Raw genomic sequence first — 1,153,433 nt, forward strand, 5'->3', positions numbered from 1 at the left:
CCTTCCCCACAACATTTTCTATGTGTCCCTTCCAATTGAAGTTCGCAATTGTAATACTTAGGTATTTAGCTGAATTTACGGCTTTTAGATTAGACTGATTTATCGTGTAACCGAAGTTTAACGAGTTCCTTTTAGCACTCATGTGGATGATCTCATACTTTTCATTATTTAGGGCCAACTGCCACTTTTCGCTCCATTGAAATATCTTTTCTAAATCGTTTTGCAGTTTGTTTTGCTCTTCTGATGACTTTATTAGTCGATAAACGACAGCGTCATCTGCAAGCAACCGAAGACGGCTGCTCAAATTGTCTGCAAAAAAGTTTATATAGGTAAGGAACAGCAAAGGGCTTATAAGACTACTTTGGGAAACACCAAAAACCACTTCTGTTTTACTCGATGACTTTCCGTCAATGACTACGAACTGTGACCTCTCTGACAGGAAATCACAAATCCAGTCACATAACTGAGACGATATTCCATAAGCACGCAATTTCACTACGATCCGCTTGTGTCGTACAGTGTCAAAAGCCTTCTGGAAATCCAGAAATACGGAATCGATCTGAAATCCCTTGTCAATAACACTCAACACTTCAAGTGAATAGAGAGATAGCTGAGTTTCACAGGAACGATGTTTTCTAAAGCCATGTTGACTGTGCGTCAATAGACCGTTTTCTTCTGGTTAATTCATAATGTTCGAGCACAATATATGTTCTAAAATCCTGCTGAATATCGACGTTAACGATATGGGCCTGTAATTTAGTGGATTACTCGTAATACCTTTATTGAATATTGGTGTGATCTGTGCAGCTTTCCAGTCTTTGGGTACGGATCTTTCGATGAGCGAACGGTTGTGTACGATTTTTAAGTTTGGAGCTAATGCATCAGCATACTCCGGAAGGAACCTAATTGGTATACAGACTGAACCAGAAGACTTGCTTTTATTAAGTGATTTAAGTTGTTTCACTACTACGAGGATATTTACTTCTACGTTACTCATGTTGGCAGTTGTTCTCGATTCGAATTCTGGAATATTTACTTCGTCTTCTTTTGAGAAGGCATTTCGGAGGGCTGTGTTTAGTGACTCTGCTTTGGCAGCACTGTCTTCGATAGTATCTACATTGTTATCGTGCAGAGAAGGCATTGATTGTTTCTTGCCGCTAATATACTTCACATACGACCAGAATCTCTTTAGATTTTCTGCCAGGTTTCGAAACAGAAAATTTCGTTGCGGAAACTGTTGTAGGCATCTCGCATTGAAGTCCGCGCTAAATTTCGAGCTTCTGTAAAAGATGGCCAATCTTGGGGATTTTGCGTCCATTTAAATTTGGCGTGTTTGTTTCGTTGTTTCTGCAACAGTGTTCTAACTCGTTTTGTGTACCAAGGAGGATCAGCTCCGTCGTTTGTTAATTTATTTGGTATAAATCTCTCAATTGCTGCCGATACTATTTCTTTGAATTTAAGCCACATCTGGTCTTCGCTTATTTTATTAATTTGGAATGAGTGGAGATTGTATCTCAGGAAGGCGTCAAGTGAATTTTTATCTGCTTTTTCTAATTGGTATATTTTTCGCTTATTTTTCGAGGGTTTGGGGATTACAGTATTCAGCCTCGCTACGACAACCCTGTGTTCACTAATCCCTGAATCTGTTTTGATGCTCGTTATTAACTCAGGATTATTTGTTGCTAAGAGATCAAGTGTGATTTCACAACCGTTTACTACTCGCGTGGGCTCATGAACTAACTGCTCGAAATAATTTTCAGAGAACGCGTTTAGCACAATTTCGGATGATATTATGTGTCAAGGCGGAGCATAAGTTTGTTTGAATTTAGTGGCGATGAAAACGCTCAACTCATTTCCTCAGTTTGCCGAGGGTATGACAACGCACTTCAGAGTTGATCGTTGCACCATGGGGGAGGAAATCAAAGAGAATAATCCTTTCAGAGGCCCAGAAGACCGTCCTCATTACATCACCGGCTGAGGGTGCAGCTTTGAACTTTCTCTTCGGAGGACAGGTGGTGTTGTACACATCCACTGATAGCCGTTCGAAGTGATGAACCCATGCTTCATCGCCTCTGACGACGTTCAACACCTACATGTACATAGATACCCTGCAAGCCACCGTAAGGTGCGTGGCAAAGGGTTCCTTCTACCACTACTTGTCATTTCCTCTCCTGTTCCACTAGCAAATAGAGTGAGGCAAAAACGACTGTCTGTACGCCTCCGTATGAACCCTAATTCCTGGTATCTTCGTGGTCCTTAAACGCGCGATGTATGTTGGCGGCAGCAGAATCGTTCGGCAGTCGACTTCAAATGTCGACTCAATAGTGTTTCCTGAAAAGAACGCCGCCTTCCCTCCACGGATTCCCATTTGAGTTCAGGAAGCATCTTCGTAACAATTAAGTTTTGTTCGAACCTACCGGGAACAAATCTAGCAGCCCTCCTCAGAATTGCTTCGATGTCTTCCTTCAATCCGAGCCAGTCGCGGTGGTCTAGCGGTTCTAGGCGCTCAGTCCAGAACCGCACGACTGCTACGGTCGCAGGTTCGAATCCTGCCTCGGGCATGGATGTGTGTGATGTCCTTAGGTTAGTTCGGTTTAAGTAGTTCTAAGTTCTAGGGGACTGACGACCACAGATGTTAAGTCCCATAGTGCTCAGAGCCATTTGAACCATTTTTTGAACTTTGCAACGTTACGCCCAGGTATATGAACGCCTTGAGTTTGTCAAGCTGGTCACTATTAATACTCTATCCGAATTAACAAGTTTATTCTTCCTACTCATCCGCGTTTACTTACGTTTTCCACATTTAAAGCTAGCTGCAATTCATCACACCAACTGGAAATTACGTCTAAGTCGCCTTGTATCTTCCTACGGTCACTCAACTTCGATACCTTACCGCACATCGCGCCATCATCACCAAACAACCGCAGACTGCTGCGCACCCTGTCCGTCAAATCATTTATGTATGTAGAGAACAACAGCGGTCCTACCCCACTTCTCCGGGGCGCTCCTGACAATACCCTTGTCTCTGACGAACGCTCGCCGACGAGGACAACATACTGGGTTCTATTATTTAAGAAGACTTCAGGCCACTCACATTTCTCTGAACTTATTCCATATGCTCGCACCTTCGTTAACAGCCGCCAATGGGGCACTGTGTCAAATGCTTTCCCGAAACCTCGATATACGGAATGTGCCTGTTGCCCTTATCCACTGTTCTCAATATATCATGTGAGAAAACGGCAAGCTGAGTTTCGCACGAGCGATGCTTTCTAAAATTATGCTAATTCGTGGCCATAAGCTTCTTAGCCTCAATAAAATGTATTATAGTCGAACTGAGAATGTGTTCAAGGATTCTGGAGCAAACGGAAGTTACGGACACTGGTCTGAAATTTTGAGGGTCCGTTCTCTTACCTTTCTTATATACTGAAGTCACCTGCGCTTTTTTCCAGTGCTGTGAGAGAGATTCACGATAAATGCAAGCAAGGTAAGAGGCCAATGCCGTAGAATACTCTCTGGAAAATCGAAATGGAATTCCATCCAGACCTGATGACTTGACTTGTTTTCAAATCTTTAAGTTGCTTCTCTACGCCAGGTATGCTTATTTCTATGTCGTCCATAAGGGAGTCCGTCCGATGGTCAAATGACTGTATGTTTGTATGGTTCTTCTGGGTGAACGTGAAATTGAAAACTTCTGCTTTCGTTTTGCTATCTTTAACTGCCACACCACAATGATTAACAAGGGACTGAATGGAAGCCTTAGATGCACTTAGCGATTTTTCGCCTTTTGAACGCAGCGTGCGCAGCATCTGCTTCCTCGGCATTTTATGATTGTGGTTGTCAAACCATGGTGCGTCTTTTCCATCGTTTACCCGTTTACTAGGTGCGTATCGGTCCAGACCACGATCTACAATCTGCTTATGCTTTGACAATTCCTCAACATCCATCTTACTTTTGCTAAGTGATGCCAGTTCGCTGTCTAAGTACGATGTTAATAACTGCTTATGTGCTCTAAATAGCAGAAACACTCTCCTAGCCTTCTTGACTGATTTATTAACTTTCGTAATCATAGGTGCTATAATTACATCATGATCACTAACTCCGTTTCTACATTAACGTTGTCGGTAAAGTTGGCCCTGTTTGTAGCTACAAGACCTAAGATATTTCCATTGCGCTTAGGCTGGCGAGCTACCTGTTCAATACAATTTTCAGAAAACATATTTAAAAGTATTAGCATCGTAACGCGCAATATTATCCGTAAAGTTGGTCTTTCGTTGCTCTTTATGGTCTTACACTACTGGCCATGATAATTGCTACGCCACGAAGATGACGTGATAGAGACGCGAAATTTAACAGACAGGAAGAAGATGCTGTGATATGCAAATGATTAGCTTTTCAGAGCACTCACACAAGGTTGGCGCCGGTGGCGACACCTACAACGAGTTGACATGAGGAAAGTTTCCAACCCATTTCTCATACACAAACAGCAGTTGACCGGCGTTGCCTGGTGAAACTTTATTGTTATGGTTCGTGTAAGGAGGAGAAATGCGTACCATCACGTTTCAGACTTTGATAAAGGTCGGATTGTAGCCTATCGCGATTGCGGTTTATCGTATCGCGCCATTGCTGCTCGCGTTGGTCGAGAACCAATGACTGTTAGCTGAATATGGAATCGGTAGGTTCAGGAGGGTAATACGGAACGCCGTGCTGGATCCCAACGGCCTCGTATCAATAGCAGTCGAGATGACAGGCATCTTATCCGCATGGCTGTAACGGATCGTGCAGCCACGTCTCGATCCCCGAGTCAACAGATGGGGACGTTTGCAAGACAACTTCCATCTGCACGAACAGTTCGACGACGTTTGCAGCAGCATGGACTATCAGCTCGGAGACCATTGCTGCGGCTACCCTTGACGCTGCATCACAGACAGGAGCGCCTGCGATGGTGTACTCAACGACGAACCTAGGTGCACGAATGGCAAAACGTCATTTTTTCGGATGAACCCAGGTTCTGTTTACAGCATCATGATGGCCGCATCCGTGTTTGGCGACATCGCGGTGAACGCACATTGGAAGCGTGTACAGGGTGTGGTAGATAAGTAATGAGACTGGCCGCCGCGCGGCGCCCCAGTAGCTCGCAGGGCGGTCTCCACCTGTACGTCACGTGGTGGGGGATCTGAGCTAACAATAGAACCGGTTCGCAGTCGCGTCGGAGCTCTGGTGCAGTGAGGGTCGAGCTTCGCGTATTACGTTGTTTGTGTGCCCGTGACACTTGTGAAAACGCTGAAGATGGATCGCTCGATAGAACAGCGGTATGCAATCAAATTTTGCTTTCGCTTGGGCAAAACTGCTTCGGAAACTTTTGCTATGATTATTGAGGCCTACAAAGAAGACTCCCTATCAAGAGCTCAAGTGTTCCGGTGGTTTAATGAATTTAAAAACGGGAGGGAATCCGTTGAAGACATGGAACGATCTGGACGCCCTTCAACGAGTCGTGTGGATGAAACAGTGGCCAAAGTGAAAGAACTCCTGGACTCCGCCGATGAGGTCTCCGTGAATAAATTTACGGTACACAACATTGTTACGCAAGATTTGATGATGAGGAAAGTTTGCGCAAAATTGGTTCCCCGAGTGCTCACCGCCGAACAAAAGCAACAACGAGTGGACGTTTGCCGTGAGATGTTGAATGATTTGGAAAATAATCCACACTTTTTAGACAACGTAGTAACAGGCGACGAATCGTGGACATTCCAGTACGACCCGGAGACGAAAGCCCAGAGCTCGGAGTGGCACACACCGGCATCCCTGCGGCCGAAGAAAGCAAGAATGTCAAAGTCCCGCATCAAGACAATGCTGATTGTGTTCTTCGACAAGCGGGGGTTAATTCACAAAGAGTTTGTCCCTCAGGGGAAGACTGTCAATGCTGAATTCTACAAAGAAGTCCTTCAGCGATTGCACAGAGCCATCAAACGGAAGCGACAGGACCTTGCTCAACGCTGGCGTCTCCACCACGACAACGCTCCGGCGCACACAGCGTTCCTCGTGACCTCCTACTTGACCCGAATTGGAGTTGAACTTTTGCCACAGCCACCATACAGCCCTGACTTGAGTCCTCCTGATTTCTTCCTATTTCCGAAGGTCAAAAGATGCCTGAAGGGTCATCGTTTCGACGATATTCCGAACATCCAACGTGCTGTCACGAAGTCACTAACTGGGATAACTCAAACGGACTACAGTGGGGCCTATGAAGCTTGGAAAACGCGCTGGCAACGTTGTGTCGACGCCCAAGGCGAGTACTTTGAAGAATATTAACGTTTTGTACAAATTGGATCAATAAATTTGTTTTTCTAGACTGAGTCTCATTACTTATCTACCACACCCTGTATTCGTCATTGCCATACTGGCGTATCACCCGGCGTGATTGGTACGGGGTGCCATTGGTTAAACGTCGTGGTCACCTCTTGTTCGCACTGACTGAACTTTGAACAGTGGACGTTACATTTCAGATGTGTTACGACCCGTGGGTCTGCCCTTCATTCGATCCCTGCGAAACCCTACATTTCAGCAGGATAATGCATGACCGCATGTTGCAGGTTCTGTACGGGCCTTTCTGGATACAGAAAATGTTCGACTGTTGCCCTGGCCAGCACATTCTCCAGATCTTTCACCAACTGAAAACGTCTGGTCAGTGGTGGCCGAGCAACTGGCTCGTCACAATACGCCAGTCACTACCGTTGATGAACTGTGGTATCGTGTTGAAACTGCGTGGACAGCTGTACCTGTATACGCCATCCAAGCTCTGTTTGACTCAATTCCCAGGCGTATCAAGGCCGTTATTACGGCCAGAGGTGGTTGCTCTTGGTACTGATTTCTCAGGATCTATGCTCCCAAATTGCGTGAAAATGTAATCACATGTCAGTTCTAGTATAATATATCTGCCCTATGAATACCCGTTTATCATCTGCATTTCTTCTTGGTGTAGCAATTTTAATGGCCAGTAGTGTGCGACAATGGAAACACACCGTCGAGTACCCCAACTTCTGGAGGAGTACGTCAGCACTATCATCACAGGCGTCCAGTTGAGCAGCGAGGTGTTTCATTGTGGTCCGTCGATCACCTCGAATGAGAGTGTCTGCACTTTCCAACACTGGAGGAATCACAATTGTGTGCGGCCGGACAGCTCGTGGGAGATCGGAAAGGTCTGCGCGACCTTGTTGTGATATCGACAGACGCCTCGGCCAACGATTCACGGCTCTTTCATTCACTGACAGATCTCCGAAGACATTATGTAAGCGCCTACGAATATCTGTGATGTTCAGGTTTTCCTCTGCAAGTAACTCAATGACAGGTCTCTGCTTTGAGTGCACCTCTGTTATTGACGTCATTTTGATGGCTACGTATATGCACCATCGCCTGTATGAACTTCATGAAAGTACAGGGACTGAAGAGAGAATATTTCACGACGTCCCACAACTAATTCCGCACATTTTCAACCGAAACTGGTAGAGAAAAAAGTGTTGTGTTACTTATCAAATGCCAATCGTATTGGCTGAAAGCAGTCGTACAAATCTATTCATGGTACAACAAACATCAAGTGAAACTAAAATAGACGTATTTTCTCTCGATAACCGGAAAAAAACGCAACAGCCGATGAAGCGTCTGTTTCGGACACTAAGCTCTCTGCGACTGCCTGGAGGTGACTTGTTTACGGAACACGCGTTCGTTATTCATTCGCGGCCACGCGCCGCCACCACAAACAGGCGACGACCGGCAGGAATGGTTTTCCGCTGCCAGCGCTGCTCGGCTCCGCGTGATTTATTCGCGGTGGCTTTTATCTGCGCGCGCCAGCAGCGGCGGCGGCGGCGGCGGCGGCGGCGGCCAGGGGCCGATCTGAATCGCCGGCGCGGGAGCGGGAAACACTTGTGCGTCGGCCGCGCGCGCTGATTTATGAACGCTGTTTGATAACAGGAAACAGCCAGAGCACACTACGGAGGCAAATGTTTTCACGTCGCTAATGTCGTTCAAATTAGTGGCAATTAACAATGCATGCTCGATTTGCAAGTATGTTCTACCTATTAATTTCTTGTACCTGCTGTCGCGTATGTCTGCGAGGGTAATTTGTTCTCGTACAACTGATGGCTTTTGGCCATCCACGTTAACAGAATTTCTCTGTCCTGTAGAGCGCAGGGTTTTTCCCGGGTAGTCTGGGACATTATGGCTGAAATTAATCTGTACACAACCTGAAAGGTTTTAACGGATTGACACTGGCTGGGATTTCCTTTTTTTCGGTTCAATGTCGTTTGTTGATAAGAGAGTATACGCTGATTTATTAGAATTATAGTATTGCTCCCGACAGAAATATGTTAAGGGGCTCCGGAAAGGCTCAACATCATGAAAAGTTCAATTTTTACTTTTTTGCGTTTTCTGAATCTGCAGACTATTACCTTTTAATAGATATATAATTTATTCAATTCCGAAGACTACAACAATTTTAAATTTTTTTTTGAAATGTGTTCTACATGGGCGTGACCCACTGTGGCGCTGTTAAACTGCTGTCAAATGGTGTTATTATTAACGTCCGTGTTCATCAGGTACATTTTAGTGATGTGAGAAAAAGTATGTGTTGTGGCTAACCTGTGATGGTTCAATATATATCGCTGGTGTTATTGTCGATTGTTTCATGTTTATTTACTCTGTCGTTATCTCGAAAATATTCGTAATTAATTCTGTTTCTTGAGTCTCTGTTTTGTTGAAGTATAATAATGAGTAAAAGTAAAGTTATTAGAAATCCTCTAAAGGCTTTTAAGAAAAGGAGAAATGTTGGAAAGTCAAAGGTATTTAGAAATATGGGAATGAAGATAGGTTCTAACATGGTACGAGCGATGCTTGCTTTAGACAAGGAATGCCTTCGGGCTGCAGACAGGGCTGTAAAGAGTCTAGAAGTACAAGCAAGAGTAAACAGGAGGAGGAACAAGAGGAAGCTGGAGGAGGAGTTTGCAGAGGATGAAGATAATCCTTCCTATGGACCTGGAATGCACTAAAAAGTTAATCCAATATTTGTCGCTCGATTCCCAAAACTTTTATTTTCTCACACTAATTACATGTTTTCTAAGGATCTTCCAAACACATTTGTTTCAAACTTTCAGTAAATGTTACACAGTACCTTCTGCATAATTTAACACAGCCTTTTTCCAAAAAACTGTATATTTTTGAATATATAAATAAAAAATTGCAAAAAATGTTATGAATTTTCATTACAATTGAAAAAAATCATCTTTAATAACTGAACTAAAATTTTGTAAAATCCCTGTGCCAAGTTGTAGCCCATATTCCAATAAATAATCTGTAAAAAGTTCAACTTCCTACCTCAAATACTTTGTGAGGAAAGATGTAATTTATAAGCGTTATTTTAACATTGCAAGTATAGGGCGTTCCGGAGCCCCTTAAAGCTTTTCTAAAACATAAAAAATGTGGTTCTCGCAAACTGTTGCGATGTGTTAGAATTTGTGTTAATATAACTGAATTCGAAAACTGATTTGCCGAGTGATCAGTATTTTGTTGCTCGCTTAGTACTCACAGGGAACATGTTGAGGGCAATCTGCATGTTAATTTGACCAACAAAGACCTCACAGTGTGTTTCGAACGAAGGCTACTCTAATGTAACAGAAACCCGCAGTATCTAGGCGTTACACTTGATAGAATACTCAACTACGCCAAAATCGAACATAACATTCTGCAGAAGCATCATGGTGATCCTCTGCATTGACGCTCTGTACATCAGCTCCGGGATTGGTTATTCTGTTGTGGAGTTTTGATGAATAGTGCTCACACAAGACTGGTTGACACACGGCTAGTATATACCTTGCGTACAATCAGACTGTTGTCTACTTTCTGGCTACCAGTTCGTAGTCACATACTACCTCAATCGCTGCGGAGGGAAAATGCACTTGAAAGACAGTAAAAAAAAAATTAAAAAACCACAGAAAAAATCTCACCTCCCCGTTCACGCTGACATTCCAACCAATAGTAAAGTCGCTCTCCTCAACCACCCCTGGAAATGGTAAAGTTGTCAGTGGACAACGGCTTTAATATAGTGATCGCTGGAGAAAAGCATGGAAGGTTAATGTTGCTAAGGATCAACTATAAATATCAAACAAGATGAATGGTTTTGAATTGTCACGCAACACCTGGCCCGTTTTAACCGGATAAGAACCATCATTGGAAGGTGTGCTGACTCTCTGTACAAGCAAGGAAAGATAACTTCTCCAAGTTGTAACGGTGGAGCTGAGAAACAGGTTGTTCGCCACGTAATTCATGGATGTCCTCTAAGAGCTTTCCCTAACGATTCCACACAGTTGCTGGTGGTAACGGAGGAATAAATTACACTCGTGGCCTGGATGTTAGTTTCTAATTTGAGACAATTGTAAGTTTTCCTATGGTGCAGCTAAACGATAAACAAATGCCATTCTCATGTTATTCTCAATGGAGAGAAGTCTTCCGAAGTAGAGTGATTTCAGGTGTGCCGCAGGGGAGTGTCGTAGGACCGTTGCTATACACAATATATATAAATCACCTTACGGATAACATCGGAAGTTCACTGAGGCTTTTTGCGGATGATGCTGTGGTATATCGAGAGGTTGTAACAATGGGAAATGGTACTGAAATGCAGAAGGATCTACAACGAATTGACGCATGTTACAAGGAAAGGCAATTGAATTTCAATGCAGACAAGTGTAATGTTCTGGGAATACATAGGAAGAAAGATCCTTTATCATTTAGCTACAATATAGCAGGTCAGCAACTGGAAGCAGTTAATTCCATAAATTATCTGGGAGTAGACATTAGGAAAGATTTAAAATGGATTGACCACGTAAAATTAATCGTTGGTAAAGCAGATGCCAGACTGAGATTCATAGGAAGAATCCTAACGAAGTGCAGTCCGAAAACAAAGGAAGTAGGTTACAGTACACTCGTTCGCCCACTGCTTGAATACTGCTCACTCGGGTGGGGTCCGTGCCAGATAGGGTTGATAGAAGAGAGAGAGAAGATCCAACGGAGAGCAGCGTGCTTTCTAATAGGATCATTTAGTAATCGGGAAAGCGTTACGGAGATGGCAGATAAACTCCAGTGGAAGACTCTGCAGGAGAGACGCTCAGTAGCTCGGTACGGGCTTTTGTTGAAGTTTCGAGAACATACCTTCACCGAGGGGTCAAGCAGTATATTGCTCCCTCCTACGTATATCTTGCGAAGAGACCATAAGGATAAAATCAGAGAGATTAGAGCCCACACAGAGGCATACCGACAATCTTGCTTTCCACGAACAATACGAGACTGGAATAGAAGGGCGAACCGATAGAGGTACTCAAGGTACCCTCCGCCACACACCGTCGGATGGCTTACGGAGTATGGATGTAGATGTAGATCAGTGTAAAGCAGAGTGATTAAAGTAAATGGAAGGGTTGTCCCATTAGAAGACGCACAGTGTATAACGCCCGAAAATTACCTCTATATACAGCGTAGAGTTCGAGTGTCGTCATGAGCAGTCTGTTCCAGATAAATGTGCAATAAATATGCTAAAAAGTCACACGTTTGTCATCGTTGAAGCTAGGGAAGGTAGTCGGACCAAACTGTATTGGTCATACGTCATTTAGATTATACAGTACTTCTCTGAGGTGGATCTTCAGCTCGCAGAAACAATGTTCTCGCACGCGTAAAAGCGTCCGCCGAAAGTAGGTCACTTCTTAAGTTGTGCAGAGCCATACGGAGGCTGTAGACTGTCTACACTGAGTCAGATCACGTGGAATGTCTCAATCCCATTTCTTACAAGGACTCTACGCAGGCCGGATGTCAGATTGTGGGACGGAGTTTCGTGCCTATTGGAAGTTCAAAATGGTTCAAATGGCTCTGAGCACTATGGGACTTAACAGTGGAGGTCATCAGTCCCCTAGAACCCAGAACTACTTAAACCTGACTAACGTAAGGACATCACACATCCATGCCCGAGGCAGGATTCGAACCTGCGACTGTAGCAGTCGCGTGGTTCCAGGCTGAAGCGCCTAGAACCGCTCGGCCACTCCGGCAGGCTGTTGCAAGCGGTCGATCAATACAGGAGAGGTTAATCCTGTTTGTGGATGACGGTTTCCCATACGTGTTCGATTGGAGATACGGTGATCGAGCAGGCCAAGGCAACGTCTCGACACTCTATAGAGCATGTTGGGTTACAACAATGAAAAGTGGACGATAATTATTTAATTGGAAATAACATCTGAAATGCTGTTCATGAATGGCAGCTCAGCAGGTCAAATCACCAGACTGACGTACAAACTTGTAGTGAGGGTGCGTGGGATAACCACGACAGTGCTCCTTTTGTCATACGAAATTGCATCCCAGACCATAACTCTAGGTGTATTTCCGGTGTGTCTAGCACGCATTCAGGTTGGTTGCATGCCCTCAACTAGTCTTCTTCTAACCAACACTCGGTCATCGCTGACACCGTGGCAGAAAGAGCTTTCATCATAAAGCGTGACAGACGTCCACCCTATCCTCCAGTGAGCTCTCACTTGACACCTCTGAAGTCGCAAGTGGCGGCTGTTTGGGGGTAGTATAATGCACGCTACAGGACGTCTGGGTTGGAGCTGTCCTTGAAGTAACCGGTTTGTGACAGTTCTTGTGTCACTGCGGTGCCAGCTGCTGCTCCAGTTGCTGCTGCAGGTGCAACACGATGAGCCAGAGACAAATGCCGATGACTCGGTAGTGGCACGTGGCCGTCCATAGCCCGGTCTTCTTGACACCGTTATTGTCGTGACCACCGTATCCAGCAGTCATGTACAGTGGCTGCATTCCTGCCAAACCGATCTGCAGTATCTTAGGAGGAACGTCCAACTTTCCATAGTCCTTTTACATGACCCCATTCAAACTCAGTGACTTGTTGAGAATGGCGTCCTTAGCACCCTAAAGGCACTCTTGACCAACATCAACTCACTACGTCCAGTCTCAAGAGTAACTAACGCTCACGACCGTTAGAGCGTGTATTTAAAGCAAACCTGATTGCCTTCCTCATAGTGGCACTGGTCTTATGCAGCTGGCGCGGAATGTGAATAGACATGGAAAATTACGTTTAATTCAATATTTGTAATTTATATTGCTCTTGCGAAAGACGTACGGAAATGTGTAAACCTTCATCTCTGAAAATATAAACAGAAATTTGTCACTCTTCCTATATATCACGAAAAATTAAATTCTCTTGTATCTGACTGCTATTATAAAAATATTTTCTAACCTGCCATAACAATAAAAACAAACTGCACGTGACATACAGTTTACCTCGTGTGAATATTCTGCATCCAGCAAGATGCTAAACTAATTCAAAAGAAATACTGCGATCTGTGCAGAGTGTAATGCATGGTTACAACAACAGATACAACTATTGCGCTTTTTTATGTAGAAGAAATTGAATGATCAGGAGGGGTTTGTTAAGCAAGATTAAGTGGTGTAAAAAATGAAAGAAACCAATAAACACTTTTAAATTATTATATTCGGAAAATGGACGATTTAGACAGTGAATTTTCATTTTCGTCAACTATATGGTTAGCAACAACTTTAATTATTCCACAACGTGTATAATACATAATCATGTTGAAACTCCTGGCAGGTTAAAACTGTGTTCCGGACCGAAGCTCGAACTCAGGATCTTTGCCTTTCGCGGGCAAGTGCTCTACTAACTGAGCTACCCAAGCACGACTCACGCCCCGTCATCACAGCTTTATTTCTGCCAGTACCTCGTCCCCTACCTTCCAGACTTCACAGAAGCTCTCCTGCGAACCCTGAAGAACTAGCACTACTGAAAGAAAGGATATTGCGGGATATGGCTTTGCTACAGCCTGGGGGATGTTTCCAGAATGAGATTTTCACTCTGCAGTGGAGTGTGCGCTGGTATGAAACTTCCTGGCAGGTTAAAACTTTGTGTCAGGCCCAGACTCGAACTCGCGACCTTTGCCTTTCGCGGACAAGTGCTCTACCAACTGACCTACCCAAGCACGACTAAGCCTTGTCTCCGCAATATCCTTTGTTTCAGGACTGCTACTTCAGCAATGTTCGCAGGAGAGCTTCTGTAAAGTCTGGAAGGTAGGAGACGAGGTACTGGCAGAAATAAAGTTGTGAGGACAGGGCGTGAGTCATGCTTGGGTAGCTCAGTTTGTAGAGCACTTGCCCGCGAAAGGCAAAGGTCCCGAGTTCGAGTCTCAATCTAGTACACAGTTTTAATGTGCCAGGAAGTTTCATATCAGCGCACACTCCGCTACTGTGTGAAAATCGCACTCTGGAATAATCATGTTTCTGAACAATGATACGAATATTTTCCTCAGTGCATGCATACTCAAATCTGACAAAATACAACCAGTGCGCAAGCAATCAACAACTACGTGCAGCATAAAGGCAATTACCGAAAAATCCTCAAGCAATACCGAAGTCTCCTTCGGCAGGCTGCGACCTCACCTGTCTCGCGGCTTCTCTCCATTGCAGGCTGCTTCTGACTACTCGCTACTGCAGTTGTTGATAAAATATCAATACATCGATAAACATACATTTTTTTCCCAAAAATATCTATATATGTATTGCCGATATTTTCTCGGACGATATTTATCGATATCAAGGCGCTACATGAAGTGACGACAAATTTATTTTATGTTTTTTTCACTTTTTTCGGTAAACATTTGAAGTGGCTCTTTTAAAACTGTGGTAGAACGTAATTTTACTTACCCTGTGTGAAGAAGTCTTACTATTTTTCGAGCTTCCATTACGTCCACTTTTCCTCTTAGTCTATGTGAATCTAGTTGACACAAAAGAATAAGCCGGGATGTACTTCGGGGTGGCAGTGTGGATGGTTTATCAAGATTTCCGATGTAAATAAACAACACACCAGTTACGATAAAAAAAAATTACGTAACTAGTGTGTTGTTTCTTCACATCAGCATTCTTCAAAAACAGTAGCTCAAAATGATGAACATAAATCTAACTGATAAATGTGGTGGACGGAGACTTGTGTGAGGAATTGATGACGTAGTCTGCGCTTGCCGCCTGCAACAGATACTAAAACGTTTACCTTCACCACGCAATTTTGACACTCTGCTAAGTCCTGCTGGTGTCATAAATGAAAAACAGAGAAGCAGACGAAGTCGACATGAAGTGCTCCGCACAAATCCGATACGTGACGAAAAGTGAACGACGGACTCAACGGACACCATCTACTGTGCCACTTACATCCAGTTACCATTCTTAGTAAAGTGGTTATTGCCAAGCGTGAACGTGCAACGTTTTCCTTTCAATTATTGGTCTACGGAGGATAGACAGACCGTTAGCTAGTTGATATACAGAACATCTAATAATAAATCAGTACTTAAATATACAGCTCTAAAGCCGGCGGTATATTTATATTGTGCAGCCGCTATTTATATAGGCCGGTACGTCGATATTTTTTCATGAATATATTGTATCGATACTTGTTTTGCATATACTGAATGTCAGTGATGATATTTTTAAATATCGATATGTCCGATATCCGATATTTCTAAATATATCAACAGTCCAATCGCGATTGTAATATCTCAGAGTCATTACTTGTGTATGCACGCCACAGCAGAATCCGTAGCCAATTTGCCAAAGAAATATTTATGTCCAATTTTCATAGCCCCCACCATCACTATTAAGAATTTTGTGGAATGATTCTTGCCTAACATAATGGCAAGGAGAAAACGCAAAATTAGTACAAAACAAAACTGAGAAAAATAGCGTCAGATGTTTTACAAAAGCGGTAAAATATGTAAACATAAGTATACGATTACATAAGTTACGTACATAACAGGAAATCGATAAGCTGTACAATGTAGTCATGATAATTAATATCCAGATATCTTGTGGATGTAAGCACTCATATCCACATGACATAATCGAGCAAGAGTACGTGATAAAAATCTCCGTACGTGTGATATTCACGTGCTACCGATGTCATTCTTGTCGCAGGTTCTCCTTCGAGAAGACTGCAAATGAATTCAAGATAGTGTCCACCTCCGTAGCGTAGCGGTAGCGTTATCGCCAACCACGCGTGGGGCCCGGGTTCGATTCCCTGCAGGGGACTGGGTGTTGTGTGTCCTTCATCATCATTGACTCGTAAGTCGCCGATGTAGCGTCAACTGAAAAAGAACTTGCACATACAGCGGCCGAACTTCCCTGAATGGAGCCTCCCGGCCAACAACGTCATACGATCATTTCATTTCAATTCATTTCAATTCAAGTTAGTGACTAATTGGCCATGTTGGTTTCAAAGAATGATTTTTATTTTTTTTTTATTTTATTTATTTTTTTTTTTTTTTAGCGGATGAGGTTTCTCTCACACTGTAACTCGCAGCCAAGTTATTATGTCCTGCAAGCATATCGCGAACCGAGAGAACTGATCAGCATTTCCAAAATTAGTGGTTTTCATTTTGAACATGATAATTATTGAACATTCTGAGATTGTTATCGCCACCGTCTAGCAGTGATATTGAACTATCGGTAAGTAGTACCTGGATCTTTTTCAAGTCACGTTAATTTTGCTAGTTAATCGTTAACTGCCCTTATTTAAACCGTTAGAGATTCTTCTGAATCAGTGTAAGGAACACGCAGAGTATCGTATGATCTTTAATCTGAATCATTGTTCATTTGTGTGACATTCTCGGATAATTCTTCGCCTCGTTTTGCAACAGTCATCAACTGATTTACCGTCTTTGAATCTTCAGGGTTAGTCTATAACTGTAATGACGCGAACTTATGAGCTCATTCGTCTGTATACAATTGTTGTCGACTCGTCTGCTACCGCAACTCAAAAATACCGACAGCCTGCACATGGTTAAGCATGGATTCTAGATTGTTAACATCAGACTTGAGTTCCTCAGGTACCTGAATTTTCAGCCGCACTGACATTTCTTCGAATTTACGATCTAAACTGTCCCGAATCTCATCCCGGAATTATTTGAAGTTTTCTTCCTATTTTTTACTAGATTCTTCGAGCTCTCCACGAAGCTCGTCATTACATTTTTTTAAATCTCATTATAAATTCTCCGATTTCATCAGCGGAGTTTCTAATTGCATTTTTGGATTATCTAGCAAGTATTATTTGTGAAACATTGTTACTCAAATAGGGGAAGAAAACATAATTTTACTCTGTAGTAGTAGAAGCCGTACGTGAATGTTTCATACCAAAATCGAATAGTGTCATGGTATTTTGATCTCCTGAATTGCACGCGATTCCCTGCACTTCACCACGCACGATCGGCAAGTAATAACCTACACTCCGATTACTCACGGTATTGACTAAAAGTTCCCTGACTTAATCATCCTGAGACTTCTACAGTCTTGCCCATCTTGCTTGTGCTCTAGTTTTCATTGTCATTGTAGCAATGACACAAAAATGCAAAACAAATATATTAACACAAAACTGTTAACTTTACTGTTACAAAATAAATAAACAAATTCTGAACCAGAAGATAGCTGAAATAGAAAATTTTGTATTAATACGGAGCAGTGCACAAGCAACAAAAATACTTTGCAGCAACTACTGACCTACTACTACTGCAAAAAATTTTGCAAATGCAGTAACAAGACGAAGCATGTCTAACTGCAAAAATCATCCAACGGAACGAAATCATGGTGGGGTCGCCAGGTGCAAATATGATTTAATTCAAGGTTTGTAATTATTATCGTTCTTGCGAAAGACGTACGGAAATGTGTAAACCCTCATCTCTGACAATATAAACAGAAATGTGTTACTCTTCCTATAAATCAGGAAAAATTAAATTCTCTTGTGTCTGACTGCGACTGTAAAGATATTTTCTAACCTCCCATAACAATTAATACAACCTGCGCGGAACAGACAATTTACCTCGTCTTGCCACAGGAACTGCGTGAATATTCTTCATCCAGCAATATGCTAAACTAGTTCAAAAGAAATACTGCTATCCATGAAGAGTGCAATGCATGGTCACAACTACTAATACAACTACTCCGCTTTTTTATATATAAAAATTGAATGATCAGGAGGGGTTTGGTACGGAAGCCATCAGTGGTCTAAAAAAATGAAAGAAACAAATAAAAACTTTTAATTTAATGTATTCAGAAAATGATGATTTAGAAATTAACAAATTTTCATGGCCTTTTCCTTTGTGTGGACTATATGATTACTAGCAACAACTTTAATTATTCCACAACGTGTGTAGTCAATAATCACGTTTCTGAACAAAGATACGAATATTTTTCTCAATGTATGCATACACAATTTTGACAAAATCTCTCCAGTTCGCAAGCAAGCAAGCGTTAACTACGTGCATCAAAAAGATAAATTACCAAAAAATTCTCAGTTAATACCAAAGTTTCCTTCGGCGCTACAAGCACGTTCACGTCAGACTGTGACCTCATCTGCGTTGCGGCTTGTCTCCACCTTAGGCTGCGTCTGACTACTCTCAACAACAGTTCGCACGCTTCCACTCACGATAATTATATCTCAAACACGAAATTTGTGTATGCAGACACAGCAGAACGAGTGGCCAATTTTCCAAAGAAATACCAACTTCCAAATTCCAGAATGAGATGTTCACTCTGCAGCGGAGTGTGCGCTGATATGAAACTTCCTGGCAGATTAAAACTGTGTGCCGGACCGAGACTTGAACCCGGGACCTTTGCCTTTCGCGGGCAAGTGCTCGACCAACTGAGCTACCCAAGCACGACTCACGCCCCGTCCTCACAGCCTTACTTCCGCCAGCACTTTCCCGGGAAAGGCAAAGGTCCCGAGTTCGAGTCTCGGTCCGGCACACAGTTTTAATATGCCAGGAAGTTTCAACTTCCAACTTTCAGAATTACCTTCCAGATGTAAAACGCGCATACCAACTTTCGTTTATATCAAGCAACTCCTTTTTGATGTTGCGATTTTTTACCGTTAATGTATTTTAGCGATTTACCCATACTGCTACTGTGAGATGAAGAGTTTCGCGCTAGTGAGGACGTTTTGGTGGGCCGCATTAAATCGGTGAGAGGTCTTACAAATTAAAGAGAGCTCTGTGATATTTTGCGTTAATATCTGTCACAATTATGTCCGATTACTTGGGATAGGTCCTCGCAAAATAATTATGGGATATCTGGTAACAAGTGAACAACGTACCGTGAACAGGTTCGTAACAGTGTCAGTGTTGGTACCCACGGCAGATGCCAACCGTGTCCTGTGCTCATCTTTGTGGCGAGAACGATGTCTCTGCTATCATTGGAGCGGCTGGTCCATTTATGCTTTGTCACACGCAGTCGGAATACAATGGCTATTCCGAGCTGCTAATTTTTAATCTCTTGACATAGCGGGTAGGCATAATTAAAGTGCTGCTGCTCATGGAATTCCTGAATGAGTCGTAATTATCGTGTGGCAGCGAAGGTTGTTAGATATGCTGATGCGTTAATGCAGATCAGATTTAGCGCAGAAAACAAATTAATTATAATTATGGCCACAAGGAGCAAATCCGGCGTTATACACTCCTGGAAATTGAAATAAGAACACCGTGAATTCATTGTCCCAGGAAGGGGAAACTTTATTGACACATTCCTGGGGTCAGATACATCACATGATCACACTGACAGAACCACAGGCACATAGACACAGGCAACAGAGCATGCACAATGTCGGCACTAGTACAGTGTATATACACCTTTCGCAGCAATGCAGGCTGCTATTCTCCCATGGAGACGATCGTAGAGATGCTGGATGTAGTCCTGTGGAACGGCTTGCCATGCCATTTCCACCTGGCGCCTCAGTTGGACCAGCGTTCGTGCTGGACGTGCAGACCGCGTGAGACGACGCTTCATACAGTCCCAAACATGCTCAATGGGGGACAGATCCGGAGATCTTGCTGGCCAGGGTAGTTGACTTACACCTTCTAGAGCACGTTGGGTGGCACGGGATACATGCGGACGTGCATTGTCCTGTTGGAACAGCAAGTTTCCTTGCCGGTCTAGGAATGGTAGAACGATGGGTTCGATGACGGTTTGGATGTACCGTGCACTATTCAGTGTCCCCTCGACGATCACCAGTGGTGTACGGCCAGTGTAGGAGATCGCTCCCCACACCATGATGCCGGGTGTTGGCCCTGTGTGCCTCGGTCGTATGCATTCCTGATTGTGGCGCTCACCTGCACGGCGCCAAACACGCATACGACCATCATTGGCACCAAGGCATAAGCGACTCTCATCGCTGAAGACGACACGCCTCCATTCGTCCCTCCATTCACGCCTGTCGCGATACCACTGGAGGCGGGCTGCACGATGTTGGGGCGTGAGCGGAAGACGGCCTAACGGTGTGCGGGACCGTAGCCCAGCTTCATGGAGACGGTTGCGAATGATCCTCGCCGATATCCCAGGAGCAACAGTGTCCCTAATTTGCTGGAAAGTGGCGGTGCGGTCCCCTACGGCACTGCGTAGGATCCTACGGTCTTGGCGTGCATCCGTGCGTCGCTGCGGTCCGGTCCCAGGTCGACGGGCACGTGCACCTTCCGCCGACCACTGGCGACAACATCGATGTACTGTGGAGACCTCACGCCCCACGTGTTGAGCAATTCGGCGGTACGTCCACCCGGCCTCCCGCATGCTCACTATACGCCCTCGCTCAAAGTCCGTCAACTGCACATACGGTTCACGTCCACGCTGTCGCGGCATGCTACCAGTGTTAAAGACTGCGATGGAGCTCCGTATGCCACGGCAAACTGGCTGACACTGACGGCGACGGTGCACAAATGCTGCGCAGCTAGCGCCATTCGACGGCCAACACCGCGGTTCCTGGTGTGTCCGCTGTGCCGTGCGTGTGATCATTGCTTGTACAGCCCTCTCGCAGTGTCCGGAGCAAGAATGGTGGGTCTGACACACCGGTGTCAATGTGTTCTTTTTTCCATTTCCAGGAGTGTATAATGTTTGTATGACGGTGTGACATCCACACTGCAGCTTTACAAGCCATAACGTGAGTGAACAATGTGGCTACCAAGAGGAGAGACCTTGCGCTGTTAGTTCAAAATGGTTCAACTGGCTCTGGGCAGTATGGTACTTAACATCTGAGGTCATCAGTCCCCTAGAACTTAGAAGTACGTATACCTAGCTAACCTAAGGACACCACACTCCTCCATACCCGAGGCAGGATTCGAACCTCCGACCGTAGCGGTCACGCGATTCCAGATTGAAGCGCCTAGAACCGCTCGGCCACACATCCCGGCGAACTGTTAGTGAAACTGTTTTCCACACAGTGTTGCACGGAAAGAGTATCGATGACTGAAAGGACTGAGAAGATTCCCGACGTCAATAAATGGTTTAGGCATCATAATAATGAAGTTCGGAAACACGGGTGAGCTTGGTGTGGCACCTGGAAGAGGAATATGTCCTATCATGGTGGAAGCTACACTACTGGCCATCAAAATAATTACACCACGAAGTTGACGTGCTACAGACGCGAAATTTAACCGACAGGACGATGATGTTGTGATCTGCAAATGATTAGCTTTTCAGAGCATTCACACAAGGTTGGCGCCGGTGGCGACACCTACAACGTGCTGACATGAGCAAAGTTTCCAACCCATTTCTCATACACAAACAGCAGTTGACTGGCGTTGCCTGGTGAAACGTTGTTGTGATGCCTCGTGTAAGGAGGAGAAATGCGTACCATCACTTTGCCGACTTTGATAAAGGTCGGATTGTATCCTATCGCGATTGCGGTTTATCGTATCGCGACATTGCTGCTCGCGTTGGTCGAGATCCAATGACTGTTAGCAGAATGTGGAATCTGCAGGTTCAGGAGCGTAATACGGAACGCCGTGCTGGAACCCAACGGCCTCGTATCACTAGCAGTCGAGATAACAGGCATCTTATCCGCATGGCTGTAACCGATCGTGCAGCCACGTCTCGATCCCTGAGTCAACAGATGGGGACGTTTTCAAGACAACAACCATCTCCACGAACAGTCCGACGACGTTTGCAGCAGCATGGACTATCAGCTCGGAGACTGTGGTGTCACCGCCAGACACCACACTTGCTAGGTGGTAGCCTTTAAATCGGCCGCGGTCCGCAAGTATACGTCGGACCCGCGTGTCGCCACTGTCAGTGATTGCAGACCGAGCGCCGCCACACGGCATATCTAAAGAGAATTCCTAGCACTCGTCCCAGTTGTACAGCAGACTTTGCCAGAGATGGATCACTGACAAATACGCTCTCATTTGCCGAGACGATATTTAGCATAGCCTTCAGCTACGTCATTTGCTACGACCTAGCAAGGCGCCATTACCAGTTTATATTGAGATTGTAATTAAAGTATCATCAAGAGCGATGTTCTCCAATTGTGGATTTAAGTTAAGTATTCCAAGAGGTTCGTACTTGATTTATTAGACTCAACTACTTTAACTGTTCCAGACCTCACGCCGGTCTGCGTGAACTTAAACGCGTGCATTTCGGCCTCCTCTAGCAACACGGTGTTGGCTCTTCTGCCACCACATCAGAGACCATGGCTGCCGTTACCCTTGACACTGCATCACAGACAGGAGCGCCTGCGATGGTGTACTTAAAGACGAACCTGGGTGCACGAATTACAAAACATCATTTTTTCGGATGAAACCAGGTTCCGTTTACAGCATCATAATGGTCTCATCCGTGTTTGGCAGCATCACGGTGAACGCATATTGGAAGCGTGTATTCGTCGTCGCCATACTGGCGTATCACCCGGCGTGAAGGTATGTGGTGCCATTGGTTACACGTCTCGGTCACCTCTTGTTCGCATTGACGGCACTTTGAACAGTGGATGTTACATTTCAGATATGTTACGACCCGTGGCTCTACCCTTCATTCGATCCCTGCGAAACCCTACATTTCAGCAGGATAATGCACGACCGCATGTTGTAGGTCCTGTACGGGCCTTTCTGCATATAGAAAATGTTCGACTGCTGCCCTGGCCAGCGCATTCTCCAGATCTCTCACCAACTGAAAATGTCTGGTCAGTGGTGGCCGAGCAACTGGCTCGTCATAATACGCCAGTCACTACTCTTGATGAACTGTGGTATCGTGTTGAAACTGCGTGGGCAGCTGTACCTGTACACGCCATCCAAGCTGTGTTTGACTCAATGCCCAGGCGTATCAAGGCCGTTATTACGGTTAGAGATGGTTGTTCTTGGTAATGATTTCTCAGGATCTATGCACCCAAATTGCGTGGTAATGTAATCAGATGTCAGTTCAAGTATAATATATTTGTGCAATGAATACCCGTTTATCATCTGCATTTCTTCTTGGTGTAGCAATTTTAATGGCCGGCGCGCTGTTAGTGAAACTGTAGCCGACCTTTGTGGCCGTGCGGTTCTAGGCGCTTGAGTCTGGAACCGCGCGACCGCTACGGTCTAGGTTCGAATCCTGCCTCGGGCATGGATGTGTGTGATGTCCTTAGGTTAGTTAGGTTTAAGTAGTTCTAAGTTCTAGGGGACTGATGACCACAGATGTTAAGTCCCATAGTGCTCAAAGCCATTTGAACCACTTTTAAACTTTTTTTCCACACAGTGTTGCACTGAGAGAGTATCGATGACTGAAAGGAGTGGGAAGCTTCCCGGCGTCATTAAATGGTTTAGGCAACATGATAATGAAGTTCGAAAACACGGGTGAGCTTGGTGTGACACCTGGAGGAGGAATACGTCCTATCATAGTGGAAACTATTTACGGAGTTGCTGCTGCTGTAAGTAATCATGAAACATACGCCTGTTAGTGCTAGTGCTCGTGCGCTGCCACGAGAATCGTCCCAGTACTGAAAAGATCTGCGGTCTGTTTTACACTGGTGCCCGTGTAAGATCCAGACGGCGCAGCTACTGAAACCTCATGGTCCACGACAACGTTCGGAATTTGCTCGTTGGTTTGTGGCATGAATCGAAGTTGCTAATATTTGGCCGTGCAACATTCCGTAGAATAACGAGGCACGTTATACGTTGCAGAATGCCATGAATACACAGATCTTCTGGATTTGGGGTACAGTTAATCCTCGTCTTGTGCGCGAAGAGTCATTGCTGTCACCCTATGTGACTGTGTGGTGTGGTTCTACAAGCACTTTTATTCTCGGAACGTTCTTCTTTAGAGAGAATACATTCAGAGAGCCTGTCAGGTTTATCGTGACGTCTGCACGTTATCGATACCTCTTCACAGCACGTGATTCATGCTTTGGAAGAGAGCAACTGTGTGGAAACCGCTGTTCTTACGCAAGATGTGGCAATACGTTATGTCGAGAGGCAGTAAATGAACGTCTGCTTAATGCAGTCTTCTACGAACGTGTTAAATTCAGAGATTTTCCAGCTGCGTGGCGCAAAACATCACCTGATCTGAGTCCATGTGACTTTTGGCTCTGGAGCTATCTAAAGGAACGCGTTTAGCAGCGACACGTTCAGCCTCGACCTGACCTAAAGTCCAGTATACAGGAACAAGTTGCTCAGATTCCACCGGAACTGCTGCGAACAACTGTTGATTAAAGGTTTCAGCAATTACTGCAACCAATCGCCGTTTTTTCTTTCATTTTTCTTTATTCATGACCGGTTTCGAATCACCTGCCGATTCATCATCAGACGATACTATTTAGTTTGGAATATTGAGGAGGTCGTGCATCTGTGGCAAATACAGAGACGAAAAAGAGAGCACTGTATGTGGGAAGAATATTAAGATTGTAAGATTAATTTGATGGTATTACTCACTGTTTTTATTCTTGTTGCTAGCACTGCTATGGAAAAAATAACGTATGCTTTACAGTATAGTTAAATATCAAGTTAAACAGGCACTTTTCCACCGATGGTGACTCCCACAGACTTTACAAAATATAAACAAACCAAAGAGTGTAGCTGCTGTTGTCTCCAAAGAGTTTTGTAGAGGCTGAGATTTTCTTTGCTTACTTTTCGTTTTGTGTGGCATTTGTAATAAAACATATATTTATTACATTACTTTCCTTATAAAAATTAGTATTATGTTTTAACATTGCAAAATGTTTTATGCTTTTTACAAAATCTACAACAAAAGGTTAAGGACAATATTCCTGGTAATGAAGTTATGTTTGGCATGTTTCTCATTGCTCAATAGAGTACGACTTTCCACTTCCTCGTTGCCTCACGAAAACATAAATGATATCCAGGATGAAGATGACCTGGAGAAGGCAATCGAAGATGCCAGCAATAATGAACAGTACGAAGACAGTTATGATGATAACATTGTGAAAAAATTGCGACAGAAAATTTTAAAAAACAAGTTAAAAGAATGAAAGCTTCTTCTGACAAATCCCACCCACCAGCTGACAATGGAGACAACGTAGCCAGACCTATTCCAGATGTGGACAAAGGCAGAGCTGACCTTCGAAACATAACTGGAGTAATATTTCAAAATACTGATGAGGACCTCAACAAAGTTGGCATCAAACATGCCACACTGCAACAACATTATTTCAGGTATAATTTTATTAAAAGTATCCATAACGTTTTGTAATAAAATATTAAAAAACATTTTTTAGAACTTATTTCGACGTGTGCATTCAGAAGTTTTCAGATGTGGAAGATATTAACCAGGTTATTGAAATATCTTTAAGGACTGCAGCACAAAACATTCTGTTGGATCAGAACGAGGTTCCGTGAGATGCAGTTGCATGAAAAACTGTACAACAAACAAATTCAGTTGTAAGAAAAACAAAGCAATCTGCAGTTCTAAGTACCACCAAAGTAAACCTTGCAAAAATAAGTAAATAAGCAAAATGCAGATAAGGTGTTTTCCGTGGATGGATACATGTAAGTTGATTTAGTGATAGATGTGATATTACTGATTAGTTAATAAATAATTTTAATGAATCGTATTGACTTTTTATTTCTATTCCTTTATTCAGTTTACTTTGATAACCTTATAGAGGATACAAACTATGTGAAATTATATCCATCCACACTGTGTTCTGGTGTAGTTAAAAGCGTTTTACTACGTTATTTTTGGAAAATACTTGTTATAGCTATGTATGCATCACAACATCTCAGCATGATGCGGAGAATGGAAATGCTTGCCACACGAAAACATGACAAGTTACCTGTAATAATTAACAGAAATGTGGTCCAGAAAATTCATGCTTACCAAATGTAAAGAATAAATAAAAGCGAAAACCCACTGATGATGGCACAGTGGTGCCGAAATATGTTTGGGTACTGAGAAAAACGATGTTTTGCGTAACAGGCGGACCTCAAATCCCAAAAATATGCGAAATTAGTTCAGACTAGGACGTACCAGTTTATCCTAAAGCATGTAAATTATAACTGGGATAAACCGATTCGACCTAGGCTAAGCTGTTTTATCCTATCGGTAACAGGATAAACGAGTTTAACCTAGGCTAAACTAGTTCATCCTAAAATCGGGTTTTGTCGATAACACATAAATACGGAAGATTTCCATCATGTTGGAGGCTAGGCATTATATCTCTGTTCATGTTGTTAATGTGGTCCGATGTTCTCTGACATTTATGATTTCTCGTAATTATTTTCTGTGTCAGTGAAAGTAGTTTACCGTGATTATTCCAGTCGTAGTAAGAAATGCTTGTCTACTGCACATCTTTCTTGGAAATCTGTAATCAGCAAAAGTAATTGTAGAGACAGAAAAGATTCAAGGAACTTCGCGATTCCTCATACATGTTAGGCCAAGTGGTTGCCCTTTCGGAGACTATGAACAGAGGCATCTTCGCAAGAAAGATTTCTCTTAAAATTCCATAAATCAGTCAGAGAAATGCAGTACATCAGTTCACATTTACGTTGTGTGATAGCCACTATGGTAAAACTAAAGAAGTTCGTTCTACCGAAATCATTATTGTCAACCATAATTGGCGAGTGAATCTTTCGGCAGATGGAGCTGGTTACACTAACAACACAGGTACATTGTGAATCTTCCATTTCTTACTATACGATGACTTGAGGTCTGCCATAGTGAAACTACGTCGACATATGAAAACCTCTAGAATTGTTTGGTTTATGATTGAACTACTGTATAACTTTCATATATCTATTTATGTGCAGCCTTCTACTTGCAAAAAGTTACTGCGTTAAAAAAAATGTTCTAATTTTGACAGGCAATTAATTTTTAATCTGATTTGTCTATATACTATAACATGAACATAATATAACTGAGCAACTTTGTGAACATGAAACGTGGCTAAACAACACTATCAATATAGAATTGTAGAGAAGTATTTAACAGCAGTATTCCAAAACGCAGTATGAAGTGTGAATTAGCATATGTGATTGATAACTTTCAAAAGCTCAAGACAGTGATAATAACTGACGTGCAGAACAACGATAATAATTACTGAAGCTAGCTTGTATCTACATAGCAGTGTGCAAATTTTCACTTTTCTCTGTTCTTCTCATGACCCTAACGTTAATTCTTACCTGCGCAACAAGGACGAAAAAGCTCAGCTCTGCTTTGCCACACTAACTGTTCAGAGGCGGGTGCAAAATAACCCATGTCCGGTATAGGGTGCGAAGGTGGATCCAGCGCACATTACTTCCACAGATGTGTTCCATGTCCAAAGGTGGATCCACCAGTTTAGGACTGGTACATGGGAGCCATCAGCGACACATGCACAGAGACATACAGATATACTTAGACATACAGACGCTTCTGTAACGTAAAATTCAACTGTAAACTGACTGAAAGACACCACGCTGCGCATGCAATGGTTCTTAAAATAAATCACGCAGAATCCAGTGCATCTGAAAATGCTTCACTTCACGCGTCGGGGTAATTGTGTGTGAGCATGTTAGTAATCCGTAGGTTTTTCAGTCGACGGAATACGATGTGAAGATCTAGTATTAACTAAACGTAAAAGCCTATTTCAGTTTAGTTGCTGCATGCTGACTAATAAAAGACAGTTGGTTTAAAGATTCGCATTTGAAAAGCTAACCTGTCTCTGAAAAACTGCGTTGAACTAACAATCGCCGTGACGCAAGCATAGAAAAATAATACAGTGTTAGCAAACTAAACAATTTTAACTAGACTAACTGAATTAAGTGCGTTTAAAAGGACGAGAAATGATGTAGTAATTTCCTGAGTTCACCCATGATAATCCAAAAAGTGTTCTGTTAACCATTAACGGAATTTCGACTTAGCTTATCCCGAGATGGCGAAAACGGCATCCCGAATGAAAACTACAGTACAAGCCGAAGTAAAGCACGTGGCCGACCGGAAGCAAGACAGCCACCAGCGCGACATCATCTACCCGAAGCATCATTAACTCCGGCAGGACAAAGAGATCTCGACACACGTACTCGGAAACCAAGCCGCCTGCGGGATAGATTATGGAAATTACTCCTCATACAGCCAGCTTACAATATAGTCCATGATGATTTGGACAAGTGCTGTCAAAGTAAAATGCTTTACTTAACGAACGCGTTTGCATTCCCTGTTGCCGATGTTACTTATACAAAGAATCGGCCTTTGTCGGAAAATTGTCGGGAATTAACGACGTAATTATAAAAGTGACTCAGAGCCTTGCAATTTTCGTATTACAAACGGTAAACGGAACATATATACTAGTCAACATGTCAAGAAGGCAAGCACTATTTTTCTACTCTATAGGCTATGTAGTGAAATTTACACAGTCGCGACGGGCGTGCTTTTTGAAAGCCTTTCTTTCTCATCGAAAATGTTCGCCATGGAAGCCTAAAACGACAGAGTGAATCCCTTTTATAATACAGCTCTTCAAAACCGGCCGTGGTTGGAACGGAAAAAGTAAAAAAAACAGTCTCGACTATCGACTAACGCGATACTCAATATCATCGGGTTAGCCCGCCACAGAGCCACCGGAATTTTTTCTCTGTGGGAGAGCACTTTTTTTTTTGCGGCTACTGTGGTGACTCAGAGAGAGAATAAGTGGATTAGAGGAGAACAGAGGCTCAATACTCAAGACAGCTACACATTTTACGATATACAGGGTTATTACAAATGATTGAAGCGATTTCACAGCTCTACAATAACTTTATTATTTGAGATATTTTCACAATGCTTTGCACACACATACAAAAACTCAAAAAGTTTTTTTAGGCATTCACAAATGTTCGATATCTGCCACTTTAGTGATTCGGCAGACATCAAGCCGATAATCAAGTTCCTCCCACACTCGGCGCAGCATGTCCCCATCAATGAGTTCGAAAGCATCGTTGATGCGAGCTCGCAGTTCTGGCACGTTTCTTGGTAGAGGAGGTTTAAACACTGAATCTTTCACATAACCCCACAGAAAGAAATCGCATGGGGTTAAGTCGGGAGAGCGTGGAGGCCATGACATGAATGGCTGATCATGATCTCCACCACGACCGATCCATCGGTTTTCCAATCTCCTGTTTAAGAAATGCCGAACATCATGATGGATGTGCGGTGGAGCACCGTCCTGTTGAAAGATGAAGTCGGCGCTGTCGGTCTCCAGTTGTAGCATGAGCCAATTTTCCAGCATGTCCAGATACACGTGTCTTGTAACCGTTTCTTCACTCACTGCAGGCCGACCCGTTGATTTCCCCTTACAGAGGCATCTAGAAGCTTTCAACTGCGCATACCATCGCCGAATGGAGTTAGCAGTTGGTGGATCTTTGTTGAACTTCGTCCTGAAGCGTCGTTGCACTGTTATGACTGACTGATGTGAGTGCATTTCAAGCACGACATACGCTTTCTCGGCTCCTGTCGCCATTTTGTCTCACTGCGCTCTCGAGCGCTCTGGCGGCAGAAACCTGAAGTGCGGCTTCAGCCGGACAAAACTTTATGAGTTTTTTTACGTATCTGTAGTGTGTCGTGACCGTATGTCAATGAATGGAGCTACAGTGAATTTATGAAATCGCTTCAATCATATATATATATATATATATATATATATATATATATATATATATGTGTGTGTGTGTGTGTGTGTGTGTGTCTCCTATGGGTCGTCGGACGCATTTTCTCCGGTGTTTCGGCAGATATTTGCGATTTCGTTGTTGCAACGTGTAGTTGGGATCAGTCCAAAAAATACTGTTCACAACGTCCTTCACACGATCCCCTGCATCAACGGATGCGTCGGTTAGTTTCCAATTACAAACAAAATGATTTAAAGAAAATGGTTCAAATGGCTTTGAGCACTATGGGTCTTAACATCTGAGGTCATCAGTCCTCTAGAACTTAGAACTACTTAAACTTAAGTAACATAATGACATCACACACACCCATGTCCGAAGCAGGATTCGAATCTGCGACCGTAGCGGTAGGGCGGTTCCAGACTGAAGTGCCTAGAACCGCTCGGTCACAAAGGCCGGCAACGATTTTTTAAATCAGAATTTTACCCACCCATTCGATAGAGCTGTCCCAAATTGCTCTAGTACGTTATTAGTTTTATCCATAAGTATTAAGAAGAACAGTAAAACACATAGATCCAACAACGCTGCTGCAGCCACAGAGCAGCGCTTCCACATGGCGGCTGCAGTCAGTGCTGTATAGCGGTATAGGGCGGTACTGTCCATGCTGGAGCACTGCTTACTCCTCGTGTTTCACTCTCCCTTTTAATATACGTCGACAAAAGGAATATCGCGCAGGACTAATTTGGGGCCGCTCTGCTGAATGGGAACGTAAAATTCTGATGCGTTGATGCAGTTCACAGCTAGGCGTCTTGTAATAGCGATAGTGGCGTCTCGTTTTCTTAGTCTGTTCACTGGCGCCACTAAGTTTGCTCGCCTTGTCTGTCCGTGAGTGGCAGCAGCAGCGCTAATCGATAGCGCGTTCTGTGGTACCATCTTTGGAGACTCATCTAGTATTTCTGGGTCATGGTGTGTCGAGCTAGTTGGGAGGGAGCAGCAGTGAGTTGCGGACAGCCAGCACTCGCCCGACTGCTGACGACACACATGCACTGTCCGACGGAAGGATGTGGTCGCGAGAGTGCACGAGCGGGTCAAGGACCAGATTCAGCGAGTTTTAGTTGAATGGACCGTGATATTCGAGTAGTGCAACTTTCAACTCTGTGTGTGTGTCCGCCCGTCGAAGTGTCCTCATGGCAATAAGTTGTCAGTTCCAGATTTTGACTGGGACCTTTCCCGTGCCTGAGTTGAGTGAGGACGACCGTTGGTGGACGACGTGCATTTGGTCTTCCGACCACTTGTGGAGTCTCTGTGTTTGTGCGGACTTATAATTCGTCTGTGTTGTTTCACAGTGACTGGTTGTAGTATTGTGAGTTGTTGGTGGAATTGTTTTCCCGTATCCGTGTGTATCTTGTGGTTTTGAATGAGCAGTTATTTTAGTTCTGTCTGCGTACTGGATTTGGTGAAGAGATGTGAACGGACGTCAGGTCGGTTGGGGACGCAGCAGCGAGCAGGTCCGTGCAGTGCGAGGTGCAAGGCGGGGCCACTGGCGGCGTGCTGCCACTGCCGGATCGAGGAGGGGTAGCTGCATAGTGACTACTTTATTGCACACCGAACTCTGGACGTTTGAGTGAAGAGTTAACTGCTAATTCAACCTCGACTATTCTGAGATCTCGCCTTTGTTCAGCAGGTTGTTGCTCCCAGGGCCGCTGAGCTTGGCCACAACGAGTGAAGTGTTTCGAGGTGGTGAAATATTGTAGCCGTCTTTCTCTATTTCTTATTCATCACTGAATTTAGTATTATTTTTATTAGCGAAGTGCAACCAGCAGTATTTTCTGCCTTGTGGCCGCTAACGTCCCAGTTAGCTGCCCTGGACGTTAGCGTACTTTTCCGGCAGTGTACCTTTCCTCGGCGTGTAGTTTGACGGCCTATTGTACTGTGCATATTTTTTGGGAGGTCTACCTTGGTTCTAGTGTTTCCTTCAGCCTTGGGTGTTTTCTGAAGACGTGCTGTCTGTCTCTTCTTCTTCTTCTCCTTCTTCTACTTTATCGTCGCCTTGTCCCACGCCACGTAGGGTCGGTGTTGCTCTTCTGGATCCTTCTCCTCCATAGTACTGTATCCATTGCCTCTTCCTTCTTCCATCCTTTCTCCCTTAGGTCCCCGGATATCTTACCAATCCACCTCATCTTCGGTCTTCCTCAACTTCTCGCTCCTTCAATCTTTATATCTTCAACTCTGTTTCCAATATAATCTTTGTTGTGGCGTAACAAGACAGCCACGCCACTCGGAAGTAGCCGAAAGGCTCGCGTTAACTCACGCAGGCTAGTAGTTAGGTCTGAAACAGGATACGTAATGAATGCTATAAAGAAAAGTACGTAGCTGCTGGAATACTTAACTTTAATCCATCCTTGTGGTACATCGCTATTGACGATATAAGTGAGACTCCATAGATACATGCAATGTTACTAATGGCGCCTTGCTAGGTCGTAGCCATTGACTTAGCTGAAGGCTATTCTAACTATCTGCTCTGCAAATGAACGAGGCTTCGTCAGTGTGTATCGCTAGCTACGTCGTCCGTACAACTGGGCGAGTGCTAGTACGTCTCTCTAGACCTGCCGTGTGGTGGCGCTCGGTCTGCTATCACTGACAGTGGCGACACGCGGGTCTGACATGTATTAATGGACCGCGGCCGATTTAAAGCTACCACCTAGCAAGTGTGGTGTCTGGCGGTGACACCACAATCTTCCCCTTTTCTCTGTAAGTTCCCATACCACCTCAGTCTGCTCTCTTGTATCTTTTTCCCCATGGGTCCCACTTTCACAACTCCTCTAACAAATTCATTTGTAACCCTGTCCTTCCTTGTTACCCCACACATCCACCTCAGGATCCGCCACTTCCATCTTCCTTTCCGGGGCTACTGTGATTGGCCATGTCTCTGCCCCATATATCATAGCAGGCCTTACCACCGACTTGTACACTTTCCCTTTCAACCCAATGCTCACCTGCTTGTGACACAACAATACACTAATTTTCCTCCAGTTGTTCCAACCGCAATTTATTCGGTGTTGTATATCGCTTTCCAGTCCTCCATCCCTCTGTATGTACGACCCCAGGTATTTAAATTTGCAAACCGATTTCAGCTCATCATCCTGGATCTTGCGAGACCTCATCTGCACATCCTTTAGTGGATGTCTGTCTCTTCGGCCTTGCTTAAAAATAGTCTATCGTTGTACCAGTCAGTGATCGGATGTTAGGCGGGCTGGTTAGTCAGTCGGTCGGCGCTTCAGCTGCCCCTAGTTTGAGTTGCCATCCTATTACGTGAGTACAGCTCTTGGCTGCCTGTCTCACCTTACCTTATGTTTGAATTACCTTCCCAGACCGACCCCTGGAACACTTACCGAGAACCGCTTGTCCTGATTCCTTTGATTGTGGTGTTTGTTTCAAGGATATTTGTGATTTTCTAATTACTGATCAATAATTTGACTTCTTTCGTGATAAGGCCTTCAGCCGTGTTACAGTAAGTTTTTTTTAAGCAAACTTGTTTCAAAAGCAAGGTATTTATTTTAAAAGTGCTATTTGGAATTATTTTTCTGGCTTCTAATTCAGGCCTTTAGCCGTTTGTTGTTTGAGGTTATTGTTGGTGGCCTTCAGCCCTAAAATCGTGGAATTTTTTTGTGATAAGGCCTTCAGCCGTCTTACCGTCAATAGTGTTTTATTAAGAGATTGTTTTAAAACTTTAATTCCTTAAATAAAGTTTACCTATTTGTTGTGCAACCGAGAGTAACTGATTACAGCCCCATCCACAATCTGTACAAAACGCTTGGCAATTAATCAACTCCTTATTTCTATTAAGGGATGAAACAATACTTTGTTTCCTGGGCTTTCTGTGCCTCCTACATACAGGTGTATTGACGATCTGTTCCCAAGCCTAGCACGCAGGCTAAGTGTAGTGTTAGCAGTTAGCCAACACTACGCGCACTACTTGGTTGAGGAGGCCGAATGCACGCGTTAAACTCACGGAGGCTAGAGATAGGTCTGAAACAGGATACGTAATGAATGCTATAAAGAAAAGTACGTAGCTGCTGGAATACTTAACTTTAATCCATCATTGTTGTGCATCGCTCTTGACGATACAAGTGAGACTCCGTAGATCATGCAACGTAATACTATGGCGCCTTACTAGGTCGTAGCCATTGACTTAACTGAAGGCTATTCTAACTATCTGCTCTGCAAATGAGCGAGGCTTCGTCAGTGTGCATCGCTAGCTAAGTCGTCCGTACAACTGGGGCGAGTGCTAGTCCGTCTCTCGAGACCTGCCGTGTGGTGGCGCTCGGTCTGCGATCACTGACAGTGGCGACACGCGGGTCCGACATGTACTAATGGACCGCGGCCGATTTAAAGCTACCACCTAGCAAGTGTGGTGTCTGGCGGTGACACCACACTAAGTCTTCCTTTTACTCAGTACTGATGCTCTCCAAGTCTGCTACCGAACTTGGGCGGCCAGCGATGGGCAGCTGGTTAAGTCAGTGTTGACAGGGGGCGCTGAACTCTGTCTTCCTGCAGGTGTGGCGCTGCCCGCTCTTCCCACTGGCGCGCTGGTCAGCGCCTTCCTGACGCCGTTACGCAGCGCTGCACTGGCCGGTGTGCGGTCGATGCTTTAGGACTGTCCAATAAGCAATATTTGTTTCGGCTGACTCAAGCTAGACGTTGCAAAAACAAAACTGCAGATACCAGCCGAAACATCAAAGATAATGCGCCTGACGTCTCTTAGAGGCGAAACCCTATACATACATTTTCAGATATAGTACCTATGAAACTTCCTGGCAGATTAAAAGTGTGTGCCGGACCGAGACTCGAACTCGGGACCTTTGCCTTTCACGGGTAAGTGCTCTACCAACTGAGCTACCCAAGCACGACTCACGCCCCGTCCTCACAGCTTCACATCCGCCAGTACCTCGTCTCCTACCTTCCAAATTTTACAGAAGTTGTCCTGCGAACCATGCAGGATTAGCACTCCTGAAAGAAAGGATATTGCGGAGACATGGCTTAGCCATAGCCTAGGGGATGTTTCCATTCTGGATAGTAGCTATGATTTGTGTGATTTATCAGTCTTTGAGGCGAAACAGTAGAACAAGAAATATTAAAAATCGACGATTAGCGTTGGAAATTAAATTCGGCACAACACTTCGTCCGTCACACAAATGAGGATCGCCATCGAAAGAAGGAGTCGTGAAAAAAATAAAATAAAAAAATGAACTTAAAGGAGGGAAGGTCGATGGGTTGATGTCGAAGAAAAGGAAATGAATCTTTTTTATTGATTTTCACTGGTTTCCTACGGCCCGCCACGAATTTCTCTCTTGTGTCGACATTTCCGTCTCGGAGTATTACTTACGAGGGCGAGTCGAATGGAAACCTTAAATTTATAATAAGAAATCGAAATTTCGCTCCGTTATCCTGTAAGTTGGTAAGCGTGCTACAAACAGCGTCCAGAAGGGCCTGTAGGTAGCAGCATAGTGCAGATGCACATATACCGTCGCATTATCTGTATAAACATATCCGCTCCACTTGCGACTTGCACCAAGGAAGAACAGCGTTGTGTTATTCGGTTTTTGCGTAGTGAAGGTGTGAAACCTATTGAAATTCATCGACGAATGAAGGTTCAGTACGGTGATGCATGTTTTTTACAGCAGCAAGTCTACGAATGGAGTAGGAAGTTTGCAAATGGTGTGACTTCAGTAGAAGATGCTCCTCGTCCAGGTCAGACACAACTAGTTGTGACTCCACAGAACTTTGCAGCAGTTGAAGCCATAGTGACACTGAATGAAATTGTAGCATGTTTGCAGATTAGTCGTGGGTCAGGACACAACATTGTGCATGATGTGCTCCAGTTTCACAAAGTGTCTGCAAGATGAGTGTCACGGTAGCTGACTCCTGCAATGAGAGAACGACGTGTAGATGCTTGTGAAGAACTTCTTCGGCGCTTTGAACGAGAAGGTGTTCGCTTCCTTGCAAGAATCGTTACTGGGAACGAAACCTGGGTTCACTTCCACCAACCGGAAACGAAGAGAGCGAGCTAGGAATGTCGCCATTCCTCATCACCAAAACCAAGAAGTTTCGAACAGGACCATCAGCAGGGAAGGTTATGCTGACTCTCTTTTGAGACGAAAAAGGCGTCATTTTGGAGCATTACATGCCTAGAGGGACCACTATCACCAGTGCATCATACACAGATCTCCTAAAACATCGTCTGCGGCCTCCAATCCAATCAACGCGACATGGATTGCTGTCAGCAGGTGTCCTTTTGAAACATGTCAATGCAAGGCCGCACACTGCCCGTACAACAGTGGCAACGATCACAGACCTGAATTTTGAGTGTCTTCCTCGTATGCCATACTCACCAGACCTTGCTCCAAGTGATTTCCATATGTTTGGACCACTCAGAGACGAAAAGAGAGGAAAGAAGTTCCGTTCTGATGAAGAGGTACGCCACGCGGTGCATGAGTGGTTGCGCGGATTACCAAAAAATTTTTTTCTAAAGGAATTTATGCACTCTGTAAACGCTAGAGGACTTTCCTTGAGCGTGGGGGAGATTATGTTGAAAAGTGATACAGCTTTGTACTTCCGCACAATAAAAATGTTTAAAAAAGTATTTAAGGTTTTCATTTGACTCACCCTCGTACAACGTACAGGGTGTTTCAAAAATGACCGGTATATTTGAAACGGCAATAAAAACTAAACGAGCAGCGATAGAAATACACCGTTTGTTGCAATATGCTTGGGACAACAGTACATTTTCAGGCAGACAAACTTTCGAAATTACAGTAGTTATAATTTTCAACAACAGATGGCGCTGCGGTCTGGGAAACTCTATAGTACGATATTTGCCACATATCCACCATGCGTAGCAATAATATGGCGTAGTCTCTGAATGAAATTACCCGAAACCTTTGACAACGTGTCTGGCGGAATGGCTTCACATGCAGATGAGATGTACTGCTTCAGCTGTTCAATAGTTTCTGGATTCTGGCGGTACACCTGGTCTTTCAAGTGTCCCCACAGAAAGACGTCACAGGGGTTCATGTCTGGCGAATAGGGAGGCCAATCCACGCCGCCTCCTGTATGTTTCGGATAGCCCAAAGCAATCACACGATCTTCGAAATATTCATTCAGGAAATTAAAGACGTCGGCCGTGCGATGTGGCCGGGCACCATCTTGCATAAACCAAGAGGTGTTCGCAGTGTCGTCTAAGCAGTTTGTACCGCCACAAATTCACGAAGAATGTCCAGATAGCGTGATGCAGTAATCGTTTCGGATCTGAAAAATGGGCCAATGATTCCTTTGGAAGAAATGGCGGCCCAGACCGGTACTTTCTGAGGATGCAGGGACGATGGGACTGCAACATGGGGCTTTTCGGTTCCCCATATGCGCCAGTTCTGTTTATTGACGAAGCCGTCCAGGTAAAAATAAGCTTCGTCAGTAAACCAAATGCTGCCCACATGCATATCGCCGTCATCAATCCTGTGCACTATATCGTTAGCGAATGTCTCTCGTGCAGCAATGGTAGCGGCGCTGAGGGGTTGCCGCGTTTGAATTTTGTATGGATAGAGGTGTAAACTCGGGCGCATGAGACGATACGTGGACGTTGGCGTCATTTGGACCGCAGCTGCAACACGGCGAACGGAAACCCGAGGCCGCTGTTGGATCACCTGCTGCACTAGCTGCGCGTTGCCCTCTGTGGTTGCCGTACGCGGTCGCCCTACCTTTCCAGCACGTTCATCCGTCACGTTCCCAGTCCGTTGAAATTTTTCAAACAGATCCTTTACTGTATCGCTTTTCGGTCCTTTGGTTATATTAAACTTCCGTTGAAAACTTCGTCTTGTTGCAACAACAGTGTGTTCTAGCCGGTGGAATTCCAACACCAGAAAAATCCTCTGTTCTAAGGAATAAACCATGTTGTCTACAGCACACCTGCACGTTGTGAACAGCACACGCTTACAGCAGAAAGACGACGTACAGAATGGCGCACCCAGAGACTGCGTTGTCTTCTATATCTTTCACATCACTTGCAGCGCCATCTGTTGTTGAAAATTGTAACTACTGTAATTTCGAAAGTTTGTCCGCCTGAAAATGTACTGTTGTCCCAAGCATATTGCAACAAACGGTGTATTTCTATCGCTGCTCGTTTAGTTTTTATTGCCGTTTCAAATATACCGGTCATTTTTGAAACACCCTGTACGTCCTCAGCTACCGCTGGATGTATTCCAATCCAACTACAGCTTCTTCTAATAGCGTGGAAGTGATTCTGTAACGTCTTAACAGATATTCCATCATTCTGTCCGTCTTCTTGTCAATGTTTTCCATACATTGCTTTCCTCTGCGATTCTGCACAGACGTCTTCATTCCTCATCATTTTACCTAATTTTCTACATTCGTCTGCTGCACCACATCTCAAATGCTTCGATTCCCTTCTGTTCCGGTTTTCCCACAGTCCACGAATCACTACCGTACTCTGCTGTGCTCCAAATTCACATTCTCAGAAATTCCTTCCGCAAGTTATGGCCTATCTTTGAGTCTAGCAGATTGCTCTTAGACAGGAACGCCTTCTTCGCCTGTGCAATCCGCTTTTTACGTCAACCTTTCTATGTCCATCATGGGTTATTTTGCTTCCAAGGTAGCAGAATTCCTTAACTTCGTCTACTTCATGACCACCAGTATTGAAGTCAAGCTTCTCGCTATTCACATTTCTCCTACTTCTAATTAAGTTTATCTTTTTTCAATTGATCCTCAATCCAGAATCTGTACTCGTTGGACTGTTCATTCCATTCAACAAATCTTGTAATTCTTCTTCACTACCACTGAGGATGACAATGTCATCAGCGAACCTTATCACTGATATCTTATCAGCTTGAATTTTAATCCCACTCCTGAGTCTTTCTTCGTTTATTCCCGTCATTGATTCTTCGATCCATATGCTGAACAGTAGGAGAGAATGATTACATCCCTGTCTCGTACCCTTTTTAATTCGAGCACTTCTACCACTCTTACTGTCCCTTTTCTCAGGATTTAGAAAGCTTTTTCCAATCGACATATTCTATGAAAGTGTCTTGAGTCGACTTCTTTCCATTCTCCTGTGTATTAGACTCGACAGCAATTGAGCTGTTACCTGATTGTGCCGAAATTCTTGCACTTGTCGGCTCGTGCAATCTTCGGAATTTTGCGGATGTTGTCGGTATATCGGGAGTCTTATACATTCTACATACCAACGTGAGTAGCAGTTTTGTTAACATTTCCGACATTGGTTTTAGAAATTCGGATGGAATATTATCAATCCCTACTGCCTTATCAGATTCTAAGTCTTCCAAAGCCCTTTTAAATTCCAATACTCGTTCACCTATCTCTGCCCTATCTTCACCTGTTTCGTCTTCCATCCTGTCATCAGGATGGCAGAGTCCCTCAATATACTCTTTCCATCTACCCGCTCTCTCCTCTGCAATTAACAGTGGAATTTCCATTGCACTCTTAACATCCTTGCTTTTATTTTCAAGGAAGGTTATTTTTACTTTTCTATATGTTGAGTCAGTCCTTCCGATAAATATTTCTCTTTCGATTTTTTCACAATTATCATTACTACATTTCACCTTAGTTTTTCTGCTCTTCTTATTTATTTTATTCCTAAGTGACTTGTATTTCTGCATACCTGAACTTCGTTGGAGATTTTTATACTTCCTTCATTTATCGATCAAGTGAAGTATTTCCAGTGTTACCCATGTTCATTTCGCATTTACCTTCTGTGTACCTATGTTTTTCTTTCCAACTGCTGCCCTTTTCAGAGATGTCAGTTCCTCTTCACCTGAACTGCCTACTGAGCTATTTATTACTGCAATGTTTATTACCTCAGAAAACTTCCAGCGTATCTACTCTTCACCACTACTAAATGATGACCTGAGTCCATATATAATCCTGGTTAAGCCTTACAGCCAAATATCTGAATGTGCCTGACCACGATGCTAACTGAAATCTTCCTGTAACTCCCGACCTTTTGCAATTATACCCCTTCCTCTTGTGATTCTGGAACAGAGTATTCCCTATTACTAGTTGAAATTTATTGCAGAACTCAATTAGTCTTTCTCCCCTCTCATTCCTGGATCCTAGCCCACATTCTTCCATAATACTTACCTCTGCTCCTTCCCCTACAACCGCATTCCAATCGCCCAACACTTAGTTTTTAATCTCCCTTTACGAACTGAATTACCGGTTTAGTATCCTATTATATTTTTCTGCCTGTTCACCTTCTGCTTGCGACGTCGGTATGTATACATGATCTGTTGTTGCCGGTGTTGATTTGTTGTCGATTCTGATGAGAACGAACCTATCACTGAACCGTTCACAGTAACTTTCTGCGCTACCTTCCTATTCATAGCGACTTACGCGTCAGCTGCTGTCGGTAGTATCATTACTCACCTGATCAGGAATCCTTGCCTTCTTTCCATTTCACTTCACTGGCCCCCACTTTATCTAGACCGAGACTTTGCATTTTCTAGCTTCCCTAGCACGTTCAAACATTCCATTCGTAGAATTTTATCTTTTCGTTGATTATTCAGTCTTCTTGTCATGGTCACCTCCTCGTTGGCAGTCCCCTCCCGGAGATCCGATATGGGGGACTAGTCTGGAATCTTTTGCCAATGGAGAGATCGTCACCACCCTGTCTCAGTTACGGGCCACATGTCCTTTGCTTACGCATGATGTGTCTTTAATGAGGTGGTTTCCGTTGCATTCTGCATGCTCATGCCGTTGGTCATTGCCGCTTTTCTGCCTTTTAGGGGTAGTTTTCCGCCCCAAACTGAGACAACAATTTAAACTATCACACGAGTCCAAAGAGATGCAGGTCGTTCCCATCATTAGGAGAGGTCGCAAGGCAGGTTGTGACAGGTTGACCTTTCATCTCTGGCCACGCGTTCTGTCTCGTCCTGTGGACGCCAGACATTGTTTCCCCAATTTGGGGAATGGCATCTTTCATCCAGTCCGGAGACTGGCGATTTTTTATTTTGCAATAAGGAATAGCGCAGTAGGCAGTACAGTTGAAGAGGAATGGACATCTCTAAAAAGGGCCATCACAGAAGTTGGGAAGGAAAACATAGGTACAAAGAAGGTAGCTGCAAATAAACCATGGGTAACAGAAGAAATTCTTCAGTTGATTGATGAAAGGAGGAAGTACAAACATGTTCCGGGAAAATCAGGAATACAGAAATACAAGTCGCTGGGGAATGAAATAAATAGGAAGTGCAGAGAAGCTAAGACGGAATGGCTGCAGGAAAAATGTGAAGACATCGAAACAGATGTGATTGTCGGAAGGACAGACTCAGCATACAGGAAAGTCAAAATAACCTTTGGTGACATTAAAAGCAACGGTGGTAACATTAAGAGTGCAACGGGAATTCCACTGTTAAATGCAGAGGAGAGAGCAGATAGGTGGAAAGAATACATTGAAAGCCTCTATGAGGTGAAGATTTGTCTGATCTGATAGAAGAAGAAACAGGAGTCGATTTAGAAGAGATAGGGGATCCAGTATTAGAATCTGAATTTAAAAGAGCTTTGGAGGACTTACGGTCAAATAAGGCAGAAGGGATAAATAACATTGCATCAGAATTTCTAAAATCATTGGGGGAAGTGGCAACAAAACGACTATTCACGTTGGTGTGTAGAATATATGAGTCTGGCGACATACCATTTGACTTTCGGAAAAGCATCATCCACACAATTCCGAAGACGGCAAGGGCTGACAAGTGCGAGAATTATCGCACAATCAGCTTAACAGCTCATGCATCGAAGCTGCTTACAAGAATAATATACAGAAGAATGGAAAAGAAAATTGAGAATGCGCTAGGTGACGATCAGTTTGGCTTTAGGAAAAGTAAAGGGACGAGAGAGGCAACTCTAACGTTACGGCTAATAATGGAAGCAAGGCTAAAGAAAAATCAAGACACTTTAATAGGATTTGTCGACCTGGAAAAAGCGTTCGACAATATGAAATGGTGCAAGCTGTTCGAGATTCTGAAAAAAAGTAGGGGTAAGCTATAGGGAGAGACGGGTCATATACAATATTTACAACAACCAAGAGGGAATAATAAGAGTGGACGATCAAGAACGAAGTGCTCGTATTAAGAAGGGTGTAAGACAAGGCTGTAGCCTTTCGCCCCCACTCTTCAATCTGTACATCGAGGAAGCAATGATGGAAATAAAAGAAAGGTTCAGGAGTGGAATTAAAATACTAGGTGAAAGGATATCAATGATACGATTCGCTGATGACATTGCTATCCTGAGTGAAAGTGAAGAAGAATTAAATGATCTGCTGAACGGAATGAACAGTCTATAATGAGTACACAGTATGGTTTGAGAGTAAATCGGAGAAAGACGAAGGTAATGAGAAGTAGTAGAAATGAGAACAGCGAGAAAGTTAACGTCAGGATTGATGGTCACGAAGTCAATGAAGTTAAGGAATTCTGCTACCTAGGCAGTAAAATAACCAATGACGGACGGAGCAAGGAGGACATTAAAAGCAGACTCGCTATGGCAAAAAAGGCATTTCTGGCCAAGAGAAGTCTGCTAATATCAAATACCGGCCTTAATTTGAGGAAGAAATTTCTGAGGATGTACGTCTGGAGTACAGCATTGTATGGTAGTGAAACATGGACTGTGGGAAAACCGGAAGAGAAGAGAATCGAAGCATTTGAGATGTGGTGCTATAGACGAATGTTGAAAATTAGATGGACTGATAAGGTAAGGAATGAGGAGGTTCTACGCAGAATCGGAGAGGAAAGGAATATGTGGAAAACACTGATAAGGAGAAGGGACAGGATGATAGGACATCTGCTAAGAAATGAGGGAATGACTTCCATGGTACTAGGAGCTGTAGAGGGCAAAAACTATAGAGGAAGACAGAGATTGGAATACGTCAAGCAAATAATTGAGGACGTAGGTTGCAAGTGCTACTCTGAGATGAAGAGGTTAACACAGGAAAGGAATTCGTGGCGGGCCGCATCAAACCTGTCAGTAGACTGATGACCAAAAAAAAAAAAATTGTTTGGTCTCTGTTATAACAAGTATTTTTACATTTTGCGGGCCGGTTACATAGCCGACATCACAATTTACCATAAATGTAGTGCTAAAGTATTTTATTTTTATATAAAATTTTTGTAAACAGGAGTTTGGCAGGAAGTTTTGTTGTTGCTGAACGATTGGTACCGTCTTCGAATGATATTGTCTTTGGCGAAAGGAGTCATCATATAGATGAACACAGTTTAGGACGACTATACGTGAATAGACTGGACATTAAATATTCGACAGTGGATTAATTCATTAGTGAAAGCCGCGCGGAGTAGCCGCGCGCTCTTGGGCGTCTTTTCACGGTCCCGGCGGCTCCTCCCGTTGAGGTTCGAGTCCTCCCTCGGGCATCGGTGTGTGTGTTGTTCTTAACGTAAGTTATTTTAAGTTAGATTAAGTAGTGCGTAAACTTAGGGACCGATGACCTCCGCAGTTTGGTCCCATATGACCTTACCATAAATTTCCAAATTTTAAATTAGTGAAATTTTGGCTATTGTCCTGTAACTATTTCTTGTAAATATTATATTTTGCCTATTATCGAAAGTGTTCATTTGAATTTTTTTTAAAGAGAATTTTTTGTTTTGCCAGTAAAAAGTCAGTCGCATTTAAATCCCCATTAAAAAGTAAAGACATGTTCACGACGTGAAACGTGTTTCTCATTCGAAGTAAATAAAGAAGAAAATCGTACAAATTTTACAGAAACAGTTATTTTTTGTCTGTCATTTCCATGAAATAATAAAAGAGAAAGGTAGTTACGGCAACTATAAAAAATGAAAAACTTAATAATTCATCCATATTTTACAACAAAAAATGGAACTGACCTATCAGCATTGACTATTCGTGATGCTCAAATAGTGGTATGAACTGTTTGATGCGGCCAGCCACGAATTTCTCTCCTGTGTCAACCTTTTCATCTCAGAATAGCACTTGTAACTTATGTTATCAATTATTTGCTGGATGTATTCCAATCTCTGTTTTCCTCTACAGTTTTTACCGTCTGTAGCTCCCTCTAGTACCAAGGAAGTTATTCCGTTACGTCTTAACAGATGTCCTACCATCCTGTCCCTTCTTCTTGTCAGTGTTTCCCATATATTCCTTTCTTCGCCGATTCTCCGGAGAACCTCCTCGTTCCTTACTTTATCTTATTGGTTAAAGTTCGTGAAATGCGTGAAAATGGGTTGTGTTTGGGACCTGCCAGCGTGTTGAACGGTCAGTGAGTCGGTTTCCCGCCGATACGTTCCTTTTGACCGTACCTCGGACACTCCGTAGCGTAGCGATTAGTCACAGTCGCGTCCGCGGCAACATTCCATTCTCTCTTGGCCATATGCGTCATGGGAGACTAACTGGATGACGTACTGCTTGGCGTTCATTAGCAGATTCAGATAAATTCTCTGCACTGCTACACATGTACGAAGGGTTACCCAAGAAAATGCCGAATAACATTACCGTGAGCGCAGCTTTCGTAGTATGCATTTCTGCCGTTATGTGTGTACAGTGCATCTCATTGGCAATTCAGTGCTGACTGTGTTAGTGACGTGGCTTGTTCTGTTCATCTGCAGTGATTGCTTTTGCTAGCACTGTTTTGTTATTGTATCGTTTTTTATGCTGGCAAGTTTAAGTGTACAACGTGCAGCTACGAGATTTTGTTCTATACTCGGTAAAAATGCTGCTGAAATTGTTGTAATGTTGAAAACAGCTTACCAAGGTGGCGTTATGAGAAAAACTCATGTGTACGAGAGGTTTGCTCGATTTAAAAATAGCGACATGTCGATTGACGACAAACGTCGTTCTGGGCGTCCGTCAACTGCCCGAATCGACGAAAATATTGAAAAAATTCGTAGCTTGTGCTCACAGACCGTCGACATACAATTGATCAACTGTCAAAGATTAGTGGGTTATCTCGGAGCTCGGTGTTCGTCAAAAACGACCCGATTTGTGGCAGACAGGAGGCTGTTTCTTCCACCACGACAACGCACCTGCCCACACAGCCATATCTGTTAGACAGTTTTGGCTAAAAATGCCATGGTTCCGCTACCTCACGCACCTTAGTCGCCTGACATGACTCCGCGCGACATTTTATTATTTCCACGCATGCAAAGGGGCGTGATTAAGGGGCATGAAAGGATACCTATTTAACAACATTGAAGAAGTCATGAAAAAAAAAACAAGGGAGAAGCTGTCAGCCATTTCTAAGGATGATTACAAAAATATGGAGAGCACCGGTGAACAAATGTATCAGTTGCAGTGGAGAATATTTTGAAGCGTATAAGGTTGCTTTGTAAACAATTTTGAAAATATATGGCGCTTAAAAAATATTTCCAGCTTTTAAGTATCCTCCCGTAAGGTCACTTCAGATAACGATCGCCAGCCTCGCTTTCACCCTGAGACTCGGTTAACTTTCTCACTACTTATCACGGCATAACTGAATTGATGCCACTTATAATGGGATAGTCATATATTTTTATTTTTATAATTATATTTTATGATTTTGGGTTGGGGTGTCTTTAAATATTGTGGGCTAGCATGAGACTCTTAATTAACTTATACCGCGATAACAGTCGTACGGACATCGGCTGCCCCAAAGTACGTACGATTATATTTTAAACACAACGCACGACTCACAGCCTTCTAATAAATACAAAGGAAAATATGCGTATTCGTACGCAAACTGTAGTTATTAATATGAGTCTCAGGGGATGCTGGTTATTTATGTACCAAATTTCACAAACATTAACTGAGATATAGCGGAGCTTATTGAATGGAATGATTTTCCATGTTTCTTGTTCATTATTTGCAAGGCAAAACTGGAGAGAATCGCTTCTGCCGTTAGGCGGCCAAAATGAAACAAATGGTTCAAATGGCTCTGAGCACTATGGGACTTAACATCTGAGGTCATCAGTCCCCTAGAGCTTAGAACTACTTAAACCTAACGAACCTAATGACATCACACACATCCATGCCCGAGGCAGGATTTCAACCTGCGACCGTAGTGGTCACGCGGTTCGAGACTGAAGCGCCTAGAACCGCACGGCCATACCGGCCGGCAAATGAAACATACTGAACTCATTCAGTGCTGTGGATTTTAGTAAATGAAATCCATCACTACTCTTTTTAACTTTGAAATTAATGAAAGCTCAAAATTGAGAAGTCTCTCGCATTACAACATTTAATATTATGACATGAAATTTTATTATATAATATATATTATGATATAATATATAATATATAGTAATTATATAATATTTAGCGTAATGGCGGACTAAATTCTGCTAGGGGAGATGAGCTCCCTGCACTACAAAGTTCAGTAAAAAATTTGTCAATTGTAATTAATGATTACTCTCATGAGAGGTGCCCACTAAGTCAATAATACACATTTTCTCATAACAATTACAAGTATATTTTACTAAATTACAACAAACTTACATTCAATACCGTCCTGCTATACAATGACGGGCCTACCTCTAGACGAAACAAAAACAGGAGAGCGACTCAAATTAAAGCATTGTCTCTGATCTTCATGGCCTACGCTTAAAACTTCCATCGATAAAGTCCACAAAACAACGAAACAGGAATATATTCCTGAATCGACTGGGAGAGAGTGACACAAGGAAAACCACACTAAAATTTCCACGGGTACAAACGTAATTTATTGGCTGCATTGAAAGTCTGACCATGTATATCTCATACACGAAACACCACCGCCCAGTAAACTACACGGCTCTACACCCTACTGAGCGTCAGCACACACGCTCAGTGGAGACATTCACCTACGTGATAGGAGTGGTTCAGCGCGAAATCACCGGCAGCCCCTGGGAACGAGCTTGTGGAATCTCTGTCTCCAGTTCGGTGAGAAATAACTCGTTCGGACGCGAAGGATCAGCATCTCCTCTGACTTGTGGGACAAACTGTTTGATATGTACAAGGCACGACATTGTAGTTTCTGTTTCTTTATTTTACAATGTCTGTTCCTTCAGAAATGCATGCACGTTTGAAGAGACAGACATTGCTGACGAGCCACGGCTGTATTAAATATTACGAAATTTATTGGCTGACTGCGAACTCTTTGACATTAGCTGTATTAGGTATGGATATACTCCCTATTATTGACACATGTAGGTCCGGGAATCGAAACGAGATTTTTCGCTAATCGCGAGCGGTCGCCTTAATCATTTCGGCTATCCGTGCAGTTCCCCAGACCAATCCACACTTGCACAGCCACACTGTCTTCATGTAGCTCGCAATATTATTTGGATTCCCTCAAGAGGGAGAACGAGACTACATGTTCATCAGTATTATCGTCATTTTTCCCGTCTAGGCTTTTAATACTTATTTTAAAGTGTCTGTTACTTCACACATTCAAGCATTGTTTATTGTTCTGTAATCAATATTATCACTGTCAATAATTTTTCCTATGCGCTGAACAATTTCCGTCTGCTATTTGTATATGGTGTTTATGCTCCACGATTTGAAATCCCATCCGAAGGGCAGAGGCCAGACAGTAATTTATTTCTTCCCTATCTCGTCAATAACGACTGTGCTTTTAGGAGGTTGAGGAAAAGAGATAAAATTCTTTCGAAGTTGCTAAAAAGGGATACGGCTTGCTTATTGCCTGTCAAACAACGTTCAACAATAAAATTTAACTGATGTGCATTGCAATGAATAAAGCGAGCAGTTTCATACACCTCTTTAATTCTAACATTAACTACAGTTTTGTAGCCACTTATAGTAGGAGATGCGTCATAACGCTGAGTTATCAGCTTTTCAAGTATCTCATTTACTTTCGTTTCGCCGAGGTCACTAACAAGGGGAGGCCGCCAATTGTGCAATTCAGATTCGATTCATACTGCGCATAATAAAAGCTCATGGCCAGAGGTGTAATGTGGCAAAGTACCAAGATGCACTTCTCAGCCGTTGTCGAGAAAATCGACAGTTAAAAGAAACCGTTGCGGTGAAATACTCTTTACGATTAATAATTTTCTACAGCGTCGTGGCGCAGCGGTAAGCGCTCGGGTTCGTAATTCGAAGGTCGCCGAATCGAATCTCGCGCCATGCAACCTTTTTTAGTAATTCAAATATATATATATATATATATATATATATATATATATATATATATATATATATATATATATATATAATTCCCAGCAATCAGTTGCAACAATTATGCATATAATAAGTTGTTGAAAGTTGTTTGTCGTGGAAAAACTGGCGACTTCGAACATCGTAATGTTTTCCGCAAACAAAGTTGTATTTCACAAATGTTATTAATTGTCTTCACAATGTTAACCACGTATAGTTAACGGAAGACGTAGAAACGGTATTCCGAAACGAATACGATAACGTAAGTAAAACGTTCGAATTAGAATAGAGACCCCACGAACACAAATTTGCTGCGGCAGGTATGAAATATAAACTCCGTTACTCGCTCGTTACACTTGAAGGACAGATGTTGAATGAGCCGAAACGAGCCGACGCATAACAGCGTAGTAGCCTGCTAACTTCGAAAGAAGGTAGATGCGGTCCCTAGCACAACTTATAACATCGTCGAAAATCAGTGCGGACGGGAGAGCTTTGGTACACCCTGTTAAAAAAACGGAAAAATGGAGGCGGTACAATTGGAGAGCGATCCGCCTTCACCAACATGCATAAGCAATTCATAAAAAACTAATAATAAAAAAAAGTATGGCGCGAGATTCGATCCGGCGACCTTCGGATTACGAACCCGAGTACTTACCGCTGCGCCACGACGCTATAGAAAATTATTAATCGTAGAGAGTATTTCACCGCAACGGTTTCTTTTAACTGTCGATTTTCTCGACAACGGCTCAGAAGTGCATCTTGGTGCTTTGCCACATGACACCTCTGGCAATGAGCTTTTATTATGCGCAGTATGAATCGAATCTGAATTTCACAATTGGCGGCCTCCCCTTGTAAGAACAACTACAGTTACATTGTCTGCACTGTGACCTATGCGGTCGTACAAAGGCAATAAACCTGTTATTATTTTCCGCAGTAGCCCATACTGCTCCGCCTCCGTAGCAGTTCCGCCTTGTGCACCGAGCGAGCGGGTAGTTTCTTACTCACCCGCTCTGCCGAAGCGTCTCAAGTGTTTGCGAGTTTATTACTTCAGTGGTGTTTGTGCCGTTGCGTGTGTGTGTCATTGCCGTTGTCTCGTCTCTTCCTTCGTTGGGTGTGTTTCTGAGAGCAACCTAGTCCGCTCCTGTCCGTTTCTCATGGCGTCCAAGAGTGTTCCACGTAAAGGCACTGCAAGTTATTCATTTGAGAAGCCGATGGGCGTAATGTTCAAGCTGGATCATTACAAATTCGCAACTGGTTAGTTGGTACTTTTCATATTATCTCGGATCAAATGCATACTGCTTGTTTGGACACCGGGATTTATGTGTCCTTTGTGAAATTCATAGATTACCTTCAAGCAGACAAGGTCCTATCAAAGCACGGTAATCATCTTCCCTTGCAGTGTAGAGATGGTTCAGTCAGCATGGTATTTACACTAAGGACGATTTGTCGCAATATAGTGACGTGAGTGGCATTCACCTTTGGTGCTGGTCAAGTCAACATAGGCTGATATATTATAGCGGCATATGTTCGGTGGAAATGCAAATCGAAAACAACATTCTATCTCTTTGGCAGGTTTGTGGGTATCGTATTCATATTACGTACAACGGACAGGAGAGGATGTACTTTCTGTGCAGCGAAAGCGGCCATCTTAGAACCAACTGACCGAGTGAGGTGATGCAATGGTTAGTACACTATACTCACTTTCGGGAGGACAATGATTAAATTTCGCATTCCGCCATCCAGATTTAGATTTTCCGTGATTTCCCTAAATCGCTCCAGGAAAATTCCGTGGTTGTTTGGTTCAAATGGCTCTGAGCGCTATGGGACTTAACTTCTAAGGTCATCAGTCCCCTAGAACTTAGAACTACTTAAACCTAACTAACCTAAGGACATCACACACATCCATGCCCGAGGCAGGATTCGAACCTGCGACCGTAGCGGTCACGCGGTTCCAGACTGTAGCGCCTTTAACCGCTTGGCCACACCGGCCGGCCGTGGTTGTTTCTTCGAAACGATACGGCCTCTTACCTTCTCTATTCTTGACAGAATCCGAGCTTGTGCTCCATCTCTAATGACCTCGATTTCGACGGGACTTTAAATCCAGTCTTTCTTCCGTCCTTGGAACCAGCTGCCCTGTCCTCCTTGGAATAGCTCCGTAATTAGACAGTTGCTGACCTTGTTACCCCTGGTAATGAACTTGAGGCTACATCTTCCCTCGTCTCTGGTGATCATCCGACTGATTTCACTGTCACTGCCCCGATTTCCCGCCATTGCAACCAAAGCCTGACACCGTTCCTGCTGCTGCTTCGACGGTGGTGCACGCAATTCATAATTAGCGGAGCCGCACTCAGGTTGGTGATAATTAAGTTGTGCCTGCACTGCCCTGTCTTCCCATGTCCAACCTTCCTCTGAGTGCTGTTCGTCTGTTACTCCCGCAAGTAGTGTGGCACTACAGATTTCTGGTGAACTGAAGATCGGAGAGGTAGTCTCTGTTATTCCTGCTGCTGCAGCGATGACTCCTACGGAGCCGGTTAGGAGCGACTGTGTGTCGGTGTCGTGTCCTTTGCAGCCTGTACCGTCGATAATACGGCAATGCCTTTCTGTACGTCTGTCTGCTCTTGTCAATGGCAATCGTTATTTGCCGCCTATTGCGAATCCTAATGACGAAATAGCTATCCCAGAGTTGTCCCTAGCTGTCTCCGAGATTCACTCTAATTGCCCTCGAGTAGAGAGAGACGGCATCCCTTGCAGAGTGACCCTTCTGTGGGACAGGTCTCTGGCGCTTGGATGTCACAGAAATGATACAAAATCCGCCTACGCCGCTAACTGCAGTGATATTATGCCTCGCAGCAGCCATAAACAACGTGTGCAGCCGTACAAAACAACGAAGTGTGAAGATTCAACTGGAGCCAGTAGGCTACTAACCCCTTTCTCCCGCTCTCAGATTCATCCCGATGGACTGTGACGGGCGACTGGTGCAATAGTCATGCTGCTCTGCTGCTATTTCTTTTTTTCGATTGATGCCCCAAGTGTATACAAGTATTGCATTAAATGTTAACCTAGTGGAACCAGAGCTGTGCTTAAGTTCGTTGAGTCAGTTTGAACGTGACCCTTGTGTTGATATCGCGTTCCATCAAGAAGTTCTGTTTGCCAGTTTCTTCTGTTTACCAGTTTCCTTCTACCTGGATTTCGAACTGTTTTTAATGCGGCGCCAGAAAATTCGACGGGAACTGTCTTATTCATGCAGTCGGTGCCGTAGTCTTGTTTTTTACCACTTTCATAGCAACTGTGACACCCCAGGGCCAGAGGTTTGCCACACAGAAAGGTTACTCTGCAAGGCATTCCGGCTTTCTAAAGGAGGGCAATCAGAGTGGATCTCAGAGAAAGTAGGAGACAACTTTGGAATAACAATTTCCGTAACGGGAGGCAAATTACTATCCTCATCGTTGAGATCAGACGGGAGGGCATTATTCTATTACCGACCGTACTTGTGGTCGAGGCTGCAGAGGAAACGGCATGCCCATTGCCGATGTAGAGGTGCCTGAGCCTGGTTGCCTTCTATGCTCCGTCTGGTTCTGGCCTTTATAAAGAGATTACTTATCTTTTGCGTAGGAGTCCTCGGGGTCTATTGTTGGGTAGCGATTTATGTGCGATCGGCGTCTTGTTGATCAGTCATTTTAATTGCTGTTCGCATTTAAACGAGTTTATACGCTCGATGCACTTGAAAGACGTTTGGGAGTGCAAAACGTGCACTTTGGTCACACTGACGCATTCTACTGGGACTTCTAGTAGCAGGATTGACCGATTCTTCCAATAGGATTGGATGCACGATCGCTTTCTTGCAGGCGACGTTATCCCTGCTAACGTTTCTGATCATTGTGCCTTGGCCGCTACTCTCCATCCGGTAACTATTCCTATCCCCTTGCATGTTAAATGTCGCTCACTTGGCAGATCGTTCCCTCGATGGTGAGATATACATGTGTGGGGTCGTAGTCTTCGATCCGCTATGAAGTACTCTACCACTCCGGAATGGTGGACTGCCCGGGCTGAACCAAGCTCCATCAAACTTTGGTCACTTACAGCACTGTCAGGGCAAGGGATTTTCTGAAAACTGATGAAATATATATCCTTCTCTTGCATGACTTGTATGACTGTGCGAATCGCACCTCCCCTGCGTTTGCAGATGTTGTTGTTGTGGTCTTCAGTCCTGAGACTAGTTTGATGCAGCTCTCCATGCTACCCCATCCTGTGCAAGCTTCTTCATCTCCCAGTACTTACTGCAACCTACATCCTTCGGAATCTGCTTAGTGTATTCATCTCTTGGTCTCCCTCTAAGATTTTTACCCTCCACGCTGCCCTCCAATGCTAAATTTGTGATCCCTTGATGCCTCAGAACATGTCCTACTAACCGGTCCCTTCTTTTTGTCAAGTTGTGCCACATTCTCCTCTTCTCCCCAATTCTATTCATTACTTCATCGTTAGTTACGTGATCTACCCACCTTATCTTCAGCATTCTTCTGTAGCACCACATTTCGAAAGCTTCTATTCTCTTCTTGTCCAAACTATTTATCGTCCATGTTTCACTCCATACAAATACTTTCAGAAACGACTTCCTTACACTTAAATCAATACTTGATGTTAACAAATTTCTCTTCTTCAGAAACTCTTTCCTTGCCATTGCCAGTCTACATTTTTTATCCTCTCTACTTCGACCATCATCAGTTATTTTGCTCCCCAAATAGCAAAATTCCTTTACTACTTTCAGTGTCTCATTTCCTAATCTAATTCCCTCAGTATCACCCGATTTAATTTGTCTACATTCCATTATCCTCGTTTTGCTTTTGTTGATGTTCATCTTATATCCTCCTTTCAAGACACTGTCCACTCCGTTCAACTGCTCTTCCAAGTCCTTTGCTGTCTCTGACAAATTACAATGTCATCGGCAAACCTCAAAGTTTTTATTTCTTCTCCATGGATTTTAATACCTACTCCGAATTTTTCTTTTGTTTCCTTTATTGCTTGCTCAATATACAGATTGAATAACATCGGGGAGAGGCTACAACCCTGTCTCACTCCCTTCCCAACCACTGCTTCCCTTTCATGCCCTCGACTCTTACAACTGCCATCTGGTTTCTGTACAAATTGTAAATAGCCTTTCGCTCCCTGTATTTTACCCCTGCCACCTTTAGAATTTCAAAGAGAGTATTCCAGTCAACATTGTCAAAAGCTTTCTCTAAGTCTACAAATGCTATAAACGTAGGTTTGCCTTTCCTTAATCTTTCTTCTAAGATAAGTAATAAGGTCAGTATTGCCTCACGTGTTCCAGTATTTCTACGGAATTCAAACTGATCTTCCCCGAGGTCGGCTTCTACCAGTTTCTCCATTCGTCTGTAAAGAATTCGCGTTAGCATTTTGCAGCTGTGACTTATGAAACTGATAGTTCGGTAATTTTCACATCTGTCAAGACCTGCTTTCTTTGGGATTGGAATTATTATATTCTTCTTGAAGTCTGTGGGTATTTCGCCTGTCTCATACATCTTGCTCACCAGATGGTAGAGACTTGTCAGGACTGGCTCTCCCAAGGACATCAGTAGTTCTAATGGAATGTTGTCTACTCCCGGGGCCTTGTTTCGACTCAGGTCTTTCAGTGCTCTGTCAAACTCTTCACGCAGTATCGTATCTCCTATTTCATCTTCAGCTACAACCTCTTCCATTTCCATAATATTGTCCTCAGTTACATCGCCCTTGTAGAGACCCTCTATATACTCCTTCCATCTTCCTGCTTTCCATTCTTTGCTTAGAACTGGGTTTCCATCTGAGCTCTTTATATTCATACAAGTTGTTCTCTTTTCTCCAAAGGTCTCTTTAATTTTCCTGTAGGCAGTATCTATCTTACCCCTAGTGAGATAAGCCTCTACATCGTTACAGTTGTCTTCTAGCCATCCCTGCTTAGCCATTTTGCACTTCCTGACGATCTCATTTTTGAGACGTCTGTATTCCTTTTTGCCTGCTTCATTTACTACATTTTTGTATTTTCTCCTTTCGTCAATGAAGTTCAATATTTCTTCTGTTACCCAAGGATTTCTACTAGCCCTCATCTTTTTACCTACTTGATCCTCTGCTGCCTCACTACTTCATCCCTCAGAGCTACCCATTCTTCTTCTACTGTACTTCTTTCCACCATGATGTATTAAAGTGAAGTTGTTGCAGTTGAAGCGGCGACAGTTGGAAGGGTAGTGGGTGAGATCGAAACAACGATCTGTAGTGGTGCAGGAACTGACAGCTTCGGCATCAGGCTCGGCATCGCCGCTCTTGCGTCGCTTCTCTTGCAGCTAACAGTGCAAGTTGGCGCAGTTCACACCTTACTTCAGGAGTATGTGGGTCCTTACGACATGGATACATCTAGCGATTTTCCCTTCGACCTAGCCAGAAGTCAAGTTTGAATAGTGAGGGACAGTCCTATGAAAATCCTATTTTCTTACGTCTGTAGTACACATTAGGTCGTGGGCTACCCGTGACTGTAAGTTCGTGTTCAGGGATGCATTAATTAGTTATATTTCGCCTTTATTCGCAAGATTTTTATTTTCTAATTACCGTCGAACGCGTCTCGAAGTTACAAATCTATTCTCAAAGACTGTATAGAAATAATGGCAGCTACATCTACTTCGTCTTTCAGCTAGCAGTAACAGAAAGAAACATTTCTCAGATTGAAAGAAGAGACTGCGGCTATAATGAGAGAAGTGCTAGAGGAAGGAGAGAAATAAAATACTGTAATATATTATGTACCTTTGATAACACATTCTCTTGTACATTGCTGAAAAACTTCCACATTTGCACTTACATTTTGAAGAGTTTAACATGTTATGGGAATACTACTGATAGAGAGAGACACGGATTTAGTGGGGAAGTGGAGCCGCCTGGTTGTTCACTGACAGTCGAAAACTACTTATTACAAAAGTTTATTACTTTTCAGTATCCCATCAAACTTTTTTATACGTTGGCCGAAGAGTGGACACCGTGCCCTACCGTTTCTTTCATCTTGTTAAAGACAAATGGTAGTCTCTTCTACTATCTAAAATCGTACCATCATTAGTTAATCAGGTTCATCTTACAGTGAAATACTTTTGTCCTGTTCTCTGACGTTCACGTACAAGAGTTTATGCAGAGACAGTACCCAAAAAATTTGAACAACAATATTAAAACGATTATCTAAAAAACCAACATTGAACAAAGTTGCATTCCAACCCCTTAAGTTTAAATTTTCGGAAAAAGCAAACACAGTGTGCAGAGCGCACTTAACAACTTTTGGCTATTAGGAATCAGGTCAGATAGCTATCAGTTATTCCCCAAAGTTGTAGCGCGTCGACTGCCTTAATAAAGACAGTTATTTTAAAACAATCTGTAAACTAACAGTTCCTGAAGCCACTTGCCATTAAATTTCAAGAAGTTAAAGCAGTCTACCAAAAACATTTACGAGACCGATTGATAAAAAATAATTAATCGAGATCATACACAGAAGATGATCAGGTTATGCTCTCACGGGACCGTTTACAGCTAATTAACCAAAGGAATTGCAATTTATAAAATTGAGTTCAGCAAGAACATTTACCATCATATTAACCCGAGATCTCCCCACTATGTCCGGTAATTACTACTTGTACATTGTGCCTGTAGACACAGTCCCCAAACAAGAAAAATTCCAGTGTACTACATAACCGTACAATATGAGATGTTACAATAGCAGAAAAGACAACCTTTCATCAAAGTACCATGTACAGACTAACCTTACTTAAAATTAATTAAAATGTACCCAGCCCTCGTTGCTGTACCACTCGTAACTCACTTCTCAGGCCTGACTACCAGAACAATACAGCAGGTTGCAGTTCGTACCTTATTTTCACCAAAAAAAATGAACTTATTCGGTACCAGCGCTGTCCACAATTCTCCTGCCACCCCTCCCTCCCGCCCCACCGTCTTAGAAGATCAACTTCACGACACAATTCCAAGAGGTTCTAGAACTTCATCAGATGAAACCGAAACCAGTCCCCTCTTTTTCAGTGTCTAAAAGTTTCAAAAGTTCCAAAAGTGAAGTACCTTAACTTTACACAAAATGGCTCCCATGGCGTGCCGTCTTATTCCTCCGAACTAGCAAAAGTCTGTACACGTGCCTTCCTTCACACTCGCACGCTCCTTTGCTCCCAGCAGCCTCACCAAAACGCGTCCACTCGCAGGCCGTTACACCCCCAAACACTTTCTGCGCGCGCGGAGCCACTTCTCATCCTCGCTCGCGAATGCCCTCTCTCTCGCTGGCCTCCGACGCCTCATCCATATCACCAAAGACCTTCTGTGATGACAAATCAGTCAATGATCCCAGCGGAAACATCGAACCACTTGACATGGTTCAACTACATTATTGAAATTACTTATAATCTATGTTATAGTGATATGATGGGGTTCTGAACCACCTATTATTTCCGTTTGCATAAGTTGAGGGAATTAAATAAGGAATTAAAACTTTCTGAGAGGAGTGACAGTTGATATGTCAGTTTCAAATTTTAACATTTTCGTACGATTCAGGTGACAAAATGTGAAATCTCCTTAAATAAGTTGCTTGAACAAAGGTCAGTTTCTTTTGGCGGATCGCCTGGGAACGAACATTTACCAAATGACGAAGGTATTCATCTGTTTAATATATTAACATGCCACTGTCGTGAGCGACTCTGTAAGTGGTTGAAAGAGTATGAAGCCTCAGCTAGGAGACAAGGTTAACATGGTTCAAATGTCTCTAAGCACTATGGGACTTAACATCCGAGGTCATCAGTCCCTAGACTTAGAACTACCTAAACCTAACTAACCTAAGGATATCACACACTTCCATGCGAGAGGCAGGATTCGAACTTGCGACTGTAGAACCGCTCGGCCACAGTGGCCGGAAGGCGACAAGGTACGTCCGCCTCATCACAGAAGGCCAATGTCAGAGTCTTGTACGCTGTGTAAGCCTTTGGTGACAGCGTAGCGGATGAGGTAGTCAGTGGAGACTATTATCAATCGATTATCGATTGTCGAATTGAAGAAGTTCAACAATAGACCTATTATTAAGCGTTGGAATGGCGCTGCTAAAGGTGGGATTACTACCAGATATTGTAAAGGTAATAGCGACACGTGCTTCCGTCGGTGCCTTTCGATACAGTGGCTCACATAGTAACTGACGGTTCGCTAGAGATCTGGCCTGTGTTACCTGCACTATATTCTGTCAAGAGCCTGCACCGAGCCCACGTAGTTGTTCACTGAAGATAAAAGAAACAGCGACGCCAAGAAGGAGTTGTGCAACATAAACGAAAATTGTAGGCGCGTTTCTGCATCTGAAAGTGATGTCTATTCAAATTTAGCGCTGATCACAACGAGTGAAACTAGTAGCGCCACTATGATGATGCAAATCACGTTTGCTTTAAATACGCGCCTTAACGGTCGTGAGCGTTATTTACCTTCGACATCAGACGTGGCGAGTAGATGTTTGTCGAGATTGCCTGTAAGACGACAAAGGTTCCATTATCGACAGCTCACTGAGTTTTATCGAGGTCGTATTACAGGGCTACGAGAAGGTTTGTTCCTTCTGCGATATTGCAGAAAGAACTGACAGGAACATGATTGCTGGGAGAGGTGGTCGCGAGAATGTACTGTAACAAGAAGACCGTGCCCCCGAGGGGTAAGACCATCATGTTCGGCATATGGCTCTGGCGCCTCATACTGCATGTGGAACAGAAAGCTGAGCAGAAATTGACACACAAATGGCTCTGAGCACTATGGGACTTAACATCTGTGGTCATCAGTCCCCTAGAACTTAGAACCACTTAACCCTAACTAACCCAAGGACATCAGACACATCCATGTTCGAGGCAGGATTCGATCCTGCGACCGTAGCGGTCGCGCGGTTCCAGACTGAAGCACCTACAACCGCTCGGCCACACCGGCTGGCAATTGACACACACAACGAACTATTACGTACCAGTTACTTCCAACACAGCTCTGAGCCAGGCGCCCTGTAGCGTGCATTCCACTGACCCTAAGCCATCGGCATTTGAGACTTGGCTGGTGTTAAACGAGAGCTCAGAAGAGAGCAGGGTGAAGGTCTGATTCGTTTGTGACGAAAGGTGGTTCTGCCTCCGAGACAGTTATGGCCGTATGTTGGTTAGAAGAAGGCCAGTTGAGGACCTGTACACAATCCGTCTGCGTGCTAGACACATTGGACGTACACCTGGAATTATGAAGTGGGGTAGAATCTAATGGTTATCTCAAGCACGCTGACTGATGGTTCGACTTGTTGTGCTGCAATTCATCAACAACATTCAAGGGGACTGAACCGTGGATTAACTTTCAAAATTTTTGTTAAAGAATTTACTTTATTTACTACCGATTCTTCAAGAAAATTAACACATTTAATCACACTATGTGAGCGTGGAAGTAGTTGCCAGTGGGTAACTGATGAAAACAAATTTCTTTCCACAATTGGAAATTGTTATTCCTAGAAACACTTTCTTTATTTTAAAAAACAAATTTAAAAATTATAATCAGAAAGCACCCTCTAAATATCAAGTTACAATTTATTCAGAGGCAGAAATAACATTTTTTTTTCTTTTTGACGTTATGAACTTCCAGGCTGAGAACCTTGCTGCTCCCTTTTAGCACGGCCGTAGTTACAACCGCTCACAACAACCTCTGAAAGACTACACTGGTGCAAATCTGCAACACAACAGATTACTTTAAACCAAATATTTTAACAACTTACACAAACAGGAGAGCTATACACCCCGTAAGAGGGATGGAAATGGTACAAAACACTACCATTAAAAAAAATTACTTGCCACCGAAAGTGCAACTTTTTTATAAAAGAAATCTCTTACGGTGGAAGGGTGGCAACTTCATATACTAAAACGACCATTTAAATAAAAACCCATGAAATGCAGTCTTACGTAAAAAGCACAAACATGCTCTACATTACAAATATACCCTCTCTCAAGATGATAGGCAAGATAAAAATATATTTCAGGAATTCGGCCTTTACACCTTAAGCAATAAATTCGTTAACACCGAATCCGACAAACATGACAGAGGCAGCAATTAAAGTATGGCTGATTGACAGGGGGATTACTGAACAACCCGAACCGCCGATTACTCTAACCCGCCCCTACTCCACAAGGGAAAAATTTTACCACGGCTCAGGGATGTTTTGCCACAGGTCAACGCTCGCCCGCGTACCGCTGTTGTAATAGAACACGCTCTACAGAGTGACGAGATATTGTCTTGGCTTCCCTATCGCCAGATCTGTCTTCATTCGAGCACATATTGGACATCAGCGCAAAACAACTCCACGTCATCCACAACCACCATTGACCGTCCAAGTGCAACAGCAATGGAACTCCGTGCCATAAGCTGACATCCGGCACCCGTACCACACAACGCATGGACGTTTGCATGCTTAGATTCATCTGGCAGTTACACCGGTTATTAATGCTGTACCATTTCACTTTTGCAATGGCTTATCGCGTGCTTACAATGTTAATTACTTAAATATGTTACCTAGTCTGACGTATTCCCTAAATTTCATTATTCTACATTAATTATTTTTTGGTGTTGCGTTTTTCCTCCGTCAGTGTAAGTTTGAGAAGATGTATCGCAGTAATTGTGACGGTGAACGTTAAGAATAGTCGCCGCCATGCGCTCGCGTACTACTTGTACTGTTTTGAAGTTTGGCGTAGGCGCGGCCGAGCCTGCGCAAAAGTTTGACGGGAAGGAGAGTGTGGAGGTCGAGTTGGACCGCTCGACGCTCATCACTCATGGACTACGCTATCCTCTGAGCCATAGTGATTAGCGGACGCTCTCAATATGAGAATTTTAGACAACTTGTCAGGTAAACACATGCTCTGGCCGCGTGTCGGGAAAACCCAGGTTTTCGGCCGCTGGCGTAAAACATGGAAGGGATCCACCATGACTGGAAGGAGCATCCAGATTAAAACAGCAAATAAGACTAAATCCAATACAATCTGAACCCAATTAGTGACAAAAAAGCTATTAAAATAACAACATTAAGACGAGTGCGTGGGTAAAAACATGCCCTCAATAGTGAATGTAGTTTTTACGTTATTTCATGTTGAATGTTTAAGGTACGAGGTGTGGCTAGAAAAAAACTGGACTAGTACTGGTGAAACAATAAAACGAATGCAATAAGGCTGAAAGTCGCGTGGCCTGTCACGTGACTCTCGCTCCGCCTACTGCTCGAGTTTCATCTGCCTCCTGCACTCAGTCTGCCCATGGCGTCTGTTTTAAGTAGTTGACGTTTTGTCTGTGCGTCGGAAAATGTTGAGTGTACAGAAAGAACAGCGTGTTAACATCAAATTTTGTTTCAAACTAGGAAAATCTGCAAGTGAAACGTTTGTAATGTTACAACAAGTGTACGGCGATGATTGTTTATCGCGAACACGAGTGTTTGAGTGGTTTAAACGATTTAAAGATGGCCGCGAAGACACCAGTGATGACACTCGCACTGGCAGACCATTGTCAGCAAAAACTGATGCAAACATTGAAAAAATCGGTAAACTTGTTCGACAAGATCGCCGTTTAACAATCAGAGCAGTGTCTGAGTTAACAGGAGTTGACAAGGAAAGTGTTAGGCAGATTCTTCATGAAAGTTTCAACATGAACAAAGTGTGTTCAAAAATGGTTCTAAAGTGTCTCACAATTGAACAGAAGGAACGCCGAAGAATGATTTGTTCTGACATCCTGGAAAACATTGAAAGTGATCCCACCTTCTTACAAAATGTTATTACTTGCGATGAATCGTGGTTTTTTACTTACGATCCCGAAACTAAACGCCAATCGATGCATTGGAAAACTCCTGGTTCTCCACGACAAAAAAAGCACGAATGTCAAAATCGAAATTCAAGGCAATGATGATTGTTTTTTTTTTGACATCAAAGGGATTGTGCACATTGATTGGGTACCAGAGGGACAAACAGTGAATCAGCATTACTACATTAGCGTCCTGGCTACCCTACGTGAGCGAGTACGGAGAAAACGGAACGATTTGTGGAGAAAAAAGTCATGGATTCTTCACCAAGACAATGCCCCAGCTCACAGTGCGTTGTCAGTGAAGACGTTTTTGGCAAAACACAACATTCCCATCTTAGATCATCCACCCTACTCACCTGATTTGGCCCCCTGTGACTTTTTTCTTTTCCCTAAAGTCAAGTCAGCTTTGAAAGGAACTAGATTTGAGACTGTTGAAGCAGTAAAAGAAAAAGCGACGGAAGTAATGTATGGACTTACCGAAAATGATCTGCAGCATTGCTATGAACAGTGGAAAATTCGTATGGAGCGGTGTAGAGACCGAGGAGGAGAGTACATTGAAGGAGATAACATGAAATTGTAAATAATTGTAAATAAATGTTTTTTCCAGCATCAGTCCGGTTTTTTTCTAGCCGCACCTCGTATATGACGAATTTTATAAATTAATATCTCGACATGAACTTAAGCGATCTTTACGAACTCAGTACCTACTAATAGGTCTCATGCCACACTATCAAACTATCGTAGTAGATTTTCTACGAACCTAAGCTATTTTGAATTACAGAGTGGAGTGCATATGCTGCTTAGAAATCTGAACCTTCGTATAAGTAAGACAGGAAACACTGAAAATACTGGCAGCATAAGTACACATAGGGATGTATAACTATACTTAGTCTCAATTGTTTGTAATTATTAGTAACAAAATAACACGAAGTTTTCCTGGACAAAATCATTATTTATCAACAAATTGTATAAGTTAGGGAAAAACTAAGTACAGCGATAGAAACCTGTGAAAATTTACTTGCAAGTTCATAAAAACTGATATTCCAAAACATACCTATGCCCGGCGCTACGGTGAATGCCACCTGATGGCGTTTCAGGTGCGTGAAGCCGTAACAAAAGTGTGTAAGCGGAGCAGAGACGGCTAGGGGATAACCCTAGCAAGGATACGGGCTGAATATGGGGAAATCCATTGAGATAAACAACTATGACAGAGGGCAGATTATTATTACGCAGAAACTGTCAGTCAGTAGATCGAAAGCGACGAAGCTGGTCGAATGTTCACATGCTACTGTCGTGAGCATCTATGGAAACAAGTAAAAGGACATTGAAACTACCACTAGTTGCTAAATTGTTAGGCGCCCACGACTCTTCACAGAACGTTGGGTTCGGAGGCTTGTCGGCTCTGTAATGTAGGATAGAGGGGTGACCTGTGGCACTGCTGCGCGAAAGTGCACAATGCTGGTGCACGCGCAAGTGTCTGGGAGCGCACCGTTCATCGTACATTGTTGAACATAGAACTTTGCAGCAGACTGAGGATAAGAGGAGATTGTGTGCTCATATGTGAAAAGATAGTATGGGGAGTAATAATAACACAGTAAGTAATAGTTGAGATGGTTGAAAAGGGTTTGAAATAACGAAATCATGAAACATCTTGATTTAAAATAATGTACAGTATATGGGTATGAGTGTGATGAATTAAATTCAGAATGGATGGAAAAAGATGAAAGCAACTATGAGGCCAGAGATTGGGTAAGTTTTGAAAAATATATTCATAAAATGGATATATGAGAGAAAAAAAAAGTAATTATGCCAATAAGTTAGGGAGGTTGAGTGTAGAGGCTACTTAATTTCAAAATGCATTTGAGTTAATATTTGATGTGGATGATGAGATTCAGCCTTGTAGGGGGAGGGGGTTTAAGTTTGTCTTACGGTGAAAGATGGTATACAGGAAGTGGAGGAGGACATTTCTGCTGAGACAGACGTTAGGCATGAATAAACTGAAAAGGTGCAGCCAATATTTAATGTTAAAAATGGGAAAAGCAAGCGAGACTGCTCTGGCAGACACTGGCAGTTCCATTAGTGAATAGCAGAATATTTTTACTATCGTATCAGAACTGATGAAGCAGTTGAATCACCAGTCATAGGGGTGAGTATTAAAATTGTCTTTGGGAATTATAGCAAACCAATGAGGAAGTTGGTTGTGTATTAGATACAAACCATTGGGGAGACCTGTTCAGTCAGGCATTAATGAATTAAGCCTAATACGAGGTGCATTCAAGTTCTAAGGCCTCCGATTTTTTTTCTAATTAACTACTCACCCGAAATCGATGAAACTGGCATTACTTCTCGACGTAATCGCCCTGCAGACGTACACATTTTTCACAACGCTGACGCCATGATTCCATGGCAGCGGCGAAGGCTTCTTTAGCAGTTTGTTTTGACCACTGGAAAATCGCTGAGGCAATAGCAGCACGGCTGGTGAATGTGCGGCCACGGACAGTGTCTTTCATTGTTGGAAAAAGCCAAAAGTCACTAGGAGCCAGTTCAGGTGAGTAGGGAGCATGAGGAATCACTTCAAAGTTGTTATCACGAAGAAACTGTTGCGTAACGTTAGCTCGATGTTTGGGTGCATTGTCTTGGTGAAACAGCACACGCGCAGCCCTTCCCGGACGTTTTTGTTGCAGTGCAGGAAGGAATTTGTTCTTCAAAACATTTTCGTAGGATGCACCTGTTACCGTAGTGCCCTTTGGAACGCAATGGGTAAGGATTACGCCCTCGCTGTCCCAGAACATGGACACCATCACTTTTTCAGCACTGGCAGTTACCCGAAATTTTTTTGGTGGTGGTGAATCTGTGTGCTTCCATTGAGCTGACTGGCGCTTTGTTTCTGGATTGAAAAATTGCATCCACGTCTCATCCATTGTCACAACCGACCAAAAGAAAGTCCCATTCATGCTGTCGTTCGGCGTCAACATTGCTTGGCAACGTGCCACACGGGCAGCCATGTGGTCGTCCGTCAGCATTCGTGGCACCCACCTGGATGACACTTTTCGCATTTTCAGGTCGTGATGCAGGATTGTGTGCACAGAACCCACAGAAATGCCAACTCTGGAGGCGATCTGTTCAACAGTCATTCAGTGATCCCCCAAAACAATTCTCTCCACTTTCTCGATCATGTCGTCAGACCGGCTTGTGCGAGCCCGAGGTTTTTTCGGTTTGTTGTCACACGATGTTCTGCCTTCATTAAGCTGTCGCACTCACGAACACACTTTCGACACATTCATTAATCCATCACCACATGTCTCCTTCAACTGTCGATGAATTTCAATTGGTTTGACACCACGCAAATTCAGAAAACGAATGATTGCACGCTGTTCAAGTAAGGAAAATGTCGCCATTTTAAGTATTTAAAACGGTCCTCATTCTCGCCGCTGGCGGTAAAATTCCATCTGCCATACGGTGCTGCCATCTCTGGGACGTATTGACAATGAATGCGGCCTCATTTTAAAACAATGCGCATGTTTCTATCTCTTTCCGGTCCGGAGAATAAAAATCGGAGACCTTAGAACTAGAATGCACCTTATATATATATATATATATATATATATATATGTGTGTGTGTAGTGTGCAAAAGTCCAGGAACACTTTCAATTATTTATAGCACAAGAACCAAACATTGTACAGATATCACACATATGTTATTTTGAAGGAGAGTCCTGAAAGCTTTTTTCATGTATACCGCCACAGCATAGTTTCTTAATTTGCTGACGTCAGTGCCAGTCGCAAACTTGGCGAACACGGACCTGCGGCTTCGATGGATCGGCCGTCTACAGAAGGCGACAGCTGTCTCATGAAATGGCGTCCCTGATCACCAGATCTCACTCCGTGTGACTTTTTTCTGTGGGAACACTTTAAAGAGCTGGTGTATGTTCGCCTCTACCATGTGACGTAGCAGAGCTCTGGGAGAGAATAAAGGAAGTGACTGCCACAGTCGACGATGCCATGCTGGGACAGGTATGGCAAGAATTCGATTACTGTATCGGCGTCTGCCGCGTCATTCGTCGTTCACATATCGAATGTTTGTAAAAAAAACTTTCAGAATTTCTCTTCAAAACGCAAAATGTATGACACAAGTACAATGTTTAGTTCTTGTGCAATAAATAATTGAAAGTGTTCCCAGATTTTATGTAGACCACACACACACACACACACACACATATATATATATATATATATATATATATATATATATATATAATGTGAATAATTTTCTTGCGTTTACGGTTAAGATTCTGTAGGGGTAATTTTGATATTGGATGACTTTGTGTGGTGATAAGGCTATTTTGCCGATCACATGTAATAATTTTTTATGGGGGAGGGAGGGGGGGGTGGAGCTGACTCAGGGCAGATATGTGCAATGGTGCTTAAATCCTGTGTATGAGTTAAATGAGCAGCAGATAGCAGAAAGGAGGAGAATCGTGGGTCTTTAAGCGGCAGCTAGAAATTAATAAGTAGCTCATTTAAAACTGAAAAGAAGGGTGTTAACGGAAGTGTTAAGCAGAATTTTTTTGTTTTTGTTTTGATAATTGGCATGTGCTGTAGCATTCATTCATGTATAGCGGTTTTGTTTTGGACACGCACAAAATGAGTTTTAATTCATCGGGCTTAAGCTGCTGCCAATTTTCTAGCAGCTAATGAAGAGTAGAGTAATTTAATAATAATTGTAAGTCATTGTTATGATACTTAAGTGCTTACATTTCTGCATAGGTTAATATTTTGGTTTGGGTTTCTGTAAGGAAATGTGTTTTATTGGCTGCATGTAAAGCACTGATTGTTGGTGTGCATTAGTACGTATTATTGAAAATGTGGCAATAAAATTAAGGAGTCAGTGGAAATTTGTATTTTTTTTCAGGAGGGGACTAGTTTGTTTGCTAATGCTTTTCCATGACACATCATCATTTCATTTTCATGGGAGAAACCTTCTCTCAGTGAAGTGCAGTCGCAAGAACTTAGACCTTTCTGTTTTTGAATGGAAGAAATTGTTTTCACGGAAATGAAAAGTCTCTACTTAGCATCATTTCCCTGCAAACACTAGGATCGGTTCGCTTGTATCAAGCCTCGCCCTGAAATTTACTGTTTTTGTGTCAAGTCTGAATGGCAGAAGGCGGATGGTTTCGATCCGACCAGCCCCTGGTTTTCGGACAATCATCAGTCACAGGAAGATGACTGGGTGACTTTTGTTTCTTTCCAGTGTCATGTCGGTTGGGTGGAGGTGGGCTTTAAACGGCGCCTATGACCAGAACTGCATTATTGTAGCGACCCTGAGTGCCTCGTCGGCAGACGATGAAAGGTGTGTGCTTCGTCAACATACAAAGGCCATCGCCAAAAATAATTTCTTTTTACAGTTAAAAACGGCTGGGAATAAATGGATAACATGGTAGTGGAACTATGTCCACGGGGGTTTTAATTTCAATTGACTTCTGTTTATTGTGTTTGCCACACAAAGCTATACATCACATACGTGCAGAACAACGTAGATTAGAGTCATTATTTTTAGGACCTATATAATTGTTAGGTTTTTCTTTATGATTCATACTTGTTTCTTATATGCGTAGTAATACTGACATTTAAATATGTGCGTAGGATACGTTTAGGGCAGTAAAAGCTGCCACATCAGATAGTTTTAAGTTTGCTTTATGAGTTGAGGAGATACTATGAGGAATTGATACTGAACTTAGTGCTAATTGCGGCACCCGTCACTCAGTGAACCGAGCCGCAAGTGGCGGTTTCGTGACGGTACACCTCCCAGAAAAGCGCCTTACAAACTTCGAGAGCGGACGCGGGCTAGCGTGCCGAGTTGAATGTACTCTGTATGATGGTTGTCGTAGGCGGAGTTAGAGTTTCACAGGAGAAATGGGAACAGTAGCGAGTCACGTGGAGGCCGAGCGCGGCCTGCCGAGCGGCAACAGCTTTTTAGTTCCTCCGCTAGATGTCGGCGTCCTTTGACGTCTGCTATTGGAGCAGTCACCTTGTATGAGAAATTCCGATGCTTAGCCGTCGACAAAATTTGCTCTGAATGCACGTGGCTATTTTTCCCAGTGTCGGGCCGCCATTGGGAAGAAAAATGGTGGAAAGGGCTGCCGTGACAAATTAAAGGAACGTTTTAAAGACGGAAAATCGGGTATATTTTAATAAAATGTCAACCCAGTAAGATACTGACAACACTAACATTTTTTAACAGTAGGCCGGAATGTGTATTCCGTGCTGAAAAACCGAGAAATATAGCTACAAAATTAATTTATATCGTAAAAACGTAGCGGCGGCATTATAGAATCACCATAGTTAGGCAAGCAGAAATACACTCCCGGAAATTGAAATAAGAACACCGTGAATTCATTGTCCCAGGAAGGGGAAACTTTATTGACACATTCCTGGGGTCAGATACATCACATGATCACACTGACAGAACCACAGGCACATAGACACAGGCAACAGAGCATGCACAATGTCGGCACTAGTACAGTGTATATCCACCTTTCGCAGCAATGCAGGCTGCTATTCTCCCATGGAGACGATCGTAGAGATGCTGGATGTAGTCCTGTGGAACGGCTTGCCATGCCATTTCCACCTGGCGCCTCAGTTGGACCAGCGTTCGTGCTGGACGTGCAGACCGCGTGAGACGACGCTTCATCCAGTCCCAAACATGCTCAATGGGGGACAGATCCGGAGATCTTGCTGGCCAGGGTAGTTGACTTACACCTTCTAGAGCACGTTGGGTGGCACGGGATACATGCGGACGTGCATTGTCCTGTTGGAACAGCAAGTTCCCTTGCCGGTCTAGGAGTGGTAGAACGATGGGTTCGATGACGGTTTGGATGTACCGTGCACTATTCAGTGTCCCCTCGACGATCACCAGTGGTGTACGGCCAGTGTAGGAGATCGCTCCCCACACCATGATGCCGGGTGTTGGCCCTGTGTGCCTCGGTCGTATGCAGTCCTGATTGTGGCGCTCACCTGCACGGCGCCAAACACGCATACGACCATCATTGGCACCAAGGCAGAAGCGACTCTCATCGCTGAAGACGACACGTCTCCATTCGTCCCTCCATTCACGCCTGTCGCGACACCACTGGAGGCGGGCTGCACGATGTTGGGGCGTGAGCGGAAGACGGCCTAACGGTGTGCGGGACCGTAGCCCAGCTTCATGGAGACGGTTGCGAATGGTCCTCGCCGATACCCCAGGAGCAACAGTGTCCCTAATTTGCTGGGAAGTGGCGGTGCGGTCCCCTACGGCACTGCGTAGGATCCTACGGTCTTGGCGTGCATCCGTGCGTCGCTGCGGTCCGGTCCCAGGTCGACGGGCACGTGCACCTTCCGCCGACCACTGGCCACAACATCGATGTACTGTGGAGACCTCACGCCCCACGTGTTGAGCAATTCGGCGGTACGTCCACCCGGCCTCCCGCATGCCCACTATACGCCCTTGCTCAAAGTCCGTCAACTGCACATACGGTTCACGTTCACGCTGTCGCGGCATGCTACCAGTGTTAAAGACTGCGATGGAGCTCCGTATGCCACGGCAAACTGGCTGACACTGACGGCGGCGGTGCACAAATGCTGCGCAGCTAGCGCCATTCGACGGCCAACACCGCGGTTCCTGGTGTGTCCGCTGTGCCGTGCGTGTGATCATTGCTTGTACAGCCCTCTCGCAGTGTCCGGAGCAAGTATGGTGGGTCTGACACACCGGTGTCAATGTGTTCTTTTTTCCATTTCCAGGAGTGTAGGTCCATAATTCATTGCTTGTACTTGTTTAGACTTACTAACAATGACATCACCAAAGTAACGTTTTTTCATGTTAAAAGTCTCGTATGCGAAAATCAATATGTATGCACAAAAACTTTAATTTCAGCACTGAAAAGCTGAAAAAATTTGGAACCAATTTCACATACAGAATTTTCATATATCAATAAATTTACATTTTTACATGATCAGGAAGTGGGGTACATGAAAGGAACCTCCACGAAGATTGCAATAAGAGGAGAACAAGGAACGAGTAGCAATCGGGTGTACCCTGAGCAACGTCAGAAGACGCTACGAAGCGCGCTGACGGCAGATCCTTTCACAACCGGTCTCCATTCAAATGGTCTGCATTCCGACCGGTCTTTCTCAAGACAATTTGTTTTCATTTCCATTAACATCGAGGGATTTTTCCTAGAGAAAGAAGTTTTAGTAGCAAATGTATGTCAAAAATATACTTGTGAAACCGTCCAAGAACTGCTGGTATGAAATTAATACTGGAAAGGCCTCACGACAAATACGGCAGTGTCATCTTTGCCAGACCTAACCTGAATGTTACATCAGCCTCACTGACTGCAGACAACAACATCGAACTCCTCACAGTGAGAATTCCATTCTTCTGTGTAACATGGATCTACAAACCACCCAATGAAAATTTCAGTATTAAAACACCAGCCAACTTCCACATCAAGACGTGAACTTTGTTACAGGCGACTTAAAATGCAATAGCACAACATGAGAATACCCAGATAGGCCGGCCGCGGTGGTCGAGCGGTTCTAGGCGCTACAGTCTGGAACCGCGCGACCGCTAAGGTAGCAGGTTCGAATCCTTCCTCGGGCATGGATGTGTGTGATGTCCTTAGGTTAGTTACGTTTAAGAAGTTCTAAGTTCAAGGGGACTGATGACCTTAGATGTTAAGTCCCATAGTGCTCAGAGCCATTTGAACCATTTGATACCCAGATACCGACAAAAACGGGACGAGTCTGGAAACATGGCCTGAAATTAATGACCTAAATCTCATCCATGATCCGAAGCTCCCACCTTTCTCCAACAGTGGCAGGTGGAAAAGAGAGTGCAACTCAGACAACGTCTTTGTTTCTTAAAGGCAGCTGTTCAATGTACGAAGACTGTAGGAGAGTCCATGTCCTGTACCCAACATGGACCTGTCATATGCACTGTGAATCCTGTGGTAGCGCCTGAAGAGGTACTAATCAAGAGTAGGTTTAACTTCAAGAAGGTTGACTGGCAGACGTTCAGTGCAGAGCTGTACTCAAAAGTGTTAAACATTCCACCGCAACCTGAAATATACGAAACCTTCATCAGATGCGTCCAACAAGTTCCGAGGAAAATTATTCCGAGAGGATGCAGAACTCAGTACGTTCCAGGCATGTCCAGTGACGACAAACTATTGTTAGAAAGATACCAGACTCTCTATGAAGAGGATCCATTTGCAGAAGAAACGATTCAAGCTAGTGAAATATTGCTGAAAGCCATTCCAGCAACTCACATGGCCGAGGGGAAGTAACCTGGTAGAGAAATTCGACATGAAGCTGAATAGTAGACAAACCTGGAAACAGCACAAAAACCTGAGTGGTGACCCTGTAAAATCGCAAGACCATTTTAGGAGTGAGACTCCTAATAAAGTGGCTCCTGCATAACGGCAAAATAAAATGAAGGATGCCCAAACAAGCTCTTCAGCGCGACCCAGAAACAGAGCATTAGTTTCTTAGGGATCCCTTCTTCACGGCCGAACTCGAAGCTGCCATCTCCAGTTTGAAGATACATAAGGCTGCAGGTATCGATGACCTTAGAGCTGAACAGATAAAGAACTTCGACTGTAAAACGATGGAGTGACTACTAAACCTAATGAACACATGTGTCGCCAAGCTAAACATTCACGAAATGGGGCGGAAGTCTCCAGTCATTGCAATGCCAAACTATCCCAAAAATGTTCGACCTATCCACCTTTTATGACACACTTTCTTGGTATTAGAACGTCTGGTACCTAACCGAATCAGTGCCACCCTCGAACCGAAGTTTATCCCACAACAAGCAGGCTTTCGTGGTGACAAATCATGCTTTATTCAGATCTTGAATCTAATCCAGCACATCGAGGACAGTTTTGAGCGCGGTGAGATTACTGGAGTTACTTTTGTTGATCTAACAGCTGCATACTACACTGTGAATCATAGGAAACTGTTAAAGAGAGCGTATGACCTAACTAAGGACTACCAACTAACATCCCTTATTAGAACCTTCCTTCGGAACAGAAGATTCCAAGTTTCATTACAGGCTAAGTGGAGTAGATGGCAAACGCAGAAAAACGGTCTCCCCCCAAGGTATTGTACTTGCTCCAGCACTGTACAATATCTACACAAATGATCAGCCAACACCAGCAAGTACTAGTCTCTTCTCCTATGCCGATGACACAGGAGTACCTCTTCAGGGGCCAACCTTTAGAGGGAAAACTGTCTCTAGCAATGGATGAGCTCTCCAATTACTGTGTTGCTAATCACCTGATGCCCACTCCCAGTAAAACTCAAGTGAGCGCCTTCCATTTACGAAACAGGGCAGCGTAGCAAAAGCTGGGCATCACATGTCGAGGAGAGCAACTGAAACATTGCCCAACGCCAGTCTACCCAGGTGTCACACTTGAGAGGGCTCTAACGTACAGGCAGCAATGTCTAAACGTGAAACAGAAAGTCACTGCTTGCAATGGGATACTTAAGAAGCTGATTGGCAGCAGCTGGGGAGCCAACCCGCACCTCCTAAGGATTTCTGCACTTGCGCTTTGTCATCCGCTGAGTATGCTGCTCCTGTGTGGAACGCTTTAGCACATGGTGAGCGAGTCGATACTGCGGCCAACGATACTGCGAGGATCATCTCAGGATGCTTGAAGCCAACATCAGTGCAGAAATTGTAACCGATTGTTGGAACAGCTCCACCCAATATCCGGAGGGCCACTGCCGCAGGCAGTGAGAGAACAAAGTGTTGTGGCGTAACAAGACAGCCACGCCACTCGGAAGTAGCCGAAAGGCACGCGTTAACTCACGCAGACTAGTAGATAGGTCTGAAACAGGATACGTAATGAATGCTATAAAGAAAAGTACGTAGCTCCTGGAATACTTAACTTTAATCCATCCTTGTGGTACATCACTCTTGACGATACAAGTGAGACTTTAGATACAAGCTATGTAATGCTAATGGCGCCTTGCTAGGTCGTAGCCATTGACTTAGCTGAAGGCTATTCTAACTATCTGCTCTGCAAATGAGCGAGGCTTCGTCAGTGTGCATCGCTAGCTACGTCGTCCGTACAACTGGGGCGAGTGCTAGTTCGTCTCTCGAGACCTGCCGTGTGGTGGCGCTCGGTCTGCGATCACTGACAGTGGCGACACGCGGGTCCGACATGTACTAATGGACCGCGGCCGATTTAAAGCTACCACCTAGCAAGTGTGGTGTCTGGCGGTGACACCACACAAAGCAGGAGGATTACCGCCGACATCCTCTGTATGGTCATCAGGCAGCAAGATCCTGCCTTAAACCCTGCAAGACTTTCCTTGCTAGGACTGCGCCACTGGAGGGAGCACCAGAGGCATTTCGTCTTGCAACAAGGAAGAGCTCACTGCCCGTAGACGTATCAATAAAAGAAGAACTAATTCCTGGCGCAAACCTACAATACCCTGTGCGGAGGTCCCTCAGCCGCCTAAGAGTGGGCGTCCGCCGATGCAAAACGAACATGAAGAAATGGGGAATCCTTCCAGCGAGCGCAAACACTTCCTGGGACTGGGGACTGAAGCCGATCCAAGCCACCTACTTGTGTGCCCCCTCCTGGAAAACCTCTGCACAATACAAGATGTTTACGAAGGAAACGACAAAGCTATCGCAGCTGCAATTTTTCGAAAATGCTGACCGGACACTGAAATGAAATGAATGATCAGGAAGTAAATATACCTGATTTGACTCATTTGACCTATGCGAAAATATAATAACCATGCCGCCTTCTAAGCTCAGGCAGGCTGGTTCAGGCAGAATTCACGAGTAGTGTCTGTGTGAGTTGGACGGGCAGCGAGTCGGTCACTTCGTGACAGTACTGAGAGTTTTCTAAATGTCGAGATGTGGACTTTCACCTTCGCCAGTCGGATTGAAGGAAGACATCGACACTGTTCAGTGTTGGGCTGCTAAATTTGTCACCAGTAGATTCGAAAAACACGCAAGTGTTACGGAGATTTGAGAACTCAAGTGGAAAGTCTAGGAGGGAAGGCGACGTTCTTTTCGAGGACACTAATGAGAAAATAAAACATCATGTCATCCAGTTGTTGTATTTGGTGACTCAGTGGAAACCTTTCAGCCATTTCGCCGGGTGCTGACCATTGTGCCCAGAAAACAATGATGGATGCCTGATGTGCAGTTGACTTACTGCTTGCTTGGAATCCGCATATCTCCTGAATACACGGAAGGTAGGAATGATGTACTGCTTGTGTTCAGGTTCCAGTCCGTGTACGTGACAGCTTGTACGTCACCTAAATGCTGCCATGGTGATTCAGAAGTTTCGAAGTACACGGCTTCTCCACCAAAGAATGTCACATCGAATCCATAATCAAGTCCATATTCGAAGGCATTGGTCGTCAGTTAAGTACAACTCTTATCACTAAAAGCACTATTGTGACTGACACTAACGACCAAACAAAAGGGAACTGACCTCCTGCACAGATAGAGCGGCTATTTGTAAAAACTTCAAAAATTCGAGAATTATTATATTTATACAGACACTGCGTATCCTATGTTATACGACCATCACAAACATGGGGGTATTTCTAGAACATTCAAGAACCGATAATTACTAAATAAAAATTACTGTTGGTTGTCGGGTATGAACTGTTGACGGCGACGCTAACACCTACACCGCACATAATGCACCACAACTCGCACCAGTATTAATATTTTGCAAGCCTGGGATAACATCGATATTTCTCTATAACTGGTGTAGTCAACTGCCTTTTCTATTTTAGATTTGATAATGGTTCTGCATTTTATGAAGCCTTCTGGCATGATTCCAATCTCGTAGCAGCCTTTTATTACTCTGAATAATTGGTCTTTCGTGCTGTTACCTAAATTTTTCATAAATTTTTCTCGAATGTTATTAACATCGGTTGCTTTTCCTTTTTTGAGACGCTGAAAGGCAAGTTGAAACTCGCTTCTCATCATCGGAGGACCCTGCAAATTTTATTTCATACTCGGTGATGACTTCAATCACATTATTTTCATTCTTGAGTACTTCTGTGTATTCTTTCGAACGAGCGAATGTCTCATCACAGTCTGTCAGTAATATTTCCTCTGCTTTCTACCAAGGTTTTATTTCCCGAGATTATTCCTTTCCTGATTCAGGTTTAGTATTTCTTTTGTCATCTTTATATTATTCTAATGCATTGGCTCAGCGCCTCCAATAGCAATTGTATTGGCACCTCTACCTACACTAATGTCCATTAAAATTACTACACCAACAAGAAATGCAGATGATAAACGGGTATTCATTGGACAAATATATTATACTAGAACTGACATGTGATTACACTTTCACGTAATTTGGGTGTATAGATCCTCAGAAATCAGTACCCAGAACAACCACCTCTGGCCGTCATAACGGCCTTGATACGCCTGGGCATTGAGTAAAACAGAGCTTGGATGGCGTGTACAGGTACAGCTGGCCATGCAGTTTCAACACGAGACCACAGTTCATCAAGAGTAGTGACTGGCGTATTGTGACGAGGCAGTTGCTCGGCCACCACTGACCAGACGTTTTCAGTTGTTGAGAGATCTGGAGAATGTGCTGGCCAGGGCAGCAGTCGAACATTTCCTGTATCCAGAAAGGCCCGTGCAGGGACTGCAACATTCGGTCGTGCATTATCCTTCTGAAATGTAGGATTTCGTAGGGATCGAATGAAGGGTAGAGCCACGGGTCGTAACACATCTGAAATGTAACGTCAACTGTTCACAGAGCCGTAAATGCGAACAGGAGGTGACCGAGACGTGTAACCAATGGCACTCCATACCATCACGCCAGGTGATACTCCAGTATGGCGATGACGAATACACGCTTCCAATGTGCGTTCACCGCGATGTGACGAAACACGGATGCGATCATCATGGTGCTGTAAACAGAACCTGGATTCATCCGAAACAATGACGATTTGCCATTCGCGCACCGAGGTTCGTCGTTGAGTACAGCATCGCAGGCGCTCCTGTCTGTGATGCAGCGTCAAGGGTAACCGCAGCCATGGTCTCCGAGCTGATAGTCCATGCTGCTGCAAACGTCGTCGAACTGTTAGTGCAGATGGTTGTTGTCTTGTAAACGTCCCCATCTGTTGACTCGGGGATCGAGACGTGGCTGCACGATCCGTTACAGCCATGCGGATAAGATGCCTGTCATTTCGACTTTTAGTGATACGAGGCCGTTGGGATCCAGCACGGTGTTCCGTATTACCCTCGTGAACCCACCGATTCCATATTCTGCTAACAGTCATTGGATCTCGACCAACGCGAGAAGCATTGTGGCGATACGATAAACCGCAATCGCGATAGGCTACAATCCGACCTTTATCAAAGTCGGAAACGTGATGGTACGCATTTCTCCTCCTTACACGAGGCATCACAACAACGTTTCACCAGGCAACGCCGGTCAGCTGCTGTTTGTGTATGAGATTTTGGTTGGAAACTTTCCTCATGTCAGCAAGTTGTAAGTGTCGCCACCGGCCCCAACCTTGTGTGAATGCTCTGAAAAACCAATCATTTCCATATCACAGCATCTTCTTCCTGTCGGTTAAACTTCGCGTCTGTAGCACGTCATTTTCGTGGTGTAGTTATTTTAATGGCCAGTAGTCTATTATCTACGTTCATATGATTACTCTGCACTTCAGAATTAAGTGCCTGCAGAGGGTGTATCGAACGACCTTTAAGCTACATCTCTATGGTTCCACTCTGAAACATTGCGTGGGAAAAATCTATTACTTATATCCATCCGTATGAGCTCTGATTTTGTTTATTTTACTATGATGATCACATCTCCCTTTGTTGGTGGGCGCCAACAAAATATTTTTACGCTCTGAGGAGAGAGTTGGTGATTGAAATATGATGAGGAGGTCCTGCCGCAGCCATATACGCCTTTGTTTTAATGACTGCCACCGCAGTTCCTTTACCATATCCGTGGCACACTCTCCATCATTTCACCATCTTACTAAACGAACAACCCGTCCTCCAGTCTTATTAGGTGCGGATCCCACATCACACAGTAATACTCCAGAAGCGGGTGGACAAGCATAGTGTAAGCCATCACTTTGGTAGATCTACTACATTTTCTAATTGTTTTGCCAATAAATCACAGCCTTTGGTTTGCTTTCCCCACAACATTATCTGTGTGATCGTATCAGCGCTCAATTTTCAGTCTTTAGATTTGCTTGATTTATCGTCTAACGGAAATTTACCGGATTTCTTTTACTAGTCGTGTGGATGACTTCACACTTTTCTATATTTAGAGTGAACTCCCACTTTTTGCAGCATACAGATATCTTGTCTAATAATTTTGCAATTCGTTTTGATCACCTGATGACTTTCCAAGATGGTAAATGACAGCGTCTTCTGCAAACAATCTAATAGGGCTGTTCAGAGTGTCTCCTGAAGCGTTTATGTACATTAGTACAACAGAGGTCCTTTAAAACTTCCTTGGGGAATAACAGATTTTGCTGGTATTTTACTCTGTGCCTCTCCGTCACTTATTATGAAGTGTGTCCTTTCTGACAGGAAATCATGAATTCAGTCACACAACGAAAAAGGGAACCATCCAATAAGACAGGTGGAAACTGTTCTGGAGTAACCACAAGCGCCAGAAGGAAGAAGAAGAACGAAAGACCAGAGAAGGCGGTGAAACGACGTCGGTCAATGGTGTGCGGAATGGGACCGCACCACGGCAGGAGCGCCCTCAAGCCGAAGGGAATATAAGGGCCGCTGCTGCCAGCCTTGGTGACCGGTTCATCGCTTGGTGTAACCAGTGGTTGCTCAAGGTCAATCCTTCCAAGACCCAGGCACTCATTGTAGGCAGAACCACCTCTTCCTTCCGTCTCCTCGACTTCTATCTCACCATTTATGGCCGTCCTATCACCCTCACCCCCACCCTTAAGTACCTTGGCGTCACCCTTGACCAACGCCTCTCCTGGACCCCACAATCTCCGGACAATCCTAGCCAAGGCACGCTCCCGACTCTGTCTCCTCAAGCTCCTTTCTGGCCGCACATGGGGTCTGGACCCCTCCACCATCCTCCACACCTACAAATCCCTTATCTGCCATATCCTCTGCTACGCTCCTCCTGCCTGGATCTCCGCCCCTCCAACCTTTTACAAATCTCTTCAAATCCTAGAACGCCATGCGCTCTGCCTCGCCTATCGCATCCATCTCCCCTCCCCCACGCGAATCCTCTATGACCTTATTCCGTTCCAGAACGGCTACAGGTCCTCTACACACCCGCAAACTCGATCCCCCTCACCCGCTTGTCTCTCCCATCTTCTCCCACCCCCATCCACTGCCGTGCCTGCATTCCCACATCCAACCTGCTCTCCGTCTCTCCACTCTCCATACCCTCGCCCAAGGTGGCTTCCACCAAATCCCCCTCCCTGATGATGCCCTCGTCCCTTCCTTCTACCCCTGCTACCAACTTTGATCCTCCTCTACCGCACCCTGTGTTTTCTCCCGATTGCACCCTCTCTCCCTTCTCTTCCTCCTTCCTTCCTCCCTCCCTCCCCCCCCTGGGTTTACCATACCCCCCTATCTTCTTTCCTCCCCCTTCCATCTCCTCTGCCACTGACATCTATACACTCCCCTCTCCCTCCTTCCCCCCCTTTTCCCCTTTTGGCCGGTCCCCGGACTCGCACACGTATAGTGAACTTTCGCGCGCTGGATATCATCGCCTAGTGTTTGTGTGTGTCGTCGTGTTCGTGTTCAAGTGTTCCACTGTTACTCGTTTGTGCTCTACCGTTCGCGTGCGCCATCTGTCATCTCTGTGGGTGTCCACTTGTCTGAACATTTTTATTTTGGACTCTGCGCCCGTGAACGGCTCTGTGTGTTTTAATTTTGTATGTCTACGTTTGTATATCCACCCTGTCTGTTCTGCGATTGTCTTCTTTTGTATCATTATTTTTATCTGTGGCCGAAGAGCGGCGTAATATGCCACTGCTGGCCTACCTGTATCAGGTGTGAAATTAACAATAAAGGAAAGAAAACAGCCTCGGTAGCTCAGATCGGCTCAGTATACAGACATTAGTGGAAAGTATTCGTAGAGTATTAGCACGGCCTAGCAGAGAGTGATACGATATTAGATTTTAGTCATCCATATCCATTGATAGTTTGAACATTGTGTATAACAAGGACTCGGATTTATGTTGCATGTCGCCCATTGCTTGTGACACCTTTGTTCATTAAAGTTAAGTATTGTCAATTGCTTTATAGAAATAAAACCACTAATGCCATTTGCTTGAATTGTTATATAGCATTCCGAGAACGCAGCATCCCTTATGCACACTATACAAGACGAGTGGGGAAGACCCAACAGAAACCTACCTTGAAATTATTTACAGAGGAATAAGACAACGAAATAAATGTACTGCCAAATATTTAGCTGCTAAGAGGCACTGCTAGTATTTTATGTTGAAGTTACACGTTTTTGCCACGCGAAGAACAGCTTATAACTCGTGCGAATGAGCATTTACAGAAAATTCGCCACCATTCGCTTGTACCGGCTAGAATAGTTTATAGTAGAGGGAGCGAAAGGAACACGATGTAGCGAACATTGACTATGAATGCTGTGTTATTACGTTTTAGTTTTTGGAGCTAATATTCTTCATGTAGGATACAATTCCATCTTGCTAGAGCCACAATGCGAAACTTTGCTATTCACTGAGGATTATTTTACATGGCGAGCGCACTATTCTTGATGGAGCATGCAAAATGGCTCAGGAAAGAAAGAATTTAAGTCTCTCAATTTGTATGGAAGCGTGACATGCGTGGAAATCGTGCAGTTTACACGGAATTTCTTCTCCATCTCTCTTTAGCACTGGTCCAAAATTTTTCTTTGTATGCACGCTGCCGCTTTTTCCTGGCTTCTCAATACCATTGAGGGAAATTTATAAACAGAACGGTAATTACCGACGTGGAGCATCATTTCAAGAGGTGACTCAGCTAACGTTTCCCCTACGCGTGTATGGTCTAATGGTCATATTCTTCTTTGTTTTTTGATTTTTTTTCTAACACAAAAATGGTCTAGTGGCAAAGTGTGCTTTTCGTGATCCAGAGAGCGTGGGATCAAATCTGTCAGAGCACAACTTTTTCACAAAGATTTTTCACCGAGCATTTACCTTCTTACAGATGCAGGAGTGGCCACGAAATACATGTGGTTCGGATTCCACGTTAAACTGCAGGTCTCTATTTTCCGATTAGGTAAGTGGGGAAGGTTAGGGGAACGTAAGCAGCTGCAGTGCCGTCCAGTTGAAAGACCTGCAAGTGGCCTACCGTTTACACCAGAGCGAATTCTCTTTTACTAGTGCTTGCTAGCTTCTTTGCTCCGGTGAAAACCTAGCTTGTTGTTGTTGTGGTCTTCAGTCCTGAGACCGATTTGATGCAGCTCTCCATGCTACTCTATCCTGTGGAAGCTTCTTCATCTCCCAGTACCTACTGCAACCTACATCCTTCTGAATCTGCTTAGTGTATTCATCTCTTGGTCTCCCTCTACGATTTTTACCCTCCACGCTGCCCTCCAATGCTAAATTTGTGATCCCTTGATGCCTCAAAACATGTCCTACCAACCGATCCCTTCTTCTAGTCAAGTTGTGCCACAAATTTCTCTTCTCCCCAATCCTATTCAATACCTCCTCATTAGTTACGTGATCTACCCACCTTATCTTCAGCATTCTTCTGTAGCACCACATTTCGAAAGCTTCTATTCTCTTCTTGTCCAAACTAGTTATCGTCCATGTCTCACTTCCATACGTGGCTACACTCCATACAAATACTTTCAGAAACGACTTCCTGACACCTAAATCTATACTCGATGTTAACAAATTTCTCTTCTTGAGAAACGCTTTCCTTGCCATTGCCAGTCTACATTTTATATCCTCTCTACTTCGACCATCATCAGTTATTTTACTCCCTAAATAGCAAAACTCCTTTACTACTTTAAGTGTCTTATTTCCTAATCTAATTCCCTCAGCATCACCCGACTTAATTTGACTACATTCCATTATCCTCGTTTTGCTTTTGTTGATGTTCATCTTATATCCTCCTTTCAAGACACTGTCCATTCCGTTCAACTGCACTTCCAAGTCCTTTGCTGTCTCTGACAGAATTACAATGTCATCGGCGAACCTCAAAGTTTTTACTTCTTCTCCATGAATTTTAATACCGACTCCGAATTTTTCTTTTGTTTCCTTTACTGCTTGCTCAATATACAGATTGAATAACATCGGGGAGAGGCTACAACCCTGTCTCACTCCTTTCCCAACCACTGCTTCCCTTTCATGCCCCTTGACTCTTATAACTGCCATCTGGTTTCTGTGCAAATTGTAAATAGCCTTTCGCTCCCTGTATTTTACCCCTGCCACCTTCAGAATTTGAAAGAGAGTATTCCAGTTAACGTTGTCAAAAGCTTTCTCTAAGTCTACAAATGCTAGAAACGTAGGTTTGCCTTTTCTTAATCTTTCTTCTAAGATAAGTCGTAAGGTTAGTATTGCCTCACGTGTTCCAACATTTCCACGGAATCCAAACTGATCTTCCCCGAGGTCAGCTTCTACCAGTTTTTCCATTCGTCTGTAAAGAATTCGCGTTAGTATTTTGCAGCTGTGACTTATTAAACTGATAGTTCGGTAATTTTCACATCTGTCAACACCTGCTTTCTTTGGGATTGGAATTATTATATTCTTCTTGAAGTCTGTGGGTATTTCGCCTGTCTCATACATCTTGCTCATCAGATGGTAGAGTTTTGTCATGACTGGCTCTCCCGAGGCCATCAGTAGTTCTAATGGAATGTTGTCTACTCCCGGGGCCTTGTTTCGACTCAGGTCTTTCAGTGCTCTGTCAAACTCTTCACGCAGTATCTTATCTCCCATTTCGTCTTCATCTACATCCTCTTCCATTTTCATAATATTGTCCTCAAGTACATCTCCCTTGTATAAACCCTCTATATACTCCTTCCACCTTTCTGCCTTCCCTTCTTTGCTTAGAACTGGGTTGCCATCTGAGCTCTTGATATTCATACAAGTGTTTCTCTTCTCTCCAAAGGTCTCTTTAATTTTCCTGTAGGCAGTATCTATCTTACCCCTAGTGAGACAAGCCTCTATATCCTTACATTTGTCCTCTAGCCATCCCTGCTTAGCCATTTTGCACTTCCTGTCGATTTCATTTTTGAGACGTTTGTATTCCTTTTTGCCTGCTTCATTTACTGCATTTTTATATTTTCTCCTTTCATCAATTAAATTCAATATTTCTTCTGTTACCCAAGGATTTCTATTAGCCCTCGTCTTTTTACCTACTTGATCGTCTGCTGCCTTCACCACTTCATCCCTCAGAGCTACCCATTCTTCTTCTACTGTATTTCTTTCCCCCATTCCTGTCAATTGTTCCCTTATGCTCTCCCTGAAACTCTCTACAACCTCTGTTTCTTTCAGTTTATCCAGGTCCCATCTCCTTAAATTCCCACCTTTTTGCAGTTTCTTCAGTTTCAATCTGCAGTTCATAACCAATAGATTGTGGTCAGAATCCACATCTGCCCCAGGAAATGTCTTACAATTTAAAACCTGGTTCCTAAATCTCTGTCATACCATTATATAATCTATCTGAAACCTGTCAGTATCTCCAGGCTTCTTCCATGTATACAGCCTCCTTTCATGATTCTTGAACCAAGTGTTAGCTATGATTAAGTTATGCTCTGTGCAAAATTCTACAAGGCGACTTCCTCTTTCATTCCTTCCCCCCAATCCATATTCACCTACTATGTTTCCTTCTCTCCCTTTTCCTACTGAAGAATTCCAGTCACCCATGACTATTAATTTTTCATCTCCCTTCACTACCTGAATAATTTCTTTTATCTCGTCATACATTTCATCTATTTCTTCATCATCTGCAGAGCTAGTTGGCATATAAACTTGTACTACTGTAGTAGGCATGGGCTTTGTGTCTATCTTGGCCACAATAATGCGTTCACTATGCTGTTTGTAGTAGCTAACCCGCACTCCAATTTTTTTATTCATTATTAAACCTACTCCTGCATTACCCCTATTTGATTTTGTATTTATAACCCTGTAATCACCTGACCAAAAGTCTTGTTCCTCCTGCCACCGAACTTCACTAATTCCCACTATATCTAACTTTAACCTATCCATTTCCATTTTCAAATTTTCTAACCTACCTGCCCGATTAAGTGATCTGACATTCCACGCTCCGATCCGTAGAACGCCAGTTTTCTTTCTCCTGATAACGACGTCCTCTTGAGTAGTCCCCGCACGGAGATCCGAATGGGGGACTATTTTACCTCCGGAATATTTTACCCAAGAGGACGCCATCATCATTTAATCATACAGTAGAGCTGCATGTCCTCGGGAAAAATTACGGCTGTAGTTTCCCCTTGCTTTCAGCCGTTCGCAGTACCAGCACAGCAAGGCCGTTTTGGTTAATGTTACAAGGCCATATCAGTCAATCATCCAGACTGTTGCCCCTGCAACTACTGAAAAGGCTGCTGCCCCTCTTCAGGAACCACATGTTTGTCTGGCCTCTCAACAGATACCCCTCCGTTGTGGTTGCACCTACGGTACGGCCATCTGTATCGCTGAGGCACGCAAGCCTCCCCACCAACGGCAAGGTCCATGGTTCATATAGCTTAAACTATAAAAAAAATTTTCGAATGACTTCATATAGACAGTGCAATTCTTGCACATGCAATTTTGAAAAAAGTGGCTAGCAGTGGAAATAAAATCATGCCAGTGTTTGATGTCACAGACGACTTCCATCAATGAGGACTTGTAATTTGTTGAAATGAAATGTGTCTTGCTGTACTACATTTTATAACAATCCCTGTAGGCCATTCGTTATAACAATGTTTGACTTTTGTACATCTGACTATCAGTGAAACAGTTGTTTGTTTATTTACTGTAGTTGTCACAAAAATGCGAATTGTCCATTGAATGACAAAACCAAACATTTTTCTAGCACCAGGCACATCGGACAGAGGAAAAATTGATACTGTCAGGCACTTCGCAGTAACCATTAGTTTTATTTAGACAGAACTGGGATGGAGTCAGAAATGTTCTTATGCATATATTACTGCATACCAGGCATACTTCATCAAATTCGAAAAGCGTGGCGAAAAAACTGGTAATCTACAAATTACTGGAGCTTAAGAATACTGTTCCGCTGATGAACCTGAAATGAGAGAGAGGGATGGAAATTTTTTTGTCTTATAATTTCCTGAGAAATGTTTTCCACTGTCGAAAAATTCTTTGTGGAGATTTTGAATCGCACTAGTAGTTCCAGGCTGAATCCACATTACATCTACAGATATTTCGTCGTCCTCCGCAAAAAGAGAGACGTCGTTATGTCCAGATCATGAATCCAACAAAAGCAGTGAATTAACTTCTGCAGCTGGTAGGAAAACATTTCGAACGAAACCTTGTAAGTTTTCCAGATTTTGATACATCGATTACAAGATTTTTGCATTCAAACAGTCCGTTTTCTATTTTTAATGTTAACTGTCTTGCAGTTCTTGAATATAGATATACAGCTGCGGAAACAGAAAAGCGTTCAGACTTATCACTGGCATTATAGCACGTGGATGTGTTACTGTATTCATTGATTGAGTAACCGACTCCGTCTTTTTTTCACCCCGAAATGATAAAGTGCGGTGTGCACGCAGTTCTTTCACGAAACCTGACTGATCAGCGTTATAAACAACAGTTGCGGGGATAACAGCAATTTTCGTCTTTACGTCAGCTATGAATTTCTCTATAGCATTGTCTATCAGTGGCAGCTGCTCTACACGTTTACGTGACGTAAACTTAGTAATTTGGCGAGTTCCTACTTTGTACGATGAAGCCAGGTCGACGAAGCCTGGAAATTAGCAACGTTCATGTCAGATGAAATTCGGAGCGCCCAGTCTCGTACATCTCCATTGGTAACGGTGCATAGCCTCCCACGAGCAGCTATAGATCTTTCGAACAGTTTTTCATTCAGATGATTTCGGGTTTCCGTTTGGTGCACATTTCTTACTTCATCTAATTCATTCTTCCTTTTGTACAGTTCACTCTCCGATTTTATGAAACCAAACGCCTGTGCACACTGCGTAACTTGAAACGTTTTTCCCCTCCTTCGTTTAACCAATATTTTACTGCCTTTTCTTTGTAGCTCAAAGCCATTGCAGTACTTTTTTTTTTTTAATGCTTCGAAGATACTATTCTTCAGAGCTGTTCCTGGCGCAACCGACATCATCCGAACCACAATTCATGGAATTGTTACAGTTATTTCCTATTTCCTCTAACGTATCCACAATTTCAAACTAAATGTCGATATCATTCGAATGAACGTAAAGGAAATCAACTAACAAATAATACACATGTAAGTCCCCAGGACAAGTTGGCGAGTTCGGCTCGAAACCACGTTCTTCATATTTCATCACTGCTAAGTTGAGAACGTTAATAATAGGATTCCATATTACTGTGAAACTGGAAGAGAAAAAAAAAAAGATACTATTAGCAGGCAGGCCTGACGAAATCACAATAAATATTAATTCAGCTTTATCTGTATTGTCGGTACTTACCAATATTGCAAAAAGCAACTGATAATTTAGGAATAGATGTTACTTGAGTGGTTATTTTCGAGAGAATGGTAACATTGTAATGTAGTATCAGACAAACGTCCTTTTCAAATTACAATCGGATTGTGTCCTTTACAAATGTACCGTCGATCTCGGCTCTGTGTGTGCCTAGTTGCGCATGCGCAGTTGCCACAGGGCCAGTAGGGCTGTACATTTCTACCGCTGCCTGGAGAGCTACGAATTTGACAATTTTCGGCTTTTTTTATTTTTATTTTTTGTACTTGAAGTGCCTCTTAGCAGCTAAAATTTTGACACTGCGTATCTTTCGTTGTTTTCTTCTTATGAACAAAACTTCAGGTTGGATTTCTTCATGTATTATTGGAGATTTTTCTTCACAGCATGCAGTTAAATTATAAGTTGCTTGTAAGGAACGTTGTCGAAATACTTCGGGAAATCTAAAAGTATGGAATCAGTTTGACGTCCCCTGTCTACAGATTCTTTACCTCGTGAGAATAAAGAGCTAGTAGTGTTTCACTTTCAGGTTAGGTTTCGACATGTATTATTATAGACTATTCCTCACAGCATGCAGTTAAATTATAAGTTGCTTGTAAGGAACGTTGCTGAAATACTTCGGGAAATCTAAAAGTTTGGAATCAATTTGACGTCCCTTGTCTACAGCATTCTTTACCTCGTGAGAATAAAGAACTAGTAGTGTTTCACTTTCAGGTTAGGTTTCGACATGTATTATTATAGACTATTCCTCACAGCATCCAGTTAAATTATAAGTTGCTTGTAAGGTACGTTGTCGAAATACTTCGGGAAATCTAAAAATATGGAATCAATTTGATGTCCCCTGTCTACAGCATTCTTTACCTCGTGAGAATAAAGAGCTAGTAGTGTTTCACTTTCAGGTTAGGTTTCGACATGTATTATTATAGACTATTCCTCACAGCATCCAGTTAAATTATAAGTTGCTTGTAAGGTACGTTGTCGAAATACTTCGGGAAATCTAAAAATATGGAATCAATTTGATGGCCCCTGTCTACAGCATTCTTTACCTCGTGAGAATAAAGAGCTAGTAGTGTTTAAATTTCAGGTTAGGTTTCGACATGTATTATTATAGACTATTCTTCACAGCATGCAGTTAAATTATAAGTTGCTTGTAAGGAACGTTGTCGAAATACTTCGGAAAATCTAAAAGTATGGAATCAGTTTGACTCCCCTGTCTACAGCATTCTTTACCTCGTGAGAATAAAGAGCTAGTAGTGTTTCACTTTCAGGTTAGGTTTCGACATGTATTATTATAGACTATTCCTCACAGCATGCAGTTAAATTATAAGTTGCTTGTGAGGAACGTTGTCAAAATACTTCTGGAAATCTAAAAATATGGAATCAATTTGACGTCCCCTGTCTACAGCATTCTTTACCTCGTGAGAAGAAAGAGCTATTAGTGTTTTACGAGACCTATATTTTCTTATAGTGTATTGGTCGTTTCTCAAAGAAATCGATTTCTTCGATGTGATACACTTTGTTCAAACATGGTACATGTTCAAGACTCCTAGTGCTAATCAACGTTTTGATATGAGTCTGTAATTCAGCGGATTACTCCTATTTCGTTTCTTGGATACTGGCGTGACTTATAAACATCCCAGTGTTTGAGTGCGGATCTTTCTACGAGAGTGCGGTTATAGAGGAATGTGAAGTATGGAGCTATTATATCAGCGTAACCTCAAAGGAATCTGTCTAGCACACAGTCGGGAATGGTAGACTTGCCTCTCTTATGTATTTGAATCCGCTTCGCTACACCGAGGAAGTCTACTTCTAAGTTTACAGTTGTTCTGGATTCGAGCTCTGGAATATTTACTCCGCCTCCTTTTGTGAAGGAATTTCGCAAAACCGTGTTTATTAACTCTGCTTTAGGGGCGCGGTCGTCAATAAAGCTGCCGTTGTTGTCGCGCAGTGCGCAGTGCGTCTTGCCAAAAGAGCTCTTTCTCCAAAATCCAACATCGTGGCTTTTTCTTTCAGTCTTTCTTCTCTCTACGTAAAGGAAGTACACCTATTCACTTTCTATAGGCTTATTCGGCTGAATTTTTCAGTGGGCGGCGGATAACGAATTGAGGCTGCATTCACTCCAAAAAGTCCTTGTTCCCTCTCATCAAACTCCCAATTTGACCTCTTGAAATTGGGGGAAACTAATTCTCATGTAACTTGATTTGTTAATTTCGGTATAAGTAAACTTTGCTTGGTTATTAAATTCCTTTTTGATTTTGGGTTTGCCTAAAACATGTTTGCTTATAGTATCGCAGTATGTTATTTTTAAAATTTAAGTACTGGATTGCGCATGGACAACAATCTAATTAAATCATGTTGAATACTTTAATGCCTTCAATTTTTCCGTGTTTTAATACGTTAATTCTTAATTCATAACATGTAAATAAAATTTTATGGACTTCATTATTAAACGTTAAGCCCTGTGTTATAGGCTTTTAATTAAAAAAATTATTTCACAATGCTTTTTTTACAGGTTATACTAAATTTATCCCCGGAAGCGCCGCACCACAGATTCAGTATCCCGATATGTAGTTCCTAATTACGGCCCTAATGACAGGTTCTTTAAAAGAACGCGTCAAAAGAAACCTGCAGTACACATTCTAGAGCATAAATCCTAAATAGTTCAAATTATCCTAAATGAAAAATTCGTACATACTTTTAAATAAGAATATCTGTAGGTATTTTTGTTCCATCATTACAACTACAAGAATATACGTGTTTTTCTGAAAAAACGTGTTTAGCTTTATTAAAGAAAAGCGTCATTACTGGTCTATAATTAACAATATTTACAGTTTGATTCGTGATCGTGATCTAAAAACAGTTCTTTAACAAATTGTTGGTATTTACTTACGGTAATTCCTGCTTGGGTTTTGTCTATATTAGGGAATTTCGTCTGCTAGCACACCTTCGGTTTCTTTCTTCGTTAGACACTGACAATCATGATACCATTTTACGCTGCTTTGCAGAACTGTACATTCTTCACCTTTTAACGCAGCACAATTTTGCACACCACTGTTCAATGCTTATTTGTATACTTCTAAGTGTGTATTGTGTTTTGTAGTGTTGCCAACATTGCCATTAGTTTCTCTTTGATCTGTATTTCTTTCTTTCTCTGTGGGTCATTATACGTGTGCTATTCCGTTTAATTATGTCACTATTTATTTACGTGCTGTGTAAGAAATATTGGTGGAGTTTTAGTTTTTTTCCTTCTCTGTGTTGAATAGTGCGAGGAGAGAGGAGCAAATGTAAGTAGACATGAGCGCATAGTAGTGTAACAGAAAGCGAGTTGGAGGAAAAAGGTATGGAGCAAGAAGTGAAATGAAATTTATTTAATGATGGGGGGGGGGGGGGGGAGGGAATTGAGGCGAAAGAGGATAAAGAATGTAAAGGCCCTTTTCTGATTTCTTCAGTTATTTTATATAGTGTCTGGTTTCCAATATTTATTAGGTCACTGAGCAACAATGCTAATGCTTAATGAATATGGCAATTTTCGTGAAAGGGGAGATGTCTGTCTTTTCAGATTTTTATGATATTCATATCTTGCACAATAGAGCTTGTTCTGTGGTATTCGGATTTTCTATGGTCTGCAAAATGTTGAATGTTTTGTGCAGTATTTCGGTACCCTGATGCGTTCTTTATATCTTGCGTCAAATGTCCTGCCAGTCATCCCAATGCATATTTTTTTCATAGTCTTAGGAACTGATCAGATAAAAAAATAGATGGTTGGCATTCCTCTACTTTTGATTTCAGTTTTGGAATGTGTTTTTGTATTCAGTTGCTTTTTAAACCAACGTTTATGTCTTGTTTGTTGAATATGTTACCTACTTTGTATGAATTTTTTATGTTAGGTCATTGTACGCAATTTTTTGTGGTTGTGTAGGTCGCATGTCTTCATGTGGTTAGGTTAGGTTTTTCGTGAGTTGTGCCTTTATTTGCCTGTTTAGTTTGTCTGTCAGTGTCCCTTCGTTAGTGTTTTTAATGCTGTTTGCTTTATAATGGCCAGCTCCTTTTGATGGTCACAAGTGTTTAGAGAGAACCTGTTCAGCCTGTTTAACATGTATCTTATTGCGGCCTGTTTCTGATTCTGTGAGTCATTAGAGGTTGCATTTAAGACAGTGTTACTTGTTGTTGGTTTTCTGCAGTTGTCAAATGTGTGTTTGTGAGTGCCTTTTCTTATAATTATGTCTAGAACATTACATTTGTTTTCTTGTTCTTCTTCTATTGGAAACTTGATGTCCTTGTGTATAGTATTTATGTCTTTGGGCAATTGTTATATTTTATTTTTAGGTAAATGTACCATGCACATTATGTCATCACTGTACCTGTATCAGTAGATCATTGTGTAGCTTTTCTTTGTTATATGTCTTCATATATTAATTTTTCTATATGAGTCATTAAAATATTGATTAGTGTCCCTGAAATAGGGGAAATGTGGGTAAACCTTCTTCTAATACGTAGTATTCTTGATTGAATTGATAATACGTTTTTTAAGGAACACACCCCCATTTGACTGTTGTATTGTTTATTTATGTAAGGTTTCGGCCGTTCATGCCATTTTCAGGTATTTATTTTATGTCTTTAACGTATGTTTCAGGACACGTAACATGTCGTCAAGCTGAAAGTTGGCCATAAATTAATAAAAATATTGGCTCAACACGAAATGCCAGATGTAAAATACCATCCTGTAACAGATCAGTAAATAAAAATGGGAACGCGTCATATTCAGTAAAAACAGGCTAACGTTGGTAAGTAAAAGACGAACGCATGTCCCTGAAACGTAATTAAATTGAAATCAGAAAGTTACAAGATGGTGACTTTAAATCTGACATTTCATGGGGAGCCAATATTATTCTTAATTTATGGCCAACTTTGAGCTTGGCAACAAGTTAAGAGTCCTGTAATATAAGTTTAAGATATAAAATCAAATACTCGAAAATGGCATAGAATGCCGAAACCTGGGATGTACTTAAATAAACAATAAAACAGTCAAATGACGGTGCGTTCCTTTAAAAAATATTGAATGACTGTTGCTCAACAACGTTAGAAAATAATTTTGTCGTGTTATTAAGTGAAAGAATTTTATGTTTCATGTGCATGCTCATGGGGTAGCTGGTTGTGTATCTTCAGGTTTTCTTCAATTAGTTTTATGGTTTAATTAACACAGTTGCAACTGTACGTACTTTCTACATCAAAGGAGAGAGTGTTGCTGTGCGAGAGATTTTGATATCTCTTATGTGTGCTGTTAGCTGAGAGGTATTTCTTATGGTTCTATCATTTTAAAGTACATAGTATTGGGTGAACTGTGACTGCATTTGTTTCGCTAGCAGGTACGTCGGAGCTGTTCTGAAGTTAACTGTTGGACAGACAAGTTTATTTTCTTTATCGACCTTTGGTTAGCATCTCATATTGGGGGCTCAAGAACCTTTTTGTACAAGTCTCTGCATCTTTCTGCCAGTAAATATACACTCAAGGTTTTGTGTGTGTTTTTGACATTTATTTGAAATCTGTTAGTTGTGTTTGATATTTTTTTGGTGTTGTTTCCCGTGATGAATTCTTCTGTTCCTTCTTTGTATATCCTTTCCTAGGTATTTTTTTTCAGCTTTTGTTGTAATGGTATTTTCTGCTCTCAGTTTTTTCTTTAGATCTTGGGGTTTGCCTTAGTCACAGTTATTTTGGATTTTTATTGTTTTCTTTTTTAATCTACTATTTTCGAATGCAGCAAGACACAAAAATGAAATATTTACTCGTATGCGTCCCCTATGAGGGTGTGTTTGACTCTGACGAAATTCTGATATGCAGTGAAACATATTTCAATCCGCAGTTGTAGAAAACCATATGACGAAATGAAATGTAAACATACACACACCAACATGAAATTTCTACTGTGAATACAGAGAGGAAGTTGCAACGCACGCCATGTTTTGATAATGTGACACAGTTCGTTGCCAGTGCACGTTGTTTGGACTCGTCCCTGTATGGCAGCGCGTAATAGATGCGGACGCTGGCGAGATGGGCCGTGTGGAAGCGGGCCCGGACACGCCTGCGGGCTGCGGGCACTTTGCCGGCCGCAGGAGACTCGCGTGCGGGAAAGAGCAGCGCGTGACATTTGTGACCACAGATGTCGATGGCATTTATCGGGTCGTAGCTCCTGCCACAAAGTTAACACCAAATGTCGGCTGAAATAATTCCGGATTTAATGTATGTCACATGTTAATTTCGTACGTACGTGGTAACCCTTCTTGTAATGTCAGCTAATCTTGACTGAGTTTCACTTCTGAGAAACCTGTACCCAGGATATTTCGAAGGTTGCTCACAAATATTCTCTGAGCATTTTGGTACAAGGATGCGACGGCTCCGATGGCTAGTTACACAATGATAAGGTAATTATGATTTATTCCGTTCATTACTCCACTGATCTGAGATTACGTGTAAATAATTTCGAAACAGTGATAATGAATTTGCATGCATTCACAACAATACGGATGCAAAATACCTACTTACCGAAAAAAATGCACTGTGATGTGATTGCTGTCGCTGCTCGAACAGGTCGCAATAATGTTGTTGTGCCATTCTTTATCTGGATGCAGTGAACACATACACGATGTACGCATCGTCCAGCTCTCAGTCATTATACTTACGCTGAATATATTTGTTAACGTACAACTAACAGAAACAAAACGAAGATAAAAACGTCCGAGATAGAACCAAGCAGTACTCAACTCAAGTTGTACTCACAAAGCATACCGTTGAGACTTATACTGGTACTGCTAAGTTCAAAGGAAGGCAGCACGTTTTGTATTACCGCGAAATATGGGAGAGAGTGTCAAAGAAATTATACAGGATGAAGGCTGGACATCTTTAAAAGAAAGGCGTTTTTCGTTGCGACGGAATCTTCTCTCGAAATTCCAATCACCAACATTCTCCTGCGAATGCGAAAATATTTTGTTGACACCAACCAACATATGGAGTAACGATCACCACGATAAAATAAGGGACATCAGAGCTCGTACGGAAAGATACAGGTGTTCATTCTGTCCGCGCGCTACACGAGATTGGAAATATAGAGAATTGTGAAGGTGGTTCGATGTAGATGTAGATGCACGCAAATATTTTAAGTGCAATACGTATTCAAAAATAAACGGAGTAATGAATCATACAGTATGACATAACTCTGTAATGAACAACTGGAGCCTGATCGTCTCTGAAACCAACATCCCCGAACGAACTTCAGAATTCTGTCGGTCTACTTCAGGATCACTCTGTATGTTTGATGACACGTAACTCTGTCAAAAACGTGCCAATGTGCAAGACGTGTGAGAGGCGCTCAGTAAGTTACGCAAACACATTTTTTTCTCTTCCAACTACGGTTGAAAAATTGCGTAATTTTTTGTGGAACATCGTGGATTATTCCCTCTTCAGCTCCTGTAGTTTCATTGAATTTCGATAGTGGCAGCAACTGACGTAGCCTTCAAAATGGTGTCTGTAACAGGGGTGTGTTTCAAGCAGAGAGCTGTCATTGAGCATCCTTTGGCGGAAAACCATAGCATCGAAGATGTATATAAGTGCTTACAGAATATTTGACTATACCTGTCAAAGAACAAAAGCACCGCGAGTCGTTGGGCGAGGCCTCACCAACAACTTACCTTGCTTTTGTCATAAATACCTTCGATGCTCTAGTTTTCCACCAATGGATGCTCAATGAAAGCTCTCTGCTTGAAACGCACCTCCATTACTGACACCATTTTAGAGCCTGCATCAAGCGCTACCTTTATCGGAATTTCATGAAACTATAGGAAATGAAGATGTAATATTCTACGATGTCCTATAAAAAATTACGCAATTTTTTCAACCGCAGGTGGACGAGAAAAAACTCTGTTGCATTACTTACTGTTATACCGGAGCCAAGGTAGCCCCATATTACACCACAGAGGACGAGGTTGTCTATGCCCAAGGCGTACCAAATGCACCATGGTAAACACCGGCTATTTACATACAAGGTAATGGAAACAGACATTCCGAACACTACTTACTGCAGGAAGTATCACTACGCCAAAACCTGATTGGCTGGAGACAGCTATTTAGTGGCTAGAACCAGCCCCGAAGTTCAGTTCACGCCGGATGCCGACCTCGTGTACAGCGACCGTTGAAGATTACGTCTTCGTCTCTGAATTGGACTGTTACTAGCGTGTGTGTGTTACCACGAACCTTTGTGGAAAATTAGAAGTGAAATTTTGTTTGCCTAAATTAGGAGACTTTTGCTGGCATTGTTATTGTTACCTTTCGTCTGTTGTTCAGTCATCAATGTTGTGAACTTGCATCGATAAAAGTTGTGTTTGTGAAACATTGTGAATTGTCAGTCACAACACTTACTGAACACCCCTCATATGTCCTGCCACATTGCAACAAGGTCGCGCAAACCTATCCGATCCCCCGCCTACCAGCCGGCCACACACAGCTGTGAATCCTGCAGTGTTGGAACGTGTGGATACTCTCATTCGAGGAGACCGACGGTCACAATAAAACGTCTCACTGCTCAACCTGATTTCCCTGTTGGTAGTACCGACACACTCGTCCCCCGCTGGGTTTCTCGCCTCCTAACATATGGCCATAAAGAGCAACGAAGAACCAATTGTGCGGAATTGCTTATCGTGACAATCTTTTGTCGAATATCGTCACAAGCGATGAAACATTTGTTCATCACTTTGAACACGAAGCGAAATAGTAGTCCAAGGAATGGCGCCACGCTACCTATACTCCGAAGAAAATGTTCAGAGCCGATCCTCAGCCGACAAAATCATGGTGACGATCTTCTGGGCCTCTGAACGAATATTTGTGGTAAACTTCCTTCCTCATGGTGCAGCGTTCAACTATGGAGTCTAGTGTGCTATCCTCAGGAAACTGAAGAAACCACTTCAGCATTTTCGTTACAACAGAAATGCAAAGGAACTTCTTCAGTTCCGTGACAGCGCAAAGCCTTACACAAATCTGTGCACCATAGAGGAGATCACAAAGCTTCGTTACACTGTTGTTCGCCGGCCGGAGTGGCCGAGCGGTTCTAGGCACTTCAGTCTGGAACCGCGCGACCGCTACAGTCGCAGGTTCGAATCCTGCCTGGATGTGTGTGATGTCCTTAGTTTAGTTAGGTTTAAGTAGTTCTGAGTTCTAGGGGATTGATGTCCTCAGATGTTAAGTCCCATACTGCTCAGAGCCATTTGAACCATTTTTTAGACAGTTGTTCCTCATCTACCCTACAGAGCTGATCTCTCACGTTCCTACTTTCATCTGTTTGCGCTACTCTCCGCAGTAAGCACAACGTGAATGACGGGGAGGTTATTGATGCATCATGACGTTGGCTCCGAAGTCGACCAGTAGAGTGGTACCATGTCGTCACACAGGCCCTCCCAGTAAGGTGGCGTAGGGCCGTCACATTGAACGGAGATGAAAAATAGGATTATGTAGTCAAAATAAGGAAGAATAATACGATGATTGGAATCCTGACTAAAACTAGCCTGTTTCGAGGGAAAAAAAATTTTGCATAACTTACTGCACGCCCTTCGTATGTGCATATGGTGCATATTGTCGAAGATCGTTCCCCAGAGTGTCAGTGACACATCAGACTGTGTAAGTAGGCTGTTTAGGTTTCTTTATTGGTAACGCCACGTAGCGCTCTGTATGAAAATCACTGGCTGTGCTGTGTGCAGTCTGTGGCTGGTTTGCATTGTTGTTTGCTATTGTAGTGTTGGGCAGCTCGATGTTAACAGCGCGAAGCGTTGCGCAGTTGGAGGTGAGCCGCCAGCAGTGGTGGATGTGGGGAGTGAGATGGCGGAGTTTTGAGAGCGGATGATCTGGACAGAGACAGTAAATTTGTAATATTGGATATCATGAACTGATATATACATTTTGACTTTTGAACACTATTAAGGTAAATAAATTGTTTGTTCCAATCGAAATCTTTCATTTGCTAACTATGACTATCAGTAGTTAGTGACTTCAGTAGTTAGAATCTTTTATTTAGCTGGCAGTATTGGCGCTCGCTGTATTGCAGTAGTTCGAGTAACTAAGATTTTTGTGAGGTAAGTGATACATGAAAGGTATAGGTTAATGTTAGTCAAGGCCATTCTTTTGTAGGGATTATCGAAAGTCAGATTGCGTTGCGTTAAAAAATATTGTGTGTCAGTTTAGTGTTGATCAGAATAGGAAAAGAGCGAAATGTCTACGTTCAGTTCTGCTCAGCTGTTTGAAAATCAAATAATGTAAGAGATTTATCAGTGCAGTAATTCAATAATTTTTCTAAGGGGCGTTTCATATGTCGATCCTTAGCCGAGGATACCTCACTGGAATCTTCTGCCTTTTTCGTTGTACACTCCTGGAAATGGAAAAAAGAACACATTGACACCGGTGTGTCAGACCCACCATACTTGCTCCGGACACTGCGAGAGGGCTGTACAAGCAATGATCACACGCACGGCACAGCGGACACACCAGGAACCGCGGTGTTGGCCGTCGAATGGCGCTAGCTGCGCAGCATTTGTGCACCGCCGCCGTCAGTGTCAGCCAGTTTGCCGTGGCATACGGAGCTCCATCGCAGTCTTTAACACTGGTAGCATGCCGCGACAGCGTGGACGTGAACCGTATGTGCAGTTGACGGACTTTGAGCGAGGGCGTATAGTGGGCATGCGGGAGGCCGGGTGGACGTACCGCCGAATTGCTCAACACGTGGGGCGTGAGGTCTCCACAGTACATCGATGTTGTCGCCAGTGGTCGGCGGAAGGTGCACGTGCCCGTCGACCTGGGACCGGACCGCAGCGACGCACGGATGCACGCCAAGACCGTAGGATCCTACGCAGTGCCGTAGGGGACCGCACCGCCACTTCCCAGCAAATTAGGGACACTGTTGCTCCTGGGGTATCGGCGAGGACCATTCGCAACCGTCTCCATGAAGCTGGGCTACGGTCCCGCACACCGTTAGGCCGTCTTCCGCTCACGCCCCAACATCGTGCAGCCCGCCTCCAGTGGTGTCGCGACAGGCGTGAATGGAGGGACGAATGGAGACGTGTCGTCTTCAGCGATGAGAGTCGCTTCTGCCTTGGTGCCAATGATGGTCGTATGCGTGTTCGGCGCCGTGCACGTGAGCGCCACAATCAGGACTGCATACGACCGAGGCACACAGGGCCAACACCCGGCATCATGGTGTGGGGAGCGATCTCCTACACTGGCCGTACACCACTGGTGATCGTCGAGGGGACACTGAATAGTGCACGGTACATCCAAACCGTCATCGAACCCATTGTTCTACCATTCCTAGACCGGCAAGGGAACTTGCTGTTCCAACAGGACAATGCACGTCCGCATGTATCCCGTGCCACCCAACGTGCTCTAGAAGGTGTAAGTCAACTACCCTGGCCAGCAAGATCTCCGGATCTGTCCCCCATTGAGCATGTTTGGGACTGGATGAAGCGTCGTCTCACGCGGTCTGCACGTCCAGCACGAACGCTGGTCCAACTGAGGCGCCAGGTGGAAATGGCATGGCAAGCCGTTCCACAGGACTACATCCAGCATCTCTACGATCGTCTCCATGGGAGAATAGCAGCCTGCATTGCTGCGTAAGGTGGATATACACTGTATTAGTGCCGACATTGTGCATGCTCTGTTGCCTGTGTCTATGTGCCTGTGGTTCTGTCAGTGTGATCATGTGATGTATCTGACCCCAGGAATGTGTCAATAAAGTTTCCCCTTCCTGGGACAATGAATTCACGGTGTTCTTATTTCAATTTCCAGGAGTGTATTTTCTGTAATTAGTGTAGCTATTGTTTATTGCTAGCGCGTAATCATAGAGAGAATTTCCTTTGTAGTTGTAGTTTTTCATTGTTGTACAGTAAAACAGTTGTGGCATGCATGTAGATTTGCACCAAGTATTTCGCAGCTGCGCTTGCAATTAACTAGATATTATTTTCAGTTCTATGTTAATGTGTTTTCTTATTTTGCTCTTCAAATTTTGCTTTTCTGTGTTATCGTGTGAAATATTGTGACAATAAAGGCGTGTGAAATACGTAACACTAGGCTCCAAAGTAAGCTGAGAAATAACAGTGATGACGAGCGTAGCTTATCAGCACCACTGTGTAATGAATTAACAGACTTTCAAAGTGGTAATTTGGTAAATGTGCATAGGGAAATGGAGCGGGCAGCAAATAATGGCGTGGACAGTGAAACAATTAGTGAACAGGGAAGCATTATCGATCGTTCGGTTCGCAACAGCCCGCCTCAGGAATCCGAAATGACAGGACACTATCTCGAAAATACTGTAGATTCGGGTTTTGGGTCCTCACCGTTTACTAAAATAAGGCAAGGCACATTTTCTGCTTGTCAAAATGTGAATGTTGCCGGTGCAAATTCACTGCCGAAAAGCACTGAGGAACATGTTTCAGAAACCAGTGCATGGTTATTACAATTAATACAACAAATGGGACAAACATAGCAAAAGCTTCAAAAATTAGACACAATGGAACAAAATCTTCGAAAGTTAGACACATTGGAACAAAATCTTCAAACGTTACACACAATGGAACAAAATCTTAAAAAGTTAGACACAATGGAACAAAATCGTCAAAAGTTAGACACAATGGAACAAAATCTTCAAAGGTTAGGCACCACGCTTGAACAAACACATGAAGATTTAACTACTGAGTTACATAAAATTGAATCGAAATGTCAAAAAGTCTGTAATGATGTGAGCATTTCCAACCTATTTTTTCGCGGCATGAAAATACATTACAGAATCACGAAGCAGCCATAAAAGAACGGCAAACTATTGTTCATGAAAATCATGAGACCTTGCAAGCTAAGATTGACTCAGTTGCATCTTCCGATTCGGTTACGCAACTTGCAAAAACTCAGGAAAACTTAAAGGACACAGTATATACGATTTCAACACAAATGGACACTCTGAAACTTGGTTCAGAAAAACACACTGAGGAAATAAGTTCACTGTCGGAGAAAGTAGCCGAACTTTTGGATCAGTTCACTAACTTATCTACAAAGGTGGATGATGATCTGAATGACACAAGACCTGTAGCCTTCACTGACACAGAAGAGTACGAACAAATTAGGAATTTCAAACAAAATCGGAATCAAATTAATACGCAACACCAAAGAGAAATCCGGGAAGTACAAGATCAGTTTACACAGGTAATACAAGAATTACATATTTCAGAGGACACTCGCACTCCAATACGGGAAGAGGGAGATAGAAATACGGAACAGTCACAAAATAGTAACACAGGGCACTTCGGAAATTATGAAAGAAATTGGCAAGGTGCACCGAATTTTGAGAAGGAACCGCCGAAACGACGTAACAATTACCGACATGCGACTCGCCGACATGATGATTTTGACTATAAGCTGTTTATTACTACATGTAAATTAAAAACATTTAAGAATTCCTGCAACGACATTCATCCACAAGCGTGGCTTCATCAATTCTCTCATCGTTTTCCTCCCAACTGGTCATTAGAGCACAGATTAGAATTTATGTGTGGCTACTTAGAGAATGAACCAGCTGTAAGAATGCGATCGGTCATTCACGATTGCCACAGTGAAGGAGAATTTTACCATGCCTTCCTCTCAGCATATTGGTCTCAAGCCACACAAGACCGAGTAAAACATAGCATCATAATGATGAAACATTTCGAACAATCTGAACTTTCCAGTCTTGTGAAATATTTTGAAGACATATTGCACAAGAATCAGTACCTGTCAAACCCTTACAGCCCCTCAGAACTCATCCTCATTTGCTTAATCAAATTGCCTGAACATTTACGACATATTATTTTTGCAGGACGTTGCAAAGGCGACATTGAAGCTTTTCAGGGACTGCTACAAGAATTGGAAATTGACACTGACAATCGCGGAACGCGAAAACAGGATCACAATAATTACAGGTCACATCCGTCACAATTCCGCGATGACAGAAATAATAAATGGACACGAAAAGGCTATTCTTACAATGTAAATCGTGACCAAAACAGACACCACCCATATGACAACTGCTGGAAGAATAATAATTACAGAGAAAGATCGCTTTTTCGTAGTAATGAATATGGCAGAGATAAACATAGAAACAGACAATATGGGAACCAAAATAATTATTATGAAGGGAGACAGAATAACTTCAGACATAACAGTTCAGCGTGCAGTTACGATTCAGGGAGAAATTCTCCATCATGTGACCGAAAAGTAAGGAGCTATGGAATCTACCGACATGACAACAGACGATATAATCGTAACGACAGACCTGAATTTTTTCAGAACTGGCGAGATTCAAACAGGGCAGGGCCTTCTCGTCAAGGTGAATTTGTAGAAGTTGGGTCTCCTAATCCTAAGAACGACGTGCGACAACAAAGAGACAGACAATGACTCGCACCGCAGGCAGCCACCTGCGCCGGCTGGCTCAGAGAAAAATAACATAGACGCTAATCTTGAGAAAAATATTAGTATTCCTTACTGACGTATACAACATGATAATTACTTTGAAGCTGAAACTCTGCATACTAGAAAGGGTAAAGTTTGATTGCAGCACATTTCACATGTAAAATCATTTATTGAGAGATATCTGTTTTTTTAACTTAGTCTTTGCTATAAAATATTTCACTTCACTCTACTAGAACGCGTTGTCACACTTAGAAACTGTTATCATACAACAATGTTTTGAAGCTAACTATAATCTAGAACCTAGGGAACATATTTAGAGAGTAATTACCACTGCATTGTGATAGTGAACAGAGGACACAGTGTTACTCTGTGTGTACATTCTTGCTTGTTAGTTGCACGATTACGTAAGGACTATAAGGCTTACATACTTAGAACCTATACTGCTAATGAGATTTTAATGCAACATTTTGGTTTACTTGAAAAGACATTCTTTATTTGAAGTACTTTCTGTGAGAATAAAGATGACTTAGTATTTGGTTTCTTTGACAGCTACACGATTATATCACGACGCTACTAATGTGTGACACAATTTACATTGTTGCTTTTGTGCTGTATCTGCTTAATATCTGACCAGTTTTTCTGAATTCTTCTGGAAAGTAAAACATGTTTTAGTAGTAGCTTTTGTGGTATAGCTACAATGAGACAGCCTTTTTTGTAGCACAACAATACATTACGGTGTAGTGCTTTCTTGATCACGGAATTGTACGTAATAACTACGATATCTATAAGCATAGCATTTCGCTTTTGTTTATTACGAGGTAAGTACATTGACTTCCACAGAACTTTGCTTACGGACAGGATAATTACGACACTTGGCACATTTTTTTACCCTTAAGTAATGACAGAGATTACCTTACAACAAGACGCACAGTTTAGCGCTACAGTACACGTATTTGAGTGATTAATTTTGTACTTAAAACATTTATGTTTAAAGATTGTTGAATTAGAATGATACAAAAGTTTTCCGTGACACATTTCATTCGATTGCTGTAATCTGTAACACCTGAGGGTATAATTACATGAATCCTCAAGGGGGTACACGCTTACTTTGTGTACCATGTGTTTGGCAAGCACAAGGAGCCCTAGCTAATATGGTATTTCCTTATACAACTTTACACATCGGTACCATATTTCTCTAACACTGAATTACACAGCTATCTGATTATTTAACAGAGAAACAAAAATTTTTTTACAATGTCAGTGACACATGTTTACGCAATTACACACCTGGATAATTTCACACTTATGAAACTGTATTTTGTCTGTACTTTGTGAACTGTTCATATTTTTTCGGAACCATTGTGATACTATGAGAGCTTTGAATGATGTATTTGGTAAGGGAGCATGATTTTTAAAGTACGTTGGAGGCAGATGACAGTATTGAAATGGGCAGAGAATTTTTTTAGGTTTTGACATTATTGCAGAAAGCTACGACGTTTTTGAGATTTGGCTGAGTTTTTATGATGTTATTATTATGATGACAATGTGTATTATACTGTTGAGGTATGTCTATGATCAAGAAGCTGATGCTATATGATGAATTTGATTATGCTAAATATTTATAATGATGAAATATTGAAGAATGTCGACGAATATGTATATGTGTTATAAGGTAAGGAATAATGAGTAGTGGTTAGGGACACTGATTTGTGAAAAAGGATGTTGGAAACCAAGAATCGTACTTTAAGAGTTATGAAATGTGTGTAAATGCGTGAATGTATTACAATACTGACGAAAATTTTTGGACACTGTTATATTTATAAGATTTTGTTTCTACAGTTTTTTGTAACGCTAATATTTCGACCTGTGAAATCTTATTTGTATCAAACAGTCACTGTAGCGGAAACTGATGTAAATATTTCGGTAAGGAAGGTAGGTCACCTTGACGTAATACACTGTAAGCACCCAGCTGCGCGAGAGTCACCTGGGAAAAAGCCATTAGTGTGTGCCTTTCAGAGGCACATGTGGAGAAAAAAAGAGGCCATTATGCTCGCTATTGACATTCCTTTGTAGAAAGCATCGCAAATACGACACGCTCATTACTTGGAAACATATTGTACTTTGTGCTACTTACTGAGATGCTTATGAACTGATGGGGAATATTTTTACATCTGCACACCTTATTATTCTACGAGAGTGGAGAGAATTTCTACTAACTTATGAAATGCCACATGACTATTGAATGATATTTTTATGCTTCGCTTTAGATAGTTGCTTATTTCATTTGACATCTGGTTTCCAGCTGTGTTACAGCATTGGTTTTATAAAATAAAATTAAATGCATTTGCTAATGTGAACACTTTCTGTCAACAGATCTATTAACTAATAATTTTATGATCCACATTCTTCGAAAAAGGAGCACTTGGAAAGGAAAGAACAACAAGTAGGGACTAATAACAGTAACTGCATATATGATTTCCTTTTCAAGTACTCGGTAATTTTTTGTAGAATAAGTTTTTGTGGTGCACCACTTTAATTACATACACATTAAGATGTGAATATACATTTCCCTTATCTGCATTGTTGTCTTTAGTGTACTTTTTTTCTGCTTGAGATTTGTAATGTTTAGATATTAGTTATTGCACTTGCTGCTGCTGTTTGCCAGGCATAGTGCTACTGAATTTCACTTTGTATTACTCTGTTAAGCCAGTTTTACAGGTGATTTATTTTTCTTGTTGCTGCACATTGGCTCATATTAGTTGTAATGTTGCATTTGATTTGCTAATTTATATATATTGCTGCTTGCTTTGGCAATTTCCATTTTTTTGTCATTGCTGTTTGTATTAATTGTTTTGTGCTGCTGCATTGCCTCGTCCCTTAGTTTATGCATCTGAGCTCAGTAGATTTAAGTTAGCTTAAGATGGGGTAGGCTATGTAAGAGAACGAGTTGTGATGAATTGGAAGAAATGCATTGAGATGCTATAAGAAAATGGTTTGGCCAAAAAAGGATTTTGAAAGTGGATATGAACAAAAAAGTAGGGTTTAGGGACAACAGGTTTAGGTAGGATTTTCTTGGAAATACATGATGATGTAAGATAATGGAAAATAAATAGTGAGATAAGAAAAATGTGAACATATAAATACAGAAAGCATGCTTGGACAGGATTTTTTTGGTGGAAACAAATGTTGAAATAAGAGGAAAGATCTATGGACTGAAGTTTTGGGTTGGACTGCAGTACCAAATGTCACACTGAAAACAAACCCTGTCCTGTCCTATTGTATCATTCCGCTATCTGTTTGCGTACCCTTGTGTATTGGTGTTCTTCCTGTCTCTGTGTACTGTTTCATAGAATTTTTTTCTCTTCTAATACTAAGCCACATTTGCTATGATGAGGAATACTGTTACCCTCAAATATAATTTGCATTAATAATATGTTATGTACTTTGTAAAGATGTTTAGACACTATTTATTCTATTCTGCTTTAATGCTTATGTGTGAAATTAATGTTTCGAAAACTATTCTCATGATTTTATATATTTGCTTATGTCATAATTCCTGTAACACTGATGTATATGTTTTATTTCTATTCTTTTGTAATGCCTGTATTACTACAAATGTTATCTGTACTATTATGTTCTTTAATGATGTATTTTGTACCTTTGTAATTGTATTCCTATGTTGTAAATTTATAATTGTATAGACACCAGTTCTTAAAATTAAGTTACATTTCACTGCACACGTTTCTGTTGGTCATAGTAATGCACAATTTGTGAGAAGTTGGGACTGTTAGTGTTTGCATGTGTGTTAATAATTCAGCAAGGGACTGGATAACAGCATTGCTGGTTCTAAGGACAACTCCAAACACTTTGTGAGTGCACAAGTAGTGGTTTATGGACTTGGTATATTGTCCGCAAGACTCTTCGATGGTGATTGTGCACCTGCACAGTCGCAACAGATAGCTGCTGGCCGTCTCTACAAGGAATACAGTGGGTCAGCACCTTTGATGACCCACCAATATCATTATTTCTACAAGGACTGCAGTGGGTCTGCACCTCTGGTGGCCCACCAATACCATAATCTCTACCAGGACTACAGTGGGTCTGCTCTGTTATGACCTACCTACCAATATTCTTCAAAACTTCGACTGACTCTGCTGTGCGTTTGCTCTGTTGTGGACCATTGCCTCTCTGCATGTCAAGAGTCAGCATTATCTTTCTGTTGGAAGGACAACACTACTTCTTCAAGACTGCATGGAAATCCACTACTTCCGTGTGCATATTCTATTACTGCTCAGACTTTGTGCATAAAATTGTAATTAATACTGCAGCCGGCCGAAGTGTCCGTGCGGTTAAAGGCACTGCAGTCTGGAACCGCAAGACCGCTACGGTCGCAGGTTCGAATCCTGCCTTGGGCATGGATGTTTGTGATGTCCTTAGGTTAGTTAGGTTTAACTAGTTCTAAGTTCTAGGGGACTAATTGTTGTGTCTAGACTATACAGCCTAGACACAATGCTGTAGCCGATAGGGCACGCAATGCTAACGCAGACGGGCGTGAAGTCTGGAACATGAGACTTATAAATGAATAAGAAGAAAAGTACGTAGATGCTTGTTACTTAACTTTTAATTAGTCCTTGGAATACATCTCTCTTGAATATTAGTAAGCTATAGGCACTGATACAAATGGCGCCTTGCTAGGTGGTCGCCAGTTAACTTAGCAGAGGGCTATTCTACTGTCTATCTCTCGGCAAATGAGAGCAAGGCTTAGCACGTCCAATCGCTAGCTATGTTGTCCGTACAACTGGGGGTGAGGTCTCCTCAGTCTCTCGAGACCTGCCTTGTGGTGGCGCTAGGTTTGCGATCCCACAGTGGCGACACGCGGGTCCGACATGTACTACAGGACCGCGGCCGATTTAAGTTACCACCTAGCAAGTGTGGTGTCTAGCGGTGACACCACATTCCTCCCCCGCAAATTGGCGAACGGTCGTGAGATAAGGCTTCCGCCCGCCGTGGGGAGGACCGCATGGCGACGTATGCGATGAGGTGGGGAGCCTAACAACAGGCGAGGCTGTGCCACCCGCACCCGGCCATTCGGTCCGAGGGGAGCTAGGAAACGCCTGAAAACCTAGTCCAGGGTGCACGTCAACATGCGGTGTATGCGCATGTAATGAGACAGGAGGGGCCGAAGGGTCGACCTCCATTGCGTCGGGGAATCCGACGCGCGATGACGACATCTGGTCCGCAGTGGGCAAGAGGTCCATGGCGGAGGACGGCTGGTCACGGGAAGCGAGCGGCGGCGCGTGACCCTGGGAGGCGCCGGGTGGTTGCAGTGAAGCGTCCACTGCGGGCGGCGCCGGCGGCGGCTGCGGCGGCGGCGCGACGCCATGAGGCAAAAGGGAAGGCAGCGTCGGTAACACCTGGGGATGAGACGAGCCAGTAGATGGGTCCCCAGGGCGCTGACCTGACGGCACCGTCTCTGAAAGCAGACGGGGAGCGGCAGAACCCAGGCGACGACAGAGGCGCAGCTGATTGAGATGCCGACGCACCTCACCAGAGGCCCCCAAAATCAAATACATTGCGCGGCCGAGGCAGCGAAGAATGCGCCCTGCGAGCCAACGCCGTGAACCGCGATAGGTGCGATAATAGACAACGTCGCCAGGAGCAAAAGCAGGAGTCTGCCGCTTCACAGGAACCTGATGTGGCGGATGCAGCAAAGACAGCAAGGTGCGATGAGAACGACCATGGAGCATTTCAGCCGGCGAGCGACCATCGCGGGGCTGAGAGCAATACGAAGACAAAAAGAGCAACAATGCATCCTCCCGAGAATGCGACTCTTTCAACTTCAACATCTGTGACTTGAAGTCCGGACCAATCGTTCCGCGGCACCGTTTGACTGAGGCGAAAACGGCGCGGATGTCAGATGTTGAATACCATTGGCCTTGCAGAATGACGGAAATTCTGCGGACATGAATTGTGGGCCATTGTCGGAAACAATAGTCTGCGGAAGACCTTCAATGCAAAAGATAGCAGACAAGGCTTGGATTGTGGCAGAAGACGTCGTGGAAGACATCCGGACAACAAAAGGAAAATTACTGAAAGCATCGACCACAACCAATCATCGAGCATTCCAAAATGGACCAGCAAAATCGATGTGCAAGCGTTGCCAAGGGGAAGTGGCTTTCGGCCAGGCAAAGAATTGCCGCGGCGGTGCGGATTGCTGTTCGGCACACGCCACGCAAGAGGAGCACATATTCGTAATCGCAGCATCGATTCCGAACCAAGTACAGTGCTGACGAGCAAGTTGTTTCGTACGCACTATACCCCAATGTCCTTGGTGGAGAAGCTTTAAGACAGAGGACTGTAACGAACGTGGGACCACGACTCTGGACTGATCATTATCAGAACGCATCAACAAAACACCACGTCGTACAAAAAGTCTCTCCTTGTGGGCAAAAAAACGGCGAACCAAAGGATCCTCGATCCGTGACTTTGACAAGGGCCATTGCGTAGCAACAAAACGCAAAACAGTAGCAAGGACAGGGTCAGCAGTTGTGGCTGTAGCTACACGACGAAAATCAATCGGAAACGATGCGACCACGTCATCGGTTTCCGAATCAATGAACATGCAAGCAAGTTCGGAAGAATCGAATGCTTTATCCTCAGCAACAGGCAAACGGGACAACGCATCAGCGTTTCCGTGCTTAGCAGTGGACCGATACAAGATATCGTAGCGGTACTGCGAGAGAAAAAGTGACCAGCGAATGAATTTCTGCGCTGTACGTGGAGGTACAGGCTTGGTCGGATGAAAAAGCGATGTCAAAGGTTTGTGGTCCGTGAAGATGGTAAAGTGACGACCATACAAGAAATCGTGAAACTTTGTAACACCAAACACGAGAGCTAAAGCTTCTTTCTCTATCTGGGAATAATTTCTTTGCGCAGATGAGAGCAATTTGGACGCAAAGGCAATAGGGCGATCATGCGAGCCATCCTTGTGCGCAAGCACAGCACCGATCCCGAAATCCGATGCATCTACCATCAACAAAAGGGGTTTCTGGGGATCGAATGGCGTAAGGCACGTATTTGAAAGTAACGCCGATTTCAACTGGCGAAAGGCGCGATCGCATTCCGTCGTCCAGACGAACGGAACACCTTTACGGCGTAAGCGATGAAGCGGAGCTGAAATGGAAGAAGCATTGCGCACAAACTTTGCATAATAATTAATTTTACCCAGCACACTCTATAGTTGTGTAACATCCCGTGGCGAAGGCAACTCCTGTATGGCACGGAGGTGCTCTGGACTCGGATGTATACCTTGGGCATTTATGACATGCCCCAGGTAGGGTAAGTCCCGAGCAAAAAACACACATTTGTCCTTCCTCAAGCGAAGACCATTCTGACGCAAGACCTGAAATAATGTTCGGAGATTTTGCAAATGTTCGGCTTCTGTCTTTCCCGAGATCACAACATCGTCCAGATAGTTCGCAGCAGTAGGGACCGACGCACAAACAGTTTGTAAATAGTGCTGAAACAAAGCAGGGGCGGATGCACACCCGAACGGTAGTCTTTTGAAGCGATACAAGCCAAGATGCGTGTTAACCACTAAGACGCGCTGGGATTCTTCGTCCACAGGTATTTGCAAGTACGCATCTGCTAGGTCCAATTTGGAAAAATATTTTCCCGGGCACAGTTTGTCAAAAAGATCTTCCGGGCGGGGCAAAGGAAAAGTGGCAGTCACAAGTTGTGGATTCACTGTGGCCTTGAAGGCCACACAAAGTCTCAGTTTACCGGAAGGTTTTGGCAAAATTACTAAGGGTGAGGCCCAGAGAGAAGCCTGCACACGTTCAATTACACCTTGAGATTCTAAATCGGCTAATGTTCTGGCGACCTCATCACGCAATGCGTGGGGAACATTGCGCGCTCTGAAAAATTTCGGTTGCGCGTTTTCTTGCAGTTCCAAATGCGCTTCATAGTTCTTAGCGCAACCAAGGCCCGGTGCAAAAATGTCTGCAAATTCTTCACAAAGACTAGAAACACTGGCGGAAGGCACAGTCTGATTCACTGATAGGACCTGATTTACTATAGACAAATTAAACAATTGAAATAAATCTAAACCAAACAAGTTCACTGCAGAAGTAGAACGAAGAACGTAAAATGATACAAGTTTTGTCTGTCCCTTGTATGTGGCAAGAAGGCTGCACTGTCCTAACACAGGTATATGCTTTCCAGAGTAACTATGTAACTTAACATTTGCGGCACGCAATGGCGGTTTGCCCAGTTGTTTGTACGTGGCGTGATTGAGCAATGAAACTGCAGCTCCGGTATCGAGCTGGAATGGTATCACTTTGCCTTCAAAGTTTAAGTCCACAAAAAGTTTATTGTCCTGCTGACGACAAGAGCGACTGTCACGTGCAATTTGAACTGATACAGGTACAGAAGCACTTGCGACTTCACGGGATTTTCGGCGACGTCGACGCACACTGTTTGTGGGACGAACACAGTCACCGTTAGCTAAAGTGTCACTGGACGGGTGGGAATGAACTACATGAATGTCCATGGGCGAAGGTCCACGAGCCTGATTGTCCTGGGTTCGATTCCGGCGCGAAGCAAAGGGCCTGGAATTATTGTGATTGTCTGATCTAAGCTTTTTCTGGCAAACACTTTGAACATGTCCTTTCTTTTGACAGTAAAAGCAAATAGCATGGCGTGACGGGCAATTTTCACGCGAATGTCTAGCTGCACACCGCGGGCATGATTTCACTACAGTTGCTTGCTTACGCGGCGCACGTGTTTGCAAGGTAGGCTGCCGCCGCTGTGACGGGCGCGAGGGCCGCGTAGCATCCCGTGCAGCGGGCCCGGCGGGCCGGTTAATGTGACACATTGCTGGCGAAGTTTCAAATGAGTCCTGAGCAGAGTCAAGTGTGTCCTGCCTATCCAATATGTCTATCACTTGTTGAAGGGAGGGATTTACTAGTTTCAAAATCTGTTCCCGTATGCGAACATCAGAAACGTTCTGTGCAATTGCATCACGCACCATTGTATCTGAATAAGGAAGTCGACATTCACATTCAAACGCACACTCCCTAGTAAGTCCTTGCAATGTCGCAACCCACTCCCTATCAGTCTGACCGGCCGTACGTTTCGTACGAAAGAACGTATACCGTTTTGCAACGACATTTACTGTTTCTTTGAAATAGGCATCTAAAGCAGACAAAATTTCTTCGTAGGACAGTGTTGCTACGTCGCGTCGGGGAAACAATTTCACAATCACACGGTAGGTAGACACACCGACACAAGAAAGCAAAAACGGCTGCCGCTCTTTACCTTGAATTCTGTAGGCTGCTAGATGGAAGGCAAATTGTCGGGACCACTCAGTCCACGACTCTTGAGCTGCGTCAAAGCTACGAAACGGAGGTGCAACAGCGTTTTGAGGCAGCGGTAGCGAAGAAGCGGCGGCTGCCGCATCGGTTTGCAGCGCACGTTGACCCTGGACGAGCTGTCCTAGGGCTTCCAATAACGCCTGCGTCTGCTGATTCTGCAAGCGAAAAAATTCGGACAGTACATCTGGAGATTGTGGCGAAGCCATGACACAACCAAATCAGAGCAAAGTACAATCAATTAATGCAACGTGGGCGCGGCACCACTCCTCGGCGCCAATAATGTTGTGTCTAGACCATACAGCCTAGACACAATGCTGTAGCCGATAGGGCACGCAATGCTAACGCAGACGGGCGTGAAGTCTGGAACATGAGACTTATAAATGAATAAGAAGAAAAGTACGTAGATGCTTGTTACTTAACTTTTAATTAGTCCTTGGAATACATCTCTGCCCGCATCTCGTAGTCGTGCGGTAGCGTTCTCGCTTCCCACGCCCGGGTTCCCGGGTTCGATTCCCGGCGGGGTCAGGGATTTTCTCTGCCTCGTGATGGCTGGGTGTTGTGTGCTGTCCTTAGGTTAGTTAGGTTTAAGTAGTTCTAAGTTCTAGGGGACTTATGACCACAGCAGTTGAGTCCCATAGTGCTCAGAGCCATTTGAACCATTTGAACCAATACATCTCTCTTGAATATTAGTAAGCTATAGGCACTGATACAAATGGCGCCTTGCTAGGTGGTCGCCAGTTAACTTAGCAGAGGGCTATTCTACTGTCTATCTCTCGGCAAATGAGAGCAAGGCTTAGCACGTCCAATCGCTAGCTATGTTGTCCGTACAACTGGGGGTGAGGTCTCCTCAGTCTCTCGAGACCTGCCTTGTGGTGGCGCTAGGTTTGCGATCCCACAGTGGCGACACGCGGGTCCGACATGTACTACAGGACCGCGGCCGATTTAAGTTACCACCTAGCAAGTGTGGTGTCTAGCGGTGACACCACACTAATGACCTCAGCAGTTGAGTCCCATAGTGCTCAGAGCCATTTGAACTATTTTTAATTAATACTGTGATGAATGATCAGGATTGTCTTTATGGACTGTGAGAAAATTTTAGCTTTTGACCAACATTGTATCAATAAGTGTGTGCATTTGATGTCTTTGTTATTGTAATTATTAAAAATTTTATCAAATCATTATTGGCCACTGCCAAAAACAACTTGTAAAAGGTTTTGTGGGGAGCATGGGGGCTATGTAAGTAGGCTGTTTATTTTTTTTGATTGGTAACGCCATGTAGAGCTCTGTATGAAAATCACTGGCTGTGCCGTGTGCAGTGTGTGGCTGGTTTGCATTGTTGTTTGCTATTGTAGTGTTGGGCTGTTGGCTGTTAACAGCGCTTAGCGTTGTGCAGTTGGAGGTGAGCCGCCAGCAGTGGTGGATGTGGGGAGTGAGATGGTGGAGTTTTGAGAGCGCATGATCTGGACAGAGACAGTAAATTTGTAATATTGGATATCATGAACTGATATATACATTTTGACTTTTGAACACTATTAAGGTAAATACATTGTTTGTTCCTATCGAAATCTTTCATTTGCTATCTGTGCCTATCAGTAGTTAGTGACATCAGTAATTAGAATCTTTTATTTAGCTGGCAGTATTGGAGCTCGCTGTATTGCAGTAGTTAGAGTAACGAATATTTTTTGAGGTAACTGCTCAGCTGTTTGAAAATCAAATAACGTAACGGTTTTACCAGCACAGTCATTCATTAATTTTTCTAAGGGGACGTTACAATTGGAGCATCCTAAAAGTCGCCAGGCGCCGTACATTGCCTGTCTATATGTCATCGAATGGACTGCGATCGTTCAAAGATTCTGAAATAGAAGTACAACTTTCCAATACCGTGTCATTAATGCATCTAGGGACGTTCGAGTAAGGAAACCGCTCACCAATCGCGAAATTGGCTACAGCCTTATTAAGGCTTTGGAACCCACGAATAGCCTGATTAAAAAGATTATTGGTTAGAAACGGTTGCTATTTTAGTTTTTTGTTTTTCAACGACGCGTTTCGCCTTATTTAGGCTTATCCAGGTTATCTAAGTAGAAAACAGAGAACAAATACAGCTGTTTAAGAATCGTGATCGCGTTGTGCAGACTTGGATAACCTATAAGCATGTATAAACAGATCATCTATTGAAAATATAAACAGATCACCTACTGAAAGAGAAAATACCTTAATTTGGTATTTCTTAAGAGTCTTTTAGTCATTGTAACCAAAGGGCATCGTCGAATATATCAGGCCAACATCGCCTTCGTTAAACTCAGTAAAAACTAGAAATATAAAATAGTAAAATCATTACCTTATCTAGATGGACGCGAGAGGCACCAAGATCTGCATAACGCGTTCCCGTTCACAGGAGCGAGTAACATAGTAAGATGGGGGCTCAGGTAGTAAGCATAATGCGCCACAGCGTCGTGTGCCAGTATTGAAGCCTAATACAGAATCACCTCAAGAGGTGGCGTTGCGACGCAGCAGTGACAAAAATGAGAGATTGTAAACTGGATATACATACCCACTAAAACTTTATAAATGTAATTACACATAAAACATTGATAAGATGGCATTACAAGGGGCAACACCTGTGCTTAACTTATCATAAGATTTTGACGAAGTAAAATATAAATGAAGCAGGTAAATTTAAAATGAGAAAACAAGGTGTATAATACAACACACACATGCAGTACATACAGATTTTTCGTATCATATGCCACTAGAACGAGAACATTAAAAACACAGGACAGTAATTTCAAACAAAATACTGCGTCATTCGGAGCTAAAACGTCTAGCAAGAGGAAGGAGACATCCCACAGGGAAATGACTTCAGGCGCATGTAGAGGGCCAGCAGAGAGTTACCGCCAGCAGGCATACCTGGACGACAACGTAGCAGGGAGCAATGTGTCAGTGGAAGGAGTGGGGGAGATGAAGCTCGGCGCGGACGGCTGGAGGGGGAATCGGGAGAGATAAAAGTGCCACGCCGCCCCTTAAACCGGTCACGAGTATAACAAGTACGGCACAACAGCTGACAGTTGAATCGGCGCGACGTCCCCCCCCCCCCCACCATGTGCTGACACACAGAATGCCATCCTCCTCCACTCCTCCCCCCCCCCCCACTTTCCCAACACACTCAAGTGAGAGTGATGGAGAGGACTGACCGCAGTCGGTGAAAGGCGGAAGACACATCGAAGAGACAGCAAACCAAAACTGATCACACCTACTCCACCCTGGAGGAAGCGGAAGCTAGATTCTGGATGGCACTTCACACAGAACAGCCATGGAGGCGGCCTCGAACCTACTATTGGCAACATATCACCGGCAGAATCACGAGCAGCATAAACCGATGTGTGCATCAACACTGCATCCAAGTCTTCCATGACAGAGTGTCAGCTACAACATCAGACAACCCAGGGAGAAGAGCGCTGAGCTGGACGGTCTCCAAAGCAGTACGGGCAACACCAGAATTAACCAGAGAATTAAGACTGACGACACCTGCAGGAGAAGACAATCGACCAATTGACTACGACAGCGTCAAAATGGTAAAGTTCACTCCGCCCAAAGGAGGACTGGGAGACTAAGCGCTAAGACCAAACAGTCGGGTCTAAACACACGACTACAACAAAACACCAAGGTGGAAACTTCCAAAACCAAAATAAAGTAGCAAAACCAGCAGTTCCAGCCAGGGTTTTACGAGGTTTCAATCGACCATGAGGTGAATACCAGTTCAAAAATGGTTCAAATGGCTCTGAGCACTATGGGACTCAACTGCTGAGGTCATTAGTCCCCTAGAACTTAGAACTAGTTAAACCTAACTAACCTAAGGACATCACAAACATCCATGCCCGAGGCAGGATTCGAACCTGCGACCGTAGCGGTCTTGCGGTTCCAGACTGCAGCGCCTTTAACCGCACGGCCACTTCGGCCGGCTGAATACCAGTACTGTCACCAAACCTCCCTACGAACAAAGAACCAATTTGGGAGAAATATGATCTCGATCCCTCCCTCCCTCCCCCCCCTCTCAAAAAAAAGCCACACACTGCGTCGAATATAGTAACCGTAAAGAACCTGAACCGATATGTCTTCTGTTACGCTAGGCCCAATAGAACTGAATGCTGTTGAATGGCGATCCCAGTCCGATTCGGAACAGAAATCAAAATATATTAAAAACTAATAAAAAAAGTGATTAGTTTATCAGCGCACCTGACGGTGGCATCATGGTCGTTTACCAAAATGCTGTGGGCGTTAGACATTGACATCGGGTTATTCACCTGTGAACTATTTCTCCGCGCCGTAATGTGTTGCACAAGTAACTTTTAATTCATACGATCTTCTTTGACGGTGCTCCACGGCTTTCACAGGCTGTATTACACCACTAGAAACTACTAGTAAAGAAAGATGTCTTCTCCGCAGGCTTTATGCGCTGGAAGATGTCGTACCACACTTCAAACCCACATGTTTACACCGGGGTCAACATCAGGTACACTCTAATCATAGGCTCATAGTTTATACCACTTTCAGCTGTTAATTCTGTGAGAAGATGACTCTGTATCGAAAGTAGTTGCAGCAAAATAATATACACTAAAACGTATCACCTAAAAGTGCTGCCTGCATCTTTTTTCCAGCAGCCAACCATCCAGAAGACAATCTTTGTGTTGAAGACCCTCTTCTCTAAGTGAATTAGTCCACTCGCAGGAACAGATTACTCTTGCTGTATCCCGGACCACTTCGAAAGAAACAGCCAAGCTAGAGTATGATGAAAGTCGATAAGCAAGTTATTAGAGATGGAAGTAGTGTCCCCTTTAGAAAAAACGTCCTGGCTTTTGCATGAAGTGTTATTCGGGAAAACACGGTGTGCCTATGGAGAGATGACTCATCTTTTCCATGTATGAGTCAAATGTCTTAATACTGAGTGTTTACTTGGAAACTAGAGGCGAATGGAATGATTTTACCAAAGGTGCATCTCGTAGTTTCTTACATCTGAAACAAGGAAGAGAGAGGTTCTGTCATCTGTCTTCCCACTACTGTTAAATCTATACGAAATGCCTTCACTTTTAGCAGTCTTTTACGTATATCTCATGTGTGTAACGAATCGAAATTTCTCACGTAACCTGGAGAACTTTACTATTAAATGAGCAGCACAGACTTCAGAACTATACCAGGAGCCTATACACGTTTATTGGACGTTTCCATAAGAATGTTCCTGAAAGATGTAATAAACGCTATATCATTGTATTCGGCTTTTCATCGGCTCCCCAATACTGCTAAAATGTATAGTAAATGTCTAGTTGTTATATGCCTGTTAAATATAAATAAAAATCGTTCGTTTTCGTCTGTTGCAACTTAACAAGAAGCCTTGAACGACTTTTGAAATATTAAGGCTTACACATCGGTTGATACACCAAGAATACTTACGTAGGTTATGATACAAAACTGTGTAGATTTCCTAGATATACTGATGAAGAAAACTTACTTATCCACAAATCTTCTGAAACAATACAGTTAGACACATAATTCAAGCGAATATCTGTGAGGTCAGTAAACGGCCCAATGATATTTATGTCTACATCTAACAAAATCCAAAGGTTCGGGTAACATAAGCTACCCAACCTATTCAGAAAACAAAAATACACAGAAAATTTTGAGGAAAGTTTCAAGTGTACGTCGTCTCATTACACTGGTGCTCTTATTGAAAGTACAATTGGCCGTAACAACAAAATTCTTTATTTATTTGTTTTGGATTACAAATGCAGCACTATTTTATAACAGAAGTTCAACATTTTACATATTGACAAAATAATAAAAACAGTTTTCAGGTAACACTTATACAGAGACATGCTTGCAACATACGAACACACTGATGGCAAATAGGTGATGTAGTAATGACAAGGCACTATGAATATCCACGCTGGCGATGAACCGCGCAAAGCGTTACATTATTAGTAGCACACAGCTCTATAATCATATATTCTTCACAAGTGACTCATCGATTTAAACTTCTTGAACATAGGTCTACAGTCATATTTACGTCATAAGTGACTCATCGTTTTGAACTTCCTGAGCATAGTTGTAATCTCTTACTTTTATCAGTCTTAAGACCACATTTTTTCAAAATTTCTATCCACATTTCACTCTGAATTTTCTGCGTTTACTGGTGAATGGAAGCAGCAACACTGTTGCAGATATTCGTCCTTCACATCACTTTGAAACCTAATGTGTCATATTGTTCATGTGGTTTCCCACAGACACGCGACAGAATTACGCAAACACGAGAGCAATATTAGACGTGAGGGTGTCACTGAAGTAGTGGCTTTGCTGGGTTAAAACCCACTTTGAAAACGACACGATGACGTGGGAGCTTTACGTGTACTCCTAGTTAGGGATCCAAAAGAGCAGTCCTCAGCTTGCTGGGGATATTTCGTTCCGGAATTAAGAGGCTGAGGGGGGCGCAGCGCTCGGTTTCGCGTGTCGCGACAGCTTCGTACAACTTGTGAACTGCCACGGCCCATCAGTGCGTTGCCTGTTCTGCAAGGCATTTTTGGTACTTGCCGTAGAGTCAAGTCTTCTCTTGCTGGCAGCCTTGGTGTTGCAAAGGAGTTCGTCCACTGAAACTGCTGGTATGTATCTATTACAGTACTGTGATTCTGCGCGGGCGTTAAACTGGTGGTTTGAATGCGCCCGCGATCTTGGAACCCATACCTGCCGCTTAATAAGCCTGTGTCAAACATTAAGTTATTGGTAGCATTACTGTCATCGTCGGTGAACGGAGTAGCTTCAGAAATGAACTTCAGTGTTAATGATTCCATGGGCTGGTGTTGAAGGCGTTGCAATCTCCAATCTTGCGGTCCAGGAATCCGACCGATGTGTCTAGCGAATTTTCTGCAACGATCACGAAGCACCTGTTTCTGAGGGAGGCCCAGTAAATTCTGATGCACTGTACCTCCGCTAAGACCTGCAGTGTTCACACTTACGCGTCCTGTAGAAGCGTTGCTCCTGATTCCGCCTGCTTCTCGCTGGGGCTGGGACCAAAGTGTATGAGTTTGCTCGTTCCTCACGCTTTCTCTGGCCGCTAATGATTTCATGAAATTAGAGTGCGCGCAGCTATACGCCAGCGCAGTATTGTGGTCATTGTTCTGTGGACTCCCTGCACTTCCAAGAATGGCATTCTGATCAGAATTGCCATAACACTTGACGTTCTTAGGTGTGGACTTCAACGGAGTCTTCGCTCCTCTACGACATAACTCCATTGCTTTACCCCTGTCGGAGATTCCTGGTCCTTTACGCAGAGAGAGGAAGTGATTCGGATAGCTGACGTCATGGGACCCTAAACGAGAGTTTTCCACGCCGCTTATTGCGTAGTTTACGGCGAGGATGAACTTCTTCCTCGTTGTGCTTGCAGCGTGAACTAGAGAGAAATAGCTCTGCATCCATATCCAGCCACCTGATCGAACTATAAGACGATAGTAGCCTGTTACAGAATGGCCTTTAGCCAGAACATCGTTGTGGGACCGGCGAACACTCTCGATGTCACACGGATGAACGAAATGGTACAACGAGCTACGTGAAAAAGTAAACGTCTCGTACCCTGTAAGCTCTTTTACGGCAGCCTCGACGTAGAAAGGTGTCAAACCCAAGCTGGAACGAAACATGAAACACCTCTGTCCCAGAAATGTCAGAGAACTGCGAACAGGCATCCCGCTTCCCGTTTCCAGTTCGCACTGCGGAAGGTAGGAGTGCGGCAGAGTATAGCCGGTCGCTAAGAGGAGGATGTTGCTGCTGCGATTGTCCTCGGAGATGGGCGTCTCGGTCAGCTGACAGAGCCGCCGGTAGCCGGAGCACAGCACCACAGCGTAGCGGCTGCAGCCAGACTTGCAGCTGGGCCGCCATTTGCGGAGGGAGTTGGTCACTCGCAGAAGCATCTGGCACGGTTCGCCCCGATCCGTTAAGCCGCGCACCGGCAGTCTGAGAAGGTTGGAGAGAACTGCCATATCGTCGTCGTGCAGGTAGTTCCGTATGTTGTTGCCCATCATTTCGACCGCAGAATGGCCGAGATGTTTGGATACCGAATTTGACATGTACAGGACCCACCCGTTGCCGTCCAACATGAAGACGAACCCCGACAGTGCATCCGTCAAAGTTTCAGTTGTTTCCCACTGCGAAGCACCACATGATCTGCAACAGAAATAGTAACACAGCTTTCTGTAACCTCTTTACTAATCCACTGCCCATGTAAAACAAGAAAAAAAGGACTTTTCTTCCAAAGCCTGCAACTGATTCATTAATTTTTTGTGTAGGCGGTTCTGAACAGCTTTTGCGGGAGTTAATGAGGCAAGTGATAGGAAAACAGCTGAAGGAGATCAAGGGTACATTCACAACATCTGTAGATCTTGAGTGTGAGTTTGGCGATATACCATCTGGCTTTCGGAAAAATATCATCCACACAATTCCGAAGCCTGCAAGGGCCGAAAAGTGCGAGAATTATCGCGCAATCAGCTTAACAGTTCATCATCCATCCAAGTGGCTGACAAGTATAATATAGAGAAGAACAGAAAAAAAAACTGAAGTTGTATTTAATGAATGGGAAAGGTAAAGGCACGAGAGGGCAGTTATGAGGTTGGAATTGACAATGGAAGCAATAATGAAGAAAATTTAAGACATGTGCAAACGATTTTTCGACATGGAGAAAGTGTTCGACAATGTCAAATGGTGCAAGATGTTCGAAATTCTGCGAAAAACAGGAGTAAATATGGGGAAGGACGGGTAATGAAGACCATATTGAGGCGTCGCAGCTAGGGTGCAATCGCCAATTTGTCTATTAAAGCTTTCTTGTATGAATGTACGTGGGCTACAGTGTAAGCAGTCAGAATCTTATACGATCTGCAACGGGCGAGCTGTGTCCTGCAGACGTGCGTGATGACCATATGGCGTGACTGCAGCGTGTGAAAGTAGCGGAGAGGTTCTTACAGAGTTGTTACATTCTCTGGAACTATAAAAATTAATAACTGATCTAGAAATAGCCTGAGGAACTTCATATTAGGTACATAACCTTCTGTTGTGTAAAGGAACAATCTGTCAAAATCTGAAGTCAATAACTGTCATAATTTGGAAGTTACAAAAAAAAAAAAAAAAAAAAAGAAAAAGAAAATAAAAGTCAGTAAAAAACGTAACTATCCGACACTTAAAAAAACTAAATCAATATATATACATATATATATTTCACCAGCTGTGACTATTTGAAATGATATGATAACACCTTCAGTGTTTAGATTCAAATTTGGAAAGTTCTAATTTTAGAAAGCCTTCCGTAATTTTGCAGTGGTAATAACTTTAAGAATTTCAAGTAGATATTTATGTTTTGTGTTAGGGTGAGTGTGAGTGTGAAAGAGAGTACTCGTGTGAGTGTATGTGGGACATTCGCCAACATTAAATTTTCAGTTTGTAATTCTCTATCGTAACTCGCAAGTGTTCCAGCTTTATATCGTGGGAACGAATCCACCAGTGGTTCCCCTACTAGTGAATGACGGATGTCCAAGCATGTTTGAATATGTAAGAGACAGCCAGAACGTTCGCGACTATATAGTTAAATTCCATACGTGAAGTACAGCTTAAAGTTTATTTCATTTTATTTCTTTAACAAGAGAGTTTTGAGTTGCTTATTTTAATGGTGTCAATGAGCTGAGAGCAGCTGTTGGTTCTTGCTAGATTTTGGCGCGAGCCGCGCCCTGAAAGTCAGTTCTGATTGGCCGTAATTCTGTACAGCCAATAAGAAGTGAGACGGTTTGCCACCTGACGCATGAGATAGAGGTGCTTGTAGAGGCAGAGAGAAGAAGGAAGTGGTGGACTAGCTTTCGAAGGAGCCGGTCATGTTGAAAGTGTCCGAATGCATTATGTGTAAAATGAAGGGAAATTGTGACTTCCGCGTTTCGGTAGAGCGATAAAGGTAGCTGGTGTTTACCATTAACAAGCGTGGCGGTACCAAATAAATTTTTTTACTGTGTATTTATGGAGAGCAAAAACTTTATTTAAAGACAACCACTGAATGCCGAGTGCAAAAGTAAATAGCAGTTTATTGACTGTGTTACTCTCGTAAATGATTTCGGAATTGGATAGGAAAAGTACTGGCTGTTTGAGTGTGACGAGGACTGTGAACAGGAACTTTAATGATTTGAACACATGTGGGCTGATGGTCTTGCTTAATAGCAATAAAAATCCTAATGAACGTTTAGAAGGACCTTTGAACTTAGAAATTTGAACAGCAACCCATTTACAATTTATTGTTTAGAGTTCACAAGACTATTTTCTGCTTTTTGTACTTATAGCTGCCTCCGACGTGTAGTTATGAAATCTCAGTTTCTTCAACACTGCTTTTCTGAGATCTCTTAAGTAGATGGCGTCGAGTTACGTGTGCAGATCTGCAGCAGTATCGAGATAGGTGGACAATTTATGTTGCAGAACCGCCGTCGATGTGCGGAAGAGCACGTTACGTCGCAATGTACGAGAACCAAGAGGGAATAATAACAGTCTAAGACCAAGAACGAAACGCTCGGACTAAACAGGGTGTAAACAGGTATGTAGTCTTTCGCCGCTAATGTTCAATCTACACAGCGAAGAAGCAATTTTGTAAATAAGAGAAAGGACCAATAGCGGAATTAAAATCAAAGGGCAATGGATACAATGATTAAATCAGATGATGACGTTGCTGTCCTTAGTGAAAATGCAGAAGAATTGTAGGATCTGCCGAATGGAATGAACAGTATAATGAGTACAGAATATGGATTGAGAGAAAATGGAGGAGAAGCGGAAGTAACGAGAAACAGTAGAAAAGAGAACAGCGAGAAACTTAACAGCAGCAATGGTGATCAAACTATATGAAGTCAAGAGGAATTCTGCTACCTAGGAAGCAAAATAACGCATGACGGACGGAGCAATGATACTTAAAATTGCATTCAAGAGAAGTGTGGCAGTATCAAACAATGTTCGTAAATCGAGGAAGAAATTTCTGAGAACGTACGCTTGGAGCACAGCATTCTATGATAGAGAAACATGGACTGTAGGAAAACTGGAAAAAAAGAGAATCGAAGCGTTTGAGATGTGGTGCTACAGACGAATGATGAAAATTACGTGGACTCATAAGGTTTAAAAAATGGCTCTGAGCACTATGGGACTCAACTTCTGACGTCATCAGTCCCCTAGAACTTAGAACTACTTAAACCTAACTAACATAAGGACATCACACACACCCATGCCCGAGGCAGGATTCGAACCTGCGAACGTAGCGGTCCCGCGGTTCCAGACTGTAGCGCCTAGAACCGCACGGCCACTCCGGCCAGCGACTCATAAGGTATGCAGTGAAGAAGTTCTCCGCAGAATCGGCGAGGAAATGAATAGATGAAAAACATTAACAAGGGGAAGGGTGAGGACGATAGGATATTTGTTAAGGCATCAAGGAATGACTTCCATGGTAATAGAGGGAGCTCTAGATGGTAAAATCTGTTGAGCAAAACAGAGACTGTAACACATTCAGCAAAGAACTGCGAAAGTAGGTTGCAGGTGCTACTCTGAGACGAAAAGGTTAGCACAGGAGAGAGATTCGAGGTGGGCCGCTTCAAACCAGTCAGTAGACTGATAAAAATTAAAAGCAAATAAAAAATAAAAAAATTTACTGACAAAGCATTTGACGTTTAGATATCAGCTTTAGACAGAGAGGACTTACGCGAAGTGTTTGGAAATTCCCGTTACAAATTTCTAGCCCATGTAGAGGGGACTGAGAACATAATATTTTGAATACGAAACCATGTGCGGAAACATACCCTTTCCATTCTATGACGGTTTCAGTTTAGATGTGTAACGCGTATACGTCTGCTGAGGGAAAGAGAAAAGTCTCAGAGTTGCTTGTCCTGATATACAACAGGGCAGACAGGTTGACGTGAACAATTTCCTGTGGGATCGTGGGCAGAGGAGGATCTCCTGGAACGAATTCAGGCCACTGCACTAGAAATTTAAGGTACTGCAGGTGGGATGGCGAGTGTGTACCAGAACATGCTTCGTAGGTACAATATCTGTAAGAACATTGGTAGTCGCCACATTATGCTGCTGTTGTAATACATCAGTGCTGTTCTGTACATACAATATGCTGGGTTCTTTTTCCATTTGGAATAATATAAACACGTAATGTTTAAGTGTTAATACTAACAAATGTGGTTAAGTGATAAATGGATGCTTCTTGATATTTCCTTTTGAATTTTTATCTAGTGATTGTACTTAGGCACGACAATTCAATTCCTCAAGCACAAGTGGAAGAGTTAAATATCTGAATTAACCCGTCGTAGAACGGAAATGGTACATTTCCGGACATGAAATCCTATTCAGAATATTATGTAGGTGTACTCACTTCCCTCTGTAAGACCTAGAAGTTCGCAATGGGAATTTCCGAACAAGCTGCATACAACGCCTACATACGTGAAATCGGAATAGTTCGCTGTGGTAATAAAGAGGAACCAGCCAGCATTCAAAAGGGAATACGGAAAGTTTGCACCCTGTCCCCATACTTAATTAATATGTACGAACAGAAGGCAATCGACAGGATGACACAAGCAGTAAACGTAGGAGTAACTATTTAGGGAGATAAGGTGACATGCTGAGATTTACCAATGATACAGCAGTAACTGCAGAAAGATAAGGAGACCTACGAAAAACCCTGAGCACAATGGATAGAATAGCGGAGGAGGAATCCCATATAACAATAGACACACACAGAAGAAAAGTTGTAGTGTGCAGTAGAAACAAAGAAAGAACGTCTGAGGTAAAGTTGAAAAATGAAACAATTGGGGAAGCGAAAGAGGTTAATTATCTGGGAAGAAGCTACAAGGAGACAGTATGCAGAATTTCACAGGCCAAGAATGTTTTAATGAGGAGAGAATCATATTCACTGCAAAGAATATAAACCTTGACGAACGGAAACAAATGCTGAAGACCTAATTGTGGAATATTGAAACATACGGCTACTAAGCTTCTGCGTTGTCTAAATTATTAATTATTTAATAGTTACTTTAACATAGAAGGATGACGAAGTTCCTTGGCGCTATTTATCTTTATGTAAGATGATTTTGTCACCTTTCATCACCTGGCTACGAAATCAGTTGACCCAGTAGCATCTAATTTTCTAAATGATCACTGGGCACCAACATGATCACTGGCGCCAATGACTCATGCATTTATCTTTGCACTGAAGTGCAAACTCTCAGTGGACAGCTAGAAATCAAGTGCGAAAACTCCTCTAATAGAGACACTCTTTGGCGGGATATCAAGCTGGAAGTAGGAAACTGCGCTTAAGTTTTTGCTTCATGCTTGGGGTAAAATAGAACTGTTAGATAGTGGCTAAAAGAGGTTATGTTTTAATATTCATTAGCATAATTTTATATTTGATTTGACACAGCGTCCTCTGAATATATTTGTGTGTTGCATCTCTTAATTTGTTGTGTATGTACATGAAATCTACCATTTCTTACGTAAATCCCCCAATTCTGACATACTTCTTTCGATCCTTCCTCACTTCATGTCTGCCTGACAGTTTAGTTTCTTGTCCTATTTGAGTGTTTATCAGTCCCAGTCGAATGTTAGTGATTTTGGCGATATCTGTCGACATCTACGACTTCGCAACAATAACGACACGTGGTAAGTGTAGTTTATATTAAATTCTTCAGTCAGGAAAGTTAGGCATATGATAGCAGTATTAAATGCATTCCTGTCGCCAGGTTCTCAAGCATTGTTATGTGTGTTGGAATTATGTGTGCTGTCTCTGTTAATTCGTACGTTGTTGTCTAGCAGTGCCAAAGGTCAAAGCACTCACCTAATGGTTGACTAGATCTAGATTTAGGCTGCTGTTTGCCTGGAGGTCAATGTAAGCTACATTTCTCTTCACGTTGGCGCTGCCTCTCAATGAGACTCTATATTGGTATATTAAACAGTATGAAATATGAATTTCCCAAGATTTTTAACAGCCACTGGGAAGTTTTGAGGCAGTGTCATAGCAGGATAAGTGAAAATGTACGGCCCCTACAGGAGTTCCGCGACATGCAGTTTGTCATGATACATGAGGACAGCGGTAATATATGTTAATATGTTGTCGAAATGCTGTGTGATTTATATGATTTTATCTTGATGGAAAATCCCTAAATGCCTCTAGTTTGTAACACTCCACGAAAGAAACTTCTTGGTGCATTACAAATGTGTTCTGGGCTAGGGCACGAAGCTGGGCCCTTTGACTTGCAAGAGTAAGTGATTTGCCGACTGACCTATCCAAGTATGACTTACACCCCCTACCCGCACCCCTATCCTCAAAGATTTCCTTACGCCAATACCTTTTCTCCTACCTTCCAAACTTCACAGCGGCTCTTATGAATTCGTTGTGGGGACAGCACTCCAGAAAGAAAGGATACTGCAGAGAAATAGGTTAGCCACAGACTAGGGCATTGTTTTCACAATTAATTTTCATTCTGCAGCGGAGTGTACGCTGATTTTAAACTTCCTGACATATTAAAACGGTGTGGAGGAGTGGAAATCGAATCACGTAGGTTACCTTTCCCTGCCGTGGGCAAGTGCTCTACCGACTGAGCTATTCAAGCGAAGTTTGGAAGGTGGAAGAAGAGTAATGGTGAGCTGCGAGCTGTGAATTTGGATCGTGAGTCGTGCTTCTTCATCGTAATATATATATTTTACTAATATAAAGAAACGTAGTCAAGAAAGTCGCTTAATAATGCTGAATAAATAGGAAATATAAATAGCCTAATCTTACAATATAGTAAGTACTATGACATAAATATGCTTCTGTAAAAATTCTTGCATTTTTAGCGTATGTACTATCTTAGTAACTGAAATAAGTTATGCCTTAACAGCTAGGATTGTTCAGAATGTAAACTACTAAATGTGAAAGTGTTAAGTAATTGTGTTGTGTTTATTCTTGTTCTCTGTTTGCCAGATAAGTGTGTATTGAGCAAAAATGTAAGTAAAGTTATCACTGAGACAACTGAAACAAACGACTTAGTGAAGAAACACACTGAAATAAATTAATCTTTCTTTACATGGATAAATTTCGTTATATAACCTCATTGGCATAAGATTTCTTCGCAATTTGTAACAATATATAAATAAAATTAATGTACATGTAACTGTGAAGCACATAAGGATGGTAGCATACTGCCAAAACATATTATGCTAATGTGTACTGGTAGAAAGGGACTGAAGCAGAAAAAAATGTTTAATTATTTTTTTAATAGTGTCTCTGACCTCACCAATTTTTATAAAATCTGAATACATGAAAGAGCTATTTATTCTGATTGAGTATAGAGTAACTTTTTAAAAATAATACGTTTTCATACAAATTCGTTACTGTAGGTAACATAGACAGTAGTTTTATGATAGTTGTTAACAAAGTCCATATAATTAATTTATGTCAGATGATATTCATTGTTACTTTGTATCTTGACTCTTCTCTGGTTTCCCTGATCTACCCCAAGCAAATTCCGTAAGAGTTTCAATTTAAAGTCCACATCTAACTACTGATAATGTGAGTATGCAAATACTTGTTTATATTAACACTTTTTTTCTTAAACTGTAATACAGTGACAAATACAAATCGCATACCATGCGAAAAGCAGCAATAAGTTAATAAAGCTACTCCTCTACTACTACTGCCAAGCAACTAAAGATTCACTTTCATAATGTGATGTACAGAACAGGACAAATAAACAACTCACAATGCAGAAACTAAGATAATATTACAAAACTATAAAACCGCTTTTATGCAAACAAAATACCTATACCGATGTCTGTATTATCAAATATTTATTACATTGTACAGAATCCTCCAGAGGATGTAACTTAAGTGTCAATTCAATGAATTGTGAACCGATCGGAAGTATAATTACGTCTAGTAGGAAATAAGTGGATGAATGGACTACTTTAATGTATAATAATAATAAATGTATTTCAGCCATGTTTGAAGACTTATATGTACAAACGATAGATTTAAGTTTTTTAAAACGCCTCTGTGATTCATTACATATTACTTTTTAATACAAACATAACTTACCTGAAATACATATGCCTAAAATTGTAACCTGGAGCATGAGGTAAGTTCCTGCATTAGGACACCGGGACATACTTAGCATTCTATGTAAACAAATCCACAAAGTTTTGGGCCTGGACCCATTTCAGGACAAGGCACTCTGTACTGAGTCTCCTTAGTGAGAATTAGCAACATCACTATTGAGATGTCAGAAGGTCGGGAAAATACTTATCAACAACTAACGGTACCATAACCTATTTACTGTACAAAACTTTTTCAGCCACAAATTCCTTTAGCTGTTGGAATAAAGGTGAGGACATAGGATGCCAAATCTGGTGAACAGTACTTATAATTACGTCTCTTGGAATACAACACCAAAAAGAGTCGCAAAAGGGGTATTAATCATTTGCCATTATGCTAAAATTTTATTGATAATAGCAGTGTTTGTATTAGAACACATTAATTTATTTAGACTAGAGATAAATCACATGTCCCCCGATTTAATGGTTTCCATGGTTTCGTCTGTGTGTCTGTGTGTGTGTGTGTGTGTGTCTGTGTGTGTGTGTGTGTGTGTGTGTGTTTGTGTCTTTGTGCTTGTCTTCCGGAAGTCACAAATGTTTCTATTCAAATGCCTATGTTTTAATATCTTCTGAAAGCAGTCATCTCTGGAAGCATTATTTAACTAGAAATACGGCATTTGAGTTAAGATCAGTTGCGATTCCTTCCATATCCATTGTCTAATAACACGAAGAATTATTTTCCTATCTCCCTCTGACAACAGGTATGTGTTTGGTAATGCACTTTTACTCGAACACTTTGCTTCACGCACACATTCTGGAAAATTGAACGCATTACGCAGAAAGAGTAAAGAACTGCTTTTGAATTCCTCAGCCTCAAAAAAACTGTTGGTTAATCTACATAGAATAAGTATACTATGTAACTGAAAAACCGTGATCGTCCCGTAAATAAAATTATTTTGATGTATATTTAGGACCTCGGCTGAAACTCTTGGCGTCAGTTACTGTTCGTCTCCTTAGAACTTCATCATTCAAATCATTCAGTTGCTGTTCGTCTCTTTAGGATTTCATCATTCAGATGATTGTAACATGGCATGCTATACTCCCCGAAGGGATGCGCATAACTCTTTGGTGAATGTATAGATTTTAAAAAGCCCTATAACCATTCTTTTGGCAAATTAGTTTGAATATAGTCTATGTTGGCTTCTCCAGGAGACGAAAGCAAAATGACCCATTTGTGTGATCCCATTCGGCATAGATACAGCAAAACCTTTTGGCTATTGATAGAAGTATATGTGGCTAAGAGAAATGAAATCTGAATCCAGCATTCTTTTTATCTACATTCACATCTGCAGATTTTAAATTTTGGAAACCTTTTTAATCCATTCTGTCTGCTGAAGCTCTGACGATAGAATCACAATAGACCTAAATTTTCCTCTGCTGAAATCAGAACACGTAACTTACATTTCATTGACTACGAGCTAGAGGCGGATCATGACCTCATTTAATATGGTATAGGTTGTCATTCTCTCGATACATTTCGTAAGCTACAATTTTCTGTCATAATTAATAAAACGGATCTTATGAAATTTTCCGCAACATTACGCAGTCAAATGAAATCGTGTTACATACAGACGTCACACGTTGCTTACCGTCTTGTCATTCAGTTCATTTGTCAAATTTAGTTTAATTAACGATAGTGCTGAATCGCGTTAACGTGATAAACATCTGAGTGTAATAAGTGTGAAGTTATGTATACTTAAGAGAATCACTGACAGATTGATCCCCGTTTTCAGGAAGGGTCGTGAGACACAAACGCATAATTTTAGGCCTATATCGTTGACGTCAGTCTGTTATAGAATAATGGCACATGTTTAATGCTCAAAATTACGACGGTTTTGAAAAACGAAAATCTTCTTTGTAAAAATCAAAACTGGCTCCCCAAATAGAGATTTTGCGAAACTCAGCTCGCTCTGTTCTTCCATGAGATTCATAGCGCTATAGATGACGGCTCTCCTGTTGATACTGCGTCCCACGAATACAGCAAGGCATTTGAACCGTCCCGCACTGCCGATTAGTGAAAAAAAGCAAAATTACTGAGTATCGGACGAGATAGGCGATCGGATTCAAGAATTGCTTTCAGACAGGATTCGACACGTCGCTGTCAGCACTACGCCCTTAACGGAATAAAACGAACAAATGGAAAGGTAATTTCGATAGTATCGCAACGTAGTGTGATAGGACCGTTAGGATTTACAGTTTCTATAAAGGATCTAGTAGAAAGCTTCCGAAGATCTTCAGTCTGATCGCAGATGATATGTTTGTGTATAAGAACATGCGAATTCCAGAAGGCAGTAGTATCATTTGCAGAATAGCCGACAGAGGGTTGAGGAATGGTATTGGCTCTGGCAGCTGATCCCGAACGTAAATAAATGTAACACATTGTGCATATACAGGAAAAGAAATCCACAACTGTACAACTACACTGTTATTGACAAATTGCTGTTTACCTTAAATCTAGGAGCAGCTATACAGAGTGACCTTAAGTGGAATGGCCACCTGAACCAGATAGTAGGAAAAACAGTTGCCAGACGGACGTTCATTGGAAGAATTGTGGAAATATAACATATCTAGTTAGAAAGTAGATGAAGATGAAATGAGAGATATGATCCTCCGAGAAGGATTTGGGAGAGCGCTGTAAGACCTAAATCGAAAGAAGACCGCTGCAGTAGTCGGCATTCCTTCAGAACTACTGATACGCTTGGGAGAGCTAGCTAACCACGACGAAACTATTCCACCTGGTGTGCAAGATGTATGAGACATGGAAAATACCCTCAGACTTAAAGAAGAATGTAACATTTCCAAAGAAAACAGGTACTGATAGATGTGAATGTTAACAAACTATTAGTTTCACAAGTCATGCTTGAAAAACACTGACTCAAATTATTTACAGAACAGTGGAAAAACGTGTAGGAGCTGACATCGGCGAAGATCAACTAGGATTGCGAAGAAATACAGGAACACACGAGACAATATTAATACTACTGTGGGGCGGCTGGTTGGAAAATTAAAGGTGGTATAAAATTTTGTAGAATGTTGAAACACTGCATTTCCCGGCCGATTAACCATATGTGCGGCGGCGGGTGGAATAATGTTGTTTATAATGTTTGGTTTGTAGAATGTAAAACCAGTTCCTATTACTTTTGCTGTCTTTCGCCGTTCTCAACACTGGCTCTCTAACTACAATATTGGCTACCAGAAAGTGATTAGCAAAACGTGAAGCCTGTAATTAGAATTCCTAGTGCCCACTTCATCTGAGAATACACTTATAGCTGCAGCTTATAGCTGTGAGGAATTAGGAGATTGTCCGGGATTTATAATCCAAAACGATTTTCTAAAATAGTTGAGTATATTCTGAAAGTCACCGATGAAAAACAAAAGAATCCACACAACCTAGCTAACAGAGCAGTTCAGAGTCTAATGCGCTGATGCAACTATAAATGTCCGAATTAAATGTTAAAATGAATGCTCGCCATAATTTGATGATAAGGATCATCAAACGCCACGTTAAATAATGGTAGAATGTCTGTCCCGCGGCGGCTCGTGAAAATACGACATACGCAAACTGAAGCTAGATAATTAAAATCATCCCAGAATTAACACTTCACTCGAAAATGATTTCATGGTTACGCGTATCCCGAGTAACTTACTACGGCATCCGAGGCCGTTTATATCAATGATACCAACGCGACGCGACTCGACTCCTGACACAGATGGTGTGCTGTTCAGCGTCTGGAGAGAACTGGGGCCTTGCTTCCTCGCGCAGCGTTCTTATATATAAAGCCGCGGTGCGGACGGCTAAGGGAACGCCTGATCAAATCGGCTCTCCCGACTAGCCCCTGGGCTAGTAATGCATCACTTTAAGTTACCGAATAAATTATAGCTTCTTTTGCTAATGGCCGAAGAAGTTCTCAATTTAAATGTGCATTCAGCACACAGGAAAGTAATCATAACAAAAGTTTGACGTGGCTAAGTTAGATATTTTGAGCGAGAGAATTAATTTAATTACACTGCACGCAGTAGACGAGCTCTGAACTGGCCCTTTGGAGATACGCTATCGCTATAGTTTTATAGGTATTCAAATGAAACTTCTCACATCCTTATGGTGATAGCGGATCTACATTCTACTTAAATATAAACGTCCTAGCCTTATTTATTAGCCTACTTAATCTATCTTGCTTCCTTAAGTTTTGAGACGAAAACCAGAAAATCATGAATTTCCACTAAAATCTTAATTTGTGAAATCCAAAGTACTGTTTTTATTAAATAATTATGAAAAATGAATCTAATTATGAATTTTTAATTCTCTAGCTCTTTTCTGTTGCGCCCATGATTTTTACAGAAAAACGTCCAAATTTGGAAAATGGCTAAAGTTATCGAACTGATATTCAACACACATTAATTTAGTATTACTCCTTACATGCTAGAAATGTTTTAGGTTATTTGCTTGATTTTTAAAGCATTGCGCAACATTTATGACGTCAGAGCTAGTTACAGCAGACTGGCTGGCACACAATGGAATGACATGTGAATTTACTACAGCATGAGTAAGCTGCTTCCCTACACTACGACTTAACATAGAAGACAGGTTAAAGAAAGACAAACATACGTTTAAAATATTTGCAAATTTAAAGAAAGCTTTTGACTCTTAACTGGAACACACTATGAAATTCTGGTGAAATACACGGGGCGAAAGGTTATACAGGGTAGTCAGAAACAGTCTGAGAAGCTTGTAAGTGTGTTGCAGGGGAGACTGTGCTAAAAAATAATTGATAAGAAGAAATGATCTGTACCTGGAGCTGTTTCCGAATTACGAGTATTTAACACTGAAACGTCACACATTCAAAATCAACCAGTTTGTCAGAGACAGTGTCACCAGCCTTGTTGTTATTTTAGTTTCCTCAAATCGAACAAACGTAGCTTTTGCTCAGCTAGCTTAAAATTTTCACTTCCGAAAAATATATATTTTCACTGGTAATGAGCATTTTAACAAGTGGTAACTCATGGATCCGCAGATATCTGTGCGTCACCGCATTTTAGTGGGAGTAAGTGCTTGAATTTACGCACCCATCGACGAGAATCGCTAAATTCAGTCCTGAATAGCTCAGAAACGACGCCACGTATCGATCTTTTTAAAAATAATTTCTCAGTGCAACCCCCCGTGCAACACACTCAGAAGCTTTTCAGACTGTTTCTGACCACCCAGTATAAAACGTGTGTAGAAAGCAGACGGCAGCTATAAGAGTCGAAGGTAATGATACAACGAAAGGGAAGCCATAGCTGAGAAGAAAGATGGACAAGGCTGTAGCCCATCTCCGATGTTATCTTATCCGTTCACTGAGCAAGGAGCAAGTAACACCAAATATGTAGAAAGAATTACAGGTCTGGGAGATGAAATAAAACTTCGAGCTTTACCACTGACATTCTAATCTCGTCAGAGACAGATAAGGACTTGGAAGAGCAGATGAACGGTTCTGACAGTGTCTTCAAAGGAGGATATAAGATCAACACCAACAAAAGCAAAACAAGCCTCTGAGTGTACTCGTAGTCCTGCACGGAAGTAAAACGTGAACGATAAGCAGGTAAGATAAGAATAGAATAGAAACCTTTGAAATACGGCGCTACAGAAGAATTCTGAGGCGTAGATGGATGGATCGTGTAACTAATGCAGAAGGACTGAACAGGCTTGGGGAGAAAAGATATTTGAGGCATAACTAAACGAACTGTTTGGCTGATAGGAACATCAAGGAATCATCACTTTAGTATTGCAGACAAGTATGGGGGATAAAAATGGTAGAGAGAGATCAAGAGACGAATACAGTTGAATCTAGGTTACAGCTGTTATTCAGAGATGAAAAGGCTTGCCCAGGACATTGTGAAAGACGTGCAACAAACCAGTCTTCAGAATAAAGACTACAACGTAACACCTTAAATTTATAACATGCCTGTCGTAATGAATAGACTGCGGAAAAGCTGATGAGATGTAAAAGAGGGCGTGATGGTCCTAATGCTACCTGTATATAATTGCATCTGCTCAGCCCGCTAACCGTAATACCTTTTAGACGTTGAAGTTTACAGGCATTTCTCGGGATGTCAATTGTAGCTCTGGTACATTCTTAACACTAGAACCGCGGCTGGGTCACTCGTGACCCACTTGATAATTCTTTTGTTTGTCACTCTTTTGTATTATTGCCTAGAGTGTTACGTTTCTGTGACTTTTTATGAAATAAGGTAATTAGTGATTATACTTCATTTCACATTTTATGGCGAAAACATAAAAGAAAAATACGAAGATTCACCTAGAACTGCGGAAGGTCAGTTCTGACCCGCCCGGCGCAGTCGCGACCGGGCGAGGTGGCGCAGTGGTTAGACACTGGACTCGCATTCGGGAGGACGACGGTTCAATCCCGCGTCCGGCCATCCTGATTTAGGTTTTCCGTGATTTCCCTAAATCACTCCAGGCAAATGCCGGGATGGTTCCTCTGAAAGGGCACGGCCGACTTCCTTCCCCATCCTTCCCTAATCCGATGAGACCGATGACCACGCAGTCTGGTCTCCTTCCCCAAACCAACCAACCGGCGCAGTAGCTATAACAATCGCATTTTTCAAGTAGCTCCATGCCTATTGTTAGTGTGTGTTTGGTCAACAATCGTAAAACTCGTTTTTACTTCCGGCTGACGTTCCAGTTTTCAGCAGGGGACGAGAGGGAGAGAGAGTCAAACAATTCTGACCTTGTACGCAGATATTGCGCACCCAGAGTTTTGTACCACGAAAACGGGTTTAGTAGTGCGTTCTGTCTGTGTAGATAGTGCTTGTAACTTACGAATATATTATGGCCAAATTTCTACGCACAGAAGATGACATTATAAATGCTCTATATGAGATTTTAGATAATGAATCTGCGGGCGAACCGCTGGAGTCTTTATCTGAGGAAGAATCTCCATCGCCAATACTTCCGGATTCTTCATCAGAAGACGATGTTACTCCTGAGAAGGTTCTACTGAATGCTGATGAGAAAGGTATGCCTGTTTATGTGTTTGTTTCATAATAATTCTTGTTTATGTATATGTTGCGTAGACACTAACTTCAATTGCAACACTTATGTTTATACTTTGTTCCGTGTTGAAATTTTACATGTTATATATTACATTTATGAAGGTGTTTTTTTGTTCTAATATTACACAATATATTCAATATTAAATCGCGTTCTAATACGTATAACTACTATTACAGGAACAGCTGCCACAAAGACTAAGTCAGCTCGAGGAAGTGGATGTCCTCAAGGTCGGCGTGGACAACAAAATGCCCAGGGTTCTGGACTACTTCAGTTTCCTTCAGGTATCGATATTGTAGCACACGAGGGAACAACCTGGAAAGTTGGAGTAATAGGTGACTGTTCAGCTGGAAGATATGGACAACAGAATGTTTTCAAAGATAGGACAGGACCATCTCCGCATGCAAAACGAAACGTCAATGAGGCCTGTCACAGCACATGGCATCTAATGATAACGGACAAAATTTTGGAACATATTGTAAAATGCACAGAAACTGAAGCACGTCGTGTACTGAGCTCAGATGAGTGGACTATAAAAATTGAAGAACTGCAAGCTTTTATAGCTATACTGTACGTCCGTGGTGCTATTGGAGCTAAGAGCTTAGAACTAGACACATTGTGGTCAGTGAAGTGGGGAAATACTTTTGTGACATCAACGATGGCTCGTCACAGATTCAGAGAGATAATGCGTTATCTCAGATTTTACAATAGATCAACAAGATCCGAACGACTAAGAGAAGACAAGTTTGCTTTGGTATCAGAAATCTGGAATGTGTTCATTGCGAATGCACAGTCTAGCTACATACCGGGACCATATATAACAATCGACGAACAGCTTTTTCCTTGAAAGTGCCGTTGCAGATTCACGCAGTTTATGACCTCAAAACCGGACAAATACGGGAAAAAGTATTGGATGGCGGTAGATAAAGACTCAAAATATATTGTTAATGCTATCGACAGGGGATCTGAAGCTGTTTCTGTATTTCTAGATTTCCGGAAAGCTTCTGACGCCGTTCCTCACAAGCGACTTCTAATCAAGCTGCTGGCCTACGGGGTATCGTCTCAGTTGTGTGACTGGATTCGTGATTTCCTGTCAGGAAGGTCGCAGTTCGTAGTAATAGACGGCAAATCATCGAGTAAAACTGAAGTGATATCAGGTGTTCCCCAGGGAAGCGTCCTGGGACCTCTGCTGTTCCTGATCTATGTAAATGACCTGGGTGACAATCTGAGCAGTTCTCTTAGGTTGTTCGGAGATGATGCTGTAATTTACAGTCTAGTAAGGTCATCCGAAGACCAGTATCAGTTGCAAAGCGATTTAGAAAAGATTGCTGTATGGTGTGGCAGGTGGCAGTTGACGCTAAATAACGAAGAGTTCCAAAACAAATCCGTTGGAATTCGATTACTCGATAAATAGTACAATTATCAAGGTTGTCAAATCAACTAAGTACCTGGGTGTTAAAATTACGAACAACTTCAGTTGGAAAGGCCACATAGATAATATTGTGGGGAAGGCGAGCCAAAGGTTGCGTTTCATTGGCAGGACACTTAGAAGATGCAACAAGTCCACTAAAGAGACAACTTACACTACACTCGTTCGTCCTCTGTTAGAATACTGCTGCACGATGTGGGATCCTTACCAGGTGGGACTGACGGAGAACATCGAAAGGGTGTAAAAAAGGGCAGCTCGTTTTGTATTATCACGTAATAGGGGAGAGAGTGTGGCAGATATGATACGCGAGTTGGTATGGAAGTCATTAAAGCAAAGACATTTTTCGTCGCGGCGAGATCTATTTACGAAACTTCAATCACCAACTTTCTCTTCCGAATGCGAAAATATTTTGTTGAGCCCAACCTACATAGGTAGGAACGATCATCAAAATAAAATAAGAGAAATCAGAGCTCGAACAGAAAGGTTTAAGTGTTCGTTTTCCCCGCGCGCGGTTCAGGAGTGGAATGGTAGAGTGATAGTATGATTGTGGTTCGACGAACCCTCTGCCAAGCACTTACATGTGAATTGCAGAATAATCATGTAGATGTAGATGCTATCCCTTATCTAGGAAAGAATGACACTAGGCGGAGTGATGAGCGTCTTGGTGACTTTGTTGTAAAAAAAATTGATGCAAGCTTACCGCAACAAAGGAATAAATGTCACGTGTGACAAATTTTTCACCTCCTTAGCGCTCTCTGAGACACTGAAAGCTAATTCTACGAATCTTGTGGGCACAATAAATCGATCTCACAGGGAAATACCAGTCTGTATGAAGAAGGCAAGAGAACAGTTATACAGCACAGTATTGTTGAAAAAAGATGATACCACACTGACTGTTTACAGGGTAAGAGCAACAAGAATGTCCTGATACTGAGCACTATGCATCCTTATGTGTCGATTGAGGATGGCATAAAAAAGAAGCCAGATACAGTTACGTTTTATAACTGCTCTAAATATGGAGAGGACGTGGGCGACCAAATGGTTCGCAAATACTCTGTCAAAGCACCAACGACACGTTGGCCTGTTCACACATTTTACAACTTGCTGGATTTGGCTGGGATAAATGCGTGGGTATTGTTCAATTCTCTAAATGATAAAAAGTTGAAACGCACGGATTTCATCCTGCAGCTGCGGGAGGAGCTTGCTGAGAAGTACGCAGCGACTAGAAAGACTAGCGTCCCTGTCAGACCTGAAGATATTCCTGACAGACAAAAAAAGCGAACACGTTGCCTTGTAAAGTCTAACTGTGAAGGAAAGTAATCATTTGTAAAGTGTCACACCTGCAAGAAAACTGTGTGCAACAAATGTACATCAAAAGACTATTATTTGTGTTCATTATGTAACGGTAGCCAGTAAAAACACTCAGCAAATACATGTAAGTATTAAAATATAAAATTATAATTTGTGTAAACTTTGTTTATTTTTGTTAATTTCATTCTAAATTTCCTGGTGCTTCTAACAATAGATTCATTGGCAGCAATAATAACCCATTGACATAGGGGAAATAAAGGAAAAGATCGCGGGTCATTAGTGACCCAGCCGCGGTTCTAGGTATGTCCAAATATCAGCGGTTCTAGTGTTAAAAAGCTGGCGCAGTTAATGAACTAGATACCAAGTTTCTGCAGTTGTTTTCTCGACTTATGCCACGACGATGACCTCTGTGTCACAAGACCGTACCTCGGAGGCTCCGGGAGATCTCGCCGGTAGAACCGGGAAACTTTCATGAAGGCGATGGCGTGACGCAGTACGGTGGGCTTGTCGACGAAGCCGCTGGTGGAGCTGCGGACCGGCAGCATCTCGGCCAGCTCCAGGAAGGCGGCGTTCTCGATGCCCAGCCGCCTCTTGTGGGCCTTCACCCTGTCATCGCGCTGCCCCTGCTGCGGGCCGTCCTCCGCGGAGCCTCTCGGCCCGTTACCGCCGTCACGTCCGGTGGTCGCAGACTGTAGCGCGCGTTCCGACTCCAAGGCCATGGCCGCACTCAATGGTGGGGTGACAAATGCCTGCGGAACCGCTCGACACAGCCGGACGCGTTATCAGTCGCCGCGACTGTTTCTCCGCAACTACTGGGCCGGTCCTCCCCGTGACACATCCTTACGAGCCGAGGAGGGCCTGGTGGGGGGAGTGCTGTCACAACGTTCTCACGCTATTGGCTGCGTCGATCCCAACGACACACTACCGACTTACATTCACGTATTCCGACTGTGTAAGCATTTCAACAGACTACTAAGTTAATAATATAATCTTTGCGGTACAGGCACAACTGTTGCTAAAATCTTTCGTGGTGAGTAAATTCGTTCCAGTCGTACTTGAAAAATCCTTTGTTAGGATAAAATCGTACACACGATCTGGGTTTCAGGATGTAAATCCCATCTTCAGGTGCAACAAAAAAATAAAAATAAAAAATAAAAAAAAGTATGACTAAGAGGGATTCTTCATAGAATTAATTAACATTAAAAGGGCCCATACAAATGCGAATATCACGTTATACCTTGATTCCGTACGACACATTTTAAAAAATCAAGCAAATTTATCGAGTGGCATGCGAGATCTCGTGCTGGTGAGGCATGGAAACTTCTCGGACTCCACCAGTATCACAATGGATAAGCGAAGCCTAACCGGAAAAGACATCGCGATTTCGGCTATTGTACCACTTGAAGGAACAGGCTGTAGTAACATTAACTGGTAGAAGACCAATTCAGTTCCATGGAAAGATTCTCTTTCAAAACAGTATAGAAGCCGACCTATTACTTAAAAAAAAAGACTGGCTTCTACAGATTTTCGAGAATAAAGTGTTTTCCTAAACTTGAGTAGTCTTTTAGTACTTTCTGTTTTCGGGGCTGGCAGAATGACACAGTTGGCGAAATTGCGATGGTTAATAAATAAATAAATTTAATAAAAGCAAAGCTGTAAAAATCGTAATTTTTGAAAAAATAAATTCAAGTTTTAACATTTCGTAATTCATTTCTTTATATTGAACAGTACTTGGCGTGGATGTTATCAAAGATTGTGAGCAGATTCCTTTGGTATAGTTCCAACGTATTTTTAGTGAGGCAGTCAAAATGGTACATATTGCTCTGAACGCTATGGGACTTAACATCTGAGGTCCTCAGTCCCCTAGAACTACTTAAACCTAACTAGCCTAAGAACATGACACACATCCATGCCCGAGGCACGATTCGAACCTGCGACCGCAGCGGTAGCGCTGTTCCAGACTGAAGCGCCTAGAACCGCTCGGCCACACCGGCCGGCTGTGAGGCAATCATTACGGCTTTATAGCAACATTGCACTGAGCACGAAGCTGGGATAATATTTAGAATAAGACGGGTGTGTGGCATTGTGGATACGTAATACGTGTAGATTAATCAATGGTACCAACAACCGAAGGTCCTTAAGGTAGGGGAACATGAAAACGTAGGTAACATCGTAGTCAAAGCAGGCCATTTTATAAGAATAAAGGTCAGATATGTAAACTTACCGCCCGCATCTCGTGTTCGTGCGGTAGCGTTCTCGCTTCCCACGCCCGGGTTCCCGGGTTCGATTCCCGGCGGGGTCAGGGATTTTCTCTGCCTCGTGATGGCTGGGTGTTGTGTGCTGTCCTTAGGTTAGTTAGGTTTAAGTAGTTCTAAGTTCTAGGGGACTTATGACCACAGCAGTTGAGTCCCATAGTGCTCAGAGCCATTTTGTAAACTTACCTTTCTGCTAACGAGAGAGAAAATAATGAAAAGAAGTTCTATAGTTAGATATTGGCTAGTGAGTAACGTGTCATAAACTGATCGGTCATTATCAGTAATTACGATCTACACATTTTTAAACGATATAATTGTTTTACTTGACTTCATGAATGTATTGTTTATGTTGACTGTCTTATTACAGATGTTACTGATAAGACCTACACAGCCGGTTACAGTTATGATTATAGCTGCAAGTGTTCAAGTTATAGTAAATATAAAAACCTGCTATCATGTGTTCACGTCAGAGATGACACTGCTTGTCTCCATTTCCGAAATTGACCAGAGATATCTACATGACAACATATTAGCAGAGCGCACAAATTTTGAAAGGTAAGATTTGACAACTCCAAGGTGTCCTTTTTAGTTGATAGACTAACAATTAAGCTTTATATGGACGTCAGTAATAACATCAGTCCAAACACATTAATTTCAAAGAAATTAAAAAATAAATTTTGACCGATACATTTACCGTGGAATATTATTAGTACATCCAAAATAATATCAGATGTGATTTTTTAACATTACTGTGCTAATTCGATTGAATAAATTACATGATGTCACATTGTAGTTGTAATACGAGGGCGTGATGAAAAGCGATTCCTCCGCATTTTTTATGTGAGAACTCAAAGATTTTTAAGTAAAACAAAAGTTATTATTACACTGCAACTTTATTCTTCTTGGGGTCACTGTCATCGATCGTCCCTCCATAAAGTCCCGACGTGTCCCCATACGATTTTCGTCTGTTTCCAAAACGTAAAGAAGCGTTCGAGAACTTTAATTGATAGTGATGAAGCACAGCAAACAGAAGTGACGCTGTGGCTCTGTCAGTAAAGTCAAACATTCTACAGAAACGATATCAATAAACTGCTCTCTTGTTGGGAGAAACGTGTTCGTAGCCTGGGTGAAAATTTGGGCCGGCCGTTGTGACCAAGCGGTTCTAGGCGCTTCAGTTCGGAACCGCGCTACTGCTACGGTCGCAGGTACGAATCCTGCCTCGGGCATAGATGTGTGTGTTGTCATTAGGTTAGTTAGGTTTAGGTAATTCTAACAAGGGGAGCCCGCCAATTGTGAAATTCAGATTCGATTCATACTGCGCATAATAAAAGCTCATGGCCAAAGGTGTAATGTGGCAAAGCACCAAGATGCACTTCTCAGCCGTTGTCGAGAAAATCGACAGTTAAAACAAACCGTTGCGGTGAAATACTCTCTACGATTAATAACCTTCTACAGCGTCGTGGTGCAGCGGTAAGCGCTCGGGCTCGTAATCCGAAGGTCGCCAGATCGAATCTCACGCTATGCAACCTTTTTTTTAGTATTTGTTGTATATATATATATATATATATATATATATATATATATATATATATAAAATTCCCGGCAATCAGTTTCAACAATTATGCACATAATAAGTTGTTGAGAGTCGTTTGTCGTGGAAAAACTGGCGACTTCGAACATCATTATGTTTTCCGTAAACAAAGTTATATTTCACAAATGTTATTAATTGTCTTCATAATGTTAACCACGTATAGTTAACGGAAGACGTAGAAACGATATTCCGAAACGAATACGTATAGCGCAAGTCAAACGTTCGAATTAGAATAGAGACCCCACGAACACAAATTTGCTGTGGCAGGTATGAAATATAAACTCCGTTACTCGCTCGTTACACTTGAAGAACAGAGGTTGAATGGGCCGAAACTAGCCGCCGCATAACTAGCGTAGTTGCCTGCTAACTTCGAAAGAAGATAGATGCGGTCCCTAGCGCAACTTATAACATCGTCGAAAATCAGTGCGGACGGGAGAGCTTTGGTACACCCTGTTAAACAAACGGAAAAATGGAGGCGGTACAATTGGAGAGCGATCCGCCTTCACCAACACTCATAAGCAATTCATATATATATATATATATATATATATATATATATATATATATATATATATATATATATGAATTACAAAAAACTAATTATAAAAAAAATTGCATGGCGCGAGATTCGATCCGGCGACGTTTCGATTACGAACCCGAGTGCTTACCGCTGCGCCACGACGCTACAGAAAATTATTAATCGTAGAGACTATTTCACCGCAACGGTTCTTTTAACTGTCGATTTTCTCGACAACGGCTGAGAAGTGCATCTTGGTGCTTTGCCACATTACACCTCTGGCCATGAGCTTTTATTATGCGCAGTATGAATCGAATCTGAATTTCACAATTGGCGGCCTCCCCTTGTAAGTTCTAAGGGACTGATGACCCCAGATGTTAAGTTTCATAGTGCTTAGAGCCATTTGAACTATTTTGAAAATTTGGCGAAAGAAATATACAGACGTGAAGAATAAAATGTAGAATGTTAATAGCTTTTTTAATAGCTGAGAGAGTTTTCACTTAAAATATTAGGAGGCACTGATTTTCAGTAAGGCCTCGAATATATCAAACAAGTAATTGTCTAACAGTTTCGAGCTTAAAGCATTTTCTATAAGAATATTAGAATTTTGGCACTAAAAATGATATATTAGAATAGCTTTTACGAGATGCTGAGACTATTACAGTCGTTAACTGTTTCAGTTTATTCGTAACCGATTTTAACAACTCGGTTCTCAGCTTACATACAACTGACAAAGTCAAAATGACTATAGGGTCTACTGTAAAATACCATTGCCACTAAGGTCCCTCGGCAGAAATTCTAAACAAAGGATGATTAGTACGTTCCGAGGTTCTGCTTTTCACTAGTTTGTTATTGGAATTTTGTTTTGTTGTACAGTGCATGCAAAAATAGAGAATGATCTCTGTGCCAAAACAAGTACTGGCAGAAGCGAATAACACATGGTGAATACGTGTTTCCTGATCGAGTATTCAGGTAAAGATTGCCAGTAAACAAACGGCAGTTCGAAGAGGTTTGCACATTGACATAGGACGACATAAGACGAAAATCGAGTCTAATGCGGAAGTCCATACCTACACAAGAAAAATTAACCGTATACTTAAGGAGTTCACCGAACCAATTTTCATCTGTAAATTTATTAAAATAATAAACATCGTTTATAACGAATGCGGTGCTGAAGGTTCAAACTCCTTATCGGGAGAGCAAGATACTGAAGTGGCATATGAACTATTTGCTGTGTTGCTTGACTATGACGAATAATGATGTTGCACCACCGGTTCACTTAAAATTTCCTCTTCCGTTTCAGATACTATATTTACCGCCTCTTGATAGGCCTTTGGGCTCTTGATAGACCTTTGGCATCTCTTTTGTAGATGTGAACCCTGACATGAAGAACTGGTGTAAGGCGTTGTTTTCTAGCTGCAGTGATCCCTTGAGTAAAGTGTTTCTTTTGTTAGCTCTCTCTTCGTAGATGTTAATATTTTCAAGAATAATATTATTCGCGAGTACTTTCTTCTTCTTCAACAACGGCGTCCACAGTTCGTCTTGTGTTTTGTTCCTCTGTGTGTCAGTTACGTCTCTCCTCCGCCAATATATGCAACGCACGATGTAGCGTTTCCCTCTTCTCATACATTTTTACTCAAACTTCTATTGGAGATACGTGGAATTAAAAATTCCGCCTGGTTTTGGTATGTAAATGTGTGGATTGACATTGCTTCTTGGCGACTCTTCATCTTCTGCACATGGAGTGCATCTCAGTGACATTCTTCAAGTGTTCTCAAATTACCCTAGACATTTCCCCAGCATAAAGGAATTCCTGTATTTAGTTTCTCGCTACTTGCAGAAATACATGGTAAACGCTGTGTTGTCTCGCAATATATTTATCCACACACAACCGCTTTAGATCACTGATCGTCTTACCAGTGGAAAAATATTGTGACAGCTTGACACGTTACTTATGCTATTTAATCAGAAAAGATGCCATAACTGACCTGCAAACATGATAAAAAGGTACTTCATGCCGTAATACCGGCTTTGAAACCATTAGTTTCTCGTGAATTTTGGTATCAAACGACAGAATAAATATTTTAAAATAGTTTTGTCCCTGTTCCAGCGTCAGATACAGTCTTTGGATTCGTGTGGACATACCAGTACTGAGAAAACACTTAATAACTTGTTGTCCATTCTGATCATGTGATATAAACATATTGTCGTATCCTTTTTTTTTATTCTAGGTATTTAAAGACGGGGGACATGTTTGAAACCATCGCTCGAAGCTTGGACATGGCAAAAAGACAGTATCGTAAATAGGTTATGACGTATGTGGAGCGGTATGGAAGCACCAGCCACCCATTTATCGGCCTGTGTCTCCAACAGCTATGTGGGAAAATACTGAGTCTGACTCGAAAGGGAATGGTAATTTTACGTTTTTCTTGGAGCTGTTGACGAAAACCTCTCTTATCTGGCTCCTCATTTTTTGATTATAAATAGCAATGTTCCTTCATATTAGTGGCTGCTGTAGATGCTCATTATACATTTACTTCCATACAGATATAGTGCTGCAAATATTTTTTTCAAATTCAGTGTTAGAGTGGAAGTTGACTCATGGAACTTTAAATACCAGGAGATAAATCGCTTACTGGAAAAGAAAACAGCGCCGCTTTCGTATTCGTAGGTGATGATACATTTCCGTTATTAAAAAAACTTAATGTGACGTTACTCCAAGCGCAGAGTTACTCATAATGACTGAAATAAAGTTTGTAACTATATCTGGAACGATGTTCGGAGGCGGATCCACCAAACGTCGCATGTGGGATAGGGCTCGCAGGTGTACCAATCACGCACTACGTACGAAAACGTGTTCTATGTTCGAAGTTTGGTCCACTAGAGAAGGAAACTGGGTCCTGGGAGTCTTTCGCGACACATGTATATACACGGACATACAGAAAACAGAGCAAACTGTAGAATGTTCATTTGATACATTGAGTTCCAGATTCCGTGTGCTTAAACGGCTTTTTGAATGTAATCTGGAGACTGTAAATAGAACCGTTACGGCCTCATACGAACTGAATAATTACTGAAAACATGACGCGAAGTGATCTCGCCGAGGAGAAGGACATGGCGTCACTGAGAAATAATCACATTTGTCACCTGCTGCAAGTAGGTGCAGAAACGCTTCTCCTAGTAGAGAAAGATATAACGTGAGTTTTAATTCACCGGAAAGTCTGTTCAGTGGTAGTATGCAGCTATAAAAACAGGCCAATATAAAAGTGAAGAACTTACATCTTTAATATTAAATGTTTATTCAAAAATACTTACAACTGCTATAATGTAATTCCTCGCAACCTTCTTCCATATTACATCCTTCAGTTTATTCTCCGCGTAGTCTGGATGACTGATATCGTACAGCACTGGGTTGTATTGAGTTAACTGAATGTGGTGTTCCATAACTAAAGGATTTCAATAAGAACGAAAGTGAACTACGGACGCAGACGCACTCTCTGCTGCTGAAGAGTCAGTACTGGCTGAGCGCAGTCTGGTGCGAACTACAGACAGAGACGGGATTAGAGGTAACGGGACCCGGGATACGACGCAGGCGGGCGCAGGTAGAGGAGAAGTGTGCGGCCCGGACAGCCGAACAGAAGGCTGTCGCAGCTAATGTCCTACCCTGCGACTCGGCTGCGTCCTTATATAGTGGCTCCTTCCAAAGCCGGCTTTACAAACGATGCATCGCCTATACCGATCCTCTGCTGCGTGCAGTGTGCTTTGGTGGTAAGTTACAGGCCAGTGGATTGTGGTAGAGAAGATGGCACCTGCTTGCGTCCCATACGAGGTGTGGCTAGAAAAAAACCGGACTAGTACTGGTGAAACAATAAAACGAATGCAATAAGGCTGAAAGTCGCGTGGCCTGTCACGTGACTCCCGCTCCGCCTACTGCTCGAGTTTCATCTGCCTCCTGCACTCAGTCTGCCCGTGGCGTCTGTTTTAAGTAGTTGACGTTTTGTCTGTGCGTCGGAAAATGTTGAGTGTACAGAAAGAACAGCGTGTTAACATCAGATTTTGTTTCAAACTAGGAAAATCTGCAAGTGAAACGTTTGTAATGTTACAACAAGTGTACGGCGATGATTGTTTATCGCGAACACAAGTGTTTGAGTGGTTTAAACGATTTAAAGATGGCCGCGAAGACACCAGTGATGACACTCGCACTGGCAGACCATTGTCAGCAAAAACTGATGCAAACATTGAAAAAAATCGGTAAACTTGTTCGACACTTTCCTTGTCAACTCCTGTTAACTCAGACACTGCTCTGATTGTTAAACGGCGATCTTGTCGAACAAGTTTACCGATTTTTTCAATGTTTGCATCAGTTTTTGCTGACAATGGTCTGCCAGTGCGAGTGTCATCACTGGTGTCTTCGCGGCCATCTTTAAATCGTTTAAACCACTCAAACACTTGTGTTCGCGATAAACAATCATCGCCGTACACTTGTAACATTACAAACGTTTCACTTGCAGATTTTCCTAGTTTGAAACAAAATCTGATGTTAACACGCTGTTCTTTCTGTACACTCAACATTTTCCGACGCACAGACAAAACGTCAACTACTTAAAACAGACGCCACGGGCAGACTGAGTGCAGGAGGCAGATGAAACTCGAGCAGTAGGCGGAGCGAGAGTCACGTGACAGGCCACGCGACTTTCAGCCTTATTGCATTCGTTTTATTGTTTCACCAGTGCTAGTCCGGTTTTTTTCTAGCCACACCTCGTATGTGTTCCAGGGGCTCTAGATTAGACGAATTACATTGTCAAGACATCAACGTGCCTTTAATATCGACTTATTCAAACTATTGTGCGAAAGGCGTTTGGTAAGCAATGCAACACGTTTTTCCTCGGTCAGTTTCGGTTGAACAAATGCACAGTTTGCTGTGGGAAATCGAGGAATATTTCCGCTTCTGCCCCTGCAGTTTCCGACGGGTGGTGTTGCTACAAGTAGCCTTCTAAATGGCGACTGTAATGCGGGTGCTTTCCAAGCAGAGAGCCGTCATTGAGTTCCTTTTTGGGGAGAACTAGGGTATCGCAGATATTCACAGGCTCTTGCAGAATGTCTACGGAAATCTGGTAGTGAACAAAAGCATGGTGAGTCGTTGGGCGAGAGGTCTGCCATTATGGCAACAAGGTCTCGCAGATCTGTCCGATGTGCCGTGTGCCCATCGGTCGCACACAGCCGTCACTCCTGCAGCGTTGGAACCTGCAGACACTCTCATTCGAAGGATCGACGGATCGCAATCGAGCACCTTACTGCTGAACTGGACGTATTTTGGTAGTGCTGACATCCACCAGCTGGGATACTGAAAGGTATGTGCCCGCTGGACTGCTCGCCACCTAACACAAGGTCATGAACAGAAACGAAGAGCCATCTGTGCGGAATTGCTCGCGCATTATGAGACTGATCGTGAAAAATTTTTTGAGGTAAAACATGGGTTCAGCACTTCGAATCGGAACAAACAGCGATCCATATACACTACTGGCCATTAAAATCGCTACACCACAAAGATGACATGCTACAGACGCGAAATTTAACCAACAGGTAGAAGTTGCTGTGATATGCAAACGATTAGCTTTTCAGAGCGTTCACACAAGGTTGGCACAGGTGGCGACACCTTCAACGAGCTGACATGAGGAAAGATTCCAACCGATTTCTCATACGGAAACAGCAATTGACTGGCGTTGCCTGTGAAACGTTGTTATGATGCCTCGTGTAAGGAGGAGAAACGCGTACCATCACGTTCCCGACTTTGATAAAGGTCGGATTATAGCATATCGTGATTGTAGTTTATCGTATCGCGACATTGCTGGTTGCGTTGGTCGAGATCCAATGACTGTTAGCAGAATATGGAATCGGTGGGTTCAGGAGGGTAATGCGGGACGCCATGCCGGATCCCAACGGCCTCGTATCACTAGGAGTCGAGATGACAGGCATCTTATCCGCATGGCTGTAGCGGATCGTGCAGCCACGTCTCGATCCCTGAGTCAACTGATGGAGACGTTTGCAAAACAACAACCATCTGCACGAACAGTTCGACGACGTTTGCAGCAGCATTGACTTTCAGCTCGGAGACCATGGCTGTGGTTACCCTTGACGCTGCATCACAGACAGGAGCGCCTGCGATGGTGTAAACGACGAACCTTGGTGCACGAATGGCAAAACGTCATTCTCTCGGATGAATCCAGGTTCTGTTTACAGCTTCATGACGGTCGCATCCGTTTTTGGCGACATCGCGGTGAATGCACATTGGAAGCGAGTATTCGTCATCGCCTTACTGGCGTATCACCCGGCGTGATGGTATGGGGTGCGATTGGTTACACGTCTAGGTCACCTCTTGTTCGCACTGACGGCACTTTGAAGAGTGGACGTTACATTTCACATGTGTTACGACCCGTGGCTCTATCCTTCATTCGGACCCTGCAAAACCCTACATTTCAGCAGGATAATGCACGACCGCATATTGCAGGTCCCGTACGGGCCTTTCTGTTACAGAAGATGTTCGACTGCTGCCCTGGCCAGCACATACTCCAGATCTCTCACAAAGTGAAAACGTCTGGTCAATGGTGGCCGAGCAACTGGCTCTTTACAATACGCCAGTCACTACTCTTGATGAACTGTGGTGTCGCGTTGAAGCTGCATGGGCAGCTGTACCTGTACACGCCATCCAAGCTGTGTTTGACTCAATGCCCAGGCCAATCAAGGCCGTTATTACGGTCAGAGGTGGTTGTTCTGGGTACTCATTTCTCAGGATCTATGCACCCAAACTGCGAGAAAATGTAATCACATGTCAGTTCTAGTATAATATATTTGTCCAATGAATACCCGCTTATCATCTGCATTTCTGCTTGGTGTAGCAATTTTAATGGCCAGCAGTGCAGTGGTGCCACACCACCTCTCCTACGAAGAAAAATTTCAAAGCCGTATCCTCAGGCGGTAAACTCTTGGTGACGGTCTTCTGGCACTCTGAAGGGATTTTTCTATTTGCTGTCCTCCATCGTGGGGCAAGGATCAACTCTGAAGTGTATTATGCCACCCTAAGATACTGAAAAAAAAAGAGTTCTAAGTGTTTGCGAACAAACCTTTTCTCCTCCGTGACAACGCAAGGCCTCACTTAAGTCTACACACTCGAGGGTAGCTCAAAAAAACTTCATTGGACTGCTCTTCCTCTCCATTCTACAGTACGGATCTCACACCTTCTGACATTCATCTGCTTGGCGCAATGAAGAATGTGCTCCGCAGGATTCAATACGTGGATGAAGGGGAGTTTATTGATGCAACAAGACATTGGGTCCGATGTCGACCAGTAGAGTGGAAACATGAGAGCATACAGGCCCTCTCAGTAAGGCGGCGAAAGTCCGTCGTATTGAATGCTGTTTACGTTGAAAAATAGAGTTCTCTAGCTATAAGTGTGGGGAAGAATATGAACAAAATCAGCATGCTTTCAGAAAAAAAAATGTTGCATTACTATACACAGCAAGATCCTTGCATTGTCGAATGGATAGTTGTCCTCCGGGAAGACATCGCTATCAGGAAAGACAACAAGTTGGGTCTGCAATGCAGTTAATGTATTCCACAGCTGTCTACGTGCTTCCGATTGCGGGCTACAGGTACCATGGATGGCAAATTGAAAGTCCCCTACATCATTATACTGCCACCAGGGGCCTGTGGCCAAGGTAGGATGTATGTTTGGAGCAGCCGTTCACTTGATTAGCGTCATATCTGGACATGACCATTAACCTTGTGTAACTAGAAACATGTTTCATCCCACCTGGCGACACGTTTTCAGTGATCCACGGACTAATCTCGATGATTCCGTGTTCATTACCATGTAGATGACAATGTCTTTGGTCCAAAATAGGAACAGCGAGAGTTCGTTTGCTACCGAACCCCACGTTAAGCAATGTGCGTTCAACGTTGTCAATGTCAACCTAGCACTTTTACATTATGCGACGTCTTTCACTGTGCATCAACCAAGAAACGAAGAGGACGACTTATCGTTCAAAGCAGCAACAGCAGGCAATATATAAACCGGTTAGCCACCTTCTCGAGCACTGCAAGACTGTTATAAACCTTATATGATGCATCTGTCAAACATAAATCATAATATTCTTAAGTTTTGCTCCTTTTCACCAGAAATGTAAAATAAGATTATATGTAGCGAAATTATAGCTTCAGGTTTCTTTATTTTATTTTTATTTTTGTATTTACTTACATTTAGCAACTAACTGTCTTTTTTACATGTTAAATTTGGCATGTATTTGATCGTCACACTTGTAACTTTGGAGTAATCCAACACGACGCCCACATGAAATGTTTGCCGCGCTATGCATCGCACTACGTCACGTTGGTTAATTGATATATTCTGTTTATGGTAAAACACACTGTATTATGTATACAATATATATTAGTAAGAGTTTGCTATATTCTGTACAATGACGGAGAAAAATTGAAGCACTAAAAATAATTAATGAAATTTCGGTACTACATTTGTCTAGGTAACATATTTAAGTTGGTCAGTAATGCAACCAGTCACAAATACTTCCTAAATGTTTTATTTTAGTGTCACAGCCGGTTTCGGGCTACCACGCCCATCTTCAGGTGCCTAATATTTTTCGTTATTCAGATGTCTTGACTTATACAGATGTTTTGATCAACAGCAACATTGCAAGATCCAATATAACGTCCGCAGGAGATAAGCCACTGGATATATGAAATGCTGGTACATTAACAATCACTGTAACAGCCAGAATGTTCAATGCAAGTACACAAATATGCATGCATTGTGTTGTACTGTTGCTGAATGTCTGTCTGTGGGATGGAGTGCCAATCCTATTGCACTTGGCCGATCACTACAGGATACATAATGCTGTTTGTGGATGAAGCTGGAGTTGTCGTCTGCGCCATTGGCGACAGATCTGGTGATCGAACAGGCCAAAGCAAGATGTCGAAACTTTGTACAGCGTGTTGAGTTACAACAGAGGTACGTGGGCGAGCGTGATCCTGTTGAAAATCACTTTTGCGAAAGGCGTTCAGAAAAGGCAGCACAACATCTCAAATCACCAGACTGTGCCTAGCACGCAGACAAATTGGGTGCAGGTCCTCAGCTGGTCTCCTTCCAACACACTGTCATCACTGAAACCGAACCAGCTTTCATCAGAAAATTAAGCAGATCACACTGCCCTCCAATGAGCTCTCGCTTGATACCGCCGAAGACGAAAATGGCGGTGGTGTGGGGTTAGTGGAATGCACGCTGCAGGGCGTCTGGCTCGGAGCTGTTGTTGAAGTAACTGATCTGTAACTATTTTTGGTGTCATTTTGGTGCCCACTGTTGCTCAAATTTCAACTGCAGTATGCAGAAAGATGCACCAGAGTCACACGCCAAACACAATGGTCTTCCCTCCTAGTAGTGTTACGAGGCCGTCTTGTTAACGTACGTTCTCGTGACCACCGTTACCAGCAATCATGTACAGTGGTTATGTTCCTCCCAAATCATTCCACAGTATCGCAGCTGAAACATCTAGCTTCTCGTAGCCCAATCATGCGACGTCATCTTTGTCACCGTAGAGGCATTATTGACTATCATTAGTCCACCACGTCAAATCTCAAAGGCAACTAATGCTCACGACCGTTACAGGGTGTATTTAAAGCAAACGTGATTTTCACCCTCATCATGAGGCTACAGCGCCATTCGTAAACGCCTGGGGCCAAAAATTTGAAAATACATCATGTTTCAGCTGTAGAAACACATTCAAAATTCGTTTATGTTGCCCAAGTCCTTATTGGTATAGCGATTTTTTCCCCGCCAGTGCATATGCTACGTATAGTCTCTGGATCTAGCAGTTTAGTTGTGGTACCACGAAACACTGTTACTACTGAGGTAGTAACACAACTGTTGGAGGCAATTCTATTGCTGCTCCTACTGCTGCCACTGGAGAAGCTGCTGACACTGACCTCTTGTGGGTTGTATTCAGTGTTGAGTAACACACTTTTTATGTATGTCCGATATTCACACGAGCGTCTTACTCTGTTTGCTGGAAGAGATCATGTATACATTGTTGCACTTTCTCTAGTCCAGCTGAGACGTCCGATGTCTGGCGCAAATCCAATATTGATGTCTTTCTGTCCACAAGCTGTCAAGTAAAACTAGTGAACAGCAGCATTGTTTTGACAGCTAACTAGGTGACTGAATTGGTGGGTTTATACTCACACGTAAAACCCCAGCCCCTCCACACCCAATACGCTCTCTGCATTACGATAGCCCAATAGGGCTGATTTGCCTGACTATTTTACTTTGCAAGGAACTCGTTTACAGATGATATTGAGCTGTGTGGCTCTACCCTAAGTGTCTTGAAAATATACTCTGTAGGGAGTAAAGAAGCAAATAGTTAAAGTTTTTTTATTTTTTTTAAAGCTGTGGAAGACTGTTTACATATATGAAACTCCAGCAAGCAACGGTATTTTGTTGCAGTAACTCCATTGGTACTTGTATCATCTACCTAATAATTCCAATTTTTGTATACGTTTTATTATTAAAATATTGGTTCGAACACCTGAAGTCAATGTCAGCTTTCTTTAAATAAGCGACGTCTTTACCGCCTTTACAAGTAAGGGTATCAACGGCATGGTGACAGTGCATCAAAAATAATAAAGAGAACGTGGTTTACTTCATTCCTTGTAATGAAAGGCCGGCCAGAGTGGCCGTGCGGTTCTGGGCGCTACAGTCTGGAGCCGAGCGACCGCTACGGTCGCAGGTTCGAATCCTGCCTCGGGCATGGATGTGTGTGATGTCCTTAGGTTAGTTAGGTTTAATTAGTTCTAAGTTCTAGGCGACTGATGACCTCAGAAGTTTGGTCTCATAGTTCTCAGAGCCATTTGTAATGAAAGGGCATTCTACACAGCACTTTTACAAAAAACAAAAAAGTACAAAAAATGTGCTACATCGTCCAAAACATGGATTTGTGACTTGTGACACAAAACTCCATTCAGCGTGCAATCTGTGATGACTGCACTATCCAGGGAACGCATCGCCTCTCAGATAATCATTCCTATGTGGGATACACAGGTTTTGCAATAGTTCGTAACTACACTTGGATAATTCAGCCAGCAGCTATGGAGCGTTCAGCGCTAAATCAGAATGGTAGAATTACTCTGCGGCTCACAGCTGCTTACTGATAAAGTACTCTGTAATATTCTAATAGCTTAATATGTCCAGGGTGCTGCGCTTAAATTTCAATTTGAATTTCCCGCCATATCGTAGTTCAGTCGGAGGTCTCGTTTGGCGTTCTTGAAAGCCACAGGCATCTAGTAAACAGAATCTCAAAATGGTCAAGATGTTACCGACAAGTACGAAGTACAATCGAAGTGCTCGGTGTTCGCCCACTGAAATAGTTATATTCTTCGGGTGCCTGAGGTCAACTGTTTACGATACTGTGGCCAAGTATAATGCTATAGAGATGTCTGGGGAAGGTTCTGCTAACCCGGCGAGGAAATCTCGTTCGAGGAAACGAGTGTCACGAACTGCGGCAGGAATCGAAAACGCTCAGTCGCTGTTTTATGAGGACCCGGGGCAATCGCTGTGGAAACTGGTGTCAGTATTGAATGTCAGCGAGCGAACAATGCGGATGACGGAGGAGGACTTCATACGAGCCGTTTAGCCCAAAATTAGCTCTCGGATTACGTTGACATGTTCTGGTCAAAGGAGGTCTGACCCCCGAATAGCCCGGTCTTGAACACTTCGAGTGCTATGTTTCGGGCGTAGTCGAAAGAGTTATCATTAAGAGGAGGCACCCTAATGTCGCATCTATACGCACCCCTATCGAAGCAGCATTCGCGAATATGGACAGCGCTGTTTTAAAGAGTGCGTGCCATCGCTTCAGGACAAGATTGGAGGCGGTCATTGCGGCTGTAGTAGTAGTATAGTAGCTTTATTCATCCTAGATATCTTTTTACAAGGATATAGCACATGTCAAAGTATTTACAAGTTTAGACGAATTTAGAATAAGCTAATACGTATACACATACATATACAGACTTCTAGTTAGAGACAATATATTTACTCCTGGTATAGAAGACATTTTTACAAATAACTTATTAAATAATGTAATGCCACACTGTTCACTCATATCTCACTATCAGTCGCTGCACACACTACACACACCAACACACACACACACACACACACACAGACACACACACACACACACACACATACAGTGGTGATTTCTGGACCATCTTCTGTAGCGTAACTTCCCCTTTGTTATCCTGAAAAATTGAGTCAGCATATCTCTATAATGAGTGAGATGGTGAGCTCAGAAAGATGAAGAGGAGTTAATATCGTGCTATGCATAGCTTGGAAGTAAGTACTTTCAGAAAAGGAAAAAAGAAGGAAAAATCATAGTTTTCAGGTTTTATGTGGAATGCTGGATGTTTTGTAATCATTATTATTATTTATTTGTATAACATTTTCTTACCAGACCCCTACTCTGTTTAATCTAAGTAATCCTTCAATGTATAAAATATATTGCATAGGAGGTACTTTTTAACTGTGGTACTTTTTAACTGCCTTTTTAAATAAGTGTATTTTGGAAATTTCCTTTATCTCTTTTGGTAATGATTTCTTATTTTTTTAGTTTTTGAACAGTTTTATTGACTTCATTCCCTGTGGTTGGAATGAACATCATTGTATTTAATGCAACATTATTTACAAGTGTTATATTTGATTTGGGGAATTTTTGCTGTAACCTCTCCGTGATGCTTGAAAAATGCTTGTTTACATTGTTTCATAAGTGTTGTGAATCATTTATTACCTTATCCCTGTCCCTTAGCAGTATGTTTTTCTGCATTTGTTTGTCTCTCCCCGTTTCCTTTTTCATAACATCCCAAACTGCTTTTCTTTTAATCTCTGCATTATATATTATTTTGTCATTAAATGACATTTTTGCAGCTATCCGAACCTTCATATAGATATTTTTGTATCTATGATAGAAATTTAGAAATTTCGATTCATTGCGGCTCCTTTTCAAGGAGCTGAGGTATTTAAGTGTTTGGGTGGACTTCTTAATACCTGCTGTAATCCATCTGTTTTTGTGAGATGTTGATGCATACATGCATACTTTTTGAAATGCCTCTTCAAAGTTCAATTTAAATAATGTGGAGAATTCAGAGATTTTCATATTCACATTAATTTTCGTATACACTTCATCCCAGCTTTGTTTTGACAGTTCTTTTGAAAAATCTTTTATTTTGATTTCTGGTGGATATCGTTTGTAGACTTGTAGTTTAGGGAATGATTCAATAGCTGATTTTATTGTTGTTATTTGACAGAGATGGTCTGATAGTCCGAGATCTTTTACAGCTACACCACATTTTTCCCCATCCATATTTGTGGCCACATGGTCAATTACTGATGCAGTCATTGTTGTAAGCATTGTTGCACTATTGACGAATAGGGACATACATGCCAAAACTTTGAAGGTTATTTATGAGGGTGTGCTGGATTAATTCACGATATTAGTGTTGATGTTAATGTTCCACATAGAATTACGTTGACCTCTGTACTTGAGACTTTATCTAGAACTTCTGTTAAATTACTGAAAAAAGTGTGCACACTACCACTGGGAGATCTATACATACACAAAATGATTAATTTCTTGGTGATATCAAGCCCTGTTAATCCAATAGCTGATATTTCATTTTGTCTTCACTTCCTGTACTGAGGTCACGTCTTGATTTGAACTGTGTTCCTTTTCTGATATAAATGCATGATCCTCCACCCTTGAAGTAAATCTGCAGTAAGAGTTTGTCCTTTCGTACAATGATAATACTAACTGTTAAATTTCTGTGTCTCTAGACCAGTGCTCAGTAACACAAACTACTGTGCAGTTTAAAGATTGGAGCTCAACATCTAATACTTTCATTTTATTTTTTATTGATTGCATGTTTTGATGAAGGATTATTAAATCTGTGAAATGCCCCATGTTACTATTTCCAATGGTTCGTTTTTCTTTGTGACATCTGGTATGTGTGATGTTTGAAGTGTTAGAATCTGTCTTGTGAGTGATTGTTTCAATATTTTTGAAACTGCTGGAGATACTCTTTAGGCTGGGGAATATGTTGTCTGGATCTATCCTAAAAACGATCCACTTCTCCTACCCATGACAACAGGTATTTGATCCTGTGTGGCCCGTGATCCACCCCCTATACTTTCATGAATCAGCTGTACCAGTCTCCCCTTCCCAGTCCTGTTTAGGTGCAGGCCATGCCAAGTGAAACCCCATATTTTGATAATCCCGATGGGCACCAGAGAAACATTTGCAAAGTTGGCTGTCTTCAGAGCCATCTCTAACCCCACATTGATTCGTCTCACACCTCCATCAAGGTAGTGTGGTCAATCATGAAGCCGGAACAGCGCACCAAAGTGTACGTTGGTGCCATGAGTCAAGGAAGCTGTCTAGTCCAGGTCACCACCTATGACACATGCCCAATCCCTATCCAAACTGCTTCCTGCCCCACCCACTATCACTACATGGTACTCTTTTGTAAAGTTCTTACATAAAGACCCCAAGTCCTCTATCGCATGACTTAGCCCTACATGTGGCTTGAAGATACTGTTGGACTGGTACGCTGCCCCTAAACTTTCCTGTAATTGAGGGCCTACACCTCGCCCTTGGCTACTACCTAGTAGCAGCACTTTCTTCATCCTAACACTTTGTATATTCCGAGGCTTCTTGGCCGCGGTTGAAGTGTGCTGCACATTTCCTGGTCCTCGTTCTACCTGAGGCTCTTCTCCACTTAACTCTGGCAATGGTAGATACCTGTTTTTGGTGTTGATGATAAAACTGTCAGATCGCGTTCCCTTTCTTCCTATCCTCCTGCCAGTTCCCAACCATCCTCCTCCCCCCTATCTCCCTTGATCCTTATCAGTTCCTTCCTAGCTTCCTCCAACTGTGCCTGAAGATCACAGATTTTCCTTTCCTGTTCCCCGATCAAAATGTTCCTACTACATACTCTGCAGTTCCAGGAGAGAGCCTCTTCTCTTTTCCCAACATTCTCCCCTCTGCATCCTCCCGAGTGTAAATATTTCCTACAAGGTTGGCAAAAAATCTCTCTACTCACTACCCAATAACAGCTCCCACATTTCTCACTCATGGTCAGTTTCGAAAGAATAATTAAGTTTAAAGAATGTTTTAAATTTGTCATGGACGCGAGATTGGCTGTGTGTAAACAAAAAACGACACAGGTCTTATGTGCTGTTGTTATTTTCGTACTGATTTAGAGATACAATGACAGAAGAATTAATTAGTAATTACTTTGGTTTTTAGGGAGTTTACGTTCCAAGCGTGTTTGGTCAGGTTTTTTAAACGTTTATAACTCGGAAAATTTAGGCCTAGATCGCGTCTATGTAACTAGTAAACAATACGAAAAGTGTTAGTTAAATACGATTTAGAAACTTTTAATTACACTTTTATTGCGACAATAGAGACTGATGAAACTAGTAACAGCCTTTTTTTAAACGAATTTTGCACTATCAAGAAAACTTGAATAGAATTTTTTGTGTTTATGTCATACAAACTTTCGGGCTATGTCGCGATTATCAGGACTTCAGATAACATGAAGTTTTTTTCAAGAACAAGCTTTGCTGGGACGCTAACATTCAGTTTTGTGACAAGAACGGACACTACAGCAAGTATACGAAACAAAGAAAATTTCAATTTTGACACTATTTCCTCTTAAATAAGTTCTTTTGGCGCAAGAAGAAAATACCTGTGATCTCACTCTAGGGCATCTGAAGGAGGTTAAATCGAGTAATGTTACTCTTGAAAGATACCACTACTTATTTGTAAAAGGATTTTCATTTTCTTTTGTGTTTTGTTATAATAAATGTGCTTTTTTAAAAAAAGTTTTATGTGTTCGGATTTAAGCGCCGCAGCCTGTATTAGACAATAGATGTGTTGAGAAAAGATTAATTTTAAGAGTATTACACATGATAGCGATCTAAGCCAGAACCTCCCTGGTTTCATGCACTTCGCAGCCATGATGCCCTGGCAGAGCCAGGATGTCCGACTCTTCGTTTCATCATAATATTTTGAAGGTAACCTGCATGACTCAGTCTCGCACTAAGTATTTTATTTTGTGTTAGGGCACAAAAACAACTAGTGTCATACGCGCCCACTAAATGTCTGTAGTCCAAACTTTCTCACATGATGGGAGCAAGAAAATCCTATCCTCTCACAGCACAGGAGGAAGACGTTAAAAAAAAGTAAGGTAGCCAACACGTGTCCTTGGTTCGACTGGTAGCGACCTAGGCACTGTGGAGTACTCAATGGCCAATAGCATGGGGAGGCAAGTGCGGTGACGAATACACCCTACCACTGTGGGCTTCATACAGGTTACAGAAGAGGGCCTTCCGCATTTTATTTGTTTTAAATAAAGATGTTATTGTTCCCCTACTCCCTATTACACCAGGTAGTTAAGCGTGACTGAATAAGAAAACCCTGATGTAATTGTTAAACATGGAACCAGAGGCTATGACTGTAATTTTTTTACGCATCTTCACAGCGTAACTCCTACATTGAGTGCAGTTTGCTGTAAAAATGAACATTGCAGCTCTACAGTGTGAATGTTGCACAGCAAGAGCATACTTTGTTTAAAATACGAATCTCAGGACCTCCACGATGCAAGTGTTACTTAGGAAGAGTGTAATTTCTTTAAAAAAAGATGGCTACAGTAATACATTTAAGAGGTATTGTGCGTTACATTTCACTAAAAGTCCCAAAAATTTTATGCAAATACATCGTGTAATATATAACCGCCAAATAAGCAGCGTCACTTGGATTTTGTAGCCGGCCAGTGTGGCCGAGCGGTTCTAGGCGCTTCAGTCTGGAACCGCGTGACCGCTACGGTCGCAGGTTAGAATCCTGCCTCGGGCATGGATGTGTGTGGTGTCCTTAGGTTAGTTAGATTTAAGTAGTTCTAAGTCTAGGGGACTGATGACCTCAGATGTTAAGTCCCATGGTGCTTGGAGCCATTTGAACCATTTTTTTTTTAATTCTGTAATTTTCCGCTAAGCATAGTGCTCGTGATGATGATACGACCAGTACCGTGTTTTTAACATAATACTGCAACATATGTCTGTGAGGGATCCTTTCACCTTCAGCCTTTTTGGGCAGCCACATTTGATAGCTCAACAATAACATCAGTCTAGAACACAAATATTTTTATTTTTCCAGATATCAGTTTCAGTCATACAAATATCAATTTCAGTCATACACATATCATCTTTGGACCAGTATGTAAATCCACTGCTGATGTATGAAGCCAATATGCAGAGTTGTTATTCACGCTAAGTGGCACATATCATCAACAGGTACCCTTCACATCGGCTCTGCGTGTCACCAGTGGAGTTTTTTACGAGTCTGAAGATGGTCCTTCTGTGGCTGAAACTGGTTACTGGAAAAATAGACAGAATTTGTGGTGCCTGAAAATGGTCTTTTTGTGACTGAAACCGGTTATCAGAAAAAGAGACACATTTGGAATCGAAACTGACTGTTGTTATCCAGTTGCAATACTTGACAGTGACTTTATAATGCCGTCCATATTGTGTCAAAATTATAATAATGAGGTAATAAGTTCAGCAATAAGGATAACAATTTATGACAATAAGGAACGGCATAGCCCCAATTGGGTATTAAATTTGATCCTAAACAAACACTGGATAACAGTCCAAATGGTCTAGGGGGTTGGGGAAAAGGAGGGGGAGTAATAAATTATAGTGAAAAAGAAAAGTGTAATCTTAATTGGCTAATAAATTAGATCACAAATAAAAACAGCCAAAGTGGCCATCTGGGAGAGAGAAGAGGGGTGGGTGAGAGAGGGAGTAGTCGTTGAAGGTCAGCAACCCAACCAATGTCGCTTTAGGTAGCATATCTAGACCTATTGCAGCTAAGTTGAATATCGGGAGCAGATTTCAATATTTGGAACAGTAGTTCGTCATCAAATATAAACAGCCCCTTATAATTTACACAGCTGGTCGAGAGGGAGATGGGGATCAGAGAGAGGAGTGGGGTTGGTGTCAAAAATTATTCTGGATCCTCACCCACATATCTGTGGTGAAAACTATGCTCATACCCTCTCTACCCCATTACTTATTGCGTAGAAAAACAGTGTCCCTCCTAAAGTACTCACGTGAGCACGGTGTAGGTTCTATTGAAGGTGAGGAATGATTGTGCTCATGTAATGGAAAGGAAACAGTTTTCTTTCTTAGTTGGTGCAAATTTGTTATTCTGAAAATAATCCTTGGTGTAGCGGTACTGCTGCTCAGAACTCTTACTGTACTTTTTACAATTACTATTAGGTTCTAAGTTTCCATTTATCTTCTTCAAATGTTCCATGTGCCCTTCACGTGACGCACGGTAGTCAAACTCGTTCCATGCTTTTGCGAGGCTTTCACGTGTTACTGATGTAAGAACTGTTGCTGCGCGACTTTGCAGATCACCCAAATTATTGGCGATTACTGTAATCCTCATTTCCGCAAAAAGGAACTGAATGCAATTTTTTTTCCCCAGAAATCGACGTAAAACTCATGAAGCAGTGGAGAGACTCTCTCTCGTGGGGCTGACTGCAGTGTTCTCCATGTTCTTGCGTTTTGGCTGTTCACTTTTCGACTTAAATCACCGATCACTAAACGTCTCGTCGCCCAGAATGAATTGACATCATAAAAGGCTTGCAGCAACTTAATCCTGTATGGTTTGCAACACAAAAGACGACCTCAAAACACGCTACACAGACACATTAAGAATGGTTGCTATACCACACGAGGGCGTCCAGGGAATTCCCCATACATGAACGATCAGTGTCTTGAAGATTATCGTGCCGTCGTCGAATGCTTTGGGGGAATCACCCCACACAATTTTAAATTAATTACACGTTTTGGAAAGGAGCGTGTAAAAAGTCTTTTGTTGTTGTGTTATAGCCACACGCGAGTTAACACGTTTTGGGTAATGAATGAAAGACAGAGCGAGTTTGGTGAGCATCTCCGTACACTCCTGCTCTCACTAAACAAAGTCGTGACGAAACGCAGCTCTCTTGTTAGAATTTTCTTTGTCTTTCTCATTTGTATGAAGGTGGCCTCGAAACTGAAAATTTGCAATGCACGATTTTAGGGCAGCTCAACCGTGGTTAACTCTGAGAAAATAAATTTGAAGAACGCATCGACACTGAAGACGAGCGTTAAAGTACGCAGTTAGGTGACGTGAGATAGAACAGCCGAAAAATGTTGTACGAAACACTTCCACAAAAACGAGAAACTGAACAATAACTCTTTTCAAAATGTAGAAATCGTTATTTCAATGAGGAGTGAACATCGATCGGTGTAAAATATTAAAATTCAGTAAAGCTGACGACGTCCATGTTCTTAAGTATCTTGTTCCACCCACCGCCACCAGCCGCCATAATGGTGCTTATGACCTGAAGACGGTCTTAATTATAGATCGACACCCGTTGACAACCAAAATAAAGATCTGCTGCGATCAAGACTGTTTTACTGAAATTTACTAACAAAGTCACCCATAAAAAGTGAACTATGTCCAGAAAGGATAATGAAGTGAAAGACTGTATCCAGAATGAGATTTTCACTCTTCAGCGGAGTGTGCGCTGATATGAAACTTCCTGGCAGATTAAAACTGTGTGCCCGACCGAGACTCGAACTCGGGAGACTGTATATTAGAAAGAAGGTTAGCGTACGTAACATAGATTTTCAAGCACGATGTGAGATACGCTCAAAAGGGACCATCCGACCTGTTAATCACAAATTTGGTCGTCTTTGGTACCTGCGCTGAGAACATAGCTAGCGGCTTTTCTTGCGACGGCCCATGGTTCTAGATAAGTTAAAGTTTCATGCGTACCTGTTATACCTATAACGTTACTTACATTTTGCTTAGGCGAGTGTGGAGCACCGGCTAAGGTCCACAGCTGCCGCGCTGGTGGTGGGGGTTAAAATCCTGACCATTTTTCAAATTCATCTACACAGTATCATGTATTAGTCTATGTAAAGCAGAGTTATTTACAAATAATCATTTTCGCCAAAGTAATGTCATTAATAAATCAACTATTTCTGAAAACTTTCTTCTAATACCTATTCCGTTTGTTACTGAATAGATTACAGAATCGTCTCACTGACTATTGCTTGCATAGCTTGCTATGCTAAAACAGGATTCCGGATAGTATTTGTCGCAGAATAAATCGAAACGCAAATTCGTAGACAGCCACGCATACCTAGTGAAAACTGTTGCTTTGCAGACAGGTGGATTTTATAGAAGCTTGTCTCCATTCCACCCTTCTATGAACTCTCAGTTGACATCGTTGAAGACGTAAATGGCGGTGGTTTGGGGTGAATGGAGTGAATCCTACAGGTTGTCGGGCTCGGAGCTGTCTTGGAAACGACCGATTTGTAAGAGTATGTTGTCCCTCTGTGGTGCCAACTGCTCCTCAGATTGCTACCACAGATGCAGTACGGCGCGCGCGATCCGTACGCTGAAACGGTGGTCTTCCCTCTCGGTAGTACCACGTGGTCGTCCTCCGTACGGTATTCTTACGAACGTACATTCTCGTGCTCACCGTGGGCAGCAGTCATGTACAATGGCTACATGCTCGCCAAATCTTTCTGCAGCTTCTCGTAGCCCTGTTACACTACCTCGTTGAAACTCAGTGAGGTCCTGATGATGGCGTGTTTTTCACTTTAAAGGCATTCTTGACTAACGTAAGCGCACAACGTCGAATCTCAAAGGTAACTAACGCTCACTACCGTTTATTTAAAGCAAACGTAATTTGCTTTATCATAGTGGCGCTATTTGCAATTTGTAGAGATACCAGATGGCATTTAGAAGGGTCGAGGGGCTTGAAACGGAAGCAGTGATTGAGAAGGGTGCGAGACAAGGTTGTAGCCTATCCCCGATGCTATTCGATATGTACGAGGGCAGTTCAGTAAGTAATGCAACACATTTTTTTTCTGAAACAGGGGTTGTTTTATTCAGCATTGAAATACACCAGGTTATTCCCCAATCTTTTAGCTACACAACACTATTTTTCAACGTAATCTCCATTCAATGCTACGGCATTACGCCACCTTGAAATGAGGGCCTGTATGCCTGCACGGTACCATTCCACTGGTCGATGTCGGAGCCAACGTCGTACTACATCAATAACTTCTTCATCATCCGCGTAGTGCCTCCCACGGATTGCGTCCTTCATTGAGCCAAACATATGGAAATCCGACGGTGTGAGATCGGGGCTGTAGGGTGCATGAGGAAGAACAGTCCACTGAAGTTTTGTGAGCTCCTCTCGGGTGCGAAGACTTGTGTGAGGTCTTGCGTTGTCATGAAGAAGGAGACGTTCGTTCAGATTTTTGTGCCTACGAACACGCTGAAGTCGTTTCTTCAATTTCTGAAGAGTAACACAATACACTTCAGAGTTGATCGTTTGACCATGGGGAAGGACATCGAACAGAATAACCCCTTCAGCGTCCCAGAAGACTGTAACCATGACTTTACCGGCTGAGGGTATGGCTTTAAACTTTTTCTTGGTAGGGGAGTGGGTGTGGCGCCACTCCATTGATTGCCGTTTTGTTTCAGGTTCGAAGTGATGAACCCATGTTTCATCGCCTGTAACAATCTTTGACAAGAAATTGTCACCCTCAGCCACATGACGAGCAAGCAATTCCGCACAGATGGTTCTCCTTTGCTCTTTATGGTGTTCGGTTAGACAACGAGGGACCCAGCGGGAACAAACCTTTGAATATCCCAACTGGTGAACAATTGTGACAGCACTACCAACAGAGATGTCAAGTTGAGCACTGAGTTGTTTGATGGTGATCCGTCGATCATCTCGAACGAGTGTGTTCGCACGCTCCGCCATTGCAGGAGTCACAGCTGTGCACGGCCGGCCCGCACGCGGGAGATCAGACAGTCTTGCTTGACCTTGCGGCGATGATGACACACGCTTTGCCCAACGACTCACCGTGCTTTTGTCCACTGCCAGATCACCGTAGACATTTTGCAAGCGCCTATGAATATCTGAGATGCCCTGGTTTTCCGCCAAAAGAAACTCGATCACTGCCCGTTGTTTGCAACGCACATCCGTTACAGAAGCTATTTTAACAGTTCCGTACAGCGCTGCCACCTGTCGGAAGTCAATGAAACTATACGAGACAAAGTGGGAATGTTTGAAAATATTCCACAAGAAATTTCCGGTTTTTTCAACCAAAATTGGCCGAGAAAAATAATATGTTGCATTACTTATTGAACTGCCCTCGTACATTGAGCAAGCAGTGAAGGAAACAAAAGAAAAATTCGGAGTAGGAATTAAAATTGAGGTTTGCCGAAGACATTGTGGTTCTGTGAGAGACAGCAAGGGACCTGGAAGAGCAGTTTAACGAAATGGACAGTGTCTTGAATGTAGGATATAAGATGAACATCAACAGAAACAAAACGAGAATAATAATAGAATGTAGTCGCATTAAATCAGGTGATCCTGAGGGAATTAGATTAGGAAATGAGACAGTTAAAGCAGTAAATGAATTTTGCTATTTGGGGAGCAAAATAACTGATGATTGTCGAAGTAGAGAGGATATAAAATGTAGACTGGCAATGGCAAGGAAAGCGTTTCTGAAGAAAAGAAATTTGTTAACATCGAGTATAGATTTAAGTGTCAGGAAGTCCTTTCTGGAAGTATTTGTGCCGGCCGCGGTGGTCTCGCGGTTCTAGGCGCGCAGTCCGGAACCGCGCGACTGCTACGGTCGCAGGTTCGAATCCTGCCTCGGGCATGGATGTGTGTGATGTCCTTAGGTTAGTTAGGTTTAACTAGTTCTAAGTTCTAGGGGACTGATGACCTAAGATGTTAAGTCCCATAGTGCTCAGAGCCATTTGAACCATTTGAAGTATTTGTTCGGTGTGAAGCCATGTATGGAAGTCAAACGTGGACGATAAATAGTTTAGACAAGAAGGGAGTAGAAGCTTTCGAAATGTGGTGCTACAGAAGAATGCTGAAGATTAGATGGATAGATCACGTAACTATTGAGGAGGTACTGAATAGAACTGGGGAGGAGAGGAATTTGTGGCACAACTTGACTATAAGAAGGGATCGGATGGTAGGACACTTTCTGAGGCATCAAGGGAAGAGTGGAGGAAAAAATGATAGAGGAAGGCCAAGAGATGAATACACTAAGCACATTCAGAAGGATGTAGGTTGCAGTAGTTACTCAGAGATGAAGAACCTTGCACAAGATAAGGTAGCATGGAGAGCTGCATCAATCGAGTCTCTGGACTGAAGACCGTAACAACAACAACAATGGCGCTACTGGCGCCAGTATTATGCGAATAGCACGAAATTAGAAAATAAGTCATCTTTCTGGTGTACAGACATGCTTACCAGCTTTGGTTTATGTCGCACAATTCTCTCTTGACATTACGATATTTTTTCTCGTCATCGTATGGTTAACGTCACAGGTATACAAGTGAACCCATAAAATTTCAACACCAATTTTGCAGGAAACTTGGGGCCATAGCAAGAAAAGGCGCTTGCTAGAAACTGAGGACAGATCTACCTACAAAATATCTGAGTCTTCAAGATCCGTGATTAATAGGTCTGATGGTATATGGAGTCTTCACGGATTGTCAGCCGAGCAGCGTCGTCGTCTCGTAGCAACGTTTCTACGGAATGGGTCTCAATCATCTTCAGGCCTGAAGACGATGGAGACGCATTCCATCGAAACGTTGCTATGAGACGACCACGCTGCTCGGCTGACAACCGGTGAAGACTTCTTATATCAGTTTCACCGAGAAAGTCTGCTCTCACATATAGGTCTGATGGTCTCCTTGTTAGACGAAGAGATTGGGATGATATAGGAAGAGATGGAGAGTAGGATCTGAACAGTTGAGTGGATTTGACTTATGAAAGAAGAGGAGTAAAAAGTATTCATAAAAGAAATGAAAATTTTCTAAAGTATGGATTGATAAAGAGATAAAATAATTATTTTATAAAAACAACTAGGTTGCTTGTCGTTCGGCAGCAACTGACAAGAAATGAAAATAGCATAAGTGGCAGGGGCTGGAATATTTATAGCCGACCGTCTCGTGACCCTGGGAAGCAAGGTCCGCCGGTAGCTGGTAACTGTTTTCAGAGATCCTCTCCGGTTAACCACTTAGCTCTCGGAATGTCACTCAAAGCGTCTTTTCTCAGAAGAGAGCTCGCCGGTTGGAAAGGGGACGACGTCGGCTGCCTCAGTAGCTCTGTGACGGCTACCGTGTCAGTCGCGTCGCGACCGACTGTGACGCCACCGGAAGCGTCTCTCCACGACACTCCACTCTTATTTATAGCGAGCAGACCGCAGAAATTTCAGTAGCTTCACAGACAATTTCGCCTGTTTCTCAATCACCTTCCCTCAAGCTTTCTGAGAATACAGTTTCTGTAAGAGACATTCATTTTACGATATATTTTTCTTACCAAATAAAAGATAACTGTTCGATAAATTTATATTGTTCTCCAATCTGCCAGCTATATCCCCCTACATCGCTATTTGTACGTTGATTCTGCAGAACACGCCACTGTGGTTATATGCATGTTTTATTCAATAAGCCTTTCGTATATATCGAGTATTCCGTTTCGACATGCGCATCACCTCACTACGATTGAAATGTATGGTGACGACATAAGCGTAAGGAAACGGATGGGAAAGATGGGCCTGACCCATGATACAAACAAGTGGCTGGGGACGGCAACCACAGCTCAGGGACATTGTGAATAAAAAAAAAAAAAAAAAAAAAAAACACTCAACACTCCGCAATCATTCAAATGATCATAAAAAATATAACAAAAAGTAAAGAATGATGAGGTGTCTCCAAAAGCCGCATAGCTATATGAAGCTGCTTTATTCGCAACCACCAGTTTCAAGTCAGTACAGCCGCATCTTCAGGTTTATTTGGCAAGGGTGCAAATCACTGTGTGAAACTTTATGAAATGGTTGAAATAGAGACGCATTGATAATAATATTACAAAGTTTCACACGGTGGTTTGTATTCTTGGCAGGTAAACCTGAAACTGCCTCTGTCCTGACGTGAAACTGTTAGTACGAATAAAGAACCTTCATACAGCTAGGCGGCTTTTGGAAACGCTTCATCATTCTTGACCTTTTTAATTGTTGTAATTTGTACGATAATTTGAATGGTTATTGAGAGTTGAGTGTTTTTTATTGTTACTCACCTGACGTATGATCCATAGCTGTGTGACTTACAAGAAACTACACTCCTGGAAATTGAAATAAGAACACCGTGAATTCATTGTCCTAGGAAGGGGAAACTTTATTGACACATTCCTGGGGTCAGATACATCACATGATCACACTGACAGAACCACAGGCACATAGACACAGCCAACAGAGCATGCACAATGTCGGCACTAGTACAGTGGATATCCACCTTTCGCAGCAATGCAGGCTGCTATTCTCCCATGGAGACGATCGTAGAGATGCTGGATGTAGTCCTGTGGAACGGCTTGCCATGCCATTTCCACCTGGCGCCTCAGTTGGACCAGCGTTCGTGCTGGACGTGCAGACCGCGTGAGACGACGCTTCATCCAGTCCCAAACATGCTCAATGGGGGACAGATCCGGAGATCTTGCTGGCCAGGGTAGTTGACTTACACCTTCTAGAGCACGTTGGGTGGTACGGGATACATGCGGACGTGCATTGTCCTGTTGGAACAGCAAGTTGCCTTGCCGGTCTAGGAATGGTAGAACGATGGGTTCGATGACGGTTTGGATGTACCGTGCACTATTCAGTGTCCCCTCGACGATCACCAGTGGTGTACGGCTAGTGTAGGAGATCGCTCCCCACACCATGATGCCGGGTGTTGGCCCTGTGTGCCTCGGTCGTATGCAGTCCTGATTGTGGCGCTCACCTGCACGGCGCCAAACACGCATACGACCATCATTGGCACCAAGGCAGAAGCGACTCTCATCGCTGAAGACGACACGTCTCCATTCGTCCCTCCATTCACGCCTGTCGCGACACCACTGGAGGCGGGCTGCACGATGTTGGGGCGTGAGCGGAAGACGGCCTAACGGTGTGCGGGACCGTAGCCCAGCTTCATGGAGACGGTTGCGAATGGTCCTCGCCGATACCCCAGGAGCAACAGTGTCCCTAATTTGCTGGGAAGTGGCGGTGCGGTCCCCTACGGCACTGCGTAGGATCCTACGGTCTTGGCGTGCATCCGTGCGTCGCTGCGGTCCGGTCCCAGGTCGACGGGCACGTGCACCTTCCGCCGACTACTGGCGACAACATCGATGTACTGTGGAGACCTCACGCCCCACGTGTTGAGCAATTCGGCGGTACGCCCACCCGGCCTCCCGCATGCCCACTATACGCCCTCGCTCAAAGTCCGTCAACTGCACATACGGTTCACGTCCACGCTGTCGCGGCATGCTACCAGTGTTAAAGACTGCGATGGAGCTCCGTATGCCACGGCAAACTGGCTGACACTGACGGCGGCGGTGCACAAATGCTGCGCAGCTAGCGCCATTCGACGGCCAACACCGCGGTTCCTGGTGTGTCCGCTGTGCCGTGCGTGTGATCATTGCTTGTACAGCCCTCTCGCAGTGTCCGGAGCAAGTATGGTGGGTCTGACACACCGTCGTCAATGTGTTCTTTTTTCCATTTCCAGGAGTGTAATAAATATGAGAGTACAACTGGGGACAAATTCGTACTGAAACGAGCTCAAATTCAGAACCGTTATAATTTATTTACAATTTAATTGAATGCAGTTCATCACCGAACAAAATAAACTAAACATATGATCTCTTGGAAGAAATGCCTGTAAAACCAGAGTCCATGGAAGTAAGTACGTGAAACTCTTAGGGGGAGCAGTACGGCTCATAAAAGGATGGAGGCTTCTCCGATAACAAAGCTTTACATGGAGTCTTATTGACTTTATTGCGGAGTCGCTCTGATCGTGATGACTGCATCGATTTGGTAAGTATGGTGGATAAGCGTTCAAGAAAAACCAATAACAAAGTCATGGCGAAGACGTCGAGAACGAAGCGTGACTGATTAATATCAAGTGAGAACGAAGCACGGCTCTTCCTTCACGACTATTGCTCATCAGTCACGTTGCTGCGTAAACTTACACCATGTAAACGGTGCGATGGCAGAGAATGAGGGTCCACCCAGTCTCTCTGAAAACGTCTCTGTCTGTTCTGTAAAGACGATTGCGTACTTAATGTCTCTCAAAACTTGCCCTATCCTGCTCTTGCCATGCTGCCAAAATTGCTGCTACCTAAGCCAATATAAATGAACGTCTCAAGCTCTGGCTGTGGAGAATCTCGTCTCAAAAGTGGCGTGCTCGTTATGCAGAATAGTCTGACCTTTTTTTGGGAAGTTGCGAACACCGACGAATGGTAAACTACCATTCCCGTAGTTCCTGAACGCAGACTAACCGTAAGTCAGCGTTACTTACCTCCTATACTCCAAATGGACCGTACTTTTAATAGCGGCTCCAGCGAGATGACTGCGAGCTCCATAGCTGGTCTTAAGGCCGTCGGCACATGGAACGTACTGTCTAAGTCAACGTTGAGCGTGCCGTGTTGAACGTGCTGGTGACCGCTCAGAAACGACGCGTGTTTTGCCCATGGTACGTTTGTGCCTTAACGCGGTACACGCGGTAGCAGCGCTCTCCAGCGGTAGTTGTCGGCTGTGTCTGGATCGCCAATCATACTCTTTAGAAAGTTGGATGCAAATAAAATTTCTGCATATAAACGCAAGTTTCGTCCACAGTTCACATGCTAGCCATGTTGTTCTGTCTGTAGTATGAATCAGTGGAAACTTCAGTGCCCATGGACATGTTATGAGACAAAAGGGGAGGTACAATGTCGGGTTAGTAAGTATATCGGCATATTAAAAGAGCCGTGTACAGAAACCAGATGGGAGTTATAAGAGTCGAGGGGCATGAAAGGGAAGTAGTGGTTGGGAAAGGAGTGAGACAGGGTTGTAGCCTCTCCCCGATGTTATTCAATCTGTATATTGAGCAAGCAGTAAAGGAAACAAAAGAAAAATTCGGAGTAGGTATTAAAATTCATGGAGAAGAAGTAAAAACTTTGAGGTTCGCCGATGACATTGTAATTCTGTCAGAGACAGCAAAGGACTTGGAAGAGCAGTTGAACGGAATGGACAGTGTCTTGAAAGGAGGGTATAAGATGAACATCAACAAAAGCAAAACGAGGATAATGGAATGTAGTCAAATTAAATCGGGTGATGCTGAGGGAATTGGATTAGGAAATGAGACACTTAAAGTATTAAAGGAGTTTTGCTATTTCGGGAGTAAAATAACTGATGATGGTCCAAGTAGAGAGGATATAAAATGTAGACTGGCAATGGCAAGGAAATCGTTTCTGAAAAAGAGAAATTTGTTAACATCGAGTATAGATTTAAGTGTCAGGAAGTCGTTTCTGAAAGTATTTGTATGGAGTGTAGCCATGTATGGAAGTGAAACGTGGACGATAAATAGCTTCGACAAGAAGAGAATAGAAGCTTTCGGAATGTGGTGCTACAGAAGAATGCTGAAGATAAGGTGGGTAGATCACGTAACTGATGAGGAGGTATTGAATAGGATTGGGGAGAAGAGAAGTTTGTGGCACAACTTGACTAGAAGAAGGGATCGGTTGGTAGGACAAGTTTTGAGGCATCAAGGAATCACAAATTTAAATTGGAGGGCAGCGTGGAGGGTAAAAATCGTAGAGGGAGACCAAGAGATGAATACACTAAGCAGATTCAGAAGGATGTAGGTTGCAGTAAGTACTGGGAGATGAAGAAGTTTGCACAGGATAGAGTAGCATGGAGAGCTGCATCAAACCAGTCTCAGGCTGAAGACCACAACAACAACAACAACAAATAATGCGATACAGATTTACAATAGTTCTGCGTATAAGATGAAATTGATTTCATCATTCTCACTTTTTAGTAAAACTCTGAGGTCAGTCTTTCTTGATCTCCGTTCCTGTTTAGCAGCAGAATCTTAACAACATGTGAAATACAATACTTAAAACACGGAAGAGTAAAATCTCTTACTACAAGTAGTGCAAGCTCTGTTGTAGGTGAAGCCACTCGAACAAACTCACTTCTCAGAAAGGGCGCACTTATATTTACGTAACATTGAATATTATGGAACATACTTTTGTTACACTAATAAAAAAGTATCAGAATCTATCAGAAAACACGGATACTAGTAAAAAATTTGTGGGTGCAATGAGACGCGAACCAGCAACATTTTACAGCGATATTTTACAGTTCTACGACTCAACTCATTGCGATATACCGCTCATGTCTCTTGTACGACTAGACTTTGCAAACTACCGTGTCCTGAAAAAAAAAAAAAAAAAAAAAAAAAGTTGAAATGTGTATGAAATCTTATGGGACTTAACTGCTAAGGTCATCAGTCACTAAGCTTACACACTACTTCACCTAAATTATCCTAAGGACAAACACACACACACCCATGCCCGACGGAGGACTCGAAACTCCGCCGGGTGCAGCCGCACAGTCCATGACTGCTGCGCCTCAAACCGCTCGGCTAATACCGCGCGGCTCTCCTGAAAACTTTTATCGCAAATATGTGAACTGAAAACTCTAATCCTATTTATGTTATTAACTGACATTTAATTATGACAAATTTTATTAAGAACATTGTACAGGGTGATTCAGAAAGAATACCACATCTTTAGGAATTTAAAACTCTGCAACGACAAAAGGCAGACCTAAGCACTATCTGTCGGCGAATTAAGGGAGCTATAAAGTTTCATTTAGTTGTACATTTGTTCGCTTGAGGCGCTGTTGACTAGGCGTCAGCGTCAGTTGATGCTAAGATGGCGACCGCTCAACAGAAAGCTTTTTGTGTTATTGAGTACGGCAGAAGTGAATCGACGACAGTCTTTCAGCGTGCATTTCGAACGAAGTATGGTGTTAAACCTCCTGATAGGTGGTGTATTAAACGTTGGTATAAACAGTTTACAGAGAATGGGTGTTTGTGCAAAGGGAAAAGTTCTGGACGGCCGAGAACGAGTGATGAAAATGTAGCACGCATCCAGCAAGCATTTGTTCGCAGCCCACGAAAATCGACTCGCAGAGCTAGCAGAGAGCTGCAAATTCCACAATCAACTGTATGGAGAGTCCTACGAAAAAGGTTAGTTATGAAACCTTAACGTCAACTACCCGAGGCGATGGATCGGCCGCCAGGCAGCCCGTGACAGAGCACTTCATCACTGGCCTCCAAGAAGCCCTGATCTTACCCCCTGCGATTTTTTCTTATGGGGGTATGTTAAGGATATGGTGTTTCGGCCACCTCTCCCAGCCACCACTGATGATTTGAAACGAGAAATAACAGCAGCTATCCAAACTGTTACGCCTGATATGCTACAGAGAGTGTGGAACGAGTTGGAGTATCGGGTTGATGTTGCTCGTGTGTCTGGAGGGGGCCATATTGAACATCTCTGAACTTGTTTTTGAGTGAAAAAAAACCTTTTTAAATACTCTTTGTAATGATGTATAACAGAAGGTTATATTATGTTTCTTTCATTAAATACACATTTTTAAAGTTGTGGTATTCTTTTCGAATCACCCTGTATTTCTTATTGAGCCTCAGAGAGCCTTCGCCTCGAAACAGCATACTTTCATAACACGCACGTTACAGTAATTCTTTAATCACCCATCCTGTCACCTGATCAGAACAAATCATACAATTTACGATGGATTTTCGAGAGATCATCAATGTGAGCCCTTATGGGCGTCAACTGAAAGCCAATATGGATGGCATCCCGCGACTCCGTACCGAAGAGAGACGACGTGCATGTTTCATCCCAATGATCCAAGTTCAAACGCACATTCAGAAGATCTGTCATGCTAGACATTGCTCTTCACGTTCGGAAAGTTATGACGCCACAAACTCGGCACGCTCAATGCTCAATGTTCGAATGCTAGGTCTCCATGCGGATGGCTTAACGGTGAAGTTTTCCTCTTCCCATGTCACAAAGCGATCATTTCTTGCCGAGGCACCCGGAGTCCATGCGTTTGCTGTCTGCAGACCGGAGGCCCCCGCCCACTACGCTGGTGGTCAATAGCAGTTTGGAGACGCTGTATTGAAAATGTCCCATCCTCCCGGAAGTTGTGGGTGGGCGGCCTATAACGTCCGCCCAGGCGCCGTCAGTTCGAAGAAACGTTAAACCACTCAAACAAAACGCAGGCGAAACGCGTCGCGGCCCTCGCCTACACAATGACTTGCGGTCTGCCGGTTCCGTGGGAGCTGACCTACCCCCAGTGCTGTCCTATGCCGAGGCCTCTGCTCTGCTGTTCAGCCCTCTAACTACTCAGGTATTCATTACAACAAGGTGTATTAAAACTGGGAACGGATAGTCTCAGCAATCGACACATACGCCCCTTGAGAAGTAAGGCATACAGTGCGAATGCATTACATTCTCGAGCCAAAATCTGCCTGTCATTTTACTAATTATATAAATGTGCATAATTACATGAAGTTCGAGGCTGACTACAGTCCGACGCACTCCCGTACGTAGAAGTTTGGCTGAAATATATGTAGACAGAAGTTATTTCTGGTTCAAACATGAGACTGTCCCATGTTACCACATATTCTCAGCAGTCAGATTAAGCTCTCAGCACAAATAAAAAGGTGCGAAGGTTATTACCAAATCGGTGTTTAACGTAAACAGTTACAGTCAAGAAATTATTCTGAAAGTAATTACGTGGCGCTTTTCACGTCGAAAAGCCAAGTGAAAATTTCCCCATACTTTCCCAATTACTATACCCTTGAACCGAAGAAAGAAATCATGATACCCGGTAATAGGTACCCCACTGGTCAATGCAGCTTTTAGTATTCGCTAACAGAAGCAAATAAGTTTAAATAGTGATATTTTAAACATTTTCTGGCTGTCCGCTCATCAACTATGTATGCTATAAAATGTAACAGTGAGCCAACCGCTTGCTCACAACTTTTGTAAAAAAAACGCGTTAACCAGGTTTCGATAGCTCTAAGACTATCTTCATCAGAATGGTAAAAGTTACATGAAATCACATGACAAAATTGTTGAAAATTTAAAAGTTGCTATGTGAGTTCATGAAACTTTTAACATTCTCATTAAGACAGCCTTGGAGCACTTGCCCGCGAGAGGCAAAGGTCCCGAGTTTGAGTCTCGGCACGGCACACAGTTTTTAATCGCCAGGAAGTTTCAGCCTTAGAGCTATCGAAACCTGGTCAATGTGTTGTGTTCAACCGGTTGGCTGACTGTTACGTTTTACATAATTGTACGTAAAATTGAAATAGCGTATGCCACAGAGAACTTGTACAGAAATCAGACCTGTCACAACAGTCGAGACGTAAAAAGGAAGCAATAGGGAAGGAAGTAAGGAAAGGTTGTAGCCTATTCAATCTGTACACTGAGCAGGCAGTAGAGGAAATCAAGGGTAGTTTTGACAACGGAATTAATGTTTACGGAAAAGAAATAAAATACTGAACTTTGCCCATTACACTGTAGTTGCACCGAGATGGAAAGAAGTCACAAAATGAGTTTAAATGAATGCATGTTGTCGTAAAACCAGATCACAATACGAATACCAACAGCGGTAAAATAATTAGCAGTATCAAATAACACGATGCTAAGGGAATTAGATTTTGAAATGAGCCATTAACGGTAATAGACCAGTTTTGCTAATTGAGAGATGAAAACTGAAGTAGAGAAAAGCGTTTCTGAAAGGCGGTATTTATTAACAGACAATATAAATATTTCGATTTCAGACATGAGACAGTTCCACGTTTTCACATATTTGTAGCAGTCAGATTAAGTTCGCAACACAAATAAAAATGGATCATCGCTTCTACTTATCAGCTTAGAACTGTGCGAAAGTTATTACCAAATCGGTGTTAAATGTAAATAGTTATGCGGGGATGCTTTTCCTGAAGGTCCGCCCCGGTAACTGAGTGGTCAGCGCAACAGAATATCTATCCTAAGGTCCCGGGTTCGATTCCCGGCTGGGTCGGAGATTTTCTCCGCTCAGGAACTGGGTGTTGTGTTGTCCTAATCATCATTTCATCTCCATCGACGCGGAAGTCGCCGAAGTGGCGTCAAATCGAAAGCCTTGCACACGGCGAACTGTCTACCCGACGGGAGGCCCTAGCCACACGACATCTACATTGCCTGAAGGTATTTGTCTGGAGTGTAGTCTTATACAGAGGTTAAACGCAGACAACAATATGTTCATACAAGGTGTGAATAGAAACCAGTGTTTGCATAGTCAGTGTACCCGAAGCCGGGGAGTCTAGTGGATGTGCCAGCAGCAGTTTCTATTGATGAACAGGATTTATTATAATTTCCTTTCTCACGTACTTCTGCGAAGAAGTGGGTTGTGTCTGAGTATTTTACGGTGTTGACTAGTGTAGACTCTACTAGTTTAAGTTCATGTGTAAATTTAAGTGCATGTACAGAGGGTTAGCTGGTTTTGCAGCATATTAAAAAACCAAAAGTAGCGTTGTAGCAGTATATAGATTGCATCCAGCAATTGCTTAGTTTATTGCCGTATTCCTTGTGCGATAAAAGAGCCTTGATTCAACTCTGATGGGACTGCACCCGTTGTGTACGCATCCGGGGGACACTGGGCGCTGTCCAAAAAGCTCTGGAAGCTGTGTCGGCCACGTTCGACAGGCTTCGGGCTGCTGCCCTGCGCTGTGGTAGCGTTCGAACACCTGATCAAATGCTTTTGCACCTGTGGAGCCTGCAGTGTCGCCTGAGATCCCTGATGCCACTGCGTCCTCCGATTTCCTCGTCCAGGCTGATCGAAACTTATTCGGCAGTGAACAGTCGCGGGATCACGAATCTTTGGGCAGGGGGGGGGGGGGGGAAGTGGGATCTAGCTGTACGGGTGTTCGATTACGCCTCAGAAACAGTGTTGAGGCATTGCCCTCTCTTGAACGTACATCTGAGCGAGCACGTGAGGCCTCGTCTGTTGGGACTGAGACCGTTGTTACTGAAGGGTTCAGACAAGTGCAGAAGATCATTTTCATTCGGAGCTCCAACGTCAGGTGGGTGACGGAAAACAGAAACAGACACATCGGGGAAGCACAGTCAGTGCCCGCTCTGTTTCCTTGCTACGGGGGTCACGTCCAAGATGTGGGGAAAGGATGTGCCAGCTGCAAATCCTGGTTTGCAAGAATGACGCCTGCCGTCTGGATTCAGAGGCCTCTCTGGATTCCGACAGGTAACGGACTACTTCAGGGAAGACAGCTAGCCTCGCGTGCAGGATGGAAGCCGAGTGAGCATTTTGCTACATTCCCAGAACCGTTCACAGTCCTTTGATTTGGAACAGACAGAAATGTTTACATGAGTGGCTCACACGATACTGTGACGACCTTGGACGACGATTTCTGGACCTCCTCTACCGGGCGCAGACATCTGGTGTGCATCGCATGAAAGAAGCGGCTACTAGGTTATTGGAGTGCGTGGGCATGTGGTTATCATAGGATAGAGAAATTCCTTCACAGGTTCATTAAGATGCATTCTGATTTCAAAAAGAGAAGAATACTGTCCCCTTAACTGAAGAGAGTAGCATTTGTCACGGCAGATGGGAGAAAGAAAATATCATCTGCAGGAGCGACTATTGAAAAGTTCCACAATCTCGCTTTAAACGGTAACAAACCACACATCATTAGGGACAGAGAGATGGGTGAGACCAGATACTAATAGCATTCTAAATTCCTGTTGAACGTACAGGGTGTTTATAGTTAAGGCGCCCTGAGCCAGTGCAGAGAGAAAACAGTTTATCGTATGTGTATTTATTTATTTACAAATAAATAAATAGACGACATGGGCAAGCAACTTCGTGGGAATGATCCTGAAACTTGGCGCTGCAGGATTTGCTTTGTTAGTAGTGGTAATGTCGTGTCGTTAGGCGCCGGTACTGGCACAGCGACGTGGGATTGAAGCTGCAAGTAGTAGTTACGCATTACATTTGCCGACAGTCAAGAGGGGTCTGGACAATGTGAGCAGGACTTTCTTTCCTAGTAACGTTGTTTTATCAAAATGACAGGGATACAGAGAGGTCTTCCTTCCGTACTGAGTTTGAAGAACATGATTCGGGACTTAAATGACGGTTTGGGAATGCCTCCTGGGAGACGCCGGTGGCCAACTGCGCCACAAATAGTTGAATATGTTAACGTTGGCAGGGGTGAGAATTCTGGACGCAGAGCATCAGCGGTGTCACACCAGCTGAACGTTCAAAGATCAAAATGGTTCAAATGGTTCTGAGCACTATGGGACCTAACATCTGAGGTCGTAAGTCCCCTAGACATAGAACTACTTAAGGCTAACTAACCTAAGGACATCACACGCATCCATGACCGAGGCAGAATTCGAACCTGCGACAGTAGCAGCTGCGTGTTTCCGGACTGAAGCGCCTAGAACCGCACGACCACAGTGGCCGACAATTTCAAGGACCGCCGTTCGAAAATTGGCGCAAACAACTGTGAAATTGTATTTCTAATGCGGTTGCTGGCTGTCGTAGATGTAGAGCGTTATCACATTGAGCAAAGTTTGTGACCTGGAACTTAAACACGGTACGAAATTAACAAATGTAGCCCCTCCCTCCATGATGTGGAATGTGTAAGTAGGCCGCGATCTCCTACACTGGCCGTACACCACTGGTGATCGTCGAGGGGAGACTGAATAGTGCACGGTACATCCAAACCGTCATCGAACCCATCGTTCTACCATTCCTAGACCGGCAAGGGAACTTGCTGTTCCAACAGGACAATGCACGTCCGCATGTATCCCGTGCCACCCAACGTGCTCTAGAAGGTGTAGGTCAACTACCCTGGCCAGCAAGATCTCCGGATCTGTCCCCCATTGAGCATGTTTGGGACTGGATGAAGCGTCGTCTCACGCGGTCTGCACGTCCAGCACGAACGCTGGTCCAACTGAGGCGCCAGGTGGAAATGGCATGGCAAGCCGTTCCACAGGACTACATCCAGCATCTCTACGATCGTCTCCATGGGAGAATAGCAGCCTGCATTGCTGCGAAAGGTGGCTATACACTGTACTAGTGCCGACATTGTGCATGCTCTGTTGCCTGTATCTATGTGCCTGTGGTTCTGTCAGTGTGATCATGTGATTTATCTGACCCCAGGAATGTGTCAATAAAGTTTTCCCTTCCTGGGACAATGAATTCACGGTGTTCTTATTTCAATTTACAGGAGTGTATTTGCGGCATCGGCCGCCAGCCGGTCAGCCGCATTTTAAAACACGCGGGCCGCCAGTCACACCGCCGTGTTTGCTACAGCCGCCATCGCGGCATGAAGGAGCTGACACGAACACTTACACCGCAGCCAATAAGATGAAAGTATCCCCTTTCCAGAGCTACAACTGCGGACCTACTTAAGTTCAAACTTCAATCCACGGACCCTATTTCATGTGTTATCAGTTTAGTAACATTTACAGATTTCCATAATGGTCCGGGCTCGTCATCTGTGGAATAGTCATTGTATAGAAGACTGACTGAATTGTAAACCTTTGTACGTGTTATATTTCAACTCTGAAACCTACTGCTGGCAAATGACTCTGCAGCAAAGTTATGTATTGGTTTTACTATTTAATATTATATGTAGATAAATTAATAGGGGAGAGTCATGCAGTATCGACCGGCTTACAGTCCCGGCCACTATTCTGATTTCCCTTTCCGTCTCCAAATGGCAGAAATGTACAGTAAAAAGAAGCAAGCTGTGGTGTCACCGCCAGACACCATACTTGCTAAGTGGTAGCATTTAAATCGGCCGCGGTCCGTTAGTATACGTCGGACCCGCGTGTCGCCACTATCAGTGATTGCAGACCGAGCGCCGCCACACGGCAGGTCTGGTCTAGAGAGGCTCCCTAGCACTCGTCCCAGTTGTACAGCCGACTTTGCTAACGATGGTTCACTGACTACAAACGCTCTCATTTGCAGAGACGACAATTTAGCATAGCCTTCAGCTACGTCATTTGCTACGACCAAGCAAGGCGCCATATTTAGTTACTATGTCTTCTGAACAGATAATATTGTGAATCATGTACCATCAAGAGCGACGTTCATCATAAATGGATTAAAGTTAAGTATCAAACTACTTACGTCCGCTTTCTGAATTCTAATTCCTTGTCATGTTCCAGACCTCACGTCAGTATAGTTATTCCCTCCTCACGCCAGCCTGCGTGAGCTAAAAAGCGTGCATTTCGGTCTCCTCTAGTAACACGGTGTTGGCTCTTCTGCCAACACAACACAAGCTTCTACGTCCATGTGCACATACTCGGATAACTTCATCCTCTTTTCACTGCTTTGTCTGCTCCGAGTACTTGATCGTGTTACTGGAGCTCTTAGCGCAACGTAGATATTGCGAGGACTGTGTCACCCGTTTTTAAGGTAAGTGATTAATTTCGTTGCTAAATTTCGATTATCTGTGTCATGTAAGGAATGACATCTAACAGATGTTTTATGATAATTTCTATAAAGGAACGTACAATACGACAACATGCTATTGAATGTTTTTCGTGATGTACCGGCCACATGTTTGTCTTTCCGTATAGGTAAGAAGTAATTCCAGTTTTGAAATAGTATTTTCTTTTTCTTACTTCTCTTCAGGCCGAAATGACGAGAAATGAGAAAAAGTAAGAGGGGAACGGAATTAAAAGTGCATGAAAACAGCTGAGTGCGAGGTTGTGTCTAGCGACGTAATTGCGGGGGAGACCACTCAAGGGTTTTCAACAATCACGAAAGAAAAAGATCTTCACCAAACACAAGGAATTTAAAACGGAAAAAATAAAGTGTGAAAGAGAGTTGAAGAAATCAGAATTTAAATTGGGTGTTCCAGAATAAAATAAACACGCAAAGAGCGGCCATGTAAAGCAAGTTAGAACACAGCGAGGAAAACTGGGATTTACTGGGAATAATGGGTCAATAGAATGGCATTATGTGCTTGGATTCATGTGAAGAAAACTGAGGACTGTGTAGCAAGTGTACAGGCTAGGTACACGTTGGATGTATGGATCAGGAGAATTTTCTGTATTTTATTTTCGATCTCTGTAAAACAGTGAGCTAAACTCTGTAAGAAATGTGTCAGAATTCTCTATTACATTGAAAACAATATAGTCAACGCTATTCTTTGCATTGTGTAAGCACTCGGATATCGATAGAAACAATCTGAGGGAGAAACATGGGAACGCGATTCTAAGCATTGTTGTGAGACGAGGTCTGTCTGCGAGAGTGGAAGTAATATTGTCGGTCGAGAGCTCGAAGACAGAAAACGTGTCATGCTGCCCTCACGTCGGTGATGGCAGGTTTTACCACACTCAAGGCCTGATTTCATTTATACAGCCAGGAGAGATTTAGATGGATTAACTTCGCTTGAAGATGGAATTCAAAGTAATATTCGCAAGCATAGCGCACATGCAGTTGCAGTGTTAGGCTCGTGATTGTTAGTCCGAGTTTGCAATAATCCGATGTTTTGCTTTTCAGTTAAAGAAGCCTCCTTATCCTCCAAATAATAATAACTCTTCTCCATATCTAAATAATATGCTGTGGTTATTAAATATGAATGTAACTTTGAAATTGAAATAATTTGTTAATCTAGCACTCAGCCATTATTGATACTTATGTAATTGTCATTGTAGATTATTGATCATAATAATTTCTGAAGTTTTAAATAGACTTAATATATGAAATTCCTTCTTAAAAGTTATTTAGTGGTTAACAGGACCCAAACGAACTCCTTTTTATTAAATTTTTTCTTGGTTACAATGAGCTTTAGCCGCTGCTGCTGCGAATTGCTGTAAACCACATGGAAAAAGGCAGTCATCTAAAGAGGTGAGTGCAAAACTTAGAGCCAAAACAGAGACACTGACACACCACAACATGTCATGTACTCTAATCCAGTAAATTCCGCTGCACAAGCCAGATTGTGTGTCACTTGTAAAGTCTTGGTCAAATAAGCAGTCGTATAGTTTATCCAAATGTTATAAGAAGTTTCTCATGCAACGATCTGTTGAGAGCTTAAATGATAGTGAAACTAACACTCATACAACACGCACACAGTGTTATGCAGGTTAAATTCCGATTACTGATAGCTCAGATTGCTTACCGAGTCCATTTTCACAGACAAACGTAGGAATATTATTTGTAGCAACGTTACAACATTTTTATCTAAGCTGAAATAGTAACGATTAGTTCCCGTGCTTATATGTTCTATTACTAAGCAATAAGTCTCAGTGCAGTCCATCACTAACAACTGATGTTAACAGAAAAGACAGTGGCCGATAGTACAACAAACTTTCTACAAGCCTTCTAATTGTAGTTTTTCACTTTCGATGTAATTAAATACTATAAAGATCGTTACACTGTGCTATTCATAGAACATGTCATGAGGTAGGAGAATAGTATATTAATATTCCGATTAATCACCACAGTCACAAAGTAGGGTCAAGAAGCTTAAGCTGGCCGATACTGCACAACTCTCCCCCATCTGAATACTCTGTCCACGAACCCTATCTGTTCCTCAGACCTATATGCACTACAGAACCAAAAAGCTGCAAAAGAGTTACAACAGTATTATTTTGTAGTGTACTACTGTCTACACGACACGTCTGTGCAGTTCTGTATATGCACTCCGTGCTTCATTTTTGCATTCTTTTGACTTATTCAGTACCACTTGGAAATGGCCCAAAGACCGATACTGCAACTGTGAAGTACAGTCAACGGCGACTATGACGTCATTTTAAAAGATTTTACATGACTGGGAAATCCGACCATGGGAATTTAATCTTCAATAAATTGTTTTCTTGAAAGTAGTAAAGGCAACGTGTGTAGTAGATCTCCTGTCGTCATTAGGTGCGATGTTACACCAGAATCGATCAGATCTTGCGTATGTCCCATGTATTTTCCCCTAAAGCGATGCAGCTATTGTTTCGCATTTCTACCTGTTGGTAACGATGTTGCCTTATTCCATCAACTTAAACTTATGAGCTGGCCGCTGTCGCCGAGCGGTTCTAGGAGCTTCAGTACAGAACCACGCTGCTGCTACGATCGCTGGTTTGAATCCTGCCTCGGACATGGATGTGTGTGATGTCCTTAGGTTAGTTAGGTTTAAGTAGTACTAAGTCTAGGGGACTGATGACCTCAGATGTTAAGTCCCATAGTGCTTAGAGCCATTTGAACCATTTTTTTAAACTGACGAATTTGTTGTCTCCGTTTCTTTTGCATACTACTTGGCACCTACAGAATGTTTTCGCATTTCATTTGCTGCTTCATCTACAATACAAACAAGATTACCTTCGCTTAAAACTGCAGACTACGCCAGTAAGTAAAAACTTCTATGTTTGTATATTCCACTGTACACCGACGCCCATTGTATGCCATTAAGGACTTTCCTTTGGTGGCCTCCGAGAGCTACATCAGCAGCACACTTGGAACTCTACTTGCCGGCCAGGGATCAACTGCAGTACTGAACTCTGGCAGGACGCCACGCATCACACCCGTCTGTCAATGAACTTGTGAGCGGACAGAGTTCTGGTGTATCCTACTTCTGGAAAACCCCGTTCCTGGGCTCAGTAAGTGAAGTGACCTGGCCCCCGCAGGCGGGTAAACACATTCATTGTCCGTACAAGTGTCACTCCGTGCAACTATCACAAACTCTCAAGCACATACCTGTCTAAGGCATTATGTACTCGTACAATACTCTTACACATCTCCCACTGATGCTCAATATTTTCAGTCAAAGAGACAGTTTCTTCATGTTGACCGCTCGAGTAACCCGAAATCCGTTTATTTTTTCGCTCTTGCTAAATAGAAATGTCTTCGCATCTTTCCTGCCATTCCTTTTTGCAGCCGTACTCAGTGACACTCTAACGGCCTTACGATTACCGATACCCTGTTCTACGGTGAGCAGAAAAGTTCGGCCTAATGACAACAGGAGATCTACAACACACGTTGCCTTCACTACTTGGTTTTATGATTAGCTGCTCACGGTAATTTTCGGATAAGCAATTACACCAATTTTAGATTATTTCTGTCCTTACAACTCACCTTACAGTCTGATTTAAAGTAGTTGTCACTTGACGTTTGCGCTGCGAAGTTGCGGCGTTGTCACGTCAAGCACTGGCTGGAGGCAGCCGCCTCAGCGCATCGCTACCGCCGGCGATAGAAAACCGTTTTAAAGTCTGTATCTTCTACAACCCCCCCCCCCCCCCCACCCATGAACCATGGACCTTGCCGTTGGTGGGGAGGCTTGCGTGCCTCAGCGTTACAGATGGCCGTACCGTAGGTGCAACCACAACGGAGGGGTATCTGTTGAGAGGCCAGACAAACATGTGGTTCCTGAGGAGGGGCAGCAGCCTTTTCAGTAGTTGCAGGGGCAACAGTCTGGACGATTGACTGATCTGGTCTTGTAACATTAACCAAAACGGCCTTGCTGTGCTGGTACTGCGAACGGCTGAAAGCAAGGGGAAACTACAGCCGTAATTTTTCCCGAGGATATGCAGCTTTACTGTATGATTAAATGATGATGGCGTCGTCTTGGGTAAAATATTCCGGAGGCAAAACAGTCCCCCATTCGGATCTCCGGGCGGGGACTACTCAAGAGGACGTCGTTATCAGGAGAAAGAAAACTGGAATTCTACAGATCGGAGCGTGGAATGTCAGATCCCTTAATTGGGCAGGTAGGTTAGAAAATTTAGAAAGGGAAATGGATAGGTTAAAGTTAGATATAGTGGGAATTAGTGAAGTTCGGTGGCAGGAGGAACAAGACTTTTGGTCAGGTGATTACAGGGTTATAAATACAAAATCAAATAGGGGTAATGCAGGAGTAGGTTTAATAATGAATAAAAAAATAGGAGTGCGGTTTAGCTACTACAAGCAGCATAGTGAACGCATTATTTTGGCCAAGATAGACACGAAGCCCATGCCTGCTACAGTAGTACAAGTTTATATGCCAACTAGCTCTGCAGATGATGAAGAAATAGATGAAATGTATGACGAGATAAAAGGTAGTGAAGGGAGAAGGAAATTTAATAGTCATGGGTGACTGGAATTCGTCAATAGGAAAAGGGAGAGAAGGAAACATAGTAGGTGAATATGGATTGGGGGGAAGAAATGAAAGAGGAAGCCGCCTTGTAGAAATTTGCACAGAGCATAACTTAATCATAGCTAACACTTGGTTCAAGAATCATAAAAGAAGGTGAAACGTCCCTTAGAAAAATTATACAGCGAGCGCCACTACTGCCAGCTACATAAAAGATTCAAACTACTGAAGGCACTAACTACTGATAGGCATAGTTAGCAAATGAAAGATTTTGATAGAGAACAGACAATGTATTTACCTTAATAATGTTGAATACTCATAATATACATAGCAGTTCATGACACCCAGTTTCATACAGAGGTGGCGTTACCAATAAAAAAACCTAAACAGCCTACTTACAGTGTATTTGTGTTTTTCCTGTCTTTATGTGTTTAGCTAATAAGATTTATGTTGTAGAATTTTTCAAATACTATGTTATTTTCTTCATAAAGGTATTTAGACATTATTTATTCTAGAATGAGATTTTCACTCTGCAGCGGAGTGTGCGCTGATATGAAACTTCCTGGCAGATTAAAACTGTGTGCCCGACCGGGACTCGAACTCGGGACCTTTGCCTTTCGCGGGCAAGGGCTCTACCAACTGAGCCACCGAAGCACGACTCACGGCCAGTACCCACAGCTTTACTTCTACCAATATCTCGTCTCCTACCTTCCAACCTTTACAGAAGTTCTCCTGCGAAACTTGCAGAACTAGCACTCCTGAAAGAAAGGATATAACGGAGACATGGCTTAGCCACAGCCTGGGGGATGTTTCCAGAATGAGATTCTCACTCTGCAGTGGAGTGTGCGCTGATATGAAACTTCCTGGCAGATTAAAACTGAGATACTGGTAGAAGTAAAGCTGTGGGTACCGTGCGTGAGTCGTGCTTCGGTAGCTCAGTTGGTAGAGCACTTGCCCGCGAAAGGCAAAGGTCCCGAGTTCGAGTCTCGGTCGGGCACACAGTTTTAATCTGCCAGGAAGTTTCATTATTTATTCTGTTTTGTTTCAACGCTCATGTGTGAAGTTGATGTTTCGAAAGCTATTCTGATCTTTTATGTATGTACTCATGTCATAATTTCTGTAACACTGACGTATATGTTATTTCGATTCTTTTGTAAAGCCTGTACTACAAATGTTCTCTGTAATGTTATGTTCTTTAATGATGTATTTTGTACCTATGTAATTGTATTCTTATGTTATAAAATTGTAATTGACACCAGGTCATCAAATTAAGTAACTTGTAAGTTCCATTTCACTGCACACGTTTCTGTTGGTCATTGTATATGGACAATATGTGAGAAGTAGGGACTGTTAATGTTTACACGTGTGTTAATAATTCAGCAAGGGACTGGAAAACAGCATTGCTGGTTCTAAGGACAATTCCAAAAACTTTGTGAGTGCACAAGTGGTGGTTATGGACTTGCTATATTGTCCGCAAGACTCTTCGATGGTGATTGTGCACCTGCACAGTCGCAGCAGATGGCTGCTGGCCATCTCTACAAGGACTACAGTGGGTCTGCATCTTTGCTGACTCACCAATACCATTATTTCTACAAGGACTGCACTAGGTCTGCACCTCTGGTGGACCACCAATACCGTAATCTGTACCAGGACTACAGTGGGTCTGCTCTGTTATGACCTTCTTATCAATATTCTTCAAAACTTCGACTGACTCTGCTGTGGGTTTGCTCTGTTGTGGCCCATTACCTGCCTACATGTCAAGAGTCAGCACTGTCTTTCTGTTAGAAGGACAACACTACTTCTTCAAGACTGCATGGAAATCCACTACTTCTGTGTGTATTTTCTTTTACTGCTCAGACTTTGAGAAAAACACTGCTATTTTACTGTGATGAACGATCAGCACTGTCTTTATGGGCTGTGAGAAAATTTTAGCTTTTGACCAACATTGTATCAGTAAGTGTGTGCATTTGATTTCTTTGTTATTGTAATTAGGAAAGATTTTATCAAATCATTATTGGCCACTGCCCAAAACAATTTGTAAAATTTTTTGTGGGGCGCATGGGGGCTATGTAAGTAGGCTGTTTATGTTTTCTTATTGGCAACGTTACGTAGCGCTCTGTATGAAAATCACTGGCTGTGCTGTGTGCAGTCTGTGGCTAGTTTGCATTGTTGTCTGCCATTGTAGTGTTGGGCAGCGGCAGCTGGATGTGAACAGCGTGTAGCGTTGCGCAGTTGGAGGTGAGCCGCCAGCAGTGGTGGATGTGGGGAGAGAGATGGCGGAGTTTTGTAATTTGTCATGAACTGCTATATATATATATATATATATATATATATATATATATATATATATATATATATATATATGATGATATTAAGGTAAATACATTGTTTGTTCTCTATTAATATCTTTCATTTGCTAACTATCCCTATCAGTAGTTAGTGCCTTCAGTAGTTTGAATCTTTTATTTAGCTGGCAGTAGTGGCGCTCGCTGTATTGCAGTAGCTTGAGTAGCGAAGATTTTTGTGAGGTAAGTGATTTGTAAAAGGTATAGTTTAATGTTAGTCAGGGCTTTTCTTTCGTAGGGATTTTTTGAAAGTCAGATTGCGTTGCGCTAAAAAAAAATACTGTGTGTCAGTTTAAGCACAGTCGTGTATCATTGTTTAAAGGGGACGTTTCATATGTCGACCCTTAGCCTAGGATACCTCACTGGAATCTTCTGATTTTTTCTTGTAATTTGTGTAATTAGTGAAGCTTTTGTTTATTGCTAGCGCGTAATTGTAGAGAAAATCTCCTTCGTAGTTGCAGTCTTTCATTGTTGTACAGTAAAACAGTTGTGGCATGCATGTAGATTTGCACCAAGTATTTCGCAGCTGCAATTAACTAGATATTATTTTCAGTGTTATGTTAATGTGTTCTCTTATTTTTGGTCTTCAAATTGTGTTTTTCTGTGTTGTCGTGTGAAATACTGTGACAATAATGGCGTGTGAAAAACGTACACTAGGCTCCAAAGTAACCTGAGAAATAATAGTGACGACGAGCGTAGCTTGCCAGCACCACTGTGTAATGCATTAACAGACATTCAAAGTAGTAATTTGGTAACTGTGCATAGGGAAATGGAGCGGGCGTCAAACAATGGCGAGGACAGTGAAACAATTAGTGCAGAGGGAAGCATTATCGATCGATCGGTCGGCAACAGCTCGCCTCAGGAATCGGGAATGACAGGACACAATTTTGCAAATATTGTAGATTGAGGTTTTGGGTCCTCACCGTTTTCTCAAATGAGTCAAGACACATTTTCCACTTGTCAAAATGTGAATGTTGCCGGTGCAAATTCACTTCCGAAAAGCACTGAGGAACATGTTTCAGACACCAGTGCATTGTTATTACAATTAATGCAACAAATGGGACAAAAGCTTGAAAAGTTAGACACAATGGAACAAAATCAGAGACAAAGACAGCAACAGTTAGACACAATGGAACAAAATCAGAGACAAACACAGCAAAAGTTAGACACAGTGGAACAAAATCTTAAAAAGTTAGACTCATTGGAACAAACTCTTGAACAAACACGTGAAGATTTAACTACTGAGTTACATAACATTGAATCGAAATGTCAAAAAGTCTGTAATGACGTAAAAACTCAAATTTGTGAACATTTTCAACCTATTTTTTCGCGGCATGAAAATACATTACAGAATCACGAAGCAGCCATAAAAGAACTGCAAACTATTGTTCATGAAAATCATGAGACCTTGCAAGCTAAATTTGACTCAGTTGCATCTACCGATTCGGTTACGCAACTTGCAAAAACTCAGGAAAACTTAAAGGACACAATAGATACTCTGAAACTTTGTTAAAAAAAAACACACTGAGGAAATAAGTACACTATCGGATAAAGTAGCCGAACTTTCAGATCAGTTCACTAACTTATCTACAAAGGTAGATGATGATCTGAATGACACAACACCTGTAGCCTTCACTGACACTGAAGAGTATGAAGAAATTAGAAAATTCAAACAAAATCAAAATCAAATCAATACGCAGTACAAAAGTGAAATCCGGGAAGTGCAAGATCAGTTGGCACAAGTAGTACAAGAATTACGTATTTCGCGCCCCAATACGGGAAGAGGGACATAAAAATACGGAACAGCCGGAAAATAATAACACAGCGCATTTCGGAAATTATGAAAGAAATTGGCAATGTGCACCGAATTTTGAGATTGAACCGCCGACACGACGTAACAGTGACCGACATGCGACTCGCCGACACGATGAATTTGACTATAAGCTGTTCATTACTCCACGTAAATTCAAAACGTTTAAGAATTCTGGCAACGACATTCATCCACAAGCGTGGCTCCATCAATTCTCTCATTGTTTTCCTCCCAACTGGTCATTGCAGCACAGATTAGAATTTATGTGTGGCTACTTGGAGAATGAACCAGCTGTAAGAATGCGATCGGTCATTCACGATTGTCACAGTGAAGGAGAATTTTATCATGCCTTCCTCTCAGCATATTGGTCTCAAGCTACACAAGACCGAGTAAAACATAGCATCATAATGATGAATCATTTCGAACAATCTGAATTTTCCAGTCTTGTGAAATATTTTGAAGACATGTTGCATAAGAATCACTACCTGTCAAACCCATACAGCCCCTCAGAACTCATCCGCATTTGCTTAATCAAATTGTCTGAACATTTACGACATATTATTTTGGCAGGACGTTGCAAAGACGACATTGAAGCTTTTCAGGTGCTCTTACAAGAACTGGAAATTGACACTGACAGTCGCGGAACGCGAAAACAGGAGCACAACAATTACAGGTCACATCCGTCACATTTGCGAGATGAAAGAAATAATAACTGGACGCGACAAGGCTATTCTCACAACATAAATCGTGACCAAAACAGACACCACCCGTATAACAACCGTTGGCAGAGTAGTAATAATTACAGGGAAAGATCACCTCTCCGCAGTAATGACTATCACAGAGACAATCAGAGAAACAGACAATATGGGAACCAAAACAATTATTATTACGAGAGACAGAATAACTTTAGACGCAACAGCCCAGCGCGCAGTTACGATTCAGGGAGAAATTCTCCACCACTTAACCGACAAGAAAGAAACCACAGGAACTACCGACATGACGATAGACGATATGATCGTAACGACAGACCTGAATTGCATTAGAACTGGCGGGATTTAAACAGGGCAGGGCCCTCTCGTCACGGTGAATTTGTAGAAGTTAGGTCTCCAAACCCCAATAACGACGCGCGCCAACGTAGAGACAATAGGCAATGACTCATACCGCTGGCAGCCACAAAACGCACGTGTGACACTAACGACGCAGCTGCCGTAGCTAGTAGTTACGTAAAAATGGAAGACATTAGGGACATCTTACTCCAGGAACACGACATAAAACTTAACAACATTGCATATCCTGTGATTCACATTACTGTAAATGACGTAAAATTTACGGCAGTACTTGACTCTGGCAGTCCCATTTCAGTAATTAGTGAAACAGCTTTTAGCAAATGCAACAAATCGAACGATTGCCCCACACTTCCGTTACGTAAGATTAAATTACAAGGTGCAATCTTTGGAAAAAGTGTAGATGTACGCCAACAAACCTACTTAGAATTCTTTTGTCAAAGCCACAGCTTCTCTATGAACTTTCTTATTGTTCCATTATTGTCGACGGAAATTATACTGGGAGTAGACTTTTTGAATGAATACAAGGCAATCTTAAGCTTTCACGATGCTGAAATAAGTTTAGAAAAAGAGGGTAAGTCAGTAGCTTTGAATTTTGAAGATTGGCTCTCAAACCATGACGAAGAAATTAATCGGCTTTACCTCCTGTTAGACAACAGTTCTGAATTTTCGACGGAACTTGACACTAACAATCACTCTGCAAGTACTGACAGGGATGATATCGACGGCATATTTGAAACTAATGAGTTAATTCAGAATAAAATTCAAACAATTGAAAATTGTAATGACAATGATAGGCAAGAACTTTTTGAGATTTTACAATCACATTCCACAGTTTTTACTCACAAAACAGGAACAATCAAGGGATTTCAATACCAATTTCGTGTTCGTGAGCATACTAAATTTTGTGTTAGACCATACGTAATTCCAGCGCATTATAGGGACCGTGTTAGAACAGAAATACAATCTATGCTTGACGAGGGCATTATTGAGCCTGCAGTAAGCTCATACAACAAACCATTACATGTTGTTGAGAAGAAAAATGGATCGATCAGGCTTGTCTTAGATTCGAGACAAATCAATACTATCATTATTCCTGAAACAGACAGGCCGCAAACGTTGGAAGAACTTCTTCAAAATTTTAATGGTGTAAAAGTGTTGTCTTCCATTGATCTCAGATCCAGCTTTTATCAGATCGAACTTCATCCAGAATGTAGAAAATACACAGCTTTCCTTTGTTTCGGCGTTTGTTATCAGTTTCGGAAACTTCCTTTTGGTTTGAACATTTCTTCAGCAGCATTCATTCGCGGGCTAAATTCCATATTACCGGAGTTCTTAAAACGTCACATCACCTTATATGTGGACGATATTCTAATAGCAGAAGCTTCTTGGGAACAACATAATCGCATCCTCAACAGTTTGTTACGTATTTTTGCAGAATCTGGAATTACAGTTAACTTGGAAAAGTCTGAATTTGGTAGGTCAAAGGTGAGGTTTTTGGGACATATTATTTCTTCTGAAGGCATTCAGCCGGATCCTGAAAAGTTAGAAGCAATCAGAGCCATTCCAGTTCCATCCAAAAAAAGACAAGTCCGCAGTTTTCTGGGTCTCGTAAATTTTTACCGTCGTTTTCTGAATATGCAAATTCTTGTTACACCAAAACTTTGTTCTCTCACTGGAAAAAATACTATTTGGAACTGGGACGAACAAGCACAGTTGGAATTCAATTCTTTGAAAGAATCGCTACTTAATGCGCCAATACTAGCTCATCCAGATCTGTCACAAGATTTCTGCCTTAGCACGGATTCTTCTAAAGTCGGTCTTGGTGCCCATTTATTTCAAGAAACCACAGAAAATGACACTACTGTTCAGAAAACCATTGCTTTTGCTAGCCGAGTGCTAACAAAATCTGAAAAAAATTATTCCGTTACTGAGTTAGAAGCTTTAGCTATCGTTTGTGCATTTAACAAATTCCGTTTCTTTCTTTCTGGTAAGCACGTAAAAGTATACAGTGATCATCGTGCATTACAATTTATTATGTCTTCAAAATTAAATCATGACAGGTTAAAACGTTGGGCATTGTTTCTGCAAGAATTCCACTTCACAATAGTCTACATTCCCGGCAAGGAGAACATTGTTGCGGACGCACTGTCACGCGCACCGGCTGGGCTTGAGAAAAGTAACACAGAAGGCAACCTCGAGAAAAATTTCAGTATTCTTTACATTCAGAAAGTCGCCTTTGAAAACTTCATCACCACATCTTTAAAGGACATTGCTCATGAACAAGATAAAGATCCGATTTGGAAAGACATCAAAAGCAAATGGCATGAAGAGACACACACACAGATTCGGCATTATTACCTGGTTAGAAACAACACACTCTTCAAACGCTGCACTGTTGATGACAAGCTATGGGTACTTTGCATTTCAGACGATTTTGTTAATAAGCTCATTTGGTACATTCATTTCAGCTACGCACATTTTGGCCCACGAAAATGTTATCATATACTTCGAACGACTTGTTATTTTAACAATATGGAAAAGAGAATTCGAAGAGTCTTGTCTATTTGTAAACTTTGTCAAAAGGCGAAACCATCTACTATCTCCCATCGTGCTCCGCTGTTTCCTATCATTCCTTCTAAATTAAAAGAATTTGCTGCTGTTGATCTCTTGGGACCGCTTGTCAGAACATCTAATGGATTTTTGTACGTTCTAGTCGCTGTTGAACTTACTTCAAAATTTGTTTCTTTCACACCGTTACGTAAAGCCACTGGACGGTCTGTATCCAACGCCTTTGTTAAAAATTTCTTACGTGAAGTTGGACACGTTAGTAAAGTCATTTCAGATAACGGACCGCAATTCAGATCTGCTGTTTGGTCACGCATGCTTCGTAACCATAAAATCAAACCTGTTTTTATTTCATTGTACTCACCACATTGTAACCTGTCTGAAAGGATTATGAAAGAAATCAATAAGCTTTGCAGACTTTATTGTCACAGAAAGCATCAGCATTGGGACAGATATTTACACTTATTTCAAAATGTGCTGAATGAAATGCCTCATGATTCCATTGCTTTACCACCTACTCTTGTACTGAATAATGAAAAACCACCGAACAGAATCAGAGAGCTTGTACCTTTCCCGAATACACGTAAACTTCGACACAAAGACATAATTGATTTGGCTATTAAAAATATAAAATCTGCAGCAGACAAAAGGAGAAAACTACACGGTAAAGCAAATGCAAAGAAATTATATATTGGTCAGAAAGTTCTCATTAAAGCTCATTCATTGTCACATAAGAAGAAACACTTGAGTCACAAATTCTTTCTAGTTTACAATGGACCTTAAGAATCCGACGTATACCACATGATAATTGCGTTGAAGTTGAAACTCTGCGTACTAGGAAGAGCAAAGGTTTACACCACATTTCACATGTAAAACCGTTTATTGAAAAATAATCTGCTTTTTAACTTTGTCTTTGCCACAAAATTTTTCACTTCACATTTCTAGTATGCTTTGTCAGACTTAAGAAACTGTTAACATGCAACACTGTTTGAAGTTAAATATTCAGTCAAGAACCAAGAGAACTTATTTCAACAGAAATTGCGAATGCATTGTTATAGTGAACAGACGACACAGTGTCATTGTGTGTGTACATTCTTGCGTGTTAGTTGCACGATTACGTAACGACTATAAGGCTCACATACTTAGAACATTTACCAGTACTGTTAATGAGATTTTAATGCAACATTTTGGTTTATTTGAAAATACATTCTGAAATTAAAGTGCTTTCTGAGAGATACCAGATGACACAGAGGTTAGTTTATGTGACAGACACGATTTTATCATAACGCTACTAATGAGTGACAATATACAATGTTGCTTTTGCAGTGTTTCTGTTTTATATCTGCACAGTTTTCTGTTTTAATTTGGAAAGTAAAACATGTTTTAGTAGTAACTTTTGTGGTATAACAGCAATGAGACAGCCTTTTTCGTGGCACAACAATACAATACAGTACAGTACTTTCTTCATCACAACAATAAGCGTAATAACTAAGATATCTATACACAAAGCATTTCACTTTTGTTTATCATGAGGTAAGTACATTGACTTCTGCAGAATTTAGCTTTCGGAGGACGACAACTACGACACTTCCACAGAGATTATCTTACAACAAGACGCACAGTTTAGCGCTACAGTACATGTATTTGAGTGATTAATTTTGTACATCCTCAGGGGGGTACACGCTTACTTTGTGTACCATGTGTTTGGCAAGCACAAGGAGCCCTAGCTAATATGGTATTTGCTTATACAACTTTACACATCGGTACCATATTTCTCTAACACACAAAGTACACAGCTATCTGATCATGTAACTGAGAGATAAACATTTTTTTTTACTACATCAGTGACAGATGTTTACGCAATTACACAGTTGGATAACTTCACACTTATGAAATTGTATTTCGTCTGTACTTTGTGAACTGTTCATATTTTTCAGAACCATTGTGATACTATGAGAGCTTTGAATGATGTGTTTGGTATGGGATCACGAGTTTTAAAGTACGTTTGAGGCAGATGACACTTTTGACATGAGCAGAGAATTTTTTTTAATTATTGGAGGAAGCTACGACGATTTTGAGATTTGACTGAGGTGTTATGATATTATTACGATGACTGTGTATTATGCTGTTGCGGTATGTTTATGATCAATAAGCTGATGCTATATGCGTTATTTGAGTATGCAACGTATCTGTTATGATGAAATATTGAAAAAGTGTCGGCGAATAAGGTAAGGAATAATGAGTAGTGGTTAGGGACTCTGGTTTGTGAAAAAGGTTGTTGGAAACCAAGAATCGTATTTTAAGAGTTATGAAATGTGTGTACATGTGTGAATGTATCACAATGCCACTGAAAATTTTTTGGACACTGTTATATTCATAGGATTTTGTCTCTACACATTTGTAACACAAATTCTCAACCTGTGAAAATATTTTTATATGAGACTGTAACTGTAGCGGAAGCTGCTGTCGTAAATATTTCAGAAAGAAAGGTAAGTGACCTTGACACAATGCGTTTTGAGCGCCCAGCTGAGAGGTAGTCGTCTGACAAAAGAAAGCCATTAGGTGGAGAGAAAAAAAAGGCAATTATCCTCGCTATTGACATTCCTTTGTAGAAAGCATCGCAAATACGACACGCTCATTACTTGGAAAGATACTTACATCTGCACATCTGATTATGACAAGCGTCTTCCTACGAGAGTTGAGAGAATTTCTACTAACTTATGAAATATAACATGACTATTGAACGATATTTTTTATGCTTTGGTTTGCGTAATTGCTTATTTCATTTGATATCTGGTTTCCAGCTGTGTTGCAGCATTGGTTTTATAAAATAAAATTAAATGCATTTGCTAATGTGAACACTTTCTGTCAACAGATCTATTAAATAATTATATTATGAACCACATTCTTCGAAAAAGGAGCTCTTGGAATGGAAAGAACAATAAGAAGGGACTAATAACAGTAACTGCATATATAATTTTCTTTTCAAGTACTTGGTAATTTCTTTTGTAGAAATAGTTGTGGTGCACCACTTTAATGACATAGATATTAAGATGTGAATAGACATTTCCCTTATCTGCATTGTTGTCTTTACTGTAATATTTTTCTGCTTGAGCTTTGTCATGTTTAGATATGATTTATTGCACTTGCTTCTGCTGTTTGCCAGGCATAGTACTACTGTATTTTAATTTGGGTTACTCTGCTAAGCCAGATTTATTTTTGTGTTTGCTGCACATTGCCTTATATTAGTTGTAATATTGCAATTGCTTTGCTAATTTCTATAATGCTGCTTGCTTCGCTAATCTGCATTTTTTTTCATTGCTGTTTGCATTAATTGTTTTGTGCTGCTGCATTGCCTCGTCCCTTAGTTTAGCATCTGAGCTCAGTAGATTTAAGTTAGCTTAAGATGGGGTAGACTATATAAGAAACTGACTATGGACAATAGAAAAAAACGCATTGAGAAGTTATATGAAAAAGATTTGGGCCAAAATGAGTATTGTACACTGAGAAATAATTATTATGAAAGAAATATGAATAGAATACAGAAAGCAGGTATAGATAGGACTTTTTGGGAATAATGACGAATGAAGGGAGATCTCCGAGAAGTAAAGAAAGTTTTGTTTGCAAAATACTGCAGTAAAAGAGACCCTGTCCTTTCCTTGGGTTATCCCACTATGTTTCTGTGTTCCATTGTGTTGAAACGTCCCCTTCAAACAATGATACACGACTGTGCTTAAACTGACACACAGTATTTTTTTTTCAGCGCAACACAATCTGACTTTCAAAAAATCCCTACGAAAGAAAGGCCCTGACTAACATTAAATTATACCTTTTACAAATCACTTACCTCACAAAAATCTTCGCTACTCAAGCTACTGCAATACAGCAAGCGCCACTACTGCCAGCTAAATAAAAGATTCAAACTACTGAAGGCGCTAACTACTGATAGGGATAGTTAGCAAATGAAAGATATTAATAGAGAACAAACAATGTATTTACCTTAATATCATATATATATATATATATATATATATATATATATATATATATATAGCAGTTCATGACAAATTTCAAAACTCCGCCATCTCTCTCCCCACATCCACCACTGCTGGCGGCTCACCTCCAACTGCGCAACGCTACGCGCTGTTCACAACCAGCTGCCTAACACTACAATGGCGAGTATTACAACAATGCAAAGCAGCCACAGACTGCACACAGCACAGCCAGTGATTTTCATACAGAGGTGGCGTTACGAATAAAAAAAACCTAAACAGCCTACTTACATAGCCCCCATGCTACCCACAAAAAATTTTACAAATTTTTTTGGGCACTGGCCAATACATATTTGTTAAAATTTTTTTCACAATTACAATAACAAAGAAATCAAATGCACACACTTATTAATACAATGTTGGTCAAAAGCAAAAATTTTCTCACAGTCCATAAAGACAGTCCTGATCCTTGATCACACTAAAATTGCCGTGTTTTTCTCAAAGTCTGAGCAGTAGAAGACAATGCACACAGACGTAGTGGATTTCCATGCAGTCTTGAAGAAGTAGTGTAGTCCTTCCAACGGAAAGACAGTGCTGACTCGACATGCAGACAGGTAATGGGCCACAACAGAGTAAACCCACAGCAGAGTCAGTCGACGTTTTGAAGAATATTGGTAGTTAGGTCATAACAGAGCAGACCCACTGTAGTCCTGGCAGAGATTACGGTACTGGTGGGCCACCAGAGGCGCAGACCCACTGCAGTCCTTGTAGAAATAATGGTATTGATGGATCATCAAATATGTAGACCCACTGTAGTCCTTGTAGAGATGATGGTACTGGTGAGTCAGCAAAGACGCAGACCCACTGTAGTCCTTGTAGAAATAATGGTATTGGTGAGTCAGCAAAGGTGTAGACCCACTGTAGTCCTTGTAGAGACGGCCAGCAGCCATCCGTTGCAAATGTGCAGGTGCACAATCACCATCGAAGAGTCTTGCGGACAATATAGCAAGTCCATAAACCACCACTTGTGCACTCACAAAGTTTTTTAATTGTCCTTAGAACCAGCAATGCTGTTATCCAGTCCCTTGCTGAATTATTAACACACGTGCAAACACTAACAGTCCCTACTTTTCACATATTGTCCATATACTATGACCAACAGAAACGTGTGCAGTGAAATGGAACTTACAAGTTACTTAATTTGATGACCTGGTGTCAATTACAATTTTATAACATAGGAATACAATAACAAAGGTACAAAATACATCATTAAAGAACATAACAATACAGATAACATTTGTAGTACAGGCTTTACAAAAGAATCGAAATAACATATACATCAGTGTTACAGGAATTATGACATAAGTAAATACATAAAAGACCAGAATAACTTTTGAAACATCACCTTCACATATGAGCAACAAAACAGAATAAATAATGTCTCAACGTCTTTACAAAGTAAATAACATAGTATTAGAAAAATTCTACAACAGAACAACATCAGCTAAACACATAAAGACAGGAAAAACACAAATATACAAGAGTACACAAACTCGTAGAGGGATGACACAAAAGGAAAGGACAGGGTTTGTTTTACTGCAGTATTTTGCATGGAGATCTCCCTTCGTTCATCATTATTCCCAAAAAGTCCTATCTATACCTGCTTTCTGTACTTTTTTCGTCTAACTTCTCAATGCATTTCCTCCAATTCATCGCAACTCGTTCTCTTATATAGTCTACCCCCTCTTAAGCTAACTTAAATCTACTGAGCTCATATGCTAAACTAAGGGACGAGGCAATGCAGCAGCACAGAACAATTAACACAAACAGAAATGACAAAAAATTCAAAAGGCAAAGCAAGCAGCATAAATTACAACTAATATAAGGTAATGAGCAGCAAACAAGAAAAATAAATCAGTAGTAAACTGGCTTAGCAGAGTAACACAAAGTCAAATTCAGTAACACTATGCCTGGCAAACAGCAGCAGCAAAAAAAAAAATTAAAAGACTTATATCTAAACATGACATAGCTCAACCAGAAAAAATATTACACTAAAAATGGCCATGTCTAATACCTATGTCACATCTTAACACTAGAGTGATGCATCACGAGAACTTACATTAGCAGATAAGTTACCAAATCGTAAAGAAATTATTTATGCAATTCCTGTGAAGGGAAATGTCTATTTATGTGCCCTCATTTTCTTGGAAGTAGATCATAAATTTCTTATTGACTGGACCTGTAGGCATAAAATAACTATATTAGTACATATATTAAATTTTATTTTAACCAATGCTGCAGTGCAGCTAGAAACTAGATATTAAACAAAATAGGTGAAGCAAGGCGTGAAACGTCATTCACTAGCCATATGGCATTTCATAATGCAGTAAACAATCTTCCAACTAGCAAGACAATAGACATAAAATGTTTCTCATCATTTCATTTCAGTAAATATCATAAATTAAGAACTCTACAGTGTAATCATGTTTTCAAGTTTGAGCGTGTCGTATTTGCGATGCTTTCTACAAAGGCATATCAATAGTGAGGTTAATGGTCTCTTTTTTTCTCTGCCTAATGGCTTTTTCTCAAGGTGGCTGGCACACCTGGCCGCTCACAACGCATTACGTCACGGTCACTTACCTTTCTTACCGAAATATTTACGACAGCAGTTTCCGCTACAGTGACAGTCTCATATAAAAAATTTTAGAGGTCGAGAATTTTCGTTGCAAATGTGTAGATACAAAATCCTATGAATATAACAGTGTTCAAAACGTTTTCGTCGGCATTGTGATACATTCATGCATTTACACACATTTCATAACTCTTAAAGTATGATTCTTGGTTTCCAACAACCTTTTTCACAAACCAGAGTCCCTAACCACTACTCATTATTCCTTACCTTATTCGTCGACACTTCTTCAATATTTTATGATAACAGATACGTAGCATACTCAAATAACTCATATAGCATCAGCTTATTGATCATAAACATACCGCAACAGCATAATACACATAGTCATCGTAATAATAGCATCATAACAAATCAGTCAAATCTCAAAAACGTCGTAGCTTCCTCCAATAATTTCAAAACCTAAAAAAAAATTCTCTGCTCATGTCAAAAGTTTCATCCACCTCAAACGTACTTTAAAGATCGTGATCCCATACCAAATATATCATTCAAAGCTCTCATAATATCACAATGAGTCCGAAAAAATATGAGCAGTTCACAAAGTACAGACGAAATACAATTTCATAAGTGTGAAGTTATCCAACTGTGTAATTGCGTAAACATCTGTCACTGATGTAGTAAAAAAAAATGTTTATCTCTCAGTTACATGATCAGATAGCTGTGTACTTTGTGTGTTAGAGAAATATGGTACCGATGTGTAAAGTTGTATAAGCAAATACCATATTAGCTAGGGCTCCTTGTGCTTGCCAAACACATGGTACACAAAGTAAGCGTGTACCCCCCTGAGGATGTACAAAATTAATCACTCAAATACATGTACTGTAGCGCTAAACTGTGCGTCTTGTTGTAAGATAATCTCTGTGGAAGTGTCGTAGTTGTCGTCCTCCGAAAGCTAAATTCTGCAGAAGTCAATGTACTTACCTCATGATAAACAAAAGTGAAATGCTTTGTGTATAGATATCTTAGTTATTACGCTTATTGTTGTGATGAAGAAAGTACTGTACTGTATTGTATTGTTGTGCCACGAAAAAGGCTGTCTCATTGCTGCTATACCACAAAAGTTACTACTAAAACATGTTTTACTTTCCAAATTAAAACAGAAAACTGTGCAGATATAAAACAGAAACACTGCAAAAGCAACATTGTATATTGTCACTCATTAGTAGCGTTATGATAAAATCGTGTCTGTCACATAAACTAACCTCTGTGTCATCTGGTATCTCTCAGAAAGCACTTTAATTTCAGAATGTATTTTCAAATAAACCAAAATGTTGCATTAAAATCTCATTAACAGTACTGGTAAATGTTCTAAGTATGTGAGCCTTATAGTCGTTACGTAATCGTGCAACTAACACGCAAGAATGTACACACACAATGACACTGTGTCGTCTGTTCACTATAACAATGCATTCGCAATTTCTGTTGAAATAAGTTCTCTTGGTTCTTGACTGAATATTTAACTTCAAACAGTGTTGCATGTTAACAGTTTCTTAAGTCTGACAAAGCATACTAGAAATGTGAAGTGAAAAATTTTGTGGCAAAGACAAAGTTAAAAAGCAGATTATTTTTCAATAAACGGTTTTACATGTGAAATGTGGTGTAAACCTTTGCTCTTCCTAGTACGCAGAGTTTCAACTTCAACGCAATTATCATGTGGTATACGTCGGATTCTTAAGGTCCATTGTAAACTAGAAAGAATTTGTGACTCAAGTGTTTCTTCTTATGTGACAATGAATGAGCTTTAATGAGAACTTTCTGACCAATATATAATTTCTTTGCATTTGCTTTACCGTGTAGTTTTCTCCTTTTGTCTGCTGCAGATTTTATATTTTTAATAGCCAAATCAATTATGTCTTTGTGTCGAAGTTTACGTGTATTCGGGAAAGGTACAAGCTCTCTGATTCTGTTCGGTGGTTTTTCATTATTCAGTACAAGAGTAGGTGGTAAAGCAATGGAATCATGAGGCATTTCATTCAGCACATTTTGAAATAAGTGTAAATATCTGTCCCAATGCTGATGCTTTCTGTGACAATAAAGTCTGCAAAGCTTATTGATTTCTTTCATAATCCTTTCAGACAGGTTACAATGTGGTGAGTACAATGAAATAAAAACAGGTTTGATTTTATGGTTACGAAGCATGCGTGACCAAACAGCAGATCTGAATTGTGGTCCGTTATCTGAAATGACTTTACTAACGTGTCCAACTTCACGTAAGAAATTTTTAACAAAGGCGTTGGATACAGACCGTCCAGTGGCTTTACGTAACGGTGTGAAAGAAACAAATTTTGAAGTAAGTTCAACAGCGACTAGAACGTACAAAAATCCATTAGATGTTCTGACAAGCGGTCCCAAGAGATCAACAGCAGCAAATTCTTTTAATTTAGAAGGAATGATAGGAAACAGCGGAGCACGATGGGAGATAGTAGATGGTTTCGCCTTTTGACAAAGTTTACAAATAGACAAGACTCTTCGAATTCTCTTTTCCATATTGTTAAAATAACAAGTCGTTCGAAGTATATGATAACATTTTCGTGGGCCAAAATGTGCGTAGCTGAAATGAATGTACCAAATGAGCTTATTAACAAAATCGTCTGAAATGCAAAGTACCCATAGCTTGTCATCAACAGTGCAGCGTTTGAAGAGTGTGTTGTTTCTAACCAGGTAATAATGCCGAATCTGTGTGTGTGTCTCTTCATGCCATTTGCTTTTGATGTCTTTCCAAATCGGATCTTTATCTTGTTCATGAGCAATGTCCTTTAAAGATGTGGTGATGAAGTTTTCAAAGGCGACTTTCTGAATGTAAAGAATACTGAAATTTTTCTCGAGGTTGCCTTCTGTGTTACTTTTCTCAAGCCCAGCCGGTGCGCGTGACAGTGCGTCCGCAACAATGTTCTCCTTGCCGGGAATGTAGACTATTGTGAAGTGGAATTCTTGCAGAAACAATGCCCAACGTTTTAACCTGTCATGATTTAATTTTGAAGACATAATAAATTGTAATGCACGATGATCACTGTATACTTTTACGTGCTTACCAGAAAGAAAGAAACGGAATTTGTTAAATGCACAAACGATAGCTAAAGCTTCTAACTCAGTAACGGAATAATTTTTTTCAGATTTTGTTAGCACTCGGCTAGCAAAAGCAATGGTTTTCTGAACAGTAGTGTCATTTTCTGTGGTTTCTTGAAATAAATGGGCACCAAGACCGACTTTAGAAGAATCCGTGCTAAGGCAGAAATCTTGTGACAGATCTGGATGAGCTAGTATTGGCGCATTAAGTAGCGATTCTTTCAAAGAATTGAATTCCAACTGTGCTTGTTCGTCCCAGTTCCAAATAGTATTTTTTCCAGTGAGAGAACAAACTTTTGGTGTAACAAGAATTTGCATATTCAGAAAACGACGGTAAAAATTTACGAGACCCAGAAAACTGCGGACTTGTCTTTTTTTGGATGGAACTGGAATGGCTCTGATTGCTTCTAACTTTTCAGGATCCGGCTGAATGCCTTCAGAAGAAATAATATGTCCCAAAAACCTCACCTTTGACCTACCAAATTCAGACTTTTCCAAGTTAACTGTAATTCCAGATTCTGCAAAAATACGTAACAAACTGTTGAGGATGCGATTATGTTGTTCCCAAGAAGCTTCTGCTATTAGAATATCGTCCACATATAAGGTGATGTGACGTTTTAAGAACTCCGGTAATATGGAATTTAGCCCGCGAATGAATGCTGCTGAAGAAATGTTCAAACCAAAAGGAAGTTTCCGAAACTGATAACAAACGCCGAAACAAAGGAAAGCTGTGTATTTTCTACATTCTGGATGAAGTTCGATCTGATAAAAGCTGGATCTGAGATCAATGGAAGACAACACTTTTACACCATTAAAATTTTGAAGAAGTTCTTCCAACGTTTGCGGCCTGTCTGTTTCAGGAATAATGATAGTATTGATTTGTCTCGAATCTAAGACAAGCCTGATCGATCCATTTTTCTTCTCAACAACATGTAATGGTTTGTTGTATGAGCTTACTGCAGGCTCAATAATGCCCTCGTCAAGCATAGATTGTATTTCTGTTCTAACACGGTCCCTATAATGCGCTGGAATTACGTATGGTCTAACACAAAATTTAGTATGCTCACGAACACGAAATTGGTATTGAAATCCCTTGATTGTTCCTGTTTTGTGAGTAAAAACTGTGGAATGTGATTGTAAAATCTCAAAAAGTTCTTGCCTATCATTGTCATTACAATTTTCAATTGTTTGAATTTTATTCTGAATTAACTCATTAGTTTCAAATATGCCGTCGATATCATCCCTGTCAGTACTTGCAGAGTGATTGTTAGTGTCAAGTTCCGTCGAAAATTCAGAACTGTTGTCTAATAGGAGGTAAAGCCGATTAATTTCTTCGTCATGGTTTGAGAGCCAATCTTCAAAATTCAAAGCTACTGACTTACCCTCTTTTTCTAAACTTATTTCAGCATCGTGAAAGCTTAAGATTGCCTTGTATTCATTCAAAAAGTCTACTCCCAGTATAATTTCCGTCGACAATAATGGAACAATAAGAAAGTTCATAGAGAAGCTGTGGCTTTGACAAAAGAATTCTAAGTAGGTTTGTTGGCGTACATCTACACTTTTTCCAAAGATTGCACCTTGTAATTTAATCTTACGTAACGGAAGTGTGGGGCAATCGTTCGATTTGTTGCATTTGCTAAAAGCTGTTTCACTAATTACTGAAATGGGACTGCCAGAGTCAAGTACTGCCGTAAATTTTACGTCATTTACAGTAATGTGAATCACAGGATATGCAATGTTGTTAAGTTTTATGTCGTGTTCCTGGAGTAAGATGTCCCTAATGTCTTCCATTTTTACGTAACTACTAGCTACGGCAGCTGCGTCGTTAGTGTCACACGTGCGTTTTGTGGCTGCCAGCGGTATGAGTCATTGCCTATTGTCTCTACGTTGGCGCGCGTCGTTATTGGGGTTTGGAGACCTAACTTCTACAAATTCACCGTGACGAGAGGGCCCTGCCCTGTTTAAATCCCGCCAGTTCTAATGCAATTCAGGTCTGTCGTTACGATCATATCGTCTATCGTCATGTCGGTAGTTCCTGTGGTTTCTTTCTTGTCGGTTAAGTGGTGGAGAATTTCTCCCTGAATCGTAACTGCGCGCTGGGCTGTTGCGTCTAAAGTTATTCTGTCTCTCGTAATAATAATTGTTTTGGTTCCCATATTGTCTGTTTCTCTGATTGTCTCTGTGATAGTCATTACTGCGGAGAGGTGATCTTTCCCTGTAATTATTACTACTCTGCCAACGGTTGTTATACGGGTGGTGTCTGTTTTGGTCACGATTTATGTTGTGAGAATAGCCTTGTCGCGTCCAGTTATTATTTCTTTCATCTCGCAAATGTGACGGATGTGACCTGTAATTGTTGTGCTCCTGTTTTCGCGTTCCGCGACTGTCAGTGTCAATTTCCAGTTCTTGTAAGAGCACCTGAAAAGCTTCAATGTCGTCTTTGCAACGTCCTGCCAAAATAATATGTCGTAAATGTTCAGACAATTTGATTAAGCAAATGCGGATGAGTTCTGAGGGGCTGTATGGGTTTGACAGGTAGTGATTCTTATGCAACATGTCTTCAAAATATTTCACAAGACTGGAAAATTCAGATTGTTCGAAATGATTCATCATTATGATGCTATGTTTTACTCAGTCTTGTGTAGCTTGAGACCAATATGCTGAGAGGAAGGCATGATAAAATTCTCCTTCACTGTGACAATCGTGAATGACCGATCGCATTCTTACAGCTGGTTCATTCTCCAAGTAGCCACACATAAATTCTAATCTGTGCTGCAATGACCAGTTGGGAGGAAAACAATGAGAGAATTGATGGAGCCACGCTTGTGGATGAATGTCGTTGCCAGAATTCTTAAACGTTTTGAATTTACGTGGAGTAATGAACAGCTTATAGTCAAATTCATCGTGTCGGCGAGTCGCATGTCGGTCACTGTTACGTCGTGTCGGCGGTTCAATCTCAAAATTCGGTGCACATTGCCAATTTCTTTCATAATTTCCGAAATGCGCTGTGTTATTATTTTCCGGCTGTTCCGTATTTTTATGTCCCTCTTCCCGTATTGGGGCGCGAAATACGTAATTCTTGTACTACTTGTGCCAACTGATCTTGCACTTCCCGGATTTCACTTTTGTACTGCGTATTGATTTGATTTTGATTTTGTTTGAATTTTCTAATTTCTTCATACTCTTCAGTGTCAGTGAAGGCTACAGGTGTTGTGTCATTCAGATCATCATCTACCTTTGTAGATAAGTTAGTGAACTGATCTGAAAGTTCGGCTACTTTATCCGATAGTGTACTTATTTCCTCAGTGTGTTTTTTTTTTAACAAAGTTTCAGAGTATCTACTGTGTCCTTTAAGTTTTCCTGAGTTTTTGCAAGTTGCGTAACCGAATCGGTAGATGCAACTGAGTCAAATTTAGCTTGCAAGGTCTCATGATTTTCATGAACAATAGTTTGCAGTTCTTTTATGGCTGCTTCGTGATTCTGTAATGTATTTTCATGCCGCGAAAAAATAGGTTGAAAATGTTCACAAATTTGAGTTTTTACGTCATTACAGACTTTTTGACATTTCGATTCAATGTTATGTAACTCAGTAGTTAAATCTTCACGTGTTTGTTCAAGAGTTTGTTCCAATGAGTCTAACTTTTTAAGATTTTGTTCCACTGTGTCTAACTTTTGCTGTGTTTGTCTCTGATTTTGTTCCATTGTGTCTAACTGTTGCTGTCTTTGTCTCTGATTTTGTTCCATTGTGTCTAACTTTTCAAGCTTTTGTCCCATTTGTTGCATTAATTGTAATAACAATGCACTGGTGTCTGAAACATGTTCCTCAGTGCTTTTCGGAAGTGAATTTGCACCGGCAACATTCACATTTTGACAAGTGGAAAATGTGTCTTGACTCATTTGAGAAAACGGTGAGGACCCAAAACCTCAATCTACAATATTTGCAAAATTGTGTCCTGTCATTCCCGATTCCTGAGGCGAGCTGTTGCCGACCGATCGATCGATAATGCTTCCCTCTGCACTAATTGTTTCACTGTCCACGCCATTGTTTGACGCCCGCTCCATTTCCCTATGCACAGTTACCAAATTACTACTTTGAATGTCTGTTAATGCATTACACAGTGGTGCTGGCAAGCTACGCTCGTCGTCACTATTATTTCTCAGGTTACTTTGGAGCCTAGTGTACGTTTTTCACACGCCATTATTGTCACAGTATTTCACACGACAACACAGAAAAACACAATTTGAAGACCAAAAATAAGAGAACACATTAACATAACACTGAAAATAATATCTAGTTAATTGCAGCTGCGAAATACTTGGTGCAAATCTACATGCATGCCACAACTGTTTTACTGTACAACAATGAAAGACTGCAACTACGAAGGAGATTTTCTCTACAATTACGCGCTAGCAATAAACAAAAGCTTCACTAATTACACAAATTACAAGAAAAAATCAGAAGATTCCAGTGAGGTATCCTAGGCTAAGGGTCGACATATGAAACGTCCCCTTTAAACAATGATACACGACTGTGCTTAAACTGACACACAGTATTTTTTTTTAGCGCAACGCAATCTGACTTTCAAGAAATCCCTACGAAAGAAAAGCCCTGACTAACATTAAACTATACCTTTTACAAATCACTTACCTCACAAAAATCTTCGCTACTCAAGCTACTGCAATACAGCGAGCGCCACTACTGCCAGCTAAATAAAAGATTCAAACTACTGAAGGCACTAACTACTGATAGGGATAGTTAGCAAATGAAAGATATTAATAGAGAACAAACAATGTATTTACCTTAATATCATATATATATATATATATATATATATATATATATATATATATATATATATAGCAGTTCATGACAAATTACAAAACTCCGCCATCTCTCTCCCCACATCCACCACTGCTGGCGGCTCACCTCCAACTGCGCAACGCTACGCGCTGTTCACATCCAGCTGCCGCTGCCCAACACTACAATGGCAGACAACAATGCAAACTAGCCACAGACTGCACACAGCACAGCCAGTGATTTTCATACAGAGCGCTACGTAACGTTGCCAATAAGAAAACATAAACAGCCTACTTACATAGCCCCCATGCGCCCCACAAAAAATTTTACAAATTGTTTTGGGCAGTGGCCAATAATGATTTGATAAAATCTTTCCTAATTACAATAACAAAGAAATCAAATGCACACACTTATTGATACAATGTTGGTCAAAAGCTAAAATTTTCTCACAGCCCATAAAGACAGTGCTGATCGTTCATCACAGTAAAATAGCAGTGTTTTTCTCAAAGTCTGAGCAGTAATAGAAAATACACACAGAAGTAGTGGATTTCCATGCAGTCTTGAAGAAGTAGTGTTGTCCTTCTAACAGAAAGACAGTGCTGACTCTTGACATGCAGGCAGGTAATGGGCCACAACAGAGCAAACCCACAGCAGAGTCAGTCGAAGTTTTGAAGAATATTGATAAGAAGGTCATAACAGAGCAGACCCACTGTAGTCCTGGTACAGATTACGGTATTGGTGGTCCACCAGAGGTGCAGACCTAGTGCAGTCCTTGTAGAAATAATGGTATTGGTGAGTCAGCAAAGATGCAGACCCACTGTAGTCCTTGTAGAGATGGCCAGCAGCCATCTGCTGCGACTGTGCAGGTGCACAATCACCATCGAAGAGTCTTGCGGACAATATAGCAAGTCCATAACCACCACTTGTGCACTCACAAAGTTTTTGGAATTGTCCTTAGAACCAGCAATGCTGTTTTCCAGTCCCTTGCTGAATTATTAACACACGTGTAAACACTAACAGTCCCTACTTCTCACATATTGTCCATATACAATGACCAACAGAAACGTGTGCAGTGAAATGGAACTTACAAGTTACTTAATTTGATGACCTGGTGTCAATTACAATTTTATAACATAAGAATACAATTACATAGGTACAAAATACATCATTAAAGAACATAACATTACAGAGAACATTTGTAGTACAGGCTTTACAAAAGAATCGAAATAACATATACGTCAGTGTTACAGAAATTATGACATGAGTACATACATAAAAGATCAGAATAGCTTTCGAAACATCAACTTCACACATGAGCGTTGAAACAAAACAGAATAAATAATGAAACTTCCTGGCAGATTAAAACTGTGTGCCCGACCGAGACTCGAACTCGGGACCTTTGCCTTTCGCGGGCAAGTGCTCTACCAACTGAGCTACCGAAGCACGACTCACGCACGGTACCCACAGCTTTACTTCTACCAGTATCTCAGTTTTAATCTGCCAGGAAGTTTCATATCAGCGCACACTCCACTGCAGAGTGAGAATCTCATTCTGGAAACATCCCCCAGGCTGTGGCTAAGCCATGTCTCCGTTATATCCTTTCTTTCAGGAGTGCTAGTTCTGCAAGTTTCGCAGGAGAACTTCTGTAAAGGTTGGAAGGTAGGAGACGAGATATTGGTAGAAGTAAAGCTGTGGGTACTGGCCGTGAGTCGTGCTTCGGTGGCTCAGTTGGTAGAGCCCTTGCCCGCGAAAGGCAAAGGTCCCGAGTTCGAGTCTCGGTCGGGCACACAGTTTTAATCTGCCAGGAAGTTTCATATCAGCGCACACTCCGCTGCAGAGTGAAAATCTCATTCTAGAATAAATAATGTCTAAATACCTTTATGAAGAAAATAACATAGTATTTGAAAAATTCTACAACATAAATCTTATTAGCTAAACACATAAAGACAGGAAAAACACAAATACACTGTAAGTAGGCTGTTTAGGTTTTTTTATTGGTAACGCCACCTCTGTATGAAACTGGGTGTCATGAACTGCTATGTATATTATGAGTATTCAACATTATTAAGGTAAATACATTGTCTGTTCTCTATCAAAATCTTTCATTTGCTAACTATGCCTATCAGTAGTTAGTGCCTTCAGTAGTTTGAATCTTTTATGTAGCTGGCAGTAGTGGCGCTCGCTGTATAATTTTTCTAAGGGACGTTTCACCTTCTTTTATGATTCTTGAACCAAGTGTTAGCTATGATTAAGTTATGCTCTGTGCAAATTTCTACAAGGCGGCTTCCTCTTTCATTTCTTCCCCCCAATCCATATTCACCTACTATGTTTCCTTCTCTCCCTTTTGCTATTGACGAATTCCAGTCACCCATGACTATTAAATTTCCTTCTCCCTTCACTACCTTTTATCTCGTCATACATTTCATCTATTTCTTCATCATCTGCAGAGCTAGTTGGCATATAAACTTGTACTACTGTAGCAGGCATGGGCTTCGTGTCTATCTTGGCCAAAATAATGCGTTCACTATGCTGCTTGTAGTAGCTAAACCGCACTCCTATTTTTTTATTCATTATTAAACCTACTCCTGCATTACCCCTATTTGATTTTGTATTTATAACCCTGTAATCACCTGACCAAAAGTCTTGTTCCTCCTGCCACCGAACTTCACTAATTCCCACTATATCTAACTTTAACCTATCCATTTCCCTTTCTAAATTTTCTAACCTACCTGCCCAATTAAGGGATCTGACATTCCACGCTCCGATCTGTAGAATTCCAGTTTTCTTTCTCCTGATAACGACGTCCTCTTGAGTAGTCCCCGCCCGGAGATCCGAATGGGGGACTGTTTTACCTCCGGAATATTTTACCCAAGACGACGCCATCATCATTTAATCATACAGTAAAGCTGCATATCCTCGGGAAAAATTACGGCTGTAGTTTCCCCTTGCTTTCAGCCGTTCGCAGTACCAGCACAGCAAGGCCATTTTGGTTAATGTTACAAGACCAGATCAGTCAATCGTCCAGACTGTTGCCCCTGCAACTACTGAAAAGGCTGCTGCCCCTCCTCAGGAACCACATGTTTGTCTGGCCTCTCAACAGATACCCCTCCGTTGTGGTTGCACCTACGGTACGGCCATCTGTAACGCTGAGGCACGCAAGCCTCCCCACCAACGGCAAGGTCCATGGTTCATGGGTGGGGGGGGGGGGGTTGTAGAAGATACAGACTTTAAAACGGTTTTCTATCGCCGGCGGTAGCGATGCGCTGAGGCGGCTGCCTCCAGCCAGTGCTTGACGTGACAACGCCGCAACTTCGCAGCGCAAACGTCAAGTGACAACTACTTTAAATCAGACTGTAAGGTGGGTTGTAAGGACAGAAATAATCTAAAATTGGTGTAATTGCTTATCCGAAAATTACCGTGAGCAGCTAATCATAAAACCAAGTAGTGAAGGCAACGTGTGTTGTAGATCTCCTGTTGTCATTAGGCCGAACTTTTCTGCTCACCGTAGAACAGGGTATCGGTAATCGTAAGGCCGTTAGAGTGTCACTGAGTACGGCTGCAAAAAGGAATGGCAGGAAAGATGCGAGGACATTTCTATTTAGCAAGAGCGAAAAAATAAACGGATTTCGGGTTACTCGAGCGGTCAACATGAAGAAACTGTCTCTTTGACTGAAAATATTGAGCATCAGTGGGAGATGTGTAAGAGTATTGTACGAGTACATAATGCCTTAGACAGGTATGTGCTTGAGAGTTTGTGATAGTTGCACGGAGTGACACTTGTACGGACAATGAATGTGTTTACCCGCCTGCGGGGGCCAGGTCACTTCACTTACTGAGCCCAGGAACGGGGTTTTCCAGAAGTAGGATACACCAGAACTCTGTCCGCTCACAAGTTCATTGACAGACGGGTGTGATGCGTGGCGTCCTGCCAGAGTTCAGTACTGCAGTTGATCCCTGGCCGGCAAGTAGAGTTCCAAGTGTGCTGCTGATGTAGCTCTCGGAGGCCACCAAAGGAAAGTCCTTAATGGCATACAATGGGCGTCGGTGTACAGTGGAATATACAAACATAGAAGTTTTTACTTACTGGCGTAGTCTGCAAAGGAATACTATCCACTAAAAATAACGCAGTTTTAAGCGAAGGTAATCTTGTTTGTATTGTAGATGAAGCAGCAAATGAAATGCGAAAACATTCTGTAGGTGCCAAGTAGTATGCAAAAGAAACGGAGACAACAAATTCGTCAGTTTAAAAAAATGGTTCAAATGGCTCTAAGCACTATGGGACTTAACATCTGAGGTCATCAGTCCCCTAGACTTAGTACTACTTAAACCTAACTAACCTAAGGACATCACACACATCCATGTCCGAGGCAGGATTCAAACCAGCGATCGTAGCAGCAGCGTGGTTCTGTACTGAAGCTCCTAGAACCGCTCGGCGACAGCGGCCAGCTCATAAGTTTAAGTTGATGGAATAAGGCAACATCGTTACCAACAGGTAGAAATGCGAAACAATAGCTGCATCGCTTTAGGGGAAAATACATGGGACATACGCAAGATCTGATCGATTCTGGTGTAACATCGCACCTAATGACGACAGGAGATCTACTACACACGTTGCCTTTACTACTTTCAAGAAAACAATTTATTGAAGATTAAATTCCCATGGTCGGATTTCCCAGTCATGTAAAATCTTTTAAAATGACGTCATAGTCGCCGTTGACTGTACTTCACAGTTGCAGTATCGGTCTTTGGGCCATTTCCAAGTGGTACTGAATAAGTCAAAAGAATGCAAAAATGAAGCACGGAGTGCATATACAGAACTGCACAGACGTGTCGTGTAGACAGTAGTACACTACAAAATAATACTGTTGTAACTCTTTTGCAGCTTTTTGGTTCTGTAGTGCATATAGGTCTGAGGAACAGATAGGGTTCGTGGACAGAGTATTCAGATGGGGGAGAGTTGTGCAGTATCGGCCAGCTTAAGCTTCTTGACCCTACTTTGTGACTGTGGTGATTAATCGGAATATTAATATACTATTCTCCTACCTCATGACATGTTCTATGAATAGCACAGTGTAACGATCTTTATAGTATTTAATTACATCGAAAGTGAAAAACTACAATTAGAAGGCTTGTAGAAAGTTTGTTGTACTATCGGCCACTGTCTTTTCTGTTAACATCAGTTGTTAGTGATGGACTGCACTGAGACTTATTGCTTAGTAATAGAACATATAAGCACGGGAACTAATCGTTACTATTTCAGCTTAGATAAAAATGTTGTAACGTTGCTACAAATAATATTCCTACGTTTGTCTGTGAAAATGGACTCGGTAAGCAATCTGAGCTATCAGTAATCGGAATTTAACCTGCATAACACTGTGTGCGTGTTGTATGAGTGTTAGTTTCACTATCATTTAAGCTCTCAACAGATCGTTGCATGAGAAACTTCTTATAACATTTGGATAAACTATACGACTGCTTATTTGACCAAGACTTTACAAGTGACACACAATCTGGCTTGTGCAGCGGAATTTACTGGATTAGAGTACATGACATGTTGTGGTGTGTCAGTGTCTCTGTTTTGGCTCTAAGTTTTGCACTCACCTCTTTAGATGACTGCCTTTTTCCATGTGGTTTACAGCAATTCGCAGCAGCAGCGGCTAAAGCTCATTGTAACCAAGAAAAAATTTAATAAAAAGGAGTTCGTTTGGGTCCTGTTAACCACTAAATAACTTTTAAGAAGGAATTTCATATATTAAGTCTATTTAAAACTTCAGAAATTATTATGATCAATAATCTACAATGACAATTACATAAGTATCAATAATGGCTGAGTGCTAGATTAACAAATTATTTCAATTTCAAAGTTACATTCATATTTAATAACCACAGCATATTATTTAGATATGGAGAAGAGTTATTATTATTTGGAGGATAAGGAGGCTTCTTTAACTGAAAAGCAAAACATCGGATTATTGCAAACTCGGACTAACAATCACGAGCCTAACACTGCAACTGCATGTGCGCTATGCTTGCGAATATTACTTTGAATTCCATCTTCAAGCGAAGTTAATCCATCTAAATCTCTCCTGGCTGTATAAATGAAATCAGGCCTTGAGTGTGGTAAAACCTGCCATCACCGACGTGAGGGCAGCATGACACGTTTTCTGTCTTCGAGCTCTCGACCGACAATATTACTTCCACTCTCGCAGACAGACCTCGTCTCACAACAATGCTTAGAATCGCGTTCCCATGTTTCTCCCTCAGATTGTTTCTATCGATATCCGAGTGCTTACACAATGCAAAGAATAGCGTTGACTATATTGTTTTCAATGTAATAGAGAATTCTGACACATTTCTTACAGAGTTTAGCTCACTGTTTTACAGAGATCGAAAATAAAATACAGAAAATTCTCCTGATCCATACATCCAACGTGTACCTAGCCTGTACACTTGCTACACAGTCCTCAGTTTTCTTCACATGAATCCAAGCACATAATGCCATTCTATTGACCCATTATTCCCAGTAAATCCCAGTTTTCCTCGCTGTGTTCTAACTTGCTTTACATGGCCACTCTTTGCGTGTTTATTTTATTCTGGAACACCCAATTTAAATTCTGATTTCTTCAACTCTCTTTCACACTTTATTTTTTCCGTTTTAAATTCCTTGTGTTTGGTGAAGATCTTTTTCTTTCGTGATTGTTGAAAACCCTTGAGTGGTCTCCCCCGCAATAACGTCGCTAGACACAACCTCGCTCTCAGCTGTTTTCATGCACTTTTAATTCCGTTCCCCTCTTACTTTTTCTCATTTCTCGTCATTTCGGCCTGAAGAGAAGTAAGAAAAAGAAAATACTATTTCAAAACTGGAATTACTTCTTACCTATACGGAAAGACAAACATGTGGCCGGTACATCACGAAAAACATTCAATAGCATGTTGTCGTATTGTACGTTCCTTTATAGAAATTATCATAAAACATCTGTTAGATGTCATTCCTTACATGACACAGATAATCGAAATTTAGCAACGAAATTAATCACTTACCTTAAAAACGGGTGACACAGTCCTCGCAATATCTACGTTGCGCTAAGAGCTCCAGTAACACGATCAAGTACTCGGAGCAGACAAAGCAGTGAAAAGAGGATGAAGTTATCCGAGTATGTGCACATGGACGTAGAAGCTTGTGTTGTGTTGGCAGAAGAGCCAACACCGTGTTACTAGAGGAGACCGAAATGCACGCTTTTTAGCTCACGCAGGCTGGCGTGAGGAGGGAATAACTATACTGACGTGAGGTCTGGAACATGACAAGGAATTAGAATTCAGAAAGCGGACGTAAGTAGTTTGATACTTAACTTTAATCCATTTATGATGAACGTCGCTCTTGATGGTACATGATTCACAATATTATCTGTTCAGAAGACATAGTAACTAAATATGGCGCCTTGCTTGGTCGTAGCAAATGACGTAGCTGAAGGCTATGCTAAATTGTCGTCTCTGCAAATGAGAGCGTTTGTAGTCAGTGAACCATCGTTAGCAAAGTCGGCTGTACAACTGGGACGAGTGCTAGGGAGCCTCTCTAGACCAGACCTGCCGTGTGGCGGCGCTCGGTCTGCAATCACTGATAGTGGCGACACGCGGGTCCGACGTATACTAACGGACCGCGGCCGATTTAAATGCTACCACTTAGCAAGTATGGTGTCTGGCGGTGACACCACAGCTTGCTTCTTTTTACTGTACATTTCTGCCATTTGGAGACGGAAAGGGAAATCAGAATAGTGGCCGGGACTGTAAGCCGGTCGATACTGCATGACTCTCCCCTATTAATTTATCTACATATAATATTAAATAGTAAAACCAATACATAACTTTGCTGCAGAGTCATTTGCCAGCAGTAGGTTTCAGAGTTGAAATATAACACGTACAAAGGTTTACAATTCAGTCAGTCTTCTATACAATGACTATTCCACAGATGACGAGCCCGGACCATTATGGAAATCTGTAAATGTTACTAAACTGATAACACATGAAATAGGGTCCGTGGATTGAAGTTTGAACTTAAGTAGGTCCGCAGTTGTAGCTCTGGAAAGGGGATACTTTCATCTTATTGGCTGCGGTGTAAGTGTTCGTGTCAGCTCCTTCATGCCGCGATGGCGGCTGTAGCAAACACGGCGGTGTGACTGGCGGCCCGCGTGTTTTAAAATACGGCTGACCGGCTGGCGGCCGATGCCGCAAATACACTCCTGTAAATTGAAATAAGAACACCGTGAATTCATTGTCCCAGGAAGGGGAAACTTTATTGACACATTCCTGGGGTCAGATACATCACATGATCACACTGACAGAACCACAGGCACATAGATACAGGCAACAGAGCATGCACAATGTCGGCACTAGTACAGTGTATAGCCACCTTTCGCAGCAATGCAGGCTGCTATTCTCCCATGGAGACGATCGTAGAGATGCTGGATGTAGTCCTGTGGAACGGCTTGCCATGCCATTTCCACCTGGCGCCTCAGTTGGACCAGCGTTCGTGCTGGACGTGCAGACCGCGTGAGACGACGCTTCATCCAGTCCCAAACATGCTCAATGGGGGACAGATCCGGAGATCTTGCTGGCCAGGGTAGTTGACCTACACCTTCTAGAGCACGTTGGGTGGCACGGGATACATGCGGACGTGCATTGTCCTGTTGGAACAGCAAGTTCCCTTGCCGGTCTAGGAATGGTAGAACGATGGGTTCGATGACGGTTTGGATGTACCGTGCACTATTCAGTGTCCCCTCGACGATCACCAGTGGTGTACGGCCAGTGTAGGAGATCGCTCCCCACACCATGATGCCGGGTGTTGGCCCTGTGTGCCTCGGTCGTATGCAGTCCTGATTGTGGCGCTCACCTGCACGGCGCCAAACACGCATACGACCATCATTGGCACCAAGGCAGAAGCGACTCTCATCGCTGAAGACGACGCGTCTCCATTCGTCCCTCCATTCACGCCTGTCGCGACACCACTGGAAGCGGGCTGCACGATGTTGGGGCGTGAGCGGAAGACGGCCTAACGGTGTGCGGGACCGTAGCCCAGCTTCATGGAGACGGTTGCGAATGGTCCTCGCCGATACCCCAGGAGCAACAGTGTCCCTAATTTGCTGGGAAGTGGCGGTGCGGTCCCCTACGGCACTGCGTAGGATCCTACGGTCTTGGCGTGCATCCGTGCGTCGCTGCGGTCCGGTTCCAGGTCGACGGGCACGTGCACCTTCCGCCGACCACTGGCGACAACATCGATGTACTGTGGAGACCTCACGCCCCACGTGTTGAGCAATTCGGCGGTACGTCCACCCGGCCTCCCGCATGCCCACTATACGCCCTCGCTCAAAGTCCGTCAACTGCACATACGGTTCACGTCCACGCTGTCGCGGCATGCTACCAGTGTTAAAGACTGCGATGGAGCTCCGTATGCCACGGCAAACTGGCTGACACTGACGGCGGCGGTGCACAAATGCTGCGCAGCTAGCGCCATTCGACGGCCAACACCGCGGTTCCTGGTGTGTCCGCTGTGCCGTGCGTGTGATCATTGCTTGTACAGCCCTCTCGCAGTGTCCAGAGCAAGTATGGTGGGTCTGACACACCGGTGTCAATGTGTTCTTTTCTCCATTTCCAGGAGTGTACATCACTTACATATTTCTTCAGCACATGTCATACTTTAAAATGCTCCGAAATATGTGCATGTCATCGTCAATAATAGGCATCTTCGCTGTAGAATTACAGTGACATCACACGACTGCGAAGGTCTCTAAGTCTTGAAATGATGTAAATTATGTGAAATGTTACCAGTGTAACATCCTTCACACAAATGGATACAAATCAATGTTTAATACACTGCTTACATATGAAATAAGGTAGTTGGCGTGAAAATACATTCTCTAGTCGACTGTCTGTGCATAAATCATAGTACAGTCCATCGACAATAGTTCTAAGTCTCAAGTACGCCGCAATAGCTGAATGGTGCCGGCACGGTAGCTCAGCGTGTTCGGTCAGAGGGCTGTGTGCTCTGTGTAATAAAAAAACTGTGTCAAGGAATCAACGATCAACTTGAACGGGTGTCTTGAGACGTCCGCCCAGACCAAAAGCAACGAACTACATCGAACAATATTTAAAAAAAGGGTCAGCGTAATGGAATGCCACGCACGGGGCCCCGGTTTCGAATCCCGGCTGGGGAGCGAGACTTTCTCCCCTCAGGGAGTGGGTGTTGTGCTGTCCTCATCATTTCAATCCCACTGTCGACCCGTAAGTCCCACAATGTGGCGTCGCACTCACTAAGCCTTGCACTTGGCGGCCGAACTTGCCGGCTGGCAACTCCCGGCCACTGACGCAATACGCTTATTTCTATTCTAAGTTTCATATTGTAACATGTTTTTACATCTGTTGACAACATACAGCTCTATAATATAGTGTAAGGTGCCAGGAGACATGATAGGAAAATATATTTAGAAGAAAGTAGTGCAAGAATACATATCTGTTCAACAGGTCTCACATTTATTTGGGCACTCATACAGAATTGTGACATACTACTTTCTTTGCGTTTTCATTGCATTAATGAAAACACGTAGAAGTCGGCAAGTACGTCAATGATTCAGCCAACAGTGCAACGCATAAAATTTGGACATTCATCTGAAGACGCTACCTCGTAAATACAGGACACGTCTTCTTACCAAGTCCTAATACGTGGAATCATATGTAAAAACTTCTGTAGATGTAATAATAAATTAAAAATGTTTAAAATTCTTTCTATAAAAGGATACAAAAGTAGTTACAGAATAATATAAGGCATTGTTAAAATACGTTAGGTATGAAAAGACACACTCTAAGGCTAAAATGAAATGTAGAAGGTAAAATTAATTAACAAACATTAAACGTATGGGAGTGCGTCCGATCCTCCCTCGTTATCATGTATAAAACTTGCAATACTTTAGAAAAAAGTGGGTGCACTGATAAAACTTGTTACATAGCATTTATGAAAATCTGGTAAAATACATCAGTTGAGATACGAGATTCTAATATTTACCGAAAATGGTGGCAGCAACTTTTTATTTTGAGGTGAATACAGGGGACAGAATAAGAGAATATTGGTGTCTGCCAGCGAAAAGGGAGAATCATGTTTATTAAGCTGTGAATCGTCTTTGTGGATGGAATGTTCAGGAGTTTTTACAAACAGTTTGAGCAGTTATTTACGCTTCACATCGATCATAAAAGGTCTTGGGAGGAATAAAATACTATTTTAGTTGTCAACGTTTTTCTATCGAACAAAAAGAGAAAAATAATCAAAATCAACGTGTTTCGATGGAACACTGCGTCTTTCTTGATTGATTTTGAAACTTGTGCCATCTAATCAGCTGTATACGTTTCCCGTAAGAGAAATTATGGGTTGATGTTATTTTAATAAATGTTGAGGGAAGACAGTTCAGTGTTTCGAGTTTAGTCCTGCCCGTAAGAAATACGAAGAAATAAACTGTTGCTGAAGAACGTCTTAAGGTCTAGCATACCTTCCCCTGGGAATGCTGAATGATGCTTGGCTATCTGTTCAAGAGAACATGCCAGGAAACCAGAAGCCCTACAACATTTTCGACTATTTCTGGACCATGGATCGATAACGAGCATACGACGAAAAAATAGTTGTAGTGGAACGCACCACTACGCAGAGTACGTCTCCGAAGGATGGAAGACAAGGATAAATACAGTAATAACAAAAGTTCATCGAAATGTTTACTTATTAGTGAAAAATCTTCGGGAAGTCGCACAGTTTGACCGATTAATATTAAAATTCGATGGGAAAAGAAGAAAGCAACTAAGACTGACATGACTTCAGCAAAGGCTTTGACAATACTCCAAACTGACGGCGACTTGAAATAATTTTTGACTTCTGTGGCCTATGCGCATATATTAGTGAACACTAAAACGTCACAGCCATTGGAACTGACCTAAATATTGAAAAGTAGTTTAGTGCACGCCATACTCATTCGCAGTCTACTAAATATCGCACGTAAATTTAATGATGATGAAATGAGACTACCACAGGCAAGACTGACTGGAAGGTCATGAATCTTCTAGTGAATTGTCGTGGCATTCTCCTTCGGGGATTCTTAGCATCAAAATCAGTGTGGGTAGACACCTGTAACGCCGGAAATGCATAGCCTCCTATTTCCATCTATTGTACTAGAATTTTTTTCTTTGTTTTGTTACCTCAAGATATGACATTTCTGTGTCATTATATATTGTAATTGTTTTACTATATATATATATATATATATATATATATATATATATATATATATATATATATATATGCATTTATGTCGATGTATAATTGGTTTGTTTTGTAAATATTATTTGTATTATACGCTGGGTCTGGCCTAGGGAAAACTATACTGTCGAACAAATACATCGATAGGTGGTGTGTAGAACGAAGGTGTTTAGGATCTTTGGTAGTGTTAACTCTGTCGCGTGGAGCGCGGGCAGAGGGAGTCTGGCTGGGGTGGTGCAGTGGAGCAGGTGTGTTGCGTGAAGCTCCCACGAGTTGCCGCGCTTTCGGGGTTTGGCAGCATGTAATTGCGCTCGACTTGCGATGACAGTTTCTGACATGGTGTCGCGGACGGGAAGCATTAGCTGGCGCACATCAAGAGCCCGTTTCGGCTGGTGACCGTGTCGAGAAGAAGGAGCGCCAACATCCAGCTTCTGCAACAGCGACGGCCGACAATGAGTGACTGTCGCCACCTCCTCGATCGACGGCTTCAAACCTTCAATCAGCCAACAAGGAAGACTGGAAGCACGTAAAGTTTTAGAACTGTATGGCAGACCTCAGCTTTTCAAACTTTTAAAATTGTTGCATCACAAAATTACAGCAACTTAGCATGAACCTTTGTTGCTCATTGTCCCAATTGCATTGCCAAGCAGGGTCCCTTCCTTTTCCGAAATGAGCCCAAGTGTCGTTGAAATTCAAACGCCAGCATCATTCGATTTCACTGCTTTAATTTCAAAGTTCAGTTAAGGTATTCATAGCTGGCTACAATATTTAAATTGCACAAGCACAAATTAAGAGTGCGAGTTTTGTTACCGTATTTTAGCTTACCTGTGACTGCAGCTCAGCTTGGTACGTACTAAATTTTACTATTGTTAATTGTTCAGAATCATTTAATTCAAGTTCAAAGTTAAATCTCTTATTTCTAAATTGCGTAGATTCAAGTAGCTTTGGAAATGATTGTTGAGGTAGTCCATGACTAACCGTATTTTACTGAATTTCGATGTGCTTCAGAAAGAAAGCTCACTATTAACTTCAGTCACTAAATTAACTTTCGATTTTCCGGTTTTATTAATTCTTTTGCTAAATTAAGTCAGAGTGTAGCGAAATTTATTACTTCTGACAAACTTTCAGTTTTCACACTACACGTGTCAACCTTCAGTTGCCACGCTTCTAGTGCTAATTATATGTGTAATAACCTTTCTTTTTCAGTTACTATAGTAATTGTCCTTAGGACTGGCGACCGTGATTTCCCCCAAATCTCAAATATCTAATTACCGCTAGTTAATTGTTGACGTAACGGCCGCACATTTACTTTCTTTATTAACTTTACCCCTTTTCAAAATTAATTTCCACCGGTTTCATTTGCATTTTTCCTTTCATTTAGACGTAACCCTTTCCTCCCTCTTTACCGACAGATTAACTTCGGTGACGATTGCTTTTCCCAAATTTCCATTAGGTACACGCGGTTTAATTTTTCATTGTCATTAAGGTCGATAAGTCAGGGGGAGGTTACACACCGAGTACAAAGTATTTGCAACAAAAACACCGGCCAATTACATGCAACTACAAAGACTGATTCGCCGTCCGTGTGAAGACGAGTCGGAGACCACAGCACGCTATACTACGCTACGAGAATTCTTAGTTTGACTGTCGGTACCTGTGAAAAGTCTCTTATTCCGGCAAAGGCCTCAGCTCCGTGAAACTATCACGACGTGCAAGTGCTCAAACTGCATGTGTGAGGAAAGCTGTGAGGCTCAGAAAAGGTCCACCGTCGTTCGACAACCGTGCTAGAAAGGTGCTACGGAGGCACTTAGAGATTTGCTGCAAATTTATAGTTGGAGCCTCACAGACGAATGACGAACAAAATCAAAATTAGTGCAAGGAGAGACATTTGCGAGGAGTTCAACTAATTCGAAAGAAAATGGTGTCTACCAGCTTGACATGAATTCCTAAGACATTTCGGCCCTACGTTAAATCAGTTAAAGGATCGAAGCCATCTGTCCAGACCCTTTGTGATCATAATGGCATCGAAACAGAGGACGAGATGCTCAGAAAGATCGCACTGCAGTTTCTCAGTTAAATCGTCGCACGGCCGTCCACATGACAAATAGGCCCTATCGGTATAGTGGACGATGGATAGGAAAGCAACTGAAATCTCTTAAGAGATCAAAGGCTACTAGACTTGGAAATATACCAAAACGATTCCACATTAGGCGAAATAACTCTTCTAGCAACAGCGCATCATAAGTAGCTAGAAGAGCGATGCGTTGTCAATGATTGGAAAAAAAGCACAGGTCATTCCCGTCTTCAAGAAGGTCGTCGAACATACCTCTGTCGGTGGTCTGTAGTACAATTCTGAAACATACTTTATGCTCGCGTATTACAGTATGACATTTTTGGAGACTAAAAATCTCCTCTGTGTTCTGTGTTCTGTATCATGGTTTGATTTAGTATTAATATTCCAAGAGTGCACGTTCCGTCTGGACAATATTCTGGGTTCTTTTTTGTTTTGAGTAATGCAAATATGTAAAGTTTAAGTGTTCATACAAATAAATGTAAGTGATAAATGGACATTTTCTTATGTTTCCTTTTAAATTGTTATCTATTAAATGTACTGCATGACGCCTAAATTGTTATCTATTAAATGTACTGCAAGACGCCTAATTCAGTTTCTCAAGCAGAAGTGAATGAATTAAACATCTGAATTGAAAACGTCGTAGAGTTCCTATTCAAAATATTATGTACTCACTGCCCTCTAAAAGTCCTAGAAATTTCTGAGGAGAATATCAGAACACTCTGTACATGTAAAGGTAGAAGCATTTGAAATGGGATGCTGCAAAAGAATACTGAAGATTAGACGGATGTTTCCCACATGATGTAACTCGTTGGTCGTGCACATCTTGGGACGTCAAGATATTATCAGACTGGTAATGTAAGGAAGTGTGTGAGGTAAAAGCTGTTGAGGAAGGCAAAATTTTGACTCCGATAAGTAGGTTCAAAGTGGTGCAGGTTGTAGTAGTTACACAGATATGAACATGCTTTCAGAGGACACACAATCAGAAGACTTTTAGGACTCAAGATCGCAACAACAACAACAGTTAATTAAGGAATTCCCACATTTTCATAGTAAATATAACTTCCAGCTGAAACAACCAGCATGTGTAACAATAAACAAAATATCTGCCATTGCAGCTTCTAAAAACTGTTGTGAACAAAAACTGGATTAACTGATATAGCGTACGTCATTGCGGCATCAAAGTAAAGAGTAAAGCACATTTTACATAGTTTTTCATTGATTTTATGCAGAGAAAACATGTTTAATTATTATAAACTGAAGCCCCAAAGAAACTCGTGTAAGCACGTATATTCAAAGACACAAATATTTTTGCAGACAGAATACGGCGCTGCGATCGGCAACTCCGATATAAGACGACAAACGTATGATGTCGTTATTGGATCGGTTACTGCTGCTACAGTGGCAGGTTCTCAAGATTTAAGCGAGCTTGAACTGTGGTTTATAGTCGGCGCAGGAGCGATGGGACACAGCATCTCCGAGGTAGTCATGAAGTGGGGATTTTCCCCTACGACCATTTCACGAGTGTACCGTGACTATCAGAAACCCGGAAAACCATCAGTTCTCCGACATCGCTGCGGCCGGAAAAAGAGCCTGCAAGAACGGGACCAATGACGACTGAAGAGAATCGTTCAACGTGACAGGAGTGCAACCCTTCCGCAAACTGCTGCAGATTTCAGTGCTGCACCATCAACAAGAGTCATCGTGTGAGCCATTCTACGAAACATCATCGATATGGGCTTTCCAAGTCGAAGGTCCTCTCGTGTACACTTGATGACTGCACGATACAAAGCTTTATGCCTCGCCTTGACATGTCAACACCGACATTGGACTGTTGATGACTGAAAATACGTCCCCTGGTCGGATGAGCCTCGTTTCAAACTGTATCAAGCTGATGGACGTTTACGAGTACGTAGACCTCATGAATCCATGGACCTATCATGTCAGCAGGGGACTGTTCAAGCTGGCGGAGGCTCTGTAATGGTGTGGGGCGTTTGCAGTTGGAGTGATATGGGACCCCTCATATATTTAGATCCATCTGACAGGTGGCACATAAGTAAGCACCCTGTCTGATCACTTGCATCCATTCATGTCCATTGTGCATTCCGACGGAACTGGGCAATTTCGCAGTACAATGCGATACCCCACACATCCAGAATTGCTACAGACTGGCCCCAGGAACACTCTTCTGAGTTTAATCAGTTTCGCTGGCCACAAAACTCCCCAGACATGAACAGAGTTGAGCGTATCTGGGATGCCTTGCAACGTTCTGTTCGGAAGAGATCTCCACCCAGTCGTACTCTTACGGAATTATGGTCCACCTGCTTACCTGAATCGGGTTCGATTCCCGGCCGAGTTGGAGATTTTCTCCGCTCGTGGACTGGGTGTTGTGTTGTCCTCATCATCATTTCATGCTCATCACCAGCACGCGAGTCGCCCAATGTGGCGTCGACTGAGATACGATTCGCACTCGGCTGCCGAACTTCCCAGGATGGGGCCTCCCGACCAGCAATGCGATACGATCATTTCGTTTGACGGATTCGTGGACAGCCCTGCAGGATTCATGGTGCCAGTTTCCTCCATGTCGCATCATGTTGCGGCACTTATGCTTGCTTGCGGGGTCCCTACACGACATTAGGCAGGTGCACCAGTTTCTCTGGCTCTTCAATGTAATTAAACTAATTAACTATTTTATATCTTAATTAAACTACTCGAAAAGGCTTTTTCCAGCAGTATGAGACAGTTTCAGTTATACAGTGTACGCACTATATAAACACTTGGCATTCTACGTTCTGTTGTTTTAGCCCGCATCTCGTGGTCGTGCGGTAGCGTTCTCGCTTCCCACGCCCGGGTTCCCGGGTTCGATTCCCGGCGGGGTCAGGGATTTTCTCTGCCTCGTGTTGGCTGGGTGTTGTGTGATGTCCTTAGGTTAGTTAGGTTTAAGTAGTTCTAAGTTCTAGGGGACTGATGACCATAGATGTTAAGTCCCATGGTGCTCAGAGCCATTTGAACCATTTTTTTCTGTTGTTTTAACATCGTAGGGTAAGGGAGAATTTGCCAATTTATCATGGCAGGAGAACCTACCACACTATAACTTTTGTCGCTGTTTCGAGACAGATTTTTAGTTGCAGTATTTGAAATATTATTTAGAGATGGCTAAATTTCCAGCGTAAGGCTGTTTCGTCTTCTCTCAGTAAACGATGCATAATTGTGTTGTAAACTGCGTTTTGCCAGGAGACATTGATTATACGTTTTTCCTACCTTTTTGTAATATTACTCACTGAATATGTCTTGTATCGCTATACTATTCTTTTCACGACCTATCGTATGTGATTGCAAGAACTACGCCACTCCATTTCAAAATGAGTAGTGACGGAGTATTTTTTTGCAGGAAAACAACTCTATAATAAGTACACTTCATATTACACCTCATGTCTTTTCGTCCAGACGCAGTTGCATTGGGTAATATAAATAAAACCCGCTTAGGCCCGTTCAAAAAGGATTGAGATCAGGATTTAGTGCTCCGTCGGCGACGAAGTTATTACAGTCGGAGCAGGAGCTCATAATGAAGGAGGATGTCGTTTTTAAACGAGCCGTTGCACGGTTTACCATAATCGATTTGGGGAAACCGCTATAGATGGATTGTAGCCGTCTTCTATGCGGCAGGTCCAAATTAACGTTAAAACGCAAAGCCACAGTATACGACGAATAGTCTCGAAACTGTAAACGGCAAAAAATATACAACCTTATCAGTCAATTTACTTCATGCCAGCCGCTTGGAGCAAGTTGATCGCTTTGGCTGTCAAAGGTTTTCACAGCTGAAGTGATGCTAACGCTCGAAGAGGCTGGTATATAGCAACAGAAGACTGGCATGGTAACAACTGAGATATTTGTCTTTTTCTTATCGCTCCTTCCAACTTCCCCAGTTACTAAACGGAATGGTGATTTTTCCAATACGAATAGAAAGATTTAATTAAAACAGTATCGCATCGCCTGTTAATATTTATGTATGACAATGAAATTGAGCGCAATCTAATACATAGTACCATCTAAACTCCTTTAACACGAAAAACAAATTGCAACCTAGTGTTTTTGAGTTGTGAATGAACTAATTATGAGTGTATCCTTGTGCCTCCCACGTCTTTCTGACGTTTTCTCCGACTGTAGTACGTTTCATGAGTTTTTTCTTGGAATTCAGACTCATATTGGTATATTGAAAATTAAGCACAACTTTTATATTCTTGGACATAAGCTGTCATTTATATTTACAAAAGCCATTTTGGCCTTGTCATTGCTTCTCTGCCTTGCACGTATCTCTGATATTTATCTACTATGCGTCCCAGGTATCACTGCATGTCTTCAAGATTCTCTTCCCAAGTTATAACATTATTATTCTATTTACAGGTTATATTTCTGATTCCTGCTACAATATATAGTGTCATTACTAGCTCCAAGATGAGAATGGGCTTGTCCACTCCATATACACTACTGTTTCGTTGTTTGTTTACACACGGCAGTCGCTTGACGGCGCTGCAGTAGCTAAGGCGAAAAAAAAAAAACGGATTTGACGACTGACCACTGTTTGTCATAGGCTGTGGTGATTCGATAAAAAACAGTTTGATGCCTTATAACATACTACGCGCTTCGATGTATATGAGGCATACACCAGCAGTATAGCTGTTACTGGATTAAGCTAAGTTGTAATAATACGAACCAGTGATATATTGACATACAATATACAATGGTGAGCCAAAACATTGTAGCCACTGGCTATCATGATACTGAATGCCGCCTGAAGGCTTTGTGGGCGCAGGACGTGATAAGGGAGCATAGACGAAGGGGAATCAGTCTGCCGGCGATACGGGCAGCAAGTGGGTAAATCCACTGAAGTAAACGACTCTGTCCGAGTGCTACGCCCCGGTGCCTCGGAAACGGTGAAGTTGGCTGGCTACTCGCGTGCTGCTGTCGCGACCAGCTACGTCAAGTGGTGGAGGACGGTAAAGCCATGGGTACCAAACAAATTGTTGGTCATCCACGCCTCAGCACAGAATGAAAGGTTTCCTGCTACGTAACGCAGGACAGGTGGCGATCTGTGGCAGGTCTGGTGGCAGACAGTACAACGCTGTTACAGTTGCATGTCTTTCGGAGCTCATCATTTAATGCACTTGGTTGAACATGATCTTCTGCAGTAGACGTCGGCTGGGTGTTCCTAAGTTGTCTCAAAAGCATCGCCAGTTACGACAGCAGTGGGTACAGTGTAGCGCTTGAGATATCGAAAGCGTTCTCTTTCACAACAGTATCAGATAATCAATAAATCTTACAAGGAGGTAGTTATACAATTTAAATTTTGATATGCTATTTAGATTACATTCAAGGAAATTTTGTGGTCGAATTTTATATGTTTCATTTACCTGTGTAAACGGAAGACTTCAGAGACACAATGACACACTTGGAAAAGTCACAACATCTGTCCAATCCATGCCTCTTACAAAGAAAAGGAGTATAATTAAAATCATGTTTCCAATTGCGGGCTCACTCTGCTGAACTAACCATAAATTCACTTCACTGATGGAAAGCATGAGCCTGCAAATCAGTTAATTAAAAGTCGTCGAAACTAATCAGTTAATTTAGGCTTTAAGGGCAATTTAACCCGACCACTGAAACCACCCACGGCTCACATAGGTGGAGGGCCACCGACTGATCGGGGTGGAGCTAATTTCGTGTACACTAATCCGTCAGTTCCGAAGACATACAACAAGGAGAAAGTCTGTAGAAGTTAGGGGCCGTTACTTTCAAATTCAGGCTGCAGCCACGCCGATATACAAGAACATCAGTTCCACCCACATTCGGAGAATTACCTCTGCTACAGGTACCCCAACCTGAACACCAGGAGACTGCCGCACCGTCGAAAGCAGCAAGAGCCGCTTTACTGCCACCTCCCAGTCGGGGTGACTACAGGGACCTTTTTCTATCAGAGTGCGCCCACTTGCGGAGGAATTCAGACATGTTTCTGCACATTAAGCCATTAAGCCATGACTCACGGAACCTTAAATTTACCAGCTGCGTCTCGATTTTATTAGTAATTCACCTCTTTCGTAGCTACCGTACTGCTAAATGCTGTCTCCTACTCTACGGGCTTCGCAGCCAATAGAGGTACAGAATCTATTGCGATATGAGTCATACAGTATAAGAGTATGATGTTGTACTGAATGGTAAATGTGCATAAATGTAAATGAATGTTGACTGTCTAAATGTTGACTGAAATACCAGTGAACTGTTAATTTTGATCTCTAAATAGGGCTTCGACGATATACTGCAGGTTCTTTAAATCATATAAGCAATAACGTTGCTGACAAAATAGTATGAATAATATTACGTTAATGTGAACTCGTTTCATCTCTCCTCTCTATAACTGAGATTAAGCAACTCACTCTCCACCAATGGAAGTCGTAATGTCTGTTAAGATTTTAGTGCATATAGTATTAAGAGGGTTTATGTCAACAAGAACAATGAAGTCGAACGTAAATAGACTTCATCAAATTATTTATTAAATTATCATAAGACACAGAACAACATACCTCTGTTACGCAGACGCTGATCAGCCTCGTTACCACTCACATTATAATTGTAAGCTTAAGTAATGCCAGATAATTCTTTTCATTTTTTACAGTAAAGCCGCGAGAAGGTACACTTTGGACAGCGATTTTTAAACTCATCTGCAACTGCTCTTCGGAAAGTAACGGTATCAGCCATTCCAGTTACGTGAATTTCCGATTTTATTATTTACGTGATACTACGCTAGGTAGGGAAATCATTTCAGCGTATTAATACCCATTCCCCGGTTCAAGTGTTCTTCATGACAGAGGTAGTCTATGGTCAGAAACGGTCACTGTCGCGTTAAAACATTTCTAATGATGCACACAGGCCCTGTTTTCTGTCAATGATAATGTTTTCTTTTAAACAAATTCCATAAATGCTTAAGATGTGATGTATGTAGTGTGTAGGAATCGATACATAGATCAGTCTCATTGTTTATTGAAGAATACAGCCGTGTTGTGTGCCATATGTCTGGCTACTTACTGTGCTAGTGAACCTGCTAAGCTTGTCCTCCCTCCATTTCCACTGTGAGTTTATCCCACCCATGGTCATTTTATGAAACAATACCCCTATGCCTCACCGTCAATGGTACATTGGAGTTTGTAATCAGTTGCCGAGTTGTAGTCAGCATGTAGAAATGGGTGGGCATATCGCCTGGCCGCGACGGTCCTCCGTTCGCTAGGAGAAACAAACATCTCCACACGGCCACCAACCGACAGAGCATGTATATTATAATAAGTCACCAGTAATTCGCAGAGCTTGGACCCCGGATCGATTGAAACGTACCCCTTGGTGAGAATAATCGCATTTTTTGTTACTTTGTTGATGGTAAAATGGAAATGCCGTATGGTTCAAATGGCTCTGAGCACTATGGGACTTAACATCTATGGTTATCAGTCCCCTAGAACTTAGAACTACTTAAACCTAACTAACCTAAGGACATCACACAACACCCAGTCATCACGAAGCAGAGAAAATCCCTGACCCCGCCCGGAATAGAACCCGGGAACCCGGGCGTGGGAAGCGAGAACGCTACCGCACGACCACGAGCTGCGGACTAAATGACGTACGGCTAGGGCCTCCCGTCGGGTAGACCGTTCATCTGATGCAGGTCTTTCGAGTTGACGCCACGTCGGTGACTTGCCTGTCGATGGGAATGAAATGATAAGGACAACACAACACCCAGTCCCTGAGCGGAGAAAATCTCCGACCCAGCCGCGAATCGAACCCGGGCCGTTAGGTATGACATTCCGTACGCTGACCACTCAGCTACCAGGGGCAGACTTGTTGATGGTCATTACTGGATACGCCATCATCGAGATGAACATCACTTTGTGACATATACCGCGTCATGGATGCAGGCCGATGGACGTAGTACGAGGACTATTCAGAAAGCAGGGAACGTTTCAGTCTGACGCCGCTACGCGCGCGCCGATCACCTATATTTTGGTATAAGCGTGCTTCGCAGCTCAGTCGGCATCCATCCGTGACTGTGCGAATGTCTCTGCGCGTCTAGTTTTTTCGATATTCGAATTTGAAATGTGCGCTGCAATCGAAAATCCTGCCAGTTGCGAGGTCCAGTCTCTGATATGCTTTTTGTTGGCAAAAAACCTAAAACCTATGGAAATTTATCGCGAAGTGTACGAAAACAACGCAATGGGTGAATGTTCCGTCCGGAAATGGTGTATTCGGCTTAAAAATGGCCGAACCAACGTTCATGACGAAGAGAAGAGTGGACGCCCGAGCACTGTGACTGACGCTCTTGTCGCTAAAGTTGATGAAACGATTCGTGAAAACCGTCGCTTCACAATAACGGAGCTTTCACTTCCTTTTCCACAAGTTTTACGAACTTTGTTGTTTGAAACTGTCACTCAAAATCTAGGCCACCACTAATTTTGTGGACCATGGGTGCACAAATGCTTACAGAGCAGCATAAAGAACGGCAAATGGGGGCGACGTTGACATTTCCGGAGACCTACCACAAGCATGGTGATCCATTAGTGGATCGAATCGTAACCGAGACTTGGGTGAAATAAGTCAATTGCGAGACAAAATTACAGTCGTATTACTCTACGGGGGACATTCACCTGGGCTTACATGGGAAACTAGGTAGTAGTCGAAGGAATAACGACAGTTGTTGACTACGTGAACATTACTGTGGACCACGGGCATCCCTTCATGAGTGATCCCTCCCCAGTGGCGAGGGCATATTCCAGCAGGATAACAGCCCATCACAAGGACATAATTGTGGTAGAGCAAAGAGCAATTTGAGGAGCATGATAGTGGACTCACGTTGATCACTTGGCTACCATACTCACCTGGTCTTAATGGAACGTACCAGGGACGTTATCGTGCGCCAGCTCCGCATCCACAAACCAACGGGTGATAATTTTAAGAAATTACGTCACCTGCAAGTAAAGAACTGGTGCCACAAACGTTTTAAAGGCTACCAAGGCGTTAGTGCATCCATGACACACATAATGGCATCTGTACTGAGTTCCAAAACTGGACCAACACCCTATTAAGCAGGAGACCCTGTCTTTTGGCCTCACCAGTGTGCTTAGCCAATCAGTGCCATTAATGGGTGCTGTGACACAGCTGGAATTTTACGCCTACTTTTGATAAAGATCTTTCACCGATCTATTCCCTCCCTTAAATTTTAATACTCACGACTTCCACGAAACGAGCGCCAACTATGTACCGTTTTCTCCGCACACATAAATTAGTACCTTTTTGCAAAAATCACAGAATGTCGAAAATACAGAATCTACTAGGTGACAAACTCGCCATTGCTCGGGTACTCATTTTTCCAATTTTTCTATTGGAAACGAAAAAAAAACGAATTGCGTTCGTAGCGCAATATTTAAAAAAATTTCATTTCCTTGCATTCGTGAAATGACCTTCGAAATCATAGAGGTGGACTCGGTGTGAGGTGATCCCGGGCAGTTCCTGTACGCTGTTTGCACCTGCTTCACGTATCTACAACGAGATTTTGTAAACGTCTGTATGGAAATGCCTCTTCATAGCTCTATAGATGGCTACTGTTTTCGCCTACAGCCGTCTGCTCCTCGCAGCTGAAAGCCGTCGAAAGCGCTGCCAGTTGTCAGGGATATCCTTAAGGTAGCTCGAACGTAGGACTATCTCAGCAGTAAAGAATAAATATGTTAAACTGTAATGCATGGTGCGGCATTTTTTCAAGCATTTCAAAGCTAATGACTTCATATTTCTTTGACGTTGTGTCGTACAATGATATAGTTGTGTAGGTACACTCAAGCAATACGTGGATACTGTGTCCGAAATATGTAACTAATAGAGTAAGTAGTACAGAAGTAATACACTCCTGGAAATTGAAATAAGAACACCGTGAATTCATTGTCCCAGGAAGGGGAAACTTTATTGACACATTCCTGGGGTCAGATACATCACATGATCACACTGACAGAACCACAGGCACATAGACACAGGCAACAGAGCATGCACAATGTCGGCACTAGTACAGTGTATATCCACCTTTCGCAGCAATGCAGGCTGCTATTCTCCCATGGAGACGATCGTAGAGATGCTGGATGTAGTCCTGTGGAACGGCTTGCCTTGCCATTTCCACCTGGCGTCTCAGTTGGACCAGCGTTCGTGCTGGACGTGCAGACCGCGTGAGACGACGCTTCATCCAGTCCCAAACATGCTCAATGGGGGACAGATCCGGAGATCTTGCTGGCCAGGGTAGTTGACTTACACCTTCTAGAGCACGTTGGGTGGCACGGGATACATGCGGACGTGCATTGTCCTGTTGGAACAGCAAGTTCCCTTGCCGGTCTAGGAATGGTAGAACGATGGGTTCGATGACGGTTTGGATGTACCGTGCACTATTCAGTGTCCCCTCGACGATCACCAGTGGTGTACGGCCAGTGTAGGAGATCGCTCCCCACACCATGATGCCGGGTGTTGGCCCTGTGTGCCTCGGTCGTATGCAGTCCTAATTGTGGCGCTCACCTGCACGGCGCCAAACACGCATACGACCATCATTGGCACCAAGGCAGAAGCGACTCTCATCGCTGAAGACGACAAGTCTCCATTCGTCCCTGCATTCACGCCTGTCGCGACACCACTGGAGGCGGGCTGCACGATGTTGGGGCGTGAGCGGAAGACGGCCTAACGGTGTGCGGGACCGTAGCCCAGCTTCATGGAGACGGTTACGAATGGTCCTCGCCGATACCCCAGGAGCAACAGTGTCCCTAATTTGCTGGGAAGTGGCGGTGCGGTCCCCTACGGCACTGCGTAGGATCCTACGGTCTTGGCGTGCATCCGTGCGTCGCTGCGGTCCGGTCCCAGGTCGACGGGCACGTGCACCTTCCGCCGACCACTGGCGACAACAACGATGTACTGTGGAGACCTCACGCCCCACGTGTTGAGCAATTCGGCGGTACGTCCACCCGGCCTCCCGCATGCCCACTATACGCCCTCGCTCAAAGTCCGTCAACTGCACATACGGTTCACGTCCACGCTGTCGCGGCATGCTACCAGTGTTAAAAACTGCGATGGAGCTCCGTATGCCACGGCAAACTGGCTGACACTGACGGCGGCGGTGCACAAATGCTGCGCAGCTAGCGCCATTCGACGGCCAACACCGCGGTTCCTGGTGTGTCCGCTGTGCCGTGCGTGTGATCATTGCTTGTACAGCCCTCTTGCAGTGTCCGGAGCAAGTATGGTGCGTCTGACACACCGGTGTCAATGTGTTCTTTTTTCCATTTCCAGGAGTGTAGATTTAAACGTCGTGCACAATGCAGAAGTCTTTCACGCACCTCAGCGTTTATGACGTCCTGTCTACTGAACTATTTGTGGCACCGCGATATAATTTTAGGTGCGTTTACCAGAATAGGTGGATACTGTCTGCGAAATTTATTGCGAATAGTGTTAGTAAAATAGGAGTAATAAATTTAAATGGTAAGCATGATGTGGCAGTTTCTCACGCGTCTGATTGCTTATGACGTCATGTCTTCTATGATAGGTAGGTGGGTCGTACCCCACAGAAATTGTTACCTGACAGTACGGAATATTCATACCAAGTTTCGGAGGTTCGAGTCCTCCCTTGGGTATGGGTGTGTGTGTTGTCCTTAGCGTAAGTTAGTTTAAGTTAGATTAAGTAATGTGAAAGCCTAGGGACCGATGACCTCAGCAGTTTGGTCCCATGGAACTTAAAACAAATTTCCATTTTCCATACCAAGTTTGGCTGATATCGGTCAAGTGGTTTAGGACGAGATAGGAACAACACACATAGATATTTATATACATACGTTTATATAACATCTACTGCTGCAGACAAAGTTCAATAAAGAGTTGTAGTAAAGTGTTGGCTATATATCTCTTCTTTGTACTTGATTCATGACTTGGAAAGTATTTGGCTTTCTTCCCCGGAAAAGTTACAGTACCACCAAGCAGCTACTTATTAGTGTATCTGTCTAGCAACTACACTGAAGCGCCAAAGAAACTGTTATAGGCACGCGTATTCAAATACAGAGATATGTAAACAGGCAAAATATGGTACTGCGGTCAGCGACGCCAGTATAAGACAACAAATGACTGGCGCAGTTGCTAGATCGGCTACTGCTGCTACAGTGGCAGGTTGTCAAGATTCAAGTGAGTCTGAAGGTGGTGTCATAGTCGGCGCACGAGCGATGGGACACAGCGTCTCCGAGGAGGCGATGAAGTGGGGATTTTCCCGTATGACCATACCGTGAGTATCAGGAATCTGGTAAAACATCGAATCTCCAACATCACTGCGGCCGGAAAAAGATCCTGCAAGAACGGGACCGACGACTAAAGAAAATCGTTCAACGTGATAGAAGTGCAACCCTTACGCAAATAGCTGCAGATTTCAGTGCTGGGCCATCAACAATTGTCAGCGCGCGAAGTACTCAACGAAACATCATCGATACGGACTTTCGGAGCCGAAGGCCCACTCATATACCCTTGATGACTGCACGACACAGAGCTTTACGCCTCGCCTGTACCCGTCAACACCGACAATGGGCTGTCGATGACTGGAAATCTCATGAATCCATGGACCCTTCATGTCAACAGGGGACTGTTCAAGCTGGTAGAGGCTCCGTGATATGGGACCCCTGATACGTCTAGATACGACTCTGACAAGTGACACTTACGTAAGCATCCTGTCTGATCACCTGCATCCATTCATGCCCGTTGCACAGCCGAGGGACTTGGGCTATTCCAGCAGGACAATGCGATACCCCATACGTACAGTAATGCTACAGAGTGGCTCCAGAAACAGACTTCTGAATTCAAACACTTTCACTGGCCACCAAACTCGCCAGATATGAACACTGTTGAACATATCTGGGATGCCTTGCAATGTGCTGTTCAGAAGAAATTGTCACCCTCTCTTACTCTTACGGATTTATTGACAGCCCTGCAGGATTCATGGCGTCAATTCCGTGCAGCACTACTGGAAACACTCGTCGAGTCCATGTCACGTTGTCTTGTGGCATTTATGCGTGCTGGCGGGGGCCCTACACGATATTAGGGAGGTGTACCAGTTTCTTTGGATCTTCAGTATATACCATAAAAGACACCAGGTTCAAGTGGGACAGAAGAGCTATTGTTCATTTCAGAATTAAGTTGATTGCTTCATATCCGATGAACTCCTCCTAAGCGCACCATACTCACAAATACTGATGTATTACGTTCTGTCATCTTAGAAAATTAACTTTGGAAAAATTCAGGGACACTTTATGCAAAAATTTTCCAGACTGTAAAGGAGATCATAAAAAATATATCTGTGTACAGTGACGGTTGATATTTGTAAAATTCGGTCTATCAATTCCGACAGATGTATGCTTTGAGAGACATTAACGCACATTCTGCACTACATTGACTTACTTGTAACTATCTCCAGGTTCCTTTGGTAAATTTCTTTACTGAACGTATGCGAATCTCATCTTATATGGTGTCAACACCATCATAATCAACCATTTGACAACTGCTGCTGTATAAACGTCTCTTGTAATTTTTTCGCTGCATTATAATCTTCTTTTGTAAGCATCCATATTGATCCTGGGCGTTTCCTATCGTCGTCTAGCCTGCTTTCCTGTAACTCGTCGTTATAGTCTTTTCTTATCTCTTACGGTCCAGCAAATAACTGTCCATATCCCATCCACTTCCTACTGTTCCACACATCTCCATTTCATTTTGGCTGTGGTGACAATTATTGTGCCTTCCACTTGTAACGTATCTACCTGTGATTTCTAGTATGCACGTGGTGTCTCACTGACGGCATATCATCTGACTGCAGCAAACAGGTTTTGTGCAGTTTCTTCAATTATATACACAGCACAACGTTTTAGTTGATTTAACTCGTTCCCTACTTGTTGTAACTGCAGACAATATGATGACCAGTTTCAGCTCCCACATAAAATATTGTTCACAGGCAGACACTTCCAGTAGCCTCCTAAGCAGAGAAACAGCGGCATATACAATGCACTTTCACTTAGGAATTTTGACAGATAAATGTTTACGGCAAAGCATGCAATTACTGTACTGTATATGTTTTAAGACAACTAATACTAATGCACAGAAAATTTTACATCTGACATGGAGAAAATAACCCAATAATACAAGCAGATGGTAATCTGGAAGCATCATATGGGCATGAATGCTCATGAACATCGATCAAAGCGATTCACGACGTACGATGTTACATGATGTAAACACACTCTTTACTGGTCTCAGACTTCGATACGTAAGTGTCAGTGTATGAATGGTTATGGAAGACTTTATAATACACAGATGTTGCTCATCTGCTAGCTCGTGCGGGACTGAAGATTTTGGGTGGGAATGGGTATTTTCGAACTGGCTTAATGATGTTTTAGGATTTTGGAAAGTATATAATTGTTTATAAAACTGTTAAACGGGATGAGCTGTATGTTCAGTCAGTAATTTAGTTTATAAAATAAGTGGTTAGTTAACAGAATGAAAAAGCTTACACAACTATTTTGTATACCTACGCTGTGAATTCCTTATTTGCAAATATAGTAACAACGTTTGAAATTATGCTGAATTATGCAATTTCTTAATTAGTGGCTTAACTTCAAATGAAGTGTCATGAGATCAGAAAATTTTGGGGCCCAAAGTAGTGGCAAGCTTGGTAATCAAACAAGTATAATGGCACAAAATGCAATAGCAAATTTGGTTACATCGGAAGTTTAACTATGATTGTCTTTTAAGTTTATTAGTTTCAAAAAAATTAGAACATATTTGGTAAAATATGGAGTCTGATCTTTCTAACAGTAACTGCTAGTACTTCCACAACTAGTGATTAGCGCTCTTTAATTTGACTATTACACATAGTTTTCCCAATTTTAATGAGGCGTTATTTTTAATTAATAAGGTTTCCAATAAAACTAAATATATTTCTACAACCATCACTCCAAAAATTATCCTTTAAATCATAAATATGCATGGGATACAGTGTGAATGATATTTAGGCAGCATTGGGCAAACACTGCATGTACACTATGTGGATAATAGGATTTACATGGAAAAAAATAGTTATTAATAACAGTGTAAGAAGAGCATATGGGAAGATTACAGCTTTCACTGGGTTCCACATTCCAGTCGGTTGCCTTATTCCATACGTTAGTTTTCTGGTTTCTGTTAATTCTCAGCATGTATCTTTTCATGACAAGCTGTGTCGTCATGTTTTTGAATGGTTTTGGTTCCGAAACTTCGCGCCTCGCTGTCTTAAGTTAAAACTGATAACAAACAAGGACGTAAACTTCTGATTTATCGGACTCTTAGTTTCAGAATCCATTTAGTTCACCAAAACGAAGCCAGGCTGTTGTTAAATGTTTGTCTGTTTTGTTTAAATTTAGTCTTTGTCTTCAGTATCGCTAAATATATAAATTATTAACTTTTCCTATTACTTCTTACTAAATGTATACTATTTTCCTTTCCTTACGTTATTTACACTTTCCTTTATTCTTGCTACAACTGATTTTTAGATCTTACTACAACAGATTTTCCGAGCCGATATTCAGTTTTGATCTAATACATTGTTCCACTAGTTGAAGACTTTCTATACTGTATGCAGTATTAAGTCATCCGCTAAACGAAAGTAGTTCACATACTTTCGCATAGCACAATCTGTTTTTCCAATTTAATAAGCTGTGCCATCGAAAATGGGCTAAACGTCCAAAAATTCCCAATAATAAGAGTATTTATCTGAGGTCGTATGAAAGAATAGTAGATTGGGTCGGTTGCTTCAGGTGCTGAAAGTATATACTGGTTTTTTCGCGAATAATGACTTCCATTAAGTTTCGATGATAACAACAGTCTATCTGCTGGGATAATATATCCAAAATACGAGGTTAACGCCCTTTTAGACGAATCTCCTCGGTAAAACGTTTCGAATTCAACCTTAGAACTAAGTTCCTGTGGCGTTCCTAAAGTTCTGTGCCGGTAACTTGGGAATTAACTTTGGGAGTTAATTACATCCGTAAGCTCCCTCGTTTGGGAAGCATCCAAGATGTTTATCACCTCCTCAGGTAATTCCCAGTAGGAGCTGGAGTCTCTGCTTTTCTTTAAAGATACAGAGCTCTTAGACAGAAGAGTCAGTCTGCGAATTTGGAATAAGCACGGTGCATCCGTAATCGAATTTCTCTGTATTTGTCTCTCTACCTCCCCGAAGCCATATCTACCTGCCCGTATCACACGTCAGCGATCCACTTTGTCTGCTATCTAAAGGCCTTCCGCATCCCTATATAAACGACAAATCTAATTGATCTGATTTCTGAATAGTTGAAAGTCGGAAAGAGACGTGACTGTACTTTAAGATATTCGTTATTCCAAAGTAATTCGTTATTCCACGAGTTCACTTAGTCTCATCTCGTGCATCATTCCTTATAACCCCGCTTCATTCACTGTATTTAAGTATGTATACCTACAAATAGCAAACTCATTACGACCAAGAAACTCATTAACGAGCAACGGTGTTCCAGTCTCTGGCTACGACACTAATCAATGACAGAACTATTCATTAGGAGTGTTATGTACGCTTCAGTGAACAGAAGGGTATAGAAGGAGCAAGTTAAGCTGTGAGGCTGTACCGTGCTCAATATGTGCTACTGGAAAGGCACCACCCAGGAAAGCGAAGCATCTGAGTTAGTTAGTTACATGACTACGAAGTCTTTCGCGACGGAGTCCTTGCATAAAAAGTTCTCGGTTTACTGGCGGCGTCAAATTTGGGTAACATCCCAAGCTTTCGGTGACTACCTCCGTAATCTTCGTCAGGGGTAAAACTGTCAGTCACCGAAAGCTTGGGATGTTACCCAAATTTGACGCGGCAAGTAAACCGAGAACTTTTTATGCAAAGTTAGTTACATGTTCCATGGTTCAATTTGCACAATAGATCATAATGATATGGAACGAGTCAATTTACATTCAAACCGCAAATTAATTTGTACATACAGTTACATTCTGAACATTTCTAACTTTAATTTTTTAAAAAAGTATTAATGATATGTAGATGTGAGTTGGTAATTCCTGTCCACCATCTTTTACACATTGCAGTAATAGAAATTTTTCTACGGAATAGAAGGAGCAGTCAGGGAGACACTTTCTCAATCTCTTATCCAATTTTTCTTTGGATTCTGTCAGACATTTTATATCACTGGGTAAGAGATCAAAAAATTTTGTTGCAACATTGTGCAATCCTTTTTGTGCTAAAGAAAACGTTAATATGGAGTAACGAATGTTATTTTATCTTCAGGTATTGTAATTGTTTACCTCATCATTCCATTTTAACTGTAGTGGATTATTTACAGCAAACTTCAGAGGTGATAAATATACTGTAAAGCAGTACTTAGAATGCAGAACACCTTAAACCGACGCCAGCAAGATGACTGTGAGTTACCACTACATATTATTCTTAAAGGACGTTTTTGCACAATGAAGACTTTCTTTCTTAAAGATGAGCTACCCCAGAAAATCATTCCATACGATATTATTGAGTGAAAATATGCAAAATATCTGAACTTATTGATTTTTCTCGCCCCCAAGATTTGCAACCATTCTAAGCACAAATCTGGCTGAACTAAGCTTTTTAGGGGTTCCAAATTTTTTTCAATTTAAATTCTCATTATTATGGATTCCTAAGAATTTAGACGTTTCTCGTTATTTATTATTTCCTCACCATGTGTTACACCTATCATTGATGTAGTATCTCTAGATGAAAAGAACTGTGTATTTTATGTCTTTGTAAAATGGAGGGTGAAACTATTCATATAAAACCAGTGAATGACACTTTTAAGAACTTTGTTTACCATTTCTTATGTTTCTGTATGTATATTTGGATTGATTACAATACTAATATCATCTGCAAAAAGAACTAATTCTCCTTCTAGTACACTAAACGGAAGATCATGTACATATATATAAGGAACAGTAGCGGACCTAAGATTGAACCTTGGGGATCCCCATATGAGATTTCTCCCCAGTCAGAATTATGTCCCTTGACTATATTGCTTCAATTACTAAGTACATTTTTCTCCATTATTATGGTTAGATATGACATTATCCATTGGTTTTCTGTACAATCAATCCCATACAACATCAATTTACTTAGGAGAATACTGTGATTCACATAGTTAAGTGCCTTATAGAGGTCGCAGAAAATTCCAACCGGCGATATTATGATATTTAATGCTTGTAAAATCTAGTGAATAAACTTGTAGATTGTATTCTCAGTAGGGCAATCCTTCTGAAACCCCTCCTCAAACATTTTGGAGAAAGATGTCAACAGTGAAACAGGTTGATAGTTATTGACATCTTTCTTAAAGAGGGATTTGACAGTGGCATGCTTCAGTCTCTCTGGAAACATGCTGTGAGCTATTGATGCATTACATATTTCAGATAAGACTGAGCTTATTACATGGGAACAACTTTTCAGTGCACTATTGAAAACACGATCAAAACCAGCTGAGCCTTTATTTTTGAGAGAATATATAATTTTCTTAATTTGGTGAGAATGTCTCTGAAGTTGGTGAAACATTCATAGGACTGGATTTTGTGATAGTTACATTTTCAACATACTACAGTGATTTTGGTCTTGAACTGTTTGTCCCTATGCTTTCCAAGATATTTCAGAAATGATTATTAAATACATTTGCTACCTGTGACTCATAATTTCCTGCCATTCCATTCAGTTCAGTACTGATGATGCCTTAGTCCGTGGTTGTATGCCCTGCCTCTCGTTTCACTACATTCTGTATAACCTTAAGTCTGTTTTCCAAAGTACTCAGCTAGACTCAATTAATTTTAGTTTCCATATGCTTCTGTTTCTTCACTCGTTTTACCCAAGCCTGTCGTTATGTTGATTAATGCTTCTTGCCCACTAACGCGTAATAGTTTCATTCTTTCAATGTACTGAGAGCATGTTATATTCTAAACCGTTTTGTGTAACACTTAGTCTTTGGAAAGTTTGTAATTATTTCTGATTTTTTAAAATGTCATTCAAATGAGATATTGTAAATTTTCACACAGGTCTACCTGATTTAGTACTGCTCACATTAGCATTTTTGTACAGATATGGGTGATTAAACATGCACTCTCTTATTCTTGTCGTTAGTTCCTCTTAAGAGTCGAATTACGTCTTGCTCGCCCACACCAATTTCAATTTTATGCCTTTTTTTAAAAAAAGGTTAGTAAAGTAATTGTTCTATTTGTACCCATCCCATTTATCTTTTAGTTATGCATTATTTTGGCTAAGACACAGGGCTGCTATCCCGTGTCTGTATTGGATAAGTGCATCGCAAATCATTTGTAGAAGAACGACGGAGGGAAGGGCTACGTGTGAATTTGTAATCCCCCAGATTTACGGCCGTGCCCTTTGTTCATAAACTATGTGACCTCTCGTACGACACTCGTTTCTCATTTTCTTTTTTTGAGTCATCAGTTTCCTGCCTTGTTTGACGCGGCTCGACACGAATTCCTCTCCTGTGCCAACATATTCATCTCAGAGTAGCACATTCAACACATGAACTCAGTTATTTGCTGGATATATTCCAATCTCTGTCTTCTTCTAGAGTTGATACCAACTTTGGCTGTTTCTAGTATTATGGAAGTTATTGTGTGAAGTCTTAACAGATGTCCTTTCTTCCTGCCCCTTCTTCTTGTCAGTGCTTTCCGCATAATCCTTTCCACACCGATTCTGCGGAGAAGCTCCTCAATCCGTACCTTACTCGTTCACCTAATTTCCAAAAGTCTTCCGTAGCACCACATCTCAAATGCTTCTATTCTTTCTGTCCCGGTTTTACCACAGTCCATGTTTCACCACCATTAAACGCTGTGCTTCAAACGTATATTCTCAGCAATTTCAACTTTAAATTAAGTCATATGTTTTATACTAGTAGACTTCTCTTAGGAAGGAATGTCATGCTCCGCAGAATCTGTGAGGAAAGTGATCTACGGAAAACACTGATAGGAAGAAGGAACAGTTGTATACAACATCTGTTAAGACGTCGGGGAATAATTTCCGTGATACTAGACGGAGCTTAATTCAAATGGTCCAGATGGCTCTGAGCGCTATGGGACTTAACATCTGAGGTCATCAGTCCCCTAGAACATAGAACTACTTAAACCTAACTAACCTAAGGACATCACACACATCCATGCCCGAGGAGGGATTGGAACCTGCGACAGTAGCGATCGCGCGGTTCCAGACTGAAGCGCCTAGAACCGCTCGCCACAACGGCCGGCTAGACGGATCTGTATAGGGTAAAAGCTATACAGGTTAGATTAGATTAGATTAGTACTTGTTCCATAGATCATGAATACGACACTTCTTAATGATATGGAACGTGTCACGTTAATAAAAGGTGTCTATACAAGATATAACATTAGACGAAAAATTACATGAGACTCAATATTATTATTTTTTTTTTTTGGAGTTTGGGAAATTACCCACTTACTATATCCAAAAATTCATCTAATGAGTAGAAGGAGTTGCCATTAAGAAATCCTTTTAATTTCCTTTTAAATGCTATATGGCTATCTGTAAGACTTTTGATGCTATTAGGTAAGTGACCAAAGACTTTTGTGGCAGCATAATTTACCCCCTTCTGAGCCAAAGTTAGATTTAACCTTGAGTAGTGAAGATCATCCTTTCTCCTAGTGTTGTAGCCATGTACACTGCTATTACTTTTGAATTCGTTCGGATTGTTAATAACAAATTTCATAAGTGAATATATATATTGTGAGGCTACAGTGAAGATTTCTAGCTCCTTTAATAAGTGTCTGCAGGATGATCTTGGATGAGCCCCAGCTATTGTTATGATTACACGCTTTTGTGCAATGAACACCCTTTTACTCAATGATGAGTTACCATAGAATATGATGCCATATGAAAGCAGAGAAAAAGAAGCGGGAAGACAGAGATTTGAGTACATCCAGCAAATAATTGAGGACGTAGGTCCTAATTCTACTCTGATATGAAAATGTTGGCACTGGAGAGGACTCTGTGGTTGTCAGAGTCAAGCCAGTCAGAAGACCGATGACTCACAAAAAAAAAAGCTTCATAAGAGAATCTCTCACTATTTTTCCCACAAACTGAGTCAGGTTCGGGTAACGGTGATGGAAGTGGATAGCGATCATCCACACTTCCCTCCAAAGTGGACCAGAAAGGCCCCATAATAGAGAGATCTGTGGCTGTTGACTCATCGTCACGTATTTTTCATTTTTTAAAGAGTGTGCTCAATCATTGACTGTGAAAACATAATAATGAAAGTATAAGCGCCTGAACATGGATGTAACCCAAATCCGGTCTTGTTTTAAATAAATCACCTTCAGTTGTGGCTCGTAGCGGATCTTATTCTACACTCTGTAATGGAACAGTTACCGAGTTCAATAGCGTCTATTAAGGATGAAATCTAGAAAATATCTGATCGGGCGCTCAGCTACATGCAGTGATTCGCCAGTTTTAGTGTTATCAGTCGAATATTAAATGAATATCTTCCAGCGTAATGTGCCTTGTGGCTACTGCACAGTATTTTTCATGTACATTCAGCTACTAGTTTACTCTGCGTTTCAAAAACGTGGAAATATATCTCGGGCTACTCCTTAGAACTAGGGTTGTCACTTCTCACTTTTCTCATTCCTTCCACTTTAAATACTTCTTTCAATGTAAATAATCAGTTAATTACACATCCATGAAGGCACAACTGACAGCAGACGTATTCACAAAGAGTTGAGAGTAGGCAACTGTCATAACCATAGGAAAAGTTAATAATTTTTATTACAAGTCAGATAAGAAAACGTTAATAATTTTAGTTACAGGTTATAAAAGCAAATGTACCTAGGCCTTCAGGCGCATGAACGAGATGGGTAACAGACAGGACGAAATGATGAATCCCAAGACAACCAAAAGCTGTTTGCTTCTCAGCGGCTGACCAGATATCCCAATGAGAACTTTTTTGATAGTCTGCCAAGGCGGAAAATTGGACATGTGCGGCAAGGTCTTATGGGAACAAACTGCTGAGGTCATCGGGCCCTAAGCTTACGCACTCCTTACTCTAACTTAAACTAACTTACGCTGCCTTAGGGAGACTCGAACCTCCGATGGAGGGAGACGCACTGACCGTGACAAGACGCCCCTTAGACCGCGCTGCTACCATGTGCGGCTCGCCAAGGTGCTGAGGGTGAGGCCACAAGCGTCAATGGTAACCTTCCGATGCACGAAAGGAGGAATTTCGAGTGGAAGTTAGAACGATAGTCAAACATAAAATCGAATACATAACGAGGAAGGCCTGCAGGGGCATGTTCCCGACAGGTATTGCAGAAGCCCGTCTACACCTAGAATCTATGTAGAATGGAATAAGAGCTCAGAGAGGACAGATTAAGTGAGCGGATGTAGCGAGTAATCTGAGCAGCCGGAGTGCCATGACATTCCTCAGCAGCGGTAGACACTTCAGCTACGACTAGAGAGTGATTGACTCTGATGGACGCATGGTAACTGCAAACTACGTAGCAATTTTCAGTATGCACTGGAATATCACTGAACAGAGATTGCCTGTCTCTGTCTCAAGGAATTAAGTTAGAGGAATTTCAGTGAACAGCAGGGACAAGTTATTGATTGGTACTCATCCCATACTACGGGCAAGTGGCCCTCGACTGATAGTGAGATGTTTCAAACAAAGACTGAGGGAACACAGGCTGAAATTTCACCCAGACAAGTGTGAACTTTTATGGAAAGAAGTAATATTTTTGGGACATAAAGTAACCTATATGGGATTACAGCCAGACGAGTGGAGCGTAGAGAAGGTAAAGAGATTCCCAGTGCCAAAGATAAAGAAAGAATTGGAAGGACGTCGCGTCCCAGCACAGTTTTGTAGTGCGATCGGAACGTTGACGACAATCTTGCCTGTATATACGCCATAAATACAATTAAAAATGGTGGAAAAACAATAAATTGTCAAATATATACTCAGAGGAGCCGTACTCCATCTAAACCCCCCAAAAATGGCATCTTAATGGCTACCTAGAAAAACGAATTAAGAATCGCATACTTATAGATTGACTAGAATAAAGGAATAAATAACACATACACGGCTTCTGGCGGCCGACAAACTGTGTTGGGCTATTGAACAGTGATTAATTTAAAACAGCCACAACATACGCTAACTAGGTTAGCGGCGTATTTAAAGCCAAGCGTCCACCAAGGTCCCTGGTAATCAAAACTAGGAGGATTCCCTTACATGGCAGACGTGCCAACACATCTGTTCGTACCCCAGAATCAGCTAGCGCAACATAAACCATTTACACATTTCAGATAATATCTTCACACAACCTACTTAAATACCTTTGTTTACCACAAGCCTTAATTAGTTAAGAGGTTAGGCTGTGTTATTGAAGCCACGCAAATGAGGTAGCAAGTTAAGGTCTACGGTTCTACTGTTCCAGCCGGGCGGGGTGGCCGTGCGGTTCTAGGCGCTTCAGTCTGGAACCGCGTGGCCGCTACAGTCGCAGGTTCGAATCCTGCCTCGGGCATGGATGTGTGTGATGTTCTTAGATTAGTTAGGTTTAAGTAGTTCTAAGTTCTAGGGGACTGATGACCACATACGTTAAGTCCCATAGTGCTCACAGCCATTTGAACCATTTTTCTACTGTGCCACTTAACACGCGTCGTGACGAGGAAAAGGAAAATCCAGCTAATTAATTGAATGTCACTACCTCGATTCAGCATTTGACGATGTGCTCAAGATCAAAAGACAAAGGTGATAGTCAAGTTTACACTCGCAAACAGCACACGCACAACACGAGCATAAGGTGAACAGTAAATAAACTGCTCCTTGTTCAATCATTTACACACCAACGAAACAAATAATCTTCGCAGAATTACTGAAGACGCCGGAATCCCCAGTTGCTTGCAAGTAACGCATTATAATGGTCACAATGTCCGACGAAATCCGTAAGACAGGAGTTTCAATGGACAACCAGGCCTCATCCCCTTGATCCATCTGCGACGAAGACAGTGACATTGGCTGCTATCACGGTCTTAGCGATGCATCACACATGACACGAGTCACGCCAACATCAACAAAACGGCGTGGCCTCCTGTACGCTCTCAGACGTCCGCAAATCAGAACTCCTGCTCCAGACCGACGCGCTCATCTGAACACGGCAGGCAGCCGGCCGCAGCAACGCCGCAGCGTCCTCTGGCTAGGGTAAGAAAACAGCAGAGCGCGAAGAGGGAATTTCAAAATGAGCGCGCTACAGACAAGGAGGAAACGCACTGAACCAACCGTGACATTTCGTCGCGGTTCAACTAGTAGGAATGTCTAACAGCACATACCCTCAGCTGTGTACCATTACAGTAACTTGATGGGTGTGTTGTTGTTGTTGTTGTTGTGGTCTTCAGTCCTGAGACTGGTTTGATGCAGCTCTCCATACTACTCTATCCGTTGCAAGCTTCTTCATCTCCCAGTACCTACTGCAGCCTACATCCTTCTGAATCTGCTTAGTGTATTCATCTCTTCGTCTCCCTCTACGATTTTTACCCTCCACGCTGCCCTCCAATGCTAAATTTGTGATCCCTTGATTCCCCAGAACATGTCCTACCAACCGGTCCCTTCTTCTTGTCAAGTTGTGCCACAAACTCCTCTTCTCCCCAATTCTATTCAATACCTCCACATTAGTTATGTGATCTACCCATCTAATCTTCCGCATTCTTTTGTAGCACCACCTTTCGAAAGCTTCTATTTTCTTCTTGACCCAACTATTTATCGTCCATGTTTCACTTCCATACTTGGCTACACTCAATACAAATACTTTCAGAAACGACTTCCTGACACTTAAATCTATACTCGATGTTAACAAATTTATCTTCTTCACAAACGCTTTCCTTGCCATTGCCAGTCTACATTTTATATCCTCTCTACTTCAACAATCATCACTTATTTTGCTCCCCAAATAGCAAAACTCTTTTACTACTTTAAGTGTCTCATATCCTAATCTAATTCCCTCAGCATCACCCGACTTAATTCGACTATATTCCATTATCTTCGTTTTGCTTTTGTTGATGTTCAACTTATATCGTCCTTTCAAGAGACTGTCCATTCCGTTCAACTGCTCTTCCTAATCTTTTGCTGTCTCTGATAGAATTACAATGTCATCGGCGAACCTCGAAGTTTTTATTCCTTCTCCATGGATTTTAATACCTACTCCGAATTTTTCTTTTTTTTCCTTTACTGCTTGCTCAATATACAGATTGAATAACATTGGGGAGAGGCTACAACCCTGTCTCACTCCCTTCCCAACCACTGCTTCCCTTTTATGCCCCTCGACTCTTATAACTGCCATCTTCTTTCTGTACAAATTGTAAATAACTTTTCCCTCCATGTATTTTACCCCTGCCACCTTTAGAATTTGAAAGAGAGTGTTCCAGTCAACATTGTCAAAAGCTTTCTTTAAGTCTACAAATGCCAGAAACGTAGGTTTGCCTTTCTTTAATCTTGCTTCTAACATAGGTCGTAAGGTCAGTATTGCCTCATGTGTTCCAACATTTCTACGGAATCCAAACTGATATTCCCCGAGGTCGGCTTCTACCAGTTCCTCCATTCGTCTGTAAAGAATTCGTGTTAGTATTTAGCAGCTGTGATTAAACTGATAGTTCGGTAACTTTCACACCTGTCAACACCTGCTTTCTTTGGGATTGGAATTATTATATTCTTCTTGAACCCTGAGGGTATTTCGCCTGTCTCATACATCTTGCTCACCAGATGGTAGAGTTTTGTCATGACTGGCTCTCCCAAGGCCGTCAGTAGTTCTAATGGAATGTTGTCTACTCCTGGGGCCTTGTTTCGACTCAGGTCTTTCAGTGCTCTGTCGAACTCTTCACGCAGTACCTTATCTCCCATTTCATCTTCATCTGTATCCGCTTACATTGAGCCGTCCTTGCTTAGCCATTTTGCACTTCCTGTCGATCTCATTTTTGAGACGTTTGTATTCTTTTTTGCCTGCTTCATTTATTGCTTTTTTATATTTTCTCCTTTCATCAATTAAATTGATGAGTGTATAAATATAGCTTTTATACCTAGTTGAATTTGAGTATAATCGCAGCACCTAACACAATACTTAATCTATGCACTGAAGATGAGCTGCCGCCCAAGACTGCGTTTGGACGGCTGCACGGTCGACATCCAGCATTGCAATTGCTGGGCGGTAGGCGAGACGGCGGGGAGTTCCTGGTTGCGTAGATGGCACGCAGGTCGCAGGCGTCTGCGTTATTAACGAGCCGCATAGCGTGGGCTGGGGACTGGGGACGCCGGGGCAGGGCAGACTGATTTACAACCGGCCGGATGTAGCGCGACGTGCCGCCACACAGCCAGCGCCGGCGGCCGCTTTTACGACGCAGTCAGACCCTCAAACCCAATACGCCGCCTCATCCTCGCGCTACGTGCAACAGCTCGTCATCAGGGCTGTCCAAGGCACCCTGCACTTCCCTCACTTCCCTGTCCGCTCTAAAGCAGTGGCCAAATCTACGTCTACAGCGACACTGCGAAAATCACTGCACAGTGCATGGCCGACTATACTTTCATTACCCCTGTCTTTTTTCCCCTTCCTTGTTACATTTACGAAAGATGTGTGGGAACTATGATTATTGGCAAACCTCTGTAAAAAAGTAATTAAATCAGTCAGCAATCCGGAGATTGTTTTGAACATCACAGTGTTTTAATAGGCACGGTGCTGCTGGAAGTGGCATGGCGTTGCCTTCTTCTGACCTGTAATCTGACTTACCTATTCACTTATAGCGGGACCTACGTTTTTATGTGGATACGGAACCACAGAACTACTCATCATTTTCCACATCAACAAACATTGCCACGGGCGGAAGAAGTGACAAGTGGCGCATAAAAATCCTACGAGTGACTGGGTATCGAAAGAGAGACTCTGGCATTTTATCACTTTGCCACCGAACCATTTCAGCTCCGCTGCACCTGTAATCTCTCTGATTACCTCGTGATGGTCATTTAGTGAAACATTGGGGGCGGAAAGTAATATGGTGGCCAAATCTTCAAAGGTAAGGCTCTGAGCACTATGGGACTTAACTTCTGAGATCATCAGTCCTCTAGAACTCAGAACTACTCAAACCTCACTAATCTAACGACATAACACACATCCATGCCCGAGACAGGATTCGAACCTGCGACCGTAGCGGTCGCGCGATTCCAGGCTGTAGCGCCTAGAACCGCTCGGCCACTCTGGCCGGCCAAAGGTATGGATTATACAGTCATTCCCCAGTTATCTGTTGCCTACGTTTGCCTAAGAGACCTACTATAACCATAATCAGTACTAAATATAAAGCTGACATGCGAAACGTTATTTGAAATACTTTTCACCAGAGAAGTTTTGTAGTCGCGTTCCATTTTTCTTATTTTAAATTCTACAGGGTGCTGCTCCCTATTCTTCGCAAACATTCATTAAACAATTTTTTGGGGCTGTCATCTGACAGATGCTGCTAATTGTCATCCCTCACCTACCGCGTTTTCATTACATTCAGTTCCATTTACGAGGAGCGTTCAAGTAATGGAACACGTTTTTTTCGGAAAGCATGTTCGTGATATTCAGGATTCCAATAAACTATATTATTCTCCAATCTTTTGCCACAAAACCCTACTTCTTAGCATGCCACCTTATTGGGAGCACCTGTATGCCTGCATGTTCGAAGTCGGAGCAGACGTCTTCCTACATCAGTAGCCTCCCCATCACTGTCTAGCGTTAAAAGGTTTTTGCTTTTCTCATTTAACCAAATATAACATTGATGATGATAATTCATGGCAATGTTTGCCGACAAGATAAAGAATGCAACCTTTTAACACTAGATTGCGTACTCACGGCAGTTCTCCTTGGCCGTTTTTTGGTACGACTTGGAAAGAGAGAAAAATTAATTAATGATCGACGATGCGTCGGTTCTCGATTGTGTTCAGGAGACGTACAGATTGATTGCGTGAAAATAGTTTCTCAAATGACCTCTTAACCCGGATTGCTTTCACGCAATCCGACTCTTCAATTAAATTACCTAAGGGACCTATTTGAATAATAAAAAAATTGGAAATGAATGCAAAACAGTGAAATTTTGTAAAAAAAGTTGTCAGATCGGAAACTGAACACATTAATGGTCTCCCAAATACAATCGAGACACCGCGATAAAGAGCGAACCTGTAACAAAGTTCATTTAAACATAAAAATAATTTGTGATTAATTTAAAGAAAAGAATAAGCATAGTTTTTCTGTACAGTGATGCATCAACGTATTCTCAAAGAACAATGGCGTTAAACTATAAACATTAACAAATTTACAATGAATACAAAACTTACATTTTTATGTTTTTCTCATACATGGAGCAGTCCAACAATCGCAGCTTTTGTATGTGTGATATTTTGTAAAAATTAAATGTCCTGGCGTGCGCGTAAGCATTTTTTATCGTCACAAGGTTTACAAAAGCGTTTTTTTTTCTTGGTGATAACGTGGTTTTTCACACTAAATGAAATATAACTTGTAGCGGTGCTACACAACACGTCTTAACAAGTCGGCGACCAAACATCAAAGGTAATGAAGTACATGTTAACATATCGGCGACCAGACGTACAACTATCTATAAAGACTCTTGAATTTTCCTAACAAATGATAAATTGTTCTTTCTTCTGTTTCGCAGCTTCTTGCTATCAAGCACTGCGGCAATGATTTTAAATATCTGCGCCCAGCGAGTCATAGTGTTTAAAAGTACCTTTTAAACGCTGGCCGCGCGTCTTGGTATAGGCGCACGTTATAAACAGATTTCGTTTCTTTACTCTCGCGTTGTCATGCTTAGTATCATTACAAATTACAGCTCGATGGCTGTCCTTTTCTCATATGCAAAATGTCTGAAATCCAATAATATCACATTGCTTCCCGCGTCAGGAGCGATGACTCCGTCAGGATCATCGCGACTCACGCGTAGTCGTGATATTATTGCTTTCGTGAAAGAAGTTAGTATTACTTGCAAAAATTCTTTACAATAGATTTTTCACACTACATTTGACAAGGTGGTTAACATACAGAGTATCAGGTACGTATATCCGTAAGACTGAAATTGATAGTAATTTGTCCATAGGGTAAGTACATGACAATTGAACTGTGCTCTTTCTAATGTATTGTACGAAGATAACAAATCTTAATTTCTCGGTAAAAGATAATGAAATTAAATACATAGATACATTATACATGGCATAATAAACATTAAAAAATAACAAAGAAATAAATTACTTGACTTCGCAGGAAGTCTGGGTGCTGTGTGCACTCGTGGAAATTATATGTTACAAAAAATTGACATTCTTGTTTTATAATGACATATTACAGGAATATTTTTATCGTTATTTCGTCGAAGATTTCTTGCAGTAAATACGTAGCACTTTACTTATTTGTGGCTTTCATGACCTGCAAAAAAAATGTTTCACTACACTTGGGTAGGTATGAGTTGCACTGGGAGTGGTAGAACTTCGGGTATAAGTGATAGCACTTCACTTGAGTGGGGAAATTGATTACACTTTCACACTGGAGAAAAATTAGGGCATCACTTTCACTGTGGAAGTTGGAGTAGTTGTCGGGGTGTGATGTTGCTTTGGAAATACGTCGTGGGTCAGGAACTGGAAGATGGTTCTGCAACATGTTGAGCCGTATGGTGGCGGTCTCTATTTCACTTGACACATGTCCGTGCTTCCATTTATGTTTTCGTACATGAAAAATACAGAAAAAAATCTGTATTAGAATGTGCTTACTTACTAATAACTTGGTCTAAAAGAAAATTGGATTAGGTAAGGATAACAATTGTTTATGTAAATAAGGTCTCATTCTCGTAGGAATGCTTAGTTCTCATATTTATCTATTTTTCTGGTTTTATTTGGTTCATTACTCGTCATTACTCGGCCTGGTCAGTAAATTCGGTAGAAATTGTCAAAATCGAGCTTAAGACTCTTCCGATTAGTGTCTTTATAATTTCACAGGGTACATTGCTTTATCATATTTTATTTTGAATGCATTTCAAACACATTTGGCATCCGCGCTCGTTGTGCAAAGAAAAACTGATTGTTGAGCGCTCAGCGTACACAGTGTTACGTCCGTTGGTCACAATCACGTGATAATAACTTGACAGTTCCACAACGCTAGCAGCAGTATTCTGCGAGAAGCAGAGCGTTTGGTGTCTACTAGCCGTGGTCTGAGTTTTTACACAGTTTTTCATCGACTCTGGACTACCAAAGCAGCCAGATGCGACTCCCGCAGCTTTTTCGATGAATGTGTCCGTGGAAAGGCGTACAGTACCGTTTGTGGTAAGTACAACACTTATTCACTTTCACTCTTCGGCTTTCTACATCGTGGTTTCGTGGTACAAGTACTTATAACATTACTTCACACGCGGTATTTCACACGTGTCCTTGGAGTTATCACCTTTTCAGTTCACACGTTATTATTAATTCGTGTTCACATTTATTTGGTCGTCATGTTAAGGTTCACACGCACCACTTTTATACGTGTCCATTAATTAGTTGTCTATAGTCGGTTCACACGCAGCAGCATATAGGTGTCCATTTATTACTGACTGCATTATTACTACAATGTACAGTTAACATTCAGTATATATATATCATGTCTAGAAATTATTTACAATGAAATATTTAGTCTCTGTGACTACAAGGCCTGACGAAAAGCGTGTCTCTTGTTCGTAGTTTGTGCTTCCAACGCACTTTAGGTTTACACTTTGTTCGAAATCTTGTTATTCTTTTCTTTTTACAATAGTTACTCTTTTCTCAAGTTCAGCTCTTTTATTTTCTCTCTATTACGTCGTTAGTTTGAAGACATAGTCAATGTGGCTTCGTTTACGTGATGAACAGTTCGTGTTCAAACTACCATTGGGAAATTGGGAAGCTTGGTGTTCCCTGTCGTGCAATTGCACATAACAAATCTTAATTGAACTCGAAATTTGCGGAGAATAAGCATAGCCCGTCGACAACCAATGTGTCACGACTATCCATTCGTGTAGTCTGTATGTATCAGTCATGCAACCAGCTCGTAAAATTCAGTTCTCTACTGGATAAGGTAGGATGGTAAGGATACTGCTTAGAGGAAAACACAAAAGACTTTTATGGAGTGAAGAGATTTGAAGGCAGAGTGTTAATGACGTATGATATGATGAACTTAACATAAATTATTATCACCTTAGTTTTTCATGACAAATAGTATAATTAAATCGATACAGTAGTTTCATTGTCGTCTGATCCAGCTCTCTAAACAATTTTTTATGCATATCTAAAATTACTTAAACCATGCATTAGCAGTGAACTGTGTCTGTTAACTATCTTCTGTTCCATGTATCGTAAAATTAGTTTTCTAAATAAAAAAAATCGTATCTCGAGGACCTGAAATAGATATTTCTAGTACTAAATTAGTTTATTTATAAATGATCTTTGTAAGTATTTCAGCTGCACTGTGCCGTAAAATTGTTATGAGCGTATACAGTTTTCTCCGTATTATAATAAAATAATTGAGTTGCGCACTTCTTTCCTGCTACCTGGATCGTTATTGACTTACTTGATTCTTATATGCTAAGCTGCTGCTTTTTGCCTGCTTCGTTTCATAGGTCTCATAAAATTTGTTGTCACACACTCCTTATGCATAACATAACATTTACCTCATTAGAGTAAGCGACCTTAATCAATATTTTTTTTAACCTACGAGCAAACATTCTGGTGTGAATGATCATTTTAATTTACTTCATTCAAGAGGAGAGAGCTTTGCAATACTTAAAAAACTAGTGGTAGCAGGTGGCACTTAGCACGTCCCTACTATAATATTTATTTGTCAGCTCTTTCGGCTGTGGCCGTTCATGGCCCAATTAACTTAAAACTAACTTACATCTAAGGCAAATCTTGCTCTCCTACAATAAATGTGTTTTACTTAAGGTGCTCATATAAATTACTTATCTTGTTGTGGCAGGTCGACAGGGTGTTAGTCCTGTGCATTACTCTTACATACGTTGGCACTTCACACATAGTATGACAACTTATAGTGTGTGTATATTTTATTTTAGCAGCTTAACTTAACAGATATCTTCAATGGTTGACTCGGTATTTCTTCAAGTCTGCGTGATGAAACAATCCTTTTATTCGTCCAGATACAGGGTCAGCTAATAGATAGCAACCAATGTGCGGCTTTCTTAATGTAGTATATGGTCCTTCATACAAGTGCTGCCACTTGCGATTCTTATGATGAATCAAAGATGGTTTGAAGTGGGTCTTTAATAGCACTCGTTCATTTATACGATACGATAACACTTTGCTAATGTGTTTATCATGCGCCTTTTTTCTTAGGTTGGCATGAGTGGTTAAAGATATGAGAGCTTGTATTAACTTGTCGTCTTTCGTCTAATAGTTCGTCCTGTAAGTCTCTGTCGTCTTCGTATCTAATTACGTTGATATGTCTTTTAATGAAGTTGCCCCCCCCCCCCCCCCCCCATTGGTTCCGCAGCTTCTCCGTGGAGGCCTAAAGAAGCTGCTAATGGTTTTCTGACTGGGGTGGAGCTGAGATGTCAGTTATTTTTACTTGACTAGTATTTTGCGACCTACCAGGTCGAAAATTTGCGTTCGTATCCCATACGACTTGTGCATCACTTGATTGCGTGTTATTTGACATCGCGTTTGGTGCTTGGTTCGCCTGTGTGTAGAAAATGGTCGGATTTCCTTGGCTATTATGACCGGCGGTGTCAGGAAAAGCATGCGACGAATTGTCCTGACTATTGTTCCTGAACTGTTGGTTGGGTTGGTGAGAAAATGTCGCATTTTTCGGATGTGACAAATTCATTTAGTGAGAGGGAGTGAAGTGACTCGGCTGACTGTACTGTTGTGGTTTGTTATAATTGTTCCATTTCTTTCCCTTGTGACGATTTCCATTATTCGTCTTGTTGTTCTGGTACTGGTAATTACCGTTGTGATTTATCGGTGAATTACTGTATTGTTGCTGTGTGTTTTGATAAATCGGATTGTATCTATTCTGGTGTAGATATTTGTTATACTGTTTTCCATTACGGCGGTTGAAATTGCTATGATTGCCGTAAGGCTGAGCGTTTGGTTGTCCCGTGGTATGTTGGTACGACATTCCATTGACGCAATTTTTTATGTGCTGCTGCGGAGCGGGCGGTCAATTATTATAATCATTCCGCGCGCTCGCACGCACATCCTCATAGATCATATCCAAATTGTCAAGAACAGAAAGAAAGGCTTCTAGGTCTTCTTCACTCACATTAACTAGTTTTTCTCTTATTGACACAGGAAGTTTTGACTTTGAGATCATGATTACATCTTTGGTTGAAATGAGCGTGTCCCAATACTGAATTTTACGTAGATATTTTTCAAAATAACGCCTCAAACCTCCTCCTTTGGTGTTGAAAGGTTCGGCGCTGTAAACCTCCTTTCGGAGTCTTTGTTGTATACCTGAACTCCAGAATTTACTCAAAAAATGCTTTTCAAAAACTGCATAGGTGTGACATTTGTCTATTATTTCTGTACCCCAAATTGATCCTTCACCGTGTACATAGCCGAAGATGAACTGTATCCGCTGCCTGTCGTTCCATGATTCTGGAAAAGCACCTGTGAATGATTTTAGAAATACCATGGGATGTATATTTCGTTTTTCAGGTATAAAAGGCTGAAAAACTCTGTGTTTTAGCACACTCTCGTCTCGCATTAGTTCAGCGAGTGTTAGTTGATCGGCATGACTACGTGACGCAGAAGTTTCGCCACGCGTATTATTTACTGTTGGTGAGAATTGTACCTGACACTCGGGATATTGACGATTATCGTGTTCTGGCGGTAGCGAATACTCACTTTGATTGTCACCTTGCAATTCCGTAACTTGTCGTTTCAGTTGAACTATATCATCAGTTATCTGACGTTTCCATTCCGGAAGATCGTGGCTAAATGCTCGTCTGATTTCACCTAATTCACTGGTTAAAGTGTCACCAGAAGTACCGGGAGCGGTTAAGATTTCTGCTGTAGCAGATTTAACCGTACCCTTTAGTTCAGCGTGTACCTTGCTGACAATGTACTGTTGTTTCGATTGCATCCACTCTTTAAATTCCCTATTAAGTGTATTGCTTATACCGGTGTTGACATCTGCGATCTTTTTGTCAATATTGACATCGGATATTTGCTGAGCAAGGCCTTCAACTCGCTCGCCAACGTGGTTAACACCTTCTGTCAATTGGCTTACTCTCTTTGAAACATCACTGTAATGTTTCAAAGAGTCACTCGCAGTTGATTTACACACATCTATTTGGGCCTGCATATCTGTGAACTTCCTACCAATATTGGTCTCGGCGGATTCCACCATCGAAAGAACACTATCAATTTTTGCGTGTACGCTTGCGTTTAGCTCGCTTGCGTAAGCAGTGGTAATGGCTTTAATTTTTTCCTCCATGGTGTCATTCGAATTTTTGATTTGTGCTTGGATGTCGGTAATAACAGACTTTATATTGTTCATTCGCACTTGAGTGTCCTCTATCCTTGATTCTAAACTGTTGAACCTGCTGTCACTTTGATTTGCTAACTGACTGATTTGCGCTTCAATATTGCCACTTTGGTTTGTAAACTGTGCCATGTTTGCTTCAAAATTGGTTTTCATATCAGCAAACAATTTTAGTATATCTGACAGCGAGCATTCACGTGACTGCGACGCGATCTGTGGCGCCGACAGCTCACGTGTCGCTTCGTCGTCAGTTATTCCCTCACTACGAGATTCAGGTTTGCTTACACCCGCTCGCGGTCTAAGTTGCCTTGGTTGCTCATCAGCCATCGTAAATTTAAAGTAGCTACACTGCACGAGCTAGAAAAGGTAATTTATTTTTAATTATGATTTTCACTTGTCAGGTGCGCCAAGGATTTCACGTCCTGATTTCTCAGTTATTGCTTGCGCGTTATAAACAATTGAAACTCTGACACACGAAAATGCCAATATGACAACGGGAGTGATAAAATAAATGAAAAACACTTATAGAGCACTGAAACTGGCACAGATAGCGGCCATTGTGATTCACTAAAATGCACAACAATGGAAATTCTTGCTAACTATTTCTAACTATTGTAAGCGAAATGATGTGATAGAGGCGGATCTAACAGCAAAAGGAAACAGAAATTTGGAAATTAAATTGCTTGAGGGAAAGGAAAAAAGCGTAGAGAGTGAATGTCACGAGCCGACTGAATGCTCGGTACGCAAAGCTTCAAACGTAATGAAAAATCGTACTCACATTAGTTGTCGTGCGCGCTGCTATTTATTGCTGTTGTTGATTCTTACTGCGATTTTCTGCATATGAATCCTTTTTTTATCACTGGTTTGGCTTCCAATTTTCTCCAGATGGTAGCATGAAAATAAAAAGAACAAATTAGTTTTTTAGTCAAGTCCCTGTTCGGGCGCTACATCTAGCGTTGAAAGGTTTTTGCTTTTCTCATTTAACCAAATATAACATTGATGATGATAATTCATGGCAATGTTTGCCGACAAGATAAAGAATGCAACCTTTTAACACTAGATTGCGTACTCACGGCAGTTCTCCTTGGCCGTTTTTTGGTACGACTTGGAAAGAGAGAAAAATTAATTAATGATCGACGATGCGTCGGTTCTCGATTGTGTTCAGGAGACGTACAGATTGATTGCGTGAAAATAGTTTCTCAAATGACCTCTTAACCCGGATTACTTCCACGCAATCAGACTCTTCAATGAAATTACCTAAGGGACCTGTTTGAATAATAAAAAAATTGGAAATGAATGCAAAACAGTGAAATTTTGTAAAAAAAGTTGTCAGATCGGAAACTGAACACATTAATGGTCTCCCAAATACAATCGAGACACCGCGATAAAGAGCGAACCTGTAACAAAGTTCATTTAAACATAAACATAATTTGTGGTTAATTTAAAGAAAAGAATAAGCATAGATTTTCTGTACAGTGAAGCATCAACATATTCTCAAAGAACAATGGCGTTAAACTATAAACTTTAACAAATTTACAATGAATACAAAACTTACATTTTTATGTTTTTCTGATACATGGAGCAGTCCAACAATCGCAGCTTTTGTATGTGTGATATTTTGTAAAAATTAAATGTCCTGGCGTGCGCGTAAGTATTTTTTATCGTCACAATGTTTACAAAAGCGTTTTTTTTCTTGGTGATAACGTGGTTTTTCACACTAAATGAAATATAACTTGTAGCGGTGCTACACAACACGTCTTAACAAATTGGCGACCAAACATCAAAGGTAATGAAGTACATGTTAACATATCGGCGACCAGACGTACAACTAACTATAAAGACTCTTGAATTTTCCTAACAAATGATAAATTGTTCTTTCTTCTGTTTCGCAGCTTCTTGCTGTCAAGCGCTGCGGCAATGATTTTAAATATCTGCGCCCAGCGAGTCAGTGTTTAAAAGTACCTTTTAAACGCTGGCCGCGCGTCTTGGTATAGGCGCACGTTATAAACAGATTTCGTTTCTTTACTCTCGCGTTGTCATGCTTAGTATCATTACAAATTACAGCTCGATGACTGTCCTTTTCTCATACGCAAAATGTCTGAAATCCAATAATATCACAACTGACATACTGCTTCCCGCGGTGCACATCCAAACAGACGGAAGTCGTAATGTGCGAGATCCTGTCGGTAAGGTGGACAAGGAAGAATACTGTGTAAGGTGTCAGGCAAATCCAACACCTTCCATGAAAACCCTGACATGATAAGCAAATTCAGCAGTATGTCACATAGCTCCGAATAAATCGTGACATTAAATTAACCAAAGTAATACGAGTAACGAGTGAGCATTTGGAATACCACAGACTAACACAAGAATGCCTAAATGCATGTCATACCTTCCCACCGTGAGACAGACGCAGTTCCGAGGGGAGAAACGAGAACAGAAGCCGAGAGCAGAACCGTGTTAAGCTAGAAGGCCCGACGATAAGGGACGGACAACCACGTAGCCAGTCAACCGCCAGGACCACCCCTGGCCCATGTTAAAAGATACAGCCCTCCAGAAGAACAGTATAGATCTTACGATAACACTAAAAGGGCCACACCAGCTGCAAGTTTTAGCGTGAGATATTTTCGCGTCTCTGTTATGTTGCAAAAGTTAAAAACATTGCCCCACCACGAAAAGTAACCGCCAGGACCTCCCTCCAGCCCATGTTAAAAGATAGAGCCCTCCAGAAGAACATTATAGTTCTTACGATTACACTAAAATGGCCACACCAGCTGCAAGTTTTAGCGTGAGACTTTTTCGCCTCTCTGTTACGTTGCAAACGTTAAAAACATTGCCCCACCACGAAAAGTAGCCGCCAGGACCACCCTCCAGCCCATGTTAAAAGATAGAGCCCTCCAGAAGAACATTATAGATCTTACGATTACACTAAAAGGGCCTCACCAGCTGCAAGTTTTAGCGTGAGACTTTTTCGCGTCTCTGTTACGTTGCAAACGTTAAAAACATTGCCCCACCACGAAAAGTAACCGCCAGGACACTAGTATCGATCGTCAATTAAAGCTCATGGTATTCACATTTGCTACGTAAGTTAAAATCTGAAACGCGATGTGTTGTGGCGTAGCAAGACAGCCACGCCACTCGGAGGTAGCCGAAAGGCACGCGTTACTGACGCAGGCTAGAGATATGTCTGAAACAGGATACGTAATGAATGCTATAAAGAAAAGTACGTAGCTTCTGGAATACTTAACTTTAATCCATCCTTGTTGTATGCATCGTTCTTGATGAGACATGCTTTATACGATAAGTATCAATTGCTATGTAAGGCTAATGGCGCCTTGCTAGGTCGTAGCCATGGACTTAGCTGAAGGCTATTCTAACTATCTGCTCTGCAAATGAGCGAGGCTTCGTCAGTGTGCATCGCTCGCTAAGTCGTCCGTACAACTGGGGCGAGTGCTAGTCCGTCTCTCGAGACCTGCCGTGTGGTGGCGCTCGGTCTGCGATCACTGCCAGTGGCGACACGCGGGTCCGACATGTACTAATGGACCGCGGCCGATTTAAAGCTACCACCTAGCAAATGTGGTGTCTGGCGGTGACACCACACGATGATTTTTCTGTTATATAATTATTGAGAAGCCACTGTAATTTACGGCAAGTTAGATAAGTAATTAAAGATAATTGAGGGGCGCTGTAGACCATTTTGATAGGTTTCTCTTTTGTGCAACTTAATTGAAACCTAGATTATAGATGTGATATGGCATAGGTCATCCTTAGATCCATTGTAGAACTAGGAAACCTACTCAGGGAATATTCGTTTACATTTTTGTTTAACATAGTTGGTTTTTATAATCCTGTATTAAAATATTTCCTTTTATCAATAGTGCAATTTATAAACAATGTTTTGTGAGTAGAATAAAATTTCCAATGGTAAACTTAACTGATTTTTTGATGTTATTTTATCAGGTAACTAAAAATAATAAAGCTTTGAACCCCTTCCACTAAATTTAGTTAGTATTAAGATTCTTTTACAGGGAGTGCAGTGGAGACGACGCTGAAATCATTAAGTAGTTGGTTATATCATCGCTAGTCTCACTGAACTCTTCTGAACTCTACATGTCGTGTGTTGTCTGGCGTCTCCTTACCAGCAACAGGTCCCAGGTTCAAACTAGTCAATTCCCTAAAAAACACGCTCAGAGCGTCGTTGCACGAAAGTGCTAGGGAGACACGACTTAGAACAGACACCACGCGGAATGTTAGAACTCTAATGAAGTTTTTTGAGTTCCTCTTGGTTGCGCATACTTGTGTGAAGTCTTTCGTTGTTATGGAAAAGAAGTTTGTTTGCATTTTTGTGACAACAAACACGCTGAAGTCGTTTCTTCAATTTCCCTAGTGTAGCACAGTGCTGTCCGCTCCCGGTAGCTGAGTGGTCAGCGTGACAGATTGTCAATCTTAAGGGCCCTGGAACGATTTCCGGCTGGGTCGCAGATTTTCTCCGCTCAGGGACTGGGTGTTGTGTTGACCTAATCATCATCATCATGTCATCCCCATCGACGCGCAAGCCGCCGAAGTGCTGTCAAATCGAAAGACCTGCACCCGGCGAACGGTCTACCCGACGGTAGGACCTGGTCACACGGCATTTCATTTCAGCACAATGCTATTCAGAGTTGATCGTTGCACCAAACAGAACGCTCGCTTCAGAGACCCAGAAGACCGTCGCTATGACTATACCGGCTAAGGATGCGGCTTTGAAATTTGGAAATTTGTGGTAAGATGTTATGGGACCAAACTGCTGCGGTCGTCGTTCCCTAAGCTTACCCACTACTTAATCTAACTTAAACTGTCTTACGCTAAGGACAACACACACACACACACCCCTGACCGAGGGAGGACTCGAACCTCCGACGGGGGGGGGGGGGGGGGGGGCAGCCGCGTGGACGGTGCAAGACGTCTCAGACCCCGAGGCTACCCCGCGAGGCGAGGGGCTGTGAACTTTTTCTTCAGCGAAAAAGTGATGAACCCATGTTTTGTCACCTGTGACGATGATCGACAAAATATTGTCACGATCACACCCGTAACGTGCAAGCAATTTCACACAGATGGGTCTTCGTTACCCTTTGTGGTCTTGTGTTAGGCAGCGATGAACCCAGCAGGCGTGTGCCTTTCAGTACCCCAACTGATGGACGAATGTGTCAGCACTACTAGCAGAGACGTCCAGTTGAGTAACGAAATGTTCGATTGTGAAGCTCGATCACCTCGAATGAGTGGGTCCGCACGTTCCTAGACCTCAGCACTCAGCGCTGAGTGCGGCTGGCCGGCACGCAGGACATCAGACAGGTCTGCGTGATCTAGTAGCGATGTTGACAGTCGCCTCGCACAACGACTCACAGTGCTTTCGTTGACTACCAGGTCGCCGCAGACATTTTGCAAAAGCATGTTCGGATATCTGCGATGCTCCAGTTTTCCGCCAAAAGAATCTCAATGCCAACTCTCTGCCTGGAAAGCACTGCCGTTGCAGGTGCCATTCTGAAGGATACGTATATCGCCGCCACCGATCGGAACGCCAAGAAACTTTACGGACTGCAGCGGGAAAATTCTACGATGTTCCACAACAAATTCAGTATTTTTGAATCCAAACTGGCCGAGAAAAAATGTGTTGCATTACTGATTGAACGCCCCTTGTATTTTTAAGCCCATGTACGTACCCTAATCTCACTTACCTTAATCTCTGAATTCATTCGATGACTGTTGTCGTGACTACTTCATCATGATTATCTTCTTCATCATCACCTTTGTCACTCCAAGTTCCGGAATTTTGGACTTTATTTTAGTCCTTGATAGTTAGCACTTCAGCTCCGTACAAACTCTGATAATACCACGACGGTAGTATTTCAGCAATTTGCTTATTGCACCTAACTTTATACTACATTTATCAATTTTTTAGGTAACATGATTTTACTTAAGAAGTGACAGTGTGCATGCAACGAAAAAATTGGCTGAGATGTTTAGGGCTTCGTTATTAAGAGCCACCTTGTCACGGATTTGAGATGGACCACTAAATACTACTTTTTTATGCAGTGATACTATTATTGTACTGTTCCATCACATTATTGAACTTGATGTAGTAGATCTTAAAAATCGGAAACTATTAGCTAATCACTGTAAAACAATAGCGGCATGACAAAGATATCGTTAATTATGTACCGTCAAAACTATCGTGTGTTATACGATTACCTTTACAGAAGCACTGCGCCTTCCCGCTATGCGTCCAACAAATCTGTCTTCCATTCGTCCTTCAATGATCGGCCACCTCATATTGCGTCTTAGTATTACCCCTGAACGGTAGTATAAAGTGATGAGCTCAAAGCTCTTACCACTAATCTTGTAACAGGATACTATTAGGCTCTTTCTCTTCGTTATAGTCATTATTGATGATCCTATTTGATAAGCAGTTTATGTATACTGAGAAAATTACACGTCCTATTGCATACGCGATATCACTATCGTATTTGCCGATCATTCGCCGTCCAGTGGGACGTAGTAAATACCATTAGGCTTATATTCATTAGAACAAAATCTGCGAAGATACACCGGAAGATCGTATATTGGTTGCTTGTGTACTTAGACCCCCTTCCTCCTCGAACTGTTGCCATTATCAAGGGCAGAGGCGTTTTTAGAAGGGATTTGACGAAAGTCGCTTGGGGCTGACCAACTTTTTGTTGTATGTGGTTATACACGGTGTCCCAGGAGGAATGGTCAGTATTCAGGGAAGTGACAGGAGCGATCATCAGAAGCAAAAGCAACCAGTAAACATAGGCTTTAAAATGCATACCGTAAGAGGTATGAGCACTTCATCTTCAACTCAGTGAAACTATTTTCTACTACTAGAAGCGCTTTGCTTTGCATACTTTGGGAGGAGATAGTAGGGACCAAAACAGGAAATATATGTCGAGGAAACAAGGGCTCTAAAGTGCATACCTTTGGAGCTCTGAGCACCTGTTCATCTTCGCTACTGTGAAACACATGTTATCTAATGAGCAAGTGCTCATAGCTCTTAAGGTATGCATTTCAGAGCTCACATTTAAGTGAAAATTTCTTTTTGTTTTAGTCAACACAACCTCCTCCCAAAATACGGGAAGCAATAAGTTAGCAATGCAAGAGATTTGTTGTACGGCACGCAAGAAGTGCTCAGAGCTCTCGTAATATGCATTTTAGTGGCCATGTTTACCGGTCTTCTTTACTTCGAATGATCGGTCCTGTCGTATCCCTGAATACTGATCAATCTTCCTGGCACACACTGTATATATAAACTTGCACTTTGAGGGAAAATAAATATAATAAAGTTTTTTCTTACATTTTGAATGTTCTATGATTATATGACAAAGAGCCACTCTCAGATTCTTAACAAAATAATATGCTACCCTCATAAAAAAGATTATTTTGGAAATCATTTTGTGTTTTAGCCTTTAAATAATACGTTTTTGCATATATATGAAGAACACTTACCGCCTTCGCGACCTTCCAGGCAACAACTTTGCTTAATTGGTATCGTTACTTGTACATAAAACATTATCTGTTACGCTCATGTCTCACTTCTGAAACTGTTATGAAGATTATAACCAGGTGTTCCTTTGTCACAGTCAATTGCAACGTGTGTTCATGTTGCTAACATTCGGGAATTCAGTGCTTTCTTTCAAAAAATTTTCTGGGTCGGTGCTGGCAGAAAACCTTGTGATCTCGGAATTTTTGTTAACACGCTTTCTCGGATTAATGTACTTGCATATGTCCAGCACACATGCGAGAAGAAATCAAGGTAGTTCGATACATAGTCTTGGTGGTACACGTCTGCAGAAAACTGCGATAATGCAGAAACAATGTTAAGTCAGCTTTTGACGTGGTTTCTCCTCCAGTCGCTAAATGGCATCAGATTGCTGCGCCAATGTACTGTACAGATTTCAAGCTGCTTCTGCACCCACAAAAGACTGCGAATTGCATGGCAGAGGGTACTTTTCATTGTACCAGTTATTAGGACTTCTTCCAATACCATTTATGCTTGGATCACGGGAAGAATGACTGCTTAAATACTTCTGTGAGAGCTATAACAGTACAATTTCCGTGATCCCTACGGAATTGATATGGAGGGAGTTGTAGTGTATTTTCTGGTTAGTGAAATTCTGTAAACAGCCTTTCAGCTGGTACTTAGCACCTGTCTTCAACAGTCTGCCACCTAAGTTTTTCCTGCTTCTGCGTAACGCTCTGCCTACTGTCAAAGAAACCTGCGACCAGACGTGCTGCACTGCTTTGTAAACATTCGATATACCCTGTTAGGCCTGGGTGATTCGCGTCCCATGCGTATGAGTATTATTGTAGGATGGGTCTCACGAGTACTTCATAAGCAATCACCTTAATTGAGTGATTGCATTTTCCGAGGACCAAAGGCTCCCATTGTTTTACCTGCGACTTAGATCTCGTCATAGTTTCCTTCATGTCCCTACAAATTGTCACACTCAGGTATTTGTAGTAACAGGACACTTTTGTGGACTACTTCATACGTCGTTGTGTTTTCTTCCAACTACTGGGTACCGTTATTTGTTGGAGGGATGTACAGTGTACTGTGGTTAAAAACGAGTAGGAGCTAATTCAGCCGCAAATTCTTTATAGAATCTGATAGGAATTCCATCAGGAGCTGGAAATTTATTAATTTTTATCGATTTCAGCTTTTTGTCAACGCCACAGACTATTTTCGACATCGCTCACATTTTCGGTCATGCAAGAATTCGTCTGTAGTACTATTCAGTGACTTTCGCTTTTTAAGGAGCGTTTGAAAACAGGGTTCACCATTTCTGCTTTTGATTTGCTACTTTCAAATTAAATCCTTCGCTTATTCACGAGTGTGTGGACACTAACATCCGTTTCACTAACACCATTACTTGTCACCTCTATTCCGTTGGGTTTTATGAGATGATTTTCGATAATATTGATGTATGGTATACCCCTAGCAAATTGTTGCTGTCGTGATCTTCAGTCCGAATAGTGGTTTGATGCAGCTCTCCGTGCTAGTCTTTCCTGTGCAGGCTTCTTCATCTCCGAATAACTACTGCAATCTACATTCTTCTGAATTTGCTTACTATATTCGTCTCTTGGTTTCCCTCTACGATTTTTAAGCCCCCCCCCCCCCCCAAAAAAAAAAAAATCCTTCCAATATAGGTGACTTTAACCTCTCAATTTCAGGTTTTAAACTTTCTAACCTACCTGCCCTATTAAAGGATCTGACATTCCATACTCCGATTTGTAGAACGCCATTTTTGCTTTTCCTGAAGACGACATCGTCCTGAGTAGTCCCCGTCAGGAGATCGGACTGGGGGACTATTTTACCTTTGGGATATGTTGCCCAAGAGGCTGCTATCATCATTTAACCAAACAGTACAGCTGCCACCCTCGGGAAAAGTCATGACTGTAGTTTCCCCTTGCTTTCAGCCGTCGCAGTACCAGCACAGCAAGGGTGTTTTGGGTGATGTTAGAATGCCAGGTCAGTCAATCATCCCGACTGTTGCCCCTGCAACTACTGGAAAGGCTGCTGCCCCTCTTCAGGAACCACACATTTGTCTGGCCTCGCAACAGATACCCCTCCGACGTCGTTGCACCTACGGTAGGGCTATCTGTACGGCTGAGGCACGCAAGACACCCCACCAACGGCAAGGTCCATGGTTTAGGCCAATTATTAAAAAAAAAGAAAAAAAGAAAATGAGGGATGTATAAAGTTTTTGCACATAAAGGATTGCTTCTAGAACTTAATAACAAAAATATTCCTCGAAGACATCTGTACAATAAAGGTCTGGCGCATATTTTACACTCTCACCGTTTTATAGATGTAAGAGCTGGAACAGAATTCTGTTAATGCCGAAGTTTTGCTGATTTTTCTGCTCAGTCAGTGATGTAAATAAAAAGATAAATTCAATATATGGAAATAGTTCGCATATTTGCAATCTAACGAAATTTCGTGTGTATTGAGTATTACTGAAATCAAGATTAGAAGTTGATTGCGATATGTAGCGTTTCTTCTTACTCTCTTTCCTTATTTGCGGAATTAGAGAACAATGCTGGTTGTTGAACTACTCGTGTTGCTTATAGCTGTCGCTCGCCTCCAAAAAGGCATTAGCATCATGAAGGAAGGTAATGGCTGCTTCACAAGGGCGTATTACAGTTCTGAAGATATAAGGAAGTTTTGATCCTTGACTGCAAGGAACGAATCTTATTTCTTCATGCAGTAAGTGGCTGCGACATCACTTTATCCTCTCTTTGTAAATAGAGGTAGCAATCCTTCTTACTATTCAACCGATCCCCGCATCTTCATAACATTCCACGAATATTCCATGATCGAACTTCCCAATTTCTTCTGCTGAAGCCACTGCGAAATCAGAAAAAATATTCATCTTCTCTCTCTCTCTCTCTCTCTCTCTCTCTCTCTCTCTCTCTCTACACAATAACAGGGAAGAGTCTTGGTGATGACACTTTAAGTGATAACATATTTCACCGGTCGGGGTGGCCGAGCGGTTCTGGGCGCTACAGTCTGGAACCGAGCGACCGCTACGGTCGCAGGTTCGAATCCTGCCTTGGGTATGGATGTGTGTGATCTCCTTAGGTTAGTCAGGTTTCAGTACTTCTAAGTTCTAGGGGACTGATGACCTCAGAAGTTAAGTCCCATAGTGCTCAGAGCCATTTGAACCATTTGATAACATATTTCAATGTTCCAATGTACTTGTGGATCTGGCAAGCAAGCAAGGCTGTCATACTGTTTCGTTTGGCAACCAGTATTGCACAGCATGCCTCTACTACTGCAGCATGACCATGGGAAGTGGATGGGAATCAAGCACACCCCTCCTTCCAATCGACGTGAAACGATCACCAGCCCCAGACAACATGTTACTACTGATTTCACGCAGCTGCACTCAAGGTTTCAAAAGAAAATGCGTGTGTGTGAAGGTTCACTTACACTGCACAACAATGCGTAAACGCTGTCGACGACAAAGCTGCACTAACGTGACTCATAGTGATTTGGCAGATTTGGAGAATTGTCTTCTGTAAATAATTCTATACAATAGCTTATTTGTTCAACATATATGCGGTATTTTAGTTTGTGGTTGTTGTGCGTATAATGATTTTAAATATATTATAAAGACTGCAACTGCTTATTAATTCTACAGTAACAACTTTTATTGCAGTGTGAATATTAATATGCATAGCTGTGAACAATAAACTCAGTAGCAGAATTATTCTGAATCAATAAATAGCAGTTTTAAAAGGATTCTCTCTCTCTCTCTCTCTCTCTCTCTCTCAGTCTTCCTTCCTTTTTTCTTTACCTTCACAACTTAAACTAACATTTATATATTACTTATGTTTCTGTATGTACAAAAGGCAAGTAGCTGTGGAGAAACAGAAAGTAGATTTAACTAAACTAAAATTCAAGTTGGAAGTAATGCCAAATTACCAAGTTGGCAGGCTAATGATTATTAATTTTACGGACTTAATGTCTCGAGAGCCGGTTACCTTGGAATTCAGTTCTCCTTAACTTCATATTTGCAAATTTTGTATCACTTTTTGTTCAAGTCAGGAATTCTTAAAATGAGGTCTCGATCAAACGAGATCGTTGAGAGTTTTGGTAGTCTTTCTTGGTCTACAGTATTCCTAAGAAGGCTATGATGCATTTCAGTGATGAAAAACCACGTTCTGCCTCTGACGTTGTCAATGGGGTTGTAAGTATCGGTTTCAAGAGTTTCACACGTTTATACAATGTATCGCAAAGATTATTTATTGTATGTTTGGTAATTCGGCACGCTCAAAGCACCACACACACTTTTGAACGCCTCTCTTCCATGAATAATAGACAGTTCCATTCGAAGTTTGGTTTGCCTCAAAAAGCAGAAGCACTCAATAGCAGCTCTGAAAGAAGTTTCTAGGTAACTGGGAGTTTAACTGGTGAATTCTTTGTTAGAATGAGAGAGGCTGCAACTAGGTGTCCAGTGAACTTGAATCTTTTTTAACCTTTATTTTTGTTTGTATCTTGCAGCGCTCAAAATGGTTTTCGATCAGTTATGTCCCGCCATCTTGTCATTGGAAGTGCATCAGTAGGCGTTGTTTCACTGCACTGATGAACAAATTTTGAGGCAGTCTAAAATAACAACAGCATATTCGTGCTATATGTCGTAAGTGTTTGAAAGATAGTACATTCCTAATTTAAGCCCAGATGTGTCTCTGTTATCCACATCTACTTCGGGCCCTTCTCTAATGCGTCAGCATGCGACCGCAACAGTTTCCACATTACCATGGACAGTGTTTCTTTGCGAATCGTCTGCTACAACCTATTTCTCCACCTCACACATATACTCGAACTATTTTTATTATTTCTGCCAAGTTTTAATAATTTTCTGAGTCGTCTCCTCCAAACCCATCATACAGGTTTCCATAGCAGCTTTGCAGAATTTCTGCTTAGCTATTATCACAGGTTCGTGCACAGCGACAAACAACGGGTTTAATACTTTCTGCCTTCAGCGTTTAGTTAATGTTTATACACTCCTGGAAATGGAAAAAAGAACACATTGGCACCGGTGTGTCAGACCCACCATACTTGCTCCGGACTCTGCGAGAGGGCTGTACAAGCAATGATCACACGCACGGCACAGCGGACACACCAGGAACCGCGGTGTTGGCCGTCGAATGGCGCTAGCTGCGCAGCATTTGTGCACCGCCGCCGTCAGTGTCAGCCAGTTTGCCGTGGCATACGGAGCTCCATCGCAGTCTTTAACACTGGTAGCATGCCGCGACAGCGTGGACGTGAACCGTATGTGCAGTTGACGGACTTTGAGCGAGGGCGTATAGTGGGCATGCGGGAGGCCGGGTGGACGTACCGCCGAATTGCTCAACACGTGGGGCGTGAGGTCTCCACAGTACATCGATGTTGTCGCCAGTGGTCGGCGGAAGGTGCACGTGCCCGACGACCTGGGACCGGACCGCAGCGACGCACGGATGCACGCCAAGACCGTAGGATCCTACTCAGTGCCGTAGGGGACCGCACCGCCACTTCCCAGCAAATTAGGGACACTGTTGCTCCTGGGGTATCGGCGAGGACCATTCGCAACCGTCTCCATGAAGCTGGGCTACGGTCCCGCACACCGTTAGGCCGTCTTCCGCTCACGCCCCAACATCGTGCAGCCCGCCTCCAGTGGTGTCGCGACAGGCGTGAATGGAGGGACGAATGGAGACGTGTCGTCTTCAGCGATGAGAGTCGCTTCTGCCTTGGTGCCAATGATGGTCGTATGCGTGTTTGGCGCCGTGCAGGTGAGCGCCACAATCAGGACTGCATACGACCGAGGCACACAGGGCCAACACCCGGCATCATGGTGTGGGGAGCGATCTCCTACACTGGCTGTACACCACTGGTGATCGTCGAGGGGACACTGAATAGTGCACGGTACATCCAAACCGTCATCGAACCCATCGTTCTACCATTCCTAGACCGGCAAGGGAACTTGCTGTTCCAACAGGACAATGCACGTCCGCATGTATCCCGTGCCACCCAACGTGCTCTAGAAGGTGTAAGTCAACTACCCTGGCCAGCAAGATCTCCGGATCTGTCCCCCATTGAGCATGTTTGGGACTGGATGAAGCGTCGTCTCACGCGGTCTGCATGCCCAGCACGAACGCTGGTCCCGCTGAGGCGCCAGGTGGAAATGGCATGGCAAGCCGTTCCACAGGACTACATCCAGCATCTCTACGATCGTCTCCATGGGAGAATAGCAGCCTGCATTGCTGCGAAAGGTGGATATACACTGTACTAGTGCCGACATTGTGCATGCTCTGTTGCCTGTGTCTATGTGCCTGTGGTTCTGTCAGTGTGATCATGTGATGTATCTGACCCCAGGAATGTGTCAATAAAGTTTCCCCTTCCTGGGACAATGAATTCACGGTGTTCTTATTTCAATTTCCAGGAGTGTATTTTACATATATTGAAGAATGGATTTCAAAGACAGCTCATGGTGTTGCCATTTATATGTCGGTTTTACGCTCTGATCCTGCGGCCTAATCAGAGTGGTAACGTTTGGGGAAAGGAAACTGACAAACATATCACGTCTTTTTGACTCGAAAATATGAGGACGCATTGTCAGTGAATCAGATAGCATCTTTACCCAGACCTGTTTCCATTAGATACATTTCAACCATCCGGCAAGGAGTCCGCAAGAAATCTAAGAAAATTTTTGGGCCAATACGACACCCGTGGTCTAGGGGTAGAATCTTTCATTAGTCATCTAAACGTACTTGATCCCAAATTCGACTCCGCCACTGTTCAATTTTGAATAAATTATGGGGTAAGACTTCCGACATAAGAAATCACCCTCGTTCTGCCAAAGATGTCGCCCAAGAGGACGGAGGAGCGGACAGAAGTTCAGTGTACTGACTTGCCCCTGGGATGGGAAACTGCCCCTACAAGGCGGAAGAATCAGCAATGATGAAAGGCATGAGGATGCGGAAGGCATTGGAAACCACTGCTTTAAAGAGACATAATGTGTATCCACAGGAAACATGGCCAGCAATTGAAGAAATGTCATGATGATCTCTTCATCGGCAGAAGATTCATATATCCTGCAGGAGACTGTCGAGGAGGAGGTGACTTTGATAAAATGTTGAATAACTGAGGAAAGGGTCACCTTTTACGAGTCGGGGTTTGGAATGAAGTGAGTTTGAACGTGATAGAGAAGCTAGAAAATGTGAAAAGGGACATCCAAAGGCTCAGTCTAGATACAGTGAAATCAGTGAAATAAAATAGAAAGAAGACAAAGATTTCTGTGCAGATAAGTATAGGATAAGATCAACAGCAGCAGAAAATTATATAACGAAAGTAGGATTCGTTATGAACAGGAAGGGAGGGCTGAGTGTGAGTTACTGCGAACAGCTCACTGATAAGGTCGTTTTCATCAGAATCGACAGCAATTCAATACCGACAGCGATAATTCATGTATACAAGTCGACGTCGCAAACAGAAGATTAAGAAACGGAGAAAGTATATGAGGATACTGAACGGGTAACTCAGTAAGTAAAAGGAGGTGAAAACTAATACTCATGGGACAATGGAATGCAGTAGTAGGGGAAGGAGTAGAAGAAAGAGCACGGGGGAATATGAGTCTGGCAGTAGGTGTGAGAGAGGAGTAAGACTAATTGAATTCTGAAATTAATTTCAGCTACTAATTGCCAGTATTCTTAAGAATCACATGAGGAGAAGATGTACTTGGAAAAGGCAGAGAGATGCGGGAAGATTTCAGTTAGATTACATCATGGTCAGACACAGATTCAGAATCATACATTGGATTGTAAGGCATACATAGGAGCCGAAACTCACTTATATCACAGTATAGTAGTGATGAAGAGTAAGATGAAGATAAAGACTAGCCAAGAAGAATCCTCGAGCAAATAAATGGGATTCGGAAGCACTAAGGAATGAAGAGATACGCTTGAAGTTGTCTGACGGTATAGAATCTGCGATAATGAATACCTCTGTAGGTATTTCGGCTTTAGACGAATGGACATCACTGAAAAGGGCAGTCACAGTAGTTGGAAAGAAAAACGTAAGTACAAGGAAAGTAGCTGCGAAGCAATCATGAGTGGAAGAGGGAACATACGTGTTCACAGTTGAAAGAAGGAAGTAGAAAAGCGTTCAGGAATACAGAAAAATAAGTCACTTAGGAATGAAATAAACTGGCAGTGCAGGGAAGCTAAGGTGAAATGGGTGCATGTAAAATGTGAAGAAATAGAAAAAAAAAGATTGTTTGAAGGACTGACTCAGCACATGGAAAAGACAAAGCAACCTTTTGTGAAATGTAAAGCAAAGGCGGTAACATTAAGAGTGCAGTAGGGTTTCTACTGTTAAATGCCGAGGAGAGAGCGAATGTGAGGATGGAGTTCAAATGGTTCAAATGGCTCTGAGCACTATGGGACATAACATCTGATGTCATCAGTCGCCTAGAACTTAGAACTACTTAAACCTAACTAGCCTAAGGACATCACACACATCCATGCGTGAGGCAGGATTCGAACCTGCGACCGTAGCGGTCGCGCGGTTCCAGACTGTAGCGCCTAGAACCGCTCGGCCACTCTGGCGAGGATGGAGTAGACTGAATGCCGGTATGATGGGGAGGTCTTGTATGCTGACGTGTGACGTGGTAGAAGAAACAGGAGTCGATAGGGAGGAGGTAGGCAATATATGGAGACGTGATAGAAGAAGAAACGGAAGTGGAAGGGAAGAGTTAAGGAATCTGGTATTACAATCAGAATTTAAGAGATCTTTGGAAGACTTAAGACGCGATAAGACACAAGAGATCGATAAAATTCCATCGGAATTTCTAAAATCACTGGGAGAAGTGGCAGTATCGGGAAGGTGGTGGTGTTCTTGGGTGGACCAAAGAGAAAGAGCTCGTCTACTCAAAATCGGATGCTTTTTGTTAAGATTTTCGACGGCTTGCTCTCAGAGGGTACTAACACCAACTACACAGCTAGCCGCAACGGCTTTCAGTAATTTCCTTTTCCAACATCTTTCATAGAAGTACGTTACTAGCGCATGGAATCACGACACACTTCTTCTGAGTCACCATAATACAGAACTACACGCACAGCACATAAACAACCACTCTGATGCCCTGTTGTTGGCAATTTAGCGATTTTTACACTGGTGGCCTGGTGGCTGCGGAAGCAACTCAGGCCAAGATCACAAACATCAGACTAAAAGTGCCCCTCGAATTTTGAGAATAATTGACCAAATTATTAATTCCGCAATGTGTGTCAATTCATTTCCCTATGAAATTCGCAAAAATCCTTTACTGCTCATGACCTCACCCGCAATAAAATGCAAAGTCGCGATGAAATCTGGAGTCGCAAAATAATCAAAACCCCGGCACTTACTCAGTGTTGACGCTGAAGCCCTGGAATCAACTCACACAAACTTTAAGGACGTAATTCGTGAAGACAGAGTTTCTCACCCTTTCGTGTCTAAATACAAGCTGCTATTCCAATCTTGACACCGAAGACTAGCTGACCACGTGTTAACCCCATTAATCACTTTAGCTCATTTTCCTTTTGGCTAGCGCTATAGTCTGTTACCAATCATGTGACTCTGGCCTGCTGACATTCGTTAAGTTACAGTTTAACACCACTTTTGGAACACTTTACCAACATTATTAAAAAGAGTTTAGTAGGGAACACGAATGATATCGAACAGTAAACGTTTAAAATTAACTTTATGAAGTATATGTTAATATGAATATTCTTTTCTTTACCTGAAACATGTATAATCATCAAATTTTTAATATTAGGCACAGAAATAATAATATAATCTATATTTTCATGCTGTGGTCCGTGCATTAAATGTTTATGAGTGTGATTTAGTGGAATTTCCACTTTAGTAGCATGTGGTGAGAGATCCATCTTTACTCCAGTGATAACGGTCAGTGCCCGCTGGTTCAGCCTCATGGAGCAGTGCGGTTAAGCTGCGCGTGCGCTTCCTTCAGCCGTTAAGTATCTCGACCACTCTAAATAACACACCAGAGCGAGTTCGGCACAATAGCACCCGTTTCACCTATCCGAACTGGAAAGACGTTGCTCCATTTTGCAAACAGAGAAATCATGTCCAACATTATTTATAAAGGAACAAACACCAAAGTTTTATAAGTTGGGCTGTGAGTTCCCAACAAAATTTGTTCTCTTAATTAGTCTGTGTTCAGCGTTCCTCACCGGAAAACTGTCACAAGTGGAAACCTACACTCAGGAGTTCCTCGAACCTCTTTCTCCACACTATAATTGCTGTTCAGCTCAAACTAAAATTCGGGTTTCATACTGTAACCTTCCAAGTCTTATTACAGTTTTGATGTTCCTGACTTGGACAGAAATACGGCATGTTATCTGAGATAAAGCGCTAGAGTAACATGATGTGAGAAACGGTTTACAGTAGGAGCGCTGTAGGAGATGGCTGGATGTAGCAAGCTATCTAAGTAGTAGTAGTAGTAGTAGTAGTAGTAGTAGTAGCGGTAGTAGCTTTATTTATCTGTAGAACTCTTTTTTTACAAGGATATAGGACATGTCAAAGTATTTACAGATTTAGATCAATTTCAAATAAGCTAATTCGGGTACTCATATATTTACAGACTTATAGTTAGAGACAATCATTATATTTACTCATGGTATACAATACTTTTTTTTACAAATAACTTATTAAATAATGTAATGCCACACTGTTCACTCATATCTCATTATCAGTCACTACACACACTATACACACATTACTTCATATTACTTCACTCACTACACACACACACACACACACACACACACACACACACTGGTGATCTCTGGGCCATTTTCTGTACCGCAACTTTCCATTTGCTATCCTGAAAAACTGAGTCAGCATCCTTCCATAATGAGTGAGATGTTGAGCTCAGAAAGAGGAAGAGGTGTTTGTATTGTGCCATGCATAGCTTCCTAGAAAGGAAAAAAAAGAAGGAAAGAAATAAAGTGAAGGTGTTACGTGGAATGTTGGATATTTTATAATCATTATTATTTTTATTTATTTTTATAACATTTTCTATCAAACCCCTACTCTGTTGTAGCTAAGTAATCCTTCAATGTATAAAATGTATTGCATAACAGGTATTTTTCAGCTGTCTTTTTAAATAAGTGTATTTTTGCAATTTCCTTAACCTCTTTTGGTAATTTATTGTACAGTTTTATTCCTTGGTAGAAAATGCTGTTTTGAGTTTTATGTTTATTTTTTCTTGGTAAATGTAAGTTGAGTATATCCCTTGTTGCATGATCATGGACAGAGCTGTTTGTGCAGTAATTACCAATGTTATTTTTGATGTGTACAACTGACTGGTAAATGTATTCACATGGAGCAGTTAAAATCCCCAGTGTTCTTAACAGATGTTTACAATGAGATCGACTAGTATTTTTGGTTAATATTCTTATGGCTCTTTGGTGGAGTTTGAAAACTGTGTTCATATTTTGTGCATTTGTTCCCCAAAAAAGAATGCCATATCTAAGAACTGAGTGTACATATGAATAATATGTAACTAAAAGACACTGCATGTTACACACTGATGATAGGATTATAAGGGCATAACGTGCTGATGACATTCTGTTTCCAAGAACCTTTGTGTGTTCACACCACTTCAGCTGAGAATCAATATTCATTTCTAGAAATTTTGCATTTGTTATGCAGTCTATAGAGGTACCAGCTATATTTAATTTAACATTCTAGTTTTCCCTCTTCAAACTGAAATTCATGGCATTAGTTTTCTTTCTGTTCAGTTTCACTTTATTGCTTATTGACCAATTATAAATTTCCTTGAGAGCTTTATTTGCTTTCTCGGCAAGAAGTTCTCTTGTTTTCTCAGTGAGTATAATATTGCTCTCATCAGTGAAGAGGATTTTTTCACCATGAGTAATACTACCAGGAAAGTCATTGATGTATATCAGGAACAGTATTGGTCCTAATATGCTACCTTGCGGAATCCCTATATTAATGTATTTTGGTTCTGATAACTGTTTTACTAAATGTTTAGATTATTTGCAGTATGTGTTATCTCTACTCTTTGTACCCTATCTGTTAGGTATTATCGAAACCAGTCATTAGCTACCCCTCTTATTCCTAATGCTTGTAATTTATTTAATAGAATTTTGTGGTCGACTGTATCAAACGCTTTAGAAAGATCCAAAAATATGCCTGTGACACACTCATCTTTACCAAGAGCATTAAGTACAACTTTTGTGAATTCTACTATGGCTGACTCCGTATTTTTGCCACTTCGGAAACGAAACTGTGATTTGCTTAAATTTTTGTATTTTTTCTGGTAATTCATTAATCTGTCTTTCATAATTGCATCTATTATTTTTGAGAATGGTGACAGCACGTACAACTCTTAACTGTTTTAACTGCTCTGGAAATGTCCCTCATGTGAAGGATTCATTTATTATATTTGTTAAGGGGCCTTCTATAACCCCTATGCATTGTTTCAGTACACACATTGGTACTTCATCTAAGCCTACTGTCTTTCTATTCTTTAGTTTTTGAATTGTTTTATTGGCTTCATTCTCTGTGGTTGGTGTGGTGTCACCGCCAGACACCACACTTGCTAGGTGGTAGCTTAAATCGGCCGCGGTCCATTAGTACATGTCGGACCCGCGTGTCGCCACTGTCAGGATCGCAGACCGAGCACCACCACAAGGCAGGTCTCGAGAGACCTACTAGCACTCGCCCCAGTTGTACGACGACATTGCTAGCGACTACACTGATCGAAGCCTTTCTCTCAATTGCCGAGAGACAGTTAGAATAGCCTTTAGCTAAGTTAATGGCTACGACCTAGGAAGGCGCCATTTGTACCATTGCATGTATCTCAAGATAGTCTCACTTGTATCATCAAGAATGCTGTATACCAAAGGACGATATAAAAGTTAAGTGTTCTAGTAGCTACGTTCTTTTAACTGTTCTATGTTATTCACGTCTGGCGATCTTGGTAGTCTAATCATTCGCTCGAATTGTCGAGAATGTTCTTCGAACCACTCGCGAACAAGAGTGGCCCACTGACATGGCACATTGTCGTCCACAAAAATTCCATCATTGTTTGGGAACGTGAAGTCCACGAATGGCTGCAAACAGTTCGCAAGTAGCCGAACATAACCATTTACTGTCAATGATCGGTTCAATTGGACCAGCGGACCCTGTTTATTCCACGTAAACCCAATCCACACCATCATGAAGCCATCACCAGCTTGAACAGTGCCTTGTTGACAAACTTGGGTCCATGACTTCGTGGGGCCTGAGCTACAGTCGAACCATACCATCATCTCTCACCAATTACAATCGGAACCAATATGACCAGGCCACGGTTTTCCAGTAATCTAGGGTCCAACCTGTGTGGTCACGAGCCCAGGAGAGGCGCTGCTGGCGTTGCCGTGCTGTTAGCTAAGGCACTTGCAACGGTCGTCTGCTGCCATGGCCACTAATGCTAAATTTTACCGTACTGTCCAAACGGAGACTTTCGTCGTACAATCCACAATTATCTCTGCGGTTATTTCAAGCAGTGCTGCTTGTCTTTAAGTTCTGACAACTCTACGCCGCTGCTCACGGTCGTTAAGTGAAGGCCGTCGGCCACTGCGTTGTCCGTGGTAAGTGGTAAAGCCTGAGATTTGGTATTCTCGGCACTCTCTTGACACTGTGAATCTCGGAATATTGAATTCTCTAACGATTTCCGAAATGGAATGTCCCCTGCACCTAGCTCCTACTATCATACTCCGTTCGAAGTCTGCTAACACCCATCGTGCGGCCATAGTCACGTCGGACACCTTTTTGTATGAATCGCTTGAGTACAAACAACACTTCTGCGAATTTACTGCCATTTTACCATTTTACACCTTATGTATGCGATACTACCACCATCCGTGTATGTGCAAGTTGCTATCCCCTGACTTCTGTCCCTCAGCGTGTGTGTGTATACATACATATGTGAGCCGTGTCGGCTCGTTTTACGAGCTGCTATCTCTTCGGGAATTCCACTGTTAAATGCAGAGGAGAGAGCAGATAGATGGAAAGAATACATTGAAAGCCTCTATGAGGGTGATGATTTGTCTGATGTGATAGAAGAAGAAACAGGAGTCGATTTAGAAGAGATAGGGGATCCAGTATTAGAATCGGAATTTAAAAGAGCTTTGGAGGACTTACGGTCAAATAAGGCAGAAGGGATAGATAATATTCCATCAGAATTTCTAAAATCATTGGGGGAAGTGACAACAAAACGACTATTCACGTTGGTGTGTAGAATATATGAGTCTGGCGACATACCATGTGACTTTCGGAAAAGCGTCATCCACACAATTACGAAGACGGCAGGAGCTCACAAGTGCGAGAATTATCGCACAATGAGCTTAACGGCTCATGCATCGAAGCTGCTTACAAGAATAATATACAGAAGAATGGAAAAGAAAATTGAGAATGCGCTAGGTGACGATCTGTTTGGCTTTAGGAAAAGTAAAGGGACGAGAGAGGCAATTCTGACGTTACGACTAATAGTGGAAGCAAGGCTAAAGAAAAATCAACACACTTTCATAGGATTTGTCGACCTGGAAAAAGCGTTCGACAATATAAAATGGTTCAAGGTGTTCGAGATTCTGAAAAAAGTAGGGGTAAGCTATAGGGAGAGACGGGTCATATACAATATGTACAACAACCAAGAGGGAATAATAAGAGTGGACGATCAAGAACGAAGTGCTCGTATTAAGAAGGGTGTAAGACAAGGCTGTAGCCTTTCGCCCCTACTATTCAATCTGTACATCGAGGAAGCAATGATGCAAATAAAAGAAAGGTTCAGGAGTGGAATTAAAATACAAGGTGAAAGGATATCAATGATACGATTCGCTGATGACATTGCTATCCTGAGTGAAAGTGAAGAAGAATTAAATGATCTGCTGAACGGAATGAACAATCTAATGAGTACACAGTATGGTTTGAGAGTAAATCGGAGAAAGACGAAGGTAATGAGAAGTAGTAGAAATGAGAACAGCGAGAAACTTAACATCAGGATTGATGGTCACGAAGTCAATGAAGTTAAGGAATTCTGCTACCTAGGCAGTAAAATAACCAATGACGGACGGAGCAAGGAGGACATCAAAAGCAGACTCGCTATGGCAAAAAAGGCATTTCTGGCCAAGAGAAGTCTACTAATATCAAATACCGGCCTTAATTTGAGGAAGAAATTTCTGAGGATGTACGTATGGAGTACAGCATTGTATGGTAGTGAAACATGGACTGTGGGAAAACCGGAACAGAAGAGAATCGAAGCATTTGAGATGTGGTGCTATGTACGAATGTTGAAAATTAGGTGGACTGATAAGGTAAGGAATGAGGAGGTTCTACGCAGAATCGGAGAGGAAAGGAATATGTGGAAAACACTGATAAGGAGAAGGGGCAGGATGATAGGACATCTGCTAAGACATGAGGGAATGACTTCCATGGTACTAGAGGGAGCTGTAGAGGGCAAAAACTGTAGAGGAAGACAGAGTTTGGAATACGTCAAGCAAATAATTGAGGACGTAGGTTGCAAGTGCTACTCTGAGATGAAGAGGTTAGCACAGGAAAGGAATTTGTGGCGGGCCGCATCAAACCAGTCAGTAGAAAGATGACATAAAAAAAAAATCTCTTCGCTTACGGGCGCAATCCATTTTCCTGTCAAGCCACCGAGTGGCGTTCCGGTTTTCTTGTAGTTGGCTTTTTGGTTTGGATGATTTGCAGCTGCTTGTTTTGACGGACTGTGGGGCAGTGAGAGAGAGCAACGTGTGACGAACGGCGAGCGGGTCGTTACGGGGGTCTGATCGACGACTGCTCGTCCAAGTGGCTGGCTACTTGTGCAGAGCCGTATTGGTGTGGAGTGTTGGGCTCTACGCTGCTGCGCCCGAATGACTATCTAGATTTGGGGGTGACCGTCTGCTGATGTGGTTGTCGTGATCACGGTGATTTTCTCTGGTAACTGCCGACATGATTTTTCGGTAAGGTACTTGTGTTTATGGATTTTGATACATGCGTTCCGCTGCTGGACTTGCTCCCATTAGGCGGGTTTGCCAGCTGTTCTCCGTCACTCCGTACTCGAGCTACTAAATTCTCCGCCCTCTCTGAGTGAACTCCCATTATGGATGATATATTTAAGGGTATTTCAACTGTGTTTTGCTATTTATTGCAATTTGTTCAGCATTTGGATGATCTTTGTCATTATTGCTTCGGTGTGAAATTTATTTAGTTGTAATATGTTCAAAGTCATCACGTATATTAATTACCACTGAGATCGAACATCGGGCGTGACTTTTAAGGTGGAAAGTTTTCGCTGGCTAGACTTTTGCATGATTTGTAACATCGGGCATGTTCGTGATAAGCAAACGCCAGATAGATTATTTACTCATGTTGGAAGGTCTTGGTGAGAACCAGCACTTCTCCTAAATGAATGATTTTATTGCTTACTTTGCATATTTTATTACTATCGTGATCTCGTGCTTAGGTATTAGCGCTCAAGCATTTCTTGCTACTTCTTAAGTTTATTTAAGTAAATTTGTTTTTTGGCGGTCTTGTTGACAGTTGGCCGCTTAATCAAATTAATTGTTATATTTGATCATTACTGTTAAGCGATTCACTGCTTAATCACATTTTTTTTCCACTGTGCCTTGTAACACATAGACTTTGGTCGGTGTCTGGAGCGGGGTTTGCGTTTTGTATTCTAGTGTCAGGAATTTTCTTATTTTTATGCTCAGTCTCGCATGAATTATATGTCTGTTTGTTTGCCTTCGGCTTCCAGAGATGTTCGTAGCGTTGGAGCCTTGGCCCAGCGTGTTACTCACTACCCGCTGATTCACCGGGCGCGGCTGGTCCACGTCGGCTGTGTACGTGTGTGCGGTATGGTGTTCTGCGTCATGTCTTGCAGTAGCCACTGAGGCAAGGCCGGCTTTCACAGACGTGCAATGCAGACGTTCTGTTGTTTCCTCAAAGGAGCGCGTGCGCTCACTGTTGTTTACCTTCAGTGGCAGTCATTTTCGTGTCGCTTACGTGTACTACGTAGAATGATGGCCAATCGTTTTGGAAAATCCACACTACGATTCACATTCTGCAATGACTACACCCGACCAAAGGCCTTGGAAGCTCATCGCTTCCTACGCGATGTAGCTAAGGTCCCAGCTTCCGACATTTTGGGCACCCATTTGTCCATCCTAAGCAATACTGCGCACGACAATGTCGTCAATGAAGCACTGTGCGAAACAATACAGCATGACACCAAACAAGGACTACGCTCTTGCCACGCCCACAGCAACGTCGGTGCCATCACTGTCGGCCACGCAGTCTTGGGCATGCGCACCCTACGAGTTTTCGATTACCATTCGAACTCCCGGCGGAAAGCGTTATCGCGGCTTTGCGCCCCTATGCAATGTACATAGCCACACTGCCGAACACTGGGCGCAGTTCTGAACGTACCTCGTTCTTAACAAGGTACGACAGATCACCATCGATTTCCTTGCCATGCCATCTCACCTGCAAGTCAGAGGGTGCTGCGCGGTCATCACGTGCGACCGCAAACGTAAGACCTGTGCCGGGTACGGCAAAGAAGGCCACCTGAGGTCTGAGTGTCCTCAGCTGCTGCGGATACCACCGGGGTCGACGCATTACGCTCACAGCGACACTACTCCGGCACACACTAACAACAGCAACGACTGGTGATCCCTACCCGGCCGATGACATGGATGTCCCTTCACGTATCGTCCACGCGACGGCCTTCCTCCCATACCGCCGTGACTCCCTCCCGTCTGCAGCACAGAGGGTCGCACACGCTAACAACGTAAACCTAAAAGGCACAAGGTGTCTCTGAACGAGACAGCTCACCTCCCCCTGAGGCTCCAAAACCCTCGGAGTGTTGCACGACGACCAGAATGACAATGAGACGTCGGCTCTGACTGTGCCGGCACCTACTTTACCGTCTCACCCAGGTGCTCCTGAAGCAATGGACTCATTCGTTGCGACTGTCGCCGAGATGTCCTTCGGTCGAGGTACGCTACAACGGAAGCTCCCCATGTGGCGAAGAGTGACGATGTCGACAATGGCTCGAAGCAAACGCTGGGGATGGAGTCACCACAGACACCTGATTATGCCGTCGATAACGCCATCAGATGGCGCATGGCTCTACTCCAAACGTACCGAGTAGCAACGATGAACACAAACAACATTAACTCCTGCGTGAGAATTGAACAGATGCGAGAGATGATATAGGCATCGGATGTTGGGACCGCATTACTACAGGACGTACTCTTGGCCATACATTCGTGCTTCGCGCGATATAACACTTCTCCTGGTGACCACCTGGGACGTGGCGCAGTCATCAACTGATATCACACACATTCCGTCCGACAGAGCTATGGCAATGACCGTCATGGGATCTCATATCGTCAGGCTTCACCAGCAGACGCGATAGAGCACACTTCTATTCTTTATATCTTGCTTGTGGGTAATTTTAATTATGTCCTGCATCCTAAGGATCAAATGCTCCACTACAACATCTGTGAAGAACTGCGCCTTGTCGTCCGTGATCTGTTGCTCCGCGACACGGGAAGTTCGGCACGACGACGCACTTGGACATACTTACCAGGCGTGCCACTCCGCGAGCCGCCTTGACAGGATTTACGTCTCTCGGGAACTCAAATCTCACTCCACGGTGCAGAACATTGGCCCTTGCCCGTTTCGTACCACTATGTCTGCATCTGCAACATTCTCCTTCCGCAACAAGTGGTCTGGCGCAGTCGTGCACCGTGGGAGCTAAACACCTCCCACCTTCACGATCCCGAACGTCTTCGACGCGCTGCCGGGACATAGACCACCAGTGAACGTCGCTTTTCTAAGTACTGCACAACCTTGACTCCGTGGCTGGAATGTGCCAGACCTGCCATTCAGTGTCCTTCATTAAGTATGTCAAGGAAGGAGCTACGTGGTGCCGGCACGCTGCCGACTATTTCTACGCCGTTGTCTGCAACCTGGACACCCAGCCGCCCACCCCTAAAACCCAGAGGGAACGCAGCAGGATTACGGAACAAATTATAATGTTGACACGCAGCAGACTGCAGGGTGCTATAGTGCGGACCCGACGTCAAGATACGGTGGAACAGGAACACCCCTACTGTAGGAAGCACCGGCGACAAGTACGCATCACCGAGATCTACAACTGTCGCGCCCAGCACGCAACTTTCCAGGCCGAAATCGTCAATGCACTTCTAGACGACTACCGCACAATGTACGGGGCGGAGACAACCAACAACCGCCCTGAGGAGTATGTCTTGCCACACGTCATTCATTCCCTCGCCGTCGACGAGGCGAACTAGCTGAGGGAGCCGGTTACGTGCGACGAGGTCCACGATGCAGTCAACTAAGGTGTTTCGAATAAGTCACCTGGCGTTGACGGATTACTCATAGAATTTGATGGCGCTTTCGTTGCGCTAATGGTTTCGCGGTGGATGACAATGTTTCATGAACTACTGACGATGGGGAACGCCTCTGTCACGGGAATTATTATACCCATCCACAATGTGACCCGAGAGTGACGACAGCACATTACCGTCCCCTAACCCTGCTTAACGCAGACTATAAAATTTTTGGACGTCTCCTGGCGACATGCTGTCGCAAGATACTCCCTAACACTCTATCCCCAGAACAGACAACTCCGTGTGGCTCAGTTAATATACAAACGGCCACAGTAGAATGTTGCGATTTATTTGCACTGGCAGCGGCGTGCAGACTCCGCGCCGCGGTGGTTGCCATTAATTTTGACAGCGCATTCGACAAGGTCCGGCGTCGTTTTCTGTTATCATTAATGAGCCAAATGGGATTTCCACCACCCTTTATCGATACCATCCGGGGCCTGTGCGGCAGCGCCGTAATGATGATTCAGGTCAGTGGCCTTGTGGCGGGACCAGTGACCATCCGGCGCAAAACACTTTTCGGTGTCGTGCGTATGCGGACGACCTCCTCCTCTTAGTCCACTCGCGGAATGAAACACAAACGGGTCTTGGTTTGATGTCAACGTACGGAACTGCAGCAGACAGTAACATGAACGTGGGTAAATACTCGACGTTGTCCAATGGACGCGGCCTCTCAGACGACGACTTAGCACCTCTAGTGCGTACAGATACAATGACACATTGGTATCATTTTCATCTCCAACGTGCACCGCTCCACTGTCATCAATTTTTGGCGTACTCTCCAAATTATTCGCATTGCAGTGCGACAAAATCTGCTCCGCCGACTAGATTCTTTACAACGTGTCGTATACCTCCAACATGCGGCGTCCAGAATTCTCCACGTCGCACAGGTACTGCCGCTATCACCAACTAACTACTTGCCGCAGCTTCCAGGCTGCGTTGGGATACTGTCTTACGGCAGGTACACTCTTTAAGGTACGTTACGAAACGCTCACCCGCCCCCTGCTAGCGGGGGCCCCAACCCTGTCAATGTGTTAGCCGAGCGGCGTCCACCAGGCACAACCAGTGGAATGGTGGCGCCTCCCTTATGCACGACTTGTTGGATATTCTGATGCTCGCGACCACATCGCCGCCAGAGCCCGTCGGCCATGCTACACACGATCTGATGCACATCTCTGATTTCATCGTCGACTTCAGTTATGCTCACACTCACAAACCTAGCACACATCTTCCTCGAATCAAAGATTTCTATACCCCACTGCGTCCTTAGATGTCCAGCTACAACGTCGAACTCAAACATCCATCGACGCGGTGGTGCCGGCCTGTGTGGCCGAGCGGTTCTAGGCGCTTCAGTCTGGAACCGCGCGACCGCTACGGTCGCAGTTTCGAATCCTGCCTCGGGCATGGATGCGTGTGATGTTCTTAGGTTAGTTAGGTTTAACTTAGGTTAGTTAGGTTTAAGTAGTTCTAAGTTCTACGGGACTGATGACCTCAGATGTTAAGTCCCATAGTGCTCAGAGCCATTTGACGCGCCCACGGTTAGGCGTAATGTCCACCAGCGTTTCCTTCGCTACAACGCCCGGGCTACATGATACCATGTCGCAGGTGGAAAATTCGCCACAAATCAACATCTTCACGCAATCGGACTGTCGGGCACACTGCTTTGTTCAATTTGCCGCCGCGCGGATGACGATGCCCACTACCTAACTTGTGCTGTCACCAGTGACATCTGGAAACTCGGTCGATAGTTAGTTGCCTGCTACCTCCGCGTTCCGCAGGATTCGATTGATCCACGGTCTTTTATCCATCCTGAGGATACTTATTTCCCCGCCATCGCAAATCGTGCGATTGTATGGATCAATGGGTTGACGATCATTACCTATATAATGATGGAGGTAAAGCACGCCTCGACTTCTGGCAGTACTTACGGATGGCCCACAATGAAATCGAGCACCGACCGCGCTTCCGTGCCTTCTTGGCCAATTACCGTCGCGCGATCTTTACGTCACCCGGATGGTGCCACACGCGGACGACATTCCCCCCCCCCCCCCCCCGCCCTCCACCCCACCAACCCCTGCTGATATCTGAAACTCTCCGCGGTACATGTCTATATTGTAAGCAAGGTTGGTAACATTAAGAATGCAATGTGAATCCCAGTGTTAAATGCAGAGGAGAGAGAGAGGGAGAGAGAGAGAGAGAGAGAGTGAGAGAGAGAGAGAGAGAGAGAGAAAGCGGATGGGTGGAAGGAGTACGTACGCTGACGGCCTCTGTGAGGATGGAGACTTGTCTAATGACGTGATAGGAGACAGGAATCGACGTAGAAGAGATAGGGGATCCAGTACAAGAATCAGAATTTGGAGAACACAAGATCAAATAAGACAGAAGGGATAGATAACATTCTATCATTTCCATTTATAAAATCATTGGGGGAAGTGGCAAGAAAACGGCTATTCCCGTTGGTGTGTAGAATGTATGAATCTCGAGACATACCTTTGACAATAGGAAAAATATGATCGCCACAACTCCGAACACTGCAAGAGTTGACAAGTGCGAGAATTACCGCACATTCACCTTAACAGCCCTTGCATCTAAGTTGCTGACCAGAGTAATATACTGAAAAATGGGAAAGAAAATTGAGGATATGTTAGACGAGGACCAGTTTGGCTTTATGAAAGGTAAAAGGCACCATAGAGGCGTTCATACGTTGCGGCTGATAATGCAAATAAGACTAAAGAAATATCAATAGACGTGCATAGTATTTATTGAACTGTAAAAAGCGTTCGACTATGTAAAATGGTGCAATATGTTTGAAATCTGAGAAAAATAGGTGAAAGCTATAAGGAGAGACGGGTAGTGTACAATATGTACAAGAGCCAAGATGGAAAGGGAGAGACAGGTCATATACAATACGTACAACAGCCAAGAGGGATTAATAAGAGTGGACGACCAACAACGAAGTGCTTGCATTAAAAATGGTGTAAGATAGGGATCTAGTCTTTCGCCCCTACTATTCATTTGATACATCGAAGAAACAATGATGGACATAAAGGAAAGGTTCAGGAGTGGAATTAAATTTCAAGGTGAAAGGATATCAGCGATACGATACGGTGAAGACCTTGCTATCCTGAGTGAAAGTTGTAACGCCGGAAATGCATATCCTCCTATTTCCATCTATTGTACTATAATTTGTTTTCCTTATTTTTGTTACCTGAATATATGACATTTCTGTGTCTTTACATATTGTAATTGTTTTACTATTTGTATATATATATTTATGCATTTATGTCGATGTATAATTGGTTTGTTTCGTAAATATTATTTGTATTTTTACGCTGGGTCTTGCCTAGGGAAAACTGCTATCGAACGATTACATCGATAGAACGTGTGAAGAATCAAAGTGTGTAGGATCTTTGGTAGTGTTAACTCTGCCGCGTGGAGCGCGGGCAGGGCAGTGGGAGTCTGGCTGGAGTAGCGAGTGGAGCAGGTGTGTTGTGTGACGCTCCCGCGAGTTGCCGCCCTTTCGGGGTTTGGCAGCATGTAATTGCGCTCGACTCGCGATGATAGTTTCTGACATGGTGTCGCGGACGGGAAGCATTAGCTGGCGCACATCAAGAGCCCGTTTCGCCTGGGGACCGTGTCGAGAAGAAGGCGCGCCAACATCCAGCTTCTGCAACAGCGACGGCCGACAATGAGGGACTGTCGCCACCTCCTCGATCGACGGCTTCAAACCTTCAATCAACCAACAAGGAAGACTGGAAGCACGTAAAGTTTTAGAACTGTGTGGCAGACCTCAGCTTTTCAAATTGTTCCATTTGCCTCGCAAAATTACAGCAACTTAGCATGAACCCTTGTTGCTCATTGTCCCAATTGCATTGCCAAGCAGGGTCCCTTCCTTTTCCGAAATGAACCCGAGTGTCGTTGAAATTCAAACGCCAGCATAATTCCATTTCACTGCTTTAATTTCAAAGTTCACTTTAAGTATTCATAGCTGGCTACAATGGCTAGATTACACAGGCACAAATTAAGAGTGCGAGTTTCGTTACCGTATTTTAGCTTACCTGTGACTGCAGCTCAGCTTGGTACGTACTAAATTTTACTATTGTTAATTGTCCAGAATCATTTAACTCAAGTTCGAAGTTAAATCTCTTATTTCTAAATTACGTAGATTCAAGTAGCTTTTGAAATGATTGTTGAGGTAGCCCAAGACTAACTGTATTTTATTGAATTTCGATATGCTTCAGAAACAAAGTTCACTATTAACTTCAGTCACTAAATTAGCTTTCGATTTTCCTGTTTTATTAATTCTTTTGCTAAATTCAGTCAGAGTGTAGCGAAATTTATTACTTCTGACAAACTTTCAGTTTTCATACTGCACGTGTCAACCTTCAGTTGCCACGCTTCTAGTGCTAATTATATGTGTAATAATCTTTCTTTTTCGGTTACTATAGTAATTGTCCTTAGGACTGGCGACCGTAATTTCCCCCAAATCTCAAATATCTAATTACCACTAGTTGATTGTTAATGTAACGGCCGCACATTTACTTTCTTTATTAACTTTATCCCTATTTCAAAATTAATTTCCACCAGTTTCATTTGCATTTTTCCTTTCATTTAGATGTAACCCTTTCCTCCCTCTTTACCGACAGGTTAACTTCGGTGACGATTGCTTTCCCAAAATTCCCATTAGGTACACGCGGTTTCATTTTTCACTGTCGTTAAGGTCGATAACTGAGGGGGAGGTTACACGTGGCGACCTGGTGACAGGACAATCTTCAAATTTGAGGTTGTTCTGGACACGAATTTTGCATTGTGCAAATCTCGTAACAAAGTACTGGTTACGAAATTGTCGATACGTCAGCGAGAATATTAGTGTGAGGAATCCTAATTAGATTTGAGATTTGGCATTTATATTGAAAATTATTAAAATGAGTGAAGGCAACAATTACCAAAATTTGGTAGGCTTGGATAAGGAACAATCGGTCGAACAGTGGGAATCGCGCACCGCGGTACCCATTGTTCAGGGACAGGCGGCTAGCATGAAAGACGCGATCGCCGAAACGCAACAAAGAGCAGAAATGGAATTCCACACTTTAGAAAATGTTTCGGAGTCGGAAGTGAAAATCAAATGTGAATCCCTTGATGGCGAATACGGGGGGACAATTAAAGAGGAAGCCGCTACGGAAGTAAAACCGGGAGTTTCCGGGAATTTGACTGATTTATTGAATGTTTTGATTAACGAAATCAAGAGCCAATCGGCCAAGCAAGAAGCTCAGTCTGAAAAAATTGAACGAAAGCTAGACAGTCACAACAAAGCTATTAATGTTGTTAACAACAATGTTGGAGTTGTTAACACAAAAGTTGATAAAATCAAAGAAGATATTGTTGTGATTAATACCGAAATCGGTAATCTTAAACAGGAAATGATAGGCGTTCAGGCGGAAATTGCGAGCATAAATACTCGTTTTTATTCCGAAATTAGCAGAATCGAGAAAAGTGTAGGAGAATCAGTTGCTCCGATCATCGAGAATAAGGCGACGGAACAAATTCAATTAGTGAAAAAAGAGGATCAAAAGAAGGTGGAAACTTTAAAGGCTTTAGTATCCGAAGTAGATACCAAAGTGACGAAGCAGGCTAATACCTGCGAAGAAAAAAAAAGGGAAGTAGAAACGCTTGCGACAACCACTTGCCAAGTAATTACGAGAGTGTCGGAATTAGAAAAGAAACTTGACGAAAAACAGAGCTATGTGCCAATCTATGCACATAGTTCGGAATTGTTGACGAAAGAGGAGCGGTTCGACCCCTTGAATAAAGGCGGTATACACGCGACGGATTTCATTAAGAATTGTGAAAGAGTTTTACCCAGATCATGGACTAATGAGAGAAAAATTAATGCGGTTATTGATGTGTTGGCTGGTGATGCCAAGCGTTGAGGCTTAAACCTCAACATTACGAACCTGACTTTTGACTAATTTAAAAATTTGTTTCTGGCTGAATACTGGTCAGAGCAAAAACAGCAAAGTGTCTGGCGCGAATTTGTCGTATCGAGGCCTTTCGATGCGAATTCTCGCGGTTCGATGAAGGAGTTTTGTGAGGGCTGGTTCCGCAAGTTGGAATATTTGCGTGATCGCCGCACGGAATCCGAAATAGTCTGGGAACTCTACAAAAAGCTTCCAGATGATACAAAACGCTACGTAGGAAGCAATTACAGGACAATAAATGATTTCCTGGAAAGAGTGGAGGACGAGGACAATTGGCGCAATAATCGCGACAGTGGTAGAGGCCGTGGTAACAACAACGGGTACCACAGCAACCACAACAACGATAACCATGGGAATAATGCATACCGCAACCATGGCAGCAATAACAATAATGGTTCGGATCGTAATAGCAATCGGTACAATGCAAATAATAACAGGAATGACGGAAACCAGTATCATACTAATGTGATACGGGCTTCACAGAATAGTAATAACGCCAGAGGGTGTGATCAGCCGCCTCAGCAGCATCCGGGGACCGTATCTGCTGGGACGAGACAGGGAAACCATTAGCCGCGCCGGTGAGGGGCCGACCGGGCGTGGAGAAATTTTGGCGGCCCAACAGCAGGAGAAAACCCAGGTGTCGTCGATATGAAAATTCCGTGTGGAATAATCAACGGCGGGAGAGTGTGCCAGTGTTAGGAGAAAGGAGTGCGCCCACAAGTAGTAGATCAGCTGTATACACGGCAGTAGGAAGTACATTCACTGTCCGTGAGAACAATTTAAGTAGTGTTCCGGAAATCGATTATAAAGTGGCAGCTGTAATACCCACAGCGGAACTGGAGATTGAGTTTAAGGATGATTCGCAAGTGTTGAGAGAAGATCAGATGTCGGATAAAACGTCCGTCATCGAGCGAGGGGATGCAGAGAGGGATGAGGTCTGGTTAAGGCAGTTCGGTCGCTTATACGACGAACTAAGAGATTATAGGGTCCTGTACGGGAGAAGTGTTTATGGGGAGCGCGGGCAGGATTTGCCGCGTCTCGTCCCGCAGGAAGATAGTGTTTGTGAAGTGATAGAAAGTTCTGGCCCTAACCGGCAGACTTTATCAGAAATAGTTGATGTTAATGGGGAGCACGAGCAAGATTCGTCGTGTTTCGTCTCGCACGAGTTGGATGTTGAAGTAGTAACGGAAAGTTCTGGCCCTGACCGGCGGACTTTACCGAAAGTTATAGTGTTAGAAGTGGCCGACCCATCCGACGCAAAGCTCCAGTCTAAACATTGCGAAAGTATTGAGGAGAAAGATTACGAGAATTTTAGTGATAGCCGGACACGATTGGTAGAAAAGCACGTAGATTACAGCGTGTATGAGGTTAGAGCTGACGTTATACGGTCAGACGGTAACAGTGTGGGTTGCGCAGATCCAGAGGAAGTAATTGCACATACTACTGGGCACATTCCTCCAGGTAGATTGGCAGATGAGATCAATCTGACTGAAGAGGAATCAACGAAGGTGACAATTAGTGAATTGATAGCAAAGCAACACTCGCTAGTTGACGAGTTACAGGAAAAGGTTTCGGTATAGGAGGCGGAGCTACAGACAAAGCCTCAGGACAAACGTGTTTAAATTAAAACTGTATGTGAACAGAGGCTGAAAAAGCCGCCAGTTAAGCCGGATTTGGGATCAAAGCCGGATGGTGTTTTCTGGAATGACCTGGATATAGACGAGGATTTACTGTGGGAAAATAAAGAAACAGTCGAGGACAAGTGTAGACAGATAGTAGTGTCTGTTAATATGCACGACCTACAACTAAACGTGTTGATTGACACCGGTGCAGAATTGAGTGCTGTATCTGGGAAAATATTTGAGTTACTGAAAGACAGACCTGGCATCGTAGTTATGCCAGTAACAGGAGTGAAAATTATCGGTGCTACTGGGAAGGCCAGTAAACCGGTCACAAAACAGATTTTTGTCAACTTCGAGATATGTGGAGCACGATTTGAACAAGAGTTTGTCGTCGTGCCAGACTTACCTACGGAAGTAATTATTGGGTTAGATTGGCTATTAAAGTACCGTGCAGTGATTAATTGCGAAAGCAAAACTTTGACATGTACGTCACAAGATAAAACAATAGTAGTTAGTCTTGACGAGGCAGGAGACGGTGTGCATAGGCAATACCAGCCTATACACATTGTTAACTGGCCGGATGGTATTGATGTAGGTATTAATTTGAACTACTGTAATGTGAGGAATCTCTGCATTGACAATAGTGTAGAAAGTGAATTGGAAGAGATAATCAAATTCCATCCACGGATTGACATTAGTATTGGTGTGAAAAAAGATCGTTTGCGAGAAGTAATGAAGCTAAAAGCCGATGCTCGCATACGTCGTCATGACGCTAAAGCGCGTTTTGCTAAGTTTGCAATCGGAGACTTAGTACTTGTAAAAGCTCATGAGAAATCGAGCGAGATAGACAATAAAGTCTCTAAATTTAAGTTTGTTTATAATGGTCCATATAAAGTCATTGGTATACCTCACACAAATGCTTATTGCTTAGAGTATCCAAGTTCTGGAAAACTATTAGGTATAAGGAACATTGTAGGCTTGAAATTGTACCAACCTAGGGTTGATTAATACCACAGAATGGGTAATTTGTACAGTATGTAAATATAGAGTGTAAGATTTAAGGTTTGCTAGATTGCCATGCTTTTACCTGACCAAGGGGACATTAAAGAAGTTGTAATTAATAAGTAATTAATTTTGACTGAATGATTTAAGAGGAACTGATTAGTAATCATCTGAAAAATCCAAGCTGCTAGTTTAAGTTTTCAGCTGAGTCACAGTAGATTAAGGAATGTAAATATGATTTTGTACATAGCTGTAAGATTCCATAAATATGTGATTTACTAGTCATTGCCGATGTACTTAGACGCTGTTTTAAGTTTCAGGCTAGTACATGCGTGTGATGATGGACAGTGTTGAGTTATCCACTGTGATAGTGTTTATGGACTCCTTGAGATTACTCAGGAGTGAGATTTTCCTAAAGAATTCAGTGAAACGGAGGTTCTGGAAATGCCGTTACAAGGGCGAGAGAGATCAAGCGTGCCGCACAGGCGGGCGCAAATATACTGGCGGGGCGGAACCGCTGTCGGCTCTTGTGCCGCTGTCGGCTCTTGTGCCGCTGTCAGCATTCTTTGTACTTGCGAGTACGGAAGGCGGAGTTGTTTTTCTTCCCGGACAGCTGATATGAAAGAATTCTGTTGTCAATATTTATGTTTTTGTCGATCTGCTGTATATCATTTTCTTGTTTAGCGTTAAGTGCACACTCATGACGAGAATATAAATTATGAAAAGTTTATATAAAATACGTATTCTAAGTAATTAATTATTAATTTGCGTATTTTGATATACCTGTTTTCTATGACCATGTAATCTGATTAATTTTGTAAATAGTATTCCATTTCTTGATACTGCTAGGAATTTAGATTTTTAGAATAGCTAAACCATTTTCTATGTTTTCTATGAATTTTAATATGTTGTCAACCTGTTTTATTTTGATCAAGATGACAGAGTGGAGTAAGATTAGGAGTGTCTCCACTCAATTATTATCGTCTAAAAATTGGTTTATGGTTAATTAGGCGAATGCTAAATTTTGTTGATGTTTTGAGCATATGCATTTCCACTGTTTCTTTTTTTGGACATTTTCTGAGTCTGTTTACGTTACACGAACATTCTCAGACAATGTGGGGCACGTGTAACGCCGGAAATGCATATCCTCCTATTTCCATCTATTGTACTATAATTTGTTTTCCTTATTTTTGTTACCTGAATATATGACATTTCTGTGTCTTTACATATTGTAATTGTTTTACTATTTGTATATATATATTTATGCATTTATGTCGATGTATAATTGGTTTGTTTCGTAAATATTATTTGTATTTTTACGCTGGGTCTTGCCTAGGGAAAACTGCTATCGAACGATTACATCGATAGAACGTGTGAAGAATCAAAGTGTGTAGGATCTTTGGTAGTGTTAACTCTGCCGCGTGGAGCGCGGGCAGGGCAGTGGGAGTCTGGCTGGAGTAGCGAGTGGAGCAGGTGTGTTGTGTGACGCTCCCGCGAGTTGCCGCCCTTTCGGGGTTTGGCAGCATGTAATTGCGCTCGACTCGCGATGATAGTTTCTGACATGGTGTCGCGGACGGGAAGCATTAGCTGGCGCACATCAAGAGCCCGTTTCGCCTGGGGACCGTGTCGAGAAGAAGGCGCGCCAACATCCAGCTTCTGCAACAGCGACGGCCGACAATGAGGGACTGTCGCCACCTCCTCGATCGACGGCTTCAAACCTTCAATCAACCAACAAGGAAGACTGGAAGCACGTACAGTTTTAGAACTATATGGCAGACCTCAGCTTTTCAAATTGTTCCATTTGCCTCGCAAAATTACAGCAACTTAGCATGAACCCTTGTTGCTCATTGTCCCAATTGCATTGCCAAGCAGGGTCCCTTCCTTTTCCGAAATGAACCCGAGTGTCGTTGAAATTCAAACGCCAGCATAATTCCATTTCACTGCTTTAATTTCAAAGTTCACTTTAAGTATTCATAGCTGGCTACAATGGCTAGATTACACAGGCACAAATTAAGAGTGCGAGTTTTGTTACCGTATTTTAGCTTACCTGTGACTGCAGCTCAGCTTGGTACGTACTAAATTTTACTATTGTTAATTGTCCAGAATCATTTAACTCAAGTTCGAAGTTAAATCTCTTATTTCTAAATTACGTAGATTCAAGTAGCTTTTGAAATGATTGTTGAGGTAGTCCAAGACTAACTGTATTTTATTGAATTTCGATATGCTTCAGAAACAAAGTTCACTGTTAACTTCAGTCACTAAATTAGCTTTCGATTTTCCTGTTTTATTAATTCTTTTGCTAAATTCAGTCAGAGTGTAGCGAAATTTATTACTTCTGACAAACTTTCAGTTTTCATACTGCACGTGTCAACCTTCAGTTGCCACGCTTCTAGTGCTAATTATATGTGTAATAATCTTTCTTTTTCGGTTACTATAGTAATTGTCCTTAGGACTGGCGACCGTAATTTCCCCCAAATCTCAAATATCTAATTACCGCTAGTTGATTGTTAACGTAACGGCCGCACATTTACTTTCTTTATTAACTTTATCCCTATTTCAAAATTAATTTCCACCAGTTTCATTTGCATTTTTCCTTTCATTTAGATGTAACCCTTTCCTCCCTCTTTACCGACAGGTTAACTTCGGTGACGATTGCTTTCCCAAAATTCCCATTAGGTACACGCTGTTTCATTTTTCACTGTCATTAAGGTCTATAACTGAGGGGGAGGTTACAAAGTGAAGAAGAATTACATGATTTGCTGAATGGAATGAGCAGTCCAATGAGTACAGAATATTTATTGAGGGTAAATCGAAGACGAAAGTAACAAGAAGTAGCAGAAATGAGAACAGCGAGAAACTTAACATCAGGATTGATAGACATGTAGTAGATGAAGTTAAGGACTTCTGCTACCTAGGCAGCAAAATATCCAATGAATGACGGAGCAAGGAGGACATCAAAGCACTCTAGCAATGTAAAAAAGGACATACCTGGTCAAGAGAAGTCTACTAGTATCAAACGTAGGCCGTAATTGGAGGAAGAAGTATCTGGGAGTGGACGTATGGAGCATAGGATTGTACGGTAGTGAAACATGGACTGTGGGAAGACCGGAACAGAAGAGAATCGAATCATTTCAGAGATGGTGCTATAGAGGATTGTTGAAAATTAGGTGGACTGGTAAGGCAAGGAATGAGGAAGTTCCGTGCAGAATCGGAGAGGTAAGGAATGTGTGGGAAAGTGTGGCAAGGAGAAGGGACAGGATGGTAAGATATCTGTTAAGACATCAGCGAGTAACTTCCATTGTAGTAGAGGGAGCAGTGTAGGGCAAAATTTGTAAAGGAAGACAGAAATTGGAATACATCTAGAAAATAATTGAGGACTTAAGTTGAAAGTGTTACTCTGAGCTGAAGAATTAGGCACAGGAAAGGAATTTGTGGCGGGCAGCATAAAACCAGTCAGAACACTGGTAACTTTTGATACCCAAATAAATTTCGTCAGAGGTTCCCAAAGCATATGACTGGTGAACATATAAATTCACTGAAGGATGGCACATGTTTGAAAAATATATAAATAATTATATTGATTTACTAATTTACTTACTACATTGAAGTCGGTTACCTATCATTTAAATGCAGGCTGTATTAATTATTACAAGATTATCAATATCAACAGAAAATTGTTTTTTATACATTGGAAACTAATGAAAAAATGCACGTTATTATATCCTATACAATACTATTTTCCATCACCAGAACTGTTACTACTAGTAACAAAACAATACGTAGTTTCAGAACTACAGCCATTAATCTATAGTCATAGATCTTGAAATAGTTGTTGTTTTGTTACTAGTGGGAGTAGTTCTCGTGATGGGAAATCGTATATAGTCATAGATCTGGAAGTAGGTGTCGTTCTGTTACTGGTAGGAATAGTTCCGGTGATGGAAAATAGTATTTTGTAGGATATAATAAATCGCATTTTTTCATTAGTTTCCGATGTATAAGAAAATTTTTTCTGTAGATAGAGATAATCTGTGTAATGATGAATACAGCCAGCATTTAAAACATAGGTAACAGACTTCAACGTAGTAAGTATATAAATATATGTATTTATATATTTATTACACCTTGTTTCCTCATATGTGTTACTGCTATGCATTAACTGACTCCCATATGCGCGTTGCTACTGGCTATTGAAAACTGACACTGACCAGTGGGGTAAGCACTAAGCACATTCCACGGGGTGGTGTCCAGCCGCAGGGTCCAGGATTTGCAAGGCTCTGCCAACGGCAAAATGGATACTTTCCATTCTGCAGCTGTGTACAAGGCGGAATGTCAGTATGGGTGAGACAGGCAGTCCAATATCAATGCACATGCAGAACCACAAGCGCTGCTTTCGTCCAGGGCAACACAGTAAATCTGCAGTGACCGAACACTGGCAAGACTGCAGCAAGGAAATCCAATTTAATAACACCTGTGTACTGGCCATGCAGCAAGCAGCCAGATTTGACGAGGCACATTACCAGAGAAGCCAGAGACATAATAAAACACCCTGACAACATGAACATAGAAGAAGCATAGAAGTTTGTCCCATCTTGGCTTCCAGACTTTACAACAGGCCGTACCAACAACACGTGCCACGAGAGCTACCGGCGAGTAACTGCCGCCGCGCGGCCTCCGTCCAGCAGGAGGAAAACAGAACCCATGCCTCATTCGTCGCTGACCACCAGTCATAACAATCAAGAAGCAATAGCTAACGGCAGAACCATATTCACTCCACGGTAGCAGCCAGTTATTATAAAGTACCTCCTTCCAACTAAGAGACCAATAGTGACAACGATCGTTTAAAATTATGACGTAACTTCAAAATACACTACTGGCCATTAAAATTGCTACACCACGAAGATGACGTGCTACAGACGCGAAATTTTACCGACAGGAAGAAGATGCTGTGATATGCAAATGATTAGCTATTCAGATCATTCACACAATGTTGGCGCCGGTGGCGACACCTACAACGTGCTGACATGAGGAAAGTCTTCAACCGATTTCTCATACTCAAACAGCACTTGACCGGCGTTGCCTGGTGAAACGTTGTTGTGATGCCTTGTGTAAGAAGGAGAAATGCGTACCATCACGTTTCCGACTTTGATAAAGGTCGGATTGTAGCCTATCGCGATTGCGGTTTATCGTATCGCGACATTGCTACTCGCGTTGGTCGAGATTCTATGACTGTTAGCAGAATATGGAAACGGGGGGGTTCAGGAGGGTAATACGGAACGCCGTGCTGGATCCCAATGTCCTCGTACCACTAGCAGTCTAGATGACAGGCATCTTATCCGCGTGGCTGTAACGGATCGTGGAGCCACATCTGGATCCCTGAGTCAACAGTTGGGGACGTTTGCAACACAACAACCATCTGCACGAACAATTCGACGTCTTTTGCAGCAGCATGGACTATCAGCTCGGCGACCATGGCTGCGGTTACCCTTGACGCTGCATCACAGACAGGAGCGCCTGCGATGGTGTACTCAACGACGAACCTGGATGCACGAATGGCAAAACGTCACTTTTTCGTATGAATCCAGGTTCTGTTTACAGCATCATGATGGTCGCATCCGTGTTTGTCGACATCGCGGTGAACGCACATTGGAAGCGTGTATTCGCCATCGCCATACTGGCGTATCACCCGGCGTGTTGGTATGGGGTGCCATTGGATACACGTCTCGGTCACTTCTTGTTCGCATTGCTAGCACTTTGAACAGTGGACGTTACATTTCAGATGTGTTACGACCCGTGGCTCTACCCTTCATTCGATCCCTACATTTCAGCTGAATAATGCACGACCGCATGTTGCAGATCCTGTACGGGCCTTTCTGGATACAGAAAATGTTCGACTGCTGCCCTGGCCAGAACATTCTCCAGATCTCTCAATAATTGAAAACATCTGCTCAGTGGTGGCCGAGCAACTGGCTCGTCACAATATACCAGTCACTACTGTTGATGAACTGTGTATTCGTACTGAAGCTGCATGGGCAGCTATACCTGTACATGTCATCCAAGATTTGTCTGACTCAATGCCCTGGCGTATCAAGGCCGTTATTACGGCCAGAGGTGGTTGTTGTGGGTACTGATTTCTCAGGATCTATGCATCCAAATTGTGTGAAAATGGAATTGCATGTCAGTTCTAGTATAATATATTTGTCCAATGAATACCCGTTTATCATCTGTATTTCTTCTTGGTGTAGCAATTTTTAGGGCCAGTAGTGTATAAGTGACTCCCTACTGCTGAAGCACAGAAGCAGATCTATGTGATGGCCACTGTGATTGGGGCCGATTAGTGTGGCCGGTGAGGAGTGCTGCAAGGTGTCATGGCTCTAAAGTCGAGACGCCGTAAGAAGATCCCTGACTGCTCGAAACGCTGTTACGACCTTCCAACTGCGAAGGAGTAGGCGAAAACAGTAGTCGTTAACAACAGTGAGGCATTGGCGTCAACACGTTTGCAAAATGGCGTTACGTCACTACCTGAGGTAGCTGCGCGAAACAGCCGCATCCAGCCCGACCATAACGATCAGGGATCGAGTTACGCCGACCCAACTAAGTTCCGCAACTGGCGATATAAGGCACACGGCTGCACTTCTTCAGTCGAGCTGATACTACTAGCAGATACTTGCTGATACTACTAGCTGATACTAGCTGATACTAGCTGATACTACTAGCTGATACTAGCTGATACTACTAGCTGATACTAGCTGATACTAGCTGATACTAGCTGATACTACTAGCTGATACTACTAGCTGATACTAGCGGATACTAGCTGATACTACTAGCTGATACTAGCTGATACCAGCTGATACTAGCTGATACTACTAGCTGATACTAGCTGAAACTACTAGCTGATACTAGCTGATACTACTAGCTGATACTATTAGCTGATACTAGCTGATACTAGCTGATACTAGCTGATACTACTAGCTGATACTAGCTGATACTAGCTGATACTACTAGCTGATACTACTAGCTGATACTAGCTGATACTAGCTGATACTAGCTGATACTACCAGATGATACTAGCCGATACTACTAGCTGATACTAGCTGATACTAGCTGATACTAGCTGATACTACTAGCTGATACTACTAGCTAATACTAGCTGATACCAGTGATACTACTAGCTGATACTAGCTGATACTGTCTGATACTACTAGCTGATACTAGCTGATACTAGCTGCTACTACTAGCTGATACTAGCTGATACTAGCTGATACTACTAGCAGATACTAGCTGATACCACTGATACTAGCTGATACTACTAGCTGATACTACTGGCTGATACTACTAGCTGATACTAGCTGATACTACTAGCTGATACTAGCTGATACTAGCTGATACTACTAGCTGGTACTAGCTGATACTACTAGCTGATACTAGCTGATACTACTAGCTGATACTACTAGCTGATACCAGCTGATACTAGCTGATACTAGCTGATACTACTAGCTGATACTAGCTGATAGTAGCTGACACTACTAGCTGAACCTACTAGCTGATACTAGCTGATACTACTAGCTGATACTAGCTGATACTACCAGCTGATGCTAGCTGATACAAGCTGATACTAGCTGATACTACTAGCTGATACTACTAGCTGATACTAGCTGATACTAGCTGATACTACTAGCTGATACTAGCTGATACTAGCTGCTACTACTAGCTGATAGTACTAGCTGATACTAGCTGATACTAGCTGATACTACTAGCTGATACTATCTGATACTACCAGCTGATACTAGCTGATACTACTAGCTGATACTACTAGCTGATACTAGCTGATACTAGCATACTACTAGCTGATACTAGCTGATACTAGCTAATACTACTAGTTGATACTACTAGCTGATACTGATACTACTAGCTGATACTAGCTGATACTAGCTGATACTACTAGCTGATACTAGCTGATACTACTAGCTGATACTAGCTGATACTAGCTGATACTAGCTGATACTACTAGCTGATACTAGCTGATACTACTAGCTGATACTACTAGCTGATACCAGCTGATACTAGCTGATACTAGCTGATACTACTAGCTGATACTAGCTGATAGTAGCTGACACTACTAGCTGAACCTACTAGCTGATACTAGCTGATACTACTAGCTGATACTAGCTGATACTACCAGCTGATGCTAGCTGATACTAGCTGATACTACTAGCTGATACTACTAGCTGATACTAGCTGATACTAGCTAATACTACTAGCTGATACTAGCTGATACTAGCTGATACTACTAGCTGATACTACTAGCTGATACTAGCTGATACTAGCTGATACTACTAGCTGATACTATCTGATACTACCAGCTGATACTAGCTGATACTACTAGCTGATACTACTAGCTGATACTAGCTGATACTAGCATACTACTAGCTGATACTAGCTGATACTAGTTAATACTACTAGTTGATACTACTAGCTGATACTAGCTGATACTACTAGCTGATACTAGCTGATACTACTACCTGATACTAGTTGATACTGATACTAGCTGATACTAGCTGATACTACTAGCTGATACCAGCTGATACTAGCTGATACTAGCTGATACTACTAGCTGATACTAGCTGATAGTAGCTAATACTACTAGCTGAACCTACTAGCTGGTACTAGCTGATACTACTAGCTGATACTAGCTGATACTACCAGCTGATACCCAGCTGATACTAGCTGATACTAGCTGATACTACTAGCAGATACTACTAGCAGATACTAGCTGATACCAGTGATACTACTAGCTGGAACTAGCTGATACTACTAGCTGATACTAGCTGATACTAGCTGATACTACTAGCTGATACTAGCTGATACTAGCTGATACTAGCTGATACTACTAGCTGATACTACTAGCTGATACTAGCTGATACTAGCTGATACTACTAGCTGATACTAGCTGATACTAGCTGATACTAGCTGATACTACTAGCTGATACTACTAGCTGATACCAGCTGATACTAGCTGATACTACTAGCTGATACTAGCTGATACTACCAGCTGATACTAGCTGATACTACTAGCTGATACTAGCTGATACTAGCTGATACTAGCTGATACTAGCTGATACTACTAGGTGATACTACTAGCTGATACTAGCTGATACCAGTGATACTACTAGCTGATACTAGCTGATACTAGCTAATACTAGCTGATACTAGCTGATACTACTAGATGATACTAGCTGATACTAGCTGATACTACTAGCTGATACTACTAGCTGATACTACTAGCTGATACTAGCTGATACCAGTGATACTACTAGCTGATACTAGCTGATACTAGCTTATACTAGCTGATACTACTAGCTGATACTAGCTGATACTAGCTGATACTACTAGCTGATACTAGCTGATACTAGCTGGTACTACTAGCTGATACTAGCTGACACTACTAGCTGAACCTACTAGCTGATACTAGCTGATACTACTAGCTGATACTAGCTGATACTAGCTGATACTAGTTGATACTACTAGGTGATACTACTAGCTGATACTAGCTGATACCAGTGACACTGCTAGCTGATACTAGCTGATACTAGTAGCTGATACTAGGTGATACTAGCTGATACTACTAGCTGATACTAGCTGATACTAGCTGATACTAGTAGCTGATACTACTAGCTGATACTAGCTGATACTAGCTGTTACTACTAGCTGATACTAGCTGATACTAGTAGCTGATACTAGCTGATACTACTAGCTGATACTAGCTGATACTAGCTGATACTACTAGCTGATACTAGCTGATACTACTAGCTGATACTACTAGCTGATAATAGCTGATACTAGCTGATACTACTAGATGATACTAGCTGATACTACCAGCTGATACTAGCTGATACTACTAGCTGATACTATCTGATACTAGCTGATACTACTAGCTGATACTACTAGCTGATACTACTAGCTGATACTACTAGCTGATACTAGCTGATACCAGTGATACTACTAGCTGATACTAGCTGATACTAGCTGATACTAGCTGATACTACTAGCTGATACTAGCTGATACTAGCTGATACTACTAGCTGATACTAGCTGATACAAGCTGATACTACTAGCTGATACTAGCTGATACTACTTGCTGATACTACTAGCTGATACTACTAGCTGATACTAGCTGACACTAGCTGATACTAGCTGATACTACTAGCTGGTACTAGCTGATACTAGCTGATACTACTAGCTGATTCTAGCTGATACTACTAGCTGATACTAGCTGATACTACTAGCTGATACTAGCTGATACTACTAGCTAACACTAGTTGATACTAGCTGATACCAGCTGATACTAGCTGATACTACTAGCTGATACTAGCTGATACTAGCAGATACTACTAGCTGATACTAGCTGATACTAGCTGATACTAGCTGATACTACTAACTGATACTAGCTGATACTACTAGCTGTTACTTACTGATACTCATACTACAGCCATGGGCTGTTCGTCTGCTGCACCAGTTGATCTCAGATGTCATCGCTGCACAATCTCCCGCAGCGTAATAGGTTCTGCTGATTCACGAGCTAGCTCTTAACTCAAGCTTTTCTTTAAACAGCATGGACATTTTTGTCCACAATCAGCCATCCTGCCTCACAGCGCAGTATCTCCTCGGCATCCTGTCTTCCGAGCCGATTCAGTTGCTGCCTGTCAGTATCAGCAGCATCGGTATAGGGCGAACATCCTCAGATAGTATTTCCTGGAGTGCTTTCTTCACCACAGCCACATTCAGAGGTTTTTAATCTACATCTACATCTACACGGATACTCTGCAAATCGCATTTAAGGGCCTGGCAGAGGGTTCATCGAACCACCTTCACAATTCTCTATTACTCCAATCTCGTATAGCGCGCGGAAAGAATGAACACCTATGTCATTCCGTACGTGCTCTGATTTCCCTTATTTTATCGTGGTGATCTTTCCTCCATATGTAGGTCGGTGTCAATAAAATATATTCGCATTCGGAGGAGAAACTTGGTGATTGGAATTTCATGAGAAGTTTCCGTCGCAACGAAAAACGTCTTTCTTTTAACGATTTCCAGCCCAAATCCTGTATCATTTCTGTGACAATCTGTCCCATATTTCGCGATAATACAAAACGTGCTGCCTTTCTTTGAACTTTTTCGATGTACTCCGTCAGTCCTATCTGGTAAGGATCCCACACCTCGCAGCAGTATTCCAAAAGAGGACGGACAAGCGTAGTGTAGGCAGTCTCCTTAGTAGGTCTGTTATATTTTCTAAGTGTCCTGCCAACAAAACGCAGTCTTTGGTTAGCCTTCCCTACAACGTTTTCTGTGTGTTCCTTCCAATTTAAGTAGTTCGGAATTGTAATACCTTGGTATTTAGTTGAATTTACGGCTTTTACATTAGACTGATTTATCGTGTAACCGAAGTTTAACGAGTTCCGCTAAGCACTCATGTATATGACCTCACACTTTTAGTTATTCAGGGTCAACCGCCACTTTTCGCATCATTCAGATATTTTTTTCTAAATCGTTTTGCAGTTTGATTTGCTCTTCTGATAACTTTATTAGTCGATAAACGACAACGTCATCTGCATGCAACCGAAGACGGCTGCTCAGATTGTCTCCCAAATCGTTTATATAAATAAGGAACAGCAAAGGGCCTATAACACTACCTTGGGGAACGCGAGAAATCACTTCTGTTTTACTCGATGACTTTCCGTCAGTTACTACGAACTGTGACCTCTCTGACAGTAAATCACAAATCCAGTCACATAACTGAGACGATATTCCATAAGCACACAATTTCAGTACGAGCCGATTGTGTGGTACAGTGTATAAAGCCTTCCGGAAATCCAGAAATAGCCGGTATCAGCATTTGGGGTAATGCCAATGACCCGTCAAGGATTATGTCAGGTGTCTTAAGGGATTAAGGTGTCTCATTCCTATTCTCTGTTTTATATTTGAGAGAAAACCATAGGTGCGCCTCGCTGTTTGGGCCTCATCCCATGTTGGTAACTGCTACTTGCTTGTGGCTCGTAGGCCTATTAAATTCAGAACATCATGATGTTGTTGTTTCTTCAGGCAATATACCGCCGGTTTTCCCCGTATATGCAGATCGGGTGGACATGTTCGAAGAATTACCATCGATGCCTCAACTGTGAAGCACCAAAAGTGCTGGTCAACCAAAGGTGTAATCGGTAATGCATCAAAACATTAGTACCACGTGCTCAGTAGCATGTTGGTCTACCTTTGGAACGTAATGCAGTTACGATTCTGCGAGACATGGTTTTTCCGAAGGTATGTGATTATCACATGTCTACGCACAGAACGCGACTCCCGTAAATTATGGATCGGTGGTTTGTGGGACGGAAGACGACACTCGATAGCGCCCTCAGATGCGTCCAATGATTTCACGTCACGTGAATATAGCAGCCAAGTCATCACAGTGAATTCACTCTCATGCTCCTGAAAGCGTTGTAGTAGGATTCTGGTCCTGTGACTCGGACTGTTACACTGGAAGACGCCACGCTGAGGGGGAATGTTCCGGCGTAACGAGAAGCGCTGGCGCGAAGATAAAGGAAGCAAGAGCAGAGAGGGCTGTGAGACGACGTCAGCCTACAGTAAGCTGATTAGGAGGACACCACGATTGGAGGGGCATCTACACGAAGAGACTAAAAGCTACGCTCCGCCTAGCAGCTGCCACACTAGAAGACGCGGACTATAAGTCGGGCACTTGAAGACGCATTGGAAGAGAGGCACTAGAAGTCGTTCACTAGAAAAGACACACTAGAAAATAAGCAGTGGCTTGTGGACAGTATTATTTACTTGCTTCGAAATTGTATATTTCGAAGGACACTTATTATTTGCATGCCGCCAATTGCTTGAGATACCACCTTATATACGAGGGCATTTCGAAAAGTAAAGATACAATGGCTCGCAGTCCTTAAATAGAACATTTATTTAGAAAACGACAGTTACATCTTATTAACAGGATTGTTTGTTATTTTTCGACAGAATCACCCCCGTCATCCAAACATTTGTTAAATCGGTGCACAAGCTTTTGTATCCCACAGTCATAGAAGGTTGCCGCCTGTTGTCGGAACCACATTTCAACTTCATCTTTGATCTCTTCACCGTCGTGGAATGATTTTCCACCAAGATGTGACTTCAGGTAACGGAAGACATGGAAGTCGGTGGGTGCAAGGTCCGGGCTGTATAGCGGATGGTCCAATACGTCCTATTTGAATTGTTTGAGTAGTGCTTTGGTTACGAGCGCTGTGTGAGGCCTAGCGTTGTCATGAAGCAAGCGGACTCCACTTGTCATCATTCCCCTGCGTTTGTTCTGAATTGCCCTTCGAAGACGTTTCAAAGTCTGGCAATGTGCAGCAGCATTAATTGTCGTTCCAGGAGGCATAAATTCTGTCCCAAAAAAGAGAAGCCATGATTTTCTTCGCTGAAATCGACGTTTTGCATTTCTTGGCTTTTGGTGAATTCGAATGGCGGCATTGCATTGATAGTTGCTTGGATTCAGGTGTATGGTGATAAACCCACATCTCGTCACCTGTCACAATGTGATCAAGGAACTCATCACCTGCTTCAGCATAGCGTGTGAGGAAGTCGAGTGCAAAGCCCATCCTTTTCTTTTTGTGTTCTTCCGTTAACATTTTTGGAACCCAGCGCGCGCACACAATTTCCTGTACCATAACATGACAGTCACAACGTCATAAAGAGTTGTCATTGACACGTCCGGTATGATCCGATGCAATTTTTTCAATGTGAGACGTCTATTCGCACGAATTGCTTCCTCCATTCTCCAAAGAAGGGCATTGAGATCACAGATGGCTACCCTGTTCTTTGTTCGTCATGAACATCGGTTCTACCTTCAGAGAAATGACGACACCATTTTGTCACATTTTGTCGATTCATGATGTTCCCATAAACAGAAACAATTTCTTTGTGAATATCCGCTGTTCGCTGACCTTTTGCATGAACAAAACTTATGGCGGTGTGCACTTGGCATTTGGCGGGATTCTGAATCGGAGCAGCCATTTTAAACACGACTTAATCCAACCAGAAGCCACGTTCAACTGCCGAACGACCGCGAGGAGAAAGCTAACGGTTCAAAGTCAACACCAGTGTTGCCAACTTGCTTGCCAAAGCTCTTCTGTTCCTCTGGCGTACGGTGTATCTTTACTTTACGAAATACCCTCGTACATGCAAGTTAAGTATTGTCAGTTCAATTACTATAATGAACTCCATTAATATGATTTGCTTGTATGTTGCCTAGCTATCCAAGAAAACAGCTTCCTAGGCACCCTATAAGGGACGAGTGGGAAGGATCCCACAGGGAAGATATGGAGCATGGAGGGTTGAAGAGGGTCCGCAATAATAGAAATTGAGTAAGTCAGTAATGCGTTGGTTCACTTCTTGTCATAATGCAAGCAGTCGCTCGGCTTGGCATTGATTGGTAGAGCTGTTGGGTGCCCTGATAAGGTGTATTGTGCCAAATTTCGTCCAAGTGCGAGAGGAGTTTGGAGAGCCCTGTCCATAACGCACCACACGTTGTCAATTGGGGCAGACTGGCTGACCTCGGCGGCGAAGGTAGTGTTTGGCAACCACGAAGATAAGCAGCACAAACTCTCGCCGAGTGCGGGCGGGCATTGTCGTGCTGAAATCTGAGCCCAGGATGGCTTGCCATGTAACTAAATGAGGCGCTGAATATCATCTATGTACGACTGTGTTGTGAGGATGCCGCAGGTGACAACCAAAAGCCTCGTGGCAACCCAGACTATCACTCCTGGTTATCGGGCCGTACAGCGTGCGCTGGTGAGGTTGGTATACCACCACTATCAAGGGCGTTTCCCAAAATGTCTTCAGCTCGCAACTCTTCAGTTTGGAACCTCATTGAGTGGTTCCTGTTCACGAGCACCCACAACTCTTACTCAATGTTAGTGATAAAATCCTCTACAGTTAATGCAAGGATAGGAGTGTTTTCTAAGAATTTCTGTTGAACCTGTACAGCTTTGAGTATCTTAAACGGGTGAATATTATTTTTGCTTTAAAGTTCTGAAGATTCACTTTGCAACTGTACTAGGGCTCGTTCAGTACCTATTTTACACGTGGCTCAGCTGCAAAGGAGGTTGGTGCAGGACGGTTACATTTGCGCCGCTAATACTGAGTCATATATTGGCTAGCCTTTGAACAGCAGTGAAATGAATACACAATTGTCTATACCACAACCTCGCCCAAATTAGGTACACTGTACAAGTTCAGATTGAAACTTATTTATTAAAAAAATAATAAAAAAACACTTCTAACTTTGTGGCCATGCATATTAAAGTTCACAAATAAATCCGATCTGGACAAATAATAATCGGTACAATTAAAAAAATTCAAATTGCTCTGAGCACTATGGGACTTAACTTCTGCCGGCCGAAGTGGCCGAGCGCTTGTAGGCACTGCAGTCTGGAGCCGTGCGACCACTACGGTCGCAGGTTCGAATCCTGCCTCGGGCATGGATGTGTGTGATGTCCTTAGGTTTGTTAGGTTTAAGTAGTTCTAAGTTCAAGGGGACTGATGACCTCAGAAGTTAAGTCCCATAGTGCTCAGAGCCATTTCAACCATTTTTGAACTTACCTTGTGAGGTCATCAGTCCCCTAGAACTTAGAACTACTTGAACCTAACTAACCTAAGGACATCAAACAGATCCATGCCCGAAGCAGGATTCGAACCTGTATCGGTAGCGGTCGCGCGGTTCCAGAGTGTAGCACCTAGAACCGCTCGGTCACTCCGACCGGCCGGTGCAATTCGTACACGTGGTTTATTATCTCGCCTACACACTTTCACGTTGTTCCCTGACAGTTTATTCGCATATACTGGCGTCCATGCTTACACTCGCGGCAATTTGCCGCTGCGAACTTGCCATCACAACGGACAACGACCAAAGACCACATTTTCCCGCTCATATCCCCAGTCCCGAGCCGGTTCACGTGACACTACATTAATCAAAATAATTCCTAAACATGACCACATTTCGTTTACAGTTTTTATAAGATTTAAATACTTAAACCTAAATACATTATGTTATTTTACACACATTTATTACCACACAATTTTATAATTCGTTGTAATTAAAAAAGCAAAACACTATGCAACCGAACAAGGAACGCTCATCAAAACACAAAACAAGTACTTTCATATCCATTTTGCGTTACACAATTTTCACTTTGCATTTAATACATAATTTTATTCTTAAGCACGGAAAATTAAAATCAGAACTAATTTATGACATGCTATCAGATTTACATACTTAGGAATAACTGCATGTTTTGGCACAGTTTCACCCTCTCCATTTAAAGACGTCTTTGAACGAAAAATGAGACATACAAATACTTGTGAGGGACTACAAAGATCGAAAATGAATGGTGTCTTCATAATAAAATAATGACTTACTTTGCAGTTGTTTTAAACATCTTTATAACTTAATTCTACTATGAAACGTTTTGATTGAAGTACACCAGCCCAACATATTATTTCTACTGCTGTGCTTTAAATTTAAATTACGAACTACTTGGAACAGCTCTTTTTCGCATGACTTCTATTTTAATGATGCAAGGACTCACTAGAAGCACACCCTACATTATTTACTTAAGTGAAAAGTCATGTACAGTAATTATATGCAATTATGTAACTAAGTAATGCAAACTATCTGAAACTGCTGAATGCTGCCTTCTCTTTATCAGGGAAATGTGAGTCTATAAATACATTGATTTGTCTTTGTGCTTTTCACATCGCATTCATTTTTTCGATAGCTGATATTTCCATTGCCAGCAAAGCTGCTGTATGGCCATATTATCCCCAGTTACAACTTGAAGCTCGGACATATGTCCTGAAACCCTTTTAGAAATTAATAATTATTACAACTGTAGCGGATTTTATCAGTGATTTATTGAGTGCAGGCGAAATGTCATTAGTGATGAGTTCCGCTTCGAAGTGAGTTCCGACGACCAGTGGAGACATGTCCGGAGTAGGTATACCAACCTGACTGCAGATCGCCACACGGACAGAAATCCAGAAGTGCTGGCTCGGGTGCCTTTTATTTTTATAATAGGACCTCTTTGGTTGTCATCCGAGTCGGCAACATTCTACGCCCCGTTTTGTTGCTCTTTATAGCAAGCCATCTTGGTCTTGCATTTCAGCAAAATATCATTTTGCACTGGACGTGAGTTTCTACTGCTTGTCTTCGTATTTGCCAATCCAGAGTGTCTACTGCATGCCTTCGTGTTTGCCACTTCCTACCTTTGCCACCAACGTCGCCGGATCTCTGTCCAATTAAGAACATTTGGACCATTATGGGCAGGACCGTCCAACCAGCTCGGGTTTTTGACGATCTAAAGCGCCAGTCTGACTGAATCTGGTACAGTATCCGTCAGGTAGACATCCAACAACTCTATCAGTCAGTGCCAAACCGAATAACTGCTTGCACCAGGGCAGAGTTGGATTAACGCGTTATCGTCTTGCACAGTTTGTGAAGCTCTTTCTCTTGAACAAACTATTTTCTGAAATTGTAAGCATTTGTTTCTCTGTACATCTACAAAACATCTACCGATATTCGTCCCATTCTGGCCCTGTTCGCCGGGATGAATGTGTCTCTGGACACGACCAATGAGCTGGGGTAATCAGAAACTCGATTTACCCGACCATGCGGCACGTTTCTATTCATCTATGGTCTAGTCTAAATGATTCAGTGCCCACTGCAATCATATCTGACGTTGTGGTTGGACCAAATTGAGAAGACATAAGGGTCGTCTGCTGTGGAGCCTCTTGTGGAAGGATGTGCGGTATACTGTTGGCTCCGAAATACATGTGCCGTCGAAAGCATGGTTCTCTGTTCAAACAAATTTCGGGCTTGCAGCCGGTCGTCGTTCAATACTTCGCACGATATTTCAACTGGGCACCTGCCAGTCATCTTCAGGTGAGCCGTCGCAGGCTGGCGGAAACGTCCTCCGTTCCGCAATATATAGCTAATTGTCGGCAGGTATCAAAATTTGATCGACTGTTGCCGCAGAAGCCGTCGCCAGAAGGGATAATGGTACGACGTTCCGTTGTCAATCTCACGGAGAAGAATTTGGATGACGCTACGCTGTCTGTATTGAGCAAGGGACTCAATTTTGCAGCTACACCTACAGCACCGCCATTAATAAGTATTTTGAGTGGTGTTGAAGAAGCTGTACGACGGCTTCCTTTGGATGCTGCACACGAAATAAGAAGGGAAACTTGCCGTGCTCTGTTGAAGGCTCCTACTCAACGCAGTAATTTAACCTCTGCAGAAAGGGCTGCATTACGAAATCTGAGAGAGGACCCTGACGTAGTGGTATTGAAAGCTGACAAAGGTAATGCAACTGTTTTGTTACCTCGTGGTGTGTATAAAGATAAGATGTATGGTCTGCTAAGTGACTCTACCTATAGGAGGATTGATTACGATCCTACAGGACGTGTGCAACGAAAAACTTCAGCACTATTAAATTCCTCCTCCTCACCGCAAGAGACCATCAAGAGGTTAAGACCACATGGTTGTGTACCTCCAAGACTGTATGGCCTTCCAAAGATTCATACAGAGGATCTTCCTCTGCGTCCAATAGTGAGCAACATTGGAGCTCCTATATATGATTTAGCTAAACATCTCGCTTCCTTACTGGGACCTTTCGTAGGCAAGTGCTCACATTACATACGAAACTCAGCTGATTTTATCAATCGACTGGGGCCTCTTCGTCTTAGCAGTGTAGGCCTTCTATTAAGTTTTGATGTGGTCTCACTTTTTACAAAAGTGCCTCTTGCAGATTCTTTGACACTGATTGGTAACATGTTTCCTGTTTTATCACTGCTTTGTTCAGGCACGCTCTTTCCTCAACTTATTTTATGTTTAATCAAGAATATTTTGAACAGACTGACGGTGTCGCCATGGGTAGTCCCCTGTCTCCTTTGGTGGCCTACCTTTTTATAGAGGATTTTGAAGAGAGAGCGCTTGAATCAGCTGCCCTGAAGCCAACAGTTTTTTAGCGGTATGTGGATGACACTTTCATAGTGTGGCCTCATGGAGTAGATAAATTAATGGAGTTTCTACATCACCTCAACTCCATTCATAGCAACATCCTGTTCACAATGGAAATAGAGAGAGATGGTTGTTTGCCTTTCTTGGATGTCCTGGTTCGAGGGAAGAATGATGGTTCTCTAGGGCATTCAGTTTACCGCAAACCCACTCATACTGATTTGTACCTGCAAGCATCGAGTTGCCATCACCCATTGCAAACCATGAGTTTGCTTAAAACACTTGTTCACAGAGCTCATACTGTCTCAGATCTAGATAGCTTACCTCAAGAAATCGCCCATCTAAAGACAGTGTCCAGCGAAAATGGGTATTCCATCCGGCAGATTAACAGGGCACTAACAGTTAAAACTAAGAAGCAGGAAGTGAATAAAGAGGAGAACATGCCGGAACAATCTTTAGCTTTTCTTCCTTTCGTTGGCAACACTTCGTTTAAAATAGCAAGAATCCTCCGAAAATTTCAGGTAAAAGTGGTTTTCCGCCCACCATCGAAGGGTGCGGACCATGTGGGATCAGTTAAGGACAATCTGTTACTACGAAAGGCCGGAATGTACAAGATACCGTGCCAATGTGGTATGGCTTACATAGGTCAAACCACACGCACTGTGAAAGAACGCTGTACTGAACATCAGCGTTACACCCGCCTTTTACAGCCAAGCAAGTCCGCTATTCTGAACATTGTATTTCTACTGGACATTCAATGGAGTATGAGAAAACAATGATTTTGTCCACAGCAACGTCTTTCTGGGACTCCATTATTAAAGAATCCGTAGAAATACGACTGGCGGAAAATCTGTTAAACCGTGACAGCGGCTACCTGCCGGACAGTGCATGGAATCCCATCATCTCCACGATTTGCTCAAATCGAAGACGACAGAGTGCGTCGACGGCCGTGGCAAACAGCAACGCAGAGGGCGACTGAGTTCCGCTATTCCACCAGCGAGGGCGCTGCGGGCGGGCAGTGTGGTTCAACTATCAAGTTTTCGACGCATGCACAGAATAGTTTCGGTACGCTATATATTGCGGAATGGAGGACGTTTTCGCCAGTCTGCGACGGCTCACCTGAAGATGACTGGCAGGTGCCCAGTTGAAATATCGTGCGAAGTATTGAACGACGACCGGCTGCAAGCCCGAAATTTTTTTGAACAGTCAATTCGCCAGGAAAATTTTAAAATTCGCATGGTGCTCTGATGTCTTGTAAGCAGCAGACCGTCGCCTACCCTGCTTCAAAGAGCGCACATTCTGTGATAAGGCGTGGACAGCGAATATTCATGTCCCCTACTAGTGGTTTCACCATTTTTCGACTTTCCGTAGAGGCTCACGAAAATAGAACACGAAATACTGATCAGTTTCCCCGCTTCCGAGATATTATTTTCTAGATGCAGGGTGTAACGTCGCAGCTATTTGCAAGGCTGCAGAGTTTTGCAGTAAGTTTCATTCCGTTTGGTCAGGCTGTATTGGAGGCTAGCAATGAAGCCTCCAACCCAGGCCATTGTGTAGTCGGCTGCTGGCGTCATAAAGCCATCTGTCGCGTTGTGTGGACCGTGAGAACTGCTCTGTGTGGAGCATCCAACCCAGGCCATTGTGTAGCCGGCTGCTGGCGTCATAAAGCCATCTGTCGCGTTGTGTGGAGCGTGAGAACTGCTCTGTGTGGAGCATCCAAAGATCACTTATTCATGTCACATAAGAAACTAAATAACTATGATAAATATGATCTCTTTGTTTTCAAATTTGGTGTAGGAACCGTTATAATTTATAAGAACAGTGTGTAAAATTTTCTTGCGGATAACTTTAATAGTTTTGAAAATATAAAAAAACTATTAAAAAGTACTTAACCGACACTTAGTAAAGTAAATTCATATGGGAACCACGACAGTTTAAGTTTCTTAGTCATTTGAATATACTAACAGCACTCTCAATGCGCACAAGTAATTTTTAAGGAATTTTGATTATAAACTTGTAATAACTGTGCTTTCATAACGGAAATAATTGTTTAAAAGTTGATATTGTTCCGTATGCATGTACAGAACATTTTAGATAGCATTTTTTTTTTCGAAGAATCCCCTGAAAAGGACTGAATGTGAACTCGTTTTGTAACAGTGTATTGCCTGTGTTCCTACTCCATATTCAAAGAGTGTGGAAATCATGAATGAATGGATTTATGAATAACTGAGAACACCTGAAAAAATATGTGTAACATATGCATTTCATTACATGGATGGCATCTTCATCTAATTAAACTACAAATAAAGTCTTTACATCCGGATTACTGTCAAACTTCATCATTAAAAGCTTTCGTGACAGTTTGTATTTAGTCTATAATGTAGGATGCATTAGCACTAAAATAGATTGAAAAATTACATGACTGACGTGAAATAAAATTCGTGTATAATTGCGTAGGCTTTCGTGGCCAGAGTCGGTCGACATAGAAGTTATCTGAGTGTGGTACCGCGTCACATTGTATAAAACTACTGCTCCCGGACAAAAACCAACGTTCCAAAAAAATAGTTCAAATGGCTCTGAGCACTATGGGACTCAACTGCTGAGGTCATTAGTCCCCTAGAACTTAGAACTACTTAAACCTAACTAACCTAAGGACATCACACACATCCATGCCCGAGGCAGGATTCGAACCTGCGACCGTAGCGGTCTCGCGGTTCCAGACTGCAGCGCCAGAACCGCGCGGCCACTTCGGCCGGCCCAACGTTCCAGCCACGGTTGCAGCGGCCTTCTTCTGTGTCTACTTGTGCGTTCTAGCTATGCAGTGTCCCTCATATTTTGTTATTACTATTCACTGCGCATGCCACTATATTACTTTAAAAGACAGTTCGTTTCAGTGGTCACTTAAGGAAGAAAGAGAGGGAACTTTACTTTAATAGGTTATTGCGGTGGAGGGAGAGGGTAACCTCTTTTGTGGTTTTATGTAGTATATTAGAGTCCAATTTCATTATAAAATATTCTAAATTCAATTTTCTCCAGCAAGTAACTGGGATCACTGTACTCTGATGTACAGATCGGGTGACAATTTGAGAGATGTAGACAATGCGGATAAGATCGAAACTAGACCGTACAAAAAAAAATCTGGAATCTTCAGGTGAGGTAATGTAAAGTCGATCATTACTGTTGAGTACTATAAACAAAAGGAGTTATAACAGGATGGTAAGAGGAGTGGAGGAAAATATGTTGTGTGTTGTTTTATTGTTTTATAAGCTGTGATCATCAGACTCATTTGAAGGATGCTCATTAGTAAACATTTCGCCGACTGCAAGGTCGCTGCAGTCTGTTATCAAAGTTGGTGAAGTGCGTAGGAAGCAAGCGAGTTGTCTGAAGATCCAAATGGGAAAGCTCCTATAGTGAAGGAGGGAAATCACAGCTAACTAAATCAGGATACCTGTACGGCGACTTCTACCACGTTCTTTCTGTTTACGAGTCCAGTGACTTAATTAGTTCGACGTCTAACTTAAGCCAGTATTATTCTGAAAAGAAAATCACGAAACGTCGTTTTCATCACTGACAGAGCTCTCCGCATAGATACTCGACGAGACTTACAGTTTACTAACATGGCATAAGAGCCGAAACATTAGTTTAAAAGACCTGCAAAAATTCACTTTCAGGTTGTTGCAGACGCCTGACTTGGGGAGAAGGAAGGTAGTTTCGAGCACTCAAGAATATACGTCTTCAGTGTGTCAGTTTCGTCCGCTACTACTTCCTTTGCCTTCTTGCAAATGAGTTGGAGCAAGCAAAGCAAGGAGAAAAAAAACAGCAATACTTTATTCCTTTCATAGGATTCCAAAATTGCGAGGCGAGCTTATGTACCGGCGTATAACCTTCACGGAAGCGTAGTGCTTGTAGAGTACAGCTCCCTTTATGTTGCAGTGGCGCTGCCACACACGATGACTGGAGGAAGCTGAAGCACAAACAGCGGGAGCGTTCGTTATTAAAAGGGGCGCTGCGCCGTGCGGTAGGCAACCCGCCGTCTGTCGATTGCCGCCAGGGGGCGCTGTTAATCGCGGAGGCGGCGCCGCCGCCCCGCCGCGTCTCGCCGTTTCTTTGTTCGCTGCAAGTGGCGCTGCATGGTGGCTGCCCGCTGCAGACGCGGCGCGTGGGGGTCGCCACTGCGCATGCGCCGTAATAAACTACTCGAGAAGCGCGGCGCGGGCGCCGGCCCTTCAATGGGCGCTCCCGGGCTGACATTTTAAAAGCGCTCTTAAATTCGACCTTTCTTTTCTGGCACACTCTGCGCGTCCTCTCCTCTCCTCCTCTTCACCTCTCGCCATAGCGAGCGCTGCGCCAGCCCACCCAGCTGCCAGGTTCGCAACCTGCCTTTCGACGTTTCCTTAAGGAAGCAACGCCATCTTCCAGAAGGAAGTTCTTCACGGCTAGAAGATTCTTCTTTGTCGAGTGGAATGACAGACTTTTCTGTATCTATTGAAATTACTCACAAGCTTGATCGGGTCCATAGGACCGGCGAAGCTAAAAGGCTCCTGCTTTCAGCTGCCAATCACCCTCTAAGACGATCTGCATTCAATTTCTAATGCAACCCGTCTCTCCATCTTCCCTGTAGCCTAACTCAGGGTTCTTCTGCAAGTGGTAAATTCTTCGGATATAAATGGCCTTAGATTTTTGTCCATCCATAAAAACCGATTTCTTCTCATTACGACTAAAATATCTAAGCTCTTACAGAAACGGACACAGAATAATTTCTTGGTATCGAGTTGTTTCATTTCGGTCTAGTACCCTTTTATTCGATACTTCTGAACTGATACTTTTTCTACTAGTACTGCTATGTAGCAGGTCTGGCATCGAATGAAACTAGTAGTGCCTACTATATTTTCATTATTTTGGTATCACGTTTTAACTCAAACTCTCTGAGCGACAGAGTGATGCTTCCCTATCGTTGGAAACATCACATTCGCAGTTCGTTCACTTGGAATACCTTTGTTTTCACTATTCGACTAACTTGTTCCTTGTCGAAACAGCTGAAGAAAAAAAAAATCTGAGTAAGCAAACAGAATGGCGCCTGTCAAAAATGAAATTTGCCATTGTTTTGATGAACTGGATAATTATGGAGTGAGGTGCAAAATGTGTTAGAAAATTTGAAGCCTTTAAAAAATATGTCAAACGTGAAGAAGAATTTAAGAACATACGCCTGTGTTATTCTATTTAAAACTTTGGAACATCCACTGTCACTCTCTCTCTCTCTCTCTCTCTCTCTTTCTATAACAGACTTTGGGAAAGCTAGTAGAGACTATCTACTGTAATTCATTTCCTCAAAGAAATCAATACTTTTATGAGTGTCCCACTTTCCTTACGATGCTTTTGATGAGTTGGACGTGGTTTAAGAGTGATCACTGGACTCTGGCCCTGGAGGTCATGGTTTAAATCCCGGATAGGGGCAGGGAATTTTTCTTGTTCCAGTCTAAAGGTGCCTGTTTATTCAGCACTTCCGTTTTCCTCTCGCTGTACCTTGTTGTCTTAGGGTTGTGATGCTTATATCTGCTATACTCCATACGAATATCAGTTACGAACAACTACCGAAGCCCTAATTCTTTGCTTAGTCAATGTGACAATTTTGATTCCTTGGCGAGTTGGTTCAAATGGCTCTGGGCACTATGGGACTTATCTTCTGAGGTCATCAGTCCGCTAGAACTTAGAACTACTTAAACGTAACTAACCTAAGGACATCACACACATCCATGCGCGAGGCAGGATTCGAACCTGCGACCGTAGCGGTCGCGCGGTTCCAGACTGTAGCGCCTAGAATCGCTCGCCCACCTTGGCGAGTTGTTTTGCTTCCGTTAAACTATATTCGTTCACGGGATGCTGTCCATAAGGGCTCCGTCGTTTGATGACATTTAGCCATTCTATTACCGGTTCCGAGCTTGCTGAGCTTCATTCGAGTCTGCAATGTGTCCTGTTGTTGAGAGAAAGGCTGGCTTTTTCTGGCGGATGTCCATACTGTTGAGCCGATGCTACAGTAAGGTGAGATCACCACAATATACTCGCTATGATAAAGGTCAGTCCATTACTTTGCTTCGTGGTATTGCAGATTGCAAGATATCATCCTCTCCAGAAGCATGCAGGATGTCCCAATGTGAGGTTATGGCTGTGCAATCGACATACCCCTGTGGATATCAGAATGACCTGTATCCAGTGGTAAGTATTGTACGGGTGTTTTGGCGCAAAGTGTGTCACCAGTGACTTCTTTGATGAGCCATATGATTTCCCCACCTCTTCACTCTCTTATAAAGGTCAATTGCCTTATGTATTACATGGCAGGTGATTCAAATGTTGGAGACAAATTCAAATTTTGGCGGGAAATTCAAATTCTGGCAGATTTTCCTCACTTCTGTGTAAGTACGTCAGTTATCCTATTAATTGGTGGGAAATTGAAGATGGCTACCAAACACAGCGACCAGGGCATACTGGTTCTATGATGCCAGAATAGAAGACATGGCATACCTTACTGGCTCTATGACGTCATAATCCAACTCAGACTTATTGTGCTGTTTTTAACAATTAGAATTCTGGCAGACTGTTCCTGATCTGGAACACAAGCACAGGCTAACAGTGTTACAGTCCAGCTCGCAGCGGTTGGGCTGTTTATAACAGTGTAGAATTCAGGAACATGGGCATAACTCTGGGCATATTGGCACAGGTTCTCTGATGCCAGAATCCAGGTTCTGGAATACTGGCTCTGGCTCCGTGACATTACAGACAGAAGAAGTTTATGCAGCTCCAGGCAATCTGCTGGACCAGTGAGTTCTACGTGACTTGTTTTCCCAAGCTTCTATTCACTTGCTCAATTTGTATCTACCTGAACTATCGTTGTTGGTGTTGGTTTGCTGTCGATTCTAATAAGAACAACCGCATCGCTGAACTGTTCACAGTAACACACTCTCTGCCATACCTTCCAATTCATAACGAATCCCACTACCGTTATACCATTTTCTGTTGCTACTGATATCTCACCATAAATCCTTGTCTTCATTCCACTTCACTGACGCCGGCTAAATCTAGATTGAGCCTTTGCATTTCCCTTTTCAGATTTTCTAGTTTCCCTACCACTTTCAAGCTTATGACATTCCACGCGTTATCCTTCCGCTCATTATTCAGTCTTTTTCTCACGGTATCTTCCCCCTTCAGATTCCCCTCCAAGAGATCCGAATAGGGGCCTATTCCACAATCGTTTGCCAATGGAGAGATCATCATGACACTTCTTTAATTACAGGCCACATCTCCTGTGGATACACATACGTGTCTTTAATGCAGTGGTGCCCATTGCCTTCTGCATCCTTATGCCGTTGATCATCGCTGATTCTTCCACCTTTGGGGGCAGTTTCCCACAAGGACAATAAAGTGCCCTGAACCTCTGTCCGCTCCTCCGCCCTCTATGACAAGGCCGTTGGCAGATGAGGGGTGACTTCTTATGCCGGAAGTCTTCAGCCGCCAATACTGATCTATGCATCACCTTCTCTACCACTGCACTAGCTACAGCAACGATTGCGATCAAGAAGACCAGCAAGTGTTGCAGCAGGACAATTCATCGCGGATGGTTTCGATCTAAATGAAAGCTGGAAGCATGAATGGTCAACAAAACCATTGGGAACGAGAGCCCATCACCTTGATCCCACAAAGAAGCCAAAGAGTTTTAACCTATCGAGGAAACTTTGGTGCCGCCTCAACAGGTTAAGGGCGGGACATGGTTGTTGTAGCTACTTCAGGTACAAATGGGGCTGGATCAGTTCACCAACATGTGAATATAATCAAGAACAGCAGACAATTGAACATTTAGTCCAACGATGTCCATTTCATCCATACCCTGGAATTCCCGATGACTTGTTCACTCTAACACCCAGCTTAATTAACTGGTTGAAAAACACGGACTTTAAGGTTTTATCTAGTCTTATATGATATGTATATTGTATAAAATCATTTGCCTTATATCAACTGTATATTGTATAAAATCACCATACGATTAAATAAATAAATACTGACTATTAATCAAAAGTTAAGCAGCGGACTGATTCGAACTCGGGACCGAAGACGTTTTGATTATGAATCAAAAACGCTACCCTTTTTTTTCATCTCTCTCTCTCTCTCTCTCTCTCTCTCTCTTTTCGTTTGTTCCACCTGCTCGTGACGGACGTCGCGAGACACCCGTTTCAGTTCGCCGTTGATCCATTAACTCAGTTTTTTTTATTACAGAGGGCAGCTAACCATCTGACCGAACACGATGAGTTACCGTGCCGGCGCCCATAGACCACACGTGAAATATAAGCCCAGAATGACTAGCCATGAATGGCAACAAAACTGAGCGCAGAATATCATCGACGTACCGCTATACTACGTGTGCCATGGGTGACGACCACAGGGGTCCTGCTGTGAAATGGAATGGTACCCCGGATCATCTGGTTTCAGACCATACGGCGGGCGACAGTTAGGTTGTTATCCCACCGCTGTCTGGGGCCTCTCTAGACGCGTCACCCTGGCTGAGTTCGTTGCGGGTCCCATCACAACTCCAATTATTGGAGAGCGCAGGCCTCAGGGTTATGCTTACCATACAATCCGACAACAACGAATTATGGTCTGAGATTCCATGTCTTCTCAAAGCAGGATCCCTGCGGGAGCCTTACACCACAGCGGCACGTCAACGATCTTCTACGCCCTGTTTTGTTGCTCTTCATGTCAAGCCATCTTGGGGTTACATTTTAGCAAGATAATGCCCGCCCCCAAAAGACTTGCTAAATCCTTTCTTGGACAGCAAGGTCTCTGGACCTCACCCCTATAGAGAACATTTGGAGCAATATGGGCACAGTCCTCCAACCGTCTCGGCAATGTTGAATGTGTAACGCGCCAATAGGATAGAATTTGCCACGATATCCTGAGATGGACACCTAACAACTCTGTCAATCAATATCAAGCCGAATAACTGCTTGCACAAGAGCCAGAGTTGGACCAGCTCGTTACTGACTTCCTCAATGAGTGGAGCTGATTCTCTTGAATAAATCCTTCTGGAATTGTAATCGTTCGTCAGGGTGCGATTTGTGCTTTTACCAGTGGGGGGGGGGGGGGGGGATGTCTTAGGGGGTTAGTAGAATTATATATGTTACTAGCTTGGACTGTGGCGTTACGCATGGTTAAACAGCTATTTATAAATAGATGTTAATGCCGAAATTCACTATTCACGCGTATGCACTACCAGAAAAGCCATCCCTTGTTATATCTTTAAAAGTACATTATAGGTAAAGCTTATTTACAAAATCGTCTACATGCGGGTATACAAGGGGAATTCAGAAAGTAGAGGCACATTTGTGAAAAGCTGTACTTATTCTGATGATAGAAAACTTAAACATATTAATAGTATTAATAGAAAGATTTATTAAAAACTTTCAGTGTTCGGCTCCACAAATGTAAAGTTTTACTACAGTGAGTGGGAAATAAACATCCCAGGTTGGGGTGCATAAACTAAAACCAGAGGAGGGGATGGTCTGATGCAGAGGGCGGGGGGGGGGGTGGAAATTCCCCCCATCCCCCCCCCCCTACAAATCGCACACTGTCGTTCGTTCGTCTGTACATATACATCGCATCTACCGATATCCGTCACATTCGGATAATTTCTTCACGGCGTGTAGTATTTTTTCTATTTTTTTCAGAGTAACTAATGCACCAGTTTGAACAGTACCAGGATGGTAGATAATGGGTAACTGTGACCATGATTGTAGCGTCATTGACTTTGTCTTGGGTAGCTTTTACTGAGACGGGAAGGCGTTCAGCAACCCGATGTGTGGGTAATACGCCAGATTGGAAGTAAAATTTGGCCAGGGTGTTCAGCAATAAAGTCAATAGACTGTCGAGAAATCCACAGTCTTGTACTCCATGCTGCAGATTATACTGCAGCTTGTTAATAATGGACTTATGGATATAGAAAATAACACAGTATTAGCCACTTTTTTCTGCGCAAAGGAGCACCAGGTTGTCAAGAACTGCGCGATGTTTTCTTATTCCAAAATGGAAACAACGGATTGTTATACTGTGTTCAAAGAGTAATCTGTCAATTTCTCATTCTTGAAATTGTATTTCGAATGAAGATGATGAGAATCACATGTTCATAACTTCCTGCGTTTCAGCAATCCTTCTTGAGATTACGGATATGGATGGTAAACAGCCCTCTCAGATAATTGGGGACAAAATTATCCTTTGTACTAGGCTGAGTTGAAAATGGCGAAGAATCATTTTTTCTATGTATCACATATGTTCCTAAATTTACACTCCTGGAAATGGAAATAAGAACACCGTGAATTCATTGTCCCAGGAAGGGGAAACTTTATGGACACATTCCTGGGGTCAGATACATCACATGATCACACTGACAGAACCACAGGCACATAGACACAGGCAACAGAGCATGCACAATGTCGGCACTAGTACAGTGTAAATCCACCTTTCGCAGCAATGCAGGCTGCTATTCTCCCATGGAGACGATCGTAGAGATGCTGGATGTAGTCCAGTGGAACGGCTTGCCATGCCATTTCCACCTGGCGCCTCAGTTGGACCAGCGTTCGTGCTGGACGTGCAGACCGCGTGAGCGACGCTTCATCCACTCCCAAACATGCTCAATGGGGGACAGATCCGGAGATCTTGCTGGCCAGGGTAGTTGACTTACACCTTCTCGAGCACGTTGGGTGGCACGGGATACATGCGGACGTGCATTGTCCTGTTGGAACAGCAAGTTCCCTTGCCGGTCTAGGAATGGTAGAACGATGGGTTCGATGACGGTTTGGATGTACCGTGCACTATTCAGTGTCCCCTCGACGATCACCAGTGGTGTACGGCCAGTGTAGGAGATCGCTCCCCACACCATGATGCCGGGTGTTGGCCCTGTGTGCCTCGGTCGGTCGTATGCAGTCCTGATTGTGGCGCTCACCTGCACGGCGCCAAACACGCATACGACCATCATTGGCACCAAGGCAGAAGCGACTCTCATCGCTGAAGACGACACGTCTCCATTCGTCCCTCCATTCACGCCTGTCGCGACACCACTGGAGGCGGGCTGCACGATGTTGGGGCGTGAGCGGAAGACGGCCTAACGGTGTGCGGGACCATAGCCCAGCTTCATGGAGACGGTTGCGAATGGTCCTCGCCGATACCCCAGGAGCAACAGTGTCCCTAATTTGCTGGGAAGTAGCGGTGCGGTCCCCTACGGCACTGCGTAGGATCCTACGGTCTTGGCGTGCATCCGTGCGTCGCTGCGGTCCGGTCCCAGGTCGACGGGCACGTGCACCTTCCGCCGACCACTGGCGACAACATCGATGTTCTGTGGAGACTTCACGCCCCACGTGTTGAGCAATTCGGCGGTACGTCCACCCGGCCTCCCGCATGCCCACTATACGCCCTCGCCCAAAGTCCGTCAACTGCATATACGGTTCACGTCCACACTGTCGCGGCATGCTACCAGTGTTAAAGACTGCGATGGAGCTCCGTATGCCACGGCAAACTGGCTGACACTGACGGCGGCGGTGCACAAATGCTGCGCAGCTAGCGCCATTCGACGGCCAACACCGCGGTTCCTGGTGTGTCCGCTGTGCCGTGCGTGTGATCATTGCTTGTACAGCCCTCTCGCAGTGTCCGGAGCAAGTATGGTGGGTCTGACACACCGGTGTCAATGTGTTCTTTTTTCCATTTCCAGGAGTGTATTTTGCACTAGTTTATCAACTCTGTGAACTGTATTGTGAGCTACTCACAAGGCATGTTTCAACTCACACTGACTGAAAGAACGGTTGGTCTCTTCAGCATTAGCCACACTGAAATATACACAGTCCTTTTCAGTCGATGGTAGTGCAGTTTCAAGGTTCATATCTGAAGTTGGACTGTGGTAACGAGTGACAATTATCTTGTCGGATGCCTGTGACGTGCTTGTAAGGGAAATATTGCTGATTATGGCACATCTTTACTCGCTGCCATCATTTTGTATACGAATATGATATGCTACTTCTGTCGAGTGATACGGGTACAGAAGAACAGTACAAGACACGTTCGCCCAGAACACTCGTACCACTACCGAGAAATCCCAATAAGAAAGAGCAACATAGCAGTCTATGAAGATAGAAGAACATCTTTTTATAAAATAAAATATAAAATAAATTGAGCTCAATTATGACTTAAATACTATGTAAACCCCACAGCTACTCACATATAATTTATTTAAAAGACGTGAAGAAAAGCTTAGATTACTTGCAACGTAATTACTACTCATTATATACGAAACCCAGGAAACTATTGCGGTAAATATAAGAAGGAAATTTACAGACTGTTGTGTAAAAGTCAAGAAGGAAATTTGCAGAAACTAATGACTTTTCCAGGCAGATAAAATCTGAAACCGTTCTTCGTAAAAAAATTTCAACAAAAAAATTAAACTTCTCAAATTTTGACCATGTTATTTAAATATCAATGTGATCTCGGAGGTGTGTTTTTCTTAGGAAGCTTTTAGTTTCTTAGTCCACCGTGCCTTGTTTATATGCCCTGGCGTGAGCAGATGAAGAAAACTACGTTTGAAGATAACCGAACCCTCAGTTGGTATACGAAGCGCTGACATCACATAGCATCACATTCTTTGCAAAACTTCCTGAGCAGAAAAGAACTAAATGAAAGAAATATGGCATTGCTCTAGTTCACTGGAAAACGGTTCTATTTTGGTGTGAACAGTCTTTATAATTGTAGTTGGTTAGCTGCTGCCCACAACAATTTCCTCTCCTGAGGCAAACTCGTCATCTCAGAGTATGACTTACACACAAAGTTCTCAGTAATTTGTTATAATTTGTTATATATACACTACTGGCCATTGAAATTGCTACACCACGAAGATGACTTGCTACAGAAGCAAAATTTAACCGACAGGAAGAAGATGCTGTGATCGGCAAATGATTAGCTTTCAAGACCATTACCACGAGTGTGGCGCCGGTGGCGACACCTACAACGTGCTGACATGAGGAACGTTTCCAACCGATTTCTCATACACAAACAGCATTTGATCGGCGTTGCCTGGTGAAACGTTGTTGTGATGCCTCGTGTAAGGAGGAGAAATGAGTACCATCACGTTTCCGGCTTTGACAAAGGTCGTATTGTAGGCTATCGCGATTGTGGTTTATCGTATCGCAACATTGCTGCTCGAGTTGCTCGAGATCCAATGACTGTTAGCAGAATATGGAATCGGTGGTTCAGGAGGGTAATAGGGAACGCCGTACTGGATCCCAACGGCCTCGTATCACTAGTAGTCGACATGACAGGCATCTTATCCACATGGCTGTAACGGATCGTGCAGCCACGTCTCGATCCCTGAGTCAACACATGGGGACGTTTGCAAGACAACAACCATCTGCACGAACAGTTCGACGACGTTTGCAGCAGCATGGACTTATCAGCTCGCAGACCATGGCTGCGGTTACCCTTGACGCTGCATCACAGACGGGAGCGCCTGCGATGGTGTAATCAACGACGAACCTGGGTGCACGAATGGCCAAACGTCATTTTTGCGGATGAATCCAGGTTCTGTTTACAGCATCATTATGGTCGCATCCGTGTTTGGCGACATCGCAGTGAACGCAGTTTGGAAGCGTGTATTCGTCATCGCCATACTGGCGTATTACCCGGCGTGATGGTATGGGTTGCCATTGGTTACACGTCTAGGTCACCTCTTGTTCACATTGACGGCACTTTGAACACATCTCTCACCAATTGAAAACGTCTGGTCAATGGTTGCCGAGCCACTGGCTCGTCACAATACGCCAGTCACTACTCTTGATGAACTGTGGTATCGTGTTGAAGCTGCGTGGGCTGCATGGGCTGCATGAGCTGTACACGCCATCCAAGCTCTGTTTGACTCAATGCCCAGGCCTATGAAGGCCGTTACTACGGCTAGAGGTTGTTATTCTGGGTACTGATTTCTCAGGATCTATGCACGCAAACTGCGTGAAATGGAATCACATGTCAGTTCTAGCATAATATGTTTGTCCAATGAATAGCCGTTTATCATCTGCATTTGTTCTTGGTGTAGCAATTTTAATGGCCAGTAGTGTATGTTCCCATTTTAGCCTTACCTTACAGTTATTCCTCTCTTCCGCTGCCTGACGTAGGATTGGGGCTCATTATAGATGTCTTAACACATGACACATCGTCCTGTCTCTTCTTTTTGTCTGTGTTTTCCACACATTCTATTTGTAGTGTCACAAGTATTGACCGCAACTTTGGCGTGTTTCCTGACTAGGCGATGTCATGTAAATACTTATAAAATTTTATTTAATTGCATTACAGATACACTTATTTACAAATATTCACACAATTTATTTTGTTTTCAGTTTCCTGTGGAGTGTACGAGTTGGTGACAAAGTGGCATCGTACATGTCTGCGGACGCGGCACACTGCAGTAGAACTCACCGTGTAAGTAGGCTGTTTAGGTTTTTATATTGTTAACGCCACGTAGCGCTCTGATGAAAATCACTGGCTGTGCTGTGTGTAGTCAGTGGCTGGTTGGCATTGTTGTAATACTTGCCATCGTAGTGTTGGGCAGCGGCAGCTGGATGTGAACAGCGCGAGGCGTTGCGCAGTTGCAGGTGTGCCGCCAGCAGTGGTCGATGTGGGGAAAGAAATGGCGGAGTTTTGAAATTTGTAAGACTGGATGTCATGAACTGCTATATACACTCCTGGAAATTGAAATAAGAAAAGCGTGAATTCATTGTCCCAGGAAGGGGAAACTTTATTGACACATTCCTGGGGTCAGATACATCACATGATCACACTGACAGAACCACAGGCACATAGACACAGGCAACAGAGCATGCACAATGTCGGCACTAGTACAGTGTATATCCACCTTTCGCAGCAATGCAGGCTGCTATTCTCCCATGGAGACGATCGTAGAGATGCTGGATGTAGTCCTGTGGAACGGCTTGCCATGCCATTTCCACCTGGCGCCTCAGTTGGACCAGCGTTCGTGCTGGACGTGCAGACCGCGTGAGACGACGCTTCATCCAGTCCCAAACATGCTCAATGGGGGACAGATCCGGAGATCTTGCTGGCCAGGGTTGATGACTTACACCTTCTAGAGCACGTTGGGTGGCACGGGATACATGCGGACGTGCTTTGTCCTGTTGGAACAGCAAGTTCCCTTGCCGGTCTAGGAATGGTAGAACGATGGGTTCGATGACGGTTTGGATGTACCGTGCACTATTCAGTGTCCCCTCGACGGTCACCAGTGGTGTACGGCCAGTGTAGGAGATCGCTCCCCACACCATGATGCCGGGTGTTGGCCCTGTGTGCCTCGGTCGTATGCATTCCTGATTGTGGCGCACACCTGCACAGCGCCAAACACGCATACGACCATCATTGGCACCAAGGCAGAAGCGACTCTCATCGCAGAAGACGACACGTCTCCATTCGTTCCTCCATTCACGCCTGTCGCGACACCACTGGAGGTGGGCTGCACGATGTTGGGGCGTGAGCGGAAGACGTCCTAACGGTGTGCGGGACCGTAGCCCAGCTTCATGGAGACGGTTGCGAATGGTCCTCGCCGATACCCCAGGAGCAACAGTGTCCCTAATTTGCTGGGAAGTGGCGGTGCGGTCCCCTACGGCACTGCGTAGGATCCTACGGTCTTGACGTGCATCCGTGCGTCGCTGCGGTCCGGTCCCAGGTCGACGGGCACGTGCACCTTCCGCCGACCACTGGCGACATCATCGATGTACTGTGGAGACCTCACGCCCCACGTGTTGAGCAATTCGGCGGTACGTCCACCCGGCCTCCCGCATGCCCACTATACGCCCTCGCTCAAAGTCCATCAACTGCACATACGGTTCACGTCCACGCTGTCGTGGCATGCTACCAGTGTTAAAGACTGCGATGGAGCTCCGTATGCCACGGCAAACTGGCTGACACTGACGGCGGCGGTGCACAAATGCTGCGCAGCTAGCGCCATTCGACGGCCAACACTGTGGTTCCTGGTGTGTCCACTGTGCCGTGCGTGTGATCATTGCTTGTACAGCGCTCTCGCAGTGTCCGGAGCAAGTATGGTGGGTCTGACACACCGGTGTCAATGTGTACTTTTTTCCATTTCCAGGAGTGTATATTGTGACTTTTGATGATATTAAGGTAAATACATTGTTTGTTCTCTTTAAAATCTCTCATTTGCTAGCTATCCCTATCAGTAGTTAGTGACTTCCGTATTTTGAATCTTTTATTTAGCTGGCAGTAGTGGCGCTCACTGTATTGCAGTAGTTCGAGTAACCAAGATTTTTTTGAGGTAAGCGATTTGTGAAACGTATAGGTTAATGTTAGTCAGGGCCATTTTTTTGTAGGGATTTTTGAAAGTCAGATTGTGTTGCGCTAAAAATATTGTGTGTCAGTTTAAACACAGTCATGTATAATTGTTCTAAGGGGACGTTTCATATGGCGACCCTGCAAGGATACCTCACTGGAATCTTCTGATTTTTTCTTGTAGTTTGTGTAATTAGTGTAGCTTTTGTTTATTGCTAGCATGTAATTATAGAGAGAATTTCCTTTGTAGTTGTAGATTTTCATTGTTGTACAGTAAAACAGGTGTGGCACGCATGTAGATTTGCGCCAAGTATTTTGCAGCTGCAATTAACTAGATATTATTTTCAGTGCTATGTTAATGTGTTCTCTTATTTTTGCTCTTCAAATTGTGTTTTTCTGTGTTGTCGTGAGAAATATTGTGACAATAATGGCGCGTGAAAAACGTAATACTAGGCTCCAAAGTAAACTGAGAAATGACAGTGAAGACGAAAGCAGTGTGTTAGCGCCACCGATTAATGAATTAACTAATGTTCAAAGTAGACAGTGAAACAATTAGTGAACAGGGAAGCATTATCGACCGATCAGTCGGCAACAGCTTGCCTCAGGAATCAGAAATGACAGGACACAATCTCGCAAATACTGTAGATTCAGGTTTTGCGTCCACACTGTTTTCTCAAATAAGTCAAGAAACATTTTCTGCTTTTCAAACTGCGAATATTGCCGGTTCAAACGCATTGCCTAATAGCACTGAGGAACATGTTTCAGACACCAGTGCATTGTTATTACAATTAATGCAACAAATGGGACAAAAGCTTCAAAAGTTAGACACAATGGAACAAAATCTTCAAAAGTTAGACACAATGGAACAAAATCACAGACAAACACAGCAAAAGCTTCAAAAGTTAGACACAATGGAACAAAATCAAAGACAAACACAGCAAAAGCTTCAAAGGTTAGAAACCACACTTGAACAAACACATGAAGATTTAACTGCTGAATTACATAACATTGAATTGAAATGTCAAAAAGTCTGTAATGACATAAAAACACAGATTTGTGAGCATTTGCAACCTATTTTTTCACGGCATGAAAATGCATTACAGAATCACGAAGCAGCCATAAAAGAACTGCAAACTATTGTTCATGAAAATCATGAGACCTTGTAAGAGAAAATTGACTCAGTGGCATCTACCGATTTGGTTACGCAACTTGCAAAAATTTAAGAAAACTTAAAGGACACAGTAGGTACTCTGAAAATTGGTTCAGAAAGACAGATGGAGGAAATTAGTTCATTATCAGAGAAAGTAGTTGAACTTTCGGATCAGCCTAATAGTTTATCTACGAAGGTAGATGATAATCTGAATGACACAAAACCGGTAGTCTTTAATGACACAGAAGAGTGCGAACAAATTAGGAAATTCAAACAAAATCAGAATCAAATTAATACGCAACACCAAAGAGAAATCCGGGAAGTACAAGATCAGCTGACACAGGTAATACAAGAATTACGTACTTCAGAGGACATTTGCGCTCCAATATGGGAAGAGGGACATAGAAATACGGAACAGCCACAAAATAAGAACACAGGGTACTTCGTAAATAATGAAAGAAATTGGCAAGGTACACCGAATTTTGAGATGGAACCGCCGAAACGACGTAACAATGACCGACATGCGACTCGCCGACATGATGATTTTGACTATAAGCTGTTCATTATTACATGTAAATTCAAAACATTTAAGAATTCTGGCAACCACATTCATCCACAAGCATGGGTCCATCAAGTCTCTCATTGTTTTCCTCCCAACTGGTCGTTAGAACACAGATTAGAATTTATGTGTGGCTACTTAGTGAATGAACCAGCTGTAAAAATGCGATCGGTCATTCACGATTGCCACAGTGAAGGAGAATTTTACCATGCCTTCCTCTCAGCATATTGGTCTCAAGCCACAAAAGACCGAGTAAAACATGGCATCATAATGATGAAACATTTCGAACAATCTGAATTTTCCAGTCTTGTGAAATATTTTGAAGACATGTTGCACAAGAATCAGTACCTGTCAAACCCATACAACCCCTCAGAACTCATCCGCATTTGCTTAATCAAATTGCCTGAACATTTACGACATATTATTTTAGCAGGACGTTGCAAAGACGACATTGAAGCTTATCAGGGACTGTTACAAGAACTGGAAATTGACACTGACAATCGCGGAACGCGAAAACAGGAGCACAACAATTACAGGTCACAGCCGTCGGAATTCCGTGATGAAAGAAATAATAACTGGACACGACAAGGCTATTCTCACAACGTAAATTGTGACCTAAACAGACACCACCCGAATGACAACCGTTGCCAGAGTAGTAATAATTACAGGGAAAGATCACCTCTCCACGGTAGTGACTATCACAGAGACAACAATATCGGAACAAAAACAATTATTACAAGGGAGACAGAATAACTTTAGACGCAACGGATCAGCACGCAGTTACTATTCAGGGAGAAATTCTCCGCCATGTGACCGACAAGAAAGAAACTATGGAATCTACCGACATGACGACAGACGATATGATCGTAACGACAGACCTGCATTGCATCAGAACTGGCGAGATTCAAACAGAGCAGGGCACTCTCGACAAGGTGAATTTGTAGAAGTTAGGTCTCCTAATCTCAATAACGACACGTGCCAACAAAGATACAGACACTGGCTCGCACCGCAGGCAGCCACGTGCGCCGGCTGGCTCAGCGAAAAATAACATAGACACTAACCTTGAGAAAATTTTTAGCATTCCTTACTGACGTATACAACATGATAATTTCTTTGAAGCTGAAGCTCTGCGTACTAGAAAGGGTAAAGGATAGCAACACATTTCACATGTAAAACCGTTTATTGAGAGATAATCTGTTTTTTTAACTTAGTCTTTGCTATAAAATTTTTCACTTCACGCTACTAGAACGCGTTGGCACACTTATAAACTGTTATCATGCAACAATGTTTTGAAGCTAACTGAATTCTAGAGCCTAGGGAACATATTTAGAGAGTAATTACCACTGCATTGTGATAGTGAACAGAGGACACAGTGTTACTCTGTGTGTACATTCTTGCTTGTTAGTTGCACGATTAAGTAACGACTATAAGGCTTACATACTTAGAACATATACTGCTAATGAGATTTTAATGCAACATTTTGGTTTACTTGAAAAGAAACTCTTTCTTTGAAGCACATTCTGTGAGATTAAAGATGACTTAGTATTTGGTTTCTTTGACAGCTACACGATTATATCACGACGCTACTAATGTGTGACACAATTTACATTGTTGTCTTTGCGGTGCTTTTGCGGTGTATCTGTTTTATATCTGCACAGTTTTTATGTATTATTCTGGAAAGTAAAACATGTTTTAGTAGTAACTTTTGTTGTATAGCTACAATGTGACAGCCTTTTCCGTAACACAACAATACCTTACAGCACAGTACTTTCTTCATCACGGCAAAAAGCGTAGTAAGTAAGATATCTATACGCAAAGCATTTCACTTTCGTTTATGATGAGGTAAGTACATTGACTTCAGCAGAACTTTGCTTACAGAGGACGATAACTACGACACTTCCACAGAATTATCTTACAGCAAGACGCACATTTAGCGCTACACGACACGCATTTGAGTGATTAATTTTGTACTTAAACCATTTATTGTTGAAGATTTTTGAATTACAAAGAAAGTTTTCCGTGAAACATTTCATTCCACTGCTGTAATCTGTAACACCTGAGGGTATAATTACATTAATCCTCCGGGGGTACACGCCTACTTTGTGTACCATGTGTCTGGCAAGCACTAGGAGCCCTAGCTAATATGGTATTTGCTTTTACAACTTTACACATTGGTACCATATTTCTCTAACACATAAATTACACAGCTATATGATCATTTAACTGAGAGACAAACATTTTTTTTACTACATCAGTGACAGATGTTTACTTAATTACACGGTTGGATAACTTCACACTTATGAAATTGTATTTTGTCTGTACTTTGTGAACTGTTCGTATTTTTTTTGAACCATTGTGATACTATGAGAGCTTTGAATGATGTATTTGGTAAGGGAGCATGATTTTTAAAGTACGTTTGAGGTAGATGACACTACTGAAATGAGCAGAGAATTTTTTTTAGGTTTTGACATTATTGCAGAAAGCTACGCCTTTTTTGAGATTTAGCTGAGGTTTTATGATGTTATGATGAAGATGTGTATTACGCTGTTGCGGTATGTTTATGATCAATAAGCTGATGCTATATGAGGAATTTGATTATGCTACGTATTTATTATGATGAAATGTTGAAGAAGTGTCGACGAATATGTATATGTGTAATAAGGTAAGGAATAATGAGTAGTGTTTAGGGACTCTGACTTGTGAAAAAGTATGTTGGAAACCAAGAATCGTACTTTTAAGAGTTATGAAATGTGTCTAAATGCGTGAATGTATCACAATGCCGACGAATATTTTTTGGACACTGTTATATTTATAGGATTTTGTTCCTACAGATTTGCAACGCAAATTCTCGAACTGTGAAATTTTTATATGAGACTGTCACAGTAGTGCAAACTGGTGTCGTAAATATTTCGGTAAGAAAGCCAAGTGACCTTGACGTAATGCGTCTTGAGTGGCCAGCTGTGTCAGATGCCTGGAGAAAAAGCCATTAGTGTGTGCCTTTTCAGAGGCACAGGTAAAAAAAAAGGGGGAGGCCATTATCCTCGCTATTGACATTTCTTTGTAGAAAGCATCGCAAATACGACACACTCAAACTTGAAAACATATGATTACACTGTGGAGCTCTTAATTTATGATATTTACTGAAATGCCTAATGAAATGATGAGAAACATTTTACATTTATTGTCTTTCTAGTTGAGAGATTATTTTGCCTTTGGAGACGCCATTTGCCTAATGAATGACGTTTCATGCATTGCTCAATATAGGCTATATATATTTACTCATTTCGTTTAATATCTAGTTTCTAGCTGCACTGCAGCATTGGTTATTATCAAATTTAATAGATGTACTAATATCACTATTTTCTGTCTACAGACCCAGGAAAGAATACATTTATGATGTAATTTCTTAGAAAAGAGATCACAGATAGACATTTCCCTACACAGGTACTGCATAAATAAATTTTTAATCGATTTGGTAACTTTTCTGCTACAGTAACTTATCGTGATGCATCACTCTAGTATTAAAATGTGACATAGGTATTAGACATGGCCATCTTTAGTGATATTTTTTTCTGATTGAGCTTTGTCATGTTTAGATATAAGTTATTGCATTTGCTGCTGCTGTTTGCCAGCCATAGTGCTACTAAATTTCACTTTCTATTCCTCTGTTAAGCTAGTTTTACTACTGACTTATTTTTCTTGTTGCTGCACATTGGCTCATATTAGTTGTAATGTTGCATTGCTTGGTAATTTAGATTTACTGTAGCTTGCTTTGCCAATTTCCATTTTTTTTTTGTTATTGCTGTTTGTGTTAATTGTTTTGTGCTGCTGCATTGCCTTGTCCCTTAGTTTAGCATCTGAGCTCAAGCTTAAGATGGGGTAGGCCATATAAGAGAACAAGTTGTGATGATTTGGAAGAAATGCATTGAGAAGCTATAAGAAAATGGTTTGGCCAAAAAAGTATTTTGAAAGAGGATATGAACCACAAAAGTAGGGTTTAGGGACAACAGGTTTAGGTAGGATTTTCTTGGAAATAAATTATGAGGTAAGATAATGGAAAATAAATAATGAGGTAATAAATGTGTGAACATATAAATACAGAAAGCATGCTTGGATAAAGATTTTTTCGTTGGAACAAATGTTGAAATAAGAGGAAAGATATATGAAATGAAGTTTTGGGGTGGACTGCAGTACCAAATGTCACACTGAAAACAAACCCTGTCCTGTATTTCTGTGTTATTACACTATGTGAATTTGTGTTTTTCCTGTCTTAATGTGTTTAGCTAATAAGAGTTATGTTGTAGAATTTTTCTGATAATATGTTATTTACTTTGTAAAGATGTTTAAACATTATTTGTTCTGTTTTGTTTTAATGCTCATGTGTGAAGTTGATGTTTCGAACGTTATTCTGATCTTTTATGTATGTACTCATGTCATAATTCCTGTAACACTGATGTATATGTTATTTCGATTCTTTTGTAAAGCCTGTACTACAAATGTTATCTGTATTATTATGTTTTTAATGATGTATTTTGTACCTTTGTAATTGTATTCTTATGTTATAAAATTGTAATTGACACCAGTCCATCATATTATTAACTTGTAAGTTCCATTTCACTGCATACGTTTCTGTTGGTCATAGTACATGGACAATATGTGAGAAGTAGGGACTGTTAGTGTTTGCACGTGTGTTAATAATTCAGCAAGGGACTGGATAACAGCATTGCTGGTTCTAAGGACAATTAAAAAAATCTTTGTGAGTGCACAAGTGGTGGTTTATGGACTTGCTATATTGTCCGCAAGACTCTTCGATGGTGATTGTGCACCTGCACAGTCGCAACAGATGGTTGCTGGTCGTCTCTACAAGGACTACAGTGGGTCTACACCTTTGATGACTCACCAACACCATTATTTCTACAAGGACTGCAATGGGTCTGCACAAGACTACAGTGGTCTGTTCTGTGATTACCTACCTACCAATATTCTTCAAAACTTCGACTGACTCTGCTGTGGGTTTGCTCTGTTGTGGCCCATTACCTGTCTGCATATCGAGAGTCAGCACTGCCTTTCCGTTGGAAGGACACCGCTACTTCTTCAAGACTGCATGGAAATCCACTACTTCTGTGTGCATTTTCTTTTACTGCTCAGCCTTTGAGAAAAACACTGCAATTTTACTGTGATGAATAATCAGGACTGTCTTTATAGACTGTAAAAAAATTTAGCTTTTGACTAACATTGTATCAATAAGTGTGTGCATTTGATATCTTTATTATTGTAATTATGAAAAATATTTTCAAATCTGTATTAGCCACTGCCCAAAACAATTTGTAAAATTGTGGGGAGCATGGGGGCTATGTAAGTAGGATGTTTAGGTTTTTATATTGGTAACGCCACGTAGCGCTCTGATGAAAATCACTGGCTGTGCTGTGTGCAGTCAGTGGCTGGTTGGCATTGTTGTAATACTCGTCATTGTAATGTTGAGCAGCGGCAGCTGGCAGTGAACAGCGCGTAGCGTTGCGCAGTTGGAGGTGAGCCGCCAGCAGTGGTGGATGTGGGGAAAGAAATGGCGGAGTTTTGAAATTTGTAAGACTGGATGTCATGAACTGCTATATATATTATGACTTTTGATGATATTAAGGTAAATGCATTGTTTGTTCTCTATTAAAATCTGTCATTTGCTAACTATCCCTATCAGTAGTTAGTGCCTTCCGTAGTTTGAATCTTTTATTTAGCTGGCAGTAGCGGCGCTCACTGTATTGCAGTAGTTAGAGTAACCAAGATTTTTGTGAAGTAAACGATTTGAGAAACGTATAGGTTAATGTTAGTCAGGGCCATTTTTTTGTAGGGGTTTTTGAAAGCCAGATTGCGTTGCGCTAAAAATATTGTGTGTCAGTTTAAACACAGTCATGTATAAATGCTCTAAGGGGACGTTTCAACCGTCATATCTTAGCCGGCTGCCAGCGGCCGCGGATAGACAGGATACGTGTTGTAAAAAGTCTCGTTGTGCTTTATTCTACTGATTAAAGATAAATGAAATCAAAAGCTTTGTAACTGGGCATGTAACTGACGTAATGAAAATGTTTAGTATCCTCTACGAACTAGTTGACAGTAGATGCATTCCGTTAAAAATTGAGATTATTTATATCGCATGCAGTGAGAGAGGAGGGAGAGGATATCAATAAAAACTGATCTGACAACATTAATTACAGAATGACATATGGAAATTATTTGCACTTTATTTCAAGAACATCAATACTTCACTCCTGCATCTTAAATTAGTGGAACGTCATATAAATTAAAATATTTAATATGTTGACTGATAATATTATTCTTATATAACTCCGAAATTAATGGAACATCATACAGATCGAAATACTAAATATGTTGACTGCGAATATTCCTCTTCATTGAACATTAATGAACTGTAACTTAATAGATACGAAGTTTTAGTTCAAAAAGTCAAATTGATTATCCATCTTCTCAGCCCTAGACTATAAATAAATCTGCATATTTACAAAGGATGTACTTCAAAGCAATAAGAGGGATAATATGTTTAGGGAGATGACAAAGGAAAAAATCACAACGAAATAGTTTCAGATATTTGGTGTTCTGGTGAGTTTTGTAGAGGTTTTGATTGTGGCCAATTTTTAAAATCTGTAAAAAGCCCCAAGACCAATTACAAAAGAAACATCGCACTTTCGTGTCGTATTCTGCCGATAACATCCCCATTTCTTACCACTGCTCCTAGTTTTCGGCATTTTCCTGTAATAGCATATCTCAAACACTTACATTCTGTTCTCTTCCAGTTTCTCAAAGGCCGTCATTTACTTCTATTCAACGGTGTACTCCAGGCGTACATTCTCAGTCATTGTTCGTCAAAGCCTATGTTTGATACCATTACATTTATTCTGACTTGGAATGTCTCTTTTGCCTGTACAAGTATGCTTCCCTTGCTTTAACTGTCATTATCCTCTTAAGATAGAAAAATTCCTTGACTTTGTCTAGTTCGTGGTAGCCAGTTTTGATGCTGAGTTTATCGCTGATCTTATTTTTGGTGCTCCTCATTATTCTCGTATTTCTCTGGTTCACACTCAATTATATTCTATGTTCATTAGACATTTCATTCGATTCAACAGCTCCTACAATTTTTCATCAGTTTTACAGAGGATTGCAGTGTCATCAACAAATCCTATGGTTGATATTATTTCACCCTAAATTTTTATCTCACTCTTGATCCTTTCCATTGTTTCCGATGTATGGACTGAATAGTACCGGAGAAAGACTACATCTCTGTCGTACACTCTTTTTAATCCAAACACTTCGTTATTGGACTTTCAGTCTTATTGTTCCTTCTTGATTCTCTTACGTAATGTACGGGGTGTTCAAAAAGTCTCTCCGCAGTGCCGTAGTCTTGTTAGCCGCGCCTACATATGATTGTTCGTCTGTCTGGGTTACTTCCCTTCAAGTGGACTCTCCCAACATTCCACTGTTTTGTTTGGTTCACGCAGCGTCAGTAGTATCGTTGGTGTGTGACGTTACGTGTTGACGTGAACGTTTAAGTATACTTCCTTTGTTTTTTTTGTTTCGTTTTTGTCACTTAAAATGCTGATTATTGAAGAACGTGTGTTTTTAGTCGAACAAGTGTTCAAAGCTGGCGGTAAATACACAGTTTCAGTTCGTCAAACATTTAATTCAGTTTTCCCGGAGACAACACTGCCACATCGTGATAGTGTGCGAGATCTGACTAACGAATTTCGAAGTACGGATTCAGTGACAGATGCACCGAAAAATGGTCGTCCCGGCGTTTTGTTTGAGGATAAACTACTGGATATTTCCTATAAAATGTCCATGAGTCCGTGCGAGTCAGTAAGAAAACTCGCGCAGGAAATCGATGTTAGAGTCTGAGCGGCCCACACAGATGTAAGGAAAAAATTAGAAGTTTTCCCATACAAAGTGACAGCCGTGCAAGAACTGAAAAATACTGATCATGGCAAGGGACTGCATAATTGTTAATGGTTAAAAAATTTCGTCCAACAAAATGGAAGGGATATTCTTAATGAAACGTTTTTCACTGATGAGGCGTGGTTTCATGTATCCAGGTACATAAAATCGCAAAATTCTCGTATGTGGAGTACTGCAAATCCATTGTGTATTCATGAGGAGCCACTTCATTCTTTGAAAATAGGAGTCTGGATTGCAATTTCTAGATGTCGGATTGTGCATACCATATTTTTTCTACGAAACAATAAACGCACAACGATACTCCAGTGATATTCTGTACGTACCCATTCATAGGAGAACTTGTGTCAAGTGAAATACTGAACGGTTATTTTCCACAAGATGGTGCAACCGCTGATACAGCTCGTCTTTCAATGTCACTGCTTGCTGATGTTTTCGGTGATCGCACAATTTCACAGGGACGTTGGCCTCCACGATCGCCTGACCTAACACCACCTGACTTTTTCTTCTGGGGTGCAGTGAAAGCAACAGTCTATAAAAACCATCCAAACTCCATCGATGAACTGAGAACTGCAATATCCACTTTCACTGCTTCTGTTACAGAAGAAATGTTACAGCCTGTGTTTGGAAACATGATTAGACGAATTGAATTGTGTATTCGACAATAGGGGGGACACTTTCAAGATTTAATGTGAAAATTTGTAAGTAAAAATGCATATTCAATAAATTAATAACTAGTATTTCACTGCGGCATACGGCACCCGCGAATAACAATCATGCGGCACTGCGGAGAGTTTTTTGAGCACCCTATTACCCGTCTTTCTCTATAATCTACCCCTATTTTTCTCAGAATTTCGAATATCTAGCACAATTTCGTGTTATTGTACGCTTATTCCAGGTCGACAAATCATACGGACTTTTCTTGACTTTTCCTCGCTTTTGCTTGGATTATCAACCTCAACGTCAGAACTGTCTCTTTGGTATCTGATTGTCATCTGACATATCCTCAATTTTCCTGGCCATTGTTCCGTATATTGTTCTTGTCACCAAGCTACATGCATGAGCTCTAAAGCTGACAGTATGATAATTCTCACACTTGTGGGCTCTTGCAATCTTCTGAATTGTTTGTGGATGATGTCTTTCCCAAAGTATGATGATATATCGCGAGTCTCATACATACTACACACCACCGTGGGCAGTGGTTTGGTCACCACTTCCCCCAATGGTTCTGAAAATTGCTATGGAATGTTGTGTAACCTTGCTGCCTTATTTGATCTGAAGTCTTCCAAATTTCTTTCAAATACTGGTTCAAGTACTGTATCCCCGTCTCATTCCTGCTGACTCATGTTCCTTCATCCATCACATAATCAGACAAGTCGCCCCCCTCATAGAGGCCTTCAATGTACTTTTTCCGACCATTCGCTCTCTCTTCTGCATTTGCCAGTGGAACTCCCGTTGCACTAATAATGTTACTTTCCTTGCTTTTAATTTCCCCGAACGTTGTTTTAACTTTCTATGTGCTGATTTAGTACGTGCAACAGTCATTTGCTTTTCGATTTCTTCACTTTTTCATGCAGATGTTTCCACTTAGCTTCCCTGCACTTCCTATTTATTTCGTTTTTAAGTGACAGGTATTTCTGCAGTCCTGAATATCTCTGAATATTTTTGTACCTCCTCATCTCGTAGGTGGCCTGAAATATTTCTTTCCTTACCAAAGTTTTCTTCGCAGTTACCTTCCTTGTACCAACGGTTTTATTTCCAACTACTGTGAGGGCACTTTTTAGAGATTTCCATTCTTCTTCAGCTGAATTAAATACTGAGATATTCATTGTCGAAGTATGTATAGCCTCAGAGTGAAGGGTATCTGTAGAAATTATAAACGGTATCAGTAATAACTTTGAACGGTGTATATTAAAGTTCTGCGAACAATAAATGATATTAATTTATGACACGGGGGATAAGGCAGGGTTATCAAACGTGAGTGCACATTCTGTTCTGAGTCAGGCAATCGATCTGATGGTAACAATGTATTTTATAAAACTGAAATTTTATTTAATAAGCAGTTAAATAAACCGGCCTACAGAATTGCTCAAGGAACAAATGCTGTAGAATGTATCCCATGAAACAGAAACGGCGATACGTGGGACAAAGCATTAACAGTGAGAATTAATTTAAACTGGTTTGCACATGTATTTTATGTGTTCAAATTAGAAATTTGCAGTGGTTTCCATTTCCTTCTGTATCATCGTGCTCTTAGTCATTGCTGATTCTTCCGCCTTTCGGGAACGGTAGCCCACCCCAAGGGGAAGAGAGTGCCATGAAGCTTCATGTTCTATAATACTCGTGTTTACCTGTAGCTTATATCTATTTTTCTGAGAATTTAAAACATTTTGCGTCATTTTACACTGTGATATGGTTACTCTAGATGTCTGGGTTTCTCTTAATTCTTGCTTACAGTAGCAAGCACAACTTCAAAACTCTCTCTCTCTCTCTCTCTGTCTGGTGACCTAACCTTTCCTAAGCCCCCAAAATTGTAAACTAATTTGCAAATGTGTACAAAAACTGTACGCAACATCTCAAAATTAACAAAAAATGAATTAATCTATGGATGAATAAACTTTTAACTAGCTAACTAACTTACCACCATCTAACAAATTCTCAGTTTCTATTTCGTCCTACTCTACAAAATCCATGTTAACGACTCTGATTCGTCAGTTGATCGTACTACAGTTCTGGTATTTGTCTGATCTCGCTATTTTCGGAAGTCTGGAATACATTTCTCCGAAAGTCTAATGGTATGTCTCCAGTCTCACAGTTTGTACGCATCAATTGGAACCGTCATTTAGATGGTTTTAAAAACTCTAGAGCATTATGACCTATCTCTTCTTTGTGGTTTATTCGGAAGTCCTCCACAGCTGTATCAAACCCAGACTGTAACACTGGATCTCCTGTTTCTTCTTCTAACGCGTTAGCAGACTGTTACTTTGTCAGTACAGTCAACTGAGGAAGTAATTTGCATTGCACTAATACAACATTAAAATACACTCCTGGAAATGGAAAAAAGAACACATTGACACCGGTGTGTCAGACCCACCATACTTGCTCCGGACACTGCGAGAGGGCTGTACAAGCAATGATCACACGCACGGCACAGCGGACACACCAGGAACCGCGGTGTTGGCCGTCGAATGGCGCTAGCTGCGCAGCATTTGTGCACCGCCGCCGTCAGTGTCAGCCAGTTTGCCGTGGCATACGGAGCTCCATCGCAGTCTTTAACACTGGTAGCATGCCGCGACAGCGTGGACGTGAACCGTATGTGCAGTTGACGGACTTTGAGCGAGGGCGTATAGTGGGCATGCGGGAGGCCGGGTGGACGTACCGCCGAATTGCTCAACACGTGGGGCGTGAGGTCTCCACAGTACATCGATGTTGTCGCCAGTGGTCGGCGGAAGGTGCACGTGCCCGTCGACCTGGGACCGGACCGCAGCGACGCACGGATGCACGCCAAGACCGTAGGATCCTACGCAGTGCCGTAGGGGACCGCACCGCCACTTCCCAGCAAATTAGGGACACTGTTGCTCCTGGGGTATCGGCGAGGACCATTCGCAACCGTCTCCATGAAGCTGGGCTACGGTCCCGCACACCGTTAGGCCGTCTTCCGCTCACGCCCCAACATCGTGCAGCCCGCCTCCAGTGGTGTCGCGACAGGCGTGAATGGAGGAACGAATGGAGACGTGTCGTCTTCAGCGATGAGAGTCGCTTCTGCCTTGGTGCCAATGATGGTCGTATGCGTGTTTGGCGCCATGCAGGTGAGCGCCACAATCAGGACTGCATACGACCGAGGCACACAGGGCCAACACCCGGCATCATGGTGTGGGGAGCGATCTCCTACACTGGCCGTACACCACTGGTGATCGTCGAGGGACACTGAATAGTGCACGGTACATCCAAACCGTCATCGAACCCATCGTTCTACCATTCCTAGACCGGCAAGGGAACTTGCTGTTCCAACAGGACAATGCACGTCCGCATGTATCCCGTGCCACCCAACGTGCTCTAGAAGGTGTAAGTCAACTACCCTGGCCAGCAAGATCTCCGGATCTGTCCCCCATTGAGCATGTTTGGGACTGGATGAAGCGTCGTCTAACGCGGTCTGCACGTCCAGCACGAACGCTGGTCCAACTGAGGCGCCAGGTGGAAATGGCATGGCAAGCCGCTCCACAGGACTACATCCAGCATCTCTACGATCGTCTCCATGGGAGAATAGCAGCCTGCATTGCTGCGAAAGGTAGATATACACTGTACTAGTGCCGACATTGTGCATGCTCTGTTGCCTGTGTCTATGTGCCTGTGGTTCTGTCAGTGTGATCATGTGATGTATCTGACCCCAGGAATGTGTCAATAAAGTTTCCCCTTCCTGGGACAATGAATTCACGGTGTTCTTATTTCAATTTCCAGGAGTGTACATTTTACACTGTGTGTTGAATAGTCTGTGGTGGCTCGTCCCAACTGCAAAATGGATCCGTTTGCAGAAAAACCTCCATGCATGATCTGTGGACAGTGAGGAATACCTAAACCAGATGGTTCAGTGCTAGTGTGTGAGTCCTACTGTACTCCTGATGGTGCTTTCAGGATCCATATTTACTCCCTCCTATGATACAGATGAAATCTTTCGTCAAGAGTTCTCTAGCAGTTTCTACTATTGGTTTTCAGGTTTTCTACCCTGTCATATATGTAACAATAAAGCGAAAGGCTTTTGAAATGATGAATTACTTAACTATTTAACTCTTTTACGTATTACATGACACCGTGTAAAATACACGTATCATCTTCTGCTGTCAATCTCCACCGTTGCCGTTCCTTACCCCCACCCTACATAATCGCTATCATTTACTCTCCTTATCGTTTTCCCTTTCCATGAAAATATATCTCTACGTCATTACTTTCGCGAACTCTGTCTCTTTCCTAGAGTTCACAATTCCGTACGGTTTCAGCTGTTTTCCTGATATCGCTATTTTTTTATTAACTCTGTGTGGCCAAATCATTTTCCTGTTGCTATAACCAACAGTCAGTCTAACAGAGGGAGGACGTCTGCACCCTCTTTCTACGTATCAAGTAAACTTGGTTGTGTGTGTCAACCTGTGTTGCTTGTGTATCGTATTTTCTGTAGGGGAAATTGGGGACGAGCCCAGCAGTGGAAAACTGCCGAAAAATGACTTTCAGGCTGGCCTGTATATCATATCAACAACTGTTAACCCACAGTGCGATTTCGATTCGGAGGTGGCTCAATTCAGTGTTAGCACGTTATTCGAGTAGGTCGTGCGGTTGAAAGACCAAAGGTATAAAACTGTGATTGACTTTGGTTTTACGATAAATGAGCTGTATATAACTACAGTTATTGGCTCTGTTGGACTCAAAAATACCGGTGTCTTAAGATGCTTGTCTAATTAATTGGTTAAGTAGATGGCAATGATCTTAAACTAATGGTAGAAATGACAGATGACCACTGCTACTAAATTACTGCGAAAACTAAAATCCACTTCAAATCCAACTCATGTCGGCACTTCAGATCGAACCAGCATAATATTTGCTAAATGCAACTGACGATCTGAATGGAGCCCATATTCTGGGCATCTGTCACGAGAATGCTTCGCTTTTTGCATATCTAAAAGCTAGCCAAGTCCTACAGGTGAGGGACTTGGCCTAGCCTCGTAGGTCACGCGCTTTGTCGTAAAAGTGACGCGAGTGATAAATTACTCAATACATTTCCCGCGCTGTGAGCTTGCTGCGCGTCGGGATACCACTCTTACCATTACTCAAGTCTCATAATTCATTCACCTGTTATTCCAAGCCACTGTAATAATATTTATCCGTCGACAGCAAATTCTGTGTCAGCATCGCGAGAGCTCTCATAAATCCTCTGAGGAGTAATCCATTAGCCGCGCGCGCGCCACCGCCGCCGTACTGCACAAGGAGCGCGCAGGCCCCCAACTTCCGAGAACATCAAAACACGCCGCGGCCCGTGTTTATCCTACCATACGATAAAAGCGGCGCGCTATCCCGACCGTAAACTTTGCACTAACTTTTGTTTGTTCTCGCTATTACTGGCTCTCGAGTGCTCCCATCATCCTTTGCGTCTACACCAGAGGCTTAAACCCTTAGAATCACAGCTCTCAAAAATCGAAATGGCTCGCGTCGCTCACACCCATAAAAATGGCCGCATCCGTCATTTCTGCCTGAGCAGGTTTCCACAGGTTTAGGAAACTGGCACTGAAGATACGGCATCACTCTTATAGAGGCCTCCCAGTAACACACATCTGAAGAGCACTTGCCTGTTGGCTGGCGTACAATGGCTTCTGTGAATCCGTGAAGTTGAGTCCTTTCGGATTCGATGATTTGTGTTGCTGCGTATGCTAACAAGACGCCTAGTATTAATGGTTAAGAGCCGAATGCTCACGTTAATCGAACATCTACTTGTTTAGACACCTAAACTGATGGCTCACACGTATCCATAACACAAATGAATAAAACAATAAAAATCCGATTCAGATGGCCTGCTATTATCCTTTCTTTTAGGAAGGCACACTAAGATTATCACAAGAACTATAAAAATAGTCGTTACTTTGATGGCTATGTAATCTGTACTATTATACAGAGATAAGACGTTGTTCCAAAAGTTGTTGACCGATTTACTTCAAATTTTTACACGTTGCTCTCATAACCATTCGGACGTGACCTCATTGCTTACCATAGTTTCAGTGTGTTGGTGAAGTATTTAGTAAAATCACAGATACGTCTTATAACTATTCTACGATGCCTTTTGTACTGAGGACACGAGGACGTCGTAAGGTACACTACTGGCCATTAAAATTGCTACACCAAGAAGAAATGCAGATGATAAACGGGTATTCATTCGACAAATATATTATACTAGAACTGAAATGTGATTATGTTTCCACGCAATTTGGGTGCATAGATCCCGAGAATCAGTACCCACAACAACCACCTCTGGCTGTAATAACGGCCGTGATACGCCTGTGAATTGAGTCAAACAAAGCTTGGATGGCGTGTACAAGTACAGCAGCCTATGCGGCTTCAATACGATACCACAGTTCATCAAGAGTAGTGACTGGCGTATTATGACGAACCAGTGGCTCGGCCACCACTGATCGGACGTTTTCAACTGGTGAGAGATCTGGAGAATGTGCTGGCCAGGGCCGCAGTCAAACATTTCCTGTATCCTGAAAGGCCCGTATAGGACCTGCAACATGCGGTCGTGCATTATCCTACTGAAATGTAGGGTTTCGCAGGGATCGAATGAAGGGTAGAGCCACGGCTCGTAACACATCTGAAATGTAACGTCCACTGTTCAAAGTGCCGTCAATGAGAACAAGAGGTGACCGATACGTGTAACCAATGGCATCCCATACAATTACGCCGGATGATACGCCAATATGGTGATGACGAATACACGCTTCCTATGTGCGTTCACCGCGATGTCGCATGAGGCGACCAACATGATGCTGTAAACAGAACCTGGATTCATCCGCAAAAATGACGTTTTGCCATTCGTGCATCCAGGTTCGTCGTTGAGTACACCATCGCAGGCGCTCCTGTCTGTGATGCAGCGTCAAGGGTAACCGCAGCCATGGTCTCCGAGCTGATAGTCCATGCTGCTGCTAACGTCGTAGAACTGTTCGTGCAGATTGTTGTTGCCTTGCAAACGTCCCCATGTGTTGACTCAGGGATCGAAACGTGGCTGCACGATCCGCTACAGCCATGCGGATAAGATAACTGTCATCTCAACTGCTGGTGGTACGAGGCCGTTGGGATCCAGCACGACGTTCCGTATTACCATCCTGAACCCACCGATTCCATATTCTGCTAACAGTCATTGGATCTCGACGAACGCGAGCAGCAGTGTTGGGATACAATAAAACGCAATCGCGATAGGCTACAAACGTGATGGTACGCATTTCTCCTCCTCCTTACAGGAGGCATCACAACAACGTTTCACCTGGCAACGCCGGTCAACTGCCGTTTGTGTATGAGAAATCGGTTGGAAACTTCCCCCATGTCAGCACGTCGTAGGTGTCGCCACCGGGGCCAACGTTGTGTGAATGCTCTGAAAAGCTAATCATTTGCATATCACAGCATCTTCTTCCTATCGGTTAAATTTCGCGTCTGTAGCACGTCATCTTCGTGGTGTAGCAATTTTAATGCCCAGTAGTGTAGTTATGTGTGGTGTACAAGGTCTGGTGAATGTGAAAATATAAGACTTGTTTGTGGATTGCCCCTGGTTGCCGAAAAAGAAAAAAAAATTACAAACTGCTGTTGACAAAAACCGAGAAGAGATTCTTGATGTTGTAGCTCTCAGGGGCACCATGGGACTTTCTCAGTGTGGGGCATCCTGTGCATCTCTGTGAGTCGCAGTTCGGTTGATGGAAATGTTCTTGATCGATTTACTTCTAATTTTTGCAAGTTATGCCAATAAGCGCTCGGACTCGCTACGAGGTAGAAGGACGTGCCCGCGGGGACGAAGGAGGAAAACACCCGGGCTCGGCCAGCAGCGGCGCGGCAGGTCTACTTTGCAGGACGGCCTGCGAGTTTGTGGTGCACCTGCTCGATGTCAGCTCCGGGCGCTTTTCGTAGCATTGCCTTGGTGCCTGTTTTCTCGGAGAGGCCCATCCCTCGAGGCCATCTCGAACAACGCACTCCATCGAAGGTGTAAGTCTATTTGGTGCCTTCGTTCCGTTGAACGATTCGCGTTGCAGCGAGTGTACTTGTTGGTTGGTTGCCTTAACGTACGTGCTGCTGACCTAAAAGCAGCTGGCAAGTTGTGTGACCGCATGAAGAACAGCGGTCACTACTTCCATTAAGAAATCAGTGTTCCCAAATGAGGTTGTAACTGTAAGGTCTTGAATATATTAGCTTATAGTCTAGTTGTAATATTCTGCATAACAAGCTTACACAAGTGGCATCTACAATGCAGACCTATGCAACCAAATTAAACTGATCAAGACCTAGTATCGTTGTGAAGTTGTGCATTTGAATAACGTGATTGTTGTTGTTGTTATGGTCTTCAGTCCAGAGACTGGTTTGATACAGCTCTCCATGCCACTCTATCCTGTGCAAGCTTCTTCATCTCCCAGTACCTACTGCAACCTACATCCTTCTGAATCTGCTTGTGTATTCATCTCTTTGTCTCCATCTACGGTTTTTACCCTCCACGCTGCCCTCCAATACTAAATTGGTGATCCCTTGATGCCACAGAATATGTCCTACCAACCGATCACTTCTTCTAGTCAAGTTGTGCCACTAATTTCTCTTCTCCCCAATTCTATTCATTAGTTGTGTGATCAACCCATCTAATCTTCAGCGTCCTTCTGAAGCACCACATTTCGAAAGCTTATATTCTCTTTCTGTCTAAACTATTTATCGTCCACGGTTCACTTCCATATATGGATGCACTCCATACAAATACTTTCAGATAAGACTTCCTGACACTTAAATCTATACTCGATGTTAACAAATTTCTCTTCTTGAGAAACGCTTTCCTTGCCATTGCCAGTCTACATTTTATATCCTCTCTACTTCGACCATCATCAGTTATTTTGCTCCCCAAATAGCAAACCTCCTTTACTGCTTTAAGTGTCTCATTTCCTAATCTAATTCCCTCAGCATCACCCAATTTAATTCGACTACATTCCATTATCCTCGTTTTGCTTTTGTTGATGTTCATCTTACATCCTCCCTTCAAGACACTGTCCATTCCGTTCAACTGCTCTGCCAAGTCCTTTGCTGTTTCTGACAGAATTACAATGTCATCGGCGAACCTCAAAGTTTTTATTTCTGCTCCGTGGATTTTAATACCTACTCCGAATTTTTCTTTTGTTTCCTGTACTGTTTGCTCAATATATAGATTGAATAACATCGGGGAGAGGCTACAATCCAGTCTCACCCCATTCTCAACCACTGCTTTCCTTTCCTATTCCTCGGCTCTTATAACTGCCATCTGGCTTCTGTACAAATTGTAAATAGCCTTTCGCTCCCTGTATTTTACGACTGCCACCTGTAGAATTTAGTATTACAGTTTTAACATTCTGCGTGGTGTCTGTTTGTTCTACATCGTGTCTCCCTACCACTTTCGCGCAACCACGCTCTGAGCGTGTTTTTTAGGGAATTGACTAGTTTGAACCTGGGACCTGTTGCTGGTAAGGAGACGTCAGACCACACATAACATGTAGAGTTCAGTGAGACTAGCTATGATATAACCAAATACTTAATGATTTCAGCGTCAGCTCCACTGCACTCCCTGTAAAATATTCTTAATACTAACTAAATTTAGTGGAAGGGGTTCAAGGCTTTCCTATTTTTAGATAGCTGGTAAAATAACGTCGAAAAAGCAGTTAAGTTTACCATTGGAAATTTTATTCTACACACCAAACATTGTTTATAAATTGCACTATTGATAAAACGAAATGTTTTAATACAGGATGGTAAAAGCCAACTGAGTTCAACAAAAATGTGAACGAATATTCCCTGAATTGGTTTCCAAGTTCTACAATGGATCGAAGGATGACCTATGCCATATCACATCTATAATCTAGGTTTAAATTATGTTTCACGAAAGAGAAAACTATCAAAATAGTCTACAGTGCCCCTCAATTATCTTTAATTACTTATCTAACTTGTCGTAAATTACAGTGGCTGATGTGGCTTCTCAATAACTATATAACAGAAAAATCATCGCTTTTCCGATTTTTACTTGAAGTGGCAAATGTGAACACCATGAGCTTTAGTTAACGATCGACACTAGTATTACGCAAAAAGGGGGTGCAGCAGATGAGACTTCTGCAGTTCTGAGTGAAACTTTATGCGCTGTTATGCAGCATCGCGTGCGTTCATTACCTTGTCGGTGTTCGTCAGGGGTCGGCGGGCAGCACAGCTCCGCTCACCTCGCCGTCTCGGAAGCAAATCTCTCCTAACTTCTCCTTACTACAATTTACCGAAGTTGGTTTAAAAAAACTATCTGGCTGTGTTTTCATCTTACCAATCAGGGTCTCAATGTTAACCTTAATCTCTGCCTCAAAAAATTCTGTCTATCCAATGAGAAACGTTATACTTTTCGTGGTGGGGCAAAGTTTTTAAGGTTTGCAACGTAACAGAGACGCGAAAAAGTCTCACGCTAAAACTTGCTACTGGTGTGGTCCTTTTTAGTGTTATCGTAAGATCTATATTTTTCTTCTGGAGGGCTCTATCTTTTAACATGGGCTGGGGGGGGGGTGGTCCTGACGTAATAGAGACGCGAGAAAGTCTCACGCTAAAACTTGCGGTGGTGATGGCCCTTTTTGTGTTACCGTAAGATCTATACTGTTCTTCTGGAGGGCTCTAGCTTTTAACATGGGCTGGGGTGTGGTCCTGACGGAACTGAGACGCGAAAAAGTGTCACGCTAAAACTTGCGGCTGGGGTGTGGTCCTAGCGGTTAGCTGGCTACGTGGGTGTCTGTCCCTTATCGTAGTTCCTTCCAGCTCAACACGGTTCTGCTCTCAGCTTATGTTTCGTTTCTCCCCTCAGAACTGCGTCTCTCTCACGGTGGGAAGGTATAATATGCATTTAGGCATTCTTGTGTAAGTCTGTGGTATTCCATTTGCTCACTCGTTACTCGTATTACTTTGGTTAATTTAATGTCACGATTTTTTCGGAGCTATGTGACATACTAGTGGATTTGCTTATCATGTCATGGTTTTCATGGAAGTTTTTGGATTTGCCTGACACCTTACATATCACCACCCTTCGAACTTAATTTTTGCACTTAATTTAGGCAATGATTGAATCGTTGTCTAAGTCAATCAAAAATTATTCCTTAATCTAAATTTTGTTGTCTACTGTTCAACCACGTTTTTCTGGTTCTATGCTAGTTTGTATTACTAATTTATATTTTTATATTCTTCCACAGTATTCCAAAAATGACAAGAGAAGAATATTTTTATGCTATTATTAATTTTTATGTATTTTATTTATTTATTTAAGTGTGAAGTTTGTTTTTTAAGAAGTTTGTTATCGAAAGTGAGGAGTCTTTCACATCGATTTTCTTAGAAATATATTTTTTTATAAATGTAGTAATTAAGTAAAATCTATTCCTAACACGTATTCTAAATATCATGTACAAGTGACATGTTTTTGTTTCTAGTGACTCATTTCAACATTGTTACACTAACAAATCAGAATTATTTCCAAGAATTGCTTTGACAAAGAAATATACATAGACATGTATTGAAATATTATCCTAACAAATGGTACAAATGTTAAAAAAAAGGGAAGAAATCCAACAAGATAATTTTTTATTCTTTGTTTATATAAGGAGAAAATAAGTAAAATATAGTTATTCTTTTATTTTTATGAGGAGAAAATAAGTGGCATATAGTTTTAGCGTTTATTATGCCTTACTTTTGTTCTTTATGTACTGTCCATTTCAGAACTAATGACTTATTTTTATCGACAGTCTATTTTTTACTTAAGTCCATAGTCAATGACTGTTATTTTGTAGTTTATTAGCTGTCTGGTGTGCTTAACTTATTTAGTTTCTCACATGTTTCTTTTGCACAATTCCTACATCACATAATTTGATTTCACAAATTCACACAATCCTATGAAGGTTTAAGCATGAGGTTGGCGAATGTTTTTTTGCACGAAGGTGATGGACTTGAGCGAGATGGATGTGGGCTAGTATTTGATGTACAGCTTCGTTCCTCGTTTCTTGTTGGCTTTGCAAGAGTGTGTTGCTGTTGTGGTGCTCCCATAATGGAATGGAGCTGTGAGTGCATAATCTCGTGGTCTACTGGCTTTGTATGCGTGAAAGTCATCGTTATGTGTCGCTGAAAGGGGTCGTTTTTCATTGTAATACTTCACAGATGACTAGTTTACAATAGGATAGGGATTTTGGAAGGTATGTAGTCTATTCTTCACCCATCTTCTTTCTTGGTCTCAATCTTGCGAATCTTAAAGTTCTGTACTTCCTGCTTTTTCTCTGCTTCTTACTTGCTTCGTGGTTCTTCTCTTGGCAGGATATGGAAATATTTATTGATAACTAGTCGCTTTGAAGCTCTCCTCCTAGTAACAGTTTGATAAATGGTTTGGGCATGTCATTTCTACTTTGTGGAAGTTTTCTTCAGTTTCGTGCATCAGTGTGCTGCTTAATAGCGGTAGTGTGACTTTTACACTTTTTTTTTTTTTTTTTGCCATTGGTGGCTTGCCCAAGCCATCTTCTCGTTGGGTCGTTTTTTGCTCACTCCGCTGTGTGGGGGCGTCCCGGGGTTCTTGAGTGGTGAAAGTCCGGTGTTTGCTTGTCAGTCCCTGCACCAGTCCCTTCAGCAGTAGATTTAGAAGCTCCCTTTGTTGGTCTCGCTGTCCTTTCCCTTCTCTCGACGCTTCTGTCTTGTAGGAATTGTGTCTTGCTAATTACCTCCTTTCCTTTCTTGATACTTCTCACGATGCAACTTGTGGGTCGTTGCATCTCGTCCTTGCTGGAGTTTTTACAATGGTTCTTACAAAAAGTTTTACTTATAATCATCTAACATATGTCTAGTACCTACATTGTTTTACGCCCTCTTAAAAGCTTTACAAATTTCGGCACCCTTTCCATGTTACAATTCTAAGATATTTTGAGTTTTAAAGTCAACAAGAATCCTCAAATTCGTTTTTTATTTTTGTGTAGTGTCGTGGTGTAAAGCATTTTAGTATTTCATGCTGTTAGACTATCTACGCTTTATCCCTTCACCTTAATCTATGGTACTATTGGTGTTATTTTGGTTTTTGTTTTTATTGATACTACTTTCTTTTTCCCACCTTCCTCTCTCTTCATTCTTCTTTCTCCTGACGATCTTATCTGCAACATAATGTTGAAATATTGTGCTGATTATTTACCAGTAATAAAATTAATCTTCAAACTTGTACTGAAAGTGTTTAATACTGCCAGTCTTAGGTAAAGTATCCTCTAATTCTCTTTTACTGTGTTCCGAAATACCTTGAACTTCTTGCAATTTTTCGTCGATTTCTTTATGATCTTCTAACATGAGTTGAGGCGATTCCCCCTTTTGTGCATACCATTCTAATTCTTCATCCTCTTTATCTCGCAGCATTCTTAATTGTTTGTTTATAACTGGTATTTCTTCTAATTTTAGCTTTGGCTCAAAGAGAAGTGTGACATTCCCGAATGTTAGGTTACCTTTCCCGATATCTATTATCGCTCGTCTCTCATTTAAAAAATCTGCACCTATAATCAAATCTACAGTTAGTTTAGGTATAATCTAGAAGTTGGCTTCGATTTTTTAACCTTGGCACGAAAGAGTTAACCTTGTTTGTCTCGTAACTTCCGCAGCATTGTTTATAATAGGATCCCTTACTTTAATCTAACGTGTTTTCAGAACTGGTAATTCCTCATTGGCATTACACTGCATGAATAAATTTTCTGAGATCGCAGTCAGTTCACTTCCGCTATCAATTACAATATTGACTGGGATATGCTTTACCATGGCCTTCGCAGTTGGTTGAATTTGAAAGGGTTGGTTCTGTTCTTCTTCTTCTTGCATCAACGAATCCTCCACTGAATCATACATGAGTCTTTTAAGGAATGTCCCTTGTGAATTCGAACTTTCTGTAGGATAAGCTTCGACTGCTCCTTCTATCTCTTTTATTTCCACTTCTCTATTTCTACCATCATTTACGCTTTCTTCAACATCCTCTACTTATTCCTCATCCTCGTCTATCTTCCCCTTCTTCGTCGCTACTTCCACATAATCGCATCTAAATGCTCTAATTATCGCTTCATAACTTCCTTCATTATATACGTTGGGTTGTGTGCCCACTAGTAACTTATTTTCAACTTCTGTCGACTGCGCATTATCCTAATTGAATTCGATTTCCCTGGTTTCCATCTCAAATAGCTCTGCAATACTCATGACTTCGTCCTTTCCTCCTACATTCGTTGTTCATGCCTCTGGTAATTCATCTTCCTTGTCAGTATTGTCCCAATTAATTTCGTCCCAACACGATACTGTTATTTTCCTGTCTTCGTTTTCATCTGGTCCCTGCGGATTTGTTTCTTCCTTCTTCTCTTCTCGTGATAAGATTTTTACTTCTCTGTTCAAGGTGCTGCAATTGTCCTGGGTCGGTGCGTCTTTCTCTTTGGCATGGGCGCTTAGCTGTCAATTCGAACGTTTTTCAGGATTTGGTGGTCTTACCTCCACCTCTTCTATCTGTATTCTCTTTTCATGCTCCGCTTGTTGATATTGGTTTCTTTGTTGATAATTTGTCGGTCTATTGGTTCTCCAGTACCTGTTCCGGTTGTCGTTACTCCCTCTGTAATAGTTGTTGCCGTTCCTGGGTGAATTATAGTTATTGCCATATTATCTTCTAAATCCATAACCGGTTCTTTGTTGAAATCTACTGTCGTTTCTTGGTGCGAAGTTATCACATGGTTCAAAATTATTGTTTCTTCGTACTGTATCTTGTGGATTCCACTGCTTTTTGCTTTCGTTTTCCGTGCGCTTCGTCTTTTTCTTGCTTCATCTTCCGAAAATATGAACTGTAGTTCCCTTAGAATGCCTTTAAATGCTTCGACGTCATTGCCTCCGCGACCTACTAATGATTGCTGGTATTTCAATGTTAGCTTCATCGCGCATAATTTAATCAACTCTCCGTCACTGTATGGTACATCTAAGCATTGATTTTTCTTTGCCATTAATTAGAAAAATTTCATGGGACTCTCCTCTCCAGAATTTTCAAAATATGGGTTTTGTAATAATTCGTACTTCACTCTGTTCTGTGCTTCGCTAGACCAATATCATGACAGAAACTTCTCTTTGAAATCTTCGTACGATCGGCATGTCGCTGCAACATTCTGCATGGTTTCTGCGACTGTTCCTGACATGTGTGCACATGTAAAGTCTAATTTGTGTGCTAGCGTCCAGTGTTCTGGTAATCCTACTCGGAATTGATCAATAACAGTTCGTCGATGTAATGAGTTTCCTTCTTGAAAGTGTTGAAATTTTCTGACTGTGAGGAAATGATCGTTGTCGTACTTCGTCATAGTTCCATATGAAATTCGCGATTCTTCGCCACTTTTGTTTCTGATCATTTCTCCCGTCGTTCTTTCCGGTTGTGGTAGATCCATTGGATATTGTCCACTGCAACTTTCGCCTACCCTTGCGTAGTATCGTTGGAGTGGTACGCAGTAATTTTCTACCATCGGTTGTGAATGTGTAGCTGAATGCATAGCACAGTACCCTTCGCGGCCTGGCTTTCCATTGTCAGGTATTGGTTCGGTATCTTGTCTGGCTAACCTTGCTGCTTCATTGCACGATCCAAACTGTCTTGAAACATACATTTGTGTTTCCGCATGTGTTTGTGATGACGTTTGTTCATAAAGAATTTTGAAACGTGTTTGTTGCTGTGCAGGCTGTCTGATTTCACGTATGTTACTTTCCGCCTGTGATTGGAATCGCAAACGCGTAATATCTTCGTTAATTGCTTGTTTTTCCGTTGCTGTTACAGATACGGATGTGGTTGCAGACTCTGTGCTTGTTCGATCCTGTTCACTACGCTCTTCATTATTTTGCAACAACTGTGTTCGCAATTTCTGAAATTGTCGCTTCGTTTGCGCTTCTATTTTGACTATGCGGTTATCATATCTTTTCAGCCATGCTTTTGTGATACGTTTGTGTAACACACTGTTTTTAACAACTTCACGCGCTGTACCAGCTGCTTGTCTAGTAATTTCGTTTATCTGTTTCTCTAGTTTCTTGACTTCTCCCTGGGTGTTGTTACGTAATGTTTTGATCTCGTCCTGAATGTCATTACGCATTGTACGTCCTCTTGTACCTTCTCAATGTCTGTTCTCAATTGATTGTTACCTGTTATTAAGTTTCCTATCACCTCTCGATATTCTTTTGCCTCGTCTTCAATATGACTTAGGTGTACCTGAATTTTTTTGTTTTGTTCTTTAATCTCACGCATTTGTCTCGTGATTTCTGCAATTTGGTTCGTCGTTTCTGCATTCTGAATTTTAATTTGGTTCGCAATTTCTTTATTTTGTCTTGTCATGGTTTCCGTCCTTAATTTTAATAATTCTGCCAGATTGGTGGGTCCTATTGCGTTTTCTTCCGACGCCCTACGCTCTGTGTTTTCGCCCAAGTGTTGGTTTGCAACCGATTGCATTGAACTGTGCGGTGACACGTTTCTGCTCGAATTCCTTGTACTCTGTGGTGATGGAGCTCTGATTACTTGTACTATGGGTTCTACGTATTCAAGACGCAAGTTAGAATCCTCATCGACTGTCTCTCTACTTTCCTGCTCCTCTGTCGTATGCTGACCTAGGGTTTCTGTGCCTTGGCGTACATTATCCTCGTTATGGTGCGTTATATGTCCCATTTCTCACGATACTGCATCGTCTGTTGTACTGTCCTCTATTCTCTGTCCATCTTCATGTTGGGTCTCTACCTCAATTCGGTCAAGGTCTCGATTTGCCATTGCTAATCTTTCCGAATCCCTTATTTTCTGTTTTAAAAGCAATTCACGCGCCCTACTTCGAGTCAACATGCGCTCATACGATCTCACGCGTTTCATAAACTTTTTGAAGACATGACTTGACAATCCTTTCACTTACTTGTTGGGTCAGAACCAACTTGTCACCGATGTACCCGCCACCTGTGCGCTTGCATTGAGAAGAAAACTTAATTCTAACAATTTTTAAAATTCATAACTGAATTATGCTATATTCTCTACTAGAATGTCTCACTTTCTCTTGAATACTTTTACTATCTATCGCTGCAGCTACTGTTTTCGACTATGTATAACTTTAGGAAAAAAAATTTTTTACAAAAATGTTTCAACAAGATATTTTTCTGACCTAGTTAGGCATGTGGTCGACCTTCAATCATGGTATTTTACCATCCTGGCAGGGTCGCCATTCCCTAACATTCTGCGTGGTGTCTGTTTGTTCTATATCGTGTCTCCCTACCACTTTCGCGCAACCACGCTCTGAGCGTGTTTTTTAGGGAATTGACTAGATTGAACCTGGGACCTGTTGCTGGTAAGGAGACGTCAGACCACACATAACATGTAGAGTTCAGTGAGAATAGCGATGATATAACCAAATACTTAATGATTTCAGCGTCAGCTCCACTGCACTCCCTATAAAAGAATCTTAATACTAACTAAATTTAGTGGAAGGGGTTCAAGGCTTTCCTATTTTTAGATAGCTGGTAAAATAACGTCGAAAAAGCAGTTAAGTATACCATTGGAAATTTTATTCTACACACAAAACATTGTTTATAAATTGCACTATTGATAAAACGAAATGTTTTAATACAGGATGGTAAAAGCCAACTGAGTTCAACAAAAATGTGAACGAATATTCCCTGAATTGGTTTCCAAGTTCTACAATGGATCGAAGGATGACCTATGCCATATCACATCTATAATCTAGGTTTAAATTATGTTTCACAAAAGAGAAAACTATCGAAATAGTCTACAGTGCCTCTCAATTATCTTTAATTACTTATCTAACTTGTCGTAAATTACACTGGCTGATGTGGCTTCTCAATAACTATATAAGAGAAAAATCATCGCTTTTCCGATTTTTACTTGAAGTGGCAAATGTGAACACCATGAGCTTTAATTGACGATCGACACTAGTATTAGGCAAAAAGGGGGTGTAGCAGATGAGACTTCTGCAGTTCTGAGTGAAGCTTTATGCGCTGTTATGCAGCATCGCGTGCGTTCATTACCTTGTCAGTGTTCGTCAGGGGTCGGCGGGCAGCACAGCTCCGCTCACCTCGCCGTCTCGGAAGCAACTCTCTCCTAATTTCTCCTTACTACAATTTACCGAAGTTGGTTTAAAAAATCTATCTGGATGGGTTTTCATCTGACCAATCAGGGTCTCAAAGTTAACCTTAAGCTCCGCCTACAAAAATTCTGTCTATCCAATGAGAAACGTTATACTTTTCGTGGTGGGGCAATGTTTTTAAAGTTTGCAACGTAACAGAGACGCGAAAAAGTCTCACGCTAAAACTTGCTACTGGTGTGGTCCTTTTTAGTGTTATCGTAAGATCTAAACTGTTCTTCTGGAGGGCTCTATCTTTTAACATGGGCTGGGCGGTGGTCCTGACGTAACAGAGACGCGAAAAAGGCTCACGCCAAAAGTTGCGGCTGGGGTGTGGTCCTAGCCGTTAGCCGGCGACGTGGGTGTCCGTCCCTTATCGTAGGGCCTTCCAGCTTAACACGGTTCTGCTCTTCGCTTCTGTTCTCGTTTCTCCCCTCGGAACTGCGTCTGTCTCACGGTGGGAAGTATGACATGCATTTAGGCATTCTTGTGTAAGTCTGTGGTATTCCATTTGCTCACTCGTTACTCGTATTACTTTGGTTAATTTAATGTCACGATTTATTCGGAGCTATGTGACATACTAGTGGATTTGCTTATCATGTCAGGGTTTCCATGGAAGGTGTTGGATTTGCCTGACACCTTACACAGTCAACATTGTCAAAAGCTTTCTCTAAATGTACAAATGCTAGAAACGTAGGTTTGCCTTTCCTTAATCTATCTTCTAAGATAAGTCATAGGGTCAGTATTGCCTCACGTTTTCCAATATTTCTACGCAATCCAAACTGATCTTCCCCGAGGTCGGCTTCTACTAGTTTTTCTATTCGTCTGTAAAGAATTCGCGTTATTTTTTTGCAGCCGTGGCTTATTAAACTGGTTGTTCGGTTATTTTCACATCTGTAAACACCTGCTTTCTTTGGAGTTGGAATTATTATATTCTTCTTGAAGTCTGAGGGTATTACGCCTGTCTCATACATCTTGCTCACAAGATGGTAGTTGTTTGTCAGGGCTGGCTATCCTAAGGCTATCAGTAGTTCCAATGGAATGTTGTCTACCCCGGGACCTTGTTTCGCCCTAGGTCTTTCAGTGCCCTGTCAATCTCTTCACGCAGTATCATATCTCCCATTTAATCTTTATCTACATCCTCTTCCATTTCCATAATACTGTCCTTAAGTACATCGTCCTTGTGTAGACCCTCTATATACTCCTTCCACCTTTCTGCTTTCCTTTCTTTGCTTAGAACTGGGTTTCCATCTGAGCTCTTGATATTGAATAACGTGATATTATTTTGAAATTTTTTCCATTTTATCTTTGTACATACTGTCGGCTTTAATCATATATGGAAATATTGTTTGGCAAACTATGAGAGTGTAAAACTGTGATACTAAATTTTCAGCATTGGATTTGTTTACAGTTCTTAGTTTCAATCTTTTACAGCATTGATTTTGCTGTAAAACTTGTCACTTCTTTTGAAAGCATTAATTGGTTCTTCATTTATATTGTTGTTTACTGATCTCTTAACTTATATGAATTAATGTGTGTTTGGTGTTTGCCGTGTTTTCTGCGGTCTATTTGTGTTCCAGTTCTCTGTGTGTGTGGTGTGGGGGCGGCACCACGTTCTGCTCCGGTGCACAGAAGCTGTGACGTGCCGTCCAATGGGAAGTGACTCCCGGTTGGGCCCCGGCGTTTAGGTGTTGTTTGGGACGGCTGGTCTGCTTCTACCGGCATTTTAAGTTGTTACTTTTTGCCCAGGGAACCTGGCGTCACTGCCCGATTGGTAAACATTTAACGTGCCATGTAAAGGTTAAAAAAAGGGGTTTTTAGTTTGCTTGTGAATCAATTGTATTAATTAACTTGCTGTGCACCTTGTGTTATTTGAGTTCGTAAGAAACTGGTGTGCTTGTAAACCACTTTCATATTACAAATTATTGTCTAGATAGAACTATCTGTGCAATTTTTTAAAATCACCTTCGGATTGTAATTTATGTTCCTTAAGCAATGAAATCTCCGTGGTTCATCTTTTAAGTCATGTGATTGTATATTTGATATTGTCGTAAACACGGCTACGTGTTGATTGCCTCTTATCTGTTTATAATAGCTTGTCTTGAATCAATTGTCAGTTATTGGTTTGCTAGATGTTGTGTTAAGGAGTGACATAGTAGGGGCCTTGGCCTTCCATGCTAAGCGTACTCCTCATCCCGACTTCCTAAGTAACTGTTAACTGTTTTGGCAGCCATAACCAAGAGAGCTCAGATTCCTTTTTCCTCTTGACTATATATATATATCTTTTTCCCTCTTGAATATACACTCCTGGAAATGGAAAAAAGAACACATTGACACCAGTGTGTCAGACCCACCATACTTGCTCCGGACACTGCGAGAGGGCTGTACAAGCAATGATCACACGCACGGCACAGCGGACACACCAGGAACCGCGGTGTTGGCCGTCGAATGGCGCTAGCTGCGCAGCATTTGTGCACCGCCGCCGTCAGTGTCAGCCAGTTTGCCGTGGCATACGGAGCTCCATCGCAGTCTTTAACACTGGTAGCATGCCGCGACAGCGTGGACGTGAACCGTATGTGCAGTTGACGGACTTCGAGCGAGGGCGTATAGTGGGCATGCGGGAGGCCGGGTGGACGTACCGCCGAATTGCTCAACACGTGGGGCGTGAGGTCTCCACAGTACATCGATGTTGTCGCCAGTGGTCGGCGGAAGGTGCACGTGCCCGTCGACCTGGGACCGGACCGCAGCGACGCACGGATGCACGCCAAGACCGTAGGATCCTACGCAGTGCTGTAGGGGACCGCACCGCCACTTCCCAGCAAATTAGGGACACTGTTGCTCCTGGGGTATCGGCGAGGACCATTCGCAACCGTCTCCATGAAGCTGGGCTACGGTCCCGCACACCGTTAGGCCGTCTTCCGCTCACGCCCCAACATCGTGCAGCTCGCCTCCAGTGGTGTCGCGACAGGCGTGAATGGAGGGACGAATGGAGACGTGTCGTCTTCAGCGATGAGAGTCGCTTCTGCCTTGGTGCCAATGATGGTCGTATGCGTGTTTGGCGCCGTGCAGGTGAGCGCCACAATCTGGACTGCATACGACCGAGGCACACAGGGCCAACACCCGGCATCATGGTGTGGGGAGCGATCTCCTACACTGGCCGTACACCACTGGTGATCGTCGAGGGGACACTGAATAGTGCACGGTACATCCAAACCGTCATCGAACCCATCGTTCTACCATTCCTAGACCGGCAAGGGAACTTGCTGTTTCAACAGGACAATGCACGTCCGCATGTATCCCGTGCCACCCAACGTGCTCTAGAAGGTGTAAGTCAACTACCATGGCCAGTAAGATCTCCGGATCTGTCCCCCATTGAGCATGTTTGGGACTGGATGAAGCGTCGTCTCACGCGGTCTGCACGTCCAGCACGAACGCTGGTCCAACTGAGGCGCCAGGTTGGAATGGCATGGCAAGCCGTTCCACAGGACTACATCCAGCATCTCTACGATCGTCTCCATGGGAGAATAGCAGCCTGCATTGCTGCGAAAGGTGGATATACACTGTACTAGTGCCGACATTGTGCATGCTCTGTTGCCTGTGTCTATGTGCCCGTGGTTCTGTCAGTGTGATCATGTGATGTATCTGACCCCAGGAATGTGTCAATAAAGTTTCCCCTTCCTGGGACAATGAATTCACGGTGTTCTTATTTCAATTTCCAGGAGTGTATATAGAAGCGGGACGTCGGTGGAAACGGCAAACGAGTGAGAAAAGCATAGTGTTGATTTTATTACTACCCAACAATTGAGCTGTTTGTTGAATATGACCATCAGAGACATCATAGATAAAGCCTGATTTGCATCTTGTGGCCAAAATCAGAACTAATTTTTTCCAGCGAAACTCGGTTCCGCATTAATGCATTACCGTATCTACCAAGTTTCGCTACTGTAAGATCATTTCCGCCCACGTTAGACCTCCGTTAGTAGCTGTACTTTAATTATAACCACCCGCTACTTGGAGTTACTTTTTTTTATTTGTCATCAGTCGTCTGCGTTGATGTGACCCGCCACGAATTCCTATCCTGTGCTAAACTCTTCATCTCAGACTAGCACTTGCAATCTACGTCCTCAATTATTTCCTGGAAATATTTGAATCTCTGTCTTTCTCTACAGTTTCTGCTCCATCTAGTACCATGGAAGTCATTCCCCGATGTCTTAAAAGATGTCTTATCATCCTGTCCCTTCTCATTATCAGTGCCTTCCACATATTCCTTTCCTCTCCGATTCTGCGTAGAACCACCTCATTCCTTAACTTATCAGTCCACCTAATTTACAACATTCGTCTGTAGCACCACATCTCAACTGTTCGATTCTCTTCTGTTCCGGTTTTCCCACACTCCATATTTCACTACCATACAATGCTGTACTCCAGACGTACATTCTCAGAAAATTCTTCCTAAAATTAAGGCCGATATTTGATATTAGTAGACATCTATTGGCCAGGAATGCTTTTTTTGCCATAGCTAGTCTGCTTTTGATGTCCTTTTAGCTCCGTCCGTCACAGGTTATTTTGCTGCGTAGGTAGCAGAATTCCTCATCATCATCTACTTCGTGACCATCAATCTTGATGTTAAAATCCTCGCTGTTCTCATTTCTGCTACTTCTCATTACCTTCGTCTTTCTTCGATTTACTCTCAATCCATACTGTGTACTCATCAGACTGTTCATTCCGTTCAGAAGATCATGTAATTCTACTTCACTTTTACTCAGGATGGCAACCTCATCAGCAAATCGCATCATTGACATCCTTTCGCCTTGAATTTTAATTCCACTCCTGAACCTTTCTTTTATTTCCATCATTGCTTTCTCGTTGTACAAATCTGACAGGAGGGACTAAAGCCATACGCTTGACTTATACCCTTTTTAATACGAGCTCTTCGTTCTTGGTCGTCCACTCTTATCATTCCCTCTTGGCTATTCTACATATTGTATTTGCCTCGTTTCTCCCGGTAGTTTATTCCTACTTTTTTCAGAATTTCGAACATCTTGAACCATTTTGAAATGTCGAACGCTTTTTACAGGTCGACAAATACTATGAAAGTGTCTTGATTTTTCTTTAGTCTTGCTTCCATTATTAACCGCAACGTCAGAATTGCCTCTCTCCTGCCTTTACTTTTCCTAAGGCCAAATTGATCGTCAATTTCCTTTTCCAATCTTATGTATATTATTCTTGCAAGAAACTTAGTCGCATGAGCTGTTAAGCTGATTGTGCGGTAATTCTCGCGCTTGTCAGCTCTTGCCGTTTTCGGAAATACGTGGATGATGCTTTTCCGATAGTCATATAGTATGTTACCAGCCTCATACATTCTACACAGCAACGTGAATAATCGTTTTGTTGCCACTTAGCTCAATGATTTTAGAAATTATGTTATCTATCCCCTCTGCCTTATTTGAACTTAAGTCCTCCAAAGATCTTTTAAAATCTGATTCTAATACTGGATCCCCTATCCCTTCTAAATCGACTCCTGTTTCTTCTCCTATCACGTCAGACAAATCTTCCCCCTCATAGAGGCTTTCAATATATTCTTTCCACCTATCCGCTCTCTCCTCTGCATTTAACAGTGGAATTCCCGTTGCACTCTTAGCGTTACCACCCTTACTTTTAAGGTCACCGAAGGTTGTTTTGACTTGCGTACGCTGAGTTTGTCATTCCGATAATCATTTCTTTTTCGATGTCTTCACATTTCTCCAGCAGCCATTTCGTCTTAGCTTCCCTGGACTTCCTATTTATTTCATTCCTCAGCGACGTGTATTTCTGTATTCATGAGTTTCCCGGAATATTTTTGTACTTCCTCCTTTCATCAATCAACTGAAGTATTTCTTCTGTTACCCATGGTTTCTTCTCAGTTACCTTCTTTGTGAGAAATAAAACTGTCGTTCTACGGATCCGAGCGTGGAATGTCAGATCCCATAATGGGGCAGGTAGATTAGAAAATTTAAAAATGGAAATGGATAGGTTAAAGTTAGTTATAGTGGGAATTAGCGACGTTCGGTGACAGGATGAACAAGACTCTTGGTCAGGTGAATACAGGGTTATAAATACAAAATCAAATAGGGGTAATGCAGGAGTAGGTTTAATAATGAATAAAAAAATAGGAGTTCGGGTAAGCTAGTACAAACAACATAGTTAGCGCATTATTGTGGCCAAGACAGACACGAAGCCCACGCCTACCACAAAAGTCTATATGCCAACTAGCTCTGCAGGTGACGCAGAAATTGAAGAAATGTACGATGAGATAAAAGAGGTTATTCAGGTAGTGAAGGGAGACGAATATTTAATAGTCATGGGTGACTGGAATTCGATAGTAGGAAAAGGGAGAGAAGGCCAGGTAGTAGGTGAATATGGATTGGGGGGAAGAAATGAAGGAGGAAGCCGTCTGGTAGAATTTTGCACAGAGCATAACTCAATCATAGCTAACACTTGGTTCAAGAATCATAAAAGAAGGTTGTACCAATGGAAGAAGCCTGGAGATACTGACCGGTTTCAGATAGATTATACAATGGTAAGACAGGTTTTAAATTTTAGGACATTTCCAGGGGCAGATGTGGACTTTGACCACGATCTGTTGGTTACGAACAGTAGATTAAAACTGAAGAAACTGCAAAAAGGTGGGAATTTAAGGAGCTGGGACCTGGATAAACTGAAAGAACCAGAGGTTGTAGAGAGTTTCAGGGAGAGCATAAGGGAACAATTGACAGGAATGGGGGAAGGAAATACAGTAGAAGAAGAATGGGTAGCTTTGAGAGATGAAATAGTGAAAGCAGCAGAGGATCAAATAGGTAAAAAGATGAGGGCTAGTAGAAACCCTTGGGTAACAGATGAAATATTGAATTTAATTCATGAAAGTAGAAAATACAAAAATGCAGTTAATGAAGCAGGCAAAAACGAATACTAACGTCTGAAAAATGAGATCGACAGGAAGTGCAAAATGGCTAAGCAGGGATGGCTAGAGGACAAACGTAAGGATGTAGAGGCTTATCTCACTAGGGGTAAGACAGATATTGCTTACAGGAAAATTAAAGAGACCTTTGGAGAAAAGAGAACCACTTGTATGAATATCAAGAGTTCAGATGGAAACCCAGTTCTAAGCAAAGAAGGGAAAGCAGAAAGGGGGAAGGAGCATATATAGGGGCTATGCAAAGGCGATGTACTTGAGGGCAATGTTATAGAAAGGGAAGAGAATGTAGATGAAAATGAAATGGGAGAGACGATGCTGCGGGAAGAGGTTGACAGAGCACTGAAAGACCAGAGTCGAAACAAGGCCCCTGGAGTAGACAACATTCCATTAGAACTACTGACGGCCTTGGGACAGCCAGTCCTAGCAAAACTCTACCATCTGGTGAGCAACATGTATGAGACAGGCGAAATACCCTCACACTTCAAGAAGAATATAATAATTCCAGTCCCAAAGAAAGCAGGCGTTGGCAGATGTGAAAATTACCGAACTATCAGTTTAATAAGACACGGCTGCAAAATACTAACGCGAATTCTTTACAGACGAGTGGAAAAACTGACAGAAGCCGACCTCGGGGAAGATCAGTTTGGATTCCGTAGAAATATGGGAACACGTGAGGCAATACTGACCCTACGACTTATCTTAGAAGCTAGACTCAGAAACGGCAAATCTACATTTCTAGCATTTGTAGACTTAGAGAATGCTTTTGACAATGTTGACTGGAATACTCTCTTTCAAATTCTAAAGGTGGCAGGGGTAAATTACAGGGAGCGAAAGGGTATTTACAATTTGTACAGAAACCAGATGGCAATTATAAGAGTCGAGGGGCATGAAAGGGAAGCAGTGGTTGGGAAGGGAGTGAGACAGGGTTGTAGCCTTTCCCCGATGTTATTCAATCTGTACAATGAGCAAGCAGTAAAGGAAACGAAAAAAAACTTCGTAGTAGGTATTAAAATCCATGGAGAAGAAATAAAAACTTGGAGGTACGCCGATGACATTGTAATTCTGTCAGAGAGAGCAAAGGACTTGGAAGAGCAGTTAAACGGAATGGACAGTGTCTTGAAAGGTGGATATGAGATGAACATCAACAAAAGCAAAACGTGGATAATGGAATGTAGTCGAATTAAGTCGGGTGATGCTGAGGGAATTAAATTAGGAAATGAGACACTTAAAGTAGTAAAGGAGTTTCGCTATTTGGGGAGAAAAATAACTGATGATGGTCGAAGTAGAGAGGATATAAAATGTAGACTGGCAATGGCATGGAAAGCGTTTCTGAAGAAGAGAAATTTGTTATCATCGAGTTTAGATTTAAGTGTCAGTAAGTCGTTTCTGAAAGTATTTGTATGGAGTGTAGCCATGTATGGAAGTTGTAACGGAACATATTAAAGGCTTTACTTTCCCGAAGTATGCGATACCCTCCAAATTCAACCAGTTTAATGAGTAGTTATGATTATAGAAAAGTTATTGTGTATGTTAACAATGATTGCACAACATGTCTCCATAAACAGTCAACCCATTAAATTATACTGAATAACTGACCCACACAAAAGTTTATATCACTTGATCACTGATACAGCAAATGTCATCATGTAAAAACACTAAGTTCATCTTAAATAATTAATATGAAGTACGAAAAATAGTGGCCAACTTAGGTATTTTGGATCTCCTTAAATAAAAATCACCCAGTGAAACCTATTTGTTCACTAGGAGCGTTTTCACTCAGTATTCACGTAATCAATCCTATTTTAGACGAAAACCAATGTAATTCTTAATAATTCATGTTACTTACTTATTTATGCAAATTAGAGAAGTCAATTGACAAACTTCTAAAAAACGGCCTTTTTGTAACAGAGAATTATTCTGTCAAGTCAACAAATCTGTCTGTCATTTTCATAACATGACTTTATTCACCAATGTAAGGATATGTTTGTTGTAGGAATGTCAGATAACATAAAAATTAAGTTAGTAAAACGGTTTCTAGAAGGGGAGGCCCTATCCTGGGCAAATGAGAATAATTATTCTTGGAATACGTTTGAAGAGTTTGAAGCTAAATTTATTTGTAAATTTTGGTCACAGTCCATACAAGCCAGATTAAAGTCAGAATTTCTAAATGGACCAGTGTATAGAGGGAAAGTAGGGGGAATGCAAAAATTTTGCAGAGATCAATTGAAAAAACTTGCTCACTTGAATAACTCTTTTGATATTATGACACAAATTGATGTTTTAAAAAGAAGATTACCAGAGAGACTGCAGTGGGAATTGGTCCATGGACCAGACGATTCAATGGAAGAGTTCCTGAAATTTGTAGATAGATTAGATAGGGCCTTGGAAAGAGAAAGTAACCAAAGTTTTGGCTCTGGCAACAACCAGTATGGGGGGTGGAACAGGAATGTATATAGAGAGACTTTGAAAATTCTGGAAATAATGCTCCAAATAGGGGAGATAGGAGATATGAAAATGATTTCAGAAACAATACACAGGAGGGAGGATGGAGGAGAGATAACAGGAATGATAGAAATAGGTATTGGGGAAGAGAACAAGATAGAAGGGGGTTCGTTGAAACTAGTGAACAAAACGACAACTACAAACGGACAGACCAAGGAAACCAGCTGGGAAACGGTGGACAGTCCCACTAGATGTCCGTAGTTTTGGGGCTAGACAATATTATGACAGGACAACACATAACCGAAACTGGAAAAGGAGAGGATACAATGTAAAGAGTAAATACCATGAAAATACTGATGTTGTTAGAATGAATAAATTAGAATTTAATAAAAGGTTTTGGGATACTATGAGTAAAAGTGATACAGTTAATAAAAACAGTGTTCAAGCACAGGTGGTTAGTGAAAGTGCAGAAGTTGAAGGTATTGCAGAGTTCCATAGTTGGGCTGAAAAAGATACTGGTGTTAATAACAAGTCAGACACACCACAAGTAGAATCTATTTTGGGGGGTTTATTTGATAAGAAGGGGGATGACGAAGTGTTTAATGGAGCCAAAGACTCAATTGCTGAGATTCAGATACATAGGGGGGAAACTGCAGATGGGGTTGTTGTTGAGGAGGAGGAAGAAGTAATAGAGGGACATTTAAGTGATGATCCTAAATCAAGTGATGTTATTGATGAGAGTATGAAGGAAGAAATAAAAGTATTTGTAGAATTGAAAAGTGATTATGTGGTAAAGGTAAGGGATGTGACAAACATGGGTAATAATGAGGTTAATTTAAGTGAAATACAGACTAGGGAATGTGTATCTGAGGACAAGCTATTGCCTATTGGGAACTATGAAACATTAAGCTATGAGAATGGTACTAATAATAATAATATTAAAGAAAATATAAAGGGATGGAATGTAAATGTGTGTTTTCAAGAAAAAGGGGAAAAGTTTTTAGAAGTTTTGTGGAACAACTATGGAAACTGTATAAACAAAGATGCCTTTTGGAAAGAATTAGCAAAGGTAAGTGCAACCTTGTATCCTATATGGTGGATAAGAATCCGTAGTGGACTTTATAAAAAATGGGGTGAAAACAATAATTTGTTGAGTGGCAACACAGTGTTAAGAGGAACAGATAAAAACAAAGGTTTATATTTAAATGTCAATGCTTTGCAAACAGAGAGGGATGTGGCTAAATGTAGGAAAGAGACATTAGACTTAGGAACTAAAGAAATTGAAAATGATCTATTGTTTGAAAATACTAAAATAGACAAAGATGTTGAGCTAGGTTGTCCATATGTTAAAGTAAACAATGACATTGGTCCATTTGAAATAAAAGAAAGCCCACATCCTAATGCGTATAGACTTATCTTTCCCAGATCAAGAAGGTTATTTGGATTAAGAAACATCACTGAATTGAAACCATATAAACATGATTAAGCACATTTCCCTGTTTGAATACAGTTACTTACCCAGTTTCCATAAAGCATGTTATCAGCAAAGTTTTTACTGGGTGTGTCAAATAGCAACTACCACTCATGCTACAGACCCTGGAAAAGTTCCAGATGTCTGAGAGAATGTTTTTATATTTGTATTGTCACTATTGAATATTAAATTTTGAGACATCTTCTTTACTTGCAATGGGCAAGAAGGTGACAAACATTTATTACTTTCTTTTTGTATTGTTGAATATGGGACATACTTGCACCAAATTTAAAAGACAATAAAAAATTGTTGTGCCAGACCCATCATTTTGTTACTATTGTTTTCTTAGGCATAAGATTAGTGTACAATTTTCTACAGCTAATCAGATGTTCACCAAGTTTGATGTTCGTGTTATGTTGTGACCAAATTAAGTGTGCAATTTTGGTATTAATATGTTCTTGTACTATCTTGACTATGTGTCTCAATGGGAGACAAGTTTTTTTAATATTTTCTTTTTTTAAATGCATATTATATTCATATATGTGACTTCTCTAGTGTTTGTGTTTATATATATCATGTCCATACTTATAATTATGTTCTTTGTTTTCATTTCCTTTATGTGGCTCAAAACGAGCACAGTTGCATTGTTTTTCCTATGGACATCTGACCTGTTCATCTATGTAATATATTTATGTTCCTTCTATTATCTTGATTAATCTGTGACTCAATGAGAACTGACTTTGAAATAATTTACATATAGTTTTTATATATCTAAAAATCGCATGTGATATATTTGTGTCTGTTTTTGATCATTTTTCATGTGGCTCACTGGGAGCAAAGATTAACAGTTTTTTTTACTTTCATATATTACTAAATATTTTTATGATACTGTCATACTGAGAGCCATAACACAAAGTGCACTTGAAACAACACAACTAAAATATTTGCAGGAAAAAGTCATTTTGAAACGGTGTAACGGTCGTTGTATACATACACATTATGCATAGTAATTGACACATTTGTCCTAGTCGGCTAATATCATTAACATTCTGTAAATGATATTACCCGAGGGGGGTATTGTAACGGAATATATTAAAGGCTTTACTTTCCCGAAGTATGCGATACCCTCCAAATTCAACCAGTTTAATGAGTAGTTATGATTATAGAAAAGTTATTGTGTATGTTAACAATGATTGCACAACATGTCTCCATAAACAGTCAACCCATTAAATTATACTGAATAACTGACCCACACAAAAGTTTATATCACTTGATCACTGATACAGCAAATGTCATCATGTAAAAACACTAAGTTCATCTTAAATAATTAATATGAAGTACGAAAAATAGTGGCCAACTTAGGTATTTTGGATCTCCTTAAATAAAAATCACCCAGTGAAACCTATTTGTTCACTAGGAGCGTTTTCACTCAGTATTCACGTAATCAATCCTATTTTAGACGAAAACCAATGTAATTCTTAATAATTCATGTTACTTACTTATTTATGCAAATTAGAGAAGTCAATTGACAAACTTCTAAAAAACGGCCTTTTTGTAACAGAGAATTATTCTGTCAAGTCAACAAATCTGTCTGTCATTTTCATAACATGTTAGATTATGGCACTCGATGCAAATTAATAACTTTTCTGCACAAATTATGATAACAGATGTACATGTGACTCATAAACTACATCTCTTTTTAGTAGTTCTTTGACAATGTTATAAATACAAGCAGCGAGAAAGGTCGGAAGGCAGTCGGAGGCAGTGGGGCAGTCGAAATGTCACTTTGGTGAGGTGTGTTTCTATGTTATTGTTTGGGATGGAAAAACAATGCAAAGAACATGTAAAGGAAGTACTACTTTGTGTTGTGTTATGGTCTTTGGTGGACAGTGGAATTTAGATGGCCACCAAAGTAATAAATATGTGATGTTTACATATGTGTTGGTTTCGCTTGGTCTTTATCATCAAAAGCACATGAAAAACACGGAACCTCATGTTTTTTAACCCTAGACAACCAGATTTAGAGCCAGCATCAGCATCGAGACACAGCAGCGATCCAGCAAGCAGCAGCGATTACTATAATGCATTGTAATGGCGCCAACCTAACATCAAGTGCTAACAAGCTCTGTAAATGGGAGTGAAATAGGGCGATTACAGCAATTAGCAATATCAACGAAAAAGGCGGACCATTTACAAAGTGAAACAAGGACGATAAACAGTTTGGACAAGAAGAGAACAGAAGCTTTCGAAATGTGGTGCTACAGAAGAATGCTGAAGATTAGATGGGTAGCTCACATAAGTAACGAGGAGGTATTGAATAGGATTGGGGAGAAGAGGAATTTGTGGTACAACTTGACTAGAAGAAGGGATCGGTTGGTAGGACACGTTCTGAGGAATGAAGGGATCACCAATTTAGTATCGGAGGGCAGCTTGGAGGGTAAAAATCGTATATGGAGACCACGAGATGAATACACTAAGCAGATTCAGAAGGATGTAGGCTACAGTAGGTACTGGGAGGTGAAGAAGCTCGCACAGGATAGAGTAGCATGGAGAGCTGCATCAAACCAGTCTCTGGACTGAAGACCACAACAACAACAACTTCTTTGTACCCATGTTTTCGTCCCCAACTTCTGTGATGGCCCTTCTTAGAGATGCCCATTCCTCTTCAACTGTACTGCGATACTCATGTGTTCTTAGCAGATACCTTCTTTGTACCTATGTTTTTCTTTCCAATATCTGTGATTGCGCACTTCAGAGATATCCACTCTCTTTGACTGTACTGCCTGCTGAGCTATTCCTTATTACTGTATCTTTAGCCTTAGCGAACTTCAAGCGTGCGTCTTCGTTCCTTAGTACTTCCGTATCGCACTTCTTTGCATATTGATTCTTCTTTGTGATTTGAGTCTATATCTGCTCCTGGGTACGCCTTACAATCCAGTATCTGATTTCGGGATCTCTGTCTGACGATGATGTAATCTAACAGAAATCTTCCCGTATCACCCGGCCTTTTCCAAGTATACCTCCACCTCTTGTGATTCTTGAACAGGGTATTCGTTATTTTTAGCTGAAACTTGTAACAGAACTCAGTTAGTCTTTCTCATCTCTCATTCCTTGTCACAAGCCCATATTGTCGTGTAACCTTATCTTCTACTCCTTCCCCTACCACCTGACTCCAGCCCACAGGACTATTAGATTTTCATCCCCCTTTACTACTGCATTACCCTTTCAGTATCCTCATACACTTTCCCTATCTGTTCATCTTCAGCTTGCGACGTCAGCATGTATACCTGAACTATCATTGTCGGTGTTGGTTTGCTGTCGATTCTGATAAGAACAACCCCATCACTGAACTGTTCTCAGTAACACACTCTGTGCCCTACCTTCCAATTCATAACGAATCCTACTCGCAGCTGTTGATATTACCCTATAGCCACACGACCAGATATCCTCGTCTTCTTTCCACTTCATTTCACTGACGCCTAATGTATCTAGATTGAGCCTTTGCATTTCCCTCTCCAGATTTTCTAGTTTTCATACCACGTTCAAGCTTCTGACATTCGACTCCCCAACTCGTTGAACGCTATTTTTCCGTTGATTATTCAATGTTTTTCCATTGGTAACCTCCCCCTTGGCAGTCCCCTCTCAGAGATTCGAATGGGGGACTACTCCGAAATCTTTTGCCAATGGAGAGATCATCATTACACTACTTCAGTTACATGCCACGTTACGTGTCTTTAATGCAGTGGTTGCCATTGCCTTCTGCATCCTCATGCCATTGATCACTGCTGATTCTTCCGCCTTTAGGGGCAATTTCCCACCCCTAGGACAAGAGAGTGCCGTGAACCTCTGTCCGCTCCTCTTCCCTCTTTGACAAGGCCGTTGGCAGAATGAGGGTGACTTCTTATGCTGGAAGTCTTCATCCGCCAGCGCTCATTATTAATCAAAATTTAAACAGCGGCGGGATGCAAACCCGGGACCGAAGACATTTTGTTTATGAATCAAAGGCGCCACCCCTAGGCCACGGGTGCTCACATTTGGCGGCATTAACCAACCTAAAAACATACTCATCGTAATAGATATAATTATTGGTTTGCAAATGAAGTAAATACTGATGTAATATTATTCAATACACAATCCGTAGAGGCCATTGTAAATATCTGCATTTTTACACATCACACTCTATATACCCTATATACAGGGTGGTCAATTGATAGTTACCGGCCAAATGTCTCACGAAATAAGCATAAAACGAAAAATCTACAAAGAACGAAACTCATCTAGCTTGAAGGAGGAAATCAGATGGCGCTATGGTTGGTCCTCTAGATGGCGCTGCCATATGTCGAACGGATATTAACTGCTTTTTTTAAGTATGAACCCCCATTTTTTATTACATATTTGTGAAGTACGTAAAGATATATGAATGTTTTAGTTGAACCACTTTTTTCGCTTTATGATAGAGGGCGCTGTAGTATTCACAAACGTGTAAGTATGTGGTATCACACATTTGCTTCGTGATATATTACATGTGTTAAAACTGACCGTTCACCAATTGCGGAAAAGGTCGATATCTTGTTGACGTATGCTATTGTGATCAAAATGCCCAACGGGCGTGTGCTATGTATGCTGCTCGGTATCCTGGACGACATCATAAAAGTGTCCGGACCGTTTTCCGGATAGTTACGTTACTTAAGGAAACAGGATGTGTTCATCCACATGTGAAACGTCAAGCACGACCTGCAACAAATGATGATGCTGAAGTAGGTGTTTTAGCTGCTGTCGCGGCTAATCAGCACGTCAGTAGCGGACAAATCGTGCGAGAATCGGGAATATCAAGAACGTCGGTGTTGAGAATGCTACATCATCATCGATAGCACCCGTACCACATTTCTACGCACCAGGAATTGCATGGTGACGACTTTGACTGTCGTGTACAGTTCTGCCACTGGGCACAAGAGAAATTACGGGACGATGACAGATTTTTTGCACTCGTTCTATTTAGCGACGAAGCGTCATTCACCAACAGCGGTAACGTAAACCGGCATAATAATCACTGTAAGATGGCTGCGACAAGTGGAAGATGAGCGACCTTGGCGGGTTAATGCATGGTGCGGCATTGTGGGTGGAAGGGTAATTGACCCCCATTTTCATTCATCATCATGATGATGACCCCCATTTTATCGATGGCAATCTGAATGGTGCAATGTATGCTGATTTCCTATGTAACGTTCTACCGATGTTACTAGAAGATGTTTCACTGCATGAGATAATGGCGATGTACTTCCAACATGATGGATGTCCGGCACATAGCTCCCGTGCGGTTAAAGCGGTATTGAGAAGCATATTTCATGACAGGTGGACTGGTCGTCGAAGCACCACACCATGGCCCGCACGTTCACCGTATCTGACGTCCCCGGATTTCTTTCTGTGGGGAAAGTTGAAGGATATTTGCTATCGTGATCCAGCGAAAACGCCTGACAATATGCGTCAGCGCATTGTCAATGCATGTGCGAACATTACGAAGGGCGAACTACTCGCTGTTGAGAGGAATGTCATTACACGTATTGCCTAATGCATTGAGGTTGACGGACATGATTTTGAACATTTATTGCATTAATCTGGTATTTACAGGTAATCACGCTGTAACAGCATGCGTTCTCAGAAATGATAAGTTCACAAAAGTACATGCATCACATTGGAATAACCGAAATAAAATGTTCAAACGTACCTACGTTCTATATTTTAATTTAAAAAACCTACCTGTTACCAAATATTCGTCTAAAATTCTGAGGCATATGTTAGTGACTATTACAGCGCCATCTATCACAAAGCGAAAAAAGTGGTCCAACTAAAAACATTCATATGTCTGTACGTACTACACGAATATCTAATAAAAATGGAGGTCCCTATTTAAAGAAACGCCGTTCATATCCGTTTGACCTATGGCAGCGCCATCTAGCGGGCCCACCATAGCGCTATCTCGTTTACCCTTTCAAGCCAGACGAGTTTTGTTCTTTGTAATTTTTACGTTTGATGCTTATTTCGTGAGATATTTGGCCCGGTTACGATCGATGTACCACCCTTTATACTTCCTCCTTGCACGGAGTGAATCAACTTAAACTTGCCCGGCTAATATGCGGAAATGGAGAGTACTGTTGATGTGTGGTTTTCACAGAATGGATTGGTGGTCAGGAGCTTGTATTGTTAGCTGCTAAACAGATTGTAACAATATACGAAAATGTGTTCCTTGTGCGGCCATATACTATTTTAAGTGAAACAATACCTATTGACTTTAAAACACGAAAAGTAGGATAAATTAGAATTGAAGTGGTGTTTGTTACAAGATTCTAGTGCGAGTCGTGTACGAGGTACCGTATTTTGGAAAGTTTCCACATCGACATTTGTTTGTGCAATTCGACCTCCTGGGTAATTGCTAGATATAGTGTTGTTATTTTTGCTTAAAGTGGGCTTGTGTTTTCCTTGTGTACATTGCGACTTGCTGGTCAGTTAGTATGTGCTAGTCCAAGCAATCGGTGCAGACTGGATGTTGGTATTTACCAATGTAGAAAAAGCAGACATGCTCATGGTGTATGGAGAGTGTAGGAAGGACGCAGTTAGTTCTTGTATGGTGTATGTGGCAAGATATCCCAGTAGACCATCTCGGCAGTTATTAATCAACCTCTTTACCAAGTTACAAAAATGTAACATCCAGAGAACTTTACAGAAGGAAGAAGGGACGATTGAAGAGGGGGGGGGGGGAATTAGTGTACAGTTACTGTTGTAGTTGATCTGCACTTTAGCTCCAACGCAATCGCAGTATGAAATGGCATGAGTCAGGGAAGTGTCTTATGCATTTTCCATCGACATAAGTTCCATCACTATCCAATCTCTCACCATCAAGGGCTACACGGAAACGTTATGAGAATCGTGTCAACTTGTGTAGAGGGCGTTAGGATACTCCAGATATGTCACATGTCTTGTTTAGTGATGAAGCCCCGGTGTTTCACAGCGTTAAAGGCGTGAGCGGCAGCGGGTGCCCACGGCCGCCCGTTTGTCGGCGGCGGGCTTGTCCCGCAGCCGCCTCATTGTTAGCTTTGTAGTGTCAGTGTGTCAGTCGTGAACAAAGTTTCGGTACCCCTCAGTGTTCGTCGCGTATTGAAGGTATTTGTGCTCATACTTGGAGATATAATTGTTAGTGGAATAATTAATGTCTGATGTACCCTCAAGAATAGTGACTAAGAGGAAAATATGTGAAGAGAAAAGTGGTTTTCAAGAAATATGGGAAGAAGAGTTTTGTTTTATAAGTGGACACAAAGAACGTACTGCTACTTGCTTAATATACTAGGATACGATTGTGGGACTGAAGAGATACAATTTATTTCGCCTCAACACAAGTATGCACAATTCATTTACAGTAGCTATTCCTTTGAATTCAAATGCAAGAAAGGAAAAAATTGCTGATATAAAATCTACCATTCGTCGTTAACAAAACGTTATGTTGGCAGCAGTTGGGCAAAGTGAGGCTGTCACAAGAGCATCATAACAAGTATGTAATATTCTGGCAAAAAATATGGAAGCTTTCTCTGATGCTGAATTGGTGAAGCAATGTATGATGACTGTTTCTGAAACTTTGTTTCAAAATTTCACCAACAGTGAACAAATATCAGCTAAAATTAAATAAGCTCACGCTTCCAGAATCTACCTGTCGACGTCGTATATAAGATATTTCAAAATATATGTTTGAGGTAGTAATTAATAAAGTCAAACCATGCAAATACTTCAGTTTAGCATGTGATCCCAATATAGATTGAGCTTCGATGGAAAAGGTTTCATTATTTGTGCGTTACTGCAGAAATGATGGGGTAATAGAGGAAGATTTTTTAGCAATTATAACCATGAAAGGTCACACAAAAGGATGTGATTTTGTGGATGCAATTAAGGAATTTGTAAAAAAAATGACTTCTCTATGGGAAAATTAATATCAGTATCTACAGGTGGTTGTCCGTCAATGACGGGCGTCAATAATGGTTTGATAGAACTGATTAAGAAGGAATGGAATTTGCCATATTGACTCTCCATTCACTGCTTGCTCCATCAAGAAAGTTTGGCATATCAAATTTCAAATACCAAATTTAAGAATTTTATGCAAACGCTTATAAGTGTTATAAATTTCATTCGTGCCCGTGAACTTAATCACCGAAAATTTAAAGAACTTCTGCAGGAATTGCAAGCTGGTTACAGTGATTTCTCCAACATACTACTGTCAGAGGGCTAAGCAAAGGAAAAGTGCTGGAACAGTTTGTCAATTTGAAATTTGAAATTACTTTATTCTTACAACAAAGTGGAAAAATTATCCTCAACTTGATGATGATGGTGGATACTTACAGCTTTTTTGACCGATATTACCCAAAAATTCACCACACTTAACTTGGAATTACAAGAACCAAACAAGATAATTGGGCAAATGACTAACAAAATATTTGCATTTGAAGCCAAACTGCAACAATATATAAATGAACTTTAAGTTGGTAACCGGAATAAAATAATAATTAGATCCCAATTCAGATTGTACAGTTGCTGAAAGGTTCAAAGAAAACTTCAGTTTGATTTCAAACACGTACCCAAACCATACGATAATAGTTGGTGGTGATTTTATGTTACCCTCTATATGTTGGCGAAAATAAATGTTTAATTCCGGAGGTACGCATGAAATATCATCCGAAATTGTGCTAAACGCATTCTCTGAAAATTATTTCGAGCAGTTAGTTCATGAGCCCAGAGGAATAGTAAACGGTTGTGAAAACACAATTGACCTCCTAGTAACAAATAATCCGGAGTTAATAACGAGCATCAAAATTGATTCAGGGATAAGTGAACACTTGGTTGTCATAACGAGATTGAATATTGTAATCCCCAAATCGCCAGAATGTAAGCGAAAAATATACCTATTCAAAAAAGCAGATAAAAATTCACTTGACGCCTTCCTGAGATACAATCTCCACTCATTCCAAATTAATAATATAAGTGTAGACCAGATGTGGCTTACATTCAAAGAAATAGTATCGGCAGCAATTGGGAGATTTATACCAAATAAATTAACAAACTACAGAGCTGATCCTCCTTAGTACACAAAACGGGTTAGAACACTGTTGCAGAAACAACGAAACAAACACACCAAAATTAAACGGAAGCAAAATCCCGAAGATAGGCAATGTTTTACAGAAGCTCGAAATTTAGCGCGGAGTTCAATGCGAGATGCCTATAACAGTTTCCAGATGGAAACTTTGTCTCGAAACCTGGCAGAAAATCCAAAGAGATTCTGGTCGTATGTGAAGTATGTTAGCGGCGAGAAACTATCAATGCCTTCTCTGCACGATAACAATGGAGATACTATCGAAGACAGTGCTTCCAAAGCAGAGTTACTAAACACAGTCTTTCGAAATGCCTTCACAAAAGAAGAAGAACTAAATATTTCAGAATTCGATTCGAAAACAGCTGCCAACATGAGTAACGTAGAAGTAAATATCCTCAGAGTATTGAAGCAACTTATATCACTTAATAAAATCAAGTCTTCTGGTCCAGACTGTGTACCAATTAGGTTCCTTTAGGAGTATTTTAATGCATTAGCTCCATACTTAACAATCATATACAACGGTTCGCTCGACGGATGATCCCTACCCAAAGACTGGAAAGTTGCACAGGTCACACCAATATTCAAGAAAGGTAGTAGGAGTAATCCACTAAATTACAGGCCCATATCGTTAACGTCGATATGTAGCAGCATTTCAGAACATATATTGTGTTCGAACTTTATGAATTACCTGGAGGAAAACAGTCTATTGACATACAGTTAACATGGATTTAGAAAACATAGTTCTTGTGGGACACAACTAGCCGTTTACTCGCAGCCGGCAGGGGTGTCCGAGAGATTCTAGGTTCTACAGTCTGGAACCGCGCGACCGCTACGGTCGCAGGTTCGAATCTGCCTCGGGCATGGATGTGTATGATGTCCTTAGGTTTGTTAGGTTTAAGTAGTTCTAAGGTCAAGGGGACTGATGACCTCAGAAGTTGGGTCCCGTAGTGCTCAGAGCCATTTGAACCATTTTTGTTTACTCGCATGAAATGATGAGTGCTACAGACAAAGGCTTTCAGATCGATTCCGTATTTCCGGATTTCCGGAAGGCTTTTGACACTGTCCTACACAAGCGGCTCGTAGTGAAATTGCGTGCTTAGGGAATATCGTCTGAGTTATGTGACAGGAATTGTGATTTCCTGCCAGGGAGGTCACAGTGCATAGTAATTGACTGAAAGTCATCGAGTAAAACAGAAGTGATTTCTGGCGTTCCCCAAGGTAGTGTTATAGGCCCTTTGCTGTTCCTTATGTATATAAAAGATTTGGGTGACAATCTGAGCAGCGGTCTTCGGTTGTTTGCAGAAGACGCAGTCGGTTATCGACTAATAAAATCATCAGCAGATCAAAACAAACTGCAAAACGATTTAGAAAATATATCTCAATGGTGGGAAAAGTGACAGTTGAAGCTAAATAACGAAAAGTGTGAGGTCATCCACATGATTGCTAAAAGGGACTTGTTAAACTTCGGTTACACGATAAATCAGTTTCATCTAAGAGCCGTAAATTCAGCTAAATACCTAGGTATTACAATTACGAGCAACTTAAATGAGAAGGAAAACATAGAAAATGTTATGGGGAAGACTAACCAAAGACTGCGTTTTATTGGCAGGACACTTAGAAAATATAACAGACCTACTAAGTAGACTGCCTACACTACGCTTGTCCTTCCTCTTTTAGAATACTGTTGCGCTGTGTGGGATCCTTACCGGATAGGACTGACGGAGTACATCGAAAAAGTTCAAAGAAAGGCAGCACGTTTTGTATTATCGCGAAATAATGGAGAGAGCATCACAGAAGTGATACAGGATTTGGGCTGGAAATCGTTAAAAGGAAGGCGTTTTTCGTTGGGACGAAATCTTCTCACGAAATTCCAATCACCAACTTTCTCCTTCGAATGCGAAAATATTTTTTTGACACCGACCTACATAGGGAGAAACGATCACCACTACAAAATAATTGAAATCAGAGCTCGTACGGAAAGTTATAGGTGTTCATTCTTTCCGCGCGCTATACGAGATTGGAATAATAGAGAATTGTGAAAGTGGTTCGATGAACCCTTAGATGTAATTTGCAGAGTATCCCTGTAGACGCAGATGTAGACGTAGATGAAGTAAAAGAACTGTCTGATTGTCCCTCTGTTGCTATGCTCCGATCAGGCTTACTATTTACCAAAACATGAAAGAATATTTGGAAGCCTATTTGGATCAAATAAAAAACAGATTTGCAGATGTTAGAAATATTCGAAGCTGTTTCATTCTCGTAGAGAACCCTTGGGATGTTGGACATGATCTCAAATTATTCTGACAATTTGAATTTCCTAAAACTAATTTGCTAAATGAAATAATCAAACTTCAGCATGACACACAGCTTAAAGCTCTGTTTCTAGAACATGTGTGCCTAACAATTATAAAAATTTGCGAGACTGTACACAGTTCATTTTAACTTACCTTTGTGAAGCTTCGTTTTCAAAAATGAAGTGCCCGAAAAATATCGTAATCCTTTGTACAGTCATTTAGAAGACGCAATGAGGATTGCATGCAGCCCAAACGACGCAGATATAGACGACATAGCCAAAAAGTTTAACATCACAAGTCACATTAATGAAAAATTATATATAGGTATTTACGTTTGTTTTGCAATTATAATGAATAAAAACCAGATTCAATAAGAGGCCTGTAGCTTTCTTCTATAGCCTGTTGCATGTGCAGTGCATCTCTCCTTTTCTTATGTTTTTAAATTTCTTATTTATTTCTACATTTTTTTTAAGTATGAGATTAATGCACTTACTATAAAGTTTTTGTGGCCATTTGATAATGTAATATTTCAGTAATATATGTATCTCATCTTGCATGAAAGTACTTTAAAATAAATTTCAGGAACAAGATACACTGATCCCAGATTTGTTTTTGGTAGTGGCTCAGAATTACAAATGATTCCCTTCCTTCCCTTCAAACTTCATACGGTCCTGCCTAGCTACATGAATATTGTAAGATTATGCAAGTCATGTGAATTTTATTTTCACAGAGATAATTAAACTGAAACAAATTAGTAAGATCTACTGTATGCGCATTTATAGTTTATTGAAATTTGATCAGCAGCATTTTATGCTGTTTTCAACACTCGTAAATATGGTGACAGTCATTCTGTGAAAGTCTGTGAATGGCACTTGTCATCATTGACTCATGCTACCACAACGATTATTCCAGTCTTCCTCAACACTCGACTCCTGTGAAGACTGACTAAAAATGTAATTGTTGACAGCGTCACACAACTACTTGTACGTCTCCTACGAATATATCCCTCATAATCCAATAGTTGTCAGACCGGCGGACGGGTATTTAAAAATCTTTTCCCCTGTATTACAGAATTTCAGTATCATAAATATCGCTTGTTGTTGTCAGCAACTGCATAGCAGTGTTATTTGGCGAAGGAGTCACATACATCCAACAGTTGCGAGTGGTTTGCTTCCGAAAACACTATTTCATTTTAACAGGTGCTAATGTTTACAGTTTCTGAAGAACGATAAACGATGTATATTCAAATCCGGTAAGAATAAATGGTTTGCAGCTGTCGGATGTACCTGTCTCCTTCGTCAAATGCAAAATATACTGGAAGAATTGTAAGTAGGAGCGCGTATAGTTGTTATATCACCTTCCCTGGTGCCACTTGGTACAGGGGCAGTTAGATTTGTCGTTGCGGTGGGAAGGGACGTAATAATGGAAATGTTTTCTCGTTTGTTTCTCAGTGCTGACAACAAAAGGGTGCGTGTGCCTCGTACCAATTATCTGCTATTGTATCAGTCTTAAATAAAAGTGCATTGGATTCATGAATGCGCATTATAGAGACGGTCATATGCGGTACATATTTGTTAAAAGAAATAATTAGTTATTTGCTCTTAAAAATGTGTGTGTGTATGTGTGTGTGTGTGTGTGTGTGTGTGTGTGTGTGTGTGTGTGTGTGTGTTTATCCTCCACTTTTTTTCCTAAACCCTCTGATCGATTTCAACCACACTGATACACACATTACTTTCAATCTGTAAAGAAATATTGTGGGGTAAGCAAAGGCAACGTCTTATTGTGGTGGGGGGTAGTAATGTGGAGGGAGAAGGGGGAGGAGGACACGGAAACATACAGAGGGAGTGCGAAATGGAAAGTTAAAGGGGTGAAGAGATGGTGAGTGAGGGGAAAGTCGAGATGGACGACAGAGAGTGAGGGAAGGAGTAGACAGGATAACATCAGATTGGAATAAATACATATCTAGCCAATGCCAGGTACCTCATCTAGTATGAAATAAAATAAAGGCTTTTGTAGCTCAGTCAAGTGAGTTGAAGAAAAATGACTTTTAAAACATGTAGGAAACAGTTGTGATCGTGTCTCCTGTTATATAATACATTTAAGTATAAGTCCATTTGCTGTTATTAACCATCTGTTCACAAAGACAACGCAGCAACATTTCGTCGGGCAGTTACAGTGTTACAATTTACGTGTTATTGAGGGTGGCAACAATCTAAAACAGAGAACATTCTACACGTAGTGGTCCGAATGGTATCGACTTTAACGATAAGTGCTAGAAAGTCAGTGGTAAACCTCTGGCTTCTTTACTGTAGCTAGTCTATTAGAGATTCATAATACACCATTTACGTGGTTTGCCAGTTAGTAAAAAGACCTGGAAATCTGCGGCCCGAGGCGCCACATCATATTGTTTGTTTTGGCCCTTGAGCAAAAACGTTTGACGACCACTGATGTACATAAACACGAGCAAGGACACGAGAATGCAAAAGTTCACTAAAATAAGCACTTTTCCAGAATATTGGGAACAACGCTGATTTTGAAGGAAGGTCCAGTAGAAATAAAAACTAATAAGACAATCTTTTGAATACGTAGGATTCTGCGAGGTGTCAGACTCATTAAAAAGCTTCTGAGTATACTGCCGTGTAAACTTATAGAACATATAAATGTTAAAATACTGAAATAACCGACGTTTCAGCCGTACTGCATCCGTCTATTTCAGAGTATCGACCGTCTATGCTGTGGAAGATCGATGCAGTATGACTAAAACTTCGGTTATCTTATAGCATTTGGCGGATCTTGTTAGATGACACATCGCTATATGCAGACTAATTTTGATGGGAAAACTACTATTTTATTAGATGACACAGCGCTATACCCAGACTAATTTTGATGGGAAAACTCCAGACTGCAGATCAGTCTGCAAAGAAAATAATGATGAATGAAGCTGAGGAAAGAGTTAACTGATTACTTCACTTTGTGTTACGTGCCTACGTAGCTGAGGTCGCTAAAGCCCGCGTGTCCGATGGCGCTCAACTCGGGGATAATCCGGTTCGAGTCGTCGTGGAGTATTATATTTTTACAGCCAATATTTGACCGGCAAGTGGAGGAGAATTGGTGGCGTAAGTTTTGCACAGATGTCCCATACTAAATTAGAAACTTTCTTGTACTGTCTTATGAAGTGATGGCGTCTGATACCGTTTATGGTGATCCGCCCATTCTCTCCTCTCATAATCCACATACAACAAAAATGTGACACAATACAGGCATCGATTAAACTCACCTACGCACTTATTCCGGCAGGCAGATGACCTCACCACGTGAGCCAACAATGTCATTTTAAATTTTCACTGGCGAAGTACATAGCTGGTCTTCGGGGAACAAAGTAACCAGAACTTAGATTCCATCCTGACGTCCCTACTCGACCGCAGGACGCGTTCACCTCGTTCAGCGACAAACGAAAGATTGTCTTCTCTCCATTCACGGCACAGCTGTGGAAAGTAGGCAGAACTAGCTACGACGTCGACGCATATGATCTGCAAATGATGAAAGTTTCTCATAAAATATCATTGAAAGATTGTCGACAAGAAACTGGAAGTGCCCGACGAGGATCATATTTACGACAAAGACATAATTTGCTTTATCTTTAAATCCAATACTGCTACAAAACCATAAACTCTGCACACATTTATCCTCGTGAGGCTTAAAAACAAATACAAGGAGTTAATCACGCGCTGAGACAGCATTTAAGAATTTGTAGTAACGTATCTCGATGCAGGCAGTGTACAAGCAGTAGCTGGCTTCTGTCAATGGAAGTGCACTCTCCCTCGCCAACTTGACAATTTCACGCTCTAATTGGCCCTACCCGTGATCAGGGGAGGTCCAGACGCATTTTGGCTGTATTAGGTTCCTTTGTGAGCCAAGGCTTGTTATTTAAAGTAAGCTATTAGTCCTTCGCCCTCCCGATGGACAAAGGAGGCCTCAATCTCTGTCACGTCCACCACCAAGCAACGGCCCTCTATGCAGGCACGTGGTCGTAGGTTGGGTTCCAAAAATGAAAGACAGAAGTGATGACACTTTCTGCAGGACCTCACCATCATTTTGCAGGACAATGCTCAAGCACGTACAGTGCAAGTTGTTATTGATTTGTTTGAATGATGAGGCTGCTAAGTGCTATACCACCTACTGCACTCCCCTGACTTAAGCCCTCGTAAGGTCAACTCGATTTCTAAACTGAAGGAAACACTTCATGGCATTCGCTTCAGAACTGCTACAAATTCGTCGCACTATAGACCTCGCCGCTCGAACTGTCAACACAACTGACACTGCTAAGAGTATCCTACGACTTCCACATCGCTGGCAAAGAGTTATACACAATGCTGGTGACTACTTTGAAGGTCAGTAAAACTTTGAAACACATATCCATTTCGTACGAGCTGTAAATAAATGGTTGCCATTGTTAAAGTTATTTGGGTCCTTCTTGGTAGGGGCCAACAACTGGAGTGGTGAGTTTTCTCTTTTTGAACTTCTTCTTAAAATTTAGAATGAAAGTGGTGGTGGCATTACGTTTCCTTTTCTCTCTTTATAGTTTCAGGAATGTGAGCATAAAAAAAGTTGAGCGGTAGACCATCCACAGAAAAAAAGAGGTAGAGTCTTTCATTAGTAATCAATACGACCTCGTTCCCGGGTTCTAAGCCCGACACCACAAAAATTTTGAGTAGTAATCAGCATTGGCCGCCGATGACTTCCGGCATAAGAAGTCACGCCCATCCTGCCAAATGCATTGTCAAAGATGACGAGGAACTGACGGAGGTTTAGGTCCTTGCGGTGGGCAATGGCTCGTAAAGGCGGAAGAATCAGCAATGATCAACGACATTGGAAACCACAGCGTTAAGGACAAATAACGTGTATTCACAGGACATGTGACCTGTAATTGAAAAAGTGTCACGATTATCTCTCCATTGGTTAAAGATTCCGGAATAGTCCCCCACCCGGCAGGGAACTGGCAAGGTGGAGGTGACCATGAGAAAAAGACGGAATAACCAATGGAAGGACAATATCCTATGAGTCGGGGCGTGGGATGTCAGAGGACTGAAAGTGGTAGGGAAGCTAGAAAATCTGAAAACGGAAATGAAAAATCGCAATCTACATATAGTACAAGTCAGTGAGGTGAAATGAGAAGAAGACGAGGATTTCTGGTCAGATGGGTATAGGGTAATATCAACAGCAGCAGAAAATCGTGTAATGGATTAGGATTACTTATGAACAGAAAGGTAGGCCAGAGAGAGTGTTACTGTGAATAGTTCTGTGGTATGGGTGTTCTTACCAGAATCGAAAGCAAACCGACAACGATAGTTGAGGTACACATAACGACGTCGCAAGGTGATGATGAAGAGATAGAGAAAGTATTTGAGGATACTGAAAAGGTAATACATTACGTAAAGGGAAACGAAAATTTAACAGTCATGGGGGACAGGAATGCAGTGGTACGGGAAGGAGTAGAAGAAATAGTTGCAGGTGAATATGGGACAAAGGAACGAGAAAGGAAAATGACTAATATAGTTCTGTAATAAATTTCAGCTAGTAATAGAGAATACAATATTTAAAAATCACAAGGGGAGGAGGTATACTTGGAAATGACCAGGTGATACGGGAAGATTTAAGTTAGATTACATCATGCTCAGGGTGGATTGTAAGGTGTTCCCAGGAGCAGATATAGACTTAGATCACAATGTAGCAGTGATGAAGAGTAGGCTGAAGTTGAAGCGATTTGTCATTAAGAATCAGTACGAAAAGAAGAGGGATACAGAAGTACTAAGGAATGATGAGAATGGCTTGAAGTTCCCTAAGGCTATAGAAAAAACAGTAAGGAATAGTTCAGCAGGCCTCTGTCTGAAGAGGGAAGGACACCAATAAATAGGACAATCACAGAAGCTGGAAAGAAATACATAGGTATAAAGAAGGTAACTGCGAAGGAACCATGGGTAACAGAAGAAATAATTCAGTTGATCGATGAAGGAAGGAAATACAAAAACTTTCAGGAAAATTCAGGAATACAGAAATATAAGTCAATGAGGAATGAAATAAATAGGAACTGCAGGGAAGCTAAGACGAAAGGACTGCAAGAAACATGAGACGAAATCGAAAAAGTAATCACTGTCGGAAAGACTGACTTAGCATATAGGAAAGTTCAAATAGTCTTCGGCGAAATTAAAAGAGTGCTAACATTAGTAGTGCAACGGGAATTCGACTGTTAAATGCAGAGGAGAAAGCGGGAGGCTTCTATGAGGGGAAACTTTTTTTTTTGATGTGACAGAAGAAGAAACAGCAGTCGATTTAGAAGACATGGCGTATTCAGTATTTGAAACGGAATTTGAAATTGCTTTAGAGGACTTAAGATCAAATGAGGTAGAAGAGATAGATAATATTCCAACAGAGTTCCTAAAATCATTGGGGAGAGTGACAGCAAAACGACTACTCACGTTGCTTTGTGGAATGTATGAATCGGGTTACATACCAACTGACTTTCGGAAAAATATCATCCACAAAATTCTGAAGACAGCAAGAGCTGACAAGTGCGACAATTATCGCACAATAAAATTAAGGATGTGTTAGGTGACAATCAGTTAGGCGTTAGGAAAGGTAAAAGGAGCAGAGAGGTAATTCTTGTAGCGTTGCGGTTGATAACGGAAGCAAGACTAAAGAAACATCAAGACACATTCATAGGGTTTATCGACCTGAAAAAAGCGTTCGACAATTTCAAAGGGTACAAGACGTTCGAAATTCTGAGATCAATACGGTAAGTTACGGGGAAAAATATGCAATGAACAATATATACGAGAAGTAAGAGGGAAATATAGGACTCGAAGACCAAGAACGAAGAGCTTGGATTACGAAAGATGTAAAGCAGGGTTGCAGTTTTTCGCCCCTACTGTTCAATGAATACACCGAAAAAGTAATAAGGATAATAAAAGAACGGTTCAAAAGTGAGAGTAAAATTTAAGGTAAAAAAAATATTAACGCTAAGATCTGCAGACGACATTATTAGTGTGGTGTCACTGACAGACACCACACTTGCTAGGTGGTAGCTTAAATCGGCCGCGGTCCATTAGTACATGTCGGACTCGCGTGTCGCCACTGTGTGATCGCAGACCGAGCGCCACCACAAGGCAGGTCTCGAGAGACGTACGAGAACTCGTCCCAGTTGTACGACGACGTTGCTAGCGACTATACGGACGAAGCCATTTCTCTCATTTGCCGAGAGACAGTTCGAATAGCCTTCAGCTAAGTTAATGGCTACGACTTAGCAAGGCGCCATTAGCCTTAAATAGCTTGTATATAAAGAGTCACTTGTATCGCCACAATCTCCAGATGTCTCATCAAGAACGATGTATACAAGGATGTATTAAAAGTTAAGTATATTCCAAAACTACGTATTTTCTTTATAGTAGTCATAACTTATCCTGTTCCAGACTTGACGCCAGTCGGCGTGTGTGTACGCGTGCCTTTCGGCTTCCTCCTCAGTGTGGCGTGACTAGCTTGTTACGCCACAACAATTAGTCTCATTGAAAGTGGAGAAGAATTACAAGATATGCTGAATGGAATAAACAGTCTAATGATTACAGAATATGGACTGAGAGCAAAACTAAGGAGACGAAAGTAACGAGAAGTAGGAGAAATGAGAACAGCGAGAAACTTAACATCAGCATTGATGGTCACGAAGTAGATGAAGTTAACGAACTCTACTCTCTAGGCAGTTAAATAACCTGTGACGAACGGAGCAAGAAAGGCATGAGACGCAGTCCAATACTGCCAAAAAGAGCATTCCTGGCCAAGAGCAGTCTACTATCAAACCTAGGCCTTAATTAGAGGAAGGAATTTCTGAGAACGTACGTTTGGAGTACAGCATTGTATGGTAGTGGAACATTGCCTGTGGGGAAACCGGAACAGAAGAGAATCGAAGCATTTGCGGTGTAGTTCTACAGACGAATGTTGAATATTAGGTGGACTAATAAGGTAAGGATTGAGGAGGTTCTCGCAGAGTCGGAGATGAAGGGAATATTTGGGGAAAACTGACAGGGAGAAAGGACAGGATAACAGGACATCTGTTAAGGTATCAGGGAATGACTATCCAGAGCGATCTTAAGTGGTATGACCATATAAAACAGTTAGTGGGAAAAGCAGACGAAAGAGTCAGATTCATCGGAAGAATCTTAAGGAAATGTAACTCATCCAGGAAAGAGGTGGCTTATAAGGCGCTTGTTCGCCCGGTTCTTGAGTGTTGTTCGTCTTTCTGGGATCCCTGTCAGGTAGGGCTGAGAGAGGAGATATAGAAGATCCAACGAAGAGCGACGCGTTTCGTCATGGGATCGTTTAGCTCGCGAGGAAACGTTACGAAGATGCTAAGCAAACTCCACTGGCAGACGTTACAAGAGAGACGTTGTGCATTATCGAGAGATTTACTATTGAAATTTCGTGACAGCAATTTTCAGGAGAGGTCAAACAATATATTACTCCCCTCCCCCCACATACATCTCGTGGATTGACCACGAGGAGAAAATTCGAGAAATTAGAGCCAGTACAGAGGCTTACAGACAATCATTCTTCCCACGCACTATTCGCGAGTGGAACAGGGCTGGAGAGATCAGTTAGTGGTACCGAAAGCACCCTCTTCCGCACACCATTAGGTGGCTTGCGGAGTATGATATATATATATATATATATAGATTTAGGTACCAGAGGGAGCTGTAGAGGGCAAAAACTATAAAGGAAGACGGGGATTGGAAGACATCCTGCAAATAATTAAGGACATAGTTTACAAATGCTACTCTGAGATGAAGAGGTTGACACAGAAGAGGAATTCATGGCGGGCTGAATCAAATCAGTCAGAAGGATCGGATTTGGCAAGAGCGAAGACAAACAGTAGGAATTCTCGCCAGGTTCAGGCGGACGTTATCTTACTGAATTTCCAGGATGGCTTGCCAAGAAAGGCAACAAAACGGGCCGTAGAATATCATCGACGAACCGCTGCGCTGTAAGCATGCCGAGGACGACAGCCAAAGAGGGTCCTGCTATGAAATGAAATGGAACGATAGACCATCACCCCTCGATGTAATTCCGTATTGTAGGAGACAGACAAGCTGTTTTCCGACCGCAGTCCTGGGCGTCTCCAGACATATCCTCGCTCCTCATCGAGCTCAGTTTGAAGTGGGACGCATCACTGAAGACAATTATACTCCAAATGAATGAGATTCCAGGGCGGCGACGTGCCTGCAGATGCTCTGGACAGTGGTGGGATGTGAATCTGACTGTCGTCCGCTATACAATTAGACAACCAGGAGTCATGGTCTGCCCAGGCGTTCCTTATCGTAGCAGGACGCCTTTGGTTGTTATCCGTGGCACAGCACAATGATACGTCCCGTTTTGCTGTCGTTCAGGGCAAGCCATGCTGGGCTTACATTTCAGCAAGATAATTCCCACCCAGACATGGCGATAATTTCCACTGCTTGTCTTACTTCTTGCCAAATTTTACCTTGACCAACAAATGAGAACCTCTGGAGCATTGTGAGCATGGCCCTCCATCTATCTCGGCATTCTGAGGTTCTAAGCCGCCAAGTGGAGAGAATTTGGTCCGCTATCCCTCAGGAGGACATTTAAGAGCTGTATCAATCATTTAGAAACTGAATAACCGCTTGCATAATGGCCAGAAGTGGAACAAAGCGTCATTGACTTGCTCAGTTTCTGAAGCTCTTTCTCTTGAATAAATCATCCAATTTTGCTGAAATTGTAATCATTTGGTTGTCTGTATACGTACATCACATCTATCGATTTCCGCCAGATTCTGGAAATTCCTTCACTTGTTTTTGTCTTAGAGGGCATTAAGTGAAAAAAAGCCCTTAATAATCAAGAGCAATCACACATGCAGTAAGTAAAGTTTATACCAAAGCACAATCACCTCCACGTATGTAAGACACTTCTTAAACGCTGTGGCAGTGACTTAGAGCCCATTGTAACACTTAGGAAGAAGAGGACGTTTGGTGATACCACAGGCAGAGACAGATAGCATGGCTACGCAATGGAATCAAATGAAGCCGGCGGGTTACGTAAATCTTAGTGAATGTTCGTCTTGCAATAATCCAAGCAGTGGTTACGGTACACAGGCAACTAGAAGCTTGTGTTCTGAATTGTCATCAGTGTTCCGCTGGCGGTCCAATGGGCAAAGTCACTGACAGCTAGTTCCTCAGAGGCAACTGGCCTTGGACTGTAACTTGCCAGAACTTTCGAACTGTGGGACTTCTCCTCAAATTCTGCACAGCTAGTGCGTCTCAAAGAGCTACTGTGGATGAATCTATAGTGCGAGCAGCGGGCTTCAAGACATATTAAGATCGAGCTTGTGCGGACAGCCTGCGTGATGCGGGATGCCATAGACGTTTTGCTAGGTGTAGAGTGAAAGATACGGTAAAGGGAAAACTTCTACGTATACGAGCTTTCTCATGGGTTTTCCGTCCTTCAACGACTGTCATATGCCTCGAGCAAGCAAAGGATAGAGATCCGTTCCCATTGTCATTTGAGTTATCGTGTGGGCTGTAGTTTCCAATACATGACTAATAATATTGATTTCCTTTTTGTATTTCAGCAGTCACATTTCCAAAAAATTATCTTACATTCTTCTGCTGGACATTGTGATGAACATCCTCTAACTCACCACAAGAAGCACCCTCAATTTCTTCACTCTCCTCTTCATTTACGACATGAGCCGATATCAGGCGAAAGTTGAAAAATTTCGCTGTGATTTTGCTTGGAAGTGTACAAAAAGATGTTTTTTCTGTTATTTACAATAAAATCAATACCGAACTACTGATCATTCATTAGGCCGCTATAGTACACCCTGTGAGCCTTGTCTCTGTCACTCCTTCAGTTAACCATCTGATCTCTTAAACAGCTGTGATATCCAGTGGGTATTCTTCCAACTGAACAAGTAATTTTCTTAAAGCTCAAGCTTCCTAGAGGGTTTGAACACTCCATGATACCAATTTTAAGTCCCTTAGACGTCCGCTAGTTATCTGTAAACACTTGAGTTTTACGTGTAGATTTGTCAACCATTCTGGAGTGCCGATGTTTTACTTTATGGTTGTCTTCCTCAGTTAGTGGGTTCCGTTTTAAAGAGTGGGGACGTCACTTTTTCTCCCTTGCTTAACTTAACCATGTACACCAAATGTTCCCGTAGCCCAGGAGCCATGATGTGGATTTGAAATTAAAGGGGTTGGAAGGAATATAATGGCAATTCTGTTCAAATGGCTCTGAGCACTATAGGACTCAACTGCTGTGGTCATCAGTCCCCTAGAACTTAGAACTACTTAAACCTAACTAACCTAAGGACATCACACACATCCATGCCCGAAGCAGGATTCGAACCTGCGACCGTAGCAGTCACACGGTTCCGGACTGCGCGCCTAGAACCGCGAGACAACCGCGGCCGGCTGGCAATTCTGTGTTTTGTTACGTTTCCACCACTAGGAAATTCCTTACACTTACATCTATGACGACCTCACTTTTGACGAAATATTAAACCATAATTTTAAAAATGATCTTAATAAGATATTTCACTTTGATGGCAATACTTTTTACTTAATGATGTAAAGAAAGAAATAAAGAAATTTTGCAATCAAAGACTGTTTTAACTTCTACGAGTTCAAAACCTACTGCAGCTATCAGAAATGAGCCTTCCAGTAAATCAGTATCAATGCCTGTAGTAAAACATAACACCTCAATTTAGAAGATAACTAAGCCAATCTCCTTCTTGCGTGATTTCGTTGTACATCGTGCAATGTGTGTCAAACTGTCGGTCTTAGGTATCCATTTACATCGTCAGCGTTCTTGTCAACACAGCCACAACTGCGAAAACAATTCGCCAGCTCCCGCCTCAATCGCCGTATTATCCAGTACGAATCCGAGAAGCCAATACTCACATAAAAGCGCTTCTTTCATAATGAAACCCTCGCACTCTTCCCGGAGTTTCATCAGCACAGTCTGCCGATAGCATCTAAGCACTCTTCGTGTCGATTACTCCACTTGTGGAGAACGTTCAGCGCGAATCGGAAAAGAATTTCCGGAACTGCGTCCGCCGATCTAGTGAAATGCAGTGGCTTGGAACCGCCTACCTGATACGATCATGTAACAGTGTGGCGTTCAAGAATCTTTACCAGCTCTACAGTTCCTTCTTTTCGTTGGAAACACTGGAAGGTCATAGTGAATTAATGCCTGCTCGATTGTTGGAGGTCCGCAAGAAATGTCGTACGCAGGTCCGAATAATACATTAATTGTCTTTTTATTTTTTACGTATATTTAACAATATCTGTGTTCTTCTGCTTTCCACTGCAATCTCTTTCAGTTTTCGATAAATTGTAGATGAATGCTCGACCTTTGCTTTATACCTCTTTAACAATTCTGTCTACTTCCACGTAAGTGTTTTCCGTAACACTTCAGACACAGTGAAATTATAATCAAGGGTTATTCCGCCTTTCAGTGTATAACGCACCGTCTCCCTGCTTTCGTACGTTTCACTGCCGGTTCCTATGGTGTACTATAAGCTTATCTCTTGTCGCCCTATGAAATATCCCGTAACTAGCGTTCGAGTTATGACTGATTTTGATTGTAGCTTTTATTTTACAGTAATGGCCGTTAACTATTGGTATCTTCTCATGAATTTTATGTCTGGATAATTTAATAAGAATTTGGTTCAAAATGGGATGTTTTTGATAATTCTGGTTCACAGTTAACGTAAAAAGAGTTATTTATTTTTCCAAGGTAGATTACGCTAAACTCACCACACGCGACTCTCTGCTATAAGCCACGATTATTGTTTGACCTTCGCACTCAAACTTTGTATTTGTTCACGGTAAACAAATTTATTTTCTTCCATTCTACAAGCGTCGTCAGGCTTTTTCACACTTGTGTCTCCAACATGAACCACAGAAAACTGTTAATTAGTCTTATCTAAGAATAATACAGACAGGCTCAACTATCACAGCTTGATTGCTATTACAATGTAAAAGTTTTACCTATTCTCCTACTAGCTTGGAGATCGATACCGACAAGCCGCGAGGTGAAACAATAAGCAAACGAATTTATATAAATTATATATGATACCCCACGTGTGTATACAGGCTCCTCACAAGTGTTACAATCAACTATACAGGACTAACTCGCAAGCTGGCGTTCGCGTAGACGTGGATGTCTATGGGACTGTCTCACTTAATCGAAGACGAATCTTTGTGGTTGAATCAGAGAATGCTTCGCTCAGCTAGTGTTCTTTCAGAGCTAATAGAAAAAGGAAATTCAAGTACAAAGTGACGTGAAATTAGAAATAAAGCGCTCAGCATACGTGTCAGAATCTGGAATAGACATGGTGGTGAACCGAGACATAATCATTGTGCAATCTAAGAAAAAGTCTATTGGAAGTGTCCGTATGGGAGAACATTTAGTGATTGTGGTATACAAGAGGTAGGTAATACCTTGTCACAATGTTCAAACTAATATCATGATAAACTAGTACAGATGTCGTCATTTTGTAGTGTGCCATTAAAGTTTATAGGAGTCATGTATTAGTGACAATATTAAGAGGTAATTTCTTTTGAGACTGCATTATTTAACCAAGTGGAAGATCAAACCGATCACGAATCTAAGTACTTGCCTAGGGGGTTACTTACAGATCTGTATCACTTCTCAAATATGGTTCCAACCGGTGAAAAATCCTGTACCCCACTATTCTCAAAACAACATGGAACAAATAGAGAAGAATGAATAGTGCAACGACAATTGTGGCACTACGGATCGTGAGCTCGGCGTCCATTTCACAGCTTCCACTTGACAGAGAAAGGTGCGGCGCTAGTGATACTTTCAACTGTGGACAAATGAGTGGTACGATTCTTTGCACAGCATAGCGATGTATGCATGTGTGGAGTCTGAGAGGAGACCTTGAGAGGTGGCAGAAGCCCCCTCTCATATTTCTATCTTACTCTGTGTAATTCGATTTTCCTCTCTAATTGCATGCGGTGAAAAGTTGCTTTTCCTTCACACGTGGACTTCCCACAGAGCGTCTCTCTTCACCCGGGTGGTTCGGTGACAGGTAGGATCTGCTGATCTTGAAAGGGTTAAGCCGACGGGTGTGAGGGAGTCGAGTGAATGCTTTCCAAACGCCGACATTGTCATAATAGCGGCGGAGACACGCCTGCAGGGGCCTGAAGGAGCGGCGGGGCTAGAGATTCCGTTACTTCGCAGAAACTTAGCGAAAGCACTTTCTGGCGGGCTACCAGCGAGGCGTGGGAATGACTTGTGTTCCCAGGCAGTCTTGGCGGGCAAATTCCCGCGTTTTCTGCAAAATCGTAACTGTGATTGGCTTGCTCAGGGCATAGCTCAATGACGTAGCAAAATCGGCGCAGAAATTGGCGCCAAGAATCTCCATTGGTGGAATGGTAGTGCTTCGGCAATAGAGTGGAATTCTCCGCCGGTTTTGGAGTTGCTGATTGGAACGTTTAACCACGGCCACTGTCTTGGGGGCGGGAATGTTCTGTGTTCGGTTTGTACGGGTGCTCTTGTGGTAGTCGGCTCTCGCCTTTCGGTCAGGGTAGGTTACAAGACTGAGCTCTCGCTGCTCTGGACAGCCTGCCTTCCGTTGGCTGTCTAATATACTCTTATTTAATTGTAACTGTTTGACGAAGTTGCTGAAGTTTCGACTTCAACGTAACTTTCCGAGTACAGTCGGCAATTGAGCGTTCTATGTACAAGCGGCCTATGTTGTCTGTCTTGAGCAGTTTTGGCTAAAGTTGACTGTATCGGAGTTACTGTGTGACTTCGCTTGTTAAATTCAATCACTGTACCGTCAGTGATTGTGTGGCAAGCCTTCTTCGTCTCCCTCAGAGGCGCGTTTGTATTGCTAGGAATTCTTTAGTCTGGAACAACCACACCAGGATAATTTGTTTCGGGCTATACTCGCGACGTTATCATCACCACGACGGGACGTCGAAGCAACCAGCCATCGCCTCTGGTACGCCAGATCGTGTCCATGCAGTTAAGAAGACAGCTTGGTAATGGACGTCCGCAGCACCGGCAAAGCAGGCAATTTTGCTAGGTGATAATCAGAGCTCAGCAGAGGGTGCCTTTTGTCATTTCTAACTTTGTTGTGTCTTGGGTGTTCATTGTCTGAGTTCTCACTAATGTAGCAGCAATTAATGTTAGGTCGGTTGTGTGTTTCTCTTAAGATTTGAGTTGCAAGGGATTGGCTCCACATACCACTTCGTCATAACTGTCACAATCTAGTTTAGGGACAACTTCACCTTCACAGCATTTATTTGAGAATCCAATTTGAGCCAATGTGATGTATTGTAGATGTTTCATGTGTTTTGTTTATTATTTTGAGTTTAGTCATAATAAATCATATTGTTATTTTGGACTGAACTTTCATTCTGTTAACTGGTAGAGCAACCCTATCATTTCTCACTACGTTAATGAAACTTTCCTTTATTTAACTTATTTATCAAATTAAATTATTGCAGGTGCCAAACTCTTTTCTACTCTACTTGCAGGGTCGATTACAGTCAGTTCGCGTTTCTTTTTAATCCATGTGCAACAGCAAAAGTCGGAGTTAGAATAGGAGGGGGCTTAGAGCATCATTTACATATGTAGATTCTAGAAGAATTTAGTGTTAAATACACTGCTAGCCCCCGGCACCTCGCAACCTTAAGTATCATACTGCATTCCTAATCGCCATACCGGCCGATCAACTGACATGCTGATGTTGGGTACTGTTGGGTACACAATACGACCACCTCTGGTCCACACAGCCGGTAATATGGACAACAGACGTTACGTTTGTAACGTGCGGAGGCCGGTTTTGGTGTCGCTTCATCGATTCCACTGATGCGTTATCTTTCAATAAAATAATGCCCGTTTTTCCTCAGCCACCTCAATACAGAGGTCGTTCCAAGGCCGCTTTGGCCAGAACGTTTTGCAGAATTCTCACCAACTGAAAACTCCGACCGTGGACTGCCGAGAGACTGGCGCGCCGCCAGTTCCTACGCACTACAGCTAGTGAACTATGTAATAAAGTTGAATGAGTACGGAATGACATAACCGTTTCTATCATCCAAGCTCAATCAAGCTCGATGCTGAGCTGAGATGGATCCGTTGTTGCTGCAGCAGGTGGTAGCTCTCTGTACTAATTTTCCCATTATGTATATTCCCAAGTCAATTACAAATGTTATCAGATATTCTTCCTGCTGTATAGTCACAATAAACGAAATATCTGTATTAGCTATCCTACCTGGTGATGCAATCTTAATGTCCTACACAGGGTGATCAGAAACAGTATGAAAAACTTGTAATTGAGTTAGAGGGAAGGTTTTGCTGAGAAATAATTGCCGCGGAAAAAAAAATCGGTACGTTGCGCCATTTCAGAGTTAGTTGCATTGAAGTTAGCCAACCAAGTCGTCGCCCACTGGTTCAAGCAGCCTACCAGAGGTGGTGTCACCAGACGTATTCCTCGTTTGCTTTCCTGAGGCCAAGCAAATATAACTTTTGCATTTGGCTTAAATTTTTCTTTTCCCAGAAAGGCTAGCGTTAACTGGCAACGAGCATTTCACGAAACCACACATGTCGGGGTGTATTTCCGCGTTTTAAGGTTACACAGAGTACGCGAAAGAACTTGGCCCCCTTAAAACAGCCGTGTGCCGCAAGTCTATAGAGGAACGGAAGGTTCCTAATTATTGGAAAAGAGCACAGGTAGTCCCAGTTTTCAAGAAGGGTGGCCGAGCAGATGTGCAGAACTATAGGCCTATATCTCTGACATCGATCTGTTGTAGAATTTTAGAACATGTTTTTTGCTCGCGTATCTGGTCATTTCTGGAAACCCAGAATCTTCTCTGTAGGAATCAACAGCGATCGTGTGAGACCCAACTCACTTTATTTGTTCATAAGACCCAGAAACTATTAGATACAGGCTCCCAGGTAGATGCCATTTTCCTTGACTTCTGGAAGGCGTTCGATACAGTTCCGCACTGTCGCCTGATAAACAATGTAAGAACCTACGGAATATCAGACCAGCTGGGTGGCTGGATTGAAGAGTTTTTAGCAAACAGAACACAGCATGTTGTTATCAATGGAGAGACGTCTACAGACGTTAAGGTAACCTCTGGCGTGCCACAGGGGACTATTGTGGGACCATTGCTTTTCACAATATATATAAATGACCTAGTACATAGTGTCGGAAGTTCCATGCGGCTTTTCGCGGATGATGCTGTAGTATACAGAGAAGTTGCAGCATTAGAAAATTGTAGCGAAATGCAGGAAGATCTGCAGCGTATAGGCGCTTGGTGCAGGTAGTGGCTACTGACCCTTAACATAGACAAATGTAATGTATTGCGAATATATAGAAAGAAGGATCCTTTATTGTATGATTATATGACAGCGGAACAAACACTGATAACAGTTACTTATGTAAAATATCTGGGAGTATGCGTACGGAACGATTCGAAGTGGAGTGATCAAAAAAAATTAATTGTTGGTAAAGGCGGGTGCCAGGATGAGACTCACTGGGAGAGTCCTTAGAAAATGTAGTCCATCAACAAAGGAGGTGGCTTACAAAACACTCGTTCTACCTATACTTGAGTATTGCTCATCAGTGTGGGATCCGTACCAAGTCGTATTGACAGAGATAGAGAAGATCCAAAGAAGAGAGGCGGGTTTCGTCACAGGGTTATTTGGTAAGCGTGATAGCGTTACAGAGTTGTTTAGCAAACTCATGTGGCAGACTCTGCAAGAGAGGCGCTCTGCATCGCGGTGTAGCTTGCTCGCCAGGTTTCGAGAGGGTGCGTTTCTGGATGAGGTATCGAATATATTGCTTCCCCTTAATTATACCTCCCGAGGAGATCACGAATGTAAAATTAGAGAGATTCGAGCGCGCACAGAGGCTATCCGGCAGTCGTCCTTCCCGTGAATCATACGCTACTCGAACAGGAAAGGGGGGTAATGACTTTGGCACGTTAAGTGCCCTCCGCCACACACCGTTGGGTGGCTTGCGGAGTGTAAATGTAGATGTAGATGTAAAAATCCGATAACTGAGACTACAGGCATACATGAGAACGCAAGCTGATAAAAAAGGGGCGTTCGGTCAGGAAACTGAGAACCGTCAAAGGTTGATGACAATGAGCACAATGTGGCTGGGGATTACACTCAACAAATGGTGGTGGCTAAAACGACAGTTCCCAATATGCAACCTAGCTAAAATGATCCCCTCGCAGCGAGAGAGCCGAGATGTGGTCGGCCACTTCTCTGGGAGCGGTTCAGTTCCCCAGAGCTTTTCCCAGCAAAGAGAACGTCAGCTGTGATGCGAAAGTGAGACCACCTGCTAACAGACAGCAACATGGAGATCATCCAAATAAATGGAAGAGCTAGCGGTCCGAGCTATGAGGAATGCAGCTTCGGCAGCAGCCTCAGCAGCCTCATTTCCCGTGAGACAGATGTGACCAGGAACCCAAGCGAACATCACAATGGCTCCCCCAACAGCGAGCAAGTGGAAGCTTTCTCGGACTCGTTGAACTATGGAGGAGGGGTGTGGGGGGAGACTATGCACAGCATACAGGGACTCTGAAGGGCATTGAGTGAATCGGAGCATATGATACAATTAATAAGCCTGTGTTGCTGGGTGACCTGACATAGGACGAAGAGCTCAGTTGTAAATACTGAGAAGTGGTCTGTAAGCCGATATCGATGGTCAGTGTCAATGACGCAGGGCACAGCCGAGATCACAGTCAGTCTTAGAGTCATCAATGTAAACGAAAATGCTTTCACTAAGCTGTGTGCGAAGGTAGAGAAGCTTATTGCTATAGCTTGAATCCGGAGTAGGAAAGCGAACTCCCTGAGGTAATTGAGAAGAGGGACACGTCCCATACTAAGGTCAAGGGAGACATTGAAGAAGGAAGTGTAGGATGATTGGCTAGGCATGTTAGTCAAATGCAAGAGTATCTGCTGAGGACAACATCAGGCCGGTACGACAGCATTAGATCAGCAGCTTCTGCATAGATTCTCAACTGGGCTGGTGTTAAGGGCGCCAGTGGCCAAACAGGTTACACAATGGCAGATCGTATTAAGAAGGCGCAAGTTGGATGGACGTGCAGATGAATAAATGAAACTCCCATAATCTACTTTTCAACGGACTAGGGTTTCGTAAAAATGGAGAAGGGTAGCTCTATCCACTCCCCAGGAAGTATTGTTTAGGACACATAGGACACAGAGACCGTGTACAGTGTGCAGCCTGGTAGGATACGTGGGAGGACCAAGAAAGTTTTCTATCAAGCATGAGCACCGGCAATTTCGTAGTTTCAGTGAACGGACAAGCAACAGGCCTAACATTTAAAGACGGTGGAAGAAACCCACTGCCCCACCAGTAATTCGTACAAACGGTATTGTCAGTGTAAAGGCAAAAGCCATTGTCGATACTCCAAGAGTAAGGACGATCGAGATATCGCTGAAGACGCCACTCAAATGGACAAGTCTGTGGAAAACTGCAATAGATCGCAAAGTCGTCGACGGAAAGGGAGCTGGAGACGTCTGGCTGGACACACCTGTAATAGGGTTAATGCTACTAGCAAAGGGGACGACAGAGCCTTGAGGCACGCGGTTCTCCTGGATGAAGGTATCATACAAGGCCGAACTCACAGAACCTTGAATACTCCATCTTTTAAAAATTCCTGAAGGGAATGGGGCAGGCGGCCTCGGAACCCCCAAGTACATACTCGTAGATTACAGAGCGTAACAACCCTCCGGTAGGTGTCATAGGTTTCCTCCAAATAAAAAAAAATATCTACAGACTAGTATTTCTGCAGAAAACCATTCATGACATGGGTTGACAAAGTGACAAGATGGTGAACTGCAGAACGGCTAGCTCGAAATCCACATTGTATAATTGTTGCAAACGCAACTGATGAGAGGAATTTGTCATTAACAAAAAGGATGGTGTTTACCCTTACTGGGCTTAGGTGTGGGTATGACAGTGGCTTCAACCCAGCGTCTGGGAAACGAACGATCTATCCAAATGTGGTTGTACATATGAAGGAGAAACTGCCTGTCCACAAGAGAAAGGTATTGCAAAATCTGAATGTGAACAACGCCTGGCCCAGAGGCGGAAGATAGGAATGAAGTGAGAGCGTGATCTTGTTCCCTCATAGTAAAGGGGGCATTACAGCATTCACTATTCTGAGAGGAGAAGGGTATCACACAAGCCTCTTCCACTCGTTTCTGAGGGGGAAGGCGGGGTGATAGTGGACGCAGCTCGAAATCTCTGCAAAATAACGGCCCAAGGCGCTGGAGATAGCTACAGGTACAATGAAGCCTTTGACGACCGGATGTTTCAGCTGGCGAGAATTATTCCGGGCTGTATGGCCATGGTCCATGGAACTCTTCTATCCCTGACGTTTCGTCCAAGGCTACGTTGGATATCTTCGACGTGCTCCTGATTGTGCTGAGTCTCGCCGACTGACGAGTCGGACGTCGAAGAGCGGCCTACATAGCGTAGAAAGTGGGCGTGGTCTGGATTCCACGTGATAGCAAAGATAAATCTTGTCAAAGATAAAATATAACTATCGATCATAGTACGTCAAATATAAAAAAAAATCTCATAGATTCTATAGCGCTATTGTCCATATATCTTTGAGTTTCATCTGCGAGTGATTCGACACTAACTTTGGAGCCACTAACAGCCTTTCCATACGGCCCGAATTTCTACGGATTTTGTGAAAGATCATTTGACAAAATTCTCCTACGGTGGTCATTGGAGTCCTCATATATTGCCTTCTTCGCAACCAAAAGCATTTCATTCTGTATCTCTGTTCTACGACCCTACGATATGTTTACAACTATTATGCAGAAGTCTGTTTCCTTAGGGGTTGGTTACAGTGACTGTAAATCACGGAGGGTCCCTCCCAGAATGAATTGTTAAAAAAAATGGTTCAAATAACTCTAAGCACTATGGGACTTAACATCTCAGGTCATCAGTCCACTAGTCTTAGAACTACGTAAACCTAACTAGCCTAAGGACATCTCACACTGTAAGTAGGCTGTTTAGGTTTTTTTATTGGTAACGCCACCTCTGTATGAAAATCACTAATCACTGGCTGTGCTGTGTGCAGTCTGTGGCTGCTTTGCATTGTTGTAATACTCGCCATTGTAGTGTTAGGCAGCTGGCTGTGAACAGCGCGTAGCGTTGCGCGGTTGGAGGTGAGCCGCCAGCAGTGGTGGATGTGGGGAGAGAGATGGCGGAGTTTTGAAATTTGTCATGAACTGCTATATTTATAAATGATGATATCAAGGTAAATACATTGTTTGTTCTCTATTAATATCTTTCATTTGCTAACTATCCCTATCAGTAGTTAGTGCCTTCCATAGTTTGAATCTTTTATTTAGCTGGCAGTAGTGGCGCTAGCTGTATTGCAGTAGTGGGAGTAACCAAGATTTTTGTGAGGTAAGTGATTTGTGAAAAGTACAGGTTAATGTTAGTCAGGGCCATTCTTTTGTAGGGATTTTTTTGAAAGTCAGATTGCGTTGCGCTAAAAAAATATTGTGTGTCAGTTTAAGCCCAGTCTTGTAGAAATTGATCAAAAGGGGACGTTTCATATGTCGACCCTTAGCCTAGGATACCTCACTGGAATCTTCTGATTGTTTTTTCTTGTAGTTTGTGTAATTAGTGTAGCTTTGTTTATTGCTAGCGCGTAATTGTAGAGAAAATCTCCTTTGTAGTTGCAGTCTTTCATTGTTGTACAGTAAAACAGTTGTGGCATGCATGTAGATTTGCACCAAGTATTTCGCAGCTGCAATTAACTAGATATTATTTTCAGTGTTATGTTAATGTGTTCTCTTATTTTTGCTCTTCAAATCGTGTTTTTCTGTGTTGTCGTGTGAAATACTGTGACAATAATGGCGTGTGAAAAACGTAACACTAGGCTCCAAAGCAAACTGAGAAATAATAGTGACGACGAGCGTAGCTTGCCAGCACCAATGTGTAATGAATTAACAGACGTTCAAAGTAGTAATTTGGTAACTGTGCATAGGGAAATGGAGCGGGCTGCAAACAATGGCGTAGGCAGTGAAACAATTAGTGAGCAGGGAAGCATTATCGATCGATCGGTCGGCAATAGCTCGGCTCAGGAATCCGAAATGACAGGACACAATTTTGCAAATACTGTAGATTCAGGTTTTGCGTCCTCACCGTTTTCTCAAATAAGTCAAGACACATTTTGTGCTTGTCAAAATGTGAATGTTGGCGGTGCAAATTCACTGCCGAAAAGCACTGAGGAACATGTTCCAGACACCAGTGCATTGTTATTACAATTAGTACAACAAATGGGACAAACACAACAAAAGCTTCAAAAGTTAGACACAATGGAACAATACCAGAGGCAAACACAGCAACAGTTAGACACAATGGAACAAAATCTTCAAAAGTTAGACACAGTGGAACAAAACCAGAGACAAACACAGCAACAGTTAGACGCAATGGAACAAAATCTTCAAAAGTTAGACTCATTGGAGCAAACTCTTGAACAAACACGTGAGGATTTAACTACTGAGTTACATCACATTGAATCGAAATGTCAAAAAGTCTGTAATGACGTAAAAACACAAATTTGTGAGCATTTCCAACCTATTTTTTCGCGTCATGAAAATGCAATACAGAATCACGAAGCAGCCATAAAAGAACTGCAAACTACTGTTCATGAAAATCATGAGACCTTGCAAGCTAAATTTGACTCAGTTGCATCTACCGATTCGGTTACGCAACTTGCAAAAACTCAGGAAAACTTGAAGGACACAGTAGATTCGATTTCAACACAAATGGACACTCTGAAACTTGGTTCAGAAAAACACACTGAGGAAATGTGTTCACTATCGGAGAAAGTAGCCGAACTTTCGGATCAGGTCACTAACTTATCTACAAAGGTAGATGATGATCTGAATGACACAAGACCTGTAGCCTTCACTGACACAGAAGAGTATGAACAAATTAGAAAATTCAAACAAAATCAAAATCAAATCAATACACTGTACAAAAGAGAAATCCGGGAAGTACAAGACCAGTTGACGCAGGTAATACAAGAATTACATATTTCAGAGGACACTCGCGCTCCAGTACAGGAAGAGGGACATAGAAATACGGAACAGCCACAAAATAATAACACAGCGCATTTCGGAAATTATGAAAGAAATTGGCAAGGTGCACCGAATTTTGAAGTGGAACCGCCGAAACGACGTAACAATGACCGATATGCGACTCGCCGACATGATGACTTTGACTATAAGCTGTTCATTACTACACGTAAATTCAAAACATTTAAGAATTCTGCCAACGACATTCATCCACAAGCGTGGCTCCATCAATTCTCTCATTGTTTTCCTCCCAACTGGTCATTGGAGCACAGGTTAGAATTTATGTGTGGCTACTTGGAGAATGAACCAGCTGTAAGAATGCGATCGGTCATTCACGATTGTCACAGCGAAGGAGAATTTTATCATGCCTTCCTCTCAGCGTATTGGTCTCAAGCTACACAAGACAAACATAGCATCATAATGATGAAACGTTTTGAACAATCAGAATTTTCCAGTCTTGTCAAATATTTTGAAGACATGTTGCATAAGAATCAATATCTTTCAAACCCATACAGCCCCTCAGAACTCATCCGAATTTGCTTAATCAAATTACCTGAACATTTACGGCATATTATTTTAGCAGGACGTTGCAAAGACGACATTGAAGCTTTTCAGGGACTGTTACAAGAACTGGAAATTGACACTGACAATCGCGGAACGCGAGAACAGGAACACAACAATTACAGGTCACATCTGTCACAATTCCGCGATGACAGAAATAATACACGACAAGGCTATTCTTATAACGTAAATCGTGACCAAAACAGACACCACCCGTATGACAACCGTTGGCAGAGTAATAGTTACAGAGAAAGATCGCATTTCCGTAGAAATGAATATGACAGAGAGAATCATAGAAACAGACAATATGGTAACCAGAACTATTATTATCACGGGAGACAGAATAATTTCAGACGCAACAGTTCAGCGCACAATTACGACTCAGGGAGAAATTCTCCAGTACGTGACCGACAAGAAAGAAACTGTGGAATCTACCGACATGACGACAGACAATATGATCGTAACGACAGACCTCAATTGCATCAGAACTGGCAGGATTCAAACAGAGCTGGGCCCTCTCGGCAAGGCGAATTTGTAGAAATTAGGTCTCCTAATCCCAGTAACGACGCGCGCCAACAAAGAGACAGACAATGACTCGCACAAGCAGGCAGCCGTGTGCGCCCGCTGGCTCCGAGAAAAATAACATAAGACGCTAGCCTTGAGAAAAATTTTAGCATTCTTTACCGACGTATACCGCATGATAATTACGTTCAAGTTGAAATTCTGAGTACTGTGAAGAGTAAAGGTTTACACCACATTTCACATGTAAAACCGTTTATTGAAAGATAATCTGCTTTTTAACTTTGTCTTTGCCACAAAAGTTTTCACTTCACATTTCTAGTATGCTTTGTCAGACTTAGAATCTGTTAACATGCAACAATGTTTGAAGTTAAATATCCAGTCTAGAACCTAGGGAACATTTTTAAACAGAAATTACGAATGCATTGTTATAGTGAACAGACGTCACAGTGTTATTGTGTGTGTACATTCTTGCTTGTTAGTTGCACGATTACGTAAAGACTATAAGGCTCACATACTTAGAACATTTACCAGTACTGCTAATGAGATTTTAATGCAACATTTTGGTTTACTTGAAATTTGGTGTATCATGAGGTAGGTACATTGACTTCTGCTGAACTTAGCTTTCGGAGGACGATAAACGCGAGACTTCCACAGAGATTATCTTACAACATGACGCACAGTTTAGCGCTACAGTACACGTATTTGAGTGATTAATTTTGTACTTAAAACATTTATTTTTAAAGATTTTTGAATTGCAAAGAAAGTTTTCCGTGATACATTTCATTCCATTGCTGTAATCTGTAACACCTGAGGGTATAATTACATTAATCCTCAGGGGGGTACACGCCTACTTTGTGTACCATGTGTTTGGCAAGCACAAGGAGCCCTAGCTAATATGGTATTTGCTTACACAACTTTACACATCGGTACCATATTTCTCTAACACATAATTACATAGCTATCTGATCATTTAACTGAGAGATAAACATTTTTTTTACTACATCAGTGACACATGTTTACGCAATTTCACAGTTGGGTAATTTCACACTTATGAAATTGTAATTTGTTTGTACTTTGTGAACTGTTCATATTTTTTCGGAACCATTGTGATACTATGAGAGCTTTGAATGATGTATTTGGTAAGGGAGCATGATTTTAAAGTACATTTGAGGTAGATGACACATTTGACATGAGCAGAGAATTTTTTTAGGTTTTGAAATTATTGGAGGAAGCTACGACGTTTTTGAGATTTGACTGAGGTTTTATGATGTTATTATTACGGCGACGATGTGTATTATGTTGTTGAGGTATGTTTATTATCAATGATATGATGCTGTATGAGGAATCTGATTATGCTACGTATGTTACGATGAAATATTGAAGTGTCGACGAATATGTATATGTATAATAAGGTAAGGAGTAATGAATAGTGTTTAGGGACTGTGGTTTGTGAAAAAGGATGTTGGAAACCGAGAAATCGTACTTTAAGGTTATGAAATGTGTGTAAATGGGTGAATGTATCACAATGCCTACGAAAATTTTTTTGGACACTGTTATATCAATAGGATTTTGTTCCTACACATTTGTAACCAAATTCTCAACCTGTGAATTTTTTTTATATAAGACTGCCACTGTAGCGGAAACTGTTGTCGTAAATATTTCCATACAAACGTTAAGTGACCACCTGCACATTATGCGTCGCGGGCACCCAGCTGGGCGACAGCCGCCCGAAAAAAAAAGCCATTAGCGTGTGCCTTCCAGCGGCACAGGTAAAAAAAAAGAAAAAAAGAGGCCATTAACCTCACTTCTGACATTCCTTTGTAGAAAGCATCGCAAAAACGACACGGTCGAACTTGAAAATATATGATTACACTGTGGAGCTCTTAATTTACGATATTTACTGAAATGCCTAATGAAATGACGAGAAATATTTTACATCTGCACACCTGATTATGACAAGCATCTTTCTACGAGAATTGAGAGAATTTCTACTAACTTATGAAATGTCACATGACTATTGAATGATATTTTATGCTTCGCTTTTCATAGTTGCTTATTTCATTTGATATCTAGTTTCGAGCTGTGTTGCAGCATTGCTTTTATAAAATAAAATGCATTTGCTAAAGTGAACACTTTCTGTCAACAGATCTATTAAATAATAATTTTGTAATCCACATTCTTAAAAAAAGGAGCACTTGGAAAGGAAAGAACAATAAGAAGGGACTAGTAACAGTAACTGCACACATAATTTTCTTTTCAAGTATATGGTAATATTTTTTTTACAATAAGTTGTTGTGGTGCACCACTTTAATTACATAGTCATTAAGATGTGAATAGACATTTCCCTTATATGCATTGTTGTCTTTAGTGTACTATTTTTCTCTGCTTGATCTTTGCCATGCTTAGGTATTAATTATAGCATTTGCTGCTGCTGTTTGCCATGCATAGTGCTACTAAATTTCACTTTGTATTATTCTTTTAAGCCAGTTTTACTACTGATTTATTTTTCTTGTTTGCTGCTCATTGCCTTATATTAGTTGTAATTTATGCTGCTTGCTTTGCCTCTTGTATTTTTTATCATTGCTGTTTGTGTTAATTGTTTTCTGCTGCTGCATTGCCTCGTTCTTTAGTTTAGCATCTGAGCTCAGTAGATTTAAGTTAGCTTAAGAGGGGGTAGACTATATAAGAGAACAAGTTGTGATGAATTGGAAGAAATACATTGAAAATCTATAAGAAAATGGTTTGGCCAAAACAGTATTTTGAAAGAGGATATGAACCAAAAAAAGTAGGGTTTAGGGACAACAGGTTTAGGTAGGATTTTCTTGGAAATAAATGATGAAGTAAGATAATGGAAAATAAATAATGAGGAAGAAATATGTGAACATATATATACAGAAAGCAAGCTTGAATAGGATTTTTTTGGTGGAAACAAATGTGGAAATAAGACAAAAGATCTATGGAATGAAATTTTTGGTTGGACTGCAGTACCAAATGTTACACTGAAAACAAACCCTGTTCTTTCCTTTTGTGTTATCCCACTATGTGTTTGTGCACCCTTGTGTATTTGTTTTCTTCCTGTCTCTGTGTAGTTTCATAGAATTTTTTCTTCTTCTAATACTAAGCTACATTCACTATGATGAGGAATACTGTTATCCTCAAATATAATTTGCATTAATAATAAGTTACTTACATTGTAAAGAAGATTAAACATTATTTATTCTGTTTTGTTTTAATGCTCATGTGTGAAGTTGATGTTTCAATAATTATTCTGATCTTTTATGTACGTATGTACTTATGTCATAATTCCTGTAACATTGATGTATATGTTTATTTCTATTCTTTTGTAAAGCCTGTATTACTACAAATGTTATCTGTATTGTTATGTTCTTTAATGATGTATTTTGTAGCTTTGTAATTGTATTCTTATGTTATAAAATTGTAATTGACACCAGTTCATCATATTATTAACTTGTAAGTTACATTTCACTGCACACATTTCTGTTGGTCATAGTATATGGACAATATGTGAGAAGTAGGGACTGTTAGTGTTTGCACGTGTGTTAATAATTCAGAAAGGGACTGGATAACAGCATTGCTGGTTCTAAGGACAATTCCAAAAACTTTGTGAGTGCACAAGTGGTGGTTATGGACTTGCTATATTATCCGCAAGACTCTTCAATGGTGATTGTGCACCTGCACAGTCACAACAGATGGCTGTTGGCCGTCTCTACAAGGACTACATTGGGTCTGCATCTTTGATGACCCACCAGTACCATTATCTCTACCAGGACTACAGTGGGTCTGCTCTGTGATGACCTACCCACCAATACTCTTCAAAACTTCGACTGACTCTGCTGTGGGTTTGCTCTGTTGTGGCCCATTACCTGTCAGCATGTCGAGTCAGCACTGTCTTTCCGTTGGGAGGACAACGCTACTTCTTCAAGACTGCATGGAAATCCACTACTTCCGTGTGCATTTTCTTTTACTGCTCAGACTTTGAGAAAAACACTGCAATATGATGAATGATCAGGACTGTCTTTATGGACTGTGAGAAAATTTTAGCTTTTGACCAACATTGTATCAGTAAGTGTGTGCATTTGATTTCTTTGTTATTGTAATTGTGAAAAAAAATTTTTAACAAATATGTATTGGCCAGTGCCCAAAAAAATTTGTAAAATTTTTTGTGGGGAACATGGGGGCTATGTAAGTAGGCTGTTTAGGTTTTTTTATTGGTAACGCCACGTAGAGCTCTGTATGAAAATCACTGGCTGTGCTGTGTGCAGTCTGTGGCTGCTTTACATTGTTGTAATACTCGCCATTGTAGTGTTAGGCAGCTGGATGTGAACAGCGTGTAGCGTTGCGCAGTTGGAGGTGAGCCGCCAGCAGTGGTGGATGTGGGGAGAGAGATGGCGGAGTTTTGAAATTTGTCATGAACTGCTATATTTATAAATGATGATATCAAGGTAAATACATTGTTTGTTCTCTATTAATATCTTTCATTTGCTAACTATCCCTATCAGTAGTTAGTGCCTTCCATAGTTTGAATCTTTTATTTAGCTGGCAGTAGTGGCACTAGCTGTATTGCAGTAGTGGGAGTAACCAAGATTTTTGTGAGGTAAGTGATTTGTGAAAAGTATAGGTTAATGTTAGTCAGGGCCATTCTTTTGTAGGGATTTTTTTGAAAGTCAGATTGCGTTGCGCTAAAAAATATTGTGTGTCAGTTTAAGCACAGTAGTGTTCTATTATTGAAAGGGGACATTTCATAACACATACATGCCCAAGGCAGGATTCGAACCTGCGACCGTAGCAGCCGCGTGGTTCCGGACTAAAGCGCCTAGAACCGCTCGGCCACAACGGTCGGCAATGAATTGTTCTACTGGGTAGATATCTATCCAAGGTATGATCGACTGTCCATTGAACTTGAGCCATAGCTCTTTTACATTTTGCTGTCATGTGCTAAAAGCTTCAAGTTTCTCATAGAAATATGACATTACCGCTTTCTTGTCTGGTTTGCTCAACATACAGGCTGATAATTATTGAACTAAATAAAAAAAACATAAATTGGTTACAAACTAAGATGTGCACACACTTTATTCAAAATGTAGACGTCAGTACAGATATTTGGATCTACGTTATGACATGTTCGGTATGTCTGACATCATTGACGATGATGTGGTGCAGACGAATAGCGAAATTCTGAAGTGTCGCAACATCGATGCCGTCGATGATCTCCTGAATGGCTGTTTTCAGCACAGCAATGGTTTTGGGATTGTTGCTGTACACCTTGTCTTTAATATAGCCCCATAAAAATAAGACACATTGTTCGGATCCGGAGAATAATGGCGGTCATTTGAGGATAATGCCAGTGGCCTCTGGGTCCCCAGAATCAAAATGCGGTCCCCAAAGTGCTCCTCCAGAACATCAAACACTCCTGCTTCGATGCAGTCAAGCTCCGTCCTCCATGAACCGCATCTTGTCGAAATCAGGACCGCTTTGGATAATGGGAATGAAAGCGCCTTCGAAAACCTTCATGTACCGTTTGCTAGTCACCGTGTCATCAGGGAATATGGCACCGATTATACCGTGACTCGACACTGCACATCACACAGTCACCTTTTCATGGTGAAGAGACTTCTCGATAGCGAAATGCGGGTTCTCAGTCCCCCAATTGCACCAATTTTGCTTACTGACGAACCCATCCAAATGCAAATGTGCTTCGTCGCTAAACGAAACCACACATGCGCATATTAATTCCCATCATGACTCGCGGCCAGCTGTGGAGTTTGAACGATCTAATGCAAACCGTTCAGAAGGTATGATGATTTCTGGCGTTAGGAACTTGCTTATTAATAATAGTGATGCTGTAACTGTTGGTCGGCAATATTTGCTGTCAAAACGCAACCTAACGCTAGGTTGCGTACTTACGGCTATCCTGTATGGCCGTTTTTAGTACGACTTTAAAAGAGAGAGAGAGATTATTAACTGATCACCGATGCGTCGGTTCTCGATTGTGTTCAGGAGACGTACGGATTGATTACGCGAATAATTGACCTTTTGACCCGGATATCCTTCACGCAATCAGAATCTTCGGTGAAAACACCTAAGGGACCTATTTGAATATAAAAATGGAAATGAAAGCAAATTAGTGGAATTTCGTAATAGAAAGATTAACAGATCAGAAGTTGAACATATTAGTGGTCCCTCAAATACAATCGAGACACTGCGATAAAGAGCGAACCTGTAACAATGCTCATATACAATTTGAACATCATTTTTGGTTAGTGAAAAAAAAGAGTAAGAAGAAAATTACTGCATCGTAAAATATTAATATAATTTGAACAAATTGGCATTAAACTTCTAAACATTGACAAATTCACAATAAATGCATGACTTACATCTGATATTTCTCTTGTAAATGGCGCAGTCCAATAATCGCTGCTTTGTCAGTCCGTTCCTTCTTAAAATTAAACGTCCTAGCGTGTGCGTAAGTACATTGTATCCACACCCGAGTTACCGAAATTTTTGTTCGTCGTTTCACATAGTTTTTACACAAAATAAAAATACAACTTGTAGCAATGCTATGTAGTACGTCTTAACATGTCGGCGACCAAAAGTACAAGGGATAATGAAGTCTCTAGAATATTTCTTAACGACAGATAGATTGCTCTTTCTTCTGTTTCGCAGCCTCTTGCTATTAAGTGCTGCTGCAATGATTTTAAATATCTACGCCCAGCGGGTCATAGTGTTTATTTAGAGTATTTGAAGGCTGCGCGCGCGTCTTGGTATATAAAAGTATTTCATCTCTTTACTCTCGCGCTGTGATGCTTAGCATCTTTACGAACTACAGCTCGTTGGCTGCATTTTCTTTAATGACAAATATCTCACATGCAAAGAAGCTGAAATCCTATAATATTACAGATTCTATTTCATATAGGTTAGGTTATATTTTGGTGTTACTTACGATTTCCCTTGCTGTTAGTTCATGTGTGTCATCCCAGAGATGTGTTTGGTCGGTCTTCACACTCTAGATGACCGGTTTTTGACCGTTTCATGGGCTCCATAAAGGATGACTCGGGACTGAGGAAGCTCGGTGTGTATAAAATGCACTGCCTTTTTAGGAAAGCTTATATTGGTTAAACAATTCGCGCCCTTTAGTACCGATGTGCTGAGCTCCAACGCCACTCTCTTTTGTCTCTGCCTGGGAAATTTGCGGTGGCAGAGCACTGTCTTAACGAGGGACATAAAATGTATGAAGAAACACAAATGACTGTCAATGGGTCTCGCTATTGTGACTATGTTTTAAAAGGGTCAATTGAAATGCAATTATATGACAGTCTTATAAACAGACCGAGCGCGGTGGCGCAATGGTTAGCACACTGGACTCGCATTCGGGAGGACGACTGTTCAAACCCGTCTCCAGCCATCCTGATTTAGATTTTCCGTGATTTCCCTAAATCGTTTGAAGCAAATGCTGGGATGGTTCCTTTGAAAGGGCACAGCCGATTTCCTTCCCAATCCTTCTCTAATCCGAGCTTGTGCTCCGTCTCCAATAACCTCGTGGTTAAACACTAATCTCCTCCTGTTATAAACAAAGACAAGAGTTACGCCTTAAGTAAGATCTGGAACCCTGTTTTATTAAACGTTAAAAAACAACGGTCTTTGATTCAGCCATCAGAATAGATTTTGATAGCGATTTATCGACGTCGCCGTCTTCCAGCATTGCAGTGCTATAGGTTCACTTGCGCTAAATGTCAGTTACGACGATTTCTAGCGATTGCGCTGTCGACCTTCCACGGCGTACAAAGCAGGCGCCGCTCGTGCAACTGCATACTCACCTGAAGATGGCGGCCAGGTGGACTGTTGAAATATTGTGTCAAGATGACTTCATGAAGCGACTGCATAGCCGAGAAGAATATTATCGATTATCACGCCGTAAAAACCTACGTAATCGTATGATTTGTACCGCTTGTAATTCTTTTTCATAGTTTTCTTTGCTCAGCGAGATATATAATTTATTATGTGTAATTTGTGTCGTAGGTGTTGAGCAGTGCGTTCACATAGTGCGGTCGCTCCACGTAAGACATGGCCACCGCCATTTGGACCAACGTATGCCAACGTTGCGGTGACAGCAGCGCGGCATAATTCAAAGTGCTCACAGTGGAGCCGTCATACCGCTGGAGTCGACGGAGCCAATCAGGATGCAGCTCTACTTGATTAAGGCCCGCCCCGGAAAGGGAGTCGTCTGGTGATCCTCCCAGAGTACGCAGTAGGTCTCCTCTGAGTCGTGAGGCTGTTTCTGTGATAGTGTTTGCTGGAGATGAACTATGGCTACGGACCTAGATACTAGTGATTGCGCCGAATTATATTTCTCCTTATTTTCAGAACAAATCTCGTAATTTGTAGTTAGTTCCGACTTTCCATTTGGTAGTTTGTACCTGGGTCACAACAGTAGGTCCGTTAACTTTTGATTTCGAGAGTGACTGGATTTGGAATGTATTATCATATCTGTGGCTGTTGGCTTTCTGAAGATGTCAAAAGTGTCATTATTCCCGTCTCCCTTTATTGTTATATCCAAAGAATGTATCTGGTTTTCTGTTAGACACAGCAAACATCACAGAATCCCACAAAGAATGCAGTCACCACAGCACACACAAAACCGCAGAAACTCTCATAACATGACTAACAGAATATGTATGACAGTTCACTGAAGATGTTTCATAAATAAAAGAAGCTGGGGAGGTGTGTACTTGCGAACGGACGTGCAACTGTCGAGCAAGTACCCGCCCAGATGATCCAAGGCGCTGCCAACACTGTCTCCTCAAAGAATGTTCAGCGAACGACGCTGCGTGTGAGCCTCCGCAGCAGGTGTCTTCTTGGTTCACAAGCTGACTGCTGTTCATCAGCGGCAAAGGCTGAGATTTGGACCACAATACTGCATCTGGACGTCCACGGAGTGGCGACAAGTGGCCATTTTAGCTCAATCACGCCTTATGCTCCAGTGCACAGTTGGCAGTTGACGTGTACGGCGTAAAACGTCTGAAAGCAAACAAACTATATGCAGTATGGTCTGGGGAGTGTTTCCGCGGTTTTCCTTGGGTGGTTTCTTCATTCTCGAAGGCACAATGGATTACCACACGTATGCATCTATGTTTGCGAAGGATGTCCACTGCTACAACCCATTTGTTTTTCCTCAACACGATAGACTCTACCAGGAGGACAATGCAACATATCACACTATTCGCAGTGTATGTGCGTGGTTCAAAGAGCTCGAGGATGAGTTTACCGTACATCACTGGTACCGAAGTCCCCGGATTTAAACTCAGTCGAGAGAGTGAAACCACGTTGATGAGGCTGTTCGCGACATCGATCCCCAACCGAGGAATCCGCGGCAGTTGGGCAGGGGACTGGAGTTGGCTGGCTCCATATCCCTGTCGGTACCCCACAGAAGTTCACTGATTCCCTTCCTGCACGACTTGCAGAGGTCCGTGTTGAGAAAGTTAGATATTCAGGCTACCGACATGCACTCACAACAATGAGACTGTGCAGTGTATGAACTTGCAGAGAAGGACTAAAACCATCATCAAGTTTCTTGATCGACTTTTTTCGAGGCGATAACTGAAACTAGCGTATATTGGAAACTAGTAAACCCCCAGTTCTTTAAAGAATCGATCTCTCATAAATGAAACAGCTTCAAACGGTTGATTACAAATAAGTTGATATGTTAACTATTTGACGTTAATATGTAAGCTAGAAGACCTGAGAAAAGTTTTGAAATTATGCTGAAATTTGGTAGGAAGTCGCTATATGTTCTCATCATGAAACTGTAGACGAATATAGTCTGAATGATTTGCCGTCAATTTTAAGCTAAAGTAAGTTTTTCACGCATCTCAACATTTATGACGTCCTGTCTCCTGATCTATATCTCGTACAATGATATACTTTTGCTGATACATCCAGTGGTATACGCGAATACCGTCTGAAAACTGTGTTGAGAGTAGATCCTACAGCACAGAAGTAATAAATTAAAACGTCATTTACATTGCTGAAGTTCTACTGCACGAGCAGAGAAAATGTAGTAAGCTATAGCTTGTTTTCCTATCATCATATCATCACATTGTGTGAAGGGCCACGGGGGGAGAGAGAGGGGGGAGTGTCAGCAAGGAAAATATTTGTAAAGGATTGAAATTATGTGCAATGTTGGTTGGAATGCTTGCCGTCAGTTATGCCACCTCAATACTTCTCATATTGCGTCAGATTTTAACGTAACGATTTTGTCGTTAATGAGCAGTTTATGACAGCATTTTAAATTTTTAGATTCGGTGAGCAATTACGCGAAAAATTTAAAATAATGTTTGTTTCTCGTGGAAGCTGTTAGGCAATCTGCAACTAATACCGGGTACACGGTTCCGGGATAGTGACTCAGTAGTACACAATGCACAACACAATTACAAGATTAGTTTTTGTAAACCCCGTAAATATCTCCCATTACTACGCAGAAGTTGGAAAATTGACTCAAAGGTGGCAACAATTTTCCTCTGTAATTGTGCAATAGCGTGGAGCCTACGATGTCACCTGTGGGCTCGGCGACGCAACAGGGCTGTAGCTCAGAAGTTCATTTGAGTTGTGAGGTGGGTTAATGAAGTCACAGTGGCACCAAATTTCACCACAACTGTGCACAATGGCATCCCTTCTCTTGACGCCATTGTGATGGAGGTCAAAACCGAGAGGCCCAGCACTGATTTTACTCTGTTTACTTATCGGTGACTACTGAACATATTTCAGACACATCGACGTTCAGAATCGACTCAAAAAGGCATCAGAGGGTGGCATAAAGGGAGTCAAGGTAATCACCATTTCCCTTGGGCTCTTCGCTCCCATACGTTTCCCGGTCGAAGACGACACAGCAGGATAACGTTCTTGACAGCCCTTGACACAGCTGACACAATCGAGGGTCGGCAAACCCACTGAGATCTCGCCCCTCTGGTGCGTAGGCGCCCGCAATTTCACCTCTAATAACCAGACGGAACCACTAGTACCGTTCAGAACCATCCGACTGAATTTGAACGTGATGCGAAGCAGCAAAGCCTTTTCAAGCCTCTTCTGGCGTAATCACGGTGGGTGGTTAGGGGCGGGGGGGGGGGGGGGGGGGAAGGATAATACGAGGGCCGTTCAGAAAGCAACCTCCGGTTGATTTAAAAAAATACACCAAGTTAAATAAAAATATTTTAATATATACATCTTACAACTACATCTTTGCACTATTTTTCTACATAGTCTCCATAGCGATTGAGGCACTTATCGTATCTCTTCACAAGCTTTGAAATTCCTTCTGCATAAAAATCACCCGCTTGTGCCTGGAGCCAGCCTGTGACCGCATCTTTGAGCTCTTCGTCGTCATCAAACCGCTGTGACCCGAGCCATTTCTTCAAATGCATGAAGAGGTGATAATCACTTGGCGCCAGGTCTGGGCTGTAAGGTGGATGGTTGATAACGTCCCACTTGAAGGACTCAAGAAGGGCCGTTGTTCTGCGAGCAGAGTGAGGACGGGCGTTATCGTGCAAAAAAACGATACCGGAAGTCAGCATACCACGGCGTTTGTTCTGTGTAGCCCGTCGTAACTTTTTTATTGTTTCACAGTACACGTCTTGATTAATGGTCGTACCACGTTCCATGAATTCAACCAACAACACCCCTTTGGCATCCCAAAACACCGTTGCCATCAGTTTTCTGGCAGAAAAATCTTGCGAGGCTTTTCTTGGTTTGGTAGGCGAATTTGAATGTGCCCACATCTTTGATTGTTCTTTTGTCTCAGGGTTGACGTACTTAATCCAGGTTTCGTCACCGGTCACGATTCTGCTTAACAATGGTTCTCCTTTGTCCTCATAACGTGACAGAAAGTCTAGTGCAGAGGCCATTCTTTGAGTTTTGTGGTGGTCGGTAAGAATTTTGGGCACCCATCGTGCACAGAACTTACGGTAACCCAATCTTACTATCACTATCTCGTACAAGGGAGTCTTAGAAATCTTTGGAAAACCAGTAGACAACTCCGACATTGAGAAACGTCGATTTTCACGTACTTTTGCATCAACTGTCTGAACGAGTTCGTCAGTCATCAATGATGGTCTACCACTCCTCTCTTCATCATGAACGTTTTCTCGTCCACTTTTAAATAAACGTACCCATTCACGGACAACTCCTTCACTCATAACTCTTGGTCCGTACACGGCACAAAGCTCACGATGAATAGCTGCTGCAGAATATCCTTTGGCTGTAAAAAACCTTATGACAGCACGCACTTCACATTTGGCGGGGTTTTCTATTGCAGCACACATTTCAAACTGCCACAAAAACTAAACTAGCGCAAGTACGACGTTCACTCGACCACGGCTTGATGCCGACTGACCTGTTGAGTGCGTGAACGCACAGATGGCGTCGCTACTCCCCCCACAACCCGCACTGTGACCAATCGGAGGTTACTTTCTGAACCGCCCTCGTATTATTGAAAGGCGGGAGGGAAGGGGGAGGGGAAGGGGGAGGTGATATTGAGACACTGAAACATGGTAGTGACGTTCACACTTGGGAGTAAGTTTTGGACACTTTAAGAATATATCTTTGCAGCGACAGCCGATCACAATACCTAGCCACCAGCGTGGCAGGAATCCCACTCGATACCTCCTAGACCGCTAGCACATGGGTTTATTCGCAGTCGTCACGGACGCGACTCGTTCTTCAAGCGATCCTACCACCATCGGCTCCACACATAAGTGAATGCGTTGTCTTGCAGTCGACTCGTACTCGTCTCGAAGCAGTCGCGCGAAGCACGTCACTTTCATCCTGCAGAACACGGAACAGATCGAGTGTGACGAGTGGATCGCACGTTAGAAGGTAATTTACTTTGTATTTGCCCACAAATGTTGTGTATTTTGAGTATATGAAGTACGCAAAACATATTTTATGATCTTATTAACCGTATTCTCATCCCGGCAACGTATCATAGCACCAAGTACTCGGAAATTTTCCAATCATACAATGAAGGCTTTTACGACCGGATGTTTCAGCTGCCGAGAATTCTCCCGGGTTATATGGCCGTGGTCCATGGAACTCTTCTATCCCTGATGTTTCATCCAAAGCAACGTTGGACATCTTCGGAGCTGCTCCTGGTTGTGCTGAGTCTTGCCGACTGACGAGTCGGACGTCGAAGAACGCCTAAATACCGTGGAAAGTGGGCGTGGTCTGGATTTCACGTGATACCAGAGATAAACCTTGTCAAGAATAAAATATAACTATCGATCATAATACGTCAAAGACAAAAATTTCTCATCGGTTCTATAGCGCCACTGTCAAGATGTCACTGAGTTTCATAGCTTTTTCTTTTCTGTTAAAATTATCCCCACGTTTATATACTCCGATGGCATCTCTATGTAGCTGTGGATAATAGTTCGTTACAGTAAACAGAACTTCAGTTTCCGAAAATTTCACTATGTGATCACCCGACAAAAGAGCGTGTTCCGCCACAGCTGACTTGTCTGTTTTCCCTAATCGGCAAAGACTTTTATGTTCCTTCAACTTCTCTTTGTAGTTCCAATGTAGACCCTACCTCATGTACACAGATTCTTGTATACACAACTTGCAGACAGAGGGGGACGTTTATCCTTAACGGAACGAAGTGCTTGGCCTGTTGTCTTAGGTGGTCTGAAAATCGGTCGAACGTTATGTTTCCTTAAAATCTTGCCGATTTGATCCATTACTTTTTCGATGAAGGGTAGAGAAACCGTGTTCTTCCATCGCTGTGTCCTATCGTTGTCCTTAGGCCTCCTGTTATTCGGTTGCAAAACTCTATTTATTTCCTTACTAGAGTACGCATTCTTCTCAAAAGCCTGCTTTAGATGTTTTAACTCGGCCTACAGGTATTCCGACACACAAATCTTTTTAGCTCTATCCACTAGACTTTTAATTACACTTCTTTTCTGTTGCGGATGATGATTGGAATCCTTATGCAAGCATCTGTCGGTATGTGTAACCTTCCGAAATACTTTATGTTTCAAGCTGCCATCAGTTTGCCTCATAAGGAAGACATCCAAGAAGGATATTGCATTGCCTTTCTCCATTTCCATTGTAAATTGGATTTTAGGATTTATACTTGTTTAATAACAAAAGAATTCCTCTAATTTTTCAATCATCACAACAAACGTGCATTCAATTGACTTTCCACCACAGCTTGAGCCGCAATTGAAAATTTGGCTATTTTGAGGAAGTTCTAAGGGAAGCTTAGATGGTGGTGGTATGTTAAATAGTGAAATAGATGAAAAGATTTTAATTTCTGAGGCTGTGCCTCCATGATGTTTCTACCGGAGTGACCAGTTTTAATCGTCGTTAACAACCTTAAAGCATCGTAGTAGTACTGCAGAATGGTGTGATCTATATTTAAAATTAGTCGAACCATTATTAGGAATTTTCTCTACGCGAACATGTTTCCCACGTTCTTTCTGTAGCACCAACAAACAACAAGTGATGAAAAATCCATTCTATTTACAGATGCACTCATGACACTCTCTGTATCTTTTTATTCTTCCGCTAGTACCAGAACGGCACAGTGTCACCCTCAACTATAGAACTGTTAATTATACAGGTGGTTATTAAGAGAAATAAACAACAACGTTTTGCAGCTCCCCTTTGGAAGTCGCAAACTGACTGAAGGAAAATCGCGTGCACGACGAGTGCGAATCGACCCATGTGCGGAAAGCCTTAGGTTTTGGATGCATACAGCACACACTAGTATGGCGAGATGTAGCTCGCGAATGTTACGGTGGCCGATGCGTAGAGACCAGTTTTTGTCCAAAGCGCTGGGCGAGTTTATTCGTTCGTTCAGAAATGGAGGTCGATAAGTATTTTCCAACTGTCAGCCAGTCACGGATAACAGAATCGAGGCGCGCACCCTGCCATCTTTCTCAAGCGATTTTACAAAAACTATTCTTTAAAAAAATTTCATTTTTGTTTCACTTACATCGTCATATGTCAGGTTCATGATGATGCGTCCATTATTTCGGTAACGGTCACAGTTATTGTGATATTTACGTGAAAGTAAGACATTGGTTGAAATGGTTCAAATGGCTCTGACCACTATGGGACTTAACATCTGAGGTCATCATGTAACACCGTAGCTTACACATTACATACCTTTGGTTGATTCATTTAGCTTTCTGTTTTGTTCAACATCCCATCGTTGAACTTCTGTATATAGTGTATGATTAATTCGATACCGTAATGAAGTGTAATCTCTGTAATATGCACAATATGACCAAATGATATGTTTTGTCTTTCTTACGTAATCTCTTTGGTTACCTTTGAGGTTAAATAATTTTATTTAAATAATTTTGTGTAGAACTACCAATATATGAAAATGTTCTGTTTTATTTAAAATGTTTCTTTGCTGTTATGTAAACTGCTGACCTTCACTTAGGGATCTTAGTCATTTTGTATGTAAAAGGTGTTGTGGTTCCCCTTGGGAAATTGTGGTTGGCCTAGGTAGAAAAGGTGGAATTGAGAGTCAGTCGGGGTTGAGGTACCAAACTATCAATTGATCATGTAAAAGTTGTGTATTGTACTGGTTCCGAGAGAGGCTTTTCCTGACGCTTTCCAGTGCCCCGGATGGATGGATAAAGAGCTGGAACTTTTCTGGAATTGGTATCTATCATCGCCACCAAGAAATGACTGAGTCCAGCTATTCTACCTGCGAATCCACCTACCAACATGCATTCGCCACCACGCTGCGCAATCACTAGAAAGGAACCAAGAATTGTAAATACTGTATGTAAAGTGAAGGAGAGGCTTTTCCTGACGCTTTCCAATGCCCCGGATGGATGGATAAAGAACTGGAACTATTCTGGAATTGGTATCTATCATCGCCACCAAGAAATGACAGAGTCCAGCTATTCTACCTGCGAATCCACCTACCAACATGCATTCGCCACCACGCTGCGCAATCACTAGAAAGGAACCAAGAATTGTAAATATGTAAAGTGAAGGATCAGCTCATTGGATGTTTTGTGTGCGCAAATCTAAGGTAACTTTAACTCTTATACCTACCTTGATTTTTTATCACTCTATCATATTTCCACTTAGGGTCCTTCCCATGCTAAAGTGATTACCGAGTGCCCTTACTGAAAGAACATTAGAGCCTAGTGTTTTATCTAATTAATGCCTCTTGAGCATAGTAAAAAGAAAGTTAAAGTTAATGTGGCAAGAGAGTGAACTAAAGTAATTGATGCTTGCGGAAAATAATTCTTCTATTAAAACTGCTTATTAATATGTTGTTGCCAATTTCAAAATTAAAAGTTCTTAGAACTGAGGGTTGTAAAGTTTTGCTTAGTAAATGATCACATTGCTGCTTGTTGCAAATCGCAAATGGTGATTCAGTTTCTTACAGATATGTCAAGTTGTGTTCCACTGCAGTAAGTGTATAGAACTAATACCTTGTTTGTTTAGTGTATTGAAAATGTGTTTAGTATGCCCTGGTACAGGGGCCAAGACTAAGGGCCCCCCTCCACTGAAAGTAGTTCAAATGCTCAAAGTTACTTAATTATAGCAAGTTTCAATTACTCTTCCTATTCAATTGAACTTCTGTACAATATTGGACTCCCCTTGTGTATTAAAAGTGCATATTAATGGTGTAACAGGATCAACAGTTAGTCTATTGTGCTCATGCTAGATAACGATTAATAGAAAGACCACTATCTATGAAAACAATAATTTCTTTATTCAAAAGACAGTGAGAAATAACCTGTTAGTGTATTCCATTTAACTTTCATTCTAAATAGAAAAGTATTTAGCTGAGAGAAACTTAACCTATGATCAGTTCATAATTTTGCAGTGAACTACATTTACAATTCTATGTCAGTTGGGAAAATGTTTCAAAAGTAATACTGCACCTATTTCCAATTTATGGTTCTACAGTGAATATTTGTAGTAATGTTATAAAGACTATTCAGTTTGAATAAGCCCTGAAAGTAATAGTGTGTATTGTTATCTGTTATATTTATGCAAGTAGTCTGCTCTGCTCTGTCAGCTTCCAATCTTACCGTGAACATCTGCAGGTGTCAGAGTTCATTGCACTCGCGTGTGGCAAAGTATAGGTTGTGTTTGTCCGTTAAAGTTACTCATACTTATTTTCTTGAACAAGAATATCAATTATTCTCTTATCTAATTAGGCTGGCGACCGTTTCCCGTATTCTTTGAACAGTGTAGATAGGTAAAACATGGTTTGTTACTGTTTAAATATTTACGTAATTCTGACTTTCACTTCCGATAAGCCACCTCCGTTAGGTACAACACAGTCAACATAACAAAATTCCTGTCAGAGGGTAACACTTCTCTGTTGCTTTACCCCATAATTGTTGTAACAAGATAGTTTCATTATTCGACCTGCCTCCAACTTCAAGGTTATGGTACAGCAGTAACGGACAGAAGTGTTATAAGTGGTATTTCCGTGACAGGACTATTAGTTCTGTTGTGGCATGGTACATAATATACCAAACTTGGTATTTGATTACACAAGCTACGTAAATGCTGTTGCAGTGTTATAATCAGTCCCCTAGAACATAGAACTACTTAAACCTAACTAACCTAAGGACATCATTACACACATCCATGCCCAAGCCAGAAATCGAACTTGCGACCGTAGCGGTCGCGCGGTTCCAAACTGTAGCGCCTAGAACCGCTCGGTCACAACGTAAGACATTGGAAATGTGACCAATGAATAACAGAGGTCGCTATGATTTTGCGTTTGGTGCATATTACATAGATTTTGCTGCGTATGAAATTTAGCTAACATATTGAATTTTTCTTTACACTTGGATCTGCCACCAATTTAGAGAAAATTCATCTCATGTAGTGCACTCATTTGTGATCGTGCCAGCGATAAAGCCAGAGTGAAATATCCACAACATTCCTCATATTTCTTAAACGGTTTAAGATATCGAAATGAAGTTTTGACAAATGATGGCACGCAAAGAGGGCAGTATTTTACCATATCGTTATGATGTAGATCTTCATTATCTATCGTATTATTCCAATAACTTTTCCGGTGAAAGTATGTGATTTTTAAGGGGCATTGATAGCTGGTGAAACGAGAAATGCTATGGGATCTGGAACAAGGTATGTGAAGACTTTACACGTTTATTTTGTATCGAGGATGTGCTTTTTCAGAAGCTACTGACCTTACTTTTCCTCACTTCCTCTTTAATAAATTTAATAAACCACTGTTTCAAAATGCTCTCGCAATTGTGTCTGCACAAAGCGCTTGTGACACGAGACGGTGAAACCTCCGCTGAGTTTTGGCATAAGAAGCAACAAATTTTTTCATCGCAACCAGTGAATTGTGTAGGTCTTCCTCAAAATTCCCCACTCGTGACTCTTCTCTAAAAGTCACAAATGGTGAACAAACCAGGCGAAAATAAAGCGCTGTATTTTCGGCAGAATTCTTTTTAGATGCTAACCAGCGAAAGGTGACAGATCTTTTTTAATGGTCACCATGCAAGGCTGCTCTTGGAGGGACCCCGCTTAATATTTCCAAAAATGTGTGAGTGTAGGCTTTAGTATAGAGTGGCACTCCACCCCCCCCCCCACGCCGCAATCTGAGTGACGACCCCCCTCCCCCCGCCCATCACTACCGCTCTCCCCACGCTTTCCCAGCCGACTGCGCAATTTGCGCGCACTTTAGCAGCACTCACCTGAAGTGCATCAAAATGTCGTTGCGGTAGATCGACTTCTAAAACAGAGGTTAGCATGGCAACAAATATTTCTAGCAAACAGTGTCTCTCCCGACAGTCAAATTAAAATTTGGCACGCACCTACCCATTAACAAATTATGTTCTTAGGACACCTTCACTGATGCAGAGGAAGTAAGTATTAACAAAAACTTTACTCTTAAAAACTCTCGCAAAATTAATTTATTTCGACACTACTGTTCTTGATTCCCAGCACACAGTTGACACATGAATTTTAATGACATATATTCTGTTTCAACATAGACTCGAGATCTTGTTCTAAGCAATAGTGTGATTTTGGGGGGATCAGAAAAAAACAAATTTTAGTTATGCGATTTCAGTAACTTGTTGCACTCGTCTTTCTTGTGTTGTCTAATGCTCTACCTCGTTCTCACTATTTTCCTTTCATTTCTGAAAACATGTCTGCTGGCGTATTTTTCTTGCTTTACGCTCTATGACAGCAGTGCCCAGGGTGTATTTTTTCAACCAGTACTTTTCTTTGTCCTGAATGTACAGTCTCTTGAGTTTTCTCTGTTATTTTCGTAACGGCACAAGTTTTACTAGACAGCTCTTCACTGTCTGTACTAAGAAGAGAAAAACCTTATATCCCTGCTACTTGGTGCACGAGCGCCCAGGTTTACAATGTCAAGCGAATTTCAGCTCACATGATCTTTTATGCTTCACTAATTCATTACCTTCAATGTCTTAAGATAGAGAACCTTTAAGTGGTTGCAGTATCATTTAACACATGCCAGTAATGATGGTAACAAATACAAAGACACATACTTCTGAAATATCGTTTTACATCATTTGTATCTGAAGAAATACGTTAAATCCAAAACGTCTGTAAGCAATGATATTGACAACAGCTTAGTATTCTAATTTATAAAATGTCTGTCAAATACGTAAAGATACTGACAATACAGTTTTCCATGTGTTTTATAGACAAGTGGACGTGTATTAGATCCAAAAATTTATATGTCAAATTACAAGCCTACACATCAATCTACTTTATAGGGTATCATAGAGAAAACATTACATCGAAGAATGTCAAAAGCACACACATCCTGTGTGAAATATTGTAAATCTTACACTGAGCTGACAAAAGTCATGCGATACCTCCTTACATCGTGGAATGTCTCCTTTTCCCCGGCATACTGCAGAAACTCTACGTGGCAGGGACTCAAAAAGTCACGTAAAGTCCCCTGCAGGAATACTGACCCAAGTTGCCTCTGTAGCTGTCCATAACTGCGCAAATGTAGCCAGTGCTCGATTTTGTGCACGTACTGACCTCTCATTGGAAAGATAATTCGGTAGAACTGTCCACAATCTTTCTGAATTCAATCACGAACAATTGTGGCCCGGTAACATAATGCATTGTCATCCACAAAAAGTCCGTGGTTGTTTGGGAACATGAAACACACTCATGCTCATAAATTAAGGATAATTGCACAGTGTGGTGCCACACAACGTGGCACTACACAAAACTGAGGCTAATAGCATAGGCACATAGGGAACACACACGACACAGATCTGTAAGTCCACGCTATTGGTAATAAGTTGAGAAAGCCGTCCCGAAACACATGTGCTACAAAACGCCAATTGTTTCCTGCGCATGTACCCCGACATCAATATGGGATATGATCACCATGCACACGTACACAGGCCGCACAACGGGTTGGCATACTGTGGATCAGGTGGTAGAGCAGCTGCTGCTGTATAGACTCCCATTCTTGCACCAGTGCCTGTCGGAGCTCCTGAAGGGTCGTAGGAGTTCAAAGATGTGCAGTGATACAACGACTGAGAGCATCCCAGACATGCTCGATGGGGTTTAGGTCTGGAGAAAAGGCAGGCCACTACATTCGCCCGATATCTTCTGTTTCAAGGTACTACTCCACGATGGCAGCTCGTGGGGCTGAGTGTTATCATCCATTAGGAGGAAGGTGTGACCCACTGCATGCCTGAAAAGGCGGACATACTAGTGTAAAATGACGTCCAGATACATCTGACCTGTTACAGTTCCTCCGTCAAAGACATGCAGGGATGTATGTACAACAATCATAATCCCACCCCACACCATCAAACCACGACCTCCATACAGGTCCCTTTCAAGGTTATTATTCGGTTGGTATGTGGTTTCTGGTTCACGCCAGATAAACACTAGGCGAGAATCACTGTTCAGACTATATGTGGACTTGTCCGTGAACATAACCTGGGACCAATGTTCCAATGACCATGTACTGTGTTCTTAACACCAGTCTTTATGGGCACTCCTGTGACCAGGGGTCAGTGGAATGCACCTTGCTGGTCTGCAGGCGAATAAACCATGTCTGCTCAGTCGTCTGTAGACTGTGTGTGTGGAGACAACTGTTCCAGTGGCTGCGGTAAGGTCCTGAGCAAGACTACTGCAGTACTCAATGGCAGTCTGCGGGCACTGATGGTGAGGTATCGGTCTTCTTGTAGTGTTGTAGACTGTGGACATTCCGTACTGTAGCGCCTGGACACGTTTCCTGTCTGCTGGAATCGTTGCCATAATCTTGAGATCACACTTTGTGGCACACAGGGGGCCCATGCTATGACCTGCTGTGATTGACCAGCCTCGAATCTCCCTAGTATTCTACTCCTCATAACGCCATCAGTATGTGTTCTATGAACCATTTTCAACACACAGACACTATTAGCAAGTCTGAAAACGTCTGCAAACTTACTCGCTGCACCGTACTCTGATCTGCACCAACACACCACTGCATTTGTGGACCGCTGCCAGCGCCACCCTGCGATGACCGTAGGTCAAACGCACTGCATGGTCATACCCCGAAGTGATTTAAACCAGCAAACCACCCACCAGAGCGTTGTTTCACCATGTAAAGGCATTATCCGTAATTTATGAGCATGAGTGTAGCCGAGTGGCTGGAGGTGGTCTCTAAGTTGCCAAATATTAGCATATACTGTCAATACTCGGTTAACACCATACCACGCTACCATGGGGCCAGCATCAGCTTATACAGTGCCTTGTTGACAACTTGGAGCCGGACGCGGTGGTCTCGCGGTTCTAGGCGCTCAGTCCGGAACTGCGAGACTGCTACGGTCGCAGGTTCGAATCCTGCCTCGGGCATGGATGTGTGTGATGTCCTTAGGTTAGTTAGGTTTAAGTAGTTCTAAGTTCTAGGGGACTGATGACCACAGATGTTAAGTCCCATAGTGCTCAGAGCCATTTGACAACCTGGATCTACGGTTTCGCGGGGTTTGCGACACACACGAACGCTACCATCAGCTCTCAACAACTGAAATCGGGACGCATGTGAGCAGGCCACGGTTTCCCAGTCGTTTACCATCCAACCGGCATGGTCACGAGCCCAGGAGAGGTTCGGCAGATGATGTCAAGCTGTTAGCGAAGGCACTTGTATCGGTAGTCTGCTACCATAGCCCATTAGCGCCCAGTTTCCCCACACTGTACTATCAGACACGTTCGTCGGATGTCCCACGTTGGTTTTGGGGCTATGTTGTGCAGTGTTGCTTGTGTGCTAGCAATGACGGCTCTACACAAACAGCGCTGCTCTCGGCCCTTAAGGGGCTCCGGAAAGGCTCAAAATCATGAAAAGTTCAATTTTTACTTTTTTGCGTTTTCTGAATCTGCAGACTATTACCTTTTAATAGATATATAATTTATTCAATTCCGAAGACTACAACTATTTTTAAATTTTTTTTGAAATGTGTTCTACATGGGCGTGACACACTGTGGCGCTGTTAAACTGCTGTCAAATGGTGTTATTATTAACGTCCGTGTTCATCAGGTACATTTTAGTGATGTGAGATAAAGTATGTGTTGTGGCTAACCTGTGATGGTTCAATATATATCGCTGGTGTGATTGTCGATTGTTTCATGTTTATTTACTCTGTCGTTATCTCGAAAATATCCGTAATTAATTCTGTTTCTTGAGTCTCTGTTTTGTTGAAGTATAATAATGAGTAAAAGTAAAGTTATTAGGAATCCTCTGAAGGCTTTTAAGAAAAGGAGAAATGTTGGAAAGCCAAAGGTATTTAGAAATATGGGAATGAAGGTAGGTTCTAACATGGTACGAGCGATGCTTGCTTTAGACAAGGGACGCCTTCGGGCTGCAGACAGGGCTGTAAAGAGTCTAGAAATACAAGCAAGAGTAAACAGGAGGAGGAACAAGAGGAAGCTGGAGGAGGAGTTTGCAGAGGATGAAGATAATCCATCCGATGGACCTGGAATGCACTAAAAAGTTAATCCAATCTTTGTCGCTCGATTCCCAAAACTTTTATTTTCTCATACTAATTACATGTTTTCTATGGATTTTCCAAACATATTTGTTTCAAACTTTCAGTAAATGTTACACAGTACCTTCTGCATAATTTAACACAGCCTTTTTCCAAAAAACTGTATATTTTTGAATACATAAATAAAAAATTGCAAAAAAATGTTGTGAATTGCATTACAATTGAAAAAAAATCATCTTTAATAACTGAACTAAAATTTTGTAAAATCCCTGTGTTAAGTTGTAGCCCATATTCCAATAAATAATCTGTAAAAAGTTCAACTTCCTACCTCAAATACTTTGTGAGGAAAGATGTAATTTATAAGCGTTATTTTAACATTGCAAGTATAGGGCGTTCCGGAGCCCCTTAAGTGAAGGCCGTCGGCCACTGCGGTGTCTGAGGTGATAGTAATGCCTGAAATTAGGTGTTCTCGGCACTCTCTTTTGGATCTCGGTATATTCGGTTCCCTAACGATTTCCACAATGTAATGCCCCATGAACCTAGCTCCCACTGCCATTAGTCGTCTAAAGTCTATTAATTCCCGTCATACGGCATTAATGAGGTTGGAAAATTTTTCACGCGATTCACCTGAGTACAAATAGCTCCACCAATGCATTGCCCTTCTATAACTTATGTATGCCATACTACCGTCACCTGTATATGTGCATATCGTTGTCCCATGACTTTTGTCACCTCAGTGTACTAGTTATTCGCATATGTATTTCCTATCCCTGTCATTCCAGACTTGGAAGTCTGTATACATTTCTAGATGTGAATTACTTTAATTTGGTTGTTCTTCAATTGTAGTATCAGGCACATCCAGTAACCTTATTAAGCAGACCTACGGGTAAATAAAACGACTACTACTACCATTACAACTGCAATGACGTATTTTTCGTAACAGAGGTGTTTTCTTCATCTTTGTGTTTTATTCAACCAGAAATACTAACTTTGTCCAATGAACAAAGAAAGCAGTGTCATAGGGAATCCTCCAGTGATGGTCCAAAAGTTGACTGTCCAATGACTATCCTTGTAGCGGCCTATTAAAACTGTTTTGTTGCGAAAGCCTTCTAATACATTGCTACTGGCAAGATCACATATGCAAGCAAACAGTCTTGCGCCGACAGCTACACACGGCAGACATATGACGTGGACACACCTCAGATGACGCGTGGTGGGACATCCCCAGACGAGATATGACATGCACCCGACTGCTGGATCTATAGCATCTAACGCATACATCTTGTAACAACAACAACTGTACATATAATAATTTTTTCTTCTCATTTTCGATAAATTAGTGTAATCGATGTTCTGAATTCATTTCTTTTCTTGTCATGCCATTATGTTAAAGAAACTGTAAACAATTTTCGATGTAAATATTAATGTTTATGTTAAATTTCAAGCAATGTTATAATAGAAGTGAAGTGTAAATAATGTTGGGAATATTGTAAGATGTGAAAGTTGTAATTGTACGCCTGGTCCACACGTAGGCAATGTATTAGGATATGTAGAATGCAAAACCTTTGGTGAATACCCTGTCTGTAGGGGAACGGTAAAAGGTGGATGGCAGGCGAGCGCGGGAAAATGCACACGGGTGCGGCACGGCATAACGGGCTCAGCAGTAGTAGTCGGAGTTGGGCATCGGTCTGAGAAACACGTACAGGATCGAGGAGGCTCTCCTGGAAAACGTGATTTCGTTGAGCCTCGGATGTGCCGTTTCCGACGACTATACAGCATGGCAAAATTCTATAGGCACTAAATGGAAAATATTGCGACGCTAAGAAGAAGCAAAGTGCCGATACATCAAGAGCCATAGCTGTGATTATATGTGTGCTGTGCGCCTCGCCATCTCGCCGTCCGCCAACCGCCGCATCGACACGAACAGGTTGAAACTTTTAGTACTGTATTCGTGTGGACCAGTGTTACTTTTGTTCCTGACTGTTCAATAACAACTTAACTTTTACCAGAACTGTCCCATCATTTAATTATCCTCATCACTAACCTAGACAGGGTCCTTTCCACGTGTTGTGCTATCCGAGTGTCCCGAAATGAAAATTTAAAGTTTATGTTAATAAGAATTACCTGCAGACCTATCTATGTTAGAATGATGTTTAAAGAACTTTGTTGTTAATGAAAATATAAGTAAAGAACAAAGGTCTGACAAAGTTGGAAGATAATGTTGAAATTGGTTTAGTAATGAAGTTTAATTAATTTGAGACAAAAATAATAGTAGTTAAATGAGCAGGTAATAAGACAAAAAGAGTAGTAACTCATATATTGGAAATCTGGAGTGCTTAATGCTTTCAATAGTTAATAGTTTCAATACAGTGATCATAACAGTTTCAGCCCCCCCCCCTTTTTTTCTTTTCTATTCATTTAAATTCTGAAGTGTAGTGAACTGATCTGACTGGCAAAGTAAAAGTCAATATAAAACCAAAATTTATTAGTGTTTTACCTTTTTCACAATTGACATTGTATGTGTGTTTCGAAAGTGCTATATCTAGGGTAACCTATGCCCGATTTTAATCAGATCAATAGACGGTACGAAGTTTGTAGTAAACATTATAGTGTATTGTTGTGTATTTATGGCTTGTTCATATTAGTACAGAAAATGAAATTATTAGTTCAGTAGACTTTCTGGTTCGAAAATTTACCATATTATGCAGTGTTTTTACGGGTTGTTTTGTATGAACGTCCTTCAGCTGGTACTGGGAATAAACTCAGTTAATGCCAAATTAGGCTGGCGACCGTATTATTAACAATTTGGTAGCATCTGATGTGTCGTTTCTTGTCCGTCCTAACGTGTAGTTGCACTTCAGACTTGCTTGACGTATCATTGTTGTTACTGAGTGGGTGAAAGTCTGATTTTGCCTCCATTCTGGTACACGCGGTCAACATATATACCAAAATCCTTTCTTATAAGGTGAAGCCCGTCAACTTACCATAGTACAGGCTTTAATAAGTATCGTGCGCAGTAGCGTAGTGTTACAAACTCTCTGGATTTCTGTACTGCAACTGTAACCTACAATTTTTGTAGCTCACTGGAGAAAAGCTCATCCAAATGCGGTAGAGCCGTATGAGACGTGTGCGGCTCGCGCTGATGCCGTTCATAGTTTGGCATCTTGTAACAGAGACAGTGGCGTCTCGTTTTCTTAGTGTGTTCACTGGCGCCACTACGTTTGCTCGCCTTGTGTGTCCGCGAGTGGCAGCAGCAGCGCTTATCGATAGCGCGTACTGTGGTACTATCTTTGAAGAGTCCTCTAGTATTTCCGGGTCATGGTGTGTCGAGCTAGTTGGGAAGGAGCAGCAGTGAATTCCGGACAGCCAGTACTCGCCCGACACACCATGCACTGTCCGACTTAAGGATGTGGTCGCGAGAGTGCACGACCACGTCAAGGACCGGATTCAGAGAGTTTCATTTTAAACGACCGTGATATTCGAGTACTCCAACTTTCAACTGTGTGTGTGTGTCCTCCTGTCGAAGTGACCTCATGGTAATAAGCTGTCAGTCCACGATTTATACTGGGATCTTTCCCGTTCCTGACTTGAGTGGGGACGCCCGTTTGTTAGTCGTTCGGTCCGTCGTCGCAGCGGGCGACGTGCATTGGGTCGTCCGACCGCGTGTGGCTTCTCTGTGTTTGTGCCGACTTATCCGTCCGTGTTGTTTCACTGTGACTGGTTTTAGTATTGTGAGTTGTTGGCGGAATTGTTTCCCGGATCCGTGTTTATCTTGTGGTTCTGAATGAGCAGTTTTTTTAATGCTGTCTGCGTACTGGATTTGGTGAAAGTGGCGAACGGCCATCAGGTCGGTTGGGGGCGCAGCAGTGAGCGGGTCCGCGCAGTGCGAGCACAAGCCGGGGCTGCTGGCGGCGTGCTGCCACTGCCGGGTCGAGGAGGGGTAGCTGCGAGAGTGACGACTTCGTTGCAAACCGTACCCTGGACGTTTGAGTGAAGAGTTAACTGCTAATGCAACTTCGTCTATTCTGAGATCTCGCCTTTGGTCGGCAGGTTGTTGCTCCCAGGGCTGCTGAGCCTGGCGGCAACGAGTGAAGTGTTTCGAGGCAGTGAAATAGTGCAGCCATCTTTCTGTATTGGTTATACATCATTGAATTTAGTCTTATTCTTATTACTGAAGTGCAACCAGCGGGATTTTCTGCCTTGTGGCCGCTAATGCCCCAGATACCTGCCCTGGACGTTAGAGTACTTTTCCGGCAGTGTACCTTTCCTCGTCGTGTTGATGCTGTCCGCCACGGCGTGTAGTTAGACAGCCTCTTGTATTGTAATATGTACACTTTCTTATTTTTTTTTTCATTTTGGGAGGTCTACCTTGGTTCTAGTGTTTCCTTCGGTCTTTGGTGTTTTCTGAAGACGTAGTGCTGTCTGTCTCTTCGCCCTTACCTAAAAATATTCCATCATTGTATCGGTGATTGGACATTAGGCGGATTGGTTAGTCGGTCGGTCAGAGCTTAATCTGCTTCTAGTTTGAGTTGCTGTCCTGTTACGTGAGTACAGCTCTTGGCTGCCTGTCTCACCGTACCTTACGTTTGAGTTATCTTCTCAGGTCAACCCTTGGAACACTTGCTGAGAACCGCTTGTCCTGATTCCTTAGATTGTGATGTTTGTTTTAAGGATATTTGTAATTTTCTAATTAAGGCCTTGAGCCGTTTGTGATTTGAAGTTGTGTGTGGCCTTCAGCCGAGCAATAAGTGCACCTCTTTCATAATAAGGCCTTCAACCTTGTTACAATAAGTTTTTTTTAAAGCAAATCAGTGGCGGCTGGTGACCAAAGAAGATGGTGGTGCTCTTTATCACGAAGGAAATCATCAATAAAAAGAGAAAATCAGAACACTGCTCATGTTTTTGTAATGTATGATATAAACAGACCGCTTGCTCGTATCACTCCTGCATGTACTCATAATAAAATCAAAAGGTGTCCACAGAAAAAAGTATTACTTTGGCAGAATAAAAGGAATTAAAATCAACTGCAGCTCTTTGTACTCAAAAAGTGGTAGGCATGCCTTTCTAACCTTTTTCAGCAGGAATGATGCTAACGCCGTTCGCTTACATCTCTGAATTTGGATGTGGTGGTGATCACTAGTACAGGAACTCTATTCTTCTTTCCTTCATATTTGCAAATCTTTCAACCACTCTTTGATTGAAGTCTGTAATTCCTAAAACGAGGTCTCATTCAATAGAGAGCATCACGAGTGCTGATAGTTTTTCTTGGTCCATAGTGGGAAAACCGGAACAGAAGAGAATCGAAGCATTTGAGATGTGGTGCTATAGGCGAATGTTGAAAATTAGGTGGACTGATAAGGTAAGGAATGAGGAGGTTCTACGCAGAATCGGAGAGGAAAGGAATATGTGGAAAACACTGATAAGGAGAAGGGACAGGATGATAGGACATCTGCTACGACATGAGGGAATGACTTCCATGGTACTAGAGGGTGCTGTAGAGGGCAAAAACTGTAGAGGAAGACAGAGATTGGAATACGTCAAGCAAATAATTGAGGACTTAGGTTGCAAGTGCTACTCTGAGATGAAGAGATTAGTACAGGAAAGGAATTTGTGGCGGGCTGCATCAAACCAGTCAGTAGACTGATGACCAAAAAAAAAAAAGTATTCTGCAAGAAGGTTTTGATGCTTTTCAGCGAAGAAAAAGAACGTTCTGCTTCTGATGTGGTCATCGGAATTGTAATCATCGCTTTCAGCAGCTTCACAGATTCACTCAGTGTGTCACGAAGATTACTGTCTGTTATCTAATCTAGAAAGCTCAAAGCTACAAACATGCTTTTGAACTCCCCTTCTCCATAAATAACCGAGAGTTCTGTTCGAAATTTCTTTGCTTCCAAAAAAGATTAGCATTTAACAGCAATTCTGAAAGAAGTTTCTGGAAAACTGGAAGAGTAAGTAGCGAATATCTCTGGTAGAAAGAGAAAGGCTGCAACTAAGCGTCCAGTGAACTTGAACAGTAGTTTACACATCGCTGCGCCATCTTCAGTTCTCCTTCTTAATGGTACTCGTGTAAACATGCTGAATTTTGAAACTTCCTGGCAGATTGAAACTGTGTGCCCGATCGAGACTCGAACTCGGGACCTTTGCCTTTCGCGGGCAAATGCTCTACCATCTGAGCTACCGAAGCACGACTCACGCCCGGTACTCACAGATTTACTTCTGCCAGTATCTCGTCTCCTACCTTCCTAACTTTACAGAAGCTCTCCTGCGAACCTTGCAGAACTAGCACTCCCGAAAGAAAGGATATAACGGAGACATGGCTTAGCCACAGCCTGGGGGATGTTTCCAGAATGAGATTTTCACTCTGCAGCGAAGTGTGCGCTGATATGAAACTTCCTGGCAGATGAAAACTGTCTGCCCGACCGAGACTCGAACTCGGGACCTTTGCCTTTCGCGGGCAAGTGCTCTACCATCTGAGCTACCGAAGCACGACTCACGCCCGGTACTCACAGCTTTACTTCTGCCAGTATCTCGTCTCCTACCTTCCAAACTTTACAGAAGCTCTCCTGCGAACCTTGCAGAACTAGCACTCCTGAAAGAAAGGATTTAGCGGAGACATGGCTTAGCCACAGCCTGGGGGATGTTTCCAGAATGAGATTTTCACTCTGCAGCGGAGTGTGCGCTGATATGAAACTTCCTGGCAGATTAAAACTGTGTGCCCGTCCGAGACTCGAACTCGGGACCTTTGCCTTTCGCGGGCAAGTGAATTTTCTCTCACTCCTTCCCTAATGTTCGTAATTTCACGCTCAAAATCTGTCAGCTGATTTAGTGCGTAAGATGGGTCAATATCCCTTTTTTGTAGCGGATTATACAAAATATCCACATGGATCATGATTTTTATGAAAAAATGAAAGCCAAAAAATGAACTTTTCATCCTTCAAAATTGTTACTAAGCCACAGGCTTGCAGGATGATGTTCACATTACACAGTTTTTCCCCTGGCCCATATTATTCATTTATGTGATAATACCTTCCATATATTCGAAAATGGTACTGACGCTCGTTGACTGAAAATTCCAACGAGTAGGCACTGAATGTGGCAGTCGGCTTTGTACTATTTCGTCGAGAACTGCTGTTCTCAGAGGAGATGCTGAAAAGAAGCTGTGAAGTCCCTGAAGTTTAGCGAAGAATATTCACACATTTTTATTACTGGAAGTGGTTTTAAGCATAATGAGATATGGTGGGCATAACAATGAATGTATGAAGGATTGGGAAACTTTTCCTTAACAAGAGCCTGCACCCCACGTGACGAACCAAGCATGACTGCTGCACCATCATATGTTTGCCCTATTAGCTTATGTGGACAATTCCCCAAATGATTATTTATCTGTTCGATGATGGACGTTGCCAAAGACTGGGCATCGTGCTTTTCTGGTGCCATGAAGTCCCTAAATCTTTCAACTGGATTTTCGTTAATAATGTACCTATATATTATAACCATCTGAAAAACACAGGCTATGTCAGTGCTTTCGTCAGCTGATATGGCCAAAAACTCAGCAACATTAATTTCATTTCTAATTTCCTCTTGGCAGACTTGAAGCATGCACTGGAGGAGTTCATTCTGGATGGTTTTTGAGGTTCCTGTGAGAACTGTAGCTTTCTCTAAAAGCGATTTTAGTACATAGTCTAATAGTGCACTAAAATTAATCAAGGAACGAAAAACAACAGTACTGGAAGATGATTCAGTCTCATCATGTCCTCTAAGGGCAAGTTCCAACGCACCACAGAAACGAATACAGTTAATAATTAGATTCAATATGTACCTATTATCGGTAACTTTTTGGTTGTGTAATGCCACGGATCTTCTGTACCCACTGCGTAATTGGGTAGCTATATTTACATGGCCCAGTCTTGCCAAAACAAGGAAAACAAAATAAGCCATTTTTCATGTCACAACCACACATTCATGCTTGTTGTACAGTTCAGAGTTAAATTTCCTATTGAATTGGCGACTTTTTGTTTTAACGGTCTGTGAAATTGTTAAAGCAAGAGTCGACCTACAATGCCTTTTTATTTCTAATTTTTCTTCAAACTTCTATGAACTGAAGGGTTCAGAGAGCAATGAAATTACCTGATTCATTATTTCACGTATTCACTTGTCACTTGGGCCTCAAAATTCACTGTAGCACACGCAAAAAAACTAACACAACGCACAGGAAATAGTTCGCTTGCAGCTACACCTGAACTGGTAAGGTGGAGCGAGAATCCCGCTTTGTTCGAAGATCCGATAGTACCGTTTCCCTTCGGAAGAGTTCGAGCCCTCTTCCTGCGGCTGACAGGGTGGCACGTGTGAGGTGTTTATACACACAAGGTCCGCATACGAGTACAGTGATGCCAAGCGCTACCCCCGCACCCTGCACCCCGCCTGAGACACCCAAGTCCGCGTTTGCAGCCACAGTGGAACCCGCTGTCGCCGTAGGCACATTCCGTCCAACTCCGCTGCGTTCAGCGTTTTGAGCCCGTGCCTTTCAAAAGAGGTAAATGGCGTGCTACTTCTCTACTAGTATAGAACGCTCGGAAAGCAAACACAGTTGAACAACATTATTCCTTGGGGTAGCACAAATCTGCAACCTGTACAGGAGCCACACCTGAAGCAAACTTGTTTTAAAAGCAAATGATTTGTTGAAATGTGTGCTATTTGGCATTGTTCTTCTGACTTCTAATTAAGGCCTTCAGCCGTTTGTTATTTGAAGATGAGTGTGGTCCTAAGCCGAGCAATGACTTCACTTCTTTCATAATAATGCCTACAGCCGTGTTACAGTAAGTTTTCCTTTTTAAGATAACTAGTTTTAAAGCAACATATTTATTGACATGTGTGCTATTTGGAATTGTTTTCCTGACTTCTAATTCAGGCCTTCAGCCATTTGGTATTTGAAATTGTTTGTGGCCTTCAGCTGAGTGATATTTCACTTTTCTTATAATAAGGCCTTCAGGCATGTTACAGTTGTTTTAAAATGAAGTATTTATCTTAATATGTGCTCCTAATATGTGCTATTTGGAATCGTTCTTCTGACTTCTAATTTCAGGCCTTGAGCCGTTTGTTGTTTGAGATTATTGTTGATGGCCGTCAGCCCTAAACTTGTGCCATTTTTTTTCTGTGATAAGGCCTTCAGCCGTCATACAGTCAATTTTGTTTTTTAAGAGTTTGTTTTAAAATTTTAATTTATTTAAATAAAGTTTACATATTTGTTGTTTAACCGAGGGTAACTGATTACAGCCCCATCCACAATCGTCACCTTATCCTGCCCCATCCTGAGTGACCAGCTCTCTTTGTATTTATTGGAGTGATTTCGCTTTATTGTACACTTTCAATCATGTCTGAACACTGCGCACTAAACATCTGCACTTATTTTTCAAATGGCTCCATCGAACATCCGAGGCAGTTTCAGCAAATATAAATTCTAGGGATATCAGTTCAGTGATATAAAGGCGAGAGATGCCACCAAAATTACGTCTACTGCTAACTACAAGGTAAAAGATCCACAGAATTAGAGAATGTTCTAATGTAGGTCTTCTATACCTTTTAGAATAAAGCTGAATTTGAGGAATAAATTTCGATAATTGAAACCGTAGTTCATTATCAAACATAAATATATAAAGGCGAAGATATGGCAGTGCCGAAAATAGTAACGATATTCTAAGACTTCTCATTGTCTTGATTCCAGAACCTGCACTGGAATCACGAGATGTGCGAGTGTGGGTAAATGAATTAACAATCTGTGAGAAGAAATAAATAGATGGGCGACATATGGACGTTTCTGTCAGTCGTGAGCGAATGCTAGGATAGTCTAAGTGGCAAAGCGACTGTTCGCAATAAGTCGGAAATTCGGGTTCGAGTCCCGGTCCGGCACAAATTTTCATCTGTCGCTTTAGGTAGTAGATCTGTTCCTATTACTGTTAAGTACATCTACAGGGTGTTTCAGAAGTGATGGTCAATATTCAAGGGTATCACAGGTCGAAACAGAAAAGGAAGGTAAACATGGCGTCTAAAACGCATACTTTAAGAGCTATGAGCAATTCTCGATCTTCGATACTGTGGAACAAATCTCTTCTACTGCAAGCTCTTTGCTTGCCATATTTTGGGAAGTGGTAGTATGGACTAAAACAAGGAAAAAAGTCCAGTAAACATGTGCCCTAAAACGCATAACAAACAAGCTATTAGCATTTGTTCTATTTCGTTATTTTGAAGTAAAACTCTTCTAATGAACAAGTGCTCATAACTTTTAAGGTATCCATTTTCGAGTACATGTTTACTGGACATTTTTTTCTTGTTTTGGCCCATGCTACTACTTCCCAAAATACCGAATGCAAAGACCTTGCATTAGAAGAGATTTCTTTCACAGTATCGAAGATCTAGAATTGCTCACAGCTCCTAAGGTATGCGTTTTAGACCCCATGTTTACCTGATTTTTTAATTCGAATGATCATTCCCGTTATATCCTTGAATACTGACCACCACTTCTGAAACACCCTGTGTATCTATACCTATACATATTACAGTTAATCTGAATTTCAAGAATAGATTATGGTATATTTCTCGACCGTTCAACTCTCGAACAGCACATGAGAGAAGTGAACTCCTAAATCTTTTAATTACCAGTTCTCTCTGCGTAGGATAAAGTATCAAAGTATTTCAGCATTTGTAGGAGAAACTTGGTGACAGAAATTTGGTGGAAAGGTATCCCAGAAACTACAATCACCTTTGTTTCAATGACTGCAGGACCAGCTCGCTTATCCTGTTCTCTGTCTACGCGGTTTTGTGGCGATACGAAAAGAGCTACCCATCTTCCAATTTTTTACTGTCCTCTGCCAATCCTGTCTGGTAAGGAAATGATACGGCGCAGCAGCAGTCTCGGAGAGGACGGACAACCGTAGCACTGACAGTCTCTTCAGTAGATTTGTTGCATTTTTAGGTGTTCTGTCAACAATGCGCAGTCTTTGGTTTGCATTCCACACAACATTTCCTACGAGATAGTTCTTTCTTAAGTTGCTTGTACTGTAACGCCTAGGTACTTAATTGACATGATAGCTTTTAAATTTATGTCATTTGTCGTGTAATTGCAATTTGATGAAGTTTTTTGTGTGTGAATTCACGTGGACAACCTCACACCTACACTCCTGGAAATGGAAAAAAGAACACATTGACACCGGTGTGTCAGACCCACCATACTTGCTCCGGACACTGCGAGAGGGCTGTACAAGCAATGATCACACGCACGGCACAGCGGACACACCAGGAACCGCGGTGTTGGCCGTCGAATGGCGCTAGCTGCGCAGCATTTGTGCACCGCCGCCGTCAGTGTCAGCCAGTTTGCCGTGGCATACGGAGCTCCATCGCAATCTTTAACAGTGGTAGCATGCCGCGACAGCGTGGACGTGAACCGTATGTGCAGTTGACGGACTTTGAGCGAGGGCGTATAGTGGGCATGCGGGAGGCCGGGTGGACGTACCGCCGAATTGCTCAACACGTGGGGCGTGAGGTCTCCACAGTACATCGATGTAGTCGCCAGTGGTCGGCGGAAGGTGCACGTGCCCGTCGACCTGGGACCGGACCGCAGCGACGCACGGATGCACGCCAAGACCGTAGGATCCTACGCAGTGCCGTAGGGGACCGCACCGCCGCTTCCCAGCAAATTAGGGACACTGTTGCTCCTGGGGTATCGGCGAGGACCATTCGCAACCGTCTCCATGAAGCTGGGCTACGGTCCCGCACACCGTTAGGCCGTCTTCCGCTCACGCCCCAACATCGTGCAGCCCGCCTCCAGTGGTGTCGCGACAGGCGTGAATGGAGGGACGAATGGAGACGTGTCGTCTTCAGCGATGAGAGTCGCTTCTGCCTTGGTGCCAATGATGGTCGTATGCGTGTTTGGCGCCGTGCAGGTGAGCGCCACAATCAGGACTGCATACGACCGAGGCACACAGGGCCAATACCCGGCATCATGGTGTGGGGAGCGATCTCCTACACAGGCCGTACACCACTGGTGATCGTCGAGGGGACACTGAATAGTGCACGGTACATCCAAACCGTCATCGAACCCATCGTTCTACCATTCCTAGACCGGCAAGGGAACTTGCTGTTCCAACAGGACAATGCACGTCCGCATGTATCCCGTGCCACCCAACGTGCTCTAGAAGGTGTAAGTCAACTACCCTGGCCAGCAAGATCTCCGGATCTGTCCCTCATTGAGCATGTTTGGGACTGGATGAAGCGTCGTCTCACGCGGTCTGCACGTCCAGCACGAACGCTGGTCCAACTGAGGCGCCAGGTGGAAATGGCATGGCAAGCCGTTCCACAGGACTACATCCAGCATCTCTACGATCGTCTCCATGGGAGAATAGCAGCCTGCATTGCTGCGAAAGGTGGATATACACTGTACTAGTGCCGACATTGTGCATGCTCTGTTGCCTGTGTCTATGTGCCTGTGGTTCTGTCAGTGTTATCATGTGATGTATCTGACCCCAGGAATGTGTCAATAAAGTTTCCCCTTCCTGGGACAATGAATTCACGGTGTTCTTATTTCAATTTCCAGGAGTGTATTAACGTTTAGGGTCAATTGCCACTTTTCACCCGATGGAGATATCTTGTCAAAATAATTTTGCAATTCGTTTTAATCTCTCTAATGACTTTAACAGACAGTAAACGACTGCGTCAGTTGCAAAGAGACCAAGTGAGCTGCTCAGATTGTCTCCTAAATCCTTTATAGATACTGATTACAGAAGCTTTTAACACGTCCTTGGGGAACCACCCTTAAGTAATTCAGATTTCATGGCTAAAATATGGTTTATTCATCCTTTAGTCCATTGCTTCAACGTGTAACCACCCTCTTACTAATCGGCCTATCCTGCTTGCAATATAAAATATGACTGTGGATCGCATGTATGCCTAATGGATTTTTCTAATTGTATAAGGCTACCTCTCCCGAAGAAGTGATACCTATAAGTAGGAGGAAAGTGTACAACCGACCCTTCTGATGGAATGTCTACTAAAAATAAAAGGTAATTAAACCCAACAGGGCTATAATTTGGAAAATGAAAGTTATTCTGTGCATTCACTCAAGGACAACGCTGGACAGAAAAGGGATACCACTGATCATGAATCCAAAAGTTACACTAATGAACGAAAAGGAAATAATTAACGGTCGACAGCCCACTAGGGCAATTTAATCCAAAATCCTGCACAAGATGATGGGAAAGAAAAACATGCATTATTAAACACTGGCGTGGCAACTGAAGGTTGTCACGTTTTTTGACACTAATTTTAAGTGAGTATGTAATGATAAATAAAACTGAGAAGTCACTCTTACGATATCTTTGGCATTAAATTTTGAAAAAGGCAATCGAGTAATGTTTTGAAAATATGCAATTATACTGTATGTTAGTACTGAACTTCGTTACGTGAACAATGACTTTCAGTGACCTCAGCATGATGTCATTAAAGAAATTTAGAAAAAAAGCAAGCACTTTTTAGTTTGCCGTACTTATTTTGCAAATTGGATTTCATTTTATTGTCTGAACAACTGAACCTTTTTTTTACTGATCAGAACAGAATTAAATACTAGAATACGTACCAAACCAAACAGCCATGTGCTCCAAGCTATATGTAAAAGAAATAAAACTTCCGCACTCTTAATTTGTGCATTTCTTTAGATTTGAATTTTTTCGAATGATTGACTCTCATACTTGAAAAATTAAATTCTTTACTTTAGTCATATACTGATGCCTCTGTTGTACAACAATTAATTGAAAGTAGACTGAGGCTAAAACTCTTAAAAGAGAATTTGTTCATTAATAAACTGGCTGTAACCATTCAGTTTGATTCTTATGACACTCAGTTGACATATTAGGAAAAAGGAAGAAGGATCCTGCTTGGTAACAATGTCTGGGGACAATGAGGACACAATCGCCCTGAGTTTAACTGATTATTATTTAAATAAATCTTATCAATCAAATCACATTCAGCTGTGCTGCTGGGTTAGCTGTCAATACTTTCTATCAATGAACAGTGTTGCTGGAACTGCTACTGTTGTTGAAGACTGTAGCATATTATGGAGTCACTGCTAATTAGAGGAAAGGCCAATCGTAATTAATACAGCCTCTTCCGCCCGCCTACGGTCCGTACTCTTGCTCTAGACATCTGGCCACCGCGCGTACATGATGCCGCCGAAAATGATACTCTCTACTGCGAGAGCGCTAACACCACACTTCCGCACACTAGAAGCGCTGGAACCTGTCTCCCTCTATCTCCACGTGCTCTGCGAAACAGCTCCCTACCCAAAGATTTTACAATGCACAAGCACTGCTATGAGGTGCATTCAAGTTCTAAGGCCTCCGATTTTTTTTCTCCAGACTGGAAAGAGATAGAAACATGCGCATTGTTTTAAAATGAGGCCGCGTTCATTGTCAATACGTCCCAGAGATGGCAGCACCGTACAGCAAATGGAATTTTACCGCCAGCGGCGAGAATGAGAACTGTTTTAAATACTTAAAATGGCGACGTTTTCCTTACTTGAACAGCGTACAATCATTCGTTACTGAATTTGCGTGGTGCGAATCCAATTGAAATTCATCGACAGTTGAGGGAGACATGTGGTGATGGAGTTATGGATGTGTCGAAAGTGCGTTCGTGGGTGCGACAGTTTAATGAAGGCAGAACATCAGGTGACAACAAACCGAAACAACCTCGGGCTCGCAACAGCCGGTCTGACGACATGATCGAGAAAGTGGAGATAATTGTTTTGGGGGATCGCCGAATGACAGTTGAACAGATCGCCTCCAGAGTTGGCATTTCTGTGGGTTCTGTGCACACAATCCTGCATGACGACCTGAAAATGCGAAAAGTGTCATCCAGGTGGGTGCCACGAATGCTGACGGATGACCACATGGCTGCCCGTGTGGCATGTTCCCAAGCAATGTTGACGCGCAACGACAGCATGAATGGGACTTTCTCTTCGTCGGTTGTTACAATGGATGAGAGGTGGATGCCATTTTTCAATCCAGAAACAAAGCGCCAGTCAGCTCAATGGAACCACACAGATTCACCGCCACCAAAAAAAATTTCGGGTAACCGCCAGTGCTGAAAAAGTGATGGTGTCCATGTTCTGGGACAGAGTGGGCGTAATCCTTACCCATTGCGTTCCAAAGGGCACTACGGTAATAGGTGCATCCTACGAAAATGTTTTGAAGAACAAATTCCTTCCTGCACAGCAACAAAAACGTCTGGAAAGGGCTGCACATGTGCTGTTTCACCAAGACAACGCACCCGCACATCGAGCTAACGTTACGCAACAGTTTCTTCGTGATAACAACTTTGAAGTGATTCCTCATGCTCCCTACTCACCTGACCTGGCTCCCAGTGACTTTTGGCTTTTTTCAACAATGAAAGACACTGTCCGTGGCCGCACATTCACCAGCCGTGCTGCTATTGCCTCAGCGATTTTCCAGTGGTCAAAACAGACTCCTAAAGAAGCCTTCGCCGCTGCCATGGAATCATGGTGTCAGCGTTGTGAAAAATGTGTACGTCTGCAGGGCGATTACGTCGAGATGTAACGCCAGTTTCATCGATTTCGGGTGAGTAGTTAATTGGAAAAAAAATCGGAGGCCTTAGAACTTGAATGAACCTCGTATTATCGTTGCTAGTCGATGCAAATAAAAATTCCTTTGGCTTTTTCCCAGAGCCTATAAGTTTCACAGTAAAACACACATAAATACAATGAAACTTCAACAGACTTCTCCCTAAATGTACACATATAGGGAAGCAATGTCCTTACTTATTAAAAGAAAGCATTTAAATTACAAATATTTACATACAACTAAAAAAAAGTTATATATCGGTAGCAGGTGCCATGCATCCTGCTTTTTCGTTGTCACAAACTGACACCTTCTACAGTTCGCTGTTAACTTTCTGTATGAGACACAAATAACACTCGCTAAGCCTTAATCGCCGCATACTCGAGTAGTTTGAAACTCGTCAGTGTTGATCATTTTCCTCTAGCGAAAGTTGCCGCAGTAAACTCAGGCGCGCTTGCGTTAAATGCCTTGGCTCGTCTCCGAATTTCGGACCTGTCGATAACAGTCCCTGCCCCTGAAAAAACCCCTGGCTGCCGTTCCACGCAAGCTTTCAGCGCTGGAAATGTAGCTTTGCCGATCCCGAAGGATTCCAAATTCTACTTCCTAGACACTAATAAACTGCTGAAAATAATCACCAGGAGTCTCCTTCCTCAAGACCTGCCTTCTTATCTCCACAGGGAATTTCCTTCTGACTCTGCTGATGAAATGTATTTGGCAGGTTGGCAACATAGTTTTTTTTAACGATGACGAGTAAGAGCCAAACAGTGATAAAGAGATGATGAGAGACGATGCAAGAAAGAGAATGAAGCAGATTTCAGAATGTTGAGGTTAGATCAAGGATTGTCCTGGTGTGGAGACGATAGAAAAGCCTCAGATTTACAGGGAAAGGGGTAATGTACTCGCTGGTGCGGTACTTGCGTCATGGTATCAGAACAATTTGCGCTGTTTCCAATTTCGTCATTTTCTTTTGACTCAATTTCCAGCTTTTCTATTATAGCCATTTTGATATTAGCCATAATTTACCCAAACTTAAGGCCGTGACCCCCTCACGAATGAAATAAATAGGCATTAGAGGGCTACCTGATAGAAATGGCTGCAGGAAAAGAATAAATAAACCGGAAAAGAACTGATTCAACACATAGAAAAGTCAAAACACCTTCGGCGGAATTAAAAGGAAAGGCGCCAATATTAAGGGTGCAGGAGGAACTCCACTGTTAACCACAGAGAAGAGAGTGCGCCAGTGAAATGAGTACAATGAAGGCCTCTACGAATGGGAGGAACTGTGTGACGACTTGATAGGAGAATAAATAAAATCTCATGCGGAAGAAATAGTACATACGCTATTAGAGTCCTTCGGAAATGCTGAAATCATTGTGTGAGGTGGCAACCAAACGAATATTCAACTTGCTTTGAGGAGTGTGGGAGATGTTTTAGAGACATAGCATCAGACTTTCGGCAAAAGATCATCCTCAAAATCGCAAAGACGGCAAGGGCAGATAAGTGCGAGAATTATCACACGATCAGCCCAACATCTCATATATCCAAGTTTCTGTGAAGAATAATACGAGGAAGACTACAAAAGATTTTTGAGAATCTGTTAGATGACCATCAGCTTGGCTTCAAATAGTTTAGAGACACCAGAGAAGAAGCTCTGACGTTATTCTTGTTAATGGAGTTGAGACTGAAGAAAAATCAAGGCACACCGCTTGCATTTGTCGTCCTGGAAAAAGCATTCAACAGTGTAAAATGGTGAACGATTCTCAAGAGAATAGGTTTATCCTATAGGGGAAGAAGGGTAATATACAGTACAATATGTACAGTCGACAACAGAAAACTGTTCTCTTGTCTCGGTAACATAGGGTAGCTTCACTCGTGCACAGCTTGCAATAGTGGTAATGCAATGCACATCAATTGGCAACTGAGACAGCACCACATCTAACACAGTATTTGTTCTCTTCTTATTGCAACTCTTTTACTTGCATCCATTTTTTTATTTTCTTTAAAGTCAGTACCGCCATTAGATTGTCTTTTATTTGCAGTGTTACATTTACACGATCATGATTTCGGCTTCAAAGTGCCATTATCAAGTGTTTTAAGTGTTATACAGTGCCTAAGATGGCATACTGTTGTATTTAAAATACACTATTATACACATTGTCTAAGGGTCAGTATGTCAATGTGTCTAATAGTGTATTTTAAATACAACAGTATGCCATCTTAGGCACTGTATAACACTTAAAACACTTGATAATGGCACTTTGAAGCCGAAATCGTAATCGTGTAAATGTAAAACTGCAAATAAAAAACAGTCTAATGGCGGTACTGACTTTAAAGAAATATGTTATGACTGTGGCCCCGCATTATGAAAAAAATTGTAATTTTTTTTAGTTTCTGTGACTGTATATAACTACCACGTGTTGTTTTATACATTATAACGCTCACTTTTATGTTACTGAAACGATGAGATGATTCACCCTCGAATATAAAAATAAGGGTGAATCTGTATAGATCCGTGGTAGCGGCGTTGCAGCGTTTGAGGTACTGGAATTCCGCCGGCGTAATGAGGGTTCACGTTCGCTACCATCTTTTTTTCTACATTCTATTGTTTGTTGATGTGTTACAAATGTACCAGGAATACAGCCGAGGTATGACCAACATGGTAACTCACTGTGCCACAGACGAGTCATTTATTTGCGCCACAGATGGGTATATGACAACCAGTCGTTTACTGTAAGGACGTCTCGGCAAAAGGAGACACGATAGAAAGCGTCCAGGCACTGGTTTTAGAGCACGTGAAGCGCCAGCTAAGTGATGCATTCAATCTCATTGTGTCCAGAATTGAATAAAGTAGTGGCGCTAGACAGGAGCAATTGGCCGACTACGGGAGTTGGGCTCAGGAACGCGTTAGTAGACACCTGCAAGGATTGCCCCTTTTTAAACAAAGTCCGACTCAAGAATGGTACCAGCTTTCCTGGATGCTCGCAAACTGTCCGCAACCACCTACCGGATGTTGGCCTTTAATCCCAAAGGTCTGCTACTAAACAGGGCCTTTTCTGATGATCACCATATTTATAGGTTTGTCTCCGCTGAACTAAGTGTAGACCGTGACTGGCACCTCGTCATCTTTTCAGAAGAGTCTGTGAATGACGGTCCGGGGATGACTTAGATGCAATGGAGAGCACGTTGTGGCTCACAGAAAGTGGTGCAGGCAGCATTTACGTGTTGTGCAGTAAACACATGGTGTATCGTGGGGCGATCACTCTGTTTTTAAAATAATTGAAAAGCCACGATCGCTGCTATCGTTTATTAGATGACCGGTTTCAGCACTCTGAAGGTGCCATCATCAGATCTGAAACGTGGATTAACATTTATATGGTTTGATATGTGTTAATCCACGTTTCAGGTCTGAAGATGGCACCTTCAGAGTGCTGAAACCGGTCATCTAATAAACGATTGAAGCGATCGTGGATTTTCAATTATTTTAATTTACGTGTTGGTCGCACCACAGCTCGTGTCTGGGGTGGATGTCATCAGATCGGGGAGGGATACTTCATCGAGCTTCAGACTGTGCACATCATGAAATATATTATGGCGACAGGTGTGAGAATGCAGTATCCTTGTAGTGTGATCCATTTCCAGCAGGATCACGCGCCAGTCTACACGATTCGAATCGCTCAGCAGTGGTTTTCACAACAGGCTTCGACCTGATCGTGTGGCCCGTTCAAGTTTCGGACTTGAAAGATAATGGTTTTCAAAGGAAAGATTCCTGTAGATAATGGCTTTCAAAGGAAAGAATACAATCAAATCGAAACTCATAATAAATGAGAAAATTTTAGAACAAGTATCCTACTTGAGTTGACTAAGATGTGATATTAGTTTTGACTATGACAAAGACATTGAGAAGAAAGTTGATAAATATCAAGCCATCTGCGGGACAACTGAAAAAACTTTGGGATGAAAAACAAGAACACAAACACAAATGAAATTCTTTAAGGTTGTGGCTGTACCTACTCTCGTAAGTGATTCAGAATCATGGACAGTAACAAAAAAAGAAAAATCACATACAGGAGCAGCAGAGATGAAGTTCATGAGATATGTAAGAAGCTGTCATAAAATGGGTAAAATAAGCAATGAAACAATAACTTCAGATTTAAAAATCTTTTCCGTGAATGGCAAGATAGAAGAGAATAGAATAAAATGGAAGGGTCATGTTGGTAGAATGGCAGAAAACAGATTGCCAGAAAAGATACGCTGCTACATTATTCAAGCAGCTCTTCATTTGGTCTCACAAGGCTGAAAGGACTCCGTACCTGTCTTAGCAAAGATTAGATTAGACTAGCACATGTTTCATGGATCATGAATACGACACTTCGTAATGATGTGGACCGTGTCAGGTTAATAAAAAGTGTCTATACAAGATATTACATTACACAAAATATTGTATGATACTTCATGTTTTTAATTTTTTTTTTGAGGGTGGGAAAATTACCCACTTACTATATCCAAAAATTCATCTAATGAGTAGAAAGAGTTTCCATTCAGAAATTCTTTTCATTTCCTTTTAAATGCTGTATGGGTATTTGTCAGACTTTTGATACTATTAGGTAAGTGACCAAAGACTTTTTGGCAGTATAATTTACCCCCTTCTGAGCCAAAGTTAGATTTAACCTTGAGTAGTGAAGATGATACTTTCTCCTAGTGTTGTAGCCATGTACACTGCGATTACTTTGGAATTCGTTCGGATCGTTAATAACAAATTTCATAAGTGAATAAATATATTGTGAGGCTACAGTGAAGATCTCTAGCTCATTAAATAAGTGGCTGCAGGATGATCTTGGATGAGCTCCAGCAATTATTCTGATTACACACTTTTGTGCAATGAACACTCTTTTACTCAATGATGAGTTACCCCAGAATATGATACCACAAGAAAGCAGAGAATGAAAATCGGCGTGGTAAGCTAATTTACTGAGACGTATATCGGCAAAATTTGCAATAACCCTAATAGCATAAGTAGCTGAACTCAAACGTTTCAGCAGATCTTCAGTGTGTTTTATTCTTGTTCAGCCCCTCAACAAAGCATACACCTAGAAATTTTGAATATTCTATCTTACCTACCGATTTCTGATCGAAGTCTAATGTCATTCCATTTACTGTGTGGAACTGTATATACTGTGATTTGTCAAAGTTTAATGAGAGCCCATTTGCAGAGAACCACTTAATGATTTCCTGAAAAACATCGTTTCCAATTTCACCAGTTAATTCTTGTCTGTTGGGTGTGATAGCTATATTTGTATCATCGGAAAAAAGTACCAGCTTTGCATCTTCGTGAATACAGAATGGCAAGTCATTAATATATATTAAGAACAGCAGAGGACCAAAGACCGAACCTTGTGGCACCCCATTCTTGATTGTTCTTCAGTTTGAGAAATCACCAGTTTTTTTGCATATTATGTGAAATGCCTATTTCCACTTTCTGCACTCTTCCAGTTCGATATGATTTAAACCATTTGAGCACTGTCCCATTCATTCCACAGTACTTGAGCTTATCTAGAAGTATTCCATGATTTACACAGTCAAAAGCCTTTGATAGGTCACAAATTATCCCAGTGGGTGACTTCCGGTTACTCAGAGCTTTTAATATTTCATTAGTGAAGGTATATATAGCATTTTCAGTTGAAAAACCCTTCTGGAAACCAAACTGACATTTTGTTAAAACTTTATTTTTACAAAGGTGTGATGCTACTCTACAATACATTACTTTTTCAAGAGTTTTGGATAAGGCAGTCACAAGAGAGATAGGGCAGTAGTTGTTGACATCAGACATATCCCCTTTTTTCTGCAGTGGTTTAACAATGGCATACTTCAGTCTATCTGGGAAAATACCCTCCTTTAGAGAGCAATTATATATGTGGCTAAGAATCCCACTTATGTCTTGGGAACAAGTTTTTATTATCCTGCTGGAAATGCCATCAATTCCATGTGAGCTTTTATTCTCGAGAGAGGTTTTTATCTTCCTAATTTCAGAAGGAGAGGATGGAGGAATTTCAGTTGTATCAAATGGTGTGGGTAAGGCCTCTTCCATTAACTGCTTTGCTTCTTCTAATGAATATTTGGATCCTATTTTATCTACAATATTTAAAAAATGACTATTCAATATGCTTTCGATTTCTGGCTTGTTGTTTGTCAAGTTTCCATTCGCTTTGATGGTAATTCTGTCATCCTGTACTCTTGGTTGCCCTGTCTCCCTTGTAATAATATTCCAATTTTTTTTGATATTGTATCGGAGGTATTAATCTCAGATATGATGCACATGCTCCTGGACTTTTTAATAATCTTTCTTAATGTAGCACAGCAGTTTTTATAATATTTGGCTGCTTCTGGGTCTCCCTTGTTGTTAGATACAGTTCCCTTTTGTGGTTACGAGATATTTTTATTCCTTTAGTAAGCCAAGGTTTTTTCATGTTTTCTTATAATTAGGTTTAACTACTTTCTTGAGGAAACAGATTTCAAATTCTCTTACAAGTGTATCATGAAATAAGTTATACTTTAAATTAGCATTGGGTTCCTTGTACACCTCATCCCAGTCTAACTGCTGAAGATTTTCCCTGAAATTTCTAATTGTGTAGTCATTAATTGAACAATCAATTTTGGAGGGTAGTTTTTAATTACTGATTGGAGCTATGTCATATATAGTAACTAGCTGAGCACCATGATCAGAAAGGCCATTCTCAACAAAACAAGAATTTATGTTTTTAAACTTATCTTGGTCTATAAAAGTGTTATCCATCAGTAAGCTGCTGTCCTTTACTACCCGAGTAGGAAAATCAATGACAGATGTCAAATTGAAAGAACTGAGCAAGACTTCGAGGTCATTTTTCCTATTACACTCTTTCAGTGAATCAACACTGAAGTCCCCACAAATAATAATTTGCTTTCCCCTGTCTGACAGATAGCACAACAAGGCATCCACGTTTTCCAGGAATAAATGAAAGTTTCCTGAAGAGGACCTCTATATTGTTACAATTATAAAAAAGAGCCCTCCTTCAGTTTAAGTTGACAGGCACATGCTTCTATGTGTTGCTCTATACAAAACTTTTTTCCATCTAAGCTTCTTACACATTGATAACTTTTCACATATATGGCAACTCCTCCTCTCACCTTTTCTCTCTACTCATATGTGCAGCTAGTTTATAACCAGTGATATTTAGATTTTCCATATCAGACACAATGTGATGATCAGACAGGCATAGTATATCTATTACATTATCAGATTCAGTGTTATCTAAACAAACCAGGAGCTCATCTACTTTATTCTTCAATCCCGCTATACTTTGGTGAAAAATGGTAACATTATTTTTTACTTTACTTTTGTAAGAATCTACTTTTTCCTTTAATCCACCAATATCTTGGTTAAATATGGTAACATAATTATTTACTTTACTGTTGTGACAATCTTGTGAGTTTTTGGACCACTTTAGCACCTGCCTGCCTGAACTTCTCATTGGACACTGATATTAGTCTAAAATATCCGAGAAAGTACTGGAAATTTATGATATTAGCTACTTAAATTCAAAACACGTGAGGAAATACTGACGCTACAACTTATTTTAGAAAATAGATTAAGAAAAGGCAAACCTACGTTCCTAGCATTTGTAGACTTAGAGAAAGCTTTTGACAATGTTGACCGGAAAAGTCTCTTTCAAATTCTGAAGGTGGCACTGGTTAAATGCAGGGAGCGAAAGGCTATTTATAATTTGTACAGAAACCAGATGGCAGTTATAAGAGTCGAGGGACATGAAAGGGAAGCAGTGGTTGGGAAGGGAGTGAGACAGGGTTGTAGCCTCTCCCCGATGTTATTCAGTCTGTATATTGAGCAAGCAGTAAAGGAAACAAAAGAAAAATTCTGAGTAGGTATTAAAATCCATGGAGAAGAAATAAAAACTTTGAGGTTCGCCGATGACATTGTAATTCTGTCAGAGACAGCAACGGACTTGGAAGAGCAGTTGAACGGAATGGACAGTGTCTTGAAAGGAGGATATAAGATGAACATCAACAAAAGCAAAACGAGAATAGTGGAATGTAGTCGAATTACGTCGGTTGATGCTGAGGGAATTAGATTAGAAAATGAGACACTTAAAGTAGCAAAGGAGTTTCGCTATTTGGGGAGAAAAATAACTGATGATGGTCGAAGCAGAGGATATAAAATATAGACTGCCAATGGCAAGGAAAGCGTTTGTGAAGAAGAGAAATTTGTTAACATCGAGTATAGATTTAAGTGTCAGGAAGTCGTTTCTCAAAGTATTTGTGTGGAGTGTATCCATGTATGGAAATGAAACATGGACGATATCTAGTGTGGACAAGAAGAGAATAGAAGCTTTCGAAATGTTGTGCTACAGAAGAATGCTGAAAATTAGATGGGTAGATCACATAAGTAATGAGGAGGTACTGAATAGGACTGGGGAGGAGTTTGTGGCACAACTTGACTAAAAGAAGGGATCGGTTGGTAGGACATGTTCTGAGGCATCAAGGGATCACCAATTTAGTATTGGAGGGCAGTGTGGAGGGTAAAAATCGTAGAGGGAGACCAACAGATGAATACACTAAGCAGATTCAGAGGGATGTAGGCTGCAGTACGTACTGGGAGATCAAGAAGCTTGCACAGGATAGAGTAGCGTGGAGAGCTGCATCAAACCAGTCTCAGGACTAAAGACCACAACAACAATCAATTCAGAAAATGCTGATTTTGTTAAAATGGTGGCTGTTGATTGGCTTGCTGATATTCGGACCTGGATGGGTACTAATTGGACTCACATTTTCGTTGTTTGCATCTTGAATGCCAAACTCATCGTGTAGTGCAAAGTCTTTGTCTCTATGTATATGCCTGCTACATGGGAAAAGTCCTGTTCAACCAGAGAACGTTTACAGCATCTGTCATTGTTACTGCTTCCAAGCAGACAGTTCTGGATAACTTCGAAATGAAAAACGAGGTTATTGCTTGAGCTTTGATAGCTGGCCAACACATTTTAGATTCTTGAGAATAATGCCTTTTAGACGGACCATTAATTCCTCAAAGGGGGCAGTATCTCATGTATGGTATGGGTTGAGAAAAAGACGAAGGAGATATGGTTTTCTCTTACCCTGACTATAACACAAATGTGGTATGCTTCCTATGAAATATTACCACAATAGGATCATAACCAAGGTATCGCAAATTAGGGATAAGCCATCTTGTTCTAGAAACCTAGCCATATAGCTACATTGTTCGATCTGAAAGACAATTCATTATCGTGAGTGAAAGTTCAGCGAACCCTACCAAAACATTCACGGTTCCTGTATATTCAAAATCTTCATGTATGTGTCCACATTGTCTGTAGTTGCTTTACAGTTACTGAGGATATTTTAATTTTGTGTTTGCAACTATAAGTATGTGCTTATTTTTATCATCTATTTGTTTTATCTATATAAAACATCACCTGTGGTCTCTGACGAAAGATATTTACTATTTGATTTGCTTTCTAGATCGAAAAATAGTTACAAAATATGTAGAGACTTGCGATATTTCTTGACTGGTTTCTCGCTCATACCTGGAAATGCAGTCTGCTTGCATGCTTTGGGCTCTTTCTTCGGGTGGCACGGTTGATTCTTACCTAATCTAACACTGTTTTGCAGGAATGTTCGTTTTTTACGAAATGCAGCACTGTGTAACATTGCTATTGTTTAACTGTACCCATCCGGCTAAATGTGTATCTCGTGCTTCGTGTAGTGGTACCTATTTTAACACAATTTTTTCTTAGATATAAAACTCTCTCTATCCCTCTCTCTTTTCTTTCAGTTAGCCAGTTGTGTGTTATTCCACTTAATTATCTTACCATGTATGAACAGAAAATGTAAAAGCAATGAAGGAGTAGTGATGGAGGTTGGAAGGGGGCAGGTTGGCAAAGATGAGTGAAGAGGAAGTGCCAGAGTGTGAGTAGGAGGAAAGGGTGAAAAGCAAGAGGTAAAATGAAATAATGGTTGGGGGAGGCGAAAGAGAGAAAGTGAAGGCTAGCAAAGCGAAAATACTTTTTTTCTTTTTTTCCTAAGTCATTTTTCAGTTGTCTTATGTAGTGTCTGGTTTAAAACACGTATTTCACCATTGATTAACTGTTTATTGTGTGTTAATGCTTTGTGTATATGGAAGGTTTCTTGGAAATGGAAGAGATGTCTGTCCTTGCTGCTCTTCGTGATGCACGTATCTTTTCTATGGTGTTTTATCCACAATAATCCTGCTTAAGATGGTCTACAAATTTTGAATGGTTTGTACTGAATTTCCGAGCTCCGATGTGTTCTTTATATTTTAATAAAGTTTTCCAGATATTTTTGTGTTTTAGCTTTAACTTTATTACCATTATAGAAACAGCACAGGATGAACGCAACACAAAAACAATAGACCACATTAAATTTTTCACGTCTACATAACGCAATATATCTCTGGCAAATAATATGTGTGGCAAGCTAAGATATAATTTACTTGCAAAGATGATGCGTCAATGGACGGTTTTTCACTTGATAACTGACAAAATGTACAAGAAATTTCTATGCAAGATATATATATTACCTCTATTAACAATGCAGCAGATAAAAGAAATTACACTCTAGTATGTTTTAGGGATGTCACTCCATATAGACGTAAGTATAATACAAGATAAAAGTCTCATAACACTGTTAAGTAGACGTAGAATAAAATGCTTTACAAATGTAATGTCAACAGAAACACTTGAAAAGGCACAGATGCCGAAACAAGCTTGTCGTGCTCCTATTCAGAAAAAAGCAAGAAATAAATTATTTGCAGCTAATTTTGTAAGAGTATAAAGAAGATGACATATGAAGACCTTACGCAAGCAGCGAACCCAGCGGAGTAGAAGTCATTTATTCTCCTTTCTGTGTCTGTGCACCTTTCAGTGGGCCAATCAAATGACTTTACGAAACTTTGCCCAATGGCATGACTGTAGCTAGATCAACAATTTCCGTGCCTGGAATGATAACCTGTGGAATGACTTAATTCTGAACAAATAATCCTGACGTCCCCACTCAGCTATCAAGTTCTCTCCAGCTAATCCACTTGCTTTACGTCTTGGACTTTCTAGAAGTCAGGGCTCGGCTCCACTCGTCTGCTAAATTATTACTTTTTACCAGTATCAGGAGTCTCGTTCTAAATTTTTAGTAAACTGCCAGGACTGTCCCGTGGGAAGATTAGAGCCCCATGGTTTGCCACGGTCCGAACAGGGTGCTTGCTACGTCACACCACTCGCTTCCAGGAAGGACTTACCTACTGGGAAACAAACTTATGTTGTCAAACAGTTATGCCTCGCTGCGCTGGCTAACTAAGCTCAGCAAGTCTGACTAACCGTTTTCCCGCTATGTTATCTGATTTACCAGGAAGCTAGCTGAACAGATCTTACGTACAATACGGTACAGCGACCGCGCTGGGATTCACCGTGGCTGGTACGCAAGACTCATACAGTCCTCTTGCAAAACGGCTTGTATCAGCTTCACAGGACCATCTGATACATGGCTCCTGAGCCACAAGGTGTGGTCGTTCCTAAGTGCCATAAGGCAACCTCACTCTCCTGAGGAAAAGCAAACCCTCAGACTGTGCCTCAGTATTTGATTCTCCATTCATGGAAACTACAGAAACAGGTGCACGCAACTATCAGATTACAGTAGAGTGATGGACGAAAGATGTTATTTGAGGCCCTGATCTCCGCAGATACAGAACATTGCCTCCCGAAAAGTGAGCGTACATCAACTAGCCTCAGCCGAACACAGATCAATGAATTACAATGCACTATGACAATAAACAGGAGAAGTGTTCATTGGTGTCTGTCTCGTTTTGATTTTCGTTTAGGCATGCGGTTTTGTACTGAGTTATTTGTTTTCAAGGCATTATTTATGCCATGTTCGTTGAATATATTACCTATGCTGGGTGTAAATTTGTTGTACTAGGTTACTGTATGTATTTTTTGTGATTGCGCTGCTTTTACGTGCTGATGCAATTTTGTTTGTTTCATAATTTGTGTCCTCATTTCTTCTGTTAAGTCTGTGTACTAGTGTTTCCTTGTACCATTCTTTTATGCTGTCTGGTTTATAGTGGCTAGCAGTTTTTGTTCATTAGAAATATTTAGGGGAATCTTATTTAGTCTGCTTAAAATATCTCTGGCTGCAGCTTGTTTGCTAATCTGTTGATGATTTGAATTTGCATTTAGGATTTTGTCTGTAGTTAAGGGTTTTATGCAAATCTGAGAGAGCAAAACCCTGCTTGGGCGAAAGTGAAATTTAATCTGAATTAATCATGAATGAGGCACTCCATTGAGATTCAAGGCTGAATTTAATGTATGCGATGGCTTTACTATAACGCTGTCATTTATTTGGAGCCTAGCAGTAATTCTGGACGTGGGATGATTGACACAACATTTATCATTGATAGGGGTTGAATGTGATAACAAACTCAAGATTTCATTACCCTCTATGGTATTTTACAAAACACAATTGGAGATATAAGGGATTAAAGATAATTATGTGGAGTTGAACTTCGCAATGATGTACATTCCAATGAAAACTGAAACTAAAACTATGAGCTGATAAAGTTACTGATTAAGGCTGAGTTGCTTAATAAAATTGAGGCAGAGTTGCTTAATAATCTGGCTTCTGACTCGGAAGTAATTTGAATTTGTCTATGACAATTACAGTCACTCTTTGTCTGCAACAAGAACCTAAGAATCGCAAATATCTGAGAAAGCACTGACAAATATGAGACAGTGAAACCTATCATGCATTTGAATTGCAGTAGTCTTGCTTGTCCTAATACGCTAGAGCTGTAAGCAGCACTTAGCATAATCGTCAGTGTAATGTGAGCATCGTGAAATCAGATTAAATAAACAGAGTGGAGTCACCATTGCTCCCTGGTCTGAATGTCAGAAGTACGATCAGGTAGTTCAGGTCTCGAACACTGGAAACCAGGCGACTCTGCCACTTGAGAGTGCCATCGAAACTCTTGCCGCCGTTTCCTGTTCATGTCTTGTTAGCATTTGATATTTTCTGACTCTTCAAAAAGCAGCTTATTCCTTTCTTCCCACCAACAAAACCTACCTGCTCAAAAATTAGTACAGCCACCAATTGTGTAATTGTTTCTTTGACTAAATGTCACACTTCTAAGTGGGAAATTCTCCTGAGATCTCTTCTGACATGTTAATCAGTTTTCTTTCCGCCACCAGCTAGCTTCACATTACAGGTCGCGTGAAAATGTTAAAAAACTGTCCATAAGGCTAGTCGCCAACTTTTCCGCAACATCTGAACTTCAAGTAGGTCAGTTGTTTTGTTATGTTTTCAGGGAAGCCTGGAGATGCTTATCTGCTCAAGTATTTTGAAACGTCCCCTTAGAAAAATTATAAATTACTGTGCTGATAAACCTCTTACGTTATTTGATTTTCAAACAGCTGAGCAAAACTGAACGTACTCAGACATTTCTCTCTTTACTTATTCTGATCATCACTAAACTGACACACAATATTTTCTTAGCGCAACGCAATCTGACTTTCAATAATCCCTACAAAAGAATGGCCCTGAATAACAATAACCTATACCTTTCATGAATCACTTACCTCATAAAAATCTTCCTTACTTGAACTACTGCAATACAGCGAGCGCCACTACTGACAGCTAAATAAAAGATTCTAACTACGGAAGGCACTAACTACTGATAGGTATAGTTAGCAAATGAAAGATTTTGTTAGAGAACAAACAGTGTATTTACCTTAATAATGTTCAAAAGTCATCATATATATATATATATATATATATCAGTTCATGATATCCAATCTTACAAATTTCATCTTTCTGAGGGACGGACACACGTCCATATCGTCCGCTCTCAAAACTCTGGCATCCCTGTCCCCACATCCACCACTGCCAGCGGCTCACCTGCAACTGCACAACGCTATGCGCTGCTCACATCTAACTGCCAAACACTACACAAGCGAATATTCCAACAATGAATCCAACCAGCCACAGCCTGCACACAGCACAGTCAGTGACTTTCATGCAGAGCGCTACGTGGCGTTACCGACATAAAAACCTAAACAGCCTACTTACAATTTCTTTTAAGATGCTTCTGCAGCTTACGACATCCTAATAGATTCTGTCTTCTGGAACGATTTCGTGGTATCTCAACAGCCTTGCACAACGTGTTATAAACCAGGTAATGGCGTCTCCATCTGCTCAGCATTTTACAAAACGACTTGCAAACCCCTATGTTTCTCTGAAGGCTGAATGCGAATGACTCCCTGTGGATCGTATTGCTGAGCCTCTGTACTAGTTGTCTGACTCATGAACAGCTCTCCTTACTTCCAGAGCTCTCCCATAAAGCAAACCGGTTTATTCAGTATCATTTTAGATTACAGTAGGTTAAGAAGAGGAGGCGAAACCATTGCTAATAATCATTGTGATCTCATGACTCTCATTAAAGTAATTCAATTCCGTTTAAGTTGCATAATTAGGGGTGAATAAAAGAGAAAAGGCGAGACCCGCCAAGTTAGCCGAGAGCATTAATGCGCAGCTTCCTGGACTTGGGTAGACACACTGGCCCCGGATCGAATCTGCCCGGCGGATTAACATCGTCGGTCGGTGTGCGGGCCAGCCTGGATGTGGTTTTTAGGCGGTTTTCCACATCCCACTAGGTGAATACTGGTATGGTCCACACGTTCCGCCTCAGTTACACGGCTCGCAGACATCTGAACACGCTCGCACTATTCCATAAATTACACTCGATGCAGACAGCAGGGGTACACTAATTCCATCCTGGAGGGTATAGGGTGGCAGCAGGTAGGGCATTCAGCCACCCCTTTCCACTAACCTTGCCAAATCCGTCCCTAACAATGCCGACACTGCGTCAGCACGGGACATGCACCAGTGAAACAAAGAAAGAAAGAAAGAAAGGAGAAAAGGCGAGCCAAAGAGCTTGCCACATTTCGAGGTATGTGGCTGTGAGAGTCTTTTCTCGTGACTATATCTGTAATGTTGGGTGTGTTTTCTTGTTCTTCTTCTATTGTAAATCTGATGTTCTTGTGTACTGTATATGTGCCCTTGTATATTTGTTGTAATTTGTTTTGCGGTTGATTCACCATGCATATTATATTATACATGCCCCTATACCAATAGATGACGTTTTAAATTTTCATTGTTATTTCACTTTTAGATATTAGTTTTTCTGTGTGATTCCTGAAGATTTTGACTAGTGTTACCGAATTAGGTGAACCCATGACCAAACCTTCTTCTTGTATGTAGTAGTCCTGAGCGACTTGAAAATAGTTTGGCTGTCATATTCAATGTAACATTTCATGGTTTCCTCTGTGTTTTCTTGAGGTGCCTGGTTGTGTGTTTTCCTCTTTTCTTCACTTAGTTTAATGGTTTCATATACAGGAACGCAGCTTTACATGCTTTCTACATCAAAGAAGAGCATTAGCATTTTAGTATCTCTTATATGTTCCATTAGCTGACAGATATTTCTTATTGACCTATCATTTTCTAGTTAGTAGTATTGTGTGAGCTGCGATTGCACTTGTTTTGCTAGTACGTATGTAAGAGCTGCTTTGAAATATGCTGTCAGCTGGACCGGATTATTTGCCCCATAGATTTTTGGCTGGGTGTCTCAAGATTTTTTGTGAATGTCTCTATTTCTGCCTGTCAGTAAAAGTATCCACTACGTTTTTGTACATTAAATGTATTCGCAGTTGCGAGTATGGACAACCACCAGCTGTAGAATGGAACGATGACAGTCAAAATTTGTGCCAGACTGGGACACGAACCCGGATAAGACGCTTATCGCGAGAGGTGTATGTTTTTAAGTGCGTATTTAGCATGTACTTGAAATCTGTTTGTTGGGTTTGATTTTAACTGTTTTAGTTGTTTTCGGTGATGAATTCCGTTTTTCCTGTAGGCTTTTTTGTGTCCAAAATACAACAGCATTACCTTTGTCGGATGTTGTTACTATTAATATTTTCTGTGTTGTTTTTTCTTTAGATTTGTTTTGATTATCAAAATCATTTTTCAATTTATTGTTTCTTGTTTCCAGCCTTTACTCCTATGTTTTTGATTTCTTGTTTTAGTAATTCTCTATTTATCTCTGTGTTTATATTACTGCATTCATATTTTTATTTATTTCTCTGTCATGAGCCAGTGTGCTACTTACACCAAATTTCTGAGAAAATATCCCGAAACAATAGCGTAGGTGTAGTTCAGTTTAAGCTTGTGTAATTTTATTGGTATTCTTTCTACATGTATATCTACATGGATACTCTGCGAGTCACATTTAAGTGCCTGGCAGAGAGTTCATCGAACCGCATTCACAATTCTCTATTATTCCAATCTCGTATAGCGCGCGGAAAGAATTAACAACTACCGTACAGGCCCTGATTTCCTTTATTTTATCATGGTGAGCGCTCCTCCCTATGTAGGTCGTTGTCAAAAAAATATTTTCGTATGCGGAGGAGAAAGTCGGTGATTGGAATTTCGTGAGAAGATTCCGTCTCAAAGAAAAACGCCTTTCTTTTAACGATGTCCAGCCCAAATCCTGTATCATTTCCGTGACACTCTCGCCTATATTTCGCGATAATACAAAACGTGCTGACTTTCTTTGAACTTTTTCGATGTACTCCGTCAGTCCTATCTGGTAAGGATCGCACACCGCGCAGCAGTATACTAAAAGAGGACGTAGAAGCGTAGTGTACGCATTTTCCTTAGTACATCTGTTACATTTTCTAAGTGTCCTGCCAATAAAACGCAGTCTCTGATTAGCCTTCCCCACAACATTTTCTGTGTGTTCTTTCCAATTTAAGTTGTTCGTAACTGTAATACCTAGGTATTTGGTTGAATTTACGGCTTTTAGATTAGACTGATTTATCGTGAAATCGAAGTTTAACGGTTTCCTAATGGGTTCCTTTTAGGACTCATGTGGATGACCTCACACTTTTCGTTATTTAGGGTCGATTGCCACTTTTCACACCATTCCGATTTTTCTTCTAATTCGTTTTGCAGTTCCTTTTGATCTTCTGATGACTTTACTAGTGGTTAAACGACAGCGTCATCTGCAAACAACCGAAGACGGCTGCTCAGATTGTCTCCGAAACCGTTTATATAGATAAGAAACAGCAAAGAGCCTATAACACTACCTTGGGGGACGCAAGAATCACTTCTGTTTTACTGGATGGCTTTCTGTCAATTACTACGAACTGTGACCTCTGACAGGAAATCACAAATCCAGATACATAACTGAGACGATATTCCATAAGCGCGCAATTTCACTACGAGCCGCTTGTGTGGTACAGTGACAAAAGCCTTCCGGAATTCCAGAAATACGGAATCGATCTGAACTCCCTTGTCAACAGCACTCAACACTTCATGTGAATAAAGAGCTTGTTGTGTTTCACAGGAACGATGTTCACTAAACCCATGTTGACTGTGTCAAAAAATGGTTCAAATGGCTCTGAGCACTATCTGAGATCATCAGTCCCCTGGTACTTAGAACTACTTAAACGTAACTAACCTAAGGCCATTACACACATCCATGCCCGAGACAGGATTGGAACCTGCGACTGTAGCGGTCGCGCGGTTCCTGGCTGAAGCGCCTAGAACCGCTCGGCCACAATAGACACTTTCCTTCGAGGTGATTCATAATGTTCCAATACAATATACGTTCTAAAATCCTGCTGCATATCGACGTTAACGATATGGGCCTGTAATTTAGTGGGTTACTCGTACTACCTTTCTTGAATATTGGTGTGATATGGTCAACTTTCCAATCTTTGGGTGTGGACCTTTCATAGAGCGAATGGTTGTATATGAGTTCACTTAAAACTTCCGGGCTGATAGGCCGTGGTCGAAGTATAAAACTGTCTCCTAACGTTTCGTCTCCGACTGCGGGAGACATCATCGGAGGTAAAGCGGCGAACTGCGAAGATGACTCGAGGAGGCGTTGATTATATAGGCAGTACAGAGGGCGCCTATATAATCAACGCCTCCTCGAGTCATCTTCGCAGTTCGCCGCTTTACCTCCGATGATGTCTCCCGCAGTCGGAGACGAAACGTTAGGAGACAGTTTTATACTTCGACCACGGCCTATCAGCCCGGAAGTTTTAAGTGAAGTCAATACCGGCCGTGAAAGTTTACATTGTATGATCGGTTGTATATGAGTGTTAAGTATGGAGCTAATGCATCAGCATACTCCGAAAGGAACCTAATTGGTATGCAGTCTGGACCAGAGGACTTGCTTTTATTAAGTGAAGTTGCTTCACTACTCCGAGGATATTTACTTCTGCTTTACTCATGTTGGCAGCTGTTCTCGATTCGAATTCTGGAATATTTACTTCTTCTTCTTTTGTGAAGGCATTTCGGAAGTCTGTGTTTAGTAACTCTGTTTTGGCAGCACTGTCTTCGATAGTATCTCCATTGCCATCGCGCAGGGAAGGCATTGATCGTTTGTTGCCCCTTACTTCGGACACTGTACAGCAATTTGCGGATCACGAATGTGATTACAGATCTGTAAATGTGTGGCACCCTTCTCTGTACGCGGGGGTGTAATGTTCAAATATTGAAACTTACATTGGACCTCAGTATTGTATGTTTCTTCCTTCTAAGCTGTTTCCTGTCGTCATTGCGTATTCAGGTAATCAAAAGAACCACGTCGGATATGCCAGACAGCCAGACCTAACATTTCCGGCGGCTGACCAGCTCGTTCCGCACTTGGCCCCGCTAGACTCTGGCGTTTGTTTTTCGCGCAGCCGGATGTGGTGAAATATTCAGGCGCTGGCCTCGCCTTCCCTTCGCCCTCCCCCACCATCGCCTGGCCTCGCCATTAATCATGAGCGGACACTGTGCGTTGCTGCTCCGACCACCGCACGCGCTCACTAACTGTTGTCAGGGTGGCCCAACACGGTACAGTGTACGGTGTCCAGAGGAGCACTGGCCGACACTCGTACTCTGCTGAGTGTCAACGGACGGCACGGCCACCCATCCCATCAGCGCGGCCTCACTGATAAGTGTGACAACGGCCTTTGTCGAGTCAGCATCAGGTTATCAGGAGGAAAAAAACCGTCTTTCTTATAGTCGTTCAATGATAAACCATCGCAATACGGATTAAGGACGTTGCGAAAATGACATGTAACGAGTTACGGCGAGTATCGCTTCAGAATTGCTAGTCTCAATAACCTCTTTCAATAGGTACACTTTTCAAAAGAAATATAACTGAAGTGATATCAGGTGTTCCCCAGGGAAGCGTCCTGGGACCTCTGCTGTTCCTTATCTATATAAATGACCTGGGTGACAATCTGAGCAGTTCTCTTAGGTTGTTCGCAGATGATGCTGTAATTTACCGTCTAGTAAGGTCATCCGAAGACAAGTATCAGTTGCAAAGCGATTTAGAAAAGATTGCTGTATGGTGTGGCAGGTGGCAGTTGACGCTAAATAACGAAAAGTGTGAGGTGATCCACATGAGTTCCAAAAGAAATCCGTTGGAATTCGATTACTCGATAAATAGTACAATTCTTAAGGCTGTCAATTCAACTAAGTACCTGGGTGTTAAAATTACGAACAACGTCAGTTGGAAAGATCACATAGGTAATAGTGTGGGGAAGGCGAGCCAAAGGTTGCGTTTCATTGGCAGGACACTTCGAAGATGCAACAAGTCCACTAAAGAGACAGCTTACACTACACTCGTTTGTGAGAATATTACTGCGTGGTGTGGGATCCTTACCAGGTGGGATTGACGGAGAACATCGAAAGGGTGCAAAAAAGGGCAGCTCGTTTTTTATTATCTCGTAATAGGGGAGAGAGTGTGGCTCATGTGATACGCGAGATGGGTTGGAAGTCATTAAAGCAAAGATGTTCCTCGTCGCGGCGAGATCTATTTACGAAATTTCAGTCACCAACTTTCTCTTCCGAATGCGAAAATATTTTGTTGAGCTTACCCTACATAGGTAGGAATGATCACCAAAATAAAATAAGTGAAGTCAGAGCTCGAACAGAAAGGTTAAGGTGTTCGTTTTCCCGCGCGCTGTTCGGGAATGGAATGGTAGAGAGATGTAGTATGATTGTGGTTCGATGAACCCTCTGCAAACCACTTAAATGTGAATTGCAGAGTAATCAAGTAGGAACGTTTGAACCACGAATAATTGCTGTTCATCACTTAAACCCTTAATGTTAGTTTCTAGGTAAAGTGAGTTATCAGCCTGAAGAAATAAGTAACGAGAAAGAATACGTTCTCTACCAAGGTGACTTGAATCTCCTTTGCGAATCGAAAGAACTTGTGGTACTTGAATACGACATTTGAATATAACAGTGGTTAATACCAGAACCCAGCCATCATTCCCATGTTAAAATACATTTAAAGCCCAATAGTTCAGTTTTCCAGATATTGCGAGGTATTAGTAGTAGAAAAGTCCATGGAATAAAAGTTATATTGCAGCATGAACAGTTTGAAATCACAAAATGTACAAAGTGAGCCTTACTTGCCAGTACATAGTACTTTGCGGCTCTGCATACTGGCTGATACAGATCCCATCGTTCTCCGAAACTCAGCTGACTCCAAACAAACACTGATTCTAGCGCTTGATTCCGGAAGCAATTGTCAAACATCAGTTTACAGTTGCAAAGTATACTTGCTCCATAGAACTTAATGTTTGACTGCGCCAATGATCGAGTTGCTACACTGACATAGAAATTTATCACGATACAATTCGTGCATGATAGAAAAACGAGAGTCGTGATGAAAGGGGGAAGATAAAGTAGACTCCTTTCAAAGAAAATAATAACTTGCTTAGTAGAATACTGAAACAGAAATGGAACAGGACGTTTAGTAGAAACCGTTGTATCCCTGCCTCTACACAGTTGAAGACATCAATTGCTGCGGAGATCGACCACATTACACATTCCGTATAGCCGCAGGCGTTTTCCCATAAGCAGTTAAGAAGATGGAAGCAAGTCGACCGTGAGGCCTCACAATATACTAAAAATTCCACAATAATACTGAAACAAACCTAGTAATAGTACCCTTACACCATCATTCATATAAACATATTTTTAGGATTTTTATGGCCTCTCTGTATATTGTGGTGTAATAATAATAGGACCTTCATGAAACGAGAGTATCAGACAATCCCAGTGCATGACGCGTTAGTGCCAATGTTACCTTGCTGTCGAGAAGAAAATTTATCGTGTGTTTTCTTAAGTCAAATGTTAGTGCTTCTCTTAGTAGCACACCTGAGAGCATAAGGGAGGGATTTCGTAGACTACCGTTGCAGCAGGCAGTAGGCACAGAGGCACAGGTCCTTTGCGGTACTGAATTATTCACACACCATTCTTCTGAGTGCAATCACTGTGTCAGTTCTATATCTCCTTAGCACTATGATGATGTGATCTGTAGCTTTTTATACGAATATGAGGGAAAGTTTCCCTACAGATGGTTCTTTTTGCCAAAAACTCTAGGCCTGTATTGATACAGTGCCGTTTTTCTTATTAAATGATCCAGCTCTTTCTCCAAGTAGTGTGGCTCACAGATTCTCTTAGCCTAATCCACCTTTTTATTAAATAATCCTATTTTTTGACTGGAATACCAATTGAAATTTTTGTGAAGATAGAAAATCTGACGGAACTCTTAGGGTACAAAGTCTCGGAACTATTGGGGCGCAAAATCTACAGAAATCACACTCTCACACGATTTGTGGACAGGATCCCGTTGGTGGGAATACATTTCCCCAAAGGTGAAGGAGAAGAAGGAGACCTGTAACAGATGACTTCTGAACAACAAGGCTGATGACAGATTTGTAAGACCGAGGGTAGACACAAAGAAAGCAGAAATTAAATGTGAAGAAATTAATAACTACAAGGGAGCTCAAAGTCCAAAGAAGCGCGGAAGGTGTTAAGACAATCAAGAACCAATGACGGAAGTAGTATAAACTTACAGCTGATAAGCTAGGCGCTGAACTAAGCGTGCCTATCACAAGAGAAGAACAAGAAACGCCTCCAGGCCACGCGCCGGTAACGCCCCCTGGGCAGCGTGCATTTAGGCCTCCGCCGCCGACCGAGCTGTTTCAATTTCTCAATCATCTTTAGCGAGCTGTGAAGGAACGTTAGTCATTGTATATAGTTGTAATACGGAGACGGACAAGATTCAAGAATCAGTACATGTTATTTGATTGCTGATAACCACAGAACTTCAGACTGGACATCATTGAAGTTAAGTAGTCAGTTAGTTCCTGTAATTAAGGGTAATTTAGTCAAGTGTGCATTTTGTGTTGTAGTGAGAGGAAATCGGACACCCATCTATCATACCATCCTCTCCTAGTCCATCCAGGAACCACAAAACTTTACATGAGAGCACAGCCTGGAGTGGTTGAAGGCTGGGGCAGGTGTGTTATTTGAAAATCTCGTAAAACTATTTAAACCTCTGTCTTAGTGGAGACCCCTGACCAGTTTAAAGAAGGGTTCAAAACTAATATATTTAAAACATGTGTAGTGTCTATTCTTCATGTCTAAATGGACAGACGCTATTTTGATCCTGTAGCCGTTATCAAATAAGATACAAAGCAGTTACGACATGTAGCTGCTAGTGGGTATCGATTTACATCAATGGGGAAGGTGAAAATTTGGGCCGGACCGGGCTTCGAGTCCGCATCTCCTGCTTATTAGGCAGATGCTCTAACCGCCGAGCCACCCGGACACAGTAGACGTCGCAACTACACTTACTACCACAGCACGCCTCCCATGAGACCCAAATTCTCAACCTGTGGGCACACTCGTCAACATCTGCGGCGTTTCGCCGATTTCCAGAGCCGTGGCAGGAGGATGGGCAGGGGCAGGGGCAGGGCAGGTAGGAGTAGGAAGCAGGAGAACAGAGTGGCTTTTGGGCAGGAATGATACCTGCAGCACTAGACAGGTGACTGACAAAAGAATGGCATGTAAGGTGGAGATACACACGGAGGGAGGTGGCGCGGTGGTTCGCGCACTGGACTCGCATTCGGGGGACGACGGTTCCAAGTCGCGTCCCGCCACCCTGATTTAGGTTTCCGTGATTTCCCTCAATCACTTCAGGTAAATGCCGGGATGGTTTCTTTGAAAAGGCGCTATCGATTTCCTTACTCATCCTTTCCTAATCCGAGCTTGTACTGTGTCCCTAATGACCTCGTTGTCGACAAGACGTTAAACATTTAAATACCTGTAACTCTTCAGGCTTTCCCGGCGATCTAATGACATCTTGGGTTGTCGGGTGTTCTGCCGGATATCAGCGTCGTACTTGCACGATATTTCGGTCACGTAGCTCGTAACCTTCAGCAGGTGCGACCCGAGACTGCTCCTCGAGTGGACCTGGTCCAGTATTTATGCCTATGGCCTTCCCCCTCCACCAACGGCTGCAGGCGCTTCCTCTGTGGTCCGCGCCCATTCCCTGCGACACTGATATCCGGCAGAACACCCGACAACCCAAGGTGTCACTTAAATACCTCCTCCTTTTGGAGACACACATGGTTTTTATTGGCAGAAGGCCTATCACAGTGTACCACTTTCTAAGACGTGGGTAGCAATGACTAACAAGAACATTTGTAAATGTTTGTACAAGCCGTTGGAAAGCTGTGTTCAGTTAATAGCTGTCGTGTTTAACTTGGGAATTTACCATCACAGAAAATTAAGGTTAGCAGAGGACTGAGAGAAGGATGTTGCTTAGCTCCTACCCTCTCCAAAATATTTCTGAACGAAGTACTGGAAAATTGGAAAGGAAAGTGCAAAAACATGGACATTAGAAGTAGGTGATGACATCCTATTCTCCCAGAATTTCGCCGACAGTTAGGTCACCTTCGCCAATGAAGAAGAGGATGTGTCTCACATGTTAAGGACGTTTAAAGAAGAATGTGAGCAGTGGGGCATGAAACTTTACGAAGATCGAGTACTTGAATGTCGGAGGCGTAGGTAAGGATCTTGTTATGTACAATGGATCTGTAGTTAAGTGCAATTGATCACAGAAATGTTTAGGGACAGTCATTTCGGATAAAGGTGGAACTAACAAGGAAATAAAGCACAGAATAGGAAAGGAAAAGGCTCCAGTCAAGCACACTCAATTATATGTACATCAAGTAATTTGAAAAGGAGGATATATGAAACTATAGTGATGAGCTCTGTTCTGCAAGGCCTTAAACCACGAGAAGTCTGCAGAGTCAATTAGAAGGAATTTAAGGCAACAGAAATGAATTTTTGGAGACGAGGTTGTGAAGTAACAAGAAGAGACAAAATAAGAAATGAAGTGCTACAAGAACGGATGGAAACTACAAAGGGTATTGTGATCATAACTGGAAATAAATGACTAACATGTAAGAAGAAGCCCAGAGGAGAGATTGCGTTCTAAAATATGGCACCGGAGACCTTCTCTACACAGAAAAAAAGGAAGACACGGCTACATTGGAACGAGGGCGTGGGGGATCGGATGCTGGTCAGGACCATGCAAGAAGAGGATTGTTAAATTAGAAGGAGATGGAAACTGGGATGCGACAGACGCTGCACTGTGTAGAAAACTCACAGAAAGAAGAACATTTTCGAGCATGCATGATACCGAATTGCTTCTATGTGAAACTTTGGTATCCTTACTATCTGAAAGTTTTAAAACTCATATTTTGTTGAATATTAACTTGTTTCACATGACTGCGAGATAGTTGGCACCAATGATCCAGAAATACAGATCCAGATCGGCAGTTTTGTTCCATGGAAATAACTTAAATGTCTTGTAAAGAACTTGATTAGTTAAATTGTTTCAAAGCCCCTTGTTACGTTCACTATTTAATTACCGTGGTTAAAACTTTGTCCAGGACCCTCAGCTTCTTTACATGCCGCTCGACTTCAGTCCGCATTGTTAAGCTCTGTTCTATAACACCGTTTTCAGTTCTTTCATCACGTGAAATGCGGATGCATTTTGATTTTTGACATCGTAAATGCTAAGCACAATTAATTTCCTTATAGGTAGGATCTGGCGTCTTAAATTAGGTAGTTTAGCTTTCATCCTTTACATATTTAGGACCTACAGAGGTAGCTCTATTGATATTTTGCTTAAGTCTCTTCATAATCTGAGATAATAAGTTATTGTATACTTGTTTTCAAAGACCTTATCCGTAAGGAAACACATTATCGTTATCATTAGCAGCGAGTTAAGGGGTTTCAGCAACTGGTTTATTAGTTTCTTAAATCTCGTTTTATTGCGAAGTCAAGTTATTCTCGAATGAAATTTTCACTCTACAGCGGAGTGTGCGCTGATATGAAACTTCCTGGCGGATTAAAACTGTGTGATGGACCGAGACTCGAATTCGGGACTTTTCCCTTTCGCGGGCAAGCGCTCTACCAGAGGTAGAGACGAGGTACTGGCGGAATTAAAGCTGTGAGGACGGGGCGTGAGTCATGCTTGGGTAGCTCAGTTGGTAGAGCGCTTGACCGCGAAAGGCAAAGGTCCCGAGTTAGAGTCTCGGTCCCTCACACAGTTTTAATCTGCCAGGAAGTTCCATGTGGTTCTTTAATATGAAAGCTTTGTCCTCCAAACTCTTCCTCAACTATAGATTTTCCAAGGTGGGAGAGAAATTAAGAAGAACCACTTTTTGACATTCGCAGTGTTTGTTAACTCGAAATCTTCTCTTCAAGTTTGTACTTGGAGATAATATTACAATAATAAAAGAATATTTTATTGTCTTTGTTGATTAAGGAGCTAAAGTTTTCGATAAGAATTATATGGTGGCACATGCCAGCAAGTAAAATTATGATCCATTATATGACGGCTTTGTCAGGGCGGACGAGAGGAAAGAGGTTCATGGTAGTCTCTTGACCTTGGAGTGGCAAGCTGCCCCTAAAAGGCGGAAGATTCAGCAATGATCATCAACAGCATGAGGACGCGGAAGGCACTGGTAACTACTGCATTAAAGACAGATAAAATGTATCTACAGTAAATGTGGCCTGTAACTGTGAAAGTTTCATGATGATCTTTCGTTGGCACAACATTCCAGATTAGTTTCCCTTTCGGATCTCTTGGAGGGTACTACCAAGAGAAAAATATGGAATAACCAACGACGGGAAAACATAATACGAATATGAGTGTTTGAAGTTCGAAAGTAGCAGGAAAGCTACGAAATCTGGAAAGGATCATGGAAAGGCTCAACGTAGATATAGTTGTAGTCAATAAAGTGAAATGGAGAGAAGAGTAGGATTTCTAGTCTGATGAATGAAAGGTAATATCAACTGCAGCAGAAAATGGTATAACGGGAGTGGAATCGGTTATGAATAGAAAAGTTGGGCAGAGAGTAAGCTACTGTGAACATTTCGGTGACAAGTTTTTTCTCATCACATTTCACAACACCTAACGCTGATTACGGTTGTTCGGCGTACATACCAACGTCGGAAGCAGATGATGAAGTGATAGGGAAACTACAAAAGAATATTGAATGGCTAATTCAGAATGTGAAGGGAGATGAAGATCGAATAATCTGGGGAATTGGATCGCGGTTGAAATGGAAGAAGAGATCGTAGAAGAATATGGGCGTGGCAGCAGGAACGAGATAGGGGGAAGACTGAGTTCTTCAATACATTTCAGATGGCAACAGTGAATCACAAGAGGACGGAGTATACTTGGAGAAAACCTGGAGACACAGGCTGATTCCAGCTGCATTGCATCATTGTCAGGTAGATTGTGAAATCAGGTACTCGACTGTAAATCATTGCCCAAGAATAGATACAGACTCAATCAGAATTTTAGAAGGCAATCCTCTGAAAAAATCAGTTGGGAAGTATGTGGAATACTGAAGTACTGAGAAACGATGAGGCGTGTTTGAGGTTCGCTAAGGATATGGGTACTGCGATAAGAAGGACCAGAATAGACAGTTCAGTTGAGCAGGAGTGGACATATCTAAAAAGAGCAACGAAAGATGTTGGACAATCAGACATAGGTAAGGAAAGTAACTGCGAAAAAACTTTGGGTAACAGGCGAAATACTTCAATTGATCGGCGAAGAAGGATGTACAAAACAGGGCATGGAAATACAGCAATAGAAATCCCTTAGAAACGAAATAAGTAGGAAGTCCTGGGCAGCCAAGGCGAAATGGTTGCCGGAAAGATGTGAAGTAATCTAAAAAGAAATTACTGTCAACAGGACTGTCTCAGCACACAGAAAAGTCGGAAAAGCCTTCAGTCAAATTAAAAGCAATGGTGATAACATGGTGACTGCAATGGGAATTATACTGGTAAACGCAGATGAGAGATCCTCTTTGAAGGGGAAGACTTCTCCGATGACGCGACTGGAGTAGAAACTGGAATCGACATGAAAGACAAAGCAGATCGATTATTAGAGTCATAATTTAAAAAAAAAAAAACTTTGGAAGACTATGATCAGATAAGACAGAATAAATAGACAACGTTTCATGGGAATTTCGAAGATCATTGGAGGAAGTGTCGAAAAAACGACTATTCAAGTTTGTAAGTATAATATAATGCCTAGTGACATACCATCAAACTTTCGGAAAAATATCATCCACAGTCATCATTTCGAAGACATCAAGGGCAGATAAGCGAGAGCACTATCGCACAGTCAGCTAAAGAGCTCACACGTCCAAGCTGCTGACACGGATGGTATGCAAGAATGGAATAGGAAATTCGGGATCTGTTAGACGACAGTCGGTTTGGCTTGAAGAGAGTTAAAGCCACCGCAGAGATAGTGCTCACGTTGCGCTTGATACTGGAAGCAAAACTGAGGAAAAACCAAGACACACGCATTGGATACGTACAACTGGAAATAGCGTTCATCATCATCTTGGACAGTTTCCCGCCCCTGGCCGGGTCTGTATGGAACACAGGCCCCTCCATCGTCTTCTGTCTGGCCACCATCTCTCCGTCTTCACCTTGGTCCGGTCTTCTACTTTCTTCTAGACGCATTCCTCTACTACTTTCAACCATCTGTCTTCTCGAGTATCCTCCTGGGTATATTCTTCTCCTCCATTCTCTTAACGTGTCCATACCATCTCAGCCTTGAGTTCTCTATCTCCTCCTGTAATATTTCCACCTTCATTAACTCTCTTACCCTTTCATTTCTTAACCTGTCTACCTTTGTCACTCCAGTTCTGTTTGTCAAGAATTTCATCTCACTAGCTTGTAATTTGCTTTTCTCTCTTCCTTTCATAACCCAGGCTTATGATGCCTATGTCAGGATCGGGACATAGTATGACCGGTATATAACCTTTTCACCAATTTGGGGTACATCCTTGCTCCATATCAGGCTTCTGACACTCCCCCGAAATGCTTGTGTTTTTCTTCCCCTCTCGTTCATTTCTCTGTCGTTTTTTCCATCTTCCTTTATCAGGCTTCGTAGGTACATGAAACTCTCCACTCTCCTCAATAGTTCCCCACCAATTGTTATTCCAGTTGTTTCTCTCTCCTTCTTTCTTGTTGTGATAATCATCTCACTCTTACTTATACTAAATTTCATCCCATATTCTTGTACTGTTCGTTCCCATACGTCCAAATGCTCTTGTACTTCTCCTCCTTCTTCCCCCAAATCATCAGATCATCTGCGAACACAATACCTTTCATCTTCCTTTCACCAGTTACTTGTGCTACTGTATTCATTATATCATCCATCACTACAATGAAGAGTAATAGTGAAAGTGCACTTCCCTGCCTCAAGCCATTCTTCTCTTCAATCCAATCTGATTTCTCTCCTCCCACTTTCACACAGCTCACACTTCCGTGTTACATTTCCCTCATCCTCCAAATAATCGGTTTTTCTACTCCTCTGTTCTCCAGGGCTTTCCACACTTTGCTTCTACGTACGCTATCAGCGAAAGAAAGTGTAAAATGGTACAAGATGTTCAAAATTCGGAGATAAATAAGATTAAGCTCTAGGGAAAGGCGGGTGATACACCGTATTGTACAAGAATCAACGGGGAAAAATAAAGATGGAAGACCAAGAACGAATTGCTGGGATTAAAGAGGCAAGGATTTAGTTTTTCGCTCCTTCAGTTAAATCTATGCATCGAAGAAGCAATGTCGGAAATAAAGGAAACACTCAAGAGTAGGATTAAAATTCAAGGTGAAAGGATGTCAATGATGAGATTCGCTGATGGTATTGCTATCTTCGCTGAAGGTGAAGAAGAATTACAGTATCTGTTGAATATAGTAAACAGTCTATTGAGTGCAGAATATGAACTGAGAGTCAATCAAAGAAAGACGAAAATAATGAGGTGCAGCAGAAATAAGAACAGCTAGAAACTTAAAGCAAGAACAGATGATCGTGAAGAAGTTGAAGTTACGAAATTCTGCTACCTAGGCAGCAAAATAACCAACTACGGACGCAGCAAGGAGAATGTCAAAAGTAGACTATCGGTAGCGAAAAGTGCGTTCCTTTCCAAGAGAAGTCTACTGGTATAAAACATAGGCCTTAATTTGGGGAAGAAATGTCAGAGATGTGGTGTTACAGACAAAAGTTGAAATTTAGATGGATTGATAAGGTAACGAATGAGGAGGTTCTGCGCAGAATTGGAGAGTAAAGGAATATATAGAAAACACTGTCAGGGGGCAGGAAGATCGGACATCTCTTGAGACATCAGGGAATAAACTCCTTGGTACTAGAGGGAGCTGTAGAGGATAATAACTATAGAAGAAGACACAGATTGGAATATTTTCAGTAAATAATTGAGGGTGAATCTAGCAAGGGCTACTCTCAGACGAAGAGGTTACCGCAGGACAGCAATTGGTGTCGGGCCGCATCAAACCAGTAGAAGATGATGACTCAAAACAACTCTGAAAAAACTTTCTTTAGCACAATCTGTTGCTCATTCTGTATGGCACTTGGAAATTAATTAAAGCAGCAACACTGGAGTGCCCACTTGCCAGTTCCTTAATGTAAAAAAAAAAAAAAAAAAAAAAATGTACGTCATAGTCGGGAATTTGGTCTTTCTTACAGTGACAACTTAGTGTAATAGCAACACATCAAAATTTGTTGGTGTGACGTTGTCCTTAAAGGTCGTAATTTCACTTCTGACTGCTGTATTTGGATTGAATGTTATAAGCTGTTAACCATTACCTATAGACAATGTTGATTAGACAACATAATTATAAATTCTGAAGGTTGCTGGGAAGAAGTACGGGGACTTAGAGGTTATGTCATTCCTGTACGGAAGCCAGACTGTAGATGTTACGCAGAAAGGACATTAAGGAAGAGGGGCAGTAACTGAGAATGGAGTCAGACTGGGTTCTGGCCTGTCCCTCAGGTCATTCAGTCTGTATATACAGCAAGCTCTAATGAGAAACAAGGACACATTTATTAAAGTATTTGAAGATCATGGAGAAGAAATAAAATTATTCAGTTCTGTGGATGGCGACATTCTGTCAGTTTCATGGTTTTCGAGATAGAAATGTTGTGTCGGCAGACTTGCCAACACTACGCACACTAATTGAAAGAGGCGGCCAAGATGCACGCGCTAACTCACGAAGGATGGAGTGAGGTCTGAAACAGGAGACTTAATGAATGCTATAAAGAAAAGTACAAATCTTCTGGACTACTTAACTTTTAATCCTTCCTTTGTATACATCGTTCTTGATGAGACATCTGGAGATTGTGGCGATACAAGTGCGACTCTTTAGATACAAGCTATCTAAGGCTAATGGCGCCTTGCTAGGTCGTAGACATGAACTTAGCTGAAGGCTATTCTACTGTCTCTCGGCAAATGAGAGCAAAGGCTTCGTCAGTATAGTCGCTAGCAACGTCGTCGTACAACTGGGGCGAGTTCTCATACGTCTCTCGAGACCTGCCGTGTGGTGGCGCTCGGTATGCGATCACACGGTGGCGACACGCGGGTCCGACATGTACTAATGGACCGCGGCCGATTTAAGCTACCACCTAGCAAGTGTGGTGTCTGGCAGTGACACCACAAGAAACATATAAGTACACCGACAGGCAATCAGACCAAGGAGAAAATAAGTAGACAGAGAAAATACAAAACATTCATATCACATGTGCCTAGAACATTGCCACCTCGAATTCATTAGGTGTGGTATGAATATCATCATCTGTGCAGAATGCTGGTCATACAAGGCGTTAAAGCATTGCCTTGTAGTTTTCTCTTACCACATTCACAGTGAGTGTCATCAACATTAAGGTCGCATTTCTCTGTATTTCAGACTACATTGATACTCTGCTGGGAAATGTTAATATTGCAAACTAACAAAATCTGGATTACGGACACGTTTCCATCAGCCACTATTAAATGATGGTGTTCCTTTCGCTCATGTATAAAGTTTATGTGGTTACCGTGAGCCTGTTCTTCCTGTTTTGTGCAAATCTCACTCATCATAACGCAACGACAGTTCCAATCACCAAACACTGTTTGTGTCTGTTGGCCTTCAAAGTTAACGATGAAATGAGCACTCGCTAGTGTCTGTACCGATGTGTGCAACCTTTTTCCACAGTTGTAGTCTCAGCTCCACCTTGATCAAGTCTGTTAACAGGATCTGTTCATTCAGTCGAGAGAATACATTAAGTCCAAATTTTTTGTTGTGTCTTCCAATAAGTCCCTTTCTTTGGTTCCAGGCCTCCGCTTGTCACAACGCCTATGATACCCTGTACGCATTATGTATCGCATTTATTCTGGCTGCGCAAGTCTTTTGATGGTGAAATAGCTTTTATATTCTCAGACATGAAGGTCAGATGTGATCCCGCATAAAACCCAGATGGTGTTTATAGTGTTAATGGTTTAGTTGGCATTCCTGCTGTTGTCCAGGTATCTATTGGGACACTCGAGTGGACTGTAATCTTATGGAAGCACATACTTCGAAAATCAGTTAAACGGAATGGATTGATTTCTGAAAGTAAAGTAAAGACAATAAAGTGTATTTGAATCAGATGAGGTGACGCTTGTTGAGAAATGAGACACTAAATTTAGTAGACGAGTAGTTATTCGACAGTAAAATAACAGAGATGGCAGAAGAAAAGAAGATATTCACTGAGGTGACATAATTCACCGGATAGCGATATCCACATACACAGATGGCGGTAGTGTTGCGTACAGAACGTACAGAAGGGCAGTACATCGGCAGAGCTTAGATGATTCATGTGAAAAGTTTTCCGGCGTAATTGTGGGATGACGACGGGGTTAATAGACGTTGAACGCTGACTGGTGCTTGAAGCTGGGTGCATGGCACATTCTATATCGAAAAACGTTCTGGAATTCAATATTCCGCGATCCGCGGTGTCACGAATGTGCCGAGAATACCAAATTTCAGTCATTACGTCTCCCCACGGACAAAGTAGTCTTAACGACCGACAGAAGCGGCGTTTGCCCATAAAAGCAACACTGGTTGAAATAACCGCACGTAAGACGAAAGTATCCGTGAAATCTGGTGTTAATGGGGTATGGGACCAGACGATCGATTCGAATGCCTTTGATAACAGAACTACGTCGCCTACAGCGCCTCTCTTGGGCCCTTGACCATATAAGTAGGGCCCTAGACGACTGGAAAACCGTGACCTGGTCAGATGAGTCCTGATTTCATTTGATAAGAACTGATGGTAGGGTTCGTGTGTGTCGCACACATCACGAAGCCATGACTAGAAGCCACTGTGTAAAGCCGTCGGCACACAGAACGAGATAGCTAAGGTTCACTTGGCGCTCCGCGATTTTTGTGACGTCACTTCCTGCTAATTTACGTTTAGAAGGCATTCCGTCATATGAAATACAAAACAAGTTCTGTGATATTTTGGCAACGTGGATCGTAAAGTAGAATCAAGAGAAAGCAAACATGCTCTCTACGTCACATAGAAATTGTTCCCGCTAAGTGCAGATTGCATTTGGTTGCAACATAGCTAAGGCGTGGACGAAGGGGCAAATAAGTGTTTTAATTAAAGCAATGAAAGAAGCACAGTGTCTTTATAACATAAAAAGCAGTAATTGTTATAAGAAACATTGACGTACGTAAGCGCTTTCGCGTGTTTTTCCTAAATTGAAGCGTGATAGGCCTCAATTGAGCAATCCAAAGTATTGCAAAACGAAATTTTATAACATGCGTAACATGGACACTATAGAAAATAGAAAGAGGAAAGAGAGTATGAGAAGTGAATAGGGACAGATTATGAAGGTATTCACCGTTCATCTACTGGATTATTAATAACTGAAGTTGTTGTTGTTGTGGTCTTCAGTCCAGAGACTGGTTTGATGCAGCTCTCCATGCTACTCTATCCTGTGCAAGCTTCTTCATCTCCTAGTACTTACTGCAACCTACATCTTTATGAATCAGCTTAGTGTATTCATCTCTTTGTCTCCCTCTACGATTTTGACCCTCCACGCTCTCCTCCAACGCTAAATTTGCGATCCCTTGATGCCTCAGAACATGTCCTACCAACGGATCCCTTCTTCTAGTCAAGTTGTGCCACAAACTCCTCTTCTCCCCAATTCTATTCAGTACCTCCTGATTAGTTACGTGATCTACCCATCTAATCTTCAGCATTCTTCTGTAGCACCACATTTCGAAAGCTTCTATTCTCTTCTTGTCTAAACTATTTATCGTCCACGTTTCACTTCCATACATGGCTACACTCCATACAAATACTTTCAGAAACGACTTCCTTAGACTTAAATCTATACTCGATGTTAACAAATTTTTCTTCTTCAGAAACGCTTTCCTTCCCATTGCCAGTCTACATTTTATATCCTCTCTACTTCGGCAACATCAGTTATTTTTCTCCCCAAATAGCAAAACTCCTTTACTCCTTTAAGTGTTTCATTTCGTAATCTAATTTCCTCAGCATCACCCGATTTAATACGATTACATTCCATTATCCTCGTTTGCTGTTGTTGATGTTCATCTTATACCCTCCTTTCAAGACACTGACCATCCCGTTAATCCGCTCTTCCAAGTCATATGCTGTCTCTGAAAGAATTACAATGTCATCGGCGAACCTCAAAGTTTTTATTTCTTCTGCATGGATTTTAATACCTACTCCGAACTTTTCTTTTGTTTCCTTTACTGCTTGCTCATTATACAGATTCAGTATCATCGGGGAGAGGCTAAAACCCTGTCTCACTCCCTTCCCAACCACTGCTTCCCTTTCATACCCCTAGACTCTTATGACTGTCATCTGCTTTCTGTACAAATTGTAAATAGCCTTTCGCTCCCTGTATTTTACAGCTGCCACCTTCAGAATTTGAAAGAGAGTATTCCAATCAACATTGTCAAAACTTTCTCTAAGTCAAAAAATGCTAGAAACTTAGGTTTGCCTTTCCTTAATCTTTCTTCTAAGATAAGTCTTAAGGTCAGTATTGCCTCACGTGTTCCAACATTTCTACAGAATCCAAACTGATTTCCCCGAGTTTGGCTTCTACCAATTTTTCCATTCGTCTGTAAAGAATTCGCGTTAGTATTTTGCAGCTGTGACTTATTAAACTGATAGATCGGTAATTTTCACATCTGTCAACACCTGCTTTCTTTGGGATTGGAACTATTATATTCATCTTGAAGTCTGAGGATATTTCGCCTGTCTCATACATCTTGCTCACCAGATGGTAGAGTTTTGTCAGGACTGGCTCTCCCAAGGCCATCAGTAGTTCTAATGGAATGTTGTCTACTCCCGGGGCCTTGTTTCGACTCAGGTCTTTCAGTGCTCTGTCAAACTCTTCACACAGTATCATGTCTCCTATTTCATCTTTATCTACATCCTCTTCCAATTCCATAATATTCTCCTCAAATACGTCGCCCTTGTATAGACCCTCTATATACTCCTTCCACCTTTCTGCTTTCCCTTCTTTGCTTAGAACTGGGTTTCCATCTGAGCTCTTGATATTCATGCAAGTGGTTCTCCTTTCTCCAAAGGTCTCTTTAATTTCCTGTAGGCAGTATCTATCTTACCCCTAGTGAGATAAGCCTCTACATCCTTACATTTGTCCTTCAGCCATCCCTGCTTAGCTATTTTGCACTTCCTGCCGATATCATTTTTGAGACGTTTGTATTCATTTTTCCCTGCTTCATTTACTGCATTTTTATGTTTTCTTCTTTCATCAATTAAATTCAGTATCTCTTCTGTTACCCAAGGATTTCTACTAGCCCTCGTCTTTTTACCTACCTGATCCTCTGCTGCCTTCACTAATTCATTCCTCAAAGCTACCCATTCTTCTTCTACTGTATTTCTTACCCCCATTCCTGTCAATTGTTCCCTTATGCTCTCCCTGAAACTCTGTACAACCTCTAGTTCTTTCAGTTTATCCAGGTCCCATCTCCATAAATTCCCACCTTTTTGCAGTTTCTTCAGTTTTAATCTACAGTACATAACCAATAGATTGTGGTCAGAGTTCACATCTGCCCCTGGAAATGTCTTACAATTTAAAATATGGTTCCTAAATCTCTGTCTTACAATTATATAGTCTATCTGAAATCTTCTAGTATCTCCAGGGTTCTTCCATGTATACAACCTTCTTTCATGATTCTTGAACCAAGTGTTAGCTATTATTAAGTTATGCTCTGTGCAAACTTCTACCAGGCGGCTTCCTCTTTCATTTCTGTCCCCCAATCCATATTCACCTACTACTTTTCCGTCTCTTCATTTTCCTACTGTCGAATTTCAGTCACCCATGACTATTAAATTTTCGTCTCCCTTCACTACCTGAATAATTTCTTTTATCTCAGCATACATTTCTTCAATTTCTTCACCATCTGCAGGGCTAGTTTGCATATAAACTGGTACTACTGTAGTAGGCGTATATAACTGAAATTCGCACTGGTATTTGATAGTATACCGTGACCAGAAAACGAAGTGCAGCACGTTTAGAAAATCGTCCCGAATAACTTCTCAAGTATATATACCATCTTTGTGGTATTTGCACAAGCTGGAAGTTCTGGACGAATATTATTTATGTAACATTCTGGATGACAATGTGCCATTTCATCGGGCCACTATTTTTCGCTATTTTCTTGAAGAACTCTCTGGCCAATTCGAGCGAATGGTTTCGTTTCTCAGATCGTCCGACATGGATCCTACGTCGTTGTGTTGTATCTTGTTATGTTTTCAACTAAAGTTGGCTATTTGCTCACTGTAGGTTCTGTAGCAGCACATCTTTCCCATCAGCATGAAATTTACTTCAGTTTTCTCCCTATAAAGCGCAAACCAGGGAGTCGTTTATGGTTCTTTCTCACTTGAGTATCTTTGCGTGATTACGTTTCTGCATGAACCACGTATTGGAAGATTTTTATCTGCTAAAAAGGCTTTGAGCTAATACCTTTCAATGGTTTCACCTGCCTACTATGCACTTGACGTTTAGGTTATCCATATGACCACAGCATAGGTTCTTAGGTGACCGTCAGGCTTGAACAGAGTTCTAGACCCAAACGGCGAAACGTAAGATGGCTCGAGATCTATTCTCGTATCGTAAAACCGTTATCTAAATTGATAGTCAATTATCTAATTAACGCCAGTTAGTTGTTAACGTAACGACCGCACATTTACTTTCGTTATTAACTTGACCCTTTTTCAAAATTAATTTCCACCCATTTCATTTGAATTATTCCTTTCATTTAGATGTAACCCTTCCTCCCTCTTTACCGACAGATTAACTTCGGTGACGATTTCCTTTTCCCAAATTTCCATTAGATACACGCGTTTTGATTTTTCACTGTCATTAAGGTCGATAAGTGAGGTGGAGGTTACAAGTCCCCCTTCTGTCACATCGCCTAAATGTGCTGACTTTCAAAGCCTACATTACTTTCTAAGTTAATCGTAAGCCACAATATAGTTGGACGAGATGGTCGGCAGGTGACACTTCTTCGATTAGAAGACACAGTTTTTCACGAGGGATTACTGTAGGCAGTTTACTCTGATAAGTTTTACATACAGTTTACAAAATCTGGGTAGCTGTTATTTCGCTTACTTTGGTCTTGTTATGTTCATCTTATCACCCAGCGAACAATTCAAGGTAATAGAGTAATGCAAGAACAGCACAGGAAACGTAGTGTAGCAGAGATATCTAATTTGAAATTCGTTGAAGGTATATACTGTTCATTGACTGAGATTAGTTTACTAAAATCTCTGTTCATTTGGCATTTGACTTATTGCTGTCTTAGTTGGGCGCCCTCCGTCGACACCGAGCTAGGTGGCGCAGTGGTTAGCACACTGGACTCGCATTCGGGAGGACGACGGTTCAATCCCGCGTCCGGCCATCGTGATTTAGGTTTTCTGTGATTGCCCTACGCTCCAGGCAAATGCCGGGATAGTTCCTGTGAAAGGGCACGGACGACTACCTTCCCCGTCATTTCCTGATCCGACGAGACCGATGACCTCGCAGTTTGGTCTCTTCCCACAAACAACCCAACCCAACCCTGCGTCGACTTTGAAGTTTTCCTACTCCTTCCTGTCGTTGTCACGACTCAGACTGTGCGCAGTACGCTGCATGATGCGCAACTTCACTCGCGACGTCCATAGCGAGACCCATATTTGCAACCGCGACACCATGGAGCGCGGTGCAGATGGGCCAACAACATCCCCAATGGACCGCTCAGGATTGGCATCACGTTCTCTTCACCAGTGAGTGTCGCATATGCCTTCAACCAGAGTATCGTCGGAGACGTGTCTGGAGGCAACCCGGTCAGGCTGAAAGCTTTGGACACACTGTCCAGGGAGCGCAGCAAAGTGGAGGTTCCCTGCTGTTTAGGGGTGGCATTATGTGGGGTCGACGTACATCGCTGGCGGTCATGGAAGGGGCTGTAACAGCTGTACGATACGTGAATGCCATGCTCCGACCGACAGTGCAACCATATCGGCAGCATACTGCCGTGGCATTCGTCTTCATGGACGACAGTTCGCGCCCCCATCATGCACACCTTTTGAATGACTTCCTTCTGGATAACGACATCGCTCGACTAGAGCGGCCAGCATTTTCTCCTGACATGAACCCTTTCGAACATGCCTGGGATAGATTGAAAAGGGCGACGTGACCCACCAACCACTCTGGGGGATCTACGCCGAATCGTCGTTGAGGAGTGGGACAATCTTGATCAACAGTGCCTTATGAACTTGTGGATAGTACAAGTGTGCCACGACGAACACAGGCATGCATCAACGCAAGAGGACGTGCTACGGGATATTAGAGGTACCGCTGTGTAGAGCAATCTGAACCACCACCTCTGGAGGTCTCGCTGTTTGGTGGTACAACATGCAGTGTGTGGTTTTCGTAAGCAATAAAAAGGGCAAAAAATGATGCTTATGTTGATCTCTATTCCAATTTTCTGTACAGGTTCCGGAACTCTCGGAACCGAGGTGATGCAAAACTTTTTGTGATGTGGGTGTAATAGCGGAAATCTGAACTAAATACTTAGGGATTATAATTACGAATAACTTAAATTGGACGGATCAGATAAATAATTTTGTGAGGAAAGGAAAGCAAAGATTGCGATTTATCGGCAGAACACTCAGCATATGTAAAATGTCAACTAAAAAGATTGCTTACACTACACCTGTCCGCCCTCTTCTGGAGTGCTGCAGTGCAGTGAGGAATCTTCATCAGAAAGAACTCACGAAGGATATCGAAAAACTACAAGTAAGGGCAGCTTGTTTTGCATTATCGCGGAAGAGGATAGAAAATTCCACGGATATGATAAGCGAATTGGGGTGATGGTCATTAAGACAAAAGGCGTTTTTCGCTGCGTTAGGACCTTCCCATGAAAAGCTAATCACCAACTTTCTCCTCACAGTGTAAAAATATTTTGTTCAAGCCCACCTACTTAGGGAGAAATGATCATCAAAATAAGATAAGAACAATCAGATCTCGCACGGAAAGATTTAAGAGTTGGTTTTGCCCGCGCGCTGTTTGAGAGTGGAACGGCAGAGAAGTAGCTTGAAGTTTGTTTGATGAGCCCTCTGCCAGGAAGTTAACAGTGAACTGCATAGTAATCGTATGGCTGCGGATGTAAATTTTTTTGTGAAAACTACCGAGAGCTCCTTCAAGAATGTATCTACATTCCTGTGTTTTCGAGAAGACTGCAACCCAACATCAAACCCGCTTGTTTGTAACGAGAATGCCTGTAGGCCTGCACTCAAGTGCCCAAGGTGCTTTGGGCTCGACGATGGCCCTATGCCGTCTGCATCTACATCTATACTCAGCAAACAACCTTAAGGTGTGTGGCAGAGAGTAGTTTGTGTACCACTGTCATTTACTCCTGTTTCAGTCAGGAATGGTGTGTGGGAAGCACAATTACTGGTAGGCTGCCGTGCGAGCTCGAATCTCTCTAATTTTACCTTCATGATCCTTTAGTGAGATTTACGTACTAATCACTCTATCTTTAAACGGGGAAACTCTTAAAGAGCTAAGCAAACACTTCGGTTAAACAGTTGGGAGTTACTGGGTAAACATCTCTCCTAACCTAACTTTCACTGTCATTCTAAGAAGTAATAAAGCGATCTTGTACGAAAAATACGCTACAGGCCATTAAAATTGCTACACCAAGAAGAAATGCAGATGATAGGCGGGTATTCATTGGACAAATATTTTATACTAGAACTGACATGTGATTACATTTTCACGTAATTTGGCTACATAGATCCTGAGAAATCAGTACCCAGAACAACCACCTCTGGCCGTAATAACGGGCTTGATACGCCTGGGCATTGAGTCAAACAGAGCTTGGATAGCGTGTACAGGTACAGCTGCTCATGCAGCTTCAGCGCGATACCATAGTTTATCAAGAGTAGTGACTGGCGTATAGTGACGAGCCAGTTGCTCGGTTACCATTGACCACACGTTTTCAATTGGTGAGAGATCTGGAGAATGTGCCCGCCAGGGCAGCAGTCGAACATTTTATGTATCCAGAAAGGCCCCCCCGTATAGGACTTGCAACATGCGGTCGTGCATTATCCTGCTGAAATGTAGGGTTTCGCAGGGATCGAATGAAGGGTAGAGCCACAGGTCGTAACACATCTGAAATGTAACATCCACTGTTCAAAGTGCCATCAATGCGAAAAAGAGGTTACCGAGACGAGTAACCAATGGCACCCCATACCATCGCGCCTGGTGATACGCCAGTATGGCGATGACGAATACACGCTTCCAATGTGCGTTCAGCGCGATGTCGCCAAACACGGATGCGACCATAATGATGCTGTAAACAGAACCTAGATTCCTCTGAAAAAATGACGTTTTGCCACTCGTGCACCCAGGTTCGTCGTTGAGTACCCCATCGCAGGCGATCCTGCCTGTGATGCAGCGTGAAGGGTAACCGCAGCCATGGTCTCCTAGGTGATTGTCCATGCTGCTGTAAACGTCGTCTAATTGTTCGTGCAGATGATTGTTGTCTTGCAAAGGTCCCCATCTGTTGATTCAGGGATCGAAACGTGGCTGCACGATCCGTTACAGCCATGCGGATAAGATGCCTGTCATCTCGACTGCTAGTGATACGAGGCCGTTGGGATCCAGCACGGCGTTCCATATTACCCTCCTGAACCCACCGATTACCTTTTCTGCTAACAGTCATTGTATCTCGATCAACGCGAGCAGCAATGTCGCGATACGATAGACCGCAATCGGGATAGGCTACAATCCGACCTTTATCAAATTCGGAAATGTGACGGTACGCATTTCTCCTCCTTACACGAGGCATCACATCAACGTTTCACCAGGCAACGCCGGTCAACTGCTGTTTGTGCATGAGAAATCGGTTGGAAACTTTCCTCATGTCAGCACGTTGTAGGTGTCGCCACCGGTGTCAAACTTATGTGAATGCTCTGAAAACCTAATTATTTGCGTATCACAGCATCTTCTTTCTGTCGGTCAAATTTCGCGTCTGTAGCACGTCATCTTCGTGGTGTAGCAATTTTAATGGCCAGTAGGGTATGTATTCATTTATCTACATCTTCAGATATTTAATACCGAATTTAAAAACAGAAATCTGTTTCGATGTCTTCCAGCTTCATAAAAATAAAGAAGCTAACACACCCAACATGTTTTGATAAGGAATACAAATCGTTAGAAAAATGCATGGCAATATTGTTTTTCGTTTAATATTACATTGGGAGGCATTTGATATTGCCACGTCTGCCACACACCTGTATTACACCATCATATTTTTCTGTCAGGAATGGCTACATCTCTCCCATATATTGAGGCTTTTAGCAGTAATCGGAAGACAAAAACTCTTATTCAAACCAGTTTTTCAGAAGTTTTTGACGTGTTCTACACATTTCACAGGCAGTTTTATTTTGAAATATAGTTACTTCCAGCTGTTATTTCGAATTCAATTTGTCTCCAAACTTTTCACATATATTTTTTAACTTTATTCATATCCATTGTTTTCGTGTCATTAATTGTCCACTCACAAATAATAAAATTATTTTTCAGGCTAAATTTCCCATCTGTTACTACTAATTCTCTACAAAACAGTTCATTGGAAGAGTATAAAAATAATTCAACAAATCGGGCTTTCCCATTTCGACATTTTTCCACTTTTCGTTGGTTGCGTCCAAGCGGCTAATTCAAAATAAATTTTGCCATGGTTCTGAAGAACTGAAGGGTATTCTCCTACAAGAATATTTATAAGCACTATATCTGTGTCGTTATGGAGGTAAGAGCAATTTAAATTCTGATTTTTCAAGTGAATTTTTTCCTGTCGATTCATCTTCAAACATTCGCTAGTAAATTACAAGAAAAAATGTTTTTAATCTCTTTAAAGACAGTTGACCTTACTGTGCTTACTTGATATCACAAACCAAGATCAGCAATTTTTGCATTTTCTCCACACATTTAAAATAATTTTGATTTTTTAAAAGAACAGCAGTGTGATGGTACAAGTTTTCTGTGCACATTTTGTAGTTGGAGTGAATCCGCCTGTTTGAGGTTTGGTATTTCTTGCACCACTGAATATCTACAGTCTAAAAATTTCAACAATTGGTACACTGACCTACTAAATGGTATAGAAGTACTGTGACAATGAGGGAAGTTCATCATCCCTACGGGAAAAAAGGTGAGTTGGAAACGAGTGACAGGCAGAATGTACCGTGGTTCCTATAAAATCTCGTTTTAATGCTGAGGTACTGTATTTGTGTTGGTGTTGTTTATTTTATTTGCTGTGACAAAAGACACATGTAATTGGCCGCAACTGGTCCACTAAAGGTGAATAATAAATATGTAAGAGAAGAAAGCGTAATAATTTAGAAAGACTTACAAAAACAAGGCAGTTTTCTCTTTTCGAAAGAATTACAACAGCGACTGCAATTGGCATATGTTTACTATAACACCACAGGAACGCAGGGAGCGGAAACTGAATGACAATAATCCCAAAGCCTAGGACAACTTAGGATCCGTCTGTAAGCGTATGCAACCAAATATGACGCATATTCTCTATGAGATTGCTAAAATGTCTCCTAGTGATATTTCGTTATAATCATCTTCAAAGATAAAATTTCGTGAAAACGTCACAGAAATAGTTTTAAGCACACTGGATTTATGGACGCTCACAATATTCCTATACGGCGTGAGGTAGGTCAGATAGGACACCCCAAATATATGCGTAACGAGGAAACACGGCCGGGTGTTGTTCTCTCTGAGTTACAATGTGTCTAATTTCCAAAATATTTTGGTATTTATAGCTGCTGAATTATTAAGGTGACCTTCTTTTTGACGGAACTAAGTACCTTTTTCGTTGTTCATTATACAGAGTCGTCTAAGAAGCATTCGGCGACATATTATGTATAAAACGTGATCAAAGAGTAAGACAGTGTAGTTATATCCGGTGACTACGCGCTCTAACCGACGGTGTATTCACATCTCAAATAAATTACAGCAGTTTACAGTGGTACTAAGCAAACTGGCAAGAAATTGATTGTAGGCCTACCATTCAGACACATCACGATCAATATAGTTAATGTGCGTGTTAGCAATGCCAGTTGTAAGTCAGTCAAGGAAATCAAATACGTTTCCAGATGTGAACAGGAAGGAAGATATCAAGCAGTGTGTCACTTGTAGGAGAAGCAGCTCCTGAGATCAAAATGTGATGTCACACTGTCCACATCAGATTTAGGTTAATCAAAGATTAACAAGTCTGTGAGACCAGCATGACAGTCCTATCAGTAATAATTCTGGTTACGTTTTGATTCGTGATTTTATGTGTTTACGAGGATGAACAGGAGATTCCAAACAGGCAGCAACAGTGTCTTAACACAGAGCTATTGTCTGTTAACATTTGATGCTCATAACTGTAATTAATTCAGAAGTCAGTAATTTTTCTTCGAAGGTATTTTCCGTTATAAGGGAGCCCTTTACGCTAAGTTTGAAAGGTCTGTCGGACATGAATACCTGATAGAGGCGCTAGGAAATTGGTTTTGACCGTTATACCTACATCTACACGGATACTCTTCAAATCACACTTAAGTGCCTGGCAGAGGGTTCATCGAATCAACTTCACAATAATTCTCTATTATTCCATACCTGAACAGCGCACGGGAATAACGAGCACCTGTATCTTCCCGTGAGTGCCCTGATTTTCCTTATTTTATTATGATGATCGTTGCTCTCTATGTAGGTCTACGCCAACAAAATATCTGAGCATTCGCAGCAGAAAGTTTGTGACTGAAATTTCGTGAAAAGGTTCCGCCGCAACGAAAAAAGCCTTTTTTTAATGGTGACCATCCCAAATCCTGTATCATGTCCGTGACAATCTTTCCCCTATTTCGGGATAGTACGTGCTGCTCTTCGGTGAACTTTTAGATGTACTCCGTTAATCCTATCTGGTAAGGATCCCAGTAGTACTCCAAACGAGGACAAGCGTAGTGTAGGCAGTCTCTTTAGTAGATCTGTTAAATTTTCTAAGTGTTCTGCCAATAAAATGCAGTCTTTGGTTTGCCTTCCTCACAACATGTTCTGTCTGTTCTTTCCAGTTTAAATTGTTCGTAGTTGTAATTTATAGGTATTTAGTTGAATTTGCGGCCTGTAGACTGATTTATCGTGTAACCGAGGTTAGAAGAAGCCAATGATTCCTAACCGTAACTAAGCACCCTGCCCCAGACTGTCAAATGAGCACAGTTGAGTTGGCTATGATGTGTAGAGGCCTCTGCCAAGTCGTCTCGAATCTCGAGGTTTAAGGCAACTGCCACAGCAAAAGCTTTACCTCAGTGGGACACGAGTTCTCCTGCCATCAAGATTCGTTTTTGGTGGTTGGTAGTCACTCTCCGGACCACACGGCCCCGCAGTTTAAGCGTCGCATTACGACAGTTTTACTAAGTGCAAAGGTAATCTGCCACTTTCTACTGCCATGTTCCGTCATCAGGCAACCTCTCTCGCGCTCCCTCTCAATTATGTTATTTATTTCCTCATTTTGCACGTGACCTATTATTTGTGTGTGTGTATTTTCATTGTTATTCAGTGAGCGTAGCCTCCATCTTTATCAGTAACTATCCTGTATTCAGGCACTTTTCCCGTCTACTTTGGAGCCTTTTTTTTTATCTTGATGAATCATCTGAGCTTCTTTGCTAACGTATTTGTGAATTTTTATCAAAACCTAGTAACTGAGGCTGAAGCCAACTCTTATTTAAGCAGATTTCTCCCTTCATCTCTCATGACGTCTATTCTGCTGCACTGTGAATGTGAGTACAAGGACGAACCACACCTGCAGTACTATGAGATCAAGGGCAGTTTGTTCTCGCTTAGAAACCACCCAACTAGGAACGCCGTTTCACCTCTTCATCGAGAGATTTCTGACAATAATGGCTACTGCCGAAGTTGTAGATAACCAGTTTGTGAACTGGAATGAGGCTGTTAATAAAATCCGTTATTCGGAGTGTAGCTGAAGTCAAACTTTGGTAAAGGGGAAGTCATCTTCAAGATCCACCTTGTATCATAGACTTTCCTTTCATATTCCGCTCCCTTCAGTCACTATTCATAGCTGCTTTTTCTGCGAAGACACCTACCTGGAGTCTTCACTCTCGAACAGCTATTATGTAGCTTGCACCCGAGTATTAAGCGGAACTAAGAATGTGCAGAGAGGGAGCTACAAATATGTTGTACTACTTTATTTTGTAAATACTTTTGTTATTTTGTTCAAATGGATGTAACAGTGAAACAAAATTGAGGAACGATGAACAATTATCCCATTTTGGTATTTTTCCGGTAACGCTTCGTTGCTTACCAACTTTTCAGCCCTTAAGAAGGTGAAGCTTACATGCGTCCACGGTTTACTCAGGTCTGCGTAAACAATTGAATCGACTGAGCTGCGTGCATAGCTAATACGTCTGTGTAAAACATCGGCCTTTTGTCATTCTGTCATTTTCACAAAATCATGATGACTAAACAACGTTGGTACAAGAAATTTTCCAACTTTTACAGATGTTTGGGCTTCACGCAACAGTCGGTGCAATGTCTGGCAACATACCTTCGATTCATTAAGTTATTTTCTGGAAGTTTCATACGAATTTGCACTGTATATTCCATCCTTTCCAAGTGTAGTCCTACAACTTTAACATGTAGATAGCTTATTCTGTCTAATTTTTCATTGAGTTCTGTATATTTCTGTGGAAATTCGTTGGTAGAGAGCATTTTCTGCGTCTTCAGTTGTTACATAGTACGTTACATAATAATTAATTGGTAAGCCTACGTTTTGCAGCTCTAAAAATGTTATCGCGTCATCATTTATCATTTTTCTTCTTCATCTTTCACTATATTCACTTAATTTCAATACAGTAGAGGTCATTTTCGCTTTCTCGAGATTGTTAACGGTTAACGACTATTTGAAAAATGAATGAAGGGAAGTTTTTCTTGTGGATGTTATCATGTAACTTCTATGAAACACGTGATGCAGTACCACTACGTAGATCTGTCACCTCCACAATATATGGTAAGAGATGCTGCATAATGTGTTCTGTATGCAAGTTAATGTTGCGCTACAGCAGCAGTAATTAAGTATAAAAATTACAGAGTCTCAGTTTTGCGTTTTCTTCGTTTCATAAGCGACGCAGAGATGGAGCGGGAGCTCACGGCTGTTTTTTGGTGGCAGGGGGATTTAGCTTCACCGAATACAATCGTCGATGTGTCAATGGCCGTCTACCGTAAGAGGAAACAAGGCTATGTAACATTTTTTGCGACTATTGTTTTAATAATAAAAAAATAATTGAACCTGTAAGACGTTCATGTGAGTTCAGTTTTGATTGAGCCAAGCTTGCTTTCGCATGTGTATTACAAACTGAATTAAAGTTTTTAACATGGGGCATATGTTGTACATTGTGATGAAAAACAAACTATCTTGAAGTTGTTATTTGAAAATGGAACTGTTTCTTTGTGGTGATTTGTACTGAAAATATTTAGGTGGAATTACGTTAAGCGTTTTGTATTAGAGAGATATTTCAACGAATGGGTTCTACTGCACTAATACTAAAAAGAAAATACGACACCGAACTGAAGTGGTGTTGACAGTATTACCACGAAGTGAAGTTACTACAGATCAGTTCCACAGTTTCCGAAAGGAAGAAAGCTTATGTGATCCATCAGTGAAAATACCACAGTTACGTAACGGAAAGTCATCAGAGTGAGAAAATTTTTTAAAATCATGGATGTATTTTGTCGTAATTGATCTACATACAGAAGTTAACAAATGTTGGTGTGCAGCAGCGCTGGATTATCTCTGGTCCCTTTACCAACGGAATAGCAGCTGCGCTGATATGAAAACCTTAAGTCTAATTTGTTGCTACATCAAAAAATAATCATGTGCACCCACATTACATGTAACTATTTAGACGAATCTGCTACGTGAATATGCTTCGGACACAAAGTGATCTACCTTTCGTAAGCAAAGAAGTTGTTATAATTTTGATCGTCGAATGTTACCACCATGGTTGAGCCGCATACGGATGGTAGCACTTTAATGTAGATAGGAAAACTCAATAAATTCTTCCCAGAAGTCTGCTGTCGTCTGTCAACATTTCGATTATGAAGAAGGTGATGGTGCTCTTATTTGACACTGGGCTTCTGTGGAGGAAAGAAAACTGAAGAAAATGATTAAAGTTAAACTTATGACACGCTGCACGTCGTAAAACATAGTACTAATCTCCGACGACGGATGGGTAATCAGTCTACGAATGAAAGAATACGAAGTACAAGGACACCTGGAAATATTATTCAGTGTAGACGAATTCCGAATATTTTTGGGTTTGAGATCTTCTTTCTCAGACTATGGCAACGGGCAGTATGTACTCCCTAAGTATGCAACTCCTCAAGCAGCTGTGAGATAAAAGTATAGGCAACGAACTCAAAAAACATTGCCTCAAATGTAGAGAGCCCTATTTTACGATAATGACTGGAATGTCATCAAATTTTCAGCGGGTTCAACGTGTTATGCGAGTTACGCAACCTGTACTGCACACGCCTCCGTGTGCTTTTGCGGTGTCCCTAATGACCTCATTACCAGCCGTACAAGAAGCCCTTGTGCTGACCACCAAGACTGCAATTAATCAGCGGGTGCGGGCTCTACGGACTGTACAAGCTCTGTCCACGAGCGATGATGCTACGTACATGGCAAAAACAGTCGACTAATCAGGCTGACATCCTTGGAGCGCGTAGTTGCTATTCGCACGAGTTTCATTTTGTTCTTACTATACAAAGGCTTGCTCGTCATGGGCCAGTGTTCGTGTGGATTCCACGAGCAGAGGAAAATAGCGGACCGAGATTTTTTTCATATTACACACTTAAAATCAGTACCCACCCTAAAATTCAAATCTGTGTCACAGATACCATCGCATACACATTATTCAACAAGGTTGGCGTTGCTGTCACGGTTCCTCCGAGCCATAATCCGTAGGTAGCGGTCATCCACTGCAGTAGTAGCCCTTGGGAGGCCTGAGCGAGGCATGTTATCGACAGTTCCTCTCTCTCTCTATCTCCTCCATGTTCGAACAACACCGCTTTGGTTCACTCCGAGACGACTGGACGCTTCCCTTGTTGAGAGCCCTTCCTGGCACTAAGCAACAAAGCGGAAGCGATTGAACGGCGGTTTTGACCGTCTAGGCATGGTTGAACTACATAAATTAATAAGTGATGATACTGATCCCCCATGGTACACAAAACGGATCAGGTTGCTGTTGCAGAAGCAGCGAAAAAACATGCAAAATTTAAAAGAACGCAAAATTCCCAAGACTGGCAAAGTTTTGCAGAAGTCGAAATACAGCACGTACGTCAATGCGAGATGCTTTCAGTAATTGCCACAACTAAACTGTGTCTCTAAATATGACAAAAAAACCATAGATATTCTGGTCATACATAAAGCACGCCAGTGGCCGGACGCAATCAATACCTTCACTGCGCGATTTTCAACGGTGAAATCACTGACTACAGTGCCACTAAAGCAGAGCTATTAAACACGATTATCCGAAACTCCTTCACCAAATAAGGTGAATTAAATATTCCCGAGTTCCAGTCAAGAACAACTGCCAAGATGAGAAACATAGAAATAGATTTCCTCAGTGTCGCAAAGCAGTTTAAATCACTTAACAAAAGCAAGGCTTCCGGTCCAGATTGTATACCAGTCAGGTTCCTCTCAGAGTATGCTGCTCCATATTTAACGATTATATACAACCGCTCGCTCACAGAAATATCCGTACCTAAAGAGTGGAAAATTGCACAAGTCAAACCAATGCAAAGAAAGAGAAGTGGAGTAATCCGTTGAATTACAGGCCCATATCACTAACGTCGATTTGCAGTAGGGTTTTGGAACGTATACTGTATTCGAACATTATGAAGTATCTCGAAGAAAACAATTTATTGACACGTAGTCAGCACGGATCCAGAAAATATCATTCTTGCGTAACACAACAAGTCATTTATACTCATGAAGTAATGGATGCTATCGACAGGGGATGTCAAATTGATTCCCTAGTTTTAGATTTCCAGAAGGCTTCTAACCAAAGTGAGTGCCTATGGAATATCGCCTCAGTTGTGCGACTAGATTCGTGATTTCTTGTCTGAAGGACATCGAGTAAAACAGAAATAATGTCCGGTGTTCCCCAAGGAGGTGTTATGGGCCCTCTGTTGTTGCTGATCTATATTAACAACTTAGGAGACCATTCAGTAGCCGCCTTAGATTATTGCTGTGCGGTGTGGGATCCGTATCATATGGAATTGACGGATGACATCAAAAAAGTACAAAGAAGGGCCGCTCGTTTTGTATCTATCGCGACGTGGGGGAGCTAGTGCCACAGACATGATACGTGAGTTGGAGTGGTTGTTTTACAAAGGCGTTTTTCGTTGCGGCGGGATCTTCTCATGAAAATTCAATCACCAGTTTTCTCCTCCGATTGCGGAAACGTTGAGTTGGCACCCACCCACACAGGGAGAATTGATCATCACGATAAAATAAGAGAATTCATTGCACTCACCGAAAAATTTAAGTGCTCTTTTTTCCCACGCGGCTTTCGAGAGTGGAACGGTAGAGAGACAGCTTGAAGGTTGTCCATTGAACCCTCTGCCAGGAACTTTATTGTGAATAGCAGAATAGCAGAGTAATCACGTAGGTGTAGATGTGGACAACACGAGCCGTGTACCTCCTTCCTGGTGGATTGACTGGAACTGATCGGCTGTCGGGCCCCTCCGTCTAATAGGCGCTGCTCACGCATGGTTGTTTACATCTTTGGGCGGGTTTAGTGACATCCCTGAACAGTCAAAAGGACTGTGTCTGTGACACAATATCCACAGTCGACGTCTATCCTCAGGAGCGCTGGGAACCTGGGTGATGCCAAACTTTTTTTGATGTGTGTTTTTATGTGATTTATGGCCTGTCAGAGAACCCGCAAGAAGAAACAGAATGAGAACACTGGTAGAAATTCCACGTTTCATGCTAGCCGCCCCCCGGGAAATTTTCAACTTGTTGCAGAAGAAACGTCATCACTCTGCAGGAATATTCATAGATGTGCTTAAAAAGTGTTGATATCGTTTAGTGGCTATGATTGCAGATTGGGACCGCCATTGACAAAGACACTGTGACAGTAAATGTAGAACCTATACAGGGGCTGCCTGCAGATGTATCAGAGATGAACCCAGGGATGCTTGAGATGTCGTGATTTGCGTGCTGCTTTGCACAGGCAGTTTCTCAAGGCATGTCAGCCTACTGTCGAGTCAGTTTTCAAATTCTGAGTGGATCCTCGCATTGATTCCGCTATCTACTGCCAGTTTTGCGACACCTTATTTTCCGCTCTATATTTAATGGATATTCTTCCCGTTTGATGCTTAAATATTTAAAGAAACGGCGATGATCAACTTCCAAATCTTACTTTGACGGTACCATTACTACCTAATCACTATGGACAATAGACACCGCCCACATAAAGAACAACAGCACACCAGTCCCTGGACAGACCACATTTCATTGAAATGTTGCAAACATTTTATTATTTTTTTTTAATCACTTAAAGTAAATTTGAATCACGATGTTTGCTCTAACGACCTATACTACAACACGTGAGCAGGGCTGCAGCTGAGAAGCAGCAAGTGGTCGTTCATAGAAGAGGACATGCAAGCGATAATACAGAGCAGTTAGCTGGGTGAGTATGTACCGAGATCGCAAAGTAGCCACTGGCGCGTGTTACTGTATTGAGGGGACTGCTCGACGTTTAGGTGCCAAATTAAACGATTTCACAAGAACACAATTATGAAGTAGCTAGCCTCGTCTGGAAACATTTATATTACAGCCAGTAACCGCTACATCTGCGAGGGATACCAAGAGGGAAATACAGCGATACACACGTCACTGAGGTCGACACAAGGTGAAGATACAGTACTAGTATGTACTTTATCCGAGCAGCAACTTCTTGTGTGACGCACCCCCCAAAGTAAGCCTGCCGTGACGTCAGCACAGCGAGCAGCTAAAGTGCTGGACGTATTTATTGTCAACAGCTATTGTATCTTGAAAAACTTACTGCTCTTTTGAAATTGCGAATAAATTCAAAGGGCAGTAAGGCTTTTTTCGAAATCATATTAATTATGTTCATACAAAAAATCTGCCCTACTGGTTCGGCAGATTAAGTGTGACTGATTTATACATGGTAACAGAAACACACGCACGCAGGCATCCACACACACACACACACACACACACACACACACACACACACAAAATACACATACACCGACTCATACACACATTATACAGGGTGAGTCACTAACTATGATAGTAGGCGGAAACTTTGTGGGACAAACGTTGCATGGGACAACGGGGCCATAATATGACGTTGCTATGTGGGGTCGCGTCATATATGAAGGTCAACTTCATTCGTTTTTAATGGGATCCTATAGTTTGGAACTTATTTTCCGATAGCGGCTATCGAGACGAATCCAATAGTAAGATCTATGAAGCTCAACGAAGGTCAAAAAGGTCGCATGAACGTCCGTTTACAGAAGGTGTTCGAAGTGATGACCATTGCTATCAATGCAGTGGTGCCATCTTCTTATCATTGATTGAGTGGTATTCCTTATCACTTCGGCACTTATCGAAGCAGCCGGCCGAAGTGGCCGTGCGGTTAAAGGCGCTGCAGTCTGGAACCGCAAGACCGCTACGGTCGCAGGTTCGAATCCTGCCTCGGGCATGGATGTTTGTGATGTCCTTAGGTTAGTTAGGTTTAACTAGTTCTAAGTTCTAGGGGACTAATGACCTCAGCAGTTGAGTCCCATAGTGCTCAGAGCCATTTGAACCAGCCACTTATCGAAGCACATGCTCTGACAATCCTCTCTCGTATATCGTGCAAATAGTAAATATTCGCCGAATACGGCGTATGCATCTCACCGCGCCATTGACATGTAAACACCATTAGACGGTTTCGCAATACAGCACTAACAGGAACGGTAAGACCAGTATCGTCGAATCAGGTGAATATGAATGACGTATTCCTTCGAAGAACAAGTCGATATTCTTCTCGTTTAAGGAGAATGTCAACGAAATTCAGTGAGAGATAGAGACATATACGCTCAAAGATATCCTCAACGCACTCACTAATAATATGTGTATTATAAACAGAACAACTGGACCTCTCATCCAGCGGAAAGATATCCAACGAAGCAAAGTTACTAACGATTAAACGGAGATTGGTACTCTTGCCACTGTGGTTCGAGATCCTTGTGTTAGTTCGCGTCAAATCGAAGGGATTCTGGCATGAGGCAGAGTAGTGTTATTCATGTTCTGCATCGCCAGTTAATATCATCTTTACCGTATATTCTCCACCAAGAATTAACCTGTACGGATTGAATGCGTCGCATTGAATTCTGCCGATTGGCTCAACTTCAGATTCAGAGGGATGACACATTTAGTAATTTGATTTTATTTACTGACGATGCTACATTCACGAACCTTAGAAATCTTAATTTGCATGACATGCATTATTGGGCAACTGAAAGTCCTTGTTGGCTGCGACAAGTTGATCACCAAACACCGTGGTCAGTGAATGTATGGTGTGGGGCTCTGGAGGACAGAATTATAGGCCCATATTTCATCGAAAAAAATCTTAATTGTAGGAAGTACAAAACATTCCTGCAAGAAACATTAAGTCTATTATTGGAAGAAATACTTTTAGGAACAAGGAACACAAGGTGCTATCAACACGATAGGTGTCCGGCAAATTTTTTGATGATGGCTGGAAGTGAGCTGCATAGACAAATCCTAAATCGTTGGAATGGACGCGGAGGAGATGTGTCGTGGCCGGTTCGTTCGCCAGACTCGACGCTTCTGGATCTTTCCTTGTGGGGATTCGCTAAAGACATTGTTTTTTAAAGACGTTATAACTACACCTGAAGATATGCGAGAAAGAACTGTCAGAGCACGTGCTTCGATAAGTGCCTATGTGATAAGGAATACCACTCAATCCATGATAAGAAGATTGCACCACTGCATTGATAACAATGGTCAACACCTTCTGTAAATAGACATTCATGACACCTTTGTGGCCTTCGTTGACCTTCAAAGACCTTACTATTACACATCACTGGACTTGTCTCGAGAGCCGCTATCAGAAAATAAGTACCGAACTATAGCATCCCATTTAAAAAACAAAGTTGACCTTCATATCTCTGAAGCGACCCTACCTAGCAACAAAAAACCTACGTCATATTATGACCCCCGTAGTACCACGCAACATTTGTCCCACAAACTGTTCAGCTCCTATCATACTTTTGGGGTTGGTGGCAATAGTTAGTGACTCACCCTGTTTATTTTCTGTATATTTTTGCGGATACCATGAATTGGTCTAGACCAAATGGAACTAGAAATGAAATTGGGGTCTTTTACTAAATGATAAATAAATTTTACGTGACTCTCTAAACGACTTTAGTATTTCAAGTGACATTAATTCAATAAGACACATACTGAAAACAGAATTTAAAGGCAGAAGCAAACAAATACCTGACACAGGAAATGTGTTGTTGTTGTGGTCTTCAGTCCTGAGACGGGTTTGATGCAGCTCTCCGTGCTACTCTATCCTGTGCAAGCTTCTTCATCTCCCAGTACTTACTGCAACCTACATCCTTCTGAAACTGCTTAGTGTATTGATCTCTTGGTCTCCCTCTACGATTTTTACCCTCCACGCTGCCCTCCAATACTAAATTGGTGATCCCACGATGTCTCAGAACATGTCCTACCAACCGATCCCTTCTTCTAGTCAAGTTGTGCCACAAACTCCTCCCCAGTCCTATTCAGTACCTCCTCATTACTTATGTGATATACCCATCTAATCTTCAGCATTCTTCTGTAGCACCACATTTCGAAAGCTTCTATTCTCTTCTTGTGTAAACTACTTATCGTCCACGTTTCACTTCCATACATGGCTACACTCCATACAAATACTTTCAGAAACGACTTCCTGACATTTAAATCTATACTCGATGTTAACAAATTTTTCTTCTTCAGAAACGCTTTCCTTCCCATTGCCAGTCTACATTTTATATCCTCTCTACTTCGACCATCATCAGTTATTTTGCTCCCCAAATAGCAAAACTCCTTTACTACTTTAAGTGTCTCATTTCCTAATCTAATTCCCTCAGCATCAGCCGACTTAATTCGATTACATTCCATTATCCTCGTTTTGCTTTTGTTGATGATCATCTTATACCCTCTTTTCAATACACTGTCCATTCCGTTCAACTGCTCTTCCAAGTCCTTTGCTGTCTCTGACAGAATTACAATGTCATCGGCGAACCTCAACGTATTTATTTCTTCTCCATGGATTTTAATACCTACTCCTAACTTTTCTTTTGTTTCCTTTATTGCTTGCTCAATATACAGATTGAATAACAACGGGGATAGGCTACAACCGAGTCTCACTCCCTTCCCAACCACTGCTTGCCTTTCATACCCCTCGACTCCTATAACTGCCATCTGGTTTCTGTACAAATTGTAAATAGCCTTTCGCTCCCTGTATTTTACCCCTGCCACCTTCAGAATTTGAAAGAGAGTATTCCAATCAACGTTGTCAAAAGCTTTCTCTAAGTCTACAAATGCTAGAAACGTAGGTTTGTCTTTCCTTAATCTTTCTTCTAAGATAAGTCGTAAGGTCACTATTCCCTCACATGTTCCATTTTTCTACGGAATCCAAATTGATCTTCCCCGAGGTTGGCTTCTATCAGTTTTTCCATTCGTCTGTAAAGAATTCGCGTTAGTATTTTGCAGCTGTGAGTTATTAAACTAATAGTTCAGTAATTTTCACATCTGTCAACTCCTGCTTTCTTTGGGATTGGAATTATTATATTCTTCTTGAAGTCTGAGGGTATTTCGCACTGTCTCGTACATCTTGCTCACCATATGGTAGAGTTTTGTCAGGACTGGCTCTCCCAAGGCTGTCAGTAGTTCTAATGGAATGTTGTCTTCTCCCGGGGCCTTGTTTCGACTCAGGTCTTTCAGTGCTCTGTCAAACTCTTCACGCAGTATCTTATCTCCCATTTCATCTTCATCTACATCCTCTTCCAGTTCCATAATATTATCCTCAAGTATATCGCCCTTGTATTGACCCTCTATATACTCCTTCCACCTTTCTGCTTTCCCTTCTTTGCTTAGAACTGGGTTTCCATCAAAGCTCTTGATATTCATGCAAGTGGTTCTCCTTTCTCCAAAGGTCTGTTTAATTTTCCTGTAGGCAGTATCTATCTTACCCTAAGTGGAGCAGGAGGAGATTTAGTGTTTATCGTCCCGTCGACAACGAGGTCATTAGAGACGGAGCGCAAGCTCGGGTTAGGGAAGGATGGGGAAGGAAATCGGCTGTGCTCTTTCAAAGGATCCATCCCGGCATTTGCCTGAAGCGATTTAGGGAAATCACGGAAAACCTAAATCAGGATGGCCGGAGACGGGATTGATCCGTCGTCCTCCCGAATGCGAGTCCAGTGTGCTAACCACTGCGCCACCTCGCTCGGTGCTACCCCTAGTGAGATAAGCCTCTACATCCTTACATTTGTCCTCTAGCCGTGCCTGTTTAGCTATTTTGCACTTCCTGTCGATATCATTTTTGAGACGTTTGTATTCCTTTTTGCCTGCTTCATTTACTGCATTTTTATATTTTCTCCTTTCATCAATTAAATTCAGTATCTCTTCTGTTACCCAAGGGTTTCGACCAGCCCTCGTCTTTTTACCTATTTTATCCTCCGCTGCCTTCACTATTTCATCCCTCAGTGTTACCCATTCCTCTTCTACTGTATTTCTTTCCCCCATTCCTGTCAATTGTTCCCTTATGCTCTCCCTGAAACTCTGTACACGCTCTGGTTCTTTCAGTTTATCCAGGTTCCATCTCCTTAAATTCCCACCTTTTTGCAGTTTCTTCAGTTTTAATCTACAGTTCATAACCAATAGATTGTGGTCAGAGTCCACATCTGGCCCTGGAAATGTCTTACAATTTAAAACATGGTTCCTAAATCTCTGTCTTACCATTATACACTCCTGGAAATTGAAATAAGAACACCGTGAATTCATTGTCCCAGGAAGGGGAAACTTTATTGACACATTCCTGGGGTCAGATACATCACATGATCACACTGACAGAACCACAGGCACATAGACACAGGCAACAGAGCATGCACAATGTCGGCACTAGTACAGTGTATATCCACCTTTCGCAGCAATGCAGGCTGCTATTCTCCCATGGAGACGATCGTAGAGATGCTGGATGTAGTCCTGTGGAACGGCTTGCCATGCCATTTCCGCCTGGCGCCTCAGTTGGACCAGCGTTCGTGCTGGACGTGCAGACCGCGTGAGACGACGCTTCATCCAGTCCCAAACATGCTCAATGGGGGACAGATCCGGAGATCTTGCTGGCCAGGGTAGTTGACTTACACCTTCTAGAGCACGTTGGGTGGCACGGGATACATGCGGACGTGCATTGTCCTGTTGGAACAGCAAGTTCCCTTGCCGGTCTAGGAATGGTAGAACGATGGGTTCGATGACGGTTTGGATGTACCGTGCACTATTCAGTGTCCCCTCGACGATCACCAGTGGTGTACGGCCAATGTAGGAGATCGCTCCCCACACCATGATGCCGGGTGTTGGCCCTGTGTGCCTCGGTCGTATGCAGTCCTGATTGTGGCGCTCACCTGCACGGCGCCAAACACGCATACGACCATCATTGGCACCAAGGCAGAAGCGACTCTCATCGCTGAAGACGACACGTCTCCATTCGTCCCTCCATTCACGCCTGTCGCGACACCACTGGAGGCGGGCTGCACGATGTTGGGGCGTGAGCGGAAGACGGCCTAACGGTGTGCGGGACCGTAGCCCAGCTTCATGGAGACGGTTGCGAATGGTCCTCGCCGATACCCGAGGAGCAACAGTGTCCCTAATTTGCTGGGAAGTGGCGGTGCGGTCCCCTACGGCACTGCGTAGGATCCTACGGTCTTGGCGTGCATCCGTGCGTCGCTGCGGTCCGGTCCCAGGTCGACGGGCACGTGCACCTTCCGCCGACCACTGGCGACAACATCGATGTACTGTGGAGACCTCACGCCCCACGTGTTGAGCAATTCGGCGGTACGTCCACCCGGCCTCCCGCATGCCCACTATACGCCCTCGCTCAAAGTCCGTCAACTGCACATACGGTTCACGTCCACGCTGTCGCGGCATGTTACCAGTGTTATAGACTGCGATGGAGCTCCGTATGCCACGGCAAACTGGCTGACACTGACGGCGGCGGTGCACAAATGCTGCGCAGCTAGCGCCATTCGACGGCCAACACCGCGGTTCCTGGTGTGTCCGCTGTGCCGTGCGTGTGATCATTGCTTGTACAGCCCTCTCGCAGTGTCCGGAGCAAGTATGGTGGGTCTGACACACCGGTGTCAATGTGTTCTTTTTTCCATTTCCAGGAGTGTATAAACAATCTGATACCTTTTAGTATCTCCAGGGTTCTTCCATGTATACAACCTTCTTTCATGATTCTTGAACAAAGTGTTAGCTATTATTAAGTTATCCCCTGCACAAAATTCTACCAGGCGGCTTCCTCTTTCATTTCTGTCCCCCAATCCATATTCACCAACCATGTTTCATTCTCTCCCTTTTCCTACTCTCGAATTCCAGTCACCCATGACTATTTAATTTTCGTCTCCCTTCACACCTGAATAATTTCTTTTATCTAATCATACATTTCATCAATTTCTTCATCATCTGCAGAGCTAGTTGGCATATAAACTTTTACTACTGTAGTAGGCGTGGCCTTCGTATCTATCTGGGCCACAATAATGCGTTCACTATGCTGTATGTAGTAGCTTACCAGTACTCCTATTTTTTTGTTCATTATTAAACCTACTCCTGCATTCCCCATATTTGATTTTGTATTTATAACCCTGTATTCACCTGACCAAAAGTCTTGTTCCTCCTGCCACCGAACTTAACTAATTCCCACTATATCTAACTTTAACCTATCCATTCGCAGTTCGCAGTACCAGAACAGCAAGGCCATTTTGGTTAATGTTACAAGGCCAGATCAGTCAGTCATCCAGACTGTTGCCCCTGCAACTACTGAAAAGGCAGCTGCCCCTCTTCAGGAACCACACGTTTGTCTGGCCTCTCAACAGATACCCCTCCGTTGTGGTTGCACCTACGGTACCGGCTATCTGTATCGTTGAGGCACGCAAGCCTCCCCACCAACGGCAAGGTCCATGGTTCATGGGGGGAAGGGGAGACAGGAAATAAGAAATTGAAATAATATAGGCAAATATTAAATAATTAAGAAGTATATCAGATTAAATTAAGAAACCAGTTCGGTAGGCAGTACAAACGAAATGGATTACTGTTTCAAAATTGTATTTGCCAAATAGCAAAGGATGTATCATATATAACGAAGATAAATCAAAAGATAGTATCAAACGGAACAAGGCAGCTTTTAAAAAGAAGCTGAGATTCACAAGGAAATGGAAATAGGATCGTATACTGAGCTGATGAATTAAACAAATTATTCAGAAACATTAGTAATGATAATAATGTTAGCACTCGATTAACGTCATGTATAACCCATAAAGTAGCTTGAGGTGTGAACAAAGGAAAGATGTCATTTGGTAACAGTGTTGTATAAAAAAGTTCAAAGCTATGGATAAAATGATACAAAAGAAAGTTAGAAATTTACTTACATTGTAAAACAACTACGCAAACATATAAGATGGTATTTTAGTTTTACTTCACAAGACAGGAGACAGGCAAGACATAAGAATATTATACACTCCTGGAAATGGAAAAAAGAACACATTGACACCGGTGTGTCAGACCCACCATACTTGCTCCGGACACTGCGAGGGGGCTGTACAAGCAATGATCACACGCACGGCACTGCGGACACACCAGGAACCGCGGTGTTGGCCGTCGAATGGCGCTAGCTGCGCAACATTTGTGCACCGCCGCCGTCAGTGTCAGCCAGTTTGCCGTGGCATACGGAGCTCCATCGCAGTCTTTAACACAGCGTGGACGTGAACCGTATGTGCAGTTGACGGACTTTGAGCGAGGGCGTATAGTGGGCATGCGGGAGGCCGGGTGGACGTACCGCCGAATTGCTCAACACGTGGGGCGTGAGGTCTCCACAGTACATCGATGTTGTTGCCAGTGGTCGGCGGAAGGTGCACGTGCCCGTCGACCTGGGACCGGACCGCAGCGACGCACGGATGCACGCCAAGACCGTAGGATCCTACGCAGTGCCGTAGGGGACCGCACCGCCACTTCCCAGCAAATTAGGGACACTGTTGCTCCTGGGGTATCGGCGAGGACCATTCGCAACCGTCTCCATGAAGCTGGGCTACGGTCCCGCACACCGTTAGGCCGTCTTCCGCTCACGCCCCAACATCGTGCAGCCCGCCTCCAGTGGTGTCGCGACACGCGTGAATGGAGGGACGAATGGAGACGTGTCGTCTTCAGCGATGAGAGTCGCTTCTGCCTTGGTGCCAATGATGGTCGTATGCGTGTTTGGCGCCGTGCAGGTGAGCGCCACAATCAGGACTGCATACGACCGAGGCACACAGGGCCAACACCCGGCATCATGGTGTGGGGAGCGATCTCCTACACTGGCCGTACACCACTGGTGATCGTCGAGGGGACACTGAATAGTGCACGGTACATCCAAACCGCCATCGAACCCATCGTTCTACCATTCCTAGACCGGCAAGGGAACTTGCTGTTCCAACAGGACAATGCACGTCCGCATGTATCCCGTGCCACCCAACGTGCTCTAGAAGGTGTAAGTCAACTACCCTGGCCAGCAAGATCTCCGGATCTGTCCCCCATTGAGCATGTTTGGGACTGGATGAAGCGTCGTCTCACGCGGTCTGCACGTCCGGCACGAACGCTGGTCCAACTGAGGCGCCAGGTGGAAATGGCATGGCAAACCGTTCCACAGGACTACATCCAGCATCTCTACGATCGTCTCCATGGGAGAATAGCAGCCTGCATTGCTGCGAAAGGTGGATATACACTGTACTAGTGCCGACATTGTGCATGCTCTGTTGCCTGTGTCTATGTGCCTGTGGTTTTGTCAGTGTGAGTGATGTATCTGACCCCAGGAATGTGTCAATAAAGTTTCCCCTTCCTGGGACAATGAATTCACGGTGTTCTTATTTCAATTTCCAGGAGTGTAGATGTATCTTCTGACTCCTCTACGTAATGAACAAAATATTCTCCTAGGCATATATGCTGAGCAAGCTACTGACATAGTTCCTACAAAAGTAAATGAAATAAGAATTTGATTGTCAACATTTAAAAACATATTGATTCACACAGGATCAAGTTTTCTTAAAGGAGCATTGCAAGAACAGTTGATCATTCGTGAGAAACAGAGAAAATAGTAGTTCCTAGATATGATAGTTTCAGATAGAACAGTCGAAAAAGAGATGGATGGAAATAAAAATCAGTACAAATATTTACGATACCCGTGACAGAATGAAGATAGAAAAATCATATCCATAATTACAAAGAGGGGTTATGCTTGGAGATACCCGTGATCAATTTTTGACAGCGTTAGTATCACAACACAATGATTTCTTGTTCATTCGTTTCGGTTTTCTAGAAGCCATCTGCAAATCAGAGTATTACCACCATAAAGATAGTAGCGCATCTATTCGAAACAGAAAACAGACCAATTATTCTGTCTTAGATATTCAAATATTTTAATATTTTTAAGACTGAACACGAGTTTTGTGGCATTTCCATTACTAAGGCCATACAAAATGGGCTTACACAAAAAAGAGGAGGTGGGGAGACAAATGACTGTGGAACAGTGTGTGGCCTTTAGGAAACTAACTGGCTCTACGATGGAGACCAGAACCATCTCAGTGAATCTGTGTTTTTATCCAGTCAAATGTATGTTACATTTTGATACTGACGTTTATGTTTACCAGAGAGAATGATATTTGTTCTCACTAATAATAGCATGGCGAGAAGAGGAATAAAGACGTAATAACTGAAGCTGGGTACGGTACGTCTTCAGTTTCCATATCTTATTTATCTGATCATTTTTATATCTAGACTCGACAAGCTAACAAATCTGTTTAACAAAAAGAAATCTTTCAGTTTAACCCTACTAAATGAGTAACAATAAAAATGTAATACAAAGTAAGAAACGCCACAACAAGTAAAAAAGAGTGATGTTTAACTGATTTCTTCTATCGGAGACTCGTATCCATTGATTTATAGACAGGACGGTATTTACGTCGTAGTCGATGTGTTTCGTCTAGTACAAGCTCTAAATGAACAGAAGTGTTTTAAAGCTTCTCATAAATCGAACTGGCTATTTTAGGAAATTACTAACGATTTTGAGCCTAAATCGCAGATATGGACGCCACATATTTGATATACAAACAAGTTAAACTACTTACTTAATATAATAAGATGAAGGAAATGAGAGCTAAGACCAACTGTAAAATAAAAGTACTCAATCGACACGATGATCGTAGTGTGGGATTCTTCTACTCTCATGTTGACAGAAAGGAACGTGAAAATGTTTTGTACCTCCAGAAACTAAATATAGCGTTTCTCCCGAGCCCTCATATAGAAGGCAATCTAGTTTCAAAAATTAAAAATTTAATCAAGCGTCTCTGCAATTTACAGACTACGCAGAGAGTTCATATGAAACTTTATTTGGTCCACGGTGCGCCGGCAGCGCCCTGTTACGTAGTATCAAATTAGACTGCATATGTGCACAAAGGCTGCGAAAATAGCGTCTTGTTACACTGAACCCACTGCTGGTGTCCATGTTGTACCGAAAAATACTCAACTTTGGACGTTGTGTATGACCTCCAGATTGAGTGAATGTAAAACTTTATGAAATATTGTTCTAAACGTATAGGAATTTAAATTCGAGGAGTACTAAATTTAAAATTTATACAAATGTGAATCTGTAATTTAACCTTCATAGTGCCTCTTGAGACCCCATTTGATAGTAAGTAACCAGTTAGCTTCAAATGTCGCTGCATTTCTTGACATTTCAACATGTAGAAATGACCTAAAACACACACTACAGACTCTTATGCACTTTGTCTGTCTCCATGATTCTAGCATAAATCTTTAAAATTCGACTTTCCCATTATTTTTAAATTTTTATCCCGCATGTGTTTAGGAAGCATACGTTTGCTGCTCCTTCTATAAGGTTTCACATGACCAATAATATAGAAAGCGATCTAAATTCTCAATATAAGCTTTATTTCTTTCGATCGCAAGTTTATAAAACGATACGACTGTTTGCGATTACGGTATCAGTCATCTCCAAAACCAAAACAGGCATAAACATTTGTCCATAATAAGTTCTGTCTACTTACACTACGTACAATGTTTGAAAAGGAAAGTGACACTATAAATATTGTTACATAGTGTAACACATAAGATGTTGCACAATCAAATACTGAGTCATTAGAACTACTGTGTGTTATAGATCCGCGATATAGGAAAGTAATGATTATATTTACATTTCTGCAGAAATCAGTTTTGTGACAACTGTAGTTCATGTATTACAATGAAATGTATTAAAATTAGACTCAGTTTTACTAACCGTAAACTGTTGTTGATATTGTATTTAGTTATTTAATCCTCTAAGATTAGGACCATCAGGCGCTGTGTTACATCTAGCCAAGCACTCTACATATTTTACGTTGCATTTATCACGACAGATGTGTCAGACGTTACATTGGTATGCATGCGATAGCATTCACCATCTAATACGTCCCAAAAGTGGAGCATAAAAACGGGATTCTTCCAGTGCTCCTATATCTAGTTATGTTATTGATAGGAACGTAGTGTCAATTGTTTGAAATAGCCCTACGGTTGGGAACCATTCGTATATCCAACACAAGGATTCTCTCAGTATCGCTATCCTACAATATTAGATCAAAGAGGAATATTAGACACTTCCTCCTCTTTAGGCAAATGGAGCAAAACAATTGGTTCTTTTTGACATTTGACGTGGTCTACAGTCGGCCTAATGGGCTCAATGAGACCCCACTAGTTCATGAGCAATTCCTTAGAAAACCCCAAAAAAATTTTTTACTATTTTTTCATACCACAAGTGAACCACAGATGCCAAGACAGCTATGCCAGGAAAATAGCTGAATTTTTTGCTATCTATTCCTAAGATCCCCATCTCGAAGGACCTTGGACGTGTTCTTGATACCTTTATCCGTTTCCCAGATACAGTGGTTCGATTACTGTACTTCTAAACGTAAAATACATAAAATTCGATATCAGGCGAAATCTAGACAACAAACAATCGCAGCAGGATTGCTCAAATTTAATCGGTATGCCGTCTAGGCTTTTATCTAGAAAAATATATATTAATTTGTGACACTATAATACCTAGAACTTTTGACCATTATATTTACTGCACATATGATGTATATGTTGTTGTTGTTGTTGTGGTCTTCAGTCCTGAGACTGGTTTGATGCAGCTCTCTATACTCTATCCTGTGTAAGCTTCTTCATCTCCCAGTACCTACCGCAACCTACATCCCTCTAAATCTGCTTAGTGTATTCATCTCTTGGTCTCCCTCTACGCATTTTACCCTCTACGCTGCCCTCCAATACTAAATTGGTGATCACTTGATGCCTCAGAACAAGTCCTACCTACCGATCCCTTCTTCTAGTCAAGTTATGCCACAAACTCCTCCCCAATTCTATTAAATACCTCCTCATTAGTTATGTGATCTACCCATCTAATCTTCAGCATTCTTCTGTAGCAACACATGTCGAATGCTTCTATTCTCTTCTTGTCTAAACTATTTATCGTCCATATTTCACTTCCATACATGGCTACACTCCATACAAATACTTTCAGAAACGACTTCCTGACACTTAAATCTATACTCGATGTTAACAAATTTATCTTCTTCAGAAACGCTTTCCTTGACATTTCCAGTCTACATTTCATATCCTCTCTACTTCGAACATCATCAGTTATTTTGCTCCTTGACTCAATTCCTAATGTAATTCCCTCAGCATCACCCGACTTAATTCGACTACATGATGTATATAATATTCTGTAAATCTTTAGATACCGTGTGTAACCTGTAAAATAATTTGCTGTTATGATGTATTCACTCTGGGCTAGGGGATATTAGGAAACGCAATATCGTTGGCAAAGAGTAAAAACTTGTGTATGAGCCCTGTCTCTGGACGCGAGTGTTAGGTCAGAGAAGAGTGTGCAGGAGAGTTACTTCGTTGTGAGACAGTAAGAGTTAACATACACAAGTGGCGTGCACTGTCCGGCCTATGAGAGGCGCAGCTGTTACTAGTGAGGCCCCAACAGAGTGACGAGCGCGGGATGGTATAAGAGGCTGTAATGACATGAAGGTCCTGCCCAATAATTGGTCACTGCGAAACTAGGTGTGACCGCAATATTACACGGAGCAATGGAACCGCAGTAGACGACAACAAAGACAAAGGCTTAATATCTGCTACGAACAGTATCAATTTTTACTTTCGTTCGCATCATAAACTTTGTGAGGCATTACACAGCATTATTCTCAGTGAATGTCATTTCAAGAATACACGTCGTACATAAAAAATTGTTGGTAGGTGATCTTGCCATTATCCTCACACATTGTTACGTTTCCTGTTACTGAAGACCCGAGTATCGTTGTTTAAACAGTTAAAAGAACGTAATGAAGACTATCACTGCCAGTTTTATTTGTTTGCTAAAAGATAATTGAGTACTAGTTTATTGCATGAGTTCGTTGTGTTTGTGTTTCGCATGTTGGTATTTCGGTATCTAGGGGTTTATTCATCGACTGTCATTTTTTATCTGTAGTTCACTCTTGCTATTTGACTTTACATGGTGTCATTTTGTCATTTACTGATAATGAGTCAATCTGTTGATGCTAGAAAATGGAGTGCCAAATGGAGAAATCGGAACATTCCCGGTATATCCATTCGTCTGAGTTCAATAGAAGGGTGACAGTAGCGGAGGCAGCAAGAAACTTTGCGCCGTGTATGAGAGTAATGCCATTGGACAGAGCACTGGAAGAAAATCGTTTTCTGATCTGAAGAAGGATCGTTTTGGCATTACTGGCTCTGGAAGTTCAGGAAGACCTACGGGGCTCGATGAAGATCATTTAAACTTGTTAATACGCAATGATCCACGTCATTGGACTCTAGAACCTGCAGATATGATGAACTATGACCATTCCACCATCGTGAAACGTAATTGGGTGTGTGAGTACCACATGCTCTAAGCCACAATCAGAAAAATCTGCCTGCTCGTCATCAGGTGGCCAGGGAACAGCTCTGATCATTCCCATCCCGCATCGTTAATGGTGATGAAGAATGGTGTCTTTATGCTAACGTAAGGAAAAGGAAGGTATGTCTGAGCACAAACAAAGCAGCAACTCCCCTTAGAAAGATCTGCCCGCATCCATAAAGGGCATCTTGTGGGACAGTGCCAGTTTGGTGTACTACGAATTGCTTCCTCGAGGTGTAACTATCACCATTTACATTTGTTGTCAACAACTGTGACCTCTTGCAGACGTAATCCAAAAACAGCGACCACGAAGATTACGCGATGTGATGATACTCTACAATAACGCCCGCGCGCATTCTGCTTGACTGGCAAGAAACACTATACAAGTATTGGATTTGAAAGTCATTCCACACATATCTTGTTCAAGTGATCTTGCACCCTCAGATTTCCCCTATTTCGCTCTCTCTCGAACAAGTTTCAAGGCACTTCCTTTCCAGATGAAAATGCTCTCCGAACATGGCTCGACGAATTCGTCGCCTCTAGATCGCGTGATTTCTACAGTCGCGGAATCGACAAGTTCCCCCACCGCTGACAGTCTTGTAAGTAGTGAAGGAGATTATATTATTGATGAATAAAGAGTCTCTGTTATCTTCATCCGTTGTGTTTATTAAACTTATGGGAAAACTCTATGAACTTACACACCAACCCAATAATTAATAACGAAACCTCCATAAGTTAACAATGTTGTTCAATACTATTTAGAGGCAGAGTCATTCTTACAAATAGATTGAATCTAAAGTGAAATAAAGTAACTAAAATTAAAATAATTCTGGCAGTCTCATATCGAATAAATTAAGTTCACTCATTTCATATCTTTGTCTATTGTAGTAAGGGTATTATGTGATGGCATCGTGCAGTTGCTTGTTTGATTCTGCACATTTTCATAGTAATTACAACGAATTGAAATTACCTAATTTGCCATGACCAGTAGTTTAGTTCACACAAGTAAACATTAATTTCAAGTTACGTAATTTATTGTCAAAACAAAAGATATACCTCCAGTCAGCGAATTACTCTTTAATAACGAGTTAAGTACCCTTCTTTTCCCGATCAACATATTTCAGTCTTTATGAGATCAAAAAATTGTTTTCTTCATTCAGTGTTATTTCACAACGTTTTACGTTGTCAGAAACGTGTGTCAACCACGCATACAGCCAAACGGTAACGTATTCATTTCTGTCCGCATCATTCATCAGATATTAGACAGACAGTGCTCAACTGACCTGGCGACCGTATTAATTAATTTCTGTATTATGTCAATTACATTTGTTGTGAACTCTTTGAGTCATGTGGTGCACCTTTTTATCTCGCATTTTATGTGAAAGACGGTACTGTTTTAAGAATCGAGCGAGATCCAAATAAGTAGAAAGAGCAGTAGCAGAACAGATTATTCAATAGAGCAACTTGTTGTACACTTGCCTTCACTAACCGGTCAACATTTTCTTCGGAGGCGAAAGCCTTGTCCAAATTCAAACTCATTAGTAATTTGGGATCACGGTCATATTTTCACATTAACAGATTAGTAAGGGGGGTGGTTACAAGTTCATGGGCGGTTCCTTAGGAAATAAAGAAAAAAGAGTTTTTTACTATTTTTTCGTACCAAAACCGAGCCGTCCGGATTACACGACAGGTATGCACAACAGATGGCTGAAATTTTCGGTTTAAACTCCTAAGATTGCCCGCATCTCGTGGTCGTGCGGTAGCGTTCTCGCTTCCCACGCCCGGGTTCCCGGGTTCGATTCCCGGCGGGATCAGGGATTTTCTCTGCCTCGTGATGGCTGGGTGTTGTGTGATGTCCTTAGGTTAGTTAGGTTTAAGTAGTTCTAGGTTCTAGGGGACTGATGACCATAGATGTTAAGTCCCATAGTGCTCAGAGCCAACTCCTAAGATTCTTATCTCTAATACCAGGAGTAATTAATGTAGGTACAAATATCTTATGTTCCAATAAAAGCACCAGCTCATAATCTGTGAAATTATTGTATCTACGTGTGTCACCTTATTAGGTGAACTACATGTTAAAGTAAATTGGAGGGTATTTGTTTCCAACATACGGCCGAAATACGCAATAGATAAATGAAAAGATTGTGGTTGACTCAAAAAATTTGCAATAATTTCATACAATTTCTCTGTTCCCTTTTCCATGACGGGAATAACTGAAGGAAAGAAACTGGCGCCAGATGCGACCTTGCACTTTCCGCTGTTCTTTGAGTTGAATCAGCAAAGTCAAATGACTAATGTACGCAGCTTTCACACATAAGCCGTATAAGCTGTAACGTTCCAAGTATCCGTTCCTGCAGAATACTCGCAGAGCGTTACTTGTAACTCACTTGAAAAAGTGGGCACTCAGTCATGTGTTAACCAATACTGGATAAGTGTGTTCTAAAATCTCTGATGTTGTTGCGTTAGATTACGAGAATTAGTTGCCGAAAATCAACCCTTAGCCGCCTTCCAGCGATTTCACGTTACAGTACTCCATACAACTCGATGTTTACCTATTGCTTCATTGGCTTGGTGGAGAAAGCTGTTTCAGAACATCATTTAGTAGCGGATAACGTGTGATACTATTGACGGGTGATACTGATGACAACGGTAGGCAATACGTATTAAGCCTGGATTCAGGATCCTGACAGCTATCCGATATCTTTAACTTCATGGAAGGAATAAATCGTCCACTGCAAACTTTCTATAAAAATGAGGAAACTATTGTAAAAGTAGGGAAGCTGGCAGAAATAACAAGTTCAGAGGCTGCAGTCCAAAAGTTATTTAGTTACAAGATATAAGGCGTTGTATTGGAAAACATTATTTTGATGTTGCTGTTCTCAGTGACTGGAGAAGGGTTATTTGTTAAAGTATTACTTTAGAGGCATTTAGTAACATTATTGTCGGGGGAGGTGGGGCAAGTTCGGGTGGGAGGTTACTCTCGCCGCGTTCGTTGTATTCGATAAGTCACTTTTGCCTCCTGGGTCGTGGTAAATGGCAAGCACGCCAGGGAGCTCAATCTTCGTAGACTGGGTATGGTTTCAGCGAGGAGTGCAAATGTCTGTAAACGAAGGGCAACTTCAAAGTGTGCCACCTGACTGTGGGGTGGATGGCTGTTGAGGTGGAACAGTTGCTATTGCGCAACCTACGAGTATGCGGACCCTGCCGAGCCTTAGCTGTGTAAGCAAGTGGGCTCTGTCTGGGGGAACTCCTTTATCTCTAGCTGTTCATGAAAACTTTATTTCATCCACAAATTCTCAGACTATTATTTCCTATGGCTCCTCTGGTCCTCTGGGCAGTGAAAACATCCGTCCAGCGAAGAGAGAATAGGACGGTAGCACTCCTGAGACAACACCGTTTAAAGTTAAAGCAGTGTACCGTAACAGGACACGTCCGTGTGTCAAAATGTGTTTCTGTGACAAGAAGAGAAGGAGATACGTTCGAGAACGTTCTGCCCTTCTAAATTTAAAAACATCTCATCAGTTTGGTCGGGACCCTTATTAAGTGGCTACCTTGTCGAACATGCACTCCGTCTTCAGGCCACAAATGGCCCATCGGGACCATCCGACCGCCGTGTCATCCTCAGATGAGGAGGCGGATAGGAGGGGTGTGTCGTCAGCACACCGCTCTCCCGGTCGTTATGATGGTTTTCTTTGACCGGAGCCGCTACTATTCGGTCGAGTAGCTCCTCAATGGGCATCACGAGGCTGAGTGCACCCCGAAAAATGACAACAGCGCATGGCGGCTGGATGGTCACCCATCCAAGTGCCAGCCACGCCCGACAGCGCTTAACTTCGGTGATCTCACGGAAACCGGTGTATCCACTGTGGCAAGGCCGTTGCCTTGTCCAACATAGCTACTAGAAAAAAAATATCGCAACAAGCCACGACCTCCTTTTGTCAAAACAATTGAGTTGACATCCCATTGTAATAGAACTGCGCCGTACTCTTAACTACAGTGTAGGAGCAGTAATATTCAGTAATGGCATGTATATGAACAATACAGTCCTTAAGGAGGAGTGGTCTGATGAAGGAGTCATTGAAGAGTGAAAACTAAGGTGTCACCTTAATGGAATAGTGCAACAAATGTATCAGTTATTTGGCATACGATTTGCCATTTTTGCCATATTGTATTTAGCTGGGTCTCTATGACTAAAAATCAGACAGTACAAGTCTCACAGTGCTCAGAGCCATTTGAACAATTTTACTGCTCGTAAGTATAGCACCTTTACGAAATTGGGATAATGATGAACATTGGAAAAGTTCAAGGAAGAGCAGCCTTTTCTTTCACTATCGCGAAATATGGGACAGAGTGCCCACCCACCTCAGGCAGCTTTCGACAATCACGTCCAGACGTTGCTGATAAGGTGTTTCGTTTACAAAATTCAGATAATCTGGTTACTTTTGACCTGACGCCAAAAGAACAGAATGGTAGCTCTGCGGCTTCGTAGTGACTGGCTGTTTCGTTTACACTGTTCGTATCGTTCGTATACTTTTGATCGTAGCACCAATAGAACAAGGTGATTTTAGAGGTACATACTGACTCGCTGTTATGTTTCAACGGCTGGTGATTTGCCGTGAAAGGTGAGAGGGATAGAGGACTGAGGTGTGGTGACGTCATGCATTCAAGGTCAAAGGTCAGTATGTACGAGTATTCATTCCAGGAGTGGACGTTCAAGATCATAGATGACGTCATGTATTCAATGTCAACGTCCCTGACTACGCCATTATCATTCGTTCCCCGGACACAACTACTGCTAATTTGTAAAATACACTCCTGGAAATTGAAATAAGAACACCGTGAATTCATTGTCCCAGGAAGGGGAAACTTTATTGACACATTCCTGGGGTCAGATACATCACATGATCACACTGACAGAACCACAGGCACATAGACACAGGCAACAGAGCATGCACAATGTCGGCACTAGTACAGTGTATATCCACCTTTCGCAGCAATGCAGGCTGCTATTCTCCCATGGAGACGATCGTAGAGATGCTGGATGTAGTCCTGTGGAACAGCTTGCCATGCCATTTCCACCTGGCGCCTCAGTTGGACCAGCGTTCGTGCCGGACGTGCAGACCGCGTGAGACGACGCTTCATCCAGTCCCAAACATGCTCAATGGGGGACAGATCCGGAGATCTTGCTGGCCAGGGTAGTTGACTTACACCTTCTAGAGCACGTTGGGTGGCACGGGATACATGCGGACGTGCATTGTCCTGTTGGAACAGCAAGTTCCCTTGCCGGTCTAGGAATGGTAGAACGATGGGTTCGATGACGGTTTGGATGTACCGTGCACTATTCAGTGTCCCCTCGACGATCACCAGTGGTGTACGGCCAGTGTAGGAGATCGCTCCCCACACCATGATGCTGGGTGTTGGCCCTGTGTGCCTCGGTCGTATGCAGTCCTGATTGTGGCGCTCACCTGCACGGCGCCAAACACGCATACGACCATCATTGGCACCAAGGCAGAAGCGACTCTCATCGCTGAAGACGACACGTCTCCATTAGTCCCTCCATTCACGCCTGTCGCGACACCACTGGAGGCGGGCTGCACGATGTTGGGGCGTGAGCGGAAGACGGCCTAACGGTGTGCGGGACCGTAGCCCAGCTTCATGGAGACGGTTGCGAATGGTCCTCGCCGATGCCCCAGGAGCAACAGTGTCCCTAATTTGCTGGGAAGTGGCGGTGCGGTCCCCTACGGCACTGCGTAGGATCCTACGGTCTTGGCGTGCATCCGTGCGTCGCTGCGGTCCGGTCCCAGGTCGACGGGCACGTGCACCTTCCGCCGACCACTGGCGACAACATCGATGTAATGTGGAGACCTCACGCCCCACGTGTTGAGCAATTCGGCGGTACGTCCACCCGGCCTCCCGCATGCCCACTATACGCCCTCGCTCAAAGTCCGTCAACTGCACATACGGTTCACGTCCACGCTGTCGCGGCATGCTACCAGTGTTAAAGACTGCGATGGAGCTCCGTATGCCACGGCAAAGTGGCTGACACTGACGGCGGCGGTGCACAAATGCTGCGCAGCTAGCGCCATTCGACGGCCAACACTGCGGTTCCTGGTGTGTCCGCTGTGCCGTGCGTGTGATCATTGCTTGTACAGCCCTCTCGCAGTGTCCGGAGCAAGTATGGTGGGTCTGACACACCGGTGTCAATGTGTTCTTTTTTCCATTTCCAGGAGTGTAGTATAAGTGTGAAAATATCCTACAATTTTGATAATTATTTGTCAGTGTGGTTCCCATGTGTGGGTCTGTATTCAGACATTTTTCTTATGATAAATGAAGGTAAAAGACATTATTAAATGTGGAAATATCCTGATTGACCACTGTGAAGAAAAATGTGAACATTTCTTCTTTTTGCCGTAGGAAAATGAAGCGAAGCTCGAAATTATCTTTGATTGCCCACAAAAAGCATGTCTTTATTCCTATGGAAATAATATTGGTACAGTGCTTGTAAACACGCCATATGTGGTTATGTTCTCACCCAACTTGTAAACAGATTCACAAAACGTTATACCACCGACGATATTGGGACGGGACTGACATACGCCACGGCTGCTCTGAATTCTCCAAATGACTAAGTGCACACACATGTCGTACGTGTGAGAAGTGAGATAGGAAACTTTAATATTACCCAAGCCCAGCCAAGGATGAGCTGTCAAATGAGGAAACGTGAAAACTACTGCCAGTACGATTCACCGCCTTAAAGGGTGAAATAACAGCTTGTGTGCGTGTTTGAACGATGCACAGCAATGGATTTCCAAGAAACGGACGTGTCATATCTTGACATGGCAACAGAGGTGAGTGTGTAGAGCGCGGGGTTAAAGAGGATCATGTGCGGTTAGAGAGGAGTACCGTAGCATGTGAAAGCACCACAGCAGGAGGCGGCTGCCTTCTTGTTAGAAGACTTTCATTTTACAGTCGTCTCGTTTGACACTGGCCGTCACGAATTCCTCGTCTCTAGTAGTAATCTCTTTATCTCAGAGTAGCTATTACGCACAACAAATCAAATGATTCCCATTACGAAATTCGTCTGTCTGTAGAACAAGTAGAGCCCAGTTTCCCATAGTATCGAGCGGAAGAATTCAAACAAAAGCTGTGTTTCACGTTAAGGCTTTTCGGCCGCCGATATATAATACCTCCTCTGTTGAAAGGCACCTATTCGTTCGTTAGACAAAATAATGATTTAGCAATTTTATCAGGGCCCTAAGGGAATGCCATTCCGCTCCTTGCTCGTGCAAGGAATAGTGGAAATTGGAATTCTTACTCAGTGAGCCATCTCACGACGAGAAGTGCTTCCACTCTTCCGTTAGTTAGTTTAAGGTTCCAAAAAATATCTGAATTATTCTTTTATCTAAATTATGTGGAACAAGTCGATTTAGATGATATGAATACATTTTTTAGTCGTACTCATGCAACTAAACTCATCAACAAGTCTTGTTTTCAAGTTACCGTTTTTTAAAAACAAATTTGTTCATACAATGGAAGTTGTCCAGAAGAAATGCTTTTGGGTTAGATTTCATTATGTTGTAACGTTGTTACTTTAATTTGCTATGAATGCGGTGCTGATAGACAATAAAAGCGGGTTAAAAGCTGTGAGTTGTCTGCGGAAGTTTACCTTGCATTACTGCGCAACTGTTTCACCAGGTATCCAGTCTAGCTTACCAAATTCCTAACCAGACTAACATTAATTATAATCTTTTAATAGTCATACGACAACCGAATTTAAATAACAAGAAATAAATCAGTTTATATTTCGAAATTTATGTTAACGTTTGTAAGTAGGCTGTTTAGGTTTTTTTATTGGTAACGCCACCTCTGTATGAAAATCACTGGCTGTGCTGTGTGCAGTCTGTGGCTGCTTTGCATTGTTGTAATACTCGCCATTGTAGTGTTAGGCAGCTGGCTGTGAACAGCGCGTAGCGTTGCGCAGTTGGAGGTGAGCCGCCAGCAGTGGTGGATGTGGGGAGAGAGATGGCGGAGTTTTGTAATTTGTCATGAACTGCTATATATATTATGACTATTAAGGTAAATACATTGTTTGTTCTCTATTAAAATCTTTCATTTGCTAACTATGCCTATCAGTAGTTAGTGCCTTCCGTAGTTTGAATCTTTTATTTAGCTGGCAGTAGTGGCTCTCGCTGTACTGCAGTAGTTCGAGTAACGAAGATTTTTGTGAGGTAAGCGATTTGTGAAACGCATAGGTTAATGTTAGTCAGGGCCATTCTTTTGTAGGGATTTCTGAAAGTCAGATTGCGTTGCGCTAAAAATATTGTGTGTCAGTTTAAGCACAGTCATGTATAAGTGTTCAAAAGGGGATGTTTCACATTGATCACTGAAATTTCAGCATATTAAACGTGAGTCATAACTAAGCTGGTGCCTTATTTAGGACTGTGAAAATGCGAGTTTGTAATCTTACGGAACACATCAAATATGGACCCACGATTGGGAGACTGCATACAACACTGCATTCATAAAATAACACACGAAGAACGTTGAAACATATGCAAGAGGAAATTAACCACAACCAACCGATTCAATTTTCACCCAAAGAAGTTACGTTCGTAGCACAATCCTGTCCGTCATGTAATTACCACACACTGGTATACTAAATTCATACTAACTCTCTGTGAAATCTTCCCGAAAAGAATAGCTGAGGGCTACTTTGATGATTATACCACATGCTTCACGTGGTCAACTTGGTTTACACAAAGAATGTGACTCCACAATAATTTTGATAATTAAAATAAATTAGATCGAAAAGCAATTTACAAAAGAAAAACCTCGAACTGGTTACTAACGTCTTACTATTAACCTGATGGGTCAAACAATTGTATAAGCACGTGGTACTGGTCTCGCAAAGTACACCCCACGTGGGTTGAACATAAAGAAAAGTTGCTATATTGGAAAATATTGGCAAGACGAGACGTTATAATCTCAAGCACATTCGCATTTAAGATTGATGATCTTAGTTAGAGTTACTGATCAACACGTGGTTCCACTTTACTCACAAAGTAGTGACAAAGCAACTACCGGAAGATATTCTGAACTTCACACGCGAATTACACTGCGTTGCAATTTAAGATAACATTAGATATTTTAGAGCTAAACCTGAAATAAAGGTGATTAAATTTTCAGTTAGGCTGAACTCAAGAAATCCATTGTCCTACGGACTTAGCAGACACGCGCTTAGCCGGAGATCTTACCACTTCAGACGCTCGCCACGGACAGACAGCCCTGCGCTCCTACCGAGCGTGCTTCCCAAATACAAACGGAAGTGACCAGAGACGCAGCTTCCTATACCAACATGACAAGGGATAGACAGGACCATACTAAGCATAGAAACCTCTCTGCTTTTAGAAAGCGTAGCTACCTGTTCCGACGTTGGTCCTACTGTTCTCTAGCAGACAGGCTTTTCTGCCACCATCCAACATGCAACTACAAATGCATTTGCTCATTCATCCTCTCACACAGAAGGGAAGGGGGATGACAGTATTTTATCATATACAGTATATGAAAGAAAGCGAATGTAGGTTCCGTATGAGACTGTGTGACATGAATTACATATAAACTGTGTTTTAAAGTGTAGTAGTGTGACAGATCGTTCTTGTTTATGTGTAAAAGTAACACGTTCCTCTACTCAGTCTCCTCCCAGATAGTCAGAAACGCCACAGTAAATTTAGAAGAGGAGTTTATGCCGTAAATGACAACAGATTTAAGAAATTAACATGAAAGGAATCCAACAGAGACCCTTCAATGCCATTGGTCAGAAGATCAAAACTTGTTGTTGGGTCATACTCAACTCCTTGCTGAACCAATAACGGCTTTAATAATGGGTAATAATGGGAGTATTGTCCTCTTGTTTTGTAGTAATGAACATCGTTATTCTTGTCAACTTATGATTGATTAATTGCGACGAATTTCATTGGTGAATATGTGTATTGTGGGGGTGAAGGTGTATTGCCTAACTCATTGAAGAGGTACCTATATGACGACGTGGGTAACCTCCACGTATCATTCTTACAGCTCGCTTTTGCCCAAACAGTACTTTCTAAGTGGTGAATTACCCCAGAAAATTATTCCATAAGTCATTAGTGAGTAGAAATGAGCTTGTTTTTATGACTAGCAATTATACAAAGGGCAAAAGTGTCTGAACTAAAGTGTTTTAGTAGCTCACTAACATGCTTCTGCCCATTTAAGTTTCCATGATCATGTGTACCCACACATTTTTAGCAGTCTACACTATTTACTGACTCCTGTTCATCAACTCTATCAGTTGTTGGTGTTACTTTTTGCTATACAGACCTGAATATACTGTGTTTTCTCAAGATTAACGGAGAGTCCATTTTTGGAGAACCATTAATTAATTCTTTGAAAAACACCATAAAAAATCTTTTCTGTGGCTCCCTATGTAATGGGATTTGTTGTAACACTAGTATCATTAGCAGTATGTACCAATTCTGCTTGTTGAATGTTAAGTGGAAGGTCATTCACTTACATAAGGATTAGTAGTGGGCACAAAATTGAACCCTGTGGTACGCGATTTCTTCCCAGGACTTATATTCTCTATTCCTCCAGCGTTGTTTGAATTATTCAGTACAATTTTTTGCAGTCTATTACTTAAGAATGATTTTAACCACTTGTCTGTTAAGCCATTCATTCCATAAAACTTGACTTTCTTCCTAGAATTTAACTTGATGTACATAATGAAACTTCTTGGAAAGACCACAAAAAATATGAACTGGTGATATTTTATTATTTAAGGCTTCTGATATTTGAGGAGTGAATGTGTAAGTGATATTCTCAGCTGAGCAACCTCTCTGAAATACCAACTGTGATATACTGAGTAAACTGTTTGTATTTGAACGTTAAACTTCTCTTGAGTATATTACTTTTTCGCACCCTTTGGAAAAAGATGCCAGTAAGAAAACTGGAGGATATTTATTTAAGATTTTCATGCTGTCTTTCTTTTGAAGAGTGTTAACACTCGCGTATTTTATTCTGTGTAGCAAATGTTCCTGTGTCAGTGATGCATTACATAAATCACTAACAACATTTCTTATTAAAGCAGACCAACTTTTCAAAATTCTGTAAGAACATTACTTATTAATGCAGATAAACTTTTCATAATTCTCTTAGAAATTCCATGAGCACCACATGAGCTCTTAGTTATTAGAATTTACGTAATTCTATTAATTTCAGGGAATGATCTTGGTGCTACTCTTGTAAATGACCTTGGTTTTCTAGAAAATACGTTAAGAAATTGCTGCCTGGTGCTGCTGTTCAGCCGAGATTAAATGACAAGGTAGGGGTGCCTTTATGTCCAATTGTTAGATATCGGCGCGCCCACCTAAAAGTTGGTGAAGTATGTAGGGGATGTTCTTTGTCCCTATGTCAGCAAATGTAAATATCATATTTGTGTATAAGCGGAATTTATTCGGCAGTTTCACTCGACGAATCCTTAGGATTAATCACTAAAATGATGAGAAGAAGTTAGGAGCTGTATTATCATGCGCTTACTTCAACTTACTTTTTATTTAGTACAATTGTTATGCAAAACTGACGGAATAGTGATGGATAGTCCCTTATCACACGTAGTTGTTAATTTTTCTGCAGAAAAGTTGTATGACATTATTATACACTCCGGGAAATGGTAAAAAGAGCACATTGACACCGGTGTGTCAGACCCACCATACTTGCTCCGGACACTGCGAGAGGGCTGTACAAGCAATGATCACACGCACGGCACAGCGGACACACCAGGACCCGCGGTGTTGGTCGTCGAATGGCGCTAGCTGCGCAGCATTTGTGCACCGCCGCCGTCAGTGTCAGCCAGTTTGCCGTGGCATACGGAGCTCCATCGCAGTCTTTAACACTGGTAGCATGCCGCGACAGCGTGGACGTGAACCGTATGTGCAGTTGACGGACTTTGAGCGAGGGCGTATAGTGGGCATGAGGGAGGCCGGGTGGACGTACCGCCGAATTGCTCAACACGTGGGGCGTGAGGTCTCCACAGTACATCGATGTTGTCGCCAGTGGTCGGCGGAAGGTGCACGTGCCCGTCGACCTGGGACCGGACCGCAGCGACGCACGGATGCACGCCAAGACCGTAGGATCCTACGCAGTGCTGTAGGGGACCGCACCGCCACTTCCCAGCAAATTAGGGACACTGTTGCTCCTGGGGCATCGGCGAGGACCATTCGCAACCGTCTCCATGAAGCTGGGCTACGGTCCCGCACACCGTTAGGCCGTCTTCCGCTCACGCCCCAACATCGTGCAGCCCGCCTCCAGTGGTGTCGCGACAGGCGTGAATGGAGGGATGAATGGAGACGTGTCGTCTTCAGCGATGAGAGTCGCTTCTGCCTTGGTGCCAATGATGGTCGTATGCGTGTTTGGCGGCGTGCAGGTGAGCGCCACAATCAGGACTGCATACAACCGAGGCACACAGAGCTAACACCCGGCATCATGGTGTGGGGAGCGATCTCCTACACTGGCCGTACACCACTGGTGATCGTCGAGGGGACACTGAATAGTGCACGGTACATCCAAACCGTCATCGAACCCATCGTTCTACCATTCCTAGACCGGCAAGGGAACTTGCTGTTCCAACAGGACAATGCACGTCCGCATGTATCCCGTGCCACCCAACGTGCTCTAGAAGGTGTAAGTCAACTACCCTGGCCAGCAAGATCTCCGGATCTGTCCCCCATTGAGCATGTTTGGGACTGGATGAAGCGTCGTCTCACGCGGTCTGCACGTGCAGCACGAACGCTGGTCCAACTGAGGCGCCAGGTGGAAATGGCATGGCAAGCCGTTCCACAGGACTACATCCAGCATCTCTACGATCGTCTCCATGGGAGAATAGCAGCCTGCATTGCTGCGAAAGGTGGATATACACTGTACTAGTGCCGACATTGTGCATGCTCTGTTGCCTGTGTCTATGTGCCTGTGGTTCTGTCAGTGTGATCATGTGATGTATCTGACCCCAGGAATGTGTCAATAAAGTTTCCCCTTCCTGGGACAACGAATTCACGGTGTTCTTATTTCAATTTCCAGGAGTGTAGTTTGGCCACATGGAAACGACACCCTTATCCGTTTCTTAGAAAATTTTAATTCGCTTCACCCCAGCACTAAGTTTACAATGGATGTGGAAAGCTCTCAATTGTAGATGTTCTTGTCTAGAAACGAAACGACGATGCTCTGGCGTATATGATCCACCGCAAACTTCCGCATATTGTCCATTACTTGCATGCGAATAGGCGTCACTCGCCAAACAAAGTACTGGGTTCCTTAGGAAGCTAGTTCAAAGAGCATATACCATGTCTGGTATGGAGAGGTTACGCAGAAACTGAACACTTAGTCTATAATGAAACAAAACGGATTCTCTGAGAAGCAAATGCTTCGTGCCTGAGAATTCTAATCGTCACTGTACGCGCAGCAATTTGAACGTACATAAGTTGCTTACCTACCATGTTCTGGGAGCTTGCCATCTAAATTAGCGAACAGAGTTTCATGTGTCAGTTAAGGTTAGTGCCAGTTGTGGTTCTGCTTAAGATGATATGGGGCTGAGGAAGCTCTCGCTTTGTAAGATTCCATAGCAATATGGTAATTCATACATTGGCCACACTATTCATACAGATAGGTCAGAGGTGCCGAGTATCGACGCCACGTAACGTTACAATAATCCGAAAAATCTGCATTACTTAACCGCTTCTCGTTACTGGAATAGTGTTCTGAATGAATCCACTGAAATTACGTTGGCTTCCAGTCTTATTGATAAGTACAAGGACTAGCTGCAGAACTCATGGATCCCTGCGCCAGCGTACATTAAAACACGATGTTCTTTCACCCAACTGGCATGATACTTTTGTGGTGTCTAGGAAGCCTGCATGCTCGGTTCGCTAGACAAACTTTCAAACAAATTGTATTAATGAGTTTTATTAGAAAATCAAAATTACGATACTTAACTTTTGTAACTACACAGATGTGTCGCAAGCAAAGGGCGACATACAAAATAACCAATCTGCTTCAGTATAGACAACTCCAAGTCTGTGCTACATAGAGAGTACAACTGAAGTGACTGAAGTTGAGGCTGCTATAGAACTGGGCCGACATCAGTCGGTCGCGGCGCTTATGTCTTCTTCATGTAGGGGCCGCTGCTGTCGCGTTGTCGTCCTGGAGAGGGGTCGGTCAGCGTGCGATTGGCTGACGTCTTCCCACAGCCTTCTCTTCTCTATCGTTCCCGACTGGCGTGCCGGCTCCTCACGTTACGCCATGACAACTTTGACCACTAGTTACGGCAGTGATACCTGGATTTTGTTTGCGTTCATTACCGGCAGCATTGCTCGTGTCCTCTGCAGTGGAGACAGCACTTACCGCAAGTGGAGCAAGCGCCGGTTGCTGTCTGCTAGTCTAAAAACGAGCGCTATCTCCAGAGTAGCTTCAGAACGAAGAGAATAAAAGCGACCGCTCACCTGAAGATGATGGCCAGCTGAGACACTGAAAGATGCGTCATCTTAAAGATCCGGCTGCTACCCAAGCCTATCGTAGTTTATTTCACCGGAAGCCCTATGTGGCGCAGCGACAGGAGACAAACCGCTGCACATCAGTGGGCCGGTCGATCGCATTTTCAAGCTAACACAACCATCAATGCTAGCCAACCACTAGCAACCGACATGGGCACTCACTGGCAGCTACTAAAGACGAGGCACTTCAGTCGAAATCGACGAAGATTTCACCGTTGAGGAATTTCATATCCTCCTGGGTGCTCAGTATGGCCTACTATTCTACATTTTGCTAACACGTCACGTAGACTTCACGATAGTCAATGGTCGCAGAGGGCCATGATGTCGTGAAATTCATAAAGTCTGGAACTTTCTGTACTCTTTTGTTGGTGAATCCTTCTTTCGTGCCCTACCTCATAATCACGGGTAGGAACAATAATCTGTCTATAGTTCTTTCCACATAGAGCAGTAATATGATTGTGCAGTTCAAATGTTGAACCTCTTGCAGTCTGTTAATGTTAGCGAGGAAAATCTGTTGCTACGCTCGCAGGTTGGAATCCTGCCTCGGGAATGGGTGTGTGTGATGCCCTTAGGTTAGTTAGGTTTATGTAGCTCTAAGTTCTAGGGGACTGATGATCTCAGATGTTAAGTCCCATAGTGCTCAGAGCCAACTGAACCATTTTGACAATGTTACGAAAGATTTATGAACGGGAATAATGGCAAAAGGATATCAGGTGGACTCCATTGACGCCACTGGCGTTCCACCAGTGCGACTTGGCAAAGGAACATTGGTCCAGCTACATAGCTACACTGGGGCAACACTTTACAGTACAGAGTGCAGAAGGTAATGCAGGTTCTCATGCCTACATGACGGGGCAATAATTATATCCGGACAAGGACCTACATGTATTGGATTAAAGGAAGTGAAGTACAAATAAAATAATTTTTTTAAATAAGATTCCAGAGGTGGCGGCAAGCTATTTTTTATTTTACTGAATCTTTTATTGGACAGATATAAAATTTTAAAAAAATTACAAATAATTATACTTTGTTTATCCGTGTGCAAAACATATATCCGTCTCTTATACCTACAATAAATAATAATACTAACAACATAATATTTAAACTCAATAGGACATATAAGAAACTTTGAGATTCCTTAAAGAAATGAGTAACCATGCAACAAGGTCTCACTCGAGATTGTAAATTAAAGAGTGTTGAACAGGTCTGTAATCTTTTCTATCACGATAGAGCCCTCGGCAACATTCTTATCTTTCATGGAGCAGATGCAGGTCTGTGTAATGATATTATGCTATTAAAAAATCCCACGTTGGATTGGTGTTATCGGTTATTCAAACGTCTGAACAAACAAAACAAACAGAGCGCGATCTGCTCATGGAAGAACCGGCGTTTTTAAAACGTACCACCATTGTGACGACTAATGTTTCCGTCATAAGGATGAACAGGACTGTAAGAGTCGCCAAGTACTGTGGGTGATTACACAACACAACACCAAAAGGGAGCATGCCAAATTTCGTTTCAAATCGTGATCTAAAGATAATTCTTGTGCTAAGTGTTTCGTAAATCATTGTAATCGTGTTATTACAAAAGTATGAGGCGATCGAACTGTCGAAAAAATTATCACCAAGCAGAGGGTTGATTACTGAAGCAACGTCCTGCCGTCAAGCACCTGCACAGGTGACACCAAACGTATGGGGTATGAGATTAGAGATTGTGTGTACAGCATTCTTTCTCAAGCTGATAAAATAGTCTTAGTGGGTGTTGGACTGAATCTACGGATTTCCTCAAAAATTAACATAAATAGTACTACGTTTCCTTTATTGGTTCTCCACATTTGTCCAAATTTCGAGGTACGCTAACGACTCTTTTTACACAATCCTATTGAACATACCAAAACCGCTTTTTAGTTGTGATTCACCGGTATTTTTAGGTATTTGTTTGGTCTCGGTTACAATAGGTATTCTTTTCTTTTTTACTGATAAAGGCATATAAAAGCGATGTATCAATTCGCCATAGCAGTGGTGCTAATTTTTGTTTTGTTTTAGATAAAATTAATGTTTAAAAACGAGTTTGGTAGGTGATTCTGTGACTTCTGAAACATTGGCAAGGCCTTTGGATGATATTGTTTCTGACCAAAGGCGTGAAGTTACAGACTAGCACACTGAAAGACGAGTATTTATGAACAGACTGGACAATAAATAATCGCACTAGATTAATTCATGATTGAAATTTTAACTGTTGCCATGTAATTGCTCCTGGTAAGTATTTTAGTCTGCTATTGAAACTGTTCATTTGAATTTTCTGAAAGAGCATTTTTGGTTTTTTCACAAAAATTCTATTCTATTAAAATTCCCATTAAAAATTAAATATATATTTATTTGACTAAAATAAGGGGTATTCCCTAAACATAGTTAAAGAAAAAGAACGCTACAAATTTTACACAACAGTTTTTATTTGTCCGCCATTTCTATGAAATAATAAGAGAGAAAGAAAGTTATGGAAACAGCAATAAATTAAAAACTTAATAGTTCATTTATAGTTTATAATAAACGTAGGAAGTAGCTGATTTGCTGCGCGTATCTGCATAGTATGCCTTTATGTACTTGTAGCTCTTGCAAAACGGCAACTTAACACGAAAAATGGCGTTACCCAACCTCGGTTTTCATCCTTTAGCACTGACTATTCATAAAGCCAAATACTGTTACGACCCTCGATTACAAAGTGATTTTTTAAAGAAGATTTAACGATTTGGAATTAGTAGCAGAATACTGGTGAATTTTTGTGGTATGTAACCTCTTATTACTTTTCAAGAAAAGAAACGAACGGTGGGTGGATTTTGATATTTTGATAGTGCGTATTTTGAAACTTATAATGCAGAAGTCGGAGAGACTTTTAGGATGTTTCAATCTTTGTTCTAAGTCTACGTTTGCGGTAGGAGATAATAGCCACAAAAACCGAAAATTGGTTATTTCACAAATTTGGTTTTTCAAGTGGTTTTAACAGTCAGGTGTAACCGAGAACCGATTGTTTCACTGATAACCTCCATCCGTAATCAAAGGTCGATGAATTGTGACCAATAGTTATAAAAGCAAACATGTACAGGCATCACTGCACATTCAAAGCCCAAACGAGAAGAAACGAAAACACTCACGACTGATTACGCTCTAGATGACGCCTTACTAATGTTTCATCACCTTACAGAAGCTTTCCCCTCAATGATGCATCTCCTGACGAGATGCCGCATATTCGGAAGACAACGACTTTCTGTCCCTTGTGGAAGTTGTTCAATGTCGAAACACCGTCACAAGTGAGAGCATAAAAACACATTTTGAGGTCTATGAAGATTCTCCTATTCTGGGTACGCTATGGCAAGAAGTAATGGTATCCAAGGGCAATCGTTTGTCACCTGGTCAAAGCGACATATTAAACGCGCAAAAAAAGTTGACACTCGGCGCGCGGGCTGCTGGGAGCGGCTGTAAATTTGAAATGCCTTTGCAGTCGCTCCCATCAGCCACCACGCCGAGTGTCAACTTTGTTTGTGCTCACGATACAGGGTGATTCAAAAAGAATACCACAACTTTAAAAATGTGTATTTAATGAAAGAAACATAATATAACCTTCTGTTATACATCATTACAAAGAGTATTTAAAACGGTTTTTTTTCACTCAAACACAAGTTCAGAGATGTTCAATATGGCCCCCTCCAGACACTCGAGCAATATCAACCCGATACTCCAACTCGTTCCACACTCTCTGTAGCATATCAGGTGTAACAGTTTGGATAGCTGCTGTTATTTCTCGTTTCAAATCATCAACGGTGGCTGGGAGAGGAGGCCGAAGCACCATATCCTTAACATACCCCCATAAGAGAAAATCGCAGGGGGTAAGATCAGGGCTTATTGATGAAGTGCTCTGTCACGGGCTGCCTGGCGGCCGATCCATCGCCTCGGGTAGTTGACGTTCAGGTAGTTACGGACAGATAAGTGGGAATGTGGGGGCGCTCCATCCTGCTGAAATATGAATTGTTGTGCTTCTTGTTCGAGCTGAGGGAACAGCCAATTCTCTAACATCTCCAGATACTGTAGTCCAGTTTCAGTAGCACCTTCGAAGAAAAAGGGACCAAAAACTTTATTGGCTGAAATGGCACAGAAAACGTTCACCTTAGGCGAGTCACGTTCATACTGAGTTGTTTCCCGCGGATTCTCAGTGCCCCATATACAGACATTGTGACGGTTGACTTTCCCGTTAGTGTGGAAAGTTGCTTCATCACTAAACACAATCTTTGAAACGAAAGATTCATCTGTTTCCATTTGAGCAAGGATAAAATCACAGAAATCGATTCTTTTAATCTTATCAGCTGCAGACAGTGCTTGAACCAATTTCAGACGATAAGGTTTCATAACTAACCTTTTTCGTAGGACTCTCCATACAGTTGATTGTGGAATTTGCAGCTCTCTGCTAGCTCTGCGAGTCGATTTTCCTGGGCTGCGAACAAATGCTTGCTGGATGCGTGCTACATTTTCATCACTCGTTCTCGGCCGTCCAGAACTCTTCCCTTTGCACAAACACCCATTCACTGTAAACTGTTTATACCAACGTTTAATACACCACCTATCAGGTGGTTTAACACCATACTTCCTTCGAAACGCACGCTGAACAACTGTCGTCGATTCACTTCTGCCGTACTCAATAACACAAAAAGCTTTCTGTTGAGCGGTCGCCATCTTCGCATCAACTGATGCTGACGCCTAGTCAACAGCGCCTCAAGCGAACAAATGTACAACTAAATGAAACTTTATAGCTCCCTTAATTCACCGACAGATAGTGCTTAGCTCTGCCTTTTGTCGTTGCAGAGTTTTAAATTCCTAAAGCTGTGGTATTCTTTTTGAATCACCCTGTATATCGTACCGTTGGCAGATGGACACACACGATGCGAATATGTAGATCAGCAACAACAATGAGTAGATGAATTTCACCCTTTCAGGAATTATGCACCTATTTCAGTTCAGTGGCAACACTACTAAACTCGAAGGGAAGAGGGGTGCCATAGGATTGCAGGAACCAACCAGTGTGGATGCCTTGCCACCACCAGAAGCAGTGGACGTAGAGCACAGCAGGGACGGCGCACAGGCAAGGGTGGAAGTGGATTTCGTCCACCAACCACAGTAGCAGCCAAGAAAGAAGAGGCTCCTCCTCTCCCTGCGGAGGGGTGGGGGGAGGGGGAGATGATGTCTCCCACTCCCCTAACCCTGCAGGATACTCCCGTCACGTTGGCATGCGGACTTAAATGTACATCAAGGAGGAGCAAGATTGGAGTGTACTTTGGTGCTGTATCGCAGAGAGAAAAAGAAAAGTAAGACATCACCACGACTGGGAGCTAATGAGCGAGATTCGTGTTATCGCACAGGGGCCACAACAGCCAGTCATGCAGAATACGTGTGTCAATCCACGTGGTTATTTAACTTGTGCCCCAGCGAGTTAGCGCCAGTTTGTATCCAGTCTCCGAGTGCTTCGTGTGTAATTAGAGTGCTAGCATGCATTTAAAAAAAACAGCTACCATTCTGAAATCAGCAGTGAACCATAAACAGTCCGAAAGGATACTGGACGCCACAGCCACTATCGCTCAGTGTCGTTGGTAGAGACTTAGATCTGGGCAGTGTTTACTTTTGTTAAGTGACTGTATTGTGTACTGGACTTGGTCTCAGCCTGCACAGCTCTACATTAATGTTTAACGTTAACTGCATGTTACTGTTGGTGTGTGTTGCAATATGGGAATGTTTCCAAATACTTGTCCTAATTTATTTGGTAGCTGAGTTACAGATCCAGTCACTACAGCGGTGCAGTGACAGTAAGAAAAGCATTACACATCACATGAAGCTTTCGTTCGTATTTTCAATCCTACACAACTCTCGCCATGAATCAACAACAACTGAAGTCGACATACTACAATGGAAATCGACAAAGAGTGTACCGTCACAGAATTTTAAATCTTCACGGGTGCCCAGTACTGTGTATTATTCTGTGTATTGATGACTAAGACTGATTTCTTCAAGACTTTCAGTGGTCGAAGTGGATCTTGAGATTGTGAAATTCGCGAAACCTGGGACTTTCTGATGTCCTTTCGTGTCCTATCTCATTACATTATCATGTTTTTGAGTCGGAACAGTTACCTGTCTTTACTTCTTTCCAGATGGCACAGCAACTTGATTACGCAACTCAAAACCCGAACCGCTTTCAGTCCGTTAGTATTAGAGAGGAAAAGCTGTTACAAAGGCTAGATCAAATGGAACAACGGCAAGAGAATGTCTGGCCGGCCAGTGAGTGAATAGGGCCATCCTACTATTCATAATCAAAACAGTGTTCGTCAGTGCTCCAAGATACAACCATATTCTCTATCAGCATACATCATCTTCTTTTTCTAGTGAAGTAAAGTCGCATCTCTAGGAACCGAGCGAGGTGGGGAAGTCGTTACCACACTGGACTCTTATTCGAAAGGGCGACGGTTCAAACCCACATCCGGACATCCAGATCTAGGTTTACTGTGATTTTCCTGAACGGTTCCAGGCAAATGCCGCAATGGTTTCTTTCATAGGGCACGGCCGATTTCCTCCCCCATCCTTGACACAATCCGAACTTGTGCTCCGTCTCTGATGACCTCGATGACAACGGGACGTTAAACCCAATCTTCCCTCCTTCCTTTCCTCCTTCCTTCCACTCTTGAAATTGTTCTACAAAGGAGCAGATTATTTAGAAACAATTTTTTGCAGTAATACAGTAATACGTAACAAAAAAAAAATAAGATTGCGTCATCAAACCACTGTTTCATTAACTGTCTCCATCCTCTTCGACATCTTAAATATTGAGTATCGCTTCCTTAATCATAAACTGAACCCTCTGATTCGTACGATCAATCTGCAAGTTGTCATGACGAACGAACTTCACAAGGTCCAAAACGTATGACGTGAAAAAATCAAGTAAGTGTTAATTGCTGTTGTTGTTATGGTCTTCAGTCCTGAGACTGGTTTGTTGCAGCTCTCCATGCTACTCTATCCTGTGCAAGCTTCTTCATCTCCCAGTAACTACTGCAACGTACATCCTTCTGAATCTGCTTAGTGTATTCATCTCTTGGTCTCCCTCTACGATTTTTACCCTCCACACTGCCCTCCAATACTAAATTGGTGATCCCTTGATACCTCAGAACATGTGCTACCAACCGATCCCTTCTTCCAGTCAAGTTGTGCCACATCTTCTCTTCTCCCCAATCCTATTCAATACCTCCTCATTAGTTACGTGATCTACCCATCTAATCTTCAGCATTCTTCTGTAGCAACACTTTTCAAAAGCTTCTATTCTCTTCTTGTCCAAACTATTTATCGTCCATGTTTCACTTCCATACATGGCTACACTCCATACAAATACTTTCAGAAACGGCTTCCTGACACTTAAATCTATACTCGATGTTAACAAATTTCTCTTCTTCAGTAACGCTTTACTTGCCTTTGCCAGTCTACATTTTATATCCTCTCTACTTCGACCATCGTCTGCAGCTCGTGGTTGTGCGGTAGCGTTCTCGCTTCCCACGCCCGGGTTCCCGGGTTCGATTCCCGGCGGGGTCAGGGATTTTCTCGGCCTCGTGATGACTGGGTGTTGTGTGCTGTCCTTAGGTTAGTTAGGTTTAAGTAGTTCTAAGTTCTAGGGGACTGATGACCATAGATGTTAAGTCCCATAGTGCTCAGAGCCATTTGAACCATTTGAACCATACTTCGACCATCATCAGTTATTTTGCTCCCCAAATAGCAAAACTCCTTTACTACTTTAAGAGTCTCATTTCTTAATGTAATTCCCTCAGCATCACCCGACTTAATTCGACTACATTCCATTATCCTCGTTTTTCTTTTGCTGGTGTTCATCTTATATCCTTCTTTCAAGACACTATCCATTCCAGTGTTAATTAATAACTTTAATACCAAACACATTCGAACAGGGCCCTGTTCAGAACACGGATGCTGCATATCAGTATTTGAGCAGCGACGCTAAAATACGATTGCCTAATATCTGATGACTATTGTCAGTGACTTTAAATGATACTAAGTTCTTATGTAATACACTTATTTTAAACTCATATTGTCTGAATGAGTACCTAATAGTGAAATGACAATGGGTAAGAAATTAAAGTCATTACAGTCGCCAAATGTAATGCCTCCAATTCAGTACACGTTGATTGTTGTTGTAACTGGTCTGAAAGTGGGCAATGTGTACAAAGTAAAATGAAGTTGTAATGTATTCTTCTGCGCAGAGGGAAGGCCGCAGGAGAATCACCGTCGGCGGCAAACTTCGTACCGCAGATAGCGGCAGCGGCAGCAGGTATTCTTTCGCGGGCGGAGAAATGGAAGCGGTGCACGCGATCCTCCCATTGATGAGCCTACTGCTTGGTATGGGGTATTTACTCAATTATTCTGATTCTCAATTATAAAACTTTACGTGCGTCAACCGGCCAAAGGGCCTGAAATCACGAACAATGGGAGCCGTTCTACGGGGAAAAAATATCAAACTGGCAACAGAGTCCAGGGCATCAGTTAGACGAGTGATAGTTCAGTAACAATTTAGGTACCAGGATCCAAGACCATACCTAGAATCTGTGCTTGGAGAAGGGGGAATTTTATGGTAGAGGAAAGGGGTTAATATATTAGATTCATGTTCCGCTGAAAGTGTACAAGGCTAAAGGAAGAAAACGAAATTTCTTTGAAATTAAGAGCAAATCTATTGAACAACTACATAAATCACAAAATACACTAATGCTGCCATTTTCTAACAGGTTCCTACTAAATGCTATGCATTTATCTCAGGGAGTATGTTTTGTATGACTGAACTGACTGATTCGCCGCCAGGCAGCAACAGTCAGATGCATACAGACTCTTTCCATATCTACGGATTTAACATGTTGTAACAATGAAAACAAGAAAAACATTGGACGTTAAACGTATAAGGCTGCTGGGAGTTATTATAACCCAAAGATATCTGGAGTCTGCTGCTAGAGGAGAGTAGCAGGGAACAATCAAATAGTTTTGAGATTACACAATAATCAATGTCTCTGGTTACACTTGCTACGAGCCAATGTCATGTACTGGTTTCCTTTGACAATATTTAGAATTGATACAGCCGTCCTTGCAGCAATTTTGTTCTAGAACCACTGATTATGTGCGTCATTACTAGGGTCAGTCTGTAAACGAGACAGTAGCAGCTCATTATTACAAGGAAATTGACAGGTGGTTTATTTGCAGACAGGGTAACAGAAAAAAGTGAATTAAAAGAATTCATCTTCGGTTTACGACTTAATGAGACACAACACTTCAAATTAAAAAAAAAAAAAAAAGAAATGCTGTAAACGATGGAGCTGCGGTGAATTCGCACAGAAAACGAAAATTACGATTAAGAAAGATAAAGAAAGTATCAATATCATCGAAACGGTATCATCGATTGACTTATAGAACGAGTCGTTTTTTATAGCGGAGGGTTTGTTACGCAAACGAAGGGACAGACACAGGGGAAGGAGGAATTAACAATGTACTGCAAACATTAGCAAACTTAGCTGCCGTACTACAAAAATATTTAATCGCGAAGGAGAACCAGTTTTACAGACTGGTTTGTATTCGACAGTATATAATCAATTTTCCGTTTATCGCAATAAACGTTTACGAAAAAGTCGAAAGTTGCTCCTGAAGTGATGAATTATGCCGCTCCGGACAAGGAGCTTCAAATTCCATACCATGAACTATGCCTCCTGTGAAACATTCGTTGGGGTACTGATTGTGGAATACCATTAGATTTCGAGATTGAAGGCGCAAATGAACTGGTGTGAGATAAGGTCCATGTAGGTTGAACAGAAACTTGAAAAAAATGGTTCAAATGGCTCTGAGCACTATGGGACTCAACTGCTGTGGTCATTAGTCCCCTAGAACTTAGAACTACTTAAACCTAACTAACCTAAGGACATCACACACATCCACGCCCGAGGCAGGATTCGAACCTGCGACCGTAGCAGTCGCACGGTTCCGGACTGCGCGCCTAGAACCGCGAGACCACCGCGGCGGGCAGAAACTTGAAATCTTAGAGCATTTGACTGCCAGATGCCAGAGGGTAGCAACTTGTATTACTCACTTCGTAATTCCGCTTCACGCAGAAAAAAAAGGTAGTGTCCTTTATAGTAGTCTCTTAATACACTACGTAAGAGACGGTTGTATATTTCAGTATGTCAATATGGCAGTACTTCATCACTACTCTGACAAGTCTCTTGCAGTTTATCCATACACTGATTTCCTGAGCTCACCTAACCAAGTTACTCCTGCGAGTTTTATGATATCCTCTATCCCTTCCCTTAGGTTCCATGAACGTGTCTTGACTTTTCTTTACTCTTGCTTCCATTATCAACCGCAACGTCAGCATTGCCTCTCCGGTGCCTTTACCTTCCCGAAAGACAAACTGATCGTCACCTAACAGGTCGTCAATTTTCTTTTCCCTTCTTCTGTATATTATGCTTCTTCGTAACTTGGATACATTCCTGTGTGCAGAGTACAATGGGGGCCGCCTTGGGGTCATAGAACACGTCACCAGGCAGTCAGGATTTTCATGGCAGGAGTCGTTCGGTCATCCAGACAGTTACGAGAGATAGGAAAAACAAAAAAAAAAGACGTGGTGCTTCGCTGATGGCTAAGACCAGAGAGAGAGTGTCTGACTTTCGCCCTATGCTCTGGTTGTGCTCCGCAGCAAGCACACGATCCCTCTCTACCAAATCTTATTGGTCGGTCAGACGTGGCGCGTGACGAACTGACTGTCATAACAACGGACTTGAACACGGCACGCTCACCGTTCACCATTGTTGTGACGATGTACGTTTCTGCGTTGTATTCGGATCTCATTCCATTTTTATGGAGGACAACGCGGGACCCCATCGAAAAACGCAGGTGCAGAAGTTCTTGGAACGAGAGATTATTCGGCGAATGGACTAGCCTGCCCGTTCCATCAATTTAAATCGCATGGAACACGTGTGGGATACGTCGGGGAGACGTATTAGTTCCACAGGCAACGACGACTACCCAGCAGGTTTCAGCCGCGCTCACGGAGGAATGGAACGCTCTACCACAACTACTCTTCACCAACCTTGTGTTTAGCATGATAGCACGTTCCAAAGCATGCACTGCAGTCAGAGCGGATCACACACTCTGTTATGACCCATGTCTCGTCGTCTGTAATGTCTAGGAGACCAAATCTCGATAATTTCAGTGTAATTACTTGTCTGGAAAAAGGTCTCACACCAATGAATATTGTTGGGTATTTCTTTCCGTTACCGTCTGTACTGTACTGTGGCAGTTGTTTCTATGAGCTGTCCAAGTTTCATCGAACTATCTTACATGAAAGTGGCACATCATGCGGAATTTACTTTCGTCCTTAAGTTATGCACACCATGGGCGATCTTCATTCTACGTTGGGTGTCTATCGGTGTCTGTCCTTCGACAGCCAAGAAAAGAATGACGGGACGTTGGTCTACTTCGGATGGATCTGGTACAAACGACGCCATAGTTCACGTTTCTTCATTTGCCGCAGACAGGTCGGGAAGACACGAATGTCTGCGTGTTGGTGCTTACGTACCCACACTGGAGTCGCGTTACGTTGAATACACGCTGCAGCAACGCCCTCAAACGAAAACTTTTGACAACCCGTTATAGTGTTGATAGTAAAATAAGTATCGACATTCACCTTGGGGAACTGAATGTACTGAGAAACAGTAACCTTAGGCTACTGGGTAATGTCTTATATGTAAGCACAAAATGTGTGGCTGCACATTTAACTTTGAGACAGTATAAATTATTAAGTTTCACTACACACAGACATGTCTTGAGGGTGTGTCACAAAATAGTGGAAGCTAAAGATTTAGATGAAAAGGACGTAGATTTACAATTTGCATGACATTAATCAACATCACTTTGGATTCAACAAGTACATAAAAGTAAAGTAACAGAACTTCAGTATAATTAAAATTGTTTAAATACCACTCTTGTACATTCGGGACTAATAAATTTTGCGATATTTGTGTACACTTGCACACTGGAAACTGGAGAAGTTTTACCCAACTTCAAAACCTAACTCTTTAACACAGTGAAGGATGATTGGCATAGAATGATGTAATAGCAGTAGGAAAGACAACTAAGAAATTTTAACTTCCTAGTAATGTCGCATATGCTAAGGTCATGTCTGTGGTGTCATGTTTAATATCCATGATGTCTCTGTTAATGACAAGGGTCCTTCGCGCTGGGTATAGTGAGAATGTCCAGTGGAGAGTTGCAAAGCCACTTCTAGTATTCTTGTTTGTATAGGAGTCATGCGGTCGTCCTTAATAGAAATATGGCCAAGAGGGATGAAACACAAATCGGATGATTTCGGTAATTCTGGCCTTTTACTTATCTACGACGGCAGTTCCTGCAATAACGCCATCTAGTCCTATGTTAAGAATATAAACAGCTAGGCAGAAAGCTTCATAGTAGATATGATTACGTCACACCATGAGCTGCACTTCATTCCCAGTTAAGTGTGGTGCGATATGAATGAGAGATAAATACAGTATCGTAGCAAACAATAGTTGCAGTCAATCGACTGCTGTTGCAGACCGCAATAGATGCACAGGGATGACAAAAATCGGCGGACAGCGAGACTCACATATTCAGATGGTGGCGTATCGCGTACACAAGGTGTAAAGGGGCAGTGCAGTGGCGGAGCTGTTATTTGCACTTTGGTGATGCATGTGAAACGGTTTCCAACGTGATTACGGCTGCACGACGGGAACTACCAGACTTTGAAGGCGGAATGATAGTTAGAGCTAGACGCATGGGACAGTCCATTTCGGAAATCGTTAATAAATTCTATATTACAAGACAAACAGCGTGAAGAATGTGCCGAGAATACCACATTTCAGGCATTACCTTTCGCCTCGAACTTCGCAGTGGCCGACGGACTCGACATAACGACTGAGAGCAGCGGCGTTTGCGTCAAGATATCAGTGCTAACAGGCAAGCAACATTGAGTGAAATAATCGCACAAATCAATGTGCGTTGTACTACCAACGTATCCATTAGGACAGTGGGGCAAACTCTGACGTTAATGGGTTGTGGTAGCAGACGACGACACGAATGGTTTTGCCAACAACACGACGTCGCCTGCCGTGCCAGTCCTGGTCTCGTCACCATATCGATTGGACCCTAGACGAATAGGAAACTGTGGTCTGGTCTGACGAGTCCCGATATCGGTCAGATAAGAGTGATGGTGGGGTTCCAGTGTGACGCGGACCACCACGAAGCCATAGGCCCAAGTTGTCAATACGGCACTGTGTAAGCTGGTGGTGGTTCCATAATGGTGTGGGCGATCTTTACATGGAATGGACTGGTCCTCTGGTCCAAAATGAACCGATCATTGACTGGACATCGTTATGTTCAGCTACTTCGAGACTTCATGGTCCTAAACAACGACGGAATTTTTGTGGATGACAATGGGCCATGTCACCACGCCTTGATTGTTCGCAGTTGGTTTGAAGAATCTTCTGGTCAGTTAGAGAGAATGGTTTGGCCACCCAGATCACCCGATATGAATCCCATCACACATTTATGTGACACAATCGAGCAGTCAGTCCGTGCACAAAATCCTGCACTGGCAACACTTTAGCAGTTACGGACGACTATAGAGGTTTGCAGGGAACTGCCAACAACTCGTTGATTCCTTGTCACATGGGGTTGCTGCACAATGCCGGGCAAAAATGAGGTATCCCGCGACTACTGTCAACTCAATGTATGGTATCCTGCAATGCCATTAAAACAAATGATAGGAGGCGTGAGTCGTGAAACATCACAGCCGCCATCGCTGTACATGATGAAAGAAACTGAAGAGGTAATTGGGGGAGGGGGGGGGGGGGGGCAGGGGCAGCGATGTATGTTACACTCGTAGCTGCATTTGTCTTTTTGGAGGGAGGCCGAGGGTGAGGAGTTGACCATCTTGCACTGACTTGTAGATTTCCGCTGTGCGCTTGACACGTGACTGCCTTGCCAATGCAAGATACATCTGTGACCCTGCACACGTGACGTGCCCGGCTGTTATGTGCAAAATCGACATGCTTGTGCAGATGCGTTAGCTGCAGCTTACATAACGAGTCACACGTGCTGTAAAACGTTTCCTTGCAAAATTTCGCTTACAGTATCCTGCCACTGGGACTCAGTAGTTTAGTTTGTGGCTTAATGACTGTTTAAGTGTTCTACTACGTAAATGAAGAGGCTTAAAAATAGAAAGTGGTATGTGAGGGGATCGAGACTCTCTATTCAGTTCACAGTCGTTTTACTGTAAATAAAAACCATTGTGCGTTTGCGTCTGGCATGCACGCCTTGCTTATAAATGAAATCAAATGTTAACAGAGGAAATGTGGATACAATGATTGGAATTCACGAATTATAGGCTGTGACAGGGATGTCAATATAAGTTTCCCATTCCTTAACGGGAAAATTTGTGAAGACTGAGCTAGGAGTGGCTGTAAAGCGGAGTAACCATGCAGAAAGAAGAGGTTAATTTGTAGGACACAAGGCCTTTACAAAACATGGTTTAGTATTTCCACACTAAGATATACAATTTTCCAACAAGAAACTAAATTCAGTACCTTGATTGGAGGCCACGTGGATGTCTGAGCTTAATTTGTATTGATGTGGCGCCAGGAGCTGGAGGTTATTTTATTTACGTTTTTTTAACGCCTTAGGAGACATTTGGCTTTGCTTGTGGATTATTACCAGAGTTATAACTGGGGGCGGTGTCAAGTGACCGCAGTAACGCGTTAATTTGTGGAACTGTACAATCACCATGCAGTCTGCAAACAATAGCTCAATATTCGCTGGTGACGTAAGCCACAAAATCTAGTAATGGCCCCCACAGGCAGTTGATAGTGAAATACAACAGTATCTTCATTAACCCTCTGTATCTGCTTAGTGGTTCCCATGGAACTGTTCTGTTGCACCTTTCTCCAAACAGCTTTACTTCTCATGGATAGCACTTTCTCTACAGCCCTGTCTGTAGCCACTGGCAAATTTTCTAATTCGGAAACAGAGCTCCTCCTTCACCCATTCGCAACCTCATGAGGAGTTTGCCCATCGGACTAATGAATCTGAAACAACATATGGTAAGTATTTATCCCAGTCATTGCAATTTTCTACATCTACATCTACATCTACGTGATTACTCTACTATTCATAATAAAGTACCTGTCAGAGGGTTCAAAGAACCACCTTGAAGCTGTGTCTCTACCGTTCTACTATGGAACAGCGCGAGGGATAAACGAGCACTTAAATATTTCTGTGCGAGCCCTGATGTCTCTTATTTTATCGTGATGGTAATTTCTCCCTATGTAGGTGGGTGACAACAGAATGTTTTCGCAATCGGACGAGAAAGATGGATGATATTTCTTGAGAATATCCCGTCGCAACGAAAAACGCCTTTGTTTTGATGATTGCCAATCCAATTAACGTATCACGTCTGTGGCATTATCTCCCATACTTCGCGATAATACAAAACCAGCTGCCCTTCTTTGTACTTTTTCTATGTCATCCGTCAGTCCCATCTGATACGGATCCCACACCGCACAGCAATACTCCAGAATAGGGCGAACAAGTGTATTGTAAGCAGTCTCTCTAGTAGACCTGTTGCACCTTCTAAGTGATCTGCCAATAAATCGCAGTCTTTGTTTGGCGCTACCCACAACATTATCTGTGTGATACTTCCAATTTAGGGTATTTTTTTATTGTAATCCCTAAGTATGTAGTCGAATTTACAGCCTTAAGATTTGTTTGATTTATCGCGTAATCGAAATTTAGCGGATTTCTTTTAGTACTCATGTGAACAAATTCACACTTTTCTTTATTCAGCACCAATTGCCACTTTTCGCACCAAACAGATATCTTATCTACATAATTTTACAATTGGTTTTGGTCGTCTGATGACTTTACAAGACGGTAAATGATAGCACCTGCAAACAATCTAAGAGGGCTACTGAGACTGTCTCCTACGTCGTTAATATAGATCGGGAACAATAGAGAGCCTATGACACTTCCTTGGCGAACGCCGGATATTATTTCTGTTTTACTCGACGACTTTCCGTCTATTACTACGAACTGTGACCTTTCTGACAGGAAATCACGAATCACAACTAAGGCGATATTCCATAGGCATGCACTTTGGTTAGAAGACGTATATGAGGAACTGTGTCGAAAGCCTTCTGGAAATCTAAAAATATGGAATCAATTTGACATCCCCTGTCGATAGCTCTCATTACTTCATGAGTATAAGGAGCTAGTTGCGTTTCGCAAGAACGATATTTTCTGAATCCGTGCTCACTACCTGTCAGTAAATCGTTTTCTTCGAGGTACTTCGTAATGTTCGAATACAGTATATGTTCCAAAACTATAATGCACATCGACGTTAGTGATATGGGCCTGTAATTCAACAGATTACCCCTACTTCCCTTTTTGGGTATTGGTGTGACTTGAGCAATTTTCCAGTCCTTAGGTACTGATATTTCTGTGAGCGAGCGGTTGTATAAACTTGCTAAATATGGAGCTATTGTATCAACATACTCTGAGAGGAACCTGACTGGTATACAATATGGACCGGAATTCTTTCTTTTAGTAAGTGATTTAAGCTGCTTTTCAGCACCGAGGATATCTATTTCTATGTTTCTCATCTTAGAAGTTGTTCCTGATTGAAATTCAGGAATATTTGCTTCGTCTTCTTTGGTGAAGGAGTTTCGGAAAATCGTATTTAATAATTCTGCTTTAGAGGTACTTTCATCAGTGACTTCACCGTTGTTATCGCGCTAGGTGGTAGCCTTTAAATCGACCGCGGTCCGCTAGTATACGTCGGCCCCGCGTGTCGCCACTATCAGTGATTGCAGACCGAGCGCCGCCACACGGCAGGTCTAGTCTAGAGAGACTCCCTAGCACTCGCCCCAGTTGTACAGCCGACTTTGCTAGCGATGGTTCACTGTCTACATACGCTCTCATTTGCAGGGACGACAGTTTAGCGTAGCCTTCAGCTACGTCATTTGCTACAACGTAGCAAGGCGCCATATTCAGTGACTATAAGTACTATCTTCAAGAATGTATTCTGAACAGATAATATTGTGAATCATGTACCGTCAAGAGCGACGTTCATCATTAATGGATTAAAGTGAAGTATCAAAATAATTACGTCCGCTTTCTGAATTCTTATTCCTTGTCATGTTCCAAACCTCGCGTCAGTATGGTTCTTCACTCCTCACGCCAGCCTGCGAGAGCTAAAACGCGTGCATTTCGGCCTCCACTCGTAACACGGTGTTGGCTCTTCTGCTAACACAAAATTGGCGACGAGGAGTAAAAACTGTGTTCTTAATTATACTGCCTCATGTCGTTGAGACTACCCTGATTTCATTGAGTAATGGCTTCACCACAATCTCAAGATGTACTGTCCGAATTTTATCGCTTACAGAATCAGCAGACGCAGGCATTACTGGATGCCCTTGGACATCTCGTCCAGGGTCAACGTGAAATGCTCCACCACTAACGCAGCCCCAACACGCCGTTGCAGCGACCTTCAGACCTTTTGATGCTGCACTGGAAAGCTGGACAGAGTGGTCACGCCAATTTGCATTCCATCTCGCCCCCTGCAGAATTCAAGGTAACGAGGGCAGCCTTTTCTTTTGTCGTCTGTCAGTGTGCAAACCTACCGTGTGATAGTCAAATTATTTCCCCGACGCGACGTAGCAACTCTGCCCTACGAAGAAATTTTGTCTGCATTACATGCATATTTCAAACAATCAGTCAATGTAGTTGCGAAACGGTATACCTTCTTTCGTACAAAACGTACAACAGGTCAGACTAATCGGGAGTGGGTTGCAACTTTGCAAGGCCTTACTAGGGGGTTGTGGTTTTGAGTGTCGATGTGGACTCCCATATTCAGATACTATGGTACGTGATGCAATTGCACAGAACGTTTCTAATGTTCGTATAAGGGAACAGATTTTGAAACTAGTGAGTCCCTCCCTTCAACAAGTTATGGACGTTTTAGGATCGGCAGGACACACTTGACTTTGCTCAAGAATCATTTGAAACTTCGCCAGTCATGTGTCAGGTTAACCGGCCCGCTGGATGAGCTGCACGGAGCAGTAAACAGCCCTCGCGCCCGGCCGTGCCGCTGCCGCCAGGCTCTTAGCCATTTGTGCCACACCGGCAAGCAAATGCAGTGCTAAAATCATGCCCGCGGTGCGCTACTAGACATTCGCATGAGAATTGCCCGTCACGCCTGGCTATTTGCTTTTTCTGTAATAAAAAGGACTTGTTCAGAGTGTTTGCCAGAAAAAGCTCGGATCGGAAACACAAAACCATTCCCGGTCCTTTGATTCGCGCCGGAATCGGAATCGAACCAAGGATACTCAGGCTCGCGAAACTACACCTATGGAAATTCATGTCGTTCACTCCACTCCACCTAGTGCCACTCTCTCTAACAGTGACTGTGTTCGTCCCACAAATAGTGTGCGTCGACATCGCCGGAACGCCCGACAAGTCGCAAGTGATTTTGTACCAGTGTCAGTTCACGTTGCACGGGACAGTCGCTCTTGTCGTCAGCAGGACAATAAACTATTTGTAGACTTTGACATTAACGGCAAAATTATACCATTCCAGCTCGATACCGGAGCTGCAGTTTCACTGATCAGTCAAGACACTTACAAACTGCTGGGCACACCTCCGTTGCTTGCCACAAATTTTAAGTTAACTAGCAATTCAGCTCAAAAGATCCCTGTGTTAGCACAGTGCAGCAATCTTGCAACATACAGGGGACAAACAAAACTTGTGTCATTTTACGTCCTTCGTTCTTCTTTTGCAGTGAACTTCTTTGGTTTCGATTCATTTCAGTTGTTTAACTTGTCTATAGTAAATCATGTCGTATCAGTGAACCAGACTGTGCCTTCAGAAAGTGTTTCTCGTCTATGGGAAGAATTTGTAGACATTTTTGCACCGGACCTCAGTTGCGCTAAGAACTATAAAGCACATTTGGAACTGAGAGTAAACACGCAACTGAAATTTTTCAGAGCGCGCAATGTTCCCCACGCATTGCGTGATGAGGCCGCAAAAACATTACACGATTTGGAATCACAAACTGTAATTAACGTGTGCAGGCTTCTCTCTGGGCATCACCCTTAGCAATTTTACCAAAACCTTCGGGAAAATTGCGACTTTGTATGGACTTCAAGGCAACAGTGAATCCACAATCAGTGATTGCAACTTTTACTTTACCCCGCCTGGAAGATCTGTTTGACAAACTGTGCCCAGGCACATATTTTTCGAAGTTGGACCTAGGAGATGCGTGCTTGCAAATACCGGTGGACGAAGAATCCCAGCGGGTTTTGGTGGTTAACACGCATCTTGGTTTGTATCAATTCAAATGACAGCCTTTTGGGTGTGCATCCGCCCCTGCATTGTTTCAGCAATATCCAAAAACTGTTTGTGCGTCGGTCCCTGCTGCAGCAAACTCTGTGGACGATGTTGTGATGGTTTAAAAATGGTTCAAATGGCTCTGAGCACTATGGGACTCAATGTCTGAGGTAATTAGTCCCCCAGAACTTAGAACTAGTTAAACCTAACCTACCTAAGGACATCACACACATCCATACCCAAGGCAGGATTCGAACCTGCGACCGTAGCGGTCCAGCGGTTCCTGACTGCAGCACCTAGAAGAGCACGGCCACTTCGGCTGGCGATATTGTGATCTCCAGAAAGACGGAAGAAGAACGTTTAGCCAATCTCAGAACATTATTTCAGGTCTTGCGACAAAATGGTCTTCGTTTACGGAAGGACAAATGTATGTTTTTTGCTCGTGACTTGCCATACCTGGGACATGTACTCAATGCCCAAGGCATACATCCCAGTACCACGCACCTCCGTGCCATACAAGACTTGCCTTCGCCGCAGAATTGGAAGCAGCTCCAGAGTGTGATGGGAAAAATCAATTATTATCACAGATATGTGCCGCATGCCTCTTTTATTTCAGCTCCGCTTCATCGCTTACGCCGTACAGGTGTTCCGTTCGTCTGGACGACGGAATGCGAACGCGCCTTCCGCCGGTTGAAATCGGCGTTGCTTTCCAATACTTGCCTTACGCCATTCGATCCCCGGAAGCCCCTTTTGTTGATGCTTATTCACAGATCGAGAAAGAAGCATTGGCTCTCGTATATAGTGTTACAAAGTTTCATGACTTCTTGTATGGGCGTCACTTTACCATAATCACAGACCACAAACCTTTGACATCGCTTTTTCATCCTAACAAGCCTGTACCTCCACGTACAGCGCGGAAATTCATTCAATGGTCTATTTTCATCTCGCAGTACTGCTACGTATCTTGTATCGGTCCACCGCTAAGCACAGAAACGCCGATGCGCTGTCTCGTTTGCCTGTTGCTGAGGATAGGGCATTAGATAACTCCGAACTGGCTTGCATGTTCATTGATTCGGAAACCGATGACGTGGTCGAATCGTTTCCGATTGATTTTCGTCGTGTAGCTACAGCCACAACTGCCGACCCTGTCCTTGCACCGTTCTACGTTTTGTTGCTACGCAATGGCCCTTGTCAAAGTCACGGATCGGCGACTCGTTGGTTCGCCGATTTTTTTGCTCACAAGGACAGACTTTTTGTTCGCCGTGGTGTTTTGCTGTTGCGTTCTGATAATGATCAGTCCAGGGTCGTAGTCCCGCGTTCGTTACAGTCCTCTGTCTTAAAGCTTCTCCACCGAGGACATTGGGGTATAGTGAGAACGAAACAACTTGCCCGTCAGTACTGTACTTGGTTCTGAATCGATGCCGCGATTACGAATATGCGCTCTTCTTGCATGGTGTGTGCCGAACAACAATCAACACCACCGTGGAAATTCTTTGCATGGCCAAAAGCCACTTTCCGTTGGCAACGCATACACATCGATTTTGCTGGCCCATTCTGGAATGCTCGATGGTTGTGATACATTCATTCAGTAATTTTCCTTTTATTGTCCGGCTGTCTTCCATGACATCATCAGCCACCATCCAAGAGTTATCTGCTATTTTTTGCATTCAAGGTCTTCCACAGACAATTGTTTCCGACAATGGCTCACAATTCATGTCCTCAGAATTTCAGTCATTCTCCAAGGCCAATGGTATTCAACATCTAGCGTCCGCGCCGTTTTTGCCACAGTCAAACGGTGCCGCTGAACGATTGGTCAGGACTTTCAAGTCACAGATGTTGAAGTTGAAAGAGTCGCATTCTCGGGAGGACGAGTTATTGCTCTTTTTGTCTTCGTATCACTCTCATCCCCGAGATGGTCGCTCGCCGGCTGTGTTGCTCCACGATCGCCATCATCGAACCTTGATGTCTTTGCTAAATCCGCCGCATCAGGTTCCTGTGCAGCGGCAGACACCTGATTTTGCCCCAGGCGACGTTGTCTACTACCGCCATGATCGAGGCTCACGGCGTTGGCTCGAAGGACGCATTCTTCACTGCCTCGGACGTGCTATGTATCTGGTTTTAGTGACCTCTGGTGAGGTGCGCCGGCATCTCCATCAGCTGCGCCTCTGTCGTCGCACAGGATCTGCTGCTCTGCTGTTTTACGCGACGGTGCCATCCGGTCAGCGCCCCGGGGACCCATCTACTGGCTCGCATCAGCCCCTGGTGTCACCGACGCTGCCTTCCATTTTTCCCCATGGCGAGGCGCCGCCGCCGCCGCCTGTTCTTACACCGGCGACGGCCGCCGTGGACGCGTCGCTGCAGCAGCCGGGCGCCCCCCCCCCCCCCCCTGGGTCACGCGCCGCCGATCACTCCCCGTGACCAGTTGTCCTCCGACATGGAACTCTGGCCCGCTCCGGACCATATGTCGTCTTCGCCCGTCGGGTGCCCCAGCCCGATGGAGGTCGACCCTTCGGCCATTCCTGTCTACATCTACATCTACACTCCTGGAAATTGAAATAAGAACACCGTGAATTCATTGTCCCAGGAAGGGGAAACTTTATTGACACATTCCTGGGGTCAGATACATCACATGATCACACTGACATAACCACAGGCACATAGACACAGGCAACAGAGCATGCACAATGTCGGCACTAGTACAGTGTATATCCACCTTTCGCAGCAATGCAGGCTGCTATTCTCCCATGGAGACGATCGTAGAGATGCTGGATGTAGTCCTGTGGAACGGCTTGCCATGCTATTTCCACCTGGCGCCTCAGTTGGACCAGCGTTCGTGCTGGACGCGCAGACCGCGTGAGACGACGCTTCATCCAGTCCCAAACATGCTCAATGGGGGACAGATCCGGAGATCTTGCTAGCCAGGGTAGTTGACTTACACCTTCTAGAGCACGTTGGGTGGCACGGGATACATGCGGACGTGCATTGTCCTGTTGGAACAGCAAGTTCCCTTGCCGGTCTAGGAATGGTACAACGATGGGTTCGATGACGGTTTGGATGTACCGTGCACTATTCAGTGTCCCCTCGACGATCACCAGTGGTGTACGGCCAGTGTAGGAAATCGCTCCCCACACCATGATGCCGGGTGTTGGCCCTGTGTGCCTCGGTCGTATGCAGTCCTGATTGTGGCGCTCACCTGCACGGCGCCAAACACGCATACGACCATCATTGGCACCAAGGCAGAAGCGACTCTCATCGCTGAAGACGACACGTCTCTATTCGTCCCTCCATTCACGCCTGTCGCGACACCACTGGAGGCGGGCTGCACGATGTTGGGGCGTGAGCGGAAGACGGCCTAACGGTGTGCGGGACCGTAGCCCAGCTTCATGGAGACGGTTGCGAATGGTCCTCGCCGATACCCCAGGAGCAACAGTGTCCCTAATTTGCTGGGAAGTGGCGGTGCGGTCCCCTACGGCACTGCGTAGGATCCTACGGTCTTGGCGTGCATCCGTGCGTCGCTGCGGTCCGGTCCCAGGTCGACGGGCACGTGCACCTTCCGCCGACCACTGGCGACAACATCGATGTACTGCGAGACCTCACGCCCCACGTGTTGAGCAATTCGGCGGTACGTCCACCCGGCCTCCCGCATGCCCACTATACGCCCTCGCTGGAAGTCCGTCAACTGCACATACGGTTCACGTCCACGCTGTCGCGGCATGCTACCAGTGTTAAAGACTGCGATGGAGCTCCGTATGCCACGGCAAACTGGCTGACACTGACGGCGGCGGTGCACAAATGCTGCGCAGCTAGCGCCATTCGACGGCCAACACCGCGGTTCCTGGTGTGTCCGCTGCGCCGTGCGTGTGATCATTGCTTGTACAGCCCTCTCGCAGTGTCAGGAGGAAGTATGGTGGGTCTGACACACCGGTGTCAATGTGTTCTTTTTTCCATTTCCAGGAGTGTACATTTATACTCCGCAAGCCACCCAACGGTGTGTGGCCGAGGGCACTTAACGTGCCACTGTCATTACCTCCCTTTCCTGTTCCAGTGGCGCTCGAATCTCTCTAATTTTACATTCGTGATCTCCTCGGGAGGTATAAGTAGGGGGAAGCAATATATTCGATACCTCATCCAGAAACGCACCTCTCGAAACCTGGCGAGCAAGCTACACCGCGATGCAGAGCGCCTCTCTTGCAGAGTCTGCCACTTGAGTTTATTAAACATCTCCGTAACGCTATCACGCTTACCAAATAACCCTGTGACGAAACGCGCTGCTCTTCTTTGGATCTTCTCTATCTCCTCCGTCAACCCGATCTGGTACGGATCCCACACTGATGAGCAATACTCAAGTATAGGTCGAACGAGTGTTTTGTAAGCCACCTCCTTTGTTGATGATTTTCTAAGCACTATCCCAATGAATCTCAACCTGGTACCCGCCTTACCAACAATTAATTTTATATGATCATTCCACTTCAAATCGTTCCGCACTCATACTCCCAGATATTTTACAGAAGTAACTGCTACCAATGTTTCTTCCGCTATCATATAATCATACAATAAGGGATCCTTCTTTCTATATATTCGCAATACATTACATTTGTCTATGTTAAGGGACAGTTGCCACTCCCTGCACCAAGTGCCTATCCGCTGCAGATCTTCCTGCATTTCGCTACAATTTTCTAATGCTGCAACTTCTCTGTATACTACAGCATCATCCGCGAAAAGCCGCATGGAACTTCCGACACTATCTACTAGGTCATTTATATATATTGTGAAAAGCAATGGTCCCATAACACTCCCCTGTGGCACGCCAGAGGTTACCTTAACGTCTGTAGACGTCAATCCATTGATAACAACATGCTGTGTTCTGTTTGCTAAAAACTCTTCAATCCAGCCACACAGCTGGTCTGATATTCCGTAGGCTCTTACTTTGTTTATCAGGCGACAGTGCGGAACTGTATCGAACGCCTTCCGGAAGTCAAGAAAAATAGCATCTACCTGGGAACCTGTATCTAATATTTTCTGGGTCTCATGAACAAATAAAGCGAGTTGGGTCTCACACGATCGCTGTTTCCGGAATCCATGTTTATTCCTACATAGTAGATTCTGGGTTTCCAAAAACGACATGATACTCGAGCATAAAACATGTTCTAAAATTCTACAACAGATCGACGTCAGAGATATAGGTCTATAGTTTTGCGCATCTGCTAGACGACCCTTCTTGGAGACTGGGACTACCTGTGCTCTTTTCCAATCATTTGGAACCCTCCGTTCCTCTAGAGACTTGCGGTACACGGCTGTTAGAAGGGGGGCAAGTTCTTTCGCGAACTCTGTGTAGAATCGAATTGGTATCCCGTCAGGTCCAGTGGACTTCCTCTGTTGAGTGATTCCAGTTGCTTTTCTATTCCTTGGACACTTATTTCGATGTCAGCCATTTTTTCGTTTGTGCGAGGATTTAGAGAAGGAACTGCAGTGCGGTCTTCCTCTGTGAAACAGCTTTGGAAAAAGGTGTTTAGTATTTCAGCTTTACGCGTGTCATCCTCTGTTTCAATGCCATCATCATCCCGGAGTGTCTGGATATGCTGTTTCGAGCCACTTACTGATTTAACGTAAGACCAGAACTTCCTAGGATTTTCTGTCAAGTCGGTACATAGAATTTTACTTTCGAATTCACTGAGCGCTTCACGCATAGCCCTCCTTACTCTAACTTTGACGTCGTTTAGCTTCTGTTTGTCTGAGAGGGTTTGGCTGCGTTTAAACTTGGAGTGAAGCTCTCTTTGCTTTCGCAGTAGTTTCCTAACTTTGTTGTTGTACCATGGTGAGTTTTTCCCGTCCCTCACAGTTTTACTCGGCACGTACCTGTCTAAAACGCATTTTACGATTGCTTTGAACTTTTTCCATAAAGACTCAACATTGTCAGTGCCGGAACAGACATTTTCGTTTTGATCTGTTAGGTAGTCTGAAATTTGCCTTCTATTACTCTTGCTAAACAGATAAACCTTCCTCTCTTTTTTTATATTCCTATTAACTTCCATATTCAGGGACGCTGCAACGGCCTTATGATCACTGATTCCCTGTTCTGCACATACAGAGTCGAAAACTTCGGGTCTGTTTGTTATCAGTAGGTCCAAGATGTTATCTCCACGAGTCGGTTCTCTGTTTAATTGGCTGGCTCAAATGGCTCGGAGCACTACGGGACTCAACTGCTGAGGTCATTAGTCCCCTAGAACTTAGAACTAGTTAAACCTAACTAACCTAAGGACATCACAAACATCCATGCCCGAGGCAGGATTCGAACCTGCGACCGTAGCGGTCTTGCGGTTCCAGACTGCAGCGCCTTTAACCGCACGGCCACTTCGGCCGGCTCTGTTTAATTGCTCGTGGTAATTTTCGGATAGTGCACTCAGTATAATGTCACTCGATGCTCTGTCCCTACCACCCGTCCTAAACATCTGAGTGTCCCAGTCTATATCTGGTAAATTTAAATCTCCACCTAAGACTATAACATGCTGAGAAACTGTATGTGAAATGTATTCCAAATTTTCTCTCAGTTGTTCTGCCACTAATGCTGCTGAGTCGGGAGGTCGGTAAAAGGAGCCAATTATTAACCTAGCTCGGTTGTTGAGTGTAACCTCCACCCATAATAATTCACAGGAACTATCCACTTCTACTTCACTACAGAATAAACTACTACTAACAGCGACGAACACTCCACCACCGGTTGCATGCAATCTATCCTTTCTAAATACCGTCTGTACCTTTGTAAAAATTTCTGCAGAATTTATCTCTGGCTTCAGCCAGCTTTCTGTACCTATAACGATTTCAGCTTCGGTGCTTTCTATCAGCGCTTGAAGTTCCGGTACTTTACCAACGCAGCTTCGACAGTTGACAATTACAATACCGATTGCTGCTTGGTCCCCGCATGTCCTGCCTTTGCCCCGCACCCGTTGAGGCTGTTGCCCTTTCTGTACTTGCCCAAGGCCATCTAACCTTAGAAACCGCCCAGCCCACGCCACACAACCCCTGCTACCCGTGTAGCCGCTTGTTGCGTGTAGTGGACTCCTGACCTATCCAGCGGAACCCGAAACCCCACCACCCTATGGCGCAAGTCGAGGAATCTGCAGCCCACACGGTCGCAGAACCGTCTCAGCCTCTGATTCAGACCCTCCACTCGGCTCTGTACCAAAGGTCCGCAGTCAGTCCTGTCGACGATGCTGCAGATGGTGAGCTCTGCTTTCATCCCGCTAGCGAGACTGGCAGTCTTCACCAAATCAGATAGCCGCCGGAAGCCAGAGAGGATTTCCTCCGATCCAGAGCGACACACGTCATTGGTGCCGACATGAGCGACCATCTGCAGATGGGTGCACCCTGTACCCTTCATGGCATCCGGAAGGACCCTTTCCACATCTGGAATGACTCCCCCAGGTATGCACACGGAGTGCACATTGGCTTTCTTCCCCTGTCTTGCTGCCATTTCCCTAAGGGGCCCCATTACTGTCTCTCTACAGGCGCATACACCGCATGTTGGCGTGCACCCTGGAGTAGGATTTGAGGCGTTCCCTAGCTCCTCGCGGTCCGACTGGCAGGGTGCGGGTGGCACAGCCTCGCCTGTTGTTAGGCTCCCCATCTCGTCGCATACGTCAGCATGAGGTCCTACCCACGGCGGGCGGCCTTATACCACAACCGTACGCCGATTTGCGGGCGAGGAATGTGGTGTCACCGCCAGACACCACACTTGCTAGGTGGTAGCCTTTAAATCGACCGCGGTCCGTTAGTATACGTCGGCCCCGCGTGTCGCCACTATCAGTGATTGCAGACCGAGCGCCGCCACACGGCAGGTCTAGTCTAGAGAGACTCCCTAGTACTCGCCCCAGTTGTACAGCCGACTTTGCTAGCGATGGTTCACTGTCTACATACGCTCTCATTTGCAGGGACGACAGTTTAGCGTAGCCTTCAGCTACGTCATTTGCTACGACCTAGCAATGCGCCATATTCAGTTAGTATAACTACTATGTTCAAGAATGTATTCTGAACAGATAATATTGTGAATCATGTACCGTCAAGAGCGACGTTCATCATTAATGGATGAAAGTTTAGTATCAAACCAATTACGTCCGCTTTCTGAATTCTCATTCCTTATCATGTTCCAGACCTCACGTCAGTATGGTTCTTAACTCCTCACGCCAGCCTGCGTGAGCTAAAACGTATGCATTTCGGCCTCCACTCGTAACACGGTGTTGGCTCTTCTGCTAACACAAAACTATATTTCGAACTTCTGATAAACTTTGCCACTCTTGGAGTTTTGCGTTTCCTTAAATTTGGCATGACTGTTTAGCTGCCTCTGCAACAGCGATCTGACCCGTTTTGTGTACCAGGGGGATCAGTACCATCACTTATTAATTTATGTGGTATACATCTCTCAGTTGCTGTCGATACCATCTCTTTGAAAGCATTCCACAACTTTTCTACGCTTACGTGATCAGATTGGGACGAGTGCACGGACTGTCTCCTAAAAAGGCGTTAAGAGCATTTTTATCAGCTTTTTAAAATAGATGTTTTTGGCGTTACTTTTTGATGGTTGTTGGTGTTTCGGTATTTAGCCAAGCAGAAACTGCCTTGTGGTCGCTAATCCCTGTATTCGTCATGATACTCCACCGATCCGCTCTCTCATTTACATTTAACTGTGGAATTCCCGCTGCCCTCTTATTGTTACCATTCTTGATTTTAATTACACTGAAGAGTGTATCGACCTTCCTCCAAGCTGAGCCAGTCCTTCCGAAGGAATTTCTTTTTCGTTCACGTTTTTCTTGCAGCCATTTCATTTTAGCTTACCTACGCTTCCTATGTATTTCATGCCTCAACGACTTGTGTTTCCGTATTGCTGAATTACCCTGATAATTTTTGTACTTCCTTCTTTCATCAATCAACTGAAGTATTTCTTGCGATACTCATGGGTTCTTAGAAGCTACCTGTACTGCCTGCTGACCTATTCCTTATTGTTGTAGCTATGGCCTTAGAGAACTTCAAGCTTATCTCGGCATTCCGTAGTACTTCCGTATCCCACTTCCTTGCGTATTGATTCTTTCTCATTAATCTCTTCAAATTGAGCCTACTCTTCGTCACTACTACATTGTATCTGCTCCTGGGTACGTCTTACAATCCAGTATCCGATTTCGAAAACTGTCTGACCATGATGTAGTCTATCTGAAATCTCCCCGTATCACCCGGACTTATCCTAGCATACACCCTCCTCTTGTGTTTGTTGAACAGAGTATCCGCCATTACCTGCTGAAATCTATTACAGAACTCAATTAGACTTTCTCCTCTCTCATTTATTGTACAAAGCCCATATTCTCTTGTAACCTTTTCTTCTGCTCCTTCCCCTACAACTGCTTTCCAGTCCCTCATGACTATTAGTGTTTCATCTCTCATTTCGTACTGTATTAGTATTTCGATATCCTCAGATACCTTATCTAGCTCTTCCCCTTCAGGTTGCGACATCGGCAAGTATACCTGTACCATCGTTGTCGGTGTTGGTTTGCTGTCGATTCTGACGAGATCAACCCTATCATTGAACTGTTCACAGCAACACACTCTCTGCTCTATCTTCCTAATCATAACGAATCCTACTCCCGTTGTACCATTTTCCGATGCTGTTGAAACTTCCCTGCACTTATCTGATCAGAAATCCTTTTTTCTTTCCATTTAATTTCACTGACCCTTACTGTATCTTGAGTTAGCCTACCAGTTCAAGCATCTGACATTCCACTCCCCAATTCGTAGAAATAGATAAGAGATAAAATTTGGACCTTAATGTGTCCGTGTTCCATCAAAACTTGCAAAACGCAAAACAAAGTGTAACTAAACCCTTAGCTAATGTCTGAAAGCTTGTAAAAAATTCCTTTATCTAATGTCTATGCTGTCATGCCAGTAATTGGTACGAAACTAGGTAATTGGAGAGGTGATTAGTAATAATTTTAATATGTAATTCTTCTCTTGCTGTGTTTGTACAAATGGTCTTAAGACAACCGTAATTCTTATCACAAAAGACCCAGAGGACTGAGGTAGTGCTTTCAGTGCAAATTTAGATTTAGTCTGGTGTTCTAAGCGAGCACAAGACATGCAAGTATGAATGTGATTTTAAATATCACACTGTCGACACTTTCATCATCATTTTGCTAGACGAGCATTTGTTGCTGCTTTCCATTATGATAAGCGTGAATACTGTCATGTCACTGTGTGATGCCACGGCACTGTAGCGTCTTCAGCTGATTTCCTTGTATGGTTTTACCACATAAAGCAACACATTCACACACAAACTGTTGACACTCTGCGTCTTGTTCCCGTGCATCCTGCAGTTAGCAATATGTACCTCGTCTGCTTGTAACACGAAAACTTTCAAGTTCAGCATAACAGTGTTTTGTAGATACATCTTGCAAGACTTGTGGTAGACATCTCAACAATATTCATTCTGCCTTAAGACCTGTGTCAGATAATTACACAGAACCTTTATATGTTGTTGTTGTGGTGTTCAGTCCTGAGGCTAGTTTGATGCAGCTCTCCATGCTATTCTATCCTGTGCAAGCTTCTTCATCTCCTAGTACTTACTGCAACCTACATCTTTATGAATCTGCTTAGTGTATTCATCTCTTTGTCTCCCTCTACGAATTTTACCCTCCACGCTCTCCTCCAACGCTAAATTTGCGATCCCTTCATGCGTCAGAACATGTCCTACCAACCGGTCCCTTCATCTTGTCAAGTTGTGCCACAAACTCCTCTTCTCCCCAATACTATTCAACACGTCCTCATTAGTTATGTGATTATGTGATCTACCCATCTAATTTTCATCATTCTTCTGTAGCACCACATTTCGAAAGCTTCTGTTTTCTTCTTGTCTAGACTATTCACTTCCATACATGGCTACACTCCATACAAATACTTTCAGAAACGACTTCCTGAGGACGACGGTTCAATCCCGCGTACAGCCATTCAGATTTAGGTTTTCCGTGACTTCCTTAAATCACTTCAGGCAAACGCCGGGATGGTTCCTTTGAAAGGGCACGGCCGACTTCCTTCCCCATCCTTGCCTAATCTGATAAGACCGATGACCTCGCAGTTTGGTCTCTTCCCCCGAAATCAACCCAACCCCAACTTCCTGACACTTAAATCCATACTCAATTTTAACAAATGTCTCGTCTTCAGAAACACCTTCCTTGGCATTGCCAGTCTAAATTTTATATCCTCTCTAATCATGAGTTATTTTGCTCCCCAAATAGCAAAACTCATTTACTACTTTAAGCGTCTCATTTCCTAATCTAATTCCCTCAGCACCATCCGATGTAATTCGACTACATTTCATTATTCTCGTTTTGCTTTTTTTGATGTTCATCTTATATCCTCCTTTCAAGACACTGTCCATTCCGTTCAGCTGCTCTTCCAGGTGCTTTGTTGTCTCTGACAGAATTTCAGTGTCATCGGCGAATCTCAAAGTTTTTATTTCTTCTCCATGGATTTTAATTCCGACTCCGAATTTTTCTTTTGTTTGCTTTACCGCTTTGCAACCACTGCTTCCCTTTCATGCCCCTCGACTTTTATAACTGCTATCTGGTTTCTGTACAAATTGTAAATAGCCTTTCGCTCCCTGTATTTTACCCCTGCCACCTTCAGAATTTGAAAGACAGTATTCCGATCAACATTGTCAAAAGCATTCTATAAGTCTACAAATGCTAGAAACGTAGGCTTGGCTTTCTTTAATCTATTCTCTAAGATAATTCGTAGGGTCAGTATTGCCTCACGTGTTCCTACATTTCTACGGAATCCAAACTGATCTTCCCTGAGGTCGGCTTCTACTAGTTTTTCCATTCGTCTGTAAAGAATTTGTGTTAGTATTTTGTAGCCGTGGCTTATTAAACTGATAGTTCGGAAATTTTCACATCTTTCAGCACCTACTTTCTTTGGGATTGGAATTATTATATTCTTCTTGAAATTTGAGGGTATTTCGCCCGTCTCATACATCTTGCTCACCAGATGGTAGAGTTTTGTCAGGGCTAGCACTCCCAAGGCTATCAGTAGTTCTAATGGAATGTTATATATAAGAGCCATAATAAGGCAGAATGTTCAGTGACTGGTTTGAAACCAAATAGGTGACCAAACAACTCTTTCTCATCTGTACATTAACCCATTTACCCTTTGTTGAGATGCCAGTAAGCATTTGTAATCGGTTTTTCTTCACCGTGTTACCGCACAATATAATTACCAGTACCACAGAACAGCAGAAATGGTTTCCCAACATCCAGATAAGTTAATGCGACAATTATGTTAAAACGTTTTTAATTTATATCATTTGCATTAAACATTGTGCAATCCAACTGAAAAATTCCCCTTTGTCAGGAATTATTTGAAGTCTTCTTCACAACGGCGTGGTCTTGAAATATCTATGGTAATAATTAATAAGGCCAGAGAATGACTGCTGCTCTTCTATACTTTTTGGTGTAACGAGATTGTCAGCTGCTCCTATGAGACGTTTCATGACAGTGGAACTTATTATGTGGCCAAGATATTGCACCTGAGACTTCGTCAAAACACTTCTCCAATATTAAGCTGAAGTTAGGACCTTGTAAACGACATAGTCGGTTTCTCAGCCATTCTCATGTTCCTCATCATTTGTGAAAAGACAGTGATAACGTAAAGATATACCAAGTGCGTAGTGCATTTCAATTTACGCAGTAATAAATCTGCAAACTGCTGAAAGTATGGGGTGGATTTTTCAAACCAAAATGCAATCCAAGGAACTCATATATTCCAGGAGGCACTAAAGAAGCCATCATGGGCCTGTCTTTAGGCACTATTAGAATTTGGTGAAAATCTGACTTCATATTCAGAGTGGTGTTCCACCGATTTGAGGTAGTGGACATGAACTAGGGTGGTTACACAATGTACTGCCCTCATGTTTACACAAAGACGGAAGGTTTGCTCTCCATAATGCTTTTTCCCAGGTATTATAGTTACAAATAAGGTCTAGAGGAAGGATAAATGATTCTTTCTTCTAATTCAGAATTTCACGTAGAGCTAAATCTGTCGCTGTTAAACAGTGTCTCTCCCCAAACAGTCATGTGAACTCCTCCAATATCAGGTATAATAGGTTTTCCTCCAGTTTAGACCGTTTTTTGATCTTTTGTAGGATGCTTTCTGCACTCAGTTTCTGCAGTCGTTATCGCTTGTACACTGAGCAGCACTGTTCCATGTGGAACCACAGTAGCTTCTGTTCCAAAATTATTTAAGAAAACAGTTATGCTAATCTCTCCATACGAATTTTCAGCCCTGCAAAGCCCTTATTTTGCGTGAACCTGTAGACGGTCTAGAGCGGATTGATCAGAAAGATAGTAGGCTTTCAGATTCCAGTTGCCATCTGGAGCTCTCTCCCAACTACACTACTTTTAATTTTAGACTCGGCTTTCAGTTATAAGATACACATTTTAGCCTCTTTCCACGAGATACTTGTGCCTTTGTAGTGGTGTCGCTGCCAAATGAGTATACTGTGTAACTGAACTGGACTGTTAGTGACTGTCAGTGATGTTCTGAAAGTGGTACAGGGAATCTTTCGCCAGAACGACATCGAAGTCCGGTCCCTTTTTTCCTAAGCATCTCAGCTTCAGATGCATATTTCCTTGTATATACACAGCATATCTCCAATTCGACACTGCGTGTTCTCAAAGGATTAATAGTCTCTGTCCCAAATCCAGTGATGCAACAGTGGAGTGGCTTCAATGACAGCTTAATTCCTTGGGGTAAAAACAGTCGGCTGATCTGAGAGCCTGTATCTACTAAAATGTTAACTATTCTTCCACTATTATTGCCTTTCACACTCAAATTGTCAAATATGGTAATCCGTGAAAACTAATGGATTTGACTGATTTTAATGGGAGCAGAATACAGTGTTGACATTGGTCTCCATGCCACTTCCCAGCCCTTATCTCCCATTACATCGAAATTTTCCAGAGCCTGAGCAATGCATATTGAGTGATCAGCTATAGTCGCCAATTAAGTGACCGATCTTTCTACAGTAACTGTAATAAGGGGTACGACCATTAATGGCAGTACGTTCCAAGCACTTGTCATACGAACAATTTGCCTCTGTCGTAAGCACATGGTGGAAGGCATTTCCAAGAATGAAGACGAAAGAAATACTTCCAGCAGCCTCCCTCCCCCGCCCCGCCCCCCCCCCCCCCGCTCTTTCTCTCCAAGCAGTGTAAGAAGCGATGGGGTGACACCACCTTTATCTCTCCTCCAATTTGCGGGTTTTTTTTCCTACTAATAAAGACGTCTACATCATTTCTTGCATTCTCTGATCCTACAGAACAATTGCGGCATGAAACTACCCGTATTCGATCCAAAAAAGTTGCTAATTCTTCGGCTACCCACTGTTGAAGGGCGGACAGCTTGTCGTAGTAGAAACACACAATTCTCTTGTCGAAGTACCAGCCAGATAACGCCTTAGCAGACGGTTCAAAACTGCCGATATTTTCAGAGGTACGATAGAATCGACACACGTTCGAGCGTCTGCTGACAGTTTCATACGCCTAAAGTTTAACTGAAAGTCATCGGGCCACCAAGAATTTCTGCCAATATCACGAAAATTCTGCAGAAATATTGCTACATTCTCAGAAGCTTTGCGAGAAACGTGGGATGAACGTGACTACGGGCGGCTCCCCCCGTCGGAGGTTTGAGTCCTCCCTCGGGCATGGGTGTGTGTGTTGTCCTTAGCGTAAGTTAGTTTAGTTGGTGTGTAATATACAGGGTGATTCAAAAAGAATACCACAACTTTAGGAATTTAAAACTCTGCAACGACAAAAGGCAGAGCTAAGCACTATCTGTCGGCCAATTAAGGGAGCTATAAAGTTTCATTTAGTTGTACATTTGTTCGCTTGAGGCGCTGTTGACTAGGCGTCAGCGTCAGTTGATGCTAAGGTGGCAACCGCTCAACAGAAAGCTTTTTGTGTTATTGAGTATGGCAGAAGTGAATCGACGACAGTTGTTCAGCGTGCATTTCGAACGAAGTATGGTGTTAAACCACCTGATAGGTGGTGTATTAAACGTTGGTATAAACAGTTTACAGAGAATGGGTGTTTGTGCAAAGGGAAAAGTTCTGGACGGCCGAGAACGAGTGATGAAAATGTAGCACGCATCCAGCAAGCATTTGTTCGCAGCCCAGGAAAATCGACTCGCAGAGCTAGCAGAGAGCTGCAAATTCCACAATCAACTGTATGGAGAGTCCTACGAAAAAGGTTAGTTATGAAACCTTATCGTCTGAAATTGGTTCAAGCACTGTCTGCAGCTGATAAGATTAAAAGAATCGATTTCTGTGATTTTATCCTTGCTCAAATGGAAACAGATGAATCTTTCGTTTCAAAGATTGTGTTTAGTGATGAAGCAACTTTCCACACTAACGGGAAAGTCAACCGTCACAATGTCTGTATATGGGGCATTGACAATCCGCGGGAAACAACTCAGTATGAACGTGACTCGCCTAAGGTGAACGTTTTCTGTGCCATTTCAGCCAATAAAGTTTTTGGTCCCTTTTTCTTCGAAGGTGCTACTGTAACTAGACTACAGTACCTGCAGATTTTAGAGAATTGGCTCTTCCCTCAGCTCGAACTAGAAGCACAACAATTCATATTTCAGCAGGATGGAGCGCCACCACATTGGCACTTATCTGTCCGTAACTACCTCAACGTCAACTACCCGAGGCGATGGATCGGCCGCCAGGCAGCCCGTGACAGAGCACTTCATCACTGGCCTCCAAGAAGCCCTGATCTTACCCACTGCGATTTTGTCTTATGGGGGTATGTTAAGGATATGGTGTTTCGGCCACCTCTCCCAGCCACCATTGATGATTTGAAACGAGAAATAACAGTAGCTATCCAAACTGTTACGCCTGATATGCTACAGAGAGTGTGGAACGAGTTGGAGTATCGGGTTGATATTGCTCGTGTGCCTGGAGGGGGCCATATTGAACATCTCTGAACTTGTTTTTGAGTGAAAAAAAAACCTTTTTAAATACTCTTTGTAATGATGTATAACAGAAGGTTATATTATGTTTCTTTCATTAAATACACATTTTTAAAGTTGTGGTATTCTTTTTGAATCACCCTATATATGGCAGACACGGTGAATAGCAGTCTGCGGTTGTTTGCTGAGGATGCCGTCGTGTACGGTGAAGTGTCGCAGTTCAATGACTGTAGGAAGATACAAGACGACTTAGACAAAATTTCCAGTTGGTGTGATGAATGACAGCTAGCCCTAAATGAGGAAAAATGTAAGTTAATGCCGATGAGAAGGAACTTCAAACCTGCAATAGGATACAGTATTACTAGTGTCCCGCTTGGCACGGTCAAGTCGGTTAAATATCTGGGCATAACGTTGCAAAGCGATATGAGGTGGAACGAGAATGTGTGAACAGTGGTAGAGAAGGTGAATGGTCGACTTCGGGTTATTAGGAGAGTTTTGGGACAGAGTGGTTCACCTGTAAAGGATACCACATATAGGAGACTGTTGCAACCTATTCTTGAGTACTGCTCGAGTGTTTGGGATCCGTACCACGTAGGATTGAAGGAAGTTATAGAAGCAATTCAGAGGTGGGGTTCTAGATTTTTTCACCGGTAGGTTCGAACAACACGCAAGAGTTACGGAGGTGCTTAGGGAACTCAAGCGTGAATCTCTTGACGGAAGACGACGTTCTTTTCGAGAGAAACTGTTGGGAGAATTTAGAGAAGAGGCATTTGAAGCTGATTGCCGAACGATTCCACTGCCGCCAACATACATTGAGCTTAAGGACCACAAAGATACGAGAAATTAGCGCTCATATGGGGGCATACAGTCGTTTTAGAGTGGAGCCGGAAAGGAAATGACAAGTAGTGGTAGAGGGTGCCCTCCGCCACACACCGCACTATGGCTTTCGGAGTATCTACGCAAATGTAGATGTACCTTGTAGTGAAATGAGGTGCTATTGCGTGTGCTGCAACCAGGTCTGGACTTCTGTGGAAGTTACAGGACAGCAGACCCTATGTTTTAACTACCGGTTTTATGCAGTGTGTTATGTACATTATCAACAGGCGCAAACGAGGTCAATGTTTTCTGTGTCTGATGCCACGTACTAGTAGGAAGTGCGGCCAACGTCAGTTTTTTTTTTGTCTCATGGTATTGCTGTTATTCTATTTGTCTGACTTCAGGCTAATAGCACACCGTGAGTCATTAATTCTCTCCCTCTTTGTCCTCACTGCTGTAATTGTCTCACTGTTCACGTTTTACACACTTGTGGCGGGAGGTGATTACAGATTAATGCATGTTTTTCGATCGGGCAGGATTGTTTTTTAGATTCTTGTTTGGACTTGTTTTTACGGCGCCGCACGTGAGATGAAAGCGGAGGATTGTGCCATTTGTGGCCACGCCTGTGAAAGTATTACAGGCATTACGTATCCTGGTGAAATCTACCAGGAAGCGTATTAGCACTTTGCCACATACATTGTGAACAAAGTACTGATGACTTAGTAATTAGTAGTAGTGAACAACTGGTGTGATCTTGCCAGGAGTGTAAGAAATTTTCATGCACCCAACAGGGCTGCCACTAGTTCTAAATTCGGTGCGGTGCTCCAACGTCTCTTAGACCAATTTACTGATGAGTTAACTAGCATACTGAACATCAACACAAATCTAACGTTAGTAAGCTGGCCTATTTCAAAATATATCTATCTTAAGGTACGCTAAACTGTTTAAGTTCTGCTGCACAAAGAATAATTAGTTTGGCTCATGCTCTTGCCTGTTGAGAGCATAGTTCGAAATACTGTATCGTTAAGGTGAATCTTTGGGTACTAGTAGTTCTGTCTTGTGCTATCCTGAGGTGCTTGGTGAGCGGAGGTTTATTAACTGTTAAAAAGGTTTTAAACTGTTGTGGTCTGTTAAGTGTGGCGTAGTTTGTTATGGTGGGGCAGTTCTCATTGAAGATAACAAAATGAATGCAATTGGCAGTTACTTGTTTTGAACATTTTAAGGTAGAAACCTGTAAAAAAAGTCAAGTGTGAATTTTTATTGTGATTAAAGTTAACTTTTCAAGTAATGGTATAATTTGGAGTCTGGTTTAGTTTTTTATTGACTGGGAATATGTAGATTTTAGAGAGTTCTTTTTTTACAGGCCTGTATAAATTCTTTAAAATTCCATTTATGGAACTTGAAAAGTAAAATGTTTTAAAAATGTCTTTAATACAAAGCCTCCACTCTTGTTGTGATGACGTTCGTATTTCAAGGGTGATAACTATAAACGGGCCCTGGTTCCTGTACTGATCTGTTACAAGAAGACGTCTGTGGCTCGTTACCGACGGATGTATGGTGCCTGATGTACAGCGTGGCTCCCATCCTAGGCATAATTACCCTCTGACGACCAAAATGAAATTTTCTGAGGGGTAAAAACCAAAAGGTTACGATTCTGTTTCAGTTATGAAACTAAATAATTTTTAAAAAATCAGTAGTTTTGCCACAATATTGTAGCACTCCAGTATTTCTTATGTAAGCTAAAGGAATATTCTTTCTCTGTTGCTAGCTTTAATACGTGACAAAACGGCGGAGATTACAATTTGTGAAACTAGTGTGTGAACATCGTCTTCCCCACATACTTCACCACTTAACCACATACTTCGTGCTTTGCACCACACATCTATGACAATAAAAGTGAGATATATACGTAAAAATGCTAAATATCTTATGAAAAGTTTCCGAAGTTTTAGGTCTTGCAATCAAGCAGAAATTGCTCCGTTAATTTATAAACAAATAATTGAAGTGACAGGACGCCACTGCAGTGGTTACGTAAGGGCACTATTCTGATGTTCACAGTATTATTAATTTCATGGTAGCGGTCACACACAGTTTCTGCCAGAAACTCCCTGTCAGGTTAAAACTGTGTGCTGGACTGAGACTCGAACTCAGGATCGTTATTTTTTACGGGCAAGTGGCCAACTGATCTACCCAGACACAACTCACGATGTTTCATCACAGCTTTAATTCCGCCAATATCTCTTCTACTGCCATGCAAACTTCACAGGAGGTATCCTGCGAAACTTGAAAAAAAAAATGGCTCTGAGCACTATGGGACTTAACATCTATGGTCATCAGTCCCCTAGAACTTAGAACTACTTAAACCTAACTAACCTAAGGACATCACACAACACCCAGTCATCACGAGGCAGAGAAAAACTTGAAAGACTAGCACTCCTGGAAGAAGGGGTACTGAGGAGACATGACTTAACCACAGCTTTGGGGGATGTTTCCAGAATGAAATTTTCACTCTGTACGGGATGTGCGCTGATATGAAACTTCCTGGCCGATTAAAGCTGTGTGCTGGACCGATACTGGAACTAAGGATCTTTGCTTTCCGTGGGCAAGTGGGCAAATACCCTGAGTTCGATTCTCGGTCCGGCACACAGTTTTAACCTGACGGGAAGTTTCATATCAGCGCACACTTCGCTGCAGAGTAAAAATTTCATTCTGACAATTTCGGCCAGTTCAGAAGTAAGGAGTCCAGCCGTCAAGTGATTCATAAACAGGAAGTACAGTGCATAGTGGTGGATGTGGATGACACAGTCGTAAGTGAGCAAAAACAAAGTATAAATAAGGTTGACAAAAATAAGTAATCGTCTTAAAAATAAAACACTTAATATTCTGTCTCATTCTGTACTTTACTGAGGGGCTAATGCTGGTGATAATGCTTTAGGGGTGAGTCGGAGCGGTGGTACTTGCTAGTATCGGACTGCACTCAGTTGCGTAACTGTCTAAGAAAGTTTGGGAACCACTTTTCTACTATATTCTGTTAGTTGAGTACGAGATAATAAACGTCATTGGGACTACCGAATTAACCTAGTGACACCGAGTACTAAGTTTCCGACCTTGTTTTCGATTACTTTTTATGTTCTTCTCCTTCTCTTCCCACCACTGCAGGAGAAAATTAATCATACTTACCACCAGCCCGCGTAGCGACGACGAAAACTTTGGGTTCACCTCTAATAAACTAAATTCTGCAATCAGGAACAGAGAACTATATGATGCTGATCAGGCTCCCTGTCATCCTCTGCTACTGTCAGCATTCTCGGCCGCGGCGCCGTTACTTCTTCTTGAAGTAGCTCCTCAATTGGCGTCTCGAGCATTAGTGATCTCTTTGCCAGGCCAGTCCCCCAGGAAAAACTCCTGACAGTACCGGGAACTGAACCAGGGTCCCCCACATGGCTATCAAACGCGCTTAGCTCCCAGCTATTGTGGCGGAAAATTTTGGTCAATATCGATTATTCTTGAATGTGACTCCCTTCCCACCTCTATATATCTAGTGAGTTGGGGCACCAAACACTTTGGATATCGATCTTTGTCGACCACTTGTGTTGTTTCGCCATTTTCCCAGCGACGCCCCTAATCCTTGGCTTGTTAGCCATGACTTGCGTTACGGTTTTCTCCCACGGAGAAAGGGGTATGAGTTCTAAATTTAGTTGAAATTGTTCGATGCATGTCGTTGCTGTGATTTACACGTCACTACTGCCACTCCCAAGCCGCGCGGGGTAGCCGTGCGATCTAAGGCGCATTGCCACTGTTTGAGCGGGTCTCCCCGTCGAAGGTTCGAGTCCTCCCTCGGGCATGCATGTGTGTGTTTTCTTTAGCGTAAGTCAAAGTTAGATTAAGTAGTGTGTAAGCCTAGGGACCGATGACCTCAGCACGTACTGTCACCTATACAATTTACCAACATGATACTCCAACATCGAAATCAATATTGATCGCATTCCATTATTTTTACCTCTCCTCTTTTCGCATTCTCACATCATCTGACCCACACGGATGAAATTCTATCGTGTTTCCAGTCGACTTAGTGACCCCGAGAATTGTGAGTTTGACGCTGATGTCAATTTTTTTCGGATATTTTTTGCATACCCCTTCTCTTATAGTCCCTCCTCCTCCTCCTCCTCCTCCTCCTCCTCCTTCTCATCCTCCTTCTTCTCTTCCTCCCCCCCCCCACCCTCCACACTAGAGATGCAGTGTCATCGGGTCAGTCAGATTAACACTGCCGAATACTTCGGAATCGATACTACGGTCAATCATTTTCGTTTATTTTTCCACATCACCCTTTTCTCACTGAGCACCCTCGGCACATGAGCTTATCCACGTCTGCCAGTTTAGTGGCATCCTATCAGTTAATGGTGCTTTCTTCTAGCCCTTTCCCTAGACATTCGATGGGATTAAAATACAGGAAAGCATTGTGACACTTTAGACGTGTGATTATTGCTTCCCATTGTTCCGCATCCAGTATGGTCGAGCTTCTAGTCCAGTCAGTGCAAGCGCTGCCATCTTAAAAGACAGAGTTTCTAACGTTAGAGTACAAGAAAGCTGCAGAATCTGGTTGCGCATTGGACAATAGTCAAAATTACGAAACATCCATTTTTGCGTAGCTAAAATATACACACAACATGATAGATCATAGTTTAGTACGTACGCCCATTGCAAATAGTCTGGTTTCCTGATAGGTACGACGAACACAAATGGTTCAAATGGCTCTAAGCAATATCGGACTTAACATCTGAGGTCATCAGTCCCCTAAAACTTAGAACTACTTAAACCTAACCAACCTAAGGACACCACACACATCCATGCCCGAGGCAGTATTCGAACCTGCGACCGTATCGGTCGCGCGGTACCAGACTGAAGCGCCTAGAACCGCTCGGCCACAGCGACCGGCACGATGAACACCGTGACGCGATTCACCCACATACAAGCAGCGGCGTTATTCGTCTGACTAAATAATACAGTTACAATTGGACATGTTCCATCGTTGTCTCTATGCCCACTGCAATCGAACAAATGTATAGGTAAGAGTGAGAAAAGGTGTCTCGCATGCTGCCTTCCCACAAAATTCCAGATGATGCATTTCCCTTTGAAGTGTTCTCTCCGAAACGATTCGGGAAGGAGCTCTATTGACATCGAGCGAAAATTCCTGTTTCGCACCAAAGATGTTTTTAGTCAGGAGCATATATATATATATATATATATATATATATATATATATATATATATATATATATATATATATATATATATATGTGTGTGTGTGTGTGTGTGTGTGAATATGGTATCTGTTCTTTCCCTCATGTCCCAAACAACTGATACCATTGGTGACCATGCAGCTCTTTAGAATGAAATTACAATGAAGTGAATACCCTTAACTGCATACAGGCGTTGATATAAGTCAACGGGGACAGCTGAAAATGTGTGCCCCGACCGGGACTCGAACCCGGGTTCTCCTGCTTGCATATATAGTTAAGGCTCACCCACCATTTGACCATCTTCTTCTGTGCGGATGCAGAAACATGCCCGAACTCTTACGGGAATCGGCAGAAAAGCCGCGAGTAATGAGTATAATGGGCAGAGGCACTATGAATATAGTGCGGGACAATAAGCTGTGAAAGTTGGTCTCACGGGAGGCGTGCCAGAGATAAGTCCCGGCTGTCGCACTATCCTCTGTGTCCTCGGTGGCTCAGATGGGTAGAGCGTCTGCCATGTAAGCGGGGAGAATACGGGTTCGAGTCCCGGACGGGGCACACATTTTCAACTGTCCCCGTTGACTTATAGCAACACGTGTATGCAGCTAAGGGTATTCACTTCATTGTAAGGAGCAGGTATATATACGTCGACTCCGTCGTCGTCGTCTTTGTACCGGAATTTTGAGGTCAGTTGCGTGTAGAGACCAGGACGTCTGTCATTGCCTGGAATTTAGTAACACAGTACGCAACGACACGCCTCTAAAGCTGGCTACTTTCTTCATGACATTTGTTATAATTTGTGTCACTGTGTCGTGTGTTACTTACAGTGATTAGACAGACAATATTAGATACCTCCACCCCCAGCTCCTCGAATACTGAGAACCACTATTATGCGTCAAAACCATTCTGCACTTCAAAAGCACTATCCTTTCCTAATGACTTACGAACGCCTTCGACAGGACGTTGAAAACCTGACCCTCCATCCTCCCCCAGCAGCCGCTTAACACAAATTCATTGTACGCTATATCCAATCTGCCGAACTGGAAATTACCTAAAATATACAAAAGGTAAAGTACTTCTGAGCTTATATAATAAATGCCATTCTTTATCTGAGAATACCACAAAGTTTCAAGTAAGAAAGTTGTTTTTCAGTTTTTACTCCATGTAATGTATTGACAGTGAAATTCACAGGAAACGAGTTATGAAAAACACTACATACATTTTGGTCCTAAATATTAAAAACTTAGTATGCAGTTCAGACACCAAGCTTTTTTCCTTAGGTATTAAAAATCTTTATAAACCAATGTCCCGGTACATGAGACGCTCATCATTGTGGAAGAAAACTTACGTCAATTTAAAAAAGATCTATCAGATGAACAGATTTCTGATTTTATGAATCTCTTTAATGTCTTTGTCAAGTACAACTACTTTGAATTCAACGGACAACCGTACCAGCAGTCTGGTGGGCTCGCTATGGGAAACCCTTTAGCCGGCATCCTCGCTGTCATCTTTATCAATTCCTTGGAAAAAGAGCTGTTTAACCGCGTCTCAGCCGCTTCACTAGGTATCCTTTCTTACACAAGATACGTTGATGATATTCTAGTCATCTATAACGGACCCGCCGATGGAATTGATCATATATTTAAACTTTTGAACGACCTCCATGAAAAAATTTCTTTCACTATTGAACTCAAAACGCCAATTAAATTATTTAGACTTGACACTTACAATAGAAGACAATAACATCACTTTCAATATCTTTCGAAAAGAAACGTATACTGACCAAATCGTGCCTGCTTCCTCTTTTCATCCACAGTCTCAAAAAATGTCCTTTGTTCACTCTGCCGTCCACCGAGCCACCACCATACCACTTTCAACAGAAACGTTTAATGAGGAGATTAATTTACTTAAAACCACAGCAGTCAATAATGAATATACGCCTAACATAGTGGACGATATCCTAAAAAAGAAAACTGCAAGAACTACCACGCTCAACACCTCATGCACTGAAATTAACCCAAAAAAACGTTTATCTATTCCTTTCATACGACCCATTTCCTACCAGATTCAGCGCATGCTTCGCAACAAATACAACTGCAATGTTGCCTTCTCTACTAATAATAATCTAAAGAGAAACTTCATTCATAATTTGTATTCCATTCGCTCCCCTACAGAAAGTTCTGGCGTTTATAAGATCGTCTGCGATACCTGCTCCTCCTATTATATAGGGCAAACCGGACGTGCTTTCACCGTCAGATATAAACAACATCTTTTGAGAAAGAACGGCACCAGTCCCGTAAATTCATCCTTTGCCGATCACCTCTTAATTACTGGACACGTGCTTAAAGCCATAGACGTTTAACAATATTCTGCATTCCGAAAAGAAGGGGCGTAGGTTAGATGTCTTAGAGGAATTGGAGATGTTCAAACATCTCACTCGACATGATGGCCTCATTCTCAACGAACAGCTGCAGCTGGGAAATAGAAACTTTTTTGACTGTATAAAGCCATTGCTTCATCTGTGATTCATATTTCCTCATGCAGTTTACTGAAATGTTTTCCTGTCACATCTTTGCTGTTTTCTTGTATGTCACAACTAACGTTTTCACGTTACAAAATGTATCTCTATTTAAAGCAGATAAATATGTAACTTCATCCTGTTATTATTAATGCTTACGTTATGCCTGAATCAGCTGCATCACAATTTCATGTGTCTAATTTTGAATGTACAGTAGCCTAGTTGTTTCTGCGGCTACTAGATGGCGCTCGTAGCAACACCATGTTTAATTGCCCACACTTTCTAAAGTGGGCACCTCAGTCTTGTTGCAACCCTTGTCGACAGTACGAGCAGGCCTTAATGGCTCGCCATCTCACAAGTGTTCATGACGTCGCCTTTCCGGCTGAGATCTTTTTTAATATGTGACTTGTAAGTACTGCATCTTTCCGAGTCAGTACAAACTTTAATTTTATTAATGTACTACATACCTAATGTTTTAGTACAGTTAGTCTAATTCTGAAGACGACGCTCATAGTAGCGTCGAAAGCAGGTCAATTTTTGACTTAATATTTGTGACCGAGGGCTTATTTGTTACAATATACATACAACAAACGTAATTTTCTAACTTTCTACACTGAAACAGGCCGTGATGTTTCTAAAGTCAGTAACAGCGGTCACATCTTCACTGAAACAGTTTTTCGCTTGATTTTTTTACGATACTGCAGACTCACACAACAGCTACAATACAGAATGAAAGCACGTTATTGCTTTTGTTAAAAGTTGTCTTCGAGTTTCGAGTGACTCCGTTATATCGGAAAAAAATTCCCTTTCTTGGCGTTACTGATCTGCTGCCAGATACAGTTTTGCGGACATTCGCACTATATCCTCATCGTTAAAAGTTGGAGCCCAGTTAGGCTCCATCTCCTGAGGGCACTACCATCAGTAACAACGCTTGAATCTCGTGAAAAACATCTTATTCCTTGAATGTTACAACGAAATATTGCCTTTTAACTATTAACTTTTTCTTTCGTCTCTTTTTTCTTGTTACGTTAGACGTACATCATCTTGCAGGAACTGCTGGCGAAAAAAAGAAAGGTACATCGGTAGCGAGTTCACATGGACACGTAAATTAAGACTTTTTTCCGTTTTTTTTCTCCAACTGGTGGTAAGTACTTGGTATATAAACATAAATTTGAATGAAATATGCTCATTTCTCGGTGAATAACTGACGAAATTTTTATCACTTCTTTTGATGATGTCAAATTTCGTCCTATATTTTTTATTAGGTAATCGACTTACTATCATCAAAACCTGTACCAAAACGTATTGCGGTATACCGCTCACTGAAAAATAATGCTATTAAAATCTGAATACAAAACTGACTTTGATTGTCCCGTAATAGCGCGCATTGCATGTAACACGGGTAATACAATTCGTCAACTCACTGGAGTTGATAGCACACAAATAGAAAGACAAGGAAAATACACACCATTCAATCAGTCATCTGACTTCAGCTGACAATTTTCGAGAGTACAGTCAACACCAACGAAGGAAAGGTAGAAACGGTACCCAATCGACGGAGAACGATGCTTGGCAGGTCAGTAATATCAGTAAAATTTTAGAACCACATAGGAATAATAAATCGCTGTGAGCGAACCATACTAGGCCCTAGTTTTTCGTGTAGTTAGTTCTGTCAGAGACTCTAAACGCGCGTATTTTAATCGCTGCCGCCCTTCATTTATTTCTCGGATTATTCTTTGGATGTTTTACGCTGGTCTTGTCGCTTTTGAAGAGGGGACGTATTACTACGAGAAGCTGAGACAGCCGTCTTGTAACACAGAACTTACAAGCACAGTTGTATTAGACGTGCTGTATAGCATGTTGTCTGAGGAAGTAAAATTGACTACATTAGTAAAAAAGTTATAAACATAGTAATTCTTCTCTTTACAATATTTGTTGGAATTGTGTGAACAATATATTTCGTGTGTGACGGCGCAAAGTGCACTGTGTTAAATAGACCTTTTTGACATTGTCTAACTCTCTTTGTGTGCGCTAATTATTCTGTTGTGTTCACTGTAAATTTTGTTTGTTCTTGTTGTTGTTGTGGCCTTCAGTCCTGAGACTGGTTTGATGCAGCTCTCCATGCTACTCTATCCTGTGCAAGCTTCTTCATCTCCCAGTACCTACTGCAACCTACATCCTTCTGAATCTGCTTAGTGTATTCATCTCTTGGTCTCCCTCTACGATTTTTACCCTCCACGCTGCCCTCCAATGCTAAATTTGTGATCCCTTGATGCCTCAAAACATGTCCTACCAACCGATCCCTTCTTCTAGTCAAGTTGTGCCACAAACTTCTCTTCTCCCCAATCCTATTCAATACCTCCTCATTAGTTACGTGATCTAACCACCTTATCTTCAGCATTCTTCTGTAGCACCACATTTCGAAAGCTTCTATTCTCTTCTTGTCCAAACTGGTTATCGTCCATGTTTCACTTCCATACATGGCTACACTCCATACAAATACTTTCAGAAACGACTTCCTGACACTTAAATCCATACTAGATGTTAACAAATTTCTCTTCTTCAGAAACGATTTCCTTGCCATTGCCAGTCAACATTTTATATCCTCTCTACTTCGACCATCATCAGTTATTTTACTCCCTAAATAGCAAAACTCCTTTACTACTTTAAGTGTCTCATTTCCTAATCTAGTCCCCTCAGCATCACCCGATTTAATTTGACTACATTCCATTATCCTCGTTTTGCTTTTGTTGATGTTCATCTTATATCCTCCTTTCAAGACACTGTCCATTCCGTTCAACTGCTCTTCCAAGTCCTTTGCTGTCTCTGACAGAATTACAATGTCATCGGCGAACCTCAAAGTTTTTACTTCTTCTCCATGGATTTTAATACCTACTCCGGATTTTTCTTTTGTTTCCTTAACTGCTTGCTCAATATACAGATTGAATAACATCGGGGAGAGGCTACAACCCTGTCTCACTCCTTCCCCAACCACTGGTTCCCTTTCATGCCCCTCGACTCTTATAACTGCCATCTGGTTTCTGTACAAATTGTAAATAGCCTTTCGCTCCTTGTATTTTACCCCTGTCACCTTCAGAATTTGAAAGAGAGTACTCCAGTTAACGTTGTCAAAAGCTTTCTCTAAGTCTACAAATGCTAGGAACGTAGGTTTGCCTTTTCTTAATCTTTCTTCTAAGATAAGTCGTAAGGTTAGTATTGCCTCACGTGTTCCAACATTTCTACGGAATCCAAACTGATCTTCCCCGAGGTCCGCTTCTACCAGTTTTTCCATTCGTCTATAAACAATTCGCGTTAGTATTTTGCAGTTGTGACTTATTAAACTGATAGTTCGGTAATTTTCACATCTGTCAACACCTGCTTTCTTTGGGATTGGAATTATTATATTCTTCTTGAAGTCTGTGGGTATTTCGCCTGTCTCATACATCTAGCTCACCAGATGGTAGAGCTTTGTCATTACTGGCTCTCCCAAGGCCATCAGTAGTTCTAATGGAATGTTGTCTACTCCCGGGGCCTTGTTTCGACTTAGGTCTTTCAGTGCTCTGTCAAACTCTTCACGCAGTATCGTATCTCCCATTTCATCCTCATCTACATCCTCTTTCATTTCCATAATATTGTCCTCAAGTACATCGCCCTTGTATAAACCCTCTATATACTCCTTCCACCTTTCTGCCTTCCCTTCTTTGCTTAGAACTGGGTTGCCATCTAAGCTCTTGATATTCATACAAGTGGTTCTCTTCTCTCCAAAGGTCTCTTTAATTTTCCTGTAGGCAGTATCTATCTTACCCCTAGTGAGACAAGCCTCTACATCCTTACATTTGTCCTCTAGCCATCCCTGCTTAGCCATTTTGCACTTCCTGTCGATCTCGTTTTTGAGACGTTTGTATTCCTTTTTGCCTGCTTCATTTACTGCATTTTTATATTTTCTCCTTTCATCAATTAAATTCAATATTTCTTCTGTTACCCAAGGATTTCTATTAGCCCTCGTCTTTTTACCTACTTGATCCTCTGCTGTCTTCACTACTTCATCTCTCAGAGCTACCCATTCTTCTTCTACTGTATTTCTTTCCCCCATTCCTGTCAATTGTTCCCTTATGCTGTCCCTGAAACTATCTACAACCTCTGGTTCTTTCAGTTTATCCAGGTCCCATCTCCTTAAATTCCCACCTTTTTGCAGTTTCTTCAGTTTCAATCTGCAGTTCATAACCAATAGATTGTGGTCAGAATCCACATCTGCCCCTGGAAATGTCTTACAATTTAAAACCTGGTTCCTAAATCTCTGTCTTACCATTATATAATCTATCTGATACCTTTTAGTATCTCCAGGATTCTTCCAAGTATACAACCTTCGTTTATGATTCTTGAACCAATTGTTAGCTATGATTAAGTTATGCTCTGTGCAAAATTCTACAAGGCGGCTTCCTCTTTCATTTCTTCCCCCCAATCCATATTCACCTACTCTCCAAAGGTCTCTTTAATTTTCCTGTAGGCAGTATCTATCTTACCCCTAGTGAGACAAGCCTCTACATCCTTACATTTGTCCTCTAGCCATCCCTGCTTAGCCATTTTGCACTTCCTGTCGATCTCATTTTTGAGACGTTTGTATTCCTTTTTGCCTGCTTCATTTACTGCATTTTTATATTTCCTTCTCTCCCTTTTCCTACTGACGAATTCCAGTCACCCATATGACTATTAAATTTTCGTCTCCCTTCACTACCTGAATAATTTCTTTTATCTCGTCATACATTTCACCAGTTTCTTCATCATCTGCAGAGCTAGTTGGCATATAAACTTGTACTACTGTAGTAGGCATGGGCTTTGTGTCTATCTTGGCCACAATAATGCGTTCTCTATGCTGTTTGTAGTGGCTGACCCGCACTCCTATTTTTTATTCATTATTAAACCTACTCCTGCATTACCCCTATTTGATTTTGTATTTATAACCCTGTAATCACCTGACCAAAAGTCTTGTTCCTCCTGCCACCGAACTTCACTAATTCCCTCTATATCTAACTTTAACCTATCCATTTCCCTTTTTAAATTTTCTAACCTACCTGCCCGATTAAGGGATCTGACATTCCACGCTCCGATCCGTAGAACACCAGTTTTCTTTCTCCTAATAACGACGTCCTCCTGAGTAGTCCCCGCCCGGAGATCCGAATGGGGGACTATTTTACCTCCGGAATATTTTACCCAAGAGGACGCCATCATCATTTAATCATACAGTAGGGAAAGCTGCATGCCCTCGGGAAAAATTTGTTCTTGAATGTGCAAATATAGTTATTAGTAAAATGTCCTTTTTCTCCTTTAATACTTATTCAGCTGCGCAAATTCCAATAGGTTATGGGCCCAGTGTGCATTTGGAATAAGTATATCAATATAATAGTAGGGAGAAAGTATTGGAAAAGTTCCAATTTACGTGAAGTGCGAGTTATCCTTACAAGACGAGCGCAATTTTTTTCCGCATTATTTTTCGGTGTTCTTTACGGCATTAAAAAGCAAGTTACCGTTAATAATGAGTGCGGCACAAATTCCACAGATTGAAAGACTTATAGGTCGCGAAAACTATGCAACCTGGAAGTTCGCAGTAGAAGCGTATTTACGTTTAGAAGACCTATGGGACGTGGTAGATGGGACAATGAAATCCACAGATCAGAATTATTCAAGTAAGGATAGGAAAGCAAAATCAAAATTGATATTACTGATTGATTCGGTGAATTATGTCCACATTGAAAAAGCTGCTACAGCGAAAGAAGTCTGGGACAATTTACGAAGTGCATTCGAGGAGTGTGGTCTTACGAGAAAAGTAGGATGGTTACGCGAGTTAATTACCACTCGTCTGGACAAATGTAAGAGTGTAGACGAATACGTTAACAAAATACACTCCTGGAAATTGAAATAATAACACCGTGAATTCATTGTCCCAGGAAGGGGAAACTTTATTGACACATTCCTGGGGTCAGATACATCACATGATCACACTGACAGAACCACAGGCACATAGACACAGGCAACAGAGCATGCACAATGTCGGCACTAGTACAGTGTATATCCACCTTTCGCAGCAATGCAGGCTGCTATTCTCCCATGGAGACGATCGTAGAGATGCTGGATGTAGTCCTGTGGAACGGCTTGCCATGCCATTTCCACCTGGCGCCTCCGTTGGACCAGCGTTCGCGCTGGACGTGCAGACCGCGTGAGACGACGCTTCATCCAGTCCCAAACATGCTCAATGGGGGACAGATCCGGAGATCTTGCTGGCCAGGGTAGTTGACTTACACCTTCTAGAGCACGTTGGGTGGCACGGGATACATGCGGACGTGCATTGTCCTGTTGGAACAGCAAGTTCCCTTGCCGGTCTAGGAATGGTAGAACGATGGGTTCGATGACGGTTTGGATGTACCGTGCACTATTCAGTGTGCCCTCGACGATCACCAGTGGTGTACGGCCAGTGTAGGAGATCGCTCTCCACACCATGATGCCGGGTGTTGGCCCTGTGTGCCTCGGTCGTATGCAGTCCTGATTGTGGCGCTCACCTGCACGGCGCCAAACACGCATACGACCATCATTGGCACCAAGGCAGAAGCGACTCTCATCGCTGAAGACGACACGTCTCCATTCGTCCCTCCATTCACGCCTGTCGCGACACCACTGGAGGCGGGCTGCACGATGTTGGGGCGTGAGCGGAAGACGGCCTAACGGTGTGCGGGACCGTAGCCCAGCTTCATGGAGACGGTTGCGAATGGTCCTCGCCGATACCCCAGGAGCAACAGTGTCCCTAATTTGCTGGGAAGTGGCGGTGCGGTCCCCTACGGCACTGCGTAGGATCCTACGGTCTTGGCGTGCATCCGTGCGTCGCTGCGGTCCGGTCCCAGGTCGACGGGCACGTGCACCTTCCGCCGACCACTGGCGACAACATCGATGTACTGTGGAGACCTCACGCCCCACGTGTTGAGCAATTCGGCGGTACGTCCACCCGGCCTCCCGCATGCCCACTATACGCCCTCGCTCAAAGTCCGTCAACTGCACATACGGTTCACGTCCACGCTGTCGCGGCATGCTACCAGTGTTAAAGACTGCGATGGAGCTCCGTATGCCACGGCAAACTGGCGGACACTGACGGCGGCGGTGCACAAATGCTGCGCAGATAGCGCCATTCTACGGCCAACACCGCGGTTCCTGGTGTGTCCGCTGTGCCGTGCGTGTGATCATTGCTTGTACAGCCCTCTCGTAGTGTCCGGAGCAAGTATGGTGGGTCTGACACACCGGTATCAATGTGTTCTTTTTTCCATTTCGAGGAGTGTAATAACCACGTCGAACCGACTGAGAAACATCAGATTCGTGATCGCTGACGAATGGATAGGAACATTGCTGTTGGCAGGACTGCCCGAAAGGTATGCACCTATGATTATGGGACTTGAAACCTCGGGTATACCAATCACAGGCGACAGTGCTAAGGTGAAAATCCAGGACGTAAAGAGTGCTCCAAGTTGTTGTACATTGGAGAAGGAAGGTGCGTCTGCTCTCTATTCAAGAAACAAAAAGAAAAAACCGGTGAGGTGCTACAAATGTCAGAAGATGGGACATATTGCATCTCTGTGCAAAGAAGAAGTTAGCCCAAGATCAGACACTCAGCAAAAGAGGAATGTTACTGACAGCCCAGAGAGAAGGACCAATAACAAAGGTAAGGCACTCTCATGTTTTTATTCTTTTGGTGGGATGAGTAATCGTGATAGGGAATGGATTTTAGACTCAGGTGCATCCGTGCATATTGTTAAAGAGAAATCACTTCTTTATGACATCAAAGATAAGACTCATATGGGAATATCTACTGTTGATGGCAACAAGCTCCAGTGTCACCTGGCTGGGAAACTAGATCTACATGTAAGTGTAAATAGTGAATCAGATATGGTTACAGCACACAATGTTCATTATGTGAAAAATGTGGCAACTAACCTGCTGTCTGTAGGGGAAATTGCCAAGAAAGGAAATACAGTCACTTTTGACATGCAGGGTGCAAGAGTAATCAGTGAAAGTGGTGAAGTTATAGCTACAGGAAGTAACGAAAGGGGTATTTTTAAGTTGGATACCATTGACGGTAAACATAAAAATTGTTAGTGATTCAGTATATTCAGCAGAAGGTTTTTTTTTGGCACCGGAGGCTTCGACATCTAAATAGAAAGAGTATGTCTATAATAAAGGACATGGTAAAGGGAATACAGAATTTTAGTGTGTCCAAGGATCCTTGTGAGACATGTATAAAGGGAAAACAAGCAAGGTTACCCTTCAAGACTAGTAAGGGTAAATCCACAGAAGTCTTACAGTTAATCCACACAGATGTATGTGGCCCGATGGAGTGTGAATCCATAGGTGGGAGTAATTATTTTCTTACGTTTATTGATGATTACTCACGATATACTCATGTTTATTTTCTTAGTTCTAAAGACCAAGTGAGAGATATCTTTGAGGAATATTGCAATATGGTTGAAAGGTGGACGGGAAAGAAGATCAAGATCATCAGGTCTGATAATGGGAGAGAATATATTAACCATAAATTGAAGAAACTTCTGTCAGAAAAGGGAATCAGGCATCAAACTACCATAAGGTACAGCCCATCTCAAAATGGGGTTGCTGAGAGGGCTAATAGGACCATTGTCGAAAAAGCAAGGAGCATGATGACTGACGCTGAATTATCCAAAGATTTTTGGGCAGAGGCAGTGTCAACAGCTGTATATTTGAACAATAGGTCACCTACAAAAGCATTAAAGAATAGAACCCCTTATGAGATATGGATAGGAAAGAAACCTGATCTAATCAATATAAGGGTATTTGGGTGTGATGCAATGGCACATATTCCAAAACAGCTAAGAGGAAAATGGGATCCGAAAGCTAAAAAGTATATTTTTGTAGGCTATTGTGAAAATTCAAAGGGCTACCGATTAATGGATCCATTGACTAAAAAGATTGTCACAAGTTGAGATGTAATATTCTTTGAAAATAGAAAGGACTCAAAAGAGAGCAAAACCACTAAGTCAACTGCACCTAGTTCAGAAGGTGAAACCTTATGTGAGGAAATAGAAAGTGAAGAAGAGGAAGACGACAGCCAAGGACAAATGGATACAATTTATGATGACAATGAGTTAGAGGATGAAAAAATGGAGAAAACAATGTAAGGCGTTTTTCTCGTGTACCAAAACCGAAGGAATATCCGGATTTTGAGATGTATACAGCACAGTCTTTTAATGATGAGCCAAGAACAGCAGAAGAAGCAATGAGTGGCCCAAACTCACAAGAATGGAAAGATTAGATTAGATTAGATTAATTTTCGTTCCATAGATCCGTGTTGAGGAGATCCTCGTGGATGACATAGGAACACTCATCTTCAATAATTTGCCAGTAAACATAAAAAATTTAGTTACAAATAAAGATCAGTTTAAAAGGAGCCTGAAAGACTTACTAGTGGCCAACTCCTTCTACTTCATTGACGAATTTTTTAATAGAAACAAATGATGTATTGTATGTATTCATACTATTAGTATTGTTATTTCAGCTTAAAAAAAACAATTGACATGTTCCACATCCACGAGGATCTCCTCAGCACGGATCTATGGAACGAAAACTAATCTAATCTAATCTAATCTAAGAAAGAAGCGATGAAGAGAATTTGAATCTTTATATCAGAACGAAACCTTTGAATGGGTAGATATGCCAGGAGATAAGAAACCACTGCAGGCAAGATGGGTATTCAATTTGAATAACCCTGAAAGCTCATCACCAAAATACAAAGCAAGACTTGTGGTAAAAGGATATCCACAAAAACAAGGGGTAGATGACGAAGAAACTTTTTCACCTGTAGTCAAGTATGCATCATTGAGATATCTTTTAGCCTTGGCAGTAAAACGAAATTTAATAATTCATCATATGGATGTTAAAACGGCATATTTAAATGGGAAATTGGAAGAGGAGATATATGTCATTCCACCAAGGGAAGCCATAAAAACCAGATCAGAAAGTAAGAAGATTTGGCGTTTGAGAAAAAGTATTTATGGACTTAAACAAAGTGGCTGGAATCGATGTCTACATGAAACTCTAATAAATATGAATATGAAGCAATCCAAGGCAGATCCCAGCATTTACTATAAAGGGAGAAAAGAAGAAATAATAATAATGACGATATGGGTGGACGATTTATTTATCCTGACTGAAAGTGAAGGCCAAATGAGAATTTTCAAGAAACAGCTGCAAACCAAGTTTAAGGTGCATGATTTGGGAGAAGTCAAACGTTATTTAGGTATGCAGATTACTAAGGATGAAGAAAGGCAAGAATTGAGCATAAGTCAATCATCATACACGGAAAAAATATTAAAGAAATTTGGCATGAGTGATTGCAAACCCATAAGTACTCCAATGGAAGTAGGAGTGAAGTTAAGTGTAAATGAGACTGATGTGGAATGTGACAAGAATGTTCCTTATTTAGAAGCAGTAGGGAGTCTGTTATATTTGTCTCAAACGTCACGACCCGACATTGCTTTTGCCACCAATGCAGTGAGCAGATATTGCAGAGACCCAAAGGAAAAGCACTGTAAAGCTGGAAAGAGGATATTCCGATACCTAAGAGGAACCTCAAGCTATGAGTTAAAATACCATAGAGATGGTAACGCAAAACTAGAGGGATATAGCGACGCGGACTGGAGGAGTGAATTGGGAGACAGACACCCCACCACTGGCTGCTGTTTTAAATTAATGGGGGGCCTCACATCATGGTCCTGTCAAAAGCAAAAACTGTTGCATTGAGCACCGTAGAGGCCGAGTATATGGCACTATCTTACACCACACCGGAAGCATTATGGCTACGAACATTAATAAGTGAAATAGAACCCAATTTAATTGAGGAACCTACAACCATCTTCTGGGACAATAAGGGAGCCATAAACCTAGCTAAAAATGATGTTACTAGTGCTAGGACAAAGCATATTGATATACGGCACCATTTCATTTGGGACCACATAGAGCGACAGAACATTGCCGTGGACTATCTGCGCACAGAAGACATGTTAGCTGACCTTCTGACCAAACCCTTGGAAAAGGAGAAGTTTGAGAAGATTGTGTGACTATTTGGTTTATCTTGTGGAAGCAACACACAAAATATAAGTTCAAGGAGGAGTGTTGGAATTGTGTGAAAAATTTATTTCGTGTGTGACGGCGCAAAGTGCACTGTGTTAAATAGACCTCTTTGACATTGTCTAACACTCTTTGTGTGCGCTAATTATTCTGCTGTGTTCGCTGTAAATTTTGTTTGTTCTTGAATGTGCGAATATAGTTATTAGTAAAATGTCCTTTTTCTCCTTTAATACTTATTCAGCTGCGCAAATTCCAATAATATTAATATAATAATTAACTTTTCTCACCATTATTATTTCTGTTGCATGTATGACATTTTCACGAGCGGTATGGCTAGTTTTTGTCAAGTTGGTTGTTAACGAGAAATTGGACCTGCAATATTCGGGGTTTTTTGTCAAAATACAGGCTTGCGTTACGTAAGTATCTCGTTGCTTACCTTCAGCTGGGCAAGGAGTACACGCAATGCATTAAGAGTGATACATCCCCTTTAAAAAAAGAGGTAACGGAAACGTGAAAGAATAAACAGTTACCATATACAATACAGTAACAAGCAGAGTTAGAGTTCTGAAACCAACGTAGGTTACTGTAGACTGTAGTATTAAGCGAAAACTGTTGTAGTTTTCATAGTAGTTTTGCTCTATTAAGGACTTACCTGCGTTACTTGTATGTTGGGTGTGTTGCATACTTATTGGGCATTACCTCTTAACAGTCACTTCCTTTCCCTATGGGACCAGTATCTTTCCCCCTAAAAACCGCAAGATACGAACCTTCTAGAAACTGAGTGAGAATATAGAAAGGACCGGATAACCTACGGAACACTTTTGTTCTACGTAGTCATCTGTGCGCCTGTTACTTAAACAGTAACATAGTCATCTTTCTGTCTCTTACTTAAAAGTAAACAGTAACTGTAGTAAAATTGAAATTGTCAATGTTTAATTCAGGTTTTATTAGTAAACTGTTGATTTGTGAAGTGAAACTGAGAGATTTCATAGTAAAAATAAAGAAAGCAATACAGATTATGTAAGTAGGCTGTTTAGGTTTTTATGTTGGTAATGCCACGTAGCACTCTGTATGAAACTCACTGACTGTGCTGTGTGCAGTCTGTGGCTGGTTGGGCTTATTGTTGGAGTATTTGCTTGTGTAGTGTTGGGCAGTTGGATGTGAACAGGGCGTAGCGTTGGGCAGTTGGAGGTGAGCCGCCAGCAGTGGTGGATGTGGAGAGAGAAATGCCAGAGTTTTGAGAGGTTATTATAAGCGGATGATCTGGACGTGTGTCCGCCAGAAAAAGGAAATTTGTAGAGATGGATGTCATGAATTGACATATATATATATATATATATATATATATATATATATATATATATATATATATATATATATATATTATTAAGGTAAATAAATTATTGATTCTCTACCAAAGTCTTTCAATTGCTAACTAAGCCTATCAGTAGTTAGTGTCTTCAGTAGTTAGACTCTTTTATTTAGCTGGCAGTATTGGTGCTCGCTGTATTGCAGTAGTTCGAGTAACGAAGATTTTTGTGAGGTAAGTGATTCATGAAAGGTATAGGTTATTGTTTGTCAGTGCCATTCTTTTGTAGGGATTATTGACAGTCAGACTGCTTTGCGCTAAAAGTATTGTGTGTCAGTTTAGTGATGATCAGAGTAAGTAAAGAGAGAACTGAGTACGTTCAGTTTTGCACAGATGTTTGAAAATCAAATAACATAGGAATTTTTCCAGCACTGTCATTCATAATTTTTAAAAGGGGACGTTTCAGTTTTACATATAGCGCTAGAAAACATAATTTCCTTAACAAAAAGATAAAGTAAAGAAAGTGAAACAAAAATATATTAAACATCGCTTCGATACATCGTGGATCTTATACGAAACAGTTTCTGTCATTCACGAACAACTTTCACATTTATCAAGAAAAACAGGAAACTCTTGCCTTTAATCATGACGAAGAACATTGTATTGGACCAAATACCAACAATAATTTTATATATAATGTTTATAAATGTAAACTATACTTGTATCTGAATTAATTGCTTTGGTTACATTAAAGCACAGAAGTTACATGATTAACTAATTTTTGTTCCTTATGAAATGCAACTTATATTCCTCAAGGATATAAAATACAAATGGACTAACACTGAGTTATGTGCTATTGTAATTGTGTCCAAATCATTACCGAACAATAAAAAAAAGAGAAATCGCCAGCTCCCAGTTTGTTACCACATTCATTTATGTTTCTTTCCCTATCAGAGCTACCAATACAAACCGGTAATCCTACCATTTGCTACGTCATTTATTCAGTACATCAAAACTGCCGAACTGTAGTTTTGCTAAAGCGTAACTCTACGAACTACAGAACTTTAGTATTTTTAACCGATTTGTTGTGTACAGCAATGCAAATCTTTTACTATTGCAATTTATTGGGTTTCGGGTTGTGCCAATTCAACCATCTCAGTATGGTAAAGGCGATACGATCGCTTACTTAAGACGATTTTCTTGTCAGTTATGACGATACAAACGTAAGGGCAAAACAACACCCAGTGTCCGAGCGGAGTAAATCTCCGACCCGGCAGGGGATCGAACTTGGGCCCAGTCAGTTATCAATCTGACATGCTGACCGTGAAGCTACCGAGACAAACACAATACTTAATCGACAACTGCATCAGCACCATGTAACGCCGGAAATGCGTATCCTCCTATTTCCTTCTATTGTAGTATAATTCTTTTCCTTATTTTGTTGCCTTAAGATATGACGTTTCTGTGTGTTTTTATATTGTAATTCTTTTACTATTTGTATATACATGCATTTAAGTCGATGTATAATTGGTTTGTTTTGTAAATACTATTTGTATTTTTACGCTGGGTCTTGCCTAGGGAAAACTATGCTATCGAACGAATACATCGATAGGTCGTGTGGACAACCAAAGTGTTTAGGATCTTTGGTAGTGTTAACTCTGCCGCGTGGAGCGCGGGCAGAGGAGAGTCTGGCTGGAGGAGGGCGGTGGAGCAGGTGTGTTGTGCGACGCTCCCGCGAGTTGCCGCGCTTTCGGAGTTTGGCAGCATGTAATTGCGCTCGACATGCTATGATAGTTTCTGGCACGGTGTCGCGGTCGGGAAGCATTAGCTGGTGCACATCAAGAGCCCGTTTCGCGCCACCATCCAGCTTCTGCAACAGCGACGGCCGACAATGAGTGACTGTCGCCACCTCCTCGATCGACGACTTCAATCAACCAACAAGGAAGACTGGTAGCACGTAAAGTTTTAGATCTGTATGGCAGACCTCAGCTTTTCAAACTGTTTAATTATTCTCACTAAATTACAGCAACGTAGCATGAACCTTTGTTGCTCATTGTCCCAATTGCAGTACCAAGCAGGGGCCCTTCCTTTACCGGAATGAACCCGAGTGTCGTTGAAATTCAAACGCCAGCATTAAAGTAATATCATTCGATTAAACTGCTTTAATTTCAAAGTTCAGTTAAGGTGTTCATAGCTGGCTACAATATTTAGATTACACAAGCACAAATCAAGAGTGCGAGTTTTGTTAGCGTATTTTAGCTTACCTGTGACTGCAGTTCAGCTTGGTACGTACTAAATTTTACTATTGTTAATTGTTCAGAATCATTTAATTCAAGTTCAGAGTTAAATCTCGTATTTCTAAATTGCGTAGATTGAAGTAGCTTTTGAAATGATTGTTGAGGTAGCCCAAGACTAACCGTATTTTACTGAATTTCAATGTGCTTCAGAAACAAAGCTCACTATTAATTTCAGTCACTAAATTAACTTCCAATTTTCCGGATTTATTAATTCTTTTGATAAATTAAGTCAGAGTGTAGCGAAATTTATTACAGCTGATAAACTTTCAGTTTTCACACTACACGTGTCAACCTTCAGTTGCCACGCTTCTAGTGCTAATTATATGTGTAATAACCTTTCTTTTTCAGTTACTATGTTAATTGTCCATAGGACTGGCGACCGTAATTTCCCCCAAATCTCAAATATCTAATTACCGCTAGTTAATTGTTAACTTAACGGCCGCACATTTACTTTCTTTATTAACTTTACCCCTTTTCAAAATTAATTTCCACCAGTTTCATTTGCATTTTTCCTTTCATTTAGATGTAACCGTTTCCTCCCTCTTTACCGACACATTAACTTCGGTGACGATTCCTTTTCCCAAATTTCCATTAGGTACAAGCAATTTAATTTTTCACTGTCATTAAGGTCGATAAGTGAGGACCTGATGACAGAACAATCTTCAAATTTGAGGTTGTTCTGGACACGAATTTTGCATTGTGCAATTCTCGTAACAAAGTACTGGTTACGAACAGGCCGTTACGTCAGCGAGAATAAGTAGTGGGAGTAATCCTAATTATACTTGAGCTTTGGCATTTATATTGAAGATTATTAAAATGATTGAAGGCACCAATTACTAAAATTTGGTAGACTTGGATACGGTGCAATCGGTCGAACAGTGGGAAACACGCACCGCGGAACACATTGTTCAGGGGCAGGCGGCTAGCATGAAAGACGCGACCGCCGAAACGCAACAAAGAGCAGAAATGGAATTCGAAACTTTACAAAATGTTTCGGAATCGGAAGTGAAACTCAAATCTGTACCCCTCAATGACGAATATGGGGGGACATATATAGAGGAACCAGCTACGGAAGTAAAACCGGTAGTTTCCGGGAATTTAACTGATTTATTGAATGCTTCGATTAACGAAATCAAGAGTCAATCGGCAGAAATTAAAGCTCAGTCCGAAAAAATTGACAGGAAGCTAGACAACCAGAACAAACCTATTAATGTTGTTAACGACGATGTTGGAGTTGTTAACACAAAAGTTAATAAAATGAAAGAAGATATTGTTGTGATATATACCGAAATCGGTAATCTTAAACAGAAATGATAGGAGTTCAGGCGGAAATTGTGAGCATAAATACTCGTTTTGATTACGAGATTAGCAGAATCGAGAAAAGTGTAGGAGAAGCAGTTGCTCCGATCATCGAGCATTCAATTAGTGAAAAAAGAGGATCAACAGAAGGTGGAAACTTTAAAGGCTTTAGTATCAGAAGTAGATACTAAAGTGAGGAAGCAGGCTAATACTTGCGAAGAGAAAAAGAGGGAAGTGGAAACGCTTGCGACAACCACTTGCCAAGTGATTAGGAGAGTGTCGGAATTAGAAAAGAAACTTGACGAAAAACAAAGCTATGTGCCAATTTGTGCACATTGTTCGGAATTGTTGACGAAAGAGGAGCGGTTCGACCCCTTGAAAAAAGGCGGTACACACGCAACGGATTTCATTAAAAATTGTGAAAGAGTTTTACCCAGATCATGGACTAATGAGAAAAAAAATTAATGCGGTTATTGACGTTGGCTGGTGATGCCAAGCGTTGGGGCTTGAACTTCAACATTACGAACCTGACTTTTGACGAGTTTAAAAAACTGTTTCTCCTGAATACTGGTCAGAGCAAAAGCAACAAAGCGTCTGGCGCGAATTTGTCGTACCGAGGCGTTTCGATGCGAATTCGCGTGGCTCGATGAAGGAGTTTTGTGAGGGCTGGATCCGCAAGTTGGAATATTTGCATGATCGCCGCACGGAATCCGAAATAGTCTGGGAACTCTACAAGAAGCTTCTAGATGATACAAAACGATACGTAGGAAGCAATTACAGGACATTCCATGACTTCCTGGAAAGAGTTGAGGACGAGGACAATTGGCGCAATAATCGCGACAGTGGTAGAGACCGTGGTAACAACAACGGATGCCACAACAACCACAACAACGATAACCATGGGAATAATGCATACCGTAACCTTGGCAGCAATAACAATAGTGGTTCGGACCGTAATGACAATCGGTGCAATGCAAATAATAACAGGAATGACGGAAACCAGTATCATACTAACGTGATACGAGCTTCACAGAATAGTAATAACGCCAGAGGGTGTGATAAGCAGCCTCAGCAGCATCCGGGGAGCAGATCTGCTGGGACGAGACAGGCAAACCACTAGCCGCGCCGGTGAGGGGCCGACCTGGCGTGGAGAAATTTTGGCGGCTCAATAACAGGAGAAAACCGAGGTGCCGTCGCTATGAAAATTCCGTATGGAATAATCACCGGCGGGAGAGTGTGCCAGTGTTAAGAGAAAGGAGTGCGCCCACAAGTAGTAGATCAGCTGTAGACACGGCAGTAGAAAATACATTCACTGTCAGTGAGAACAATTTAGGTAGTGTTCCGGAAATAGATTATAAAGTGGCAGCTGTAACACCCACAGCGGAACTGGAGATTGAGTTTAAGAATGATTCGCAAGTCTTGAGAGAAGATCAGATGTCGGATAAAACGTCCGTCATCGAGCGAGGGGATGCAGAGAGGGATGAGGTCTGGTTAAGGCAGTTCGGTCGCTTATACGACGAACTAAGAGATTATAGGGGCGTGTATGGGAGAAGTGTTTATGGTGAGCGCGTGCAGGATTTGCCGCGTCTCGTCCCGCAGGAAGATAGTGTTTGTGAAATGATAGAAAGTTCTGGCCCTAACCGGCAGACTATACCAGAAATAGTTGATGTTAATGGGGAGCACAAGCAAGATTCGTCGTGTTTCATACCGCAAGAGTTGGATGTTGAAGTAGTAACGGAAAGTTCTGGCCCTGAATGGCAGACTTTACCGAAAGTAATAGTGTTAGAAGTGGCCGACCCATCCGACGCAAAACTCCAGTTCAAACATTGCGATAGTATTGAGGAGAAATATTACGAGAATTTTAGTGATAGCCGGACACGAGTGGTAGAAAAGCACGTAGATTACAGCGTGTATGAGGTTAGAGCTGACGTTATACGGTCAGACGGTAGCAGTGTGGGTTGCGCAGATCCAGAGGAAGTAATTGCAGATACTACTGGGCACATTCCTCCTGGTAGATTGACAGATGAGATCAATCTGACCAAAGAGGAATCAACTAAGGTGACAATTAGTGAATTGATAGCAGAGCAACACTCACTAGTTGACGAGTTACAGGAAAAGGTTTCGGTATTGGAGGCGAAGCTACAGACTAAGCCTCAGGACAAACGTGTTGAAATTAAGACTGTATGTGAACAGAGGCTGAAAAAGCCGCCAGATAAGCCGGATTTAGGATCAAAGCCGGATGTTTTTTTCTGGAATGACCTGGATATAGATGAGGATTTATTGTGGGAAAATAAAGAAACAGTCGAGGATAAGTGTAGACAGATAGTAGTGTCTGTTAATATGCACGACCTACAACTAAACGTGTTGATTGACACCGGTGCAGAATTGAGTGCTGTATCTGGCAAAATATTTGAGTTACTGAAAGACAGACCTGGTATCGTAGTTATGCCAGTAACAGGAGTGAAAATTATCGGTGCTACTGGGAAGGCCAGTAAACCGGTCACAAAACAGATTTTTGTCAACTTCGAGATATGTGGGGCACGGTTTGAACAAGTGTTTGTCGTCGTGCCAGACTTAACTACGGAAGTAATTATTGGGTTAGATTGGCTATTAAAGTACCGTGCAGTGATTAATTGCGAAAGCAAAACTTTGACATGTACGTCACAAGATAAAACAATAGTAGTTAGTTTTGACGAGGCAGGAGATGGTGTGCATAGGCAATACCAGCCTATACACATTGTTAACTGGCCGGATGCCATTGACGTAGGTATTAATTTGAACTACTGTAACGTGAGGAATCTCGGCATTGACAATAATGTAGAAAGTTAATTGGAAAGTATTGTAGACGGTGTGCCAAACGTAACAAACGAGGAATAAGAGTGTGTTTCCAGACAAACCGAGTATTGGTGTGAAAAAAGATCGTTTGCGAGAAATAATGAAGCTAAAAGCCGATGCTCGCATACGTTGTCATGACGCTAAAGCGCGTTTTGCTGAGTTTGCAATCGGAGACTTAGCACTTGTAAAAGCTCTTGAGAAATCGAGCGAAATAGACAATGAAATCTCTAAATTTAAGTTTGTTTATAATGGACTATATAAAGTCATTGGTATACCTCACACAAATGCTTATTACTTAGAGTATCCAAGCTCTGGAAAGCTATTAGCTATACGAAACATTGTAGACCTGAAATTGTACCAACCAAGGATTGATTAATACCACAGAAAGGGTAACTTGTACAGTATGTAAATATAGTGTGTAAGATTTAAGGATGTGCCATGTTGCGATTTTTTTGCCTGTCATAGAGGACGTTAAAGAAGTTGGCATAATAAGTAGTTAATTTTGATTAAATGATTTAAAAGTAATTGATTAGAAACCAATTGAAAAATCCGATCTGGTAGTTTAAGTTTTCAGCTGAGTCACAGTAGATTAAGGAATGTAAATATGATTTTGTAACTAGCTGTAAGATTTCATAAACATGTGATTTACTAGTCATTGCCGATGTACTTAGTTGCTGTTTTAAGTTTCAGGTTAGTACATGCGTGTGATGATGCACAGTGTCGAGTTATCCACTGTGATAGTGTTAATGGACTCCTTGAGATTACTCGGGAGTGAGTTTTTCCGAAAGAATTCAGTGAAACGGACGTTCTGGAAATACCGTTACAAGGGCGAGTGAGATCAAGCGTGCCGCACAGGCCGGCGCAACAATAATGGCGAGGCGGAGCCGCTGTCGGCTCTTGTTCCGCTGTCGGCATTCTTTGTACTTGCGGGTACGTAAGGCGGAGTTGTTTTTCTTCCCGGACAGCCTATGTGAAAGAATTCTGTTGTCAATATTTATGTTTTTGTCGATCTGCTGTATATTATTTTCTTGTTTAGCGTTAAGTGGACTCTCATGACGAGAATATTAATTATGAAAAGGTTATATAAAATGTGTATTCTATGTAATTAATTATTAACTTGTGTATTTTGATATACCTGTTTTTTATGAACATGTACTCAGGTTAATTTTGTAAATAGAATTCCATTTCTTGATACTGTTAGGAATAGTGATGATTGTATAATAGCTAAACCACTTTCTATGTTTTCTATGAATTTTAATATGTTGTCAACCTGTTTTCTTTTGTGTAAGATGACAGAGTGGAATAAGATTAGGAGTGTCTCCACTCAAATGTTATGGTCTAAAAATTGGTTTATTGTTAATCAGCCTAATGCGAAAATTTCTTGATGTTTTGAGCATATGCATTTCCGCTGGTTTTTTTTTTTTGTGACATTTTCTGAGTCTGTTTAGGTTACACGAACATCCTCAGACAATGTGGGGCACGTGTAACGCCGGAAATGCATATCCTCCTATTTCCATCTATTGTACTATAAATTTTTTTCCTTATATTGTTACCTGAAGATATGACGTTTCTGTGGCTTTGTATATTGTAATTGATTTACTATTTGTATATACATGCATTTATGTCGATGTATAATTGTTTTGTTTTGTAAATACTATTTGTATTTTTACGCTGGGTCTTGCCTAGGGAAAACTATGCTATCGAACGAATACATCGATAGGTCGTGTGGAGAACCAAAGTGTTTAGGATCTTTGGTAGTGTTAACTCCGCCGCGTGGAGCGCGGGCAGAGCAGAGTGTGGCTTGAGGAGGGCGGTGGAGCAGGTGTGTTGTGCAACGCTCCCGCGAGTTGCCGCGCTTTCGGGATTTGGCAGCATGTAATTGCGCTCGACTTGCTGTGATAGTTTCTGGCACGGTGTCGCGGTTGGGAAGCATTAGCTGGTGCACATCAAGATCCCGTTTCGCCTGGTGACCGTGTCGAGAAGAAGGCGCTCCACCTTCCAGCTTCTGCAACAGCGACGGCCGACAATGAGTGACTGTCCCCACCTCCTCGATCGACGTCTTCAATCAACCAACAAGGAAGACTGGTAGCACATAAAGTTTTAGAACTGTATGGCAGACCTCAGCTTTTCAAACTGTTTAATTTTTCTCACTAAATTATAGCAACATAGCATGAACCTTTGTTGCTCATTGTCCCAGTTGCATTACCAAGCAGGGTCCCTTCCTTTTCCGGAATGAACCCGAGTGTCGTTGAAATTCAAACGCCAGCATTAAAGTAATATCATTCGAATTCACGGATTTAATTTCAAAATTCAGTTAAGGTATTCATAGCTGGCTACAGTATTTAGATTACAGAAGCACATTCGATTCCCGACGGGGTCAGGGAGTTTTTCTGACTCGTGATGACTGGGTGTTGTGTGATGTCCTTAGGTTAGTTAGGTTTAAATAGTTCTAAGTTCTAGGGGACTGATGACCATAGATGTTAAGTTCCATAGTGCTCAGAGCCATTTGAACCATTTACACAAGCACAAGTTAAGAGTTCGAGTTTTGTTAGCGTATTTTAGCTTACCTGTGACTGCAGCTCAGCTTGGTACGTACTAAATTTTACTATTCTTAATTGTTCAGAATCATTTAATTCAAGTTGAGAGTTAAATCTCTTATTTCTAAATTCCGTAGATTCAAGTAGCTTTTGAAATGATTGTTGAGGTAGCCCAAGACTAACCGTATTTTACTGAATTTCGATGTGCTTCAGAAACAAAGCTCACTATTAATTTCAGTCACTAAATTAACTTTCAATTTTCCAGTTTTATTAATTCTTTTGATAAATTAAGTCAGAGTGTAGCGAAATTTATTACTTCTGGACAAACATTCAGTTTTCACACTACACGTGTCAACCTTCAGTTGCCACGCTTCTAGTGCTAATTATATGTGTAATAACCTTTCTTTTTCAGTTACTATAGTAATTGTCCTTAGGACTGGCGACCGTAATTTCCCCCAAATCTCAAATATCTAATTACCGCTAGTTAATTGTTAACGTAACGGCCGCACATTTACTCTTTATTAAGTTTACCCCTTTTCAAAATTAATTGCCACCAGTTTCATTTGCATTTTTCCTTTCATTTATATGTAACCCTTTCCTCCCTCTTTACCGACAGATTAACTTTGGTGACGATTACTTTTCCCAAATTTCCATTAGGTACACGCGGTTTAATTTTTCACTGTCATGAAGGTCGATAAGTGAGGAGGAGGTTACAACCACTCTTCGTTTACTAAGGTTCAAGGTGGGCATATTGCTACTCATGGTGAGGAACTTTACAGAGAGCGATATTCTGACAAGAACACACCTTTCTGAACGATACTTTCACGTCTTGATCTGAAGCTTGAGGGTAGAGGTAGTTTCAATCCGAGTCAACACAACCGTCGTTGAAATCAGACAAACGAAGCCGTCCAAGTTACTTACCTCACTTCTATTCTAATGAATCCACAAGTGATCTCACGAGTGCTTCAACGAGAGACTGGCTTCCTCAAAATCAGCGTTCTTCCATTTAGAATACGTCACCAGTTTCATCTTTATCATGCGCACTTACCCTCAGAACTGCATGGGAACGATTTCCAGTATCGTGCACAGTGCTCTCAATGTGCACATCAGCAAATCCCCGCCAATTTGAACTCTATCCCTCAAGTTCTTTCCGACGATAGACGATCCTTCTGAAAAAAAGGACAAACGAATACGAAGAACATGCATTGGTGGTACAGCAATGCATGATGGCGTAGATAGGTGAAACGTCAGCGCCAATGCAGAGTTCATGTCTGGTGTGCCATGCAAGCACTTACTTCAACAGTAATAGACTAAATCGTAGGGTATATGCCACCTTTCTCAGAAGCAGATTTTCCTCGTCTCGTGGATTGAATGCCCCTGGGAACCAAATATGCATGTGGCACCAACACAGTGAGTGACTAGCCTTGCGTGTACGTCGTATTCTGAACTGAAAGTATTTTGTCAGAAGGTTTGGTTGTGGAGGAACAGCACCCCGACTAAGTGCGCTGGACTATTTTCTCTTTTTTTTTTTTTCTTTTTTTTTTTTTTTTGGCGCCTACAGTACATCATCCTTCTCTGTATTCCAACAACGCCAATCAACGTGCAGGAACGCGTCATCCTTGCTTGTAATTTACTTCATCAGGTAACACTGGAAGCAATGATGAATTCTTACATCGAATGCGTGAACCAGTTTTTCGATATCCGTGGTAAGCAGTTGAATGCTGCGTTGAAATGAACACGTGATCCGTTTTCGAACAGGTACTGAGCAGAGAAAGTATATTACCAAATACGAATGAAAGGTACTATTTGAAAAAGACGTACTGCTCTTTGTACCTTCGTAAGGAAATAATACTGTTTAATATTCCTGTGATATCTGAACAACGTTCTGTCGATACATTTTTGATTTTGCCTCTGAATAAAAAAAAAGGGCGCGGTGACTAGTTGCCAAGGTGATCCGACTATCCTTTCGATCGGAAGCCTTTACATATCCTCTATGCCGTCTTGATCTCTCCCCGTGCGATTTCCATATTTTTGAATCACTGAAGAAAGGCGTTCGTGACCTTTGATTTTCTCCCGATGAAGAGGTGCCGGCCTAGGTACAATCATAGTTCCGTAGGCACTGACCCTCTTGTCTCACAGCGGGATAAATGTTTTAACAGTTATGGCGATTAGTTTTGAAACATTAAGCAGTTTACTTTCTTTTTTCTATCCATCTCGTTTCATTTGACTGCTCCTTATACCTCCATCAACGAGACCTATTCATAAAACTAAGAGCTATTCTTAGAGAAAAGTATCCCTGAATTTTAAAATATGGTACAGTGTAATAGTTTTCGAATGGCTGGGTTTTTGATATTGTGCTAATATGTACAATGCTTAGCCGTGTGTGTGCGTGTGCCTAAGTGTGTGTATGTATGTGTGTGTGTGTGTGTGTGTGTGTGTGTGTGTGTGTGTGTGTGTTTGTGTATGTGTGTATGTGTGTGTGTGTGTGTGTGTGTGTGTGTGTTTGTGGGTGGGTGGGTGGGTGTGTGTGTGTATGTGTGTGTTAGGAAAGTGAACTACTGTCTTGAACAGTGAAAATAGAGCCCTGAACTTTCTAGATATGCGCAGAGATTGAGTCTTCATGTCCCAGAAAACAATTTTGAAAGGCAAAGTGACCACCTCCTTTCAACAGAGTAAATACCGGCACACAAACGCAAACACAATCTAATAAGGGAAACTCCCCATCACACCCCCGTGAGATGTAGTGATAAAATGGCCCAGTGGATAGCTCGCCAAAAACTGAACACAGATCAAGGATGAAAACAGGCAGAATGTGTACTGAACTGTGAAAAAATAAGCAAAATAGGAACAGTGAACGGTCTTAATTCAAGATACACAATATCGAACGAACTGCATGAACCACGGCGTCGTGGTTGTGTGGTAACGGTGTAGAACTGGAACGCGGGAGGTCCGTCAAAAAATGAAAAACTGAACACAGATCAAGGATGAAAACAGGAAGAATGTGTACTGAACTGTGAAAAAATAAGCAAAATAGGAACAGTGAACGATCTAAATTCAAGATACAAAATACCGAACGCATTGTGAGAACCACGGTGTTGCGGCTGTGTGGTAACGGTGTGGAACTGTAATGTGAGGGATCCGTCAAAAACTGAACACAGATTAAGGATGAAAACAGGAAGAATGTGTCCTGAACTGTGAAAAAAGAATAAAAATAGAAACAGTGAACGGTCGAAATTCAAGTTACACAATATCGAACGAATTATAAGAACCATGGCGTCGTGGTTGTGTGGTAACGGTGTGGAACTGTAAAGCGGGAGATTCGTGTTCAAATCTTCCTCTTGCTCTTTTTTTTCCGAAGAATTACGAACTTTCCGTCCTGTAACTGACGTGTATCTACTCCTTCTGTAGACTTGGCAACTGTCATACTATACATCGGTTATAGAATATGTGTCATGCTAAGAGTATGTTACCGTCTCAAGTACATGTGACGAGTAGTGAGAGCAGGTGAGATGCCACATGGACATGTGACAGAAATCAAAACGACAAATTAATAGGTACGAATTAAAAATGAATTCAAGACTTAATACATCTACATCTACATCACTACTCTGCAATTCACATTTAAGTGCTTGGCAGAAGGTTGATCGAACCACAATCATACTATCTCTCTGCCGGCCGGAGTGGCCGTGAGGTTCTAGGCGCTACAGTCTGGAACCGAGCGACCGCTACGGTCGCAGGTTAGAATCCTGCCTCGGGCATGGATGTATGTGATGTCCTTAGGTTAGTTAGGTTTAATTAGTTCTAAGTTCTAGGCGACTGATGACCTCAGAAGTTAAGTCGCATAGTGCTCAGAGCCATTTGAACTATCTCTCTACCATTCCACTCCCGAACAGCGCGCGGGAAAAACGAACAGCTAAACCTTTCTGTTCGAGCTCTGATTTCTCTTATTTTATTTTGAGGATCATTCCTACCTATGTAGGTTGGGCTCAAAAAAATATTTTCGCATTCGGAAGAGAAAGTTGGTGACTGAAATTTCGTAAATAGATCTCGCCGCGACGAAAAACGTCTTTGCTTTAATGACTTCCATCCCAACTCGCGTATCATATCTGCCACACTCTCTCCCCTATTACGTGATAATACAAAACGAGCTGCCCGTTTTGGCACCCTTTCGATGTCCTCCGTTAGTCCCACCTGGTAAGGATCCCACACCACGCAGCAATATTCTAACAGAGGACGAACGAGTGTAGTGTAAGCTGTTTCTTTAGTGGACTTGTTGCATCTTCTAAGTGTCCTGCCGATGAAACGCAACCTTTGGCTCGCCTTCCCCGCAATATTATCTATGTGGTCTTTCCAACTGAAGTTGTTCGTAATTTTAACACCCAGGTACTTAGTTGAATTGACAGCCTTGAGAATTGTACTATTTATCGAGTAATCGAATTCCAACGGATTTCTTTTGGAACTCATGTGGATCACCTCACACTTTTCGTTATTTAGCGTCAAGTGCCACCTGCCACACCATACAGCAATCTTTTCTAAATCGCTTTGCAACTGATACTGGTCTTCGGATGACCTTACTAGACGGTAAATTACAGCATCATCTGCGAACAAACTAAGAGAACTGCTCAGATTGTCACCCAGGTCATTTATATAGATCAGGAACAGCAGAGGTCCAAGGACGCTTCCCTGGGGAAAACCTGATATCACTTCAGTTTTACTCGATGATTTGCCGTCTATTACTACGAACTGCGACCTTCCTGACAGGAAATCACGAATCCAGTCTGTAACCTCCCCCTCACTTTTCGACCTTAATGACAGTGAAAAATTAAACCGCGTGTACCTAATGGGAAATTTGGGAAAGCAATCGTCACCGAAGTTAATCTGTCGGTAAAGAGGAAGGAAAGGGTTACATCTAAATGAAAGGAAAAATGCAAATGAAACTGGTGGAAATTAATTTTGAAAAGGGGTAAAGTTAATAAAGAAAGTAAATGTGCGGCCGTTACGTCAACAATTAACTAGCGGTAATTAGATATTTGAGATTTGGGGGAAATCACGGTCGCCAGTCCTAAGGACAATTACTATAGTAACTGAAAAAGAAAGGTTATTACACATATAATTAGCACTAGAAGCGTGGCAACTGAAGGTTGACACATGTAGTGTGAAAACTGAAAGTTTGTCAGAAGTAATAAATTTCGCTACACTCTGACTTAATTTAGCAAAAGAATTAATAAAACCGGAAAATCGAAAGTTAATTTAGTGACTGAAGTTAATAGTGAGCTTTCTTTCTGAAGCACATCGAAATCCAGCAGAATACGGTTAGTCTTGGACTACCTCAACAATCATTTCAAAAGCAACTTGACTCTACGCAATTTAGAACAAGAGATTTAACTTTGAACTTGAATTAAATGATTCTGAATAATTAACAATAATAAAATTTAGTACGTACCAAGCTGAGCTGCAGTCACAGGTAAGCTAATGTATGCTAACAAAACTCGCACTCTTAATTTGTGCTTGTGTAATCTAACTATTGTAGCCAGCTATGCTTTAACTGCACTTGGAAACTAAAGTAATGAAATGCAATGATAGTACTTTAATGCTGGCGTCTGAATTTCAACGACACTCGGTTTCATTTCGGAAAAGGAAGGGACCCTGCTTGGTAATGCAATTGGGACAATGAGCAACAAAGGTTCATGCTGAGTTGCTGTAATTTTGCGAGGCAAATGGAACAATTTGAAAAGCTGAGGTCCGCCATACAGTTCTGAAACTTTACGTGCTTTTAGTCTTCCTTGTTAGTTGATGGAAGGTTTGAAGCCGTCGATCGAGGAGGTGGCGACGGTCACTCATTGTCGGCCGTCGCTGTTGCAGAAGCTGGATGTTGGCGCGCCTTCTTCTCATCGCGGTCCCCAGACGAAACGGGCTCTTGATGTGCGCCAACTAAGGCTTCCCGTCCGCGACACCATGTCAGAATCTATCATCGCGAGTCGAGCGCAATTACATGCTGCCAAAGCCCGAAAGCGCGGCAACTCGCGGGAGCGTCACACCACACACCTGCTCCACTCGCTACTCCAGCCAGACCCCAACTGCCCTGCCCGCGCTCCACGCGGCAGAGTTAACACTACCAAAGATCCTACACACTTTGATTCTTCACACGACCTATCGATGTAATCGTTCGATAGCAGTTTTCCCTAGGCAAGACCCAGCGTAAAAATACAAATAATATTTACGAAACAAACCAATTATACATCGACATAAATGCATAAATATATATATATATATATATATATATATATATATATATATATATATATATATATATACAAATAGTAAAACAATTACAATATATAAAGGCACAGAAATGTCATATATTCAGGTAACAAAATAAGGAAAAAACTTACAGTACAATAGATGGAAATAGAAGGATATGCATTTCCGGCGTTACACGTGCCCCACATTGTCTGAGGATGTTCGTGTAACGTAAACAGACTCAGAAAATGTCCCAAAAAATAAACAGCGGAAATGCATATGCTCAAAACATCATCAAAATTTAGCATTCGTCTAATTAAGCATAAATCAGTTTCTTAGACCATAAAAATTGAGTGGAGACAGTCCTAATCTTATTCCACTCTGTCATCTTGCACAAAATAAAACAGGTTGACGACATATTAAAATTCATAGAAAGCATAGAAAATGATTTAGCTATTCTAAAAATCTAAATTCCTAGCAGTATCAAGAAATGGAATACTATTTACAAAATTAATCAGATTACATGGTCATAGAAAACAGGTATATAAAATACGCAAATTAATAATTAATTACATAGAATAAACATTTTATATAACCTTTTCATAATTATTACTCGTCATGAGAGTCCACTTAACGCTAAACAAGAAAATAATATACAGTAGATCGACAAAAACATAAATATTGACAGCAGAATTCTTTCACATCAGCTGTCCGGGAATAAAAACAACTCCGCCTTCCGTACTCGCAAGTACAAAGAATGCCGACAGCGGCACAAGACCCGACAGCGACCCAAGAGCCGACAGCGGCTCCACGTTGCCAGTATTGTTGCACCCGCCTGTGCGGCACGCTTGATCTCACTCGCCTGTGTAGCGACATTTCCAGAACGTCCGTTTCACTGAATTCTTTAGGAAAACTCACTCCCGAGTAATCTCGAGGAGTCCCTTAATACTATCACAGTGGATAACTCAACACTGTCCATCATCACACGCATGTACTAGCCTGAAACTTAAAACAGCGTCTAAGTTCATCGGCAATGACTAGTAAAACACACATTCATGCATTCATGAAATCTGACAGCTAGTTACAAAAGCATATTTACATTCCTTAATCTACTGTGACTCAGCTGAAAACTTAAACTAGCAGCTTGGATTTTTCAATTGGTTAGAACGTCTAATCAAAAATTAATGACTTGTTAATTACAAGTTCTTTAATGACCTCTAGGTCAGGCAACAGCATCGCAACACGGCACATCCTTAAATCTTACACTCTATATTACATACTGTACAATTTACCCATTCTGTGGTATTAATCAATCCTAGGTTGGTACAATTTCAAGCCTACAATATTCCGTATACCCAATCGTTTTCCAGAGCTTGGATACTCTAAACAATAAGCATTTGTGTGAGGTACACCAATGACTTTATATGGTCCATTATAAACAAACTTAAATTTAGAGATTTCATTGTCTATCTCGCTCGATTTCTCGTGAGCTTTTACAAGAACTAAGTCTCCGATTGCAAACTTAGCAAAACGCGCTTTAGCGTCATGACGACGTATGCGAGCATCAGCTTTTAGCTTCATTACTTCTCGCAAACGATCTTTTTTCACACCAATACTAATGTCATTCCGTGGAGGGAATTTGCTTATCTCTTCCACTAAACTTTTACTTCTGTCATTGCCGAGATTCCTCACGTTACGGCAGTTCAAATTCATACCTACATCAATACCATTCGGCCAGTTAACAATGTGTATAGGCTGGTATTGCCTATGCACACCGTCTGCTGCCTCGTCAAAGCTAACTACTATTGTTTTATCTTGTGACGTACATGTCAAAGTTTTGCTTTCGCAATTAATCACTACACGGTACTTTAATAGCCAATCTAACCCGATAATTTCTTCCGTAGTTAAGTCTGGCACGACGACAAACTCTTGCTCAAATCGTGCCCCACATATCTCGAAGTTGACAAAAATCTGTTTTGTGACCGGTTTACTGGCCTTCCCAGTAGCACCGATAATTTTCACTCCTGTTACTGGCATAATTACGATACCAGGTCTGTCTTTCAGTAACTCAAATATTTTCCCAGATACAGCACTCAATTCTGCACCGGTGTCAATCAACACGTTTAGTTGTAGGTCGTGCATATTAGCAGACACTACTATCTGTCTACACTTGTCCTCGACTGTCTCTTTATTTTCCCACAGTAAATCCTCGTCTATATCCAGGTCATTCCAGAAAAAACCATCCGGCTTTGATCCTAAATCCGGTTTATCTGGCGGCTTTTTCAGCCTCTGTTCACATACAGTCTTAATTTCAACACGTTTGTCCTGAGGCTTAGTCTGTAGCTTCGCCTCCAATACCGAAACCTTTTCCTCTAACTCGTCAACTAGTGAGTGTTGCCCTGCTATCATTTCACTAATTGTCACCTTCGTTGATTCCACTTTGGCCAGATTGATATCATCCGCCAATCTACCTGGAGGAATGTGCCCAGTAGTCTCTGTAATTACTTCCGCTAGATCTGCGCAACCCACACTGCTATCGTCTGACCGTATAATGTCAGCTCTAACCTCATACACGCTGTAATCCACATGCTTTTCTACCAATCGTGTCCGGCTATCACTAAAATTTTCGTAATCTTTCTCCTCAATACTTTCGCAATGTTTAAACTGGAGTTTTGCGTCGGATGGGCTCTGAGCACTATGGGACTCAACTGCTGTGGTCATAAGTCCCCTAGAACTTAGAACTACTTAAACCTAACTAACCTAAGGACAGCACACAACACCCAGCCATCACGAGGCAGAGAAAATCCCTGACCCCGCCGGGAATCGAACCCGGGAACCCGGGCGTGTGCGTCGGATGGGTCGGTCACTTCTAACACTATAACTTTCGGTAAAGTCTGCCGGTCAGGGCCAGAACTTTCCGTTACTGCTTCAACATCCAACTCCTGCGGGACGAAACACGACGAATCTTGGTCGTGCTCCCCATTAACATCAACTATTTCTGGTAAAGTCTGCCGGTTAGGGCCAGCACTTTCTATCACTTCACAAACACTATCTACCTGCGGGACGAGACGCGGCAAATCCTGCCCGCGCTCCCCATAAACGCTTCTCCCATACAGACCCCTATAATCTCTTAGTTCGTCGTATAAGCGACCGAACTGCCTTAACCAGACCTCATCCCTCTCTGCATCCCCTCGCTCGATGACGGACGTTTTATCCGACATCTGATCTTCTCTCAACACTTGCGAATCATTCTTAAACTCAATCTCCAGTACCGCTGTGGGTATTACAGCTGCCACTTTATAATCGATTTCCGGAACACTACTTAAATTGTTCTCACTGACAGTGAATGTACTTTCCACTGCCGTGTATACAGCTGATTTACTACTTGTGGGCGCACTCCTTTCTCCTAACACTGGCACACTCTCCCGCCGTTGATTATTCCACACGGAATTTTCATAACGACGACACCTGGGTTTTCTACTGTTATTGGGCCGCCAAAATTTCTCCACGCCCGGTCGGCCCCTCACCGGCGCGGCTAATGGTTTCCCTGTCCTGTCCCAGCAGATACGCTCCCCGCATGCTGCTGAGGCGGCTGATCACACACTCTGGCGTTATTACTATTCTGCGAAGCCCGTATCACGCTAGTATGATACTGGTTTCCGTCATTCCTGTTATTATTTGCAGTGTATCCATTGTCATTACGGCCCGAACCACTATTGTTATTGCTGCCAAGATTGCGGTATGCATTATTCCCATAGTTATGATTGTTGTGGTTGCTGTGGTACCCGTTGTTGTTACCACGGCCTCTACCAGTATCGCGATTATTGCGCCAATTGTCCTCGTCCTCAACTCTTTCCAGGAAATCATTGATTGTCCTGTAATTGCTTCCTACGTAGCGTTTTGTATCATCTGGAAGCTTCTTGTAGAGTTCCCAGACTATTTCGGATTCCGTGCGGCGATCACGCAAATATTCCAACTTGCGGATCCAGCCCTCACAAAACTCCTTCATCGAGCCGCGCGAATTCGCATCGAAAGGCCTCGATACGACAAATTCGCGCCAGACACTTTGCTGTTTTTGCTCTGACCAGTATTCAGCCAGAAACAAATTTTTAAACTCGTCAAAGGTCAGGTTCGTAATGTTGAGGTTTAAGCCCCAACGCTTGGCATCACCAGCCAACACATCAATAACCGCATTAATTTTTCTCTCATTAGTCCATGATCTGGGTGAAACTCTTTCACAGTTTTTAATGAAATCCATCGCGTGTATACCGCCTTTTTTCAAGGGGTCGAACCGCTCCTCTTTCGTCAACAATTCCGAACTATGTGCACAGATTGGCACATAGCTCTGTTTTTCTTCAAGTTTCTTTTCTAATTCCGACACTCTCGTAATCACTTGGCAAGTGGTTGTCGCAAGCGCTTCCACTTCCCTCTTTTTCTCTTCGCAGGTATTAGCCTGCTTCCTCACTTTGGTATCTACTTCGGATACTAAAACCTTTAAAGTTTCCACCTTCTGTTGATCGTCTTTTCTCACTAATTGAATTTGTTCCGTCACCTTATTCTCGATGATCGGAGCAACTGCGTCTCCTACACTTTTCTCGATTCTTCTAATTTCGGAATTAAAACGCGTATTTATGCTCGCAATTTCCGCCTGAACGCCTATCATTTCCTGTTTAAGATTACCGATTTCGGTATTAATCACAACAATATCTTCTTTGATTTTATCAACTTTTGTGTTAACAACTCCAACATTGTTGTTAACAACATTAATAGCTTTGTTCTGATTGTCTAGCTTCCTGTCAATTTTTTCAGACTGAGCTTTAATTTCTGCCGATTGAGTTTCTATCTTGCTAGACTGAGCCTTGATTTCGTTAATCAAAACATTCAATAAATCAGTTAAATTCCCGGAAACTACCGGTTTTACTTCCGTAGCGGCTTCCTCTTTAATTGTCCCCCCGTATTCGTCATCAAGGGATTCTGATTTGATTTTCACTTCCGATTCCGAAACATTTTCTAATGTTTGGAATTCCATTTCTGCTCTTTGTTGCGTCTCGGCGGTCGCGTCTTTCATGCTAGCCGCCTGCCCCTGAACAATGGGTACCGCGGTGCGTGTTTCCCACTGTTCGACCGATTGTTCCGTACCCAAGTCTACCAAATTTTGGTAATTGTTGCCTTCACTCATTTTAATAATTTTCACCATAAATAACAAATCTCAAATCTAATTAGGATTCCTCAGACTAATATTCTCGCTGACGTATCGACCATTTCGTAACCAGTACTTTGTTACGAGATTTGCACAATGCAAAATTCGTGTCCAGAACAACCTCAAATTTGAAGATTGTCCTGTCACCAGGTCGCCACGTGTAACCTCCCCCTCACTTTTCGACCTTAATGACAGTGAAAAATTAAACCGCGTGTACCTAATGGGAAATTTGGGAAAGCAATCGTCACCGAAGTTAATCTGTCGGTAAAGAGGGAGGAAAGGGTTACATCTAAATGAAAGGAAAAATGCAAATGAAACTGGTGGAAATTAATTTTGAAAAGGGGTAAAGTTAATAAAGAAAGTAAATGTGCGGCCGTTACGTCAACAATTAACTAGCGGTAATTAGATATTTGAGATTTGGGGGAAATCACGGTCGCCAGTCCTAAGGACAATTACTATAGTAACTGAAAAAGAAAGGTTATTACACATATAATTAGCACTAGAAGCGTGGCAACTGAAGGTTGACACGTGTAGTGTGAAAACTGAAAGTTTGTCAGAAGTAATAAATTTCGCTACACTCTGACTTAATTTAGCAAAAGAATTAATAAAACCGGAAAATCGAAAGTTAATTTAGTGACTGAAGTTAATAGTGAGCTTTCTTTCTGAAGCACATCGAAATCCAGCAGAATACGGTTAGTCTTGGACTACCTCAACAATCATTTCAAAAGCAACTTGACTCTACGCAATTTAGAACAAGAGATTTAACTTTGAACTTGAATTAAATGATTCTGAATAATTAACAATAATAAAATTTAGTACGTACCAAGCTGAGCTGCAGTCACAGGTAAGCTAAAGTATGCTAACAAAACTCGCACTCTTAATTTGTGCTTGTGTAATCTAACTATTGTAGCCAGCTATGCTTTAACTGCACTTGGAAACTAAAGTAATGAAATGCAATGATAGTACTTTAATGCTGGCGTCTGAATTTCAACGACACTCGGTTTCATTTCGGAAAAGGAAGGGACCCTGCTTGGTAATGCAATTGGGACAATGAGCAACAAAGGTTCATGCTGAGTTGCTGTAATTTTGCGAGGCAAATGGAACAATTTGAAAAGCTGAGGTCCGCCATACAGTTCTGAAACTTTACGTGCTTGTAGTCTTCCTTGTTAGTTGATGGAAGGTTTGAAGCCGTCGATCGAGGAGGTGGCGACGGTCACTCATTGTCGGCCGTCGCTGTTGCAGAAGCTGGATGTTGGCGCGCCTTCTTCTCAACGCGGTCACCAGACGAAACGGGCTCTTGATGTGCGCCAGCTAAGGCTTCCCGTCCGCGACACGATGTCAGAATCTATCATCGCGAGTCGAGCGCAATTACATGCTGCCAAAGCCCGAAAGCGCGGCAACTCGCGGGAGCGTCACACCACACACCTGCTCCACTCGCTACTCCAGCCAGACCCCAACTGCCCTGCCCGCGCTCCACGCGGCAGAGTTAACACTACCAAAGATCCTACACACTTTGATTCTTCACACGACCTATCGATGTAATCGTTCGATAGCAGTTTTCCCTAGGCAAGACCCAGCGTAAAAATACAAATAATATTTACGAAACAAACCAATTATACATCGACATAAATGCATAAATATATATATATATATATATATATATATATATATATATATACAAATAGTAAAACAATTACAATATATAAAGGCACAGAAATGTCATATATTCAGGTAACAAAATAAGGAAAAAACTTACAGTACAATAGATGGAAATAGAAGGATATGCATTTCCGGCGTTACAAGTCGCACAACTGAGACGATACCCCGTAGGCCCGCAGCTTGATTAGAAGTCGCTTGTAAGGAAAGGTGTCAAAAGCTTTCGTGAAATCTAGAAATACGGAATCAACTTGAGATACTTTCAAAACGGAATGTTATAGTGGTACCTACCTAGAACAAATGGAGATACGTAAATGTCGAGATGCCTTCCTTAAATCGCGCTTCTGCAAACGGGCGTTACACCACGACACAGACACGAATTTGAATACAGCGAACAGACTCGTCAATGTCCGGCCGGACAGTTCATAATTTTATGAAAAAGAATGGGTGACGATGGAGATTTGAACACGGATATTTCCCTGCGCCGTTTAAAGCCGTGACCACACAAACACGATGACTTTCCAGCCCTAATTCTCTCGATGTCGCACATGTTGAGCTTGGACCGTTCACTATTTTTCTTCTGTCTTCACTGTTCATCGCACCTTCTTCCTCTTTTCATACTTGACCTGTGTTCCGCTATCCACTGGACCATATTATCACCAAATCTGAGGGAGCTGCGAAGGGGAGTTCCCCATGTAAAGACAACGAAAATGAATTTAGCATAGTTTCTTTCGAACATTAAATGATGAACGATTCATCAATAACTGATTAAGAATTGAGTAACATGTTTGTTTTCGGCAGATGGGATGTTCCGTCAGATATGTAATCGTTGATTCGAAGCATAAAAGACTAACTGAACTATACAGGTCAGTGTACAAGTTACGAGTACCGCCTAATATCTCAATAAAGTGCCAGATCACCCCACAGTGTACTGAGAAATTAGAGCTCACCAGTAATGGCAGCATCGAATCAACTTTCAGCAACTGGACCCTTATTTTATGCAAAGAGAAAGTAGTTATTGCTTATGTTTTACAACTGCCGACTTAACTCAGTCTATTGCCTCTGAGCCCTCTGAATATTTACGTGCAGCAGTTGGCACCACTAACTTATAGCAGTATGTCGCAGAAAGAGCGTGTCACTGCATCATGTACTAATAATAAATAAATGATTTGGTTTAGAATGAATTAATTCAGAAAAGAATCTCATTAATATGTGAAACCTTCCCGTCTCCTCTATATATCTTGTGTTACACAACCTTCCCTTCTACAATAACCTATGAAACCTTCCCTTAGGATTTCTATCTCTTGCTTAATTATAACAAGTGAAATCTTCCCTTTGAAATTAATTCTCTTTCTCAATCTTCCCTTAAAAATTTAAACGCTGCTTATTAAAAGTGATTTTATGATTATTTCGACGAAACATAGAGTGTGTCGTCGTCTTGGCCCTCAGTCGTTACCTGCAATAATCCAAAACTGTTCCTTACCTTTACACTGTTACTGGATCGCCATCTGACTGCTAGATCGAACTGCGACATAAATATACTTACTCTGTTTTACTATATTAGCTGCTGGTGGGCTGTCATAATAAGTGGCTATATTTATTACCAAAGCTGACGTTATTCGCCGGCCAAAGTGGCCGAGCGGTTCTAGGCGCTGCAGCCTGGAGCCGCGCGACTGCTACGGTGGCAGGTTCGAATCCTGCCTCGGGTATGGATGTGTGTGATGTCCTTAGGTCAGTTAGGTTTAAGTAGTTATAAGCTCTAGGGAACTGACGACCAAAGAAGTTAAGTCCCATAGTGCTCAGAGCCATAGTGCTCAGAGCCATCTGACGTTATTCTTTAATAGCAAAGCTGAAGTTATTCTTTAATTAATTTTACTGACGTTACGTAATTCAAAGTGAAACTTTTTCTTGACAACAATAAAATTTTGCGAATTTTTACGTTGATGGTTTATGGATGTATTATAATCAATAATGCAATATTGCTGGCAAAAATTAATTATATTCTAATGAAATGATTTCACAAACGTTCAAATGGGACTTACTTTTTACAATAATCTTACAACTAACATTGCGCCAACATACCTTCAGTAGTCTTGAGTTTCTCAAAAAAATAGTTAATAATATTAGTTCCTCTTATGATAATAGTTAGCTGATGTCTCTGTACATCCGTTTATAATCTTTTGTAAATCATAGCTGGTGGCTGGCAGGCACACCGCTCCTCTCAACCTCTCTCTCCAGACCTGCTACCGACTCACTTCACTTCTCGCTTACTACTGACTTCCTACGAACGCTAAAGTGTAGTCTCTCCCGCCAACAAAGCTTCCTGGTGGAAACAATGCCTGCTACCATTACAAAATGTATCAATGCGCCGTCTTTCCCGCTCTTTTCTTAAAATGTATCCATACGCGGTCTCTCCCGCCCTTTTAAAAATTATATCATTGTGCGGTCTCTCCTACCAACAATACTTTGGTGGAGACATTCCCTGCTACCACAATTATTTCCAACATGACAAATATTAATTATTCCTACTTAATCCTATTAATAAAATATAAACATCTTTCATAAATTGTGATTTGACAATAGGCAATAGAAATATACACGTATTACGTATGTAGATACCCTTTTACCAAAAAAATGCAGTTAATTTACACGGTCTCATGAGTCCTGAGCGCAGTAACACGAAAGTGGATCTTATAAAGTGTAATCGAGAGAATATTTAGAATTTTAAGCAAATCCATTCGATTTGTGGTGTTTTTGCAAATTTTCATGTTTTCTTGCTACTAGGGTGCGAATTGTGACACCTCCTTTCGTTCAGTTTTTTTATTATTTGCGTCTGCTAACTTTTGTTACTTTGCTGCAACCTGGAGTTACTACAGAAGCATTGCCTAAGTACGTGAATAGCTTATCAAAGAGACACTTTAACAACATTGATGATTACTTTCAATAAAGGTGTTAGTGATTTAAGAACTATTTTAATGATTTTAACTTTGAAAGGTGAGCCAAGCTCTAACACGAGTCTAAACTATTTCATAGGCTATTGTGGTTATCTGAAGAGTCAATGGACAACACAAGCTGTTGTCAAAACAGTCTTCTCCATCACGTCACCGGCTAACTGAGTTATACTTTAAACAGCTGTTTCTTTTGCCGGTATTCACAACTGAGTTGGAAGCCATTACAAAGGTATCGCACAAAAAACTATTCCTTAAAAACATTATACAATGAAGAAAACATCGTCAGGCCTGAAGGACAAATGAAAAACACTTTTCGATCTCGGTTAAAAAGGCGTTGGTTGAACCTGCCATGAGACTTCAGTGCTGTGTCGAATGGCATAGCTCTTTCCCCTCTGCCAGCAATCACGTTCTTTGATATGCTGCGATGGTGCCACGAGGTCGTGCCTGCTGCGTGAAATGTGACCTGCGCGTGCACCACCGTCGCACATGTAGGACAGTGGATTCACAGTGATGAGGCGAGTTCCTGGAGAGACACGAAGAAGGCTTGTTTGTGCCTTCACGAAAGAAGACGAAGTAAATATTCCAGAATTCGAATCGAGAACAGCTGCCAACATGAGTAACGTAGAAGTAAATATCCTCGGAGTAGTGAAGCAACTCAAATCACTTCATAAAAACAAGTCTTCTGGGCCAGACTGTATACCAGTTAGGTTCCTTTCCGAGTATGCTGATACCTTAGCTCCATAGTTAACAATCATGTGGAACGGTTAGCTCAACGAAAGATCGGCACCCAAAGACTCGAAAGTTGCACAGGGCACATCAATATTCAAGAAAGATAGTAGGAGTAGTCCACTAAATTACAGGTCCATATCGTTAACGTCGACATGCAGCAGAATTTTAGAACATATATTGTGTTCGAAAATTATGAATTACCTCGAAGGAAACGGTCAGTTGACACTCAGTCAACATGAGTTTAGAAAGCATCGTTTCTGTTAAACACAACTAGCTCTTTATTCACATGAAGTGCTGAGTCCTATTGACAAGGGATAACAGATCGTTTCCCTATTCCTGGATTTCCGAAAGGCTTTTGACACTGTACCACACAAGCGACTCGTAGTGAAATTGCGTGATTATGTAATATCGTCTCAGTTATGTGACTAGATTTGATTTCGTGTCAGAGAGGTCACAGTTAGTAGTAACTGACGGAAAGTCATCGCGTAAAAAGTGATTTCAGGCGTTCCCCAAGGTAATGTTATGTGCCCTTTGCTGTTCCTTATCTATATAAAGAATTTGGGAGACCAGATGACGCTGTCGTTTATCGACTAATAAAGTCATCAGAAGATCAAAACAAAATGCAAAATGATTTAGAAAAAATATCTGTATGGTGCGAAAAGTGGCAGTTGACCCTAAATAACGAAAAGTGTGAGGTCACCCAAATGAGTGCCAAAAGGAACTCGTTAAACTTCGGTTACACGATAAACCAGTCTAATCTAAAAGCCGTAAATTTAACTAAATACCTAGGTATTACAATTACGAACAACTTAGATTGGAAAGAGCACACAGAAAATGTTGTGGGGAAGGCTAACCAAAGGCTGTGTTTTATTGGCAGGACACTGTACCTACTAAGGAGACTGCCTACACTACGCTTGTCCTTCTTCTTTTACAATACTGCTGCGCGGTGTGGGATCCTTACCAGATAGGACTGACGGAGTACATCGAAAAAGTTCAAAGAAAGGCAGCAGGTTTTGTATTATCGTAAGATATGGGCGAGAGTGTCATAGAAATGATACAGGATTTGGAAATCATTAAAAGAAAGGCGTACTGTCGTTGCGACGGAATCTTCTCACGAAAGTCCAATCACCAACTTTCTACTCCGAATGCGAAAATATTTTGTTGACACCGACCTACATAGGAAGGAACGATCACCACGATAAGGAATTGAGAGCTCGTATGGGAAGATATAGGTGTTCGTTCTTTAGGGGCGCAATACGAGATTGGAATAACAGAGAATTATGAAGGTGGTTCGATGAACCCTCTGCCAGGCACTTAAATATGATTTGCAGAGTATCCATGTAGATGTAGATGTAGAAAGTGGCGCCACAGAATCTGTGCGGAATCATACTGCACAGACGACTGTCTGCAATGGCGGCTGTCGTGTGGTCAGCAGTCTGAGGGAGGGGTGTTGTCTTCTGCGGTCACCCCTACAGCGCTGCAGTAAAGGCGATCAACGGCTTCATCAGATTACAAGCAGCACAAAGTGCTTTAGGAGTTAATGTTGGCAGCCTGATGACCTTGGGCACATTGTGAAGGTGCATTAAGCGCTGCCAATTGGAATACGAAAATTTGTGAGCGTTCTGTAAACGCTTGCTTGTGGATTGCACGTGGGGCTTGTGATAGTGAATATTACGGCAGTAGGCAAGCATAATCTAGGTACACGACTATGTTGCTTAAAGGAGTGCTGAAGTTGATTATATTACAACATGAGTTCTGTTCTGTAAACTGTGATTTGTAATTGTGCTTAAGTGCACTGAGAATTTTTATATTGTCTCGTGTGACTGGTTTACCATATGTGCAACTGGATTACTGATCGTTTAGATATAAGCGTGACTAGGTGGGTAGTAGTTGACGTCTGCTGATAGGGTGTAAGTAGTACTTAGCAAAGAGTAGCTAGCGGCTATATTAATTACTGTCTGTCTGAAGCAAGATAAATATTTTCGAGTGAAAGGACTTCCCAGTGTCACGACTACTACGGGGTGAGGGTATACTCTTTTACTTGTTATGTTGTACGTTATTTATTCTGCACTGGATGTTGTTTTTTTAAAGAACGTGATATTCTATGATTTTATTTAAACCCTGCTAAGATTTTTCCTGTTAAAAAGATTCAAGTTTTAGGCCACAGTGATTTATGTTTTGTATATTGATACTCCGCATGTTAAATTAAAACTGAGCGCATGTCTGCATAACCCACAGTTCGAAACCCACTCAGCTTAAATCCTACGCATCTCTTTATATGTCTACCTAACTGAAAACCAGTGTTATTCAAGCGAACACAATTTCAACATTAGGCCACAGTAATTTATGTTTTGTATATTGATACTCAGCATGTTAAATTAAAACTCAGCCCATGTCTGCTTAACCCACAGTTCGAAACCCACTTAGGTTAAGTTCTACACACCTCGTTACATGTCTGCTTTACTCAAAACCAAGGTGTCAAGCAAACACAATTTCAACATTCTTTAATTATTTGAAGTTTTGTTCCACTAAAGCTAATTATCCACGAAAATATTAATACTGCGACCATTAACTGGTAACAACCCTGTCAGTTTTTTCAATTACTTTACTGGATTAATATAATATTAATAGAAAACGAACAAGCCACATTTTCTCGTTAACATTTACAGTCCACCACACTTACCTTACTGCTAAGATTCAAGGCAACAATAAAATTACATTGCACGTAACACATGGCTATAGGAAAAGAAGGTTAGAGGAGGTGATCACCCCACAGAGATTTACACTGACGCTTTTCACAAAAATAGTGTAATGTTGAAAAATATTTAAAAACTACAACGACGACTGATGTTCCTGTTACAGATCACAGACGTGAAAATATTTTCGCCTTTCTACTAATGTCTTTTTCTAACAACGTATAGACGTGTGACCACTAACCAGCCCATAAATGTCAGTATCCTCGCGTCTCTTACAACAAATATAGCCCCAGCACGCCATATTACATTTCCGTAACCATTATGCTTGCAGAATTTATCAAGCGAGCAGCATTAACTTTTCATACGCTCAAAAGTCTTGCATTCGAGGAAAGAAATATGAAAGGGGCGACTGCCTACTGGAGTTAAACAGACATGAACCCTCCATTCAAGACTGTGCAGTGCCATTCACAACACATCACCACTGTTCGTTACAGACGTCTTCCTGCTACTTTGCTTCACAAACATTTGGCCACGACTGACTCGAAAGTTCAGTCCCTAACGTCCTCGACGTCCAGGGGGCGCTAAACCTTCTTGACTCTTAAGTACTCCCCTAATACATCGCACCAAGCAAGTAAATGAGTCGAATTAAAGGGCGTAGTACTCAGTGGTACGAGACCACGTTCTAAGACAGTATTGTTAATCCTCAGGTAAAGATCAGTTATTTACATTAATATTTCCACGTTTTGATAAAGTTAAAAAATCTTCATTTATGACAATAATACTATTAGTTTGAGAAAACAAAATATTACACTCATATGGCTGTTGGAACATCAGTTACATAATTATTGTAAGATAAAGGCCTTTGCATATGTCGTAGACGATATGATAATGCAACGACAGACACATGATACAACATACCAAATATTTTGTTGTTACGTTACAGCTTGAAAAAGTCGGTATGAATCTGTTAAAGGTATCATTTATGAAATTACTAAACGATGGCTACCGCTATAAGACATAATTGTATTCGAACATTAGAAGGCGCAGATATGGAGGAAATCTTTTGGTAATAAAAAAGTAAATTTGGATTGGAACCAGAACTATAGTTTACTGTGAAGTCGACAACGAGAATCAGACGCAGTGGTATTCTTAACACTTTAGAGGAACACTCACGACTGTGTGTTTCTATAGGTTACGAGAATTCATAAGAAAAGTATTTTAGAGTCGGCACGGTATACTGAATTGTGCGTTATAATTCAAGTTAGCCTGGTGGACGTTTACAAACACTGAAATATGGCAACAGAGTTCGACAACTCGGTCTGCGACACAAGTTTTTCCTATGGTCTGTTCCACTCACGGAGATGAGTCCGTCACTGTCCCCTATCTTCTGGAAGTAAATAACTGAGAGATGATAAATGCCTCTGCAACAGACACCCGACGTTGCCATCTCGCTATTTATGTGCAGTTCACAGTGACATATGGGAGCTGTGAAACTCATATGCGTAGCCACTGTTCCGATCAGAGACACTCCGACACAGTCGTACATCGAGAACTGTCCCACGCTATTAGGAAGTTTCGGTAGTCAACGAGAAAATTTCATCCGTACCAATTCTGAAACTTCTGTTCGCTGAAGTACATTTATTCTTACGCTCAGAAAACACGCATCTTGTCGAAATGATTAGCGTCGAAGAAAGTTATAGTCATTCCACTCACGCTTCGTCTGAGAACAGAAAGGGAGAAAAGCTTAATACATAAAAAAATTGAAGGGACTACCAGCCATTAATTTTATAGTGAATCGCAGAAGTTGCTGTGTAAGGATACACGATATAGTAACAAAATCAGTTGTACCTCCCTTGGTAAGAAGTAGTATCATGGATATATCCTGGGTGGATTTATCCTAAAACCAATATTAATAATTATTTGTTTATATGTCAGTTATTGCTTACGCTACCCCTTGGCTTCTCCTGCAAACAGAAATAAAATCAATGTCTCATAATTTGCTGCAAAATACTTTATGTTTCGAGGCTATGAACGTTTATCTTTCCGGAATTAATATCGGTACCACTACCAATTCAGACAAAACATCCATGGATTCAGTACATAGGGTCTGATGACACATCATCTAGGTATTACTTTCAAGTGTCTCCATTATTCAGCCAGTCCGCAGCTCGTGGTCGTGCGGTACCGTTCTCGCTTCCCATGCCGGGGTTCCCGGGTTCGATTCCCGCCGGGGTCAGGGCTTTTCTCTGCCTCGTGATGACTGGGTGTTGTGTGCTGTCCTTAGGTTAGTTAGGTTCACGTAGTTCTAAGTTCTAGGGGACTGATGACCATAGATGTTAAGTCCCATAGTGCTAAGAGCCATTTGAACCATTATTCAGCTCACTCCGAGATGCAGACGTTAGCTTGCACAACATTTGAGATGCCTTACAGGTCTGTGGTAAGGACGTAAGAAAATCTGGAAAGGGAAGCTCAAAGGATCAGTCTCTACATAGTGGAGTATTTTAAGTGAAATGGAAGATAGGTAAGGATTTCTGGTCACACGAATATGTGGTAATATCACAGTAAATGAGAATAAGATAACGGGAGTAGGATTCCTTATGAATTGGATGGTGGGGCCGAGTAAGAGTAACGGTGAACAGTCCAATGATAGGATGGTTTTCATCGGCATCGATGTGAAAGCAATGGCTAAAATAACAGCCCACGTTACATGTCAACACTGATAATAGAAGATGAAGTACAGAACGTATGTAAGGGTATTTAACCGGGTCATTCAATATGTAAATGGAGATGATAATCTGAACGTCATTGGGACTGCAACACAATATTTGAGAAAGAAATAGAAGATGGAGGTACGAGAGAAAGTGGGCTTGGTGGCAGGAAAAAGAGAAGATAAAGACTAACCGAGTTCAAGAACTATCCAGAAATTACAAGAAGAGGAATAAATTCGGAAAAGCCTCAGAGAACTGGATGGTGGCAGTTGATTTACTTCATGATCTGACAGAGGTTCCAAAACATGATACGGGACCATAAGGCATACCCAAGTGCAGTTATAGACTGAAATACCAGTTTGGCATTGACGAAGAGTTGACTAACGTTCAAGACAATCGTTCGGGAGTGTCGATGTGGAAAAAAGTGGAATACCGAAGGGATGAGGGAATACGTATTTGTAGCTTTCTAAGGCTACAACTACTTGAGAGGGCACCCGTGAAAAACGAGTTATCATAGGAAAATGAAACTTAGTGGAAGCTTTTGTAAACACATACAGAAGAGAAATAACGAATAAACCTTTGAGAGAAACACGTTTTAATTTCCACATAAGAGGGTAACGTTTGTTATTTGCGTACCACGTTGAAATTTCAGCTCACAAATATTGCTCAGCGTGACGACCATCTGCAGCGACGACAACCAGAAAATTTGTACGGATTCCACTTCACAATTATCCGCAGCACTTTTCGAACGGTGGATCGTGGAATATTCAGCTGCTGCGACACAGCTACTGCGCTGCTTGAAGATAGCACATTGCGTCCACAATTCTCTGCCATTGCAATAGTGGACTCTTCAACAATTTCGGGCGCAATTGGCCATCGGTTTCTCCTAGGAGCAGTTCCCAAATTCCCAGTTAATTCGAACTTCCGAATCACTTTCTCCAACGGCTATGCGGAAAGAGGACCTCTCCGTATTTCTTTTCTGCGTCGATACTCGCAAAAAACAGCAGTACTACTGCTGTTGTTTCGATAGAACACGTTTCCGAGTAAAGCGCTGTTCACCTTGTCCAGACCCATTCTGACTGTCTGAAACTGTGATGCACATTGACGCTTGTGTTTCAACCCCACGTCGTCGTACCAGTAGCAGCACCTAACGGAAAGTTGTGACACTAACACTACCAACAACGAACTACCAGCGTGCTGGAATGACTATGAGTCAGCAATTTCTGTTGATCAGTACGATGGGAAAACAAGTCCAAAGTTACCCAAACCAAGTCATCGAGTGAATAAAAAAAGTGAAATTTGCTATTTTGGGCTGGCTTTTTCATTGTACTGACTACTAACAACTCAAATACTGTGCGCACTGTTTGAACATCATTCCTATTAAGTTAGATACCCCTATTCAGTCACTCGTTGACCACGATGGCACCGAAACAGAGGACGACCGAAGAAAGGCAGAAATACTGAATTCAGTGTTCCGAAACTGTTTCACTGCGGAAAATCGTAACACGGTCCCTGACTTCAGCCGTCGCACGGACGCCAAAATGGAAAATATTGAAATAAACGATATCGGAATTGAAAAACAACTGCTATCACTTAGTAGCGGAAAAGCATCCGGACCAGACGAGATACCCGTAAGATTCTACAGTGATTATGCTAAAGAACTTGCCCCCTTTCTATCAGCAATTTATCGTAGATCTCTGGAAGAACGTAAAGTACCTAGCGACTGGAAGAAAGCGCAGGTCGTTCCCATTTTCAAGAAGGGTCATAAATCAGATGCGAATAATTATAGGCCTATTTCGCTTACGTCAATCTGTTGTAGAATAATGGAACATGTTTTATGTTCTCGTATTATGACGTTCTTAGATAATACAAATCTCCTTCATCATAACCAACATGGATTCCGCAAACAGAGATCATGTGAAACTCAGCTCGCCCTATTTGTCCAAGAAATTCACAGGGCCGTAGACACTGGCGAGCAGATTGATGCCGTATTCCTGGACTTCAGGAAGGCATTTGATACGGTTCCGCACTTACGTTTAGTGAAAAAAATACGAGCTTACGGAATATCGGACCAGGTTTGTGATTGGATTCAGGATTTCCTAGAAGAAAGAACACAACAAGTCATTCTTAACGGTTCAAAATCTGCAGATGTAGAGGTAATTTCGGGAGAACCGCAAGGAAGCGTGATAGGACCTTTATTGTTTACAATATACATAAATGACTTAGTTGACAACATCAGTAGCTCCGTGAGGCTATTTGCAGATGACACGGTTGTCTACAAGAAAGTAGCAACATCAGAAGACTCGTACGTACTCCAGGAAGACCTGCAGAGGATTAATGAATGGTGCGACAGCTGGCAGCTTTCCCTAAACGTAGATAAATGTAATATAATGCGCATACATAGGGGCAGAAATCCATTCCAGTACGATTATGCCATAGGTGGTAAATCATTGGAAGCGGTAACGACCGTAAAATACTTAGGAGTTACTATCCGGAGCGATCTGAAGTGGAATGATCATATAAAACAAATAGTGGGAAAAGCAGGCGCCAGGTTGAGATTCATAGGAAGAATTCTAAGAAAATGTGACTCATCGACGAAAGAAGTAGCTTACAAAACGCTTGTTCGTCCGATTCTTGAGTATTGCTCATCAGTATGGGACCCTTACCAGGTTGGATTAATAGAAGAGATAGACATGATCCAGCGAAAAGCAGCGCGATTCGTCATGGGGACATTTAGTCAGCGCGAGAGCGTTACGGAGATGCTGAACAAGCTCCAGTGGCGGACACTTCAAGAAAGGCGTTACGCAATACGGAGAGGTTTATTATCGAAATTACGAGAGAGCACATTCCGGGAAGAGATGGGCAACATATTACTACCGCCCACATATATCTCGCGTAATGATCACAACGAAAAGATCCGAGAAATTAGAGCAAATACGGAGACTTACAAGCAGTCGTTCTTCCCACGCACAATTCGTGAATGGAACAGGGAAGGGGGGATCAGATAGTGGTACAATAAGTACCCTCCGCCACACACCGTAAGGTGGCTCGCGGAGTATAGATGTAGATGTAGATGTAGATACGGTAAATAATTTCCTGTCTACAGTGGCTCAAGTTGCGTAAGTTTAATTATAACCACCCTGTATGTATGTATGTACGTATTTAACTGGGGACCTAGAAACGACAGAGAGGTTTCGTCTCCGCCATAGCCTTCAATGGTACCCAACCAACAACAGGTTACAACAGTTCGTTCACCCCACCGCCGCCCCACACCGACCCCAGGGTTATTGTGCGGTTCAGCCTCCCGTTGATGCCCCCTGGGAACGTCTCATTCCAGACGAGTGTAACGCCAATGTTTGCGTGATGGATTAATTGTGGTTTACGCGTATGTGGAGTCAGAGGTTGCGCAGCAATCGCCGACATAGTGTAACTGAGGCCGAATAAGGGTAACCAGCAAATGAAAGGACGTCCAGAATAATTACTTCCTGATCTTAAGTGGGTGGCGAATTTGGCTTTTTGAGTGACCTAAGTGGTCATTTGAATACTTTGAACATTTCACCGGAGGGCGAAAATCACTCTGTTGTTGATTTAGTGCAGACGATTCAAGCACTTAGAAAAATCTTATTTTTTGTGGGAAAAACAGTTGCTCGAGGAGAATTGTAAACACTTCCCTGCAGCTTTAAAGAAGATGTAGAGTTTTCAGATTACGTTCAAATCATTTGTGAATTAAAAAAAGTGTTTTAAAACAGATTTTTGGATATAAGTGAGCTTCAACCGACCTTAGATGTATTTGATCGCCCGTTTTCCCTTCGGGCGGAGAGCAAGTGTTTCAACTAGAGCTGACTGACCGGCAGTGCGAATCAAATGGCTCTAAGCACTATGGGACTTAACATCTGAGGTCATCAGTCCCGTAGACTTAGAACTACTTAAACCTAACTAGCCTAAGGACATCGCACACATACATGCCCGAGGCAGGGTTCGAACCTGCAACCGTAGCAGCCGCGTGTTTCCGGACTGAAGCGCCTAGAACCGCTCGGCCACCGGGACTGGCCCTGCAGAGCGAATATTCGCCGCTTTCTTATGTGTAAAACTTAGGATGACTTTTACAGCTGTTTTCCACGAGAGAAGTATCCCCATTTGCACAATCACGCGGCCAATGCCCTCTCTATAGTTGGTTCCACGTATGTTTGTGAGCGCCTTTTCTCCCTTTTAAAGCTTGCTAAAACTAAGAACCGATCACTACCTAGTGATAAAAATTAGACTAATTCTTTGAAGCTAGGAAACCTAGACGAAATAATATATTCGAAAGAGAAATATGTGTAAAATGTTAACTGTCTTCTTTAACAATGTTGACTGTAAGGATTAAAGGCCTTTATAACCTTAATTCTATTCTCTTAATACACTCCTGGAAATTGAAATAAGAACACCGTGAATTCATTGTCCCAGGAAGGGGAAACTTTATTGACACATTCCTGGGGTCAGATACATCACATGATCACACTGACATAACCACAGGCACATAGACACAGGCAACAGAGCATGCACAATGTCGGCACTAGTACAGTGTATATCCACCTTTCGCAGCAATGCAGGCTGCTATTCTCCCATGGAGACGATCGTAGAGATGCTGGATGTAGTCCTGTGGAACGGCTTGCCATGCTATTTCCACCTGGCGCCTCAGTTGGACCAGCGTTCGTGCTGGACGCGCAGACCGCGTGAGACGACGCTTCATCCAGTCCCAAACATGCTCAATGGGGGACAGATCCGGAGATCTTGCTAGCCAGGGTAGTTGACTTACACCTTCTAGAGCACGTTGGGTGGCACGGGATACATGCGGACGTGCATTGTCCTGTTGGAACAGCAAGTTCCCTTGCCGGTCTAGGAATGGTACAACGATGGGTTCGATGACGGTTTGGATGTACCGTGCACTATTCAGTGTCCCCTCGACGATCACCAGTGGTGTACGGCCAGTGTAGGAAATCGCTCCCCACACCATGATGCCGGGTGTTGGCCCTGTGTGCCTCGGTCGTATGCAGTCCTGATTGTGGCGCTCACCTGCACGGCGCCAAACACGCATACGACCATCATTGGCACCAAGGCAGAAGCGACTCTCATCGCTGAAGACGACACGTCTCTATTCGTCCCTCCATTCACGCCTGTCGCGACACCACTGGAGGCGGGCTGCACGATGTTGGGGCGTGAGCGGAAGACGGCCTAACGGTGTGCGGGACCGTAGCCCAGCTTCATGGAGACGGTTGCGAATGGTCCTCGCCGATACCCCAGGAGCAACAGTGTCCCTAATTTGCTGGGAAGTGGCGGTGCGGTCCCCTACGGCACTGCGTAGGATCCTACGGTCTTGGCGTGCATCCGTGCGTCGCTGCGGTCCGGTCCCAGGTCGACGGGCACGTGCACCTTCCGCCGACCACTGGCGACAACATCGATGTACTGCGAGACCTCACGCCCCACGTGTTGAGCAATTCGGCGGTACGTCCACCCGGCCTCCCGCATGCCCACTATACGCCCTCGCTGGAAGTCCGTCAACTGCACATACGGTTCACGTCCACGCTGTCGCGGCATGCTACCAGTGTTAAAGACTGCGATGGAGCTCCGTATGCCACGGCAAACTGGCTGACACTGACGGCGGCGGTGCACAAATGCTGCGCAGCTAGCGCCATTCGACGGCCAACACCGCGGTTCCTGGTGTGTCCGCTGCGCCGTGCGTGTGATCATTGCTTGTACAGCCCTCTCGCAGTGTCAGGAGGAAGTATGGTGGGTCTGACACACCGGTGTCAATGTGTTCTTTTTTCCATTTCCAGGAGTGTAAGTCTTAAAACTTGGTCAATTAAAACTGTTGCGTACAAAACAGCAAACTAAGGATCCGACGTGTAAACTCTGAAATGGTATACAAAAAGCTGTAGCACGCAGTACAACACAAAACGTTTACTTGTAACTACAAACAGTAACAATGAGACTGTATATCCCTTACGTAAAATTATTTCTAGAATAGAATACTCATGACACTAGTTCATTTAAGAAATTGATACATCTTTCAGAAGGCGCGTACTATACATATGGCGAGAGAGAGCATATGACGAGTGTGCATGTGCAATACTAGTAGAATCAAACTGTGAGTCAGAAAACTAGGAAGTTGTTCTTCGATCCTTATTCCCGACATTGTCTTCTAAAACTTTGCATAGTAATTCTGCCACACGAACACTAATTGTTACCTAAACAGTAAATGGTTTGCTTGTTTTACCACTGATGGATCACTTTTACAGATCTGCGCTTCTTCTGTTATTTTGTTTACGCTGGATCTGACCGCGAGGCAGTCCAGCGCAGAGCAGCGCAGTGCTGTGCGGTCTCACTCTCTCCGCTGCTCTCTCCCTCGCTCCAATGCCGACATTAGCGACACACAGTTGCGTATGGGGTGCTGAAGTAGAACTACGCTGCAGCGCCCACAGGGCGCAGCTCTTGGCTGAGCCCGATGTAGAAATTCCATCAGCTCTGTATTGTCGCATCAGGTTAATTCAAGCCTGCAGGTAGACAATCCTCCAACGGCCATACCACAATGGTAACACTGGTTCCAGTCAGATGACTTAAATTAAGTGCTGATGGGATTGGTTAGCACCTGGATGGGTAATCGTCTGTGTCTGCAGAAATCTAATGGCAAGTGCGGTGCTCTCAGCCCTTGTGGGGCCCACTGAGGTGCTTCAGTGAATAGTAGCGACTCTGTTCATGAAAACTGACAACGGTTGGGAGAAAGCGGCGAGGTGACCACATGCCCCTCCATATCAGCATCCAGTGACATCTGTCTCCTGAGGATGACATGACGGTCGGTCGGTACCTTTTGGGCCTTCCGAGGCCCGTTGGGATTGTATTCGCTTAAACAGACAATCCAACGAATAGTTTTCCAAATGGGCTCTTGGTCGTGGCTTCCCTGGCGAGGTGTATCAGCGACTTTAAAGAATTTCATACATATCCTCTCACAAACGACTCCCACATTTAGCAACTGCCACGTAGATCGCAGACATGGATAGATTCCCAGTCCTCTGATACGTGTCTATTTTCTGTTGGGCTTGTAGTTTTCGCGCAGCTGCCTTCCTAATCCCCGGAGGTACTTCTGAATAATTCTTCACTTACAAGTAGCAGCACTTGGTGCTCACGAGGAAGCACAGGTCTAGTGTGCCATCGATTTTCTCACTGCAGCTGCCACAGGTAGGAGTGACGTATGGTACTCAACGTAGAAAACCATACTCCGACCTATCTCCAAGAAGAACAGCTCACGATCGCCTTAAATCAGATTTTTACCTGATGCATTCAAACCCCTGGGATGTATTGTTTACTGTCAACTGTCACGACACTTGCAAAAATTCGACTTATATGACTAACACCAGTCTGGATTTTGTACACAGCAAAGCACAAACACTGCACTAATCACTGTAACCGATGTACTATCATAGAGAATCGTGAGGCCACCATATTGTCATTGGCAGACCTCAGCAAATTTGATACCGTTAAAATCGGCGTACTGCAGAGGAAAGCCTGGACACTAAAACTTTCAGATAGTGAGCTAAAGTCGTTTGAAAGTTACTAGCGAAACAGGCGGAAAGGTGGTGCCTGTGGGAATGAAAAGTCGTCCTAGAAGCATGTTGTGTCTTTAGTGCCACATCTGTCGGTGTGGGGTCCACTATCATTCTCCCTTTACGTTAATTATATCTGACGGTTCTGTCTCCCAGTCAATAGCATTTTTATGTCGATGACTTCAAGCTCTACTTACACTGAAGAGCCAAAGAAATTGGTATACCTCCCTGATATCGTGCAGGACACGCAGAAGTACCGCAATACGACATGGCATTGACTCGACTAATGACTAATGACTGAAGTAGTGTTGGAGGGAATTGACACCATGAATCCTGCAGGGCTGTCCCAAAATCCGTAAGCATACGAGGGGGTAGAGATTTCTGAATACCACGTTGCAAGGTATCCAAGCTATCCTCAATAATGTTCATGTCTGGGGAGTTTGGTGGCCAGCAGAAGTATTTAAACCCATAAGAATGTTCCTAGAACCACTCTGTATCAATTCTGGATGTGTGGGGTGTCGCATTGTCCTGCTGGAATTGTCGAAGTCCATCGGAATGCACAATGAACACGAATGGATGTATGTGATCAGACAGGATGCTTACGTGCGTGTCACCTGTCAGAGTCGTATCTAGACGTATCAGAGGTCCCATATCACTGCAGCTGTACACATACCACACCATTACAGGGCCTCCACCAGCTTGAACAGTCCCCTGCTGACATGCAGGGCCCGTGGATTCATGAGGTTGTCTCCATACCCGTACACGTCCATCCGCTCGATACATTTTCAAACGAGACTCGTCCGACGGACAACATGTTTCCAGTCATCAACAGTTAAATGTCTGTGTTGCCGGGCCCAGGGGAGACGTAAAGCTTTGTGTCGTGCAGTCATCAAGGGTACACGAGTGGGCCTTCGACTCCGTAAGTCCATACCGATGACATTTGCTGATGGCGCAGCATTGAAGTCTGCAGCAGTTTACAAAAGTGTTACACTTAAATAACGTTGAACGATTTTCTTCAGTCGTCGTAGGTCCCATTTTTACAGGATATTTTACCGGCCACAGCGATGTTGGAAATTAATGTTTTACCCCACTCCTAATATTCACTGTGAAATGGTCTTACGGGAAAATCCCCACTCGCTACCTTCGAGATGCTGCGTCCCATTGCTCGTGCGCCGATTATGATATTGTAGCACCAGTAACCGATCTAACAATTGCGCCAGACACTTGTTGTCTTATATGGGCTTTTCCGACCACAGCGCCGTATTCTACCTACTAACGTGTCTCTGTATTTGAATTCTCCTGCCTATACCAGTTTACTTGGCGCTTTAGTGTAGATTGTAAGATTTGTGATTGCCTTATCATTTTAAATCATCCACTAATCGAACAGTCGCTCGGCAACAGCTACAGTTAGCAAACAGTGTTGCTAGAATGTAAAAGGTGAACGTCCTGTGACTTAACGTGGTTATTGTCGAATCGCCGTCAGAGATGCAGTGAGTCACTGACTTTGAAAACCGCGGCGCGAAATACGGATAGAAGAAGAACAGTTTTACACATTCTTTTGATGTACGAGAATTTCTCGATGAACAGTTACTCAGTTATTAATTTTTCTTTTGTCTCTTGTAACTTGTGTCGGACGCGCATGCCTTGCCGCCGTATTACTATTGTTAAAAATAATATTATTTTAGTGTAAAGTAAAAGATTTATGGTGCGACGTGTATGTGTAAACGTCAAAGGAACTATTTTCAATACGAGAAGAGAAATACCAGTCAAAAAAGCATCCATGTTAAATACTGCATTGCACTGTAAGTTCGTCTATTAATTGCCATAAATTCAGAGTTAAATGGAACTGGTGTATGGACTACTTATTTAGTATAGAATCTATGTCTCACTCCTTCACGAAGTTATTTAATTTTCTTAATGTTTCTGCCAAATAGAGAGTCCACAGTCACTAATTCTTTCGTCGAAATCGGACGGAAATTGCATGCGGCAAAATATTTCCTCCGCGCCATATTCTACTGGTAAATGCATGACAAAATACGGCCCCTTAGGAAATTAATGATGAGCTATCAAAGAATAATTATATTTTGAATAGGCATTTACTCTCCTCTGCAACGCAACTTCCGACCGATCAGACGATCCAACAAGAAACAGCCGCACACGCTCGGCGTTCGCAAATGTACACTCCTGGAAATTGAAATAAGAACACCGTGAATTCATTGTCCCAGGAAGGGGAAACTTTATTGACACATTCCTGGGGTCAGATACATCACATGATCACACTGACAGAACCACAGACACATAGACACAGGCAACAGAGAATGCACAATGTCGGCACTAGTACAGTGTATATCCACCTTTCGCAGCAATGCAGGCTGCTATTCTCCCATGGAGACGATCGTAGAGATGCTGGATGTAGTCCTGTGGAACGGCTTGCCATGCCATTTCCACCTGGCGCCTGAGTTGGACCAGCGTTCGTGCTGGACGTGCAGACCGTGTGAGACGACGCTTCATCCAGTCCCAAACATGCTCAATGGGGGACAGATCCGGAGATCTTGCTGGCCAGGGTAATTGACTTACACCTTCTAGAGCACGTTGGGTGGCACGGGATACATGCGGACGTGCATTGTCCTGTTGGAACAGCAAGTTCCCTTGCCGGTCTAGGAATGGTAGAACGATGGGTTCGATGACGGTTTGGATGTACCGTGCACTATTCAGTGTCCCCTCGACGATCACCAGTGGTGTACGGCCAGTGTAGGAGATCGCTCCCCACACCATGATGCCGGGTGTTGGCCCTGTGTGCCTCGGTCGTATGCAGTCCTGATTGTGGCGCTCACCTGCACGGCGCCAAACACGCATACGACCATCATTGGCACCAAGGCAGAAGCGACTCTCATCGCTGAAGACGACACGTCTCCATTCGTCCCTCCATTCACGCCTGTCGCGACACCACTGGAGGCGGGCTGCACGATGTTGGGGCGTGAGCGGAAGACAGCCTAACGGTGTGCGGGACCGTAGCCCAGCTTCATGGAGACGGTTGCGAATGGTCCTTGCCAATACCCCAGGAGCAACAGTGTCCCTAATTTGCTGGGAAGTGGCGGTGCGGTCCCCTACGGCACTGCGTAGGATCCTACGGTCTTGGCGTGCATCCGTGCGTCGCTGCGGTCCGGTCCCAGGTCGACGGGCACGTGCACCTTCCGCCGACCACTGGCGACAACATCGATGTACTGCGAGACCTCACGCCCCACGTGTTGAGCAATTCGGCGGTACGTCCACCCGGCCTCCCGCATGCCCACTATACGCCCTCGCTCAAAGTCCGTCAACTGCACATACGGTTCACGTCCACGCTGTCGCGGCATGCTACCAGTGTTAAAGACTGCGATGGAGCTCCGTATGCCACGGCAAACTGGCTGACACTGACGGCGGCGGTGCACAAATGCTGCGCAGCTAGCGCCATTCGACGGCCAACACCGCGGTTCCTGGTGTGTCCGCTGTGCCGTGCGTGTGATCATTGCTTGTACAGCCCTCTCGCAGTGTCCGGAGCAAGTATGGTGGGTCTGACACACCGGTGTCAATGTGTTCTTTTTTCCATTTCCAGGAGTGTATTTCCACCGCTGATTATAGCTATATGTTACAGCACAAAAGTAAACATATTGTTATAATTAGCCACTTCCAACGGGGACATTTATAACTGTATGTTTATGTATACACATTACGTAAACATATCGTTATATGATTCCAGGCAGAAGGTATCTATACGATAAATGAAGATCTCAGTGTTCAGACTGGTGGAGAACCTAGTACTCAAACTAGATGTATAGATTTTTCGATTATTTTCAGAATTCCATCGGAAATTATATAGTTCCCAGTTCTGCGAAAAATTCCTTCCGTTTCTTTTTTCCAATGACATCCCAGTAACGTAACAAAAAACGGCGAAGAATTTGGGTCCTACTTTGGAACATCACCACAGTTGAGCTGAAAATACTGTCGCCACCTCTTCTTACCTTTACGCTCTCCAAAAGTTGCACTACGTATTTCTGCACGTTGGAAAACGTGAACTACTTCAAGCACTCGTTCTTCTGAACTACACTTTTACAATATAATTTGAATACCTGAAAGTGAAAACTCTGGACGATTGTTTAGAACAATGTACGTTTGATTGAGTTACATTTGCAACATCCTTATGTTTAAAGAGTTAAATGTGCCATTCCGAGACACGAACTAGAATTTCCAGCTTACCGTGAATATCTATGTCAGCACGTCTCGAGGCCTGACTGTTACGGTTCCGGAAGATGAAAAATGCGACCAGAAACGAAAAAATAGCAGTATCCAACAAGAACCAGATGTTTCGTCAGAAGGCCATTCAGAATTTCTCGGCACGTCGCTAAAAAACGGAGATATTACTTAGTTGATATCCCGAGAAGAATTCGTCAACTGTTTTGTTTATCCTTTTATGATTGTATATATGTGTGCTGACATTCATCCACAGTAACATAACTGGAATTACCATTCAGCGTACATAACTTCTCTTGATAATGCTTTTTAACGGATTTTGATACTTTAATAGGAGCTTCACACCACGGTTGACAGATAATACGAAAACTAAGGATATTTGCCGTTGTAAAAGGCGCCTAATTACAGCAAATTTTCACAAAACTCGAAATTTCAGTTTTTCAAGAGTCCATAAAACTCACCTAATACTTCTTTTATACTTTTCAGTTGAAACTTTGAACACAAAATTTAAAAATTAAATGTAATAGCCTTTACGCAAGCATGTATTAATTGTCAGGCAATTGCTTAACATCCTATAGGGCAAGCGTAATTCGTTGCTAAGTGATTATTGGATAACAATGCATATTCCTGAAATGTTTTCGCAGATGCGACTACGGACAACCATCGACTGTATAATGGAATAATGATAATGAAAATTTGTGCCGGACTGTGACTCGAACCCGGATTTCCTGCTTATCGCGAGCTGTAGTCTTACCATTTGGCTATCCGAGCACAACCAACAGCCACGCCCAGACTTCCATTTGTGGTCAACCATCTGTCTACGACCTGTACTAGTACATCCATTATGTACACTCCTGGAAATTGAAATAAGAACACCGTGAATTCATTGTCCCAGGAAGGGGAAACTTTATTGACACATTCCTGGGGTCAGATACATCACATGATCACACTGACAGAACCACAGACACATAGACACAGGCAACAGAGAATGCACAATGTCGGCACTAGTACAGTGTATATCCACCTTTCGCAGCAATGCAGGCTGCTATTCTCCCATGGAGACGATCGTAGAGATGCTGGATGTAGTCCTGTGGAACGGCTTGCCATGCCATTTCCACCTGGCGCCTGAGTTGGACCAGCGTTCGTGCTGGACGTGCAGACCGTGTGAGACGACGCTTCATCCAGTCCCAAACATGCTCAATGGGGGACAGATCCGGAGATCTTGCTGGCCAGGGTAGTTGACTTACACCTTCTAGAGCACGTTGGGTGGCACGGGTTACATGCGGACGTGCATTGTCCTGTTGGAACAGCAAGTTCCCTTGCCGGTCTAGGAATGGTAGAACGATGGGTTCGATGACGGTTTGGATGTACCGTGCACTATTCAGTGTCCCCTCGACGATCACCAGTGGTGTACGGCCAGTGTAGGAGATCGCTCCCCACACCATGATGCCGGGTGTTGGCCCTGTGTGCCTCGGTCGTATGCAGTCCTGATTGTGGCGCTCACCTGCACGGCGCCAAACACGCATACGACCATCATTGGCACCAAGGCAGAAGCGACTCTCATCGCTGAAGACGACACGTCTCCATTCGTCCCTCCATTCACGCCTGTCGCGACACCACTGGAGGCGGGCTGCACGATGTTGGGGCGTGAGCGGAAGACGGCCTAACGGTGTGCGGGACCGTAGCCCAGCTTCATGGAGACGGTTGCGAATGGTCCTTGCCAATACCCCAGGAGCAACAGTGTCCCTAATTTGCTGGGAAGTGGCGGTGCGGTCCCCTACGGCACTGCGTAGGATCCTACGGTCTTGGCGTGCATCCGTGCGTCGCTGCGGTCCGGTCCCAGGTCGACGGGCACGTGCACCTTCCGCCGACCACTGGCGACAACATCGATGTACTGCGAGACCTCACGCCCCACGTGTTGAGCAATTCGGCGGTACGTCCACCCGGCCTCCCGCATGCCCACTATACGCCCTCGCTCAAAGTCCGTCAACTGCACATACGGTTCACGTCCACGCTGTCGCGGCATGCTACCAGTGTTAAAGACTGCGATGGAGCTCCGTATGCCACGGCAAACTGGCTGACACTGACGGCGGCGGTGCACAAATGCTGCGCAGCTAGCGCCATTCGACGGCCAACACCGCGGTTCCTGGTGTGTCCGCTGTGCCGTGCGTGTGATCATTGCTTGTACAGCCCTCTCGCAGTGTCCGGAGCAAGTATGGTGGGTCTGACACACCGGTGTCAATGTGTTCTTTTTTCCATTTCCAGGAGTGTATATTCCCGTACAGCGAAGACATTTTACTTGAAAATCGCTTGCCCGGTGTCGGCGGACAAATACAATATTCAAATAACTTCCGGGAATTCAGCCAGGTAACACTTTCAGTGCCTGTGTTATTCTGAATTACGACGAAAACTTCCTTTGAACATTCATTCATATCCGAAGGAACTTAACATCGTAATTCCGAATAACATGGGCACTGCAATATCGCATCGTATCGTATAATATATACTGTCCCGGGTAATTCTCTTTCGTGTTCACAGAATGTTTCACTGTAAGATTAGCGGCTGTTATGGAAAATTCCTATTGGAACACCATTATTAAGATATTGGGAGATTGAGAATTTTACGAAACAGCCCTGGAGGTGAAAAGAAGATGGAGGAGTCCTCAACGTCAAAATAACAACAAATTCACGACAGCATCCTGTGAGGTAACGGGCGAGTTGCGGCGCCCTGAAAATATTGTATGTTCGGAGTTAGGGTAGCTGCACGGGCCGCTCGGCAAGCCGGGGCTCGTCAGCAAATGCGTGGTGCCGTACGTTAGCCACAGCAAGACGGGTGGACCCGGCGCGTGGTCCAGGCCGACCGCGTGCTTGGAAATTCCATGTCGACTCTGTGTTGAGGACTGTGTTTTGTGTCCACGAAGGAGATTTGTTTGCTGTGAGTGGCAAAGATGGCGGACTTTGTGAAACCATAATGACTGCCGGCGGGTGTGGCCGTGCGGTTGAGGCGCTTCAGTCTGGAGCCGCGTGACCGCTACGGTCGCAGGTTCGAATCCTGCCTCGGGCATGGATGTGTGTGATTTCTCTAGGTTAGTTAGGTTTAAGTAGTTCTAAATTCTAGGGGACTGATGACCACAGATGTTAAGTCCCATAGTGCTCAGAGCCATTTTGAACCATAATGGCAGACATTTCACCATTCATGTAGAAATTAATAATAACCAGAGGAATCGTGATACCTTAAAAGGAAACATGCACGTTAACATTATTTGCACGAAGATTCTGACGGTGTAATCAGATTTTCAATATCTTTATTAAAATTTAGTAGCTGACTGTAATTTATACAAGTAACTCCCAGCAACGAATTTTCAAAATCTAATCCTTTATCCGATTTTGTCAATCGTCATGTCTTTAGAAAGCTATTAGAGTAAACCTAAATTTGTATGAATTACAGGTATTTATCTTGAATAGTACATTAGTTAATGGAGGTCAACTTGACCAATTACTATTGATCGTGTCAGGCCATAAGTACGCCACGGTTACACGAAAAAAAAGTAGCGGCATGTTTATAAATATATTTATTTGTCTTTGTCTTTGTTTATATCCGATATATACTATTCATGAACAAATTGGTCAAATAATTGCTGTGTTTAGAAAGCGCAGAGACCATTAGGCTACTTGCGTACTTTGTTGCCATTCCTTTGATATATGTTTATTTAATTTGTTTATGTATTTAATAATGTGTGTTAGAGCGTGTTAATGGTCCAGCTCTAGGAATATTTATTTAATTTCCAATTGCTTAAGTGTAAATCCAGTATTTCGTATGAGTTTCAATATATTTGTGAGTGTGCGTTGGCTTGGAGATGTGGCGGGAGTGCTCTAGCCAATCACAGCACTCGTTACTATGGTAGGCGACTAATGGAGGGACTGCATGGAAGCAGGGGAGGAGCATAGAGTCGCACAGGACACGGGAAGTGCCGGAGGGGGGGGGGGGGGGGCGAAGGGCGGTCGCAGAAAATACTTGGAGAGTGGAGCAGTTTGCGCGTGGTCTCGGGAGATAGAAATATTTAGTAGTGCCGACCTGTGCACTTGTGAGAGTTCCACGGATTCTGCAATGAAGACGTAGTAAGCGTTTAGAAGTAAATATCTCGCGAACTATGTTGTTGTTCATAACTAATTACATGAAGTAGGAATCTATTGTTTCCCTGTTATTAATCTTATATTTTATTAATTGTTGGACCATCAACACCAATAAGTGTTTTGCAGTAATAAACGACATTCTTGAAGGTACTTCTGCTATCGTACTCATAATTTAAATCGTTAAAAATAGTACGTGTACGTTTTATTTAATTGCAATCTTTCATTTATAAATTTCTCTGTTACATTCAAAATGCCCAATTGCTGAGTGATCGGAACCTTCGACTATTCGATTCATGTATATATTCGTATCGTATACTGTAGACTCAGCAGTATTTGGCTTGTAATGCGGCAACTACGTATGCCAGCCACTAGACAACGAAACCGGCCAAAACTTTTAATATTATTATTCTGAGTCTGAGGGTGTATAGTTGATGGCCACCTCATAATTTTTTGAAAGCCCTAAATCCTCAAATGCAGATCTGGATGTAGACGGTAATCATATTGAAACAAGAATGGAGACAATGTGCAAAGCAGGATGTTCGTGTTTGAATGATGTTATTTAATTTAGAGATAGCCTGTATGTGAATTTGAGACTGAACAGAATAATTTCTCACTAGAATACGTGATAATTAACTTGGCTGAAAGACGCATAGAGAAGGAAGACGATCAAAGAAAAGGAAGTTCTGCCCAATCACAAACCGTATAAGAAGAAGGCCGAGATAATCCTGTATGTCTGTATCCGAAAAGTGACAGAGAGGTATGATTTATTTACAGACTAAACAAGAAGTCTGTGGAATGAAAATAATTGTCTGATCAGGTAAATTTATTACGTATGTCATTTTCCAGCAGCGTCCTCAGACGGACTCATGCATATTGGCAAAAGACATAAGCTAGAGAGTGTGCTGACTACGGAGAATCGTGGCTGACAAACTCGCAAGCCGCAGGTAAGGGACGAAGAACAGACGCAGGTCATTAAGAAGAATATACTTAAGTATAAATACAGATCTGCCCACTACACTAGAAATAAAGTTAAGCGGTCATATCTTACACCAGAGTTAAATCTTTAAAAAAATGCATGAAAGATACAATGGTACTCGTGATCATCAAGAATTTTTTTTCTGTTGTCTTTCAAGAATGAATAGATATTCTACAAATGTTTCAACTTGGACTTTGGAAATCCTCATACTCATAGTTTGTAACGGGTCGACTTAAAACGGCAATAAATGCTAACGTAATATCTCTGGGACGAGTTTTTAAGAAAGCTAACCATGATATAAATAGAAAGAGAATAATCAAACTGGGATTCGTTTCCGAAACACTCCAGCAAAGTATAAGCAATAGTAAACGGTGGGTCTGGAACAGACGTTCTCACAGCACAAAATCAAGTTGTAACATTACATATTAAAACAGGTCGCCCGCCTAACTAGACATTCACGTGTCATGCAAAATGATAAAGCAGAAGGCAGTGCTAAGGCTAATCTAATCTTCCTTGACACACACACCAAACTCTTTCTGTTCACACTACAACACAGTAAAATAACCTTGCAGATAAATGTGCCACTAACAAGTAAGTCAGATAAACAAGTGGCCAGTGAGATAGTGAACAGCAACATATGCCTCTCAACAACACGAACCTTAAATGAATTAGGTGCAAACGTTTATGAAACCAAATACCGACACACATGAAACTAGTTGCAATACTGAACAGGGAAAAGCTTGAAATGACTCTGAATTTAAATCAGGGTGTCTTCTAACGATCATAATCTGTAACTTCATTGCTAAATACAGGGTCACTATACCTGTGCATTGGCCAACTTGCATTAGAATGCAAATCTAACTACACTGGCTGTGAAGGAGCCTTTGCATTACTTCATTATATAACTAGGCTGGCGACCTGTTTTGACATGTAATGTTAAAACTTCATTCTGTGCTGGGAGAACGTCTGTTCCTGACCCATCGTTTACTGCTGTTTACACGCTGCTGGAGTATTTCGGAAACGAATACCAGTTTGATTGCTCTGTTCCCATTAGATTATCTCACAGCCACATTTCAAAAAATTCCTCGGAGAGGTATAACGCTTCCATCAATTGTCGTTTTAAGATGGTCGGTGGTATCGTTACAAGTTGCCCAGCTTGTGAACACTTTGTTATAAAGTTAAAGCTCAAGATTTCAAATTAAAAAGCAACATAAGAATAGATCATAGGTATCACAAAATAAGGGCAAAACGATTTTTCAACTTTTTAAATGAAAATAAAAGCAATAATGGGACAGATGGTTTGGCTGTCTTTAAAATCAACCCTCACCTAACTTACCGGAGAAGAATTTTATTACAAACGGGGGCGGTTGTATAAATGGGAGATCTCAAAGTATTTACAAAAGAAAGCATACGAAGTAGTTAATTACACAAGGCTTGAGACCGACGCTGGCGGGAGGCAAACGAAATTGAGAGCAAGATCTAACGGAACACAGTGCAAAAAATATTAGCCTGAAATTACTTTCTGATTCTTGTGGCTCCATAAATAAAAACATAACTTTTATGGCAATGCTTATGAGCTACACTTGAAGTTCAAAGATATTTTATGGGATTCAGCATTACTACCCAATAATTGCACATAGTTATTTGCCTCCTGGTGGGGTTTTGGCACTATTGAAGAAGATCTAAGAAAACACGAAACAGTCACACGACTCGCAGAATATTACGATATTTTGCGAATGTTTGAGGAAGTTAAAGTTTGGGGTAAAGATAGGTACGGCTACGGTACGAAATCAATCTATAAACATGTAATGAAAGCCAGATTGCCTTTTAAGATATCTGAGGCAAAAGTACTGGATTATGTAAGAAGACCATAAAAGTGTATATGTTGAGTTTTGTAGAAATTGGTAATTTGTCACCTTTTTTATCAATAAAGGCAGTTAATGATGAATGTAAGTTATCTCTGCCACTACCCACTTGGATGGCCAGTATTATATTATATGAAATTTTTTAAAGCTACGAGATTGAGTACAACTAAAAAATACCTCTCCTGTAATTGTGAATGGCGTTTGCTGAGTTTTGTTAAAACGGTCCTATATTGGTCTGAGATTCAGCAAATTAGGGAACAGAGTCAACAGCTTGGAAAGTGTTCCTCCATCATAGCTCGTCATTATTACAACAAAATGTGAATACTTGCTGGAAAATGCTTCCCGCAAGGTGTCTCCCCAATGGAGGAGGTGGAGGACGGGTCTGCTGCAATCGCCCTGGTCGGATCGCGTGTGCACCGTCTTGCGTGCGTATCCAGGACTCCTCGCGCCACCTGGGATCATCCGTCAGACGCAAATGCGCTCGCCATCTTTGCCACGCTCCCCTCCCCCCCCCCCCAATTTCCGCTCCACACACACCACACACACTCTCTCAACTATCAGTCTGGACGGATATAAACCTTCCAAAGCGCGAATCGCACCAGCTTAGGTTTCTTTCAGTGAGGTTCAACCATAAATTGTTCGACATGCAGCAGAGGAGGAAGGAACTTCTTAACTGTCAAATTTATTTTCAGTTACAACAAACTTAACATGTGGACGAAGATCACTAGCAATAACTGATATGTCTGCGTAAGCAGAAGAAACTAACGATCAAAGTCCGAAAACAATTTATTGGAGTGTTCAATTAACCAAAACAAATTCCTCAAAAAAATGGCTCTGAGCACTATGGGACTCAACTGCTGAGGTCATTAGTCCCCTAGAACTTAGAACTAGTTAAACCTAACTAACCTAAGGACATCACAAACATCCATGCCCGAGGCAGGATTCGAACCTGCGACCGCAGCGGTCTCGCGGTTCCCGACTGCAGCGCCTTTAACCGCACGGCCACTTCGGCCGGCCAAATTCCTCAAGTATAACACCAACACAAAACAGTGATCCGTCTTCGAATCACAACTACATACAAGAATAATATAGAAAACAACTGAAATAATTTCCTACTAGTCTCCACCAGAGACTTCTCCGATGTACCAAGCCTAATCCAGAGATCAGCGAGAAGATCCAAGCCGGGCTGCCGGGGCGGCAGGTATCCACGTCTGCTGGCGGTCGGTGAACTACCGATGCGCGGCCGACCGCCGGCCTTAATAGCGCTTCGTCGGATGAGTACCTCGGAACTATTTTCCATCACGTGGTTTGATGTGTGAAAATAGTTCCGGGATCTGCAGCGACCTTTTTCTTATGTTTATGTTGGCCGGTAGTGGCCCCTGGTGGCCGCTGGTGTCTTTGCTGTGTTGTTGTTGTTGTTGTTGTTGTTGTCGCCGTTCATCAATATTGCCTGTTGGTTGTGTAGTGCTTCGGTGTGCCTGCAAAGTTGGCAACCCGCGGCTGCAGGCTGTCTGTTTGGTTGCTGATACTCTAGGCGCTGAGATGTCTGGAGGAGAAGGCCACAGCAATAACCAGGGGTAGCACGGAAAAACAATAGCTTAAAAGGACACTGCAGCGATACCATAGTTTTCTTTTAAAAATAATGTGAGGTATTCCTGCCGCGATACATCACTGCTTCTAAATATGCTGCGCCGTAAGCTGTTTCCTACGTGAAGTAGTATGTGGAGGGCTACATTAGATAGACTACGAGAATAAATCCTAAAAGTCTGCTCTTGATGGTTCGCCGATTGTTACTAGAGAGCCCTGGTTACCTCATGTTTTCCAAAGGGATATTTTCGTCGTGAATGCAATTCCTCTTCGTAGGTTGGGACTTATAACAATGCTCTTTCCAACAGTGAAAGTAACTATTATATAGCTCCTAGCCTATTCTCTTTCACTAACTATGAAAAAACGCACTGTATGCAGTTCAGAACTTGTAAACGGTTTCCCATCGATATATGCCTAAAATATAACAACAAACAGATAGAGGAAATGAACAGTGTCAAATTCGTGGTACTGCAGCTAGATAATAAATTCAGCTGATAGGGACATACATCAGAGCTGCTGAAGCACCCGAACAAATCTCTACTTACAATGTGACTGTTGTCAGTCACAGTTGATATAAAAATGAAAAAGGTAACGTACCTTTCTTACTGTTACTCCATAAATCAAGAACATCATAAGGAGGATCATCTAGTGAACAAGGGATACTAATAACTCATTTCCAATTTATTTATACCTTAATGAAATTTTTCTTTACAAAATCTCTTTTTCAAACCAACAGCTCAGTTCATGGAAGGAATAGTGGACATAAAAATAATCTTCTCAAAGATCACATATTTTCAGTCTACATCTACATCTTCATATACATATACACTCCGCAAACCACCGCACGGTGAGTGGCGGAGTGTACCCTGTTCCACTCGCAAATAGAGCGGGGGAAAAGCTACTAATTTCTCGTATCTTATCTTTGTGGTCCTTACGCGCAATGTATGTTGGCGGCAACAGAACCATTTGGCACTCAACTTCAAATTCCAGTTCTCTACATTTTCTCAACAGTGTTATTCGAAAAGAACGTCGCCTTCCATCCAGGGATTCCTATTTGAGCTCCCAGAGCATCTCCATAATACTTACATAATGGTCGACACTACCGGCAACAAACAGAGCAGCTCGCCTCTGAATTTCTTCGATGTCGTCCTTCAATCCGACCTGGTACAGATCCCACACACTCGAACAGTATTCAAGAATAGGTCGCCCCAGCGTCCTACATGCAGTCTGCTTTACACATGACCCACACTCTCCTAAATTCTCCGAATACACAAAAGTCGACCAGTCGCCTTCTAACTTTCCAGAAACCACAAAAAAGTTTAACTGCTAGTACTTAATGTACAATCTGGCTTCTATATAATTTCGGTGTAGTAAGTCGATCATTGTAAATAAGCATAAAAATGATTTTTCCTTTTGATGGTACATGGCTATAATAGCCTAAGACGTATCGGAATATCAGTGTATTTAACATTTGCATGTTTTGTGGCAAGTTCGTAATTACATTTTAAATGAAACTATGTTTAAGATATTTTGACTTACTGGACATCCATGAGGACTATTCCACCTGGGATCTATAGACGGCATATTAGCATACCTGTTGTTTCCGTAAATATTTACCGTGTATTCTTGTTTAGAACATGTTCTTCATCCTGGATGAAGCGCTCACAATGGATCTTTTGGAACTAAAAGTACGCCTAATCCATCTCGCTCAATTACTAAACTGAAATTCGTTCGTTGACTAATAATTTCAGGTGTTCACATCACCAAGCACCCAGCTACTCTGCTTGATGATCGGTCATAGCATTTTCTCACTTGCCTGCACAGGGCAGATTTACGTCAGATATCGTCCATTTTACCGACTTTCGTTGTGTTGATGGATTCATCTCCTCATATTTCAAAAGCTGTTTATAATAAATTATTTTGCAACATCAGTGGGAGTAAGGGTTCCATTGTAGTGAGCTTTTTTAATAAGTTGGTTCTTTTTTCTTTATGACTTGATGTAAACATCGCCACCAATGCTGAGTGGGGTTTCTAAAGCCTGCTATAGCTCGAAGTCTCTGACTAGGGCGTTCCCACACTCCGGGTCTAGGTGTCTTGTACTTCTGTCGTAGTGGATTAGGTGAAGACTTTCTTCAGACATGAAAGTAGTGGGTGTCACTGTACTAAGATCTAAATCATAGCGCTCAACGTGACATAAAAGCCACAAGATCACAGGACAAACATGTTTTAACCACGGTGGTAATGATATTGTGTTTACAAGTGGAGACTCTTCAGGTGAGTACTTCACATAGCGTAAGTTAAATGCTGATGAGTCCGTTTTTCGACAATGCTCCTCGAATACTTTAGCCTTACCAACACTTGTTATCTGGGTTAATTGCGGGAACTCGCCTCTTTCTGAAACCACTTTTTTTTACTTTTCTATATTTCATTTCCAGTAAAAATCAAATTTAACTTGCCCAGTGTGGAACTACCTTTTTTCGTTACTCCTGATCATTCACATAACCTTGCACTTTATAAAACCGAATACCCTGTATGTAACAACTTTTTCTTGGAGGGCTTTACTGAAATCGAACTACAAATGTATAATGCGCGACTGAAGGTTGTAATTCAACCTCTGTTTACCTCCAATAATGTTTTATTTCAGATTTTCTAGTTGAAAGAGTTATGTCACTTAATAGTGTGAATTTTTTTATGTTCCTCCGACAAGAAAGTGTTGTAAAATAATGAAAATGTTGACCAATAAACTTAGGAAATACTAGTAGGAAATTATCGGCATCGGAATACTAACATTCTAAACCATCTATTCATATTTGCCGTTCCTTACAATAATTGCAAATGTCGACTTGATCCTCTTTTCTGAGCAAACAGATAAAGATTGTGACAACATTGCAATGCTAACACTCACTAGCATGTAAAAGTACACGATTCGTTCCCTGGAGGGCATCGACCTTAATTAAAGGCCGCTTCTGTCTGTACTGCGATCTCCAGTTCCTTCCAGCATCTCAGTTGTATTACAGACACTTTAATTTGCTGTGCCTGCTGGCGGGTCTCTTAATATTAAAATAACATCACAGCAGGGGATTTTCTATACCTTATCAGTGAAAACTTCATGTAACGGTAAGAAAACAAATTCTGCCCAAATGTTGTAGTCTTCAAATTTTTGTAGTTTGATATGTCACTATGTTGCAAATCAATTGGCTGTCCCAATTTCACTGTACGTGATCGGTGATTCTGAATGTACTTCAACAAAATCGATTCTGATAATGGTAATTGGAAGTTTTTATTAATCCTGCCTCTCGAGTTATAGTGCTGATATTATCATAGAAATTTCCATGATCTAACACACATTTTTTTATTTTTAAACTAGATCTCGGTTACCAGTTTTCATACATTTAGCTTTATAAATGTTATAATACAACGAAATATTGGCATAAAAATTGTCGTTACCTTAGGGACTGACTTTCCAAAAACAATAAAACACGTACTTCTTTATTTCCAACCGAGAAGCCATATGCAAATTTAAAAAATGCTCTCATTACGAAATATTTCAATGAAAACTTTCGTCTGCTGTTTAACCCCTTCACGCTTTGAATTAAAGAAAAAATCAGTGAAAGAAATATTTACGTGTTTCTAGACTAAAAGTCAAATATAAATTTTCATAGACATAGCTTTAAAAATGCTTTAGTTGTTCTTTAATAATGATTTATTTTAAAAAACTTTCAACCACTATTTATTCTCTAGGGGTAGAATTTCCAAAAATGATGAAACACGTATTTTTTTATTTCTGACCGAGAAACCACATACCAGTTTTAGTCCTAGCTTCAAAAAACATTTCATCCCATGTTTTACCCCCTTGGGGGTGTAATTTCAAAAAATTCCTTCTTAAACAATGGCTAGAGTACAAGATCAATATCCCCTTATGTTTCTATCCTAGTTGTTTGGGCTGGGCGATGATTAGTCAGGGAATCAAAATATTTTCTTTTATACGAGCGTCATTTCAAAACTTCTGCAGAGTGTAAGACAGAATTGAAGAAAACAATTTATTTCACGAAACACCTTTACATGCCTTCAGTTAACCTCCATTCTGGTTTGTGACTGCTTTCCAGCGATTTGGTAACTTCTGTATTCCGGATCAAGCATCTTCTTTGATGAGTTGTCTAACTGTTAGGGTCACATGACTGGAAGCTTCATCAGTTCCACCAAATTGTTCCCATGTAGTTGTTCCTCCAATTTCGGAAGGAAATCAAAGTCTGTTAGTCTCATATAAGGAGTTTATATTGTGGGGGGTTGGAGTATTTCCCACCCATATTTGTCGAGTATTTCTCTCACTGCTAAGGCAGTTACGGTCTTGCATTAACGTGCAAATTGAATACAGGAGCTGCAAAACATCTTCGGGTGCAAAACATTATGCAGAAATACGAGGATTGTAGTACGCGCCTGTTACTGACTTACCCTGGGGCACTCTGTTTGTTGGTATGACCGTACATGTTATAGGCAAAAATCATTATATTCCACCTTTAACTGTTGGCATCTGAATTTTTTCGAGCCTGAAGAGTTGGAACTTCTTCAATTTTGACTATTAAGACTTGAGTTCTGGATCAAAATCTCGTATCTAGGTTTCATCAAGTGCAACAGTACTTTTCAGAATCTGTTCTTCTGTTCGACAACGTTGAAGCAATACATCTGCGATTCATTCAGGACCTGCTTTCCGCTCTTCGTTCAGATCATACGGAACCTATCGAGCAGCTACGTTCCTCAACTTTAACTTTTTAGTTACGATTCTTTAAACTAAAATGGCAGACTTTCTGACAGTATAAGTAATTTCCTCAGGTTTTTCGTCGGTCCTCTCTCAAAATGTCGTTGACAATAACTTTGGAGTTGTAGTGTACTGCAGTTGATGGTCTTCCACTTCTTCGGTTGTCCTCAGTGATCACCCGACCCACACTGGAACAAGGAGACTATCGTGATACCGTGGTACGATCCGCTACTCAACTCTCACACACATGTCTCAAAACGTTATAAATTTCCGTTGGGTTCTTCCCACATAGGGATTTGATTTTGATGTAGGAACTCTAGTCACTGCATGTAATCCGACCTGTCTCGGTTTCAGCTTCTACGTTAAAGCGAAATTACTCACGACAGAACCGTAGGAACCAACAAACAAATAAACGACAGTCACGCCTAAGGTCTCGCAGTGGCCCATGGGCAGTGGCCCACGCATATAGAGGTTAGCTTTAGGGACCGTCGACTGGATGTTGCAGGAATCTATAATTTGCACGGAAACAAGGCTGCAGTTGTTATAGCAAATTGACATAATGCGAAACGGTAGACGAGAAGCGAATGAAAAAGGGTTCTAGCCCGCCTCACATTTTATTCAGTCTGTACGTAGAAAAACTTCTAAATGCAGACAGGAAAAAATTGGGTAAAGGAATTGAAGTCCAGGGAGCAGAAATGAAGTTGGCCGGTAGTAACCAGGTTAAGATGGATGAGATTACAGCAATTATGGGGAGATCAAGTGGCTTTTAGAGTGCAGGCTAGAACAGAGCGATGCATCAAACCAGTCTTCACACGCAAGCGACAACAATAACGAACATGGAAGAGCTGTGCTTTATAGTCGATCACGAATTATAAGGCTCTATATACAAACATACTCATCTAGGTAGCAAAACACGGTAAAACTCTATCTCAGTTTAATGGTATAGTTTTGAGAATTTTGAGGAGAACTCTGCAGTAGCTTCTACGGTTTCGTTATAAAAATCAACTTGGCTACATGTTAATTTCCATATGAAAAATGTTTTGTACGCTTGAGAACAGCTGCAGTTTCCCCTGCAGGTGATTGCTCTTGTATGTTATCAGGTTTATTTACCCTACAGAGACTTAACACAGATAGCTGGAAACAAATATCTAACATAGCAAACTGTAGTGAAGAGAAAGATAGAATGTCAGAAACGGTACTTGTACATTCAGCTAACCACATGTACTCTAAGTCAAAAAAAAAAAAAAAGAAAGAAAGAATTTCAGAAAGAAGAATTTCAGAAAAACTGTAGGATTTTTATACACCATAAGATGAGTAGTGCTTCAACTGTCCGAGCCTTATCATCTGTTTGATCACGCGTCACAGCCAATTTTATGGCTGGTACTTGTAACCAGTAATTATTTCTTTTTACACTTCTTGCATATTAAACAAATGATGAAAACTTTATCTCCAAAACGAACGGCTTGTACAAGTACAATGTAACTAAGATTTATTTGGGGATAGTGGCGTACCTGAAGGACAGAGTACTCCTAAGAACACGTGATAGTTACATGTTGATGTTTCAGTCTAGTGACCGAATTTGGAAGGACAGCAGACTGGAGATCGCCGTAAGAAGATTCCAGCATTTACTATTGTCACTGTTTTGAGAGACGAGATTTTGTTTCACGTAGCATTTGTAAATATTACAAGTTCTACATATTTAACTGCTGCATAATATGGAAAGCTATTTTGAGGTTATAGTTAATTCATGTTACAAAGTTTTATGGTAAAATTTTCTATACTTTTAAATCTGGTTTCATGACATGTGGGCGTTTAAGCCAGACTTCGTCAGTCATGCACCATCTTGTAACTTGAAATAAAAGATCTTTTTACCATGAAACACATGATATTTGCTAATAGTTTTCCCTGACTCAAAAATGGACATTTTTCTTAGGTGCAAGCAACGCCTATTTAAAAAACTTTTTAACCAGTGACTTTTTTTGTTATTACTTCTTCTTAATATGATATTCCGTAATGATTCTTGGTGTGTAGTAGAGTAATACTGTAGCACAAAATATAGACAATTAAATACCGTATTGATTACATTTCCTCGATTGCAGCAGTTTTAAATTTGAATAGAATATTTGTTCCTGGGTACATGAACATGTTGTACCTTGGAACAGTTTTCCACATTTGGAAAACCCTGTTGCCCTGGGGTAATTTTTGTAATTTCAGAATAAGACTGCAGCACACATAAAGTGAGCGCTATCATTTCAAAATGACATCAGAAAATATGTTAAACTTCTATTAAAGGCGAAAGTCTGGAAAGCGTTCGAAAGAGTTACACTCTCCCCAAGTCATCTGGTTGAATCTGTTGCATTTCATGTATGCCGTTTTTCATTTCGGTGACCAAAGCTCACATAATAATCGTTATAATGACTTGTACTTGAAGCATATGGCATACGCGATTCAAAAAAGTTTATTCCAGGCAAGAACACTACTCCACGAGTTCTCTTCAAGGAATCATCAAAACGAGCTCATACATCTTCCGAAACGATCACGATGAGAAAATAAGGAATATTGGAATTCTTAGGGAGGTTTAACAATAACTCCTCTTTCCACGCGTCCTTCAGAATTGTAGCAGGAAATGGTGGAAAAGACAGACCTGAAGAAACTTTTGTCTTTTGGCTTAAGAGTACGAAGGAAGGTGTAGAACTAACTACCAGTCACACGGATGGCAATCAATGAAATTCTAAGTATTACAGCAAAATTAACCTACAAAATAAGTACTTTTTTAATGTTTTTCTACTGACTACTTTTCTATTAAAATTTGTTTCCCTTTACAAGGAATACTATAATTTTTGTTTTTGTAGATTTAGTATAGATTAAATTCATAATTGTAATAACTCAAAAATATCTTGAATTTCAGTAAAATACAAAAATCCTATTGTTTTGACGCTGGTCCATTCCTATGGGCTAACAAATAAGGGAAATTGCAGTTTTCTCACTAACATTTCTTTATAGTGTTGTGGGGCGGCGGGTTGAATTTTATGTTTTATATAAAATGTTACGTAATGTAGAAAAGATGCATTTCCCGGCCGATGCACCATTTGTGGGGCGGCGGGTGGAATTATAGTTGTTAATAATAATGTTTTGTTTGTTTTTCCCGGCCGATGCACCAATTGTGGAGCGGCGGGTGGAATTATTTGTTGTTATTTAAAATGTTTGGTTTGTAATGTAGAAAAGATGCATTTCCCAGCCAATAAACCATATGTGGGGCGGCGGGTGGAATTAATTGTTTATATAAAAGTGTTGTTCCTATTATTTATTTAAAGTTGTTTGCCGTTCTCAACACTGGCTCTCTAACTACAATATTGGCAACCAGAAAGTAATTAGCAAAACGTGAAGCCTGTAATTAGAATTCCTAGCGCCCACTTCATCTGAGAAATACACTTATAGCTACAGCTTATAGCTCTGAGGAATTAGGAGATTGTCTGGGATTCATAATCAAAAACGATTTTCTAAAATTGTTCAGTATATTCTGAAATTCACAGACCAAAAGAATCCACACAATCCAACTAACAGAGCAGTTCAGAGTCTAATGCGCTGATGCAACTATAACTGTCCAAATTAAATGTTTAAGTGAATGCCCGCCATAATTTGATGATAATGTTCATCAAACGCCACGCTAAATAATGGTAGAATGTCTGTCCCGCGACGGCACGTGAAAATACGACATACACAAACTGAAGATATATCATTAAAGTCATCCCAGAATTAACACTTCACTCGAAAATGATTTCGTAGTTACGCGTATCCCGAGTAACTTAATACGGCATCCGAGGCTGTTTATAGCAATGATACCGACGCGACTCCCGACACAGATGGTGTGCTATTCAGCGTCTGGAGAGAACTGGGGCCTTACTTCCTCGCGCAGCGTTCTTATATATAAAGCCGCGGTACGGACGGCTAAGGGAACACCTGATCAAATCGGCTCTCCCGACTTGCCGCTGGGCTAGTAATCCGCCACTTTAAGTTATCGAATAAATCATCGCTTCCTTTGCTGATGGCCGATAAAGCTCTTAATTTAAATGTGCAATCAGCACACAGGTAAGTAATCATAATAAAAGTCTGACGTGGCTAAGTCAAATATTTTGGGCGAGAGAATTAATTTAATTACACTACACGCAGTAGACGAGCTCTGAACTTGCCCTTTGGAGATACGCTACCGCTGTAGTTTTATAGTTATTCAATTGAAAGTTTTCACATCTTTATGATTATAGCGGATCTCCCTTCTACTTAAATTTAAACATCCTAGCCTTATTTATTCGCCTACTTAATCTATCTTGCTTCCTTAAATTCTAAGACAAAAACCAGAAAATTATGAATTTCAACTAAAATTTTAATTTGTGAGATCGAAAATACTGTTTCTACTAAATTATTATGAAAAAGGAATCCAAATTTTTAAGTTTCTAGCTCTTTTCTGTTGCGCGAATGATTTTTACAGAAAAACGTCCAAATTTCGAAAATGGTTAAAGTTATTGAACTGATATTCAACACATATTCATTTAGTATTACTCCTGACACGCTAGAAACGTTTCAGGTTATTTACTTGATTTTTAAAGTATTGCGCAACATTTATGACGTCAGAGCTAGTTACAGCGGACTAGGCTGGCACACAATGGAAAGACTGATGTGAATTTTATAAGGCATGAGTAGGCTGCTTCTCTACAGTGTTCCATTTATTCCTATTCACCAAAGATGTATTCATTTGCATCGCCCTATAGAGTGGAAGTATTTCGGCTGAATATTATTAAAGTGGTACTGTTGATAAACCTCATCTACTTCTCGCCAGAAAAAATTCACAGAGCTTAGTAACTTCTGTCATTCAATGTGTTTTGATCTTCTTTGGTAAACTAGCCCATCCACTTAATTGTATTAGTAACACCTGCTGATGTTCTGTTCTTTGTGTTATGATATTTTGCAGGAACAGCGAAAAGTTCCTTCCTTCGTGACGTAGTGGTATTGCGAGAAGTCTCAAGTCCGTAATCAACAATTAATGCAAATTTTTCGACATATTGTATCACTGCGCAGGTGTGGAAATGTTTATCAGCGTTCCCCATAAAATTATCAGGACATTTATGCTCGTAAGGCGGTGTCAATAAGTGCCGTCAACGTCGCTTTGACCACAGACACAAGTTGAAAAGAAAAAGAAGCAGAAGGAGCATCTAACTTCATCTAGAACGATTGGAAGATCCGAACATTGGAATGGAAAACATATCTTTCTAGGAGGCAGTGCACCATGTTCAACTTTAGACTAGGAAATTCCACGAAACAGGATTGCAGCACAAAACTATTTAAGCCATAAGTAACTATAAATTCATTACACTTCACACTTTCACGAAACAAATAAACCATTTATCTTCCGTCAACACCTGTTCCAGCGAGTTGACAGTCCCATTACATAATACAATGGTTTCGTCTATAATCAACTGCGTATGCAATCAGCGGAACCACGCTCAGAAACTTCTGAAAAGACTGATCAGGACTCCAAAACTGCACATGAGTAGACACTTGGAAATTCTAGGAAGCTGACCATACTGAAAAAATAACTTTGTCGATTACCGCGGACCACTCATTCTCTACATCAGAAGTAAATAACACTGTCAGCTATACCCCAAACGGCCTACGATGCTCCACCTCTAAATAGCAGTGTTGCCAGACAGGTGGTGCGGAATAATACATTTAAAAAACTTTTCAATTTCATTGTGGCAGGGCGCTGCAGCTACCAGTTACGAATTATTTCAGAATAAAAACATTCTTTCTTGCGAAGTTATTTAATTTCAATGAAACTTTTTAGGCATCATCAGATTGTGAAAAAGTAGCTGGGCACGTAACAGTAAAAATTGTAACAGTAACAGTTACCGTTACGTCCGTTTTCCATTTCCTACGGCTTTATGACGGACGGGTTACATACCAGCCACTTTTATAGAATCTGCTGATGCCCTACAAGGGTGAAACGTGTCATTGATACTAAAAAAGTTAGTAATCAAGATTTTTTCTGTTCTGAAAGGATGTATTTTGATTCTAACACTGGAATTTTCGTTGGTAATTTTCTTTCTTCAGTTACGCTACTCCTATAGCAGCTACTTCCGGAATGAATTCTCACATTATTATTTCCCACTTAATGTCTTTTTTTTTGGGGGGGGGGGGAGGCTTCACAGTAAATTTAACTCTTAAGCGAGCCTGGCTAATCAGAGCGCGACACGAAGCATATATTGTGAATCTCCTAGTAAACTCGGTGCCGAATGTGTAAATGGAAATGATCGTATGGCTTCAGTGGCCAGGAGATCCCAGGCGGGAAGTTCGGCCACCAAGTGCAAGTGTTATTGAGTGCGACGCCACATTGGGCGACTTACGCGTCGACAATGGGGCTGAAATGAATATGAGGACGTCACAACACCCAGCCCCTGAGGGGAGAAAATCTCCCACCCCAGCTGGGAATCGAAACAGGGCCCCCGTGCGTAACATTCCAACGCGCTGACCATTCAGCTATTGGGGCGGACGCCGACTGTGGAAAACCAGCCATCAGCCCCCAGGCGCAGATGTAAATCACCATAGTTTGTCCGCTAGGTGTCGCCGTCGGTCTGACCAGACTGAAATTGCCTCAAAATCGCTGCGCAGCACCCGAGTTCCTCCTGCAGAATCTGGCACAATTTGTCGAAGCCCACCTGTCTTGCCTCCTTCTGCACAAGATGACCAGAACGCTTTCACCAAAGGATTTTGCTGGGCATTGAGTCAGTGCCTTCTTCGAGTTTCTTGGTAAGAAAACAGCCCTGTTTCGATCATTATTATTATAGTAAGTTCCATTTGTATGATCTTGATAGACTTGTGTCCATTTCCTGCTGTTGACTGCGTCTGAAGCAGCTGATCGCTGGCTTTCCGCTCGGTCTTTTTTGTTGCTCTGCGTTCCCCCATTTCCATTTCATGTGAGCAACCTAATGAGTATAGAGCATTCGGGCACGTGCTCAACTCTGTCTCCCGTAGAGAAATTAGCATATGTTTAGAGTAAACGTTTTTAAAAAATTTTTTGCCTCATGTTTTAAGTAAAGTGCAGACTGTTGTTTTGGTGATTTAATTTTAAGGCCTAGAGGCATGTGCCTCGTTCTATGTCACATCTTAATCACTATGTTGGGCTTTAGGAAAGAGATAAGCTTTCCTTAGTGCCACAAATTTTCTTGCAGCCAGTAAGCTTTTCCCTTTCCCCTTAGATACCACTACAATCTTTAAGAAAAATAAGCTGAAATTTTATATGGTGCTTGAACTCCATCCGAACAAGCCTCGGAAGGCCCAACACTACCGACCGACCGCCCTATCATCCTCAGACGATTGGCGCACTGGTGTGGTCAAAACATCACTCTTCCACCCGTTTTCAGTTTTAGTGACTGGAGCTGCTATTTCTCAATTGAGTAACTCCTCAATTGGCCTCACGAGGGCTGAGTGCACTCCGCTTGCCAACAGCTCTCGGCGGACCTGAGCGTTCATTCATCCAAGTCCTAACCAAGTACGACATCGATGATCTGCCTGGAACTGGCCGGCCGCTGTGACCGAGCCGTTCTAGGCGCTTCGGTCGGGAACCGCGCTGCTGCAACGGTCGCAGGTTCGAATCCTACCTCGGGCATGGATGTGTGTGATGTCCTTAGGTTTGTTAGGTTCAACTAGTTCAAAGTCTAGGGGACTGATAACCTCAGATGTTAAGTCACATAGTCCTTACAGCCATTTTGAACTGGAGCCGGTGTTGCCACTGCGACTAGTCCGTTGGCTTAAATGATACCTCTGATAGTTTGTAGGTAAACTTTGCTCAAAAAAATTCCATGAGAATAAGAACCTTTGACGTAGTCATTAAGTTCATAATAGGTTACAGGTATATTTTGGATTGTGGATGCCAGTTTGAAGGCTGCTCCTGTTTTGATTATCATTGTAAGGATATTGGTTCTACATTTAAGAAACTAATGATTATAATCTTTCGCCGGTAGCAATTCCGACTTGAAGTGTACATCTCGCTCGAACCTTCTGAATTTAGCTAGCGTCACGAAACGAGTTACCTTCAGTGGCGCTTTAATCTTAGCTGAATATTAGTTGTTGGCTTTATTTTAGAGACAAGTCAAAGGCTTCGGTTTCATTTAATCTCGTCGCTGCTTAAGTGAACTTTTCTGTGGGTGTTGTAGAGCACTACGTACCCTGTCTCGGCCTGTAGTCACCGAGGGGTTTGGGTCTCGATATGTACGTCTCGAGTCTGTTATGTCATATGCGGATTTGTACCGTGACCTAAACGGGGAGGGGAGGGGGGGGCGCTGTATTATATTATTGTAATTTTCAGGTCATGCTGTGCCTCGGAACGAGTTTCAATGTACATGATTGAAATTTAAAGTTTTGATAATTGTAATTTTTAGTGACAAATCTTTAACGGGTATCGAAATTGTTTAGTGCTGGTGTTTCTGATTTAATGCCTTCTTTTTAGGGGTGGAAGCTCGAGTTTAATGTTTAATGTGTGTTTTTTTCACAGTGTAGCGATGTATTGTTGGTTAATACACTGCTTTAAAAAGTACTTGGTATTAAATGAAGTTCAGTAGTTTTCCTCAGCCCTTCCTGTAGAGTCTGTTGGTTGGTGCCCTTGTAAGATACAAGCTCTTGTTACCTGCGTCAAAAATATCAGCGATTGGTACTGTACTTGGCTACAAGAAATATGTACAGTATGTGATCAAAAGTATCCGGACACCTGGCTGAAAATGACTTACAAGTTCGTGGCGCCCTCCATCGGTAATGCTGGAATTAAGTATGGTGTTGGCGCACCCTTAGCCTTGATGACCGCTTCCACTTTCGCAGGCATACGTTGAATCAGGTGCTGGAAGGTTTCTTGGGGAATGGTTGCCCATTCTTCACGGAGTGCTGCACTGAGGAGAGGTTTTGATGTGAGCCTGGTAAGAAGTTAGCGTTCCAAAACAACCAAAAGGTGTTCTGTAGGATTCAGATCAAGACTCTGTGCATGCCAGTCCATTACAGGGACGTTTTTGTCGTGTAACCACTTCGCCAGAGGCAACCACCATCACCGAATTGCTCGTCAACAGTGGGAAGCAAGAAGATGCTTCAAACATCAATATAGACCTTCGCTGTGTTAGTGCCACGCAAAACAACAAAGGGTGCAGGCCCCCTCCAAGAAAAACACGACCACACTATACCATGGCCTCCGAATTTTAGTGTTGGCACTACACACGCTGGCAGATGACGTTCACCGGGCATTCACCATACCCACACCCTGCCATCTGGTCGCCACAATGTGTACCGTGATTCGTCACTCCACTGTTCAGTCATCCAATGTTTACGTTTCTTACACCAACCGAGGCGTCGGTTGGCATTTACCGGCGTGATGTGTGGCTTACGAGCAGCCGCTCGACCATAAAATCCAAGTTTTCTCACCTCCCGCCTAGCTGTCGTAGTACTTGCAGTGGATCCCGATGCAGTTTGGAATTCCTAGATAGATGTTTGCCTATTACACATTACGACCCTCTTCAACTGTCGGCGGTCTCTGTCAGTCAACAGACGAGGTCGGCCTGTACGCTTTTGTGCTGTACGTGTCCCTTCACGTTTCCACTTCACTATCACATGGGAAACAGTGGACCCAGGTATGTTTAGGAGTGTGGAAATCTCGCGTACAGACATATGACACAAGTGACGCTCAATTACCTGGCCAAGATCAAAGTCCGTGAGTTCCACGGAGCGCCCCATTCTGCTCTCTCACCGGGTCTAATGACCACTGAGGTCGCTGATATGGAGTAATAGGCAGTAAGTGGCAGCACAATGCACCTAATATGAAAAACGCATGTTTTTGGGCGTGTCCGGATACTCTTGATCACATAGTGTATCGGCATCAAGCAACGGTATCAGAGGACGCAAAGCGTGGTAGTTTTCCGCCTCGGATGAAACGCCCATCGCTTAACAGACGCGTTATTCAACTATAATTCACAGAATCCAGTAGCGCAGGACGGAGTTGGGACGAAAAGGATTCGGGCCGGGGTCGGGGTGGTGCGGCACCCTATACGGCTGTATGATGCACGGCGCATCGCTGCGCTGCGTGGCGGGCCAGCCGATTTATGGCTCACAAAACATTCGGCGCCGCTCGTCCAATTTGCGCATTGTCCGCGGGACGCCGGCGGCCGCTAACAGTTGCTGATCGAGATGGTCCATTGCGGCGGAACGGCCAAGAAATTTATGACCAGAGTGGGTTTGATAGCGACTCACTGCGACCCTGAACCTCTCCCCAAGCGGGAAAATGACACCTGCTGAGCGTGTGTATTTCCGAAGGGTTTTTTTTTCTTTTTCCTCTCGTTTGTAACAAATTAATGGCGTTTTCCCACATTAGCCTTTCTACAGCCAATTAAAAAGTTTCCACGCCGCTGTAATAAAAAAAAGGAGGTGTAACAGTTGAAGGGGATGCAGTTTGCATCACGATGCTTTTGTAACTAGATTACTGTTCTGTTGTGTGTAACAGCGATTAACTGTGGACTTACACGAGCTGCAGGCTGATATTATTGTGACAAGCTCCAGATGTGACAAATATTACATACAAAGTAATGATGTTTCATTAGGTACATATTTAAAATAATAGTCACAATTTGTCGTAATTACTGCTTTCATGGGCATAGGTATCTTATCTGAATTACGAATGGCCGTCTTCGCTGGGTAAAGAGACTAGGGCGCCTTCGTTTCTCCGAGAGCGTGCTGGAAATACAGATTTTTAAACAAAACAGAGATTATTAACATTCTACACCTTTATTGCTCGTGTCTGCGTATTTAGTTCTAAACATAACCATTCTGGCGGCGAATAAATTTCGTCAAACTAGAGACCACTTTGTGGCTGCCGTTAGTGCAATATGTTTGGCTCAGTTGACGGAGCCACAGGCTCACCTTTGCCTTCACAGCTTCATCACTATTAAAGTCAAGTTCTGGAAGGTGTTCTTTCAATTTTAGAAACTTATGAAAATCGGATGGGGTCAAGTCAGGACTGTGCGGAGGATGATCGATGACAGCGATCCCAGAGCGTCGTATTCTTATACATGTCGCAGCACTCGTGTATGGTCTAACACTGTCATGCTGATGGGGTTGGTTCTCCATGTGCGAACGAACTATTTGATTTCAAGTGTCCATTACACTACGCTGTGTCTGACACACCGATATAGTTTGGTACACAGCGCCGGAGCCCTCTACCGGTTGGGTGCTGCAAATATGTAGGCATGAAGCATAAAGAAGTAGAATATTAATGAAGTTTGTTTTGTTTAAAAGCTATAAGAGTTTCCACATCATAAATTTGGAGACGTTACTTTCCAGCATTCCCTTGAAAAAAGACGAAATTTGTGAACTGTGGTGATAGACAATAACGTCATTGGGAGTCATGTTCCCTGAAGGAGATTGGGATCTATTTTATTAATTAGAGAGATCACATTTGAACAGAAGGAGAAAGTAAATCGAATGTGACTTTGGAAAGCCACGTTCCTAAGACCAAAGTAATTAGGAGTAAACTGTAGAGTAAGAGAGGTAATATACAAATGTCCCAGAAACAAGGAGAAAAACCTAGAACCAAACATTCGGGTTAAAAAGGGTTTAGGACAGTCGTGAATTCGCCCATATTTTTCATACAAATGGTTCAGTTGGCTCTGAGCACTATGAGACTTAACTTCTGAAGTCATGAGTCCCCTAGAACTTAGAACTACTTAAACCTAACTAACCTAAGGACATCACACACATCCATGCCCGAGACAGGATTCGAACCTGTGATCGTAGTGGCCACGCGGTTCCAGACTGTAGCACCTAGAACCGCTCGGCCATCCCAGCCGGCTCTTTTTCAGTATGTACATCGAAGAATCGAACACTGAAATAAAAGGGAGTTTTAAGAGCAGAATTAAAGTAATGATGAAACGATATTAATAAAGAGATTCGCTGATGACATTGCTGTTCTCACCGTAGTTACGAAAGGGTTACAAGACATACTGAACGTAATTAATGGTCTTATGCCTGCAGAAAGTAATGTAGAATAGCAGAACTGAATTAGCAGTAAGCTATACATGAAAATATGTGACCACGAAGGAGGCAAATTGAAGGACCTCTGGTACCTTGGAAGCAAAATTAAATATGATGGGCCATCAGAGGTTCACCATTTGTTTGCTGGGTACGAGCTTAGTGACACCTGAAAAGCTCTAACATTTATCTGTCACTATAAGGTCTGAGTATGCTTCAGTACAGTACAGTGCGGCGGTGGAGCCTTGTGTACCACAGGGAACGGTGATCTTGGCTAGACCACCTGGATCGCAAGGATGGTAAAGTCTTCTCTCTATACAGGGTGTTAAAAGAAGGTACGGCCAAACTTTCAGGAAACATTCCTCACACACAAATAAAGAAAAAACTGTTATCTGGACATGTGTCCGGAAACGCTTAATTTCCGTGTTAGAGCTCATTTTAGTTTCGTCAGTATGTACTGTACTTCCTCGATTCACCGCCAGTTGGCCCAATTGAAGGAAGGTAATGTTGACTTCGGTGCTTGTGTTGACATGCGACTCATTGCTCTGCAGTACTAGCATCAAGCAGGCATTGTTGGTGATGTCTTGATTGGGCCCCATGTTCTTCCACCTACGCTCAATGGAGCACGTTATCATGATTTCATACGGGATACTCTACCTGTGCTGCTAGAACATGTGCCTTTACAAGTACGACACAACATGTGGTTCATGCACGATGGAGCTCTTGCACATTTCAGTCGAAGTGTTCGTACGCTTCTCAACAACAGATTCGGTGACCGATGGATTGGTAGAGGTGGACCAATTCCATGCCCTCCACGCTTTCCTCACCTCAACCCTCTTGACTTTCATTTATGGGGGCATTTGAAAGCTCTTGTCTACGCAACCCCGGTACCAAATGTAGAGACTCTTCGTGCTCGTATTGTGGACGGCTGTGATACAAAACGCCATTCTCCAGGGCTGCATCAGCGCATCAGGGATTCCATGCGACAGAGGGTGGATGCATGTCTCCTCGCTAACGGAGGACATTTTGAACATTTCCTGTAACAAAGTGTTTGAACTCACGCTGGTACGTTGTGTTGCTGTGTGTTTCCATTCCATGATTAATGTGATTTGAAGAGAAGTAATAAAATGAGCTCTAACATGGAAAGTAAGCGTTTCCGGACACATGTCCGCATAACATATTTTCTTTCTTTGTGTGTGAGGAATGTTTCCTGAAATTTTGGCCGTACCTTTTTGTAACACCTGTATATATACAGGGTCGTCCATTGATCGTCACCGGGCCAAATATCTCACGAAATAAGCGTCAAACGAAAAAACTACAAAGAACGAAACTTATCTAGTTTGAAGGGGGAAACCAGATGGCGATATGGTTGGCCCGCTAGATGGCGCTGCCATAGAGCAAACGAATATCAACTGCGTTTTTTTAAATAGGAATCCCTATTTCTTATTACATATTCGTGCAGTACATAAAGAAAAATGAATGTTTTAGTTGGACCAATTTCTTCGCTTTGTGATAGATGGCGCTGCAATAGTCACAAACATATGGCTCAAAATTTTAGACGAACAGTTGGTAACAGGTAGGTTTTTTAAAATTAAAATACAGAACGTAGGTTCGTTTGTACATTTTATTTCGGTTGTTCCAATGTGATACATGTACCTTTGTGAACTAATCGGTTCTGTAAGCGACAGTAATGAAGACGAGGCAGATAGAAAAAATTAAGTAACGTGTTTATTGTTTAAAAAAATCATCACCTGAACTGTTAACACATTTATCGCACAGTGTCAAAATACGGTTAATGCCCTCATGGAAAAATGTTTGCAGCTGCTTACGGAACGATGATTATACCCAGGCGCGCACCTCTTCGTCCTGTAGGCGCCCCAGTCGTCCCGATCGCCTACGGTGGACTGGAGGCCGAGCGGTGACCTCTCCAGTTGTCAGGATGCTGGGAAATGACTGTGGACGCGTCATAAACGCCAAAGAAACATTATTAATTCATATTCCATAAGATTTCGGGATTGCAGCCGGATCTCATCGACTTCTTTCCACGATATTTCGGCTGCCAACCTTACAGCCATCTTCAGGCGAGTGTTTGACACTGGAGATTGCTAGTGCAAGTCGCTCTATTTATACTTAAAAGTGCCGCAGGCGCGCATGCGCAAGTTACCGTAGCATGCGCGCCACCTGTCGATTCCAAGGCCCTCTACAATATTACTGCATCTATGGAGCGCCAACAAATGCATAAAAAAAGTAAAACATGCACACAGATGTGTCCAAAACAATAAAAGGAAAATTTCAATATTAAATTTAAAATTACTTGTCGCTCGACATGTCAGAAGCCATAAAAAGTTTTCTTTTGGTTGAAATTAAAGAAATCAACGGGTCCCAGGCCTTATTCAATAAAAAGCCGCCATCACGATTAATGAGATTTTCCGCTAAACGTATTTCGACGGATTCCTTCACAACTGAATCCCAGAAGGATCTCGATGGGGCCAAGATTTTCGTGGCCGAATAATCCATAGCATGTCCTGTGGATATACAATGTTCGGCTATGGCCGACTTACTGGGCTGTAAAAGGCGAGTGTGGCGCTTATGTTCAACGCAGCGGTCGTGTACTGTGCGTGTGGTTTGACCAATGTAGGCTTTCCCACACTCGCAAGGTATTTTATAAATTCCAGCCTTCCGTAGTCCCAGATCATCCTTGGCTGAGCCCAGAAGAGCACGAGTCTTTGTAGGTGGCCGGAAGATTGCTTTCACACGATGTTTCTTTAAAATTCTGCCTACTTTCGATGAAATGTTCCCGACATATGGAAGAAATGCTCTGGACTTAAACACCTCCTTATCTTCTTGATCTTGTGGGTGGTCACGATTTTTCCTCCTCAAAGCAGTACTGACCTGATGTGCAGAATATCCATTATGTTGAAATACCGATTTCAAGTGCTCTAATTCGTCTGCAAGGCTGTCTTTATCAGACACGACATGTGCCCTATGCACCAACGTTCGAAGAACACCCATAGTTTGTGACGGGTGATGACAGCTTGACGCCTGTAGGTACAGATCCGTATGCGTGGGTTTCCGATAGACTGAATGCCCCAATGACCCATCCACCCTGCGTTTAACCATGACGTCCAGAAATGGTAGGCAACCATCCTTTTCAACTTCCATCGTAAACTGAATGTTTGTGTGGATGGAATTCAGATGTTGTAAAAACCGTGAAAGCTCTTCTTCACCGTGAGGCCACACTACAAAGGTATCGTCCACGTACCGCCAGAAGACTGTTGGTTTCAACATCGCCGAATCGAGAGCCCTCTCCTCAAAGTCTTCCATGTAAAAGTTGGCTACCAGAGGGGACAGAGGACTGCCCATGGCAACACCGTCAAGTTGCTCAAAATATTCATTATTAAATAGAAAGTAAGTAGAGGACAGGGCATGGTGAAACAGCGCCGTTATATCGGCCGTAAACTTATTGCCGATAAGTGACAATGAATCCAAAAGAGGGACCCTCGTGAAGAGTGAAACGACATCGAAACTTACTAACAAGTCCGAATCCTTCAGCTGTAGTGTTCTCAGTCTATTGATAAAGTCCGCAGAGTTACGAATATGGTGCGTACATTTGCCAACGAAAGGTCTCAGTAGCGATGCCAAATGTCTAGATAAATCATATGTTGGAGCACCGATATTGCTCACTATGGGGCGTAAGGGCACATTATCCTTATGGATCTTTGGAAGACCATATAACCTAGGTGGAATAGAACTGTGAGGTCTCAATCTTTTCACAACTTCTTGCGGCAGAGAAGAGGAGTTTAGCAACTCTGACGTTTTCCTCTCTACTTTCCGAGTAGGGTCTTTATCAAGCTTCCTGTACGTTGTGTCACTCAGCAAACTATATATCTTCTGATCATACATATCACGTGGCAACAGCACAGTAGCATTCCCCTTATCCGCCGGAAGGACCACCGTCTGAGGATCTTCCCGTAACTTGCGCAGCGCAGCCCTTTCCATTGAAGAAATATTGCTCTTCTGAGGACGAGTTCTCGTAAGGGCGCGACATGTTTCCCGCCTGATTTCTTCTGCTGCTTCACTGGATAGAGGCCTGACAGCTTCTTCAACAGCACTAATAAAATCTGTTAAAGGTAAGGTCCTAGGTGTCGGTGCGAAGTTCAGACCTTTCCCAAGTACCGACAGTGTCACGTTGTCTAAATCCTTATCCGTGAAATTTACCACAGAGCGTCGAAAAACATCTTCTTGTCGTGACGTTGCTGAGAGTCGGTCGAACTTCGATGATTGCCTTAAAGAATACTCCTGACGGACCCAGTCTGATTTGGCCCACGTTACACCATCGACCCATTCCCAGGAGAGGGAAGGAAGATTAGATGCAATCTCCATATGCAAATAAAACAGCTCTTTCGAAACCATGTCCAGTTCCCGGCGAGTAAAGCGTATCCTCTCCTTCACAAGGGCTAAACTTGCTTTACGAGTGATGAACTTCGCAGCGGCGGTCTTGAGAAAATGTGTCACTCTGGCGAACTTTGGAATAAGGCCATTATCCCGGCATTTCAGTAAGAAACATAAAGCACTTAACAATCTCACACGTTTGTTTCGTAACTTATCCAACTTCTGGATGTTAGATGCCATCTCCTCCCCGAAGAGGTATTTGATGTGACTCTTGAAATTTTCCCGGCGTATCGAATATTCCATAAGATTTCGGGATTGCAGCCGGATCTCATCGACTTCTTTCCACGATATTTCGGCTGCCAACCTTACAGCCATCTTCAGGCGAGTGTTTGACACTGGAGATTGCTAGTGCAAGTCGCTCTATTTATACTTAAAAGTGCCGCAGGCGCGCATGCGCAAGTTACCGTAGCATGCGCGCCACCTGTCGATTCCAAGGCCCTCTACAATATTACTGCATCTATGGAGCGCCAACAAATGCATAAAAAAAGTAAAACATGCACACAGATGTGTCCAAAACAATAAAAGGAAAATTTCAATATTAAATTTAAAATTACTTGTCGCTCGACATGTCAGAAGCCATAAAAAGTTTTCTTTTGGTTGAAATTAAAGAAATCAACGGGTCCCAGGCCTTATTCAATAAAAAGCCGCCATCACGATTAATGAGATTTTCCGCTAAACGTATTTCGACGGATTCCTTCACAACTGAATCCCAGAAGGATCTCGATGGGGCCAAGATTTTCGTGGCCGAATAATCCATAGCATGTCCTGTGGATATACAATGTTCGGCTATGGCCGACTTACTGGGCTGTAAAAGGCGAGTGTGGCGCTTATGTTCAACGCAGCGGTCGTGTACTGTGCGTGTGGTTTGACCAATGTAGGCTTTCCCACACTCGCAAGGTATTTTATAAATTCCAGCCTTCCGTAGTCCGCGGTGGACGGACGGAATGGGCTGCAGTCCTCCAGCGTCGTCGGCTCACCCGGTTGTGACGGCGGATGCACAGGGCCTAGGCCCCGCACGATCTCGACGACGGCTCACTGATGTGGTCAGCATTGGCGGCGAGCGAGTCTGCCGCGATGTCTGCTAATCCTGGGTTGATGATTGACAGTGGCAGTAGAGAGGACCAGAGCTTTTACTGTCCCCTCACGTCTGCTGCTGGATGGGCCGCCCTTACTGCAACATCTCCTTAATAAAGATTAACATGTCGATCACCGAGCTGAGCGCAACGCAGCGACCCAGTACACACCTATCTGCAAGTCTAACTACGAGTGCGAGTGCCTTGTTGCTGTCAGAGCTGGCGTATTTAAAGGAAGCACGAGCGACGTCCTGACGTCATGCTCGTTTGTAATGAACGCATTCGTTCCACTTATACCTTTGATTCATCTGTCGTACTCGTCCCTTAGGCGTTCTTTCGACAGAGTTACATGTTGTTACAGCAGACGTACGCGAAGTTGTGAAATGCAGTACAGCTGACGCTATACCTCTGTCTTGCACTCTACGAAAGTCTCTGTCTAACACAAACCCGCGTGCTAAGCAATTGTCTCTCGCCTGTTGTGTGTAACCCGGCCATTGCCCCTGCGCGACGACACATTCCATACATGCGCAATCCTCTTACCTCTTGGCTAACCTACTGCTTCTGGCTCTCGGCATAGGCAACGAAACTTTGACAATATTCCATGTTTCCAACTCTTTACTATTCTGCGACACTACACATCCCCATCCTTTAAGAAAATTTGTCACGAATTTTACAGTTCTGGACTTCCTGGTTGTGCACGCCACACTTCCTTATACTCTACAGGTATCTTACAACTACTCCTTCAACACTGTCAAACCTTTCTTACCCACTAATAATCTATTTACACTTAATACTGATTCCAATCTTATCATTGGTTATCTGCTTATAATACGTTCCACTATTCGCGATCCATCCCATCGGTATTTGATGTACGGTTGTTATTTCAGAACGAGACATTTTCCGTAAACAAAAGTAAGTTGCACAAATAAACCCTAGAACTAAGATTGTGCTAGTCGTTGACACACCAAATATAATTGTGTTTTGCTTACGTTTCTCCCGATATTGCTGCACGTGTTGCACTAGTTGATTAACTTAGATCTGCTCTTTTTATGAGATAATCAAGCTATCTAAAGATTGTAGCAATGTGGGACCCAAGGACTCGTTAATAAACGTTAGGTTCTGGTGAGGCGATATGTGTGGTGGTTCCTCTGGATAATACAAGATAGACTCTGTCACGTTAATCATTGTTGTACCTGTGAAAGTAGCTGGTAGGTGAAAATGCTTCCCCGCTATTTCACATCCGGTGCCAGTAATCAATAACCCACTCCCCTGCAATTCAAGCTTTGATATATCTGTCAATCTACTATTTCTGTAACAAGTGGCAACTACGGTCTCTAGTTCGAACACAGAGTAAATCCAATGTTCCCCAACATTCTGAAATTTCGGTCTCGGAAGTAACACCTACTTTTCGCATTCTAAGATTCCCGTATACCCCAAGAACAACTGCATCTCACACGAAAGATTGTGGGTTGCCACCTCCTTTGTTGGACAAATAAAAACACTTCCCCTGAAACAGTCTGTCAAATCTTCCGTAGACATTACCGCATGAGCACTCCTCTGTCTTGACACTAAAAACACTTCCCGAGTTTGCATTTGCACCCACTTCTCCTCTGCAACAGTGTAGCAGTTCCAGACTGACGAAAAGTTTCCCGGGCCACATCCTGGCACGGCACCTGAAGGAAAAGGAAGCCATGTCAATCGCTCCCTTCCTTACCACGTCTGAAACACACAAATGACAAGTAAAAACTACACATACCCTATTACCTAATAACAATAAATACGACATGTTCCACCATGAGGACACTTAATCTACTTATCCCTAGACCTAAGTGCGTAAGGAACGTTCCTCAGCTGTTCTCTTAGCTTCGGTACCCTCACAACCTTTGTTACTGCTGGAGGAATCTGCGGTAACGCATCCACTGCGCCCTTAAACAGCTTAATCCTACTCACATGAACTACTGACGACTTGGTTGGTAACTGCAAATTTACGTTCACTGGAGACACTATTTCATTTACCTGATACGGTCCAGAATATTTCGTCAAAAACTTCTTCGTTTTACCCTTCGGAACATAAGGTTCAAATGGTTCAAATGGCTCTGAGCACTATGGGACTCAACTGCTGTGGTCATCAGTCCCCTAGAACTTAGAACTACTTAAACCTAACTAACCTAAGGACATCACACACATCCATGCCCGAGGCAGGATTCGAACCTGCGACCGTAGCAGTCGCACGGTTCCGGACTGCGCGCCTAGAACCGCGAGACCACCGCGGCCGGCGGAACATAAGGATTAGCCAACAATACTCTTTGACCAATTCTGTATTGCGGCAGTTTAACTGTTCTTTGCCCAATACTCTCTTGCTTCTCCAAAGCTTTAGTATTAGCACGCCGTACTCTTTGCCAAATCTCTCTCAATTTCTTGGCGAAATTCTTCACTGACTCATCCTGTGAATCTACGAGGTTTGAGCACATTAAATGGTGATGGCATTTCTCGACCATAAATTACCTCATACGGAGAGAGCCCCGTTCCTGTATGAACTTTCGCGTTATATGCGCTTGTCAACAGATTTAAATACACGTCCCAATCCGTGTGTTCTGAATTTACTTAACTAACATCCTATGAACCCGTTCTGTTCGTCCATTCGACTGAGGATGAAATGGGTTGGTTGGTTTGTGGTATTAAAGGGACCAGATTGCTACGGTCATCGGTCCCTTTTAAAAAAAAAAAAAAAAAAAAACAGAGAATAAAAAAACGAACAACAGGAAAGATGGCAGAGATCAGACAAAACAAATTAAAATCACACCGAGTGTGACGGTGGTTGGCCGACCATAGAGACAAAAAAGAAAAAGCCAACCACCGAAAACACATTAAAAACTCAGTTTAAAATCGGAGGCCAAAAGCCAGAATCAACATTAAAAACAAACACTCAGATTAAATAATAAAAACGCCCTGCGCGAATAAAACGTAAAACTAAGCTAGACATAGCATTGTCGTCAGTTAAAAGGGCAGGGAGCGTATCAGGCAGCCCAAACGTCTGCCTGAGCATGGTTAAAAGTGGGCAGGCCAACAAAATGTGGACCACCGTCAAAGCCGACCCGCATCGACGTAGAGGTGGGTCCTCATGCTGCAGTAGAAAGCCGTGTGTCAAGCGGGTGTGGCCGATGCGGAGCCGGCAAAGGACTACTGAGTCCCTGCGGGTGGCTCGCAGGGATGACTGCCACACATTCGTTGTCTCCTTGACGGCACGGAATTTGTTGGGGGTGGTCATACCGTGCCATTCAGCGTAGCATAGCGTAAGACTGTCCAGGGTGGGTTCACTGGTGGCCTGTTTGGCCAGGCGGTCAACATGTTCATTGCCCGGGATACCGACATGACCGGGGGTCCACAGAAAGACCTCAGAGCCGCCGCAACGGGCTAGAGCATGCAGGGACTCCTGGATAGCCATCACCAGACAAGAACGAGGGAAACACTGGTCGAGAGCTCGTAAACCGGTCAGGGAATTGCTACAGATTACGAAGGACTCACCTGAGCAAGAGCGGATATACTCTAGGGCACGAAAGATGGCGACCAGCTCAGCAGTGTAAACGCTGCAGTCAGCCAGCAATGAACGTTGTTTGGAATGGTCCCCTAGAGTTAGCGCATAACCGACACGACCAGCAACCATCGAACCATCAGTGTAAACAATGCCAGAGCCCTGATACGTTGCGAGGATGGAAAGAAAGCGGCGGCGGACGGCCTCCGGAGGGACTGAGTCCTTCGGGCCCTTTGCCAATTCCAGCTGAAGGCGAGGGCGAGGCACACACGACGGGGCTGTACGCAGAGGTGCCCGGGAAGGAGGCGGAAGAGGTAAAGCCCCAGGCCCGGAGAGAACCTCTCTGACGCGGACAGCGATCGTACATCCAGCCCTGGGCCGACGTTCCGGAAGATGGACGTGCGACTGTGGGAATAGTAGACGATAGTTAGGATGCCCGGGCAAGCTGAAAACACGGGCAGCATAAGCGGCCAGCAAACGTTGGCGCCGTAACCGCAGTGGAGGGACACCCGCCTCCACAAGTATGCTGTCCACTGGGCTGGTCCGGAAAGCACCAGTGGCAAGGCGTATCCCGCTATGGAGGATTGGGTCCAGCACCCGCAGCGCAGATGGGGTTGCTGAGCCATAAGCCAGGCTCCCATAATCCAGACGAGACTGGATTAACGCCTGGTAGAGCCGTAGGAGAGCAGATCGGTCGGCGCCCCACCTGGTGTGGCTCAGGCATCGCAGAGCATTTAGTTGCCGCCAACACATCTGTTTAAGCTGCCGAATATGAGGCAGCCAAGTCAACCGGGCATCAAAAACCACCCCCAAAAACCTATGTGACTCCACCACAGCAAGAAGTTCGCCATCGAGATAAAGCCGCGGCGCCGGGTGAACAGTGCGTCGCCGGCAGAAATGCATAATGCAGGTCTTGGCAGCCGAAAACTGAAAGCCATGCGCTACAGCCCAAGACTGCGCCTTGCGGATAGCGCCCTGAAGCTGACGTTCAGCGGCTGCAATGCCAATAGACCTGTAGTAAAGGCAGAAGTCGTCAGCATAAAGAGAAGCGGAGACAGAATTTCCCACCGCTGCAGCGAGCCCGTTTAGCGCAATTAAAAACAGGCAGACGCTGAGGACAGATCCCTGTGGTACCCCGTTCTCCTGGACTCAGGAGGAACTATGGGAGGCCGCGACTTGCACGCGGAAGGTACGATCCGACAGCAAATTGCGGATAAAGATCGGCAGAGGGCCCCGAAGACCCCATCCATGAAGCGTAGAAAGGATGTGATGACGCCATGTTGTATCGTACGCCTTCCGCATGTCGAAAACGACAGCGACCAGGTACTGACGGCGGGCAAACGCAGTACGGATGGCCGACTCCAGGCTCACCAGATTGTCGGCGGCGGAGACTCCAGTACCCAGTTCAACCGCCGGCTCACCATCCGTTCAAGCAACTTGCAAAGAACGTTGGTGAGGCTAACGGGACGGTAGCAGTCTATCTCCAAAGGGTTCTTGCCTGGTTTCAGAATGGGGATAACAATACTTTCCTGCCATTGCGACGGAAACTCACCCTCGACCCAAATACGGTTGTAAAGGTCGAGGAGCCGTCGCTGGCAGTCCACTGTAAGGTGTGTCAGCATCTGACAGTGGATGCTATCTGGCCCAGGAGCGGTATCAGGACAAGCGGTGAGGGCACTGTTAAATTCCCACTAACTGAATGGAACGTTGTAGGATTCTGGATGGTGGGTCCGAAAAGGAAGGCTCCGACGTTCCATCCGCTCTTTAATGGAGCGGAAGGCCAGTGGGTAATTGGAAGAAGTGGAACTCAGAGCAAAATGCTCTGCCAAGCTGTTGGCAATTTCGTCGGAGTCTGTATAAACTGCTCCATTCAGTGAGAGCGCAGGGACGCTGACAGGGGTCCGATAGCCATAGAGGCATCGGATTTTGGCCCAGACCTGCGATGGAGAGACATGGAGGCCAATGGTGTACACATACCGCTCCCAGCACTCCTGCTTGCTTTGGCGGATAAGGCGGCGGGCCCGCGCACGCAGTCGTTTGAAGGTGATTAGCTGTTCAATGCAGGGATGCTTGTGGCACTGGAGCGCCCGCCGGCGATCTTTAATCGCCTCAGCGAACTCAGGCGACCACCAAGGCACAGTCCTCCTCCGAGGGGACCAAGAAGGACTGGGAATGGCAGATTCTGCGGCAGTAACTATGACGGTGGTGACCGATTGAACCACCGCATAAATGTCATCATTAGAGAGAGTCTTAATAGCGGCAGTGGAGGAAAACAAGTCCCAGGCAGCATTATTCATAGCCCATCTGCTAGGGCGCCCAGAAGAGTGACGCTGTGGCAGTGACAAAAAGATCGGAAAGTGGTCACTACCACACAGGTCGTCATGCACTCTCCATTGGGCAGACGGTAAGAGGCTAGGGCTGCAGATCGAAAGGTCAATGGCGGAGTATGTGCCATGCGCCACACAGAAGTGTGTGAAGGGACCATCATTTAAAATGGAAAGATCGAGCTGCGCCAATAAATGCTCGATGGTGGCGCCTCGACCTTTGCCACTGACCCACCCCACAGAGGGTTATGGGCATTGAAGTCGCCCAGTAACAAGAAAGTTGGTGACAATTGGGCTATCAGCGCAGCCAGGACATGCTGCGCAACATCACCATCCGGTGGAAGGTAATGATTGCAGACGGTAACAGCCTGTGGCGTCCACACCCGAACAGCGACAGCCTCTAAAGGTGTTTGGAGAGGGACAGACTCGCTGTGCAGAGAGTGAAGGGCATAGAGGCAGACGCCACCAGACACCCTTCCATAAGCTGCCCGTTTCTTATAATAACCCCGATAGCCACGGAGGGCGGGGGTTCGCATTGCTGGAAACCAAGTTTCCTGAAGAGCAATGCAGAAGAAAGGGTGAATGCTGATAAGTTGTAGGAGCTCAGCTAGATGGTGGAAGAAACCGCTGCAGTTCCACTGGAGGATGATATTGTCCATGGCTGAGAAAGGCGTGAAGCGACTGGGAAGGCAATTTACGCCGCTTGTTCACTCGCTGCCACCGATTCAGTACCCGTGCGAGTGACATCCATGGCGTCTGAGGGACTGGCGAGTTCAAGGTCGTCAGCGGATGCCAGAATCTAGACCTCATTCTCAGACACAGAGTTCGAAGGGTGCGGTGGGGTCAGTGCCACCGCAAGTTCTTTGGCCTTAGGGGTCTTGCGCTTGGACTTTGTAACGCCGGAAATGCATATCCTATTTCCATCTATTGGACTATAATTTTTTTTCCTTATTTTGTTACCTGAATATATGACGTTTCTGTGTCTTTGTATATTGTATTTGTTTTACTATTTGTATATATATGCAATTATGTCGATGTATAATTGGTTTGTTGTGTAAAGATTATTTGTATTTTTACGCTGGGTCTGGCCTAGGGAAACTATGCTATCAAACCATTACATCGATAGGTCGTGTGGAGAACCAAAGTGTTTAGGATTTTGGTAGTGTTAACTCTGCCGCGTGGAGCGCGGGCAGAGCAGTGGGATTCTGCCTGGGGTGGTGCAGTGGAGCAGATGTGTTGTGTGAAGCTCCCACGAGTTGCCGCGCTTTCGGGGTTTGGCTGCATGTAATTGCGCTCGACTTGCGATGATAGTTTCTGACATGGTGTCGCGGACGGAAAGCATTAGCTGGCGCACATCAAGACCCCGTTTCGTCTGGTGACCGCGTCGAGAAGAAGGCTCGCAACATGCAGCTTCTGCAACAGCGACGGCCGACAATGAGTGACTGTCGCCACCTCCTCGATCGACGGCTTCAAACCTTCAATCAGCCAACAAGGAAGACTGGAAGCACGTAAAGTTTTAGAACTGTATGGCAGACCCCAGCTTTTCAAACTTTTAAAATTGTTGCATCACAAAATTACAGCAACTTAGCATGAACCTTTGTTGCTCATTGTCCCAATTGCATTGCCAAGCAGGGTCCCTTCCTTTTCCGAAATGAGCCCGGGTGTCGTTGAAATTCAAACGCCAGCATCATTCGATTTCACTGCTTTAAATTCAAAGTTCAGTTAAGGTATTCATAGCTGGCTACAATATTTAGATTGCACAAGCACAAATTAAGAGTGCAAGTTTTGTTACCGTATTTTAGCTTACCTGTGACTACAGCTCAGCTTGGAACGTACTAAATTTTACTATTGTTAATTGTTCAGAATCATTTAATTCAAGTTCAAAGTTAAATCTCTTATTTCTAAATTGCGTAGTTTCAAGTAGCTTTTGAAATGATTGTTGAGGTAGTCCAAGACTAACCGTATTTTACTGAATTTCTGGGTCAGGGATTTTCTCTGCCTCGTGATGGCTGGGTGTTGTGTGCTGTCCTTACGTTAGTTAGGTTTAAGTAGTTTTAAGTTCTAGGGGACTGATGACCATAGATGTTAAGTCCCATGGTGCTCAGAGCCATTTGAACCATTTGAACTGAATTTCGATGTGCTTCAGAAAGAAAGCTCACTATTAACTTCAGTCACTAAATTAACTTTCAATTTTCCGGTTTTATTAAGTCTTTTGCCTTATTAAGTCAGAGTGTAGCGAAGTTTATTACTTCTGACAAACTTTCAGTTTTCACACTACATGTGTCAACCTTCAGTTGTCACGCTTCTAGTGCTAATTATATGTGTAATAACCTTTCTTTTTCAGTTACTATAGTAATTGTCCTTAGAACTGGCGACCGTAATTTCCCCCAGATCTCAAATATCTAATTACCGCTAGTTAATTGTTAACGTAACGGCCGCACATTTACTCTTTATTAACTTAACCGCTTTTCAAAATTAATTTCCACCAGTTTCATTTGCATTTTTCCTTTCATTTAGATGTAACCCTTTCCTCCCTCTTTACCGACAGATTAACTTCGGTGCGGATTGCTTTTCCCAAATTTCCATGAGGTACACGCGTTTTAATTTTTCACTGTCATTAAGTTCGATAAGTGAGGGGGAGGCTACACGTGGCGACCTGGTGACAGGACAATCTTCAGATTTGAGCTTGTTCTGGACACGAATTTTGCATTGTGCAAATCTCGTAACAAAGTACTGGTTACGAAATGGTCGATATGTCAGCGAGAATATTAGTGTGTTGAATCCTAATTAGAGTTGAGATTTGTCATTTATATTGAAAATTATTAAAATGAGTGAAGGCAACAATTGCCAAAATTTGGTAGACTTGGATACGGAACAATCGGTCGAACAGTTGGAATCGCGCACCGAGGTACCCATTGTTCAGGGGAAGGCGGCTAGCATGAAAGACGCGACCGCCAAAACGCAGCAAAGAGCAGAAATGGAATTCCAAACTTTAGAAAATGTTTCGGAATCGGAAGTGAAAATCAAATCAGAATCCCTTTATGACGAATACGGGGGGACAATTAAAGAGGAAGCAGTTATGGAAGTAAAACCGGTAGTTTCCGGGAATTTAACTGATTTATTGAATGTTTTTATTAATGAAATCAAGATTCAATCACCAGAAATTAAAGCTCTGTCTGCCAAGCAAGAAGATCAGGCTGCCAAGCAAGAAGCTCAGTCTGAAAAAATTGAACGAAAGCTAGACAATCAGAACAAAGCTATTAATGATGTTAACAACAATGTTGGTGTTGTTAACACAAAAGTTGATAAAATCAAAGAAGATATTGTTGTGATTAATACTGAAATCGGTTGTCTTAAACAGGAAATGATAGGCGTTCAGGCGGAAATTGAGAGCATAATTACTCGTTTTTATTCCGAAATTTGCAGAATTGAGAAAAGTGTAGGAGAAGCAGTTGCTCCGATCATCGAGAATAAGGTGACGGAACAAATTCAATTAGTGAAAAAAGAGGATCAAAAGAAGGTGGAAACTTTAAAGGCTTTAGTATCCGAAGTAGATACCAAAGTGACGAAGCAGGCTAATACCTGCGAAGAGAAAAAAACGGAAGTAGAAACGCTTGCGACAACCACTTGCCAAGTAATTACGAGAGTGTCGGAATTAGAAAAGAAACTTGACGAAAAACAGAGTTATGTGCCAATCTGTGCACATAGTTCGGAATTGTTGACGAAAGAGGAGCGGTTCGACCCCTTGAAAAAGGCGGTATACACGCGACGGATTTCATTAAAAATTGTGAAAGAGTTTTACCCAGATCATGGACTAATGAGAGAAAAATTAATGCGGTTATTGATGTGTTGGCTGGTGATGCCAAGCGTTGGGGCTTAAACCTCAACATTACGAACCTGACTTTTGACGAGTTTAAAAAATTGTTTCTGGCTGAATACTGGTCAGAGCAAAAACAGCAAAGTGTCTGGCGCGAATTTGTCGTATCGAGGCCTTTAGATGCGAATTCGCGCGGCTCGATGAAGGAGTTTTGTGACGGCTGGATCCGCAAGTTGGAATATTTGCGTGATCGCCGCACGGAACCCGAAATAGTCTGGGCACGCTACAAGAAGCTTCCAGATGATACAAAACGCTACATAGGAAGCAATTACAGGACAATCAATGGTTTCCTGGAAAGAGTTGAGGACGAGGACAATTGGCGCAATAATCGCGATAGTGGTAGAGGCCGTGGTAACAACAACGGGTACCACAGCAAACACAACAATGATAACTATGGGAATAATGCATACCGCAATCTTGGGAGCAATAACAATAGTGGTTCGGGCCGTAATGAGAATCGGTACAATGCAAATAATAACAGGAATGACGGAAACCAGTACCATACTAGCGTGATAAGGGCTTCGCAGAATAGTAATAACGCCAGAGGGTATGATCAGCCGCCTCAGCAGCATCCGGGGAGCGTATCTGCTGGGACGAGACAGGGAAACCATTAGCTGCGCCGGTGAGGGGCCGACCGGGCGTGGAGAAATTTTGGAGGCCCAATAACAGGAGAAAACCCAGGAGTCGTCGTTACGAAAATTCCGTATGGAATATTCAACGGTGGGAGAGTGTGCCAGTGTTAAGAGAGAGGAGTGCGTCCACTAGTAGAAGATCAGCTGTAGACACGGCAGTAGAAAATACATTCACGGTCAGTGAGAACAACTTAAGTAGTGTTCCGGAAATCGATTATAAAGTGGCAGCTGTAACACCCACAGCGGTACTGGAGATTGAGTTTAAGAATGATTCGCAATTGTTGAGAGAAGATCAGATGTCGGATAAAACGTCCGTCATTGAGCGAGGGGATGCGGAGAGGGATGAGGTCTGGTTAAGGCAGTTCGGTCGCTTATACGACGAACTAAGAGATTATAGGGGCCTGTATGGGAGAAGTGTTTATGGGGAGCGCGGGCAGGATTTGCCGCGTCTCGTCCCACAGGAAGATAGTATTTGTGAAGTGATAGAAAGTTCTGGCCCTAACCGGCAGACTTTACCGAAAGTTATAGCGGTAGAAATAGCCGACCCATCCGACGCCAACCTCCAGTTTAAACATTGCGAGAGTATTAAGGAGAAAGATTACGAAAATGTTAGTGGTAGCCGGACACGATTGGTAGAAAAGCACATAGATTACAGCGTGTATGAGGTTAGAGCAGACATAATACGGTCAGACGATAGCAGTGTGGGTTGCACAGATCTAGAGAAAGTAATTTCAGATACTACTGGGCACATTCCTCCAGGTAGATGGCGGATGAGATCAATCTGGCCAAAGAGGAATCAACGAAGGTGACAATTAGTGAATTGATAGCAAAGCAACACTCACTAGTTGACGAGTTACAGGAAAAGATTTCGGTATTGGAGGCGAAGCTACAGATTAAGCCTCAGGACAAACGTGTTGAAATTAAAACTGTATGTGAACAGAGGCTGTAAAAGCCGCCAGATAAGCCGGATTTGGGATCAAAGCCGGATGGTTTTTTCTGCAGTGACCTGGATATAGACGAGGATTTACTGTGGGAAAATAAAGAAACAGACGAGGACAAGCGTAGACAGATAGTAGTGTCTGTTAATATGCACGGCCTACAACTAAACGTGTTGATTGACACTGGTGCAGAATTGAGTGCTGTATCTGGGAAAATATTTGAGTTACTGAAAGACAGACCTGGCATCGTAGTTATGCCAGTAACAGAAGTGAAAATTATCGGTGCTACTGGGAAGGCCAGTAAACCGGTCACAAAACAGATTTTTGTCAACTTCGAGATATGTGGGGCACGATTTGAACAAGAGTTTGTCGTCGTGCCAGACTTAACTACGGAAGTAATTATCAGGTTAGATTGGCTATTTAAGTACCGTGCAGTGATTAATTGCGAAAGCAAAACTTTGACATGTATGTCACAAGATAAAACAATAGTAGTTAGCTTTGACGAGGCAGGAGACGGTGTGCATAGGCAATACCAGCCTATACACATTGTTAACTGGCCAGGTGGTATTGATGTAGGTATGAATTTTAACTACTGTAATGTGAGGAATCTCCGCATTGACAATAGTGTAGAAAGTGAATTGGAAAGTATTGTAGACAGTGTGTCAATCGTAACACACGAACAAAGACGAGGCCTGTATGAAGTGATAATGAGGTATAAGTGTGTGTTTTCAGACAAACCGGGACTTGTGGGAGGATATAAATGCAAATTGCATGTAATTCCGCACGACCCATTGTTCGTGAGACCGTATGCTATACCGCTGTCCAAAAAGGAAGCAGTGCAACGGGAGATAGATAAGATGATCGAATGGGGAGTGATTGAAAGAAGTACGAGTCCATACAATAACGGTTTGGTCATTGTATGAAAACGGGATGGTAGTGTGCGTATTGTGATTGACGCACGTACGTTGAATAGGGTCGTTCAACGCGAAACAGACAGACCAGAGAGTACGGAGGAGATTTTGCAACGTTTTCATGACGTTAAGTTCATGACTAGCCTCGATCTGACGGCTAGTTACTGGCAAATAGAACTCGAAGAAGAATCTAGGCCATACACCGCCTTCTTGTTTGCGGGCAGGTGTTATCAGTATAGAGTACTGCCGTTTGGACTTAATATATCTGTGTCCGTATTCATCAGGGCCCTAGGTAAAGTGCTAGGACCGGCTTTGAGTTCAAGATTAACTGTATATGTTGACGACCTATTGTTGGCCAATGCCACTTGGCATGGCCATTGTGACCTGTTAGATGAAGTTTTTAGGGCATTGCGCCGTGGCGGAATGACTCTAAAGCTAAAGAAATGCGAATTTGTGAAGCAGGAACTGAAAGTTTTAGGGCATGTAATTACCACTGCTGGTATTACGAAGGACCCAGAGAAACTAGAGGCAATAAGGAATTGTCCTTCACCCAAGTCTAGGAAACAGAAAGTTTTCTAGGGCTCACAGGATTTTACCGTAAATTTGTAAAAGGATAAGTGTTTAATGATGAAAATTTGAATAACCTCTTACGCTAAAATGTTCCGTTTGTGTGGACTGACGGGTGTCAGGCCGCTTTCGAGAGATTAAAAGATGAGTTGTTAAGATCTAACATACTATTTCATCCTGATTTATCGCTACCCTTCCATCTGGGAACGGATTCGTCGAATTATGGGGTGGGGGTAGAACTGTTCCAAGAAGTTGGTAAAGGAGAGGATAAGGAACACCGGACGATAGCGTTCGCGAGTCGAACTTTATCAAAAAGTGAGCGAAACTACACGATTTCTGAGAAAGAGTGTCTCGCTATCGTGTGGGGATTCAAGAAGTTCAAGGGTTACCTATGGGACCGTAAGGTGATTATTCATAAGGACCATAAGACGCTCACTTATCTGAAGGATTGTAAACTACTTCACGAAAGACTGACTAGGTGGTCGCTGTGTTTACAGCAATTTAACTACGACATCTGTTACGGAGGCAGACGGAGTGGTCAAATTATACTATTTTAAAGAAGTTGAGGGACGTAAATTAATAATGAACATCTGTAAGAATCTACGTCGTCATCAGAACGAGGACGGTTGTTCAAATATGGTGAAAACCCGATATGACGAAAGGAGTCCAGAAGGAGAGAAATTAAGGAAGTATTACAAGATATACGACCATATCTTGTACATACGTAAGGATGAAGATAGTAATATTTGGCGGGCATGCTGGCCCACCAGATACGTCACGGAAATAATAGACTACTACCATTTGGCGTATGGTCACTGTGGACCAAAGAAATGTACGGAAAAGCTGAGTGAAGTAGTGCATTTTAACAACATGTTAAAACGCGTTACTGACAGAGTGAAAACTTGCGATTTATGTCAGAAGGTGAAGGTTACCAACTGTACGAGTCGTGGTCCTATGCAAAGTATAAGGCCTAACGACACCTTTGAATTACTGTGCGTGGACTTGTACGGACCTTTGCCCAAGTCATCAGGAATCTTTGCCTACATTTTAATAGTGCTAGAAGCTTTTTCCAAGTTCATCAAACTATACCCGATTAGGAAAGCTACAGCCAAAGCGGTCTATAGCAAGCTTGTGAACGATTATTTTGTTCATATTGGTAAGCCCAAGGCGATTCTATCAGACAATGGGGCACAATTTACTTCTAAGTTGTGGAATGAAGGCATGGAAAGTAATGGAGAGGAGGTGATCCATATTTCAGCTTATTGTCCGGCTGGGAATCCCGTGCTAGGCCGACTTTGCCGTACCTATTGCCATCGCAACCATAGCGCATGGGGCAAATATGTAGCAGTATTTGAGAGAATTATGAACACCTTGAGACATGAATCGACGGGATTTTCCCCAGAGGAAATCCTGTTGGATGACAGAAGTAAAAGTTTAGTGGAAGAGATAATCAAATTCCCTCCACGGATTGACATTAGTATTGGTGTGAAAAAAGATCGTTTGCGGGAAGTAATGAAACTAAAAGTCAATGCTCGCATACGTCGTCATGACGCTAAAGCGCGTTTTGCTAAGTTTGCAATCGGAGACTTAGTACTTGCTAAAGCTCATGAGAAATCGAGCGAGATAGACAATGAAATCTCTAAATTTAAGTTTGTTTATAATGGACCATATAAAGTCATTGGTATACCTCACACAAATGCTTATTGCTTAGAGTATCCAAGCTCTGGAACAGTATTAGGTATACGGAACATTGTAGACTTGAAATTGTACCAACCTAGGATTGATTAATACCACAGAATGGGTAATTTGTACAGTATGTGAATGTAGAGTGTAAGATTTAAACGATTTGCTAGATTTCCATGCTTTTGCCTGACTAAGAGGACATTAAAGAAGTTGTAATTAATAAGCAATTAATTTTTACTAAATGATTTAAGAGAGAGTCATCATAAGTCAATTGAAAAATCCAAGCTACTAGTTTAAGTTTTCAGCTGAGTCACAGTAGATTAAGGAATGTAAATATGATTTTGTAACTAGCTGTAAGATTTCATGAATGTGTGTTTTACTAGTCATTGGCGATGTACTTAGACGCTGTTTTAAGTTTCAGGCTAGTACATGCGTTTGATGATGGACAGTGTTGAGTTATCCACTGTGATAGTATTAATGGACTCCTTGAGATTACTCGGGAGTGAGTTTTTCCGAAAGAATTCAGTGAAACGGACGTTCTAGAAATGCCGTTACACAGGCGAGTGAGATCAAGCGTGCCGCACAGGCGGGCGCAACAATACTGGCCAAGCGGAGCCGCTGTCGGCTCTTGTGCTGCTGTCGGTTCTTGTGCCACTGTCGGCATTCTTTGTACTTGCGGGTACGGAGGGCGGAGTTGTTTTTCTTCCCGGACAGCTGATGTGAAAGAATTCTGTTGTCAATTTTTATGGTTTTTTCGATCTACTGAATATTATTTTCATATTTAGCGTTAATTGGACTCTCATGACGAGAATATTAATTATGAAAAGGTTACATAAAAATGTGTATTATATGTAATTAATTATTAATTTGCGTATTCTGGTATACCTGTTTTTTATGACCATATACTCAGATTAATCTTGTAAATAGTATTCCATTTCTTGATACTGATATGAATTTTGCTGATTTTGGAATAGCTAAACCATTTTCTATGTTTTCTATGAATTGTAACATGTTGTCAATCTGTTTTCTTTTGCGTAAGATGACAGAGTGGAATAAGATTAGGACTGTCTACACTCAATAATTATGGTCTAAAAATTGAATTATGGTTAATTAGACGAATGCTAAATTTTGTTGATGTTTTGAGCATATGCATTTCCGCCGTTTTTTTTTTTTTTTGGACATTTTCTGAGTCTGTTTAGGTTACACGAACATCCTCAGACAATGTGGGGCACGTGTAACGCCGGAAATGCATATTCTATTTCCATCTATTGTACTATAATTTTTTTCCTTATTTTGTTACCTGAATATACGATGTTTCTGTGTCTTTGTATATTGTAATTGTTTTACTATTTGTGTATGTATGCATTTGTTGTTGTTGTTGTGTTCTTCAGCCCTGAGACTGGTTTGATGCAGCTCTCCATGCTACTCTATCCTGTGCAAGCTTCTTCATCTCCCAGTACCTACTGCAACCTACATCCTTCTGAATCTGCTTAGTGCATTCATCTCTTGGTCTCCCTCTACGATTTTTACCCTCCACGCTGCCCTCCAATGCTAAATTTGTGATCCCTTGATGCCTCAAAACATGTCCTACCAACCGATCCCTTCTTCTAGTCAAGTTGTGCCACAAACTTCTCTTCTCCCCAATCCTATTCAATACCTCCTCATTAGTTACGTGATCTACCCACCTTATCTTCAGCATTCTTCTGTTGCACCATATTTCGAAATCTTCTATTCTCTTCTCGTCCAAACTGTTTATCGTCCATGTTTCACTTCCATACATGGCTACACTCCATACAAATACTTTCAGAAACGACTTCCTGACACTTAAATCTACACTCAATGTTAACAAATTTCTCTTCTTCACAAACGATTTCCTTGCCATTGCCAGTCTACATTTTATATCCTCTCTACTTCGACCATCATCAGTTATTTTACTCCCTAAATAGCAAAACTCCTTTACTACTTTAAGTGTCTCATTTCCTAATCTAATCCCCTCAGCATCACCCGATTTAATTTGACTACATTCCATTATCCTCGTTCTGCTTTTGTTGATGTTCATCTTATATCCTCCTTTCAAGACACTGTCCATTCCGTTCAGCTGCTCTTCCAAGTCCTTTGCTGTCTCTGACATAATTACAATGTCATCGGCGAACCTCAAAGTTTTTACTTCTTCTCCATGAATTTTAATACCTATTCCGAATTTTTCTTTTGTTTCCTTTACTGCTTGCTCAATATACAGATTGAATAACATTGGGGAGAGGCTGCAACCCTGTCTCACTCTTTTCCCAATCACTGCCTCCCTTTCATGCCCCTCGACTCTTATAACTGCCATCTGGTTTCTGTACAAATTGTAAATAGCCTTTCGCTCCCTGTATTTTACCCCTGCCACCTTCAGAATTTGAAAGAGAGTATTCCAGTTAACGTTGTCAAAAGCTTTCTCTAAGTCTATAAATGCAAGAAACGTAGGTTTGCCTTTTCTTAATCTTTCTTCTAAGATAAGTCGTAAGGTTAGTATTGCCTCACGTGTTCCAACATTTCTACGGAATCCAAACTGATCTTCCCCGAGGTCCGCTTCTACCAGTTTTTCCATTCGTCTGTAAAGAATTCGCGTTAGTATTTTGCAGTTGTGACTTATTAAACTGATAGTTCGGTAATTTTCACATCTGTCAACACCTGCTTTCTTTGGGATTGGAATTATTATATTCTTCCTGAAGTCTGTGGGTATTTCGCCTGTCTCATACATCTAGCTCACCAGATGGTAGAGTTTTGTCATGACTGGATCTCCCAAGGCCATCAGTAGTTCTAATGGAATGTTGTCTACTCCCGGGGTCTTGTTTCGACTCAGGTCTTTCAGTGCTCTGTCAAACTATTCACGCAGTATCTTATCTCCCATTTCATCTTAATCTACAGCCTCTTCCATTTCCATAATATTGTCCTCAAGTACATCCCCCTCGTATAAACCCTCTATATACTCCTTCCACCTTTCTGCCTTCCCTTCTTTCCTTAGAACTGGGTTGCCATCTGAGCTCTTGATATTCATACAAGTGGTTCTCTTCTCTCCAAAGATCTCTTTAATTTTCCTGTAGGCAGTATCTATCTTACCCCTAGTGAGACAAGCCTCTACATCCTTACATTTGTCCTCTAGCCATCCCTGCTTAGCCATTTTGCACTTCCTGTCCATCTCATTTTTGAGACGTTTGTATTCCTTTTTGCCTGCTTCATTTACTGCATTTTTATATTTTCTCCTTTCATCAATTAAATTCAATATTTCTTCTCTTACCCAAGGATTTCTATTAGCCTTCGTCTTTTTACCTACTTGATCCTCTGCTGCCTTCACTACTTCATCCCTCAGAGCTACTCATTCTTCTTCTACTGTATTTCTTTCCCCTATTCCTGTCAATTGTTCCCTTATGCTCTCCCTGAAACTCTCTACAACCACTGGTTCTTTCAGTTTATCCAGGTCCCATCTCCTTAAATTCCCACCTTTATGCAGTTTCTTCAGTTTCAATCTGCAGGTCATAACTAATAGATTGTGCTCAGAATCCACATCTGCCCCTGGAAATGTCTTACAATTTAAAACCTGGTACCTAAATCTCTGTCTTACCATTATATAATCTATCTGATACCTTTTAGTATCTCCAGGATTCTTGCAGATATACAACCTTCTCTTATGATTCTTTAACCTAGTGTTAGCTATGATTAAGTTATGCTCTGTGCAAAATTCTACAAGGCGGTTTCCTCTTTCATTTCTTGCCCCCAATCCATATTCACCTACTATGTTTCCTTCTCTCCCTTTTCCTATTGACGAATTCCAGTCGCCCATGACTATTAAATTTTCGTCTCCCTTCACAACCTGAAAAATTTCTTTTATCTAGTCATACATTTCATCAATTTCTTCATCATCTGCAGAGCTAGTTGGCATATAAACTTGTACTACTGTAGTAGGCATGGGCTTTGTGTCTATCTTGGCCACAATAATGCATTCACTATGCTGTTTGTAGTAGCTAACCCGCACTCCTTGCATTTATGTCGATGTATAATCGGTTTGTTGTGTAAAGATGATTTGTATTTTTACGCTGGGTCTGGCCTAGGGAAACTATGCTATCGAACCATTACATCGATAGGTCGTGTGGAGAACCAAAGTGTTTAGGATCTTTGGTAGTGTTAACTCTGCCGCGTGGAGCGCGGGCAGTGCAGTGGGAGTCTGGCTGGGGTGGTGCAGTGGAGCAGGTGTGTTGTGTGAAGCTCCCACGAGTTGCCGCGCTTTCGGGGTTTGGCAGCATGTAATTGCGCTCGACTTGCGATGATAGTTTCTGACATGGTGTCGCGGACGGGAAGCATTAGCTGGCGCATATCAAGAACCCGTTTCGTCTGGTGACCGTGTCGAGAAGAAGGCTCGCCAACATGCAGCTTCTGCAACAGCGACGGCCGACAATGAGTGACTGTCGCCACCACCTCGATCGACGGCTTCAAACCTTCAATCAGCCAACAAGGAAGACTGGAAGCACGTAAAGTTTTAGAACTGTATGGCAGACCTCAGCTTTTCAAACTTTTAAAATTGTTGCATCACAAAATTACAGCAACTTAGCATGAACCTTTGTTGCTCATTGTCCCAATTGCATTGCCAAGCAGGGTCCCTTCCTTTTCCGAAATGAGCCCGAGTGTCGTTCTAATTCAAACGCCAGCATCATTCGATTTCACTGCTTTAATTTCAAAGTTCAGTTAAAGTATTCATAGCTGGCTACAATATTTAGATTGCACAAGCACAAATTAAGAGTGCGAGTTTTGTTACCGTATTTTAGCTTACCTATGACTGCAGCTCAGCTTGGAACGTACTAAATTTTACTATTGTTAATTGTTCAGAATCATTTAATTCAAGTTCAAAGTTAAATCTCTTACTTCTAAGTTGCGTAGATTCAAGTAGCTTTTGGTTCAAATGGCTCTGAGCACTATGGGACTCAACTGCTGTGGTCATAAGTCCCCTAGAACTTAGAACTACTTAAACCTAACTAACCTAAGGACAGCACACAACACCCAGCCATCACGAGGCAGAGAAAATCCCTGACCCCGCCGGGAATCGAACCCTGGAACCCGGGCGTGGGAAGCGAGAACGCTACCGCACGACCACGAGATGCGGGCAAGTAGCTTTTGAAATGATTGTTGAGGTAGTCCAATACTAACCGTATTTTACTGAATTTCGATGTGCTTCAGAAAGAAACCTCACTATTAACTTCAGTCACTAAATTAACTTTCAATTTTCCGGTTTTATTAATTCTTTTGCTAAATTAAGTCAGAGTGCTGCGAAATTTATTACTTCTGACAAACATTCAATTTTCACTCTACACGTGTCAACCTTCAGTTGTCACGCTTCTAGTGCTAATTATATGTGTAATAACCTTTCTTTTTCAGTTACTATAGTAATTGTCCTTAGGACTGGTGACTGTAATTTCCCCCAATCTCAAATATCTAATTACCGCTAGTTAATTGTTAACGTAACGGCCGCACATTTACTCTTTATTAACTTAACCGCTTTTCAAAATTAATTTCCACCAGTTTCATTTGCATTTTTCCTTTCATTTAGATGTAACCCTTTCCTCCCTCTTTACCGACAGATTAACTTCGGTGCCGATTGCTTTTCCCAAATTTCCATTAGGTACACACGGTTTAATTTTTCAGTCATTAATGTCGATAAGTGAGGGGGAGGTTACAACTTCTCTCGCTGAACCTTGGGTTTCACCGGCTGGGAAGGCTTCACCGATTCAGTCTCTGGGACGGAGGAGGATCGCGAAGCCCTACGACTAGCCGCTGGTGGGGACTTATGCCACTGTCGGCCGTCATCCTTCCCGCTGGTGGAAGCCTGGGAAGGGAGGGACCCAAGAGAACCCTTACGGGCGAGAGTAGCTTAAGAAGTTGGACGCTTCTCCGGCTGAGAAGCTGGGACGGACGTCCCCGATGGGTGGGAGGACGTCGCTCCTGAGGTAGGTGGTGCAGCTGCAACCGGTTTTGTAGAGCCTCCCACGGGCGAGGGGGCAGGAGAAGTTGTACTGCTCATCGAGCTGGCTGGAAGTCTCGAAACTGATGGGGCTAGCACAGTTGTTGTAGCAGCTGCGTAAGAAGATGTAATTCGCACAGTATGTAGTCTGTCATATTTCCTTTTGGCCTCAGTATAGGTCAGCCGGTCCAGGGTCTTATATTCCATGATTTTGCGCTCTTTCTGAAAGACTTTGTAGTCTGTCGAGCAAGGTGAATGATGCTCTCCGCAGTTGACACAGATGGGAGGCGGGGCACACGGAGTATTGGGATGTGATAGGCGTCCGCAATCTCGACATGTGAGGCTGGAAGTGCAGCGGGAAGACATATGGCCGAACTCCCAGCACTTAAAGCACCGCATCGGGGGAGTGACATAGGGCTTGACGTCACAACGGTAGACCATCACCGTGACCTTCTCCAGTAATGTATCACCCTCGAAGGCCAATATGAAGGCACCGGTAGCAACCTGATTGTCCCTCGGACCCCGATGAACGCGCCGGACTAAATGAACACCTCTACGCGCTAAGTTGGCGCGCAGCTCGTCATCAGACTTCAAAAGTAGGTCACTATGGAAAATAACACCCTGGACGATATTTAAACTCTTATGTGGTGTAATGGTAACGTTAACATCCCCCAACTTGTCACACGCGAGTAACCTGCGTGACTGGGCGGTGGATGCCGTTTGTATCAGTACTGACCCAGAGCGCATTTTGGACTAGCCCTCCACCTCCCCAAACTTGTCCTCTAAATTCTCGACGAAGAAATGAGGCTTTGTGGATAGAAAAAGACTCACCATCAGCTCTCGTGCAAACTAATTATCGGGGCGAATAACTGTGACCTCCATCCTGAGACTTACGCTCCTCCCACTGCTTGGCCTGGGAGGGGAACGTTATCGGATCGTACTTCTGAGCATTAAATTGAGCCCGAGAATGCTTAGAGACTGCTGGCGGTTGGCCGCCAGCGAGATATGATGTACCACGCTTCATTGCGGATCATCCGCCGTGATGCCACCTACTGCGACCAAGGGCCCTCCCCACGGGTGCCACCCAGCCACAGCAAAGGCCACCTGGCAGGATGGCCATTGCCGGGAGTCCTGATGCCCCAGGGAGATGGGCATCTACTCCTTGGCATACGTGGGGATTTAACGGCGCAGGCATCAGTAGAGCGATCCCTGTGTTGTCAGGCGGCTACAACCAACAGGGTACATGGCGGCCCACCACAACGGACTGGCTCCCGTGCTGGATGTTAGGTGACATGTGGCCCATGGTCGCCATCACTGCAGAAAGTGGCACTGCACAGCGCAAGGTGGAAAGTGCACGCAGTAATGTATCCATGCCCAAGAGATGGAGAGCGGGCAGGACTGCAATGCAGCAACAAAGAGGCTGGCGAAAGGTCTGATCGCAAGATGGACGCAATGCACCAAGTAAGGCGCCCTTCCCCAATCGGCTCGCTCTTCGGAAAAATTTTGAGGGATGGAGGCCAAACCCAACAGGGGACCATCACATACGGCCGAAAAGTTTAAGACTCCTTTTAGTCGCCTCTTACGACAGGCAGGAATACCGCGGGACTATTCTAACACCCGAACCCGCAGGGGGAGATGAAATGGGCTTGTCCGCAATTTCTTAACTTTCAATAAACGGAATAACTGCTTCATCAGCTCCGACATAAAGTTACTACCCTGAGCTGTAATTGTAGTATCAGACACACCACACTTCAGCAACCAGTTATTTACTAAGGCTTGCGCAACAGTGCTTGCCTTCTGATCTGGTATAGCTACCATTACCAGGTATCGGGAAAAATGATCTAATATTGTTAATACGTATCGATTACCCGCTTGTGTCTTGTTAAATGCCCCGATTACGTCTAATCCTATGAGTGCGAACGGACGATCCGCTTCAGGTAGTCTCTGTAACTGAATTTTCTGATGACTTACATCTGCTCTCTGCGCACACGGTATACAATTTGTCATATACTTGTCTACATCATTGCGACGTGTCTTCCACCAAAACCTTTCAGCTGCCCGTCTATCAGTCGTTCTGTTACTACCATGACCCGACAATACATGGTCGTGCGCTTGTTTCAGCAGTTCTTCCCTCAGCGACTCCGGTAGTACGACGCGTAGTCAGCACTTCGTCTTCCTGCAAAGCAACCCATCCCGCATTTCAAACTGCGGTTGCGTTCGGAACAATTGACTCTCTCTGTCAGTGGCTTACGCCTTTATCCACTCCTTCTCACTTATTCCCACAACTTGTACAGCTGCTATTTTTCTACTAAGCGCATCTGCATTCGTATGTTTTACCCATGGTTTGTGAATTACCTCGTAGTCAAATTCGCTTAGTTTCAGTGCCCATCTCGTTAAACGGCTCGAAGGATCTTTCAACCCCAACAACCACTTCAATGCTGCGTGATCTGTAATCACCTTGAACTTGCGCCCATATAAATAACAGCGAAAATACGAGATACCGTAAATCACTGCTAACATTTCTTTCTCTGTAGTTGAATAATTCTTCTCCGCCTTATTCAGTTGCCTGGAAGCATAAGCCACTGGATGTTCCTGTCCATTAACCCTCTGAGAAAGAATACAACCTATAGCAATATTACTAGCATCACAAGTTAGTATGAACTCTTGTTCGAAATCAGGATGTATCAACACTGGGTCTGATGTTAGTATCTGTTTGAGCTTCTCGAATGCCTCCTGACACTGTGCTGTCCACTCAAACTTTCTTTAACAATCTCGTTAATGGATGTGCAATTCGCGCGAACCCCTTTACATATCGTCTGTAGTAATTACATAAACCGACATATTGCTGAACTTGTTTAGTGGTCTGTGGTACTGGAAAATCACGCACAACCGACGTTAGACGAGGATCCGTTCTTACCCCATCCTGATGATAATATGCCCAAGATAAGTCACTTGCGTCTGAGCAAACTGACATTTCTCGACATTAAGCGTAAGATTTGCCGATCTTTATTTTTTTTTTTTTGTGCTAACTTCTTCATCTCAGAGTAGCACTTGCAACCTACATCCTCAATTATTTGCTTGACGTATTCCTCTTCAACTGTACTGCCTACTGCGCTATTCCTTATTGCTGTATCTATAGCGTTAGAGATCTTCAAACGTATCTCGTCATTCCTTAGTATTTCCGTATCCCACTTCTTTGCGTATTGATTCTTCCTGACTAATGTCTTGAACTTCAGCCTACTCTTCATCACTACTATATTGTGATCTGAGTCTATATCTGCTCCTGGGTACGCCTTACTATCCAGTATCTGATTTCAGAATCTCTGTCTGACCATGATGTAATCTAATTGAAATCTTCCCGTATCTCCCGGCCTTTTCCAACTATACCTCCTCCTGTTGTGATTCTTGAACAGGGTATTCGCTATTACTAGCTGAAACTTGTTACAGAACTCAATTAGTCTTTCTCCTCTTTCATTCCTTGTCCCAAGCCCATATTGTCCTGTAATCGCCGGCCGCGGTTGTCTCGCGGGTCTAGGCGCTCCGTTCGGAACCGCGCGACTGCTACGGTCGCAAGTTCGAATCCTGCCTCGGGCATGGATGTGTGTGATGTACTTAGGTTAGTTAGGTTTAAGTAGTTCTAAGTTCTAGGGGCTGATGACCACAGATGTTAAGTCCCATAGCGCTCAGAGCCATTTGAACCATTTTTTCATGTAACCTTTTCTTCTACTCATTCCCCTATAACTGCATTCCAGTCGCCCATATTAAATTTTCGTCCCCCTTTACATACTGCATTACCCTTTCAATATCCTCATACACTTTCTCTATCTGTTCATCTTCAGCTTGCGACGTCGGCATGTATACCTGAACTATCGTTGTCGGTGTTGGTCTGCTGTCGATTCTGATTTGAACAACCCGGTCACTGAACTGTTCACAGTAACACACCCTCTGCCCTACCTTCCTATTCATAACGAATCCTACACCTGTTATTGCATTTTCTACTGCTGTTGATATTACCCGATACTCATCTGACCAGAAATCCTAGTCTTCCTTCCACTTCACTTCACTGACCCCTACTACATCTAGATTGAGCCTTTGCATTTTCCTTTTCAGATTTTCTAGTTTCCCAACCACGTTCTAGCTTCTGACATTCCACGCCCCGACTCGTAGAACGTTATCCTTTCGTTGATTATTCAATCTTTTTCTCATGGTAACAGTTTATTGTCTATAATAAACCATACATTCACCGTTGATCTTTATTTTACAATTGCCATTGCCGACTTTCGCCCATATAAAGAGATACTCATCAGCATTTAACTTCTTCCTTCTCGTAGTCAAAACAAATGGCATGCTTGGAACAAGAGTACCATAAGGCTGTTTAGCCAACAGTCCTATAGTCTCAGCAATACTCCATGTCTTCCAAGCCAAAATGCTAGCATCTGGAAATGCTTCAAGGCCACCATAATCTGCTTGATTGCCCCACACAACAGCAAGTGTCAACCAGGTACTACCTCCAAACACTGCTTGTACATCACAAGTAAAGTTCAGATGGAGTCCACGAAAAACATTTGGACCTCCAATCAATTGCTGTTTATTAAACTGCCCAGCCACGTCAATATCAATTGGCCTTCTAAATACTTCGTTCAGTCGTTCCACATGCTCTTCTGTGTTACGCGAAAAAGTAACAATACCATCGAGGTATACCATAGCAATCTTTGGTTTCAGTCCCCGAAGCACACCATCTAACAGACGCTGGAAAGTAGCAGGAGCGTTTTTCAACCCAAATGGCATTCTGCAATACTGAAAGTGACCAAGGCTTGTTGAGAAGGCCGTCTTCGGTCTGTCCTCGGGACTTACTTCTATCTGATGTTACCCACTCTCTAGATCTAGTGTCGATAAATATTTACACCGACCTAGGTTATCCAATGTTTCCGTGATGTTCGGTATTGGATACGCATCTGTTACAGTTCGTGCGTTCAAAAAACGATAGTCACAACAAAACTGATACTTTTTAGTACCGTCCAGTGACTTCTTAGATTGTTGGAAGACCACGAGCTTTCACTGTTCTCTATAATACCGTCCCTTAGCTGTTGATTAATAAATTCTTCCACTAGTGGTTGTAGGTGTTTCGCTATCCCATATGGTTTTCTATACACCGGCGGACTATCGCCAGTCGGTATACGGTGCTGTATAATAGGAGTTACTGGTAATGGACCTTCTGAATTAAACAAATCTAAGTACTCCATAGCTTTCCGATAACCATTCTCCAAATGACGAATCTTATCACGTAGTACAGATGCCTTGACGGTTTGCTTGACGTTATAATCACCTTGGGATTCACCTATATCCTCATCGTCGAGTATTTCCAAACTTGCTACCACTACACCCTTTGGGAGATCCACTTCATCTGCCCCAAAATTATCTACACTGACCAGAATCATCAGTTCCCCATTTATATCCGTTACGTGCGCAACGCTCCTCCTAATAAAACAATGCATTTCTTCTAATGCTTCATTATTCTACAGTGGCTCCACCACACAAAGTCTCTGCTGTGGTACATCGGTACCTACTGACAACCAAACTAACTGCCCTGTACCCGAAGGCACTTTGACATGCGTAACCATCTTTAATGCCCTTGAACGCGGTTTCATTGGTGACATCTTAGCAAGGGATGCACCTCGCGACGTAGAAACATTTACAGCCGTTGTACCCATTGAAAACAAGTTTCCACTAAGTTCAACTGTACGCTATGAAAGATTAATTTTGGCATGGTGTTTATCGAGGAAGTCCAGTCCGAGAACCACAGAATACCCTTGCCCCACAGTTGGCAACACTTCCATTTGCTCTCCGAACTCTACAGTTCCAATCTTAAAAACGAGCTGTATCCTACCCAATGATTGCAACTCATTATTCCCTACTCCACGTAATCTATACCTAGGAGTAACTAGTCTTCTCCTGCCCACGAGGTCTAGACTAGCACCAGATACATGTGCCCCTGCATCAATCAAAAACTTACATCTGTTACTCCTTACAACACCCATCAAGCAACAATCCGTCTCTGTACTAGTTTTCATCTTTCCTATGCTTACCGGGAATGTCTTCCGACGGACGAAACACTCCCGTTCCCGTTTAACGCTTTTTCCTGTTTATTCCCATTACCAATCTACTTACTACAACACTCATTCGCCTTGTGACCGTAGAGTTTACAAGCATAGCACTGCGGCTGTCTGCATTGAGCCTTCACGTGGCCTTTCCTCCCACAACGGTAACAATTCCTCTCCGACGCAAAGATGCGTTTATCAATGCGAACCATTGTTGCAATGTCTATCTCCTGCAGATGCGTTGCAATACGCAGTGCTACAGCTAAATCCCCAGGATTCTCCATCCTAACCCTACGAGAAAATTCTACAGGAATTCCCCTGAGGAATACATCGAGGGCTCTGTTTTCTGCCTCTAGTAGTAATACACGATCCGCATCAGGATTACCGGATAATTAATAGGTATGCGAATCCTATCTGAAAAAAGACTCCACTGTCTCATTGACCTTCTGTGTCAAATTAGCTAACTTCTCCCTAAAACATTTTGCACTATTCTGCTTACGATAACTTTGTCGTAACCCATTTGCCAATTCTTCAAACGTGCTCGCCTTACTAAGCATCTCATGGTACATCACGAACGTCGTGGCTTCACCTGCAAGTCGCAAATTTGCCATACGTAACGTAGTTACGTCCGACCAATTGCTCATTGCAGCTGTTGCGAAAACATCGTTAATGAACGCTGTGACATCCTATGTTGTTTTACCCGAGAAAGGCGTGATCAGGTTAGCTATTGAAGGATATATTGCAAGGTTGGACATTGCTACTGACTTGCAGTCACTTGAGCTCGTTTGCAACTCTTGCGCCGAACGCAAGGTCTCCATTTGCGTCATTAATTCTACACGACGTAACTTATGCTGCGCATTCTCTTCTAACAATTTTGAGACATGCTCCGTCAGAGCAGCTATACTCACTTCAGTACTAACGGATCTTGTTTCCGGCATGATTTGTGCAAATTACCAACAACTACCTCTATACTGAATTTACTCCTCAGAACAATAACTACACTAGCTACTCAACACCTTTGTCACAGTTGGGCACTACACACGAAACAAAATTAATCCTTCTGCCTTGTTATTGCCCAGCGACACTCTCTACAATTGTGCGCTGCTTGACCAAATCGTTTACAAATTGAACATTTTACTGGTGAAAACTTCGTGCCCCGTTAAATTACACACAGTACATCTGGCTGGTACCAAGTATGTATCCCAACTGTTTCCTTTAAACTCAGATAAATCTACATCTACATCTACATCTATACTCCGCGAGCCACCTTACGGTGTGTGGCGGAGGGTACTTGTTGTACCACTATCTGATCCCCCCTTCCCTGTTCCATTCACGAATTGTGCGTGGGAAGAACGACTGCTTGTAAGTCTCCGTATTTGCTCTAATTTCTCGGATCTTTTCGTTGTGATCATTACGCGAGATATATGTGGGCGGTAGTAATATGTTGCCCATCTCTTCCCGGAATGTGCTCTCTCGTAATTTCGATAATAAACCTCTCCGTATTGCGTAACGCCTTTCTTGAAGTGTCCGCCACTGGAGCTTGTTCAGCATCTCCGTAACGCTCTCGCGCTGACTAAATGTCCCCATGACGAATCGCGCTGCTTTTCGCTGGATCATGTCTATCTCTTCTATTAATCCAACCTGGTAAGGGTCCCATACTGATGAGCAATACTCAAGAATCGGACGAACAAGCGTTTTGTAAGCTACTTCTTTCGTCGATGAGTCACATTTTCTTAGAATTCTTCCTATGAATCTCAACCTGGCGCCTGCTTTTCCCACTATTTGTTTTATGTGATCATTCCACTTCAGATCGCTCCGGATAGTAACTCCTAAGTATTTTACGGTCGTTACCGCTTCCAATGATTTACCACCTATGGCATAATCGTACTGGAATGGATTTCTGCCCCTATGTATGCGCATTATATTACATTTATCTACGTTTAGGGAAAGCTGCCAGCTGTCGCACCATTCATTAATCCTCTGCAGGTCTTCCTGGAGTACGTACGAGTCTTCTGATGTTGCTACTTTCTTGTAGACAACCGTGTCATCTGAAAATAGCCTCACGGAGCTACCGATGTTGTCAACTAAGTCATTTATGTATATTGTAAACAATAAAGGTCCTATCACGCTTCCTTGCGGTACTCCCGAAATTACCTCTACATCTGCAGATTTTGAACCGTTAAGAATGACATGTTGTGTTCTTTCTTCTAGGAAATCCTGAATCCAATCACAAACCTGGTCCGATATTCCGTAAGCTCGTATTTTTTTCACTAAACGTAAGTGCGGAACCGTATCAAATGCCTTCCTGAAGTCCAGGAATACGGCATCAATCTGCTCGCCAGTGTCTGCGGCACTGTGAATTTCTTGGACAAATAGGGCGAGCTGAGTTTCACATGATCTCTGTTTGCGGAATCCATGTTGGTTATGATGAAGGAGATTTGTATTATCTAAGAACGTCCGCAGGTCTCACAAAGTGCACTCCCAACAAAGAACGTGCATCCATAGATATTAACAAAAATCGCCTCGTGCACTTACCACAAGGCTGCGTAGAGTCGACAGTTCTGAGCGCAAGCCTGTGGTGTCAGTCGTGCAGTGGCGGTGTCGACGTCTCCAGATACCAGATCTGCAGAACAGTGCTGTAGGGGGCGGTCCCAACACGTCTGATACCAAATCCGTAGGCGGTGGGCGCGAGGACTTCTGACACCAAATCTGTAGGCAGAGGGTTCGACCACTTCTGACACCAAATCTGTAGGCGCCCTGGTGGTACCGGTCGCCTACGGTGGACTGGAGGCCGAGCGGTGACCTCTCCAGTTGTCAGGATGCTGGGAAATGACTGTGGACGCGTCAGAAACGCCAAAGAAACATTATTAATGCATAATACCCTTATTCCTGCCGAGTACAATGTGGCTTGGTGATATCAACGACCTTCTCGAGTCCTCGCTGAGTCGTAGCGATGACACCAGCTCTGGCCGCACAGTCTTGCTAGCGCAGCGCCGTGTGCTGTGATGTAGCGGAGGAATGCCCTTACTTCGGCCGCGCGTGGCTGGCGGCGCCGGCTGGCTGGCCGGCTCGGCAGCGGACAGCAAGCTGCTGCGCGTAGGTGGCTCTGGGTTGGAGTCCCGACGCTGTCGGCACGAGAGGCGTTCTCGTAGTGCGGAGTGTGTAACGCCGGAAATACAAATCCTCCTATTTCCATCAATTGTACTGTAAGGTTTTTTCCCTATTTTGTTACCTGAATATATGACATTTCTGTGCCTTTATATATTGTAATTGTTTTACTATATATATATATATATATATATATATATATATTTATTTATTTATTTATTTATTTATGTCGATGTATAATTGGTTTGTTTCGTAAATAATATTTGTATTTTTACGCTGGGTCTTGCCTAGGGAAACTCTGCTAACGAACGATTACATCGATAGGTCGTGTGAAGAATCAAAGTGTGTAGGATCTTTGGTAGTGTGAACTCTGCCGCGTGGAGCGCGGGCAGAGGGAGAGTCTGGCTGGAGTAGCGAGTGGAGCAGGTGTGTTGTGTGACCCTCCCGCGAGTTGCCGCGCGTTCGGGGTTTGGCAGTATGTAATTGCGCTCGACTTGCGATGATAGTTTCTGACATGGTGTCGCGGACGGGAAGCATTAGCTGGCGCACATCAAGAGCCCGTTTCGTCTGGTGACCGTGTTGAGAAGAAGGCGCGGCAACATCCAGCTTCTGCAACAGCGACGGCCGACAATGAGTGACTGTCGCCACCTCCTCGATCGACGGCTTCAAACCTTCAATCAACCAACAAGGAACACTAAAAGCACGTAAAGTTTCAGAACTGTATGGCAGACCTCAGCTTTTCAAATGGTTCCATTTGCCTCGCAAAATTACAGCAACTAAGCATGAACCTTTGTTGCTCATTGTCCCAATTGCATTACCAAGCAGGGTCCCTTCCTTTTCCGAAATGAACCCGAGTGTCGTTGAAATTCAGACGCCAGCATTAAAGTACAATCATTGCATTTCACTGCTTTAATTTCAAAGTTCAGTTTAAGTATTCATACCTGGCTACAATATTTAGATTACCCAAGCACAAATTAAGAGTGCGAGTTTTGTTACCGTATTTTAGCTTACCTGTGACTGCAGCTCAGCTTGGTACGTACTAAATTTTACTACTGTTAATTGTTCAGAATCATTTAATTCAAGTTCAAAGTTAAATCTCTTATTTCTAAATTGCGTAGATTCAAGTTGCTTTTGAAATGATTGTTGAGGTAGTCCAATACTAACCGTATTTTACTGGATTTCGATGTGCTTCAGAAAGAAAGCTCACTATTAACTTCAGTCACTAAATTAACTTTCGATTTTCCGGTTTTATTAATTCTTTTGCTAAATTAAGTCAGAGTGTAGCGAAATTTATTACTTCTGACAAACTTTCAGTTTTCACACTACACGTGTCAAACTTCAGTTGCCACGCTTCTAGTGCTAATTATATGTGTAATAACCTTTCTTTTTCAGTTACTATAGTAATTGTCCTTAGGACTGGCGACCGTGATTTCCCCCAAATCTCAAATATCTAATTACCGCTAGTTAATTGTTAACGTAACGGCCGCACATTTACTTTCTTTATTAACTTTACCCCTTTTCAAAATTAATTTCCACCAGTTTCATTTGCATTTTTCCTTTCATTTAGATGTAACACTTTCCTCCCTCTTTACCGACAGATTAACTTCGGTGTCGATTGCTTTCCCAAATTTCCATTAGGTACACGCGGTTTAATTTTTCACTGTCATTAAGGTCGATAAGTGAGGGGGAGGTTGCAAGTGTACTCCATCCCAACCCGCCTTCTTCCATGCTCCTCCTGGTGGCTCGTCCGCGGTGGACGGGCGGACCGGGCTGCAGTCCCCCAGCGTCGTCGGCTCACCCAGTTGTGACGGCGGTTGCACAGGGCCTAGGCCCCGCACGATCTCGACGACGGCTCACTGATGTGGTCAGCATTGGCGGCGAGCGAGTCTGCCGCGATGTCTGCTAATCCTGGGTTGATGACTGACAGCGGCAGTAGAGAGGACCAGAGCTTTTACTGTCCCCTCACGTCTGCTGCTGGATGGGCCGCCCTTACTGCAACATCTCCTTAATAAAGATTAACATGTCGATCACCGAGCTGAGCGCTACGCAGCGTCCCAGTACACATCTAACTGCAAGTCTAACTGCGAGTGCCTTGTTGCTATCAAAGCTGGCGTATTTAAAGGAAGCACGAGCGACGTCCTGACGTCATGCTCGTTTGTAATGAACGCATTCGGTCCACTTATACTGCTGATTCATCTGTCGTACTCGCCCCTTAGGTGTTCTTGCGACAGAATTACATGTTGTTACGGCAGACGTACGCGAAGTTGTGAAATGCAGTACAGCTGACGCTATACCACTGTCTTGCACTCTACGAAAGTCTCCGTCTAACACAAACCCGCGTGCTAAGCAATTGTCTCTCGCCTGTTGTGTGTAACCCGGCCACTGCCAGTGCGTGACGACACATTCCATATATGCGCAATCCTCTTACCTCTTGGCTAACCCACTGCCTCTGGCTCTCGGCATAGGCAACGAAACTTTGACAATATTCCACGTTTCCAACTCTTTACTATTCCGCGACACTACAGTCTGAAACAATCGTGGGCACGAACTTCTTTCTTCAGGGTTCCCAATACGTGGAAATTGCATGGCGAGTGACTGGGACTATTTGGAGGATTTGTAACGGTTTCCCAGTGAAATTTCTGCAATGTACTTGAAACAACTTAGGCAGCATATGTCCTATCAACCGATCTTTCTTTTAGTTGCCGGCCGGTGTGGCCGTGCGGGTCTAGGCGCTTCAGCCGGGAACCGCGTGACCGCTACGGTCGCAGGTTCGAATCCTGCCTCGGGCATGGATGTGTGTGATGTCCTTAGGTTAGTTAGGTTTAAGTAGTTCTAAGTTCTAGGGGACTGATGACCTCAGATGTTAGGTCCCATAGTGCTCAGAGCCATTTGAACTATTTTTTTCTTTTAGTTACAGTGCGCCACAAATTTCTTTTCTCCTCAGTTCTGTTGAATATCTCCTCATTACTTACGCGAACTACAGATCTGAACTCCGGCACCCTTTGATACCTTCTATTGGCTTCTTGTATGGACTGCCTATTGTCCACGTTACATTTAGATTCAAAGCAGCAATCAAGACAAATACCTTCACAAAAAAACTTCCTAACACTTCGGTTTATGTTCAGTGTTAACAAAATCCTCTTCTTAAGAAACATATTTCTCTCAATTGCGAATTTATATACTTAAATAGTTATTTTACGGTGAAAACAGCAAAACTCATCTACTACTTTTAGTTTCACATTTTCTAATATAATTCCTTCAAGATCGCCTGATCTAATTCGACTACTTTCCATTAACCTCTTTCTGCTTTTTTCTGTGGTTATCTTATATCATTTCAAGGCACTGTCATTCCGTTCAGCTGCTCATCCAAGGCCTTTGGTGTCTCTGACAGAATCACTATGTCACATGCAAATCTCTAAGTTTTTGTTTCTTCTCTCTAAACTCTAAATCCTGCTGTATGGCTTTTTTTTTGTTTCCTTTACTCCTTGTCAAATGAAGAGATGGCATAACACTGAGAATAGGGAATAACGCTTTTTCCCTCCCTTCTCAGTCACTGCTTCCTTTTCATCCCATTCCACTCTTGTAACTGCGTCTGGCTTCTGTGCAAGTTTTAAATAATATTCTGCTTCCTGTATTTGACACGTGCCCCCTTCAGAATCTCAATTACTTTACAGAGAAGTTTTTCGAACGTAGCAAGTTACGCTGTTACTATCAGATACGCGGCTGCAACACAGCTCATGCGTTCGCTTATGCCCTGAGGCTAATAAGCCAGTCATCAATTTCAATAAAACTATATATTTCGGGATTTCATTGCGCTGTCGATTATTGACGCTACTAATCGTGTTTGAGATCCCACTCAATAAAGCCAGCAGTCTAGAAAAGCCTTGAGAAAATTATTTATGAAAACTCAATAGTCTGTATCACATACATTTTAAGAAAGTTGCCCAGTTGCGCCCAAGGAGAAAATGAAAGTTGCTTCCAGGAGAAAGAGACTGAGATTCCTTCCGTAGCGTAGAATTTCGATTTAATGAGAGTGATTCGAGAATTAAAGGGATATTACCTGAAAATTTAGTTTGCAATGGGTGTGCTGTACTCTACATCAGAAGAGTTTTGAGATAGCAGTAACTTATTAAAAGGAAGCCAAATAGCTAATTAACTGAATCATCACACACAACCTACCATTGGTCAACCACAGTACGATGATTTTACAGTATGGGCAAAAATGATGAGAAATGAGGAGTTCACCCGCAGAATCAATGATTGATGACACTGGATAGTAGAAGTCACAGAGAATAACTTCCATGACGGAAGAAGGTGCGGTGAAGAACAAGAACTATAGACGAAGACAGGGAGTGGAATTTATAGAACAAATACTTCGGGACGTTACACGTGAGTATTACCCATCATCACCGTTATCTTATCGTGCGTTGGGCCATTCGGCCTGTTCCATTCTCAAGCTTAATCTAGGCCTTCCTGGGTCTCTTCTGCCAGTAGATCTGTATGTAAGTATTACTCTGATATGAATGGATACCACAGGTTCTATCAAATCACTCAGAAGACTGGATACAAAAAAACAAAGATAAAGATACAGTCAGTCACTATATTTAAAGGTTGGGAAACCACCGATTTCCTAACGCTGTACATTGTTCTGTTTTTGGTTCCTTTGATGATAATGTGCAAAATTACTCCGATTCGTTATAATTTAAATACTAATAATGGATGGTAAACTAAATTGGGACAAGTGGGAATAAAACGACTATTCACCTTGATGTGTAGAGTGGACGATACTGGCCATATACCATCTGACTTTTGAAAAACATACCATCCACACAATTCCGAAGAAAGCAAGAGCCCATAAGTACGAGAACCATCGCACAATCCGCTTTACAGCTCATCCATCCAAGCTGCTGACAGGAATAACGTATGATGTTGTTGTTGTGGTCTTCAGTCCTGAGACTGGTTTGATGCAGCTCTCCATGCTACTCTACCCTGTACAAGCCTCATCATCTCCCAGTACCTACCGCAACCTACATCCTACTGAATCTGCTTAGTGTATTCATCTCTTGGCCTCCCTCTACGATTTTTACCCTCCACGCTGCCCTCCAATACTAAATTGGTGATCCCTTGATACCTCAGAACATATCCTACCAACCGATCCCTTCTTCTAGTCAAGTTGTGCCACAAACGTCTCTTCTCCCCAATCCTATTCAATAATTCCTCATTAGTTATGTGATCTACCAATCTAATCTTCAGCATTCTTCTGTAGCACCACATTTCGAAAGCTTCTATTCTCTTCTTGTCCAAACTATTTATCGTCCATGTTTCACTTCCATACATGGCTACACTCCATACAAATACTTTCAGAAATGACTTCCTGACACTTAAATCTATACTCGATGTTAACAAATTTCTCTTCTTCAGAAACGCTTTCCTTGCCATTGCCAGTCTACATTTTATGTCCTCTCTACTTCCACCATCAACAGTTATTTTGCTCCCCAAATAGCAAAACTCCTTTACTACTTTAAGTGTCTCATTTCCTAATCTAATTCCCTCAGCATCACATGACTTAATTCGACTACATTCCATTATCCTCGTTTTGCTTTGGCTGATGTTCATCTTATATCCTCCTTTCAAGACGCTATCCATTCCATTCAACTGCTCTTCCAAGTCCTTTGCTGTCTCAGACAGAATTACAATGTCATCGGCGAACCTCAAAGTTTTTACTTCTTCTCCAAGGATTTTAATACCTACTCCGAATTTTTCTTTTGTTTCCTTTACTGCTTGCTCAATATACAGATTGAATAACATCGGGGAGAGGCTACAACCCTGTCTCACTCCTTTCCCTACCACTGCTTCCCTTTCATGCCCCTCGACTCTTATAACTGCCATCTGGTTTCTGTACAAATTGTAAATAGCCTTTCGCTCCCTGTATTTTACCCCTGCCACCTTCAGAATTTAAAAGAGAGTATTCCAGTCAACACTGTCAAAAGCTTTCTCTAAGTCTACAAATGCTAGAAACGTAGGTTTGCCTTTCCTTAATCTAGCTTCTAAGATAAGTCGTAGGGTCAGTATTGCGTCACGTGTTCCCACATTTCTACGGAATCCAAACTGATCTTCCCCGAGGCCAGCTTCTACCCGTTTTTCCATTCGTCTGTAGAGAATACGCGTTAGTATTTCGCATCCGTGACTTATTAAACTGATTTTTCGGTAATTTTCACATCTGTCAACACCTGTTTTCTTTGGGATTGGAATTATTATATTCTTCTTGAAGTCTGAGGGTATTTCGCCTGTTTCATACATCTTGCTCACCAGATGGTAGAGTTTTGTCAGGACTGGCTCTCCCAAGGCCGTCAGTAGTTCCAATGGAATGTTGTCTACTCCGACTTGTCGACATGGATCGAGATGTCTTAAATTCTGAGAAACGTATGAGTAACCTTTACTGAAAGACGGATTATATACAATATGCACAAAAACCAAGAGGGAACAATAAGACTGGAAGACCAAGAACGAATTGTTAGGATTAGTCTTTCACCCCTACTGTTCATTCTGTATATCGAAGAAGGATATCAGTGATAAGATTCACAGATGATACTGCTATCCTCAGTGAAAATGAAAACGAATTACAGCATCCGTTGAATGGAATGGACAGTGTAATGAGTGCAGACTATGGAATGGGAATAAATCCAAGAAATACGAAAGTAATGAGAAGTGACAAATGAGAACTATGAGAAACTTAACTTCAGCAATTTGACGAAGTTAAAGAATTCTTCTACCCTTGCAACAGAATAAATCATGATGGACGATGCAAGGAGGAAATAAAATGCAGGCCAGCATGGGCAGAGAGGGCATTCCTGGCCAAGATAAGTCTGCTACTATCAAACGTAAGCGTCAATTTGAGGAAGAAATTTCTGAGAATGTACATTCGGAGCACAGGATTGTATGGTCAAGAAACATGGAGTATGGGAAAACCGGAACTGATGAGAATCGCAGCATTTGAGATGTGGTACTTCAGAAGAATGTTGAAAATTAGGTGGGCTAATAAGATAAAGATTCGGGAGTTTCTCCTCAGACTCGACGAGGAAATGAATATACAGGAAACACTGGCAAGAAGAATAGACAGGGTGAAGGACATCAGCGTAAGACATGTAGATGAATACAAATTAGAAAACATCCAGCAAATAATTGAGCGCATCGTTTGGAGTGCTACTCTGAGATGAAAAACTTGACACAAGGAACTCGTGGCGGACATCGACAAACCACCCAGAAGGCTGTCGACAAAAGAAAAAAGGAAGGACATATTATCATGAGATATGCCACTGGTGTGTAAATGTTCAAAAATATTTACGCGAACACTTTCATCTGCAATAAACATTTAATGGCTATTTACGGACCTGATTAACCACGAGTTGTGAAAAATGAAGTTTTTTTTAAAAAAAATAAGAAAGAATGAATTAGCAGCTCAGATAGCTATTCTTTTTAAAGGAATTTGACTTTTCACACTTGTGATTGATCTTAACTGTAGATATTAAGTGGTCACAACTAGTTACCATCTGTGACTAATTGCACCTGAGGCTGTTACAATAAATGTTTTTAAAAACTACTGAATCCATTAAATTATTCTCAATACAGAACGGTTATGAGGTATTCTGAAAAGCGATTGTAACGGTTGGGATGGGACGTTTCCTTCCTTTTTTATGCTAGATTGTGTGTACTCTTTACTGTCTTCGCATAGTACAAATAAAATTTTCAATACAAAATTTAAATAATTAGAGCATTGCATTGACACAGAAATGCTCTATGTCGTCCAGTTTATTTCATCGACTGACGACGAAGCGTTTTCCCCTCCAAGACTGCTATATTCTTTATCCTCCCTGCATCTATTCTGAACATGTAGAAATGGGCCGGAGATTGGAAACGCCGAATATCACGGCCACATAGTGTTCAAAATATGTTGAAATGTGTGTGAAATCTTATGGGACTTAACTGCTAAGGTCATCAGTCCCTAAGTTTACACACTACTTAACCTACATTATCCTAAGGACAAACACACTCGCACATCCATGCCCAAGGGAGGACTCGAACCTACGCCGGGACCAGCCGCACAGTCCATGACTGCAGCCCCCTATACCGCTTGGCTAATCCCGTGCGGCGTCTACATTGTACCTATTGTACCTCCCTGACAATATATAGGGCTCATTCAGAGCCTCTAAAGAAATCTGCAGGTTGAACGGACTCGCATGTAATACGGAAGCGATAAGATTATAAGAGTATTGGCTATCCCATTTAATAATATGTAACTCAAGCGATAAGGCTACACCAATATTGGCTACTTCATTAAGTCATTTTATAAGTATTAAATGACTACAAAAGATACGATGAGGAAACAGTTTTGGTTGGGAAATTTAATTATGATTTATTTGCTAATGACTTTCGCCTAATTCATGCATCTTCAGACTCGGTGATATTAGGTGGTGTTAGACACATGGGATGTCGAATATATGAAACGTTCCAGTAGTATGCTCCATATCCCATGCACCTGGCACAAGCTAATATCAGCCAATGTGAAAATGATTGAGGAGGCGAAATGCGACATTGGTAATAAATAATGATTACAACACTATAATCAAGACTGTTTGTTTCTTGATCGTATATTACTGGTTGGTGTACCATCCTTGCAATGAGCTTCAACAAGATTTTACTGCAGATATAGTTGAGAGCGTCAACATCATGCCAAAGAAGTGAATTTGAAGAGGACACGGGCTTTGATTAATTAGGCGTTGCAAATACCTTTATGAAACAATTCTAATGACGTGAAGCTAATTATTGAAGATCTTAGCAACATTCCTAGTAGGTGAACGATGTTTATCTTGCCTTAACTGTATCCGTTCAGAATAAACGAGCGATGAGTACTAATGGTTCGCAGTGCAGAAGATAAAGAAACAAGGGAGCAGGTGTCACATACGATGTTGGCCCACAAACTATTCCTCTAAAACAGCATCAAGCGAATTCTTTGAGCCTAGCGTATAATTTGTGTCTGTTAATACACATAGCGTCACCCTCTCCTTTCATTCTGTGGAGCATTGTGGAGAATGAAAAGTGTCTCACAACGCATCATATCGATAGGTGATGGTGACATTGAGGACAGAACCAAGTATGAGATAAATGGTCTCACAGCAAGTAAAATATAAGGCTAGTACATAATTTACGACCAAGTAGAATAAATATGGAGCAAGAGGAACTGGAAGCTACTGAAATGTTACAGACTTTAAAGGACAGATCAAGAACGGAATGAAGAATAGGTAAAGAAAGAAGCCTGTGGAACGGCCTCACGAGAAGAACAGACAACTGCTTCGTCGTGTAGGAAGACAGTGGCACCACGTGTGAGAGAGAAATTACGTGTAAACACTCACCCTACAGAAATAATAGAACTGTAGATGTATAAAGTTCCTATAAAAATTAATAACTCCCTAACGCTTTAAGCAATCTTAACGAACTCAGCGGCAAGACAACGCTCAAACAGTACTCTCAAAAAACAGCTTCAGAATATCGATTAGGCCAGTAGAATATGAGTTATGAGCCGGAGTGTTGTTTTACTGCAAAATAAATTGCATAATATTACGTATAGCGGCAATATTACATAATAAACAACAGCAACTGTCTGTAGACGTTTGACTCTCAGCAGGTTTGGTAATACCAATATTGAACATGTGATCGAATAAGGTAGAATTAACCCAAAAGAACAAGAACCTCAGCAAAAAAGTCGTGTTACCACAGAAAAACTGGTGAAATTCTAACCCTAATTCATGCATAATACTGATGGTACCGATACGTTTAATGTATATTTCACACGTAATAATGTTCAGATCCCACTAACGAACAACTTTATGGTATTTTTAGTGAAACACCAATGAACTTGATATTTTTAACAGCTCATAGGAATCAGTGTGAATCATATAAAGTGTATATACGTGTAGATCTTGCAGCAGCATCTATTGTATGGGTAGTTTGTGGGCTTGCAACGACAGATCGAATCTACATAAAGGCAGTGCCTTGTCGGCACAGGGCATTTACACCTGGGAGCTCAAATGTGTGTGAAATCTTATTGGACTTAACTGCTAAAGTCCTCAGTTCCTAAGCTTACACACTACTTAACTTAAATCATCCTAAGGACAAACACAAACACCCATGCCCGAGGGAGGACTCGGACCTCAGCTGGGACCAGCCGCACAGTCCAAGACTGCATAGCCCGAGACCGCTCGGCTAATCCCGCGCGGCCTTACACCTAAGAAGTTGGCAAATACGGGCTGCACCCTTACGCCTCCGTAACGGGTTTGAGGTACTGCCCACTGCTGAAAGTATTTCTGAGCCAGCAAGGGCGGCGTCGCCTGTTGCGGCAGTGGCCGGTCTTCATGAGAGGTCCGGGCGAGTGCACAGGGTGGGATTGCTTGTCATTGGGAGCTCCAATGCTAGGCGGACGATGGAGCCCCTTAGGCAGCTAAGGACGGGAAGAAAGCCAATGTGCACTCCGCGTGCATACCGGGTGGAGTAATCCAAGATGTGGAATGGGTCCTTGCGGATGCCATGAAGGGTACACGGTGCAGCAAACTGCAGGTAGTAGCTCATGTGGACATTAATGATGTGTGTCGCTATGGATCGGTAGAGATTCTCTCTGGTTTCCGGCGGCTATCTGAGTTAGTGAAGACTGGCAGTCTTGCTAGCGAGATGAAGGCAGAGCACACTATCTGCAGAATCGTCGACAGGACCGATTGCGGACATTTGGTACGGAGCCGAGTGGAGGGTCTGAGTCAGAGGCTTAGACGGTTCTGCGACCGTGTAGGCTGCAGATACCTCGACTTGCGCCGTAGGTCAGGACTCCACTACACACAGGAGATGGCTACACGGGTGGCAGTGGGTGTGTCGCGTGTTCTGGGCGGTTTTTTAGGTTAGATAGTCTCGGGAAAGATCAAACAGGGCTCCAGTCTCAAAGGGTACAGGGCAAAGAAACGACGAGAATCGACCAAACAACAGTCGGTATGTTGTTGTAAATTTTCGTAGGTGTGTTGGAAAAGTACCAGAGCTTCAAGCGCTGATAGAAAGCTATGAAGCTGAAATCGTTATAGGGCAAGAAAGCTGGCTAAAGCCGGAGATAAATTGTGCCGAAATTTTTACAGAGGTGCAAACCGTGTTCAGGAAGGATAGATTAAATAAAGTAGGTGATGGTCAGTTTGTGTCTGTTAGTAGTAGTTTATCTTGTAGTGAAGTTGAAGTAGACAGTTGCTGTGAAATACTATGGGTAGAGGTTATACTCAACAGCCGTACCAAAATAATAATTGGCTCCTTCTACCGACCGCCCGACTCAGATTATACAATAGCTGAACGGTTCAAGGAAAACTTGAATCTCATTACAAATAAGTACCCCAATCATACAGTTATAATTGGGAGAGACCTCAATCTCCCTCGATTTGTTGACGAAAATAAATGTTCAAAGCCGGTGGTAGACAGAAAACATCTTTCGAAAATGTACTAAATGCTTTCTCTGAGAAGTACTTTGAACAATTAGTTCATGAGCCAACACCAATTGTAAATGGTTGCGAAAACACACTTGTCCTCTTAGCCACAAATATCCCTGATCTTATAGAGAGTATCGTGACGGATACGGGGATTAGTAAACACAAGGTCATTGTAGCGAGGCTCAAAACCATATCAACCAAAACCACTAAAATAAACGCAAAATATATCTATTTAAAACAGGAGATAAAAATTCGCTTGATGCCTTCCTAAGAGAGATTCTCCATTCCTTCCAAGCTAATTATGTAAGTGGAGACCAGATATGGCTCAAATTAAAGACACGGTATCGACAGCAATAGATAGCTTCATACCACATAAGTTAATAAGAGACGGGACTGATGCAACATGGTACGCAGAACACGTCAGAACACTGTAACCCAAGCAACGAAAAAAGCATGCCAAATTCAGAAGAACGCAAAATCCCGAAGACTGGCTAAGTTTCAAGGAAGCCCGAAATTTAGTGCGAACGTCAATGTGAGGTGCTTTTAATAGTTTCCACAATGAAACATTTTCTCAAAATATGGTAGAAAACCCAAAGAGATTCTGGTCATATGTAAAGTACACCAGTGGCAAAAAAAAACAGCCAATACCGTCACTGCACGATAGCGGTGGAAATGTTACCGATGATGGTGTCACTAAAGCGGAGTTACTAATTACAGTTTTCCGTAATTCCTTCACGAAAGAAGAGGAAGTAAATATTCCAGAATTCGAAACCAGAACAGCGGTTAGCATGAGTGACATAAAAGTAGATAGGCGTTTCGAAACAACTCAAATCACTTAAGAAAGGCAAGTCTTCAGGTCCAGATGGTATGCCAGTCAGGTTCCTTTCAGAGTATGAAGACACAATAGCGTCTTTCTTAGCAATCATATACAACCGTTCACTTCACGAGAGGTCTGTTCCTAAAGACTGGAAAGTAGCACATGTCACGCCAATATTCAAGAAGGGAAACAGGAGTAACCCACTGCATTACAGACACATATCACTGACCTCAATTTGCAGTAGGATTTTGGAGCATATACTGTACTCGAACATTATGAATCATCTTGAAGGAAATGACTTATTGATACATAACCAATGTCTTTCTTGTGCAACACAGCTAGCTCTTTGTTCCCATGCAGTAATGGGTGCTGTCGACAGCAGCACAGATCGATTCCATATTCGTAGATTTCCAGAAGGTTTTGATACCATTCCTCACAAGCGACTATTAATCAAACTGCGTGCATATGCATTATCGTCTTCGTTGTGTGACTGGATTCGTGATTTCCTCTCAGAGAGGTTCGTAGTGATAGACGATAGATCATCGAGTAGAACAGAAGTGATATCTGGCGTTCCGCAAGGTAGTCTCATAGACCCTCTGCTGTTCCTGATTTACATAAATGAACTAGGTGATAATCTGAGCAACCCCTACTACAAAATGACCTAGAGAGAATTTCTCTATGATGCGAGAAGTTGCAATTAGCACTAAACAAAGGAGAGTGTGACGTCATCCACATAGGTACTAAAAGAAATCTGATAAATTTTGGTTATACGATAAGTCGTACAAATCTAAGGGCTGTCAATTCGACTAAATACCTAGGAATTACAATTACGAGCAACTTAAATTGGAAAGCTCACATAGGAAATATTGTGTGGAAGGCGAAACAAAGGCTGCCCTTCGTTGGCAGAAGACTTAGAAGATACGACAAACCCACCAAAGAGAAGCCTACATTACACTTGTCCGTCCTCTGCTGGAGTATCAATCGAGAAAACAGGAAGAAGTTGAGTGGAACTATGAAAAAAATAAGCAAAATATACAAACTGAGTAGTCCATGTGCAAGATAGGCAACATCAAGGACGCTCTGAGCTAAGGAGCGCCGTGGTTCCGTGGTGAGCGTGACCAGCTGCGGAATGAGAGGTCCTTGGTTCAAGTCTTCCCTCGAGTGAAAAGTTATTTTCGTAAAGTTATGCTCCGTCCGTTCGTTCATTGACGTCTCTGTTCACTGTAATAAGTTTAGTGTCTGTGTTTTGCGACCGCACCGCAAAACCGTGCGATTAGTAGACTAAAGGACGTGCCTCTCCAATGGTAACCGGAAACATTTCATCGCAAGGTCATAGGTCAATCGATTCCTCCACAGGAAAACACGTCTGATATATTCTATACGACTCTGGTGACGGCATGTGCGTCACATGGCAGGAATTTGTTGTCAACCCACCTAACTTGTACACTTGGCGAATGGGTGAAAAGATTCTTCTACCTTGCTCGATTTAGGTTTTCTTGTGGATTTGGTAATCACCCCCCTAAAAGTGATGAAAACATAAGAGTTTGTCACATAAACTGCAACAAATGAATGGAACAGTTTCACAGTCGCACAGTTTTCCCTGTGCTCTGTGAAATCATGTTTTTAACGTTTTCAAATTTTTCCGTGTGTAGACCGTCAAATCCTGCATATGTCCAAGCAAATCTGAACATGTCCTGGAATTTTGGAGAGTGAAGTTGATTATGTGTGAGTGCCTGAGCTTTGATAATTGACACACGATCAGGTAAACAATACTGCTCTGTGTACCTGTGCAGCTTCGCAAAATAATTGTCTGAAAATAAAAAATTAAAATTTTTACTCGACGAAGACTTGAACCAAGGACCTCTCGTTCCGCAGTTGCTCACGCTAACCACGGGACCATGGCGCTTCTCACCTTAGTGTGTCCTTGATGTTGCCTATCTTGTGCATCAACTACTCAGTTTGTATATTTTGCTTATTTGTTCATAGTTCCGCACAACTTCTTCCTGTTTTCTTGATTGATCTGTGTTCAGTTTTTCAAGGCCTATCAACTGTGCCAACTTATAACTAAATCTGAGGGGGGTGCGACTGGGACGTTCCCTTGTAAGGACAAACACACACACACCCATGCCCGAGGAAGGGCACGAACATCCGCCGAGACCAGCCGCACAGTCCATGACTGCAGCGCCTTACACCTCTTGGCTAATCCCGTGCGGCAGCAAGGACTATGTAGTGTCCCTTCAAGTCAATGTCTTTCCATGTAATCTGTTGACAATATTGCTCCACCTCTTAGGTCAAAGAATCAGCCATAAGACGGTGGCATGCTTGCATAGTTCAACATTCAGCACGCCAGTTTCCAGGACTGGAAGATTAACCCCACAAGGATAGAATCTGTGTCAAAGATTAACGACTTGAGTGGAGCTTCCCACGATCGTTTAGGTTCCCAGTCCGCCCTATAAAATACGATACACAGAAAAATAACATACAATAACACCAGATGCCGTACATCGATATCTCTCCATTAGATTAAGTGACTGAAGTGGCGACAAGAATGGCTTCCAGCCACAGGGTTGAAATAAAAATAAATCTGCAAATCATGAAAATGAGGATTCCTATGGGACAGGATGAACTCTAGGAAAGAGGTGTGGGTGTAGTAACAATATAAATAAATAAACACTAGTTTGAAAGATAAACATTGGAAACACGTGCTCTAAAACTAGGTATATTATAAACAGGGTAGCCAAAGGTTACGGGAAGGGTAGCCTCACTTGAGTAAACGCAGTGTATGACTGAAACTATTGACTCTTTACTTAGTTTTATCATTTAAAATACTGACCTACAGAATTTTCCCTGACTAACACAACCAAAATTTAACCTGTTCATTTATTACCCCCAATATACAAGCCCATCGCGATCTGCCTGCGGTACAGTGACGTTATGGTTTCAAATAATTAACACAACTGCATTGCAAGAAATCCTAACAATAACCCATAATTTTTCATAAGTCACTTACCCCACAGAAAATCTTCAAAACACGAACTACAGCAATTACAGCAAGCAGCAACTACAATCAGCTAGATAAAAAGATTCTAACTACTATAGACTCTGACTACTAGGAGGCATGTCGTAACCAACAGAAAGATTTTGTTGAAGAGCAAACAATGTATTTAGAAGATTTTACCTTATTTATGTGACATCCAATTCCATCATCATCTTACAGTGCATTCCTACCTACACTGAGTCTACACTAAAAAATCATGTCCAAATGCTTCTCTATCCGCTCGTTAATTGCTAGTCCATCCAACCACAGAATCTCTTGTCGAGGGTGCAGAGCGCTGCCAGCGATGTTAATAGAGTCTATAGCGCTGCCAATATACAGACATACAAACAGGCTACCTACATGACGCCTAAATGTTGCATCGAGGTGTTGCTTATGGCTCAAGTGCAGACCCGATACCTGAATAGTCTGTAAATGGAAGTGCGTCGCGAGCTAACCAACTTTGAACATGGGATAATATTCAGCGTAAGATGCAGGCGTCAACAAATCGAAGATTACGTCTTTCCGAGGTCCATTGAGAATTGGCTGGGTTATCACTGAGAGCAAGTTTTCATACTCCTAAACGGCCGAGCTTGACGATGACAGGCGGAGCCTCGTGGAGTGATGAACAATGAGCTGTCAGTCAGGCTGCCGCCGAATGGAAAGTGTGGCGTCGGAAAACCATTTCTAACAGAACTGTACGGAACAAAAGCGATGCATGGGCCTCAGCAGCAGACGTTGTGCCTTCCCACGCGTTTTGGCCACTCGGCACAGTAAAGTCGAATAACGAGCCACACCTGTGGGATTTAGTGAAAAACAGAGCAGGTATCAGAACTAAATGGTTCAAATGGCTCTGAGCACTATGGGACTTAACATCTGAAGCCATCAGTCACCTAGAACTTAGAAGTACTTAAACCTAACTAACCTAACGACATCACACACATCCATGCCCGAGGCAGGATTCGAACCTGCGACCGTAGCGGTCGCGCGTTTCTAAACTGAAGTGACTAGAACCGCTCGGCCGCTCTGGACGGCCGGTATCAGAACTAAACGTTGACAACATATCCGGCAGCCTAAGGGATTTTTAAATTCCCTCTTAAGACTACAATAATAAAGCGCTATACTTTTGCAGTTTCCTAGGAAAAATCTTATTAAACGAGGGCTATTCGGAAAGTGAGGAACGATCGGTCCCTAAATGGAAACCACTGTGAAAGTCCGAAGAGGCTTTTCACAGGCGTTTCGGGCAGTGTCTCTAGTATGCCCGTCGATCACATCAAGACGCTCTTTTCAGTTGTCAGTGCTCTGTGGGCGAGTAAAGTTATTGTGTTGGCAGAAGAGCCAAAACCGTGTTACGAGTGGAGGCCGAAATGCAAGCGTATTAACTCGCGCAGGCTAGCGTGAGGTGGGAAGAACTATACTGACGTGAGGTCTGGAACATGGCAAGGAATGAGAATACAGAAAGCGGACGCAATTAGTTTCATACTTAACTTTAATCCATCAGTGATGAAAGTCGCTCTTGACGGTACATGATTCACAATATTATCTGTTCAGAATACATTCTTCAAGTAATCATTGTAACTGAATATGGCGCCTTGCTAGATCGTAGCAAATGACGTGGCTGAAGGCTATGCTAAACTGTAGTCTCTGTAAATGAGAGCGTATGAGCGTATGTAGACAGTGAACCATCGCTAGCAAAGTCGGCTGTACAACTGGGACGAGTGCTAGGGAGACTCTCTAGACTAGACCTGCCGTGTGGCGGCGCTCGGTCTGCAATCACTGACAGTGGCGACACGCGGGTCCGACGTATACTAACGGACCGCGGCGGATTTAAAAGCTACCACCCAGCAGGTTTGGTGTCTGGCGGTGACACCTCAAAAGGTGCCTAGAACAACTGTGTCTCCCGCCAAGTAGGTCCTCTGAGAGGCTTCGCCTTAATGAATGCAGCCCACCTAAGACAACTGCCACGCACTTCCTTCTTCATGGCAATTCTCAGCAGCACTCTGCAGGGGCAGTGAAGACGCTCATGCAGCTTTTTCAGTGGGAAGTGTTCGATCACCCACAACACAGCCCTAATTGGCTCGTCCTATCATCTCCGTTCACATGAAACGCTGGATACGAAGATAACACTTGGGCGCTGGCAAACGAAGCAAAACTCAGAGCTCTCTTGGGCTCATCTAAGGACAGCCTTGGTCTAAGAAGACCCGGTGTTTACGAGACTCCTTGTAGCTGCGGCATGTCGTACATCGTACAAACTTTTCGCACTGTGGAAGAGAGATGCACTGAACACCGACGCTACATTCGTCTGGAGCAACCAGAAAAGTCTGCAGTGGCCGAGCATTGCCTCAGTACAGGACATTCTATGAACTATCAACATACAAAAATTCTCGCATCGACGAGTTCGTACTGGGACAGTGTTATTAAGGAAGCAGTGGAAATACGTAGCTCGACGAATCTTGTAAACAGACACACGGGCTTTCAGCTTAGTTCAGCATGGGATCCTGCACTGGCCATATTGAAGTCGCTTCGAGCAGAGAGAAATACTATTGGTCATAAGACGGACGACGATTCGCCAGCAACATAAATATTCTGTTGACAACGGGAGGATAATCAAGGCGCCTACGTGGACGCGCAGTTTTGCTTGCGGCTTCCGACAGAGATCGCTGGGGCGGCCGATGGCAGCGCAGAGTAACAGCGGCAGCCTCCGTCCGCCCTTGCGGCTTCCGACAGAGGTCGCTGGGGCTGCCGATGGCAGTGCAGAGCATCGGCGGCAGCCTCCGCGCGTGCGCCGAAGTATTTGGTCCTTCATCCTGTAGGTGGCGTTACTGTCCTTCCAGCTATCAGTTGATATCGTCGCTATTGGCCATCGAATTTGGCGCCTCCACGCATGCGCACTTCCTGCCTAAAACTGGCATAAATAGGGGGCCCTGGTGCTGCCTTAGCAGTGTGTTCGTCGCACCTGAAGTTGTCGGCCAGTTGCGCTGACGAAATATTGTGGAGTTTTGACTATAACATCCGACGTCTCGCCCGAGAACCATAAATGCAACATGTCCGTCGGGAAAGCCTCAAGCAACACATCCGATTCCTGTACGGGGAGGAGATGGTAAAAGAAGTTAACAGTTTTGATAAACTACGGAATAAGAAGAGCAGACTGCTATGTGCCCTTACGTTTTTATTAAGATGACGAGATCATCGAGTTATTCCGACGTTCGCTAAGGTGACGCACTTCATAACCTCTGCAGCCGCTAAAAGGACAAAAAATCGAGCAAGCCACGCACTGGTAAGAGAAAGGATTCACCACACTCGACGAGTACTGGACTTCCTATCCAGAGAGCTCTTGGCACTTCATTTGAAGATATCGTCAAGACTGTCCGCTGATTCTTGGACATGGGTTGACAGCGCTACTTGGGCGTTCTCAGACTGGAAACAACAACAAGACGCAGCACGTCAAATTGATAAGTTTCATCGCTTCAGGGACCGTTTACCACAAGAAGAGAACAACGAAGTTTGTAGACGAACTGTATACAATCTGGCGGACAAACCTTTGCCTGACGCGGCGGTATCGGTCCTGGAGAAAGGATTGAACTTCGCACCCATTCCGAGGACACCACCTGTTCTGGACATCATTAGCTCCGTCGAACAAGGCATCCTAAAACTTCCCAGGGAATCTGCCGAGGAGATCCGGCGGGAGACTTGCCGTGCTCTGACACGGGCTCAAGTGCCCAGGAACAATCTGACACTGCAGAGAGGTCAGTGGTTCGATCCCTACGAGAAGATCCTGATATTGTGATTTTGCCGGCGGATAAGGGAAATGCGACTGTTATCCTCTCCACGTCGATGTATCTGAGCAAGATGCACCAGCTTCTGGACGACTCTGCATATCGCACACTAAATAAGGAACCCATAGCAAAAATTCAGCGAAAAACTTTGGAGCTCCTGAACAACAGCACGATCTCCGATGTGGTTGCTAAGAGACTACGTACACAGGCGCCCGTACCTCCCAGGCTATACGGATTGCCCAAATTCACAAGGATAATGTGCCACTGCGGCCTATTGTGAGTAATATCGGGGCATCAACGTATAATCTCGCGAAACATCTGGCAGCACAATTGAGCCCTTTTGTAGAAAAGTGTGAGCATCACATCCGTAACTCACAAGACTTTATTCGTCGGCTCAAGAACTTACGACTCGCACCATCAGATATACTCGTGAGTTTTGACGTAGTCTCACTTTTTACTCGAGTACCATTGCAGGAATCGTTGTTGCTCATTAGCGAGAAGCTGGATGGGGAATTTTTAGACTTATTCTATCATGTGCTCACCTCGACATACTTTTTATTTAATGGACAATACTTTGAACAGACTGACGACGTCGCAATGGGTAGTCCCCTGTCACCCATTGTGGCTAATCTTTTCATGGAAGACTTCGAGGAGAGAGCGCTCCAGACGTCGGATTTGAAACCTACGTGTTTTTGGCGATATGTTGACGACACCTTTGTTATCTGGCCTCACGGCATTGCATCGCTGAATGTTTTTCTTGAGCATCTTAACTCGCTTCATCCCAACATCAAGTTCACGATGGAGATGGAGAAAAACGGCGAACTTCCATTCCTGGACGTGTTGGTACGGAGAAAAGAAGATAGCACATTAGGTCACGCAGTGTACCGTAAACCAACGCACACCGACTTATACTTACAGGCCACCAGCTGTCACCATCCTTCGCAACGAAGTGGCGTACTGAGGACGTTGGTCCACAGAGCACGAGCCATATCAGACTCAGACAGCTTATCCAATGAGCTACTCCATCTGCGTACCATTTTCCAACTAAATGGATATTCCGAACGGGAGATTCGCCGTGCCTTACAACCAAAGCGGGTTACCCAACGTGAGGAAGTGGAAGAAGGCGAAGAACAACGGGGAATGGTCATCTTGCCATACATCGGCGGTGTCTCTTCAAAAATAGGAAGACTATTGAAGAGGCATAAAGTTAAATGTGTTTTTCGTCCGCCAGCAAAACTCAGAGCTCTCTTGGGCTCATCTAAGGACAGCCTTGGCCTAAGAAGACCCGGTGTTTACGAGATTCCTTGTAGCTGCGGCATGTCGTACATCGGACAAACTTGTCGCACTGTGGAAGGGAGATGCACTGAACACCGACGCTACATTCGTCTGGAGCAACCAGAAAAGTCTGCAGTGGCCGAGCATTGTCTCAGTACAGGACATTCTATGAATTATCAACATACAAAAATTCTCGCATCGACGAGTTCGTACTGGGACAGTGTTATTAAGGAAGCAGTGGAAATACGTAGCTCGACGAATCTTGTAAACAGACACACGGGCTTTCAGCTTAGTTCAGCATGGGATCCTGCACTGGCCATATTGAAGTCGCCTCGAGCAGAGAGGTATACTATTGGTCATAAGACGGACGACGATTCGCCAGCAACATAAATATTCTGTTGACAACGGGAGGATAATCAAGGCGCCTACGTGGACACGCAGTTTTGCTTGCGGCTTCCGACAGAGGTCGCTGGGGCGGCCGATGGCAGCGCAGAGTAACAGCGGCAGCCTCCGCCCTTGCGGCTTCCGACAGAGGTCGCTGGGGCTGCCGATGGCAGTGCAGAGCAGCGGCGGCAGCCTCCGCGCGTGCGCCGAAGTATTTGGTCCTTCATCCTGTAGGTGGCGTTACTGTCCTTCCAGCTATCAGTTGATATCGTCGCTATTGGCCATCGAATTTGGCGCCTCCACGCATGCGCACTTCCTGCCTAAAACTGGCATAAATAGGGGGCCCTGGTGCTACCTTAGCGGGGTCTGCATCCTTCTACCATCCTCCACACCTACAAATCCATGATCCGCCCCATCCTTTGTTATGCCAGCATCGCTTGGATTTCCGCCCCTCCCCGGTTCTATAACGCCCTCCAAATCCTCGAAAGCGATGCGCTCCGCCTCGCCTTCCGCATCCGCCTTCCGTCCCCCACGCGCATCCTCTATGACCTCATCCCCTTCCCCCACCTTCTCCTTTTCCTTGAACACATCCGCACACTCTATGTTGTCCGTCGCCTTGATCCCCCTCACCCCCTGGTGTCTCCCTTCCTCTCCACTCCCGACCAGTTGCCGCGCCTTTACCGTTGTGTCCCTCCCTCTCTCCATCTCCACACCCTCCATCTCCTTTCCCAACACAACTTCCACCGTCTACCGCTCCCGGATGATGAGCTTCGCCCTGACATCTACCCTTCCTACCAACTCTAACCCCCTCTTCCTGCCTCCTCCTCAGGGCTCCCTCTCCTCCCCCTCCCTCCTTCTGAGCGGATTTCCCCTCCCCCTCCATCTCTTGTGCCTTCTTTCAGTGTCTCTGCACTCCCTCCTGCCCTGTCTTCCCTTTTCCTCTCCCGCCCCATGTGTCTCCTGCCTCTTCGTGAACCCACGGTTCCCCTCCTCCCTTCCTCCCGCCGCTTCCCCAGCTGCCCCATGCTCTCCCCTCCTTTTCCATCCTCTCTGCCCTTTCCCTCGGCAGGTCCCACCTGGTAGTTTTATTCTTCGTCGTGTGTGCTCCGAGTGGGTTTTAAGTGTGTTGTTTCGGAGTGTTTTTAATACTGTGGCCGACTTTTAACCTGTGCCTGTGCATCTAGTGACTTCCATGTGTTTTAAGAATCACCAATTGTGTTTTTTAACTTTCTGGTGACTTTTTTAACTGTCCCCAATGAACGTCTACATATCAGTGTATTTTTACCTCCATTTTCTCCCCTTACTCTGTTTTATGTTCCCCCTTTTTCCCTCCTTATGTATGTATTATTTTATTCTTGTTTTAATTGTCATATCACTCGACTGAAGAGCGGCGGATTGTGCTGCTGACAGCCCTCCCCTGCCCGTATGGGGCAGGGGAATGAAATCACAATAAAGAAAAAAAAAAAAAAAAAAAAAAGCTACCTTAGCAGTGTGTTCGTCGCACCTGAAGAAGTCGGCCAGTTGCGCTGACGAAATATTGGGGAGTTTTCACTATAACATCCGACGTCTCGCCCGAGAACCATACATGCATCTTGTAGTAACATCGGTAGAACATTACGAAGGAAATAAGCAAACATTGCACCATTTAGGTTGCCACCGATGAAGTGGGGTCCAATTATCATGCCCCCCCATAAAGCCACACCATTCATTAACCCGCCAAGGTCACTCATGTTCCATTTCTCACAGCCATCGTGGATTTTCCGTGGCCCAATAGTGCATATTATGCCGGTTTACGTTACCGATGTTTTGAATGACGCTTCGTCGAAAAATAGAACACTTGCAAAAAACCTGTCATCGTCCCGTAATTTCTCTTGTGCTCTATGGCAGTGCAATAGATGTTGATGTAGCATTCTGAACACTGACGTTTTTGAGATTCCCGATTCTCGCGCAATTTGTCTGCTACTGATGTGCAGATTAGCCGCGATAGCGCTAAAACACCAACTTCGGCATCATCATTTGTTAAAGGTCGTGGTTGACGTTTCACGTGTGGCTGAACACTTCCTGTTTCCTTAAATAACGTAACTATCCGGCGAACGGTCCGGAAAATTGGATGGTGTCGTCCAGGATACCGAGCAGCATACATAGCACACGCCCGTTGGACATTTTGATCACAATAGCCATACATCAATACGATATCGACCTTCTCCGCAATTGGTAAACGGTCCATTTTAACACGGGTGGTGTATCACGAAGCAAATACTGTCCGCACTGGCGGAATGTTACGTGATACCACGTACTTATGCGTTTGTTACTATTACAGCGCCATCTATCACAAAGCGAAAAAAGTGGCCCAAGTAAAACATTCATATTTCTTTACGTACTACACTGTAAGAGCTATGCGATGTATGCGCTGCCTGCAACAGGCAAGACTTAGGAGAGTCTCTGACCAGAGAGCAGTATGTAGTTAGTTGTTGCTTGTCGCTAGTCGACAGTAGTCTGCGTGAGTCTGCAGTAGTCGGCAGGAGTCTGCGGTAGTCGGCAGGAGTCGGCGCGTGTCTGCGCTTGTCGGCAGTCTGCTCTGGTCGGGACTCTGGAGGATGAGTATTATTGTAGAAGGTAAAGAAGTAGCCTTGCGCATATCTACTAATGTATGTTAATTGTCATTTAATTTCTTTAAAAAAATGCCCCAATAAAAATTTTTATAATATAAAGTAATTTTTTTTTAAAAAAGCATTCATTTCAATTTAAAGATTTTATCCAATGAATAATTAATTCCTTTCACGAGTCACAAAGCATAGGCCAGCATTGCACGGAGCTGTGCCGAAAATTTTTTATGTAAGAGCAGATATATTTGCAGTTTTTACTGAGGTAAGAATTTTTGCTTTTTTTTTTATTCAGAATACAGAGGCGTGGCGCAGCGCCGCTGTCGTCATAAAATTTTCCAGGTTACTGATTTTTTTTTTATTATTTTGGTGTTTAAGAATTTTTCTGTTTCGAACTTAACATTAAATGAGAAAAGAATTTTGTGGTTACATTAAATGTGAATCCATTTCTGCACGGAGACTATAAATGGGAACCAATTTTGTTCAGAAGTTACAATATTTAAAATTCATTTAATTCTTATTTCCGAGGGGAGGTTACACTTGGTTCATTTTTATTTATAAAATAATTTCTGTGGGGAAGTTACACTTGGCGACATCCGGCCAGGATCGTATTTCTTTGTGAATCTTCTGAGAAGTAGTCATATATCTGCTCTTATTTACTTAAATGTAGTTTGCATCTGGCGCAACGCATTTACTAATTTGTCACTCTTTCTTTCACAGATCATCGGCAATTTGTTGCTCTTTGTTGTAATTGCGTTTGTTGCATTTTGCATTGTCCTTGTTTCATTTGTGCTTAATTCTGATTTGTGAAAAATGTCGCGAAAAACTGTTAACAGTACATCGCGATGTGCAATGAATGAAATAGCCGATTCGAATATTTTGACCGATAATATTTGCGACACTCAGTGTAATGGTGACAATCCTTCATTTTCAGACAATCAGTGCGTACTGACCACTAGTAATGATTTTGATCCTAATGAAGAACAAATAAATTCAATTGTGTCCTCTGTTAATTTAACGACAATTGATGACGCGGGACGTTCTGTTACAATGAACGCTGCATAGTTTAACACACCCGATTTGGAAAATTTGAATTGTGAACAGATAAATTTTTCTAACGAAAATGAACAGTGTACTCAAAATACGACAGATTTATTTGATTCCGAGGTAGTGACTAACGGTGCACATCCGTTTGGCAAACCCTTTCAAGAATCACAGAATAACCAAATGGTTACACAAAGCGGGACAAGTGCACATACACCATCACACGGTACAGAGAATACAGCGGCTAATATTGGCATGGATCAAGTTATGGCATTATTGGTACAATTTGGTGAAAATGTTAAACAACTACTTAATGAAAATTCCAAACAACAGAATGAAAGACAAGATAACAATCACAAACAACTTAGTGAAAATCTCAAACAACAAATTAATGAAATTAACGAAAAACAGGACAACAATTTCAAACAACTTAATGAAAATAATGAAAATCTCAAACGACAACTTAGTGAACAGATTAGAGCCGTTGCCGCGCAATGTCATGATACTAAAGAACAATTATGTGAGGATACTAACACTTGTGCTACGAACAGTAGTAAAGAAACTAGATCTGTTGCACAAGAATTAAATGATACACATGTAGCCACAACAGAATTACTTAGAGATGAAATTAATGCAGTCACTGAACAATGTTCAGAAAACGCAACACAGATACGCGACGAGTTTAATTTAAAGTCACCAGAACTTTCACGCACTCCGGATACGGAAGTCGATAAGAAATGTGAAAAACAGATCAGTCAAATTGACGAACGTTTTAAAGTGACAGAAATGAAAAATGTTTCACTCACTAACACGTCACAGCATACGCCACATTCCGAACATTTGTCACACTCACACAGCCAGTGTAGCTTAGGTAATTTACAGAGACCACGCGACTTAGAATCCGAAGTGACACAGACAAACAGATTCTCATACAATCCTGAACCTGTTCACACATTCAGAGACGATAACGTTGATTACAAGCAATTTTTATGTGTAAAAAAATCTAAGGTATTTAAAAATGACAGAGCACAGGTACACGCTTTCGACTGGATACGACAATTTGCTTTTGAATTTTCACCGGCATTTGCTGTAATGCAGAAACTGGCATTGGACTGGATACGACAATTAGTTTTCGAATTTTCACCGGCATTGCCTGTAACGCAGCGCGTAATTGACCTCAGGGGATTCATTACGCTTTAATGAATGTGTGCCGTAGCGTGCACAGGACCCTGAGCCGTAGTAGCGCTGTTTCATCTTTAGTTTTCTGCACTGCTTCCTTCTCTTCTACTATCCTTTATATCTATCAAAACAGCTCTTCAACTATCGATCTATTTATGATTAAGACTGAGTAAAGAAAACCTGATAAGACAAGTTTTACCGAAAGTGACAGTTTTCATTAGACGCTCCAGAAATGACAACCACGAGAACTTTAATACCAGACAAAAATTTAATCATCAGTATGTGTAAAATTATCAGCAACAGCGAACGCATTTTGGTAACGATAGAGGTTTTTCACTGCAACAGCATCAAAACCAGCCGGTTAGCATACCTAACCAACAATGTAAGGTACAAGGTCAACCAAGCTTTAATGTTTCGCCGCCTGCACGTATAGCATCAGCTCCAACCAATAGTGACGCACAGCAACAAGGAAATAACTACGTACAGAAAACACAACATTTCAATTCCTGTCGCAGTGCACCGTATAGAAATGACTATCATGAGAGACGTAAAAGTAATGAGCACAATTTTCAGCGTACGTTTAATAACAGTCGGTCATATCAGCAGCAAAATCATCCACAACAACAGATTATCATGAATGAACCAGACAGTAGGTATCATCCCGAACGTAATACGTCAGGAAGAAATAACAGAACAGTACAAAAAGTGGAAATGCCGCAGCATCCTCCTGAAAATAATAGCACGTCAGATAGAATTTGACTAGATACAGTACAGGTTGCATCTTCCAGCAACGTAAGCGATACTTTTGACACAGAGAATCTTGTTCACGAAAATGTTATTACTTTTGACGACATCCGAGACACTCTTTTCCAGGAAAGACCAGTTATTCAAAAAACCATTTCACACCCTGTCATCGAATTAAAAATTGGATCATCCAAATTTTCAGCAGTAATCGATTCTGGATCTCCTATGTCAGTCATAAATGAGGAAACTTTCAACGAATGTAACAAAGAGAATACCTATCCTACGTTATCATTAGGCAAAACGAAAGTAAAAGGAGCAGTATCTAGTAAAGGAGTAGATGTAAAATTACAGACACATTTATCATTTTGTATTGCAGGTCATACATTTCACTCAAAGTTTTGAATTGTTCCCTTATTGACGACAGACGTTACTTTAGGTACGAATTTTCTGGTACAACACGACGCAATTATTGACTTTCAAAACTTCTATTTAATGTTAAAGGATGAAAATGTACAACTGGCTTTAGAATTTCAGCACTCTTTATCTGCAGAAGAACAAACAATTAATCGTACAGAGGTCATTTCCGCATCACGTAACATAGACTGTCATTCCACATTGTTCACAGATACGTACGTACACAACTATAATACTCCAGACGAAGCCGACTATGACGTTATACAGATGATTTCTGATAAAGTTAAACAGAGCAGTGCAAATACAGACGACGAACGCACACAACTACGCAAAATTCTTTTACAGCAAGCTCCGGTTTTATGTATGAATTTCAAGTTAAACAGCACGACACATTTAAAGCCAAATATTATCCCATTCCGTGTATTCATAGAGAACAAGTTAAGAAAGAATTGCAAGCTATGCTTGACCAAGGAATTATTGAACCGGCAGTTAGTCCGTACATAAACCCGCTCCATATTGTTAAGAAAAAGGATGGTTCACTTCGCCTCGTACTTGATTCGCGTCACATCAACGACATTATTATTAATGAAACAGATCGCCCACAGACACTAGAAAAACTTCTACAGAAATTTCATGGTACTGCTATTTATTCCACATTAGACTTGAAATCGGGATTTTGGCAAATTCAACTCCATCCGGACTGCAGAAAGTACACGGGTTTTCTTTGTTTTGGTGACTGTTATCAATTTTGTAAATTACCGTTCGGTTTAACTATTTCTTCAGCAGCATTTATTGGCGGTTTGAATACAATACTTCCGACAGAACTTACAGACAGAATCACAACGTATGTAGACGACATTCTTACTGAAGAAGCTAACTGGTCTGAACACAATCTGATTCTTGAACAACTGTTACGAACTCTTCGTGCACAAGGACTCACAGTTAATCTCAGTAAATCGCACTTTGGCAAAACTTCTATAAAATTTCTTGGACATGTAATTTCAGCAGAAGGCATTGCGCCTGACCCGGAAAAACTTCAAGCTTTACGTGACATTACTGTTCCTACGACGAAGAAACAACTACGTAGCTTTTTGGGTTTAATTAACTTTTTTCGTAAATTTATTCATTTTTCTGCTTTAGACACCCCTAGATTATGTCAATTGACACGTAGAAACACTATTTGGTCCTGGGATAAGCAAGCACATTCTGAATTTATGAACCTGAAAGAAGCTTTGTTGAATGCACCACTTTTATCACATCCAGATCTTACTAGAAATTTTTCCATTGCCACCGACAGTTCTAACACCGCTTTAGGCGTACACATTTTTCAGGAAATTGAAGAAGATGGCACTACAGTAATTAAAAACATCGCCTTTGCGAGTCGCATTCTGTCACCTGCTGAACGCAATTGCTCTGTTACAGAACTTGAAACATTATGTGTTGTATGGGCATTTACGAGATTTCGGCATTTTCTTTATGGAAGACATACGACCGTTTACACAGATCATAGAGCTATACAGTTTTTACTTTCCGCTAAATTTACACACGACAGATTAAGTAGATGGAAACTTAATTTGCCGGAATTTAATTTTACAATTGTTCACATTCCCGGTACACAAAATATTGTAGCAGACGCACTATCTCGTTCTCTCAGCAGCAATCAGCAAGACTTCGCAACCAACTTCTGCAAAGTAAATTTCAGCGTCATGTACATTCAACAAGCTGCATTTGAGAATTTCATTTCGTCGTCATTACAAGACATAGCACAAGAGCAGAGTAAAGACAACGTATGGAAAGAAATTAAACACCTTTGGCAAGACAGGAATAATGTTACCATTAGAAACCATTACACTGTACGCAATAACATTCTGTTTCGCCGCTCTCACCCTGACAGCAACAATTGGTTATTATGCATTCCTGACGAGCTTGTTAACAAATTAATCTGGTATACTCATTTAAGTTACGCACATTACGGAGCCAGAAAATGTTTTCTTATACTGAGACAGAACTGTTATTTTACCAACATGGAGAAACGTATTCGACGAGTTTGAGCGTCATGTAAAATCTGCCAGAAAGCTAATTCAGTTACGACTTCGCATATTCCTCCATTACATTCCATTGTACCTGTTAAATTGAGACACATGGCCGCTGTAGACGTTTTTGGTCCGATTCCCAGAACTAATAGAGGTTTTGCTACATCTTTGTCGCTGTTGAACTCACTTCAAAATTTGTTACCTTCACTTCGTTACGCAAAGCTACCACTAAAACTGTTTCGAAAGCATTTGTAAAACATTTTCTATTTTATGTAGGGCATGTACTGAAAGTTATTTCCGACAGTGGACCAGAGTTTCGATCTGCTATATGGAGACGTATGTTACGAGCTAGAAACATTTCTCCGATCTATATATCCAGGTAACACGCTTCTTCGACCCCTTGTGAACGATTAACGAAAGAAATTGGTAAACTGTGCAGAATATACTGCCATAAAAAACATATTGATTGGGACACACACATACTCTCATTCCAGGATGTAATTAATTCCATACCCAATGAATCTACTATGCTATCTCCGTCTGTTGTACTGAAAAATGTTGAACCACCTAACAAAATTAAACAATTAGTAACCTTTCCTACATCTCGTCGACTACGACACCATGAAATAATTGACATTGCGCCGGAGAAGACAGCAAAAACAGGTTTGTACACGCCGTGACTTTCACATTGGACAGAAGATATTAGTACGCACACATTATTTATCTAACAAAGGAAAAAGTAGATGTAGTAAATTTGAGCTTCTATATGCAGGTCCATATCGAATTCGCAGCATTCCTCACCCAAATGTAGTACACGCCGAAACACTGAGAACCAGAAAAATCAAAGGGAATCACCATATCTCCAACATCAAACCCTTTATTGAATGAACATACTTAATGATTTATCACACTGTAATGCCATTTCCTGATTTTTTTATGAACATTTATGCAATTATATTCACATTAACTGTTACTGATGATTATCATATTTTTTCTTGGCAAGTGCCCGGCAAGGTAAGGTTAGCAGGTCGCTTTTCTTGTCGTTAAACATCAGACCGTGCACATTTTCCTTTCTTCATGTATGTATGATTGTTTTTACTGTTTTGTTTGTATACACTATGAAATATTTAAGATATAACAAACACCAGTTGACTTTGACATTATACCTTATGATAGCTCAACATCGTGACTATTTTACATTTTTTTTTTTTTTTTTTTTTGCTGCTACATTGTGATACTCTGTGTACATTTTTGCACCTGCACACTGTCTATGTTTTTGACATATTACGTTTTCTGTCATGCTATGCTGTATGCTTAATTATATCACTAGAAACCAGCTTTTATTTAATGGGTATATGATTTAAATGCAAGACATTAATCATTGTTCGTCGTTTTCAGAAAGCAATAAAGTGTAAAAGGAATAAATTATGGGAATTTCACCTTCGCAATGAACGAAAGAAGATACAATACCTCGTCACGAAGAGTACATGGATCAGAATTAACAAGCATTAACAAGAATATACTATACACATCGTATGATAGCAGTCTTAACTAATCTTTTCTTTCAGAATACGAGGCGATTGATGCAGGCTGTCAGACAGAACTACAGATCTTAGTTTTAGTGATGAAATATGCTAGAAATAAGGAACTCTATACTATGAATAGTTGTATACTGAATAATGAAGTGACCTTTTTTTGCAGATGATAATGAATGATGATGAATAGTGATGCAGAATATGCTAATATGGATAATGAAGTTTTTCTTTACAGGTGATGATAATAATGGAATTATGGTGATATGGATAATGAAGTTTTTCTTTGCAGGTGATGATAGTAACGATAATGAAGATTTTCTTTGCAGATGAGGATAATGTTGAAGTTTATGTGTGTATGCTATGTAGTTATTTAAGTATTTGTTGCAGTTCGTTTTGACAGTATGTCTTATGTCGCATGGTATGATGACTGAAGGTTTTGGAAAGGACAGCTAGAGAACATATATATTTAATACACATTTCATTACCTGTTAATTCGAAGTTCACTACTTTTCAGCATAATATGCGTTTCTTCTTTCAGCTCAATAATCCATTTTGTATTTTTTGTAGGAGAAATTATTTACGAAATTAATGTGCTATAAGCAGTTGGTCATCAAACCTGTGTCTTTCATGAATGTGATCACATATACTCTATTTGTTTCATAACCTTGCTACAGCTGACTCATGACGAATGATGTTACCCATCTTCATTTGTAGCAATAAGTCAAATGCAAATATTGTTATGCCCCAGCAATTAATTATCGATCCCAACGCAATGTATTGCTAGCACAAAAAAAAAAAGAAATAAAAGTATTACCAGTCCCAAATAATGCTACCAATTTAAAAGAATTATGAGTAATACTGAATGATGTTCTCTAATCACAGACTTTGAGTAATAGTTACAGAGTGTTACATTTTAAATATGTCATATGTCACTTGAATGATGAGCTCTGAGTAATAGTGAATGATATTTTGTAATAATGCATGCATGCTCTACACTAATTAGCTCCTGTTTTGACTGATGACTTCTGATGATTTGTAACTGACCAATAAGTGCCAATAATTATTTTTAAATGTGTTGTATGTCACTTGAATGATGAAAAATGTTTTGTAATATTCAATACTTGCTGACCAATAAATGCCACTGTTTCTTATATTTTAAATTTGTATTATGTCACTTTTACGCTATGTATATGAATACCAGTAGCTTGATGCTACACTCATTAACTCCTGTTTTGACTGATGATTTCTTATGGTTTGTAACTGGCCAATGAGTGCCAATAATTATTTTTAAATATGTCATATGTCACTTGAATGATGAAAAATGTTTTGTAATACTCAATACTTGCTGGCCAACGAATGCCACTGTTTCTTATATTTTAAATTTGTATTATGTCACTTTTATGCTATATATATGAATAGTAGTAGCTTGATGCTACACGCATTAGCTCCTGTTTTGAATGATGACTTTTGATGGTTTGTAACTGGTCAATGAGTGCCAGTGTTCTCTGTAAATAGATAACTTATGAACATTATTCTGTAATACTTCATACATGGTACAGAAATGTTCAGTAACAGGGCGATGAGTGCCTCTAATTAATCAAATCAATTGATAGACTAGTAATTATCAATGATGACTGGCGTAAGACTTAATGTCCTTCACCTTCTGATCTAATTACCAGCAATTACTGTAATATCCGTTTGTCCTGTCTATCCTCATGCTCATGGAGCACTACATTTAGCTTTTGCACTAATTCTACGTTGGTGTACCTTACAAGAACGTGGTGTTGATACGACATGCTGTCCACCACCTTGAGCGATGGAGATGTTACTATGGTCCCACTGTTTGGTGTACCTAATGTACTACCAAAATGATAACATTGAATATTACTACGACATTTCAGTGTCTTGGCTACACTGATTAATACTTCAGGGAAAATAACTTCAGATTGTCTAACTTGGTGTTGTGCTTCTGTAGAAAGATATGGACTTTCAGTGCAGCTGCGTGCAACCTAATGTGCTACAACCATGATGCAATCCTTCCCTTTCCTATCCTAGTTCTTGTAAAATAGTAAAAAAAAAAAGAACTACAGTGCGTGTGAACTTTATGTCATTTGTTAATATGATTTTTACTCAATGCGTATACATTTTGTGATTTCCTGATATGTCCGTACTACAGTGCGTGTGCACTTTTGTCATTTGTTAATATGATTTGTATTCATTGCGTATACATTTTGTGATTTCCTGATATGTTCTGTACTACAGTGCGTGTGCACTTTTTGTCATTTGTTAATATGATTTGTATTCATTGCGTATACATTTTGTGTTTTCCTGATATATTCCGTACTACAGTGCGTGTGCACTTTTTGTCATTTGTTAATATGATTTGTATTCATTGCGTATACATTTTGTGATTTGCTGATATGTTCTGTACTACAGTGTGTGTGCACTTTTGCCATTTGTTAATATGTTTTGTACTAATTGTGTACACATTTTGTCTTTGCTTGATATGTTCTGTACTCAGTGCATGTGCACTAATGTGCACTATATTTTATTTCATGTTCTGCACTTATATATATGTATTTATTCTGTGATTGTAAACTTAGTTAATTAGGAAAAATTTGTTGCTCAATCGCAAGTCCAATTGACTCACCATCGCTGCCAAATTTTTGCCCCCCCCTAGTGGAGGGTTATGTAAGAGGTATGCGCTGCCTGCAACAGGCAAGACGTAGGAGAGTCTCTGACCAGAGAGCAGTATGTAGTTAGTTGTTGCTTGTCGCTAGTCGACAGTAGTCTGCGTGAGTCTGCAGTAGTCGGCAGGAGTCTGCGGTAGTCGGCAGGAGTCGGCGCGTGTCTGCGCTTGTCGGCAGTCTGCTCTGGTCGGGACTCTGGAGGATGTGTATTTCTTTCAAAAATGCCCCAATAATAATTTTTATAAAATAAAATAATTAAAAAAAATAGCATTCATTTCAATTTAAAGATTTTATTCAATGGATTATCTTTCCTTTCATGAATCACAAAGCATAAGCCAGCATTGCACGGAGCTGTGCCGAAAATTTTTTATGTAAGAGCAGATATATTCGCAGTTTTTATTGAGGTAAAAATTTTTGCTTTTTTTTATTCAGAGTACAGGGCCGAAGCGCAGCGCTGCTGTCGTCATAAAATTTACCAGGTTACTGAATTTTTTTTATTATTTTGGTGTTTAGGAATTTTTCTGTTTCGAACTTAACATTAAATGAGAAAAGAATTTTGTGGGAACATTAAATGTGAATGCATTTCTGCACAGTGATTTTAAATGGGAGCCAATTTTGTTCAGAGGTTACAATATTTAAAATTCATTTAATTCTTATTTCCAAGGGGAGGTTACACTTGGTTCATTTTTATTTATAAAATAATTTCTGTGGGGAGGTTACAACACGAAAAAGTAATAAAAAATGGGGGTTCCTACAGGATTTAAAAAAAACGCAATTAATATCCGTTTGACCTTTGGCGACGCCATCTAGCGGGCCAACCATAACGCCGTCTGGTTTCCCCCTTCAAGCTAGACGAGTTTCGTCCTTTGCAGTTTCTTCGTTTGATGATTATTGCGTGGGATATTTGGCCTGGTCACTATCAATGGACCACCCTGTACACTGATAAGCTAAAAGTATGACCACTGACCACAGCAACGCTGGATACCGCCTGGTGATGTGACGAGCACGTGACGCAGTAACGAAAGTGTATAAGCGGAGCAGACATTAACATGTCGAAAATATGGGCTGGAAATGGGGAAATCCTTTCAGATAAACGCCTTTGACAAAGGGCAGAGCATTATTAAGCAAAGAGTTTTAACGAATACCTCTAAAACGGCGAAAGTGGTCTACTATTCACGTGCTACTGTCATCAATATCTACGGAAAGAGGTAGAAGAACTGTGAAACTACCACAAGCCGCTGAATGATTGGATGTTCACGATTACACAGAACGTGGAGTTCGGAGGCTTGTCTGCTCTGAAAAGTAGGTTATATGGTGATCTGTGGATCTCTGTCGAAACAGCACAATTCTGTTGCATGCACAAATATTTTGCATACCACTGTTCATCGTACATTGTGGAACATGCATCCCCGCAGCAGACCATACAGTCGGCCGCGGTGGTCTAGAGGTTCTAGGCGCTCAGTCCGGAACCGGGCGACGGCTACGGTCGCAGGTTCGAATCCTGCCTCGGGCATGGATGTGTGTGATGTCCTCAGGTTAGTTAGGTTTAAGTAGTTCTAAGTTCTAGGGGACTTATGACCACAGATGTTGAGTCCCATAGTGCTCAGAGCCATTTGAACCATGTTTTGAAGACCACACATAGGTGTTCACATGTAGACCCACTGTTCACTGGACTATCAGGATTCGTTCGTCGATCAATGGAACCGTGTCCGCTCTTCGATTGAATCAGATTTTTGCTACACTAGTTCGATGGTCTTCTCCAGAAACGGCGTCATCGATGTGAACGGTGGCTCGGAACGTGCAGCGCGCCACGGACGCAGGCTGGAGAGAGCAGTGTTATGCTATGGGAGACATTCTCTGTGGTGTCACCGCCAGACACCACACTTGCTAGGTGGTAGCTTAAATCGGCCGCGGTCCATTAGTACATGTCGGACCCGCGTGTCGCCACTGTCAGGATCGCAGACCGAGCGCCACCACAAGGCAGGTCTCGAGAGACTGACTAGCACTCGCCCCAGTTGTACGACGACGTTGCTAGCGACTACACTGACGAAGCCTTTCTCTCATTTGCCGAGAGACAGTTAGAATAGCCTTCAGCTAAGTTAATGGCTACGACCTAGAAGGCGCCATTTGTACCATTGCATGTATCTCAAAATAGTCTCACTTGTATCATCAAGAATGCTGTATACCAAAGGACAATATAAAAGTTAAGTGTTCTAGTAGCTACGTTCTTTTCTTTATCACATTCATTACGAATCCTGTTCCAGACTTAACGCCAGACGGCGTGAGTTGACGCGTGCCATTTCGGCTACTTCACTGTGGACTGGCTGCCTTAACAGTCCACTACATTCTCCTAAGTTTGCATGGGAACTGTCGCAGTAACCGAAGACACGCTGACAGCTGCGAACCATCAGCATCCATTCATGTATTCCCCGACAGCGATGGCATCATTCAACAGTATAATTGTCCATGTCTCGGAGTCAGAATAGTGCTCCCGTGGTTTGAAGAGCATTATAGCGAACTCACGCGGATGTCTCGGCGACCAAATACGCCTCATGTAAACCCTTTGGAACCAATTAGGATCACTATCGGGCCTCATCACCGCGTACGCAAATCACCAGTCCGTTATTTACGCGAATTGCGTCAATTGTGCGTAGACGTATAATGCTACCTATCTCAAAAAACATACAAACAAACTGTCAGATCCCTGATATGCGGAATCAGTGATGTATTTCGTTCCAAAGACGGACAAAGAAGTCATTAATTAAGCGATCATAATGTTTTGGCTCATCAGTATATACAGGGTGAAAAGTATTTAAACCGACAAACTCTGGGACGTTCTAGGGGACATCAAAACAAATATTTTCCCTTATGTCATTTTATCCTATGAGGATTATTTAAACCGGTGGAGGCCGTATTACGATCTTCAGTTGTTAGAGGGCGTATTACGCTCTTCAGTAGTAGGCAACTGCTGTCCACTAGTGTAGTAGTGCATTGCCTCTGTTTACTAATGGAGAGATACACCTGGAGTGAGTACACCGATATGGTTGGTGCGTAATATGTAGCGCACCACAACGGACGAGCTGCACAGTGGGTTTATCAACAACAATATCCTAATCGCCGTATCCCGCATCGTACGACCTCTGATGCTGTGTACCAACCTCTGCGTGAGACCGGGTCATTTTGCAGATTACCTGGACAGGGACGCCGTCGCACGTTGAGAACGCTGCAATTTGAGGAAGCTGTCTTGCAGCATGTGGAGCGGGATCCTTGGATCAGCACTCGTGCAATTGCACGTAACATTGGGACGAATCAGACGAATGTAAGAACAGTCCTTCGAGAGCAATTGTTACGTCCATTTCACTCACACCGTGTCCACAACCTGGAACCAGAGCCCAGTTTTTGCAGTGGTACCTGGAACAGTGTGAAATGCATCCTACATTTCCATCCTCTGTGTTGTTTACCGATGAAGCAACGTTCGGGCGTGATGGAGTCTTCAACATGCACAATTCGCATGTTTGGAATGAGGATAACTAACATGCCACAGTTACTAGAGCTCATCAAGTGCGGTTCTTCGTTAATGTGTGGGTTGATGTTGTTGGGGACTGTTTAATTGGGCCGTATCTGCTACCTAGGCCACTAAATGGCACGCACTATTACAATTTTCTCGCCAGAGCATTGCCAGAATTGCTGGAAGACGTCCTGCTCCCTACAAGACAACGCATGTGGTTCCAACATATTTCAGCATATTTCAGTCGTCGTGTGCGTCGATTCCTCGACCGACGGTTCCCAGAAACGTGGATTGGCAGAGGTGGTCCTGTACCATGACCCGCTCGATCCCAGATATGTCCCCTCTCGACTTTTTGTGCGGGGAGAGATGCGCAACCTTGTTTATGCAACTCCTGTTGCATCAGAAGAGGATCTGGTTGTCTGGATAGTAGCAGCAGCAGGAACAGTTCAGGATAATCCTGGGGATTTTCCCCGTGTCGCACAGAACATGACCCGACGGTGTAACCTTTGTTTACGTGTGAATGGAGGCATTGTTGAAAAACTACTGTAATTGAAATTGGGTTGTGTTAATGTGTTGTCTCTTGGTCATAAAAAAATGGAAAAGTGTTTGTTGGTTTAATTAATTTGCCGACAGAGAAATCTTCCTTTAGCGGTTTAAATACTCCACATATGAAAAAATGACATTAGCGAAAAATATTTGTTTTGATTTCCCCTACAACGTCCGAGAGTTTGTTGGTTTAAACACTTTTCACCCTGTAGTGCTGCACCCTGCCGTCCGTGAATTTTATTACACGTTGCCGTCAACACTGGATAGTGTATTTTGTTTGTAGTTAGGTCTGAAGATGGTCGTCAGAAACCGAAACATGTTGTACAGTATTGTGGTCCGTAACTGAAAGAAGTGTAAAAAACGTTTCCTGGATCGTTGTACATTTTGATGCCACTATATCGCAACTCGTAAAGCGAGTTTTTGGTTATATGTTTTCGCTTTTTCTGTATCGTTGCCGGGATTCCATGTCGACAATTTTTACTTCACCTGGCGCTCGATCATGTTTTCTGGTGCTCAGAAGCGTGACCACTTGGTAGCTTGTCGTCGGTGGAGAATGCTCTTGTGTGCCCTCGGGGTAAATTTAACAAGCGCGGGGAGCAGGTAACAAGTGTAGCTCGCTGCACGTAGCTCGCTGGCTTTCGACGGGGCTCAGCGAGGCGCAGGAGTGCCACAGGCAGCTGATTGCTGCTCGCAGAGCAGACGGGCAGTTGGCGGTCGCCCCGGCCAGCGGAGAGGACCGGCTGTGAACTGGAGGGGGGGGGGGGGGGGCGGAGAGCCGAGGGGGAACTGGGCAGGGAGAGCGAAAACGACGCTAACGAGAGAAGTTTGCGGCTCACCTCGCCTCGCAGTCTCCGCTACCCGCGTCGGAGATCTGCACAGACTGCTGTTGCGCACTGTGACTTGTGCTGCCAGCAATCGAGGCGGTGTGGGCTGGCGCTAGCGGTCAGAGGTCTGCCACGCCGTCTGCAAGTAGCCATCTTCTTTAAACTTATTGGAAAGCTATGTTAGAGTGAAAGCAATCATTTACAAGTGTACCACGGATTTCCACTAACCTACTGAAAGACCGACCATCTAGGAGGTTTCAAGAGAGTCAGACGTACATTGATGTGACAAAAATCGTGGGATGCCGCCTAATACAGTGTATGTAGTGGACTGACAAGGCAGCCAGTCCACAGTGACGGGTAGCCGAAAGGGCACACGTACACACACGCCGACAGGCGCGAAGTCTGGAACAGGATTCGTAATGAATGCAATAAAGAAAAGAACGTAGCTATGGAATATACTTAACTTTTAATCCTTATTTGTATACAGCATTCTTGATGATACAAGTGAGACTATCTTGAGATACATGCAATGTTACAAATGGCGCCTTGCTAGGTCGTAGCCATTAACTTATGGTTCAAATGGCTCTGAGCACTATGGGACTCAACTGCTGAGGTCATTAGTCCCCCAGAACTTAGAACTAGTTAAACCTAACTAACCTAAGGACATCACAAACATCCATGCCCGAGGCAGGATTCGAACCTGCGACCGTAGCGGTCTTGCGGTTCCAGACTGCAGCGCCTTTAACCACACCCATTAACTTAGCTGAAGGCTATTCTGACTGTCTCTCGGCAAATGAGAGAAAGGCTTCGTACGTGTAGTGGCTAGTAATGTCGTCCGTACAACTGGGGCGAGTACTAGTAAGTCTCTCGAGACCTGCCGTGTGGTGGCGCTCGGTCTGCGATCACTGCCAGTGGCGACACGCGAGTCCGACATGTACTAATGGACCGCGGCCGATTTAAAGCTACCACCTAGCAAGTGTGGTGTCTGGCGGTGACACCACAGTGTAAGACCACCATTTGCCCAGCGAAGTGCAGCAACACTACGTGGCATAGACTCAACAAGTCTGAACCGTGAATTTACTTTCAAAATCTTTTCTTAAAGAATTTACTTTATTTACTAGCAATTCACCAAGAACATTAACACATTTAAGCGTGGAAGTAGTTGCCAGGGAGTAATTGATGAAAATGAAATTGTCTTTAACAAGTGGGAATTTTATTCATAAAAGACTTTTCAAAAGCAGATTTAAAATTTATAAGCAGAAAAGCACCCTCGAAATATCAAGTTACATTTTTATTTAGGGGCAGAAAGAACAATATGGACAGCATGAGCCTTCGGTCTGAGAAGCTTGCCGCTCCCTTTCAACACGGCCGTAGTCACGACCGCTCACAACAACATCTGAAGGACTACACCGGTGCAAATCTGCAACACACCAGATTACTTTAAACTAAAAATTTTAACAACTCACACAAACACATTAACTATGCACCCCGTAAGAGGGACGAAAATGGTACACACTCACACTAAGAAATTATTTGCCACCGAAAGTGCAATTTGCTTTTAAAAGGACTCTTACGGTGCAAGGGTGGCAACTTTATAAAAATGACTATTTAAATAAAACCCATGAAATTCAGACTTACATAAAATGTACAACATGCTCTACATTACACATATATCGCCTCGCAAGATGATAGGCAAGATAAAAACATATTTTAGGAATTCGGCCTTTATACCTTAATTCTATAAATTCGTTAACACCGAATCCGACAAACATGAGAGAGGCAGCTATTAACGTACGGCAGGCCGACAGACAGACAGACACTAACTGCCTAACAAATGCGGACGAGAGACAGACGAGCGAGCTGGGGACGAGAGACTGATCAAGAACACAAGTAGAATTTGACAAATAAATGAAACACCACGTCACGAATCACTTAACCTTTAATAAACTGCGATTTCTGACGAAGACCTGGCGCAGCACCCCCAACGCTCTCCCGAACCGTCCGCTGCCAGCCGCTTCAACGGACGCAGGAAGGCGCGCCGATCTCCAGACTCACGGCGTCGCAGCTCGCCGCGTCAGACCGACGTCGTGGGTTCGCTCCTGTTGCTCTCGTGTCGGCCGCGAAGCCACGACGCCTCGCTATACGCCACGGCCCACTGGACTCACGTGGCCACCTCACATGCGCCGACGCTACGCGCGGATAAGTCATCAGGTGTCTCAGTGCGCGACCGACCAACCGATCGATCCAACCGCCCATGACCATTGCCTGAGCAAACTCGAGCAGACAGGCGGCCTAACACATACTAGCGCTCCGGACGACAGACAGACACTGATTGCCCCACACCCACCCGGCTGACCAACTGACTAGACTCGCCGAGACTGACAGACTGCCCCCACTGCCGAGCTCATAGCGCCCCTTAAAAGCACGTGAACAGGCAACTTTTCCCCTTTCCCACCAGAAGGAGACACCAAAGCTGCGATTACCACAACGTCGCCACCGCCAGAAACGGAGGGCGACTGCTTTACACTACACGCTCTCCAAAACAGCAAATTTTACCATGGCTCAAAGTCGCTGGAAAACTCCTGCAGAAATATTCAGCCATGGAGCCTCCAGTGCCGATAACAATTACGAAATTATTGCCGGCTCAGGATATTGTGCAAGAAATGACCTCTGGATTATGTTCCATAAATATTCGTAGGCAGTACACTTGAAGAGGAATGGACATCTCTAAAAAGGGCCATCACAGAAGTTGGGAAGGAAAACATAGGTACAAAGAAGGTAGCTGCGAAGAAACCATGGGTAACAGAAGAAATACTTTAGTTGATTGACGAAAGGAGGAAGTACAAACATGTTCCGGGATAATCATGAATACAGAGACAAGTCGCTGAGGAGTGAAATAAATAGGAATTGCAGGGAAGCTAAGACGAAATGGCTGCAGGAAAAATGTGAAGACATCGAAAAAGATATGATTGTCGGAAGGACAGACTCAGCATACAAGAAAGTCCAAACAACCTTTGGTGATATTAAAAGCAACGGTGGTAACATTAAGAGTGCAACGGGAATTCCTCTGTTAAATGGAGAGGAGAGAGCAGATAGGTGGAAAGAATACATTGAAAGCCTCTATGAGGGTGAAGATTTGGCGGATGTGATAGAAGAAGAAACAGGAGTCTATTTAGAAGATATATGGGATCCAGTATTAGAATCGGAATTTAAAAGCGCTTTGGAGGACTTACGGTCAAATAAGGCAGAAGGGATAGATAACATTCCATCAGAATTTCTAAAATCATTGGGGGGAGTGGCAACAAAACGACAATTCACGTTGGTGTGTAGAATATATGAGTCTGGCGACATACCATCTGACTTTCGGAAAAGCATCATCCACACAATTCCGAAGACGGAATGAGCTGACAAGTGCGAGAATTATCGCACAATCAGCTTAACAGCTCATGCATCGAAGCTGCTTACAAGAATAATATCCAGAAGAATGGAAAAGAAAATTGAGAATGCGCTAGGTGACGATCACTTTGGCTTTAGGAAAAGTAATGGGACGAGAGAGGCAATTCTGACGTTACGGCTAATAATGGAAGCAAGGCTAAAGGAAAATCAAGACACTTTCATAGTACTTGTCGTCCTTGGAAAAGCGTTCGACAATATAAAATGGTGCAAGCTGTTCTAGATTCTGAAAAAAAGTAGGGGTAAGCTATAGGGAGAGACGGGTCATATACAATATGTACAACAACCAAGAGGGAATAATAAGAGTGGACGATCAAGAACGAAGTGCTCGTATTAAGAAGGGTGTAAGACAAGGCTGTAGCCTTTCGCCCCTACTCTTCAATCTGTACATCGAGGAAGCAATAATGGAAATAAAAGAAAGGTTCAGGAGTGGAATTAAAATACAAGGTGAAACGATATCAATGATTCGATTCGCTGATGACATTGCTATCCTGAGTGAAACTGAAGAAGAATTAAATGATCTGCTGAACGAAATGAACAGTGTAATGAGTACTCAGTATGGTTTGAGAGTACATCGGAGAAAGACGAAGGTAATGAGAAGTAGCAGAAATGAGAACAGCGACAAACTTAACATCAGGATTGATGGTCACGAAGTCAATGAAGTTAAGGAATTCTGCTACCTAGGCAGTAAAATAACCAATGACGGACGGAGCAAGGAGGACATCAAAAGCAGACTCGCTATGGCAAAAAAGGCATTTCTGGCCAAGAGAAGTCTACTAATATCAAATACCGGCCTTAATTTGAGGAAGAAATTTCTGAGGATGTACGTCTGGAGTACAGCATTGTATGGTAGTGAAACATGGACTGTGGGAAAACCGGAACAGAAGAGAATCGAAGCATTAGAGATGTGGTGCTATAGACGAATGTTGAAAATTAGGTGGACTGATAAGGTAAGGAATGAGGAGGTTCTACGCAGAATCGCAGAGGAAAGGAATATGTGGAAAACACAGATAAGGAGAAGGGACAGGATGATAGGACATATGCTAAGACATGAGGGAATGACTTCCATGGTACTAGAGGGAGCTGTAGAGAGCAAAAAAAAAACTGTAGAGGAAGACAGAGATTGGAATACGTTAAGCAAATAGTTGATGACGTAGGTTGCAAGTGCTACTCTGAGATGAAGAGGTTAGCACAGGAACGGAATTCGGGCGGGCCGCATCAAACCAGTCAGCAGACTGATGAGCAACAAAAAATAAATAAATAAATAAATAAAATAAAATAAAATAAAATAAAAAAATAAAATAAAAAAAAATGTTCGGTGGGTCGGTGGGATTCATGTCGGGTGATGTGAGTGGCCCAATCATTCGTTCGAGTTGTCCCGAGTGTTCTTCGAAACAATCATGAACAGTTGAGGCTCAGGGACATGGCACATTGTCATCCATACATATCCATCGGGGTTAGGGAACATGAAGTCCGTGAATGGTTGCAAATGGCCTCCAAGTAGCGAAATATAACAAATTCCAGTCACGAAAGGTTGCTACTCACCAAATAGCGGAGATGCTGGGTGGCAGTGCGTTTTCAGTTGCCTGAGACTGCAGTCGTGTGTGTGTGTTGCGTTTGGTGTGTGTGTGTGTGTGTGTGTGTGTGTGTGTGTGTGTGTGTGTGTCTTTTGTTGACGAAAGCCTTAAAGGCCGAAAGTTTTAATGGTGAGAATATTTTTGTTGTTTCTAGAATGAGATTTCCACTCTGCAGCGGAGTGTGCGCTGATATGAAACTTCCTGGCAGATTAAAACCGTGTGCCGGTTCGAGACTCGAACCCGGGACGTTTGCCTTCCGCGGGCAAGTGCTCCACCACCTGAGATACCCAAGCACGACACACGCCCCGTCCTCACAGCTTTACTTCTGCCTGTACCTCGTCTCCTACCTTCCTTCGAGTCTCGGTCCGGCACACAGTTTTAATCTGCCAGGAAGTTTCATATCGGCGCACACTCCGCTGCATAGCTGAAATCTCATTCTGGAAGCATCCCCTAGGCTGTGGCTAAGCCATGCCTCTGCAGTATCCTTTCTTTCAGGAGTGCTAGTTGTGAAAGGTTCGCAGGAGAGCTTCTGTAAAGTTTGGAAGGTAGGAGACGAGGTACTGGCAGAAGTAAAGCTTTGAGAACGGGGCGTGAATCGTGTTTGGGTAGCTCAGATGGTAGAGCACTTACCCGCGAAAGGCAGAGGTCCCGAGTTCGAGTCTCGGTCCGGCACACAGTTTTAATCTGCCAGGAAGTTTCATCTTTTTGTTGGCCTATCTGCTACTTACAATCTCCGCTATATGGTGTGTGGCAACTTTCCTTCTCATAATATTGTTACGCTACATGTAATACAACACAAAAAAGTCCCTCAGTGGCGAAGAGCTAATAGTCGCAGGTAAACTTCACAGTCCACAGTAAATGCAGTTTACAACAACAGTCTGTTCACTTCTAAGAATTCACTAAACGACGTTCCCTGTCTTAGTCAGTCCTTCACGATGATCTATAACCAAGTGGGCGAGAGCTGCTCTTCTATCTTGCGAATATGCTTCTTTCCGTTGTCGTCCGGTCATTGGCGGATTGTACTCGGACGGCAACTGGCCGAGGCGAAGGCGACGTCTTCATCCTCGCCGCCGCCCGTGGCACTGTGGAACAAGTGGTGAGTCTCTATGGCATTGACAACAGCTCCCATTGTCGCGACTGTGGTGCTTTTGCTCTGGCTGTGTCTTGTTCGGACGACACAGTACACAGGCTGTCTACAGCCGGTTTCACTTTGAAGTATATGCTGTTGGGTACTAGGTGGTGTCATTATGAAGTCCACTATTAAAATCGACTTTTCGACGGTGCATGGAGCGTCCCCTTCAGGTCGACTAAACAGATGGATGACGATATATAGCAAAAACTGTCCCAAGGAAGATGGTCAAAACGTCGATTTTAATAGTTGTTTTTAGTTTACGCGGCCTACTCTTTCAATTGCATAAGCTTCTAGATGAACACAGTGATCAAAAGATTGTGATGAGAGATTGACAAAAATGAGGAATTTGAAAGGGTGTGACGTAGTGAGAAGCAATAGGAGATACCATATTACGTACCAAAGTAGCGTGACAAGTCGCTTTGCTTTATTAAAAATCATCAGACAGAAGTGAGAAAAAGCATGTAGCCCAAAAATATGCAATGACCACGGAATCCTTCGTTACTCTGTGTGGTCCTAGTTATTCCAAAATTAGACAAAAATGTTTGACAAAAACGCCACTGAATGAAAAACTTAAATGCTGGATGAAACTCAAAAATGAATATTGTATAGCAATTTAGGGCGCAATACATGTAACTCTCTTTTCCTCAGCGATTCCTCGTCGTGTTTATGCTCATGCAAATCAACAAAGCGTTACAGATAACAGTATATGACTGCTTTTCCATTCCGCCGAGACGGGCTAAAATCACCAGCTTGACCATGAGCGACCAAACACAAACCGGGTGCTTATAATGAAAGTCCACCCATCACGGAGGTCCAGCGTGGGCTTCAATTATCATTGTGTGGCAGCGAATCTTGGTAGACATGGTAACGAGTTAATGTGAAACCGATTCAAGCTGGAAAACAAATTAGTTCCACTTGTGGTTCAAAAATGGTTCCAGTGGCTCGGAGCACTATGGGACTTAACTTGTGAGGTCATCAGTCCCCTAGAACTTAGAACTACTTAAACCTAACTAACCTAAGGACGTCACACACATCCATGCCCGAGGCAGGATTCAAACCTGCGACCGTAGCTGTCGCTCGGTTCCAGACTGTAGCGCCTAGAACCGCTCGGCCACTCCGGCTGGCCCTACTTGTGGTCATCAGACACAAACCTAGCACTATAAACTGCTTTTATGAAGGTATGACGGCCACACTATCATCTGAAAAGCTATAACGTGAGTGCTCCACCTGACCAAACAGGACGTTGCCCGGGTAGTGCCAGTGCTCGAGGAGTGTCACGAGAATTTTCCATCCCAAGTTCAACAGTACGGGAAGTTCTGCGGTCTATTTTACGTTGTTACCTGTACAAGATCGAGACGGTGCACCAACTGAACGTTTCGAATAACCTCTTCGGTTTATGGTTCAAATGGTTCTGAGCACTATGGGACTTAAGTTATAAGGTCATCAGTCCCCTAGAATTTAGAATTACTTAAACCTAACTAACGTAAGGACGTCACACACATCCATGCCCAAGGCAGGATTCGAACCTGTGACCGTAGTGGTCGCGCGGTTCCAGACTGTAGCGCCTAGAACCGCTCGGCCACCCCGGCCGGCTCGGTTTATGGCATGTCGAAGTTGATGACGTGTGCTCCGGCAATATTTTCCCCAGTGACTCGGCACATTTTAAAGTACTAGGTGCGTTGAACACTCAGAACTACCGAACTTAGCACACTGTTGAACTGCGTATTTTGTGATGTGGATTCACAAGCAGCATTAATCTCGATCCGTCTTTCTTTGAAGAGAATATGCAGAGAGGGCCTGTCAGGTTTATCGTGAGGAGTGCACGATATCCAGACCCCCTTGTACAGCATGTGATTCCTTCTGTGCAAGAGCGGAGTTGCGTGAAAACCACATTTTCATGCAATATAGAGCCACATTCCACGATTATGTTGTCTCCAGAGGGTTCTAAGATGCATGTATTGAAGATCATCTGATATGAATACGTGTGACTTTTGGCTCTGGGGATGTCTAATGAAGGCGTTTACCAGGGACACATTCGGTCTCTACCTGATCTGAAGTTTTAACCCGCTGGACAGGACAGATAGAACAAATTGTGGAAAGAGGCCAAAATAAGGCGCTGTCAGTTACACTCGAACATACAACTTTATTATTTGATCAAACATTACAGGAGCCTAAAAAAATTTTTAAACACACAGCTTTAATCCTTGGGACTTAATTACCAGCGTAAAGCCACTTTACCTTAAAAACGGCTGAAGTCCAATAACTTAAAACGCAAGCATAATCAGAAATTTAAAAGGCAAGCCTTATCTTAAAACAGTTCTTTGGTTAGGCTGAAGTAAACAAGTTAAATTCAAAACGGCTGAAGGCCGAACACTTAAAACTGCAAAACATTAATTCTTTTTTAAATACCAAATTCCTTATGTGAAAAAGTCTTTAATTGAGGCTGAAGGCCTTAAGAACAAACAACTGAAATTCAAACCGGCTGAAGGCCGAAGACTTAAATATTCAATAGGTCGAAGTAAACAAGTTACATTCAAATTGACTGAAGGCCGAAGACTTAAAAATTTAAATTTCTTTTTAAATCTTCAAAGTAGGCTGAAGACCTTGAGAGTAAAACAACTCTAATTTAAAACACAAAACCGGCTAGTAGCCATACAAGTACCAAAAACAAGAAGAAATTGAAAAAAAAAAGGCACTGTACACAAAGGCGCCCAGATGTTCGAGGGTCAGCCTGTAATTCAAACACTGACGCTCGCTTAGGTGAGACAGGTAGTCGGGCCAACCAATAACGATCCGACGACAACCCAACCTACCGACAGTCAGTGGACCCACCGACAAGATCACTTCCACTTCACCCGACCAGGGCACAACAGGGATTTCAACGGAACAACGTAAAAGATATTGGCGCCCACAACCAATCATACACGGAGCTGTCAAACTACACACCGTGCTGGACAGCAACAACACGATGAGGAAACTACACTGAATGAAATTTATGTCAACGCTCAGGGCAGGTAACCGGAACTTCAGAGGCCACAAGGCATAAGATTCCGCTGGTGCACTTCAGTTCAAATAACCAAATACAGTGAAACTTCACCAGAGGGGGCTAGAATTTTCCAACTTGAAAACCACGTTGTTGCTCGTGGGAATATCCCAACAGCCGACAACGAACTCCAAACTATACAATGTGAACAGTCTTGACTTGCTGGTAGGTTAAATCAAAACTCAACTTTCGTGTCCAGTGTCGGTGAGCCACAGACCTCATAGCAACGGGAACAGCGCGACACACCCCGACACCACGTAGAGACCACCAGCGGGCCCCGGTCAAACTACGACCCGCCGAGAATTCCTCGCTGCTCCACGCCAACCGACCGACTCCTCAGAGCCAGTGCGCCGACAATATTTAAAATAACTTGTCAGTCAAAATCACAAAAAACTACACACTGTTTCACGAACACTTGCATGATGTACTAGACAATGCTAACAGCAGTGACTGTACAATAACAGGGACGAATCACGCATCGGCACACACAGGCAACCCATAAGCGATCGCCGGCCAAATACACGTCGTCCGGCAAGACGACCGACCCACGACCAACCAAAGTCGTCGACACTCCAGTCGTGGATGTCGGTAACCGTCGGGCGAGTCATGGCGGTCCGGACCTCACTGCTGCCGCGTCCCGACTGAACTTGTGCCGCGTGCCCACTCTAACAGTCCCAGGTCTGAACTAACAACAGACGACGATCGGGAAGTAATAGCAGTCCAGCCAAGATAATACGGCAGGGCCTATATTGATAAGCGCTGCTGCTGCCGCTCACGGGCAGGCAAAGCAGCAACTCAGTGATACCAATAACTGAAAATTAAGATAACGAGGTGGCAGTACGGAAAAAAAACAAGATGTAAAATAAGAAATGGCACGAACACGAGCCAAGAGCGGCTCAGAAATGTTTCTCGAATTCTACCTAAACTGCTACGGTCATCTGTTGGTCATATCGTTTTAGGGATGCAGCGTCCCATCGACGTCGCCGGTGCTCATAATCAACAAATTTTGTAAGTTCTTTGTTGATCCATCATGGACAGAGGACATCAGGTTGTTAAATAATTGTGAACTTGAGTTGGCACCAAGTCTTCGAATGAAGCACTTGTGAAACGGGGTGAATTCACGAAATCCAGGGATAGATAGCACTGTATGGCATTATCGTTTATTTTGAGAGATGCATATGGGATCTGAAGATGGCTCAGTAGAATACCGAAACTGGTTGTCGTCAAATTAAAAATAATAACATCTTAGTTACACGGCTGTTGGAGAATTTCATTGATGTTGACAATTGGGTAAGTGGCGGTTAGTAATAAAATCAACGTTACTCCCTTCTCACTTGTTTTACCTTTTCTACTTACGTCCTGTTCGTAATCAGTCACTTTTAGGACAATCCTACACGTCTTTCTTGCATCCACGTCGCTCGATTTGCTCCTGGTGGCCAAAACTGGAACCATTTTTTTCCAGCGTAAATCTGTTCTGCATTAATGCGTTAGAATATCTACGAAGTTTCGGTGCCATATGATGATTACAGCCCACACTGGATCTCTGTGAGTAGCTGCACTTTAATTATAACCAGCCGGTATTAGGAGGAAACCCATCAAGTATAAATACGTGTTTATCTTACAGATGTGTAATATGATGAAAGGAGTGGAAAAAAGACTCACTGCTTTCACTGTGTGCAACGAGATCTCATTCACGTAACATGATGAGCAATAGCTCTCTCTTTTTAGCAAAGCAAAGCTGGGAGAAAATGGAGACGTGACAGAACGGCAGGAAATAGCTATCGCATTCGGATGTACTCATGATCACACCGTGAATATTGTTGCCAGATTTGGTATATCGTCGTGGATTGCCCAAAGTGACTACAAGGAATAGTGGCTCACTCGCAGTCATGTAAAACGGCGTAAGAAAAGTTGTACAAATACCGTGACCGGCAGGTACCAGACACGAGTCGTGGGCAACTGGTTTCAAACCGGTCAGGAATTGCTGCTGACATCGAATTCACATCCCCCTCAAATGGCTCCCGACCAAACACTGGGAAGGAAACGGCACGCAATAGGTATTTGAGGTCGGTCGGGTACCTCGCAATAGACTATTGCTCTAAGCAGCATGTGAAGCTGCATATCTTCAGTGGGCCAAACAAAGCTGAAACTGGGTCCTAGCTGACTGGGGCATATGGTGGGATGCAACGCGTTGTGACTCTACCTGTCTGCAAACGATATGAGGTGTCGAGGACTCCTCTTACTCGCGGTGCGTCTAGAGTGAAGTTAGGCCCGAGAGTGGTTCTGTGATACTTTCGATGTGTTCTTGGTACCCGAGGTAGGTCTTCTTATTCGGTTTGCCGTGAAGATGAACCAAGATGTTTATTTGAACATTCTCGGTGAGCCATGGCGAGCTGGCGCCAGTGTGATTTTGTTCATGTATCGTTGAGATCGATTGTCGTTGAGCTAAGCTACCTTTGCTTTTCGTGTGTCTTATCATCCGGGTTGGCGGGCGCAGCGATTGGGTTGTTAGCCTTCGACGGGTAACCTTCGAGATCTCGTGACATTCGCTGGGAGACGAGTGTCAACGGCTGCCGAACGAAAATGATGAGCGGTGGATGTTGTGGTGTGAAATTGGTCGGGCGTTTTGATAACATGGGCAGCTTGGAGGTACAAGTTCTGTGACTTCACTGGGAACAAAATTTGAAGTGAATCGGTGAAGCTGTGGAACCCGCTCCTTCGTATTGTGTACGTGATATGAAGTGAGTGGTCGTAATTGTGTTTTGTTGACTGAAGCACTCAAAGGCATTTAAATTTCATTATTATGACGAGACTTTTACAGTCGAACTTTAAGATGGTGTGGAAGAGTTCAGTTGGCTTAGTTAAATGGTGGCCGTTATTAAAGTTTTGCAAGTGCTTTGTGTTTCTTGTAATCAAATGATTTTATGTTGGCATTTTCAAAGCCTGCACTCTATTAATACAGTTGTCCATGTGTAAAATGCTTAAGGTCAAAGTTGCGAATTAGTCAGTAGTGTAACTTGTTCCTTTACACGCTTACCCATATATCGAGTCAAAGGTTCTGCCGAGTGTTTCTATGTTTCAGAGTAATTCGAATGTCTTTTTGATTCGCACAAAACCTTTGATTGTGCCAGCGCCTTGGCGGGGAGTGAAATGTCATCCGAGGTCTAGACTTGGCAGTGTTTAAGAACCTGGCCACTACCGGGAGTTGTTGAAATACCACCTTCCAAAGTTTAGTACTTATCTTCCTTCCGCCAAGGCTGGTTAAGCTGGTAGATTTATAAATATATATTGTATGTAATCTGTTCTTATACGAACCTGTTTCCTTAAATATCAGCGATTGGCAACTGGCTAAAATTTAAACTGCATAGCATCTGCTGAGTTCCTTGCGCAGCTCCTTCTAATAGTCTTTTATTAACTCGTCTGTGCACGTGAAGATTCATTTTTAAAGATTAGTGTTTCTGCTGTAGTTTTTTATGTAAGTGGTTCTGTTATGTAACTGGATCTTATCTTGTCACTAGTGTTGTAGTGTCATTAAGTCCCTCTTTATTGGTAACTGTTTTCATTATATGTATTTTTAGGGACATCCTGTATGGGAGTTTGAATTTCTGAAGTTTGTCAGCAATTACTTTTCTTAATAAGGGAAAATAAAGCGAGGGGTATTAGTGCCCGGCAACGTTAAGTTTGATAAACTGCCTATTGGCTTCTGTCTCGGGTTCTTCGGGCGACGTTCATCTAATGATTTTACTGACGTTTCGCCAGCACGAGTGGCTGGCATTGTCAAAGCTTCACCCTCCATTGCCGGAGAAGCCATCGGACGTTGGCGCGCCAGGTACATATAGTCTGCGGCCGCGAGCTCGGCTCCAGTTCACCACCGGCAATGGAGGGTGAAGCTTTTACAATGCCAGTCACTCGTGCTGGCGTAACGTCAGTAAAATCATTAGATGAACGTAGGCCGAACAACCCGAGACAGAAGCAATAGGAAGTTTGTCAACAAGTGGCCACGAAAGCCTTAACAATTTTGCAACGTTAAGTTTGTAATTGACCTTTTAACAAGTGTTTCCTTAACGGATTGAAATACACTCCTGGAAATTGAAATAAGAACACCGTGAATTCATTGTCCCAGGAAGGGGAAACTTTATTGACACATTCCTGGGGTCAGATACATCACATGATCACACTGACAGAACCACGGGCACATAGACACAGGCAACAGAGCATGCACAATGTCGGCACTAGTACAGTGTATAACTACCTTTCGCAGCAATGCAGGCTGCTATTCTCCCATGGAGACGATCGTAGAGATGCTGGATGTAGTCCTGTGGAACGGCTTGCCATGCCATTTCCACCTGGCGCCTCAGTTGGACCAGCGTTCGTGCTGGACGTGCAGACCGCGTGAGACGACGCTTCATCCAGTCCCAAACATGCTCAATGGGGGACAGATCCGGAGATCTTGCTGGCCAGGGTAGTTGACTTACACCTTCTAGAGCACGTTGGGTGGCACGGGATACATGCGGACGTGCATTGTCCTGTTGGAACAGCAAGTTCCCTTGCCGGTCTAGGAATGGTAGAACGAAGGGTTCGATGACGGTTTGGATGTACCGTGCACTATTCAGTGTCCCCTCGACGATCACCAGTGGTGTACGGCCAGTGTAGGAGATCGCTCCCCACACCATGATGCCGGGTGTTGGCCCTGTGTGCCTCGGTCGTATGCAGTCCTGATTGTGGCGCTCACCTGCACGGCGCCAAACACGCATACGACCATCATTGGCACCAAGGCAGAAGCGACTCTCATCGCTGAAGACGACACGTCTCCATTCGTCCCTCCATTCACGCCTGTCGCGACACCACTGGAGGCGGGCTGCACGATGTTGGGGCGTGAGCGGAAGACGGCCTAACGGTGTGCGGGACCATAGCCCAGCTTCATGGAGACGGTTGCGAATGGTCCTCGCCGATACCCCAGGAGCAACAGTGTCCCTAATTTGCTGGGAAGTGGCGGTGCGGTCCCCTACGGCACTGCGTAGGATCCTACGGTCTTGGCGTGCATCCGTGCGTCGCTGCGGTCCGGTCCCAGGTCGACGGGCACGTGCACCTTCCGCCGACCACTGGCGACAACATCGATGTACTGTGGAGACCTCACGCCCCACGTGTTGAGCAATTCGGCGGTACGTCCACCCGGCCTCCCGCATGCCCACTATACGCCCTCGCTCAAAGTCCGTCAACTGCACATACGGTTCACGTCCACCCTGTTGCGGCATGCTACCAGTGTTAAAGACTGCGATGGAGCTCCGTATGCCACGGCAAACTGGCTGACACTGACGGCGGCGGTGCACAAATGCTGCGCAGCTAGCGCCATTCGACGTCCAACACCGCGGTTCCTGGTGTGTCCGCTGTGCCGTGCGTGTGATCATTGCTTGTACAGCCCTCTCGCAGTGTCCGGAGCAAGTATGGTGGGTCTGACACACCGGTGTCAATGTGTTCTTTTTTCCATTTCCAGGAGTGTAGTAAGCTTATAAGGGTATTTTAGTGAAGAATGTTAAGTGTGGCCATCTTAATGTAATAACTGGTTTTAAGGAATTTGATGAAATGGCTATGATAATGGCTGTGCTTAAATGCCTGGCACATTAAGTTTTTTATAACTTACTCTTAAGGGATTGTTTATTTGAGTATTGAGTACGTTGGGTTTCTATCTGTATTTTTAAAGCTTTATCTAGTGCCGCGTCCACAATTTGTAATTGTCAAATTACTTAAAAGGCGTAATGCCAATAAACTGTCTTCATTATAAATTCTTTACCAATAGTACATCGAAAAAGTTCAAAGAAAGGCAGCACGTTTTATATTATAGCGAAATATGGGAGAGAGTGTCACAAAAATGATACAGGATTTGGGCTGGAAGTCATTAAAAGAAAGGCGATTTTCGTTGCGACGGAATCTTCTCACGAAATTCCTACCACCAACTTTCTCCTCCGAATGCGAAAATATTTTGTTGACACTGACCTACATAGAGAGGAACGATCACCACGATAAAATAAGGGAAATGAGAGCTCGTACGGAAAGATATAGGTGTTCATTCTTTCCGCGCGCTATACGAGATTGGAATAATAGAGAATTGTGAAGATGGTTCAATGAACCCTCTGCCAGACACTTAAATGTTATTTGCAGAGTATCCATGTAGATGTAGATGCAGATGTGACTACCAACCACGATTCCATCCCGCTTCCTCTTTTATGATATCTAAGATATGGTGGATAAGTGTGGTACGAACAGGGAACCACGGACTACTCGGTAACCTAGGTTTGCACTTTCTTCTGCATCTTGGGGATGAGTAAGCTGTGAACATTCTCCTCCTCCAAGGTAACGACAGCCGTATTCTCAGATCTGCACATGTATGTCCTAATTCGACCAACACATATCACAGCTCCAGTGGCCCAAAAACTTCACCCAATCTTAATCCTATAGCAATACTGGAACAGCAGGTGAAGCATAACAGTCAGCATCCCAGTAATTTGCTCGCTCTATGGAAAACAGTTTCTGTTGTAAGCGTTTTATTAATAATTACGAGTTGGGCGCGGTTAGTCTATCTCGCTGCTCAAGATAATCTGAAGTTACGCTAACCGCGCGAAACGCAAGGTTTTTAATAAAACACTTGCAACAGAGACTGTTCTCTATTTCAGGACACTGAACCACCCTTGCAGCATCAGGCCAGAATAGAGGTGATTAATGTGTAGCCCTCTGGAATTTGATCAACAATATGTGGGTTTAGCTGGGTGTGGCATACCTGAAAAAAGTTCTTCTTCACCCTGAGGCTATTATCCAGGCCGCAGACCGTGTTACACAGTATTAGTGTAATCTTTCTAGTCAGATGTGCTTGTGTTTGTCAATTCCCCATCGCCACACTCGACAATACACATAGGGAAGAAAAGTCTACCATGCAAACTAACATCGCAATCCTAACGGGCAGACAATTTAATTCCATTTTCATACGACGCTAAGCGAAATCAGTCTAGTGGTATTTTCTCCTTAGTAATTTTATAGTCTTTTGCCTAAGAACTGAGGCATATTACGGATCATTTGTGTCTATCTTATGCAGTATTTTTGTATGCGTTGCCTGACTCCCAGGAAACCCCCTGTTCCTTACTTAATTTCAACCATTATAAACGATGGTTTGATAAACTTGAAGCCTATTGTTGGTATTAATATCCCTGGGTGAGTTGGTGATCTGCAGCACTTCCACCCTTTCCCCGGCGTAAGACTACAGAAAGCCGCAAGCCATGGTCCGACAGGCGTCATGCAGCTTCTATTCAGAGCAGAGAACAAAGAATCTCATTGGCACGGGTTGGGCTGCCGGACAGAAACACAAAAGCTTTCGTTGTCTATTATTATCCTACCATGTTCCATAGTTTCGATGGAAGGCAGATGGAACCAAACGAAACTCAGCTTCATGACTGAACGTCGTAATATTTGCGTGCAGAACTATCGACTGCAGTTGTGCTGAATTTAAATCGTTTAATGAAATTTTCTATCTTCTTACAAATTTCCTCTATATTGTTTCAAGACTTATACTGCAGATGATGATACTTCTGCTTATGACAATGTAATATTTAACTTCAGTGAAATAATCTTGACTCCGGTAGATTAATTTTAGATGTCTGTTTCACTGTTAATCTCCTAGCAGACTGCTGAGTGATTTTGCAAGCGAGTTAAAATATTTACCGCAAAACATTATAATTTACTATGCACCCAGCCAATATTCCTGGAACATTATAGTCGTAACCTAACAACCCAGAGATGTGATAGATTCCATTATGACTATAATTTGCTTTGTACTCCTCAAACCGTAAATACTCCTCAAAGTACTCCTCAAACCGTAAAAAGGACGGTGGAGTGTACTTTTTACCAATATTAGATATTTCTTTCTTAAGTTATTTGCGTGCGAAAACCGCTGTGTTTCCGTACGCACCGTAATCTAATCTTGTTTCACTGACTCTACAAAATTAAATTTACAACTGCATCTACATCATACTCCATAAGACACGTAACGGTGTTTGACGGAGGGACTTGTGGTACCACCAACTCATCCTCCCTTCCATGATGAACTCGCGAAAGCACGTGAGAGGAATGGTTGCCGATAAGACTCTGTAGCTGCGAGATGTATGTGGGAGGAAGTACTACGTTGTTCGACTCTTCCCGTAAAGTTGTCTGTAGAAATTTCAGTAGAAAACCTGTCCGTGGTGCAAAATGCATCTTTTGTAACATCTCCCACTGGAGTTTATTGAACATATCTGTAACGCTCTCCTGCTGACTAGCACATTCATGGCAAAACACGCCGCTCTTCGTTGTATCTTCTCTATCTCTTCCATCAGCCCTACCTGATAAGGGTCTCAGATTCATGAACAATACACAAGAATCGATCGCACAAGCACCTTGTAAGGAACTTACTTCTAGATGAGTTACTTTTCCCTAACATTTTGCCTGCGATACTCTGTCTGGCATCTGCTTTTCCTAGTATTTGTTTATATGCTCAATTACACTTAAGGTCGCTTTGGATAGTTATTCCCAAGCACTTTACGATAAATACTGTAGTCGTGCAGTTTTGGATTATTTCTCTATGTATGCGCAATATGTTATACTTACTTACGTTCAAGGTCAAATGCCAGGGCCCGCACCGTTCAAGTCATTCTGCAAATCAACAGTACCCTCTAGTGTTGCTACTTTCTGAGGACATCATCTGCGAACAGTCTTTAAGATCTTCCGACGATTTCTGCTAAATCATTTACATACGTTGCAAACAGTAACAGTGCTACCACACTTCCTTGGGGTACTCCGGAAGTTATCTTCACATCCGTCGAGTTTGTTCCGTTAAAGGCGACGTGTTCATTAAACGAAACACCAAGTTCACTGTTACCAGTCACCGTTTTATTTATTTCCACGACGCGTTTCGAAGGTTTAAACCTCCATCATCGGGTGGATTTACATTAGTAAGTATTAAATTTGTGTGTGTGTTGTGTTACGATTTTTGGAGGAACTTGTGGCACTGCCTAGTGGAGAAACGAGACACTATTTCAGAATATGGTTTAGGATTACTTTTGACGAAAAATTAAACTGATATCTAATGGTAAACATTAAATAAGTAAACTACAGTACCTTCAGTGATCACAGGTTCCTTTTGCTGTCGTAACACATCACATGTATACTGCCACATTTGTAAACAAATATGGCGTCTGGAATCAGCTGGGTGCAAGGTTCGTATAACAGAAGTGAAGACATAATCGCAAAGTGCAAAGAATATACATCATAACAATATTATTACAGAATAATTGCTTTAAGCATTTGGCGGTGTTTGTTTTGAGGTGTCAAATATATGTGTGTGTACTTCAGGTGGTATATAAATCCAATTCTGACAAGTTAAAACAGCAAACATTCGTACTCGTTTATACAATCAGGTGAAATGTTAAAATGGCTTAAACTTCATACTTATTGATAACAATTAGGTGAAATGTTACAGACTATAATTACAATGATCATATTGGCTACAACAGTAAAATCATAGATACATTACACTCTTTGATTGGGGTTAATAAACAGATGTGAAGTGAGGGGATGGAGGCAGAAGGAGAGGTAGAGAGAGAGAAAAAGTGTGTGTGTGTGTGTGTGTGTGTGTGTGTGTGTGTGTGTGTGTGTGTGTGAGTGACAGGGAGAATGAAAGAGGAGAAAGACTAATTGAGTTTTGTAACAAGTTTCAGCTAGTAATAGCGAATACCCTGTTCAAGAATCACAAGAGGAGGAGGTATACTAGGAAAAGGCCGGGAGATACGGGAAGATTTCAATTAGATTACATCATGATCAGACAGAGATTCCGAAACCACATACTGAATTGTAAGGCGTACCCAGGAGCAGATATAGACTCAGATCACAATATAGTAGTGATGAAGAGTAGGCTGAAGTTCAAGACATTAGTCAGGAAGAATCAATACATAGAGAACTGGGATACGGAAGTACTAAGGAATGACGAGATACGTTTGAAGTTCTCTAACGCTATAGCTACAGCAATAAGGAATAGCGAAGTAGGCAGTACAGTTGAAGAGGAATGGACATCTCTAAAAAGGGCCATCACAGAAGTTGGGAAGGAAAACATAGGTACAAAAAAGGTAGCTGCGAAGAAACCATGGGTAACAGAAGAAATACTTCAGTTGATTGATGAAAGGAGGAAATACAAACATGTTCCGGGAAAATCAGGAATACAGAAATACATGACGCTGAGGAATGAAACTAAGACGAAATGGCTGCAGGAAAAATGTGAAGACATCGAAAAAGATATGATTGTTGGAAGGACAGACTCAGCATACAGGAAAGTCAAAACAACCTTTGGTGACATTAAAAGCAACGGTGGTAACATTAACAGTGCAACGGGAATTCCACGGTTAAATGGAGAGGAGAGAGCAGATAGGTGGAAAGAATACATTGAAAGCCTCTATGAGGGTGAATATTTGTCTGATGTGATAGAAGAAGAAACAGGAGTCTATTTAGAAGAGATAGGGGATCCAGTATTAGAATCGGAATTTAAAAGAGCTTTGGAGGACTTACGGTCAAATAAGTCAGAAGGGATAGATAACATTCCATCAGAATTTCTAAAATCATTGGGGGAAGTGGCAACAAAACGACTATTCACGTTGGTGTGTAGAATATATGAGTCTGGCGACATACCATCTGACTTTCGGATAAGCATCATCCACACAATTCCGAAGACGGCAAGAGCTGACACATGAGAGAATTATCGCACAATCAGCTTAACAGCTCATGCATCGAAGCTGCTTACAAGAATAATATCCAGAAGAATGGAAAACAAAATTGAGAATGCGCTGGGTGACGATCACTTTGGCTTTTGGAAAAGTAAAGGGACGAGAGAGGCAATTCTGACGTTACGGCTATCCTCATACACTTTCTCTATCTGTTCATCTTCAGCTTGCGACGTCGGCATGTATACCTGAACTATCGTTGTCGGTGTTGGTCTGCTGTCGATTCTGATTAGAACAACCCAGTTACTGAACTGTTCACAGTAACACACCCTCTACCCTACCTTCCTATTCATAACGAATCCTACACCTGTTATACCATTTTCTGCTGCTGTTGATATTACCCGATACTCATCTGACCAGAAATTCTTGTCTTCCTTCCACTTCACTTCACTGACCCCTACTATATCTAGATTGAGCCTTTGCATTTCCCTTTTCAGATTTTCTAGTTTCCCTACCACGTGCAAGCTTCTGACATTCCACACCCCGACTCGTAGAACGGTGTCCTTTCGTTGATTATTCAATCTTTTTCTCATGGTATCCTCCGCCTTGGCAGTCCCCTCCAGACATCCGAATGGGGGACTATTCCGGAATCTTTTGCCAATGGAGAGATCATCATGACAGTCCTTCAATTACAGGCCACATGTCCTGTGGATACACGTTACGTGTCTTTAATGCAATGGTTTCCATTGCCTTCTGCATCCTCATGTCGTTGATCATTGCTGATTCTTCCGCCTTTAGGGGCAATTTCCCACCCCTAGGACAAGAGAGTGCCCTGAACCTCTATCCGGCTCCTCCGCCCTCTTTGACAAGGCCATTGGCAGAATGAGGCTGACTTCTTATGCTTATCTTTTGGTATCATTAGAAAACACCACATAATTTAATTGAGATTTTGTGGTGTCACCGCCAGATACCACACTTGCTAGGTGGTAGCATTTAAATCGGCCGCGGTCCGTTAGTATACGTTGGACCCGCGTGTCGCCACTATCAGTGACTGCAGACCGAGCGCCGCCACACGGCAGGTCTAGAGAGACTTCCTAGCATTCGCTCCAGTTGTACAACCGACTTTTCTAGCGATGGTTCACTGACAAAATACGCTCTCATTTGCCGAGACGATAGTTAACATAGCCTTCAGCTACATCATTTGCTACGACCTAGCAAGGCGCCATGTTCAGTTACTATTGATATTGTAAATAAGAGCTACGTTCAACATTAATGGATTAAAGTTAAGTATTCCACCATCTGCGTCCGTTTTCCTAAATTATAATTTCCTCGTCCTGTTCCAGACCTCACGCCAGGCTGCGTGAGCTTAAACGCATGCCTTTCGGCTCCCTCTAAACTTCGTGGGTTGGCTCTCCTGCGAACCCACAACATTTTGGCGACGAGGCAACACTGCGTTCTTAACTATATTGCCCTGATTGACTTATGTAATGGCTTCGCCACCATCTCCAGATCTTATCGTCTGAATTTTTTTCGCTTACAGAATCAGCAGACGCAGGCCTTATTGCATGCCCTTGGACAGCTCGTCCAGGGTCAACGTGCAATGCAAAACGATGCGGCGGCCGCCGTTCCACCGCTAACGCAGCCACAACACGCAGTTGCACCAACTTTTCGTCCTTTTGATGTTGCACTGGAAAGCTGGACGGAGTGGTCACGCCAATTTGGATTCCATCTCGCCGCCTACAGAATTCAAGGTAATGAGCGGCAGCCTTTTCTCCTTTCCTCCGTTGGGGTGACCACGTACCGTTTGACCAAATTATTTCCCCGACGCGACATAGCAACTCTGTCCTATGACGAAATTTTGTCTGCACTAGATTCATATTTCAAAGAATCAGTCAATGTATTTGCAAAAGGGTATACCTTCTTTTGTACAAAACGTACGGCAGGTGAGACTAATAGGGAGTGGGTTGCAACCTTGCGAGGCCTTACTAGGGATTGTGCTTTTGAGTGTCAATGTGGACTCCCTTATTCCGATACTATGGTACCTGATGCAATTGCACAGAACGTTTCTGATGTTCGTATAAAGGAACAGATTTTGAAACTAGTCAATCCCTCCCTTCAACAAGTGATGGACATATTGGATCGGCAGGACACATTTGACTTTGCTCAGGAATCATTTGAAACTTCACCAGCCGTGTGTCAGGTTTATCGGCCCGCCAGGCGAGCTGCACGGAGCGGTAAACAGCCCTTGCGCCCAGCCGCACAGCTGCCACCAGGCTCTCAGCCACGTGTGCCGCACAGGCAAGCAAATGCACTGTTAAAATCATGCCTGAGGTGTACTACTAGACATTCGCGTGAGAATTGCCCGTCACGCCGAGCTCTTTGCTTTTTCTGTAATAAAAAAGAACATGTTCAGAGTGTTTGCCAGAAAAAGCTCAGATCCGACACTCACCACCATTCCAGGCCCTTTGCTTCGCGCCGGAATCGGAACCAAGGATACTCCAGCTCGTGAAACTTCGCCCATGGAAATTCATGTAGTGCCACTCTCTCTCACAGTGACTGTGTTCGTCCCACAAATAGTGTGCGTCGACATCGCCGGAAATCCCGTCAAGTCGCAAGTGATATTGTACCAGTGTCAATTCACGTTGCACGAGACAGTCGCTCTTGTCGTCAACAGGACAATAAACTTTTTGTAGACTTGGACATTAACGGCAAAGTGGTACCATTCCAGATCGATACCAGAGCTGCAGTTTCACTGATCAATCAAGACACTTACAAACAGCTGGGCACACCTCCGTTGTGTGCCCAAATGTTAAGTTAACTACCTATTCAGGTCACGGGCTCCCTGTGTTAGGACAGTATAGCATTCTTGCAACATACAAGGGACAAAGAAAACTTGTGTCATTGTACGTCCTTCGTTCTTCTTCTGCAGTGAACTTGTTTGGTTTCGATTTATTTCTGTTGTTTAACTTGTCTATAGTCAATCAGGTCCTATCAGTGAACCAGGCAGTGCCTTCAGTGTTTCTCGTCTATGTGAAGAATTTTCAGACATTTTTGCACCGGGCCTTGGTTGCACTAAGAACTATAAAGCACATTTGGAACTGCAAGTAAACGCGCAACCGAAATTTTTCAGAGAGCGCAATGTTCCCCACGCATTGCGTGATGAGGTCGCAAAAACATTACACGATTTGGAATCACAAGGTGTGATTGAACGTGTGCAGGCTTCTCTCTGGGCATCACCCTTAGTAATGTTGCCAAAGCCTTCTGGAAAATTGAGACTGTGTGGACTTCAAGGCAACAGTGAATCCACAACTAGTGATTGCAACTTTTCCTTTACCCCGCCCGGAAGATCTTTTTGACAAACTGTGCCCGGGTAAATATTTTTCGAAGTTGGACCTAGCAGATGCGTACTTGCAAATACCGGTGGAAGAAGACTCCCAGCGCGTTTTGGTGGTTAACATGCATCTTGTTTTGTATCGCTTCAAACGACTGCCATTCGGGTGTGCATCCGCCCCTGCATTGTTTCAGCAATACCTGCAAACTGTTTGTGCGTCAGTCCCTACTGCAGCAAACTATCTGGACAAAATTGTGATCTCCGGAAAGACGGAAGAAGAACATTTAGCCAATCACAGAACATTATATCAGGTCTTGCGACAAAATGGTCTTCGCTTGCGGAAGGAGAAATGTGTGTTTTTTGCTCGTGACTTACCCTACCTGGGACATGTACTCAATGCCCAAATACATCCCAGTCCCAAGCACCTCCGCGCCATACAAGACTTGCCTTCGCCGCAGAATTTGAAGCAGCTACAGAGTGTGCTGGGAAAAATTAATTATTATCATCGCTATGTTCCCCATGCCTCTTCCGTTTCAGCTCCGCTTCATCGATTACGCCGTAAAGGTGTTCCGTTCGTCTGGACGACGGAATGCGAACGCGCCTTTCGCCAGTTGAAATCGGCGTTGCTTTCCAATACTTGCCTTACGCCATTCGATCCCCAGAAACCTCATTTGTTGATGGTGGATGCATCGGATTTCGTGATCGGTGCTGTGCCTGCGCACAAAGATGGATCGCATGATCGCCCTATTGCCTTTGCGTCCAAATTGCTCTCGTCTGCGCAAAGAAATTATTCACAGATCGAGAAAGAAGCATTGGCTCTCGTATTTGGTGTTACAACGTTTCATGATTTCTTGTATGGTCATAACTTTACCATCATCACAGACCACAAACCTCTGACATCGCTTTTTCATCCGAACAGGCCTGTACCTCCGCGTACAGCGCAGAAATTCATTCGCTGGTCTATTTTCCTCTCGCAGTACCGCTACGATATCTTGTATCGGTCCACTGCTAAGCACGGCAACGCCGATGCGTTGTCCCGTTTGCCTGTTGCTGAGGATAGAGCATTCGATTCCTCCGTACTTGCTTGCATGTTCATTGATTCGGAAACGGATGACGTGGTCGAATCGTTCCCGATTGATTTTCGTCGTGTAGCTACAGCCACAGCTGCCGACCCTGTCCTTGCTACCGTTCTGCGTTTTCTTGCTATGCAATGGCCCTTGTCAAAGTCACGGATCAGGGATCCGTTGGTTCGCCGATTTTTTGCTCACAAGGAGAGACTTTTTGTACGACGTGGTGTTATCCTGTTGCGTTCTGATAATGATCAGTTCAGGGTCGTGGTTCCACGTTCGTTACAGTCCTCTGTCTTACAGCTTATCCACCAAGGACATTGAGGTCTAGTGAGAACGAAACAACTTGCTCGTCAGCACTGTACTTGGTTCGGAATCGATGCTGCGATTACGAATACGTGCTCTTCTTGCATGGCGTGTGCCGAACAACAATCCGCACCACCGCGGAAATTCTTTGCATGGCCAAAAGCCACTTCCCCTTGGCAACGCTTACACATCGATTTTGGTGGTCCATTCTGGAATGCTCGATGGTTGGTTGTTGTAGATTCATTCAGTACTTTTTCTTTTGTTGCCCAGATGTCTTCCACAACGTCTTCTGCCACCATCCAAGCGTTGTCTGCTATCTTTTGCATTGAAGGTCTTCCACAGACTATTGTTTCCGACAATGGCCCACAATTCATGTCCGCAGAATTTCAGTCATTCTGCAAGGCCAATGGTTTTCAACATCTGACGTCCGCGCCGTTTTCGCCACAGTCAAACGGTGCCGCTGAACGATTGGTCAGGACTTTCAAGTCACAGATGTTGAAGTTGAAAGAGTCTCATTCTTGGGAGGACGCGTTGTTGATCTTTTTGTCCTCGTATCCCTCTCAGCCCCGGGACGATCGCTCGCCGGCTGAGTTGCTCCACGATCGTCCTCATCGAACCTTGATGTCTTTGCTACATCCGCCGCATCAGGTTCCTGTGCCACAGCAGATACCTACTTTTGCTCCATGCGACGTTGTCTACTATCGTCACTATCGAGGTTCACGGCGTCGGCTTGAAGGGCGCATTCTTCGCTGCCTCGGCCGCGCTATGCATCTGGTTTTGGGGGCCTCTGGTGCGCCGGCATCCCAATCAGCTGCGCCGCTGTCGTCGCACGGGATCTGCCGCTCGCCGTCTGCTTTCAGCGACGGTGCCATCCGGTCAGCGCCCTGGGGACCCATCCACTGGCTCGCCTCAGCCCTAGGTGTTACCAACGCTGCCTTCCATTTTGCCCCATGACGACGCGCCGCCGCCACCGCTGCCGCCGCCTGTTCTCCCGCCAGCGACGCCCGCAGTGGACGCGTCGCTGTAACCGCCGGGCGCCTCCCTGGGTCACGCGCCGCCGATCGCTTCCCGTGACCAGTTGTCCTCCGACATGGAACTCTTGCCCGCTTTGGATCATATGTCGTCTTCGCCCGTCGGGTGCCCCGGCCCGATGGAGGTCGACCCTTCGGCCCCTTCTGTCTCTCTACGGGCGCATACACCGCATGTTGGCATGCACCCTGGAGCAGGTTTTCAGGCGCTTCCTAGCTGCCCGCGGGCCGAATGGTAGGGTGCGGGTAGCACAGCCTCGCCTGTTGTTAGGCTCCACACCTCGTCGCATACATCAACATGGGGTCCTCCCCATGGCGGGCGGAAGCCTTATGCCACAACCGTGCGCCGATTTGCGGGGGAGGAATGTGGTGTCACCGCCAGATACCACACTTGCTAGGTGGTAGCATTTAAATCGGCCGTGGTCCGTTAGTATACGTCGGACCCGCGTGTCGCCACTATCAGTGATTGCAGACCGAGCGCCGCCACACGGCAGGTCTAGAGAGACTTCCTAGCACTCGCCCCAGTTGTACAACCGACTTTGCTAGCGATGGTTCACTGACAAAATACGCTCTCATTTGCCGAGACGATAGTTAGCATAGCCTTCAGCTACGCCATTTTCTACGACCTAGCAAGGCGCCATGTTCAGTTACTATTGATATTGTAAATAATGTACAGACAAGAGCTACGTTCAACATTAATGGATTAAAGTTAAGTATTCCACCATCTGCGTCCGTTTTTCTAAGTTGTAATTTCCTTGTCCTGTTCCAGACCTCACGCCAGCCTGCGTGAGCTTAAACGCATGCCTTTTGGCTCCCTCTAAACTTCGTGGGTTGGCTCTCCTGCCAATCCACAACAGATTTTAATTTAAAAACTTTAACTAATTTTCATTTTCGTAACAAAAAGATCAGATTAATTTATTATTTATGTCTTATTTTGTTGTGGGAATAAATGAGAGTAAATGTGAGAGTGTATGAGAAGCATACGTTAAATTTCGAGGTTAAGTTTATGCAATGCATTATGCAATCATAGCCTGAGAAAGATGTTTGTGCCCACTATGCTGATGACGTATATCTAAGTATACTTGCTTTTGTAAGGAGGCAGCCAGAATAACAGTTGAAAGTTGAGTCATACCCTAAATTTATTCCAAGATTAATTTTCTTTTCGTTTGGTTTTATTAAACCTTGTATTAGTATTTGCATGTTGGAATGACGTAATTGCATCTGTGAATAGTGATTGGAGCAGGCCAGTTTTGGCGCGAAAATGATCTCGGACAATTCTTCTGATTGGCCAGCCAAAATGATCATCAAATTAGAGTTAAGCAGTTACCCGCGCATCGCTAGATACATAGATATGCAGTGGAAGAAGCAGAATCTAAGCAGTCGCTCATCAGCTATTAGATGTGCAGGTCATGTGGAACGTTTCAGTCTTAATTATGTGTAAAATGAAGAAGTAATTGGTTTCTCGCAGTGTTGCCATGAAAGCATTTGCTTTTACGAACAGTTTGTTAAAAGTTGGAAATTTTGGATGTGCTTTGTTGAAAAGTTATAGCTTGTGTGAACTGTTGGACTTGTAAGAATTCCGTGTGGCATGTTCTGTTTCCATATATGGAATATTTGGCGATCAGTTTCTGTTAAAGAAAACCACTGAAAAGGACCGAATGTGAAACTTACTATTAGTAGCTAAACTTTGACTGTAAGATCGTGTTATCACTCTGGGACGGACTTAGGTAAAATTCTGGCTGCTTTGCGTGTGATCTGGATTGCATTAAATATACTGAGAGCATTAGTTTTGTTAGTTAATTACATGCAGGCTTGATAGTAGGATTTTCCATTGAGCTAAAGAAAATAAAATGCCTTGTATAAGAAATTTGATATTTTACTGAAGGAAAGAGGCAGCCACCTTCTGCCTGAAAATTATTATAAGGGATTTACAGGACAGCTGGCTACTAGAGTTTATGCGGACTTTACAACGTAAGCATCAGCGACGTTTTCATCATCGCTGCTTTTACACCATCTGAATGGTACATACGTATGCAGAGAAACGGGATGGTGAATTTCCGCCGTCCTGAAGTAGGCGGAACTTTTGCATTGAACAGTGCGACGAACGAGCAAACTTATAATAAAGTCGCCTTACCGCAATTGCTGCTTTATAGGCCGGTAAAAAACAATAGTAAAGTTCGTATGGGTAGGAACTGTATAAAAGCAGCAGTGTCAAGTGAACCCATGAAGTGATAAGGTCATACACATGTATAAAGGAACTACAGTAGGATAATAGCTGCGAGTTGAATGAACTTTCGTCTGGAAATGGCAGCAAGTGGAATGAGGTGGCAGGCTAAGTCGGGGACTGCTGAACTTCGGGAGGCGGCGTTCTACAGTAGCAGCTAGGCGGACGGAGCAGTTGGTAGCCATCGCTGGAGCAGTGACTGATATTTTGGACCGTCATGGGCAGAGCCTTGTGTACGGACACGCAGTACCATCTCGCTGTCAGCAACACGAAGGAAAAAGATAAGTAGTGTTCTTCTTAGAGTTTTGTGTGTGTGTGCCAAAAAACTTCGCAAAATGGCTGAAAATAATTAGGCGACAGTAGACGAGAAACCGAAGGTAGATTTAGGTAATGTAAATTACGGAGATGATTCCATGACTGATAATTTCAGTTTAGATGTCACAAGCAAATGTTAGTAATAGTTTGCCAGATTCACTGTGTGATAATTGCCGGACTGATATTGAACAAAACATGATGGGAGACAAAGTTGAAAATATACCTGTTACTGTTTAAGACACAAATCAAGAACCAATGTCAGCTGCTTGTGAACCAAAGGAAAATATGTCAGAAATGTTAACAAATATTTTAAAACATTGGGTAAGATGAATACTATATGAATACAATGTAGTTAGAAATGAAAGAAATGGGTAGTGGAATTAAAACCTCATTAAGTTCTGAAATAAATGAATTGTATTCTGTAGTTGATCAGGGGCATAATAATTTGTCAGTTGAAATGAAATCCAAAATGGAAGACAAAATTTCGAATTTGAGAGATTTGTGGAAAAATGACCTGACCTTGTTTAGTAATAATATTGAAAGAGAAGTTAATCAGGTAAAATTCGAATGTAATACTGCCATCGTAACAGTGAAAAATGAACTAACTTCACAGATTGAGCAAGTTGCTGAGGACAACAAACAGTTAAAGCTACAATTACATTCAGAAATAAATAAAGTTCAGGAACAGATTCAAAATGTAGAGAAATTCAGTGAGGATAGTCATCTTGTCTTAGAAAGTATAGTTAAACAAGGAAAACATGTGCATGCAAAGTTTGGTATGGACATTGCTACTAAAATTACTAACATTGAAACTTACATCCAGCAATTCAGTACCAGTGTGAAGAGAGCAGTTCTGTCAGCATGAGGGGAGACTAACCCGAGAGTAGCAAAATTTTAACAACAGCAGTGGTTGTATTGTTTCCAATGGTGTAATAGAATCATCTGAAACCGCATATGTTACCCACAGACAATTTTTACACTTTGATCCAAGTAAGAATATTCACCCTAAATATTTTGGAGTGATTTTGATGGGATTTTGTCAAACATACGGGGTGATAAGCAAAAGATAGGGTTTATTACTTCTAATTTAAATGGGAAAAGCAAGAATCTGGGGAAATTTGGCCTCGGATAAATATGATAGATTGGTTGATTCTAAACAGGCCTTTTTTTTAAGACTACAGGGGAAAATTGAAACAAAGGGAGGTTTAAAATAAATTTTGGAAAGGGGAAAATTATAATCCCAAGAGATAGAACATTAAAAGATTTGTACCGAAATGCGTAACTACTTAATTTCATTTAAATGTCAAGGTTCACACACAAGAAATTATTATAGGAATTGAAAACAAGTTGGCGTTGTATGGAGGAGCAAGGTCATAGCAGACCCTGCGGATGATATCGATAGATATATTTTAAGAGAGAAGGAAAATAATGCAACAGAATATATGCCTCCTGTTAGATCAAATGAAAACAGTCTGAGGTACAGGTGAACCATATAGGGATACAAAGGTTACAGAGGGAGAGGTCGAGGGAGAGAAGGTGCTGTTGTGAACAGGTTCAATGGCCACACTCAATGCTTTGACTACTGAGAGGTGCAGTCACATGATGTAACAGATAGGTGCAGCCCACTCAGTGACCGGAATGTCAGAGGCTATGACGTCATACAGGAGGAAAACGAACAGCAGTCTGTAATAGCGCTAGCGTTTTCAGACTGAAGGAGTACAAAAATAAACCCACTAGCGACATCATTGGTAAGAACGGTACCTATGGAATACCATAGGAATATTGTTATAGAAATCAGGAGGGCAGAGGAGAGTGACATTGCAAAACAATTTGGCTATTCAGGAAATTATGTATCATTTTGTGCAAGGGAAGTACCAATAAATATTATAGGAACCATGTTAAAGAAGTATCTACAGAAAGTGAAGACTCAGATCAGGAGGTGGGGGTGAATCAGCACTGCAAATCAGATGTAGAGTTCCTCGTAAACTATGGAACTAATATAGGAAGTCGTGAAGCAATGTCAGAAGTGCAGAGGGAAGAATATGATAGGGTAGAAGCAGTAGTGAATAGATTAAATGAAGTAATCTTAGAAAGGGAGGAAGGAAAATTAGAAGAGGAAGAAGAAGGATATGATTTAAATAATGCTCACAACACCTTGAATATGGTTGCAGAAACAAAAATTATTATGGAGGCTGAGAAAGAGAAATGTTTTGATTTATCTATAGTGGACAGAATAGTAAAAGCCACCACTACTAATGAAGTGAAAGAGGACCCAGTTAAGATATGTGTACTTTCCACACAAGGGGTAGGTTTGACAGGCATGAAGTAGTTCCGTATTTGTTAGAAGAGCCTGAGTCTGTAAACAGAAGAGAATATATCGGGTTACCTGTCATTGAAGAAACTGTGTTTAAGGAAAAGGTTCTTTGTTTAATAGATACTGATTCTGCAGGTTGTGCAGTATCCCAGAATTTTGCTCTCCCTGAAAGTAAGCAAATAGTTAAAATGCCAGTGAGTGGGCTGAAAATTATGGTGGCCACTGAGAAACGTAAGAAAGTGGTTAAACAAGAAATATTGTTACCAATCATTGTAAGTAAACTACAAATAGCACTAAATTATTTTATTATTAATGGACTCAGTGTTGAAATGTTGGTAGGTGTCGATTTATTACATAAATACGAAGGATGGGTTAATTTTTCGACCAATGATGTGATTACTAGAGTAAATGAAGAACCAGTAACTATTTCTTTTGTTGGCAAAAGACATTCTGAAGACAATTAACAAAATGATATTCCGATACTATACTGTAGGACCACATAGTTGATTGAGGGCTATAATGAATCTGCTAAAAGTAAGGAAGCTGGTCCTTCTGAGAGAAAGGGAAGGTGAAATATCAATGGTTTGAGAATGAAAACATACTGAAGGAGAATGCACACAGCAGTACTTAGGAAGACTCAGGGGATGCATGTTCTTCGCATCATCAGGTGTTTGACGAACACCAGGCATCCCAGGTTGTTGTCAATACTACTTCCTTTTCATTTGGTGTTGTCAACCTCACCCTTCATCACTTAGAACTTTTGTCATCGTCTTTTCTTATTCCCTGTTCTTATAAATAATTCACATAGTGTTAGAATACAGTTAGAAAAGGTAGACAAAATACTAATCAGTACGAGAAAGGAATGGGCATGAGATAGTAAGAAACACAGTAATGTGACTAGTTTCAGAAGTTTGGAACCTGTAAAGCTGGATTGGATTGGATTGTTTGGGGGAAGAGACCAAACAGCGAGGTCATCGGTCTCATCGGTTTAGGGAAGGACGGGGAAGGAAGGTGGCCATGCCCTTTCAAAGGATCCATCCCGGCATTGGCCTGGAGTGATTTAGGGAAATCACGGAAAACCTAAATCAGGATGGCCGGAAGCGGGATAGAACCGTCGTCCTCCCGAATACGAGTCCAGTGTGCTAACCACTGTGCCACCTTGCTCGGTGTAAAGATGTTTTTGTAAAAAATATGTTCGAAGGAGGAATGAATTGCCTCCAAAAGGAGTAAAAAGAAGTTTTGTATTTGATGTGTTTTGAAAACCAGAGAGGTGGACTTAAGTGGAATTTAGTAATTACAGTAATGTGGACTTCCTTTGAATACTGTGTACAAGGTGTGTTTGAGAGCCACAGAAGTTGGCAGGAGTCATTGCAGTACTTATATAAAGTTAAACTATTTATGTAGGGTGTATCTAAGGTGTAATGGAGAGCCATTGAAGATTGCTGGAATAATTTTCAGTAATTTTATATAATTGTATTCTCCTTTGTAAGGTGTCTATGAGGTGTTGCAGAACAGCAGAAGGTGGCCTAAATGATTTTCAGTGTGTTCAATAATTATATATTCTTTTTTGTAATGTATAATGATGTTTTTCAGAGCTACAGATGGTGGCGGAAACAATTTTCAATATATTTATTAATGTTGAGTTTTCTTACGTATATAATAAGTGATTGTATGTGAAGCCATGAAGACCAAGAATGTTTTGCAGAGATGCAGAACTTGGCACAAATGATCTTTCAGTATATTTAATGATAGTATAATTTTTCTTTATGTATAATATCTCATTTTGTGTCAAGTCATGGATCTTAAATAGTAACTATAAAGGAAAATACTTCTTGCTAACGGAAAATCCATAGAGAAAAATATTTGTGGCAGCAATATTTATAACAGTAACCTGCTTAATGATTAAAACGAATTTTGAAAAAGAATTTAGTAATAGTACCAATTTTGGGTACTGCTGATTTTTTACTGAGAGGATATTACGAAAATGTAACTTCAGTAAAGTTTGAAAAAAAATTTAGTAAAGGATTGATTTTGAACTTGGGAGTCTAAATTTGAGAAATTTGTAACTTTGATATTCATATGTGTGTTAGGTTAGGATGTAGATATTAAGAATGGACACTTACAAGGGAACCTCCCCATCGCCCCCCCCCCTCAGATTTAGTTATAAGTTAGCACAGTGGATAGGCCTTGAAAAATTGATCACAGATTGTAACACCCTAGCTCTAATGCTGTACTGATTTATTTTGCTTTTGTTTCATTTAATGTTACATAATTGAGTATCTGTAAATGTGTTTGAATCGATAACATAAAATTGTATACTCCTTTCTTTGTTAAAACTTTGATGTCATGATTTGATTCTATGCAATGTAGTATATCTGTCATTTAAATTCTTTGTCCCATTTGGAGGGAATAAAACTTACTCTATATAATTGTAATTTCTGTGTGGACAAATTTTTGTAGAAATGTCAATATGTGCAATTGTTCTGTTTTATTTAATGTGTTTGGGTGCCGTTATGTAAACTGCTGACCTTCACTTAGGACCCTTAGTTCTTTAGTATATAAAATGTGTAGTGGTTCCCCTTGGGAACAGAACTGTGAAGCGCTCGCAAATTGTGGTTGGCCTAGGTAGGAAAGGTGGATCAAGAGTCAGTCGGGGACGAGCTACCAAACTGTGCACTGCCATGTAAATGTTGCATATTGTGCTGGTTCCGAGAGAGGCTTTTTCTGCTACTTTCTAATGCTTCGGATGGATGGATAAATAGATGGAATGATTCTGGAATTGGTATTCATCATCGCCACCAAAAGGGGCCAGAGTCCAGCAATTCCGCCTGTTAATCCGCCTACCAACATGCAGTGGCCACAACATTGCGCAATCACTGTAAAGGAGTACTATAATAATGTACAGTGAAGGATCATATTATTGGGCGATTTAGTGTGCACATATATAAGGTAACTTATAACTGAATTTATGTACCTACCTTGATTTTTCCCTTTCGCAACACCTTTCTGGTTCCTCTACATTTCAATTACGATTACCGAGTGTGCCAGTTTGTGAAAAACAGAAAATGAAAAATTAAAGTTCTTAAAACTGAGGCTTATAAAGTTTTGCTTAGTTAATGATCATAGTGCGCTGCCTGTAGTAAATGTTAAAAGGTGATTCAGTTTCTTGTAAATGTGTCAACATAGTGTCTCACTGCAGCAAAAGTCGAGAATTACATTTGTGGAAAGTTATTTTGGCTTGCTGAGCATTTGTTTCTTTCGGGTATTGAAAGTGCATATTAGTAGTGTAATAAGATCCACAGGTTATCCTTTACCACTATTTATGAAAACAATAATATCTTTATTCAAAAGACAGTGAGAAATAACCTGTTAGTGAATTCCAGTTAACTTTAATTTTAAATAGTAAATTATTTAACTGAGAGAGACTCAACCTATTACCAGCTCATAATTTTGCAGTGAACAACATTTATAATTCTATGTCAACTAGGAAAGTGTTTGAAAAATAATACTTAACCTGTGTCCAATTAATGATTCTGCAGTGAATATTAATTGTAATGTTATAAAGACCACTCAGTTTGAATAACCCTTGAAAGTAATAGTGTGTTTCGGTATCTGTTATATTTCTGCAAATAGTTTGTGCTGCTCCAGTTGTTAGCTCCAACCTTAACGTTAACATGGGCAAGTGTCAGAGTTCATTGCACTCGCGTGTGGTAAATTATAGGTTGTGTTATCCGTTAAAGTTACTCATACCTAATTTCTTAAACAAGAATGTTAATCATTCTCTTGCCTAATTAGGCTGGTGACCGTTTTCTTTACTCTCCAAACAGTATAGCTAAGTAAAATATTATTTGTTACTGTTTAAATTTTTACGTAATTCTGACTTTCACTTCCGATAAGCCACTTCCATTAGGTACAATACGGTCAACATAACAAAATTCCTCTCAGAGGGTAACACTGCTTTGTTGCTTTATACCATAATTAGTCTAACAAAATAATTATGTTTGGCAAACTGCCTCCAGCTTCGAGATTATAGTATAGCAGTAGCATGACGGTAGTGCTATAAGATCACTCGAGCAAATCGGAAGAAGTTGTGTGGAACTATGAAAAAAATAAGCAAAATATACAAACTGAGTAGTCCATGTGCAAGATAGGCAACATCAAGGATAGTGCGAGCTCAGGAGCGCCGTGGTCCAGTGGTTAGCTTGAGCAGCTGCGGAACGAGAGGTTCTTTGTTCAAGTCTTACCTCGAGTGAAAAGTTAAATTTTTTTATTTTTAGACAATTATTTTGCGAAGCTGCACAGGTACACAGAGCAGTATTGTTTACGTGATCGTGTGTCAATTATCAAAGTTCAGGCACTCACACATAATCAACTTTGCTCTCCAAAATCCAGGACATGTTCAGTTTTGCTTGGACATATGCAGGATTTGACGGTGTACACACGGAAAAATTTGAAAACGTTAAAAACATATGTTTTGACAGAGCACAGGGTAAACTGTGCAACTGTGAAACTGTTGCATTCATTTGTTGCAATTTATGTGACAAATTCTTATGTTTTCATCACTTTTTTGGGAGTGATTATCACATCCACAAGAAAACCTAAATCGGGCAAGGTAGAAGAATCTTTTTACCGATTCGCTAAGTGTACAAGTTAGGTAGGTCGACAACATATTCCTGTTATGTAAAGCACATGCTGTCACCAGTGTCGTATAGAATATATCAGACGTGTTTTCCTGTGGAGGATTCGGTTGAACTATGACCTTGCGATCAAATGTTTCCGGTCCCCATTGGAAAGGCACGTCCTTTGGTCTAATAATCGCACGGTTTCGCGGTGTGGTCGTAAAACACAGACGCTAAACGTCTTATAGTGAACAGAGACGTCAGTGGACGAACGGAAAGATGATAACTTTGCGAAAATAAAGAACTTAAACTTTTCAGTCGACTGAAGACTTGAACCAAGGACCTCTCGTTCTGCAGCTGCTGACGCTAACCACGAGACCACAGCCCTCCTCAGGTTACACTATCCTTGACGTTGCATATGTTGCACATGGACTACTCAGTTTGTATATTTTGCCTATTTTTTTCATAGTTCCACACAACTTCTTCCTGTTTTCTCGATTGATCTGTCTTCAGTTTTTCAAGGGCTATCCACTGTGCTAACTTATAACTAAACCTGAGGGGGGTGCGTTGGGGAGGTTCCCTTGTTAGATGTACTGTACATAGCAGGTACAAAAATATGACAGAGCCCAATGCGAGACTTTGAGTAACCTGATTTGAGACAGAGCAGGACACTGTCTCCCAGTGACAAATTCATGGTGTATTCCATGTGTAAGTGTGGAACCAAAGATTTCAATACGCATCTTACTCATTAGAAGCATTGTCGAAACCCCAACTTGTTGTCAGAAATGTGTTAGATTAAGAGACAACCCCCATATTACAGTGAAGATACTGTAAAAATTCAGAGACGACCTCCATATCGAAATGAATATATTCTCTTAATGTTAAGGAAAGGGCACCCTACACAGTGCCTAAATTATATTTTAATAAATCTTTCAGACGATGATAAAGTGACGTAATAAAATAGCCATTTTTTGCTTAAGGTCAATGTGAAAGATAGAGAGCTTTTTGTTCCAAGAATATTGTAATTCCCAGAAGAGTTCAATGAAAATATTTTGCTAATTCAGTTTGAGAAAAATATTCATGAAAATAATTTTGTGAGAAAAAATATGATTTTGGAAAAAGCTGGAAATTTTTGTAAATTAAATTGCATTCATGCTATCAAGATCTATCCTTTGATAATTGATGTAAAAATATATAAGTTTGTTAAGTCATGTAGTTCAGATATTATGTTTACTTCAGAAAGACTGCAGTTAAAAATAGATATTAGTAAGAAGTACTTAGAATTGACAGTGTCGGTGTAGTTAACAAAATCAATACTAAAAACGCAGTAAGTTACATTGTAGTACAGCCTGTAGTATTGGAGCCATTGGCTGTGAGGGAGACAGCAAAATGTGTCCTAGCGATGAGTCATTTCGCACCTGTCGCTAATGTTAGCCGTGAGATATGGTATCCCTTTCACTTCGAGCGACTGTATATTCTTACCACCTATGAACCTAAATAAGCTATGTTAATATTATTCGATCATTTTCAAAATCGGTACACTACCTTTTGTTATTCAGGAGGAGATTGTATAACAATTTCAACTCTTTAACTATCATAGTTCCGGAGATGGGAAAAATTTCTTTAAAAAGTGAAAAACCGACACTTAGGGAATTAAATTCACTTAGGAAATATAACAGTTTAGCTTTTGGTATCATCAGAAAACATAACCAAAATTCCCAATGGGCAGAATTATATCATTGAGATTTTAATTGAAAAACTTTAACTACTTTTCATTTTCGTAACATAAAAATCAGATAAAATTATTATTTGTGTCTTATGTTGTGGGAATACATGAGAGTAAATGTGAGAGTGTATGAGAATTATACGTTAAATTTCAAGATTAAGTTTATGTAATGCATTATGCAATCATAGCGTGGGAAAGAGGTTTGTGCCCACTTTGCTGATGACGTATGCCTGAGTGAACTTCCTTTTGTAAGGAGGAAGCCAGAATAACAGCTGATAGTAAAATCATATTCTAAATTTATTCTGAGAGTAATTTTCTTTTCGTTTGGTTTTATTAAATCTTATATCAGTATTTGCATGTTGGAATAACATTAATGCATATGTGAATAGTGACTGGCGCAGGCCAGTTTTGGCGCGAGAATGATCTCTAACAATTCTTCTGGTTGGCCAGCCAGAATGATCGGCCAATCGGAGTTAAGCAGTTTTCCGAGCATCGCAAGATAGATATGCTGTAGAAGAAGCAGCAGCTAGGCAGTCGCTAGTCAGCTATTGGACGTGCAGGTCATGTAGAACGTTTCAGTCTTAACTATGTGTAAAATGAAGAAGTAATTGGTTTCTCGCATCTAGATTATGTTGCCATAAAAGCAGTTGCATTTACAAACAGTTTGTAGAAAGTTGGAAATTTTGGAATTGTTTTGTTGAAAAGTTATATCGAGTGTGAACTTCTGGTTTGTGTAAGAATTCCGCGTGGAATGTTCTGTTTTCATATATGGAATATGTGGCGAGCAGTTTCTGTTAAGGAAACCCACTGAAAAGGACCGAATGTGAAACTCACTATTATTTAGCGGAACTTTGACTGTAAGATCGTGTAATCATTCTGGGACGGACATAGGTAAAATTCTGGCTGCTTTGTGTGTGATCTAGATTGCATGAACTGTGAACTGAGAGCAGTAGTTTTGTTAGTTAATTACATGCGGGCTTGGTGGCAGGTTTTTTCATTTGAGCTATAGGAAATAAAAAAAGTTGTATTAGGAATTTGATATTTTACTCCAGGAAAGAAGCAACCTTCTTCCGCCCGAAAATTATTATAAGGAATTTACAGGATAGTTGGCTACTAGAGTTCACGCGGACTTTGCTACGTAAGCATCGGCGAGGTTTTAATCAACGCTGCTTTTACGCCGTCTGAACGGTACATACGTATGCAGAGAAAAGAGATGGTGAACTGACGCCGTACTGAGGTAGGTGGAACTTTTGCATTGAACAGTGCGATGAACGAGCAAACTTTTAATAAACCCAACCCTCCGCAATCCGCTCGAAAAAATTTTAGGCAAAGATGATCAAAAATCTTCATATATTATATTTACATCTACAATATCGCAGCTGGTCAATGCACTAAGTTGGCGGAGAATAAATTTACCTTTTAAACCAATGAAAAAACTCTGATGTACTTAATGTGAGGGTAGGTTAGTATCATAGCTTCTGATATTCAATGGTCAAAGTGTACCCAGGTTGGAGTGAGCAAAATCTCGACCCACCATTTACTGTGGCCTAATGCGCAGTGTTACCTTACCATTCGGGATCTGCTACGGCGCTGTCTCCATGCTGGATCTGAAATGCTCTGAAATACTCTGGCCTTGACTGAATTCACTCAGTCTCAACTTTCCTGCGTTCCGTAGAACGTTAATGTTTCCCTAGTCGAAATAATGGCTATTTCGCACTCGCTAAGGGTTGGAGCGATGTGCACAATTTCATTGCCTGCAAAAATTCCCGCAGTAATAAGTAGCTACCTCTTTGCTATCTATTGCCATGATGCGTGAAGCATATCGTCCACTTTTCGCAAATGCAAAGCTTTCAAACCCTTGCTATTTTCCACATGCTTGTGTGGTCCAATGAGAGACGAGAGAGATCTAGAAAATCTTAGTTCTCAAAATGCTTTTATATATTGGAGATCTCCCCACCATGTTGCGTTTCGTTGCCCAGTATGGCTTCAGCGAACCGCCATCTCGTTAGAGGTGAATTCTTATTTTTCTTGCTGGGTCGCCACTAGCCCTGTTAAAGCCATCCAGCCCTTTACCTTTGGTCTGCACTGAAGCTCGACGTTCTTTTGTTAAGTGGGGGTTTCCAATGCCATTAACCACCTGCTCAGTTTGTCTCCAAAACACGTTTCACTTTAACTTATTTATGCATGCCCCTGTCCTTATGCTGGTACATATTATTTTGTTAGTTTTCGGCACAGGAGATTACTGAAATTGCTTTTTTGTTGATAATATAGTTTTCTGAGGATCTCATACTATATCATACTGTTGTTATGGACAGAGCTCATGTAAGGTCGCTAAAATCTGGATGCCTTACACATGCTGTCCCTTCCGAATTAATTTTGTGCTGCTGTGATCAATGGTTGAGGCATTGCTCACTGTAGTGTGAAATTATCAGCTCAATTAATGTTAATCATTGTCTAGCTACTGGTCTCTCTGATGCTAGATGATGTCTTTTTGGTATTCTAACTTTTCGATTTGCAATGTATTGCTTTACACAGAATTTGCTATTTAGATTATCATTATATGGCTTTACAGTCCTTTATAATAGTTCTTTGACTAATCTTACAACATTTTTCTCTCTAGTACTTGTCGTTAACTTTTGCTACAATGGTTCATCCACCATTTATATTGTCATTTTACAATAACTTCAGGCATTCCACAATTTCTCAAACGTTTATGATATCGATGATTATGAAAGATGAGTGAAGTTAAGGAAGTGTTTGTTTCTCTTATCTCTATTCTCAACACGTAAATAGTACACAAATATTACAGTTTATCCTCATAAACAAACATGAAATTATATATGTATAATAATTAATATTTTTGCATAAGGCAAACTTTATATTCATTGACAATATTCATGATTAAAAACATGTTTCCAAAATATACACAAATTCTTATTTAGTTTGCATGCACATTTACAAATTACACATGAAATGCAAAATATATACTTAACAATTTACAAACTGAATTACAAAATACAAATGAAATACATAAAGTACAAATTCACAGTGTTACAAGTGTGACTGAATATTTATAGGCATCTCAGCTCCTTGCTGAAGTGATTATCTTTTCCACTCTTTAAAATATTACAATGACCTTGTCACATACACCACTTTCTTTCTTCACACACTTTACTTTTTAAACCTTGGGGGGGTTTGCTTCCTGATGCTGCTGTCGACCAGTGGTGGTTGATGCTACTAGTCAGTTGTAGACCCTGCATGATGTTGCTGAAGATTGTCGATATTTACAGTTCTGACTGTTCAATCACGAATGCCATTACATGGTAAATTCCATGTTGCATTGTTTTGATGACTAAATGCTCCTCCAAGGCAATGCCATAATGTGATAATATATGTCACGTTGTCTCTCATTGGCGTCGTTGCTATCGAGGTTGATGAGTGTAGCCTCTCGCCGATTGCTGCAGTTTGATGTTTGAAATCCCAATTATGCACACTCTGTTTGATGGTTTGACTGCCATTGGTTGGTTTGATGGCTAGAATTAAATAACTGCCAAGGTTTTGTTGAATATTGCTTTCTGTAGATTCTGCCAAATCTCTTACTTAATTAAGGTACAGGATTTAGAAAGGAATCTTGCTGTCTTCTGCCCTCATCTTGGGACCGTTTCTTCTCTTCGTTTCTTCTTGTATCTTCATGTCTTCTTTCTTAGAATTTGCCACTTCTCAGGGATAAGGATAGGATATGTCATTGAGTGAAAGTTATTCGAAGGATTATCAGTGGTGTTGTTAGGTGATATGGTCAAGTTTGAACATATAACTTCAGAAGTGATACGTCTGTTTCCAGTTATCAGCTTCTCCATTTTGTAGTTGAGAGAAATATTCCGAGTTTATTTTTCCAGGCAGTTATACTACGGAGATGTTTACGATCGTTTGCTATTGTTAATCGCTTCAACTGTGCGTTGCCGCTGCTAATGGGGTCGTTTCGCTTTCCTCGCAGTTGTGCGTCCTTTGTCCCTTGCTGGTGCTGGTTTTCCTTGTCCTCTAACTGTTGAGATCAGGTGTGGGACAATATTCTTCAAAATACACCTGACTGTCTTCGCACTACTGTGAGGCATGAGTTAGTAAATTCCTTACTTCGGTCTCCAGTTTGTCGTCAATGCTACAATGTGCAATCACATATCCTCTCACACTCAGACCCGTGGCATCCCGTCGACTTTCTGCTTCTATTATCTGCTTGCTTTCCTTCCCCAGATGATTGTAGTGATGTGGCTTTGCGTGTCTTCTCTGTTTCACCTACCACTAATGACACGTTTCTTTGCCCAAATTTACAATGAATTTTACATCGAATAATTACATGAATAATAGAATTAATGTTTACATATGGGTGTCTCAGAACTTTACAATAAAATTATAATTTACATCTTTATCTTATTTTATAACTTCCTTTACTTCGTGAATGACCATGGATTGATGATACATAGATTAGTTAGTTAGTACATTGTGCCGTTAGTTTTTTGACCTACTTTAAATGATTTGTATTATTGTAATTATTTTTGAATAATTACGTTTTTGTCGCTTGCCCTATCTGTCTCTTGAGATCTGCTGTTACCTGAAACATACCTACATTTTTTTGTATTATCTGTGATCCATTTATATGTTTGTTTTCATGGCTAACTGCTGTATAGGCACTGCAAGAATTATCATTCATTATCCCTTAAGGTGACCGATGTGATGTAGAATTATATTTTTTCCCATTCTTTGGTTCACCAATACTACTGCATTGGCATGAACCACTTTACTAATTGACATGGGTCCCTTATAAATGGGATAAAATTGATGACAAACCTTTGTTAGATAATAAGTGAGTTCTAACAAGAACCAGTTGTCCCCATAGTGTCCATAAACTTGAACTTCGGACTCGTCTGCAGAATAGCACATCATTCTTCAGAAAGTAATGCTGACCAATGTCAACCGAGTTGTTGTCTATCCACTTACGTTTGACCCTTAACACTTCTGGATCTTTATTCTGTTCGTTTGAAATGTTGGAGAAAGCTGTTGTTATGTAGTTTACAAAATGAATTCTTCTTATATAATATATACCAGTTTAGACTTCATCTGCATCAAACTGCGTGTGACTTGGAGTTGTACCATGTGGACACCGGAAAATAAAGTCTGCTGAGGTGTTTTCCAGTCCTAGGATATGTTTGAAATCTAACTTATGTTTCAATGGTCAATGTTTCGGCATTCCTACTTTAAATTCTTCAATAAATGTGTGGGTATGGAGAACATTTGCTTCTTCCTTATAGTGCTGGTGTTTCCGCACTGTAAGAAAGTGGTTATCTTCAAAACCTCTCGCTTCCCTCTCTCATGTACCTTCTGGGTTTTGAAGACTGGAATTCTGTCCTAGGTTTGCATCAGATCTACGCAGACGTGTGTAACTTGGTTCATTCAGTGGCATGCGCGCCGTAGAGTCACTTGCAGATCTCACTGCGCAATGTGCGTGCATAGTACCTGCTACCGGCTCTGTATCTTGACGTGCAAGCAGTTCTGGCTCGTTAAACGCCGTACTGTAACCCGTCGATATTCGTCCTACAGGTTGTGGTATTGCGTAACTCGTCTCTATTGTTTGATCAGTGTATGTCATGCTTTGTGCTTGACATACTGAACCTTGTTGCAAAACACACTCTTATATTCCCGAGTGACCTGTTATTCTTTCTCGAACAAGTCGTCGCAATCCACACTGTTTCCAATGGTTAACGTGATGTTCAGCCATACGCTAGTTTCGATTAATTTCCCGTTCTCGTTTTGCGGTTTCGGACTGACATTCACATGTGCCTTTCCGTCTTACGTCAGAAGTAATTTCGCGTACCCTTTCTGTCGTATTACCGACAACTGTTGATTTTGCAGTATTCACAGTAGTATCGACCGACACTAAAGTGGATTCTGTCGTCGTCTGCGACTCCTCATTAACGCTTTCTACGTCACGTCGACTTTCGATCGAACGTAAAACTTCCAATCTCAGCCGTTGAAATTGATGTTCGTTTTTCTCCCGTATTTTTAAAATACTAGCATCGAATTTCTTTAATGCTGCTTTTGTCGTTCTTTTGTGTGACGTCGTCTCAGCAATAACATGTTTCGCTTTCGACGTCGCTTTGATGGCAAAAGTTTCTGACTGTTGATTGACCTTTTTAACACTTTGTTTCGTAACTTCACGTAACGTAATCATGTCTGTTGGGACAGTGTCAATGTCTGTTCTCAATTGTTTGTGCCATATAACGAGCGTTTGAAGCTTCATTTCTACTTCCTTAGCCTCTGTTGGTATTTGATCTATTTGGCCTTGAATATTATCACACGTTTTTTTGTATTTCCTTGTTAGTTTCTTTCAGCCCCAATGTTATGCGCCCTTTTAACTCTTTTTGTCTCGTGTTATGCGCCCTTCTAATTCTTTTTGCCCTTGTGTTACGTGCCCTTCTATACTCCTTTCTGATTCCTGAGACTGTTGTAATAAACGTTGCAACATTCCAAAAATGTTGGCGTTTTCATCTACACCCTTTTTTCATTGTTGCCATCTGATGTATCCGTTCCCTTTCTCGTTTTTTCTTTAACCGTTTCCTTCACTTCCGAACATAGTGTAGGTGCACTAACACACTTTATTTCACGCAATTGCAAGTCTGACTGATTCAGTATGATTAGGTTCGGTTCAATATACTGTAAATCACTAACTACAGACTCAGTGTCTAATTTGTTAGCAATCCCATTCTCATGTCCATTCTTTGGATCATATTGAACATCATGTGTAGTATTTTCGGTCTCATTCGATATTTCTACGTATTCTGTCTCGTGTTGTTGACGCTGATCTACCTGTTGTGTGTCCAACTCGATCCTACCAAAATCTTCCATGACTTCTCTTTGTCTTAATCTATTATTTTCTAAAATTGTGGAGCGTTCCTCTGAGAGATGCTGTTTGCGAATTTTTCGAACCTGACTACGCATTAACATCTGATCATAAGACTTTATCCTACCAAAAATTTTTATCCTCGGTCCTATATTCAATCCGCTTTCTCATCTTTTATAGCCTTTCGTTTACTGGAGTTGAGATAGAACTCAACACAACCAAATTCAACGACGTGGTGCGCCAGAAAATAAGAAATACACTTTCTACACAGTTGAGTCACATTTATATTTACATTTTTTTCTTCTATTTGCGTCAGCTTATTATTTCGGATGATGATGTATTTTGTACCTATCAAAAGCAAACCCTCAATCTATCAGAATACTGTAATTTCGCATCCTGGAAGACGTCGCCTTTTGTAAGCTATGCGCGCAAATGGATAATACATCTGAACTGTCTTCTCAAAGCCAAGTTGTTAAACAGGCATTCTAGCAGACATTGTATATAAATATGAATCAGGCCCTGTAAGGTAGCTAATATTAGATGCGGATTGTAACAAATTAATTAGAAATGCTGATGTCACGTAACTAGAAAGCACGAATTAATAAAAGTGAAAGTTTGGCATTTATTCTAGAAGGAGAGAGCAGCTGTTCCCTTTTTCATTCTACATATAGTTTATCAACTGTGCTTTCAAGTGTCAAGTGATTCACAACAATCATGTTCAGTTACTTTCCACACTCAATAACAAAATATTTAACTCTCAGACAATTGGCAATTATTAAATCGTTATCTCTACAAATGGTAATGTTATCACAGGTAAGAATGATCAAAAATCTTCATCTATTAAATTCACTTCTACAATATCGTAGCTGGTCAATGCAGTAAGTTGGCGGAGAGTAAATTTACCCTTTAAACCAATGAAAACACTCTGATGTACTCAATGTGAGGGTAAGTTAGTAACATAGCTTTTGATATTCAATGGTCAAAGCACACGCAGGTTGGGGTGAACGGAATCTCGACTCAACATTTACTGTGGTCCAATGCGCGATCGTACTTTACCAATCGGGATCTGCCATGGCGTTGTCTCCGTGCTGGATCTGAAACGCTAATTCCCCACTCTGGCATTGACTGAATTCACTGTCTCAACTTTCCTGCATTCCGTAGAACGTTAATGTTTCCCTAGTCGAAATAATGGCTATTGCACACTCGCTAAGGTTTGGAGCAGTGAGCACAATTTCATTGCCCACCGTACATTTATTACGAGCTCAATGCAGCACTGCATTTTTTAAAGTGATTCATCTCATCAGACACCATCTACTGTATGTGATCATTCTCAATCAACCATTGCCTATAACACAATGGATATATCACAGAAAATATGACACTACATCAGGATAGAATGCGTTACAAATACGGAAGAGGTATTGTGGGGCGGTGAGTATAGTTACTTCACTGGTTTAAAGTTTTGATGCCGTCTTTAATCACGTGATCCTGGCAAGTAATTAGGTGGTCAGCCAGAAAGCGAAGGGAAACATACTGAACTTAGTTTCCAGTCTGCACGGACACATTTCGGTCCAGCCCACTGAGAGAAAAGTGTCTATTTCCCATTTCTTTGCGGGATCAGGACTACGACTACAGTAAAAGTTTAAAGTTCCAATCAAGATTTAATTTAATTAAAGAGTCTCAAATTGCGTTATGTTCAATTGAAAACAAGTCTTTCTAATCTAACAGCACCTTTAGCAGTTCAGAGGCGACCTCTACGGTAATTTCCTACCAGATTGTTTTTCACCCTGACTAACATCACTCAATTGAAAGTTCGCAGTAAACGTTCAAAAATTGATGCTCGCCCTAAAAGTGGAAATAAATTCATCACTTGCCACGCGGAATTAAATTTCACACGGACGGCACACTAACAGTTATTTTACCGAATTCTAAACGATCCAGGACGGTGTACAGTCCTCGCGAGTTCACTATCCGTTTTCACTGATAAATACGCGCTTGTCACAGCTCGGCTCTGACGTCATCCGAGGCAGAGCTCAACCAGACGTTTAACTGGCGTGGATCTCACAGTGTCTGAGAGCGAAGTGAAGCTTTCTACTGCTTCAGGGGCTGTATTTATAAGGTGTCGGTGCGGACTGCCGAGAAAATATCTGTTGTCTCTGTCTATTTGCATATGGCGGCAGTCTACAAACGACCGCTATCTCGGACACATCATCTTTAATAAAATGGTTACCAATTACTTCAGAAACTTCTCAAGTTTTGCTGGTATGCAGATAAGCAGTTTGAAAGCACGTAGAACGTTTCAGCTCGCTAGAATGAAAACTATGCTTAATAGAATTTATTTAGTGGAACTAACGGTAGATTGTTACCTCTGAACGATACCTTTGCTAAGACTTATACCAGTTGCTATTTATGTTACAAGTCTTAAACATGCTGTAGCTCTATTATTTGATATATTTCATCATCTGGTTTAACCAAAATCCTCTATCATTAAAATTTCAAGTACTTAATCTACAACACTTACTTACATTTTAGTTACAAAATTAGTTTTTATTTAATTACTAAAAAACTATAGGAGGTAGATTAACGTGGACTCTCTGTTATTATTTTTGGGGTGTACTGAAGCATAAAACAAATTTTCAAGTTTCTAAGTCCATTATTTAGCGCCTCTGATTTTTCCGAAATCGTTTTCTGGCGTTAATTTTTGTTTTGTGGTTTTGGAGACCAGCATCACTTATTTATAACTTCTAACTGCAGCTTCTGACCAAATTCTGGCTTCCTAGCGTCATTATTTAGCGCTTCTGATTTTTCTCTTAAAACGGCATTTTTCCGTAAACTTTTAAGTTTAGAACATCAAGACTTGGCATTTGGAACATTACTACACTAAACTATAATTTAACCAAGTTTTAAACATAAATTTTGATTTTTAATTTCACACTAAATTGTGGTGCAGTACTTGTGCACTACATGCAGACGCGTTAAGGTGACGTGGCGCTACTAGCAGTGAACTGGGCTAAGTCCCGGCCCACTCGCTCGCCTCTGTATCTCACACATGATACAGAGCTTGGTTTGCTTCAGTATCTAGCGGCATGAGTGAGTTGCAAATAGTGGCTTCATATCACATTCCTTACCCGAATCACTTTCTGAATTTGGTTATTTTATTACGAGCTTACACCACTGGCGACGGCCGGAGTGGCCGAGCGGTTAAAGGCGCTACAGTCTGGAACCGCACGACCGCTACGGTCGCAGGTTCGAATCCTGCCTCGGGCATGGATGTGTGTGATGTCCTTAGGTTAGTTAGGTTTAAGTAGTTCTAAGTTCTAGGGGACTTATGACCACAGCAGTTGAGTCACATAGTGCTCAGAGCCATTTGAACCATTTTTTGAACCACTGGCGACGTGTACCTGCACTTTCACTCTCTTAATACACACTCCGCAATCACCATCTACATTCGATGTCGCGATATTGTGTGGAAGACCACTTCATTTGGAAGCAGTATCATACCTCGATTTACAAAGCTTGTATAGTTTTTAACATGGATTCGTTAATGATACTTGTGTGTGCCTGTTGAACCAAGACCGCTCATTGGCAACTGTAACAGAGCCCTTGCGGTCGTGTTTCTAGCATCTGGTACCTTGTAAGGCAATTATGTCTCTCTTTCTAAGACCCAATGGTACCAATCGCAAGAAAAAACTAACGAGACATATCCATCCAACGTGGATTTTCGTTCAGTATTGTTTGGTGTCACCAGCATTAAGTTATTGGAAACGTATTATTCTTAGCAGGGGTTGTTGTTGTTGTGGTCTTCAGTCCTGAGACTGGTTTGATGCAGCTCTCCATGCTACTCTATCCTGTCAAAGCTTCTTCATCTCCCAGTACCTACTACAACCTACATCCTTCTGAATCTGTTTAGTGTATTCATCTCTTGGTCTCCCCCTACGATTTTTACCCTCCACGCTGCCCTCCAATATTAAATTGCTGATCCCTTGATGCCTCAGAACATGTCCTACCAACCGATCCCTCCTTCTGGTCAAGTTGTGCCACAAACTCCTCTTCTCCCCAATCCTATTCAGTACCTCCTCATTAGTTATGTGATCTACCCACCTAATCTTCAGCATTCTTCTCTAGCACCACATTTCGAAAGCTTCTATTCTCTTCTTGTCCAAACTATTTACCGTCCTTGTTTCACTTCCATACATGGCTACACTCCATACAAATACTTTCAGAAATGACTTCCTGACACTTAAATCTATACTCGATGTTAACAAATTTCTCTTCTTCAGAAACGCTTTCCTTGCCATTGCCAGTCTACATTTTATATCCTCTCTACTTCGACCATCATCAGTTATTTTGTTTCCCAAATAGCAAAACTCCTTTACTACTTTAAGTGTCTCATTTCCTAATCTAATACCCTCAACATCACCCGACTTAATTCGACTACATTCCATTATCCTCGTTTTGCTTTTGTTTATGTTCACCTTTTATCCTCCCTTCAAGACACCATCCATTCCGTTCAACTGCTCTTCCAAGTCCTTTGCTGTCTCTGACAGAATTATAATGTCATCGGCGAACCTCAAAGTTTTTATTTCATCTCCATGGATTTTAATACCTACTCCGAATTTTTCTTTTGTTTCCTTTACTGCTTGCTCAATATACAGATTGAATACCATCGGGGAGAGGCTACAACCCTGTCTTACTCCCTTCCCAACCACTGCTTCCCTTTCATGTCCCTCGACTCTTATAACTGCCATCTGGTTTCTGTACAAATTGTAAATAGCCTTTCGCTCCCTGTATTTTACCCCTGCCACCTTTAGAATTTGAAAGAGAGTATTCCAGTCAACATTGTCAAAAGCTTTCTCTAAGTCTACAAATGCTAGAAATGTAGGTTTGCCTTTCCTTAATCTTTCTTCTAAGATAAGTCGTAAGGTCAGTATTGCCTCACGTGTTCCAACATTTCTACGGAATCCAAACTGATCTTCCCCGACGTCAGCTTCTACCAGTTTTTCCATTCGTCTGTAAAGGATTCGCGTTAGAATTTTGCAGTTGTGACTTATTAAACTGATTGTTCGGTAATTCTCACATCTGTCAACTCCTGCTTTCTTTGGGATTGGAATTATTATATTCTTCTTGAAGTCTGAGGGTACTTCGCCTGTTTCATACATCTTGCTCACCAGATGGTAGAGTTTTGTCAGGACTGGCTTTCCCAAGGCCGTCAGTAGTTCCAATGGAATTTTGGCTACTCCGGGGGCCTTGTTTCCACTCAGGTCTTTCAGTGCTCTGTCAAACTCTTCACGCAGTATCGTATCTCCCATTTCATCTTCATCTACATCCTCTTCCATTTCCATAATATTGTCCTCAAGTACATCGCCCTTGTATAGACCCTCTATATACTCCTTCCACCTTTCTGCTTTCCCTTCTTTGCTTAGAACTGGGTTCCCATCTGAACTCTTGATGTTCATACAAGTGGTTCTCTTATCTCCAAAGGTCTCTTTAATTTTCCTGTAGGCAGTATCTATCTTACCCTTAGTGAGACAAGCCTCTACATCCTTACATTTGTCCTCTAGCCATTCCTGCTTAGCCATTTTGCACTTCCTCTCGATCTCATTTTTGAGACATTTGTATTCCTTTTTGCCTGCTTCATTTACTGCATTTTTATATTTTCTCCTTTCATCAATTAAATTCAATATTTCTTCTGTTACCCAAGGATTTCTACTAGCCCTCGTCTTTTTACCTACTTGATCCTCTGCTGCCTTCACTACTTCATCCCTCAAAGCTACCCATTCTTCTTCTACTGTATTTCTTTCCCCCATTCCTGTCAATTGTTCCCTTATGCTCTCCCTGAAACTCTGTACAACCTTTGGTTCTTTCAGTTTATCCAGGTCCCATCTCCTTAAATTCCCACCTTTTTGCAGTTTCTTCAGTTTTAATCTACAGGTCATAACCAATAGATTGTGGTCAGAGTCCACATCTGCCCCTGCAAATGTCTTACAATTTCAAACCTGGTTCCTAAATCTCTGTCTTACCGTTATATAATCTATCTGATACCTTTTAGTATCTCCAGGGTTCTTCCATGTATACAACCTTCTATCATGATTCTTAAACCAAGTGTTAGCTATGATTAAGTTGTGCTCTGTGCAAAATTCTACCAGGCGGCTTCCTCTTTCATTTCTTAGCCCCAATCCATATTCACCTACTACGTTTCCTTCTCTCCCTTTTCCTACACTCGAATTCCAGTCACCCATGACTATTAGATTTTCGTCTCCCTTCACTATCTGAATAATTTCTTTTATTTCCTCATACATTTCTTCAATTTCTTCGTCATCTGCAGAGCTAGTTGGCATATAAATTTGTACTACTGTAGTAGGTGTGGGCTTCGTATCTATCTTGGCCACAATAATGCGTTCACTATGCTGTTTGTAGTAGCTTACCCGCATTCCTATTTTCCTATTCATTATTAAACCTACTCCTGCATTACCCCTATTTGACTTTGTGTTTATAACCCTGTAGTCACCTGACCAGAAGTCTTGTTCCTCCTGCCACCGAACTTCACTAATTCCTACTATATCTAACTTTAACCTATCCATTTCCCTTTTCAAATTTTCTAACCTACCTGCCCGATTAAGGGACCTGACATTCCCCGCTCCGATCCGTAGAACGCCAGTTTTCTTTCTCCTGATAACGACATCCTCTTGAGTAGTCCCCGCCCGGAGATCCGAATGGGGGACTATTTTACCTCCGGAATATTTTACCCAAGAGGACGCCATCATCATTTAATCATACAGTAAAGCTGCATGCCCTCGGGAAAAATTACGGCTGTAGTTTCCCCTTGCTTTCAGCCGTTCGCAGTACCAGCACAGCAAGGCCGTTTTGGTTATTGTTACAAGGCCAGATCAGTCAATCATCCAGACTGTTGCCCTTGCAACTACTGAAAAGGCCGCTGCCCCTCTTCAGGAACCACACGTTTGTCTGGCCTCTCAACAGATACCGCTCCGTTGTGGTTGCACCTACGGTACGGCCATCTGTATCGCTGAGGCCCGCAAGCCTCCCCACCAACGGCAAGGTCCATGGTTCATGGGGGGGATGTGTAATATATTCGGTGTGATTAACAGGACAGACTTATAAAGTACGTGTGCTGTGATCAGTGTTCCAAAATAGCAAAGAAAATTACTATGTCCTGTATTAAGGAAGGTAAGGGTTTGACGCGGAAAATTGCGATAGCTGTACGGGGGCAAGAGATTACTTTACGTGGAAAACTACGTTCAGTCTTAAGTATGGTACAGATGTTTATATTTCCAGAGCCACATCGGTCGGGATGTGGGTATTTTCGATACTTCGTACATTGTCAAATGTCGTCAGATTAAGGCTTCATTCGAATTCGAAGTATAGTGCTAAAATATGTGGCGTCCTGCCCACTCGTCTCGTATAGGGCGTCTAAAGCATGCTGCGTTCTCAGAATGCTGTACAACAATTCAAGCAAAATCACATTAATAGTTTCTACTACAAATAAGAAGAATGGCAATACTTAACTTGTATTTACAATGGTGTCGCAAGCGATGGGTGACATGCAAACAGTAATGTTCTTCGTTATACACATTGTCCAAACAAGCAAGAAGCGTTCTCTCTGCTCAGACGTGCTAATACTCTGCAAATAATGTCCACTAATGTCCGTCCGAAGCTGGCAGGAGCGGCGCTTATATTCACTTCTGCTAGTTGCCGCTCCTATGGTGGTGTGGTCCTAATCAGCGCACTACTGGCCGAAGTCGTTTCAACGCCTTCTCTTCTCTTGCAGTCTTCATCTTCGTTCCGGCCCTTGTGGGGTTACGCCACAAAATTTCTCCCCCCCTCCACCCCCACCCCCCTCCAAAGCGACTGACCTCGTCGTGTAGGGAGTGCGACAACGGCGGGGATGCAGGAATGTGGGAACAACGTTGGGCCGGAAGCTATGGCTGCAGGGAGCGTCCAGCTTCCGGCCGAATCCTGCCAACCAGCCTGCGCTCTGGCGGAAACGGAAACGTCCCCCGGAAAAAGACCATACGTTAACGCGTCCACCTGCTGCTGCCATAAACCAGATGAAGAAGGCGGCGACTGTTGCGTTGTGGGTGGGTCCAGCTCCGTCGTTTGGACGAGAGTTGGCGGAGGAGGCGAAGGCTCCGTCTCCATAGGGTCGTCCCGCGGTGTCGTGATCACACCTTCTGGCGGCTGCTGCGGCCGCGCTGTCCTCTGGACCCGTGAATTCGGGGTAAGAGAGACTGAAAGATCATCGTGTACATGACAGAGGCGAAGTTGATATTGATGACTGCGCTGCAAGCTATCTGGACCTGAAAGAAGATACATGCAAGCGCCAAGTCGAAGGACGATCTCGCCTCGCCCACAGTCTCCTGCCGCTAAAAACCCTGTAAAAGAAAGCATCATGCCGCTCGTAGCGATACTCGCGGCCTTCATCCGGCGCCGGATGCTGAGGAGGGTGGAGCAGGTGGAGCAGCGGCGGCCGTGAAGCAATTTCACCGGCGATGGTCCTTCTCGTGGATGCGAACGATATGAGGTGAGAAACAGTTGCAATTCTTGATCCCTGATGTGTGCGGAGCGAAGTTTGGCAATCTTCTGCTTGAAGGCTGTGACAAAACGTTCCGCTTCGCCGTATGGAACGGTGCAGTAGTTAGATGCTGTATGCCATTGCGTCCACAGAATATTTCAAATTAATTTGACGTGGACTGAGGGCAGTTGTGTGACGCTATTACTTCAGGTAAGCATTCTAGGCAAAAAATCGATGACAACACGTGCACTGTGCTATAGGACGTTGTCAAGTTAATTGGCACCGCAAAAGGAAATTTCCTATTCGAGCCAACCACAATCAACCAGTGAGTGTTGCAAAAAGGTCCCCAAAGTCTATGTGCACACGTTGCCATGGCGATTGCGACTTAGACCAAGCAGAGAACTTTTGTGGTGGAGCGGTTTGACTTTCTGCACATGCGTGACACCGTGGCGTCATCTGTTATATTTCGGTGTCCATACGCTTCCAAGTACAATGTCGACGCGCTAATTATTTCGTACGAACAATCCCCCCAGTGTTCTTGGTGAAGTAACTGCAACACTTCTTTTAGCAAAGCCTTAGGGATGAACGCACGTGACTCTCCACTGTCATTTTGATCAAGAATTATACCTTTCTGTACAGCGAGGCTATGCCAACGTGTAAAGTATCGACGCACTAGAGAATTATTTATGCTGTTCAATGAGTGAGGCCAAGATGTGCGAACGTATGTTAGCAAACTGTTCAAATCTGGATCAGCTTCCGTGGCCGGTGCAATTTTCTTATAGTTCAACGGGAAAGACTGACGCAATTCAGAATCGTGAGCATAGATGTAACAACAAAATGCAGCAGAAGCGTCAAAATATGTATGTGGGCCGATCGGAATACGTGAAGTGCGTCCGCAATACCATGTTGAGCTGTCGGACGATACACAATCTCGTACTGGTATTGATACAACAACAAAGCCCCTCTTTGCAATTTTTGGACAGTTCGTACAGGAACCGGCTTCGTCGGATGAAACTAGGACTGCAAAGGCTTGTGACCCGTTACTAAGTAGAATTTTCTGACATACAAATAGTGGTGGAATATGGTGATCCATGCACAACAGTCAGTGCCTCTTCTTCAATTTGTGAATAGTTATACTGAGCTTTGGACAACACTTTTGATGCGAAATCAATAGGTCTTCCTTTATCAACAATTCTGTCCGAAAGCTCTGCACCGATTACGTAAGAGGAAGCGTCAGATTGCTACACAACTGGTTTTTCAGGATCAAAATGAACTGGCGTCGATCACTGAGCAATGCATCTTTAAGTTTTTAAAAAGCTACTTGGCACTTATCTGTCCTAACAAAGGGGACATTCTTGCGACGCAAGCGATGCAGTGGAGCTGCGATTTGGGCAGCACTCGGTATGAACGGAATATAATAGTTCTTTTTCCCTAAAATTGACTGCAATTCTTTGATATTGCGAGGAACTGGCAAGCCTCGTATGGCTAAAAATTGCGGCTGAAACGAATGTACACCTTGAATAGAAACTGCAACTCTGGTTGAAAAAAATCACACTTGTCCAGTCTACGCTTTATTCCAGCCTCAGATAACACACGAAACAAAGCTCGTAAATTCGCAATATGTTCTTCATGTGTACGACCTGCTACTACAATATCGTCCAAATAGTTTTAACAGTTTGACAGTAGTGCAGTCAGCTGGATGTGTGTGATGTCCTTAGGTTGGTTAGGTTTAAGTAGTTCTAAGTTCTAGGGGACTGATGACCGCAGATATTAAGTCCCATAGCGCTCAGAGCCATTTGAACCTTTCGTGCAGTCAGCTGTTCCAAATACCATTGGAAAATGGCGAGTGAGGAAGCACTGCCAAATGTCAAACGCAAATATTTAAACAAGCGAAAATGAGTATTCACTACACACACTTTTTGAGGTTCTTCATCGAGTGGTATCTGAAGTTTCGCTTCGCGCAAATCAATTTTTGAAAAGTAGCGTCCAGCGCCTGATCTGTCCATGAGATCCTCTGGGCGTGGCAATGGATAAGTATCAATGACAGTTTATGGGTTGATTGTAGACTTAAAGTCAACACAGAGGCGAAAGCGACCAGAAGGTTTTGGGAGCAAAATCAGTGGACTTTCCCACTAACTAGCTGATGTGGGCGCAATAATTCCGTTACCCTGTAATTCTTTAAGTTCAGCAGTGACTTTGTCCCGTAATGCAAGGGTAGCAATTCTGGCGCGGCAAAATTTCGGCTGGGGATTGTCTTTCAGAGTAATACTTGCATGTGCAACAAAATTGGTAGCTTTGCCTAAACGTTCAGAAAAGAGTTCCAGGAATTCTTCTAGCAAGCTAGCTACACTGTCTTTTGCACTGAATGGAGACACTGACAATTCATTGTCCTGAATGTTAAAGCCAAACATATCTAAAGAAGCAAGACCAAATAAGTTCTCACACTCGCGTGATTGTAGCACTGTAAAAAGTCACTGTTCGCGTATGCGAGCGATACATAGCAGGAGAAGCACATGCTTCGAGGAGGGGAATGTCTTGTCCATTATAAGTCGTCAGTTGCATGCTAGTTTTAGACAGATGTGGGATCCTAACAGTTCATGTGTGTGACGAGTAGGTAATATGGCTAAGGCACCCGTGTCCAACTCAAATTTCACACGTTTCCCAAAATAAAGTATATACACAAAAAAGTTTGTTTGACTGACGTGTCACTGACGACATGCACTCTTGCTAGATTTTTGTGAGTGGATCGAATTCTAACGTTCGCTCCATTGCAAACATACGGATTGGACATGTTCTTTCCCACCACAAGCGTAGCACTCAGTTTTGTTGGGAGGGCCAGTCTTGGCGTTTGTGCCGTGAAGAACACCTAGGGCAAAACTTAATTCTGTTCGCCTGCGTAGCGAACTGCTTACGCGGCGTGGAGAGGTGTTGTTTACTCGGCTTGGCTAGCGCAAGCCACCAGTGTGGAATGGGGCAATCACAAGCACGGTACTCAACCTGACAAAAAGCTGGCTGCTCAAATGTATGAGCTGACAAGGTACCAGAATAGTAGTGATCTAGTGTTTTGCACTACCTGCTGAAATGGTGGATCGGACTGTTTCAAAATTTGTTCTCTGAGTTTGACATCAGGTACTTGTACACGATCGCATCACGCAAGCACGTTTAAATTTGCATTTCCTTGTCATACCTTGCAAATCTGTTACCCACTCGCGACAAGTTTGTTCTGACCGTTTTTTGCAATTAAATAATTGATACCTAGCTGCTACCACATTCACTTGTTGGTCATAGTAGTTAGCGAGTCGATAACACTCATATGCAAGTTCACTCAGAGTGGCCGCTAGGGAATGGTATTTTGTAGGAGAATGAACACTGCACTTTCTGCTGCAGATATTATATAGGGACGTTTCACAGTACCTGGTACATTGTGGGCAATGGTATGGGTTTCGCACTGGGACAACCACTCGAGCCATTCCTCTTCTTGTTCACAAAACTGTCAAAAAGGTGGCATAGCAGCTGCTGTAGGCTGTGCTTGTTCTGTAGGGCGCGCAGCATTGGCCGTTAGCTGCTGCACCGTGTTGGGTAGTACAGAAATCTGCTGCTTCTGGAACTGAAACATCTGCATTGGCTGTGTGGCATCAAACGCTTGCGGTTGCAACGCCTAAGCGTGGGGCGGGACAGGTAGGGTGGGCGTGTTTGAGACACAAATGCAACAAACATACCAAAAAAAAAAAACAAAGAAAATATCAGCAACGCCCACCTGGAAACACTGATTAGCAAAAACGACAAGAAACTGTTAAAGCAAATAAGATCCCCTGAAAAGTACACACAAGAGAGAATTAATGCGCCAGCGCACCGAAAAAAATGGATGTGGCCGTCGGGCACTAGGTTCGGAGAATACTCGTTGCCAAATGCGGGGTCCTGCCCACTCGTGTCGTATAGGGTGCATAAAGAATGCTGCGTTCTCGGAATGCTATGCAACAAATCAAGCAAATTCACATTAATAGTTTTTATTACAAATAATAACAATGTTGTTGTTGTTGTGGTCTTCAGTCCTGAGACTGGTTTGATGCAGCTCTCCATGCTACTCTATCCTGTGCAAGCTTCTTCATCTCCGAGTACCTACTGCAACCTACATCCTTCTGAATCTGCTTAGTGTATTGATCTCTTGGTCTCCCTCTACGATTTTTACCCTCCACGCGGCCCTCCAATGCTAAATTTGTGATCCCTTGATGCCTCAACACATGTCCTACCAACCGATCCCTTCTTCTAGTCAAGTTGTGCCACAAACTTCTCTTCTCCCCAATCCTATTCAATACCTCCTCATTAGTTACGTGATCTACCCACCTTATCTTCAGCATTCTTCTGTAGCACCACATTTCTAAAGCTTCTATTCTCTTCTTGTCTAATCTATTTATCGTCCATGTTTCACTTCCATACATGGCTACACTCCATACAAATACTTTCAGAAACGACTTCCTGACACTTAAATCTATACCCGATGTTAACAAATTTCTCTTCTTCAGAAACGATTTCCTTGCCATTGCCAGTCTACATTTTATATCCTCTCTACTTCGACCATCATCAGTTATTTTACTCCCTAAATAGCAAAACTCCTTTACTACTTTAAGTGTCTCATTTCCTAATCTAATCCCCTCAGCATCACCCGATTTAATTTGACTATATTCCATTATCCTCGTTTTGCTTTTGTTGATGTTCATTTTATATCCTCCTTTCAAGACACTGTCCATTCCGTTCAACTGCTCTTCCAAGTCCTTTGCTGTCTCTGACAGAATTACAATGTCATCGGCGAACCTCAAAGTTTTTACTTCTTCTCCATGAATTTTAATACCTACTCCGAATTTTTCTTTTGTTTCCTTTGCTGCTTGCTCAATATACAGATTGAATAACATCGGGGAGAGGCTACAACCCTGTTTCACTCCTTTCCCAACCACTGCTTCCCTTTCATGCCCCTCGACTCTTATAACTGCCATCTGGTTTCTGTACAAATTGTAAATAGCCTTTCGCTCCCTGTATTTTACCCCTGCCACCTTCAGAATTTGAAAGAGAGTATTCCAGTTAACGTTGTCAAAAGCTTTCTCTAAGTCTACAAATGCGAGAAACGTAGGTTTGCCATTTCTTAATCTTTCTTCTAAGATAAGTCGTAAGGTTAGTATTGCCTCACGTGTTCCAACATTTCTACGGAATCCAAACTGATCTTCCCCGAGGTCCGCTTCTACCAGTTTTTCCATTCGTCTGTAAAGAATTCGCGTTAGTATTTTGCAGCTGTGACTTATTAAACTGATAGTTCGGTAATTTTCACATCTGTCAACACCTGCTTTCTTTGGTATTGGAATTATTATATTCTTCTTGAAGTCTGTGGGTATTTCGCCTGTCTCATACATCTTGCTCACCAGATGGTAGAGTTTTGTCATGACTGGCTCTCCCAAGGCCATCAGTAGTTCTAATGGAATGTTGTCTACTCCCGGGGCCTTGTTTCGACTCAGGTCTTTCAGTGCTCTGTCAAACTCTTCACGCAGTATCTTATCTCCCATTTCATCTTCATCTACATCCTCTTCCATTTCCATAATATTGTCCTCAAGTACATCGCCCTTGTATAAACCCTCTATATACTCCTTCCACCTTTCTGCCTTCCCTTCTTTGCTTAGAACTGAGTTTCCATCTGAGCTCTTGATATTCATACAAGTGTTTCTCTTCTCTCCAAAGGTCTCTTTAATTTTCCTGTAGGCAGTATCTATCTTACCCCTAGTGAGACAAGCCTCTACATCCTTACATTTGTCGTCTAGCCATCCCTGCTTAGCCATTTTACACTTTCTGTCGATCTCATTTTTGAGACGTTTGTATTGCCTTTTGCCTGCTTCATTTACTGCATTTTTATATTTTCTCCTTTCATCAATTAAATTCAATATTTCTTCCGTTACTCAAGGATTTCTATTAGCCCTCGTCTTTTTACCTACTTGATCCTCTGCTGCCTTCACTACTTCATCCCTCAGAGCTACCCATTCTTCTTCTACTGTATTTCTTTCCCCCATTCCTGTCAATTGTTCCCTTATGCTCTCCCTGAAACTCTCTACAACCTCAGGTTCTTTCAGTTTATCCAGGTCCCATCTCCTTAAATTCCCACCTTTTTGCAGTTTCTTCAGTTTCAATCTGCAGTTCATAACCAATAGATTGTGGTCAGAATCCACATCTGCCCCTGGAAATGTCTTACAATTTAAAACCTGGTTCCTAAATCTCTGTCTTACCATTATATAATCTATCTGATACCTATTAGTATCTCCAGGATTCTTCCAGGTATACAACCTTCTTTTATGATTCTTGAACCAAGTGTTAGCTATGATATAATAACAATAAAATATTTAATTTGTATTTAGAATGGTGTCGCAAACGATGGGCGGCATGCTATCAGTCATGTTCTTCGCTATAGACAATGTCCAAACAAGCAATGGATATGGATCACTATTAACTACTATGGTAGCGCTCTCTCTGCTTTTACGCCAGGACAAAATATATGTTGCTGGTTTCTTAGACGATTCTGCCAGGAGTGCTGGGAGTATGTGGCAGTTGTGGTCTGTTACCAGAACTATTGATATTTCCGGCTTACGGTGGGAGTGTCTGAATGGAAAGGCCAGCTGGGTTACAGCAATTAGTTTTCCTAACTGTTTCGCCCTGTCGCAGGTTCGAATCCTGCCTCGGGCATGGATGTGTGTGATGTCCTCAGGTTAGTTGGTTTAAGTAGTTCTAAGTTCTAGGGTACTGATGACATCAGAAGTTAAGTCCCATAGTGCTCAGAGCCATTTGAACCATTTGTTTCGCCCTGTAGACAGCTGATCAGCAAACTAATACTCAATATGTGTTTGGGTCGCATGGTGATCCTATCTGTGTTCTGTGGAAATTTGAGAAGATGCAATATGGGATGAGTTTGGGTTGGACTGTTATTTTCTCCCATGAAAAATAGTCCAGATGACTGCTCCTGCACATTTCCTATCTTTATTTGTTTGAGAGAACATCGGCAGTGGTGAGTGTTGCCTGTATCTAGAAGGTGAAAACAGGTGGAAGAGACGTTTGTTGGTTCTCTAAACATGAGAAACACCTTAGTTAACTTTGTAAAGTAGAAAGATGATTTTGAATCATATCATTGACATCAATATTCGTTAAAATAATATGAGTGGAAGAACCAGTTTCCTCTGTTTTAGAGTTTTCGTGCAAAGATCTTCACAGACGAGATAAGTTTCAGGTTACTCAGTGGATTGCAGCACGTCTCACCTTAGTGCACCTCGTTAAATTTCCTATTTTCTGGAGATACAACTTCCAGTCTTTATTTTCGGAACTATACTGTCTAAGCGATCGGTGGCATACTGCTAGGTGCTTGATATGGAGAATTACCGTGTAAATGGTATGATATTCTGACAAACCTTTTGAAAATACATGTGCTCTTGTAATCCCAGAGTCTGCAGATGGCTGTAGGAAGCATGGCATAAGGCAATCAAGCATTTCAGGTCCGGAAAAAGTACGCCTGTTCGCCGCAGGGAATCAGCCCAACCTCTGTACACCAGTTTGGAGAGTGTCTGCGGTCTGCTAATGGTGCTCTAGTCACAAATCAGTGCTGCATGTGTGGGTGCAGATGACTCGTGAGTTTTGCTGTGGTGGATGACCGACCGACCTCCCTGGATATAGCTAGTGCTGCGAGAACTATATATGGTGCATCTGCTTATATTTTTCGGGGATCAGTCTGTCTTTGCAATATATGTACGATTGTCTGGTAATGGACAGCAATATGCAGAATGCAGAAGTGATGATTTTGTATGGTGCAGGATACGAATTGTGTTTGCTACATTGATATATGTGTATGTGGGGATATAGCCCAGTTGGATTGCGGTTTCACACTGAAAAATTCGACGTTTCTGAACATTAGCAGAGCAGTGTAACTGAGGGAGGGGAAGTGTCTGAGGTTGTAATTTTTGTATTTCATGATACGTCGACCGCTTCTCCATGCTTTAACTGTCAGTGAAATATGGCTGCCGTATGACTTTTTCGATCTCTACCAAATACCTTTGTCGTTGAAAGTCTCTTGATTTGTCCGTCTGCAGAAAATGGCAGACAGTGCTCCCATACTGGCAGCAGCAGCAGTTAGGTGGGTAAATTCAGTAAGAATCAATTAGAATGCTCCATTCAAAAAAAGTTCCATGATGTCAGAGAGCCAAAGTACATCCTTTGCGCAGGGTATAGGAGCTTCTACAGACTGTTTCGAACGAGACAGGAGCAAGGTACCTACGAAAACTTCTGTGATGTCTGAGAGTCACGTGATGTCTTCTTTGTTCGAGTGTTCAGAGGCAGGTCTTAGCAGCCCATCCTCCTCCGGTTCAGTAAATCGGGATGATGTCCCTCACCCGCTATTGTGACTTTGGAGTATCTCCAGACCAGCACCTGTAGGACATCGAAAATTCACAGAAAATTCCAGCCGTTTTTCTCGTCTTTACGACAGTGCTTCGAATTCTGTTTGTGTAATTGTTCTGATTTTCCCATCTGTCCTTAGACACCATGTGTGCTTCTTGGAGTGAGTCAAATAACGTCTCTCGCTTCAGCAGCAGCAAATGTGAGCAAAGGCCACGCACCATTTCAGAAAAGTGATGAAAACCACATCAGCTGTAGGAATCAGAAATTTTTCTGTCTCTGGCAGTGCCTTCAAACAAGCAGCTAAAACTCGAAAAGTTATGAGCATCCTGTTTACGGTTACAAGAGTTACAGAGACATTTATTTCGACTGCCAGATATCGTCATTTTGGCGAGTAAAATCAGGTATTGCAGCTGATATCGGTTTCAGGATCTGTTTCCCACAAAAGCATGAGAATCGTCTCAGGGAGGTTTGACAGATGTGCAGCGATCTTGGTTTGGAGTACGTGTTCGAGTGTGGTGGTATACATCGCAAAACTGACGCAAACTGCTGTGCAGCAATCTTTATGGAAGTGTATTTAGGAATACATTCTATTGAATTTAGTGTTTTCTGAAGTAGATTGTCCTCAAAGACAAGGATATCTCCCATAAAAGAGTGCGAAGTGTCTCAGGAATGGTTTCACAAATGTGTCGCGATCTTTTTAATGTTCAAATGTAACAGTGGTGATATTCCCCAGAATAAAACGTATAATATTTCAACTATTTTTGTGCCATCTTCAATTTACATTTCCCTCTGTGGCCTTGTAGCGAGAAGGAAGCGACTCTGTCTTACTTCTCGGGTTTCTGTATTACTAGAGTGTTGCTGCTTCACTAGTCCCTCGACGCACAGTAGTAGCGCTCAGGAGCCAGGTTCAATATAGGTTTGTGATCCTGCTGAAGTAGGGCGTGTCGGGATGCCAGTTGTTAAATGTTAACAAGGTTTGTAATGTACTCGCTTCAATGAAGATTACTTTGAAACTCACGTCACAGAATTTCCAATGTGGCGGCTCTTGGCTACGCCGTTATATTCAACCCTTTCGAACACAATAATCACTTTCCCTACTCATGATATACACTGCCCACGACACCTGGCGCTCACTGATAACTAATACCTTTACTTTAACTTTATATCTTGGTTAACGGCTGGAATATTTACTCGCGACCGTTCTTTTGGAGCCACCCCCGGTTACTCGACCGTGCGTTTTGAGTGGCTCTCCTTTACTAACTGGCTCTATCTTTCCGACGCGCAAGAGAGACCCCACTTTCTCCCTCAGCCAATAAGGACACTTCACTCGTCTCCTACGCATATATTGATCGTGACCGCGCCAAATATCTCACGAAATAAGCGTCAAACGAAAAAACTACAAAGAACGAATCTTGTCTAGCTTGAAGGGAGAAACCAGATGGCGCTATGGTTGGGCCGCTAGATGGCGCTGCCGTAGGTCAAACGGACATCAACTGCGTTTTTCAAATGGTAACCCCCATTTTTTTTACATATTCGTGTAGTACGTAAAGAAATATGAATGTTTTAGTTGAACCACTTTTTTCGCTTTGTGATAGATGGCGCTGTAATAGTCACAAACATATGGTTCACAATTTTAGACGAACAGTTGGTAACAGGTAGGTTTTTTAAATTAAAATACAGAACGCAGGTACTTTTGAACATTTTATTTCGGTTGTTCCAATATGATACATGTATCTTTGTGAACTTATCATTTCTGGGAACGCATGCTGTTACAGCGTGATTACCTGTAAATACCACATTAATGCAATAAATCCTCAAAATGATGTCCGTCAACCTCGATGCATTTGGCAACACGTGTAACGACATTCCTCTCAACAGCGAGTAGTTCGCCTTCCGTAATGGTCGCACATGCATTAACAATGAGTTGCCGAATGATGTCACGTGCTGTCGGTGGATCACGATAGCAAATATTCTTCAACTTTCCCCACAGAAGGAAATCCGGGGACGTCAGATCCGGTGAACGTAAGGGTCATGTTATGGTGATTAGATGACCAATCCACCTTGAAACGTCCCCTTAGAAAAATTAATGAATTACTGTGCTGATAAACCTCTTACATTATTTGATTTTCAAACAGCTGAGCAGAAGTGAACGTACTCAGACATTTCGCTCTTTACCTATTCTGATCAACACTAAACTGACACACAATATTTTTAGCGCAACGCAATCTGACTTTCGATAATCCCTACAAAAGAATGGCCCTGACTGACAATAACCTATACCTTTCATGAATCACTTACCTCACAAAAATCTTCGTTATTCGAACTACTGGAAAACAGCGAGCGCCACTACTGCCAGCTAAATAAAAGATTCCAACTACTGAAGTCACTAACTACTGATAGGTATAGTTAGCAAATGAAGGATTTTGATAGAGAACAAACAATGTATTTACCTTAATAGTGTTCAAAAGTCATAATGTATACAGCAGTTCATGACATCCAGTCTTACAAATTTACTGTCTCTGATGGACACACGTCCAGATCACTCGCTCTCAAAACTCCGCCATTTCTCTCCCCACATCCGCCACTGCTGGCGGCTCACCTCCAACTGCACAACGCTACGCGCTGTTAACAGCCAACTGCCCAACACTACTATAGCAAATTCCAACAATGCCACCCAGCCACAGACTGCACACAGCACAGCCAGTGATTTTCATACAGAAAACGCTACGTGGCGATGGCGTTACCGATATAAGAACCTAAACAGCCTACTTACAACCTGTCATGAAATATGCTATTCAATACCGCTTCAACCGCACGCGAGCTATGTGCCGCACATCCCTCATGTTGGAAGTACATCGCCATTCTGTCATGCAGTGAAACATCTTGTAGTAACATCGGTAGAACATTACTTAAGAAATCAGCGTACATTGCACCATTTAGATTGCCATCGATTAAATGGGGGCCAATTATCCTTCCTCACATAATGCCGCACCATACATTAATGTCTCTGATGTTCAGCTGGTCGCAGAAATCGTGGATTTTCCGTTGCCCAATAGTGCATATTATGCCGGTTTACGTTACCGCTGTTGGTGAATGACGCTTCGTCGCTAAACAGAAAGCGTGCAAGAAATCTGTCATGGTCCCGTAATTTCTCTTTCCCCCAGTGGCAGAACTGTACACGACGTTCAAAGTCATCGCCATGCAATTTCTGGTGCATAGAAATATGGTGCGGGTGCAATCGATGTTGATGTAGCATTCTCAACACCGACGTTTTTGAGATTCCCGATCCTCGCGCTATTTGTCTGCTACTGATGGGCGGATTAGCCGCGACAGCAGCTAAAACACCTACTTGGAAATCATCATTTGTTGCAGGTCGTAGTTGACGTTTCACACGTGGCTGAACATTTCCTGTTTCCTCAAATAACGTAACTATTCTGCGAACGGTCCGGACACTTGAATGATATCGTCCAGGATACCGAGCAACAAGCATAGCACACGCCCATTGGGCATTTTGATCACAATAGCCATACATGAACGCGACATCGAGCATTTCCGCAATTGGTAAACGGTCAATTTTAACACGGGTAATGTATCACGAAGCAAACACCGTCCGCACTGGCGGAATGTTACGTGATACCACGTACTTGTACGTTTGTGACTATTACAGCGCCATCTATCACAAAGCGAAAAAAGTGGCCCAACTAAAACATTCATATTTCTTTACCTACTACACGAATATGTAATAAAAATGGGGGTTCCTATTTAAAAAACGCAGTTGATATCCATTTGACCTATGGCAGCGCCATCTAGCTGGCCAACCATAGCCGATCTGGATTCCCCCTTCAAGCTAGACGAGTTTCGTTCTTTGTAGTTTTTCATTTTATGCTTATTTCGTGAGATATTTGATATCAAAACTTGCAGGCAATGGGCGTTTAGATCGCTGTTGCCAGGTGGATCTGACGTCACGTTTGCGGATATTGTGACGGAAGTTTGCCTCTGAACACTGTCTCACATTGTAAGATTCTACTCCCGAACAGTCTGATCTTCTCCCTACTAAGGTTGCGCAACATTGCCGCCTATGATATTGTCGCTAATGCTCCTTGCTGACACGTAGCTGTCGATGTACGTGTAGCGTGGCTGCTACTGAGCATTCCCGATCACATAAACAGGTGAAGGGAATGCATGGATGCATTACAAATTCTCTCTATCTCTTTCCTTGTGCAGTGGTACATTTAGTTCCTGTGACACCTTCAAGTTATGTATGTGATAATATTGTGTAACACCAGGTGTAATAACTCACAAAGCAGCTCAACAACAAAGGGTATCTGTACTCTGTGGATGGGAAGGTGGAAGGGCGCAGGTATTCATAGTGCGACAGGAAGTATGTGGCCACTCATGTGGCCATAAGCCAGTGCGTGGTCTCTTTTCCAGCGGAGTGCGTGCACTGGAGTGAATGTTATGTTGCCTCTTGCGCTTTTGGAAGACTAAATGGGCTTTTATAAAATGATCTACAGTTACAGCACACGCATTTATCAGCATGAATTGTGAAGTGTAACCTAGCCCCATCCTGCTGCATCTTCATTATGTGATGAAACAAATTCATCTTCACCAAATATCATTGTTATTGTCACAGTCCTCAGCTGCATGATTGCAGCTAATGTTCCTCTTATACTCCTCCTTCTCTAGTACAGACATCTCATCCATTGAACACAGTCAAGAATTATATACATCCTCCCAGTCCAGCAGCTACACACTGACTGAGTCCTTCTCCTGCCATTTTCCCTAGACACCATCTTTGACCATGTCTTTGGAGGGTAGAGAACTGACAGTGCCGTCTGGTGGCGGTGTTGTGAACTAGGTCAGTTGGACTCTGGGCTTCATCGTAAACACACTGGGTGGAGCTATTGCCTATGACAACTCAAATTGTTTAAATAAACATTGCATACTTATGTTCACCCTGTCCACCAATCCAGCATGGACTGAGTCCTTTTCCTGCCAATTTCCAGCCAATTTCCAGATTTTTTTTTTGGGGGGGGGGGTTGCTGGAGGCGTGGAGGGGATGGGGAGAGGTTAGTGGTGATAGCCCAGTTGACCTATTTGGTCGCCAAAATTTGAACTTTCCACCATGACATCACAGTGTCGTTGTCCCATCTGTGGCTGCCATCTTGGCTTCTCCAATTTTTATTTAAATTTCGCAACAGTGCACAGTGGGGTCGCACGAACTTTGTCCCACTACTCACACTACTATTAGTGTTACTGCTGAACACCACTGTTTGTGGTTCTGCTTTTTTCTTTTAATTTCGCTCCTCTTCAGTTGCGAGAAGTCCATAAACGAGGCGCAAAATGTATATACCGTTTTGAACGATTAGCATGTATTATGAAAATGAGGAATAAAAGTGGTAGAAGCGGAATAAAAGTTAAAAAATAGAATGTATCCGAAGAAAAACTAAAACAGCGTTTACTTCATCGTAGATTCTTAATCTGAATGAAGCAGATGTGTCTCTTTTGACAAGTAACAAAAATTACCAAACTAAATATCTGCTCTGCGAATAATCTCTCCTAGGATACAGGGCCATCTTCAAACATAAAATCTTGTTGATACTTAAATATCTGGAGACTAAGAATTTCTTCGTCATTGCGATGAGGACTAAACGCTTTCTATTGCTGGATATATGATCCATTCCTACGGCGCCAGCTGAATCGCTTGAAGTAAATTTTGAAATTTTTTCTTGTACCTGTGTCCAAATCGGTTCTTGGTTCGCCAGTGTTTATTTGGTGGTGGCAAGCGGAAATCTAGGACATTACTATTGGACAGCGTGTAGTAGACAGCCATGTGCAGCTGTTGCGCTTGCCTTTAGGGAAGAGTCGTAAGTCTGGTCGCAGGACATCTGAGACTTGAATTGCATGGGGCGTTGTCCTGTTGAGTACGACTAGATTTTGTGCGTCCAATTTCAGACATGCACTTGTTCTTTGCACACGACTATGTTGTCATGGTGTAGAACAATTCGGAGTAGCGACTCGGTGCAAGAATTATTCCATGTCGCTTTTCTTGCGCTGGAACAGTTCCAGTGACCACATCATACCATTAGGACAGAACATGTTCGTAGCGTCTTGTTGTGAATACAAGTATTAGCGCAAACCACGGTGAAATCGTTATCCTGGACTGCTTCCGGGTGATCACAATGAAAGAAGCAAATATTCCCTAATAAGCATGGGAGTCCTGAAGTGCAGCACGCTACTGGCCCTCCTGTAATTGCCTCTGCTTGCAGAGTTCGGCAGGTGAGTGGAGCGCAGGCTTCCCTGCAGCGTTCGCTGCGCGAGATAAGCGCGCAGCGACTTGTTTGCTCAAGTACTCTGCTCGTCTCTGTTGCCTCTCGTATTTCGCTCTTTTTTTTTTTTTTTTTTTTTTTTTTAGGCAGTTTCGCGCGCACGCCAAACAGTGCGTGATCCCGCTGATGCGGGCCCTAGCACGCGCGTCGGAAATTAAGCGCGCAGTCCTGGCGGTTGGCAGCACTGCGGAAGCGCAAATGGCCCCTGCTCGCCAAATCTCCGGGCGAGTCCCCAGTTCTACTCTGTATTAATATTTACGCCGTCCCCGCGTGTTAGGGGCAAGTGCACCGCCGGAAATGGGACGCCAAGTGTGGTCTCTCTCCCTCTGAACAGTGAGACTTTCTGGCACCACGACGGGGTTTCCATTTCAATATCTCGACCTGATTTACATATTTGAAACGAAATGGTAGTGCCTTGTACTACTGCGGTTGCATAAAAGTCACATATAACTTAGTCGAGCTGTATGACAAACGAACACGCAAACACGACTGCTTTTAAAATGAAGTGAGTAAAACGGAACTACCGCTACACGAAAGCCTCAAAACGTTATGCGCCAAATGTGTTCCGTAGTCGAGAGCTGCAGTGCGATATGTGTACATATGATTACTCAGCTGAAACTACCGAATGACAGAAAGTATCTCTTGTAATAAAAGTGAACTACAGCCCTTTACAGAAAAATATGGATAGCGAAATTTTGTCCGTGTTTGCGCTTTGGGGAAGCCGATATGAGTAGCTTTGAGGCACTTGGGCCATTAATACTGTAACGAAACATACCAGCAGACCATCGTGCGAAAATCTTGACAAACACTTGTTATTCTTATCTTGAAAATGAAATCGGTATTTTTACTCTCCCTCTACAACTACATAAATGCTCCGGAAGCTACTGTATAGTACATGGCTGAGAGTACACCGTATTGCAACATAATCAGTTTTATTATTTGTGCGCTGCTCGTGGTTTTGTGGTAGCGTTCCCGCTTCCCGCGCACGGAGTCCCGGGTTTGATTCCCGGCGGCGTCAGGGATTTTCTCTGCCTCGTGATGACTGGGTGTTGCGTGTTCTTCAACATCATTTCATCATCATTGAGTCGCAAGTCGCCGAAGTGGCGTCAGCTAAAAAGGAGTTGCAATACGGCGGCCGAACTTCCCCTCATGGGGCCTCCCGGGCAACAATACCATACGATCATTTCATTTTTTTAAATTTCAGTTTTATTTGCTGTTCCCGTCTCGCGATGAGCGTAAAAAAATGTTTTACTGCATTATCTGTTCGCGCTCTAATCTCTCTTACCTTATTGCTATGTTCCCTAAGCGAACACCGAGCGAGGTGGCGCAGTGGTTAGACACTGGAGTCGCATTCGGGAGGACGACGGTTCAATCCCGCGTCCGGCCATCCTGATTTAGGATTTCCGTGATTTCCCTAAATCACTCCAGGCAAATGCCGGGAAGGTTCCTCTGAAAGGGAACGGCCGACTTCCTTCCCCATCCTTCCCTAATCCGATGAGACCGATGACCACGCTGTCTGGTCTCCTTCCCCAAACCAACCAAACAACCAACCAACCCTACGCGAAATATGTGTTAGTGACAACGTAATGGTTGCACTGTCATGTTGTGATGCGTTTTCTCTAACTTTACCCAACATGCACTACTGGCCATAAAACTTGCTACACCACGAAGATGACGTGCTACAGACGCAAAATTTAACCGACAGGAAGAAGATGCTGTTATATGCAAATGAATAGCTTTTCAGAAGATTCACACAAGGTTGGCACAGGTGGCGACACCTACAACGTGCTAACATGAGGAAAGTTTCCAACCGATTTCTCATACTGAAACAGCAGTTGACCGGCGTTGCCTGGTGAAACGTTGTTGTGATGCCTCGTGTAAGGAGGAGAAATGCGTACCATCACGTTCCCCACTTTGATACAGGTCGAATTGTAACCTATCGAGATTGCGGTTGATCGTATCGCAACATTGCTCCTCGCGTTGATCGAGATCCAATGACTGTTAGCAGATTATGGAATCGGTGGGTTCAGAAGGGTAATACGAAACGCCGTGTTGGATCCCAACGGCTTCGTATCACTAGCAGTCGAGATGAGAGGCATCTAATCCGCATGGCTGTAACGGGTCGTGCAGCCACGTCTCGATCCCTGAGTCAACAGATGGGGACGGTTGCGAGACAACAACCACCTTCAAGAACAGTTCGACGACGTTTGCAGCAGCATGGATTATTAGCTCGGAGACCATTGCTGCAGTTACCCAGGATGCTGCATCACAGAAAGGAGCGTTTGTGATGGTGTACTCAAAAACGAGCTTGGGTGCACGAATGGCAAAACGTCATTTTTTCGGATGAATCCAGGTTCTGTTTACAGTATCATGATGGTCGCATCCGTGTTTGGCGACATCGCGGTGAATGCACATTGGAAGCGTGTATTCTTCATCGCTATACTGGCGTGTCACCCGGCGTGATGGTATGGGGTGCCATTGGTTACACGTGTCGGTCACCTCTTTTTCGCATTGACAGCACTTTGAGCAGTGGACGCACTTCGAGCAGTGGACGTTCCATTTCAGAAGTGTTATGACCCGTGGCTCTACCCTTCATTCGATCCCTGCGAAACCCTACATTTCAGCAGGACAACGCACGACCGCATGTTGCAGGTCCTGTACGGGCCTTTCTGGATACAGAAAATGGTCGACTGCTGCCCTCGCCAGCACATTCTCCAGATCTCTCCCCAACTGAAAACGTCTGGTCACTGGAGGCCGAGCAACTGACTCGTCACAATACGCCAGTCACTACTCTTGATGAACTGTGGTATCGTGTTGAAGCTGCATGGGCAACTGTACATGTACATGCCATCCAAGCTCTGTTTGACTCAATGCTCAGGCGTATCAAGGCCGTTATTAAGGCCAGAGTTTGTTGTTCTGGGTACTGATTGCTCAGGATCTATGCACCCAAATTGCGTGAAAATGTAAACACATGTCAGTTCTAATATAATGCATTTGTCCAAAGAATACCCGTTTATCATCTTCATTTCTTCTTGGTGTAGCAATTTTAACGGCCAGTAGTGTAGTTTCGTGAAAACTGTGTTCACTTGCGTGAAGATATTCCCATTTACATTCCCCGAACATTTCCGTTACACTTTCGTATACGCAGTACAAATCTGTTACAATCCTAGCAGCGTCTCGGAAATTAGCTCGATGTAAGGACTGTCTCCGACAGTGAACAGCATTCCCCAATCAGTCGCAAGAGTTTTTCATTCACGGCGCAGATGCTGATCTCCCATCACCTAGTTATGACTTATTCCGTCGGCTCCAGCGCCTTGCAGTCTATTGCAAACTAGTCCATCCAAAGCAAGAATAGACATGTGTAAATCTCAAGTTCGATCTCCACTGGGCGCAACCATCTGGAAGTCAACCTCTGGCCACCAAGAGAAGTGTATTATCTGGCGCATACTTAGTAGCCGCACTGTGAAGATCCAGATGAAACCTCCAAGAACGGGGTTTTGCAGTTGTGACTGTCAGAGAAGTGGAAACCACGAAGCACTCACTCTGCTGCGTGGCTCTTTCCCGCACTTTGCACGTGGGAAGACGTGCTTCAACTAATTCCAAGTGCTGTTAATCGCGCACTGTATGATCTCCATGGACCTATACCCAGACAATTTTCCCGCAACTTGTATTATACTGTATTGTATGTGAACCGGGGGCCTAGAAACGACAGAGACGCTCCGTCTCCGCCGCTGCCGAAGTGGTCCACGACCCCACGACGGTAACTACCGCAGTCAACTTCACCCCTCCGCCGCCCCACACCGAACCACCCTGTCAATGTTATTGTGCGGTTCGGCCCCCCGGTGGACCCCCCTTCTCCTCCCCCCCCCCCTCCCCAGGGATCGTTTCACACCAGACGAGTGTAGCCTCTATGTTTGCGTGGTATAGTAATGGTGGTGTACGCGTACGTGGAGAACTTGTTTGAGCAGCAGTCGCCGACATAGTGTGCCGGCCGGTGTGGCCGAGCAGTTCCAGGCGCTTCAGTCTGGAACCGCGCGACCGCAACGGTCGCAGGTTCGAATCCAGCCTCGGGCATGGCTGTTTGTGATGTCCTTAGGTTAGTTAGGTTTAAGTAGTTCTAAGTTCTAGGGGACTGATACCTCAGATGTTACGACCGATAGTTTTTTTTTTTTTTTTTTTTTTTTTGCTGTCGTAGTGTAGCTGAGACGGAATAAGGGAAAGCAGCCAGCATTCGCCATGCTACATGGAAACCCGCCTAAAAACCATCCATAGACTGGCTGCCTCAGCGGACCTCGACATAATTCCCGCAAGATACTTGTTTCCTGCATTCTGTAATATTATTTTTGAGTCTCTTTGTCTCATGCTTCTGCTGCACTGAATATTTGGATGTGCTGGAGGTGTTTGGCTGCGGAACACTTTCATGACACACGTTCAGACCGGATGAGCCTTCCAAACATGGCTAGCAATATTCAAATTATCTGAATTGACGACAGAGGGGACGGAGGAAGGAAAGTGAAGGGCTACTGATGTCAGCTGCATCGGGGCTTTAAGTGGAATCGGCGGTGACGAGAGAAAATGTGTGCCCGACCGGGAACTCCTGCTTATTGGACTGTTGCCTTAACCACAGGGCCACCCAGACAAATGTGTAGACTACCTCGGCACATTCCCGGGCCCACTCATATCCTCAACAAGCGGCACCAATCCACATTCGCCCAGGCTCACCAATTTTTAGATTCCTGCTGGAGGTCGAACGTAAATGTGCATCCGCGCTAAAGGTTGTGGATTCATTGCCTGCCGAGGCGAAACAATTATATGAATCCGAGGTGACACCAATTATTCACGTAGAAAATTCAGGTTCTCTAACGTACTTCTAATTTTTCAGTCGCTGTTCAAGCAATCCAAGTATTTAGGCGCAGTTACATTTAAGTACAAAGTTATGAACTCATAGCAAATTTCATTAAGTTTGCTACTATATTAGTGGTCATCATTGAGTTCGCTATATCTGTGTTGCATACATTTTTGGTCACAACGACATTGTTTCACGCTCAGTACTATTTTAAATAAGTGTATATACTAAAATGAGCTCTTGAGTAAAGTACCAAGTATAGGCCCTCCTTATGCTGTAGCTTCGAATCTATTTGGAGAAAAAGCAGGGACTGTGTAATACAGATAAAAAAGTTAAACAGTCATGGAGATGTAACTTAACATTGACGGTGGGGTACCGTTATTCAACCAGTTGTAGGGTGGAATGGGTGTAACAAGATGAAGGAGGACAGCTGTCGCACAAGTACTTGGTGTGCATCTGGAATTCTTGACATACACAACGCGCTGTGTCGGGTTTAAATAGTGTTAGTTATCGTAAAGTATTACAGTAAACGTAGCGTCAGTTATTACAAAGTGTTACAATACAGCGGGACTATACCGAACTTTTTTCGAAATGTAATACGCCGCTTACCATTGCTGTTAATATCCAAACTAAAAAGTGATATATCAAGAAGGTTAAGTATATTTGAATTATGGTATTGTTCCGCCTAATAATAAGTATCAGACAATCATCCAGCTTTGGATACGGAGACGTTTTCAGGACTTCTATCAGTTGCTCAGCCATATATGTAGGTCTATTACATTCGAAGCAAAGGATGATATTTAGCATAAGTAACTGAAAGTAGCTCACGTGACATTGAGAAGTAAGGCATTCAGCACTACACGTAACCAACTATATTTTTCCTCCACACAGGCAACAGACGCAGGAAGAGACAAAATCGCACGTAAAACTGCACAGCACAGTTCACTCGTATGGATAAGCACTTGATTGTAAGAATTTGGAACCCTAAATCGGCAATAACCAATTTTCTGTCTTACTGGCGTCTTGTCATGTTGCTGCCCAGCGTTTGGTTCCCTTTGTTAACGAATATGCTGGTCTCTTCTAAAAATTATGTCATTCGGCGCTCTACAGAAGAATTCTGCAAATAAAATCAGATCATTCTAGTAACTATTCCAAATGCTACATGTGTATGTGCTGGTGTGAAGTGATTTGTACAAGCGGTCTGTTGTGTCCAGGGAACAGGTGTGTTGACGCTCCTTGGAATCACACATGAGTTGTTTGCACTTGAAATAGATAGTATGGTAACGACGCGGTGATATTATTTCTAACAGAATATATTAAATTAGATACGGAATAAGTCGATAAATCTTTAACATCTTTTCTTTTAAAAGGTAATAACAAACTTGGAATGTAAATGTAAATTAAATTAAGACGCACGTAAGAGTTCATAAGTTTTTGTAGCCGTAAATCATTAAACAGAAAACCATGAAACGTATTCACAATTGGGAATATGGACAACCATCGCTGTAGAATGGAATGCCGACTGTAAGAAACTGCGCCGGACGCGGACTTGTTCCGGATATCCTGCTTATCACGCGGGGTCGCCTTACCATTCGGCTCTCTCAGCAAAACTCGTCGCCAGATCCAAAGTTCTTTATCATCAGTCATGTGTCTACAGCCTGTAATCGTACATCGTACATCCATTATGTATATACAGGGGAGACATTTTATTTGAAAAACACTTACTCGATGTCGACGGATAAATACGATGTTGCAGTGCCTTTGTTGTTCACAAGTACTTTGCATTGTTCCTTCGGTTATGCGGGTATGTGCGAGGGAATACTGCATCGTAATTCGTAAAAAAACAGGTATTGCAATGTCGTATAAACAGAAAAACAGTTTACGGGATTTATTAAATTAATCACATTACTGAAATGAAGATTTTAGGAAATCAGATTTTAAGTAACATACCTAGTTCGATGTTGCACATCTATCGGTTCTGCAAAAATATTCCTCATTGGATTAGAAGTCGACCACCAATAAACTCTTTAAGGTGCTCTGCTCATGAACTTTATTACCACACTACTACCCATTAAAATTGCTACACCACGAACATGACGTGCTACAGACGCGAAATGTAACCGACAGGAAGAAGATGCTGCGATATGCAAATGATTAGCTTTTCAGAGCATTCACACAAGGTTGGCGCCGGTGACGACACGTACAATGGGCTGACATGAGGAAAGATTCTAACCGATTTCTCATACACAAACAGCAGATGACCGGTGTTGCCTGGTGAAACGTTGTTGTGATGCCTCGTGTAAGGAGGAGAAAGGCGTACCATCACGTTTCCGACTTTGATAAAGGTCGGGCATGAAGCCTATCGCGAATGCGGTTTATCGTATCGCAACATTGCTGCTCGCGTTGGTCGAGATCCAATGACTGTTAGCAGAATATGGAATCGGTGGGTTCAGGGTGGTAATACGGAACGCCGTGCTGGATCCCAACGGCCTCGTATCACTAGCAATTGATATGACAGGCATCTTATCCGTATGGCTGTAACGGATCGTGCAGCCACGTCTCGATCCCTGAGTCAACAGATGGGGACGTTTGCAAAACAAGAATCATCTGCACGAACAATTCGACGACGTTTGCAGCAGCATGGACTATCAGCTCGGAGACCATGGCTTCGATTATCCTTGACGCTGCATCACAGACAGGAGCGCCTGCGATGGTGTACTCAACGACGAACCTGTGTGCACGAATGGCAAAACGTCACTTTTTCGGATGAATACAGGTTCTGTTTACAGCATCATGATGGTCGCATCCGTGTTTGGCGACATCGCGGTGAACGCACATTGGAAGCGTGTATTCGTCATTGCCATACTGGCGTATCACCCGGCGTCATGGTATGGGGTGCTATTGGTTACACGTCTCGGTCACCTCTTGTTCGCATTGACGGCACTTTGAAAAATGGACGTTACATTTCAGATGTGTTACTCCCGTGGCCTTACCCTTCATTCGATCCATGCGAAACCCTATATTTCAACAGGATAATGCACGAGATCATGTTGCAGGTCCTGTACGGGCCTTTCTTGATACAGAAAACGTTAGACTGCTGCCCTGGCCAGCACATTCTCCAGATCTCTCACCAATTGGAAACATCTGGTCAATGGTGGCCGAGCAACTGGCTCGTCACAATACGCCAGTCTCTACTCTTGATGAACTGTGGTATCGTGTTGAACCTGCATGGGCAGCTGTACCTCTACACGCCATCCAAGCTTTGTTTGACTCAATGCCCAGGCGTATCAAGGCCGTTATTTCGGCCAGGGGAGGTTGTTAATGGGACTGATATCTCAGGATCTATGCACCCAAATTGCGTGAAAATGTAATCACATGTCAGTTCTAATATAATATATTTGTCCAATGAATACCCTTTTATCATCTGCATTTCTTCTTGGTGTAGCAATATTAATGGCCAGTATTGTAGTTAAGGACGCCAGACTTGATGCAACTCACTCATATTTTGTGCTGACTACTGAATGGCATATTTAGCTTGGGGACCCCGATTACCTAACAAGAAAAGTTCTTGTTTCCTTCTCGCACAATGGCATGTCTCTTTCGCGATGTGTGAGAGCTTTGTGTTAGGATTAATGTAAGTGACAGTAGTGGGTTTGTGTAGCGTGGCATCATATCTGTGTTATACACTCCTGGAAATGGAAAAAAGAACACATAGACACCGGTGTGTCAGACCCACCATACTTGCTCCGGACACTGCGAGAGGGCTGTACAAGCAATGATCACACGCACGACACAGCGGACACACCAGGAACCGCGGTGTTGGCCGTCGAATGGCGCTAGCTGCGCAGCATTTGTGCACCGCCGCCGTCAGTGTCAGCCAGTTTGCCGTGGCATACGGAGCTCCATCGCAGTCTTTAACACTGGTAGCATGCCGCGACAGCGTGGACGTGAACCGTATGTGCAGTTGACGGACTTTGAGCGAGGGCGTATAGTGGGCATGCGGGAGGCCGGGTGGACGTACCGCCGAATTGCTCAACACGTGGGGCGTGAGGTCTCCACAGTACATCGATGTTGTCGCCAGTGGTCGGCGGAAGGTGCACGTGCCCGTCGACCTGGGACCGGACCGCAGCGACGCACGGATGCACGCCAAGACCGTAGGATCCTACGCAGTGCCGTAGGGGACCGCACCGCCACTTCCCAGCAAATTAGGGACACTGTTGCTCCTGGGGTATCGGCGAGGACCATTCGCAACCGTCTCCATGAAGCTGGGCTACGGTCCCGCACACCGTTAGGCCGTCTTCCGCTCACGCCCCAACATCGTGCAGCCCGCCTCCAGTGGTGTCGCGACAGGCGTGAATGGAGGGACGAATGGAGACGTGTCGTCTTCAGCGATGAGAGTCGCTTCTGCCTTGGTGCCAATGATGGTCGTATGCGTGTTTGGCGCCGTGCAGGTGAGCGCCACAATCAGGACTGCATACGACCGAGGCACACAGGGCCAACACCCGGCATCATGGTGTGGGGAGCGATCTCCTACACTGGCCGTACACCACTGGTGATCGACGAGGGGACACTGAATAGTGCACGGTACATCCAAACCGTCATCGAACCCATCGTTCTACCATTCCTAGACCGGCAAGGGAACTTGCTGTTCCAACAGGACAATGCACGTCCACATGTATCCCGTGCCACCCAACGTGCTCTAGAAGGTGTAAGTCAACTACCCTGGCCAGCAAGATCTCCGGATCTGTCCCCCATTGAGCATGTTTGGGACTGGGTGAAGCGTCGTCTCACGCGGTCTGCACGTCCAGCACGAACGCTGGTCCAACTGAGGCGCCAGGTGGACATGGCATGGCAAGCCGTTCCACAGGACTACATCCAGCATCTCTACGATCGTCTCCATGGGAGAATAGCAGCCTGCATTGCTGTGAAAGGTGGATATACACTGTACTAGTGCCGACATTGTGCATACTCTGTTGCCTGTGTCTATGTGCCTGTGGTTCTGTCAGTGTGATCATGTGATGTATTTGACCCCAGGAATGTGTCAATAAAGTTTCCCCTTCCTGGGACAATGAATTCACGGTGTTCTTATTTCAATTTCCAGGAGTGTATTTTGGTGAGCGGTGGGAGCCGCCACATGACCCACTCTTCGAATAGCGTTAAGGCTGCCGCCGAAGGACGGAACAATACGACTAGTGCCATATGCCCTCACTTCGCGGGACACTACGGAGAGGTTGGTAATTTAATCAAGTATGTTTGCAAAAATTCTAGCGACCAGAACTCTTACAGCATCACATCTCCTTCACGTGCTGGCCAAATACTGGTTGTAATAATTTCTTCCACTACCAGGATTTGAACAGGCAACCTCAGGGTCGAGCGCCGTCCCACAGGAGTGCGTTACCGATCTCAGCTATAAAGGTGCGTATTAATAATTATATTTACACATTAATCGGTTCTACTAAGCAGTTCTCAGAGGGAGAGTCGTCCCCCAATAAGCCATTTAGGCCTCGTCTTCTTCTTCACTTTATGTATTAGGCAAAGTATCTGTTACCGTACCCGTTCCTTGCATGGTCTTCCTACAATATTCTGCATTTGTAAATTAGAGCCTTCATCGGGAACCCTTCTCCACCATGCGCCCTACATGTTACACGCATTTTCTCCTATTTGTCTTATTTTCTCGTTTAGCTTATATATTCCTACATCTTTCCTTACATCTTCAGCGTTATTGCCGTATTTTGGCGGCATGTCTTCAAGAATAGAAAGAATCTCCAAAACAATATCTAGCGTATTTTTCGGCCACCAGCAAAATTGAGGAATTTATTGTGCGCGGTCAAAAACGGCATTTGCTTCAGGAAACGTGCCGTGTATGAAATTCCATGCCAATATGGAAAACCTTATATTCGGCAGACGCGCTGAACCGTGCAAAAACGTTGCGTCGATCACCATCGTCATACGCGCTTGGGGCAGCCTGATAAATCTGCAGTAGCGGAATACTGTCTGGACACCGGGATATCGTATGTTTTACGAAAAGACTGAAATTTTATCCCTAGTGTCATCTTTCTGGGACTGTGCTGTTAAGGAGACCATACGTATCCGTACGGCGGACAATTTTGCCAACAGGGTCGCAGATTTTCAATTAAGCGCCGCCTGGAATCCAGCACTGGCTGCGGTTAAATCAAAACAGGTAAAACAAGAACTTCCGAGTCATACGCGACGCAACGTACTACTAAGATTTAATTCAGCCTTTAACCACAGGAGCGTCCGGCAGCACAAATATTGCCCACATCGCACGCGCGGATGGCCTTTCCGTGGCTCCAGGAGCGCCGCTTTCCTCCAACAACGAGCGTCTTCCGGTGCATGCATATTGCTTAATCCCGGCTTGATAAATTTCGACGCTGCCGCGTGATTATCATCAGTCGCGCCTTGCAGCAGCAACAGCAGCAGCTACCACCACTTGATGAAGTCGAGCAGTTGCATCGCTGCAATATTGATCGAGTTACACAATACGATCCGGCGACAAACCCGAGAATTGTTTGTTGTGCGCTGGCCGGGATGGCCGAGCGGTTCTAGGCGCTACAGTCTGGAAGCGCGCGACCGCTACGGTGGCAGGCTCGAATCTTGCCTCGGGCATGGTTCTGTGTGATGTCCTTAGGTTAGTTATGTTTAAGTTGTTCTAAGTTCTAGGGAATGCAGTTGTAGGGGAAGGAGTAGAAGAAAAGGTTACAGGAGAATATGGGCTTGGGACGACGAATGGAAGAGGAGAAAGACTAATTGAGTTCTGTAACAAGATACCCTGTTCAAGAATCACAAGAGGAGGAGGTATACTTGGAAAAGGCCGGGAGATACGGGAAGATTTCAATTAGATTACATATTGGTCAGATAGAGATTCCGAAATCAGATACTGGATTGTAAGGCGTACCCAGGAGCACATATACACTCGGATCACAATACAGTAGTGATGAAGAGTAGGCTGAAGTTCAAGACATTGGTCAGGAAGAATCAATAAGGAATAGCGCAGTAGGCAGTTCAGTTGAAGAGGAATGGACGTCTCTACCAAGGGCTATCACACAAGTTGGGAAGGGAAACATAGGTACAAATAAAGAAGGTAGCTGCGAAGAAACCATGGGTAACAGAAGAAATACTTCAGTTGATTGATGAAAGGAGGAAGTACAAACATGTTCCGGGAAAATCAGGAATACAGAAATACAAGTCGCTGAGGAATGAAATAAATAGGAAGTGCAGGGAAGCTAAGACGAAATGGCTGCAGGGAAACTGTGAAGACATCGAAAAAGATATGATTGTCGGAAGGATAGAATCAGCATACATGAAAGTCCAAACAACCTTTGGTGACATTAAAAGCAACGGTCGTAACATTAAGAGTGCAACGGGAATTCCACTTTTAAATGCAGAGGAGAGAGCAGATAGGTAGAAATAATACATTGAAAGCCTCTATGAGGGTGAAGGTTTGTCTGATGTGATAGAAGAAGAAACAGGAGTCGATTTAGAAGAGATAGGGGATCCAGTATTAGAATCGGAATTTAAAAGAGCTTTGGAGGACTTACGGTCAAATAAGGCAGAAGGGATGGATAACATTCCATCAGAATTTCTAAAATCATTTGGGAAGTGGCAACAAAACGTCTATTCACGTTGGTGTGTAGAATATATGAGTCTGACGACATACCATCTGACTTTCGGAAAAGCATCATCCACACAGTTCCGAAGACGGCAAGAGCTGACAAGTGCAAGAATTATCGCACAATCAGCTTAACAACTGATGCATCGAAGCTGCTTACAAGAATAATATACAGAAGAATGGAAAAGAAAATTGGGAATGCGCTAGGTAACGATCAGTTTGGATTTAGGAAAAGTAAAGGGACGAGAGAGGCAATTCTGACGTTACGGCTAATAATGGAAGCAAGACTAAAGAAAAATCAAGACACTTTCATAGGATTTGTCGACCTGCAAAAAGCGTTCGACAATACAAAATGGTGCAAGCTGTTCGAGATTCTGAAAAAAGTAGGGGTAAGCTATAGGGAGAGACGGGTCATATACAATATGTACAACAACCAAGAGTGAATAATAAGAGTGGACGATCAAGAACGAAGTGCTCGTATTAAGAAGGGTTTAAGACAAGGCTGTAGCCTTTCGCCCTACTCTTCAATCTGTACATCGAGGGAGCAATGATGGAAATAAAAGAAAGGTTCAGGAGTGGAATTAAAATACAAGGTGAAAGGATATCAATGATATGATTCGCTGATGACATTGCTATCCTGAGTGAAAGTGAAGAAGAATTAAATGATCTGCTGAACGGAATGAACACTCTAATGAGTACACAGTATGGTTTGAGAGTAAATCGGAGAAAGACGAAGGTAATGAGAAGTAGTAGAAATTAGAACAGCGAGAAACTTAATATCAGGATTGATGGTCACGAAGTCAATGATGTTACGAAATTCTGCTACCTATGCAGTAAAATAACCAATGACGGACGGAGCAAGGAGGACATCAAAAGCAGACTCGCTATGGCAAAAAAGGCATTTCTGGCCAAGAGAAGTCTACTAATATCAAATACCGGCCTTAATTTGAGGAAGAAATTTCTGAGGATGTACGTCTGGAGTACAGCATTGTATGGTAGTGAAACATGGACTGTGGGAAAACCGGAACAGAAGAGAATCGAAGCATTTGAGATGTGGTGCTATAGACGAATGTTGAAAATTAGGTGGACTGATAAGGAATGAGGAGGTTCTACGCAGAATCGGAGAGGAAAGGAATATGTGGAAAACACTAATAAGGAGAAGGGACAGGATCATAGGACATCTGCTAAGACATGAGGGAATGACTTCCATGGTACTAGAGGGAGCTGTAGAGGGCAAAAACTGTAGAGGAAGACAGAGATTGGAATACGTCAAGCAAATAATTGAGGACGTAGGTTGCAAGTGCTTCTCTGAGATGAAGAGGTTAGCACAGGAAAGGAATTCGTGGCGGGCCGCATCAAACCAGTCATTAGACTGATGACCAAAAAAAAAAGTTCTAGGGTACTGATGACCTCAGAAGTTAAGTCCCATGGTGCTCAGAGCCTTTTTTGCATTTGTGTCTTCATTTCTTTTTCGATCTTCCCTTGTACATCCTTCCGCACTTCTTAGAAATCTGATTTCTTGAACCCGTAATCGACTTTCTTGATGGCTTGTTGGTGCCGATGCTTCACTTCCATAAGTAAGTGTTGGCATTGCTTTTGTTTTAAAAAGCTTCAATTCGGTTTCTTTCCTGGATTCGTTCTGCAAACTTTTCACGATGGTTCCACATATAGAAGTAAATTTATTTAATTTCCGGTCTACATCGAGATTATATTCGTAAGTGATGCCCCACCCTAGATATTTAAAATGTTTTATCAGGTTACCTTCCATTCCAAAGGCTGTTGCACGCAGCGACTGTTGTATTGTTTTGTAAATAATAGATTTCAGCTATCAGTCGTCCTTTTTAAATTTTATTTGCAGCTCTAGATTTCAGCCAGAAACTAGCCATTCTCAATGCACTATCATTTTTGAACGATGCATGTAATGCCTGTTGCCTGGGCTTCATCCACAGTTCAATGAACTAACCATTCTCAGTGCACTATCATTTTTGATCGATGCATGAACTGTGGATGAAGCCCGGTCAACAGGCATTACATGCATTGATCAAAAATGATAGTGCATTGAGAACGGCTAGTTTCTAGCTGAAATCTAGATCTGCCAATAAAATTTAAAAAGGACGATTGATAGCTAAAATTATTATTGACCAGTAAAATGTTGTACTTGTGCTAAGATTTTATTTTTCAAGGCTATTTTAAATCTTACTGATTGTGTGCCTTGAAATGCCATCACTTTCATTTTACCTATCCCGAGTGTTAGATGGAAATTTCAGGCTATCTGCTGCAAATTATGGACTCCCATCTGAAGCTCATCTTCATTCTCTGTAATCAGGGTTAGGTCATCTGCACATAAAACTACATTTAGTCTGAGTTCATGTTCTAAAAGAACTCCATTTATGTTCAACATTTTCCATTGGCTGATAAATATTGAACAGTGTTGAAGAAAAAAAAAATGTTTGCCTAACTCCTTTGTATGTATTCATTGGCTTTGTTGTTATATTTGCCATAACGATTTCATAGTTTGTGTACAGGAACTCACACACGGTTGAACAGCTATTTTTATCGCCGTTTTTAAAGACGGGTATTACTTTAGCTCTCTGTCAGTCTTTTGGTACCTTCTTAATTTTCCAACATTGATCAAATGTATAAAGAAGTCTTAGATGCAAGAATAGCATTCCATATTTTCCCAGTCTCATATTAATACCGTCTAAACCAGTGGCTTTCCTATTTTTTGTAGCTTTTAGAGCTTCTGTCAGTTCTCTCACATCAATATCGTCCTAGCGTTTTGTGTCATTTAGTTCAGGTTGTAACCTCCCCCTCACTTATTGACCTTAATGACAGTGAAAAATTAAACCGCGTGTACCTCATGGAAATTTGGGAAAAGCAGTTGTCACCGAAGTTAATCTGTCGGAAAGAGGGAGGAAAGGGTTACATCTAAATGAAAGGAAAAATGCAAATGAAACTGGTGGAAAATAATTTTGAAAAGGGGCAAAGTTAATAAAGAAAGTAGATGTGCGGCCGTTACGTTAACAATTAACTAGCGGTAATCAGATATTTGAGATTTGGGGGGAATTACGGTCGCCAGTCCTAAGGAGAATTACTATAGTAACTGAAAAAGAAAGGTTATTACACATATAATTAGCACTAGAAGCGTGGCAACTGAAGGTTGACACGTGTAGTGTGAAAACTGAAAGTTTGTCAGAAGTAATAAATTTCGCTACACTCTGACTTAATTTAGCAAAAGAATTAATAAAACCGGAAAATCGAAAGTTAATTTAGTGACTGAGGTTAATAGTGAGCTTTCTTTCTGAAGCACATCGAAATTCAGTAAAATACGGTTAGTCTTGGACTACCTCAACAATCATTTCAAAAGCTACTTGAATCTACGCAATTTAGAAATAAGAGATTTAACTTTGAACTTGAATTAAATGATTCTGAACAATTAACAGTAGTAAAATTTAGTATGTACCAAGCTGAGCTGAGCAGTAACAAAACTCGCACTCTTAATTTGTGCTTGTGTAATCTAAATATTGTAGCCAGCTATGAATACTTTAACTGAACTTTGAAATTAAAGCAGTGAAATAGAATATATTGCTTTAATGCTGGCGTTTGAAATTCAACGACGCTCGGGTTCATTCCGGAAAAGGAAGGGACCCTGCTTGGTAATGCAATTGGGACAATGAGCAACAAAGGTTCATGCTAAGTTGCTGTAATTTTGTGATGCAACAATTTTAAAAGCTGAGGTCTGCCATACAGTTCTAAAACTTTACGTGCTTCCAGTCTTCCTTGTTGGTTGATTGAAGGTTTGAAGCCGTCGATCGAGGAGGTGGCGACAGTCACTCATTGTCGGCCGTCGCTGTTGCAGAAGCTGGATGTTGGCGCGCCTCCTTCTCGACACGGTCACCAGGCGAAACGGGCTCTTGATGTGCGCCAGCTAATGCTTCCCGTCCGCGACACTGTGTCAGAAACTATCATAGCAAGTCGAGCGCAATTACATGCTGCCCAACCCCGAAAGCGCGGCAACTCGCGGGAGCGTCACACAACACACCTGCTCCACTGCACTACCCCAGCCAGACCCCCTCTGCCCGCGCTCCACGCGACAGAGATAACACTACCAAAGATCCTAAACACTTTCGTTCTCCACATGACCTATCGATGTATTCGTTCGATAGTATAGTTTTCCCTAGGCAAGACCCAGTGTAAAATACAAATAATATTTACAAAACAAACCAATTATACATCGACATAAATGCACATATATACAAATAGTAAAACAATTACAATATAGAAAGACACAGAAAAGTTATATCTTCAGGTAACAAAATAAGGAAAAAAATTTGCAGTGCAATAGATGGAAATTGAAGGATATGCATTTCCGGCGTTACACGTGCCCCACATTGTCTGAGGATGTTCGTGTAACCTCAACAGACTCAGAAAATGACCCAAAAAAGAAACAGCGGAAATGCATATGTTCAAAACATCAACAAAATTTAGCATTCGTCTAATTAACCATAAATCAGTTTTTAGACCATAATAATTGAGTGGAGACACTCCTAATCTTATTCCAATCTGTCATCTTACACAAAAGAAAACAGGTTGACAACATATTAAAATTCATAGGAAACATAGAAAATGGTTCAGCTATCCAAAAAATCAAAATTCCTAACAGTATCAAGAAATGGAATACTATTTATAAAATTAATCAGGGTAGATGGTCATAAAAACAGGTGGATCAAAATACGCAAATTAATTATTAATCGCACAGAATACACATTTTTATATAACCTTTTCATAATTAATATTCTCGTCATGAGAGTCCACTTAACGCTAAACAAGAAAATAATGTTCAGCAGCTCGAAACAAAACATAAATATTGACAGCAGAATTCTTTCACATCAGCTATCCAGGAAGAAAAACAATTCCGCCTTCCGTACTCGCATGTACAAAGAATGCCGAGAGCGGCACAAGAGCCGACAGCGGCACCGCCTCGCCAATATTGTTGCGCCCGCCTGTGTGGCACGCTTGATCTCACTCGCCTGTCTAACGGCATTTCCAGAACGTCCGTTTCACTGAATTCTTTCGGAAAAACTAACTCCCGAGTAATCTCAAGGAGTCCATTAACACTATCACAGTGGATAACTCAACACTGTCCATCATCACACGCATGTACTAGCCTGAAACTTAAAACAGCGTCTAAGTACATCGGCACTGACTAGTAAATCACATGTTTATGAAATCTTACAGCTACTTACAAAATCATATTTACATTCCTTAATCTACTGTGACTCAGCTGAAAACTTAAAATAGCAGCTTGGACTTTTCGATTGATTATTAATCCTCTTAAATCATTTAGTCAAAATTAATTACTTACTAATTACAACTTCTTTAATGTCCTCTTGGTCAGGCAAAAGCATGGCAATCTAGCAAATCGTTTAAATCTTACACTCTATATTTACATATTGTACAAAGTACCCATTCTGTGGTATTAACCAATCCTAGGTTGGTACAATTTCAAGTCTACAATGTTCCGTATACCCAATAGTTTTCCAGAGCTTGGATACTCTAAGCAATAAGCATTTGTGTGAGGTATACCAATGACTTTATATGGTCCATTATAAACAAACTTAAATTTAGAAATTTCATTGTCTATCTCGCTCGATTTCTCATGAGCTTTTACAAGTACTAAGTCTCCGATTGCAAACTTAGCAAAACGCGCTTTAGCGTCATGACGACGTATGCGAGCATCGGCTTTTAGCTTCATTACTTCTCGCAAACGATCTTTTATCACACCAATACTGATGTCAATCCGTGGAGGGAATTTGATTATCTCTTCCACTAAATTTTTACTTCTGTCATCCAACAGGATTTCCTCTGGAGAAAATCCCGTCGATTCATGTCTCAAGGTGTTCATAATTCTCTCAAATACTGCTACATATTTGCCCCATGCGCTATGGTTGCGATGGCAATAGGTACGGCAAAGTCGGCCTAGCACGGGATTCCCAGCCGGACAATAAGCTGAAATATGGATCACCTCCACTCCATTACTTTCCATGCCTTCATTCCACAACTTAGAAGTAAATTGTGCCCCATTGTCTGATAGAATCGCCTTGGGCTTACCAATATGAACAAAATAATCGTTCACAAGCTTGATATAGACCGCTTTGGCTGTAGCTTTCCTAATCGGGTATAGCTTGATGAACTTGGAAAAAGCTTCTAGCACTACTAAAATGTAGGCAAAGTTTCCTGATGACTTGGGCAAAGGTCCGTACAAGTCCACGCACAGTAATTCAAAGGTGTCATGAGGCCTTATACTTTGCATAGGACCACGACTCATACAGTTGGTAACCTTCACCTTCTGACATAAATCGCAAGTTTTCACTCTGTCAGTAACGCGTTTTAACATGTTGTTAAAATGCACTACTTCACTCAGCTTTTCCGTACATTTCTTTGGTCCACAGTGACCATACGCAAAATGGTAGTAGTCTATTATTTCCGTGACGTATTTGGTGGGCCAGCATACCCGCCAAATATTACTATCTTTACCCTTACGCATGTACAAGATATGATCGTATATCTTGTAATACTTAATTTCTCTCCTTCTGGACTCCTTTCGTCATATCGGGTTTTCACCATATTTAAACAACCATCCTCGTTCTGATGACGACGTAGATTCTTACAGATGTTCACTATTAATTTGCGTCCCTCAACTTCTTTAAAATAGTATAATTTGACCATTCCATCTGACTCATCTTTCAATACGTCTTGATTAGACTCGGGCAACCGCGACAGCGCATCCGCTACGCAATTGTCGGTCCCTTTTACGTAACAGATCTCATAGTTAAATTGCTGTAAATACAGCGACCACCTAGTCAGTCTTTCGTGAAGTAGTTTACAATCCTTCAGATAAGTGAGCGCCTTATGGTCCGTATGAATAATCACCTTACGCTCCCATAGGTAAACCTTGAACTTCTTGAATCCCCACACGATACCGAGACACTCTTTCTCAGAAATCGTGTAGTTTCGCTCACTTTTTGACAAAGTTCGACTCGCGAACGCTATCGTCCGGTGTTCCTTATCCTCTCCTTTACGAACTTCTTGGAACAGTTCTACCCCACCCCGTAATTCTACGAATCCGTTCCCAGATGGAAGGGTAGCGATAAATCAGGATGAAATAGTATGTTAGATCTTAACAACTCGTCTTTTAATCTCTCGAAAGCGGCCTGACACCCGTCAGTCCACACAAACGGAACATTTTTGCGTAAGAGGTCATTCAAATTTTCATCATTAAACACTTGTCCTTTTACAAATTTACGGTAAAATCCTGTTAGCCCTAGAAAACTTTTTAACTGTTTCCTAGACTTGGGTGGAGGACAATTCCTTATTGCCTCTAGTTTCTCTGGGTCCTTCGTAATACCAGCAGTGGTAATTAGATGCCCTAAAAATTTCAGTTCCTGCTTCACAAATTCGCATTTCTTTAGCTTTAGAGTCATTCTGCCACGGCGCAATGCTCTAGAAACTTCATCTAACAGGTCACAATGGTCATGCCAAGTGGCATTGGCCAACAATAGGTCGTCAACATATACAGTTAATCTTGAACTCAAAGCCGGTCCTAGCACTTTATCTAGGGCCCTGATGAATATGGACACAGATATATTAAGTCCAAACGTCAGTACTCTATACCGATAACACCTGCCCGCAAACAAGAAGGCGGTGTATGGCCTAGATTCTTCTTCGAGTTCTATTTGCCAGTACCTAGCCGTCAGATCGAGGCTAGTCATGAACTTAACGTCATGAAAACGTTGCAAAATCTCCTCCATACTCTCTGGGCTGTCTGTTTCACGTTGAACGACCCTATTCAACGTGCGTGTGTCAATCACAATACGCACACTACCATCCCATTTTGCTACAATGACCAAACCGTTATTGTATGTACTCGTACTTCTTTCAATCACTCCCCATTCGATCATCTTATCTATCTCCCGTTGCACTGCTTCCTTTTTGGACAGCGGTATAGCATACGGTCTCACGAACAATGGTTCGTGCGGAATTACATGCAACTTGCATTTATATCCTCCCACAAATCCCGGTTTGTCTGAAAACACACTCTTATTCCTCATTATTACTTCATACAGGCCTCGTCTTTGTTCGTGTGTTACGTTTGACACTCCGTCTACAATACTTTTTAATTCACTTTCTACACTATTGTCAATGCCGAGATTCCTCACATTACAGTAGTTCAAATTCATACTCACGTCAATAACATCCGGCCAGTTAACAATGTGTATAGGCTGGTATTGCCTATGCACACCGTCTCCTGCCTCGTCAAAACTAACTACTATTGCACTATCTTGTGACGTACATGTCAAAGTTTTGCTTTCGCAATTAATCACTGCACGTTACTTTAATAGCCAATCTAATCCGATAATTACTTCCGTAGTTAAGTCTGGCACGACGACAAACTCTTGTTCAAATCGTGCCCCACATATCTCGAAGTTGACAAAAATCTGTTTTGTGACCGGTTTACTGGCCTTCCCAGTAGCACCGATAATTTTCACTCCTGTTACTGGCATAACTACGATATCAGGTCTGTCTTTCAGTAACTCAAATATTTTCCCAGATACAGCACTCAATTCTGCACCGGTGTCAATCAACACGTTTAGTTGTAGGTCGTGCATATTAACAGACACTACTATCTGTCTACACTTTTCCTCGACTGTTTCTTTATTTTCCCACAGTAAATCCTCGTCTATATCCAGGTCATTCCAGAAAAAACCATCCGGCTTCGATCCTACATCCGGCTTATCTGGCGGCCTTTTCAGCCTCTGTTCACATACAGTTTTAATTTCAACAAGTTTGTCCTGAGGCTTAGTCTGTAGCTTCGCCTCCAATACCGAAATCTTTTCCTGTAACTCGTCAACTAGTGAGTGTTGCTTTGCTATCAATTCATTAATTGTCACCTTCGTTGATTCCTCTTCGGCCAGATTGATCTCATCCGCCAATCTACCTGGAGGAATGTGCCCAGTGGTATCTGCAATTACTTCCTCTGGATCTGGGCAGCCCATACTGCTACCGTCCGACCGTATAACGTCAGCTCTAACCTCACACACGTTGTAATCTATGTGATTTTCTACGAATCGTGTCCGGCTATCACTAACATTTTCGTAATCTTTCTCCTTAATACTCTCGCAGTGTTTAAACTGGAGGTTTGCGTCGGATGCGTCGGCTACTTCTACCACTACAGGTTTCGGTAAGGTCTGCCGGTTAGGGCCAGAACTTTCCGTTAGTACTTCAACATCCAACTCTTGCGGTATGAAACACGACGAATCTTGCTTGTGCTCCCCATTAACATCAACTATTTCTGATAAAGTCTGCCGGTTAGGGCCAGAACTTTCAATCACTTCACAAATACTATCTTCCTCTGGGACGAGATGCGGCAAATTCTGCCCGCGCTCCCCATAATCACTTCTCCCGTTCAGGCCCCTATAATCTCTTAGTTCGTCGTATAAGCGACCGAACTGCCTTAACCAGACCTCATCCCTCTCTGCATCCCCTCGCTCAATGACGGACGTGTTATCCGACATCTGATCTTCTCTCAACAATTGCGAATCATTCTTAAACTCAATCTCCAGTTCCGCTGTGGGTGTTACAGCTGCCATTTTATAATCGATTTCCGGATCACTACTTAAATTGTTCTCACTGACAGTGAAAGTACTTTCTACTGCCGTGTCCACAGCTGATCTACTACTTGTGGGCGCACGCCTTTCTCCTAACACTGGCACTCTCTCCCGCCGTTGAATATTCCATACGGAATTTTCATAACGACGACACCTGGGTTTTCTCCTGTTATTGGGCCTCCAAAATTTCTCCACGCCCGGTGGGCCCCTCACCGGCGCGGCTAATGGTTTCCCTGTCTCGTCCCAGCAGATCTGCTCCCCGGATGCCGCTGAGGTGGCTTATCGCACCCTCTGGCGTTATTACTATCCTGTGAAGCCTGTATCACGTTAGTATGATACTGGTTTCCATCATTCCTGTTATTATTTACATTGTACCGATTGTTATTACGGTCCGAACCACTATTGTTATTGCTGCCATGGTTGCGGTATGCATTATTCCCATGGTTATCGTTGTTGTGGTTGCTGTGGTACCCGTTTTTGTTACCACGGCCTCTACCACTATCGCGATTAATGCGCCAATTGTCCTCGTCCTCAACTCTTTCCAGGAAATCATTGATTGTCCTGTAATTGCTTCCTATGTAGCGTTTTGTATCATCTGGAAGCTTCTTGTAGAGTTCCCTGACTATTTCGGATTCCGTGCGGCGATCACGCAAATATTCCAACTTGCGGATCCAGCCGTCACAAAGCTCCTTCATCGAGCCGCGCGGATTCGCATCTAAAGGCCTCGATACGACAAATTCGCGCCAGACACTTTGCTGTTTTTGCTCTGACCAGTATTCAGCCAGAAACAAATTTTTAAACTCGTCAAAAGTCAGGTTCGTAATGTTGAGGTTTAAGCCCCAACGCTTGGCATCACCAGCCAACACATCAATAACCTCTTTAATTTTTCTCTCATTAGCCCATGATCTGGGTAAAACTCTTTCACAATTTTTAATGAAATCCGTCGGGTGTATACCGCCTTTTTTCAAGGGGTCGAACCGCTCCTCTTTCGTCAACAATTACGAACTATGTGCACAGATTGCCACGTAGCTCTGTTTTTCGTCAAGTTTCTTTTCTAATTCCGACACTCTCGTAATTACTTGGCAAGTGGTTGTCGCAAGCGTTTCTACTTCCCTTTTTTTTTTTCTTCGCAGGTATTAGCCTGCTTCGTCACTTTGGTATCTACTTCGGATACTAAAGCCTTTAAAGTTTCCACCTTCTTTTGACCCTCTTTTTTCACTAATTGAATTTGTTGCGTCACCTTATTCTCGATGATCGGAGCAGTTGCTTCTCCTACACTTTTTTCGATTCTGCTAATTTCGGAATCAAACTGAGTATTTATGCTCGTAACTTCCTCCTGAACGCCTATCATTTCCTGTTTAAGATTACCGATTTCGCTATTAAGCACACCAATATCTTCTTTGATTTTATCAACTTTTGTGTTAACAACTCCAACATTGTTGTTAACAACATTAATAGCTTTGTTCTGATTGTCTAGCTTCCGTTCAATTTTTTCAGACTGACTCGTGATTTCGTTAATCAAAATATTCAATAAATCAGTTAAATTTCCGGAAACTACCGGTTTTAATTCCGTAGCGGCTTCCTCTTTAATTGTCCCCCGGTATTCGTCATCAAGGGATTCACATTTAATTTTCACTTCCGATTCCGAAACATTTTCTAAAGTTCGGAATTCTATTTCTGCTCTTTGTTGGGTTTCGGCGGCGCGTCTTTCATGCTAGCTGCCTGCCCCTGAACAATAGGTTCCGCGGTGCGCGTTTCCCACTATTCGACCGATTGTTCCGCAACCAAGTCTACCAAATTTTGGTAATTGTTGCCTTCACTCATTTTAATAATTTTCAATATAAATGCCAAATCTCAAATCTAATTAGGATTCCTCACACTAATATTCTCGCTGACGTATCGACCATTTCGTAACCAGTACTTTGTTACGAGATTTGCACAATGCAAAATTCGTGTCCAGAACAACCTCAAATCTGAAGATTATCCTGTCACCAGGTCGCCACGTGTAACCTCCCCCTCACTTATCGACCTTAATGACAGTGAAAAATTAAACCGCGTGTACCTAATGGAAATTTGGGAAAAGCAATCGGCACCGAAGTTAATCTGTCGGTAAAGAGGGAGGAAAGGGTTACATCTAAATGAAAGAAAAAATGCAAATGAAACTGGTGGAAATTAATTTTGAAAAGGGGTAAAGTTAATAAAGAAAGTAGATGTGCGGCCGTTACGTTAACAATGAACTAGCGGTAATCAGATATTTGAGATTTGGGAGGAATTACGGTCGCAAGTCCTAAGGACAATTACTATAGTAAATGAAAAAGAAAGGTCATTACACATATAATTAGCACTAGAAGCGTGGCAACTGAAAGTTGACACATGTAGTGTGAAAACCGAAAGTTTGTCAGAAGTAATAAATTTCGCTACACTCTGACTTAATTTAGCAAAAGAATTAATAAAACCGGAAAATCGAAAGTTAATTTAGTGACTGAAGTTAATAGTGAGCTTTCTTTCTGAAGCATATCGAAATTCAGTAAAATACGGTTAGTCTTGGACTACCTCAACAATCATTTCAAAAGCTACTTGAATCTACGCAATTTAGAAATAAGAGATTTAACTTTGATCTTGAATTAAATGATTCTGAACAATTAACAATAGTAAAATTTAGTACGTACCAAGCTGAGCTGTAGTCACAGGTAAGCTAAAAAACGGTAACAAAACTCGCACTCTTAATTTGTGCTTGTGTAATCTAAATATTGTAGCCAGCTATGAATACTTTAACTGAACTTTGAAATTAAAGCTGTGAAATAGAATAATATTGCTTTAATGCTAGCGTTTGAATTTCAACGACGCTCGAAGTTCATACCGGAAAAGGAAGGGACCCTGCTTGGTAATGCAATTGGGACAATGAGCAACAAAGGTTCATGCTAAGTTGCTGTAATTTTGTGATGCAACAATTTTAAAAGCTGAGGTCTGCCATACAGTTCTAAAACTTTACGTGCTTCCAGTCTTCCTTGTTGGTTGATTGAAGGTTTGAAGCCGTCGATCGAGGAGGTGGCGACAGTCACCCATTGTCGGCCGTCGCTGTTGCAGAAGCTGGATGTTGGCTCGCCTCCTTCTCGACACGGTCACCAGGCGAAACGGGCTCTTGATGTGCGCCAGCTAATGCTTCCCGTCCGCGACACCGTGTCAGAAACTATCATAGCAAGTCGAGCGCAATTACATGCTGCCCAACCCCGAAAGCGCGGCAACTCGCGGGAGCGTCACACAACACACCTGCTCCACTACACTACCCCAGCCAGACTCCCTCTGCTCTGCCCGCGCTCCACGCGGCAGAGTTAACACTACCAAAGATCCTAAACACTTTTGTTCTCCAGACGACCTATCGATGTATTCGTTCGATAGCATAGTTTTCCCTAGGCCAGACCCAGCGTATAAATACAAATAACATTCACTAAACAAACCAACATAAGTGCATGAATATATATATATATATATATATATATATATATATATATATATATACAAGCAGTAAAACAATTACAATATATAAAGACACAGAAATGTCATATCTTCAGGTAACAAAATAACGAAAAAAAATAACGAAAAAAATTTATAGTGCAATAGATGGAAATTGAAGGATATGCATTTCCGGCGTTACAAGGTAATGCCTGAATTAAAGTATCATCGTACCACAATTTTTAATGAGTTATCCATTCTTTCTCTATGTTATTAATACGCATATGATCATTTTCTTGCTTGTCGAGTGATTTTATGACTACGTAAGCAATAATCTGCTCCATTTAAAACATGCTATATATGAGGCTCGTCTTAAACTAAACTTCATTAGTAGCTAAACCTCTTAGGGCTGCTGGCAAGTACTGGACACATATCTGGGCCAAAGTAACCGAATATTGAATTTTTATGTAGAGTGCTCTTATGTCGAGTCTCGATTTGGTGAACTGAGCTGTTGGTTTAAATTGATGAATATTATTACGATACATTTCATTGAGGCATAGGTGTATTAGGAAGTAGTAGTTAGTAACGCACTCCTACTTCCCACTATAGCGCGCATCAAATCTTTTGGATCAAACTGAAACAGATTTTCATACACAGCGTACGCAGCATGACAGCAAAGCAGTTCCTAATAATTTGTCAAAGTGACGAGCGCCAGTCCTAATAAACGCATGGCAACGGCGCATGAAGCTCTGCCTCAATCTCGCCAGGGTTCCTGGTGTCTATTATACCAGGAAACAGGTAGCTTGAACCCTAGCAATCAGATCTTCATCCGTTTCTTTGGGGGTTTTCCTCAGAGCAGAAAGTGCAGAGGTGTGAGTTCCGGCAGGACTACCCCTACCAGTCCTACGATGAGGGTACGTGTTATTCAGGTGCTCGCAGACATTGCCATCCAAGTATGCAGGTGCACCGCCGTACTGAAAGCAGGCCTTGTCGTGGACAACAATGGGCATAATCTCCAAGAACTGTGGCGGCACATTTCACAGGAACACCAGGTAATATGGACCACTCCGATGGGGAGGCAGCGAATAAGGTCCTGTTAGGTGATCATGGTCAATCCCACCCTTACATTGACAGAGAACCGTTGGTCGCGTCCACCGATGTCGGTGGCCTGAGGACTGTCGTCACTCCGGACATATGGCTAATGAGGCTGTTAAAAGCAATACCACAGATGAACGAGGCCTCATCCGTTAACAGTACAAACCGCACGAAGTTCGGCACTATGGCACTGTGGTGGATAATCCAGTGACAGAAGTGAACGCGGGCCTCCAAATACATTGGTCCCCATTTTTGTACACGTTGTTTACGGTAGCAGTGTAGTCCCTGTTGCACCAGTACTCTCCACACTGTATCCTTCAGAGAGTACGTTTCACGAGAATGTTGACGGGTCCATATTGCTGTGTTGTCGACCTCACGGTCCAGCACCATCTTGGCAAAGTCTGGTGTCTGAAAATGAGTTTGTCACGAACGATCCCGTCTCTCGTGGGTTGGTATCCCCGAAGATCTTCCAATTAGGATGACGCCAGTTAGGAGAGCGTTCTCTGCACATTCGTCGTGCTTTATGGGCACTATATCCTGCCGCACACTACATTAAATGCATGCCTGCCAGCTCTCGTAAGGGGTAAAGTTCAGTCCTTGACTACGTGTTATGCACTTTACACAGTAACACACCTCGCCATGGATACATCACATCGTGTCTGCTGCAATGGACAGCTGACACCGCAGACAATGTACGCGTTTGGCCCAGGTTAATGCGCCCGTCAGTGCATGCGTACGTGCTATGAGCTAAGCTGTGTACATTGCGTCTGCTTGGTGGTGAGGTGTTTACGCCGTTCATAACCCACTGTCTACTGCAGTGTACAACAGACACCCACGACCTTTCTGAGAGTGAGGCATAATTGCATGCTCCATTGCAATACATCCATTGAGACTGGCAGCCGTCACTTTGAACAATTACTATGAGCTACGCTGTGTGTCCACAACAAAATAAATATGCATTCCACACCATAGATTCCCTACCTCACTATAATCGACTGTGGACCGATTATCAAAAGTTTGATTTCGTTGCATAATGTGAGACACCCTGGACAAATGGGGAACACTTGAAGCATAATGAATTACAAATGTACTGCCTCTCTAACGAATTCGAAGATTCTTTCCTCTTGCTTGTAAAAATTTTAGCGAAAATGAGCCTGTCCGCGGGATCTGTCGTTCCTTTTCAGTTTGCCTCCCCTTGTTATATCACTCTATGTTATATAGTTCATTTCATATTGTTCATTATTTTCAATTAAATGCACAAAGTAAAGCTACATGAAGTACTTATTTTAAGCTACAAAACCGGCGCATGTACTCAGATGTATTAACAAAAGCGTCGTTCTTTCGAAACACAAACGCCGCAGTGAAGATCAACACTCTTTCAGCGGCTCCGAGAAATGATGGTGGTACATCAGTACGGTGAGGACGAGAGGCCAAGCTGAGAGCGGCTTTTTGAGAACTGCGGGGGACAGAACAAGCGCAACCAGCCGGCCTCGGCAGTAATATGAGACGGGTGGCACAATAAAAGTAATTACGGGGATCCCGCGCGCAAAGGGAAGGCTCCGGAAGCAAACCGGGATCTTTTAATCTCATCTTATACCACTCTTTCTCTACCGGCTATATACCTTATCTCTCTTTGGCTTTCTCCCTCACAAAATTTAGTTGCTAAATTTTGCTTTTTTCTGCAGCAAATTGCGAATGACATGTACACGTAACACACATAGTATTCAAACCACGTGAGCACTTCTATTTTATGCTTGACATGCCGAGAAAATGAACTAGCGTATATAACAACTTTGTAAAATTGTTCATTACAAGAGCCACAAAGCGCTTCACAAATCGTTATGCACCGAAATGCGTTAAAGCTGCTTTACACACAACCGAGAAAAGTGCGCAAGCAGGGAGACAGTTATTTTCTTTTTAAATAGTTAGTTTCAAAGTATAAGCTTTTCGCTACAGTCGAGAATGATGTCGAAACAGAGACACGGGGCATTCTGCATTTCATTAGTCCTCTGCATAGGTCCCTTCACAAATGGAATTGACTGGAAATGTGTAAAACCTAAAGGAAAACTGTTTTACATCCCGTATGCCTGATAGGCTATCGCTGATGTAATTCGGTGTACGGTGGGTCTCCTTAGCAGCTGACGCCTGCGGTCGAGACTGTTTACGTTCATTTTAAGGAAAATTAATGCAGAACAAAGTTCATAAAACAGATACAAAATTAAATCAGGGTAAATAGCCGAATTCACACAAAGTGACAAAGTCATTACTTCAGTCAGCGCCGAACGAAAAAAACATTGATTAGATATGAAACATGTAATTGGGTAACGGAAGCAAAAATATGGCGACAAGGCAGAAATTGTACTTTTATAAACTTCCGTATACCAGAAGAATTAAGTGAAATTTAAAATGAGGAATCAAGTTGTGTCAGTTTCAAACAACACCACTGACAAACATGATAAAATACTAACGAACATCTTATTACACATACTGACAGAATGTGAAGGGTAAAGCGGGACTGAATCACATCAACACAAGGATGCATGAACCCAAACTAAATGCTAACAAGCAAAACTCTGAATATCATCAGTATTAAAAGTTCAGATACGCTTTTAAAAGATATATGAACGGAACATGGAAATGTGTAATGAATTTTACAATCAAGGACAAAGGTTTTAGAGCACCAATGTAAACAAACGAGAAAATATGAGTACAGTCAGTGCCGCTAGAAATTCACGTGCAATCCCATATCAGATACGACCTGCAAACGATCTTCTATCTAAATGAAATGAAACACAAATGCAGTGGCACGTAAATAATCTCTCTAAAATATAAAACAAAAAACCCATTTTCAATCACGTTTTTATTATGATATGTTTGTCTGGTAAATGTAGACTGATTTTCGTAAATATATACGAAATCTACAAAATCTTAAACTAATTCATTACGACATTGTCCCAAATGAAAAGTATGCTGAGGAATACGCATCTACATCTACATACATACTCCGCAATCCACCATACGGTGAGTGGCGGAGGGTACGTCGTACCGCAACTAGCATCTTCTCTCCCTGTTCCACTCCCAGACAGAACGAGGGAAAAATGACTGACTATATGCCTCTGTACAAGCGCTAATCTCTCTTATCTTATCTTCGTGATCTTTCCACGAAATATAAGTTGGCGGCAGTAAAATTGTACTGCAGTCAGCCTCAAATGCTGGTTCTCTAAATTTCCTCATTAGCGATTCACGAAAACAACGTCTCCTTTCCTCCAGAGACTTCCACCCGAGTTCCTGAAGCTTTTCCGTAACACTCGCGTGATGATCAAAACTACCAGGAACAAATCTAGTAGCCCGCTTCTGAATTGCTTCTATGTCCTCCCTCAATCCGATCCGATAGGGACCACTAGCAGAAGATTTTGGTACCTCAATTACAGACCGCTATAAAAGTTCTTCCTGTAGGGAGAGATGTATGGGCCAAATTTTTATGTAACACAAGGGAAAAGACAGAGCCTAAGTACACCGAATAGACGCCAATAATCGTAGGACGCCAAGCAGAACTGCAGTCAACATCAAATAGTCCTTCTATTACAGAAACATCACGTAGCATACCATCTCGGGTCGCTGGAAGTTTCCGAAAGATTTGTTCAGGCATGTTATTGTATTTTCCCCTGTGCAGAGCTGTGATTGCTTGATACAGAAGTTATCGCATGATGAATCAAATAATCATACACGTGTGAACTAATGACAGCGGATATACATTTTTCATACCGCCATAGCCAGAAAGAGCATTAAACGAGCAGTTCAGTGTGGAAAGGGAGATGCTCTGACAATCTTGTGGGACTGGGTCTACCACGGGAAGGTCTAGAAGACAGAGTTACAGGGGAATGGAAGCTTGGAAATAGGAATGAGAAAAGCAGAAGTCGCCTTGAGCTCTGAAATTCAGCTTCTAATTTCAAAAACACTGTTCAAAAATAGTAGTAGAGAGAGGTATGCTTGGAAACCAGCAGGAAACAGAGGAAGGCAGCAGGTAGATTACCACATTGTGAAACAGAGATTATGAAATTAGGTATTAGCGTAGTCAAGAGAAGCCAGTGACACAGATCACGGTTCCGTAATGATAATGAGCAGGATTAGGTTCACAGTAATCGTCTGGAGTCAGCTTACTTAACAATGATTCATGTTTAAAATTTTATTGCCTGATGGTATCTGAGAGAACGTTACTTTTCCGTATGAAGTTTATTTCGTTCAACACTGAAAACACTGTGTGCTTGTAGTGGCTAAACGGATTTCGACTGTTTGGATTATATCAACTGCCCGTAAATACTTCTTGGTCGTTGGCTGCATAAGAACGAGCTAGGAATCAACATATGATTGAAGTTCTTACTTCTCTCGCAGCATGTTTCGGCGCAGCAGTGTACCCATCTGTATCTGTGGACTAATCTAGATGGCATGAGTCGGAATCGATGTGACGACTAAATAATTTTGTCACAGTGACAAATATAACTTACTGGAAAACGATAATTTGTGTTCGCAGTTCTCTCAGGCTGTAGAGTCTGCGATACGGAATACCATAGAAGATAAGGCAAGCGAGGAGGAAGGCCATTTATAGAAAGTGTAATCGCTGCATTTTGACAAATATAGGAAAAAGCAAGATAACTGTGAAGGTGTCAGAGAAGCAGACTAGTACAGGCAGAGTGCCTTGCTGAAAGGTGTCTACTGCTATGAAATATACACTCCTGGAAATTGAAATAAGAACACCGTGAATCCATTGTCCCAGGAAGGGGAAACTTTATTGACACATTCCTGGGGTCAGATACATCACATGATCACACTGACAGAACCACAGGCACATAGACACAGGCAACAGAGCATGCACAATGTTGGCACTAGTACAGTGTATATCCACCTTTCGCAGCAATGCAGGCTGCTATTCTCCCATGGAGACGATCGTAGAGATGCTGGATGTAGTCCTGTGGAACGGCTTGCCATGCCATTTCCACCTGGCGCCTCAGTTGGACCAGCGTTCGTGCTGGACGTGCAGACCGCGTGAGACGACGCTTCATCCAGTCCCAAACATGCTCAATGGGGGACAGATCCGGAGATCTTGCTGGCCAGGGTAGTTGACTTACACCTTCTAGAGCACGTTGGGTGGCACGGGATACATGCGGACGTGCATTGTCCTGTTGGAACAGCAAGTTCCCTTGCCGGTCTAGGAATGGTAGAACGATGGGTTCGATGACGGTTTGGATGTACCGTGCACTATTCAGTGTCCCCTCGACGATCACCAGTGGTGTACGGCCAGTGTAGGAGATCGCTCCCCACACCATGATGCCGGGTGTTGGCCCTGTGTGCCTCGGTCGTATGCAGTCCTGATTGTGGCGCTCACCTGCACGGCGCCAAACACGCATACGACCATCATTGGCACCAAGGCAGAAGCGACTCTCATCGCTGAAGACGACTCGTCTCCATTCGTCCCTCCATTCACGCCTGTCGCGACACCACTGGAGGCGGGCTGCACGATGTTGGGGCGTGAGCGGAAGACGGCCTAACGGTGTGCGGGACCGTAGCCCAGCTTCATGGAGACGGTTGCGAATGGTCCTCGCCGATACCCCAGGAGCAACAGTGTCCCTAGTTTGCTGGGAAGTGGCGGTGCGGTCCCCTACGGCACTGCGTAGGATCCTACGGTCTTGGCGTGCATCCGTGCGTCGCTGCGGTCCGGTCCCAGGTCGACGGGCACGTGCACCTTCTGCCGACCACTGGCGACAACATCGATGTACTGTGGAGACCTCACGCCCCACGTGTTGAGCAATTCGGCGGTACGTCCACCCGGCCTCCCGCATGCCCACTATGCGCCCTCGCTCAAAGTCCGTCAACTGCACATACGGTTCACGTCCACGCTGTCGCGGCATGCTACCAGTGTTAAAGACTGCGATGGAGCTCCGTATGCCACGGCAAAGTGGCTGACACTGACGGCGGCGGTGCACAAATGCTGCGCAGCTAGCGCCATTCGACGGCCAACACCGCGGTTCCTGGTGTGTCCGCTGTGCCGTGCGTGTGATCATTGCTTGTACAGCCCTCTCGCAGTGTCCGGAGCAAGTATGGTGGGTCTGACACACCGGTGTCAATGTGTTCTTTTTTCCATTTCCAGGAGTGTATTTCTTCAGCTGAGGAACAAATTTCTGAGAATGTACGACTGTAGCGCAAAACTGCGTTCAAGTAAATCGTGGACTCTGAGAATACTGGAAAACACGAGGTTGGAAGAGTTTGAGATGTGATATCGCTGAAGTGTGCTGAATTCTAAGTGGACTGAAATGATGAAAAAAGACGGGATTGTACGTAAAATCAACAAGAAGAAGAATGTGGAAATCACCGACTAGAAGAAGGGATACAGTGATGGCTGTGTTAAGACACCAGGAAATAACTTCCACGGTCTTCCAGTGATTTTCGGGTTTTTCAGCCGGATCCCATCAACGTTCTGCCACGATATTTCGGCCCAGAGACGTCCGGCCATCCTCAGGTGAGTAGACGAAGTACTGAAGAGACCTGATCCAATCATGATATTTATAGCGAATTCCGTGCATGCGAATCGTACTGGCGGTTTACGGCGCATGCGTTAGCAGGTGACATGCCCAAGGCAGCCAAGTTGTGTGTGCTGCCCTGAGTGGCGAAGTAATAACAGTCTAATCGCTGAGTATCGACTGAGCATGTCGATTCCGCTGTGACCACATAATTTTAATAATTTGATTCCAATTTTTATGCACCTGAAAGCCGTTATCACGATTCATTAAAATGTCAGCAACGCGTATTTCCACAGATTCTTTAATTACAGAGTCTCACAAGGGAACCTCTCCATCGCACCCCCCTCAGATTTAGTTATAAGTTGGCACAGTGGATAGGCCTTGAAAAACTGAAAACAGATGAATTGAGAAACAGGAAGAAGTTGTGTGGAACTGTGAAAAAATAAGCAAAATATACAAACTGAGTAGTTCATGGGAAGATAGGCAACGTCAAGGAGAAAGAAATCGCTGGAGCGCCGTGGTCTCGTGGTAACGTGAGTAGCTGCGGAACGAAAGGTCCATGGTTCAAATCTTCCATCAATTAAAGAGTTTAATTTTTTATTTTCAGTTTATGTGACAAACTCTTATGTTTTCATCACTTTTTTTGGAGTGATTATCACATCCACAAGAAAACCTAAATCGGGCAAGGTAGAAGAATCTTTTTACCCCTTCGCCAAGTGTACAAGTTAGGTGGGTCGACAACATATTCCTGTCATGTGACGCACATGCCGTCAGCAGTGTCGTATAGAATATATCAGATGTGTTTTCCTGTGGGGGAATCAGTTGACGTATGACCTTGCGATCAAATGTTTTCGGTTCCCATTGGAGAGGCACGTCCTTTCGTCTACTAATCGCACGGTTTTGCGATGCGGTCGCAAAACACAGACACTAAACTTATTACAGTGAACAAAGACGTCAATGAACGAACGGACAGATAATAACTATGCAAAAATAAAGAAAATAAAATTTTCACTCGAGGGAAGACTTGATCCAAGGACCTCTAGTTCAGCAGCTGCTCACGCTACCACCAGACCACGACGCTCCTGAGCAAAGTCTCTCCATGATGTTGCCTATGCAGCCAGTGGACTACTGAGTTTGTATATTTTGCTTATTTTTTCACAGTTCCACACAACTTCTTCCCGTTTTCTCAATTGATCTGTGTTCAATTTATCAAGGCCTATCCACTGTGCCAACTTATAACTAAATCTGAGGGGGGTGCGATGGGGAGGTTCCCTTGTCAGAAGCGGGCAACTGGTGCTAAAATTTTGGTGTTATTGTATTCCATTGAATTTCGTAAGGTAATACAATGTTCTGCTACTGCTGATTTTAAGGGCTGCCACAGACGGGTGTGTCTTTCGTGTTCTACACAGCGTTCCTGGACCGTTCGTGTCGTCTGACCTATATATGCCGCGCCACACCCACAAGGAATTTTATAAACACCCGCCTTCCTCAGTCATAAATCGTCTTTCACGGTTCCGACTGAGGCCCTGCTCTTTGCTGGTGGCCGGAAGATGACATTGATATTATTCTTCCTAAGCAATCTACTTATTTTAGAACATACGTTCCCGGAATATGGAAGGAACGCATCAGTCTCCTCAGAGCGGTGCTTCTTGTTATTATAATTGTGCATGACCTTCCGTATTTGACCATTCTCTTTAAAAACCTTCTCCAGATGCACTAATTCTTCGTGAAGGTTATCAGCATCCGATATTACATGCGATCGATGAGTTAAAGTACTGACAAGGGAACCTCCCCATCGCACCCCCCTCAGATTTAGTTATAAATTGACACAGTGGATAGGCCTTGAAAAACTGAAAGATCAATCGAGAAAACAGAAAGAAGTTGTGTGGAACTATGAAAAAATAAGCAAATTATACAAACTGAGTAGTCCAAGATATGCAACATCAAGGACTGTATAAACCGAGGAGCGCCGTGGTCCCGTGGTTAGAGTGATGACCTGCGGAACGAGAGGTCCTTGGTTCGAGTCCTCCCTCGAGTAAAAGTTTTACTTACTTTATTTTCGCAAAGTTACGATCTGACCGTTCATTCATTGACGTCTCTGTTCACTGTAATAAGTTTAGTGTCTGTGTTTTGCGACCGCACCGCAAAACCGTGCGATTAGTAGACGAAAGGACGTGCCTCTCCAATAGGAACCGAAAACATTTGATCGCAAATTCATAGGTCAGCCGATTCCTCCACAGGAAAACACGTCTGAAATATTCTATACGACACTGGTAACGGCATGTGCTTCACATTACAGGAATATGTTGTCGACCCACCTAACTTGCACACTTGGCGAATGGGTAAAAAGTTTCTTCTGCCTTGCCCGATTTAGGTTTTCTTGTGGATGTGATAATCACTCCAAAAAAAGTGATGAAAACATAAGAGTTTGTCACATAAACGGCAACAAATGAATGCAAGTTTCACAGTCGCACAGTTTTCCCTGTGCTCTATCAAAACATACGTTTTTAACGTTTTCAAGTTTTTCCGTGTGTAGACCGTCAAATCCTGCATGTGTCCAAGCAAATCTGAACATGTCCTGGAATTTTGGAGAGCGAAGTTGATCATGTCTGAGTGCATGAACTTTGATAATTGTCTGAAAATAAAAAATTAAAACTTTTCACATGAGGGAGGATTGAACCAGGGACCTTTCGTTCCGTAGCTGCTCGCGGTAACCACGGGACCACGGCGCTCATCAGTGTACATTATTTTTTTCATAGTTCCATACAACTTCTTCCTGTTTTCTCGATTGATCTGTGTTCAGTTTTTCATGGCCTATCCCTGTGCCAACTTATAACTAAATCTGAGGGGGGTGCGATGGGGAGGTTCCCTTGTGAGAACATCGGCGGTTTGTGCGGGGTGATGGCAGCTGGGCGCCTGAAGATATAGATCTGTATATGTGGGCTTTCTTCCCCCATGAACCATGGACCTTGCCGTTGGTGGGGAGGCTTGCGTGCCTCAGCGATACAGATGGCCGTACCGTAGGTGCAACCACAACGGAGGGGTATCTGTTGAGAGGCCAGACAAACATGTGGTTCCTGAAGAGGGGCAGCAGCCTTTTCAGTAGTTGCAGGGGCAACAGTCTGGATGATTGACTGATCTGGCCTTGTAACATTAACCAAAACGGCCTTGCTGTGCTGGTACTGCGAACGGCTGAAAGCAAGGGGAAACTACAGCCGTAATTTTTCCCGAGGACATGCAGCTTTACTGTATGATTAAATGATGATGGCGTCCTCTTGGGTAAAATATTCCGGAGGTAAAATAGTCCCCCATTCGGATCTCCGGGCGGGGACTACTCAAGAGGATGTCGTTATCAGGAGAAAGAAAACTGGCATTCTACGGATCGGAGCGTGGAATGTCAGATCCCTTAATCGGGCAGGTAGGTTAGAAAATTTAAAAAGGGAAATGGTTAGGTTAAAGTTAGATATAGTGGGAATTAGTGAAGTTCGGTGGCAGGAGGAACAAGACTTTTGGTCAGATGATTACAGGGTTATAAATACAAAATCAAATAGGGGTAATGCAGGAGTAGGTTTAATAATGAATAAAAAAATAGGAGTGCGGGTTAGCTACTACAAACAGCATAGTGAACGCATTATTGTGGCCAAGATAGACACAAAGCCCATGCCTACTACAGTAGTACAAGTTTATATGCCAACTAGCTCTGCAGATGATGAAGAAATAGATGAAATGTATGACGAGATAAAAGAAATTATTCAGGTAGTGAAGGGAGACGAAAATTTAATAGTCATGGGTGACTGGAATTCGTCAGTAGGAAAAGGGAGAGAAGGAAACATAGTGGGTGAATATGGGTTGGGGGGAAGAAATGAAAGAGGAAGCCGCCTTGTAGAATTTTGCACAGAGCATAACTTAATCATAGCTAACACTTGGTTCAAGAATCATAAAAGAAGGTTGCATACCTGGAAAAATCCTGGAGATACTAATAGGTATCAGATAGATTATATAATGGTAAGACAGAGATTTAGGAACCAGGTTTTAAATTGTAAGACATTTCCAGGGGCAGATGTGGATTCTGACCACAATCTATTGGTTATGAACTGCAGATTGAAACTGAAGAAACTGCAAAAAGGTGGGAATTTAAGGAGATGGGACCTGGATAAACTGAAAGAACCAGAGGTTGTAGAGAGTTTCAGGGAGAGCATAAGGGAATAATTGACAGGAATGGGGGAAAGAAATACAGTAGAAGAAGAATGGGTAGCTCTGAGGGATGAAGTAGTGAAGGCAGCAGAGGATCAAGTAGGTAAAAAGACGAGGGCTAATAGAAATCCTTGGGTAACAGAAGAAATATTGAATTTAATTGATGAACGGAGAAAATATAAAAATGCAGTAAATGAAGCAGGCGAAAGGGAATACAAACGTCTCAAAAATGAGATCGACAGAAAGTGCAAAATGGCTATGCAGGGATGGCTAGAGGACAAATGTAAGGATGTAGAGGCTTGTCTCACTAGGGGTAAGATAGATACTGCCTACTGGAAAATTAAAGAGATCTTTGGAGAGAAGAGAACCACTTGTATGAATATCAAGAGCTCAGATGGCAACCCAGTTCTAAGCAATGAAGGGAATGCAGAAAGGTGGAAGGAGTATATAGAGGGTTTATACAAGGGCGATGTACTTGAGGACAGTATAATGGAAATTGAAGAGGATGTAGATGAAGATGAAATGGGAGATAAGATACTGCGTGAAGAGTTTGACAGAGCACTGAAAGACCTGAGTCGAAACAAGGCCCCGGGAGTAGACAACATTCCATTAGAACTACTGATGGCCTTGGGAGAGCCAGTCATGACGAAACTCTACCATCTGGTGAGCAAGATGTATGAGACAGGCGAAATACCCACAGACTTCAAGAAGAGTATAATAATTCCAATACCAAAGAAAGCAGGTGTTGAAAGATGTGAAAATTACCGAACTATCAGTATAATAAGTCACAGCTGCAAAATACTAACACGAATTCTTTACAGACGAATGGAAAAACTGGTAGAAGCGGACCTCGGGGAAGATCAGTTTGGATTCCGTAGAAATGTCGGAACACGTGAGGCAATACTAACCTTACGACTTATTTTAGAAGAAAGATTAAGAAAAGGCAAACCTACGTTTCTAGCGTTTGTAGACTTGGAGAAAGCTTTTGACAACGTTAACTGGAATACTCTCTTTCAAATTCTGAAGGTGGCAGGGGTAAAATACAGGGAGCGAAAGGCTATTTACAATTTGTACAGAAACCAGATGGCAGTTATAAGAGTCGAGGGGCATGAAAGGGAAGCAGTGGTTGGGAAAGGAGTGAGACAGGGTTGTAGCCTCTCCCCGATGTTATTCAATCTGTATATTGAGCAAGCAGTAAAGGAAACAAAAGAAAAATTCGGAGTAGGTATTAAAATTCATGGAGAAGAAGTAAAAACTTTGAGGTTCGCCGATGACATTGTAATTCTGTCAGAGACAGCAAAGGACTTGGAAGAGCAGTTGAACGGAATGGACAGTATCTTGAAGGGAGGATATAAGATGAACATCAACAAAAGCAAAACGAGGATAATGGAATGTAGTCAAAATTAAATCGGGTGATGCTGAAGGGATTAGATTAGGAAATGAGACACTTAAAGTAGTAAAGGAGTTTTGCTATTTAGGGAGTAAAATAACTGATGATGGTCGAAGTAGAGAGGATATAAAATGTAGACTGGCAATGGCAAGGAAATCGTTTCTGAAGAAGAGAAATTTGTTAACATCGAGTATAGATTTAAGTGTCAGGAAGTCGTTTCTGAAAGTATTTGTATGGAGTGTAGCCATGTATGGAAGTGAAACATGGACGATAACCAGTTTGGACAAGAAGAGAATAGAAGCTTTCGAAATGTGGTGCTACAGAAGAATGCTGAAGATAAGGTGGGTAGATCACATAACTAATGAGGAGGTGTTGAATAGGATTGGGGAGAAGAGAATTTTGTGGCACAACTTGACTAGAAGAAGGGATTGGTTGGTAGGACATGTTTTGAGGCATCAAGGGATCACAAATTTAGCATTGGAGGCCAGCGTGGAGGGTAAAAATCGTAGAGGGAGACCAAGAGATCAATACACTAAGCAGATTCAGGAGGATGTAGGTTGCAGTAGGTACTGGGAGATGAAGAAGCTTGCACAGGATAGAGTAGCATGGAGAGCTGCATCTAACCAGTCTCAGGACTGAAGACCACAACAACAACATGTGGGCTTTCTGTACACCGAATGTCCCAAAGACCCGTCACTCTTACGGCGTACCAAATCGTCTAAAAAAGTTTATAGTCCCGCCTTTCTCATTCTCCATAGTAAACTTGATATTCTAATGTAAAGGGTTTAAATGACAAAGGTCTCTCCAGTACTTCGTCTACTCGCCTGAGGCTGGCCGGAGGTCTCTGGGCCGAAGTATCGTGGCAGAATGTTGATGGGATCCGGCTGCAGACCCGAAAATTACTCGAAAAAGAAATACGCCGGAAAAATTTCAGAAGTCACTTCCACTGTTTTACAGTGAGCCGGAGAGGGTGAAAACTGAAGGGGAAAGCAGAGAATAGAATAAATACAAAAAATAAATGGGGATGTTGGCTGTAAGTGCTATTCTAGCACTAAGATTGAGAGGTGAGAAGGTTGTCGGTGGGCGCATCAAACTAGTTACAAGACTGATGAAATAAAGGGAAGAAGAGGTGATGTCTGCTGGCTCAGTTGCTAAACCGTGCCCTCGTATGAAATCATCATTGACTGCTAAGCTAATGTCTAAGAACTTAAGAATATTGTAGATATCGAACCATATCCCGATGTAGCAGATGTTGTGGGGATAGGTAGCGCGCGGTTACAAATCATTTGGCATGGAACTCTATCAGAATCATCTGATTAAAAAAGTTCTTAAACCAAAGACACATATTTCAACAAAGAATTGGCCATGTGCGAGTAGAACTTGCTTGCCAAGGATACCGTATAAACTTAAGTACGCACATAGGGAGTTCATTCATCCCTAGAATCGAGCATGTCGACGATTTGTACCTGTTATCGACACTGATACTGGCGAGATATCGATCCTTAGAATTCCAAGATTCCCGAGTAGAAGTCGAATAGCAAATGACAAGAAAAATGTTTTTTTTCGTGTGATATAATTAGAAATGAACACTTTTAGAATTTTTTCCCTTTACATGCACTATTAAATCTTGCTCCTTACTGAATTTCTTTATTATAGATCAACGGGAAATACCTCAGAGTTTTTACTGAGTGAGATTGTGAGCGTCAAAATAAGTGACATAATTGGCCGTGTCTTTTGATTACCTTGATTTTGGAGCTTACGTGTATTACACCTCTGAGAGACTACAGTCCTTAGTAAGTGGCTTAAATTACAGCTTTATACGTTTACCCTTTCCTGAGAAAAGGGATCTTAACACACGGACAGACAGACAGTCGGATAACAAATGTAAAAAAAAAAAAAAAAAAAAAAAATTCGGGTGATGTAATCACCAAAAAATGATTCAAATGGCTCTGATTACTATGGGACTTAACATCAATGGTTATCAGTCCCCTAGAACTTAGAACTACTTAAACCTAACTAACCTAAGGACATCACACAACACCCCGTCATCACGAGGCAGAGAAAATCCCTGACCCCGCCGGGATGTAATGACAAATTAGCCCTATTAAACCTCGCTTCCGCCCCGATTTCATCATTCTATGTCAACTGGAAGTACATTATAGGTTTTGATGAGTGACTTTGTGAGTATCGAAATACGTGCCATAAATGACCGTATATTTTGGCTGCTTTGACTTAGAAGCTTACATTTATTACAGAGCCGTGGGACTGTAGACCTTAACTTAATATGTCTACCCGTTCCTGAGAAAATCGATTTTTAACAGTCGACCAGAAAGACAGACAGATGGACGACAAAGAAGTGATTCATAAGGGCTCCGTTTTTATGGCTTGAGGTGCGGAACTTAAAATTAATAAAACTGAAATTTTCATCGACAGCAACAAAGTGGTTAGTAGAGGTTACAGGTTACTCTTCTCTGCCACACTTCCCTGACAGTGACGTGGCACTGTACAAGCTGCGGCAGTTTACCATAATACTGAGAAGGCGCTGTCTCGAGATTCTAGAGACTCTCTAAGGAGTCTTTTGGATCTATGTCTTCCGAGAGAATCGAAGATATGATTGCGTTTACGCCCCTTCAGCTTGCAAATCTCTTACTGTATGACTCCTCCCCTCTACCCCACTTCCCGACTTGTACCTTTCCACAGTGCTCCTCAAGCTGTATCGGCTGTAATCCTGTGTACAAACTAAAGTGCGATTACAGTCATTCTTAAAAGTGAGGCTCAATCAGTCAATAACACATTTATCAAGTAGTCTTCAACCTAATCCTACGTTAAGTTGTGAAGCAGGACTTACGACAGCCGTATTACTGCTTTAGGATGAAGTAACTAATGGAGAAAATTTTGAAATTTTTGGTAAGGCTTTATGGGACCAAACTGTTGAGGTCATCGGTCCCTAACCTTACGCACTACTTAATCTAACTTAAACTAACTTACACTAAGGATAACACAGACACCCATGCCCGAGGAGGCCTCGAACCCCCGACGGGGGCGGCAACGCGAACCGTGAAAAGACGCCCCAGACCGCGCGGCTACCCCACGCGGCTGAAGTAACTAATGGTTCAGGTGAAGCTAGCCTACGGTAAACAATTTTAGCGTCTCTGAACGGTCGCCAAAGCCACGAAATTGGACTATTCGAGGATGCCTTATATGGCGTTCTTCAATACAACCAAGGATTCTACCCAGTTAAACAGACTTTTTGTGAGTTTTCCCAAGAGATTACACTCTGTTCTCAGCAGAGAGTTCTACCTTGGTAAACAGACGTTTTGTGATGTCTTGTGCGTTTCATGCAGAGACAACACGCTGCTTACAATGAAGATGTGAACATGACAAAGGCGACGGAAGTCTGATGCTGCGCTTTCCTTATGTTAGAGTGAAATGGCTGTTAGGAGGAGAAAGTAATTATTTTTCATAGAAAAATACAGAAAAGCCAGTTTATGTAGCAATCTAGATTATTACCTACCATGGGTTCCTCTTCCTATTTTCATCTCTGTTCTATAATGTTTAGGAAATGAGGAATACCTATTTATCCTGAGTTTTAGCTAGCACTTGTGTATCATGCTGCATGAAAGCTATAGACAAATCGAACCGCGGTGGTGGAGCCAGTTTATAGACGTAAAAAGAACGACAATATCTAGTAAAGTTGGTACAGATTCCAAATGTGAAAGAATTTGGGTGAATATAGATATTAAAGGTGGAACAAACATGTTGTCGGATGTTTTATAGGATGCTTTTACAGTCTCTGCTTCAGAAATGGTAGTGGTGGACATTTGACGGGAACTTGGAGAATATTTTCAGTATATTTTATGGGTGCGTTATGGTATTACGCTATAGATTACAGCCTTAGGTTATCGACTGTGAGAATCAACTTTTCTAAGAATATTGGTATTTCTTGGTAATTGATTGAATTGACAATGTTTATAATTTCCGTATTTTTGAAGGAGTCTATAAATATTAAACTTCCTGGCAGATTAAAACTGTGTGCCCGGCCGAGACTCGAACTCGGGACCTTTGGCTTTCGCGGGCAAGTGCTCTACTGGCAGAAGTAAAGCTGTGAGTACCGGGCGTGAGTCGTGCTTCGGTAGCTCAGTTGGTAGAGCACTTGCCCGCGAAAGGCAAAGGTCCCGAGTTCGAGTCTCGGTCGAGCACACAGTTTTAATCTGCCACGAAGTTTCGTATCAGCGCACACTCCGCTGCAGACTGAAAATCTCATTCTATAAATATTGTTATGTCTAGGGTAATAGGGCAGCGAAACAAGTGAAATTGTTCTAAATGCCTAATCCTAAAGTTAACTTCAACAAATAATCAGAGAACTTTCTCGTGAAGGTATCACCTTAGATCTCCAGGTGACAAACAGACCAGAACTTTTCGACTAACCAGGGAAGGAGGAGTTATTGATCATACGGCCTTTACAGCATCACTGAATGCAGTTGGAAATCCATACATATTATGAAAATGTACCTATAAATGCATGTGTGTGTACGTGGATGCGTTGTGTCTGTTGTTTCAGACATGTTTGAAAGATCAGACACCACACATTATACGTATAACTGAGACACATCGATAGCTATGAATTCACAAACATCAGTGCAGACGCCCATTTACGTTAGAGCTCCAGTGGGAATTCAAAATTGGCGGGAACGGAGATCGTGGACAGATAGTGCGTATAAGTGGGTTGGCTAGATGGGAAAGATGCGAAACTGAGTCGGTCGAGGAGCTTGCCCATACTCCGAGGAGCGTAGGGAACGATGCGGGAGACCCGCACTGCCGACTAGGCACGGTCGTAGCGGAGGTAGTTTGTCGTTGTCTTCCTCCGAATGTAATGGGGATGAATGATTATGTTGACGACAACACAACAGCTCCCAGTCATCTCGAGGCAGGGAAAATCCCTGACCCCGCCGGGAATCGAACCCGGGACCCCGGGCGTGGGAAGCGAGGACGCTACCGCAAGGTCACGAGCTGCAGAGCTTGCCTAGATAGTGAGCGCATTTGGCGTTAACACTGTGTCTGGATGGTGCAGTAGCTAATGCAACTACCTAGAAAGCAGGAGATCCCGGGTTCGTGCCCCAGTCTGCCACTCCTTTTCACCCATTGCCGCTGATTATCCATAAAGTTCAGATGCAGCTGCTTTCTGTTCGTTTATGCCCCCCTCCCCCATCCCCTCCCCCCTCCCCACCTGCCCCCCCCTCCCCCTCTCCCCCCCCCCCCAACGACCGTCCGCCTTCAGTTAACATTGTAAGTGTGTACGTTCCAAGTCTCCACCTAAACAGTTCATCAGTTTCAACCAGACTTTTACATACATCCCCTACAGTCAGGCAGCAATCGCTGTGGGGCTACGAACCACCTTTCTGTCATAGTTCAGTAGATATGACGTGACAAATAAAGAGATGCGTGAAAACTGCAGTACGTTGCATGACGTTTACATTTATTATTTCACTGCTATTAACTTTATTCACAAGATATTTCGCGCAGACACTATCCACATAAGCTCCTCAATGGACCTACACGATTATATCATTGTGCGACAGATATTTAAGGAGATATGACGCCATAAAAACTGAGATGCGTGAAAAACTGCCGCATCATGCATAACACTTAAGTTTATTACTTCTTTGCTACTAACTTTATTTGCAGCACAGTTTGCAGATAGTATCCACGTATCATGAATGTACCTACACAAATATATCATAGTACGAATCATAGTTCACCATATATGACGTCATAAACAGTGAGATACGTGAAAAACTGCCGCATCGTTCACGAAGTTTTAATACATTTGATCTTTACTTCTGAGACACTCCTACAGTCCAGTCAATTTAAGGAAATCGCTGACACCTGGCAGCACTTTTGGCAGCTTTCAACTGCGAAGTTCAAACGGTTGTAGGAAAAAACAATAGCCGTGTGCAGAGCTATGAACAGACGTTGCCATAGAGACGTTGATATAATAGCGATGTTGACACTCGAAGCAGCTGCGACCAGCATAAAAAATCGTTAGGTTTCTTAATTTGGATACTATACTTATACATGCACATTTCTTTGTACGACTCTTCCATAATTTCAAAGGTGTTATCAATAGAACATACAAATTAAGTTATTTTTCGGCGTTACTCTATAGACACAGTTCCTTTTTTTCTTTTCGTTTCTAATAGAAAATTTGCAATTCCACTCTTAATGTTCCCGCTTGGCTTTTGTACATTTTGTCTACTACCCGTCTTTTTCTATAGCTTAACCTATTTTTAACTTTCAGATTTAGAGACAATTACCTAAAACACCAAAAACTGACACTTATAACATTAAAGTCAGTTAGGATTCATAACAGTTTGTCTTTTAGTAACATTTGAAATCATTACTGAAGTCCACTAAATGGCAGAACGATTAATTTAGATTTTCTATAATTAAAAACGTTAACTATTTTTAGTTTTCGTAATAAAAAATTCAGAAAAGATCAGTATTTATTTAATGTGTCGTTGTGTGAGTAAATGAGAAAAAGTGACAGTGTTACCTCATGTTAAACATTACGTAACTATGTCATGGGAAAGTGTTAAGCAAGGAAGTTGCGATGAAAAATGTGATTTCCCCACTGTGCTGATGACGTATGTCCAAGGGTACTTGCTTTTGTAAGAAGGCAGCCACAATATCCATTTGCAAAGTAATAGTTTTCTAAAGTTACTCCAAGATGAGTTTTTTTTACTTTGTTTTTGTAAAACATTTTATTAATATTTGCATGATGAAGTGACGTAAATGCATCTGTGAATAATGATTGGCGTAGGACAGTTTTAGCGCGAAATTTATCTCGAAGGATTGTTTTGTTTGGCTGGTCATTTTGAACAACCAATCAGAGTTAAGCATTTCCGGAGCTCTATCAAATAGTTATAATCCCTGGAAGAAACGGCAGTCAGTCGCTGGCTAGCTATCAGACGTGCAGGTCATGTTGGACGTGTCCATCTACATTATGAGTAAAATGAGGAAGTTATTGGTTTCTCGCGTCCGGATTGTATTGCCGTGAAAACAGTTGCATTTACGGACGGATTGTGAAAATTTGAGCTTGGTGAAGTGATTTGTTAGAGAGATAAACGCCTGTGAACTTTCGGACTTTGCAAAATTCCGTGTGGCGTGTTTCTTATTCGTCTGTGAAATATTTGGGGAGCAATTCCTTTATTAGAAATCCACTGAAAAAGGACCGAATGTGTAACTCGTATATTGTGGCCGAGTAATGACTGTAAATCACGTAATAATTCGGGTCAGACTTAAGTACATTCCTGGCTGCCTTGTGTGTGTACTGGGTAGTGCGAACAGTGAGCAGAGGACAGTGATGTTATTCGTTAGTTATCTATGGGCTGATGGCAAGTGTTTAATTTGCAATCTAAGAAATAAAAGAACTCGTTGTAGAAATTTGTCATTTTTCTAAAGAGACGAAGCAATCGCCCTCTATCCGAAATTTGTTATAAGATATTACAGAATAGCTTGCTACCAAAGTTGACGCGGACTTTGCAAACGTATGTATCGACGGTGTTTTTCTTCAGCGGTGCTTTTGACATCGTTTGGACAGAACCTATGTATGCAGAGAAACGGGCTGGTGATCAGAGGCCGTACTGAGGTAGGTGGAACTTTTGTAGTGCACAGTGCGACGAACGACGTGTTCCAATTCTTACCCGCCCCACCGCAAAAGGTTGAGTCTTTTTCCCTTTATCTTCCCAGATAATTTAGTAGTAATGAAGAGTAGGCTGAAGTTTAACAGGTTAGTCAGGCAGATTCTTGGTGCGTGGCCTGATGTCCTGCCTCTGCTCGTGTGACATCGCCCTCGTACGTTGTGACTTTCGTTGCTGGACAGGAAATTTTGCAGTACTGATTAGCAATCTGAAATTTTCTCTGTTCTGTATGGAGTCTTCTATGACGAAGATTTCTCAGGCCCTTTTTCTCTTTGAGCCACCCAGTGGTGCTTTTAAATTTGGAAATGAAATTAAAAATTTCTTCGTAAGCGTGTTGTCATGCTGTAAATATGAGCGTAAAACTTTCATCTCGTCTTTCTTATTGTGTCTGTGATTGCTTCTATGTTTCTGTACTGGTCTTCATTTCTCCTCTTCGTCCAGTTGCAATCTTTGTTCTTTTGTGATCCTAATTTTTTATGAATATCTTCCATTTTTTCTTTTCCAGTTTTTCTTGTTCACCTCTTTTATTCAGCATTAGGCATTCAGATCCGCAAAGTGCTTCCGGTTTAATTACTCATGTTTTATTTTATCGGTGTTGGGCGGGTTTGTATGCTAATTCCATTTTCTTCGATCTTTTTTTAGTTCTGGTGTTATCTAACCAACTTGATTGTATCCATTCTCCCAGATGCTCAAACTTATCAACCCTTCTCATGTTTCCTTGTTGTGTTTGTATATATTTCTCTCTGTTGTTATTACGTTCATCGTATTCTGTTTTCTCATATGCTATTAGTTACTAGTAATTAGCTGCAATTTCGTGACTGGTGTCTTTGCATGTGTTTAGTCCTTAGAAATCACTGCAAAATCATCAGCAAAAGAGAGATATTTCACCTTAAATCTTCGTCTTCCTTGTCGTAGATCGGTTCCTTCTATGTTTTTCTCTTCTAGTCCTTTATCCTACTGTCTCATGACCTTCTCTAACAACATATTGAATAAAGGAATCGGCGAGAGCCCATCGCCCTGTCAGACACCTGTGTTAGGTCTCAAGGGTTGTAACCTCCCCACACGAAATAATTAAAATATTATTTGGTTAATGATTCTAATTTTTGTGTTATCTCACAAAAAGACTTAATTAATTATAATAATAATATGATTCTATTTTTTGTGTAACCTCTGAACAAAAATGGTTCAAATGGTTCAAATGGCTCTGAGCACTATGGGACTCAACTTCTGAGGTCATTAGTCCCCTAGAACTTAGAACTAGTTAAACCTAACTAACCTAAGGACATCACAAACATCCATGCCCGAGGCAGGATTCGAACCTGCGACCGTAGCGGTCTTGCGGTTCCAGACTGCAGCGCCTTTAACCGCACGGCCACTTCGGCCGGCAACAAAAATGGTTCCCATTAATTGTACCCACAAAATTCTTTTCTCATTTAATATAAGCTCGAAACAGAAAAATTCCTAAACCTCGTAATAAAAACGTAAATTCAGTAACCTGGTAAAATTTGGACGACAGCAGTGCTGCGTCATGGCCCTGTAAGATCATTCTGAATAAAAAGCAAAAATTCTCACCTCGATAAAGTCGGCAACTATCTGCTCTTACAATAGCTCTTTTCCAGCTCAGCTCTGTGCAATGCTGGCCTATATATTTGTTATTTATGAAAGGAAGCAAATGATTTTTCTTTTGCAACGATTGGAATGATCATGCATTTAAAAAAATATATTACATTTTTTAAATTGAAATGAATGCTTGTTAGAAATTAGACAAAGATTATTACTAGGATATTTTTAAAAGATTTACGTGTGAGTGTACATAATATTACTAGATATGCGCGAGGCTGCTTTTTTACCTTATACAATGATACTCAGGCTCCGGCATCGCTGCACCGCGACCGGCCCAGCCAACATGATACACCAGACTCGACTGACAAGCGCAGACAGGCGACTGCTCGCTAGCAACAACTTACTGCTACTGCTACACAGTTCGTACTGCAGTCAACACTGTTCTTTGGTCTCAGATTCTCTTATAGCTTACATATCGCAGGCAGCACATACCTCTTACATAACCCTCCACTGGGGGGGGGGGGGGGGGCAAAAATTTGGCAGTGATGGTGAGTCACTTGGACTTGCCATGAGCAAAAAATTTTTCTAAAATCTACTTATTTAACTAAGTTGACAGTCACAGAGTATATGTATAAGTACAGAACATAAAATGAAATAGAGTGCACATGCACTGAGTACAGAACATATCCATAAATCACAAAACATATACGCAATTTTTCTTAATTAACTAAGTTTACAGTCACAGAGTATATACATGTATATAAGTGCATAACATGAAACGAATTATAGTGCACATGCACTGAGTACAGAACATATCAAGCAATGACAAAATGTATACGCAATGAGTACAAATCATAATAACAAATGACATAAAGTGCATACGCACTGTAGTACAGAACATATCAAGCAATGACAAAATGTATACGAAATGAGTACAAAACATACTAATAAATGACATAAAGTGCATATGCACTGAAGTATTTTTTGTTACCATTTTACTAGAACTAGGATAGGAAAGGGAAGGATTGCATCATGGTTGTAGCACATTAGGTTGCACGTAGCTGCACTGAAAGTCCATATCTTTCTACAGAAGCACAACACCAAGTGAGACAATCTGAAGTTCTCCTCCCTGAAGTATTAATCAGTGTAGCCAAGACACTGAAATGTCGTATTAATATTCCATGTTATCATTTTGGTAGTACATTAGGTACACCAAACAGTGGAACCATAGTAACATCTCCATTGTTCAAGGTGGTGTACACCATGATGTGTCAACACCACACTCATTCACCAACGTAGAATTAGTGCCGAAACCAAATATTGTGCTCCATGATCATAAGGATAGACAGGACAAACGTATATTGCAGTAATTTCTGGTAATTAGGTCAGAAGGTGAAGGACATTAAGTCTCATGCTAGTCATCATTGAGAATTACACTAGTCTATCAACCGATTTGACTAATTGTTGGCACTCATCGCCTAGTTACTGAACATGTCTGTACTATGTATGAAGTATTACAGAATAATGTTCATAAATCATCTGATTACAGTGAACATTGGCACTCATTGGCCAGTTACAAACCATCAGAAGTCATCATTCTAAACAGGAGCTAATTATGGCATAGTATTAACATAATTCACCTAGTTATAGTAATCATTGGCATTCATTGGCCAGTTACAAACCATCAGAAGTCATCATTCAAAACAGAGCTAATGAATGGCATATTATTAACATAATTCACCTAGTTATAGTAATCATTGGCACTCATTGGCCAGTTACAAACCATCAGAAGTCATCATTCAAAACAGGAGCTAATGAGTGTAGCATCAAGCTACTGGTATTCACATATAATAGCATGTAGGTGACATAATACAAAATTAAAATAAGAAACAGGGCATTCATTGGCCAGTTACTAAACATATAGCAAGTATTGAATAGTACAAATTCACCTAGTTATAGTAATCATTGGCACTCATTGGCCAGTTACAAACCATCAGAAGTCATCATTCAAAACAGGAGCTAATGAGTGTAGCATCAAGCTACTGGTATTCACATATAATAGCATGTAGGTGACATAATACAAAATTAAAATAGGAAACAGGGCATTCATTGGCCAGTTACTAAACATATAGCAAGTATTGAATAGTACAAATTCACCTAATTATAGTAATCATTGGCACTCATTAGCCAGTTACAAACCATCAGAAGTCATCATTCAAAACAGAGCTAATGAATGGCATAGTATTTGTGGTGTCACCGCTAGACACCACACTTGCTAGGTGGTAACTTAAATCGGCCGCGGTCCTGTAGTACATGTCGGACCCGCGTGTCGCCACTGTGTAATCGCAATCCTAGCGCCACCACATGGCAGGTCACAATACACGGACTAGACCTCGCCCAGTTGTACGGACGACATAGCTTGCGACCAGACCTACCAAGTCTTCCTCTCATTTGCCGAGAGACTGATAGAATAGCCTTCAGCTTATTCCATAGCTACTACCTAGCAAGGCGCCATTTGTATCAGTGCTTATAGCTTACTACTATTCAAGAGATGTATTCCAACAAGAGAATAAAGTTAAGTATATTATTCCAGCTACGTACTTTTCTTCTTATTCATTAATAAGTCTCATGTTCCAGTACTTCACGCCCGTCTGCGTTAGTTTAGCGTGCACTTTCAGCCACTTCGATCTACAAGGTGTTGGCCCAGCTGCCGACACATCACATGGCGACGAGAGAAAGTGTTTTTTCTGCTTTGGACTGATTTGTTCTTTTTCCCTTTTTGTGCTCTGAATTGCTTGTGTCATGGCTTCGCCACAATCTCCAGAGGTACTGTCCGAATTTTTTCGCTTGCAGAATCAGCAGACGCAGGCGTTATTGGAAGCCCTTGGACAGCTCGTCCAGGGTCAACGTGCGCTGCAAACCGATGCGGCAGCCGCCGCTTCATCGCTACCGCAGCCACACAACGCTGTCGCACCGCCATTTAGGCCCTTTGAGGCCACGTGCGAAACCTGGACTGAGTGGGCCAGCCAGTTCCAGTTTCACCTCGCAGCATACAGAATTCAAGGTAAAGAGCGGCAGCCGTTTTTGCTTTCTTGTGTCGGTGTGTCTACCTACCGTGTGATAGTGAAATTATTTCCCCGACGCGACGTAGCAACTCTGACCTACGAGGAAATTTTGTCGGCTTTAGATGCCTATTTCAAAGAAACAGTAAATGTAGTTGCAAAACGGTATACGTTCTTTCGTACAAAACGTACGGCCGGTCAGACTAATAGGGAGTGGGTTGCAACTTTGCAAGGCCTTACTAGAGACTGCGCGTTTGCCTGTGAATGTGGCCTCCCATATTCCGATACAATGGTGCGTGATGCAATAGCACAGAACGTTTCTGATGTTCGCATACGGGAACAGATTTTGAAACTCGTAATTCCCTCCCTTCAACAAGTGATAGACATATTGGATAGGCAAGACACACTTGACTTTGCTCAGGACTCATTTGAAACTTCGCCAGCAGTGTGTCACATTAATCAGCCCGCCGGGCCCGCTGCACGGGACGCTAAGCGGCCCTCGCGCCCGTCGCAGCCTCGCTCGCAAACACGTGCGCCGCGTAAGCAAGCAACTGCAGTGAAATCATGCCCGCGGTGTGCAACTAGACATTCGCGTGAAAATTGCCCGTCACGCCAAGCTATTTGCTTTTACTGTCAAAAGAAAGGACATGTACAAAGTGTTTGCCAGAAAAAGCTTAGATCAGACAATCGCAATAATTCCAGGCCTTTTGCTTCGCGCCGGAATCGAACCCAGGACAATCAGGCTCGTGGACCTTCGCCCATGGACATTAATGTAGTTCATTCCCACCCGTCCAGTGACACTTTAGCTAACAGTGACTGTGTTCGTCCCACCCAAAGTGTGTGTCGACGTCGCAGGAAATCCCGTAAAGTCGCAAGTGCTTCTGTACCTGTATCAGTTCAATTTGCACGTGACAGTCGCTCTTGTCGTCAGCAGGACAATAAACTTTTTGTGGACTTAGACTTTGACGGCAAAGTGATACCATTCCAGCTCGATACCGGAGCTGCAGTTTCATTGCTTAATCACGACACGTACAAACAACTGGGCCAACCGCCATTGCGTGCCGCAAATGTTAAGTTACATAGTTACTCAGGACAGCATATACCTGTGTTAGGACAGTGCAGCCTTCTTGCAACATACAAGGGACAAACAAAACTTGTATCATTTTACGTTCTTCGTTCTTCTAGTGCAGTGAACTTGTTTGGCTTAGATTTGTTTCAATTGTTTAATTTGTCTATAGTAAATCAGGTCCTATCAGTGAATCAGACTGTGCCTTCCGCCAGTGTTTCTAGTCTTTGTGAAGAATTTGCAGACATTTTTGCACCGGGCCTTGGTTGCGCTAAGAACTATGCTGCACATTTGGAATTGAAAGACAACGCGCAACCGAAATTTTTCAGAGCGCGCAATGTTCCTCACGCATTGCGTGATGAGGTCGCAAGAACATTGGCCGATTTAGAATCTCAAGGTGTAATTGAACGAGTGCAGGCTTCTCTCTGGGCCTCGCCCTTAGTAATTTTGCCAAAACCTTCCGGAAAACTGAGACTTTGTGTGGACTTCAAGGCAACTGTGAATCCACAACTTGTGACTGCTACTTTTCCTTTGCCCCGCCCGGAAGATCTTTTTGACAAACTGTGCCCGGGAACATATTTTTCAAAATTGGACCTAGCAGATGCGTACTTGCAGATACCTGTGGACGAAGACTCCCAGCGCGTCTTGGTGGTAAACACGCATCTTGGCTTGTATCGCTTCAAAAGACTGCCATTCGGGTGTGCATCCGCCCCTGCTTTGTTTCAGCAATATTTACAAACTGTGTGTGCGTCGGTCCCTACTGCTGCGAACTATCTGGACGATATTGTGATCTCAGGACGGACAGAAGCAGAACATTTGCAAAATCTCCGAACATTATTTCAGGTCTTGCGTCAGAATGGTCTTCGCTTGAGAAAGGACAAATGTGTGTTCTTTGCTCGGGACTTACCCTACCTGGGGCATGTCATAAATGCCCAAGGTATACATCCGAGTCCAGAGCACCTCCGTGCCATACAGGACTTACCTGCTCCGCAAGATTTGAAACAGCTACAGAGTGTGTTGGGTAAAATAAATTATTATCATAAATTTTTGCGCAATGCTTCTTCCATTTCAGCTCCGCTTCATCACTTACGCCGTAAAGGTGTTCCGTTCGTCTGGACGACGGAATGCGAACGCGCCTTTCGCCAGTTGAAATCGGCGTTACTTTCAAATACTTGCCTTACGCCATTCGATCCCCGAAAACCCCTTTTGTTGATGGTAGATCCATCGGATTTCGGGATCGGTGCTGTGCTTGCACACAAAGATGGCTCGCATGATCGCCCTATTGCCTTTGCGTCAAAATTGCTCTCATCTGCGCAAAGAAATTATTCACAAATAGAGAAAGAAGCTTTAGCTCTCGTGTTTGGTGTTACCAAGTTCCATGACTTCTTGTATGGTCGTCACTTTACCATCATCACGGACCACAAACCTTTGACATCGCTTTTTCATCCGACCAAGCCTGTACCTCCACGTACAGCGCCGAAATTCATTCGCTGGTCACTTTTTCTCTCGCAGTACCGCTACGATATCTTGTATCGGTCCACTGCTAAGCACGGCAACGCTGATGCGTTGTCCCGTTTGCCTGTTGCTGAGGATAAGGCATTCGATTCTTCCGAACTGGCTTGCATGTTCATTGATTCGGAAGCCGATGACGTGGTCGCATCGTTTCCGATTGATTTTCGTCGTGTAGCTACAGCCACAGCTGCTGACCCTGTCCTTGCTACTGTTTTGCGTTTTGTTGCTACGCAATGGCCCTTGTCAAAGTCACGGATCGAAGATCCTTTGGTTCGCCGTTTTTTTGCTCACAAGGAGAGACTTTTTGTACGACGTGGTGTTTTGTTGTTGCGTTCCGATAATGATCAATCCCGAGTCGTAGTCCCACGTTCGTTACAGTCATCTGTCTTAAAGCTTCTCCACCAAGGACATTGGGGTATAGTGCGTACGAAACAACTTGCTCGTCAGCACTGTACTTGGTTCGGAATCGATGCTGCGATTACGACTATGTGCTCCTCTTGCGTGGCGTGTGCCGAACACCAATCCGCACCGCCGCGTAAATTCTTTGCATGGCCGAACGCCACTTCCCCTTGGCAACGCTTGCACATCGATTTTGCTGGTCCCTTCTGGAATGCTCGATGGTTGGTTGTGGTCGATGCTTTCAGTAATTTTCCTTTTGTTGTCCGGATGTCTTCCACGACGTCTCCTGCCACAATCCAAGCCTTGTCTGCTATCTTTTGCATTGAAGGTCTTCCGCAGACTCTTGTTTCCGACAATGGCCCACAATTCATGTCCGCAGAATTTCAGTCATTCTGCACGGCCAATGGTATTCAACATCTGACATCCGCGCCGTTTTCGCCTCAGTCCAACGGTGCCGCTGAACGATTGGTCCGGACGTTCAAGTCACAGATGTTGAAATTGAAAGAATCGCATTCTCGGGAGGACGCTTTGTTGCTCTTTTTGTCATCGTATCGCTCTCAGCCCCGCGATGGTCGCTCGCCGGCTGAATTGCTCCATGGTCGATCTCATCGCACCCTGATGTCTTTGCTGCATCCGCCGCATCAGGTTCCTGTGCAGCGGCAGACTCCTGTTTTTGCTCCTGGCGACGTTGTCTATTATCGCACTTATCGCGGTTCACGGCGTTGGCTCGCAGGGAGCATTCTTCGCTGCCTCGGCCGCGCGATGTATTTGGTTTTGGGGGCCTCTGGTGAGGTGCGTCGGCATCTCAATCAGCTGCGCCTCTGTCGTCGCCTGGGTTCTGCCGCTCCCCGTCTGCTTTCAGCGACGGAGCCGTCAGGTCAGCGCCTTGGGGACCCATCTACTGGCTCGCCTCATCCCCAGGTGTTGCCGACGCTGCCTTCCATTTTGCCCCATGGCGTCGCGCCGCCGCCGCAGCCGCCGCCGGCGCCGCCCGCAGTGGACGCGTCGCTGCAACCGCCTGGCGCCTCCCTGGGTCACGCGCCGCCGCTCGCTTCCCGTGACCAGCCGTCCTCCGCCTTGGACCTCTTGCCCGCTCCGGACCAGATGTCGTCTTCGCCCGTCGGGTGCTCCGACCACATGGAGGTCGACCCTTCTGTCTCATTACGTGCGCATACACCTCATGTTGACGTGCACCCTGGACTAGGTTTGCAGGCGTTTCCTAGCTCCCCTCGGACCGAATGGCCGGGTGCGGGTGGCACAGCCTCGCCTGTTGTTAGGCTCCCCACCTCATCGCATACGTCAACATGGGGTCCTCCCCACGGCGGGCGGAAGCCTTATCTCACGACCGTTCGCCGATTTGCGGGGGAGGAATGTGGTGTCACCGCTAGACACCACACTTGCTAGGTGGTAACTTAAATCGGCCGCGGTCCTGTAGTACATGTCGGACCCGCGTGTCGCCACTGTGTAATCGCAATCCTAGCGCCACCACATGGCAGGTCACAATACACGGACTAGACCTCGCCCAGTTGTACGGACGACATAGCTTGCGACCAGACCTACCAAGTCTTCCTCTCATTTGCCGAGAGACTGATAGAATAGCCTTCAGCTTATTCCATAGCTACTACCTAGCAAGGCGCCATTTGTATCAGTGCTTATAGCTTACTACTATTCAAGAGATGTATTCCAACAAGAGAATAAAGTTAAGTATATTATTCCAGCTACGTACTTTTCTTCTTATTCATTAATAAGTCTCATGTTCCAGTACTTCACGCCCGTCTGCGTTAGTTTAGCGTGCACTTTCAGCCACTTCGATCTACAAGGTGTTGGCCCAGCTGCCGACACATCAGTATTAACATAATTCACCTAGTTATAGTAATCATTGGCACTCATTGGCCAGTTACAAACCATCAGAAGTCATCATTCAAAACAGGAGCTAATGAGTGTAGCATCAAGCTACTGGTATTGATATATAATAGCATGTAGGTGACATAATACAAAATTAAAATAAGAAACAGGGCATTCATTGGCCAGTTACTAAACATATAGCAAGTATTGAATAGTACAAAACATTTTTCGTCATTCAAGTGACATACGAGATATTTAAAATAATTATTGGCACTCATTGGCCAGTTACAAAGTATTCTTATATTTTTATAAAACCTTATTCAGTATTATTCAGAAGTTATCATTCAAAATGAGAGTTAATTATTGGCATAGCATTTATAGAGTATAACAAAAATATTATTTACAGAAATTATTGGCATAGTGTTTATGCATTATTACAGGGCATTATTCAGTATTACTTAGAACTCATCATTCAAGTGACATAGGACATATTGAAAATGTAACACACTGTCTATTACTCAAGGTCTGTGATTAGAAAACATCATTCAGTATTACTCAGAACTGATCATTCCAGTGACATAGGACATATTGAAAAGGTAATATACTGTAACTATTATTCAAGGTCTGTGACTAGAAAACATCATTTAGTATTACTCAGAACTCTCTTAAACTGGTAGCATTATTTGGGACTGGTAATAATTTTTTTTTTTTTTGCTAGCAATGCATTGCGTTGGGATCGATAATTAATTGCTGGGGCATGAAAATATTTGTTTTCGACTTATTGCTGCAAATGAGGATAGGTAACGTCATTCATCATGAGTCAGCTGTAGGAAGGTTATGAAACATGTAGAGTATATGTGATCACATTCATGAAAGAAGTACTCAATATATATGTACTCTAGCTGTCCTTTCCAAAACCTTCAGTCATTATACCATGCAACATACGACATACTGTCAAAACGAACTGCAACAAATACTTAAATAACTACATAGCATTTCTTAACTAACAGTACATGTATAAACTTCATCATTATTCTCATCTGCAAAGAAAAACTTAACAGTGGTGCGTTTAGTGGCCATATAAAATTTATCACTATCATCACCTGTAAACATAAACTTCATTATTCATATCACCATAACTTCATTATTATATCACCTGCAAAGAAAACCTTCATTATTCATATTACCATATTCTTCATCACTATTCATCATCATTCATTATCATCTGCAAAAAGACACTTCATTAATCATTATTGATATTACCATTTACGTCATGTAACTATTCATAGTATAGAGTTTCTTATTTCTATGAGTAGCATATTTCATCACTAAAACTAAGATGTGTAGTTCTGTCTATCAGCCTGCATCAATCGCCTCGTATTCTGAAAGAAAAAATTAGTTAAGACAGCTATCATACGATGTGTATAGTACATTCATGTTACTGTTTGTTAATTCTGATCCATTTACTCTTCATGACGAGTTCATTCAGAAGGTGAAATTCCCATTTCATAGTAATCCACTGTGGTTTGTTTCATTTGTTTCTTTTACACGTTATTGCTTTCTGAAAATGATGAACCATGATTAATGTCTTGCATTTAAATCATATACCCATTAAATAAAAACTGGTTTCTAGTGATATAATTAAGCATACAGCATAGCATGACGGAAAACGTAATATGTCAAAAACACAGACAGTGTGCAGGTGCAAAAATGTACACAGAGTATCATAATGTAGTAGCAAAAAAATGTAAAATAGTCACGATGTTCAGATATCATAAGGCAAAAATGTCAAAGTCAACTGGTGTTTGTTATATCTTAAAGATTTCATAGTGCATACAAAGAAACAGTAAAACAATCATACATACATAAAAAACGGAAAATGTGCACGGTCTGATATATGACAAGATATGACTTTCTTTGTGTTCAGCTTGTATGTTGTGTAGTTGATAGAGGCGAGAGTTGAAGTGTAAAGGATGAGCCAGACAATAAGGGATTTTACTTTATTATATGAGCCTCAAACCGGTAACTTCATTTTTCCATTACGGCCAAGCCACGGCCGGCAGTGTTAGCTGCCTGTAAATTCTTTCGTCCCACGGTCTAGTAACAGGAAGCCAGCACCGACGAAGGGCACCTTGATCACGCGCCTCTCTCATGTGCTTACGAGGTAACGCCGCCCCAGGCGTCGCTTAGCAGGCAACGCTCTGGAAAGTTCCATGCCGCCCGCACGGTTTGCTCGGTCCTGACCAATCAGGGTGGAGGAAGCCGCGTGGTGCGTCGAATATACCCGGCCGCCCGTCGCCGGGCCCCCTCTCTTGTATTCTTGCTCACCCGCGAGTCGGATGCTCGCCCTGTAGCAGTGAACATCTCCCGCTTCTCCCGGTGCTACGGCACTGAGGACTTAGTTTTGGCAGACAACCACTTTCGGTAGCTTCGCGAACAATGTTCACCAAATTGTAAGCTCTGGCTCACCCTCACCTCCCTAGGCCTATGTAGCCCCTATCAATATGCTTTAGCCAATAAATGGCCTTTCTCAAAAATTACCCTATTATTCCACAACGCCCACCGCCTGCCCATACCCGCCATCCTGTACAACTGGTGTCAGAAGTTTGGATCCGTTCCCGTAGTGACTTTGTCGCTACACTAACTTTCTCCCGGCAAGACGCCGTACACTTCGCGCATGGAATGCGCCAACCGGCCGCCACGTTTGCTCCACGTGGGCCGTGGCTGCTCCACTAAACACGCACAGGGCGCGCGCTGCAGCGAGGCAGCCCACGCTAGTCAGCCACGTGAGCCGGACGCCGCCGCGCTGCCCCCTGCCTGAGTTCGAGGGGCCTGCGCTGCGCTGCGCGACCGGCCGGGACGCCGTCATCCGCCGCCGCGTCAACCGCCGCCGCCGCCGCCCGCTGCCGCCCGCCGACCACCGCCGCCGCAGCCACTGCACCATGCCGTCGCCGCCACCAATGCGTCACACCGCCGCCATCACCATGTAAGTCGCCGCGATGCTTACAACTATAGCTTCGACGATCTTCCGCCGCTGGATTGAGAATCTTTGTGGCCGTCCTTTTTTTGTAACAATCATTACTTTTTTCTGGTCACTAGCGTCCCATAATATTGTAAACATGCCGATGGGAACACGAGCGACGGAACGGGATACCCCCGTAGAGGCACCTGTCTCGCAAGACCCGCTCGAGGCCATAAATGCGCAAATGCGCCAGTTATTCGCACAAAATCAGGAGCTACTTGAGCAAAACCGCGTCTTGAAACAGACGCTGGAAGCTAGTGCGCGAACTTCCATACCTGTGGCTAGCTCCACCCCTGTAACAAATGCTCAAACAGACGCAACTAACACTAATTCTGTCTCTAATACAAACGCCACAATTTCTGATAACATGGCGACTGTAAGCAATTTTCCTGCGGCTGACTTCATTCCCACCTTTTCTGGGAAGTCCCACGGAAATGTGGCATGTTCTAACAAAATATTTGTGATGTGGGTCGCACGTGTGACTGGCCGGATGATCTACTGGTCAATGTAGCCAGACTGAAGTTGACAGGGGAAGCCCGAATGTTTATAGAAACGGTGGACGAATTGCGTGACACGCACGATTTTGAAGTATTGGCCCGCGGATTGAATACGCGTTATTCCGATGCCAGAGGTACCGGATATTACAGAGATCAATTATCAACCCTTAGGCAGAAGCCTAATGAGGATTTTGATGCCTTTGCAGTATCTTGTCGTACCTACAAGCTAGGTGAAAATGCCAGTGAAAACAGAATTTTGCGCTCAGAAGCCGAAGCGCGTGCAATTGATGCATTTGTTCGCGGTATTGACCCCCGCATCGGAGGAGAAGTCAAAGCAGCCTCCCCCACTTCTCTGTTTGAAGCTGTTCGTTTGGCAATGCTACGCGAAGAGGTGTTGCGTTTTTGCACTGCCGCCCCGCGCCCATCGGACCCAGTACCGGTCCCAGCAAAAGAAATATTTTGTCAGCGTTGTGGGAAGCCCAACCATACGGCAATGCGCTGTCGCGCGCCGTATTGCACCATTTGCCAGACAGTAGGTCATCCTAATAATGTTTGCCCCACAAAGTCACCATTTTCAAATCAGATGCGCGGCCACCGCCGCAACGTGGGGTCGAATCAGGGAAACGCTTGGGGGGCAGGTTCCGCCACCCACCCGCGCCCCCGACAAAAATCATACACCCGGCTAGGACCGAAAAATGTAAAGAGGTGGAACACGTTAGTCTAGTTGGCATACTCGGGAACAAATTAGTTAGAATCTTAGTTGATACTGGTGCTGAAGTTAGTGTATTGTTTGTGGAGAAAAATGATCGAAGGGTGTTACAGCCACCCCGGTACCATATCAGTGGCCTTGGAGAGGAAGTAATTGTCCCTGCAGGTTCGTGTGTAGTGAATCTGCAAATCAACGAGGGTAAATACAGTCAGAGGATGGAGGTAGTAAGGCTAAAGAAGGGTGAATTTGACATCATACTAGGGAATGACTTCCTGCACCGTTATCAGGGGATAGTGGATTATCGAACGCGAACTGTGCAGTTCGGCGAAGCAATTCACCGATTTGGCAGTGTGCACCCCCGTCAGACGCGAGGGAGCTGCGAAAGGCGCCGTTCGCAGTCTCCCATAAAACCGCAGATGTGGGCGATAAAAACCACTGACCCTGTGAGGATAAAAGGCGGAAGTAGAAAGATTCTCTGGATAGATGTCAAAAATCAAGAACAGCCTAAGACAGACATTCTGGTTGACCCGCTCACCCACAATGATGTTTTAGATCGTCAGTCAGTCCATACAAAGAGAAGTATCTGCCGACCGGAAAGGAGACAGAAGGGTTTTGCGATACCAGTAAGTATAGATAATTTTGGTGTAAAAGATGTTGTGATACCGAAGGGTACTGTTGTTGCCGGTGGACAGGAAATTTTTGAGGAAATAAGAGGAAGTGAGAAGCAGCGAGATAAAGATGAGAAAGGAAGAAGAAGAAAGAAATGTTCAGTTAGAGAAGAGCGATATGTCGCGTCGACGTCAAGGAGTCAGTTATCAGAGAAGTTAAGTCATTTAAACAGTGAGGAGAAAAGGATGTTGCAGCCAGTATTAGAGGAATTTTCGTGGTTGTTTGAAGAGAGGCAGTTTCTACCGGCTACGGATTTGGTTCATCACGAAATTCCGACCGGAGAAGCTCGGCCTATTACGCCAGTAGTTCCACCCAAAAAAGCAAGAAAGAAGGTAATACAACCGCCTAGACAGCAACTTAGATATGCTCTAAGGTCAAACCCCTATGATTTGCGTTCCAGTAAGTAGGTCTGAAATGGTATGCAAACAGTTGGAAAAGTCCTGCATGCAGCAAGAGAATCAATTGACGGTACTATACCTTTAATTAAGTTGTGCATGTTAGTTATAAGTAGACATAAGAATTGGCAACCATTGGTAGCTAGTAATAGAATTTATGACGTCACATGTTAATGGAAGCGATTGAAGTTTTGTAATCATTTTGTCTTGTCATTTAATGTCTCCAGTAATGTTATCGTAGCAGTCGAGAATTAAAAACACAAGCATTCTTTAATCATGGAATTAAGGGGAAAGTTGTCCTTGTCAAAAGAACACGTAGAGAAAGAATCAGTTAATCTTGTATATTTCAAAGGGATTCACATTTCACCTGTTAATTTAGTGAATAGTGCACGAACACAGCTATTAAAGCTTTAGCATAAAAACATGATAGTAACACGTCTTTGTAACTGCCAGTAGATCAATGACTACATGCTGCCGTCTACCTGTCCTTTGAAATACGCCCTATTACATGTATGTTTTGCTAAATGATCACACAACGATAATAACAAGAATAAATACGTCCAAGTTAAACAACAAATCGGCTACTCTAAAGTAAAAGGAGTCTTCCTCAAGTGCTATTTTATTGTTTTCATGATGCGATTTTGAACAGACAACAAAGGAAGTTTTTTGGTACCACGTATTTCTGTATATCAAATGTCACGGAAGGAGTCACGTAAATACCACCGCTGTTGTCTACAGCTGTTCACATCCGGCGAGTCCCGCCCCTCCCTGTCAGCTGGCGACGCGGCCCCCTTCCCTTCCCTCTCACCGGCCTACCGAGAGAGCGGCCATTGCAGTTCCCACTCCCCCACCCACCGCCTCTGTCTTTGGCGCATACAGCATCTGCACCTCTCCCCTCGCCCCTCCTCTCCACCCTCACTGCGCCCTGCACGCCACATGCATCAGCCACGTTACACCTTCGTACATTCGTACGTTGCAGTTTAAACAGCAAACCTAAAGTGATAATTATAGAAATAAATTCACCAGCTCAATATTGCCCTACAGATTTTACTAGCCTGATCTAAGATAGGGATCTATTTGTGTTGTCGGAGAGAGAACTTTTTCCTGGTACGCATTGTGGAAAGTATCAGGATTAGAAAACATTGGAATTTCAGATCGATCTCCGGCTATGTTGTATTACCACCACGGTTAATAAACGGATCTATATGGTGTCAAGGAAGCCGGCACTTGCCGCTATATCTGTCTTGTAAACGACCGCTGTGTGGGAAACGCGTTAGCCGAGGAGTTGGGTTTGGAATGCCATCGCAAAATACAGTTTCTATAGAAGCCTAACACCTGCCAGTTACCTAAATTTTAGAAGAACAGAGTGTTTAAATAAAATAATTGGAACCCGATAGTTTTGTGACCTCTGGCGATTTAAGTTATTAGAGTCCCTTGGAAAAGAACATCCTCCATGCATAACTGTCGTGAACAACATAACTCTGGAAGGAAATTTTGTGACCGTACCGAGAGATAAACTCCATGCGTAGCAAGGGGACGGACCCAGCGTGAACGCCAGTTATGCCGCCGAGCCAGTGAAACCGGACGCAGCCGTACTGTCAGCTGTGCTGTCAGCAACTTACAATCTGACGAGCGCGACGCGTGTCGCACCTTAGCACCTCAAGCTGCACTGAATCACAACACAGGAATTCTTAACCACTATATAACGAACCCTTTGAATAACTTTATGCACATTTTCAATAGTAAGGAACTTACTTTGCTCCCTACACACTTTTTATATGACAAATGAACTCTATTAAAAACCAAACCACCGACAGGTAAGTCATATCGACGTCTTCGAGATGCAACCAGCTCCGTCGAGCCGCCAATATTGATTATATGGAAGCAGGTAAGTGAGAGAATTAACAAAAGGAACAACAATCATATCCTTGAACGATTGGCTGGGTGACTGATAATCACAAATATTTGCAAAAACAAATCAACACGGCAAACAGCATATCACATGTTTAATAATTATTGGTCTGTTCATTGAAGGCGACACAAAACCACTTTTCATCAGAATCTTGTTAAAGGAAGTATTAACGTGACATCACACTATTCCACAGCATTACACACAACATTGCCATTACTTAATGACAGTTTCTTGTGGGTAGGAGTACCAAAGATCAGTTGGTATGGAAATGCAAACGAGAGCATAAAGGAATACCAAGGGATACTTACATTCATTTTGCTACGAAATGTAACTGGAGGATAAGGAAGTTTTGTTTGAAGGAAATATTATTTTGAACTTTTGCTTTTGTTGCGGTTTTGCCATGTCTTGTATCACTATGACGAGTTGCCAATTACTTATGTCTAATTGCTTGTGTCCAATTACTTAAGTCCATGTATTATCTTATTGTTGTTCATTTTGACTGTTTTATTACTACCTATTTAGAGAATTTTGCTAAAGTTTTGCCAGCACCAGTAATTTAGTATTTGTATCAACCTAGTGTTTCCATGTGTCGCTGTGTTACTATATTGATGAGGATAATCATTTTGTAGGATTTCAAGTATGCTAGAGTAAGTTCCCGAGTACTGGCTATTATTTGTTTAGTAATAATGATGTCTTAGGTAATAAATTGTTTTGGAAGGGTAATTTAGGATGTAACCATGCTTTATTTTGATTTGTATTTGAATGTTTATTTGGAGGGACATACCACATGCCTACCCCCGTGATAGATAACGTAAACAGAGTGAATCACACCCACAGAACGAGCAAGCTTTGGCCATATACCTAGTCTGTTGGATGAACAAGAGAACCACACCCGCAAGGGCACGTATCTTACGTGACGCGGCTGGCACCCGCGCGGTCCCTCAGCTGTCTGTGTCGTTTCTTCTCTTTTCCGTTTCGCGACATAGTCCGTTCTACCCACTTTCATCTTTCCTCTCTCAACATAACACATGAAGAGTTATGCACAACCCGCAAGGGCACGTATCTTACGTGACGCGGTTGGCACCCGCGCGGTCGTCTGTGTCGTTTCTTCACTTTTCCGTTTCGCGACATAGTTCATCCTACCCACTTTCATCTGTCAACTTTCAACAGACACAGAACTATTCAGCCCAGACTTTGATCTTCCATCTCGAAGAAGAGTTCACGAGAACAGTGTTCCGAGCTCTCTGACGACAGCTGATCAGGCAACGTCAGACGCGAACCGCGTCTAGCCCGCTGCTAAACGCCAGTAAGCGGAAATCTCTGTTCAAAACCTTGAGCCTTCTTTGTTTCCCCATTGTATTTTCCGAAGGAATACCGATTATTGAAGTAGTAGCATTTAACTGTATGACGTGTCCCAGGACACTGCGATACAAGCAAGGATAGACGGAGTTTTAAGCAACCAGCTGGGCCCGAGGAGGCCAGCACTACGGAGTTACAGAGACGGCGAGTTTGTCGCAAAATGTTGAGAGGATGAAGACGGCGAATTTGCTCGCAAAGTAAGGTTTTGTTGCAAGATGTTGAGAGGATGAAGACGGTGAATTTTGTCGCACAGTAAAGTTTTTTTTTTTTTTTATGTAAGAGATGTCGAGTTTGAGGAAGAAGTATGAAGCAGCTATTTTGGAATCGCAGAGTTGTCGTATACACAGTTAAGTAGGCGATAACGTCGTGTAAACGATGCGCCTTGCACTGTACCTTCATAAAGGGAAAGTCCTTCAGAAATTACGCTCAACTTAGTCTTTTCTAATCCAATTCCTTACATTTTCCGTTTCCACTGAGGAAATCTCTAAATTCTCGTCGAGTTTTGTTCTTCTCTCATTAGCAACAGCCTTGACATCCAACAACACAATCTACACCCCACCTGCACAAAACTGGTGTCACTTTTCCTTGTCAATTTTACTTGATATGTTCAGCAGAAATGTTGATGCATGAGAAACTTCTCATAATGTGAACGTTATTACACGTAAAGAGTCAGCCCAAAGAGGCACTTAACTTACTTTGTTTAGCGATATGGAATGTGCAGTAAATTTAATATGATATTTGTGTACCTCATTTTTATATTTCCATGTTTATGTAACAATTATGTTTGGGCTCAAATGGATTTCATAGGAACTTTGTTATGAACCAATTTACCAATGCATAATGTAATTTTTAACAGAACCCACTGTAACAAATCATCTAGCTTGATGTCACGAGTAATCCCGCTTCTATTTTGTTGGTCATCGGTGAATAAACTATATCGATTACGCATATCTATTCCCCTTTATTCAGTAAAGCTATACCCCTTTTTGTGACATTAATATTCGTCACTTTGAAGCACATAAATACGCTCATCTGGCGCAGGAGCCCAAGAACATGTGGAGAGAGCGTAAAATACAGACAGCGTAGTGAACAGCGTCGGTAAGCTTCTTCGCTTTCTCTCGCTCTTAACACCTGACGCTTGCTTCCTGCGCCGCGCACGTGCGCGCTGCCTGGGCCCGTAGCCGCCTCAGCTTCCCTTCTCAGCTGCCGCGTGCAGCTCTGCCGCGGCGCTGCCCTTGGAAGTTATCTGCCGCGCGCCTTTCTGACACAGCGCGAGATTCGGCCTTGCAGTCAGCTGCCACTCTGACGTAGGCTCCGCGCAGATCTTCCGCAAACGGTTCCTGTTGGAACACCACTTATAACCTTTTATGCCTCTACGGCTTACTCACTTAGTATTCACACCCCTTTAATTATGTTTTTTATACCTGAAAGCCTATTCATGATTCCTCTGTCAGCTAACTTATCGGTCTTGTCTAATAAATCAAATGTTCACCTCCTATCGTCAATTGATGACCTGCTAAAACATGAGAAAGGACAAATTTCTTACGTTCGCCTGTTGGCACACTTGAATGAATGACAAACAGCCACAAACTAAACCCCCCCCCCCAAAAAAAAAAAGAGAAAACAAATACCTATCAGGCATGTGCCCTCCCTTAGTTTTAAGAGTGAAGCTGAAATATCAACTAATGTGGAAAAACTAGTGTAGTGTAGTGAAGTGTTCCCTTAGTGATAACTCCCTTCCTTAATGTGTTTGGAGCGTGTGAATCTCCACTCATACCCTCCCTGCGCTGAGTTCCAGTGCATGGACCTGGCCACGGCCACGCCCCCCTCCCGCCGGCAGCCTGCGCGCTGCCCGCTGAGGACAACACACCACGCCGCCTCGTGCCACTCGCCCTCGCCGTGACTCGCCAGTGGTGATATGTTTATATTTTCAACTTCTTCTAACAAAAGGAAAAAAAAGACATTTTTGCTTCAACGTAGCAACAAGAACACTTGACATATTTACCTAACACACACTGTCATGTTTTGTTCGAATTTTATTTTGATATTTTACGATGTTTTGATGTTTTATGATGTTTTATGATGGTTCTTGTATGCACACAATATTATTGATGTAAGTCCCTTTGCGACCCCTAGGAGGTCTTTAGAGTCTCTACACCCTCCCATAGGTTAAGACCCCTGCCGTCTTCCGTGAGGGCTATTCTTAATTAAGTGATGTTTACTTTGTTTAGCAAGATAAATTTGTTTACATTCAAATAATAATTACATTGAGCGAATTCACGTACGTTCTCCGCTCCCACGGAAGGGGGAGGAATGTAAGGGATGAGCCAGACAATAAGGGATTTTACTTTATTATATGAGCCTCAAACCGGTAACTTCATTTTTCCATTACGGCCAAGCCACGGCCGGCAGTGTTAGCTGCCTGTAAATTCTTTCGTCCCACGGTCTAGTAACAGGAAGTCAGCACCGACGAAGGGCACCTTGATCACGCGCCTCTCTCATGTGCTTACGAGGTAACGCCGCCCCAGGCGTCGCTTAGCAGGCAACGCTCTGGAAAGTTCCATGCCGCCCGCACGGTTTGCTCGGTCCTGACCAATCAGGGTGGAGGAAGCCGCGTGGTGCGTCGAATATACCCGGCCGCCCGTCGCCGGGCCCCCTCTCTTGTATTCTTGCTCACCCGCGAGTCGGATGCTCGCCCTGTAGCAGTGAACATCTCCCGCTTCTCCCGGTGCTGCGGCACTGAGGACTTAGTTTTGGCAGACAACCACTTTCGGTAGCTTCGCGAACAATGTTCACCAAATTGTAAGCTCTGGCTTACCCTCACCTCCCTAGGCCTATGTAGCCCCTATCAATATGCTTTAGCCAATAAATGGCCTTTCTCAAAAATTACCCAATTATTCCACAACGCCCACCGCCTGCCCATACCCGTCATCCTGTACAGAACACTTTAATGGAGCGAGAATTTGATAAAATTAATATGTCACTAGATAGAATTGCATAATTGTTCATAAAATACGTAAGTTTATCTGGAAAAATGTGCACGGTCTTATGTGTAACGACAAGAAAAGCGACCTGCTAACCTTACCTTGCCGGGCACTTGCCAAGAAAAGAATATAATAATCAACAGTAAGTAGTCACATTAATATAATTGCATAAGTGGTCATAAAATGTGTAGGTTTACCTGGAAAATTGTGCACGCTCTGATGTGTAACGACAAGAAAAGCGACCTGCTAACCTTACCTTGCCGGGCACTTGCCAAGAAAAAATATAATACTATCAGTAAGTGTTCACATAAATATAATTGTATAAGTGGTCATATAAAAATCAGGATATGGCATTACAGTGTGATAAATCATAAAGTATGTTCATTCAATAAAGGGTTCAATATTGGAGACATGGTGATTGCCTTTACTTTTTCTGGTTCTCAGAGTTTCGACGAGTACTACATTGGGGTGAGGAATGCTGCGAATTCTATATGGACCTGCGTATAGAAGCTCAAATTTATTACATCTACTCTTTCCTCTGTTAGATAAATAGTGTGTACGCACTAATATCTTCTGTCCAATGTCAAAGTCACGGCGTGTACAAACCTGTATTTGCTGTCTTCTCCGGCGCTCTGCGGCACGTTTCATGTTGTTCAGCGCAATGTCAATTATTTCATGGTGTCGTAGTCGACGAGATGTAGGAAAGGATACTAATTATTTAATTTTGTAACGTGGTTCTACATTTTAAAGTATAACAGTCGGAGAAAGCATAGTAGATTCATTTGGTATGGAATTAATTACATCCTGGAATGAGAGTATTTGTGTGTCCCATTCAATATGCCTTTTATGGCAGTATATTCTACACAGTTTACCAATTTCTTTCATTAATCGTTCACAAGGGTTCGAAGAAGCATGATACTTGCATATATAGATCGGAGAAATGTTTCTTGTTCGTAACATACGTGTCCATCTAGCAGATCGAAATTGTGGTCCATTGTCGGAAATTACTTTCAATACATGCCCTACAAGAAATAAAAAATGCTTTACAAATCCTTTCGAAACACATTTAGCAGTAGCTTTGCGTAACGGAGTGAAGGTAACAAATTTTGAAGTGAGTTCAATAGCGACAAAGATGTAGAAAAAACTTCTATTAGTTCTGGGAATCGGACCAAAAATGTCTACAGCGGCCATGTGTCTCAATTTAACAGGTACAATGGGATGTAATGGAGGAATATGTGAAGTCGTGTCTGACTTAGCTTTGTAGGAGATTTTACATGACGCTAAAACTAGTCGAATACGTTTCTCCATTTTGGTAAAATAACAGTTCTGTCTCAGTATTAGAAAACATTTTCTGGCTCCATAATGTGCGTAACTTAAATGAGTATACCAGATTAATTTGTTAACAAGCTCGTCAGGAATGCATAATAACCAGTTGTTGCTGTCAGGGTGAGAGCGGCGAAACAGAATATTATTGCGTACAGTGTAATGGTTTCCATTGGTAACATTATTCCTATCTTGCCAAAGGTGTTTTATTTCTTTCCATACGTTGTCTTTACTCTGATCTTGTGCTATGTCTCGTAATGACGACGAAATGAAATTTTGAAATGCAACTTGTTGTATATACATGACGCTGAAATTTGCTTTGCAGAAGTTGGTTGCGATGTCTTGCTGATTGTTGCTGAGAGAACGGGATAGTGCGTCTGCTACAATATTTTGTGTACCGGGAATGTGAACAATTGTAAAATTAAATTCTTGTAAATAAAGTTTCCATCTGCTTAATATGTCGTGTGTAAATTTAGCGGAAAGTAAAAACTGCATAGCTCTATGATCTGTGTAAACGGTAGTGTGTTTTCCATAAAGAAAATGCCTAAATCTCGTAAATGCCCATTTTTTTTTTATTTTTTGGTCATCAGTCTACTGACTGGTTTGATTCGGCCCGCCACGAATTCCTTTCCTGTGCTAACCTCTTCATCTCAGAGTAGTACTTGCAACCTACGTCCTCAATTATTTGCTTGACGTATTCAAATCTCTGTCTTCCTCTACAGTTTTTGCCCTCTACAGCTCCCTCTAGTACCATGGAAGTCATTCCCTCATGTCTTAGCAGATGTCCTATCGTCCTGTCACTTCTCCTTATCAGTGTTTTCCACATATTCCTTTCCTCTCCGATTCTGCGTAGAACCTCCTCATTCCTTACCTTATCAGTCCACCTAATTATCAACACTCGTCTATAGCACCACATCTCAAAGGCTTCGATTCTCTTCTGTTCCGGTTTTCCCACAGTCCATGTTTCACTACCATACAATGCTGTACTCCAGACGTACATCCTCAGAAATTTCTTCCCCAAATTAAGGCCGGTATTTGATATTAGTAGACTTCTCTTGGCCTGAAACGCCTTTTTTGCCATAGCGAGTCTGCTTTTGATGTCCTCCTTGCTCCGTCCGTCATTGGTTATTTTACTGCCTAGGTAGCATAATTCCTTAACGTCATTGACTTCGTGACCATCAATCCTGATGTTAAGTTTGAAACGCGTATGTACTCGGTAGCAGCGATGGCGAGGCATGACAGAATCTCTGACCAGAGAGTTATTTATCGTTGCTAGTCTGCGCTTGACCGCGCGACAGTTCAGTTGTTGTACGTAGCGAGTCGCGAGAGCATGTAGTAGCGCGCGAGAGACAGTCGGAGTTGTGTGTGAGGAGTCGGCGGGCGTCGACATGGGGCTCTGGTCAAGGTTCAGGACGAGGTGTATTTTTAAATAAGGTAATGAAGCAGCATTGCGCTCATCTGATAATGTAATGTATCTTAACAGTAATTAATTTGTACAAGAATCGCCCCAAAAATAATTTTGTTCTGAAAGCAATTTTTTTAAGAAAATAATCATTACAATTGAAACAATACTTCCTATGCTTTTCCTGCCAGAATCAATTTATCAGATTTGCACAGGGCCTAAGGTCAGCGCAGATGACCTTATAAAATTTATCAGGTTGATCATAACGTTAATTTTGTGGGGACTTAGCATTTTTGCACATTTTTGTTATCATTGAGTTTTACTACTGTGGGAAGCTAACATTTGGCACTATTGGCAATTCTTATTCAATTCTTTTCATTTTCTTATTTTTGTGGGAAGGTAACATTTGGCTCTATTCCCATTAACATTTAATTATTGTCATTTAAAATTCTCTGGGGAGGTTACACTTGGCGACATCCAGTCCAGGATCGTATTTCTTTGAGAATCTTCTGAAAAGTAGTCAGATATCTGCTCTTATTTACTTAATATAATTAGCATTTGGCGCAACGCTTTTACTAATTTTATAGCTTTCTTTCCTCAGATCATCGGCAATTCGTTGCTCTGTTGTATTTGTGTTTGTTGCTTTTTGCATTGTGCTTATTTCATTTGTGAATAATTGTGACTACTGCAAAAATGCCGCGAAAGACTGTGAATAGTGTATCGCGAGGTATTATGAATGAAATTACCGACTTAAACAACTTCACCGATAGTACTTGTGACACGCAGTGTAATGATGACAATCCTGCGTTCACTGACAATCAGTGCGTTCCAACCACTCATGATGATTTTTATCTTAATGATGAACAAACGAACTCGATTGTGTCCTCTGTTAATTTGACAACAATTGATGACGCGGGGCGCCCTATTGTAATGAGCGCTGCCCAGCTTAACACACCCGGTTTGGAAAATTTAAGTAAAGTACAGACAAATTTTTTTTAATGAAATTGGACAGTGTACTGAAAGTACGACGGATACATTTAATTCCAAAATAGCGACGCACAGTGCACATCCGATAAGCAAACCTTTTTGTGAGTCACAGAATGACCAAATGGTCACACAAAATGTGACAATTGCAGGTACACCACTAAACAGCACGGAGAATAGAAATGCTAATATTGACTTTGAACAAATTATGGCAAGGTTGCTACAACAACAATTTAGTGAAAATTTCAAACAACTTAAAGAAGATAACAAACAATTTAAAGAGAATTTCAGACAACAGAGTGAAGATTTCAAACAACTTAGTGAACAGAACAAACAGCTTAATGAAAAATTAGACAACAATTCCAGACAGCTTAGTGAACAGATTAGAGCCGTTGCCGCACAATGTCATGATACTAAGGAACAGTTGTGCGAGGAAATTGAGGCTTGTTCAAGAAAAAGTAGCGAAGAAATTAGGTCTGTTGCTCAAGAATTAAGGGAAATGCAAACAGCTGCAACAGAAACACTTAGAGACGAAATTAGCGGAGTCGCTAAAAAATGCTGTGAAAAGGCTACACAATTACGCGATGAGTTTAAAGCAATGATAGCAGAACTTTCGCGGACAATGGATGCTAAGATAGACGCGAAATTCGACCAACAGAACACTCAGATTGACGAACGTTCTAATCACCACATACAAAACAGTGATACGCGTTTCCGTAAATTTATTCAGAATCAAAATAAAGTGAAACGTCAAGTAATGGAAACAATCACAGCACAGAGACAAGAAGACAAACGTAAATTGTTTGCGAAGCCAAAAACATACGTAGACAACAATATTGCTACAGTGTCTGACAAAATTAATACCATCGAACAGTTGAACGCGGAATTACGTGATGAGATTTCTGACCTTAAATCAAAAACAGATACACACACAACAGATTTTCAAACAGTGACCGACAGACTTGAACAATTAGAACTAACACAGGATTCCGATGTCGTCAAAGCTGACGTTAAAAAACTGAACGAAACTACACGTAAATTGCAAAAACAGATTAATGCCTCTGACACTAAAACCTATGATCAGGTAAAAATACTGACTGAAAAATGTGATGAATTGACCAGTCGTATTGACGTTATTGAAAGTAATAATGACAGCAAATCAGACGATATCTCACCGGTTTCATTTAATCAAACACCTGAATTTCAAAATCTACAGCAGACAATTAATGAGATCGATTCGTCTAATAACACGTTGCGTAGAAAATTGTCAAGTTTACAGCAAGAAGTAACAGACATGAAAAGTATTTCAGTTAATAACACATCACAGCAGACGCCACTTTGCGAACATTTGTCAGACTCACGCAGTGCGTATAATTTAGGTAATCAGCAGAGAGTATACGACTTAGATTCCGAACAGACACTGACAAGTAGATTCTCTTACAATCATGAACCTGTTCCAACATACAGAGACGATAATTTTGATTACAAACATTTTCTGTCAGTGAGAAAATTTAAAGTGTTTAAAAATGACAGAACACAGATTCATCTGCTAGATTGGATACAACAATTTAGCTTTGCTTTTCCACCGACTTGGCCCATAACACACAAACTTGAATTTATTTGCAGTTTTTTGGAAGGCGAACCGGCAACTCATATGAGACCGATCGCGAGACAATGTTATTCAGTAGAAGAATTTCAGAATGCTTTTCTGTCAGCGTACTGGTCGAAGACGACACAGCGCGGAATTAAAGATCGACTAATTAGTTTGCCAAATTATGAGAACACAAACTTTGCCAGTGTCACGTAATTTTTTGAGCACATGGTCCAACAAAACCAGTACCTAAGTGAACCGTACAGTGAATCTGCACTCATACAATTATGCATTTCTAAACTACCACGGTCATTAAGAGTGTCACTTCTGACGGGTCAGCAAAAAGAAAACATTTCGGCATTCAGGGATCTGCTGCAGCTTTTAGAAGTGCAGCAATCAGATTATTCTTTCGTAAACAAAAATCTTTTGTATAACAACCAAGGCCAACAAACGTACAGCAATTATGATCAGACACGTAATTTCAATAGGAAAGATAACAGACGCTTTAGGAACGACAACCACCAGAACTTTAATAGCAGACAAAATTTTTATTATCAATATCGTCAAAATTTTCAGCAACAGGAGCCACATTTTAGTAACAATAGAGGTTTTTCACAACAACAGCATCAAAACCAGTCGGTTAGCATACCTAACCAACAATGTAATGCACAAGATCAACATAACTTTAATGTTTCGCCGCGTGGACGTATAGTCCCTGGTACAACAAATAGTAACGCACGGCAGCAAAGAAACAACTACATACAGAAAACCCAGTGTTTCAATTCCTATCGCAATGCACCGTATAGGAATGACTATCACGACGGACGTAAAAATAATGAGGACAATTTTCAGCGTACATCTAACAACAGTCGGTCATACCAACAGCAAAATTATCCACAAGAACATATTCTCATGAATGAACCCGACAGTAGGTATCATCCAGAACGCAATACGTCTGGAAGAAATAACAGAACCGTACAAATAGTCGAAATGCCACAGAATCGTCCTGACAATAATAATACGTCAGATAGAATTTGACTAGATACTGTACAGGTCGCATCTTCCAGTAACACAAGCACTACTTTTGACACGCAAAATGTTGTTCACGAAAATGTTATTACTTTTGACGACATCCGAGACACTCTTTTACAGGAAAGACCAGTTGTTCAGAAAACTATTTCACATCCTGTCATCGAAATTAAAATTGGTTCATCGAAATTTTCAGCAGTAATTGATTCTGGATCACCTATGTCAGTAATAAATGAAGAAATTTTCAACGAATGTAACAAAGAGAATACGTATCCTACATTACCATTAGGCAAAACGAAAGTAAAAGGAGCAGTATCGAGTAAAGGAGTAGACGTTAAATTACAGACACATTTATCATTTTGTATTGCAGGTCATACTTTCCACTCAAATTTTTGGATTGTTCCTTTATTGACAACAGAGGTCATTTTAGGTACTAATTTTCTCGTACAACACGACGCAGTGATTGATTTTCAAAATTCTTATTTTATGTTGAAGGATGAAAATGTACAACTTGCCTTAGAATTTCAGCACGCATTATCTGCGGAAGAACAAACAATTAACCGCACAGAGGTCATTTCCGCAACACGTAACATAGACTGTAATTCCCCATTATTCACGGATACGTACGTACATAACTATAACACTCCAGACGAAGCTGACTACGACGTAATACAAATGATTTCTGATAAAGTTAAACAGAGCAGTGCAAATACAGACGACGAACGCACGCAACTACACAAAATTCTTTTACAGCAAGCTCCAGTTTTTGACAACATTCCTGGTACTATGTCCGGATTTATGTATGAATTTCAAGTCAAACAGCACGACACATTTAAAGCAAAGCAATATCCCATTCCGTATATTCATAGAGAACAGGTTAAAAAGGATTGCAGGATATGCTTGACCAAGGAATTATTGAACCAGCAGTTAATCCGTACATTAACCCGCTACATATTGTTAAGAAAAAAGATGGCTCACTTCGCCTCGTACTTGATTCACGTCACATCAGTGGCATAATTATTAATGAAACAGATCGACCACAGACATTAGAGGAACTTCTACAAAAATTTCACGGTACTGCTATTTATTCTACATTACATTTGAAATCGGGATTTTGGCAAATTCAACTTCATCCGAATTGCAGAAAGTATACATCTTTTCTCTGTTTTGGCGACTGTTATCAATTTTGCAAATTACCATTCGGCCTAAATATTTCTTCTGCAGCTTTTATTCGCGGTTTGAACACAATACTTCCGACAGAACTTAAGGACAGAATTACGACGTACGTAGACGACATTCTTATCGCAGAAGCTAACTGGTCTGAACACAATATGATTCTAGAACAACTGTTGCAAACTTTTCATGCACAAGGACTCACAGTTAATCTCAGTAAATCGCATTTTGGTAAAACTTCGATAAAATTTCTTGGACACGTAATTTCAGCAGAAGGCATTGCGCCTGATCCGGAAAAACTTCAAGCTCTCCTACGACGAAGAAGCAACTACGCAGTTTTTTGGGCTTAATTAACTTTTTTCGTAAATTTATTCATCATTCTGCTTTAGACACACCTAGATTATGCCAATTGACGGGTAAAAACACTATTTGGTCTTGGGATAAGCAAGCACACTCTGAATTTGTGAACCTGAAATAGGCCTTGTTGAATGCTCCACTTTTATCGCACCCAGATCTTACCAGAAATTTTTCCATTGCCACCGACAGTTCCAACACAGCTTTAGGCGTACATATTTTTCAGGAAATTGAAGAAGATGGTTGTACAGTAATTAAAAACATCGCATTTGCAAGTCGCATTCTGACGCCTGCTGAACGAAATTATTCTGTCACAGAACTGGAAACGTTATGTGTTGTATGGGCTTTTACGAGATTTCGGCACTTTCTTTATGGCAGACATACCACCGTCTACACAGATTACAGAGCGATACAATTCTTACTTTTGGCTAAATTCACTCACGACAGATTAAGCAGATGGAAGCTTTATTTACAGGAATTTAATTTCACAATTGTTCACATTCCCGGCACACAAAATGTTGTAGCAGACGCACTATCTCGTTCTCTCAGCAATAATCAGCAAGACATCGCAACCAACTTCTGCAAAGCAAATTTCAGCGTCATGTACATTCAGCAAGTTGCATTTGAAAATTTTATTTCGTCGTCATTACAGGACATAGCAAAAGAGCAAAGAAAGACAATGTGTGGAAAGAAATTAAACACCTTTGGCAAGATAAGAATAATGTTACGATTAGAAACCATTACACTGTATGCAATGACATTCTATTTCGCCGCTCTCATCCTGACAGCAATAATTGGTTATTATGCATTCCTGACGAACTGGTTAACAAATTAATCTGGTACACTCATTTAAGTTACGCACATTACGGAGCTAGAAAATGTTTTCTAATACTGAGACAGAACTGTTATTTTACCAGCATGGAGAAACGTATACGACGAGTTTTAGCGTCATTAAAATTTGCCAGAAAGCTAAGTCAGACACGACTTCACATATTCCTCCATTATATCCCATTGTACCTGTTAAATTAAGACATATGGCCGCTGTAGACATTTTTGGTCCGATTCCGAGAGCTAATAGAGGTTTTTGCTACATCTTTGTCGCTGTTGAACTCACTTCAAAATTTGTTACTTTCACTCCGTTACGCAAAGCTACTGCTAAAACTGTTTCGAAAGCATTTGTAAAACATTTTCTATTTCATGTAGGGCATGTGATGAGAGTAATTTCCGATAATGGATCACAATTTCGTTCTGCTATATGGACACGCATGTTACGAGTTAGAAACATTTCCCCGATCTATGTATCCAAGTACCATGCTTCTTCGAACCCCTGTGAACGATTAATGAAAGAAATTGGTAAACTGTGTAGAATATACTGCCATAAAAGACATATTGATTGGGACACACACATATTCTCATTCCAAGATGTAATTAATTCCATACCAAATGAATCCACTATGCTATCTCCGACTGTTATACTGAAAAACGTTGAACCACCTAACAAAATTACAGAATTAGTAAACTTTCCTACATCTCGTCGACTACGACACCATGAAATAATTGACATTGCACTGGACAACATCAAACGTGCCGCAGAGCGCCGGAGAAGACAGCAGAAACAGGTTTGTACACGCCGAGACTTTCACATTGGTCAGAAGATATTAGTACGTACACACTATTTATCCAGCAGAATAAAAGGTAAGTGCAGTAAATTTGAACTTCTATACGCAGGTCAATATCGGATTCGCAGCATTCCTCACCCCAATGTTGCACACGTCGAAACTCTGAGAAGCAAAAAAAGTAAAGGCAACCACCATGTCTCTAACATTAAACCCTTTGTTGAGTGAAGACACTTTATGATTTAAAATGCTATGATGCCATTTACACATTTTATGACTATTTCTGCAATTATATTCACATGACTACTTACTGATAATTATCATATTTTTTCTTGGCAAGTGCCTGGCAAGGTAAGGTTAGCAGGTCGCTCTTCTTGTCGTTACACATCAGACCGTGCATATTTTTCCAGATGAACTTACACATTTTATGACCACTTATGCAATTATATTTATATGACTACTTACTGATGATTATCGTAGTTTTTCTTGGCAAGTGCCCGGCAAGGTAAGGTTAGAAGGTCGCTCTTCTTGTCGTTACACATAAACCGTGCATATTTTTTCAGATAAACTTACGTATCTTATGAATAATTATGCAATTTTGCCTAGTGACATATTAATTTTATTAAATTCTCTCTCCATTAAAGTGTTTAATTCTCGCCTCTATTAACTACACAACATACAAGCCGAACACAAATAAGGTCATATTTCTTGTCATCGTTTTTTTATGTATGTACGATTCTTTCATGTTTGTTGGTATGCACTATGAAATGGTTAAGATATAGCAAACACCAGTTGACTTTGACATATTTTTTGCCCTATGATATCTCAACATCATGACTGTTTCACATTTTTTTTTTTTGCTGCTGCATTGTGATATTCTGTGTACATTTTTGCCTTTGAACACTGTCTATGCTTTTGACATATTGCGTTTTCTGTCATGTTATGCTGTATGCTTAATTATGTTACCATAAGCCAGTCATTATTTAGTGAGTATATGATGTAAATGCAAGACATTAATCCTTGTTCATCATTTTCAGAAAGAAATAACGTGTAAAGGAAATAAATTAAACAGAAATGGGAATTTCACCTACGGAATAGACGAAAGAAGATACAAAAACCTTATGAGGAAGAGTAAATGGATCAGAATTAACAAGCATTAACAAGAATATACTATACACATCGTAGAATAGCAGTCTTAACTAATTTTTTCTTTCAGAATACTAAGCGATTGATGCAGGCTGTCAGACAGAACTATACATCTTAGTCTTAGTAATGGAATATGCTAGAGATAAGGAATAGTTGTGTAATAAGTAATGAAGTGACTTTTTTGCAGATGATAATGAATGCTGATGAATAATGATGAAGAATATGCTACTATGAATAATGAAGTTTTTCTTTACAGGTGATAATAATAATGGAGTTATGATAATATGGATAATGAAGTGATGGATAGTGAAATTTTTTTTTCTTTACAGATGAGGATGATGTTGAAGTTTATGTATTTATGCTATGTAGTTATTTATTTAAGTATGTGTTGTAGTTTGTTTTGACAGTATGTTTTATATCGTATGGTATGATGACTGAAGGTTTTGGAAAGGACAGCTAGAGAACAAATACTTTTATACACATTTCACTACCTGTTAGTTCGAAGTTCACTACTTTTCAGCATAAAATGCGTTTCTTCTTTCAGCGTAATAATCCATTTTTCTTATACATTTTTGCAGGAGAAATTATTTATGAAATTAATGTGCTATAAGCAGTTGTTCATTAAATCTATGTCATTTATGAATGTGATTACATATACTCTACTTGTTTCATAACGTTGCTACAGCTTACTCATGACAAATGACGTTACACATTTTCATTTACAGGAACAACCCAGAAGCAATTTCTTTTTTCTTTTTCTTGCTTTCCCCTATAATTACCCAAAGCAATGTAATGCTAACAAAAAAAAAATGTATTACCAGTCCCAAATAATGCTACCCGTTTAAGAGAGTTCTTAATAATACTGATCAGCTCTGAATAGTATGTCAATTGAATACATAAATACTATGCGCATCATTTCAGTGAATAATACTTTTATTCTACTGTTCTCTGTAAAATGTTCTCTGTAAAGCGAATGACTTCTGCTGATTTGCAAATAGGCAATCAATTTCAATGTTATCTGTAAAACGAATGACTTCTGATGATTTGTAATTAAGCAACGAATTTCAATGTTATCTGTAAAACGAATGACTTCTGATGATTTGTAATTAGGCAACGAATTTCAATGTTATCTGTAAAACGAATGACTTCTGATGATTTGTAATTAAGCAATCAATTTCAATGTAAAACGAATGACTTCTGATGATTTGTAATTAAGCAATCAATTTCAATGTTATCTGTAAAACGAATGACTTCTGATGATTTGTAATTAGGCAACGAATTTCAATGTAAAACGAATGACTTCTGATGATTTGTAATTAAAGATCAATTTCAATGTTATCTGTAAAATGAATGACTTCTGATGATTTGTAATTAAGAAACGAATTTCAATGTTATCTGTAAAACGAATTACTTCTGATGATTTGTAATTAGGCAACGAATTTCAGTGTAAAACGAATGACTTCTGATGATTTGTAATTAAGCAATCAATTTCAATGTTATCTGTAAAACGAATGACTTCTGATGATTTGTAATTAGGCAAAGAATTTCAATGTAAAACGAATGACTTCTGATGATTTGTAATTAAGTAATCAATTTCAATGTTATCTGTAAAATGAATGACTTCTGATGATTTGTAATTAAGAAACGAATTTCAATGTTATCTGTAAAACGAATTACTTCTGATGATTTGTAATTAGGCAACGAATTTCAGTGTAAAACGAATGACTTCTGATGATTTGTAATTAAGTAATCAATTTCAATGTTATCTGTAAAACGAATGACTTCTGATGATTTGTAATTAAGCAACGAATTTCAATGTTATCTGTAAAACGAATGACTTCTGATGATTTGTAATTAGGCAACGAATTTCAATGTAAAACGAATGACTTCTGATGATTTGTAATTAAGTAATCAATTTCAATGTTATCTGTAAAATGAATGACTTCTGATGATTTGTAATTAAGAAACGAATTTCAATGTTATCTGTAAAACGAATTACTTCTGATGATTTGTAATTAGGCAACGAATTTCAGTGTAAAACGAATGACTTCTGATGATTTGTAATTAAGCAATCAATTTCAATGTTATCTGTAAAACGAATGACTTCTGATGATTTGTAATTAGGCAAAGAATTTCAATGTAAAACGAATGACTTCTGATGATTTGTAATTAAGTAATCAATTTCAATGTTATCTGTAAAATGAATGACTTCTGATGATTTGTAATTAAGAAACGAATTTCAATGTTATCTGTAAAACGAATTACTTCTGATGATTTGTAATTAGGCAACGAATTTCAGTGTAAAACGAATGACTTCTGATGATTTGTAATTAAGTAATCAATTTCAATGTTATCTGTAAAACGAATGACTTCTGATGATTTGTAATTAAGCAACGAATTTCAATGTTATCTGTAAAACGAATGACTTCTGATGATTTGTAATTAGGCAACGAATTTCAATGTTATCTGTAAAACGAATGACTTCTGATGATTTGTAATTAGGTAACGAATTTCAATGTTATCTGTAAAACAAATGACTTCTGATGATTTTTAATTAAGCAATCAATTTCAATGTAAAAAGAATGACTTCTGATGATTTGTAATTAAGCAATCAATTTCAATGTTATCTGTAAAACGAATGACTTCTGATGATTTGTAATTAGGCAACGAATTTCAATGTAAAACGAATGACTTCTGATGATTTGTAATTAAGTAATCAATTTCAATGTTATCTGTAAAATGAATGACTTCTGATGATTTGTAATTAAGAAACGAATTTCAATGTTATCTGTAAAACGAATTACTTCTGATGATTTGTAATTAGGCAACGAATTTCAGTGTAAAACGAATGACTTCTGATGATTTGTAATTAAGCAATCAATTTCAATGTTATCTGTAAAACGAATGACTTCTGATGATTTGTAATTAGGCAAAGAATTTCAATGTAAAACGAATGACTTCTGATGATTTGTAATTAAGCAATCAATTTCAATGTTATCTGTAAAAGGGATGACTTCTGATGATTTGTAATTAAGCAACGAATTTCAATGTTATCTGTAAAACGAATGACTTCTGATGATTTGTAATTAGGCAACGAATTTCAATGTAAAACGAATGACTTCTGATGATTTGTAATTAAGCAATCTATTTCAATGTTATCTGTAAAACGAATGACCTCTGATGATTTGTAATTAAGCAACGAATTTCAATGTAAAACGAATGACTTCTGATGATTTGTAATTAAGCAACGAATTTCAATGTTATCTGTAAAACGAATGATTTCTATGATTTATAATTAGGCAATGAGTGCCAATGTTGTCAGTAAAACGCCAAGCAATGAACATTATTCTGTAATACTACATACATGGTACAGAAATGTTCAATAACTGGGCAATGAATGACGCAAACTACTACTGTAATTTTCAGTGAAGACTAGTATGTGACTTAATGTCCTTCACCTTCTGGCCTAACTACCCTGAATTACTGCAATATCCATTTGTCCTGTATATCCTCATGATCATGGAGCACTATATTTGGTTTTTGCACTAATTCCACGTTGGTGTGCCTTGTAAGAGCGTGGTGTTGATACGACATGCTGTCCACCACCGTGAGCGATGGAGACGTTATTATGGTCCCATTGTTTGGTGTACCTGATGTACTGCCAAAATGATAACATGGAATATTACTACGACATTTCAGTGTGTTGACTACGCTGATAAACACTTCTGGGAAAAGAACTTCAGATTGTCTCACTTGGTGTTGTACTTCTGTGGAAAGATGTGGACTTTCAGTGCAGCTGCGTGCAACCTAAGTGCTACAACCATGACGCAATCCTTCCTATTACTTTCCTAATTCTTGTAAAATGAAAAAGTCATATACAGTGCGTGTGCATTTCCTTTCATTTGTTAATCTGTTGTCCTGAAATTACTAAAGACTTCTATAGTGCATGTGGACTTTATTACACTCCTTGATTTGTTTGTTTGTTGTAGAAAAATACTAGAGAGTATTACAGTGTGTGCACTTTTGCCATTTGTTAATATGTTTTGTACTTAACTTCAGTGAGTGTACACTTCATGCAGTTTGTACTCATTACATATACATTTGTGATTTCCTGATATGTTCACTACTTCAGTGCGTGTGCATTTTTGTCATTTGTCAATATGATTTGTACTCATTAGGTTTATTTGTCGTAAAAATATTAGAGAGTTTTACAGTGCATGTGCACTTTATGTTTATTTGTACTCATTACGTATACATTTTGATTTGCTGATATGTTCTGAACTGCAGTGCATGTGCACTTATGTCACTTGTCAACATGATTTTTTTGTTGTGAAGATGCTAAAGAGTTTTTCAGTGTGTGCACTTATGTCATATGTTCTGTACTCATTGTCATTGTCTGAAATGTTTTGTACTTGGTGCATGTGCACCACATTTAATTCATGTTCTACATCTGAATATTCTGTGAATTGTAAAAAGTCAATTAGTTACAAAAAATTTGTTGCTCATGGCAAGTCCAAATGACTCACCATCGCTGCGAAATTTTTGCCCCCCCCCCCAGTGGAGGGTTATGAAACGCGTATGTACTCGGTAGCAGCGATGGCGAGGCATGACAGAATTTCTGACCAGAGAGTTATTTATCGTTGCTAGTCTGCGCTTGACCGCGCGACAGTTCAGGTGTTGTACGTAGCGAGTCGCGAGAGCATGTAGTAGCGCGCGAGAGACAGTCGCAGTTGTGTGTGAGGAGTCGGCGGGCGTCAACATGGGGCTCTGGTCAAGGTTCAGGACGAGGTGTATTTTTAAATAAGGTAATGAAGCAGCATTGCGCTCGTCTGATAATGTAATGTATCTTAACAGTAATTAATTTGTTCAAGAATCGCCCCAATAATAATTTTGTTCTGAAAGCAATTTTTTTAAGAAAATAATCATTACAGTTGAAACAATACTTCCTATGCTTTTCCTGCCAGGATCAATTTATCAGATTTGCACAGGGCCTAAGATCAGCGCAGATGACCTTATAAAATTTATCAGGTTGATCATAACGTTAATTTTGTGGGGACTTAGCATTTTTGCACATTTTTGTTATCATTGAGTTTTGTTACTGTGGGAAGATGACATTTGGCTCCTATTTGCATTTTCATTTAATTCATATTATTTAAAAATAATTCCGGGGAGGTTACACTTAGCACGATGTCCATTTACATTTAAAATAGTTTCTTTCATTTTTGCGGGAAGATTACACTTGGTTCTATTCCCATTAACATTTAATTATTGTCTTTTCAAAATTCTCCAAAGAAATTACATTAACATTATATTAATATCTCTTTTTCAAAATTCTCCGGCGAGGTTACAAGTTTCTCGTTGTTCTCATTTCTACTTCTTCTCATTACCTTCGTCTTTCTCCGATTTACTCTCAAACCATACTGTGTACTCATTAGACTGTTCTTTCCGCTCAGCAGATCATTTAATTCTTCTTCACTTTCACTCAGGATAGCAATGTCATCACCGAATCGTATCATTGATATCCTTTCACCTTGTATTTTAATTCCACTCCTGAACCTTACTTTTATTTCCATCATTGCTTCCTCGATGTACAGATTGAAGAGTAGGGGCGAAAGGCTACAGCCTTGTCTTACACCCTTCTTAATACGAGCACTTCGTTCTTGATCGTCCACTCTTATTATTCCCTCTTGGTTGTTGTACATATATGACCCTTCTCTCCCTATAGCTTACCCCTACTTTTTTCAGAATCTCGAACAGCTTGCACCATTTTATATTGTCGGACGCTTTTTCCAGGTCGACAAATCCTATGAAAGTGTCTTGATTTTTCTTTAGCCTTGCTTCCATTATTAGCCCTAATGTCAGAATTGCCTCTCTCGTCCCTTTACTTTTCTTTAAGTCAAACTGATCGTCACCTAGCGCATTCCCAATTTTCTTTTCCATTCTTCTGTATATTGTTCTTGTAAGCAGCTTCGATGCATGAGCTGCTAAGCTGATTGTGCGATAATTTTCGCACTTGTCAGCTCTTGCCGTCTTCGGAATTGTGTGGATGATGCTTTTCCGAAAGTCAGATGGTATGTCGTCAGACTCATATATTCTACACACCAACGTGAATAGTCGTTTCGTTGCCACTTCCCCCAATGATTTCAGAAATTCTGATGGAATATTATCTATCCCTTCTGCCTTATTTGACCGTAAGTCCTCCAAAGCGCTTTTAAATTCCGATTCTAATACTGGATCCCCTATCTCTTCTAAATCGACTCCTATTTCTTCTTCTATCACATCAGACAAATCTGCACCCTCCTAGAGGCTTTCAATGTATTCTTTCCACCTATCTGCTCTCTCCTCTGCATTTAGCAGTGGAATTCCCGTTGCTTTTAATGTCACCATAGGTTGTTTTGACTTTCCTGTATGCTTAGTCTGTCCTTCCGACAATCATACCTTTTTCGATGTCTTCACATTTTTCCTGCAGCCATTTCGTCTTAGCTTCCCTGCACTTCCTATTTATTTCATTCCTCAGCGACTTGTATTTCTGTATTGCTGATTTTCCCGGGACATGTTTGTACTTCCTCCTTTCATCAATCAACTGAAGTATTTCTTCTGTTACCCATGGTTTCTTCGCAGCTACCTTCTTTGTACCTATGTTTTCCTTCCCAACTTCTGTGATGGCCCTTTTTAGAGATGTCCATTCCTCTTCAACTGTACTGCCTACTGCGCTATTCCTTATTGCTGTATCTATAGCGTTAGAGAACTTCAAACGTATGTCATTCCGTATTACTTCCGTATCTCACTTCTATGCGTATTGATTCCTCCTGACTAATGTCTTGAACTTCAGCCTACTCTTCATCACTACTATATTGTGATCTGAGTCTATATCTGCTCCTGGGTACGCCTTACAATTCAGTATGTGGTTTCGGAATCTCTGTCTGATCATGATGTAATCTAATTGAAATCTTCCCGTATCTCCCGGCCTTTTCCTAGTATACCTCCTCCTCTTGTTATTCTTGAACAGGGCATTCACTATTACTAGCTGAAACGTTTCAGAATTCAATTAGTCTTTCTCCTCTTTCATTCCTGGTCCCTAGCCCATATTCTCCTTAACCTTTTCTTCTACTCCTTCCCCTACAACTGCACTCCAGTCGCCCATGACTGTTAGATTTTCGTCCCCCTTTACATACTGCATTACCCTTTCAATATCCTCATACACTTTCTCTATCTGTTCATCTTCAGCTTGCGACGTCGGCATGTATACCTGAAGTATCGTTGTCGGTGTTGGTCTGCTGTCGATGCCCATACAACAAATAATGTTTCAAGTTCTGTAACAGAATAATTGCGTTCAGCAGGTGACAGAATACGACTCGCAAAGGCGATGTTTTGAATTACTGTAGTACCATCTTCTTCAATTTGCTGAAAAACGTGTACGCCTAAAGCGGTGTTAGAACTGTCGGTAGCAATGGAAAAATTTCTAGTAAGATCTGGATGTGATAAAAGTGGTGCATTCAACAAAGCTTCTTTCAGACTCACAAATTCAGAATGTGCTTGGCTATCCCAGGACCAAATAGTGTTTTTACCCGTCAATTGACATAATCTAGGGGTGTCTAAAGCAGAGTAATGAATAAATTTACGAAAAAAGTTAATTAAACCCAAAAAGCTGCGTAGTTGTTTCTTCGTCGTAGGAACAGGAATGTCACGTAAAGCTTGAAGTTTTTCCGGGTCAGGCGCAATGCCTTCTGCTGAAATTACATGTCCAAGAAATTTTATAGAAGTTTTGCCAAAGTGCGATTTGCTAAGATTAACTGTGAGTCCTTGTGCACGTAAAGTTCGAAACAGTTGTTCAAGAATCAGATTGTGTTCAGACCAGTTAGCTTCTGCAATAAGAATGTCGTCTACATACGTTGCAATTCTGTCTTTAAGTTCTGTCGGTAGTATACTATTCAAACCGCGAATAAATGATGCTGAAGAAATAGTTAAATCGAACGGTATTTTCCAAAACTGTTGACAGTCACCAAAACAGAGAAAAGCTGTGTACTTTCTGCAGTTCGGATGGAGTTGAATTTGCCAAAATCCCGATTTCAGATCTAATGTGGAATAAATAGCAGTACCATGGAATTTCTGTAGAAGTTATTCTAGTGTCTGTGGGCGATCTGTTTCATTAATAATAATGTCGTTGATGTGACGCGAATCAAGTACCAGACGAAGTGAACCACCCTTTTTCTTAACGATATGGATTGGGTTTATGTACGGACTAACTGCCGGTTCAATAATTCCTTGCTCAAGCATAGCTTGCAATTCTTTCTTAACTTGTTCTCTGTGAATATACGGAATGGGATAATGTTTGGCTTTAAATGTGTCGTGCTGTTGAACTTGAAATTCATACATAAAACCGGACATAGTACCAGGGACGTTGTCAAAAACTGGAGCTTGCTGTAAAAGAATTTTGCGTAGTTGCGTGCGTTCGTCGTCTGTATTTGCACTGCTGTGTTTAACTTTATCAGAAATCATTTGTATAACGTCATAGTCGGCTTCGTCTGGAGTATTATAGTTGTGTACGTACGTATCTGTGAACAATGTGGATTGACAGTCTATGTTACGTGATGCGGAAATTACCTCTGTACGATTAATTGTTTGTTCTTCTGCAGATAAAGAGTGATGAAATTCTAAAGCCAGTTGTACATTTTCATCCTTTAACATTAAATAGGAGTTTTGTAAGTCAATAATTGCGTCGTGTTGTACCAGAAAATTATTACCTAAAATAACGTCTGTTGTCAATAAGGGAACAATCCAAAAATTTGAGTGAAATGTATGACCTGCAATGCAAAATGATAAATGTGTCTGTAATTTTACATCTACTCCTTTTGCAGATACTGCTCCTTTTACTTTAGTTTTGCCTAATGGTAACATAGGATAGGTATTCTCTTTGTTACATTCGTCGAAAGTTTCCTCATTTATAACTGACATAGGTGATCCAGAATCGATTACTGCTGAAAATTTGGGTGATCCAATCCTTACCTCAATGACAGGGTGGGAAATGGTTTTTTTGAATAACTGGTCTTTCCTGCAAGACAGTGTCTCGGACGTCGTCAAAAGTAATAACATTTTCGTGAACGAGATTCTGCGTGTCAAAAGTATTGCTTGCGTTGCTGGAAGATGCAACCTGTACTATATCTAGTCAAATTCTATCTGACGTGCTATCATTTGCGGGAGGATGCTGTGGCATTTCCACTATTTGTACTGTTCTGTTATTTCTTCCTGACGTATTACGTTCGGGATGACATCTACTGTCTGGTTCATTCATGATAATATGTTGTTGCGGATGATTTTCCTGCTGGTAAGACTGACTGTTATTAGTTTTAGTTTCTGCGTTACAGGCAATGCCGGTGAAAATTCAAAAGTAAATTTTTGTATCCAGGCCAGTTCTAGTTTCTGCATTACAGGCAAAGCTGATGAAAATACTAAAGCAAATTGTCGTATCCAGTCCAAAGCGTGACTTTGCGTTCTGTCATTATTACGTTCCTTAGATTTTCTCACGGATAGAAAGTGCCTCAATCAAAATTATCGTCTCTGTACGTCTGAACAGGTTCAGGATTGTATGAGAATCTATTTGTCTGTGACTGTACTCTCTGTAAATTACCTAAATGTTCGCAAATGTTCGCAAAGTGGCGTATGCTGTGATGTGTTAAAGGCTGAAACATTTTTCATTTCTGTCACTTCTTGCTGTAAAGTTGACAATTTTCTACGTAATGTATTATTGGACGAACCTATCTCACTGATCGTCTGCTGTAAATTTTGAATTTCGGGTGTTTGATTAAACGAAACAGGTGTCGTATCGTCTGATTTGGTGTCAATATTACTTTCGATAACATCAACACGACTGGCCAATTCATCATATTTTTCAGTCAGTGCTTTTACCCGATCATCGTTGTTATTATCACAAGCATTAATTTGTTTTTGTACTTTACGTGTGGTTTCGTTCAATTTTTTAACGTCTGCTTTGATGGCATCGGGATCCTGTATTAGTTCTAATTGTTCAAGTCTGTCGGTCATTGTCTGAAAGTCTACTGTGTATGTGACTGTTTTTGTTTTAAGATTTCATCATGTAATTCGGTGTTCAACTGTTTGATAGCATTAATTTCGTCTGATGCTGTAGCAATATTGTTGTCTACGTATGTTTTTGGTTTCGTAAACAATTTACGTTTATCTTCCTGTCTCTGTGCAGTAATTGTTTCCATGACATGTCGCTTTACTTTATTCTGTTCCTGTATAAATTTACGGTAACGCGTTTCACTGTTTTGTAGGTGGTGATTAAAACGTTCGTCAATTTGGCTATTCTGTTCGTCAAATTTCGCGTCTACTTTCGCATCCAGTGTACGTGAAAGTTCTGCTGACATTGATTTAAACTCGTCGCGTAACTGTGTTGCGTTTTAAGAAAATTGTTTAGCGACTGCACTAATTTCATCTCTAAGTATTTTAGTCGTGGCTGCATGTGTATTACTTAATTCTTTTACCACAGATCTAATTTCTTCACTACTGTTCCTAGCACAAGCCTTAATTTCCTCACGTAATTGTTCTTTAGTATCATGACATTTCACGGCAACGGCTGTAATCTGTTCACTAAGCTGTTTGGAATTGTTGTCTGATTTTTCATTGAGTTATTTGTAATTTTCATTAAGTTGTTTGAAGTTGTTATCTTGTTCTTTCTTCGACTGTTTGGAATTATTGTCTATTTTTGCATTAAGTTGTAGCAATACTGCCATAATTTGATCCAAGCCAATATTAGCGACTCTTTTCTCTGAGCTATGTGGTGGTGTATCTGAATTTGTCACGTTTTGTGTAACCATTTGGTTATTTTCTGATTCTTGAAAAGGTTCGCCAATTGGATGTGCACTGTTGGTCACTACCTCGGAATCAAATAAATCTGACGTATTTTGCCTACATTGTTCATCTTCGTGAGAAAAATTTATCTGTTCAATACGCAAATTTTGCAAACCGGGTGTGTCAAACTGAGCAGCGTTCATTGTATCGGAACGTGCCGCGTCATCAATTGTTACATTAACTCTGGACATAATTGCATTTGTTCGCTCATCATTAGCATTAAAATCATTACTAGTGATCGGTATGCACTGATTGTCTGTAAGTGGAGGATTATCGCCATTACACTGAGTGTCGCAAGTATTATCGGTCAAATTAATCGAGTCAGCAATTTCACTCATTGCACATCGCGATGTACTGTTAAGAGTTTTTCGCGGCATTTTTTCACAAATCAAAATTAAGCACAAATGAAACAAAAGCAAAGCGAAATGAAACAAACAATTACAACAAAGAGCAATACAATGCCGATGATCTGTGAAAGAAAGAGTGACAAATTAGTAAATGCGTTGCGCCAGATGCAAACTACATTTAAGTAAATAAGAGCAGATATATGACTACTTCTCAGAAATTCACAGAAGAAATCCGATCCTGCCCTGTTGTCGCCAAGTGTAACTTCCCCACACGAAATAATTTATATGTTATTTGGTTAATGATTCTAATTTTTGTGTAACCTCAAAAAAAAACTTTATTAATTATAATAATAATATGATTCCATTTTTTGTGTAACCTCTGAACAAAATTGGTTCCGATTTAATGTACCCACAAAATTCTTTTCTCATTTAATATAAGCTCGAAACAGAAAAATTCCTAAACCTCGTAATAAAAAAGTAAATTCAGTAACCTGGTAAAATTTGGACGACAGCTGTGCTGCGTCATGGCCCTGTAAGATCATTCTGAATGAAAAGCAAAAATTCTCACCTCGATAAAGTCGGCAACTATCTGCTCTTACAATAGCTCTTTTCCGGCTCAGCTCTGTGCAATGCTGGCCTATACATTTGTTATTTATGAAAGGAAGCAAATGATTTTTCTTTTGCAACAATCGGAATGATCATGCATTAAAAAAAGTTACATTCTTTAAATTGAAATGAATGCTTGTTAGAAATGAGACAAAGATTATTATTAGGAAATTTTTAAAAGATTTACATGTGAATTTACATAATATTACTAGTTATGCGCGAGGCTGCTTTTTTACCTTATACAATAATACTCAGGCTCCGGCATCGCTGCACCGCGACCGGCCCAGCCAACATGATACACCAGACTCGACTGACAAGCGCAGACAGGCGACTGCTCGCTAGCAACAACTTACTGCTACTGCTACACAGTTCGTACTACAGTCAACACTGCTCTTTGGTCTCAGATTCTCTTATAGCTTACATATCGCAGGCAGCACATACCTCTTACAGGGTTCAGAAACTTCTCCTAGAATTTTAACTTTTGAAGTTGTGTCTGTGAGTGTCTGTTCGACTAATTGTCTGGTGGTTGATTCTTATTGAAGTTTTAAAATTAAACGACATGAATTTGTGCAAGTGTATTTTTAGATGAATTTAAGATACTACATTTTCAATATATGCTGAAACTGCACGTGTGGTTAGCTCTTCATATATTTCCCAAATTACGTTCAACATTCAGTCTCTCTAGAACGACCATGTCGAGGGCACGGACCCTTGTCATTCGTTGTCAGACTGATTCGCACACGGCACGAATACTGTCCTGTTTAGCAATGAAACATTGAAGAGAAAGGAAAATATCAGGCTACCACTTTTTCCGAGTATAGCTGTTTTTGTACTTCCGCGCCCGTACATTTAGAGAACTGTTTCATCGGTAACTAGAGGGGCGTGGCGCGGCGCTGTATTGACTAATATTAGCCTCAGCGACTTCCTGTTGACGTAAGCCGCGTATACATTTTACTGAAACAAACAGCGGTGAGTGTTGGTTTAGGAAACAACGACATGATGCTGATGTCGGTCATTTCCGCAGTTTGTGAGGTTTTCGGCGACTTTCCACAACATTTTTCGGTTGAGATAACCAGATGTCTAATAGACCAATATTTAACACACGCAAAAAATACACGGACAAGAGTACAGATACATAAAGTGAAATACCTCTTTGCGTTGCTAATCCTTCTCCAATGTTTACTTAAGGTTGCCTGTAGCCTACTGAATGAGTGGATGTTTAGAGAAGAAAAAGTACTAACTTTAAGATGTGTGGGATTTGATTTCTTATGGACTCCATATAAGCGAAAAGTGTTCCAAAGATAATTATTTCTAGTCCTATCGCGATTCCAGGGTCGGTAGCTGTAATGTAAAGATATGTAATATAATTTGTGATATTCTGTCCTAAAAAACATGACCCACTAGAATGTGATGAATAAGAGTGATTGCATTTCTTAAGCTATAAAATTCTGTCTCATTTTCTAATGAAAAGGACGATACCAATAGCAAAAGGAATTACAGGGGTCTCTCAGTGCGGTTTCAAAGGAAGAAACTGGTCAACTATAGACCAGATTTTTACTCTCAGACAGGTAAGCGACAAAAGTTGGGAATATAATGTTGATATTCACATGGTTTTTTGTTGACTTCATAGAAGCTCATGACAGATTACATAATGTCAAAGTCACGAAAGTCTTGAAAGAGATTTCAGTTTCCACGAAAGTTAATACGTCGAATACAGATGTGTTTAGAGGGAACCTATCGCAGAGTAAAGATAACTACAAGAATGTCAGAGCATTCTGAAGTCAGAACTGGTCTTAGACAAGGATACGCACAATCTCCAAATTTTTTAATTTAGTTTTAGAAAAAAATTGAGAACGCCAAAAATTGAAACAAGCTGGAATAAAACTGGGTAATAATAAACCGGCTTTAGTATGTGGACGATATTGTTTTAATAAGTGTTAGCAAAGAGAACTTTGAGCTTATGAGGAGTTCTTACAGAAATATTGCAATGAAGGAATGTTTAGAAATGAGGAGAGAAATAAGCACGTGGTTGTGAGCAAGGCACCAAATTAAGATACCAAACCGCCAGCTGATGAAGTAACTTATAAAAGAATAGACATATTTAAATATTTGGGAAACATTTTTAGCCAACAGAATAGAATGGAGATTGAGATTAAGGCAAGGATAGTGGCGGGAAATAGACCATATCTTAGGTTACGGAACGTGTTGTGCACCAGAGTAGTTTCGAAATGTCTTAAAGTCAGTCTGTAATAGAGTGTAAGTCTCCAGGTATCTCTGTAACACTTTGAAACACCTAACTACTACGGGGAAGACGGAAGTATAATATCAACAGGGATACGCAGGCGATGGGTCTAAGCACTGGAGAATCGACCGTGAAAGCCAGAAACAGAATGAGTGGTGGAGGAATATACGAAACTTGTATGTTCTCTTAGACCAAACCAACAATCAAGAAGAAGAATAGGAAGAAGATATAGTCAGTTATTGAAATTTACCTGGTTCTGCGTGAATCGCAATCCAATCGAACATATTGAACATACCAAAGAGGTTCTTGTTGGAAGCAATTTACAGTTTCTCTAAACCTACTATTTTACTCAAGCACGAGAAGGTTTTTTATTTTGGTGACTGTCATTCACCAGTATTCAGGGAACCTGATGGATGTTCTGAAACGCCCTTGGCTTGTAAGGGAATAGTTAATGCATATTATCATTTTTGTACAAAGTCTTGTACAACAGTCTATGACTTTACTATGTATAACTTCCGTGAGGAAATTACAGTAACAGCAAGCAGTTTTGTTTTCAAAGTAGTTACTTTTTCATACAGTCCCTTTCGTGCTCTGTAAACTTACGGGAATACTCACATTAAACCTGAAACACATACTTCCTCTGTCTCTTGTTTTTTATGTGTGAATAATTTACGTTAATCTAAGATGAGCTAGATACCTTTCTCAGACGGAACAGCCACAAATTCCAGTTCATTAACTCACTTTGAACTTTGATGAAAACATCATTTTTATGCCACTGAGAGAAATCTAAAGAACTCTTTATTCATGTCACACTTGATAAATGAAAGGCCTTTATTTAGGTATAGGACAAATACGTCGTTCATCAGACTTAGGCAAAACGAAAAACACACACACACACACACACACACACACACACTTAAACACGTACACGCACATTCTCAACTCACACGACTGGCCACTGTTGTTCCTGTTTCACGAGGTTGCTGTGTAACTGACGCGGTAGACTGTCCACGTTGCAGGCGGCCCGAGCTGTATGTACTAGTGTCTTGAGTTCCGAGATGCGAAGGACTAGATGGTGGCAGTATCAAGGGCTTGGGCACATGTTCATGTGCACCTCCTTGCTGTAAGCTGTGTTTACACCTGTGCGCTTTGCGACTAGTGCCGTGCACCTGTATCTTGGCCCACAGGGGGGTAGAGGTACCCATTGTGAACAGACGTGTGAATGGAATCAGTATCACGCACATGTTGAGGAACAGGCATGCAGCCTACATGCGTGCTTGTATTTGTGTGTAGGGAAAGAACAGCAGCATGCTGACCAGGCGCAAGGCGCAAAGATATAAACGCACCTGCACAAAAGACGTCGATGCGAACCAACAGGTTTCTTCTTCATTAAAATCTGATAAAGACAGGAAACCGTTTACCTCCGCTTTGATGTTGGATTTATGTTTTCGTATATGTTAATGAGCTGCTAGAAGAACTTCCAGAAGTTTTCTCTTCCTTCGACCACATCACCAAAGCGTCGTTCACGTATCTGTAGATGGAGCATGGTTTGAGCACCTCTACCAAACGAACATATTTCTCGGTTGACGTCCCAGATGAAATTCTTTGACACAATAGGTCAGTCGCGGTTACTGATTTAACCCCAGACTCGTCCGTGCATACCCCTTTATTCGGCTGTCCAGGAGCTTTTATTTGAAAGACATTGAAACTAATACTTAAGGACTGAATCAAAAATGCACGCCGCGCTCTGAGAATTCTCTTCCAGCACCAGATGTCTTGTACAGGGATTGAACAACAATATGAAAACACCGCGAGACTTTCATGATCGGACGCAGACGTAGATACTAGCCAAGCCTGGTGGTTGGGCTGCTGTAAGTGAGCGCGAACGTCACCTGAGCAATCTCCTCAATACGTCGACAGTGAAAGTCAGTGTTTTGCTTTTTCCATCCATCCTCAGCAGATTGATAATGGGAGAACAGTTGATGAATATATGAGTCATCCACGTATCTCGAAAGTTATCAGTTTTAATTAATTTTATTGAAAGTGGATATGTAATATAGGTAGTGTTTTAAATCTTAAATTGTCTGTTAGATGCTAAACTTTGGACTTTCAATGTTGAATGATGCCAGTACGAACCGTTAAAGGATGTTTAACGCTAATTTGTGGTGACGAACTGTAACTGAAAGATTGCTTGGAAAAATCTAACTGCGAAAATTCTGAGAAAATAATGCCCTGCCTGAAACTTATTGTTATCACTAAGGCTGACAAAGGGCTTCGATGAGAAACTGATTACTTTGATACTTAAGCTGATCCATTTGAAATTTAACTAAAAAAATAATCTGTTTTCTACACCGTTTGGCTTACCTGGGTCGCACTGGGGAACGCCGTGAAAACTGCTCTCACAGTTACAGCGTGCCTCTATAACACAACGACAAAATCTAACTACTGAGCTACGCAAAGGTGCAATGCGTTTTCTAAAAATATTGCCGTCACTCTTAGCCCTAAATTTCTGATAATGGTCTTAAATAACTTGAAAATTAATTGACTCCTGGAATTTGGACAATGGCTCTGGGTTAAATGAACTCAATAGTTATCTCATGTAATTTGACTATATCACATTCAATGAAACTACAATAATAGGTAAGCTTCGTCTGAATTTACGTAAACACAATGCAAGATTTACAAACATTAACCTTCACATGCATAAATGTTTCTAAAACAAAATTGCAAAATCTAATTCTTAAATCCATTCCTCTCACAATATTCGATAATTATTAACAAAAAGAATGAAAGGCAAAAAGATTCCTGATCTTGATATCTGACGAACCAAGAACGCTGCAGCGTCGAACTGCTGCACCAAATAAAACATACTTAACCATTACCTGTATTATCCGCAAAGACTGTAATTGTATCAAAGTAAAAATAGATACTTTTTATCTCCACAATAATTCTTCCATAGTGTGATGCTTACTTCTACTAAACCAAAACTCGAACGGCGTGAGATAGGCACGGGGTCTAGGGAGGCTTGCCACGGTTCGTGGGGTTTCCCCCTGTCGGAGGCTCGAGTCCTTCCTCGGGCATGGGTGTGTTGTCCTTAGCGTAAGTTAGTTAAGTTAGATTAGGTATTGTGTAAACCTATGGACCAATGGCCTCAGCAGTTTTATCCCATAGGAACTTACCACAAATCTCCAAATTTCCAAAACTCGACTGTTTACATCTAACATCAAAACCCAACTGTCTGACTCTTCTCCTCGCGATCAACAAATAAATGTCGCGTGCATCTTCACTTCTCTGTGCAGCGTAGCTTCTCAGCCGAGGCTTCGCGCGATTGTTTAGGCAATTCGAACCTTACGAACGCGGTTCCCGGCATCCAAAGTAAGAAAAATTCCTAACGAAGTTTACTCTCATATCTTTCACTATTCCTCAGCCTTTCCGGTCAGAATTTTGTAGGATGAGATTCGTAATTAGCACACCTTATACTGTAAAATTCGCTAGTAAAGTTTAAACACGAAGTATGCAAGTGGATATAAAGAAATGATAACCGTAACTGCAAAAAAGGATAAAGACAACAGCCAAGGACGTAGCCCAGATTTTTTCAATACCAGGTGGGATCCAGTTTGTTAAAGAGGACCTCAAAACGGCTCATGTTTTCTGTTTCATGCTGAAAGCACATGTTTATTTAATAATTTTAGGTACCAAATCTTCTTCTGGGAGGCGTTCATGGAAATAGTATTTGGTCTACAAGATGAAGGAAGGAAAGCTTTTCTTAAAATGTATAATGTGTGCCTAACGATACATATATTTCATGTTCTCTACCTCCAGTGTTAATTTGAACGAATAGATACATACACTAATCTGCCATATTATAAACTAGAAGTTAGTGGTAGTTCTCAGTAGCTACAAAATAATCCTCCAGCAGAAACCAGATATTCAGAATTACCATTAATTTCTAGATTTTAAAGTCGCAGATTAGTGTATGTATCTGTTTCTTCAAATTAATACAGATGGTAGAGAAGATCAAAATACAAATTTATTGATAGGGAACATATGATCTCCGAAGTCAACTTATAACGTTAAGGAACATCTTGTTAGTGGTGCCAACATAAGCTGTTGTGTCGGTGTCATTGTCTACTACTATGTACTGTCATCTAAATATCCACAATTCGCATGTTTTGACATATGTGAGTCCACGAGGTACTCGACGTAGTGCTCATCAACAGCGACCTGGTCTTAATAAATATTCTGGGTGATAGCTTAATTGGTTCAAATGGTTCAAATGGCTCTGAGCACTATGGGACTCAACTTCTGAGGTCATTAGTCCCCTAGAGCTTAGAACTAGTTAAACCTAACTAACCTATGGACATCACACACATCCATGCCCGAGGCAGGATTCGAACCTGCGACCGTAGCGGTCTCGCGGTTCCAGACTGCAGCGCCCAGAACCGCACGGCCACTTCGGCCGGCAGCTTAATTGGGCCATACATTATTCCACTAAACGTCAACAGATGGGGACATCACATCATCTTGGAAAATATGTCGTCAGAACTGCTGGAAGATATATCTCTGATTGTTAGATGAAGGTCTAGTGATACTTCCAGCATGATGTGTTTGCCGGCACATTTCAGCATTGGTGTGAAGAATCATCTGTGAACCACATCTGGGAATCGACGGATTAGGTGAGGTGATCCTTGTGGCCAGGCCACCCAGGGAAACTGACCACACATGTCTCAATTGTTTCCTCTGAGGATATATGAAACTGATGTTGTATAAATCAGAATAAGACCTCATCACTACAGTTGCGGTCATTGTTGATACCATTGTGGATATGCCAGAAAACTTTGAGCAGACATGGCAAACAAAGGTCTAGTGATGTACTGCCTACATAGTGGTCAATGGTCGTGCATTCTAGCAGTTGCTCTGAATGCCAATTCAGTAACTAGCATGCTAAACTACAATCTGTGTAAATCCTTTCTAGCATCAAAAATAACTGTAAGGGTCCACATGTAAGTAGTGGGGTAAAGGTGTTATGGTGCACTATTGATAACAAATTGATAACGGATTAATTATGCAAAATAATTAATTGATCAATTAATAACCCCAGTAATGTGACGACATAACGGATTTTATCAGTCAGCAAGGGTTCCCCCTCAGGGAACTCCCAGCCCCTGCCTTCCTCGCACCTACTGACAATCGAAAATTGGGGCCCAAAAAAAAAAAATCTGAGAAATTCAAATTTATAGGTGGGAATACCGAATTTTGTGTGGTCACCCTCAGCCTAACCACTCACCTCCAGTCAACTCAGCTCAGCTCTGCTCCACTCCAGTCAGCTCAGTTCAGCTCAGCTCAGCTAAGCCACGCCCCATTACATCCTACCCCATTGCACCACATGTGAGGGAGTTTCGATCTGTGCAGGGCTGCCAGATAGGATGGCTGTAGGTCTTTACTATGTTGTTCATAGTGTGCAGTATAGTTTATTTAAACAATTTGAATTGCTGTTGATCCAGCACTAGGCAGTTGTCCCATCTACACTGAAGAGCCTAATATCATGTAAGGCCTCTGCGAGCATGCAGAAGTGCCGCAGCATGACATGGCACAGACTTGACCAATGTCTGAAGAGCATTGGAGGTAACTGATGCCTTGACTCCTGCCAGACGGTCCCTAAATCTGTAAGAGTACGACAGCCAGCATGTTGCAAGGCGTCCCCAATTTGCTCAATAATGTTCATGTCTGGGGAGTTTGGCAGCTGGAAGAAGTGTTTCAACTTCGAAGAAAGTTCCTGCAGCAACTCTGCAGCAATTCTGGACGTGCGGGGTGTTGCATTGCCTCGCTGGATTTGCCCAAGTCCGTCAGAAAGCACAGGGTCATGAATGGATGCAAGTGATCCAACAGGATGCTTCCATATGTGCCACCTATCAGAGTCGTATCTAGACGTATCAGGGCTCCCAAAACACTCCCACTGCTTATGGCCCACACCATTACAGAGTCTCCACCAGCTTCAACAGTCACCTGCTGACATGCAGGATCCATGCATTTATGATGTTGCCTCAATGCCCACAACGTACATCTGCTTGATACTATTCAAAACAAGACTCGTCCGATCAAGTAGTATGTTTCCAATCATCAACAGTCCAATTTTGGTGTTGATAGGACCAGGTGAGGCATACAGCTTTGTGTTGTGCAGTCATCAAGGGTATACGATTGGGCCTTTGGCCCCAAAAGCCCATATTGATGATGTCTTGTTGTATGGTTCCTACACTGACACTTGTTGTTGTCCCAGCCCTGAAATATGCAGCAGTACCTGAAAGGGTTGCACTTCTGTCACGTTGAACAACTCTCTTCAGTCGTTGTTGGTCCCATTTTTACTGGATCTTTTTCTGCCCGCAGTGATGTCAGAGACTTGATGTTTTACTGGATTACTGATATTCATACTACACCTGTCAAACAGTCATATGGCAAGATCCCACTTCATTGCCACCACTTCTGTGTCCCATTTGTCTTGTGCTGACTATAACATCATGTTCAAACTCAATTAAATCCTGATAACCTGCCATTGTAGCATCAGTAACGAATCCAACAGCTGTGCAAGACACTTGTGTTAGACAGCTGTTGCTGACAATAGCGCCTTATTCTTCTTGTTTGAATTTCTCTCTATTTGAATACGATTCCTATACTACTGCAAAATTAAGACTAAAGATAAAGTTAATTATAGGGTTATTTAGAAATTTAAATAATTGAAATGAAATACTTTATTACAAATAACTAATCCTTGAGCTTGTGGTTCTGCCTGGAAATTAAATTGATATATTGGCATACAGTTGGCGATTGATAGATATGGTCCACTGAGAAAGTCATGCTATATTGAACTACCAGAGATAAAAGAGAAAATCCAGCTTGCACTAATGATAAAAATAGTGATCAAAAATGTCTTCTGTGGTCTATAGCTTCAGCAGTAAATCCAGTTGTTAGATAGAGATGTAAAAAATTAGTTATAGAGCTTAAAGACCTACTGTTTCGTTTCCTGTTGAAATTGATGATATTTCAAAATCATTGATTAAAATTAATTTATCTCTAAAGGTTTACTCATTTTATGGAAAGTATGAAGCATACCCATGAAAAGAAAAATAATCTAAAAAGGGATAACATGTTAATTTATTATATTTCGAAATAGAAAATAATTCACACTGATGCCAGTTAAAAGATTTATCAAAAATTGTTTCATGTCAAATTAATAAAAATGAGCATCAAAAATATAATAGTGATTTAGGTTTATTACATTTTAATAATAAAGAAAAATTAGTCAGTCACCCAAATAATTACTTAATTAATATCTCATTAAAAGTAGAACTATAAGAAAATGGTGAATACAAAAAGTTTAGCAATTATAAGTATACTTAGAAAGTTCCTTTACTCACTGATGCTGATTTTGAGAATTTGTCAATCAGATTAATTAAAAAATATCCAGAATTAACAGCTAATGAAATTTTTAAAGGTTTCTGTGCAGAAAGATTCAAAGATAGATTTAAATTTAATAACAGACAAACGAATCAAATCAATTGTAATTAAAATTAAATAATATGCATTATACTATGAATTCCCAGAAGGGTCAGGGATTTTCACCTGCCTTTGGAGGACTGGGTGTTGTTGTGTCATGTTCATCAACATCATTCATCCCCACTACAGACGGAGGAAGGCAACGACAAACCACCTACACTAGGACCTTGCCTAGTATGGTGGTATGGGTCTCCCACATCGTTCCCCTACACTCTGTCAAGAAGCATGGGACTTTGTTTCCATGTCCATTGCAATAAAAGTAGATGTAAATAAATTATCTGGTTATGCTATGAGTCAGTAGCTACCATATGGAGTATTTCATTATGCTGAACAAAATAATTTTGGTTCCAAAAAAAATCTAGATTTCAGACACTTTTAAAATGATTACATTTTTGATGTAGATCTAGAATACCCAACAAATTTATGTAATAAATATGAAAATCTACCTCTTAAACCTGGAAAAGAAAACTATGCCAGGATCTATCGAAAAATTATTAACCACTTGAGATATTAAATATAGTTATATTGTACACCATAGATGTCTTGAACTATACATATTTCAAGAAATGAAAATAAAATATTATTAAGTTTTGCAGCTTAAATAATTTATCATTTAAAAAACACTTATATTTAAATACAGAATTTAGCTTCAAAACAAAAAAATTAGTGTGGAAAAGTTTTCTACAAACTGATGAATATTTTAGCATGTGTATAAATGATAGAATATACTAGAAACAGGGTAGATATAAATTAGTCTCAGATGCATGAAAGTGTGAGAAATTAATAGGTAAGCCAAATTTTAAAGGAAGAAGAATATTGAATTACAATTTAGTTAATATCTATACAAATAAAAGTAAAATGTTGTTTAATCCACCTGTTCCCAAAGCAATGTGTACACTTGATTAATATAAGTAATTATATACTTAATATACTATTACAAAGGCAAAAGAAGGAGAAAATATTGAAATTAGTACAGTGCCAACAATATTTCAGTGGTTGCTGTGAACATTTCTTGGCTGAATTCCTGTAAGTTCTTTGGAGAAATTTGAAATTTGTTATCAAGTTGCTGATAATGCTATGCTATGATGCTATAACATAAAAACTTCAGATTTTTACAGTACAACTCAACTTAATATAAAAGTGTTACAAAAAATGAAAGATAAATGTAATGGAAACATAATAGAAGAATTTTGTGGTCAACATCGAAAATTTATGCTAATGTAGTTGATTAAAAGGAAGAGAAAAATCGAAAACAGTTAAGAGACATGTGGTTAAAATGAATTAAGAATACAAGATTATAAAGATTGTCTAGTTAACACGAAGAACAATATAGACTATTAATGTAATATGAAGCTTTAAAGTTTTAGAATAAATAATCCTTGGGTTATATCTGAGGATGTTACTGAAATTCTAGAACATAAATATACTGATTATGCAGTTAGACAATATATTACTATAGAAGATAAAATTACATTTAAATATTGAAACCCTAAGGTGCTATAGGAATTAAAAGGTAATGAAAAATGGTCACAGATCCTGCCTTATATCCTATATTTTTTAAATCACAGAAGGACGAAGCCAAACCATTCACAAAATGGGTTACACTTAAATTTTACCATCAAATCATAAACATGGAGAGCATAACATCAAAAAGGAGTTATTACAGTTATATGAAGGTCATATAAAATGTATAGAAAATTCAAGTATAACCTTTAAGAGAACTGAATAAAAAATGAAACCACCCTTCCAAAAAATCCTTAATTGTTTTAGCTTTCCTCAGATTCTCATTACACATAACATCTGTTCTAGCATCTCACATTAACTCCAATCTTCCAACATGTAGTAAATAATCGTCACTCCATGCCCTGTACTCTCCCAATTTGGTGGCTGCAGCCAAATTGACAAAAAATTAAAAACATCTGCCCTGTTTCCTTGAAAATGGGGTAACCAGTCCTGCAGCAGTGCCATCCATGGTGGGTTGGTTGGGATATGACTGCTCCCTCTCCACTTCTCTGAATTTATTTACCTCTATCTGTAATTTATCCAGCTGATCCCTAAGCTGCCTGACAACATCAGCAGCTGGAAGTTCTCTGCTGTGACTACGAACTAATCAAGGGAAATGCATACCCACAGAATACAGGCCGAAGACAGGATAAGAAACAACCCAACTGGCTCTGAACCAAAATAACTGAAATCAACACTTGCTTCTTTTTCTGTGAGGCACACTGTCACTATAGGTGCTCCATTTCCTAATGAGCAAAAGCCTGAACAGCTACTGCATTAATTATGACATTAAAATGGCGCCAAATCAGTGATCCCTAACGAAAGTATCCACTGACTGACTAGTGCCTGAGCCACTGCCATGGCTTGCTGATATGGTGCCATCATAGAAACGTAACAATAAAAATGGTCAATAATGGCTAATATGTAATGATTCCCTGCTAGTGTTTGTGCTAGTTTGTTGTGGGTTTTAGTGATCGTACACTGTAAGGCCATCTGTTGCTATAACGTGGAGTTCATATCAGTGCTTTACATTCTGAACTCTTATTGTTAGGCCAGCCGGGGTGACCGAGCGGTTCCTGGCGCTACAGTTTGGAACTGCTTGACCGCTACAGTTGCAGGTCCGAATCCTGCCTCGCCGTGGATGTGTGTGATGTCCTTAGGTTAGTTAGGTTTATGTAGTTCTAAGTTCTAGGGGACTGATGACCTCAGAAATTAAGTCGCATAGTGCTCAGAGCCATTTGAACCATTTTTTTCTTAATATTAGCTAAAGGTTTTGTTCTGTACCTGCATCTGTGTACAATACTCAGTATTTATGTTTATTAGTGTCATTTAGACACAGTACACTTAATATACCTATTTTTATAGTTTTATTAGGTCATTATCGCATGTACATAAACACTTGTTTACTTTATAAATATCTGTAGCTTACTGTTTAATTTGTTAATAACATTCAAGAGATAGCCCCTAGCAGTTTACTGTAGGTCACTGTCTTCTTCTTAAGTATTCACTAGATAACCCCTAGCAGGAAAATAAGCACCAGATATAGTCTCTGCCATACACTTTTATAGGTTTTCATTGTTGAGTGTCCTTTCTGCCAACCAGAGTGTAGCTGTTAAACTTATGTGGCACTAGGTTTCCTTCAATTTCTTATAGTAAATCAGTTATTAGCTAAATGGATAGGTACTGTGTCTGTTGTGTGCAGATGCAGGAAGAGTTGGCCACAGTCAACCAGCTCCAGAGAGCCACCTTGAGGTGCAGTGGGGATGTGGTGACCGGCCAGCCTCTGCCGTACTAGATGTGCAGGGGGGATGTCCTGCTCTCTGTCACTGAGCCGACCACAGGTGTAACTGAGCCAGCCAGCCCATTCTCACCTCAGTGTGGGTGGTGGACTGTGTTAAGGTCTTGAACCTCAATGCGAAGACTACATGGGGGGCGCAGTCTCCTGCCAAACCCTGGCACTTTGCTAATACATACGGAGTGCTATCTGATGCTGGGTGGCTGAGCCGGATCAGAGTGTACCTTCTGCCATGATAGTGGCCGCTCCTTCAGCAAGGTTCAGACAGACACATGGAGGTAGGGGTTTGTTAGTTATTGGAAGCTCCAATATTAGGCATGTCATGGAGCCCCTCAGGAACACAGTGGCTAGGGTGGGCTAGAAGTCCAACGTTCACCCGGTGTGCTTCCCAGGGATCCTTGTCTGGCATGTGGACGAGGCTCTTCCAGAGGCTATCGAGTGCACGGGGTACAGCCAGCTGCAGAGTTTTGCAGATGTCATCACCAACAATGCCTCTCGTTGGGGTTCTGAAGAAATCCTTGGGTCCTTTCATCGGCTGGCTAAATTGGCGAAGGCCATGCGGGATTAGCCGAGTGGTCTAAGGTGCTGCAGTCATGGACTGTGTGGCTGGTCCTGGCAGAGGTTTGAGTCCTCCCTCGGGCATGGGTGTGTGTGTTTGTTCTTAGGATAATTTAGGTTAAGTAGTGTGTAAGCTTAGGGACTGATGACCTTAGTAGTTAAGTCCCACAAGATATCACACACATTTGAACTTTTTTTTTTTAATTGGTGTAGGTGGTCTTCATCTCTCAAGGAGCGGAAGCCAAGCTGACAATCCGCAGTATCGTACCCAGGGTGGACTGGGGTCCTATGGTTAGGAGAATCTAAACCAGAGGCTGTCAGCTCTGTGACGAAAATGTTTGTAGATTCCTCGACCTATGCTATGGGGTGGAAGTGTTTAGGACGCCCCTCGATAGATCAGAGGTGCACTACACACAGGAAGCAGCTACATGGGTAGCTCAGTATGTGTGGCGTGCACATGGTTTTTTTTAGATTAGGTTCCTCCCCACGGGAAACAAGCCATTGGCCTAAAAATTACAAGTTCATGTCACTGATGTGGGTGTGCCAACTGTAAAAACTGACAATTCACCTAAACGGGTCATTCCAAAGGATTTAAATATGCTAAATCTCATGTTAGTAAATTGTCGAAGTGTTTGTAGCAAGATCCCCGAGTTACTCTCCAAAATAAACAATAGCAAAATTTTGAACTCAGACGATGTTTAGAAAGGATAGGACTGATGTTATGGGAGGTATGAGTTCATTGCAGTTAAAAGCTGTTTAAATGCAGTTGAGATCAATACTAGGTCAGACTGTGAATAGTTTAGACAAAACTGTCAATCAGTCATGGATTTACCATCGTATTAGGACGTTTTTATAGACCACCAGCATCCGTAACAAATGCTGCAGAACGTTTCAGGGAAAGTCTTGAGAACTTAGGAAATAAATGTCAAAAGTATCAACTAGTTATAGTTGGAGATTTTAATCTGGCAACCACTGACAGAAGCAAAGACTTGTGTGAAGTTATTCTAGGAGCGCTCTCAACACACAACCTTGAGCAATTGGTTGGAAAACCAACATGAGATGGGAACATATTACATATCTTGGCAACAAACAGACCTGATCTTTATGAGGAAGTTAATCTAGAAGAAGGTATAAGCGACCATAATGTCATTGTGGCTTGTATGTCAGTGGAAGTTGCAAAAAGGACAAAGAAATAGCGTAGAGTTTTCTTATTTTCGGAAGCAGATAAAAATGTTAGTAATGAATGTCTTCATAGTCAGGTCCAAGCATTCACTGTGAGATACAAAGATACTGAATATCTTTGGTTGGAATTTAAGGGTATTGTCCACTACATGCTAGAGAAGTATATGCCTAGCAAAAATATAGGGGAGGGAAAGGATTCACGTTGGTACAACAAACATATTAAGAAGTTGCCGAGTAAGCAGAGAATTTTGCATAGTCGTATTAAACGTAGTCACTGCCCTGCTGACAAACAGAAATAATGCAAAATTAAACCAGTGTCAAAAGCTCAATGAGAGATTCTTTTAACGAATTTGAAATTAATTTTTTATGTGCATATTCTAAAAATAACCCCAAAAATTTTGGTCATATGTAGAATCTATGAATGCTCCAAATAATTCAATACCTTCTCATGCTGACAGTACAGGTAATATAACGGATGATGATAAACCTGGCTTTCAAAAACTTGATTATGGTAGAGGAATGCAGCACCATTCCCCCTTTCAATTATCGAACAAACGCAAGGATGGCTGACATAGTATTTAGTGTATCTGGCACTGTAAAACAGTTAAGGTCCTTAGACACCAGAAGGCATCTGGCCCAGACGGTATCCCTCTAAGATTATATGTTGACTTGCTACAAATATAACACCATTCCTATCCATCGTCTAGCAGAGATCATTGGAACAGCGGAATGTCCCACGGGACTGGCAGAAGGCCCAGGTCATAGCAATCTATAAAAAGGGGAGCAAATCGGATGCACATAATTACTGGCCAGTGTCACTGACATCGACTTGCTATAGAATCATGGAACAAATTTTGTGTTCAGACATAATGACCTTTCTAGACTCGGAGAAGCTCATCTGCAGAAACCAGCACGGTTTTAGGAAACAGCGGTCATGCGAGACACAGCTGGCCCTCTTTGTGCCTCATAACAACAAGCGCTAGATACTGGCTCCCAGGTTGCTGCCATATTTCTAGAACTTTCGAAAGGTGTTCAAGTCAGTTCTGCACCGTCTCTTGCTCCAAAAAGTGCGCGTTTACGGTCTATCTGATGGCATATGCGGTTGGATAGAAAGTTTTCTAACAGACAGACAGCAGTATGTCGTCCTGAATGGGGTGACCACAACAGAAACAAGCGTAACTCCAGGTGTGCCTCAGGGCAGCGTTATAGGTCCGCTGTTTTTTATGATTTACGTAAATGATCTGGTTGATGGTATTCACAGCGGCATTAGACTGTTTAACGATGGTGCTGTAGTCCACAGGAAAGTAGTATCACACGAAAGTTGTGAACAAATCTATGAGGATTAGAAGAAAATAAATGTGTGGTGTAATGACTGGCAGTTATCTCTCAGTATTAGTAAGTGTAACCTACTGCATAAACAAGGCGAAAATCCCCATTAATGTATGAGAACCAAATATATGCCCAGTCCTTGGAAGCGGTAACATCTGTCAAGTATGTGGGTGTGACTATTCGAAATGATCTTGAATGGAATGATCAGATTATACAAGTAACGGGCAAGGCGAACTCTAGATTGTGGTTTATTGGTAGAATCTTGAAGCGATGCAATCCTTCAACAATGGAAATTGCTTACAATACGTTAGTTCGTCCAGTCTTAGAATATTGTTCATCTGTTTGGGACCCTTACCCGCTGGGTCTCATTCAAGAGATTTAAAAGGTCCAAAGAAGAGAGGCAAGATTCGTGTGTGGTACATTTAGCTATCATGAGAGCTGACTAATCTCATAGAAAATTTGATGTGGGATACACTTGCAGACAGACAATGCATTAAACGGAAGGGGCTGCTCACTAAATCCCGAATTCCGATCTTCGCTGAGGATGTAGAGCATGTATTATTACAACCAACATAAAAATCGTGCAATGGTCACCTTTCAAAGATAAGGGAAATTAGAGTTCATACTGAGGCGTAGAGACAGTCGTTTTTCCCTTGTGCGATCTGCAAGTGGAACAGAGGGGGTAAATATGACTTTGGTGCGGATTGTGCCCTCCGCCACACACCGCTTGGTGGCTACCGAATTATATATGTAGATATATGTGTAAGGGTCCAAGGATGTCCAGTCCTAACATCTGGCAAGGTAACCCATGTAGTTTAGTTTTCCAGTGCTAAAGTTCTACTCTTTGAGCATCCAGAATGCAATTTTTCCCATAATGGACCATACCCTGCCTATGCATCATCCACCAGTAATTCTCTGATACCCTTCTCTTCACTGCTCTTTTATCTGTATGTGTCACTAGAATTGAAAATGTGCTTGCCTCAACACCTTGTTCCCCAGACTCTGCATTTCAGATCATGCCGTACAATACTCCGCCTTCTGTGCAGAACTGCTGTTGTTTAGCAAAAAACTGACAGTCTGAGTCAGCACTTTGTGCTGTCTTTACAGCTGGATCACTTACCACTAGCGAAACAGTAGATGCACAAAACAGATTATACCCAACACCTGTCATGTGTAATCGTGCACAGGTTATGTGAAAGTTCTTCGATATTCTTTCACCAATACCAGAGAGGCATTTTACCCTTCTGTAACCTTAATGTGCATCTATGTGTAATGCTTATTCCTCACATCATATTGTAATTGTATAGCTCTGGCGCTTGGTTTCGTTTTCACAACGTGTAAGGGAAGGCTGCCTGTCATGGGACCTGTGATAATAGCAAACAAACTGAATTTCTTTTGTCTGTTAACAATTTTATCTAGTTTCAATTGCAAAATGGATTTATCTTGTAAATGGTTTTTCATAAGACCTCTACTAAATTTGATCTCACACACTGACTTATTTTGTAGTAGGGTAATAAGAGTAATAATGTGATAGGTAGACTACTAAATACAGAAATGATTAGATTTTCTCGACTGCAACAGCTTTAAATTTCAATGGAAAATTTGTTTCTTGCATCTAGATAGTGCTGATCCGTGAAACAGTTTGAAAAACTTTAATTTTCTAGAGCAATTTTTGTAATATCAGAATAAGAGCAGACCACACAAAATGTGAACACTATAGTTTAAAATTGGAATAAGAAGACATACATCATTACAGGGGTGGCTAGAGACGAAAGTCTGAAAAGTGTTACAACGTGCAACAGTCTCTCCTTCTCATTTATTGCGAGCTAAAATCCCAAAGATTTTCAAGCTCACATGCAGTTCCCCTTCATTGAAATGTCTTGGCTCAAACTTGTCTAGGGGTTGAACCGCATGTGTCGCATTACACGCCCTAAATTAGACACTTGTAGCCCTTTGGTTAAATTGTCTGGCTGATGGCAATTTTGCAGAAATACAAAGTTAATATAACAAATAATAACAGTAATAATAATGTTGGGAATTAAATTAACAACCCATAAATGATGTAGGCCACACAGTTCCTATTTGGGTAGAATAATTTTTATTGAGAAAGCAAACTATTAGTAAAAGTGGTCATATTTAGAGTTACTGTTACAGTCGAGTGCATACCCGTTTGATACTGTTCGATCATTCACAATATAACTACGAAATCCAACTTACCCAAGCGAAAAGTTAGAGTTCACACTAGGTGCGTGGCTGCTCACCACTCAGATACTAACTTCCGTGATACCACACAACATGAAATTTCCTAAGTCTTTTCACTTCCTACCTGCCTAAAGACTGACGGTCCACTTTTGCAACTGCGTACGAGCTGTCCCCTTTGGTGTCTCGACCAGAACTGCCCCTCTACCCTTCACAGTAAATGATGACAGTCAAAGCAGTTGCAGGTTAAAGATTTATTAAAATTCTTGACCAAGATTTCGGTATATATAAATATACCTTCATCAGAAGCAAACAATCTAAAATTATATCCTGCAGTGTTGATTAATAAAACAATTGTGCCAAAGGCGTCGTCAATAGTTCCGACATCATCTCCATTTGTACAACATGATTATGGACAACAGGGTCAACGCCAACACAGTTTAGCACGAGTACTTCGCATATGAACTATCGTGACGAGAGTGTCTCTGGACGCTTATCCTGTGTACCGAACCTCATCGCTCAACCGGCTAGGGCAGTTCCATTTCCTGAAGCCGTCCATCTGATTGGCTACAGCTTATTCTACGTTATTTTACATTTTAACGTATTTAAATAACCAAAGCTTGACCACTTTCACATTCTAAAAAAAGTAACAACAATATCCATTATGTAATAAATGTTAAATTCTTTTACATAAAACCAACACAAATTCCTTCTGAACTTTGAATGTCACAGCGAGTAGCCTTGCACCAATTAGCTTTCTGATAAATAAATGAAGAACAAAAGTACCTATGCACTAAACCTTACAGCAAATATTCTATTACCAAATGATTCATGCTGTCATCGCTCAATGTGTTTAGTGTAGAGGAAGTGATGATGTGATGAGTAACTGAAAATACTGATAATTTACATTTACTATATCTTTTAAACAAATAAAGCTACAGAGTTGATATTTACAACATTTGTCATTTTAATGAAGCGCTTCTATATGAAATGTCGATCGTTAAGATCGATCAAAGCGTTCAGATTTTACATTCAGGTCTTTGTTAGAAAACTTGTTAATTTCACTTTAACAGTAAATCCTAAACTATTATAGATATGATCAATATTCAAGATTTATTAGGATCACCATGAAAATTTATGGCTTGATTCCCTGCATTACTACAGAATTAAATAGTTTTCATTAATGTTTCCCTTTATGGTCGTTCTTAGGTCCGCCATATTTAAGACTGCTACGTCCTCTTGGCCACAAAAGCCTTCTACTGACGTAGGTTCTCGTCTGTCTCACTCGCAGACAACATCGCTTAGGCCTCAAAAGACAATAGACGCGTGTGAATTTCCCCATATCGTGGTGAATCTGCACCCTTTGTGGCACGTGTTCCTGGACGACAGGGTTCGTTTCACAATTCCTGAAGGCAGACTCTTTTGGAAATATATTTAAATGAGAGCAAAATGCTCGTTAACTCACAATATGCACAGCCATAATGCAAAGTAGCCGTACTTTGCTCTTTATATTGATTCAATTACCACCCCTTGCCATGTGATTAATCTGAAATTAGGAAATATTTGATAGTTTTGTATCGTGTATGAATACATTTTAATGAGACTGGCATCGTGAGGTACATTTCCCCCCTAATTCTTATATTTATTGCATTATGGGTGATAGCTTTTATCATCAAAGTCCATGAGCTCAGTGGAGACCGAAACGGGACGTAAGTCTCACGATGTGTGTGCGGACAGTTCTCGCCAGCCAGGAAGCGGCGAGTAGTGTACAGATAGGGCGGCACTGCTTCCAAAGGCGGCTTCTCAGTACGCCTTGTCGCAGGAGGTCCATGAGGGACATACGAGGCGGTGCAAGGTCCTTTCGTGTTAGAGCGGTCGGCGACCTCACAGACAGGATTCTGAGAGTGTGGACCTGAGCTCGGTTGGCATCTTTGCAGTCCCATCTGGAAATCTTGTCAACAAATAGAGAGGAAGTTTGTACACTACTGACCGTTATAATTGCTACACCACGTAGATGGCGTTCTACAGACGCGAAATTTAACCGACAGGGAGAAGATGCTGTGATATGCAAATGATTAGCTTTTCAGAGCGTTCACTCAAGGTTGGCGCTGGTGGCGACACCTGCAACGTGCTGACATGAGTGAAGTTTCCAACCGATTTCTCATACACAAACAGCAGTCGACCGGCGTTGCCTGGTGAAACTTTGTTGTGATGCCTCGTGTAAAAAAAAGAAATGCGTACCATCACGTTTCCGACTATCACGATTGCGGTTTATCGTATCGCGACATTACAGCTCACGTTCGTCGAGATCCAATAACTGTTAGCAGAATATGGAATCGGTGGGTCCTGGAGGGTAATACGGAACACCGTGCAAGATTTCAACGGTCTAGTATCAGTAGCAGTCGAGATGACAGACATCTTATCTGCATGGCTGTAACGGATCGTGCAGCCACGCCTCGATCCCTGAGTCAACAGATGGGGACGTTTGCAGGACAACATCCATCTGCACGAACAGTTCGACGACATTTGCAGCAGCATTGACTATCAGCTCGGAGACCATGGCTGCGGTTACCCTTGACGCTGCATCACAGACAGGAGCGCCTGCGATGGTGTACCCAACGACGAACCTGGGTGCACGAATGTCAAAACGTCATTTTTTCGGATAAATCCAGGTTCTGTTCGCAACATCATGATGGTCGCATCCGTGTTTGGCGACATCGCGGTGAACGCACATTGGAAGCGTGTATTATTCATCGCCATACTGGCGTATCACCTGGCGTAGTGGTATGGGGTGCCATTGGTTACTCGTCTCGGTCGCCTCTTGCTCCCATGACGGTACTTTGAACAGTGGACGTTACATTTCAGATGTATTACGACCCTTCATTCGGTCCCTGTGAAACCCTACATTTCAGCAGGATAACGCACGACCGCATGTTGCAGGTCCTGTACGGGCATTTCTGGATACAGAAAATGTTCTACTGCTGCCCCGGCCAGCACATTCTCCAGATCTCTCACCAATTGAAAACGTCTGGTCAACGGTGGCCAACCAACTGGCTCGCCACAATACGCCAGTCACTATACTTGATGAACTGTGTTGAAGATGCATGGTCAGCTGTACCTGTACACGCCATCCAAGCTCTGTTTGACTCAATGCCCAGGCGTATCTAGGCCGTTATTACGGCCAGAGGTGGTTGTTCTGGGTACTGATTTCTCAGGATCTATGCACCCAGATTGCGTGAAAATGTAATCACATGTAAGTTCTAGTACACTCCTGGAAATGGAAAAAAGAACACATTGACACCGGTGTGTCAGACCCACCATACTTGCTCCGGACACTGCGAGAGGGCTGTACAAGCAATGACCACACGCACGGCACAGCGGACACTCCAGGAACCGCGGTGTTGGCCGTCGAATGGCGCTAGCTGCGCAGCATTTGTGCACTGCCGCCGTCAGTGTCAGCCAGTTTGCCGTCGCATACGGAGCTCCATCGCAGTCTTTAACACTGGTAGCATGCCGCGACAGCGTGGACGTGAACCGTATGTGCAGTTGACGGACTTTGAGCGAGAGCGTATAGTGGGCATGCGGGAGGCCGGGTGGACGTACCACCGAATTGCTCAACACGTGGGGCGTGAGGTCTCCACAGTACATCGATGTTGTCGCCAGTGGTCGGCGGAAGGTGCACGTGCCCGTCGACCTGGGACCGGACCGCAGCGACGCACGGATGCACGCCAAGACCGTAGGATCCTACGCAGTGCCGTAGGGGACCGCACCGCCACTTCCCAGCAAATTAGGGACACTGTTGCTCCTGGGGTATCGGCGAGGACCATTCGCAACCGTCTCCATGAAGCTGGGCTACGGTCCCGCACACCGTTAGGCCGTCTTCCGCTCACGCCCCAACATCGTGCAGCCCGCCTCCAGTGGTGTCGCGACAGGCGTGAATGGAGGGACGAATGGAGACGTGTCGTCTTCAGCGATGAGAGTCGCTTCTGCCTTGGTGCCAATGATGGTCGTATGCGTGTTTGGCGCCGTGCAGGTGAGCGCCACAATCAGGACTACATACGACCGAGGCACACAGGGCCAACACCCGGCATCATGGTGTGGGGAGCGATCTCCTACACTGGCCGTACACCACTGGTGATCGTCGAGGGGACACTGAATAGTGCACGGTACATCCAAACCGTCATAGAACCCATCGTTCTACCATTCCTAGACCGGCAAGGGAACTTGCTGTTCCAACAGGACAATGCACGTCCGCATGTATCCCGTGCCACCCAACGTGCTCTAGAAGGTGTAAGTCAACTACCCTGGCCAGCAAGATCTCCGGATCTGTCCCCCATTGAGCATGTTTGGGACTGGATGAAGCGTCGTCTCACGCGGTCTGCACGTCCAGCACGAACGCTGGTCCAACTGAGGCGCCAGGTGGAAATGGCATGGCAAGCCGTTCCACAGGACTACATCCAGCATCTCTACGATCGTCTCCATGGGAGAATAGCAGCCTGCATTGCTGCGAAAGGTGGATATACACTGTACTAGTGCCGACATTGTGCATGCTCTGTTGCCTGTGTCTATGTGCCTGTGGTTCTGTCAGTGTGATCATGTGATGTATCTGACCCCAGGAATGTGTCAATAAAGTTTCCCCTTCCTGGGACAATGAATTCACGGTGTTCTTATTTCAATTTCCAGGAGTGTATAATATATTTGTCCGACGAATATCCGTTTATCATCTGCATTTGTTCTTGGTGTAGCAATTTCAATTGCCGGTAGTGTAATATCCTAAGCGACACGATGGCACCAGCAACCACTAGCTCGGTGGTTGGGCAAGCCAGGCTGCTTCCTACGAATTTTTGAGTGGTCTCCGACTGGCAGAATTTTGTTTACACACCACAGTAGGGATAAATTGCAGAAGTATAGCTTCCACAAACCAAATTAAAGTCGATGACTGGTCAACGAGTAGAAGAATGAGCAGAGAGTGAGAATACACTAGAAATTCTATGACTATTATTCGGCCCCCGCATTTTCAGGGGGAGGAAATGGAGGTTTCCTGGAGAGCTAGTAATTGTGAGAGAGTCATCCGGCCGGACGTTCCTGAGGATCGGATGTCTTCCGCGCCTGCCCTCGTTGATGACGGATGGACTTTGTATCTTTTCTCTCGGGGAACTTATATTTTAGCGACCTGTTAGGCCATGTACTTGTTGTAAACTTAGACGACTGTGCACTTTGCCCTTGTGGCTGTGAGTCCTCGTATATTACGCTGCATATGGCAATTTTGAGGGCACTTCTCTTGATAGTCTCTCACGCTGAGACGTTTCTGAATTTCGCCTTTCTGGTTGGATGTTCACGTCTCTCTTCTATTTTGTGTAGAGGAACTACAATTCAGTATTCAGATTTAGTAGCTTGTGGACCACAGTCTGCTGTCCAATGTCTTATGTTCTAGCATTCAGAACGTTCTGAAAGGCTGCAGCTTTTCCTACGGTTCAGGATTCTTGGAGACTCATCACCCCGTTTAACCACCACGTTGCGTTCACGGTGATGCGATACGCTCTGACATTGTAGGGCTGTAAAAGTAGATAGCTGTTAACTTATTTTCACCTGCACTGAAGTTTCACACCAACTGTTTGGTAGTAGCTCCTTCTAGACATTCATACTGAGGTTACGTCTGTCATTTCGCGTTTTATTTCACAGACCACATCTCCTACAACACGGCAGGACTAGGCAGTTGATTGATAGTATTAGTTTATAGGGACTTTTATTTGGTTTTATACGTTTTAGGACAAATATATCATTATTTAACCTTAATTTAAATGTGTTATCACTTAAGATAAAATATGTATAGCGCAGAATTACATTGATTCTTTCAGTAGAGATTAATTTTCCATCATCATTGATTTTTTTGTTTTGTGTTTTCTTTTATTAATAATGATCAGATACAAGAGTTAATTTGGATCAGCTTCAAGACGGGAATATAGTCTGAATATCCTAGAAAATAACTGAATAACGCATGGGATATGCTCTAGTTGTAGGATACTATGTAACTATTTATTTTTGCCAGTTAGGTATTGTTTCTAATCACTACCTCCAAGAGGTCACAGGCCCACTCTCTATATCGCGTTAGTTACATCCGTTCAGGAAAATTACACACTTGTAGGCACCCTTCGTTTGTCTGCCCCCGTACTCCGCGGGTTAAGAGGTGTATATAAAACACACACACATACACACGCGCGCGCGCTCGCGCGCGCGCGCGCTCGAGCACACGCACTCACACACGACTCACAAGCCACGAGGGTGTTAGAATAACAATCGAGCTGCATTCACTGGCTGCCAACGGCCTTGTCGCAGTGGTAACACCGGTGCCACTCATATCACCGAAGTTAAGCGCTGTCGGGCTGGGTTAACACTTGGATGGGTGACCATCCGGTCTGCCGAGCGCTGTTGGCAAGCGGGTGCACTCAGCCCTTGTGAGGCAAACTCAGGAGCTACTACATTGAGAAGTAGCGGTTCCGGTCTCGGAAACTGACATATGATTGGGAGAGCGGTGTGCTGACCACATGGCCCTCAATATCCGCATCCAGTGATGCCTGTGGGCCGAGGATGACACGGCGGCCAGTCGGTACCTTTGGGTCTTCATGGCCTGTGCGGGAGGAATTTCTTTTTTTTTTTTTTTGCATTCACTAGCTAAAATATTTGTGTCTACTTTTTCACCTGTGTTCTACTCGTTTTATTTTCGACGAGAAAATTCCTCACTTTTTTCGTGAGGTTGAAATAGCTCCTCAATTTGAAGAACTGAGTTTGCAGAAGCTTTCATCTGACCTTTCTGCTGCATGATTTGCACGCTAAAGAACAAATACTGAAAGAACAACAGATCTTTTTTATTGCACACAGCAATACCTGCCGCTTGCTCAACTCAGTAGTAGAAAAAATTTCGCTTATGGCATACAAGTACGTAGCGCTCACAGTTTGTTATTACACAGACCTCTATACGTAACGTAAAAATATTAGGTGCCTCACTATAATAACAAAGTTTAACTGAACAGCAAATAAAATATATGTGTCCAGCGGAGTGTTTAGAAACATTCTCTTCAATATTCTGTAAAATGTAATTACTTAACCGCAAAATTGGCGGCTGTTGCCGTAGTGAAAAGGCGCGTTTCATTCGTCAATGAGACTGCCGCGGCGGGTTTTAATTAAACAGGCGCGGGGAGGGGGGGGGGGGGAGACATTACAGCGCTTGCGGACTCCATTATCGAGCGGCGAGCGTTGACTTTTGTTCTCGTGCCTAAAACATGAGGCGGCCCACCTTATTGGACCCACACAATTAACCGTAGCCAGACTCGCGCCGTGTTTGCACGCCACTTTACGAGCGAATGAACGACCCTGTTAACACGTTTGTGCGGAATAATGACGAAATTCGAGAGAATCTGTGAATCCGCACAAAATAATGGTAAACAATCCACTGATGAAACCGTCACAACAAGCTGACGCCCTATTATTCTCTTAACAAACTTCAGCTTGTCTACCAATTATCTTCCTCCCCCACTGCGAACTTGTTCTCTCTGAAATAATGTGTCCTGTACATGTTAACGCCTTTCTCGCTTGGGCGTCACTGTCAAAACACGTCCCGAATTTATACTTCACGAGTTTCCGCATGAGAGTTTGTCGAAAACCCCCAACAGACGGAACTATAAGTTTCCTTCCATCATTGTGGCAAGTCGTCGATATTACTCATTGTATTACTGTGTTAGTTTTATCCCTCGCGTTTTATTTTATGGCTATTAAAGATAAAGAATGCTCTTTACTGTTTGTATACATGTAAATATTGCTTTTTAAATCGTAATTACAGATATCTGAAGAAACACACAAAATTATGAATTCATATCTTTTTACCACATGGTGTGGTTTTCCTGATGTATTATGTTTCTACAGTGACTGTTTTGTTTCACACTTTGATATCTGCAACCACTTACACCTTAAAGTAGATAAATTATGTGTAAGTGGTTGCAGATGACAAACTGTGAAACAAAACAATCACTGTATTCCATTACCATTGTTTCTTTCTTTTCAAGGCGTTATCCATTCATTGGAACTGTTCTTACAGGTCCTCTGTCTCTGAAAAAGCACAAAATGTATATCTCCTTTCATTGAACTTCAGTTCTCTTTCCAAATATTCTAAGGAACATATATTAGACACCTTAACGATCATACAAAAGCCTCCCCACCAATGATATTTCATGGGAATATATATCTCAGGCAGGTATAAGAGGAAAGCTAGCCACAAGTCCATTTATACAACATTTATTGCATGGCTTTATGTATGGTTTTGTTAGAAAAAAATGTTGTCTGGGCTGCAATATTATTTTTCATTGTAATCATATATAATCTTTGTGTAGTTTTGAAGATTTGGCCCTGTAGGAATTATGCGATTTTTTGTTACAAAACTGTGAGTGCTTAAGTAACAACTGATGAGTGAGGAATTCATGGTGAGGCTCGAAAGTGTTTGGATTGTCGGTCGCAAATGCGAAGTTGATTTGTGGAAAATTAATAAGTTTATGGAAAGCAGAACCATTTTAGTAACATGGAAGAAAGAAAATGATTGGAAGAGCTCAGGTGATTCTGAAAGAATTAGATTAGAAAATGAGACACTAAAAACAGTGGATGAGATTTACTACTTAGGAAATACAATATTTGTCACTGCCTGAAGAAAAATGTAAACTAAAATAAGTTCACAAGAAAATGTTGATAATTGATCACTTAGAAAAAAAAAAGGATTAGCCAATCACGCTATGAACGCATTAAAAAATTTTTCCTTACATTTCGGGAGCGAGTCGGACATTTCACAAAACCTTCAAATATGTACCACATTAGTTTGACTGTCAGTTAAAATACACTGGTGTCTAAAATCACAGAACCAGTTGGAAATCTGGCAAGCTGGTGTTATTTTGCCACAAAACAGTACAAACATGTGATAGCAAAGTAGAAACAATGTAAAGAATACAGAATGTAGGCAACTGCAGCGTGCATAACGGCAGACAAAAACCTTCTTCTATTTCCTCCAACTTAACAGATTGGCACACAAGCTCTGACAAGTGGATAATGTCCTCAGTATGGATTGTGACAGGCTCTACGATGACGCGACATACTGTGAATGATGTCAGCAATTTCATCTTGGTGCAAAAACGCCCATTCTTCCTGCAGAACTGCTCACAAGTCTTACAGAATGGTTGGTGGATGATGACGTGATGGAAACCATCTTCCTGGTGCATTCCATATATGCTGTATGGGATTTAAATTAGGAGAGCGTTTTGGCCGAGCTTTACGTGCAACATCTTCCGTTTTATAGGAAACATCAACCACCTTTGCTCTATGGGGTCGAGCGTCATCGTCCATCAGTACTAGGTCTGGACCCACAGCAACTCGTGACAAACACACATGATATCCGAAGATCTCGTCACAATACCTGACAGCAGTTAAACATTGCCGATTCATCCGTACAATTTTATGAACAGTGTTCGGGCTGTCAACATAATACCTGCCAACACCATTAGGGACTCTCCTCGATATCGGAATCTTTACACAATATTTAGGTCCTTCAGATGTAAATCCGTTGATAATCACTCTCCAGCCGAAATCGGGAGTCATCTATGAAACGAAAATTGGCCCACCGTTCGACGTTCCAGTTGGCATATTGACGACTCCACTCAATACGTTCCTTTCCGTAAAGACGCGTCAGAGGTACACATACAGTAGGTCTCCGACAGTAAAAGCCACTCTGCCGAAGTCTTCTGTACACTATTACCCTCAGTACAGAACGTCCAGTGGATGCTGCGGTAAAATGCCAGTTGCCTTGCAGTACTAAGGTGGTGTCATCGTGACCTTACAGCCAAAGGACGGTCGGCCCTGCCCTGGTCTTTGGGATACAGCTTCGGTCTTTATAAAATGTCGTCACATCCGGGAAGCAACAGAACGATTCACATCAAGCCATCGGGCCGCATCAGTTTGCGACTGCCCTGTTCCAGTTCTTCCTATGACGTTCCACTGCAGAGTCTGGTAGGAGTCTGTGACTATATGCACAGCGATTGTGGATGTGGGACTACCCGGCAAACACTACCCTGCCTTGACGTCAACATTGGCATGGTTGTCTATTGACTGGAATGCCTTTTTCCGTGGAGAACACGATCATACTGAAGTCTCCTGACAGTTTGTGTTATTACATCGTGAAGTAACTGTAGTGGACTGTTAAGGCAGCCAGTCCACAGAGACGGGTAGCCGAAAGGGCACACGTACACACACGCCGACTGGCGCGAAGTCTGGAACAGGATTCGTAATGAATGTGATAAAGAAAAGAACGTAGCTACTAGAACACTTAACTTTTATATCGTCCTTTGGTATACAGCATTCTTGATGATACAAGTGAGACTATCTTGAGATACATGCAATGGTACAAAAGGCGCCTTGCTAGGTCGTAGCCATTAACTTAGCTGAAGGCTATTCTAACTGTCTCTCGGCAAATGAGAGAAAGGCTTCGTCAGTGTAGTCGCTAGCAACGTTGTCGTACAACTGGGGCGAGTGCTAGTACGTCTCTCGAGACCTGCCGTGTGGTGGCGCTCCGTCTGCGATCACTGCCAGTGGCGACACGCGGGTCCGACATGTGACACCACAGTAACACAGAACGGGGGTTCAAATGGCTCTGAGCACTATGGGCTTCAACTGCTGAGGTTATAAGTCCCCTAGAACTTAGAACTAGTTAAACCTAACTAACCTAAGGACATCACAAACATCCATGCCCGAGGCAGGATTCGAACCTGCGACCGTAGCGGTCTTGCGGTTCCAGACTGCAGCGCCTTTAACCGCACGGCCACTTCGGCCGGCACAGAACGGGGAAATAGCGGTTTGTTGCTTTAATTTTGTACACCAGTGTAAGTAGATACCAAATCACACTTCTGGGGCATAGAAAGCAGAAAATAAATTATTAATTTTTTCTGGAATAAAGAACCGTAATTTTTAAATGTGCTCTTTTCTACCATAAGAACTTTCCGACCTTAACACAATACAACAAAACTAACGAAAGAAACAATCAAGGAATTAAAAAAATTACAAATTAAAGAATTAAGAAATGAGAAATAGAAATATTTCTAAAATAATTTATTCAAATTCAATAACAAGAACTGAGCGATGAGCGATCTTTACTTTGTTTTTTTTTTTTTTTGCCTTCAAATACATAATTTAAACTGATAAGACTCTGTAATTTATCTTTATCTTCTAAAAGGATTTTAGTACAACCATCTGGTGGTTGTTGTTGTTGTGGTCTTCAACCTGAAAGATTGGTTTGATGCAGCTCTCCATGCTACTCTACACTGTGCAAGCCTCTTCTTCTCTGAGTAACTACTGAATCCTACATCCTTTTGACTCTGCTTAGTGTATTCATCTCTTGGTCTCCCTCTACGATTTTTACCATCCACGCTTCTCTTCAGTAGTAAATTGGTGATCCCTTAATGCCTCAAAAAGTGTCCTGTTAACTGATCCCTTCTTCTAGTCAAGTTGTGCCACAAATTTCTCTTCTCGCTGATTTTATTTAATACCTCCTCACTAGTTTCGTAATCTATGCATCTAATCTTCAGCATTCTTCTGTAGCGCAACATTTGTCAAGCTTCCAAGCAGAGAAGGACTCACCATATTTCATCAAAATATGAGAGGTATTGGAGATAAAGTCAGAGAACTACTTATAGATGTTGACTCTGAAATTATTGGTATATCACTTAAATAAGTAGACCATTCAGAGGCTTCCTTCACCGGGATAGGGATTAGCTGGCTGTTCTTCAAGGATTTCCTTGAGAGTAGGGGTGTGGCAATGTATGTAAAAGACAGTATTCAGTTTGAGCCCATAAATGTATCACAGCATTGCACTGAATAGATACTTGTGCCGGGGCAGATGAATTTTGTGAAACTTAACTTCTAATTGTTGTTGTTTCTAGGTCCCCTAACTCTGACCTCAGAGCACTCCTGCTTAAGCTAGAGAGGTTTCTTGATTCACTTTATGGAAAGTATCAGGAATTAGTTATATGTGGTGACTTCAGTATTAATGTTGTATACGATTGTGCAAGGAAAAGGATGTTGGTAGATCTCCTAAATTCATATGATATGCTGCAGACTGTATTTTTTCCAACTATGGTGCAGGTGAACAGTAGCACAGCTGTAGACAATATTTTTATTCATTCTTCATTTGCTAGTAAAGGGTTCTGTTAGGAAGAGGGTAAATTGCCTTTCAGACAATGATGCACAAATTTTAACACTAAAAGGCTTTTGTACTCAAATAAATGTCACATATACTTGCAAACTATGTAGGAAAGCTAATCCAATGGCAATAGAGAGTTTTTCAAACCTCATCAAGGAACAATGGCTGCAGGATGTTTATAGTGTTGATAACATAGATGACAAATACAATGCTTTCCTTAACACATTTCTCATGGTCTTTAAGAGTTTCTCTGGATTAGAACGTCCTAAATGGGGTACTAGCTGTAAAAGGTAGCCTGGGTTGCTGACTAGTGGCATAAAGATATCATGTAGGAAAAAGTGGGAATTATACTAAAATGTTAGAAGTAGTCACAATCCAGCTACAGCAGCCCATTACAAACAGTATTGTAAGGTGCTTAAAATGTTATTAGGAAGGCAAAGCGTATGTGGTACTCAAATTGAATAGCTAATTCACAGGATAAAATTAAAACCATATGGTCAGTTGTGAAGGAAGTGTCCGGTCAGCAGCACAAGGTGGACAATGTAAAGTCATTTCGTAGGAAAAATATTGCTGTTACTGATAAATCAGATATATGTACAGCATTTAACAATCATTTTCTGAGCATTGCTGGTGAATTAATTAAAAATTTAGTTTCTACAGGGAATCATATAACTCTCATTGCAAATGTCTTTCTGAGATTGTTGTCTGAAATAATCCTCTGTGATACAGACAAGGGGGAGATCGCATCAATAATTGAATCCCTGAAGGCTAAGGACTCTCACGGATATAACGGAGTGCCTAGCAGAATATTAAAGTACTGTGCTCCACGTGTTACCCTTATACTTAGTTAGATTTGTAATTTTTTCATTTAGGAATGGTCTATTTTCTGAATGATTGAAGTACTCAATAATAGCCGCTTTATAAAAAGGTAGAAAGGGATAATGTAGACAATTTTAGTCCTGTTTCTATGCCATCAGTGTTTGCTAAAGTTACTGAAAAGGCAGTGTATATAATGTTGATTGACCATTTTATTTCGCATAATTTGCTATGAAATGTACAGTTTGGCTTTGTAAGTCATGTCACAACTGGAAATGCTATATTCTCTTTTCTCTGTGAGGTATTGAGTAGGTTAAACAAAAGGTTTCCAACGGCAGGCATCTTCTTTGATTTAACTAAGGCATTTCATTGTATTGATAACAAAATACTGCTCCACAAGTTGGATCATTATGGATTATGGGGAGTAGCTGACAATTGGTTCACCTCTTACTTTATCAACAGACAGCAAATCGTCGTTATTCACAGGGTTGGGAGTGGCTGTGATATGGCGTCTGAGTGAGGTACAGTCAAATATGGGTGCCCCAGAGATCAGTGTTGGGGCCACTCCTCATCCTTATTTATATAAATGATGTGCCCTCTAGTATTATAGGTAACTCTAAAATATGTCTGTTTTCTGATGACACTAGCTTCGTACCTAAGGATGTTGTGTGCAACATTGGCTCGCTTTCAAATAGTGCAGTTCATGATATAAGTTCATGGCTTGTGGGAAATAAACTAACGCCAAATCACAGTATGACTCACTTTTTACAGTTTCTAACACACAGAATGTACATATGACTATTGGAACAGAACAGTTCAAATTTCTTTGTGTTCCGATAGACAGTAAACTGTCATGGAAAGCCCATGTTCAGGATCTTGTTCAGAGACTTAATACTGCCATTTTTACTATTCGACTGGTGTCTGAAGTTAGTGATCGTTTGACACGGAAATTAGTTTACTCTGCTTATTTTCATTCGCTTGTGTCACATAGTATTATATTTTGGGTGACACCTCCTATTCTATAAGAATATTTTTGGATCAGAAATGGGCAGTTAGAGCAAAAAATGGTATAAGTTTGTGAACCTCTTGTCGACCACTCTTCGCTAGTCTGGGTATTTTGACATTGGTCTCTCAATATACACTACTGGAAATGGAAAAAAGAACACATTGACACCGGTGTGTCAGACCCACCATACTTGCTCCGGACACTGCGAAAGGGCTGTACAAGCAATGATCACACGCACGGCACAGCGGACACACCAGGAACCGCGGTGTTAGCCGTCGAATGGCGCTAGCTGCGCAGCATTTGTGCACCGCCGCCGTCACTGTCAGCCAGTTTGCCGTGGCATACGGAGCTCCATCGCAGTCTTTAACACTGGTAGCATGCCGCGACAGCGTGGACGTGAACCGTATGTGCAGTTGACGGACTTTGAGCGAGGGCGTATAGTGGGCATGCGGCAGGCCGGGTGGACGTACCGTCGAATTGCTCAACAGGTGGGGCGTGAGGTCTCCACAGTACATCGGTGTTGTCGCCAGTGGTCGGCGGAAGGTGCACGTGCCCGTCGACCTGGACCCGACCGCAGCGACGCACGGATGCACGCCAAGACCGTAGGATCCTACGCAGTGCCGTAGGGGACCGCACCGCCACTTCCCAGCAAATTAGGGACACTGTTGCTCATGGGGTATCGGCGAGGACCATTCGCAACCGTCTCCATGAAGCTGCGCTACGGTCCCGCACACCGTTAGGCCGTCTTCCGCTCACGCCCCAACATCGTGCAGCCCGCCTCCAGTGGTGTCGCGACGGGCGTGAATGGAGGGACGAATGGAGACTGTCGTCTTCAGCGATGAGAGTCGCTTCTCCCTTGGTGCCAATGATGGTCGTATGCGTGTTTGGCGCCGTGCAGGTGAGCGCCACAATCAGGACTGCATACGACCGAGGCACACAGGGCCAACACCCGGCATCAAGGTGTGGGGAGCGATCTCCTACACTGGCCATACACCAACTGGTGATCGTCGAGGGACACTGAATAGTGCACGGTACATCCAAACCGTCATCGAACCCATCGTTCTACCATTCCTAGACCGGCAAGGGAACTTGCTGTTCCAACAGGACAATGCACGTCCGCGTGTATCCCGTGCCACCCAACGTGCTCTAGAAGGTGTAAGTCAACTACCCTGGCCAGCAAGATCTCCGGATCTGTCCCCCATTGAGCATGTTTGGGACTGGATGAAGCGTCGTCTCACGCGGTCTGCACGTCCAGCACGAACGCTGGTCCAACTGAGGCGCCAGGTGGAAATGGCATGGCAAGCCGTTCCACAGGACTACATCCAGCATCTCTACGATCGTCTCCATGGGAGAATAGCAGCCTGCATTGCTGCGAAAGGTGGATATACACTGTACTAGTGCCGACATTGTGCATGCTCTGTTGCCTGTGTCTATGTGCCTGTGGTTCTGTCAGTGTGATCATGTGATGTATCTGACCCCAGGAATGTGTCAATAAAGTTTCCCCTTCCTGGGACAATGAATTCACGGTGTTCTTATTTCAATTTCCAGGAGTGTATATGCTCTTCGCTGTTGTTTCTTGTTAACAATATTGGCTTATTCCCAAGAAGAAGCAGCTTTGACTCAGTTAATACTCAGCAAAAATTCAACCTGCATTTGAATAGGACTCCATAACACTTGTGCAGAAAGGTGTGCGGTATACTGCTGCATCTATTTTCAATAAGCCACCACAAGAATTTAAAATTTTTAGCAATAATCTACGTTCTCTCAAACCGAAACTGAAGTGTTTCGTCATTGGTCACTAATTCTATTCTGTCGAGGAATTCCTTGAAAAATTAAACTGATTACGTTTACTTAAACTTATGACTTGACTTTTTTTGAGTTCATAAACATTTTATTTTTATCTGTTATTATGGTTATGTTGCAATTTCATGTACTGATACGTTCCACGACCTTGGAGATTTGCTCCATAGTTTGGTCCAACGGAACATGATGTGTAAATAAATAAATTTCAGACTGACTTCCTGACACTTAAATCTATACTCGCTATTAACAAATTTCTCTTCTTCAGAAACACTTCCCTTGCCATCGCGTCTACATTTTACATCTTATCTATTTCGACCATCCTCAGTTATTTTGTTGCCAAAATAGCAGATCTCATCTACTCTTTTAAGTGTCTCCTTTCCTAATCTAATTCCCTCTGCACTACCTGATTTAATTCGAATGCACTCCATTACCCTCGTTTTACTTTTTTTGATGTTTGTCTTATATCCACCTTTCAAGATACTGTCCATTCGATTTAACTGTTCTTCTAAATACTTTTCTGTCTCTGACAGATTTACAATGTTATTGGCAAACATCAATATTTTTTGTAAATAAATTATACACAACTGCAACCGGTCACTTTTTTCATTAGTAATGCTTTATTACATTAACCGGTTTTCGAACCCTTTCAGGTTCATCTTCAGATGATTTCGGGAGAATCCGGGAAGCTACATCATTATTGGTAGTAGCATAATGCTGGGTGCTGGTTTGCGACAGTATAGGCGGCTTTTTTTTCTTTTTTCGTATCTGTCTGCATCCATTTTGAAGTCCAGAACACTTTCACACAAGCTATATTAGTTCACACTTTAACAGTGACACTTCACCAGTATCCAGCATGCGCTTTACAACTGTTGCTTATAACAAAGCAACTGTCGCAAACCAGCACCCAGCATTATGCTACTACCAATAATGATGTAGCTTCCCAGATTCTCCCGAAATCATCTGAAGATGAACCTGAAAGGGTTCGAAAACCGGTTAATGTAATAAAGCATTACTAATGAAAAAAGTGACTGGTTGCAGTTGTGTATAATTTATTTACATTAATATACAGTCACGGTTCTAAAATATCCGTAATGGATAAGCATAATCAATATTTTTATTTCTTCTCCCTGGATAGTATTTCCTATTCCCAATTATTTGTTGATTTTCTTTACTGCTTGTTCAGTGTACAGATTGAATAACATTACGAGTAGGGTACAAACCTGTCTCACTTCCTTCGCAACCACTGCTTTCCTTTCATGCCCCTCAACTCTTATAACTGCTTTTTGGTTCCTGTAAAAATTATAAATAGCCTTTCGCTTCCTATATTTTACCACTACCACCTTCATAATATGAAAGAGTGTATTCCAGTGAATATTAACAAAAGCATTCTCTAAGTATGAAAATGCTAGAAACATAAGATTGCCTTTCCTTAACCTAGCTTCTATGATAAGTCATAGTGTCAGTATTGCCTCACGTGTTCCTACATTTCTATAGAATCCAAATTGATCTTCTCTGAGATTGGCTTCTACCAGTTTTGTAATTTGTCTGTAAGGAATTCGTGTTGGAATTTGCAATTGTGACTTATTAAACTAATCACTCGGTAATTCTCACACCTGTCAGCACCTGCTTTCTTTGGAATTGGAATTATTATATTCTTCTGGAAGTCTGAGGGCATTTCGCTTGTGTCATACATCTTGCCCACCAGATGGAAGAGTTTGGTCATAGCTGGTACTCCCAAGGCTATCAATAGTTCTAATGGAATGTTGTCTAGTCTTAGGGCCTTGTTTCGACTTAGATCTTTCAGTGCTGTGTCACATTCTTCATGCAGTATCGTATCTTTCATCTCATCTTCATCTACATCCCCTTCCTTTTCCATAATATTGCCCATCAAGTGAATCACCCTTGTATAAACCTTCTGTATACATCTTCCACGTTTTGGCTTTCCCTTCTTTCCTTAGGACTAGTTTACCACCTGAGATCTTGATAATCATACAGGTGGCTCTCTTTCCACTAAAGGTCTCTTTAATTTTCCAATAGGCAGTATCTATCTTACCCCTAGTGATACATGCTTCTGCATTCTTACATTTGTCCTCTAGCCATCCCTGCATAGCCATTTGGCACTTCCTGTCGATCTCATTTTTGAGACATTTGTATTCCTTTTTGCCTGCTTCATTTACTACATTTTTGTATTTTCTCCTTCCATCAATTTAATTCAATATCTCTTCTGTTACCCAAGGATTACTGCCAGCCCCTGTCTTTTTACCCACTTCATCCCCTACTGCCTTCACCATTTCATCTCTCAAAGCTGCCAGTCCTTCTACTGATTTTCGTTCCCCCTATTCTTGTCAATCTTTCCCTAATACTCTCTCTGAAGCTCTCTACAATCTCTGGTTCTTTCAGTTTATCCAGTTCCCATCTTCTTAAATTCCTACCTTTTTGCGGTTCTTCAGTTTTAATCTACAGTTCATAACCAATAAGTTGTGCTCAGAGTCCCCATATGCCCCTGGAATTGTCGTACAGTTTGAAAATAGTTCCTAAGTCTCTGTCTTATCATTGTATAATCAATCCGAAACCGTCCTCTGTCTCTAGGTCTATTCCATGTATACAACCTTCTTTCATGATACTTAATCAAAGTGTTAGCAATGATTAAGTTACGTTCTGTGCAAAATTCTACCAGGCAGCTTCCTCTTTCCTTCCTTATCTCCAGTCCATATTCACCAACTACTTTCTCTTCTCATCTTTTTCCCACTATCGAATTCCATGCCCCTATGACTGCTAAATTTTCGTCTCCCTTAACTATTTGAATAATTTATTTCATCTCAACATACATTTCTTCAAATTCTTCATCATCTGCACAGATAGTTGGCATATAAACATGTACAGCTGTGGTAGCAGTGGGCTTCATGTCTATCATGGCTACAATAATATGTTCACTATCCTGTTTGTAGCAGCTTATCTGTGTTCTTATAATTTTAGTTCATTATTAAACCAGCTCCTGCATTACCCCTATATGATTTTGTATTCCCTGACCAGAAGTCTTGTTCCTCCTGCCACCAAACCTCACTAAATCTCACTACATATTCCACTTATCCATTTCACTTTTTAAATTTTTTGTCCTATCTGCCTCTTTATGTTTATCTGATGGTATAATTTTAAATTTCTCTTCTACAACTTACATAACTTTTTGACTAAATGTAATTAGTTTAAGTTCAACTTTAGAAACATTGTAAGATTTATTTTTTTCCAGTGCTGCTAAGTTAGTAAACCCTCCCATAGAATTATTATTTAAACTATTAAGCTCATTTAACAATTCTTGAGTATTTTTGTAATTATTGTTGTTTAAATTTCCTCACAATTTTTTCCAAAAAAAACGCTTTACTTTAGTATCAGCTACCCAGTTTGGCTACTTTTAAGAAAAAAATATTGTATTTTAATTTAGCAAAACCTTTGGGTCATTTGAAGGAAACCAGTGAGGTTTCATTTCACCCCACCTGGCTTTTTTAGCTGAATGTCCCTGTTGGACTGCGACTTCACTGCTAATCATCATCCACCCTTCCTCTGGCATTGTCCCAGCAACTACTGGTGTAGATGGTAGATCTGTCGACTGTGGATGTCCTTATCTTCTTCTTGATGCACTAGGGCAGTGGCTGACAATAGCAAATTACAGTAGTATTGACTGGCTGAACCGATCCTGTAGCAATCCAGCCATGCCCTGCAGGGCAAGAAAATAGTCTTCACAAATCTAATATAATACAGGTATTGCACTAATGAAGCTTACTTGAGAGCAAAAAATAGCACATCTGTTAGAGGTTTCCTGAATGAGCACTAGACAATATGGAAGAGAAAGAAGTATCTACTAAACCAGTCTTCACACTGCCTCCATGAAACTGTGACTTTATAGTGAGGAGTGACACAAGTGGGATATAGATAAAACTTAGTGCTTGCTGTTGGAGAGCTCAGTCAACCACAAGTTGCCATATAGCAGGAGTTATGTGACAACTCCCACCTGCAGATGTCCCAAGGCAGCTGAATATATCAATTTGCGTTAATTACCCAGTTAAATAGTAATCAATTTTGAAAATTCAAAAATGTAGCATCATCTAAATAAGAAGGACCATCAAAAAATAATAGTCAATAATATATTCTATTTATTATAATAAAATTTTACCTAAACTTTTTCAGTGAGAATTCTGTCTTGTGCATCATAAGTTAAATTCTTTCTTCCATACAAAATTATATAAGGTAAAGTAACTTTAGGAATTTTGTGATTAATAGCAGTACATAATTTTAAAGTAGTTGTTTGTGTAGATAATACTTTAATTCTCTGAGATATATTTTTGATCCAGATGGGACAATTTGTTATGAAATTGTGTAGATTTACATTAAAATAGCCATTTAATTGCGTCACTCGCTTAGAACCATGACAAACGTCATAAGCCTTGAACTAATTGTTTGCAGGATGTAAGTTTCGTAATTCTTGAGGAAAATTTTCATATCCTCCATTCTTTATATAACTGTACTGTAGTTTGTTGCGATCGAATAAGGAAGAGTCAGTTTTTTAATTTTTTTCGATTTGCTTTGAAATGAACAAAGATAAGGAAAACAATATCAAATTCTACTGGATTATTGTAATTGCTTATATCTAGCAAAAAATTTCACTTTCAGTTTGATTCTACAGTCTCTACAGTTACATGCAGGAATTGTCAGATATTTTTGTGATTCTTGCTCTGGCTTGAGTGAATATTGTGGTTATATCTAACTACAGGAACATAGATTTCCATCGATTCTACAGTTATTTTTTCTTCATTAGGAAGAAGCTTGCTTATGGTTAGCACAAAAAAATAGCATCATTTGCTCTAGAACGGCAAATAAAAATTACAGTCAAGTCTGCTTCACTTGAAATTTCATTTTAATCGCTGAAAACAGCCCCCAATAATTCTAAAGAATAAAGAACTTCATTTTTCTTACTTTTTATCTTCTCAGCATTGAGGATAGGACCTTCTGTGGTTAATTCTTGGTTATAGACGATACCAATCAGATAAAGGTGAGGATATTCCGTTCTAGAGAAAATATTGTTTCCTTTTCCTAAGGTGATAACCTCAGACAGTTTCGCCACATAATTGTCAGGATATTTTATTTGGATTTTATCTCATATGTTGGATAATCTGTACCATCAGTGCTAATAGTACTCATGGCTATGTAAAGCTGAGGATGATTACAATGAATCCATCCATACCCAATATTTATGTTAAGTTCTGCAACCTAATTGGGATGGTTTAGGTTATTTTTAGTTTTCTTATTCACAGGGAATGAGCAAAACTTGTAGCTTTCAATCTATTCATTAAATGAGGATGAAATTTACTATCACATTTTTGAAATATCTGTTACAGCAGCACCAATGAAGTCAATCGAATTATCATTTTCGTTGGATGCAATGTTTGCTAAATCCTGCATAGTATTGAAAACTGGAATATGTATAGGATATTTGGCTCATAAATTATTGATCCACCAAAATCAGCATAAGGTTGAATGCAGCAATTATATTAATTTCTCGATGAAAATGAGCTGTGTGTTTCACTAACATTCCATCAACCACATTAAAATTTATATCGATTAATTCTAATGGCATAATTTTAGCGATATCATTAGCAATAGTATTTTCCTGAGCTTCAACTATTTCATTACTAAAACCAAAAATGTGTTCAAAACTATACTTTACATCAGTATAAAATTTAACATTACTTTCCATAATAAATTTATTTTAAATTTTATCTTTTTTAATATGTGTATATTAGGTTTTGTAGAATGAATACATTTTTCTTAATTTCTTAATTAAACTATATTGACGAACATGATACTTTCTCCACTGCAATATAATTTCTTACCCTTTCAAACAATATTTGGAGCTAAGAAAGTTGTTTAAAAACCAGCTAGTGTAACATTATTGTAGATGTCTTGTATAGGTACATTCAGTCTTTGTTGATACGACTTACCACTCAGTTGAAATAGGTGACAGCCAAATCTGTCTTTAGACTGTGTCAGATGATTGAATTAACACTAACAAAAACGATATAATTAAATGAAAACATGTTACAACCAAAAATAAGAATTCCAGAAAAGAAATCAGAAAAGAAACACAGTTAGCTTTTACCAACTTCTATTTGATGTGCAATAATAGGACCAAGCACATGTAAAGAAACAACACCAATGAGTGATGATTATAATTTAGCTCCATTAAGCTCAGATAAAATCAATCATTTATACATTTATTCTAAATCTTTAGAACACCAAAATAAACATAACTTATAAAAATGTCAGAAATTGAACAAAAATTGAGATCGCTGCTTCAATTGAATACAACATAGAAATTATAGCATTAGATGAATGTGAAGAAAATTCAGTTGCAGTATTCGATGATTTCACTCTAGAAAATCGGGTGATAGTTGGAAAATATTTTAGTTGAGGTAGACATAAGGGAGTAGACTGTTGTTATTTACTTCAGACATATTCTAAAACATGTAAACAATTATAGATAATCACAGTTTTTAAAAAATACGTTAAGGCAAGACAATAAAAACTTAAGTCATCTTTACCATGATTTTATTGATGGTGATTTATCTTTGATGTTTAAAAAAAGTATAGCAATTGTTGGAATATGGAATTCAGATTTTTTTGTGATAAAACTGCATAGAACACCTAACTAAAGAAAATACAGACATAGAATAAGAAATTTTCTGAAAAAATAAATGCAAAATAAGAAGGGTCAATTTGAAGGGCCTGTCCCATAATGAAATTTCGTACCTTATGAAGGTAGGTACAGAAATAGTACAAGAAATCTCGTAAATGTTAAATAAGAATGTAAAACAAAAACTTTCAGTGTTTTCTATGTTACAAAATATAATCCAGAGACCGTTAAACGAGCTAGACCAAATAAAAAGTAAATGAAAATTTAAGAAACAACTGCAAACAGAATATGAAAAAATATAAACAGAACATCAGCCTGTTATTGATGCAAAACAAGAGGTAAAAGAAGGATTCGAAGATTTAGGTAATGATGTGTTGAAATCTGTTGAGAAAAATAGAGGGGTTGAAAAACAAATGGTTCCTGCCAGGGTAGTTGTTCTTCCTTATACTCACCAAGTTTCAGAAGAGTTTAAGAATATTCTAACACCTAAACAATAAGAAAACCACAATATAGCATTATGCTGAGTGAGTCAGAAACAAAAGATTTATTGATGAAATAGGACGGCAAGGTTAAAGACAGAAAAAGTCTGAAAGATCAATCAATTAAAAAAATAAATGGGTATGATCCAGTATATCAACCATAGCGACCAAAAAACAGAAAATGTAATGAAACTATTTCATACAGAATTACTTAAATTTTTAAAATATTTAAAGACTAGTAGATGTAAATGATTCAACTGACGAAAAAGATGTAGTGGAAAATGATATTTAGAAAAAAAATTGTTTCAGATGAAGCAAAGTATGTCAATGAAGCTGAATATGCAAATATCTTAATATAATTTAATAACTACATTACTAAAAATTATATTGAAAGAGAACTAAAGAATTTTTTTACAAATCTTGTATGTGAAACTATTCTATCAGGATAAAGGAAATGGAATTTGTGGTAATCTTGAAGATTACCGTAAAAGGTAAATAACATAAATTCAATACTTAAACACGCCTTAGCTTAACTTAGTAGATTAATAAACAAGATATGTGATTAATAATTAATTTAATTTACACTAATGACTTATGATGAACCAAAACCACTAAATTTTTAGTATTTATTTATCTATAAAATGCTGTTATTGGTAAAAATATTGATAAAGATTAAGCATTCAATGATTCTGACATCCCAATAATTATCTGTGATAATACTGTACTTATGAAATAACTTCCACCATCTAATCAACAAGTATAGTACATAAGACATATTTCCTAAATATGTGATTAAAAATTGTGTTGAAACTGTTCCTTAACTTGTAAGAATAATTTAAATTAGTAGTTAATACAGATTTCTTAACTCCCAACGATTTTTTTATATGCTTTTTACTCGAGTCTATAAACAACATTCTGGTTTTTAAACAAATATGTTCTAACATGAAAAACATTATCAATATTAATTTCTGGATGACAATTACTTTCAAAATAATCAGATGTTTTCTCATATCTTTATATAAATCCTCGGTTTTTATATTATAGATATATGCAGTATCAGTTTAACGTAACACAGGACTGTCTCCATTTTTATAATATTTAATAAAAATCATACATTTTTGTTTTTCAAATGCTTGATACACTAATTCTAGTATAAATTAGTTTATTATATTTAATTTTTTTCCAATTGGACTGCTACTAAATTTTCGGATAATATCGTAATATATCGATAATATTATGTAGAAATATACTTTTTGGCTCTATTACTACTTTCATACTTTCTCTATTTCTAATATTTTCCTGCATTTTATATAAAACTGTAATACCTATTTACTTATAAAATTGTTTTAGAATATTTAGTTACCTTTTCTCTCCTTTCTCTATTAAAGTCAATAAATTTTTAACCAAACTAAATGTTCGAAGTTTTTCAATCTGTGGATTTTTATTGATTGTAATACAATATTTAGATACTATATAACATTTTTGTTATGTAAAACTTAGTTTTCTTTATTATTTAATGTTGTTAATAATTTATTTTCTCTTTCTGGCACCAAAGGTAAATCCTTGTGAAAAATATATCATTCTTTTGGTTGCTGTAAGTCAACTTCTAAATTGAATAAATTTTCATAATCATCTGGTATAATGTTTATCTTTATGGTATCTATTGGACATAATCCTTTGAAATTTCTAAAAGGTGAAACTTAGTAGTAGTTCAGTCATATTGATTATTCGTATCCAAATAATATATCACATAAAACTATGTGATATATCTTTTATTAGCCTTCAATAACTTTTAATATCCCCAGAAATACCTCCTAAAATTCCTTTTTCTAACATTAAAATCCTATACAATTGTCTAATAAATCTTATTCCATTTTAGTCATTTTCAACATTGTGTCTGAAGATGAATATGGAACAGTAATTCCCAGAGGGATCACATTAATGATGATTATAACAAGCATCTCTAAAATTTTCAAAAATATTACCCATTATTAAAATGTCAGATTTATCATACAATTTTGGATATTCATATAAATTTTTATATCGCTTGTTTTCAAAATTTTAATTTCATATGAAGAAAATCTTTTTATATGAGTTTCATGAACTCTCCAATAAAAACATTCTTTTTTAAGTAAATCGATTTCTTTAAATTTTTCCTCAAGCTGGATGTATTTGTGTTGATTAACATCGATTTTGTCATTAAATCTAGTTTCACCTTCAAAATATATTTGTGTCTCTAACCAATACATGCCAGTAAGTATCCGAAAATATCTGAAAACCTTAGTCACACTGTTTTAAAATATTTTACTAAAAGGAGTATAATTGTAGTTATTTGGTATGGTATTAATATCTGTATTATCTACCACTAATTCTTTTATAAACAAAAGGATATCACAGTTTGTTAAGTTATGAAGGTAACTGGAATAAAACTTTTTCTGCAATTAATATTACACTCTTCATGGGCTGCTCCTCGAAATATTGCCTTTAAAGAAAAATGGTCTATCACTTTTATCATCAACAATAAATTTTTCTTCACAGATGACATGAGTTTGGAATTTTTAAGTTTAGATATCTTTTTTTATAATTCTTATTGGAACATTTTCTTTGTATAATGTTTTAATTTCTTATTTTTCTTGTCTTTATATTCATACAAATTTTTGTGGGTCATCACTACCAACATTTTCCACTGGGGATTTATAATCTCTGGCAGGATATTTTACACAATAATTGAGAGAATTAGGCACATGTTTTTTATTTTATTGAGATATTATTTATTTGGATTTTGTTGACAGGTACTAGTATTAGAAGTAACATTTCGAAATAGGCATGCATTCAAACATGTTCTCTTACTGAATCAGTATAATTTTTAAATTTAATTTTTCTTCTTTACTGGCTTATTTACTTTTATATCTTTCTGTTCCTTACAATCGTTTGTTTAATTTTTATTGGGAGTGAAAACCTTTGGACACCCATCATAAGGATAATTTTTTCCATTTCAATTAGTTGTATGATTTGTAACTAATTAAGACCAGTATTTTATCTAATAATAATGTGACTAAATCTCTTATTGAATTCGAAGAGGTTTAACATGTTTTTCTTGTTTATCATTTGTGTGGTAAAGTGGATATATAACAAATTTTGCATAATAAGTAGAACATTAATTGAAATATTATATTCCTGTTCTAATTTTTAATGTCTGCTAATTATACAATAAATTTAACTTATTGTTTTTCAAAAATTTCATATTAGACCAGTATTTTTATATTCTTTAACTCTTTCTTCCTTATAATTTGCTGGAAATTAAGTTAGTTTTGTGGAATATATAAAACACTTTTGGTCATTATTTCCAATGCCAATTACAGCTTTTTATACAGAATTACTTTTGGTAAATTGATATATGAAGAACCGAAAATGGGATCATGTATAATAATAATGAATTCTAAATTATTTATAGAAAATAAAGTCTCACCATATTGTTTTATTTAAATTCTTTTAATTTTAGTTGACAATTTATTTGTTGATCTTTGGTAATAGTTATCTAAATCTGCTGATCTTATTAAAACTTGTTTTTTGCTTTAAGACTAAATTCTTGTATTTCTTTATGTTTCTTAATACTGCAATGAAATTTCATATTAATTTATGTTGTAGTCCTTTGTATCCAAATATTTTCAAACTTCTGTGAAGTTTGGAAGTTAGGAGAGAAGGTACTGATAGAATTGAAGCTGTGAGGATGGGTCGTGAGTCGTGCTTCGGTAGCTCAGTCAGTAGAGCAGTTGCCCACAAAAGGCAAAGTCCCTGAGTTCAAGTCTTGGTCCAGCACAGAGTTTTAATCTACTGGGAGGTTTCTTAGTAATTATTTTTTCTCTAATTTCATTACAGGTATTTTCTGGATTTTAAAATATTATAAATATTACTAATGTTATAAGCTATTATTCCACTTTCAAAACTGCATCTTATCTGTGAATTATTCTAGTTTTAAATTCTTTAAAATCGTGACAGAAAATATATAACCTGAAAAATACTTGTGATAGTGTTTTTATCTAATTTCTTGATATTTATCTATTAGATGCTTTTGAAAGTAAGTAATGATGATTTTGATGTTCGTATTAAATATTAGCATTATTATTTTCAATGAGATAGATTAAGAGCTATTTATTTGCTTTAGAATATCCTTTTGAATTTTTTTCATTGTAGATCTCCCAAATTTCATTTAAAGTTACATTCTCCAATAAATTATCCATATTATTAATATTATCATCATTTTCAATGGGATTAATTATTTGTTGATTAGATATTTTTAAAGTTTTTCTTCTAAATATTTCTTGAAGTTCTTTTATAGTGGTATTCTCCAATCTGTTATTCTTATTATTAATATTATCCTTAGTATCTCCAATGAGATTATTCAGCTGATGTCTGTTGACTTTATATTATTTCTTTATTTCTTCTATGTATTTCTTAAAGTTCTTTACAGTTTTATTTTTTAAGTCATTCTTATTATAATATTATATTGTTCATGAATTTTATAATATTATTGAAATTTTAGTTTTACAAATTTCACAAAGTTGTTTTATAGTTTTATCCTTAAAGTAATTCTTTTTGCAATTTTAAAGGACCAGATTTGTCCTTATCTTAATTTTAAGTATCCTTCAAGTTGATTTGGTTTATCACAATTACAAAAATCTTGTAAGTTCATGTTTTTTTAAGAAACATCTTCTTTAGGTTTTGAAAACATGAAAAATGTGAATAAGTTTAAATTAAAATAATTTTCTATAAAAAATGTGAATTATTTAACCACATATTTTTGTTAGAATTTTTTTATTGCTTACATTCTACCTCCTTAATTTTTTAATTTCAAATTCTGTAATTTTTAAATTTTTTTTATTCCTTAATTTTTACTTTTGTTTCTTAATTTTTAATTTTTTGAATTCCTTAATTTCTAATTTCTTTTGTTTACTTTAATATCTTATGTTGTAGTATGTTTAGGTTGGGAAGTTCTTTGGACTTAAAAAAGTAAATCTAAATGAAAGTTTAAGAATTTTTTATATCAAAATGAAATTGATACTTTTGCTTTTTGCTTTCTGTGTCACAAAAATTTCAGTTGGTATATTTCAAAAATAGAGGGAAAACCTGTGAGTTAATCACATGCTGCACTCTTGTCTGAATACAAAACACAGTCTAGTGAAATGTGTTGCATCATTACCCCAAATCGACACGCACTTCACACCTTCACACTGGAGAGGCCTTCTTACTGAGCAAGCCAAGCATCATAGGTATTTACCATATGTGAAGATGGGTGAAAATGACCTCATCCCAACTGCTTGGATGTTTTCTGAATTCTTAACTTCATAATAAGGAGATGTAATATAGTGTCTAACATGAGTTTTGTCTATAAAGTGAAACGTATTACACAGTCGTCCATCAGTACATCATTTTATCTACCAAATCATAAGAATATGCTACTTCCAGAAACTTCTAATTTAAATTTTCCATTGCATGTGCGAAGGCACTACCATCGTCATTCTAGTAAGACTGCATTCCCAGGGAACCCTGCCTAAAATAATGCCTAAATTCAGAGTAATGCTTGGTTTAAGATTCAATCTGAAGATTTGGGAGCATTATGTAAGACGATGGTAGGGTTTCAATATCATCAGCCAAGAGTTACCTGACTGATCGCTCCAGTATCAAGCAGCTAAGCAGCTGAATGAGAAGCAGGGACGACCTGCTAGACTTACTAGAAAGGCAGTGAAATTCACCATTTAGATGTCTACAAGCACAGACCTGCCACATAGATATAATGCCTTTTGCTATTAATATTGCTTAATTTCCCTTCCTGACGATGGGCAAACTCAAGTAACAGTCAGTTTCACCAATAAGCATATTTATGCCATAATTTAACTTATAGAAGGATAGACTCTCATAAGATATGCCTCCTGCAGTTTTGTGCCAAGACATTCCCAATAGGATTGTTACTAACACCGAATTTCTACAGCTGGGACTTCTGTTCTCAAAGTGTAAAAAATAATAATTGAAATCTTGATGTAGAATATGTACAAGGTTTTAAGCGTTTCTCATTGGGGATTTGTTAATAAAGCAAATGTAATCGTGTAAATGTGACAGCCCTCATAGAGATATACGTTTTTTGCAGGTACATTTCTTCCACAGGAACTTAGAAGTGTCTAATATCTGCAGCTTCTTACTGATAGTTTATGCTTTCGCCGCAGCGCTGTGTGCCAGCATTAACGTTGTGGTGTCCTGCCCACCCGTTTGATATAGGAAGCCTAGGAAGCTGGTTTCTTGGGTAGCTATACAACATTCACGCAAATCATAGTAATGGAGTTTATTACAGAAGAATTGATAATACTAAACTTGCTTTTCTACAGAGTAGTATCGCAAGCAATTTCAACATGCAAACAGTCAGTGTCCTTCGCATATATACAATTTCCATGCACAATGCATATGGATCACAAGTCACATCTCGTTTTCTAGTGTGGCTCTTCTAGTACGTCTTCTAGTACGGGCAACTCTATCTGAAGCAGCGCTTATGTTCTCTTCGGATACAGGCCGCTCCTGTCGTGGTGCGGTCCTAGTCAGTGTAATATTGGGTGACGTCATGTCACAGTGTATCCAAAGTGCTGGCGATCGATGTTACACCGGAATAGCCCCCCCCCCCCCCCCGAACCGCGTGTCGGGAGTCGGGAGTCGGCAACGGCTGGGGAGGCTTGGGGTGCACGCTGCACTCGACCGGAAGCTGTGGCTGCAGGGCACATTAAGCTTCCCACCGTACCCCGCCATCCCGCCTTCGTTCTGGCGGAAACGTCCCCCAGAAAACGACCTGAAGGGTACACGTCCACCTTCTGAGGCCTGTAACCAAATGTGGAAGACGTCAGCTGCTGCGGTGTCGGGTGGTCCAGCTCCATCGGTAGGACGAGAGGAGGCGGAGAAAGCGTAGGCTCCGTCTCCATGGGGTCGTCACACTTTGTCGTGATGACACCCTCTGGCGGCTGCTATGGCCACGCTGTCCGTGAATCTGGGGGAGAGACAGAGAGGGATCACCATGCAATTGACAGAGGCAAAGTTGATTGTGATGACGGCGCTGCATGCTGTGTGGACCTTGTAACACCCCACCCATCACTTATCTGGTTTTGGTGTGTGTTCACCCAAGGTAACTGACTAACAGATGAACAGAGAGTGCAAAACTGCCGCAATATCGGATAACGCAAAAAAGTATTAAGGCCCTGTGACTCCTGATTGAACTGCAGTGGCAGTGTTGACAATAATTTATTCAGAATTGATCACTTTTAATTAAATGGGTGCACATTGATGTTATATTCAGCTGTTGAACACCAGATGCAAATGTTGAACATAAAATTAATTAAGAAAGTGACTTGGGATTTCAACTACTTGATTGAAAACAGATGCAGTAGAATAGCACAAATTTATTTTTACTCCCAAACTTCAATCATCACATTACAAGACTCTCCTATCAGGCAGTGGTAATAAATTGCGTTTGCGTGGAGTAAAGCGTGATAATTCTTAAGTAATTCCTATCAACTGACCCAGGTGTAATGCGAAGTGCAAGAAGAATTCTACAACACACGACCCATGAAACCCTCGTGGAAACTCTGCCGACGTGATCCAACAAATTAATCAGTGGCCGGAGCGGGGTCAAATCACTGAATACAGCGTGGTGGAGCGGCGTCGTTGTGTGGACGTCGGCCGACCTCGTGGTGCTGCAAGGCTGCGCTCATCTATTCACTCATAGCTATCTTGCTTGGTACGTAGCTGAACCTAAACTTTCTATTTCCAAGCTCAATCGTTCCATTTGCTAAGTCCTAAACTGCAGAGATGCTCACTCTTTCTCAGGTAAGCTGAGTAAAGAACGCCACGTCCACACTCTAGGCAAGCTGGGAACAGAAGACCCCTATGGAGACTTCTCACAGTCTGCTGTTCACCTCAGTTTCCCTTCCAGCAAAATCACTTACGCCAATTGCAGCGCAAGTCGCATTAATTATGTGTCGCTTCCCAGCGCCGAGCAATACCTTCTCTTGGAAGTGAACAAATTCCCACAAAATTTCTCTTCCTCTCAACTTCTGTTATTTAGCTCCTCCCAGGCCACCCATCAAGGTTAGCATCTGCACAAACACTAATTTTTCTGGAATTCTGACTCCCAGGAGAGTACTTCAAATTCCTCAGTCCTACGTTCCCATCAGAGGCTGGCGTATTTCATTCTGTCGCTCTTTACCTGATTTACTTCAGACTCTGTGGGCCGTGATTTCAGCGTGAAGTTGCTATAGTCACGAACACGCATATTTTGACCTCTGTTGACCGCTCCACCGTAGCTTTGCGCGGCTTTCTCGCAGGTTTCACTGAAAACCGGATGACGGACATTTATCAACAGGCATACAAGTTCTCCATCTGCTCCCCGGTACACCAGCATGGGGCCGGGGTCAACCACCCATGCTGTCATTCATCTTAAGGCGGCTGGAGGCTGCGCCCCGTTACCGCTTTCTCAGAGTTTGAGCCGCCCTAAGCTGCCTATTGTCACTTCCCTTTGCCGCTCTCCAGCTGTGCCGCCCTCATTTCTGGGTACTTCCCTGGGATAAACTAGCCTCCAGTAAATCTACGCGTTTCCACAAAGTTTTCATGTCGTGTGAATTACTTTAAAACCATCACCCGACAATGATTATTCCAATATGTCCATATTATACCATTTACAAGATGTACTGTGCGTTGTCAGTCATTTTGTTCAGCCCTACTGTTCGCTCAACATGAGTTAGGTGATCTTTAATGACTTCACGTAAGGGGCATGGTTCTTGCCATCTTACAACCTGAAACAGAATACGTGCAAGCACCAAGTAGACGGACGATTCGTCTCGCGCCCACAGTCTGCTGCCGCTAAGAAACCTGGAAAAGAAATTCCAGCGGCTTGAAGCGACACTTGCGGCCTTCCTTCAGCGTCGGATGCTGAGGAGGGTGGAGCAAGTGGAGCTGTGTCCGAAGGTGGCGGCCGTGAAGTAGTTCCTGCGACGATGGTCCATCTCGTGGGTGCGAACGACAGGACGGAAGAAACAGTTGCACTGCTTGATCCCTATTGTGTGCTGTGTAAAGTTTGGCCATCTTCTGCTTGAAGATTCTGACAAAACGTTCCGCTTTGCTGTTTGACTGTGGATGCAACGGAACACTAGTTAGATACTGTATGCCATATCTTTCAAATTCATCTGACGTGAACTGAGGGCCGTTGTGTGACACTGTGACTTCAGGTAAAACTACGAGGCAAAAAATAGAGGGCAACACCTGAATTGTGCTACGTGACATTGTCGAGGTCATTGGCACAGCAAAAGGAAACTTGCCATAATAATCCAACGAGTCTTCCAGAAAGGTCCCGCAAAGTCAATGTGCGCACGTTGCCATGGAGATTGCGGCTTAGGAAAATAAGAAAATTTCGGTGGAGCGGAGTGTTTTTCCACTCATGCATAACACTGTGACGTCATCTGTTCTGTTTGAGTGTCCATACCCTGCCAAGTACATTGTCGACGCGCTAACTCTTTCGTACAAACAGTTCCACAGTGCCCTTACTAAAGTAACTGCAAATCTTCTTTTTGCAAAGCTTTAGGGATCAACACACATGACTGTCCACACTCCAAGAATCACACCTTTCGTAATATACAGGCTATGCCTACGTACGAAGTATGGGCGCACTACAGAATTATTTACGCTACGCAAGACACGAGGCCAAGATGTGCGAATGTGTGTTAGCAAAATGTTAAACTCCGAATCCTCTTCCGTGGGCTGTGCAGTTTTCCTACAGTTCAGTGAAAAGGATTGGAGGATTTCAGAATCCTGAGCATCGATGTGACTAAAAGATGTAGCACAAGCGTCAAAGTCTGTATCAGGGCCAATTGGAAGACGTGAAATTGCGTCCGCATTACCATGTAGAGCTGTCGGAAGATACACAATCTCGTACAGGTATTGAGACAACAACAAACACCACCTTGAAATTTTTTGGCCGGTTCGTACGGGAACCGGTTTCGTCAGATGAAACAAGGACTGCAATGGCTTGTAATCTGTTACTAAGTAGAATGTTCTGACATACAAATAGTGGTGGATTTGGTGACACCATAGACCATAGCCAAAACCTCTTTCTCAATTTGTGAATAATTACACTAATCTTTGGACAACAATTTTGACGCTAAAGCGATAGGCCTCTCTATATCACCAATTCCGTGCGAAAGCACTACATCCATTCCGTAAGAGGAAGCGTCAATTTCATTACAACTAGTTTGTCGGGATCAAAGTGAACTAAGTATCGATCACTGAGCAACGCCTCTTTAAGTTTCTGAGATGCTACTTGGCAGTCATTTGTCCAAACAAAGGGGATATTCTTTCGAAGCAAGCGATGTAATGGAGCCGCAATTTGCGCAGCATTCGGTATGAACCGAATATAATAGTTCATTTTCCCTAAGACTGTCTGCAATTCTGTGACATCGTGAGGAGCTGGCAAATCACGTGTTAACAAGTGGGACTGAAGAAGATGTACACCAGAACTATGGCATAACCCAGATACTGTAACTAACCTTGAAAAAAATCACACCTTTCCAGTCTACACTGTAGTCCTTCAACAGATAATACACAAAACAAAGCACGAAAATTTGCAATATGTTGTTCACGTGTACGACCTGCTACGACAATACTGTCCAAATAGACTGAGCGTTTGGCACTTGTTCAGTCAATTGTTCTAAATAATGTTGGAAAATGGCCGGTGCGGAAGCACTGTCAAAAGGCAAACGCAAATATTTAAAAATGTTTAAATGATTATTTACTACACACATTTTTTTGAAATTTTTCATCAAGCGGTATTTGAAGATATGCGTCGCGCGAATCAGTTTCTGAAAAGTAGCGATTAGTGCTTACTCTGTCCATGAGACCATCTGGGCGTGGCAGTGGATAAGTATAAATCACAGTTTCTGGGTATGGGTTGACTGTAGACGTAAAGTCAATACAGAGGCGAATGAGACCTCAAGGTTTGGGGAGCAAAACCAGTGGACTTTCCCACTGGCTACCTTGTATGGGCGCAATATCTCCGCTATCTTACAATTCTATAAGTTCAGCAGCGATTTTGCCTCGTAATGCAATGGGAACAGTTCTGGTCAGGGAAATTTTAGCTGAGCATTGTCTTTCAGTGTAATATGTGCAACAAAATTGGTATCCATTCCTAAACCTTCAGAAAAGAGTTCCGGGAATTCTTTCAGTAAGCTAGCTGCACTACTGTCCTCTGCATGAAATACAGACGCTGGCAACACATTGCCCTGAATGTTAAAGCCAAACAAATCAAAAGAATCAATGCGAAATATGCTCGCACAACCACTTAATTGTAGCACTGTAAAAGCCACTGTTCGCGTATGCAAGTGATACATTATAAGCCGTCAGTAAAGTACTAGTTTTAGACGGGCGTGGGGAGCCCAACAGTTCATGTGTGTGACGGTTTAGCAGTGTGAAAGAGGCACCCATGTCCAACTGAAATTTCCCACGAAGAAGCAATTGAATAAATTGTTCGTTGGACTGTTGTGTCACTGAAGAGACTGCATGCTTGCTAGTTTTGTGAATGCCTGTTGCAGACTTCGAATATACTGCATTAAAGACATGGGCTTTGTGTCTAGAGTTTGGGAGTGGGCCGGAATGCTTATGTTTGTTTCGTTGTAAACATACAGATTGTATATGTCCTTTCTTTCCACAAGCATAACACTGAGACTTGCCGGGAGGGACAGTCTTGGCGTTTGTGGCGTCAATAACACCGAAGTCATGACTCAATTCTTTTCTCCTGTGTAGCCGCCTATTTAGCGAGTTGCTTACGTGGCATGGAGCGTTGTTTACTCTACTTGGCGAAGGCAAGCTGCCGCTGTCAAATGGGCCGGTCATAAACGAGGGACTCAACCTTAATCATTTCTGGCTGCTCAAATCCATTGGATGACAGAGCACCTGAATCGCACTGATCTAGGGTTTGACCTACCTACTGAAACAATGGATTGGACTGTTTCAAGATCTGCTCTCTGTGCCTGACATCAGGTACACAATTGCTTTACACAACGTAACATCTGAATATAAGCACTGCAAGCACATTTGAATTTGCATTTCCTTGTCATACCTTGCAAATCTGTTACCCACTCACGATAAGTTTATTCTGACCGTTTTCTACAATTAAAGAATTGATATGTAGCTGCTACCACATTCACTTTTGGTCGTAATAGTTAGTAAGGGAATCTACAACCCGTTCATACAAAGTTCACTCAGAGAGGCGTTAGGGAATAGTGTGTTTACAAGGAGGAACACAACACTTCCTATTGTTGCGGAAAAGTAATGGCCTTTCACAGTAGCTAGTACTTCTGAAGAAGCATGTGGGCTTTGGACTGTTGCAACCACTCGAGCTATTCCTCCCCTAGTTCATGAAACTCGTGAAAATGCGGTGTAGCTGTAGGTGTTGCTGTAGGTAGTGCTTGTTCCATCGGGTGCGCAGCATTGGCCAGTAGCTGCTACACTGTGTTGAGCAGTGTAGACATTTGCTGAGTCTGGAACTGAAACATCTGCATTAGCTGTGTTACATCTGGCGCTTGTAGCTGTGCCGCCCGAACAGGGGACGGGATAGGTGGGATGGCAGAGACGATTACAAAATGGTTCAAATGGCTCTGAGCACTATGGGACTTAACATCTATGGTCATCAGTCCCCTAGAACTTAGAACTACTTAAACCTAACTAACCTAAGGACATCACACAACACCCAGTCATCACGAGGCAGAGAAAATCCCTGACCCCGCCGGGAATCGAACCCTGGAACCCGGGCGCGGGAAGCGAGAACGCTACCGCACGACCACGAGCTGCGGACAGACGATTACAAGAAACAGGCAAGGCAAGCAAGAAAAATAAGTACAATAGCAAAGAAAATTTCTGCAACGGCCACCTGAAAACACTGATTAGCAAAAGAGAATGTTAAAGCAAGTAAATGCCCCTGCAAAGAGAAGACAAGATAGAACTAAGGCGCCAGCAAAACACAACATTCCGTGGCCGCCAGGCACTAGTTCTTCTTATAACTCGTTGTCAATGTGGGATCCTGCCCAGTCATTTGATGTAGGGTGCCTAGGAAGCTGGTTTCCTGGATAGCTAGTCAACATTCACGCAAATCGTAGGCCTTTTATTGGAGTTTATTACAGTAATTGAATTGACAATATTTAACTTGCGTTTCTACAATGAAGTGTTGCAAGCAATTTGCGACACGCAAATAATCTATTTCCTTCGCTATATGCAACTGCCTTGCAAGCAATGGATGTGGATCACAAATCACGGCTCGTCTTCTAGTGCGGCTCTTCTAGTCCGTCTTCTAGTGTGGCCGAGGTTATCTGGAGCGGCGCTTATGTCCTCTTCAGACAGAGGCCGCCCCTGTCGTGGTGTGGTCCTAGTCAGCGTGCTATTGGCTGACGTCGTCTCACAGCCATCTCTGTGGTTACGTCCCAGTCCGACAAGCCGGCGCTTGATGTTACACCAGAACAAACGCAACAACATACCTTTTGTCCAGTGCGGTTAAGATTGGCTGATACCCTGTTTCTATGTAACCCAACAACATATTACTTCTAGGTGCAAATTTCCTAACACATTAAAGTAGCATAGGTGAACAGTACCGTCACCCAGTTGAACATGGAATTCAACACCAATTATTGCAGCAATAAATTTCAAGTATGACCTGGCATAGTACCAACGCAGAAGGTGAATATCAACTGCCATCAAATAAATGTGTAAATGAATACTGGATATTATACGCTCTTGCCATGCGAATGAAATCTACCTAGAAAGCAAAGGTAAGTTTTAAGCTGACTAATGACACATGTCGCTTTGACGCCCACTGTGCACTCACTTTTGACGACAAATAGAGTTGCTTTGACTCCGTGAATGTTATTGCACTCTTGACAGTAGAATTTTTCGGGGTCAACGAGTTTCTGTAGTCTATCCTTCGTGAGCTACAGGGTGTATCGAAAAGAATAATCCGCATTAAAAAAATCGTAACTATTATGTTATTTGATATATGTGCGTGAACAACATAGCGCTGGAAAGAGAAAACTCTCGAGTTTTCATGGGACACCACCACACTTGCATCTGGCAGTACTGGAATTTTTAAATCAAGTGATTACTGAACGATGGTTTGGTCGCACTGGACCAAATGATTCAGCCCTACATTACTGGCCTCTAAGGGCACTGGACGTGACAGTATGTGGTTATTTCTTGTGGTCGTTTATAAAATACTCTATTTATGTGCCTCAGTTATCAACAACAATGAATAAACTGAGACATCGCATAACAGCGGCTGCGGAAATTGTAACACAAGACATGCTCACTTCTGTGTGGGAGTAATTTGAATACCACATTTACACATGCCATGCACCTTAAGGAGGGCATATTGAACACGAGTGGAAAGGTAAGAAAGAAAAAGGTTTTAGTTTCCCGTTCATCAAAAAAAAAAAAATTCGTTATATAAGTTTATTAGTTTCAGAAAAATAGACATGCCCAATCGGATGACGCTTTTTTCTATACTGTGTACTGTTTCCTTCTATAAACTGATCAAGTGGTGCATCGCATTCTCTTAGGTCAATCCACTTTCATCAACATTTCTCCAGTGAACAGATTCAATCACTGTCATTTGATTCCGGAAGACCTGTAAAAATTACAGTACTTCTACAAATTCCATAAAATCTATGCTGAACTCAAAATCTTCTCCAGCCACGACTTTCTGCATAGGTACCATTTATATGTAACTCATAACTACAGACGTTAATTCGTTTTGCGTAACTACAGGCATGAAATCAAACTGACTCCATATATTCCATTTCTTTTTTACTGATTATTACCACAACTTTATTTTATTTATAAGTAGGTCTGTTTATAAGAATTAAGGAATGCTTTTATTTGACTAACGACGATAGGACAATGTTTCCATATTATTTTTTTCTTAATGCCATATGCTGGTGCTAAAGGACAAATATTGGCTCACTACATTAATTCTTATGTTAGTTCACTGTTATTGTTAGTGACTCTACTGCCCAGAAATTTGCCTCATGCTATTCCCATCCCCAGTTTTTAATACGTCAATGTTATTTTACACCCCCAAGTTAATCTGACGTTGCCCCAGAAGGTCGAAACGCGTCATTGTCGATAAATAGATAAAACAATTTGCAACCAAGACTGTCTTATTTCAAGAAATTCGTAACTGGTTGCTGTACCTGCGCCTGGCATCGAAAGGAACCTATTTTATAGTAAAATTTTACTAAAAAGTGTATTCTGAAATTATTTAACTGTGGCGTAATATTGTATGGAAGTGATATGTAGATGATGAGCAGTACAGACAAGAAGAGACTAGAAGCTTTAGAAATGTGATGCTTCAGAAGGATGTTAAATGTGAGGAAGTAAGCAATGTAGATGAAGACCAAGATTCGAGAAGCTACATGAAGATACTTGTATACGATAGACTGCTGTGAGAAGCTTCACCAAACCAGTAGTTAAACCGAAGACCACAACAACAAATAACATATACTGTCGTAATCGCTTTCGGACAGTATTAAAAAAATTTAATTTAAAATTACATTTTTGTGCAGAATTCAATCCACTGAATCTTATTAAGTGTCTGTGAAATATACGGGTTCAGTGAACTCCGTTACACAGACTGAGAAATCTAAGACATGACCCTCTAAACGTCCACAAATCAATAAATATAGCGAGGTGCGGATTTCCGTGAGTTACAGCGGGCAGTGTTGTGAAATTTATGACTTATACAAATACTTTTCCTCCATTGTAGCAGCTGCATTTTGAGAACGACTAATTTTATTTCATCCATGTTGGATTTTGTTAAATCTGCTGCCATTGATGATTGTTACTGAATAATGTAGCTACCTACAAATACTTTGAAAATGTCTTATTTGAATGACATAGGCAGTTTCGGGCTATATGCCCGTGTTCAGATGTCTAATATTTTCAGTTACATTGATGTTTTGGTCAGTTGGGTGTCGTATGCTCTCGCACTGCACAAGAATCTTTGAATGTTTAGAGCCACTTTATACACTCCTGGAAATTGAAATAAGAACACCGTGAATTCATTGTCCCAGGAAGGGGAAACTTTATTGACACATTCCTGGGGTCAGATACATCACATGATCACACTGACAGAACCACAGGCACATAGACACAGGCAACAGAGCATGCACAATGTCGGCACTAGTACAGTGTATATCCACCTTTCGCAGCAATGCAGGCTGCTATTCTCCCATGGAGACGATCGTAGAGGTGCTGGATGTAGTCCTGTGGAACGGCTTGCCATGCCATTTCCACCTGGCGCCTCAGTTGGACCAGCGTTCGTGCTGGACGTGCAGACCGCGTGAGACGACGCTTCATCCAGTCCCAAACATGCTCAATGGGGGACAGATCCGGAGATCTTGCTGGCCAGGGTAGTTGACTTACACCTTCTAGAGCACGTTGGGTGGCACGGGATACATGCGGACGTGCATTGTCCTGTTGGAACAGCAAGTTCCCTTGCCTGTCTAGGAATGGTAGAACGATGGGTTCGATGACGGTTTGGATGTATCGTGCACTATTCAGTGTCCCCTCGATGATCACCAGTGGTGTACGGCCAGTGTAGGAGATCACTCCCCACACCATGTTGCCGGGTGTTGGCCCTGTGTGCCTCGGTCGTATGCAGTCCTGATTGTGGTGGTCACCTGCACGGCGCCAAACACGCATACGACCATCATTGGCACCAAGGCAGAAGCGACTCTCATCGCTGAAGACGACACGTCTCCATTCGTCCCTCCATTCACGCCTGTCGCGACACCACTGGAGGCGGGCTGCACGATGTTGGGGCGTGAGCGGAAGACGGCCTAACGGTGTGCGGGACCGTAGCCCAGCTTCATGGAGACGGTTGCGAATGGTCCTCGCCGATACCCCATGAGCAACAGTGTCCCTAATTTGCTGGGAAGTGGCGGTGCGGTCCCCTACGGCACTGCGTAGGATCCTACGGTCTTGGCGTGCATCCGTGCGTCGCTGCGGTCCGGTCCCAGGTCGACGGGCACGTGCACCTTCCGCCGACCACTGGCGACAACATCGATGTACTGTGGAGATCTCACGCCCCACGTGTTGAGCAATTCGGCGGTACGTCCCCCCGGCCTCCCGCATGCCCACTATACGCCCTCGCTCAAAGTCCGTCAACTGCACATACGGTTCACGTCCACACTGTCGCGGCATGCTACCAGTGTTAAAGACTGCGATGGAGCTCCGTATGCCACGGCAAACTGGCTGACACTGACGGCGGCGGTGCACAAATGCTGCGCATCTAGCGCCATTCGACGGCCAACACCGCGGTTCCTGGTGTGTCCGCTGTGCCGTGCGTGTGATCATTGCTTGTACAGCCCTCTCGCAGTGTCCGGAGCAAGTATGGTGGGTCTGACACACCGGTGTCAATGTGTTCTTTTTTCTATTTCCAGGAGTGTGTGTTAATAAAAACATGCTAATTTTCCAGTATTTATTTCAATTTAAGGTGCAACAATTGTAGTTACTTACATTATATTGCTGCTTACATATATTCCAATGGATGGCGACTTGATTTGGTGTTGTCCTTATGGTTACCCCGCATCTGCTGTTCCACTGCAGCCTATATTTAACAACTTACGCCGTAAGTCATGTGCCAACGCACCGTGCGAAACATTTCCATTAATATATATATATTTTTTTAAAGACGTTGCAAAACCACAACTAGTGAAAATACTGCGATTGTGCAGGGAATGATACTGAACGTTCGGCGCTTAAATATATACAAAAAATCTGACATCAATGTCACATCAGTAAAAAGAGTACTGCTTGTTTTACTCGTACGTGATGGATGAACTTTCTCTGAATGAATCTTTGTGCAACATAGAAACTAAATTTTTTTTAAGCTGACCAAACTTAGAGCGGAATGTATTTTCTTTTCCAAAGAATCAGAGTGATTTTAAGCACGAATTTGACGCTGTGGATGAGGCGTGAATCCACTAATCTCGAATAATTTCGAAAAAGCAAATCAATGCAATGGGTGGGAGGCCGTCGTACTTCATCAAGGAAACATGGATTTTATGTGTCGAAAACATTAGGGCAGTGTCTTCTGGGATTCGTCTCGTTGATTGCATTGGAAAGGGTGAAACACTAAGTGGCGAATACTACACAAATCCCCAGGCACAAGTGGATAAAAAATTTCAAAATGAAGTCAGTATCACAAAAAGAAACATCGCAACGATGGAAATTTGTTTGCAAAAGCAGGAATATCTGCAGAGAGTCGGAGGCTGGTGCTGCAACTTAAAAAAAAAAAAAAAAAATCAGTGTATTGGGCATAAAACGGTGGACAGTATGGTTATGTTTAACTACGGAAAAATCCCATTAAATAATCGGGAGTATACTCATGCAGCGAACTGAAGTGGTGCGTCCACAAAAATTATCAAAAGCTGACGGCAGAGAGAGAGAGAGAGAGAGAGTCAGTGGAAAAAAAAACACTGTATTCTTCCCCCACAAATTAATTTCCTTAGAGAACTCACGTCTGGCCGAAGTACGTGTATTGCTTTTCTCTTCTTGTACCCTTGCCAGATATGACTGATAGAGGAAATAAAAGAAGACAGAAAAACAGCACGTCTCGCATCTTTTTCGTTTGTTAATGTAGGAAGCGACACAGAGATTCTCATACAAATCTAGTGATAGACACTGCACGTCATGCGTTATGAATGACGTTGCGATTCGCAGTTAAAATTTCAATAGTATCTGTTCCTAGGACAGTCAAAAAATTGATTTCTAATTCTTACACACATCTAGCGAAAATACGAAGAAAACTAGTTAGATTAGACCAACGCTCGTCCTTTCCGCTCACTCGTCGCAACTTTAATAGGGCAGCTTCTGGAATATTGAAGTAGATTTTGATGAAAAAAAAAAGTTATTTTTTCGATACGTTGAATCAGGCCATGAAGATATTTTGATTCTGAAAACTGTTCGATTATGACGTAAGACTTGTTCGAGAGTACACTCCATTAATCCGCAACCACAGACGTGAGATTAACTCTACTCTGTTATATACTCAGATGTTTCACATTGTTATACTTCCGTTAAAGTCTACATGTGTAGCATCGAGATACAGCATCTGTTCCTATTTGTTGCTGAATTTAGCTTTGCGTTTTATGGAGTCGGTTTGGCGCCACACCTGTGATGGAGTACGAAATAAATCGTTAAGTTTCATGCCTTTCTGTACGTGCTTGGAAAAAGATTTTAAACATATATTACAGCAAAATCTCTTTGAGCTTTTAAATCTCGTGTTCGCCAGAAAGTTGGAACATCAGTCACGAAGGTTCTTGTTAAGAAGTGGATATCAGGTGGATATAAGCTGGTAACTAGAAAATACTGAAATAACCCAAAAACTGAAAATGAAAACCTCCACAATATGCAGATGTTGTAATCGTGTAATCTGCGGACAGTGCTCAACAGCTGAGTCTAAAAATTGTATTTGAGATATTTTTTTGCTAAAAGATAGTACTATTTTACGTTATTTTTATATAACGTAGTAACGAAGAATATTATTACCTTATAAGGAATAAAAAAAGTCAGTACTTTAAACTCCTGCCTGGAAACTACACAATTTTATAACTCAAGCAAGAGTTTTTATCTTTTCTAAATACTTCAGTGTTAAATATGAGTTTAATTAATAAAATCCCAAAGTATAACTACAGTATCTATAGGAAAGAGGAGCTATGGCGAACCAAGAAAAATATCTAAAAGAGTTTACGTAATACAAATCCAAACGTATTCCTGCATACAGAGCGTAGACGGCTACGTACAGCGGACGAAAAGTAAATATTACGTGGTCAGGAACACAATATACAACAGACATTGCAGTCAACCACACAACCATGAATAAATACATGCTAATGTTCTTACATTTATTTAGGTACAAGTTGCAACAGTTGTATTCACTTACATGTATTCCAATGGATAGCGAATTGATTGTGTTGTCTTTATGGTTATCCAAGACGGTTCATAATGTATTGCATTGCAACCTAAATTTCACAAGACCAGCTTTGAAGACAGGATTACACAGTCTTAGTAACAGACATAAAGAGGAGATGGCTTCGGGGAGTGCCCGCATGGTTATAGGCGCAATGTCACGGATTGCGCGGCCCCTACCGCCGGAGGTTCGAGTCCTCCCTCGGTCATGGGTGCTTGTGTTGTTCTTAGCATAAGTTAGTTCAAGTAGTGTGTAAGTCTAGCGACCGATTACCTCAGCAGTTTGGTCCCTTAGGTATTCACAAACATTTGATTTTTTTTTCTTTTTTTTGAGTAAGTGAAAATGTGACGCTACTTTATTCATTCCTTCATCTTCTAACTTGTTTTTTGTGTTATGATTTGATATGTTTTGCTTTCACTTTAATTTTTATTGTCATTGAGATTTTAACAATTTCATACTGTATAGAGATCATTTTACCTCTACACAATTTTTGGCTTTGCCCTTATTTTATTACTATACCTTCTCTAATTTAATTTTAATAATTTTACCGTTTACCTTATTTATTGTTTTCCGCATATGTAATGTAGCAGTTCAACCGTTTTTCTTAAGTACGTTGGTTAAGCAGTGCCCTCTACGCATGATGTCTGTTACTACGGCTGTCTAATGTTATCTTTATGGCTCTATATCTGTGTGGCCGGCTACGAGACCTGACTTATCTTGTACTCTCCAACGCACTATATTTACATTTCGTCCGCTGTACTCAACGTTCCATGCTGTGTACGCCGGAGCGCAGTTGGTTCCGTATTATCCAATCTTTTTTGAATACTTTTCTTGTTTTGCCATAGTTCCTCTTCCTATAGGCATTGTAGTTATACATGTTGTATTGGCTTCAGATCCCTTATGCTTTTATTTGCCCAATGACGGTAGGACGATGTTTCCTTATAATTTTCATCTTAATGCCATACGCTAGCATTAAAAGGACTGATGTTGGCGCACCATAGTACGTCTTACGTAAGTTCATAGTTATTGTTAGTTGTTAGAGGCGATTGTACAGCCTGGAACGTAGTCTCAGCTACCCACAAACCTACCTCCATCCCCCCTCAAATTTTTAATGTACCTATGCCTAACAATGTTACTTTACAACCCTAGGTTAATCAAAAAATCCCCATAATTTGCAACCAAGCCTGTATTATTTCAAGAAATTTTTATTGGAGTGCAACGTGACTGTCACATGTTTTCGATTTTGTTTCAGCTCCGTTACCACCACGTTGTAATCAATTGTGTGAGCTCTGTACATTTCGCTGTTTGTTGAAATTTCTCGATTTCTCGCCATAAAGGATGGAGAGCTCGGCATTCCCATAGGGTCGACGGAAGGCCTTTCACGGTGTCTCAGAAGCGGGGAACGAACACCTGATGGATAACAGCCAGATTTCGCGGAAATTGTTGCTGTTTCCCGAAATGCTTATCGGGGATATTTCCTGCCGTTAATCCGCTTGCTGCAAACACGATGCTTCCAGACTTCTCTAAGGGTGCCTGAGGATGAAATTTGCTTTTCTATCCACACATCAAAGACGAGCCGCCTACCGACGCTTCACAGATTCGAGAACGGTCGCCGCTTCCCTCAAAATTTGCGGAGTGTCTAATCCAAAGTAGCAGTACACAAACAGACGCAGTGGGGAAGGTGCTGACCAGTGGAAAGAGACAGTTCAGAACCAGTACCAATCTCATGAACAGTAATAATGCTTCTCGCATTGTTTCAGTGGGAGTTTTCTGCCGCTTTCCACTTTTTTACGTAGAAGAGAGAACATATTAGTTCGTCATATTGACAGCAGCATCAGTCTCCCCTCGGAGTAGAGCATGGGAGCAGCTAGGGTTCAGCAGAGAGATTGGTAAGGATTCATCACTCGGCTCTCATCTGCTATCAACTGCTGTCCTCTAGGGCTCTCGCTGTACTTTAACAGCGCACGTTTCGTTCAGCCAGTGGTGCATCCATCATAGGAGCAGCTACCAGTTGATCCATTTGGCTATGTACGAGTATATTGAAGGCTCATTTGCGATATTAAATATTTCTCAGATTTCTCTTGCTTTTACAAGCTGCCGAAATGTGGATGCCTTATTCAGTTTTCGTTCCATACCCTCTTCGAGCTAAACGCGAGTCCCATCGAGTTTAGAGTCAGTTTAGTTTGCTACAGTTTTCAGAAGATTGCTCGGTGTCTCTGTGTTGTTCATTGTCAATTGTTCACTTGATTAGATTGAGTAAAAATTTGTGTTCTTGGTGTTATATTTTGACATCCACAGTATCCTACAACTTCCCTAAATACGAAGGCTATTCAGAAAGTAGGGAACGTTTCCGTCTGACGCCGCTAGGTGCGCGCCAATCGCGTATATGTTGGTATGTACGTACGCGGTAGCTCAGTCGGCATCTATCCGTGACAACGGGAACATCTCTGCGCGTCTGGTTCTTTCGATATTCGAATTTGAAATGTGCGCTGCAATCGAAAATCCTACCAGTTGTGAGGTGATGTCTGTGATACAGTTTTTGTTGGCAAAAAACCTAAAACCTATAGAAATTTATCGTGAACTGTGCGAAGTGTACGGAAACAACATAATGAGTGAATGTTCCATCCGGAAATGGCGCATTCGGCTTAAAAATGGCGGACCCAACGTTCGTGATGAACAGAATAGTAAAGCCCGAGCATTGTGACTGACGATCTTGTCGCTAAAGTTGATGAAACGATCCGTAAAAACCGTCGCTTCACAATAACGGAGATTTCGCTTTCTTTTCCAACAGTTTCACGGACGTTGTTGTTTGAAATTGTCACTCAAAAGCTAGGCTAGCACAAATTTTGTGCACGTCGGGTGCCCAAAATGCTTACAGAGCACCATAAAGAACAGCGAATGGGGGCAACGTTGACATTTCTGGAGGCTTACCACAAATATGGTGATTATTTACTGGATCTAATCGTAACCGGTGACGAGACTTGGGTGAAACGTGTCACTTTCGAGACAAAATTACAATCCATGGAGTGGGGGCACACACGGTCACCCCAAAAACCAAGAAAATGTTTGCAAACCTAGTCAGCAAGGAAGTAGATGGCGACAGTGTTTTGGGACAGGCGAGGTGTGCTTCTTATTGATTTTCTCGATCGTGGAGCAACCATAAATTCTGACCAGTACTGTCAAATTTAGCACAGCCTTAGAAGATCAGTTCTAAACAAACGCCGAGGAAAGCTCACGTCCAAAATTTTGATTTGCACGACAGTGCCCGACCTCACACGGTAAACCGCACTAAAGGACTCCTTAGTTCATTCAAATAGGAAATTTTCCCTCATCCGCCGTACAGCCCCGATCTTGCACCAAGCGATTTCCACTTGTTTCCCAAGTTGAAGAACTGGTTTGCATCACAGGATTTTGATGACGACGCGGACCTCCAGGCGGGCGTGACTCACTGGCTAAAGTCTCAGGCGGCAGAATTTTACGACGAAGATCTTTCAAAGCTTGTCCACCGCTATGATAAGTGACTCAAGGTGTTTGGTGACTACATGGAAAAGTAGTATGTCAATCGCTCTTACAGATATATATTCTAAAATGTATTTATTGTACTTAGTTTTTTTTTAATGCCAAAACGTTCCCTACTTTCTGAATAGCCCTCGTATAATCGCTGCGTTTCTAGGCCGTTTGCTTCATTGTGACAGGTCTTCGTTATGTGCAAGTTCTACTTTCAAAGATATAATAGATGCAGAGGAGGTAACGAGTATCAAATTCCCAAATGTTTTTATAGCAGGAGTAGTTGGTGCATTAGCTACTGATCCTCATTTTTACCTCTTACAGATCTGTTACTTGTGTCACTAATCGCGTCAATTGTGTCCAGTCCTATGTAGGAACTTCTTGCATACTTCACATTTACTTTATGCAAGCACTGAATCAGCTAATTTCAGAACGATATACATCTTCTTAACAACAGGGGCCAGGTAATTTTCAGGAGGTTTACAAATTTCTTTTCTTCAGATACACTTTTGTCGCTATTGCCAGTCTGCATTTTATAAAGTCACCACTTCGGCCATCGTCAGTTAGTTTGCTGCCAAAATGTAGTGAAACACACCTACTCCCTCAGCATCAACTAATTTTATTGAGCTACACCCCATTACCATTTGTTTCATGTTAACTTCTTTTTAAGACACTATCAACGGATTTCGTTTAACTGCTCTTCCAGAATCCTTGATTCTTTGACAGAATTACAACATGATCGGCATACGTCTGAGTTTTTATCTCTCCTTCTTGACCTGATATCCACTTTCCAAATTACTCAATGTTTTCCATTCTTGCTTGCTCAACTTTAATAACGTTTGGGACTGGCTACAATCTTGTCTGATTCCCTTCTTTGTTGCTACTTTTTCACATCCTTTCACTAGCGCAGAAACACATTTCGTATCGGACTTCGTCCATGAGGGGAGCGAATTATTTTATGTAGTGTACATTTTAAAATTGGGTCGCCTGTATACTGACCCAAAACGTGTATCCGCAAGAAAATAATGGGTTTGGTGTTGCTAAGATAATGAACTGTGAAATTAAAGTTCTGTATTTCACGACAAATACTTTTCCGCTTAGGACATTGTACTCGAGAGTCTATAGTGTAACAAGCTCCAGTCTGCTGATTGCAGGAAAAACAACACAGACATTTCTCGTTTCGCATGCGTCACACGCTAGAATGCCAGTATTACTATTGATAAATCGCCACTGTCACAATTCAAGTAAAACTTGACAATCTCTTGTGGAAGGTATTTTTATTTTATGTACTTGATGAATAAACTCCACGGTTCGCTGCCTTCTGAAAATAGATACGTAATCGGCCTCCGGCATTCATGCGCAGTCAATCAGGGTAATATTTTACCAGTCGGTGTGCGTTCGTACCACTTACAGTTTTTGTTTCAGATGGCTGGTGTCTCGCACACTGGCAAGCAAACGTTTTGTTACCACTGTTACTTTCAGAACAAAGTAACGCCAGTAACTGGGACATCAACCACTTGAAACAGAAACTGTAAGTGGTACAAAGATATCCTAACTGATAAAAGGTTACCCTGATTGACTGTATGCGCAATGTCGTCCGATTTGCCCGATTTGCTATACCCTATTTACACCAGCAGTAACACTGCAGAAATAGTACTCGATAAAAACTGTAATTTAAATCTTTTAAGAAAAAATAGCACACTTAAATCTGGATAATGAGAATGAATAGAAGTACTTCAAATACCTTGCACGTTTTGACACCTAGAATGGAACCATATTCATTTACAAATATCTTTCTCTCTTGACAGATAACGAACAATCTTTCCAGCATTTCATCTTCCTTTCAGCATTTCGTTCTCTACAAAATCATTTAGTTGTGCAAATCTCTCTAACCTTGTTCTAGAAGAGTCCACACCAACCATTTCTCCATCGAGAAAACAGAAAATTAATATTGATTGTATTCTTGTATTATGAGGTAAGGAATACCTTCATAATTACATCGATACACTGCTCATTTAAACCTCTACGTTCCAGTGTAATTTTTCCCTCACAGATATCATTTTGGCTGACAGCCGATGGCTTCTAATCAAGATCTTATTGTTCTCAGCAGAAGGCAATATCTTCGTCTGTCCACCTGTCTCTCTCTCTCTCTCTCTCTCTCTCTCTCTCTCGCGCGTCTTTTATAAAAATTTGGTTGCAACATGAAAAAAAACCACTCCTCTCGTTCTTCAGCATACTACGTAGCTTTAAAAACTTTTTTCTCACATTGCGTTTCACCCAGGTGCTGCGAGAAATTATTTCCATATCTCTAAGGGGCAAAAAATATCACCCAACTTGCGAACGAAATTCGCATGAAAAATATACGCGAAAAATTTTTCCCTTGCACTTTGATTCTTACAACTGCAGTCTGGTTTCAGTACCAGTTGTTTATAACCATCATCTCTTTAAATTTTATTCCTGCTATCTTCAGAGTTCCAAAGAAAATTTTCATTCAACATAGTGAAAACCTTCCCCTTAGTAGAGAAATGAAGGTTTGCCTTTTTTAATCTGTATTTTAATGTGAGTCGTAGGATCAGGATTGACTCGTGTGTTCTCCGGAAACCAAATTAACTTATACGCGCACCTCACTACAACGATCAATCATCTGACATGTAACATAGAAAATAAAAGAATTTTTGTATTTGCTGGTAAATTTAAAAATCAGCCAAAACGTACGTCTGGAGCAATTTGTCAGTAGTAGAGATTTACCCAAGCTTAAGGAGACAGCCGAGAGCGTTCCAGTGACAGTACATGATCAACAACAATGTACAGTAACTTGTTTCCTGAAAAAATATTATACGTAAGCCACGGATTTCTGATAAACCTGTCGTATTATTTGCGTGCCAAGCGTTCGCAGATTGTACGAGTGTGAAATATTACCTTCTCTAACACCAGCATAGCGTAACAATGCTCCATCCAATACATTTCAGCAGTATGAAAAATCTATTGCGCCTAGCGGGCATTAGTAACAACTGCAGAAAGTACACGCATGCGCAGGTGTTCAACAGTACGTGGAACAGATATTTACCTCTACTGAGACGAGCTGTTTTGTTAACCTCACTGGTACACGCACCCTATGTCCTGAGTCCTGCAAACATATAAATGACTCATGAGGACTGAAGAATTCACCCGAGGTTTACGCAGTCGAAGACTCTATCTAATATATTGATCGTGTACTAAAGGAAGAGCATTTGTCCTCATTATTTTCTTAATGCAATAAACGTTTCGTTGGTAGAATTCTTCTTGTTGGAATCAATGGCTAAATCGACGATTTGTTGCAAACTTCGTGAGGTGAGAATGTGCACCATGAAAAGTGGAGCAGGCTTCCTTCAAAACCCACGAACGGGAGAGTGGAATGGATTAATAGGGTGATAAGGTAAAAGAAATTTTCACGATGTCAACACCGGGTTTCAGTTTGAATCTAGCGAAATTTTACTGCTTCCCTTAATAGGAGGACATTTTTATAATTTACCAATAAGAAGGTGACTGTAGCCACACAAAATCTTTTACGGGGATCGTGTTTCACACGGATCACATGAGATATGAGATGACGTGGCTGCCGTCGGAATCGACGGACTGGAGTAGGTGGATAACTTTGAAACGTTACAGTAGTTTCCGCTCTATAAGCAGCAGGTTTCGCTGCTCGCTCGCACCAGGAAATAGAAACAGAGGCGGCTCCGCAGCTAATTTTATTACACGACGCGGCCGGCCGCGGGTGCAACAGAACCCATGTGGACGGGTGGAAACAAATGTGTCAGGCTTCATAATACGTATTTATATGTCTCGTGTATTACGCATTTCTTGTACGTGAATGTGAATCTGCACATGAACTTTCCTAATCCTCCTCACACCTTTCAGTAAAGCGTGGCCAAATCTTTGTTGGGAAGTAGTTCTGTAGTATAGTAGTGCCAACCTTACTCCTGGGTAGGGGATCAGAGAGACAGCACAGGCAGGTAAAAGTCAAAGACTTTCCAGTGTCACAAGATATGGGGTGGAGAGGCTGCTGACCGTGGGCCAGGAAGACCTCCGGGTGCCCACCATATTCTTGGAGTGCTACAGAGGACGGGTACGTGGGCAGACGTGCCCTCAGAGCGTCTGTCTCAATGTTCACGCATGGAAGAGAGGTATTTGAATATTTGTACTGATTCTTTTATTTCCAGCTTCGGATTGTGTAAGGAAATGAATGGTCTCGTTAATTTAGGAAATTTGCCCCCCTGTGTTAATGTACCTGGTCCCCAGTTTGCCCGTTATCCTCCTCACACAGTGAATGTCCTATGAAAAATATAGGGAGACTTTAGTGGTATACATTTGACCAATGCAATTCCGTCTTGCCCGTAGAAATGGGCGTGCAGATTAGTATATAATATAACCGAGCTATAAGTTGTAAAATTGTAATATCTGTAAACTGGAACAATTGCTGCAATCGCTGTAAAGTCGAGTGTTAATATTTAAAATAAATACGTAATCAATTGTCATCAATCTTTAACTTAACTTAAAAATCACAAAGGAGTCAATTTAAAGGAATTCATTTAAAATAAAAGATATAGAATGCAGGGACCCACACATCAGCGTGTGAGCCGTCCAGCCCCTAGCCTAGTATCGTACAGAAAGGGCACGCTCCCTACGTAGCGCTCTCAAGCTCCACTCCCCAGTTATCCGATACACAATTTTCTTTCAGGGCTTGACGACATCAACTTTCATCTGGCGTCCCTAGGCAAGGAGGTATGACGGTAAACTTTCAACTTGTCAGTTAATAACTGATTATAATGCAATTACGAAAGGAAATTATTTTCGGTTACTGCGTTATAATTCTTACAACTGACAAGATACGTGTGTTATATAAGAATTGAATTTTCACTCCACAGTTGAGAGCGAGCTGATTTGAAACTTCCTGTCAAATTGAACCTTCGTGCCGGACTGGCATTCGAACATGGAGCCCTTACATTCCGTGGCAGGTGCTCTGTGGACTGAGGTACTCAAGCATGATTCAAAACACGGTCTCGCAGCTGTACTTCCGCCTGTACCCTCTCTTCTACTTTGCAAGCTTCTCAGGTGTTCTACTGTAGAAACCTATTTTCAACATCACTAGTTCCGCTAGGTGTGCGGGCCAACTTGTGAGAAGTTTGGAAGTTAGGAAAAGGTAGTACTGGAGCTGTGAGGGAGAGTGGAGGTTCATGACTTTTTTGGATATCTTAATGTCTAGAGTTCTTGCCCACGAAAGGCGAGGGTCCCAGGTTCCAATTACGGCCCGGTGCTCAGTTTTCATCTGCCAGGAGGTTTCTTGTTTTTTTATAGCTTATTACTGCTCTTTACAGAAGACTTTCCATAAGCTGTTATATTGTGTAGAGGCAGTTGTCTGTTACAACTAACTCTCGTGGGAGCGCTTGAATTTCCTAGGACAACGATAAAGTTCACAATACTGTTCCCAATATAATATTTATTCGCATCTTCTCGAATGATACTGCAGTCTATTGGTTCTCTCATTGTGGACGACCACAATATGACTCACAGCGAAACCATAAATGAAGGTAAGTGTGAATGTAACGTTCATTTCGACTGTAATGTAATGTTCATTTTGACTGCATATTATTTCATAAAGTGTTAGAGACTATGACGTATTTAGTCAATTAAATAACACGCAACAAATTCCTCAAATGTGACACGTGGCAGTAACAGTTATAAAAACCCATTTAGATTCCAAAGGATGGATATTTGATTATCTTTAACACTGCGGAAATAATTTCGGAGTAGCATTTAGATTTTACTGATGTCAAAGTGATGGACAACAGCTCATTAAAATATATTTATCGGAAGTAAAATCTTGGAACTACGTCTGACGAATTAATTTCCGAGTGGATATAATTGATGTGCGGTAGTCAAAGAAGTCCAGTATGGGCTGTGATTACTGCATGGCGGTGGAACTTGGTAGATATGCTCATACGTTAATGAAGAACCGATTTACGCTGGAAAACAAACTATTACAACTGTGGCAACCAGGTGCAAATCTGGCGCTCTACGTTGTTTGTATGAAGATATGACATCTACACTGTCATTTTGCTATCCATAACGTGAATGGACAGCGTGGCGATCGAGAAGATAGGCTGTGCGCTATTAGCGAAACCATTTTGTGCGAACGGCTCATTTACGGTTCTGCATTGAGAGAGTATCGCCGACTGAAAGGTCTGAGGAGAGGCTTGATGTCATTAAATGGTTTAAAGAAGATGATAACGAAATTTGAGCTAGGCGTCCTATCCCAGTGGAAATCACTGACGAGGCTGCTGCTGCAGTAACTGACCATACAGAACGTGTCCTGCATTGCGTTAGTGCTCATGCAATGACACGAGAATCGTCCACCCCTTGGTCAGCAGTACGGCATGTTTTGCGGCCTATTTAACACTGGTATCTGAACAGGATCCAGACGTGCAACAATTGATTCGCAGCAATGTTCTGAATTTGGTCTTCGGTTTCTGGTACGGTTCGAAGTTGATGACATGTGGCCGGGAAATATTCTATGGACTGACGAGGCACAATTTACGCTACAGCTTGCGGTGAATGCTACGTTAAGGTGCCACTGAACTTCACCGCCCCTGAGAGTCCTAAGACGAGCCATCTGCATGAAATGGCAATACTTCAGGCTGCGGTACTTCAGAGCCCATTGTTAGGAACAATTAAATAAAACGAGGAAGATGGAAGAAAAGTAAATATAATACAGCCGTCGATTTTCCGAACGTTGCTCAACTGAACGACTGCTTAACGACCGAACTGTTACCTCGCTCATGAGCCGCCCCCCTTCCCCCTCTTTTTCCCTACTGCGTCAATACCGACTTGCCTACAACTGTATCCCTTCGAGCTCTGTTACGACCACTTGTGTCTACTGTGACGTGTAGAGTAAATCTGTGACACAAAATGCCTAAATGGAAACGCGTTGCCCTTTCTATGGGATATAAAGACGAGATTAGTAAAAGATTAGAGAAAGGTGAATTAGCTACCAAGTTACCTAATGAGTACAATGGTAAAGCGAAAATTATAGATATAAAGAAAGCAAAAGACGAATACCACAAATTTTGTACGTAATCTTGATTCTACCGATGGTTCGACAAGCCGTAAAACTCTGAAGCTCGCCAAGAAGACGACACTGTTTAAAGTGGTTTGCACTAAAAAAAGCCCACAATGGAACCTCTGGTCCCATTATATGTGAAAAGGTAGTTCAGCTTAATGAAAATCTTGGAGTGTCGCCGAATTTTAAAGCAATCACGGGCTGGTTAAAATGCTTTAAGCCAAGACACGGCAAATCATGAGCTTCAGATACAAGGAGGAAAACTATCTGCTCATCCTTCAGCAGCTGATTATATCCAAATAAAATAACGGACGTTTACAATGCTGTGAAACATGGCTTAACTGGAAAACTTTGACCAACACGTTAGTAAGTCTGTGGTGCCTATCGTCCACACATCACCCAAGAACGCCTGGATGGGCAGTGCGATCTTCGCGGACCGGCTTACGGAAGATTTCTGTACCCTCTGGGAAAGCTCGTCATTTGAACAATAGCAAAAGGAAGGAAACATAACTGCTCTTTGACAACGCACCAACTTATCCATCATATCACATCTTAAACTAAAAGGACCTATTCATGACGGTGAAGTTCTTCCGCCTAAGGTAGCCTCCATAGTACAGCCATGTATCAAGTCATTATTGAGACTGTCAAACGGTAGTACAGAAAAGAATTTTAACTAAGTTATTGTTACATAGAGAAGAGGAGGGAGAAGAAAGTCTATTAAGAAATTTAAAAAAATATTGATTTGAAAGATGCATCCTACGGACAGGAGCAGAATGGAATAATGCAAAAGAATAATATCTGAAAAAAAGCCTGTAATAAAATTTTTGTTACGGCGGAAACTCCCGAAGTATAATTGATAATGACGCACAGAATGAAATATCTGAAATGCTCAGTATGCTAAATAAACTAATTTGCAATGAATATTATCAAGAAGACCTTCAAGAATGGATCAGTTGCGACGTCACAGCTCTATGGCAACAAATCATCAAAACAGCGAAATTTTAAACTACGTCACTTATGAAGCTGACGCCGGCAAGACTAGAAAAAGAAGACAAAAATATACCTACTGCTTCTGAAGAATTTATATGTTTAGATACTGCCTTGCGATGGTTTGAAGCTCAAGATGAAAGTGACCAGTACCAAATTTGTTCTGAAAAAAGTGCATGATTTATCCGCTCGTAAATGATGGAAATAAAAGAAAGGTTCCGGAGTGGAGTTAAGATACAAGGTGAAAGAATATCAATGATACGATTCGCTGATGACATTGCTATCCTGAGTGAAAGTGAAGAAGAATTAAATGATCTGCTGAACGGAATGAACAGTCTAATGATATACAGTATGGTTTGAGAGTAAATCGGAGAAAGACGAAGGTAATGAGAAGTAGTAGAAATGAGAACAGCGAGAAACTTAACATCAGGATTGATGGTCATGAAGTCAATGAAGTTAAGGAATTCTGCTACCTAGGCAGTAAAATAACAAATGACGGAAGGAGCAAGGAGGACATCAAAAGCAGGCTCGCTATGGCAAAAAAGGCATTTCTGGCCAAGAGAAGTCTACTAATATCAAATACCGGCCTTAATTTGAGGAAGAAATTTCTGAGGATGTACGTCTGGTCCAAATGGCTCTGAGCACTATGGGACTTAACCTCTGTGGTCATCAGTCCCCTAGAACTTAGAACTACTTAAACCTAACTAACCTAAGGACATCACAAACATCCATGCCCGAGGCAGGATTCGAACCTGCGACCGTAGCGGTCGAGCGGTTCCAGATTGTAGCGCCTAGAACCGCTCGGCCACTCCGGCCGGCTGTACGTCTGGAGTACAGCATTGTATGGTAGTGAAACATGGACTGTGGGAAAACCGGAACAGAAGAGAATCGAAGCATTTGAGATGTGGTGCTATAGACGAATGTTGAAAATTAGGTGGACTGATAAGGTAAGGAATGAGGAGGTTTTACGCAGAATCGGAGAGGAAAGGAATATGTGGAAAACACTGATAAGGAGAAGGGACAGGATGATAGGACATCTGCTAAGACATGAGGGAATGATATCCATGGTACTAGAGGGAGCTGTAGAGGGCAAAAACTGTAGAGGAAGACAGAGATTGGAATACGTCAAGCAAATAATTGAGGACGTAGGTTGCAAGTGCTACTCTGTGATGAAGAGGTTAGCACAGGAAAGGAATTCATGGCGGGCCGCACCAAACCAGTCAGTAGACTGACGACAAAAAAAAAAAAAAAAAAAAAAAAAAAAAAAAAAAGGGGTAGGCTTCATTAGAAAAACCAAAATTAAGACGTTTTTAAGCGTTAATTCTATCCACATATACTATACATGCAAAATGCATATGTATTACATATTTTTCGTTTAGTAGGCTATGCTACATATATTCCAACTGCACTTATCTTTGTAATAATAAAAGTCATTTATATTGTAATAGATTCACACCTCAACAAAAGTTTGGATTATCATAAAGTTTCCTACAACGACTTCTTATACTACACCCATAGAGGTTTGTACAATACCTGATTAATAAAATAAACTTAATTACTTCTTAAAACAAGAGCGACTTTAATTAGTCACAAAAATCATCACAAAACAAAGCAGGATCTCTCATAACCGCACATCTTGAAAACATAAACATTCAAAGTCTTTATCTCATGATGATGATTATCAGTCTTTAGTAGTGAGTATGTCCTCCTCTCATATGCATGAGTTCTTCCACTCTTCGAGCCATGCTGTAGATGAGACCATCGAGTTTATCTTGGGATATGAGGTCCCATTCCTCAATGGTAACTTCAGTGAGGTCCTTAAGATTGTGAGATGGATTCGGACGCTATGTGCTGGCTACCTTCAGCATTCACATCTTATATCCAACATAGCTCCCGCCGATTCCCTCTCCTGTTTCAGATTCATCTTTGCTATCTGGATCGAGGGTGAGGACACCCTATTCACATTCTTCCAGAACCTTAACAACTTCTCCCCCATTTGTTCACCCTGTCTTATTCAACCCAACAAGTCACCTTTCTAGATATTGATATCCACCTCAAAGATGGCTACATTAGTACCGCCATCCATATCAAACCTACTAACCACCAGAATACCTCCACTTCGACAGCTGCCACCCATTCCACACCAAGAAGTCCGTTCCTTATAGCCTAGCCACCCATGCTCATCGCATCTGCAGTGACAAGCAGTCCCTTTCAAAATTTACTGAGGGTAAACCTTGTACAAAAACAAATCTCTCATGCCTTATCTTCCCAGTCTCCCACCACATCCCAGAGCCCCATTGTCTGGCCACAGAGGAGCATTCCCCTCGTAATGTAGTACCAACAGGACTAGAGCAACTGAATTACATTTTCCACCATGGTTCCACTTACCTCTTGTCGTGCACTGAAATTACGAATGTCCTGCCCACTATTCTTTCCACCCCTCTCCCACGCTGGTATTCCGCCGTCCACACAATATACTCGTCCATTGTTACACAGCCTCTGCTCCCAATCCCTTACCTAATGGCTAATACTCCTGTAATAGACCTAGATGCAAGACCTGTCCCATACATACCACAACACCACCTTCTCCGGTTCGGTCACTAACACCATCTGCCTGTGAAACCAGTCATGTGATCTACAAGCTAAGTGGCAACTACAGTGCTGATTTCTACATAGGCCTGCCAATCAACAAGCCGTCTGTCTGTATGAACGGCCACAAACTGTGGGCAAGAAACAAGTGGACCACCCTGTTGCTGAACATGCTGCCAAACATGATATCCTTCATTTCCAGCCTGTGCCATATGGATCCTTCCCACAAGAGCTGTTGTGAAATGAGCAGTTGGGAACATTCCCTGCAACACACCCTACATTCCCGTAGCCCCCCTGGCCTCAAGCTTCGTTAGTCACTGTCCTCACCCATCCAGCCCCTTCCCTGTTTCCATTCCAGCACTACACAGCCGTCATTCCACCATCACACCCTCTCCTTTTATTTCCCTCCTTTTCTACTTCTCCTTGCCCCGTCCCCAACTCTCCCCTACCCACCATCTAAACTGCACTACTTCACTGTCTGCCACCCACAAAATACTATCGCTCCCCCTCTCTGCCGTAGCCTCCTCCTCCTTAACACCATCCAGTCGTCACTCCCATCATGCACTAGTGCTGCTGCTTGCAGTGTGGTTTGAGTTGCCTGAGACTGCAGTCGTGTGTGTGAGTTGTGTTTTCGTAAATGTGTCTGTGTGTGTGTGTGTGTGTGTCTGTCATCTATTGTTGACGAAGGTCTTAATGGCCGAAAGCTTCAACTGTAAGAGCCTTTTTGTTGTGCCTATCTACGACTCAGCATCTCCACTATATGGACGATTTTGGAATTAGTCAAGAAGTACTAAGACTGTGATGTTGCCTGGATTTCGATATCCTGAATTCTTTATGAAATATTAAGAGTTGCCTGTATTTCGATATCGTGAGTTCTTTATGAAGTATTAAGGATGTACGTTCCCTTTACCATGACAGAATAGTAGTTTAAAAACCACTAGGTATAGAGGATCCCATGCTCTGGAGGCGCACGGTGAGCCCTGTAAGCCGGCGGCCGCAGGTCCACCAGCCGAGCGGCAGGTCTCCCTCCGACGCACGCGCAGTACATGCTCGCCGCACGATGTCCACTTGTCCAGCTGATCAGGGTGGAGGCGGTCGCCCCTAATCCCACAGCGTCGCCTGCGGCCCCCTCGCCAAACAAGGAGGAGCAGCGCTGCACGGCGGGACGCGGCGCGGTGCGGCGCAGGCAGCTGTTTGCTCGTCGGCCAATCAGGCCGGGCCCTCACTGCGCCGTCACCGTCTGTTGACCTTCCATTACGCGACACCGAGAAGGCAACAAGTCTGCACGTCACGTCAGCAGACGGGAAGCGCCAGACCGGCCGGAGCGTCGCTCCGCCTTGTTTGCGGACCCCACCAGGGACGGCAGGACCAGCCGCCGGGCCTACCACCTCCGCACATTAAGCCCCGGAACAGCCGCAAAGCGCCATCCCGAGACGGCGGTCTGAGGGCCAACGCAAGAGCAACAGAAACGCGTGGATGCACTTCTGATAGTTCATACCGACAGCCGATATGTGAAGGATATACAAGTACCCTGTTATTGCAAACTAATTACGTCCAAACGACGGAATGGAAACTGTTCTGCTGTACAGTCCGTCAGTGTATACAGGGTGGTCCATTGAACGTGACCGGGTAAAATATCTCACGAAATAAGCGTCAAACGAAGAAACTACAAACAACGAAACTTGTCTAGCTTGAAGGGGGAAACCAGATGGCAATATGGTTGGCCCGCTAGATGGCGCTGCCATAGGTCAAACGGATATCAACTGCAAAAAAATGTTTCACATGGATCTGAGCACTATGGGACTTAACATCTGTGGTCATGAGTCCCCTAGAACTAACGTAAGGACAGCACACAACACCCAGTCATCATGAGGCAGAGAAAATCCCTGACCCCGCCGTGAATCGAACCCGGGAACCCGGGCGTGGGAAGCGAGAACGCTACCGCACGGCCTCGAGCTGCGGACGATATCAACTGCATTTTTTAAAAATAGGAACCCTATTTATACTACATATTCGTGTAAAAGGTAAAGAAATACGAAGGCTTTAGTTGGACCACTTTTTTCGCTTTGTGATAGATGGTGCTGTAATAGTCACAAACATATGGCTCACAATTTTAGACGAACAGTTTTTAACAGGTAGGTTTTTTAAATTAAAATACAGAACGTAGGTACGTTTGAACATTTTATTTCGATTGTTCCAATGTGATACATGTACCTTTGTGATCTTATCATTTCTGAGAACGCGTGCTGTTACAGCGTGATTACCTGTAAATACCACATTAATGCAATAAATGGTCAAAATGATGTCCGTCAACCTCAATGCATTTGGTAATACGAGTAACGACATTCCTCTCAACAGCGAGTAGTTCGCCTTCCGTAATGTTCCCACATGCATTGACAATGCGCTGACGCATGTTGTCAGGCGTTGTCGGTGTATCGTGATAGCAAATATCATTCAACTTTCCCCACAGAAAGAAATCTGTAGACGTGAGATCCGGTGAACGTTCGGGCCATGGTATGGTGCTTCGACTACCAATCCACCTGTCTTGAAATATGCTATTCAATACCGCTTCAATTGCACGCGAGATATGTGCCAGACATCCATCATGTTGGAAATTCATCGCCATTCTGTAATGCAGTGAAACATCTTGTAGTAATATCGGTAGAACATTACGTAGGAAACCAGCATACATTGCACCATTTAGATAGCCATTGATAAAATGGGGGCCAATTGTTCTTCCTCCCACAATACCGCACCATACTTTAACCCGCCAAGGTCGCTGATTTTCCACCTGTCGCAACCATCGTGGATTTTCCGTTGCCCAATAGTGCATATTATGCCGGTTTACGTTACCGCTGTCGGTGGATGACGCTTCGTCGCTAAATAGAACGCGTGCAAAAAATCTGTCATCATCCAGTAATTTGTCTTGGGCCCAGTGGCAGAACTGCACACAACGTTCAGAGTCGTCGCCATGCAATTCCTGGTGCATAGAAATATGGTACGGGTGCAATCGATGTCGACGTAGCATTAGTTACAACTGCCGAAAGTACACGCATGCGCAGGTGTTCAACAGTACGTGGAACAGATAGTTACCTCTACTGAGAAGAGTGTTTTGTTAACCTCACTGGTACACGCACCCTATGTCCTGAGTCCTGCAAACATATAAATGACTCATGAGGACTGAAGAATTCACCCGAGGTTTACGCAGTCGAAGACTCTATCTAATATATTGATCGTGTACTAAAGGAAGAGCATTTGTCCTCATTATTTTCTTAATGCAATAAACTTTTCGTTGGTAGAATTCTTCTTGTTGGAATCAATGGCTAAATCGACTTCGTGAGGTGAGAATGTGCACCATGAAAAGTGGAGCAGGCTTCCTTCAAAACCCACGAACGGGAGAGTGGAATGGATTAATAGGGTGATAAGGTAAAAGAAATTTTCACGATGTCAACACCGGGTTTCAGTTTGAACCTAGCGAAATTTTACTGCTTCCCTTAATAGGAGGACATTTGTATAATTTACCAATAAGAAGGTGACTGTAGACACACAAAATCTTTTACGGGGATCGTGTTTCACACGGATCACATGAGATATGAGATGACGTGGCTGCCGTCGGAATCGACGGACTGAGTAGGTGGATAACTTTGAAACGTTACAGTAGTTTCCGCTCTATAAGCAGCAGGTTTCGCTGCTCGCTCGCACCAGGAAATAGAAACAGAGGCGGCTCCGCAGCTAATTTTATTACACGACGCGGCCGGCCGCGGGTGCAACAGAACCCATGTGGACGGGTGGAAAGAAATGTGTCAGGCTTCATAATACGTATTTATATGTCTCGTGTATTATGCATTTCTTGTACGTGAATGTGAATCTGCACATGAACTTTCCTAATCCTCCTCACACCTTTCCGTAAAGCGTGGCCAAATCTTTGTTGGGAATTAGTTCTGTAGTGTAGTAGTGACAACCTTACTCCCGGGTAGGGGATCAGAGAGACAGCACAGGCAGGTAAAAGTCAAAGACTTTCCAGTGTCACAAGATATGGGGTGGAGAGGCTGGTGACGGCCAAGTGGTTCGATCACCCCCTCCACCGGGGGCCAGGAAGACCTCCGGGTGCCCACCATATCCTTGGAGTGCTACAGAAGATGGGTAAGTGAGCAGACGTGCCCTCAGAGCGTCTGTCTCAATGTTCACGCATGGAAGAGAGTTATTTGAATATTTGTACTGATTCTTTTATTTCCAGCTTCGGATTGTGTAAGGAAATGAGTGGTCTCGTTAATTTAGGAAATTTGCCCCCCTGTGTTAATGTACCTGGTCCCCAGTTTGCCCGTTATCCTCCTCACACAGTGGATGTCCTATGTAAAATATAGGGAGATTTTAGTGGTATACATTTGACCAACGCAATTCCGTCTTGCCCGTAGAAATGTGCGTGCAGATTAGTATATAATATAACCGAGCTATAATTTGTAAAATTGTAATATCTGTCATCATCCAGTAATTTGTCTTGGGCCCAGTGGCAGAACTGCACACAACGTTCAGAGTCGTCGCCATGCAATTCCTGGTGCATAGAAATATGGTACGGGTGCAATCGATGTCGACGTAGCATTCTAAACACCGACGTTTTTGAGATTCCCGATTCTCACGCAATTTGTCTGCTACTGATGTGCGGATTAGCCTCGACGGCAGCTAAAAAAAATGGTTCAAATGGCTCTGAGCACTATGGGACTCAACTGCTGAGGTCATTAGTCCCCTAGAACTTAGAACTAGTTAAACCTAACTAACCTAAGGACATCACAAACATCCATGCCCGAGGCAGGATTCGAACCTGCGACCGTAGCGGTCTCGCGGTGCCAGACTGCAGCGCCTTTAACCGCACGGCCACTTCGGCCGGCGACGGCAGCTAAAACACCTACTTCGGCATCATCATTTGTTGCAGGTCGTGGTTGACGTTTCATATGTGGCTGAACACTTCCTGTTTCCTTAAATGACGTAATTATCCGGCGAACGGTCCGGGCACTTGGATGATGTCGTCCAGGATATCGAACAGCATACATAGCACACGCCCGTTGGGCATGCTGATCACAATAGCCATACATCAACACGACATCGACCTTTTTCGCAATTGGTAAACGGTCCATTTTAACACGGGTAATGTATCACGAAGCAAGTACCGTCCGGACTGGCGGAATGTTACGTGATACCACGTACTTATACGTTTGTGACTATTGCAGCGCCATCTATCACAAAGCGAAAAAAGTGGTCCAACTAAAACATTCGTATTTCTTTACGTACTACACGAATATGTAGTAAAAATGGGGTTCCTATTTTAAAAAACGTAGTTGATATCCGTTTGACCTATGGCAGCGCCATCTAGCGGGCCAACCACAGCGCCATCTGGTTTCCTCCTTTAAGCTAGACGACTTTCGTTCTTTGTAGTTCTTTCGATTGATGCTTATTTCGTGACATATTTGACTCGATCACTATCTATGGACCACCCTGTATATCCACCTCACGAGAAACTAAAGAAAGTAACTTCGCTTTCAGGTCGGGTGGAATTTGCGATACAGACCGGCCATCGTGTCGGCCCCTTTTTTTATGATCGACTATCAAAGGAAGCCTAGACAGTGATAAGGCTCTGCTGAAAGTTTTGTAACAATACTTATTCACGTTTTATCTAGGATTAGAACAGCCTACGCCAATAGCAGACACGCTTGTTTAAAAGATTTTTTTTATTTTTACTGTTTTATTTTTATTTATTTATTACTTTTTAGCTACATTATTGCAGCAAATGGTTAAACGTTTTGTCTTATTTAACGAATTTTAATTTCTCCCTAAGATTTTTGTAAGAATGTCAGAGATTTTAAATATATTAAATCCCCTAAATCGTGACACGGGGAGTTGAGGAAATAATTACATATATTGTGAACATGGGTACTTCAGGTGTTGGTCGTTTTTTCTGTGTGCCAAACAGTGTTCCTGTAAACCACCTGAGCTTTTCTGTGTGGTCGTACCTGCACAACTAAGTGGACTGCATCACTCTGTATAGACTGACCGTTTCGCGTCCACGCATCCACACTTCAACATGACCTGCTGCTCAAAGGAAAATAGACATTAATGGCTTGCTCTTGCCACCAACCTGCTAACCAACCAAAAACCGGGAACTCGTAACAGCTGTAATTATTAGTATGCAAATGAAGTAAACACTGTCCTCAGTCACCATCGAAAATATCTGTACTTATACCAGTAACACCCTGTATATTTTTAAAGTTCCTGTAACCTTTTGTCAAGATCTGTGCACCTTTTTCTTCTTTTCTGGTGAGGCAGGCCAATTGAACCTTTTTTAATGTCAAATACAGCTTCGTTCTTCAGATTGTATTATCAGGAACTACACTCCTGGAAATGGAAAAAAGAACACATTGACACCGGTGTGTCAGACCCACCATACTTGCTCCGGACACTGCGAGAGGGCTGTACAAGCAATGATCACACGCACGGCACAGCGGACACACCAGGAACCGCGGTGTTGGCCGTCGAATGGCGCTAGCTCCGCAGCATTTGTGCACCGCCGCCGTCAGTGTCAGCCAGTTTGCCGTGGCATACGGAGCTCCATCGCAGTCTTTAACACTGGTAGCATGCCGCGACAGCGTGGACGTGAACCGTATGTGCAGTTGACGGACTTTGAGCGAGGGCGTATAGTGGGCATGCGGGAGGCCGGGTGGACGTACCGCCGAATTGCTCAACACGTGGGGCGTGAGGTCTCCACAGTACATCGATGTTGTCGCCAGTGGTCGGCGGAAGGTGCACGTGCCCGTCGACCTGGGACCGGACCGCAGCGACGCACGGATGCACGCCAAGACCGTAGGATCCTACGCAGTGCCGTAGGGGACCACACCGCCACTTCCCAGCAAATTAGGGACACTGTTGCTCCTGGGGTATCGGCGAGGACCATTCGCAACCGTCTCCATGAAGCTGGGCTACGGTCCCGCACACCGTTAGGCCGTCTTCCGCTCACGCCCCAACATCGTGCAGCCCGCCTCCAGTGGTGTCGCGACAGGCGTGAATGGAGGGACAAATGGAGACGTGTCGTCTTCAGCGATGAGAGTCGCTTCTGCCTTGGTGCCAATGATGGTCGTATGCGTGTTTGGCGCCGTGCAGGTGAGCGCCACAATCAGGACTGCATACGACCGAGGCACACAGGGCCAACACCCGGCATCATGGTGTGGGGAGCGATCTCCTACACTGGCCGTACACCACTGGTGATCGTCGAGGGGACACTGAATAGTGCACGGTACATCCAAACCGTCATCGAACCCATCGTTCTACCATTCCTAGACCGGCAAGGGAACTTGCTGTTCCAACAGGACAATGCACGTCCGCATGTATCCCGTGCCACCCAACGTGCTCTAGAAGGTGTAAGTCAACTACCCTGGCCAGCAAGATCTCCGGATCTGTCCCCCATTGAGCATGTTTGGGACTGGATGAAGCGTCGTCTCAAGCGGTCTGCACGTCCAGCACGAACGCTGGTCCAACTGAGGCGCCAGGTGGTAATGGCATGGCAAGCCGTTCCACAGGACTACATCCAGCATCTCTACGATCGTCTCCATGGGAGAATAGCAGCCTGCATTGCTGCGAAAGGTGGATATACACTGTACTAGTGCCGACATTGTGCATGCTCTGTTGCCTGTGTCTATGTGCCTGTGGTTCTGTCAGTATGATCATGTGATCTATCTGACCCCAGGAATGTGTCAATAAAGTATCCCCTTCCTGGGACAATGAATTCACGGTGTTCTTATTTCAATTTCCAGGAGTGTATATGGACGTATCTGATTTATTGAAGAGTTTGCTTTCCTACGTCTAACGTCAATATCGTTGGTGGTTTTGTGCTACTGATTAAAATCATACAACATTTCATTTAGTATACTAGGATTTTCAATCTGTTGATTGACCATAGGGCCTACGAATTTCATGACCTTTTCCCCAGTGGGCAGTTCCTCCACTATTAGCACCACGCTTCCTCATCAGTGTTTGGTGGAAAATGTGAAAATACTGCACACAGGCGGCAAAACAATCGGACTTCTTTTCTGTTCCTGTATTCTGCCATTAATCCCAATTCTTGTATTTTGTTCCATAGACCAGCTCGCTCCGACAACAGGAAAGCCAGACTTCTTCCCAGACTAAACAGAACAGTACTAGACGAAAAACAACAGTAGAACGGCAGCAGAACCAGAAGAAGAGCAACCTATGGTAGATATAAAGAAAAAAAAAACGGATATGACACAACCCCCGATCACGAAACCCAACTGCAAATGTACTTTCCCACCAAGAAGTATATTCCGGAAGATGATGACATAACTATAGAATCACTCAACGAAAGCCAGCTTGCAGGAGACCTAAGGTACCTACTGCAAGAAAGTCAGACACCCACATACCTACTGACTAACAAATCCAATTATAAACGCTCGTGAGTAACTCCAAGTAGATCATTAGTAAGAAAAGCGACAGTATGATACACTTATAAACGATCATGAGTAACGTAAAGTAGATCAATAGTAAAAAAGCGACAAATTATAAACTTCATTTGCACGTTTTTTGACGTAATCACATAAAACTTTTAAAGTGTTAAACTGTATCGGCCACCATTGACTGTCATCGGGACAACTGAAGGAGCATTAGTATGGGCCTCAAAAAACGCTTTATTAGCGCAAACGAATAAGCTGCATCTAGATAAAACGTAAGTATACAGTGTACTTTTGTAAATTAACTTATCCAAAAATTGCTGCCTAAACCAGTATAAAGACAGTATTAAACCATTACTAAAATAACTACCAGTGTAGTACTTTAAAGCATTCCGTCTTAAAATGTATGTGTTTAAATGGTATTAGGAGTAAATACTGTAAAAATAAATTCATCTTAAGTAGTTTAGTATATGGCTGTAAGCAAGTGGGAAATTATAATTGGAGATATAGCAGCTAACAAATAACAAGAAATGGAACGCAGTTTACTTAGATTCAAGTAAACGACCGTATAAAAACAAAAATGTTAACAGATTGGCAGAATAAATTAGATATAACTAAGTAATAGGACGATTCAAGAAAAAGAAATAGAGTGAAATTTTAGTCTAAGTCCCAGTGAACCAAACCACTCTCAGAAAGCCCTCGTTGTCAGCAGGGAAGAAACTGAAAATGGAAAGAAACAGAATTTCCACATGTCACAATTCTTCTCTCTCTCTTTTTTTTTTGTTTGTTTATGAGTGCGTGTACGATTTGCTATTTGCATTGTATGTGTATTATACGTACAAAATTTAATTACTATGGTATTTTAATTTCATTAATTAAACTTTCCTTCGTGATGGATGGCGGAAACGCAGTTGTTTGATAAGTTCATATTATTAATAAATTAGGCTCTGGCTGCAAGAATGTGAACAGTTATTATCTTCCAGGAGATGGAAAATCGATAAGGCAGTAAAGAAATTGAGGCCCATTCTTGCACCCACAGGCTGATTTACTTATAATTTCAATTTAATCACTTTATTTTTCTATATACATGACTGTAAAATTACAATGTTTATTCCCTTTGTACGTAAATATTTCTCCTTTTTCGTCTCGCCATAAATATCTGTTGTTAAGTTTGTGTAGTCCAAAATGACGAAAATTTATGAATCAAGTATTTCCTTCAAATAACGGCCTTAGCGGACCCACGAAGTTTCCCAATTAATTTTGAAATTTTTGGCTCGTTAATAATGAAGTATGCATTAACGTCACAAGCAGTTCATACGTGTGAGTCGCAAAAATGTGCAAACAATGATACTGAATTAGTCTCACCTAAAAATTGCCTCCGCTGCCTTACATCGTGAGCGATATTGTTTTTTTTGGACACTACTGGTCTTGTAATTAATTAATACGTGATCTATAGCTGTATCATGTTAATTGCATGTTTAAATATCCTATTTTGAAATCCTGTTTTCAAGTAAATTCTGTGAAATCAGGAAAGTAACACAGTTTCGTACCAGTGAATATTATGGGCTTGTAACACATGTGAAGTCTGAGTTCAGCGCCATTATGGACCGAACACTTTTCAAGACCCTGTTTGGTAATGTATCTTGCTGACTTTGGAGCTCAAAATGTTATGTTTGGCTGTCTCCCACGCTCTGGCATGTTGTAAGAACGTCCGTACCTAAACTAATGGCCGAGAAAATAATGAAATATTCACAGATTCAGCCTCAAGTTTCCAATCGTGGTTATGGACTGGCAAAAAATGAAATTAACAGCTGTTTTACAACATGCACTTTGATTCAACTAGCATACCACCAGTCTCGATGGCACGTCAGCTCACGTTTCAAGACAAAAAACAGAGAGCTGGAAAACAAGTTAAAAAATTACTGAGAACGTTGCCCAACATCATGCTAATATAATTCCTCGCAGCTGCTGATCGGGAGAAGAATCAGTGGAAACGAAATTTTTGACATGTAGTTCGAAGTGGAGGTGAGGTGATATTGTAGTGGACTGACAAGGCAGCCAGTCCACAATGAAGTAGCCGAAAGGGCACGCGTCAACTCACGCCGACTGGCGCGAGTCTGGAACAGGATTCGTAATGAATGTGATAAAGAAAAGAACGTAGCTACTAGAACACTTAACTTTTATATCGTCCTTTGGGTATACAGCATTCTTGATGATACAAGTGAGACTATCTTGAGATACATGCAATGGTACAAATGGCGCCTTGCTAGGTCGTAGCCATTAACTTAGCTGAAGGCTATTCTAACTGTCTCTCGGCAAATGAGAGAAAGGCTTCGTCAGTGTAGTCGCTAGCAACGTCGTCGTACAACTGGGGCGAGTGCTAGTAAGTCTCTCGAGACCTGCCGTGTGGTGGCGCTCGGTCTGCGATCCTGACAGTGGCGACACGCGGGTCCGACATGTACTAATGGACCGCGGCCGATTTAAGCTACCACCTAGCAAGTGTGGTGTCTGGCGGTGACACCACAGATATAACGACGATCGATGACAAATGTACTGTCTGAATAAAGGATAAAGAAATGATCAAAAGGAAAGAGTTATTTGGTCCGCAGCTCGTGGTCGTGCGGTAGCGTTCTCGCTTCCCGCGCCCGGGTTCGATTCCCGGCGGGGTCAGGGATTTTCTCTGCCTCGTGATGACTGGGTGTTGTGTGATGTTAGTTAGGTTTAAGTAGTTCTAAGTTCTAGGGGACTGATGACCATAGATGTTAAGTCCCATAGTGCTCAGAGCCATTTGAAAGAGTTCTTTGTGAGTTTGTTCTGGATACACATCTGGTGCGTACACCTATTGACTATATGCTTACAAATATGTTTTTGTTTACAACTAATTAGAGCGTACACCAATAATTATGCTTACTGGAGTTAGAAATGGTTATTTGGATTAACGATTTCAGTGGATATTAATTATACGGATATCTACATGTCATTATTGATGCGTAATTTAAACAGATAATACGAAACGATCAGTTATACCGCGAAACTGTAGCTTGGTAGCAACATGAAAGTAGGAATGACGTAACTATAATTTTTTGTTAGCCTCTTCAAATGATGTCGCTAGAACTGCAATACATGTTAACAGGTGCTGTAATTTTCGTTTTATGTTGTGGGTGTTTTCGCCCCCTTTTTTTTGGGGGGGGGGGGGGTCATCAGTCTTTTGACTAGTTTGATGCGGCCCGCCACGAATACCTCTCCTCAGTCTCTGTTTTCCTCTACAGTTTTTGCCCTCTACAGCTCCCTCTAGTACCGTGCAAGTCATTCCGTCATGTCTTAACAGATGTCCTATCATCCTGTACTTTCTCCTTATCAGTGTTTTCAACATATTCCTTTCCTCTCCGATTCTGCACAGAACTTTCTCATTTCTTATCTTATCAGTCCCCCTAATTTTCCACATTCGTCTGTAGCACCACATCTCAGATGCTTCGATTCTCTTCTGTTCCGGTTTTCCCACAGTCCATGTTTCACTACCATACAATGCTGTACTTCAGACGTACATTCTCAGAAAATTCTTCCTCAAATTAAGTCCGATATTTGATATTAGTAGACTTCTCTTGGCCAGGAATGCCTTTAGTATAATTAAACAGTACGCCTTACTAATAGCTGATTTGTTCTTTGTTTCTCACCACGTCTCTGTCTAACTGCAATTGCCACATTTTTAAAGAAATTATCATTCGGAACTATGGTTCGCCGGCCGCTGTGGCCGTGCGGTTCTAGGTGCTGCAGTCTGGAGCCGAGCGACCGCTACGGTCGCAGGTTCGAATCCTGCCTCGGGCATTGATGTATGTGATGTCCTTAGGTTAGTTAGGTTTAATTAGTTCTAAGTTCTAGGCGACTGATGACCTCAGAAGTTAAGTCGCATAGTGCTCAGACCCATTTGAACCATTTTGAATCATGGATCTACTGAAGACTTTTGGCAAACGACTCGCCCTTTGTATTACCTTTTAATGCGGATTATCTGTCAACTGAAAAAATTCTTGTGTCTCCTCCCCATATATCCTTTGCTGATGATTCCAATTTTCTTTCATTCTTGATTTCATAACGACGTTACGGATACATTATTTAAACTCCAGCAGTCAACCGACGACTTTCGAACAGAAGAGAGTGTTAATGCGCAGGACCTATTGGAGGTGAAATGTGCTGCATTTCTCTGACCTAAATGCCGATGCAGGTTGGTAGCTCAAGAACAGAACAAAACATAAAGCTAGAAAAAGACCTATTGTTTAAGTTTAAGAAGTGAAAATCTTGATCCACCTGGTATACAATTCCTAATCTAATGTGACAATCGTCAGAACAGTGAAACAAATGGCTCAAACAACTGTCGGCAAATATATTAGAAAATGCCTTCTCATACGAGGTGTGGCTAGAAGAAAACCGGACTAGTACTGGTGAAACAATAAAACGAATGCAATATGGCTGAAAGTCGCGTGGCCTGTCACGTGACTCTCGCTCCGCCTACTGCTCGAGTTTCATCTGCCTCCTGCACTCAGTCTGCCCGTGGCGTCTGTTTCAAGTAGTTGACGTTTTGTCTGTGCGTCGGAAAATGTTGAGTGTACAGAAAGAACAGCGTGTTAACATCAAATTTTGTTTCAAACTAGGAAAATCTGCAAGTGAAACGTTTGTAATGTTACAACAAGTGTACGGCGATGATTGTTTATCGCGAACACAAGTGTTTGAGTGGTTTAAACGATTTAAATATGGCCGCGAAGACACCAGTGATGACACTCGCACTGGCAGACCATTGTCAGCAAAAACTGATGCAAACATTGAAAAAATCGGTAAACTTGTTCGACACTTTCCTTGTCAACTCCTGTTAACTCAGACACTGCTCTGATTGTTAAACGGCGATCTTGTCGAACAAGTTTACCGATTTTTTCAATGTTTGCATCAGTTTTTGCTGACAATGGTCTGCCAGTGCGAGTGTCATCACTGGTGTCTTCGCGGCCATCTTTAAATCGTTTAAACCACTCAAACACTTGTGTTCGCGATAAACAATCATCGCCGTACACTTGTTGTAACATTACAAACGTTTCACTTGCAGATTTTCCTAGTTTGAAACAAAATTTGATGTTAACACGCTGTTCTTTCTGTACACTCAACATTTTCCGACGCACAGACAAAACGTCAACTACTTAAAACAGACGCCACGGGCAGACTGAGTGCAGGAGGCAGATGAAACTCGAGCAGTAGGCGGAGCGAGAGTCACGTGACAGGCCACGCGACTTTCAGCCTTATTCCATTCGTTTTATTGTTTCACCAGTACTAGTCCGGTTTTTTTCTAGCCACACCTCGTATGTACACTGACGGCAATAGAAATCGCAGCACCAAGAAGGAGTTGTACGACCTAAACATAAGATTGGGGGCGTGTTTCTACAGTGGAAAGACGACGTCTATTCCGATTTCATGCGAGTCATATAAGAGTCACGTAATCAGGTACACTTTAAATACACGCCGTAACGATTGTTAGTGTTAGTCACCTTGCACATGATTGCTGTTCACGAGAAAGTACAGTCGCAGGTAGAAAGGGCTCCGGGCGGCCAAGTGGCAATATCGAGAGGGAAAACAATCGTGTTTGGCGTATGGATGTGATGATCATGATGTTCGTTTGTAGGGAGCTCAACATCGTGGACATCAACGCCCTTACAAGTTTCAAACTTTCCAGTCGCGCCACTGCTCGAATGATGATGAGATGATGAGGGCAATACAAACACCCAGTCTCCGGGGGGAGGAAATCCCCGATGCTGCCGGCAATCGAACCCTGGACCCCGTGATCCAGAGGCAGTAACGCCACCCACTAGGCCACGAGCTGCAGACGTAAGGGTCTGATGCAAGTATGGATTTGCATCATCAATTCTGAGCAGCAGTTGACACCACAGTAACACAACGCACTGTTACTAATTGCTTCATTCAAGGACAGCTCTGAACCAGACGCCGTGTAGCGTGCATTCCGCTGACCCTAAACCATCACCATTTGCGTCTTCAGTGGTGTCAAGTGAAAGCTCAATGGAGGACAGAGAGGAGGTCTGTTGCGTTTCTGATAAAAGCTGGTTCCGACTGAGTGCCAATGAAGGCCGTATGTTGGTTACAAGGAGGCCAGTTGAGAGTCTACAATCAACCTGTTAGCGTGCTAGGCACTTGGACATATACCTGGAATTACGGTCTGGGATGCGATTTCGTATAACAGCAGGAGCACTTTCGTGATTATCTCGCCCACCTTGATTACAAATTTGTACTTCAGTCTGGTGGCTCGACTTGTTCTGCTGCCATTCATGAACAGCATTCCAGGGGGTGTTCCCCAACAAGATAACACTCGTCCGCTTAATGCTATTGTAACCCATCATGCTCAACACATTGTCGACATGGCCTGCTCCATTGCCAGATTTAGCTCCAGTCAAGCAAATACGGGGCACCACCGAACAACTCTAGTGCCATCCACAACCCTGTATTGAATGACCAAGTGTAGCAGGCATGAAACTGACATACGGCACTTGTACAACACAATTCTTGCACTTCTTCATGCTTGCATTCAACTTTCTGGCTGTTACACCGGTTATTAACATACCAGCAGTTCACATTTGCCACGACTTACCTCGAGCTTATATTAACCTGTGGTCTTGCAATGTTATTCAGTTATATATGTTACCCAGACAAATGTTTTCTCTAAATTTCATTACTCTACATTAAAAATTTTCAGCTTTTGCGGTGTTTTTCAGTCAGTATGTTTAACGATCACACACTGATCATCGAGACAGGAAAGAAACATATTAGGTAAGCCGCCCGCTGATGTACACGGCTAAGGGAATGCAAGCACTAATCTCCATCATACTTCTTGTTTTTGGTTAAAAGTGATATTATTGGTTGCTGATGCATAAGAGAAGCTATCCAGTGTCTTCGCAGTACAAGTAAAGGAAGATTAAAGCTCAACAGATAATTTAAATTGCTTACGTAAACCTCGCGAAAGCGTTCAAACCATTCTACACTCTCAGCTGGAACAAACTAAAGGATGTTTTAAATAAATATTGAACTACATTACAGAGACTGAAGCATAATTACAGAACTATTGAATGAACCTACAATACTTGCAGGTGTTGGACAAGGATGCAATTTGTCACCACATCTATTCATCACCTGCGTAGAAAGTGCCATAAACGAGTGCAGAGATTCCTTAAAGGTATCAGAATAAATACGGAAAGAATATGAATGCTAAGGTTTTAGGACGAAACAAAACTCTAAGGAATCGTAGCAGTGATGGGTACAGAACAAAATGGAAATTAATTTAAAAAAGAGAGAAATACTCGTCTGCTCCAAGGAAATAGAAGAAACAAGCATTTAAATTAGGGTAAATAAAATAAAACAAAGAATGTCATAGAAATATTTTTGAAGTAAGTAAGCATGCAAGATATAAAGCAAAGAATCAGAGAAGTGGAAGCAAGAAAACTGCAGTGTCCTAGCTACGTAAAAATGTAATGAGAAAAAAGACTGCGGTTAAGACCTGCACTATACGCTCTATGACTGTGAAAAATGGACAATATGCACCTACGGAATTAATATCATGAATAATATGAAGCCGGCCGCGGTGGCCGAGCGGTTCTAGGCGCTTCAGTCCGGAACCGCGCGACTGCTACGGTCGCAGGTTCGAATCCTGCCTCGGCTATGGATGAGTGTGGTGTCCTTAGGTTAGTTAGGTTTAAGTAGTTGTAAGTTCTAGAGGACTGATGACCTCAGATGTTAAGTCCCATAGTGCTCAGAGCCATTTGAACCATTTGCATAATATGAGGTTGTTGTTGTGGTTGTGGTCTTCAGTCCAGAGACTTGTTTGATGCAGCTCTCCATACTACCCTATCCTGTGCAAGCTTCTTCATCTCTAAGTACCTACTGCATCCTACATCATTCTCAATCTGCTTAGTGTATTCATCACTTGGTATCCCTCTACGATTTTTACCCTCCACGCTACCCTCCAATACTAAATTTATAATCCCTTGATGCCTCTGAACATATCCTAGCAACCGATCCCTTCTTCTAGTCACGTTTTGCCACAGATTCCTCTCTCCCCAATTCTATCCAGTACCTCCTCTTTAGTTACGTGCTCTACCCATCTAGTCTTCAGCATTTTTTTGTAGCACCACATTTCGAAAGCTTCTATTCTCTTCTTGTCTAAACTAATTGTCTTCCATGTTTCACTTCCACACATGGCTACAATCCATACAAATACTTTCAGCAAAAACTTCCTGACACTTAAATCTATGCTGGATGTTAACAAATTTCTCTTCTTCAGAAACGATTTCCTTGCCATTGGCGGTCTACAATTTATATTCTCTCTACTTCGACCATAATCAGTTATTTTGCTCCCCAGTTTTGCATTTGATGTATGGTGCTGCAAACCTCTGTTAATGATATTACGGGTAGGTAACCCCCCCCTCCCAGGAAGTCTTTCAAAGAACTGGCGAAGAAAGGACGTTCAGGAGAGCAGTAGAGTAAGAGTAGAGTAATAAGAACACACGACTGGATTTGAAATTTCTTTATTTAAATGTATGAATCTGTACTTAATTTGCTGAATGACTTAGAAGATGAAATTTCTACGTTATTTGATTCTGAAACAGCTGAGTAAAGCTGAACGTACTGAGCCTACTTTCTCTTTACTTTTTCTTATAATGTCAACACTGACTCACAATATTCTAGCGTTACGCAATGTGACACTTAAAGTAGTAAAGGAGTTTTGCTATTTAGGGAGTAAAATAACTGATGATGGTCGAAGTAGAGAGGATATAAAATGTAGACTGGCAATGGCAAGGAAAGCGTGAAAGGGTCCTGTAGCCAGCTTTCATTGCCAACTCTCGTAGTGGTCAAGTCGGCAAAGAGGTTTCCGCTACCTGTAAGAAATCCACCTGCGTTAGGTTGGTGGCGGAAATGGCATCCTGGGGTTTTCCGGTCCACGCGGAGCGTGGAAGAGGCTGGAGAAGCGGGAGGCAGTCTGCCGCCGGTACGGGAAGCGTACACAGCTGTGCTCCAGTCGAAGAAGGGTGAGTTGGACTGACCGCGTGGCGCGTTGTCACATAGAGAGGGGAGCTTTTAGCTTTTGGTCTCGAATTTCGTCTTATAAAGATTATTTTGCTGGGTTGCAGCAGGGAATGCAAGGCTTTTGTAGACTTTCAGTTTGATTCCCAATGCAGTCTTGACTTTGATCTGTGAGAGGAACGTAGCACAAAGGAGTTGCATATGTTGAAGTGCCCTCGGTTCAGTGTGAATGTTTATGTGCCTACAACTGTGTGTGTATGCTTCTAATCTTTTTCGGATCTTGGTAATTTTTGTGTATTTGTGAATTTTCCTTGTCTCATGTGATTAAAATTTGGCCACGGTCCATAGAAATTGTCTCCGCGGACCGAGTGGGCTCGCGAGTCTGTTATGAAACGTATAGTATTTCACAAGCAATTGTACATAGTTAGCATGCAACAGCAGTCTATAGATGCACTACATCAATGTTTTAAGGAATAAATAATTTTGCTTTCAATCTTATCTTGTGTACCGATGTTACGTCGCCGTTACCTTCGCCATTTACCTTGTAGTTTTCCTTGTTGGCCCACTATAGCGTTTCCATGTGCACAGGTGTAGTGATTAGTGTCATTTTTTTATCTGAAACAAGTGCTCTGGAATAGATCGTGTTTTCACGAATCTTGCTGCAGGCTGCACTTACACATGGTGTTCACGACCTATTTACTTTACTCAATATTTGATTCACGGGAAGAATGCCTGGATCATATTAATAACTACATCCCATTCTTTACCAATGACGTTACAATGAATGTTCTTTTGTAAGTTTTTCTTATTAATAAATTAAGTAATTTTCCGACTCAGTGCTACTTCTTCTTTGTCGTGTGGCTAGAGTTGGTGGCGACCCTATCTTTTATATTGATTTCAGTGTCAAGTAGCATTTTCTTATTCAAAGTGCGCGTGGCTCTTTTAGCTATCAGGATACATTCAAAGGGCGCTTCATGCTTCTTACACATAGCGTCCCTTTTAATCACGTCACTTACACATGGCTTACCCTGCTCACGGATTTCGGTAAACCAGAGATCTTCTGATGCGCAGTGAGGATTAGTTATTTTCGGTTGGATGTGCTAATTGGTATATTGTCTTTCTGTGATACAGAATTTACGTGAATTTATGATATAGGTGTGCATTTTCTTACATGTTTTATCTTGTATATGTATTACTGTATAGATATTGTGATTTAGTATTCAATTGTGTTACAAGTGTGGGTTGACTCTTGTCCTGTGGCGTGTATCGGTGTCATATAGTAAATCTTGGGTGTTTTTTGGGGACTGTGAGTCCATTAGGAGACTTTGGCATTATTCTTGTTGTATTTTGGAGCACGGACTAACTATCCTTATGATGGAGACGCGTAGCTGTTCAGGGAGCCGTGATCGGAAAAACCTGCCAGAAAATAACCCTGAACAAGGACGAGGTCAAAGCGTCGAGTCCGACCAGGAACGAAACGCGGAAAACGCAAGTACAAGTGTTGTCCATCCTGAGCCCGCTGTAGTGATTTCGAATCATTCGATAGATGCAAATTCATTACAGGCTATGCTACGACAATTACTAGACAGTAATAGGAGACATATCGAGGAAGTGAATAAAAAACAAGCAGAAGAAAATAGGAGACATAGCGAGGAAGTGAATAAAAAACAAGCAGAAGAAAATAGGAGGCATATCGAGGAAGCAAATAAAAGATTGACTAGTGAAATAGTACAGGGTGTTGGGGAGAAACTGGCGATCATTGACCAACGCATCTCCGCCTTAGAAGAGGGGCAGCAAGTCATTAGCAAGCAGGTGATGGAGCAAGAAGAAAGGTTCGCTGGGAATATACGTATACTAGCAGAACAATGCCAGAGTGAACGAGTGGCTCTTGAGTCCCGAGTAGGACAAAATTCCGCCAGGGATCTCCGCGCGTTAGCAGAACAATGCCAGAGTGACCACGCGGCTCTTGTGTCCCGAATAGAGGACACTGCGGCTAAGTGCCCGGTCCATATTAGCGCGCAGGTAGAAACCCTCAGCCAGGCGATAATAGCTCTCGAGCGAGAGCAAGGGCTTACGCAAACAAAACAAGACACGGCCCACCGAGAGATGCGAGAAGAAATAGCCAGGATCTCAGACGCAGTGGCGCGTAAGTCTGACAATAATAGGGAAACGATTACCTCGTCATCAGCGGATGCAGACGAAATACGGTCGATAACGAAATGTCCGCGTGGACAGTGTGAAATAAAAATACAACAAAGAGGGGTTACCGAGGGAATATGTGAGTGCATGGCCCGTTTAGAACTTCACCTAAAAGGGTTAAAGGCCCATTAAGTTGAAAGAAATGAACGAAAGGGCCATTATTCCGACGATGCTTCCGGGAACGATGGCGAATTTGATCATCGTTATGATCGCGGATCTCGTACCAGGTGGGAACGGCGGGGATCCCCTCAGGAACGTTCGCCAAGGGAAACTCACGAATTTGACTTTAAACATTTTCTGGCCGTGAGGAAGTTTGAAGTCTTCCGTAACTCGGCTACGGGGATTCACCCGCGGGCCTGGTTACAGCAGTTCGAGTTCTCCCTCCCTCCTACTTGGCCCAGTGCGCACAAAATAGAGTATATGTGCGGCTACCTCGAAGGTGAGCCAGCGGCGCGGATGAGGTCAATTGCACGCAATTGCTACACTGTTGGGGAGTTTCGTCAACACTTCCTGTCGATATATTGGTCAGTGGCAGTGCAAAGTCGTGTAAAACACGGACTCATTATGCTACCAGAGTTAAACAGGTCAAAGTTCTCCAGCCCTGTGCAGATGTACGAGCACATGCTGCAGGCGAATGAACATCTTGACGATCCTTATGGACCTGCAGAAATTATTCGTATTTGCCTGGGAAAGTTTCCAATGCAGTTGCGGCACGTTATCCTTGCAGGGCGATGTAAGGATGACGTAGAGGGGTTTCGCAATTTCCTTTTAGAGCTTGAGTGCGATGCGAATGGCACCACGCAGAATTACGGTCAGAGCGCCTACGAGCAGCGGCCGCGCGAGCGAAGCCGCAGCCGTAGAGACAGGTGGCACTCCAGACGTAACGGGTCGCCTCAGAGTTACAGGGCGCGCGAGCGTTGGCAGCGTCGCGACTCCTCACGGAACGCGGGCGGAACGAACGATGCCAATCGTCATCATTCGCCGAGAGTAAATCAAAGACACCCCCGGGAGTTTAGAAGATACGGTAATGAGCAGAGATTTAGGCGCAATTATAGCGGACCTAGGAACGGTAGTCGCAACCGACCACAAAATAATTATCGAACAAGCGACAACAGGGGTGCTCTAAACAGTACGGGTGGTCCGCCAGTGGGTGTTGAAATTCGTTCCGCAAACCCGCTGCACAATCAGCCAAATACCTCTAATCAAAGGAATCAATGACTATTGGCTGACTCGGTTGGCGTCAACTTAATGAGGACCGGTGCTATTGATGATACTGATGTGCATTTGATAAAGGAAGACGTTATTATGGAAGATTTGTTGAGGGAGGGCCACAGTATTGGTGTGCCTGCGGTAAACCCAGTCGCCTCTGTTTCGTAAAATTACAGTGTATATTTTCCAATGTTTTGATTCACCGTGGTGTGATTGAAATTAAAGTTTATATTTTCTATAAATTGTAAAGGGTCCCTCAATATGTGTGTAGTTATTTCTTCTTGTCAGCAGAAAGGAGTAGTGTTGTGCAGCTTCAAAACATCTGAATGTGAATGATTATGAGGCTCATATGAAGCGTTTCCTATTACGGTAAGATGGCTTTTGTTTTTTGATGACTAAAAAGGTATCGGGCGTACTGACGTGGCGAGTCATTGGAAGTAAGGTAATTCTTGATGATAAATTACAGTTTTAGTGTTCTTATTCCCCTTAGGTGAGCATGATTCAGTGAGATTTTTCAAATGTACTGCGATGTTAATGAAGCAACTTGGTGACTTGTAGGTGAAGGACTTGTGTGTGAAGGGAGATTAATAGTGTTTGATTTTCAGAGTTGCCATCTTATAAGATATTTGGAAAGTGTAACTTGCCGTCACATACTACTAGGTACGGTTGAGGACACCAGGGTGTGAAACCCCAGAAGATGTATATGGAAACAGCTTATAAACTCAAGCAGCTTGATATTTAATAGAGAATCAATGCGACTACCTCCAAGCTAAAATAACATGACGGTAGGTGAGGACCCCTGGGGACATGTGGTGAGTAAGTGTGTAATCATTATGAGTATCTTATGATAGCAGTAAGTTGGGTACTCATGGCCCTGGACAATGGATTTCTTTTGACAGTATTTTTTTATGTACTTATAGGACGAAGTTTTTATGTGTTTGCTAATAGGATAGGATGATTTTTATTTTCATTTTTATGCCCACTGACCTTTTGCATTAGTCTGATGAATAGATGTTGAAACATTTACCATTCCAGATGTGACTTGAATGAACCTTCTGTGTCTCATTAATCATAACTTTTATTATGCAATGTCCATAGAAAAGAAGTCTCGGAAATTTTTCACAGATCAGCAAACATGTTCTGCAAACCTTGGAGGAGCAGTCAATGAACAACGATATGGGTATTGGTGTTGAAAGGAATATTTTGTTTATATGTGGGAATTGTAGTCGGGCTATATGGTGATGGTGACTAGTACGAGCTGTGTAGATTGTGTGTGAGAGCGTAGTTAGGAGTAGGTAGAGTTTTGTGTCTGTAGCTAGCAGCGGCGCCAAATCCTATCCAAATCCTGACCAAACCTTGTACAAGATCTACCCTGAATGATTGACAGCAGATGTAATGCTGGAACTATATTTTATAAAAAAGATTTTTTGTTTGTTTGAATATTGGTTATTTAATTTTCTTCATTGTTTTTTTATTAGTAATGTTAAGAAGGCCCTTTTTGTCAAGTTAATTTTGGGCACTATTCCATGTATTGATCAGGAGTGAGAAACTCTGAAGATTTTGTGGTAATCTGTACACATGATATTTTGTAACGACCTCTGTGAGCGCAGTTCTTAAGTGGGTGCAAGGCCGCCTAGGGAGCCTCCGCATCAGAAAGCACAGGGCTTGGTCCACCGGCAGGCGTTGCCGAACCCTGGTATCAACGGCGAAGCAGTGATGCGGCGAGCGGTCACTCCCCGTCAGAGGGGAGGGGATGCTCGTCTTCCCCCAGGCGCAGGCTCACACCGGAGCCCGCAGGCGTGTCACCACGGCAGCGCCAGCTGATGGCCGGCGTTCCACCCCATGCGCTAGTCATCTGACAAGCGAAAGGGAAAGTATGACGCACACCAGGCGAGGCCGCCGATCCCTGAGCGCCGCTAGTCCAGACGGCTGCTGCGGTGAGGTAACGCCCACTGCCCGGAGGGACGCGGGTCCCACCACTGACGCATCAGCTGAGACGGCGCAAAGAGGTGACAAGCGGGTCTCAAGCCCGACACCCGCACGAGTTTACGTCGACCTCGATGCGACGCAGAAGAGCGCGTGTCTCCCCATTGACACGACAGGAGACGGGGGCGTGTGTCGGTAAAACACATTCCTCCACAACACACGGACGACGACCGCCAAGCCGCCTTCTCGATGATGAGGCAGGGCCCACAAGTGGCGATGTCCTGCAAATCTGCAACGCCGAACCATCCCACAGTATGGACGCAGAGGGTGGAAACGGGCACGAGGCAACGTCGCGGGGTGCTGTCTAGGATGAACAACCTGGGTTACAACGGACGTTACAATCAACGCCGCTGCGAACTCCCCAGTTCAGTGTTGTGGTCCCCTAGTAGCTTATCCTCCAAGTCGCCTTTAGAAGAGACGCCCACCCCAGCACCTAAAGAGAATACCCAGTGAAACAACCATGTGGCGAAACTGAAAAATGACAGCGTGTCAACGAGTTGATTTCTGGATGTGTTTTTGTACTCATGTCTTATTTTCCATAGGTGATTATTTACCAGCTGTCATACCACTGGGTTCATTAATGATTTTGTATCACTGTATTTGTTGTGAATATTGTATTTTGCACTTTCACTTGCATGTTTTTATATATGTCAGCACCAGATGATACTGCTTTGGTTCATGATAATGATTTTGCATCATTGTATTTGTTTATATATTTATATATATTATGTACCTGTTCACCTATGTCTCTATGTTAACTTTTGATAGTTGGTTAAAGCAATTTTAAAATAATATCTCATGGTTGTGGTCGTAGTAGGTCAGATGACATGATGTTAGCGTAGTATATCACGCTTAATTTAATTTGTTCTGTTTGCTTTGCGGACCGCATGAGGTCACAATTATTGACTACAGATAAAGCTCACTTGGATATAAGAGATTAATCAACTCCTTTGTGCTGCTGTTTACTGTTGCAATTGTTACTCGTTAGGGTATGTTTGTTTCGAAGACTGTTGGCGAATCTCCTAGCATGGTGAGAAAATTCGCGGCACAGTCTTCTCCGGGACGTTTGGGGTGATGAAAGGGTCCTGTAGCCACCTTTCATTGCCAACGCTCGTAGTGGTCAAGTCGGCAAAGAGGTTTCCGCTACTTGGGAGAAATCCACCTGCGTCAGGTTGGTTGCGGAAATGGCATCCTGGGGTTTTCCGGTCCACGCGGAGCGTGGAAGAGGCTGGAGAAGCGGGAGGCAGTCTGCCGCCGGTACGGGAAGCGTACACAGCTGTGCTCCAGTCGAAGAAGGGTGAGTTGGACTGACCGCGTGGCGCGTTGTCACATAGAGAGGGGAGCTTTTAGCTTTTGGTCTCGAATTTCGTCTTATAAAGATTATTTTGCTGGGTTGCAGCAGGGAATGCAAGGCTTTTGTAGACTTTCAGTTTGATTCCCAATGCAGTCTTGACTTTGATCTGTGAGAGGAACGTAGCACAAAGGAGTTGCATATGTTGAAGTGCCCTCGGTTCAGTGTGAATGTTTATGTGCCTACAACTGTGTGTGTATGCTTCTAATCTTTTTCGGATCTTGGTAATTTTTGTGTATTTGTGAATTTTCCTTGTCTCATGTGATTAAAATTTGGCCACGGTCCATAGAAATTGTCTCCGCGGATCGAGTGGGCTCGCGAGTCTGTTATGAAACGTATAGTATTTCACAAGCAATTGTACATAGTTAGCATGCAACAGCAGTCTATAGATGCACTACATCAATGTTTTAAGGAATAAATAATTTTGCTTTCAATCTTATCTTGTGTACCGATGTTACGTCGCCGTTACCTTCGCCATTTACCTTGTAGTTTTCCTTGTTGGCCCACTATAGCGTTTCCATGTGCACAGGTGTAGTGATTAGTGTCATTTTTTTATCTGAAACAAGTGCTCTGGAATAGATCGTGTTTTCACGAATCTTGCTGCAGGCTGCACTTACGCATGGTGTTCACGACCTATTTACTTTACTCAATATTTGATTCACGGGAAGAATGCCTGGATCATATTAATAACTACATCCCATTCTTTACCAATGACGTTACAATGAATGTTCTTTTGTAAGTTTTTCTTATTAATAAATTAAGTAATTTTCCGACTCAGTGCTACTTCTTCTTTGTCGTGTGGCTAGAGTTGGTGGCGACCCTATCTTTTATATTGATTTCAGTGTCAAGTAGCATTTTCTTATTCAAAGTGCGCGTGGCTCTTTTAGCTATCAGGATACATTCAAAGGGCGCTTCATGCTTCTTACACATAGCGTCCCTTTTAATCACGCTACTTACAAGCGTTTCTGAAGAAGAGAAATTTGTTAACATCGAGTATAGATTTAAGTGTCAGGAAGTCGTTTCTGAAAGTATTTGTATGGAGTGTAGCCATGTATGGAAGTGAAACATGGACGATAACTAGTTTGGACAAGAAGAGAATAGAAGCTTTCGAAATGTGGTGCTACAGAAGAATGATGAAGATAAGGTGGGTAGATCACGTAACTAATGAGGAGGTATTGAATAGGATTGGGGAGAAGAGAAGTTTGTGGCACAACTTGACTAGAAGAAGGGATCGGTTGGTAGGACATGTTTTGAGGCATCAAGGGATCACAAATTTAGCATTGTAGGGCACCGTGGAGGGTAAAAATCGTAGAGGGAGACCAAGAGATGAATACACTAAGCAGATTCAGAAGGTTGTAGGTTGCAGTAGGTACTGGGAGATGAAGAAGCTTGCACAGGATAGAGTAGCATGGAGAGCTCCATCAAACCAGTCTCAGGACTGAAGACCACAACAACAACAACAACGCAATGTGACTGCTAAAAAGAATTACAACCTGACTTCAAATAATTAATACAGAAGAATGGCCCTGAATAAGAAGCAATCCTGACGATAACCTATACATTTCATTATGCACTCACAAAAATCTTCATTACGCGAACTACTGCAATACAGCGAGCGTCATTACTGCCACCTAAATAAAAGATTCTAACTACTAAATCCAGTAACTACTAATAGGCATGTGGTTAGCAAAAGGAAACATTTTGTTGCAAACCAAATTATGTATTTTTTTTACCTTAATAATGTGGCATCCAGTCCAAACACGAATATAAATCGTTACTGACATCCAGTAAAAAGATATTATTTCAATCTCCAAGTCGGATACTTCCATATCGTTAGCCTACGCTAACACTTCAGACCTCTACCCTCGATCAATGCTTTAACATCTCACATTTAACATCCATCACTGCTGGCTGTTCACCTCCAACTGCCCAACAGTACTTCCATCATTGCTGGCGACTAGCGTCCAACTGCCCAACAGTGCTGGCGATTAACTTCCAACAACGACTTCGACCAGCCACAGAGTCTCTTACAAAGAAAGCGCAGTCAGAGATCCAATGAAAAGCGCTACACAGCGCTGACAACACGAAACAACCCACTTACAAATTGGTAACATAGCCGATACAACCAGTTCCTTGTAAATTTTTTTATTGATTTTGTAATGCCTTCTACTGACATTTTCTTTATTTGATGTACGATTGTACTAACTTCAGTCCTTTAGATATTTAAAATGGAAGTGCTATGCATTAAACGGAGAACGAAGCAGAAATTCTTTTTAAGTGACATGAATCAGAGCCCCCACGGAAAAATTTAAGTGTTCGTTTTTCCCACGCGCTGTTCGAAAGTGAAACGGTGCAGAAATAGAGTGAAAGTGGCCCTATGAACCCTTTGCCAGGCACTTAAGAGTGAATTTCAGAGTGATTCAACACAACTGAGAGGTATTGCCGCTGTAATTTGTTGTTATCAACTTCACCTTTCAAGTAACCTGACCAACAAAAGTCAGGCGAAGTAGGATCTTTCGATCTTGCAGGCCAAGACACTGAGCCGATTCTTATGGTCCACCGACGATTCTACACGCGACCTAGCACTCCTGGTGCTGCTACAGAACAATGTCCTGGACAATCATCACGCTGTTTGTCGGAAGTTCAAGGGAGGGTCTCCAAGCAATACTGAAAAATAGTCCGAAAATAATGTTCGACATTTATCACCACTGAAGGTGCCATCGATAAAGAATAGACCAATGAGCTTGTCAAATTTTATTGCACATCAAACATTCACATTCCATGGAAGCTCATGTACAACTTGGCATAACCAATGTGGGTTTTCCACATTCACTTAATGCAGGTTGTGTCGATTAATGATAGCGTGGTTCGTGAAGACTGACACGTGAGAGAATAGAATATGACCTAAGAAATTGGGGTCTCTCTGTATTAGCAACCACTGGAAAGATGTTACTCGGTTCTAGAAATCATTAGCATGAAGTTCCTGATGGAGGCGAATATGAATCGGATATTTTAAGTTCCGAAGCGCAGCGGAAAGTGTCTGCCTAATTCCCGCTTCATTATATAATTGCCGAGTGATTATGTGATGGTTATGATTCACTGCAGCTAACATCGAAATTTCGTTATTCTCTCCAGTAACAGTTCTTGGACGGTGCTTTTTCGTGATTGTACAGTTCCTTAGGTGGAGAACTTTCGAATATCCTACAAAAAGAAGCCCCTAATAGCGTCATGTTTGGAAAACGCTGAACATGAAGGATTACACAATAATTGACTTTCTTCCCACTAGCTACCTAAATAGAGGATGAACATTAATAAAACGCTAAAACTTCAGGGACGGGTCCCTAGCTGGAGGTGGAGGAAAAGTGGTCCTATGAATTAAGAGAGGACAAGTTACTCTCTCACTTTGTTTTCGCATATGGAAAATTATTAAAGATTTCATTACAACTTGATGCACCATGAGCGAGACTCTAGAAAGTTAATGGCCTGAGCAGACGTTGATGGAGCGTGGTAGGGCACTAAAAGCATGAGGTATTTTTATGATTCTTGGCTCATAGAAATGGCATGTTGGGAGTTGAAAGCAATTGGCAGAGAGCACATCCTTTCGTAAATCTTGCTGGATAGGTCCACAGCCATACAGGACAGGGCAGCCCGTCATCGAGACAGGTCTCCAGCAGAGCAATGCCATGCTACCTGCTGTGGAGCCAGCAGAAATCTGGGCTGGGACGACAGTCTAAAGGTATGCGTCTACACAGTGGAGTCGTAACCTCGGGCACTGTGTGTAGAGTCACGTGTAAAAAAATTTCAGACGTTTTCATGTTCACTGATAGTGCAAATATGCCTTTGAACCACTTCCCCAGCTACCTCAGTTATAGAAGAAAAATCTGTTGTCTGAGAGATAGAATCTTTATTACACCTCATAGGTATGACTAACAAGCTCCAAGGCACAGGCGATCTAGATAAAGATCTTTAAGATCGTTCACTTGTTGCTGTGGGAGGCGACGTGACTTCAGAGAAAATCATCTCTTCCCCTATGCAAAAAAAAAAAAAAAAAAAAAAAAAAAATAATAGTAATTGGCGGTTTCCTTTTTTTTTCTCAGAGACGCAGGTTTCTTAACTATTGCCCTGGTTCGACATGAGTTTGTGCTGTCATGTGGGAGGGGAGATTTAGCGCCTCTAGAGCTCTATGATTGGCTCAAGACGGTGTGAAGGTGGTGTCATTCGTGCACTTTGCGGAGGAAATGGATTTTTTTGTGGAATGGTGCAAAACACTCAGGTGTGAGACTGGTCTGGTAAGGACTTCTTATCATAGCTCTGGCATGTGTGGTTGGTACTTGGGACCTGTCCTGAGACTGACTTCACTCGAGAGTAGTTTAGACTGGGAAGTCAGTGGTGAAGTAGCGACAGTGTGACTTCAAAAGTCGTGGACTACTTGTTTGCCGAGTTCACACTTACTCGTTTTTGGTATCCTTGTGCGCTCTGTCATATAAGTGAGCCAAATTCGCCCTTGGTACGACCAGTGAACGGGTGTGTCACACACTGAAATCTAACGTGATTTTAGGGCTCTGGTAGAGAATAAATTGCGATTCGTCTGCCTGATTGCTAGACCGTGTGATTTTTGAATTTATTTCGTGGCCACGATCGATTCACAGGTGCTACCTCCACGTCTTACCTCCGCCGCACATATCTCGCCAGCTGCAAGTTACATTGCGACACGAAGCAGACAGGCAATGTACTGCCGCCCGGCATTATGAGGGCCTACAGATCTCAATCGCCACTTGCTCTCAGCTGCACCTATGTACAGAAACTTCAGTAGATTTGATCAAAGTCTGCTCAGCGTCAGATCAATTCAGATTGTGTTTTCCACATTTTTAGGGCCAGAGTACTTGACTCAATCCACTAGTTAAACTGTCTCTGTCACCCAGGATCCCTGTCCAGTGTAGTCTTAAATCACCTGTTAGTGGTTTACGGTATTCAATCAATAACTTGTTTAGTATAATTTATGTCTGTTTCGGGAAGATATATGTTGTAAGTAAACTAAATTTTACCTACATTCTCAATCATTATAAACTGGTCCATCAGGGTTATCTTTCAGAATATTGCTCGGAAATGGACGGCATGCATGCAGTTACAACAGATTGTCCCAGAACACAGTACAGAGGTGCATCGCATCCATGTCATAGCAAAGTGGCCGCCATTGTATACAGTACACACGTTCACACATATCTGTCACGGAGGATACGCAGATTTTATTTTTGGTTACACCATGTTTTTAAATGAACACCCTGGCATTTTACTGTATTTTTCCGGCCTTTTCTACCATTTTCAAGTGCTCTAGCTTTTGTCATTAACATATACTGTATGGCATCAAGCTCAACATTCGCCATAAATTAAGAAAAATATTCGCTCCTCACGAAATGACATGCGTAAAATCATCATCCTATCCTACCTACTCGTCAAATATGGGGTGTCTAGGAAACATGCTTTCTCGGATCTCTACACAACAATTCAAGCAAATCGTATTAATGAAGTTTATTACAAAATCAAATGATTACAACACTTATCTTTGTGTTAAATAGATGCGTTGCAAGCAAAGGGTGACAGACAAAATAAGAAACCTCTTCAGTATAGATAATGCTACATAGTAAAAGCGAAATGACTAATCTTGATGCTAAAATTAAAGCAATAACAGCCCTCAGTCGCAAAAAAGAAGTTTTGACCTAGGTTTCGGGAGTGCTATGACTGCTGTCATCAGAAGCAAAACACTCAAACTGACATGTTACGTATAAAGTAAATATCAAACGATAAAGCTTTAGCCGCGCGGGATTAGCCGAGCGGTCTAAGGTGCTGCAGTCATGGAGTGTGCAGCTGGTCTCGGCGGAGGTTCGGGTCCTCCCTCGGACATGGGTGAATGTGTTTGTCCTTAGGATAATTTAGGTTAAGTAGTGTGTAAGTCCCATAAGATTTCACAAGCATTTGAACATAAAGCTTCATTTTTCTCCTTTATTGTTATTTCATCGTCCTCATCCCATATGGGATAAGAGCGGAGGGTGGGCTGTGAGCGGCACAATCTTCCCCTCTTCATGCAACGGAATTCAAAATGGTTCAAATGGCTCTGAGCACTATGGGACTCAACTGCTGAGGTCATTAGTCCCCTAGAACTTAGAACTAGTTAAACCTAACTAACCTAAGGACATCACAAACATCCATGCCCGAGGCAGGATTCGAACCTGCGACCGTAGCGGTCTTGCGGTTCCAGACTGCAGCGCCTTTAACCGCACGGCCACTTCGGCCGGCTGCAACGGAATTGTAAAGTATAACAACAAGTAGAAGAAAATAACTTTATGGCTGTTTTTTTCTATTTTAAATGAAAAATCAAAGACATACAGCCAAAACAATACACTTGAAGCACACATCGCAGAATGGTAAAATTCTTTTGCGAAAAAACACTGAAGCAGTGCACTGGGTGAGAAGTAATTTGGGAGGAGAGAATATGTTCAGTAGTGTTGAGGGGTGTAGGTAGGAAAGATAGAGTTCAGTTAGGAAAACTAGGGAGCTGAAGGTAGGGGTTGTGGGTGTATATTGTCAATACAGAGGGTGGGACTGTAGTGAGATTGCTGACCCAGTAACGATGAACGCCCCTTGTAAATGTCGTGGAACGAACATGCAAGAGAAGATAACTCAAGGAAGACTGTAAGTCGCTGTAGATAATGCAAGGGTTTGTAATTATTTATCAATTAAGGAATTAGCGTTTGATGTATTCATTCAGAAGAGGAGCTGGAAGCTAATTGAACGGTTAATGATAAAAAAGAAGACTGGATGCTTGTTGGGAAGAAATAGTAAACCGACACTTTGCTCAGAATTTGAATGAGAGTTTATTGTAATCCTCATTAATTACTAACTCATGTTATTTCGAAATCCTCGTCGTATTCTGAACCCCCTAGAATTTCAGAGTGCTTTCCTTAAATACGGCTGTTCTTTCCGTTGCCTCCCGCATTTGGACAGACTGCCGTAGAGCTGTGACGCAGGTGTGGCGGCGGATCGCGATAGGCAGTCGGCGGCGGTGGAGAGTGGAGGCGCGCCGGCCGCCGGCCCCAGGGGATTCCCCCGGCTCGCGGGGCGGCGCGTGCCGTGCTCCATTTAGAGCAGCCGCCGCCAGGGGCGCTGGCTGAGCCGCGCCGCGCCGCTGCCTCCCTCGCCCCTGATTGTTTTCGGAACGTCGGCCGCTTGCCATAGCCGCGGGGGAGCTAAGCTGGCCCTCGATACCCGGCCAGAAAGAAACTTCGCCAGAAACTTTTATGGCGAGTGGCTTTTTCCTCCTCTTTCTCTTCCATGTGTTTTGTAACATGGTAGACAAAAAACTTCGCTTTTCCCTGCGATCGCCTTATGTCGCTCTCGAGCTTTGTATCAATACAAACGGTTTGCTGCCTCAGAACCAAAGGACATGCCGACGCACCGGCAGGGAAGTCACGGAATTCATGTAAGACTGTCAGCTCGGTGATGATCGATAGCAAAGGAAACTACTGAATTGCTGAATGTGTGTAGTATGATTTCTTGAACGTTACATCGAAGCCTAAGCCATACTAAACGTATGTCAGCGATTTTATTGGTAACAACAAGTTTGACTGCAATTGTTCTTTCACGTTTGGCTGTCATTGTTTTGGCATTCTCTGTAGAGGCGAGTGATACCATTGAATACACAATCTGAAATACAGTTCATCCCCCCTTTCTGATTCACCGTCCTCAACAATATTATCGTCATGTCAGTTACACGTACAAGGTAACACACGGCATACGGACGGTTTTTAATGAAATAATACTCAGCCAACTTTAAAATTAATGCATATTTATTTACATAAAATCAAACCTCTTTATTTGCCATTTTAGTTAACAAAGTTATCTGTGAAAAATAATGTCGTCAAGGTGATGTCCATCATTTCGAATGCAGGACTCAAGTCTCTTCTCAAAATCCTCCATCACACGGACTAAAATCTCTGCAGGGATGGTGGCAGCAATTTCTTCAATGATTGCGTTCTTCAACTCGTCCAAATTTCGTGGTTTGTGTTTATAGACACAGTTCTTAAGGTACCCCCACAGAAAAAAGTCACATACTGAGAAGTCGGAAGACCTGGGAGGCAAGGAACATTGCCAAACCGTGAGATAATCCATCCAGGAAACATGCGTCTAAGAACTGTCACTGAAGTGTTTGCAGAGTGCGATGTTGCCCCATACTGCTGGGACCAAACGCGTTTTAAGGGGATTCGTCGTCTTCTTAGTTCTGGTTTCAAGAATGTTTCAAGCATACGAATGTAACGAACCGAATTAACAGTAACTGTGGCCCCGTTCTCTTAAAAAAAAAAATAAGGTCCAATAATTCCAACAGAGCCAAGAGTACACCAGACTGTTACTTATTCTGAGTGTAGAGGACGCTGGTGGACAAGGTGTGGATCCTCTGGAGCCCTGTAACGTAGATTTTGCTTATTCATGGTCCCGTTTAAATGAAAATGAGCTTCGTCCGTGGCTCATCAATAAAATTTCATTTTTATTCGATCCCAAAATCACTTGCATTCTGTAACCGAAGTCTTCTTGTACAGCAAAATCAGTTTCCATAAGTTGTTAGACAATGAACACTTTGTAGGAATGGAATTTTAATTCTTCATGCAAAATTCGTCTAACAGATTCACGATTGATTCGTAACTCACTAGCATGACGTCTAGCTGACTGTCCTGGGCTTCTGACTGCCGCTTGCCTTACCCTTTGAACATTTTCTGGTGTCGTTACTCTGCATCTAGGGCCAGGATGCTTCTTATCCAGTATGTTTCCAGTTGATCTGAAGTTTTGCACCCATCTGAGGATTGCGTTACGGCTCGAAACAGCTCCATGTCGACCGACATTAAACCGCGCACGAAACAGTCGCTGCGTAGCAATAACAGACTCACCACTTTTCACGAAACTGTCATATACAAACACTCGACGTTGCAAGTCCCACTGCTCCATAGTGACTGAGTAGATGAAATTTCGTCTTGTGCGGATCATAACTGTCCCCACCACGAAAACCTGCCACCACCGCGCCCTCAGTACTACGCAGTTCAAAACCGTCCGTCTCCCGTGTGTCACCCTGTGTTACAGAAGTAGTACCAGCTCTGCTTCCTTGTAGGGTTTGTGACGAACATCCTCGTCTGAATTCTTGTATATCTGATTCCTCACTTGCTCTCGGGGTGTAGATGATGAGAAATTAATTCATAGCTATACATCCTGATCTGATTGTACGATGAGCACAATTATGATGATATGACGGTGCCGCAATACTGCACCTCGTGGACTCAAAGACCTGGCCTCTCTCTCGTGAGTTAATCTCTTTTCTGCGTTCATATTGGTTCTGTAGTAACTTGTTTCACTCGCATTTCGTTCTCTACTTTCTTCTATAGATCTTACCCTATACAGCTCTTCCTGCTTCCATGGAACTTAACAGAATCCTATCAGTTCTTCTGGTCAGTGTTTTCAGTATATTGCTTCAGTCATCGATTCCCCAGAGAACCTCCCCATTTTTTACCTTGTCATTCCAACTAATTTCCAACATTCTTCTGTAGCGCCACGTCTCAGATGCTTCGATTCTCTTCTTTTCCGTTTTTCACAGTCCACTTCTCACTGCCATACAATGCTGTGCTCCACACGCTCATTTTCAGAAATGTCTTCCACATATTAAGACCTATGTTTGAAACTAGCAGACTTCTTTTGACCAGGAATGCCCTTTCTCCCAGTGCTAGTCAGCTTTTGATGTCTTTCTTCCTCTATCCGCCACTAGTTATTTTGTTCCCTGGGTACCAGTATTGATTAACTTCATGTACTTCGTGGTCATCAATCCTGATGGGCATGAAGCAATACTGTGTTCCAAATGTACATTCCCATAAATTTCTTCCTATAACTATGGCCTATGATTGATACTAGCAGACTTCTTGTGGCCATGAAGACCCTTTTTGGCAGTCCTAATCTGCTTTACATATCCTACATACTCTATCTGTCATGCGTTATTATACTGCCTAAGTAGCAGAATTCCTTAATTTCATCTACTTCGTGATTGCCAGTTCTGTTGTTAAGTTTCTCGTTGTTTTCATTTCCGCTACGTCTTGTTACTATCGTCTTTCATCTATTTACTCTCAAACCATATTCTGCCGTCGTTGGACTGATCATTCTATTTAGCAGATACCATAATTCTTCTTCACTTGCACAGAGGGCAGCAATGCCATCGGCAAATATTATCTTGATATTCCTTCGTTGAATTTTAATTCTACTCTTGAAACTTTCTTTTATTTCCGTATTTGCTTCTTCAATGTATGGGGCTGACCAGTAGGGCCGAAAGAATAAGCCCTGTCTCATACTGTATTCTTTTTAATCTGAGCACTTCGTTCGTGGTCTTCCACTCTTATTGTTCCCTCTTGGCGTTTGCACGTATTGTATATTACTCTTTCCCTGTAGTTTTTCCCTTTTTTTTCTTAGAATTTCGACCATCTTGCACTAATTTACATTGTCGAACCCTTTTTCGAGGTCGACAGAACCTATGAATTTGTCTTGATTTTTCTTCATCCTCTCTTTCATTGTCAATCGCAGTGTCAGAACTGCCTCTCTGGTGCCTTTACTTTTCCCAAAGCCAAACTGATCTTTATCTAACTCATCTTCAGTTTTCTTTTCCACTGTTCTCTCATCAGCTACTTGGATGCATGAGGTCTCAAGTTGACTGTGGTGTAACTCTCGCTCTTGTCGACTCTTGCAATCTTGGGAATTTTGTTGATGATGTCTTTTGTTGGAAAGTCAGATAGTATATCGCCAGACTCATACATACTAGACACTAACGTCAGTATTCGTGTCGTTGATACTTCCTCCAATGGATTTAGAAATTCTGATGGAATGTTTTCTATCCCTTCTGCCATGTTCTAAAACTCTTTTAAATTCTAATACTTGGAACCCTATCTCTTCTATATTGACTCCTGTTTCTTCTCCTATCTCGTCAAGTTTTCCCCCTCTTTTTTTGTTCTCCCCGTACAGTGACTTCATTGTATAAATCAACTGTGACGATTTTGCGTTGGTAAGTAGTTTTCGATGATAATTACATTCTTTTTCATGCACTGCATCAGCTGTGTCTCCTTGCAAATATAATGTGCTCATCATCCTATCATACGCTCAAATTTCCGTTACGAATACTCAAAGTTCCATTACGAATATTCCAATAAATGACATCACTCTCATTTGCAGTATTTTAGCATATATTCTGTAGAAACGTTTACTGAGCTCATTGCCCCTCTCGTTGCAACACAGGCTTTCGTCTCTTTTCTTATAAATAAGATACAATAGTTTCATTCTGTTCATCACGAACATATTTAAAAGTGACATAAGGATTATCCGCCTGAAGTTGTTTAAGAAAACCGTTGAAATTTTTCATCGTGCGAAAATTTAATCAATCCCCTTCCAAATATAAGTACAGTGTAGTTATAAAAGTGCTTGTTTCGGTGTTTTGTACGAAAAATAACGGATCCAGTAGATCAGATATTCATTTTGTGGTATAGGTTCTTTTTTTCTCCACATTTACTTTCTAATGTATATTAAGGAAACGTTGTTGTGCCTTGAGCAAACACAATTTTTCTTCTTTTAGTACTCATACATGTTTTGGAGAAGATCTTCCGTCCTCGGTGGGTTATAACTTCTTTCTCTGTGAAACAACTTACTAAGAACGTATGCATTATGATATTTTCTGTTTTTGGGATTGTAATATATGCATTGAGAAAAATACTGACAGATATATTAACAGGAAAAATAAATAAATACATAAGTATATCAACTGAGGTTAACAAGTCAGTTTGGTTTTTGCAGCACAGCTATAATTATGGCTTTCCAATCAAGAGCGCTCATATGATAGTTTCAGGAGGGACGAACACTTGGGATATGAAGTATTTAATATTTTGAAAGATGAATGGCGACTTGAAAGTAGATATTAAGTAGATATCAAAAAAAGTTCCAGGTCTGATAGTGTCAAAAACATGAGTTATAGAGACTTTTAAATAATTTTGTTCAAAGCAAAATGCCTGACTACACCACATTTTTTTCCTTTCGCTGAGAGCTCGGTGGGGTGCGAGATCCCCCTCTTTGCTTCTAGCGTCCTTACTTCCAGTATGTCACAGGCAGTTAATAAGCATTTATCAATGTTTTATAATGTCATTTTGCAAATTTTAGGCCTAAAATGATAGTACAGATTTTTTTTAAATTTTTGCTTTTTTTATATTTCCTTTTTTATAGCTCTGCTCTCATTATATTACGTTGTGCTGTAAACAAAGATTCGCTATTTTACTCTTTGACTACTGTCTTTTAGGTTACAGTACTACACTACTGGTCATTAAAATTGCTACACCAAGAAGAAATGCAGATGATAAACGGGTGTTCATTCGACAAATACATTATACTAGAACTGACATGTGATTACATTTTCACGCAATTTGGGTGCATAGATCCTGAGAAATCAGTACCCAGAACAACCACCCCAGGTCGTAATAACGGCCTTGATACGCCTGGGCATTGAGTCAAACAGAGCTTAGATGGGGTGTACAAGTACAGCTGCTTATGCAGCTTCGACACGATTCCACAGTTCATCAATAGTAGTGACTGGCGTATTGTGACGAGCCAGTTGCTCGGCCACCATGACCAGACGTTTTCAATTGGTGGGAGATCTGGAGAATGTGCTGGCCAGGGAGGCAGTCGAACATTTTTGTATCCAGAAAGGCCCGTACAGGACCTGCAATATGCGGTCGTGCATTATCCTGCTGAAATGTAGGGTTTCGCAGGGATCGAATAAAGGGTAGAGCCACGGGTCGTAACACATCTGAAATGTAACGTCCACTGTTCAAAGTGCCGTCAATAAGAGCAAGAGATGACCGAGACGTATAACCAATGGCACCCCATATCATCACGCCGGGTGATACGCCAGTATGGCGATGACGAATACACGCTTCCAACGTGCGTTCACCGCGATGTCGCTAAATACGGATGCGACCATCATGATGCTGTAAACAGAACCTGGATTCATCCGAAAAAAATACTTTTTGCCATTCGTGCACCCAGGTTCGTCGTTGAGTACACCATCGCAGGCGCTCCTGTCTGTGACGCAGCGTCAAGGGTAACCGCAGCCATGGTCTCCGAGCTGATAGTCCATGCTGCTGCAAACGTCGTCGAACTGTTCGTGCAGATGGTTGTTGTCTTGCAAACGTCCCCATGTGTTGACTCAGGGATCGAGACGTGGCTGCACTATCTGTTACAGCCATGCGGATAAGATACCTGTCATATCGACTGCTAGCGATACGAGGCCGTTGGGATCCATCAAGGCGTTCCGTATTACCCTCCTGAATCCACCGATTCTATATTCTGCTAACAGTCATTGCATCTCGACCAACGCGAGCAGCATTGTCGCGCTACGATAAACCGCAATCGCAATGCGACCTTTATCAAAATCGGAAACGTGATGGTACGCATTTCTCCTCCTTACACGAGGCATCACAACAACGTTTCACCAGGCAAGGCCGGTCAACTGCTGTTTGTGTATGAGAAATCCGTTGGAAACTTTCCTCATGTCAGCAAGTTGTAGGTGTCGCCACCTGCGCCAACCTTGTGTGAATTCTCTGAAAAACTAAACATTTGCATATCACCGCATCTTCTTTCTGTCAGTTAAATTCCTCGTCTGTAGCACGTCATCTTCGTGGTGTAGCAATTTTAATCGCCAATAGTGTATTTTTGGACAAATGTGTTGAAATATGTGCTGATTGTGAATAGACTTTCTAAAATGGTGAGTGGGTACGGAGGAGGATAATGTAAATGTGTGAACTTACGCTTTGCTGATCTCGCGTTTTCATTTTTGTACAACTGTTTGAGTAGAGCTTTCTAATTATCAATGTAATTTTTGATGTGTACAACTGATTAACGAATATATTCGTTCAGCCAGAATCTCCGTTATTCTAAACAGATCTTCACAATGACTTCGACTGCTGTTGTTGATTATTATTCTTATGGCCCTTTTCTGCAGTCGAAAACTGTTTTCACATTTTTTACATTTGTTCAAATGGTTCAAATGGCGCTGAGCACTATGGGACTTAACAGCTGAGGTCATCAGTCCCCTAGAACTTAGAACTACGTAAACCTAACTAACCTAAGGACATCACACACATCCATGCCCGAGGCAGGATTCGAACCTGCGACCGTAGCAGTCGCGCGGTTCCGGACTCCGCGCCCAGAACCGCTCGGCCTCCGTGGCCGGCTAAATTTGTTCCCCCGAAAACAATGCAACAGCTATGAAGTGAGTGTATATGCGAATAGTAAGTAACTACAAGTCATTGCCGAAAAAAAGTATTAATGCACGTGGAAAGGCGATGTCGATTTTGATCCTATGACACCTTACGCAACGTGGGAGACAGTAGATCAACCGATAACCGTTTCAGTGCCGTTTGCCAGCAGATAACAGTAGGGATATAGCTATCATAGCGCCATCTTTGTCTACCATTTAACAGGAAATGTTCACACCCAGAAGGCTCAGTGTGGAGCAGACGTGCATAACGGGCAGGCAAACATGCTACGGAGATGCACTCGTGCTTCCTGCAGCCACCCGAGCGAGTTTGAATTGGGTAAAATGGTGGTCTTCCGAGTGGCGGAATGGTCCTTGTGAAGAACTTCCACTCAAGTAAGACGCTCTGCGTCAGCAGGGCAACGATGCTGGTACCGAAGGTCACGTGAACATTCCCGCACCCGTAAACGAGTTTCTGGACGTCCACAAATCACAGAGACCCGGCACGGCTGTTGTATCGTAGGGGCAGCAGTGGAAGATAGTTCACCTACCACAGAACATATAAGAGGGATTCTGAGGCTAGACGTGTGAACACGAGCTGTTACGAACCAGTTATTGTAATTGGGATAACGCGCACGCATCTAAACTGTCTCCCACTCACGCCATAGGATGGACATGCATGGCTCGACTGGTCCCATAAGAGGAACACTTGAAAGATGGAATTGCGCGCGGTGGTCCTCAGCGACGAAAGTAGATTCTGCTTGCACGCAGGTGATAGTCATTTGCGAGTACGATGTAGATCTGGTGAGCGTTGTCTCTTAAGGTGCGTTCCTCCTAGATACAGGCCACATCTAAGGCCTTGTGGTCCAGGGAGCAATAGCCCACAACTCTCATTCACTTTGCGGTTTCTTGAGGGGACGCTAATCCTCACTCGTTACGTGCAGAATATTAATAGACGCTTTCTTTTGCTATTCTTGCAACAGGAATCAGATGTGTTGTTCCGACATTATAATGCTCGCTCGCACACTGCACGTGAAATTCAAAGTGCTCTGCAAGACGTGCAGCAACTTCCCTGATCAGCACGATCTCCGAAGTTGTATCCGCTCGAGTGCGTCCACAGTACTAGAGGAAACACAGAAATTAAAAGTTGTATGGTACGAATGAGAATGGAATGGAGGATGTTGGGTGTAAGTCTACATCTACATCTACGTGGATACTCTATACATCACACTTACGTGCATTGCAGAGGGTTTATCGAACCGCCTTCACAATAATTCTCTATTATTTCACTCGCGAACACTGCGCGAAAAAAAGACTTATTCCATGCGAACTCTGATTTCCCTTCTTTTATCATGATGATCGTTCTCCGTATATAGGTCGGCGTCAACAAAATATTTTCATATTCAGAGGAGAAAGATGACGACTGAAATTTCGAGATAAGATAACACCGCAACGATGAACACCTTTGTTTTAATGATGTCCACCCCAAATCGTACATAACGTGCGTGGCACTCTCCTCTCTGTTTCTCGACAACACAAAAGGTGCTGCTCTTCTTTCAACTTTCTCGACGTACTTCGTTAATCATATCTGGTAAGGATCCCACACAACGCATCGGTACGACGGAAGAGGAAGGGCAAACATAGTGAAGGCAGTCTCTTCAGTAGATCCATTGCATCTTTGAAGTGTACTTACAGTCTCTGGTTCGCCTTCCCTACAAATTTTCTGTGTTTTCTTTCCAGTCTAAGTTGTTAGCAATTGTAATTCCTAGGTATTTAGTTGAATTTAAGACCTTTAGATCTGACTGATTTATGGCGTAACCGTACTCATGTGGATTACCTCAAACTTTTCACTATTCAGGGCTAACTGCCAATTTGCACACCAGACAGATTTATTCTTTAAATCGTTTTCCGATTTCTTTTGATCTTCTGATGACTTTACTAGAAAGTAAACGACAGCATTATCTGCAAACAACCTAAGGCCGTTGCTTAGATTATCTCTTAAATCGTTTACATGGATAACGAACTGCAGAGAGCCTACAACAATACCTTGGGGAACGCCATAATTACTTCTGATTTACTCGATGACTTTTGGTTAGCTACTAATAACTGTGACTTGTTTGACAGGAAATCACGAATCCAGTCGAATAATGGAGACGGTATTCCACAAACACGCAATTTGATCACAAGCAGCTTGTGAGGTACAGTTTTAAAAGCCTTCTGGAAAACTAGCAATACGGAATAAATTTGAAATCCCTTGTCAATAGGACTCAACACTCCGTTTAGTTGTGTTTCAGAAGAATGACGTTTTCTAAATCAGTGTTGACTGTGTGTCGATGTACCATGCCCTTCGAGGTCATTCATAATACAAGTTGACTCTCACATAGAAGATAACAGCAACCAGAAACGTCTTACAGTGCTACATATTTGTTTATATAGCGCCGTTACCGGTTTCGAACATTACAGGTTCGTCTTCAGACGGCTAGTTCACGTTAAGATACATTTTACATTAGTTTTCACATTTTATTTTCCCAAATTACGAAATTTTCTTGGGGTGGTGGTAATCCACAACCAAGGTTTTTTTTTTTTTTTTTTTTAACGTTGATTTTGTCTGACAAAGAACGGATTATTAACGTGAAGACGTTTTGCTTACTTACGTTGAAAAATTCGCGCCATTAAGTTCCAGTGCTGACTGCTTGTGATAATGCAGCAACGAAGATTGTATGATGCACTTTTCTTATGTATGTGAATACACATAACCTAAAGAACCAGTCATACGTCAAGACGTTTCACCACATAGAAGTATGTAAACAAAGATGGCACTGTCGCAACCGTAACAATGTCAAAGACTTCCACTCTCAGAGATATTTCGATATATACATATATGTGACAAAACAAATTATTAATATTCGACTGCTTACTATTTATATTAAAAGAGAACTAGTTAAAATTAACATAAACAAATAAAGCAAGCAGTTTGTTTTAAAGAGTTACTGTTGTGCTATTACGTAACTATTAGGCTATACATCGGAACCACTGTAAATGGTAAGTGGTAGATGTACATAAACAAATGTAACGACTTCTGACATAATATGTAAATATGATGGCATACATCAGAAGAAGCAAAGTAAATGATCTGGGATAGATCTACATAAATAAATACTACAACAGTAGACTTTACATTATTCATTTTACTTTCTTGGATGTAGCTAGTGCATGTGTTGTATGACAAACCAATCATTTATATATTATTCACTCTTTCTTGTTGGGTTCATGTCTGCAGGTTGTTATTGTCAAAGAGAGTAGTGTTTATTTTAAACTGGAAAGCAGATGAGTGAAATTTTGGAGATAGGCTCTGTTCAATGAGGAGATCCTGCGGTGATTTGCTTTTATATACACATATTTCAATCTTTTCAAGTAAATTCGGAAGGTTGTGTTCAGTAACTCGGCTATAACGGCACTGTCATCGATAGTATTTATATTGCTGTCGTGCAGAGAAGGCACTGATTGTGTCTTGCTGCTATCGTACTTTACAAACGACCAGAACCTCTTTGGATTTTGTGCCAGGTTCCGAGAAAAAGTTTCGTTGTGGAAATTATTATACTGTAAGTATCTCTTATTAAGTTCTCGCTAAATTTCGAGTTTCTGCCAAAGATCGCCAATGTCGGGAATTAGGAGTTTGTTAAATTTGGCTAATGTTTTCGTTGTTCCTGACCAATGCTGTGTACCAAGGGGAATCAGCTCGGTCGTTTGTTAATTTATTTGGCACAAAACTGTCAGCTGCTGTCGATATTATTTCTTTGAATTCAAGTCACATCTGGTCTACACGTATATTGTTAATTTGGAAGGAGTGAAGGCTGTGTCTCAGGAAGCGTCAAGAGAATTTCAGTCTGATTTTTTAGAATAGGCATATTTTTCGTTTACTTGGGTGTGTTTGGGAGTTACGGTATTGTCTCGCTACGACGACACTTCGTTCAGTAATCCCTGTATCCGTTTAGATACTTCTCTGAGATTAGCAGGTTAACGTAGAAGAGAAAGCAATGGCACGTTGTGTAAGGCCATTCAGATGACTGAGGACGTGTAAAAAAGTAACTAATGGTTGCGCTGATTTACTAGACATGTATCGCCACCGACGTTCATGGTCTGAAAATCTTGTATGTTTGGCGCTCCACGATTTTTATGAATTTGATAGACGTCACCTTGTTGTACGCGATGAGTTGCACTTTCAAACACAAGACCTTTCTGATGGTGAAAAAAAATGTGGGTCTCTGTGGTTCAGAGTTTGTCGGGTGAAGTAACTGTGAAACGCTAACTGTGCACATTTCCTAGTCGTATCGAATGCTCATCACCATTATAAGAAAAACTGAAATTTGTGGTAAGGTCTTATGGGACCAAGCTGCTGAGGTTATCGGTCCCTAAGCTTACACACTACTTACTCTGACTTAACTGACGCTAAGGACGACACACACACCTATGCCCGAGGGAGGACTCGAACCTCTGACCGGGCGAGCCGCGCGGACCGTGACATGACGGCTGAGACCGCACGGCTACCCCGCGTGGCATCACCATAATAACGAATGTATATTTGACAGACATGACAGTTGATGTAGTGGTGCACTTAATATACCACTGATCGTGGGTTACATCCCAGTCCGGCAGTGCTGAACTTCAAATGGTTCAAATGGCTCTGAGCACTATGGGACTTAACATCTGTGGTCATCAGTCCCCTAGAACTTAGAACTACTTAAACCTAACTAACCCTAAGGACATCACACACATCCATGCCCGAGGCAGGATTCGAACCTGCGACCGTAGCAGTCCCGCGGTTCCGGACTGAGCGCCTAGAACCGCTAGACCACCGTGGCCGGCAGTGATGAACTTTTCAAGTGCAATTCATGGTATACAGTCATACACTTTTTCAAACTTTTAATTTGCAGTTCATCATTTTTTAATTGGCTCCAGTGTGTATCATAACGTTTTCATAACATAACTGCTGACCAGAGGATACAAAGAAATTTCTTGATCGACTGTGTCGCATGGCCGGCCGTTGTGTCCGAGCGATTCTAGGCGCTTCAGTGTGGAACCGTGCGACCGCTACGGTCGTAGGTTCGAATCCTGTTCTAGGGGACTGATGACCCCAGATGTTACATCCCATAGTGTTCAGAGCCATTTGAACGATTCTGTGTCGCATGTTTGATGAGTCCACTACGAAATCAACAGTCATTAGTTGTCACCAACTATTCAGGGCGAAGCAAGGAGGTGCGGCAAGAGAGAATCGTATTGCATTATTGGCTGACGATCACGGGCTGCCTCGACTGGAAAGGAAGACATATGACATAAAAAATAATAAAAAGTTTAAAAAAGTCGGAGGTTCTGACGTTGTAACAACTGAGTCTCCAACGGCAAGTTATTCAGTCCATTGCTGATTAGTTTTCACTTACATTTCCCAGCCTTTACGTAACATGTATTTGAGACTTATTTGTGTGGCACATTAGTACTCGCACTAGATCTCTTCATATTCCTGCAATGCTGAAAAAAGCTTTCTGATAATAATACTGTGTATTACTACTAACAGCATTAAACATCTCTGCACATACTGGTGTGCTCCACAGTGGAGTACACTTTTTATGAAGCTTCTGGTACTTTATGAAACTAAATGATTTCTATTGTTTGCTTATTGAAGGAAAACAATTTATTTATCTACAAGAGGTTAGAAGCAGCATACACTGAGCATACACTGGTTGTTAATACCATTCTACCAACAACTGGTGCTTACCGCGTAACAGTAAAGTGCCTCGAAGTATTCTTATTAGTTACCGTCTTTGCACAGAAGCAAATATTTAACAAATTTTATGACCCAAGCAAGCGTACACACACACGCACACACACACACTCTCTCTCTCTCTCTCTCACACACACACACATACACACACACACACACACACACACACACACACAGAGAGAGAGAGAGAGAGAGAGAGAGAGAGAAAATTCACAATATGTAGCCTCCATTTGAACCAGTACCGGATTAGCGACGTAGCAGGAGTTAGCAATTGCTACGGGCCCCGTGCGTTTGTGGGGGTGGGGAGATGGGGGAAGGGGGGGGGAAAGCGCTTAGTCGCGAAAACTCTTGTCAAGTTAGAATTGTTTTCCTGTTAGAGTCATTTCAAGTATAGCATTGATTTGTTGCAAGTAGACTAGTGAAAAAGGTGAATTATCTCACGATTTGGTTAAATTCGCAACATTCTGCCAACTGATTAATAATGTTTCTGGCGTCACGATGAAGAACAGGGTAATCGCTGTGTCGGAACTAACCTCGATGGCCAGCAATAGCTTCTTTGTGATATTTAGTTCATGCAACAAACCCTTTGCATGCAACCAACGCCACACAGGGCAACTAGAAATGTAAAAGAGCGGGAGCGTTGACGTTAGCAACAACGATTCAAAAAGGGCAGTCGACACAACTCCCGAGAGGTACAGATATCTAACAGTCGGTGCTTGGAGGCCAATCGTCAATATATTTCACAAAGTAGAAGATTATTAAGTTGATGACATCGACTTTAAATAGTGATTCCAAAGTTGCTGACTGAAAAGAGGGAACCATATATACACCGAAATTTAATCTATAAAAAAGTATGTTGATTCTCAGTATGTAACTATGTAGGAATCGGCTATTTGTGTCTGATATCATCATAAAACACTGTAGTTTTTATTTCGGTGGTTTTAAATACAGTAGACATTTTGTTTAGCGCTCAGAATTTGTTCACCCTTGGTACTGTTATATACTTGAGAGTTTTTAATACCACAATGGAACGTCAGCAACTTTCAGTCATATTTTAAAGAGGAAAACAGAACACTGGTGAAATAACAACCGTCCAATCGATTTTGCGTCAAATTTGAGCCATAATTTGGAAAGTGCACAGCTTTGACCATCTGTGATGTACATTTTAGGCATTAGCACGTTGCAGTACCCCACGCCACTGTATCCTCTTAATGGTAAAGCTTAAAGCACGAACACAGCTAATTGGTTAAACAATTATTTTAATTACAGGTTAATAATTTTCAATTTACAAATCCGTGGCGTTGAAGAGTGGTGTAGCTCTTGAATCTTTACTTCACATTAATATTGTCAGCTTTACAATTCAAAGGAAGTGTACCCTTAACAGGATGGTGGTATGGAGTGACGTCCACCCAGCTACTCAAGACAGTAGCAGCGAAAATGATTCACTATTGGACATAACTTTGCTGCATATAACCCGGTAGTCTTTTGACTGATACGCTCAGTGTTTCCCACTATATTGTGCATGTAAACCTATAATAAAATTGTAACTTGAAGATGTCTGTACGTATAAGATATTTGAGAAAAATAAATATGACGGTGTTTTTTATAACAGCTATCGAAGCGAAAAAAGCATTTTTAGAATTTTTGTGTGTATATCTGTACGCGCACCAAGAAAAAACTACGGAATTGGATGCGATTTTCAGTTGTATCTTTTCAGGGCTAACTTAAAATGTGATAGCACTTTCATTTTTACACGCCAAGTAGAATCTAAGTTATCCAGTTTGGCCATAAATGTATGTACTGTTATACAAAATAGGACATTGTCACTTGCTGAAAACAATGAAATGTGCCGGCAGGACGGCAAAGCTCTGTGAGCCGCCACCCGCGCCGGTGACTTTTATGCGCGAACGAAATCACGGGTAAAACCTAGTCGCAGCATAAAAATGTACAAACAAAGATGCCTGGCCCTAGTTACAGACTATTAAAACACGATTACAGTCTCAAAACCATATTTCACGGGAAGTGGCGAAAAAAATACGTGTACGGGAGAAAGGTTAAGTGTGCGTGGAACTGGCTTTTTTTAATGTCCGTTGAACGAAACTACACACAAAACTGTCACCATTTAGTAAATTTTTAGAAGAGAGTGTTTGTTAATGTGTTGTTTTGGTTTCAATCATTCTAATTTCTTCGACGGCAGAAAACAGTGCGGACTTATCTCAGACAGTCCGTCCTCGTAATGGACAGCCCTGGATACGATCAGTGCGAAGACAAATCCGGAGAAAGCCAGATTTGAGACAACTCTAAACCAGTAGGCAGTCTCCTTCCTCTTGGTTTCATCGTCATTCTGGAAACGGCAGACTCTTTAGTTCCATGTTCTTTATTCACTGACAGAGTTTTGTGACCTGGAAACTACAACGGAATGAAAACTAATCGATAATCTTCTATGAATTTTAGAAAACACGTCTTCTCGCGCCATCCGTAAGTATTCCTTGCCTATAAAATGGCCTGTCTGCTAAAACGTGATCTCCATAAAACAAACTTTGCTCATCTCGCGCCCCTGGTATGCAATTCGCTTCATTTAAAAGTAGAAACACAGGCGACAGCAAGTGTCGATCTGCCGATACCGTTGCCATGTTATTTATCGCTGTATAGCGTTAATGACGCAAAGACTGTACGAGTGTGTCGCCTTTCGTCCCTTTTTTTATAGGAGGACGACCATACGAGACTTCTAAAAAGAAAAAAATGCTTATACATATTCTGCCTGTTGATAGCTCACATAGGCATAGTAGCTAAGGTGTTGTTGAAAAATTCATCACACACAGTTAATATGACTGTTTTGTAGCGATACCTAGTTGTTTTGTTGTGGTAAGCTGCGTTACCTTTCGCACCACAATAGAAATCTTATTGAAAAAGTACACCCACGTACCAGATTCAAAAATGATTCAAATGGCTCTAAGCACTATGGGAGTTAACATCTGAGGTCATCAGTCCCCTAGACTTAGAACTACTTAAACCTAACTAACATAAGGAGATCACACACATCCATGCCGAGGCAAGATTCGAACCTGCGACCGTAGCAGCAGCCCGGTTCCGGACTGAAGTGCCTAGAACCGCTCGTCCACCACGGCCGGCGGTACCAGATTATTTTAAGAAATAGGGCCCACTTGTATTATAGCTATAACGACCCTTTGCTTAATATGTTTACGTCGCGTACCGTCATCTTATTGTAACATGCGATATTAAATTTATGTAGATCGATTATACTGACCTATGAAAACATTTGTACACGCGTAGATTGCTTTCTACACTATTTACTGTTAATTTACAGATCGCTTTTGTTACAATAAATAAAAAAATCTCCTTAACATCCCTGAAAGATTCTCTTCGTTTTCGTCTTCCAGAAAGTGACAGACTGTTTCGTATACTCCTTCCTATCATCTCAAGTTATTACTGATGATTTTAAATCTTCAGAACAGTCTTCACTATAACTTACTCTCTCATTTTAGCGTACATTGTCCTTACCACCATTGGAGGTGGCAAATAACCATCGAACTTCAGTCCATTATTCGCATTTTCATTTGGAAAGTTGTCTATGATATCTGCAACGAAGCTGAAACGTATAAATAAGAGCCCAAAGAAGAGCCCATACACTTCCATTTGAATGTGATATAGCCAGAAAATAACGATTTTAGTCAGTCATGTCTTCACAAGCTCTCACTATTTTACATTCAACCGTTTCAATTTGACCGTCGTTCCATTCAAATTAGGAATTGTCGCACTGTTGGTCGTGGGTAGCCGGTAAGTCGAAATTATATACTTCCCGCTTGGGCTTAGAATGGCTGAAGTGTGGCAAAGCGAGTGACGAACAACCAGTGTACACGAGTATAGTCAGGCTTGACTGCACACTTTCACCATATGGCGCACATTCGCAAGCTAGATCGTTTGTGGGAGCCGACATTTTACCAGCGTGGCTCCCTTATTAAATATAAAACATTAAGCGAATTCGATGATGTTTTGTTGAGAGTGCTGATTACGAATAATTTAAGGTGCGTCTGAATTCGTATTGATGAGTAGATAACGGCTGAGAGCTCACTCTCAAACCGTTTTCTTCTTCCTCCTGCATAATTTTTATGTGCATAGATTCAATAGATCCCGATAGACGGGAAACAGTAGTAGTTTAAACTCTTGGAAGGCAACTATCGGTTTCGCCCCACTCTCGTATAGTGCTACTGAGCAGACTGTCGCTTCTGCTTACACGGCACGTATCATTCGCAAAAGCTCTGTGGGTGAAAAGCTCTCATATATATATATATATATATATATATATATATATATATATATATATATATATATATATATAGCTTAGAATTAGCGCAGTCATCTGGCACTAGCTTGAAATAGAAAATGGACGTATATTGTTTATGATACTTACGCAATCCGATTAAATAGTAGTATTTCCATTTTAGTTAGTAATTTATTTTCCCTTCTAAACAGATCAAAGTAACCACCATGAGCAGCAGATACTAGACGCCACTACGCTTCTGGAAGTGCAAAGCGTATAGCAAGAGATGAAAAGGAGAGAAAGACAAATTCTATTTTATTTAAAACACATAAACTGAGTTTTTCAATGTTCAGAATGATTTTGCCGCATATACAGTAAATGAAGTATAAAATACAAAAGCTGAAGTTGATTGTGAGGATGATAGTTATACTACAGAAGATTCATCAGAATATGCAACTTTTAACGATGTAGTTACGTTTTCCACAACTGATACAGCAACTGAATGGACGGCAAGTCTTCCCAGTTCAGCCATATCGTCTCCAAGCCGAAACTGAACTGAAAAGCATAGGAAGTCCTATCAGCCCAGAGGCCTCGTCTTCAAGACAAAGAGAAGTCGGAAAAATATTACAGGCCTCTCATGTTACTACATCTTGTACAAGTGGAATACAAAATGAAAGTAAAATGTGTTCTAACAGTATTGGTGGGTGGCCAAACAATTATGACAGAGATTATTGGACGATGAAAGGAAATAGCGATGTTCAGGATATGAACAGTAGTTTTTTGTCTTCAGTGAAAATGTATGAGAAGGAAAATAAGCCAATTTTCTGTTCAAATTTCACAAACAAACGCAAACTAACGAATAAAATATACATGAGAGATTAGTTTTGCTATTCAGGAAGTAAAAGGCGACTGCTCTGTTTTGTGTGCTAAGTGGCAGATTCTGACAGCTCGCCACGGTTTGCAAAAGACGGATTAGATGACTGGAAAAATGCAGATGTTTTGCTGAAGAGACATGAAGAAAGCAGTTCACATAGAAAAGCGATAATTCCCCTGTTAGTTATAAAATACAGGGATGCAAGTGTCGATTCTCAAGTGGCGACCACACTTAGAACGACTTGTTGCAGTTATAAATTTTCTAGCTGAGCGAGGGCTAGCATTTCGACGTAGTGATGAAATTGTTGTTTCACCCAAAATGGAAATTGTTTACTTTGCAGTTATAAATTTTCTAGCTGAGCGAGGGCTAGCATTTCGACGTAGTGATGAAATTGTTGTTTCACCCAAAATGGAAATTGTTTACTGTTATTAGAATTACTAGCTAAATTTGATGTGTTCCTGGCCTAACATACACGTATGTACGCAAATAAAGGAAAGGGACATTTGTCATAGTTGTCTTTTTACGTATTCTTGCAAATAAAGGAAAGGGACATAGGTCATAGTTGTCAAAAACAACGTTCGTGGAATTTATCCATCTAATTGCATCAGCCATAGTGGATCATATTATTTTCGAAATTGAGAGATTCAAATACTATTCAGTCTCACTGGATTCTGTTCCTGATACATTTCACGTAGATCAACTGGCTCTGACAGTGCGCTATGTCCTACCATTCGGACCAGTGGAAAGATTTATGGAGTTTTTGAATTTGAAAGGTCGTACTCCTCAATAACTCTCCCGAAGCTGACTGACTTTTTTAACAGAGAATGGCATTAATGTCAAAGATTGTCGTGGGCAAAGCTATGACAATACCAGTAACATGAGTGGCAGGTACATCGGCTTAGAAGCACGAATTAAAAATATAAAGAAGTACTCTGAATTTACTCCCTGTTTCTCACATTCGCTAAATTTGATCGCCAAGTATGCTGCAGAATGTTGTACAGAAGAATCCATTTCCTTTGACTTTGTTGAAAGCATCTACACCTTTTTCTCCCCTTCTACCTGTCGATTAGGTCTTCGTTTGAACTCACTGAAAACTGATTGTTGTAAAATTCCGGACACTAGGTGGTCGGCCAGAGCTGATGCTACAAAGGTGCTTTTATTTAGTTTTCATACGATCAAACAAGTTTTGAATGACATATCTATTAATATGCATCAGAAGGTAGTGTGTCGCAATCAGTCTTACGCTCTGGTTTTGAAAATGAGTAAGTTGGAAACGGGAATAATGTGTGTCGCTGGAACAGAATCGCTTGCAAGCGACTAGCGTTTCACTGCAGTCGTCTTATCAAAATATGAGCACCGGATATGCACTTTAAAAAGACTTACATGAACATATCCAAGATATGAGGTTCAGATTTTCAGAAATTGAAGCAAAAGCCAAATTCCGTACTAGCTGTGAAGAATATCAGCAACAGACTTCAAGACGACACAAGCGAAATACAAAGTACAACCATTTTAGTGGGTCGACTACACTCGATGAAGTTGTAGACAATCAAGCACCTCGAGAACATTTTGGATTTAATGTGTTTATTGTGATAATTGACAATGTACTGGCTGCATTAGTTAAACACATGAAAAAATACCATCACGTAACTAATGTTTTTGGAATATTACGGGACTTCAAATCTCTTACAGCAGAAGAAATCTTGAAAACAACACCTAATATCGTTAATGTTTACTCAGATTATTTAGAAGAGTCCCTGGGCGACGAAATGAGCTTCTGAAATCGGATATCGCTGCTGCCATTGACAGAAAAAAGAACGAAGCTTTAGAACTACAAATTTACAAATTTGAATGGAAAATTCGTTAGGATCGTGTTTTCCAAATCTAGAAATAGCCTTACGCATTTACTTATCTTTAATGATCACCCGCTGCAATGGAGAAATTCTTTTTCAACGTTAATGCGCATTAAAAATGAATTAAGAAATAAGACGGGACTGGAACGTCTAAATGACCCCATTATAGTTAACAGTGAATACGATTTGCTCAGACAATACGTTGTATTATTTCTAAATTTGCCGAAATTAAATCGAGAAATGTTTATTTGCAACAATCTTGTTTTATTTTATATCCAAAAGCATATGACCGAAACAAACCAATGGCCCTGCGTTTGGTTACTCTGGCACTGATGCAAACGTTATAGATCCTTTATTTCAACATACTGTTTTATTAATGACCTTTTCTTCAGGATTGAGTTTCATTGCTGTAGGCATGCGATGGTAAGCAGTTGATGCATAGAACTCTAGCGAGGGGTTCATCTGTAGGAAATCGACTAAAAACGTTTGAAAAGAAATTAATTTGCAACTGATAGTACTGTGGTAGCTTTAACATGAAGTATTATTTCCACTGCAACAGTGTGTTAGGAATTGGAGAGTACTAAATCTACTGATAAAACTGCAAATTGACTGGTGTTGGCACAGTGCCGTTCAGTGTGATCCATCTGGCTTAGACAAGTGGAGAGAGGTTCTGTTAGACGATCTCAGGGTCTATTCCTTACATGGTAAAGGAAACAGTGCCGTCGCCTGTCGTTCTTCCTACTAACCTCGTGATAGTGGAAACTGACCCCTGGTAATGGGATCATGTTAGGCATCAAAAATAGTGCTCATGTCTTTTCGGTTTCCTGGACTAGTAGAATTACAGAATCAACCTTAGTAGAGTTTACAAAAGTGGTACTTGATGAATATGTGTGTTCTAGAATGGGGGCTAAGAAAATATGGGCACAATTTTCACCCAATCTACATCTGTATCATGAGGATCCAGGATGCTTTATGAACACCTCCCACATCTTTCATTCTCAATATCGCCCCAAACCACCTCCCCCCCCCCCCTCTATATGGCACAACCAGTAGGATAATAGCCTGCCCTAATTGGGTAATAAATTACTAAAAGATGACAATCCACCATTTCTATGTAAGGCAAATGGTGTAGTGGGAGAAGTGTGGGAAATGAAAGAGGGGTGACCATTGGTGGGGGACGGGGGCTGTAAATCATCATGGATATAAATGGAGTGAAAATTGTACCTAAATCAGCTTTGCCCCTATACTTATTGTTGGATGTATGAAAAGCGTCTGTGCAGCTCACCATAAGATTCTGTGCACTAACTACGATCAGTAGCAAAAAGAGGACTAGCCAGAATTTTAGAACAAATAATGTTTAGACACCGCGGAGTTTTGTGGTAACAGCAAAGGCCGTCAGAAACGCTGTGTCGACATGTAGGGTAAAATGACAGATGCACAATTGAGCTGCGAAGCGAGGATATTGAGTGTTTCGGTAAACCGTCCAGCGCAGCAAAGAACGATTTGGTTGGAGAGTCGTTGTCACCATACTCGTGCGAGTGCCTTTGTTATAGGTAACGTGGCTAAGACATGAGGTTTTAGAGAAACAAATGGGCAGTAACGGAGTACTAATGGCGGTGACTTTGGGGACAGGATGTCATTCAAATCGAGGGCTTTGTCATCATTTATTAGCCGCACCGTGACTCTACAGCACTGCCGGACCGCAAGACGACGGGTGAACGCCAGCAGCAGCCTCCAGTTCGAGACCAGGTTGCGCCTGCCGCCACAGTGGGTTCTTCAGAGCACTTGGTGCCACAGCCCCGCCAGCCTGTTCTGCGTGCCCAGGGAGGGAACGGCATGACAATGCCAGCCGCTGTCTGCCGCCTCTCCGAGGGGCACGGGTCGAGCGCCGATCACAGGCCTCTTTCGAAGTGAAGAGTAGCGGCTGGCGTGCCGCTGCTCCAGCGAGTGCTTCTGTCGCAGCTGGCTGTGGTCTGGCCTTCGCCGACGGGCCGGAGTCTCGACGCAGCTTTGCTGGGCGCCATCCTAGCAGCTGACGCCAACTGCACCGCCCACAGCTTCCGGAGAGGGGAGTGTCTGACTCACGTAGAGTTGAAGATACAATAAATTTACATTGTTAAATTGTCCACAGCATTTAAACTGGTTCCCCACTACCTACTACATCACTAGACAAGCACCACTCCCTACAGCGGTACCACTACAGACTGGTCCGTACAGAGTGACGTCAGGAGGGCTGACGTCACAGCAATCAGAAACGGAGGGTGTTCCATCCCTGCAGCACGTCTCAGCCAGTAGTGTCGTCATTAGAATGAGTGAGACTATTTTTTTTCTTTTGTGTGGTGGCAATCATGGGGTTGAAGTTTAGGGGGCGTGATTTTACGAAGCTTGCATTTCCGAAGCCGCTGGAACCTGTGGATCTGTCGCAATTTAAAAGTAATGGTAAAGATGAATGGTTAGCACCTGTACGTTGCACTCGGTGTAATTCACTCTGGCATTCTGTGTCTTGTGCTGAATCACTAGGGGAACTGCTTTACTTGTATCCGTTTTAGTCACACGGCTAGGGAATGTAGGGAGTCAAGGTAGCTGACGATTAGAGGGAAGAGGTAACTTGGTAGAACACTTTGGGCCTAACCGTTCTGTGTGCATTGTTTTGTTGTAGTGTAATTTTTATTGCGGATGATGATCACAGAGGCAAAATTAGAGACACGAGATGCCACCAGTGAAGAAGCGGTGCAGTCGTTAGTGGATCAGGTGGTTCAATTTAGAGCGGAAGATGTGGTTATGTTTGTTGAACTAGCAGGAATGAATCGCGAGATAGAAGTGCTGAAGTCACAAACTTTAGGAGTGGATCCGATTGTGGCAAATCTTGTTTCGCCTTTCTCTGGTACAGAGTCTGGGGGTATGTTGGCATTTACAGAGGGTCGTAAGTCATTAGCTGACACAGGCGGTTGGTCGCTTAAACGATTGTTGCAGATTGCGAGGTTACGTTTGTCAGGAGAATTCGTAAGGTCCACAGAAGCATTGAAAAATGTACAAACTTTTGATCAGTTGAGACAGTGTTTGGAACAACGATACAGGAAGCACATTAGTGCACGGTTTTTTTCGGAAACACTTAGGGATGGTATCCAGGAGATAGAATTAGGAAAATAAACGATAACACGTACGAGGTCTCACTAAACAAGGAGGTAAATAATGCAGTGCTTCAAGAAACAGTCCAACGTGTGCTCAATGCGTTTGTAAGGGGTTTGACATCAGAAATGTCTAGGAGAGCGCGCACGGGGGCGCCTAAGAATCTTCATGAAGGCCTAGGTCAGCTTTGGAATACGAAGAAATCGATATGTCAACAGGAGTAAGAGAGCAGCAACGGGTATTTACATCGAATATTGTTTCAGTAGCGATCGAACAGGACATGTTAAAAGACAATATTACTAGTTATGGAACCCACAGCACAAATGGAGTAACTGGGGTAGCCAATAATTTGGTGGAAATGGCGGTGAAGGAGGTTTTTGGTCAACGGTAAGGTTATAGGGATAATGGTAGAGGTAGTCCAGGGAATGTGAAGAGTCCGGTAAATCCACAAGGGAGCCCTAGGGCCGTCGACTGGTGTTTCCGGTAGGAATAAGTTCAGTCAGAACGAATGCACAGACGGAATATTCTATTGTGGATGCTTGGATGGAAGAGAGTAAAATGTACTGTTCGACACAGAAGCACATGTGTCAGTAGCGTCGAGTGAATTAATGGACAGGAGGTAGCGGAACGCACCACGATATGATTTATGTGGGATAAGGGATATGACTGTTGGGGTCAGCAGCAATAAATTTTTCGGTTGGGAGAATCAAATTGACTTACGACAATGTATCGTTTAGCTGCGTGGGAAACATTCCGACTAGGGGAAACTGTTGTCAGCGACAGTCTTCCACGAGGTTTGTCTAGTGTACAATACAATTTAGTTAAATTGTCTGCAATAGCATTAAGGCTTGACTCGCATGACTGTGTCGTTAGGCAGTGGAAATTCACTAAGGGTTAATGTGGAACCGAGCTTACAAGTAGGTGTGATACGTGTGACAGACCATTGGAAGGTACTGAAGTATTAGACCCAGTTAGTTGTTTGGTCAAACGTAGTATTGAACACGTACAAAAAAGGGACAGAAGAAAAGTGGTACATGTCAATGTGGATGATTTTGGCACCTAAGATATAAAATTGTTGAAGGGAACGTTGTTACCCACACTAGAGATTCTTTATGATGAAAATTGCCACATGGGAGGTGTGACCTATAAGCAGGCACAGGAAGCTGCTATTGCTGCATTTCGTGAGAAGCTGAAGCATTTAAAAAAAGAGAAAGAGCAAAATTGCAGGGCACCTGGCTAGAATTCCAGGATCTGTTTTTTTCCGAGAGAGCCGTTACCTGCCATGTCAGTAACCCAACGCAGTATTCCAACAGGAAATGAAGCACCGGTATATCGAAGACCATATAGAACACCATTCAGTAAAGCTGCATGCCCTCGGGAAAAATTACAGCTGTAGTTTCCCCTTGCTTTCAGCCGTTCGCAAGACCAGCACAGCAAGGCTGTTTTGATTAGTGTTACAAGGCCAGATCACTCAATCATCCAGACCGTTGCCCCTGCAACTACTGAAAAGGCTGCTGCCCCTCTTCATGAACCACGCGTTTGTCTGGCCTCTCAACAGATACCCCTCCGTTGTGGTTGCACCTACGGTACGGCAATGTATCGCTGAGGCACGCAAGCCTCCCCACCAATGGCAAGGTCCATTGTTAGTGGGGGGGGGGGGGCATGCAGCTTTACTGTATGGTTAAATGATGATGGCTTCCTCTTGGGAAAATATTCCGGAGGTAAAATTGTCGCCCATTCAGATGCCCGGGCGGGGACGCGTTCTACGGATAGGAGCGTGGAGTGTCAGATCCCATAATTGGGCAGGTAGGTTAGAAAATTTAAAAAGGAAAATGGATAGGTTAAAGTTAGATATAGTGGGAAAAAGTGAAGTTCGGTGGCAGGAGGAACAAGACTTTTGGGGTTATAAATACAAAATCAAATAGGGGTAATAAAGGAGTACGTTTAATAATGAATAATAAAATAGGAGTGATGGTAAGCTACTACAAGCAGCATAGTGAACGCATTATTGTGTCCAAGATCGATGCGAAGCTCACACCTACCACAGTAGTACAAGTTCATATGCCAACTAGCTCCGCGGACGACGAAGAGCTTGATGAAATGTGTGATGAGATAAAAGAAATTTTTCAGATAGTGAAGGGAGAGGAAAATTTAAGAGTCATGGGTGACTGGAATACGATAGTAGCAAAAGGGAGAGAAGGAAACGTAGTAGGTGCATATGGATTGTGGGGAAGAAATGAAAGAGGAAGCCGCCTGGTAGAATTTTGCACAGAGCATAACTGAATCATAGCTAACACTTGGTTCAAGAGTCATGAAAGAAAGTTGTATACATAGAAGAACCCTGGAGATACTAGAAGCTGTCAGATACATTATATAATCGTAAGACAGAGATTCAGGAACCAGGTTTTAAATTGTAAGACATTTACAGGAGCAGATGTAGACTCTGACCACAATCTATAGTTTATGAACTGTAGATTAAAACTGAAGAAACTGAAAAAAGGTGGGAATTTGAGGAGATGGGACATGGATAAACTGAAAGAACCAGAGGTTGTATAGAGCTTCAGGTAGAGTATTACGGAACGAATGACAAGAATGGGGGAAACACATACAGTAGAATAATAAAGGGTAGCTTTGAGAGACTAAATAGTGAAGAAAGCAGAGGATCAAGTAGGTAAAAAGACGAGTTCTAGTAGAAATCCTTGGGCAACAGAAGAGATATTGAATTTAATTGATGAAAGCAGAAAATATAAAAATGCAGTATATGAAGTACGCAAAAAGGAATACAAACGTCTCAAAAATGAGATCGACAGGAAGTGCAAAATGGCTAAGCAGGGATGGCTAGAGGACAAATGTAAGGATGTAGAGGCTTATCTCACTAGGGGTAAGATAGATACTGCCTACAGGAAAATTAAAGAGACCTTTGGAGAAAAGAGATCCACTTGTATGAACATCAAGAGCTCAGATGGAAACCCAGTTCTAAGCAAAGAAAGGAAAGCAGAAAGGTGGAAGGAGTGTGTAGAGGGTCTATACAAGGATGATGTTCTTGAGGACAATTTTATAGAAATGGAAGAGAACGTAGATGAAGATGATATATGACATATGATACTGCGTGAAGAGTTTGACAGAGCACTGAAAGACCTAAGTCGAAACAAGGCCCCAGGAGTAGACAACATTCCATTGGAACTACTGACAGCCTTGGGAGAGCCAGGCCTAACCAAACTCTACCATCTAGTGAGCAAGATGTGTGACACAGGCGAAATACCCACAGACTTCAAGAAGAATGTAATAATTCCAGTCCCAAAGAAAGCAGGTATTGACAGATGTGAAAATTACCGAACTATGAGTTTAATACGCCATGACTGCAAAATACTAACACGAATTCTTTGCAGACGAATGGAAAAACTGGTAGAAGCCGACCTCGGGGAAGATCTGTTTGGATTCCGTAGAAATGTTGGAACATGTGAGGAATACTGACCCTACAACTTATCTTAGAAAATAGATTAAGGAAAGGCAAACCTACGTTTCTAGCATTTGTAGACTTAGAGAAAGCTTTTGACAATGTTAACTGGAATTCCCTCTTTCAAATTCTGAAGGTGGCAGGTGTAAAATACAGGGAGCGAAAGGCTATTTACAATTTGTATAGAAACCAGATGGCTGATACAAGAGTCGACGGGCACGAAAGTGAAGCAGTGGTTGGGAAGGGAGTGAGACAGGGTTGTAGCCTATCTCCGATGTTATTCAATCTGTTTATTGAGCAAGCAGTAAAGGAAACAAAAAAAAATCAGAGTTTGGAATTAAAATCCATGGAGAAGAAATAAAAACTTTAAGGTTCGCCGATGACATTGTAATTCTGTCAGAGACAGTAAAAGGACTTGGAAGAGCAGCTGAACGGAATGCATCGTGTCTTGAAAGGAGGATATAAGATGAACATAAACAAAAGCAAAACGAGAATAATGGAATGTACTCGAATTAAATCGGGTGATGCTGCGGGAATTAGATTACGAAATGAGACGCTTAAAGTAGTAAATAAGTTTTACTATTTGGGGAGCAAAATAACTGATGATGGTCGAAGTAGAAAGGATATAAAATGTAGACTGGCAATGGCAAGGAAAGCGTTTCTGAAGAAGAGAATTTTGTTTACATCGAGTATAGATTTAAGTGTCAGGAAGTCTTTTCTGAAAGTATTTGTATGGAGTGTAGCCATGTATGGAAATGAAACGTGGGCGATACATAGTTTATACAAGAAGAGAATAGAAGCTTTCGAAACGCGGTGCTACAGAAGAATGCTGAAGATGAGATGGGTCGATCACATAACTAATGAGGAGGTATTGAACAGAATTGGGGAGAAGAGGAGCTCGTGGCACAACTTGACTAGAAGAACGGATCTGTTGGTAGGGTATATTCTGAGGCATCAAGGGATCACCAACTTAGTATTGGAGGGTGCAGCGTGGAGGGTAAAAATCGTAGAGGGAGACCAAGAGAGGAATACACTAAACAGATTCAGAAGGAGGTAGGTTGCAGTAGGTACTGGGAGATGAAGAAGCTTGCACAGGATAGAGTAGCATGGAGAGCTCCATCAAACCAGTCTCTGGACTGAAGACCACAACAACAACAACATAGGACACCACAGTAATAGAAGAAAGTAATAGTGCATGAGGAGGCTGTAACTGTAATGGTATCTATGAAGTCTAAGGCTGATTCACAGAAGCATCGTTTTGTTGTGACTATCGCTGTTTGAATAGCAAGGTTACAGCAGATGCATACCCTATTCCGGAGACCATAGATAACATAGGTAAAACCAAGTATTTCTCGATGCTGGAGGTAAAGAGCGGATACCCTCAGTTAGAAGTGGCACCTAAAGATAGACCAAAAACAGCTTTTTCAGCAACTGGGGGACACTACCAATATAGGAGGAAGCGTTTTGGGTTGAAAAATGCGATGGGGACATTCTGGCGATTGCCTGATGGTGTACTGAGAGGACTGAAACAACCCCAGTTCTTAGTATATCTTTATGACATAACCGTCCACTCAAGGGATATGCAGGAACATAGACAACGTCTAGAAAACCACTTAGCAGACTACAGGCAGTAAGTTTCACATTCAGTGCTGAAAAATGTCACTTTTCGCTGGAGGAAGTTAACTATTTGTGCCATGTGATAAGTAAGGATGGTACTGTATTACTGTAGGGAGATGTGGAAGGTTCAATGATTTTCCACTCTAACATCTATTTAAGTTCTTGCCACACCGCAGGTCGTTGAGATAGTGGTACGTCATAGGTTTTGTGGTAGAAAATTTGGTGAGGCTTTACTTCAATTTTATAAATATACGTCTTAATGACATCTGGTCGTTTGGTAAACACCCGGTAGACACTTAGATAGTACTTGATAAGGTCATTGCGTTAATCACCAGTAATAGCAGTGGTTCCATTTAACTTATGGCTAATCAATGTTTTCAAGTAATCATATTCTTTATCAAGTGCGAGTGCCTGAATGTTTGTTTCGTCGCTCTCTTGCAAAAATTGAATTTTGTACCCTGTACAAATACTTGTCATATTTGAGAGTCCTGGAATCCAAGTCAATCGTGATTTCACTGTCCTTATGTCTGAGGAAACATATACGTTTCGAGAAATCAATAATAATGTCCTTCTCACATAACATATCTAAAACTACAATACAATTAGTAACTAGATTCTGTACCATGAGGAATGGCCATGTACTCTTCCATTACCTATCTTAATACTCACAAAATCCTTTTTCGTAACTCTACTAGACTTATTACCTAAGGCAGTTAAAATCTTACACTTTTCAACTGTGAACTCTTGTACAGGTTCAAATTCAGTCATTTTCTTATAGAAATTATACGACAAAACACTGAAAGCCGCTCCTGTGTGCAAAAGAATACAAGTTGGAATACCTCCTACTATACAATTAGTTGTAGCTAAAACTCTTTGATTACTAGATGAACGACATTGTGTATTTTTCTGCAATAGTTCATCAGGTAAGCTCTCATCATGATTGTACCATGTAAATAACATGGTTGCTGCTTAAAACTATTTGCTACGTGATCACTGTGTTGTCCATCAGTGGGTGTATCAAACAATGATTTGATATTAAAATGGCCCCCAAACCTTATTCAGCCACGACCTGGGGAACAGTAGTGACTGTCGTTAGTTTTACGTCGCCGTAATTGGTGTAGGTGATGATAAAGGCGGAGGTGGAGTTTCACTTGACACTTGTATTATGTTTATATTGGGATATTGTTTATTCCACTCTCCGATCTGTTGAAGCTTTTGTGGTTGAGCACCTTAACTTACCTGCTGAATGGTGGGAAAAGCCTAATTTTGATTTCGTAGCGGCTATGGCGGTATTTGCCGCGGACCTTTGTTGATGTTGTACTGAGTTAGCGGACCAGTACTTTGGCAAGCATTACTGTTCCAGTTTTGCTGTTGATTTAGTACAGACTGATAACTGTTTCTGTTTTTGTTCGAGTTTTTGTTGTTTCCGTTTCTGTTATTTCCGTTACTGTTGTTGCGGCGCCTCTTGTGTGGGTTGTGGATCGTTGCGTATGATATATTATGATTATTGTTCATAATGGGGTGTGTCTGCTGGTGTTGGTACTTGCGAATGTTTGTGGAAGGAAGGTGTTGATTCTGCTGCACTACGTAACCGACAGCGGCCGGCGCGCCAGTATTAAGTTGGCTAGCCTGCGCGTTTTGCATACCACTGACGTGCACATTGTGGAAGCTGTTTTGCCGTGCGGAACGTTGATCCTCATATAACATATCAACAGAATCAAGCACAGGAAGAAAATACTGTGCATCTTTGTCTAGAATGTGCAGTAACTTCTCTTTAATGTTAAAAGCCAATCTGGGTTTTAGTGCGCGAGTATACCGGGTGTAGCTACAGGTTCATCAAATTCATATTCAAATTCAAATTCATATTCATATTCAAATATTTTCTCAAAATTGCGGGGCAAATTGTCATGTTTAGCATTGAAAGGCTCTGGTTCCACAATCTGTTTCCTTAGACGTTCTTGTACCGACTGCGACCAAAACTAACCAAGAAAGCTATTTTCAAATTTCTGATGTCACGCATCTGTCTGCTTCATTAGACGCCGAGACAGCTGCATCACCTTGGATGTAACCTACAACATAAGAAATTCTCTTTCGGTCACTCCATGCTCATGGAAACGCCTTTCTAAATGCTTTCATAAAAATTACATGATGTATTTCTAAATGCTTTCATAAAAATTACATGATGTATAGTACATCTTTCTGGGATGAAAGGTTGAAATTGCCGATGTTTAATCAGACTTTCTTCTTCTTTGGCACTGTAATGTCGATTGCTTTCACTGTAATCGACTGGCGAATCGAAATGAGTGCACTGCCCTTAAATGTCACTATCGTAGTTAGGTGTCATGTGTACAGGTGTGCGTGCCGCGTGCGATAAAGCCGACAGTCTGGCTTTAGCTGTCGCAGCGGTCGCACGCTCCTCAGGTTTGCTCCGTGAACTTTCAGTGTTTACGCCAGTGTTTTCGAGTTTCGTGCTCGTTTATTGACGTTTTGCACGTGAATTAAGCGTTATCAATTGAGCATTTTGTCTTCGTCGTGTCATCTTTCTACGTAGTGCTGTTGGGATTTCGGCGTTGTCCGAGATTTCTTCGCTGCAGAACACCATGGCAAACTCCGTGTGAAAAAACACCGTGATTTTCACCTTCGACAAGTACACCCGTCGAGTACAGCCCTCTGCACTTGAAATACACGACTGGATTACCAAGGTAATTGGCATTCATTCAGAATCTGTTCATACCATGCAGCTAGACTCTGATGAATACTGCATTTATGTAAAGTTCAACGATTCCGTGAGTGTAGACCGCTTTCTGGCAAAATTTGGTTATGAAATGGAATTTATACACCGTGATGGTACTAAAAGTACTGTAAAACTCCGGAATTCCGAGTCTGTAATTAGGAATGTTAGGGTTTTGAATATTCGCATAGAAGTAGACAACTCGAAAATTAAAGATGTCCTTTCAAAATATGGGGTTGTCAGGCAAATAGTCAACGAAAGGTGGGCTTCGCATTTCAAGCTACAGTGCTTTAACGGCATTCGCTCCGTGGAGATGGAAGTGAAGGCAAACATTCCCTCCCACATCTTTGTTGACGGGCACAAGGCGCATGTTATGTTCTCAGGGCAAACCCCTACATGTCATGTATGTAACGAGTCTGGTCACCTCCGTCAGGACTGCCCTCGCCGTGTTTTTGTGCTAACAAATAACCTTACGCAACGCCGGAAATTAACACTCAACGAATTGTTGCCAGCCAGTAATACAACAGAGCCGGCGGCTGTCCTGGATCCTGTTACTACCTCCGAAAATGTTGCACTTAATGTTAATGACTTTCCGTCTTTAAAACCTGCATTAACTGCTGAATTCCGTCCCGTGACAGCGAGATTCCCACTAAAAAGCGTCCTCTAGAGGACACTGAAAAAAATGTTGATGAGGATTCTTCCTGTGAAACACCCGTTGCCAGGAGGCCGAAGCCCAGTCCTGAAGATCTGTTGGAAGTGGAAAAAGGAGATGGAATGCAGGTCGATGTGGGTCCCACTTCCGCACAAGGACTTATACCGCCACGAACAAATAGTGACCTTTCACGGAAATGTGACCCTGAGCCTGAGGTCACGACTGAAATAACCGCATCAAGTGCACAGCCCATACAGTGCGAACAGTACGAGGAAGTACCAAGTAAACAACCTGCTGACTCCGAAGCGCAACGCCGCGCCGATGGAGGAAATAAACAAGCATCACCGCCTCGCCAGCAAGACACCACGCCGGAACCAAATATTGACGACTCGCAAGCCACGGCCGTTGCCCCATTCAGCCACCGCCGGCGGCAGCGACCGACACCGGGTCTTGCTGTCACGCGTCATCAAGCGAAAGCCACACCAGAGAAAAAAAGACATCAAGAAAAAGAATATTAAATATGAAGTCATCAGGGCCAACACTGACGAGAAGAAAGAGAATGGCCACAGTGACTTATAGCAATGCATTGTCGGGATTTCAGGATACTTTTCTTCTCAAGCTCTTTGTTTAAAAGCAGTGCAAATTTTCTAGGAATTTAGTACATGTAATGGGCACACAACTTGTAAAGATCGTGCCTTGTAGGGAAGCACGTTGCTGCTATAATCATACCGATCCTCATCCCAAATAGCTTCTTATGATATGTCTGTGATGCAAGCTTATAGCATTACTACTATTAACATTAATAAAATACAGTCACCCTTGAAATTGGCAGCACTAAAAGAATTCTTGTACCAGTCCGGGACAGATATCGCGTTGCTACAAGAAGTTGCGATAACGGAATTTCGGATCCCAGGGTTTTTTGAAATTGTAAATGTTTCTACGGAAGCCAATATCGGTACAGCCATTCTTATAAGGGAAGGCATTCCGGTGACTGAAATCGAACGACTAGAATCAGGAAGAGCCATAGGCATAAAAATATTTGATGTGACAGTGCTTAACCTTTACGCCCCATCAGGAAATTCCCACAAATTGGATCGTGCGAAGTTTTTTCAAGATGAACTGATTTATTTATTGAGGAAAAATCCGTGTTCTCTTATACTGTGTTTTAAACCAGAAAGATCAACAACCCAACTTCAACTACTCGCCACAGTTAAAAAAGTTAGTAAGTGATCTACACCTTAAGGATGTGTGGGAACTTCAGCACCCGACGTCAGTCGGGTTCACGTATATAACCAGCCACTCCCGCAGCAGACTAGATAGAATTTACGTGTCACCAAATTTGCAAAATTATTTATTAAGCGTTGAAACTATTCCCGTGTATTTTAGCGATCACAGTACACTTTTAACTTGCTTTAATTTAAGTGTACAGCCAACCTGTCGATTCAGAGGCCAATGGAATTTAAATATCTCTGTTTTAACTGACGAAGAACTAGAACAGGAAATAAGAGTAGCGTGGACTATGTGCCTCCGCACAGTAGACAAGCACCCAACAGTCATTGACTGGTGGACTAGGAGGGCTAAACCAAGGCTGCGGAAAGTTGTCATGCAGTATAGTGCAGCGAGGCACAGGGAGGTGAGGAATACAATGGAGTTTTACTATAAAGTTTTAAGAGACTTATATCAACAGGCCCGATGACGTAATTCGTCTGAATTATATATAAAAAGTAAAAGCCAAGTTATTAAGCATTAAACGGCAACAGATGGAGGGACTCAAAATTAAATCGAAAGCCACATCAGTCGTAGCAGATGTAACAGCTTCTCTGTATCACTTGGTGCGGCATGCTAAAAACAGACGTCTAACTTTAATTGATGAAGTCCAGACGCATACTGGTACGAGGCTCACATGCCAGAAACAAATACTGGACGAAGTCCACAGGTACTATGAAACCTTATATGCCCCTACCACAGTGGAAGATGCAGCTCTCGAGGACTTTCTCACTATTTTAGGTCCACAGTTGTCGGGAACAGACAACGCTGACATCCTGTCTCCTATTACTAAAGATGAAGTGCATGAGGCTGTGCGTAACTCACCTCTCAAAAAATCTCCGGGACTTGATGGCCTCTCTGTGGAGTTTTATGCCTGCTACTGGTCTATAATTGGGGACAAGATCACTTCCATGGCAAATGAGGTCCTGAACGGAAAACCGGTCCCTGCAGAGTTTAAGGAAAGTAAAATAGTACTGATTCCTAAGAGTAAAGGCAAAACCAACTTAAACAATTTTCGGCCTCTTTCGCTACTAAATTCTGATTACAAAATAATTTCGCGTATTATCAACAAAAGACTCTCTGCCTTTTCCAACAAAATATTGAGTCATCATCAATCTTGTTCTCCGACCAGAACGATATTCGAAAGTCTATCTGCATACAGAGACGTCATTGCAATTACCTCAGTGACAAGTATAAAATGTGCGTTAATCTTTATAGATTTCAACAAAGCATTTGACCGCGTTAGTCATAGATACCTCTTTGCGACGCTGTCAAGAATGGCTTTCCACCCCCAGATTGTGAACATGCTAAGGAATATTGCAACAGGTATAAATGCGAAAATAGCAATCAATGGCCAAACATCTAAACCCATACAGATAAGGCGAGGGGTACCACAGGGCAGTCCCTTACCTATGTTTTTATTTTCTGTATCTTTAGAGCCCTTCCTCCGCACTGTCCACGCAAGATTAACAGGCATAACATTGAGTGGTGAGAAAACTGTCATACGAGCTTATGCTGATGACGTGGGCGTTGTAATAAGAAATAAGGAGGAGACAGTTACACTGGAAAGAGAAATCCAAAGGTATTGTCTAGCGTCGGGAGCGACAGCAAATGAAAACAAAAGTCAAATATTGAATCTACGGGGCCTAGATCACCTTCGACTGGCATGGGCACAAGACAACAAACATAAAACTTTGGGATAACCTTAATGGCATGTCCGATGAGGATGGCTGCTTTTAACTGGACGGAAACTAGGAGGAAAGTTCATGTTGCTGTAATGGAGAACATCCATCGAACTATGGACCTGGTGCAAAAAGTCAGATTCATCAACTCCTGCGTTTTATCTAAAGCGTATTTCACTGCGCAGGTATTTTCAATCCCTAAACTAGTAGCGAGGGGGATCATGTCCACTGTTACCAATTATTTATGGAGAGGAGACATATTCAGGGTTGGTGCGACTACCGCTATACTGGATGTCAGAAACGGGGGCCTCGGTTTGGTGGATATTCGCAATAAAGCGTCTGCTCTGTTCCTCAAACGGACTTTCCATATACTCAGAGAACTTCCACAATGTATAACCGCAAAGCTCTTTGAGGCTGTGACACCCCATAGCCTGCAAGCACCGATTTATGTGCGAAGAATTAATGCCCGTCTGCAGTATGTGAGGAACTTTTTCCTCGAAGCAAGTTATCTTAGTGACGAAATCAGAAGCAACACACGTATCACAGCGCGCGACATCATACTTGAAAGGAAGTTAAATGAGGGTAGAAACAAAATTGAAACGAAATTCCCAAATTGTGACTGGAAAGCTGTATGGCGGAACATCAACTATGCCGGGCTATCTACAGACGTTATTTCCGCATGGTACAAAACAGTTAATAATGTCATCAGCACTAACGAGAGACTATATGGGATCGGTTTAAAACAGACACACCTTTGTGGAAAATGCAATCTGGTGGATACACTCAGCCACAGATTCACCTGTGGTGGCAATGTGCATAACTGGAATTGGATCAGGCAACAAATCGCTTTTCTCACCAGATCCTCTACGGAATATATAACGCCATCGCTCCTCCTGAGACCAGACATGACATACTTTCCGAAATTAAAAACCAACACCATTAGGTGGTTACTGGGAAAATATGTTAGTTATGTCATCCACACACTTGGGTCGGACAACGAGATAGAATTCCGCGTTTACATGAAGTGTGAATATGCAAAAGTCAGCACGTATCGCAACCACAAGAAGCACTACGGCAACATGCTGAAGATAATTTTTGAAAGAATGGGTGTTGGTTAAATACGTATGTGGAACCACTACAACACCTTGAACGAGAACGAACAGAAGAAAATTAAAAGTCACTTGGTTTCTTATTATTATTTACTATTACCTTGCTTCCGGAACATTTTTTTTCCAAACATTTTGTTCAAAATTACTCGTGTTCGACTTCCAAAGTTTTTGTGTGATTCGAGAAGAATTGTTAAGGTTTTTTTTTTTTTTTTTTTTTTTTGTCAGTGTTCAGTTTCTACTTAGAGAAGAGGTTTCTCTGTCTTTCTTACATCGGAGAATGGAAATATTGTGTTAAGATTTCTGCACACTTAGTGCTATGACCCAACAGGGAACATGAAAAAGGGGTGGGAGGGGTTTGGGCCTCGACGCACTGACAGTGCCGTGAACAGACTCCACTGCTAGTGCGGCGTGTACCGCGCCCTGACCATCCTAAAAATACAAAAAAAAAATAAAAAAATAAAAAAAAAATAAAAATAAAAATAAAATAAAAAAATAAAAATAAAATAAAAGTGGTTAATAAAAATTGGATTGCTGGGAAAAAAGGATGGATAGAAAAGTGGATAGAGAAAAAAAACAAAAAAAGCGGTCAGGGGCGTTGCAGTCATGGACTGTGCTGCTGTTCCCGGCGGAGGTTCGAGTCCTCCCTCGGGCATTGGTGTGTGTGTTTTTCTTAGGATAATTTAGGTTAAGTAGTGTGTAAGCTTAGGGAATGATGACCTTAGCAGTTATGTCCCATAAGATTTCACACACATTTGAACATTTTTTTGTACAGGTGTGTACAGTTGTTGTTCTGAGGTGTGTGTTGTGTACGGAGAATACGTGTCATACCTATATTTGTTTTCATTACCAAAACGAGCACTTTGATTATTAGTATTACTACACCCCGGTCGTACGTCATCGTTTGGTTGTTTCTGATGTGCTGCGTTGGATTGAACTGGTTAATATATGCAACAAATTCGATTATGGTGTAGTGCACAACAGTCGGTAATTTTCCCTGTATACATTGGTCGAAATATTTATTTTTCTGATCAACCCAGTCATGAAATTCTGTATTTATGTTGGCAGAATGGTTGTCAGTTTGTAATTGCGGTTTGTCTGTAAGCTGTTCATCCATAGTGTTAACTATGCCTTCAGTTGCAGCAATGTGTGCTTTTATTGTTTCATGATTTGAAGGAAGGATTAGATTTCACTTGAGTGACAACAGCTTCGCATGTAGCGTTAAAATGTTTGACTTCAGTTTGAATATCTTTTAAGACTTTTGTGGTTTTTTCCTGCTGCCAGTTCAATTCAGAAAATTTTGAGTCAAGTTCGGACACTTGGCCGCTCAGTCTCCTGTTGCTCTCGGCTATTCTTTCACATAAAGTGTCGCTGCAAGTTTTTAGTGCTCTTAATTCAGCCTTAATCTTGTCATGCCGCGTTTTTAAAACTGTCATGTGTTCGTCAATGTCTTTTTTGATCTGATTCATCTGATTTTTGTTTTCAATTTGATTATGTATTGTTAACATATGTGCGTCGGTGTCTTCCTTGTTTTTAGTCATTTGATTATGTATTGATAACATACGCGCGTTGGTGTCTAACCTTCCCGTACAAATAAAAAAAAAGTAAAATAATCATGTTTAGCATTCCCGAAAATAAAATAAATATAAAAAATAATTAAATTAGGATAATTAAAATCTGACGTATGAAATCTGATAAATCTTAACTCATGAAAACTGATAAATGTTGACGTAAGCAGCGCTACGCCATGGCCCTGTGAAATTAATCTCAATATGTCCATGAGAAATAAACTGAAAAAATTGTTACCTCTTGATGGTGTCGCCGGATAAAGCTGTCCATATATCTGCTCGTAAATGGCACAGCTTAGTCCAATGCTGGCCTATCTCCTATTACTGGATAAGATTTGTCTGAGATCTGAATTACGGAATTACGAGAAAAACTGACTTTGTTTAGTGACACAGCTGCACAGCTGGTCGTCTGATAACCAAAGAACACGTGACTATGATCTGACAAAAATTCTGAAATATTTTAATGTAGATAAATGATAGGATCGAGACTGGCAATAACTTAACGGAAAATTATACTTTTATAGTTGACAGATAAAAACAATTATATTGTGAAAATTTTTTCGTTATTGATAAATATCTACAATCCATTGCACGGGGAAATTGAATATATTACAAATCCGGGTCAACTGGTGATAACGGATCACAAAAGTAAAGATTGAAACAAATTCATGTTAACATCTCAGACACGTGACGTAACTACGTGCATGCCAATAAAAAAATAATAAAATTTACCTTATAATAGATGATTGACATAATTACACTGTTGATTATTCATTATATTAACAGTTATTCATTTGTTCATCATCATCTTATTCCGTGGTATCATTTAGCTCTGCGGCTGGTCACAATTATTATTCGTTTCCATATAATAAAATTTTACAATTTGTTCTGCGCTGTGGCTTTAACAACTATTGACTGTAGAGTGCGCTGTACCAGCGACAGACTACAGCTACACTGTAGCAGCGAGCGACAGCAACTGCGGTAGAGACTGCTCTGACCTGCGACTCTATTGCAGCTCTCTTTTAACAGGGGTAAAGATATTTTATGTCTCAGGCAGGGCCTGTGAATTGTCCATGTAGCAAGTGAGCAATACATCGAGATTACATTTCCTCCAGCAGGGTGGTGAACCCCTTACAGGTGTCTTCCATGTTTTTAGTCATTTGATTATGTATTGATAACATATGTGCGTCAGTGTCTTTCTTGTTTTTAGTCATTTGCTTGATAATAGTGTTAAACATGCTGTCAATTTTTGACAGCTGAAATTGCTGTGCCCCGCCACGTCGTTTGTCATGACGTCAAGGACAAGAATGGGCTGTGAGCTCTATTTAGCTATTTGACTAGTGGTCGGTCTATTTAAGAGATTTCCGTCACTAGGCATGTTAACTGCTGATTGATCGTTACTGTTGTAGTCAACTCTGGAGTCATTGTCAATGTTTTGTCCAGTGTCATAGCTGGATTCGGTTTGCGCCTGTTATCTGTCGTCTTCCATTTGTGCTAATTGTTTACGCGTTACCACCATGCTACGGGTAATGCATATTGCAAAAAAAAATGTTTAAACACGTTTGAGAATGAATTTGTGAAATTAATTTCGTATAGAACAATGTTGCCTTAACTGAGCAAGAACTACCATTAATGATAAAAACATTAAACATTCATGGCTGCTTGCCACTTTGCATTACACATGACACAATTCGGCCATTTTGTGGAATGGTGTGACTGTATTTCTGCAAGAAACTGTGTGATAAAAATAATCGGGAATACGTGATCTTGCGCAAAAAATGACTGCTACGATTACGGAAAATTTTCACAAAGTTGGAAATCAGGCTACAATTACTGAAAGCAAGAAATGACTGCTACGGTTACGGAAAATATTCACGAAGTTGGGAAGAAAGCTACAATTACTGAAAGCGCTTGGACTAGCATGCTAATGTAAAAATGTACTGTGTTACGTTGGATCCAAGTATGCAGTGTAGATTCCAGGTTTCATCATCAGTTTCAGGGGTTCGTCTTCTTGTTTGGTCTTTACAAATATCCAATGGGAATGACTCGTCAGATATGATCTCATTATCCACGCAACCAAGAAAAACAATGTAGCAAATACAATAAAATGTCCAGACACGAAGTCACCAATTTGATTCTTCTCGCCGTGGCTTTTCTTGCCTGGTTTTTGAACATCAGACAACAGATAAATAATACTTATTAATAATAGTAGTATGCGATCAGTTTATACAAACTTTGCGCGCTTGACAATGGATTTTTGCGTAAGATTCATTTATTGTGAATTGACCGTGATTGTATAGTAAATATCCGACTTCGTAGTTTGAATAATTCCAAAGCTTTGGTTCGTTAAGAACGTTAATTTAATTTGTAACATGGAACCTTTAGCCTTGCCAAGACGCCGCTTAGCTGTAACAATAGATTGCAACATAAATGAAATAAGGTTAAATAATATCACTGTAATCACAAAATATTATACTAAATAGGGTAACATAGACACTTACGTTAATTCTGTTGCTGTGAGCAACGATGAGTATGCCTTGTGCAATTGCATCTTAATATATACAGGGTGAGGCAGCGAAGACATTACACTCCCGGGTATCTCCCCAACCGTAATAGATACAGAGATGCCGTGTGGACAGTGAATTGCAGGGACAGGGGCTACTTGAATACATCACATTTCATGTTTGTGCTATTTTCTTATTTCGGAGATATGATGCCATCTTTGGTTTTTTGAAATGGAACCCTATGTTACATTTTGGCGTAACATGGTGGGCTTAACAAGTCGGTTTCAAATACGTGTATATCATAATATTCAGGCAAATAGTTTTTGAGTCACAGATATGTTCTCGTATCGTGTTTGTCCTTCGAAGCAGCGTTGTCCAATGCGACCTTTCCTGTTGACCACTGAGGAACTTAACACGGAAGGCGTTGTTCTACTGCTTCTCGATAACGCCTCAAGGTGACGCAAGAGGTAGCTGGAGAGAAGGGTGTAAATGTGCTGCTGGGGTGCCGGCCGAAGTGGCCGTGCGGTTAAAGGCGCTGCAGTCTGGAACCGCAAGACCGCTACGGTCGCAGGTTCGAATCCTGCCTCGGGCATGGATGTTTGTGATGTCCTTAGGTTAGTTAGGTTTAACTAGTTCTAAGTTCTAGGGGACTAATGACCTCAGCAGTTGAGTCCCATAGTGCTCAGAGCCATTTGAACCATTTTTTTTTTGCTGCTGGGGTATTGAGACATCGCATTTCCGTCACAGTTTCTTGCAGCAGACATGTACACCAACAAAGAAAAGTTAGATATGCTTTTAGTGTATGGCGAAAGCGTAAGAACTGCTGTTAGAGCAATAAAGTGATATGGAGAGCTGTATCCTGATCGTGAGCGTCCTACGCCCCAGCTTTATGCACGAATTTGCAAGAAACTACTTGAATCGGGTTCATGGAACGCTATACAGAGGACAAGGCAGAAAACTGCAAGTGGCGAGGTACATGAAGAGGGCGTTCTAGCGTTGGCGCATAACGAACCTACTGTTTCCTCGCGACATATCGCATCGGAATGTGGTATAAGTCAGAGAAGTGTTCTACGCATATTGCACCGGCATATATTTCACCCGTTTCACCTCTCTATTTACATCAAGCACTATCTGGTGTGGATTTCGAACGTCACCAGGAATTTTGCCGGTTTGCTCTGCAGCGCCTACAAGATGATTCAATGTTCTTTCAAAGGATGCTTTTTACTGATTGAAGCGACTTTCACCAAGCACGGTAATGTGAATTTGCATAATATGCATTACTGGCCAATTGTGAACCCTCATTGGCTTCGACAGGTACAGCATCAGCAACCGTGGAGTGTTAACGTGTGCCGCGGTATCGTCGGAAACGTCATTGTGGGGCCTTACGTCATTCCGGGTATACGAAATGGCAATAACTATGCACAGTTCCTGCAAAACGTTCTGCCCATTTTGCTGGAAGAGGTACCACGAACTACGCGTCAGTGCATGTGGTTCCAACATGACGGCTGTCCTGCTCACTCTTCCCGTGTGGCTACAGTGCTGTTAAATGGAAAGTTCCCGGATTGTTGGATAGGACGACGTGCTGAAGTGAAGTGGCCAGCCCGGTCTCCTGATTTGACCCATCTTGATTTTTTTTCTGTGGGAAGCAATCACACATGAAGTGTATGCTCAAATACCAACTACGCCAGACGATACGAAGCAACGTATCATCGCAGCGTGCGCTGGTATCTCACGTGACACCCTCGCAGCCGTTCACAAATCATTCGAACGGAGACTAAAAATGTGCATTGCAGCAGAGGAGAAGCATATTGACCACATGCTTCAGTAAAGTTTTCTATCATGTACAGTATGTATTTTGCATCTTTGTGTGTATTTGCTTCGTATTGTGATGAATAGTAAATATTTTCAAATAAAAAACAAATACGTACGATATAATTGTGACCAATAAGGGCCTCCTCATTTCTGTTGCTTAAAATGTATTAACATCTTGTAGTATTTTAATACTGTATGTTGTCTACTATTTTGGTATCACAGTTGTCAAATAACTGAATAATATTTGCGCGACATCATCAGTTGATTTTTGCGGAAAATATCACGTTATGTATTACTATTGTCGGGTAAATGGGCGTGTTTGTGTAAGGACGGACTCGCGACGTTTACCATGTACTCTACACAACAGGAAAAGTCGCACTGGGCAACGCCGTTTCTAAGGACGAACATGATACGAGAACATATGTGTCTCAGAAACTATTCGCCTAAATATTATGATATCCACATATTTCAAACTATCTTTTTAAGCCCATCATGTTGCGCTAAAATGTAACATAGGGTTCCATTACAAAAAACCAAAGATGGCCTCATATCTCTGTAATAAAAACTAGCACAAACATGAAATGTGATGAAATCAAGTAGCCCCTGTCCCTGCAATTCACTGTCCAAACGGCATCTTTGTATCTATTACGGTTGGGGAGATACAAGGGGTGTTATGACTTAGCTGCCTCACCCTGTGTAGTAATGGCGGTGTGCCAAGTAATTGTCTGCAGTGATGGCAGATACGCGTCCGATCAACTGAACCGCGCAATTATTCTAATGTTTCAGAGGTTTCACGCCACAACTGATACAACCGCTTATACTAATTAATATCTTATTTAATTTTTTATTTATATTCTGAACTTACATCTGCGTTTTTGGTATATGTCCGCGCCCATCCTACAAATGTGCCTTTAAAGGCCCTAATTAATATGGGGATACTGAAGATTGGAGCTCCACGGACGATGATAACGGACCAGGGGCGACCTTCATGTCACGACATGATGAAGGAATTTAGTCGGCTGCTTTGAATGAAGACGCTGAGGCCAGCCTATTACGTTCACAAGTTAATGGAAGGACGGAGAGAGTTCATAGAGCAGTCAGAAAATGGGAAAATGCTTATTTACTATGTGGATTCAAATCTTTCAAACTTGAATACAAACCTAGCTTTCTTGGTTAATGCATATAATTCTAAGTACATTCCAGCACTGGGTTATCACAGTTCCAGATAGTACCTGTTTTGTAAATAAAATCACCTTTGCTTGTTGCCAATTTAACATGGTATAGGTTGAAAACTAACGTTCATTCATTATAGCTTTGTGTGTGTGTGTGTGTTTATACCTGTGTGTGTGTGTGTGTGTGTGTGTGTGTTTGTGTGTGCGAGTGAGTGTTTGTGTTTGTGTGTGTGTGGGGGGGGGGGGTGTAAAGTGTTGAATATTAATGTAATATCTGTTAGAGAGTGGTTGAAAGCTTTGGGGATCAGCTGATTTCAGTTTTCGTTTAAATGTTGTGTGGAGGGGTCCATGGACAAGTGGGTGGAAAGGCGTGTTGTGTGGTATTACTATTATTATTATTATTATAAGCCTCTTATGGAGTGATATTCTGTTATTTTATCTGTTAGTATAAACAATGAATTGTTTGGCATGTGCACTTGATCATTCAACAGGGTTTTCTTTTCTGCTTTGGTTTTCTGAACGCAGTAATTTCCTTGTAGGGTTAGGAAGTATTTATTTATTGTTGATTCTAATTATTTTTATGTCTTCTTCACTATTGGTTGGTTTGTAGTTATGTTTTGTTAGGTATTCTGTAAGTGGAGTGGTTTGGCCCATACTTCCACACTGTGGTGTGTTCTCTGTATCCGACATCAAATGCTCTATCTGTTTGTCCGATGTATCTGCCATGACAAGTGTTACACGTAGTTCATATATACCTGCTCTCTGGTATATGTGTCTGTTTTTTGTCAGTTTTGGGGAGTATTTCTGCACAGAATTGTCTGTTGTTTATACTATATTTATTCGCTGTCTTTTGAAAATGTACCATCTTGTGCTTTCATTTATTTTTTTCTGATCATTCTTTGTAGTTTTCATGGTACTGTGTGTTTGTGTTTCTGTTTGGTTCTGTTGTGTTGGTGGTGTGGTTTGGTGCTTTTTAATTTTGACTTTTAATTTTGTTGTTTAGCTTTGTGACAATGTTACTATTGTAACCATTGTTTTGTGCCATTTGCATTATTATTTCAAGTTCTGTTTGGTAGTTTTCTCTGCTCAGTGGCACCGTGTTGAGCCTATGGAGCATATGTCGAAGTGCAGCTTGTTTTTGTGAAATGTACAAGAATTCCCCAAAACCACGCCTATATTTTCTCGTGGTGCATCAGCACTCTTCCAATGAGTAATGCATTATTTTGGCCAACATGCGATTTGCATGACATTAATATTATTTATATGTGGAAATATTTGATTTGGGGCTCCTTTTTTGTTTTACACCAAATGTGACACAACGACTGCAGTTTTCTTGTTGTCCAGTGCAGCTTAATGTCTAACTTAAATTACTACTGTCAAGTAAGTATTAACATACGTTTTACACTCGGGAAACTGTAATTTACACCAGTCTAGTCAAGGTCTTTATATATTTTTACAGATTTATGGGCATGGGAATAATATTGTGAAGCTTGACACAGTACGATGCTTGACAGAAGCTGTGTGTGCTGAGGTACTTTTGGCAAATAACAAAGACACTTTAAACGTGGAAATTCCGAAAGTTACATCATTTAATAAATAATTCAAATTGTTCAGATACTTTCAGATTAGGCTTATGTATTTTTGACATAAAACACAGACGTATTTGATTTGATAGTACTGTAACGTACACTAATGTTGCCAATATCTTTCCTTCTTTTCTGATAAACAATTCATGTCATTTGTAAGTTTCTGAACATGGCGCCAGTTTGTGCAATACAGGTAGTTCAAATACTTTCGTACATCGTGCTAACTTACGCAACTCAGGTCATCTGAATACTTTTGAAAATGCCGGAAGTGACGGCTGTGGTGCTAGATATTGATTGGATGTTTGGTTCTAATGGCTGGTAAAAGACTGGGGTGTGATCAGGAGTTCTAACTCTGTGAGTGCATATGTGTGTGAGTGTGTGTGTGTGTGTGTGTGTGAGAGAGAGAGAGAGAGAGAGAGAGAGAGAGATGGGGACTGGGGGATACAGGAGTAGGAGAGAGACAGATTAAATTTACCGACAACGCAAAATTGTTGCTGACTAAACTGTGCATCAAGTTGCTGTTGGTAATGTGACTTGCTGCCCCCCTCCCCTGTATATTTTGTTGTGATAGTTTCTTAGGGACTTCTGGTTTTGTGTGTTTTAGGCCAGTCAGCCCGTTTCGGTCAACACAGTATAAAGACGAGGTGCAACACAATACAAACGGCGATTTGTGAAAAACTCCGAATTTGATATATGTGCACTGAATTATCCACAAAATTGGGCATCAACATATCTTAGAACCATATGCAAATTAATTTGATCCATAAGACACCTAGGCAGCAAAATAACCCGTGATGTATGGAGCAAGGCGGACATGAAAACAGTCTAGCACTGGCAAAAAGAGCATTTCTGGCTGAGAGAATTCTAGTATTATCAAACAAAGGCCTTAATTCGAGGAATAGGTCTCTGAGACCACTATGTATGGAGCAAAGCATTGTATGGTAGGGAAACATGGGCCGCGGGAAAACTGGAACAGAGGAGAAACTTGAAGCATTTCAGATATATTGCTACACACGAGTGCTCCAAATTAAGTGGACTGTTAAGATGTGTTTGACACCACAAACCAACAGACTGAAAGAGGCAATGTCAGTTGAAGATGGACGTTAGTGGCAGAGTCTTGTCACTATATCGAGGACTGTAGCAAGCAGACGATTTGACAACTATAGTTATTTACAGTTTTCAAGATGGTCCTTTTTTTTACCAGTCGAAGAGCTCCAACGCTGTTGTACCGAGATATTTCAGTGCATTTCGAATCTGTGCACAATAAAAAACAAGTTTTAATGAAATTTTTTGTTTGTAATTTACAAAGCAGACGACCACGCCAAACTAAAAAAAGATTCCGTGCATCTGGAACAGAGTGTATACGACCCGGGACAACCGAGAGATCCGGAAAAAATCCGGGTATTTTTTCAGCCGGGAGAAACCGGGGAAAACCCGGGAATTTTTTAGAATTCCGGTAATTTTTCGTTTTTTTAGTTTTCAGTTAGTAAAGGAAACAAAAGAAAAGTTTGGAGTAGGCATTAAAATCCGTGGAGAAGTAATAAAAACTTTGAGGTCCGCCGATGACATTGTAATTCTGTCAGAGAAAGCAAAGGCCTTGGAAGAGCAGTTGAACGGAATGGACAGTGTCTTGAAAGGATGGTATAAGGTGAACATCAACAAAAGCAAAACAAGGGTAATGGAATGTAGTCGAACTAAGTCAGATTAGATTTGGACATGAGACACTTAAAGTAGTAAAGGAGTTTTGCTATTTGGGGAGCAAAATAACTGATGATGGTCGAAGTAGAGAGGATATAAAATGTAGACTGGCAATTGAAAGGAATGCGATTCTGAAGATGAGAAATTTGTTAACATCGAGTTGTAACGCTGCGCTAGTGCACACGATACTCTTTAAAGCCTGTACTATAGTAAGTTGACGGGCTTCACCTTAAGAGAAAGGATTTTTGTATAGACATTGACCGCGTGTACCTGAATGGAGGCAAAGCAAACTTACACCCACTCAGTATTTACAATGATACGTCAAGCAAGTCCGAAATGCAACTACACGTCAGGATGGACAAGAAACAACACAGAAGATGTTACCAATTTGTTAATAATACGGTCACCAGCCTAATTAGGCATTAACTGAGTTTCTTCCCTGTACAAGTTGATGTACGTTCGAGCATAACAACACGTAGTAACACTGCATAATATGGTAAATTTTAGAACCAGAAAATCTACTGAACTGATAATTTCACTTTCTGTACCAATATGGGTAAACCATAAATACATAACATTACACTATAATGTTTACTACAAAACTTCGTACTATCCATTGATCTGATTAAAATCGGGCATAGGTTACCCTAGAAATAGCACTTTCGAAACACACACACAATGTCAATTTTGATAAATGTAAAACACTGATAAATTTAGGTTTTTGTATTGGCTTTAACTATGCTGGTCTAATCAGTTTAGAACACTTCAGAATTCAAATGAATAAGAAATGGGGGGGGGGGGGTGCTGAAACTGTTATGATCACTATATTGAAACTATTAAGTGTTGAAAGCATTAAGCACTCAAGATTTCCAATATATGAATTACTACTCTTTTTATCTTATTTCCTGCTCATTTAAAATACCATTATATCTGCCTCAAAATAATTAAACTTCATTACTAAACCAATTTCAAAATTATCTTCCCACTTTGTCAGACCTTTGTTATTTACCTATAGATTCATTAACAAAACAGTTCTTATCATTCTAACATAGCTAGGTCTGCAAGTAATTATTATTAACATAAACTTTAAATCTTCATCTCGGGATACTCGGATGGCACAACATGTGGAAAGGACCCTGTCTAGGTTAGTTGTGAGGATAATTAAATGATAGGACAGTTCTGGTAAAATTTAAGTTGTTATTGAACAGTATGGAACAAAGTAACACTGGTCCACACGAATACAGTACTAAAAGTTTCAACCTGTTCGTATTGATGCGGCAGTTGGCGGGCGGCGAGATGGCGAGGCACAGGGCACACATACAATCACAGCAATGGCTCTTGATGTATCGGCACTTTGCTTCTTCTTAGCGTCGCAATTCTTTTCCATTTAGTGCCTATGGAATTTTGCCATGCTGTATAGGCGTTGGGACGGCACATCCGAGGCTCAATGAAACTACGTCTTCCAGGAGAGCCTCCTCGATCCAGAACATGTGGCTCAGACCAATGCCCAACTCCGACTACTACTGCTGAGCCCGTTATGACGTGCAGCGCCCGTGTGCATTTTCCCGCACTCGCTTACCATCCACCTATTACCTCTCCCCTACAGGCAGGGTATTCACCAGAGGTTTTGCATTCTACATATCCCAATACATTGCCTACGTATGGACCAGACGCACAATTACAACTTTAACATCTCACAACAGATTCAACGTTTCTTACATTTCAATTCTGTTACAATATTGTTTGACATTTGACATAAACATTACTATTCACATCGAAATTTGTTTACAGTTTTCTTAACACAATGACATGAAAAGAATAGAAATGAAATCAGAATATCGATTACACTAATTTATCGAAAATCAGAAGAAAAAAATTATATGTACAATAGTACAGCGTTGTTGTTGTTACACATGCCCCTGTTTCCAGTAAATTTCACTAAGTGCAAATTTGATGGGAACACTAAATTTTATATTTATACAGTGGTTCTGAATCTTTGTGTGAATGTCCCATCAAAAATTTTGTACCACAAACTTCCTTTCACTCACATTATTTAGATCTATACTTTTTAACATATCAAAAACATTTACCTATCGTTTGCTTAAGTGCCTCTGGCACAGTCCAACCTCCTATCACAACATTATTTAAATAGCAAATTACTTATCATTATTAAATTTCTCAGAGAAATATAAAAAATCAAAATCTGGAACACAAACACTTTGCTACAAAAGCAAATACAAATACTTATATACACTATAAGACAATTTGTTGCTGCTTGCATTGAATAGCAGTCCATTTCCTTACTTACCAATAAACACACAATAATATTCAGAAAATTTACTACACGTATTTGCTGCCTATTATTCAGATTTGGGCAGTCCATTTCGCACCCTTTTATCACATCTCCTGCATCACACTTACAATTCTCCTTTAACTATTTCTCTGCCCTCTTGGATTTTTGGCAGTCCTTTATATTATGACTCATATACTGCTCACTTTGGTTTTCGGCAGTCCCATCTTTTATCTGGCTTACAGCATTTGCTATTTCTTTTCAGCTCTTTTCTCCATACCTCTTTACATTTATAGTACATTTGGTAATCTAAAACTCACACAAGTACATTAGCACACTGATATTGGTATACATACATTTACAAAGATTTGTTACATTTGGAATAAAATAGTTTCAGCATAAGATACAGCACATTTACTGCAAATTGCTTTCTGAGTGTACTTAGGTCACTCACTCCTAGGAACATACAGTTTCAGGTCGACAACATTTCTTATACCTAAAGGTATTTTGGGTAGATCAGGTAGTAAGCATTATTGTGTGGAATGTTCTGTATTATATATGGTCCATTATAAATATATTTAAATTTGGAAATTTCATGGTTCAGTTCACTAGACTTTTCGTGGGTTTTTAAAAGAACATAATCCCCAATTTTAAATTTTGACACTTTCAGGTTTTTATCGTGTCTTTTAGATCTAGATTCAGCTTTTTGCTTTGCCCTTTTTCTGACTAAATCTTTCTTTTGACCCAACCCCAAGCTTGTACAAGGTGGAAACTCTGGTTTTTCCTCAATTAAACTTTTACTTCTGCTGCCTAACTAAATTTCTTCCGGTGGGAACCCAGTAGATTCATGATGTAAGGTGTTCATGACATTCTCAAAATCCGATATAAATCCACCCCAGGCTCTATGGTTATGACTGCAATACGTTCTACACAATCTCCCGATTTCTCGCATGTATCTTTCAACCGGGTTGCTAGCTGGGTGGTAGGCTGAGGTTAAATATATCCTCCACATCATTTTGCTCCATTCTTTCTTTCCAAATTTTGGATATAAACCGGGGTCCATTGTCAGATAGTACTGCCTTGGGTTTCCCGATGGTTCTGAAGTATTCGACCATCCTACTAAATACAGCTTTTGCTGTTGCTTTTTTCAAGGGGTATAATTTCACAAACTTTGAGAATACTTACAAAATTACTAAAATATATGCACAATTTCCCGAAGTCTTTGGGAGGGGACCATACAAATCTACTGATAACAATTCTAGGGTGTCTTCAGTTAATGTACTTTGCATTGGACCTCTACTAGTTCTGTTCGGTACTTTGGACCTTTGACAGACATCACACGACTTAATTCGTTCCTTTACCTTCTTACTGACACTACCAGCAATCACTACTACATTATTCAATTTATCCAAACATTTCTTTGGCCCACTATGCCCCAATGCTAAATGAAAATAGTCTACGACATCAGTATCAAACTGGTGCGGCCAACATACTCTCCATTCCTCAGTGACTAAATCTTTCCTCCTATATAAAATGCCTTTAAAGATTTTATAATATTTCTTAATTTGAGGATACTGCACACTGTCAAAATTTACCTCCACAGACTTCCATGTCGGATCCTCATTCTGATGGTATCTCATATTTTTACATATTTGCTCAATTTTCCTTTTTCCTGAAACCTCTTTCATATACCTTATCTGAAAAGTACCCTCTTCACCATTTTCATTCGGCACTTCACTCATACCATTAGGCAATCGAGATAAAGCATCTGCCACATAATTCTCAGTACCCTTAACATAGCAAATCTCGTAATCAAATTGTTGCAGGTACAAAGCCTAACGAGTTAGCCTGCCATTAAGTAAACGACAATCTTTAAGAAAAGTTAAAGCTTTATGGTCAGTATGTATGATGATCTTATGGCCCCACAGATAATTTCTGAATTTTTTTAATCCCCATATAATGGCTAAAGCTTCCTTTTCCGATATAGTGTAGTTTCTCTCGTATTTTGTTAGAGTTCTACTTGCAAACGCGATAGTCCTGTGTTCAATTTCTTTGCCATCACAGATTTCTTGGAAAAGTTCTATACCAATTCCATAAGCACTGCTGTCAGTACTCATGTGGAAAGGTTTTGACAGTATGGGGTGATGCAAAATATTGTCATTCAAAAGTTCACTTTTTAAATTTTCAAAATCTCTCATACACCCTTCAGTCCAAACAAAAGCACTATTTTGCTTAAGTAGATTATTCAAATGAAGACTATTAAAAACTTGCCTCTTGACGAATTTTATATAGAACCCACATAAACCTAAAAAGGCTTTCAACTATTTCTAGGAGCTGGACACCCTGCTATTGCACTTAACTTTTCCGGGTCCTTGTCAATACAGGTCGTAGTAGTAATGTGCCCCAGAAACTTTATTTCCGACTTCACAAATTCACATTTCTTCCACTTAAGTGTCACGCCCCCTGCTTGCAGAGCAACAAAAACTTTCTGCAATAATTCACAATGTTCTTGCCATTATTCTGTAGCAATCAGTAAATCATCTACATAAATAGTTAGCTGGGAACTCAATTCTCTCCCTAATACAAAGTCCAGTGCCCTAATAAATACTGCCACAGAAGTGCTAAGCCCAAATGGCACTACTTTATACTGATAGCATTTCCCGGCAAACAGAAAAGCGGTACATTTACGGGATTCTTTGCTCAATGGGATTTGCCAGTATCCGGCACTCATGTCCAGACTGGTTAAATACTTCACATTATAAAATTTTTGGAGCATTTCGTTCAGATTTTCAGGTCTGTCTATTTCCTTCTTTACAATTTTGTTCAAAGTCCTGGCGTCAATAACTACTCTTACTCCCCCATCCCTTCTATTCACGATGATAAGGGGACTATTATATTCGCTGCTACTCCGTTCGATTACACCCCATTCTATCATTTTATCTATTTCGACTTGCACAGCCTGCCTCTTTGATATGGGTACCGAAAACGGTCTTACAAAGAAAGGTTTATGCTCTATTGTCTCAATCTGGTATTCGAAGTTCTTAACTAGGCCAGGTTTGTCCGAAAATACGGTGCTATTACTTTCTAAAATATCAAGCAATTCTGTTTTCTGATCAGGAGATATCTCCTTCAAATTTTCCACAATTTCTTTAAAATTATGCCCCTGCTTGTCACTCTCATCTATTAACCTCTGAACATGGTACACCTCATACATGTTTGTCAAACCATCATTCCCTTGGTCCATCTCCAACAATAAAGAATCAATTTCTGAATCGAACACCTTCCCATTTTCCCCAAATTTTAATTCAAAATTCCTAGATGCATTATTAATTTTGATCACTTCCTGGCTACAATCAATAATAACCTTTTCTTTATCTAGCCAATCTATTCCCAGAATCATTTCAGTACTCAAGTCTGGCACAACCAAAAAATCGTGTTCAAATTTTTGTCCTTTTATACTAAATTCAACCAAAATCTGGTTCTTTACCGGCTTGCTAGTCTTGCCCGTAGCACCAACAGTTTTTACACCCATCACTGACATAATTACTAGTCCAGGCTTATCACAAATGTGTTCGAAAAACGACTGGGAGATTGCGCTTATCTGAGATCCAGTATCAAGAAGTACTTGCAATTTCACATTACAAATTTCAACTGGTATTACAGTTTGTTTAACCGTCGAATGCTTTTCATTGTTGTGGTCTTTCCTAAGCAAATCTGGATCGACGATAACATCGTCCGAAGATATCCTTTTAACTTTCACATCACCTATATCTGGCAGTTTCTTTGGTTCCGGGAGTTCAAATTCATTAGTTACTTGAACTCTTTGTAAAATAGACCCTGAGTCGTCAGGTGGCTCTTTCTTTCTTTGTTCAGTCTCAACATCTGGATTTTGTTTTGAAACTTCGTCATTAGTAGGTACAATATCGCAATTAGCTGTATTCCCATTACTTTCACTAGTACCGAAATACTCGTCATCTGAACTATCGTCAGAATCCGACCATTCTGGTTCGCTTTCAGGTTCTAACATAAAAGCTTTTCTGAGACAGGCACTAAGTTCTTCCTCTGCATTTTCGTCAGGCTTTGATTTTAACTCAGTATCTTCTTTTGGCAAAACGGCCTCATTATTGGCTTCACTCAAATCCACTGTTACTTCATATTTAGTGTAATCCTCGTGGACTTCAATTACTTTTAGGTAATTACCTGCCCCTTCCCCACGGTGCCTTTCGGTAGCAGCGTGTACTGTTGGCGGATCGTTAACAGACGTTACTTCCTCGTCAATGCTTAGGATTTCATCCTCCAATTCCTTCCTATCTTTAATTATTGTCCTATCGGCAGCACACGTACTTTGCGCGGCGCTGTTTACTCTCTCCTCTTCAAATTTGGGCCACATCGCCTTATCGACGTCCCTACTATTTCCTTTTCCACTAATTAACCTCCTTGCCTCATACTCCTTCTTAAAATCCTCCCACTCACATTGCTTGAGGCCCTTGTACAGATCGTCGATCTGCACACGCCAATCAGTTACTTCTGCTAATTCATTCTCGCCATTTACTTTATTGCTAACACTGCTAACCGCACCTCTCTGTGTATCCACAGTTTCATCTATTATTTCCTTCGGCACGGAATTACCACCCGTAATGTATTCACCAGCTCTTACGGCAATGTTTGTACCTAATGCTGCCGCATTGCTAGCGGCTTCTCTCTGAACAGCTGTTCTGCTAGGCTGGGCCGTTGACCTCTGTTGCTCTACTTGCCTGTTAACATGTATTGCTCTGCGCGGTGAAGATGAGTCATCTGTGCGCGCACCTGACGCTTGTTCTGCAACGACACATTGCGTCGTTCCACGCCTGTCTCTAACCTGTCTCATAACTTTACTTTCAGTCCGGTAACATTTCTCAAATCGGGGCCGGTATATACTGTCCGCTTCCGTTTGGCCCGCAACGTTCACGGAAATCAGTTTCCCGCGTCGTTATTATTTTGCGCGGTGTACCCTCTACCGCGACCTAGAAAACTCCCTCTTCCTCTGCCTCTTCCTCTTCCTCTCTGTATCGCGAAACCGATCGCCGTCATTTCTCTCGTCATTATTACGATTATTCCTGTTACTAAAATTTTGATAATTGGCACGACTTTCGCGCCAATGGTCTTCGTCTTCGACCCTTTCGAGAAACGCTTGGAAGCTACGATGATTGCTTCCCACAAATCTCTTTGAATCTTCTGGAACCTTTTTATATAGCTCGCATATGATTTCTGAATCGGATCTTCTTCCTCTTAAATGCGTTAACTTCCGGTACCAATATTCGCAGAAATCTTTCAAAGAATTCCTGCCCGTGTTATCATGAAGTTTGGCCATGATAAACTCGCGCCACAAATAATCCTGTTTTTGTTCGGACCAATATTCTTCCGTAAAATTTTGTTTAAATTCTTCGAACGCCATTTGTTCGGTATTCAAGTTAATTCCCTAGCGCTTAGCGTCACCTGCCAAGGCGCTAATTACTACGTTTATCTTTTCCTGACCAGACAATTGTTCAGGAAACATCCTCTCGCAATTTTTGATGAAATCTAACGGATGCCATCCGTTATGTTTCTTGGTGCGATCGAAGCGTTCCTCACCTTCCAACAGCTTCATAAGTGGTGTGCCATTACAGACAACACCAGGCCTATCTTTGATTTTACTCTAAAGATCGAAAATTTTGCCTTGAATTTTCGAAGTATTTTGTTCACACTTTTGTACACATCCGGTTACTTTTTCGCCTAAATCTCTTTCAGTGTCTGATACTGCCTTTTTCAACTGTGATATTCCATGTTGACATTCGTTTACGATCTCAGCTTTAAGACTGAAAATTTTTTCGTCTACTTTTGTTTCAACCAGAGGCTCTACTTTCTCTTGGATGTTGAGAATTTCAACATCAAACCTACTGTTAATGTTGTCAATTTCCCCCTGCATAGTATCCATATTTTTGTTAATTGTGTCAATTTCAAATTTCATAATATTTACTACAGAGCTTAAATTACCCACTTTTTGTTCTACCTGTTCTATTTGTTTACTAATTTTAATTCCTTGTTCTTCTACCTCTTCTACCTGTGCTTTAAGCTGACCAACGTGTGTTTTAGGCTGATCATTCTGTGTTGCGAGCTGATGGCTCTGTGTTTTAAGCTGCTCATCAACGTGTGTTTTAAGCTGACTAACCTGACTACTAACTTGTTTTTGAAGCTGATCATTCTGCGTTTTGAGTTCATCAACATGAGTTTTAAGCTGATCAATCTGTCCTGCAATTTGTTTGGTCAATTGTTCAAATAAATCGTTCATGCTAAAAATTTTCACACTGCCTTGTCCTACGAAATCGGTGTGTTCCGATCCTACTTCAAAAGTTTCTTTCGGTTCTTTCTTTATCTGTGGAGAATCAAACATGTCAGTGGATTCGTTCACGTACCCACTATCGTCTACAAAGTCATCCTCTACTTCCTGTTTTATTCCTTGCTGTGTTCGAGACGATCTCGTCATTTCAATCTGTTCGTTAACGTGTTCGTGATATTGTATGTACGCCAATTGTCTACCACTAACGCCATCTGTTATCTGACCGCGTACACTCCTGTCATTCCCAGCCGCATCTTCCATTCCTCTCGGCACATCTACCGTGTCTACATTCCTGTCCATACTGAACGCAAATTACACCACACTACCGTAATTGACGTTCACTGCTATTTACTTTACTGAATAATGTTGCAATTCGTGCCACTGAACATCCACTGTTCGGTATTCATATTAATTTGTGACCGACAACAACTGGATGTCCTGTCACCGGGAGCCACTTGTAAACACTGCGCTAGTGCACACGATACTCCTTAAAGCCTGTACTATAGTAAGTTGACGGGCTTCACCTTAAGAGAAAGGATTTTTGTATAGACATTGACCGCGTGTACCTGAATGGAGGCAAAGCAAACTTACACCCACTCAGTATTAACAATGATACGTCAAGCAAGTCCGAAATGCAACTACACGTCAGGACGGACAAGAAACAACACAGAAGATGTTACCAATTTGTTAATAATACGGTCACCAGCCTAATTAGGCATTAACTGAGTTTGTCCCCTGTACAAGTTGATGTACGTTCGTGCATAACAACACGTAGTAACACTGCATAATATGGTAAATTTTAGAACCAGAAAATCTACTGAACTGATAATTTCACTTTCTGTACCAATATGGATAAACCATAAATACATAACATTTCACTATAATGTTTACTACAAAACTTCGTACTGTCCATTGATCTGATTAAAATCGGGCATAGGTTACCCTAGAAATAGCACTTTCGAAACACACACACAATGTCAATTTTGATAAATGTAAAACACTGATAAATTTTGGTTTTTGTATTGGCTTCAACTTTGCTGGTCTAATCAGTTTAGAACACTTCAGAATTCAAATGAATAAGAAATAGGGGGGGGGGGGCTGAAACTGTTATGATCACTATATTGAAACTATTAAGTGTTGAAAGCATTAAGCACTCAAGATTTCCAATATATGAATTACTACTCTTTTTATCTTATTTCCTGCTCATTTAAAATACCATTATATCTGCCTCAAAATAATTAAACTTCATTACTAAACCAATTTCAAAATTATCTTCCCACTTTGTCAGACCTTTGTTATTTACCTATAGATTCATTAACAAAACAGTTCTTATCATTCTAACATAGCTAGGTCTGCAAGTAATTATTATTAACATAAACTTTAAATCTTCATCTCGGGATACTCGGATGGCACAACATGTGGAAAGGACCCTGTCTAGGTTAGTTGTGAGGATAATTAAATGATAGGACAGTTCTGGTAAAATTTAAGTTGTTATTGAACAGTATGGAACAAAGTAACACTGGTCCACACGAATACAGTACTAAAAGTTGCAACCTGTTCGTATCGATGCGGCAGTTGGCGGGCGGCGAGATGGCGAGGCACAGGGCACACATACAATCACAGCAATGGCTCTTGATGTATCGGCACTTTGCTTCTTCTTAGCGTCGCAATTCTTTTCCATTTAGTGCCTATGGAATTTTGCCATGCTGTATAGGCGTTGGGACGGCACATCCGAGGCTCAATGAAACTACGTCTTCCAGGAGAGCCTCCTTGATCCAGAACGTGTGGCTCAGACCAATGTCCAACTGCGACTACTACTGCTGAGCCCGTTATGCCGTGCAGCGCCCGTGTGCATTTTCCCGCGCTCGCCTGCCATCCACCTTTTACCGCTCTCCTACAGACAGGGTATTCACCAGAGGTTTTGCATTCTACATATCCCAATACATTGCCTACATATGGACCAGACGCACAATTACAACTTTAACGTCTCACAACAGATTCAACGTTTCTTACATTTCAATTCTGTTACAATATTTTTTGACATTTGACATAAACATTACTATTCACATCGAAATTTGTTTACAGTTTTCTTAACACAATGACATGAAAAGAATAGAAATGAAATCAGAATATCGATTACACTAATTTATCGAAAATCAGAAGAAAAAAATTATATGTACAATAGTACAGCGTTGTTGTTGTTACAGTGTTGATTTAAGTGTCAGGGAGTCGTTTCTGAAAGTATTTGTATGGAGTGTGGCCATGTATGGAAGTGAAACATGGGCGATAAATAGTTTAGACAAGAAGAGAATAGAAGCTTTCGAAATGTGGGGCTACAGAAGAATGCCGAAGATTGGATGGGTAGATCACATAACTAATGACGAGGTATTGAATAGAATTAGGGAGAAGAGGAATTTGTGGCACAACTTGACTAGAAGAAGGGATCGGTTGGTAGGGCATATTCTGATGCATCAAGGAATCATTAATTTAGTATTGGAGGGCAGCATGGAGGGTAAAAATCGTAGAGGGAGACCAAGAGATGATACACTAAGCGGATTCAGAAGGATGTAGGCTGCAGTAAGTACTGGGAGACGAAGAAGCGTGCACAGGATAGAGTAGCATGGAGATCTGTATCAAACCAGTCTCAGGACTGAAGACCACAACAACAAACAACAAACAACAGCAACAGTTTTCAGTTAAATTTTTGTAATTCTGACTGGTAAGAATCGATACTCTAACAAAGGATTTTACTGTGTCCTGCTACTGTAGAATAATACTGCAACAATAAAACGAGAACGAGAGAAAAATGTGAAAATAAAACATAAATTCCAAAGGAAATGTGCAATATACAACAACAAAACACAGTACTTTGTAACACCTCCGTTGGGTTCCGACCAGATCTGATCGAATAGCAGCCGAATATTTATTATTAATATGACCGTGTACCTAATGGGGCTGGTAATCGGAATTGACTGCGACGGAAGTTGCTACTTTCCAGTTCGTCCTGTTCAATACTGTGATAATGAAATGTCTGGTAACAAGAGAAACACCAACACAGTTTCACTAATTACGAACCTATATTCGTCTCAAAAACACAAAAAAGGAGACAGCCACTGCCTTCGTCATACATATCTAATTACGACTAATCTCAGCACAGGCTTCTTCATTTTCCATTATCGTCACACGCTAATCCATCACTGCATCCAACACTGCAATCCAACACTGCAATCCAAGGTGATGCCGGCGCGGTAGACGCGAAACCAAATATCGGCCCTAGAAATGTCACTGATCACTTTCGTAATAATACTTCTTCACCTTCCCGGTATTATTCTCGTACAAAGGGGTCTAACCACGGCGATGGCGACTCCCTTCTCCGTTAAAAGCCTTGTATTTCAACAAACACCTCCACACACCTCTACCCGCAGCATGGCACTCGCTCAACTCCCTACTCGCTCTCGCAACACGACACAATCGATTGTTCGCCCTATCGACCTGTGCCGAGTGCAAATTTATAGTAAGGGCCTACGGACCCCTTACATCCCCGCCCTCGAAAATTTCTTTGTAGCCTCTGGCGTAAAAGAATCGGCAAGGAAATTAGATATCATTACATCTGAACAAAACACACAGTGTAAATAATTAATGAAATTACAATTTACCAAATAATCCCTCGACTCTGGCAGTGGGCTGCCTCCATAATAACATTCTACAAAAGGTTATTACTTCTCACAAACATGGCATTGCCCAAATCACAATTTTCCATCAAGCAGCAATAATCCTCTACAGTCCATATTGAATGTAAAACACAACATACAATCAAAAATTATTACGTGAACACATGACATATGAGTTATTATATTACAAATAATACCCAATTGGCCCTGGTAACACACTGCCCCTATATAAACATCATACAACATCAATCTATCTTAATTAATATCGCATGGTAAATATTTTTACCAACTTATCTTACATTCAATTACCAAAAATCTTCACTTTCAAAGGTTTGTACGAGTCATTAACTACATATATGTTATAACTTGCTACAGCAAAGATAAGAAAACAAACTAGTTGAATGCCAGCTACCCCTTTGGTATGCCATCCTTTCAGTGGGGTTCCTGCCGTCCATACTACTATCATTCTAACTTATAACTCACTTGGCCAACATGCATTAAAGTTTAGGAAGTAATTCACAACTTATTCATTTGAGTTTTTAACACAACTATCTGCATCACTATAACTAATGTGGTCACCCAATGAAAAATTTTAAACTACTGATCATTTCATTTTGTCAAACATTACTGCCATTTGTGAATTGTTACCACTAAAGCTTAGATGAGAGGTACAATATTTCCTGTTATATTCACATTAATTCAAATCCACCATACGGATATTTGTTATTCATTACACAGTGCCAGAATTCTGCTTCTAAAGCTTGACCTACATATAACCATAATTGACTCTGATAGGTAATTGGATACATGAATTACTCTTTACTCATGAGTTACACTTTCTGTTTTATTCAGCATACTTCAGATAAACATGTATACCTACAAATAACTTGCAAACAGATGTTGCTCATGTGCTAAATGACGTACTTCAATACTTAAAACATCTCATACTCCAACCTCTTCATTACATATAACTCCCTCAACTTAACAGCAACTTCAACTGCAAATAAATATATTTCTTCAACCAACATCAATCCTCCATATACTTCAAACATCTCATACTCAATACACTTCATTACACATAACTCCCTCAATAGCAACTTCAACTAATATATATCTTCAACGTAAATCAATCCTCCATATTCGCTGCAATATCCACAAAAATACTACTCCAGGCTCCTTGGCCTCTCCGTTCATCATATTTCATATAATTTATTTGAACAACTATCTCCTCATGTATTTGTTTCTTTATATGTCATCCTAATTACAAGCTGATACATTACTTCAATTTTCTTACAACAGTTTGACCTTTTCATGCCTCACAAAACAACTCTATAAGATTACACAAAATCTTGTTTGACCAATTAGCTTCCCACCACATTTTATAAACATTAAATTTCTGATCTGGTTCTCCCTTTATTACTTCTGGCACTATTTATTTTGTAATGTATGGACACTAAACTGATTTTTAACTTATTAATTATTTGACACCTCACACACTACATCAACAGTAACTACCTATCCCTATTTTAAGTCAACTATAAATTTTCTACATGGTTCCTGCCTGAATTATTTGGATGACCACTACCTATTCTAACTACTACACACTAACTTCTTAAGCTAAGGATAGAGAAAGATGGTAGAGGAGTGAAACTTGAAATGAGAAATAAAGTCTCACCCAGCTGGGAGTGTACCAGTCGCCACTTGGTATACCAGCAAAAGAGTTGCTGGCTCCCTACACCTAACTTTCTTCAATTCGTACCTTGTGATCCTTTTGTCTATCATCTCTTCTCTCATAATTAGACGAGTTATTAAAATGATTCCTTTGGTCACTACTTCCGTCTCGGTTTTGATCATTAGCTTGATTATATTCCTGTGATCGAACAGATTCCAACTGTTCCAGTATATCCATCAAGGCCTCCCTATCTTTAATTAGGCTCCCGGATACAGTTTCTTGCATTCTCCGGCTCAATCTTCTTTTTATCGCTGATATCATTATGTCATCACTCAGGGGTTGTTCCAAGGTCTCGTTCAATTCCCACAAATGTTCAGCAAATTCTCTCAACATTCCTCTCCATGTATTAAGTGACTTGCGGTGTAGTAGGTCCTCAAGTGCTGTACACTGATGACTTTTGGACCAGTATTTCTTCAAGAATTCCCCTTCAAACTGATCATAACTAGTAGTCCCTCCCTTCTTCCTGACTCCCCAAGTGAAGGCCTCACCTTCCGTCTTATCTATTGCAAATTGAATCTTGTCTGCGTCTTTGAAATATGTTGGGAAAACTCCTTTTAACCATTTCATAAATATCATTGGGTGCAACCCTGCTTTCGGTTTAAACTTCTGCCCTGTATTATTTTGGACATACCGATTATCACTGCTCATCAAGGTAACGACTCTACCTTCCCCAACGGTTAAAGTGGCATTGCTAATTCGTTTATCAATTTCTTCTGTCTTGCTCTCCAATTGTTGCACTCCCTGTTGTAATTGCCTGACCTCCATTGCAACCTTCTTGTTATCCTCTTCTCGTTGCATGGCTATAGCATTTCTCAGATTGACAGCCAGTTGGTTTTGCCTATCTCCTATCCCCTTAACCGCATCATTGCATTGTTTCTGCATCTGCGTCACCTCGGCGATTCGATGATTGCAATTTGTTTCCACTTCAGTGATCCTTTCTCCCAATTCGGCTTTAGTTTCTTCAATATTGTCTTCTATCTTTTTGTTAACTTTCCTTCCATCTTCTCCACGTCTCCCTGGACTTGGTCTATGCTCTTCTGTAGCTTACTCTCTCTCTCGTTGATGTCCATCTTCAGTCGTTCTTGTAACTCCTGCATTTCCTTCTTCAGATTATATTCTAACTTCATTTGCGATGTTTTGATCTCTTGTGCTAGAGTTTCCTTAAATGATTTTTCTAAGCTTTCTTTGGTTTCTTGTAAATCTTCCTTTAATGATTCTCTAGTTTCTTGTAAATCTTCCTTTAATGATTCTCTAGTTTCTTGTAAATGATTTGTGGAATATTTCTTCCCTTTCTCTAGTTTCTTGTAAACCTTCCTCTAATGATTTGCGGAATATTTCTTCCCTTTCTCTAGTTTCTTGTAAACCTTCCTCTAATGATTTGCGGAATATTTCTTCCCTTTCTCTAGCTTCTTGTAAACCTTCCTTTATTGTTGCCTTGATTTCCTTTAGCAAGTCTGCTAACATCGACCGTATATCTGCACCCTCTGAAACTGGCTTATCTCTCGTCGTTTGTCCCGGTGTCTCGGGGTAACTAGTTGAATGTGCTAATGCGCTTTCTAATGACAATCCATAATCACTGATTCCTGAATCATCTCTGTCTTCCTGTCCTATCCCTTTCCTTTCAATTACTGCCTCACAAACCTGCTAATCTTCAGTAGACATGTTTGGTTTATTTTTAATGCACAGGCAAGTAATATAAAATAACCTCTAGTAACCCAAAACTCTCCTAATTACCGCTAAACTAATCGAACAGTAACTGTAGTATCTTCAGTTAATCCCAAAATTGATACAATACATATGAGTACTGAACATAACGACTCTCAAAACCTAATAATTTCAAATATCAATTTTCACATACACAGCTTATGTAAAATGTTTTAAATAAGACAAATCACACCATTCATTAAATCTATAAATGTAAAATCTCCAAAAACAATGAGCATATCTGTATTATCACCATTTAGACAGCGCAATATGCATAAATAAGTATGCTATATTTCAGAGTATGTTTCGCAAACTTTTCGGAAATTACTGTAATTGGGCACTCGTCCTAGGGTAAAACACAGTTTAAAACTGTTTATTTATCGTGAAGACAGTATACTGCAATTTAATGTTATGCTAACCAGTTGTCTTCACTCACCAACTGACGTTACCACGAGTCGCGATGTTTTGACGTTTAAAGTGGGCATGGCGCTGTACTGCCGCCGGAGCCACGTGAAGTCGCGCTGAATATCTGTGGCGAGTCGTCGTAGTTCTCAGTCGGCCGCTCCGTGGCGCTGCAGGCGGGCTTAGTTTGTAGTTCGGCCACTAGATGCCAGGTTGGCGCTCGGTGTCTCGAAATCGCGCTGATCGCTGTCCAGTGTAGTGCGTCTGCGTCTGACCTACTCCTTGCACAGGTAGTTGGGATGACGTGTTAAATCACCTCGCGGATCGAAGCTCTTTGGCGCAGCTGTTGCACAGGTCTGCGTGACGTCATTCAACAATTGCGTCACCACATAAATTGTCGCCTGCATAACAGTTTATGGGTCCACATGAAGTTGCTCGATATTCATTATTCAAAAAGCAATGTCGGTCATAACATTACTATTAACCACTTCTTTAAAAAGCTTTCGCGACGAATTCCTGGCTCGTTTTGTTGTGGTAATGTTCACACGTGTCTTTATTTGGTGTTCACTTTTCACAGTTTTTTGCGCGGATCCACGCGTTTGCACATTATAACACAGTTTATCGACACCAGTATTCTTATCTAATATGGCGAAAAAACAGTTTATTTACACTCGTAAGATGCTATTACTTCGTATAGTTCAAGACGCACTGTTTCTTGTCGCGATTTTAAAATTTATACTCTGTCTTCATCGGAAATTGAAAAACATTTTTTCAAGTTAAGCAAGATAAAAATACCTATTTTTCTTTACTATTCATCCGAAGATTGCACTTGTCCTTTCACGGTAAGCCAAGGTGTAACACCTCCGATTTATCCCGACCCGATCTAATCGAATAGCAGCCCAATATTTATTGTTAATATGACCGTGTACCTAATGGGGCTGGTAATCGGAATTGACTGCTATGGAAGTTGATACTTTCCAGTTTGTCCTGTTCAATACTGTGATAATGAAATGTCTGGTAACAAGAGAAACACCAACACAGTTTCACTAATTACGAACCTATATTCGTCTCAAAAACACAAAAAAGGAGACAGCCACTGCCTTTGTCATACATATCTAATTACGGCTAATCTTAGCACAGGCTTCTTCATTTTCCATTATCGTCACACGCTAATCCATCACTGCATCCAACACTGCAATCCAACACTGCAATCCAAGGTGATGCCGGCGCGGTAGACGCGAAACCAAATATCGGCCCTAGAAATGTCACTGATCACTTTCGTAATAATACTTCTTCACCTTCCCGGTATTATTCTCGTACAAAGGGGACTAACCACGGCGATGGCGACTCCCTTCTCCGTTAAAAGCCTTGTATTTCAACAAACACCTCCACACACCTCTACCCGCAACGTGGCACTCGCTCAACTCCCTACTGGCTCTCGCAACACGACACAATCGATTGTTCGCCCTATCGACCTGTGCCGAGTGCAAATTTATAGTAAGGGCCTACGGACCACTTACAACTTATACAAGCTGTTTGCAATGCTTCATAACAACAAATTGCCTCAGATGAGCGTGACGTCACAACTGTTTACATTAGATTCGTTTTGGCAGCTACGAGCGGGCTCAAGCGCATGCGCAGTTGAGTGGCGTATGAGTTGCACCTTCTAAATCTACATCTACATCTACATACATACTCCACAATCCACCATACGGTGTGTGGCGGAGGGTACCTCGTACCACAACTAGCATCTTCTCTCCTGGTTCCACTCCCAAATAGAACGAGGGAAAAATGACGGCCTATATGCCTCTGTACGAGCCCTAATCTCTCTTATCTTATCTTTGTGGTCTTTCCGCGAAATGTAAGTTGGCGGCAGTAAAATTGTACTGCAGTCAGCCTCAAATGCTGGTTCTCTAAATGTCCTCAGTAGCGATTCACGAAAAGAATGCCTCCTTCCCTCTAGAGACTCTTACCCGAGTTCCTGAAGCATTTCCGTAACACTCGCGCGATGATCAAACCTACCAGTGATAAATCCAGGAGCCCGCTTCTGAATTGCTTCCATGCCCTCCCTCAATCCGACCTGAGAGGGATTCCAAACGCTCGAGCAGTACTCAAGCATAGGTCGTATTAGTGTTTTATAAGTGGTCTCCCTTACAGATGAACCACATCTTCCCAAAATTCTTCCAATGAACCGAAGACGACTATCCGCCTTCCCCACAGCTGCCATTACATGCTTGTCCCACTTCATATCGCTCTGCAATGTTACGCCCAAATATTTAATCGACGTGACAGTGTCAAGCGCTACACTACTAATGGAGTATTCATACATTAGAGGATTCTTTTTCCTATTCATCTGCATTAATTTACACTTATGTATATTTAGAGTTAGCTGCCATTCTTTACACCAATCACAAATCCTGTCCATGTCATCTTGTATCCTCCTACAGTCACTTAACGACGACACCTTCCCGTACACCACAGCATCATCAGCAAACAGCCGCCCATTGCTATCCACCCTATCCAAAAGATCATTTATGTAGACAGAAAACAACAGCGGACCTACCACACTTCCCTGGGGCACTCCAGATGATACCCTCACCTCCGATGAACACTCACCATCGAGGACAACGTACTGGGTTCTACTACTTAAGAAGTCTTCGAGCCACTCACATACTTGGGAACCAATCCCATATGCTCGTACCTTAATTAGGAGTCTGCAGTGGGGCACCGAGTCAAATGCTTTCTGGAAGTCAAGGAATATGGCATCCATCTGATACTCCTCATCCATGGTTCGCAAGATACTCGTATCATGTGAAAAAAGGGCGAGTTGCGTTTCGCAGGAGCGATGCTTTCCAAAGCCGTGCTGATGCATGGACAGCAACTTCTCTGTCTCAAGGAAATTCATTATATTCGAACTGAGAATATGTTCCATTCTTCAGGAAAGAAAACAGTGATCACAAAGCGCCTACCATTCAGCACACGTTGGTGTATCGATTACTCATATAATTTTGAGACGCATCTCTGTTGGTTTTTGAACACACTGTGTAAGTTGATTTCTGAACGAACCATAAGTTGATTTTTGAATGCGTGCATAGTGTACGTGATGTCTGTCAGGGGAATCATCGTCGCATCTAGAAATGAACTTTTCTGCAGGAGAAAGGGGACCGGGCTATACGAGCTGAGCGGAGTAAGGCCGAACGAATGAGCGCCAATCTCTGTCTGATTTTGTTGTTGACTGGGTTTGCGAATGATCAGCGTTGTTATAATTAGCAGCGAATTTCATAGAGTCAGACTACCAAAGTGGAAATAAACGACTAACAGAAATAACAGGTGAGAAAGATTACGTATTATCTTCCCGGTGTATCCAAGAAAATGAAATCCTGTCAGAAAATTTTTGGCCAGATCGCTACACTAGTAAGGGCCAGTTGCACAGTCCCCGTCTAGCAGCCACTTAAGTTCTATTCTGGAAGTAGCGCGGAAAATGGTTTGTACGAAAATAACAGCGCCTAATCGGAGAATAATCAGGGATAACTAAACCAGTGATTCTGGCAGGGTTAGTGAAGTTAATCGGCGAATAAGTTTTGAGAAAGGTAGGAGTAGTTCCAGGATTAGTCATGACAAATTTGTTTGTTAGAACGGGGAAGGAGAAGAAACGGGGACACACACAAATTAGTAAAGAATATGACGATTCCAAATTTATATAAAAATCTCGTACTACTGCTTTTCGATCTCATTCTCGAGCGTATGAATGAAATGTGAAACTATTTTCTAACATTTTTACTTGTAGTATGCCTAATAGGCATTTTATGTTGGTCTTCGTGAATTATATTCTGTCGTGTTATAAAAATGACCATTTGCACAAAAACAGTCTCGTTTATTTGGTATGTGTTACAATTTCTGCAGTGTTAGAAAGCCCTATTTTGTTTTATCAAGCAGATAGTGATAAAGTAGACGTAATCAGATCGAGAAACCACACCAGTCTTGGATACTATTTGTGTTAACAGCTTACGCGATATTAGACACCGATATTTGGATTTTTCTTGTAGCAAAACGTTTGACGAACTTTGGTAAGGTAATAGATTCTTTCGCAGAAAGGAAAGCACGGCATGTAAAGCTGTAGCAAAATTAGAGATAAAACAATGCTAGGAGCTAAGGATTAAAGAAATGTGTACTGTCTTGCTTGTCTCTTGTCTTTACTGGTTTTATGTACCCTCTATTTAATTTTATGTCACCCAAAACGGAAAGTTTTTAGCTAACAGGTAATAAAGAGTGCAAATTTTCTGAAGAGTTCCTGTTCTCACGATTACAATTAATCCCATCCAGTATTAAATGCGAGTTTTTTTTTTTTTTTTTTTTTTTTTTTTTTTTTTTTTTTTTTTTAAAGAGGGGCAGGATGTCAAACCGGGCGATTGGGAGCAGGAGAGGCACCACAGGACATTTTAATTTCCACTGTCCTTATTATAGTTTGATGGCATCTAGTACAAAATAGACATGTTTCAATTCCATGGAGCGAAATACAGTGACGTGCGATAGAGGAATGCTGTGTGAAGAGGGGTGGCATTACACTCTGGCACTCTTAAGACCAAATAGTGTGTCTTACATTTGCTCGGACATATATTTTTTTATGCATCAGACTCTTCAGAAGGATGTGCGCTACAAAATGAACATTTTTAGAAAATTCAATTTTTAAAATTTTTGACGTCGTACCTCAAACGCTCGAAGGAGGGGGGCGAGGGGGGAGGGGGCACTATCTTAGTATTTCCCCGGTTCGAAAATATCGTAGATCCGGGAGTGATGCGCAGAGCAGGCTGAGATACAGTGGGGAAGTGTGTAGTCTCCACGTGACCCCTGTTTACATTTAGTGATTTTGCTGTTTCCCCTTCGTTTACTGCTCTTACGTCAAACGAAAACAAAACGAATTTCTGTGGCCGGGAGCTATCAAGTGACTTAAAATACATTCACATAATTACGGAAGGCTAATATATAAGTTTCAGATTTTATTTATTTCCACTTTTTTGACAGTCAATCATTAATCGCCTTGTGGAACAACGAAGCTATTTTTGTCAGTTTGCTAAGGAAATCTGGTTTTTATTAACCTTTTACGCTGAGGCAGTCAATGTATTTGAAACGAAGTGCTTAGTTCCATATTATTGGCTAATTTCAACTGCTCGCTGCATTTCAAGTGGAATTTTTTCATCTTCTAGCACGTATGTCATTATGCCATAATAAAGAATCAAAAATGAGTTAATACGGTACTGGTACTCCAAGAAAATTTACATCCCGAAAACCACACTGAAAAGTTTAGGCCTATTATCAGGTCGAGGCCTACTTCATTGGGAATCTGGATATATGAATATGCTCTTTAAGTATGCACTTTAAATGTGCCATTTTAGTATGGTTCACGAAATTCCGATGCTCTTGGAATATCCTCTGATGTATTTTTCTCTTATGACTTAATGTAAGACCTTTCAGTGTTTTACACGTACGTACACACGGGATTCCTGCTTCATAGTAGCTGCCTAAGCGCGGTGGTGCCTGTTATCTGACGCTCTCTGACAACTACTGAAACGAACATATTTCTTAACATCTAGCGGGAAAATATTGCGAATGGTGGTTTTAAAAGCGTTACTTTCAAAGTGAATTTCCTTTTACGCAAGTTGAACTATGTGCGAGAATGTACGATGAATTTCTTAAGTCACAGAGCGTGTGATGACGATCCATTTAGAAGTATTTCGAGCCCAGAAGATCAGACATTCATGTAGTTATTAAGAGCAAATTGATGCAGTGCTACGGGAAGCTCTCTCTCCTCTGCGGTAGCTAAGTTATTTGTGGAAACTTTGAGGACAGGTCACTGGACTCGGCTAAAAATTTTACTGGCACAAAAAAATGGTTCAAATGGCTCTGAGCACTATGCGACTCAACTGCTGAGGTCATCAGTCGCCTAGAACTTAGAACTAATTAAACCTAACTAACCTAAGGACATCACACACATCCATGCCCGAGGCAGGATTTGAACCTGCGACCGTAGCGGTCACGCGGTTCCAGACTGAAGCGCCTTTAACCGCACGGCCACACCGGCCGGCTTTACTGGCACACTTGTGTGATATATCGTAAAGTGTAACTCGCGCAAAAAAGATCAACATTATTTGTGAAAGCTTAGCTTCTCTTGCAGCTTATTAACCTTAGAGACCAATATTACGAGGTGAAAGCGTTGCTTTTCTTGTAGCAACACGATGAATATTAATTTAAAACATTAACTTTTCCTGATTGTGTATCCGCGCTACTTAACAGTGATGTTGCTATTAGCTGACTGCATCATGTGTCCTGGGGTCTGAATATCTGCTGTCATCGGCTGGCGAGACCACGTGACATAAGCTATGACTGGCTTACAAAAGCCCATCGCAATCCAGATTACAATGGTTCGGAAAGTAACATGCGTTGTTTGGTGCAATTCGAATTTATACTTTCGTAATTCGAAAATATGCAGAGTACATGTAGCTGCACATCAAAACTCTTTCCAAAAGGGATTTTCTTCCCTGAGTTTCGTTTTCTAAAGTGCCGGGAAATTTTATGCCCGTGTATAACAACATGACCATTCAAAAGGATTGATGAGTTTTACCGTTCCGAGGGAAAATATACTGTCACTTAATAACACGGAAAAAGTGTGGTGGTGGTGGTGGTTAGTGTTTAACGTCCCGTCGACAACGAGGTCATTAGAGACGGAGCTCGTGCTTGGGTTAGGGAAGGATTGGGAAGGAAATCGGCCGCGCCCTTTCAAAGGAACCATCCCGGCATTTGCCTGAAGCGATTTAGGGAAATCACGGAAAACCTAAATCAGGATGGTTGGAGACGGGATTGAACCGTCGTCCTCCCGGAAAAAGTGTGTTTTCATCCGGGAGAAAGTGTATTTTTTACGAGGAAACCCGGGAAATATCCGTGAATTTCTTTTTCCTTGCCCGCGTATACACCCTGTTAAAACAGGATAGCCATCGGCCACAAAATGAGTGCATCCACAGAACTTAAGCATATGGGGCTCTCCATTGCTTGTGGGAATCGTGTTAAGTCCTTTTCACATACTTAATAAACTATTGGTTGGTCTTAGCGTCTTGTCACGTAACTGAAGGAAAGTAATATACCTTTTCACATGGCAGGTGCGACCTGCACAATCTTTTATGTATGTCATTATCCAAAGAGAAACCTTACTTTGCCGAAGCATCTCTACTACTGAGAGAAAGAGGGAGAAGGACAGAGAGAGAGAGAGAGAGAGAGAGAGAGAGAGAGAGAGAGAGCGAGAAGGTGAGAGTAATGGCGAGGAGAGAGAGGCAGGCGCACGTAGCGTTCCCAAAATTGTTGATTAATGCCGTGTTTTTCGTATGCGACAAGGTAGATGTAAATATCATTTACCTCATGGTGTGAGATTGCGCAGCTGTGAAGGAAGATTATGAAACAAAATAGCTATCTTTCACTATTATTTTACAGCCTAAAATTTCCCGAAAACTGCATCCGGTGAATAGAGAACCACATACCGTATCGTAAGCATTCGTTACATCACAACGCGCCTTCACCGCCTCTGTGTACTTGTGTATACATGATGCAATAAACCATAGTCGTCGATGCGCGAGAAATTATTTATTAGCATCCTGCCTGATTAAGCGGACCGCTCGCGACTCCCTCGTTAATCCGTGCGGCAACCTGTCGGCCATGACGCATATGGCGGATGTTCGGGGAATTAATTACCATATACTGTCACAGGTACCGGTAAACTACTAAACGACGAAATTCATAATGCAGCTCGCCGGGCAGAGCGAACTCTTTTTTTTTTTTTCTGTCTTACACGTAATTTCCACGTTGCAAAATACAACTGAAAGGAACTTAATTTTCATATGCGATGATAAAGGGATCCAACAAAATTTTTGCGTTCTTTGTGGTTCTACGCAAGTTATATTGTGACATTTCATCACAACTAAATATCCAGAGTTCATTTTTAAAACTTTTTTTCACGTTTGTTACGGATGCACTTCAGCGTCGTTTCATTTTTTACTATTATATCTTTATAATGGACGTTTGACTCCAACACCGCGATTCACATTCACGCCAAAAGCAATCAAGCTCTACAACTTTAAATTTACAAGTATAACCAAATCAATGCCCAGGTTCTGTGGACTATTTAGTGTCGAGCGTCTGCTGTGTCATTCTCAGCCAGTGGCGTCTTGCGGATGTAGTACGGAAGATGTGGTGTCAACAGGACGTTCCCCAGTCCTTTGTCAGCTTCCTAGACCTTGAACAAGCTACTTCTAACTCAAACCGTCAACTTGTAACACTGTTATCGATATTACCTATGATGGTCTTATTCAAACTCCTTGTCTGTTTTTACTCAACGTGACCTCTGTACAACCATGCTATTTGGTGTAACATTAATGTAAATGTTCTATTCATTATTTTTCATAATTCATGTAATCGTAATCAATCTATGGCTTTAATTTCAAAAGTAATATACTGTAACAGAATGAAAACGTTAAATATTTGCGTGTAACACTTTGTAGCACGCCCGGGGGTACTGATGGGTGGGGTACTTTTAACTGGTTGTCGCTTCTGCTTTTCTTGACCGTGTGCCCTGTCCACACCACGTACCTGGTAATCCCGCAGAGGTCGTGCTGTTCTGCTCCACACTGCGTCTGGCTTGCCTGAAATTATCTATCGAAATACGCAAGCGGGTTTAGGGGAGCCACTCAACGTTAAAACACAACACTGTTCTACGTCTGGTATGAACAGCTATATTCTGCGACGATAAAAGAAAATCGGAGGTTGCACTGTTTACCTTCTAATTCGTAAACGTTTATCCCAAGTAACAATCTTGATGATTATCTGTCCACAATATCGCTTGCACGAACGTACGCGTAACCGAACACGGCGTGGATGATTGTTGATGATGCGAAAGCCAAGTAATCGAACGAAAGTTCTTACACTCACCACGCATACACAGATTTATGGTACCAGTCCTCTTTGACACTAGTAATAAATTTTAACACTGTTCGCTAGTTAAATTTTCAGTTCACAGTTCTCAGTTGTACGAGCGGGAACCGTCGCGGCGCGGCTGATTGTTGACGATGCGGAAGCGCGATGACCGTACACGCTTTCTCACGCTCTCTACAAGACACTGGCACTTAAATACTCTCTTTTGTGGTAAATAGTATTACTGATTCACATAAGTTCATTCTTGGAGACCGAACACGGCGGAGATGATTGATACTGTATAGTACGACACGCAACGAGAGGATACACAAATACGTTATCAGCAGCACTGACCATTTTTAATTTACTTATTGACGCACTTTCCTCTGAATCGTTTGTTTATTTTATCACTTCACTGTAATAGCACTTGTAGCATCACTTCAACTTCCATACTAACAATTGAAAGGTCTCTGTTGGATTCCTTTCATGTTTAATTTCTTAAATCTGTTGTCATTTACGGCATAAATTCCTCTTCTAAATTTACTGTGGCGTTTCTGACTATCTGGGAGGAGACTGAGTAGTGGAACGTGTTACTTTTACACACAAACAAGAACGATCTGTCACACTACTACACTTTAAAACACAGTTTATATGTAATTCATGTCACAGTCTCATACGTAGCCTACATCCGCTTTCTTTTATATACTGTATATGATAAGATACTGTCATCCCCCTTCCCTTCTGTGTGAGAGGATGAATGAGCAAATGTATTTCTAGTTGCATGCTTGAGGGTAGCAGACAAGGCTGTCTGCTAGAGAACAGTAGGACCAACGTCGGAACAGGTAGCTACGCTTTCTAAAAGCAAAGAGGTTTCTATCCTTAGTATGGTCCTGTCCGTCCGTTGTCATGTTGGTATAGGAAGCTGCCCCTCTGGCCACTTCCGTTTGTATTTGTGAGCCACCCCTCAGGAAGGGACCAGTCAGTCTGTCCGTGGCGAGCGTCTGAAGTGGTAAGATCTCCGGCTAAGCGCGTGTCTGCTAAGTCCGTAGGACAATGGATTTCTTAAGTTCAGCCTAACTGAAAATTTAATCACCTTTATTTCAGGTTTAGCTCTAAAATATCTAATGTTATCTTAAATTGCAGCACAGTGTAATTCTCGTGTGAAGTTCAGATTATTTTCCGGTAGTTGCTTTGTCACTACTTTGTGAGTAAAGTGGAACCACGTGTTGATCAGTAACTCTAACTAAGATCAATCTTAAATGCGAATGCTTGTGTGATTATAACGTCTCGTCTTGACAATATTTTGCAATATAGCAACTTTTCTTCATGTTCAACCCACGTGGAGTGTACTTTGCGAGACCAGTACCACGTGCTTATATAACTGTTTGACCCATCAGGTTAATAGTAAGACGTTAGTAACCAGTTCGAGGTTTTTCTTTTGTAAATTGCTTTTCGATCTAATTTATTTTAATTATCAAAATTACTGTGGAGTTATACGCTTTGTGTAAACCAAGTTGACCACGTGAAGCATGTGGTGTAATCATCAAAGTAGCCCTCAGCTATTCTTTTTGGGAAGATTCCACAGAGAGTTAGTATGAATTTAGTATACCAGTGTGTGGTAATTACATGACGGACAGGATTGTGCTACAAACGTAATTTCTTTGGGTGAAAATTGAATCGGTTGGTTGTGGTTAATTTCCTCTTGCATATGTTTCAACGTTCTTCGTGTGTTATTTTATGAATGCAGTGTTGTATGCAGTCTCCCAATCTTGGCTCCATATTTGATGTGTTCTGTAAGATTACAATCTCACATTTTCACAATCCTAAATAAGGCACCAGCTTAGTTATGAATCGAGTTTAATATGCTGAAATTTCAATGATCAATCTTAGAATAAATTTCCAAATATAAACTGATTTCTTTCTTTTTATTTAAATTCTCTTTATATATATATATATATATATATATATATATATATATATATATATATATATATATATATATTACCGGTTGTTGTATGACTATTAAAAGATTATAATTAATGTTAGTCTGTTTGGGAATTTGGTAAACCTAGACTAGATACCTGGTGAAACAGTTGCGCAGTAATGCACGGTTAACTTCCCCAGACAGCTCACAGCTTTTAACCCGCTTTTATTGTCTATTAGTACCGCTTTCATAGCAAAATAAAGCAACAAACTTACACAATGCCTCTCACATGCAGAGCTACACACAACACAACTTAACAGTTCCATGTCCCGTGCTCGACTCTACAGACGCGGTTGCCCGTAAAGGTGCTCCGCAACCAAGGCAGCGATATTACAGTACGCTTACATACCCGCACGAAAAAGTTTTCGAATAGTCGAAGAGAATATCGAAATCTAGGTAATTCCCTACCGCAGGGGGTTAAAGAGATGGTGTGAGGGGAGTGGGGGGGTGTGTATACTGCCCCATCCCACGGTATAGACCTATTGCCACATGTGGACCATACAAAAGTTGCTAACTATCATGGGAACATAAAGAACAGCTGTCAAATGCGCAAAATTTTACATAATAAAGGAACCCTACCTACAGTGTAACCTGTATAGCAAAATACAGTTACAATACAGTAGATAAACAAAGAGTTAATACAATAAGACACTACAATATTGTCCCTGAAATAGAAAGTTTACAATTATAAATACTATGAGTTAGGTATGATAGACAGGTGCCAGAAAGAAAGGGATGAATAAAAAGAATAGCAGAAAAACACGCGTTCACTGCTACTCCAAGTAGACAATATCACTGTTGACACTATTAGGCAAAAACTAGAGAACGTTCATCAGCACTAGGCCGTCAAAAACAAAACAAAAATATTATTTCACTACTCACAACACTTCATCACAAGGGAGCGTTCTTTGCATTGATTGTGGTGGGGAGTGACTGTAGCGTCGAGGCTACGCCGACCGGCAAATGTGCAGTACAGTCGTCAGCTCGCACTCTCGCCTGACGGTAATCCGTCCACTGGCGTACATGAAACAGGATAATGGCGCTCTCAGTGTTGCCCTAGCTATGCCTATTCAACTTAGTCTGTTACTACTACAGTAGACATTACGATGTTCTATATGACATAATAAACACACAGGCTATTAAGAAGAAAAATATACGTATATGGATGTCAACTAAGTTAAGTTTAGTTACTAAGTTAATGGTACCAAAATAGCAATTATTAAGCAAGAGTAGGAAGAAACTTTTAAATGAAAAACTTTGGATAGCACAGCCTATATACACTAGACACTAGTAATCACTCAAACCATATCACTATGTGGGCAAGAAGGAATGTAATATATATAATCTAGGTTAAACACATAGAAAGTAAAAAGAAAGAAAAAAATTGCATATGGTAGTAACACATCCTAGTTAAATCTCACTCGATTAGAATGTCCTCATGAAACCTCATAATAATCAAAAATTAATGTCTGTACTTAAGGACAAAAGCAGCTGACATATATACAGATTTAGACACATGTCACACAGAACAAACAGTCATTATTCTCGCTCACTATCGTACAGTTTAATGTTTTCCTCATGGTGTCTTCCCTCATGTCTACCTGACTTCACACGAACCAGTAAAACAGTAATAGGGCATTTGATATCAACGATACGATATGGTCCTTGTTATTCATGGTGGAACTTCTTAATTTCTTCGTTTAGTTTGCTAGAAGGTGTGTGGGTTTTGATTAACACAAGGTCACCAACTTCATACTTAATCGGTCGCACGATCTTATCATATCTTTCTTTCCGCCGTTGAGCCTCCTCACGTAAATGTTCCATGGCCAATTCAATTTTCCTGTCCCACAATTGATCCACAGCGGAAGAATCATTCAAGATATTGGAGAATATTCTTTCAGGACGTTGGTTCAGCAGGATTTCACCTGGTGCAAATCCTGTCGCTGCATGAGGTAGGCTATTGATTGCATCCTCAAAATCTGTTATATACTCTTTCCATTTGCTATGTTTCCGACTACAATATGTCCTGCACATGCGGTTCACCTCTTTCATGACTCTCTCAGCTGTATTTGAGGCTGGTCTATACTTGGATATCAAAACTTGTTCCACACCATTCCTCCGCAACATTTCCTTCCACTCCACTGATACAAATTGTGGGCCATTGTCTGATAGCACTTGCCTTGGTTTGCACACCTGTGTAAGATAGTCATTTTCCATTCTCGCTGATATTGCCTTACCAGTGGCTTTCCTTAGGAGGTAGAGCTTTACATAATTTGAACATACTTATAACACCACCATGAGATGCGTGAAATTACCGTAGGACTTAGGCAGTGGACCAAGCAAATCAACGGTTACTATGTCTTTGATTCCATCATGAATTATGGGGTGGATAGGTCCTTGATGGCTAACAATAGTTGTCTTAGTCTTCTGGCACACATCACAGGTCCGTAATATCTTCCTAATCTTTTTACTCATGCCAAAGAAAATACACTCCTTCCTTAATTTTTCCAGACATTTGGTTGCGCCAAAGTGTGCGTTACTGAAATGTGTGTACCACATCAGCTTCTCGACAGCATGTTCCGGAATGCACAACTTCTAGTCCTGCGACGATTCATCCACACGACGGTATAGAATGTTGTGATGAATTAAATAATATTTTCTCAATTTATCTTCTCCAGCACACCCGAATCTCACTTTCACACTCTTCAATGCAGGATCTTCATTTTGCTCACATCGGATATTCTTAAATAATTTGGTAACAAATGACTTGTATTGAACGCCAACACCCCACCCCAAGTAGATTAAAAAAACTAATCAGTTTCTCTCATAACTGCATGCTGTTTATAGTTTCCAGGTAATTAGTTGCAATTTTTATTGATTTTCCATATACCTGTAGCCCATCCCAGAACATATGTAAATGTGACCTTAAAACAGCTACCACTGTGTATCACGTAGCAAATTACATCGTTATCACAAGTTAAACAACTACCGCTGTACACTGTTGAACAAATTATTTTGTTATCCAAAATTAACCAAATTTTGCAATGAATTATTAACCACAATATACATTTGCTTAGAATTTGAATGTTAAACAAATACTGCAACACAATATTTATGTAAATAAACTGTAGCTACATACCATTCTATTTCATCCCTACAAGACTACATCACTCGTGTGTGTGACATCATAATGTGAGTGTTGAAACGAGCGTGCTGTCCTATTGGTCGATAATGATGTCGAGGTATTCTGTAAAATCTCGAAAAAAATAACGAATTATATGACATAAGATACATTTACAATACAACGTGTGACTACGGTACAGCCGAGTTAATGTAATGAAACGACATCACAAGAAATTCTGTAAACATTCATATGGCCCACTGTTGTATGAAAATTTCAAGTATATTTTTTTGCAATTTTACCAGTTTCCTCTCACTTTCCAATCACATGATAGCAATGATTGAGAAAAGCGTTGTCATTAAGCAAACATACTAAAAGACTTTTGGCTCATCAGTCTTCTGACTGGTCTGAAGCAGCCCACCACGAAATCCTCTACTGTGCCAAGCTTTTCATGTCAGAGTAGCTATTACGCCCTACATCCTCAACCATTTGCTGAATATATTCCAATACGATTGCTCTACAGTTTCCTCTGATATCATGGAAGTTATTCCCTGATGCCATAACAACTGTTCTATCGTCCTGTCCCTTCTTCTTGGCTGTGTTTTCCGTGGCCCAGATACAAATGCTGCTAGCTGCATGATAAGCGAAATTGAGATAATCGGAAAACACTCTTCTCATCCAAATAATTAAAGTTAAAGACTTCATTTATTTTTAAAAATTAAGTAAAAAGTTACTTAAGTAATAGGTATTAATGGCTAAAATCTGCAATTATGCTTTATGTGTTAGAGTCTTAAGTGAAATAAAGACTTACAGCATGTGGTATTAGCAGATTTTTCAAATATATTGATCCAATTACGAAACAAACATTCGGTTGTAAAACCCGGTATTTGGTGATATGTTAGGAATGACAGAAGATTGTAACTTCATTATCGCGAATGTAAACAAAATATGTTTTATCTCAAAGAGAAGGCTGAAATTTGTACATCACTAGCACATAAAAATACCAGGAAAAACTGAGTTATTTAATGTCAAAAAGAGAACAGAAGTGAATGTTCAATACAAGATTTCCTTTTTTAAACGAACGTACATCGTCCTTTCGACATCACAAGATATTGTAGAAAATAAAAGAAGTTCAAAATTGCATCTTAGTAAAAGTTTTAGAAAATGAAAAAGTTGGCGGAATGTTGCAACTTAATTAAAACAGTGGCAAAAATTTTTGGAAAATGACATTGGCTGCAAAGCGCTTTCAAATGGCGTCGACCTCAACACTGTCCATCAACTCAAAATCTCTTCCAGCTGCTTTCTCGTTCTGAGGGTTGGCAGCGCTAGGAGTGACTCGAGGAATGTATTACTGCTCATCGAACACCTCGGTGTAGAATTTGAATTTGTCATTGGTCGCCCAGTCTTCATCAAAGTGGGGTTACTAAAGCTTTTTGACGTCTCTGATTTTGGTTTCTGAAAGTACAACACCCGTTGCGATTGGTGTTGGACAGATTGCTTTGCTGAAATATTTTCCCCTCTTCAGAACGACCTTCCCCTCTCAAACTTCAAAATTGTAGAAGGGATCTCCATGAACTAAACAAACTTCTTGTTTCTGCATTTCGTGAACACGATTTTTTTGGGTTTTTGAATCTGGAAATGTCAGTCGCCTGTAACTTTCACTGAGCCTTTCGCATATTTTTCCCAGTCTTGAATATGACATTCATTTAGTCCTAGACGTACTGCCGTTACAAATTTCTCAGTGTACTGGATGTATACAGACTGGTTTTCAATGCTGCTCATCTTACGAAGATGTCTTTCGATGTTACCAGAAACACTGTCAGGTGAAGCACTACTGCGAGCCACACTTCTGTTTCTTCTAGATTGTCGGGAGCTTTGAGAAGAAACCAGTGACACAGTGTGCTGACTGAGCTGCGCACAGCTCGTGTTCATGCCACTTGTTGTTTGTCATCTTCTATTATGGTACTGCCACCTCGTTTTCTTATTCCAGTTACTGGTGTCACTAACTTCCTGCCTTACTTGTCCGTAAGTGGCAGCAGCGCGTATCGATAAGTACACTGTTGTACCATCTCTGGAGCGACCGATAGTATTTCTGAGTCGTCATGTGTCTGGCAGTCAGTTGGAGACAGACCAGCAGTGCAGTCGGGACGCAGCAGCAGTGAAGTCGGGGGCGGAGCGCCGGTGAGGCGCCAACAGCCAGTGCTCACTGACCACTAGCGACGCAAGTGAACTGTCTGACGGAGGGAGATTTGAGCGGACGACCGTTGGTTGGTCGCTCGTTTAGTCTTCTCATCGGCCGACGTATATTTCGTCCTTTCACCATTTCCAGACCTGGACAGTTGGTCGGTTGGCGTGGAGCAGGGAGTAAATCTATTCGGCGCGCAGTTTGGCCGGGCCTGATGTCCGCCTCTATGCGGTGTCGGAGTGTGTGGTGCTGTTCCCATTGCTGTGAGGTTCATGGGTAACTGATCCTGGACATGAAAGTTGAGTTTTGACTTACTCTACCAGCAAGTCACGACTGTTCACATCGTGTCGTTCGAAGTTCGTTGTCGGCTGTTGGGATATTCCCACAAACAACAACGTGTATTTTCAAGTTGGCAAATCTTAGTCACCCTTTGGTGGAGTTCAACTATACTTGGTTATTTGAACTGAAATCTTCTGCCTTCTGGCTGTTAACATTCCGGCTACCTGCACTAGCCACTGACGTAAATTCAGGCAGTATATTTTCCTCATCCTGTTGTCGCTGTCCAGCATGGTGTGAAGTTTGACAGCTCACTTTATAATTGGTAATGGGCGCCAATACGTTCTACGTTGTTCCATTGAACTCCCTGTTGTGTGCTGGTCGGGTGAAGCAGAGGTTATCTTGTCGATGGGTCCGTTGACTGTCTGTCGGTTGGGTTGTCGCTGGATCGACAATGGTTGGCCCAACTGCCTGTCTCAACTAAGCGAGCGTTAGTGTTTCAATTTCAGGCCGACCCTCGAACTTCTGAGCGCACTTGGGCATACTGCCTTTTCTTGTTTGTACTTGTTGTTTGTACTTGTATGGCCTCTAGCCGTTTTTTTTTTTATTAAGGTTGTTTTGTCCTTAAGGCCACAGATGGTTTGGGCCTTCAGCCTAATTTAAGAACAGTTATACGTAAAGCCTTTGGCATTTTAAAAAATAATGTTATTGAGTCTGAAGTGTTGGGCCTTCCGCCGATTTTGAATTTAAGTTGTTTTGCTCTTAAGATGGTAGATGGTTTGGGCCTTCAGCTTAATTTAAGAACTGTTTTGCGTTAAGCTTTTGACATTTTTAAAATTAATGTTATTGAATCTTAAGTGTTGGGCCTAATTAAGGAACTGTTTTAAGATAAGGCTTTGCCTTTTAAATTTCTTCTTTTGAATGAGCTTTAAAATATTGGTTTTCAGCCGTTTTTTAAATTAATGTGATCTTGCCCTTAAGGCATGAGATTGTACGGTGCATTCACCCGCTAATTAAGTTCCAAAACTAAAGCTGTGTTTTTTTTTGTTTTTTTAATTCTTGGCTCTTGTAATGTTTGATCAAATGAAAGGTTGTATGTTCGAGTGTAACTGACAGCCACTTATTTTGGCCCCTTTTCACAACTTAAACTACCCGTCCAGTCCTGAGGAAATCTTTTCGCTCCTTCGAAGTTACGGTGAGTTAGGTTGCGGTGAACCATCGATGCTATTTCGTCTGATCCTTTGGCCCATTCATGTTCCAGCCAAATGTTAGAAAACGCAGTGTCGATGTTCTGGAGAGGCTCCGAGGAGCACTGGCAGACTGCAAAGCTTTAAAGGTACATTTGACTCGAATAATAGGCCTCTTGGTCTGGCACCTTTAGAAGTACTAGGTTCTTTTGACAGTCGTAGCGAGGAGTTATTTTCTTTCCGCTTTGGGTAGAATATATTAGCTTTCATTGTGTGGACTTTAAGCTGGGTTTGCAAGCTCTCCTTTACGCCGCTTCGTTTTCCACCTCAGTACGATTTTCCAGCAATGAGCGTGTCCAGCGGGTGTCAACATATGGGGCATCAAAGCCAGTATTGAAATCATGGCAAAAAATGGTCCTTCAGTAATCGTATTTGGCAACGTTTTCAGGGTTCTCTTCACATTACATGGTCCACATCCTCGTTATGCTTAGTTCGCTACTTAAATAGACTCCTCGAGTGTTGATTCTTTGCGGGGAGTAACGTTCTAGGGGGATGAATTTCTTAACGCGATATTACACACACTCTTGTCTCACTTTATACAACTTGGCTCTTCTGTCGCTTCCTCTCGTCTCTGTGAGAACTGCATCTTGGTCTAAAATTTTGTGAGACAACCCGTTAACCCTACCTTTCTTAATTTGTAAAATTTAAAAAAATGCCACTTTGCAAACAGCTACATTTTCGATCTGCTCGCCCCTCTTTTATGGTAAAGAAAAATGGTTGGTGATGGCTCTTTTTTTCCCTTTCTTAGCGGGTCGTCTTTTGGGGTATGTGGTAAAGACATGTTGAGCTACCACAGCTGCTCTCCCACTCTTGCGGAGGCCTTGGACTTGTATCTGCAACAAAGTCCCATACTGAAATATGTACAGGCAGTACGAAGTCACTGGGAGGGGGGGTCGAAGAGCGCATCACTTATCCTCAAGTGCAGGCAGAAGTAGTGTGCACATCCAGATAAAATAAGACGGATAGTAAGTACGACGAGCTAAATTTAAAAAATGGAGTGGCTTATATAAAACGGCGTGATAAAAACGTGAATGGTGAAAATGTCATTTTTTACTGCCAACAAGTGGTTGCTTAAAATCCATCCTAATGGGAAATTCATGTCGAGCGGAAACTGGGAGCAATCTAACAACAGGATCAGTGCTGTGCACAGCACAACTTCGCGAGATCGCGCCCACTACTTGCTGCTCCCTACGATATCTACTGCATTTAAGACAGATTTTATTTAGTTTTGCTATCCACTACACTCCTACTTTGTTGCCAGATAGCTACCAGTACGTTTTGCACGAATTACCCATTAAATTGGTCGGACTAGGTCACTGTGTAGAGCAGATCACAGATCGTTCCACGAATTTCTTCATGTTATAACAGTTAGTGTGAACACAGTTTTCATTCAGTAACATTGCTTTATCTATACTTTTCATGCTCTTACTTTTCTGTTTTGGGAAAAATTTCTCTTCCATCGATCAGAGTTCTTGTTGTGGTCTTCAGTCCTGAGACTGGTTTGATGCAGCTCTCCATGCTACTCTATCCTGTGAAGGTTTCTTCATTTCCCAGTACCTATTGCAACCTACATCCTTCTGAATCTGCTTGGTGTATTCATCTCTTGGTCTCCCTCTACGATTTTTACCCTCCACGCTGCCCTCCAATACTAAATTGGTGATCCCTTGATGCCTCAGAACATGTCCTACCAACCGATCCCTTCTTCTAGTCAAGTTGTGCCACAATCTTCTCTTCTCCCCAGTCCTATTCAACACCTCCTCATTAGTTATGTGATCAACCCATCTAATCTTCAGCATTCTTCTGTAGCACCACATTTCGAAAGCTTCTATTCCCTTCTTGACTAAACTATTTATCGTCCATGTTTCACTTCCATACATGACTACATTCCACACAAATAGTTTCAGAAACGACTTCCTGACACTTAAGTCTATACTCGATGTTAACAAATTTCTCTTCTTCAAAAACGCTTTCCTTCACATTGCCAGTCTACATTTTATATCCTCTCTACTTCGACCATCATCAGTTATTTTGCTCCCTAAATAGCAAAACTCCTTTAATACTTTATGTGTCTCATTTCCTACTCTAATACCCTCAACATCACCCGACTTAATTAGACTACATTCCATTATCCTCGGTTTGCTTTTGTTGATGTTCATCTTATATCCTCCTTTCAAGACACTATCCACTCCGTTCAACTGCTCATCCAAATCCTATGCCGTCTCTGACAGAATTACAATGTCATCGGCGAACCTCAAAGTTTTTATTTCTTCTCCAAGGATTTTAATACCTACCCCGAATTTTTCTTTTGTTTCCTTCACTGCTTGCTCAATGTACAGATTGAATAACATCGGGGATAGGCTACAACCCTGTCTCACTCCCTTCCCAACCACTGCTTCCCTTTCATGCTTCTCAGCTCTTATAACTGCTATTTGGTTTCCATACAAATTGTAAATAGCCTTCCGCTCCCTATATTTTGCCCCTGCCACCTTCAGAATTTGAAAGAGAGTAATCCAGTCAACATTGTCAAAAGCTTTCTCTAAGTCTACAAATGCTAGAAACGTAGGTTTGCCTTTCCTTAATCTAGCTTCCAAGATAAGCCGTAGGGTCAGTATTGCCTCACGTGTTCCAATATTTCTACGGAATCCAAACTGATCTTCCCCAAGGTCGGCTTGTAGTAGTTTTTCCATTCGTCTGTAAAGAATTCGTTTTAGTATTTTGCAGCCGTGACTTATTTGATCACAATCCTCTTCTTTTTCTAGGAGGGACCTCCGTCCTCGATCTCGTTCTGGTTATTTGCAACTATGTGCCGGGTTCGACTTCTTGCAGAATTCGTACCATCTCAGTTACATCCACTTTGTTTGTCCCATCTTCTGCATTTAAGTCGTCCACAAATCATTCGTTTCTTCAAAACACTCTCGCAAACACGTCTACAAACATCCTGCTGATCAGCTGAATTGTGTGTACCGGCGTATATTTCGAAAATGCATCAGCAGCAAGAGATGCATCTTAGCGTACGACTTTGCTACAGTTAATCCAACCTAATTATGAAGAAGAAAAACCTCTTCTAATCGTAACAAACTGGAAAGTACAATTGAATGTCTAGATTTACAAGTCTGAAGTCAGTCGGCGTGCGTTGCATCCGGACGTGGCACAGCGACCGCCGTGCCCGTTGAACCTGGCAGGTTTGCCAATCATTGGATATTTAGTGGGCTTTGCACCCGAAGACAAAGTGTGGTTAGCGGCTTTTGCAACCTAACATGATTTTCTACAGCCTTTTTTAACGGTTTATAGTGGGTTTTGCACTCTGAAACGTATTTCATCTTGTAGACGCTGAAAAAAGTCTATATGGCAGTGTGCCCATCTGAAAAAAGACCAACAATGTATTGCATGTATGTTCCTTGCCTCACCGATACTGTGGAGAACTTCTTCACCCCTTACCCTATCATTTCACCTAATTATCAACTCTCTTCTTTAGCACAAGATCTCATATGCTCCGATTTTCTTCTGTTCTGGCTTTCCCATAGTCCAAGTCCACTACCATACTATGCCGAGCTCCAGACGCACATTCTCTGAAATTTCTTCCTCAAGTTTAGGCCCTTGTTGGAAACTAGCAGACTTCTCGTTGCCAAGAATTACTTTACACAGATTTCATCAACTTCGTCTACTTCGTGATCCCCAATTTTAACATTAAGTTCCTCGCTGTTTTTATTTCTGCTACTTATTATTACTTTGGGCTTTCTTCGATTTACTCTCAATCCGTATTCTGTACTAGTTAGAGTCTTAGACTGTTCAGTCCATTTAACACATACTGCAATTCGTCTTCAATTTCACTGTGGATAACAATGTCATCAGCAAAGTTTATCACCTTTTACCCTGAATTTTAATCGCACTCTCGAACCTTTCTTTTATTTTCCTCATTTTTCTTCAAAGTGCAGATTCAACAGTATGGGCGAAAAATTACATCCCTGCCTTACACTCTAAACATATACTTGTAAAAGTATACATGTACAAGCTGACAGGGAAGACAGAGCTATGACCTCGAAGAAGCCCATCCAAATAAATAACAGACCCCAGTAGCAGTAGGCTTGCTTAATGTTGGCACATGTGTACCTTTCTGTTTGTGTGTGTGTGTGTGTGTGTGTGTGTGTGTGTGTGTGTGTGTGTGTGTGTGTGTGCTTGCCAGCAGAAGTATGAGAGTGGGTGAACTGCAGGTAACTGGTGGGGAGAAAATTGCTAACAGGTTAAGTTCCATGCACTGGACAGAGAGAGGCTGTAAAGTTTTTTAATAACTCTGGAGATTTTACCAGAAATTAAGAAGTATTTAACAGCACAAATACTAACAAAGTTATCCTGTAGAGTAAGCAACTTCATTATTACATCGACTGTACTAAGAAAAGGCATTGACAATGCTACTGATCCTACATACATGAGCTAGGTTTACTCCTGCAGTGTACTCTCAAATTGCAACTTCCTGGCAGATTAAAACTGTGTGCCGGACAGAGATTCGAACCCGGGACCTTTGCCTTTCGCAAATGCGAAACTAAAATTCTAAAGTCGGGTCGGGAGTCGTGCTTGGGTAGTTCAGTTGGTAGAGCACTTGCCTGCGAAAAGTGAAGATCCGAGTTCGAGTCTGGGTTCGGCACACAGTTTCAATCTGGTAGGGAGTTTCATATCAGCGTACACTCCGCTGCAGGACGAAAATTTCAATCTGGATACTCTCAAATTCTTTTACCTATGAAGTAAAGCAAGAACTTAAATATGGAAAACCATGCAGGTATTCTCGTCTTGGAGGCTGAAAACGCTTTGATGTCCATATACATTAATCTGTAGGTGTTTCGGTGTACTGGTGTGTCAGCCATACCAAATTGCTGGCGGCAAGGTTCACTTGTCAGTTTCTTATTTTATATTTTCTTAATTGTATGGTAGTGTAATATTGTCAGGAATAAATCATATACGCCACTGAGCGTATCTGTGAGCTGATGGATTTTATTCATAGTCTTCTTATGTAGGTGTTTGTGTTTAATCGGCCATAAAACATGATGGACCAATCTATCACGTAATGTGATTTTTATTAGTAGTACCCACGTGTTTTCTAATTATAGCACTAAAACCAGAATTTATGTCATGATCATGTGAGCAACTTATAAGCTCTTATTACTTCCTAGTAGATAATTACCCTTCAAGCCTTTAATAGCAAATGGTTTAAAACAGCATGACACATTGATTTCCTTAGATTTTAACTCTACTGAAACAGAATTTTATTATGTCCAGTATATCACATTAACAGCGCATTTTTCTTAACACCTGTGGAATAATGAGATGAATATTCTGACACAATGTAATTATCCTCCTTAAGCAGATCCTAATAGGTGTTTTATAATTTCTCCGACAGAAAAAATATGACACGTATACTTTGCCCTCTTGGATAACTGCCAAATTGTAATGTAACTGGTGTAGAAATAGAAACGCTAACAACAATATGCAAAGAAGCAAGTTCAGGTAGCCGACCGTGGTGGCCGTGCGGTTCTGGCGCTGCAGTCCGGAACCAAGGGACTGCTACGGTCGCAGGTTCGAATCCTGCCTCGGGCATGGGTGTGTGTGATGTCCTTAGGTTAGTTATGTTTAAGTAGTTCTAAGGGACTTATGACCTAAGATGTTGAGTCCCATAGTGCTCAGAGCCATTTGAACCAAGTTCAGGTAGTTAGGATTGAAGACTCTGACGTAGTACCCTCTCATCACCAAAGAGATGTTAACGAATTATACAGAAACTGCTACAGAATTCACATTCTAAATACCATGACTTTCGTTCCTTGAAGCTGTATGGCAGGTTTTACTGTGCATTTATGCAGATTGAGCCCAATCACTTCAGCTCAGGTGCGAGTTTCGAACCAACATCAGTCAATATGTCACATCTATCAGCTCTGCTGTCGTGTGGTGTGTTGATTCAAACACTGTAGTTATAGATCAGACCTCAACACTGTCTTCTCTAGACCATTCATCGATTCATGCATTCATCTTCCCATTCTTGATTCAGTACAGCAATATAATTAGAGCGCCTATCACCAGAAAAAAATTTTCGTTCTATTAAAAAGCATGCATAATCCCGTCCGGTACTAAAATGTAGTTTTCTAATAAGTACACACAACAATGTAAAAAACCAATGGTGTCAAATGTGTGCAATATATATTTTTCAAATTGTTTCCCAAAATCTGTCAGTTCCAAACCTTTTTCTTTTTTATCGTACAGTAGTCCTGTGTGTGAGGTATTCCCTCTCACCATCAACAAATATTCCATTAAAACTACATTCTTCTGCAGTATTTACATACTTATACACAGATCAGCCAGAACATTATTACAACCGACCTACTATCGATATAGACTCGCCCAGGAGATAGCAGCGTCACCTGGCGAAGAATGACTGCTAGTCAGACACACGCAAGGTGCATGCACTATCAGTGAGTGAGCCGTCCATGTGCAGACTGGGGAAGGCGCGCGATCTATCTGAGTTTGACCGAGAGCAGATTGTGAAGGACAGGATGCTCGGCACAATAATTTCAGAAACTGCATGAATTGTAGAGTGTTCTAGGACTGCTGTGGTGAGTGCCTCCAACATGTGGCAAAACCAAGGGGAAACCGCACCTAGACGTCGTGAGGTTGGGTTGTCGCCACAGTTCATCGTCTGTCCTGTTTTACCATTCTGCACAGCCTACAATGTCCGACATCTGCAGATGTAAAACAGGACAGACGATGAACTGTGGCGGAATTAACATCAGACATTAATGCTGGACAGAGTACAACTGTGTCTGAACACGCAGTGGACCAAGTACTTCTAACGATGGGCCTCCGCAGCTGACGATCCATGCATGTGTCAATGTTAACACCACGACATCGGCAACTACGACTGAACTTAACAAGATAATGCGCTAGGTCGTAGGGCCAGATGTGTGATGGAGTGGCTCAAGGAACACAGTGCTTGCCCCCCCCCCCCCCCCCCACCTCGCCAGATCTAAACCCGATCAAAGACATCTGGGATGTGACTGAACGTGGCGTCAGAGCTCATCAGTCCCCATCCGAAATTTATGGGAATTAGGTGACTTCTGTACGCAGATGTGGTGCCAACTCCCTCTAGTTACCTTCCTAGGCCTCACTGCTTCCATGCCACGATACATCGCCGCTGTTATCGGTGGCAAAGATGGACATAGCAAATCCTTAGACAGGTGATCATAAGGTTCTAGCTGAACAGTGTATATTCAATACTGATACTGGAATGTAATTTCCGTATGCCAAAAAGCCAGTCATCCACTCTCTCTCACCATTACAAATATTCATTATTTTTTAAAATTAATTTCAGCTGCTTGTAAATGGTTCAAATGGCTCTGAGCACTATGGGACTTAACAGCTGAGGTCATCAGTCCCCTAGAACTTATAACTACTTAAACCTAACTAACCTAAGGACATCACACACATCCATGCCCGAGGCAGGATTCGAACCTGCGACCGTAGCGGTCGCGTGGTTCCAGACTGTAGCGCCTAGAACCGCTCGACCAGTTCGGCCGGCGGTTGACTGTAGATTTGTATTCATTTACTCATTTAGTTACGTTAGAACTACAGACTTACATTGAATATACAATCTCTTCTGATTTCCAAATGCATTTTGCTTACGAGTAATATCCATTTGTGAAGCAGAGCAATGGAATTGGATGCATAAAGTAGATCTCCACATACCTTACATGCAAGTAACTAAAAACCGTAGGTGGACAGGGCGCAGTTTAGATCCTCAGTCTTGATTCTGTGGAAAGTAAGTACTTCTACATAGACAACTTTCGTGTGTTCATTTTATTGCAGAATGACAGTAACAAAGAAATATCTTTTACTCGAAAGTATACCTACATTGTGGTTTTTAATCATCTCCTCCTCCTCCCAGTTTATAGGTGTATATTAGAAAACTACAGGCAGACAGAGAATTCCCCATAGTAGACAAGATTGTAAACTGTCAGTAATATCGAAAATGCACCTTGTGCTCTGAAGACCCAAGGTGACAAATGTTCCATTGGCATGGTCTTCTTGTCAAAACTTCTAAATTTCGTTGTACCTGCAATCCAACTGAAAATCCATAACCCAGTAACACTATTTTGTGAGTGCTGCGGTGTAAATACTCGAGGGCCAGGGTAGACAGTGGACGTCGGTGCATCAACAGCGACAAGTTGTTTGCATGCGTGCTTTTTGTGTGTATACTGTTGCTCTGAAGACCAAAAACGGATACTAAGGGAGGTAATGGAATGATGTAAGTTGTAACTCCCCAACGACCACCTTAAAGTCAATTAAGAAAGAACATGAAGTAGGGAAAGTTATCTTGGCAGTTACGACATCTTTGCCGACGAGCTAACACGAAAGAGTTTTGTCAACAACTATATTGTACACCACTGAGCACATTTGTTAGCGAAAGAGAAAGAAGAAACATCATATTTCAGTAATGGACAAATATCCATGTGACAAATGTGAAATTAATATCTCAAAAGTTAAGTCCAAAGTAATGTCATCAGAGATAACTTTTATGTGGAAGAGAGTTAAACGAAGAAATTCAATGCGCCTACAATGCTCTTCCACAGAAGAAGTCGTTTGCTAGAACTCATCCAGTGCAGACGTACTGCAGTTTTGATCTGAATTATTGAGATTGCGAATCGTGACGAGATTGTTTTCTAGTTTAGAAGTGTTTGTTACGTGACGGGATTCACGGCTTAAGAAACTGATTTTATGAACTTTGACAGGAACAGGTAGACTCATTTAACCGTGCACTACAGGTTAATTGAAATCTAATAACGGAATTAGTGAACATGGGACTTGACTTTAAATTAGTTAGACCTTAAGGAGAAGTGAACATTCTATCAAAGAATACACGCAATTTGTCTTGAGTAGGACCCAAGTACACGACATCATGAAGATAAAACAATTACGCTAAAGTGTTGAGTTGTGGTAATTGCCAAGAAACTATAACTCAATCGGACTGACTATTCCGTGTGCGTGTGGTGCGGGAATTATAAGTATTTAGTTACAAAATAACAATAAACTGTTCGTTACCAGTTCAATACCCGGTGTGGACTACATCATTAAATAGTTTGATAAATGACTAAATCAACGACTACTCATGAAAGATTATTTCATTGAAGTGAAAGTATTCACGTCACTAGTTAAGAAGTGAACTTTAAAATATTTTCCTATTACGACGCAATCTTACAAAGACTGAATCAAGGAGTGTCTCTGGATCTCGCTGCATACCAGCACAATTCCATAGCAACGAGACAACAGCGTAAGAAAAAACTGTTAACTAAAATATTTCCTCGCAATCAGTGGTGTGTGCTATGCGAACGAGAGAAGAATTAATAACTACTGCAAATCCGGGCAATTAACAATACAATACTAATAATAAAAAGCATCAATTATACGAGTTCGCATAAGTGGAAACACTGCGGACTTGTAACTGAGATACAACGACTACGCGAGGAACGCCTTTTCGGAAGTTTTTCAGGTTTTTTTCTCCCGTTAATTTTCTGATGTTATATCGCATCGTGTCTCTACTCCCCCGCGAGAGCTGTGGCAGTAGCAGCTCTACGGCGCCGACTACATCAGCACGCGGTTGGAGTCCGGGGGCACGCGCCACAATGTGTATTAAAGTATTAGTCCCTATGTCTTTAAAATATGCGTTCTCACTCATAAGCGAACACTACACATCACCCACTCAGAGGTTGGTAGCTAACTGATACAAATGTGCGGTTCTCTACAATGTTTGGTGTTTTGCCCATTTTTAAGTCTTTTATCGTAATTTTAGCTACTTCTTCCTGTTCTGCTATTTGTACATTAATTTAATTGACACTTTGTGCGTGGGAGACGCAGAGTGCAAATTGAATTTTATGTTCTGCAAAGAAATAAACATTCGTACCTCGTCAGAAATGTCTACAATTGGTTCTGCACGAATACCATCCATATTGCAGCATTGTGTTGTAGGTCAGCGTTGGCTTCGCCTGTTAGCGCTATCTATTTGGCAGTCAGCGGATGCCTCCATGTGTCTTGTGATTTGATGTCTGACATTACTACCTTTTCAAACAAACGATTGTTTTCTTGGTACAAAGCGGAACTGACCGACGTTTCAATGAGAGTTCTAACGGGATACTGTTCCAGCTTTGAATAAAAGACTTATGTATTACCCTGAAGCACTTAATTGTTGCTAAAACCTGGAGAAACATATTTTAGGCTTGTTCTATACCAGTTACTGCACGTGAATAAGTTGCGTTTGACAAGTCGGGATCTAAAGCAAACACCTATCTGTCTGTCTATAGTTTTAATTATTTAAAGTAGAAGCCAAGTCACTGTTGCACAGGAGGTAATAGCTCTTCCTGCAACACTTAGCTGATCTTATTAACTATTTTGTGTGTGTTCGTACCAAAGTCTAGACTATTTGTATTATTTTCTCAAATATTCGTCTTAAGTCTACTTTACATGATAACACTGTCATCCATACGTTACGGCCAACCCCGATGCTAGGGTAACTCCCACTGTTAACTTTCCCTCTTTCTTTTTACTTCTGTAATTCTATACAGTTGCTGGGGTGGTATATGCCATTTGCTTGGTAGTGATATCAGAGCGGGTAAATTAATACACTGCTGGCCACCGTAAATGCAACACCCTGAAGGAAGCATCCGAATCAAGTGAAATTTACACCATGGGTTTGCAGCGATGAGATATGCAACTGATTAGAATATCAGCGCAGACCCACATCACGCGCGCCTGTGGCGCCACCTCAAAGCGCCATTTAAGGCTTGGCGATTTCGACGAGTGTACGTTCGGCAGGTGTGTTTACCTTGTGGTTGTTTCACAAGACGATCAGTTATGCCTCGTAGACAACAGCGAACATCGTTTGATCAAGTATCCGAGTTCGACAGAGGAAGGATAGTGGCTTACCGAGATTGTGGATTATCATACAGAGAAATCGCTAGTCGTGTTGGACGAAACCAAACAACTGTAATGCGGATATGTGACCGTTGGGTGCAGGAGGGTACGACGGACCGATGTGGTCGATCGCATTCACCTCGGTGCACCACTGCACGTGCTGATAGGGAATTTGTGCGCATGGCAGTGACGGATCGCTCAGTGCCATCCCGAACCATAGCACAGCACATTGCGTCTGTAACGCATCATCCAGTGTCTGCGTCTACCATTCGACGCCGTTTACAGCAGAGTGGTCTGTCCGCAAGACGTCCATTGCTTCGTCTATAGTCTGTCGGTAAACTGAAGAGCGAGCGAGCGAGTCCACACTCTGCCTACCCGACTACGTCACAGGGCGCTTCTACAGGCTGTTTCACAACGTAATACCGCCCCTGCCGCGGCGCGCGCTTTAAATCTGTGGCGGTGCCGTGTACAGATACGTCTCGGCTGCGTTCAGTTTCAGACAAATGTATTAAGGCCATAAGGAATACAAAAAACGATACCTTCTTCCGAAACACAACATTATAGAGTAAATAATATGAAGATAAGAATGGAAGTCACGATTATACGACAAACATAGAACCGAACGCCTGTTCATGTGAATGTTCCTCTATTGCTATTCGTAAAACGAACCCCATATAATGCAATCAATCTGTAGAATTTGAGGCGTGTTCTTACTTTGTGTTTCTACTAAAACGTAGAAGTTTTCTTTGAAGGACTGCATTGAAACTTAACAATTTTTGCAACACGGAGAGTGTTTAAGAAGTAAGCAGAAATTTATAATTTAACGTGTTGTATTAGTACAATTTGCACTACTTTTTTGTCACTGTCTTCGTAAACATGTCTCTAAAGTATGTGTACAATGTTATGCATATTGGGTATTTACTCCGTTGTCAGCTGTCAAAAAGGTTACATGTGTTTTGGTAGCATCAACGATTATTTGTTTTGTATGAAAATAGCTTAGAATATCTGTATTAAATTTTGTTATAGGAATGGAATGAAGTGTATGAAATTTTTAGAAATGTTAAATGTTGCTTTTGGTGAGCCTGTTATAAGTGAACCAAGGGTATACAAGTGATATAAACATTTCAAAGCAGGCCTTAAAAAACAGCGGTTTCACAAGCATGGATGAGATTAAAAAACCACAGTTAAGAGACCTATTAACTACCCCGAAGAAACAGTTCCTAAAGAATTTCGGGAATTGGAAAATGCACTGGCACAAGTATATAGTATGTAATGGGGAATATTTTGAAGAGGGTAACATTGCTGTAGAATAACAAATAAAGTTCTTACCAAAAAATACGTGAACGCATCTCGTATGTCAAGCTTTTTGCTTAGAAGTCGAGAATCGATGTACATGTTTCGAAGAAAATTTCAGCACTGTTTACAATAGCTATTGCGCACAAATTTCAAGCAATATGTCTCAGTATCAGGTGAATAGTGACCGAGATAGAGATTTAATGTTCCATAAGCATCAAAGGATTTACGTGATTTTGAAACTGTCTATAAAGATCAGTTTCCTCCCAAGATTATTAGTTTTCCGTCGTGGCGATTCCACTAAACCATGCGGCTGATTTTCGCGTTCCTTCCTTATGCGTCATATTGGACAAGGCTAACGTTTGCATAAATTGCAGCCCTTTGATTGGGACTGGTAATATTAGCCAACAGTTCTTCTTTGGCCGCCTCTTTAATACACGATGTAATAACATTAGAGACGATTTGAACGCTCGTTACTCCGCAAATACCTCCTCTTCCTCATATTCTGCACATTTTCTTGCAATGCTAGACGATTATCCATCACTTCCGGAAATCGAAGTATATCAGCAATTATACAAAGTTAACTGACTGACACTGGCAACTAAGATCATACGAACAGAAACGAGGTATATCACTTCACGCCGATCTACACCTCTAGACAGATAACGGGCAACAGCTTTTGGGTGCCCCTGTAGGCCTGTGGCAGCGTTCTTCCGGGAAAGGCCACTTCCCCCACCAAAAGCGCTGCTCGCTCTTGAGTTTACAGACAGACTATACCATTGACGCAGAACCACAGACGTCTCCGTCGCCAATGGTGTGATGACAGACGGATGTGGACGGCAGAATGGAATGACGTTGTCTTTACTGACGAGGCACGCTTCTGTCTGCAGCACCACGATGGTCGGATTCGAGTGTGGAGACACCGTGGAGAGAGGATGCTGGACAGCTGCATTATGCACCGCCACACTGGTCTTGCACCGGGTGTTATGGTATGGGGCGGTATTGGATATTACTCTCGCACGCCTCTAATACGCATTGCCGGTACTTCAAATAGCCGGCGCAACATATCCGAGGTGCTGGAGCCAGTTGTCCTTCCTTACCTTCAGGGCTCGGCCACAGCCATATTTCAACAGGATAATGCGCGACCACACGTGGCACGCATTGTCCAAAGGTTCTTCGTCAATAACCAGATTGAATTGCTTCCCTGGCCGGCTCGCTCTCCGGATCATTCGCCGATAGAAAACATGTGGTCCATGGTTGCTCAACGAGTGACCCAGATTACATCCCCAGCTGCCACACCAGATGATCTTTGGCAACGTGTGGAAGCTGATTGGGCTGCTGTACCCCAGGAACACATCCAACGTCTCTTTGACTCAATGCCGAGACGTGTGGCAGCGGTGATCTCCAACAATGGCGGCTACTATGGCTACTGATTCTGGCAGGAACCACATGTCACAGACGTCTGTAAATGTAATCATTTGATACTTGGTCAACATGTTATCTACAAAATAAATCTTGTTGTGCTACCTCTTATCTTTCTTGGTGTTGCATTTACGGTGGCCAGCAGTGTAAATATAAGCCAATAAATTTCTTCCCTTAATATGTAGTTTTGTGTGTAGGGTCACCATATGGTGTGATTACCTGGAGAGCTGGAGCTGCGGTTGTTTGCAGGAGGCTGGGAACAGAGTGTGGGTGAAGGGTCCAGTTTATTGCTGAAAGTATCAGTGACACTGTGGTATCTACAACAACACTTATTTCTCAGGGTGAGTTTACAGAGTTATAAAATGCCTCCAGGGTGGTGGTTGGTGGCAGGAAAACTGACACCTCATCAGTGAGACGTGCCGTCACTACCCAAGTTAGCAAGCCATGGTAGCAAACTATGCAGGAAGCAGCGTGGGGACAAGAGGAGGTCACCCACCCAAACATTCTGTGTTACCGCACGGCTCCCACCTTAGTGCTCTTGTAGACAGCTCATAGTACGCTGAGGTGAGGACAGTGGATTATGGTGTAGGATATCGGTTGTTGGGGAAATTAGGCCCAGGTTATCCACCATGGACCAACCAAGACTGCAGCAGATGTTCACAAGTCATTTGGGCGCTGCGTGAACACGCCAGGTCTTGTTCGTTTGGAGATGGCAGCTTGCAGATCGTCTGCAATCTTCCTAGGTGGAGGATGGTTGACCACACGGCACTCTTCTCGTTATCCACGGTGTTTTAGTAGACAACAACGGCAGCTGATGACTGTGATAAGAATCGGATTGGCTGATTCATGTCTTTGAAGACAGCAAGCTAGTGGTTCTAGATGCATGTTCGCCCTCTCTCATCAAAGGTACCAGCAGTTATTCTGGGTCGCTGAGTTTTCGTCTTTCTGCCTATGTTTGACATTACAGTGGCGCTCTGGTACTGATGTTATGAAGTGTTACTTCCAGCTATCTTGTTATGTAGCACTGCGGCGCCTGCAGTTCTGTTTTCCTCGGTCAGTGTCGTGTGGCAATAATTACTATATGGCCTGACGTCTGTTACATTAGTGGTACACCTCATTATAATTATTAATGGCACACTGGTGCACAGTCAGTTTGCTCTGTTCTGAGCTCTTGTGGTAGAACATCTTTAAAAAATTCAAACATCTAACATACAATTATTCTTGTGGGCAACACTCCTCCTTGTTTCAGAAAATCCGTCCCAAGCTTTGCCTATGATTTTCCTGTGCAACAACTTCATTGATTTATTTACGTAACTGTAACCACGCACCAACATTTTGCTTGTGAGAGGTGGCTCACATGGATTTCTTCTTTGTTGCTTAATTCTTTACCATTCTTAAATTTCGTTTTGCTCAACCCTTTTCATGGTTACGCTGCTCGTATATTATTCTTTTTCTCGCCGTAATAAGATATAATAATTTTACAGTTTTCTTAGTCTACACATCTCGGATTATGATAGTTAACCACTCTACAAGTCTCCGATGTTTCGGTAGTTGTCAGAAATGGATAGTTCTGTGTCTGAGAGAAAGTAAAGTACCCATGTTCTATCAGAAACATGGCAAGATTAATGGTCGTAATTCTTATGGTCGTCGCATTTCAGCGCCGATTCTCTCGATATTGCTAAATATGTTGCAATACTTGTCTTGGAAGTTTTGTCTTGCTACGATGCTATTAGTGTGTCCCAAGAGTAATAGTTTCCTTAGAACACTCTTGTAGGACGCTTAATGACGTAAAAATGTGAGCTTCCCCATCCTCAGATATTATTAAAACTTCTTGTACACAACTACCCATTATTCCCCCTCTAACTGTATACGGATGTACCATATAAGACTGATACTGCACGCTCGTCCCTACAACTTCACTGTGTCTGTTTTCACTTGTGCGGTTGCTACGTAGTGAAACACTGTTAAGCTGTTGTCTGTCACTTGCCGTAGTTCCACAGGACACGCTTTTGCTTCTACGTGGAAACGCTGACAAGGATTGTTGTGGCGGTACTAAGAGCGAACTCAGTTTTCGTTTATCTCATGGTAGACTGTAATAATTCCTCTACAATTCTCACATCATTGAGTCTGTCTGCCAATGCCTGTAACAATTTGCCTACTGCTGTCCAGTAAGCACAGCCATTTTTGTATTTTTCCTGACTCACAGTTCACTGTTGTCTTTGTATTCCATGTGTACTGGGCTAACGCTACTGTTAAGTTAAGTACCATTTTGCTGTTTTTCAGAACGCGCTGCTCTAAATTCGATAGTTGCGCGGTATGCTACTCCTCTATGCTGTTGGTATTGTCTGTACTGTTTTCACTGGCCTAATCACGTTGTACGGCTCCTACATATCTTCTTTATCCGCTGTTCCAAACACTTTTCTTAATATAATACAAAAAAAAAACCTCACATGCAAGTAGCTTGTCATTGATGGTAGATACAGTCCCACACCATACATCTCGCCCTGTGGTATCCGCATTGCAGCACTCACAAAATAGGGTAATGATAGTTTAAGATTACGAGTGCAACCAAATTTACGAGATATAGCCCAATGATCGTGTGGTCACAAGAGCTTCCATCTTGTGTGTATAGAGTATGAGGAGCATATGTGACATGACTGCAGTTCTAGAATATTGACTACTGTGGGGAATTTTCTCACTGCCTATTATTTCCTACTTTATACCTACAAACTGAGGGGAGGAGATTCTTAACATACGCATCATATCGAGTATAATATATACACATATGCTAATGTCATTCTGCAACAATATGAACACATGAAAGTTGGCTGTTTCGAAATAGATACCTTCTAGACAAACAAGACTATCTATAGTTTTTAGCTATTTGCGTGTAAAGTACGTAGAAATCTAAATTATGCATCCAATTACGTTCCTCTACTGGAGTAATGGGCATTGTTTGTAAGCAAATTGCATATAAAAATCGGGAGACAGTGTTTATGCCATATCAGACAATAGTTTTTACGGGAATTTGCTAAAGGTGGGGTGGAGTGGATGAGTGACTACTCGTCGTACGCAATTCACATTTCCAAACCTATATCGGATGTATATGCACTTATACACTGTAAATGACCATAGTTTTAGCAGAACATATTTCATTAACGACAGGAGAGATTACCAAACACGTAGCATTTTGGAAACTATGTGAAAAATCTGTGTGACACACATTTGATTCTATTGCTATGACTTTAAATCCTTCATTAATAAATTACGTTTCTTAATCAGGATTGGGTCTACATGTCACAAAAAACGTTATTCTTTTAATGAAACAAAAAGCATTTGCTACTGGTAGGCATTTTCCAAGCATGGGAAGATGAAAGGACAAATGATAGAGAGAAATAATACCAAGGCTGGCTGACGTGGGATTGAAAACCGCTGCCGAGCTGTTGTAGCTGGCATTAATTGTCAAGTATCAGCCCAATCTGCATACTTGCCACAAACAATCCTTCTGGCAGAACATCCGCAACTGAGCATTATAGCAGAGGTTGAAATTACCGCTTCAGTTGTAAATTACTTTATTTTACTCCCTGTTCTGCGCTCATAGGCAGCACACCGCGCCTGGTACACGCGGCTCTCGGGGACCACGGCACAGCTACGACACCTGAGGATGGGCTTATAACAGTGCGAAAGCGGTCGTGAGAAAATAAAGTAATTTACAACTGAAGCGGTATTTTCAACCTCTGCTATATACTTGCACTGTGGAACTAATGTAGATCTGCCCTACAGCATTTGTGGGAAGATAGAAATAGTACTTGGAATGTGAGTATTGCATGACTTTCTCTGTCGTTTCTCAACAAGTCTTTTGTAATTAGAGCGTACCATATTAGAGGCAACTTTCACTCTTAATTATCACAGGAAACTGTTTCCATTTTTTGTGCTTACTGTTATGAGCAGTTCTATTTCTATAATAGTTAAATTACAATTTGGTAACTGGACAAGAGATAGATTTTTCTGTGAATAATATTACGAGACACCTACATGCATCTGCTTAAAGAGGATAGTTACGTTCTGCCTTGTTATTCCACAGGTTGTAAGGAAAACGCACTTGTTAAAGAGATACACTGCACATCGGAAAGTTCTGTTTCAGAACAGTTGCCAGCCGTTATGGCCGAGCGGTTCTAGGCGCTTCAATCTGGAACCGCGCGACCGCTACGGTCGCAAGTTCGAATCCTGCCTCGGGCATGGATGTGTGTGATGTCCTTAGGTTAGTTAGGTTTAAGTAGTTCTACGTTCTAGGGGACTGAAGACCTCGGAAGGTAGGAGACGAGGTACTGGCGGAAGTAAGATTGTGAGGACGGGTCGTGAGTCGTACTTGGGTAGCTCAATTGGTAGAGCACTTGCCCGCGAAAGGCAAAGGTCCCGAGTTCGAGTCTCGGTCCGGCACACAGTTTTAATCTGCCAGGAAGTTTCATATCAGCGCACGCCCCGCTGCAGAGTGAAAATTTCATTCGGAAAAACCCCCCAGGCTGTGGCTAAGCCATCTCTCTGAAATATCCTTTCTTCCAGTAGTGCTAGTCCTGCAAGTTTCGCAGGAGAACTTCTTTGAAGTTTGGAAGGTAGGAGACGAGGTAGTGGCGCAAGAAAGTTTGTGAGGACGGGTTGTGAGTCGTGCTTGGGTAACCCAGTTGGTAGAGCACTTGCCCGAGAAAGGCAAAGATCTTGAGCTCTAGGGGACTGATGACCTCAGACGTTAAGTCCCATAGTGCTCAGAGCCATTTTGTAGCAGAGGGAAAAGTATCAAGACGGTTCACCCATCGTTACAAATTGCCTACCTGATGCAGAACACATAACCGTGTGTGCTGGAATCTCAGTTTTCTATATTACTGGTAATAAAACACCGTAATATACACTCCTGGAAATTGAAATAAGAACACCGTGAATTCATTGTCCCAGGAAGGGGAAACTTTATTGACACATTCCTGGGGTCGGATACATCACATGATCACACTGACAGAACCACAGGCACATAGACACAGGCAACAGAGCATGCACAATGTCGGCACTAGTACAGTGTATATCCACCTTTCGCAGCAATGCAGGCTGCTATTCTCCCATGGACACGATCGTAGAGATGCTGGATGTAGTCCTGTGGAACGGCTTGCCATGCCATTTCCACCTGGCGCCTCAGTTGGACCAGCGTTCGTGCTGGACGTGCAGACCGCGTGAGACGACGCTTCATCCAGTCCCAAACATGCTCAATGGGGGACAGATCCGGAGATCTTGCTGGCCAGGGTAGTTGACTTACACCTTCTAGAGCACGTTGGGTGGCACGGGATACATGCGGACGTGCATTGTCCTGTCAGAACAGCAAGTTCCCTTGCCGGTCTAGGAATGGTAGAACGATGGGTTCGATGACGGTTTGGATGTACCGTGCACTATTCAGTGTCCCCTCGACGATCACCAGTGGTGTAGGGCCAGTGTAGGAGATCGCTCCCCACACCATGATGCTGGGTGTTGGCCCTGTGTGCCTCGGTCGTATGCAGTCCTGATTGTGGCGCTCACCTGCACGGCGCCAAACACGCATACGACCATCATTGGCACCAAGGCAGAAGCGACTCTCATCGCTGAAGACGACACGTCTCCATTCGTCCCTCCATTCACGCCTGTCGCGACACCACTGGAGGCGGGCTGCACGATGTTGGGGCGTGAGCGGAAGATGGCCTAACGGTGTGCGGGACCGTAGCCCAGCTTCATGGAGACGGTTGCGAATGGTCCTCGCCGATACCCCAGGAGCAACAGTGTCCCTAATTTGCTGGGAAGTGGCGGTGCGGTCCCCTACGGCACTGCATAGGATCCTACGGTCTTGGCGTGCATCCGTGCGTCGCTGCGGTCCGGTCCCAGGTCGACGGGCACGTGCACCTTCCGCCGACCACTGGCGACAACATCGATGTACTGCGGAGACCTCACGCCCCACGTGTTGAGCAATTCGGCGGTACGTCCACCCGGCCTCCCGCATGCCCACTATACGCCCTCGCTCAAAGTCCGTCAACTGCACATACGGTTCACGTCCACGCTGTCGCGGCATGCTACCAGTGTTAAAGACTGCGATGGAGCTCCGTATGCCACGGCAAACTGGCTGACACTGACGGCGGCGGTGCACAAATGCTGCGCAGCTAGCGCCATTCGACGGCCAACACCGCGGTTCCTGGTGTGTCCGCTGTGCCGTGCGTGTGATCATTGCTTGTACAGCCCTCTCGCAGTGTCCGGAGCAAGTATGGTGGGTCTAACACACCGGTGTCAATGTGTTCTTTTTTCCATTTCCAGGAGTGTACATTACATTATCCATCAGCACCGTTCCAAAACTCCAATCATTTATCACATGTATGTCACGTTTCAAGAGATCATTAAGATTTTCAAGACATTTTCACCTTCGTAAATCGCGTGTGGTTGGGTACAGAAAACAGACAATGGGTAACAAGACCGTAAGTGCACTCAATAATGGTTTCGACCAATCCACACAATTGGAATTCTTTTTCTACCACTGGTTATAGAAATAAATGTATATTAATATATTCTTTCAGGGTATTTAGCAAGTCTCCGTTATTATTTGGGTGTCATAGGAATCTAACAGAAATAGTGCTGGCCTGTCATCAACAATGATATAGAGACAACGAAGTGTATATTCGGAAGTAAACTACGTGCCACATTAAACACAAAGACGTTTGACACAGTTATACCGTAAGAATCCAATTCAGCAGCTCATAGACGCTCTCAACGGCATACATGATTTAATCTCGACAGCATCACTCCACCACTAAAATAAAGAGCTAATAAATCATCCATGCTGCCAGCAACGCGACATGGCTGACACACTCGTACACTGAAACATCTAGAAATTAATGTATGCTAACTGCAGTGCCCGATGCCCGACGTTGCACCGGGTGTTTAATACCTGTCACACAAATTGTTTAGTCCTGCGCCGTGTTGATACTCATAGCGAAGTGAATATTTAAATAACTGGGGGTTAATAAAATGCGACGAATGGATACTTTGCCTGCAGCACTCATAAAAATAGGATTCAAGGCTTCCATTTATGGCCTTTGCAAATGTACACCAATTGCAAACCAAAAGTTTAGTAATAACAGTTAAATCATAGCTAACGCTTTGATTGATTTTTAAATTACAAATTAAATTAATACATCTCTAATGCATAAAGTACCTGAAACCGAAATGTAAAATGAATACTTTTATCATTTCAATACACTTAATTTTCTGCAAGAAATATTTTGAGTCCAAAAATACTGAGTAAATATTGACTAAATATTTTTCATATATATTAGTATTTTTTACAAAATCAAATACATACACCACTGGCTATTCAAACTGCTACGCCATGAAGATGACGTGCTACAGACGCGAAATTTAGCCGACAGGAAGAAGATGCTGTCATATGCAAATGATTAGCTTTTCAGAGCATTCACACAAGGTTGGCGCCGGTGGCGACACCTACAACGTGCTGACATGAGGGAAAGTTTCCAACCGATTTTTCATACACAAACAGCATTTGACCGGCGTTGCCTGGTGAAACGTTGTTGTCATGCCTTGTGTAAGGAGGAGAAATGCGTACCATCACGTTTCCGACTTTGATAAAGGTCGGATTGAAGCCTATCGCGATTGCCGTTTGTCGTATCGCGACATTGCTGCTCGCGTTGGTCCAGATCCAATGACTGTTAGCAGAATATGGAATCGGTCTTTTCAAGGCGGTAATACGGAACGCCGTGCTGGATTCCAACGGCCTCTTATCACTAGTAGTCGAGATGACAGGCATCTTATCCGCATGGTTGTAACGGATCGTACAGCCACGATATCGATGAGTCGACAGATGGGGACATTTGCAAGACAACAACCATCTGCTCGAAAAGTTCAACGACGTTTGCAGCAGCATGGACTATCAGCTCGGAGACCATGGCTGCGGTTACCCTTGACGGTGCATCACAGACAGGAGCGCCTGCGATCGTGTACTCAACGACGAACCTGGGTGCACGAATGGCATAACGTCATTTTTTCGGGTGAATCAAGGTTCTGTTTACAGCATCATGATGGTCGCATCCGTGTTTGGTGACATCGCGGTGAACGCACATTGGAAGCGTGTATTCGTCATCGCCATACCGGCCTATCACCCAGCGTGATGGTATGGGGTGCCATTGGTTACACGTTTCGGTCACCTCTTGTTCGCATTGACGGCACTTTGAACAATGGAGGTTACATTTCAGATGTGTTACGACCCGTGGCTCTACCCTTAATTCGATCCCTGCGAAACCCTACATTTCAGCAGTATAATGCACGACCGCATGTTGCAGGTCCTGTACGGGCCTTTCTGGATACAGAAAATGTTCAACTGCTGCCCTGGCCAGCACATTCTCCAGATCTCTCACCAATTAAAACCGTCTGATCAATGGTGGCCGAGCAACTGGCTCGTCACAATAAGCCAGTTACTACTCTCGATGAATTGTGGTATCGTGGTGAAGCTGCTTGGTGTAAATACACTACTGCCCATTAAAACTGCTACACCAAGCAGAAATGCAGATGATAAACAGGTATTCATTTGACAAATATATTATACTAGAACTGACATTTGATTATATTTTCACGCTATTTGCGTACATAGATCCTCAGAAATCAGTACTATAACAACCACCTCTGGCCGTAATAACGGCCTTGATACGCCTGGGCATTGAGTCAATCAGAGCTTGGATGGCGTGTACAGGTATAGCCTCAGAAGTTGTAGAGTTCAATACTTTGTCATTCCTTTCGGCTGTCCAGGGGTCAACCAAAAAAGGGCTTTAGTTTTTGCTTGTGTATCTGGCCACATTACTTTTCCCTACAAGAATTTTAAATCCCTCTTCGTTATATTAGCAAATTTGCTAGCAAACGCCTTGATGTTCGTAGATTTATATTCATATTTGCAGGAAAATGGCCGTTGGGTTACGATACAAGGACATACAAACGGGGTAGCAGCGTACCATACATCATAATCACTATCATTATCATGTAAGAGCGTGTGGTTGCCGCTATGGATCCAAGCGCACCATATACGTGCATGCTTCCCTACAATGCCAGAGACCGTCCAGATCGTAACTCTTTATCAAATATTGACTGGTCGGCATTAATTACTTTATGTGGTGGCACATGTTTTTCTTCCATGAGAAACCTGACCGCTCTCAAACAACCGCTTGCTAACTTTATTATTTAGCGGCAGACGATCTTATTCTCTTACATTTAAATTTCTTTACCCAGGTGTTGGAAGCTTTGAACCGCAGTGAATTGTGAGGGACAAGTCTCTTTTTCACTTTCAGTGCCAAAAACCTCAATGTGTGGTCATGTATTACTGTGTTTCCCTACTTATTTTTTATAAAATTATCAGGCAATTGGAGATGTATCATATAAGGCAGAATTTTTAGGTTTGACGAATGACATCATTTTAGCCTGTTTTCAGAATTTTGTAACACAGTCTTGTTCTTTATTTTCCGTTTCTGTACCAACTGTGTTATAATTTCCAGGTGCGGCGACATATCAGTTGCTAATCCAGGGTGACACAAAAATGGAGGACCACATTTCCGTCTTTTTGCCTTGGTTATTTTTTCCCGTAGCTTGTACTCATCAGCCAGATATCATTCTCGAAACATCATTTTCTTGGTGTGATGCCTGATAAGATAAGCAACCGCTTACTTGGAAATCCGCCACTTATGACATTGTTTCGTGCCTCACTGCCATGGAAATATCTTTCTTCCATGTGACGCCTCGTCATCTGATGCCTCTTCATCTGATGCCTCTTCACCTATTAAAAGTGTAGTAATCTCTGCTATTAGAGCATCCTCTTCTGTGAACTGTTGCTGTATTTGTTCATAAATGACGTTCTCTTCTCCTGTAGGGACTGTCCATTTTCCGCAATATCAAAGTATTCCACAAACAGTTTCACAACTGCTGCCTGTCTCTTTGTCCAGCCTGAAACAGTTACTATCTCTATATACGCACTTATACACTACGGAGATAATCTCATCTATTCTAACAGAAAACACAAAATCATTTTATGTATTCTTACCACTGCGTTGCTTCCAGATGGATACGTAAATGAAGAGCTTCATTAGAGAGGGGGAACCTATTACCCTCCTCCCTCTCGTATGAATACCGTTGCAGTACAACAGATGAGACTTCACAAAGACTTTCTCTTCTCCGCGAAATGTAGCGTGACCTTCCCTTGTGAGATTCATGCAAAGACACGGAGACTGACAGTGTTGCCGAATGAATGAGAGCTGACTATGCAAGCAACTCATAGTGATTAAACACTTTTGATACATGTAAATGATCAAGGCAGGTGCTCTACTGCAATTTAATTTACAAAGTGCAAGGGAGCATAGGCTATGCTAAATACAATCGTTGAATTTCGGATATCATTTAAACAGTGGTAAGGGACATGAATAACTTCAGATTATTTCAACTCAAAAAGCATCTCATGGTACATGGGAGAAGATATTTACTTGTGCATGAACATCGTGATAATATAATACAATGCATAACAAAGAATTTTCCCATTAATCATCCTACAGACCTCCGAATACGTCAAGAGTGGCAAAATGAAAGAGGAAGTGATTTATTCAGTTCGCCTCTGATCGCTATGTACTAAATAGAAACCGATTTCTGTGCCACGTGAATCGAGGCATAATATTTCACACATAAAGTAGCTGCAGCATTCATAGACCTAACAGCAGCCTATGATGCAGTTTGGAAACAGGGACTCATGTACAAATTAATCTGTGCAGTCCCCTGCAAGAAGATTACCAACGTCATTGACGATATGTTGTCAAATAGAACCTTCCAAGTAATAATGGGGAATGAGAGAAGTAAACCGATGAAACTCAATAATGGACTCCCACAAGGCTCTGTCCTTGCGCCCCTTCTTTTCAGCCTTTACATCACTGACATGCCTGCAACCAGATCGCGCAAATTTGGTTATGCTGACGACTGGGCTCTGGCAACAGCCCACAGAAATATAGAAACTGCCGAAGATATCCTTACGAGTGACCTAGGGATTCTCAGCGAGTACTTTAGAAAATGGAGGCTACAGCCTAGTGCTAAAAAGACGGAAGTATCTGCCTTCCATTTGAACAAGAACATGGCCAACAGAGAACTACATGTATATCTAGACGGTAAATTACTAAATCACAAAAAACACCCGAAGTACCTTGGGGTTACCCTAGATAGGACACTAACATTCAAAGAACACCTGACGAAAACTGCAGCGAAACTTAAAACGCGCAACAACATATTGCAGAAGCCCTGTGGCACCACTTGGGGCTCCACAGCATCTACCTTAAGAACATCCGCACTTGGCTTGGCTTGGCTTGCTGTATCCAGTGGCAGAATATTGTGCCCCAGTGTGGCTCAACAGCAAGCACACACACATGGTAGGTACCCAACTTAATGCAACAATGATTATTATATCAGGCACAATCAGGCCAACTCCTACAGTGTGGCTGCCCGTTCTCAGTAACATAGCCCCTCCGAACCTGCGCCGAGAACATGCTCTGGTTAGAGAATTTCAAAAAATCATCACCAGCCCTCAAATCCATGAAGATACTCACGACATCCAAGGAAACCCGCTCCGGTCCAGGCATCCTCCACTAAAGACCGCACAGACGCTGCATCAAACCAACTTTCAAATAAATGACCGATGAAAAGAGAAATGGGAGAGCAGAACAGCAGTAAACTGCCACAGTATGCCATGCATCTTTGGTAAACCAAAATGATTTGATTGCCCTCACAAAGTTTCGTCAACTCTTAATCGCATCACAACCAACTGTGGGAGATGCGCCGACTCCTTACACAGATGGGTCTAGTATGATTTTTTTTTCTTTTCTTTTTAGTAACTTGATTGAAAGCTTTGTTGCTTTGGTAAAAATAAAATTGGTTCTTTTTGTCGTGACAGAATAAATTACTATTAATCACACCAGATTTGTCGGAGAACAGCAGCAACATGTGTAATTGATCCAGCTTTAAGAAATTCTATTACCTTTTAGCGGAAAATTCGTGCGGTACTCTCCGGCGTTAGAAAAGTCTTGGTGTTCCGTTCGGAGCAGGAGGCGGCTGTCTTTTCTCATTCGTGATATCGAAAATTACTAAAAAAAATGAACAGAAATTTTTTTTCGGAGGAAGATCGCGCGGAGAAAACAGACGGAAGTTACATTAAAGAAACCTAAGGGACCAACTAATTGGATTTGTACGAACATATAAACGGAACTGAAAGAACTTGGAATAAATACTATAACGATGTCGTCACGACAGCCTCCTGTTCCGACAGACCACACGCTGGATCATAAGCTGCATAAATCTTTTAAACAGGAAAGATTATCACAAGTATAATTAATGAAAATAAGGTTGAGAGATTTTCTTTGAAATTAAATAAACTTCAAGGCTTCAAGTATTATATTATGAAACGGAAACTTACATTAACATGGCCACCCATTGTGGCGGTGGAGCGAATTTTCATGATATACATTCTCGCTTGTTTGTGGCTACATATATTTTTTAATCACTTAAACTCTTAAAGTTACAATAAAATGGTTATATCAGTATGGAGCACAATACTTTTGCGTCCGACTCGCAACACATTCACAGAAGAACAGCTAGAGAGCGGCGCGGCTCCCTGCAGAAGTAAAAATTGGCAATTGTTGTTTTGAAACATAGGTGCATCGTTTTTTTTACTGATCGATAGCAGCGTATAACAGTTTATAGCTATCGTGATATAATGCGCTTTTCAGGAGCGCGGCAAAGATATCTGGTTACAACATTCATTGGTAAATGTTAAAAGTTCGTACATACTGACGCGAATACAGAAAAAAAAACTTTTACATGTTAAAAATCGCAGTGATAAAGGCTGTAATGTCACATGGGGTAAACTTCCTTCGGCCGCTTGCGACTGTGGCGCTGAGAGACAGACGGTCAAACACATCTTGCAGGAATGCCCACTAAGGGCATATGACGGTGACCCACAGGATTTCCTAATGGCGACCCAAGAGGCAATCGACTATATACAAACTAAGCTGGACGTTTGTATGTGAGTCCTCTTCTGTGAGTGTAAATTTACAATTGGTGGTGTCCTTATATACAATCTGCTGTTTATTGTTCTGTTTATACATATGTGATTTTTTTTAAAATCGTGCTGTTTCTGTAATTTTTACTGTGATGTTATGAGCCATATGCTAAATAAAACAACTAAATAAATAAATTTCACACTATAGAGCATGTTGACTCCTATCACTCATAATGGTTTGGAACAGGTGCTGTGCAGCGCACTTCCTCTTAATAAGAGAATGCAGGAAGTAAATCTCAGAGCGAGTGTGTACATCAGCCTTCTCCATAAGGATGGCGTCAGTAAAAGCTGCATATATAGAGACCTAAGCAGCAACCGCCAGTCGGCCTCTCTGTCTGTCTGCACCAGACATTTTCATCCGAGTAGTTTCCTTTGTCCTAGGGATGGCGGTTATCGCTGAGGCAATCGATTTCGGTTATACCGTTTTTTTACGCCAGCTAAAATGACTCGTAAAACCGCCGAACATAATGAGTTGTAAATTGTCGTAGCTGTGTTGGGAAAGTACCAGAGCTCCAAGCGCTAATAGAAAGCACTGGTGCTCAAATCATTATAGGCGCTGAAAGCTGGCTAAATCCGGATATAAGCTCAGCCGAAATTTTAGCGAAGAAACTAGCGGTGTGCCGAAAGGATAGGCTAAACGTGGTTGGCGGTGGCGTGGTGATGGTGGTTAGTGTTTAACGTCCCGTCGACAACGAGGTCATTAGAGACGGAGCGCAAGCTCGGGTTAGGGAAGGATTGGGATGTAAATCGGCCGTGCCCTTTCAAAGGAACCATCCCGGCATTTGCCTGAAACGATTTAGGGAAATCACGGAAAACCTAAATCAGGATGGCCGGAGACGGGATTGAACCGTCGTCCTCCCGAATGCGAGTCCAGTGTGCTAACCACTGCGCCACCTCGCTCGGTGGCGGTGGCCTGTTTGTTGCTGTCAGAAGTAGTTTAACTTGTCGCGAAATTGAAGTAGATACTTCCTGTGTGTTAGTATGAGCAGAGGTCATTGTTGACTACCGGAATAAAATAATAATTGGATCCTTTTGCTGACCTCCCAATTCAGATGATACAGTTGCTGAAACGTTCAAAGAAAACTTGAGTTTGATTTCAAACACGTACCAGACTCATACGATAATAGTTGGTGCTGACTTTAATTTACCATCGATATGTTGGCTAATATACATGTTTAATTCCGGAGGTACGCATAAAATATCATCCGAAATTGTGCTAAACGCATTCTCTGAAAATTATTTCGAGCAGTTATTTCATGAGCCCAAGCGAATAGTAAACGTTTGTAAAAACACACTTGACCTCTTAGCAACAAATAGTCCTGAGTTATAATAACGAGCATCAGAACCGATTCAGGGATTAGTGAACACAGGGTTGTCGTAACGAGACTGAAGATTGTAATCCCCAAATCCTCCAAAAATAAGCGAAAAATATACCTATTCAAAAAAGGAGATAAAAATTCACTTGACGCTTTCCTGAGAGACAATCTACACTCATTCCAAATTAATAATATAAGTGTAGACCAGATGTGGCTTAAATTCAGAGAAATAGTATCGGCAGTAATTGAGAGATTTATACCAAATAAATTAACAGACGGCGGAGGTGATCCTCCTTGGTACACAAAACGGGTTAGAACACGGCTGCAGAAACAACGAAAGAAACACGCCAAATTCAAACGGACGCAAAATCGCCAAGATTGGCGACCTTTTACAGAAGCTCTAAATTTAGCGCGGACTTCAATGCGACATGCCTATAACAGTTTCCACAACGAAACTTTGTCTCGAAACCTGGCAGAAAATCCAAAGAGATTCTGGTCGTATGTGAAGTATGTTAGCGGCAAGACACAATCAATGCCTTCCCTGCGCGATAGCAATGGAGATACTATCGATGACAGTGCTGCCAAGGCAGAGTTACTAAACACAGTCTTCCGAAGTGCCTTCACAAAAGAAGATGAAGTAAATATTCCAGAATTCGGATCGAGATCAGCTGCCAACATGAGTAACGTAGAAGTAAATATACTCGGAGTAATGAAGTAACTCAGATCACTTAATAAAAGCAAGTCTTCTGGTCCAGACTGTGTATCAATTAGGTTCCTTTCGGAGTATGCTGATACATTAGCTCCATACTTAACAATCTTATACAGCCGTTCGCTCGACGACATATCCGTACACAAAGACAGGAAAGTTGTACAGGTCACACCAATATTCAAGAAAGGTAGTAGGAGTAATCCACTAAATTACAGGCCCCTATCATTAACGTCGATATGCAGCAGGATTTTAGAACATATGTTGTGTTCGAACATTATGAATTACCTCGAAGGAAACAGTCTATTGACACACAGTCAACATGGATTTAGAAAACATTCTTCCTGTGAAACACAACTAGTTCTTTATTCGCATGAAGTGCTGAGTGCTGTTGACAAGGGATTTCAGATCGATTCCGTATATCTGGATTTCCGGAAGGCTTTTGACACTGTACCACACAAGTGGCTAGTAGTGAAATTGAGTGCTTATGGAATATCGTCTCAGTTATCTGTCTGGATTTGCGATTTCCTGTCAGAGGTCATTGTTCGTAGTAATTGACGGAAAGTTACGGAGTAAAACAGAAGAGATCTCTGGCGGTCCCCAAGGTAGTGTTATAGGCCCCTTCCTGTTCCTTATCTATATAAACGATTTGGGAGACAATCTGAGTTGCGGTCTTCGGTTGTTTGCATATGATCAAAACAAACTGCAAAAAGATTTAGAGAAACTATCTGAATGGTGCAAAAAGTGGCAGTTAACCTAAATAACAAAAAGTGTGAGGTCATCCATATGAGTACTAAAAGAAACTCGTTAAACTTCGGTTACACGATAAATCAGTCTAATCTAAAAGCCGTAAATTCAACTAAATACCTAGGTATTACAATTGCGAACAACTTAAATTGGAAAGAACACATAGAAAATGTTGTGCGGAAGGCTAACCAGGACACTTAGAAAATGTAACAGACCTACTAAGGAGACTACCTACACATCGAAAAAGTTCAAAGACAGGTAGCACGTTTTGTATTATCACGAAACATGGGAGAGAGTGTCACAGAAATGATACAGGATTTGGGCTGAAAATCATTAAAAGAAAGGCGTTTTTCGTTGAGACGGAATCTTCTCACGAAATTCCAATCACCAACTTTCTCCTCCGAATGCGAAATTATTTTGTTGACATCGACCTATATAGGGAGGAACGATCACCACGATAAAATAAGGGAAATCAGAGCTCATACGGAAAGATATAGGTGTTCATTCTTTCCGTGCGCTATACGAGATAGCCATGAACCATGGACCTTGCCGTTGGTGGGGAGGCTTGCGTGCCTCTGCGATACAGATAGCCGTACCGTAGGTGCAACCACAACGAAGGGGTATCTGTTGAGAGGCCAGACAAAGTGTGGTTCCTGAAGAGGGGCAGCAGCCTTTTCAGTAGTTGGCGGGGCAACAGTCTGGATGATTGACTGATCTGGCGTTGTAAAACTAACCAAAACGGCCTTGCTGTGCTGGTACAGCGAACGGCTGAAAGAGAGGGGAAACTACAGATGTAATTTTTACCGAGGGCATGCAGCTGTAGTGTATGGTTAAATGATGATGGCGTCCTATTGGGTAAAATTTTCCGAGGGTAAAATAGTCCCCCATTTGGATCTTCTGGTGGGGACTACTCAAGAGGACGTCGTTATCAGGAGAAAGAAAACTGGCGTTCTACGGATCCGAGGGTGGAAAGTCAGATCCCTTAATAGGGAAGGTAGGTTAGAAAATTTAAAAAGGGAAATTGATAGGTAACAGTTAGATATAATGGGAATTAGTGAAGTTCAGTGTCAAGAGGAAAAAGACATGTGGTCAGGTGAATACAGGATTATAAATACAAAATCAAATAGAGGTAAAGCGGGAGTAGGTTTAATGATGAATAAAAAAATAGGAATGCTGGTAAACTACTACAAACAGCATAGTGAACGCATTATTGTGGCCAAGATAGATACAAAGCCCACGCCTACCACAGTAGTACAAGTTTATATGCCGACTAGCTCTGCAGATGACGAAGAGATTGATGAAATGTATGACGAAATAAAAGAAATTATTCCGGTAGTGTAGGGAGACGAAAATTTGATTGTCATGGGTGACTGGAATTCGATAGTAGGAAAACGAAGAGACCGAAACGTAGTAGGTGAATAAGGAATGGGTGTAAGGAATGAAAGAGGAAGACGCCTGGTAGAATTTTGCACAGAGCATAACTTAATCATAGCTAACACTTGGTTGAATTATCATAAAAGAAGGTTGTATACGCGGAAGAAGCCTCGAGGTACTGACAGGTTTCAGAATGATTATATACTGGTAAGAGAGAGATTTAGGAACCAGGTTTTAACCTGTATGACATTTCCAGGGGCAGATGTGGACTCTGACCACAATCTATTGGTTATGAACTGTAGATTAAAACTAAAGAAACTGCAAAAAGGTGGGAATTTAAGGAGATGGGACCTAGATAGACTGATTAAACCAGAGTTTGTAGAGAGTTTCAGGGGGAGCATTAGGGAACGATTGACAAGAATGAAGGAAAGCGATTCAGAAGAAGAAGAACGGGTAGCTTTGAGCGATGAAATAGTGCAGGCAGCAGAGGAACAAGTAGGTAAAAAGACGAGGGCTAATAGAAATCCTATGGTAACAGGAGAGATACTGAATTTAATTGATGAAAGGAGAAAATACAAAAATGCAGTAAATGAAGCAGGCAAAAAGGAATACAAAAGTCTCAAAAATGAGATCGACAGGCTTATCTAACGAGGGGTAAGATAGATACTGCCTACAGGAAAATAAAGAGACCTTCGGAGAAAAGAGAACCACTTGAATGAATATCAAGAGCTCAGATGGGAACCCAGTTCTAAGCAAAGAAGGGAAATCAGAAAGGTAGAAGGAGTATATAGAGGGTCTATACAAGGGTGATGTTCTTGAGGACAATATTATGGAAATGGAAAAGGATGTAGATGAAGATGAAACGAGATATACGATATTGAGTGAAGAGTTTAACAGAGCACTGAAAGACCTGAGTCGAAACAAGGCCCTGGGAGTATACAACATTCCATTCGAACTACTGATAGCCTGACAAAACTCTACCACCTGGTGAGCAAGATGTGTGAGACAGGCAAAATACCCTCAGACTTCAAGGAGAATATAATAATTCCAATTCCAAAGAAAGCAGGGGTTGACAGATGTGAAAATTACCTAACTATCAGTTTAATAAACCACGGCTGCCAAATACTAACACGAATATTTTACAGACGAATGGAAAAACTGGTAGAAGCCGACCTCGGGAAAGATCATTTTGAATTCCGTAGAAATGTTGGAACACATGAGACAATACTGACCCGAAGACTTATCTTATAAAATATATTAAGGAAAGGCAAACCTACGTTTATAGCATTTGTAGACTTAGAGAAAGCTTTTGACAATGTTGACTGGAATACTCTCTTTCAAATTCTAAAAGTGGCACGGGTAAAAGACAGGTAGTGAAAGGCTATTTCCAATTTGTACAGAAACCGGATGGCAGTTTTAAGAGTCGATGGGCATGAAAGGGAAGTAGGGGTTGGGAAGGGAGTGAGACAGGGTTGTAGCCTATCCCCGATGTTATTCAATGTGTATATTGAGCAAGCAGTAAAGGAAACAAAAGAGAAATTTGGAGTAGGTATTAAAATCCATGGAGAAGAAATAAAAACTTTGATGTTCGCTGATGACGTTGTAATTCTGTCAGAGACAGCAAAGGACTTCGAAGAGTAGTTGAACGGAATGGACAGTGTCTTGTAAGAAGGATACAAGATGAACATCAACAAAAGCAAAACGAGAATAAAGGAATGTAGTCGAATTATGTCGGGTGAGGCTGAGGTAATTAGATTAGGAAATGAGACACTTAAGGTAGTAAAGGAGTTTTGCTATTTGTGGAGCAAAATAACTGATGCTGTCGAAATAGAGAGGATATAAAATGTAGACTGACAATGGCAAGGAAAGCGTTTCTGAAGAAGAGAAATTTGTTAACATCGAGTACAAGTTTAAGTGTCAGGAAGTCGCTTCTGAAAGTATTTGTATGCAGTGTAGCCATGTATGGAAGTGAAATATGGACGATATCTAGTTTGGACAAGAAGAGAATAGAAGCGTTCGAAATGTGATGCGACAGAAGAATGATGATGATTAGATGGGCAGATAACATAACTAATGAGGAGGTATTGAAAAGAAATGGGGAGAAGAGGAGCTTGTGCTGCAACTTGACTAGAAGACGGGATCGGTTGGTAGGACATGTTCTGAGGCATCAAGGGGTCACCAATTTAGTATTGGAGGGCAGCGTGGAGGGTAAAAATCGTAGAGGGAGACCAAGAGATGAATACACTAAGCATATTCAGAAGGATGTAGGTTGCAGTAGGTACTGGGGGATGAAGAAGCTTGCACAGGATGGAGTAGCATGGAGAGCTGCATCAAACCAGTCTCAGGACTGAAGACCACAACAACAACATTAACATACGAGATTGGAATAATACAGAATTATGAAGGTGGTTCGTTGAACCCTCTTCCAGGCACTTAAACGTGGTTTGTAGAGTATCCATGTAGATGTAGATGTAGATTTTCGGTTTATTATTCTGTTATTTCCCACAATAAACGTAGAAATCGTAGGAAGACCGAAAAATTTCGACTCAGTGTTTCTAGATACGCAGAATCAAAGTATTTAATTAACTATGCGTACAAAAGAAAACTTAGTCCGTTCGCTGCGTTTCTCGAAATGTGTAAATCTGTTTTATCCTACAAAAATCACCATTTTTTTCCTGCAGAAACTAATATTTTGAAACTCTGATCAAAAATCGTGTTGTAATAGGTGATCATACCACTATTTGGTCATTACGAATAGTCAGGGTTAAAGTATGAAAACTAAGGTCGAAGAACTACGCTTTTGGTGATAGTTGGTTCGTTTTCGAGGGCTATCGGCTGATAGAGGCATATTTAGTAGACATAGGCAGCAGATCAGCAATTTTCTATTTCCATTGCATGGTAATTTATTATTATTATTGTTATTAAGGCAGGGAAGCCGTGCTGTACACAACACGCAAACCAGCCACACACACACACCCTACACTGCGAGCTGATCTATGGACGGTCGCCCACTAATCTATGACGACTTCGCACTGTTACACGGACGAAGCCGCTCCAACAGGCCCAGGAGAATTCACAGGAGCCCAGCTGCAGCGCCCGGACTGACACATCTACAACGAGCACCCGCAGCGACAACGGTAACGATGCATGATACCTCGCACTAACATAACCTCACCTTGCATGCACTGTCGCAGCTAGCAAGCCGCTACTGCCCTTACTACCCGTCCTACTGTTGCAGAGGTTCTCTTCACTTGGCGCTTGCCTTTGCACTTCTTTTCTTCTGCCCTTACAGACCGCTAACCCTCGAACGCTTTCGTCCACTTTCTGTCTCCTGATGGACCATGTCAATGAGTAATCCTACCCAGACACATGGACAACATCACAGCCCGCATCCTGTGACTCCTGATTCGAAAACTAACATGTTATACGGAGGTGACAGTGGAATTTTTGGTTTGCTCACCTCGTCGGTGTGGGCATGGCGGGGCCCCAACCTATATAAAAAAAAATTTGCTTTCTGTTTTATTATTTCTTAGAAATGGCAGACCAATCTTTAATTTTTTGAAGCAAATGAACGATCATACTTCATTGCTACGTAACTTCGTAAACGAGTCTCCAAACTGGGGTTGGTGCCGTTCTGTACTACAACGGATGTCCAGCGACGACGGCGAGAAACTACTGTATATACCAGGTGGGGGCGAATCTTCCACACTCTATATACACGAGTACCTTAAATAGCGAACACGGCAATAGGAATAAAACTGTCGCAGCAATGTTGTCACATTTCCTATGCCAAGTGTTTGTTGCTAGTTTCTGTATTATTAAAATAGCAGTGATCGCTTTTCCAGTCTTCTATAATAGTTGGGTCTTCCAAATCAGTTCACATTTTACGCATAAGAAATTACTCTTTTTTTTGTAAAAGGTTTATTAAAAAACGAAAAAATTTAGCCCTGTTGCTATGGCTAATTGATATTTCGGTTTTTTTACCCAGTTATTAGCAACAAACACCTGTTATAAAGGTAGAAGTAAATACCGAAAAATGCCGGTTATTTAGAAGTAAAATACCAGTATCGGTTTTAACCAGTCGGTTTTTCCCATCCCCAATTTGTCCTCTTCAAATGAAGACCATGTATTATTGGAGAGATGGTTTGTTCCCGAACGGCCTAAGTAAATGACGTCAAAATGACATAGAAGACAGATCGCGTGAAACGTTCAAGGTTTGTTCAGGTGGAAACAGTCTCCCCCTAGCGCATGCCATATTGCATTTAGTTGGCTGGCTCTGAGCACTGTGTGACTTAACTTCTGAGGTCATCAGTCGCCTACAACTTAGAACTAATTAAACCTAACTAACCTAAGGACATCACACACATCCATGCTCGAGGCAGGATTCGTACCTGCGACCGTAGCGGTCGCTCGGTTCCAGACTGTAGCGCCTAGAACCGTATTTAGATATTTCATTGTTTTAGTATTATAACTGTCGCGTTACGAACGTGTGACATTTCAAGGCAACGGCGTATTGAAATGTTATCAAAAACTTGTCGTTCTGAATACGATTTGTAGTAATCAATATCAGTTAATGCCATATGGGGACTTAAAGCTTCAAGTAGAATATAACATGAAAGACAAAGTTACATACTGGAACAATTGGACGTAGCGCGGTGGACCTAGGCGTCAAATTTTTTTAAAACTTCACAGATTCGGAAACTTTTACTAATTTAATACAAATATGTTTTGTTGCATTGGATGTTATGTACATGTAAGACGTGTTTGTTCCATTATGTGAACATGTCGTGGGATATGGACCAACGAATTGTAAGCATAGTCCTCTGAACAGCATCTACATAAACTTCTCAGATAATGTGATAACGAGTGTTATAAATGACGTATTCATAAAACTAGGTTCGTATATTCACTAGCGAATATAAATAAATTACTAGAGTTCTGTGACAACTTTCGTTTCCCACTCAGGCTGTTGGCAAAGCAATTATATACATTTTGCGTTCTACATTCACTATATCTCGAATAAGTGTGGTAACACTGAAATTCATAATTGAGGTATGGAGAGCACATAATGTTTTGTAAATGTATCTGCAAGAGACATATAGAGTGGGTATTGCACCACCGATGTACGAACAGACACAGTACAGTTAATCGAATATAGTTTAGTTTAGTTATGTCATGTTCGTAGATCATTTTCACGATTATTTTATCGATATGATGTGGAACAAGCCAGATTACACGATATATACCCACAGAGGAATACTGCTAATATTGATATTATTGAAATTTTTACTTCTACAGATGCAACTAAATTTAGAGGCACAAATATATATATATATATATATATATATATATATATATATATATATATATATATATATATATATATATAGGACATGGGAAAAGGAAATAAAAGGGATTCCGCTTGTGATTAAGAAAGAGCAGAGAATTAGGGTGAAGTGTCTGGCTTTCGCGGACGATCTTGCCATTCTAACCGACAATTGAGAGGAAGACAAAATTAGCATTGGAAAAACTACACGAAATCTCACAGAAAACTGGGCTACAAATACCCTACGAGAAAACACAGTATATGGAAAACAAACTTGTAGATGATCTCCCCATTACTACTCAATACGGGAAAGTGGCACAAGATGCCCGCTTCAGATATCTGGGAGAGATAATCCAACCATCAGGACTGAACTCAATAACCCATAAAGATAGGATCTCCAGATTACAAAAAGCATATAAGCTCACTTGGAATCACTATAGTGAGAAATCTATTTCTGTCAATGCGAAACTAAAGCATTACAAGACAGTAATCCTACCAGAAGCACTTTATGCTGCAGAAACTACAGTGATTCATGGGCATACTAAGATCAGAGAGATAGAAAAGCAGGAAAGAAAAATTCTGAGGAAAATATATGTACCAGTGTTTCGGGAAGGAATTTGGATGAAGAGGCGAACGATAGAGATTCACAAAGACATAGAAACAATAAGAGGCACCATTAGAAAGAGACAGATGAAATTTTATGGGAATATCAGCAGGATGAATAAAAGCAGGCTCACAAGACAAATGTTTGAGATAGTACACAAGAGCAAAAACAAAACAAAGGGGATCACTGAAGCAGAAGAAGACATTAAAGAACTGGGGACCTCTCAAGACAACATAAACAATAGAGAACAGTTTAGAAACATTATACAGAAACACACACTTAAACAAGAGCATATGGAGAACAGAATGGGGAAAAGAGGGACGGAAGAACGCAAGAGAGAACACAGTGAACATATGAAGAGAATTTGGGAAGAACGAAGGAAGAAGAAGAAATCATGACTACTCAAGTTTAATCGCTCTCTCAAAAGGGAATAATCAATAATAATAATAATAATAATAATAATAATAATAATAATGCATTTACCAGTTCTGAAACAGAAACTTGTCCATGGAAAAGAAGGTGTTTTCCAAAAGAAATGATTTCAAGCAAGATTTAAAACTTGATCTGCTACCTCCAAAACACTTTATGTTGTTGGTGAAATGATCAAATATTTTTGCTGCTGAATAATGTACTCCTTTATGAGCAACTGGCAGCTTCAATAACTGATAGGAAAGGTCATTTTTCCCTCTAGTGTTGTACGTATCAACATCGCTGTTGTTCACGAATTGAAATGGATCATTTATAATGAATTTCATTATGGAATATGTGTACTCTGATGGTGCAGTAAAAATACCTAACTCCTTGGATAGGTGCCTACATGACGTCCTTTGGTAAAAACCACTAATTATTCTCTCTGGTCTCTTTTGTGCAATCAGTATTTTATGTCTAAGTGGTCAGTTACCCCAGAAAACTATTCCATAAGACATTATTGAGTGGAAATATGCAAAGTAAATTTGGAGGCTGATCTGTTAATGACGAGGACTAGCGATTATACGAAGAGCGAAAGAAGCTGAACTTAATTGTTTAAAAATCTCAGTTTATGCTTCTTCCAGTTCAAGTTGTCATCATTGTATGGAGAAATCTACCCTGTTAACTGAGCCCTCTTCATATGCTACATCAATTGTCAGTATGACTCTGTTTGGTGTACAGAACTGGATACAGTGAATTCTTTCAAAATTAAGGGAGAGTCTATTTTCTGAAAACCACTTAATAATTCTTTGAAAGACATCCTTAACAATATCTTCAGCAGTTTTTTTGGAATGGGATTTTTATAACACTCGTGTCATCTGCAGGAAGTACTAGTTCTGCTTGATGAACATTAAGTGAGAGTTCATTCACACGAATAAGGAACAGTAGAGGACCCAAAATTGAACCCTGTGGGACTCTCTTTGTGATAACTTCCCATTCACTAGAATTTACCGCCCTCCCAACGTTATTTGTGTTATTCGGCACAACTTTTTGATTTCTGTTCGTTAAGTGTGATTAAAACCAGCTGTGTGTATAGCCTTCAATTCCATAAAACCTGAGTTTTTCCAAGAGTGTGACATGATCCATACAGTCAAATGCCTTGGAAAGAGCAAAAGATACCAACTGGCGATAATTGGTCATTTAGGCCTTGTACTGTTTGATGTGTAAATGTGTATGTAGCATTCTCAGTTGAGTAACCCTTCTGGAAACCGAACTGTGACACACTGTGTAAATTATTTTCACTTAAATGTGAGACTACTCTTGAATACATAACTTTTGCGAATATTTTAGAAAATGAAGTCAGCAATGAGATTATTCTATAATTATTCAAGTCACTATTCTCCCCTTTCTTATGAAGAGGTTTTGACAATTGCATATTTCAATCTGTCTGGAAAAATTCCCTATGGCAGCGAAGCATTACATATATCACAAAGGACTCCCCTAATTAAATTAGAACAACACTTCAAAATTCTGTTAGAGACTCCATCAACACCACATGAGCTCTTGTTTCTCAGTATATTTATGTTTCCCTTAATCTCAGTTGGTGCTATTTCTAAATGCCTAAAGTCCTGGGATATGACATTTTTAACATATGTTTTTGCTTCTTCAAATGAACCCTTTAACCCTATTTTTGCTGCTACATTCAGAAAATGATTGTTAAAAATACTTGGAACTTGTGTCTTATCACTCACAACATCATCATTTAGCTTTATTGTAATGGTATGCTGTGCACTGTCAGGCTGCCCCGTCTTCCGTTTGACAGCATTCCACACAGTTCTAATCTTATTATCTGCATTATTAATTTCTGTCAGAACACACAAGCTTCTCGACTTCTTAATGACTTTGCTTAAAATATTAAAGTATCTTTTGTAGTTATTCTGGCCTGTCCATGTATTTCCCTCTTCCTCTTACACGATATCTTAATTCCCTTAGTAATCCATGGCTTCTTGACTATGTAATGGCTTTTTTGGATAACATTTCAGGAAAGCAACTCTCAAATATTGTGACAGATTTAAAGTGGAATAACTGAATTTGGCATCAGCATCATTTTCTGTGTATACTTCACCCCATTCTACCTCTTCTAGGCGGCTCTTAAAACTCTGTACCCTGTTCGCATCAATAAGCCTCCCAGCCTTGAGTGGACCTGCTTGAAGCCTGTAAGGTGCTATATGTCTTATTTCCATCAACTGTGCATCATGATCAGATAGCCCATTAACAACAGGGTACACATTAATTGTATCTGCCTGAGCACTGTGTATGAAAATGTTATCGATAAGTCCTGCTGCGCACGAGTTGGAAAATTTACAGCAGATACTAGACTGAAACAACCAGACAAAGATTCTAGCTCATTTTTCCTATCTGTATCTCTTAAGAAATATACATTAAAATCACCAAAAACCACTAACTGCTTCTCTTTGTCTGACAGGTAGCTCAATAATGACTCCAGGTTTTTCGTAAAAAGCTGAAAGTTACATTGAGGAGATCCGTAGATCTTTACAATTACTACAGAAGTATATTGCTGTAGCAACTAACAAGCACATGCTTCAAGGATCTGATCTACACAAAAACTATTTGTTTCAATATTTTTGACTTTGTGTCCAGTTATTATATAAATAAAAACTCCTCCTTTTTCCATGATGACTCCACATGAATACGATGCTAATCTGTATTGCCTTAAATTTAACTTCTCCATCCCTGCAGTTACATGGTGTTCAGAGAGACACAAAACATCTATACCTTCAGAATTTACCCAATTTTCTAGGCATACAAGAAGCTCACCTATCTTATTTTTCAATCCCCTAATGTTCCGATGAAACACACAAATTTTATTTCTTTGGATATTGCTACAGACATTATGGCACTGTTCTGTTTCAATCTCTTTCAATGTTCTCTTTCTGTAACCTAAAATGTGTCACAGGTATTTTGTCTTGTGTGCATGTGGCCCCCCTTAGATTTTCTGCAAGAAGATCAACTAATCTCTCCTTCCCCCTCCGATTCAGGTGCAGGCCATCACTAGTGTAACCCCCTCTCCCAATGGCATCAACAGGCATAGCACAAATATGAGAATTAGTTTCTGGCAACAGTAACCTCCCAGCTCACTGTTAACACAGTTACAGCCGCATTAACCCAGGTCTGGTCATGGCGCTGCAAAACATTCACAAATTCCACAAGAATGTGAGCTGTTTCTGCTCCTATTACAGCCAGGTCACACCTAATACCACAGTCCGAATTGCTAGCCAGGCTGTTTCCTACTCCTCCTACTATAAGAACATGGTCCTCACCATCAAAATCTTTGAACAAGGCTCCTAGGTCTTCTGTAACGTGGCTAAGCTTAGCACTAGGTTTTACAATGCTTGTGACCTGGTACTCGACTCGTAGCCTGTCCTGCAGCAACAGGCCTACGCCTCTCCCATGACTGCTGCCTAACAGCAGGACTCTTTGCTTTCTGATTGACTTCACTCCCGACCTAGCATTACAATTGTTACTACGAGTCCTCTGCACCCTACTTTGCTCAAAGCTGTTTGACGCTCTTCTACTTCAGGTAACAAATCCAGCTGATTGCTCACTGTTATCTGAAAAGTGATTTCTGGGGTTTTCTACTTCTCACTACGACTTGTTACCTATTCGCAGCTCCCATTGTCTCTTCCCCCTTCAACCTGTCTAATTCGAAGTACACTATTTCTAGTTCAGCCCGAAGGGCACAAATCTTTTTTACCTGTTCCACGATTTTCTTGCCACGGCTACATATTCTACAACTCCGTTGGCGAGCCTCGACTGGCACTGTGACAGCTTCCCCGCTACAAACACCCAATTGAAACACCAATCCACAATCCTGACATTTCACTCTCTGACTCACTAATCTAAGACAACATCCACATTTGTCACACATGACGGCAGATTGAACAATACAAATTAATCTACAAACAAACAACACAAATACAAACAATACAAATTACACTACAAACAATTCCGCTACACCAATTTATAATTAGTAGAGAGTAATTCAAATGGTTCAAATGGTTCTGAGCACTATGGGACTTAACATCTGTGGTCATCAGTCCCCTAGAACTTAAAACTACTTAAACCTAACTAACCTAAGGACATCACACACATCCATGCCCGAGGCAGGATTCGAACCTGCGACCGTAGCAGTCGCGCGGTTCCGGACTGCGCGCCTAGAACCGCTAGACCACCGCGGCCGGCAGAGAGTAATTCAGCTTCCAGTAAGATGAGCGCAGAACTTCTGGACGTCAGGCGAATGTAGCAGTAGTCGACTGTAAACAGCGCAAGTTAATTGCTGGCGTAGATTAACGTGGCGGGAATCACGAAACGAGTAAGAAGGTGAAGAGGCTCGATATTTTCTAACGACAGATTTGAACAGGCGCTAAACATGACTTAACGACTTCGCTGCACAATATGGGAAATTAACTGTACGGAAGTATAGAAACACAGAAAACACGAATCTAATGCAAACTGTACACGCAAGATACGCTTCACAATAAAGCTACACAGGCACTACCAGGAAATTATTTAATAATCATATAACTTATTGCGGTCGATAACGAAAACAAACCCACGCCAACGGCTTGCACTTTAGAACAGTTACGTTTTTACGAAAACTACGCAAGCAAAAGGGAAACCATCAATATATAGATCACAATATATAATAATTCACTTATTTAAGCTACAACATTGCCTTAATAAATTGTTTTTCCATGAGAGACTATGATTCATCCTCTTGTTAACTACGTGTTTGCATTTCTGACCGTTAATACAGCCAACATAACTATGACTCCTGCTGTGTACGACTTCTTACATAACGGTAAGGAGAGATGGGCTACAAAGTGATGCGACATCCGTCGTAGAAAAGCTGGACAGGAGTGGAAACGATTAGCGAAAGAGTTAACACAATAAACGTAGGATTTAACTAACTTGTATTTCTAAAAGCGTATGAAGACTCATTACAAATAATGCAGCAAGATGAAGAGTCCAGCTGTCACGATGGCAGTAAGGAAGAGGCCCGTTGCAGTAAGTATGTGTGTCACAGTGAAAAGGCTCCAGGAGCATGTGGACTGTCTGCGTACCATCGGCCATCTTAAATCATGGCGGCAGAGGGCGCTCGTAGCACAGAGCTGCTGGGTCGTGACTTAGCAGGGGCGCACCATTGGTTCCACCAGCTCCAGCGCGACCGCTATCGACGTCTGACAGAAACTTACTATTCCTTTACTAACCTAAAAATGCTGATACAGTGGTATCGATATGTGATACAACTACCACGGGTGTCTCCAAAAAAGAAAATCCTAGAGGATAAAGCTTTAAATTTTTCATTTTTTTATATAAATGAGTTAGTCAGTTTCGGCACATGTCATGCCAAAAGAACTGCAGTTCATAAGTGGCACAAGAAACTTATTATATACGAGGAAACTCATGATTATTAGCTCAGTACCGATATATGAGTAAAAACGCTGTGCTTCGAATTCTACAAGAGGGCGGCCAAACTGCCCCCTCCTGCTCTCCCCCCCCCCACCCCTCTATCTAGCCCCCTTGTGGACGCCTATGGGGATTGCGCATATGCAAATTTCGTCAGATACGTAAACCACTGCTCACTGGTCAGTCACTTTTACAACAGCTTCACTTGTACTCGTCAGTCGTCATACATAGCGAATGCTCGACACGACCTGTATTTCCTAACGAATGTATATGAAATTACTTATGTCAGTATGTCATTGATAACATTCATTATCAGATTATCACCGCAGTTTATTTAGATGTAATTCAGAGGATCGTACCAGCAATTCGTTGGTCCATATTTAACGGGACGTCACGAAACGAACAAACTCACTTATAGGAGAGAATGCCCTTACATGTACACAACATTGAATATTACAAAACATACTTCCATTGACGAAATAAGAGTGTCTCAAAATCTGTTAGGAATGGAAAATTGAAAAAAAAAAAGAAATAACAGGTTGCGATCTTCTTGTACTGATTTGGTACACGACGCCTACTGCGCAACGACCATCTGTTCCGATCCGTAACCTTGTCTGTCATGTTACGATCTCCTGAAAGCCTCAATCGCCCATATGACAAAACTGTCATTTGACTATAACAAGTCGCACTCATAAGAGCATCTTTTCAATAACACTCGAATGTGCCGTGGCCTTCAAATGGCATACTTTCATAACATGCGAGCCATAGCACGGAAGCAACCAAATACGAAACAGAAAACGGCCACTACCAGGGAGAAGACTGTTTCCACCCTAACAGACTTCCAACATTGGTCACGACTGATTCGCTACGTTATTTTGACGTTTGGCTGTAAATAGTCTCCCCCCACGTCTTAGCGCTGACGCAGAGCTCCTATTCGACGAGACACTGGCTGCCAAAGAATGTCGCTTAGACTGCCCATCTAGACTAAGCTAAGACTGTCTTCATTACACACGTCGATTATTGGCAGCCAGTCTCTGTATATAAAAGGAATGTCCCGACAAACTGACTCATTCAAAGAGTCACCGTTGCCCAGCACAAACCACTGACGACAGAAACTTGAAATTTTGCAAAAGTTGTTGATCTTATATTGTAGGCGTCGTTTAAGAAGAGGTTTTCCGAAATTCCACCCTTAAGAAAATGAAATAGGGGATGAAAATGCTTTTGAAAACATGTCGCTATTAGGGCAAATTTGATGCTAGACCTAAGAAAATCGGTATATGCTTTCCCAGCGTGAAATATATACATGTTTCAGCATCTTTGGAAATTTAACCCCTATGTGGGTGGAATAGTAGATGAAAGTATTTTTCTTTTTTCGAAAATAAACCATTAATAAAGAATACTAAGCTATTTTTAAAGCCACATCTATGATAGTTCTTCTCAATTAAAAGTAAAAATATACATGTTTCAGTGTTTCTGAAAATTCAGCCCCTGCGGGTAAGGTGGGTATAAAATTTTTTATGAAATATTCCATTATGACAGCATTTTGAAACTATGTCTTTACTTATTTTTGTCATTTAAACACTTATATGTTACTTACGTCACAGAAAATCCTCATAACATGAAGTACAGCAATTACAGCAAGCAGCAACTGCAGCCAGCTATATAAAAAGATTCTAACTACTACAGACTCTAACTACTAGGAGGCATACTGTTAGAAAAAGAAAGATTTTGTTGAAGAGCAGACAATGTATTTAGAAAAATTTACCTTATTCATGTGTCATCCAGTTCCAAAAATTACAAAATTGTCAATAATTCCACTACCAAAACATTACCAACAACATCTATCCTTATTTTACAATGCATGTCCTACCAACACAGAGTCTCCACTAAGAAAATCATCCACTCACTAACTGTTAGTCCGTCCAACCACAGAATCTCTTGTTGAAGGCTCAGACAGCCGTCAGCGGCATTAACACAGTCTATAGCGTTGCCGTCATACAAACAAGCTACTTATATATTTTATATTAACAATATCAAATAGAGCAGATGCACACACAGGTTAAGTTGTATGCTTTTGGTCAATAAAGTAAAAATTCTCCTCACAGTCCCTAAAGACAGTCCTAATAATTCATCGGAAGAGAAGTGTATGCCAGTTTAAGGCACAAAGGCTGAGCAGTATAGGAAAATACTCGAGCAAGTAGTGGACAACCATGTAGTCTTGAAGAAGTAGTGTTGTCCTCCCCACAGAAACACAGTGCTGACTCTTGACATGAAGATTTCAGTGGGTATCGTAAGACAGGTAATAGGCCACAACAGAGAAGACCCATAGCAGTGTCAGTAAAATTCTTGAAGAATATTGGTAGTATTGGTGGGTCACCACAGAGCAGAATCACTAAAGTCTTAGTACAGATTATGACAGTAGTGGGCCACCAAAGGTGCAGACCCACTGTAGTCTTTGTAAAGATGGCCAGCAGCCATCCATTGCGACTTTGCAGGCGCACAATCACAATTGAAGTGTCTTGAGGATAATGTAGCTCGTCCATGAGCCACTGCTGTTTAGTCAGTATTGATGCATATTACAACTCCCTAAACCACCACTTGTGCACTCCCAATTTTTTTTTTTTTTTTTTTTTTTGCAATATCGTGACAACCGGCAATGCTGTTAACCAGTTCCTTTCTGAATCGTCAACACACATGCAAGCACTAACAGAGTCATATAGTCTCTGAGATTTGATACATATAGTATAACTAACAGACAAATGTGTGCAGTAAAAAGAATCCCAACTTTTTTTTTTTTTTTTTTACCTTGCAACGGCCTTGTCTCAGTGGATACACCGGTTCCTGTCAGATCACGGAAGTTATACACTGTCAGGCGTGGCGGCCATGCGCTGTTGCCATTTTTTGAGGTGCACTGTGCCTCATGATGGCATTTGAGAAGCCACTCGACCGAATAGTAGAAGCTTCGGTCAAAGAAAACCATTGTAACGACCGGGAGAGAGGTGTGCCGACCACACATACCACCTATAAACATCCTCAGCTGAGGATGACAAGGCGGTCGGATGGTCCCGCTGGGCCACTTGTGGCCTGAAGATAGAGTGCTACTATTTCCCTAACTTCAAGAGCTAGTGTCTATACAATTACAATTTTACAGTATAATGAATCCTGGTAGTCAAGGAAGGCAGGATTCGGTTACGATTGTGGATGGGGTCATAATTAGTTGCTATTGGTTCCCTTTTGCTATTACAATCATTTATTTTAAAACGGTAATTCCAGACTCAGCAATAAATAAAGATATCACACGTTATTATTGAAAGAATAAATAACTGTGTAATTAATAGTGCTTTCAGTGCATTACAATTTACCAAATGACCATAAAATACACACACAGCAAATAATGATTTGAAAACAAGTCAATGTGATCCCAATTAGTATTTAAGGCAAGTAACCACCTTCATGGCTGAAGGCCTTTAACGCCAAGAATGTTTGTTGTTGTGGTCTTCAGTCCTGAGACTGGTTTGATGCAGCTCTCCATGCTACTCTATCCTGTGCAAGCTTCTTCATCTCCCAGTACCTACTGCAACTTACATCCTTCTGAATCTGATTAGTGTATTGATCTCTTGGTCTCCCTCTACGATTTTTACCCTCCACGCTGCCCTCCAATGCTAAATTTGTGATCCCTTGATGCCTCAAAACATGTCCTACCAACCGATCCCTTCTTCTCGTCAAGTTGTGCCACAAACTTCTCTTCTCCCCAATCGTATTCAATACCTCCTCATTAGTTACGTGATCTACCCACCTTATCTTCAGCATTCTTCTCTAGCACCACATTTCGAAAGCTTCTATTCTCTTCTTGTCCAAACTGGTTATCGTCCATGTTTCACTTCCATACATGGCTACACTCCATACAAATACTTTCAGAAACGACTTCCTGACACTTAAATCTATACTCGATGTTAACAAATTTCTCTTCTTCAGAAACGCTTTCCTTGCCATTGCCAGTCTACATTTTATATCCTCTCTACTTCGACCATCATCAGTTATTTTACTCCCTAAATAGCAAAACTCCTTTACTACTTTAAGTGTCTCATTTCCTAATCTAATCCCCTCAGCATCACCCGATTTAATCTGACTACATTCCATTATCCTCGTTTTGCTTTTGTTGATGTTCATCTTATATCCTCCTTTCAAGACACTGTCCATTCCGTTCAACTGCTCTTCCAAGTCCTTTTACTGTCTCTGACAGAATTACAATGTCATCGGCGAACCTCAAAGTTTTTACTTCTTTTCCATGAATTTTAATAACTACTCCGAACTTTTCTTTTGTTTCCTTTACTGCTTGCTCAATATACAGATTGAATAACATCGGGGAGAGGCTACAACCCTGTCTCACTCCTTTCCCAACCACTGCTTCCCTTTCATGCCCCTCGACTCTTATAACTGCCATCTGGTTTCTGTACAAATTGTAAATAGCCTTTCGCTCCCTGTATTTTACCCCTGCCACCTTCAGAATTTGAAAGAGAGTATTCCAGTTAACGTTGTCAAAAGCTTTCTCTAAGTCTACAAATGCTAGAAACGTAGGTTTGCCTTTTCTTAATCTTTCTTCTAAGATAAGTCGTAAGGTTAGTATTGCCTCACGTGTTCCAACATTTCTACGGAATCCAAACTGATCTTCCCCGAGGTCCACTTCTACCAGTTTTTCCATTCGTCTGTAAAGAATTCGCGTTAGTATTTTGCAGCTGTGACTTATTAAACTGATAGTTCGGTAATTTTCACATCTGTCAACACCTGCTTTCTTTGGTATTGGAATTATTATATTCTTCTTGAAGTCTGTGGGTATTTCGCCTGTCTCATACATCTTGCTCACCAGATGGTAGAGTTTTGTCATGACTGGCTCTCCCAAGGCCATCAGTAGTTCTAATGGAATGTTGTCTACTCCCGGGGCCTTGTTTCGACTCAGGTCTTTCAGTGCTCTGTCAAACTCTTCACGCAGTATCTTATCTCCCATTTCATCTTCATCTACATCCTCTTCCATTTCCATAATACTGTCCTCAAGTACATCGCCCTTGTATAAACCCTCTATATACTCCTTCCACCTTTCTGCCTTCCCTTCTTTACTTAGAACTGGGTTGCCATCTGAGCTCTTGATATTCATACAAATGGTTCTCTTCTCTCCAAAGGTCTCTTTAATTTTCCTGTAGGCAGTATCTATCTTACCCCTAGTAAGACAAGCCTCTACATCCTTACATTTGTCCTCTAGCCATCCCGTCTCTAATGACCTCGTTGTCGACGGGACGTTAAACACAAACCACCACCACCACCACCTCTAGCCATCCCTGCTTAGCCATTTTGCACTTCCTGTCGATCTCATTTTTGAGACGTTTGTATTCCCTTTTGCCTGCTTCATTTACTGCATTTTTATATTTTCTCCTTTCATCAATTAAATTCAATATTTCTTCTGTTACCCAAGGATTTCTATTAGCCCTCGTCTTTTTACCTACTTGATCCTCTGCTGCCTTCACTACTTCATCCCTCAGAGCTACCCATTCTTCTTCTACTGTATTTCTTTCCCCCATTCCTGTCAATTGTTCCCTTATGCTCTCCCTGAAACTCTCTACAACCTCTGGGTCTTTCAGTTTATCCAGGTCCCATCTCCTTAAATTCCCACCTTTTTGCAGTTTCTTCAGTTTCAACGTGCAGTTCATAACCAATAGATTGTGGTCAGAATCCACATCTGCCCCTGGAAATGTCTTAAATTTTAACAAACACACTGTAAAACAGCAATGCAATAGCAAAGCTTAATTTAAAATGTCGGTGATTTCTGTAATTTTTTTCTTGTCGATTATGTGGTAGAAAATTTCTCCTGGAATCGTAATTGCAAGATGGACTGTTGCGTCTGAAGTCATTGATAATGATAATGCCTATTTCTACGGTTGGCTCTGTCATAGTCACTACTACGGAACTAGTCACTAAGCGCATGAGAAAAAATGGTGGTAAACTTGGTAGCACAATCATTTAAACCTGCTGTAACGCCAAGAATGGCAATTATATAAAAAATTTTAGTAACATACAAGAAAACAGCAAATAGAGTAATAAAGCACAAGGGGCCAGTCACAGACGGTGCACCAGGAATCGACCTCTGAGTACGTCCGGCAAAAAACACTTTCGTAACCGATAAGATAGGCAGCGAAGAGTTGCATTCACTTCATAAGATGGTAACTCAGACTCGTGGCAGTGTAACGAATGACTAATGATAACCTTGCTGAAGCTACCTGACATCCAATAAACCAAATGCAAAGATGTAAAAATACGCCAAAGCCGGAATCGGCGGTCTGGACTCCATCCACGGAATACTGTGCTCAGAGCGCTAGAAACGAGAAAGGAATCACTACCACCAGAATAGAAGAGTCGTCAACGAACCTACAATCAAAGAAGCTGTCAAAACTACATGCCTCACCAGACAACAGTGGCAAGGCGAAGAAACGTACACTGACGTTACATGCACTAACCCCCAGGGCAATTAACTGGGTCGTTAGCGGCCACGAGGCAGGAAAAATACCGCTGGTTGAACTTCACAAATGGTAACAAACTGAACGCAATAAATAGTAATTAGAAGTCGAGGAAAACTAATCAGATCCGCCTTCCCCAAGCACTCCACTCTCCACTCTTTGCCTCAGTAACACTACGAGCAGCAACACGAACCCAAGTCATTGGAAAATCGCAAGGTCTCACAATGATGGAGGTTTCTCTACTTGAACCCAAATGCGCTCACCTTAAAGCTTGCAGGATCCGGTTTACGACGAGGTCGTGCACCCTCATGACCTCATGCCTCCGTTCTGGCAGTCCATGTGCGCCGTCAGTGGTCCCAGCGTGTACTCGCACTGCGCGGACCTGGCTCCTCCTGAGGCCCCCAAAACTGCCCACTGACACGACCTGGAAGAGCAACGACGTCGTCCCAAAGATAGGGCCACAGTTTGTACATACGGATAACAGCCGCTGCTGCCACTAGCGGACAGGCAGTGCTTGTGACACCAAGTGGCTCCAGTCAACACAAGAAGAAGACAAACAATCACAACCATGTCAACTAAACGATACGGTCTGGCCTCCAACAGAGGCCGAAAACCTACAAACAGCAACAACGCTCAAGTCGCAGCACGCCTTACATAAGAATACTGTTTCAAATGTAAAAAAAAAAAAAAAAACATAATTATGGTAAAGAAGTTGATAATACAAATAAAATTTTTAGTAATACATGCTTAAAGAAAAGAATAGAAATAACCATATATACGAGTATTATAGGAATTACGACATAAGTAAATAAATGAAAAATGATAATATCAATAGTAGCATAATAGAATAAATAATGTCTGAACATCTTCCTGAACTAAAGAACATGGTACAGAACAGGGTAACCGTATTCCTCATCATAGTGAATGACAGATTTTATTAGAAGGAAAAAAATTATACCAAATTTATCTTATCAGGTAAATACAAAGAGATAGAAAGAACGCACAGACACAACGGTACACATAAACATAGTGGAATAACACACAAGGAAAGGACAGGATCTTTTTTCATGTGTAATGTGTGAAAGTGTAAGTGTAAAATTTGATACTACAGTACTTGTGGTGTGCATTTTATACCTCTGTTTCATTTTTCTCGTTTCAAGAATATCTTTCATGCACATATTTCCTTCACTTTCGACAAAAACTACTTCATTTCCAACCAGAACTTCATTTAATTCTTGTAGACCTTGTTGTTTGGCTATCTGGACATAAATTCTCTGCATTGTTTATGAGTGGTTCACATGTCTATAGGTTGTGCAATGTGTTATTTTTGACGGTTTACAATTAGAAAGAGTGTGTGTAGAGCTTTATACATGATTTATGTAGGAGTAGTTTGCAGGTCTGTATGCTGTGGGGCATGTCAGAGCACGTGTTCTGTGATAAATATACTGCTCCAAAATAAATAAAGTTCACTCATTCCTCTCTCCATCAGCCTACTGCAGGCTGAGTCATTTTACTACTTGCCCCTAGGAAGAGGTGACGGCCTGGTGACTCAGGCAAGTGGTGGTGGAGAGCTTCGTTTGCACCAATTTTCTTACGTTGGTAGCGAAAGCAGAAGTGACCTTTCTTTACTGGCAGAATTCAAACTTGGCGCTTGTTATTAAGAGGAGGTGGCGGTCAGGTGGATGAGGTTAGTACAGGTATCCTTTCCTTGCCACAATTTTCTTAGGTTGGAAGCGAAAGTGACCTATCTTCGAGCGATTTTGTTAGGTGTGACGCATTATCATGTTGGAATTTGAACTTTGCCTGATTTTTACTGGGGATGGGGTTAGGTTAGTGGAGGTAAGCCAAGTGTACAATCTTGCACTATGTGGAGAATACACTGGGTGCAGCCATCTTGAATAACGGTACATGCGTCATGTTCTGATGTGAAGGTGGTACTCTCTGGTGTCATCGATGTGAAGTAGACTCTGGACCTCGTGGTTGTGGACACACTGGGTGCAGCCATCTTGAATAACGGTACTTGCGACAATGATCTGACATCACGGTGGCGTCCTCCAGTGGTGGCGCTGTGTACTAAATCATTTGGAGTCCAGACCTAGTGGTGAATACACTGGGTGTCATCATCTTGGATTATGTCACAGATGAGAGCACCCTCCGGTGTTGGCGATGTGTACTAAGTCAATTGGAGTCCTGACCTTGTGGTGAACACACCTGCATGGATTTGTTCAAATAAAGTGTTATGTCTATGTCCTTTTCCCATGAATCCTGAGGAGGTGGTGGCAGTCTGGTGACTTATGTTAGTACAAGTGTCGTGCCATTTTGTTAGCTTACTAGAGATATGTGAATTGAATGTTCTCTACTGCCAAAATTAAAAGTAGGTGCCAGTTCGTAGGAAGAGGTGGCGGTCGGGTGACTCAGGTTAGTGGAGGTACGCCAACTGAGCTATTTTCATGCGATTTTCTTTGCGTAGTAGAGATAAGAGCAGTGTGATGCGTTATCCTGTTGGAACTCAGATTGGCACCAGTTCGTAGGAGGAAGTGGCAGTCAGGTGACTTAGGTTAGTGGAGGTAGCCCAATTGACCTTCTTCCCGCGATTTTCTTAGATTAGCAGCGAAACATCAAGTGACATATCTTCCAGCGCTTTTCTTGTGGGTGACGCATTATCATGTTGGAATTTGTACTTCCCTCCATTTTCTAGGGGGTTGGGGGTAGGTTTGTGGAGGTAGCGCAATTGACCTTCTTCCCGCCAAAATTCAAACTTCCCGCCAAAATCCGCTATCTAGGATGACGTCACTGTGGCGCTCTGGTGGCGACGATATCAACTAAGCCAGTTGGGCTCTAGAGCTCGTGGAGAACACACATCCTTGAAACTGGCTAAATAACAAAGACAAGTCCCTTTTTCCTGCCATTTTTCTTGGTGTGACGCATTATACTGTTGGAATTTTAACTTCCCGCCATTTTTGTAGGTGAGGGGGGCATGTCACTTCCCCTGTCAATATTCAAACATCCGCCATCTTGAATGACGTAACAGGCACCACCTTGGAAGACGTGATAGCTGCCATCTTGGATAACGGTACTTTGGGGCCATACACAGATTGTCCCAATACTGGTGTCGTGATTTTCGTGTACAATGGTCTGCAGTTACTTTATTGCTGCTTAATGGTTCTGTAATGTGTTTTCGTGTCGTGAAAAAATAGGCTGAAAATTCTCACAAATTTGTGTTTTTATGTCTTTAGAAATATTTACATATTTCGATTCGATTTTGTGTATCTCAGTGGCTAAATCTTTTCGTATTTGTTCAACTGTCTGTTCAGTTTCGTCAATTACGTCTAACTTTTGAAGCTGTTGCTGTGTTTGTTTCTGATTTTTTCCCACTGTGTCTAACTTTTGAAGTTTTTGCTGTGTTTGTTTCTCTGTTTGATGAAATTTTTGAATTAATTGCAATAAGAAACCATTAGTGACTGAAACATGTTCTTTGTATTTTCCGTCAGTGCATTTGCACTGGCAGTATTCGTATTTAGAAAAGCAGAGAGTGTGTCTTAATTGAGAAAAGTGTATTGATGCAAAATCTGAATCAACGATTCTGCAAGATGTTGTTCCGCTGTTTCACATTCTGGATGCGAACTGTTACCCACCGATCGATCGTCAACAGTTCCCTGTTCACTGAATGTTTCAACTTCTACACCGGTATTTACTGTCTTGTCCATGTCCCTATGCACTATTACCAAACTAATGTCTTGAACATTTGTCATTTCGTTACTAGGATTTGCTTAGCAGCCTAGTGTTACGCTTTCCAAATGCCATGATTATCACACTACTTTATCCAATAACACCCAATAATTAATTTTAAAACGAAAATCATAAAGGAACCTTAAAATAGCACTGAAAGTAATAAATATCTAACTAGTTGCAAAAGCCACTGCGAGATACTTGGTGCAAATCTACATGCATGGCAAAACTACTTCGCTCATGACAATACAGTACAACAATAACAAACGCCAATTAAAAAGGAAAACCCATATTTACAATTACGCGCTAGAAGTAAACAATTATTAATTTCTGATTTGCGAGAATTATAAAACTACAAGGAAATCAGAAGATTCCAGTGAAATATCCTCAGCTAAGGGTCGACAGTTGAAACTATGTCTTTACTTATTTTTATCATTTAAACACTGACCTACAGAATTTTCCCTGTCAAAGAGAACTCGAGCTTAACCTATTCATTTATTACCCACAATATGCAAGCCCAATGGGATCTGACTGCTATACAGTGACAACATGACTTTCAATGATTAACACAAAAGAATAGCCCTGAATTTCAAGAAATCCTAAAAATAATAAAAGAAATATGAAATACCACAAACGCCGTTAATTGATTAAACTCATTTCAATCACAAACCCCGTTTTTTGATACCTCACTTACCTCACAGAAAACCTTCATAACATGAACTACAGCAATTACAGTAAGCAGCAACTGCTTCCAGTTAAATAATAAGATTCTAACTACTATAAACTCTAACTACTAGGAGGCATACTGTTAGCAAAAGAAAGGTTTTCTTGAAGAGCAAACAATGTATTTAGAAAATTTTACCTTATTGATGTGACATCCAGTTCCAAAAATTATATAGTTGTCAACAATTTCACTACCCAAACATTACCAACAACATCCATCCTCTTTTTTACAATGCATGTCCTACCAACACAGAGTCTCCACTAAGAAAATCAAGTCCATACACTTCTCTACGCTCTCGCTGACTGCTAGTCCGTCCAGCCACAGAATCTCTTGTCGAGGGTGCAGAGTGCTGTCAGCGATATTAACACAGACTATAGCGCTTCCATCAAACAGGCGTCTCACAATTTTTAAAGCTATATCTAAAAAAAATGGTATTTAGCTCCTCAACTAGAATCAAAAACATTCATGTTTTGGTGTTTCTGGAAACTCAACCTCTGAGGAGTTGAAATAGGGAATGAAAATTTTAAGAAAATTTTTCATTATTTTTAAAAATGTTTAAAGCTGAATCTATGGAAACTGGTCTTTCACATCTCTCCTAAATATAAAGATATATATGGTATGGGTTGAAAGTTTCTATCGAAATATCACTACAACAACATAAAAGGATGATTAACAAAAATCTACGACTCCAGTTAGCTGAATCGTTTCTTTGTCAGAAGCACACGTGGGAAAGACCATTCCTCTGTGGCCTTAATCAGTGTGAAAATCTTTAGATGGTGTTGCAATTTCTGAACAACAAAAATTCGACTAAAGAAACACAAAATAGTGTATGCCGACGATACAGTCTACGCGCGCAAAGCAGCGTGGCTACGCTATTACATTGGTAAAAGTGCTCAAGTGGTAGGAAGCTCAGAAAGTAGGAAACGCTGAATGTTGGCATGTGTGAAAAATAACTTTCAGCGTGTTCCATTCTTGTACGGTTCTTTACCTTGACTACGACGTAAAAGTAAAACTGTCTTCGGTTAGAGGTTTAGTTCGAACACCACAGATTTGTCGTACATTTTTCATCTATTGTAGTAAAATGCATTTACATTCCGGTGATTTTTAAACTGCAGCAAGTGGCAGTGGGACTCAACGCTTTATCGTGGAGTTCAAAGAACATTGGAAGACGTCATTTTAACCATTCCCAGTGCTGAAGGACACAATCCAACACCTCTGTATCGATGTCATCTGATGTAACGTACGCAGTAAATATCTTTTGCTTGCAACATCACTCGTATTTAATGCGAAAACGGTAATCTCTGAATTGACCCAGAGTCAACACCTAACCACAGCAGAGTTTTCTAGTGAAGCTGTCCACTTGTTGCTGTGTGAACTTTATATCAGATTGTGTCCCATGTGCTCCAGAATCTTGTATCTATGACGAGTACGGGAACTGTGTTGGATAAGTTGGTTCAGTTCTTGCTTATACTAAATAACCCTCTTTCGGAACACTTTGTAGCTTCGGGAGAGACACATCATTATCTTTCATATATCTGTTTCCTTACAACAGGTTACGAAAAAATCTCTTTTTGTTGCTGAATCTGTGAGAGCACCATGTGTCACTGATGTCTACAGAATTTTTCGGCTGTTTTTGTAGAAAAATAGAGATTTATTCCTAGAACTCAATTCTTGTGTAATACATATATTCTCAAATCCCCATTCGTAATATTTCGAAGAGGAGAGGAAAAATAGTTAATGGCTTCAGATAATAAGTATTAAAAGAACTCATTAACCAGCAGAACGCTCTGTATCATTCTTAATGTCTCTTTTAATACCGATATTACCTTTGGGGACCACTTAACATTTATTCAGATTTCGTCTTTTGTATTCTAATCGTTTCCTTCTACAGCGCTTATTCGATGCAGAACCCCTTACAGGCTATTAACGAAGGAAGAATAAATTTCCTCTGCTTAAAGAAACAAACTCCGGAAGCCCATTAAATTTCATTTCATTTGCATAATTAGATATTCCCTTTATTTCATTTCCCGTAGCGACCCATGTTCTGCAAAATTATCTTCCAAAGCGATCTCAAAAATGACTACAAAGTGTTGTTACTTTTGTAGAAATGCTTTATTATTTAGGACAATTAACTGAAGATACACAAGTCCATAAAACAGCTTCACAACCAGTGTTTAAAAATTCATGACCTCTTTTAACGCAGCGCCTAAAGTAGATTGCACTGAACATCTACTGCTGAAAGAAATTAGCTGTAACGATAGTCAACAAAAAGGAATCCACTTAGATTCGTGAAATAGCAGTTAATTCTTATCACTAAAGGCATGAAACCAGTTATGTAGACGACATTTACATAAAGATAACTCACCACTGGCCTGAAGTAAATCTTACGTGTCGAAGTGAACACAAACGTTAAGAACACTCTTTCTTCTTACATTGTTGGACTTGTTGATTGATACCGGTTTGTATGTTCTGATTCATAAACCTGTTATTTCCAGTACCTTGGAACAATTACTGTAATCGTGATGTATTGTAAGGCATTATTTATTTTTTTATTTAAAGGCTAGTTGAAATACCTTACATAGGTAATTATTACTATTTTTTAATTCATATTATCGATGCTTTCGACCTTAATTGGTAGAACAGCTTTATATTTAAAGCTGAAAACAAACAAGCTGCGTTATTATAATTAGTACTGCATTCAGGCTGACTGGATCACAAAGGTAAAAGTCAGACATCAGGTAAGGAATGAGTTTATTGCTCACATGACGCATTTTGAAGTTCATCCATCATCAGATAGCCAGGAGCGATTGCTGCACGTAGATACGGCGTTTCAAATTGTATGGGAAACAAACATTTGCTGTCTGTGTGGTATGAGCAATGAAGTTGTTCCTTGCCTGATGTCAGACTGTTTCCTTTGCTACCCAGTCAGCGTCAGTGCACGACAACTAATTATTACTCGTATAATAGTGGTCGTCTGTCTCCTCCATGACTTTATCTCACATTTATATTAAGCTGCGTTATTGGTCTACCAGTTTGTCCTTTCGAACCGGTTTTTGGTTAATTGCAACATCGTCAGGAAACAAGTGACTGTCAGCCACCAGAGATACTATTGCATAGGAAACCAAACATTGGAAACAAAGATACCATCTACACCCACACAAAATACTTGGCCATGATACTAGGTGAGAAATGTCAAGTCAAACGCTCGTCGTTCGTGCACAAATGTGATGAACTACAATTTACGAAACGGATAGTATCAAACACAGTACATAACGAAAGCATACAAGATTAAAATGTACGGGTTTTATGAATGTATTGCTGAAGTTTGAAAGAAAAAACCTAAGTAAGGTATAACAACAATTCTGTTACGAACACATTTGTAGAAACAAATGCGATCGTTGGGACAGATCGAGGAATGACTTGATAATGTGTAACTTAAGAGTGGTAATGTCCCTAGATATAACCGTTTAGTTAGGACCAGGTGGGGCCTATGAGATTTTTTACGTCAAGTGCCTCTGCTAGATTTATCTCTCGTTGTTGTCTACATGTAGCGCTTCTGTATTGACTTATTGTCTATGATTTTTCTCCAACACATGTGCGGCGAAAACTGAATCTGAGTTGTGTATTCTCCATCTACGTTAACGCTCAGCCAGTGTATCTGCTACAGCCTGCATGTTTGACCAATGTTCAGTTCGTTTCTGTCAATGTTTGATAAACACTGCTATTACTTAATAAATCTGTTTTATCCTTTCTGCCTAGTAAGATGTGAGTTGTAGCAGCCCGTGAAATGTCAGCGACCACATAACCAAAGAGAAATTTCATTAAGGAGCCAAATTCGATTCAAAACAGGCCCGAAAGCAAAAAGAACGGTAATCGGTGTTCTAGAGGTGACACGAACATCAGAGGATACGGAGGATAAGGTGTACATACAGTTTGAATCTTTAGGCATTAGGGACCATGTGCCAGTAAAAAAAAAAATGTCTCAACTGTTGGGATTTTGGCCATTCGTCGAAAAGATGTGACAGGGAAGCTCTCTGCGGGAAATGTGCGAAACCTGGTCATAAGAAGTTCGAATGTCATGAAGTAACCTACTGGCTGCATTCCTTGCAAGGACAGGAAAAGAACACGTAACAAAGCTGGGGGATTACAATGCCCTACTCACAAAGAACTCTACAAAAGACAAATAGAAAAATGGAGTATCATGTCACCGAGAGTGTCAACTAGCACACGCTAAAATGAAAGCAATGAGACAACACTCTTTGGACATGTAGATAGGGATATAAACACAAGTATCGACTACAGAAATGTACAGAGGTCCTCGCAACAAAACATGGATGTGAACATCAGCATCACACCTCGCGGAAGCAAACACAAATCACCAGTACCGGAAACAAGAGCGTGGCGACGTACAGTAGCCTGGAGGCAACAACTTGGGTTGCTGCTGAGCACAGGCTCCAACGGTCATAAATTCCCTCAATAGTTGCTACATTTGGCAAGAAAAGTATTTTAGCCTAACAAATTACATCGGCGATGCGTATTTCTACGGCGCCGTGGACTTCAATGTGGCGAGGCACATCAAACACGAACTGTTCCAGTGGACAACACTACAAATGGCAACCTTTATTACAGTAAAAGAACTGAAAGAGAAAGCCTTGAGTAAAGTAGACCTTAAAAACAACACACTACACACAACAGAAGTACATAAAAATAACGACAGAGATCCAGGATACTGTCATGCCCATCAAGAACCGGACCATGGCACAATCGTTCAACACAACACACCACATGTAACACAAATACATAACAATGACAACAGACGTCCGAGACACCGTCAGACCCACGCAGAACAGGATAAAACAACGTGAAGACACAAAAAGCTCACACTGAAAAATCACAACACTCTTCAACTGACGCGACATCACATGACCCAAAATCGAAAACTACACCAAGAGATAAACGCAAGAACCCAGTGCGACAAAGAGAGTTACAAAACCGTGAAGTAAGAAACAAGGTAAAAAAAAACATGTGAACGAAGAAACTAAGATCTTAAACTTGACAATGTCTACAAGGACCTGGTAAGGGAGCATGGACTCGTGTACCTCGATTACGCCCAGAGCGGACCGAAGTTCTTTGTTTTTACTAAATTTCCATAGCGAAAGACTTGCAGCTTAACTCTATGAGTAGCACGACGGTGGGCACAGAACTTGGTAGGCTGGTGAATGAGATATGCGGGGACATATTGTGTCTACAAGAACCGTACACAAGACACGGAAGAATTCCAGACCTTCCTAGGCAGTACATGCAAATCACAGACACGAACAAGGTCAAGGCTGCAGTCATTCATCTGCATCTACGTGATTACTCTGTTATTCACAATAAAGTGCCTGGCAGAGGGTTCAATGAACCACCTTCAAGCTGACTCTCTACCGTTCCACTCTCGAACGGCACGCGGCAAAAACGAGCCTTGATTTTTAGTAAACAATAACATTAGAGTGACACAAATAACGCAATTATGCACACAACATACGTTTATAGTCGAAATAACTTCAGGCAGGGAAGCATGGATCATTTCGTCGATCTACACCCAGTAGTTATTTGATATGGAGCCTTTTACTGAAGTAATAAAAGAAATTGCTCGATTTGCAAATGGCACACGACTACTTATCTTGAACAGACATAAATGCTAGGTCGAACCTCTGGCGCTCTGGCAGAACGGACGCCAGAGGACAAATAACAGTCGATGTTATAAACGAATTTAATCCTTTCGTTTTAAACAAACCAGGTCAGCTGCCAACTAACCACGGAAATAGTGTAGTAGGCAGCAACATAGACATTTTTCTGGCAAACATCACATCATTAATACAGTTGGCGAACTGGCATGTGCTCGATAAGAGAATACTCAGTCATCATAACGCAGTAGTTATATACACTAAAACAAACACAGACACAGCCACATTACAACACCCAAGTTGCTGCTACCCAAAGCAAACTGGCAAAAAATAAGGTGCGCGATTAAAGAGTCTCCTCTGTGTGCTATACAAGGAATCATAGATTACAGAACTTACGTTCTTACAGACGTCTTACAGAAAGCTGCAGCAATACCTGCAGCACGCGACGCACCCAAACAAAAAGCACCGTGGTCAGCACTATTAACATGACAAGAAAAGACACTCCTGATAAATGACCATATTACCAAACATCAAAGACAGCACAGGAATGAAAAATTAGACTTCAACATTATCGTGACGCTAAAACATGATACAAAGACGAACTAAATAAGACCAGGAAGGACCACTGTGACACGTATGTTAGGACAAACTTAGAACAACATCTGAGAGAGGTGTTTAAGCTGCGGACTGAACATATAAAGACTCCTACAGTATTATCAGCACTGAACAAATCAGATGGTACTAGCACAAGAGGCTGGAGATGCACAACACAGTATCTCCTCAACAAGCTACTTTCTGACGATGACCACACTCAGGACAACCAACTTCACACCGGCCTTCGCAGATTACTTTATGACAAATACGAAAACGATGGCATCACTATACCTTTTCCTCGGAAGGAAATTGCGCTGGCAGTACACAAAATAAAGAACTAAACAGCTCCGGGCCCTGATGGTATCCACCCTGAAACAATCCAACAAGCTGCTTCACTTATCGTACCATACCTTAAAGACTTACCGAATGATGCTCTGCTAGAAGGCCAAATACCGAATATATGAAAGCCGCAAATGCAGTAACAATCAAGAAAGCAGAGAACTAAGACCCGACTGACCCTAAGACATAGACAATATGTCTCACTTACATTCTGCGAAAGGTACAGGAGAGACTACTGTGCGACCGACTTCAGTCGCACCAACCGCTCTTCGGCCTTAACCCACATCAGTCTGGTTTTCGACCACATAGATCCATCGACGACGCAGTAAACAGGGCCGTAGCAATGATACAGACAATACGTGAGAAATACATAGTAGCAGTCCTAATTGACATGGCTGGTGCTTTCGACAACTTTGCTGGCCGGCTCTGTTTCCAAGAGATGAATGTTCCACTGGCTCTATTCAAATGGCTCTCAGCACTATGGGACTCAACTGCTGTGGTCATCAGTCCCCTAGAACTTAGAACTACTTAAACCTAACTAACCTAAGGACATCACACACATCCATGCCCGAGGCAGGATTCGAACATGCGACCGTAGCAGTCGCACGGTTCCGGACTGCGCGCCTAGAACCGCGAGACCACCGCGGACTGGCTCTATGAAACAGCCTTAGAGATTATTGTGAAAAAAGAATAGAGGAATGGAAGACTGTCCACCGAAAGGTTATAAAGATGGTAACAAAACGTTGTCTGCAGTGATCCATATGCGGACTGAATTCCTGGGGCATACCCATAAAACACAACGACGCAGCAAACGGGGTGGTTGCGTACGCTGATGACCTAATGGGCATGGTATCTGCAAACTCCAGGTCCCAAGGTAGAGAGTAAAGCCACGCGGCTCCTCGCGTTTATTGGTGAATCGTGCACGAATAAAAATCTCACAGTAGTTACAAACAAAACAGTTTACCTATTTCTAAGAGGAACACTGAAAGAAAACCAGCTATAAAGATAACTACATACCTATAATAAGGAAAGCTATGACAAGATAACTTGTCGTTTATACTGACGAACATTTACACTTTAACGAACATGCCAGACTGACAGTCAATAAAGCGACGAAACTCATTCATAAAGTTGCAAGACTGAACGCAATAAGATGCAGACTACTTCTGCAGACAATGAGGACATACTACACGGCACTTCTCTAGTCAATAACTTCTTTTGCCGCTATTGACTGGGCCTAGCTAATACGCATAGAATCATTCAGTAGTCAATAACTTGTTTTGCGGCTATTGATTGGGCCTAGCGATTACGCTTAGGTAGCATAGAACCATTCAGAGGCGCGGCCAGAGGAGTATTCTACTCAGAATCTCTAAGGTTTCGGCAAGACCTCGATTGAGGCACTGTGCGAGGTACTGTGAGTTTTCCCTATAGATATTACAATTCGCCTCAGAGCAGCTGCCTTCTGCCTGAACAGGCGAAGACGCCACATAATAAAAGAAATAACTGGGAAAGACATAACCGATAAACGGAAATTTAACAGATGGAGAATTCATACTTGTCAGACCAGACAGAATGGGACAGAACTGGTACGGGAAGACGAGTCTGCTCTTTCTTCCTCAGTGCACGAGAGCGGATGAATCTGAAGTACATACAGGGTGTTTCAAAAATGACCGGTATATTTGAAACGGCAATAAAAACTAAACGAGCAGCGATAGAAATACACCGTTTGTTGCAATATGCTTGGGACAACAGTACATTTTCAGGCGGACAAACTTTAGAAATTACAGTAGTTACAATTTTCAACAACAGATGGCGCTGCAGTCTGTGGGTGCGCCATTCTGTACGTCGTCTTTCTGCTGTAAGCGTGTGCTGTTCACAACGTGCAAGTGTGCTGTAGACAACATGGTTTATTCCTTAGAACAGAGGATTTTTCTGGTGTTGGAATTCCACCGCCTAGAACACAGTGTTGTTGCAACAAGACGAAGTTTTCAACGGAGGTTTAATGTAACCAAAGGACCGAAAAGCGATACAATAAAGGATCTGTTTGAAAAATTTCAACGGACTGGGAACGTGACGGATGAACGTGCTGGAAAGGTAGGGCGATCGCGTACGGCAACCACAGAGGGCAACGCGCAGCTAGTGCAGCAGGTGATCCAACAGCGGCCTCGGGTTTCCGTTCGCCGTGTTGCAGCTGCGGTCCAAATGACGCCAACGTCCACGTATCGTCTCATGCGCCAGAGTTTACACCTCTATCCATACAAAATTCAAACGCAGCAACCCCTCAGCGCCGCTACCATTGCTGCACGAGAGACATTCGCTAACGATATAGTGCACAGGATTGATGACGGTGATATGCATGTGGGCAGCATTTGGTTTACTGACGAAGCGTATTTTTACCTGGACGGCTTCGTCAATAAACAGAACTGGCGCATATGGGGAACCGAAAAGCCCCATGTTGCAGTCCCATCGTCCCTGCATCCTCAAAAAGTACTGGTCTGGGCCGCCATGTCTTCCAAAGGAATCATTGGCCCATTTTTCAGATCTGAAACGATTACTGCATCACGCTATCTGGACATTCTTCGTGAATTTGTGGCGGTACAAACTGCCTTAGACGACACTGCGAACACCTAGTAGTTTATGCAAGATGGTGCCCGGCCACATCGCACGGCCGACGTCTTTAATTTCCTGAATGAATATTTCGATGATCGTGTGATTGCTTTGGGCTATCCGAAACATACAGGAGGCGGCGTGGAATGGCCTCCCTATTCGCCAGACATGAACCCCTGTGACTTCTTTCTGTGGGGACACTTGAAAGACCAGGTGTACCGCCAGAATCCAGAAACAATTGAACAGCTGAAACAGTACATCTCATCTGCATGTGAAGCCATTCCGCCAGACACGTTGTCAAAGGTTTCGGGTAATTTCATTCAGAGACTACGCCATATTATTGCTACGCATGGTGGATATGTGGAAAATATCGTACTATAGAGTTTCCCAGACCGCAGCGCCATCTGTTGTTGAAAATTGTAACTACTGTAATTTCGAAAGTTTGTCTGCCTGAAAATGTATTGTTGTCCCAAGCATATTGCAACAAACGGTGTATTTCTATCGCTGCTCGTTTAGTTTTTATTGCCGTTTCAAATATACCGGTCATTTTTGAAACACCCTGTATATACAACACGCGACGTGGTGCACATTCTCACGGGCCATGGCCCTTATCCTGTGCATCTCCACAGGTCTGGCCTTAAACAGACTCTCACTTGTGCCTGTGGTGAGAATGGCACACCTGAACCCATAGTCCTCATCTGTGATGCCTTAGGAGACATACGACCAAGTTTAGGAAACCAGAACATAGGACAGTTAGTACGCAGACGACTGGAACTCTATAAACAACACTGCAGAAGATGATGTTTGGTTTGTGGGGCGCTCAACTGCACGGTCATCAGCGCCCGTACAAAGTGCCAATTTCTTACACAGTCCAATTTTTAATACACTCCAGTCTAGTCACTCTCACGAATGATGAAGAATGAGCGGTGGTAAAATTTGCTGTTTTGAAGAGCGCGCCGCAGCGCTTAGTGTAATGCAGTCGCCCTCCGTTTCTGGCGGTGGTGCCGCTGTGGCAATCGCAGCTTTGGTGTCTCCCTCTGGTGGGAAAGGGGAAAGGTAGCCCGTCCACGTGCATTTAAGGGGCGCTATGAGTTCGCTGCAGAAAAAATGTGAAGAGATCGAAAAAGATATGATTGTCGGAAGGACAGACTCAGCATACAGGAAAGTCAAAACAACCTTTGGTGACATTAAAAGCAACGGTGCTAACATTAAGAGTGCAACGGGAATTCCACTGCTAAATGCAGAGGAGAGAGCAGATAGGTGGAAAGAATACATTGAAAGCCTCTATGAGGGTGAAGATTTGTCTGATGTGATAGAAGAAGAAACAGGAGTCGATTTAGAAGAGATAGGGGATCCAGTATTAGAATCGGAATTTAAAAGAGCTTTGGAGGACTTACGGTCAAATAAGGCAGAAGGGATAGATAACATTCCATCAGAATTTATAAAATCATTGGGGGAAGTGGCAACAAAACGACTGTTCACGTTGGTGTGTAGAATATATGAGTCTGGCGATATACCATCTGACTTTCGGAAAAGCATCATCCACACAATTCCGAAGACGGCAAGAGCTGACAAGTGCTAGAATTATCGCACAATCAGCTTAACAGCTCATGCTTCGAAGCTGCTTACAACAATAATATACAGAAGAATGGAAAAGAAAATTGAGAATGCGCTAGGTGACGATCAGTTTGGCTTTAGGAAAAGTTAAGGGACGAGAGAGGCAATTCTGACGTTACGGCTAATAGTGGAAGCAAGGCTAAAGAAAAATCAAGACACTTTCATAGGATTTGTCGACCTGGAAAAAGCGTTCGACAATATAAAATGGTGCAAGCTGTTCGAGATTCTGAAAAATGTAGGGGTAAGCTATAGGGAAAGACGGGTCATATACAATATGTACAACGACCAAGAGGGAATAATAAGAGTGGACGATCAAGAACGAAGTGCTCGTATTAAGAAGGGTGTAAGACAAGGCTGTAGCCTCTCGCCCCTACTCTTCAATCTGTACATCGAGGAAGCAATGATGGAAATAAAAAGAAAGGTTCAGGAGTGGAATTAAAATACAAGGTGAAAGGATATCAATGATACGATTCGCTGATGACATTTCTATCCTGAGTGAAAGTAAAGAAGAATTAAATGATCTGCTGAACGGAATGAACAGTCTAATGAGTACACAGTATGGTTTGAGAGTAAATCGGAGAAAGACGAAGGTAATGAGAAGTAGTAGAAATGAGAACAGCGAGAAACTTAACATCAGGATTGATGGTCACGAAGTCAATGAAGTTAAGGAATTCTGCCACCTAGGCAGTAAAATAACCAATGACGGACGGAGCAAGGAGGACATCAAAAGCAGACTCGCTATGGCAAAAAAGGCATTTCTGGCCAAGAGAAGTCTACTAATATCAAATAGCAGCCTTAATTTGAGGAAGAAATTTCTGAGGATGTACGTCTTGAGTGCAGCATTGTTTGGTAGTGAAACATGGACTGTGGGAAAACCGGAACAGAAGAGAATCGAAGCATTTGAGATGTGGTGCTATAGACGAATGTTGAAAATTAGGTGGACTGATAAGGTAAGGAATGAGGAGGTTCTACGCAGAATCGGAGAGGAAAGGAATATGTGGAAAACACTGATAAGGAGAAGGGACAGGATGATAGGACATCTGCTAAGACATGAGGGAATGACTTCCATGGTACTAGAGGGAGCTGTAGAGGGCAAAAACTGTAGAGGAAGACAGAGATTGGAATACGTCAAGCAAATAATTGAGGACGTAGGTTGCAAGTGTTACTCTGAGATGAAGAGGTTAGCACAGGAAAGGAATTCGTGGTGGGCCGCATCAAACCAGTCAGTAGACTGATGACCAAAAAAAATGAGGTCTCTAGGGGGCTAGTCTGCTCAGTTGGTCAGCCGGATCAGTGTGGGGCAGGCTGTCAGTCTCGGCGAGTTTGGTCGGTTGGTCAGCTGGGTCAGTGTGGGGCAGTCAGTGTCTGTCTGTCGTCCGGGGCTAGTATGTGTTAGGCCGCCAGTCTACTCGAGTTTGTTCAGGCAATGGTCATTGGCGGTTGGATCGATCGGTTGGTCGGTCGCGCACTGGGACAAAAGATGACTGGTCCGTCTAGAGCGTCGGAGCATGTGAGGTCGCCACGTCAGTCCAGTGGGCCGCACCGTATAGCGAGGGGTAGTGGCTTCGCGGCCGACACGAGAGCAACAGGAGTCAACCCATGACATCGGTCTGGCCGCTGCGAGCTGCGACGCCGTCAGACGGGAGATTGGCGTGCCTCCCTGCGCCTGTTGAAGCGGCTGGCAGCGGACGGTTCGGGAGAGCGTTTTGGGGGTGCTGCGCCAGATCTTCGCCAGACATCGCAGTGTATCAGATTTTAAGTGATTAGTGACAAGTTGTTTCATTTGCTTGTTAAATGCTACTTGTTTTCCTGGTCAGTCTCTCGTCCCCAGCTTCCTCGTCTGTCTCCCGCCCGCATTGGTTGCGCAGTTAGTGTCTGTCTGTCTGTCACTCGGTCTGCCGTACGTTAATAGCTGCCTCTGTCAAATGGTTCAAATGGCTCTGAGCTCTATGGGACTTAACATCTATGGTCATCAGTCCCCTAAGAACTACTTAAACCTAATTAACCTAAGGCCATCAAACACATCCATGCCCAAGGCAGGATTCGAACCTGCGACCGTAGCGGTCACGCGGTTCCAGACTGAAGCGCCTACAACCGCACGGCCACACCGGCCGGCTGCCTCTGTCATGTTTGTCGGATTCGGTGTTGAAGTGTAACGGCCGAATTCCTGAAATACGTTTTATCTTGCCTATCATCTTGAGAGGCGGTATATGTGTGATGTAGACCATATTTGTATATTTTATGTAAGACTGCATTTCATGGGTTTTTATTTAAATGGTCATTTTAGTATATAAAGTTGCCACCCTTACACCATAAGAGTTTTCTTTACAAACAAGTTGCACTTCGGTGGCAAGTAATTTCTTTTAATGTGAGTGTTTTGTACCATTTCCATCCCTCCGACGGGGTGCATAGTTTATGTGTTTGTGTGAGTTGTTAAAATTTTTAGTTTAAAGTAATTTGGTGTGTTGCAGATTTGCGCCACTGTAGTCTTTCAGAGGTTGTTGTGAACGGTCGTGACTACGGCCGTATTAAAAGGGAGCGGCAAGGTTCTCAGCCCGAAAGCTCATAATCTCAAATAAAAATAAAAAATAATTTTTTTTTATTTCAGCCTCTGAATAAATTGTAACTTGATATTTAGAGGGTGCTTTCTGATAATAATTTTTAAATTTGTTTTTTTTTTTGAAAAAAAAAGGTTTTTAGGAATAAAATTTTCATTTGTTGAAAGAAATTTGTTTTCATCAGTTACCTACTGGCAACTACTTCCACGCTCACTTAGTGTGATTAAATGTGTTAATGTTCTTGATGAATCGCTAGTTAATACAGTAAATTCTTTAAGAAAAGATTTTGAAAGTGAATTCACGGTTAAATGATGAAATGATGAGGATAACACGAACACCCAGTACCCGGGAAGAGAAAATCCCAAATCCGGCCAAGAATCGAACCCAGAAACCGGTGATCCAGAAGTAGCGACGCTAGCCACTAGAGCACGAACTGCGGACGACCTCGTAGAAGAAGTATCGCTAGCACTAAAGTGCGACATACAAACAGGAGAGACCATACGCTGGAATAAGACAGGCTCCAAGTCGAACAGATCAGCAGTACACAGTAAAGGACACAGGCACAAGCACAGGCATGGATCTGATTGTATATCACACATAGAAGGTGAAGAACATAGAAAAAGTAAACCAGGGCTGGTCAGTCCACAGCGCAGGAGACAACTATGCCCTGTTTCTGAAGGAGTGGTGCTCGCCTTTGTGTATAGGTCTCTGATTGAAACGCTTAAAACGGGTTCTTCTTCCCTTTCTGATCACGAGTGTGTATAAGTTCACCTAGCTGTATAACCTAGACAAAAATACCACTCTAAACTGGTGGAGAACTGTCCTACAGCCGGTGCAGAAAGAATTACCTCCCACCGATCTACAAATGTTTATCTGACGAGGAGCTAGTGCACAGATACACGGTGTTAGGGTACGGGTCACCGATCTATCACTGAAGCATAGAAAGAGTAGCCTCCTATAGGTCTACAAGTGAATTAGCTGCTGAGGAAGTGGTACAGACATACATACATAGTAAGAAGTACACACGTACATGCATGGTAAGAAGGGGCAGGACACCAAACTATCACTGAGATGTAGGAAGAGTGGCCTACAACCGATCTACAAGTGTATAGCTAGTGAGGAATTTGTACACAGATACTTGGTAAGAAGGTATAGAGCAGCAAGCAAATTATCACTTGTCACTAAAGTATAGGAAGGCAAATACATGTTACCACAACTGATGGCAAAAGCTTCACTGCTGTATTTACATATCGAAACTGTCGTGAATAAAAGCCATCACTCGTAAACAACGGATCATAATGCCACACACGCACTGGGAAGTGAGAATAGTCATTGTAATAAGAGAAAGCAAAAACCGACCCCAAAAAATATCACCAGGAGGGTGTGTTGGCAGCTGCTGCACGTGTGTTCACCTTAATGTGCAGATACAGACTAACCAGCTTAGAACCAGTCTTACCATCCCTCTTATCTTCCATCTTACCTCCCTCTCCTCTTCCTGTAAGTATGGATACCAGTTTCCAGGGACTTTCTGGCCTGTTGCTGATGGTAAAACAAAGCGATCCATCTACAGACATTGATGTACTGTTTCCGGTGTGCAGGAATCGGTCATTGATGGACAAAAGGCTCAAGAACTGGATGATTCCTGCACGCCGATAGACGTATCTCTCGGTAAAAGTGACCCCTCCGTGGAATAATAGCGAAATACCTGACCATCCGTCACGGATGAAGAACTGAACGATAAACAGAGGCATGCTTTTAAAAGTTATGGATGTATCATTACTATCTGAAATTGGTACCCAGCGAAGTAAAATCAGGTTTATGTAGGAAATTCACTGAAATATTATGTCGCATGTAAATGAGACACACACACGGATTTTCATACTAGTTTTATCGCTGTGCGCCGGTATGCCCCGGCAGGTAGAGAGCGGTCCCCAAGTTCGCTACCTACCGCCGCTGCATGCGATTATAACGTGTCATCGCTCCCTTTTTTGTCTAATTTGCAGGTAAACTGTGCAAAGGCTGACCGGTATAGGTTTCAGACGTGCGCCTGTACCAAACAGCTCTTTGTGTGTGTTCTTGTCTCTTGCGGAAGGATGAAAATGAAAATCATGTTGTACAGATTTTGGAGAAATAGACGATGGAGGAATTTTACACAGCTCACTTGCTTCTGATGGAGTAACACATGAAGTGTCTGTCGAAAGCGTTGCTGTTCTTAGCTGCCCGCTGGTGTAGCTTCAGCTCATTGATTTAGAAAAATCACTGAATAAACAAGAACACTCATTTACGGCAGGAAGCCTTGCCATCATGTATTCTCCAGGTGCGATTCTTATGCTTGCTGCAACAAATATTGTATCGACAGACCTCGCTTCGCATCATGCAAAGGTGTAGTCTTATGCTTTCCAAATGAATACTGTGACGGCAACAGTACAAATAGCGGATATAGTGCTAAAATCAGTGAAATCTCCAGCTAAATGAGAGTAAAGTCATTGTCGTGGTATGAAACTATGCTTGCCACACTGAATTATGAACTACGAACATTGAATCTGGAGTTCAATATACTACAAAATAAGCATTCAACACCATCCAACAACCATTAAACATACATTCAGCAAGCAATTTCCACACGCTATGGCGAGCAGAAGACTTCACTAATAACGTAATGATGGTACGAATGAACAACAACATGATAATCAATACTGAGCGAACGTTCTGCGATGGATAGATGTGTTTTTCCTGTGAGCGGTACAAGTATGCCTTAGGAGGAGAGAGACGTAATCCTGTTATAAGCTAGCGCCTGCCACACCGGCAGTGGCGCCAATCTCCGGCTGTACTAGACGCTCACAGGGAGGAGACACCATCGCGGTGACCGCCCAGTCGTCAGCCGATCAATTTACATGTGGAGAATAATATTTCATATTGTGGGAATAATCTTCCATATTGAATGTTCCCAAATTTCAACTTAGAAGTCGGAGAATACGTGCAACACACATGTCCCTCCTGCCGTCGTTGAACCAGCATACTGGCTAGTTCGTCGTTCAGCCAACCAGAGGGTGCCATGAGTGCGACCACCGGGACTTGACTCCGTGGCTTTTTGGAAGAGCATAATAGCCAGAATCTTTCAAGCAACAGCAGACCTCTCAGTATCGCTTAAATCTCAGTCCGAAGTGTAGAGCAACAGTCTCTAGTTGACATACCGAGAACGAAATCGGCTGTGCACTTTCAAAAGTACCATCCCGGCATTCGTATGAAGCGATTAACAGAATCACGAATACCCTCAGTGTGGATGGCTGGACGCGATTTTGAACCGTCGTCCTCCAGAATGCGAGACCAGTGTGCTAGCCAATGCACCACTCTCTCTGTCACATCTTAGAGTGTAGATCACACACCCGTTAAAGTCCATGGAACTGAATTTGAGCGTATTGTTGGAACTGCTTCCCTTGAGACTCCAGCAAATGAATCTGAACCCTACTTGTGCGTTATACTTCATCTCGCTTCAGAATCTTACTGCTAGGCATTTTACGGCAGTTAACGCTTCCGACGACAGTGTATACGGGATTTCTAGTCATGTGACATGTGATAGATTTATTTGGGTTCAGGTCACCTACCAACTCCACCACAGGTCTTACCGCCTGATTGCAGACAACTCCATCACCTACGAACGTACCATTCTTAAAATAAATACACTGCAAGCGGCTATATAGTGCATGGTGAAGGATACACTGGTCCAGTAGTATCTATCATCCATCTATTCCAGTCTCACATGCTGATCGAGTAAAAAACTGCATATATACTTACAAATGAATTCTAATCCACCGAGATGGTGTAACCTCCCTCTTACTAATCGGCCTATCCTGCTTGCGATATAAAATATGACCGTCGATCACGTGTATGCCTAATGGATTTTTCTAATTGTTTAAGGCTATCTATCCCGAAGAAGTGATATCAATAAGTAAGTGTACAACCGACACTTCTGATGGAAAGTCTACTAAAAATAAAAAGTAATTAAACCGAACAGGGCTATAATTTGGAAAATGAAAGTTATTCTGTGCATTCACTCACGGACAACACTGGACAGAAAAGGGATACCACTGATCATGAATCCAAAAGTTACACTAATGAACGAAAAGGAAATAATTAACGGTCGTCAGCCCAGTAGGGCAATTTACATACAAAATCCTGTACAAGACGATGGGAAATAAAAACATGCATTATTAAATACTGACGTGGCAACTGAAGGTTGTCACTTTCTTTACACTAATTTTAAGTGAGTATGTAATTATAAAGAAAACTGAAAAGTCACTCTTACGTTATGTTTGGCATTAAATTTTGAAAAAGCCAATCGAGTAATGATTTGAAAATATGCAATTAAACTGTATATTAGTACTGAACTTCGTTACGTGAAAAATGACTTTCAGTGACCTCAACATAACGTCGTCAAAGAAATTTAGAAAAAATACCAAGCACTTTTTACTTCGCCATTACTTATTTTGCAAATTTGATTTACTATTATTGTCTGAATAACTGAGCCTTTTTTACCGACTGGAACAGAATTAAATACTAGAATACATACGAAACAGCCATGTGGTCCAAGCTATATGGAAAATAAATAAAATCTCTGCACTCTTAATTTGTGCATTTTCTTTAGATTTGGATTTTTTCGAGTGATAGATTCTCAAACTTTAAAAATGAAATTGCTTTACTTTAGTCATATACTGAAGCCTCTGTTGTACAACAGTTAGTTGAAAGTAGACTGAGGCTAAAATTCTAAGTAGTGAAATTATTCGTTAATAACATGGCTTTAACTATTCAATTTCTTTCTTATGATACTTGGTTAGCATATAAGGGAAAAAAGGAACAAGGACCCTGCTTGGTGACACTGTCTCGGGACAATGAGTTTAATTGATTATTATTTAAATAAATTTTATCAATCAAATCACATTTAGTTTTGCTGTTGGGTTAGCCGTTAATACTTTCTACCAATGAACAGTCTTACTTCAGTGCTGTGCATACGACGAAACTCGGAGCTGACGACGAAACTGTGTTGCTGTAACTGCTGCTGTTGTTGAAGAGGGTAGCATATTGTGGAGCCACGGCTAATTATAGGAACGGGCAATCGTAATTAATACAGCCTCTTCCGCCTGTCCACTGTCCTTCCTCCTGCAACGAGTCATCTGGTCGGCGCGCGTACATGATGCCGCCGAAAATGGTACTCTCTACTGCGAGAGCGTTAAAACCACACTTCCGCGTACTCCTCGCAACAACTGCCTAACCAAAGATTTTACAAAGCAAGATCACTGCCATTATCGTTTCTAGTCGATGCAAATAACAATTCCTTTGGATTTTTCCAAGAGCTTATAAGTTTCACAGTAAAACACAGATAAATACAATGAAACGTCAACAGACTTCTACCTTAATGTACACATACAGTGAAGCAATGTCCTTACTTATTAAGAGAAGGCATTTAAATAACAAATATTTATATACATATTTATATACATCGGTAGAAGGTGCCAGTTTTCCTGCATTTTCGGTATTACAATGGCTGTGGGAGAAATATCTCATCTTTCCTAGAGATATTTTTTCTTCACACATTCAAATAGACTATGCCTTTGCATAAGATCCTAGCAACATCTGCAGGATGCTTTTGCTTTGCATGTCAGTCACGCAACTAGAATAGATGTGGGCTCACAGGACTGGTAGATAGTACCTATGTAGTGTCGAACTGTTAATCGATGTTATTGTTCACCAGTACTTAGTGTTAACCAGAAACTTGACTACATGTGTTAATGTCCGGACAACAGCGGAGAATGACCTCAAAGTTATAGTGGCAACTGAGGATGTGTGAGGTACAAAACTGGAGCTCATTCAAATAGAATGGGGGAAGTGTGCAGCAAACGGATATATTTATCAAGGGGCAATTGACGGTTAAGTACGGTATGTTCTGTCTTGGGATTCCCATCTTCAACAGCAGCAATGTTAGCGCGTGAATATTCATCGTGATTATTGTTGCCGGCCAGAGTGGCCGAGCGCTTCTAGGCGCTACAGTTTGGAACCGCGAGACCGCTACGGTCGCTGGTTCGAATCCTGCCTCGGGCATGGATGTGTGTGATGTCCTTAGGTTAGTTAGGTTTAAGTAGTTCTAAGTTCTAGGGGACTGATGACCTCAGCATTTAAGTCCCATAGTGCTCAGAGCCATTTTTTTGATTAGTGTTGCCACGTTACAATTAACAGGTTTAGAGTCGTCATAGGACGTATTTCGAAAACAACAAAGTACCGTGAACGTGGATGTTGTGCAGGAAGTGGAATGTGATTCAGTGGAGCGAGATTAGATCTACGGAGCTGTTTTGCTTCAAATAGTGGAAATATTCAGATGGAAATATGTTGCTCTTGATTTGGATCACTCAGTCATTCCAAGGCCGATGAAAGTTCATTGGAAGATGGTGTACATACTCCAACAAGTTTTGGATGCAATAAATATGGAATTCAAAGCGTACCAAAAAATAGATGCGAAATACAGTTGCATTATTTCCAAACATCAATCAGTGCTATTTAAGTACAGTGATGCTGTGCATGGTATTCACTCCCACCATTAACAAATGTTTCGCTAAAACTGGGTTGTTCAATGCCTTATAAGTGCATATAGACTTCATCCAGACATCAAAATGTAATCTACTTACGATTAAAGTACAACCCATCCAGCGAAACATTAGAATCAGATATCTGTAACATAGCTATCAAACGTCTGTCAGTGTTATTTAAGTAAAGTAATGCAGTGTATGGTGCTCCTCTCACCATTAAGAAATGAACTATTAAAACTAGTCTTCCATGCCATATCCGTGCTTATACATTCCGTTATGATTTCAAAATGTAATTTGCTTACTGAAAATAAATAAACAAAAATAAATAAACGAAATACAAAAAAACCTATCTGCTAATCCATCGGTGCAATGGAATAAGATGCTTGTAGCTTGATCTCCAAAGTCTATCAGGGCTTTTTAAGTACAGTGGCGTATGTGTGGTACTCACCACCAGCACCACCAACAAATGTTCCATTAAAACTAGAGTCTTCCACGTTATATGAGTGTACATAGACTCCACACTAATTTCGAAATGTAATTTGGGTACAAAGAAAAAATACCCAGTATTTCATCGGAGCACTGGAATAGGATGCATGTAACATAGGTCTCGAACGACTGTCAGAGCCATCTAAGTCACAAAGTACATTTAATTAACAAATGTTCCATTAAAATTACACGCTTCAGCAACATGGTCATCCCACAAATATTTCTATGTACTTCTGTTTCGCTAGTATTTAGGCAGGATCAGACCCGATCAATCCATTTCCATAGTTATTAATCAGAGCTTAAAAACTAGGTTTTCTTAGAGGAGTCATTGCCAGAGTGGTAGATTTCCTATGAGGCGGTAACTAGATATTTGTAATGCTAAAAAATAATGCGTTAGCTATAAGTAGGAGAATTGTAAGAACTGATAACGCTGCCATATTTCAGGCAGCTGCTCCGTAAGAGCAGCAATTTCTTAAACCATCTCTGAACTATATGACTTGTACGGTTTGATCACAGGTCTTCAGATGCTTTCCTGCTACCACACTTTAAATGAGATGGAATTTAGCATTTGAACTGTTACAACAGCAGACTGAGTTATAGCTTCTTCTAACATGCTATTCACATTCAGCACTAAACCAGTTGGACGAAGTATGGTATTTCTAGCTTACGAACATCCTTATACCGCAACCCCTGGAAGTTATATTTTCAGGTACAGCCTTTCACAGCTTTGTCTAACATATGTCCATTACCAAGGATCTTACTATCGCATTCCTACGGAAGTGTGAACAGTAAGGGTCACAGTCGCTGCCAGTAAGATGGATTTTCGATGGGGTGACGCATAAATGAAATGCTAAGAAAATAAGCACAAGATGGTGGAAAAAGCGCTGGCTACTGCGGTACTCCAGACAGCCGCTCCATCAGAACAGCAATTTTTAACGTCATCCGTTGTCATCTTACATGGTTCGATCAAGGATCTTTAGATGCTTACTTGCTGTTTTTTCCTAGTATTCGTACTGCAATCACATTGTCATCCCCTTGTAGGAGACATGGTTTATCAGCTCTGACGGAGATGCAATTTACCACATAGAGAGCTGCTAAAGCCACCATACACATTAGAAAGTGTTTGTGAGTTGTGCTCCTTCTTCTACCAAGAATTTCTAGGCTGCTAGACACTTCATAGCAGAACAAGCAGACATGACAAATCACAGTCACGTATACATATTGAACAAGTTAAAAACACATGAACACACACACACACACACACACACACACACACACACACACACACATACGGTGTCTGTGGTAAGGAGGGATGAAGCGACTGCCCCTTGTACCTCACCCTGATGTACAGATGGTAAAGCGCATTATGTGGATGGTAGAGAATAGTGCTGTATCCTAACGTGATTTCTGATGCTTTGGTGCCGGCCGAAGTGGCCGTGCGGTTAAAAGCGCTGCAGTCTGGAACCGCAAGACCGCTACGGTCGCAGGTTCGAATCCTGCCTCGGGCATGGATGTTTGTGATGTCCTTAGGTTAGTTAGGTTTAACTAGTTCTAAGTTATAGGGGACTAATGACCTCAGCAGTTGAGTCCCATAGTGCTCAGAGCCATTTGAACCATTTTTTGATGCTTTGGTACAGTACTCTAGGAGGCAGTAGACTATGGCAGTGTACCTGAACGACGTTTCGCATGTAGTAGTTCTTTGCGCTATCCGGCTGGCAGACCATAGTGCAGATTCGAATGTCGTGGTCCAGCGCATAAGGCGGATGGTGTAGCGTAACACTGTACCTGAACGTGGTGCATGATTGTGCGTTAAAGGGTAGGACGAGGCTCACAAGGGGCAGTTCCTCCCACCGTCCGCGCCATAACTACCACATGTGTGTAAGTGTATGTATGTATGTCTGTGTGTGTGTGACGTGGTGCATGATTGTGCGTTAAAGGGTAGGACGAGGCTCACAAGGGGCAATTCCTCCCACCGTCCGCGCCATAACTACCACATGTGTGTAAGTGTATGTATGTATGTCTGTGTGTGTGTGACGTGGTGCATGATTGTGCGTTAAAGGGTAGGACGAGGCTCACAAGGGGCAATTCCTCCCACCGTCCGCGCCATAACTACCACATGTGTGTAAGTGTATGTATGTATGTCTGTGTGTGTGTGACGTGGTGCATGATTGTGCGTTAAAGGGTAGGACGAGGCTCACAAGGGGCAATTCCTCCCACCGTCCGCGCCATAACTACCACATGTGTGTAAGTGTATGTATGTATGTATGTATGTATGTGTGTGTGTGTGTGTGTGTGTGTGTGTGTGTGTGTGTGTGTGTGGCCGGTCGTGGTGGCCGAGCGGTTCTAGGCGCTTCAGTCTGGAACCGCGCGACCGCTACGATCGCAGGTTCGAATCCTGCCTCGGGCATGGATGTGTGTGATGTCCTTAGATTAGTGTAAGTAGTTCTAAGTTCTAGGGGACTGATGACCTCAGATGTTAAGTCCCATAGTGCTCAGAGCCATTTTGTGTGTGTGTGTGTGTGTGTGTGTGTGTGTGAGAGAGAGAGAGAGAGAGAGAGAGAGTGAGTGGTTCGCTTGCTCCGTATATACACGTCTCTGTAATTCGTGATATCTGCTTGTTCTGCTCTAAAGTGTGTAGCAGCCTTCAGCTTCTTGGTAGAAGGAGGAGTTCAACTAGTGAACACATTCAAATGAGTGTAGTGGCTTCAGCAGCTACCTGTTTGGTAAACTTCTCATGCTCAGAGCTGAGGAACCATGTCCCCATCACTGGAAAGACAATGTAACGGCAGTAAGAATATTAGGTAAAAGCAGGAAGAAAGCATTGAAGTTCCACATAAGTAGGAAATGACTGACGTTAAAAACTGCTGTTCTGATGAAGCAGTTGTCTTGAATATCGCAGTAGCTGCCGGTTCTTACAATTCTTTTTCCTACAACTTTTGTTCAATTTTTTAGAATTTCTAACGTCTGTACACCACATCAACGGAAATCCACCTTCCTGGAGCCGACTGTGACCCAAACTGTTCCAACTTAAGTAGGAATGCGATCAGAAGTTCTTTGATAATGGCCATATGTTGGAGAAAATTGCGAGAAGCAGTACTAGAAAAATATTACTCTTACACCTTTCGCGTCTAACGGTAAATGGATGGATGTAGGCCAGAATTACATGTTCGTCTAGCTAATTCGAATATCAGATGTGAATATCATGGGAGAAAAAGTGGTAGCTCTGTCTACCCTTTGTAACAGCTGAACTGTTAAATTTCACCTCGTGTAAAATGTCGTAGCGCGAAAGCATCTAAAGACCCACGAACAAATCACATAGGTCGGAGAAAACTGACTTTAGTGGTGGTTTTCTGAAGGAGCAGCAGTCTGGATTTTCACAGTAGCTACTAGTCCTTACAATTCTTTTACCTGTAACGTATCCTTATTCTTTCAAAATTTCAAACTTCTTGCCACCGCCTCACCGAATTCTACCTTCCTGGAAGTGAATGTGTCGCAGACTTTTCCTGCTTCTGGAGGAATTTGATTGTAAGCGCACTCGAACAAATGAATCTCACTGACTATGTCGCATACTCTTCCTGCTCCTATAGAAATGTGATAGGAAGAGCCCCCCACTAAATGGAACCTGGCTTCGAAGCTCTGGTTTGTAACTATGGAGATGTGCTTTTCGTGTTTGATCCTGTCTAAATGATAGCAATACAAAAGTACATTTCCAAAACCAGTATGGGATGTATATGACACTGAATACTTAAGTTTTAATGAAAAATCTGTTAATTATTGAAGAGAGTATTCTACACAGTATCACTGTGCATAATTGCTCTGACAGTTGTTCGGACCTATGTACATGCATCTGACTCCAATGCACTGTAGGATACTCGGTATTTTTTCTTCGTATGCAAATTACATTTCTAAATTAGAATGAAGTCTATATGTATGTATATAACATGGAAGACTAGTTTTAATGGAACATTTATTAGTGGTGAGTGGGAGCACCACACATAAATCATTGAATTTAAATAGCCCTGATAGATGTTTAGAGATAAAGTTACATGCATCTCATTCCACTGGATTCCATTGGTTTACTAGGTATTTTTTTTCTTCCTAAGGAAATTACATTTAGAATTCAGAAGGCCATCTATATGCATTCATGTGGCACAGTAGACTATAGTTATAATACCATTTTTCTTAATGGTGGGAGGGAGCAGCATACACAGCATAACTTTACTTACGAAACCCTGATTAACGCTTGGTAGGTATGTTACACACACCTTATTCCATTGTGCCGCCGGATGGACCGTATTTCCAACATAAGCAGATTATGTCAGTAGTACCGACTGACATTTGGAAACTATTCAACAGCATTTAGCATATAATTTTTTTGTATCCTTTGAATTCCATATTTATTGCATACATAACCTGTTGGAGTACGTATACTGTGGAATCCTACCCACTGGTGTCTTTTAGGATGTCTAGGAAGCGGTTTTCTTGAATATTTAGACAACATACAAGCAAATCATATAAATAGAGTTTATTACAGTAACTGACTCGATAACACACTACTGTCCATTAAAATTGCTACACCACGAAGATGACGTGCTACAGACGTGAAATTTAACCTGCAGGAAGAAGATGCTGTGATATGCAAATGATTAGCTTTTCAGAGCATCCTCACACGGTTGGCACCGGAGCGACACCTGCAAAGTGCTGACATGAGGGAACTTTCCAACCGATTTCTCATACACAAACAGCAGTTGACCGGCGTTGCCTAGTGAAACGTTGTTGTTCAAATGGCTCTAAGCACTATGGGACTTAACATCTGAGGTCATCAGTCCCCTAGAACTTCGAACTACTTAAACCTAACTAACCTAAGAATATCACACACATCCATGCCTGAGGCAGGATTCGAACCTGCGACCGTAGCGGTCACGCGGTTCCAGACTGTAGCGCCTAGACACTCCGGCCGGCGAAACGTTGTTGTGATGCCTCGTGTAAGGAGGAGAAATGCGTAACATCACGTTTCCAACTTTGATAAAGGTCGGATTGTGGCCTATCGCGATTGCTGTTTATCGTATCGCGACATTGCTGCTCGCTTTGGTCGAGATCCAATGACTATTAGCAGAATATGGAATCGGTGGGTTCAGGAGGGTAATACGGAACGCCGAACTGGATCCCAACGGCCTCGTATCACTAGCAGTCGAGATGACAGGCATCTTATCCGCATGGCTGTAACGGATCGTGCAGCCACTTCTCGATCCCTGAATCAACTGATGGGGACGTTTGCAAGACAACAACCATCTGCACGAACAGTTCGACGACGTTTGCAGCAGCATGGACTGTCAGCTCGGAGACCAGGCTGCACACACCCTTGACGCTACATCACAGACAGGAGCGCCTACGATGGTGTACTCAACGACGAACCTGGGTGTAGGAATGGGAAATCGTCATTTTTTCGGATGAATACAGGTTCTGTTTACAGCATCATGATGGTCGCATGCGTGTTTGGTGACATGGCGGTGAACGCACATTGGAAGCGCGTATTCGTCATCGTCATACTGGCATATCACCCGGCGTGGTGGTATCGGGTGCCATTGGTTACACGTCTCTTTCACCTCTTGTTCGCATTGACGGTACTTTGAACAGTGGACGTTACATTTCAGATGTGTTACGACCCGTGGCTGTCCCCTTCATTCGATCCCCGCGAAACCCTACATTTCAGCAGGATAATGCACGATCGCATGTTGCCGGCGGGAGTGGCCGAGCGGCTCTAGGCGCTACAGTATGGAACCGCGAGACAGCTACGGTCGCAGGTTCGAATGCTGCCTCGGACATGGATGTGTGTGATGTCCTTAGATGAGTTAGGTTTAAGTAGTTCTAAGTTCTTGGGGACTAATGACCTCAGAATTTAAGTCCCATAGTGCTCAGAGCCATTTGGACCATTTTGGACCGCATGTTGCAGGTCCTGTACGGGCCTATCTGGATACAGAAAATGTTCGACTGCTGCCCAGGCCAGCAGATTCTCCAGATCTCTCACCAACTGAAAACGTCTGGTCAATGGTGGCCGAGCAACTGGCTTGTCACCACACGCCAGTCACTACTCTTGATGAACTGTGGTATCGTGTTGAAGCTGCATGGGCAGCTGTACCTGTACACACCATCCAAGCTCAGTTTGACTCAATGCCCAGGCATATCAAGGCCGTTAGTACGGCCAGAGGTGGTTGTTCTGGGTACTGATTTCTCAGGATCTATGCACCCAAATTGCGTGCAAATGTAATCGCATATCAGTTCTAGTATAATATATTTGTCCAATGAATATCCGTTTATCATCTGCATTTCTTCTTGGTGTAGCAATTTTTATGGCCAGTAGTGTAATTAACTTCGTATTTAAAACGAGTTGTTGCAAGCAGTTGGCGACATGCAAATAATCAGTGTCGTTCAACGTATACAATTTCCATGTAAGCAATAAATGATACATCACGCGTGCTCATAAGTCACGGTTGTGTAGTGGTCTCTTCTAGTCCGGGTCTACTAGTGTAGTCAAGGTTAGGCGGCCAGCATGGAACCCAGCGGGCATACATCTTCGTGTAACCAAAGCCGTGGACACGTTTGTCAGCACTATCAACAGAGACGTCCATTTGAGTAATGAGGTATTTCATTCTGATTCATCGATCACCTCAAATGAGAGTGTCCACACGTTCCATTACTACAGGAGTCACAGCACTTTGCTGCCGGCTGGCACGTGGGACAGAATTACGCTGCCTTGTCGCAGTAATAGACGCCTCACCCAAAAACTCACAGTTCGTTTTTTGATTGCCAGGTCTCAGTAGACATTCTGCAGGAGCCTATTAATATCTGCAATGCTCTTGTTTTCCGCCAAAAGAAACTCAATGACAGCTCTTTGACTAGAATGCACCTCTCTTACACACGATATTTTGAAGGCTACGTACAGCGCCGCTACGTTTCGGAACTTCAAGAAGCTATAGAGACTGAAGCGGCAGTATTCCACAATGCCATTTTTCAACCAAAATTAGCAGAGGAAAAAGGTTCTGTATTACGTACTAAATGCCTCTCGTACATATGTACAATGACGGAAAAATAATTGCGACACCAAAACATAGCTGATATACAGTATAGAAATTTCGGGAGTACATTTGTCTAGGTAATATGTGACTAACATTGCAGTTTAACCCATTGGCGTACTCAGCCGGCCTCAGGTTCCAAGTCCGTTATTACATTGCCCACTGTGAGACATGCCCAGCGCCTATAGCTTCTTCTTAGCGTTTCTTCTTCTCCGTTAATAAATGGCATGACCTGTTATATACCATTTGAAAGTTGAGAAATCTATCTACTTAATTCTGTATAAGACACTCGATTCCTTTCAACATTTTGCGAGTTATGAGCAATACTCGTCAGGTGTTGTTATTTTTATCGCCCCTAATCTCATCAAGAAAACACCCTCCAGAAATTGTCAAAAGGGGAACAGCAAGGAAATAGAAAATTAATACACGATATGAGTGTGAAAAATCTCTAGTGGCGTTGCACATGCTTGTGTTTTGTCGCGTATACCACATCAACAAAACCTTCTAAAACAGTATCATGTTCACACCTCATAACTTCAGTAAATAGTAAGGATTCATTTATGCCTATCAAAAACTTTATATACTTTTGAGAAATGAGTGTAAGACAAAATAAGCTGATTTTCTTTAATTTTAATAGTGAATATAGGTCGTCTATGCGGAAAAATATTAGTAAGTTAATAAGCTAACTTAACAGCGGGCGAGCCGTTCTAAAAAGCGAAATTATAGTTCATTAATAACCAGTGTAACCTCCAGAACTTCGAATACAAGCATCCGAACATGCATGCGTTGTGTAGCATAGGTGCTGGGAATCAGTTTGTGGGATGAAGCTGCAAGCCTTTTGCATTTGGTCGGTCAACAGGGGTACGGTTAATGCTGGTTGTGGATGATATTGGAACTGTCGTCCGGTGATGCTCCATGTGTGCTCGACTGGAGGCAGATCTGGTGATGTCCGCAGCTCCTGGTCTAGTGGCTGGCCTTGCTGCCTCTGGATCACGGTGTCACGGGTTCGATTCCCGGCCGAGTTGGGGATTTTCTCTGCCCAGGGACTGGGTGTTCGTGTTGTCGTCATCATTATCATCGTCATTCTTGGCAGAGGCTAAACTGGACTGAGTAAAGAAACTGGACTGTGTGAAAAATTGGGACTTTGCATGGACGCTCATGACCAAGCAGTTGAGCCCCCAACAAAAACCAAATATCATCTGATCTGGTGATCGAGCAGGCAAAGGCAACATGTCGATACTCTGTACAGCATGTTGGGCTACAACAGCGGTATGTTGGAGAGCGTTATCCTGTTGGAAAACATCCTGTGGAGTTCATGAATGGCAGCACAACAGGTCGAATCACCAGGTGGACGTGTAAATTTGTAGGCAGGTGCACGGGATAACCACGAGTATGGTCTGTGATACAAAATAGCACCCCAGACCAAAATTCCAGGTGGACAGGTTGGTTGCAGGCCCTAAACTGACCTCCTTCCAACAAATGGCCATCACTGACACCGAGGCAGAGCCAGAGTTCATTAGAAAACATAACACACCTCCACTTTGCCCTCCAATGAGCTCTCGCTTGACACCAATAAATCCACAAATGCGGTGGTTTTGGGTGGAATGCACACTAACAGTTCGCTGTGTTACTGTGGTGCCAACTGTTGCTCAGATTGCTGCTGCAAATGCAATGCGATTCGACAGTCATACTACGAACACAATGGCCTTCCCTCTCGGTGGTGCCACGTGGGCGTCCAGAGCCCGCTTTTCTGCGACCGTACCTACTCGAGATGATTGCTGCTAGCAGGCATGTGCAGGGGCTACATTCCTCCGAAGTCTTTGTGCAGTATCGTGGAAAGAACATTCTGCTTCTCGTAGCCCTATTACACGACCTGGTTCAAACTCAGTGAGGTGTTAATAATTGTGTCTCCGTCGGCTTTTTTTTTTTTTTTTTAGGCATCCTTGACTAATACCAGTTCATCACTTCCAGATAAGCGTTTCTTGCGTGTTAACATCACAATTTTGGTTGCGACACTGAAGCCGTGATGATGAATCAGTGACTTGGAAAGATACTCATTGTATTAAAAACACTTTTGAAAAGACATTATACGAATTTTAGTATTCTCTAATGTGTTTTCAATAGCATTAATACTGTACCAGGTACAATGCAGATTCGACTAGAGGCGTTGGGCCTTATATCGATCCTATCTAGAGCATGTGTATCGGAAGAATGATTCATGCGTATACAGTGACAGATGGTCTGGAGCGGGTTCAGTCGAGTACGTAGATCTAATTTTCATCCACCAGAGTCCAGTAGTGCATACAGACATTCAAGAAACAGGTCAAGAGAATGTTTTTGTGAATTGTTCTGTTTGTCTGTTGAAGCCTTTTTTTGATTATTTATGCTTTTACAGTTTTGATTATGCTTTTAGTAGCGTGAATGATCGTGAATGTGAACTAAAGTAAATATGTAGATCGCTGTTCTACTGATGAACGGGGAATTTTGTATCATAATATCTTAAGTAAGTTCATGGTAAAAGGAAAGCTAATTCGAGTGCAAATGGAAATAGATAACGACATAAAGTACAAACACCATATCAGAATGTTAAATATTAATTTGGGGAAAAATGGTTATTTGTTGATTGGTTAGCCATGAAAAGCGCGTACTAACGCGGGAGAATAATGTTTTTCTATTGGCCTTAAGGAGAACTGACCAATCAGAACGGAGCATTCTTCGCGCATCTATTCTCTTGGATATATACAGGGTGTTTCAAAAATGACCGGTATATTTGAAACGGCAATAAAAACTAAACGAGCAGCGATAGAAATACACCGTTTGTTGCAATATGCTTGGGACAACAGTACATTTTCAGGCGGACAAACTTTCGAAATTACAGTAGTTACAATTTTCAACAACAGATGGCGCTGCAAGTGATGTGAAAGATATAGAAGACAACGCCGTCTGTGGGTGCGCCATTCTGTACGTCGTCTTTCTGCTGTAAGCGTGTGCTGTTCACAACGTCCAAGTGTGCTGTGGACAACATGGTTTATTCCTTAGAACAGAGGATTTTTCTGGTGTTGGAATTCCACCGCCTAGAACACAGTGTTGTTGCAACAAGACGAAGTTTTCAACGGAGGTTTAATGTAACCAAAGGACCGAAAAGCGATACAATAAAGGATCTGTTTGAAAAATTTCAACGGACTGGGAACGTGACGGATGAACGTGCTGGAAAGGTAGGGCGACCGCGTACGGCAACCACAGAGGGCAACGCGCAGCTAGTGCAGCAGGTGATCCAACAGCGGCCTCGCGTTTCCGTTCGCCGTGTTGCAGCTGCGGTCCAAATGACGCCAACGTCCACGTATCGTCTCATGCGCCAGAGTTTACACCTCTATCCATACGAAATTCAAACGCGGCAACCCCTCAGCGCCGCTACCATTGCTGCACGAGAGACATTCGCTAACGATATAGTGCACAGGATTGATGACGGCGATATGCATGTGGGCAGCATTTGGTTTACTGACGAAGCTTATTTTTACCTGGACGGCTTTGTCAATAAACAGAACTGGTGCATATGGGGAACCGAAAAGCCCCATGTTGCAGTCCCATCGTCCCTGCATCCTCAAAAAGTACTGGTCTGGGCCGCCATGTCTTCCAAAGGAATCATTGGCCCATTTTTCAGATCCGAAACGATTACTGCATCATGCTATCTGGACATTCTTCGTGAATTTGTGGCGGTACAAACTGCCTTAGACGACACTGCGAACACCTCGTGGTTTATGCAAGATGGTGCCCGGCCACATCGCACGGCCGACGTCTTTAATTTCCTGAATGAATATTTCGATGATCGTGTGATTGCTTTGGGCTATCCGAAACATACAGGAGGCGGCGTGGATTGGCCTCCCTATTCGCCAGACATGAACCCCTGTGACTTCTTTCTGTGGGGACACTTGAAAGACCAGGTGTACCGCCAGAATCCAGAAACAATTGAACAGCTGAAGCAGTACATCTCATCTGCATGTGAAGCCATTCCGCCAGACACGTTGTCAAAGGTTTCGGGTAATTTCATTCAGAGACTACGCCATATTATTGCTACGCATGGTGGATATGTGGAAAATATCGTACTATAGAGTTTCCCAGACCGCAGCGCCATCTGTTGTTGAAAATTGTAACTACTGTAATTTCGAAAGTTTGTCTGCCTGAAAATGTACTGTTGTCCCAAGCATATTGCAACAAACGGTGTATTTCTATCGCTGCTCGTTTAGTTTTTATTGCCGTTTCAAATATACCGGTCATTTTTGAAACACCCTGTAGAATGCTTACAGCAGTCTAAGGGGGTCGGAGGCCAGCCTTTCAATGGTACGGTCGTGTGTAGTATGAGCTCCGAAGGAAGTTATAATTTGACAGTTTTAGTTGTGCTACATGTTACAAAAGTGTTTTAAAGTGAAGGCATATTGTCACGTCGAAGAAGGTGTACCTACCTGAATGACAAACACTAACTTCACTTAACGAATGAAATGATAAGTAAACCAAGACCCTACGCTGTCGATAGGCGTTGATAGACATGAACGGGGACAGTTGAGAATGTGTGCCCCGACAGGGACTCGAACCCAGAATCTCCTGCTTACATGGCAGACGCTGTATCCATCTGAGCCACCGAAGGCACAGAGGATGGTGTGACTGCAGGGACTTATCCCATGCACGCTCCCCGTGAGACCCACATTCCTAACTTAATGTCCACACACTTCATTCGTAGAGCCCCTGCCCATTACACGGACATGTCCGAAAGAACTCATACCATCGGTGAGCATGCAGCGCTCTAGAATGAAAAGATAATTAAATAAAGACCCTACGCTGTCGACAGGCGTTGATATACATCAAAGGGGACAGTTGAAAATGTGTGCCCCGACCGGGACTCGAACCTCGGATCTCCTGCTTACATGGCAGACGCTCTATCCACCTGAGCCACCAATGGCACAGAGAATGGTGTGACTGCAGGGACTTATCCCATGCACGCTCCCCGTGAGACCCACATTCCCAACTTAATGTTCACACGCTACATTCGTAGTGCCCCTGCCCATTATACACATTACTCGCAGCAGACCATCTTACCGAGTCCCGTAAGAGTTCGGGCAATACATGTGCATCCAAACAGAAGAAGAAGGTCAATGGCCGGTTAGCCTTAACTATATGAAGATGGTATCTGTTGTTTCGGACATGTCCGAAAGAACAGATAACATCTTCATATATCACTTAACAAAGGTTTACTCAACACTTGCACATAGAAGAGTACGGAGCGAACTGCCTCTGGCCAGAACACATACGGTATATATACAGTTACAGAACATTCCAGTACAATCATCCTTGACATTTGTGGGTACTTCTAGAATGTACGCGAACCTAATATAGAAATTAAAATTTTACTATTCGGGTGAGGTTTTAACTCATGACCCTCCATGCACAGTCTAGTGTCATAACCACTATACCACGGTGATTGTGCCAATGAATTTGTAGCAGCTGAGGAGAGCTCCGCCTACCATACTCCAAGGAAGCCATGGGTCTGAAGATGGTTATATAAAAATAAACGAAACCGGTCGTCTATGTTATTGAGACATGAGTGTTGTGATCAAGACTCAACTTTAGTTAAAATATACGGATTTTTTAAGTAATTTTGTATATGAGAAAAGGCAGTAGTTCAGCGTGGCATATTGAGCAGATCGGTGACTAAAAGATTGAGTGGATTAGACACCGGTAAACTTCATAGTATGGCGAGCATTTTCATTTAAATACAATCCGTGCTTAGAGGATGTTCATATTTCAGGAAATACGTCACCATAAACTAGTTAACGTGAATAAAAGGGTTTGTGCACGACTGTGTTAAGATTAGCACAGCCTTGACAGCGAACGTGTACATCATCAAGGCTCAGAATACACCTAAGTTTTGCCCTTATACCCACCTCTCATTCAAAATTAAGACCTTTCCCCGATTCTTGGAATAGTTACGTTGTACGCAGCCTGGTGCGAGTTGAAGTGCGATAGATTTCTACTCGGCTTTCCTACCGGCGATCTACTGCAGCGAGTTCACAGGTAGGTGCCGGAAATGGATGAAGGAAACCGCGCCGTCGCAGACTTGATAGTTTAGTCAGTAAGATTTTGTCCAACAGAGGAAATTTCATTATTGCATACACTCGGTTGCGGCACGAAAAGTTCATACATACATGTTTCCACTGTACGCAGTGTGGATGGAGAAATGGAAGTGATAATGTAACAGATATAAAATCGTGTCAAAAACTGAAAAATTGGTTACATGTTATACCCAACTAAATCGCCATTTTTTTTTTTTTATATGAGACTACTTTTCATATCGCAATGCGAAATACATGCCCCTACAACGCGTACAAGGAATTTTATTCAGCTGTTTGATTTTGAGCTGGCGCGCTATATTCCACTGTCCCGCACGGGCAGGCGTGGCGTTTACCTCAGAGCTGTCTCTCTGCAGCCGTCCCCCGTGGCACTGCAGGCCTCTCCATGTGGGAGTGAGAGCCGACCTCTGGAGTGTCGAGCCGTAATTAACACGACTTGTTGATCGTATCTGCAACGCTGGCGCCGCGTTAATCTGGCTCCAGTGGCGGTGGCGCCAGCCCAGTACGAGTGCGCCGGCGCTTGTTAATTGTTTGGCCGAGCACCGCACCGGCCGGCGGTGGCAAGGTGGTGGTGGAGGACGGCCCGTCAGCTGCAGCTGTCGGCGCCCGCTCAGCTCCCTCACCACCGGTCGACGACGGTAGGTTCTCTCTACAAAACTTCCACGAACTGCCACATCTGTCAAGTGCAAAAAATCCTACGCCAGAAGATTTACCAACATTTTTCACTGAATCGACATTTTTTACTCATCATTATTGAGATTCGCTTGTGTGTCATGCCACAACTTTCTCCTCACTTCTTCATCTTTGTGTAGCAGTTACACTCTACATCCTCGATTACTTGTTGCAGTTATTCCAATACCTAAGTTCCCCTATGGTTTTTTTCTGCTCTATGGCTCCCACTGCTCCCACCCCCCATTAACCATGGACCTTGCCGTTAGCGGGGGGCTTGCATGCCCCAGCTGTACATACAGCCGTAACGCAGGTGCAACCCCAAGGGAGGAGTATTTGTTGAGAGGCCAGGCATCAGTCAGATGATTGACTCATCTGGCCTTGTAACATCTACCAAAGCGGCTTTGCTGTGTTGGCACTGAGAACGGCTGAAAGCAATGTGAAAATACAGCCGGAATTTTTCAATAGGTCATGCAGCTTTACTGTATAGTTAAATGATGATGGCACAGGTAAAATTTTGCGGAGGTAAAACAGTCTCCTGTTCAGATCTTGCAACTGAACTCTGGCTCGTTTACTACCTATTTTTCACGTGGCTCATCTGCAAAGGGGGTTGGTAGTAAACGGTTGCATTTGCGCCCCTATTATTGAGTCAAATATTGGCTGGCTTTTGAACAGCAGTGAATTGAACTATTCACGTTCAGATTGAAACTTATTGATTCAAAAGAAACACTTTAACGTTGTGGCCATGCATTTTTATGTTCACAAATAATAATCGGTGCAATTCGTACACTGTTTGTCTCACACACACACACTTTGTTCCTTCACATACACTGGCGTCCATGCTTGCACTCGCGGCACTTTGCCGCTCCCATCTTGCCACCATCACGGACAACGAACAAAGACCGCGTTTCCCGCTCATATCCACAGTCCTGAGTCGGGTCACATGACACCACACTAGTCAAAATAATCCCTAAACATGGCCACAATTCGTTTACAGTATTTTATAATATTTAAATACTTACATCTAAATACATTATATAATTTTACACATTTTTCACCACACTTCTATAATTCGTTGCAATCAATAGAAAACCAAAACACTATGCAATGGAAATACAACGCCCATCAAAACACAAAACAAGTATTATCCGGTCTATTTTGCACAGCATATTATCTCTGTTGCCTTACAATCTACGGACAGGGACTAATCACGTTATCAGGAGCAACGAAAGAAGCATTTTACAGATCGAAGTGTGGAATGTCATAACCGTTAATGGGGCTGGTAGGTTTATTTTTATTTAGCGTATGGCGTCTACAGAGTAAAATTGCACACATACTATTAATTAATATAATAAACCAATTACAAATATATTATTAAATGATTGATGCAAACAAAAATATGCGAAAGATTAGGGAGACAGACACTGCAGCTATTACAAGTTCACATCAAGCAGGTCACTCGCTGAACAGCACGTGGAGTAGCATTCATGATATCCCTCCATTCTCCTTCAAACCGCCTCGCAGGATATTCGAACATCAGGTGAGGGATTGTTTGTTCTTGTGCACCACAGTCGCATCATGGGCCATCAGTGAGTTTTCATTTGTGGAGAATGGCCTTACACCTACCATGGTTAGTCCTCACACGATTAAGTCTGCACCAAGTTCTTCTGGGCATTTGCATTCCTTCTGTCGGTATCGAAGGATCAGAATCAGTGATGAGATGATGGTGACTATTCAGCGACCCGTATTGCCTCCATTCCCTTGCTATGTCGTACCTTTCTGGGAATTTGAGGACTTCGCCTTCCCATACACGTTTCCTGAAACAATCCTCATGGTGGTATTAAGCTGTACATCTATTTTCTTCGTGTGTGAACTCTTGAACCAGACTGGGGCGCAGTATTCTGCCAACGAGTAAACAAGAGATTGTGCTGCGGTGCGTAGGGTGTTAGCTTGAGCTCCCCAGGAGGTTACAGTCAGCTTTCTTAATATGTTATTTCGATTTTTTATCTTTTGACTGGTTATTTCTAGGTGTTTTTTATAGGTTAGTGACCGGTCAAGAGTGATTCCTAGATATTTTGGATGGCTATTGTGCGTCAACGCTCATTGTAGAATGTTACTTGTAACTCTCGTCTTGCCTCATGATTGTTCAGGTGGAACACGCTTACCTCAGTTTTATTTGGATTCGGGCAGAGCCTCCATTTCGTATAATACTGGTTAAGAAGTTTAAGATCCGTTGACAGACTAGCTTCCCCCTTTTCGAAAGTCTTGCCCTGAGTGGTTATTGCAATGGTAGGTTAGAAGATTTAGAGCCAGATATGGATAGAGTGAAGTCAAATACAGAGGGAATTGTGAAGCTAGATGGCAAGACGAACAGGACTGGTAAACACTGGGTTATAAATACGAAATCAAATAGGGGTAATGCAAGAACAAGTTCAATAATGAATAAAAAAAATTGAAACGTAGATAAGCTACTAACAACAGAATAATGAACACATTTTTGTCGCCAAGGTAGACACGAACCCCACACCCACCACAGCAGTCCAAGTTTATATGTCAACTAGCTCGGAAAATGATGAAGAGGCTGAAGAAATGTATGACGAGGTAAAAGAAATTATTCAAGGAAGGAGGACTGGAATTCGATAGTAAGAAACGGAATATAAGGAAAAATAGTAGATGAATATGAAATGCAGGAAAAGAATGAAAAAGGAAGTCGCCTAGAGGAATCTTGCACAGAGCATAACTGAATCATAGATAACACTTGCTTTAAGAGACATGAAAGATGACTGTTTACGTGGAAAAGTTCTGGGGACACCGGAGCGTTTGCCGGCCGAAGTGGCCGTGCGGTTAAAGGCGCTGCAGTCTGGAACCGCAAGACCGCTACGGTTGCAGGTTCGAATCCTGCCTCGGGTATGGATGTTTGTGATGTCCTTAGGTTAGTTAGGTTTAACTAGTTCTAAGTTCTAGGGGACTAATGACCTCAGCAGTTGAGTCCCATAGTGCTCAGAGCCATTTCAACCATTTGAACCGGAGCGTTTCAGACTCCTTATATAATGTTAAGACAGAGATTCCGGAACCAGATTTTAAATTGTAAGACATTTCCATGGACAGATATGGTCTCTGGCCACAATTTATTGGTTATGAATTTTAGATTAAATCTGAGGACACTGCAGAAAGATAGGAGTTTAAGGAAATGGAAAATCGATAGACAGAAGGAACCAGAGGTTGTAGAGAGTTTCAGAGGAAGCATTACGGAAAGACAGAGAATAACACACCAAATGAACGCAGTAGAAGAAGAATGGGTAGCTTTGAGAGATGAAATAGTGAAGGCAGCAGAACATCAAGTCGGTAAAAAGACGAGTGCTACTAGAAATCCTTGGGTAACGCAAAAGATACTGAATTTAACTGTTGAAAGGAGAAACTACAAAAATGCTGAAACGTCCCCTTATAAAAATTACTGAATTACTATGCTGATAAACCTCTTACATTATTTGATTTTCAAACAGCTGAGCAAAACTGAACGTACTCAGACATTTCTCTCTTTACTTATTCTGATCAACACTAAACTGACACACAATATTTTTTTAGCGCAACGCAATCTGACTTTCAAAAATCCCTACAAAAGAATGGCCCTGATTAACAATAACCTATACCTTTCATGAATCACATACCTCACAAAAATCTTCGTTACTCGAACTACTGCAATACAGCGAGCGCCACTACTGCCAGCTAAATAAAAGATTCAAACTACTGAAGGCACTAACTACTGATAGGCATAGTTAGCAAATGAAAGATTTTCATAGAGAACAAACAATGTATTTACCTTAATAGTGTTCAAAAGTCATAATATATATCGCAGTTCATGACATCCATTCTTACAAATGTACTGTTTCTGATGGACACACGTCCAGATCATCCGCTCTCAAAAATCCGCCATCTCACTTCCCACATCCACACTGCTGGCGGCTCACCTCCAACTGCGCAACGCTACACGCTGTTAACAGCCAACTGCCCAACACTACAATAACGACTATTGCAACAATGCCGACCAGCCACAGACTGCACACAGCACAGCCAGTGATTTTCATACAGAGCGCTACGTGGCGTTACCAATAAAAAAACCTATACAGCCTACTTACAATGCAGTGAATGATAATGACGAAAGGGAATACAAATGTCTAAAAAATGATAGTGACAGAAAGTGCAAAATGGCTAAGCAAGAATGACTAGAGGAGAAATGTAAGGATTTGGAAGCATATATCACTAGAGTTAAGATAGATACTGCTCACAGGAAAATTAAAGAAACCTTTAGAGGAAAGAGAACCAATGTGAAGAGCTCAGACGGAGAGCCAGTCCTAAGCAAATAAGGGAAAGCAGAAAGGTGGATGGAGTATATAGAGAGTCTATACGAGGGAGATGTACTTGAGGGCAATATCATGGAAATGAAAGAGAACGTAGGTGGCGATGAGATGGGAGATACGATACTGCATGAAGAATCTGACAGAGAACTGGAAAACCTAAGTCGAAACATGGTCCCGAGAAAACTTTCCGTTATAACTAGTGACAAAATTCTTCCATCTGGCCAGTAAGATGTATGAGACCGGCGAAATACCCTCAGACTTCAAGAACATTACAATAATCCCAACTCCAAAGTTAGCTGGTGCTGACAGATGTTAAAATTACCGACCTGTCGGTTTAATAAGTCACTTTTCTTTACAGAAAAATGGAAAAACTGGTAGAAGCCGACCTTGGGGAAGGTCAGTTTGAATTCCAGAGGAATGTAGGGACACGCGAAACAATACTAACCCTGCATTCCTACATAGAAGATAGGTTGAGGAAAGGCAAACCTACATTTACAGTATTTGTGGGCTTAGAGAAAGCTTTTGACAAAACTGACTAGAATACTCTCCTTCAAATTCTGTAGGTGTCAGGTGTCAAATACAGGGAGCAATCTGCGCACAAACCAAATGGTAATTATAAGCGCTGAGGGGCATCAAAGGAAAGCGGTAGCTGAGAAGGGAATGCCACAGGATTGTAGCTTATACCTGATGTTATTCAAATAAGTACGCTGAGCGAGCAGTAATGGAAACGCAAGAAAAATTTGGAATAGGAATTAAACACTAGGGGGAAGAAATAAAAACTTTGAGGTTTTTTGATGACAATGCAATTCTGTGAGAGACAGCAATGGACTTGGAAGAGCATCTGAACCGAATGGACAGTGTCTTGTAAGGAGGATACGAGATGAACATCAGCAAAAGTTAAACGAGGATAATGGAATGTAGTCGAATTAAATCAGGTGATGCTGAGGGAATTAGATTAGGAAATAAGACACTTAAAGCAGTAGATGAGTTTTGCTATTTGCGCAGCAAAGTAACTGATACTGTCGAAGTAGAAAGGATATAAAATATAGACTGGCTATGACAAGAAAGACGTTTCTGCAAAATAGAAATTTGTTAACATCGGGTATAGATTTAAGTGTCAGGAAGTCTTGTCTGAAAGTATTTGTACGCACTGTAACCATGTATGGAAGAGGTACATTAACGGTAAAGTTTAGACAAGAAGAGAACAGAAACTTTTTAAATGAGATGTTACAGAAGAATCCTGAAGATTAGACGGGTAGATCACGTAACTAAAGAGGAGATACTGAAGAGAATTGGGGAGGAAAGAAATTTTTGGTACAACGTGACTAGAAAAAGGGATCCGTTGGAAGGACACATTCTTAGATACCAAGAGATCACCAATTTAGTGCTGGAGGGGAGGAGTTTGAGGTAAAAATCGTAGACGGGGACCAAGAGGCGAATATACACTCCTGGAAATTGAAATAAGAACACCGTGAATTCATTGTCCCAGGAAGGGGAAACTTTATTGACACATTCCTGGGGTCAGATACATCACATGATCACACTGACAGAACCACAGGCACATAGACACAGGCAACAGAGCATGCACAATGTCGGCACTAGTACAGTGTATATCCACCTTTCGCAGCAATGCAGGCTGCTATTCTCCCATGGAGACGATCGTAGAGATGCTGGATGTAGTCCTGTGGAACGGCTTGCCATGCCATTTCCACCTGGCGCCTCAGGTGGACCAGCGTTCGTGCTGGACGTGCAGACCGCGTGAGACGACGCTTCATCCAGTCCCAAACATGCTCAATGGGGGACAGATCCGGAGATCTTGCTGGCCAGGGTAGTTGACTTACACCTTCTAGAGCACGTTGGGTGGCACGGGATACATGCGGACGTGCATTGTCCTATTGGAACAGCAAGTTCCCTTGCCGGTCTAGGAATGGTAGAACGATGGGTTCGATGACGGTTTGGATGTACCGTGCACTATTCAGTGTCCCCTCGACGATCACCAGTGGTGTACGGCCAGTGTAGGAGATCGCTCCCCACACCATGATGCCCGGTGTTGGCCCTGTGTGCCTCGGTCGTATGCAGTCCTGATTGTGGCGCTCACCTGCACGGCGCCAAACACGCATACGACCATCATTGGCACCAAGGCAGAAGCGACTCTCATCACTGAAGACGACACGTCTGCATTCGTCCCTCCATTCACGCCTGTCGCGACACAACTGGAGGCGGGCTGCACGATGTTGGGGCGTGAGCGGAAGACGGCCTAACGGTGTGCGGGACCGTAGCCCAGCTTCATGGAGACGGTTGCGAATGGTCCTCGCCGATACCCCAGGAGCAACAGTGTCCCTAATTTGCTGGGAAGTGGCGGCGCGGTCCCCTACGGCACTGCGTAGGATCCTACGGTCTTGGCGTGCATCCGTGCGTCGCTGCGGTCCGGTCCCAGGTCGACGGGCA

General features: G+C 42.1%; 1 pseudogene; it reads right to left on the reverse strand.

The window, feature by feature from the left end:
* Positions 1-506,022: 506,022 nt before the first annotated feature.
* LOC126238108 (5S ribosomal RNA) lies at positions 506,023-506,139 on the reverse strand (annotated as a pseudogene).
* Positions 506,140-1,153,433: the final 647,294 nt, after the last annotated feature.

Source organism: Schistocerca nitens, chromosome 2, assembly GCF_023898315.1.
Source record: "Schistocerca nitens isolate TAMUIC-IGC-003100 chromosome 2, iqSchNite1.1, whole genome shotgun sequence".
In the NCBI taxonomy this organism is placed as follows: domain Eukaryota; kingdom Metazoa; phylum Arthropoda; class Insecta; order Orthoptera; family Acrididae; genus Schistocerca; species Schistocerca nitens.